Source organism: Heptranchias perlo, chromosome 6 (genome assembly GCF_035084215.1).
Source record: "Heptranchias perlo isolate sHepPer1 chromosome 6, sHepPer1.hap1, whole genome shotgun sequence".
Classification (NCBI taxonomy): Eukaryota; Metazoa; Chordata; class Chondrichthyes; order Hexanchiformes; family Hexanchidae; genus Heptranchias; species Heptranchias perlo.
This window is the reverse complement of record NC_090330.1, coordinates 73,670,773-74,824,205: the sequence shown is the minus strand read 5'-3', so window position 1 is coordinate 74,824,205 and position 1,153,433 is coordinate 73,670,773. Positions and strand designations below refer to the sequence as shown.

The following is a 1,153,433-nucleotide window of genomic DNA, read 5'->3' as shown; positions in this document are numbered from 1 at the left end:
TGACCTCCACTATTGTGACTCCTGCTGACGTGTGTTTCTAGAAGCTAATTTCAAAGACTAAATTTGGTAAGAGTAAGGGAAGGCAATGCAAGCTTTCAAGACCAGCAAGATGCTGACAGCCAAAAAACCCTGGAATACAGTTACAATTGTATATATTTTAAGCTTGTCGCCTAGGAATTAATATCCATTACCAGTCTACCGTAGGGTGCTGAAATGTTATTTTGTGTTTTCATTCTTAGGGCCATAAATTAAATATACAAATACCCTAAAGAGCTGTCACTGTGCACAAAGTAGTCAGATTGATTTCATTAACATATCTCCGCCCGCTCCATTCAAAAGGGAAATTCGCGTGAATTTCCTGGATTTACATCAGTTCCGAACAGGCTGCAAATTTATGCCTAAAACTTTAGGCACAGTAAAATCTGTCTGCTCTTGTTGCCAACCTTTCTGTCACTGCCCCTTCATGATTTTGAACACCTCTATTAAATCTCCTCTGAAACTTCTCTACTCAAAGGAGAACAACCCCAGCTTCTCTAATCTCTCCACATAACTGAAGTCCCACGTCCCTGGTACAATTCTTGTAAATCTCCTCTGCGCCCTCTTCACATCCTTCCTAAAGTGTGGTGCCTAGAATTGACACAATACTCCAACGGGATCCTAACCAGTGATTTATAAAGGTTTAGCATAACTTCCTTGCTTTTGTACTCTATGGGCCCGATTTTACCAGGGGTGTGGTTTCCCGGGGGGTAGGCCAGCGGGCGGGTTGAAAACGCACCCGGTGAAATTAGTGGGTTTCCTGCGCGATCGTAGCAGGCAACCCACCAATTGGAGCCACTTACCTGCTCCTCCGGGCTCCCCGCTGCTGATCAGCGCGTCGGGCGGGCTGCGCATGCGCAGTAAGATCTGTCAGCTGGAGGCGCTCTATTTAAAGGGGCAGTCCTCCACTGACAGATGCTGCAACAAACTGAAAAAATTACAGCATGGAGCAGCCCAGGGGGAAGGCTGCTCCCAGTTTAATGATGCCTCACCCCAGGTATCATTAGATGGGGTGAGGAGGAGGGGGAGGACAGAGATCTTCCCCCCAGCGGCCGGGAGAAAGCGGCCTGCCTCTTCCACCAAGAAGGCCTGGCTCGAGGTGGCAGAGGGGGTCAGCTGCGCCACCAACATATCGTCCACCTGCATACAGTGCAGGAGGCGCACCAATGACCTCAGTAGGTCAGCCACAGTGAGAACACGTAGTCTTTCCCCTACACTCTGCCTGCCACAACACTGCCCCCACCCCACATCTCCTTCGGCACTGCCAACACTACTCTGTCACATGACCACTCATACCCACTCAAACCTCATCCTCATCTTACCTGCACCTACTCACCTCGCGAGTACTCACCCCGCCACTACCACGCAACCCAATCCTCATACAATCTCATGGCTTTATCCCATACTCAACCTCTCGTGCATCTCTCTCACGGCCAGCCTCACTCAACCTGCCACCACCTGTGCTGCAGCCATAGGGCATGCATCACATATGTGCAGTAGGCAGCGTAAGGCAAACATGTCGTGAGCATGAAGGGGATGCACAAGGGTGTTTGAGGGTTGGTCATGGTTCATACTTCTATTGAATTAAAGAACAACTCACATCACACATTATATTGGCTCCACTACTGCCATGTCTTCGCGAATCCTGTCCGGTTTGTGCAATAATGCCCGCTCCTGGGTATCCCTATGAGGTCCCACCACTGATGCCACCCAGTGTGTCACTGCAGAGTGGGTGTAGGTGTATTTGCAGGGCTCATCTGCGCAGACGACTGAGAGACACCGGGGATGTCCCCGGTTGCAGCCTGGAAGGCTGTGGAGGTGCCCTCACGGGCACCGAAACCCAGGGGGCATCGGCCCAAAGCATCTACCAGGTCAGGGCACGAACAGGAGCAACCTGCCACCACCTCTGCTGGAGCCACAGGGGTAGCACCACGTAGGGGTACCAGGAAACAAAAACCCAAAGTTCCGTGAGCACACAGGGATTGCACCAGGGTGTTTGTCTATTTGTTATCTTTTTATTTCCAGTCTTTGAATGGCAACACGAAATAAAGTCACTTTTTCTCACCAATGCTGCCACCTCTTGTCCATAATTCTGCGGCTTATGCTATATGTCACTTCCGTGCGCCTCATCATGACGACGACCACCCCGTCCCACCCATTGGGCATAATACATTGGGTGCAGGTGTACAGGCACCACTCTTCTGTGGAGGGAGCCTGTATGGACCCTCGTCTGTTCACGTTATGACATGTGAACGCCTCACACAGTGTGATGTTAGGAGAACCGTTGGCATATGAGTGCCTCCCTGGCCTGACGAGCACGCAGGTGAGCCGGTGTTCGGGCCATGGGTCGTTCCTCCTCCTCTCGCTCGTACTCCTCCTCTTCCTCCTCCTCCTCCTCCTCATTGTCGTCCTCAATGTGGGTGGCGGGTGTGCATGGGGCCTCCTCCAGCGGCACCCCTCTCTGTAGTGCCATGTTATGCAGGGCACAGCAGACAACTATAATTCGTCCCACTCGGAGTGGCGTGTATTGGAGCGCTCCCCCGGAACGATCAAGGCACCTGAAGCGCATCTTGAGCAGCCCTATAGCCTGCTCAATTGTAGACCTGGTAGCAATGTGGCTGTCGTTATATCGACACTGCGGCTCGGTAATGGGGTTCCTCAGAGGTCTCATAAGCCACGTGTGCAGGGGATATCCCTTGTCGCCGAGGAGCCAGCCGTTGCCGGTGTTGGGTGCGTGGAAGAGGGGCGGGACGGTGGACTCCCTGAGGACGAAGGCATCGTGGCAGCTGCCGGGGTATCTGGCGCACACGTGTAGGAATCTCTGGCGGTGGTCACAGATGAGCTGGGCGTTCATGGAGTGATACCCCTTCCTGTTGATGAACAGCCCTGGCTCATGCGGAGGTGCCCGTATGGCGATGTGGGTGCAGTCGATTACACCCTGCACCCGTGGGAAGCCAGCCATGGCATGGAATCCAACCGCCCTCTCCATCTGGCTGCGCTCGTCCATGGCGAAGTTGATGTAGTGCGAGGCCCTGTGGAACAACCCATCGGTGACCTGCCTTATGCACTTGTGTGCGGAGGACTGGCAGACCCCGGTGATGTCCCCCGTGGCACCCTGGAAGGATCCGGAGGCGAAGAAGTTGAGGGCAGTGGTGACTTTGACGGCGACAGGTAAGAAGATGCTGCTTGGTCCATCCGGGAGCAGCTCGTCATTAAGGAAGCTGCAGATGTCGGCGACTACCTGGCGAGTGACTCTGAGCCGCCGTATGCACTGTTCCTCGGAGAGGTCCATGAAGCTGAGCCTCGGTCTGTAGACCCTGTGCGGAGGGTAGTGCCTCCTGCGACGCAGCTCTCTATGTGGTTGCCCTCCCTCCTGCTGTGCAGGTGGGTGTGCCATAGCACCGTGTTGGGGGGCTCCACGTCGCTGAGGCGGACGGCGTGGACTGCGAGGCTGCTGGGGCTGGTGATGCTGTTCGTCCTCCGAGGATGTCGAACCGGCCCCCATCTGGCAGGTGTTGGTCTGAGGGGTTGTGCACGGTCGGTAGGTGTTTCCTCGCACTGGGGCTGCGGTTCCACGTCGGTGTATCTTCTGGCGTGGAGGGGGGTGGTGGAGGGCAGGCGTTGCCCTATGTGACGCGGTGGCCTCCTGCGTTGGTGAGGGGTCTCCCCCCCCCCCTGTGGAGTGCACCTTGGCAGCTGCCACACGTCCGTTTGGAGTGAGACTGTTTCCCCCAGTATGTGAAACAGTCTCAGTTGAAGGTAAAATCCCACACTTCCTAATGAGACAGCTGAATCAGGTCATTTAATGACCTCAACAAGCAAGGTAAATACACTCAAGTGGCATCCCGCTGGCTTTAATTGCCTGCGGGATTCCCACCAGCGGGGGCTGCGCACGCACCCCCGCACATCAGCGCGGAACCCGGAAGTGGCCGGGATCGAGGCGCGATCCGGTCACGCACCTGGATATCGGGATTTTCGAGGCCCCCCCCGCCGAGAACGCACCCGAAACCCGCTGCTAAAATCGGGCCCTATGTCTCTATTTATAAAGCCAAGGATCCTGTATGCTTTATAAACAGCCTTCTCAACTTGTTCTGCCACCTTCAAATATTTGTGTACATATACCCCCAGCTCTCTCTGTTCCTGCACCCCCTTTAAAATGGTATCATTTATTTTATATGGCCTCTCCTCTTTCTTCCTGCCAAAGTGCATCCCCTCACACTTCTCTGCATTAAATTGTATCTGCCATGTGTCTGCCCATTTCCCCAGTCTCTCTATGTTCTCCTGAAATCTGTTACTATCCTCTTCACTGTTTACTACATTTTCCCGAGTTTTGTGTCATCTGCAAACTTATTATGCCCTGCATAGCCAAGTCCAGGTCATTGATATATATCAAAAAGAGCAGTGGATCTAATACTGACCCCTGGGGGACACCACTGTATACTTCCCTCCAGTCTGAGAAACAACTGTTCACCATTATTCTCTGCGGTCCAGATACACAAATCATAAAAAAAGCAAACCAAGCACTGGGGTTCATTTCTAGAGGGATAGGATTGAAAAGCAGAGAAGTTATGTTAAACTTGTATTGAACCTTGATTAGACCACACTTGGAGTACTTTGTACAATTCTTGTCTCCATATTATAAAAAGAGTTGGGGACCCAGCACCGACCCCTGTTCCACAGGGGTCGGTGCTGGGTCCCCAACTCTTTACAATCTATATTAACGATTTGGAGGAGGGGACCGAGTGCAACATATCAAAATTTGCAGATGATACAAAGATGGGAGGGAAAGTAGAGAGTGAGGAGGACATAAAAAACCTGCAAGGGGATATAGACAGGCTGGGTGAGTGGGCGGAGATTTGGCAGATGCAATATAATATTGGAAAATGTGAGGTTATGCACTTTGGCAGGAAAAATCAGAGAGCAAGTTATTTTCTTAATGGCGAGAGACTGGAAAGTACTGCAGTACAAAGGGATCTGGGAGTCCTAGTGCAAGAAAATCAAAAAGTTGGTATGCAGGTGCAGCAGGTGATCAAGAAAGCCAACGGAATGTTGGCTTTTATTGCTCGGGGGATAGAATATAAAAACAAGGAGGTATTGCTGCAGTTATATAAGGTATTGGTGAGACCGCACCTGGAATACTGCATACAGTTTTGGTCTCCATACTTAAGAAAAGACATACTTGCTCTCGAGGCAGTACAAAGAAGGTTCACTCGGTTAATCCCGGGGATGAGGGGGCGGACATATGAGGAGAGGTTGAGTAGATTGGGACTCTACTCATTGGAGTTCAGAAGAATGAGAGGCGATCTTATTGAAACATATAAGATTGTGAAGGGTCTTGATCGGGTGGATGCAGTAAGGATGTTCCCAAAGATGGGTGAAACTAGAACTAGGGGGCATAATCTTAGAATAAGGGGCTGCTCTTTCAAAACTGAGATGAGGAGAAACTTCTTCACTCAGAGGGTGGTAGGTCTGTGGAATTTGCTGCCCCAGGAAGCTGTGGAAGCTACATCATTAGATAAATTTAAAACAGAAATAGACAGTTTCCGAGAAGTAAAGGGAATTAGGGGTTATGGGGAGCGGGCAGGAAATTGGACATGAAGCTGAGTTCGGATCGGTCAATGCCCTGTGGGTGGCGGAGAGGGCCCAGGGGCTATGTGGCCGGGTCCTGCTCCGACTTCTTGTGTTCTTTAGATTTGTGGTTGGGATCAGATCAGCCATGATCTTGTTGAATGGCGGAGCAGGCTCGAGGGGCCGATTGGCCTACTCCTGCTCCAATTTCTTATGTTCTTATGATATAGAGGCACTGGAGAAGGTACAAAAAAGATTTACAAGGATGATACCAGAACTGAGAGGATATACTTATCAGGAAAGGTTGAACAGGCTGGGACTCTTTTCTCCAGAAAAGAGAAGGCTGAGAGGTGACCTGATAGAAATCTTTAAGAAAATGAAAGGGTTTAATAGGGTAGATATAGAGAAAATGTTTCCACTTGTGGGGAGTCCAAAACTAGAGGTCATCAATATAAAATAGTCACTAATAAATCCAATAGGGAATTCAGACAAAACTTCTTTATTCAAAGAGTGGTAAAAATGTGGAATGTGCTACTGCAAGGAGTAGTTAAGGCAAATAGCATGGATTATTTAAGGGGAAGCTCGGTAAGCACATGAGGCAGAAAGGATTAGAAGGTTATACTGATAGGGTTAGATGAAAAGGGCTGGGAGGAGGCTTGTGTGGAGCAGGTAAATAAGGCAGTTAAAAAAAAGCAAATCAAGCACTGGGGTTCATTTCTAGAGGGATGTCACTGGACCAGTAATCCAGAGGCCTGGACTAAAATCCAGAGTCATGAATTCAAATCCCGCCACGGCAGCTGGCGAATTTAAATTCAATTAATTAATTAAAAATTCAATGAATTAAATAAAATCTGGAATTAAAATACAAGTATCAGTAATGATGGCCATTAAACTACCGGATTGTTGCAAAAAGCCATCTGGTTCACTAATGTCCTTTAGTGAAGGAAACCTGCCGTCCTTACCCGGTCTGGCCTAAATGTGACTCCAGACCCACAGCAATGTGGTTGATTCTTAATTGCCCTCTGAAATGGCCGAGCAAGCCACTCAGTTGTAAAATCTCGCTACGAAAAGTCATAATAAGAATAAAACCGGGACCACTAGGCACCGGACACGACAACGGCAAATCAAGCCCAGTCGACCCTGCAAGGTCCTCCTTACTAACATCTGGGGACTTGTGCCAAAATTGGGAGAGCTGTCCCACAGACTAGTCAAGCAACAGCCTGACATAGCCATACTCACAGAATCATACCTTTCAGCTAACGTCCCAGAATCTTCCATCACCATCCCTGGGTATGTCCTGTCCCACCGGCAGGACAGACCCACCAGAGGTGGCGGTACAGTGATATACAGTCAGGAGGGAGTGGCCCTGGGAGTCCTCAACATTGACTCTGGACCCCATGAAATCTCATGGCATCAGGTCAAACATGGGCAAGGAAACCTCCTGCTGATTACCACCTACCGTCCTCCCTCAGCTGATGAATCAGTCCTCCTCCATGTTGAGCACCACTTGGAGGAAGCACTGAGGGTAGCAAGGGCACAGAATGTACTCTGGGTGGGGGACTTCAATGTCCATCACTTAGAGTGGCTCGGTAGCACCACTACTGACCGAGCTAGCCGAGTCCTGAAGGACATAGCTGCTAGACTGGGCCTGCGGCAGGTGGTGAGCGAACCAACACGAGGGAAAAACTTACTTGACCTCGTCCTCACCAATCTACCTGTCGCAAATGCATCTGTCCATGACAGTATTGGTAGGAGTGACCACCGCGCAGTCCTCGTGGAGATGAAGTCCCGTCTTCGCACTGAGGACACCGTCCAACGTGTTGTGTGGCACTACCACCGTACTAAATGGGATAGATTCAGAACAGATGTAGCAGCTCAAAACTGGGCATCCATGAGGCGCTGTGGGCCATCAGCAGCAGCAGAATTGTATTCCAGCACAATCTGTAACCTCATGGCCCGGCATATTCCTCACTCTACATTACCAACAAGCCAGGGGATCAACCCTGGTTCAATGAGGAGTGTAGAAGAGCATGCCAGGAGCAGCACCAGGCGTACCTAAAAATGAGGTGCCAACCTGGTGAAGCTACAACTCAGGACTACATGCATGCTAAACAGCGGAAGCAACATGCTATAGACAGAGCTAAGCGATTCCACAACCAACGGATGAGATCAAAGCTCTGCAGTCCTGCCACATCCAGTCGTGAATGGTGATGGACAATTAAACAACTAACAATGATGGCGGAGTCCAGCACGCGAGTGCAAAAGACAAAGCTGAAGCGTTTGCAACCATCTTCAGCTAGAAGTGTCGAGTGGAAGGTCCCTCTCAGCCTCCTCCCGATATCCTCTCCATCACGGAAGCCAGTCTTCAGCCAATTCGATTCGCTCCACGTGATATCAAGAAACGGCTGAGTGGACTGGATACAGCAAAGGCTATGGGCCCCGACAACATCCCAGCTGTCGTGCTGAAGACTTGTGCTCCAGAACTAGCGGCGCCTCGAGCCAAGCTGTTCCAGTACAGCTACAACACTGGCATCTACCCGACAATGTGGAAAATTGCCCAGGTATGTCCTGTCCACAAAAAGCAGGACAAATCCAATCCGGCCAATTACCGCCCCATCAGTCTACTCTCAATCATCAGCAAAGTGATGGAAGGTGTCGTCGACAGTGCTATCAAGCGGCACTTACTCACCAATAACCTGCTCACCGATGCTCAGTTTGGGTTCCGCCAGGACCACTCAGCTCCAGACCTCATTACAGCCTTGGTCCAAACATGGACAAAAGAGCTGAATTCCAGAGGTGAGGTGAGAGTGACTGCTCTTGACATCAAGGCAGCATTTGACCGAGTGTGGCACCAAGGAGCCCGAGTAAAATTGAAGTCAATGGGAATCAGGGGGAAAAATCTCCAGTGGCTGGAGTCATACCTAGCACAAAGGAAGATGGTAGTGGTTGTTGGAGGCCAATCATCTCAGCCCCAGGACATTGCTGCAGGAGTTCCTCAGGGCAGTGTCCTAGGCCAAACCATCTTCAGCTGCTTCATCAATGACCTTCCCTCCATCATAAGGTCAGAAATGGGGATGTTCGCTGATGACTGCACAGTGTTCAGTTCCATTCGCAACCCCTCAAATAATGAAGCAGTCCGAGCCCGCATGCAGGAAGACCTGGACAACATCCAGGCTTGGGCTGATGACTGGCAAGTAACATTTGCGCCAGATAAGTGCCAGGCAATGACCATCTCCAACAAGAGAGAGTCTAACCACCTCCCCTTGACATTCAACGGCATTACCATCGCCGAATCCCCCACCATCAACATCCTGGGGGTCACCATTGACCAGAACCTTAACTGGACCAGCCATATAAATACTGTGGCTACGAGAGCAGGTCAGAGGCTGGGTATTCTGCGGCGAGTGACTCACCTCCTGACTCCCCAAAGCCTTTCCACCATCTACAAGGCACAAGTCAGGAGTGTGATGGAATACTCTCCACTTGCTTGGATGAGTGCAGCTCCAACAACACTCAAGAAGCTCGACACCATCCATGATAAAGCAGCCCGCTTGATTGGCACCCCATCCACCACCCTAAACATTCACTCCCTTCACCACCGGCGTACTGTGACTGCAGTGTGTACCATCCACAGGATGCACTGCAGCAACTCGCCAAGGCTTCTTCGACAGCACCTCCCAAACCCGCAACCTCTACCACCTAGAAGGACAAGAGCAGCAGGCACATGGGAACAACACCACCTGCACGTTCCCCTCCAAGCCACACACCATCCCGACTTGGAAATATATCGCCGTTCCTTCATCGTCGCTGGGTCAAAATCCTGGAACTCCCTTCCTAACAGCACTGTGGGAGAACCGTCACCACACGAACTGCAGCGGTTCAAGAAGGCGGCTCACCACCACCTTCTTGAGGGCAATTAGGGATGGGCAATAAATGCTGGCCTCACCAGCGACGCCCACATCCCGTGAACGAATAATAAAAAAAGACCAATTGAACCAAATGGCCTATTTCGGTGTTGTAGACTCAATGTAACTTTATGTATCTCTGCTTTCTGTCTCTTAGCCTATTTTGTATCCATGCTGCCATGCTCCTTAACTCCATGGGTTTCAATTTTGCTCACAAGTCTATTATGTGGTACTTTAGTAAATGCCTTTTGAAAGTCCGCATAGTGCATAATGATGGTTTGATGTCTTCAAAGTGGTTTTTATGTTTGGCGTATGCTAATGAGATTCTTAGGAAATTTCGGCCCAACTTACCGATGGGAAGATTGACATAAGTTTCGATGTAAGTTGCCGTTGACGATGTTTCAGGAAACTCCGGTCCATTTCGGCTATAGATTGCTTGGTGATTCCCCAGTTCCAGGGCTTAAACCTTTTGATGAAAATCTTATAAGCACAACAATATTATTGTACAACTGGGAAAATACGAGCTGTAAATTGGGCCACCTAGCGCCCGTTTTGTAGGTGCTGCACGGCCTTCTAAGGACCCAAAATGGCGTCCGGAATGCACGTGCATGCATCTAATGTGACGTGTGCCGGACGTCATCTTGATAAAAGCGTTTGCGCACGCACAGATAACGAACGCCGTCAGCATGTAAAGTAAGGAGAATAATGCATCAGATCAGTGTGCAACGCTGATTTTAAGGAACACTTATGATTTTGGAACTCAACACTCCAGCCAATGCACTGTCTTAACCCCGGACTGCTGAACAAGTCATAAACATCATGGAGAACACCCCACCAGCACTATTTAAAGGGATCATGCTAGATTTACATATTAGTTGCTGGATTATTGCTTCTGGCTGCAGATGCATTTGTATCTGTTTTTGGAGGTCTAGGGCTAGGGGACATAGCCTAAAAATTAGAGGCCAGGAGTGAAGTTAGGATACTCTTCTACATGCAAAGGGTGGTTGAAGTTTGGAACGCTCTTCTGCAAATGGCAGTTGATGCTAGCTCAATTGTTAATTTTAAATCTGAGATTGATAGATTTCTGTTAATCTAAGGTATTAAGGGATATGGGGCTAAGGTGGGTATATGGAGTTAGGTCACAGATCAACTATGATCTCATTGAATGGTGGAACAGGCTCAAGGGGCTAAATCGCCTACTCCTGTTCCTATCTTCCTATGTTCCTACAATAAAATGTTAATACTCTACAGCGAGTGGGCTGGCTCGCTAACAGGCAACAGCAAAGGCTCTGGCGGAGTGGCAGGGGTGGGACAGGAATGCTGTCCTCCAGAGAGAGGACAGCAGGTTCATGTTCCATGGAGCCACTGCTACTTGCTGCCTCCTGTTATGCGCCACCTTCTCCTGCAAGAAAGTGAGAAGTGTGTCGGTGATGTTTGGGTGATGTGCTTGTCATGGTTGAATAGCTGCCAGTTTGAGACCTGTGACTTATGGGTGTGCGGCTTGCAACAGTGATACTGTGTGAGGGTGAGAGGAAGCATCTGATTGGAACAGTTGAGTATTGATTGAAAGGGTTTGTTGGTAGGTGAGTGATGGGGAGTGTAGTGTGTGGAGCAATGGATGCGACGAGTGGTGCAGTTAATAGGAGATGCCACTTGACAGTTGACTTCCCTCACCTTGACCACTCGTACCAAAGCATTGAACTTCTTCCTGCACTTCATCCATGTTCATGGTGCTATGCGCCTGGCATTGACTTCGTCACCTACTGCCTCCCACTGCCTCGGGAGCATATGTCTGGAAGGTCTCTTGCCCCCATGTGGATATAGGATGTCCCTCCTTCTGTCCACCTCTTGCATCAAGGCCTTTAGTGCGTCATCAGAGAACCTTGGTGCACGCTCTCTCGCAGGCCCGGTACAAACTCATCGGCAGATTGGTGAGGTCTGGCGTGAAATTGGAGGATGTGGGATTTAGCAGTGCACAACCTTTATTCAATGTTTTAACATAACTCAACAGTTTGTAAACATAAGGACAGGACCTGCATCTGTGTCTTACGTGTGCGATGTCTGATCTCCGTTCAGACTCCGTGCGGACCTGTATCTTATATTTTGCAAATAACAGGTGCAGGCTGCCTTTAAGAAGTGCAGATTACCTTTAAGAGGTGCAGGCTGCCTTTAAGTGGTGCTAGCCACTCGCACGATATCGGGGCCCCCCTGCTGGTGAGCAGCCACGCAAAAGCCCAGCTAGGCCCGGTTGCTCGCAGATATCAGGCAAATGACCAGGCAGCATGAATCTCATGTGTTGCCTGCATCCCAACGACTGGGCATGGGTTAATCACGCACTGCCACCCCTGTGCCTGGATTTGGGGGTTATCGAATTTAACCGCCTACACCTTTGCAAAAAATGCATTTTTGAAATTCCTGACGATGATAAGCTAAAGCAGAAACAAGAACTTGAAAGAGGTCAATTTACTGATCCCAGAAACTCTTCAATGGCCACACATCAGGAAGGAATGCCAAGATGAGGCAGCTGTGCTACCTTTATTTAAAATGTGCAGGATTATAAAATAAACATTATGGCCAAGACAACCTTTTATTTCACACAGCCAGATACTTGGTAACTACCCACTCAAATTACCTCCCAGGAGAAGAAATAAGCCAGTAACAGTGATCCAACAAGTAAAGACTGTGGGGAATTTCCGTGCAAGGTTTCCGCCAATCTTCCCCGAAAGTTAGCTTGGCGGAATGGGAGAAGGCCTGAGCAAACTGCCAGCGATTGACCCCGACTAACAGGAGGACGATTACTCAGGGCCTCCACGTTAACAGATGAATAAACAAATTGCTTCAACCCTGGAACCTGCATTGTTCTCTCTTAAAGCACAATCAAAATCCCTTCATCATGTAATTAAACTGTACATTCAATGTAAAATACACATATGAGAAACAAAGTCTGATATTTCTGAACCTTGGATTATAATGGTATTTTCTAGTCCCATACATCTCTACACTCCACATGTGTAATTGAATACTGACAAGGCCTTTGTGGTGCCTGCATCTCAATGACCGGGCATGGGTTAATCGCGCACTGCAACCCCTGTGCCTGGATTCGGGGGTTATCGAATTTAACCCCCTACACCTTTGCAAAAAATGCATTTTTGAAATTCCCGACGATGATAAGCTAAAGCAAAAATAAGAACTTGAAAGAGGTCAATTTACTGATCCCAGAAACTCTTCAATGGCCTCTGCCTAGTTGCCCTGAGAGCATTGAGCCTATGACACAGTGTGTGACTACAATCACATGTAAGACAGACCAGGTAGGGGTGGCAGGTTCACTTCTCTAAAGTACATTAGTGAATCAGTTTGGTTTTTAACAGCAATCTAGCAGCTTTCATGATCACTTCCTGGGACCATTCCATTCAATTTCACATGCAACCAGGGCACGATTTGAGGTCATGACCTCTAGGTTGCTAGTCCAGTACCATACCCACCAGGCTACTGTGCCCAGTATGCCTAAAAGAGTTTTAAAAACCCAAACATGAAGGGAATTTAAACACTCAACAATATCTGCAAGACTCACTGGTTTATTGCTGTAAATACTTTTAATGATTAAAAAAAATTCAGCAAAACAAGTTTAACCTTTAATTCACTGTGCTAAGTGCTGAGTTTAAGTTCCACTACAATGATAGGTTAAAGGTGAGGTGGCTGATCACATCAACACAACAATGGTCTGTTCCCAGTAACAGGCTGAGCTGAATCACTGTATGGATAACTTTTTCCAACCGTAGGTTGAATAAAAATAGAAAATGCTGGAATTACACAGCAGGTCAGTCCACATCTGTAAAAGGAAAAGATTGGTGAAGGTTTCAGGTTTGTAACCATTTGTCAGAACTGAAGACTGAAAGGTAAACAGGCATTTTAGTAAGGTAGGATAAAGATTGAGTGAAAAAGGGGAGAGACTCAACAGACACACCAACTAAAAGAGAGGGAGTTAATGGATTGAATGACCTGCAAACTGCTTAATAGAAAACTGCTATGAACGATCACCTGAGGAGTGATGGAGAGACAGTAAAAGGACAATAATGTAGGTTGAAAAGACATAGGAGAAGCAAAATGAGAGAAAATGGGGAAAAATAGAGTAAAGGGAATAAAGGCAAGCTGCAAATGCAGCAGGTCTGAAATTAAAGCAGAAAATACAAGCCAAACGCCATGACCCCAAATTTCCTTTGCCCAGGTGTTGGATGTGTGCAGAGTGCCCTTACTACTTCACCCATCAAGGCCTTAGTGTTGGAATTTGATGGGCCCATCAATTGCGTAGCCCAGTTGCATCTCTGCCCCCGACAAGATCTTGCACCTGAAAACAATGTTGGGACTACAGATGCATTTGGAGCCCTTAGAGTCCGCTAATCTTGGGGCCTTCTGGCTGCTTTTGGAAAACAAGGGTGACTGACAGCTTCTTCAGGTGCCCTTGCCTCTGGGTGCTATTCCAGAAAAGTTGGAAAATGTGAGGTGGGAGGGCCAGAAATGCCTTTCTCCCCTCATTTCATCGTCTCTTCTCCAAGGCAATTCTTGTTCTGTGCCTTCTCCAGTGTTTTCTATTTTGTTTAACATTTTTTCAGTAGTGCTTGCACAGAAAACTAATCCATGAAAGTTACATCACTAAAACTGTTGGAAAATCCAGGGTTGTAAACATTGCGACAGAGATACATATTTTTTTTATTCGTTCATGGGATGTGGGTGTCGCTGGGAAGGCCAGCATTTATTGCCCATCCCTAATTGCCCTTGAGAAGGAGGTGGTGAGCCGCCTTCTTGAACCGCTGCAGTTCGTGAGGTGAAGGTTCTCCCACAGTGCTGTTAGGAAGGGAGTTCCAGGATTTTGACCCAGCAATGATGAAGGAACGGTGATATATTTCCCAAGTCAGGATGGTATGTGACTTGGAGGGGAACGTGCAGGTGGTGTTGTTCCCATGTGCCTGCTGCTCTTGTCCTTCTAGGTGGTAAAGGTCGCGGGTTTGGGAGGTGCTGTCGAAGAAGCCTTGGCGAGTTGCTGCAGTACATCCTGTGGATGGTACACACTGCAGCTACTGTGCGCCGGTGGTGAAGGGAGTGAATGTTTAGGATGGTGGATGGGTGCCAATCAAGCGGGCTGCTTTGTCCTGGATGGTGTTGAGCTTCTTGAGTGTTGTTGGAGATGCACTCATCCAAGCAAGTGGAGAGAATTCCATCACACTCCTGACTTGTGCCTTGTAGATGGTGGAAAGGCTTTGGGGAGTCAGGAGGTGAGTCACTCGCCGCAGAATACCCAGCCTCTGACCTGCTCTTGTAGCCACAGTATTTATATGGCTTGTCCAGTTAAGTTTCTGGTCAATGGTGACCCCCAGGATGTTGATGGTGGGGGATTCGGTGATGGTAATGCCATTGAATGTCAAGGGGAGATGGTCATTGCCTGGCACTTGTTTGGTGCGAATGTTACTTGCCACTTATGAGCCCAAGCCTGGATGTTGTCCAAGTCTTGCTGCATGCGGGCTTGGACTGCTTCATTATCTGAGGGGTTGCGAATGGAACTGAACACTGTGCAATCATCAGCGAACATCCCCATTTCTGACCTTATGCTGGAGAGAAGGTCATTGATGAAGCAGCTGAAGATGGTTGGGCCTAGGTCACTGCCCTCAGGAACTCCTGCAGCAATGCCTTTAGCATCTCATGATAGTCTGATAGCACAAGAATTGTTTACTGACAATTTCTGACTTGGGGAGCAGCCCTTTAATTAATTAATGAGAATAATGTTGAGCATCTACGTTCCCAGCCAGTTTTATTGTAGAATAATCTGAAGGACAGATTTGGCTGCTGGGAACAAATCATGTAATTGAAAGAGTGTGAGTGCAAAGAATGTAAAAACCATTTGATGTTTTTTTTTAACTGTACCCTAAAAACAATCAATGAAGAGCACTATGAATTGGTTCTTGAAGAATAAACATCTTCCAGACTTCAAATTATATGTGATGTAGACCGAGTCTGTAAATATTTACCATGCAATAGCCCATCATTAACTACTGTTTTATATCCACCATTCCCATCCCTATGCTCATCAACAAGTATAAGAATTTAAAATAAAATTGCTGGACTATAACTTGGTGTTGTAAAATTGTTTACAATTGTCAACCCCAGTCCATCACCGGCATCTCCACATCATCAACAAGTAAACAACTCTCACACACCCTAATTCCTTTCTGATGTGGATGCGCTGAAGCTACTATAGCAAGCAGCTATGAGGGTAATAGCCATCCAGAAGGTGAAATGGGTAATCACCTCATTTAGTTTCAGCTGAAACACAGACTACTAAACAGCAAATGAATAACTGCTTCACTGCTGGGGCCTTGCAGAAGCTATCTATGAACCACACATAGCCACAGGGGAGTAGCGAGGACGATGTTGTATCGTTGTGATTAGTTGCAAAACACCGTTTGTCTGCAGTGCTTCAATAACATGTAGTCATGTGACTCACCATTGTAGTCTGATCTGCTTTGAGGCTGCAAGATGAATACTGATCGATATCAATCCCGTCTTTGCAGTAATGTCTCACAGAGAATTACATTAAATAGTTTTGCTGGTACATAATGAAGCTGTAAGCTCAGAGTTGGGTGTTGGCTGCAGCTTTGTAACACAAAAGTGCTTCATTTTTTTATTGCGAAGAATTTGTTTTGCCTTTTCATACACCCAGCAGAGTGTTTCAAATGCCTCCAAACCACATGTCTCATCTCGTCCGATAAGGTATGAGTCGTTAATGTGATATTTCCAAGTCCCCGAGGAAGAATGAGAAAAACTGCTGAATAAGAGAACAGAGGAAATAATGGATGAGACCAGATTAGAAAGTCTGTGAAGCATGGAGTACAGGGCAACTGTAATAGGTGAATGCATATGCATGCTGGGAAACATCCCTTATGGGAAAAAAAGCCAATGCTATTAAAGCTAGTTATATTAATGCAAATGAGAAGTTTAATCAATGGCCACACAGATGTTAAAGGTTCTTTTCAAGTCCCATGGTTATAATGTTAATTTGATGCAATGGATAATATGGTAGGCGGGAGGTCCAAATTGGTATAATACTGCTCCTGTTCATTCCAAAACAAGCTGAAAGCCAATAAGTGACCGTTTATCTAACCCGCGCTCCCAGCTGCCACTGTAGCTTCCCGTTGGGAGCACAGAATAGTGGAATCACCCTTCATAGGCATGTGATGGTAAGGAATGAGAAAAAAAAGCTGCCATTAATAGATCAAACAGGGATCCATTGAAAAGAATTTGTAACCTACATAAATCCTACACTAATATAGCTAGTTTAATAATTGCTAACAACTTGCATTTATATAGCACCTTTAACATTGAAAGGTGCTTCACGGAGGTGTAATCAGACAAAAATGGACACCGTGCCTTCAGCCATCTAGGCCCCACGCTTTGGAACTACCTCCCTAAATCCCTCCGCCTCTCCCCCTCTTTAAGTCCCTCCTTAAAACCCACCCACTTCTTCTGTGTCTCAGCCTTTATTTTTATCTGATTAGGGCTGCATGGAACATGTTGGGATGTTAATCTGCGTTAAAGGTGCTATATAAATGCAAATTGTTGTTGTTTTTAGCAATTGATTCAGATGTGGACTGTAGGCTACTTTCTGCTGAACAAACCTGTCAACATTACATTCTTACATTTAATGAGCGCCTTCTTTCATGTGGTTAATGGTAACCATTTGGTATTTCCAAAGGTTAATGTTGAAATACCTCTTGGCTATTTTGAACATCTTTGTTTCTTCCATGCTTAGCAGTTACTTCACATAGCATTGTGCAACCTTTCACTTTTTTTACCCCGACTTTTCAAGGCAGTTACGTCATCACACATTAAGGACGATATTTTCCAAGACCTCGTGCCACTATCTAGGCCTTTCATGCAGGTGGTAGCTTATTGGAAAATGGGAGAGGGGGGCATGCTAGTGATTTTCTGCCCATTTAAATCAATGGATGGAAAGTCGCAGGCAGTGTACCTGTGATTTTCTATTAGGCTGCCCAATACATGTGCGACCCCACCAGTGGCTTGGGGTCTTATAAAATTTCAACCCAAGTCTTTTGTGCTTCTACAAATACATAAAGGGCAAAAGAGTAACTAGGGAGAGAGTAGGGCCTCTTAAGGATCAACAAGGTCATCTATGTGCGGAACCACAAGATATGGGTGAGATCCTGAATGAATATTTCACATCGGTATTTACGGTTGAGAAAGGCATGGATGTTAGGGAACTTGGGGAAATAAATAGTGATGTCTTGAGGAGTGTACATATTACAGAGAGGGAGGTGCTGGAAGTCATAACGCGCATCAAGGTAGATAAATCTCCGGGACCTGATGAAATGTATCCCAGGACGTTATGGGAGGTTAGGGAGGAAATTGCGGGTCCCCTAGCAGAGATATTTGAATCATCCACCGCTACAGGTGAGGTGCCTGAAGATTGGAGGGTAGCAAATGTTGTGCCTTTGTTTAAGAAGGGCGGCAGGGAAAAGCCTGGGAACTACAGACCGGTGAGCCTGACATCTGTAGTGGGTAAGTTGTTAGAGGGGATTCTGAGGGACAGGATCTACAGGCATTTGGAGAGGCAGGGACTAATTAGGAACAGTCAGCATGGTTTTGTGAGAGGAAAATCATGTCTCACGAATTTGATTGAGTTTTTTGAAGGGGTAACCAAGAAGATAGATGAGGGCTGTGCAGTAGACGTGGTCTACATGGACTTCAGCAAAGCCTTTGACAAGGTACCGCATGGTAGGTTGTTACATAAGGTTAAATCTCATGGGATCCAAGGTGAGGTAGCCAATTGGATACAAATTGGCTTGACGACAGAAGACAGAGGGTGGTTGTAGAGGGTTGTTTTTCAAACTGGATGCCTGTGTCCAGCGGTGTGCCTCAGGGATATGTGCTGGGTCCGCTGTTATTTGTTATGGATATTAATGATTTGGATGAGAATTTAGGAGGCATGGTTAGTAAGTTTGCAGATGACACCAAGATTGGTGGCATTGTGGACAGTGAAGAAGGTTATCTAGGATTGCAACGGGATCTTGATAAATTGGGCCAGTGGGCCGATGAATGGCAGATGGAGTTTAATTTAGATAAATGTGAGGTGATGCATTTTGGTAGATCGAATCGGGCCAGGACCTACTCCGTTAATGGTAGGGCGTTGGGGAGAGTTATAGAACAAAGAGATCTAGGAGTACAGGTTCATAGCTCCTTGAAAGTGGAGTCACAGGTGGATAGGGTGGTGAAGAAGGCATTCGGCATGAACATTGAATGCAGGAGTTGGGATGTCTTGTTGAAGTTGTACAGGGCATTGGTGAGGCCACACTTGGAGTACTGTGTACAGTTCTGGTCACCCTATTATAGAAAGGATATTATTAAACTAGAAAGAGTGCAGAAAAGATTTACTAGGATGCTACCGGGACTTGATGGTTTGACTTATCGGGAGAGGTTAGACAGACTGGGACTTTTTTCCCTGGAGAGTAGGAGGTTAAGGGGTGATCTTATAGAAGTCTATAAAATAATGAGGGGCATAGATAAGGTAGATAGTCAAAATCTTTTCCCAAAGGTAGGGGAGTCTATAACGAGGGGGCATAGATTTAAGGCGAGAGGGGAGAGATACAAAAGGGTCCAGAGGGGCAATTTTTTCACTCAAAGGGTGGTGAGTGTCTGGAACGAGCTGCCAGAGGCAGTAGTAGAGGCGGGTACAATTTTGTCTTTTAAAAAGCATTTGGACAGTTACATGGGTAAGATGGGTATAGAGGGATATGGGCCAAGTGCAGGCAATTGGGACTAGCTTAGTGGTATAAACTGGGCGACATGGACATGATGGGCCGAAGGGCCTGTTTCCATGTTGTAACTTCTATGATTCTATGATTCTATGATTCTAGTAGTGCATATTCTAACAGGTACTCCAAAAGATACATGGGTACAATTAGTTAAACCCAAATCATTGCAGGGATATTGGGATACTAATGTAGTGGGAAGACATCCTGAATAAACCAACAGTGACTGAGTATTAACTAAAGGCAACACTGTCTGAACAATGCTCCAGTGTGGATTTGAGAGTTGCCTTTGGTGTAGAAGATGGACAATGTGGTTACCTTTAACAGCATGATATAATTGGTATAAATCTAACAACTATACAACAACAACTTGCATTTATTTAGTGTCTTCAATGTAATGAATGTCTCAAGATGCTTCACAGAGAAGAGAATAACAGCAAGTAGTAAGAGAAGAGTTCCAAGCAATAATTCTTGAAGCATCAGGAAGTGATGCTTCACTTACACAAAGCATTGGTCAGACCCCATCTCAAATAGTACATTCAGTTTTTGGGCATTGAACCTTAGGAAAGATATATTGGCCTTGGAGGAGGTGCAGGGCCGATTCACCAGAATGATATCAAGGTTTAAAGGGTTAAATTATGAGGACAGGACTAGGAAGGAGAAAAATCAATAGCGTCTCCATTCTTAATCACTATCCAATAAATGTTATTGGAAATGTGTACAATGGACATCAGATGAGGACAAGATCAAGATGAGATGAGCTACCCCCAGTGGTCAAGTAGCCTGCTACCAATTACTATTTTGGCTCAAGGATGAAGAATGACCATTTCAACAAAGTATTGTAAGGGCGTCTGCACCTGTGGAATTATACCCCAGCAAGAATCTGCGCCTTCAGAAGAGAAAAGTAGATCTCTTTCCTACCCAATAAAATTGTAGCAAGTCCCAGAGTTACTTCACATCAACAATCTTATCAGTAGCACTTGGAATTGTGTATCTGATGAGATTGTCACCTTACAGATAAAGATGAAAGTCACTAATTCAGTAAACGCAAGGAAAAGCTTCAGGCATCTGTCTCCTTATTTATGGGTCATACCCTGGACAACACTGAATATGCACTGGTTCTTTTATGCATTGGCCTTTTAATTAGTTTTCAGGATGTGGGTGACACTGATAAGGCCACATTTAGTTGCCCTGAGAAGGTGGTGGTGGGCCTTCTTCTGGAACCAATGTGTGAAGTAATTATTTATACAACTAAATGGCTTGCTAGGCCACTTTAGAAGGCATTAGCCTCGATTTTAACCGCCAGGCAGGGAGGGCAGTTAAAATGGAGCAGGGAACTTACCACTCCTTTCCTGTTCCGATCTGGCTGACTGCAATTTTAAGCTGCAGCCGGCAAGGACATCCACCCCAAGCCAACGGGATCCTCTTTAAATATGCAAATTGGGCTCCAATTATGTCAAGGGCCCAATGTGCTATTTTAACCTGAGGCCTGAGTGGGGGAGTAGCGAGGGCTTCTCCATCAGGCCATACCATCCGGGAACAGCAGCCAGGGCCAGAAGAGATCCAGCAAGGTAAGTTTTAAAAAATGTACTTGATTCCTCGTAAGCCAGGAGGAACAGGAGTGCTCCTCCGGGCACCACAAGGAAGCCTAGGCCCACCCCTGCCCCGGGCTTCACTGCGGGACCACAATTCCCCTGTCGATCCATTTACCTGGTGTTGGGGACCTGCAGTGGCCTCCTGCCACCCCATTTTAATGGCCGGGTATCCATTTTGATTTTGAAGTCGGCGAGCAGCATGGTGAGGAGGCCCGACCATTAAGATCGGCCGAGCCTGCCACTGCCGCTCTCAGATGGGCTGCTCGCTTTGACATGTTCCCGCCCGAAGTTAAAATGGATCCCATTAAATCAAGCACATAGAAACGGCATGGGTAGAAAGTTGTTTCCTGAAAGGTATCAATTGAGTTTCTACAACTATCAGGCAGCTTTCACAAATTACCAGATTTATTGAATTCAATTTCACAACCATCAAAAAAAAATGTATTTATATACCACCTTTCAAAATGTCAGGAAACCCCAAAGCACTTCACAACTAATAAATTATTTTGAAGTGTAGTCACTGTAGTTATGTAAGAAAACACAGCAACCAATAAGTAAGGTCTCACATACAGCAATGAGATAAGTGACCAGTTAACCAGTTGTTGATGATAGGATAATCGTTGGCTGGGGCAACCCTCCAGGTCTTCTTTGAATACTGGTACCTCCAACATTGCAGTACTCCCTTGGTACTGCTCTGAAACGTTAGTCTAGTACCTGGAATAAAGCTTGAACCTATTACCTTCTGGCTCAGAGATGAGAGAGCTATCCCTGAACTGCTTAATTATTTCTCTAATTTCCTTTCAAAAGAATTTATGGACTCTGCTTCAACAACAGTTTGTGGCAGAGAATTCTGTATTCTCATCACCCTCTGTGTATTTTTTTTAATAACCTCTCCTATAATTCTTTGCCACATTTCCTGAATTCACAGATGGTTCAGCTGGCAGAAGTCCTGTAATGGCAGTGATTTTGTAGGTGTGTGTTTCCCATGGGAGCCATAAAAACCTGCTGTGCCTTTGAGAAGGTTTGGAAATTCCATGAATCACAATGTGTGACCAAAATCTATGTTACAAACCTTTGGAGATCAACCTGTTAACTAAACTAATCTACCTTCCCCCCACCCCATCATGACAATGGTTCATGACCTTGCAGCAGATGTTTTAGTAAAGATATTAATTGACTTGGATTAGGCCTATCTGTTAAAGTAGGTTGGATGACAAATGTGCACATTTTTGGAATGGCCATCAGGTAATGTGTTAAATCCAAAACATAGTGACAAAATGTATAATGTTAAAAAAAAATTTTTAAATGTCAGCAAATGTGGTGTGCATCAATAATTAAACCAATTAACCAAAAGTTGTGTTTCACATACCAATGCATGAAAGCTATAAGCAAAGCCTATTGATATACAAATTGAAGAACATTTCATCAGTTAATTGGAGCTCCCACTTGCAAAAGGCTCACTGAGTCTTAATAATTTATTATGTTACATGCCCCATAATCATAATTTCCAAGCTGGTTGTCCTTGTCCATATCTCCTGTTCACTTACTGTAATCCTGTACAAAGCTGGGGTTGTTCTCCTTGGAATAGAGAGGGTTGCGAGGAGATTTGATAGAGGTATTCAAAATTATGAGAGGTCTAGACAGAATAGATAGAGAGAAACTGTTCCCATTGGTGGAAGGGTCAAGAACCAGAGGATATAGATTTAAAGTGATTGGCAAAAGAACCGAAGGTGATATGAGGAAAAACGTTTTTACACAGCGAGTGGTTAGGATCTGGAATGCACTGCCAGAGGATGTGGTGGAGACAGATTCAATCATGGCCTTCAAAAGAGAACTGGATAAGTACTTGAAAGGAAAAAAATTGCAGGGCTACAAAGATAGTGCGGGGGAGTGGGACTAGCTGGATTGCTCTTGCGTAGAGCCGGCATGGACTCGATGGGCTGAATGGACTCCTTCCCTGCTATAACCTTTCTATGATTCTGTGATTCTATGACCCATTCCTGATGAAGATTCCTGGTATTAGATCTCATTCCACTACATTGCTCTTCAGCTGCACTCGAGTCTGCAATCACTGGACGTCTGCTTGTTAATGTGAGGTGCACATTCACTTTACTGGACCAACTTCATCTTGTCCTGCAATGAATTTGGTCAACATGTAAACACACCCACAAGCAGAAACACTTCACCACAGCAACAAGTACACCACCCAATAGACCAATAAGCACATCAACACTCATACATGTACGTCACTAAGCACACAATCACATGAACAGACACATCATCCCACAGGTATGTACACTGCCCTGCAGTTACACAGCCATGTTGTACACCATTGTACAGTTATATAACGGCATATAATGTTATAGCCATGCATAACATAGGTAGTCAGTCTCACACACAGATCATTTTTATTATATTGTTCCTACTAAGAGCTTTGTCGTAACTTATCCCTTCTTCACAGCTGGAACAGGGATCCTCTTGCTCTTTTTCTTCAGAGTCTGCTCCACCATCTCAGCTGTAACTTTGCCACACACCATTTTAGGTAGAAAAGAAGTTGAGATAAAGAAGAGCGATGTCACTTTAATTTGGAGCTTTAAGGAGCCATTTTACAAAATTGTACTCCTGCTGTGAAGCCTCGCCTACTGGGCCACTCTTCTGTCCATTAAATTGTGGGGACAAACCCCAAATTATTGATATGCACTCCCAGTGGGAAAGGATCTGCACCAGGAGAGTAATTCTGTAAAATTACCTCGATAAAAATTGTCTTTACACTCTGTATTTTTCTCATACGTTTATAGAAAGTGACACCAAATCTGCCTCAATTGCAATTAAAACGACAAGCCGAGCTTCATAGTATGTTTTCAGAAAATCATAACTTCCTTGCTTTTGTACTCTATGCATCTATTTATGAAACCAAGGATGCTGTATGCCTTTTAAACAGTTTTCTCAACTTGTCCTGCCTCCTTCAAAGACTTGTGTACGTACACCCCCGGGTCTCTCTGTTCCTGCACCCCCTTTAAAATTGTATCATTTAGTTTATATTGCCTCTCCTCATTCTTCCTACCAAAATGAATCACTTCACACTTCTCCACGTTAAATTTAATTTGCCATGTGTCCCCCCATTTCACCAGTCTATGTCCTCCTGAAGTCTGTTACTATCCTCCTCACTCTTTACTTTTCTGAGTTTCGTATCATCTGCGAACTTTGAAATTATACCCTGTATACCCAAGTCCATGTCATTAATATACATCAAAAAGAGCAGTGGTCACAACTGGAGGTCACTGCACACTTCGCTCCAATCTGAAACACAATCGTTCACCAATATTTTGCTTTCTGTCCCTTAGCCAATTTCATATCCATGCAGCAACTGTCCCTTTAATCCCATAGGCTTCAATTTTGCTAAAAGTCTATTATGTGGCATTTTATCAAATGCCTTTTGAAAATCCATATATACATCAACTGCACTACCCCCATAAACTCTTTCTGTTACTTCATCAAAGAACTCAATCAAGTTCGTCAAACACGGTTTGCCTTCAACAAATCCATGCTGGCTTTCATTTATTAACCCATATTTTTCCAAGTGCCAATTAATTTTGTCCCGGATTAATGTCTCTAAAAGTTAGGCTGACTGGCCTGTAGTTGATGGGTTCATCACTCTCCCCTTTATTGAACAGGGGTGTAACATTTGCAATTCTCCAGTCCTCTGGCACCACTCCCATATCTAAAGAGGATTGGAAGACTGCTTCCGCAATTTCCGCCCTTACTTCCCTCAGCAATGTTGGATGCATCTCATCTGGACCCGGTGACTTTTCTACTTTGAGCGCTGCCAACCTTTAAGGTACCTCCTCTTTAGCTATTTTTATCCTCTCCAATTTCTCTACTACCTCCTCCTTTACTGTGAAATTGGCAGCATCCTCTTCTTTAGTGAAGACAGATGCAAAGTACTCATTTAGTGCCTCAGCCATGTCCTCAGCCTTCACAAGAAGATCTCCTTTTTGGTCCTAATCGGTCCCACCCTTCCTTTGACTGCCCTTTTACTATTTATATGTTTATAAAAGGCTTTTAGGTTTGCTTTTATGTTACCCGCTAATCTATTCTCATACACTCTCTTTGCCCTTTTTATTTCCTTTTTCACGTCTCCCCTGTACTTTTTGTATTCAGCTTGATTCTCTACTGAATTATGAACCTGACATTTATCATTTATCCTTTATCTGTTTCATTTTAATCACTACATCTTTAGTCATCCAGGGAGCTCTAGCTTTGATGCCCTTCCTTTCCTCCTCTTGAGAATGTGTCTACTCTGTACCCAAACCATCTCCTCCTTGAAGGCCTCCCATTGCTTGTTTACTGTTTTACCTGCCAATCTTTGATTCCAATCCACCTGGGCCAGATCCCTTTTCAACTCACTGAAATTTGCCTTCCTCCATTTGAGTATTTTCATATTTGATTTTTCCTTGTCCTTTTCCATAACTGTTCTAAACCTAATGATATTGGCTCCTAAGTTGCTCCGTGTGGCAAAGCAATGGCGCTTGCTGCTCGTTTGACTTAAATAACATACAAATTTACAGTGGTCTTTACTGTGGGAACTTCCTGTGATGTGAACCTGAGAAGAACCCAGCCTTAACTACAGCGAAGCTAAGACCCATGGGAGAAGAGAGTGGATCACTCTCTCCCCTCGACCAGTTAGATTGCAGCATCTAACTGGTCGAGTTATTGCAAGCGAGAAATCCAGGAAGTGAAAGGTACAACACTAAAATCATTTGTAAAAACAGTTATAGACAGTGAAAAAAGAGAGCATAAGAAATATTGAATTAAATAAAAGAGACAGAAGGAAAAAGTTAAAAAAAAATTATTTTAAATATTTTTTTAAATTACCAAAAACTATTAAAATCAGGAATAACGAGACTCCACATTTTTAAAAATTAATTTTAAGTTGTTTGGCAGTCATTATGACTGTTAAAACTTAGTTTAGACCTGGTATATTTAAGCGTACCTATTTTGTGGAGATTTTAGTTACTTTCCAGCTGAGCAGAAGTTCAAGTTGGCCCTGGAGCATTGATTCTGTTGATTGCAGCCAGCGATATCTCTTTAAGGCGAAGCTGCCAGATCGCCGACGAACCAGAAAGAGCAAGTTACGGATTTCCATGTTTGTCTGCGCATGTGCGAACGCTGGAACTTGCTCCTTCATTTGGCCACTAATAATGGTGAACGCTGTTGAGCTCATTGCTCTTTTTAAAGCAATTTCCTGTCCAATGTGATCACTGTTTTCCAAAAGCTCGCCCACTGAAACGTGTTCCACTTCATTCCCCAGAACTAGATCCAGCACTGCTTCCTTCCTCGTTGGGCTGGAAACATACTGATCAAGAAAGTTCTCTTGTACACATTTCAGGAATTTCTCCCCCTCTTTGCCTTTACACTGTCAATATTAGGGTAATTGAAGTCCCTCATTATCACTACTCTAATGTTCTTGAATCTTTCTGCAATTTGCCTGCAAATTTGCTGCTCTATCTTCTTCCCACTATTTGGTGGCCTATAGTATACACCCAGCAGTGTAATAGCTCCTCTATTGTTAATTCTAACCAAATAGATGCTGTCTTTGAATCCTCAAGTACGTCATTTCTTTCTAGTGCTGTAACAGTATCTTTGATCAACACTGCAACCCGCCTCCTCCTTTTTTTCTTCCCTATCTTTCCTGACTATATATAAGTCAGGAATATTAAGTGCCCATTCCGCCCCTTGTTTGAGCCAGGTCTCCGATATTGCCACCATATCATAATCCAATATGGCTGGCTACTTGTGCCTGCAGCTCACCAACCTTATTTACCATGCTCTGTGCATTTACGCACATGCACTCTAAACCCATCTTAGTCTGCCTTGCATTTCCCCCTGTCTGATCCTTCCTATTTCTGAACTACTTTTTATTCCAGTGCTGTTTGTCTCTCCCAGTTCTCTATGAACCTTGTATCTCCTCTCTTATGCTTCATGCTGCTGCCTCTCCCCCTGCCAAATTAGTTTAAACTCTCCCCCACAGCACTAGTTAACCTCCCTGTAAGGATATTAGTCCCAGCCCTGTTGAAGTGCGACACATCCAGCTTGTACAGGTCCCTCCTACCTTGGAACTAGTCCAGGAATCCGAAGCCCTCCCTCCTGCACCATTTCTCTAGCCATGCGTTAACCTAATCTTACTGCTCCTATATTCACCAGCAAGTGGCACTGAGAGTAATCCAGAGATTACTACCTTTGAGGTCCTGCTCTTTAACTTCCTCCCTAGCTTATGAAACTCTGACAGCAGGAGCTCAACCCTTTTCCCACCTATGTCATTGGTTCCGACATGGATCACGACTTCTGAAAAATGTTCTGCACCTATTCAGTGATGTCCTTTACCCTGGCACCAGGGAGGCAACACAACATGCAAGACTCATGTCAGCGGTTGCAGAAACGCCCATCTATCCCCGACTATCAAATCCCCTATGACAACTGCATTTCTACACTTTGCTCTGCTCTCCCATGCAGTCATTTGCCTCACGATGCCATGGATGTGCTCTAGTCTGGACTCCCCCGAGGTGCCGTCACCCTCACTGGTATTAGCATTGAAAAACGGTTTGAGAGTGCCACACTCCTGAAGGATTCCTGCACTGCCTGCCTCTTCCTACCCTGGCAGATAGCCACCCACCTACGATCCTCCTGAACTCTCTCTTGCTCATTTAATTTTCCCAGGAAAAGGAAAAAAAAATCAAAATGTCATTATTGCTGTCGGGGAATCACGTGAAATTTTCTCTTCCTCTGTGTTTTGGAAGAGATGTTAAATTGAGCCCCATCTGCCCTCCCAGGTGAGCATAAAAGAACTAACAGTACTTTTGAAGGAGAGCAGGGGAATTCTCCCCGGTGTCCTGGCCAACATTTATGCCTCTGCCATCATCTAAAACAGATGATCTGGTTTCATTGCTGTTTGTGGGACTTTGCTGTGCACAATTTGGCTGCGATGTTTTCCCACATTACACTACAAAAGTACTTCACTGACTGTTAAGTATTTTGGGATCACCTGACGTCATGGAAGGCACTATATAAATGCAAGATCTTTCTTTCTCGACTGCTTGAAGTGTCAACATTATCAGGCCTGAAGCAGCTGTTACCTTTTATTCCCGGTAAGGGAAGGTGAGCAGCCAAAATGGCTGAGAAATAGAAAGACATAAAATCAGGATTAAAACTAATGGATTAGGAATCCTATCCTGTCGTATTTTTCAGTCACAGGGCTACCTGTCGCTCCTGATCGCCCATCAATATTAGGAGCAGTTTTAAGATTCCTTGGCTCATGAGGCAGTCTGTCATGTTAATAAACTATTCTGGCATGATAGGTGATATGTGACAATGGCCAGGAATTTTCTTGGACCTGCTCCAACTCCACTGTCATAACTTTGCCAGAAGTGCAGCGGAAACCTTGTTTAATGACGTAACTGGGGTTTCTGCCGCACTTCCGGCAAAGTTACGGCAGCTCAGCAGAAATAGCTCCGAGGAAATTCTCGGTCATTGTCCTTTCATACACATTTGACTGCTGATGTAGGATTATGAAGTGATATTGATGCACTACAGCAGGGTTAATCTGTAAACAAACAAATAGATGCTTTTGCATTTCCTACCATCATTACTTCATATTTGTAAGTTTACCATGAGGTCGATTTTCAACCGCTTCACTGGGTGAAAATGGGGTTAAAATGAAAATGGTGGTGCAGCCCTTACCCAACGTGTTGTGTGGCACTACCACCGTGCTAAATGGGATAGATTCAGAACAGATCTAGCAGCTCAAAATTGGGCATCCATGAGGCGCTGTGGGCCATCAGCAGCAGCAGAATTGTATTCCAGCACAATCTGTAACCTCATGGCTTGGCATATCCCTCACTCTACCATTACCACCAAGCCAGGGGATCAACCCTGGTTCAATGAAGAGTGTAGAAGAACATGCTAGGAGCAGCACCAGGTGTACCTCAAAATGAGGTGCCAACCTGGTGAAGCTACAACTCAGGACTACAGGCATGCTATTCAGTGGAAGCAATATGCTATAGACAGAGCTAAGCAATTCCACAACTAACGGATCAGATCAAAGCTCTGCAGTCCTGCCACATCCAGTCGTGAATGGTGGTGGACAATTAAACAACTAACGGGAGGAGGAGGCTCTGTAAACATCCCCATCCTCAATGATGGTAGAGTCCAGCACGTGAGTGCAAAAGAAAAGGCTGAAGCGTGTGCAACCATCTTCAGACAGAAGTGCCAAATAAATGATCCATCTCGGCCTCCTCCCGATATCTCCACCATCACAGAAGTCAGTCTCGAGCCAATTCGATTCACTCCACGTGATATCAAGAAACGGCTGAGTGCACTGGATACAGCAAAGGCTATGGGCCCCGACAACATCCCGGCTGTAGTGCTGAAGACTTGTGCTCCAGAACTAGCTGCGCCTCTAGCCAAACTGTTCCAGTACAGCTACAACACTGGCATCTACCCGACAATGTGGAAAATTGCCCAGGTATGTCCTGTCCACAAAAAGCAGGACAAATCCATCCGGCCAATTACCGCCCCATCAGTCTACTCTCAATCATCAGCAAAGTGATGGAAGGTGTCGTCGACAGTGTTATCAAGCGGCACTTACTCATCAATAAACTGCTCACCGATGCTCAGTTTGGGTTCCGCCAGGACCAGTCGGCTCCAGACCTCATTACAGCCTTGGTCCAAACATGGACAAAAGAGCTGAATACCAGAGGTGAGGTGAGAGTGACTGCCCTTGACATGAAGGCAGCATTTGACCGAATGTGGCACCAAGGAGCCCTAGTAAAATTGAAGTCAATGGGAATCAGGGAGAAAACTCTCCAGTGGCTGGAGTCATACCTAGCACATAGGAAGATGGTAGTGGTTGTTGGAGGCCAATCATCTCAGCCCCAGGACATTGCTGCAGGAGTTCCTCAAGGCAGTGTCCTTGGCCCAACCATCTTCAGCTGCTTCATCAATGACCTTCCCTCCATCATAAGGTCAGAAATGGGGATGTTCGCTGATGATTGCACAGTGTTCAGTTCCATTCGCAACATCTCAGATAATGAAGCAGTCTGAGCCCGCAAGCAGCAAGACTTGGACAACATCCAGGCTTGGCCAGACAAGTGCCAGGCAATGACCACCATCTACAAGGCACAAGTCAGGAGTGTGATGGAATACTCTCCACTTGCCTGGATGAGCGCAGCTCCAACAACACTCAAGAAGCTCGACACCATCCAGGACAAAGCAGCCCGCTTGATTGGCACCCCATCCACCACCCTAAACATTCACTCCCTTCACCACCGGCGCACAGAGGCTACAGTGTGTACCATCTACAGGATGCACTGCAGCAACTCGCCAAGGCTTCTTCGACAGCACCTCCCAAACCCACAACCTCTACCACCTAGAAGGACAAGAGCAGCAGGCACATGGGAACAACACCACCTGCACGTTCCCCTCCAAGTCGCACACCATCTCGACTTGGAAATATATCGCCGTTCCTTCATCGTCGCTGGGTCAAAATCCTGGAACTCCCTTCCTAACAGCACTGTGGGAGAACCGTCACCACACGGACTGCAGCAGTTCAAGAAGGCGGCTCACCACCACCTTCTCAAGGGCAATTAGGGATGGGCAATAAACGCCGGCCTCGCCAGCGATGCCCACATCCCATTAACGAATAAAAATAAAGGAAGCGCAAGGAAAAGGATGGGGAAGTCAAGGAGGCACTTCTACGCTGATTTCAGAATGTGTGCGGGAGAGATGCGCTTATCAGTGGTCCACTTGTAGCCCAAAAAGCCAAGCAGCTGGCTGCACACTTGGCAGGTCCAATTCAAACCCCTCTGAAGGGCGGCTTCGCAGATGGAAGTCTCGCCACAACATTGGGTTCAGCCAGGCACATGGAGAAAAATCATTAAGCCACTGTTTTTTTGACTTTTTAGCAAGTGTGTTATAAATAAGGTTGCATGCTGCTTTACTTTGGTCACTGGTGATTTGGATGCATTTTAAAATGTTAGACTAATGTTTAAGAAGCGCTACTTGTTTTACTGATCGCCTCAGATAGCATAAACCGCATTAACACAAACGGTCCCAATGTAAGAAGTGAGGTCTGTATATGTCTATGTATCGATATCTTCATAATATATCAATATAATTAAAAATATTGCATGTGCAATTTACCAGTAGTAAAATAATTCTGATATAAATGGGAACATGATGGAACCAATTTTCCTGGATTTAGCACCCAGAGAACATCTATTCCCCAGGCGCCAAGGTCAGACGATGGGCTGGAGACGGGTTACACCAGGCCACCGACCCCATTACATTGTCCTGGGATTCCCGAGGCTTCCCACTGAAGGTCTGAGCAGGCCCTGCACTACAATAGGTAGAGGACAAGCGCTGCCATGGTGTGGGGATGTGGGGATGGGCATTCCCTGCTTTCCCACCTCACTTTCATGTAATTTCCCTGGAAGAGTGCCCAGATGTAGAGGTGTTCAAAGAAGCTGGCGGCAGGCCTTGCATCTGCGGCCTCCCTAGATAGAGGGGTTTGAGGGGACCAGGTATCAAGGTGCAGGAGACCTGAAAGGTGAGCGGCTTTCTTGTTTTTGCAGGAAGTCTTCAACCTTTGAGCCTGGAGGAATTCTAGCTGCTGTTCTCCCACTCCTCCACCTCTGAAAGCACCCATGATTCCCACTGCAAGACCGCACGGGGGGCAAGCCTTCACCGATCATGTATCTGTGCCAATTAACTCGTGTTCTAGTGCACTGAACCTGGGCGCTGAAGGAAGAAACAAAATACCAACAAGAGCAAAATCGCATGCTGCCGGTAATCACTAGCAAAATAATCCATGTAATATATTAAAATTCTTACATCTGCGAACATTCCAATATAAATTCCTATGTCCACATTTATAACAGAAACTGCCTATGAATGGTAGCCAATGGTAGCACTGTAACACCTCAGTTTAACTCTACCACAGAAAACCTCCAATTCTCCAACCAACTCTACTTCTCTGCTTTCCAAATTGCTATAAGTTTTGCTACTTAATGATAAATAATAATATCAAATTAAAGCATCGTATAAAAATACTGACAGAAGTTGTGACTCTAAAATGGGGACTGAATTACATCTATTCACCCTGGTCCAATTATCCCTTGCCCTGAAACCCTGCCCCACCTGATTCCCTGTGTGCAATGCCACGGGAAGTCAACGAGTCACTTAAAATGCTCTGTAAGGATAATCATTTTGCCGGTGCTAGATTTTAGAATATTTTAAATGGCCTTCTTGTGAGAGCAAGCATTAAGGGGATGCTTGCTGAAAATGGTTGCAAATCAGTAAAAGGTGTAGGGGTAGATTTTCGTCTTCACCACCTGGTAATCTGGCGCAGTGGATCTCCCGCCCATTATAGAAGCCAGTCAATTTTCATTCTATTGATTTAGATAACGAGTGAGCAATCTGCTTTGCCAGATTAGTGCCCAGGTGCTGAAGACAAAAATCGATGCAATTGGAAAATTTGTATGGCAGGATTGAATAAACAATGGAAATGCATACTCTGTGTCTTTGGCTCAGTTGGATTAAAGTAACATGTACTTTAAAAATGCACAACACTCATACTGTAGGACAGCACATCAGACTGATAAGCAACATGCTGACTCTTTGTAATACTACATCAGTTTTATTACACACTGCTCGATAATGCAAGTTAATGATTTCCAAATGGATGCCAAGGGCAAGAAAACTGCACATTCACACCAACAATCTGTATAAATTATTCTGTAACAAGCAGAGATCTTTCCACAGTTTTGGTCTCAGTCGGTTTTGACGATTAAGAATTCTTTTTAAAAGATGTGCAGCGCCTTGTCAACTACTGGCTAACAGTCTCTGCACAGAGGTGGGAAGAATAGAAAAGGCCCCTTATCTACATATGCAAAGGAATCTAACACCTGTTTCAGGCACAGGTAAAGGACGGGTGGCGCACTTCTGGCTGGAAATGTGCACATGCTTCCACCCGCCATATTGAGGCCTTAGTAGTCCAAGTAACACGTAAAAACAGGCGACATGTGGACTCATTTCCAGGCTGAAATATATATTTTATTCAGAAGTTGGACAGTTTTGTGATTGATGGTAATTAAGCATTGTGTAATCGGTTACATTATAAAAGAAAACCTTTGAGGCTATTTGCTTTCATTTATCTGATACACAGTCAGCTGCTAGAAAAAAAAGAAGCTAAACTGTCTAATTAAGACAACATTATCAACCCAAAGCTATAATTTGATGCAGTATCACTATTAAACAAAATTTCTTAAATGATAACTTTCTTCCTCAATAATATAGTGGAGATATTCATCTTATATCATGCCCCTTCTGTGCCTTTCAGTCCGGGTGCCACTGAGTCACTTATCAATCAGAGACACGGACTTCTCATTGCAGACACTGCCAGCAGCGTTCTCCAAGGCCTTCGAGACACACGACAACGCAAAATCGTCGAGCAGCAATTGATAGCCAAGTTCCACACCCATGAGGACGGCCACAACCGGGATCTTGGGTTCATGTCACGCTACACGTAACCCCAACAGCGATTAGTGTTCCTTTCCAGGCCTTGCACATGGAATCAATGCAATTCACACTTTCCACCACCAGAGGGAGCTCAATTTCTTAAAGGGAGGATGTTTCTTAGAAATCTCTTAAAGGTAGCTGGTACATGTTATTTGCTGAAAATAACAGTCTACTGTCTGCATGGAGTCGGAACAAAGATCAGACATTGCACACGTAAAACACAGATGCAGATCCCATCCCTATGTTTACACACTGATGAGTTATGTTAAAACATTGAATAAAGGTTGCGCACTACTAAATCCCACATCCTCCAATCTGCACACCAGACCTCACCAATCTGCCGATCTGAGTTTGTACCAGGCCTGTGAGAGTGCATGCACCAAGGTTCTCCGCTGATGCACTATAGACCTTGGGTGCAAGAGGTGGACAGAAGGTGGGACATCTTATATCCCGGGGGGGGGGGGAGTGCAAGAGGGGTGCGTGCGCACCCAAGACATCATCTTAGATGTCGGAGAGGCCATGTAGCACTGAAACAACGGGCGCTACACAGCCCAATTTAGCGCCCAAACACTCTATGATGGGTTGATTGTAAAACAAATAAAAACATATCTTGAAGTATTTCCAATGTCTTTTAAAGGAATTACTACACAAATGAGAAGATTAATGGGGTACAGGCTGATGTACTCATTAATGTGGCATGAAAGCAGGATAAATCAAGAAGGTAGGATAGGTAAATTATACTCTCTGGCCCTGAGTTTTTGCTAGATGGCGTTGGCTTTTTCAGCACAATCTGGCCGAATCAGCGCAAAAAAATTTTGATTTCCACTGGCCGTAATTTATGCTCAGCATAATTCGAGTCTCCATGATGTTTTCGCTGGCTCAAAAAAAATCATGCTTAAGCCAGCCCCACCCACAAAACTGGCCACGAGCCCTGGTCAAAACAACGAGGATGGCGAGTTTCCGTGGATTGCGTCCGCCTGGTGGCCGTTCAAGGAGGGTCTTAAAATTAAGCTAGTTTTCTTAGGAGCACAGGCGCTAATAGTTTTAAACATTTTTAAATGATAAAAAATATTTAATTTACTAAGAAACTGACTAGTGTACACCAATGAAAGTAGTAAATGCTTCAGTATAGCTTTTTAAAGTCATTTTCACTGATTTAAAATCTGTTTACTCACAGGTGGAGGACTAAACAATCTCATTAAAAATTCTTATTGTTTGTGACAAACCCATTTTCAGCTGTATCAATAAAGCGGCACCAGGTTACCACTCTTAAATACATCTTAAATGCATCAATGAACATTTTATATTGCAAAAAAAATAAACGATTACACTCTATTAAGCTGCTGGATTGCGCTGAATCATGGAAGATTTTACATTTGTGATTATGTTAATGTATTTTAGCAGAAACTTGCAATAAAACCCAGCCAGTGCAATTTTCAAGTGCAATTTGTGCCCAATTGCCGATTGCACTCAAAGTGGAAATTCAGGGCCTCTGTTTGCACTCAAAGACTCCGTCACCATACCCTCTGACGTTAATATAACTGCCCACTAGCCATTCTGGTTATTGCACAAATTATATTAGGACCTTACCAGTAACTACACGAGTGCAAGAAAATATTGTACTCAAGACGTTATTGAAAAGTTCTTCTTATCGTCTAAAGAATCCTGGTTCAGAAATGGATAGCTTACTTGACATATGAATTACTGTATGCAAGAGACACACCAGGAGAGCGAGGCTCCACTCCTGGCGTGGGCTTTTGTTTGACGGGAGTGCAAGCGAAAACTTGGGCACGCATCATCCACTGCAGTGACTATAAAATAAGGAGCATCGTGAATCAAATGCTCTCAACCCCATGACTACTGTACTGATTAGTGCTCCCATTGAGCAAGGCTCCTGTGTGGATAATATAAATATTATATTTATAAATGACGTAGATGAAGGAATAAAGAGCCATATATCCAAGTTTGCTGACGACACCAAGTTAGGTGGTACAGTATGTAATGTAGATGGGAGTAGATTAAGAGAATGTGCAAAACCGTGGCCATGTGGGAAAGTGCGAACTCATTCACTTTGGACCTAATAAAGATAGATCAGAGTATTTTCTAAATGGTGAGAAACTGGGAACTCTGAAGGAACATTGATGAGGGTATTGCAGTGGATGTTGTCTACATGGATTTTAGTAAGGCATTTGACAAGGTCTCACATGGCAGACTGATAAGAAAGGTAAAATCCCATGGATTACAGGGAAATTGTAAACAATTTTACAACACCAAGTTATAGTCCAACAAATTTATTTTAAATTCCACAAGCTTTCGGAGGCTTCCTCCTTCCTCAGGTGAATGGTGATATTTTCCACACCGTTCACCTGAGGAAGGAGGAAGCCTCCAAAAGCTTGTGGAATTTAAAATAAATTTGTTGGACTATAACTTGGTGTTGTAAAATTGTTTACAATTGTCAACCCCAGTCCATCACCGGCATCTCCACATCATGGCTTACAGGGAAATGTAGCGAATTGGATCCAAAATTGGCTCAGTAACAGGAAGTAAAGGGTAAAAGTCAATGGATGTCTTTGCGAATGGAAATCTGTTTCCAGTGGTGTGCCACAGGGCTCAGTGTTGGGTCCCTTGCTGTTTGTGGTATATATTAATGATTTGGACTTGAATGTAGGGGGCACGATTGGCAAATTTGCAGACGACACAAAAATTGGCCGTGTAGTTGATAGTGAAGAGATAGCTGTAGACTCCAAGAAGATATCAATGGGTTGGTGGAGTGGGCGGAAAAGTGGCAAATGGAGTTCAACCGGGAGAAGTGTGAGGTAATGCACTCAGGGAGGGCAAACAGTAAAAGGAAATACGCAGTAAACGGGAATATATTGAGAGGGGTAAAGGAAGTGAGAGACCTTGGAGTGCATGTGCACAGGTCCCTGAAGGTGGCAGTACAGGTAGATAAGGTTGTGAAGAAGGCATACGGAATGCTCTCCGTTATTAGCCGAGCTATAGAATACAAAAGCAGGGATATAATGATGGAACTGTATAAAATGCTGGTAAGGCCACAGCTGGAGTATTGTGCGCAGTTCTGGTCACCACATTACAGGAAGGACGTAATTGCTCTGGAGAGGGTGCAGAGAAGATTTACAAGAATGTTGCCAGGGCTTGAAAATTGCAGCTATGAGGAGAGATTGGATAGGCTGGGGTTGTTTTCCTTGGAGCAGAGGAGGCTGAGGGGAAACTTGATTGAAGTGTCCAAAATTATGGGGGGCCCAGATAGAGTAGACAGGAAGTACCTGTTTCCCCTAGCAGAGAGTTCAAGAACTAGAGGACATAGATTTAAGCTGATTGGCGGAAGGATTAGAGGGGACATGAGGAAAAGCTTTTTTACCCAGAGGGTAGTGGGTGTATGGAATTCGCTGCCTGAATTGGTGGTAGAGGCAGGGACCCTCAACTCTTTTAAAAAGTACCTGGACCTGTAGCTAAAGTGCTGTAAGCTGCAGGGTTATAGACCGGGTGCTGGAAGGTGGGATTAGTTGTTCTTCGAGCTGGGGCGGACATGATGGGCCGAATGGCCCACTTCTGTGCTGTATCTTTTCTATGGTTCTATAGCAGAGAGATTTAGGGGTCCAAGTACAGAAATCACTAAAAACTAGTGGACAGGTACAAAAACTAATTAAAAAGGCTCATGCCTTTATCTTAATGGGACTGGAATACAAAGGGTTGGAAGGTATGCTACATAGAACATAAGAAATAGGAGCAGGAGTAGGCCATATGGCCTCTCGAGCCTGCAGCTTGCTCCGCCATTCAATAATATGATGGCTGATCTTCTACCTCAACTCCACTTTCCTGCCCCATCCCTATATCCCTAGATTCCCTTAGCATCCAAAAATCTATCGATCTCAATCTTGAATATACTCAACAACTGAGCATCCACTCTGGGGTAGAGAATTCCAAAGATTCACAACTCTCTGTTACAGTTATATAAAGCTCTGCTTAGACCCCATTTAGAGTATTGCATTTAGACCTGGGGACCTCAGGAAGGTGTGGGGGTGCAACGCAGATTCACCAGAACTATATCGGGCCTAAAACGATTAAATCATGAGGACAGGTTGCATAGACTAGGCATGTGTTCCCTTGCATGTAGAAGACTAAGGGGTGATCTAATTGAGGTGTTTAAGATGATTAATGGAGTTGATAAAATAGAGAGAAACTATTTCCTCTGGTGGGGGAGTCCAGAACAAGGGGGCATAACCTTAAAATTAGAGCTCGGCCATTCAGGGGTGATGTCAGGAAGCACTTCTTCACACAAAGGATAGTGGAAATCTGGAACTCGCTCCCCCAAAAAGCTGTTGAGGCTAGATCAATTAAAATTTCAAATCTGAGATTGATAGATTTTTGTTAGGCAAGGGTATTAAGGGTTACAGAACCAAGGAGGGGAGATGGAGTTAAGATACAGATCAGCCATGATCAGGCTCTGGTCCTATGTTCATATGATAACAGAGACTGGGGAAATCTACCCTTACAGTTCCAAGTGAAATAGTGTCTAGTAGAAAGTTCGAAGGGCAGAGGAGCAAAATCTAGGACTTTTGTACGATTGATGCACACGAACAGATTACTTTTAACCCTCGGTTCTTAGAAAAGCTCATGAACCTATAGATCTCTGTTGATAAGATAAATTCTTTCATTGTTGTCTGCTTCACTCAGCTGTTAATGATTTATTTCATTTAGTGCTACAGAGCTCAAAGTCACACTCAAAAAGGCATGCAAGGATTGACCTGACCATTTTAATGATGTGACCGAGACAACCTTTCAATGGTCCGTCGCTTAATCAGATAAAAGAAATAGAAAAATTAAAATATAGGACAGGTATAACTTAGGAATAAAATATTGTAACATTTAAATAATAACAATAGGAGAGAGAACGCGGTGGGGAGGTGGGGGCTGTAGACAGAGCGAGCAGATATACAGGAGTTGATATTTGTCTTCACCACCTGGGAAGTAATCTGGTGGAGCTTTAGCCTGCTTGTGGTAGCACTTGCCCCATTGTCACCCATTGAAATCAATGAAATGAAGATTGGGTGGGTTCTATGATGGGTGTGTGATTTGCTCCACTAGATTACCACCGGACGGTGCCCCATAAATTTTACAAATGTTTTCATTTTAGATTTAAAATTCTTTCAAAGTGTATTAAAATGCTTATTTTAGATGTGCAAGATGAATTTCACAGTAATAACTCCTGATGTGAGTAGATTTATTACTGTAATATTAGGGTTTATTCCAAGCTCATAGTATAAACTGAAGACTTAAAAAATTGACAGGCTCCAAGAGCCTGAAATTTTCTGAAGGCATCAATGATCTAAGTACTAATAGTATACTTTGATTAAATCAGCACGTGTTTAATAGTAAATCAAGAGCATCCATAGTTTTTGTCTTTGTGGGGTGTTTAGGCGTATACCATGAAGCCTCACAGACAATGTATAAGTTTAAATCAACGTTCCCATCAATTGCATCTGTTTCGAGGTGTGGAAACTGACATCTAGATGATCTGTTTCAGGATTTAACTATTAATGAAGCAACAGCACGAAAAACAGCCCATTCCAAGACTCCAAGCCTACAAAATACAAACAGGGCATACCAATAAGTACAAAATCTAAATGCAAATAGAAACAAGTTGCCTGGATTTCTTGGGTCAGATTACTGAGACTTGAGGGCTGGAAATAGCCCGTGGGCTGTAATTTTGGACAGCCCTGCATTTGTGATTGATTTTATTATCTATACCTTTGAAGATACAGAAATAGAGCTGAACCTTAGGTTACTCAACATTAAGCTAATTAACATAAAATATTACTATATAATTGCTTTTCTGTATATCAGATGTGAAATTATTCTAAAGATTTTATGCTTGCTTATTCTGTTTGTGCTACAACTGTAAGTACACATAAGAAGCAATGGTTCAGCTTACATTTATAATACTTTTGAGATTGAGAAAGCAATCCAATCTCTGACCAATAGCAAAAACACTTGTCCAGTTTTGCTAACTTTGTCAGGGGCTGTGATTCAGGATATCACTCCAGGTTCGCACAAAAACTTTGTACGGCACTCAAGTGAATTTTAGTTGTTAGTCAGAAGTCAGCATGTATTTAAGTGCAGATCCTATGCAGTTTGGTTTATTTTAATTAAAACTGATTTAATTTCTCCTCCAAAATCCTTGAAGATGATGGGCGCTAAATTGGGCCGTGTAGCGCCCGTTGTTTCAACGTGACGTGCGCCAGAATCCATCTTGGTATAGGAGCTTGCGCAGGTGCAGATAACGAACGCTGGAATCATGTAAAGTAGAGAGAAAATGGCTTCAATCAGTGTGCAATGCTGATTTAAAGTGATAGACAGCATTTTGGGACTTAACACTCAACTCAATGCACAGTCTTAACCCCGACCATCTGAACATGTCTTAGAGTGCTTAAAAGACCCCCACCGGCGCTATTTAAAGGGACCATGCAGGATTTACAGGTTATTGTCTGGAATATTGCTTCTGGCTGCCGAGACATTTGTAACTGTTTTTGGAGGTCTCCTAGACTTCAATTCTAGGATGTGGGGACATAGCCTAACATTTAGAGCCAGGACGTGCAGGAGTGAAGTTAGGAAATGCTTCTACACACAAAGGGTGGGAGACGTTTGGAACGCTCTTCTGCAGATGGCAGTTGATGCTAGCTCACTTGCGAATGTTATATTAAGGGATATGGGGCTAAGACGGGTATATGGAGTTAGGTCACAGGTCCACCATGATCTCATTAAATGGTGGAACAGGCTCGAGGGGCTAAATGCCTTGGCCACTTACTGCCTCTTGATATGCGCCACCTTCTCCTGCAAGAAAGCGGGACATGTGCCTGGGTGATGTGCCTGTCCTGGTTGAACAGCTGCCAGTGTGTGTGGCCTGTGAGCTGTGGGTGGGCAGCTTGCAACAGTAGTGATGTGTAAGGGTGAGAGGAAGCATCTGATTGGAAGAGTTGAGTTCTGATGGAAAGAGTTTATTGGTATGTGGGGGATGGGGGGTCGTAGTGCGTGGTGCAGTTGTTAGGAGACGCCACTTGACAGTTGACCTCACTCACCTTGACTACTCATGTCAAAGCATTGAACTTCTTCCTGCACTGCATCCGTGTTCATGATGCTGTGCGCCTGGCATTGACTTCGTCCTCCATGGCCCACTGCCTGTTGAGTATATGTCTGGAGGGCCTCTTGCCCTCCCCCCCTCCCCCCCCCCCCCCCCCCCCCGCGGATATAGGATGTCCCTCCTTCTGTCCACCTCTTGCACCCAAGGTCTCTAGTGCATCAGCAGAGAACCTTGGTACATACACTCTCACAGGCCTGGTACCAACTCAGATCGGCAGATTGGTGAGGTCTGGTGTGCAGATTGGAGGATCTGGGATTTAGTAGTGTGTAACCTTTATTCAATGTTTTAACATAACTCATCATTGTGTAAACATAGGGATGGGATCTGCATCTGTGTTTTACGTGACTGATCTCTGTTCAGACTCCATGCAGACTGTTTTTTCAGCCAATAACAGGTACCAGGTACCTTTAAGAGATTTCTAAGAAACATCCTCTCTTTAAGAAATTGAGCTCCCTCTGGTGGTGGAAAGTGTGAATTGCATTGATTCCATGTGCAAGGCAAGGCCTGGAATGGAACGCTGATTGCAGGTAAGTGCTCCCTTGGGTCCAAACTTGCATTTTGCCTGCCCAGGGTCCATTGGGCGCTGGGTGTTAGTGCATCGCGTTACCATCGCCCAAAACGGACCTTATCCAATTTTTCCCCCGATGTGTCCTCCCAGATACATGCTCACCTCTCCCGCAACTCCCTGTTTGAGTGCCTCCAATAAGGTTTGCCACAACACCAAAACAGCCCTAACCAAAGTCATAAATGACATTCTCTGTGACTGTGACTGTGGTGTATTATTCCTCTGCATCCTCCTTGACTTCTCTGCAGCCTTTGACACAGTCAATCACACGATCCTCTTCCAATGATTCTCCTTTATTGCCCAGCTGTGTAGTAATGCTCTCATTGCTTCCGCTCTTATCTATGCAATCATAGCAACAGCATCTCTAACAATAGTTTCTCTTCTCACCCTTGCTCTGAGACCATAGGAGGACCCCAAGTATTCATCCTTGGCCCACTCCACGTCCTCAGCTATATGCTGCCCCTTGGCAACATTATCAAAAAAAACATGGGATCAGCTTCCACATGAACACTGATGACACACAGCTCTACCTCTCCACCACGTCTCCGGACCCTATCACTGCCTCAGTGCTCTTAGACTGCTTATCCGATATCCAGTCTTGGATGAGCAGTAACTTTATCCAGCTAAACACTGGGAAGACCAAAGTCATCGTTTTTGGCCCCTGCCACAAACTCCGTACCCTCACCACCAATTCCATCCCCTTTGCTAGCCACTGTCTCAGGCTAAACCAAACTGCTCATAACCTCAGCATGCTATTCAACCCAGAGCTGAGCTTCTGTCCACATATCCTCTCTGTCACAAAGACCTCTTACTTCCACATCCCTAAGATCACCCATGTCTATCCCTACCTCAGCCCGTCTGCCATTGGAACTCTCATTCATGCCTTTGTAACATCAAGATTTGATTACTCCAATGGTCTCCTGGCCAGGCTCCCATCCTCCACCCTCCATAGGCTTCTGTGACTGATTAACAGCTTACGGCTGATGTGGATGTATTTCCCACAGAGACCAACATCAGCTCTTACAGCATTCCTACAAACAAAGCATTTGCCAGACAGGATCCAGGATGACGATTTGTGTTCACTGAGTTCCCACCCAAATGTTGCCAAGATTCAAATTACTGCTGTGCTCGCTTTACTCAGCTGCTGTTGGATCTCACTGGTTGAAATTTACCTTTGATAATTTTATGTAACAAATGCAAGCTCTCTGACTCCTATTGTAAATAGACTACCTTTTGTTTTTAATTTTTTCTCAGGATGTGCGTGATGCTGGCAAGGCCACATTTATGGCCCATCCTTATTTGCCTTGAGAAGTTGGTGCTGGACCAACCTGGTTTCATTAACTACTTTCCCTCACTGTAAAAACTCTGCACTCCTATGTGTGTGTTATTACATCCTGTTTAACATTATTTGTTGCTTGGTTTCTAGTTTAATAACTACACAGAATTAATACAAGAATCCAGACCAATGCAACCAATGGAGTCAATTATTATACTTATTTGACTTCAACCAAATACACCAGATATAATGGGCTGATAATAACACAGATGATCGGGGTGGGGGGGTGGTTAGTGGAGGGGATTATAGCAAGCATGAAGATGTTTAGACGCGTGGGAATGTCCGACTTCAACATGGATACCTCATTGTCGTTTTACTTCCGGCTTTCGCATCTCCAATGCATGTGAGCGGATGTGATCACATGCCGCGATTTCAGCTTGACTATTGGGAATTTGAAAGAGTTGGGAGCATATACACAGAGACGGAAAAATTCGAAGTTGGAGTCAGGACGTTCAAAGGCTGCACCCCGTTTCAATGACTCATCACTTGATGTATTGCTAGGTGCAGTAAGGAGCAGGAAGGAGGTACTCTTCCCTGCCGCTGCTGCCAAGAAGACGTGGTTAGATGTGGCTGAGGAGGTCAGCAGCAGGAGTATAGTGCCCTATGCCTGGATCCAGTGCAGGAAGCGGTTTAATGACCTAACCAGGTCAAGAAAGGTGAGCACAGTTGTAGATTCACCTACATACTGTAGTGCACACCCCCTCTCACTGTCTTATCAAGCATACTCCATCACATCACTCCTCACAACCACTTAAATTTCAAGACCACCCATTGTTCACTTTTGATGCATTTCCTCATGTCCCCATTTATCCATCCATCGCTGCCACTCAACCCAACCTTTATGCAATGTGATCCCACCTCAGTCAGCTCACCCGATTGTAAACACACGTTATCAAATGCGTGCAGTGGCAATCATGATGCATCTGCCTGATAGTCATCATCACCAAATGCACTGCATCCATCGGGTGAACACATCATAGGTCTGTCGTTCACCCTTGCAGGAGAAGAGAGCACAAAATATCAGGGAGATAGAGGGGACTGGAGCTGGTCCGCCACAGATAATGCAGCTGATATCAGCAGAGGACGAGGCCATGGAGATCAATAGCATATCTACATCCCTGACCATCGGAGATGGAGAGACTGGGACGTTGCAGCTTCCTGGTGACAGGAAGATATTAAATAAAATATCTACGGCCCACATCTCATACAAGACTAAGTCATGTTGATTTGATTTCAGCACCGAGAGAAACATGATCACCTTAATTATGCTAAGTGGCAACATTTTTGCGTTGCCATTACTAATTCATATCTGTCTCTTCTCTCTTCCAAGGCCATCAAGCGAAGAACAGCAGCCTATGGCCCTTCCGGACGCATTTCCTCAGAGGAGCTGATTCCTTCTGACAGTGCACCCTCACAGGACATGTGCCTACCAGGCAGGCATCAGTGCAGATACGAGCTCCTTGGTGGGTCCTCTTAGACAGTTGGGTGGGTTTTCACCTGGTGAGTCACAGTTCACAAGTGAGCACAAGCAGAGACAGTGGTAGTGACAGCTGTGGAGAGTCTGTGTCAGAGGGCGCAGTCCTCTTCAAGCTCTGCTCAGCTGGACATAGTTTCTGAACCCTGGGCGCCATCGATGAAAAAAAGAATCATAGAGGGACAAGAGCAAATGTGTGAGGTACTGGCAGTTGTGCCAGAGACACTGTCCACAAGTAACAGAAGATGGAGGAGTCCATCTAAAGCATTTCTGGATTGATGTAGCAGGCCATTGCGAGGGTGTCTTCCATGGATAGAGTGGCCTCCTCCATGGAACTTCAATCATGGCAATCCAATCAGTCTCTGCAGGCCCTGACCACAGCCATGCAAACTATAGTTGCCAACAAGTCTGCCTCATTAATCAGGATGACAGATACCTTAGCCATGGCCTTATAATGCATCACAGATCTGCTTCAAACTGCTCCCCCGCAGAGAGGTAGGAGTGATGTGCCGCTGGGCCCTGGAGAAGGATGATGGTGAAAGGGGACATGGAAGTGGGAACTCCACTCAAAACGCTTCCACGTTTCACTCGTTCCCCCCCGCCCCAACCAGTACCCAACATACTGCCTCCTTTCCTGATGGCCCTGCACAGGTGGAGGTGGAGCAGTCATTGGCTGGCCTGTCATCAGCCAAGAGCATCTCAAGAGTCAGAGCGGGGATCAGAGCAGCCTGCCTTTACCTCCACTGAAGCTACGGCAAAGGAAAAAAGCTTTGTAGTTCATCAAGAGTATGCACGAGTGTTTGTGAAAATGTAACGTTATTAAGTTTTCTTTTTTTATTAACTCACATAACGTTTATTAATTTACACCACTTTCCTGTGTTCACCATTCTTGCCCGCTGAGTGGCAACTCACCTTTTCAGTTGCTTGGTGATGAATGTGAAGAGATTAATTGACGGGGACCAATTGGATCCGGCACAGGCTCGATGGACCAAATTATTCCTTCTGTGCTGTAACCATTCTATGTTCGATGGGTGGATGCTAGCTTACAGGACTGCTTTGTGTCAGTGGGGGTGGGACCAGGGAGGGTGGAGGGGGCAGGGGTTGTGGTAGTTACTTTGGTCCAGTGTGAGTGACTAACTGAACCTTCAAGCTATTAGGGCATTCCTGGCATCCCGAGCAGCAATGCTGTCTGACGTTGGGTGGCCCATTTTCATCTTCTTCCTCTTCCTCCTCCTCCTTGTTCTCCTCCTCCTCTCCATTTAAATCCTCATCAGATGATGAGTGATAAGCGTCTTGTCCCTCCTCTAGCTCTAGTCCTCACTGCTGTGCTCTGTTGTGTAGAACGCAGCACACCATGATCATCCTAGAGACGCTCATTGGCGAGTACTGAAGGGCGCCTCCAGACCTGTCTAGGCACCTGAAGCAAATCTTGAGCATGCCGATGGCTTACTCGATGACACATCTGGTTGTTTTATGGCTCATGTTGTAGCGCTCTTGGGGTTCATTGATGGGGTTCCTCAGAGGTGTCATTAGCCAGAGTGGTTTAGCAGCATTATAACTGCCCCTCACTGGCTTACTGTCCGAGGTAGGGAGGGAAATCCATTATTGGTACAACTTTTTAAAAACTGCAGACAGTTAAAGGGCAACATCACTTTTCAGCAAAATGTCAGAAGGAGTAGCAGCCTCGGGGGTGTTAGCAGCTGGAAAGCCCCCCCCAGATTTTCCGATATGTGCATGGGAGGTGCTGCTGGCAGATGTGAAGGCCAGGAGGGACTTTTGATAGGTACTGAGGACAGGAAGCCCCATAAGAGAGGTGGGAGGAAGCTCATGTGGAGCAAAAACACTGGCATGGACCAGATGGGCCAAATGTCCTGTTTCTGTGCTGTACATTCTATGTAAAAAAAAGAATGGTGCAGGCTGTCTGGAAGGAGGTGGAAAAGGCAGTCAGTGCAATTTCTACCACCCCAAGAACTGCCTCACAATACGGGAAGAGGTTCAATAATCTCACAACAGTGTCCAAGGTAAGTCATGGCTCTGGTGCCAATATACAGCCTCTACCACTCAGAGAGCTTCACACATCTCCTTACCTATCATGCACTTGCTCTTCCTGAGGACTTATACCACTGTAATGATGCATCTATGGCATAGGGACCTTTGAACAGTGCAAAAGAAAGAGGGAATTATGTATAAGTGACTTATGTCGAATTGTGCTGGAAAAATAATGGCTTATTAATGATGAACGTCATTGTTAATGATGAACGTCGCTGTTAATGATGAACGTCGTTGTTAATGATGAACGTCGCTGTTAATGCGCAGATAGGGCATCAAGTTCAGGGGATTACGAGATACGCCGTGAGTTGTGAATCTCCAGAACTTGTTGGTCAATTTACCGCACTCCACCGTTTGCTTCGCACAATCAGCATCTCATCTTTAGCCGCCCCGTTATTTTTAAGAACTTGCTAGACCTGCACATTAATGGCCCATTAAACTCGCCGCAGAAGGTTAGGGGTGGTGATTAAGAGCGTAAGTACCCTTTTAACGACGTGATAATTGTTAATGCAATGCCAATCAACCTCTCTGGTCCAGAAAGGGAACAATTTAAATGTTCAACCTCATTCCTGCACGTTGTAAGTTGTTGTTAGAGATTTTAAATATGTCAGGGTAGAGTTTCCACTTTGGGTGCAATCAGTAATTGGGCTCAAATGGCGACCAAAAGTTGCACCGGCCAGGTTACAGTCCGAGTTTCTGCTAAAAGCATTTGCATAATCACAAAGTAAACCATGAACCAGCGCAATCCGGCAGTTTAACAGAGCGTAATCGTTCATTGAAGTATTTAAGATGTATTTAACACAGGTAATCTGGTGCAGTTTTATGAATACAGCTGAAAATGGATTCATCACAAAAAATAAGCATTTTTAATAACAGTATCCAGTCCTCTATCTGTGAGAAACCTGATTTTAAATCAATCAAAGTGACTTAAAAAAAACTATACTGAAGCATTTATTACTTTCATTGGTGTATTCTACTCAGTTTCTTAGTAAATTAAATATTTTTTAACCCAAACAAAAATGTTCAAAACAAGCCTACGAGTGCCTGTGTGCCTAAATAAACTAGCTTAAATTGAAGAACCTCCTTGAGTGGCCGCAAACGGGCGCAATCGGCGGGACCTTGCCATCCTCGTTATTTTGATCGGGGGGGGGCGTGGCCAGTTTTGTCGGCGGGGCCGGCTTCAGCGCAGTGATTTTTGAAACAGTGCAAAAGATCGTGGAAACTCAAATTGCGCCGGATATCATTTACGCCCAGTATAAATAGAAATTCCTCAATCGTTTGCACTGGTTTGGCCGGATTGCACAGATAAAATCTAGCGGAAACTCTACCCCGCCAATTGTTTTTTTTAGTTTTCTTTCTGTCTCTTTTTTCTCGCTCTCTTAATCCAATCTTTCTTTTCTTCTCTTTATTTCTTTTTCTGTACCTGATATGACTCTAATTTACCCTCCTTCTCCGTCGTTCCTCTGTTTCTTTCTCAATCCTTAAATCTCATTGGTTAAGGAGATAGATTGTTGGGCACAGACTGCTTCATTATCTGAGGGGTTGCGAATGGAACTGAACACTGTGCAATCATCAGCGAACATCCCCATTTCTGAACTTATGATGGAGGGAAGGTCATTGATGAAGCAGCTGAAGATGGTTGGGCCTAGGACACTGCCCTGAGGAACTCCTGCAGCAATGTCCTGGGGCTGAGATGATTGGCCTCCAACAACCACTACCATCTTCCTTTGTGCTAGGTATGACTCCAGCCACTGGAGAATTTTCCCCCTGATTCCCATTGACTTCAATTTTACTTGGGCTCCTTGGTGCCACACTCGGTCAAATGTTGCCTTGATATCAAGGGCAGTCACTCTCATCTCACCTCTGGAATTCAGCTCTTTTGTCCATGTTTGGACCAAGGCTATAATGAGGCCTGGATCTAAACTGAGCATCGGTGAGCAGGTTATTGGTGAATAAGTGCCGCTTGATAGCACTGTCGACGACACCTCCCATCACTTTGCTGGTGATTGAGAGTAGACTGATGGGGCGGTAATTGGCCGGATTGGATTTGTCCTGCTTTTTGTGGACAGCACATACCTGGGCAATTTTCCACATTGTTGGGTAGAAGCCAGTGTTGTAGCTGTACTGGAACAGTTTGGTTGGAGGCAGGGCTGGTTCTGGAGCACAAGTCTTCAGCACTACAGCCGGGATGTTGTCGGAGCCCATAGCCTTTGTTGTATCCAGTGCACTCAGCCATTTCTTGATATCACATGGAGGGAATTGAATTGGCTGAAGACTGGTTTCTGTGATGGTGGAGATATCGGGAGGAGGCCGAGATCATCCACTCGGCACTTCTGGCTGAAGATGGTTGCAAACGCTTCAGCGTTTGTCTTTTGCACTCATTGAGGATGGGGATGTTTACAGAGCCTCCATCCTCCTGCTAGTTGTTTAATTGTCCACCACCATTCATGACTGGATGTGGCAGGACTGCAGAGCTATGATCTGATCCGTTGGTAATGGAATCGCTTAGCTCCGTCGATAGCATGTTGCTTCTGCTGTTTAGCATGCATGTAGTCTTGTATTGCAGCTTCACGCCGCATTTTTAGGTATGCATGGTGCTGCTCCTGGTATGCTCTTCTACGCTCCTCATTGAACCAGGGTTGACCATAAGAGACCATAAGACCATAAGAGATAGGAGCAGGAGTGGGCCATTTGACTCCTCGAGCCTGCTCCGCCATTTAATGAGATCATGGCTGATCTGATTTTTACCTCAACTCCACTTTCCCGCCCTTTCCCCATATCCTTTCACTCCCTTGCTGATCAAAAATTTGTCTAACTCAGCCTTGAATGTATTCAATGACTCAGCTTCCACAGCTTTTTGGGGTAAAGAATTCCAAAGATTCACAACCCTCTGGGAGAAGAAATTCCTCCTAATTTCTGTCTTAAACGGGTGACCACTTATTCTGAGACTAGGCCTCCTAGTTTTAGATTCCCCCATCAGGGGTAACATCCTCTCAGCATCTGCCCTATCGAGTTCCCTCAGAATCTTGTTTGTTTCAATAAGATCTCCTCTCATTCTTCTAAACTCCAATGAGTGTAGACCCAACCTGTTCAATCTTTCCTCATAAGACAACCCTTCCATACCCGGAATCAACCTAGTGAACCATCTCTGAACTGCCTCCAATGCAAGTATGTCATTCCTTAAATAAGGGCACCAGAACTGTACGCAGTACTCCAGGTGTGGTCTCACCAGCACCCTGTACAGTTGTAGCATGATTTCCCTGCTTTTGTACTCCACGCCCCTAGAAATAAAGGCCAATATTCCATTTGCCTTCCGAATTACCTGCTGCACCTGTATGTTGACTTTTTGTGTTTCATGTTCGAGGACACCCAGATCCCTCTGTACCGCAGCATTTTGTAGTATTTCTCCATTCAAATAATATTTTGCTTTTTTATTTTTCCTCCCAAAGCGGATGACTTCACATTTTCCCACATTATATTCCATCATCCAAATTTTTGCCCATTTGCTTAACCTTTGCAGACACTTTGTGTCCTCATCGCAACTTGCTTTTCCACTTATCTTTGTATCATCAGCAAATTTGGCCACAAGACACTCTGTTCCTTCATCCAAGTCATTGATATATATTGTAAATAGTTGAGGCCCCAGCACTGATCCCTGCGGCACTCCACTCGTTACAGATTGCCATTTTGAAAATGACCCTTTTATCCCGACTCTTTATTTTCTGTTTGTTAGCCAATCCTCTATCCATGCCAGTATATTACCCCCAACACCATGAGCTCTTGTCTTGTGCAGTAATCTTTTATGTGGCACCTTATCGAATGTCTTTTGGAAATCCAAATATATTGCATCCATTGGTTCCCCTTTATCCACCCTGCCTGTTACTTCCTCAAAGAGCTCTAATAAATTTGTCAGACATGATTCCCCCTTCATAAAACCATGTTGACTCTCCTTGATTGGTTGATCCTTTGGCTTGTTGGTAATGGTAGAGTGAGGAATATGCCAGACGATGAGGTTACAGATTGTGCTGAAATACGATTCTGCTGCCATTGATGGCCCACAGCCCCTCATGGATGCCCATTTTTGAACTGCTAGATATGTTCTGAATCTATCCCATTTAGCACGTTGGATGGTGTCCTCAGTGTGAAGACAGGACTTTGTCTCCACAAGGACTGTGCGGTGGTCACTCCCACCAATACTGTCATGGACTGATGCATCTGCAACAGGTAGATTGGTGAGGACGAGGTCAAGTAGGTTTTTCCCTTGTGTTGGTTTGCTCACCACCTGCCGTAGGCCCAGTCTGGCAGTTATATCCTTCAGGACTCAGCCAGTGCTACTGAGACACTCTTGGTGATGGACATTGAAGTCCCCCACCCAGAGTACATTCTGTGCCCTTGCTACCCTCAGTGCTTCCCCCAAGTGGTGCTCAACAAGGAGGAGGACTGATTCATCAGCTTTGGGAGGGAGGTAGGTAGTAATCAGCAGGAGGTTTCCTTGCCCATGTTTGGCCTGTTGCCATGAGATTTCATGGGGTCCGGAGTCGATGTTAAGGACTCCCAGGGCCACTCCCTCCTGACTGTATCGCCACCTCTGGTGGGACAGGACATACCAAGCGATGGTGATGGAAGAGTCTGGGATGTTGGCTGAAAGGTATTGATTCTGTGAGTATGGCTATGTCAGGCTGTTGCTTGACTAGTCTGTGGGACAGCTCTCCCAATTTTGGCACAAGCCCCCAGATGTTAGTGATGGAGGACTTTGCAGGGTTGACTGGGCTTGGTTTGCCTTTGTCGTGTCCGGTACCTAGTGGTCCGTCTGGTTTTATTCTTATCATGACTTTTTGTAGCGAGATTGTACAACTGAGTGGCTTGCTCGGCCTTTTCAGACGGCAATTATGAATCAACCACATTGCTGTGGTTCTGGAGTTACATGTCGGCCAGACCGGGTAAGGACGGCAGGTTTCCTTCCCTAAAAGACATTAGTGAACCAGATGTGTGTTTAAAACAATCCGGTAGTTTCATAGCCACCATTACTGATACTAGTTTTTTTTATTCCAGATGTTATTTAATTAACTGTATTTAAATTCCCCAACTGCTGTAGTGGGATTTGAACTCATAACTCCAGATTAATAATCCAGACCTCTGGATTACTAATCCAGTAACATAACCACTATGCTACCGTACCCACATTAAGAGAGAAAGGGGCAAGAATTCTTCTGCTCCTTAACAAAATCACAAATCCGCTCATGATTTTCATTGTTCAGTATTTCTGGGAAAAATGTAAACAGGTCCTAAATGCTTATGATTTCATAGAAATTCAGAGCATAGGAAGACTCAAAAATGCTTTTGTAATGTTGCTGAGTGTAATGTACTGGAGGAATCCTTCTCGACATTGCTCCTCATATCAAGCAAAGTAGAACTTGATTTCTGCACTTTGCCACTCTAGTGAAGGGCTTTTGCTCCTTGAATCATGGCTTTGCTAAAGATTTCACTAATTTTTCTGACTTGTTGATAGCTGTTCACCATTCCCTAATTATGAAGATGACCTGCTCCCAGGACTCTACCAATTTCACTCTTCGATCAGCCACCCAGGAAGCCCGCCAGAAGCTGGATTGCATCCCAATTTTACCTCACTATCTGCACGACGCACATCCCCTTGACAGTCTGATTGAGATTTAAGGATTCCTTGATGAGCTTGGGCAGATAGAGGCTCTCTTGGTCATTGCCTCACCTCCTGCTCTTCCTCCTCCTCTTCCTTCCTCTTCTGGCAGCTTTTCCTGCTCTGTGGTGTCTTCCTTGGTGATCCTAATCATGTTCTATACCCAAATACAGCCCTACCAGGCCACTCATGTTTGGAGCCGGACCAATCTGTGAGGCAAACAACAGCAGTGCAAAAGCAGCCAAACCTCTCTCTATGTAGACAAACTTTGAAGTGTGCTAAAACTGAGCAAAAAAAGCCTAGAAGTCAAACAGTAGCCAGAAGTAGTGACCCAGCAACTAACCTGTAAATACTGCATGATCCCTTTAAATATCACCGGCGAGGAGGCTTTCATGCTGGTTAGTGTTACGTTGTGCTAAGCGAGGTCAGCACATGGCATCCGATTACCTGGAGTGGTCGAAAATAGTAAGTGCATCCTGCATAATTTTCTGCCTGCTTTAAATCTTGCTGGCGTGCTAACCTAATGCGAGCGCTGCCTCCTACACCAAAATGGCGAGCTGCGCACTTCCGGTGCTTGCGTACATCGATCCCGCCATCTTGGGTACTAAGGTGGCTGCGTAGCACCTGAAAAACATGTGCTGTGCAGCCCAATTTCTAGGCCATTATGTTTAATGCACACGTTATTTGCGCATTATCGTGAAGTAATTTCAAGAATAGAGTACAACTAGCTTTTATCGCCTGCCTGCAAAATGACTCCCTGCATGAAGTTAATGTGCATTGTTAAAATGGAGATTAAGTACTTATAGAATCATGGAATGATACAGCACAGAAGGAGGCTATTTGGCCCATCGTGCCTGTGCTGGCTCTTTGAAAGAGTTATCCAATTAGTCCCACTCCCCTGCTCTTTCCCCATAGACCTGTATATTTTTCCAATTCAAATATTTATCCAATTCCCTTTTGAAAGTTATTATTGCATCTGCTTCAGGCAGTGCATTACACATCATATCAACTCGCTGCGTAAACGTTTTTTTCCTTATTTCGCCTCTGGTTCTTTTGCCAATTACCTTAAATCTGTGTCCTTTGGTTACCGACACTTCTGCCACTGGAAACAATTTCTCCTTATTTACTCTATCAAAACCCTTCATGATTTTGAACACCTCTATCAAATCTCCGCTTAACCTTCTCTGCTCTAAGGAGAACAACCCCAGATTCTCCAGTCTCTCCTCGTAACTGAGGTCCTTTATCCTGGTATCTTCAATACTGTACTGAAACATCAGCCTAGATTATGTGCTCGAGTTTCTGGAGTGGGGCTTGAACCCAGTAACTCAGAGGCAAGACTGCTACCACTGAGCCAAGACTGACCCTGACACAGAGATGTGTGACCTCGGTTCTGGCAGAGGTGAACCATATCCAGTGAGTTAATTGTTTTCCCCAGATTGGGCAACTCTGGATTGACTCCCAGGCCAGTGACGTTGCTGAAGGAAAGGAGTCCTGAAATACCAGAGCAACTTGTTTAGTTAAAAAAAAAGTTCTTCAAAAGGTGACAAATAGATTTGCGTATATTCTTGTCAGTTAGACCTTCTCCTTTAAGTAAAAAGAAGATCCGGAGAAGGCAGATGGTAAAAGTATTCAACACAGCAGTGTGTCTGACTATTATTAGAAACATTTACAGGAATTAAAGAACTGTTACAGTGGGTGGGCGGGGACTGACACTTTGCATCTTAACTGCCAGGATGATGCCTGCCCAATGGGGTTGCTTTCTGAACCTGTTTGGCCGGTATTCAGCAAATTCTGGAACAGTGGCAAATCAGTTAAAAGAAAAAGTACTCGATAGTCAGATTTTGCTTGCAAACTGTGTGTGTGCAGCACTACATGAGGTATTTGCTCTAATGCACTATTGGTTTTGTGACTGAACGCAGTTCTGACTAACAGACACACATGGAAATAAAGGAACAAGTTAACTACACTTTCAGACTTTGTTGGGAAAGTCAGAGAGGGCCAGTGAGTGTTAACCACAAGGAAGGGATCCAGCAGTGCAGCTTATAGCCTGCCAAAGTATGGCAGGACAATTAAGCAAATTTGAACACATGGGGGTCATTTTCCAACTTAGTGCTCCCAGCAGAGAAACCTGCCCAAAAAGAGTGAAAATCAGTAATGTGGGTCCACAGTGCTCATGACTTTCTGTCTCGTGCTTGGCAGGCAAGCATGAAGTTCGAGAATTACCCATAGTATGCTTTAAGGGTATAATCCAGCCTCACAGGCTGCAGTTATAGCGCCACTTTCACACCAATTCAAAGCAGCTTCTGGCGCAAATCAACTTGGAAGTGGCAGTAATACTCAGGCATCACCAACAACAACTGATTTTGTACTCCAGTGCACTAAATCCAAACACTTGGAGATCTAGGAGACTATGGCTGGATTTCCCTACTCCCACCCTTGCAGAGAATGCTGCCCATTCGCCACCCCACAACATGTAAATGATGATAGAGAGGTGGGGCCTGGCAACTCGGCCTTCTGCTGCTGGCACTGCTAACGCTAGGGGTCACGAGGAGAGGGTTAGCACTAATGACTGGGGCAGCAGTGGACGACCCACTGAAGTCTCTTTTGGAGAGGGGTGCCCAATAGTGGGAACCTCTCCCTTTGCCCAGGCCCCAATAACGTATCTTATTGAGGCATTGGCTCAGTGCTGTAAAGTTGATCCGCCTCTTCTGATATACTTCGTATGTTGCTCTCTGGCAGTGTCAGGCTCCATCTAGCTGACAGGGATCTTGCCAGCAACCAGCACTACATAGATAAACAGCCCCAACCCAAGAAAATGGTCTGGGTCACAGCAAGGTCAGGCTGGCAGCTGGACAATGGAGCACTTTGTATGCTTCCATGCATAAATGCGCTGACATCTTTTGTGGTTGACCATACAGCAACCTGGAGGGAATATCCAGCTAGCAGTATAACTTTGCTCTGCTGGCTGTGCAGTGCATTCCATAGATACAAGTCAGTAGCTGCATTAAAGCTTCAGCCTTAGGTTAAAGATGTGCTCTGTGTTGAGTTAGCTGATGTCAAATATGCAGCAGTTGTCTTGTAGCAGTTGTCTTGTAGCACTCTCACCATTGAATCTGAAGGTTCTGGGTTCAAGCCCCACTCCAGAGACTTGAGCACATAATCTATGCTGAAATTTCAGTATTGAGGGAATGCTGCTCTCTTGGGGGTGCCATCATTCGGTTGACATGTGAAATCGAGGCTCGATCTGCCCTCTCGAGTGAATGTAAAATATCCCGTGGAACTACTTGAAACAGGACAGGGTAGATTTCTCAGTATTTATGGACAATATTTATCCCTCAGTACCAAAATGAGAAAAAACAGATCTTGCCTCTGAGTCATTTATCTCATTGCTACCTGTGGGATCTTGCTGTGCTCAAATTCGCCGCTGCGCGTACCTACACGACAATAGTGACCGCACTTTAAGAGTAATTAATTGGCTGTGAAATGCTTTGGGATGTCATGAGGATGGGAAAGGCGTCATATAAATGCAAGTTCTTTCTTTCATTAAGATGTTCCCAGCATCACCAGTCTAGGGAGGTGAAAAAAACAGCTAATCTTCTGGCTGATTAATGTTCTATTATTCCTGTTTGAAAGTGCAGGCGACTGGACGCCAGTTAGGAACACAATGAGCTCAGCCACGATTCCCTCTGCATTCAAATAATTTATTAACATTCATTGTCTTGAGTGTAATTTTTGTGAGACCCTGTGTCATCACTGGTCCCTTTCATGCAGCCAATACATATTGGAGAAAACCATGCCGGGTTTTCCCATAAGAACTGACCACATGTGAGGTCCCAGTTGCAAAATTTAACCCAAGCAGAATGCCAATTTGAGAGAAGTAGGGGCGGGCTATTGACACCCATTGAAGCTCATTCCAACGAGGGTCCGCAGTTTTAGAAGAGCAAGAGAGAAAAGGAACAAATACTTGCCCAGAAAAATATGGATGTGCATCATTGTTGCTAGGGTTCGATATATACATCATTATTCGCAGGGCTGCTACATAAATTTAAATGTATGCGATTAGATGTAGAAATCACTATTTATCACTCATATTTGCCTGGCTCTTTCACTTCATTTCAATTCTGAACAGGGTGCACAACACTGTAAATAGGATCTACTGTCAACTATAGAGGGCACTCCAATTCATGGGAAATAAACACCTCACTTTCTCTTTTACGTCTGGGTCTGCAAATAATTTCCGAAAGAAAAATCTTCATTGTTTCTAATCCCTAAATCCAACAGATTGGAATTATTGGATGAGATTACAACTCAGTTCTTGTACTTTCCTCATCCAGAAAAAACAGAACTGGCACTTTTTATCCTGCATGTTTCAATTGCTTAGAGTTGACACAGTATAGGAGGAGTTTGACTGTCCAATTTCGGCCACTGTGACTATGAAGTTTTCTTTCCAGCAAAGGGTTTGTTCTCACTCAAAGGAGTTGCGAACAGTACCGTCACTGAAGATCATAATGTGTGGCCCAACAAGTCAAAATAAAGCCATTTAAGCAAATAATCACACTTAAATATTTCATAATCAGTATCATATTTGAGTTAATATTTACATGCTGGAGAGTAAAGAAGAGCTAGTTTTATGAATTTGTGTCACCTGCAGCACATGTCTTATGTTGAATCGGGGACAGGGACTCGATAAAATTAACATAAGTAAAGCAACGGTAATGAAGAAAATAAGAGCACTAAAGAGGGACAAATCCCCTGGACCAGATGGTTTCCATCCCAGGGTTTTAAAGGAAGTAGGTGAGCACATTGCGGATGCCCTAACTATAATCTTTCAAAGTTCTCTAGATTCAGGAACTGATTGGAAAATTCCACATATCACTCCGCTTTTTAAGAAAGGAGAGAGAGGGAATCCGAGGAATTATAGACCAGTTAGCCTAACATCTGTTGTGGGGAAAATGCTGGAGTCTATAATTAAGGATAGGGTGACTGAACACCTCGAGAATTTTCAGTTAATCTGAGAGAGCCAGCATGGATTTGTGAAAGGTAGGTTGTGCCTGACAAACCTGATTGAATTTTTTGAAGAAGTGACTAAAGTAATAGACAGGGGAATGTCAATGGATGTTATTTATATGGAATTCCAGAAGGCATTTGATAAGGTCTCACATAAGAGACTGTTAGCTAAGATAGAAGCCCATGGAATCGAGGGAAAAGTACGGACTTGGTTAGGAAGTTGGCTGAGCGAAAGGCGACAGAGAGTAGGGATAATGGGAAGGTACTCACATTGGCAGGATGTGACTAGTGGAGTCCCGCAGGGATGTGTCTTGGGGCCTCAATTATTCACAATATTTATTAATGACTTAGATGAAGGCATAGAAAATCTCATATCTAAGTTTGCCGATGACACAAAGATTGGTGGCATTGTAAGCAGTGTAGATGAAAACATAAAATTACAAAGGGATATTGATAGATTAGGTGAATGGGCAAAACTGTGGCAAATGGAATTCAATGTCGACAAATGTGAGGTCATCGACTTTGGATCAAAAAAGGATAGAACAGGGTACTTTCTAAATGATAAAAAGTTAAAAACAGTGGATGTCCAAAGGGACTTAGGGGTTCAGGTACATAGATCATTGAAGTGTCATGAACAGGTGCAGAAAATAATCAAGAAGGCAAATGGAATGTTGGCCTTTATATCTAGAGGACTAGAGTACAAGGGGGCAGAAGTTATGCTGCAGCTATACAAAACCCTGGTTAGACCGCACCTGGAGTACTGTGAGCAGTTCTGGGCACTGCACCTTCGGAAGGACATATTGGCCTTGGAGGGAGTGCAGCGTAGGTTTACCAGAATGATATCCGGACTGCAAGGCTTAAGTTACGAGGAGAGATTACACAAATTGGGGTTGTATTCTCTGGAGTTTCAAAGGTTAAGGGATGATCTGATCGAAGTTTATAAGATATTAAGGGGAACAGATAGGGTGGATAGAGAGAAACTATTTCCGCTGGTTGGGGATTTTAGGAGTTGGGGGCACAGTCTAAAAATTAGAGCCAGACCTTTCAGGAGCGAGATTGGAAAACATTTCTACACACAAAGGGTGGTAGAAGTTTGGAACTCTCTTCCGCAAACGGCAATTGATACTAGCTCAATTGCTAAATTTAAATCTGAAATAGATAGCTTTTTGGCAACCAAAGGTATTAAGGGATATGGGCCAAAGGCAGGTATATGGAGTTAGATCACAGATCAGCCATGATCTTATCAAATGGCGGAGCAGGCACGAGGGGCTGAATGGCCTACTCCTATTCCTATGTTCCTATTCGTGGGTGGGTTGCATTTGATTTTGCAGCCATTAAAGTTATTGGATGCAAAATTGTGGACAGCCCACCTACAGCAGTATTGGGAACTCGGATAATTACCCCCCACCCCCGGCAACTGCAAAACTTATTGTTTGTTGACAAAGAATTGTGCTGAAAAGGGTAGTGACTGCAATTATATAAAGGTTTTGCCAAGATTGTTCAAATATATCCTTATATGAGTTGCTAAACTTCTATGCAGAATTTACTTGTCCCATTTTGAAATATTTTGAAACTGGGTTACACTTTGTCTTAAGGCAAAAGTAATGTTTCATGAAAAACACATTTTCATCAATAAAGCTAACAAGCAGATTGAAATAAAGCAGAAAGATACTGAAACAACATAATTTATTTACTTGAAACCATTGGCCTGCTGATTGAAAGAGACATTTGTCCTTGGAGAGGTTGGTGGCACAGGGATTGTCATCACCCTGGGAGAATGGTACCAGTATTGGGGTCGAAATGATCTGGAGCTAGGGGTCATAAGAACAGTGCCTAAATTTGCAGATGATGTAAAGCTAGTGAAGGTGGTAGACTGAAAAGCTGAACAGGATAAGGTACAGGATGATTGAATATACTTGGAAATTAAGCAGGCAAATGGCAAATGAAATTCAATGTAGAGAAATGCAAAGTGCTTCATATGGGGGCAAAAAATATCCAGGAAGGGGATATTACTTTAATGCAAAGGAAATAATCTGTATGGAAAATGAAAAAGATCTGGGGGTACAGCAAATCAGACGTTGGGATATATTAAAAAGTCAATATTAAGCCGAAATAGTGAGGTAATCCTGCCACTTTACAAATCATTGATGGCGACCGCACTTAGAATATTGTGTACAGTTCTGGACAACACAGTACAAAAAGAATATTGCAGCTCTTGAGAGGACATAGAAGAAAGCAACCAGGAAGATTAAAGAGATGGAAGGATTGGATTATGAGGAGCGGTTATGTAAATTGGGCATGTTCTCGATGGAAAACACAAGGTTGAGAGGTATAATGATTGCAGTTTTTAGGATTCTAAATGGACTGGATATTGTAGGCCATGACAAGTTATTTTATTTTGTCCAGAACAATAGAACCAGAGAATATGGTCTATGCTTGAAGGGGTGTAAATTCAAAACTAATCTGCGGAAATATTGAGTGAGTAGCCAATCTATGGAACAAGATATTTAAGGAGACGATGGAAGCAGGAAGTGTTGATTCATTCAAATGCAAATTGGATAGATTTCTTTCAGAAAGTAATATTTTGAGATATGGTATATAAGTAATTTGAGACATGACATATGGTAAGTGTAGCATGCTTGGGAGGAACAGATGACTTTGGACCTACAGTTCCCAAAGCTTTCCACCATTGGGGGTTATCCTCATATCATGTTTGGGTCTTTTGTAAACTAATTAATAGAGATTGATTGCCATGATTAGTCAACACGTCCATTATTGTGGTATCATACAACTGCCAGGATGATAGAAAGTGAACTAGATGCACCTTGGTCTATTGACATCTAGCAATTCCTATGTTTCTATGTTCTTAAGTATGGGTTAGTGAGCCCAGATTTAATGAGTAACCCCTAATTGTGGTAAATTGCTCATTGAAGAATATGTAGGATGTCCACCACTATCAGCCATCACTTTTGAAATACAGAAAAAAACACACGATCAGACTAATGCACACAGGTTTATTTACAGCTGTTATAATACACAGATGCAGAAAGACATAACAAAATAGTAAGACCCCCTGCCTCAGCTCATTTGTTGCTGAAACTCTCATCTATGCCTTTGTTACCTTTAGACTCGACTATTCCAATGCTCTCTCGGCTGGCCTCCCACCTTGCACTCTCTGTAAACTTGAGTTCATCCAAAACTCTACTGCCCACATCCTAACTTGGATCATGTCCCATTCACCCATCAGCCCTGTGCTCACTGACCTACATTGGCTCCCAGTCTGGCAACACCCCGACTTTAAAATTCTCATCCTTGTTTTGAATTCCCACAGGCAGATCCTGGGTGGAGGGGAGGTGATTGGGAGGAGAAGAAGCAATTGGGAGAGAGGGGGTGATCAGGACAGGGGGGCAATGATTGGGAGGATGTTCAGGAGGGAGGGGGCTGAGCAGGGGCCTAGCAGGGATTAGCAACAGTCTTCAGCACAGCAGTGAAGGTGGGAAGAGCATTCCTGCTCCTCTGGCTCCACATTCAGGTAAGTATTTTTTAATAAACTTACCCTTTTGGTGGTGGCCTTTAAGGACCACATTTTGCTGAACGCAGCCAGTCCAGAGCCTATCCCTACCATCGGGTACCATCTCAACACGCCTGTTGATCTGCACGACCCAATGAGATTAGACAGCATTGAGAATAGTTAAGTCCATACCAGTGACTATCTCAGTGCAACCTCCTAACCTACCCATGGAGGAAGCAATAAAATCCACAATCTGCATGGCAACACTGTAAGCATTCTTGAGAGAGACTATAACTGGCATTACCGGCTCACTCAAGGGAGGCTTCATTACAGATAACCCTGGAGTTGCCATGTGCTCCATGGTGGACTTAGAGTTTGTATCTCTTGATCAAAGCTCCACTGATGTGGGTGTGGACTCTTCCATACTAGCTACCATGTTCTGAAAATTCCCAGACATGCTCCAATGACTGCAGCAATTGTTCATGCTCAGAAAGTATCATCTTTTCTTTAGAAGGAGGGTGTCTAAAGTCCAGATCTCTGTCCTCAACAGTTGAGAATGGACGTGATCTGACCCTCTGCACACCCTCCATTGCTGCGTCCACCTACTGCTATTCACTGGTGCATCTTCCTGAGCTGCTGCTTCACGGGGTTAGTGTTAGTGATCGTGCCTGTTCAGAGGTGCTTATTCCAGCAGTAACTTGCCCCCTAACTGTGACACACCCAAAGAATGAGAAGAGAAGCAAGGGTTACAATGCAGCCTTGATGGCAACTTGGTCACAAATTGCTTGTCGGCTGTTTGTACGTTTTATTGGTTTTAACATTTTCTTAGCATAAACAGTGCAGAGAAAACAAAATGATTACGATGTGGTTAATTTTATTATGCACATATACTAAAACAGGATGCTCCATGAGACTGATTTATTTCAACTTTAAGGGCCAAAAGTGATGTTAGCAAACAAAAACTTAAGATGCTCACATAACATTCCTCAATGCATTAACCCATTTATTTTAAATAGGTGAAAGCCACCTCTAAAAGTGGACAGAGAATACAATATAAACCTGTTAAGTGTCCAGATGTTAATTGCACCAACTGTAATTCAAAGACTTTAAACCATTGCACTGAGTAACAACACTATTTTTGTTAGAGCAAAAGAGACTCTGGGAAAGGAGGTGTTGAAAATTATGAAGGGATGAGATAGAATAGATAAAAGTAAATTATTTCCAGTGATTGAGGGATCTAGTACCAGGGGACATATATGTATGGACAGAGGGCAGGTAGAACTTTTTACACAGAGGGTTTAGAGGCTGTCGAATGCACTACCAGAGTTAGTGATTGAAGCAGAGGCCATGTCAAAGTTTAAGAACAGATTAGATAGGTGGTTACATAAGAACATAAGAAATAGGAGCAGGAGTAGGCCAATCGGCCCCTCGAGCCTGCTCCGCCATTCAATAAGATCATGGCTGATCTGATCCGAACCTCAATTCTAAATTCATGTCCAATTTCCTGCCCGCTTCCCGTAACCCCTAATTCCCTTTACTTCGAGGAAACTGTCTATTTCTGTTTTAAATTTATTTAATGATGTAGCTTCCACAGCTTCCTGGGGCAGCAAATTCCACAGACCTACTACCCTCTGAGTGAAGAAGTTTCTCCTCATCTCAGTTTTGAAAGAGCAGCCCCTTATTCTAAGATTATGCCCCCTAGTTCTAGTTTCACCCATCCTTGGGAACATCCTTACCGCATCCACCCGATCAAGCCCCTTCACAATCTTATACGTTTCAATAAGATCGCCTCTCATTCTTCTGAACTCCAATGAGTAGAGTCCCAATCTACTCAACCTCTCCTCATATGTCCACCCCCTCATCCCCGGGATTAACCGGGTGAACCTTCTTTGTACTGCCTCGAGAGCAAGTATGTCTTTTCTTAAGTATGGACACCAAAACTGTATGCAGTATTCCAGGTGCGGTCTCACCAATACCTTATATAACTGCAGCAATACCTCCCTGTTTTTATATTCTATCCCCCTAGCAATAAAAGCCAACATTCCGTTGGCCTTCTTGATCACCTGCTGCACCCGCATACTAACTTTTTGATTTTCTTGCACTAGGACCCCCAGATCCCTTTGTACTGCAGTACTTTCCAGTTTCTCGCCATTAAGATAATAACTTGCTCTCTGATTTTTCCTGCCAAAGTGCATAACCTCACATTTTCCAATATTGTATTGCATCTGCCAAATCTCTGCCCACTCACCCAGCCTGTCTATATCCCCTTGTAGGTTTTTTATGTCCTCCTCACTCTCTACTTTCTCTCCCATCTTTGTATCATCTGCAAACTTTGATATGTTACACTCGGTCCCCTCCTCCAAATCGTTAATATAGATTGCAAAGAGTTGGGGACCCAGAACTGACCACTGCGGAACACCACTGGCTACTGGTTGCCAGTCCGAGAATGAACCATTTATCCCAACTCTCTGCCTCCTGTTAGATAACCAATCCTCCACCCATGCCAGAATATTACCCCCAATCCAGTGATTCTTTATCTTGAGCAATAATCTTTTATGTGGCATCTTGTCGAATGCCTTCTGGAAGTCTAAATACACTACGTCCACTGGTTCCCCTTTATCCACCCTGTACGTTATGTCCTCAAAGAACTCAAGCAAATTTGTCAGACATGACTTCCCCTTCATAAAGCCATGCTGACTTTGTCCTGTTAAATTATGTTTATCCAAATGTTCCGCTACTGTCTCCTTAATAATAGACTCCAAAATTTTACCCACCACAGATGTTAGGTTGAAGGAAAGGGGGATAAAGGAATATTGGACTAGGGGATAGAACTACTGCTGTCATTTCTATGTAACTATAATACTCACATAAAAAGGAAAATCTCAAGTTATAAAATTTAGATTTTGCAAATTCATGAACTCAGCAAGGATTCTCACACACTTGGAGTGCATATCTGGATTCAGGCGCAGAGGTCAGGATTTTCCATCCAAATTAATAACCAAAAAGCCAGGACTGCCATGAATTGGGTACACTGGCCTCCTTGCCCAGTACTCAGATTTGTACTCCTATTGATCAAGACTCCGCACTCAGAGCAGAGTCTTAGAAAATTTACCACTGCATCTGTCATTAGAAGTAAATTACTTATAAGGAAGCAGTGTAAAAAAAACAAAATGCCTTTCCCTGGGTTAGAAGGATGGATTGGGGGGTGGGCAACATACTTCCAGCTCTTTACCAATGTCACTACCGTGGCACCCATCTATTTGCAGATATGTGAGAGTGAACAGTGATGACTCACCTTGTAGATTTTCCTCTGGCTTCCTGTATGAATGTTCCTGGCCTCCACTCAATGGGGATAATTTTAACTTTGGGCGAGATTGTAAAATGGCTAATATTGACTTCAATGGAAAGGAAAATCGGTTGTTGTGTATAATGGGCGGCTGATTCGATATTGGCCATTTTACAGTCTCACCCAAATTTAGAATTACTCCCAACATGTTTGCCTGACATTATAACTGTGGTCATATGCGCAATTGTATCTACGAGCTCCAAGGCACAGCATAGCATAGGATCAGTGTGCTTTACCACCTGTGCACAGATGTGTAATCAGTTTGTGTAAAGAACTGTATATAGAACAATTATTTATGGAATGTATTCTGCTACAAAAATAACTTAGAAGTTACAACATGGAAACAGGCCCTTCGGCCCAACATGTCCATGTCGCCCAGTTTATACCACTAAGCTAGTCCCAATTGCCTGCACTTGGCCCATATCCCTCGATACCCATCTTCCCCATGTAACTGTCCAAATGCTTTTTAAAAGACAAAATTGTACCCGCCTCGACTACTGCATCTGGCAGCTCGTTCCAGACACTCACCACCCTTTGAGTGAAAAAATTGCCCCTCTGGATCCTTTTGTATCTCTCCCCTCTCACCTTAAATCTGTGCCCCCTCGTTATAGACTCCCCTACCTTTGGGAAAAGATTTTGACTATCGACCTTATCTATGCCCCTCATTATTTTATAGACTTCTATAAGATCACCCCTTAACCTCCTACTCTCCAGGGAAAAAAGTCCCAGTCTGTCTAACCTCTCCCTGTAAGTCAAACCATCAAGTCCCGGTAGCATCCTAGTAAATCTTTTCTGCACTCTTTCTAGTTTAATAATATCCTTTCTATAATAGGGTGACCAGAACTGTACACAGTACTCCAAGTGTGGCCTCACCAATGCTCTGTACAACTTCAACAAGACATCCCAACTCCTGCATTCAATGTTCTGACCAATGAAACCAAGCATGCTGAATGCCTTCTTCACCACCCTATCCACCTGTGACTCCACTTTCAAGGAGCTATGAATCTGTACTCCTAGATCTCTTTGTTCTATAACTCTCCCCAACGCCCTACCATTAACGGAGTAGGTCCTAGCCCGATTCGATCTACCAAAATGCATCACCTCACATTTATCTAAATTAAACTCCATCTGCCATTCATCGGCCCACTGGCCCAATTTATCAAGATCCCGTTGCAATCCTAGATAACCTTCTTCACTGTCCACAATGCCACCAATCTTGGTGTCATCTGCAAACTTACTAACCATGCCTCCTAAATTCTCATCCAAATCATTAATATAAATAACAAATAACAGCGGACCCAGCACCGATCCCTGAGGCACACCGCTGGACACAGGCATCCAGTTTGAAAAACAACCCTCGACAACCACCCTCTGTCTTCTGTCGTCAAGCCAATTTTGTATCCAATTGGCTACCTCACCTTGGATCCCATGAGATTTAACCTTATGTAACAACCTACCATGCGGTACCTTGTCAAATGCTTTGCTGAAGTCCATGTAGACCACGTCTACTGCACAGCCCTCATCTATCTTCTTGGTTACCCCTTCAAAAAACTCAATCAAATTCGTGAGACATGATTTTCCTCTCACAAAACCATGCTGACTGTTCCTAATTAGTCCCTGCCTCTCCAAATGCCTGTAGATCCTGTCCCTCAGAATACCCTCTAACAACTTACCCACTACAGATGTCAGGCTCACTGGTCTGTAGTTCCCAGGCTTTTCCCTGCCGCCCTTCTTAAACAAAGGCACAACATTTGCTACCCTCCAATCTTCAGGCACCTCACCTGTAGCGGTGGATGATTCAAATATCTCTGCTAGGGGACCCGCAATTTCCTCCCTAACCTCCCTTAACGTCCTGGGATACATTTCATCAGGTCCCGGAGATTTATCTACCTTGATGCGCGTTAAGACTTCCAGCACCTCCCTCTCTGTAATATGTACACTCCTCAAGACATCACTATTTATTTCCCCAAGTTCCCTAACATCCATGCCTTTCTCAACCGTAAATACCGATGTGAAATATTCATTCAGGATCTCACCCATATCTTGTGGTTCCGCACATAGATGACCTTGTTGATCCTTAAGAGGCCCTACTCTCTCCCTAGTTACCCTTTTGCCCTTTATGTATTTGTAGAAGCTCTTTGGATTCACCTTTGCCTGATCTGCCAAAGCAATCTCATATCCCCTTTTTGCCCTCCTGATTTCTCTCTTAACTCTACTCCGGCAATCTCTATACTCTTCAAGGGATCCACTTGATCCCAGCTGCCTATGCATGTCATATGCCTCCTTCTTCTTTTTGACGAGTGCCTCAATCTCCCGAGTCATCCAAGGTTCCCTACTTCTACCAGCCTTGCCCTTCACTTTATAAGGAATGTGCTTACCCTGAACCCTGGTTAACACACTTTTGAAAGCCTCCCACTTACCAGACGTCCCTTTGCCTGCCAACAGACTCTCCCAATCAACTTCTGAAAGTTCCTGTCTAATACCATCAAAATTGGCCTTTCCCCAATTTAGAATTTTAACTTTTGGGCCAGACCTATCCTTCTCCATAGCTATCTTAAAACTAATGGAATTATGATCACTGGTCCCAAAGTGATCCCTCACTAACACTTCTGTCACCTGCCCTTCCTTATTTCCCAAGAGGAGGTCAAGTTTTGCCCCCTCTCTAGTCGGGCCATCCACATACTGAATGAGAAATTCCTCCTGAATACACTCAACAAATTTCTCTCCATCCAAGCCCCTAATGCTATGGCTGTCCCAGTCAATGTTGGGAAAGTTAAAGTCCCCTACTATTACCACCCTATTTTTCTTGCAGCTGTCTGTAATCTCCTTACATATTAGCTCCTCAATTTCCCGTTGACTATTTGGGGGTCTGTAGTACAATCCTATCAAAGTGATCTCTCCCTTCTTATTTTTCAGTTCTACCCATATGGACTCAGTGGGCGAACCCTCGGATATATCCCCTCTCACTACTGCCGTGATGTTCTCCCTAATCAAGAACGCAACTCCCCCTCCTCTCTTACCTCCTGCTCTATCTTTCCTATAGCATCTGTACCCTGGAACATTGAGCTGCCAGTCCTGCCCCTCCCTTAGCCATGTTTCAGTAATAGCTATAACATCCCAGTCCCATGTACCCATCCATGCCCTGAGTTCATCTGCCTTGCCCATCAGACTTCTTGCATTGAAATAAATGCAGTTTAATCTAGACTTCCCTTGGTCTTTGCCCTGCTTTCTCAGACCATCTGTCCGGTCATGTTCTGTACACTCTCCCTATTTATAATGATTTACAATTACATTGTAAATCATTATAAATAGGCAAAACATTTGCTGATGTGGACTGTTTCTAAGTGGTTCTGGCTTTATTCATGGGATAAAAATCAGTTTCTATTTTTCTTCTGTAAAAATGGTCTAATTCAGCTGAAAGTTTATTTTTCAACCTATGCTTGTTAACTAACAAGAGCTAAATTTCACGTGTGGGAATCTGAAAGAAAAGTTAAAAGGGAAATGCTGTAATAAAATTAATAAAACAGATGATAGTGAAGAAATCTGGCCCTTTCATGGTGAAACACAAAACTTACCCTGTCCTGTTAAAAAATCAGATCTGTCAATCTACAAATGCACACACGTTCCTGTGTTTTGTATGTCCTGATGTCAGCTGCCTTATTGTGGATGGCAAACAAGTAACCTTCATCGGTCACTGAAGCAACAACAACAAAGGCTCTTTATAAACAAACTTTACCTACCGGCTGAGGGTCCAGTGGGTGAGCAGTCTTACACTGGAGGAGATGGTAGTCCAGTATGGAGAGCGATGGGCAACCATGTAGCTGTTCAACCTGCCATATTCAGTTCCTAATCATGCCACTTGTTTGGTGTGTTCCTCAATGGAATCGAAATGTTCACCTACGTTAGGCAGTGCAGTTAAGAACCTCTGTCATTTTCAATTATGTGCTATGGTTTTAATGGACTCGTGGATCTATGGTAAAGCAACAAAATGGGAGGGAATCATTCCTATTTCAACACATTTATTGTTATTATTAGGAAAGGATGATTAAGAATAATAGTTAACGCTGTCTTCAGTATGTAAGAATTTTGAATATTGTAGCAAACTCATTACATAAGAATATAAAATGTATCTCTTACAGTCATAAGCCCATGTCCAGTAATCTCAGTGTAGTGATAATTAAGATATTTATAACAAGAACGAGTATAAATCACATTGTGTATACAACTGAACACTTTTTACGTGATAAACTCATGATAATAGTAGGTATTTCTGCTTTAGTTTTGTGTAATTTCAAGTAGCTGGGATTCAAAATGCAGGGTAGCTTTCTTTGCTAGACAGAAATGAAAGATATGAGTCAGCAAGGCAGTGGAAATTTCCTTTGGTCAGGAATCAATTAAGATAATTGTGCTTTGATGGTGGGGCACCAAGTTTAAGATGCAACTTTCATCAGCTGAAGGATCATGGGCAGGATTTTCCTCCTCAATCTATTTTCTGCCCATACCCACCGGATTTACATAACATAACTCCAGAGGAAAATCGGCCCTGTAATTTCTAGTTATGGTCATGAAAACAGCTAATAGAAGGAAGACAGCTTTTGCAACCCATTATCCCAGGCTACAAATTACTGTTGGCAACAACAGTACATTATTCCTTTGTCTGCTCTTTTACTGGCAGTGTTAAGCCATTGGGGGTTAAATTCGATAACCCCCGGAACTGGGCGCGAGCATCGCTGTCTGCAATTAACCCCACCTGGTGGTTCCGTCGCAGGCTGCACGAGACACTCGCCTGATAGAAGCACAGCATGGAGGCCTTGACACGACGAATCGACCATGTTCGCACTTCTCACCAGCAGGGGGAGCCCAAATCTCCAGTGAATTGCTCACATCTCTTAAAGGCAGGCTGCATCTCTTAAAAGCAGCCTGTACCTCTTATTGGGAAAAATAAGATAAGGGTCTGCACGGAGTCTGAATGGAGATAAGACATCGCACACGTAAAACATAGATGCAGGTCCTGTTCCTATGTTTACAAACTGATGAGTTATGTTAAAACATTGAATAAAGGTTGTGCACTCCTAAATCCCACATCCTCCAATCTGCATGCCAGACCTCACCAATCTGCCGATCTGAGTTTGTACCAGGCCTGCGGGAGAGTGTGCACCAAGGTTCTCTGCTGATGCACTGGAGGCCTTAATGCAAGAGGTGGACAGAAGGTGGGGCATCCTATATCCGCGGTGGGGAGAGGGGGGTGCAAGAGGCCCTCCAGAAATATGCTCAAGAGGCAGTGGGAGGAAGCAGGGGACACAGTCAATGCCAGGCGCATAGCACCACAAACACGGATGCAGTGCAGGAAGAAGTTCAATGCTTTGACACGAGTGGTCAAGGTGAGTGAGGCCAACGATCAAGTGGCATCTCCTACCAACTGCACCACTAGCCGCATCCACTGGCCCATGCACTACACCCCCCATCACCCACATACCAACAAACTCTTTCAATCAGTACTCAATTCTTCCAATCAGATGCCTCCTCTCACCCCCACACATTACCACTGTTGCAACCCCCACACTCACAACTCACAGGCCACACACGGGCAGCTATTCAACTATGACAGGCACTTCAACCAGACATCCTGCAGGACACTCACTGACACATTTCTTGCTTTCTTGCAGGAGACGGTGGTACATATCAGGAGGCAGCAAGTAGCAGTGCTATTTAGCCCTCAAGCCTGTTCTGCCGTTCAATGAGATCATGGTTCATCTGTGACCTAACTCCATATACCCGCCTTAGCCCCATATCCCTTAATACGCTAGGTTCACAGAAATCTATCAATCTAAATTTAAAATTCAGAATTGAACTAGCATCAACTGCCGTTTGGAGAAGAGTGTTTCAAATTCCTACCACCCTTTGCGTGTAGAAGTGTTTCCTAACTTCACTCCTGCAAATCCTGGCTCTAAATGTTAGGCTACGTCCCCTCGTCCTAGTATTCAAGTATAGGAGACCTCCAAAAACAGGTGCAAATGCATCAGCTGCCAAAAGCAATAATCCTTCAACTAACCTATAAATCCTGCATGGTCCCTTTAAATAGCACTGGTGGGGGGTCCTCCAGGCACTCAAAGACTGTTTAGCTGGTTGTGGTTAAGACACTGTGTTGAGTGGAGCGTTAAGTGCCAAAATCACTTTAAATCAGCATTGCACACTGACCAAACACATATTCTCCTTACTTTACATGTTGCCAGCATTCATTATCTGCGCACACGCTAAACCATTTACCAAGATGGCGTCCGGCGCACGTCCGCGCACATCCCAGACCCCGTCTTGGACATTTGGGAGGCCGCGTAACGCCGAAACAACGGGCGCTAGCTATACGGCCCAATCTCGAGACCGTCTGGTGGACATATGAACACAATGAGTGCTTTTTTGCTATTATCACCAACAGTAATTACTGCCTTCCCATTATGTACCAAGATCTGAGGACGAACTTTTGTTTGCTTGAGTGCTTCAAAGTTTTACATCAAAGAAGTTCTACAGCTAATAGTCTTCAGCTCTGGTAAGGATGCACTACTTTCAAGAGGGTATTTGCCTGTTTATTTTAGCTGGGTTATCTATAAACAGCGCACAGCGAGATGTGATATGAGTGTGTTAAAATGCTCATGCGTGACCTGCATTAATTGGAAAATATAACCTTTCTAAATCTTGAGTGTAAGAACATAGGAACAGGAGTAGGCCATTCAGCCCCTCAAGCCTGTTCCATCATTCAATTAGATTATGGCTGATCTGTACCTCAACTCCATTTACCTGCCTTCACACCAAATCCCTGATATCCTTACCCAACAAAAATCAATCATCTCAGTCTTGAAAATTTCAATTGATTCAGCATTCACAGCCTTTTGGGGGAGTGAGTTCCAGCTTTCCACTACTCTGTGTGAAAAGGTGCTTCCTGAATTAACTCCTAAATGGTTGAGCTTTAATTTTAAAATTATGCCCTCTTATTCTGGATTCCCCCACCAGAGGAAATAGTTTCTCAGTATCTACCCCATCGAATCCCTTAAACATTTTAAATACCTTCATTAGATTATTCCTCAACCTTCTAAACTCAAGGGAATATAAGCCATGTTTGTGCAACCTGTTCTCATAATATAACCCTTTAAGCCCTGGTATCATTCCGTTAATCTGCACTGTACCTCCTCCAAGGCCAATATATCTTTCCTGAGGTTCCATGCCCAAAACTGAACACAGTACTCCATGTATTTCATTTGTTTGTAGAGGGTTATGAGCTAAGTCTCTGCAGATTGAAGTGTTAATTGTTGTGCCTAATGTTTCTCCAAATGACCAGTCCAATGCAACTGTTGAATCACAGATTCTTAGAATTTTGTGGCACAGAAGGCCATTCAGTCCATTACACTTCTGCTAGCTCTCTGAAAGAGCTATTCATTTAGTCCTATTCCCCTGCTCTTTCCTCACACCCTTTCAAAATTTACCTTTATTTTGATACTTATACTCTTTCATTCTATAGATTATTATGGATTCTGCTGCCCTCACTGTTTCTGTGATGTGGAGATGCCGGTGATGGACTGGGGTTGACAAATGTAAGGAATCTTACAACACCAGGTTATAGTCCAACTGTTTTATTTGAAAATCACAAGCTTTCGGAGGCTTTCTCCTTCGTCAGGTGAGCGAGTGTGGGATTCCATGGAAGGTTACCGCATTTATATTCAGAGAACAATACCTGGTGATTACAGATAATCTTTCCAACTGCCCATTGTCAAGGCAATCAAAGTGTTCAGACAGAGTGATGTTACCTACAGGACCACCGAATACACAAAAGGCCAGAACACAAAACAGAGAGAGAGAGGGAGAGAAACATCCGAAAGGAAGAGAAAGACAGAGAATGACCCGTTGTGTTAAAAACAGATAACTTTTTTTCACTAGTGGGGTTACGTGTAGCGTGACATTCGATTTTTCGCTGTGGCCCGTCGGAACTGTCGATCGACGAGTCGAGCGTCATATCCCGTTCTTACGAGGGCGTCTTTCAGCGTCTGTAGATGTCCATCGCGTTCCTCCTCGTCTGAGCAGATCCTGTGTATTCGCAGGGCCTGTCCATAGAGGATGGCCTCACAAGTTCCATCCCACCATCAAGCTCACCATGGACTACTCCTCAGAATCGGTTTCTTTGTTGGACACACGAATCTCCATCAAAGACGGGCACCTCAGCACCTCACTCTACCGCAAGGCCACGGACAACCTCATGATGCTCAACTTTGCCAGCTCCCACCCTAACCACGTCAAAGAGGCCATCCCCTATGGACAGGCCCTGCGAATACACAGGATCTGCTCAGACGAGGAGGAACGCGATGGACACCTACAGACGCTGAAAGATGCCCTCGTAAGAACGGGATATGACGCTCGACTCATCGATCGACAGTTCCGATGGGCCACAGCGAAGAATCGCATAGACCTCCTCAGTAGACTAACACGGGACGCAACCAACAGAGTACCCTTCATCGTCCAGTACTTCCCCGGAGTGGAGAAACTACGCCATATTCTCCGCAGCCTTCAACATGTCATCGATGACGACGAACACCTCGCTAAGGCCATCCCCACACCTCCACTACTCGCCTTCAAACAGCCACCCAACCTCAATCAGACCATCGTTCGTAGCAAATTACCCAGCTCTCAGGAGAACAGCGTCCACGACACCACACAACCCTGCCACGGCAGCCTCTGCAAGACATGCCAGATCATCGACACAGACACCACCATCACACGAGAGGACACCACCCACCAGGTACATGGTTCATACTCCTGTGACTCGGCCAACGTTGTCTACCTCATACGTTGCAGGAAAGGATGCCCCGGATCATGGTACATTGGCGAGACCATGCAGACACTGCGACAACGGATGAACGGACACCGCGCAACAATCGCCAGACAGGAGGGTTCCCTCCCAGTCGGGGGACACTTCAGCAGTCAAGGACATTCAGCCACCGATCTTCAGGTAAGCGTTCTCCAAGGCGGCCTTCGAGACACACGACGACGCAAAATCGTCGAACAGAAATTGATAGCCAAGTTCCGCACCCATGAGGACGGCCTCAACCGGGATCTTGGGTTCATGTCACGCTGGAAATTGTGAGGCCATCCTCTATGGACAGGCCCTGCGAATACACAGGATCTGCTCAGACGAGGAGGAACGCGATGGACATCTACAGACGCTGAAAGACGCCCTCGTAAGAACGGGATATGACGCTCGACTCGTCGATCGACAGTTCCGACGGGCCACAGCGAAAAATCGCATGTCACGCTACACGTAACCCCACTAGTGAAAAAAAGTTATCTGTTTTTAACACAACGGGTCATTCTCTGTCTTTCTCTTCCTTTCGGATGTTTCTCTCCCTCTCTCTCTCTGTTTTGTGTTCTGGCCGTTTGTGTATTCGGTGGTCCTGTAGGTAACATAACTCTGTCTGAACACTTTGATTGCCTTGACAATGGGCAGTTGGAAAGATTATCTGTAATCACCAGGTATTGTTCTCTGAATATAAATGCGGTAACCTTCCATGGAATCCCACACTCGCTCACCTGACGAAGGAGAAAGCCTCTGAAAGCTTGTGATTTTCAAATAAAACATTTGGACTATAACCTGGTGTTGTAAGATTCCTTACATTTCTCACTGTTTCTGGTAGGGCATTCTATATTTTAACAATCCTCTGCATTTATATTAAAAAATTCTTCTGACATCTCTGTTCCTTGATCTTAAATTTATGCCCGCTAGTTGCTGATTCATTGATTAGGGGAAATATTTTCCCAACTTAACCTTAGCAAAACTCTTCATAATTTTGAAATCTAAATTAGATCTCTTTTATTTTCCAATGAAAAGAACCCCTTTCTCTATTCTCTCTTTATAATAAAAATTTCTCATCCTCAGTATCATCTTAGTGATTCTCTTCTGAACCCTCTCCAAGACCTTGAACATAAGGACATAAGAAATAGGAGCAGGAGTAGGCCATATGGCCTCTCGAACATGCTCCTCCATTCATTAAGATCAGGAATGATCTTCTACCTCAACTCTACTTTCCCGCCCTGTCCTCATATCCCTTGATACCCATTGTGTCCAAAAATCTATCGATATCAGTCTTGAATGTAATCAACGACTGAGCATCCACAGCCATCTGAGGTAGAGAATTCCAAATATTCAAAGCCCTCTGAGTGAAGAAATTTTTCCCCATCTTGGGCCTAAATGGCCGACCACTTATATTGAGACCATGACCCCTAGTTCTAGACTCTCCAGCCAGGGGCAACATCCTCTCAGCATCTACCCTGTCAAGTCCTGCAAGAATTTTATGTGTTTCAATGAGATCACCTCTCATTCTTCTAAACTCCAGAGAATATAGGCCCATTCTACTCAATCTCTCCTCATAGGGACAACCTTCTCATCCCAGGAATCAATGGGATTAATTGATTCAATTGAAGTCAATGGGAATCAGGGGGAAAACTCTCCAGTGGCTGGAGTCATACCTAGCACAAAGGAAGATGGTAGTGGTTGTTGGAGGCCAATCATCTCAGCCCCAGGACATTACTGCAGGAGTTCCTCAGGGCAGTGTCCTAGGCCCAACCATCTTCAGCTGCTTCATCAATGACCTTCCCTCCATCATAAGGTCAGAAATGGAGATGTTCGCTGATGATTGCACAGTGTTCAGTTCCATTCGCAACCCCTCAAATAATGAAGCAGTCCGTGCCCGCATGCAGCAAGACCTGGATAACATCCAGGCTTGGGCTGATAAGTGGCAAGTAACATTCGCATCAGACAAGTGCCAGGCAATGACCATCTCCAACAAGAGAGAACCTAACCACCTCCCCTTGACATTCAACGGCATTACCATCGCCGAATCCCCCACCATCAACATCCTGGGGGTCACCATTGATCAGAAACTTAACTGGACCAGCCACATAAATACTGTGTATACAAGAACAGGTCAGAGGCTGGGTATTCTGTGGCGAGTGACTCACCTCCTGACTCCCCAAAGCCTTTCCACCATCTACAAGGCACAAATCAGGAGTGTGATGGAATACTCTCCACTTGCCTGGATGAGTACAACTCCAACAACACTCAAGAAGCTTGACACCACCCAGGACAAAGCGGCCCACTTGATTGGCACCCCATCTACCACCTTAAACATTCACTCCCTCCACCACCGGCGCACAGTGGCTGCAGTGTGTACCATCCACAGGATGCACTGCAGCAACTTGCCAAGGCTTCTTTGACAGCACCTCCCAAATCTACAACCTCTACCACCTAGAAGGACAAGGGCAGCAGGCACATGAGAACAACACCACCTGCACGTTCCCCTCCAAGTCACACACCATCCCGACTTGGAAATATATCGCTGTTCCTTCATTGTCACTGGGTCAAAATCCTGGAACTCCCTTCCTAACAGCACTGTGGGAGAACCTTCACCACACGGACTGCAACAGTTCAAGAAGGCGACTCACCACCACCTTCTCAAGGGCAATTAGGGATGGGCAATAAATGCTGGCCATGCCAGCGACGCCCACATCCCATGAACGAATAAAAAAAAATCTAATGAACCTTCGTTGCACCCCTCTAAGCCAAGTATAGCCTTCTTTAGGTAAGGAGACCAAAACTGTACTCAGTACTCCAGGTGTGGTCTCACCAGAGCCCTGTACAATTGCAGCAAGACCTCCTTAATCTTACACTCCAACCTCCTTGCAATAAAGGCTGATATACCATTTGCCTTCCTATGCGTGCTGTACCTGCATGTTAACTTTCTGTGATTCGTGTACAAGGACACCCAAATCCCTCTGACTACGACATTTCTTTGTCTTTCGTCTTTTAAAAAATATTCTGCTTTTCTATTCTTCCTACCAAAGTGGATAATTTCACATTTCCCCACATCATTCTCCATCTGCCACCATCTCACGCACTCATTTAACCTGTCTATATTCCTTTGCAGCATTTTTGCATCCTCCTCACAGCTTACTTTCCCACCTAGCTTTGTATCATCAGCAAACTTGGATACATTACACTTGGTCCCTTCATCTAAGTCATTGATATAGATTGTAAACAGCTGAGGACCAAGCACTGATCCTTGTGGCACCCCACTAGTTACAACCTGCCAACCTGAAAATGACCTATTTATCCCTACTCTGTTTTCTGTCCGTTAATCCGTGCTAATATATTACCTCCAATACCATGAGCCCCAATCTTGTGTAACAACCTTTTGTGTGGCAACTTATCGAATGCATTTTGAAAATCCAAATATACATCCACTGGTTCCCCTTTATCTACCCTGCTAGTTACACTCTCAAAAAACTCTAATACGATTTCCCTTTCATAAAACAGTGTTGACTCTGCCTAATCATATTATGATTTTCTAAGTGCCCTGTTACTAAGATTCTAGCATTTTCCCTACTACTGATGTCGGGCCAACTGACCTGTAGTTCCCTGTTTTCTCTCTCCCTCCTTTCTTGAATAGCAGGGTTACATTTGCTACCTTCCAATTCTAGAATTCTAGAACAATTCTAGAACCTAGGGAATTCTGGAAGATCAAAGCCAATGCATCCACTATCTATGCAGCCACCTCTACTAAAACCCTAGGATGTAGGCCATCAGGTCCAGGGGATTTGATGGCTTTTAGTCCCATTAATTTCTCCAGTACTTTTTCTTTACCAATCTTAATTATTCCCCATTAAAATTTCTCCTGTCTCAGCCTCTAAGGGACCTATGTTTACTTTTGCTACTTTCTTCCTTTTTACATACTTGTAGAACCTCTTACAATCTGTTTTAATATTTCTTGCTTGTTTACTCTCAGATTCAATTTTCTCCCTCTTTATTAAACTCCCTCTTTGACATCTTTCCTAAAGTAGGGCACTCAAAAGATGAGTGGCCCCCCAATGATGTCCATTGGTTTAGCATTACATCTTTGCTTGCGTACTCCGTGCCCCTATTTATAAAACCTAGGATCCCACATGCTTTTTTGCAGCCTTATCAACTTTTAATGTTGATGGTAAATATGATGTCATTTTACATTGCCATGGTAATATATCTTGGAATAGTTGGCTGTGGGAAAAGTGTATGCCATTGGTGGGACTTCTCTGATGCAGTTTGATTGACAAGATTGCCCTCTGCAAAACACACAAACAAGTACTATTAACCCCTCAGGCATTGCCAATGGGATAGCTATTTTCTATAACACTCAGCTGCCCATGATGCTGTTGAGTCATCTTGTTAAGTGCTCTGGTTGAGTTAGGTTTCCAAATGTCCACACAAATTTAGCAACAATAGCTTGACCTGATCAATCTGGTAACTTGACCTTCAGATTGATCTCAAGATCCCACCTACACAATTGCCAGCCAGGAAACTACCTATAGATGTAAAATCACTTACCAAGGAGCTCATTAATGAATTTGTTGATAGGAAATTTTTTGTATGAGTCACTGTCTTGACTGACTGGATCTGTTCAATAGTGGTGGTGATTGATCCAAAGCCTCTTAACACAGCCTTCAAACGTAATCACTACCCACTTCACACCATAGTTGATGTTCTGCCTGAACAAAAGCAAGACTACTTGTAGATGCAAAGGATGAATTTCAGCATAGTGCATCAGGATAAAAGAAAGAATTTGTATTGACATAGAGCCTTTCATTATTTCATGACGTCCCAAAGAGCTTCACAGTCAATGAATTGCTTTTTTGTAGTGTGGTCACCGTTGTAATGCAGGCACCAGTTTGTACACAGCAAGGTCCCACAAACAGCAATGAGATAAATGACCAATTAAATTATTTTAATGGTGTTGGTTGAGGGATAAATGCTGCCTAGAAGAACTCCCTTGCTCTTTGAATAGTGCCATGGGATCTTTTACTTTTGAGAGGGCTGATAGGGCATTAGCTCAACATCTCACCCAAAAGATAGCATCACTATCAATGCAGCACTCCCTCAATACTGCATTGAGATTATGTTCATAAATTCTCAAGTGAGCCTTGAAGCCCTGGCTATCTGTCATTGGAGGTAAGAGTGCTACCACTGAACTAAGGCTGATATCTAGCTGATGATTTGAGTCCGCTGACTACCTTTTTAACACGATTTGTATGATGCAAGTTTTTGTGCCTGCCTTTTGGAATCTCTCCAGCTCCTGAGTAATTTCAGTGCAGGGTTCATGAGACACTTGAAAACCTGGAGAGAGGTGCTGTCGTGGCAGATGACATTTCAGCCAGTGGTTCAAATGAACAGGACCAAAATTGGAAAATGGTATCCTTGTTAAAGCAATGCCAACAAACAGATATCAAACCGAACAAGAACAATATCAAGTTTAAGGGTCAAGAAGTGAAATATTTGGATTATGAGTATCAGCTGTGGTTCAGTGGTTGCACTGTTGCCTCTGACTCATGAAGGTTATGAGTTCAAGTCCCACTCCAGAGACTTGAGCACAAAATCAAGGGTGATTCTCCACTAGTGATGGCAGTGCTGCATTATTGGAGATGCTGTCTTTTGGATGAGATATCAAAACAAGGCCCTGTCTGCCCTCACAGGTGGATGTAAAAGTTCCCATAGCACTATTAGGAGAAGAGCTGGGGACTTCTTCCTGGTGTCGTACAATTATTATCCCTCTACCAACATCAGTAAAACAGATTTTCTGGTCATTCACACATTGCTGTTTGTGGGACCTTGCTGTGTGCAAATTAGTTGCCACGTTTCCCACATTACAACAGTGACTACACTGCAAAAGTACTTAATTGGCTGTAAAGCGCTTTGGGACATCCTGAGGTCATGAAAGGCTCTATATAAATGCAAGTCTTTCTTTATCAAACCTCTGAAGATGAACTAAAACCAGATAAAGTTGAAGCAGTATTTAAAATGACTAACTTTCTGCATCAGTTTGCTCCGTAGTTGTCTTCATGACTTATTGAAGAAAGAATCTGACTTGACTGAGAAGGGTCTGAATCAGATCATGAAGATCATTGCTCAAGCACCAGTACAAAATACTTTGACATCAGTAAGGATATAACGCAGTACAGGGCTGGGAGCAGGTCTCATGCGATCCCAAAAGCCATGGTCCCCTGTTTAAAAAGCACAGAAAATCTATTGTGACTCTTCTTGAGAATTAATTTGTCAATTCATGATTTCATTCTATCACTATGAGGAAATATCCAATTAAATTATGCCAATTATTTTAAATAAATGCAAAGGTTGTTGCTTGGTGAATTAAAAACAATGTCGGTGACCTTGGAAGGGGTTAACTTCTTTGCAGGAAAAAAACAACAGAGCCAGATATCATCAGATTAACCCAGCATACATCAACACAGCTTTCACGTAATTAAAAAAAACTTTTGTATCGTGAGATAGCATTTTAGTTCTTTCATGTCAGCTTTTTCTAAAAAAGTGTTCCTCTGCCTGACCATTTTATCTACAAATGTTGCAGGTCAAATTCCAATTGTTGTTAAAGCATTTAGCATTTATTTAAGAGGTGTCCAAAATTTATTAACTTTTAGACAGTCCAACAACACGACATTTCCCAATTCTTGTCATGGAGATACGAGATAACCTTTATTTAATTTTTTATTTTTTCAGTTGCTTTTTTCTGATCACAGCCAAACACAAGATAAAAGAGGTGTTGTCAGTTTGCTAACAGCTATCACATTTCAGTACAACCAAGATGATTATCTCAAAATTTTCAAAATTGATGCCCTGTACTAGATAACAAGATATCGTTTTTCGATTACAGTTACACACAACATTAACTCCTTACACATCAATTCACACTCATCAATACTCAACACAACTCTAATCAGATCAATTCACGCTCTCCGATTCTCAACAGAACTTCAATCAGATCAACTCATGCTTATCAATACTCAACACATTAAGCATTTAAGAAATTCAAAATGCCAATTTTCATATGTGGTAGTCTCATGTCCGGAATTTGAGACCCTCAGATTTAAATTTATAAGAACCAGAATTTCACTGTGGCCACAATAAAAGTTTGGTTTCCACAATTTGATAGGTTAGTTAACCTCAATAACTCCAATTTTAATCCAGCAATATCAAAATTAAACACAAGACAGAACAAATAAACTTATCAAAATAGCACATGCTTACTAAAACCCAATATATTACATCATCTTTCATTTTGTTCGTTCTTCAGGCACGCCTTTCCAAAAATTGCAAAAATACAGAAAATAACTGCTTTTACAGCTAAACAAAATCTTTGTAACATTATAAGCATTAAAACGGGGCCGGAGCCCGCAACAGCAAAAGGAAAGCACTCACAATTAGGACTGACTTTTTAAAGAGACAGCACACTGAATACAAAAGAACACATTCTGTAGCTATTGACACTCTACCTTTCTCCTTCTTAATTCCATCATAGACTACCCTTTTTTTACTTAACCTAAATTTTAATTTCTAATGTTTGTAAATTAACCCCATTCTGTACTGACTCAAAAGTCTCAAGTTCACAGTCTGTGACCTCACCCAAGCCTGGTGTGGTGAAGGTCCCTCCATCTTTCTTCCTCATCTTTCAACCTATACTTCTGAATTTCAACTTCCTCTCTCAACCTCTCTAACTCTTATGGCTGAAACAACAAGACTCCTGCTTTCCGATCCTCCTCTTTAATTTTCTTCCCCTTTACCAGTTGCTTCATCTTAGTCTCCACTTCACACAAAGTCTGACAGATTTTAACTTATACAGTACACATTCCTATGTTCTCCTGGATATACCTTGCATCTGATTTTTACATAATTCCTTTACAGCCTCGGTCTGCTGTGAAAGGTCTCATTTTAACTCCTCATCCTCCTGCACAATTTCTTTCCTGTTCTCTTTTGCTTAGAATATTTTAACTGCTCATCCCCCTAGAATCATAGAACAGAATCATAGAAAATTTACAGCACAGAAGGAGGCCATTCAGCCCATCGTGTCTGCACATGTCGAAAATGAGCCACCCAGCCTAATCCCACTTTTCAGCACTTGGTCCGTAGCCTTGTGGGTTATGGCACTTCAATTGCATATCCAAGTACTCCAGTCCTGGCAACATCCTCGGAAATCTCCTCTGTACCTTCCTAGTGCAATTACATCCTTCCTGAAATGTGGTGACCAGAACTGTACACAGTACTCAAACTGGCCTAACTAATGTTTTATACAGTTCTAGCTTAACCTCCCTGCTCTTATATTCTATGCCTCAGCTACTAAAGGAAACAATTTACACAATGTATTTCCCTCTTCTCTGTTTCACACACTTTTCTTTGGTTAATGTTTTTTTCTATCAAGGGAATGCATGAACCTAATGACTTTTCCACGTATGTGTGGATTGTTGAACATAAACCATTCGGTGCTCTCGCCATAGTTTATTCTCTTACGGGTTTGAGGGATTGGCTACCTTTAGCGCACTTGGTCACAACCATTTATCCCTCTTACCCGTCTCATCAGAATTACTCCGTCAATCTCTTAACACCAGCTATTTTAAACCTTTAAAACTTGGGCCCACCCAGGGATGCCTTTTGTTGGTGGATTTTCCAGTAACTGTCGCTATAAAGGGGTGTTAATCCTTCAACAATAACTCCCGCTTGATTCTGGCCTGAGTGGTTATTAAACAACAAGCTTTAATAGATTGATGCACAACAATATTATAGTTATAAAACAACTGTCTTCAGATTTCAGTAAATGACAAGCAATTAATACAACCTGATTTGCCCACAGACTCAGATTGATCAGATCTGACCTCCATGGTGGCCTGGGGTGGTGGACTTCCGACTGTCCTCATGAGTACTTTAACTTTTGGGAGGGACAATGCCCTATCTTTATACTATTCGGCTGCTATGTTCTGTATATAAGCATCTCTGGCCTTATTTTCCAGTCATAAGTCATCCCACCGTGCTGACACTACATCAGCAACTCAAGATAAGCTGTTTTACGTAACATAGCTAATGATCTCAACTCTCATCTCTGTTTACAAGCTGTTATGTTCCTCTGAGGAATGCACGGCCTATCTTATCTGAGTACAGCCCCCCATTCAGCCTTGCACGGCCCCACCAATGTCAGTTTCATAGCAACCATATCTCTTGTTTTGGTGTTGACCAATTTCTGATGTTAATGTCATCTATTCTATGGCCTTCCTGATGTTCTGCTGCATAAGCAGTTGACCTAAGGAAAGGTATACTTGCCTTAGATGGGGTGCAATGAAGGTTCACTAGATTGATTCCTGGGATGAGAGGGTTGTCCTATGAGGAGAGATTGAGTAGAATAGCCTATATTCTCTGGAGTTTAGAAGAATGAGAGGTGATCTCGGTGATCTCATTGAAACATATGAAATTCTTAGGAGGCTTGACTGGGTAGATGCTCAGAGGCTGTTTCCTCTGGCTGGTGATTCTAGAACTAGGGGGCATAGTCTCAGGATAAGGGGTCGGCCATTTAGGACTGAGATGGGGAAAAATTTCTTCACTCAGAGGGTTGTGAATCTTTGGAATTCTCTACCCCAGAGGGCTATGGATGCTCAGTCATTGAATATATTCAAGACTGAGATTAGAGATTTTTGGACACTAAGGGAATCAAGGGATATGGGCACAGGGCAGGAAAGTGGAGTTGAGGTAGAAGATCAGCCATGATCTTATTGAATGGCGGAGCAAGCTCGAGGGGCCATATAGCCTACTCCTGTTCCTATTTCTTATTTTCTTATGTTCTTTCCTTGTTCTCACAGAGATGCTGAACTCCAGCCCCCTCTAACATCCACCCTGTTGCTGAGATGTTTTGACACTATGTGAGCTGGTATGCTTGGCTATTCCTAGCTTTAAACCATATTCTTACAATACACTAGGACACTCTTGATAATTGATCAGCCATTTCGGTTCACTGATGGAACCTGGAGGTGTAGACCTGTTACTGGGCACTATAATTTTGCCTACTCAGCTTCAGACAGCCCTGCAAGCTAATGTCCTTATGGGTAGGATAGCAGTCACTAGTACTCTATGTTGTTAAACTGCACAGCTTTCACTGACTAAGCTCGAGCAGTATCCCTGCAATACTCTTGTACACACCACGAGGTCACAGGACATTGGTTCTGTTAACCTGAGCCTAAGCTCTTTGGATTTAGCTAAGTCGGATGTGTCCCGTTGGGGAGATAGTGTGCACTGTTTTTTGGGCAAACAGAAACTCTATGTGTGTGGATTCCCTGGTAGTTTGGTTTGGAGACACTTGATTATGATAATATATCTACATAAGTACCAATTGATCAATAAATGCTAAATGTCTAATTGACTGAACACCAAATCTGATAGTGCCACTAAACATACTGAAGTTGGATGCTTGGTTGGTAGCATGAGTAATCGAGTCCTTTTTAGGCCAGCCTGTCTTCTCCTCCAGTCTACAAATGGTGACTCACTACCCTGATCCTGGAGATAATGGAACAAACAGAAATGCTGGAGAATGTTTTGATAATTCTGGTAAATTGAAAATTACAGAACTTTAGGCAGTAATGCTGAAGCAGATTACTGCCAGCAGGAAAATGAGCCCAATATATGTCAAATAACAGATAGCAACATTGCAATGTGGTGTCAAGTGCTTCCTTGGAAGCTGCACTGATAGCTGTACAAAATGTATCTGGACCAAAGCCCCCGTAACTTTTGTGTCCAAAGTTATTTCAACCATCCAGAAAAATTTGCAGTTTCAATTACTGCAGGTATCAAAACAAAATATTTGAATTATTAATTTATACAGATTAACAGGGCATGGGATGGATACATTTAATTTCTTGACTCCTGAACCATCAAGGGTTAAGGTTGGAGGAAAAAAATAATATCTGGACATTACCACTATACTTAAATCCAAAAGTCCTGCTGGTTCTCCAGCTGAGTAAGAAATTTGTTCCAAAAAGGAGGCCTGATTTTAGGAAATCTGAGGGCACATAACTGTGGGATAATTTGCACTGCAGGGGGTGGGCACATCTTCTGCTCACCCCCATTATGTTACACAGCAAGTGTGATGGGGGTGTCAGGCACAGTTCCCAGGCTTCCCCAGGTGTTACGCTTGATGTATCCCTGATAGGCCCAGTGGGATTTACATCTGCATAGTGCCTGTGTACATTCTATTCTAGGCCTAGGGAAGGCCACAACAATCGATAGTGCAATGGTAATCGATCCCAAAGGATTACCTTAACAAAGCTGCCCCTGAGGGGAATGCAAAAAATTGTCAAGTTTTTTTCATCCCTGATCCGGACTTCAGGCTCCCTCTTTCAGAGCGGCATGTTGTTCCTCAGATTTCCACTTCCTCTGGAGGGTAGGTATCTCTATTGCACCATTAAAGGTGTACGCACCTGCCCCAGGTATCCTGGGATAGGATGGGATCAAAGTTGGCTCAAAATGGCGGGAGGAAGTCCTGCTGTACCACACTTCCATCAAGCTGCTTCACAGGATGTCTGACCTAGGATATTTAGAAAATATACTTTCAGTATCTTGTTGTGTCTCATTGTTTTCTATGTATTATTCAATCCGTAAATAAATCTATCTGTTTCAGGCTGTGCACATTGGTTTTGATGGCATGGTATTGTCCATCTTTTGAGGGAGATATTTCAGAATGGGCATCCCACATGATCTTTGCTGTTCTATATACTGAGATTAGAGGGTAACTACTGCTAAGATGTAAGGGTGCAGGTTTCTGCTTGTAGAAACTGTCATTTTACCACGAGCAGAAGAAGGTATTCATAACATAGAAGCTAATTGATATGCACAAGACTATGCAGTGTGATGTTAAAGTAATTATGAATTCCCTACATCTCTGCTTAGAGACAGTTTTGTTTTTAATTTGGAAACTCAATTGCCAGGTAACAGAACATGCTGTACCTGATTTAGGAGGCTGCATGTTCTATGTTTTTAAACTGTCAATTTGAAACCTGCGTTTCGCAACGGCAAACAGCATGCTTGATGGGTCAGAGGCAGCATAGTGATTTAAAAACATTGCTAAAATTACACCTGCCAGAAAACAAGAAAACCAAATCTTACCTCATTATGAATACCAGGAAGACCTCCATCGAAGTCCAAATTTGAAAAGAAAATAGTTTGTTTAATATATGATTGGGTCTGTAATTATGAGCAAAATCCTTTCACATCCTGGTCCATCAATTGCCACCTATTTCAACAGTTTGGGGCAGAAATCGCTCCCAAAATAACAGACAGCTCGACAGTGCTCACCGTTGTTAGTGGTCAAGTGGAGGAGCAAGTGGAGGAGCAACTGAAATGTGGAAATCCAGAACTTACTCCTAGTGGTTCACCGGCGATATGACAGCTTCGAATTAAAGGGACATCGCACGCTGCGATCAGAGAAATCATTGAAAAAGTGCAAACTTGCTTATCTGCCCAGCTGGAAAGTAATTAATATCGCACCAAACAGGTACGCTTAAAAATACAGATCTAAACTAAGTTATAACAGCGTGGCAAGTCTTAATGACTGCCAAACAACTAAAAATTAACTTTTAAAACTGTGGAGTGTCATTACTCCTTATTTTAATAGTTTTTCGTCATTATAGAATCATAGAAATTTACGGCACAGAAGGAGGCCATTTGGCCCATCGTGTCTGTGCCGGCAAAAAAGAGCAATCCAGCCTAATCCCACTTTCCAGCTCTTGGTCCGTAGCCTTGTAGGTTACGGCACTTCCAGTGCATATCCAAGTACTTTTTAAATGAGTTGAGGGTTTCTGCCTCTGCCACTCTTTCAAGTGGTGAGTTCCAGACCCCCACCACCCTCTGGGTGAAAATATTCCTCCTCAGCTCCCCTCTAATCCTTCTACCAATCACTTTACATCTATGCCTTCTGGTTATTGACCTCTCTGCTAAGGGAAATAGGTCCTTCCTATCCATTCTATCCAGTCCCCTCATAATTTTATACACCTCGATTAGATATCCACTCAACCTCCTCTGTTCTAAAGAAAACAACCCCAGCTTATCCAATCTTTCCTCATAGCTAAAATTCTCTAGCCCTCTGAACCCTGTATAGCTAAAATTCTCCAGTCCTCTGTACCCTCTGTAGTGCAATCACATCTTTCCTGTAATGTGGTGACCAGAACTGTACGCAGTACTCTAGCTGTGGCCTAACTAGTGTTTTATACAGTTCTAGCATCACCTCCCTGCTCTCATATTCTATGCCTCGGCTAATAAAGGAAAGTATCCCGTATTCCTTCTTAACCATCAACATTTAAAAAAAAATTTAAAACTTTAAACTTTTTTTTACTTTTCCCTTCTGTCTCTTATTTAATTCTATTATATCTTATCCTTTCTTTGTTCACTGTCTATAACTGTTTTTACATTGATTTAAAATGTTGTACCTTTCACTTCCTGGTTTAACAATTGAAGCCTGCAGAGACAGTGAATGCGGCGGTCAAAAAATGCTGTGATCTGATTGGTCGAGGGCAGAGATTGATCCTCTCATTTCTCCCAGGGCTCTTCTCTGCTTCCTATTTGAGGAAGTAGCCAAAGAAAAGACCACAGTAGGATTATGGGTTAGTAAAAATGTATGGAGCAGTGGGGAGTGTTGGTTTACCACTCCGAGCAATTTCTACCCCCTTATCATAGAATCATAGTAAGGTTACAGCACGGAAGGAGGCCATTTGGCCAATCAAGTCCGTGCCAACCCTATACAAGAGAAATCCAGCTAGTCCTACTCCCCTGCCTATTCCCGTAGCCCTGCAAATTTTTTGCTTTCAAGTACGTATTCAGTTCCCTTTTGAAGGCCGTGATTGAATCTGCCTCACCACCCCCTCGGGCAGTGCATTCCAGATCCTAACCACTCGTGTGTAAAAAAACATTTTCCTCAGGTCATCTTTGGTTCTTTTGCCAATTACCTTAAATCTATGCCCTCTGGTTTTTGACCCTTCCGCCAATAGGAACAGTTTCTCTCTATCTACTCTGTCTAGACCCTTCATGATTTTGAATACCTCTATCAAATCTCCTCGCAACCTTTTCTGTTCCAAAGAGAACAACCCCAGCTTCTCCAGTCTATCCAGGTAACTAAAGTCCCTTATCCCTGGAATCATTCCAGTAAATCTCTTCTGCACCCCGTCTAAGGCCTTCACATCTTTCCTAAAGTGCAGTGCCCAGAACTGGACACAATACTCCAGTTGTGGCTGAACCAGTGTTTTATAAAGGTTCATCATGACTTCCATGCTTTTGTACTCTATTTATAAAGCCCAGGATCCTGTATGCTTTTTTAACCGCTTTCTCAACCTGCCCTGCCATCTTCAAAGGTTTGTGCACATGCACGCCCGGATCTCTCTGTTCCTGTACCCCTTTTAGAATTGTGCCCTCTAGTTTATATTGCCTCTCCTCGTTCTTCCTAATGAAATGTATCATTTTGCATTTTTCTGTGTTAAATATTATCTGCCACGTGTTCGCCCATGTCAACATCCTGTTTATATCCTCTTGAAGTCTATCACTATCCTCCTAACTGTTCACTACCCTTCCAAGTTTCATGTCATCTGCAAATTTCTAAATTGTGCTCTATACACCCAAGTCCAAGTCATTAATATATATCAAGAAAAGCAGTGGTCCCTGGACCGACCCCTGGGGAACACCACTGTACACCTCCCTCCAGTCCGAAAAGCAACCGTTCACCACACTCTCTGTTTCCTGTCCCTTAGCCAATTCCATATCGACATTGCTACTGCCCCTTTTATTCCATGGGCCGCAATCTTGATGACAAGCCTACCATGCGGTACTTTATCAAATGCCTTTTGAACATCCATATACACCACATCAACTGCATTGCCCTCATCTACCCTCTCTGTTACCTCATCAAAAAACTCTATCAAGTTAGTTAAATAGGATTTGCCTTTAACAAATCCATGCTGGCTTTCCCTAATCAATCCACACTCGTCCAAGTGACTGTTAATTCTGTCCTGGATTATCGTTTCTAAACTTTTCCCCACCACCGAGGTTAAACTGACTGGCCTATAGTTGCTGGGTTTATCTTTGCACCCTTTTTTGAACAAGGGTGTAACATTTGCAATTCTCCAGTCCTCTGACACCACCCGCCTATCTAAAGATGTTTGGAAGATTATGGCCAGTACCTCCACAATTTCCACCCTTACTTCCCTCAGCAACCCAGGATGCATTCCGTCCGGACCGGGTGACTTTTCTACTTTAAGTACAGCTAGCCTTTCTAGTACCTCTTCTTTATCACTTTTTAGCCTATCTGGTATCTCAACTATATCTTCCTTTACTGAGACTCTGACAGCATCTTCTTCCTTGGTAAAGACAGATGCAAATTACTCATTTAGTACCTTGGCTATGCCCTCGGCCTCCGTGAGTAGATCTCCTTTATGGTCCCTAATCGGCCCCATCCCTCCTCTTACTACCTGTTTACTGTTTATATGCCTGTAGAAGACTTTTGGATTTCCTTTTGAGTTGGCCACCAGTCTATTCTCATACTCTCTCTTTGCCCCTCTTATTTCCTTTTTCACTTCCCCTCTGAACTTTCTATATTCTGCTTGGTTCTCACTTGTGTTATCAACCTGACATCTGTCATACCTTTCTTTTTCCCCTTCATCTTACTCTCTCTCTCTTTTGTCATCCAGGGAGCTTTGGCTTTAGTTGCCCTATCTTTCTCCCTCGTGGGAATGTACCTAGACTGTACCCGAACCATCTCCTCTTTAAAGGCCGCCCACTGTTCAATTACAGTTTTGCCTGCCAAACTTTGATATCAATTTATCCGGGCCAGTCCTGTTCTCATCCCATTGAAATTGGCCCTTCTCCAAAGGAGTATTTTTACTTGAGTGGTCCATATCGTTTTCCATAGCTATTCTAAACCTTATGATACTATGATCGCTGCTCCCTAAATGCTCCCCACTGACACTTGATCCACTTGGCCCGCCTCATTCCCTCGAACCACATCCAGGTATTTTATCTTTTAAGTATACACAATGTGACTGCATCAACCCTATATTCTGCAACAAATGTAAATTTTAACTTGTGACAACTTTGTGAATAGTACTTACTGTTTCTACAGGCATTGCTCAGTGTAGAATCTGGAGAAATAAGTAATTGTCTAACAGGAATTTGTAGCTAAAATATAAAGGAGTAAATGTAAATTGTTTTAGAAAAATGTCCTTTAATGAGAAATGGTTGCAGATAAAAAATATCAAAATTTTATTGAAAATTTGCCAGGTTGAATCAGTTGAATCTGTTACCCATATGTACTAGATTGATTCGTGATGAATGAACCTTATTGTTCAGAATTTGGTACATTTGACCTTAAGAGATATATTCCTTTTATTCTGCATTTCCTTATTTCTATGATTGATCAGCTAGTGGGTTGGGATTACTTACCTGTTAAATAGTACGTCAGCCTTCAGAATTATCACACCCACAACTGCGAAAGCATATTTGAATAATTTGTTTTAATGATTACAATGTTGAACAATCTTTTTTGCCAACTGCCATGATCATGGTAGCTAATGGTGGGCCTAACGATAGGAGCAACTTTCTTTTCTCTGTGCTGCACTGGGACCAGTACATCAAATTTGAAGTTAAATGAATTGGACAAATGGGACTGAAATGGGATTATAAAGTTAATTATAACTTGATTATAATGTTATCCTTAACTTCAAGAAATCAGTTAGGTTTGAAGATACCATCAGTGGAAGTGTCAAGTCTATCCAAATGTGCTTTAGATGTATAGGGCTAGAAATTGGGCCATGTAGTGCCCGTTATTTCGGTGCTGCGTAGCGTCCCGAACATCCAAAATGCGTCTTGGCTGCGCAAGCCTGTTTCCGGCGTGATGTGTGCTGGACGTCATCTTGGTATAGGTATTAGAGCATGCGCAAATACCGAACACCGGCAGCATGTAAAGTAAGGAGAAAATGGATATAATCAGTGTGCAATGCTGATTTAAAGTGATAGACACCATTTTGGAATTTAACGCGAAACTCAACGCACAGTCTTAACCAGTCTTAGAATGCCTGGAGGACCCCCACCAGTGCTATTTAAAGAAACCATGCAAGATTTAAAGGATAGTGGCTAGATTATTGCTTATGGCTGCCGATACATTTGTAACAGTTGTTGCAGATCCCCTATACTTGAATACTAGGATTAGGGGACACAGCCCAACATTTAGAGCCAGGACGTTCACGTATGAAGTTAGGAAATGCTGCTACATGCAAAAGGGTCGGAAAAGTTTGGAACGCCCTTCTGCAAACCACAGCTGATGCTAGCTCAATTGTGAATTCTAAATCTCAGATAGATAGATTTCTGTGAACCAAGGGTATTAAGGGATATGGGGCTAAGGTGGGTATATCGAGTTAGGTCACAGGTCCACCATAGAATAATCGAAAGGTTACAGCACGGAAGGAGGCCATTTGGCCAATCAAGTCCGTGCCAACCCTATGCAAGAGAAATCCAGCTAGTCCCACTCCCCCGTCCTATACCCGTAGCCCTGCAAATGTTTTCCTTTCAAGTATTTATACAGTTTTCTTTTGAAGGCCATGATTGAATCTGCCTCCACCATCCCCTCAGGCAGTGCATTCCAGATCCTAACCACTCACTGTGTAAAAAACTTTTTCCTCATGTCACAGTTGATTCTTTTGCCAATCACCTTAAATCTATGTCTTCTGGTTCTTGACCCTTCTGTCAATGGGAACAGTTTCTCTCTATCTACTCCGTCGAGACCCTTCATGATTTTGAATGCCTCTATCAAATCTCCTCGCAACCGTCTTTGTTCCGAGGAGAACAACCCCAGCTTCTCCAGTCTATCCAGGTAACTAAAGTCCCTTATCGCTGGAATCATTCTAGTAAATCTCTTCCGCACCCTCTCTAAGGCCTTCACATCTTTCCTAAATTGCGGTGCCCAGAACTGGACACAATACTCCAGTTGTGGCTGAACCAGTGTTTTATAAAGGTTCATCATGACTTCCATACTTTTGTACTCTATGCCTCTATTTATAAAGCCCAGGATCCCGTATGCTTTATTAAGGATTTGTGCACATATACCCCCAGATCTCTGTTCCTGTATCCCTTTTAGAGTTGCGCCCTCTAGTTTATATTGCCTCTCCTTGTTCTTCCAACCGAAATGTATCACTTCGCATTTTTCTGTGTTAAATTTCATCTGCCACGTGTACGCCCATGCCGCCAGCCTGTCTATATCCTCTTGAAGCCTATCACTATCCTCCTCACTGTTTACTACCCTTCCAAGTTTTGTGTCATCTACAAATTTCAAAATTGTGCCCTGTACACCCAAGTCCAAGTCTTTAAAATATATCAAGAAAAGCAGAGGTCCAAGCGCCAACCCCTGGGGAACACCAATGTATACCTCCCCTCCAGTCCAAAAAACAACCGTTCACCACTACTCTCTGTTTCCGGTCCCTTAGCCAATTCTGTATCCATGTTGCTACTGCCCACTTTATTCCATGGGTCGCAATCTTGATGATAAGCCGACTGTGCGGCACTTTATCAAATGCCTTTTGACAGTCCATATACACCACATCAACTGCATTGCCCTCATCTACCCTCTCTGTTACCTCATCAAAAAACTCTATCAGGTTAGTTACAGGATTTGCCTTGAACAAATCTGTGTTGGCTTTCCTTAATCAATCCACACTTGTCAAAGTGACTGTTAATTCTGTCCCGGATTATCGTTTCTTAAAGTTTCCCCACCACTCGAGGGGCCAAATACCACGGCCACTTGCTGCCTCTTGATATGCGCCACCTTCTCCTGCAAGAAAGCAGGACATGTGTATGGATGATGTACCTGTCATGGTTGAATGGCAAGTGTGTGTGGCCTGTGAGTTGTGGTTGGGTGGCTTGCAACTCTGGTAATGTGTAATAGTGAGAGGAAGCATCTGACTGGCAGAGTTGAGTACTGCTCGAAAGTGTTTGTTGGTATGTGGGTGATGGGGGGGGAGTGCAGTGCGTGGAGCAGTGGATGTGGCTAGTGGTCCAGTTGGCACTAGATGCCACTTGACAGTTGATTTCACTCACCTTGACCACTCGTGCCAAAGCATTGAACTTATAAGAACATAAGAACATAAGAAATAGGAGCAGGAGTAGGCCAATCGGCCCCTCGAGCCTGCTCCGCCATTCAATAAGATCACGGCTGATCTGATCCTAACCTCAAATCTAAATTCATGTCCAATTTCCTGCCCGCTCCCCGTAACCCCTAATTCCCTTTACTTCTAGGAAACTGTCTATTTCTGTTTTAAATTTATTTAATGATGTAGCTTCCACAGCTTCCTGGGGCAGCAAATTCCACAGACCTACTACCCTCTGAGTGAAGAAGTTTCTCCTCATCTCGGTTTTGAAGGAGCAGCCCCTTATTCTAAGATTATGCCCCTTAGTTCTAGTTTCACCCATCCTTGGGAACATCCTTACCGCATCCACCCGATCAAGCCCCTTCACAATCTTATATGTTTCAATAAGATCGCCTCTCATTCTTCTCAACTCCAATGAGTAGAGTCCCAATCTACTCAACCTCTCCTCATATGTCCACCCCCTCATCCCCGGGATTAACCGAGTGAACCTTCTTTGTACTGCCTCGAGAGCAAGTATGTCTTTTCTTAAGTATGGAGACCAAAACTGTATGCAGTATTCCAGGTGTGGTCTCACCAATACCTTATATAACTGCAGCAATACCTCCCTGTTTTTATATTCTATCCCCCTAGCAATAAAAGCCAACATTCCGTTGGCCTTCTTGATCACCTGCTGCACCTGCAAACTAACCTTTTGATTTTCTTACACTAGGACCCCCAGATCCCTTTGTACTGCAGTACTTTCCAGTTTCTCGCCATTAAGATAATAACTTGCTCTCCGATTTTTCCTGCCAAAGTGCATAACCTCACATTTTCCAATATTGCACTGCATCCATGTTCATGGTGCTGTGCGCCTGGCATTGACTTTGTCCCCCGCTGCCTCCCACTGCCCTTCGGGCATAAGTCTGGAGGGTCTCTTGCACCCCCCCGCCCCCCGCGGATATTGAATGTCCCTCCTTCTGTCCACCTCCTGCCCTAAGGCTTCTAGTGCATCATCTGAGAACCTTGGTGCACACACTCTCCCAGGCCTGGTACCAACTCAGATTGGCAGATTGATAAGGTCTGGCATGCAGATTGGAGGATGTGGGATTTTGTAGTATGCAAACTTTATTCAATGTTTTAACATAACTCATCGGTGTGTAAACATAGGGATGGGGCCTGCATCTGTGTTTTACATGTACGATATCTGATCTCCGTTCAGAAACAGACTGTTATTTTTAGCAAATAACAGGTACCAGCTACTTTTAAGAGATTTTAAGAGACAACCTGCTTTTAAGAGATTGGGGTTCCCCAGCTGGTCAAAAATGCAAATTGCATCAAGTCCTCAGGCCTGATGAAAGTCTCGTCCTGCCTGTGCAGGGGCCATTGGGCATGGGTTAATAGTACATCACGGTACCTGTGCCCAATAATAGGCCTTATCAAACTTTTCCCCCCAGATTGTTTCCAGATACATTCTCGGACTGAAACCATATCAAATGCTCCAGACCAGCACCAGTCAATGACCTTCTCCAACAAGAGAGAGTCTAACCACCTCCCTTTGACATTCAACGGCATTACCATCGCCGAATCCCCCACCATCAACATTGACCAGAAACTTAACAGCCACAAATACTGTGGCTACAAGAGCAGGTCAGAGGCTGGGTATTCTGCGACGAGTGACTCACCTCCTGACTCCCCAAAGCCTTTCCACCATCTACAAGGTACAAGTTAGGACTGTGATGGAATACTTTCCACTTGCCTGGATGAGTGCAGCTCCAACAACACTCACGAAGCTCGACACCATCCAGGACAAAGCAGCCCGCTTGATTGGCACCCCATCCACCACCCTAAACATTCACTCCCTTCACCACTGGCGTACTATGGCTGCAGTGTGTACCATCCACAGGATGCACTGCAGCAACTCGCCAAGGCTTCTTCGACAGCACCTCCCAAACCCGCGACCTCTACCACCTAGAAGGACAAGGGCAGCAGGCACATGGGAACTTCACCACTTGCACGTTCCCCTCCAAGTCACACACCATCCCGACTTGGAAATATATCGCCGTTCCTTCATCGTCGCTGGGTCAAAATCCAAGAACTCCCTTCCTAACAGCACTGTGGGAGAACCTTCAACACACGGTCTGCAGCGGTTCAAGAAGGCAGCTCCCCACCACCTTCTCAAGGGCAATTAGGGATTGGCATTAAATGCTGGCCTTGCCAGCGATGCCCACATCCCATGAATGAATAAGAAAAAAGTCAGAGCCCAATAACTAATAAATAAAACAACATTACACCAGTAAATAGTCTTTGCATCCAAGAATAATTAAATGGTGAAGCAACAGTTGAACGCATTAAACCTAACACTGTAGGGGTGGTTCTGTAACTTGCTGCTCCCAACAGGGAGCAATGCTTGTTGGGAACGCATCTCAGGAAATCACAGGTATCTTCCATCTATCAAAATATCATGCAGTCCATGATTTTCTGAAATGAGCTCCCTTTGTGTCTCTTATCTTTACTGTATTTTAAAATAAGGAACAATAATCATTCCAGTTTTCATAACTCACTTAGAGCTTTGTGCATCCAGAAGTTTAAATGCAGAGTTAATCATTACTTACTGAAGCAGGGTTGCTGATATGTGTACTGGGTATTGGCAAATTGGCTGCCGATTGGTAGTGTCAGCCTTGGCTCAGTGGCAAGAGCTTTACTTCTGTGTCAGAAGTTTAATGATTGTAAACAATTTTACAACACCAAGTTATAGTCCAGCAATTTTATTTTAAATTCACAAGCTTTCGGAGGCTTCCTCCTTCGTCAGGTGAACGATGTGTGTTTCACATCGTTCACCTGACGAAGGAGGAAGCCTCCGAAAGCTTGTGAATTTAAAATAAAATTGCTGGACTATAACTTGGTGTTGTAAAATTGTTTACAATTGTCAACCCCAGTCCATCACCGGCATCTCCACATCAGAAGTTTAATGATTCAAGCTCCACTCTATAAATTTGATGTGGAGATGCCGGTGATGGACTGGGGTGGACAAATGTAAGGAATCTTATAGTTTATAGTCCAGGTTATAGTCCAACAGTTTTATTTGAAAATCACAAGCTTTCGGAGATTATCCCCTTCGTCAGGTGAGTGAGTGAATGAATGAGAGGTTCTCAAATTGCATATCTTATATTAGGCTGGGAATCAAAGGTGTCGTTGGTGTTCAGACAGGTTAGCCATGGAAAACAGTATGTCCCAGTATACTGAATACACAAGGGTCAAATTACACAGACAAGGAGAGAAAGAGACCCGAAAGGCAGAGAGAGAGAGAGAGAGAGAGAATGTCCGGTTATATTAAAAACAGATAACTTTTTTTTTCCCTGCTGGTGGGGTTACATGTAGCGTGACATGAACCCAAGATCCGGGTTGAGGCCGTCCTCATGGGTGCGGAACTTGGCTATCAACTTCTGCTCGACGATTTTGCGTTGTCGTGTGTCTCGAGGGCCGCCTTGGAGAACGCTTACCCAAAGATCGGTGGCTGAGTGTCCTTGACAGCTAAAGTGTTCCCCGACTGGGAGGGAACCCTCCTGTCTGGCGATTGTTGCGCGGTGTCCGTTCATCCGTTGTCGCAGCGTCTGCATGGTCTCACCAATGTACCATGCTCCGGGGCATCCTTTCCTGCAACGTATGAGGTAGACAACGTTGGCCGATTCACAGGAATATGAACCATGTACCTGGTGGGTGGTGTCCTCTCGTGTGATGGTGGTATCTGTGTCAATGATCTGGCATGTCTTGCAGAGGTTGCCGTGGCAGGGTTGTGTGGTGTCGTGGATGCTGTTCTCCTGAAAGCTGGGTAATTTGCTGCGAACGATAGTCTGTTTGAGGTTGGGTGGCTGTTTGAAGGCGAGTAGTGGAGGCGTGGGGATGGCCTTAGCGAGGTGTTCATTGTCATCGATGATATGTTGAAGGCTGCGGAGAACATGGCATAGTTTCTCCGCTCCAGGGAAGTACTGGACGATGAAGGGTACTCTGTTGGTTGCGTCCCGTGTTTGTCTTCTGAGGAGGTCTATGCGATTCTTCGCTGTGGCCCGTCGGAACTGTCGATCGACAAGTCCAGCGTCATATCCCGTTCTTACGAGGGCATCTTTCAGCGTCTGTTGATGTCCATCGCGTTCCTCCTCGTCTGAGCAGATCCTATGTATTCGCAGGGCCTGTCCATAGGGGATGGCCTCTTTGACGTGGTTAGGGTGGAAGCTGGAAAAGTGGAGCATCGTGAGTTTGTCCGTGGGCTTGTGGTAGAATCCTGGATGCAAAGACTATTTACTGGTGTAATGTACACTTGAAAAGTACTTCATTGGCTGTGAAGCATTTGAGGATGTGAAAGGTGCTATATAAATGATTCCTTCCTCACTTTCTCAGAATCCATGTTAAAAGACACTCTCAATAGTTCGGAGGAAGGTGCCAACAATGGTCAGATGTCCAATGAAGGGAAATCACATGAGATCCGGGTCAACTCTTGAGTGTGCTATCAAGCTGAGGGGGATTTTCAAATCTGTGACTGGATCCTCCACAGGCCCATTTTATCTTGGCCCACAAACATCCAGAACATTCAAGAAGATCGCATTGATCCAATACATCAGGTTAAATCAGGAATTTAGAGGAGCATGTAACAAGGGCAATGCAATAATCATGGGGACTTCAATCTTCATATAGACTTGGCAAACCAAATTGCCAAAGTAGTTTTGAGGATGAATCCATGGAATGCATCTGAGACAATTTTCTAGAACAATATGTTGAGGAACCAACTAGCGAACAGGTTATTTTAGATCTGGTATTGTGTAATGAGACAGGATTAATTTGTAATCTTATAATAAAATGATCCTCTGGGGAAGAGTGATCATGATATGATGAATTTCATATTGAGTTTGAGAGTGATGTAGTTAAGTACTAAACTAGGGTCTTAAATTTAAACAAGGACAATTATGTAGGTATGAGGGGCGAGTTGGCTAATGCAGATTGGGAAATTAGGTTAAAAGATATGACGGTAGATAAGCAATGGCGAACATTTAAAGAAATAATTGGAAAAGTGATCCAACCATGGCTAACTAGAGAAGTTAAGGATAGTATTAGATTAAAAGAAGAGGCTTACAATGTTGCCAAAAAAAGTAGTAAGCCTAAGGATTGGGAGGGTTTTAGAAATCAGCAAAGGATAACCAAGAAATTGATAAAGAGGAGAAAATTGAATATGAGAGTAAACTAGCAAGAAATATAAAGGCAGATTATAAGAGCTTGTACAAGTATATTAAAAGGAATAGATTAGCAAAAGTAAACGGTGGTCCCTTAGAGGCAGAGACAGGAGAAATTATAATGGGGAGAAGGAAATGGCAGAGATGTTAAACAAATATTTTTTATCTGTCTTCACAGTGGAAGACACAAAAAACATACTGGAAATAGTGGGGAACCAAGGGTAATGAGAGGGAGGAGCTTAAAGTAATTAAGATTAGTAAAGAAAAAGTTTGAGGAAAATTAATGGCACTAAAAGCCGACAAACCCCCTGGACCTGATGGGCTACATCCTAGGGTTTTAGAAGAGTTGGCAGCAGAGATAGTGGATGCATTGGTTTTGATCTTCCTGAATTCCCTAGATTCTAGAATGGTCCCAGTGGATTGGAAGGTAGCAAATATAACCCCAATATTCAAGAAAAAAGGGAGAAAACCAGGAACTGCAGGCCAGTTAGCCTGACATCAGTAGTAGGGAAATTGCTAGAATCTATTATTAAGGACATAGGAACAGGGCACTTAGAAAATCATGATATGATTAGGCAGATTCAACACGGTTTTATGAAAGGAAAATCATGTTTGACAAATCTATTAGGAGTTTTTTGAGGGTGTAACTAGCAGGGTAGATAAAGGGGAACCAGTGGATTTGAGTTTTCAAAAGGCATTCGATAAGGTGCCACATAAAAGATTGTTATACAAGATTAGGGCTCATGGGATTGGGGTAATATATTAGCATGGATTAAGGATTGGTTAACAGACAGAAAACAGCGAGTAGGAATAAACGGGTCATTTTCGGGTTGGCAGGTTGTAATTTGTGGGGTGCCACAGGAATCGGTGCTTGGCCGTCAGCTATATGCAATCTATATTAATGACCTAGATGAAGGGACCGAGTGCAATGTATCCAAGTTTGCTGATGATACAAAGCTAGGTGGGAAAGTAAGCTGTGAGGAGGACACAAAGTCTGCATAATAATATAGACAGCTTAAGTGAGTGGGCAAGAAGGTGGCAGATAGAGTATAATGTGAGGAAATGTGAGGTTATTTACTTTGGTAGGAAAAATAGAAAAGCAGAATTTTTTTAAATGATGAGAAACTATTAAATGTTGGTGTTCAGAGGGATTTGGGTGTCCTTGTACACGAAACACAGAAAGTTAACAGGTAGGTACAGCAAGCAATTAGGAAGGCAAATGGTATGTTGGCCTTATTGCAAACGGGAAGGAGTACAAGAGTAAGGAAGTGTTGCTGCAACTGTACGGGGCTTTGGTGAGACCATACCTGGACTACTGTGTGCAGTTTTGGCCTCCTCACTTAAGGACGGATATACTTGCCTTAGAGGCGTTGCAAACAAAGGTTCACTAGATTGATGCCTGGGATGAGAGGGTTGTCCTATGAGGAAAGATTGAGTAGAATGGGCCTATGCTGTCTGGAGTTTAGAAGAATGAGAGGTGATCTCATTGAAACATATAAGATTGTAAGAGGGCTTGACAGGGTAGATGCTGAGAGGGTGTTTCCCCTGGCTGAAGAGTCTAGAACTAGGGAACAAAAAGTCTTAGCATCAGGGGTCGGACATTTAGGACTGAGATGAGGAGGAATTTCTTCACTCAGAGAGTCGTAAATATTTGCAATTCTCTACCCCAGAGGGCTGTGGATGCTCAGTCATTGAGTATATTCAAGACTGAGATTGATAGATTTTTGGACACAAAGGGAACCAAGGGACATGGGGATAGGGCATGAAAGTGGAGTTGAGGTCGAAGATCAACCATGATCTAATTGAATGGCAGAGTAGGCTCAAAGGGCCTTATGGCATTCTCCTCTTTCTTATGTTATAAAGCCATGCAATCTCATTTTGCACAGCTGGACTGTGAGCTAATAATATTGCATCATGTTATATAATTTGGCTGAATGCAGCTGGTGGATAGATTGTCTCAATGGTTAATCTGCTTACTGCTTGTACCAATTGAAACATACAACTTACTTTCTTCACAAAACTTTTGCAGTTGGAATGTTTTCCTAAATGTCCATTTGGGAAAAAAAGGGCTGGTATTCCAGTAGTGCATCCTTGCCTGCCGGATACACATATTGGGAAATTCTAAGCCCAACCCCATGCTTTTCCATCCATTAAAATTAATAGATGTAAGGAGAACTAGGTGGTGCAATGTCGTAGACCCTGGCCTTCCACCTTTGTGACCTTAATTGAAATCCAGCCCAGGTTAATGGGATGAGCGTTCGCTGCCTGCTGGCTCAAAGTGACCCATGTGAAATAGCTTTGAACAACCTAATGTAGTTCCTAGTTGGCATCAGTTCACAGCACAAAACTGTTCCAAATCTGGCACTAATTAGCACTCTCACTCAGAGAGTTTACAGGATGGCTGCTGTGAGAAATCAAAGAAAAGTCACTTTGGTGCAATGGGGGTGCTCTTGAGGTTGGGGCAGAATCGAAGGAGCTTCAATTTACGTTGAGCTGACCTGGATTGCCGATACTGTGGGGTAAATTTTAACATACCAGTGGGAACTCAGTTGGGGGGGGGCAGGGGTCAATATGCTCATGGGAAACCCGGAAAAATTTTGCGTGCATTGTCTCGAGCGATTGCGACTCAATTGAAGGCCCTTAACGTGACTTCCGGGTTTCGTGTCTCCAAGCTGTGCAGTGGGGAGTACTGCGCACCCAAATGACATGCTAGGAACTGGAGTAATTAACGGGTCATTGCAACCATGGATTTTGAGGGAGAAAGGAGGAATTTAATGAGATGGAGCAACAAAGGACGAGGCCAGCACCCCGGTTCAGTGACTCTTCTCGAGTTGCTACTAGCCGGTGTGAGGAGCAGGAGGGATACATTGTACCCGGCTGATAGGAGGTGGCGCCCTGTCTCTGCCACCAAGAAGGCCTGGCTCAAGATGGCACAGCAGCTGAGCAGCAGGAGCACCGTCTCAAGGACGTGGGTGCTGTGCAGGAAGCGTTTTATTGATCTGACCAGGTCAGGAAACGTGAGTAGTTATTGACTCATTACAGCCTTGGTCCAAATATGGAAAAAAGAGCTGAATTCCAGAGGTGAGGTGAGAGTGACTGCCCTTGACATCAAGGCAGCATTTGACCGAGTGTGGCACCAAGGAGCCCCAGTAAAATTGAAGTCAATGGAAATTAGGGGGAAAACTCTCCAGTGGCTGGAGTCATACCTAGCACAAAAGAAGATAGTAGTGGTTGTTGGAGGCCAATCATCTCAGCCCCAGGACATTGCTGCAGGAGTTCCTCAGGGCAGTGTTCCAGGCCCAATCATCTTCAGCTGCTTCATCAATGACCTTCTCTCCATCATAAGGTCAGAAATGGGGATGTTCGCTGATGATTGCACAGTGTTCAGTTCCATTCGCAACCCCTCAGATAATGAAGCAGTCTGTGCCCGTGTGCAGCAAGACCTGGACAACGTCCAGGCTTGGGCTGATAAGTGGCAAGTAACATTCGCGCCAGATAAGTGCCAGCCAATGACCATCACCAACATGAGAGAGTCTAACCACCTCCCCTTGACATTCATTACCATTGCCGAATACCCCATTATCAAGATCCTGGGGGGTCACCATTGACCAGAAACTTAGCTGGACCAGCCACATAAATACTGTGGCTACGAGAGCAGGTCAGAGGCTGGGTATTCTGCGGCCAGTGACTCACCTCCTGACTCCCCAAAGCCTTTCCACCATCTACAAGGCACAAGTCAGGAGTGTGATGGAATACTCTCCACTTGCCTGGATGAGTGCAGCTCCAACAACACTCAAGAAGCTTGACACCATCCAGGACAAAGCAGCTTGCTTGATTGGCACCCCATCCACCACCCTAAACATTCACTCCCTTCACCACCAGCGCACTTTGGCTGCAGTGTGTACAATCCACAGGATGCACTGCAGCAACTCGCCAAGACTTCTTCGACAGCACCTCCCAAACCCGCGACCTCTACCACCTAAAAGGACAAGGGCAGCAGGCACATGGGAACACCACCACCTGCACGTTCCCCTCCAAGTCACACACCATCCCGACTTGGAAATATATCACCGTTCCTTCATTGTCGCTGGGTCAAAATCCTGGAACTCCCTACCTAACAGCAGTGTGGGAGAACCTTCACCACACGAACTGCAGCGGTTCAAGAAGGTGGCTCACCACCATCTTCTCAAGGGCAATTCGGGATAGGCAATAAATGCTGGCCTCGCCAGTGACGCCCACATCCCATGAACGAACCATCCTGTGGTGCACATCACTACCCCTCCCCCTCACACTCTGCCCTGCCAAGCCTCACATCACTCCTCACACCCACATAAGACTCATTATCAACTTACCTTCACTTTCTGTGCACTTCCTCACCTTCCCTATGTGAACCCACACTCCCACTCACCCCAATCCTGATTCAATGTCATGAATCTGTCTGATGCATCTCTTTCATTGGCAGCCTCGCCCAAAACAATGCATCAATCGGGTAACCCCGTCACACTCACTCAGTCACATGTCTATTCTTTCTCCCTTTGTAGGAGAAGAGAGCACAAAATGCAAGGGTGAAGAGTTGGACTGGTGGGGGGCCATCACATATAGTGGCCCTGTCAGAGACGGAGGTTGAGGCTTTGGAGCTGAGCCGCACAGTTGAATGCCTGGCTGTCGGAGATCCCGAGACTGGCACCCTGCAAATGAATTGATTTGATCAATGATTGATCTTCTGCGATGATTCTTAATATTGCAGTATGTTCTATTCCAGGGCATTCAAAAATTGCTGATGCAGTACGTGAGGTGAAAGAGGGCAATTCCTCAGAGGAGATCCATACCTCTGAGGGCATACTATCACATCATATCTGGCCATGCACCAGCGCAGATACTCACACCTCGGTGGGTCCAGTTAGACAGTTAGTTGGGTTGTCACCTGGTGATTCAGCGCTCACAAGTGAGCACGAGCAGACACTCGAGGCAGGGATAGCTGTGTCGAGTCCGTGTTGGGAGCTGCTCTTCTCTCCAAGCTCTGCTCAGCTTAACGCACATGATGAATCCATGGGGCCATGGTCAAGAAGGAGAATGATAGAGGTACAGCAGCACCTTTGCGAGATACTGGAAGATGCGCCACGCACACTCTCCACAATAGCAGAGAGGATGGAGGAGTCCACTTCCAGCATTAGTGGAATGGTGGCGCAGGTAAGTGCGGGAATGTTTGCGATAGTGGTGCAGGTAAGTGTGGGAATGTTTGCGATAGTGGTGCAGGTAAGTGCGGGAATGTTTGCGATAGTGGTGCAGGTAAGTGCGGGAATGACTGCGATAGTGGTGCAGGTAAGTGTGGGAATGACTGCGATAGTGGTGCAGGTAAGTGTGGGAATGTCTGCGATAGTGGTGCAGGTAAGTGCGGGAATGTTTGCGATAGTGGTGCAGGTAAGTGCGGGAATGACTGCGATAGTGGTGCAGGTAAGTGTGGGAATGTTTGCGATAGTGGTGCAGGTAAGTGTGGGAATGTCTGCGATAGTGGTGCAGGTAAGTGTGGGAATGTTTGCGATAGTGGAGCAGGTAAGTGCGGGAATATTTGCGATAGTGGTGCAGGTAAGTGTGGGAATGTCTGCGATAGTGGTGCAGGTAAGTGCGGGAATGTTTGCGATAGTGGTGCAGGTAAGTGTGGGAATGTCTGCGATAGTGGTGCAGGTAAGTGTGGGAATGTCTGCGATAGTGGTGCTGGTAAGTGCGGGAATGTTTGCGATAGTGGTGCAGGTAAGTGTGGGAATGTCTGCGATAGTGGTGCAGGTAAGTGTGGGAATGTCTGCGATAGTGGTGCAGGTAAGTGTGGGAATGTCTGCGATAGTGGCGCAGGTAAGTGTGGGAATGTCTGCGATAGTGGTGCAGGTAAGTGTGGGAATGTCTGCGATAGTGGTGCAGGTAAGTGTGGGAATGTCTGCGATAGTGGCGCAGGTAAGTGTGGGAATGTTTGCGATAGTGGCGCAGGTAAGTGTGGGAATGTCTGCGATAGTGGTGCAGGTAAGTGTGGGAATGTTTGCGATAGTGGTGCTGGTAAGTGCGGGAATGTTTGCGATAGTGGTGCAGGTAAGTGCGGGAATGTCTGCGATAGTGGTGCAGGTAAGTGTGGGAATGTCTGCGATAGTGGCGCAGGTAAGTGTGGGAATGTTTGCGATAGTGGCGCAGGTAAGTGTGGGAATGTTTGCGATAGTGGTGCTGGTAAGTGCGGGAATGTTTGCGATAGTGGTGCAGGTAAGTGCGGGAATGTCTGCGATAGTGGTGCAGGTAAGTGCGGGAATGTTTGCGATAGTGGTGCAGGTAAGTGCGGGAATGTCTGCGATAGTGGTGCAGGTAAGTGCGGGAATGTCTGCGATAGTGGTGCAGGTAAGTGCGGGAATGTTTGCGATAGTGGTGCTGGTAAGTGCGGGAATGTTTGCGATAGTGGTGCAGGTAAGTGCGGGAATGTTTGCGATAGTGGTGCAGGTAAGTGTGGGAATGTCTGCGATAGTGGTGCAGGTAAGTGTGGGAATGTCTGCGATAGTGGTGCAGGTAAGTGTGGGAATGTTTGCGATAGTGGTGCTGGTAAGTGCGGGAATGTCTGCGATAGTGGTGCAGGTAAGTGCGGGAATGTTTGCGATAGTGGTGCTGGTAAGTGCGGGAATGTTTGCGATAGTGGTGCAGGTAAGTGCGGGAATGTCTGCGATAGTGGTGCTGGTAAGTGCGGGAATGTTTGCGATAGTGGCGCAGGTAAGTGTGGGAATGTCTGCGATAGTGGCGCAGGTAAGTGTGGGAATGTTTGCGATAGTGGCGCAGGTATGTGTGGGAATGTTTGCGATAGTGGCGCAGGTAAGTGTGGGAATGTCTGCGATAGTGGTGCAGGTAAGTGTGGGAATGTCTGCGATAGTGGTGCAGGTAAGTGCGGGAATGTTTGCGATAGTGGTGCAGGTAAGTGTGGGAATGACTGCGATAGTGGTGCAGGTAAGTGTGGGAATGTTTGCGATAGTGGTGCAGGTAAGTGTGGGATTGACTGCGATAGTGGTGCAGGTAAGTGCGGGAATGTTTGCGATAGTGGCGCAGGTAAGTGTGGGAATGTTTGCGATAGTGGTGCAGGTAAGTGTGGGAATGTCTGCGATAGTGGTGCAGGTAAGTGCGGGAATGTTTGCGAAAGTGGTGCAGGTAAGTGCGGGAATGTCTGCGATAGTGGTGCAGGTAAGTGTGGGAATGTCTGCGATAGTGGCGCAGGTAAGTGTGGGAATGTTTGCGATAGTGGCGCAGGTAAGTGGGGGAATGTTTGCGATAGTGGTGCTGGTAAGTGCGGGAATGTTTGCGATAGTGGTGCAGGTAAGTGCGGGAATGTCTGCGATAGTGGTGCAGGTAAGCGCGGGAATGTTTGCGATAGTGGTGCAGGTAAGTGCGGGAATGTCTGCGATAGTGGTGCAGGTAAGTGCGGGAATGTCTGCGATAGTGGTGCAGGTAAGTGCGGGAATGTTTGCGATAGTGGTGCTGGTAAGTGCGGGAATGTTTGCGATAGTGGTGCAGGTAAGTGCGGGAATGTTTGCGATAGTGGTGCAGGTAAGTGTGGGAATGTCTGCGATAGTGGTGCAGGTAAGTGTGGGAATGTCTGCGATAGTGGTGCAGGTAAGTGTGGGAATGTTTGCGATAGTGGTGCTGGTAAGTGTGGGAATGTTTGCGATAGTGGTGCAGGTAAGTGTGGGAATGTTTGCGTTAGTGGCGCAGGTAAGTGTGGGAATGTTTGCGATAGTGGTGCAGGTAAGTGTGGGAATGTTTGCGATAGTGGTGCTGGTAAGTGCGGGAATGTTTGCGATAGTGGTGCAGGTAAGTGTGGGAATGTCTGCGATAGTGGTGCAGGTAAGTGTGGGAATGTTTGCGATAGTGGTGCAGGTAAGTGCGGGAATGTTTGCGATAGTGGTGCAGGTAATTGCGGGAATGTCTGCGATAGTGGTGCAGGTAAGTGCGGGAATGTTTGCGATAGTGGTGCAGGTAAGTGCGGGAATGTCTGCGATAGTGGTGCTGGTAAGTGCGGGAATGTTTGCGATAGTGGCGCAGGTAAGTGTGGGAATGTCTGCGATAGTGGTGCAGGTAAGTGTGGGAATATTTGCGATAGTGGCGCAGGTAAGTGTGGGAATGTTTGCGATAGTGGCGCAGGTAAGTGTGGGAATGTCTGCGATAGTGGTGCAGGTAAGTGTGGGAATGTCTGCGATAGTGGTGCAGGTAAGTGCGGGAATGTTTGCGATAGTGGTGCTGGTAAGTGTGGGAATGTCTGCGATAGTGGTGCAGGTAAGTGTGGGAATGTTTGCGATAGTGGTGCAGGTAAGTGTGGGAATGACTGCGATAGTGGTGCTGGTAAGTGTGGGAATGTTTGCGATAGTGGTGCAGGTAAGTGTGGGAATGTCTGCGATAGTGGTGCAGGTAAGTGTGGGAATGTTTGCGATAGTGGTGCAGGTAAGTGTGGGAATGACTGCGATAGTGGTGCAGGTAAGTGCGGGAATGTTTGCGATAGTGGCGCAGGTAAGTGTGGGAATGTTTGCGATAGTGGTGCAGGTAAGTGTGGGAATGTCTGCGATAGTGGTGCAGGTAAGTGCGGGAATGTTTGCGATAGTGGTGCAGGTAAGTGTGGGAATGTCTGCGATAGTGGCGCAGGTAAGTGCGGGAATGTTTGCGATAGTGGTGCAGGTAAGTGCGGGAATGTTTGCGATAGTGGCGCAGGTAAGTGTGGGAATGTTTGCGATAGTGGTTCAGGTAAGTGTGGGAATGTCTGCGATAGTGGTGCAGGTAAGTGCGGGAATGTTTGCGATAGTGGTGCAGGTAAGTGCGGGAATGTTTGCGATAGTGGTGCAGGTAAGTGCGGGAATGTTTGCGATAGTGGTGCAGGTAAGTGTGGGAATGTCTGCGATAGTGGTGCAGGTAAGTGTGGGAATGTCTGCGATAGTGGTGCAGGTAAGTGTGGGAATGTTTGCGATAGTGGTGCTGGTAAGTGTGGGAATGTTTGCGATAGTGGTGCAGGTAAGTGTGGGAATGTTTGCGATAGTGGTGCTGGTAAGTGCGGGAATGATTGCAATAGTGGTGCAGGTAAGTGTGGGAATGTTTGCGATAGTGGTGCAGGTAAGTGTGGGAATGTTTGCGATAGTGGCGCAGGTAAGTGTGGGAATGTCTGCGATAGTGGTGCAGGTAAGTGTGGGAATGTTTGCGATAGTGGTGCTGGTAAGTGCGGGAATGTTTGCGATAGTGGTGCAGGTAAGTGCGGGAATGTCTGCGATAGTGGTGCAGGTAAGTGTGGGAATGTCTGCGATAGTGGTGCTGGTAAGTGTGGGAATGTCTGCGATAGTGGCGCAGGTAAGTGTGGGAATGTTTGCGATAGTGGCGCAGGTAAGTGGGGGAATGTTTGCGATAGTGGTGCTGGTAAGTGCGGGAATGTTTGCGATAGTGGTGCAGGTAAGTGCGGGAATGTCTGCGATAGTGGTGCAGGTAAGTGCGGGAATGTTTGCGATAGTGGTGCAGGTAAGTGCGGGAATGTCTGCGATAGTGGTGCAGGTAAGTGCGGGAATGTCTGCGATAGTGGTGCAGGTAAGTGCGGGAATGTTTGCGATAGTGGTGCTGGTAAGTGCGGGAATGTTTGCGATAGTGGTGCAGGTAAGTGCGGGAATGTTTGCGATAGTGGTGCAGGTAAGTGTGGGAATGTCTGCGATAGTGGTGCAGGTAAGTGTGGGAATGTCTGCGATAGTGGTGCAGGTAAGTGTGGGAATGTTTGCGATAGTGGTGCTGGTAAGTGTGGGAATGTTTGCGATAGTGGTGCAGGTAAGTGTGGGAATGTTTGCGATAGTGGCGCAGGTAAGTGTGGGAATGTTTGCGATAGTGGTGCAGGTAAGTGTGGGAATGTTTGCGATAGTGGTGCTGGTAAGTGCGGGAATGTTTGCGATAGTGGTGCAGGTAAGTGTGGGAATGTCTGCGATAGTGGTGCAGGTAAGTGTGGGAATGTTTGCGATAGTGGTGCAGGTAAGTGCGGGAATGTTTGCGATAGTGGTGCAGGTAAGTGCGGGAATGTCTGCGATAGTGGTGCAGGTAAGTGCGGGAATGTTTGCGATAGTGGTGCTGGTAAGTGCGGGAATGTTTGCGATAGTGGTGCAGGTAAGTGCGGGAATGTCTGCGATAGTGGTGCTGGTAAGTGCGGGAATGTTTGCGATAGTGGCGCAGGTAAGTGTGGGAATGTCTGCGATAGTGGTGCAGGTAAGTGTGGGAATATTTGCGATAGTGGCGCAGGTAAGTGTGGGAATGTTTGCGATAGTGGCGCAGGTAAGTGTGGGAATGTCTGCGATAGTGGTGCAGGTAAGTGTGGGAATGTCTGCGATAGTGGTGCAGGTAAGTGCGGGAATGTCTGCGATAGTGGTGCAGGTAAGTGTGGGAATGTTTGCGATAGTGGTGCAGGTAAGTGTGGGAATGACTGCGATAGTGGTGCAGGTAAGTGCGGGAATGTTTGCGATAGTGGCGCAGGTAAGTGTGGGAATGTTTGCGATAGTGGTGCAGGTAAGTGTGGGAATGTTTGCGATAGTGGTGCAGGTAAGTGTGGGAATGTTTGCGATAGTGGTGCAGGTAAGTGTGGGAATGTCTGCGATAGTGGTGCAGGTAAGTGCGGGAATGTTTGCGATAGTGGTGCAGGTAAGTGTGGGAATGTTTGCGATAGTGGTGCAGGTAAGTGCGGGAATGTTTGCGATAGTGGTGCAGGTAAGTGCGGGAATGTTTGCGATAGTGGCGCAGGTAAGTGTGGGAATGTCTGCGATAGTGGTGCAGGTAAGTGTGGGAATGTTTGCGATAGTGGTTCAGGTAAGTGTGGGAATGTCTGCGATAGTGGTGCAGGTAAGTGCGGGAATGTTTGCGATAGTGGTGCAGGTAAGTGCGGGAATGTTTGCGATAGTGGTGCAGGTAAGTGCGGGAATGTTTGCGATAGTGGTGCAGGTAAGTGCGGGAATGTTTGCGATAGTGGTGCAGGTAAGTGCGGGAATGTCTGCGATAGTGGTGCAGGTAAGTGAGGGAATGTCTGCGATAGTGGTGCTGGTAAGTGCGGGAATGTTTGCGATAGTGGTGCAGGTAAGTGCGGGAATGTTTGCGATAGTGGTGCAGGTAAGTGTGGGAATGTTTGCGATAGTGGTGCAGGTAAGTGTGGGAATGTTTGCGATAGTGGTGCAGGTAAGTGTGGGAATGTTTGCGATAGTGGTGCAGGTAAGTGTGGGAATGTTTGCGATAGTGGTGCAGGTAAGTGTGGGAATGTCTGCGATAGTGGTGCAGGTAAGTGTGGGAATGTCTGCGATAGTGGCGCAGGTAAGTGTGGGAATGTTTGCAATAGTGGTGCAGGTAAGTGTGGGAATGTCTGCGATAGTGGCGCAGGTAAGTGTGGGAATGTTTGCGATGGAGAGAACGGCAGCCTCCATTGAGCTTCAAGCACGGCTCACAAATGTGTCCATTCAGGCCATGACAATAGCTGTGTGGACTCTGAATGCCAACTTTTCTGCAGCCTTAAACAGACAGACAGATACTTTAGCAGTGGCCTTACAACTGTCCAGCAGAGTGGTAGGAGTGATGTGGCCCTGTCCCTGGAAAGGGATGATGGCGAAAAGGAACATGGAAGTGGGGACTCCACTCAAAGCACTCCCACGACTCATTTGTTGCTCCCCCCCATTCAACAAGTACCTTCAATGCTGCCTCCTCTCCCAGTGGCCGAGTCTATCCCTGCAGGGGGAGGTGGAGGTGCGGGTGGAGCAGTCTTTGTGGGGATCCTCACAGACTCCAAAACCCAGAGGGCGTAGGCTAAGAGCATCTCAGCAGTCAGGGCAGGGACCTGAGCAACCAGCCATTATCTCTGCTCAAGCCACAGGGAATGCTCCACATAGAAGCAGTAGGAAGAGGAAGGTGAAGGTTTTATAATCACCAAGGGTATGCACAAGGGTATCTGACTAAATATCATGTCTTTATTTATCTTTGTTTTTTGTTACATTCACTTTAAATGTCATAATTGTCATCACCACTGCCATGTCTTGTCCATTCCTGATTCCCTTTTGTGAAAGGGCCCTTGCATGTGCTTCATCATAGGAACAGGAGTAGGCCATTTCGCCCCACAAGCCTGTTCCACCATTCAATCTGTGACCTAACTCCATATACCCACCTTGCCCCATATCACTTAATATCTTTGGTTAACAAAAATCTATCAATCTCTGATTTAAAATGAACAATTGAGCTAGCATCAACTGTCGTTTGCAGAAGAGAGTTCCAAACTTCTACCACCCCTTGCATGTAGAAGTGTTTCCTAACTTCACTCCTGAAAGTTCTGGCTCTAATTTTTAGGCTATGTCCCCTAGTCCTAGACTACCCAACCAGCAAAAATAGTTTCTCTCTATCTATCCTATCAGTTCCCCTTAATATCCTGAAAACTTAAATCAAAATCACCACTTAATCTTCTAAATTCCAAGGAATACAACCATAGTTTGTGTAATCTCTCCTCGTAATTTAACACTGGGAGTCCAGGTATCATTCTAGTAAATCTTCGCTGCACTCCTTCCAAGGCCAATGTATCCTTCCTAAGGTGCAGTGCCCAGAACTGAGCACAATACTCCAGGTGTGGTCTAACCAGGGATTTCTATAACTGTGGCATAACTTCTATTCCCTTGTTTTCTAGTCCTCTAGATATAAAGGCCAGCATTCCAGTAGCCTTTTTGATTATTTTCTCTACCTGCCCATGACATTTTAATGATCTATATACATGGACCCGTAAGTCTCTTTGGACCTCCAATGTTACGAGCTTTTCACCATTTAGAAAGTACTCTGATCTATCCTTTCTATGTCCAAAGTGGATGACCTCACACTTGCCTACATTAAAATCTATTTGCCACAGTTTTGCCCATTCACTTAATCTATTAATATCTCTCTGTAATTTTATGCTTCCATCTACACTGCTTACAACGCTTCCTATTTTTGTGTCATCGGCAAACTTGAATATGTGGCTCTTTATTCCGTCATCAAACTCGTTAATAAATACAATGAATAGTTGAGGCCCCAACACAGATCCCTGTGGGACACCACTAGTCACATCCTGCCAATTTGAGTACCTGCCCATTATCCCTACTCTCTGTCTCCTGCTGCTCAGCCAATTTCCTAACCAGGTCAATAATTGGCCCTCAATTCCATGAGCTTCAACTTTAGCTAACAGTCTCTTATGAGAGACTTTATCGAATGCCTTCTGGAAGTCCATATAAACAACATCCATAGACATTCCCCTGTCCATTACTTTAGACAACTCTTCAAAAAATTCAACCAGGTGCGTCAGGCATGACCTACCCTTTACAAATCCATGCTGGCTCCCTCTGATCAGCTGAAAATTTTCACGGTGTTCAGTCACTCCATCCTTAATCATAGACTCCAGTAATTTCCCAACAACGGATGTTAGGCTAACTGGTCTATAATTTCCTGGTTCCCCTCTCTCACCTTTCTTAAATAACAGAGTGACATGTGCAATTTTCCAATCTAAAGGAACGGTTCCTGAATCAAGAGAACTTTGGAAGATTATAGTTAGGGCTTCTGCAATGTTCTCACCTACTTCCTTTAAAATCCTGGGATGGAAACCATCTGGTCCTGGGGATGTCACTCTTTGGTGCCATTATTTTCTTTATTACTGTTTATTTGCTTACATTAATTATGGTGACTCCCCATCCCTGATTCAAAATGAGTTTCCTTGGGGTGTTTGGCATGCTATCCTCTACCTCTACTGTAAATACTGACACAAAGTACTTATTTAACATGCCCGCCATTTCCTTATTTTCATTTACAATATCATCATTATCAGTTTTTAAGGGGTCCACATTGCTCTTGACCACTCTCTTTTTCCTAATACAATTGTAAACATTTTTTGTGTTGATTTTGATATCTCTTGCAAGTTTCTTTTCATACTCCCTTTTGTAGCTCTTACTATCTGTTTTGTGACCATTTGCTGTACTTTGTATCTCTCCCAGTCACTAGGATCTGTACTATTTTTTGCATTTTTATATGCTTTGTCTCTTACCTCTTTTGTCGTCAATGGCTGATTTTTTTGCAAATAGAGCTCTTGGGGTATAAACTGGTTCTGTATCATGTTAAATTCTTTTTTGAACACCTCTCACTGATCTTCTGTTATTTTATCCTGTTTACTGTGGACATTCTCTATCTCATCCCATTGAAGATGACGTTACCTAAATTTAGAATCTTAGTAGCTGATACGGGTTTTTCCCTTTCAAACACAACATTGAACTTGATCATGTTATGATCGCCATTAGATAAACGTTCACGCACCGTTAGGCTGTTTACTAAATCTGGCTCGTTACTCATTATTAAATCTAATATGGCCTGCCCCCTTGTTGATTCTAGGGCATACTGTTGCAGAAAGCTGCCCCGAACACACAAGAAATTTGCTACCTTTCTGACATGAGCTCGTCAGCTTATCCCAATCAATATGAAAGTTAAAAACCGCTCTGCCTTTGCTACATGCTTGTCTAATCTCTGCATTTATACATTCTGCCACTTCACAGTTGCTACCAGGGGGTCTATACTCAACTCCCACTACAGTCTTGAATCCTTTCCTATTTCTTAATTCTACCCATAAAGTCTCCACTGCCTGCTTGCCTCTCGTTATACCTTCTCTTATCATTGAAGTAATTTCATCCTTAATCACTAAGGATACTCCTCCCCCTCTACCACTTTCCCTATCATTCCTATAGACTTATAACCTGCTATATTCAGTTCCCAGTTGACCATTTTGCAGTCATGTCTCAGTAATGGCTACGATGTTATACCCACTGAGTTGAATTTACACCTGCAATTCATTCAATTTATTCCTTACACTCCATGTGTTTGTATAAAGAATGCTTATTTGGACCACACACCTAAACCTGTCCTTCTGCTCTAATGTTGTTTTTCTCACAAAGTTCTTATTTCTCTCTCTACTTTAATTACTTTGCATCTTATTGAATGGCGGAGCAGGCTCGAGGGGCCGATTGGCCTACTCCTGCTCCAATTTCTTATGTTCTTATGTTCTTATGTTCTCAGGAGGTGAAGGTGAGTTGAGGATGGGCCTTGGGTGGGTGTGAGGAGTCATGTGGTGGAGTGGTCTTGGCAGTGCAGAGTGAGTTGGGGGGGGGGAGGGTGATGTGCACCACGGAGTGCGGGAGAGTCAGTGGGTTGCTCACTTTTGCTGACCCGGTGGGTCGTTGGAGCGCTTCCTGTACTGGGCCCAATTGCGGGATGTGTTGCTCCTGCTGGTGGCCTCCTCTGCCGCCTCGGGCCAGGCGTCCTTGGTGGCGGGGGCAGGGTGCTTCCTCCTGTTGGCCTGGTGGGATAGTTCCCTCCTCCGCTGAACCCCGGCCAGCGTCACCTCGAGTGGGGCATCGCTGAATCTTGGACCTGGCTAATCCCTCTGCTGCTCCATTCTGCGTGCTTGCTCCTTGCTCCAGCAAAAGCCATCGGTACAATGGCCCTTTGGATACTGACACTCCAGCTGAAAGCAGATCATGCCGGTGCGCAGTCCGCCCGCTGCACAGCTTTCAGAAAGCAAAATTTAAAACAGAAATAGACAGTTTCCTGGAAGTAAAGGGAATTAGGGGTTACGGGGAGCGGGCAGGAAATTGGACATGAATTTAGATTTGAGGTTAGGATCAGATCAGCCGTGATCTTATTGAATGGCGGAGCAGGCTCGAGGGGCCGATTGGCCTACTCCTGCTCCTATTTCTTATGTTCTTATGTACTCTCTTTTCTTTTGTTTTAGAATTATTATTTATACTACCTTTTCCACCTGAGCCCTCCCCCCATTTACTAGTTTAAAGTCCCTGTGACCGCCCTATTTATCCTTTCCGCTAGGACCCTGGTCCCAGCCCGGTTCAGGTGGAGCCCGTCCCAATGGTACAGTTTCTTCCTGTCCCAGTTCTGGTGCCAGTGTCCCATGAAATGGAACCCCTCTTTCCCACTTCTTCAACCACCTGGTCACCTCCCTAATCTGCTTATCCCTACACCAATCCAGAGATTATAACCCTTGAGATCCTGTTTTTTAATTTAACTCCTAGCTCCTGGTACACTCTGGATAGACCTCTTGCTGACTCTCTCCTATGTTGTTGGTCCCAACATGGACCACTACAACTGGATCTTCCCCCTCCCTCTCCAATATCCTTTCAAGCCGGTTCGAGATGTCCGTCACCAGGTAGGCAAAGTACCATGTGGGACTCTTGATCCTGCTTACAAAGGTTGCTATCTGCCTCCCTAATTATTGAATCCCCTACAACTACCACATCACACTTTGCCTCATCATCCTCCTTTGGACAGCCTCCTGCTCCAGGGTGCATGGTCAGCATTCTGGCTGTCCTTCTGATAGTCTTTATCCTTATCCTCACAAGTAGCAAGTAGATTGTACCTATTGAATAGGATCAGTTTCTGCAGATCCTCATTCTCTATACTCTGTATACTATCAGTCACACCAACCCCGTTCTGATCCTATAGCTCTCTACAAGGTGTGACCGAGGTCTGGAGTAAACTGTCCAGATACTCCTCCCCCTCCCTTATGTGCTGGAGTGTCTCCAACTCGCACTCCAGCTCAATGACTGAGCTGGAGACATCTACAGCAGATGTGTTTGCTCGGGACATTCTTAATGTCCGTAAACCCCACTTACTGAAATTCAGACACACAACTTGCTCTGCCATATTTTAGTCTATATTTATTTATAGATAATTACTTTTAAGTCTGATTTGGGTTTTTCTCCACTTTTTAAAAATATTTATCATCTCCTTCCCCCTCTCACCTCATTCCCACTCTCACCAAATTCTTAAGTTCCCACTCGGTTCACAGTCCACTCTCTTTGCGATGCCAGCTCTGTGCTTCAGCAGATAACCTTCTACTTTACACATCTTTTGAGATCAGCAGTTACAACTGTTCAATCAGCCTCCAGCTCACAGTAATTACCCTCTGTTCAGGCAATCATTTACTGTTAACTGCCACTGACTTGCAGTTTCTATTAACTGTTAACTAACTTGCAGTTTCTTTTAAAGTTTTAAAGTTCTAAGTTAAATTTTAAACTAAATTTTAATTTCAATTCACCCACTACTTTACCAGAGTCCCACTCTCACCAAATTCTCAAGTTTCCACTTGGTTCATGATCCACTCTCTTCGCGATGCCCGCTCTGTGCTTCAGCTTATGAATGCCAAGACTTCATGCCACATACTGGGCTCAGTTACAATGGGCGTATGTGTGGTTGAAGGACTGTTTTGTGCAAGCTGGTGTTGGTGGTGGTTGTTCCAGGCGGTCTGACTACTTCACTACCTTCAGTTTGCAGATCTCTTTATGAGAATCTATCAGATGTGAATGATTCCCCGGGATCACGAGCAGCCATGTGTGCCGCTGCTTTACCTGTTGTTGATCTACATCCTCCTCCTACTCTTCCTCTTCCTCCTCTTTGTCTTCTTCAATGTTGTCGAGAAATGCGGATGCTTCATGAGCGCATTCAACCTCCTCCACCTGTAACCCTCTCTGTTGAGCGATGTGCAGGACGCAACACACAACTATTATTCTGCACACCCTCGCCAGTGAGCACTGAAGGGATCCACCAGATCGATCCAGGTGCCTGAAGTGCATCTTGAGCATTTCAATGGCTTGTTCAATTACAGAACTGGAAGCGATGTGATTGTCGTCGTATCGCTGCTGTGTCTTGTTGGTGAGGTTTCTCAGGGGTCATGAGCCACGTCTGCAAAGGGTATCCCTTGTCTCCAAGAAGCCAGCCGTTAAGTCTGCCTTGTGCGTGGAAGAGGGCCGGGATGTTGGACTCGCACAAAATGAAGGATCATGGAAGCTGCCAGAATGTTGGCATGCACCTGAAGAAACTGCCTCCGGTGGTCGCAAACCAGCTGCGCATTGGTGGAGTGATATCCCTTTCTGTTGATGAATAGTCCTGGCTCATGTGCAGTTCCTCAGATTGCTACGTGTGTGCAATCAATTGCATCCTGTATCTGTGGGAAGCCAGCCAGAGAGAGGAAACCCACTGCCCTCTCAATCTGGCTGGTATTGTCACAGGGGAAGTTGACGTAGTTGGATGCGCTGGCAAACAAGCCATCCATGACCTGTCATATACACTTACATGCAGATGACTGAGAGATCCTGTTGAGGTCATCTGTGATGTCCTGGAAGGATCCAGAGGCGAAGATATTGAGGGCAGTGGTAACTTTAATTGCGAGGGGCAATGTGTGGCCACCAGGCCCAGCCAGGAGCAGCTCTTCAGAGGGTGCAGATGTCTACGACCACCTGCTGACTCAATCTGAGCCTGTGTAGACACTGCTCCTCAGAGAGGTCCTGGAAGCTCATCTTCTGTCTGTAAACCCTCTCACGTGGGTACTGCCTCCTGTGACCTCGGCCGCTCCATTAGTCCCCTTTCTGCTCCTCTGCAGGTCCTTGTGGTGCACCTCTGCCTTGTGCACTTACAACTCCCAGAACTGCATGCCGTGCCTGCCACGGATGGTGATGTGCCTCCTCCTCAGATTACTGTTGAATAAATCCATTGCACCCCCATCCTGATGTTGTCAGTTTGAGGGGGCCTAAAATGTAGGTATATATGTCTGAACACAAGAATTCTGAATGTGAACCAAGAAATCTCAGTCTAAACACAAAAACTCCAAGCCAAATGTTCATCCAAGGCAACTGAGTGACCAGCTGCAAAAACTCACCTCTTCTTCACCTGTGTCAATCACTGGTTTAAAGGTCCAAATGAGGGTCGGCTGCAACTCGCCTCTGTTTCCACGGCATGTTTCAGAGGCCACGGGAGGCACGTTCAGGAGCAGTTAAAATACACAAAAAGATAACAGGTTTAATCACTTTAATGACCTCACTTGGCCCTTTAAATATCGTCCCGCCGGCTTTAAGTCCAGTGGGACTCCTGAGTTTCAGAAGCGCGCGCGCACCCAAGCACGTCTGGGTCAAACCCGGAAGTAGGCACCTTGGAGCCGAGATGCAGTCTTGCTCCGAAAACGGAGAATTTTTACTCCCACCCACCCCCAACCCACCCATTCTTGGGGGTTAAAATTTACCCCTGAGTGCTTGAAACGGAAAGTGTTGCATTCCACAAAAACATTTTTTTTAAAAAGAGAAAAAAAGAGAAAACGATGGGAAGCATGGCTGGGATTTCACTGATTTACACATTCACAGTGGGCAAGGCTATTGCAAATTTACATCTGTCATAGATACCGCCTCAGGTTCAGTGACAACAGTCACTCCCTTAAGTGATCGGTGGACCTTACAATTATGGGAGTTGATTTACACTTCCCTATATCTACTTGTATGATAGTATAACCCAGGCATGTAACAACAGTGATCTGAACTGGATAATTGTGTCTTTTTCACGGATGCTCCTTCAATCTCTCTAACCATGGAATACAAACGCTTAGTGATTCAAAGCCTGATGCAAATCAATAAGCTGCTTCATGTCACAGTAATGAGCTTACAGAAAGACAGTTATGAACGGACCCAATATATTCAAACAGTACAATTTATTTTGGATAATGATACAAAATAAAGAACATGCCACACTTCCGCACATTAGTAGGTTATCTTACTTGACTTAAACAAGATATCTTCCAACTGTTCTTCTGGCATTTCTGTCTTTCTGAGCCTGGCTAAAGCTTTCTTTGCTGTTTAAAAATCTGACTACCAGCAGGTGGGTCTTTGCTCACCTCTTTCCTGTCCCCACAGGAAAATAGGATTTGGATCTTGACCCTTCCCTTGTCTAGGGGTAGCTAGAAGAGCCACGAATCAAACTTGTTTTTGTGTCCCCCTCCCTTTGAAATAAGCTTAGTGAGAAGCTCAACAGGAAGGAATTTCTCAACCCCCTGAGGTATGAATATTTGTTGGTAACCCCTGTGATGAGATTCTGGGCACTAAATTGGGCTGTGTAGCGCCCATTGTTTTAGCGCTACATGGCCTCTCCGACATCCAAGATGGTTTCTTGGATTCGCATGCACATTTCCAGCGCAACGTCTGCTGGATGCCATCTTGGTATAGGAGTTAGCGCAGGCGCAGATAACGAACGCTGGAATCATGTAAAGTAGGGAGAAAATGGCTTCAATCAGTGTGCAACGGAGATTAAAAGTGATAGACACCATTTTGGGACTTAACACTCAACTCAACGCACAGTCTTAACCCTGACCATCTGAACATGTCTTAGAGTGCCTGGAGGACCCCCCCCCCCCCCCCCCCCACCTGCACTATTTAAGGGGACAATACAAGATTTACAGGTTAGTGGCTGGATTATTGCTTCTGGCTGGTGAGACATTTGTAACTGTTTTTGGAGCTCTCCGAGACTTGAATACTAGGACTAGGAGACATAGCCTAACACTTAGAGCCAGGAGTGCATGAGTGAAGTTAGGAAATGCTTCTACAAGCAAAGGGTGAGAGACATTTGGAACGCTCTTCTGCAGACAGCAGTTGGTGCTAGCTCACTTGTGAATGTTAAATCTGAGATTGATAGATTTCTGTGAATCAAGGGTATTAAGGGATATGGGGCTAAGACGGGTATATGGAGTTAGGTCACAAGTCCACCATGATCTCATTGAATGGTGGAACAGGCTTGAGGGGCTAAATGCCAGTGCCGCTTACTGCCTCCTGATATGCGCCACCTTCTCCTGCAAGAAAGCAGGATGTGTGTCTGGGTGATGTGCCTGTCATGGTTGAATAGCTGTCAGTGTGTGTGGCCTGTGAATTGTGGGTGGGCAGCTTGCAACAGGGATAATGTGTCAGGGTGAGAGGAAGCATCTGGTTGGAAGAGTTGAGTACTGATGGAAAGAGTTATTGGTATGTGGGGAATGGGGGTCGTAGTGCGTGGTGCAGTTGGTAGGAGACGCCACTTGACAGTTGACCTCATCACCTTGACCACTCATGTCAAAGCATTGAACTTCTTCCTGCACTGCATCCATGTTCATGATGCTGTGCGCCTGGCATTGACTTTGTCCCCCACTGCCTCCCACGGCCTTTTGGATATATGTCTGGAGGACCTCTTGCCCCCCCCCCCCCCCCCTGCGGATATAGGATGTCCCTCCTTCTGTCCACCTCTTGCACCAAGGTCTCTAGTGCATCAGCAGAGAACCTTGGTGTACGCACTCTCACAGGCCTGGTAACAACTCAGATCAGCAGATTGGTGAGGTCTGGCGTGCAGATTGGAGGATGTTGGATTTAGTAGTGCGCAACCTTTATTCAAAGTTTTAACACAATTCATCAGTGTGTAAACGTAGGGATGGGACCTGCATCTGTGTTTTACATGTGCGATGTCTGATCTCCGTTCAGACTCCGTGCAGACAGTAGACTGTTATTTTCAGCAACTAACAGGAACCAGCTACCTTGAAGAGATTTCTAAGCAACATCCTCCCTTTAAGAGATTGAACTGGTGGAAAGTGCAAATTGCATTGATTCCATGTGCAAGGCCCGGAATGGAATGAAAAGATTGCACCTGAGTCCTCGGGCCGGCCGCAACTTGCGTCCTGCCTGCGCAGAGGTCATTGGGCGTGGGGTAATAGCACATCACGCTACCTACACCCAAAAATGGCCTTTTTCCAATTTTTCCCCCATTGACACTCCAAATGTTCCTGATCCCCTGAGTAACTGTGTCAATGCCTGGCTTTAACACACATGCCGAGAACCTCTGGCCTATTTTTCAAAACCAGTGAAAATCCATTTTATTGTAAAACCCAACACTTAAATATAACTCTTTTCCAAATCCTTTCTGTGGATAAATGATTTTTAAAAATCACAAAACATCATAAATACATGCTACTGACAGGCATAGGTCTGCATTGGGAATGTGTATTCAGAAAATCAGGCAGATAATGTAAGGCCATTTGGAAAACAGGGCAGTGTCAGCTCTAACCTTTAGACTTGGTTGATTCTTAAGATACATTTTATATTACAAATTCTGTCACAAACTTTAAAAAATAAATATACTGGGGCCGATTTTCAGATGGCCGAGCAGGTGCATTGGGGGCGGGGGAGGGGGGGCTCCTAAAATGGAGGAATCCCGGAGCGGGTTCGGAGCCCGGCTCCAACCCGTTGACTTCCAGGTTCCCCAGTGACGCATTCAAGTGCGCGTGGAGCTCCCGCATGTGGGACTCCCACCGGCAATTAAAGCCGACAGGATGCTACTTTACATAGTTGTTTAGAGAGTTGAGGTACTTGACAGACCTCATTGAGTGGAGATTTTGGCAGGGGTGCAATTTTGAAGGATCCTCAGCGTGTTTTCCGTGCTGTGGGAAACATTCCCTGTTGGAGCAGATGTGTTTCAGCCACCAGCCAATGGGAGATGCAAAAGATTATTTGACAGTTGGGGGGAAAACCTAATTTATTGCAGCAGGGCACTCTGTCACTTCAGACAAAGTTTTGGCTGCAACACCTTTGTCTTTCCACTCAAAACTATGAATTTATACCCTAAATTTTGCTGTGCAAACATATTTACCTACTTTGTGGACCCCCTCAAATTCACACCGTCAGGATGGGGGGGCGCCATGGCTGCATTCATCACTTCATCCGAGGGCGAAAAACATCACCAGCCTCACCAGGCACTCCGTCCACCTCCGCCACGTGGAGCTCCACAACACAGTGCTGCACCACAGGCACCTGCACAAAATAGTCGTGCAAATACACATACACCCACTGTAGGATGACCCAATGGGTGGCATCAAGTGTGGGTGTTCATGGTGAACCTCATGAAAGGTACTTATTACACTAGCCAGTCACGAATGCCCAAGATGTGGCAGTAGTGGTGACAATAATAATATTTAATGTGCCATTAACAAAAATCAAATATAAATAAAAAACATGACAAACCGTTAAACACCATTGAGCAACCCCTTTGTGCTCACAAAACCTTTGCCTTACTCTGAAGAGTACTCCAACATTGTGCTTCCCCTGTGGCTGCAGCAGAGGTAGTGGCAGGTTGCTCTTGTTCATGCCCTGACCAATTAGATGCTTTGGGCCAATGCCCACTGGGTTTCGGTGCCTGTGAGGGCCCCTCCAAAGACTGCTCCACCTGCACCTGTGCAGGGGAAGACTCGACCACCTGGAGAGGAGGCAGCATTGCAGGTACTGGTTGAGAGGGGGGCAACAGGTGAGATGTGGGAGCACTTTGAGTGGCGTCCCCACTTCCATGTCCCATTTCACCATCATCCCTCTCCTGGGCCAGGCCCACATACTCCTACAACCCTGCTGGACGAGAGTTTGGAGGACATGTGTGAAGTCTTGTAAGGCCAGTGCTGCTGTATCTGCCTGCCTGTTTGAGGCGGCAGAAAGTTGCTCACTCTGAGTCTGAACGGCCGTTGTCAGGGCCTCATTGGACACATTGTTGAGCCATGCTTAAAGCTCGATGGAGGCTAGCCTTCCCTCCATCACAGACATTCCCGCACTTACCTGTGACACTATCTTAGAGATGCCCTCACGTCCCTGTGACAGCATCTCAGAGATTCCCTCGTGCACCTGTGCCACCATTCCACTCATGCAGGAGTTGGACTCCTCCATCCTTTGCGTGATTGTGGAGAGTGCGCGTGGCGCCTGTTCCAGCATCACGCAAATGTGCTGCTGCCCCTCGATCATTCTCCTTTTAAAGGATGGCCCCCAGGGTTCAGTATCTGTGTCCAGCTGAGCAGAGCCTGCCCCTGCCACCAGTGTCTGCTCGTGCTCACGTGTGTGTTGACTCACCATGTGCGACCCCAACTAAGTGAGGACGTGGACCCACCGAGGTGTGTGTATCTGCGCTGGTGGATGGCTCGCTCAGACGTGACGGTGCCCCCTCAGAGGCCAGCAGCTCCTCTGAGGAATCGGCCTCCGCCGTCACGGCGGTCCTGAAGGCCCTGTAAGAGAACAGAAGGCAATATTAAGCGTGATGACAGATGTTGAGGTACTGAAGATGGCAAGGCATGTTAACATCAATTGCTAGGGTACGGTAGCGTAGTGGTTATGTTACTGGACTAGTAATCGAGAAGCCTGGACGAAAATCCAGCCAGGGCAGCTGGCGAATTTAAATTCAATTAATTAAATTCAATTAATTAAATAAAAATCTGGAATTAAAATACTAGTATCAGCAATGATGGCCATGAAACTACCGGATTGTCGTAAAAACCCATCTGGTTCACTAATGCCCTTTAAGGAAGGAAACCTGCCGTCCTTACCCGGTCTGGCCGATATGTGACTTCAGACCCACAGCAATGTGGTTGATTCATAATTGTCCTCTGAAATGGCCGAGCAAGCCACTCAGTTGTAAAATCTCGCTACGAAAAGTCATAATAAGAATAAGACCGGACGGACCACAAGGCACCGGACATGACAACGGCAAACCAAGCCCAGTCGACCCTGCAAGGTCCTCCTTACTAACATCTGGGGACTTGTGCCAAAATTGGGAGAGCTGTCCCACAGACTAGTCAAGCAACAGGCTGACAAGGCCATACTCACAGAATCATACCTTTCAGCCAACGTCCCAGACTCTTCCATCACCATCCCTGGGTATGCCCTGTCCCACCGGCAGGACAGACCCATCAGAGGTGGCGGTACAGTGATATACAGTCAGGAGGGAGTGGCCCTGGGAGTCCTCAACATTGACTCTGGATCCCATGAAATCTCATGGCATCAGGTCAAACATGGGCAAGGAAACCTCCTGCTGATGAATCAGTCCTCCTCCATGTTGAGCACCACTTGGAGGAAGCACTGAGGGTAGCAAGGGCACAAAATATACTCTGGGTGGGGAACTTCAATGTCCATCAGCAAGAGTGGCTCGGTAGCACCACTACTGATCGAGCTGGCCGAGTCCTGAAGGACATAGCTGCTAGACTGGGCCTGCGGCAGGTGATGAGCGAACCAACACGAGCGAAAAACTTACTTGACCTCGTCCTCACCAATCTACCTGTCGCAAATGCACCTGTCCACGACAGTATTGGTAGGAGTGACCACCGCACAGTCCTCGTGGAGATGAAGTCCCGTCTTCGCACTGAGGACACCATCCAACGTGTTGTGTGGCACTACCACCGTGCTAAATGGGAATAGGTTCAGAACAGATCTAGAACAGATGGGCATCCATGAGGCGCTGTGGGCCATCAGCAGCAGAATTGTATTCCTGCACAATCTGTAACCTCATGGCCCGGCATATTCCTCACTCTACCATTACCAACAAGCCAGGGGATCAACCCTGATTCAATGAGGAGTGTAGAAGAGCAGGCCAGGAGCAGCACCAGGCGTACCTAAAAATGAGGTGCCAACCTGGTGAAGCTACAACTCAGGACTTACATGCATGCTAAATCAGCGGAAGCAACATGCTATAGATAGAGCTAAGCGATTCTACAACCAACGGATCAGATCAAAGCTCTGCAGTCCTGCTACATCCAGTTGTGAATGGTGGTGGACAATTAAACAACAAACGGGAGGAAAAGGCTCTGCAAACATCCCCATCCTCAATGATGGTGGAGTCCAGCACGTGAGTGCAAAAGACAAGGCTGAAGCATTTGCAACCATCTTCAGACAGAAGTGCCGAGTGGATGATCCATCTCAGCCTCCTCCTCATATCCCCACCATCACGGAAGCCAGTCTTCAGCCAATTCGATTCACTCCACGTGATATCAAGAAACGGCTGAGTGCACTGGATACAGCAAAGGCTATGGGCCCCGACAACATCCCAGCTGTAGTGCTGAAGACTTGTGCTCCAGAATTAGCTGCGCCTCTAGCCAAGCTGTTCCAGAACAGATACAACACTGGCATCTACCCGACAATGTGGAAAATTGCCCAGGTATGTCCTGTCCACAAAAAGCAGGACAAATCCAATCCGGCCAATTACCGCCCCATCAGTCTACTCTCAATCATCAGCAAAGTGATGGAAGGTGTCGTCGACAGTGCTATCAAGTGGCACTTACTCACCAATAACCTGCTCACCGATGCTCAGTTTGGGTTCCGCCAGGATCACTCGGCTCCAGACCTCTTTACAGCCTTGGTCCAAACATGGACAAAACAGCTAAATTCCAGAGGTGAGGTGAGAGTGACTGCCCTTGACATCAAAGCAGCATTTCACCGAGTGTGGCACCAAGGAGACCTAGTAAAGCTGAAGTCAATGGGAATCAGGGGGAAAATTCTCCAGTGGCTGGAGTCATACCTAGCACAAAGGAAGATGGTAGCGGTTGTTGGAGGCCAATCATCTCAGCCCCAGGACATTGCTGCAGGAGCTCCTCAGGGCAGTGTCCTAGGCCCAACCATCTTCAGCTGCTTCATCAATGACCTTCCCTTCATCATAAGGTCAGAAATGGGGATGTTTGCTGATGACTGCACAGTGTTCAGTACCATTCGCAACCCCTCAAATAATGAAGCAGTCCGAGCCCGCATGCAGCAAGACCTGGACAACATCCAGGCTTGGGCTGATAAGTGGCAAGTAAAATTTGCGCCAGATAAGTGCCAGGCAATGACCATCTCCAACAAGAGAGAGTCTAACCACCTACCCTTGACATTCAACGGCATTACCATTGCCAAATACCCCACCATCAACATCCTGGGGGTCACCATTGACCAGAAACTTAACTGGACCAGCCATATAAATACTGTGGCTGCGAGAGCAGGTCAGAGGCTGGGTATTCTGCGGCGAGTGACTCACCTACCGACTCCCCAAAGCCTTTCCACCATCTACAAGGCACAAGTCAGGAGTGTGATGGAATACTCTCCACTTGCTTGGATGAGTGCGGCTCCAACAACACTCAAGAAGCTCGACACCATCTAAGATAAAGCAGCCCGCTTGATTGGCACCCCACCCACCACCCTAAACATTCACTCCCTTCACCACCGGCGCACTGTAACTGCAGTGTGTACCATCCACAGGATGCACTGCAGCAACTCGCCAAGGCTTCTTCGACAGCACCTCCCAAACCCGCGACCTCTACCACCTAGAAGGACAAGAGCAGCAGGCACATGGGAACAACACCACCTGCACGTTCCCCTCCAAGACACACACCATCCCGACTTGGAAATATATCGTCGTTCCTTCATTGTCGCTGGGTCAAAATCCTGGAACTCCCTTCCTAACAGCACTGTGGGAGAACCGTCACCACACGGACTGCAGCGGTTCAAGAAGGCGGCTCACCACCACCTTCCCGAGGGCAATTAGGGATGGGCAATAAATGCTGGCCTCGCCAGCGACGCCCACATCCCGTGAACGAATAAAAAAAGAAGAGTGCTGAATGTTAAAGTTCTGCCACCAGCCTTTTTTCGGGTGCCAGTCTTGGCGTCCCCGACGGACAGGCACTCGAGGGTGCGGCTTAGTTCAAGAGCCTCCTGCTCCACGCTCGTGAGGACAACCAGATGTTGCCACCCCCCTCTGGTCTTCGCCCTCTCCTGTGCATTCTGGGCTCTCTTCTCCTATAAGGGGAGAAAGTAGAGAGGTGTGAGTGAGTGATGGTGACGTGGTCAACCGCTGAATGCATTGGTTTGGGTGAGGCTGACCATGAAAGAGATGCATCAGAGGGTGAGTATGAGACAGAGCCATGACTTTGTATGAGGATTGGGTTGAGTGGTAGTGGTGGGATGAGTACTGGGGAGTGAGTAAGTGCATGTAAGTTGAGGATGAGGTTTGAGTGGGTGTGAGGAGTGATGTGATAGAGTAGTGTTGGCAGTGCAGATTGAGTTGTGGGGTGGGGGCGGTGATGTGGAAGACGGAGTGTCGGAGAATGAGTTATTGTACTCACTTTTGGCTGAACTAGTTAGGTCATTGAAGCGCTTCCTGCACTGGATCCATGTGCGGGAGACATTGCTGCTGCTGGTGACCTCCTCTGCCACCTCAAGCCAGGCCATCTTGGTGGCAGAGGCAGGCCATTTCCTCCCATCCACTTAGTAGAAAATATCCCTCCTCCTCCTCACCCCATCCAGTAGCAACTGGCGTGAGGCATCGTTAAATCTGGGAGTAGCCTTTCCCCTGGTCTGCTGCATTCTTTACTTTTGTTTTTTTTTGCTGCAGGAGCAGCATTGGAGGACTGCCCCTTTAAATAGGGCTCCTCCAGCTGACAGCCTGTGATGCGGGTGCACAGTCCGCCAGCTGCGCAGGTTGACGACGGGAAACCTGGAAGCCACGGTAAGTGCCTTCAATTTACCCGCGATCACGTGGTGAACGGACCAATTTAACTGGGCGGGTTACCCACGCGCACAGTCGCCCCCCTGCTGCCATCCCGCCTGCCTGGTAATATCGGGGCCACTGAGTTGATCTCCAATATTAAAACAAGGTTAGACTCATGACTGGTGATGAAAAGGTAGAAAATATTGGAAAATGGTAGATTAACTCGAGATAATGGGCATGAGGTTCCTTGGAGCTATATGCACTCTGCATGAAGGTGGACTTACTGCCGAAGTTACAGAGGCAGGTTGGGAGAAGCCCCAAGGGATTTCACCCCCATTGTGATCTGCCTCCTAATCATTAACTAGGTCATTGTTTTAATTCACTGGTAGAAAGGGTTTATTGTGTGTTAAACTAACACAGGAGATGTGGCAGTAACACTTGTAAAGTACCCTTACAGCTTAAAGTGCTGCTGAAATTAGCAACAGTAGAAAAATAGGCTTCCGTACCATTCGTTGTAGCAGAGTCATAACTATAGTCAGAGCCCAAGTTGGAGTTTCAGCTTTTAAATTAATCAATTAGGTTTAAAGAAACCTAATAGGTGACAAGCACTCTGAAGATGTGCATTGTCAGAGACACTGGGCTCGAATTTAGCAGGCCTGCGGGTTCCCAGCGGGTGGTCCTCCGGGAGCGTCGAAAACGCGGACGGCGAAATTAGTGGGTTGCCCACGCGATCGTAGCAGGCAACACACTAATCGGAATCAATTACCTGCTCCTCCGGGGTCCACGGCGCTGGCCTGCGCATCGGTCGGGCTGCGCATGCGCAGTACGATCTGTCAGCTGGAGGCTCTCTAGTTAAAGGGGCAGTCCTCCACTGACAGATGCTGCAACTAATGGGACAAATTGCAGCATGGAGCAGCCCAGGGGGAAGGCTGCTCCCAGTTTAATGATGCCTCACCCCAGGTATCATCAGATGGGGTGAGGAGGAGGGGGAGGACACAGATCTTCCCCCCGGCGGGCGGGAGGAAGCGGCCTGCCTCTGCCACCAGGAAGGCCTGGCTCGAGGTGGCAGAGGGGGTCACCTGCGCCACCAACATATGGCCCACCTGCATACAGTGCAGGAGGCGCTGCAATGACCGCAGTAGGTCCGCCACAGTGAGAACACGAAGTCTTTCCCCTACACTCCGTCTGCCACAACACTGCCCCCACCCCAAATCTCCTTCGGCACCGCCAACACTAATCTGTCACATCACCCTTCATACCCACTCACACCCCATCCTCATCTTACCTCCACCTACTCACCTCGCCAGTACTCACCCTGCCACTAACACGCAACCCACTCCTCATACAATCTCATTGCTCCATCCCATACTCACCCTCTCGTGCATCTCCCTCACGGCCAGCCTCACTCAACCTGCCACCACCTGTGCTGCAGCCACAGGGCATGCATCACATATGTGCAGTAGGCAGCGTAAGGCAAACGTCTCGTCAGCATGAAGGGGGTGCACAAGGGTGTCTGAGGGTTTGTCATGGGTGTTACCCATATTGAATTTCAGAGCAACAAACAGCACACATTATATTGACACCACCACTGCCATGTCTCCGCGAATCCTGTCCGTTGTGTCCAATAATGCCCGCTCCTGGGTATCACTATGAGGACCCACCACTGATGCCACCCATCGTGTTACTGCAGAGTAGGTGCAGGTGTATTTGCAGGGCTCGTCCGCGCAGACGACTGAGAGACATCGGCGGTGTAGCCGGCTGCACCCTGGAAGGATGCGGAGGAGAAGGTGTGGAGGGCAGTGGTGACTTTGCCAGCGACAGGTAAGCAGTTGGTGCTGGGGCCAGCCAGGAGCAGCTCGGCATGAAAGAGGCTGCAGATCTCCACGACTACATGTCGAGCGAATCTGCGCCTCCCTGTGCACTGCTGCTCGGAGAGGTCCGGGGAGCTGCGCCTCGGTCTGTGGACCCTGTGGCGAGGGTAGTGCCCTCTGCGACGCGTCTCTCTCTGCGGTAGCCCTCCCTCCTGCTGTGCAGGTGGGCGTGCAACAACACCGTGTTGGGGGGATCCACGTCTCTGCGGCGGACGGCGTGGACTGCGAGGCTGCTGGTGCTGGTCATGCTGTTCGTCCTCCGAGGGTGTCCACACACCACCCAACTGGCAGGTGTTGGTCTGAGGGGTTGTGCAGGGTAGGTGTGTGGTTCCTCGGACTGGGGCTGCGGTTTCGTGTCAGTCTGTCCTCTGGCTTGGTGGGGGGTGGTGGAGGGCAGGGGTTGCCCTATGTGACGCGGTGGCCTCCTGCGTGGGTGAGGGCTCTCCCCCGAGGAGCGCACCTTGGCACCTGCCACAGGCTGCTGGCTGCAACACGCCTGGTTGGAGGGAGTCTGTTTCCCCCAGTGTGGGAAACTGACTGCGTTAAACCTAAAATCCCACACTTCCTCTTTTGACAGCTGCTTCAGCTCATTAACTGACCACAACGAGCAAGTTAAGTACTCTCAAGTGGAACCCCGCTGGCTTTAATTGCGTGCGGGATTCCCACCAGCGGGGCTTGCGCGCGCAGCCCCGCACGTCAGCGCGGTACCCGGAAGTGGCCGGGATTTCGTCGCGATCCGGTCACGTGACCGGAGATCGGGATTTTCGGGGCCACCCCGCTGGTAACCCGCCGGAAACCCGACCCTAAAATCGAGCCCACTGTCAGGTTGCAGCTGTATCATCAATGCACATGTGCAATAAATGTCTGGAATAAAAAAAGCAAAGTGATACTGGTAATGAGCTGTAGAATTTAGGAATAATTAAATGGAGATGCAGCATTTGAAATATATGCATTCCTCCTCCTATCACCATTGCATGTTTGAGCATGCAGCAGCCCACTCACAATGCTGTGCATTTTAATACATTTTGACAGGGAATGAGTAGGTTCTGTTCTAGGTGGTGAGTCTCAAAGCCAAGCTGTGAATAAACTATAATATCTGCACTTCAACAAATTGGCACTTACCTTTCATTCTTTTGAGGAGTAAAGTAAACAAATTGAATCATCCGCCTGTAAATCAATCACAGATTTCACCATGATGCTGCATCATTCTATACTGAGTATCCAAGAAAGATATTTTTGCCCAGTGTGTGAAGACATAGGGTGTTCATCTGAAATCCTCACTCTGCTACTTTAACAGAGGGGTTAACCCTAAACAGGTTAACACCTCCACTAAAATAGTGGAAAGACATTTCAGATGAATGCGTTATGTGTCTGTACACTAGCAGCCCTGTGAATTTCAAGGCCTTTGGTTCTTAGTTATTTTGGTGACGAGAGCTGGTCCATGTGAACTACATTGCCCAACTATAAACAATGCACTTTACTGTATGTTTTCTGTGAAATAGGGTTTCAAGATGGTGCCAATGTAAATTAATAATAGCCATAACTTTCCATACTCTTCATTGATCAAACTCTGCACACCAATCCAATCAAAAGAAATCATGTTCCTTTAACAGACTTCTGAAGCAAAACTACATGATCTGCACCATGTAAGGATGTCTCTGTTATTGTTGTCATACTCATTGCACTGTACTCGCTCATGAGGGATGCCTTTTACTTTAAATTATATTTTATAATGGCTTTTTGCTTATCAGAGTGAGTGTCAGTACACTCACTTTCATTTTTTAATACCCAGGTCTTGAATTTCCACAGGTCCTGCAGGGCTGCAATAACCACGATGGGGTGGGACTATCACCTGCTGGCAACAGACACCCCTGAACCCGTCAAAGTTTGTGGGGTCAGGAAATTCGCATAAAGTGGGCGGGCACCTGCACCGCACCGGCACAGCTGCGGCACCCACTGGTTGGAAAGGGGGTGTAATAGCATAATAGTGGTGTTGGTCAACCACTGGGGCTGAGTGCAGGCAGGTCCAGCAGAAAAAGCTTTGGGCTTGAATGAATTGACTCTTTTCCAAGAAGGTCGCTTTCCTTTTAGCAACCATCTAACATTACGAAACCGGCCTTCCAAAATTTGTTGGGCACCACTTCCGCCACCTAAAAAGTACTGCAAACTAGCTTCATGCAGTCATATAGTGCACTGGAGGTAACAGAGGTGCAAATGGTGGGGATTCCACTGGAGGTAACAGAGGTGCAAATGGTGGGGATTCCACTGGAGGTAACAGAGGTGCAAATGGTGGGGATTCCACTGGAGGTAACAGAGGTGCAAATGGTGGGGATTCCACTGGAGGTAACAGAGGTGCAAATGGTGGGGATTCCACTGGCCGGGATCCTCTTGCCAGTGCCACCTCTTTCCCTGACATCATCAACAAAGGGGGAAGCGCAAAAATTGCCCACCCTCACTGCTTGAGGAAACACTGTCATAAGAAAAATGGGGTGGACCCCCACTGTAAAGAGATTCTACCCTAATTTATTTCATTGTTAGCCCCCACCAGCCTCATAAACATTCGAGTGGGCCCAAAACCCCGAGGAAATTTGAGACCACACTCTTTACCATGAGCACTTCCAGAGTGATATAGCATGGTCAGATGCAGAGTAAAGTTGTCATTAATTTGTACTGTTTATATGCCTTAACCCCAACTTAAGAAAAATACACCTACCTCACCAGTGTCGATTGTCTGCCCATCAGTCATCCTCATCAATTCACAGCTGAAAGGAAGGAAAAAAGAACTTTCATTTCTTTAGTGCCTTTTACATCCTCAAATTGTCCCAAAAGGTTTTACAGCTAATGAAATACTTTTGAAGTGTTGTCACTATTGTAATGTATACAAATCCAGCAGCCAATTTGCGAACATGGTCTCACTGACAGCAATGAGATAAATGACCAGATAATCAGCTTTTGGTAGTGTTGGTTGAGGAATAAACATTGGTCAGGACACTGGGAGAACTCCCCTGCTCCTCTTTGAACAGTGCAGTAGGATCTTTTGCATCCACCTGAATAGTTAGACAGGGCCTCAGTTTAACATCTCATCCAAAAGATGGCACTTCTAACAATGTACTGCACTGAGGTGCCAGCCTAGATTATGTGCTCAAGTCCTGCAGTGAGACTTGACTCAGAGGTGAGAGTAATGCTATTTTAATCAATTAAATTACTATTTGACTGCCAATTTGCAGGAAGCTTTATACAATGGACCAATGCCACTAGGAATGGGGTTCAGATTACCCAAACTCTTTTCATTCAGATCCCTTATAACAATCAGATTCCTCCATTCTAGGCAAGTTTTGAACACAGATCATGGAGGTGAAAGGTTAGTCTGCTAACTCAGTACACCATTCAAATCCTTGTTGAAAGGAGTCTTTCTCAAATGAAATTTTGACAATTCATTATTTGAGTTCATATACATTGGTGGCTTTTAAGATCCACACGCATAACATTTTGGTAAATTTTCTGAAATCAGTACAAATAGTTTGAAACGGCTGACAAATTGCTTTGTCCAATATTCATAGTAAGCTCACTATTCAAATTAATTCATAGCTCCAGGTATGGATTTGGATACATGCAGGAAGCACACAAGTGATGGGAGTGCAAAATGGCATGTAGGTGAAATTTAAAGAGATGCAGACAATTAAAGGGAAATGTCAAAATAGGCTGACAAAAATCCTTACAGCCTCAGCAAAGGCTCAGATGGTAATTGAGCCCATTAATAGTCTTTACCAGTGCTGAAGGGGGAGTGGGTTAAGAGGCAAAAATGAGGTGAAAGGAAACTCAAGTTGCAGGCAAGTGATGATGTAGTTCAGCCCTCGACCCCTTGTTTAATGGTTCTTGAAGTGAAGGTGGGGCTACATGAGGAAGATGGCTATCCTTGCCAATTCATGGCACCATCCCCATAGATCAGCTTGCAAGGAAGGGGGTGGAGGTAGGCTTAAGGCTATAGATAACCAGTACTGTCACTAACTGTGCCAGCTCTGTGCTGCATGGTAGCTGCAACCCGTCCAGCAGCAGATGGCTTGGCTCTGTATCAGGCTTTCTGATGACCTGGTCCCTGTGACAGTTCCCCACAGTCATTGCCTGGTAGGCTCAACAATGCCCGTATATCTGATTGTTGGCATCGTGGCTGATATGGCCAATCAAGCTATGATCACCCCGGCATGTTTTCTTTTATGCACTTTTTGACATTTGTGTAATAGGGGTGCTTTTGAAGAAGCATCCAGCATTCTGATTTGACAGACATTCATATATCTTATTTACGTAGAATTACATACAATTTACAGCACAGAATCAGACCATTCGGCCCAACTGGTCTATACTGGTGTTTTTATGCTCCACATGAGCATCCTCTCACCTTACTTAACATAGAAACATAGAAAATAGGAGCAAGAATAGGCCATTCGGCCCTTCGGGCCTGCTCCGCCATTCAAAATGATCATGGCTGATCGTCTAACTCAGTTCCCTGTTCCTGCTTTTTCCCCATATCCCTTGATCCCTTTAGCATTAAGAAATATATCTATTTCCTTCTTGAATACATCGAATGACTTGGCCTCCACTGCCTTCTGTGGTAAAGAATTCCACAGCTTCACCACCCTCTGAGTGAAGAAATGTCTCCTCATCTCGGTTCAAAATGACATACCCCGTTTCCTGAGACTGTGACCCCTGGTTCTGGACTCCCCAGCCATCAGGAACATCCTCCCTGCATCTAGGCTGTCTAGTCCTGTTAGAATTTTATATGTTTCAATGAGATCACCTCTCATTCTACTAAACTCTAGTGAATATAGGCCTAGTTAATCCAATCTCTCCTCATATGTCAGTCCTGCCATCCCAGGAATCAGTCTGGTAAACCTTCGTTGCACTCTCTCCATGGCAAAGACATCCTTCCTCACTGTGCCCAAAACTGCACACAATACTCCAGATGCGGTCTCACCAAGGCCCTGTATAACTGCAGTAAGACATCCCTGCTCCTGTACTCAAACCCTCTTGCAATGAATGCCAACATACCATTCGCCTTCCTAACTGCTTGCTGCACCTGAATGCTCGCTTTCAGCGACTGATGTACACCCAGGTCTTGTTGCACCTCCCCTTTTCCCAATCTATCACCATTCAGATAATAATCTGTCTTTCTGTTTTTACAACCAAAGTGGATAACCTCACATTTATCCACGTTATACTGCATCTGCCATGTTCTTGCCCACTTACCCAACTTGTCTAAATCGCATTGGAGCCTCTTTGCATCCTCCTCACAGCTTACATTCCACCCCAGCTTTGTGTTGTCTGCAAACTTGGAAATGTTACATTTAGTTCCCTCATCCAAATCATTGATATATATTGTGAATAACTGGGGCCCAAGCACTGATCCCTGTGGTACCCCACTAGTCACTGCCTTCCACCCGGAAAAAGATCGGTTTATTCCTACTCTCTGTCTGTCAACCAATTCTCAATCCATGCCATATATTCCCCCCAATCCCATGTGCTTTAATTTTGCACACTAACCTCTTGTGTGGGACCTTATCAAAAGCGTTCTGAAAATCCAAATACACCACATCCACTAGTTCTCCCCAACTATTCTACTAGCTACATCCTCAAAAAACTCCAGTAGATTTGTTAAGCATGATTTCCCTTTCATAAACCCATGCTGACTTTGTCCAATCCCGTTAATGCCTTCCAAGTGTTCTGTTATCACATCTTTTATAATAAACTCTAGCATTTTCCCCACTACCGATGTTAGGCTAACTGGTCTGTAATTCCCTGTTTTTTCTCTCCCTCCTTTTTTAAATAGTGGGGTTACGATTTCCACCCTCCAATCTGTAGGAACTGTTCCAGAGTCTATAGAATTTTGGAAGATGATCACCAATGCATCCACTATTTCCAGGGCCACTTACTTTAGTATTCTGGGATGTAGATTATCAGGCCCTGGGGATTTGTCAGCCTTTAGCCCCATTAATTTCCCCAGCACTATTTTTTTTACTAATACTGGTTTCCTTCAGTTCCTCCCTCTCACCAGACCCTTGGTTCCCTAACATTTCCGGGAGGTTATTTGTGTCCTCCTTTGTGAAGATAGAACCAAAGTATGTGTTTAATTGTTCTGCCATTTCTTTGTTCCCCATTATAATCTCCCCCATTTCTGAATGTAAGGGACCTACATTTGTCTTCACTAATCTTTTTCTCTTGACATATTTATAGAAGCTTTTACAGTCAGTTTGTATGTTCCCTGCTAGTTTACTCTCATCTCACTTCATCTCACCCTACCCTTCTATTCCTTTCTCCCTCATGTACTTATCTAGCTTCATCGTAAATGTGTCTATGCTATTCGCCTCAATTACTCCATATGATAACAAGTTCCAAATTCGAACCACTCTCTGGGTAAAGAAGTTTCTCCTGAATTCCCTACTGGATTTATTGGTGACTATCTTATATTTATAGAGGGAAAAAAAATTGGATAGGACCTGTTTTTGGGTGGGGGTAGCACGATCCGCTATTACCCAGTGTCCAATGGCCCCTGCACAGACAGGACGAGACTTTTGTCAGGCCTGAGGACTTACTTGCAATCTGTGTTGGAAATCAGTGTTGAATGAGGATTCCATGCAATTTGCACTTTCCACCAGCAGGGGGAGCTCCAATCTCTTAAAGGCAGGCTGTGTGTTAGAAATCTCTTAAAGGTAGCTGGTACCTGTTATTTGCTGAAAATAAGAGTCTACTGTCTGCACGGAGTCTGAACGGAGATCAGATATCGCACGCGTAAAGCACAGATGCAGGTCCTGTCCCTATGTTTACACACTGATGAGTTAAGTTAAAACATTGAATAAAGGTTCCGCACCACTAAATCCCACATCCTCCAATCTGCATGCCAGACCTCACCAATCTGCCGATCTGAGTTTTACTGGGCCTACGAGGGTGCATACACCAAGGTTCTCTGCTGATGCACTAGAGCCCTTTAGTCAAGAGGTGGACAGAAGGAGGAACATCCCATATCCGCAGGGGGGGGAGGGGTAAAAGAGGCCCTCCAGACATATACCCAAAAGGCAGTGGGAGGCAGTAGGGGATGAAGCCAATGCTAGACAGGATGCAGTGCAGGAAGAAGTTCAATGCTTTGTCATGAGTGGTCAAGGTGAGTGACGTCAACCATCAAGTAGCATATCATACCAACTGCACCACTAGCCGCATCCACTGCTCCATGCTCTACACCCCCCATCACCCACCTATCAACAAACTCTTTCCATCAGTACTCAGCTCTTCATCAGATGCTTCCTCTCACCCTCACACATTATGACTGTTGCTAGCCGCCCACCCACAACTCACAGGCCACACACACTGGCAGCTATTCAACCATGACAGGAACATTACCAAGACACACATCCTGCTTTCTTGCAGGAGAAGGTAGCGCATATCAGGAGGCAGCAAGTGGCAGTGTCATTCAGCCCCTTGTGCCTGTTCTGCCATTCAATGAGATCATGTTGGACCTGTGACCTAACTCCATATACCCGCCTTTGCCCCATATCCCTTATTACCCTAGGTTCACAGAAATCTCAGATTTAGAATTTACAATTGAGCTGGCATCAACTGCCGTTTGCAGAAGAGCGTTCCAAACTTCTCCCACCCTTTGCGTGCAGAAGCGTCTCCTAACTTCACTCCTATAAGTCCTGGCTCTAAATGTTAGGCTATGTCCCCGCGTCCTAGTATTCAAGAATAGGAGACCTCCAAAAACATTAACAAATGTCTTGGCAGCCAGAAGGAATAATCCAGCCACTAACCTGTAAATCCTGCATGGTCCCTTTAAATAGTACTGGTGGGGGTCCTCCAGGCACTCGAAGACACGTTCAGATGGTCAGGGTTAAGACTGTGCGTTGAGTTGAGTGTTAAGTCCCAAAATGGTGTCTATCACTTTTAATCACCATTGCACACTGATTGTATCCATTTTCTCCTTACTTTACATGCTTCCAGCATTCGCTATCTGCGCCTGCGCTAACTCCTATAACAAGGTAGCATCCGGTGCACAGCACGCTGGAATGGTGCGTGCGCAACCAAGACCCTATCTTGGCACTTTGGGAGGCTGCATGGTGCTGAAACAACTAGTGTTACACGGCTCAATTTAGCAACCACTGTCCCTAGTTTTGGACTCCCCGACAAGTGGGAACATCTTCTCTACATCTACCCTATCAAACCCCTTTATACTTTTAAAGGTCGATTAGGTCACCCCTCATTCTTCTCTTTTCTAGAGAAAAGAGTCCTAAAAAAAAATTTGGTCTTCTTGTCCCAGTTTCCTTTGGCAATATGTGCCTCCGTATGGACTAATGCTCTGCCAAAACAAGGTATGTGCACCTCTGTCTTTAGTTACGCTGTGCGGCTACTGGTGGGTGGGCATAGAGCACCTCCAGTGCTGCATGACCTGCTCGTCATCCCTGAGCCTTTTCCATAAAGATCAGATGATAGATTCCAATTAGGAAACCTGTTATGGCCGTAACGCAGCTGGTGGCAAAAGATAATACAACATAACCATTGGCTCAAATGGCCGGCGCGGACACGATGGGCCGAAGGGCCTCTATCCGTGCTGTATAACTCTAACTCTAAAGGTTCATGAAAACTGAAGCGCAGAAAACAAAGAAAAACAGTCAAGAAATGGGTGGAAAGTGCTTAACATTACTCTGTCCTTTAGATAGACTGGCGTATACTTACTGTTAACTAGCAACTCTGCACACCCATGAGCATAATTCTGAATGGGCAGACTGCCCACATAAACTTAGGTGAATGACATGCAGAACGTCCCTGTCTTCTTTTAATATTTGAATGAAATTCTTGCCTATTTTATGCACAGGAAATGGACACATGGTGTAAAGCAGCCAGAGATCTGACACTATGGGATCTCTGCCCACTTTTCCAGTCCAGTTCATCTGATTTATGCCTGTTTAGGATGAAACTAATTGGAAAATTTATCCCAATGGGCCAAATCTTGCTGGAAAAGTAACGACGAGTTCACGCGCACGCTGTCATTAATCCACAAATCGGCCAGCAAGTTCAGGGGATTAAGAGATACGCTGTGATTTGCTGGTCAATGTATGCCACTCCGCTGTTTGCTTTGTACAAACAGCATCTTGCCCTTAGTCTCCCCATTATTTTTAGGAACTTGCTGGATTTGTACATTAATTACCCATTGAACTCGCCGCAGAAAGTTAGGTCTGGAACTTAACAGTGTAAGTAACTTTTTAACTACGTGATAATTGTTCATGCAATACCAATTAACCTCACTGGCCCAGAAAGGCAACAATTTAAACTGTTCAATCTCATTCCTGCATGTAGTAAATTGTTGTTAGAGTTTTTAAAAATGTCAAATTTAAATTTTTTTTTTCTTACTTTTCCTTTCAGTCTCTTCTTTCTCTCTCTTAATCCAGTTTTTCCCTCTCTTTATTTCTCTTTCTGTACCTGATCTGACTCTAATTCGCCCTTCCTCTCAGTCGTTCCTCTGTTTGTTTCTCAATCCTTAAATCTCACTGGTTAAGGAGATACACTGTTGGTGCCACCATTCATTAAGGTCCCAGATGCCCAGTTACCCTCTCTACACCGTTATAAGCTTGCTGTTCCAGTAATTTCGAGCTGAACGTTGCAGGAAAAAGTCTAACTAACGGCGTATACCACGAGATGCCCCACTCCAGAAAGATCCAGCCCATTATCTCTAGTAATCTAGGCCATTGTCTCTGGTCCTTCCTTTTCAATCTCATCACCTTGTGTGAGATCTGTACAACTTAATAAGAGGGTGAATGGATATGTTTCCAGTGAATGTCAATGCTCATTATATTAAAATGTAGGAAAAGACGATTAAATCCATGGAACATCCTCCGTCCAACATGTCCAATTTCTTTAAGTCATGGTCACTCAATACTCCAATAGAGGACCATGCAGGAGATGAAGAGCATGATGTTAAGTTCCAACTAGCTTGAATGTAGACTAGTTGTATCCTCAAAAGGAGGAAGAGAAAATCAGAGAGATCTTTACCCACTGCTGCACTTAGCATACCTTCTAAAGGCTGGTTGGAGAGCAATATGGGCAGAGATCCAAGAGAACGTAATGCGGGTCCCCATTTTGTTATTAAGTTGGGTTAAGGTGCTGGACCAAGTTGGATAAAATAAAAACATTTAATTGAAACACATGGTTAAGTTTGCAATGCAACAAGGGCATGTGTCATTTTGTATCATTGTAAAAACATATGTCACCAGGTCTGCTTTAGCAAGCTCCACCTTGCATGCAGTTGAGCAAGGCAAACTAAAGCAAATAAATATTTCATTATTTACACCTCAGCATCTTTCATTACTGTCAGGGTGCCTACTCGTTGCAGTCACACATTTGAACCTGGTAATAATACACATGTTCTTGATACATGTTATGTCTAGAAATAGAGCAAAAGAGCGACAGACAGGTCATTAATAAAAAAGAAGACACTCGTTTCAAATTACATTTGCTGTAACTTGTTATCAACTCTAGAATAACAGCCTCTAAGTCTATATCCACTCTTTAGTTCTTAGTTATTTTGGAACCATTTTAGCCTCACCATTTTGTCTCTTGCCAATCCCCCTACTCATGGTATAGACATGGGGATGACATTTAAGCTTTCTGTGGCATTTCTTCACTCACAGGTGGGTTAGTTAACACGTTCTTCTTTGAGACTCCTCTTCCCACTGGTTTGTCATCTTCTTAGCTATGCTGTGAAAGATCAGATGGCTAGTAGATTGACACTGGAAGTATTCAGACATTGTGTGAGTGCAGAGCACGTGTTTTAGACAGCCGGTCTAATGACCACAATGCACACAATGTTTCAAATAGTTGTTTCAGTTCAAGGAAAGAAAATATATCAGTGGAAGGCAGTTTTTTCTTTTGAATCTTGTAATGCGTAGTGTGTTATGGGGATTTGAATGAGATTTGGGGCGCAGCAGCCTGGAGAGGCCTGAGGGTCGTCTGGAAGCAGTGAGGTTGAAAGTTTTCTGAAAAATATGATTCAAGGTACCTGCAAAGGAGGGGAATGCAGTATAGTCAGCTACCGAAAAGACTGTCTGAGCGGCGGCAAAGATCGAGACCAGAGCGGGGATAAAAACAGCGCGGAGAGAGCGGGAGTTCAGTCGGTGAGCGGCGGCAAAGATCGAGACCAGAGCGGGGATAAAAACAGCGCGGAGAGAGCGGGAGTTCAGTCGGTGAGCGGCGGCAAAGAGCGAGACCAGAGCGGGGATAAAAACAGCGCGGAGAGAGCGAGAGTCCAGTCGGTGAGCGGCGGCAAAGAGCGAGACCAGAGCGGGGATAAAAACAGCGCGGAGAGAGCGAGAGTTCAGTCAGTGAGCGGCGGGAGAGAGCGAGACCAGAGCGGGGATATAAACAGCGCGGAGAGAGCGGGAGTTCAGTCGGTGAGCGGCGGCAAAGAGCGAGACCAGAGCGGGGATAAAAACAGCGCGGAGAGAGCGAGAGTTCAGTCAGTGAGCGGCGGGAGAGAGCGAGACCAGAGCGGGGATATAAACAGCGCGGAGAGAGCGGGAGTTCAGTCGGTGAGCGGCGGGAGAGAGCGAGACCAGAGCGGGGATATAAACAGCGCGGAGAGAGCGGGAGTTCAGTCGGTGAGCGGCGGGAGAGAGCGAGACCAGAGCGGGGATATAAACAGCGCGGAGAGAGCGGGAGTTCAGTCGGTGAGCGGCGGGAGAGAGCGAGACCAGAGCGGGGATATAAACAGCGCGGAGAGAGCGAGAGTTCAGTCGGTGAGCGGCGGGAGAGAGCGAGACCAGAGCGGAGATATAAACAGCGCGGAGAGAGCGAGAGTCCAGTCGGTGAGCGGCGGGAGAGAGCGAGACCAGAGCTTACTCTGAGAGCGAGACTCTGAGACCAGCGGCAGTTCGGGGTGACGTCACCAGTCAGAAAGTGACGCGGCACAGGGGAGGCAGCTGATTGGTGAGTAGATTCAGGTGAGTATTTCTACCATTTTACTGTAAGTAAAGTAATAAGAAAGGGAAGATCTGCAGGTTTTATAGCAGATAGTGTTTTTTTTTAGTGAACCTAGGTCCCTAGTACAGTTAACATTTTCTAATTTCAACGTAATTTAAAAGGGGCAACTCAGCTAAGGCAAGTCATGGCAGCAGACCTCGCACCCGTGATATGCTCCTCCTGCAAGATGTGGGAAGTCATGGACACTACCAGTGTCCCTGCCGACCATGTGTGCGGGAAGTGTGTCCACCTGCAGCTACTGACCGATCGTATCTCGGAGCTGGAGCTGCGGGTGGACTCACTGTGGAGCATCCGCGATGCAGAGAAACTCGTGGATAGCACGTTTAGCGAGTTGGTCACACCGCAGGTAAAGGGTATACAGGCAGGAAGTGAATGGGTGACCACCAGGGAGAGTAAGAGGTGCAGGCAGGTAGTGCAGGGGTCCCCTGTGGCCATCCCCCTCTCAAACAGATATGCCACTTTGGATGCTGTTGTGGGGGATGACTTATCAGGGGAAGGCACAGCAGTCAACTTCCTGGCACCACGGGTAGCTCTGCTGCACAGGCTGGGAGGAAAAAGAGTGAAAGAGCTATAGTGATAGGGGACTCAATTGTAAGGGGAATAGACAGGCGTTTCTGCGGCCGCAACCGAGACTCCAGGATGGTGTGTTGCCTCCCTGGTGCAAGGATCAAGCACGTCTCGGAGCGGCTACAGAACATTTTGGAGGGGGAGGGCGAACAGCCAGCTGTCGTGGTGCACATAGGCACCAACGATATAGGTAAAAAAGGGGATGAGGTCCTAAAAGCAGAATATAGGGAGTTAGGAGGTAAATTAAAAAATAGGACCTCAAAGGTAGTAATCTCAGGATTGCTGCCAGTGCCACGTGCTAGTCAGAGTAGAAATAGGAGGATATTTCAAATGAATACGTGGCTAGAGGAATGGTGCAAGGGGGAGGGATTCAAATTCCTGGGACACTGGAAACGGTTCTGGGGGAGGTGGGACCAGTACAAACCGGACGGTCTGCACCTGGGCAGGGCCGGGACCGCTGTCCTAGGAGGAGTGTTTGCTAGTGCTGTTGGGGAGGGTTTAAACTAAAGTGGCAGGGGGTTGGGAACCTGAGCAGGGAGAGAGAGGAAAGCATAACAGGAAGGGACAGAAGGTATGGAGTAATAGGTAAAGTGTTAAAAAAGGAAAAAGCAGGAACTAAGCGTCACAAAACAGATTTGAAAGTTCTTTATCTGAATGCACGTAGCATTCGTAACAAAATGGACGAGTTAACGGCAAAAATAACTACGTATGGGTATGATCTTGTGGCCATTACAGAAACATGGCTGCAGGGTGACAACGACTGGGAATTAAATATGCCAGGGTATTTAACAATCAGGAAGGACAGGCAGGAAGGAAGGGGAGGTGGGGTGGCTATGTTAATAAAGGAAGGAATCACTGTAATACAGATAAATGATATTGGGACAAAGCATCAAGATAATGAAACAGTTTGGGTGGAGATAAGGAATAATAAGGGGAAAAAAACATTAGTGGGCGTAGTATATAGGCCTCCTAATAGTTGCAACTCTGCTGGAAGAAGTATTAATCAGGAAATAGTCGGGGCATGTAATAAGGGAACAGCTATAATTATGGGGGATTTTAATTATCATATTAACTGGACAAATCAAATTGGGCAGAGCAGCCTTGAGGACGAGTTCATTGAGTGCATCAGGGATGGATTTCTTGAGCAGTATGTAACTGATCCTACAAGGGGGCAGGCAACCTTGGACCTGGTCCTGTGTAATCAGTCAGGATTAATTAATAATGTCCGAGTTAAGGATCCCCTTGGAACGAGCGACCACAACATGGTTGAATTCCATATCCAATTAGAGGGTGAGAAGGTTGATTCTCAAACAAGCGTACTGAGCTTGAATAAAGGAGACTATGATGGTATGAGAGCGGAATTGATTAAAGTGGACTGGGAAAATAGATTAAAGGGTAAGATGGTACATGAGCAGTGGTGTTCATCAAGGGAGTTATTTTACAACTTTCAAAATAAATATATTCCACTGAGGAAAAAAGGGTGTAAAAGAAATGACAGCCATCCGTGGCTAAGTAAAGAAATCAAGGATAGTATCCGACGAAAAACAAGGACATATAAGGGAGCCAAACTTAGTGGGAGGATAGAAGATTGGGAATTCTTCAAAAGACAGCAAAAAGTAACTAAAGGATTGATTAAGAAAGGGAAGTTAGATTATGAAAAGAAATTAGCAAAAAATATAAAAACAGATAGCAAGAGTTTCTATAGTTATATGAAAAGAAAAAGGGTGGCTAAGGCAAACGTAGGTCCCTTAGAGGATGAGACCGGGAAATTAATGGTGGGAAACATGGAGATGGCAAAAATGCTGAACAAATATTTTGTTTCAGTCTTTACAGTAGAGGACACTAAGAATATCCCAACACTGGACAAACAGGGGACTCTACGGGGGGAAGAGCTAAATACGATTAAAATCACTCAGGAGATGGTACTCAGTAAAATAATGGGACTCAAAGCGGATAAATCCCCTGGACCTGATGGCATCCATCCTAGGGTCTTGAGGGAAGTGGCAGTAGGGATTGTGGATGCTTTGGTGATAGTTTTCCAAAATTCCCTGGACTCAGGAGAGGTCCCGGCAGATTGGAAAACTGCGAATGTAACACCGTTATTTAAAAAGGGTAGTAGGCAGAAGGCTGGAAATTATAGGCCAGTTAGCTTAACATCTGTGGTGGGTAAAATTTTGGAGTCTATTATTAAGGAGACAGTAACGGAACATTTAGATAAGCATAATTTAATAGGACAAAGTCAGCATGGCTTTATGAAGGGGAAGTCATGTCTGACAAATTTGCTTGAGTTCTTTGAGGATATAATGTACAGGGTGGATAAAGGGGAACCAGTGGACATAGTGTATTTAGACTTCCAGAAGGCATTCGACAAGGTGCCACATAAAAGATTATTACTTAAGATAAAAAATCACGGGATTGGGGGTAACATTCTGGCATGGGTGGAGGATTGGTTATCGAACAGGAAGCAGAGAGTTGGGATAAATGGTTCATTTTCGGACTGGCAACCAGTAACCAGTGGTGTTCCACAGGGGTCAGTGCTGGGTCCCCAACTCTTTACAATCTATATTAACGATTTGGAGGAGGGGACCGAGTGCAACATATCAAAATTTGCAGATGATACAAAGATGGGAGGGAAAGTAGAGAGTGAGGAGGACATAAAAAACCTGCAGGGGGATATAGACAGGCTGGGTGAGTGGGCGGAGATTTGGCAGATGCAATATAATATTGGAAAATGTGAGGTTATGCACTTTGGCAGGAAAAATCAGAGAGCAAATTATTTTCTTAATGGCGAGAGACTGGAAAGTACTGCAGTACAAAGGGATCTGGGGATCCTAGTGCAAGAAAATCAAAAAGTTGGTATGCAGGTGCAGCAGGTGATCAAGTAAGCCAACGGAATGTTGGCTTTTATTGCTAGGGGGATAGAATATAAAAACAGGGAGGTATTGCTGCAGTTATATAAGGTATTGGTGAGACCGCACCTGGAATACTGCATACAGTTTTGGTCTCCATACTTAAGAAAAGACATACTTGCTCACGAGGCAGTACAAAGAAGGTTCACTCGGTTAATCCCGGGGATGAGGGGGCGGACATATGAGGAGAGGTTGAGTAGATTGGGACTCTACTCATTGGAGATCAGAAGAATGAGAGGCGATCTTATTGAAACATATAAGATTGTGAAGGGGCTTGATCGGGTGGATGCAGTAAGGATGTTCCCAAAGATGGGTGAAACTAGAACTAGGGGGCATAATCTTAGAATAAGGGGCTGCTCTTTCAAAACTGAGATGAGGAGAAACTTCTTCACTCAGAGGGTGGTAGGTCTGTGGAATTTGCTGCCCCAGGAAGCTGTGGAAGCTACATCATTAGATAAATTTAAAACAGAAATAGACAGTTTTCTAGAAGTAAAGGGAATTAGGGGTTATGGGGAGCGGGCAGGAAATTGGACATGAAGCTGAGTTTGGATCGGTCAATGCCCTGTGGGTGGCGGAGAGGGCCCAGGGGCTGTGTGGCCGGGTCCTGCTCCTACTTCTTGTGTTCTTTAGATTTGTGTTTGGGATCAGATCAGCCATGATCTTATTGAATGGCGGAGCAGGCTCGAGGGGCCGATTGGCCTACTCCTGCTCCAATTTCTTATGTTCTTATGTTCTTATGTTCTTAATGTACCCATCGGTGAGGAGAAGGGGATCAGGGTGATTGATCTCAAGTGGCTGAGGCTGCAGCAGTGACAGGCTGAGTAGTGAAAGTGACTCTGAGAGACTGAGAAGTGACAGTGACTCTGAGAGACTGAGTAGTGACAGTGACTCTGAGAGACTGAGTAGTGACAGTGACTCTGAGAGACCAAGTAGTGACCGTGACACTGAGAGACTGAGTAGTGACAGTGACTCTGAGAGACTGAGAAGTGACAGTGACTCTGAGAGACTGAGAAGTGACAGTGACTCTGAGAGACTGAGTAGTGACAGTGACTCTGAGAGACCGAGAAGAGACAGTGACTCTGAGAGACTGAGTAGTGACAGTGACTCTGAGAGACTGAGAAGTGACAGTGACTCTGAGAGACTGAGTAGTGACAGTGACTCTGAGAGACTGAGTAGTGACAGTGACTCTGAGAGACTGAGTAGTGACAGTGACTCTGAGAGACCAAGTAGTGACCGTGACACTGAGAGACTGAGTAGTGACAGTGACTCTGAGAGACTGAGAAGTGACAGTGACTCTGAGAGACTGAGAAGTGACAGTGACTCTGAGAGACTGAGTAGTGACAGTGACTCTGAGAGACCGAGAAGTGACAGTGACTCTGAGAGACTGAGTAGTGACAGTGACTCTGAGAGATCGAGAAGTCACAGTGACACTGAGAGACTGAGAAGTGACAGTGACTCTGAGAGACTGAGTAGTGACAGTGACTCTGAGAGACTGAGTAGTGACAGTGACTCTGAGAGACCGAGTAGTGACAGTGACACTGAGAGACTGAGAAGTGACAGTGACTCTGAGAGACTGAGAAGTGACAGTGACTCTGAGAGACTGAGAAGTGACAGTGACAGTGAGAGACTGAGTAATGACAGTGACAGTGAGAGACTGAGTAATGACAGTGACAGTGAGAGACTGAGTAATGACAGTGACAGTGAGAGACTGAGTAATGACAGTGACAGTGAGAGACTGAGTAATTACATGTAACAGTGAGAGACTGAGTAATGACAGTGACAGTGAGAGACTGAGTAATGACAGTGACAGTGAGAGACTGAGTAATGACAGTGACAGTGAGGGACTGAGTAGTGACAGTGACAGTGAGAGACTGAGTAATGACAGTGACAGTGAGAGACTGAGTAATGACAGTGACAGTGAGAGACTGAGTAATGACATGTAACAGTGAGAGACTGAGTAATGACAGTGACAGTGAGAGACTGAGTAATGACAGTGACAGTGAGAGACTGAGTCGTGACAGTGACAGTAAGAGACTGAGTAATGACAGTGACAGTGAGAGACTGAGCAATGACAGTGACAGTGAGAGACTGAGTAATGACAGTGACAGTGAGAGACTGAGTAATGACATGTAACAGTGAGAGACTGAGTAATGACAGTGACAGTGAGAGACTGAGTAATGACAGTGACAGTGAGAGACTGAGTAATGACAGTGACAGTGAGAGACTGAGTAGTGACAGTGACTCTGAGAGACTGAGAAGTGACAGTGACTCTGAGAGACTGAGAAGTGACAGTGACTCTGAGAGACTGAGTAGTGACAGTGACTCTGAGAGACCGAGAAGTGACAGTGACTCTGAGAGACTGAGTAGTGACAGTGACTCTGAGAGACTGAGAAGTGACAGTGACTCTGAGAGACTGAGTAGTGACAGTGACTCTGAGAGACTGAGTAGTGACAGTGACTCTGAGAGACTGAGTAGTGACAGTGACTCTGAGAGACCAAGTAGTGACCATGACACTGAGAGACTGAGTAGTGACAGTGACTCTGAGAGACTGAGAAGTGACAGTGACTCTGAGAGACTGAGAAGTGACAGTGACTCTGAGAGACTGAGTAGTGACAGTGACTCTGAGAGACCGAGAAGTGACAGTGACTCTGAGAGACTGAGTAGTGACAGTGACTATGAGAGACCGAGAAGTCACAGTGACACTGAGAGACTGAGAAGTGACAGTGACTCTGAGAGACTGAGTAGTGACAGTGACTCTGAGAGACCGAGTAGTGACAGTGACACTGAGAGACTGAGAAGTGACAGTGACTCTGAGAGACTGAGAAGTGACAGTGACTCTGAGAGACTGAGAAGTGACAGTGACAGTGAGAGACTGAGTAATGACAGTGACAGTGAGAGACTGAGTAATGACAGTGACAGTGAGAGACTGAGTAATGACAGTGACAGTGAGAGACTGAGTAATGACAGTGACAGTGAGAGACTGAGTAATGACATGTAACAGTGAGAGACTGAGTAATGACAGTGACAGTGAGAGACTGAGTAATGACAGTGACAGTGAGAGACTGAGTAATGACAGTGACAGTGAGAGACTGAGTAGTGACAGTGACAGTGAGAGACTGAGTAATGACAGTGACAGTGAGAGACTGAGTAATGACAGTGACAGTGAGAGACTGAGTAATGACATGTAACAGTGAGAGACTGAGTAATGACAGTGACAGTGAGAGACTGAGTAATGACAGTGACAGTGAGAGACTGAGTCGTGACAGTGACAGTAAGAGACTGAGTAATGACAGTGACAGTGAGAGACTGAGCAATGACAGTGACAGTGAGAGACTGAGTAATGACAGTTACCGTGAGAGACTGAGTAATGACAGTGACAGTGAGAGACTGAGTAATGACATGTAACAGTGAGAGACTGAGTAATGACAGTGACAGTGAGAGACTGAGTAATGACAGTGACAGTGAGAGACTGAGTAATGACAGTGACAGTGAGAGACTGAGTAGTGACAGTGACAGTGAGAGACTGAGTAATGACAGTGACAGTGAGAGACTGAGTAATGACATGTAACAGTGAGAGACTGAGTAATGACAGTGACAGTGAGAGACTGAGTAATGACAGTGACAGTGAGAAACTGAGTAATGACAGTGACAGTGAGAGACTGAGCAGTGACAGTGACAGTGAGAGACTGAGTAATGACAGTGACAGTGAGAGACTGAGTAATGACAGTGACAGTGAGAGACTGAGTAATGACAGTGACAGTGAGAGACTGAGTAATGACAGTGACAATGAGAGACTGAGTAGTGACAGTGACAGTGAGAGACTGAGTAATGACAGTGACAGTGAGAGACTGAGTAATGACAGTGACAGTGAGAGACTGAGTAGTGACAGTGACAGTCAGAGACTGAGAAATGACAGTGACAGTGAGAGACTGAGTAATGACAGTGACAGTGAGAGACTGAGTAATGACAGTGACAGTGAGAGACTGAGTAATGACAGTGACAGTGAGAGATGAGTAATGACAGTGACAGTGAGAGACTGAGTAATGACAGTGACAGTGAGAGACTGAGAAGTGACAGTGACAGTGATAGACTGAGTAGTGACAGTGACAGTGAGAGACTGAGTAATGACAGTGACAGTGAGAGACTGAGTAATGACAGTGAGCGACTGAGAAATGACAGTGACAGTGAGAAACTGAGTAGTGACAGTGACAGTGAGAGACTGAGTAATGACAGTGACAGTGAGAGACTGAGTAATGACAGTGACAGTGAGAGACTGAGTAATGACAGTGACAGTGAGAGACTGAGTAATGACATGTAACAGTGAGAGACTGAGTAATGACAGTGACAGTGAGAGACTGAGTAATGACAGTGACAGTGAGAGACTGAGTAATGACAGTGACAGTGAGAGACTGAGTAGTGACAGTGACAGTGAGAGACTGAGTAATGACAGTGACAGTGAGAGACTGAGTAATGACAGTGACAGTGAGAGACTGAGTAATGACATGTAACAGTGAGAGACTGAGTAATGACAGTGACAGTGAGAGACTGAGTAATGACAGTGACAGTGAGAGACTGAGTCGTGACAGTGACAGTAAGAGACTGAGTAATGACAGTGACAGTGAGAGACTGAGCAATGACAGTGACAGTGAGAGACTGAGTAATGACAGTTACCGTGAGAGACTGAGTAATGACAGTGACAGTGAGAGACTGAGTAATGACATGTAACAGTGAGAGACTGAGTAATGACAGTGACAGTGAGAGACTGAGTAATGACAGTGACAGTGAGAGACTGAGTAATGACAGTGACAGTGAGAGACTGAGTAGTGACAGTGACAGTGAGAGACTGAGTAATGACAGTGACAGTGAGAGACTGAGTAATGACATGTAACAGTGAGAGACTGAGTAATGACAGTGACAGTGAGAGACTGAGTAATGACAGTGACAGTGAGAAACTGAGTAATGACAGTGACAGTGAGAGACTGAGTAGTGACAGTGACAGTGAGAGACTGAGTAATGACAGTGACAGTGAGAGACTGAGTAATGACAGTGACAGTGAGAGACTGAGTAATGACAGTGACAGTGAGAGACTGAGTAATGACAGTGACAATGAGAGACTGAGTAGTGACAGTGACAGTGAGAGACTGAGTAATGACAGTGACAGTGAGAGACTGAGTAATGACAGTGACAGTGAGAGACTGAGTAGTGACAGTGACAGTCAGAGACTGAGAAATGACAGTGACAGTGAGAGACTGAGTAATGACAGTGACAGTGAGAGACTGAGTAATGACAGTGACAGTGAGAGACTGAGTAATGAGAGTGACAGTGAGAGATGAGTAATGACAGTGACAGTGAGAGACTGAGTAATGACAGTGACAGTGAGAGACTGAGAAGTGACAGTGACAGTGATAGACTGAGTAGTGACAGTGACAGTGAGAGACTGAGTAATGACAGTGACAGTGAGAGACTGAGTAATGACAGTGAGCGACTGAGAAATGACAGTGACAGTGAGAAACTGAGTAGTGACAGTGACAGTGAGAGACTGAGTAATGACAGTGACAGTGAGAGACTGAGTAATGACAGTGACAGTGAGAGACTGAGTAATGACAGTGACAGTGAGAGACTGAGTAGTGACAGTGACAGTGAGAGACTGAGTAATGACAGTGACAGTGAGAGACTGAGTAATGACAGTGACAGTGAGAGACTGAGTAATGACAGTGACCGTGGGAGAATGATCAGTGACAGTAACACTGAGATATTGAGAAGTGACAGTCACTCTGAGAGACTGAGAAGTGACAGTGACACTGAGAGACTGAGTAGTGACAGTGACTCTGAGAGAATGAGAAGTGACAGTGACACTGAGAGACTGAGTCGTGACAGTGACAGTGGGAGACTGATTAGTGACAGTGACTCTGAGAGACTGAGTAGTGACAGTGACTCTGATAGACTGAGAAGTGACAGTGACACTGAGAGACTGCGTAGTGACAGTGACTCTGAGAGACTGAGTAGTGACAGTGACTCTGAGAGACTGAGAAGTGACAGTGACTCTGAGAGACTGAGAAGTGACAGTGACTCTGAGAGACTGAGTAGTCAGAGTGACAGTGATAGACTGAGTAGTGACAGTGACCGTGAGAGACTGAGTAATGACAGTGACAGTGAGAGACTGAGTAATGACAGTGACAGTGAGAGACTGAGTAATGACAGTGACAGTGAGAGACTGAGTAATGACAGTGACAGTGAGAGAATGAGTAATGACAGTGACAGTGAGAGACTGAGTAGTGACAGTGACAGTGAGAGACTGAGTAGTGACAGTGACTCTGAGAGACTGAGTAATGACAGTGACTCTGAGAGACTGAGAAGTGACAGTGACTCTGAGAGACTGAGAAGTGACAGTGACTCTGAGAGACTGAGTAGTCAGAGTGACAGTGAGAGACTGAGTAGTGACAGTGACCGTGGGAGAATGATCAGTGACAGTGACACTGAGATATTGAGAAGTGACGGTGTCATTGAGACAGTGACAGTGTTAGGGAAAGACTGAGTAATGACAGTGACCGTGAGAGACTGAGTAATGTCAGTGACCGTGGGAGAATGATCAGTGACAGTAACACTGAGAGACTGAGTTGTGACAGTGACTCTGAGAGACTAAGAAGTGACAGTGACACTGAGAGACTGAGCAGTGACAGTGACTCTGAGAGACTGAGAAGTGACAGTGACTCTGAGAGACTGAGAAGTGACAGTGACTCTGAGAGACTGAGTAGTCAGAGTGACAGTGAGAGACTGAGTAGTGACAGTGACCGTGGGCGAATGATCCGTGACAGTGACACTGAGATATTGAGAAGTGACGGTGTCATTGAGACAGTGACAGTGTCAGGGAAAGGCTGAGTAGTGACAGTGACCGTGAGAGACTGAGTAATGACAGTGACAGTGAGAGACTGAGTCGTGACAGTGACAGTGAGAGACTGAGTAATGACAGTGACAGTGAGAGACTGAGTAATGACAGTGACAGTGAGAGACTGAGTCATGACAGTGACAGTGAGAGACTGAGTAATGACAGTGACAGTGAGAGACTGAGGAATGACAGTGACCGTGGGAGAATGATCAGTGACAGTAACACTGAGATATTGAGAATTGACAGTGACTCTGAGAGACTGAGAAGTGACAGTGACTCTGAGAGACTGAGTAGTGACAGTGACTCTGAGAGACTGAGAAGTGACAGTGACACTGAGAGACTGAGTAGTGACAGTAACTCTGAGAGACTGAAAAGTGACAGTGACTCTGAGAGACTGAGAAGTGACAGTGACTCTGAGAGACTGAGTAGTGACAATGACTCTGAGAGATTGAGCAGTGACAGTGACACTGAGAGACTGAGTAGTCAGAGTGACAGTGAGAGACTGAGTAATGACAGTGACAGTGAGAGACTGAGTAGTGACAGTGACAGTGAGAGACTGAGTAGTGACAGTGACAGTGAGAGACTGGGTAATGACAGTGACAGTGAGAGACTGAGTAATGACAGTGACAGTGAGAGTCTGAGGAATGACAGTGACCGTGGGAGAATGATCAGTGACAGTAACACTGAGATATTGAGAAGTGACAGTGAATCTGAGAGACTGAGAAGTGACAGTGACTCTGAGAGACTGAGAAGTGACAGTGACACTGAGAGACTGAGTAGTGACAGTAACTCTGAGAGACTGAGAAGTGACTGTGACTCTGAGAGACTGAGAAGTGACAGTGACTCTGAGAGACTGAGTAGTCAGAGTGACAGTGAGAGACTGAGGAATGACAGTGACCGTGGAAGAATGATCAGTGACAGTGACACTGAGATATTGAGAAGTGACGGTGTCATTGAGACAGTGACAGTGTTAGGGAAAGGCCGAATAGTGACAGTGACCGTGAGAGACTGAGTAATGACAGTGACAGTGAGAGACTGAGTCGTGACAGTGACAGTGAGAGACTGAGTAATGACAGTGACAGTGAGAGACTGAGTAATGACAGTGACAGTGAGAGACTGAGTAATGACAGTGACAGTGAGAGACTGAGTAATGACTGACAGTGAGAGACTGAGTAATGACAGTGACAGTGAGAGACTGAGTTGTGACAGTGACAGTGAGAGACTGAGTAATGACAGTGACAGTGAGAGACTGAGTAATGACAGTGACAGTGAGAGACTGAGTAATGACAGTGACACTGAGAGACTGAGTAATGACAGTGACACTGAGAGACTGAGTAATGACAGTGACAGTGAGAGACTGAGTAGTGACAGTGACAGTGAGAGACTGAGTAATGACAGTGACAGTGAGAGACTGAGCAATGACATTGACAGTGAGAGACTGAGTAATGACAGTGACACTGAGAGACTGAGTAATGACAGTGACAGTGAGTGACTGAGTAATGACAGTGACAGTGAGAGACTGAGTAGTGACAGTGACAGTGAGAGACTGAGTAATGACAGTGACAGTGAGAGACTGACTAATGACAGTGACAGTGAGAGACTGAGTAATGACAGTGACACTGAGAGACTGAGTAATGACAGTGACAGTGAGTGACTGAGTAATGACAGTGACAGTGAGAGACTGAGTAATGACAGTGACAGTGAGAGACTGAGTAATGACAGTGACAGTGAGAGACTGAGTAATGACAGTGACAGTGAGAGACTGAGTAGTGACAGTGAAAGTGAGAGACTGAGTAATGACAGTGACAGTGAGAGACTGAGTAATGACAGTGACAGTGAGAGACTGAGTAATGACAGTGACAGTGAGAGACTGAGTAATGACAGTGACAGTGAGAGACTGAGTAATGACAGTGACAGTGAGAGACTGAGTAATGTCAGTGACCGTGGGAGAATGATCAGTGACAGTAACACTGAGATATTGAGAAGTGACAGTGACTCTGAGAGACTGAGAAGTGACAGTGACTCTGAGAGACTGAGTAGTGACAGTGACTCTGAGAGACTGAGAAGTGACAGTGACATTGAGAGACTGAGTAGTGACAGTGACTCTGAGAGACTGAGAATTGACAGTGACTCTGAGAGACTGAGAAGTGACAGTGACTCTGAGAGACTGAGAAGTGACAGTGACTCTGAGAGACTGAGAAGTGACAGTGACTCTGAGAGACTGAGAAGTAACAGTGACTCTGAGAGACTGAGTAGTCAGAGTGACAGTGAGAGACTGAGTAGTGACAGTGACCTTGGGAGAATGATCAGTGACAGTGACACTGAGATATTGAGAAGTGACGGTGTCATTGAGACAGTGACAGTGTTAGGGAAAGGCCGAGTAGTGACAGTGACCGTGAGAGACTGAGTAATGACAGTGACAGTGAGAGACTGAGTAGTGACAGTGACAGTGAGAGACTGAGTAATGACAGTGACAGTGAGAGACTGAGTAATGACAGTGACAGTGAGAGACAGAGTCATGACAGTGACAGTGAGAGACTGAGTAATGACAGTGACAGTGAGAAACTGAGGAATGACAGTGACCGTGGGAGAATGATCAGTGACAGTAACACTGAGATATGAGAATTGACAGTGACTCTGAGAGACTGAGTAATGACAGTGACAGTGAGAGACTGAGTAATGACAGTGACAGTGAGAGACTGAGTAATGACAGTGACCGTGGGAGAATGATCAGTGACAGTGACTCTGAGAGACTGAGTAGTGACAGTGACTCTGAGAGACTGAGAAGTGACAGTGACACTGAGAGACTGAGTAGTGACAGTAACTCTGAGAGACTGAGAAGTGACAGTGACTCTGAGAGACTGAGAAGTGACAGTGACTCTGAGAGACTGAGAAGTGACAGTGACACTGAGAGACTGAGTAGTGACAGTAACTCTGAGAGACTGAAAAGTGACAGTGACTCTGAGAGACTGAGAAGTGACAGTGACTCTGAGAGACTGAGTAGTGACAATGACTCTGAGAGATTGAGCAGTGACAGTGACACTGAGAGACTGAGTAGTCAGAGTGACAGTGAGAGACTGAGTAATGACAGTGACAGTGAGAGACTGAGTAGTGACAGTGACAGTGAGAGACTGAGTAGTGACAGTGACAGTGAGAGACTGGGTAATGACAGTGACAGTGAGAGACTGAGTAATGACAGTGACAGTGAGAGTCTGAGGAATGACAGTGACCGTGGGAGAATGATCAGTGACAGTAACACTGAGATATTGAGAAGTGACAGTGAATCTGAGAGACTGAGAAGTGACAGTGACTCTGAGAGACTGAGAAGTGACAGTGACACTGAGAGACTGAGTAGTGACAGTAACTCTGAGAGACTGAGAAGTGACAGTGACTCTGAGAGACTGAGAAGTGACAGTGACTCTGAGAGACTGAGTAGTCAGAGTGACAGTGAGAGACTGAGGAATGACAGTGACCGTGGAAGAATGATCAGTGACAGTGACACTGAGATATTGAGAAGTGACGGTGTCATTGAGACAGTGACAGTGTTAGGGAAAGGCCGAATAGTGACAGTGACCGTGAGAGACTGAGTAATGACAGTGACAGTGAGAGACTGAGTCGTGACAGTGACAGTGAGAGACTGAGTAATGACAGTGACAGTGAGAGACTGAGTAATGACAGTGACAGTGAGAGACTGAGTAATGACAGTGACAGTGAGAGACTGAGTAATGACTGACAGTGAGAGACTGAGTAATGACAGTGACAGTGAGAGACTGAGTAGTGACAGTGACAGTGAGAGACTGAGTAATGACAGTGACAGTGAGAGACTGAGTAATGACAGTGACAGTGAGAGACTGAGTAATGACAGTGACACTGAGAGACTGAGTAATGACAGTGACACTGAGAGACTGAGTAATGACAGTGACAGTGAGAGACTGAGTCGTGACAGTGACAGTGAGAGACTGAGTAATGACAGTGACAGTGAGAGACTGAGCAATGACATTGACAGTGAGAGACTGAGTAATGACAGTGACACTGAGAGACTGAGTAATGACAGTGACAGTGAGTGACTGAGTAATGACAGTGACAGTGAGAGACTGAGTAGTGACAGTGACAGTGAGAGACTGAGTAATGACAGTGACAGTGAGAGACTGACTAATGACAGTGACAGTGAGAGACTGAGTAATGACAGTGACACTGAGAGACTGAGTAATGACAGTGACAGTGAGTGACTGAGTAATGACAGTGACAGTGAGAGACTGAGTAATGACAGTGACAGTGAGAGACTGAGTAATGACAGTGACAGTGAGAGACTGAGTAGTGACAGTGACAGTGAGAGACTGAGTAATGACAGTGACAGTGAGAGACTGAGTAATGACAGTGACAGTGAGAGACTGAGTAATGACAGTGACAGTGAGAGACTGAGTAATGACAGTGACAGTGAGAGACTGAGTAATGACAGTGACAGTGAGAGACTGAGTAATGTCAGTGACCGTGGGAGAATGATCAGTGACAGTAACACTGAGATATTGAGAAGTGACAGTGACTCTGAGAGACTGAGAAGTGACAGTGACTCTGAGAGACTGAGTAGTGACAGTGACTCTGAGAGACTGAGAAGTGACAGTGACATTGAGAGACTGAGTAGTGACAGTGACTCTGAGAGACTGAGAATTGACAGTGACTCTGAGAGACTGAGAAGTGACAGTGACTCTGAGAGACTGAGAAGTGACAGTGACTCTGAGAGACTGAGAAGTGACAGTGACTCTGAGAGACTGAGAAGTAACAGTGACTCTGAGAGACTGAGTAGTCAGAGTGACAGTGAGAGACTGAGTAGTGACAGTGACCTTGGGAGAATGATCAGTGACAGTGACACTGAGATATTGAGAAGTGACGGTGTCATTGAGACAGTGACAGTGTTAGGGAAAGGCCGAGTAGTGACAGTGACCGTGAGAGACTGAGTAATGACAGTGACAGTGAGAGACTGAGTAGTGACAGTGACAGTGAGAGACTGAGTAATGACAGTGACAGTGAGAGACTGAGTAATGACAGTGACAGTGAGAGACAGAGTCATGACAGTGACAGTGAGAGACTGAGTAATGACAGTGACAGTGAGAAACTGAGGAATGACAGTGACCGTGGGAGAATGATCAGTGACAGTAACACTGAGATATGAGAATTGACAGTGACTCTGAGAGACTGAGTAATGACAGTGACAGTGAGAGACTGAGTAATGACAGTGACAGTGAGAGACTGAGTAATGACAGTGACCGTGGGAGAATGATCAGTGACAGTGACTCTGAGAGACTGAGTAGTGACAGTGACTCTGAGAGACTGAGAAGTGACAGTGACACTGAGAGACTGAGTAGTGACAGTAACTCTGAGAGACTGAGAAGTGACAGTGACTCTGAGAGACTGAGAAGTGACAGTGACTCTGAGAGACTGAGTAGTGACAATGACTCTGAGAGATTGAGCAGTGACAGTGACACTGAGAGACTGAGTAGTGACAGTGACTCTGAGAGACTGAGAAGTGACAGTGACTCTGAGAGACTGAGAAGTGGCAGTGACTCTGAGAGACTGAGAAGTGACAGTGACTCTGAGAGACTGAGTAGTCAGAGTGACAGTGAGAGACTGAGTAATGACAGTGACAGTGAGAGACTGAGTAATGACAGTGACAGTGAGAGACTGAGTCATGACAGTGACAGTGAGAGACTGAGTAATGACAGTGACAGTGAGAGACTGAGGAATGACAGTGACGGTGAGAGACTGAGTAATGACAGTGACCGTGGGAGAATGATCAGCGACAGTAACACTGAGATATTGAGAAGTGACAGTGACTCTGAGAGACTGAGAAGTGACAGTGACTCTGAGAGACTGAGTAGTGACATTGACTCTGAGAGACTGAGAAGTGACAGTGACATTGAGAGACTGAGTCGTGACAGTGACTCTGAGAGACTGAGAAGTGACAGTGACTCTGAGAGACTGAGTAGTGACAGTGACTCTGAGAGACTGAGAAGTGACAGTGACATTGAGAGACTGAGTCGTGACAGTGACTCTGAGAGACTGAGAAGTGACAGTGACTCTGAGAGACTGAGAAGTGACAGTGACTCTGAGAGACTGAGAAGTGGCAGTGACTCTGAGAGACTGAGAAGTGACAGTGACTCTGAGAGACTGAGTAGTCAGAGTGACAGTGAGAGACTGAGTAGTGACAGTGACCGTGGGAGAATGATCAGTGACAGTGACACTGAGATATTGAGAAGTGACGGTGTCATTGAGACAGTGAAAGTGTTAGGGAAAGGCTGAGTAGTGACAGTGACCGTGAGAGACTGAGTAATGACAGTGACAGTGAGAGACTGAGTCGTGACAGTGACAGTGAGAGACTGAGTAGTGACAGTGACAGTGAGAGACTGAGTAGTGACAGTGACAGTGAGAGACTGAGTAGTGACAGTGACAGTGAGAGACTGAGTAATGACAGTGACAGTGAGAGACTGAGTAATGACAGTGACAGTGAGAGACTGAGTAGTGACAGTGACAGTGAGAGACTGAGTAGTGACAGTGACAGTGAGAGACTGAGTAATGACAGTGACAGTGAGAGACTGAGTAATGACAGTGACAGTGAGAGACTGAGTAATGACAGTGACAGTGAGAGACTGAGGAATGACAGTGACCGTGGGAGAATGATCAGTGACAGTAACACTGAGATATTGAGAATTGACAGTGACTCTGAGAGACTGAGAAGTGACAGTGACTCTGAGAGACTGAGTAGTGACAGTGACTCTGAGAGACTGAGAAGTGACAGTGACACTGAGAGACTGAGTAGTGACAGTAACTCTGAGAGACTGAGAAGTGACAGTGACTCTGAGAGACTGAGAAGTGACAGTGACTCTGAGAGACTGAGTAGTGACAATGACTCTGAGAGATTGAGCAGTGACAGTGACACTGAGAGACTGAGTAGTCAGAGTGACAGTGAGAGACTGAGTAATGACAGTGACAGTGAGAGACTGAGTAGTGACAGTGACAGTGAGAGACTGAGTAGTGACAGTGACAGTGAGAGACTGAGTAATGACAGTGACAGTGAGAGACTGAGGAATGACAGTGACCGTGGGAGAATGATCAGTGACAGTAACACTGAGATATTGAGAAGTGACAGTGAATCTGAGAGACTGAGAAGTGACAGTGACTCTGAGAGACTGAGTAGTGACAGTGACTCTGAGAGACTGAGAAGTGACAGTGACACTGAGAGACTGAGTAGTGACAGTAACTCTGAGAGACTGAGAAGTGACAGTGACTCTGAGAGACTGAGAAGTGACAGTGACTCTGAGAGACTGAGTAGTCAGAGTGACAGTGAGAGACTGAGTCGTAACAGTGACCGTGGGAGAATGATCAGTGACAGTGACACTGAGATATTGAGAAGTGACGGTGTCATTGAGACAGTGACAGTGTTCGGGAAAGGCCGAATAGTGACAGTGACCGTGAGAGACTGAGTAGTGACAGTGACAGTGAGAGACTGAGTAATGACAGTGACAGTGAGAGACTGAGGAATGACAGTGACAGTGAGAGACTGAGGAATGACAGTGACCGTGGGAGAATGATCAGTGACAGTGACACTGAGATATTGAGAAGTGACGGTGTCATTGAGACAGTGACAGTGTTAGGGAAAGGCCGAGTAGTGACAGTGACCGTGAGAGACTGAGTAATGACAGTGACAGTGAGAGACTGAGTAGTGACAGTGACTCTGAGAGACTGAGAAGTAACAGTCACTCTGAGAGACTGAGTAGTGACAGTGACTCTGAGAGACTGAGAAGTAACAGTCACTCTGAGAGACTAAATAGTGACAATGACTCTGAGAGACTGAGAAGTGACAGTGACTCTGAGAGACTGAGTAGTGACAGTGACTCTGAGAGACTGAGAAGTGACAGTGACATTGAGAGACTGAGTAGTGACAGTGACTCTGAGAGACTGAGAATTGACAGTGACTCTGAGAGACTGAGAAGTGACAGTGACTCTGAGAGACTGAGAAGTGACAGTGACTCTGAGAGACTGAGAAGTGACAGTGACTCTGAGAGACTGAGTAGTCAGAGTGACAGTGAGAGACTGAGTAGTGACAGTGACCTTGGGAGAATGATCAGTGACAGTGACACTGAGATATTGAGAAGTGACGGTGTCATTGAGACAGTGACAGTGTTAGGGAAAGGCCGAGTAGTGACAGTGACCGTGAGAGACTGAGTAATGACAGTGACAGTGAGAGACTGAGTAATGACAGTGACAGTGAGAGACTGAATTATGACAGTGACAGTGAGAGACTGAGTCATGACAGTGACAGTGAGAGACTGAGTAATGACAGTGACAGTGAGAGACTGAGGAATGACAGTGACTGTGGGAGAATGATCAGTGACAGTAACACTGAGATATTGAGAATTGACAGTGACTCTGAGAGACTGAGAAGTGACAGTGACTCTGAGAGACTGAGTAGTGACAGTGACTCTGAGAGACTGAGAAGTGACAGTGACATTGAGAGACTGAGTAGTGACAGTAACTCTGAGAGACTGAGAAGTGACAGTGACTCTGAGAGACTGAGAAGTGACAGTGACTCTGAGAGACTGAGTAGTGACAATGACTCTGAGAGATTGAGCAGTGACAGTGACACTGAGAGACTGAGTAGTCAGAGTGACATTGAGAGACTGAGTAATGACAGTGACAGTGAGAGACTGAGTAATGACAGTGACAGTGAGAGACTGAGTCATGACAGTGACAGTGAGAGACTGAGTAATGACAGTGACAGTGAGAGACTGAGGAATGACAGTGACGGTGGGAGAATGATCAGTGACAGTAACACTGAGATATGAGAATTGACAGTGACTCTGAGAGACTGAGTAATGACAGTGACAGTGAGAGACTGAGTAATGACAGTGACAGTGAGAGACTGAGTAATGACAGTGACCGTGGGAGAATGATCAGCGACAGTAACACTGAGATATTGAGAAGTGACAGTGACTCTGAGAGACTGAGAAGTGACAGTGACTCTGAGAGACTGAGTAGTGACAGTGACTCTGAGAGACTGAGAAGTGACAGTGACATTGAGAGACTGAGTCGTGACAGTGACTCTGAGAGACTGAGAATTGACAGTGACTCTGAGAGACTGAGAAGTGACAGTGACTCTGAGAGACTGAGAAGTGGCAGTGACTCTGAGAGACTGAGAAGTGACAGTGACTCTGAGAGACTGAGTAGTCAGAGTGACAGTGAGAGACTGAGTAGTGACAGTGACCGTGGGAGAATGATCAGTGACAGTGACACTGAGATATTGAGAAGTGACGGTGTCATTGAGACAGTGAAAGTGTTAGGGAAAGGCCGAGTAGTGACAGTGACCGTGAGAGACTGAGTAATGACAGTGACAGTGAGAGACTGAGTAATGACAGTGACAGTGAGAGACTGAGTAATGACAGTGACAGTGAGAGACTGAGTAATGACAGTGACAGTGAGAGACTGAGTAGTGACAGTGACAGTGAGAGACTGAGTAGTGACAGTGACAGTGAGAGACTGATTAATGACAGTGACAGTGAGAGACTGAGTAATGACAGTGACAGTGAGAGACTGAGTAATGACAGTGACAGTGAGAGACTGAGTAATGACAGTGACAGTGAGAGACTGAGGAATGACAGTGACCGTGGGAGAATGATCAGTGACAGTAACACTGAGATATGAGAATTGACAGTGACTCTGAGAGACTGAGTAATGACAGTGACAGTGAGAGACTGAGTAATGACAGTGACAGTGAGAGACTGAGTAATGACAGTGACCGTGGGAGAATGATCAGTGACAGTGACTCTGAGAGACTGAGTAGTGACAGTGACTCTGAGAGACTGAGAAGTGACAGTGACACTGAGAGACTGAGTAGTGACAGTAACTCTGAGAGACTGAGAAGTGACAGTGACTCTGAGAGACTGAGAAGTGACAGTGACTCTGAGAGACTGAGTAGTGACAATGACTCTGAGAGATTGAGCAGTGACAGTGACACTGAGAGACTGAGTAGTGACAGTGACTCTGAGAGACTGAGAATTGACAGTGACTCTGAGAGACTGAGAAGTGACAGTGACTCTGAGAGACTGAGAAGTGGCAGTGACTCTGAGAGACTGAGAAGTGACAGTGACTCTGAGAGACTGAGTAGTCAGAGTGACAGTGAGAGACTGAGTAATGACAGTGACAGTGAGAGACTGAGTAATGACAGTGACAGTGAGAGACTGAGTCATGACAGTGACAGTGAGAGACTGAGTAATGACAGTGACAGTGAGAGACTGAGGAATGACAGTGACGGTGGGAGAATGATCAGTGACAGTAACACTGAGATATGAGAATTGACAGTGACTCTGAGAGACTGAGTAATGACACTGACAGTGAGAGACTGAGTAATGACAGTGACAGTGAGAGACTGAGTAATGACAGTGACCGTGGGAGAATGATCAGTGACAGTAACACTGAGATATTGAGAAGTGACAGTGACTCTGAGAGACTGAGAAGTGACAGTGACTCTGAGAGACTGAGTAGTGACAGTGACTCTGAGAGACTGAGAATTGACAGTGACTCTGAGAGACTGAGTAGTGACAATGACTCTGAGAGATTGAGCAGTGACAGTGACACTGAGAGACTGAGTAGTCAGAGTGACAGTGAGAGACTGAGTAATGACAGTGACAGTGAGAGACTGAGTAGTGACAGTGACAGTGAGAGAATGAGTAGTGACAGTGACAGTGAGAGACTGAGTAATGACAGTGACAGTGAGAGACTGAGGAATGACAGTGACCGTGGGAGAATGATCAGTGACAGTAACACTGAGATATTGAGAAGTGACAGTGAATCTGAGAGACTGAGAAGTGACAGTGACTCTGAGAGACTGAGTAGTGACAGTGACTCTGAGAGACTGAGAAGTGACAGTGACACTGAGAGACTGAGTAGTGACAGTAACTCTGAGAGACTGAGAAGTGACAGTGACTCTGAGAGACTGAGAAGTGACAGTGACTCTGAGAGACTGAGTAGTCAGAGTGACAGTGAGAGACTGAGTCGTAACAGTGACCGTGGGAGAATGATCAGTGACAGTGACACTGAGATATTGAGAAGTGACGGTGTCATTGAGACAGTGACAGTGTTCGGGAAAGGCCGAATAGTGACAGTGACCGTGAGAGACTGAGTAGTGACAGTGACAGTGAGAGACTGAGTAATGACAGTGACAGTGAGAGACTGAGGAATGACAGTGACAGTGAGAGACTGAGGAATGACAGTGACCGTGGGAGAATGATCAGTGACAGTGACACTGAGATATTGAGAAGTGACGGTGTCATTGAGACAGTGACAGTGTTAGGGAAAGGCCGAGTAGTGACAGTGACCGTGAGAGACTGAGTAATGACAGTGACAGTGAGAGACTGAGTAGTGACAGTGACTCTGAGAGACTGAGAAGTAACAGTCACTCTGAGAGACTGAGTAGTGACAGTGACTCTGAGAGACTGAGAAGTAACAGTCACTCTGAGAGACTAAATAGTGACAATGACTCTGAGAGACTGAGAAGTGACAGTGACTCTGAGAGACTGAGTAGTGACAGTGACTCTGAGAGACTGAGAAGTGACAGTGACATTGAGAGACTGAGTAGTGACAGTGACTCTGAGAGACTGAGAATTGAATGTGACTCTGAGAGACTGAGAAGTGACAGTGACTCTGAGAGACTGAGAAGTGACAGTGACTCTGAGAGACTGAGAAGTGACAGTGACTCTGAGAGACTGAGTAGTCAGAGTGACAGTGAGAGACTGAGTAGTGACAGTGACCTTGGGAGAATGATCAGTGACAGTGACACTGAGATATTGAGAAGTGACGGTGTCATTGAGACAGTGACAGTGTTAGGGAAAGGCCGAGTAGTGACAGTGACCGTGAGAGACTGAGTAATGACAGTGACAGTGAGAGACTGAGTAATGACAGTGACAGTGAGAGACTGAATAATGACAGTGACAGTGAGAGACTGAGTCATGACAGTGACAGTGAGAGACTGAGTAATGACAGTGACAGTGAGAGACTGAGGAATGACAGTGACTGTGGGAGAATGATCAGTGACAGTAACACTGAGATATTGAGAATTGACAGTGACTCTGAGAGACTGAGAAGTGACAGTGACTCTGAGAGACTGAGTAGTGACAGTGACTCTGAGAGACTGAGAAGTGACAGTGACATTGAGAGACTGAGTAGTGACAGTAACTCTGAGAGACTGAGAAGTGACAGTGACTCTGAGAGACTGAGAAGTGACAGTGACTCTGAGAGACTGAGTAGTGACAATGACTCTGAGAGATTGAGCAGTGACAGTGACACTGAGAGACTGAGTAGTCAGAGTGACAGTGAGAGACTGAGTAATGACAGTGACAGTGAGAGACTGAGTAATGACAGTGACAGTGAGAGACTGAGGAATGACAGTGACGGTGGGAGAATGATCAGTGACAGTAACACTGAGATATGAGAATTGACAGTGACTCTGAGAGACTGAGTAATGACAGTGACAGTGAGAGACTGAGTAATGACAGTGACAGTGAGAGACTGAGTAATGACAGTGACCGTGGGAGAATGATCAGCGACAGTAACACTGAGATATTGAGAAGTGACAGTGACTCTGAGAGACTGAGAAGTGACAGTGACTCTGAGAGACTGAGTAGTGACAGTGACTCTGAGAGACTGAGAAGTGACAGTGACATTGAGAGACTGAGTCGTGACAGTGACTCTGAGAGACTGAGAATTGACAGTGAATCTGAGAGACTGAGAAGTGACAGTGACTCTGAGAGACTGAGAAGTGGCAGTGACTCTGAGAGACTGAGAAGTGACAGTGACTCTGAGAGACTGAGTAGTCAGAGTGACAGTGAGAGACTGAGTAGTGACAGTGACCGTGGGAGAATGATCAGTGACAGTGACACTGAGATATTGAGAAGTGACGGTGTCATTGAGACAGTGAAAGTGTTAGGGAAAGGCCGAGTAGTGACAGTGACCGTGAGAGACTGAGTAATGACAGTGACAGTGAGAGACTGAGTAATGACAGTGACAGTGAGAGACTGAGTAATGACAGTGACAGTGAGAGACTGAGTAGTGACAGTGACAGTGAGAGACTGAGTAGTGACAGTGACAGTGAGAGACTGATTAATGACAGTGACAGTGAGAGACTGAGTAATGACAGTGACAGTGAGAGACTGAGTAATGACAGTGACAGTGAGAGACTGAGTAATGACAGTGACAGTGAGAGACTGAGGAATGACAGTGACCGTGGGAGAATGATCAGTGACAGTAACACTGAGATATGAGAATTGACAGTGACTCTGAGAGACTGAGTAATGACAGTGACAGTGAGAGACTGAGTAATGACAGTGACAGTGAGAGACTGAGTAATGACAGTGACCGTGGGAGAATGATCAGTGACAGTGACTCTGAGAGACTGAGTAGTGACAGTGACTCTGAGAGACTGAGAAGTGACAGTGACACTGAGAGACTGAGTAGTGACAGTAACTCTGAGAGACTGAGAAGTGACAGTGACTCTGAGAGACTGAGAAGTGACAGTGACTCTGAGAGACTGAGTAGTGACAATGACTCTGAGAGATTGAGCAGTGACAGTGACACTGAGAGACTGAGTAGTGACAGTGACTCTGAGAGACTGAGAATTGACAGTGACTCTGAGAGACTGAGAAGTGACAGTGACTCTGAGAGACTGAGAAGTGGCAGTGACTCTGAGAGACTGAGAAGTGACAGTGACTCTGAGAGACTGAGTAGTCAGAGTGACAGTGAGAGACTGAGTAATGACAGTGACAGTGAGAGACTGAGTAATGACAGTGACAGTGAGAGACTGAGGAATGACAGTGACGGTGGGAGAATGATCAGTGACAGTAACACTGAGATATGAGAATTGACAGTGACTCTGAGAGACTGAGTAATGACAGTGACAGTGAGAGACTGAGTAATGACAGTGACAGTGAGAGACTGAGTAATGACAGTGACCGTGGGAGAATGATCAGTGACAGTAACACTGAGATATTGAGAAGTGACAGTGACTCTGAGAGACTGAGAAGTGACAGTGACTCTGAGAGACTGAGTAGTGACAGTGACTCTGAGAGACTGAGAATTGACAGTGACTCTGAGAGACTGAGAAGTGACAGTGACTCTGAGAGACTGAGAAGTGACAGTGACTCTGAGAGACTGAGTAGTCAGAGTGACAGTGAGAGACTGAGTAGTGACAGTGACCGTGGGAGAATGATCAGTGACAGTGACACTGAGATATTGAGAAGTGACGGTGTCATTGAGACAGTGAAAGTGTTAGGGAAAGGCCGAGTAGTGACAGTGACCGTGAGAGACTGAGTAATGACAGTGACAGTGAGAGACTGAGTCATGACAGTGACAGTGAGAGACTGAGTAGTGACAGTGACAGTGAGAGACTGAGTAGTGACAGTGACAGTGAGAGACTGAGTAATGACAGTGACAGTGAGAGACTGAGTAGTGACAGTGACAGTGAGAGACTGAGTAGTGACAGTGACAGTGAGAGACTGAGTAATGACAGTGACAGTGAGAGAATGAGTAATGACAGTGACAGTGAGAGACTGAGGAATGACAGTGACAGTGAGAGACTGAGTAATGACAGTGACAGTGAAAGACTGAGTAATGACAGTGACAGTGAGAGACTGAGGAATGACAGTGACCGTGGGAGAATGATCAGTGACAGTAACACTGAGATATTGAGAATTGACAGTGACTCTGAGAGACTGAGAAGTGACAGTGACTCTGAGAGACTGAGTAGTGACAGTGACTCTGAGAGACTGAGAAGTGACAGTGACACTGAGAGACTGAGTAGTGACAGTAACTCTGAGAGACTGAGAAGTGACAGTGACTCTGAGAGACTGAGAAGTGACAGTGACTCTGAGAGACTGAGTAGTGACAATGACTCTGAGAGATTGAGCAGTGACAGTGACACTGAGAGACTGAGTAGTCAGAGTGACAGTGAGAGACTGAGTAATGACAGTGACAGTGAGAGACTGAGTAGTGACAGTGACAGTGAGAGACTGAGTAGTGACAGTGACAGTGAGAGACTGAGTAATGACAGTGACAGTGAGAGACTGAGGAATGGCAGTGACCGTGGGAGAATGATCAGTGACAGTAACACTGAGATATTGAGAAGTGACAGTGAATCTGAGAGACTGAGAAGTGACAGTGACTCTGAGAGACTGAGTAGTGACAGTGACTCTGAGAGACTGAGAAGTGACAGTGACACTGAGAGACTGAGTAGTGACAGTAACTCTGAGAGACTGAGAAGTGACAGTGACTCTGAGAGACTGAGAAGTGACAGTGACTCTGAGAGACTGAGTAGTCAGAGTGACAGTGAGAGACTGAGTCGTAACAGTGACCGTGGGAGAATGATCAGTGACAGTGACACTGAGATATTGAGAAGTGACGGTGCAATTGAGTCAGTGACAGTGTTAGGGAAATGCTGAGTAGTGACAGTGACCGTGAGAGACTGAGTGATGACAGTGAAAGTGAGAGACTGAGTAATGACAGTGACAGTGAGAGACTGAGGAATGACAGTGACCGTGGGAGAATGATCAGTGACAGTGACACTGAGATATTGAGAAGTGACGGTGTCATTGAGACAGTGACAGTGTTAGGGAAAGGCCGAGTAGTGACAGTGACCGTGAGAGACTGAGTGATGACAGTGACAGTGAGAGACTGAGTAGTGACAGTGACTCTGAGAGACTGAGAAGTAACAGTCACTCTGAGAGACTGAGTAGTGACAGTGACTCTGAGAGACTGAGAAGTAACAGTCACTCTGAGAGACTAAATAGTGACAATGACTCTGAGAGACTGAGAAGTGACAGTGACTCTGAGAGACTGAGTAGTGACAGTCACTCTGAGAGACTGAGAAGTGACAGTGACATTGAGAGACTGAGTAGTGACAGTGACTCTGAGAGACTGAGAAGTGACAGTGACATTGAGAGACTGAGTAGTGACAGTGACTCTGAGAGACTGAGAATTGACAGTGACTCTGAGAGACTGAGAATTGACAGTGACTCTGAGAGACTGAGAAGTGACAGTGACTCTGAGAGACTGAGAATTGACAGTGACTCTGAGAGACTGAGAAGTGACAGTGACTCTGAGAGACTGAGAAGTGACAGTGACTCTGAGAGACTGAGTAGTGACAGTGACTCTGAGAGACTGAGAAGTGACAGTGACATTGAGAGACTGAGTAGTGACAGTGACTCTGAGAGACTGAGAATTGACAGTGACTCTGAGAGACTGAGAATTGACAGTGACTCTGAGAGACTGAGAAGTGACAGTGACTCTGAGAGACTGAGTAGTCAGAGTGACAGTGAGAGACTGAGTAGTGACAGTGACCTTGGGAGAATGATCAGTGACAGTGACACTGAGATATTGAGAAGTGACGGTGTCATTGAGACAGTGACAGTGTTCGGGAAAGGCCGAGTAGTGACAGTGACCGTGAGAGACTGAGTAATGACAGTGACAGTGAGAGACTGAGTGATGACAGTGACAGTGAGAGACTGAGTAATGACAGTGACAGTGAGAGACTGAGTCATGACAGTGACAGTGAGAGACTGAGTAATGACAGTGACAGTGAGAGACTGAGGAATGACAGTGACTGTGGGAGAATGATCAGTGACAGTAACACTGAGATATTGAGAATTGACAGTGACTCTGAGAGACTGAGAAGTGACAGTGAGTCTGAGAGACTGAGTAGTGACAGTGACTCTGAGAGACTGAGAAGTGACAGTGACATTGAGAGACTGAGTAGTGACAGTAACTCTGAGAGACTGAGAAGTGACAGTGACTCTGAGAGACTGAGAAGTGACAGTGACTCTGAGAGACTGAGTAGTGACAATGACTCTGAGAGATTGAGCAGTGACAGTGACACTGAGAGACTGAGTAGTCAGAGTGACAGTGAGAGACTGAGTAATGACAGTGACAGTGAGAGACTGAGTAGTGACAGTGACAGTGAGAGACTGAGTCGTGACAGTGACAGTGAGAGACTGAGAAGTGACAGTGACATTGAGAGACTGAGTAGTGACAGTAACTCTGAGAGACTGAGAAGTGACAGTGACTCTGAGAGACTGAGAAGTGACAGTGACTCTGAGAGACTGAGTAGTGACAATGACTCTGAGAGATTGAGCAGTGACAGTGACACTGAGAGACTGAGTAGTCAGAGTGACAGTGAGAGACTGAGTAATGACAGTGACAGTGAGAGACTGAGTAGTGACAGTGACAGTGAGAGACTGAGTAGTGACAGTGACAGTGAGAGACTGAGTAATGACAGTGACAGTGAGAGACTGAGGAATGGCAGTGACCGTGGGAGAATGATCAGTGACAGTAACACTGAGATATTGAGAAGTGACAGTGAATCTGAGAGACTGAGAAGTGACAGTGACTCTGAGAGACTGAGTAGTGACAGTGACTCTGAGAGACTGAGAAGTGACAGTGACACTGAGAGACTGAGTAGTGACAGTAACTCTGAGAGACTGAGAAGTGACAGTGACTCTGAGAGACTGAGAAGTGACAGTGACTCTGAGAGACTGAGTAGTCAGAGTGACAGTGAGAGACTGAGTCGTAACAGTGACCGTGGGAGAATGATCAGTGACAGTGACACTGAGATATTGAGAAGTGACGGTGCAATTGAGTCAGTGACAGTGTTAGGGAAATGCTGAGTAGTGACAGTGACCGTGAGAGACTGAGTGATGACAGTGAAAGTGAGAGACTGAGTAATGACAGTGACAGTGAGAGACTGAGGAATGACAGTGACCGTGGGAGAATGATCAGTGACAGTGACACTGAGATATTGAGAAGTGACGGTGTCATTGAGACAGTGACAGTGTTAGGGAAAGGCCGAGTAGTGACAGTGACCGTGAGAGACTGAGTGATGACAGTGACAGTGAGAGACTGAGTAGTGACAGTGACTCTGAGAGACTGAGAAGTAACAGTCACTCTGAGAGACTGAGTAGTGACAGTGACTCTGAGAGACTGAGAAGTAACAGTCACTCTGAGAGACTAAATAGTGACAATGACTCTGAGAGACTGAGAAGTGACAGTGACTCTGAGAGACTGAGTAGTGACAGTCACTCTGAGAGACTGAGAAGTGACAGTGACATTGAGAGACTGAGTAGTGACAGTGACTCTGAGAGACTGAGAAGTGACAGTGACATTGAGAGACTGAGTAGTGACAGTGACTCTGAGAGACTGAGAATTGACAGTGACTCTGAGAGACTGAGAATTGACAGTGACTCTGAGAGACTGAGAAGTGACAGTGACTCTGAGAGACTGAGAATTGACAGTGACTCTGAGAGACTGAGAAGTGACAGTGACTCTGAGAGACTGAGAAGTGACAGTGACTCTGAGAGACTGAGTAGTGACAGTGACTCTGAGAGACTGAGAAGTGACAGTGACATTGAGAGACTGAGTAGTGACAGTGACTCTGAGAGACTGAGAATTGACAGTGACTCTGAGAGACTGAGAATTGACAGTGACTCTGAGAGACTGAGAAGTGACAGTGACTCTGAGAGACTGAGTAGTCAGAGTGACAGTGAGAGACTGAGTAGTGACAGTGACCTTGGGAGAATGATCAGTGACAGTGACACTGAGATATTGAGAAGTGACGGTGTCATTGAGACAGTGACAGTGTTCGGGAAAGGCCGAGTAGTGACAGTGACCGTGAGAGACTGAGTAATGACAGTGACAGTGAGAGACTGAGTGATGACAGTGACAGTGAGAGACTGAGTAATGACAGTGACAGTGAGAGACTGAGTCATGACAGTGACAGTGAGAGACTGAGTAATGACAGTGACAGTGAGAGACTGAGGAATGACAGTGACTGTGGGAGAATGATCAGTGACAGTAACACTGAGATATTGAGAATTGACAGTGACTCTGAGAGACTGAGAAGTGACAGTGAGTCTGAGAGACTGAGTAGTGACAGTGACTCTGAGAGACTGAGAAGTGACAGTGACATTGAGAGACTGAGTAGTGACAGTAACTCTGAGAGACTGAGAAGTGACAGTGACTCTGAGAGACTGAGAAGTGACAGTGACTCTGAGAGACTGAGTAGTGACAATGACTCTGAGAGATTGAGCAGTGACAGTGACACTGAGAGACTGAGTAGTCAGAGTGACAGTGAGAGACTGAGTAATGACAGTGACAGTGAGAGACTGAGTAGTGACAGTGACAGTGAGAGACTGAGTCGTGACAGTGACAGTGAGAGACTGGGTAATGACAGTGACAGTGAGAGACTGAGTAATGACAGTGACAGTGAGAGACTGAGGAATGACAGTGACCGTGGGAGAATGATCAGAGACAGTAACACTGAGATATTGAGAAGTGACAGTGAATCTGAGAGACTGAGAAGTGACAGTGACTCTGAGAGACTGAGTAGTGACAGTGACACTGAGAGACTGAGTAGTGACAGTAACTCTGAGAGACTGAGAAGTGACAGTGACTCTGAGAGACTGAGAAGTGACAGTGACTCTGAGAGACTGAGTAGTCAGAGTGACAGTGAGAGACTGAGTAGTAACAGTGACCGTGGGAGAATGATCAGTGACAGTGACACTGAGATATTGAGAATTGACTGTGTCATTGAGACAGTGACAGTGTTCGGGAAATCCTGAGTAGTGACAGTGACCGTGAGAGACTGAGTAATGACAGTGACAGTGAGAGTCTGAGTGATGACAGTGAAAGTGAGAGACTGAGTAATGACAGTGACAGTGAGAGACTGAGTAATGACAGTGACAGTGAGAGACTGAGTAGTGACAGTGACAGTGAGAGACTGAGTAATGACAGTGACAGTGAGAGACTGAGTAGTGACAGTGACAGTGAGAGACTGAGTCATGACAGTGACAGTGAGAGACTGAGTAATGACAGTGACAGTGAGAGACTGAGTAATGACAGTGACAGTGAGAGACTGAGTAATGACAGTGACCGTGGGAGAATGATCAGTGACATTAACACTGAGATATTGAGAAGTGACAGTGACTCTGAGAGACTGAGAAGTGACAGTCACTCTGAGAGACTGAGTAGTGACAATGACTCTGAGAGACTGAGAAGTGACAGTGACAGTGAGAGACTGAGTAGTGACAGTGACTCTGAGAGACTGATAATTAACAGTCACTCTGAGAGACTGAGTCGTGACAGTGACTCTGAAGACTGAGAAGTAACAGTCACTCTGAGAGACTGAATAGTGACAATGACTCTGAGAGACTGAGTAATGACAGTGACTCTGAGAGACTGAGTAGTGACAGTGACTCTGAGAGACTGGGTGGTGACAGTGACACTGAGAGACTCAGAAGTGACAGTGACTCTGAGAGACTGAGTGGTCAGAGTGACAGTGAGAGACTGAGTAGTGACAGTGACTGTGGGAGAATGATCAGTGACAGTGACACTGAGATATTGAGAAGTGACGGTGTCATTGTGTCAGTGACAGTGTTAGGGAAAGGCTGAGTAGTGACAGTGACCGTGAGAGACTGAGTAATGACAGTGACAGTGAGAGACTGAGTAGTGACAGTGACAGTGAGAGACTGAGTAATGACAGTGACAGTGAGAGACTGAGTAATGACAGTGACAGTGAGAGACTGAGTAATGACAGTGACAGTGAGAGACTGAGTAGTGACAGTGACAGTGAGAGACTGAGTAATGACAGTGACAGTGAGAGACTGAGTAATGACAGTGACAGTGAGAGACTGAGTAGTGACAGTGACAGTGAGAGACTGAGTAATGACAGTGACAGTGAGAGACTGAGTAATGACAGTGACAGTGAGAGACTGAGTAATGACAGTGACAGTGAGAGACTGAGTAGTGACAGTGACAGTGAGAGACTGAGTAATGACAGTGACAGTGAGAGACTGAGTAATGACAGTGACAGTGAGAGACTGAGTAATGACAGTGACAGTGAGAGACTGAGTATTGACAGTGACAGTGAGAGACTGAGTCATGACAATGACAGTGAGAGACTGAGTCATGACAGTGACAGTGAGAGACTGAGTAATGACAGTGACCGTGGGAGAATGATCAGTGACATTAACACTGAGATATTGAGAAGTGACAGTGACTCTGAGAGACTGAGAAGTGACAGTCACTCTGAGAGACTGAGTAGTGACAATGACTCTGAGAGACTGAGTAGTGACAGTGACTCTGAGAGACTGAGAAGTGACAGTAACAGTGAGAGACTGAGTAGTGACAGTGACTCTGAGAGACTGAGAAGTAACAGTCACTCTGAGAGACTGAGTAGTGACAGTGACTCTGAGAGACTGAGTAATGACAGTGACCGTGGGAGAATGATCAGTGACATTAACACTGAGATATTGAGAAGTGACAGTGACTCTGAGAGACTGAGAAGTGGCAGTCACTCTGAGAGACTGAGTAGTGACAATGACTCTGAGAGACTGAGTAGTGTCAGTGACTCTGAGAGACTGAGAAGTGACAGTGACAGTGAGAGACTGAGTAGTGACAGTGACTCTGAGAGACTGATAATTAACAGTCACTCTGAGAGACTGAGTCGTGACAGTGACTCTGAGAGACTGAGAAGTAACAGTCACTCTGAGAGACTGAATAGTGACAATGACTCTGAGAGACTGAGTAGTGACAGTGACTCTGAGAGACTGAGTAGTGACAGTGACTCTGAGAGACTGGGTGGTGACAGTGACACTGAGAGACTCAGAAGTGACAGTGACTCTGAGAGACTGAGTGGTCAGAGTGACAGTGAGAGACTGAGTAGTGACAGTGACTCTGAGAGACTGAGAAGTGACAGTGACTCTGAGAGACTGCGTGGTCAGAGTGACAGTGAGAGATTGAGTCGTGACAGTGACCGTGGGAGAATGATCAGTGACAGTGACACTGAGATATTGAGAAGTGACGGAGCAATTGAGTCAGTGACAGTGTTAGGGAAAGGCTGAGTAGTGACTGTGACCGTGAGAGACTGAGTAGTGACAGTGACATTGAGAGACTGAGTAATGACAGTGACAGTGAGAGACTGAGTAATGACAGTGACAGTGAGAGACTGAGTAGTGACAGTGACAGTGAGAGACTGAGTAATGACAGTGACAGTGAGAGACTGAGTAATGACAGTGACAGTGAGAGACTGAGTAATGACAGTGACAGTGAGAGACTGAGTCATGACAGCGACCATGGGAGAATGATCAGTGACATTAACACTGAGATATTGAGAAGTGACAGTGACTCTGAGAGACTGAGAAGTGACAGTCACTCTGAGAGACTGAGTAGTGACAATGACTCTGAGAGACTGAGAAGTGACAGTGACTCTGAGAGACTGAGAAGTGACAGTGACAGTGAGAGACTGAGTTGTGACAGTGACTCTGAGAGACTGAGAAGTAACAGTCACTCTGAGAGACTGAGTAGTGACAGTGACTCTGAGAGACTGAGAAGTGACAGTGACTCTGAGATATTGAGAAGTGACAGTGACTCTGAGAGACTGAGAAGTGACAGTCACTCTGAGAGACTGAGTAGTGACAATGACTCTGAGAGACTGAGTAGTGACAGTGACTCTGAGAGACTGAGAAGTGACAGTGACAGTGAGAGACTGAGAAGTGACAGTGACACTGAGAGACTGAGTGGTGACAGTGACACTGAGAGACTGAGAAGTGACAGTGACTCTGAGAGACTGAGAAGTGACAGTGACTCTGAGAGACTGAGTGGTCAGAGTGACAGTGAGAGATTGAGTAGTGACAGTGACCGTGGGAGAATGATCAGTGACAGTGACACTGAGATATTGAGAAGTGACGGTGCAATTGAGTCAGTGACAGTGTTAGGGAAAGACTGAGTAATGACAGTGACATTGAGAGACTGAGTAATGACAGTGACAGTGAGAGACTGAGTTGTGACAGTGACAGTGAGAGACTGAGTAATGACAGTGACAGTGAGAGACTGAGTAGTGACAGTGACAGTGAGAGACTGAGTAATGACAGTGACAGTGAGAGACTGAGTCGTGACAGTGACAGTGAGAGACTGAGTAATGACAGTGACGGTGAGAGACTGAGTCGTGACAGTGACAGTGAGAGACTGAGTAATGACAGTGACAGTGAGAGACTGAGTAATGACAGTGACAGTTAGAGACTGAGTAATGACAGTGACAGTGAGAGACTGAGTAATGACAGTGACAGTGAGAGACTGAGTAATGACAGTGACAGTGAGAGACTGAGTCATGACAGTGACAGTGAGTGACTGAGTAATGACAGTGACCGTGGGAGAATGATCAGTGTCAGTAACACTGAGATATTGAGAAGTGACAGTGTCATTGAGAGACTAAGTAGTGACAGTGTTAGGGAAAGGCTGAGTAGTGACAGTGACCGTGAGAGACTAAGCAATTACAGTGACAATGAAAGACTGTAGTGATTGTTCCACTGAGATACTGATTTGTGACAGCGACACTGAGAGACTGATTACTGACAGAAACATTGTGTGACTGAATAAAGACACTGTCACTAAGAGATTGAGCAGTGATAGTGACACTGAGAGGCTGAGTGGTGACAGTTACACTGAGAGACTGAGCAGCGATAGTGTCACTGAGAGACTGAATAGTGACAGTAACACTGAGGGACTTGGGTAGTGTCAATGAAACTGAATAATTGAGTCGTGACAGTGACGGTGTGAGACCGTGTCGTGACAGTAACACTGAGATGCTGAGAAGTGACCCTGACACTAAGTAGTGACAGTGGCCCCGATATTACCAGGGAGGCGGGATGGCAGCAGGGGGGGGAGGGGGGGGGGCGACTGGGCTCGTGGGGAAACCGCCCAATAAAGTCTGTCCGTTCCCCACGCGATCGTGGGTAAATTGAAGATACTTACTGTGGCTTCCAGATTTCCCGTCATCAATCCGTGCAGCGAGCGGTCTGCGCACCCGCATCACAGGCTGTCAGCTGGAGAATCCCGATTTAAAGGGGCAGTCCTCCAATGCTGCTCCTGCATCAAACAACCAAAAGTACAGCATGGAGCAGAACAGTGGAGAGGCTGCTCTCAGATTTAACAATGCCTCACTCCAGGTCCTACTGGACAGGGTGAGGAGGAGGAGGGATATTTTCTACCCGGCGGACGGGAGGAAGTGGCCTGTCTCTGCCACCAAGAAGGCCTGGCTCGAGGTGGCAGAGCAGGTCACCAGCAGCAGCAACGTCTCCCGCACATGGATCCAGTGCAGGAAGCGCTTCAATGACCCAACTTGGTCAGCCAAAGTGAGTACACTTACTCATTCTCCTACACTCCGTCTTCCACATCACCGCCCCCACCCCACAACTCCTTCTGCACTGCCAACACTACTCTATCACATCACTCCTCACACCCACTCAAACCTCATCCTCAACTTACCTGCACTTACTCACTCCCCAGTACACATCACACCACTACCATTCAACCCAAACCTCAAACAATAAGAACATAAGAACATAAGGAATAGGAGCAGGAGTAGGCCAATCGGCCCCTCGAGCCTGCTCCGCCATTCAATAAAATCATGGCTGATCTGAGCCTAACCTCAAATCTAAATTCATACCCAATTTCCTGCCCGCTCCCCGTAACCCCTAATTCCCTTTACTTCTAGGAAACTGTCTATTTCTGTTTTAAATTTATTTAATGATGTAGCTTCCACAGCTTCCTGGGGCAGCAAATTCCACAGACCTACTACCCTCTGAGTGAAGAAGTTTCTCCTCATCTCAGTTTTGAAAGAGCAGCCCCTTATTCTAAAATTATGCCCCCTAGTTCTAGTTTCACCCATCCTTGGGAACATCCTTACCGCATCCACCCGATCAAGCGCCTTCACAATCTTGTATGTTTCAATAAGATCGCCTCTCATTCTTCTGAACTCCAATGAGTGGAGTCCCAATCTACGCAACCTCTCCTCATATGTCCAACCCCTCATCCCCGGGATTAGCAGAGTGAACCTTCTTTGTACTGCCTCGAGAGCAAGTATGTCTTTTCTTAAGTATGGAGACCAAAACTGGATGCAGTATTCCAGGTGCGGTCTCACCAATACCTTATATAACTGCAGCAATACCTCCCTGTTTTCATATTCTATCCCACTAGCAATAAAAGCCAACATTCCGCTGGCCATCTTGATCACCTGCTGCACCTGCATACTAACCTTTTGATTTTCTTGCACTAGGACCCCCAGATCCCTTTGTACTGCAGTACTTTCCAGTTTCTCGCCATTAAGATAATAACTTGCTCGCTGATTTTTCCTGCCAAAGTGCATAACCTCACATTTTCCAATATTGTATTGCATCTGCCAAATCTCCGCCCACTCACCCAGCCTGTCTATATCCCCTTGTCGGTTTTTTATGTCCTCCTCACTCTCTACTTTCCCTCCCATCTTTGTATCATCTGCAAACTTTGATATGTAACACTCGGTCCCCTCCTCCAAATCGTTAATATAGATTGTAAAGAGTTGGGGACCCAGCACCGACCCCTGCGGAACACCACTGGCTACTGGTTGCCAGTACGAGAATGAACCATTTATCCCAACTCTCTGCTTCCTGTTAGATAACCAATCCTCCACCCATGCCAGAATATTACCCCCAATCCAGTAATTCTTTATCTTGAGCAATAATCTTTTATGTGACACCTTGTCGAATGCCTTCTGGAAGCCCAAATACACTACGTCCACTGGTTCCCCTTTATCTACCCTATACGTTATGTCCTCAAAGAACTCAAGCAAATTTGTCAGACATGACTTCCCCTTCATAAAGCCATGCTGACTTTGTCCTATTAAATTATGTTTATCTAGATGTTCCGCTACTGTCTCCTTAATAATAGACTCCAAAATTTTACCCACCACAGATGTTAGGCTAACTGGTCTATAATTTCCAGCCTTCTGCCCACTACCCTTTTTAAATAAGGGTGTTACATTAGCAGTTTTCCAATCTGCCGGGACCTGTGCTGAGTCCAGAGAATTTTGGAAAATTATTACCAAAGCATCCACAATCCCTACTGCCACTTCGCTCAAGACCCTAGGATGGAAGCAATCAGGTCCAGGGGATTTATCCGCCTTGAGTCCCATTAATTTACTGAGTACCAATTCCTTAGTGATTTTAATCGTATTTAGCTCCTACCCCACCTAGAGCCCCCTGTTTGTCTAGTGTTGGGATATTCTTAGTGTCCTCGACCGTAAAGACTGAAACAAAATATTTGTTCAGCATTTTTGCCATCTCCATGTTTCCCACCATTAATTTCCCGGTCTCATCCTCTAAGGGACCTACGTTTGCCTTAGCCACCCTTTTTCTTTTTATGTAACTACAGAAACTCTTGCTATCTGTTTTTATATTTTTTGCTAATTTATTTTCATAATCTATCTTCCCTTTCTTAATCAATCCTTTAATTACTTTTTGCTGTCTTTTGAAGACTTCCCAATCTTCTATCCTCCCACTAAGTTTGGCTACCTTATATGTCCTTGTTTTTAGTCGGATATTATCCTTAATTTCTTTACTTCGCCACGGATGGCTGTCAATTTTTTTACACCCTTTTTTCTTCAGTGGAATATTTTTTTTTTGAAAGTTGTAAAATAACTCCTTGAATGAACACCACTGCTCATGTACCATCTTACCCTTTAATCTATTTTCCCAGTCCACTTTAATCAATTCCGCTCTCATACCATCATAGTCTCCTTTATTCAAGCTCAGTCCGCTTGTTTGAGAACCAATCTTCTCACCCTCTAATTGGATATGGAATGTAACCATGTTATGGTCACTCATTCCAAGGAGATCCTTAACTAGGACTTTATTAATTAATCCTGGCTCATTACACAGGACCAGGTCCAAGGTTGCTTGCCCCCTTGTAGGATCAGTTACATACTGCTCAAGAAATCCATCCCGAATACACTCAATAAACTCTTCCTCAAGGCTGCCCTGCCCAATTTGATTTGTCCAGTTAATACGATAGTTAAAATCCCCCATAATTATAGCTGTTCCCCTATTACATGCCCCGACTATTTCCTGATTAATACTTCTTCCAGCAGAGTTGCAACTATTAGGAGGCCTATATACTACGCCCACTAGTGTTTTTTGCCCCTTATTATTCCTTATCTCTACCCAAATTGTTTCATTATCCTGATCCTTTGTCCCAATATCATTTCCCATTATGAGAGTGATTCCTTCCTTTATTAACATAGCCACCCCACCTCCCCTTCCTTCCTGCCTGTCCTTCCTGATTGTTAAATACCCTGGCATATTTAATTCCCAGTCGTTGTCACCCTGCAGCCATATTTCTGTAATGTCCACAAGATCATACCCATACGTAGTTATTTGTGCCATTAACTCGTCCATTTTGTTACGAATGCTACGTGCATTCAGATAAAGAACTTTCAAATATGTTTTGTGACACTTCGTTCCTGCTCTTTCCTTTTTTAACACTTTACCTTTTACTCCATACCTTCTGTTCCTTCCTGACACGCTTTCCTCCGTCTCCCTGCTCAGGTTCCCAACCCTCTGCCGCAGCTTTGATGCTGGGTTAATCGCCTTATGCCTTCTAGTTTTTATTTTATCTGTCATGCCTAAAGTACACTTTCTTTCCGCTGCTCTACGCTTTTCCCTTTCACTTGTTCTTGAACAACTGTTTGTACTATTTGTATTGTAGATTTCCCCTGGGTCTTCCCCTCTCTTGCTGCTCTCAACTTTATTCTCTTCTGACTCCCCGCTCAGGTTCCCATCCCCCTGCCACTCTAGTTTAAACCTTCCCCAACAGCACCAGCAAATACCCCCGCGAGGACATTGGTCCCGGTCCTGCTCTGGTGTAACCCGTCATGTTTGTACAGGTCCCACCTTCCCCAGAACCGGTCCCAATGTCCCAGGAATCTAAATCCCTCCCTCCTACACCATCCCTGCAGCCACGCATTCATCCTGTCTATTCTCCTGTTCCTATACTCACTAGCACGTGGCACTGGTAGCAATAGCATGGCTCTGTCTCATACTCACCCTCTTTCACGGTCAGCCTCACCCAAACCAATGCATTCAGTGGTTGGCCACGTCACCATACCTCAGTCACACCTCTCTACTTTCTCCCCTTATAGGAGAAGAGAGCTCAGAATGCACACGAGAGGGTGAAGACCGGAGCGGGGCCGCAACATCAGGTTGTCCTCACGGGCGCGCAGCAGGAGGCTCTTGAAGTGAGACGCACCCTTGAGTGCCTGTCTGACGGGGACAGAACTTTAACATTCTGCACTTACAATAGAAAATAATGTTAACATGCCTTGCCATCTTCAGCACCTCAACATCTGTCATCATGCTTAATATTGCCTTCCGTTCTCTTACAGGGCTTTCAGCGACCGCCATGACGTTGGAGGGCAATCCCTCAGAGGACCTGCCGGCCTCTGAGGCGGCACCGTCACATCTGAGCGAGCCATCCACCAGCGCAGATACACACACCTTGGTGGGTCCCCGTCCTCAGTTAGCTGGAGTCGCACATGGTGAGTTACCACACACATGTGAGCATGAGCAGACACTGGAGGCAGGGGCAGCTGTGGAGAGTCGGCGTCGGTGGGAGCACTCTTCTCCAGGCTCTGCTCAGCTGGACACCGATGCTGAATCCTGGAAGGCATCCTTTAAAAGGAGAATGATCGAGGGGCAGCAGCATATTTGCGAGGTACTGGAACAGGTGCCATGTGCACTCCCCACAATCGCGCAGCGGACAGAGGCATCCAACTCCCGCATGAGTGGAATGGTGGCACAGGTACAGGAGGGAATCTCTGAGGTGCTGTCACAGGGACGTGAGGGCATCTCTGAGATAGTGTCGCAGGTAAGTGCGGGAATGTCTGCGATGGAAGGAAGGCTAGCCTCCATCAAGCTTCAAGCATGGCTCACCAATGAGTCCATTTAAGCCCTGACAACGGCCCTTCGGACTCAAGGTGAGCAACTTTCTGCCGCTTTGAACGGGCAGGCAGATACACTAGCCTTACAAGGCTTCACACATGTCCTCCAAACTGTCGTCCAGCAGGGTGGTAGGAGTGATGTGGGCCTGGCCCAGGAGAGGGATGATGGTGAAAGGGGACATGGAAGTGGGGACACCACTCAAAGCGCTCCCACATCTCACCTGTTGCCCCCCTCTCGACCAGTACCTGCAATGCTGCATCCTCTCCAGGTGGTCGAGTCTGCCCCTGCACAGGTGCAGGTGGAGCAGTCTTTGGCGGGGCCCTCACGGGCACTGAAACCCAGAGGGCGTAGGCCCAAAGCATCTAATCGGTTAGGGCATGAACAAGAGCAACCTGCCACTACCTCTGCTGCAGCTACAGGGGAAGCACCACGTAGGAGTAGTCGTAAACATAAGGCGAAGGTTTTGTGAGCACAAAGGGGATGCACAAGGTTGTTTGATGGTTTGTCATGTTTTTTATTCATATTTGATTTTTGTCAATGGCACATTAAATATTATTATTGTCACCACTACTGCCACGTCTTGGCCATTCTTGACTGGCTTGTGTAATAAGTCCCATTCATGAGGTTCACCATGAACACCCACACTTGATGCCACGCATTGGGTCACCCTACAGTGGGTGTATGTGTAGTTGCACAACTATTTTGTGCAGGTGCCTGTGGCGCAGCACTGTGTTGTGGAGCTCCACGTGGCGGAGATAGATGGCGTGCCTGGCGAGGCTGTTGATGTTGCTCGTCCTCGGATGATGTGATGAATGCAGCAATGCACCCCCATCCCGACGGTGTGAGTTTGAGGGGGTCCACAAAGTAGGTAAATGTGTTTGCACAGCAGAATTTAGGGTATAAATTAATAATTTTGAGTGGAAAGACAAAGGTGTTGCAGCCAAAACTTTGTCTGAAGTGACAGAGTGCCCTGCTGCAATAAATTAGGTTTTCCCAACTGTCAAATAATCCTTTGCATCTTCCACTGGCTGCTGAGTGAAACACGTCTTCTCCAACAGGGAATGATTCCCACAGCATGGGAAACATGCTGAGGATCCTTCAAAATTGCACCCCTACCAAAATCTCCACTCAATGAGGTCTGTCAAGTAACTCAACTATCTAAATAACAATCTAAAGCAGCATCCCGCCGGCTTTAATTGCCGGTGGGTGTCCCGCATGCGGGAGTTGCACGCGCAGCCGAATGCGTCACTGGGGAACCCGGAAGTCAGCGGGTTGGAGCCGGGCTCCGAACCCGCTCCGGAATTCCTCCATTTTAGGAGCCCTCCCCGGCCCCAACGCACCCGCTCGGCCATCCGAAAATCGGCCCCAATGACACTGAGAAGCTGAGTAGTGACAGTGGGAGACTAACTAGTGAAAGTCATAGTGGGAAACTGAGCAGTGACAGTGATAGTGGGAAACTGAGCAGTGACAGTGATAGTGAGAAACTGAGCAATGACAGTGATAGTGGGAAACTGAGCAGTGACAGTGATAGTGGGAAAATGAGCAATGACAGTGATAGTGAGAAACTGAGCAGTGACAGTGATAGTGGGAAACTGAGCAGTGACAGTGATAGTGGGAAACTGAGCAATGACAGTGATAGTGAGAAACTGAGCAATGACAGTGATAGTGAGAAACTGAGCAGTGACAGTGATAGTGAGAAACTGAGCAATGACAGTGATAGTGGGAAACTGAGCAACGACAGTGATAGTGAGAAACTGAGCAATGACAGTGATAGTGGGAAACTGAGCAATGACAGTGATAGTGGGAAACTGAGCAATGACAGTGATAGTGAGAAACTGAGCAGTGACAGTGATAGTGGGAAACTGAGCAATGACAGTGATAGTGGGAAACTGAGCAATGACAGTGATAGTGAGAAACTGAGCAATGACAGTGATAGTGAGAAACTGAGCAGTGACAGTGATAGTGAGAAACTGAGCAATGACAGTGATAGTGAGAAACTGAGCAGTGACAGTGATAGTGAGAAACTGAGCAGTGACAGTGATAATGGGAAACTGAGCAGTGACAGTGATAATGGGAAACTGAGCAGTGACAGTGATAGTGGGAAACTGAGCAGTGACAGTGATAGTGGGAAACTGAGCGATGACAGTGATAGTGGGAAACTGAGCGGTGACAGTGATAGTGGGAAACTGAGCAGTGACAGTGATAGTGGGAAACTGAGCAGTGACAGTGATAGTGGGAAACTGAGCAGTGACAGTGATAGTGGGAAACTGAGCAGTGACAGTGATAGTGAGAAACTGAGCAGTGACAGTGATAGTGGGAAACTGAGCAGTGACAGTGATAGTGAGAAACTGAGCGATGACAGTGATAGTGGGAAACTGAGCAGTGACAGTGAGAGTGGGAAACTGAGCAGTGACAGTGATAGTGGGAAACTGAGCAGTGACAGTGATAGTGGGAAACTGAGCAAATACAGTGATAGTGAGAAACTGAGCAGTGACAGTGATAGTGGGAAACTGAGCAGTGACAGTGATAGTGGGAAACTGAGCGATGACAGTGATAGTGGGAAACTGAGCAGTGACAGTGATAGTGAGAAACTGAGCAGTGACAGTGATAGTGGGAAACTGAGCAATGACAGTGATAGTGAGAAACTGAGTAATGACAGTGATAGTGAGAAACTGAGCAGTGACAGTGATAGTGGGAAACTGAGCAGTGACAGTAATAGTGGGAAACTGAGCAGTGACAGTGAGAGTGGGAAACTGAGCAGTGACAGTGATAGTGGGAAACTGAGCAGTGACAGTGATAGTGGGAAACTGAGCAAATACAGTGATAGTGAGAAACTGAGCAGTGACAGTGATAGTGGGAAACTGAGCAATGACAGTGATAGTGAGAAACTGAGCAGTGACAGTGATAGTGGGAAACTGAGCGATGACAGTGATAGTGGGAAACTGAGCAGTGACAGTGATAGTGGGAAACTGAGCAGTGACAGTGATAGTGGCAAACTGAACAATGACAGTGATAGTGAGAAACTGAGTAATGACAGTGATAGTGAGAAACTGAGCAGTGACAGTGATAGTGGGAAACTGAGCAATGACAGTGATAGTGAGAAACTGAGCAATGACAGTGATAGTGAGAAACTGAGCAGTGACAGTGATAGTGGGAAACTGAGCGATGACAGTGATAGTGGGAAACTGAGCAGTGACAGTGATAGTGAGAAACTGAGCAATGACAGTGATAATGGGAAACTGAGCAGTGACAGTGATAGTGGGAAACTGAGCGATGACAGTGATAGTGGGAAACTGAGCAGTGACAGTGATAATGAGAAACTGAGCAGTGACAGTGATAGTGGGAAACTGAGCGATGACAGTGAGATAGTGGGAAACTGAGCAGTGACAGTGATAATGGGAAACTGAGCAGTGACCGTGATAGTGGGAAACTGAGCGATGACAGTGATAGTGGGAAACTGAGCGATGACAGTGATAGTGGGAAACTGAGCAGTGACAGTGATAGTGGGAAACTGAGCAATGACAGTGATAGTGGGAAACTGAGCAATGACAGTGATAGTGGGAAACTGAGCAGTGACAGTGATAGTGGGAAACTGAGCAGTGACAGTGATAGTGGGAAACTGAGCAGTGACAGTGATAGTGGGAAACTGAGGAAATACAGTGATAGTGAGAAACTGAGCAGTGACAGTGATAGTGGGAAACTGAGCAATGACAGTGATAGTGAGAAACTGAGCAGTGACAGTGATAGTGGGAAACTGAGCGATGAAAGTGATAGTGGGAAACTGAGCAGTGACAGTGATAGTGAGAAACTGAGCAGTGACAGTGATAGTGGGAAACTGAGCAATGACAGTGATAGTGAGAAAATGAGCAATGGCAGTGATAGTGAGAAACTGAGCAGTGACAGTGATAGTGGGAAACTGAGCAATGACAGTGATAGTGAGAAACTGAGCAGTGACAGTGATAGTGGGAAACTGAGCAATGACAGTGATAGTGGGAAACTGAGCAATGACAGTGATAGTGAGAAACTGAGCAATGACAGTGATAGTGAGAAACTGAGCAGTGACAGTGATAGTGAGAAACTGAGCAGTGACAGTGATAGTGAGAAACTGAGCATTGACAGTGATAGTGAGAAACTGAGCAATGACAGTGATAGTGGGAAACTGAGCAGTGACAGTGATAGTGGGAAACTGAGCAGTGACAGTGATAGTGGGAAACTGAGCAGTGACAGTGATAGTGGGAAACTGAGCAGTGACAGTGATAGTGGGAAACTGAGCGATGACAGTGATAGTGAGAAACTGAGCAATGACAGTGATAGTGGGAAACTGAGCGATGACAGTGATAGTGGGAAACTGAGCAGTGACAGTGATAGTGGGAAACTGAGCAGTGACAGTGATAGTGGGAAACTGAGCAGTGACAGTGATAGTGGGAAACTGAGCAGTGACAGTGATAGTGGGAAACTGAGCAGTGACAGTGATAGTGAGAAACTGAGCAATGACAGTGATAGTGGGAAACTGAGCAGTGACAGTGATAGTGGGAAAATGAGCAATGACAGTGATAGTGAGAAACTGAGCAGTGACAGTGATAGTGGGAAACTGAGCAGTGACAGTGATAGTGGGAAACTGAGCAATGACAGTGATAGTGAGAAACTGAGCAATGACAGTGATAGTGAGAAACTGAGCAGTGACAGTGATAGTGAGAAACTGAGCAATGACAGTGATAGTGGGAAACTGAGCAACGACAGTGATAGTGAGAAACTGAGCAATGACAGTGATAGTGGGAAACTGAGCAATGACAGTGATAGTGGGAAACTGAGCAATGACAGTGATAGTGAGAAACTGAGCAGTGACAGTGATAGTGGGAAACTGAGCAATGACAGTGATAGTGGGAAACTGAGCAATGACAGTGATAGTGAGAAACTGAGCAATGACAGTGATAGTGAGAAACTGAGCAGTGACAGTGATAGTGAGAAACTGAGCAATGACAGTGATAGTGAGAAACTGAGCAGTGACAGTGATAGTGAGAAACTGAGCAGTGACAGTCATAATGGGAAACTGAGCAGTGACAGTGATAATGGGAAACTGAGCAGTGACAGTGATAGTGGGAAACTGAGCAGTGACAGTGATAGTGGGAAACTGAGCGATGACAGTGATAGTGGGAAACTGAGCGGTGACAGTGATAGTGGGAAACTGAGCAGTGACAGTGATAGTGGGAAACTGAGCAGTGACAGTGATAGTGGGAAACTGAGCAGTGACAGTGATAGTGGGAAACTGAGCAGTGACAGTGATAGTGAGAAACTGAGCAGTGACAGTGATAGTGGGAAACTGAGCAGTGACAGTGATAGTGAGAAACTGAGCGATGACAGTGATAGTGGGAAACTGAGCAGTGACAGTGAGAGTGGGAAACTGAGCAGTGACAGTGATAGTGGGAAACTGAGCAGTGACAGTGATAGTGGGAAACTGAGCAAATACAGTGATAGTGAGAAACTGAGCAGTGACAGTGATAGTGGGAAACTGAGCAGTGACAGTGATAGTGGGAAACTGAGCGATGACAGTGATAGTGGGAAACTGAGCAGTGACAGTGATAGTGAGAAACTGAGCAGTGACAGTGATAGTGGGAAACTGAGCAATGACAGTGATAGTGAGAAACTGAGTAATGACAGTGATAGTGAGAAACTGAGCAGTGACAGTGATAGTGGGAAACTGAGCAGTGACAGTAATAGTGGGAAACTGAGCAGTGACAGTGAGAGTGGGAAACTGAGCAGTGACAGTGATAGTGGGAAACTGAGCAGTGACAGTGATAGTGGGAAACTGAGCAAATACAGTGATAGTGAGAAACTGAGCAGTGACAGTGATAGTGGGAAACTGAGCAATGACAGTGATAGTGAGAAACTGAGCAGTGACAGTGATAGTGGGAAACTGAGCGATGACAGTGATAGTGGGAAACTGAGCAGTGACAGTGATAGTGGGAAACTGAGCAGTGACAGTGATAGTGGCAAACTGAACAATGACAGTGATAGTGAGAAACTGAGTAATGACAGTGATAGTGAGAAACTGAGCAGTGACAGTGATAGTGGGAAACTGAGCAATGACAGTGATAGTGAGAAACTGAGCAATGACAGTGATAGTGAGAAACTGAGCAGTGACAGTGATAGTGGGAAACTGAGCGATGACAGTGATAGTGGGAAACTGAGCAGTGACAGTGATAGTGAGAAACTGAGCAATGACAGTGATAATGGGAAACTGAGCAGTGACAGTGATAGTGGGAAACTGAGCGATGACAGTGATAGTGGGAAACTGAGCAGTGACAGTGATAATGAGAAACTGAGCAGTGACAGTGATAGTGGGAAACTGAGCGATGACAGTGAGATAGTGGGAAACTGAGCAGTGACAGTGATAATGGGAAACTGAGCAGTGACCGTGATAGTGGGAAACTGAGCGATGACAGTGATAGTGGGAAACTGAGCGATGACAGTGATAGTGGGAAACTGAGCAGTGACAGTGATAGTGGGAAACTGAGCAATGACAGTGATAGTGGGAAACTGAGCAATGACAGTGATAGTGGGAAACTGAGCAGTGACAGTGATAGTGGGAAACTGAGCAGTGACAGTGATAGTGGGAAACTGAGCAGTGACAGTGATAGTGGGAAACTGAGGAAATACAGTGATAGTGAGAAACTGAGCAGTGACAGTGATAGTGGGAAACTGAGCAATGACAGTGATAGTGAGAAACTGAGCAGTGACAGTGATAGTGGGAAACTGAGCGATGAAAGTGATAGTGGGAAACTGAGCAGTGACAGTGATAGTGAGAAACTGAGCAGTGACAGTGATAGTGGGAAACTGAGCAATGACAGTGATAGTGAGAAAATGAGCAATGGCAGTGATAGTGAGAAACTGAGCAGTGACAGTGATAGTGGGAAACTGAGCAATGACAGTGATAGTGAGAAACTGAGCAGTGACAGTGATAGTGGGAAACTGAGCAATGACAGTGATAGTGGGAAACTGAGCAATGACAGTGATAGTGAGAAACTGAGCAATGACAGTGATAGTGAGAAACTGAGCAGTGACAGTGATAGTGAGAAACTGAGCAGTGACAGTGATAGTGAGAAACTGAGCATTGACAGTGATAGTGAGAAACTGAGCAATGACAGTGATAGTGGGAAACTGAGCAGTGACAGTGATAGTGGGAAACTGAGCAGTGACAGTGATAGTGGGAAACTGAGCAGTGACAGTGATAGTGGGAAACTGAGCAGTGACAGTGATAGTGGGAAACTGAGCGATGACAGTGATAGTGAGAAACTGAGCAATGACAGTGATAGTGGGAAACTGAGCGATGACAGTGATAGTGGGAAACTGAGCAGTGACAGTGATAGTGGGAAACTGAGCAGTGACAGTGATAGTGGGAAACTGAGCAGTGACAGTGATAGTGGGAAACTGAGCAGTGACAGTGATAGTGGGAAACTGAGCAGTGACAGTGATAGTGGGAAACTGAGCGATGACAGTGATAGTGAGAAACTGAGCGATGACAGTGATAGTGGGAAACTGAGCAGTGACAGTGATAGTGAGAAACTGAGCAGTGACAGTGATAGTGAGAAACTGAGCAGTGACAGTGATAGTGGGAAACTGAGCAGTGACAGTGATAGTGGGAAACTGAGCAGTGACAGTGATAGTGGGAAACTGAGCGATGACAGTGATAGTGAGAAACTGAGCAATGACAGTGATAGTGGGAAACTGAGCGATGACAGTGATAGTGAGAAACTGAGCAATGACAGTGATAGTGAGAAACTGAGCAGTGACAGTGATAGTGAGAAACTGAGCAGTGACAGTGATAGTGAGAAACTGAGCAGTGACAGTGATAGTGAGAAACTGAGCAATGACAGTGATAGTGGGAAACTGAGCAGTGACAGTGATAGTGGGAAACTGAGCAGTGACAGTGATAGTGGGAAACTGAGCGATGACAGTGATAGTGAGAAACTGAGCAGTGACAGTGATAGTGGGAAACTGAGCAGTGACAGTGATAGTGGGAAACTGAGCAGTGACAGTGATAGTGAGAAACTGAGCAGTGACAGTGATAGTGAGAAACTGAGCAGTGACAGTGATAGTGAGAAACTGAGCAGTGACATTGATAGTGAGAAACTGAGCAGTGACAGTGATAGTGGGAAACTGAGCGATGACAGTGATAGTGAGAAACTGAGCAGTGACAGTGATAGTGGGAAACTGAGCAGTGACAGTGATAGTGGGAAACTGAGCAGTGACAGTGATAGTGGGAAACTGAGCAGTGACAGTGATAGTGGGAAACTGAGCAGTGACAGTGATAGTGGGAAACTGAGCAGTGACAGTGATAGTGGGAAACTGAGCAGTGACAGTGATAGTGAGAAACTGAGCAGTGACAGTGATAGTGAGAAACTGAGCAGTGACAGTGATAGTGAGAAACTGAGCAGTGACATTGATAGTGAGAAACTGAGCAGTGACAGTGATAGTGGGAAACTGAGCGATGACAGTGATAGTGAGAAACTGAGCAGTGACAGTGATAGTGGGAAACTGAGCAGTGTCAGTGATAGTGGGAAACTGAGCAGTGACAGTGATAGTGAGAAACTGAGCAGTGACAGTGATAGTGGGAAACTGAGCAATGACAGTGATCGTGGGAAACTGAGCAGTGACAGTGATAGTGGGAAACTGAGCAGTGACAGTGATAGTGAGAAACTGAGCAGTGGCAGTGATAGTGGGAAACTGAGCAATGACAGTGATAGTTGGAAACTGAGCAGTGACAGTGATAGTGGGAAACTGAGCAATGACAGTGATAGTGGGAAACTGAGCAGTGACAGTGAAAGTGGGAAACTGAGCAATGACAGTGATAGTGAGAAACTGAGCAATGACAGTGATAGTGAGAAACTGAGCAATGACAGTGATAGTGAGAAACTGAGCAGTGACAGTGATAGTGAGAAACTGAGCAATGACAGTGATAGTGGGAAACTGAGCAGTGACAGTGATAGTGGGAAACTGAGCAATGACAGTGATAGTGGGAAACTGAGCAGTGACAGTGATAGTGAGAAACTGAGCAATGACAGTGATAGTGAGAAACTGAGCAGTGACAGTGATAGTGGGAAACTGAGCGATGACAGTGATAGTGGGAAACTGAGCAATGACAGTGATAGTGAGAAACTGAGCAGTGACAGTGATGGTGAGAAACTGAGCGATGACAGTGATAGTGAGAAACTGAGCAGTGACAGTGATAGTCGGAAACTGAGCAGTGACAGTGATAGTGGGAAACTGAGCAGTGACAGTGATAGTGAGAAACTGAGCAGTGACAGTGATAGTGGGAAACTGAGCAGTGACAGTGATAGTGGGAAACTGAGCAGTGACAGTGATAGTGGGAAACTGAGCGATGACAGTGATAGTGAGAAACTGAGCAATGACAGTGATAGTGGGAAACTGAGCGATGACAGTTATAGTGAGAAACTGAGCAATGACAGTGATAGTGAGAAACTGAGCAGTGACAGTGATAGTGAGAAACTGAGCAGTGACAGTGATAGTGAGAAACTGAGCAGTGACAGTGATAGTGAGAAACTGAGCAATGACAGTGATAGTGGGAACCTGAGCAATGACAGTGATAGTGGGAAACTGAGCTGTGACAGTGATAGTGGGAAACTGAGCGATGACAGTGATAGTGAGAAACTGAGCAGTGACAGTGATAGTGGGAAACTGAGCAGTGACAATGATAGTGGGAAACTGAGCAATGACAGTGATAGTGAGAAACTGAGCAGTGACAGTGATAGTGAGAAACTGAGCAGTGACAGTGATAGTGAGAAACTGAGCAGTGACAGTGATAGTGAGAAACTGAGCAATGACAGTGATAGTGGGAAACTGAGCAGTGACAGTGACAGTGGGAAACTGAGCAGTTACAGTGATAGTGGGAAACTGAGCGATGACAGTGATAGTGAGAAACTGAGCAGTGACAGTGATAGTGGGAAACTGAGCAGTGACAGTGATAGTGGGAAACTGAGCAGTGACAGTGATAGTGAGAAACTGAGCAGTGACAGTGATAGTGGGAAACTGAGCAATGACAGTGATAGTGGGAAACTGAGCAGTGACAGTGATAGTGGGAAACTGAGCAGTGAAAGTGATAGTGAGAAACTGAGCAGTGGCACTGATAGTGGGAAACTGAGCAATGACAGTGATATTTGGAAACTGAGCAGTGACAGTGATAGTGGGAAACTGAGCAATGACAGTGATAGTGGGAAACTGAGCAGTGACAGTGAAAGTGGGAAACTGAGCAATGACAGTGATAGTGTGAAACTGAGCAATGACAGTGATAGTGAGAAACTGAGCAGTGACAGTGATAGTGAGAAACTGAGCAATGACAGTGATAGTGGGAAAATTAGCAGTGACAGTGACGGTGGGAAACTGAGCAGTGACAGTGATAGTGAGAAACTGAGCAGTGACAGTGATAATGGGAAACTGAGCAGTGACAGTGATAGTGGGAAACTGAGCAGTGACAGTAATAGTGGGAAACTGAGCAGTGACAGTGATAGTGAGAAACTGAGCAGTGACAGTGATAATGGGAAACTGAGCAGTGACAGTGATAATGGGAAACTGAGCAGTGACAGTGATAGTGGGAAACTGAGCAGTGACAGTGATAGTGGGAAACTGAGCGATGACAGTGATAGTGGGAAACTGAGCGGTGACAGTGATAGTGGGAAACTGAGCAGTGACAGTGATAGTGGGAAACTGAGCAGTGACAGTGATAGTGGGAAACTGAGCAGTGACAGTGATAGTGGGAAACTGAGCAGTGACAGTGATAGTGAGAAACTGAGCAGTGACAATGATAATGGGAAACTGAGCAGTGACAGTGATAATGGGAAACTGAGCAGTGACAGTGATAGTGGGAAACTGAGCGTTGACAGTGATAGTGGGAAACTGAGCAGTGACAGTGAGAGTGGGAAACTGAGCGATGACAGTGATAGTGGGAAACTGAGCAGTGACAGTGAGAGTGGGAAACTGAGCAGTGACAGTGATAGTGGGAAACTGAGCAGTGACAGTGATAGTGGGAAACTGAGCAAATACAGTGATAGTGAGAAACTGAGCAGTGACAGTGATAGTGGGAAACTGAGCAATGACAGTGATAGTGAGAAACTGAGCAGTGACAGTGATAGTGGGAAACTGAGCGATGACAGTGATAGTCGGAAACTGAGCAGTGACAGTGATATTGAGAAACTGAGCAGTGACAGTGATAGTGGGAAACTGAGCAATGACAGTGATAGTGAGAAACTGAGCAATGACAGTGATAGTGAGAAACTGAGCAGTGACAGTGATAGTGGGAAACTGAGCAATGACAGTGATAGTGAGAAACTGAGCAATGACATTGAGAGTGAGAAACTGAGCAGTGACAGTGATAGTGGGAAACTGAGCGATGACAGTGATAGTGGGAAACTGAGCAGTGACAGTGATAGTGAGAAACTGAGCAGTGACAGTGATAGTGGGAAACTGAGCGATGACAGTGATAGTGGGAAACTGAGCAGTGACAGTGATAATGGGAAACTGAGCAGTGACAGTGATAGTGGGAAACTGAGCGATGACAGTGATAGTGGGAAACTGAGCGATGACAGTGATAGTGGGAAACTGAGCAGTGACAGTGATAGTGGGAAACTGAGCAATGACAGTGATAGTGGGAAACTGAGCAATGACAGTGATAGTGGGAAACTGAGCAGTGACAGTGATAGTGGGAAACTGAGCAGTGACAGTGATAGTGAGAAACTGAGCAGTGGCAGTGATAGTGGGAAACTGAGCAATGACAGTGATAGTTGGAAACTGAGCAGTGACAGTGATAGTGAGAAACTGAGCAATGACAGTGATAGTGGGAAACTGAGCAGTGACAGTGATAGTGGGAAACTGAGCAATGACAGTGATAGTGAGAAAATGAGCAATGGCAGTGATAGTGAGAAACTGAGCAGTGACATTGAAAGTGGGAAACTGAGCAGTGACAGTGATAGTGGGATACTGAGCAATGACAGTGATAGTGAGAAAATGAGCAATGGCAGTGATAGTGAGAAACTGAGCAGTGACAGTGATAGTGGGAAACTGAGCAATGACAGTGGTAGTGGGAAACTGAGCAGTGACAGTGATAGTGGGAAACTGAGCAATGACAGTGATAGTGGGAAACTGAGCAATGACAGTGATAGTGAGAAACAGAGCAATGACAGTGATAGTGAGAAACTGAGCAGTGACAGTGATAGTGAGAAACTGAGCAGTGACAGTGATAGTGGGAAACTGAGCAGTGACAGTGATAATGGGAAACTGATCAGTGACAGTGATAGTGGGAAACTGAGCGATGACAGTGATAGTGAGAAACTGAGCAGTGACAGTGATAGTGGGAAACTGAGCAATGACAGTGATAGTGGGAAACTGAGCAATGACAGTGATAGTGGGAAACTGAGCAGTGACAGTGATAGTGGGAAACTGAGCAGTGACAGTGATAGTGGGAAACTGAGCAGTGACAGTGATAGTGGGAAACTGAGCAATGACAGTGATAGTGGGAAACTGAGCAGTGACAGTGATAGTGGGAAACTGAGCAGTGAAAGTGATAGTGAGAAACTGAGCAGTGGCAGTGATAGTGGGAAACTGAGCAATGACAGTGATATTTGGAAACTGAGCAGTGACAGTGATAGTGGGAAACTGAGCAATGACAGTGATAGTGGGAAACTGAGCAGTGACAGTGAAAGTGGGAAACTGAGCAATGACAGTGATAGTGTGAAACTGAGCAGTGACAGTGATAGTGAGAAACTGAGCAATGACAGTGATAGTGGGAAAATTAGCAGTGACAGTGATGGTGGGAAACTGAGCAGTGACAGTGATAGTGAGAAACTGAGCAGTGACAGTGATAATGGGAAACTGAGCAGTGACAGTGATAGTGGGAAACTGAGCAGTGACAGTAATAGTGGGAAACTGAGCAGTGACAGTGATAGTGAGAAACTGAGCAGTGACAGTGATAATGGGAAACTGAGCAGTGACAGTGATAATGGGAAACTGAGCAGTGACAGTGATAGTGGGAAACTGAGCAGTGACAGTGATAGTGGGAAACTGAGCGATGACAGTGATAGTGGGAAACTGAGCGGTGACAGTGATAGTGGGAAACTGAGCAGTGACAGTGATAGTGGGAAACTGAGCAGTGACAGTGATAGTGGGAAACTGAGCAGTGACAGTGATAGTGGGAAACTGAGCAGTGACAGTGATAGTGAGAAACTGAGCAGTGACAATGATAATGGGAAACTGAGCAGTGACAGTGATAATGGGAAACTGAGCAGTGACAGTGATAGTGGGAAACTGAGCAGTGACAGTGATAGTGGGAAACTGAGCGATGACAGTGATAGTGGGAAACTGAGCAGTGACAGTGATAGTGGGAAACTGAGCGTTGACAGTGATAGTGGGAAACTGAGCAGTGACAGTGAGAGTGGGAAACTGAGCGATGACAGTGATAGTGGGAAACTGAGCAGTGACAGTGAGAGTGGGAAACTGAGCAGTGACAGTGATAGTGGGAAACTGAGCAGTGACAGTGATAGTGGGAAACTGAGCAAATACAGTGATAGTGAGAAACTGAGCAGTGACAGTGATAGTGGGAAACTGAGCAATGACAGTGATAGTGAGAAACTGAGCAGTGACAGTGATAGTGGGAAACTGAGCGATGACAGTGACAGTCGGAAACTGAGCAGTGACAGTGATATTGAGAAACTGAGCAGTGACAGTGATAGTGGGAAACTGAGCAATGACAGTGATTGTGAGAAACTGAGCAATGACAGTGATAGTGAGAAACTGAGCAGTGACAGTGATAGTGGGAAACTGAGCAATGACAGTGATAGTGAGAAACTGAGCAATGACAGTGAGAGTGAGAAACTGAGCAGTGACAGTGATAGTGGGAAACTGAGCGATGACAGTGATAGTGGGAAACTGAGCAGTGACAGTGATAGTGAGAAACTGAGCAGTGACAGTGATAGTGGGAAACTGAGCGATGACAGTGATAGTGGGAAACTGAGCAGTGACAGTGATAATGGGAAACTGAGCAGTGACAGTGATAGTGGGAAACTGAGCGATGACAGTGATAGTGGGAAACTGAGCGATGACAGTGATAGTGGAAACTGAGCAGTGACAGTGATAGTGGGAAACTGAGCAATGACAGTGATAGTGGGAAACTGAGCAATGACAGTGATAGTGGGAAACTGAGCAGTGACAGTGATAGTGAGAAACTGAGCAGTGACAGTGATAGTGAGAAACTGAGCAATGACAGTGATAGTGGGAAACTGAGCAGTGACAGTGATAGTGGGAAACTGAGCAGTGACAGTGATAGTGGGAAACTGAGCGATGACAGTGATAGTGAGAAACTGAGCAGTGACAGTGATAGTGGGAAACTGAGCAGTGACAGTGATAGTGGGAAACTGAGCAGTGACAGTGATAGTGAGAAACTGAGCAGTGACAGTGATAGTGAGAAACTGAGCAGTGACAGTGATAGTGAGAAACTGAGCAGTGACATTGATAGTGAGAAACTGAGCAGTGACAGTGATAGTGGGAAACTGAGCGATGACAGTGATAGTGAGAAACTGAGCAGTGACAGTGATAGTGGGAAACTGAGCAGTGACAGTGATAGTGGGAAACTGAGCAGTGACAGTGATAGTGGGAAACTGAGCAGTGACAGTGATAGTGGGAAACTGAGCAGTGACAGTGATAGTGGGAAACTGAGCAGTGACAGTGATAGTGAGAAACTGAGCAGTGACAGTGATAGTGAGAAACTGAGCAGTGACAGTGATAGTGAGAAACTGAGCAGTGACATTGATAGTGGGAAACTGAGCAGTGACAGTGATAGTGAGAAACTGAGCAGTGAAAGTGATAGTGGGAAACTGAGCAGTGTCAGTGATAGTGGGAAACTGAGCAGTGACAGTGATAGTGAGAAACTGAGCAGTGACAGTGATAGTGGGAAACTGAGCAATGACAGTGATAGTGGGAAACTGAGCAGTGACAGTGATAGTGGGAAACTGAGCAGTGACAGTGATAGTGAGAAACTGAGCAGTGGCAGTGATAGTGGGAAACTGAGCAATGACAGTGATAGTTGGAAACTGAGCAGTGACAGTGATAGTGGGAAACTGAGCAATGACAGTGATAGTGGGAAACTGAGCAGTGACAGTGAAAGTGGGAAACTGAGCAATGACAGTGATAGTGAGAAACTGAGCAATGACAGTGATAGTGAGAAACTGAGCAATGACAGTGATAGTGGGAAACTGAGCAGTGACAGTGATAGTGGGAAACTGAGCAATGACAGTGATAGTGGGAAACTGAGCAGTGACAGTGATAGTGGGAAACTGAGCAGTGACAGTGATAGTGAGAAACTGAGCAATGACAGTGATAGTGGGAAACTGAGCAGTGACAGTGATAGTGGGAAACTGAGCAATGACAGTGATAGTGAGAAAATGAGCAATGGCAGTGATAGTGAGAAACTGAGCAGTGACAGTGAAAGTGGGAAACTGAGCAGTGACAGTGATAGTGGGATACTGAGCAATGACAGTGATAGTGAGAAAATGAGCAATGGCAGTGATAGTGAGAAACTGAGCATTGACAGTGATAGTGGGAAACTGAGCAATGACAGTGGTAGTGGGAAACTGAGCAGTGACAGTGATATTGGGAAACTGAGCAATGACAGTGATAGTGGGAAACTGAGCAATGACAGTGATAGTGAGAAACTGAGCAATGACAGTGATAGTGAGAAACTGAGCAGTGACAGTGATAGTGAGAAACTGAGCAGTGACAGTGATAGTGGGAAACTGAGCAGTGACAGTGATAATGGGAAACTGATCAGTGACAGTGATAGTGGGAAACTGAGCGATGACAGTGATAGTGAGAAACTGAGCAGTGACAGTGATAGTGGGAAACTGAGCAATGACAGTGATAGTGGGAAACTGAGCAATGACAGTGATAGTGGGAAACTGAGCAGTGACAGTGATAGTGAGAAACTGAGCAGTGACAGTGATAGTGGGAAACTGAGCAGTGACAGTGATAGTGGGAAACTGAGCAAATACAGTGATAGTGAGAAACTGAGCAGTGACAGTGATAGTGGGAAACTGAGCAATGACAGTGATAGTGAGAAACTGAGCAGTGACAGTGATAGTGGGAAACTGATCGATGACAGTGATAGTGGGAAACTGAGCAGTGACAGTGATAGTGAGAAACTGAGCAGTGACAGTGATAGTGGGAAACTGAGCAATGACAGTGATAGTGAGAAAATGAGCAATGGCAGTGATAGTGAGAAACTGAGCAGTGACAGTGATAGTGGGAAACTGAGCAATGACAGTGATAGTGAGAAACTGAGCAGTGACAGTGATAGTGGGAAACTGAGCAATGACAGTGATAGTGGGAAACTGAGCAATGACAGTGACAGTGAGAAACTGAGCAATGACAGTGATAGTGAGAAACTGAGCAGTGACAGTGATAGTGAGAAACTGAGCAGTGACAGTGATAGTGAGAAACTGAGCAGTGACAGTGATAGTGAGAAACTGAGCAATGACAGTGATAGTGGGAAACTGAGCAGTGACAGTGATAGTGGGAAACTGAGCAGTGACAGTGATAGTGGGAAACTGAGCAGTGACAGTGATAGTGGGAAACTGAGCAGTGACAGTGATAGTGGGAAACTGAGCGATGACAGTGATAGTGAGAAACTGAGCAATGACAGTGATAGTGGGAAACTGAGCGATGACAGTGATAGTGGGAAACTGAGCAGTGACAGTGATAGTGAGAAACTGAGCAGTGACAGTGATAGTGGGAAACTGAGCAGTGACAGTGATAGTGGGAAACTGAGCAGTGACAGTGATAGTGGGAAACTGAGCAGTGACAGTGATAGTGGGAAACTGAGCAGTGACAGTGATAGTGGGAAACTGAGCGATGACAGTGATAGTGAGAAACTGAGCAATGACAGTGATAGTGGGAAACTGAGCGATGACAGTGATAGTGGGAAACTGAGCAGTGACAGTGATAGTGAGAAACTGAGCAGTGACAGTGATAGTGGGAAACTGAGCAGTGACAGTGATAGTGGGAAACTGAGCAGTGACAGTGATAGTGGGAAACTGAGCAGTGACAGTGATAGTGGGAAACTGAGCAGTGACAGTGATAGTGGGAAACTGAGCAGTGACAGTGATAGTGGGAAACTGAGCGATGACAGTGATAGTGAGAAACTGAGCGATGACAGTGATAGTGGGAAACTGAGCAGTGACAGTGATAGTGAGAAACTGAGCAGTGACTGTGATAGTGAGAAACTGAGCAGTGACAGTGATAGTGAGAAACTGAGCAGTGACATTGATAGTGAGAAACTGAGCAATGACAGTGATAGTGGGAAACTGAGCAGTGACAGTGATTGTGGGAAACTGAGCGATGACAGTGATAGTGAGAAACTGAGCAGTGACAGTGATAGTGGGAAACTGAGCAGTGACAGTGATAGTGGGAAACTGAGCAGTGACAGTGATAGTGGGAAACTGAGCAGTGACAGTGATAGTGGGAAACTGAGCGATGACAGTGATAGTGAGAAACTGAGCAATGACAGTGATAGTGGGAAACTGAGCGATGACAGTGATAGTGGGAAACTGAGCAGTGACAGTGATAGTGAGAAACTGAGCAGTGACAGTGATAGTGGGAAACTGAGCAGTGACAGTGATAGTGGGAAACTGAGCAGTGACAGTGATAGTGGGAAACTGAGCAGTGACAGTGATAGTGGGAAACTGAGCAGTGACAGTGATAGTGGGAAACTGAGCAGTGACAGTGATAGTGGGAAACTGAGCGATGACAGTGATAGTGAGAAACTGAGCGATGACAGTGATAGTGGGAAACTGAGCAGTGACAGTGATAGTGAGAAACTGAGCAGTGACTGTGATAGTGAGAAACTGAGCAGTGACAGTGATAGTGAGAAACTGAGCAGTGACATTGATAGTGAGAAACTGAGCAATGACAGTGATAGTGGGAAACTGAGCAGTGACAGTGATTGTGGGAAACTGAGCGATGACAGTGATAGTGAGAAACTGAGCAGTGACAGTGATAGTGGGAAACTGAGCAGTGACAGTGATAGTGGGAAACTGAGCAGTGACAGTGATAGTGAGAAACTGAGCAGTGACAGTGATAGTGGGAAACTGAGCAGTGACAGTGATTGTGGGAAACTGAGCAGTGACAGTGATAGTGGGAAACTGAGCGATGACAGTGATAGTGAGAAACTGAGCAATGACAGTGATAGTGGGAAACTGAGCGATGACAGTGATAGTGAGAAACTGAGCAGTGACAGTGATAGTGGGAAACTGAGCAGTGACAGTGATAGTGGGAAACTGAGCAGTGACAGTGATAGTGGGAAACTGAGCAGTGACAGTGATAGTGGGAAACTGAGCGATGACAGTGATAGTGAGAAACTGAGCGATGACAGTGATAGTGGGAAACTGAGCAGTGACAGTGATAGTGAGAAACTGAGCAGTGACAGTGATAGTGAGAAACTGAGCAGTGACAGTGATAGTGAGAAACTGAGCAGTGACATTGATAGTGAGAAACTGAGCAATGACAGTGATAGTGGGAAACTGAGCAGTGACAGTGATTGTGGGAAACTGAGCGATGACAGTGATAGTGAGAAACTGAGCAGTGACAGTGATAGTGGGAAACTGAGCAGTGACAGTGATAGTGGGAAACTGAGCAGTGACAGTGATAGTGAGAAACTGAGCAGTGACAGTGATAGTGGGAAACTGAGCAGTGACAGTGATTGTGGGAAACTGAGCAGTGACAGTGATAGTGGGAAACTGAGCGATGACAGTGATAGTGAGAAACTGAGCAATGACAGTGATAGTGGGAAACTGAGCGATGACAGTGATAGTGAGAAACTGAGCAGTGACAGTGATAGTGGGAAACTGAGCAGTGACAGTGATAGTGGGAAACTGAGCAGTGACAGTGATAGTGGGAAACTGAGCAGTGACAGTGATAGTGGGAAACTGAGCGATGACAGTGATAGTGAGAAACTGAGCGATGACAGTGATAGTGGGAAACTGAGCAGTGACAGTGATAGTGAGAAACTGAGCAGTGACAGTGATAGTGGGAAACTGAGCGATGACAGTGATAGTGAGAAACTGAGCAGTGACTGTGATAGTGAGAAACTGAGCAGTGACAGTGATAGTGAGAAACTGAGCAGTGACATTGATAGTGAGAAACTGAGCAATGACAGTGATAGTGGGAAACTGAGCAGTGACAGTGATTGTGGGAAACTGAGCGATGACAGTGATAGTGAGAAACTGAGCAGTGACAGTGATAGTGGGAAACTGAGCAGTGACAGTGATAGTGGGAAACTGAGCAGTGACAGTGATAGTGAGAAACTGAACAGTGACAGTGATAGTGGGAAACTGAGCAGTGACAGTGATAGTGGGAAACTGAGCGATGACAGTGATAGTGAGAAACTGAGCAATGACAGTGATAGTGGGAAACTGAGCGATGACAGTGATAGTGAGAAACTGAGCAATGACAGTGATAGTGAGAAACTGAGCAGTGACAGTGATAGTGAGAAACTGAGCAGTGACAGTGATAGTGAGAAACTGAGCAGTGACAGTGATAGTGAGAAACTGAGCAATGACAGTGATAGTGGGAAACTGAGCAGTGACAGTGATAGTGGGAAACTGAGCAGTGACAGTGATTGTGGGAAACTGAGCGATGACAGTGATAGTGAGAAACTGAGCAGTGACAGTGATAGTGGGAAACTGAGCAGTGACAGTGATAGTGGGAAACTGAGCAGTGACAGTGATAGTGAGAAACTGAGCAGTGACAGTGATAGTGGGAAACTGAGCAATGACAGTGATAGTGGGAAACTGAGCAGTGACAGTGATAGTGGGAAACTGAGCAGTGACAGTGATAGTGAGAAACTGAGCAGTGGCAGTGATAGTGGGAAACTGAGCAATGACAGTGATAGTTGGAAACTGAGCAGTGACAGTGATAGTGGGAAACTGAGCAATGACAGTGATAGTGGGAAACTGAGCAGTGACAGTGAAAGTGGGAAACTGAGCAATGACAGTGATAGTGAGAAACTGAGCAATGACAGTGACAGTGAGAAACTGAGCAATGACAGTGATAGTGGGAAACTGAGCAGTGACAGTGATAGTGGGAAACTGAGCAATGACAGTGATAGTGAGAAACTGAGCAGTGACAGTGACAGTGAGAAACTGAGCAATGACAGTGATAGTGGGAAACTGAGCAGTGACAGTGATAGTGTGAAACTGAGCAATGACAGTGATAGTGGAAACTGAGCAGTGACAGTGATAGTGAGAAACTGAGCAATGACAGTGATAGTGAGAAACTGAGCAGTGACAGTGATAGTGGGAAACTGAGCGGTGACAGTGATAGTGGGAAACTGAGCAATGACAGTGATAGTGAGAAACTGAGCAGTGACAGTGATAGTGAGAAACTGAGCAGTGACAGTGATAGTGAGAAACTGAGCAATGACAGTGATAGTGGGAAACTGAGCAGTGACAGTGATAGTGGGAAACTGAGCGATGACAGTGATAGTGAGAAACTGAGCAGTGACAGTGATAGTGGGAAACTGAGCAGTGACAGTGATAGTGGGAAACTGAGCAGTGACAGTGATAGTGAGAAACTGAGCAGTGACAGTTATAGTGGGAAACTGAGCAGTGACAGTGATAGTGGGAAACTGAGCAGTGACAGTGATAGTGGGAAACTGAGCGATGACAGTGATAGTGAGAAACTGAGCAATGACAGTGATAGTGGGAAACTGAGCGATGACAGTGATAGTGAGAAACTGAGCAATGACAGTGATAGTGAGAAACTGAGCAGTGACAGTGATAGTGAGAACTGAGCAGTGACAGTGATAGTGAGAAACTGAGCAGTGACAGTGATAGTGAGAAACTGAGCAATGACAGTGATAGTGGGAAACTGAGCAGTGACAGTGATAGTGGGAAACTGAGCAGTGACAGTGATAGTGGGAAACTGAGCGATGACAGTGATAGTGAGAAACTGAGCAGTGACAGTGATAGTGGGAAACTGAGCAGTGACAGTGATAGTGGGAAACTGAGCAGTGACAGTGATAGTGAGAAACTGAGCAGTGACAGTGATAGTGAGAAACTGAGCAGTGACAGTGATAGTGGGAAACTGAGCAGTGACAGTGATAGTGGGAAACTGAGCAGTGACAGTGATAGTGAGAAACTGAGCAGTGACAGTGATAGTGGGAAACTGAGCAATGACAGTGATAGTGGGAAACTGAGCAGTGACAGTGATAGTGGGAAACTGAGCAGTGACAGTGATAGTGAGAAACTGAGCAGTGGCAGTGATAGTGGGAAACTGAGCAATGACAGTGATAGTTGGAAACTGAACAGTGACAGTGATAGTGGGAAACTGAGCAATGACAGTGATAGTGGAAACTGAGCAGTGACAGTGAAAGTGGGAAACTGAGCAATGACAGTGATAGTGAGAAACTGAGCAATGACAGTGATAGTGAGAAACTGAGCAATGACAGTGATAGTGGGAAACTGAGCAGTGACAGTGATAGTGGGAAACTGAGCAATGACAGTGATAGTGAGAAACTGAGCAATGACAGTGATAGTGAGAAACTGAGCAATGACAGTGATAGTGGGAAACTGAGCAGTGACAGTGATAGTGGGAACTGAGCAGTGACAGTGATAGTGAGAAACTGAGCAGTGGCAGTGATAGTGGGAAACTGAGCAATGACAGTGATAGTTGGAAACTGAGCAGTGACAGTGATAGTGGAAACTGAGCAATGACAGTGATAGTGGGAAACTGAGCAGTGACAGTGAAAGTGGGAAACTGAGCAATGACAGTGATAGTGAGAAACTGAGCAATGACAGTGATAGTGAGAAACTGAGCAATGACAGTGATAGTGGAAACTGAGCAGTGACAGTGATAGTGGGAAACTGAGCAATGACAGTGATAGTGAGAAACTGAGCAGTGACAGTGACAGTGAGAAACTGAGCAATGACAGTGATAGTGGGAAACTGAGCAGTGACAGTGATAGTGTGAAACTGAGCAATGACAGTGATAGTGGGAAACTGAGCAGTGACAGTGATAGTGAGAAACTGAGCAATGACAGTGATAGTGAGAAACTGAGCAGTGACAGTGATAGTGGGAAACTGAGCGGTGACAGTGATAGTGGGAAACTGAGCAATGACAGTGATAGTGAGAAACTGAGCAGTGACAGTGATAGTGAGAAACTGAGCAGTGACAGTGATAGTGAGAAACTGAGCAATGACAGTGATAGTGGGAAACTGATCAGTGACAGTGATAGTGGGAAACTGAGCGATGACAGTGATAGTGAGAAACTGAGCAGTGACAGTGATAGTGGGAAACTGAGCAGTGACAGTGATAGTGGGAAACTGAGCAGTGACAGTGATAGTGAGAAACTGAGCAGTGACAGTTATAGTGGGAAACTGAGCAGTGACAGTGATAGTGGGAAACTGAGCAGTGACAGTGATAGTGGGAAACTGAGCGATGACAGTGATAGTGAGAAACTGAGCAATGACAGTGATAGTGGGAAACTGAGCGATGACAGTGATAGTGAGAAACTGAGCAATGACAGTGATAGTGAGAAACTGAGCAGTGACAGTGATAGTGAGAAACTGAGCAGTGACAGTGATAGTGAGAAACTGAGCAGTGACAGTGATAGTGAGAAACTGAGCAATGACAGTGATAGTGGGAAACTGAGCAGTGACAGTGATAGTGGGAAACTGAGCAGTGACAGTGATAGTGGGAAACTGAGCGATGACAGTGATAGTGAGAAACTGAGCAGTGACAGTGATAGTGGGAAACTGAGCAGTGACAGTGATAGTGGGAAACTGAGCAGTGACAGTGATAGTGAGAAACTGAGCAGTGACAGTGATAGTGAGAAACTGAGCAGTGACAGTGATAGTGGGAAACTGAGCAGTGACAGTGATAGTGGGAAACTGAGCAGTGACAGTGATAGTGAGAAACTGAGCAGTGACAGTGATAGTGGGAAACTGAGCAATGACAGTGATAGTGGGAAACTGAGCAGTGACAGTGATAGTGGGAAACTGAGCAGTGACAGTGATAGTGAGAAACTGAGCAGTGGCAGTGATAGTGGGAAACTGAACAATGACAGTGATAGTTGGAAACTGAACAGTGACAGTGATAGTGGGAAACTGAGCAATGACAGTGATAGTGGGAAACTGAGCAGTGACAGTGAAAGTGGGAAACTGAGCAATGACAGTGATAGTGAGAAACTGAGCAATGACAGTGATAGTGAGAAACTGAGCAATGACAGTGATAGTGGGAAACTGAGCAGTGACAGTGATAGTGGGAAACTGAGCAGTGACAGTGATTGTGGGAAACTGAGCGATGACAGTGATAGTGAGAAACTGAGCAGTGACAGTGATAGTGGGAAACTGAGCAGTGACAGTGATAGTGGGAAACTGAGCAGTGACAGTGATAGTGAGAAACTGAGCAGTGACTGTGATAGTGAGAAACTGAGCAGTGACAGTGATAGTGAGAAACTGAGCAGTGACATTGATAGTGAGAAACTGAGCAATGACAGTGATAGTGGGAAACTGAGCAGTGACAGTGATTGTGGGAAACTGAGCGATGACAGTGATAGTGAGAAACTGAGCAGTGACAGTGATAGTGGGAAACTGAGCAGTGACAGTGATAGTGGGAAACTGAGCAGTGACAGTGATAGTGGGAAACTGAGCAGTGACAGTGATAGTGGGAAACTGAGCGATGACAGTGATAGTGAGAAACTGAGCAATGACAGTGATAGTGGGAAACTGAGCGATGACAGTGATAGTGGGAAACTGAGCAGTGACAGTGATAGTGAGAAACTGAGCGATGACAGTGATAGTGGGAAACTGAGCAGTGACAGTGATAGTGAGAAACTGAGCAGTGACAGTGATAGTGGGAAACTGAGCGATGACAGTGATAGTGAGAAACTGAGCAGTGACTGTGATAGTGAGAAACTGAGCAGTGACAGTGATAGTGAGAAACTGAGCAGTGACATTGATAGTGAGAAACTGAGCAATGACAGTGATAGTGGGAAACTGAGCAGTGACAGTGATTGTGGGAAACTGAGCGATGACAGTGATAGTGAGAAACTGAGCAATGACAGTGATAGTGAGAAACTGAGCAATGACAGTGATAGTGGGAAACTGAGCAGTGACAGTGATTGTGGGAAACTGAGCGATGACAGTGATAGTGAGAAACTGAGCAGTGACAGTGATAGTGGGAAACTGAGCAGTGACAGTGATAGTGGGAAACTGAGCAGTGACAGTGATAGTGGGAAACTGAGCAGTGACAGTGATAGTGGGAAACTGAGCGATGACAGTGATAGTGAGAAACTGAGCAATGACAGTGATAGTGGGAAACTGAGCGATGACAGTGATAGTGGGAAACTGAGCAGTGACAGTGATAGTGAGAAACTGAGCAGTGACAGTGATAGTGGGAAACTGAGCAGTGACAGTGATAGTGGGAAACTGAGCAGTGACAGTGATAGTGGGAAACTGAGCAGTGACAGTGATAGTGGGAAACTGAGCAGTGACAGTGATAGTGGGAAACTGAGCAGTGACAGTGATAGTGGGAAACTGAGCGATGACAGTGATAGTGAGAAACTGAGCGATGACAGTGATAGTGGGAAACTGAGCAGTGACAGTGATAGTGAGAAACTGAGCAGTGACTGTGATAGTGAGAAACTGAGCAGTGACAGTGATAGTGAGAAACTGAGCAGTGACATTGATAGTGAGAAACTGAGCAATGACAGTGATAGTGGGAAACTGAGCAGTGACAGTGATTGTGGGAAACTGAGCGATGACAGTGATAGTGAGAAACTGAGCAGTGACAGTGATAGTGGGAAACTGAGCAGTGACAGTGATAGTGGGAAACTGAGCAGTGACAGTGATAGTGAGAAACTGAGCAGTGACAGTGATAGTGGGAAACTGAGCAGTGACAGTGATTGTGGGAAACTGAGCAGTGACAGTGATAGTGGGAAACTGAGCGATGACAGTGATAGTGAGAAACTGAGCAATGACAGTGATAGTGGGAAACTGAGCGATGACAGTGATAGTGAGAAACTGAGCAGTGACAGTGATAGTGGGAAACTGAGCAGTGACAGTGATAGTGGGAAACTGAGCAGTGACAGTGATAGTGGGAAACTGAGCAGTGACAGTGATAGTGGGAAACTGAGCGATGACAGTGATAGTGAGAAACTGAGCGATGACAGTGATAGTGGGAAACTGAGCAGTGACAGTGATAGTGAGAAACTGAGCAGTGACAGTGATAGTGAGAAACTGAGCAGTGACAGTGATAGTGAGAAACTGAGCAGTGACATTGATAGTGAGAAACTGAGCAATGACAGTGATAGTGGGAAACTGAGCAGTGACAGTGATTGTGGGAAACTGAGCGATGACAGTGATAGTGAGAAACTGAGCAGTGACAGTGATAGTGGGAAACTGAGCAGTGACAGTGATAGTGGGAAACTGAGCAGTGACAGTGATAGTGAGAAACTGAGCAGTGACAGTGATAGTGGGAAACTGAGCAGTGACAGTGATTGTGGGAAACTGAGCAGTGACAGTGATAGTGGGAAACTGAGCGATGACAGTGATAGTGAGAAACTGAGCAATGACAGTGATAGTGGGAAACTGAGCGATGACAGTGATAGTGAGAAACTGAGCAGTGACAGTGATAGTGGGAAACTGAGCAGTGACAGTGATAGTGGGAAACTGAGCAGTGACAGTGATAGTGGGAAACTGAGCAGTGACAGTGATAGTGGGAAACTGAGCGATGACAGTGATAGTGAGAAACTGAGCGATGACAGTGATAGTGGGAAACTGAGCAGTGACAGTGATAGTGAGAAACTGAGCAGTGACAGTGATAGTGGGAAACTGAGCGATGACAGTGATAGTGAGAAACTGAGCAGTGACTGTGATAGTGAGAAACTGAGCAGTGACAGTGATAGTGAGAAACTGAGCAGTGACATTGATAGTGAGAAACTGAGCAATGACAGTGATAGTGGGAAACTGAGCAGTGACAGTGATTGTGGGAAACTGAGCGATGACAGTGATAGTGAGAAACTGAGCAGTGACAGTGATAGTGGGAAACTGAGCAGTGACAGTGATAGTGGGAAACTGAGCAGTGACAGTGATAGTGAGAAACTGAACAGTGACAGTGATAGTGGGAAACTGAGCAGTGACAGTGATAGTGGGAAACTGAGCGATGACAGTGATAGTGAGAAACTGAGCAATGACAGTGATAGTGGGAAACTGAGCGATGACAGTGATAGTGAGAAACTGAGCAATGACAGTGATAGTGAGAAACTGAGCAGTGACAGTGATAGTGAGAAACTGAGCAGTGACAGTGATAGTGAGAAACTGAGCAGTGACAGTGATAGTGAGAAACTGAGCAATGACAGTGATAGTGGGAAACTGAGCAGTGACAGTGATAGTGGGAAACTGAGCAGTGACAGTGATTGTGGGAAACTGAGCGATGACAGTGATAGTGAGAAACTGAGCAGTGACAGTGATAGTGGGAAACTGAGCAGTGACAGTGATAGTGGGAAACTGAGCAGTGACAGTGATAGTGAGAAACTGAGCAGTGACAGTGATAGTGGGAAACTGAGCAATGACAGTGATAGTGGGAAACTGAGCAGTGACAGTGATAGTGGGAAACTGAGCAGTGACAGTGATAGTGAGAAACTGAGCAGTGGCAGTGATAGTGGGAAACTGAGCAATGACAGTGATAGTTGGAAACTGAGCAGTGACAGTGATAGTGGGAAACTGAGCAATGACAGTGATAGTGGGAAACTGAGCAGTGACAGTGAAAGTGGGAAACTGAGCAATGACAGTGATAGTGAGAAACTGAGCAATGACAGTGACAGTGAGAAACTGAGCAATGACAGTGATAGTGGGAAACTGAGCAGTGACAGTGATAGTGGGAAACTGAGCAATGACAGTGATAGTGAGAAACTGAGCAGTGACAGTGACAGTGAGAAACTGAGCAATGACAGTGATAGTGGGAAACTGAGCAGTGACAGTGATAGTGTGAAACTGAGCAATGACAGTGATAGTGGGAAACTGAGCAGTGACAGTGATAGTGAGAAACTGAGCAATGACAGTGATAGTGAGAAACTGAGCAGTGACAGTGATAGTGGGAAACTGAGCGGTGACAGTGATAGTGGGAAACTGAGCAATGACAGTGATAGTGAGAAACTGAGCAGTGACAGTGATAGTGAGAAACTGAGCAGTGACAGTGATAGTGAGAAACTGAGCAATGACAGTGATAGTGGGAAACTGAGCAGTGACAGTGATAGTGGGAAACTGAGCGATGACAGTGATAGTGAGAAACTGAGCAGTGACAGTGATAGTGGGAAACTGAGCAGTGACAGTGATAGTGGGAAACTGAGCAGTGACAGTGATAGTGAGAAACTGAGCAGTGACAGTTATAGTGGGAAACTGAGCAGTGACAGTGATAGTGGGAAACTGAGCAGTGACAGTGATAGTGGGAAACTGAGCGATGACAGTGATAGTGAGAAACTGAGCAATGACAGTGATAGTGGGAAACTGAGCGATGACAGTGATAGTGAGAAACTGAGCAATGACAGTGATAGTGAGAAACTGAGCAGTGACAGTGATAGTGAGAAACTGAGCAGTGACAGTGATAGTGAGAAACTGAGCAGTGACAGTGATAGTGAGAAACTGAGCAATGACAGTGATAGTGGGAAACTGAGCAGTGACAGTGATAGTGGGAAACTGAGCAGTGACAGTGATAGTGGGAAACTGAGCGATGACAGTGATAGTGAGAAACTGAGCAGTGACAGTGATAGTGGGAAACTGAGCAGTGACAGTGATAGTGGGAAACTGAGCAGTGACAGTGATAGTGAGAAACTGAGCAGTGACAGTGATAGTGAGAAACTGAGCAGTGACAGTGATAGTGGGAAACTGAGCAGTGACAGTGATAGTGGGAAACTGAGCAGTGACAGTGATAGTGAGAAACTGAGCAGTGACAGTGATAGTGGGAAACTGAGCAATGACAGTGATAGTGGGAAACTGAGCAGTGACAGTGATAGTGGGAAACTGAGCAGTGACAGTGATAGTGAGAAACTGAGCAGTGGCAGTGATAGTGGGAAACTGAGCAATGACAGTGATAGTTGGAAACTGAACAGTGACAGTGATAGTGGGAAACTGAGCAATGACAGTGATAGTGGGAAACTGAGCAGTGACAGTGAAAGTGGGAAACTGAGCAATGACAGTGATAGTGAGAAACTGAGCAATGACAGTGATAGTGAGAAACTGAGCAATGACAGTGATAGTGGGAAACTGAGCAGTGACAGTGATAGTGGGAAACTGAGCAATGACAGTGATAGTGAGAAACTGAGCAATGACAGTGATAGTGAGAAACTGAGCAATGACAGTGATAGTGGGAAACTGAGCAGTGACAGTGATAGTGGGAAACTGAGCAGTGACAGTGATAGTGAGAAACTGAGCAGTGGCAGTGATAGTGGGAAACTGAGCAATGACAGTGATAGTTGGAAACTGAGCAGTGACAGTGATAGTGGGAAACTGAGCAATGACAGTGATAGTGGGAAACTGAGCAGTGACAGTGAAAGTGGGAAACTGAGCAATGACAGTGATAGTGAGAAACTGAGCAATGACAGTGATAGTGAGAAACTGAGCAATGACAGTGATAGTGGGAAACTGAGCAGTGACAGTGATAGTGGGAAACTGAGCAATGACAGTGATAGTGAGAAACTGAGCAGTGACAGTGACAGTGAGAAACTGAGCAATGACAGTGATAGTGGGAAACTGAGCAGTGACAGTGATAGTGTGAAACTGAGCAATGACAGTGATAGTGGGAAACTGAGCAGTGACAGTGATAGTGAGAAACTGAGCAATGACAGTGATAGTGAGAAACTGAGCAGTGACAGTGATAGTGGGAAACTGAGCGGTGACAGTGATAGTGGGAAACTGAGCAATGACAGTGATAGTGAGAAACTGAGCAGTGACAGTGATAGTGAGAAACTGAGCAGTGACAGTGATAGTGAGAAACTGAGCAATGACAGTGATAGTGGGAAACTGATCAGTGACAGTGATAGTGGGAAACTGAGCGATGACAGTGATAGTGAGAAACTGAGCAGTGACAGTGATAGTGGGAAACTGAGCAGTGACAGTGATAGTGGGAAACTGAGCAGTGACAGTGATAGTGAGAAACTGAGCAGTGACAGTTATAGTGGGAAACTGAGCAGTGACAGTGATAGTGGGAAACTGAGCAGTGACAGTGATAGTGGGAAACTGAGCGATGACAGTGATAGTGAGAAACTGAGCAATGACAGTGATAGTGGGAAACTGAGCGATGACAGTGATAGTGAGAAACTGAGCAATGACAGTGATAGTGAGAAACTGAGCAGTGACAGTGATAGTGAGAAACTGAGCAGTGACAGTGATAGTGAGAAACTGAGCAGTGACAGTGATAGTGAGAAACTGAGCAATGACAGTGATAGTGGGAAACTGAGCAGTGACAGTGATAGTGGGAAACTGAGCAGTGACAGTGATAGTGGGAAACTGAGCGATGACAGTGATAGTGAGAAACTGAGCAGTGACAGTGATAGTGGGAAACTGAGCAGTGACAGTGATAGTGGGAAACTGAGCAGTGACAGTGATAGTGAGAAACTGAGCAGTGACAGTGATAGTGAGAAACTGAGCAGTGACAGTGATAGTGGGAAACTGAGCAGTGACAGTGATAGTGGGAAACTGAGCAGTGACAGTGATAGTGAGAAACTGAGCAGTGACAGTGATAGTGGGAAACTGAGCAATGACAGTGATAGTGGGAAACTGAGCAGTGACAGTGATAGTGGGAAACTGAGCAGTGACAGTGATAGTGAGAAACTGAGCAGTGGCAGTGATAGTGGGAAACTGAACAATGACAGTGATAGTTGGAAACTGAACAGTGACAGTGATAGTGGGAAACTGAGCAATGACAGTGATAGTGGGAAACTGAGCAGTGACAGTGAAAGTGGGAAACTGAGCAATGACAGTGATAGTGAGAAACTGAGCAATGACAGTGATAGTGAGAAACTGAGCAATGACAGTGATAGTGGGAAACTGAGCAGTGACAGTGATAGTGGGAAACTGAGCAGTGACAGTGATTGTGGGAAACTGAGCGATGACAGTGATAGTGAGAAACTGAGCAGTGACAGTGATAGTGGGAAACTGAGCAGTGACAGTGATAGTGGGAAACTGAGCAGTGACAGTGATAGTGAGAAACTGAGCAGTGACAGTGATAGTGGGAAACTGAGCAGTGACAGTGATTGTGGGAAACTGAGCAGTGACAGTGATAGTGGGAAACTGAGCGATGACAGTGATAGTGAGAAACTGAGCAATGACAGTGATAGTGGGAAACTGAGCGATGACAGTGATAGTGAGAAACTGAGCAGTGACAGTGATAGTGGGAAACTGAGCAGTGACAGTGATAGTGGGAAACTGAGCAGTGACAGTGATAGTGGGAAACTGAGCAGTGACAGTGATAGTGGGAAACTGAGCGATGACAGTGATAGTGAGAAACTGAGCGATGACAGTGATAGTGGGAAACTGAGCAGTGACAGTGATAGTGAGAAACTGAGCAGTGACAGTGATAGTGAGAAACTGAGCAGTGACAGTGATAGTGAGAAACTGAGCAGTGACATTGATAGTGAGAAACTGAGCAATGACAGTGATAGTGGGAAACTGAGCAGTGACAGTGATTGTGGGAAACTGAGCGATGACAGTGATAGTGAGAAACTGAGCAGTGACAGTGATAGTGGGAAACTGAGCAGTGACAGTGATAGTGGGAAACTGAGCAGTGACAGTGATAGTGAGAAACTGAGCAGTGACAGTGATAGTGGGAAACTGAGCAGTGACAGTGATTGTGGGAAACTGAGCAGTGACAGTGATAGTGGGAAACTGAGCGATGACAGTGATAGTGAGAAACTGAGCAATGACAGTGATAGTGGGAAACTGAGCGATGACAGTGATAGTGAGAAACTGAGCAGTGACAGTGATAGTGGGAAACTGAGCAGTGACAGTGATAGTGGGAAACTGAGCAGTGACAGTGATAGTGGGAAACTGAGCAGTGACAGTGATAGTGGGAAACTGAGCGATGACAGTGATAGTGAGAAACTGAGCGATGACAGTGATAGTGGGAAACTGAGCAGTGACAGTGATAGTGAGAAACTGAGCAGTGACAGTGATAGTGGGAAACTGAGCGATGACAGTGATAGTGAGAAACTGAGCAGTGACTGTGATAGTGAGAAACTGAGCAGTGACAGTGATAGTGAGAAACTGAGCAGTGACATTGATAGTGAGAAACTGAGCAATGACAGTGATAGTGGGAAACTGAGCAGTGACAGTGATTGTGGGAAACTGAGCGATGACAGTGATAGTGAGAAACTGAGCAGTGACAGTGATAGTGGGAAACTGAGCAGTGACAGTGATAGTGGGAAACTGAGCAGTGACAGTGATAGTGAGAAACTGAACAGTGACAGTGATAGTGGGAAACTGAGCAGTGACAGTGATAGTGGGAAACTGAGCGATGACAGTGATAGTGAGAAACTGAGCAATGACAGTGATAGTGGGAAACTGAGCGATGACAGTGATAGTGAGAAACTGAGCAATGACAGTGATAGTGAGAAACTGAGCAGTGACAGTGATAGTGAGAAACTGAGCAGTGACAGTGATAGTGAGAAACTGAGCAGTGACAGTGATAGTGAGAAACTGAGCAATGACAGTGATAGTGGGAAACTGAGCAGTGACAGTGATAGTGGGAAACTGAGCAGTGACAGTGATTGTGGGAAACTGAGCGATGACAGTGATAGTGAGAAACTGAGCAGTGACAGTGATAGTGGGAAACTGAGCAGTGACAGTGATAGTGGGAAACTGAGCAGTGACAGTGATAGTGAGAAACTGAGCAGTGACAGTGATAGTGGGAAACTGAGCAATGACAGTGATAGTGGGAAACTGAGCAGTGACAGTGATAGTGGGAAACTGAGCAGTGACAGTGATAGTGAGAAACTGAGCAGTGGCAGTGATAGTGGGAAACTGAGCAATGACAGTGATAGTTGGAAACTGAGCAGTGACAGTGATAGTGGGAAACTGAGCAATGACAGTGATAGTGGGAAACTGAGCAGTGACAGTGAAAGTGGGAAACTGAGCAATGACAGTGATAGTGAGAAACTGAGCAATGACAGTGACAGTGAGAAACTGAGCAATGACAGTGATAGTGGGAAACTGAGCAGTGACAGTGATAGTGGGAAACTGAGCAATGACAGTGATAGTGAGAAACTGAGCAGTGACAGTGACAGTGAGAAACTGAGCAATGACAGTGATAGTGGGAAACTGAGCAGTGACAGTGATAGTGTGAAACTGAGCAATGACAGTGATAGTGGGAAACTGAGCAGTGACAGTGATAGTGAGAAACTGAGCAATGACAGTGATAGTGAGAAACTGAGCAGTGACAGTGATAGTGGGAAACTGAGCGGTGACAGTGATAGTGGGAAACTGAGCAATGACAGTGATAGTGAGAAACTGAGCAGTGACAGTGATAGTGAGAAACTGAGCAGTGACAGTGATAGTGAGAAACTGAGCAATGACAGTGATAGTGGGAAACTGAGCAGTGACAGTGATAGTGGGAAACTGAGCGATGACAGTGATAGTGAGAAACTGAGCAGTGACAGTGATAGTGGGAAACTGAGCAGTGACAGTGATAGTGGGAAACTGAGCAGTGACAGTGATAGTGAGAAACTGAGCAGTGACAGTTATAGTGGGAAACTGAGCAGTGACAGTGATAGTGGGAAACTGAGCAGTGACAGTGATAGTGGGAAACTGAGCGATGACAGTGATAGTGAGAAACTGAGCAATGACAGTGATAGTGGGAAACTGAGCGATGACAGTGATAGTGAGAAACTGAGCAATGACAGTGATAGTGAGAAACTGAGCAGTGACAGTGATAGTGAGAAACTGAGCAGTGACAGTGATAGTGAGAAACTGAGCAGTGACAGTGATAGTGAGAAACTGAGCAATGACAGTGATAGTGGGAAACTGAGCAGTGACAGTGATAGTGGGAAACTGAGCAGTGACAGTGATAGTGGGAAACTGAGCGATGACAGTGATAGTGAGAAACTGAGCAGTGACAGTGATAGTGGGAAACTGAGCAGTGACAGTGATAGTGGGAAACTGAGCAGTGACAGTGATAGTGAGAAACTGAGCAGTGACAGTGATAGTGAGAAACTGAGCAGTGACAGTGATAGTGGGAAACTGAGCAGTGACAGTGATAGTGGGAAACTGAGCAGTGACAGTGATAGTGAGAAACTGAGCAGTGACAGTGATAGTGGGAAACTGAGCAATGACAGTGATAGTGGGAAACTGAGCAGTGACAGTGATAGTGGGAAACTGAGCAGTGACAGTGATAGTGAGAAACTGAGCAGTGGCAGTGATAGTGGGAAACTGAGCAATGACAGTGATAGTTGGAAACTGAACAGTGACAGTGATAGTGGGAAACTGAGCAATGACAGTGATAGTGGGAAACTGAGCAGTGACAGTGAAAGTGGGAAACTGAGCAATGACAGTGATAGTGAGAAACTGAGCAATGACAGTGATAGTGAGAAACTGAGCAATGACAGTGATAGTGGGAAACTGAGCAGTGACAGTGATAGTGGGAAACTGAGCAATGACAGTGATAGTGAGAAACTGAGCAATGACAGTGATAGTGAGAAACTGAGCAATGACAGTGATAGTGGGAAACTGAGCAGTGACAGTGATAGTGGGAAACTGAGCAGTGACAGTGATAGTGAGAAACTGAGCAGTGGCAGTGATAGTGGGAAACTGAGCAATGACAGTGATAGTTGGAAACTGAGCAGTGACAGTGATAGTGGGAAACTGAGCAATGACAGTGATAGTGGGAAACTGAGCAGTGACAGTGAAAGTGGGAAACTGAGCAATGACAGTGATAGTGAGAAACTGAGCAATGACAGTGATAGTGAGAAACTGAGCAATGACAGTGATAGTGGGAAACTGAGCAGTGACAGTGATAGTGGGAAACTGAGCAATGACAGTGATAGTGAGAAACTGAGCAGTGACAGTGACAGTGAGAAACTGAGCAATGACAGTGATAGTGGGAAACTGAGCAGTGACAGTGATAGTGTGAAACTGAGCAATGACAGTGATAGTGGGAAACTGAGCAGTGACAGTGATAGTGAGAAACTGAGCAATGACAGTGATAGTGAGAAACTGAGCAGTGACAGTGATAGTGGGAAACTGAGCGGTGACAGTGATAGTGGGAAACTGAGCAATGACAGTGATAGTGAGAAACTGAGCAGTGACAGTGATAGTGAGAAACTGAGCAGTGACAGTGATAGTGAGAAACTGAGCAATGACAGTGATAGTGGGAAACTGATCAGTGACAGTGATAGTGGGAAACTGAGCGATGACAGTGATAGTGAGAAACTGAGCAGTGACAGTGATAGTGGGAAACTGAGCAGTGACAGTGATAGTGGGAAACTGAGCAGTGACAGTGATAGTGAGAAACTGAGCAGTGACAGTTATAGTGGGAAACTGAGCAGTGACAGTGATAGTGGGAAACTGAGCAGTGACAGTGATAGTGGGAAACTGAGCGATGACAGTGATAGTGAGAAACTGAGCAATGACAGTGATAGTGGGAAACTGAGCGATGACAGTGATAGTGAGAAACTGAGCAATGACAGTGATAGTGAGAAACTGAGCAGTGACAGTGATAGTGAGAAACTGAGCAGTGACAGTGATAGTGAGAAACTGAGCAGTGACAGTGATAGTGAGAAACTGAGCAATGACAGTGATAGTGGGAAACTGAGCAGTGACAGTGATAGTGGGAAACTGAGCAGTGACAGTGATAGTGGGAAACTGAGCGATGACAGTGATAGTGAGAAACTGAGCAGTGACAGTGATAGTGGGAAACTGAGCAGTGACAGTGATAGTGGGAAACTGAGCAGTGACAGTGATAGTGAGAAACTGAGCAGTGACAGTGATAGTGAGAAACTGAGCAGTGACAGTGATAGTGGGAAACTGAGCAGTGACAGTGATAGTGGGAAACTGAGCAGTGACAGTGATAGTGAGAAACTGAGCAGTGACAGTGATAGTGGGAAACTGAGCAATGACAGTGATAGTGGGAAACTGAGCAGTGACAGTGATAGTGGGAAACTGAGCAGTGACAGTGATAGTGAGAAACTGAGCAGTGGCAGTGATAGTGGGAAACTGAACAATGACAGTGATAGTTGGAAACTGAACAGTGACAGTGATAGTGGGAAACTGAGCAATGACAGTGATAGTGGGAAACTGAGCAGTGACAGTGAAAGTGGGAAACTGAGCAATGACAGTGATAGTGAGAAACTGAGCAATGACAGTGATAGTGAGAAACTGAGCAATGACAGTGATAGTGGGAAACTGAGCAGTGACAGTGATAGTGGGAAACTGAGCAATGACAGTGATAGTGAGAAACTGAGCAATGACAGTGATAGTGAGAAACTGAGCAGTGACAGTGATAGTGAGAAACTCAGCAGTGACAGTGATAGTGAGAAACTGAGCAGTGACAGTGATAGTGGGAAACTGAGCGATGACAGTGATAGTGAGAAACTGAGCAGTGACTGTGATAGTGAGAAACTGAGCAGTGACAGTGATAGTGAGAAACTGAGCAGTGACATTGATAGTGAGAAACTGAGCAATGACAGTGATAGTGGGAAACTGAGCAGTGACAGTGATTGTGGGAAACTGAGCGATGACAGTGATAGTGAGAAACTGAGCAGTGACAGTGATAGTGGGAAACTGAGCAGTGACAGTGATAGTGGGAAACTGAGCAGTGACAGTGATAGTGAGAAACTGAACAGTGACAGTGATAGTGGGAAACTGAGCAGTGACAGTGATAGTGGGAAACTGAGCGATGACAGTGATAGTGAGAAACTGAGCAATGACAGTGATAGTGGGAAACTGAGCGATGACAGTGATAGTGAGAAACTGAGCAATGACAGTGATAGTGAGAAACTGAGCAGTGACAGTGATAGTGAGAAACTGAGCAGTGACAGTGATAGTGAGAAACTGAGCAGTGACAGTGATAGTGAGAAACTGAGCAGTGACAGTGATAGTGGGAAACTGAGCGATGACAGTGATAGTGAGAAACTGAGCAATGACAGTGATAGTGGGAAACTGAGCGATGACAGTGATAGTGAGAAACTGAGCAATGACAGTGATAGTGAGAAACTGAGCAGTGACAGTGATAGTGAGAAACTGAGCAGTGACAGTGATAGTGAGAAACTGAGCAGTGACAGTGATAGTGAGAAACTGAGCAATGACAGTGATAGTGGGAAACTGAGCAGTGACAGTGATAGTGGGAAACTGAGCAGTGACAGTGATTGTGGGAAACTGAGCGATGACAGTGATAGTGAGAAACTGAGCAGTGACAGTGATAGTGGGAAACTGAGCAGTGACAGTGATAGTGGGAAACTGAGCAGTGACAGTGATAGTGAGAAACTGAGCAGTGACAGTGATAGTGGGAAACTGAGCAATGACAGTGATAGTGGGAAACTGAGCAGTGACAGTGATAGTGGGAAACTGAGCAGTGACAGTGATAGTGAGAAACTGAGCAGTGGCAGTGATAGTGGGAAACTGAGCAATGACAGTGATAGTTGGAAACTGAGCAGTGACAGTGATAGTGGGAAACTGAGCAATGACAGTGATAGTGGGAAACTGAGCAGTGACAGTGAAAGTGGGAAACTGAGCAATGACAGTGATAGTGAGAAACTGAGCAATGACAGTGATAGTGAGAAACTGAGCAATGACAGTGATAGTGGGAAACTGAGCAGTGACAGTGATAGTGGGAAACTGAGCAATGACAGTGATAGTGAGAAACTGAGCAGTGACAGTGATAGTGAGAAACTGAGCAATGACAGTGATAGTTGGAAACTGAGCAGTGACAGTGATAGTGGGAAACTGAGCAATGACAGTGATAGTGGGAAACTGAGCAGTGACAGTGATAGTGAGAAACTGAGCAATGACAGTGATAGTGAGAAACTGAGCAGTGACAGTGATAGTGGGAAACTGAGCGGTGACAGTGATAGTGGGAAACTGAGCAATGACAGTGATAGTGAGAAACTGAGCAGTGACAGTGATAGTGAGAAACTGAGCAGTGACAGTGATAGTGAGAAACTGAGCAATGACAGTGATAGTGGGAAACTGAGCAGTGACAGTGATAGTGGGAAACTGAGCGATGACAGTGATAGTGAGAAACTGAGCAGTGACAGTGATAGTGGGAAACTGAGCAGTGACAGTGATAGTGGGAAACTGAGCAGTGACAGTGATAGTGAGAAACTGAGCAGTGACAGTTATAGTGGGAAACTGAGCAGTGACAGTGATAGTGGGAAACTGAGCAGTGACAGTGATAGTGGGAAACTGAGCGATGACAGTGATAGTGAGAAACTGAGCAATGACAGTGATAGTGGGAAACTGAGCGATGACAGTGATAGTGAGAAACTGAGCAATGACAGTGATAGTGAGAAACTGAGCAGTGACAGTGATAGTGAGAAACTGAGCAGTGACAGTGATAGTGAGAAACTGAGCAGTGACAGTGATAGTGAGAAACTGAGCAATGACAGTGATAGTGGGAAACTGAGCAGTGACAGTGATAGTGGGAAACTGAGCAGTGACAGTGATAGTGGGAAACTGAGCGATGACAGTGATAGTGAGAAACTGAGCAGTGACAGTGATAGTGGGAAACTGAGCAGTGACAGTGATAGTGGGAAACTGAGCAGTGACAGTGATAGTGAGAAACTGAGCAGTGACAGTGATAGTGAGAAACTGAGCAGTGACAGTGATAGTGGGAAACTGAGCAGTGACAGTGATAGTGGGAAACTGAGCAATGACAGTGATAGTGGGAAACTGAGCAGTGACAGTGATAGTGGGAAACTGAGCAGTGACAGTGATAGTGAGAAACTGAGCAATGACAGTGATAGTGGGAAACTGAGCAGTGACAGTGATAGTGGGAAACTGAGCAATGACAGTGATAGTGAGAAACTGAGCAATGACAGTGATAGTGAGAAACTGAGCAGTGACAGTGATAGTGAGAAACTGAGCAGTGACAGTGATAGTGAGAAACTGAGCAATGACAGTGATAGTGGGAAACTGAGCAGTGACAGTGATAGTGAGAAACTGAGCAGTGACAGTGAGAAACTGAGCAATGACAGTGATAGTGGGAAACTGAGCAGTGACAGTGATAGTGGGAAACTGAGCAATGACAGTGATAGTGGGAAACTGAGCAGTGACAGTGATAGTGAGAAACTGAGCAATGACAGTGATAGTGAGAAACTGAGCAGTGACAGTGATCGTGGGAAACTGAGCGATGACAGTGATAGTGGGAAACTGAGCAATGACAGTGATAGTGGGAAACTGAGCAATGTCAGTGATAGTGGGAAACTGAGCAATGACAGTGATAGTGGGAAACTGAGCAGTGACAGTGATAGTGGGAAACTGAGCAGTGACAGTGACACTGAAAGACTGAATGGTGACAGTGACACTGAGAGACTGAGTAATTACAATGATAATGAGGGACTGCTTCGTGACAGTGACAGTGAGAGACTGAGTCGTGACAGTGACCCTGAGATGCTGAGTAATTACGCTGACAGTGAGAGACTGAGTATTGACAGTGACAGTGACGCAGGGATACCACTGATCTCCATTTCCTCTTCCTCTGCACCTGTGAGTTGCACTGTCTTTGGTGGGCCATCTCCAGTCCTCTCCCTCTCCCTGCTGTTTTGTGCTCTCTTCTCCTGCAACGGGGGAACAACAGACCTTTGAATCACTGTAAGCTATATCTTCATCCGATGGATGCAGTGTTTTCAGTGAGAGTTACTATCAGGCAGATATTTCACATTGCTTAAGGATTGGTGTGAGTGGCTGTGGTGGATGGATAAATGGGGAGGTGAGGAAGTGCATAGAAAGTGAACGATGGGTGCTTTTGAAACTTGAGTTGGTGTGAGGAGTGATGTGATGGAGTCTGCTTGCCAAGACAGAGTTACAGGGGGGTGGTGTGCACCACAGGATGTAGATGAATCTGCAACTGTACTCATGTTTTCTGGTCTGATTCGGTAATTAAAGCGCTTCCTGCATTGGATCCAGGAATAGGCCACAATGGTCCTGCTTCTGACCTCATCAGCAACCTCCAACCACACCTTCTTCGTGCCAGCAGCAGGTATCTTCCTCCCATTGCTTGGGAAGATTATTTCGTTCCTGCTCCTCACTGCACCCAGCAGTACTTCAAGTGAAGCATCATTAAATCGGGCACAACCCTTGACCGTCCAGAATCCATGTTTAAACTTCGCCGTCTCTATGCACAAACTCCTAACTCCTCCAAATTCCATCTTTGAATTGCCCTTTCAATAGTCAAGTTTAGATCGCGTCATGCATTCAAGACGCGAAACCCGGAAGTAAAATTAAAATGAGGCTATCGTGTTGAAATCGGACATTCCGACACATTGAAGCTTTTTCCAGGTTTCGCTCCCGCTATCGCCCCCCCCCCCCCCCACCCCCCCTCCCTGCTCAGAACCCATCTCTGCATTATTACCCGGCCCTTTGTTTCCCAGACCTAAATCAAGTAACACATCTTTCCTTTTTGGACTAGAAAGAAAGAATGTGCACTTATAATGTATACCGATCTGGGAAGCAGTGCTGGATAAATTCAAAAAGTGTTCCCCACTTTTGACCACAAGTGTTACCTTTATTCCAGTTTATCTTGTGATAGTTAAAATCACCCAGTAACATTGTCACTTTGTTCTTAAATATATTATCTGAAGTGTCTGTAGATCTCCAATATGGTAGATGTAGCAATCGTCTGCTACATCTGCCATGTTTCATTTGTTTTCATTCCTCTTACTGAATAATGAAAATCAAAAAATTATATGCATATCCGCAATGAGCAGTTTCCGACACAAGAACCATGGGGGGCCATCGGTATAGACAAAGCAGGGGCACTGAATGCAGATTCACAAACTAATAACCCCAGCAAATATCCTTACACTCATTATATCAATGAAGCCGATTGCCAAAGCATTAAGTTATGTAAATTTAATTCAAATAGAGCTTTCTTTTTTATTATTGCAACACTTTTTAATATGAAAGCTCCCAATTATATTCATACAATGAAACCATTCACAATACAATTATGTCTCTGTATTACAGCTGTGTAAGAGTTTAAGATCATTAACAGAAAAGTACTACATTATCACCATAATTACATTTAATTTATCGATATAACTTTGGTCAGCAGTGTTCATCTGACTGTCAGCTCATGTTGGAGCTTTCTGACTGGTTGTACTTTCACATTAGAGGTCAGAACCAGAAAGCAGGATAAAAACTAAGCTCCTATTTCCACTTGGTTTCATGTCAGCCGTGGTTCAGTGATAGCATTCTCTCCTCTAAGTCAGAAAGTTGTGGGTTCAAACCCCACTCTAGAGACTTGACCACATCATGTAGTCTGACACTTCTGTTCCCTCCCAGTCGGGGAACACTTCAGCAGTCATGGACATTCATCCACCGACCTTCGGGTAAGCGTACTCCAAGGCGGCCTTCGAGACACACGACAACGCAAAATCGTCGAGCAGAAATTGATAGCCAAGTTCCGCACCCATGAGGACGGCCTCAACCGGGATCTTGGGTTCATGTCACGCTACACGTTACCCCACCAGCGAACAAATGTTATCTGTTTTTAATATAATGGGTCATTTGCTGGCTCTCTCTGCCTTCCGGATGTTTCTGCCTCTCTCTGTTTTTTTTCTCTGTTTTTTTTCCCTGTTTGTTTTTTTGTTGAATGTGTATTCGGGGGTTCTGCAGGTGACACCTCTCTGTCTGAACACGGTGATTGCCTTGGCAACGGGCAGTTGCAGGGGCAGTCTGTAAACACCATGTATTGTTCTATATGTATAAATGCGTAGGCTTCAAGGAGCTCCTGAAACATTTGCCTGAGGAAGGAGGAAGTCTCTGAAAGCTTGTGAATTTAAAATAAAATTGCTGGACTATAACTTGGTGTTGTAAAATTGTTTACAATTCTGTGCAGTACTGAGGGAGTGCTGCACTGTCAGAGGTAGTGTCAAAGGTAACGCCGTTTTAGATGGGACGTTAAAACAAAGGTTACGTCTGCCTTCTCAGGTGGATGTTAAAGATCCTAGGGCACTACTTCTAAGAAGAGCAGGGGAATTCTTCCAGTGTCCTGGCCAACATTTATCCCTCAGAAAACAGTACCAGAAACAGATTATCTGGTCATTATCTCATTACTGTTTGTGGGATCTTGCTGTGCACAAATTGGCTGTTGGGTTTCCCTGCATTACAACAGTAACTACATTTTAAAAGTATTTCATTGGCTGTGAAGTGCTTTAGGACATCCTGACGTTGTGAAAGGTGCTATATAAATGCAAGTTATTTCCTTTCTAATGTGAAGAACAGCCCAAAAAAATCAGCTTCCTTTCAGCCACCATGAGAATTCCTCATTTACAGCCCAGTAGATAAAGAAATGAGTAATTCATAAGATAAAAGCTTAATGCATCCCATCACATTGTCAGCCCAATCACTGCCTGTGCCATCCTCCACTTACCCTACTGTGCAGTCCCCCGGGCCTCCTACTCTGTAAGCCTCAACTATTGTCTGTCAATTTCTCTTGAACTATAGAATATACGTTACCAGCACACACCTGTATGGCAGCTAATGTGTTCAACTGAAAATATGATCTTTACTGTGGTTTAATATTAACAGAGCAGATTTTTTTCCTAATTCTGATTTAATATATTCTGTGAAGTGTACTTTTTGATGTATTATGCATTAAGAACCAGAGAATGTTCAGCTGTTCATTTTTAACAGAAGATATCCAGTCTTTTGCAAAAGTATTAAAAGGGAAGGATGTGCAGTAAAGATTGTATTGTATTACTTTCTAGCACAAGTTTCTCTAGAAAATATGAAACAAATCATTTAGTTGTAGGATATTCCTGAAATTAAAGTAATTTCAGTATTAATTACATGGTATAGCAACTCTCTACTCATGTTAAGCCAGGGGAGATATTTGGTTTTGTATTGTGATTGAAGAATGTTTTTTTTGCATAAAGCAAAGAACTAGAATTTATATAGCACCTGATAACATCCTCAGGACTTCCCAAAGTGGATTCCTCTTGAAGTGCACTCACTGTGTCTATGTATGCAAACACAACAGCCAATTTGTGCACCGCAAGGTCCCACAAACAGGAAGTGAGGTGAATGAGTAGTGAATCTGTTACTGGTGTGTTGGTTGGAATACCAGGAAAACCTTTTCTTCAAATAAGCACCGAAACAATGGGCGCAACACGGCCCAATTTAGTGCCCGTAATATATTTAACCTCATTCACTACCAGCATGGTTGCATTTCAACAGTTGGTCTCCCCAATCCAGTGTAGCCAAGGGCTGTACTTACAATTATGGCCAACTAGATCTTGAGATGTGAATGAGCTAAAATCTGAAATCAGTTTGTCACTTCCAGGCAACAATGTAAGCCAATCAGAATTCTTTCCAATGGCAGAAAAGCAGGTGATCCGAGACATTAGTTTCAACATTTCTAAAATATGATCAATACTGAGGTGAAATTATTGCATATTATACTATGACTATAGCATTTTATAGAATATATTTGCACCCTTTTGAATGTGACTTACTAAAAGATGGCAGTCACTTAAGGATTCACAAAACAATTGTCTGCCATCAGTTGCTTCAAGTACTTGTGGAAGCAGCGAACATACGGAGGGAAAGGACCACCTTCAAGTATTTGTTTTAATATATATTTATTTTGGGATGTGGGCGATGATGGCAAAGCTGCATTTTTTGTCCATCCCTGAATGCTCTGAGAAGATGGTGTTGAATAGTGATTGTTGAACAATAGATTGGCTTGCCAGGGGGCAGTAAGTCAACAAGTAGAATGGGATTGGTGATCAACCAGTTGACTTTTTACAATAACATTGATGTAATTTGTCCAGAAATATGATTTTTTGGTAAACATTTATATTTTGATATGCTCTAATATTTTGTTCCATTATATGCGCCTATGGTCCAAGGATAAAGTAAAACAGTAAGTGTGATTTTCAAGCGATTGCACAAGATTGTGTTATTAGTTTACGAGGATGACTAATGGGGTTAATTTCATACGGCTGTAGTGCCAGTGCCTGCAAAAAGCCTTACTAGAATGGGACACAAGTAGAAGACAGGGCTATAATACTATATGATTCTCTAAAACATGCTTGCTGATAGCTAGCCTCTGTGCCTGCAGTAGAGCCTTGCAGGATCCTCCCTAAAACTGCCTCCAACATCAAACACTCTTTATCCTTTCTTCAGCATTAAACTTTGAATGGAATTGGAGACCATTGTACATTATAAGGTGCATTTTGTGAAGTGAGGCTGTCAGCACAGAGCGTTGCTCGATGTGAGCACGGGTCAGAAAATCGAGCGTAGAGGCTAGCAGTCAATGAGTGGATAATCAGCAGCCCTCACCTCTAGGTCCTAATTCTCCAATCCATGCCAGGGACTTGGTCTCACAAAACTTACATTTATATGTATCATATGATGGCAAAAGCCAAGTTTATAACATGATTCTATTGAAATTGAAATGAGCAATATCAGCCTTGTGAGTACCTCTGACAACATCAGCAGACAAATGCTTAACAATGCTCGAGTGACGTTTCTTTTTTGCTGTTTTAGCAGAGGCCTTAACTAATTTAAAATAAAAGGAAGAAAATCTGCTTTGAAATAGCACAGGAATATCACACTCCCAACTCTTGCAGCATGGCTCATTATCCATTTCTTTCCCGCTAATCCATTTTCTTTCTTCCTCCCCCTCCCCCAATGCCCCCTGGGACATTTCCTACGTTAAAGAGCGCTGTATAAAGGGAAGTTGTAAATGCTGTTGTTAAGTGCTTGCCAGCAGCAATTTCTAGATTTGTAATTAGGCTGCCTTGGAGAGATACCAACAGTAAAAGTTCTAAGGTTGCCAGTCAGAAAACGTTGGACAGATGTTCGCCATTATTGCTTGTTGTTTTTTTGCTGTATAATTTAGGCAGAACAGAAGTACCAATCAAACTGAATTTTAGAGCTATGGCAACAATTGGTTCCTGCAACACCTTCCCCAACTCTGGCAAATAAAAGGTGACCCTCATTAAAATAATGGACAGAGGAATGAAATGCCATATAACTGGTCATTAATGTACACTGAATGGGATTTTGCAGAACATTACTATTGTCACACAGGGTCACAAAGTTGGACATTTTGCTTTGGTGCATTTTTTTGTATTTCCCTCAACAAAATTGCTATTTAATTTGCTATCCATCATGACAGTATTGTACACGAGCATCGATATTGTTATATGTATAAAGGAACTGATCATTGTGACATCTTCCACTGCAAACTTTAGGTCTGCTTTGGGGTTTGACACAATTCTGTTCATCTAGAAATGCACAACAGTCTTTTAAGTCAGGTGTCCTTAAATTGGATAACTGATCAAAAAGTCATATCTCAACAACCAATAGAAATTAAGTATTTGCATCTTTTGAAGACCTCAGATGCAAATTCATGGCCACACATTAAATGTCACATTGGTAAGTCCCACAGCCCACTTGAAAGTCTCTCACAAGGTGATTCTTCCAATTTTCTTAGCAGTCCTGACTTTTTGAAAGGTGGGGGAGGCAGGGGTTTTGTGGTCTTACATTTGGATTTGTGAAACAACTTCTCAAGCTTCTGCCATTCTCCTCACACATCTGATGTCTCCATTCCATTAACTCCTGCAAAGCTGTGCTTTCCTGTTTTGAGATATACAGCTGATTAATGACCTTGAAAACAAAAGAGTTGCGTTATTTTACAAGAAAAGCCACCTAAAAACAGAAACTCTATGTTTCAAATAACTTTCATGTGTCTTAGCACAAACTCACTTTCATCTACAATAGAAAAAAACACTCCCATTCTAAGCAAATGTTTCCGACTGAACAAAATCAGCCATTTACTGTTTATAGATAATTGGGAGCTTCTTGCCATCAGATGACAAAGCCAGTTTGATACGTTCCAAAGCACTCACAGCCAATGAGGCACTCTTGTAATGTAGAATGTAGGAAAATGCACCATGCAATTTCTGCACAGCAAGGTCCCACCAACAACAATGAGCAAAATAACCAGTTAATCTGCTTTAGTTGAGTGATAAATGCTGGCTAGAACAATTCCTACACCCTTCTTCAAATAGTACCATGCGATCTATTGAGAGGACACACAGGGCCAGAGTTTAACATGTCATCTTAAATATAGTACTTCTGATAGTACAGCATTCACTCAGTACTACAATGAAGGATCAGCCTAAATGTGGTGCACAAGTCTCTGGAGCGGAACTTGAACTCATGATCTTCTCAGAAACAAGAGTGCAACCACTGAGCTAAGGCTGATACAGAGCTCTAGGTGCATTTTCTATGTGTTAATTGCTATCCTAAACTCTGTTAAAAAAAAACATGAATTTAAAAGAATCTGCTTTCTATGTAATTTCAGTCAGCTGCCATCAATCTGCATATATGGTCTTCTAAAAAGTTTGTTAATTTACCTCTGTGGATATAGCACTAGCTGTTCTTCATAAACTGAATGCATCCACTATAAAACTATGTTTGTACTTTGTAGATGGAATTACAATAAAATTAATTATTGTAGGGATGTTCAGGTGGAAACGTGTTCCCTGCTTTAATTATAAGCTGTTTTGAGCATAGGGTTTCCCTTTAAGAATGATTCATATTTCCATAAAACAGTTTACTATTTCAAAGTTGAAGAATGATTTAAGCCCTAAAAGTCAGCTGTCTAGACTAACTAATTATCCCCACCATCACAGAAGCCAGTCTTCAGCCAATTCGATTCACTCCACGTGATATCAAGAAACGGCTGAGTGCACTGGATACAGAAAAGGCTATGGGCCCCGACAACATCCCAGCTGTAATGCTGAAGAATTGTGCTCCAGAACTAGCTGCGCCTCTAGCCAAGCTGTTCCAGTACAGCTACAACACTGGCATCTACCCGACAATGTGGAAAATTGCCCAGGTATGTCCTGTCCACAAAAAGCAGGACAAATCCAATCCGGCCAATTACCGCCCCATCAGTCTACTCTCAATCATCAGCAAAGTGATGGAAGGTGTCGTCGACAGTGCTATCAAGCGGCACTTACTCACCAATAACCTGCTCACCGATGCTCAGTTTGGGTTCCGCCAGGACCACTCGGCTCCAGCCCTCATTACAGCGTTGATCCAAACATGGACAAAAGAGCTGAATTCCAGAGGTAAGGTGAGAGTGACTGCCCTTGACATGAAGGCAGCATTTGACCGAGTGTGGCACCAAGGAGCCCTAGTAAAATTGAAGTCAATGGGGATCAGGGGGAAAACTCTCCAGTGGCTGGAGTCATACCTAGCACAAAGGAAGATGGTAGTGGTTGTTGGAGGCCAATCATCTCAGCCCCAGGACATTGCTGTAGGAGTTCCTCAAGGCAGTTTCCTAGGCCCAACTATCTTCAGCTGCTTCATCAATGAACTTCCTCCATCATAAGGTCAGAAATGGGGATGTTCACTGATGATTACACAGTGTTCAGTTCCATTCGCAACCACTCAGATAATGAAGCAGTCCGAGCCCGCATGCAGCAAGTCCTGGACAACATCCAGGCTTGGGCTCATAAGTGGCAAGTAACATTCGCGCCAGACAAGTGCCAGGCAATGACCATCTCCAACAAGAGAGAGTCTAACCACCTCCCCTTGACATTCAACGGCATTACCATCGCTGAATTCCACCCCCCCCCCATCAACATCCTGGGGGTCACCATTGACCAAAATCTTAACTGGACCAGCCATATAAATACTGTGGCTACAAGAGCAGGTCAGAGGCTGTGAGTTCTGTGGCTGTGGCCGTATTAAGGCTTTGAGCTTACCTGTTGGGACGTAGGTGCTTGAACTAGGATTATTGGCCGTATTAAGGCTTTGAGCTTACCTGTTGGGACGTAGGTGCTTGTTCTTTGTGCTTTTGTGTTCTCAGAAACTAGTAGCAAAAATTTTGTGAGACGTTTTGGGGTATGTTTTATGAATTTGCACTTCTGGAATGGAGCTTCCTTTGGTCGCAGTCTGTGTCACCTAAAAACCAAAAAAGAAACACATGAACTCATTCCCCAAGGAGTTAGACATAGATGGGGATCTATCTTTATTTTACTGTATGAATGGCTTGCATGTTTGGTGGGTTGACTGAAAGGATTGCCACATCTGTTAGGTGCTTAAAAAGTCATCAGTCTAGAGACTTATTGACCAGTTTCAAATGTCAGTGTATTCACTAGTAATCCACTCTTGCTGAGCTTCAAAAGAAATGCACTCTGTTGCAGACAAAATCAACACATTTGTCATTTACAAGCAAACACTTACTTCACATCGTGTCACCTCATAGTGCGTTCGGGGTGCTGTGGCACTGCCAAGTTTAGTAGATGCCAGATTCAGTGGAACTGACCATTGAATCCTGCATCCTTGTAGCCAGCAGCTGCAACAACCATTAACTTAAGCTAGGACAATTTGTGGACGTGGCACGTCATGGAAATCAGGCCCGTTTGCTTGTTTGCCTGCTCCTGCCGTCCCATTGCTGGCTTACGTCCACATTGTCATCTTTTCCACTGCTTACCATGGCTGAAAGAAAAACATAGTCTAGAAATTACTTCTGGTGATATTAGCTTAACATGTTTGCATGACATTCCCATGTTACTATTTCAATGAAATGGGTTCACCCATTTAAAATAAACAGTTGGTGCCCCCACTGAAAGAGCAGAAGGGGAATGGCATTCAAATGTGTTAATCACTTGTCCACTATTTTCTAGCCTAGATTTTTTTTTTAAATCGCTCGACCTGCTGAACACAGCAGCCACACAAGATTTTTAGACAGAACGATTCCATGATGTATCTGCAGTGCAGTGGCGTGTTTCGTCATGAATGCCACTATTTGACAGGCTGACCAAAAAAGACATGCCAAAGACTTTTTAATCAAGTGATACCATTTGAAGATATTGGGCATCATTTTAGCACCCGCTATCGGGTGCATTCCTGGCGGGGGGGCCCGAAAATCGTGAAATCCCGGAGCGGGACCGGAGCCCGCCTCGAACCCGCGCACTTCCGGGTTCCCCGCTGACGCGCCGGCGTGTGCACGCAGCCCCCGCTGGTGGGAATGCCGCAGTCAATTAAAGCCAGCGGGATGCCACTTGAAAGCATTTATTCGGCTTGTTCAGGTCATTAACTGACCTGATTAAGGGATTATGTGAGGAGGGGTGGGATTTTAGAGCAACCTGGGACTGTTTCCCACACTGGGGGAAACACTCCCAGTTCAAATGGACGTGTTGCAGCCATCAGCCTGTGGCAGCTGCAAAGGCCCATTTGACAGGTGGTGGGGGGAGACCCTCACTCATTGCAGGAGGCCACTCTGTCACTTGGGACAAAGTTTGGCCTCCACCACCCTCCTCCTGACAATCAAAGTCACCAACTTGCACACTTACCCCAGTGTCCAGACACATGTACCTACCTTGCGGACCCCCTCAGATGTACATCTTCCGGATGGGGGCCGCCGTAGCTGCAGTCATGACCTCCTCGGAGGGCGAACAGCATCACCAGCCTCGCCATCCACACCTTCCACCTGTGACACGTGGAGCTCCACAACACAGTGCTGTGACACATCCACCTGCACAGCAGGAGGGAGGGCAACCGCAGAGAGAGATGCGTCGCAGAAGGCACTACCCTCGCCACAGGGTCTACAGACCGAGGCTCAGCTTCCTGGACCTCTCTGAGCAGCAGTGCACACGGAGGCTCAGAGTCACTCGACATGTAGTCGTGGACATCTGCAGCCTCCTTCATGCCAAGCTGCTCCTGGCTGGCCCTAGCACCATCTTCTTACCTGTCGCTGTCAAAGTCACCACTGCCCTCAACAATTTCTCCTCCGTATCCTTCCATGGTGCAACCGGGGACATCGCTGACGTCTCTCAGCCGTCTGCACAAAAGAGCCCTGCAAATACACCTACACCCACTCTGCAGTGACACAATGGGTGGCATCAGTTGTGGGTCTTCATAGTGATCCTCAGGAAAGGGCATTATTGCACAAACCAGACAAGATTCGCGAAGACATGGCAGTAGTGATGCCAATATAATATGTAATGTGAGTTGGTCAGAAATTCAATATAAGTAACAACCATGACAAACCCTCAAACACCCTTGTGCATCCCCTTCATGCTCACGACACGTTTGCCTTACGCTGCCTACTGCACATATGTGATGCATGCCCTGTGGTAGTGGCAGGTTGAGTGAGGCTGGCCGTGAAAGAGATGCATGAGAGGGTGAGTACGAGATAGAGCCATGAGATTGTATGAGGATTGGGTTGAGTGGCAGTGGCGGGATGAGTACTGGCGAGGTGAGTAAGTGCAGGTACAATGAGGATGAGGTTTGAGTGGGTATGAGGGGTGATGTGACAGAGTAGTGTTGGCAGTGCAGAAGGAGATGTGGGTTGGGGGCGGTGATGTGGCAGATGGAGTGTAGGGGAAAGAGTAAGTGTACTCATGCGGCTGACCTACTGAGGTCATTGGAGCGCCTCCTGCACTGTATGCAGGTGGGCGATATGTCGGTGGTGCTGGTGACCTCCTCTGCCACCTCGAGCCAGGCCTTCCTGGTGGCAGAGGCAGGCCGCTTCCTCCTGCCCACCTCCTCACCCCATGTATTGATACCTGGAGTGAGGCATCATTAAACTGGGAGCAGCCTTCCCCCTGGACTGCTCCATGCTGTGATTTTTTCTGTTTGTTGCAGCATCTGTCAGTGGAGGACTGCCCCTTTAAATAGAGCTCCTCCAGCTGACAGATCTTACTGCGCATGTGCAGCCCGCCCGACGCGCAGATCAGCAGTGGGGAACCCGGAGGAGAAGGTAAGTGAATCCAATTAGTGGATTGTTTGCTACAATCGCGCGGGGAGCTGACTAATTTCACCGGGCGCGTTACCCACGCGCCTGATAGCCCCCCCCCCCGCCGAGAACCCGCAGCCCTGCTAACATCGGGCCCATTATCTGGATACATTTTCAAACAGATAATGCATTTGACATAATCCAAAAAATTAGATGAATTATTTCAAAATCCTTAACCCTAAGCCATCATTATTCAGCAAAATTCCCTCAGCTCAATTTACGAACAATTCTATTTCAGAGACATATTTATTGTCCGATGAAACATAATTCATCTACCAAAATCTCTTGGCTTAAAAACAAAATTTGTTTGGTTTATTATATCACTGTTGTAATGAAGGACGATTTTTCATGGTTCATTGGAAGAAGCTGGGTCAGGGAGCCAAATGGTCTTTTCTGACTCATTTTTTCCTTTTCATTCTTACATTGCGCTACAGTAACTCTAGTAATAACATTTCTCTCATTCCTATATAAGCAAAATTTTGCAGATGAGCTTGATTAAAAACCCAATTCATTTAAAACATATGCATTGCCTGTACAGACACAGGATAATGTAAAGTTACTTGAAACAAAAGCAGAGAAAGCTGGAATCACCCAGCAGATCAGTCAGCATCTGTGGAAAGAACAGACAATTGGTGCTTTGGTCTCGTACCCTTCATCAGAGCTGAAAATAAGTGACAGACAAATATATTAAAGGATAGAAAAAAAGGGGGAGGGCAGATGAAAAACAAACAGACAAACAAATACTGCTTCTTCCCTGCCCTCCCCCTTTTTGTGATTTTTTAATCCCCCTTTACCATCTCTTTTCTTTCTGTTCTGATGAAGTGTACAAACTCGAAATGTCGTCTGTGTCTCTCACACTCCGAGGTTTTTCTGTTTTTCTTTCGGATTTCCATCATTTCCAATATTTTTGCTTTTTCTTTGTAAAAGTAATTGTCTTTCCTTCCATAAGACCTATTTTGTTTATGAATTATAAGCAGTGGATCTTTGTAATACTGGGGGTAACTTTAACCTAACCCACCTGGCGAGAAACTGACAGGATCGGATTGGCTGCTTGTTTTACCCCGTCCGATTTTACTTTCCATTGAAGTCAAACGGGTAGACGATCCCATCCTGTAAGGTTTCTGCTTGGAAGGTTAGATTAAAATTACACCCTTCATCACAGCAATAATCACATCATAGAAAATAATTTATTAAAATAAAAGGTACCCATTCCTTTGCAGCCCAATTGGAAATGTGTAACTGATCCATACAGATTTAACAGGTCTTACGCTGAATTTTCTGTGTGCTCTGAATGAGATGATGTCAGCCTAAAGACAGTAGCAGAACTGAAATTGGCTTCAGTACCCCTGGAACAGCGTGGGTAATACCAGCCAGGTTTTCCACTCCTGATCGCCAATCAATGGCCTTGTTACAATTTGGGCTTTCTCCCAACACTTTAAACTCAGGCTTACAACAAAAAGAAAAACACTTTACATCAGCAGATCTGCATCTCCAATGAATTCAAACTTAGGGCCCGATATTAGGAGGGCGGCGGGTTGGCAGCGAGGGGTCGAGTGGGCGCGTGGGTAACGCTCCCAGTGAAATCAGGGTGCTCCGCACGCAATCGCAGCTTGATTGAAGGAACTTACCTTTGCTTCCGGGTTTTGTGCTGGAAAGCTGCGCAGCAGGCGCATCATAGGTTGTCAGCTGCAGGAGCCCTATTTAAAGGGGCAGTCCTCCACTGACTGATGCTGCAGAAAATAGGAAAAATTACAGCATGGAGCAGCCCAGGGGGAAGGCTGCTCCCAGGGTCAATGATTCCTCACTCCAGCTCTTATTGGATGGGGTGAGGAGGAGGGAGAGGACAGAGATCTTCTCCCTGGCGGGCGGGAGGAAGTGGCCTGCCTCTGCGACTAAGAAGGCCTGGCTCGAGGTGGCAGAGGAGGTCACCTGCAACACCAACATATCGCCCACCTGCATACAGTGCAGGAGACGCTGCAATGACCTAAGTAGGTCAGCCAAAGTGAGTACACTTACTCATTCCTCTACACTCCATCTGCCACATCACCGCCCCCACCCCACATCTCCTTCTGCACTGCCAACACTACTCTGTCACATCACTCCTCACACCCACTCAAACCTCATCCTCATCTTACCTGCACTTACCCACCTCGCCAGTACTCATCCCGCCACTACCACTCAACCCAATCCTCATACAATCTCATGGCTCTATCTCATACTCACGCTCTCATGCATCTCTTTCACGGTCAGCCTCACTCAACCTGCCACTACCTGTGCTGCAGCCACAGGGCATGCATCACATATGTGCAGTAGGAAGCGTAAGGCAAATATGTCATGAGCATGAAGGGGATGCACAAGGGTGTTTGAGGGTTTGTCATGGTTTTTACTTATATTTCATTTCTGATCAACTCACATTACATATTATATTGGCACCACTACTGCCACGTTTTTGTGAATCTTGTCTGGTTTGTGCAATAATGCCCTTTCCTGAGGATCACCATGAAGACCCACAACAGCTGCCACAGGCTGATGGCTGCAACATGTCCATTTCAACTGGGAGTGTTTCCCCCAGTACGGGAAACAGTCTCAGTTGAGATAAAAATCCCACCCCTCCTAAAATATCATGTCAATCAGGTCTGCTAACGACCTGAAGTATCAAAATAATTACCTTAAGTGGCATCCCGCTGGCTTTAATTGCTGGCGGAAGTGCCGCATGCGGGGCCCACGCGCGCATGTTATCGCGTCACTGGGGAAACCCGGAAGTGGGCGGGTTGGAGCTGGGCTCCGGACCTGCCCCGGGAATCCCCGATTTTCGGCGCCCCCCCCCAACCACGAACCTGCCGGCTCGGGGGTCCGAAAATCGAGCCCTTACTCTCTTATGTGTGACATGAAGAGACTAGCATGGCATAGAACCAAATTACCCTTTTACCAAAATAAGATACACCTGGGACCCACATGTCTCCCTACCATATCCTCCCGTATATTTAAAGGGCACAAAACACCACACTATGAGATCATTATATTAAGGCTAAAGCTAATATATAACTTTATTTATAAGTAATAAAATTTCACAAAGACAAAAACATAGCAAAAACTCAATAGTATCAATTTCTCTAAAAACATCAAAGATTGAAACAGTGCACAAGAGTTTAAATATCTTCTTCAGAATGTATTTCTTAAACAGTCTGATAATCTGCAAGATTTTTGGAGAATATAGAGATTCATACTTAGATGAAGGGACCGAATGTAATGTATCCAAGTTTGCTGATGATACAAAGCTAGGTGGGAAAGTAATCTATGAGTCTGCAAAGGGATATAGGCAGATCAAGTGAGTGGGCAAGAAGGTGGCAGATGGAGTATAATGTGGGGAGATGTGAGCTTTTCACTTTGGTAGGATGAATAGAAAAACCGAATATTTTTTAAATGGTGAGAAGCTATTAAACGTTGTGTTCAGAGAAACTTGGGTGTCCTTGTACAAGAAACACAAAAAATTAGTATGCAGGTACAGCAGGCAATTAGAAAAGCAAATGGCATGTTGGCCTTTATTGCAAGCGAGTTTGAGTACAAGAGTAAGGAAGTCTTACTATAGTTGTACAGGGCTTTAATGGGACCTCACCCGGAGTACTGCATACAGTTTTGGACTCCTTATCTAAGGAATGATATACTTGCCTTGGAGACGGTGGAATGAAGGTTCACTGGATTAATTCCTGAGAGGGGAGGATTGTCCCATGAAGAGAGGTTGAATAGAATGGGCCTCTGGAATTTAGAAGAATGAGAGGTGATTGCATTGAAAGATATAAGATTATGAGGGAACGTGACAGGGTAGATGCTGAGAGATTGTTTCCCCTGGCTAGGGAGTCTAGAACTAGGGGGCATAATCGCAGGATATGGAGTCAGCCATTCAAGACTGAGATGAGGAGGAATTTCTTCACTCAGAGGGCTGTGAATCTTTGGAATTCTCTACCACAGAGGGCTGTGGATGCTGATTCATTGAATATATTCAAGGCTGAGATGGGTAGATTTTTGGACTCCTGGGGAATCATGGGATATGGGGATCGGGCGGGAAAGTGGAGTTGAGGTAGAAGATCAGCCATGATCTGATTGTATTGGTGGGACCACACCTGGAATACTGCATACAGTTTTGGTGTCCATACTTAAGAAAAGACATACTTGCTCTCGAGGCAGTACAAAGAAGGTTCACTCGGTTAATCCCGGGGATGAGGGGACAGACATATGAGGAGAGGTTGAGTAGATTGGGACTCTACTCATTGGAGTTCAGAAGAATGAGAGGCGATCTTATTGAAACATATAAGATTGTGAAGGGGCTTGATCGGGTGGATGCGGTAAGGATGTTCCCAAGGATGGGTGAAACTAGAACTAGGAGGCATAATCTTAGATAAGGGGCTGCTCTTTCAAAACTGAGATGAGGAGAAACTTCTTCACTCAGAGGGTAGTAGGTCTGTGGAATTTGCTGCCCCAGGAAGCTGTGGAAGCTACATCATTAAATAAATTTAAAACAGAAATAGACAGTTTCCTAGAAGTAAAGGGAATTAGGGGTTACGGGGAGCGGGCAGGAAATTGGACATGAATTTAGATTTGGATCAGATCAGCCATGATATTATTGAATGGCGGAGCAGGCTCGAGGAGCCGATTGGCCTACTCCTGCTCCTATTTCCTATGTTCTTATGAATGGAGAAGCAGGCACAAGGGGCAGTATGACCTCCTCCTGCTTCTATATCTTATGTTTCTTATGATCTTATATGCTGCCTAATGTTATGCTTGTACTAAAATAAGCGGATATCACTGCCCTCTCCACGATGGAATCCGACTGTCACCTTAGGCATCACTGAAAATTAAAGAATAAGCTGTGTCATCTATTCCTGCACCAATAAGGCCTCTGGATAGAGAACTGTCACTGCAGCTAGTTCAAAGACATAATGGTGCACAGAGTAACATAATGAGTTTCCATTCATACCTTGAGTTCTGAATAAGCTAGGATTTGTGTGGGGTTGGGCACAGCAGGGCAACCAGGCAGCGTTGTTCGCAACGTTGAGCCTAGAAATGACTAAAGGATTTCAAAGGCAGTGGGAATAAGATAGAGATGGAGGAGGGCAATCTTCTAAAGGTAGAAATAGGCAGTCTTGGAGATGGAATGGATGTGTGGCTTGTAGCTCAGCTTAGGGTTGAGCAAGGGAGAAGGAGAGAACTGTAGGCTTGTGTAAGGAGTTTCTGGCAAGAGTGAATAGGACAGCTTTGGTCTTGCTGATGGCTCATCCGTGACTTAATGTCAGAAAAACAACCTAAAAATGTAGCATAGTTGTGACACCAAGCATGGTGGCAGTGAGGTAAGGATGTCACAGGCATGCATGGAAGCTAATGCCATGCTTACATATGATGTTGCTGAGGTGCAACACAAATATGGGGAACAGGAAGGGGCCAAGTTTTGTACCTTGGGGAACATCAAAAGAAGATACTGTTGGTCTAGAGGTGTGATTCTCACTTTGGGATTGGTGACTGAAATTTGCCGATGCTCCTGGGTTCAAATCCCAGATGAACTCTTGTTTGAAGGCTGGTACAGTAACCTGGTGGTTATAGTAACCTAGAGATCATGGCCCCGATATTAATGCGGAGACAGGAACGGAGCGGGGGTCAATAGCAGGTGACGAACGTGCTATATCGCAGGACGGGTAGGAATGGCTGATTTTCATGGGATGCCAGTTTATCATTTTACTGCCTGGTTTTGCATCTCCACTGTACGTGAGTAGGCGTGACACGAATCCACATGATGCGATTTCCCCTCAACTATTTAAAGGCCCAGTTCAGAAATGAAATGGAGCAGGAGGTTTGGAGCATTGAATAGGAATAGAATAAGCACAAAATTGAACCATGAGTGGGAGAAAAGGAAAGGCTGCCCCATGCTTTTCAGATGTGTCTCTGGATGTGCTGCTGGGGACAGTAAGGAGTAGCAGGGATGTACTTTTCTCAGCCAGTGGCAAGAAGAAGCCTGCTGCCACCCCAAGAAGCCTTGGCTGGAGGTGGCAGAGGAGGTGAGCAGCAGGAATGAGACCCTGAGGTCATAGATTCAGTGTCACAAGTGGTTGAATGACCTGACCAGGTCAGGAAAGGTGAACATATGGCTACATTCACCCAGAACCTGCATTGCACCACCTCTCACTTTGTCTTGTCAATCCTACTCCATTCACACCACTCCTCACCCCCACTTCAGTCTCATCACGATCAATCGGAATGACACAATGCACCTCTTCTGATCCTTACTCCCTTGTCATGCTTACCTCTCGAATCCTCTCTCCACCACTGTCAGTGACCGCAATCCTCATCTCATCTCCTACGACTTCAGTCACCTCCAACCACTGTCATCACGCATCCTGAAATGGCATCACTACCACAATCCTCAACAGGTCTCAGGGACTGAATGGCCTGCTCCTGCTTTTATGTTCCTATGTTGGAGGATAGGGAGAGGGCAGGGGTTCGAGCCTGAAGGCTGAGCCAGCTCAGCAGTTGGTCTCAATTTTAGAGGCAAAGAAATTAATGAACTCCTTGTACCTTACAGGGCAGGGGAGGGAAATTAAAGGAGGTGGTTAGTTGTGAAAAAGAGCAGTTTGGGGCCATTCTTACTCTTGGGGGTAACAAGAGAAGTGATCATGCTTGAAGTGATCAAGTCTGGTGGTGGATGAGCAGGCTGTCTGTAGTAACAAGTGCTCAAGCTCACAGGCCTTGAATTTGAGGACGCAAAGGTGGGTGTTGTACTAAGGAGATCAGCTGGGGTAGGAGACCGTGAGGGATATCAGCTAGTGAAATACATCCTGATCTGGGTCTGGGCCAGCTGTGCAGTGCACCAGGAAAGCCAGCCATCCCCTGGCCAGCAAACATATGAAACTTTAAACTTTTTATAAAAGATAATGTACTTTGATTCCATCCTTTACATCAACACCTTGGTGTTAATATACCACAGACAGTACAGTACTGCAGTGATTTTGTTACTGGACTAGTAACCCAGAAGTCTGAATTGATAAATTGAATGCGAGTTCAAATCCCATGAAGTTTCAGATTTTGAACTCAGTTTAAAGAAATCAGTAAAAGTGACAATGATACTGCCAGATTGTCTTAGAAACTCAACTGGTTCACTGATTTCCAGTAGGGAAGGAACTCTGCTGTCCTTACCCAATCTATATGTGACTCCAGTCCCACATCAATGTGGTTGGCTCTTAACTGTACTCTGATGTGGCCCAGCAAGCCACTCAGTTGTATCAAACTGCTACCAGTGACTCAAGAAGAAGGCCCACTACTACCTTCTCAGGGCAACTAGGGATGGGCAATAAATGCTGACCTTGCCAGTGATGCCTAGATCCCAAGAATGAATTAAAAAAAAACATAAATACATCTATTTCTGAAATCTTTTAATTAACAGGAGAAGAAAGAGAGAGACAGAGAGGATAATGGACACCTGATAGCCATTACAAAGTTGCAATCTCACAGAGGAATTCTTATGACAACACAGAAATTTATAAATGTCATGATGAAAGTACTGCTGCTGGGATGCTCCATATTATTAGTGCTCAGTGATTTTCCACACTGAAGAATTAATGGTTGTGATGCAACCATTGTAAATTATTGAGCAGCGGTCTTGAGTTAATTACTGGCAAATGACAGTATGTAGATGTATGTAAGCTGATGCATATTCACACTGGTTTGTTAGGAGAATAACTTTCCAATTTTATAATTTTCTAATCTAAAGCTGTGATACAGCAGCAGTTCTTACATCCCAAGTCAAATCTCAGTTATGAATTAACAGCGTGACAAGTTTATATAGGGAGTTACTATTGTAAATCGGGAATTTATAATGGAAAAAGTTGACAAGAAAGTGTGCCCAGATGCAAAATTTTAATATAATACTCGCTAATATCCCATGGTATTATATATGGGAGTCAACACCAAGTGTAGTCTCGGGTAAAGTGGGGTTAAAGGGTGGGATAATTAGACAATTCAGTCCCTATTTTAAAGTCTGTCCTTATTTTTAAATTTCCAGATATGTTATAGATATAGCTTTGGCTTTTGCAGATCATGGAAAATATTTTTTGTTGCAATGTAAATAATCTGTGTGGATTTTTTGCAGCTGCAAATGACAAATGAACTGCAGAATTATGGAAATAGATCCAGCTGCAGATACTGTGCTTGATGCAAACACAGGCAAGCAGAGTTGGTCCCTGCCAACAACAGTTCCTGTGCTGCTCACTCTGACCTGCAAAGTGACAATCACATTATTAGGATTGTCAAACTACTTTTACATATGATGTGGAGATGCCGGTGATGGACTGGGGTGGACAAATGTAAGGAGTCGCACAACACCAGGTTATAGTCCAACGGCTTTATTTGAAATCACAAGCTTTCGGAGCTTTGCTCCTGACGAAGGAGCAAAGCTCCGAAAGCTTGTGATTTCAAATAAAGCTGTTGGACTATAACCTGGTGTTGTGCGACTCTTAAATTTTACATAAGTTTACTCAGCTAATTTAAACAGATATCAGGTTTCTGTTGACCTCCAATTGAAAAAGTTCACACACCGATTGCTGCACATTGAATTAGTCCCAACAGAAAACAAATTTAACTATGGGACAGGTTTCAAGTTGGATCCAATTTGAAGAAGGTGCAGGCATAGACAATCAGCATTTTCATAGAAGCATTCATTCCGTGACACCTCTTGCATCTACCCTAGTCTACCAGCTGTATTGCCTCATTATGCCCACCGTCCACTCTGCCCAGGATATAGAATAGCAGAATAAACCTGTTGTGCTCACAAGCACGTGCGAAGCAGCTGACATATCCTCATAATGAGTGGTGCACACACTTTGGTAGTATCCCAAATATGTTCATGCAGAAACAAAATCAAAAATTGTTGTCCTGCATCTGAGGGCCAACAGTATGAGAATGGCAGCTCTTCCTGAAATCCTAGAAAATTACTGTGGCCGGGTGTTTTGATGCATTACATGACCGTGTTATTGATTCAGTGTTGGAACAACTTTTCTTTCGTTAATATCCCCATGATACCCAGATAGAAAATACCATAAGTCGTCCTCATCCAATAAAAGGAGGCATATCCCAAACTAACTTTCCACCACTAGATGGACATTGACCCTTCAGAAGATTCCAGCGCACCAAACACGAAGGAGTAAATTCTACGAGTTAGTGCTCCCGGTGTGGAGCCTCACTTGATGGGTGACGGATTGGACAGTTGGTCACCGAAGTCAGCATGCCCAAATCACTGCACTCCCGGTTTTTCGGTCACTAAAATGGTATGAAAATCGAGAGGCTATGAATTAGATCCACTAACCTCCATCTGCCCTCCTATTGATCGAAGCTGTGCCCCGGGAGTGCTAACTGGTTAAATTCACAATGAAATGGCTTGAATTCAAGGTTGAATCATGATTCCAACAGCATCAAATGCCATACTTTGTCTATTAATGATAAGGTCACACCGATTTGCCCAGGCTCATTTTAAATGAAAGGATAATATTGCGAAAAAGAAAGAAAAAGAATGTAAGAAATACCAAGGTGCTGAACGATCACTGGATTACTTTTGAAGTGTAGTCACATGTAGGCAAATTGGGCCAACCAATATGCACACAGCAAGCTCCCAAAAAACAGAAAATGAATGAGTGAATAAATAATCTGTTTTTGGTTGAGGGAGTAATGTTAGCCAGGATGCTGAGAACTCTATGCTCTTTTTCAAATGATGCCATGAAATCCTTTACATTCACGTGGACAGACAGATGAAACCTCAGTTTAACATCTTATTTGAAAGAAGGAACCTCAGACAATGCAGCACTTCCTCGGTACTATACTGAAGTGTCAGCCTAAATACGTGCTCAAGTCTTGAATCCACAACCTTCTAGTTTAGAGGTGCGAGGGCTGCCAAATGCTGCACCACAGGGGACAACTTGCTCTGGTCACGATTTTAGTGACATCCTAAATGTACTTGTGAAGATATCCTCTCAATGGTACTTTTAGCAAAATTGTAAACCTGTTAAAAAGATACCATTATACTTAGTCAGCAGAGCAATTTCTGCCCATTATGTTTTGCAGGTGCAAGATTATCTAGTCATATGAGGTTATGTTAGCGTCTGGCTTTCGGGATTAACTTAGCAGGTACCACAGTAAAAGATGGCTTCTACCAAATAAGGTTTCCAAAAGCTTCAAGACCAACTCATTGAATACATGTGTCTCTGATCATCTGACTGCATTAGTATCAGAAAACAGTGCTATGCCATGGACATACATGAAGACTTCATGACGTACAATTCCTTTTTCCAGCTTCACTCTATGCTTCAGGATCTCATGTCCCCTGAGATTCTCTGAGACAGATGTTTCTCCTCTGATAGTTATACCCCTAGAAACCTAAGCACATGAGGATATGTGTCCCATCATGGCGGAAATGTTCAACGTTCTGAAACAGTGATTGTGACGTCTTGCTCAAGTTGAGGAATAGTCATGCCATGACACCATCAACCTTCATCAGCCATGGCTGGGCATGTGTTGGTATGGAAGGTTTAAGAAAACCTCAATATTAAGGTCTTTTTCCAGGTCTCAGCAGAGCAGCAATAACAAGAGCTTTACTGGACTAGCAACCCAGAGGTTGTGAGGTAAGTGCCACCATAACAAGTTAGAAACATATGAAAATATCAGACAGGAAAAGATATATAGCCTGTCCCATACAGACATGATACAGACACTCCCTACCCACCTGGAGACACTTGGGGGGGAAATTTAATCCCCCCAAGGATGGGTGGGAGATGAGGGTGGATTAAATTCTTAAAAATCTGAAACCTGAACCCAACCCGCCGCGACCGTGCCTAGTTCCGTTTTAACCGGGGCGGGTTGGGGAGGGTGGGGGGTGCGAGTAACCTGCTCTCGAGAGCCGGGTCGGTAACTTAAATATGTTAATGAGGCTGCGTGCCTCAAAGTTTAGCAACCTATTAGATTTAACGGCTGCGGGTTGGGTTGCCTAAAGCTTGGGAAACCCGGCAGCTAAAGATAACTGCCGGAAAGCTAACCTGCCACGATCAACCTCTCTCCCCGCAATCCGCCGACCCCACCCGTGATCCGATGGGCCCCCTGTCCCCCCCCACGATCCAATACCCCCCCCCCAATCTCCAGGCCAACCCACGATCTGATGCCCCCCCGATCACTAGGCCAACCCATGATCCGATGCCCCCCCGATATCTCCCCCCCCAACAACCTCTTCCCCCCACCGCCTTGGCGATTTCTCCCTCCCATCCTCTTCTCCGGTCCCCAGCTGCGACCTTCTAGCTCAGGCTTTCCCGCCTGACAGCCAGACAGCCTTTTATTCTGGCCAGCTGCCGACTGGGAAACGGAGAAGGAAAATTCAAATGAGATCCTGCCATTGAATTCGGCAGGACCTCCAGATTTCCCACATTTCTGGGTTTCCTGGCCACTACATATCCCCCCCAGCTGCCTCCCCGTAATTATTGGGGCCGTAATCTCCTGGGAGAGATGAGAAACCGGAAAAAAAACAATGTATATTAGGGAAAATAAATCTGGAAAATTTCTCTCTGACCCCTTTAATGACCAATGCTCGTTCTGGAGACCACACTGAACCTGATCTATATTACAGGGTATCTACCTCTTGACTCAATCTCCTCCCAAGCCAGAAACAGGTCTCGCTCTTCCTTGTTGGAATAGAGCGAATCAGTGTTTACTGCATGAACCGGCAATCTGTTCCACAGGTCTACTATTCTCTGGAAAAAGAAGAACCGCCTAACATGAACAATAGTTCTGCCCTTACATAACTTGTAAGCGTGATCCTTGTTCCTCCCTAACCTACCAATTAAAATAATTTGTCCACATAAACACAATCTAATCCCTTCATTATTTTATAAACCTCAATCAAATTGACCCTGAGTCTATGGGTCTCTGAAGTATACAGACCCATCTCTTTACGCAGTGGGCCAAAGGTAAGTCCTGGGAGGGGAATGTGGAGTGGCAATGGAGGAGGGGTGGGCAAACGATATGCTGTGTATACAGACCTGGCTCCTTAAGTTTATCTGGGTAGCTATGGTGTTTTAAACTTGGACTCAATCTTGTAGCCCTCCTCTCCACCAGTTCTGATGTGGAGATGCCGGTGATGGACTGGGGTTGACAAATGTAAGGAATCTTACAACACCAGGTTATAGTCCAACGGTTTTATTTGAAAATCACAAGCTTTCGGAGGCTTTCTCCTTCGTCAGGTGAAGTCAGGTGTTGTAAGATTCCTTACATTTCTCCACCAGTTCCAAAGCCTCAATATTCCCCACCATGTGAGTGGATCAAAACTGGATATAATGGGGTATAAATTTGTCAGCGCCTGGTTTTGGGCACGAAGACGGTGAAGCGGCTGTAATGCGCACCCAAACCAGGATCGCCCAAGGCTAGCCCGAAATTGGGCCTCGGGCCTCATTGATATTAATTGGACGGCTCGTCCATTTAAAGGAATTAATTTCAGTCCGCATGTCTCTCTGGGGGAGCAATGGGCAGGGGGTTGGGAGGGAGGGGGGCACACAATCAGTACACTGTGGAGTTGGGGAGTACTCCCACTTTTCCTGGCTCCACAGCAACAATTTAAAAGAACTATTTATCCTTTGGTGGCGGTCGTCCAGCAACCGCTTAAGAATCCCAAGCTGAGCAGACCAGACTGCGGAGCCCAGGCCTAAAACAGACATTAAACTCCTTATTTACATATGTAAGGAGCCTAATGTCTGTTTAGGCAGTCAGTCAAGGACGTCTGAAAAATGGCCCAATATCAAGTCATGCGTCTTTCATACATCCTGTGGGTGCGGGATATATCAAGTCATGCGTCTTTCATACATCCTGTGGGTGCGGGATATATCAAGTCACGCGTCTTTCATACATCCTGTGGGTGCGGGATATATCAAGTCATGCGTCTTTCATACATCCTGTGGGTGCGGGATATATCAAGTCATGCGTCTTTCATACATCCTGTGGGTGCGGGATATATCAAGTCACGCGTCTTTCATACATCCTGTGGGTGCGGGATATATCAAGTCATGCGTCTTTCATACATCCTGTGGGTGCGGGATATATCAAGTCATGCGTCTTTCATACATCCTGTGGGTGCGGGATATATCAAGTCATGCGTCTTTCATACATCCTGTGGGTGCGGGATATATCAAGTCATGCGTCTTTCATACATCCTGTGGGTGCGGGATATATCAAGTCATGCGTCTTTCATACATCCTGTGGGTGCGGGATATATCAAGTCATGCGTCTTTCATACATCCTGTGGGTGCGGGATGTCCTAGATGCAATTTCTACTGTAATATTCAAAATGAGGCCTAACCAAAGTCTTGTACAAGTTGTGAAATTCAATTCAAGAAAATCTGGTCATTTTAGGCTGGCACCAGAAAGATGTCAGATTATTGTAAAATCCCAATTGGTTCATAAATGTTCTTTAGGTAGGAATCTGCCACCCCTACCTAGTCTGGCCTACACATGACTCCAGTCGCATACTGTGTAGTTGGCTGTAATGCCCTCAGGACAACTAGGGATAGGCCATAAATACTGCCCTGTCAGTGCCACCCACACCTCAAAATAAAATATGAAAGAATGCAGCAGCTGAACATCTGTATGTTATTTGTTTGGTCTTTAAACCTTCCAGTGCTTTGCATAAGTTTATTCATCCAAATATTCTCAGGTTCCTGGGGGGGTAGCGGTGGAAGCCAACAAGCGAACTTACCAATCCTGTGCTTCTCACCTGTGTCAAAATGGACTAGATGCACCTATGTCAACCTTTATATTATGTGGTATTCACATTATGTGGTTAGAAAATAGACATTAAAGCCAGTTTTCAGCCAATTAAATCAAAGGGTAGATTTTAACCATTAGGCGTTCGCCTAAACTTGCCAGTGAGAGGCCCTGTCCATTTTGAGGGTCAAGTCTCACCACCATGGCACCGTCGAGATGCAGGTGCAATGCGGGCACCCCATTGCAGCTCATCAGCTCCGAGCAGGTGCAATATCAGGCCTCCAATATCAGGTCCAACCCGGACAGCAGACTAGTCAAGCAACAGCCTGACATAGCCATACTCACAGACTCATATCTTTCAGCCAATGTCCCAGAATCTTCCATCACCATCCCTGTGTATGTCCTGTCCCACCGGCAGGACAGACTCAGCAGAAGTGGCAGTACAGTGATATACAGTCAGGAGGGAGTGGCCCTGGGAGTCCTCAACATTGACTCCGGACCCCATGAAATCTCATGGCATCAGGTCAAACATGGGCAAGGAAACCTTCTGCTGATTACCACCTACCGCCCTCCCTCAGCTGATGAATCAGTCCTCCTCCATGTTGAACACCACTTGCAGGAAGCACTGAGGGTAGCAAGGGCACAGAATGTACTCTGGGTGGGGGACTTCAATGTCCATCATCAAGAGTGGCTCGTTAGCACCACTACTGACCGAGCTGGCCGAGTCCTAAAGGACATAGCTCCTAGACTGGGCCTGCGGCAGGTGGTGAGTGAACCAACGCGAGGGAAAAACTTAACTGACCTCGTCCTCGCCAATTTACCTGTCGCAAATGCATCTGTCCATGACAGTATTGGTAGGAGTGACCACCGCACAGTCCTCATGGGGATGAAGTCCCGTCTTCGCACTGAGGACACCATCCAACATGTTGTGTGGCACTATCACCGTGCTAAATGGGATAGATTCAGAACAGATCTAACAACTCAAAACTGGGCATCCATGAGGCGCTGTGCGCCATCAGCAGCAGCAGAACTGTATTCCAGCACAAGCTGTAACCTCATGGCCCGGCATATTCCTCACTCTACCATTACCAACAAGCCAGGGGATCAACCCTGGTTCAATAAGGAGTGTAGAAGAGCATGCCAGGAGCAGCACCAGGCGTACCTAAAAATGAGGTGCCAACCTGGTGAAGCTACAACTCAGGACTACATGCATGCTAAATCAGCGGAAGCAACATGCTGTAGACAGAGCTAAGCGATTCCACAACCAACGGATCGGATCAAAGCTCTGCAGTCCTGCCACATCCAGTCAAGAATGGTGGTGGACAATTAAACAACTAACGGGAGGAGGAGGCTCTGTAAACATCCCCATCCTTAACGATGGAGGAGTCCAGCACATGAGTGCAAAAGACAAGGCTGAAGCGTTTGCAACCATCTTCAGCCAGAAGTGCCGAGTGGATGATCCATCTCGGCCGCCTCCCGATATCCCCACCATCACAGAAGCCAGTCTTCAGCCAATTCGATTCACTCCACGTGATATCAAGAAACGGCTGAGTGCACTGGATACAGAAAAGGCTATGGGCCCCGACAACATCCCAGCTGTAATGCTGAAGAATTGTGCTCCAGAACTAGCTGCGCCTCTAGCCAAGCTGTTCCAGTACAGCTACAACACTGGCATCTACCCGACAATGTGGAAAATTGCCCAGGTATGTCCTGTCCACAAAAAGCAGGACAAATCCAATCCGGCCAATTACCGCCCCATCAGTCTACTCTCAATCATCAGCAAAGTGATGGAAGGTGTCGTCGACAGTGCTATCAAGCGGCACTTACTCACCAATAACCTGCTCACCGATGCTCAGTTTGGGTTCCGCCAGGACCACTCGGCTCCAGCCCTCATTACAGCGTTGATCCAAACATGGACAAAAGAGCTGAATTCCAGAGGTAAGGTGAGAGTGACTGCCCTTGACATGAAGGCAGCATTTGACCGAGTGTGGCACCAAGGAGCCCTAGTAAAATTGAAGTCAATGGGGATCAGGGGGGAAAACTCTCCAGTGGCTGGAGTCATACCTAGCACAAAGGAAGATGGTAGTGGTTGTTGGAGGCCAATCATCTCAGCCCCAGGACATTGCTGTAGGAGTTCCTCAAGGCAGTTTCCTAGGCCCAACTATCTTCAGCTGCTTCATCAATGACCTTCCTCCATCATAAGGTCAGAAATGGGGATGTTCACTGATGATTACACAGTGTTCAGTTCCATTCGCAACCACTCAGATAATGAAGCAGTCCGAGCCCGCATGCAGCAAGTCCTGGACAACATCCAGGCTTGGGCTCATAAGTGGCAAGTAACATTCGCGCCAGACAAGTGCCAGGCAATGACCATCTCCAACAAGAGAGAGTCTAACCACCTCCCCTTGACATTCAACGGCATTACCATCGCTGAATTCCACCCCCCCCCCATCAACATCCTGGGGGTCACCATTGACCAAAATCTTAACTGGACCAGCCATATAAATACTGTGGCTACAAGAGCAGGTCAGAGGCTGTGAGTTCTGTGGCGAGTGACTCACCTCCTGACTCCCCAAAGCCTTTCCACCATCTACAAGGCACAAGTCAGGAGTGTGATGGAATACTCTCCACTTGCCTGGATGAGTGCAGCTCCAACAACACTCAAGAAGCTCGACACCATCCAGGACAAAGCAGCCCGCTTGATTGGCACCCCATCCACCACCCTAAACATTCACTCCCTTCACCACCGGCGCACAGTGGCTGCAGTGTGCACCATCCACAGGATGCACTGCAGCAACTCGCCAAAGCTTCTTCGACAGCACCTCCCAAACCCGCGACCTCTACCACCTAGAAGGACAAGAGCAGCAGGCGCATGGGAACAACACCACCTGCACGTTCCCCTCCAAGTCACACACCATCCCGACTTCCTTCATCGTCGCTGGGTCAAAATCCTGGAACTCCCTTCCTAACAGCACTGTGGGGGAACCTTCACCACACGGACTGCAGCGGTTCAAGAGGGCAGCTCACCACCACCTTCTCAAGGGTAATTAGGGATGGGTAATAAATGCCGGCCTCGCCAGTGACGCCCACATCCCATAAACGAATAATAAAAAAAAGGAAGGTAGGTCAAGGGGGGTGATGGCGAATCTGGAGGGGAGCCTGGGGTCGTGGCGGGCCACATTGTTCTTGTGGAGCCTGGAAGAATACTCCTACTCCTCTTGGCCCCACAAGAATAATTTTGAACTCATCGTTTTCTTCTGCTGTCACACCTGATAAAACTGGGTGGACCCCCGTGCGCTCTGTCCAATTATCTGTCAGGGTCCTATGTGCATCATAAAACATTGATTTGATTGTTAAAAGGGCCTACCGCCTGAAACAGGCACCGGTGTAAATGGGACGATAAGTCATTTTCAGGCTGCTACCGTTCTGTTTATGCCCAAATTAAAAGCCACCCCCAAGTATTTGAAAAATTCGTCCAACTTTCAAAATGGATGGTGATATCCAAGAAGAAAAGAACCGGTTAAGGAAAGAATTTAAATTTAGATAAAAGGGTTAAAAAAAATGGATTAGATGACAAAACTTCAAAACAAAAGGCAGCGAGTGTGAAAGATGAGAGAATGAGGGAGGGGTATAAGATTCGGTGAGCAGAAGAAAGGTGTTTAAATTTTTAATTGATAGTGGTCACTGAGGGCCCGAAATTCTCAGGGTCCCACTTCACCAGAAGAAGTTTAACATAGCAGAAATCCTGGCCACCCTCAAATTGTGCAGATTGCATCCTTTGGATAGTTGGGGCAGGCTGCTGTTGCCTGCAAGGGTGCTTCAGTGGTACCCACCCCAATGAGCCCTTGTAAAGGGGAACAGCCCACCAAGATCCTTGTGGCCTGTACTGGAGACTCCTTTGACTACTTGTCAGCTGAGAGTCTAAGAACTCACCCAGATGAGCCCTCTTGACACAGAGAGAAGGCGGAAGATTCTCCCTATTGAACAGAGATCTGCCAGGATTCTGCTTTGGTTCCAATTGGAATTTTGTGGACTAAGTGCTTATTTTATTAGTTTATGGTTAAATGTTTTCGTAGCTTTATCACTAATATTAATTTAATTTCAACATCAGCTGTAAGAGCTAAAAACATACACACAGTGGGTCACCTCAGGGAAGCAAGCGTTTCTCAACCTAGTGCCTGGTCTGAGGTTAATATTTTTTAGCACAATTAAGAATCTACAGATCTGCCATTGAAAAAGATAAGATGCCAATGTTGTGAGAATGCTATCAGCTCCACATTCCCCTCCAAGTCACACACCATCCCGATTCAGACATATATCATTGTTCCTTCATCATTGCTGGGTCAATATCCTGGAATTTCTTACCTAACACCATCATGGGAGCACCATCACCATATGAACTGCTGTGGTTCAAGGAGAAGGCCCACCACCTTCTCAGAGCAACTAGGCATGGGCATAAAATATGGCCTTGCAGTGTCACCCCCATCAAAAAAAAAGCTGCAGGGTAGCATCAACACTACAATGCACAAGCAGAAAGGGCAGTCATTATCACTCCAGGACATTTCAACAGTGACAGATCAACTACAAAATATTAGAAATAACTGCTGACCCTGCTGGGTGACTGGCAACAGAACTTTCCCATTAGCATCCATGCCCTCAGATATTCTCTTGTCCTGCTGGTCCATTTAATTGATCTTAACCAATTTACAGCAGTTAAAAAATAAATTGACATTACAGATTTTTGCTCCAATTTGGAATGGGCGAAGAACTCAGCCTTGCACATACAGTGGCAGTTGCTGACTCAGACCTCACTGTTCTTAGCTGTGTTTAGCAGTAATGGCAATGCTCACTGGTCCAAAATCGATGCAGAGAACAGGGGCTGTATCAGGAAAATGGCTCGGCAAGCTTCCTGGAGAATGGGGATTAACATTTGGATTCAGACATGTGCAGTCCAACCTCCTGGAATAAAATTGTTTCCATCCATAGCATCAATAACACCACTGATGAATGACTAGGACTCAGGACAGTTTCCTCATCTAATATGTAACATAAAATGACACTGGTTCCTAAGTGTTAAAAGGCAAATGCTCTATTATCTCGTGATGTGCGGTTAGCGGTAGGTCAAATGCAGCTCTTTTGTTTTATCACAGTTCACTGTGTAAACCCTCAAAGGATTATAATACTGATGTATTTGCACTGACACATTGATTCCTGTGCCATGTCTGTGCATTAAAATTTTACACTGCTGTCAAACAGCGTCTGACTCCTTTTCATGCAGTTAATGATACTGTGAATAATGTAGCGGCCAAAATGTACCACTTATTGGTTTTTTCCCCCACTGAGGACCATTGCCATTTCAGAGACAGGCTTTAGTCGGCAGATTTTTAATTAATGGATTGACTGAAACATCTCATTTCACAGAGCAGCAAAACACACAGATGCAGCAACAGCAATGGCTTTTTAAATGTTTTTTTACTCTCAGTAAACAGCAAAAGTGACATATTATTACCTGTTTAACTACTCATTTAAAAGATTTCAAATGATGTGCTTCAAGTTATTTTAAAGTAACAAGCAACCATTTGACAGAAGAGGCTTTTGTTATTCATGTTTAGTCGTCTCATTCTTTTTATGCAATATAACTGATTCAGGAAATAAAAATAGTTATGAAATTCTGTTATTTTAAATCTAGTAGTGGAAAAATAAAGCACTAAAGGATAATAATATGCGTGAGATTATTTCTGATGAAGAGCAGTACATTTGACATACTTATTACCACTTATTTTCATTTTATTAACCACAAAGTAAATCATCCTGCTGGATCATACATGGATTTCCCTAAATCCATGCAAAACCAATGTGTATGTCATGCTGTATTCCTTATATATGCTTGTAAGTAAGCGCTTCAAAGCCAGATCTTTTGTAAACACAGGTATAATTTCATGGACGTTTTCTACAATGTAATAATTAAGACACTTGTATTATCCACAATGATGTCACAGGGCCTCTCAAGGAGAGAGGCTGTCGCTCCTTTTTCTATAATGGGCCAATTTGTTTTTAACGTAATGCTTCTTTCATTCCCTTCCCCATCTTCTATACACGCCGTCCAGCCACCAGGAAAGCATGATCCTTGACTTTACAGCATTCCTTCGACCATCCACCCCCTCCTAGATTGGTTAATCCTCATATTCAAATCCCTCCATGGCCTTGCCGGTCCCTCCTCCAGCCCTACAACCTTCCAAGAACTCTGCGTTCTTCTAACTCTGGCGTCTTGTGCATCCCCCACTTGCTTCACCCCACCATTGGCGGCCGTGCCTTCAGCTGTCTAGGCCCTAAGCACTGGAATTCCCTTTCTAAACCTCTCTGCCTCTCCTCCTTTAAAATATTCCCTAAAACCTACCTCTTTGACCAAGCTTTTGCTCACATGTCCTAATGGCTCGGTGTCAATTTTTATCGGATTATGCTGCTGTGAACTGCCTTGGGACATTTTCCTACAATAAAGGTGCCATATAGATGCAAGTTGTTGTTGAATTTATGTGGAATGGGAGGGGTAGAATTACTGATTGTTTTCTTCTCTCATCAACACTTTATGAATCCAGTGCTTCCCAGCCAGAAGTTCCATCCTGCTCGAGAAGTCTGAAACTCATATCTGTGCTAACTATGGGACTGGAACAGGTAGCCATTATATGTTTGTGTGTGTGTGTGTAAACTGAGTACCTTCACCATTCGGCTAATGGGTGTTTATTTGTTTACAGGGTTTCATACTTAATCCTGGGACATGCACTGTAATGGGAAATTCATGATATATCTAATGTTAACAAGAAAACAAATCTAGGTTTTGGTTATACTAGAAAAAGAAAGAAAGAACTTGATATTATAAAGCACATTTCAAGACCTCAGGATCTCCCGAATGAAGTACAGCCAAAGAAGTACTTTTGCAAGTCGTCACTGTTGCAATGTAGGAAAAGCTGAACTTTATTATGCCTTCTGCTCTATATTTATATATTGAGCGTTCAAGATGTTTACATAGAATTACATAGAATGTACAGCATAGAAACAGGCCATTTGGCCCAACAGGTCCAGGCCGGTGTTTATGCTCCACATGAGCCTCCTCCCACCCTTCTTCATTTAACCCCATCAAAATATTCTATTCCTTTCTCCCTCCTTTGATTATCTAGTTTCCCCTTTAAAGCATCTATGCAAGTCACCTCAACTACTCCTTGTGGTAGCGAGTTCCACATTCTAACCAATCTCTGGGTAAAGAAGTTTCTCCTGAATTCCCTATTGGATTTATTAGTGATTATCTTATATTTATGGCCCCTAGTTTTGGTTTCCCCCACAAGTGGAAACATCTTCTCTATATCAACCCTATCAAACCCTTTCATAATCTTAAAGACCTCTATCATGTTACCCCTCAGTCTTTTTTCTAGAGAAAAGAGCACCAGCTTGTTCAATCTTTCCTGATAGATATAACCTCTCAGTTCTGGTATCATCTTAGTAAATCTTTTCAGCACCTTCTCCAGTTTTTATAATACGGAGAACAGAACTGTTCACAGTACTCCAACTGTGGTCTAACCAAAGTTCTATACAAGTTTAACATAACTTCCTTGCTTTTCAATTCTATCCCTCTAGAAATGAACCCCAGTGCTTTGTTTGCTTTTTTTATATCCTTATTAACCTGCATCATCGCTACTTTTAGTGATTTGTGTTTAATAAATCATAAGCTAACATTGTGTTGGTCATTTGTCATTTCATTGATTATTGTATTCACCCATCACCAGAAGGTGATAAATGGCATTTAATGTCATCTGCAGTGATAGAGCCAGTCAAAGAACACTTCACCTTTTATAATCCTCAAGAGACATTTATGTAAAGCTATGTAAATATTGCACTGTTAACATGACCTTTATTAATCTACAGTTGGAATAATAAGGTATTTTTATACAACATCTGTGTAATTTTCTGTGTAAATATCACTCTGATGGCTTTGATAAGCAGTTACAGAACACTCAAAACATGGTGAAATTTGTTGGCTAACAGCATTTAAGAAGAAGGCTTAAGACATTTGACTATTTTAAAAGTAAAACATGATACTCAAATTTTAATATAAAAATATCTTAAAAGGGGTCAAATTCCCTTGAATTAAACAACTGAATTAAGAATTTATCACATAAAACATACATGAAATGTCCAAGCTGCAGAACCCGCCAGCGTAGTCCTCACTTGGAATAAGAATTTCTGATTAGTTTTAAATGTAAAACCTAGTATATTATAATCAGTCACTGTGAAGAATGTCCTTTCAATGAACATGCAATTCCATTTCAAAACGAGGTTTGGCGATTACTGGAATCAAATGCAATGGTCGGTCCATTGAGATTGTAATTACCATTCCCAGTCGCAGAATTATTCTCATTAAACAACAGTCAGGCTACTATCATCATGAATCTTCAGTGCTATGCACTGCATTCTACAATGTAGAGATCTCAGGAGGGGAACCATTATTTTGAAATGAAAAATGTTTATTCTAAAAAAATGATGATTGCACTGGAGAGGAAAGAAATATTCAAACTTGTCGTTCATTTCTGAATTCTACTAATAAAAGTGACAGAGGTAAAATTGAACTAAGGTCCATTATTTACAAACGCTTAGGCTTGTTCAGTTGCCTTCATCTCTTTAATGAATGGTTTTTGGAAAGCCTGAAGGAATTGAAAGACATGCTCTGGAATAAGGAACAACAGCCTAGAAACTGATGTTTGCGATGTTAGCATACAGACATTAAATGCATTTGTATGACATTCTTCTGTCCATTACTGTAAGATAAGCAGGTTAACAACTCAGTTAAAGTTGCTGATAATGGGATTTCATAAAGACGTGTTAAACATCCATGCATTAACATCACAAGCAGCAATTTTATGACTAAGTTTTAAAAAGCATAAAAATAATTGAACAGGAAAAAGCCATTTGGCTCATCAAGCATATTCCTTCCACAGATCATGAACAACCCGTTCAGTCATGGACTCCACCATTTCATCTCCTGAGGAAAGGTTCTGTGAAGGTTATTCTTGCACTTCTAAAGAGTAAATCAAGCACATCTCCAGAAAACTCTCCTCCTACCTTTACCCGGAACTGGTACAAGTGAACCTAAAGTAGCTTGTTTTAATTTGAGAGCCAGATTTTGAGAATCAATTTGATGAATTTAAGCTGTTTGTCAAGACAATAAGGGGGAAAAATTCAATAAGGGCCATTTTCCGGAGGGGGTCGCGTGATGCGTTAGTACCCCGTGAACTTCGTGCTGCCTGCTACTTAACATGATATCTCCGTACAGCCAGCACTACCCGCGCTGCTAAGAGGCTGCATGGAGAATGAGGAAGTTGGAAATGGGGCGTGGACAGCGCACATCATCAGCAGCCTGCACCTCTTAAAGATCCAGGTGCACATTTCAAATGGCAGGTACACAGCTTACTTGGAGGAGGAAAAGATGGCCACAAGGATAGCAGGACCGGCATGAGAGAGGACTCCACGTTTCTCCGATGATGCACTGGAGACCCTGGTGGAAGGGGTGGATGAAAGGAGGGCCAGCATGTACCCGCAGGGTGGCAGGAGACCCTTCAGACTGCAGCTCCGCAGGCATTGGCAGGCTGTGGCGCAGGAAGTCAATGCCAGGAGCATTGCACCATGCATGTAGGTGCAGTGTCAAAAGAAGTTCAATGATTTGACACGAGTGGTCAAGGTGAGTGAATGAATGTGTCAAGTGGCACATCCTACCAACTGCACCACTGCTCCACGCATCACACTGCCCGTCACCCACCCACCAACAAACACTGTTCTTCTATACGCAATGCTGCACTCGGCATGCTGCATCTCACCCGCACATAGAACCAGGCCTGCAGACCACACAACCACCATTCACAGGTCACACAAACTGGCAGCTATTTGACCATGACAGGTACATCACCCACACACCTTGCAGGATATTCACTGACACACTGTCCTCTGTCTTGCAGGAGAAGGTGGGGCACAACAGCTGGCAGCAGGAGGGACCTGAGGGTGGACGGGCACATCCTCACCCCCCTAGAGGAGACAGTGCTTAGGATCATTGGGCAGGCCGTCACTGCAGCCGTGACAACATGCCGCGGTGGAGGTCTTGATGAAGGGGATCGCTGCATATCTAATGCTCCTTCTCCTTTCCCACATCTCCCTTCTCCCATAATCTTTTCTGACTCACGTGCTGCAAATGCTTTCAGCACACACGTCTTACTTGCTCCTCTCCCCAATCCACAACTCAACCTGTTTCCTTTTGTCATTGCAGATACCCAAGAACACATGGCGGCACCATCCAGAGGAGGAAGAGAAGGAGGACACTGAAGCCACACCGTCACTCGATCTGACACTTGCTTCCACCAGCTCAGACACTGACACTGCGCTTCCTTTAGAAGTTAGGTTAGAGGAGGGATCTGCACGTGGTGAGACACCGAGCACAAGTGCACAGGAGCCGGGGCGGGGGGAACGGATACCACAGGTGCCAGCTCGCTGGAGCGCGAGGTCACTCACTAGTTCTGCTGCAGAGGAGTCAGATGAGGTCTTCAATGGGCCAGAAGACGACTGATGGGCGTACACCAACAAATGCTTGCGGCACTGGAAAGCCTGCCAGAAAGCCTGCGCACAATGAGAAACGGTATGGAGGAGTCCAGCTCCAACTTGTTACAGGGCTTTGCGAGAGCTTGGAGCCCATCCTTTCCTACATGGAACGGGTGGTCACCTCCATCAGCGCACCTGTGGAACCCACCATGATGCAGCGTCTGATGACTGATGTCACAGCTTCCATTGCAGCACAAACATCTGCCATCCAAGGTCTGACTGCTGCATTTGGAGCTCAGACTGCTGGCTTAGAAGCTCAGACTGCTGCTATCACGGGTCTGGGGACCACTGTGGAACGGGGCTTCCAAGGCGTCACGGAACTCCAGCTATCCGTTCTCCAGCTGATCACCAGGATTGCTGAGGCGCCACCCCATGCGAGTGGCAGTGGCGCCACGGCAGTCGCACCTGTTGTCCTCTCTCAGGACGACAGCCTTCCTGCTCCCACCCCTACCACTCCGCCAGTGCCCCCCATCGGCCAGCCATACTGCTGTAGCCCATGCTGAGATGGTGCAGTCTGAAAACGGGCTCTCCCAGCCCTAGAGCTGCTCAAGGTCATCCTCCAAGGCCATCTGCATGCTCCTCCATTGAAGGCCAGCAGTCTCCCACCACCCAGGCTCAAGCCACTGGGGAATCACCTCGTAGGAGCACAAGGAAGAGGCTGAGAAGAAGGAGGAGGAAGAGGCTGAGGAGGGGGAGGAGGAGTAAAGGCACAGGAACACAAGGCATTAAAGGAATGCACAAGGGTGACTCGTTCTGTTATGTTTGCATAATTTCATTTGTTCATTGATAAATGAGACTTTGATTTTGCATTTGGTGGTGGTTTTTATTTATGCAATGAGCTGAGATGGAAACCAATGTGTAATCAGATGGAGGGCGATTTGATTGTCTTGTGGGAGCAGAAATATGGGGAGTGTAGGACTGTTAGTGAGTTGGGAGATGTAGTTCACATTATTGATAGTGGGCACGGATCAGGCGAGCACACACGGCCCTTGCAGACAAGGCGTGTGGTTCCTGTTGTACCCTTGTGTCTTTCTCCACTTCCTCTTCCGGCTCCACCCCCTACTCCTCGTCCTCCTCCTCAGCCTCTTCCTCCTCTTCCTCCTCAGCCTCTTCATCCTCAGCCTCCTCCTCCTCCACCTCTGCCTCAGGTTCTTCTCCAATCATTGGTGGCAAAGGCAGGTCCCTCATGATGGCGAGGTTGTGCAGAATGCAGCAGACCACCACAAATCTGCCCACCCACTCAAGGGAGTACTGCAGGGCTCCTCCAGACCAGTCTAGGCAGCGGAAGCGTTGTTTGAGGAGGCCTATGGTGTGCTCCATGATGTTGCGTGTGGCAGCATGGCTCTCATTCTAGGCCTGCTGTGCACGTGTGCGTGGATTCCTGACCGGTGTCATGAGCCACGGCATGAGGGGATAGCCCTTGTCACCCAGTAGGCAGCCTTTGACTTGCCGAGTTGGGTGAAAGATAGCTGGCACGTTGGACTGCTGCATGACAAAGGTGTCGTGACTGCTTCCCGGGTAGCGGGCATGGACCTCCATGATTCAATGCGTGTGGTCACACACCAGCTGCACGTTGAGGGAGTGGAAGCCCTTTCGGTTGACGAAGACGGCTGAGTTGATAAGCGGGGCACGCAGGGCAATATGTGTGCAGTCCATGGCACCCTGCACCATGGGGAAGACAGCAATGCGAGCGAACCCCCGTGTTCGCTCGTTCTGATTGTTCCTGTGGAGGGGGAAGGTGATGAACCTGTTCCTCATTTGGTACAGTGCGTCTGTGACCTCCCTTATGCAGCAGTGCACTGCATTCTGTAAGATGTTGCACATGGCGCTAGCAGAGGCCTGAAATGATCCTGAGCCATAGAAATTCAGCACCACGGTGACCTTCACAGCCACAGGCAATGCTGTCCTTACCCTGCTCTGAGGCTGCAGTTGTGGCCGCACCAGTTGACAGATCTCGGTGACGGCTTCCTTGGTGAACCTCAGGCATCGGATGCAACCCTCCTCGGTCATGTTGAGGTAAGAGAATTGGTCCCAGAAGGCCCTCATTGGGTAGGGCCTCCTGCTCAGTGCCCTGCGCGTCCTAGTCCTCCGTCTCCTCGCAGCTTGACCTGCTTTGTGTGGCCTCTCTGCATGCTCCCAGTCAGGCTCAATGCCCAGCGGGAGTCCTAGCAGACCGCCCATGGTTGCCAGGAATATTGTTCAACCACGTTTGTAACTTTCCAAACCTTAAGGCAGTACCTGCCAAACCGCTCTCAAATGTACTCGTGGAACTCTCAGTAAGAATAGGGAGCTTCAAAAAACACTCCCTACTCCACCAGCAGCCAGAAGCAATAATCCAGCAACTAACCTGCAACACCTGTACGGCCCCTTTAAATAGCACTGGTGGGGGTTCCTCCAGGCACTCTAAGACACGTTCAGATTGTTGGGGTTAAGACTGTGCGTTGAGTTGAGTGTTAAGGTCCAAAATGGTGTCTATCACTTTAAATCAGCGTTGCACACTGATTGCACGCATTTTCTCCCTACTTTACATGCTTCCAGTGTTCGGTATTTGCGCATAGGCTAACTCCTATACCAAGATGGTGTCCGGCGTATGTCACGCTGAAAATGTGCATACGCATCCAAGAAGCCATCTTGGATATCAGAGAGGCCGTGTAGTGCCAAAACAACGGGCGCCACATGGCTCAATTTAGCGCCCTAACTCTTTGGGGACAGTATTTAACCCTGAGAGGAAAGGTGGTTTTCTACAGCAGAGCAAGTAGTTTGCTTTATACTGAAAATAGCAACTGACAGATCAGTATAAGTAATTGTATAATTCCTTATTTATATTGTAATGTAACTTAACCACATGAAGTTTTAAAGAAGGAAAGGAAAGGAGTTGCATTTATATAGCATCTTTCAATACCCCGGGATGTCCCAAAACGCTTTACAGCCAACAAAGTACTTTTGAAGTGAAATCACTGCTGTAATGTAGGAAAATGCAGCGGCCATTTAGTGTCGACATCTATCCTTTGCATACCAGCAGTTCTATTTTGTTTTTATTAATGAAGTGTATAGATAAACAGAACCATAGAAGTTTACAGCACAGAAGCAGTCCATTAGGCCCACTGTGTCTGTGCGGGTGCTTTGCTGGAGCGGCAGTAAGTGAATAATGCGGCTTAAATAATATCAAAATAAGGTGGTTGGCATGCAACCAATAATGTACCCAACAAAACCTTAGCTGCATAAGCAATTACCCATAATAACTTATTACTAGTTACTTGCTTCTGTTAAAATCTATAGAACAATGAAATTGAATTATTCTTTGCTGGAATATACCATTGATTAAAATACCTTGATTTGATGGGGTGCTTTTTAAAACAATATGTGCGAAAAGCTTCACATTCATCAAGTTAATTTTTATTCTGTGGGTTACACTCTCTGGTTAGTTATGAGCACAAGAGATATACAAAAGTCAACTATGATTAATGAGTTCACATGCATCCAAATTTAAACTCTACTCCACTGTTAGCATCCTGCAGTGACTGGCCAGCTCAAGGGGGTGGCTGTGTTGGTAATGTATAAATTAACTGATTGTAGCACAAACAAGTATGCTTCTTACAACCAGATGATACTGTTCTGAGCTCTAATGAATTAGTCTCTTGTTTTCATATGACCTCCTTTTTATTGCATTAGCCAGCACCTTAGCTGACAAGACAAATGTAAGGCAGGAACAGATTCATATTCATCAATGTGTTAAATTGCAGCAGTGATATATGAATAAGCTGTTAAAAAGGATAACTAACTGTCTGCAGAGATTTATTGGTGCAGGTGAGCGTCTGGAGTCCATATTTCCTCTGGGTTTTAACTTGAACAAAAAAAAATGTGAATAAAAACAGGACAAAGCAGCATTGTTTGCCTTTGTCTTGCTCTCATTCTCAAATGTGTTAATAATAACTAGCCAAAAAAAATGCTTGTACAGGACAAAACTCATCCATATTTGCTGTGTATTAAAGAAAAGATAGAAACAAAAATTGAATTATCAACTCACATTAAAACCCAAAATTTAGTCACGCGAAGGAAGGACATTTCAAATTATCAGTGAAATAGTACTTAATGGTGTAGATCTTGACTTTATGTGATAATATAAAACGGGTGATCGCGAGTTGGCAGCCCGTTTTTCATATCTCCCGATTTTTATTTCCATTTTTATTTCAGTGTGAAGTGGTATTCGCACCAACATTAAAGTTTTGTAGTGCAAAACCAGAATTAGTGCCTGCCCCACACCTGAATGTAAGTAGAGTACGGCTCCCCCTCACCCTTCCAGGCAGCTAATTCTGCTTCAGCTGGGAGTTAGATTTAGGGTTGTTGACTCTGGTTGAATGTATTCTGGGAGGTTTCATCACATAGACTCCCACCTCCAACCGCCCCTCCCACCACACTCTCGCCATTCGTTGCCCAATATGTCCACCTTCCGTCTGTCTGGACTGTTGGAAAGCAATCAGACTCTTCCTTACAGGATTGGATGATTCTTGACTGTCAGTCAAACAACTTCTTATCCAGTCTTTAATATTTTTATAACTAATAAATAAAAGTTTTCAAAGAAAATGAAAATAATATACAACTTTTTTCAATACCTATATGATCTTTCTCCTGGGTTGCTTGCAGCAGTGTCCAGGAGACTAATCTTGAATTCCTGGAGATTCCAGGATTATCCTGAAGGGTTTCCAGCCTTAATCATGCTGGACTCTTACTCCAGATTTACACTAAACAATTTTTGCATTTCGCTGAGACAACCATTGCAGTATAAATCCACTCTTGGAGTTCACAGGCTATTAGTTCCAGTAGAGGCTTCTTCATTGTAGTATTTAGCATTTTTGACCCATGACCTTCACTTGTTCTCTTCTTCTTCTCCTCCCCTCCCCCCTCCCTATTGTTTCAGTCAGTCCTATAGGGATTCACTTGACTTTCTTTTTCGAGGTCTCTACCCAAAAAGTTAACCAATCTTTTCTCCTTTCAGGGGGTTGGAGTACAACAACAACAACTTGCATTTATATAGTGCCTTTAGCGTAGAAAAACGACCCAAGGCATTTCACAGGAGCGTAATAAGATGTAAATTGACACTAACCCAAAGAAGGAAATATTACGATAGGTGACTAAAAGCTTGGTCAAAGAGGTAAGTTTTAAGGAGGGTCTTGAAGGAAGAAAGAGAGATAAAGAGATGGAACAGTTTGGGGAGGGAATTCCAGAACTTAGGGCCCAGATGACTGAAGGCACGGTCAACAATGGTGGGGCGAAGGGAGTGCGGATGCACAAGTTTCCAGAGTTGGAGGAATGTAGAGTTCTTGGAAGGTTGTAGGGCTGTAGAAGGTTGCAGAGATAGGGAGGGGCAAGGCCATGGAGGGATTTGAACAAGCTGATGAGAATTTTAAAACTGAGGTGTAGGTCAGCGAGCACAAGGTGGTGGGCGAATGGGACTTGGTGCAGGTTAGAATATGGGCAGCAGAGTTTAGGATGAGCTCAAGTTTATGCAGGGGGGGAAGATGGGAGGCCAGCCAGGAGAGCATTGGAATAGTCAAGGCTGAGGTAACAAAAGCATGGATCAGGGTTTCATCAGCAGATAAGTTGAGGCAGGGATGCAGACCACAATATTAAGGAGGTGGAAGTAGGAAGTAGGAGTAGGAAAAATTGCTTTGGTTTCTGTGGGACAGCACCATCATTAGAAGAACAGGCTGACAATTTTACTACAAGAGGTGCAATTGGACCTGATATATTTCCAGATTTTCTGTTGTGCCTTCAATTACTAGTCAGTCTTCATTGACATTGCACACGGCAATTGAAGGCAGGGTTAAAGGCAGGGGATAATTGGACCAAGACATGTAGATGTAATTCAGTACCCATTTAAAATCATTCATTCTGTCCTTATTTTTATATGCTTTGATTTAATATCATGATTTGCAGCTTAATAGCAAAACCTACGGCAATTTGGGAAGCAAAGAAGTAGAAATGGTTGCAGCATAGGAATTTCTCTGCAGTAGGGGCTGAGGAGCTGGGAGATGCAAAACTGAGGTGCTATAGTGCCACTACTGGGAAGGAGGTATAATTACAGTGTGATAAATTTACAGAGGCAGTTTCCACAGTGAACGTGCAGAAATTTATAATGGAAAAAGTTGACAGAAATTCTGTATAAATGTAATATTTTTAATATGTTATATAGATGGATGTACAATTCATTTAAACAAGTTTTGGAAAATAATGATTTGCAACAATGTGTCACACCAATGATGGAGTTCAGTGGACAAGGTTTAATAGTGAGTTGACTGGACCAAATGTAATAACATTTCTAACCATTTCAAAGCCTTTATTATAAACCAACACATTTTAAGCAGTGCCAAGAAGTGTTATACAAGAAGCTTTAGAGCATTAGTGAATTTATACTCTTTAATTTCATGGAATAAAATAGGCATCTGGGAATCTGTTACAAGGGTTCTCAAGGGTTTTGAGTGAATCAGACTGCAATAGACTTGAACGCATTCAATCATATACTTCTAATGTTTTTCAATGTCTTTTACATAGTCCTGGGGGTGTGATGCCTGCATGAGGAGCCCAGGATTTGATGTTAAATGCGGTGTTATAAATAAAATAGTGTCAGCACCAAACTGTATTGGTCAATCTATAGGATGACAGCATGCGAGCTCTCATGGTGTGATCTTCCTTCACTGTCCATGGTTTAACAAAAGCTTTTCTTCTTCAGCAGGTTGAACCTGGAAGATTAAAAGGACGTCTGATAGAGGTGTTCAAAATTATGAAAGGTGTTGATAATATTAATTTGGTGAGTTGGGAACTTGAGGGCATAAATTTAAGACCATCACCAAAAGGACGAAGGGAGAGAGTAGGAGAATTTTTATGCAGAGTTGGAGTGACCATCAGAAGTAGGAGTAAAAGTCGAATCCTTTACTCAGAAATCCTGTAATCCTTTTAAAAAATGAAAGAAGAAAGAACTTGCATTTATATAGCACCTTGCACAAACTGAGGACATCCTGAAATGCTTTATAGCCAATTAAATACTTTAGAAGTGCAATCACTGTTTTTATGTAGGCAATTGCAGACAACAATTTGTACAGAGCAAGCTCCCATAAACAGCAATGACCAATTAATCTGTTTTTGTTGAACTGATTGAGGGTTAAATGTTGGCTAGGACATTGGGAGAACTCCCCTGATCTTCAAAAAGTACCATGGGATCTTTTACACCCAGCTGAACTTGCAAACCGAGTGCAGATTTAAAATGGGGACAATTTTAACCTAATCCGCCTGTCAGGAAAATAATGAGATCAGGAGCAACGTTTGCTTTACACTCTGCCTGATTTTTATCTCCATTGTAGTCAATGGAGAGCAATATTGGGCGGGGTGTAAAACTGGCATTCCTCTCAATTCTGTGAGTTTCCCACCCGGCGAAACAGGTTAAAATCAACCCCAATGTCTCACCAAAAGACAGCACCTCCGACAATGTAGCACTCCTTCATACTGCACTGAGGTGTCAGCCTTGCTTATGTGCTCAAATCCTGGAGCGAGACTTGAACTCACAATCTTCTGACTGAGAGCTGAAACAGCTGATACTGGCACGTTAAAACGGAAGTGGGTAAGTGTTTGAAAAAGAAAAATTTCAAAGAATATGGGGAAAGAGCAGAGGAACGTGACTAAGCAGAGAGCTCTTTCAGAGAGCTGGCAGAGGCTGCCAGCCTCCTTCTGTGCTGTAAGAGTCTATGAATGTCTAAGCTGCAGATAGAGAGTGGGCAGGGCTTCTGCTTTGCTGAATGATGAGATTACGTGCTCCACCAAGGCTGCTGAGAAAGTGTGATCATCAAAACAGCAGCCCTCATCCCATAGAGAAACTTTGCTACAGCTTTATTTCTAACACACATGTTTCAAATCAAATAATGGACTCTGAGCTGCAGGGATCTTGTCAAAACATGGCCTTGGAGATGTAAGTGTGCATATGGTAGTTAATGTATGAAAATTATGGGTAGCGTGTATTCTGCAGGAACAGCAGGGATATTTCCACTTCATTAGGCCTGTGGAATGTTCAGTCCCTAGGTGGAATGAAAAGAAAATGAGTGGGGACTCAGTGCCTCATGTCTATGCCCCCACTCTGCTATCTGGGTTTCCCGGAATGGGCAGAGTGGGGCATACGCCTTGTGTAGGCACAGATATTACAAAGAGGTGGGAGGGAGCATACTCGAGCGTCGAGATCAATTTTCTCCTTGCCGTCCCATTTGGGGGCTCCCCTTAAAAAAGTGGTGGTGAGCCACCTTCTTGAACCGTTGCAGTCCGAGTGGTGAAGGATCTCCCACAGTGCTGTTATGTAGGGAGTTCCAGGATTTTGACCCAGCAATGATGAAGGAACGGTCATATATTTCCAAGTCGGGATGAGGTGAGACTTGGAGGAGAATGTGCAGGTGGTGTTGTTCCTATGTGCCTGCTGCCCTGTCCTTCTAGTTGGTGGAGGTTGCGAGTTTGGGAGGTGCTGTCGAAGAAGCCTTGGCGAGTTGCTGCAGTGCATCCTGTTCATGGTACACACTGCAGCCATGGTGCACCGGTGGTGAAGGGAGTGAATGTTTAGGGTGGTGGATGGGGTGCCAATCAAGCGGGCTGCTTTGTCCTGGATGGTGTCGAGCTTCTTGAGTGTTGTTGAAGCTGCACTCATCCAGGCAAGTGGAGAGTATTCCATCACACTCCTGACTTGTGCCTTGTAGATGGTGGAAAGGCTTTGGGGAGTCAGGAGGTGAGTCACTCACCACAGAATACCCAGCCTCTGACCTGCTCTTGTAGCCACAGTATTTATAAGGTTGGTCCAGTTAAGTTTCTGATCAATGGTGACCACCAGGATGTTGATGGTGGGGGATTTGGCGATGGTAATGCCGTTGAAAGTCAAGGGGAGGTGGTTAGACTCTCTCTTGTTGGAGATGGTCATTGCCTGGCAATTGTCTGGCGTGAGCGTTACTTGCCACTTATCAGCCCAAGCCTGGATGTTGTCCAGGTCTTGCTGCATGTGGGCACGGACTGCTTCATTATCTGAGGGGTTGTGAATGGAACTGAACACTGTGCAATCATCAGCGAACATCCCCATTTCTGACCTTATGATGGAGGGAAGGTCATTGATGAAGCAGCTGAAGATGGTTGGGCCGAGGACACTGCCCTGAGGAACTCGTGCAGCAATGTGCTGGGGCTAAGATGATTGGCCTCCAACAGCCACTACCATCTTCCTTGGTGCTAGTTATGACTGCAGCCACTGGAGAGTTTTCCCTCTGATTCCCATTGACTTCAATCTTACTAGGGCTCCTTGGTGCCACACTCGGTCAAATCCTGCCTTGATGTCAAGGACAGTCACTCTCACTCTCACCTCACCTCTGGAATTCAGCTCTTTTGTCCATGTTTGGACCAAGGCTGTAATAAAATCTGGAGCCGAGTGGTCCTGGTGAAACCCAAACTGTGAGCAGGTTATTGGTGAGTACGTGCCATTTGATAGTACTGTCAATGACACCTTCCATCACTGGAGGAGCTCATGATGAAACCTGGCATTGGGCCTTGCCAAGACTGCCATGCACCAGAGAGTCCATGGAGATCCTGAAGGGCAGCCCAAAGATTAATGGAGAGACAAAAGCATTTGTCATTTCTTTAGGGGTTCCCTCCCAAAGGCAATCTTCGGGGCATGGGGCCTTCTTGCTGCCTCTTTGCAGCAGTAACTAGAAGGCCCTGATGCCATCACCAATGGGTGTGGCTGCAGGCCTCTCAGGACTTTCCTGTTTCCACACCCCTCTTTGCCAACATAAGGTTCTTTCAGGGGATGGGCCTACATTGGGAGTACATCCAGGCCATGCAAATAGTGAGCATTTCTCCCCTCACAGGCCAAGCATATTCAGGGAGGTTGGACACCCAGAAAGGAAAATCAGCTTGAATGCCTCTTTAAGCTGGAAGAATTCAATCTCTTTTACATCATGAGACTTCTTTTTTGTGATGACTGAATCTTGTGGGTAAAATGGCATTTTCAAAATTTTCATAGAACCATTAAGCCCAAGCATTTCAAACTCTCCAGTTGGGTTATAGAATGTTCCATCAGTTATAACCGATATTTGGTTATATGACAGCTAGAGAGGTTTTACTGGTGTGTCGTGATGGGATAACTTCCTTTCATCTCCGACTCCCAAATCATTCACAGCAAAACACCAGACTTTTTGATTCCCAGTCTTTAAGTTGTACAATATAATGGTATCTAACCCTTAAAGAGTGAAAGATAGCCCTAAGTGATGGCTAAATGGACACTGTTTAATGGGGAATGAAAAATGCAGATCAGAATAATAGGGCTTTCCTCTGTGGACAATCACATCTCTTTCCTTCAAATTGTTATTTTTACATCTCTGATACCCTCTAATTCTATGTGCGCTATAAAATCACATTAGCATCTGTAGATCTGGGGTTCATGCGGAGAGATCAAAAAATATTGCAATGAAATTGTCGTAAATACTAACAGCTTATAATTTATTACTTATGGTTTTTATGGTGGAATCTTTGCCCTCTCAGAACCCGTGTGTAGTTTTCAACTTGTATTTTTTCTTCCTTTTGTTTTGTTTAGGTTCTATTATTAATTCATATGCATCAATGCTGCAGTCCAGGCAGAATTGCTGAACGAGTGCCAGGTGGATGTACATTCTGACACTTCATAAATCCTGTTTCATATTGTGCTATAATTAAATGCTGCAATCAAATACCCCATTACCAATAAGGGAGGAGGAGAGGTGGAAAGATCCTACTCTGGACTGCCTTTGCAAGGCAACAGCTACAACACAGAGTAAGGGGTGTAGAACATAAAAACTGGTATGGCTAATATTGCTGAAAGGCAGATTCTCACTCAGTGCATTTTTAATATCGATGTAGCTGGGGAACTGGAAAATAATGTCGTTGACTCTAATTACAATGCTGCAATAATTGGCAATTAAAATGGGGATCAATTTCTGAAGATGCCAGTATTATAGCTCATATGAAATACTTGAAAGCCCAGCATGAATTATCATTTAATTTCTGCCTATAATTTCAGAGTACTAATATTGATAATCCCTATGTAGGATTGTAAAGATTCACTTGGATAAAAAGTTTAGGGAAATCCAGAGCATTGCAAAGAAAATCACCAATAATGAGGCCAATAATGCAGATACTGGAGCTAGAAAACAGATCTGATCTTATTCCACCATTCAAGCTGGTGTAAAAGCATTGGAGGAAGCTGGCTGAGCAGAGCAGGATCTGGCCTCCAGATACTGCCAACAGGAGGAGCATTTCAATGAATTCTGCAGCATTTGTGCCACATCGAGTGTGTTAATGCTGAATACTTTGCAGAGTGAGGAGCAATAATGGCAAGAAACCACAGTCGGTGTACGTTTAGATTACCCGATTACCTTAGTATTACCCGATGTGCACAAGTAGCACTGATGTGACATCTTCTTCACCTAATTGAAGAACAATGTTCAAGGAGGCAATGGCAGGACATCTCAGCCTCCTAGCAACTCCTGGAACCATGTGAAAGTGAAGATGACTCCCACACTCTGCTTCTAGGTGATTCCAAACTGGAGACATAACCTGAGTCAGCCAATAAGCAGTTGACTGCTGCATCATTCAGGTAACAGATGCCCTCTTTGCTATGTGTAGGCATACATCAGGTTCAAAAGCAGCATGCAGCATCAGCTAAAGCTGTATACCCAACTTGATCAATGATATTCCATTCCCCTGGTACAAGGCGCCATTAATTGCATTCACATTACCATTCATGCATCTGTAGAAAGAAACAAAGATTTTGCATTTATATAGCGTGTTTCATAACCTCAGGACATCCTAAAGTGCTTTACAGCCAATGAAGTACTTTGAAGTGTAGTCACTGATGTAATGTAGGGAAACACTGCAGCCCATTTGCACACAGCAAAGTCCCACAAACAGCAGTCTGATAATAACCAGATAACCTGTTTTAGTGATGTTGGTTGATGGATACATATTGGGCAGAACTCAACTGGTCTTCTTTGAAATATTGCCATGGGATTTTTTACATCCACCTGAGAGGCAGCAGTTTAACATCTCATCTGAAAGACAACACCTCCGACAGTGCAGCACTCCCTCAATACTGCACTGAAGTATCAGCCTAGATTTTGTGCTGCAAGTCTCTGGAATGGGACTTGAACCCATAACCTTTTAACTCAAGAGGTGAGAATGCTACCACTGAGCCACGGCTGACACCTAACATAGACTGCATCTTCCTCTTTATCAACAAAGAGGCTCACTGCTCCCTCAATGATCAGATGGCATGTGAACACTGGCAATAAATTACACAAGCTAATGCTAATTTTCTATAGCATTTCATGATGTGCACATCTCAAGGAAATCGAGAGTACCCCTATTGTGTAAGGGGAAGACAGAATAAAAGCTAATTTCTGCAACACCAGGTTCAAACACAACTGCTGATGTCTTGTGGAACCCCAAGATCCTAGAAGAACACATATTTATATGACACAAATATAATAGTACAGATCTTTAGCCTCCTAAACAACCTTTCTGATATTTGGAAAACTGTGATGATTCTTGTAATAGCCAAAACAAGGAACTTCTAAAGCAATCCATAAAATGATAAAAACAAAGACTCCCATCACCTTTCAGTACTTTTAAATCACTGTTAACTGTGTTTTTGTCTACTGCAATAAAAGTGATGGGCTGTTGGGTAAACCTGCAGCTTAGGTTACGTCATGCTTGTCCCACTGCACTCTTAGTCTAACTCCTTGATATGTATCATAGGTCTATATTCAGTGCTGTTTCTGTGCTCTCAGTTTTTTTGGAGTGGAGTCAACTTTTTTTGAAGCTTTTGCTAGTTCTTTAGGTTGGTACAGAGGAAGCAATTCTTTTGACGCCCTTATCCTTTTGGAAAAGGCCCCCAGGCAATTGATGTTTTCTTGGGTTGACTGGTGAACAGCTTTTGTATTAAGGACCTATGGTTTAGTCAGACCCCATGGTGATTTCGTGTGTTTGAAATTTATCTTTCCCTGGATGTTAAACTGAAGAGAGCATGAGGATTCATACACACACAGGATCAGTGCATTGAAAGTTTTTGAGAATTTTTGTGCAAAATCCAAGCAAATTAATCTGTTAAATGTATAATGAGATTCAATCAATGATACAAGTGGTAGGAGGGCAAAGAAAGAACCAACCATCTGCATGACAGGCTCCCAGTCCAGAGAGAACAGCAGCATGGAATCAAAAACAAAGTGTTATGGATGGAAAAGAAGATCCATGAAAGGCTGGAGAAAGACCTGAAAGGGTTGAAGAAATCTACATCCTGGGATCCTTGGCTTTATAAATAAAGACATAGAGTATAAAAACAAGGAAGTTATGCTAAACCTTTATAAAACACTGGTTAGGCCTCAGCTGGAGTATTGTGTTTAATTCTGGGCACCGCACTTTAGGAAGGATGTCAAGGAGCGTATGCAGAGGAGATTTACTAGAATCATACCAGGGATAAGGGACTTCAGTTATGTGGAGAGACTAGAGAAGCTGGGATTGTTATCCTTAGAGCAGAAAAGGTTAAAGGGAAATTTAATAGAGGTGTTTAAAATTATGAGGGATTTTGATAGAGTAAATAAAGAGAAACTGTTTCCACTGGCAGGAGGGTCAGTACCCAAAAGACACAGATTTAAGGTAATTGGTAGAGGAGGGATGAGGAGACATTTTTTTAACGCAGCAAGTTGTTATGATCTGGAATGCAGTGTCTGAAAGGGTGATGGAAGCAGTGTCAACAGTAACTTTCAAAAGAGAATTAGATATATACTTGAAAAGGAAAAAAAATGCAAGGCTATGGGGAAAGACCAGGGGAGTGAGACTAATTGGATAGCTCTTTCAAAGATCCAGAATAGGCACACTGGGCTGAATGGCCTCATTCTATGCTGTATGATTCTGTGATTCTATATCCCAGATTAGCATCAGCTTGGCTCAGTGGTTGCACTCTCACCTTCGAGTCAGAAAGTCATGGTTTCAAGGGCTAGTCTGGGGCTTCAGTGCCGCATTGTTAAAGATACTCTCTGTTGTATTAAATTAGATGGTGAAGGATGGAATACTAGAGCCTGGTCTTCATTTGCTTCCAAGCCTTTATTCACAGAGATCCACATTGCCCACACAGTGCACCCATTAGATAAGTTCTCATATAAACGGATACAAGAGAGCCCCCAATTGATACGCACCACCTGAATACAACTAATACTAATTGATATAAATCACATGGATACAATTAACATCTATTGCATAAGAAACCGAAGCCTTCTATTCCGATGGGTCAGGTGAACATTCGGGATCCAACGGCACTATTCGAAGAAGAGCAGAGATTTCTCCCAGTGTTCAGAATAACATTCCTTCCTTAACCAACACCACCAGAAAGAGATTTATTAGTCATTCATCTCATTGAGGTTTGTGGTATCTTGCTGTGTACAGAGCAGCTGCCTTGCTCGCCTGCATAACACTGCATTTCAAAGTAATTCATGCATGCAGGCAACACCTGACCTATAGGTATCCACTCCACAGGGTTGACAGGTCAAGGAGGTCCTAGCTGGATTTTCTCACAGATATTGGGCTCGATTTTAAACCGGAACTGTTGGGGGTGGGGGAGCAAAGAAAATTGCAATTTCCAGGAGCAGGCAGAAATCCCGGCTCCAATATGCCTAAGATCGCGCACGACCCAGAGTCTGTACCTGCCGGCGGGACGATATTTAAACAAGGAATTCAAGTACTTGAAGTATTTGAAATGTACATGAATCTAATTAAGAGTGAAGCAAACGATTTCATCGCTGCCTCAGTGTGTTTCCCGTACTGTGTGAAACACGCCATGGGGAACGAGTCGTGTTTCAGCCGGCAGCCATTTGGACATTTAAATCCATGTTTGACAGATAGGGATAAAAGGTGAGTTATTGCAGCAGGGCACTCAGTTCTTTAAGACAAACTTTTGGTTGGGAGATCTTTGTGTTTAGACTGAAAATTCTTGGTTTCCACTCAGAATTATTCTGTTTATACAAATATTTACCAACTTTTCAGACCCCCTCAAACTGACACCATCAGGATGGGGGGGCACGATGGCTGCATTCACCAGTATATCCGAGGAGGAGGAACATCACCATCCTTGCCAGGCACGGCGTGCACTTCTGCCACTTGGAGCTCCACAACATGGTGCTGCGCCACAGGGACCTGCACAAGAGCTCAGAAACGAACAACAGAGGGAGCGATGTCGCAGGAGGCAGTACCCTCGTCAGAGGGTCTACAGACCGAGGCTCAGATCCCTGAACCTCTCTGAGGAGCAGTGCATACGGAGGCTGAGAGTGAGTCGCCAGATGGTCGCAGACATCTGCAGCCTCCTTCATGCCGAGCTGCTCCTGGCTGGGCCTGGCTGCATCTCATTATCCGTCACAGCTAAAGTGACCACTGCCCTCAACTTCTTCACCTCCGGATCATTTCAGGGTGCCACCGGTGACATCATTGGAGTCTCTCAGTCATCTGCACAAAAGTGCACAAGGCAGGTCACTGATGGTTTGTTCCGTAGGGCCTCGCAATACATCAATTTCCCCATGGACGACCTCAGCCAGATGGAGAGGGCAGTGGGATTCCATTGTGTGGCTGGCTTCCCAACTGTACAGGGTGCAATTGACTGCATGTATATAGCAATGCAAAAACCTCCACACGAGCCAGGACTGTTCATCAACAGAAAGGGCTCGCACTCGATCAACGCTCAGCTCGTTTGTGACCACCGCAAAAGATTTCTTCACGTGAACGCCAGGTTCCTAGGCAGCTGCTATGATTTGTTCATTCTGAAGAAATCCAACATCCCGGACCTCTTCCACACACCGAACAACCTGAAGAGCTGGCTCCTCGGGGACAAGGGATATTCCCTGCACACGTGGTTAATGACTCCTCTGGGGAACCCCATCCGTGAGCAACAGTGTCGATACAACGACATCCACATCGCCACCAGGTCTATAATTGAACATGCAATAGGACTGCTGAAGATGCGATTTCAGTGCCTCGATCATTCTGGGGGAGCACTTCAATATGCACCAGTGAGAGTGGCTCGCGTTATAGTAGTGTGTTGTGTCCTGCACAACATGGCTCAACAGAGAGAGGTACAGGTTGATCCATCATCCACCATTCACATCTGCCATCCACATTGAGGAGGAGCAGGAGCAGGAGGAGGAGGAGGACAAACCCATGGGCAGAGCAGCAGCTCACCTGGCTGCTCATGAGATCAGGTAGTCACTCATATGTGAACAGTTCTCATAAGATCAGAAAGTGAGAAGAGTCCAGTCCTCACACCACCTGGATAGACCAGCGCAAACACCAGTCCCACCAACCCCCCCACCACCTCCCTGCACAAAACAGTCCTGCAATTACACATGCACCCACTGTAAAGTGACCCGTTGGGTGGCATCAAGTGTTGCTGTTCATGATTAAGCACATGAAAGGGCCTTATCACAAAAGCCAGTAAAGAATGGGCAAGACATGGCAGTAGTGATGAGAATGATAACATTTAATGTGACTTTAACATAAACCAAATATAAATGAAAAACATGCCATCTGTCAGACACCTTTGTGCACACCCTTCGTGATCGCAAATCCTTAGCCTTTCTCTTCCTACCACTTATACATGGTACATCCCCTATGGCTGCAGCAGAGGTAGTGGCAGGTTGCTCATGTCCATGGCCAGACTGTTTAGATGCTTTCGGCCTACGCCTTCTGGGTTTTGGTGCCCGTGAGGGCCTCTCCAAAGATTGCTTCACCTGCACCTGTGCAGGGGTTGACTCGACCACCTGGAGAGGAAGCAGCATTGCGGGTACTGGTTGAGAGGGGGGCAACGGGTGAGACGTGGGAGCGCTTTGAGTGGCGTCCCCACTTCCATGTCCACTTTCGCCATCATCCCTCTACTGGATCAGGCGCACATCACTCTTACCACCCTGCTGGAGGACATGTATGATGCCTTGTAAGCCCAGTTTTAAAGTTTCTGTTTGCCTGTTTAAGGCGGCAGGATGTTGTTCACCATGAGTCTGAATGGCCATTGTCAGGGCCTGAATGGACTCATTTATGAGCTGTGCTTGAAGCTCAACGGAGGCTGCCATTCTCTCCATTGCAGACATTCCTGCAGTTACCTGCGACACTATCTCAGGCATTTCAGCAGTTACGTGTGATACTATCTCAGACAGCTGCTCATGTCCCTGTGACACTATCTCAGACAGTTGCTCACGTCCCTGTGACACTATCTCAGAGATTCCCTCCCGTACCTGTGCCACCATTCCACTCATGCAGAAGTTGGACTCCTCCACCCTCTGCGCTATTGTGGAGAGTGCGCATGGCACCTGTTCCAGTACCTCGCAAATGTGCTGCTGTCCCTCGATCATTCTACTTTTAAAGGATGGCCCTTGGGGTTCAGCATCTGCGTCCAGTTGAGCAGAGCCTGGAGAGGAGTGCGCCCACCAACACGGACTCTCCACAGCTGCCCCTGCCACCAGTGTCTGCTCATGCTCACTTGTGTGTGGTGACTCACCAGGTACACCCAACTAATTGACTACTAGGGCCCGCTGAGGTGTGAATATCAGCGCTGGTGCATGGCTCACTAAGATGTGATGGTGCACCCTCAGAGGCTGGGAGCTCCTCTGAGGAATTGCCCTCTCCTGTCACTGCAGTCATTGAATGGCCTGTAAGAGAACAGGAGGCAATATTAAGCATCATCACTGATGTGTCATGTTGCGATGATCATACTGAGGTGTTGAACATGTCAAACATTGTTAACATCAATTCATGTTGTGTGTGATGAATGTTAAAGTTGTGTCACCAGATGTTTGTGGAGCGCCAGTGTCGGCGTCCCCAACGTACAGGCACTTGAGGTTGCGGCTGATCAGCAGGGCCTCCTCCTCCATGTCTGTGAGGACCACTATTTGTTGTGGCCCCCCTCCAGTCCTCGCCATCTCGCGTGCATTTTGTGCTCTCCTTCTAGATGGTGAAGTGGCCAACCGATGAATGCATTGCTTTGGGTGAGGCTGACTGTGAAAGTGGTGCATCAGAGAGTGAGTATGAGACAGAGACATCACATTGGATCAAGACTGGGGTGAGTGGTAATGGTGGGTCACAAATGGGGAGGTGAACAAGTGCTCAAGAAATTAAGGTAAGTTGAGATTGAGCCTTAAGTGAGGAGTGATGTGATGGTGTAGTCTTGGCAGTGCAGAATGAGTTTTGGGGTGGGGGGTGATGTGCACCACAGAATGCAAGAGAATCAGTAAGTGTACTCACTTTGACTGACCTAGTTAGGTCATTGAAACGCTTCCTGCACTGGACCCAGGTGCGGGATATGTTGCTCGTGCTGGTGACCTCCTCTGCCACCTCGAGCCTGGCCTTCTTGACGGCAGAGGCAGGGCACTTCCTCCTGTCGGCTGAGTAAAATAGTTCCCTCTTCCTCCTCACCCCAGCTAGTAGTACCTGAAGTGAGGTATCGCTAAACCTTGGAGCAGTCTTGCCCCTGTGCTGCTCCATTAGGTCTTCTTGCTTTTTGCTCCAGCAAAATCCAATGGTGCAATGTCCCTTTAAATCCAGCTCCAGCTGACAGCCTGTCATGCGGGTGCGCAGTCCGCCCACTGCGCAGATTTTGGATGGCAAACCCGGAAAAAAGCTTAAGGGGCACCAATTAAGTCGTGATCACATGGGGAAAGGTAAGTTTTTATTAGTCGGGTTTGCCGCGTGCCCATTGATCCCCCCCCAGCTGCCATCCGGCGCCCTTTTAAAATCAAGCCCATTGTCTGAGAAGTCTGTGCTCTTCTCCACATGCAGTAAGTGACATATGCCAGCTCCTGGAACCTGACCTGCAACCACTTTTCATCAGTGTGACTGTCTTCTCAGTGGCTGGAAAGTTGAAAACAGCACGAAACATTTATGCAGCCAAATGTTTGCAATCAGCCTCTTTTGACATTACATCAGTCAATCAGCAGTGCATCAGTATATTATACAGGTCATGGATGCCCTATACAGGCATGCCTCTGATTTAATTAACTTCGAAATGAACCCAGCAAAACTGAGAGAGGGTGCCAGAGAGGGAAATAGAGAGAGAGAGAGAGAGAGAGAGAGAGTGTGTGTATGTCTGTTTTTTTTTATTTGTTCATGGGATGTGGGAGTCGCTGGCGAGACCAGCATTTACTGCCCATCCCTAATTGCCCTTGAGAAGGTGGTGGTGAGCCGCCTTCTTGAACCGCTGCAGACCATGTGGTGAAGGTTCTCCCACAGTGCTGTTAGGAAGGGAGTTCCAGGATTTTGACCCAGCGACAATGAAGGAACGGTGATATATTTCCAAGTTGGGATGGTGTGTGACTTGGAGGGGAATGTGCAGGTGGTGTTGTTCCCATGTGCCTGCTGCTCTTGTCCTTCTAGGTGGTAGAGGTCGCGGGTTTGGGAGGTGCTTTCGAAGAAGCCTTGGCGAGTTGCTGCAGTGCATCCTGTGGATGGTACACACTGCAGCCACTGTGTGCCGGTGGTGAAGGCAGTGAATGTTTAGGGTGGTGGATGGGGTGCCAATCAAGCGGACTGCTTTGTCCTGGATGGTGTCGAGCTTCTTGAGTGTTGTTGGAGCTGCACTCATCCAGGAAAGTGGAAAGTATTCCAACACACTCCTGACTTGTGCCTTGTAGATGGTGGAAAGGCTTTGGGGAGTCAGGAGGTGAGTCACTCGCCACAGAATGCCCAGCCTCTGACCTGCTCTTGTAGCCACAGTATTTATATGGCTGGTCCAGTTAAGTTTCTGGTCAATGGTGACCCCCAGGATGTTGATGGTGGGGGATTCGGCGATGGTAATGCCGTTGAATGTCAAGGGGAGGTGGTTAGACTCTCTCTTGTTGGAGATAGTTATTGCCTGGCATTTGTCTAGCGCGAATGTTAGTTGCCACTTATCAGCCCAAGCCTGGATGTTGTCCAGGTCTTGCTGAATGCGGGCTCGGACTGCTTCATTATCTGAGGGGTTGTGAATGAAACTGAACACTGTGCAATCATCAGCGAACATCCCCATTTCTGACCTTATGATGGAGGGAAGGTCATTGATGAAGCAGCTGAAGATGGTTGGGCCGAGGACACTGCCCTGAGGAACTCCCGTAGAAATGTGCTGGGGCTGAGATGATTGGCCTCCAACAACCACTACCATCTTCCTTTGTGCTCGGTGTGACTCCAGCCACTGGAGAGTTTTCCCCCTGATTCCCATTGACTTCAATTTTACTAGGGCTCCTTGGTGTCACACTCGGTCAAATCCTGCCTTGGTGTCAAGGGCAGTCACTCTCACCTCACCTCTGGAATTCAGCTCTTTTGTCCATGTTTGGACCAAGGCTGTAATGAGGTCTGGATCCGAGTGGTCCTGGCAGCACCCAAACTGAGCATCGGTGAGCAGGTTATTGGTGAGTAAGTGCCGCTTGATAGCACTGTCGACAACACCTTCCATCACTTTGCTGATGATTGAGAGTAGACTGATGGGGCGGTAATTGGCCGGATTGGATTTGTCCTGCTTTTTGTGGACAGGACACACCTGGGCAATTTTCCACATTGTCAGGTGGATGCCAGTGATGTAGCTGTACTGGAACAGCTTGGCTAGAGGCGCAGCTAGTTCTGGAGCACAAGTCTTCAGCACTACAGCTGGGATGTTGTTGGGGCCCATAGCCTTTGCTGTATCCAGTGCACTCAGCCGTTTCTTGATATCACGTGGAGTGAATCGAATTGGCTAAAGACTCGCTTCTGTGATGGTGGGGATATCGGGAGGATGCCAAGATGGATCATCCACTCGGCACTTCTGGCTGAAGATGGTTGCAAACACTTCAGCTTTGTCTTTTGCACTCATATGCTGGACTCCGCCATCATAGAGTGTGTGAGAGACTGAGAGTGAGAGAGACCAATCAATTTGCTTTGAGTGACTGAATTCCCCCAAGTGCAAGGTGCAATCAATGGCAGTGACAATGAAGGCCCCGTGTGAAAGTGCCATCAATTTCATCAATAGGAAAGGATTTCATTCACTGTATGTGAAGATAGTGAGTGATGCCAGCATCCTCATTCTGCATGTCAAGTGATACTACCTGAAAAATAGCCATGATTCTTTAATTCTTAGGCAATCCAGGATATCTGCACTGCTCAGGCAATGTGTTAGGATGGTGATAGGGGTACCTGATTCAGCAATCGCTGATTCCTTTCTATCATCTGAGATGGGGACTGAAGACAAGTACAATGAAGCATTGAATGCTACATGAATAATAGTTGAGCAGACCATTTGGATTCTCAAGTCCTGTCGCCATTGCCTGAATAGGTCAGAGGGACCCCTAAAGCACAGCCCAGTAAGGGGTTTGGAAATTATAGTAGCTTGCTGCATCTTCCATATTTGGGCCATTACAAAGAGATTGGGCTTTACATTCGCAGAAGATGAAAAGGAAGAAGTTGGAGAGAACCAATCCCATGATCATGACATGGATTCTTAGGAGAAAGAGGAGATGACATGGGATAACAGGCAAGAAATCGTCAGCAACTTACCCCACTAGAAAGGGTGCACTCCATCTGCATAAGTCAAAGGTCCTTGATTATCCCTTGCCTTGCTCTAAGATAACTAATATCTAACTCTGTGATACCTCTAAAATCCACTTGAAAATATGAGTAACCATATAAGTTGACAGGAAGTCTCCATTGAAATAATGCACAAACACACTGAATGACCAAATATGTACATTTTTACTTCATTACATCCTACTACTATTACTTTTTATCGCTGACTACCTCTTGTGCCTACAACCCTTTTCATACATGACCCTAACCTTTTACTCCTATGTCAGAAGATTTACTGCATTATCTTTATCTACCCAATTGGTGACTTCTTCAAAAAACTTAATTAAACTTGTCAAAGATGATTTGCCTTTCACCAATCTATGCTGGCATTCTTGGATTGTTCCATGTATCTCTAAATGCTTACTAATTTGATCTTGAATTATGGAATCCAAGAGTTTGCCCACAGCTGGCATTAGTCTAACTGGTCTATAGTTTTTCAATTTATCTTTCTATCCCTGTTTGAAGAGAGGCATTGCATTGGCTACTGTCCAGTACTATGGCACAATTTGCATATCTAAGAAGGACTGGAAAGTCATGGTCAGAGCCTCTGCTATCTGCTTTCTGACTTCCTTCAACAGCTTAGGAAGCATGTCTCATCCACTGCTATTTTCTTCAAACCATTTTTTTGTGCAGTTTTCTGTAGCAATTCAATTGCACCTAAGTTCTCACTTTCACCATCACTTCCTCCTACTTCCCTGAGCAATCGTACACTCTTTAAATCTTCTTTTAATTTCAATACGCTTATAAAAGCCCTTACTATTTCCTTTTTCATTATACGCAGGACTGCTTTCACATTCCCATTAAGTTCTTTTAATCTCCCTTTTCACCACACCCATACACTTTCTTTGTCCTCATCATTTTCTTCAGTTTTCTTTAGAATCTCCAATATTGTCTATTTAAGGATTTATCCTCACTAAGTGTTACTTTAACAGTTGTCATAAGTTTGTAATTATTAGTTTTGACCAGTGTTAATTATCCAATTAGTCTTGTATGTTCTTGTTCCAATTACCTCTGGAGTTGTTTTCTAACTCGAGGGACATTTTCTTATCTACATTTTTCCCCACTTTTACTTCAACTTTGGTCCCTTGCTGGTGGTTTCACTAAGCTGGAATGTTGTGATTGTCTAGGTTGCAGTTCTTTTCTCAGTTGCCATGAATGCACTCTGTGGGCCGTCTGTGGATGCACTTCCACGGCTCTGAACTGCTAGTGTCAGGCCTTGAGGTGGAGCAAACTTCAGGTTGCAGCCTCCTGAAGAACTGTTAAAGCCCAATAGGAAAAGCAAGCAAAGATGCAATTTGAGCTTGAGTCATTTAGGGTGAAAAATCTAACAACATAGGGCCATTTCCCCATAAGATATCAGAAACAATATAGCATAAACCATAAGTCTTGTAGGAATGCTTTTGCTGCAACCTACAAAACCCTGCAAGAAAGATTTACAATTCAGAGGACACTCTTGTAAGGTAAATCCACATATCTAATTTGACAATCTATCTCCGTAGTAATAAAAATATAATTAATGGGAAAAACTTGCTCATCAAATAAATTAACTTCAGACACAAGTTACTGATTCTCTTAATAATGATTTCTTGCTGTGATACCTTGTCAAAAAATTCTGGCAAAAAATACTTGACAATCACAATGTTTTATAGTCAATTAGAAAATGGGAACGATAGTAATTGATCAAAATATTTATATTGTATTTTGAGAAATATATTCATACAAGTAGTTTGTTCAGGATGATGAATGACATTAAAGTGCTCACAAGTTCTAATTATCGTTTTTGCTTCAGATCATCTTCAGTGTAGTAAACCCAGAAAAGAACTATTGTGTCCAAACATTCGGTAATTTCATCAAATCACTAGCAAGAAAAAATCTAAGGAGCTGGGATGGCAATAAAGAGGATTATAACCTAATTGACATAATCCTGCTTTTCTCATGGAGAGAAGGGTCAAAGGTTGCTGTTGCTAATATTGTTTGCACAGATGAAAGTGCGCCTGCAGCTATACACCTGCAATTGTAATGACACGTTCTAATCTCCATCTCACAATTATGTTTTTGCCATCCGATCCAACAGTTTAACCATTGCATTTTTGATGTTTTCTAATCAAGCACACCAATTACTTAACAGATTGGAAAACAGATGAAATGTTCTTTTTTGTCATGAATTTGTCTTTCTCTCACCTTGTTTTATAAATGTCACTAGATTTTCCTTCACTCAATTCCTCACAGTTACTCACCCAACACAAACTGCTCTTTTACCTTGCATACACTCCTAGCGATTGACGTGGTTGTTTACTAGAAAGTCTGAGTCTAGACATACTAGAAGGTACATGTGAGGGATTTGCTTGAAATGGGCCCATTGTGTATTCATCCAACTTCCACCAAGTCTTCATGTCAGCTTGACTCTTACTAATAATTCTTCACATATTTATTAGATTAAAGCCTCAATTTTATATCATTCTGGCCAGAGTTTTGATTTACTCATTGTAAACCTCTGGCGTTTACAGATGTTTTGAAGGTGGTAATATATAGCAGCAGGTAAAAGAAAAAATGATTTTATATTTCTTCACATCATTAATAGCAGGAATTAACACCGCAAGACAGGGGATATCATCAAGAAAATGCAGCCATTCTCTTGATTGACATTTCATAGAATCATAGTATGGTTACAGCACAGGAAGAGGCCATTCAGCCCATCCCGGCTCTTTGTAAGAGCAATCCAGTTAGTCCCATTCCCCATAGACCTGCACACTTTTTCCCCTTCAGGTATTTATCCAATTCCTTTTTGAAAGCCACGATTGAATCTGCTTCCACCACCCTTTCAGGCAGTGCGTTCCAGATCATAACTACTCACTGCATAAATAAAGTTTTCCTCATGTCACCTTTGGTTATGTTGCCAATCACCTTTAATATGTGTCCTCTGGTTTTCGACCCTTCCGCTAATGGGAACAGTTTCTCTTTATTTACTTTATCTAAACCCTTCATAATTTTGAACACTCTATCAAATCTCCTCTCAACCTTCTCTGCTCTAAGGAGAACAACCCCAGCTTCTCCAGTCTAGCCATGTATCTGAAGTCCCTTATACTTGGAACCATCCTAGTAAATCTTTTCTGCACCCTCTCTAAGGCCTTCACATTCTTCCTAAAATGCAATGCCCAGAATTGGACAATACTCCAGCTGTGGCCAAACCAATGTTTTATAAAGGGTCAACATAACTTCCTTGCTTTTGTACTCTATGCCTCTATTTATAAATGTAAGGAATCTTACAACACCAGGTTATAGTCCAACAATTTTATTTTAAAATCACAAGCTTTCAGAGATTATCCCCTTCGTCAGGTGAATGAGTGAAAGATTCTCAAATCGCATATCTTATATTAGGCTGGGACAGCATCACACCAATCAAAAGGTGTTGTTGTTGTTCAAACAGGCCAGTCACAGAGAACAGCACGTCCCAGTACACTGGATATACATTGTGTCAATTACACAGACAGAAAGAAAGAGACCCAAATGGCAGAGAGAGAGAATATTAAAACACATAACTTTTTTTTCCCCTTTTTGCTGGTGGGGTTACGTATAGCGTGACATGAACCCAAGATCCCGGTTGAGTCCGTCCTCATGGGTGCGGAACTTGGCTATCAACTTCTGCTCGACGATTTTGCGTTGTCGTGTGTCTCGAAGGCCGCCTTGGAGAACCCTGACCTGAAGATCAGTGGCTGAATGTCCTTGACTGCTAAAGTGTTCCCCGACTGGGAGAGAACCCTCCTGTCTGGCGATTGTTGCGCGGTGTCCGTTCATCCGTTGTCACAGTGTCTGCATGGTCTCGCCAATGTACCATGCTCCGGGGCATCCTTTCCTGCAACGTATGAGGTAGACAACGTTGGCCGAGTCACAGGAGTATGAACCATGTACCTGGTGGGTGGTGTCCTCTCTATTTATAAAGCCCAGGATCCCATATACTTTTTTAACCGCTTTCTCAACATGTCCTGCAACCTTCAAAGATTTGTGCACCTATACCCCCAGGTCTCTCTGTTCCTGCACCCCCTTTAGAATTGTACCATTTAGTTTATATTGCCTCTTCTCATTCCTCCTGCCAAAATATGTCACTTCATACTTCTCTGTGTTAAATTTCATCTGCCATGTGTCCGCCCATCCCACCAGCCTATGTCCTCTTGAACTCTATTACTATCTTCCTCACTGTTTACTGTTGCAAATTGGAGCGCCAAGTGGTGAAGGATAGAATACTGGAGCCTAGTGGCCAGTTGCTTCCCAGCCTTTATTCACAGAGCTTCATATTACACCCACACCACACCCGAGATCAGCTCTCTTATAAATGGATACAATAGAGTTCCCAATTGATATGCACCAGCTGAATACAATTAACACTAATTGATGTAAATCACATGGATACAATTAACATTAACTACACTTCCAGGTTTTGAGTCATCTGCAAATTTTGAACTTGTGCCCTGTTCACCCAAGTCCAAGTCATTAATATATATCAAAAAAAGCAGTGGCCCTAGTACCGGCCCCTGGGGAACACAACTGTATACCTTTCTCCAGTCCAAAAAACAACCATTCACCACTACTCTCTGCTTCCTGTCACTTAGCCAATTGCGTATCCATACTTCTACTGCCCCTTTTATTCCATCAGCTTCAATTTTGCTGACAAGCCTATTAGGTGGCACTTTATGAAACACCTTTTGAAAGTCCATATACACAACATCAGCTGTGTTGTCCTCATCAACCCTTTCTGTTACCTCATCAAAAAACTCAAACAAGTTAGTTAAACACGATTTGCCTTTAACAAATCCATGCTGGCTTTCTTTTATTAATCCACACTGGTCCAAGTGACTATTAATTTTGTCCCAGATTATCGTATCTAAAAGCTTCCCCACTATCGAGGTTAAACTGACTGGCCAGTAGTTGCCAGGTTTGGCCTTACACCCTTTTTTGAACAAGGATGTAACATTTGCAATTCTCCAGTCTTCTGGCAGCACCCCGATATCTAAGGAGGATTGGAAGATTACGGCCAGCACCTCTACAATTTCCGCCCTTACTTCCCTCAGCAACCTAGAGTGCATCCCATCCGGACCGGGTGACCTATCTACTTTAAGTACAGCCTGCCTTTCTAGCACCTCCTCTTTATCAATTTTTAGCCCATCCAGTATCTCAACTACCTCCTCTTTTACTGTGACTTTGGCAGCATCTTCTTCCTTGGTAAAGGCAGATGCAAAGTATTAATTTAATACCTCAGCCATGACTTCTGCCTCCATGCGCTGATCTTTTTGGTCCCTATTTAGCCCCACCCCTCCTCTTACTGCCCGTTTACTGTTTGTATGCCTATAGATGACTTTTGGATGCCCTTTTATGTTGGCCGCCAGTCTATTCTCATATTCTCTCTTTGCCCCTTTTATTTCCTTTTTCACTTCTCCTCTGCACTTTCTATATTCAGCCTGGTTCTCACTTGTATTATCAACCTGACAGCTGTCACATGCCCCCTTTTTCTGCTTCATCTTACTCTCTATCTCTTTCATCACCCAGGGAGCTTTGGCTTTAGTTGCCCTACCTTTTCCACTCGTGGGAATGTAACTAGATTGTACCCGAACCATCTCCTCTTTAAAGGCCGCCCATTGTTCGATTACAGTTTTGCCTGCCAACCTTTGATTCCAATTTACCTGGGCCACATCTGTTCTCAACCCACTGAAATTGGCCCTCCTCCAATTAAATACTTTTACTCTAGAGTGCTCATTGTCCTTTTCCATTTTACTTAAGAAATTTTGCTTCAGCACCTTTACCAGACCAAAGTAAACTGAGGGTTGGTGTCATGCCTTAGGCACTTCGACACTCAATATTAAAAAGATACTGGAGGACCAAGAAATCACTTTTTTCCCTCTTGTACTGAAAAGTCACAGTAAAAAATAAATTTCGCAACAATAGTTTCATGCTTCCCTCAAGTAAACAAAACCACATTTTGTATATAATTTGCATGCCCTCAGCCAACAATAAAATAGTAATATTTATGCCAAGCTCTGTCAGATACTGACACGCCAACTTTTGCATAATAAAACTGGAGTCCATTAATCTGATATGAGTGTACCATCAATGACATCATTAGAGCCACAGAAGCAGGTTATATTATTCATATAAAATATGATGCGATGTGAGTGATCTCCATACATGTAAATAAATTCTAATATACACCATGCCTTTCCACCACTTTTAGGATCTCCTTTATTTTCAGCCTGTGAGCTAATGAATTTTCATTTAATTTTTGTGATAATGTTTCTAGGCATTGAAATTCTTTTTGTTTTGTGAAGTAAAATTAATTGTAAAGATAAAGGTAATTCTAAATAGAATGTCCCTGCACAAATTCTCCAATTTTAACAACAGAGTTTTATTTTATTTGGGAGTGTTGAAGTCAGTGACAGCTTCCATGATGATGAAATGCTGTGGTTATAGGCTGAAGTGTTCAGTTAAAGTGTGGAAACCTGACAATGGCTAAAGCTCCGGCCTCCCAACAATGGTGGAGGAGTGGTGAATTTCCTCTGGTTGCTGTGCACACCTTTAATGCTCTGTTGCACATGTCGGCAATTCGGGATGGGTGCCCGCGCCTATAGTGGTGAAACAGAGGTGCCTGACCCATGATCCAAAATGAAGCCCATGGGATTAAAGGGGAAGTGGCAACGTGGATACGAAATTGGCGAAGAGAGATAATGTGGAGACGTATACAGTGGTGTCCCCCAGGGGTTGGTATTAAGACCACTGTTCTTTTTGATATATATTAATGATCTGGACTTGGGTATAGGGGGCATAGTTTCAAAGTTTGCAGATGAAACAAAGCTTGGAAATGTAGTAAATGAGGAGCCTTTCCACTATCTACAAGGCACAAGTCAGGAGTGTGATGGAATACTCTCCACTTGCCTGGATGAGTGCAGCTCCAACAACACTCAAGAAGCTCGACACCATCCAAGATAAAGCAGCCCGCTTGATTGGCACCCCATCCACCACCCTAAACATTCACTCCCTTCACCACCGGCGCACAGTGGCTGCAGTGTGCACCATCCACAGGATGCACTGCAGCAACTCGCCAAGGCTTCTTCGACAACACCTCCCAAACCCGCGACCTCTACCACCTAGAAGGACAAGGGCAGCAGGCGCATGGGAACAACACCACCTGCACGTTCCCCTCCAAGTCACACACCATCCCGACTTGGAAATATATCGCCGTTCCTTCATTGTCCCTGGGTCAAAATCCTGGAACTCCCTTCCTAACAGCATTGTGGGAGAACCGTCACCACACGGACTGCAGCGGTTCAAGAAGGCGGCTCACCACCACCTTCTCGAGGGCAATTAGGGATGGGCAATAAATGCCGGCCTTGCCAGCGACGCCCACATCCCGTGAACGAATAAAAAAAAAAGACTTCAGGAGGACACAGACAGATTGATGAAATGGGCAGACACATGGCAGATGAAAATTCTCATGGAGAAGTCTGAAGTGATGCATTTTGGAAGGAAATATGAGGAGAGGCAATATAAAGTAAATGATGCAATGCTAAAGGAACAGAGATACCTGCGGGTTCACATACACAAATCTTTGAAGGTGGCAGGACAAGTTGATAAAGCTGTTAAAAAACCTGGCTTTATAAATATAGGAATAGAGTACAAAAACAAGGAAGTTATGCGAAATCTTTACAAATCACTGATTAGACCTCAGTTAAAGTATTGTGTCCATTTCTGGGCACCACACTTTAGGAAGGATGTCAAGGCCTTGGAGAGGGCACAAAGGAGATTTACTAGAATGGTACTAGGGATGAGGGGGTTTATGTGGCGAGACTAGAGAAGCTGGGATTGTTCCCTTTAGAGCAATGAAGGTTAAGGGGAGAATTAATAGAGGTGTTCAAAATTATGAGAATGCATTGCCTGAAAGGGTGGTGGAAGCAGATTCAATAGTAACTTTCAAAAGGGAATTGGACCTCTAGTTAATAAGCAAAAAGTTGCAGGGTTATGGGGACAGAATAGGGAGTGGGACTAATTGGTATCTCTTTCAGAGAGCTGGCACAGGCATGATGGGCTGAATGGCCTCCTTTTGTGCTGTATGAATCTATGATTCTATGGAGGAGCTGGATCTTGGGGCAGCATACTGTCTCTCCAAGTAGGGGAGCCTGAGGCTTGAATTGGGCTGAAGAAAATGGTGTAAATAATTACCTTCCGTTTTCTACTAAAATGCCTGCTTATCTTTTAGTTTTCAGTTCTGAAGAGGGACCTATGCCCAAAACATTAACCTGTCTTTTCTCTTTACAGATGCTGACTAACCTAATGTCTGTTTCTGGCAGATTTTGTTCTTATTGACTGCTTTATATGTCAGTTGCATCTGAACTAGGATTAGACGATAATCTGAGGTAAAGTGAATTAAGGGTTGATCTGAGGAAAACTATGCTCCATTGCAGAAATCTGCATCTCTCCGTACAGCTATTGTTTTTACATTGGGTGTAATATATTTGATGCAAATTACCTGCTGCAATATTTACATATGCAAAATCAAACAAATACAAGGTCAGTTCTATGTTTTTCATCTTAGTTCAGTTTTGGCAGGTGATGGAAAGGCACTAAACGAACAAAAGGTCGTGCAAATAGTTAAGATGGTGAAAAGACATGGGAGAGGTCCACGCAAATAAAAAGAGGAGACAGCTGGGGAAAGATTGGAACAAAAACCTGCAAATGTAAGAGGTCTGAAATACTCACAAAACTCAGCTAATCCCAGAAAGGCAACCATTTAGAGCCTTCGTGCCATTGTATACCAAGGGGCTGCAATCAGGGAAAACCCCCCCGGGCAGAATGTAAAATTCAAATTGCTGTAATGTACCTGTAATGAATCTGTAATCAATAATCTGTATTGAGTATAATGCAATGAGACACCCCAGAGTGTCATGAACTGTAATTATGTACAATGTGTTCATTGAACTGTACTTGATGTAACCTGCAAATTGTATAATCTGTATTGTGTACGTTTGGAATGTGATATGACAACTGTATTGTATGTTTTGTTACAAATTTTATGAATGAAGTATATTTTTGTAAAGAGAAAAAAAACAGGCCAGCTTCCTTTCCATTCCCTTCCCTTGCTGGCACTGTGTTCTAAAAGAAGGGTCTACACCTGAAACAGCAACATTATAAAACAATGAGAGCCGAAATTATTTAACTCATGATATTATCTTGTCACGTCCTCACTTGAGGTCTCTCGGCAATTATTGCAGCTAATGAGCCCTGCAGAAATAGTGATGGTGGTAGACTGGAAGGAAATCCTCCTTAGTCCTGTTGGGCAATAAAAACATGGGGCATGATTTTAACTTGGAAAAATGGGTGGGTTGAGGGAGGGCTGGGGGGGCAGTAAAAATTTCAAAAATCTAAAACCCGCCACCAAACCGGCTCCAACCTGTCCATGTTGGCCTTTATTGAAAGGGGGTTGGAGTACAAAGAATAAGGAAGTCTTATTACAATTGTACAGGGCTTTGGTGAGACCATACCTAGAGTATTGCGTACAGTTTTGGTCTCCTTATCTAAGGAAGGATATACTTGCCTTAGAGGCAGTGCAACAAAGGTTCACTAGATTAATTCCTGGAATGAGAGGGTTGTCCTATGAAGAGAGGTTGAGTAGAATGGGCCTATACTCTCTGGAGTTTAGAAGAATGAGAGGTGATCGCATTGAAACATATAAGATTCTGAGGGGGCTTGACAGGGTAGATGCCGAGAGGTTGTTTCCCCTGGCTAGACAGTCTAGAACTAGGGGGCATAAGGAGTCGGCCATTTAAGACTGAGATGAGGAAGAATTTCTTCACTCAGAGCATTGAGAATCATTGGAATTCTCTACCCCAGAGTGCTCTGGATGCTCAGTCGTTGAGTTTATTCAACACTGCGATAGATAGATTTTTGGACTCCAGGGGAATTAAGGGATATGGGGATCAGAGGGAAAGTGGAGTTGAGGTTGAAGATCAGCCAGGACCTGATTGAATGGCAGAGCAGGCTCGAGGGGCCGTGTGGCCTACTTCTGCATCTATTTCTTACGTTCTTATGTTCTTACCTGCTCGCATCCTCTTCCTTCCTCTTCTCCCATCCGACTGAGGTCAGCCTGTCAATCAGGCTGGCCAGTTGGGCAGGAAACCGTCACAAAAAAAAGACATCCTTACGTCAAAATCGTATGGACGTCTGGGAAACCCATATTTCAGGAATTCCACCCCCCCCCCCACCCCCTTTCCAGTTCCTCGATAAAATCATGCTCATGGAAACTTTTACAAAGTACGTAGAACTGAAAGCTGATTTTCAACCTGCAAGTTTCTTACTAAATATGATATGTTATTACCTGACTGGAGGTGCTGTCCCCATCCCTTTGGAGCGAGGGTGCGGCTGTTGAGGTGGATGTTAGAATTGAAGATCCTTCATTTTCAACCAGACCTATGAAGAAACAAAGGATTCTCATTGGTTATTTATTTGTAGCGTAACTGAAAGAGACATTCCTGGTACTGGATGTTTGCAATCATACATATGAGAAGCAATTATTTTATTTTGTCCAAACTATACCATCATGCTATTTCGGAATAAAAATATAAACATGACTAATCCAGTTAATGAACATTAAAAAAGTAACTGTGACAGTGGGGATTAATGAATAATCATGCTGATATATATTAATGTACGGGACTAAACAATATCAGGTCTATTAAAAAAGGAAAATGCCGGAAATATACAAATAGATCCATTAACACCTGGAAAAAAAATGGTTAATATTTTGAGTGCAACATTTCGTCAGAACTGACAACTAAAAGGCAAGCAAGCAGATTAGTAGAGTTGGAATAAAAGGGGAGAGGAAAGAAACAACAGATAATCCAATCAGACTGAGTAAGTTAATGGGTTGAATGACTTACAAATTACATGATAGAAATGCAAGCAGCATTTAGATGATCTAAAAGATAATTTCAGTGAGGCAATGAGAAGACATCAAAAAGACGTGCAAATGGCTAAGACAGTGAAATAACATTGGGAAAGACCCTCACAAGGAGAAAACATTTTCTGTTTTGTTTTGGATTTCCAACATTTTTCTCCATTCACCATATTTATTAATTTAGGGCTCCATGATCACCTGGTTATTAACCAGGGCAGAAATATTATTTATCGTGGTGACCATTTCCCTTCTGGTAAACATCTTCTACATTTCAAATAAAATATGACTGCAATGGATTATAGTCATTGCTTCTTTAACCCCACATAGAGACCAAGAGAAAGCAGATTTCAGTGAATGTCCACAGATTAATTTCACTGCAAGCAAAGGAACAATCAGACAGCACAATGCAAAACACCATTCTGGTTTGTTGGTGACCCCCTCTCATTTTCTGGTAAGCAGCTAAAGGAGAAAACGTAATGAAGTAAATCCCCAATTAGGAAACTATTTATGCTGAGTTATCAATTGCCCACTTTCTGCAGACAGCTCAAATTACAGCATAACTGTGATCATGAGACTAGCCTAACTTGTCTTGCTGGGCTCCTCCTTAGCAAAAAGAAAGACAAGAGCTTAACATATGTATTCAGTTCCCAGGAGAAAACATGCCAATTGTATCATTATGAGATATGCAACAAGCTGACAATAAACTGTTACTCACTAATGGAGGAAGAGAAGAATTGTTATTCAGAAAAAAATAGAGCAGGTGCAAGCATGGCTTTAAAAGTATCTAGCAGGATATTGTTGAATATGCCCAGTTTGAAATATGTTTCTCTCGAGTTGAATAAAGAACACAATGCATTTGCTACAGAAAATGGTGTGCTTGCTATGGCTTTAGTCTCCATGTTTTCCAGCTTACCCCAGTGAAGCACATTAGGAGAGCCAATATAGATGGAGAGAGGCTCCAGCAAAATGAAGAAAGACCTGGGGAGGAGCTGTGCTAAATAGTTGAATGTTCGGTACTCCCTAAAACACAAATCGAGTGCTATCCTTGAAATTGATGCTATTCTCTCATACGTATAATGTAAGGGGCTGGGTTGATGTTGGCCCAAAGAGAAAGAAGATGTTAGGTTCACTTTAAGCAGTTCACTGCACGAATGCAACTTGAATCAGTTGAGTTTGAAGTTTGAGCCCTTTTGCTGCTCTGTTACTTGGATGCTGAGTAACGTTATGGGCTGGAATGCAAATGGCGAGCTGGGAGGAGGGCAAGCACAAAATTCAAATTTTGACCCAAAATGGCTATAAAACAACTTGAGCCAATTTGTGTGCCTATCCATAAGTTTTCTGCTACTATGTGGTGAAGGCCACAGGAACAAAGGTAAATTTTTGTTTTCAGTTATTTGATGATTTGGAAGGAGTGGGAAGGATGTATGTCTTGATTCCTGAAAGCCAAGTTGATCCACGCCTGTTGATATACCTAGGCATTATCCTCAGCTTGGCAATGATACAAATTTTGCTCATCCTGAAGCCATAACTGAAAATTAGGGTCTTAAATTTAAACAAAGCCAATTACATTGGTATGATAGGTGAGTTGGCTAAGGTAGATTGGGAAGTTAGATTAAAGGATATGATGGTAGATAAGCAATGGTGAACATTTAAAGAAATAATTCATAATTCTCAATGAATATACACTCCCTTGAGGAATAAAAACTCCACGTGAAAAGAAATCCTACCGTGACTAACTAGAGAAGTTAAAGATAGTATTAGATTAAAAGAAGATGCTTACAATGTAGTAAGCCTAAGGATTGGGAGGGTTTTAGAAATCAGCAAAGGATGATCAAGAAATTGATAAAGAGGGAGAAAATAGAATATGAGAGTAAATTAGCAAGAAATATAAAAACAGATTATAAGACCTTCTACAAGTGTATAAAAAGGAAGAGATTAGCGAAAGTAAATGTGGGTCACTTAGAGATAGAGACAGGAGAAATTATAATGGGGAATAAGGAAATGGCAGAGACGTTAAACAAATATTTTGTATTTGTCTTCACAGTAGAACCATAGAACCATAGAAAAGATACAGCACAGAAGGGGGCCATTCAGCCCATTGTGTCTGCGCCGGCGATGCCCATTCTAATCCCACCTTCCAGCACCCGGTCCGTAGCCCTGCATCTTACAACACTTTAGGTGCAGGTCCAGGTCCTTTTTAAAAGAGGGTCCCTGCCTCTACCACCAATTCGGGCAGCGAATTCCATACACCCATCACCCTCTGGGTAAAAAAAGTTTTTCCTCATGTCCCCTCTAATCCTTCTGCCAATCAGCTTAAATCTATGTCCTCTAGTTCTTGAACTCTCCGCTAGGGGAAACAGGTACTTCCTGTCTACTCTATCTGGGCCCCTCATAATTTTGTATACCTCAATCAAGTCTCCCCTCAGCCTCCTCTGCTCCAAGGAAAACAACCCCAGCCTATCCAATCTCTCCTCATAGCTGCAATTTTCAAGCCCTGGCAACATTCTTGTAAATCTTCTCTGCATTCTCTCCAGATCAATTACACCCTTAGAAGACAGTAGAAGACACAAACAAAAAGCAGAAATAGTGGGGAATCCAGGGTCTAATGAGAGGGAGGAACTTAAAGTAATTAAGATTAGTAAAGAAAAAGTGATGGAGTAATTAATGGGACTAAAAGTCGACAAATCCCCTGGACCTGATGGTTTACATCCTAGGGTTTTAAAAGAGGTGGCTGCAGAGATTAGTTTTGATCTTCCAGAGTTCCCTAGATTCTAGAATGGTCCACGTGGATTGGAAAGTAGCAAATGTAATCCCGCTATTCAAGAAAGGGAGGAGAGAGAAAACAGGGAACTATAGGTCAGTTGGCCTGACATCAGTCATAGGAAAAATGCTAGAATCTATTATTATGGATGTTGTAACAGGGCACTTAGAAAATCATAGTATGATTAGGCAGAGTAAACACGGTTTTATGAAATCTTTTAGAGTTTTTTGAGGGTGTAACTAGCAGGGTAGATAAGGGGGAACCAGTGGATGTAGTATATTTGGATTTTCAAAAGGCATTCGATAAAGTGCCACACAAGAGGTTGTTACACAAGATAAGGGCTCATGGGATTGGCGGTAATATATTAGCATGGATAGAGGATTGGTTAACGGACAGAAAACAGAGAGTAGGAATAAACGGGTCATTTTCAGGTTGGCAGGTTGCAACTAGTTGGGTATTAAGGATCAGTGCTTGGGCCTCAGCTGCTCTGGAGCTGTTCTAGAAGCTGTTCTAGAGGGTTGTGAATCTTTGGAATTCTCTACCCCAAAGGGCTGTGGATGCTCAGTCGTTGAGTATATTCAAGACTGAGATCGATAGATTTTTGGACACTAAGGGAATCAAGGGATATGGGGATAGGGCGGGAAAGTGGAGTTGAGCTAGAAGATCAACCCTGATCTTATTGACTGGTGGAGCAGGCTCGAGAGGCCGTATGGCCTACTCCTGCTCCTATTTCTTGTGTAATTATGTTCTTAAAATGAAATAATTCCAAACATGGTAGGAGAAAACTTATATCCTATCCTTGCTGAGGATCCTTTAACATAAAGAAGCTGTAAAATAACATTATTTTTAAGGAAAATAGGAAAATAAATTGAAAGGGTATCAGTGCTACAAAGGAAACATGCGTCCCAACCGGGAAGCCCAAGCCGGGCCGAAATTAGGTCTCAGGTCTAATTTCAACAAGGTCCTTGTCACACCTCCACAGGCCACGAAACTCAGATAAGCTCCAGGAGGGCAGGACAGTGCAGGGCAGGGAGGGCAAGGTGCTGCTTGCGGCCGGCAGGGATGTTGTGGAGCTGGGAGAAGCAACCCTACTCCTCCTGGCTCCATATGAATTGTAAAGAAATTGAAACATCTTTTTAATGGCCACAAACACAATTGGAAGAATGGAGCAGAGCAGATCTGACCTCTGCTCCGCTCTGGATAGTCCAATTTCCCTGAATGGTCCTAGAACAGGCGCTATGCCTCTTCATTAGATGGCCGCCTTGGATGCCTGAGAATCGTAAGAGGCCAATATGGCCTTGGATGGTTTTTCCGGCATCCTTGGGGCGAGGGAATAGCCCTGCAAAATGATCATCTTTGCCCCCAGTTTCTACTCCATCATGTAGGATGGCCATAGTCCATTTGCAGACCTGACCATTCCAATTAAGAATAATCTAACTCACAAATATCTTACAGAACTGATGGATCAGTCAGTTTGTTGAGGACATTGCATGATAGTGAAGATGATACTGGATCATATAAGCTACTAATTGAAGGATCAACAATGCAGCAGAGGAGGTGCTTAAATGGGCTTGTCTAGACTTGATGATCTCTTGAAATATTTAAATGCATCAAAAATGCTACTTTTAAAAGTGATCAGTTACAGAGGTCATAACATACCGAAGTGTTCTAATGCGAAACCTGACATTTTTTCCGAGTACAGGATTGCTTGAAGCCTTCAGCATCAAGATCCCTAATTACATCTCCATTGTCAAGTGTATTTCTTTTTAAAAGCACAATCTTTAAAACATAGTTGTAGTTAAGTAAGTCCATGACTAGTTTTCTAGCCATTGCAAAATATGGTTAGAATCTCTGCTTAACAGTTCAAGTAATGTTGAAAACTATCTTTTTATTGGATATCAATATATCTGTCTGGAAAAATCTGCTATAATGGGAGTGAGTTAAATCTAACTGTATTATGATCACTACCACCAAAATGCTCTCCCACTGATACCCCTTCCACCTGCCCAGTTTCATTCTCTAAAACTAAGTCCAGAACTGCCCACTCTCTTGTTGAGTTTGCTATGTACTGGCTCAGAAAGTTCTCCTGAATGCATTTTAAGAATTCTGGCTCTCTATACCTTTTACATTGATTCTATCCCAGTTAATATTAGGGTAGTTTAAAGCCCTTACTATTACTGCCCTACTGTTTATTCACTTCTCAGAAATTTGCCTACATATTTGCTCTTCTATCTCCCTCTTGACTGTTCAGGGACTATAGTACACTCCCAGCAGTGTGACTGCCCCTTTTTTGTTCTTCAGCTCAACCCATATGGCATCCTTTGATGATCTTTCCAATATATCATCTCTCCTCACAACTATAATTGTTTCTTTAACCAACATTGCGACCCCCCCTCCTTTTTTATCCCCTTCTTTATCTCGTCTGAAAACCCTGTAACCAGGAACGTTGAGCTGCCATTCCTGCCCTTCATTAAGCCATGTTTCAGTAAAAGCTAAGATATCATACTTCCATGTATCTATCTGTGCCCTTAGCTCATCTGCCTTTTTCACTATACTCCTTGCATTGAAGTATAAACCATTAAGCACTGCCAAACTCCTTTGTTGTCGATTTTCAAGCCTTTATTTCCTCCACCTTCCAAGCTCGCTTACTAATTTTCTGCCTTCCATTTCCAGCTCTGCTTTTCTCCCTTCTGATACTATGGTCAGGTTTCCATCCCCCTGCCAAGCTAGTTTAAGACGTCCCCAACAGCACTAGCAAACCTCCCGCAATGATATTGGTCCTGGGCCTGTTGAGATGCAACCCGTTCGGCTTGTACAGGTCCCACCTTCCCCAGAACCGGTCCCAATGCCCAGGAATCTAAAGCCCTCCCTCCTGCACCATCTCAGCCACGCATCTGCACTAAACTCCTATTTCTATACTCGCTAGCAAGTGGCACTGGAGTAATCCGGAGATTACTACCTTTGAGGTCCTGCTTATTAATCTCTTTCCTAGCTCCCTAAAATCTGCCTGCAGGACCTCATCCCTTTTTCTACCTATGTCATTGGTACTGATATGAACCACAACCTCTGACTGTTCACCCTCCCCTCTCAGAATGTTCTGCAGCCGCTAAGTGAGATCCTTGACCCTGGCACCAGGGAGGCAACATACCATCCTGGAATCACGTCTGTGGCCGCAGATTCAGCATGGTGATGGAAATGGACAAAGATTGACCAGGTGTAAAAGTTCTTAATTGGGGAAAGGCCAATTTTACTGAGCTGAAATGTGATTTAGCAAAAGTGGACTGGAAACAGCTACTTGAAGGTAAACCAGTGTCACAGCAGTGGGAGGCATTCAAGGAGGAGATAGTGAGGGTTCAGGGCAAATATGTTCCCACAAAGAAAAATGGTGGGTCTCCCAAATCTAGAGCCCCCGGATGTCATGGAGCATACAGGGTAGGATAAGGTGAAAAAGGGAAGCTTATGTCAGATAACGAGAGCTCAATACTGCAGAAAGCCTAGAGGAGTATAGAAAGTGCAGGGGTGAAATTAAAAAGGAAATTAGGAAAGTAAAGGGAGGACATGAAAAAATATTGGCAAGTATAATCAAGGAAAACCCAAAAATGTTTTATAAATACATAAAGAGCAAGAGGATAACGAAGGAAAGAGTAGGGCCTATTAGAGACCAAAAAGGTAACCTATGTGTGGAGGTGGAAGATGTGGGTATGGTTCTTAATGAATACTTTGGGCTCGATTTTCGCACCCGCGATCGGGTGCGTTTGTGGCGGGGGGGCTGCCAAAATCAGGGATTCCCAGGGCGGGTCTGGAGCCCGGCTCCAACCCACCCACTTCCAGGTTTTCCACTGATGCGCTGACATGCGCGCGCAGCCCCCGAAAGTGGGACTCCCGCCGGCAATTAAAGCCGGTGGGGTGCCACTTAAAGTACTTCAACAGGTACTTCAGGTCGTTTACAGACCTGATTGACCTGTTATTTTAGCAGGGATCGGATTTTGCAACTGACTGAGACTGTTTCCCATACTGGGGAAAACACTCCCAGTTCAAATGGACGTGTTGCAGCCATCAGCCTGTGGCAGCTGCAAAGGTCCATTTGACAGGTGGGGTGGGGAGACCCTCACTCATTGCAGGAGGCCACTCTGTCACTTTGGACAAAGTTTGGCCTCCACCACCGTCCTCCTAACAACAAAATACACTAACTTGCACACTTACGCCGGTGTCCAGACACATTTACCTACCTTGCGGACCCCCTCAGACGTACATCTTCTGGATGGGGGCTGCTGTAGCTGCAGTCATGACCTCCTCGGAGGGCCAACAGCATCACCAGCTTCGCCGGCCACGCCATCCACCTGTGACACGTGGAGCTCCACAACACAGTGCTGTGACACATCCACCTGCACAGCAGGAGGGAGGGCTACCGCAGAGAGAGATGCGTCACTGAGGGCACTACCCTCGCCACAGGGTCCACAGACCGAGGCTCAGCTTCCTGGACCTCTCTGAGCAGCAGTGCACACAGAGGCTCAGAGTCACTCGACATGTAGTCGTGGACATCTGCAGCCTCCTTCATGCCGAGCTGCTCCCGACTGGCCTGAGCACCATCTTCTTACCTGTCGCTGTCACAGTCACCACTGCCCTCAACAATGTCTCCTCCGCATCCTTTCAGGGTGCCACCAGGGACATCGCCAATGTCTCTCAGTCGTCTGCACAAAAGAGCCCTGCAAATACACCTACACCCACTCTGCAGTGACACAATGGGTGTCATCAGTTGTGGGTCTTCATTGTGATCCTCAGGAAAGGGCATTATTGCACAAACTAGACAAGATTCGCAAAGACGTGGCAATAGTGGTGCCAATATAATATGTAATGTGAGTTGATCAGAAATTAAATATAAGTAAAAACCATGACAAACCCTCAAACACCCTTGTGCATCCCCTTCATGCTCACGACACGTTTGCCTTACGCTTCCTACTGCACATATGATATGCATGCCCTGTGGCTGCAGCACAGGTAGTGGCAGGTTGAGTGAGGCTGACCGTGAAACAGATACATGAGAGGGTGAGTATGAGATAGAGCCATGAGATTATATGAGGATTGGGTTGAGTGGCAGTGGCGGGATGAGTACTGGCGAGGTGAATAAGTGCAGGTAAGATGAGGATGAGGTTTGAGTGGGTGTGAGGAATGATGTGACAGAGTAGTGTTGGCAGTGCAGAAGGAGATGTGGGGTGGGGGCGGTGATGTGGCAGACGGAGTGTAGGGGAATGAGTAAGTGTACTCACTTTTGCTGACCTACTTAGGTCATTGCAGCGCCTCCTGCACTGTATGCAGGTGGGCGATATGTTGGTGTTGCAGGTGACCTCCTCTGCCACCTCGAGCCAGGCCTTCTTGGTGGCAGAGGCAGGCTGCTTCCTCCCGCCCGCCGGGGGGAAGATCTCTGTCCTCCCCCTCCTCCTCACCCCATCCAATAATAGCTGGAGTGAGGCATCATTAAACCTGGGAGCAGCTTTCCCCCTGGGCTGCTCCATGCTGTAATTTTTCCTATTTTCTGCAGCATCAGTCAGTGGAGGACTGCCCCTTTAAATAGAGCTCCTCCAGCTGACAGACCTTACTGTGCATGCGCAGTCCACCCACCACGCAGCTTAGCAGCGGGGAACCCGGAAGAACAGGTAAGTGGATCCAATTGGCCTGCGATTGCGTGCGGAGCAGACTGATTTCACCGGGCGCATTACCCACGCGCCCAATCGACCCCCAGCCGCCATGGAAATATCGGGCTCTTTGTGTCTGTCTTCACAAAAGAGGGGGACGATGCAGACATTGTAGTTAAGGAGGAGGAGTGTGAAATATTGAATGGGATAAACATCGTGAGATAGGAAATACGAAGGGGTTTCGTGATTTTGAAAGTAGACAAATTGCCAGGCCCGGATGAAATGTACCCCAGGCTGTTAAGAGAAGCAAGGGAGGAAATAGAAGAAGCCCTGACCATCATTTTCCGATCCTCCCTGGCTACAGACATGGTGCCGGAGGACTGGAGGACTGATCAATTTGTACCATTGTTTAAAAAGGGAGAAAGGGATAGACCAAGTAATTACAGCCCAGTCAGTCTAACCTCGGTGGTGGGCAAATTATTGGAAAAAATTCTGAGGGACAGTATTAATCGTCATTTAGAAAGGCACGGAGTAATCAAGGACAGTCAGCATGGATTTGTTCAGGGCAGTTCATGTCTGACTAACTTGATTGAATCTTTTGAGGAAGTAACAAGAAGGGTCGATGAGGGTAGCACATTTGATGTCGTCTTCATGGATTTTAGCAAGGCTTTTGACAAGGTCCCACATGGCAGACTGGTCAGAATAGTAAAAGCCCATGGGATCCAAGGGAAAGTGGCAAGTTGGATCCAAAATTGGCTCAGTGGCAGGAAGCAAAGGGTAATGGTTGACGGGTGTTTTTGTGACTGGAAGGCTGTTTCCAATGGGGATCCGCAGAGCTCAGTACTAGGTCCCTTGCTTTTTGTGGTCTATATCAATGATTTATACTTACATGTAGGGGGCATGACTAAGAAGTGCAAAATTGGCCGTGTGATGGATAGTGAGGTAGAAAGCTGTAGACTGCAGGAAGATATCAATGGACTGGTCAGGTGGGCAGAAAAGTGGCAAATGGAATTCAATCCAGAGAAGTGTGAGGTAATGCATTTGGGGAAGGCAAACAAGGCAAGGGAATACACAATAAATGGTCGGATACTGAGAAGTGTAGAGCAACAGAGGGATGTTGGAGTGCATATCCACAGATCCCTGAAGGCAGCAGGAGATGTAGATAAGGTGGTTAAGAAGTCATATGGGATACTTTCCTTTATTAGCCAAGGCATAGAATATAACAGCAGGGAGGTTACGCTAGAACTGTATAAAACACTAGATAGGCCACAGCTAGAGTACTGTGTACATTTCTGGTCACCACATTACAGGAAAGATGTGATTGCGCTAGAGAGGGTGCAGAGGAGATTTACGAGGATGTTGCCAGGACTGGAGAATTTTAGCTATGGGGAAAGATTAGATAGGCTGGGGTTGTTTTCTTTGGAACAGAGGAGGCTGAGGGATGATTTAATTGAGGTGTATAAAATTATGAGGGGCCTAGAAAGAGTGGATAGGAAGGACCTATTTCCCTTAGCAGAGAGGTCAATAAACAGGGGGCATAGATGGATTAGAGGGCAGTTGAGGAGAAATTCTTTCACCCAGGGGATGGTGGGGGTCTGGAACTTACTGCCTGAAAGGGTGATAGAGACAGAAACCCTCAACGCATTTAAAAAGTACTTGGATATGCACCTGAAGTGCTGTAACCTACAAGGCTACGGACTAAGTTCTGGAAAGCGGGATTAGGCTGGATAGTTCTTTTCCTGCCGGTACAGACACGATGGCCTCCTTCTGTGCTGTAAATTTCTAAGATTCTATGATTAAAGTAAGCAACCCAGAGCGAATTGTTCACAGCACATTGTGGCTGCAAGTTAGGGATGGGCAATAAATGCTGGCCTTGCCAGCGACGCCCACATCCCATGAATGAATTAAAAAAATATGTCCGATCTACAGAATGCATTGTAGCAACTCAACAAGATTACTTTAACAGCACCTCCCTCTCCTGTGACTTCTACCAGGGGCAATTCTGTAAATTGGGCTTCTTCTTACCAAAAATGAGAAAGTTGAGAGGTGATATGACTACTGTTTTTGGATTCTATGGGAGCTAGATAAAGTAGACCATGACAAGCTGTTTCACCTTGCCCAGAACAGTAGAACCAGAGGACACGACCTATACTTGAAGGGGGATCATTTCAAAACTAATCTGCAGAAACAATGGCCTCGATATTTATGGGGAAGTGGGGAAGGGGCAGAGGCACATGTCAGCAGCCAGGAAACCTGGAAATACCAGGAAGGTGGAGGTCCTGCCGAATTTAACAATAGGACCTCATTCGAAGTTTTTGACTCCGTTTTCCGCCTGGCAGCCGGCCAGATTGAGAGGCTGGCCGCTGCCGGGTGGGAAAGCCAGCAAGGCAGCAGCTGGGGACTGCTGGGCACAGCCACGGCAATTGAGAAAATTGGGGTTTGGTAGGGGGGTCTGGAGGGCCGGAGGAATCGTGGAGAGGGGAGACATTGTTGGGGGGAGACTTCCTGGGAGGAGATATTGCTGGGGGTGACATCGCAGGAGGGGGAGATATCGCGGGGGGCAGACATCGCGGTGGGGGGTCAGCCAATTGTGGGGAGAAAGAGATCATGGTAGGTTTGCTTGGGGGGCTGGAGTGAAGCACTCCTGCTCCTCCTGGGCCACAAATGGTGCTGGAAAAGCACTTACCTGCTGTATCCGGCAATTCTCGCCTCCCTTCAGCTGCTGGGTTTCCCAAGCCCTGGGTTTCCTATTTTTAACAATTTACCCTCCCCCTCCCCACCCCGATCCTCTCCCACCCGGCCTGGGGGGGGGGTAAAAACTCCCCCCAATATTTCAGTAAGTGGTCAATCTATGGAAGCAGGTAACATAAGAACATAAGAAATAGGAGCAGGAGTAGGCCAATCGGCCCTTCGAGCCTGCTCTGCCATTTAATAAGATCATGGCTGATCTGATCCTAACCTCAAATCTAAATTTCCTGCCCGCTCCCCGTAACCCCTAATTCCCTTTACTTCTAGGAAACTGTCTATTTCTGTTTTAAATTTATTCAATGATGTAGCTTCCACAGCTTCCTGGGGCAGCAAATTCCACAGACCTACTACCCTCTGAGTGAAGAAGTTTCTCCTCATCTCAGTTTTGAAAGAGCAGCCCCTTATTCTAAGATTATGCCCCCTAGTTCTAGTTTCACCCATCCTTGGGAACATCCTTACCGCATCCACCCGATCAAGCCCCTTCACAATCTTATATGTTTCAATAAGATCGCCTCTCATTCTTCTGAACTCCAATGAGTAGAGTCCCAATCTACTCAACCTCTCCTCATATGTCCACCCCCTCATCCCCGGGATTAACCGAGTGAACCTTCTTTGTACTGCCTCGAGAGCAAGTATGTCTTTTCTTAAGTAATGATTCATTCAAAAGCTAATTGGATAGATTTCTTGCAGAAAATAATATTTTGGGATACAGTATATGAGTAATTTGAGACATGACAGGTTGTAAGTGTAACATACTTGAGAGGAACAGGTGACGTTGGACCTATGGTTCTCAAAGTTTGCCACTACTGGGGTTTCCTCGCCTCATGTAGGAAGGGAGGAGGCTCGTGTGGAGCATTAACACTGCCCCGTGGACCTGTTGGGCTGAATGGCCTGTTTCTGTGCTGTACATTCTATGTAATTCTATCTAATGTCTGGGTCTGTTGTGGACCAGTTGATAGAGATTGATTGCTATGTTTAGACAACAACTCCATTGTCGTTATATCATGCGACTACCAGGATAGTAGAAGGCAAACTAGATGACCCTTGGTCTTTTTTTGTCTCGGAATTCCTATATTACTATGAAGATGGGCAAAAGCAGCAACATCACCTCCAAAAGCTCCCTTCCAAGTCACACACACCATCCTGACTTGGACATATCTCATCATTCTTTCATTGCCGCTGGTCAATATCCTCCCTAACACCACCGTGGGAGCACTATCATCACAAAGACTGCAATGGTTAAAGAAGAAGAGTGACCACCACATTCTCAGGGATACTGGCATGGGCAATAAATACAGGCTCACATCACAAGAACACATTTTTAAACAGATAATGAGTTCAAATCCCACTACGGTACATTTTCAAATTGAGTTCAATAAATCTGGTGATATGAAGAACGGCACCAAAAATAATGACCATTAAAGCTGCCAGCTTGTCGTAAAAACCCAACTGGCTCACTAACATCCTTCAGGGAAGGGAGTCTGCAACCCCTATCCTCTGGCTTACACATGATTTCACTCCTACAATACATGGTTGACTCTCAATGTCCTCTGAAGTAGCCAAGCTAGCAATCCAGTTGTAAAATCAACGACTATGAAGCAAGGAGGAGGCACACCAGCATCTTCTCAGGAGAACTAAGGATAACCAATAAATGTGGCCCTACCAACATTACCCATATCCTGAGAAAAATATGCCTGGTAAATGAAGTTCAGACCATGAAATCTGGCAATTTATCTGTTCTCCAGTGGCTACTAATGAATAGCTGTTAATGCTTATTTTATTCCCAATGGTCGGGTCAAACTGAGGTGCGCTGGGCACCAAGAACACCAGACAAGGAAAGGGTCCACCTCACTTATATTCTTTCTTTCTTGTTTTGCTACTCCACTAGTATCTGTGATGCAGTTGGTTAGTACACTCAACAACAACAACTTATATAGCACCTTTCACGTGGAAAAATGTCCCAAGGCGCTTCATAGAGGTGTAATCAGACAAAGATGGATGTCAAGCCAAAGAAGGAGATATTGGGAGGGATGACCAAAAGCTTGATCAAAAAGGTCAGTCTTAAAACCAGTCGTAAAGGAGGAGAGGGAGATGGAGAGGTGGAGATGCTTGGGGAGGGAATTCTAGATTATGGGGCCTGGATGGCTGAAGGCACAGCTGATGGAGCAAAGGAAGCGAGGTATACACAAAATGCCAGAGTCAGAGGAACAGGGAGTTCTGGAGGGCTTGGCTCGACAACTAATTGAAAGGATGATGTATCAATCCCACCAACGACCTTGAGTTTTGCTGTATCCCATGGTAGCAATGTATCATTAGAGTACAGTGCAGGACATGAGCAGGAGTAGAACAACCTTGAAGCAGATACAATCCTGATTTATGTCAGGTGATAGATTGAATTGTTCACACAGTACAAGATACAGCGCTGTAAGAGAATTCTCACAGAGCACAATAGAGCATTATGAAATAAAAAAGAAAAGGCAAAGCTGAACTGCATCTGAAGGAGTGATATTTGAAATGTTAATGCTTCATTAGAACTGAGTTCCCAAGAGACTTGCCCATTTTTCTCTTTCGGATGCTAATTTGCCTGTTATGTGTTTTCAGCATTTTCTGTTTTCATTTCTGATTTCTACCATTTATGGTTTGCTTTGCATTACAGTGTAAGATTAGGTTTCTTGGATAAATTTGAGTATTTAGTACAACTGAAAGCTAATTGGGCGCTAAATTGGGCTGTGTAGCGCCCGTTGTTTCGGCATTACACAGCCTCTCTGACATCCAAGATGGCGTCTTGGATGCGCACGCACATTTCCAGCGTGATGTGCGCCGGAAGCCATCTTGGTATAGGAGTTGGTGCAGATGCAGATAATGAATGCTGGAATCACGTAAAGTAGGGAGAAAATGGCTTCAATCAGTGTGCAACACTGATTTAAAGTGATAGACACCATTTTGGGACTTAACGCTCAACTCAACGCACAGTCTTAACCTCGATCATCTGAACTTGTCTTGACTTGTCTGAGCCTGGAAGTCCCCCTACCAATGCTATTTAAAGGGACCATGCAGGATTTACAGGTTAGTGACTGGATTATTGCTTCTGGCTGCCGATACATTTGTAACTGTTTTTGGAGGTCTCTTAGACTTGAACACTAGGATACGGGGGCAAAGGCTAACATTTAGAGCCAGGACGTGCAGAAGTGAAGTTAGGAAATGTTTCTACACGCAAAGGGTGGGAGACGTTTGGAACGCTCTTCTGCAGACAGCAGTTGATGCTAGCTCACTTGTGAATGTTAAATCTAAGATTGATAGATTTCTGTGAACCAAAGATATTAAGGCATACTGGGCTAAGGCGGGTATATGGAGTTAGGTCACAGGTCCACCATGATCTCATTGAATGGTGGAACAGGCTCGAGGGGCGAAATGTCACTGCCACGTGCTGCCTCCTGATATGTGCCACCTTCTCCTGCAAGAAAGCGGGACGTGTGTCTGGGTGATGTGCCTGTCATGGTTGAATAGCTAGTGTGTGTGGCCTGTGAGTTCTGGGTGGGCGGCTTGAAACAGTGGTAATGTGTAAGGGTAAGAGGAAGCATCTGATTGGAAGAGTTGAGCACTGTTGGAAAGAGTTTGTTGGTACATGGGTGATGAGGGGTGTAGTGCATGATGCAGTTAGTAGGAGACGCACTTGACAGTTGACCTCACTCACCATTCCCACTCATGTCAAAGCATTGAACTTCTTCCTGCATTGCATCCATGTTCATGATGCTGTGCGCCTGGCATTGACTTTATCCCCTGCTGCCTCCCACTGCCTTTTGGATATATTTCTGGAGGGCCTCTTGCCCCCCCCCCCCCCCAACCAGCCCCCCCTGCGGATATTGGATGTCCCTCCTTCTGTTCACCTCTTGCACCAAGGTCTCTAGTGCATCAGCAGAGAACCTTGGTACATACACTCTCGCAGGCCTGGTACCAACTCAGATCGGCAGATTGGTGAGATCTGGCGTGCAGATTGGAGGATGTGGGATTGAGTAGTGCACAATCTTTATTCAATGTTTTAACATAACTCATCAGTGTGTAAACATAGGGATGGGATCTGCATCTGTGTTTTACGTATGCGATGTCTGATCTCCGTTCAGACTCCGTGCAGACAGTAGACTGTTATTTTCAGGTAAGAGATTTAAGAACGTTTAAGAGAGTTCTAAGAAACATCCTCACTTTAAGAGATTGAGCCCCCCGCCCTGGTGGTGGAAAGTGCGAATTGCATTGATTCCATGTGCAAGGCCCGGAATGGAATGCTGGTTGCAGGTGAGTTCTCAGGTGGGCCGAAACCTGCGCCCTGCCTGCTCAGGGGCCACTGGGCGCGGGGGTAGGAGCGCATCACTCGACCCTCGCTCAAAAACCCCGATCCAATTTTTCCACATTGTTTCTCAGAAATCTATCTTAGTGGTTTTTTAAAATAATTTCTGGATTATACCATCAAGCACTTCAAAGTTGCAGCCATTTTAGAATTTTTGGAGTTGATTTTTTTTGGCTGCCTAGGAGTTGGCATTAGAAATAAAGAAATACTTGCATTTATACAGCACCTTTCACAACCTCAGGACATTCGCACCAGACAAGTGCCAGGCAATGACCATCTCCAACAAGAGAGAGTCTAACCACCTCCCGTTGACATTCGACGGCATTACCATCACTGAATTCCCCACCATCAACATCTTGGGGGTCACCATTGACCAGAAACTTAACTGGACCAGCCACATAAATACTGTGGCTACAAGAGCAGGTCAGAGGCTGGGTATTCTGCGGCGAGTGACTCACCTCCTTACTCCCCAAAGCCTTTCCACCATCTACAAGGCACAAGTCAGGAGTGTGATGGAATACTCTCCACTTGCCTGGATGAGTGAAGCTCCAACAACACTCAAGAAGCTCGACACCATCCAGGACAAAGCAGCCCGCTTGATTGGCAACCCATCCACCACCCGAAACATTCACTCCCTTCACCACCAGCGCACCGTGGCTGCAGTGTGTACCATCCACAGGATGCATTGCAGCAACTCACCAAGGCTTCTTCGACAGCACCTCCCAAACCCGCGACCTCTCCCACCTAGAAGGACAAGAGCAGCAGGTACATGGGAACAACACCACATGCGCGTTCCCCTCCAAGTCACACACCATCCCGACTTGGAAATATATCGCCGTTCCTTCATCGTCGCTGGGTCAAAATCCTGGAACTCCCTTACTAACGATGATGTGGAGATGCCGGTGATGGACTGGGGTTGACAATTGTAAACAATTTTACGACACCAAGTTATAGTCCAACAATTTTATTTTTAATCCCACAAGCTTTCGGAGGCTTCCCCCTTCCTCAGGTGGTGTGGAAATGACATTTTCGAATCCTTCGCATTTTAAAATCCCAGAACAATGCCTGGTGATTACTGCCCGTTGCCAAGGCAATCACAGTGAGCAGACAGAAAGGTGTCACCTAAAAAGGCCACCGAATATACAAACCCCCCCAAAAAAAGAGAGAGATAAGGAAGACAGTCAATGAACCGTTATATTAAAAACAGATAACATTTGTTCGCTGGTGGGGTAACGTGTAGCGTGACATGAACCCAAGATCCCGGTTGAGGCCGTCCTCATGGGTGCGGAACTTGGCTATCAATTTCTGCTCGACGATTTTGCGTTGTCGTGTGTCTCGAAGGCCGCCTTGGAGTATGCTTACCCGAAGGTCGGTGGCTGAATGTCCATGACTGCTGAAGTGTTCCCCGACAGGGAGAGAACCCTCCTGTTTGGCGATTGTTGCACGGTGTCCGTTCATCTGTTGTCGTAGCGTCTGCATGGTCTCGCCAATGTACCATGCTCTGGGGCATCCTTTCCTGCAACGTATGAGGTAGACAACGTTGGCCGAGTCACAGGAGTATGAACCGTGCACCTGGTGGGTGGTGTCCTCTCATGTGATGGTGGTATCTGTGTCGATGATCTGGCATGTCTTGCAGAGGTTACCGTGGCAGGGTTGTGTGGTGTCGTGGACGCTGTTCTCCTGAAGGCTGGGTAATTTGCTGCGAACGATGGTTTGTTTGAGGTTGGGTGGCTGTTTAAAGGCGAGTAGTGGAGGTGTGGGGATGGCCATAGCGAGGTGTTCGTCATCATTGATGACATGTTGAAGGCTGCGGAGAACATGGCGTAGTTTCTCCGCTCCGGGGAAGTACTGGACGACGAAGGGTACTCTGTTGGTTGCGTCCCGTGTTAGTCTTCTGAGGAGGTCTACGCGATTTTTCGCTGTGGCCCGTCGGAACTGTCGATCGATGAGTCGAGCATCATATCCCGTTCTTACAAGGGCGTCTTTCAGCGTCTGTAGGTGTCCATCGCGTTCCTCCTCGTCTGAGCAGACCCTGTGTATTCGCAGGGCCTGTCCATAGGGGATGGCCTCTTTGACGTGGTTAGGGTGGAAGCTGGAAAAGTGGAGCATCGTGAGGTTGTCCGTGGGCTTGCGGTAGAGTGAGGTGCTGAGGTGCCCGTCTTTGATGGAGATTCGTGTGTCCAAGAAAGAAACTGATTCTGAGGAGGAGTCCATGGTGAGCTTGATGGTGGGATGGAACTTGTTGATGTTATCGTGTAGTCTCTTTAGTGATTCCTCACCGTGGGTCCATAGAAAGAAAATGTCGTCGATGTATCTGGTGTATAGCGTTGGGTTGGAGGTCCTGTGCAGTGAAGAAGTCCTGCTTGAACTTGTGCATGAAAATGTTGGCGTATTGGGGTGCGAATTTGGTCCCCATGGCTGTTCCGTGTGTTTGGGTAAAGAACTGGTTATTGAAGGTGAAGACATTGTGATCCAGAATGAAGCGGATGAGTTGTAGGATGGCGTCTGGAGATTACTAACAGCACTTACTAACAGCACAGTGGGATAACCTTCACTACACGGACTGCAGCGATTCAAGAAGGCAGCTCACCACCACCTTCTCAAGGGCAATTAGGGATGGGCAATAAATGCCGGCCTAGCCAGCGACGCTCACATCTCATGAACGAATAAAAAAAAAACATAGCAATGCACTTTACAGCCAATGAAGTACTTATGAACTGTAATCACTGTTATAATGTAGGAAACGCAGCAGCCAATTTGCCCACTGTAAGGTCCCACAAACAGCAATGTGATAATGACCAGATAATCTGTTTTAGTGATGTTGGTTGAGGGATAAACATTGACCAGAGAGGGCAGATGGGACCTTGGTTTAACATTTCATCTGAAAGACAGCACCTCCGATAGTGCAGTACTATGAACCCACAACCTTCTGACACAGAGGTGAGAATGCTACCACTATTTGGAGAGGGTGGATTGTCTAATGGATCAGGTAACACTGAAGTGTATCTGATGGCTTTTTCTGGCTTTGTATCTTAGTTCTGCTGAGTTCTGTTTTTTAGTGCACTTGTGTAAAATGCCTACATGCATTATTTTAATTAAGTTGTTAACCTCTTTTAAACTATTGTAAACAATTTTACAACACCAAGTTATAGTCCAGCAATTTTATTTTAAATTCACAAGCTTTCGGAGACTTCCTCCTTCCTCGGGTACATTTACCTGAGGAAGGAGGAAGTCTCCGAAAGCTTGTGAATTTAAAATAAAATTGCTGGACTATAACTTGGTGTTGTAAAATTGTTTACAATTGTCAACCCCAGTCCATCACCGGCATCTCCACATCTTTTAAACTAAACTGGGTAAATTACTGCACATAGGAATTTTAAATGAGCATGTTCACCAGTGCACTGAAAGTAGCACCATGGAGAAATTCACCTCAACAGGCTCCTGTCCAAAGATGCTGCCTATAACTGAGATTTAACTGTCCTGTTTTGCTGTAAATATTAATCCAGTGTTGCAATAAAGATATTGCAACATTACCAGTATCACACAAAGAATTAAACAACAGAAACAAATTCTCTTATTCAGCCATATAATCCTAAGCCATTCTTCCCCCTCCCATATTTGAAGAATACACTGGCTCCGATTTTCAATTATAGCGCACATCGGGCAGATGGTTGGCAGAGTGCTCGCACCACCTGCCCAATGGCATCAACGAGAAGCCTGAACCATTTTGATATTCCAGCTTCATTTGAATTTGTTTCTTGAGCTGCAAGCGCTCAGCAAGCATTGAGAGTGGAGAGACAGGAAATCCAACAGCTCCTCCATGGAGCTGAGCCAGAGGTTAAACCTTGAAAGATGGGGGTGGCAATTCGGGAGAGGGAGGTGCAGGGGGGTGGGGTTATTGAGCAGCCGATAGTGGGCGTGAAGCTTTTAGTAGGATAAAGATGGTCCCCTTGGCCTCACAAAAATCAGTTGCATATGAGGTTCTTGTCCTGTTTTTCGAGCAGCCTGCAACAGCCCATTTAGGGACCGCTAATTAGGCTGCTGTATGTCTGTACCACTGGGTGGAGAGTGCATGGTGCATGCTCTGCCCATTGGTACCTGCAAATGGAGTTGGGGCCCTACAACTAGTATAGAACTCCAATTTAAACATTTAAATAAGGCTCTCGCCTGTTTTGGGTGGGAGTGCTGGCTGCCCTTTTTGAGGCCCATATGAAAATTGAGTCCGGTGGGCCTTGGACAGCCAGTGTGCAGGAAGATTTTTAAAAACATTTTCATCTGCCTACCATCCCATTACCAACATGAACGGGCCTGTGGGCAGATGAAAATCACCCCCACCGTTTCCCCCCAAAACAAAATCTACAATGTGCAATAACCACCTTCCCATGAACTTTTCCCCCAACCTCATCCCCATCCCTGCAAATCTTCAATATATTAAAAAAATCATGGAGGTAATCGCCATCCACCAAAGTTAAAAAAGTTTTGTACAAAATAAAAAATCAGTAAGACTGAAATGATTTTTTATTTTTATTTTATTTTTATCAATTAGAAAGAATCATAGAATCATAGAAAGGTTACAGCATGGAAGGGGGCCAATCGGCCCATCGAGTCTGTGCCAGCTCTATGCAAGAGCAATCTAGCTAGTCCCATTCCCCTGCCCTATCCCCATAGCCTTGCAAATTTTTTACTTTCAAGTACATATCCAGTTCTCTTTTGAAGGCCATGATTGAATCTGCCTCCACCACCCGCTCTGAAAGTGCATTCCAGATCCTAACCACTCGCTGTGTAATTTTGCCTCTTCTCTTTGTTGTATCCTTTTATTTACTCTTAGGAACAGCAGTAGGCCATTCTGCCCATCAAGCCTTCACCACTCGTTTGTTAGATATGGCTCCAATCTCTCGCTGTCCTCCTCGATTTCTATGACTGATCTTATCTATGTACAAGTTGGATGGTACTGGACTGGTGAATGCAAATCTCCCTTTTCAGCCAAAATGCAGAGCAGCATATTTCAAAGGAGAAACTGCTTTGCATTAGAGGAATGAAAATCACCAATGCTCACTGCCACTGGACTCCATCAGCAAGTTAGGCCCAGGCCTGATTGCCCCCTTTGAAATCCAACCCTTTCCAATTGGAGTGGTTTCAAATGAAGATACAGTTAAAATTTTACAGAATAAGCCACATCTGCACGTCTCTATCTGTAACTTTTGATGTCTCCAGCCCATACCAATTTTGCGTTGTCGTGTGTCTCGAAGGCCCCCTTGGAGAACGCTTCGGGTAAGCGTTCTCCAAGGGGGCCTTCGAGACACACGACAACGCAAAATTGTCGAGCAGAAATTGATAGCCAAGTTCCGCACCCATGAGGACGCCCTCAACCGGGATCTTGGGTTCATGTCACGCTACACGTAACCCCACCAGCAAGGGGAAAAAAAAGTTATCTGTTTTTAATATTCTCTCTCTCTCTCTCTCTCTGCCTTTCGGATCTCTTTCTCTCTGTCTGTATAATTTGACACAATGTGTATTCAGCATACTGAGACCTACTGTTTTCCGTGGCTAACCTGTCTGAACACCAACGACACCTTTGAATGGTGTAATGGTGTCCCAGCCTAATATAAGATATGCGATTTGAGAACCTTTCACTCACTCACCTGACGAAGGAGATAATCTCCGAAAGCTTGTGATTTTAAAATAAAATTGTTGGACTATAACCTTGTGTTGTAAGATTCCTTACATTTGTTTTGTGAGGGAAGACTAGAAAGCATCACTGAAGGTCGACTAGGCACTGTTGTGACTAAGCAATCAGAGGAATGACTAACCCAACTGGATTTCCAAGTGAGTGTTGGCAGACCATTTGACTGTAGCGGGCATCACAGCAAATCACCATGATAACATACTGGGACTGGATGCAGTGGCAACGTTGGGCAACAATGACTATAACATGATTGAATTTTACATGACTGATGCCCCAATACTCAGGTGAACAACTTTAAAGGGACTGATTTCAAGCCCAGTGAGTAAAGTGCATAAACAAATCAACTAGGGTCTAGCACTCAAGTTCTTTAAAGGATTCAAAACCAATAACCTCTCAGGGATGGACGTTCCATACCTGTGGGTGCTGAGTGAGACAAGGGACAAAACTCAAATAATGTAACAGTCGTTATGAGGGAGTCATTGCATACAGGCGTACAGGAGATGTCCCACTAGACAGGAAACAAACCATCATGGTAGCTAATTTTTTTACCATCAGTAACTAGCCTTGGGAACAAATTTGAAGATTATCAATGACACTAACACTATTAAAGGGGAAGATCCTACCACATCAACCATGTTTTTTGGGGGAAGTGACATTCCAAATGGACACTAGAAAGTTGTATGATATAGTACATAAAGGCTGCAACCAAGTTTAATGCAGTGGTATCTAAGTATCTAAGAGGTGGACAAGGCAATGGCCAAAAGGGTGGAAGCAGCAAGTATTTGTTAGAGGAGTGATATCAGGCTAGGGAGATGTACTGATGAGTGTCCTAGGGATCCATGCTGGGTCCTCTACTTCTTCTGATCTCTACAGATGACACAATGTAAGTTGGTTACATTCACAGATTATACCAAACTAGAAGAGGTATTAGAGTCTGATGAGCCACCCAGGATTAAAAAGACCTAGATATTATTTGCAGCTGGGCAGAACTATAGCTGATCAAGTTCAATACGCATAAGTATGAGGTCAAAAACATTAGAAGACCAATATAGGGACATACTTAATGAGTGGTATCGAACTAGCTGGGTGAAGATACAGAAAGATCTGTGAGTGATAGTAAACTCAATAATGGCCATGTTCAGTCATTACAGAGCATAAATTGACAAAACAGAGTGCTGAACTATACGGCCAAATCAGTAGAGTATAAGTCTGCCATCATCATGCTAAAGCATTTTAATGCTCTGGCTAGGCCACATTTTGAATATTGTGTTCAGTTCTGGTAACCAAGGCACAAGAGAAACATCCAGACCACAGAAGCACTGCAGACAAGGGCCATAAACCTGATTGCTTTTGTCAGAGGAGTGAGTTATGAAGAAAGGTTAGAAAGGAGGAGAATGAGAGGTAGCCTTATAATCCTGAGCATGGTTTCAATTAAACAAGGAACAAGCGGGTATAAGTACAAACCAATGAAAGGTAAGTTTAGGACTAATGTCAGGAACCATTTCCTCACGTAGAGAGTGAATAATACCTGGAACAGTCTCTGGATACAGGAATGGAAGCAAAACTTGGGAATCATTCAAGAGGATTATTAAGGGATATGGGCCAAAGACAGGTATATGGAGCTAGATCACAGATCAGCCAGGATCTTATCAAATGGCGGAGCAGGCACGAGGGGCTGAATGGCCTACTCCTGTTCCTATGTTCCTATAAGAGGCAGTTAGATGCTATGAGAAAGAGGACTGAATGAAGAATGAACTAAATAGTTTAATGGTCTCCTTCATCTGTACTTATCTTTGTGACATCCATAATTCCAGTAGGGTTCATTGAATAGTGATCAGATGCAGGAACCCGGCCAATTTTTTCTCCCCCTAATGTGGAGATGCCGGTGATGGACTGGGGTTGACAATTGTAAACAATTTTACAACACCAAGTTATCGTCCAGCAATTTTATTGCTGAATTTAAAATAAAATTGCTGGACTATAACTTGGTGTTGTAAAATTGTTTACAATTCTCTCCCTAACGCAGGGCTCTGAGATTTAGTGCCTTTACCACTGAGATTGGCTAATTTAGCACAATCCAGAGATTGAACTTGGAACCTTCCTGGTCTATATGACTCAGCAGCTCACTGGATAACCTCACTGAGCTGTTCAGTCAAATGTTCAAGGGTTCCTTGTATGAAGCTTAGATGCTGGGAACTCCAGTTGCCCTTACACTTGCGCAGTATGGTGCTGAAACAAAGATTCACACTTCAGTAATAAAGTTAGTAAACTAGTCAGGCATAGTTCTTCTCCTGTAATATATTAACCCTAAACCAGTTAACACAAAATTCTATTTTGCATTAAATTTTTAAAAATCTGCCTTTGCTTTTTCCTTTTTTTTCCCCATTGTCCTTCTTTAAAATTTACTTCCCCCCCCCCACCCCCCACCAATGTACCAAATTCTACCCAAATTATTTTATCTATTCTTAAAGTTCAGAAGTAATTCTTCTATTTCCCTGCACTCATTGTCCATTTAGGAAGCAGGAGTCAGTTTCAGGAAAAATAAAATGGTTTGGACTGGTTGAAATCTGGATTCAAGAGCCTTTATTTTAAGCTAATTGAAAGATTCTGAAGACTGATTTAGTTGCGTTATCAGTCAATCTGTGCCCAAACCAGTATATTCTTCTGCCCAGAGTTTCACAGCCAGGCATTGCCCAGGTAAGTAAATTCATCTACAACACTTGAAGGGTTAAGAACATAACCACATAATAAGAAAAGGTGACATATTATTCCTTCAACAGACTATGTAGAATTTACTCCATTGGGAGCCATTTTCTCATCTTGTGCTGTAGGATTATCATTTTAATCCAAGATTTTATTCACCAGGGGAAAACCCCAGTTTTGGGAAAATGGCTGCAAAAAGGATCCTGTTTAAAACACAGTTCCCAGACAAGCTTTTGAACTAAAACCCACCCCATCTAACAGAGACAGTGCCTCACATCATCACCGGCTCCAAATTGGCTAAGGAGACAATGAAATCCCCCGGTTGACATAATTAAGTCAATCGGTCGGGACAACAGAACCCATCTGAAAGCAGTTCACACCTCATATAGTCAACAGTTCCCATTGTCCTCCAATACCAGCTAGATGAGAGGTGGGAATATAATACACATTCAAACAAAGCTTTCTCTCCAGGGACCAATCGTAGCATTTTGCACAGTCTGATGAGATTAACTAGAAAAAACAGTATAACTGTTGCAGCCTCAGGAAGGAGGGGTTCGAACAAAGGGGGAGGTCAAACAGTAAGGGAACAGTAGAGGTCGAACAATGGATGTCAAAGGGACACCAGCCACACAGCTCTGCAACATCAGAAGAGCAGAGTACGCCACTCTTTCTACAACCAGGACCGAAGGAAGTCGCGTACCCCAAGGAACGGGTACGGCCCCAAGGACTTCGGTCGTAGAAGACACAACCCGGCAGCCAAAGTCAGCAGAGTGAGCATTTCAACTGCAGCCTGCAGAATACTCAACTCACAGCCGTGTGGAGAATTACCTCTCCATGTCCCGACCAAACCTTAGCAGTGTAGTGTTGAGAGTTAACAGCCATGCGTAAGGGAACACGGAGGGGCTTAGTTTAAGAAGTCCAAGGGGAAGTAATCTATTTGTTCGTCGTCATATAGGAACGTTAGCATCAGTTTTGCCATATTGAGATTTGCTGTAGATATTAAACATACTTTTACTATTCCAAATCTGAAACCTGTCTCGATTGCATTATTCCTCATCCTTCAGTGTATTCCTAAGGGTAAGCCCAGACCTTCGACCGTAAATAAGTGAGTTTGGTTGTGACGAGCGGCTGAACGACCCTCACACGATCGGAAACACCTGACAGTGGGAAGTTAAAGTTCTCGCTAAAGTTCCTAACGCTCCCCCCCTCCCACCATCACCGCCCCCCAAAGAGTATTAGAATATCTGTCTAAATTTACAATCTGCTTATTTGAGTTTGGAAAATTGCCTTGCAGGTTATGACAATTCCATGGCCCAGTAACTCAGGAGCTGTCATATTCTATTAATTAATTTAGACCTTTATCTACACCTACCTTTCCATTCTGCAGTAACCAGATATTTGTCAAGCTCTTTTTTTTATAAAAAGGAGCTAATCGACCTAGTTTTAATTGCTTTAGCTTGTAGTCTGTTCCAGTAATCAGTGTGAGAAAATCTTCCGATCTTTAATCTTGTTTGAGCCTTGCTAATTTTGTACCTCAATTCTGAACTCGCTTTACAGGTCAAATAGTTTGCTTATTTATCTGTTATCCATGCCTCCCAATCTGAATAACATTCTCTCTTAAACTTCTTCCCTCCAGTGAAGAACAATCCAGTTCTTCAATTTACGTCTAGAATTGCTGTTGCTAAGTAAACTGTGGCTTACTTGAAGTTTTTGGATGAATTTTCTTCTGTTGGTTCACATAGGATGTTACTGTTTTCAGATTATGGGAATTGTCAATTAGAAGAGAGTAACACCAAATCCTCAAAATTGACCATGGGCTACAATTAAGAACCACAAGAGAAGGCAAACCAACTGATTGCTCATCAAATTGCTGCAGGTTTGTGCACTACTGATTGAGAATCGTCAGTTCGGACAGGAGCATCAAGAACCATTCTGCAGGGAGTCAGGAAGACAAGGCACACACATAAAGGGTCATAGCAATGTCATCCCCCCCCCCTCCATTACCTAATTCACCAGGCATGTGGAGGTAGTATAAAACTGGCAATATTGGTCAGCCACCACAGTCCCGATGTGGCTGATTCACATGCAGGCCATTCGCAATTCATAGCCCAAGGAGCTGTAGGGCTAATAGAAGCCCAGCAGGCTGTCAATGGAACCCTGTAGCCAACCAGCAGACTGTTCTTTCCACATGGAAATCACTTAAGAATGGTAGGTTAGGTGTCACAAATTAGAAGTAAAGCAACAAGGGACAGCGCCAGCTGCCAACTCTCACACATTACACAATAGAGGATATAAATACTCTACACTCGATTTGAAGTCTGTTTATTTGCCACTGGTTACAATATCGCAGGAGTCCAGCATTTGGTATTTGAAAAACTGAGCATGAGGTCATATAGGGCACAATATTGTAGACAGCAGCTCAAATTTCAACATGGGTTCAGGTGATGACCTTCGAGACTCTGGGAAAGCCAGTAGTTCTGCAGAATTAGGCTGTCCTCTCACATTGCCACTGTTGTGTCAGTGGCCAAGGTGATGAAGTCATTGGCCCTGTTGAATAATGCACCTGTGACCTCCTTAATACACATGGGTAGCAAACTGCCAGAGACTGCAAATGCCACCAGTGCTAGCATGGAAAGAGCCCAATACTTAAACATGGAGTGCTAAACTGACCTTGATTCCGCTTGCAGTGTCATACCGAAGTTACCTTTGTGAAGACATAGCTCTGCTACAGCCTTCTCACTGAGCCTCAGTCACCTTGGACACTTCTCTATTGTCAATTCCAGGCAAGCTCTGCAAGTCTTCCACTCAGAATGCTTGTGGTCAACTGTCTGCTGATAGTTCATCGTGGTGTCAGGAGCGTTTTCCTGGTGTCCTGGCCAACATTTATCCCTCAACCAACATCACTAAAACAGATTACCTGGTGATTTATTTAATTGCGGTTTGTGGAAGCTTGCTGTGTGCAAATTGGCTGCCACGTTTCATACATTCCTACAGTGACTACACTTTCAAAGTACTTCATTGGCTATAAAGTGCTTTGGGATGTCCTAAGGTCATGAAAGGCATGATATAAATGCAAGTCTTTCTTTCTTTTATTGTGGATCCATAAGGCCACACATGTCCTCTAATAGTGCAACCTCTGTTCAGCTGTGACTGCAAGGTTTGGGCCAGAGATATTTGCTCATTTATAGATAGTGAATATGAAATATTGAAGCGACAAAAGCATTTTGAAGTAGATCCTGTTTTCTTAGTCCTTCGATCACAGAGGATTGTATTGCAACCACCATATTAGTTTGCATTCCATTCATGGTGTACTGCCGAACATCAAGTATCCCAGACGTGGAGGTGTTCACCTCTGAGATAATCTATCCATCTTCTGGTCCATTATAGTTTTCAGGTTAACCACAACTTTATGGAAATTTTGTTAGTGTTGGAACACTCTAACTTTGAAGACAGGATTATGGATCTCCATAGCTACTTGTCCTATTTCAGCCTCTGGGCTAGGACATCAGTGATTTATCATTAGCCTTTCCAATATATGCTCAAGGAGTGAAGGAGCTACATGTTCCATGCACAAAGATTGTTCATGTGTTTGTCATTCCTACTGAACCCAAGGTGTCAGCCAAGGTGTTAGCCTTGGCTCAGTGGTACCAATCTTGCCACTGATTTTTTAAGCTTGTGGGTTCGAAAGACTCGAGCACATAATCTAGGCTGACACTCCAGTGCAGTACTGAGGGAGTGCTGCACTGTCAGAGGTGCTATCTTTCAGATGAGATGTTCAACTGAAGTCCCAGCTGTCCTCTCATGTGGTTGTAGAGAATCACATGGCATTATTCGAAGAAGAGAAGAGGTGTTCTCCTGGCCAACATTTATCCCTCAACTGACACCATTAAACAAGTTAATTGGCCATTTATCTCATTACTGTTTGTGGGACCTTGCTATGCCAAAATTGATTGCTGCATTTTTCTACATTATAGCAATGACTACACTTCAAAAGTAATTAATTGATTGTGAAGTGCTTTGGGACATTCAGAGGTTGTGAAAGGCACTGTATAAATGCAAGTTCTTCCTTTAACATCTGGAGGAACTGATGGCTCCATATTTGTTCCCTGTGTCTGTTTTTGTTGTGGTGGATATTTGCATACTTTTTGGTGTGGTGTATGTTGCAGTGGCTTTCTATAATCCAGACCATTCTGTGGAAAGAAAAAAAGGAGTGGATTAGTAGGATAAGACAAAAGTTTTATTTCACAATAAAAAGAATTGCTATCTGTGGGTACTGAAAGGCAGAGAACATTCTCCATCAAGCAAGCTATCATACAAATTATAGCATGCTTTATAACTATTACTGTATGATAGAGAAAGAACTTGTATTTATATATGCCTCATACTGTCTCCCAGCAATGTCCGAAAGCACTTCACATACAATGAATTACGTTGAAGTTCAGTCATTGTTGTTATAGCAACAGAATTTTTCTAGCACAGCAAGTAGCCATTTGCTTTTCCTTGCTTGCACTGAATTTCTCAAGTGCTGATTTTGCACAGTACCATTTTACTGCATTCTCCCCAGACAAATCCAATTTTATATGCACAAATAAGTAGGGTAAAGTTCCTATTTTATCAAGAATAGTAGACAGCATCACATACAAAGGAAAACACTAACTGGATTCATTGGACAGTTGCCCGATACCTGCCTTTATAACCGCATCTGGGCTTTCCGGACTAACAGTTGGGCCCTAAATCTCTGGCTCGGTGAGAACTTTGTTGTTGTCCCCTTCACCCAGTGCTTTTCTTGGTCTGGTGGCTGAATCTTTTCTTTTTTAAAGAAAGAAAGAACTTGCAATGGTATAAAATCTTTCACAACCTCAAGATGTCCCGAAGTGCTTCAAAGCCAATTAAGTACTTTTTACATCATTAATTAGTTTTATAACCTTTAGCTAATACTTCTTTTAAGTCATGATAACTATTGGTGGCTCTAAAAGCCTCCATTGTCAAAGATCACTACCTTCCTCAGTATTTATCTCCTCTGTAAGGCCTTCTCTCACTCTAACTTGCCTTTCTTGTTTTCTGCATCATGAAGTTACAATTTCCCAAGAAGTGCACCTGGATTGGATGTTATCTTCCAGGAATCAAAAGCCTCAATATCTGTTTCTTAATATGCTGAATTATCACAGCTGACACAGATTGGATGTTTAATTTATTGCCAATTACTGATTGGCTGTTTAATTTACAGCTGAATACGGATTGGGTATTTAATTTACCGTTTGCAGTATGTACAAATCTTGGGCCAGATTTTGCTATCAAAATGACAGTGAGTGTAATGGCGCTCGCCATTATTTATGCATAAATGGTACAGCAACTTCAGGCAAGGAGCAGATGCACAGTTAAATGTGAATATCCAGAAGTTGCTGACCGAGTTGCGCCGTTCCCCCGTTAGCTTTACAAAAACAACATTTCGCTGTCTGCCTCACCATTGAAATGCAATGAATGTTGTGAAGTTGCTGTACTTGCATGATAGATAGGAACTAAATTCACCGCAGATATTTAGGGGTAGTAATTACAAGGGTAAGTACCCCTTTAACGACGTGATAAGTGTTAATAACTGCCAATTATCCTCCCTGGCACTGAAAATGAACTATTACAAGCGTGGAGCCTCATTCCTTCAGATTTTGAATTTTTCAGGGAGATTTTAAAAGTGTTGGGGGCGAAATTGGGCCATGTAACGCTCGTTTTGTAGGCACTACATGGACTCCTAAACCTGAAAATGGTTTCCACGCTTCTGAGTAGAAATGCGCAGGTCGCCATCTTTGTAAAGGTGGTTGCACACGTCCATCTAATGAATGCCGGCAGCACGTACAGTAGGAAGATTATGATGTAAATCAGTGTGCAATGCTGATTTGAAGTGGCCAGCGGCATTTTGAACTCCCTGTTCCAGCCAATGTACTGTCCTAACCGCGAACAACTGAACAGGAGTTAAAGGGCATGCAGGACCCCCCACCAATGCTATTTAAAGGGAGCATCCAGGAGTTCCAGGTTAGTTGCTGGATTGGTTATTCTGGCTGCTGGTACAATTGTACGTGTCTGTGGAAGTTTCCTATACTTGGAGAAAGTTGCAATATTATACTGAGAGCGGTCTGGCTGGTCTTGCCATACTGTTAGTGCCATTTAAAATAGTGTGCTGAACAAAGTTGCTTCCACACATGGGTGGCCTGCTAGGGCTACTTCTGAGAATTGATCATGTCTGGGAGCATGCAGAGAGGCCACGCAGAGCAGGACAAGATGCTAGAAAAGGAGGGAGGAGGAGGAGGCACAGGGCAGTCAGCAGGAGGCCACATCCAACAAGGGCCTTCAGGGACCATTTCTCTTATCTCAATTTCAGCGACGACCAGTGCATCCGATAGCTGCAGTTCACTAAAGATGTTGTGACTGAAATTTGTAAACTCTGCAGCCTCAGAGCAGGGCAGGGATAGCATTGCCTGTGGCTGACAAGGTAATGGTGGTGCTTAATTTTTATGGCTCTGGCTCCTTTCAGGTTGCCACTAAAGATATAAGCAACATCTCGCAGTTTGCAGTGCATTGCTGTATAAGGGAGGTCACTGAGACACTGTACGCAGTCTGAAGCATATTCATCTAATTCCCTCTTGCCAGAGACAAGCAGCATGAATGAACACGAGAGTTTGCTCGCATTGCAGGCTTCCCCATGGTGCAGATGCCATTGACTGCACGCATATTGCCATGCATGCTCCACATCAGAACTTGGTCATATTCATGAACAGAAAGGGATTCCACTCCCTCAATATGCAGTTGGTGTGTGACCACACGCAGTGCATCATGCAGGTCAATGCTCAACAGGCTACTGGACGACAAAGGTTATCCCCTCATGAAGTGGCTCATGACTCCAGTCTGGAATGCACGCACACATGCACAGCAGATGTAAAATGAGAGCCATGCTGCCACACAGAACCTCACCGATTGCTCCATAAGCATCCTCAAGCAACGTTTCCACTGCTTTGATCACTCTGGAGGAGCCCTGCAGTACTCAACTGAGCGGGTATCAAGATTTGTCGTATGCTTCATGCTGCACAATCTCGCCATTATGAGGGAACAGCCCTTGCTACCACCTATCCAGCGAGATGGAGAACCGCTAATGTAATACCATTATTCAAGAAGGGGAGTAGGGAAAAACCGGGGAACTACAGGCCAGTGAGCCTAACATCAGTGGTAGGAAAATTATTGGAAAAAATTCTGAAGGACAAAATTAGTCTCCACTTGGAGAAGCAAGGATTAATCAGGGATAGTCAACATGGCTTTGTCAAGGGAAGATCATGTCTGACTAATTTGATTGAATTTTTTGAGGGGGTGACTAGGCGTGTGGATGAGGGTAACGCAGTGGATGTGGTATACATGGATTTCAGTAAGGCCTTCGATAAAGTCCCGCACAGGAGACTGGTCAAGAAGGTACGAGCCCATGGAATCCAGGGTGCCTTGGCACTTTGGATACAAAACTGGCTTAGTGGCAGAAGGCAGAGGGTGATGGTCGAAGGTTGTTTTTGTGACTGGAAGCCTGTGGCCAGTGGGGTACCACAGGGATCGGTGCTGGGTCCCTTGCTGTTTGTGGTCTACATTAATGACTTGGATATGAATGTAAAAGGTATGATCAGTAAGTTCGCTGATGATACAAAGATTGGTAGGGTGGTAAATAGTGAGGAGGATAGCCTCAGTCTGCAGGACGATATAGATGGGTTGGTCAGATGGGCGGAACAGTGGCAAATGGAATTTAACCCGGAAAAGTGCGAGGTGATGCACTTTGGAGGGACTAACAAGGCAAGGGAATACACAATGAATGGGAGGACCCTAGGCAAGACAGAGGGTCAGAGGGATCTTGGTGTGCAAGTTCACAGATCCCTGAAGGCGGCGGAACAGGTAGATAAGGTGGTAAAGAAGGCATATGGGATACTTGCCTTTATTAGCCGAGGCATAGAATATAAGAGCAAGGAGGTTATGATGGAGCTGTATAAAACACTGGTTAGGCCACAGCTGGAGTACTGTGTGCAGTTCTGGTCGCCACACTACAGGAAGGATGTGATCGCTTTGGAGAGGGTGCAGAGGAGATTCACCAGGATGTTACCAGGGCTGGAGCGCTTCAGCTATGAAGAGAGACTGGGAAGATTGGGTTTGTTTTCCTTGGAGCAGAGGAGGCTGAGGGGGGACATGATTGAGGTGTACAAAATTATGAGGGGCACAGATAGGATGGATACTAAGGAGCTTTTTCCCTTCGTTGAGGGTTCTATAACAAGGGGACATAGATTCAAGGTAAAAGGCGGGAGGTTTAGAGGGGATTTGAGAAAGAACTTTTTCACCCAGAGGGTGGTTGGAGTCTGGAACTCACTGCCTGAAAGGGTTGTGGAGGCAGGAACCCTCACAACATTCAAGAAGCATTTGGATGAGCACTTGAAATGCCATAGCATACAAGGCTACGGACCAAATGCTGGAATATGGGATTAGAGTAGACAGGGCTGATGGCCGGCGCGGACACGATGGGCCGAAGGGCCTCTATCCGTGCTGTATGACTCTATGACTCTATGACTCTATGAGAACCTGAGCCAGAGGTAGAGGAAAAGGAGGAAGAGGTGGAGGAGGAGGAGGACTAAAAGATGGAGGAAGAATTGGAGGAGGAGGTGGAGGAAGTGGAGGAAGAGGAAGAGAGGCAACGAGGTAGACAGGCCCTTTCTGCCAGGGCTCTGCATGATCAGATGATTAATGAACGATACCAGTAACCTCAACGACACCTCCCCATTCACCAACAGTCCCACACTCCTTACCTTTCCTCTCCCACATGACCATCAAATCGTCCTCCTTATTGCACATTGCTTCCTCCCCCAGCTCATCACAGAAATGAAACACCAAATACAAATTCATAACCACATTTATAAATTTACACATGAAATGATTCAAACAAACTGATACTATTCCCCACCTTGTGCATTCCCTTAGTGCCTGTTGTTGTGTGCCTTTACACTTCCTAGTCTTCCTACGAGGTGCATCTCCAGTGGCTGGAGCATGGGTGGTGCAAGGCTGCTGACCTTCAATGGAGGAAAGCGCAGATGGCCTTGGAGGACGACCTCGAGCAGGTTTGGGTCGGGAGGGCCTGGCTTCAGACTGCACCATCTTGGCTTAGGCTGCAGCAGTCTGGCTTGGCTGGCTGATAGGCAACTACAGGGACACTGGCAGAGTGGCAGGGGTGGGAACAGGAATGCTGTGATCCTGACAGAGGACAGCAGGTTCGTCTTCCATGGCACCACTGCCACTCTCCCGGGGCGGCGCCTCAGCACTCCTGGCAATCTGCTGGAGAACAGATTGCTGGAGTGCTGTGACACCCTGGAAGCCCCGTTCCACAGTGGTCCCCAAACCCACGATAGCAGCAAACTGAGCTTCCAAGGCAGTAGTCTGAGCTCCAAATGCAGCAGTCAGACCTTGGGTGGCAGATGTTTATACTGCAATGGAAGCTGTGACATCAGTCATCACAAGCTGCATCATGGTGGGTTCCACAGGTGTGCGGATGGAGGTGACCACTTGTTCCATGTGGGAAAGGATGGGCTCCAAGCTCTGTGCAAAGCCCTGTGCCAAGTTGGAGCTGGACTCCTCCATGCCCTTTGATATTGTGGCTTTCTGGCACGCTTTCCAGCGTACCCGGGATTTGGTTGTGCACATTAGCCTTCTTCTGCAGCCTGGCCCATCAAAGTCATCATTTTACTCCTCGGCAACAGAACTAGTGAGCAACCTGGCCCTCCAGCAAGCTGGGACCTGCGGTATCTGTTCCCCCCGCCCCAGCTCCTACCCACTTGTGCCCGGTGTCACACCATGTGCAGATCCCTCCTATAGCCTAACCTCTAAATTACGCACAGTGTCAGTCGCTGAGCTGGTGGTGCAAATGTAAGATCGAGTGATGATGTGTCCGCATCATCACTGTCATCTTCCTCTGCCTCCTCTAACTGTGCCAGTCCCATTTCTTGGGTATCTGAAATGACAAAGGGACACAGGTTGAGTTGTGGTGCAGAGAGAGGAGAAAGTAAGACTTCTGGGCTTACACCATCTGCTGCAAGTGGGTCATAAAAGATTGTGGGCTGAGGGAGAAGTGGGAAGTGAGAAGGATATATAGGTTTGCAGAGACCCTCGTCATCGATACCTCCAGCACTGCAAGTGGCCATGGCCGCAGCAACGGCCCATTCAATGATGGACAGCACTGTTACCTACATGGGGGTGAGGATGCATTGGCGTGCCTGCCCTCCCCCAGTTTTTTCCTGCTGCCTACTGCACTGCCTTCTCCTGCAAGAAAGAGGGAAGTGTGTCAGTGAGTGTCCTGCAAGGTATGAGGGTGATATGGCTGTCATGGTTGAATAGCTTCCAGTGTGTGTGTGACCTGTGAGTTGTGGGTGTGTGGTTTGCAAGAGTGGTAATGTGTGAGGATGAGATGCAGCATCTGATTCGAAGGGTTGTGTACTGATTGAAAGAGTTCATTGGTAGGTGGGTGACGGGGGCGGGGTGGGGTGGGGTGGGGAATGCGTGGAGCAGTGGATGAGGCTAGTGGTGCAGTTGCTATGAGACGCCAATTGATACTTGAACTCACTCACCTTGACCATTCGTGTCATATCATTGAACTTCTTCCTGCATTACATCCATGTGCGTGGTGCGATGCTCCTGGCAGTTACCTCATGTGTGACTTCCTCTTGAGTCTATATCTGGAGAGCCTCCTGCCCCCCTGCGGATGTAAGTTGGCCCTCCGTCTGTCTACCTCTTCCAACAAGGCCTCTAGTGCACTGTCTGAGAAACTTGGTGCACACTCTCTCACAGGCGCAGGCTTTCTTCACTATCTTCCTGCGCAGAAATAATTCCCAAAGGACTTCCTGCAGCCACAGTGCACCTCCTCTTTAAGAGGTACAGGCTGCCTTTAAGTAGAGCTCACCACTCCCAATATCAGGGCCCTCTACTAGTGCGTGCAGCCAATCAACAGGTAGTGCTGGTTTCAGGCAGCAATCATTTAAATCATCAGGCAGCACGAATGTTACTTGCTGCCTGCATCGCTAAGACCGATTAGTCGTGCACTGCGATTCCTAGCCACCGTTTTCGGGAGTTATCCAATATAACCCCCATCAAATATTAAATTTACATTGTTTTTTTCTTCCTTTTTCTTTCTGACTCTTTCTCTCTCTCTCTTAATCCAATCTTTCTTTCCCTCACTTATTTCTCTTCGTACCTGATTTGACTCTAATTCACCTCCTTTAATTCACCCTCCTTCTAAGTCCTTCCTGTGTTTCTTTCCCAATCCTTAAATCTCATTGGTTAAGGAGGTTAACCCTGATGCCTGCCCTGTTCACTTAGGTCCCAGACACCCTTTGCCCTCGCTGAACCTTTATCAGCTCACACTTTCAGAAATTTTGTGGGCAAATTTTTTTTGAGCTGAAAGGTGCAGGGGCAAGTCTAACTAACGGCACATGCCATTAGATGCCCTGCTACAGCAAAATCTGGCCCATTGATTGGAAACAAAGAGAAAGAACTTGTATTATATAGCGCCTTCAAGACCTTAGGATGTCCCAAAGTACTTCAAGGTATTGAAGTACTTTTGAAGTGCAATCACTGTTGTAATGTAAGAAACACATCAGACAATTTACACACAGCAAGGTCGCACAAACAGCAAAGAGATAAATTACCCATAGTGTATTTTTGGTGCTTCTACTTGAGGGATAAATATTGGCAGGGAAATGGGAGAACTCCTCTGCTCTTCTTCAAACAGTGCTCCTAATATCATAAGGTTTAGAACAGTTATAGAAAAGGACAATGGACAATAGAACCATAGAACCATAGAAAAGATACATCAGAGAAGTGGGCCATTCGGCCCATCGTGTCCACACCAGCTGGAAGAACAACCAGATGCCCACTCTAATCCCACCTTCCAGCATCTGGTCCGTAGCCCTGCAGCTTACAGCACTTTAGTTGCAGGTCCAGGTACTTTTTAAAAGAGTTGAGGGTCCCTGCCTCTACCACCAATTCGGGCAGCGAATTCCACGCACCCACCACACTCTGGATAAAAAAGTTTTTCCTCATGTCCCCTCTAATCCTTCCGCCAATCAGCTTAAATCTATGTCCTCTAGTTCTTGAACTCTCCGCTAGGGGAAACAGGAACTTCCTGTCTACTCTATCTGGGCCCCTCATAATTTTGTACACCTCAGCCTCCTCTGCTCCAAGGAAAACTACCCCAGCCTATCCAACTCTGCTCGTAGCTGCAATTTTCAAGCCCTGGCAACATTCTTGTAAATGAAAATACTTAACTGGAGGAAGGCTAATTTTGGTGAGTTAAAAAGAAATCTTGCCCAGGTGGATTGGAATCACAAATTGGTAGCCAAAATAATAATTGAACATTGGGAGGCCTTCAAGGAGGAGATGGTTCCAGTATAGAGTAGATACATTCCCACGAGGGGAAAAGGAAGAGCATCCAAAGCTAGAGCTCCCTGAATGACTAAAGATATAGAGATTAAAATGAAACAGAAAAAGGAGGCTTATGATGAATGTAAGGTTCAAAATACATTAGAGAACCAAGCTGAATACAGAAAGTACAGAGGAGATCTAAAAAAGGGAATAAGAGGGGCAAAGAAAGAGTATGAGAATAGATTAGTGACTAACATAAATGGGAACCCAAAAGTCTTTTCTAAACATATGAATAATAAAAGGGTAGTCAAAGGAAGGGTGGGACTGATTAGGAACAAAAGAAGAAATCTTCTTATAGAGGCAGAGGGCATGGCTGAGGTACTAAATGAATACTTCACATCGGTCTTCATTAGAGAAGAGGATGTTGCCAATTTAGCAGTAAAGGCGGAGGTAGTAGCAATATTGGCCAAGATTGGCAGTACTCAAAGTAGAAAAGTCACCTAGTCCAGATGGGATGTATCCTAAGTTACTGAGGGAAGTAAGGGTGGAAATTGTGGAGGCTCTGGTTACAATCTTCCAATCCTCCTTAGATGGGGACGGTGCCAGAGGATTGGAGGATTGAAAATGTTACACCCCTGTTCAAAAAAGGGGCGAGGGATAAATCGGCAATTACAGGCTAGTCAGCCTAACGTCGGTGGTGGGGAAACTTTTAGAAGCAATAATCCGGGACAAAATTAATTAGCACTTGGAAAAGTATGGGCTGCTAAATGAAAGTCAGAATGGAATTGTTAAAGGAAAATTGTATTTGACTAACTTGATTGAGTTCTGTGATGAAGTAACGGAAAGGTTTGATGAGGGTAGCGCGGTTGATGTTGTGAAATGGACTTTCAAAAGACATTTGATAAAATACCACATAATCGAATTGTTAGCAAAATTAAAGCCCATGGGATTAAAGGGACAGTGGCAATTTGGATACAAAATTGGCGAAGGGACAGAAAGCAGAGTGTTGAACAATTGTTTTTCAGACTGGAGGGAGTATACAGTGGTGTTCCCCATGGGACAGAATTAGGACCACTGCTCTTTTTGATATGATGTGGAGATGCCGGTGATGGACTGGGGTTGACAATTGTAAACAATTTTACAACACCAAGTTATAGTCCAGCAATTTTATTTTAAATTCACAAGCTTTCGGAGGCTTCCTCCTTCGTCAGGTGAACGATGTGAAAAAAAAAATATTAATATATATTAATGATATATATATTAATGACTTGGACTTGGGTATAGAGGGTATAATTTCCATACATGCAGATGACTTGAAACTCGGAAATGTAATAAACAATGTGTAGGATAGTAACAGACTTTAGGAGGACATAGGCAGATTGGCGAAATGGGCAGGCACATAGCAGATGAAATTTAACGCAGAGAAGTGTGAAATGATACATTTTGGCAGGAAGAATGAAGAGAGGCAATATAAACTAAATGGTACAAATTTAAAGGGAGTGCAGCAACAGAGAGACCTGGGGGTGCATGTACACAAATCTCTGAATCATACGATCATCGAAAGTTACGGCTCAGAAGGAGGCCATTCAGACCATTGTGTCCCTGCTGGCCAAAAAAGAGCTATCCAGCTTAATCCCACTTTCCAGCACTTGGTCCGTAGCCCTGTAGGTTACAGCACTTCAAATGCACATCCAAATACTTTTTAAATGAGCTGAGAGTTTCTGCCTCTGTCACTCTTTCAGGCAATGAGTTCCAGAACCCCACCACCCTCTGGGTGAGAAAATTTCTCCTCAGCTCCCCTCTATTCCTTCTACCGATTACTTTAAATCTATGCCCCTGGTCATTGACCCCTCTACTAAGGGAAATAGATCCTCCCTGTCCACTCTATCTAGTCCCGTCATTTTATGTACCTCAATTAAATCTCCTGTCAGCCTCCTCTGTTCCAAAGAAAACAACCCCAGCCTATCCAATCTTTTCTCATAGCTAAAATTCTTCAGCCCTGGCATCATCCTCGTAAATCTCCTCTGTACCCTCTCTAGTGCAATCACATCTTTCCTGTAATGTTGTGACCAGAACTGTACACAATACTCAAGCTGTGGCCTAACCAATGTTTTCTACACTTCTAGCATAACCTCCCTGCTCTTATATTCTATGCCTTGGCTAATAAAGGAAAGTATCCTGTATGCCTTCTTAACCACCTTACCTACCCGTCCTGCTACCTTCAGGGATCTGTGGATATGCACTCCAAGGTCCCTCTGTTCCTCTACACCTCTCAGTATCCTCCCATTTATTGTGTATTCCCTTGTTCTGTTTGACCTCCCCAAATGCATTACCTAACACTTCTCTGGATTGAATTCCAATTTACTGCCCACCTGACCAGTCCATTGATACCTTCTTCAGTCTACAGCTTTCCTCCTCCTCACTATCAAACACAGATTCAATCATGGCTTTCAAAAGGGAACTGGATAAGTACTTAAAAGGAAAAAAAATTGCAGGGCTACGGGGAAAGGGCGGGGGAGTGGGACTAGCTGGATTGCTTTTGCGTAGAGCAGGCATGGATGGCCTCCTTCCGTGCTGTAACCTTCTATGATTCTATGTGGGTGTGCATCACACCCACTCACGCATATTGGAGACATGAAAACCGCAAGTAAAATGATAATGAGGCGTCCCTGTTGAAATCGGACATTCTCACATATCCCACGATCTTCTGCGTTTGTTGCCTATTATCACCCCCCAACCCCACTCAGATCACGGCTCTGCATTAATATCGACCCCTTGGTGTCTATGAGTTTTAAAATTTTAAATCAGTTTACTCAAAAATCAGACTGTTTGATCCACATCCCTACCTGTGTTTATATACATTACAGTAAAACAATGATAAGATTTTCCCTTCAAGACACATAATTTTGAGCATTCTTTATGAATCTGTATTATGGTTTGTTGTGTTCAGCTGATTTATATTGTTTTCATTAATGTCTTTAAAAGAGTGAAGACAGCAATAATTGATAGGTAATCAGTAAGAAAGAAGGAACTTGCATTTCTATAGTGCCTTATCACATCCTTAGATATCCCAAAATGTTGGCCAGGACACTGGAGAATTGCCCTGTTCTTCTTTGAATCATGCCACGAGATCTTTTAGGTTCACCTGAATGGACAGACTCGGTTTAATGTCTCACCAGAAAGACAGTAACTCCAACACTACAGTACTGCACTGAAGTGTCAGCCTACATTACATCCTCAAATCCTGGAGTAGGTCTTGAACTCACAATCTACTCACTGAGGCAAGTGCGCTTCCAATGGGCACTCATGCATTAGCTTAAAACTACATTGTGCAATATCAGTACAAAACGCATTGACACATTCGTATGAAATTCCTCTGTCACTGTTTTATCAAAGCTTAAATACATTAAAAATAAAAGGCAATCATTATCTATCAAGTAGTGGACAGGGGAATGTCAATTAATGTAATTTATATGGGCTTCCAGAAGGCATTTGATAAGGTCCCACATAAGAGACTGTTAGCTAAGATAGAAGCCCATGGAATCGAGTGAAAAGTACAGACTTGGTTAGGAAGTTGGCTGAGCGAAAGGCAACAGAGAGTAGGGATAATGGGTAGGTACTCACATTGGCAGGATGTGACTAGTGGAGTCCCGCAGGGATCTGTCTTGGGGCCTCAATTATTCACAATATTTATTAACGACTTAGATAAAGGCATAGAAAGTCTCATATCTAAGTTTGCCGATGACACAAAGATTGGTGGCATTGTAAGCAGTGTAGGTGAAAACATAAAATTACAAAGGGATATTGACAGATTACGTGAATGGGCAAAACTGTGGCAAATGGAATTCAATGTAGGCAAATGTGAGGTCATGGAATGCTGGCCTTTATATCTAGAGGACTGGAGTACAAGGGGGCAGAAGTTATGGTGCAGCTGTACAAAACCCTGGTTAGACCGCACCTGGAGTACTGTGAGCAGTTCTGGGCACCGCACCTTCGGAAGGACATATTGGCCTTGGAGGGAGTGCAGCGTAGGTTTACTAGAATGATACCCGGACTTCAAGGGTTAAGTTACGAGGAGAGATTACACAAATTGGAGTTGTATTCTCTAGAGTTTAGAAGGTTAAGGGGTGATCTGATCAAAGTTTATAAGATATTAAGGGGAACAGATAGGGTGGATAGAGAGAAATTATTTCCGCTGGTTGGGGATTCTAGGAGTAGGGGGCATAGTCTAAAAATTAGAGCCAGACCTTTCAGGAGTGAGATTAGAAAACATTTCTACACACAAAGGGTGGCAGAAGTTTGGAACTCTCTTCTGCAAATGGCAATTGATGCTCGCTCAATTGCTAAATTTAAATCTGCGATAGATAGCTTTTTGGCAACCAAAGGTATTAAGGGATATGGGCCAAAGGCAGGTATATGGAGTTAGATCACAGATCAATCATGATCTTATCAAATGGCGGAGCAGGCTCGAGGGGCTGAATGGCCTACTCCTGTTCCTATATTCCTATGTTCCTAAATAGTCTAATTTGAATCCACTGGAGCTTTTTTACAATTACAAATTAAAGAATGAAAATTACATTTAATCCATCTAGCTAGTTCTTTCTTTCCCCTGGAGATGAAGCAATGGATATCAAACTAACTGATGTTCTGCTTCTCCTGCACAGACCTTTGCCCTGGCTCGGCCCTGTTACATCATGGCTTTAGTACAGAGATCGTGGGAGGAATTTCGCTCGAACCCGGTCCACTGTTGGGGCCTTGCATTCAATGGATGGCCTATCCAAACACTGTGGGTGCACTGCCTGTGATTTCCCTTCCATTGGCATTTAAAAGGTGCAGGCAAAATACTTGTGATTTTCCGACAAGGCGCCCATCGTGTGCAAGACCTAACTAATTGGGCGGAGTCTCAAGCAATTCTGCTCCACATCTCTGGAATGTATCAGGCAATGTGATATATTGTGTAACGAGCAAAGTAGCAGAGTGCCATGGGGTTGGTGGTAAACAAACTGATTCCTCTAATTATGTTTTACTTCATCTAAACCTGGGGTAAGGCTTGTGTTCAACGTGGACACTAACTGTTGAACAGAACCCAAATACACACCTAATATACACACAGAACTGGATCTGATCTAGATACCGAAAAAGCCTAGGATAAGGCAAATGATTTAAATTTAGGATTAAGTTAAAATTTCATCTTTAGAAGTCACAGTTGTCACAAATAATACACGAGCCATGAAAAGTGAATCCTCATATCGTAATATCTGGTTATAATTAATAACCATTCAAACCTAATTTAAAAAAAAATTGTGTTGGGAAATACAATTCTTCTATTTTCAGGCACCCAGTGTCAGCAACAAGCATTCACACAGCCGGTGGCCAAGTGACGTCCAAAAACATGGCTCAGCCCCAAACTCAGAAAAACAACCCTTATTGCACCAGTGTGACTTTTTTCATTACCCAAAACAGCCATCCTGTGTCCTTTCTGAGTACAATTGCCAACTAGTGCCAGATAAGTATTGCAGCCCCATACGTACTAGGAACTGGATGGAGACTCATTTTGCATAGGCCTCTTACGGCCAGCAGACAGAGAAACAGAAAGAAAAAGAAAGACTCATATTTATATAACGGCTTTCATCACCTCTGGATGTCCCAAAGTGCTTTACATTCAATTAAGTACTTTTGTAGTGTAGTCATTGTTGCAAGGTCTCACAAACAGCAATGAGATAAATGACCAGATGATCTGTTTTCGGTGTTGGTTGAGGGGTAAATATTGGACAGGACACCGGGGAAATAGTGCCATGGGATCTTTCACGTCCACCTGGAAGGGCAGACGGGGCGTCGCTTTAACGTCTCATCCGAAAGACGGTACCTCCAACAGACTTTCATCCCAACAGTTTGGGCTAGATTTAAACTCAGGCCCTAGAGGTGATCGGCCAATATCTGACACACCCAATTCCTAAGCATTTAAAGCCTCTATGTTATCATGCATCATAAGAGTACAACTCTGAAATTTTCTTTCCTTTTTTTTGTTTTAAGAAATACATCTGCACTATGTAATAAACAATTTGTAGTGGTACTGAAATTCAGACCAGAAGAAGCAGGGTCATGACAAATAGCATCTTCTACAACAGTCCAGAGACTGAAACATCTATCCATTTAATTTCTCCGAATTGAAAACAGAAATACACCGAAATATATTCTTTTTATTGAAAATGTAATTCATCAGAGATAAGACACTGATAGAAATTTTAGACCAGAATTTGATCAATAATATTACACTGGAAATTACAAAAGCAAGTTGTTACTGAAATAAGCAAAGGATCAATATCAGTTTATTTGACTGCATAAACTACATCACCCGGAGAAATGCAGTTTCCTGAAAGATAGATCCAGTTTGAAATGATAAAGCACCAAAAACAACATGCAAAAGAGGCAAGTATACCCTGACATGTTACCGTCAAACACAGTTAAATTGTAAACATAATTTATGACACAACATAAATATTTTGAAACATTTTGTAAAGTACATTTTAAAGTTTACTTGTGAAGATTTTCTTTGCACTGGTTGGGGTGAGGGTGGCAGGTGCAAAAAGCAATTCAATCATTTTGGGGTGAAGTGTTGTTCTTTCTGTTGTTACATATAATCAGTTGTTTAGATGCATGAACTATGACCTGTTTTGCTTAATTGCTTTCTCAATCACTAGTCAGAGAATTAACATGTTTCAGTATTACTATAAGTTTGCTATATTGTGTGAGTTCAGATCCCGAATATAGTAAAAGCTATATGAGCTGTAAAGTCTTCCTGTGTGAAGCTAGGAAAAAAGTGACGCTAAATGGTGAAAATTCACATTTTGCTCCTCGGGTCATTTTTGTTTTCCCCTCTTCAAATCACCACATGAAATAAACCACACCTCTGCTCAGGTTCCAACACTGCTCCTGATCCAGCAGCTTAGAAGTAAAGAGGAGAACCATAAATTCTCTTTCATCTTGTGAAGAAGCACCTGGCCTCCACTTGAAATCTAGCTCAGCATTTCATCGATAGCAAAGCTGCATTGAAGACTTAGCGGGGCCTAAATTCATTAGCGCCCTAAACCAAGTGGGATTCCAACGGTGCACAGCGATGGCACGCCAGAACGGAGAGGACCGAAAACAGTCTTAAATTTGTCCTCGGGCCTCATTGTCATATTTCAGGTGAGCTTCAGACGTCAATCATTAGTGTCAAATTTCGGTTGACAACGAGGCTCACAGGTAAGTCCAGGGGCGGAGACGAAGAGGAGGGGGCAAGGGCGGGCCCATAGTGGCCCTCAGTTGTTTTGTGGAGCCAGGAGGAGCTCTCCTGCTCCTTCCAACTTTGCAAAATAATGAAACTTCGCGAGGTCTTGGGGCCTTTTTTTTAGCAGCCTCCAGTGGTCTCATTAAGGATCTCTATTTAGGCTGCTCAGGCCCGGAAATATCAGTCGGAGTTTGCGGATCATAAGAACCGACTTGTCTAAACAAACGTAGGAGACCAAGTCCGAAATGGGCGCAGGAGCCTCATTTTAATATTGAAATGAGGCGTGTACTCATTTCAAGTGTCCATCAGGGGTGCCTAAAAAAAGGCCCATACCTTTGCACAGATCGGACGCAGACTTCTGCCCCGCCAAATTGGTTATCATTGTGCCTTTTTGCACCCATTTTACGGTGTTGAATACAAGCCCCAATATGTGAAGAATGCAGGGGATGGTCCAACGTCCTACCATACCCATGATAAAACATGTTAGACCTCCAGCAAACTATGCCACCTTACAACTTCCTCATCATGTTCTTCAAAATGACTACTATTACATTTTACAATTTAATCTTATTTTTACCCCACCTCATTTAGTATTGGCTGCGTCAGATATAATTTGAGAGGTACGAATGTCATCAATATGATCCTAAATGGAAAAAACGGAAATGACAGCATGGGATATTAGTGCGAGATCCTTTAGCAAGTCCATATGAAATTCCTTTGTCTGGGATTTAAGCTGAGGAGTTACTGCCTCCGTTAAAATAGAGGAATTAAGGTCAAATTTTCAGAAAAGTTCCTGGCATGGAGTCTTGTTCAATCAGAGCAGAGATCGGAAAATCAGGCAAGAAGTGGGCACATTGACCTTAGTGTCCGATTCTCCTGTTGAGCAAGACTCCATGTCGGGAATTCAATTGTAGTTCCTGAAAATTTACTCCACGGAGAGGGATCTGAGACAAATATGGTTGTACATTAGTATCTCATTGTGCAATTTTTAGGCCTACACCATTTACCTTTGTCCCTTTTTAAGATGCCACAAAGCTTGCAAAATCACATCAGTTCTTTTTATCAAATCATATTTACATGGAGTGAGCTTGCAAGCATAAGGCATAAATTACTTTCCCATTGAAGTTCAAGCATTCCTTGTTTTCCTGTTATTTTGTACATCACCTATGTCAATTGAAAGTAAACTGACTACAGGCTGACTCAAGTATCAAATCAAGTACTGAATCCAATATTTTCAATGGAAAAGCAATGAGTGAATCAATTAGTGGAAGCCAACGAACTAGACAGATCTCACATCCTCCTATCTATTAAGATGAACACATTACACTGTAAACAAATTTTATGTTATAGAATACACTTAATTAAGATTTATAAAAGGTCCACACAAAGGGGATACGACAGCCTTCAGCTTTCCAATTCCGAGTAATTCAGATTTTCATTCTTGAAAATTTTGCAACCTTTGAAACAAAAAAGTCAGGTTTCCTAATAATCTTAAATAAGCAAAAGGTACGTGCCAATAAATCTTAGAGCACGGCACTGATCATTCTCCTATTTTCCATTTGTCATTTGGAGGAATTCCAAACATCCAGGAATTCATAAGAGTCCTGCGTTCTCGCTCGAGTGTACTGTGTAAGATACGAGTGTTGCTGCTCGCAGACCCTCTAGGATTTTACATGTTTAGTGCTCGTGGAAATCATCGGATCTCGAGGGGAAACAGCTGAAACATTTTTTTCTTAATAGTGGTTTCATTTGCAAATATTCACCGCATGCACAGCTGTAACAGCTCACTGATAAGTGAAATACAAATTACCATTCAACAGTTGATTCCCATTCTCCATTGCTGGAGCTGCAGTTACCGTAGGAGACAGGCTGGTCACAGCGTTATTAGCATTTCTATCCTGCGTCTCTGATATATTTCCTGTTCTACAGTTCTCTTCTCTGTTAGACAGACTCAGGCTCCCTTCATTACTTGTGCCTAATAAAGAAAAAAAAAACAGTAAAGCGACTGAAAGTACATTTTCTACAAAGGTCTCAATCTTACAAGCACTTCGGTTCTAAAAAATCAGACAACATAACAATGCCAACTCATGCGTACTTGCAAATTATGCACATGGTGCTGTACCAGTGCAGGACAATTATATTTTCTCCTCAGTGGAAAGGACCCTTACAGCAATGCACTCATGTTGCAGGAATGGCTATGAAGGATTTATTCATCAAGTGAAAAGGTAGATGACTCAGTTTTATGTGTCGCTCTTGAAATGAAGATATAAATAATCACTATGGAACCCTATCCAACTCAGAATCTTAATGACAACTGTTCTCTTAAGAGACTTTTCATAATTGAGCAACATGATCTATCCTTTCCACCTTTCATGAAAAAGCCTAAACTGTTGACTATCTTCAGCTTTTTTGGTTGTAGGATGCATTTCAGTTTTGAGTTCAGGAAGCAGAGTATGAGAAGGATGCCATGTCAAAGATATCAACTTGAAGAATGAGGACAATGCTGGCAGAAATGAGTAAACTATCCTTTTACCTTTATTTCTTATACTCCACATATCATAGGCAACTCTGCCATAGTGGTTAAATATGAAAGGCGGCAGGACCATTTTGCCTTGCCCCCAAGGCAGAGGTAATCTCTGCTCTCCCACATTTTAGCAAAAGGATGAAGCTGTAATGCTTGAAGAAGCTGCAAAAATAATTTTTGGTGATAATTTTGTAGATATCCTTCAGTGTCACTTGTTCTAAACTGGCTTAGTTGGTGGTCATCGCTTTCAAAGAATGAACCTTGACTTTGCCAAAGGCTGAAACCATTCAGACTGATAGAAGAAATAAATGGAGTCCACAACGCAATGCAATAGGTGCTATTTGTAAACTGCATAAGATACAAACACTTTGGGTAATTTCCTGGAAACCCCTGTCCTGTTGATAAATAGAAGAGTTCCATTTAATCATTCACACAGAAGAAACTGTGCTTTCCTTCAGACACTGAGTAGAATGAAGAAACTGACCTCTTCATCCAAATTGAATTTCACAATGAGGCTCAACTGGATGACAGGCCTCACTGTTTCACATCATCGATTCACAGATTTATTCTAGGGATATTTTGCAGATAAGCTAGTCAACAGACACCGGGCAACAGAGGTAATCCCTGGAGGTGTAGTTCAAGCAGTTGTACAGATGTAGTTGAAAGTTACTTGATGAAAGACCCCAACACAAAGGAGAAGTTGAAGGCAGAGTATGCATTGGTAAGATTTGAACCTTCCTCTATTTCAACATGTAAGTAGCTCATACAGTACTCCCTGATGGCTAAGTGAAAGTATTCAATGTGAACCAATCCCCTGAACGCACTGCCTAAATCATTGTAAGCAAGGTGACCATTTGACATTTTCCCTTTTTAATGTAGTTGAGAATTTGACCAAAAACATTTGCACTTTGCAATACTGCACCAACTCTTCTGGCCTCAAGGTCATGTACACGAGTCTATAGGGTTGATTTTAACTCCCTCCGCCCAGTAGAAACAGGGTGGTGGCACTTCAGAAATCGCAGGGATAAACTTATCACCCCATTTCTGCCTGTCGCCACTTTCCCTGAGGGCCCAGGCCTGTTTCAAGTGGGAGCCTAATTCAATATGGTAATCAGGGTCCTATGATGTTTGTTGGATCACAAATGCAATTTTGAGGTACCACTGGGAAGAGCAGACACCATGCACCTTCTGCCCATTGGTACCAGGCGTAGGGCAGCCTAACTAGTGGCCCTTAATGAGACTGATGCAGGCTGCTCTGGAAAAGGTAAGTTTTGTGTTTTTTTAAAGATTATTGTAGGGCCAGGAGTTGCATGAATGTACCTTCTGGTCCCACAAAAATCTTCTGGTCTGCAGCCCCCGCACCCCCCCACTCTCCCTGAGGATAACATTTCTGGCTCTGCTCTGCGTCAGAGCTGCCAGCATTTCTGAACTCCACTCATGACCCCCGACTGGCGAATTGCCTGTGAGCACAGGTACGGTGCACACAGCTTGCTGGGAATATTGAAAAGAAGCCCTGCAATCAAAATGGCTTGGCCCTCCTGGCACATACTTCGGGTGGGCCCAAAGTCTGCCCAAAGTTAAAATCGACCCCTATAAGTTATAGGCCCAGATTTTGCTGGAAAAATAACGGCGTCTGAATGACGCAAGTCGTTATTAATGCACAAATCGGCCAGCAACTTGTGGTGAGTAAGAGATACCCCATGAATTGTGAATCACCACAAGTTGCTGTCTGATTTGTGCCTCTCCGCCGTTATCTTCGCAAAAAAGACATCTCGCCCTTAACTGCTCTGTGCTTTTCATGAAGTTGCTGCATTTGAACATTAATTGCCCATTAAACTCACCACAGAACATTAAGACTAGTAATTAACAGCATAAGTACTCTTATAACAATATGATAATTGATAATGATTGCCAATCAACCTCGTTTGCCTGGAAAGTGAGTAATTATAAGTGTGGAGTTTCATTTCTTCAGGTTGTGAATTGTTATGATATTTAAAAAATGTCAAATTTTAAATTTTATTTTCTTACTTTTTCTCTCTCTCTCTCAATCCAATCTTTCTTTCCATCTCTTTATTTTCTGGGGGAGGTGCGACCAGTACAAACCGGACGGTCTGCACCTGGGCAGGGCCGGGACCGCAGTCCTAGGAGGAGTGTTTGCGAGTGCTGTTGGGGAGGGTTTAAACTAAAGTGGCAGGAGGTTGGGAACCTGAGCAGGGAGACAGAGGAAAGCGTAATAGGAAGGGACAGAAGGTATGGAGTAATAGGTAAAGTGTTAAAAAAGGAAAAAGCAGGAACTAAGCGTCACAAAACAGATTTGAAAGTTCTTTATCTGAATGCACGTAGCATTCGTAACAAAATTGTCGAGTTAACGGCACAAATAACTACGTATGGGTATGATCTTGTGGCCATTACAGAAGCATGGCTGCAGGGTGACAACGACTGGGAATTAAATATGCCAGGGTATTTAACAATCAGGAAGGACAGGCAGGAAGGAAGGGGAGGTGGGGTGGCTATGTTAATAAAGGAAGGAATCACTGTAATACAGATAAATGATATTGGGACAAAGCATCAAGATAATGAAACAGTTTGGGCAGAGATAAGGAATAATATGGGGCAAAAAACACTAGTGGGCGTAGTATATAGGCCTCCTAATAGTTGCAACTCTGCTGGAAGAAGTATTAATCAGGAAATAGTCGGGGCATGTAATAAGGGAACAGCTATAATTATGGGGGATTTTAATTATCATATTAACTGGACAAATCAAATTGGGCAGAGCAGCCTTGAGGAAGAGTTCATTGAGTGCATCAGGGATGGATTTCTTGAGCAGTATGTAACTGATCCTACAAGGGGGCAGGCAACCTTGGACCTGGTCCTGTGTAATGAGTCAGGATTAATTTATAATGTCCTAGTTAAGGATCCCCTTGGAACGAGCGAACACAACATGGTTGAATTCCATATCCAAATAGAGGGTGAGAAGGTTGATTCTCAAACAAGCGTACTGAGCTTGAATAAAGGAGACTATGATGGTATGAGAGCGGAATTGATTAAAGTGGACTGGGAAAATAGATTAAAGGGTAAGACGGTACATGAGCAGTGGTGTTCATTTAGGGAGTTATTTTACAACTTTCAAAATAAATATATTCCACTGAGGAAAAAAGGGTGTAAAAGAAATGACAGCCATCCGTGGCTAAGTAAAGAAATCAAGGACAGTATCCGACTAAAAACAAGGACATATAAGGTAGCCAAACTTAGTGGGAGGATAGAAGATTGGGAAGTCTTCAAAAGGCAGCAAAAAGTAACTAAAGGATTGATTAAGAAAGGGAAGTTAGATTATGAAAATAAATTAGCAAAAAATATAAAAACAGATAGCAAGAGTTTCTATAGTTATATTAAAAGAAAAAGGGTGGCTAAGGCAAACATAGGTCCCTTAGAGGATGAGACCGGGAAATTAATGGTGGGAAATATGGAGATGGCAAAAATGCTGAACAAATATTTTGTCTCAGTCTTTACGGTAGAGGACACTAAGAATATCCCAACACTAGACAAACAGGGGGCTCTACGGGGGGAGGAGCTAAATACGATTAAAATCACTCAGGAGATGGTACTCAGTAAAATAATGGGACTCAAAGCAGATAAATCCCCTGGACCTGATGGCTTACATCCTAGGGTCTTGAGGGAAGTGGCAGTAGGGATTGTGGATGCTTTGGTAATAATTTTCCAAAATTCTCTGGACTCAGCAAAGGTCCCGGCAGATTGGAAAACTGCTAATGTAACACCGTTATTTAAAAAGGGTAGTAAGCAGAAGGCTGGAAATTATAGACCAGTTAGCCTAACATCTGTGGTGGGTAAAATTTTGGAGTCTATTATTAAGGAGACAGTAACGGAACATTTAGATAAGCATAATTTAATAGGACAAAGTCAGCATGGCTTTATGAAGGGAAAGTCATGTCTGACAAATTTGCTTGAGTTCTTTGAGGATATAACGTACAGGGTGGATAAAGGGGAACCAGTGGACGTAGTGTATTTATTCTTCCAGAAGGCATTCGACAAGGTGCCACATAAAAGATTATTACTTAAGATAAAAAATCACGGGATTGGGGGTAATATTCTGGCATGGGTGGAGGATTGGTTATCGAACAGGAGGCAGAGAGTTGGGATAAATGGTTCATTCTCGGACTGGCAACCAGTAACCAGTGGTGTTCCACAGGGGTCGGTGCTGGGTCCCCAACTCTTTACAATCTATATTAACGATTTGGAGGAGGGGACCGAGTGTAACATATCAAAATTTGGAGATGATACAAAGATGGGAGGGAAAGTAGAGAGTGAGGAGGACTTAAAAAACCTGCAAGGGGATATAGACAGGCTGGGTGAGTGGGCGGAGATTTGGCAGATGCAATATAATATTGGAAAATGTGAGGTTATGCACTTTGGCAGGAAAAATCAGAGAGCAAGTTATTTTCTTAATGGCGAGAGACTGGAAAGTACTGCAGTACAAAGGGATCTGGGGGTCCGAGTGCAAGAAAATCAAAAAGTTGGTATGCAAGTGCAGCAGGTGATCAAGAAAGCCAACGGAATGTTGGCTTTTATTGCTAGGGGGATAGAATATAAAAACAGGGAGGTATTGCTGCAGTTATATAAGGTATTGGTGAGACCGCACCTGGAATACTGCATACAGTTTTGGTGTCCACACTTAAGAAAAGGCATACTTGCTCTCGAGGCAGTACAAAGAAGGTTCACTCGGTTAATCCCGGGGATGAGGGGGTGGACATATGAGGAGAGGTTGAGTAGATTGGGACTCTACTCATTGGAGTTCAGAAGAATGAGAGGCGATCTTATTGAAACATATAAGATTGTGAAGGGGCTTGATCGGGTGGATGCAGTAAGGATGTTCCCAAAGATGGGTGAAACTGGAACTAGGGGGCATAATCTTAGAATAAGGGGCTGCTCTTTCAAAACTGAGATGAGGAGAAACTTCTTCACTCAGAGGGTGGTAGGTCTGTGGAATTTGCTGCCCCAGGAAGCTGTGGAAGCTACATCATTAGATAAATTTAAAACAGAAATAGACAGTTTTCTAGAAGTAAAGGGAATTAGGGGTTATGGGGAGCGGGCAGGAAATTGGACATGAAGCTGAGTTCGGATCGGTCAATGCCCTGTGGGTGGCAGAGAGGGCCCAGGGGCTGTGTGGCCGGGTCCTGCTCCTACTTCTTGTGTTCTTTAGATTTGTGGTTGGGATCAGATCAGCCATGATCTTATTGAATGGCGGAGCAGGCTCGAGGGGCCGATTGGCCTACTCCTGCTCCTATTTCTTATGTTCTTATGTTCTTATGTTTATTTCTCTTTCTGTACCTGATTTGACAATGAATTCACCCTCCTTCACAGCCCTTCCTCTGTTTAATTCTCAATCCAATAATTTCATTGGTTAAGGCTCACTGTTTGTCCCATTGTTCACCAAGGTCCCAGATGGCCCGTTTCCCTCACTGTGCCATTATCAGCTCACAACTTTGTGGGCAAAAAATTTTAAAACCTAAATGAGCAGTCTAGCTAACAGTGCATGCCATGAGATGCCCTGCTCCAGCAAAATCTGGGCAATTGGCTTGGAAATTACGCTGAGCAGCGAACGAACGTCGCCCACCACTCGTAAGTAACTATGTCATGCACAAGCTTTTTGCGGGCTCCTGGGCACCAACTTACTTCCATGGATACTTGCAAGAAGTACAGTGGCCTTTCCTAGGCTTCTCTGAGCTGTGAGAGCAGGGAAAGGATCTCTCCCTTCCCTCAACCAATCAGCTTGAAGCATCCTTGACAAGCCACACAGACTAAGAACCAGGAAGTGGCAGATAGATTAGTAAATACACTATAAAATCAGTTAGGGAAAGATAAATATGGAGAGGGTAAGATTAAAAGACAGAGACAGAAAGAATAAGTAAAAAAATAACAATTTTAAATTAAGGAATGAGACTCCAAATTTTTAAAAGTTAATTTTCAGTGCCAGAGAGGTTGTTTGGCAGTCGTTAATACTTGTCATGCCATTAAAAGTTAGTTTGGACTTAAAAAACCCAGCGTACCTTTTTTATGAAGAGGTTTGTTCATTTCCAGCTGGGCAGTACTACAAGCTCGTGCTGATCCATTCATTCAGCTGGCGAGATCCCTTTAACAGGAAGCTTTCAAACAAGCAGGGCAAATGGTAGAGCAATTTCTGGATTTCTGCGTTTGACAGCACATGTGCACTCTCTGGAACTTGCTCTTCCATTTGCCTAAAATAACGGTGAGCCCTGTTAGCCTCACCAGTATTTCATGAGCAATTTATGGATCATTGTGTTTGTTACATATTAATTAGTATAAAAATATAAAGCCCCTGTGGAAAACTATATTAGGCAGGTCTGGAATAAAAATCTGGAATAAAAAGCTCGTATCAGTAATGTTGAGAATGAAAGCACCGGATTGTCATAAAAACCCATTTGGTTCACTAATGTTCTTTAGGAAAGGAAACCTGCCGTCCTTCTCAGTCTGGCCTATATGTGACTCCAGACCTACAGCAAAGTGGTTCATTCTTAACTGCACTCTGAAATGGCCTATCAAGCCACTCAGTTTGTACAATCCCGCTACAAAAAGACATAAGAAGAACAAAACCGGCTGTATCACCCGGTATCGGACCACTAGGCACCGGACACAACAAAGGCAAAGGCAAACTAGGCCGAGTTGACCCAGCAAAGTCCTCCTCACTAACATCTGGGGACTTGTGCCATAATTGGGAGAGCTGTCCCACAGACTAGTCAAGCAACAGTCTGACATAGCCATACTCACAGAACCATACCTTTCAGCCAACGTCCCAGACTCCTACATCACCATCCCTGGGTATGTCCTGTTCCACCGACAGGACAGACCCACCAGAGGTGGCGGTACAGTGATATACAGTCAGGAGGGATTGGCTCTGGGAGTCCTCAACATTGATTCTGGTCTCTATGAAGTCTCATGGCATCAGGTCAAACATGGGCAAGGAAACCTCCTGCTGATTATCACCTACCGCCCTCCCTCAGCTGATGAATCAGTCCTCCTCCATGTTGTACACCACTTGGAGGAAGCACGGAGGGTATCAAGGGCACAGAATGTACTCTGGTTGGGGGACTTAAATGTCCATCACCACGTGTGGCACCACCACTGACTGAGCTGGCCGAGTCCCGAAGGACAGAACTGCCAGACTGGGCCTGCGGCAGGTGATGAAAGAACCAGCATGAGGGAGAAACCTACTTGATCTCGTCCTCACCAATCTACATGCCGCAGATGCACCTGTCCATGACAGTATTGGTAGGAGTGACCACCGCACAGACCTTGTGGAGACCAAGTCCATTCTTCTCACGAAGGACACCGTCCATCGTGTTGTGTGGCACTAGCACCGTGCTAAATAGGTTAGATTCAGAACAGATCTAGCAGCTCAAAACTGGGCATCCATGAGGCACTGTGGGCCATCAGCAGCAGCAGAATTGTATTCCAGCACAATCTGTAACCTCATGGCCCGGCATATCCCTCACTCTACCATTACCAACAAGCCAGGGGATCAACCCTGGTTCAATGAGGAGTGTAGAAGAGCATGCCAGGAGCAGCACCAGGTGTGCTGCTCCTGGTGAAGCTACAACACTGGACTACATGCATGATAAACAGCAGAAGCAACATGCTATAGACAGAAGCGATCACACAGCCAACGGATCAGATCAAAGCTCTGCAGTCCTGCCACATCCAGTCGTGAATGGTGGTGGACAATTAAACAACTAACGGGAGGAGGAGGCTCTGTAAACATCCCCATCCTCAATAATGGTAGAGTCCAGCACGTGAGTGCAAAAGACAAGGCTGAAGCGTTTGCAACCATCTTCAGCCAGAAGTGCCGAGTGGATGATCCATTTCGGCCCCTCCCCAAGATCCCCATCATCACAGAAGCGAATCTGCAGCCAATTCGATTCGCTCCACGTGATATCAAGAAACGGCTGAGTGCACTGGATACAGCAAAGGCTATGGGCCCCGACAACATCCCGGCTATAGTGCTGAAGACTTGTGCTCCAGAACTAGCTATGCCTCTGGCCAAGCTGTTCCAGTACAGCTACAACACTGGCATCTATACGACAATGTGGAAAATTGCCCAGGTATGTCCTGTCCACGAAAATCAGGACAAATCCAATCCGGCCAATCACCGCCCATTAGTCTACTCTCAATCATCAGCAAAGTGATGGAAGGTGTCGTCGACAGTGCTATCAAGCGGCACTTACTCACCAATAACCTGTTCACAGATGCTCAGTTGGAGTTCCGCCAGGACCACTCGGCTCCAGACTTCATTACAGTCTTGGTGAGGTAAGAGTGACTGCCCTTGACATCAAGGCAGCATTTGACCGAGATGCCCTAGTAAAATTGAAGTCAATGGAAATTTCTCCGGGGGGAAAACTCCCCAGTGGCTGGAGTCATACTTAGCACAAAGGAAGATGGTAGTGGTTGTTGGAGGCCAATCATCTCAGCCCCAGGACATCGCTGCAGAGTTCCTCAGAGCAGTGTCCGAGGCTCAACTATCTTCAGCTGCTTCATCAATGATCTTACCTCCATCATAAGGTCAGAAATGGGGATGTTCACTGATGATTGCATAGTGTTCAGTTCCATTTGCAACCCCTTAGATAATGAAGCAGTCCGTGCCCGCATGCAGCAAGACCTGGACAACATCTAGGCTTGGGTTGATAAGTGGCAAGTAACATTCGCGCCAGACAAGTGTCAGGCATGACCATCTCCAACAAGAGACAGTCCAACCACCTCCCCTTGACATTCAATGGCAATACCATCGCTGAATTCCACCCCCCCCCACCCCCCCATCAACATCCAGGGGGTCACCACTGACCAGAAATTTAACTGGACCAGCCACATAAATACTTTGGCTGCAAGAGCAGGTCAGAGGCTGTGTATTCTGTGGCGAATGACTCACCTCCTGACTCCCCAAAGCCTCTCCACCATCTACATGGCACAAGTCAGGAGTGTGATGGAATACTCTCCACTTGCCTGGATAAGTGCAGCTCCAAAAACACTCAAGAGGCTCGATACCATCCAGGACACAGCTGCCCGCTTTATTGGTACCCCATTGCCACCTTAAACATTCACTCTCTTCATCACCAGCGCACAGTGGCTGCAGTGTGTACCATCTACAACATGCACTGCAGCAACACACCAAGGCTTCTTCGACAGTACCTCCCAAACCCGCAACTTCTACCATCTAGAAGGACAAGGGCAGTAGGCAAATGGGAAAAACACCACCTGCACGTTCCCCTCCACGTCACACACCATCCCGACTTGGAAATATATCGCCGTTCCTTCATCGTCACTGGGTCAAAATCCTGGAACTCTCTACCTAACAGCACTGTGGGAGAACCTTCACCACATGGACTGCAGCGGTTCAAGAAGGTGGCTCACGACCACCTTCTCAATGGGAATTAGGGATGGGCAATAAATGCTGGTCTTGTCAGTGACGCCCACATCCCATTAATGAATTTTTAAAAAAGGTGTCTCATAAAATTGACCCTGTTCGGAGCAGATTAAGACTTGGGGAAAATATGCTGGGTGCTAACAGATAAGTTGTAGACACAGAGTTGCATAGAATCTATTTGCCCTTGTTTATGCCGATGTTTATACTCCACATGAGCCTCCTCCCACTCAAATTATTTCTTCCCACCCCTCTCCCCCCCCGTATCACTCTATTCCTTGCTTTCTAATGAGCAGAAGTGAAGCCTTTTGGGTCAAGCAGTACAAACACAACAAGAGGATTCTACTCCACGTTGTTTTATTTTGTATTTTCACTAGATTTAAAACTTACAGCTCGGTGAGTTTATTCAGCAAGAGGTTGGGCCATATCTCAGCTCTGTGCTCAGGCATTTACCATCAGTAAGGTTGATACAATTAGCCTCAGTGTCGCTGAGATAGAGAGTGGAAAATCGTCCAATGTTCTGGTTCCTGATCACCGCTGGAAATGTGCAATTGAGCTTTGGGTGAGGACTAGATTAAGCACCCTGCACTAAAATAGCCTTCTAATACCCAGCAAACACAAAGAATAATGGGCAATTGGGTGTTTATTGGAGAATGCCTGAACCATGGAAACATATCCCAGCAAAGAATCAACATCTTCTGGAGAGGAGCTGGTAAATTAACAAAACTAACTTAACAACTATGTAACTATGTAAGTTCCAAAGCATAATGCATGCTCTGTAAATTTGGTTCAAGAAGTGATAGTTAACTCTGCATCCAAGGAACAGGGTTCGTGGTGAGGACTTTATCCAGCAGAAAGTGCCATATGCAAGAGAAGAGTCACGGATTTTTTAACATTTTTAAATATCTGACTTGTCAGATCTTGTTAATGTCTTAAATGGTCACAAAATCTATTGACAAATTAGCTGGTAAGCCTAAGTTATGGATCAATGACCCAGATCTAGAATCATCGGTGCTCTCTAGCCTGTGTCCCTTTCAGTTGTTGTACCCATTTTAATGTGAATGGAATTTGTTTCTGAAACAAATACAAACATAAATGTTGTAACAATGTGTACATATCCTCTCTCTCTCCCAAATTAGGGCCAAGAAAGCTTGCATCACTACTCAGGTGAAGGGATATGCTGATCATCTTGAAGGTAGATTGATTCTTTTTCACAATGGCGGATGAAATTAATATGGTCAAATTAAACTGTAATGGTCGGACAAGGGGACATATGCTCAAAATGATGAAAGGCAAATTTAGAAATCGCATCAGGAAATGCTTCTTCACATAAAGAACAGTTAACACATGGAATGGATCTCCAGATACAGTCATGGATGGAAAATAGAATCATTTCAGAAGGAGGTGGGGGGATGGGGGGAGAGGGGCCATGAGGGGTTTTATTTTAATGGATGATCTAGGATTGATCAAATGACCTTCCCCATCCATATTTATCCTGTGACCCAGTAGGAACAAAACCATAGCAGAGATAACTTCAAATACAACCTGCCCTCATTTTTTATTATGTGGGCAAGGTTGCTTTTATTGTCCATTCCTAGTTGTCCTGAGATGGTTGTGGTGGACGTTCTCCTGAAACCATTACAGTCCTTGTGGTGATGATGTTCAGATGGGAATTCTAGTGGTGCAATTATTTTACAACTGAGTGGCTTGCTAGGCTACTTCAGAAGGAATTAAGGGTCAAGCACATTGTGTGGGACTGGAAACATGTGTTGGCCCAGATCAGGTAGAGGTGACAGGTTCCCTTCCCTGAAGGACATTAATGAACCAGTTGGATTTTATGACAACTAGGCAGTTTTTATGTTTTTTTTTAAGTCTGGTGCCACAACTTACCACTATTTAATTTAATGACTTGCCGTTTTACATAGAATTACATAGAATGTACAACAGAGAACTAGGTCATTTGGCCCACCTGGTCCATGCCGGTATTTATGCTCCACACAGCCCTCCTTCCACCCCTCTTCATCTAACCCTATCAGCAGAAGGTTCTATTCCTTTCTCCCTCATGTGATTATCTAGCTTCCCCTTAAATGTGTCTATGCTATTCGCCTCAACTACTTCTTATGGTCACGAGTTCCACATTCTAACCATTCTCTGAGTAAAGAAGTTTCTCCTGAATTCCCTATTGGGTTTATTAGTGACTATTTTATATTTATGGCCCCTAGTTTTGGTCTACCTCACAAGTGGAACCATCTTTTCTACGTCTATCATACCAAACCCTTTAATAATCTTAAAGACCTCTATCAGTTCACCCCTCAGCCTTCTCTTTTCTGGAGAAAAGAGCCCCGGTCTGTTTGATCTTTCATGATAGGTATAACCTCTCAGTTCTGGTACCATCCTTGTAAATCTTTTTTGCACTTTCTACAGTCCCTCTACCTTTTCTACAATATCGAGACCAGAACTGTGCACTATACTCCAAGTGTGCCCTAACCAAGGTTCTATACAAGTTTAACATAACTTCTCTGCTTTTCAATTCTATCCCTCCAGAAATGAACCCCAATGCTTGGTTTGCTTTTTCTGTGGCCTCACTAACCTATGTCATTACTTTTAGTGATTTGTGCATCTGTACCCCAAGATCCCTTTGCTCCTCTACTCCATTTAGATTCTTATTTTCAAAGAAGTATGTGGCCTCCTTATTCTTCCTACCAAATTGCACCACCTCACACTTACCTATATTGAAATTCATTTGCCAATTACACGCCCATTTTGCAAGTTTATTAATGTCTTCTTGTATTTTGTCGCAGTCTTCCTCAGTATTAACTATACCTTCCAATTTGCTGTCATCCGCAAATTTTGAAATTGTATTTCTGATTCCCGAGTCCAAATCGTTTATGTAAATGCTGAACAACAGTGGTCCCAGCACCGATTCTTGTGGAACACCACTTCCCACCTTTTGCCAGTCTGAGTAGCTACTTTTAACCCTGACTTTCTGTTTTCTGTTTTGTAGCCAGCTTGCTATCCATTCTGCTACTTGTCCTCTAACTCATGAGTCAAGTGGTACCTGATCGAAGGCCTTTTGAAAATTCAAATATATTACATCTACTACATTACCCTTGTCTACTCTTTCTGTTACTTCTTCAAAGAATTCAATAAAGTTGGTCAAATATTGACCTCCCTTTTGAAATCCATGGTGACTACTCTTATATTTTTGGTTTCTAGATGCTTTTCTATTGTATCTTTGAGTAAAGATTCCATTATCTTTCCTACCACCGACATAAGGTTTATCATTCCCTGAACTTGCTCCAGCTCCCTTTTTAAATATAGGAATCACATTAGCTGTCCACCAGTCCTTTGGTTCTATTCCCTTTTCAAAGGGATTTTTATACATATATATATAAATAAAATAGTGCCTCTGCTTCTCTTCCCTAATTTATTTTAATATGCATGGATGCAATCCGTCCAGACCAGGGGTTTTATCCTCTCTAAGTTTGATTAGTTTATCAATTATCTTACCCCTTCCTATCTTAACTATTGTTTTGTCTTTTTTGATCCTTTCTTCTAATATCATGTCCACCCTGTTAGTTTTCCTGGTAAATAGTGAGGTAAAGTAACTACTCAACATTTCTGCCATTTCACTGTGATTTCATTGTGAGATTTGAACTCACAACCTCTGCTAGGTTACATAGTCCCATACCATAACCATTATACTAAATCAGCTCTACACCAATGCAGTTTTGTGTTCAAGCTTTATGATTGTCTTTTTTTTCTAGTCAATCAAAAAATTGTATCTATCATAACAGAAGCATAAATAGTGCTAAACAATTATTCTGGGACATGAATTTTTTTTACTTCACTCTCCCACCATATCCAGTTAGGAGAATGAGTGGCAGACCTGTTGGTTAGCCTCCACTTCTGTCACTATGAAACGGGAGTTGCGCAGGAGCAGCCTGCAGTATTTTGTCGATGCATGAACATTGTGGCAACTTCTCAAAAGATACATGGGGATGAAATTTATTATACGAGAGTTTGTTGGCACTCACATCAACACACTGTACTATGCAACGCTGCAAGGCACTCTCTTAGTTACTTATTTAGCCTTCTGAAAAAACATTAATCAGCCCCTTTGTATGTGTGCCTATCATATTTTTCTTTAAAAATGTGTTATTTGTGTTTCTGGGTATATGACCCAGCTCTCTCATGTGTAAGCAACATTTTAAAAAGTGACAAAATTGTAACTCTGCACCATCAGGATTCCACTTTTCCATTTGGGACTGTGGAGTTAAAATGCCATGTGCAGGGTCTGAACATGCAACCTTGTCATCACCCTTTCATAATGTACTGTGAAATCAATGTAGAGGAAACAGAATAGGTGCTCACATTTGCAATGGGGCAAAATGTACCACAGAAGTGAAGGTGAAGGCATTTTTCTTGCAATTTGTTTTTACTAATTATATCGCGTTGGATTTATCCAACGCCTATTAGGGAGCAGAGACGGACTCAGATCCCAGACATTGTAGTGGCAAAGTATACTAGGCTGGTTTTCCTGATTCCCCCTTCCCCATTCTGGCATTGGAAGAGTGCATCCAAAGTGGACTTCATCTGTCCAAGCCCAGGTGCCCCTGAATTTACTGTCTCATGCCATTAACATGCCCCAGAGGCACCTTTGGGCTATGCTCACCCCCTGAAAAGCACTAGCCAGAATGTCACAAAGGTCCAAGATCTAATGGGTAACTTTAAAAATAAATTCGAATATATGAGGAGCTTTTCTTCAGCCTATTGCTGGGACCCCTCTAAACTGAGGAAAATCTCAGTATAAGATCCCAACACCAGCTTTGTACGGCTCCTCACGGCTTCAGGAACAGTAAATTGAGGTGGGAAATCCCTGAATGCCCCCTTTCACCTCATTACCAGGGAATGCTCCATTCCCTCCATCTCTTCAGGATTCCCAGGACAACGTAAATGGGGCAGTGACCTGGTTTCAAAGATCTCCACCCTGTTCCTCTGGATTTTTGCACTCGAGGGAATGGGTGTTCCCTGGGAGCAAAAGTCAGGAAAATCAACCCCTTGCCTAGTGCCTATTGGTGGGTTTATAATGTCTGGGAAGATGGTCTGTATTTGGATTTTGGATCGGTAGAAGGGATCAGGCATCTGTCTTCCCAGTAGCCCAGTAGGAAGATGTCCATGTCCTAGGAAGTCAGGGAAATATTTTCATTGCTTTCAGCTTCGCAAATATTTATATTTTGAATGCCCAAAGCTGAATCCCAAAGAAAATACCTCTATTTGAAATTCAATGGTAGTTCTGGATTATATTTAATGGTCACAGATAAAACCATGAACCAAATCATTTCATGTTGGTCAGCTGATTTTACATAGAATGTACAGCTCAGAAATAGGCCATTCAGCCCAAATGGTTTAAACCAGTGTTTATGCTCCACACGAGCCTCCTCCCACCCCTCTTCATCTAACCCTATCAGCAGAACCTTCTATTCCTTTCTCCCTCATGTGTTTCTCCAACTTCCCCTTAAATGCATCTATACTATTCGCCTCAACTACTCCTTGTGGTAGCGAGTTCCACATTCTAACCACTCTCTGAGTAAAGAGGTTTTTCCTGAATTCCCTATTGGGTTTATTAGTGACTATCTTATATTTATGGCCCCTAGCTTTGGTCTCCCCCACAACTGGAAACAGCTTCTCTACGTCTACCCTATTAAACTCTTTCATAACCTTAAAGACCCCTAACCCTTAGCCTTCTCTTTTCTAAAGAAAGGAGCCCCAGCTTGTTCATTCTTTCCTGATAGGTATAACCTCTCAGTTCTGGTATCATCCTAGTAAATCTTTTTTGCACCTACTCCAGTGCCTCTATATCCTTTTTATAATATGGGGACCAGAACTGTGCACAGTACTCCGAGGTTCTATATAAGTTTAACATAATCTCTCTGCTTTTCAATTCTGTCATTAAACGGTATGAAGTTGGTATACAATATACAGGCAAATAAATAAAATTACAACCAGAAACCAATTGAAAGCAAGCTTTCGCACTCAACTGTCTTACATAAATTGATTATCCAACAAATTATTTTATATTCATCTCCCAAAATTTAGCTTATCTTTACTTCACAGACACAAAAGTTTACTTTATTTTTTGTTCAGCACATTTCAACATTTTTTTTTGTTTGTTCTTATGAGGGATGTTGACAAGGCCAAATGTATTGTCCATCCCTAGTCATCCTGAGAAGGTGGTGGTGGGCCTTCTTCTTGAACAGTTGTTGAAAGCTTCCTGGGCCACGTGAGAGGGCATTAAGAGTCAACCACATAGTGTGGGATTGGACTTACATATAGGTCAGACCAATTAGAGGTGACAAGTTATATTCCCTGAAGGATATTAATGAATCTGCTGAGTATTTACAACAATCATTGTCATTTTTACTGATGCAAGCACATACATTATCCGATTTATTGAATTCAATTTCACAACTTGCCATGGTAGGATTTGAACTCGTGATTTCTGGGTTGCTAGTCTAGTACTATAAGCAGTAACTTCCATACCTTTCACTCAGGCTGTGCACAGCATAAGTGAAAATCTAAGAAACCACTGAACCGCATTGAAAATAATTCCCAGGGAATATAGGGGCAAATAACACAGTCTCAGCATGGTGGCAGTGGGCATGCACCTTTTTAGGCACTGTGTACAGCTGCAAGGGTATCTGCTGACCTTGCACTATAATGGAATATCAGCTCCAATGCATAATATAACAGGAACCCCTGCACACATCACATGAAGAAAAGGGGTATCTCATCTGGCACCAGCCGTTCTTAAAGGGCTGCTGGTCGCCTTAAAGGTGACCAGATACTGAGGGGTTGAAATGTTTGGAACAAGATCAGGAAGACAAATAACTCTGGTACTTGAAGGTGGGGCAGGCCTGACTTATCTGAGTCACAAACTGTAGAAATACAGGGGCCTGTCAGTGCGAACTGCACGGTGTGCGGACTACACAGTGTGAGCTGCTGAGAGTTTGGTATGTGTGGGAGTTCGGTGAAGTGGAGGAAGGAGGTGCTGCTTTGCCTTGCTTTTCCGAACTTTTTCCACAGTGCGGCAGTGGACCTGAGAGTAGAAGACGGAGATTGGGGAATAAAAGCAGCAGCAGACCTGCAAAAAGAGACAACTACTGTGCGACGTCACAGGTGAGGCAGCAAAGTCCGAGAGGTGAGCAGAGTATAAAAGGGGAGACCTAGAGCGGGAAGAGAGTCTGAGAGTCTAAGGCAAGTCATGGCAGCAAAGCTCGCACCCGTGATATGCTCCTCCTGCACTATGTGGGAAGTCATGGACACTACCAGTGTCCCTGGCGACCATGTGTGCAGGAAGTGTGTCCAGCTGCAGCTACTGGCTAACCGTCTTTCGGAGCTGGAGCTGCGGGTGGATTCACTGTGGAGCGTCTGCGATGCTGAGACTATCGTGGATAGCACATTCAGTGAGGTGGTCACACTGCAGGTAAAGAATACGCAGGCAGAAAGGAAATGGGTGACCGCCAGGCAGAGTAAAAGGACTAGGCAGGTAGAGCAGGAGTCCCCTGGGGCCATCTCCCTCTCAAACAGATATTCTGCTTTAGATACTGTTGGGGGAGATGGCTTATCACATCGTTCACCTGAGGAAGGAGGTAGCCTCCGAAAGCTTGTGAATTTAAAATAAAATTGCTGGACTATAACTTGGTGTTGTAAAATTGTTTACAATTATCAGGGGAAAGCAGCAAGAGCCAGGTTCGGAGCACCACGGGTGGCTCTGCTGCACAGGAGGGGAGGAAGAAGAGTGGCAGGGCTATAGTGATAGGGGATTCGATTGTAAGGGGAATAGATAGGCGTTTCTGCGGCCGCAAATGTGACTCTAGGATGGTATGTTGACTCCCTGGTGCAAGGGTCAAGGATGTCACGGAGCGGCTGCAGGGCATTCTGGAGGGGGAGGGTGAACAGCCAGTTGTCGTGGTCCATATTGGTACCAACGACATAGGTAAAAAAAGGGATTAGGAGATAAATTAAAAAGCAGGACTTCAAAGGTAGTGATCTCAGGATTACTACCGGTACCACGTGCTAGTGAGTATAGGAACAGGAGAATAGACAGGATGAATGCGTGGCTGCAGGGATGGTGTAGGAGGGAGGGATTTAGATTACTGAGACATAGGGACCGGTTCTGGGGAAGGTGGGACCTGTACAAGCGTGACGGGTTACACCCGAGCAGGACCGGGACCAATGTCCTCGCAGGGGTGTTTGCTAGTGCTGTTGGGGAAGGTTTAAACTAGAGTGGCAGGGGGATGGGAACCTGAGCGGGGAGTCAGAAGGGAATAAAGTTGAGAGCAGCGAGAGTGGGGAAGACCCAGGGGAAATCTGCCATACAAATAGTACAAACAGTTGTTCAAGAACAAGTGAAAGGGAAAAGCGTAGAGCAGCAGAAAGAAAGTGTACTTTAGGCACGACAGATAAAATGAAAACTAGAAGGCGTAAGGCGATTAAGCCAGCATCAAAGCTGTGGCAGGGAGACAGATGAAAGCGTGTCAGGAAGGGACAGAAGGTATGGAGTAAAAGGTAAAGTGTTAAAAAAGGAAAAAGCAGGAACTAAGCGTCACAAAACAGATTTGAAAGCACGTAGCATTCGTAACAAAACGGACGAGTTAACGGCACAAATAACTACGTATGGGTATGATCTTGTGGCCATTATAGAAACATGGCTGCAGGGTGACAACGACTGGGAATTAAATATGCCAGGGTATTTAACAATCAGGAAGGACAGGCAGGAAGGAAGGGGAGGTGGGGTGGCTATGTTAATAAAGGAAGGAATTACTGTAATACAGAGAAAAGATATTGGGACAAAGGATCAGGATAATGAAACAGTTTGGGTAGAGATAAGGAATAACAAGGGGCAAAAAACACTAGTGGGCGTAGTATATAGGCCTCCTAATAGTTGCAACTCTGCTGGAAGAAGTATTAATCAGGAAATAGTCGGGGCATGTAATAAGGGAACAGCTATAATTATGGGGGATTTTAACTATCATATTAACCGGACAAATCAAATTGGGCAGGGCAGCCTTGAGGAAGAGTTTATTGAGTGTATTAGGCATGGATTTCTTGAGCAGTATGTAACTGATCCTACAAGGGGGCAAGCAACCTTGGACCTGGTCCTGTGTAATGAGCCAGGATTAATTAATAATGTCCTAGTTAAGGATCCCCTTGGAATGAGTGACCATAACATGCTTACATTCCATATCCAATTCGAGGGTGAGAAGGTTGGTTCTCAAACAAGCATACTGAGCTTGAATAAAGGAGACTATGATGGTATGAGGGCGGAATTGATTAAAGTGGACTGGGAAAATAGATTAAAGGGTAAGACGGTACATGAGCAGTGGTGTTCATTTAGGGAGTTATTTTACAACTTTCAAAAAAAAAATATTCCACTGAGGAAAAAAGGGTGTAAAAGAAATGACAGCCATCCGTGGCTCAGTAAATAAATTAAGGATAGTATCCGACTAAAGACAAGGACATATAAGGTAGCCAAACTTAGTGGGAGGATAGAGGATTGGGAAGTCTTCAAAAGACAGCAAAAAGTAACGAAAGGATTGATTAAGAAAGGGAAGATAGATTATGAAAATAAATTAGCAAAAAATATAAGAACAGATAGCAAGAGTTTCTATAGTTATATAAAAAGGATGAGACCGGGAAATTAATGGTGGGAAACATGGAGATGGCAAAAATGCTGAACAAATATTTTGTTTCAGTCTTTATGGTAGAGGACACTAAGAATATCCCAACACTAGAAAAACAGGGGGCTCTGGGGGGGGGGGCGGAGCTAAATACGATTAAAATCACTAAGGAATTGGTACTCAGAAAATTAATGCGACTCAAGGCGGACAAATCCCCTGGACCTGATGGCTTACATCCTAGGGTCTTGAGGGAAGTGGCAGTAGGGATTGTGGATGCTTTGGTAATATTTTCCAAAATTCTCTGGACTCGGCAAAGGTCCCAGCAGATTGGAAAACTGCTAATGTAACACCCTTATTTAAAAAGGGTAGTGGGCAGAAGGCTGGAAATTATAGACCAGTTAGCCTAACATCTGTGGTGGGTAAAATTCTGGAGTCTATTATTAAGGAGACAGTAGCGGAACATTTGGATAAACATAATTTGATAGGACAAAGTCAGCATGGCTTTACGAGGGGGAAGTCATGTCTGACAAATTTGCTTGAGTTCTTTGAGGATATAACGTATAGGGTAGATAAAGGGGAACCAGTGGACGTAGTGTATTTAGACTTCCAGAAGGCATTCGACAAGGTGCCACATAAAAGATTATTGCTCAAGATAAAGAATCACTGGATTGGGGGTAATATTCTGGCATGGGTGGAGGATTGGTTATCTAACAGGAAGCAGAGAGTTGGGATAAATGGTACATTCTCGGACTGGCAACCAGTAGCCAATGGTGTTCCGCAGGGGTCGGTGCTGGGTCCCCAACTCTTTACAATCTATATTAACGATTTGAAGGAGGGGACCGAGTGTAACATATCAAAGTTTGCAGATGATACAAAGATGGGAGGGAAAGTGGAGAGTGAGGAGGACATAAAAATCCTGCAAGGGGATATAGACAGGCTGGGTGAGTGGGCGGAGATTTGGCAGATGCAATACAATATTGGAAAATGTGAGGTTATGCACTTTGGCAGGAAAAATCGGAGAGCAAGTTATTATCTTAATGGCGAGAAACTGGAAAGTACTGCAGTACAAAGGGATCTGGGGGTCCGAGTGCAAGAAAATCAAAAGGTTAGTATGCAGGTGCAGCAGGTGATCAAGAAGGCCAACAGAATGTTGGCTTTTATTGCTAGGGGGATAGTATGTAAAAACAGGGAGGTATTGCTGCAGTTATATAAGGTATTGGTGAGACCGCACCTTGAATACTGCATACAGTTTTGGTGTCCATACTTAAGAAAAGACATACTTGCTCTCAAGGCAGTACAAAGACGGTTCACTTGGTTAATCCCGGGGATGAGGGGGCGGACATATGAGGAGAGGTTGAGTAGATTGGGACTCTACTCATTGGAGTTCAGAAGAATGAGAGGCGATCTTATTGAAACATATAAGATTGTGAAGGGGCTTGATCGGGTGGATGCGGTAAGGATGTTCCCAAGGATGGGTGAAACTAGAACGAGGGGGCATAATCTCAGAATAAGGGGCTGCTCTTTCAAAACTAAGATGAGGAGAAACTTCTTCACTCAGAGGGTAGTAGGTCTGTGGAATTTGCTGCCCCAGGAAGCTGTGGAAGCTACATCATTAAATAAATTTAAAACAGAAATAGACAGTTTCCTAGAAGTAAAGGGAATTAGGGGTTACGGGGAGCGGGCAGGAAATTGGACATGAATTTAGATTTGAGGTTAGGATCAGATCAGCCATGATCTTATTGAATGGCGGAGCAGGCTCGAGGGGCTGATTGGCCTACTCCTGCTCCTATTTCTTATGTTCTTATGTAACTCCCTTCTAGGAGGCAGCTTTGGAGGTCCAACTGCAAGAGGTGCTGGAAAGAAAGATGGTCTTTTTTGAAATGGTGGGTCATCCCTCCTCTGAAGAATAACACTATAGCAGCCAAAGATGGTGGTGACTGAAAGAGTGAATTCTGTCTCATCTGTGACCAGATCTTGGGAGCAGAAAAAGTTTGTTGGTCTCTGAAAGATTGCTCACGATTTACTTGGTCTTACCTCATCTTAATGGCACTTCACTTCTTCATTTAGTGGAGCGTCAAAAAGGGAGAATGCACAACATTCTGGCAACTGTTCACCTACTGCCCAAATGCACATTCATACCTATGTTTTAGCACTGCGTCTGTATTGCTGCCATGCAAATACATTTACTCTGTGGCCAATTGAAATGTGATAATGACCAAACACCAGGCACACATCCAGAACAAAGAATCTGCATGCTGCATGTTTACAGACTCACATAAGGTGGCTGATGATCATGGTCCTCTTCCAGCAGTGGTTGAGACAGATTCTCTTCTTCTTCACCAATGCATGGTATTGGCTCTTTCAGGGTGATATTGTATACTACATGCCTCTTCTGATCCTGCCCTTCCTCCTCCAGAACCAGCAGATAGAGCGAGAAACTCAGCAGGATAACCTTAGGTCCTATTTAGTCAAAGCTCAATTATAGTTCCACCCGACGAAAGCCCACGGATGTGATGCAGCTTTAAGAAGTTGCAATTCGTTGCAGTTATTAAACAGAATGAGTCGGATCGAATATGTAAGTGGATTGAGCGATGGCAAATTAAACTCAATGCAGACATATGTATAATATTGCACTTAGGAACAAATTACTCAATGAATGGTGTTGAAATAGATAAGGATGAACAAGACCATGGAGTCTTAAAAGCATGCATCTGCACCTCATCAGGCTGACATCATTGGTAACGCAAGGTAAAATTGACACAGTGGAAATGTCACAGGGATTGTGGCCCACGTTATCAGGCATCAGCAGTTATCAAAGGGCTGCTAGTTGTCCTTAAAGCTGCAGCTAACTTTGTTTGGAGAACAATGACCCTTTTTAGGATTGGACTTTGCAAGCTAAACATATGGAGGTGTTAAAATGAAAGCTGTTCCTATTTAATTAACTTCGAAATGAACCCAGCAAAACTGAGAGAGGGTGCATGAGAGGGAAATAGAGAGAGGGAGAAAGAGTGTGTATGTATGTTTTTTATTTGTTCATGGGATGTGGGCATCGCTGGCGAGGCCAGCATTTATTGCCCATCCCGAATTGCCCTTGAGAAGGTGGTGGTGAGCCGCCTTCTTGAACCGCTGCAGTCCGTGTGGTGAAGGTTCTCCCACAGTGCTGTTAGGAAGGGAGTTCCAGGATTTTGACCCAGCGATAATGAAGGAACGGCGATATATTTCCAAGTCGGGATGGTGTGTGACTTGGAGGGGAACGTGCAGGTGGTGTTGTTCCCATGTGCCTGCTGCTCTTGTCCTTCTAGGTGGTAGAGGTCGCGGGTTTGGGAGGTGCTGTCGAAGAAGCCTTGGTGAGTTGCTGCAGTGCATCCTGTGGATGGTACATACTGCAGCCACAGTGCATCGGTGGTGAAAGGAGTGAACGTTCAGGGTGGTGAATCGGGTGCCAATCAAACGGGTTGCTTTGTCCTGGATGGTGTCGAGCTTCTTGAGTGTTGTTGGAGCTGCACTCATCCAGGCAAGTGGAGAGTATTCCATCACACTCCTGACTTGTGCCTTGTAGGAGTCAGGAGGTGAGTCACTCGCCGCAGAATACCCAGCCTCTGACCTGCTCTTTTAGCCACAAAATTAATATGGCTGGTCCAGTTAAGTTTCTGGTCAATGGTGACCCCCCCAGGATGTTGATGGTGGGGGATTCGGCGATGGTAATGCCGTTGAATGTCAAGTGGCGGAGGTTAGACTCTCTCTTGTTGGAGATAGTCATTGCCTGGCACTTGTCTGGTGCGAATGTTACTTGTCACTTATCAGCCCAAGCCTGGATGTTGTCCAGGTCTTGCTGCATGCGGGCACGGACTGCTTCATTATCTGAGGGGTTGTGAATGGAACTGAACACTGTGCAATCATCGGCGAACATCCCCATTTCTGACCTTATGACGGAGGGAAGGTCATTGATGAAGCCGCTGAAGATGGTTGGGCCTAGGACACTGCCCTGAGGAACTCCTGCAGCAATGTCCTGGGGCTGAGATGATTGGCCTCCAACAACCACTACCATCTTCCTTTGTGCTAGGTATGACTCCAACCACTGGAGAGTTTTCCCCCTGATTCCCATTGACTTCAATTTTACTTGGACTCCTTGGTGCCACACTTGGTCAAATGCTGTCTTGATGTCAAGGGCAGTCACTCTCACCTCACCTCTGGAATTCAGCTCTTTTTTCCATGTTTGGAGCAAGGCTGTAATGAGATCTGGAGCCGAGTGGTCCTGGCGGAACCCAAACTGAGCATTGGTGAGCAGGTTATTGGTGAGTAAGTGCCGCTTGATAGCACTGTCGACGACACCTTCCATCACTTTGCTATGAAGGTGGACGCTGTGGAAGCGACAGGTGTAGCCGGAACAACACATGTATGAGGACACCTGCACTTGGTGACTCTTCATGAACTCCTCCTCTTTACCTGAAGCATCTAGCATGTTCAAAACCTGGCAAGCAATGTCCCGGCTGAGCACTTTGCATGGTTCTATCTAAATGTCTACAGCAACTAAGATTACTGAAGGAAAACATTGGCACCACAAAGCATCAGAAAGTTCCCAGCAAAAACAACTAATGCATGGGGCAAAACTCAGCAACATTGGACAGAAAATGCAAGAAATCTTTTGCAATTAACATAATGGGCCAGATCATGCTGTAAAAATAATGGTGTGTTAACGGCGCACGTCATTATAAATGTGCGAATTGGCCAACAAGTTCATGTGGTTAAGAGACACGCTGTGAGTTGCGAATCTCGAACTTGCTGGTCGATTTACACCCCTCCACCATTTGCTTTGCACAAACAGCATCTCGCCCTTAGCCTCCCTGTTATTTTTAAGAACTTGCTGGTCATGCACATTAATTGCCCATTAAACTTGCTGCAGAAAGTTAAGTCTGCTAATTAATAGCGTAAGTACCTTTTTAACAACATGATAATTGTTAATGCAATGCCAATCAATCTCTCTGGCCCAGAAATTGAAAAATTTAAACTGTGGAGTCTCATTCCTTCAGGCGGTAAGTTAGTGTTGGAGATTTTAAAAATGTCAAATTTGACATTTTTACATTTTTTCCTTTTCCTTTCTGTGTCTTATTATCTCTCTCTCAATCCAAACTTTCTTTCCCTCTCTTCATTTCTTTTTCTGTACCTGATCTGATTCTAATTCACCCACTCAAATTCATCCTCCTTCTCAGGTGTTCCTCTGTTTCTTTCTCGATCCTTAAATCTCATTGGTTAAGGAGATACACTGTTGATCCCGTCGTTTACTGAGGCCCAGATGCCCTGTTGCCTTGCTATGCCGTTATCAGCTCGCATATCCAGCAAGTTACGGCGCAAAAAAATTTTGAGCTGAAGGGTGCAGAAAAGAATCAGGGCACACCAGGAGATGCCCCACTCCAGCATGATCCAGCCCAACACATTTTATGAGGTCCCAGGATCCCTAATCTGCTGATTTGGAATGGGTGAGCAGCACACTTTGGGCAGTCATTGCCCTGAGTCAGCAATCCCAGCCTAGAACCACGTTTGAATAATTATTGGATATTAACGATACCCCTGCTGCGTGGCTTCATTTATGCCCCGAAACAACCAATAGGGAAATCAGGCATGTCAGAAATCCAATGCAAGCAGCCCTGATTTCCTGATCTTTGCTTGGTTAATTAAGTCTTCACTGGCTTAAGAGTTCCAAAAGATGCGTCTTCATGAGGCAGTGAAGGTACTAAAATAGTTTTGGTCCTTTTTCTCCTAATTTAGTCAATAACTTTGGGAATCAGTGGGAATGGTTGGAAATCATAAATGAACTTTCAGTGCTGGAAGAAAGAACATTTATCGAGCCCTAATGCTCTTGCATCTCATACCTTGCACAAAGATGATTTAAATAACTTCACCTTAGTTGACCTATGAGCTCTTTAATGAAAGAAAGAAAGAACTTGCATTTATGATCTCAGGAAATCCCAAAGCGCCTTACGGCCAATGAAATATAGTCACTGTTGTAGAGAAACTCAGCAGCCAATTTACACACAGCAAGATCCCACAAACAGCAATGAGATAATGACCGGATTATTTGTTTTTTGGTGTTGGTTGAGGGATAAATATTGGCCAGGACACTTTGGCCAGGCTCTTCTTCAAAATAGTACCATAAGATCTTTTACATCCACCTGAGAGGTCAGATGGGGCCTCAGTTTTATATCTCATCTGAAAAATAGCACCTCCGACAGCACAGCACTCCTTCAGTATTGAACTGCAGTGTCTGTCTATATACTCAAATCTCTGGAGCGGGACTTGAAACCACAACCTTCTGACTCTGAGGTGAGAGTGCAACCACTGAGCCATCGCTGAGACTTATAGCTTGTGTAAGGGTTGCAAACCTGTCACTCTCCTAGCAATAAACTCTCCACAGATCAGACTATAGTTATCAGCACTTTTCAAGTTGAAAGGCTCAGATATAGATGCCAACCACTGTCAAACGAAGCAACCTGTGCAAATCTAGACAGGGTCTTTCAAGGCTTTTTGCTGCCAGTTTGTATTATTAGCTATTCTGAGGAAGAATAGATATAATTAAATCTGTGTCTGATTGTAAGTCAGGAACCAAAACAGTTGGAGCTTGTTAATCGACTGTAGTATCAGTAATCTGTAAGCATACTGCCAAAACATGGACATTGTTAATCCTTTCTCAAGTACCAGCATTAGATGCCAAGTATGAAGCATCACTTCAATAAAGGTGTCTTCTCTTGGATGCTTTCCATTTCCCACACCAATCATCCATATGCCAAATTAGTGTCAAACCAGAGGCAGGTGTGGGTTGAAGCCTGCACCTTCTAGAATTTGGGATGAGACTACCTGAATTTATTTGAAGTAGGACCCATACACCTAACTGAAGATCAAGATACTTTCATCCCATCATTATGGAATATATTTATACCCAGGTCCCAGAGATATAATGACAGTATGTTTACTAATTATGCCACCTTTCTGACAAGTTTTTTCATTGAGGACCACTTAAACTAAGCTGTAAATTTGAATAAACCCTTAAGTTAATTCTTTCAACAATCTGAAGTTTTTCTAATTTGAATGCTCCAGGCTGATATGTTGATCTCTCATTAAAAAGTTGTGTCATTTTTGAGGGGCAACATGGCACTTTACATGGAGTATGAAGGGTAGTTACATGAACTCATGTTTCCATCATGGAACTTTGCCCACTGGGAGCACCTAACAAGAATTTGAGTGCTATCTGAACTCCCAATGGGTGAGGCTTGAGCTGGGAGTGCAGTTTTATAAAATGATCCCTCAGGTACTCACTTTCTCAGTGTCCTTACAATAATTTTGTGGTGGTTGTGGACAAGCAGCTGACACCAAATGTGGATGTCCAGGGGTAGATTGACTTTTTTCTTTAAACACATTAACATTTTTTAATCCTGCTGGTGGTCTGTGGGAGGAGAGAGGTCTAATTTCTTTTTGAATATAAAGGTTGATTCTCTGAACGGACATTCCAGGCGAGGTGTGGCACATGCAGGGAGCACTAGCTAGGAAAAGAAATAGATGGAAAATCAGGAGTTGGGACCAATGATTCCCCAATCAGCACTCCCTGTGAGTACTTCTTCCCGCTGGAAACAAGCTATCATGAAAGCAGTGCTGTAATAAGAGCTTGTATCCATTTCTCCACTAGTCTCTTGGATCTGCCATTATCTGTCACTCCATTGTAAGTGACACAGTGATCGTTCTTTCCAGTCTATGAATGCTTGCACATCAATGCGCAGTAATCAGGACCAGGGATTCATCTCTAGTTTTAGGAATATCTAAAATTTATTCTCCCTGAGGCAGAGACAAAAGATGGGGGAAGCATCATTTCTATTCTATTCCTGATAACACTGAGAAACATCATACTGTGGATGCAGAGAAGGACTCACAACCATTTGTAACTATCCTTGCTGTCTTCCAACACTAGTAGTGAGGGTCCCATTAAAAATATAAATTTATTATCTGTGGCACCAGTGGAAACAGGGTGGGATGATCTTGTAGTTAATTATTGCCACCCTCCTACCCTGATTAGCTGCACCCAAACCAGCCATATGTCCGCTTGTATAATCGTATGCTGACCCCATGGTCCAAGTGCAAAACAGAATACTGGGTGGAGATCAACGAAACTTTTCCTGTTGGAACAGGTACACTGACCTCCACACCACGTCTTCCAAGACAATGGCTGCCAATTTGCACGCAGCTGCTCCCGCTCTGTCAGCGTAACTTTGTGTGGTGGAAACCCCGTTTACATGCGTAAACAGGGAGTTTCCGGCAAAGTTACAGTAACGGAGTGGGAGCAGCTTCGAGGAAATTCCAAGCCAATTACTTTTTGAGGTTAACATAAATGTTGTGGGTGTTTCTTATATAAACTAACTGCAAGAAGACGTACAACTTGTGTTTGAACTGAGGAAAAAAGTGGAATGGCAATGATTGTAGCTAATGTGTGGTTATGAAGAGTTGAGGTAAACTTTGAACGTGTTTTCTCCATTTGCGCTTCTTTCAGTAAGTTTTAAAGCTGGGTTCCTGTTTGTTTTGCTTGTCTTGCTTTTTAAAAGTTTATCTATTATTCCGACTCACACTCCCTCCAAACATTGTTTCCCCTTATATGGACAGGAGCAGGGAAGTGTTCTGACAATATTCTTCCCTCAACCAGCAGCACCAAATATAGATTAATTGGTCATTTATCAAATTGTTCTTTGTGGGAACTAGCTGTGTGCAAATTGGACACCATATTTGCCTACATAACAACAGTGATTCAATACAAAAGTAATTAATTAGAGTAGACAACTTTGAGATCTCTTAAAAATGTGATAAGGCATTTTATAAATGCAAGTTCTTACTCTAAATAGTTTAGATGGTACTTATTTATTTAGGGAGGACCATTTATTTTCTAAATATATATCCTTTTTCAACGCTGCTCAATGAACTGCATTAACCCCATTAAAGAAAGAAATCAAAGAACTTACATTTATATTGCGCCTTTCATGGCCTCGGGATGTTCCAAAGTGCTTTACAATCAGTGTAGTCACAGTTATAATGTAGGGAAACGTGGCAGCCAATTTACGCACAACATGGTTCCACAAACAGCAATGAGATACATGACCAGATAATTTGTTTTAATGTTGTTTGTTGAGGGATACATGTTGGTCAGGACACCGGGGAGAACTTCCCTGCTTTTCTTTGAATAGTGCCATGGGATTTTTTTCACCCACCTGAGAGGGCAGACATCTCACACCGCAGCACTCCCTCAGTACTGTGCTAAAGTGTCAGCCTAGATTATGTGCTCAAGTCTCTGGAGTGGGGCTTGAACCCACAACCTCTGACTCAGAGACGAGAGTGCTACCACTGGGCCAAGACTGACACCATTACTTACAGACAGGCATATCTCCCTCCCCCAAATACAATTGACGTCTCAGATTTATTGTATAGAAGTTAGGCCTACTCACTCGCTTGCTCCCGTATCTTCCTTCCCACTGCTGATTTTCGCAGAAGACTTCGACCTGAGCTGAAGAGACTGTTCAGCTCATCAAGTGGGCTGGTAATTGGCCTGGGGATTGAGGAAGAGTAAGGAAATAGTGATGCGTTCCCTGCTGAGGAGGAAATGTACTTCCCGGGTCCTGTCCTGCAGGTTTTTACTGGTGAGCAAGGCAACCTTGTAGAGTTTGTAGATGAAGCTCCTCCTTGTAAGGGATTAGGTTTATGAGGTACTTTGGGAACATCTGTGTTCATAGCTAGTTTTCCTGCATTGGCAAAACAAGGGGAGGAAGTGTCTGGTGGGAAAATAAAATGTGAAGTTGGCCTGTAGGGAGGAGTAGGAATTAATGGAAGAGGAGGAGGGGTTGGGGGAGGAGACATCTTTCCTGATATACTGAACACACCCAGTCCAGGGGATGCTGGTGGCTCGTTTTCTCCTTTTAGATGGGTTGAGTATTGTGGAGAGGCGGGAGATATGCTGTCCGATTGTACAGAGTAATTCAAATTGGTTTCTAGCACCGGCAACCTTTTGACCTCAAGGGGTGTGAGCGGTGATTCATCAGAGGCAGGAGAACACTGCACTGGTGTTGGAGGGAATACAAGCAGAGGGGGTCGATGGGGGAGGAGATTTGGAAATGGCGGTGGAATGTCACATACTAATTCTTTGCAGCCTGTCATGGTAGGGCTGCCTGTTCTGAAATCCTCAGGCAGTGTCGGGGTTTTGCTCTCTGAACGAGGGGGAGGACAAGCTGCCTGCTTTGAAAAGATAGAACAGCCTGAGCCGCCTTCTAGCAAACAATACTTCATCTCTTCATAAACAGATTCTCCTTGATTGGGACTCTCCATCTCTGTCAGATAATTTCCGCATGCCCCACCAGTTCCTCCCATTTCTATGTAAACAGGCTCCATGTCCTCTTCCTGTGACAGATGGAGACTTAACATGCCATAGTGTGGCCCATCAGCAGATGCGGCTCGTTGAATAGTTCCAGTGCTGTGACCTGCTTTCGTCAGCGTTGTGCTTGTAAATTTAGGTGCAGGTGATTTCCTTGTGTAGATCTCTTCATATGAACCCGTCAGTCTGGTGTTGGGGCTTCTTTTGGGCTTTGGTGGGGGAATCTTTTTCATTGTGCTGTAATCATCACTGTGAGGTCTTGGTTTAGTCAGAACTGTGGATAAAAATGAATAAAAAATTAGGTCAATTATAAAGCAATTACTTCACTTCCTATATTTCTACTTTAATTCTACTCTAAATATTTGTAAGTGCAATAGTACAAAAAGAATTTCATATTTCTGGAGCTTTTTAAAAATATTGCATATTCTCCCCTCCCCTCAACCTTTTTTTGCTGAGGTACAGTTCCAAAGGTACTAGTATCTCTTCAATACCGCACTTTAATATTGTAGTATCATAGTAAGATACAGCACAGAAGGAGGCACTTCGGCCTATCATACCCATCTTTGAAAGAGCTATTAGCAATTAGTCCCACTCCCCTGCTCTTTCTTCATCGCCCTGTAAATTTTTTCCCTTCAAGTATTTATCCAATTCACTTTTGAAAGTTATTATTGAATCTGCTTCCACCACCCTTTCAGGTAGTGCATTCCATATCATAACAACTCTGCATATAAAAATGTTTCCTCATGTTGCCTCTGGTTCTTTTGCCAATTACCTTAAATCTGTGTCCCCTGGTTCGCGACCTTTTTGCCACTAGAAACAGTTTCTCCTTATTTACTCTATCAAAGCCCTTCATGATTTTGAACAACTCTATCAAACCTCCTCTTAACCTTCTCTGCTCTAAGGAGAACAACCCCAGCTTCTCCAGTCTCTCCGCATAACTGAAGTCCCTCATCCCTGGACCATTCTAGTAAATCTCCTCTCTGCCCTCTCTTGTCGGTCATTATTCATTGGTGAGATTATGGCACACAGAGACTTAACCAAAAAAAAAATGCTCCCATATTTTACATTAAATTGGAACTAGAAAGACTTAGCTTGATATGATAGATGAGTAATGAAAATAACCAATTAGAAAAGAGAAAAACATAGAGACTTAACCAAAAAAATGCTCCCATGTTTTACATTAAATTGTAAGGAACTTTAATTTGCATCTAACCTTGCTATACTTGACCTGGGAGCACTTGGTTCTGACAGTGGATGCCCGAAATGGAAAGTGTCTCCTTACCCTTCACTGGCATCCCTAATTGAGATGAATGCAAAAACTCAAACACGCATAAAGCTATACGTAGCATAAATAGCACTAGACGAAATCACATTCAACTATAAGGTTTTTTTTCATTTGAGTTTTTTGCTGTTCAGAAAGGCCCACACCTCTGTGATCTCAGTTAACCTCCCTAGTATAAGCATTGCATTTTATAGTATTTTAGGATAATGTAGATTAGGAAGACCTGGAGTTTCTGTTTGAGTTGATCGCTAATGCTTAGCGTATCAGACAAAATATGGAGTTTAGGCAAAGAGAAAAGAAAACTGCAAATGATGGAAATTGGAAATAAAAATAAAAAATGTTGGAAATGCAATTGCTCCATCAGCATCTGAAAAGAAAAATAGAGGTTAATATCTCAATTGTAAAATCTTTGTCAGAACAGGGTGGGGCAAAGATTGTCGAGTGGCAAGGGTGGCTAAGAACCTCATGAGCCTGGTTAAATATTAATGTTTAATATGTAGGTAATATGTTAATATAAAAAATGAAACATAGCAAAAAGTAATGAAAGAATTTTTTTTAAAGTGTGGAGAGAGATATCAACAATAGGATCACAAGACAAGGCATAACACGTGAGTGGGCAAAAAAAGGAAGTGAAAGTAAGAGATCAGTGATCATTGTGTGAAACAAAACTAAAGAAGAAAACGGGGAGGGGAGGAGGACTGATAAGCAGAGATAAAAAAAAACCTGAAATCGAGAAAGAAAGAGGAGAATTTTAAACTGCAATAAAAAGGGGAGGATAAGAAACCAAAGTAGAGAGAAGAGAACTTGAGACAGACATGGAGATGGATAGACACTGGGGAACTTTGAACAGAGAAAGTTAGAAATGGAGATAGGAGAACCAGAAACAGAGATAGAGTTGGAAATAGAGACAGGAGTACCTGAAACAGAGATATAGAGCTAAATGGAGATAGGAGAACCTGAATAGAGATAGGGTTAGAAATAGAGATAGGAGAACCTGAAACAGAGACAAAAGATAGATAGAGATAAATATGGAGATAAGAGGACCTGAAAATGGGATGGAGGTTACAGAGAATGAAATGAAGAGGAACAAAGAAGCAAAGTGGGAGATCCAGGAAACAGAAAGCTGGTCAGAGCAGGTAAGTGCCAAATTAAATCTGAAACAAGGGCAGAGAGGTTAAATGATGAGTAAAGAGAGAATAAACCCTAATGGCACATAACAGGAGGGCATGAGGTAAAACAATCAGGGTATGAGCATGTGCGCATCAGGGGGGCAACAGGATGCTAGGAGGAAAAAACAGGAAATACAAACTGGGAACATATCCACAGTCAAAAACAGAGAATTTATGATTAAGCTTTACGCTGTGTTATCAGTAATCTTACGACTTTTGAGTCTGCAATGAACGGTTTAAGTATCTACCTATTGCTAGATTGACAGCACCTTATATTGCACGAGTGATCCTTTGATAATTACTTTTCTTGTGTGAGCTGAAACCTAGTGAAGATTGGTGAAGATGGAATTTTACTCCAGTTACAGAAATGTGTCTATTCACCGGAAGTCCTGCATGTTGAATGTCTGTAATGAACCATGCATGCCACTGAGTTCAGAGACATTCTGCCTAATGAACCTTAGGTGGAGACGAATTATTACAACTTATTTCTTTTTCAGACCCTGTGCCTGTTTCACACGTAGCTAACCATAGGTTATACATCCATGCTGCTACAAGTATTTATACTGAGTTCTGATGACAAATTTTCAAAGTATTGCTCTAATAATGTACGAATTAGAAATTAATGTTTTCTATGCTGCCTCCAATGCCCCAGGATTACACCAGAAAATACAACTCATTGCCTGAATCCTGCCATGCTTTCACACAGTTGCAGTGCGGTTTATTAAGTTTTAACCTCTCTCATTGAAATGTGAAAGGTCAAACTGTGGTGACTTCCCTTGAAAGTTGCAGCAAATCGTAACTGAGAAGGGATGAGATATGCTGCCTCTGACCAATTATACATTTATGAAACAAAATAACTCGCACTGATGTCAAAAGGAGTTATAGCTCTAGAATTTCATCATTCAGCAGCTGTGATTGAAATTGGGTATCATATGGTCTGTTAATAGATGACACTGAATTGTGCTCGTCACTTGCGTCCTGTCATTTGCAAGCCAAGAACCAAAGGCAAAGAGCATCAGTGAGTGCCACAGGTAAAATAATCCAAAGTGCTGTGTCCTGCACTTAAATATGTGCCACTCACCTCAAGCAACAGATATCAAAGGGAAGTTGTCTTGGTATTGGGGGCTATAGTGGTTAAAGGCACAGAATGATGTGATTGGCAGATATGGAGGGCGAGGGACTATTGCACAAGAGAAACAAAAGGAATGAATGGTGGCAAAGACATAAGGTAGGAGTTCCAAAGGGAGTTAGTCAGTGAGAGAAAAGTTCAGTGGATGGGTTTGTGACACAGGGAGCACAACGTAACAGGAAAGGTGATGGGGTGTTGGAAAAGGGAATGAAACATACATGCAAGCAGTAGGAGGCATACAGGATGTGAATGAGTAATTGAAAGGAATAGAAAGCAATGTTAACAAAGTTTGATTAGACTTTTTATAGAGTAAATAAGGATAAATTGTTTGCACTGACAGGAGGGATGGTAACCAGAGGACACAGATTTAAGATAATTGGCAAAAGGACCAGAGGGGAGATGAGGAGAATTTTTTTTATGCAGTGAGTTGTTATGATCCGGAATGCACTGCCTGAAAGGGTGTTGGAAGCAGATTCAAAAATAACTTTAAAAAGGGAAGTGGAGATCCACTTGAAAAGGAAAAATCTGTAGGGCTATGGGGAAAGAGCAGGGGAATAGGACTAATTAGATAGCGCTTTCAAAGACCCTGCACAGGCACGATGGGCCGAATGGCCACTTTCTGTGCTGTTTAATTCTATGATTCTAAGGTGTTTTGTGAAGGAGCAGGGAAGAAAATGCCCTGCACCCTTCCTACATTCTTCCCCCCCCCACCCAAAACCTACCCTGACCATCCATACCCCCATTCTCAAGCCAAAGTCCGCCATGTTGCACTACCACTAGAATAGTGGCATGGTGAGCCTTAGGTTAGGTTACCAACATATCGTGGAGTGGAAGGGCAAAGGTGGGCTCCCCAGTTGGCTTGACAGTTAATTTGAGCCATACTGTGCAGGCAGGGAGATCCCCAACATTTTGTTTTCATGGGCTCTCTGACATTGGTCTGGGGGTAGGATCCCCACTCACTGTCTCACAGCGAGAACAAAAGGAGCACTAACAAACTCAATAAGCTGTAAAGTGTAAGAACTATAGCTGCAGATACAATCAGTGAAGCAATAATATCAGTCACATTGTTGCACATTTCCTTGTTAGTAAACCAGGTAAGACACTTGCCAAGTGATAATACTCCTTGATTAAAGTCTTCCATTGCAATCTTCTGGAGGTTTATATGACTAAATCCATTAAAGTAAGCAAGTCCAGATAAAAATGGAAGTTGGAAACAATAAATTTGACATAAATTGTCACACTTATTTACTAACAATTTATGTAGTTCATTTGAAAGCAGGCACAAGTCATTATGTGTTTAGTGTGGTTACATCCCATCCTTGAGGTTCTAGAATTAGAGTCTGGTCTTTGTGCAATTATGTATTATGTGACTGATGATGTGGAAATATTGTGACCTCAGTAAATATTATTGAACTGTTGAGTTTATGAAACACTGACATTTACATAAAAAAACCTGTCAATGATATCTATCTAATACCTGTCTATCTGTCTGTCTGTCTCTCTCTCTTTATATATAAATGTCTGTCTCTCTCTCTCTCTATATATATATATATATATATATATGTCTTGCATAGGGCATCAACTCCCTGCCCAGAAATCTCACTTTTTGTTGCACAATTCTTGGTCATGCTTCTGCATGAACATTTACCATTGTAAATTGCAATGTCAAAATTCCCATTCAGTTTTGCTATGTCAACAGTCCTGGTGTAATTTCAGCCTCTGGGCACCAGTTGGCACCTAGGTGTGCTTCTGAATTCTCTCTCTCAGCTCTGACTGCCATTTTTTCCCTCCAACTGTTTGTTCTTTTTTCTTTTTCTGCCAGGTAAGTTCTCAGATAAAATGGAAAGGAAAACTAAAAATGCTGTATATCTGAAATAAAAACAGAAAATGCTGGAATTATAGAGCAGACCAGTCACTATCTGTAGAGTAAAAACAGGTACACACCCATAACAGATGCTGACTGACCTGCTGTGTATTTCCAGCATTTTTTACTTTTCTGTAAGTTTTCAAGTAAATTAAATTTACTTTTACACTTTTATTTCAACTCTCTGTATATCTGATAAATACACCTGCTATTTAGCCGATGTTGTGAAAGGTCATTTCGAATTCTTGAGGGCCACCTCTTTATTTAATTAATTTTTCCCAAATGAAGCCTGCGCCTTTAATTAATTTAACCAATCTGCAAGGCCGCTTGGAATTCATTAATTCATTTTGCCGATGTGTAAAGCTGCTTTTAATTCTTTACCTCTTTATTTGATTAATTTTCCGGGTTAAAGTCCAAATCTTTATTTAATTAATTTTGACAAGCTTCTCCACAACATATTTACATGCCACTTCTGACTTCAGTTAATTTAATTCATGCAGTTTCTAACAATTCTGTGTTCGGCCACTTTAAATTCATCAATCCCTCCTCCTTTATTTAATTCATTTTGCTGAATTCGATCTTTATTTAATTAATTTAGTAATTGCTGGCTTTGTGTCCTATTTTATTGGAACCATTTGTCCTGATCCCCATTCTGTGTAAGGCTGCTTTCTCTGCTCCATTTCCAGTTCTATTTACTTTATTAATTTATTTCTATTTCCTCTCATTCTCTGCAAGCCATTTCTAATTCCTTAAGCCTGACTGCTTAATTAATTAATTAATTTCACTTTATTTAATTAAATTCACCTGATTCTCTGGTAAAACTACTTTTAATTCAGAAAGCTTGTGCACTTATTTAAATAATTAATCCATATAGAAAATAAGGCCACTCATTTACTGTTTTCACAGGAAAATGGGGAGACTGCCATATAATTTTCCCCATAGATATGGGGCAGTGGGAAGCAAATCCCAGAAAAGACAGATGCAATGTCAGAGTTGAGTAGAGGTAAGAAAATGATTTAGGAAATTAGGGTGGGAGAATTTCCACAGGGTCTTTCAGATATCTCACTGTAACTTCGGCGGAAACCCTGGAGAAACAATCATGTTTGGCCATTTGCGCCATGACTCTGGGAGCTCGGACGATTTTCCGCCGAAGTTCGATCTCCATTGGCTAAAAATATTCAGCTCAGTTCCAGGCATAGGTAAGTGATTAGGCCAATCAGTGATACAGGTGGGCTGATTGATGAGTTTGTTCTGGTCTTTCAGGATAGCGAAAGACTCGGCTTTGGCTATTACTGATGGTGAGGAATGAAGATGGCAGTGGGGATGGTTTTTTTCTTGTCATATTTGTCTTTAGCACTCCTCGTGCCAAGATTCATGCACCAGGAACTCAGGCACAAGCTTCTTTGATAGTCTGACCATCAAATTACAGGCGTAAGCTTGAACCCCGATTGGAAATCCTGGAATGCAAAGTTCGGCACCAGCAACACTGAAAATTTATATTTATCCCTACATGTCGGAACATTATTGGCCGATATTTATCCCTCAATCAAAGCACTAAAACAAATTATCTGGTATTTTTCTCATTGCTGTGTTGGGACCTTGCTGTGCACAAATTGGCTGCCATGTTTCCTACATTACAACAGTGAATACACTTCAAAAGTACTTCATTGACTGTAAAGTGCTTTGGGATGTCCTGAGGTCATGAAAGGCACTATATAAATGCAAGTCTTTCTTTTTACATGGTGTTCATGATGTTGAGGAGGGAAGTACATACTCTACAGAATTAAATTACTGCCTTGAACTCACTCTTTGGATGTCGTATATATTTAACTAATTGTCTGTATTTAAGAGTACATTGGGCAGAATTCCTTAAACAAAATGAGTAATTCACTGCTAAATTAAATTCTACATACATCAGAGATTAATTAGAAATCGTATACTATGTGAAATATTTCTATTTAGCTCTTACATATGATGTTGAATGTTTTAACATTTTGTCACTATGTGAATTATGTTGTTATTAGACAGAAAAGGGTCAATTATCCAATCTCATGCTCCAAATGGGGAGCTGCACTCAAAGGGAGCATGGGTTAGAGACAGAGCTACAACACTGTAGCACTGTGCCTCTGACCAGCAGTCCCTTTGAGTGAGGCTCCCTTCCGGGAACATGGATTTGGCAAATTTACATTATAGAGAGAATAATGGATACATGGGAATGAGCTTTCAGTGCAGTAGTCTAATAGCAGGATTCTGATAACATCAGAAAAGGCAACAGCGAAATTCAAGTGATGTAGAAATGTATTCTGGATCCCGTGATTAAATTACAGACTGAAGCTGACTCTTTGGTATCCACATATATGCACTGGAATGCACTGCCTGAAAGGGTGGTGGAAGCAGATTTAGCAGTAACTTTCAAAAGGGAATTGGATATATACTTGAAAAGGAAAAATTTGCAGGGCTATGGGGAAAGAGCAGGGCAGTGAGACTAATTTAGTAGCTCTTTCAAAGATCCAACACAGGCATGATGGGCCAAATGGCCTCCTTCTGTGCTATAAGATTCTATGATTTTATGATGTATATTGGAGACATTTAACTCAGTTTCTGGGTAGTGTTACCATTGGTGACAGATTGGACGCACTATTCACTAATTTTAAGACGCTGTGACTTTCCCAAAATACTACTTATGCCTTGTGACATCACCACGGCAGCATTATCACTTTATGTTGCAGCTGGTTACTAGGATTTACTGTATTCAGTAAAAATCATACAAGTCTCAGTTACAGGAAAAAAAAGGCAATATCCTGAGAAGGAACATATATTATAGTCTGGCAGTTAAATCACCCATGACATTACTAAATGTCACATTAAAAGACAGATTAATCATGAAGAAGATTTGTCCATTTTAGTCTAATTTTACACTATTTCTCAATGTGAACAATCATTCTTCAAACCTTCATTTGCTGCTTCTTTAGAAGCCGCCGATATACATGCAGTCACAGCCTCATATGAAGCACTCAGCCGCGTATTGGGGTCCCTCTTTGGTTTAGGAGGAGGTTGTTTCCGTGGTGACTGCAGGCCATTGCTATCATCCATACTGAATACTGAGTGAAGGGAGGGTGATCTGATGGATGATCCAATCATAGAATGTGCCAACCCATCGACAAAGGTAGGTGCCGACACCGTGCTTGAGTGAAAATGCTTCGGCGTTCGGCAGCCCGAAAGACTGTCTTCATTGACCTTTCCACTCCCGTTGCCAGATCTGAAATTAAAATGATGTCCAGATGCTGAATTAGAACAATGAACCTGTTCATGCAAACGTAATGCCAGCTTTTCACAAAAACAGGCAACCAACACCCCCACTGTGAGGTAAGGGTGGAAGCACTGCTCCTGTCAAACACAAATCCACAGAAAGCTGGCTGTCTTCTGCTGTTCATTTCTGCTCTGTGCAAATCAAACATTTTTAACTATTTTACTTCGTTATTATTTTACATAAGACTTTAAAGAAACACTGATAAGTTATGATGCAAAAAGAAAAACACATCTCTGAATGATTTATTGTCATGTGTTGTAATGGGAGCTAAGATTCCCCCAATGCCATCTATTTTGCTGCTTGCAAGTAGGAAAATAGACGACAGCAAGCAGTCCCGCCAATACTGCAATTACTGCAGACCCTGCAAGCCTGCCTGAAACAGGCTGTGAGATGACACAAAACGGTTAACTCTTTCACTGGAGCAAACCATTATGTAAAAGCAACCAGATTTTCGAAGGTGTTAAACAGAACCTGTTCATTGGATTTGTGTGCAACACATCAATAGCCAGAACTGTAACCCTATAAGTGAAATGCTTGCATTTGATAAATCAAACCACCAGCTCAGAAACTTTCAGCACACTGGGGCAGCTTAGTTTTACTGCAATATTTAATTAGTATCTTTCGTCTCTTGGAATGGTTTTCACCACTCATATTTGTAAAATGTGAAGCTAATTATTTGGTTCCTTAAAGTCATTTTAACATACTTATAAAGACTAAGTCTAAAAGCCTTGGCTCTTCTTGCAAATGCAGCAATTATTCCTCACACTGAACGTGATATCAGAAGTCCACACTTACCGTTTTGTGGCCTGCTCATCTCTGTGTCGTGCCTCTAACTTTTCCCTCAGGTAAACTGCGTTAAGTTCATTCCTAATCCTGTCATTTTCCCGTGCAATGTCAGACGCATTTTGAATGACCAAGGAATCGTATGCTTTCAGTCCCATATCTTCCGCAGACTGCAAAAAGCTTTCAGTGGAGTTGACCTCTTGCTGTTTGATGCTCATCCTTTGCAGCAGCCGCTGACGGGCTAGAAATTCTCTGACAACTACCGTTATGGAACAGAATAACGCATCCGCGGTTCACACAATAAAATATACTAGTCAATAATGCAAAAGAAAGCACAATGGTACTGACTGGTGAACTGATAACAAAAACTATCGTCAATTAATAGCCCTGAGAAATTCAATAGCACATTATGTTTCAGCTTCTTGCAGTGGGTTCATTTGGGTTTGATCTGTTCATTAATTTCTGAATTGTTACAATTAAAAAGTTAAATCACAAATATATATATATGTAAAAGGCCTTACAATAAAAGCATCCTTTTCTTTGATTGTGAAAACTTGAAATTACAACATGGTGTTAATAGGGAATACAAAAAGAAATACATTGAACAGCATCATTTTAATGTTTTTTACCTTTCTGACAAGTGATAATTTTCTTCTGCAAATGAAGACATTGCTCATTGAGGTGGTCTGTTTGCCAGTGCTTCATAAACACTTCATTCTGGCCCATCTGAATAAAAACAATAGGGATTTTAATAGTCAGAAACCCCTGATTGTAAGATGGTCACTCATAATGGATCTCATGATGTCACTGTGTTGAAAGGAACTGGAGCTATAGCTATTAGCTATACCTTTTTATCTGATGCTAATTCGGTCTGTAGTTACAGGGCTATTTGGCTCTAGCTAGAGCCGGATTAAGAATTCTTGGGACCCTGGGCATCAAGAATATTCGGGGTCCCTCTGCACACCCCTCATAGTACATCCCATCCTGAGCCTTAAGGGAGAATGTTACCTAGCCTCAAGGTAAGAACCTTAGAGACACTACTTTGTGTATTTAGAATTGGTGGTTTGCTGCTCTACATTTTACCCTGCCATAAAGTTTAATCTGAATTTCTACATTCTCAGTTTAACCTTATAACTTTATATTTCATTTAAAGTTATCTTACTTTAAATTAAATATGTTACTGTACACTTACAGTAACATATTTCATTTAAAGTGGGATAACAGAAAATGGTGACCCACAAAACACCAAGTAAGTTATGTCCACTTTTAATTCACAAGAAGAGTTACTTACCTGCAGAGCAACAGGGAAGGGAGGAGGATGACGAGGAAGAAAAAGAATAAATCCAGGTCACCGCACAGCATTGCAGCAGCTTTCATTGGACTGGGGACAGGCAGGATGGGCGGCAAAAGTTGTCTCCCCTTCTGCGAGAATGGAGAACTCTACCTCGATATTTTCATGCACACAAAGGGCTCGAATTTCCTGGGAAATTGTGGGTGCTTTGGGGGCAGGGGGGGCTCCGAAAAACAGGGAAGTCCCGTTTGGATTCGGAGCCCGGCTCCAACCCGTCAACGTCTGAGTTCCCCACAGAGGCACCTGTGTGCTTGCAAGCATCCTGAATCCGGAAGTCCCGCCGGCTTTAATTGCCAGTGGGATGATAGTTAAAGAGCTAAATGTACCTCATTGAGGTACTTAAGGCACTTTACTTGTGACAGATTATGTAGTTAGAACGATTTTTAACTTACCTGGGCGGCTTTCCCACGGCTTCCGATTCACGTCTGGTGAAACCAGACATGAAGGGCCGGATCAGGCAAAAAGAAACAAAATAAATTACATAAAAAACCATTGCACAAAGTTAAAACACAAAATCAACCTACCTTTCCACCCTGCTCCGATGTCCGATGTCTCCTTCTCCGATCTCCCCTTCTTCACCCCCCCCGATGTCCCCCACCCCGATCTCCCCTTCTCCACCCCCTGATCTTCCCCTCTCCCCCTCCCAATCTTCCACTCTCCCCCCCACCCCCCCGATCTTCCATTCCAGTGCTGGATGACATCTCGCTCTCTCTCTTTCTGTCCCCCCACCTCGCGCTGCAGCTCCTGATGGCATCAGAAACGGTAAGGTTTGTTTATTCGGGTTTGCCACGCGCACCTTCACCCCCCTCCCCCACTGCCAACCCGCCACCATTTCAAAATTGAACCCAAAGTCTCTCAGATCCCGGTTTCTGCACTGTGTTCCCTCAGCGGCTAAGAATCCGTAACCAAAAACTCTCTCGATTCGTGTCCACAATCCAGCTTTCAAACAACTACCTGGTTGCTCACAGCAATGGCTGGGAGATCACGAGGCCCCATATTTGGCTGGGACCCCTGGGAACACTCCTTGCAGGCCTGTGAGTTAATCAGGTCTTGACTCTAGCTCTCTCAGGAACAGTACAGTGATCTAATGTTGATTTTTAAAGTGTGTATTTGGCACTACTGTGAAAGATCACATCACATTTTAGAGTTCGGTTCAGTATTGGATAAAGTTTAGGGAAAAATTCATTACTGAATGCTTTTTGCTGTTAAATATTTTAGGGCTGATTTTCCACTCTCAGCGCTGAAGTGCTTCCCAACACCTCGCTGAGCCAACCAAATGGGATTTCCCTAGGGCGGCCTTAATATGTATGTACAGCAAGCTCTTGGTCCAGGTTGGGTCTGCTAATAAGCTTGTTATCAAGGGGATGGGGGGATGGGGTACGGTAGCATAGTGGTTATGTTACTGGGCGAGTAATCCAGAGGCCTGGACTAAAATCCAGTCATGAGTTCAAATCCCGCCACGGCAGCTGGCGAATTTAAATTCAATTAATTAATTAAATTCAATTAATTAAATAAAAAAAATCTGGAATTAAAATACTAGTATCAGTAATGATGGCCATGAAACTACCGGATTGTCGTAAAAACCCATCTGGTTCAATAATGTCCTTTAGGGAAGGAAGCCTGCCGCCCTTACCCGGTCTGGCCTACATGTGACTCCAGACGCACAGCAATGTGGTTGATTCTTAATTGCCCTCTGAAATGGCCTAGCAAGCCACTCAGTTGTAAAATCTCGCGACGAAAAGTCATAATAAGAATAAAACCAGACGGACCACCCGGCATCGGACCACGAGGCACCGGACACGACAACGGCAAAACACCAAGCCCAGTCGACCCTGCAAGGTCCTCCTTACTAACATCTGGGGACTTGTGCCAAAATTGGGAGAGCTGTCCCACAGAATAGTCAAGCAACAGCCTGACATAGCCATACTCACAGAATCATATCTTTCAGCCAACGTCCCAGACTCTTCCATCACCATCCCTGGGTATGTCCTGTCCCACCGGCAGGACAGACCCACCAGAGGTGGCGGTACAGTGATATACAGTCAGGAGGGAGTGGCCCTGGGAGTCCTCAACATTGACTCTGGACCCCATGAAATCTCATGGCATCAGGTCAAACATGGGCAAGGAAACCTCCTGCTGATTACCACCTACCGTCCTCCCTCAGCTGATGAATCAGTCCTCCTCCATGTTGAACACCACTTGGAGGAAGCACTGAGGGTAGCAAGGGCACAAAATGTACTCTGGGTGGGGGACTTCAATGTCCATCACCAAGAGTGGCTCGGTAGCACCACCACTGACCGAGCTGGCCGAGTCCTGAAGGACATAGCTGCTAGACTGGGCCTGCGGCAGGTGGTGAGCGAACCAACACGAGGGAAAAACTTACTTGACCTCGTCCTCACCAATCTACCTGTCGCAAATGCATCTGTCCATGACAGTATTAGTAGGAGTGACCACCGCACAGTCCTCGTGGAGATGAAATCCCGTCTTCGCACTGAGGACACCATCCAACGTGTTGTGTGGCACTACCACCGTGCTAAATGGGATAGATTCAGAACAGATCTAGCAGCTCAAAACTGGGCATCCAAGAGGCGCTGTGGGCCATCAGCAGCAGCAGAATTGTATTCCAGCACAATCTGTAACCTCATGGCCCGGCATATTCCTCACTCTACCATTACCAACAAGCCAGGGGATCAACCCTGGTTCAATGAGGAGTGTAGAAGAGCATGCCAGGAGCAGCACCAGGCGTACCTAAAAATGAGGTGCCAACCTGGTGAAGCTACAACTCAGGACTACATGCATGCTAAGCGATTCCACAACCAACGGATCAGATCAAAGCTCTGCAGTCCTGCCACATCCAGTCGTTAATGGTGGTTGACAATTAAACAACTAACGGGAGGAGGAGGCTCTGCAAACATCCCCATTCTCAATGATGGCGGAGTCTAGCACGTGAGTGCAAAAGACAAGGCTGAAGCGTTTGCAACCATCTTCAGCCAGAAGTGCCGAGTGGATAATCCATCTCAGCCTCCTCCCGATATCCCCACCATCACGGAAGCCAGTCTTCGGCCAATTCGATTCACTCCACGTGATATCAAGAAACGGCTGAGTGCACTGGATACAGCAAAGGCTATGGGCCCTGACAACATCCCAGCTGTAGTGCTGAAGACTTGTGCTCCAGAACTAGCTGCGCCTCTAGCCAAGCTGTTCCAGTACAGCTACAACACTGGCATCCACCCGACAATGTGGAAAATTGCCCAGGTATGTCCTGTCCACAAAAAGCAGGACAAATCCAATCCGGCCAATTACCGCCCCATCAGTCTACTCTCAATCATCAGCAAAGTGATGGAAGGTGTCGTCGACAGTGCTATCAAGCGGCACTTACTCACCAATAACCTGCTCACCGATGCTCAGTTTGGGTTCCACCAGGACCACTCGGCTCCAGACCTCATTACAGCCTTGGTCCAAACATGGACAAAAGAGCTGAATTCCAGAGGTGAGGTGAGAGTGACTGCCCTTGACATCAAGGCAGCATTTGACCGAGTGTGGCACCAAGGAGCCCTAGTAAAATTGAAGTCAATGGGAATCAGGGGGAAAACTCTCCAGTGGCTGGAGTCAAACCTAGCACAAAGGAAGATGGTAGCGGTTGTTGGAGGCCAATCATCTCAGCCCCAGGGCATTGCTGCAGGAGTTCCTCAGGGCAGTGTCCTAGGCCAAACCATCTTCAGCTGCTTCATCAATGACCTTCCCTCCATCATAAGGTCAGAAATGGGGATGTTCGCTGATGACTGCACAGTGTTCAGTTCCATTCGCAACCCCTCAGATAATGAAGCAGTCCGAGCCTGCATGCAGCAAGACCTGGACAACATCCAGGCTTGGGCTGATAAGTGGCAAGTAACATTCGCGCCAGATAAGTGCCAGGCAATGACCATCTCCAACAAGAGAGTTTCTAACCACCTCCCCTTGACATTCAACGGCATTACCATCGCCGAATCCCCCACCATCAACATCCTGGGGGTCACCATTGACCAGAAACTTAACTGGACCAGCCATATAAATACTGTGGCTACGAGAGCAGGTCAGAGGCTGGGTATTCTGCGGCGAGTGACTCACCTCCTGACTCCCCAAAGCCTTTCCACCATCTACAAGGCACAAGTCAGGAGTGTGATGGAATACTCTCCACTTGCCTGGATGAGTGCAGCTCCAACAACACTCAAGAAGCTCGACACCATCCAAGATAAAGCAGCCCGCTTGATTGGCACCCCATCCACCACCCTAAACATTCACTCCCTTCACCACCGGCGCACTGTGGCTGCAGTGTGCACCATCCACAGGATGCACTGCAGCAACTCGCCAAGGCTTCTTCGACAGCACCTCCCAAACCCGCGACCTCTACCACCTAGAAGGACAAGGGCAGCAGGCGCATGGGAACAACACCACCTGCACGTTCCCCTCCAAGTCACACACCATCCCGACTTGGAAATATATCGCCGTTCCTTCATTATCGCTGGGTCAAAATCCTGGAACTCCCTTCCTAACAGCACTGTGGGAGAACCGTCACCACACGGACTGCAGCGGTTCAAGAAGGCGGCTCACCACCACCTTCTCGAGGGCAATTAGGGATGGGCAATAAATGCCGGCCTTGCCAGCGACGCCCACATCCCGTGAACGAATAAAAAAATAAAAAATAAAAAATAAAGTACAGCTGCAGCTTTTCAAGGTTAGGGCTGTAACTTAAAGGGGTTCCTTCATTGTTGCTGGGCAGGAAACTGGAAATGGCTGGCCAATAATGCAGAGCACATCTGTTTTTAGGTGCTAGTTTGGAGGTACTTCTGCGAGAAGTGTAAGCTGCTCTGTTTGGGACCGCAGGTCCCTCTGTAAAAATGTACACTCTTCTTGGCAGGAATTGACAATGTAAATCCTGCATCCAAAAGTCAAAGGACATGGGGGAAATGAGGAAAAAAGTTGTATTGCCTCAAGAAGCCTGTAAGCGAAGGCTAGCCAATATTTCACTGTACCAAATAGATGGATAGATCATACATTCCACAAAGAGTTTCCTTTCACCCTGTTAAACCCTCACTAAAATTATGGACCAAGTCCTTACAAAATAGCCCTTTCCAAGCGTTAAATACATGCAACAGGCATACTTTATTATTGCCACTTCAAAAATAAACTATTGCCACATTACTATTTGAAAAGTGAGCCACAAAGCAATCCTGCATGATGCATGTACATTTACTCACACACAAGCTGGGTTACAAGCTGAACACTTGGCTGCCACTCCATACGCTCTTCAAACTTCCAATATCCGAAAACTAATTTGCAAAACAAGGTGGCACATAGCAGGAGGGAATAAACCTGAATCCGATGAGTCCTCTTAATTTTTAGATTACTGAATCAATTTGAACTGAGCATGTTTGATATTCTGGGTCCTGGGCACATAGAATGTGTGGGGCAGGGTGGATGTAGAGGCTTCTCCAAAATTCAAGGCTAGCACCATCCTATTCCTGTCATTCTTCACTCACTTATTCAAATGCATACATTCCAACATCCCACATGTCACTCTGTTTGAAGGGGTATTTTGCACCCAGCATTTTGACCTATGTTTCCATTGGTGAACCCCAAGAACCGGCCACAGTGGAATGCTGCATAACTCACTCCTTCCATAGTAATTAACAGCACTGATAAATCCAACCAGGGGAATACAAAAGTCACTATGAGGGAGGTGCACTCCCTTGACCACCGGCGCACTGTGGCTGCAGTGTGCACCATCCACAGGATGCAATGCAGCAACTCATCAAGGCTTTTTCGACAGCACCTCCCAAACCCGCAACCTCTACCACCTAGAAGGACAAGAGCAGCAGGCACATGGGAACAACACCACCTGCACGTTCCCCTCCAAGTTACACACCATCCCAACTTGGAAATATATCGCCGTTCCTTCATCGTCGCTGGGTCAAAATCCTGGAACTCCCTTCCTAACAGCACTGTGGGAGAACCTTCACCACACGGACTGCAGCGGTTCAAGAAGGCGGCTCACCACCACCTTCTCAAGGGCAATTAGGGATAGGCAATAAATGCTGGCCCCGCCAGCGACGCCCACATCCCATGAATGAATAAAAAAATATACATAGTGTGAGTAATGGTAGAGGAGGAGCATGTATTTGATGGTTGGAGGGCCAACGTTCCTTCCCACCTACAAAACATAGGGTTTGGACCTCACGGGGCTGACAAAGAAGGAAACTATCTGGGTGCCAGCATTTCTTGCTATCATTAGAGAGTGTGGCAAGTACTCTACAGTAGCAACAACAACTTGCGTTTATATAGCACCTTTAAGGTAGAAAAGCATCCTAATTCGCTTCACAGAGGTGTAATCAAAAAAATAGTGCTGAGCCAAAGAAGGAGGTGTTCATTAAAGAGATGTGTTTTCAAGAGGGTGTTGAAGAAGGAGAGGGATGTGGTGAGGCATTGAGGTTTAGGGAGGAAATTCCAGAGCGAATGGCTAATTTGTAGCATGGAGAGCTTAGGGTGGGTCGGAGGTCAAGTCTTTGACTTCCTCTTCAGCTAAGAAAGCACAAGGGAATCTGTAGAGATTTGGTAAGGAAGTCAGAGACAGAGTGAAAGCTCCCTGCTTAAGTTTAGTGCTGACTAGAATCAGAGAAATTACGAATCTGAAAATTGTAGTCAGCCAGGATAGTGTGCTGTGCTTTGTTAATTTCTATGTTGCAATGAGCATTGTGAAATAGATTAAAAGTTCATTCATGGATTATATGTAAAATGAATCAGCCTATTGATTTATAATTGGTCTCGTCCACTATAGTGTTCATCAGTCTGCCTTCCAGAAGATGGGGGAAATGCACATGGGGACACAAAATCCAGCCTAATAAGGGGTTTCATTATTACTACCTCTGGTACCTCTGGGTCATGATATTGTATAACTGGATTAACTCTGAGAGTTGGGATCAGTCTTGTTGCTGTTTCTCTTCCTTCTGTAATGCAGGTACACCATTTTGGAGTGTTGTAACCAACACTGAACACAATATACTAACTGTGGTTTGACCATTGCATATTAAAACTTTAACATAGTTTCTACAGACTTATGGGGTAAATCGTATGAGTTTGCATTATTGGTGCAGATCATCACCTGACAGGAAGGCAATTGGATGTCAGCCCGCTCTATTCACAGTACTCTCAACTTGTTGGTTTTAAACTTAAGGTGGATTGGCTAGGAGTGCCGACTTGGAAAATTCACCCCAATATTCTACAGTTCTGGTTATATATCCTTACCTTCTATTAGCTTTTATAATTGCTTCACTGTTTTGTCCATTTTGATAATGATGTGTCTATTAGTCCTATGTCCCATCGTGAGGGCCCTTATACAAATTTGGTTCCAATCATTGTATGTTTATGTCTTACATTTTTTTTGATGTATATGGAATATGCCTATTGGCCCTAAATTTCAATTTGCTTAATTGTATAACTAATCTAATTCATTTTGCAAATCTTTAGATGCAACCCCTTTCTCTACCACTCTATTTTCTGTCTCCCTTTCTAATCGAAAGCCCAAAGGCCTTTTCACCTTTGAACTTTGTTCTCTTGTTCCTCTTGAACTCCAATGGGCAGATTTTCGACTTTACCACTTCACTGTTGAGCATCACCTGGGCAGAATGTACCAGAGGAAAATTGAGTGGGCTGGGTTGCATACTATTACGGAACCTGCCCCGTCTTCAGGCAGGTTCAGCTTTTGGGTTGTAATCCTCCCTGCCAGTTGTTCCTTTCTGTGCTCTATCCAAGAGATGCTCAACACTTGGGCAGCAAAGACAACAATCTACCCCCAGCTATATTGTCCTACATGCTCTACCTCCTCCCTGCTCGTTGCTGTTTTGAAATCAAAACTTATCACAATGTCTTCTACTTTAAGTCATTCTTCCCCGGGACCTAAAAATGCCAGAGACCCTTGCCTTCCTCTTACAATCTATATGCTTTACTACTCATGCTTGGCGTTGCCTGAGCAGTATTATTTGCTTTAAATGCCAGCCTTGGTTCAGTGGTAGCATTCTTGCCTCAGAGTCAAAAGGCCAATGGTTCAAGCCCCACTCTAGAGACTTAACTGCATAAACTAAGCTGAAATTTCAGTGCTGTACTGAGGGAGTGCTAACCTGTCAGATATTCTGTCTTTCAGATGAGACGTTAAACCACGACGTTTGTCACCTCAGGTGGAGGTAAAAGGTCCCATGGAACAATTGGAAGAAGAGCAACATATTTCTGGTGTCCTGGGCAAGCATTTATCCCTCAGCCAACAGCACCAGATTATGTGGTCAATTATCTCATTGCTGTTTGTGGGACCTTGCTGTGTGCAAATTGACTGTCACATTTCCCTACATTACGAAAGCGACTACACTTCTAAAGTTCTTCATTGGCTGTGAAACGCTTTGGGACATCCCGAAGTCATGAAATTCACTATATAAAATGTTAGTTCTTTCTTCTTTCTTTCGATTATCCCATCTTATTAGGCCTTGTTGGTGTTTTGCTCTATGGTCATTGGCTCTTCATTTTCATTTCTCAGCAAAAAAAGAAATAATATTTTTGTGAAAATGTGTGCCTTCCAGTAAGTAAGCTAATTTCCTGTGCACTTGGGTCGCCTCACACAACATGCAAAAAACTAGAGTGTATTTTCGATTACTGAAGTTACTTGTTTACATCATTCTTTATAAGAAGTCGTATCAATGAGGAAGTACATCACACTTGCTAGGAGGTTGCAGCACTCTCAAAAGTCAGAATGTCTTGCACTTTCTACACACTCTATGGGAAGTTAATTGCAATGTTTGAGAAATCTTACTCTCATGTCTGCACTGTCTAAGAACTCATCATCTAGGAAGTCATATTTCTTTCTGATGTGAATTTCATGATGGAAAAATTGCTGAGATTGAGAACTTATGAAATTTCCCAACCTGCTAATAACTTCAAAAGCTTCAGATGACTCAGCGAGTTTATCCAGCGAGTGGCTGAGCCATAGAGACCAGCCCAGGTTCAATTTGTGAGTCCACTGATCTCAGCTGGGGTGACGGCAGGAATAGTACAGTTGGTCTCAGTATCTCTGGATTAGTGAAGGGAAAAATAGGCAAAGGGTCCCTCTGCTGTAAGGACTGTTTGCCCTTCTGATATGTAATAACACAGTAAGCAAATATGAGAAGATTTCCTTTGGTCATTCTCTTGCTGTTTGTGGGATCTGGCTTTGTGCAAATTGGCCTCCACATTTGCTCACATAACAGTGACTGTGAAGTGCTTTTGGACATTCTGAGCACTTGTAAGGCATGTTCTTTCCTCTTTTTCTCGCTAGGATTTCTAGTGCATTTTGAACGTGTATGATTTCAGTAGAAATGCCAATGAGATAAAATCTGTTCCCATTTGTTTACAACGCCTGGGAAATTCCTCGGAGCTGCTCCAACTCGCCTGCCTTAACATTGCTTGAAGTGCGGCAAAAGCCCCATTTTCACATGGGGTAAACGTGGTTTTGGCTACACTTCTGGCAAAGCTCTGAGGAATTTTCCAGCCAATGTCGGTAAGTGTAAGGACAACAGAAATCATCCCCACTGGTCAATACGTAGTCACTTCTGTCGAAAGTGCGCATGTATGGTTATTGGGTAAGGACAGGATCAGACTCTACTGTGATGCTCCTGGCAGTTGCATAGTCCACCATCAGTCAGTATCAAGGCCACAGGGGTAAGGTACTGGAGCTTGAGGGACCTGTAATAGGAGCAGTGCGTTGTAGTGGGGGGAGGCAGGTAGCACTTTGAGGGAAAAGACAGCACCAGCATTTACTGAGAGGATGGAAGGAGAGAGAATGCTGGAGTTAACTGGAAGGAACAGGAGACTGCAAGTATTAACTGGGGGGAGGAAGAGAGAGAGTGTCACCTTTAGAGAGGAGGAGCAACTTTTAAAAAGTTTAAAAAGAGAGGGCTTTTTGTTTTTAAGGAAGATACACTAAAGCAGATTTCTACTGTTAAAGGCATGATTTCCTTGATAAAAGTTTTGTGGCTTTTCCATTCATGCCAACTGTCTGCAGCTAACGCAGAGAACCAGCATTTTAGGGATATTGTCCAATGACCACATTGACGGATGACAATCAGTGTGGACTAGGCCGCTCCTCCAGGCTCCAACTTCTATCAGTGGCTGACGGTGCTGCACACTGTGCGCTGGGGAATCAAACACAACAAACAACCCAGAAAGTATAAGCGGGGGTGCAGGCCATGTTTGAAGGAGGGAAAGGTGGTAGCAGCACTTTTGAGAGCAGAGAAAGAGAAGAAACAGGTAATTGGGAGTGGTGCTTTGGGGAAAAGGGGAGAAAGAAATAGAGGGAAAAAGTCAAGACCAGTGCTTTGGGGTGATAAGAAGATCCCAGCAATAACTGAGCAAAGGAAGGAATGAGAGTGCCAGTATTAACTGGGGTGGATCAGGGTGCCGGGGATGGGGGGAGGAGGAGAACAAGGAGAGTGCCATCAATGATTGAGAAGGAAGAAAAGTGCAGCAGGAACTGGGGGTAGAAGAAGAGTGACAGTTTTAACAGGAGTTGAGTTGGAGGGGAAGTGGAATGATGTAGGGAGGGAGGGGTGTGAGAGAAAGAGAGAGAGAGAATAGTGAAGTTGGAAGGTGGAGCAGTACCAAATTGAATTGAAAGGGAAAGGGGCAAGAATAGCCCATGTTTATTATAGATATCAAATCACTGGAAAATGCGCCAATTAAAGTCTTAAGATGAACATTTTCTGGGGGCGCGTTGCTTCCAGGCCTCCTCACTTCATCGGTTCCATCTTTTGCTTTCAACGCTTGTATCCCCTTCAAGCTTTCATGTGGTTATGTTTTTTTCTCCCTCCAATGTAAGTAAATGAATGTTGGGTATACCTATGATTTAAGTTATAAGCCCATTTCCCGCTGCGCTTTCAGTATAATTACTTGACTTAATTTCATAGGCTTATATCGAGAACTGCTTTTGAGTTGTCAGCTATTTTGTAGCCTTTGTTAATTTACTAAGATGGCATGAATTTCTTTATATAGATTATTGCCAAACAGAGTAAATCCAGCTATGGGCTCAAATACTACAGTATTTACATAAATACAGATCATGAACCTTTTAAATCAGGCCCTTCAGACCTGAATCATGGATAATAATTGATGTGGCCTTACCTACTTGCCTGAAGAAACAGGGACCTCGATATTAACTCCCTCATAAACCCTAAAAAACACGAAATTTGACCCCAGATCGATGCATACGTGCCTTCCGCCATTTTTACGGCGGCGGGTAGCGAGGCGTATGAGTGTCCCGTCTTGGTGAGGCAGGGCACTTTACTGACATATTTAAATCAGACTCCCACAGTGCAAATGGGAGCCTGTTTTAAATTTAATTGCTGCCACTCGGGAAACCTGGCAACGAAAGGAAGGCGGGAGCTGCCGACTCCAGAGGGTAAGTACCTTTTACAGTACTCCTTGTGGGCCAGGAGGAGCAGGAATGCTCCCCCCGGCCACTCAAGGAAGCCTTTGGCCTTCTCTCTGCTAATCGCGGCCTCTCTCTAGCCCCTGCCTCAATCGCCGACCCCTCCACACCCCAGATTGCCTCTCTCTCTCCCCTCTCCTGCAATCATGGCCGACCCCCACCCTGCCCTACAAGCTCCAATCTGCAGCTTGACCCCTCCTGTGATCACGATCGATTCCCTCCTCAAGCCCTGATTTTCAGTCTGCCCCCCACTCGCGGACATGGCTGACCCTTCCCCCAAGCCCTGATCTGCATTCTGCCCTCCTCCCAATTGCCGGGGACTGTCCCCAAGGGTCTCCGGCTACGGCCCCCTATCGCTGTTTTTCTTGCCCGGCAGCTGGCCAGCCTTTCAATTTGGCCAGCCGCCAGGTGGGAAATGGAAGAAAAAAATGATAACGTGGTCCTGCCGTTAAACCCGTCAGGATCTCCTCGTTCCTGGCCTTGTTGGGTTCTTCAGCCATTTTCGGCCTCTTCCTCTGCCTCCCGCTTCCCCAAAAATACTGGGGCCAAAGTAGCTGAAAGGCCTCTTCTGTACAACCAGGACCATGTTTACATTAGTATTATCATGCCAGTATATATTTCATAGCCAGAGGCTAGACCTTATCAGACCCTCAACTAATCAGCTCTCATGAGGAACAGGAAAACATGTGGAAGAATAATTACCACGTACTTAGGCAACAAAGTCACAACTATCTAAATGGAAATCTGTCCAGTGTGCCTCATTTGACAGAAGATTTTTTGACATTTAATTTTAAAGTCTTGCACTTTTTTTCCCTATAAGGTGTACACACTGACGATGCAATTTCCTAGGATGGACACAATTACAGTCACAAAAGCAAGACAGTACAACTTGCCTATCAGTATGACTCACCAAAAATAGGAAATACACTATCCAACCCATTGTGATATTGCTGCAATTCTGCATTCTTGCTTTCAGTATAAGGTGCATTTCTCAAAATATTGTTTTCAGTTGAAATTGGGTATGTTTTTCTGTTTCTATTTTCCAAAACATACAAATTTAAGAGTTGGTGCATTTTGCAGCAATGCCTTTATGCTGCTTAGGTCTCTTTAGTCACTGAAGTTTCTGTTATAGTTTGCCATAGTTTCCGTCATAGTTTGCGTTGCATGAAGAATCTTCCACCAAAGGCTCTAAAAACAATCACCTCGGAATTGTCTCAAAGAACATGCAAGATCTTAGAGATGCAAAATTACTGAGAAGGAGATAAAAATGATTAATTCCTTCGAATCCATATCAGTTTCCAATTTCTGAAAAATCATCAACTGTTGCTTTGTTGTCACATGATATTTCTAGTCATGTTGCAGCTGCTTCATGGATTGGTAGGTTATTAAATTGAGAAACCTAGCTAATGGACCAGTGGCCGTAATGTACACACAATAAAGGCTGAGAAGATTTAAGTCGACCAAGAAGTCAGGTGGTTGCCACAATGCTTGAGTTTTAAAAGGAAGGGAAGTAGGAGATCCACAGTTTCGAGATTCAGAGGAGGACTGAGTTCGTGACTCAGGGAGTCAGGGAGAAAGAACAAAATGCAGGATGGTGCCTCTGCAGCGTAAGAGGAACAAGACAGGAAAGTTCAGAGGAACAAAAACCATAGTAGCATCAATAAAATAGCGATGTGTGGCAAAGGTTGCAACAGAGAGCTTGGAGGGAAAAAGAAAACAGAAGGACCACTTTATTCCCAAAAGAGTTAGGGTTTTTAACATAATTTTCCATTTCAACAATTGTACCAAACTTGCCTGAGTACAACCTCATGATCTGGGAGTGTATGTCTTGAGTTGCATATTCAAGGTTAACAATTACCTTATTTTGCAGTGGCACTGTGTACTCACAATTTACGTAGGATTCCCACCACTCCTTCCATCAATTTGAATATGGAAGTATTACACTGAGAACCAAACTATTACACGTTAAAGTTACTATTGTATTTATTATACTTATGTCATATATACAGAAGTCTAAAAACTAGACAATCCAAGGCAATATTGTTGTACATTTTTAAGACAGCAAGTGTTGATTATGGTTCTGCTGTTGCCATTTACAGCTACTCCTGACCAATTTTTTGTTTCTTAACATGTCCCATTACCACTCCCCTTGCCTTGCACCATCATCCCTTTTATCATTCAATCACTCCTGCCCTAACAGAGACCTTCCCTTTTGTTCTTTCCTCTCCTCCCCTCCCCCCTTTCCCCAGCTCTGTAATTGCTGAAAAACTTTAACTGTTTAATATCTCCCAGTTCTGACGAAAGGTCTTCGAGCTGAAACGTTAACTCTATTTCTTTCTCCACAGATGCTGCCTGACTTGCTGAGCTATTCTAGTATTTTCTGTTTTTATTTGTTATACATACAAGAGTCCTTTAAAGCGTCAATCTGTAATGACCACTGTTGCTTTCATAGGACAAAGTCTTCTGAAGTCCTAACTCACAGACAGTCCAGTGAGCTGTCGACCTGCAATACCGATATACCTTTGGTTTTGTGTGGTCACTCTTTGTAAGAATAGGAACATAGGAACAGGAGTAGGCCATTTGGCCCTTCGTGCCTGCTCCGCCATTTGATAAGATCATGGCTGATCTGTGATCTAACTCCATATAACTGCCTTTGGCCCATATCCCTTAATACCTCTGGTTGCCAAAAAGCTATCTATCTCAGATTTAAATTTAGCAATTGAGCAAGTATCAATTGCCGTTTGCGGAAGAGAGTTCCAAACTTCTACCACCCTTTGTGTGCAGAAATGTTTTCTAATCTCGCTCCTGAAAGGTCTGGCTCTAATTTTTAGACTGTGTCCCCTACTCCTAGAATCCCCAACAAGCGGAAATAGTTTCTCTCTATCCACCCTATCCGTTCCCCTTAATGTCTAATAAACTTCGATCAGATCACCCCTTAACCTTCGAAACTCCAGAGAATACAACCCCAATTTGTGTAATCTCTCCTCGTAAACTAAACCCTTGAAGTCCGGGTATCATTCTAGTAAACCTACGCTGCACTCCCTCCAAGGCCAATATGTCCTTCCGAAGGTGCGGTGCCCAGAACTGCTCACAGTACTCCAGGTGCGCACTAACCAGGGTTTTGTACAGCTGCAGCATAACTTCTGCCCCCTTGTACTCTAGTCCTCCAGATATAAAGGCCAGCATTCCATTAGCCTTATTGATTATTTTCTGCACCTGTTCATGACACTTAAATGATCTATGTACCTGAACCCCTAGGTCCCTTTGGACATCCACTGTTTTTAACTTTTTATCATTTAGAAAGTACCCTGTTCTATCCTTTTTTGATCCAAAGTGGATGACCTCACATTTGTCTACATTGAATTCCATTTGCCACAGTTTTGCCCATTCACCTAATCTATCAATATCGCTTTGTAATTTGATGTTTTCATCTACACTGCTTACAATGCCACCAATCTTTTGTCATCGGCAAACTTAGATATGAGACTTTCTATGCCTTCATCTAAGTCGTTAATAAATATTGTGAATAATTGAGGCCCCAAGACAGATCCCTGTGGGACTCCACTAGTCACATCCTGCCAATGTGAGTACCTTCCCATTATCCCTACTCTCTGTCGTCTTTCACTCAGCCAACTTCCTAACCAAGTCCGTACTTATCCCTCGATTCCATGGGCTTCTATCTTAGCTAACAGTTTCTTATGTGGGACCTTATCAAATGCCTTCTGGAAGTCCATATAAATAACATCCATTGACATTCCCCTGTCCACTACTTTAGTCACCTCTTCAAAAAATTCAATCAGTCTTGTCAGGCACGGCCTACCTTTCACAAATCCATGCTGGCTCTCTCTGATTAACTGAAAATTCTCGAGGTGTTCAGTCACCCTATCCTTAATTATAGACTCCAGCAATTTCCCCACAACAGATGTTAGGCTAACTGGTCTATAATTCCTTGGTTTCCCTCTCTCTCCCTTCTTAAAAAGCGGAGTGACATGTGTAATTTTCCAATCCAGAGGGACAGTTTCTGAATCTAGAGAACTTTGAAAGATTATAGTTAGGGCATCTGTAATGTGCTCACCTACTTCCTTTAAAACCCTGCGATGGAAACCATCTGGTCCTGGGGATTTGTCACTCTTTAGTGCTCTTATTTTCTTCATTACTGTTGCTTTACTTATGTTAATTTTATCGAGTCCCTGTCCCCGATTCAATATTAGTTTTCTTGGGATTTCCAGCATGCTATCCTCTTTTTCTACTGTAAATACTGACGCAAAGTAATTGTTCAACATGTCCGCCATTTCCCCATTGTCAATGACAATATCCCCACTTTTAGTTTTTAAGGGGCCAACACTGCTCCTGACCACCCTCTTTTTCCTAATGTAACTATAAAAGTTCTTCGTATTGGTTTTGATATCACTTGAAAGTTTATTTTCATACTCTCTTTTTGTAGCTCTTACTATCTGTTTTGTGACCCTTTGTTGATCTTTGTATCTTCCCATTCGCCAGGATCTGTGCCATTTTTTGCCTTTTTGTATGCCCTTTCCTTGTCTTATACTGTCCCTTACCTCTTTAGTTGGCTGTTCTTTTTGGCAAGTAGAGTTCTTGCTCCTCAGGGGTATAAACCGATTTTGTATCATGTTCAATGCTTCTTTAAACATTTCCCACTGATCATCAGTCATTTTACCCATTAACAGATTTGTCCAGTTTACTGTGGACAGTCTCTGTCTCATCCCATTGAAGTCGGCCTTAGCCAAGTCTAGAATCTTAGCAGCTGACTCATTTTTTTCCCTTTCAAACACTACATTGAACTCAATCATGTTATGATTGCAATTGGATAGATGTTCGCGTACAGTTAAGCCATTAACTAAATCTGGTTCATTACTCATTACGAAATCTAGTATGGCTTGCCCCCTTGTTGCCTCCAGGTCATACTGCTGCAGAAAACTATCCTGAACACACTCAAGAAATTCACTATCTTTCTGACAGTTGCGAGTCTGCTTTTCCCAGTCTATGTGAAGGTTAAAGTCCCCCATTAAGACCACTATGCCTTTCTTACACGCTTGTCTAATCTCTGCATTTATACAATCCAGCACTTCAGAGCTGCTGCCAGGGCTCCTATATACAATTCCCACTATAGTCTTAGATCCTTTCCTATTTATCAATTCAACCCATAAGGTCTCTGTTGGCTGCTTACCTCTCATTATATCCTCCTTTATCATTGAAGAGATTTCATCTCTAATCATTAAGGTTACTCCTCCCCCTCTTCCATTTTCCCTGTCTCTCCTGTAGACCTTATAACCTGGTATAGTTAGTTCCCAATCCTGACCATCCTGTAGCCATGTCTCAGTAATAGCTATCATGTCATACCCTCCAATTTGAATTTGAACCTGTCGTTCATTTAATTTATTCCTTATACTCCGTGCATTTGTATATAGAACTCTTAGTTGGGCCACACACCCTAGCCTGACCTTCAGCTTTGACGCTGGGTTAATCGCCTTGTGCCTTCTAGTTTTCACTTCATCTGTCGTGCCTAAAGTACACTTTCTTTCTGCTGCTCTACGCTTTTCCCTTTCACTTGTTCTTGAACAACTGTTTGTACTATTTGTATTGTAAATTTCCCTTGGGTCTTCCCCTCTCTTGCTGATGTCAACTTTACTCCCTTCTGACTCCCCTCTCAGGTTCCCATCCCCCTGCCACTCTAGTTTAAACCTTCCCCAACAGCACTAGCAAACACCCCCGCGAGGACATTGGTCCCGGTCCTGCTCGGGTGTAACCTGTCCTGCTTGTCAAGGTCCCACCTTCCCCAGAACTGGTCCCAATGTCCCAGGAATCGAAATCCCTCCCTCCTACACCATCCCTGCAGCCATGCATTCATGCGGTCTATTTTCCTGTTCCAAGACTCACCAGCACGTGGCACTGGTAGTAATTCTGAGATCACTACCTTTGAAGTCCTGCTTTTTAATTTATCTCCTAACTCCTTAAATTCACCTTGCAGGACCTCATCCCTTTTTTTACCTATGTCGTTGGTACCGATATCGGCCACGATTACTGGCTGTTCATCCTCCCCCTCCAGAATGTCCTGCAGCCGCTCCGCAACATCCTTGACCCTAGCACCACGAAGGCAACATACCATCCTGGAGTCACGTTTGCGGCCACAGAAGCGCCTATCTGTTCCCCTTACAATTGAATCCCCTATCACTATAGCCCTGCCACTCTTCTTCCTCCCCGCCTGTGCAGCTGAGCCACCCGTGGTGCCACAAACTTGGCTCTTGCTGCTTTCCCCTGATAAGCCATCTCCCCCAACAATATCCAAAGCGGTATATCTGTTTGAGAGGGAGATGGAACCAATGTCCTAGGGGGAGTGTTTGCTAGTGCTGTTGGGGAGGGTTTAAACTAATACGGCAGGGGGATGGGAACCGATGCAGGAAGTCAGTGGGAAATAAAGTGGTGACAGAAACAAAAGGCAGTAAGGGAGAGTGTACAGAACATGACCGGACAGATGGTCTGAGAAAGCAGGGCAAAGACCAAGGGAAGTCTCGATTAAACTGCATTTATTTCAATGCAAGAAGTCTGATGGGCAAGGCAGATGAACTCAGGGCATGGATGGGTACATGGGACTGGGATGTTATAGCTATTACTGAAACATGGCTAAGGGAGGGGCAGGACTGGCAGCTCAATGTTCCAGGGTACAGATGCTATAGGAAAGATAGAGCAGGAGGTAAGAGAGGAGGGGGAGTTGCGTTCTTGATTAGGGAGAACATCACGGCAGTAGTGAGAGGGGATATATCCGAGGGTTCGCCCACTGAGTCCATATGGGTAGAACTGAAAAATAAGAAGGGAGAGATCACTTTGATAGGATTGTACTACAGACCCCCAAATAGTCAATGGGAAATTGAGGAGCAAATATGTAAGGAGATTACAGACAGCTGCAAGAAAAATAGGGTGGTAATAGTAGGGGACTTTAACTTTCCCAACATTGACTGGGACAGCCATAGCATTAGGGGCTTGGATGGAGAGAAATTTGTTGAGTGTATTCAGGAGGAATTTCTCATTCAGTATGTGGATAGCCCGACGAGAGAGGGGGAAAAACTTGACCTCCTCTTGGGAAATAAGGAAGGGCAGGTGACAGAAGTGTTAGTGAGGGATCACTTTGGGACCAGTGATCATAATTCCATTAGTTTTAAGATAGCTATGGAGAAGGATAGGTCTGGCCCAAAAGTTAAAATTCTAAATTGGGGAAAGGCCAATTTTGATGGTATTAGACAGGAACTTTCAGAAGTTGATTGGGAGAGTCTGTTGGCAGGCAAAGGGACGTCTGGTAAATGGGAGGCTTTCAAAAGTGTGTTAACCAGGGTTCAGGGTAAGCACATTCCTTATAAAGTGAAGGGCAAGGCTGGTAGAAGTAGGGAACCTTGGATGACTCGGGAGATTGAGGCCCTAGTCAAAAAGAAGAAGGAGGCATATGACATGCATAGGCAGCTGGGATCAAGTGGATCCCTTGAAGAGTGTAGAGATTGCCGGAGTAGAGTTAAGAGAGAAATCAGGAGGGCAAAAAGGGGACATGAGATTGCTTTGGCAGATAAGGCAAAGGAGAATCCAAAGAGCTTCTACAAATACATAAAGGGCAAAAGAGTAACTAGGGAGAGAGTAGGGCCTCTTAAGGATCAACAAGGTCATCTATGTGCGGAACCACAAGAGATGGGTGAGATCCTGAATGAATATTTCACATCGGTATTTACGGTTGAGAAAGGCATGGATGTTAGGGAACTTGGGGAAATAAATAGTGATGTCTTGAGGAGTGTACATATTACAGAGAGGGAGGTGCTGGAAGTCTTAACGCGCATCAAGGTAGATAAATCTCCGGGACCTGATGAAATGTATCCCAGGACGTTATGGGAGGTTAGGGAGGAAATTGCGGGTCCCCTAGCAGAGATATTTGAATCATCCACCGCTACAGGTGAGGTGCCTGAAGATTGGAGGGCAGCAAATGTTGTGCCTTTGTTTAAGAAGGGCGGCAGGGAAAAGCCTGGGAACTACAGACCGGTGAGCCTGACATCTGTAGTGGGTAAGTTGTTAGAGGGTATTCTGAGGGACAGGATCGACAGGCATTTGGAGAGGCAGGGACTAATTAGGAACAGTCAGCATGGTTTTGTGAGAGGAAAATCATGTTTCACGAATTTGATTGAGTTTTTTGAAGGGGTAACCAAGAAGATAGATGAGGGCTGTGCAGTAGACGTGGTCTACATGGACTTCAGCAAAGCCTTTGACAAGGTACCGCATGGTAGGTTGTTACATAAGGTTAAATCTCATGGGATCCAAGGTGAGGTAGCCAATTGGATACAAAATTGGCTTGACGACAGAAGACAGAGGGTGGTTGTAGAGGGTTGTTTTTCAAACTGGATGCCTGTGACCAGCGGTGTGCCTCAGGGATCGGTGCTGGGTCTGCTGTTATTTGTTATTTATATTAATGATTTGGATGAGAATTTAGGAGGCATGGTTAGTAAGTTTGCAGATGACACCAAGATTGGTGGCATTGTGGACAGTGAAGAAGGTTATCTAGGATTGCAACGGGATCTTGATAAATTGGGCCAGTGAGCCGATGAATGGCAGATGGAGTTTAATTTAGATAAATGTGAGGTGATGCATTTTGGTAGATCGAATCGGGCCAGGACCTACTCCGTGAATGGTAGGGCGTTGGGGAGAGTTATAGAACAAAGAGATCTAGGAGTACAGGTTCATAGCTCCTTGAAAGTGGAGTCACAGGTGGATAGGGTGGTGAAGAAGGCATTCGGCATGCTTGGTTTCATTGGTCAGAACATTGAATGCAGGAGTTGGGATGTCTTGTTGAAGTTGTACAGGGCATTGGTGAGGCCACACTTGGAATACTGTGTACAGTTCTGGTCACCCTATTATAGAAAGGATATTATTAAACTAGAAAGAGTGCAGAAAAGATTTACTCGGATGCTACTGGGACTTGATGGTTTGACTTATAGGGAGAGGTTAGACAGACTGGGACTTTTTTCCCTGGAGAGTAGGAGGTTAAGGGGTGATCTTATAGAAGTCTATAAAATAATGAGGGGCATAGATAAGGTAGATAGTCAAAATCTTTTCCCAAAGGTAGGGGAGTCTATAACGAGGGGGCATAGATTTAAGGTGAGAGGGGAGAGATACAAAAGGGTCCAGAGGGGCAATTTTTTCACTCAAAGGGTGGTGAGTGTCTGGAACGAGCTGCCAGAGGCAGTAGTAGAGGCGGGTACAATTTTGTCTTTTAAAAAGCATTTGGACAGTTACATGGGTAAGATGGGTATAGAGGGATATGGGCCAAGTGCAGGAAATTGGGACTAGCTTAGTGGTATAAACTGGGCGACATGAACATGTTGGGCCGAAGGGCCTGTTTCCATGTTGTAACTTCTATGATTCTATGATTCTATGGCCCCAGGGGACTCCTGCTCTACCTGCCTAGTCCTTTTACTCTGTCTGGCGGTCACCCATTTCCTTTCTGCCTGCGTAATCTTTACCTGCGGTTTGACCACCTCACTGAACGTGCTATCCGCGATAGTCTCAGCGTCACGGATGCTCCACAAAGAATCCACCTGCAGCTCCAGCTCCAAAATGCGGTTCGCCAGTAGCTGCAGCTGGACACACTTCCTGCACACACGGTCGCCAGGGACACTGGTAGTGTCCATGACTTCCCACATAGTGCAGGAGGAGCATATTATGGGTGTGAGCTGTGCTGCTATGACTTGCCTTAGATTTACCCTGCGTTCACCTTTCAGACTCTCCTCCCGCTCTCGATCTCTCCTTTTATACTGTATTCACCTCTTGGACTCTCCTGCCTCACCTCACCTGCTGCTTTTATTCCCCACTCTCAGTCTTCTGCTGCTCAGGTCCGCCGCCGCTCTGCGGAACAAGTTAGGAAAAGCAAGGCAAAGCAGCACCTCCTTCTCCCACTTCACCGAACTGCCACACTCACCAAACTCTCAGCTGTTCACTCTGTGCTCCGTTGCACTCCGTGCTGTTGCACGAACAGGCCCCTGTATTTCTACAGTTTGTGACTCAGATGAGTCAGGCCTGCTCCACCTTCAGGAATCAGCTTAATCTAGCTGACCAATTAACTTACTACATATATGTAATATATGTAACAAAAGGTTACTTTTTACTTTGAAACTAGGATTGCCAGTCAAACCTGATTAAATTCAATATCAAAGTAACAGTGATGTACTGATCAATGATAATACTGAAGATTGTCAAAATATTCCCTAAGACTAAAGTACAGCATGTAAGATTCTCAAAATTCACAGATCCCCCAAAACTGAGAGAAAAACCCTAAAGAAAAGGACTTTGGACTCTTTCCTAACCATTTCAGGGTGATGAAATATTGGGCCTAACAGAGGGTGATTCAAGGTCAAAAACCAAGATTAGGTGTTTTAAAAAGGCATGTTTGGGCTTGTAAATGAAAAAAAAAGAAGGCTGCAACAGGAGTTGGGATCAACCTCTGTAATAGATGGTTTAAGTATTGGAGTTAATCAAACTTCTGGGGAACTGTGTGACCTCACTCAGCTCCTACCAGACATTTACATTCAGGCAATAGACCCATGGAAGAGCAGTCCCCAACCAAATTACAGGACCCATCCAAAACATGCATAAAACAAATCCAATCACCCCACTCCATAGAAATCTCAGGCCCAGTCAGGAAACTCGAAACCTGAGCACAATGACCACAATCAAGCAAGAGCTCAACAACTCATGAAACCATCCCGGAAGCACTTCACACAGTTCATAAACAAGTTACTCTTAATGAGCCAGCCAAAATCTTACAATAAACCGGGTCAGATTTGGCGCGCAGATAAGGAGGCTTCAATTAGTATAATTGAAGGCCCATTTTCTCGAGATGTTCAGTCCAGCCAGGAGTTCGACAGCTCGGTAGACAACAGTTCAATAAGGCGAGGGGGCAACAGAAAGAAGTTCAACAGAGACGGTCAGCAGCTCTAGAAGCAGGCCGACACACAAGAAGAAACCAGAGCAACAGCCCCAGTAACCATCAGACACCTCGCGGCAACAAGGGCCTTACGAAACAACCGACCGAGTATTACCACCAATCAATCGGGTAATATTGAGCCACCGCGACCAAAGAAAACCAACTCGGGAGAAAACCGAAGATCCGCAAAATTTCCACTCTATAATCTATTCCTGACTTACCCATGGGTGAGTTTTCTACTCAAAAGACTCTAAATCCTATCACTTTACGAAGAAAAGTGGGCACTCACCCGATAGATCCAAGACGCAACCTACCGTATCAGTGGACTCGCAAAGACTGACCAGCTACGCAGTTGAAGTCCTCTACCGCGTCCGGGGTACGGCAGACACCAACCAACACATACAGCGAATCCCGAAATCGCGAACCAGCTCAACTGTCAAGGATTCGTTTGGTGAGCATGATCTCTGGTCCTTTAGAGCCCAACTTAGCTAGTAAAGTGGGATTGGGAGGGGCGAGGTATCTTTCTACTGTAATTTCCCTCGTGTGTACCGAAGTGTTCCCCATTTCATTAAAGTGTTAAGATTGTTGTGTTGTATTTCCTCTCTTGAATAAAGATCAAAGTTTCTTGCACCAAAACCAGTTGTCTGCTGCACTTTGTCACTACCCCAAATAAGACCAAGGACCAGAAGCAAGGGAGTGGGAGCGATTCGGACCGCTCGGAAGTCAGAGGTGAAGCTGACACACACCACCACCCCCTACATAATGGCGACCGAGATGGGACCTTGGCAAAAGGGATATGATGTAATGGACACTGTTTTTGAGGAGAGAACCAAGATGGAAGAGAGGATTTCCTCTTATGTGTTCAGGAATGTAAATATAACAAAGAAATGGGTACTCAGCCTGTTGCGCGCTGAGCGTCCCATGGACGCTGCAGCCAAGTGGACTGAGAGCAAGGACCACAAGAAATCTGTGGAGAAAGCCATCTGGTTGGTATGCTCCCAGCGACAGATCCTGCTTTTAGACAAACACGTTGAGGCACTGACAGAAGATCTGCGGGAATCAGCTCAACTGTCTCACGCAAGGGCGAGAGCAGGGGAAAGATTATTGGCAGAACTAACCGCCCAAACTCAGGAAAAAATGCAGACAGTAGAGAAACACAGAAACAAACAGGAATACTTTCGGTGTCAGGTCACCGAAGCTAAAACCAGTGAACTGGTGTTGCGGGAAGAGAACGCCCGCCTCGCCAAGCAAGTAAGAGAGCAGGAGGAGAGGTTGAGCGACGTCCAGGCAGCTTACAAGATAGCAAGCACTAGGGGGTATGAGGCAGGAGATCACGACCCCTGCCAGAAACAAATCGGGAGTTTGAACCTTGCTCTGTCCAGGGCAAAAGGCATGGTATGCCTAATAAGCCCGGGTGCGGCCCAGGTGGACCTGGAAGAGAAAGGGGAAACTGTTCGAACGCCACCTGTGGCGCCGGGGAACGACCTGGTTTGGCAGCAGGAGGGACGGACGATTTGTGAGGCTGGCAGGGAGTGCACACCACCACCACCTGTGGCGCCAGGTTTTAACTTGGTTTGGCAGCAGGGAGGGGTGGGCGAACCAATGCAGGAAAGGTCGGAGCCGGGGCCGATGTGCCCGGTCCGGCAGCAAATGTTTGGCCCGCCCGGCGGTGGTGGGGGTCAAGGACCCCTTGAAAGCCAATTCGTGGCTCCCCATGGCACCCAACAGCTTCGGGCTATGATAGGCCAACTGAGTAAGCTCACCCAAAAAGGGGACCTCTCGGTCCACTTCATGGAAGTGGAACAGGCAGCGGGCATCAACGACTGCGATGACTCCGAGATGGCAAAAATACTTCTTTTCTCCCTGAATAGCAAACTCTACCAGTCCCTCTCTGTGGAGAGTAAAAAAGGGCAGGGCGGATACGCTGCTATCCGGGAGGAAGTTCTGGAGGCCATGGGTATGAATGATGGAAGTCCCTTCTCCCGGGTGGAGAGGACAACACAGCTAGTAGGGGAGACCCCGAAGGCTTTCGCAGACCGATTGTGGCCTGTGTACAAGAGTGCCTGTAATGGGGTTCTCGACCGGGCTCACCTGACTCGGGACGAGCTGACCCACTGGCTCCGAAGCCTGGTGGCAAACAGCTTGCCACAGATCAGAGCCAAGGCTGAGCTGTGGTTTGACCCGAAAGACCCCGGGTCACCGAGGAGACAGTGGTCAGACAACTGACCCTGGCTTACCGGAACGGTAGAGGGACAGAAGAGCACCCACCAAAAGGAAAAATACATGAAGTGAAACCTAGTAATAAGAAAAAGTGGCACCAGGAAGGAGGTAGCCCTTCTGACACGAAGCGTAACTGCTTCGGGTGCGGGAAGAATGGGCATTGGAGGAAGGACTGTAGAAATCCGTGGAAGGATAACATAGGAAAGAACTCCCCAGCTCCTGCCCCAAGAACCGAAACCCTGACCGCTCCCCGCACGTTAGACTCAGTCGTAGCTACGATCCGAGCTTTATTAAATGACCCAGGGAAGGTAGCCACCGCCACTGGTGTTTTAACCCCATCTGCCCCACTCAACACAGACCTATGACTAGAACTAGTGCAGCCTGTCTACCTGTGTCCCCTGGAATACGATGTATGGAAGAGACCGTATGTTAAGATGGAGGTGGAGAAGGTGAAAGGGACTTATCTGTTAGATACTGGAGCATCGAGCACCATCGTCTATTCAGCTAACCCCGCCACCTCACCTCTGTCTAACGGGGTCCCGTACAGCTTAGTGGGGTTTACAGGTAACGAGCAGGCTGGCTCGTTCTCCATCCCGCTGTCCATTCATTTAGGAGCACTCCACACCAAGTGGACGTGTGTCTTAATGAAATGGGAGCAGGAAGCGAAGGGGATCCTGGGGGCCAACTTTATCATAGACCACAGGATTCTAGTGGATCTCAGGAACCACTGTCTGTGGGGAGCATGTACCGGCAAAGAAAGTGAAGTAGCAGTCATCCCCGAGAAACCTTGTGCACCCTGAAACCAAAGGAGGGTTACAACCTCGAACAAATGGTCAGTAACACTCCGGTGGCATACCAGGCACTTGTGCGAGCACACCGCGCCACATTTGCCACTCACCAGCACGATTGTGGGAGGGTAAACGGGGTCAAGATGAGTGTGAGTGGGGACCCCATGACCCGACCACAGAAGCAATACAATTTCCCCAGGGAGGCGGAGGCAGACATGGAAACGGCCATGGCTTCTTTAATAAAACAGGGGGTATTGAGACCGATAGCCACCCACGTAAACTCTCCACTGTGGCCGGTTAGAAAACCGGACAACTCCTGGAGGGCCACAGTGGACTATCGGGTACTCAACCGTAACATCCCCGCCTGTACACCCACGGTCGCAGCCGTCGCCGACCTCATTGGAAGTATCCCAGCATCTGTGACCACCTTCACAGTGCTGGAGATTTCCAATGGGTTTTGGTCCATCCCTTTACGGAGAGAGGACCAGTACACGTTTGCCTTCACTTTTAAAGGCCAACAATACACCTGGAACTGCCTACCTCAGGGCTTCCACAACAGCCCTAGCATTTTCCACCAATGCATGGCAAATTGTTTGAAGGGCTTCAGCCGGCCCCAGCAGTTGGTACAGTATGTGGATGACCTGCTCCTATTCACTGATGAGGGAGAGGAACATGGCCCACTACTGGCTGAACTGCTGGAGCTGCTCAGGCAAGAAGACTTCAAAGTAAACACGAAGAAGGTACAGATCGGCCAACCGGAAGTAAAATTCCTAGGGCTGACTGTGCGCGCTGGGGAAAGGGCCATCGATAAAGCTAGGAGGGAAGCAGTGCAGGAGTTATCTGCCCCCAACACAGTTACAGGAGTGAGATCTTTCCTAGGGCTAACCGGGTACTGCAGAGATTTCAATGAAGATTACGCAGCCACAGCAGCCCCTCTGCTCCGACTCCTACACAAGGGTGTAGAGTGGGTATGGGACGAGGGTTGCGAGGCAGCATTTGTCAAATTAAAGAAAGATCTGCAGACCGTGCCAGCTCTAGGGGCTATTGATGGGGGAAAGGAGTTTTTCCTGGAGGTGGCAGCCAGCGGGGACAGTCTGAGTGCCGTGCTGCTCCAAGAGTGGCACGGCCAGCTGAGACCGGTGGTTTACTCCTCCAGGATACTCACCGATGTGGAGAAGGGCTATTCCAACTGTGAGAGGCACCTCCTCGCCACTCACTGGGCTGTGAAAAGATCGCTGATCTTCACAGGCACCTCTCCCATCACCCTCCTCACCCATCACACGCCCACCCAGATGCTCCTGGATGGGAGAATCAAAGACGGGACAGTGAGCAGTGCCCGCATCGCTCGCTGGACCCTACTTCTCTCGCAGATGGACCTAAAGGTGAAAGGTCTCTGCGAACCGAAGCTCGCAGCCAACATGATTTACCCAGGGACTGCCCACCGGTGTTCCATTGAAGGGGTATGGGAAGTCAACATAGGTCTTCGGGCCGGGATACACCCCACAGGCCGCAAAATCTATGTGGACGGTTCGAGCACAGTATCTGCTGGTGAGCGACTTACCGGGTGTGGAGTTTATGACCCAGAGGCGGACATTGCCCTGGCAATTAAACTGCCCAGCATCATGAGCGCCCAGCAGGCTGAACTGTCCGCGGTAGTGTACGTGGTCACACACCCCGAGAAATTCCCTCCCATGTACACGATTTGCTTGGACAGTATGTTCACATGCAGTTCGTGTACGGAATACCTGGCAAATCTGGTCCCGTCGCGGATATACCTCCGCTGACGGGAGACCCCTGGCAATTAAGCCTCTGCTGGAGAAAATCATGACGGCCGTAAGGGAGGAAGGGAATGTCTATATCCATAAGGTCAAAACCCATTCAAAGACAGAGCCCAATTGGGACAGCAACCGAAAGGCAGACGAGCTGGCCAAACAGGGGGCCAGGGAAGGGGTATTCTGGGATCCGTACCAAGCAGGTTCGGTAGTTGCAATCCGGGACAAGGGAGGCACACGGGGTAGCTTTGGCCTTGGACTTAAAGCAGGCCCAAGCCCAGGATACCGTCCTCAAGACCGTCCTGAACGTGCTTACAAAAGGGGAAAAGGTAGAGGGCCCGTATGGCACAGCAGCCATCACCGTTAAGGAAGGCATGCTGTTCAGGGGGGAGCAGTGGGTGGTGCTGCAGCAGCACCAAAGGGAATTCCTCCAACTGGCCCATGAGGGTCCAGGAGGGGGGCATCCCGGACCTGAGACCACCTGGCAACGGGTGGAACAGACAAGGTGGTGGCCAGGACTCAGGGAAGATGTCCGCAAGTTTTGTGCCGGCTGTCTGGTGTGTGCAGCTAACAACCCAGACCCCCAGAAAAGAAAGGTATCTATGGGACACATCAGGAGGGTAGAGGGACCATGGCAGTCGATCCAGGTCGATTACGTCAGGCCCCTACCCACCGCCCAGGGAGGCTACAAGTACTGCCTAGTCCTGGTGGATGTGTTCTCAAAGTGGGTAGAAGCCTTCCCATGCCGAACAGCCACAGCACTGGGTACGGCTAGGATCCTGGTCAGGGAAGTGTTCTCACGATGGGGACTATCGCAGTATGTGGAGTCCGACCAAGGGAGTCACTTTACCGGGCAGGTCATGCAAGAGACCCTCAGGGTACTCGGCATTGAAGGGAAATGGCACATCACCGGGTCCTGTGGAGCGTTTAAACCGTACCATTAAAGAAAGGTTGCAGAAGGAGACGGGAGACTCACCCAAGAAGTGGGTAGAAGTCTTACCGTTGGTCCTAATGTGAATCCGAGCCAGCCAGTCAAAAAGCACGGGGTATTCCCCACATGAGCTCATGACTGGTAGGGTTATGTGGACCCCCACCCATGTGCTAGTCCCGGTGCTCACGGAGGATCAGCTCAGAGAGGTGAACCGGGACAGCTTCGTCAGGAATTTGCGTGAACACCTTAAACAGGTTCACTGGCAGGCTGCTAGCAACATGGGAAAACAGCATCGGAGTAACCGACTGCTGTTAGAACCCCGTACGCACCACGAGTGGGAGATAGGAGATCAGGTCATGGTTAGAAATTTTGCCCGGGTTGGGAGTTTTGAACCACTGTACGTGGGGCCCTACAACATTGTCGACAAGGCAAGCCCCATGGTCTACGCCATAAAGATGTCCCGCCACACGAAGTGGTTCCACATTAACCAGTGTAAACTGTACACACCCGAGAAAGGGGAACGGCCAGCAAGGGTGAATCGCCTTAAAGATAGAGATCCTCAGCCAGCAGCTGTGGCAGACTCACAGATCGCACCGGTGGGTCAGTAGCGTGTGTCACTAGAGGGCCCATCCCACTAATTGTTTGGGACTCGGACGCACCCCCGGTAGCCGGAGCCCTAAGAAGGTCTCCTCGCACACCACAGCCAAAACTACCGTGGTTACCTCAGTTTCAATGGTTCAGCCCCGGAAGGGTTGCAACCCGTAAAAGAATGCCCAAGGTCAGGGATCGTTCTAGGAAGAGGGGTCCCCAGCCTGTGGCCTCAGGCTGTGAGGAACCCATAGGACAGGACAGGGACTCAGCAGCCAGACCAAAGTGGGTAGTGTGCTGTAGTACAGGAAGGGACACTCCCCCAATCATCTGGAACTCAGGGAAACCCCCAGTTGTTTTAAGAAGGACTCTCCGGGCCCGGCGGTACAGGCCACCTTATGCCCAGATGTATGGGCTGCCCAGAAGCCGCCCAAGACGGAGGCCAAACAGGAATTAGCCTGGACGTCCAGAGACGGGCGGGGGGATGTGCATAGTTTTCTGATCAATGTTAAGTTTTTTTTACAGTTTTGGTAGTTTTAGGTTTATTATTATTTAATTATTTTACAATAAGTAAGTTTAAATTTCGAGACTCGATCACCTGTCAAGCCAGAGAACCTTCTCGGAACATGGCTATCTGTTCTGTGTGTCCCTACAGAGAGGAAATCGGCATGAGGAGGGTTCTTCTCCTGATCGCCCTGGTAGGGGTGAGCATCGGTGGCCGAGGGGACGCGCAGGACTCCCACATTTATGGGTGCTCGGAAGAGAGAGCGCCGATCGTTACCGCTGGGGGTGGTGAACCGGGTGTGGAGGAGCTTGCTATTTACTTCCACGAGGGAAAGTGGCCAGGGTGGCTGGGGTCTAACTCTACACAATACTCCAGCCAGACCGGGTTCACCTACGGGGAGGTCTCCATCCCGTGCCCTAGGGTACAGGTTGTTGCTACAAGGGTCAGTGTCACTGAGGGGAAACGCGTGTGTCTTACATGCAAGGGACGGATACCCCTGGATAGGTGGTGGTGGATCAGGAAGCTGAGCAGGGACACAGGGGACCGTACAGCCGATTGGGAACGACACCCACCGGACGATCACAGGGAACCGAAGAAAAGTGAGTGTGTGTTGGGATAAGTGGTGGGAGTTGGAACAGGGAATCAATATCTGCATGTGGGGATCAGAGAGAGCCTGCCCCACAGGCATATCCATCATCTTCTCCAGACAATGGCAAGATACCGGGAAGGGGATGGAGTGGGATTCTAGCCTGCATGCGTGTGCGTTCCCACACTCCCCGATCCCAGTCAACGCCACCGAACTCGTAGCACGCACCTGAATGCCCCTGCCCACGACCCCAACATCATGGACAGTAATAGAGAGATGTCCTACCACCACTAAGGGACCAGGAAATGGGTTAGTGCTAGTGCCGACCGAAAAGGTACTATACCAGGGGGTACACTGCACAGTAGCTTCAGTTATCCTAAACCTTACCGAAGTACACTTACCTGAATGGTGCCCTAAGGAGACAGGACAGCTATACATGTCCCCACTAAAAGAAATGTTTTGGAAATTCTACGAATTCGACTTTGCCAACATAGACAAAGCAGAGCTGTACACATTACACACTGAGCACACTATGGGCGCAGGGAGACAAAGAAGGGGAACCTGGAACGATATTCTCACAACCTACAATACAGGATCCTTGGTAATAAATAGCCTGAACGATATAGAATTGCAAACACAAATAAATGGTCTAAAAACCCAACTGCGAAAGATCCTAACGGAAGAAAACACAGAAGTAGGCTCAGAGCTACACGAGGACCAAGCTATGATGGTCCAATTAAAGGAGATCATTGCTGAGTTAGAAAGACACGCAAAAACAGTAAATGCACTCATACGGGAGGATAGGAATGGTTCGGATCAGGCCGCACAGAATGAGGTGCGTGTGCTATACGGGGCATGGTTGCTGGGCGAGGGCCGCAGCAACCTGGAGGATTTAAAACAGGGTTTAGGCCCCTGGATCAGCAACAAGCACCTCGCAGCCCTCCACCCGTTTAGCAATTCGCTGAGCCCGTGTCAGCTCCGCCTAGCCTCTGAAGCCTACCCTGTCCCAGTAGATTGTGGGCGTTCCAATCACACGATCATGGGGATAGTAGTGAGGATGCCAGTCATGGGTGAGACAGCCCAACCCGCACTGGTATACAGGGTGGAGAACATTGGGATCATTCAAGGGGGTGCACACGTCCGTTACGCAGCGGTCCCACCTTATATCATAAAGTGGAAGCACGCTATAACAGGTACAGACCTCTCCAGGTGCCGGAGCCGGGGTGCACACATAATACTGTGTCCCCAGCACTTGACTGCCTATTCTAGACCACAGTGCGGGTTTAAAGCTGCTGGCGCACAGTCTATTAACTGTACCATGGAGGTAATGGCACAAGGCCATGTTCCCCCACAGGTAGCATTCATAGGGGCTGGGAAATATTGTGTCACCACAAGTGCGCCTCACTACCAGCACGGACAGCCCCAGTGACCATCAGACACCTCGCAGCAACAAGGGCCTTACGAAACAACCAACCAAATATTACCACCAACCAACCGGGTAATATTGGGCTACCGCGACCAAAGAAAACCAACTCGGGAGAAAACCGAAGATCCGCAAAATTTCCACTCTATAATCTATTCCTGACTTACCCCTGGGTGAGTTTTCTACTCAAAAGACTCTAAATCCTTTCACTTTACGAAGAAAAGTGGGTACTCACCCGATAGATCCAAGACGCAACCTACCGTATCAGCGGACTCACGAAGACTGACCAGCTACACAGCTGAAGTCCTCTACCGCGTCCGGGGTACGGCAGACACCAACCAACACATACAGCAAATCCCGAAATCATGAACCAGCTCAACAGTCAAGGATTCGTTTGGTGAGCATGATCTCTGGTCCTTTAGAGCCCAACTTAGCTAGTAAAGTGGGATTGGGAGGGGTGAGGTATCTTCCCTCGTGTGTACCGAAGTGTTCCCCATTTCATTAAAGTGTTAAGATTGTTGTGTTGTATTTCCTCTCTTGAATAAAGATCAAAGTTTCTTGCACCAAAACCAGTTGTCTGCTGCACTTTTGTCACAACCCCCAAATAAGTCCAAGGTCTAGAACCAAGGGAGTGGGAGCGATTCGAACTGCTGAGAAGTCAGAGGTGAAGCTGACACAGACCACCACCCACTACAAGCATCACATGGGCTAACTGCTATAGATGAGTGAAGTGGACATGTTTGAAATTCAATGGTGTTAAAGGTGTAGCTTGTAGTAGAGTTGGCAAAGTATTTATCAAGGTGCTAATATCTTTAATTGCATTGTCTCCAATCACCCCAGGTTCAAAGAGAGCCTTTATCTTAATTTGGTAGCCTCTGTTGCTTCGCCCCGCCTTCCTCTTGCCCACTAAGCCAAACCTCCCTGCAGGCTCTCCCGGGCCCTAGTCCTAAACATATACCTTTCTCTAGTTTTTCTCCTATCTCCCCTCATGCCCTCGAGCTCACCTTGTCCATAAGATCCACCATCTGCTCCCTAGACCCTATTCCCACTCAACTGCCGATCACCCAACTTCCCTTCCTGGCCCCCATGCTAGCTGACATTGTAAATGTTCCCCTTTCCTCAGGCACTGTTCCAGTGAGGTCAAATTGGAAAGCTCCAGGAAATCCTGAAGAGGAGCATGGAATGGGCTTAAGCCCAGTGTTAACATTTAACTTGAAAGGAAAAGAATTGCAGGGCGATGGGGATAGAGCGGGGGAGTGAGACTAGCTGGATTGTTCTTGCATAGAGCCAGCGCGGACTTGATGGGCCAAATGGCTTCCTTCCGTGCTGTAATCTTTCTATGATTCTGCGATTCTAACTGAGGTGGAGCAGGGAATGTTCCCGGCCTCCTAATTCACTCTCTGCATTCCTTGGTCATTGGGCCTCTCAGCAGAGGGGCGCCTGAAGAAACATGGCACATCGGTCTGTGCTTGGATGAACATTGACTGGAGGGTCTGTGAAGGTCCTGGGGACAATTGAAAATTAAAAAGGATTTATTGGGACAAAGTCTAAAAGTAATTTTCTCCCCCCCCCCTTCCCAAGATGAACTTTGGACCCTGGGCTTTCTGACTGTTGCATTCCTTGGCTTTTTGATGCTAGGCCCGGCCAGGCGAAGGGCCTGTCCCCAAGCCATGCAAATAGCCTGGGACATGAATATCATGGAGTCCTGTTTCCCCAGGGAAGCTCCAATAGAGGATAATCTACCCTCACTTTACAAAGTAAATAATTTTTCAGCTCAACTGTAATTCTCAGAGAAAAGAAATGTCTTTTTTTTTCTAATATTTTTCAGTCAGATGTGGACGTAGAATGTAAAATGGGTGCATGGCATTAGCCAATAAATATGGTAAGTAAATAAATATGTAAGTAAATTGTAAGTGGCACTTTGACTAGATACTGTAAGATAAACAGATTCTTTCTTAAATCCTAATTTATTGCAACATGCCCAAAAAGAGATGTGATGAAATTGAAATACATTTATTGCAGAAAAAACTTGCTGTGTTGAGAATCCTTTAACACAACTATGATTGTTAGAGGTAGGGATGTCTAAAATTCATGGTCAAACTAAAAGCAAGATTGTTCTTATAGTGCTCACCACTTTAAACATAAAGCTGATCAAATCACAGAATTAGATCACAACTTCTAATGAGAATGGAACAGAAACAACAACAGAAACTCTCACAAAAGGGAAAAATACTCAATTTTATACATAGCAAGGAGAAAGTTAACAATTGATGTGAATTTTTTTGAGGCTCCAGTCCTGTTTGAAGAAAGTACTGATTGGAAAATTGGATGCCTTGGTCAGTGCACCAAACTGTGACACTCCCGATTTTCCAGTGATTCATTTTAATCATCTGAAAATCAGGAGTGCCATGAGCACTGACCTTCATGTTTGATTCTCCGATCCATGCTCCTGTCAAGCGAGACTCTGTGCTGGGAGCAGAATCTTGCAAAATCTACCCTTAGATTTTCATTGAAGAAAAGAATTGATCAAGACAAATAACCAACAATTGAATCAAAAACTTTTCTTTAATTTAAAAAAATAGCATTAATGGAGCAATGGAGATAGCAATCTAGTTCAGGGGCGATGCATTTTCCCTATAGTAAAATGATTCTTTTAAATATTTTCTACTCATTGCACATTCTGTTCATTTTTCCCAATAGAACTTTAAATGAATCTCTATTAACTGAAATACAGTACTGCACAATGTTAAACTGTGCTTGGTTCCATGTTTGTTGAAATTTATGCAATTTTTAATACTTAATCCCACGAATTGGTATTGACTGCAACATTATAAGAGCTGATTGCCCAGTCAGCTTCTCCCAGCGAGCACTGGTCAGGAAATCCGCATATTGTTTTGCTGTTCTTGGAATGTGGCCGACACTATCAAGACAGCATTTATTGCCCATTCCGAGATGCTCTGACATCATTAAGAGTGAACCACATTGTGTGGGACTGGAGTCACATTGAAGTCAAGACCAGGTTGGGGTGGTAGGGTACCTTCAGTGAAGGACATTAGTGAATTGGTTGGGTTTTTCAAACCATCCAGCAGGCTTCATTGTCATTTTTCTGGTGCCAGCCCACAAATTACCAGATTTATTGAATTCATAACTTACCATGGTCAAATTTGAACTCATAACCACTGGTTTACTGTACCATTTAAGCAAATGGACCAAAAATCAGAGGTGTAGGCCCACAATTTCCTGACCAGTGCTCCCTGCTAGTACTCCTTTTGGAGCCCCCGATCTGAGAATTGATCCTTGTATGTATGAATTCATCAGAAGCAGAATCAACATGAGCTAAATGCTGGACTCATGTTTTCAGGGTAACAAGTTTTCTATTTCAATTTATTTAATGACACACATATGTCATTCTGCCTCACTGACACATTGGTCGTAATACAGTCACCACAAACAGGCATAGATCACACTTTTACAGTCACTGACCTGCCAGCCCTGTAATTTACATTGCTGGAGGGTGAGACGGCACTTCTCTTCTGCAGAAAGCTTCTTTCTGTCCCCCAGCGCTGTGTCAGCCAGATTCCTGTATCTGCGCAGAAAACAGGATACAAAAACAGAAATAATTATGATCCTCTGTTCCTTTGTTTGGGTGACATTGTCACAAAATGATGCTCAGAATCCTTCTCTCTGAAGCTATCTTGAGAGCCATACAAGATACGTGTTGAGAGGCTTTTATCGAATATCCCTGTGAGGGAGCAAAAGGAAATCCAAACTATCAGAGGTAGTAATCGGATATCAGAACCACTGGAGTTTATATCTCTTGACAATCCAATATTGTGATTCATTTGCAGTTCGCTGCAAAATGGTGACTTAAAGATGACAGGTGTTGAAGCAAATACGATCCTCAATTTTTTTAGGCCTCAAAAATTCTAAACATGTATTGTCTTCATGAATCCAAAGTGTTCCTTTTATTCACTGAGTTTCTTTTCAGGTGACAAGCTGTGGCACTTGAGAATGGATCCTCAACTAGTTTAGTGGATAAACTGCCAAGTATTCCCTTAATAATTAGCCACCCCAATGACACGGAGATTTCTGATATTGGAAAGCCAGCAGGGAATGTACTGACATCCGACAGAATTCCTCTCCTTTCCACATAGAATTAATTCTGGGTATTGTACTGAGTGAGAGCAGGAGATGGTAGCTGATTCCAGGAAGTTCCAGTGCAGTATATCCACTGTGAGCAGAAAGAACAGGATAAAGGGACTGAGGTAACAAACATAAAGACAGATAGGAATAATGGGGGTGAGGGAATGGAGTTTGGGGGAGGTTAAATCTTGTTCTTAAATGTTTTTAGTCCCTGTAAAGATGACTGATATGAAAATCGATCTGGATCTCACTGTGTTCTTAAGGTGCAAATTCTTCAGTGTGCTCACCATTGTAATTACGTGAGCACAATATCTACAAAGCAAGTGGGTTTAGTTTCTTCCATTCGCTAATTTTACAAAAACAGTAGGAGCGAGTACCGAATGGGGAACACTGCTTTGCATTCAAGTCTATTCTTCTGCTAATGTTAATAACTATTTAGTTTTTAAAAATTTCTTCACCACATGTGGGAATTTATATTTCTAATTCCTCATATAACATTTTGTGTTAAAATAGCACTGTTCCTAGTTTTCAAAAATAGATCTGAAAGATAAGAGGAGGGACCAGAAGAGAACAAGGAATGCGTGCGTGAAAGGTACAAGGGTAGTCTCAACAGATTGCTCATCCTTGGCAAAATTGAAAGAAACAGCAGCACATTGTCAGTGTTAACCTTTTGCTCTCAGCAGATGAAAGAGCTTCAGCTAAAATGAATGGGGATTGGGTGGGAAAAAAGTATCCTTGTGGCAGCAATTTGAGTCTTGTTATTAACAGTTTGACAAAGAGCAGATATGTACAGCTGGTCCTCTGACCTTTCCAAGATAAGAGAAATTTGTTTTCCTTTCATTAAAGGAGTGATCAGACAGTATTAATGGACTTGTGTGTACAGAAGTGAGGATTAGATATAGTACTGAAAAATTCCATCTGTACTCCTGTTGTTTAGTTCAGCATTTTATCTGCAATGCAATAAGGAACACATTGTTTCTTAAATACTCTATCCTAAATGAGTTTATTTATGACAATGCACTCACAATGAGTGCATTCACACTACAAGTTGTGTGGAGCGTGAAACGGGTGTGAAGGCCTGAACTGACTACTTCAGGAAGTCTCACTCTGCTTTATACTGGTGTCAGCTTGGGCCCTGACACGGAATCAGGCTGAATTTACATAATGGCTGGGGTTTTCTACTTCTGTGTTAGCCAGCCCCATTGAAGCAAATGGGTGGAAACCTGCAAACTGGCGAGCCTCGGAACGGAAACAGCCCTGGTACATTAACGAGTGCCAGTCTGAAGCAAACCTACACTTTCACTGTGAATACACCCTACGGGTGGTAATCTGGCAGAGCAGATTGCCTGCCCATTATAGAATCCAACTGATTATCATTCTATTGATACGAAGAAGGAGTTCCTGCTTCCTCTACAAGAGTAAAAATACCACATATGCCAGGAGCACAAATCACTAAACTGTGCTTCTCATCCCGTGATTATTTTTATACTCATTCTCAGGATATAGGCGTCGCTGGTAAGGCCAGAATTTATTGCCCATCCTTTGTTGCCCTTGAGAAGATGGTGGTGGGCCTTCTTCTTGAACTGCTGCAGTCCATGTGGTGAAGGTGCTTTCACAGTGCTCTAAGGTAGGAAATTCCACGATTTTGACCCAGCGACGATGAACAAACGGCGATATATGTCCAAGTCATGATGGTGTATGATGTGGAGGGCAACGTGGAGGTGATGGTGTTCCCATGCACCTGCTGTCATTGTCCTTATAGGTGAGGGAGGTCATGGGTTTGGGAGGTGCTGCTGAAGAAGCCTTGGTGAGTTGCTGCAGTGCATCCTGTAGATAGTAGCTACGGTATGTTGCTGGTGGAGGGAGTGGATATTTAAGGTGTTGAATCGGCTGCTGATCAAGTGGGTTGATTTGTCCTGGATGGTGTCGAGTTTCTTGAGTGCTGTTGCAGCTGCACCCATCCAGGCAAGTGGAGAGTATTCCATCACACTCCTGACTTGTGCCTTGTAGGTGGTGGAGTGACTTTGGGGAGTCAGGAGGTGAGCCACTCGCCACAGAATACCCAGCCTCTGACCTGCTCTTGTAGCCACATCATTTATGTGGCTGGTCCAGTTGAGTTTCTGATCAATGGTGACCCCCAGGTTGTTGATGGTGGTGGATGCGGTGATGGTAATGCCGTTGGTGGTTAGGCTCTCTCTTGTTGGTGATGGTCATTGCCTGGTACTTGTGTGGTGTGAACGTTACTTGTCACTTATCAGCTCAAGTCTGGATACTGTCCAGGTCTTTCCACATGTGATGAGCGTCAGCCAGCTATTTTACCGTGGAAAGCATCACAGCTAAGCCTGATCCTGCTCTCCCCCAATGTCCATGCACACGCATTTTCCAACTGGGGTCATCCAGATAGGGAACCCTGGCTGATTTTCTTCCCCTCCCCAGCCCATGGGCACTGAGATGCATTGTGCTGCTCCTAGTACTGCCCCTGCTAAGATCACAAATTCAATATGGAACTGGATCAAGCCTGGGAACTTCTCATCTGCAAGGCTAAGTACAACACCAGGTGGTGCCTTTACTCACATAGACACTTGTAAAGTTTCTTATTCTATTTTAGATGGAGTGGGGAAAATTACACTCCCTCAAGCCATTGAACAGTAGAAACAGGATCAGTTAACTAAGGCTTCAATTAGATATTATGTGGCGTAATTTAGCCAGTGACCATTTTATGATTGTGTTTGTGTCAGAAACTATTTGTAAATGTTTTGTCATATAGTTCAGAGAATGCCTAGATTATACATAGTTAGTGTGATGCCCGTTCTAAATTGTAATCTAATGGGCCTAATAACACAATGAGAATGCCGTTATTTAGTTTCATCAAAAGTGAAGGAGCCGAGCTAGTTTGGTCAAGTTAAGAGACCATTTTTTCCCAATATGTTTTTATTTTCAATGTAAAATTCGGGTTGTGTTTCAAATTGATGACACTTGACTCTGTTAAGATCAATAAAAAAACTGTAATGCTACAAATTAATTTTAAACAATATCCCTGTATTGGGGAGCCTGTCATCTAAGTCATTAATCTATATTAATGACTTAGATGACAGGACCGAGTGTAATGTATCCAAGTTTGCTGACGATACAAAGCTAGGTGGGAAAGTAAGCTGTGAGGCGGACACAAAGGGGGTGATTTTAAACCCCAAGAACGGGTGGGTTGGGGGCGGGTGCGAGTTGAAAATAGTTGTTTTTTGGGTCACGACCGCAAGCTGGCTTTATTTCTGGGTTTAACGTCGGCATCTAAAAGTACAGGCTTCCCACTGGGAATGCAAAGACCGAAAATTTTGCAGTTGTGACCCAAAAATAAAACGATTTTCAACTCCCACCCGCCCCCAACCCACCCGTTCTTTGGGTTTAAAATCACCCCCAAAGAGTCTTCAAAGGGATATAGACAGGTTAGGTGAGAGGACAAGAAGGTGGCAGATGGAATATAATGTGGGGAAATGTGAGGTTATTCACTTTGGTAGGAAGAATAGAAAATCAGAATTTTTTTAAATGGTGAGAAACTGTTAAATGTTGGTGTTCAGAAGGGTTTGGGTGTCCTCGTACAAGATACACAAAAAGTTAGCATGCAGGTTCTGCAAGCAATTAGGAAGGCAAATGGCATATTGGCTTTTATTGGGGTTGGAGTACAAGAATAAGGAAGTCTTACTAAAATTGCACATTGAGACTTCACCTGGAGTACTGTGTACAGTCTTGGTTTCCTTATCTAAGGAAGGATATACTTGCCTTAGTGGTGGTGCAACGAAGGTTCACTAGATTGATTCTTGGGATGAGAGGGTTGTCCTATGAGGAGAGATTGAGTAGAATGGGCCTATACTCTCTGGAGTTTAGAATAATGAAAGGTGATCTCATTGAAACGTACAAGATTCTGAGGGGGCTTGACAGGGTAGATGAGAGATTGTTTCCCCTGGCTGGACCATCTAGAACTAGGGGGAATAGTCTCAGGATAAGGGGTCGGCCATTTAAGACTGAGATGAGGAGGAATTTCTTCGCTCGGAGGGTTGTGAATCTTTGGAATTCCCGACCCCAGAGGACTGTGGATGCTGAGTTGTTGAATATGTTCAAGGCTGAGATAGATAAATTTTTGGAATCAAGGGATATGGGGTTTGATCGGAAAAGTGGAGTTGAGGTCAAAGATCAGTCATGATCTTATTGAATGACGGAGCAAGCTCGAGGGGCGGCATGGCCTACTCCTGCTCCTATTTCTTATGTTTCTTAGACAGGAGCGGCTCCCTAAATATTTGCATTGTGGGTTATCAATTTCATTTTTTGGTTAAACATTTGTGAAACACAACATTGGACGTTCATCTAGCTCCAAATCTGGTAAAATATTTTGGAAGAGAATTGATGACAATGTCCTGTGCCAAAATGAAACATTCCTCAAATTTATTCGTGTGTGACTTTAGACAGACAGGGTATTCTGATTTAAAAATTGGCCTCAGCCAATGGTATCTCTGAAGAGAGCTCATTCTTTCTGTTGCAAGTTAACTAATACATATAACTGGCTGCACAGACCAGACCATGACAATGGGAGATGTCAGTCTTGGTTGGATTTCCTTTAGTTTGTGTGAACACCTTTGATCAGAAAATAATTAATTCAAAAGTTGCTTGATGGCGAGAACTTAATGGCCCCGATATTAGCGGGGAGGCAAGATGGCAGCTGGGGGGATTGGGCGCGTGGGTAACCCGCCCAATAAAAAACGTCCGTTTTCCACGCGATCGTGAGTCAATTGGAGCCACTTAACATGGTTTGCCATTCGAAAGCTGCGCAGCGGGTGGACTGCACACCCGCATCACAGGCTGTCAGCTGGAGGACCCCTATTTAAAGGGGCAGTCCTCCAATGGCTGCTCCTGGAGCAAACACCCATACACCACAATGGAGCAGCACAGGGGCAAGGCTGCTCCCAGATTCAGCAATGCCTCACTCCAGGTGCTACTGGATGGGGTGAGGAGGAGGGGGATGTGTTCTACCTGGCGGACAGGAGGAAGTAGCCTGCCTCTGCCACCATGAAGGCCTGGCTCGAGGTGGCAGAGGAAGTCACCAGCAGCAGCAACATCTCCCACACCTGGATCCAGTGCAGGAAGCGCTTCAACGACCTAACTAGGTCAGCCAAAGTGAGTACACTTACTCAGTCTTCTACATCACCGCCCCCACCCCCCAACTCATTCTGCACTGCCAACACTACTCTATCACATCACTCGTCACACCCATTTAAGGCTCATCCTCAACTTATCTGCACTTTCTCAGCACATCCTCACCTCCCCATTAGTCACCCGACCACTACTACTCAACCCAATCCTCATAGAATGTCATGGCTCTGTCTCATACTCACCCTCTGATGCATCTTTTCATGGTCAGCAGCATCCAAACCAATGCATTCATCGGTTGGCCATATCACCATCACTCTCTCACATGTCTGTACTTTCTCCCCTTATAGGAGAAGAGAGTCCAGAATCCACGGGAGAGGGCGAGGACCGGAGGGGGTCCGCAACAAATCGTCATCCTTACAGGTGCAGAACGGGAGGCGCTGGAGCTCAGCTGAACCCTCGAGTGCCTGTCCATTGGGGATGCTGAGACCGGCCCCCGACAAACGTCTGGTGACGTAACTTTAACATTCAGCGCACACAATATGAATTGATGTTAAAATGCTTTGCCATCTTCAGCACCTCAGTACGCTCATCATAACATGACACATCTGTGATGATGCTTAATATTGCCTTCTGTTCTCTCACAGGGCCTTCAGCGATCGCTGTAATGGCAGAGGGCGATTCCTCAGAAGACCTGCCGGCCTCTGTGGGTGCACCGTCACATCTGAGCGAGCCATCCACCAGTGCAGATACTCACACCTCGGTGAGTCCTAGTTCTCAGTTAGTTGGGTTGGCACCTGGTGAGTCACCATACACATGTGAGCACGAGCAGACTCCGGTGGCAGGGGCAGCTGCGGAGAGTCTGCGTCAGTGGGCACGCTCCTCTCCAGGCTCTGCTCAGCTGGACGCAGATGCTGAACCCTGGGGGCCATCCATTAAAAGGAGAATGATCGAGGGACAGCAGTACATTATCGAGGTACTGGAACAGGTGCCACGCGTGCTCGCCACAATAGCGCAGAGGATGGAGGAGTCCAACTCCTGCATAAGTGGAATGGTGGTACAGGTACGGGAGGGAATCTCTGAGATAGTGTCACAGGGACGTGAGAAACTCTCTGAAATACTGTCCTAGGTAAGTGCGGGAATATTTGCGATGGAGAGAAGGCTAGCCTCCATTGAGCTTCAAGCACGGCTCACAAATGAGTCCATTCAGGTTCTGACAATAGACGTTCGGACTCACAGTGAACAACATTCTGCCGCCTTAAACAGGCAGGCAGATACACTAGCACTGGCCTTACAAGGCTTCACACAGGTCCTCCAAATGTTGTCCAGTAGTGGAAGGAGTGATTTGGGCCTGGCCCAGGGGAGGGGCAATGGCAAAAGGGGACATGGAAGTGGGGACGCCACTCAAAGCACTCCCTTGCCCTCCTCTCAACCAGTACCCGCAATGCTGCCTCCACTCCAAGTGGCCTTGTCTGCCCCTGCACAGGTACTGGTGGAGCAGTCTTTGGAGGGGCCCTCATGGGCACGAAAACCCAGAAGGCATAGGCCCAAAGCATCTAATTGATCAGGGCATGAACAGGAGCAACCTGCCACTACCTCTGCTGCAGCCACAGGGGATGCACCATGTAGAAATAGTCGGAAACGAAAGGCGAAGGTATTTGTAAGCACGAAGGGGATGCACAAGGGTGTTTGATGGTTGGTCATGTTTTTTATTTATATACATTTTTTGTTAAACTCACATTAAATATTATTATTGTCACCACTACTGCCACGTCTTATCCATTCTTGACTGGCTTCTGCAATAAAGCCCTTTCATGAGGTTCAACATGAACGCCAACACTTGATACCACCCATTGGGTCACTCTACAGTGGGTGTATGTGCAGTTGCAGGATTGTTTTGTGTGTGGGGGGGGGGGGGGCGGTGCTGGTGTGGGTGCTGCTCTGTTCAGGTGGTGTGAGGACTGGACTCTTCACACTGTCTCACTGTCTGATGTTAGGAGAACCATTCACATATCAGTGATTCCCTGGCCTCACGAGCAGCCAGGTGAGCCAGGATTGTACAGGCTCTCTGTATGGACCAAACAAAGCCCCACCAGGCTTGAAAAGAACCAGAAAATCCAGCTCTTTCTATTTTTCTATTTTCTTCAGAAAATTATTTTTTTTAAAGCTTTGCCCATGGGTTGCTCCTCCTCCACCTCCTCCTCAATGTGGGTGGCAGATGTGGATGGGGCCTCCTCAAGCGGCACCCCTCTCTGTTGCATTATGTTATGCAGGGCACAACACACGACTATAATGTGTCCCACTCTGCCTGGTGCGTATTGAAGTGTTCCCCCAGAATGATCAAGGCACCCAAATCGCATCTTGAGCAGCCCTACAGCATGCTCAATTGTAGACCTGGTAGCGATGTGGCTGTCGTTATATCGACGCTGTTGCTCGGTGATGGGGTTCCTCAGAGGTGTCATGAGCCATGTGTGCAGGGGGTAGCCCTTACCCCCGAGGAGCCAGCCCTTAAGGGTGTTCGGTGTGTGGAAGAGGGGTGGGATGTTGGATTCCCGGAGGATGAAGGAATCATGGCAATTGCCAGGGTATCTGGCGCACACTTGAAGGAGTCTTTTGCGGTGGTCACAAATGAGCTGAGTGTTGATGGAGTGATAGCCCTTCCTGTTGATGAACCGTCCTGGCTCGTGTGGAGGTGCTCCTTTTGCTACATGGGTGCAATCGATTACACCCTGCACCTGTGGGAAGCCAGCCACAGAGTGGAATCCCACTGCCCTCTCCATCTGGCTGAGGATGTCCATGGGGAAGTTGACGTACTGCGAGGCTTTGCGAAACAAGCCGTCGGTGACCTGCCTTTTGCACATGAGCAGACGACTGAGAGACCCCGGCGAGGTCCCCGGTCGCACCCTGGAATGATCCGGCGGTGAAGAAGTTGAGGACTTTGACAGCAACAGGTAAGGAGATGCTGCTTGGCCCAGCCGGGAACAGCTCGGCATGAACGAGGCTGCAGATGTCTGCGACTACCTGGCGACTGACTCTGAGCCTCCTCAGAGAGGTCCAGGAAGCTGAGCCTCGGTCTGTAGATCCTGTTGCATAAGAACATAAGAACATAAGAACATAAGAAATTGGAGCAGGAGTAGGCCAATCGGCCCCTCGAGCCTGCTCCGCCATTCAATAAGATCATGGCTGATCTGATCCCAACCACAAATCTAAAGAACACAAGAAGTTGGAGCAGGACCCGGCCACATAGCCCCTGGGCCCTCTCCGCCACCCACAGGGCATTGACCGATCCGAACTCAGCTTCATGTCCAATTTCCTGCCCGCTCCCCATAACCCCTAATTCCCTTTACTTCTAGGAAACTGTCTATTTCTGTTTTAAATTTATCTAATGATGTAGCTTCCACAGCTTCCTGGGGCAGCAAATTCCACAGACCTACCACCCTCTGAGTGAAGAAGTTTCTCCTCATCTCAGTTTTGAAAGAGCAGCCCCTTATTCTAAGATTATGCCCCCTAGTTCTAGTTTCACCCATCTTTGGGAACATCCTTACTGCATCCACCCGATCAAGACCCTTCACAATCTTATATGTTTCAATAAGATCGCCTCTCATTCTTCTGAACTCCAATGAGTAGAGTCCCAATCTACTCAACCTCTCCTCATATGTCCGCCCCCTCATCCCCGGGATTAACCGAGTGAACCTTCTTTGTACTGCCTCGAGAGCAAGTATGTCTTTTCTTAAGTATGGAGACCAAAACTGTATGCAGTATTCCAGGTGCGGTCTCACCAATACCTTATATAACTGCAGCAATACCTCCTTGTTTTTATATTCTATCCCCCTAGCAATAAAAGCCAACATTCCGTTGGCTTTCTTGATCACCTGCTGCACCTGCATACCAACTTTTTAAGCGATGTCGCTTTCTCTGTTGTTGCCCTCCGTGCTGTCGTGCAGGTGCCTGTGGTGCAGCACTGTGTTGTGGAGCTCCACGTGGCGGAGGTGGACGCCGTGCCTGGCGAGGCTGGTGATGTTGCTTGTACTCGGATGTAGTGGTGAATGCAGCCATGGCACCCCCCCCCACCCATCCTGATGGTGTGAGTTTGAGGGGGTCCGCAAAGTAGTTAAATATGTTCGAACTGCAGAATTTTGAGTGGAAAGTAAGAATTTTGGGTGAAAACATGAAGATCTTGCAGCCAAAACTTTTTCTGAAGTGACAGAATGCCCTGCTGCAATAAATGACATTTTCTGCCCATCTGTCAAATAAGCATTTGCATCTCCCACTGGCTGCTGGATGAAACACTTCTGTTACAACAGGGAGTGTTTCTCACTGCACGGAAAACACGCTTACATCTCTGCACACTTCCTGTGTACAAAACCTATTTCCCGTTGTCATGTTTTTGTCACATTTTTATGTCAACTTTTACCACAATAAATTCCTCTGTGCACATTTATAGTAGAAATTGCCCATGTAAACTCATCACACTGTAGTTACATCCTCCTACCACCTCAGTTTAATATCTCCCAGCTCCTCAGCCTGTACTGCTGCATGCTCTGGTCCAATTCGCCCTCACCCTCTAACCCTGCTTCAGCTGAGGACTGCACTTAGTCTGCACTCCCCATGTGCAATGACACAACAGATCAACTTGTTTATAAATAAATCTGACTTCCTTTCAGCCTATATGATTTGGTCTGATAATATGGTGTTTTCCACTTTTCAAAGGAATAAGGAGAATGTGATGCATTCCATGTGATCTTCACTACTGATATCACATTACCTGCTTGTCCTGGGTTCATCATCTAAGCATGTATAAGACCACAGGTTTCAGTTTATAGGAGACTCTAACCATTTATGGAAACCGCAGCCTCTTTCTCTTTTAAGATGCGTCTTAAAACCTACCTCTTTGACTAAGCTTTTGGTCACCTGCCCTAATATCTCCTTATGTGACTTGGTGTCAAATTTTGTTTGATAATGCTCCTGTGAAGCATCTTGGGATGTCTTACAATGTTAAAGGCGCCATATAAATGCAAGTTTTTGTTGTCTATCAACACGAAACAAAAGTATTGAGATTAAAGTTCTATTTTAAAATTTAAGAAAAAACTTGTGATCAATTTAATTTTATAAAATTATGAATTTCAGAATTTTTGGCACTGTTTCATTTATATTTTGATATATATTAATGGCTTGGACTTGGGTGTACAGGGCACAATTTCAAAATTTGCAGATGACACAAAACTTGGATGGGTAGGGAACAGTGAGGAGGATAGTGATAGACTTCAAGAGGAAAAAGACAGACTGGTGGAATGGGCAGATACATGGTAGATGAAATTTAATGCAGAGAAGTGTGAAGTGATACATTTTGACAGGGAGAATGAGGAGAGGCAATATAAACTAAATGGTACAATTGTAAAGTGGGTGCAGGAACAGAGAGTTTGTATGTACACAAATCTTTGAAGGTTGAAGGACAAGTTGAGAAGGCCATTAAAAAAGCATATGGGATCCTTGACTTTCCAAACAAAGGAATAGAGGACAAAAGCAAGGAAGTTATGTTGAATCTTTATAAAACACTGGTTCAGCCACAACTGGAATACTGGGGGTGATTTAAAACCCCAAGAACGGGTGGGTTGGGTGTGGGTGGGAGTTGAAAATAGTTGTTTCTTGGGGAGCAACCGCAACCCGGTTTTATTTCTAGATTTAACGTCGGCGCATAAAAGTACAGGCTTCCCACTGGGAACGCAAAGTACGAAAATTTTGGGGTTGCAACCCAAAAAAACAACTATTTTCAACTCCCACCCACCTCCAACCCACCCGTTATTGGGGTTTAAAATCACCACCATTGTGTCCAATTCTGGGTACCGCACTTTAGGAAGGATGTGAAGGCTTTAGAGAGGGTGCAGAAAAGATTTACTACAATGGTTCCAGGGATGAGGGACTTCAATTATGTGGATAGTCTGGAGAGGCTGGGGTTGTTCTCCTTAGAGCAGAGAAGTTTAAGAGGAGATTTGATAGAAGTGTTCAAAATCATGAAGGGTTTAGATAAAGTAAATAAAGAGACACTGTTCCCATTGGCAGAAGGGTCGAGAACCAGAGGACACAGATTTAAGGTGATTGGTAAAAGAACCAAAGGCGACATGAGGAAAAACGTTTTTATGCAGCGAGTTGTTATGATCTGGAATGCGCTGCCTGAAAGGGTGGTGGAAGCAGATTCGGTCATGGCTTTTAAAAAGGATTTGGATATCCAATTGAAGGGAAAAAAATTTGCAGGGCTATGCAGGGGAATGGGGCTAACTGAATTGCTCTTACAAAGAGCCGGCACGGGCTCGATGGGTCAAATGGTCTTCTCCTGTGCTGTATCCATTCCGTGATTTTATGATTCTAATTGCATCACAGTCCTACTACTATAACTTCTGCCTTTTGCTCAAGGCAACTTTCAGACAAATAAATGGAATCGTCGAATTTAAATGAACCTGCTCACTCGGTAAGCCCATCGAGCCCGTGCCGGCTCTTTGTAAGAGCAATCCAGTTAGTCCCATTCCCCTGCTCTTTCCCCGTGGCCCTGCAAATTTTTTCCCTTCAGGCATTTATCTAATTGCTTTTTAAAAGCCACAGTTGAATCTCCTTCCACCACCCTTTCAGGCAGTGCATTCCAGATCATAACTACTCGCTGCATAAAAAAGTTTTTTCTCATATCACCTTTGATTCTTTTGCCAATCACCTTAAATCTGTGTCCTCTGGTTCTCAACCCTTCTGCCAATGGGAACAGTTTCTCTTGATTTACTTTACCTAAACCCTTCACGATTTTGAACAATTCTATCAAATCTCCTCTCAACCTTCTCTGCTGTAAGGAGAACAACTCCAGCTTCTCCAGTCTATCCATGTAATAAGTGCGGTGCCCAGAATTGGACTCAATACTCCAGTTGGGGCCGAACCAGTGTTTTATAAAGGGTTAACATAACATTGCTTTTGTACTCTGTGCCTCTATTTAAAAAGCCAAGGATCCCGTATGCTTTTTTAACTGCCTTCTCAACTTGTCCTGCCACCTTCAAAGATTTGTGTGCATACACTCCCAGTTGTCTCTGTTCCTGCATCCCCTTTAAAATTGTACCATTTAGCTTATATTGACTCTCCTCATTCTTTCTACCAAAATGTATCACTTCACAATTCTCTGCATTAAATTTCATCTGTCCTTTGCCCATGTCCGAAGTAAAGGTGGATTATTATAATAGAATGCCATCTAGTGGACACACTCCCACAAAAACGTATCTCAAACACATTTGAATTCCATGGCGTAGGAATTGGTCCATGCAACGCCCGTTTTTTGGGCGATACTAGGATTACAGTGGCTGCAATATGGCGGGCAGGAAATGCGCGTGCATTTCAGGCCGGAAGTGTGCCACCTGCCATGTTGGATAAGGACAAAAAATGCGCGTCCTTTACCCATGCCTGAAGCATATGTAAACAAGGGACTTAAGGCCTGTTTGAGGCCCCCTCTCCAAGATCGGTTTGCCCTGAGACAGCCTGCACCAGCACCGGCTGCATTCATGGAAACCAAGCCTGGGGAATGCCTGCTAAGCTCACCCAAGAAGGTAAGTAACTTACCTGAATGTGGAGCCGGGAGGAGCAGGACTGCTTGATCTCTTGGCCCCTGATCTCTCCTGCTCCAGGCCCTAACCCCTGATCTCCCCCGCTCCAGCCTAACTATTTGAAGAAGAGTGATGGTTTTCATAGCTAGCATTCCTCACTCAGTCATGACCAGTTAAAGAAAAGGTAGATTAACCTGTCATTCATGTTATTGGTGTTTGTATAATCTTGCTCCTGCAGAATGGGAACGCGACCTTATGAATACGCTCACTTGTGCTCAGTTGGTAAAAGCAATGTGTAACAGAGCAGCATGTGTCCTGGTTTGTGCTGAGTTAGTTGATCTCATCAGGGGCAGCAATAGATAGCTCACTATGCAGGGCATGGAAGGGGAACTTCTTGTTCCTGACTGCTAGCCAGTGAGAGCAGAATCAATTTTGCAGTGATGCCACCCACAGCCAAACGGACTGCCAACACTCATTGTCTGAGCTCAAAGATGAAGAATGTCAACTTGGATGCGGAACTGTGCCCCAGGAGACGGGGAGGGCAGGAAATTGGCTAAAAAAACACATTCCAAAAATGCTGAAGACTGCCTTTTGTCTCACATCCCTGATGCATTAGCTTATCATTTCACTAGAACTGGAGACGGACGTAAAGTGAAAGTCACTCTTCCTGATAACCATTATAAAGACTGGGTTAAATGTCACATTGAAAAGCCAAGTTACACTGTGACCATCTGCTCTTACTGGTGCTTCATTCCAGATAAGCTTTGACTGCAAGTCAAAGAAAGGGAGACAGATTGAGAGATCAACTCAGATCTGCCCTTTTGGGTCATGGATACCAGCTAAGTGAGCTGGACATAAGGAATGAAACACTAGCTCAATCTACTGAAAAAGGTATTTTTCATGTTACAGATTAAATACTTGTTTACACGTTGGAAAGTTGTAAGACTGAATGTGCAAATTTGGTATTTTTTAGATAAAATCTTACATTCTAAAAAAAATCACAGAAGCCAAGTGATAGAAGTGAAAACATAGGGGTAGATGTTGACTTTGTGAGATAGTGTAGAACGGGAGATGGTGGGCTCAATTTTGAAACGGTGGCGGGTTGGCAGCAGGGTGGGGGGGGGGTGAAGGTGCGCGTGTCAAACCCGAATAAACAAAGCTTACCATTTCCGACGTGATCGCATCATAACTGATAGTGATTAACGTGCTCTCCGGGTTTTGAGCCCAGCAGCCAGCCTGTCAACAGCCTATCAGGAGCTGCAACGCGAGGGTGGGGGGGGACAGAAAGCGAGAGAGGTGAAGATCAGGGGGGAGAGTGGAAGATTGGGGGGGAGTAGAAGAACGGGACGAAGATCGGGGGGGGAGAGTGGAAGATTGGGGGGGGGGAGTAGAAGAACGGGACGAAGATCGGGGGGGAGAGTGGAAGATCGGGGGGGGAGAGTGGAAGATCGGGGGGGGAGAGTGGAAGATCGGGAGGGAAGATTGGAAGATCGGGGGGGGAGAGTGGAAGATCGGGAGGGGAGATTGGAAGATCGGGGGGGGAGAGTGGAAGAACGGGGGGAAGAGTGGTAGAATGGGGGGAAGATCGGGGTGGGGAGAGTGGAAGATCGGGAGGGGAGATTGGAAGATCGGGGGGGGAGAGTGGAAGAATGGGGGGAAGATCGGGGTGGGGAGAGTGGAAGATCGGGAGGGGAGATTGGAAGATCGGGGGGGGAGAGTGGAAGAACGGGGGGGAGAGTGGAAGAACGGGGGGAAGATCGGGGTGGGGAGAGTGGAAGAACGGGGGGGAGAGAGGAAGATCAGGGGGGAGAGGGGAAGATTGGGGGGGAGAGGGGAAGATTGGGGGGGAGAGTGGAAGAACGGGGGGAAGATCGGGGTGGGGAGAGTGGAAGATCGGGGTGGGGAGAGTGGAAGATCGGGGGAGAGAGAGGAAGATCAGGGGGGAGAGGGGAAGAACGGGGGGAAGATCGGGGTGGGGAGAGTGGAAGATCGGGGGAGAGAGAGGAAGATCAGGGGGGAGAGGGGAAGATCAGGGGGGAGAGGGGAAGAACCGGGGGAAGATCGGGGTGGGGAGAGTGGAAGATCGGGGGAGAAAGAGGAAGATCAGGGGGGAGAGGGGAAGATTGGGGGGGAGAGTGGAAGATTGGGGGGGAGAGTGGTAGAATGGGGGAAGATCGGGGGTGGGGGGAGAGTGGAAGATCGGGAGGGGAGATTGGAAGAGCGGGGGGGAGAGTGGAAGATCGGGGGGGAGAGTGGAAGATCAGGGGGGAGAGGGGACGATCAGGGGGGAGAGGGGAAGATTGGGGGGGAGAGTGGAAGATCGGGGGAGAGAGGAGAAGATCAGGGGGGAGGGGGAAGATCGGGGGGGGAGAGTGGAAGATTGGGGGGGAAGATCAGGGGGGTGAAGATCTGGGGGGAGAGTGGAAGATCGGGGGGGAGAGTGGAAGAACGGGGGGAAGATCGGGGTGGGGGGAGAGTGGAAGATCGGGAGGGGAGATTGGAAGATCGGGGGGGGGGAGAGTGGAAGAACGGGGGGAAGATCAGGGGGGTGAAGATCAGGGGGGAGAGTGGAAGAACGGGGGGAAGATCGGGGGGGAGAGTGGAAGATCGGGGGGGGAGAGTGGAATAACGGGGGGAAGATCGGGGGGGGAGAGTGGAAGATCAGGGGGGAAAGGGGAAGATTAGGGGGGAAGATCGGGGGGGAGAGTGGAAGATCGGGGGAGAGAGGGGAAGATCAGGGGGGAGAGGGGAAGATTAGGGGGGAAGATCGGGGGGGAGAGTGGAAGATCGGGGGATAGAGGGGAAGATCAGGGGGGAGAGGGGAAGATTAGGGGGAAGAGTGGAAGAATGGGGAGAAGATCGGGGTGGGGGGAGAATGAAAGATCGGAAGGGGAGATTGGAAGATCGGGGGGGGGAGAGTGGAAGATCGGGGTGGGAGAGTGGAAGATCAGGGGGGAGAGGGGAAGATCAGGGGGGGAGGGGAAGATCGGGGGGGGAGGGGAAGATCGGGGGGGGAGAGTGGAAGATCGGGGGAGAGAGGGGAAGATCAGGGGGGAGGGGGAAGATCGGGGGGGGGGAGATTGGAAGATCGGGGGGGGAAGATCCGGGGGGAGAGTGGAAGATTGGGGGGGAAGATCGGGGGGGTGAAGATCGGGGGGGAGAGTGGAAGATCGGGGGAGAGAGGGGAAGATCAGGGGGGAGAGTGGAAGATCGGGGGGGGCGGAGAGTGGAAGATCGGGGGGGGCGGAGAGTGGAAGATCAGGGGAGAGTGGAAGATCGGCAGGGGAGAATGGCAGATCGGGGGGAGAGTGGAAGATCAGGGGGGAGAGGGGAAGATTGGGGCGACTTTGGGGGGGTGAAGAAGGGATGATCGGGGGGGCGAAGAAGTGGAGATTGGAGGGACATCGGGGGGGATGAAGAGGGGGAGATCAGGGGGACATCAGGGGGGTGAAGAGAGGGAGATCGGAAAGGGAGACATCGGACATCGGAGCAGGGTGGAAAGGTAGGTTGATTTTGTGTTTTAACTTTGTGCAATGGTTTTTTATTTAATTTATTTTGTTTCTTTTTGCCTGATCCGGCCATTCATGTCTGGTTTCACCAGGCGTGAATCAGAAGCCGTGGGAAAGCCGCCCAGGTAAGTTAAAAATCATTCCAACTACCTAATATGTCACAAGTAAAGTGTCTTAAGTACCTCAATGAGGTACATTTGGCTCTTTAACTATCATCCTGCCGACTTTAATTGCCGGCAGGACTTCCGGATTCGGGACGCCCGCACGCACACAGGTGCGTCTGTGGGGAACTCGGAAGTCGGAGGGTTGGAGCCGGCTTCCGAACCCGCTCTGCATTTCTGCAATTTTCGCAGCCCCCCCGCAACCGCAATTTACGTGTAAAATAAAGCCCAGTGAGTCAGCAGCCAGTTTTACATCTTTCCTAAATTTTTAGAGAGATGTCAAACAGATTGCTAATTCGTTATCACAAGAATAGATTTTATGAATGCAGCTTCCGGGATCACATATCAGGCAGGAGATCAAGGGAACAGCAGACACAAATTCCTGATATACGCTCCTGATAGGTCAGGCTCCACACTGGGACTGCGCATTTGTAAAATTTGGCCACATATGCAAACACTGTAAAGTCTAAATGTTGCTCATTCTTGCTTTGTTTTTATGAATCGTGTACAATTGAAAAGAAACTTACTTCTGTTCCTTTCATCTTTCAGATTAATATGACATTCTTGAGCAATATTTAGCTCGGAAATGTCAAATAAAAAATAACTTTAAAACTTTGTTTTATTTTTGCAACTTATCGTGATACTCTAATAGAGCAATACAGTAAATTCACGGTGCTCCCAATTTTCTGATCGGAAAGTCTGGACCACCATGAATCTGGCAAGTTGACCTCCGCACCTGATTCTCTGACCAGTTCTCCCGTGGAGCAAGACTCTGCGCTAAAGGAGGTGTCTCTAAAAATGTACCCAATGTGTGCTGTGGGTTTAGAGTGGTGCGTAACAAACAATACAGTGTGAAGCAGAATTCATAGAATCTATTATGTGTATGGTCAGCAGGAGAGTACAGGTGAGTAGCATTAGAACATAATAACAATTAAAAATTGCTTAGTACTGCATTATAGGTAGCTCTTCCTAATGTGAGTTTGTGAGACCTATTAGAAAGGTTGTAGTTAGACATCCTCAGAACCCGAATTTTCACCAATGGCCAATTTTAATTTTTAAATTGAGTGTTATGGGTGTCGTGTTCTGCATTCACAGTTCTCCAAAATGTGTACAAGATTTTGCCAATTTAATCTGAAATAATCTTCAGGTACCGTCCTCCAGAGTATCTGGATCCAGGTGGACCATTTCAATGGCCCTGGCTGGAATCGCAAGACTGACACGCATCTGCGAGCAGCATAGCTGCATTAATATGCCGACCCCTACCAGGATCCATGGGGTACTTCACTGGTTAAACAGTGCATTATGATCGAATATAATTCCAGTAACGGTCTTCATTGCTCTAAGAATCCTACAATGATTCTGCATGCTGGCGAGATCGTGGGATTGTAGGATATATAATTGGCCTACCCAAGGTTTATTACTGATGGAATCCTTATACAAAGCAAAGCACATTGTATTTCATTTCTCCTCTTGAACCATTTCACTAGAATAAAATAAATTTGTTAAAGAAAAATAGAACTTTGTATAGACACTAGACAGTGCTCCATTATTGAACTTCTCATATTATCTGTGATCTGTAAACCCACCACTTCCCCGTTACAACAGTGACTACACTTCAAAAGTAATTCATTGGTTGTCAAGCATTTTGGAGCGTCCTGATGTTGGGAAAGGCTTTATATAAATGCAAGTTCTTTCAAATTCTTTCTTTACAAATCCCACCTTCATATTTTCAAATCCGAGGGCTGCAGGCTCGAGTGCTTATGGCACATGACCAGCCTGGCCACGCACCACCAGATCTGCCTCAACCACCTAAAAAACAAAATCCCCTCCAGCCAAATCATCTAATTACCGCAGGATCATCCTGGAGGGAAAGGGAAATCCCAAAGTCTTTTTCTACTCCACACAACTCCCACGCAAAGCTTTCTCTCCTGCCCTCACCACCTTCACATCTGATGCCATTTGTGAGCAGTTTATGGATTTCTTTGTCTGCAAAACTGAGGCTATCCAGTCAGCTACCTCAGACTCCTCCACCCCCATGCCTTCTCTAACAACTTCCACCTCACCTCTGACCTCATAACCTCTTAACGCTTCTCCCCTATCTGCACCCCAGACTTATCTCTTCCTTGAGGCACATATTCTGTTTCCTTGATCCCCTTTTATTTCAGCCCTGATCACTCAACCATCCCTCCTTGACCAATGGTCGACGATGTCATCAACTGCTCTCTCTCCTCAGGTATCATTCTCCCTCTTTGAAAACTGTAGTAATCACCTCGCTCCTTAAAACAAGCTCACCATCGATCTCTCTGATCTCTCCAACTATAGCCCTTTCTCCAACCTCTCCTTCCTCTCTATGCTTCTGGAATGTGTCATTGCCACTCAGCTGCATGCCAATCTCTTTCACCCTTCAAAACCCTTCAGCTCCACCTACAGCATGTCAAAGTCAACAATCAGATTCCTTTTGACTGATTGTGGGGCAATATCTCTCCTAATCCTAAACATTTTGTGGCATTCAGCTTGGTTGACTACACCATCACCCTTCACCACCTCTCCTCCAGTGATGGCACTGCAGTCTCATGGTTCTGGTCCTACCCGTCTCAATGTAGCCAGCACATCTCCTGCAACGGTTTCTCCTCCCATGCCCACATGGTCATCTCCATGGAGCCCAAAGGTTCCATCCTTGGCCCCCTGCTAGTCCTCATCTATATGTTGCTTCTGATCCTTAAGAATGGGATTGGCTTCCATATATATGTTGAGAATATCCATCTTCACCTTCACATGACCACCCTTGATTCCACCACTGCCACCAAGTTGCAGATGAGTTTTTAAAAATTCATTCACGGGATGTGGGCGTCGCTGGCAAGGCCAGTATTTATTGCCAATCCCTAACTGCCCATAAAAAGGCTGCAGACCATGTGGTGAAGGTCTTTTTGTAGTGGAATTGTACAACTGAGTGTCTTGCTAGGCCATTTGAGAGGGCAGTTAAGAATCAACCACATTGCTGTGGGTCTGGAGTCAGACATATTTGCAGCTCAATATGGGCACGGTTGAAGTCATACTGTTTAATCCACACTAGAATCTCTGTGCCCTAGTTTCCTTACCCATATCCCTTTCTGGATTCCTGCAAGCTCAATTCGATGATGCACAACTTCAGTGTCCTGCTTAACCCTGAGCTGAGCTTCAAACTTTACATTTAGACCATCACCAAGGCTACCTACTACCAAAATATTCTGGATCTCCGTCCCTATCTCACTCTCACTGCCACTGAGAGTCTCAGCTGTATCTTTGCTAATTCCAGAATCAACCTTTACAATGGTCTCCTGAGCTTCACTCAACATAAATTCCAACTCATCCATAACTCTGCCGACCACATCCAATTCTGCACAAAATCCTGCTCACCTGTCACCGTCAGAACCCCAATAAGATAATTTGAGGTATTTGGGCGTTTTATTGGTGGCCTGTGCCTGAAACCGCCTGCGTCATGTAAATGGGGAAGGCAAAATGTGGCCAGCTGACTCCTCTCAGGTGCACTGCACCCCTCACAAATTTAGCATCGGTGCAAAGCTGAAAGTGCTTTACACCAACGCTAAGAGTGTAGTGCAAGTGGACTTTTAAATAGCAAAATGCACTTTTTCCGACTGAAAGATGACCACAGGCTATAAACATATCTGCTCTGTGCACTGTATTCACCTCCACATCAATAGAGTCCACAGTAACCCTGCAGGGAGTCTGCTCCACACTCAAGGATTAAGATAGAACAGGAGATCACAAAGCATTTCAAAGCCAAGCAAGTACTTTTGAAGTGCAGTCTCACAAACAGCAAATGAGATAAATAACCAGATAATCTGATTTAGTGATGTTTGTTGAAGAATAAATGTTAGCCAGGACACCAGGAGAAATCCACTGCTCTTCAAATAGTGTCACAGGATCTTTTGCATCTATCTATGGGGGCCTCGGTTTAACACTGCATCCGAAAGACGCTAGCCCTGAGAGTGCAACACTCCTTCAGTACTGCATTGAAGTGTCAGCCTAGATTATGTGCTGAAGTCTCTGGAGCGGGGCTTCACCCCACGACCTTCTGAATCAGACGCAAGAGTGTTACCACTGAAACAAGGATGACACCTTAAATACAGTGGGATAAATGTTCCAAGTCAGTGCTTCCTAACACAATTATATCAAGAATTTGGGTGCTGAGGTCATTGGACCGAAATCAAAGCAGGTGTGATTAATGGATGGAAGATCACAAGAGCCAGGAATTGGCTTCGATATACTCTCTAGTCATTTGAAGCTCTATGCCAGGACTGCCAATTTGTAAAATTTACCCTGTGATCCAACCCAACATTCTTAGATAAGGTAGGATAATCCCTACACAGTCCTGTCTGGCGTATGCCTGCCTGATCCTAAAGTGTATCGCACTACTGCATCAATCAGCACAATTATGCTGGCAGACTCATAGGGAGTAATTTTCAACTTCACCGCCTGAGCGTTAACCTCACGGAGAGTATTGCTCAGCCGTTGTAGAACCCATCCAATTTTTACACCTTTGAAATCAATGGAATGAAAATCAGGCAGGTTCTATAAAGGGTGAGCGATCTGCTTCGCCAGGTTATCGCCCAGGAAGTGAAGTTGAAAATCACCCCCATAATATCAGCGTATGCTCCTGTAAACATCATGTAAAATAATTGAAAATAGCTGCACCAATATGTGAATCAATAGACATATCTTCTCTTTTCTAATAACAAACAGATGGTAGAAAATGCTACGACCCGAACCAGTATGTCAACGATCCTATATTCCTTTCAGTTTGATAAAGGGGTATGAGAGGTATATAGTGGGATATAATGTGGAAGGAAAATTGGGCGGTTTCGTTTACATGCATGTGTTAAGCCCGCAGTGCTTTCCGATATTTGCTGCATCCAGGTGATCTAGTGGAGCTGGGCGCATACCCTGGAAAAGCTCCCCGATATTTGCTAGACAATGGAATTGATGGGCCTTTGCCAGGGATTTTCATCCCTAAGTTCCCACCCTAATGTGCCTCAGTGATTCATTTCATTGTAGATCTTTCAAACACCATCATTTTCATGTGTTTACTGCTCAAATTAGTCCCTTCGATCAAAATGCTGCATTCTTTTCTACAACGAGACTATGATGATAACTGATTTTACAGTTATAATTATATGATCAATAGCTGTACATTAGAGCTATATGTAATCCTGGTTAATTAGAAAGATGTCTTTTAATTGTTGTTAATTTTAATATTATGCTGGCTGTTGTGCTTCACTCTTGCAGGATGTCAGGTCTTCACATGATGAAGTGATTAAAGTTTAAGAGTAATAGGACAAATGCACAATCATACAATTCCCCTTTTCCAGTGGTCAAGACAAAAATGTTTTTCACAGCAATGTTTAAATAAGTATGATTTGTAATAAATTGAATTGTCTTTACCTTTCTATCTGTTGTCGGGGGGAGCTGAAATTCCCACTCCCCTGGTAGATGCGTGGTGGCCTGGGACATGAGTGCACTCAGGGCAAAGGGCACAGACCCTATCCCAAATTGGGTGAATGGTATGAGCCACACATGTAAGGGCACATCAGAGGCACCTATCCTGATCTGCTAGCAGAAAACGGAATGGCCCAAAGTCGATCCACTAGAAAGACTTCCGAGGTCCTTATAGTTCAAAGAAAAATATTGCAACTATTTCTTCAGTTCGAAGGCAACCACACTGCATTTAAAAAAAGGGTTATTAATCTATCTGAAATTGATTACCTTTGGCTGGAAAATTTTAGGGTCCGTCGAAGGGACTTCAATGCTAGCTCTTAGCTGGAGAGTGTTCTGTTGAAATCATATACACAAATGAAATTGTAAGCGTTGGCTCAGTAGTAGCCTTCTCGCCTCTGAATTAGAATGTCGTGGGTTCAAGACCCACTCCAGAGACCTGAGCACAGAATCTAGGCTGACACTTCATTGCAGTACTGAGGGAGTGCTATACTGTGAGAGGTTTTTTTATTCATTCATGGGATGTGGGCTCACTGGCAGGGCCAGCATTTATTGCCCATCCCTAATTGCTCTTGAGAAGGTGGTGTTGAGCCGCCTTCTTGAACCGCTGCAGTCCGTGTGGTGAAGGTTCTCCCACAGTGCTGTTAGGTAGGGAGTTCCAGGATTTTGACCCAGCGACGATGAAGGAATGGCGATTTATTTCCAAGTCGGGATGGTGTGTGACTTGGAGGGGAACGTGCAGGTGGTGTTGTTCCCATGTGCCTGCTGAACTGTCCCTCTAGGTGGTAGAGGAGGTGCTGTTGAAGAAGTCGTGGCGAGTTGCTGCAGTGCATCCTGCAGATGGTACACCCTGCAGCCACTGTGCGCCGGTAGTGAAGGGAGTGAATGTTTAGGATGGTGGATGGGGTGCCAGTCAAGCGGCACCCCATCCACTTTGACCTGGATGGTGTCGAGCTTCTTGAGTGTCGGAGCTGCACTCATCCAGGCAAGTGGAGGGTATTCCATCACACTCCTGCCTTGTGCCTTGTAGATGGTGGAAAGGCTTTGGGGAGTCAGGAGGTGAGTCACTCGCCGCAGAATACCCAGCATCTGAACTGCTCTTGTAGCCACAGTATTTATGTGGCTGGTCCAGTTAAGTTTCTGGTCAATGGTGATCCCCAGGATGGTGATGGTGGGGGATTCGGCGATGGTAATGCCGTTGAATGTCAACGGGAGGTGGTTAGACTCTATTTTGTTGGAGATGATCATTGCCTGGCACTTGTCTGGCGCAAATGTTACTTGCCACTTATCAGCCCAAGCCTGGATGTTTCCAGGTCTTGCTGCATGCGGGCACGGACTCCTTCATTATCTGAGGGGTTGCGAATGGAACTGAACACTGTGCAATCATCAGCGAACATCCCCATTTCTGACCTTATGATGGAGGGAAGGTCATCGATGAAGCAGCTGAAGATGGTTGGGCCTCGGATACTGTCCTGAGATATGCCTGCAGCATAGTCCCGGGGCTGAGATGATTGGCCTATAACAACCACTACCATCTTCCTTTGTGCTAGGTATGACTCCAACCAGTGGAGAGTTTTCCCCCTGATTTCCATTGACTTCAATTTTACTAGGGCTCCTTGGTGCCACACTCGGTCAAATGCTGCCTTGATGTCAAGGGCAGTCACTATCACCTCACCTCTGGAATTCAGCTCTTTTGTCCATGTTTGGACCAAGGCTGTAATGAGGTCTGGAGCCGAGTGGTCTTGGCGGAACCCAAACTGAGCATCGGTGAGCCGGTTATTGGTGAGTAAGTGCCGCTTGATAGCACTGTCGACGACATCTTCCATCACTTTGCTGATGATTGAGAGTAGACTGATGGGGCGGTAATTGGCCGGATTGGATTTGTCCTGCTTTTTGTGGACAGGACATACCTGGGCAATTTTCCATATTGTCAGGTAAATGCCAGTTTTGTAGCTGCATTGGAACAGTTTGGTTAGAGGCGCAGCTAGTTCTGGAGCACAAGTCTTCAGCACTACAGCTGGGATGTTGTCGGGGCCCATGGCCTTTGTTTTATCCAGTGCACTCAGCCGTTTCTTGATATCACATGGAGTGAATCGAATTGGCTGAAGACTGGCTTCTGTGATGGTGGGGATATTGGGAGGAGGCCAAGATGGATCATCCACTTGGCACTTCTGTCTGAAGATGGTTACAAATGCTTCAGGTGATGTCTTTTGGGTGAGATCATAAACTGAGGCCCTGTCTTCCCTCTCAGGTGGATGCAAAAGATCCCTTGGCACTTTTCGAAAAAGAGCAGGAGAGTTCTCCCAATGTTCTTGCGAATATTTATCCCTCAACCAATCAATATCACTAAAATGGATTATTTGATCACTATCACGTTGCTGTTTGTGAGACTTTGCTGTTTTCAAATTGACTGCAATGTTTCCTACATTACAACAGTGACTACACTTCAAAAGTACTTCATTGGTTGTACAGCACTTTGGGACATCCTGAGGTTATGGAAAGTATTATGTAAATAGAAGTCCTTTCCTTTTCCTTTGATATAAAGGCGTAATGGGTGGAATCTCCCAGACATGCCCTCTTGGCATGGGCGGGGGAATGGGTGGATGGAAGGCTTGTCCATACCTCCCCACCCCACGTTCCCCACACAGAATTTACTGGGCAGTTTACACAAAGCAATTGGAATTTCAGATCTAGAGCTTTTAAGTTGCATTTTTCTGATTGTCAAATTCACAAATCTTTCTATGTAATGAATGATATGAGCTGTGGAATGTAGGCTGTTATGTTGTCGAACAATTTGGAAAGTGATATTTTAAAATCTCTATTCATGTGTGTGTTGTCTGCAGAATAGAGGAGGCTATGCCACATTTTCCTGGGGGCAGGGAGAGGGAAGAACATATCATACCCACAGATAATTTTGTGATTATCAACAATGTTACAGTCACAAAAAACAATACAGGATTGTAGTAAACAACAGCCAAAGTCAATGCATCATTGTATTAGTATATAAAACATTCCTTCAACCACTCACTCTTACTCCACCTCACTGGCAAGTAACACAACCCTTGCTAATTTCTCCAGATAGATACAGGATCGCTATCACTGTTTTAAAAAATTTATGCTGCAAAAGGCTTTTACATGTTCACTGTGAACAATAAGCACAGAGGCAGACATGAAACTCACCCAGTTTCAATTTGGCTAATTGATACAGAAAGGTCAGAAGTCAGATTGAAGCCAATATGACTAAGCTCTTAGAATACCTCAGAGAGCTTTTGTCTGTGTGATTCTACATCAGCCTGATTCTGTTGCTGTGTATTACACCAGGGTTTAGTCACAAACATTAGCTCTGTTACTCGGCTCCTAATGAAACCTGACAAGAGTGCTGGCAGTTGCTCAACAGCGGAACATATTGTTGCTGTGGTTTTTAGGCAAAAAAAGGCATGAGATGATATGCCAAGGGGAGGTGGGGAGCTGGCTTTGATCCAGAGATCAGATTGCAATTTGTTTCTGTCTCGCTGCTTCAATTTCAATGAAATTAATATTATCTCCTTATCTTACAATGTTCACCAGGCAACACACAGGATGTTTACTGTAAAATAAAACCAAAAGAAAAACATACAAACAGTCTGAATTATCTCGAGGGAACAAATGTCCAAACTCTAGATTTGAACATCCTGTAAATTGTTCCCTAGTTTCATCTGCTATTCTGTCTAGCCATATCCACTGCAGAGTTTGGATAAGACACTAGGCTAAGGATGGCCATATGGCATTCTGATATATATCTTGTGCTCCTCAAAGAAGTGGCATTTACTTTATTTTTCAGTGTGTGTGCATGGACTCCTTGCCTATCACTATTTTAGTTCTGTAAGAGGCTGAATATTTCAAACAGTATGAGTCAGGGCACTCGCTGTCCCTCTACATTCCATTATCTAGGCTGACATATCAGGGCAGGACTGAGGGAGCGCTGCATTGTAAAAGGTGGCATTTTTTAAATGAGATGTTAAAACCACTAAGTTGGATGTAAAAGATCCCATGGCACTACTCGAAGAGTTATCCCAGTTTCCGGGCCAACACTCCTTCCTCAGACAATCCCACCAAAAAATATATTAATTGGATGCTCATCTCTTTTGCTATTTCTAGGATCTTGTTGTGTGCAATTGACTGTTGCGTTTGCCAATATAAAAAGTGTGACTACACTTCAATAGTAATTTATTGGTAGTGAAACATTTTGATGCATCCTGAAGAAATGACAAGGTGCTACATAAATGGATGTCTGTTCTTGTTTTCTACATGAAGCACTGTTTACAGTTTCCAAAGCATGAGCTTTATTTTGTAGAAAGATTTACTTATACATGTTGAAGCTGCTGTTCCACCATCACCAGTTAGATCAATTATTATCTTAGCTCAAATACAATGTGTGGCAACACTAAAGGATTTTGATTCAACATTGGTGCAAACAGAATGTTATATTTACTCTTGCTGGGGTCAGCCCTCAAAAGCTGGTCTATTAGCGGAAGAGCTGTGCTGCTCGGGAGTTAGAATGGTCAAGAGTTTGTCTGGTCAGGAGCTGAGCTGATCAGGAGGTGGGCAGATTAGGAGTTGGGCTGGTGAGAAGCTGGACTGGTCAGGAGGTGGGCAGGTCAGGAGTTGTGCTGCTCGGGGGTTGGAGTGGTAAGGAGCTGGGCTGGTCAGGAAGTGGGCTGGTCAGGAGGTGGGCTGATCAGAATCTGTGCTGGTCAGGAGCTGGGCAGGTCAAGAGTTGTGCTGCTCGGGGGTTGGAGAGGTAAGGAGCAGGCTGGTCAGGAAGTGGGTTGGTCGGCACCTGGGCTGGTCAGGAGCAGGGCTGGTCAAGAGCTGGGATAGTCAGGAACTGGGCTAGTCAGGATCTGGGCTGGTCAGGATCTCGGCTAGTCAGAAGCTGGGATAGTTAGGAACTGGGCTGGTCAGGAGCTGGGCTGGTCAGTATTTGGACTGGTCAAGAGCTGGGCTGGTCAGGAGCTGGGCTAAGTCAGGAGCTGGGCTGGTCAAGAGCTGGGCTGGTCAGTATCTGGATTGGTCAGGAGTTGGGCTGGCCAGGAGCTGGGCTAAGTCAGGAACTGGGCTGGTCAGGAGCTGGGCTGATCAGTATCTGGACTGGTCAGGAGCTGGGCTGGTCAGGAACTGGGCTGGTCAGTATCTGGACTGGTCAGGAGCTGGGGCTGGTCAGGAGCTGGGCTGGTCAGTATCTGGACTGGTCAGGAGCTGGGCTGGTCAGGAGCTGGGCTGGTCAGTATCTGGACTGGTCAGGAGCTGGGGCTGGTCAGGAGCTGGGCTGGTCAGTATCTGGACTGGTCAGAAACTGGGGCTGGTTAGGAGCTGGGCTGGTAAGGATCTGGGCCGGACAGCAGATGGGCTGGTCAGTATCTGGACTGGTCAGGAGCTGGGGCTAGTCAGGAGCTGGGCTTGTCAGGAGCTGGACTGGTCAGGAGCAGGGCTGGTCAAGAGCTGGGATAGTCAGGAACTGGGCTAGTCAGGATCTGGGCTGGTCAGGATCTCGGCTAGTCAGAAGCTGGGATAGTTAGGAACTGGGCTGGTCAGGAGCTGGGCTGGTCAGTATTTGGACTGGTCAAGAGCTGGGCTGGTCAGGAGCTGGGCTAAGTCAGGAGCTGGGCTGGTCAAGAGCTGGGCTGGTCAGTATCTGGATTGGTCAGGAGTTGGGCTGGCCAGGAGCTGGGCTAAGTCAGGAACTGGGCTGGTCAGGAGCTGGGCTGATCAGTATCTGGACTGGTCAGGAGCTGGGCTGGTCAGGAACTGGGCTGGTCAGTATCTGGACTGGTCAGGAGCTGGGGCTGGTCAGGAGCTGGGCTGGTCAGTATCTGGACTGGTCAGGAGCTGGGCTGGTCAGGAGCTGGGCTGGTCAGTATCTGGACTGGTCAGGAGCTGGGGCTGGTCAGGAGCTGGGCTGGTCAGTATCTGGACTGGTCAGAAACTGGGGCTGGTTAGGAGCTGGGCTGGTAAGGATCTGGGCCGGACAGCAGATGGGCTGGTCAGTATCTGGACTGGTCAGGAGCTGGGGCTAGTCAGGAGCTGGGCTTGTCAGGAGCTGGACTGGTCAGGAGCTGGGCTGGTCAGGAGCTGGGCTGGTCAGGATCTGGGCTGGTCAGCAGCTGGGCTGGTCAGGAGATGGGATAGTCAGGATCTGGGCTGGTCAGGAGCTGGGCTGGTCAGGATCTGGCCGGTCAGCAGCTGGGCTGGTCAGGAGCTGGGATAGTTAGGATCTGGGCTGGTCAGGAGCTGGGCTAGTCAGGATCTGGACTGGTCAGCAGCTGGGCTGGTCAGGAGTTGGGCTAGCCAGGAGCTGGGCTAGTCAGGAGCTGGGATAGTCAGGAGCTGGGATAGTCAGGAGCTGGGCTAGTCAGGATCTGGGCTGGTCAGGAACTGGGCTGGTCAGGAGCTGGGATAGTCAGGAGCTGGGCTAGTCAGGATCTGGGTTAGCCAGGAGCTGGGACATTCAGGATCTGGGCTGGTCAGGAGCTGGGCTAGTCAGGATCTGGGCTGGTGAGGAGCTGGGATGGTCAGTATCTGGACTGGTCAGGAGCTGGGCTGGTCAGGAGCTGGGCTAGTCAGGAGCTGGGCTAGTCAGGAGCTGGACTGGTCAGGAGTTGGGATGGTCAGTATCTGGACTGGTCAAGAGCTGGGATGGTCAGGATCTGAGATAGTCAGGAGCTGGGACATTCAGGATCTGGGCTGGTCAGGAGCTGGGCTAGTCAGGATCTGTGCTAGTCAGGAGCTGGGATGGTCAGTATCTGGACTGGTCAGCATCTGGGCTGGTCAGGAGCTGGGCTAGTCAGGAGCTGGGCTGGTCAGGAGCTGGGCTAGTCAGGAGCTGGACTGGTCAGGAGCTGGGCTAGTCAGGAGCTGGGCTGGACAGGAGCTGGACTGGTCAGGAGTTGGGATGGTCAGTATCTGGACTGGTCAGCAGCTGGGCTGGTCAGGAGCTGGGCTAGTCAGGAGCTGGGCTAGTCAGGAGCTGGGCTAGTCAGGAGCTGGACGGGTCAGGAGCTGGGATTGTCAGTATCTGGACTGGTCAGTACATGCGCTGGTCAGGAGCGGTGCTGGTCAGGAGCTGGGCTGGTCAGGAGCTGGGCCGGTCAGGAGCTGGGCTGGTCAGGAGCCAGGCTGGTCAGGAGCTGAACTGGTCAGGATCTGGGTTTGTCAGGAGCTGGGCTGGTTCGTAACTGGACTAGTCAGGAGCTGGGCTGGTCAGGATCTGGGCTAAGTCAGGAGTTGGGCTGGTCAGGAGCTGGACTGGTCAGAAGCTGGGCTGGTCAGGAGATGGGCTGGACAGGAGCTGGGCTGGTCAGTATCTGGACTGGTCAGGAGCTGGGGCTGGTCAGGAGCTGGGCTGGTCAGGAGCTGGGCTAGTCAGGATCTGGACTGGTCAGCAGCTGGGCTGGTCAGGAGATGGGCTAGCCAGGAGCTGGGCTGGTCAGTATCTGGGCTGGTCAGGAGCTGGGCTGGTCAGTATCTGGACTGGTCAGGAGCTGGGCTAGTCAGGATCTGGACTGGTCAGCAGCTGGGCTGGTCAGGAGATGGGCTAGCCAGGAGCTGGGCTGGTCAGTATCTGGGCTGGTCAGGAGCTGGGCTGGTCAGTATCTGGACTGGTCAGAAGCTGGGCTGGTCAGGAGCTGGGCTGGTCAGGAGCCGGGCTGGTCAGTATCTGGACTGGTCAGGAGCTGGGGCTGGTCAGGAGCTGGGCTGGTCAGGAGCTGGGCTAGTCAGGAGCTGGGCTAGTCAGGAGCTGGACGGGTCAGGAGCTGGGATTGTCAGTATCTGGACTGGTCAGTACATGCGCTGGTCAGGAGCGGTGCTGGTCAGGAGCTGGGCTGGTCAGGAGCTGGGCCGGTCAGGAGCCAGGCTGGTCAGGAGCTGAACTGGTCAGGATCTGGGTTTGTCAGGAGCTGGGCTGGTTCGTAACTGGACTAGTCAGGAGCTGGGCTGGTCAGGATCTGGGCTAAGTCAGGAGTTGGGCTGGTCAGGAGCTGGACTGGTCAGAAGCTGGGCTGGTCAGGAGCTGGGCTGGACAGGAGCTGGGCTGGTCAGTATCTGGACTGGTCAGGAGCTGGGGCTGGTCAGGAGCTGGGCTGGTCAGGAGCTGGGCTAGTCAGGATCTGGACTGGTCAGCAGCTGGGCTGGTCATGAGATGGGCTAGCCAGGAGCTGGGCTGGTCAGTATCTGGGCTGGTCAGGAGCTGGGCTGGTCAGTATCTGGACTGGTCAGAAGCTGGGCTGGTCAGGAGCTGGGCTGGTCAGGAGCCGGGCTGGTCAGTATCTGGACTGGTCAGGAGCTGGGGCTGGTCAGGAGTTGGGATGGTCAGTATCTGGACTGGTCAGCAGCTGGGCTGGTCAGGAGCTGGGCTAGTCAGGAGCTGGGCTAGTCAGGAGCTGGGCTAGTCAGGAGCTGGACGGGTCAGGAGCTGGGATTGTCAGTATCTGGACTGGTCAGTACATGCGCTGGTCAGGAGCGGTGCTGGTCAGGAGCTGGGCTGGTCAGGAGCTGGGCCGGTCAGGAGCTGGGCTGGTCAGGAGCCAGGCTGGTCAGGAGCTGAACTGGTCAGGATCTGGGTTTGTCAGGAGCTGGGCTGGTTCGTAACTGGACTAGTCAGGAGCTGGGCTGGTCAGGATCTGGGCTAAGTCAGGAGTTGGGCTGGTCAGGAGCTGGACTGGTCAGAAGCTGGGCTGGTCAGGAGCTGGGCTGGACAGGAGCTGGGCTGGTCAGTATCTGGACTGGTCAGGAGCTGGGGCTGGTCAGGAGCTGGGCTGGTCAGGAGCTGGGCCGGTCAGGAGCTGGACTGGTCAGCAGCTGGGCTGGTCAGGGGATGGGCTAGCCAGGAGCTGGGCTGGTCAGTATCTGGGCTGGTCAGGAGCTGGGCTGGTCAGTATCTGGACTGGTCAGAAGCTGGGCTGGTCAGGAGCTGGGCTGGTCAGGAGCCGGGCTGGTCAGTATCTGGACTGGTCAGGAGCTGGGGCTGGTCAGGAGCTGGGCTGGTCAGTATCTGGACTGGTCAGAAGCTGGGCTGGTCAGGAGCTGGGCTGGTCAGGAGCTGGGATGGTCAGTATCTGGACTGGTCAGGAGCTGGGGCTGGTCAGGAGCTGGGCTGGTCATTATCAGGACTGGGCAGGAGCTGGGGCTGGTCAGGAGCTGGGCTGGTCTGTATCTGGACTGGTCAGGAGCTGGGCTGGTCAGGAGCTGGGTTGGTCAGTATCTGGACTGGTCAGGAGCTGGGGCTGGTCAGGAGCTGGGCTGGTAAGGATCTGGGCCGGTCAGCAGCTGGGCTGGTCAGTATATGGATTGGTCAGGAGCTGGGCTGGTCAGGAGCTGGACTGGTCAGGAGCTGGACTGGTCAGGAGCTGGGCTGGTCAGGAGCTGGGATAGTTAGGATCTGGGCTGGTCAGGAGGTGGGCTGGTCAGGAGCTGGGCCGGTCAGCAGCTGGGCTGGTCAGGAGCTGGGATAGTCAGGATCTGGGCCGGTCAGCAGCTGGGCTGGTCAGTATATGGATTGGTCAGGAGCTGGGCTGGTCAGGAGCTGGACTGGTCAGGAGCTGGACTGGTCAGGAGCTGGGCTGGTCAGGAGCTGGGATAGTTAGGATCTGGGCTGGTCAGGAGGTGGGCTGGTCAGGAGCTGGACTGGTCAGGAGCTGGACTGGTCAGGAGCTGGGCTGGTCAGGAGCTGGGATAGTTAGGATCTGGGCTGGTCAGGAGGTGGGCTGGTCAGGAGCTGGGCCGGTCAGCAGCTGGGCTGGTCAGGAGCTGGGATAGTCAGGATCTGGGCTGGTCAGAAGCTGGACTGGTCAGGAGATGGGCTGGTCAGGAGCTGGGCTGGTTAGGATCTGGGCCGGTCTGCAGCTGGGCTGGTCAGGAGATGGGATAGTCAGGATCTGGGCTGGTCAGGAGCTGGGCTGGTCAGGAGCTGGGCCGGTCAGCAGCTGGGCTGGTCAGGAGCTGGGATAGTCAGGAATTGGGCTGGTCAGGAGCTGGGCTAGTCAGGATCTGGACTGGTCAGCAGCTGGGCTGGTCAGGAGATGGGCTAGCCAGGAGCTGGGCTAGTCAGGAGCTGGGCTGGACAGGAGCTGGGATGGTCAGGATCTGGGCTGGTCAAGAGCTAGATGGTCAGGATCTGAGATAATCAGTAGCTGGGCTAGTCAGGATCTGGGCTGGTCAGGAGCTGGGATAGTCAGGAGCTGGGCTAGTCAGGATCTGGGCTGGCCAGGAACTGGGACGGTCAGGATCTGGGCTGGTCAGGAGCTGGGCTAGTCAGGATCTGGGCTGGTCAGGAGCTGGGATGGTTAGTATCTGGACTGGTCAGCAGCTGGGCTGGTCAGGAGCTGGGCTAGGCAGGAGCTGGGCTGGTCAGGAGCTGGGCTTGCCAGGAGCTGGGCTGGTCAGGAGCTGGGCTGGTCAGGAGCTGGGCTGGACAGGAGCTGGACTGGTCAGGAGCTGGGATGGTCAGCATCTGGACTGGTCAGCAGCTGGGCTGGTCAAGAGCTGGGCTAGTTAGGAGCTGGGCTAGTCAGGAGCTGGACTGGTCAGGAGCTGGGATGGTCAGTATCTGAACTGGTCAGTATTTGGGTTGGTCAGGAGCTGGGCTGGTCAGGAGCTGGGCCATTCAGGAGCTGGGCTGGTCAGGAGCTGGACTGGTCAGGAGCTGGGATAGTCAGGATCTAGGTTGGTGAGGAGCTGGGCTGGCCAGGAACTGGGTTGGTCAGGATCTGGGCTGGTCAGGAGCTGGGTTGGTCGGGAGCTGGGCCGGTCAGGAGCTGGGCTGGACAGGAGCTGGGTTGGTCAGGAGCTGGGTTGGTCAGGAGCTGGGCTGGTCAGGAGCTGGGCTGGTCAGGAGCCGGGCTAGTCAGGAGTTGGGTCGGTCAGGAGCTGGGCTAGACAGGAGTTGGGCTGGTCAGGAGCTGGGTCGGTCAGGAGCTGGGTCGGTCAGGAGCTGGGTCGGTCAGGAGCTGGGTCGGTCAGGAGCTGGGCTAGTCAGGAGCTGGGTTGGTCAGGAGCCGGGCTGGTCAGGAGCTGGGCTGGACAGGAGTTGGGCTGGTCAGGAGCCGGACTGGTCAGTAGTTGTGCTGGTCAGCATTGCACTGATCGGGTGGCATGCTGATCGGGCGGTAGACTGGTCAGACGATACACTGGCAATACACTGGTCGGGCAGTATACTGGTCGGGCGGTACACTGGTCGGGCGGTACACTGGTCGGGCATTGTGTTGGTTGCATGTTACACTAATTGTGATGGTCAGGATTTGTGTTGGTTGGATGTTAAGCAGGTTTTGTGTTCGACTGGTCAGGCATTGTGTTGGTGAGGAATTGCACTGATTGGACTGGTCAGAGTTACACTGGTTGGGAGTTGCACTGGTTGGGGGTAGCTCAGCTTCTTTTTGCATCCTGACATCTGATGGTTTCTTTCTCTCTGGAGTACAGGAGCTTGGATCTGGTTGTATAGTTAGAATCAGCTGTGCCACAAAACAAAAATATTTAAATTAGGCATATAGGGAGCTGTGTCTTGCAGTGGTCTCTCACCTCTGGGATCTGGGTTTGAATTCAACTCATGCTGATGGGATGAAAGTCTTCTATGTCTACTGACTGTAAGGGTTTGGTATGAAATTAGTTTTGAGCACCCTTAGTCAGTCAGGAGGAATTTTATAGCTTTCACATTTATGCAGGTCCTTTTTAAATGATTTAATTTACTCAGTATTAACTATTTTTGATCATATCTATTCCAAATATCTACTACACCATGAGGGAAGCATCCTTCTCATCTCTAGTTTCGCTTGAGGCTTGTTAATTTTGTACTCGTGAACTCTGATTCTGTGATCAAAGATTACAAAGTCCCATTTGGGATCTGAAGATTGAACATAAAATACCTTACATAGCTTGCCTAACTGGGCAGTACAAGGGAAAACACGTAATTGTGAGAAGCTGAGTACAAGACTTTGTAGGCCAACAATTTTCAGCTAGCAATATAAATTCATAGCATGGGATTTTTGATTATCAGTTGCTAATTGATTAAAACAACACCAATAAACTCACATTTATAGTGTCTTTAATGTAGAAAATATCCCAGGGCACTTTACAGAGAAGCAGCAAGTGGAATGGAAACACCGATTTAGGAGAAAAGATGGGGTTTTAAATGTTTTTTAAAAGGAGCACAGAAAGTTAAAGAGGCAGGGGGATCTTGTGAAGGCCTTCCAGAAAACAGCCTAGGCAACTGAAAGCTGTGCCTCCAATGGGAGGATATAGGGAGAATGGAATACACAGGAAGCTGGAGGCGAAAGATCAAATGGTGCAAGAGGGAGAGCAGATCTGCTAGAGGTTGCAGAGGTGGAGTGGAGTGCAGCCACAAAGGGATTTGAAGACAAGGACAAGGAATTTAAACATAGAGTTTTGGGAAACAGGGAGCCAGTGTAGGTCCAAGAGGATAGGAGTGATGGACGAGTGGGGCTCAGTGTGGGACAGGATACAACCAGATACATTTTGGACAAGTTGGAGCTTATAGAGTGTGGTTGAAGGAAGGCCAGGGAGAGAAAATCAGAATCATTAAGTCCAGAGGTGACAAAAGCATGGATAAGGGTTGCAGTAATGCAGGGACTAAGATAGAGGAAAGATGGACAGTATTGCAGAGGTGGAAATAAGTGATCTTCATAATGGAGAGGATATGGGGTTTAAAACAGAGCTCAGGGTCAAAGAGGGTGCCAAGGTTTTGTTAAACCTGAATGAGAAGCTTAGGTGCCAATATGAAGAAAGCGGACTTTGAGGTGAGCACTGAGAGCAATGACTTTGGGTTTTCAGCAGAAGGAAGTTGTGGCTTACCCAAGATTTGTTGTTGGACAGGCAGTCTGACAGCACAGATATGGTTGTAGGATCAATGGAAGTGGTAGAGAGGTACAAGTTGTCCTTATACCTGTGAAAGATGTAGCCAAGAAACAGCACATTGATGCAGAAAAAGAGGAACTAAGGATAGATCCTTCAAAGATTCCTGAGGTGACGGCACAAGCAAGAGAGGAGCAGCCACTGCTAGAAATACTCTGATTACATCCATAAACATAGGAAAGGAAACACACAAGTACCATTGAGCTAGGCAACAGAGGAGAGGTGGACGACGATAGTATGATCAACCATGTCAAACAGAAAGATCAAGGAGGACTAGGAGGGACAGTGAACCACAGAGGATGTCATTTGTGACTTTGATCAGGATGGTTGTTGCACTATGACATGGGTAGAAGCCAGACTGGAGAGATTCAAACAGGGAGCTTCTGGAGAGGTGGGCTTAGAGCTGGGAGATGATGACATACTTAAGAACATTGGACAGGAAAGAAAGATTAGAGATGAATAATAGTTAGAGAAGTTGTTTGCTTTTTTTGTGCAAGGGGTGATGATAAGGGTTGTGAAGGGGAAAGGACGTTGCTTGTGGAAAGAAAGGCCTTAACAATGTTAGCCAGTAAGGGGGCCAGGTGTGGTAGTTGACCAGGATTTGGAGGGGGGGTAGATAGATTTGGAAGCAGAAGGTGGGACTCCAGGAAAATATGTTTTTGGAGATGGTAAGGGTGGAGATGGAGAAGAAACTTGAAAATGCTGAGTGGTTGGAGTGGAATGGTTGGGAGACTGAGATGGAGAGAGAGACGAAGGAAGGAAGCAGCAAATGCAGCTGCATGGATAAACTCAATCTTAGAGACGAAAAATTCCAGGATATCCTTGCATTTGGTGTGGGAGAGTGAGAGGACAGAGTAGGAGAAAGGAGTTTGAGGAGTTGGTCAGTCATGGAGGAAGAGGAGTATAGCGTTTTCCTTGACCTCCAGGATGATTTTGAAATAGATGAAAGGAGAGTGAGGTACAGCAAAGCTTGTTATGGTCGAATTAGATCTGTGTGCCAGGCATTCTCCAGTTTGTGCCCTTCGGATTTAAGGAAGTGAAGATCAAGGAATATACCAGGGGAGCATCAGGAATGGGACAGTGATTGACATCCTTGTTCCTGGCAAGACAAAGGTGAAAGTGAGGGAATGGCTTAGTAGCTGAACAGCAGCAGAGTTGTCATAGCAGAGTGCCAAAGGGGAGGGAGAGGAGAGTTAGAGGTATAAGTTAAAGTGATTGAGGATAATAAGTCACTCAATGTGAAGGTGAAGGGATATTGCCTCAGTGAGGAGCTCAATGTGGGACTTGGGCAGGCGATAAGCAATACGGATTTTGAATGAAAACTGGGAGGGACGGAACAGGATGAGGTGCTTGAAGGAAAAGAAGGTGCCAGTGGAGTAGTTTCTGAGAGCAGCCAACTCAAACTGCATATAGAAGGTAGGTGGGGTACTGGGGGATTGTCTCCCAGTAACTGCGGTCTCTTGAAACTTGTTTGATTGCCTTCAGGAGAGGAACGTCAGAGAGCATTTTTTTCCTAAATTGGCCTAAGCTTCTTTCTTTGTTTTTTTGCCTATCCTGGGAGATGGCATGGTTGGGGCAGGGGGATGGGGAGGCGCGGGTGACCATCTGCAGAAGTCACACCATGCCAGTATAGGCCAGGCTCGACGGACCAGTTGGCCTTTACCTGTCCATTTTTGTACGTTCATAATTAGTTTCCATAATAATGTATTTCAACAAGGAACCATGATGTGGAGATGCCGGTGATGGACTGGGGTTGACAATTGTAAACAATTTTACAACACCAAGTTATAGTCCAACAAATTTATTTTAAATTCCACAAGCTTTCGGAGGCTTCCTCCTTCGTCAGGTGAACGGTGTTCCATTTTCCACACCGTTCACCTGACGAAGGAGGAAGCCTCCGAAAGCTTGTGGAATTTAAAATAAATTTGTTGGACTATAACTTGGTGTTGTAAAATTGTTTACAACAAGGAACAAACCACTGGTCTAAAACATGGGCAAAGCAATGCATTACCTGACGCAGACATCTCATTATTAATGATGAAGGTATAGATTGCTATGGGAAAATCAGGGACTAGGTATGGTAAAAATGGGAGTCATAATAAAAGCATGAATGTCATGAGCATATTTTGTGATAACCAAACAACCTTTATTGCTCTATGTTTCTCACAATCTCCTTCCTCTCTCTCCTCTTTTCCTTCTGTTTCTCTCTCCCTGCTCTTTTACTTGATATTCTGTTTTATTTGTTGCCCCTTTTTTCTCTTTCTCACTCTTATTAATCTCTCTCATGCTTATCTCTACAACCATGAGCAGATTGGTAGGGTTACATCGTTTTGTGATGGCCATCATTGTTAATTACAATGTTAAGCCATTCAACCAACCAACAAAGGAAATTGACCCCAGTTGATAGTGGTTTTTTTTCAGAAGCCTAAAAATGCTCAATCACCACTCATTTACAACATAAATCAGTACAGCGATAGCTTTTTAACCGAGTTACATCAAGGCTCCAGAACAGTTTTAGCAAACTAACAAATGGTGCTGTTCGGGATACTTGATAAAAAGAACTAAATAAGCCTAAGGAGGCAAAAATGGCGGAGAATAGACCTTGACATGTAATTTAATACTTCATTTCCATGTGTATGAAAAGCTTTGCTGTTTGCTAGCAACTTTGGTCAATCAATCTCCACTTGCAAGGTATGTGTCTAAACAACTCATTGAGTTTTGAGGTTGCTCACCTGCTCTAAATTAGGATAAGGGCATTTACATTACATTGAGATGACTATGAATGTGTCTGTTCTTAACACTTAAAGCAGATTGCAGGACAGTGGTTTTAACCTCTGGTAGTTGTAATTAAAATACTCAAGTATTGCCAAGTAATGTAGAGAATAAAGTACCAAATTGCAGGATTTGTTTATTCGATTAATTACCTCTGAAATTGTCACATTTATTTGCTCGAAAGGTCAGCCTACCTGAGCTACACGTGTACAACAAAAGCTTGTACTTGCACAGTAACACTCATGAAGTCGAGAGCAATGGCAAACAGGGAAAGTTCCATGGTTGCTAACCATGTGTTTACGGATAATGATACAAAGGGACAGTATGTATTTGAAGAATAGTGGGGGTCAAGGATGGAATCATACAGCAGGGCAGGTGCGACCATGCAGACATAGGAGGGGTAGTCATAGTGAGAGATGTATTGGTTACATTGGGACAGGCAGGAATGGAGTTGTGAAAGGAATGTTTTGCAGAAATGGATCACCGAGGAGTGGAAATGAAGGAGAATAGAGTGTTGAACCATATTGAAGGGTGAAGAGGTTTAATTGGTGACTTTGACCAGGGCAGTTTCAATGCTGTGAGTTGGGCAAAAGTCAGACTGAAAGGTTTCAAACAGGGAGTGGCGCAAGAGGTGGGTGTGAAGTTGGGAGGTATTTGCAAATTAGAAAGGGGCATTAATTGAAAGTAACAAGGGGTAGACTTTTGAAATAGGGGGTGGGTGATGACCGTAGTTTTGAAAGTGGTGGAAACTGTGAAAGAAAAGAGAGCATTTGACTACCTGTGAGGTACCATCTATATCAAACATGAAGGGGGTTAAATTGTAATTTCCGAAAATGGGTGCTGGGAGCATAACATTCAGTGCAACATTTGTGCTGCCTCCTGTTTTAAATGATAGCTATGTGCAGCCAGCATCTGCGCTGTTGATTGGCTGCATGCATCAGCAGGGGTCCCCGATATCACAAGTGGCTAGCACTACTTAAAGGCAGCCTGCAAGTCTTAATGAAGAGAAGCACTGTGGCTGCAAGAAGTGATGGGAATCATTTGAGAAGTGGTTCTTGGGTTGTGATACTTTGAAGAATGGCTGCAACTGTGAGAGAGCGTGCACCAAGGTTCTCGGATGATGCACGAGAGGCCTTGGTGCAAATAGGAGGGGCATTCTGTATCCGCAGGGGGGCAAGAGACCCTCCAGATATATGCTCAAGAGGCAGTGGGAGGAAATAGCGGATGAGGTTAATGCCAGGAGCATAGTACCAAGAACATGGATGCAGTGCAGGAAGAAGTTCAATGATTTAACATGAGTTGTCAAGGTGAGTGTGTTCAAGTTTCAAGTGGCATATAGTACCAACTGTACCATTAGCCTCATCCATTCCTCCACGCACTACACCCCCATCACCCACCTACCAACAAACTCTTTCAATCAGTACTCAACCCTTCAAATCAGATGCTTCATCTCATCCTCACACATTACCACTGTTGCAAGCAGCACACCCACAACTTACAGGTCACACACACTGGCAGCTATTCAATCATGACAGCCACATCACCCAAACATCTTGCATAACTCACTGACACATTTCCCACTTCCTTGCAGGAGAAGGTGGTGCATAACAGTAAACAGCAAGAAAGAACTGGAGGAGGACAAGTGCACCTACACGTCTTAACTCCCATGGAGGAGACAGTGCTGGCCATCATTGAAAGGGCCATCACTGAGGCTGTGGCCACTGGCGGCACTGGAGGAATCAATGATGGGTGTACGGTAGCAAAGTGGTTATGTTACTGGACTAGTAATCCAGAGGCCTGGATTAATAATCTGGGGTTGTGATTTCAAATCCCGCCACGGCCGCTGAGGAATTTAAATTCAATTAAATAAAATCTAGAATAAAAAAACCTAGTATTTGTAATAGTGGCCATGAAACTACCAGATTGCCGTTAAAAACGAATCTGGTTCGCTAATGCCCTTTAGGGAAGGAAACCTGCCGTCCTTACCCTGTCTGGCCTATATGTGACTCCAGACCCACAGCAATGTGGTTGATTCTTAATGGTCCAGCAAGCCACTACAGTTGTACAATCTTGCTACAGAAAGTCACAATAAGAATAAAACCAAATGGACCACTAGGCACCAGACACAACAAAGGCAAACCAAGCCCAGTCGACCCTGCAAAGTCCTCCTCACTAACATCTGGGGACTTGTGCCAAAATTGGGAGAGCTGTCCCACAGACTAGTCAAGCAACAGCCTGACATAGCCATACTCACAGAATCATACCTTTCAGCCAACGTCCCAGACTCTTCCATCACCATCCCTGGGTATGTCCTGTCCCACCGGCAGCACAGACCCACCAGAGGTGGCGGTACAGTGATATACAGTCAGGAGGGAGTGGCCCTGGGAGTCCTCAACATTGACTCTGGACCCCATGAAATCTCATGGCATCAGGTCAAACATGGACAAGGAAACCTTCTGCTGATTACCACCTTCCACCCTCCCTCAGCTGATGAATCAGTCCTCCTCCATGTTGAACACCACTTGGAGGAAGCACTGAGGGTAGCAAGGGCACAGAATGTACTCTGGGTTGGGGACTTCAATGTCCATCATCAAGAGTGGCTCGGTAGCACCACTATTAACCGAGCTGGCCGTGTCCTGAAGGACATAGCTGCCAGACTGGGCCTGTGGCAGGTGGTGAGCAAACCAACACGAGGGAAAACCTACTTGACCTCGTCCTCACCAATCTACCTGTTGCAGATGCATCTGTCCATGACTGTATTGGTAGTAGTGACCACCACACAATCCTTGTAGAGACGAAGTCCCGTCTTCACACTGAGGGCACCATCTAACGTGTTGTGTGGCACTACCACTGTGCTAAATAGGATCGATTCAGAACAGATCTAGCAGCTCAAAACTGGGCATCCATGAGGCACTGTGGGCTATCAGCAGCAGCAGAATTGTATTCCAGCACAATCTGTAACCTCATAGCCTGGCATATTCCTCACTCTACCATTACCAACAAGCCAGGGGATCAACCCTGGTTCAATGAGGAGTGTAGAAGAGCATCCCAGGAGCGGGTGTACCTAAAAATGAGGTGCCAACCTGGTGACACTACAACACAGGACTACATGCATGCTAAACAGTGGAAGCAACATGCTATATATATACAGAGCAAAGCGATTCCACAGTCAACGGATCAGATGAAAGCTCTGCAGTCCTGCCACATCCAGTCGTGAATGGTGGTGGACAACTAACGGGAGGAGGAGGCTCCCTAAACATCCCCATCCTCAATGATGGCAGAGTCCAGCACGTGAGTGCAAAAGACAAGGCTGAAGCGTTTGCAACCATCTTCAGTCAGAAATGCCGAGTGGACGATGCATTTCGGCTTCCTCCCAATATCCCTGCCATCTTAGAAGCCAGTCTTCAGCCAATTCGATTCACTCCATGTGATATCGAGAAACGGCTGAGTGCACTGGATACAACAAAGGCTATGGGCCCCGACAACATCCTGGCTGTAGTGCTAAAGACTTGTGCTCCAGAACTAGCCAAACCTCTAGCCAAGCTGTTCCAGTACAGCTACAACACTGGCATCTACCCGACAAAGTGAAAAATTGCCCAGGTATGTCCTGTCCACAAAAAGCAGAACAATTCCAATCCGGCCAATTACCACCCCATCAGTCTACTCTCAATCATCAGCAAAGTGATGGAAGGTGTCGTCGACAGTGCTATCAAAGGACACTTACTCACCAATAACCTGCTCACCGATGCTCAGTTTGGGTTCCGCCAGGACCACTCGGCTCCAGACCTCATTACAGCCTCGGTCCAAACATGGACAAAAGAGCTGAATTCCAGAGGTGAGGTGAGAGTGACTGCACTTGACATCAAGGCAGCATTTGTGGCATCAAAGAGCCCGAGTAAAGTTGAAGTCAATGGATTTCAGGGGGAAAACTCTCTGGTGGCTAGAGTCATACCCAGCACAAAGGAAGATGATACTGGTTGTTGGAGGCCAATCATCTCAGCCCCAGAACATTGCTGCAGGAGCTCCTCTGGGCAGTGTCCTAGTCCCAACCATCTTCAGCTGCTTCATCAATGACCTTCCCTCCATCATAAGGTCAGAAATGGAGATGTTCGCTGATGATTGCACAGTGTTCAGTTCCATTCGCAGCGCCCCGGATAATGAAGCAGTCCAGGCCCAAAGATCAAAATAGGAAAAAATGTTAAAAAGGCAAAATTAAAGGCATTTTATTTGAATGCACGCAGCATTCGCAACAAGGTAGATGAATTGACGGCACAAATAGAAGTAAATGGGTATGATCTAATTGCCATTACAGAGACGTGGCTGCAGGGTGACCAAGGCTGGGAACTGAATATTCAAGGATATTCAACATTTAGGAAGGACAGGCTAAAAGGCAAAGGAGGTGGGGTAGCTCTGTTAATAAAAGATGAGGTCAGTACAATAGTGAGAAAGGATCTTGGCTCAAAAGATCAAGATGTCGAATCAGTTTGGGTGGAGCTAAGAAACAGCAAGGGGCAGAAAACATTGGTGGGAGTTGTTTACAGGTCACCAAACAATAGTGGTAATATAGGGCACGGTATAAAGTAGGAAATTAGAAGTGCATGTAACAAGGGTAATACAGTAATCATGGGGGACTTTAATCTACATATAGATTAGGCAAACCAAATTAACACTAATACTGTGGAGGACGAATTCCTGGAATATATATGAGATGGTTTTCTAGATCAGTATGTTAAGGAACCAACTCGGGAATAGGCTATTTTAGATCTTGTATTATGCAAAGAGAAAGGGTTAATTAATAATCTTGTTGTAAAGGAGCCCTTGGGGAAGAGTGACCATAATATGATAGAATTCTTCATTAAGTTTGAAAGTGATGTAGTTCAACCCGAAAGTAAGGTCTTAAATCTAAACAAAGGAAACTATGGAGGTATGAGGCACAAGTTGGCTGTGGTTGATTGAGGAACTACATTAAAAGGTATGACGGTAGACAGGCAATGGCTAGCATTTAAAGAATTAATACATAATTTTCAAAAACCCAACAGGAAAAGTGGTCCAACCGTGGCTAACAAGAGAAATTAAAGGTGGTATTGAATCAAAGAAAGAGGCGTATAAAGTTGCCAGAAAAAGCAGGAAGCTTGAGGATTGGGAGCATTTTAGAATTCAGCAAAGAAGAACCAAGAAATTGATAAAGAAAGGGAAAACAGAATATGAGAGTAAACTGGCGAGAAACATAAAACATAGAAAATAGGAGCAGGAGTAGGCCATTCGGCCCTTCGAGCCTGCTCCGCAAGAATGGACTGCAAAAGCTTCTATAGGTATATAAAAAGGAAAAGACTGGCAAAGGCAAATGTAGGTCCGGAGAATTTATAATGGGGAATAAGGAAATGGCAGAGAAATTAAACAAATACTTTGTGTCTGCCTTCACGGAAGAAGATACAAAATACCTCCCAGAAATACAAGAGAACCAAGGGTCTGGCGACAATGAAGAACTGAAAGAAATTAGTATTAGTAAAAAAATAGTACTAGAGAAATTAATGGGACTGAAAGTTGATAAATCCCAAGGACCTGATGATCTACATCCCAGGGCTTTGAAAGAGGTGGCTATAGAGATAGTGGATGCACTGGTTGTCATCTTCCAAAATTCTGTAGATTCTGGAATGGTTCCTGCAGATTGGTGGGTAGCAAACGTAACCCCATTATTTAAGAAAGGAGGGAGAGAGAAAACAGGGAACTACAGAACTGTTAGCTTGACATCAGTAGTAGGGAAAATGCTAGAATCTAAATGATGTGATAACAGGAGATTTAGAAAATAATAATAGGATTTGGCAGAGTCAACATGGATTTATGAAAGGAAAATCATGTTTGACAAACCTATTGGAGTTCTTTGAGGATGTAACTTGCAGAATAGATAAGGGGGAACCAGTGGATGTGGTGTATTTGGATTTTCAGAAGGCTTTCGATAAGGTCCCACACAGGAGGTTGGTGAACAAAGTTAGAACACATGGAATTAGGGGTAATATACTGGCATGGATTGAGAATTGGTTAACAGACAGAAAACAGAGAGTAGGAATAAACAGGTCTTTTTCAGGTTGGCAGACTGTGACTAGTGGGGTACTACAGGGATACTAGTGGGGTACTACAGGGATCGGTGCTTGGGCCCCAGCTATTCACAATCTATATCAATGATTTGGATGGAGGGGACCAAATGTGATATTTCCAAGTTTGCTGATGACACAAAACTAGGTGGGAATATGAGTTGTGAGGAGGATGCAAAGAGGCTTCAAGGGGATATAGACAGGCTAAGTGAATGGGCAAGAACATGGCAGATGAAATATAATGTGGAAAAATGTGAAGTTATCCACTTTGGTAGGAAAAAAAATGCAGAGCATTTTTTAAATGGTGAGCGAGTGGGAAATGTTAATGTTCAAAGGGACCTGGGTGTCCTCGTACATGGGAACATAACATGAAAACTGAAAACTAACATGCAGGTGCAGCAAGCAATTAGGAAGGCAAATGGTATGTTGGCCTTTATTACAAGAGGATTTGAGTACAGGAATAAAGATGTCTTACTGCAATTATATAGGGTCTTGGTGAGACTGCACCTGGAGTATTGTGTACAATTATGGTCTCCTTACCTAAGAAAGAATATACTTGCCATAGAGGGAGTGCAACGAAGGTTCACCCGACTGATTCCTGGGATGGCGGGATTGTCGTAGGAGGAGAGATTGAGTAGACTGGGCTGTATTGTCTAGAGTTTAGAAGAATGAGAGGTGATCTCATTGAAACATACAAAATTCTTACAGGGCTTGACAGGGTAGATGCAAGGAGGCTGTTTCCCCTGGCTGGGGAGTCTAGAACCAGGGGTCACAGTCTCAGAATAAGGGGTAGGCCATTTAGGACTGAGCTGAGAAGAAATTTCTTCACTTAGAGGGTGGTGAATCTTTGGAATTCTCTACTCCAGAGGGCTGTGGAGGCTCAGTCATTGAGTACATTCAAAACAGAGATCGATAAATTTCTAGATATCAAGGGATATGGGAATGGTGCAGGAAAATGGTGTTGAGGTAGAAGATCTGCCATGATCTTGTTGAATGACGGACCAGACTTGAGGGGCCGGATGGCCTACTCTTGCTCCTATTCCTTATGTTCTTATGTTTCCTGCCCGCCATATTAAGGAATTAGGAAGCCGAATAGCGCCTGAAAAACGTACGCTACACAGCCCAATTTCTAGGCCCACGTCAGCACATGATCGCCTCATCCTTTTAGGCAGGAAGACATGCACTCTATCAGACTACAAATCAGGTTATAAACCAACAGATAAATTTTTTGAGCATTAAACAGGTAAATGAACAGTACAGAATATAATCAGCGGGTTTACAGTAAATGCCGACTTCATTATTCTCCTTGGGAGTCAAAACAACAAAGGAACATCCCCAGGGCTAATTCTCAACATAAACCAATCCTTGTCAGTACTACAAGTAGAAAATAGAAACAGGAATAAGTTGTAAGCTCTGGGCATGGCTGTGCTTCAGAACGTTAATAACTTTTGATCCTTGGTTAGTTAACAGTTAACCTACCTTGCAAGAAAGTCACTGAAAGATAGTCGTACAGGGTATCCATGGCGGATCATCTTCACCATCTCCAAAACACCAATGTACTGTAGTTGAGCTGATACATAGAAGTTGTCAAACATGTCTGCCTGCTTGGACGTGTTGGGCTTGATGCAGTGTACAAAGTGAGGAGATGAATTCTGGAGCTTTCCCATTACATCACTAATTGAACTCTACAGAGAAGAGAAATCCAGTAAAGATTTAGTATTCCTTCTATTTTTAGGTATCGTAAAAGAATTATTTTTGAGTAAACATCTCATTATTCATCTTTGCGAATAGCAATATGAAGTTCCATTTATAGTATTTGCTTTAGAGAGAAAGCTAATTTGCTCTCCTGCTATGTTCTCAAACAAGTAACTACATAGCCACTGTTCATGATGAAAAACTCACAGAAACCTGAGTTGTATGTTCAGAAATGACAATTATCTTGTTCTATTCTTGGTTACTTACATTAATTATCAGTTGATGCAGTTGACGGAAATCTTTCTGTATTCATGAAACTTAGGGTGTATTTCAGATGCACAATGTTTCGTACAATGTTTAGCAGTAACTGTACCAGGCATTTAAGATTGCTATTAGCTGCTCCTAAATACTTACCCGGAGCTGAGCAGCCAGGGTTACAGGCCCACCACGTTCCAGATGCTGGAGGAATGTTGTTGCTCTCTTCTTTTTCAGGAACTTAGAGAAAGGAAAAACAATACAATTGTAACTAACATGGGTTAGTTAGTCAGATGGACAATTCAGTTACTTAAGGTCTTCTTTTTGCTATATTGAGAAATAGTGCAATTCACCTAGATATTTCACACACTGTATAGGTGAACTATTGAAAAATCCCTTAGCATCACAACATGTCTCCTATAATTTTAGCTGTATTATCCTATGTTCAGAGAGCAGGCCACTGTTTAGATAGAAACAGGAGGACTGGTTTTCAGAGTGTGAGTTATGGTTGGTGTGCTATGCCTGCAGAGAAAGCGTGAGCATAAAGCCCAGAGTTTCCTTCCATTCATTTTAACCATTGGAAAATCAGGGGCAACCAGCGATTTTCTGATATGCATGACCTGCATGCAAGAGTCCTTGCTGGCAGCGTAAATGCAGAAAATTACCACCAGGCTGTGAAAAAAAGGGCTTCTTCCTCAGCACTTTTCTCAGCTAACTTTATCCCCTCTCCTCTTTTCCTGAAGGCATCCACTCCTTGCTGGGGTACAATTCCATAGTTGCTGGGAATATTCCATTACTTTGCCCAAGTGGCTATTTACATTATGTTACATCAAGTCTATAGCACAGAAACAGGCCATTCAGCCCAATTGTTCTATGGTAGCATTTGTGCTCCACACGAGCCTCCTCCATCTCTACTTCAGTTATCCCTTTCAGCATACCCTATTTCTTTCTCCTTTGTGTGCTTATCTAGCTTCCCCTTAAATGCATCTATGCGATTTGTCTCAACTACTCCTTGTGGTAGTGAGTTCCACAATCTTACCGCTCATTGGGTAAACAAGTTTCTCCTGAATTCCCTACTGGATTTATTAGTGACTATCTCATATTTATGACCTCTAGTTTTGGACTCCCACACAAGTGGAAATATTTTTCTACGTCTACCCTATCAAACCCTTTCATTAAGTTAAAGAACTCTATCAGGTCACCACTCAGTCTTCTCATTTCTAGAGGAAAAAGCACCAGCCTGTTTAGACTTTCCTGATAAGTACATCTTCTCAGTTCTGGTATCATCCTTGTGAATCTTTTTTGCACCCTTTCCAATGCCTCTATATCCTTTTTATAATGTGGAGATGCCGGTGATGGACTGGGGTTGACAATTGTAAACAATTTTACAACACCAAGTTATAGTCCAACGATTTTTATTTGAAATCTACAAGCTTTCGGAGGCTTCCTCCTTCCTCAGGTAATTTTTATAATGTGGAGGCCAGAACTGCGCACAGTACTCCAAGTGTGGTCTAACCAAGTTTCTATACAAGTTTAACATAACTTCTCTGCTTTTCAATTCTATCCCTCAAGAAATGAACCCCAGTGCTTGGTTTGCCTTTTTTATGGTTTTATTAACCTGCATCGCTACTTTTAATGATTTGTGTATCTGTACCCCAAGATCCCTTTGCTCCACTACCCTACTTAGACTCTTATTATCCAAGCAATAGGTGGCCTCCATATTCTTCCTACCAAAATGCCCCATCTCACACTTATCTATATTGAAATTCATTTACCAATTACATGCCCATTCTACAAGTTTATTAATGTGCTCTTGCATTGTAACCTTTGTATTAACTACACCCCCCAATTTCGTGTCATCCGCAAATTTTGGAATTGTACTTCCAATTCCGGAGTCCAAATCGTTGTTGTAAACTGTGAACAACACTGTTTCCAGTACTGATCTCTGTGGAACACCACTTCCCACCTTTTGCCAGTCTAAGTAGCTACCCTTAACTGCTACTCTCTGTTTTCTGTTTTGTAGCCAGCTTGCTATCCATTCTGCTACCTGTCCCCGACTCCATATGCTCTGACCTTAGTCATGAGTCTACAATGCGGTACCTTATTGAAGGCCTTTTGAAAATCAAAATATATTACATCTACTACATTACCCTCGTCTACTCTTTCTGTTATTTCTTGAACTAATTCAATAAGGTTGGTCAAGCATGACTTTCCCTTCTGAAATCCATGCTGACTATTCTTTATTATATTTTAATTTTCCAGATATTTTCTATTTCATCTTTGAGTAAAGATGCCCATTATATTTCCTACCACCAACGTTAAGCTAACTGGTCTATAGTTCCCTGGGCTTGTTCTATCTCCCTTTTGAAATATAGGAATAACATTAGCTGTCTGTCAGTCCTTTGGCAATATTCCCTTTTTTAATGATTTTTTATATATACGTAATAGTGCCTCTGCTATCTCTTCCCTAACTTCATTTAATATGCGTGGATGCAATCCGTCCAGACCAGGGGTTTTATCCTCTCTAAGTTTGAGGATAAAACAAGTGCGGGGAGCTCATGGACAATTATGTCACTAAGATTGAGACCATCCATTCAGCTGCCTTTGCTGCTTCCCTCCCTTCCCCTAGCCCTCCAAACCAAACTTCCCGTATGGATCCCCCCTGCCCTAGCCCCGAACTTGCATATTTCTCTAGTTTCTCAGGTTCCACATGTACGCTGACAACACCTAGCTCTACCTCACCACCACCTCCCTCGACCCCAACGATTTGTCACACTGCTTGTTTGTCTTCCAGTACTGGATGAGCAAAAATTTCCTACAACTAAATATTGGGAAGACCAAAGCAACTGTCTTCGGTCTCCGCGACAAACTCTGTTCCCCAGCTACCGACTTCATCCCTCTCCCTGGCCACTGTCTGAGGCTGAACCAGACCGTTCGCAACCCTTGGAGCTCTATTTGACCCTGTGATGAGCTTTCAACCACATATCCGCTCCATCACCAAGACCGCCTATTTCCAACTCCATAACATCGCCCATCTCCGCTCCTGCCTCAGCTTATCTGCTGCTGAAACCCTCATCCATGCCTTTGTAACCTTCAGACTGGAATATTCCAATACTCTCCTGACTGGCTTCCCATCTTCCACCCTCCATAATTTTGAGTTCATCCAAAACTCTGCTGCCTGTATGCTAACTCGTACCAAGCCCCGTTCGCCCATCACCCCTGTGCTCACTGACCTACATTGGTTCCCAGTCTGGTAACGCCTCCATTTTAAAATTCTCATCCTTGTTTTCAAATCCCTCCATGGCCTCACCCCTCCCAATCTCTGTAACCTCCTTCAGCCCTATAACCCTCCGTGATCTCTGCGCTTCTCCAATTCTTGCCTCTTGTCCATCCCCGATTTTAATCACTCCAACATTGGCGGCTGCGCCATTAGCTTCCTAGGCCTAAACTCTGGAATTCCCTCCCTAAACCTCTTCGCATCTCTACCTCTCTCTTCTCCATTAAGACGTTCCTCGGAACCTACCTCTTTCTGTCCTAATATCTCCTTGGTGTCAATTTTTTTTTGACAATCGCTCCTGTGAAGTGCGTTGGGACGTTTTACTACGTTAAAGGTGCTATATAAATGCAAGTTGTTGTTGTCGTTGTTGATTAGCTTATCAATTATCTCCCCCCTTTCTATCTTAAATGTCTTTATACCTTTTGTGATCTCCTCTTCTAATGTCATACCCACCTTGTTAATCACCTTGGTAAATGCTGAGACAAACTAACTATTCAATATTTCTGCCATTGCGCTGTCATTACCTGTGAGTTTATCTTGTACATCCCTTAGTGGCCCTATCCCTATCCTGATTTTTCTTTTGTTATTTATTTGTTTGTAGAATACTTTACTATTTCTTTTTATACTCCTTGATAATTTAATTTTGGAGTTACTCTTTGCTTTCCTAATTGTCTTTTTGACATCCTCCCTAACCTCTTCACATTCCCTTTTGTCATTCTCTCCTTTATTGTCTATGTACTTAGAATATGCCTTTTTGTTGTTTCAATTTTACCCTTATCTCTTTATTCATCCATGTTGTTTCATTATTGGCTAGTTTGTTCTTGTTTTTGAAAGGAATATATTTCTCTGAACGCTATTGATCACCGTTCTAAATATTTCCCACTTCCCTTCCACTATTTGGTGGTCTGTAGAATATACCTAGTAAGGTGATCGATCCCTTCTTATCCTTTGTCTCAATCCATATGGATTTTGTTTCTATCTTAATATTACTTAAGTCCCATTTTTCTATTGTCACTATGTTGTCTCTAATTAGTACAGCTACTCCATCCCCCCCCCACCTTCTTCCTTCCCTATACTTTCTAAATACGTTATATCCTGCAATATTTAACTGCCAGTCCTGTTCCTTATGTAGCCATGTTTCAGTTGTCCCTACTACATCTGGCTCCTCACTATAAATTATTGTCTCTAGTTCCCTCGTATTGTTTTGGATGCTGTGCACATTGCTGTATGGGCAATTTAATTTGTTTTTAATAATTGTTCCCATCACTTTATTTTTAACAGTCATTTTGTACTCATGTTCTATGACTGTATTTGTTCCCTGACTGTTTGTTACCCTTGTCCCTTACCTTGATCTGACCTTTACTCTCATCACCTATTTTTTTTAATTTTTAGACTTGTAGGAACATGAGAACATAAGAAATAGGAGCAGGAGTAGGCAATACAGCCCCTCGAGTCTGCTCTGCCATTTAATAAGATCATGGCTGATCTTTGGCCTCAACTCCACTTTCCCACCCAATCCCCATATCCCTTGATTCCCCTAGAGTCCAAAAATTTATCTATCTCAGCCTTGAACATACTCAATGACTCAGCATCCACAGCCCTCTGGGGTAGAGGATAGCAAAGATTCACAACCCTCTTCATTTCAGTCTTAAATGACCGAGCCCTTATCCTGAGACAATGCCCCCTAGTTCTAGATTCGCCAATTAGGGGAAACAACCTCTCAGCATCTACCATGTCAAGCCCCCTCAGAATCTTATATGTTTCAATGAGATCACCTCCCATTCTTCTAAACTCCAGAGAGTATAAGCCCATTCTACTTAATCTCTCAACCAAGGAATCAATCTAGTGAACCTTCGTTGCACCGCCTCAAAGGCAAGTATATCCTTCTTTAGATATGATGTGGAGATGCCGGTGATGGACTGGGGTTGACAATTGTAAACAATTTTACAACACCAAGTTATAGTCCAACAAATTTATTTTAAATTCCACTTCTTTAGATAAAGAGACCAAATCTGTACACAGTACTCCAGATGTGGTCTCACCAAAGCCCTGTAAAGTTGTAGCAAGGCTCTTGTACTCCAACCTTCTTGCAATAAAGGCCAACATGCCATTTGCCTTCCTAATTGCTTGCGGTACCTGCATGCTAACTTTCTCTGTTTCTTGTACGGGGATACCCAGATCTCTCTGAACACCAACATGTAAGAATTTCTCACCATTTAAAAAATATTCTGCTTTTCTATTCTTCCCACCAAAGTGAATAACCTCACATTTCCCCACATCTGCCACCTTCGTGCCCACTCACTTAACCTGTCTATATCCCATTGCCGACTCTTTATACCATCCTCACAGCTTACTTTCCCTCCTAGATCTGTATCATCAACAAACTTGGAAACATTACACTCAGTACCATCATCTAAATGATTAATATAGGTTGTAAATAGCTGAGGCCCCAGCACTGATCCTTACGGCAGCCCACTAGTTATAGTCTGCCAACCTGAAAATGACTCGTTTATCCATACTCGCTGTTTTCTGTCCGTTAACCAATCCTTTATCCATGCTAATATATTACCCCCAACCTTATGAGCCCTTATCTGGAATAACAACCTTTTATGTGGCAACTTATCGAATGCCTTTTGGAAGTCCAAATATACTATATCCATTGGTTCCCCTTTATCTACCCTACTAGTTCCATCTTCAAAGAACTCTAATAAATTTGTTAAACATGATTTTCCTTTTATAAAACCATGTTGACTCTGCCTAATCATATTATGATTTTCTAAGTACCCTTTTACTACTTCCTTAATAATGGATTCCAGCATTTTCCCGATGACTGATGTCAGGCTAACTGGCCTGTAGTTCACTATTTTCTCTCTCCCTCCTTTCTTGAATAGTGGGATTACATTTGCTACCTTCCAATCCACTGGGACCGTTCTAGAATCTAGGGAACTTTGGAAGATCACAACCAATGCATCCATTATCTCTGCAGCCACCCCTTTTAGAGCCCTAGGATGTAGGCCATCAGGTCCAGGGGATTTGTGTTATTTTCTCTAGATCCCTCCCCCCATCTTATTAGTTTGAAGTCTGATTGACAGATCTATTTATCCTTTCTGCTAAGGGACTAGTCCCATTCTGGTTCAGGTGGAGCCCATCCCAGTGGTCCCATCTCACCAACCAGTGGAAACAATCTGTCATTATTTACTTCATAGTAACCTTTGATAATCTTGAAAAGCCCAGTCACCCATCAACCATCTCTGCTCCGGTGGGAAAAAAAAAACGAACAAGTCTCTCTTCATAACTGTAGCCGCTCATCCCTGGGAACATCTCAGTGAAAAAATGTTGCACATTTCCTATCGCTTTTATATCCTTCCTCTAATCCATTTAAAATCTTCCTTTTCCTAATCTTACTTCCAAAATACATTACTTCACATTTCCGTATTCAAACTCCATTTGCCCCCTATTGCCCATTCTGACTGATTATCTATGTCCAGTAATCTTTCACAGTCTTTGTAGCCATTTGCCATTCCTCCTAATTTGATGCTATCATAAAATCTCAATTGTTCCCCAATTCTTAAATCTAGATTATTTATTGATATAGTAAATCAGAACAGCCCCAACAAAGACGACTGTGAAAGACCCCTCACCTCATCTTACCAGTCTGAGAAACTTCCCTTTACCATAATGCTTTGCTTTCTTCACTCCAACTGTTCTCTGGCCCTGTGACTATATTCCCCTCAATGTGTCATTGTTTTTGCCATAAGTCTCATATGTGGTATCTTATCAAATGCTTTTTAAAAATCCTACCTGCTCATTTTCCCTTCTTCCAAGCTGATTTCTCCTTGCCTGCTTAATTGTTTTATCTCCTAGCTCATTTTTCTGCCGTCTTGTTCATTCTATCTCCTTAGGCCTATTTCAATCATTCCCATCTCAATGTATCTTCTTCTCTCCCACTCTTGATCATTCACAGTACAAAAATTGGCAGGAATAGGGGAAGCCAAACTCAGAACCAAAATCAGAAGCAAAGATCAAGCACAAACACTAGAAATTCTTACTGAGCAACTTGGACATTTGCAAGATTATCTAAATTAAACCCTGCTCCTCTATTGTCAGGCCTGTCAAGTTGATTACAGTGGGGCATAAGCAATAGCTTGCATGGAGTCACTAGGTTTCATTTGCTGTTTAACAGTGCTCACTGAGAATTGTTTTCATTCAGTCACCACTTCACTTCCAGTTTGCACTATGTTGGGAAAAAAGGCACAGCCAGTAGCTTGGGAAATTAATGATGAATTTGGAGGGCACTTCATTAAGTACATGCTTTATTCTTCAAACAAAATTAAATAAATGAAGATCTTCATCCAGGACCCCCCCAGAGAGAGACTAATTCAGGAATATTATACAGTATTCAATGTACTTTTGTGAATTTCTATTAAGAATTAAATTCCAATTAAATTCATCCTCTAAGGTTAATTTTGTTGATTAGAGAAATATCCAAATTTATTTTCTTTCTCATTTGGTTTGTCTTGGGCCCTATCCCATTGAGAAACATGCATACTGCAAGTATCCTCACCTACCAAACCATTTCCTGTCATCATGGTGCTTGCTTGATGGTGAGTAAGAAGATAATGTATGTAGCTAAAGTCACAGTAATAAATACATATGCTTGCTTCCTTCTCTAATTACCTAGTCCAGTGGAGGCAAAGAATCTTGATGCCTGCCATACATCCATTCCCACATTACAACAGTGACTTCACCACCGGCACACCGTGGCTCAGTGTGCACTGCAGCAACTTGCCAAGGCTTCTTCGACAGCACATCCCAAACCGTCGACCTCTACCACCTAGAAGGATAAGGGCAGCAGGCACGTGGGAACACCACCACCTGCACGTTCCCCTCCAAGTCACACACCATCCCGACTTGGAAATATATCACCGTTCCTTCACCGTCACTGGGTCAAAGTCCTGGAACTCCCTACCTAACAGCACTGTGGGAGAACCTTCACCACATGGACTGCAGCGGTTCAAGAAGGCGGCTCACCACCACCTTCTCAAGGGCAATTAGGGATGGGCAATAAATGCTGGCCTTGCCAGCGATACCCACATCCCATGAACAAATAAAAAAAAACTACACTTCAAAAGTACTTAATTGGCTGTAAAGCACTTTGGGACGTCCTGAGGTTTTGAAAGACGCTATATAAATCCAAGTCTATCTTTTTTTTTACTAGGCTGTATTTAGCATATCTATTAGTAGAACAGTGTATATATTTGGGTAGGGGAATGGAGCACCTGCCTTATATCTCGAAATGTGTTCTGAGTCAGAACAGTCTGGAATTCTATGTACCAACCACTGGAATTGCATCCTTATGAACACTTGACTAATAGGCCTCTGATGCAGGATCCCAAAGAAAATTTAATTAATTTTTACTAGAGCCGGTATAAAATGTTTTTTTAAAGTTTGACGTGGTTAATTTGTCTCCTTCGCTTTAGCTTTCATCCTAGGTCAGACTGGTAAACATGAAATTATTTAATACTTCTCATACAAAAATGGGTGAACCCACTGCAAGGTGGGTTATTATCAATTGTAATGATGTGCGTAAAATACTAAACCAAATCTAAAAACGTTAGGACACAATGGGGCCATTTTCTGAGTTTAGGCTGCCAGTAAGGAACCTTGTCTGCTGGCCACATATATCACAGGAATCATAGAAACATAGAAAATAGGAGCAAGAGTAGGTCATTCGGCCCTTCAAAATGATCATGGCTGATCGTCTAACGCAGTACCCTGTTCCTGCTTTTTCCCGATATCCCTTGATCCCTTTAGCATTAAGAAATATATCTATCTCCTTCTTGAATACATCTAATGACTTGGACTCCATTGCCTTCTGTGGTAGAGAATTCCACAAGTTCACCACCCTCTGAGTGAAGAAATTTCTCCTCATCTCGGTTCTAAATGGCATACCCCTCATCCTGAGACGGTGACCCCTGGTTCTGGACTCCCCAGCCATCAGGAACATCCTCCCTGCATCTAGTCTGTCTAGTCCTGTTAGAATTTTATATGTTTCGATGAGATCACCTCTCATTCTTCTAAACTCTAGTGAATATAGGCCTAGTCGACCCAATCTCTCCTCATATGTCAGTCCTGCCATCCCAGGAATCAGTCTGGTAAACCTTCATTGTACTCCCTCCATGGCAAGGACATCCTTCCTCAGATAAGGAGACCAAAACTGCACACAGTACTCCAGATGTGGTCTCACCAAGGCCCTGTATAACTGCAGTAAGACATCCCTGCTCCTGTACTCAAATCCTCTTGCAATGAAGGCCAACATACCATTCGCCTTCCTAACTGCTTGCTGCACCTGAATGCTCGCTTTCAGCGACTGGTGTACAAGGACACCCAGGTCTCGTTGCACCTCCTCTTTTCCCAGTCTATCACCATTCAGATAATAATCTGCCTTTCTGTTTTTACAACCAAAGTGGATAACCTCACATTTATCCACATTATACTGCATCTGCCATGTTCTTGCCCACTCACCCAACTTGTCTAAATCACATTGGAGCCTCTTTGCATCCTCCTCACAGCTCACATTCCACCCCAGCTTTGTGTCTTCTGCAAACTTGGAAATGTTACATCTAGTTCCCTCAACCAAATCATTGATATATATTATGAATAGCTGGGGCCCAAGCACTGATCCCTGCGGTACCCACTAGTCACTGCCTGCCACCCGGAAAAAGACCCGTTTATTCCTACTCTCTGTTTCCTGTCTGTCAACCAATTCTCAATCCTGACAGACTGCTGTTGATTTTCTGTTCATTAAGTTGGAATCAAAAACTCAGCAACTAAGCCAATCAGCTGTGAACCTATAAGGTATCCAGAGATTCACAGGATTGTACAAAAAAATCTGGGCTTTAGTGCTGTGTATAATTAACGTTCAGTAAATGTGCATTACTTTTATGGTAACGCTAATTTGCATGTTCATATAACAAGAGTACAGCTCCTGCTATGTAACTGAAGAAGAACAGAGAATTAGTTGAAGCAGAAAAAAGGAGCATATGACAGATGTCAGGTTGATCACACAAGTGAGAACCAGGCAGAATATAGAAAGTTCAGAGGGCAAGTGAAAAAGGAAATAAGAGGGGCAAAGAGAGAGTATGAGAATAGATTGGGGGCCAACATAAAAGGCAATCCAAAATTCTTCTATAGGCATGTAAACAGCAAATGGGTAGTTAGAGGAGGGGTGGGGCCGATTAGAGACCAAAAAGGAGATCTACTCATGGAGGCAGAGGGCATGGCTGAGGTACTAAATGAACTTTGCATTTGTCTTTACCAAGGAAGAAGATGCTGCCAGAGTCTCAGTAAAGGAAGATATAGTTGAGATACTGGATGGGCTAAAAATTGATAAAGAAGAGGTACTAGAAAGGCTAGCAGTACTTAAAGTAGATAAGTCATCCGGTCCAGATGGGATGCATCCCAGGTTGCTGAGGGAAGTAAGGGTGGAAATTGCGGAGGTACTGGCCATAATCTTCCAATCATCTTTAGATATGGGGATGGTGCCAGCGGACTGGAGAATTGCAAATGTTACACCCTTGTTCAAAAAAGGGTGTAAGGATAAACCCAGCAAGTAAAGGCCAGTCAGTTTAACCTCGACGGTGGAGAAACTTTTAGAAACGATAATCCGGTACAGAAATTAGCAGTCACTTGGAAACGTGTGGATTGATTAGGGAAAGCAAGCATGGATTTGTTAAAGGCAAATCGTGTTTAACTAACTTGATAGAGTTTTTTGATGAGGTAACAGAAAGGGTAAATGAGGGCAATGCAGTTGATGTGGTGAATATGGACTTTCAAAAAGCATTTGATAAAGTGCGGCATAATAGGCTTGTCATCAAGATTGAAGCTCATGGAATAAAAGGGACAGTAGCAATATGGATACAGAATTGGCTAAGTAACAGGAAGCAGAGAGTAGTGGTGAACGGTTGTTTTTTGGACTGGAGGGAGGTTCCCCAGGGGTCCTTGCTGGGACCATTGCTTTTCTTGATATATATTAATGATTGGACTTGAGTGTACAGGGCACAATTTCAAAATTTGCAGCTGACACAAAACTTGGAAGGGTAGTAAACAGTGAGGAGGATAATGATAGACTTCAAGAGGATATAGACAGGCTGGTGGAATGGGTGAAACGTGGCAGATGAAATTTAACGCAGAAAAATGCGAAGTGATACATTTTGGTAGGAAGAACAAGGAGAGGCAATATAAACTAGAGGGCACAACTCTAAAAGGGGTACAGGAACAGAGAGATCTGAGGGTATATGTGCACAAATCGTTGAAGATGGCGGGGCAGGTTGAGAAAGCGGTTAAAAAAGCATACGGGATCCTGGGCTTTATAAATAGAGGCGCAGAGTACAAAAGTATGGAAGTCATGATGAACCTTTATAAAACACTGGATCGGCCACAACTGGAGTATTGTGTCCAGCTCTGGGCACCGCACTTTAGGAAAGATGTGAAGGCCTTAGAGAGGGTGCAGAAGAGATTTACTAGAATAATTCTAGGGATGAGGACTTTAGTTATGTGGATAGACTCGTGAAGCTGGCGTTATTCTCCTTGGAACATGGAAGGTTGAGAGGAGATTTGATAGAGGTATTTAAAATCATGAAGGGTCGAGACAGATAAGATGGAGAGAAACTGTTCCCATTGGCGGAGAGGTCAAGAACCAGAGGACATAGATTTAAAGTGATTGGCAAAAGAACCAAAGGCAACATGAGGATAAACTTCTTTACACAGCGAGTGGTTAGGATCTGGAATGCACTGCTGGGGGGATGGTGGAGGCAGATTCAATCGTCTCTTTCAAAAGGGAACTGGATCAGTACTTGAAAGGAAAAAATTTGCAGGGCTACGTGGATAGGGCAGGGGAGTGGGACTAGCTGGATTGCTCTTGCACGGAACTGGCATGGACTCCGATGGGCTAAATGGCCTCCTTCCGTGCTGTAACCTTTCTACGTTTCTATGATTAGTTAAACGTTGACCCGCCAATACCTTGCTGTTAAGATCCAGAAACTTCTTTGGTCCTTTGGTTCGAGAAGTAGAAGACATATTCTGAGACAACAGCACAGCTTTGGATCCTCTAAGGCTCAGGTGATGATGTGGAGGAATAAGAGAACCAGTTTGGGTCAATTTTGCCTGAAAGAATTGGTGAATGACCACATTTTCACTGGCTGCAAATTCAATAAGAAAACAGAGTATTATTAATAATATGCTTCTAAAACCATTATAGCCATTTATATGGTGCATTTCCAGTTCCATGTCACTGATCACCCTGAAATGGCGATTTCCTTCAGAAATCAGCTCTGATTTCCATGAATAAGCTGAATTAACTGACTTTATCTTAAGATGGTTACAACAGGGATACCTTAACTGTGACCCGTGGGGTAAATCTTAATCCAGAACATCAAGATTCTGTTAGTATCATAAACATGAGAGAAATATAAATTAATGTGATTGATTTAAATTTTATATGTGGCCCTTAAAGTTTCCTGGGATGCACCTATGCAGCCCAGAAAGGCAAAAAGGTTAGAATTTTAGGGGGAAAAACATTTAAGTTCATTTACTGTGGTTCAGGATTCAGTATAATGGCTTATTCGTTTTCATCTTTTAAAGCTCTCAAGTTTGACAACATGCATAATTCTCAAATACAGGTACAGACCTAACAGTTTGAATTTAAACATATCCAGATACATCACATGGAAAATCTGTCTCCAAAACCTTAGTAAAGATTTTTCTATAGATCAATATTGTTTTAGAACATATAAAATAGCATGGAATGAGAAAACCCCAATTAGCCCAATCCTTCTAAGTATATGGTCTATGGATTATACTCAGAGGACATAGATTTAAAGTGATTGGCAAAAGAACCAAAGGCAACATGAGGATAAACTTCTTTACACAGCGAGTGGTTAGGATCTGGAATGCACTGCTGGGGGGATGGTGGAGGCAGATTCAATCGTCTCTTTCAAAAGGGAACTGGATCAGTACTTGAAAGGAAAAAATTTGCAGGGCTACGTGGATAGGGCAGGGGAGTGGGACTAGCTGGATTGCTCTTGCACGGAACTGGCATGGACTCCGATGGGCCTATATAGACCATATACAATTAGCTATCCAATGGATGATACCTAACCCATTCAGTCTCCTGATGGATGGAACAAACAGCAGGTAAAATGCAAGAAGAAAAAAAAGTTGTGTGAAATTTCTCACAAGCTCTGGAAAGCAATTCAGAAGATATTAAAGACATTCAACCTTGATCAGTTGCATAGATGACTCATCCATGTTTCCAACACATTCTGTATGGAAAATGTAATTATCTATGTTTATCCTTAACCTCCGACAAAAAATTTAAAAGAAAAAAACAGATGTTTTTTCCCAGAAGTCTATTCTGCACAGCTATATTCTGAATCTCTAGTTTATTTTCACAAAGATGAATATGAATGAAGGAGGCCACTCAGCCCATCTAACTCATCCTTCCATAGAAACCTACAATACCTCCATCATAGTATCTATTTCTGGTTCATTACTAAATTGACCACCACATGGTTCCTTGTTCAATATATACTATTTTAGGAAATTATCTTGAGTGTATTCAGTAAATCTAACCTTTTCTAATATATTCTCAATATTTTCTAAAAATCAAATATCTTGCCATATTCAGCTCCCAATCTTACTCAGGCTGCAGCAAGATTTTTTATTTTTGTTCTTGGGATGTGAGTGACACAAGGAAGCCAGAATTAATGTCCATTCCTAGTTTCCTTGAGGGGCATTAAGACTCAACCACATAGTATGGGACTGGAGTCACGTGAAGGCCAGACTGGGTAGAGGTAGCAGGTTCCCTTACCTGCAGTACATTAATTGGGTTTTATGATAATCCAGCAGCTTTCATAGTCGCTTTCCAGGCGACAAACCACAAATTAAATAATTTCTGAGATAAATCAATTTATGAAATCAATTTCATAACTTGCCATGGTGGAACATAAGCTCATAATCTCTGGATTGCTAGTCCAATACCTTAACCATTAGGCTACTAGGCCTTGTAATTATCACCACACAGCAACCCACTAATTTAGGTGTCAGCTGTGGCTCAGTGGTTAGCACTCTTGCCTCTAAGCCTGGAGTGGGCTCAAGTCCCACTCTAGAGACCGCAACATAAAATCTAAGCTGACACTCCAGTGCAATACTGAGGGGGTGCTGAACTGTTGGAGGTACTCTCTTTCAGATGAGACGTTAAACCGAGGCCCTGTCTGCCCTCAGAGGTGGACGTAAAATATCCCATGGCATTATTTTGAAGACGAGCAGAAGAGTTCTCCCCGATGTTCTGGCCAATATTTATCCCGCAACTAACATCACTAAATAGATTATCTGGCCATTTATCTCGTTGCTGTTTGTGGGACCTTGCTGTGTGCAATTGGCTGCCATGTTTCCTACATTGCAACAGTGACTACGCTTCAAAAGTACTTCATTGGCTGTAACATGCTTTGGGAAGCCCTGAGGTCGTGAAATGCACTATATAAATTCAAGTCTTATTTTCTTTCTTAACTGTGCTGGATTCACAAGAAAATCCTTTCCTTTTCTCGCCTTGGTTTAATTTTACAGTATCAGAATGTTTATTATATGGAACTTGATCCAAACTTGTGTTGGGGAAAATGACTAAGAACGCTATAATTGCTGAAATGAAAATGATAAAATTAGTACAACACCATATAAAGATGATTGCAAATATCACTTAGAAGTAACAGTATTCATTTGCAGTTAGCTGTTTGCATGCAACGGTTTTGGACTCAACTGAAGCAAGCTTTATTAGTTAAAAATAGAGGCTTTTATAAAATGATTATTCTTTGTGTTTTGCTAACTGTCTTCCTCCTTCATAAATGTAAATGTTTACACACAAAAAAAAATCAATCTGTACGTCACATGATACCTGCACTTGAATATCTGTTATTTTTGTTCTATAATAAAATAGCTACAGTAGGAAAATTGTGGTTCTCTATGTTTTACAAATTCACTGGCCTCGATATTAAACCCTCATGATGGGTGGGAGAAGGTTGGGGTTAAAAAGTAAAAATTGCGTAACCCGACCCCAACCCGTCGTGTATGCCACCATTTTTATGGCGGCGTATATCGGGGTGTCCGAGTATTCCAATATGGAAAAGTGGGTAGCTCATTAGCATACTTAAATTGGGGTCCTATAATGCAATTGGGAGCCTGAATTGAACTTAACTGGTGCAGCACTGGTCTCCTGAGGATCGGGAGAGTTACCAGGGAAACTGAGGCGAGATTGTTTGCCACTTTATCGGGGCGGTTAAAGGTCAGGAGACCCGATGTGAATAAAGGTTCAGTACTCACGGATCCTTTCTCAATTCCTTGTGGGATACAGTTTGGTACTTGGTGTGAGAATGTTATTTAGAGAACTTTGAGATGTTCAGTCAGAGAAATTCATGATGGGAGGTGTCATGGCTGCTCTCGATTGGACTGAAGAAGAGCATGAGGATCACCAGCAGAAAGGGCACGCTGTGGAGGGAGCTGCAGGTGGCCAGCAGAGAAGGGAGCAACAGAGGGGATAAGCTCACAGAAAGCCCTACCCACAGACTCAGCTTCCTTGATCTGTTAGAGGAGCAATACTTCCGAAGGCTGAGGTTTTCACGTCAGGTGGCTGCAGACATCTGCAGCTTCCAACAGAAAGACCTGCTCCCTGCTGCCTGCTGGATCTGGTGGCCACGCATTACTAGTGGCTGTGAAAGTAACCACCACCCTTAATTTCTTTGCATCCGGTTCCTTCCAGGTTGCCAGCGGAGACATAGCGAGGGTCTCGCAGTTGGCTACACATAAATGCATAAGGCAGGTGACGATGGATTGTTTTCCAGGGCTGGGAGGTATATAAGCTTCCCCTATGTTGACAATAGCCAGAATGAGCATTTCTGGCTGGCTTCCCACAGGTGCAGGGTGCCATCGACTGCACACATTTGACAATTTGAGCACTCCCAGATCAACCAGAAGCATTCATTAAATGCAAGGGATTTCATTCCATCAATGTTCAGCTGGTGTGCAACCACAAGAAAAGGCTCATGCAGGTCTGCCCCAGATTCCCTGGGCGTTGCCATGATGCTTTCATATTACGGCAGTCCAACATCCCCGACCTGTTCTGACCTGGAACGAACCTTAAAGGGTGGACGCTAGTTGACAAGGGATACGTCCTTCAAACTTGGCTGATGGCACCTCTGAGGAACCCCACCGATAAGCACCAGGAGCGATACAATGACAGCTATATGACAACGAGAAATGACATCGAGCAAGACATCGGCAAGCTCAATTTGCGCTTCAGATGCCTGGACAGATTTGGAGCCTCCCTTTAGTACTCATCAGCGAGGGTCTCGGGAATAATCGTAGTTTGCTATGTTCTGCACAACATAACGCAACAGCGATGACTAGAGGTGCAGGAGAAAGAAGCCACTCAGCACTCTTCATCTGATGAGGATTCCAATGGAGAGAAGGAAGATGGGACGCCCAACCCAAGATCAGCCAATCACTTTGCTGCTCGAGATGCCAGGAATGCCCTGATAGCTCAAAGGTTCAGTTAGTCACTCACATTGGACCAATCTCACGATAACATCCCCCCTCGCACAAACAGTCCTGAAACCATTCATCCACTGGTTCCACACCCACCAATTGATGTCAGTCAATTCATCTCTCCACCTTCAGTACCAAACAAATTAAATGCAGAATGGGCACTCTTCACTCAATAATGGGGCAGACAAGAAAGTGGTGTGAATTAATACATTTAATATGACACAGCAAAAGAATTTCAACAACAAATATAAAAAAAACACCCTTGGTGAACTATAAAGCCTGTCTATTCCTATCTTTGGCACTTCTACATGGTGCAATCCCTGTGGCTTCAGCAAAGGTAGAGGCAGGCTGCTCTGATCCCTGCTCTGACTTCTGAGGTGCTTGAAGCCGATGATCTCAGGGAGTTGGAGCCTGTGAGGGCCCTGCCACTGACTGCTCCACCAGCACCTATGCTGGGTTGGACTGAGCCAGCGGGAGCAGAGACAGCATGTCGACTACTGGTTGAGGAAGGGGCAACGGGTAAGATATGGCAATGCTTAGAGAAGAGTGCGTTCTTTCATTTCTCTTATCACCATCCTCCCTCCTCTGGGCCCCCTGCGGAAGAGCAGCTTGGAGGAGATCAGCGGTGCCTTGGAAGCCCACGGCTTAACTATCTGCCAGCATACGGTAGCCAGATGACATGTTGGTGGTCAGTGTTTGCAAGGGCATCGCTTGGGCCTATAAGGACTCATTTCTGCACCCTGATACAACTTCGAAGAGGAGGCCAGACTCTCTATAGAAAATTGTATCTTTGAATGGCCCTGCGACATCACTACACAAATGTTCAAGCTGGACTCTCCTCCATCCTCTGTGCCATTGTGAAGAGTGTACCTGGCAGGACTGCCAGTACCTCACAGAGTTGCCGCTGAGCTTCTAGCATTCTCCTTTTCATTGATGGTCCCCCGGGTTCAGCATCTCTGTCCAGCTGAGCAGAGCTTGGAGAGGACTGGGCCCTCAGACATGGACTTTCCACAGCTGTCCTTGTCACCTCTCTTTGCTCATGCTCACTTGTGCTGTTTCAATCACCAGGTGACATTGCACCTAACTGTCTTACAGGCCCTGCCGATGTGCTCTTTTCTGCGCTGGTGCCTGCATGTCTCTTGTGACGGTGGGCCCTCAGCAGGAGTGAACTCCTCTGAGGAGTCTTCATCCTCTCCGGCAGGGGCTCCTGTTCTTTGCGTGGTGGCCCTGGAGGAGAGAAGAGGATATGATTTAGTCATGGAACTTTACAAATGTTGAAAAGCAGATGATTAAAGTGCTGAAGTGAACTGAAGATGACTTTGTCTTGTAGGAGATGTGCGTCTGAAAGATTAATGCTGTCAGCCTGCTCCAATGCATTACCAATCTCACCACCTCCGATGCTTAGGGAGATGGATATGTCGCTAATCTCCAAAGCCTCCTCCTCCACCAGTTAAAACTCCACGATCTGTGGGGGTCTGCCTCCAGTCCTTACCCACTCCCTGGCATTCTGCGCTCTCTTCTCCTGCAAGGGTAGCACGGCAGACCTATGAGTGGCTCTGAGGCATGTGTGCATCCAATAGCTGCAGTGCACTCAATGAGTGTGTCAATCAGGCAGATACATCACGAGTAGCTTGCATTTGAGGAACATGTTGACGGTGCCGTTTGAGGTCATGTGCTGAGAATCAGGGGAGCTGAATGAGGTGGTTTCAGATTACATGAGGATTGGGTTGAGTGGCAGTGGTGGATGGAGGAAGGGAGAGGTGAGGATATGCATTTAAATGGAACAATGGGTACTGATGAAAGTGAAATGGGTGTGAGGAGTGCTGTGAATGGAGTACACTTGACGAGACAGAGTGAGAGGGGGTGCACTGCAGGATGTAGGTGAACCTTTAACTTTGCTCACCTTTCTTGACCCGGTTAGGTCATTGAAACATTTCTGGCACAAAATCCAGGACCTCACAGCGATGATCTTGCTAATCACCTCCTGTGCCACCTCAAGCCACACTTTCTTAGTGGTGGCAGCAGGTTTCTTTTACCCATTGGGTGGAAACAGGACCTCCCTTACTGCACCCAACAGAACATCCAGGGACGACTTGCCAAACCTGGGCGCAGCCTTTGCTCTTTCCAGACATATTAATGATTTTTTCCTTCAAACAGCACTGTTGCAATCTCTAAACATCCTCCTCCATTTTATCTATGAACTGGGCCTTTAAATAGTTGAGGTGCAATCGTGTCATGCAGATCCACTTCACGCCCGCTCACACACATTGGAGATCCAAAATCCAGAAGTAAAATGATAATGAGGCAATCGCGTTGAAATCGGATATTCCTACCCATCCCACAATGTTGCGCGTTCATTGCTTGCTATCGGACTCCTCCCCTCCGTTCCCGTCTCCGCGTCAATGTCGGGGCTATTGCATTCCATTGCAGGACCTTTATTTAGTGGGTTTGTTTTGTGTAGTACAATTTTAAGGGTTATTGTTTTTAAATTCTTGTTGTGAACTTTGTTTTGTATTTTGTACTTCCAGGCCAGCGTATTATGGAGTCCCCAAAAAGATTAAGTCACTTCCTTGATTAGCTCAGTAAAGTAGCAAGTAGTCCAACCATACAAACCAAGAAGTTCCCAGGTCCTTATTGGGTTGGTTGATCTCAGCTAGAGTCACAGTTAGGGATGAGAAACATGGACTCAGTTAGATAGGAGAAAATCAGCCAGTTTTCCCACATCTGATCATTATCTAGCAACTTGCAACTGGAAATGCATGTGGGGAGGCTAGGATCCTGTTTGAGTATTTAACCTACCTTAAGCAAATGGTTTGTTGAAACTCAGGGGCTGATTATTCCATTCTCCTTCACCTTCACTAAATGCCACTGTGAACCTGAAATGCACTTGTCACATTTTGGGAGTTTTTTGACCATTTTTCCACAGAAAGGATTTGATAAAAGTTGCTTTAAAATTTTAGATTTTTAAAGCAAAGTCTAGTCACACAAGTTGAAAGAAATTGGCACTGAGACAATAGGTGGCTAAGGAGCTAAACTTTGATGTAAATATTGAGCAACGTGTTAGCTTGTCTTGTTCCATTTTATTTGCAGTAATCCCCTCTCCCAAGCAATGGGTTTGTATCATTAGGAAAATTAGATAGCTTGATTACTATCTCTACTTCGAACTCATTTATTGCCAGTGTAAACCATAATGGGGCTGGCACTGATCCCTGAAGCACTTCTAATTTAAATTCTCCCCTTCTTCTCTAAGTATCCTCGCTACAAAGACGTAGGGCCGGTTGGTTAGACTATGCCGTTGTTTATTAAAAATACAACAAGTATCAAAGAATTGTTTTATGCAATGTATATAATCATGAAATACATTTAATATGTAACCAAATGTATTGTATTAATCATACATTTGTATTAAAATTTATTTTAGGTAACCACATTGATTCAGTGTATTACACTAGTTAGCTTGGACAATGTGTATTTAAACCCCAAAAGAAGAATCTAGCATGTCTGGAAAAATGCAAGCTACATTCCCCAAAATAGATAAGGGGAGCGTTAAATGTCTTGCCATTGTCCAGGACACGTTACTGTTATCAGCCTAATTGCCTCATCAAAGTTGATGAAGCTAAGTCTGGCCTCCTCAGCAAGTTGATAATGTTAAGTTGGCGCAGTCAGCCGGGATCTTTTCAGCAGGTTGATGAGGTTAAGTCTGGCCTCCTCATCAAATTGATGATGTTGTCAACATAGCACATGATCTTCAGCTAACAGTGCATAAAGATACAGCTCAAACAAAGGTTCAGGGTAGAGAAACCCCGATGGTGCAGACTAGATTGATCCGTCTGGAGGTAAATGCTGGCAGGAGCCTAACACCTGTGTAGTCTGAGACTAGATTTATCCGGCCGGATGTAAATGCTGGCAGGAGCCTAACACCTGTGTAGTCTGAAGAAGTCTAAAGAAAGTAGGATCCGCGGGATCCAAGGGGTAGGGGCTGAGAGGACAGCGAGGGGCGAGAGTCCAAGGCACGAACTCTACCCAACGTGGAAGTGGGAAATATATCTCCAGTTTCTATTCTATGAACTGCTGCTTAAATACTAAGTGTTTTAAACTGTTCTTTGCAATAAAGTACTTGCCACTGTAACCAATTGGTGTCAACTCGAATCTTTCAGAACTGGGAAGTAGCAGAGCAGGGGCTCCCTAAGAGGTCATAGACTGTATTCCTAATACCGTATTTTGCTCTGAAAATAACGGCGAGCCGAACGACGCTCACCGTTATTTCAGTGCAACTTGTGCAGCAACTTCCAGCGGCTGTACTTGCGCAGTTAAACATGGAAATCCAGAAATTGCAGCACCAGATGCCCTGCTCCTCCCTACGTTTCGCGGGAAGAAGATCTCCCCAGCTGACTCACTGTTCATAGAAATCATAGAATCATAGAAAATTTACAGAACAGAAAGAGGCCATTCAGTCCATCGTGTCCGTGCCAGCTGAAAATGAGCCACCCAGCCTAATCCCATTTTCCAGTACTTGGTCCGTAGCCATGTAGGTTATGGCATTTCAGGTGCACATCATTAAATGAGTTGAGGGTTTCTGCCTCTATTAACCTTTCAGGCAGTGAGTTCCAGACCCCTACCACCCTCTAGGTGAAAACATTTTTCCTCAGCTCCCCTCTAATCCTTCTACCAATCTATGCCCCCTGGTTATTGACCTCTCTGCTAAGGGAAGTAGGTCCTTCCTATCCACTCTATCTCGGCCCCTCATAATTTTGTACACCTCAATTAAGTCATCCCTCAGCCTCCTCTATTGCAGGCCTATCCAATATTTTCTCGTAGCTATAATTCTCCAGCCCTGGCAACATCCTCATAAATCTCCTCTGTACCCTCTCTAGTGCAATCACATCTTTCCTGTAATGTGGTGACCAGAACTGTATGCAGTACTCAAGCTGTGGCCTAGCTAGTGTTTTATACAATTCCAGCATAACGTGCCTGCTCTTATATTCTATGCCTCGGATAATAGTATTCCATCTTAACCACTTTATCTACCTGTCCTGCTACCTTCAGGATCCCTCACTTCCTCTACATCTCTCAGTATCTTCCCATTTATTGTGTATTCCCTTGCCTTGTTGGCCCATCCCAAATGCATTACCTCACATTTCTCCAGACTGAATTCCATTTGCAACTTTACTGCCCACCTGACCAGTCCATTGATATCTTCCTGCAGTCTACAGCATTCCTCCTCACTATCAACCACATGGCCATATTTTATATCATCTGCAAACTTCTTAATTATGCCCCCTACATTTAAGTCCAAATAATTTATACCAAAAAAATCAAGGGACCTACTACTGAGCCCTGTGGAAACATCCCCCTGGAAACATCCTTCCAGTCACAAAAACACCCGTTGACCATTACCCTTTGCTTCCTGCCACTGAGCCAATTTTGGATCCAACTAGCCACTTTCCCTTGGATCCCATGGACTTTTACTTTTTTGACCAGTCTGCCATGTGGGACCTTGTCAAAAACCTTTCTAAAATCCATGTAGGCTACAGCAAATGCACTACCCTCAAGGACCCTCCTTGTTACCTCCCCAAAAAAGTCAATCAAGTTAGTCAGTCACGACCTTCCCTTAACAAATCCATGCTGACTGATCTTGATTTCTCCATGCCTTTCTAAGTGACAATTTATCCTGTCCCTCAGAATTGATTCCAATAATTTGCCTACCACCAATGTTAGACTGACTGGCCTGTAATTACTCGGTCTATCCCTCGCTCCCTTTTTAAACAACAGTACAACATTAGCAGTCCTCCAATCCTTCGGCACCATGCCTGTATCCAGTGAGGATTGGAAAATGATGCTCAGACACTCCGCTATTCCCTCCATGGCTTCTTTTAACTGCCTGGGATACATTTCATCCGGCCCTGGTGATTTATCTACTTTCAAGGATGCTAAACCCCTTAATACTTCCTCTTTCATTATGTTTATCCCATCCAATATTTCACACTCCTCCTCCTTAACTACAATGTCTGCATCATCCCTCTCATTAAAGTACAAAGTATTCATTAAGAACCAAACCAACATCTTCCACCTCCACACATAGGTTACCTTTTTGGTCTCTAATAGGTCCTACTCTTTCCTTAGTTATCCTCTTGCTCTTAATGTATTTATACCATCCCCACATCTAAAGAGGGTTGGAAGATTATGGCCATGGCTTCTGCAATTTCCACCCTTACTTCCTTCAGTAACCTAGGATGCATCCCATCTGGATCGGGTGACTTTTCTACTTTGAGTACTGCCAATCTTTTAAGTACCTCCTCTTTATCTATTTTTATCCTATCCAATATTGCTACTACCTCCTCCTTTACTGCTACAATGGCAGCATCCTCTTCTCTAGTGAAGACCGGTGCGAAGCATTCATTTAATACCTCAGCCATGTCCTCTGCCTCCACAAGATCATCTTTTTTGTCCCTAATTGGTTCTACCCTTCCTTTGACAATCATTTTACTATTTATATTTTTTTAAAAGACATTTGGATTCTCTTTTATGTAAGCAGCTCATCTATTCTCATACTCTCTCTTTGCCCCTCTTATTTCCTTTTTTAGATCTCCTCTATAGTTTCTGTATTCTGCTTGGTTTGACATACATATGAACATACGAATTAAGAGCAGGATAGGCCATTCGGCCCCTCGAGCCTGCTCTGCCATTTGATAAGATGATGGCTGATCTGATTGCGACCTCAACCCTACTTTCCCGTCTACCTACTATAACCTTTGACTCTCTTGTTAATCAGGAATCTATCTAACTCAGCCTTAAAAATATTCAATGACCCTGCCTCCACCGCTCTCTGGGGAAGGGAGTTCCACAGACTCACGACCCTCTGAGAGAAAAAATTCTCCTCATCTCCGACTTAAATGGGAGACCCCTTATTTTTAAACTGTGGCCCCTAGTTCTAGTCACTCCCACAAGGGGAAACATCCCCATATCATCTACCCCTTCTAGTCCCCTCAGGATCTTGTATGTTTCAATAAGATCATATCTCATTCTACTAAACTCCAATGTATACAGGTCCAACTTGTCCGACCTATCCTCATAAGATAACCCCCTCATCCCAGGAATCAGTCGAGTGACCCTTCTCTGAACTGCCTCCAAAGCAATTTATGTCCTTTCTTAAATAAGGAGACCAAAACTGCACACAGTATTCTAGATGTGGTCTCACCAAGGCCCTGGACAACTGTAGCAAAACATCTCTACTTTTATATTCCATTCCCCTTGCAATAAATGACAACATTCCATTTGCCTTCTGAATCACTCGCTGTACCTGCATACTAACTTTTTACGATTCATATACTAGGACACCCAAATCCCTCTGTACCTCAGAGTTCTGCAATCTCTCTCCATTTAAATAATATACTGCTTTTCTATTCCTTCTGCTAAAGTGGACAAGTTCACATTTTCCCACATTATACTCCATCTGCCAAATTTTTTCCCACTCACTTAACCTATCTATATCTCTTTGCAGACTGTACTGTATTTTGAACCTTACATTTGTTATAAGCTTCCTTTTTCTGTTTCCTTTTAATTGTTATATCTTTAGTCATCCAGGAAGCTCTAGCTTTGGATGCCCTTCCATTCCCTCTTGTGGGAATGTGTCTATTCTGTACCCGAACTATCTCCTCCTTGAAAGCCTCCCATTGTTTAATTACTGTTTTGCCTTCCAATTTTTGATTCCAATCCAACTGGGCAAGGTTCCTTTTTAACTCACTGAAATGTGCCCTCCTCCAGTTAAGTATTTTCACATTTGATTGTTCCTTGTCCTTTTCCATAACTATTTTAAACCTAATGATATTATGATCACTGTTCCCCAAATGCTTCCCAACTGAAACATGTTCCACTTGCCCCACTTCATTCCCCAGAATTAGATCCAGCACTGCTTCCTTCCTTGTTGGGCTGGGAACACACTGTTCAAGAAAGTTCTCTTGTACATATTTCAGGAATTCCTCCCCCTCTTTGCCCTTTACACTATTATTATCCAACTCTATATTGGGATAATTGAAGTCCCCCATTATCACTACTTTATAGTTCTTGCATCATTCTGTAATGTGCCTGCAAATTTGCTCCTTTATCTCCTTCCCACTATTTAGTGGCCTATAGTATACGCCCAGTAGCATAATAGCTCCTCTATTTTTCCTTGGTTCCAACCAGATAGATTCTGACTTTGACCCCCTCAACTACTTCCTCCCTTTCCAGTGCTATAATAGTTTCTTTGATCAATACTGGCATCACCAACCCCTACCCCCCTCAACCTCCTGTCTTTCCTTCCCTATCTTTCCTGCCTACCTTCTAACCAGGAATATTAAATACCCAATCCACCCCTTTTTGAGCCAGGTCTCTGTTATTGCCATTATATCATAGTCACATGTGGTGACTTGAGCCTACGGATTACCAACCTTATTTACCAAGCTGCGTGCATTTACGCACATGCACTCCAAACTCACCTTAGACTGCCTAGCATTTGCCCCCTGTATGATCCCTCCTATTTCTGAACTTTTCTTTACTTTAGTTCAATGAAGAGCATTGAGCATCAATTTTTATGTAAAATGGAAAATATCCATTTTCTGATTTGTCCACATGGAGAGTTCAATGATGCAAATAGTAACGCAATGTTATTACATTACTCATTCAATCGGCCCCTGGAAATGTTCAAGTTTTAATGCAAAAGAATGATATCATTGGGACCCGATCTGCATATTAAAGAATGACCCCACCTTCCTGCAGGCTTTACTCTCGCCTGCTCAAAAGAACAAGTCAACAATGGGACATGGCGGGAAGGCAGTGGACACAGAGGGGTTAAGTGACTGGCATCATTTTAACTTGCCCCAGCCCGGTTTACGCCAGGCAGAAGTAGTAAAAATTGGGGTCATAGGGGCCGATTTTCGGATGGCGGAGCGGGAGTGTTGGGGATGGGGCAGCTCGTAAAATGGTGGAATCCCGGAGCGGGTTCGGAGCCCGGATCCAACCCGCTGACTTCTGGGTTCCCCAATGACGCATTCGGGTGCGCGCGCACCTCCTGAATGCGGGACTCCCACCGGCAATTAAAGCCGGCGGGATGATAATTTACATAGTTGAGAGATTGTTGAGATACTTGAGAGACTTTATTGAGTGGAGATTTTGGCAGGGGTGGAATTTTGAAGGATCCTCAGCGTGTTTCCCGTGCTGTGGGAAACACTCCCTGTTGTAGCAGATGTGTTTCAGCCAGCAGCCAGTGGGAGATGCAAAGGATTATTTAACAGGTGGGGGGAAAACCTCATTTATTGCAGCAGGGCACTCTTGTCACTTCAGACAAAGTTTTGGCTGCAATACCTTTGTGTTTCCATACAAAATTCTTAATTTATACCCAAAACTCTGTGTGCAAACACATTTACCTACTTTGAGGACCCCTTTAAACTCACACCGTCAGGGCGGGGGGGGGCGCCATGGCTGCATTCATCACTTCAACCGAGGACGAGCAACACCACCAGCCTCGCCAGGCATGGCGTCCACCTCTGCCACGTGGAGCTCCACAACACAGTGCTGCGCCACAGGCACCTGCACAACAGCATGGAAGGCAACAACAGAGAGAGCGCCGTCACAGGAGGTATTACCCTCACAACAGGGTCTACAAACCGAGGCTCAGCTTCCTGGACCTCTCTGAGGAGCAGTGCATACGGAGGCTCAGAGTCAGGCACCAGGTAGTCGCGGACATCTGCAGCCTCCTACATGCTGAGCTGCTCCCGGCTGGACCGAGCAGCATCTTCTTACCTGTCGCTGACAAAATCACCAGTGCCCTCAACTTCTTCGCCTCCGGATCGTTCCAGGGTGCCACCGGGGACATCGCCGGGGTCTCTCAATCGTCTGCACACACGTGCATTAGGCAGGTCACCGATGGCTTGTTTCGCAGGGCCTTGCACTACGTCAACTTCCCTATGGATGACCTCAGCCAGACTGAGAGGGCAGTGGGATTCCACGCTGTGGCTGGCTTCCCACGGGTGCAGGGTGTAATCGATTGCACTCATATAGCAGCACGAGCAATTCTACATGAGCGAGGTGTAAGAATTCTGGGAATTCCACCTTTTCCCTGAGTATGGAAAACTTTGGCCATTGACTAAAATCCTAAGATGGAAGGATAGGTGAGAGAATTACTGCTTCAGACATGTCTCTGTTTTAATGCAAAACCTACAGCAGGTGGTCAACGATCAGAAAGGCAGAAGGCCATTGAAAGAGGCAACTGCTCCAGACTTGGTGGGGCCATGTCTTTGTTTTAAAACAAAACCGATCAACACCTAGGACGTTGGATACAAAAGGAGCCTTGTGTGGCAAGTGCTACAAACCGGAATGAACAATGGCCCATCGAGAGAAGCAATTGCAACATGATGAAAGACCATCAAAAGCCATCAAAGATTCTTAAGGACTTTATAAGAACTGTTTAAACAGACATGAAGTGCCTCACTTAAGTGACGAAGACCATTGTAAGAGGAGGGGTATATAAGTGGAAAGTCGAAACCCCTCTCTCTCTTGTGTTCTCTCTCTCTCTTGTTCTGCCTGTCTCTTGTTTTGCAGTCTTGCTTTTGCTCTGGCTTGTTCTGCTCCTCTTGTTCTGCCTGTCTCTTGTTTTGCTCTTCTCGTTTTTTTCACCCGAATTCTCCAGGGAGGAGAGCAGCTTCCAGCGAAACCAATGAACCCTACGTGAGAGAACCGGTCAGCCAGACCTGCAAGTGCAAAGGATTGGTGAGCCTCGACCATACGTGTGTGTGTGTGATAGGTGTCTCCAGGGTCCCCACCACCTCTTAGTTTAGTGGGATAAAGTACTGTAGTGGGGGTGTGTAACTCAATGTACTGTGTAGGACCGTTTGTATTGTTATTTTCTTCGTGTTGACGGTATAATAAAACCAATATTCCAATTCAATTCAAACACCGAGTTTGTGTGTTCTCTGTGCTATTCGACTGTGTGATCCATCACCGTGTGCGTGAGCGTAAGTCCCGTTTTCCTGAACCCCCGATCCGTGAGGTATAAGTGTTCCTTGGCTAGACCGGGGACCAGATATCTGCACTGATCAATAGGGTGAGAACAACCTTAAAACACCCTACACAGGACTGTTCATCAACAAGAAGGGCTATCACTCCATCAACTCTCAGCTCATCTGTAACCACCGTAAGAGATTCCTTCACGTGTCCGCCAGATACCCTGGCAGCTGCCACAATTCCTTTATCCTCCGGGAGTCCAACATCCCGCCCGTCTTCCATGCACCGAACACCCGTAAGGGCTGGCTCCTCGGGGACAAGGGATACCCCCTGCACACGTGGCTCATGACACCTCTGAGTATCCCCACCTCCGAGCAACAGCGTCAATATAACAACAGCCACATCGCTACTATGTCTACAAATGAGCATGCTATAGGGCTGCTCAAGATGCACTTCAGGTGCGTTGATCATTCTGGGGGAGCGCTTCAATATGCACCAGACAGAGTGGGACACATTACAGTCGTCTGTTGTGCCTTGCACAACATGGCACAACAGAGAGGGGTGCCGCTGGAGGAGGCCCCATCCACATCTGTTACCCACATTGAGAAGGAGGAGGAGGAGGAGGACGAGGAGGAGGAAGAGGAGGCAGAGGAGGAGGAGCAAACCATGGGCAGAACAGCGGCTCACCTGGCTGCTTGTGAGGCCAGGGAGTCACTGATATGTGAACGGTTCTCCTAACATCAGACAGTGTGAAGAGTCCAGTCCTCACCACCTGGACAGAGCACACCAGCCACCACCCCCCCGCCCCCTGCACAAAACAGTCCTGCAACTACACATACACCCACTGTAGAGTGACCCAATGGATGGCATCAAGTGTGGGCATTCTCGGTGAACCTCATATTACACAAGCCAGTCAAGAATGGCAGTAGTGGTGACAATAATAATATTTAATGTGCAATTAACAAAAAGCAAATATAAATAAAAAACATGACAAACCGTCAAACACCCTTGTGCATCCCCTTTGTGCTCACAAAACCTTCGCCTTTCGCTTCTGACTACTTCTACGTGGTGCTTCCCCTGTGGCTGCAACAGAGGTAGTGACAGATTGCTCTTGTTCATGCCCTGACCAATTAGATGCTTTGGGCCTATGCCCTCTGGGTTTCGGTGCCCATGAGGGCCCCTCCAAAGACTGCTCCACCTGCACCTGTGCAGGGGCAGACTCGGCCACCTGAAGAGGAGGCAGCATTGCGAATACTAGTTGAGAGGGGGGCAATGGGTGAGATGTGGGGGCACTTTGAGTGGCGTCTCCACTTCTATGTCCCCTTTCGCCATCTTCCCTCCCCTGGGCCAGGCCCACATCACACCTACCACTCTGCTGGATGACAGTTTGGAGGACATGTGTGAAGCCTCGTAAGGCCAGTGCCAGAGTATCTCCCTGCCTGTTTAAGGCAGCAAAATGTTGTTCACCCTGAATCCGAAGGGACATTGTCAGGGCCTCAATGGACTCATTGGTGAGCCGTGCTTGAAGCTCCATGGAGGCTAGCCTTCCCTCCATCGTAGACATTCCCGCACTTACCCACGATACTATATCAAAGATTCCCTCCCGTACCTGTGCCACCATTCCCCACATGCAGGAGTTGGACTCCTCCATCCTCTGCACGATTGTGGAGAGTGCGCATGGCACCCGTTCCAGCAGCTCGCAAATGTGCTGCTGCCCCTCGATCATTCTCTTTTTCATGGATGGCCCCCAGGGTTCAGCATCTGGGTCCAGCTGAGCAGAGCCTGGAGGAGAGTGCTCCCACCAACGCGAACTCTCCACAGCTGCCCCTGCCACCAGTGTCTGCTCGTGCTCACATATGTGTGCTGACTCACCATGTGCGGCCCCAACTAACTGAGGACGGGGTCCCACTGAGGTGTGTGTATCTGCGCTGGTTAATGGCTCACTCAGGTGTGCCCGCTCAGAGGGTGGCAGGTCCTCTGAGGAATTGCCCTCCGCCCTCACGGCGATTGCTGAAGGCCCTGTAAGAGAAGGCAATATTAAGCATGATGACAGATGTTGAAGTGCTGAAGATGGCAAGGCATGTTAACATCAATTGCTATTGTATGTGCTGAATGTTAAAGTTCTGTCACCAGCCTTTTGTCAGGTGCCAGTCTCGATGCCACCGACGGACAGGCACTCGAGGGTGTGGCTCAGTTCCAGCGTCTCCTGCTCCGCATCGGTGAGGACGACTAGATGTTACGGCCCCCCTCCGGTCCTCGCCCTCTCCCGTGCATTCTGGGCTCTCTTCTCCTATAAAGGGGAGAAAGTAGAGAGGCGTGAATGAGTGATGGTGACATGGCCAACCGCTGAATGCATTGGTTTGGTGAGGCTGACTGTGAAAGAGATGCATCAGAGGGTGAGTATGAGTCAGAGCCATGGCATTGTATGAGGGTTGGGTTGAGTGGTAGTGGTGGGGTGAGTAATGGGGAGGTGAGGAAATGGTGAGTAAGTGCAGGTAAGTTGAGGATAAGCTTTGAGTGGGTGTAAGGAGTGATGTGATAGAGTAGTGTTGGCAGTGCAGAATGAGTTGTGGGGTGGGGGCGGTAATGTGGAAGATGGAGTGTTGGAGAATGAGTAAGTTTACTCACTTTGGCTGACCTAGTTAGGTCATTGAAGTGCTTCCTGCACTGGATCCAGTTGCGGGAGACGATGTTGCGGCTGGTGACCTCCTCTGCCACCGCGAGCCAGGCCTTCTTGGTGGCAGAGGCAGGGCACTTCCTCCCGTCTGCCGGTTAGAATATATTCCTCCTCCTCCTCACCCCATCCAGTAGCACCTTGAGTGAGGCATCGCTGAATCTAATTTTCAGTGTTTGCTCCAGGAGTAGAATTGGAGGACTGCCCCTTTAAATAGAGCTCCACCAGCTGACAGCCTGTGATGCGGGTGCGCAGTCCGCCCGCCGTGCAGGTTTCCGACGGGAATCCCGGAAGCCACGTTAAGTGGCTCCAATTTACCCGCGATCGGGTGGCGAACGGACAGATTTTACTGGGTGGGTTACCCACACGACCAGTCACCTCCCCCGCTGCCATCCCGCCTCCCTGTTAATATCAAGGCCATAGTGTCAGCATTGAGCTCTTTCAGGTCAGGTATAGCATGATTAGATGCAGAATGAAGCTCCCTCTAGTGTTGCCTCAGTTCCATTCTGAGAATAACATAATTCATCATACCAGTAAGAGGAACATTAAAATGTACGAGGAGGAGCAGGAAAATAGGATTAGACTCGGTGGCTCATGTGGAGATAAACACTCGTGCAGACCTGATGGTCTGAATGGCGTGTTTCTGTGATTCTAATATGAGAGTGAGAGAGAGAGACAGGCAAACAGACAGAGGCAATTTGATTCAAGGCACAAAGTTATTTTGAAAATTAATATCATATGGTAGATTTGGATGAAGAAGAGCCTTCAGAATATTTCATCTCATGCTTCCACAATGGTGTGTGACAATTATCTCCCCATTACAGCATCCAGCTGATTCATGAAGGAGTCCAGTGTTCCAATCTCAACCACTGTCCCAAACGCTGATCACTCTGAGTAGAGAAATATCTCCTAAATTTTCCCTTCACAATCCTGAACCTGCACCCTGTTGCCCTGGTAAATCTGAAGACACAGTTTTGGGTTCACTTTCTCTAATGCATTCAGTACCGTACATGTTTATCTTATAAACTGTAATTTGCCAAAGCTATTAAAACTTTTATGATGTTTACCAATATGGAAAGAAAGTTCCTCCAATTTGTTCAATGCATGAAAGTGTCCCGAACCATTAATATGTAGACAGCTCTTGTACTTAGAATGGGAACCTACCCAGTTTGCAACCAAACAGTTAGGTTTTAGGCTGATAATTTTCATACCTGAAAACCAGACCAACAATCTTTAAAAAACATTTTAAGGGAGAAATTGAATCCTAGTGCACTATTTTTCGGATGCAGAAGTGGGCCAAACAGCATCAATTTCATGGTGCTGTTTCCCGCACCCTAGGGTGCTTGAAGGACATCCAACCCCAAATTGGGTAGGTCATTTTTTCAGGAGCCCCTGACGGTCACATAAACCAGGCGTTAAGCTCTTTATATATATAAATGAGGGGCCCGGCCCACGTTTTAGAATCCCTCTTCTAAATTGTACGGCGTTGAGCAGAGCAGGTGTCAGGCCTGCTCTGCTGAAGATTTTTCATTCGATGTTGTAGTTAGCAGCCGCTGCCAACAAAACATTAAGTGCTACCCTTGACTCCATTGCATCCTGAGGGCCGCTACTAGCCCATGATCGACCCCCTCCCGTTGTCCTCCACCCCCAGGAGTCACCTGAGGATCACTGCCAGTTAGGCAAGTGGTCCGAAATTGATTCTCTTGAAATGGACGAGTTGCCTTTGGAGGCATGGCAGGCGCCAGGAGTTCACTCAAATTATTGAAATGAGGCCGAGACAAAATTTAGGGTGAGCCTCAGGTCTCCCATTTTGGCCCCGTTGGTTATGCTCCTGATAAAGGGCCATAACCAATTTCAACCCTCTGTACCTGTATGAACATTCCTGCCCGAAGACCTACTGCTATCTGTGTTATTTAACGGGCAGCAGTCCAAGACTAAGCCCCATCACCACCTTCTCCAAATAACTAGAAATCGGGCAATAAATATGGCCTTGCCAGTGTTGCCCACATCTCTAGAAATAATGCATAATAAAATTAGAGCCACTGCTTCTGTTGCCATCTTTTCCCAGGAAAGGGAGAAGTTTAATACTGTTTATTCTTTTTGCTTTTTGAAGCAATTACCAGCAAGGTTTATAGAGTGTAAAAATTAAAAATAACTCATACACCATTGCTTTGTGCTTGATGTTTCTAATATTATTACTTAAATCCCTTAAATTCATGAAAAACTAGAATTTTTTGTTTGGGCTTTGAATATGGCAGCCATTTTGAACTTAATATGGAGAAAACTTGTCCCCAAAACATGCTGGGAACAATGTTTAGGCCAGCTCAATGAAAACATTGCAAAGAACGGCAGAACTGCTACCACACAGTGAAAACAACACTTTTTTTCTAAATGTTACTTCATTTATGGTATTGAAAAGATACACAGACATGAAAAAAAAATCTAGCTTAGTTAATTTATAGAAATAAAGGTGCCATAAATTTAGTGCTTCCAATATGCTTTTGGTTTGTAAAAATATAAACACATACCTTTCATAACAAAAAGGAGGTTTTGGGAAAGTGAATCTTTGTTCTTTTCAATTGCTCCTGTTAAATCATAAGTCACCTGTTGTGAGACAGAACATTGAACACTGTGTCATCGTTTATCCTTAACAGAAATGTACTTGAATTGTTTATGCTTTTAACTTGTTTTGTTTTCACTGTTCAGTTGCTCAACTGAAGATAACTATATAATTCCCTGCAGCAGAAGTAAATACCAATACAGTTGAAAGTGATGAATCACCTGCATCAAGATCAGTAAAATCAAAATAGATTGACTATACTTAGAACTGATAACCTTTCTGCTAAAGTGGCATCTATGCTTCCAAAGTAAATGCTATTTTAATAGACTAATAGTAAAACTAATCATCACTGCCATTAAAGATAATAAGCACCACAACTTTAATGTACACCTGTAGGCAATGTGTATGTGCAGGGACATGCTTAGTTGTAATCAAGGATGTTGAAATGAAAGACTCCAAAGTAAATAATCAAGTTTGTTCAGAGCTCAAAGAGTGCAGCGCTGAACTTTCTTTAATCAAAAGTCAAGTCTCCATGTTCCATTATAAGATTTAGCATTCCCTATTCATGCCTGGCTTCTAAGGTAATTTATAGATGAGAATGAGTTTAAGAGGGGCTGGTGTTGTCAGATAGTGAAGAGATGGATGATTTAAATATGGTAGGTGTTGCAGTGATTGATGAAGTGCATTTAGTTTCTGTTTTTCATTAAAAAATCATCATTATGAATCAGGCATGACTGAGCTGGCAAGAGTTCAGTAGCTCAGATGGATCTAAATTGACCCAAAACAATCAAACCAAATAGCAGAATATTTTTCTGCTGAAGTTCTTGGTGCTTCTTACCGCAAAGGTATAGTTGGTAAAGACAGTGTAAGTGAGCCACACAGACTTGGAAGGTCCCAGTTTTGATCCCCTTCCTGTGCTGAGTTAGCTTATCTTAGCCAGGGCAGCAATACTTGTGCTACAAAAACAGAAAATGCTGGAAAAGCTCAGCAAGTTAGGCAGCATCTATGGAGAAAGAAACAGAGTTAACGTTTCAGGTTGAAGACTTGAAGAAACATTAACTCTTTTTCTTTCTCCACAGGTGCTGCCTCACTTGCTGAGCTTCTCCAGCATTTTCTGTTTTTATTTCAGATTTCCAGAATCCGCAGTATTTTGCTTTTGAATACTTGTGCTACACTGAGCTTCAGCACCTTTGGGCCAGGGAGATGAAAAATCAGTCGAGGTTCCTACTTCTATGACTTTGCAATGATCCTTGCTGGAAAATGTGAGTGCCACAAGATAGATACACAGTAGATGACAAAGACCATTCAACATATCTTAGCTATCTATAATGAAAAACCCTTTAAGAATCCCACCTTCATCATAGCATCTAGATGTTTCTTAAATAAGTCCAGGGTTTTTGCTTCCATTATTCCACCTGGAAGTCTATTTCATATGTTGATCACACTAAACTTGTAGTAAAAGTCAGGTGTGAAGGGAGCCTTGTTCTGCTTTGCTTTGGTGTCAGCTTAAACACCCTTCGTATGATGACGAACCTCCTGACATTTTTAGTAGTTTGAAGCTGTATCCACTTGTCCTACACTCATGGTTTGGTTGAAGCAATTTTCACTACTACCTTTTCCATACCGCTTATTTTTAAGGTCACTTTTCAGTTGACTCCTATTAAGGCTGAAAAGCCCAAACTCCTCTAGTCTCCTCATACCACACTATGAAGCTAGAGTTAAGCCTCTTGGCTGTTCTCTGAACAACCTCCAGGGCTTGAATGTCACCCTTGTCTCTCAGTGAGCAGAACTGGGGACAATCCTTAATATGTTGTCAGACCAAAGTACTATACAGTTTCAACGTGACTTCCTCCAACTTGTTTCCATGCCGTGGTTGGACATGTCCTGTGAGGATAGGATCAGACACAGCTGCGATGCCATCACTGATCGAATTGCCTGACCAAGCTGTCTAAGCTCACATGAGGAATGAACCCTTGAGCAAAGTCCCAGTGGATACCGATGCCTTGGAGCATGAGTTAGCATTTCAATGAAAAAGGGGAGAAAATTCCCAAGATACCTTTCTAAGTAGAGCATATGACTTTGGGATGCATGGCTTAGAATTATGGGAATAACATTGTTCATATGAAGTCAATGTAATAAGGTCCATCATGAAACCTTACAACTGAAAAATTGCCTCTTTGGTTTCTTCAAGATACATAGTTTCAGTCCTCTCTTTCAGATGAGATGTTAAACCCTGTCTGCTTGTGTGGGTGAATGAAAAAGAACCGGTGGTACTATTCGTAAAAGAGCAAGGAGTTTGTCCAGTGGCCTAGCCTCCCTCAACCAACAACATTAAAAAGCAGATTAACTGGTTATTCATCTCACTTTTTCTTTGTGGGACCTTAATCTGCGCAATTGGCTGCTGTGCTTGCCTACATAACAATGGCCGCACTTCAAAATAATCCATTAGTTGTAAAGCACTTTGCGATGCCCAGAGGGTGTGAAAGGCACAATATAAATGCAGGTTCTGGTTTACTTTTTCTTTTTGTATTTATGCTGATCTTCCTTCTATCTACAACAATTGATATGAAGTGCTACAAAAACTAGCTCATTCATTGTTACCCCTCCTGCCGCCCCCCCCCCCCGGCCCCCCACCCCCTCTCGCCCATCTGCTAGGTTCTCCACAATGAAATGTCCGGGGATTTGATGCCACCACTATTGGCTTCAAGGGAGATCATTAGATCATTGCAGAATTTGAACGATGGTCCTGCTTCTCACTGGAGCATAAAGGAATGGGGATATTAACCATCCTCCAACATCACATAAATAACTCAATTTAACAGTAGTTTATTCTCTCGCCCCACTCCCCTTTAATTTGGCATTGAGGTGCTGTGAGTGCTTTAAATATGATGTGGAGATGCCGGTGATGGACTGGGGTTGACAATTGTAAACAATTTTACAACACCAAGTTATAGTCCAGCAATTTTATTTTAAATTCACAAGCTTTCGGAGGCTTCCTCCTTCGTCAGGTGAACGATGTGCAATATGGTCATGCAAGAACATTATGGGGCTTGCATATCAAAAAACCTTTTGAAGTTCGACAGATTCATCACTTAGTCTGCACCAGACGATGCTGATTGTTATGTCTGGAAAATCACTCTAGAGAGAGAAAAGAATTGAAAGCTTCCTTATTGATTAATCCATCTTCTTTGTCTTTGGCTGGAATGAAAGTTTCAGTTTCAGAGGCTACTGCGGCCTGCAGCAGTTTCCCAGATGCATTCCCGTGGCAGAGGTTAGATGACAGTTGAGTAGGCTATTTTTGACACATGTACTGATGAGAAGATGAAAACAAATTGATCTGCACTAAAAGGCCATTATGCAAACGGATATTAAGAGTCAGGAGACTAATCTAGTAGCCTGATTTCCCCATTGTATGATTATAGTTCAAAATGGGTAGTACCAGTGATATCCGTCTGCATCAAACAAATTTATAGTCCTGACTCCAGGCTATATATAACAAACATACTCTTTAGACACCCAATTCTGTGCATTGCTTATTACTTAGATGCTGTTTTCCAGCAATTGACATCAGTTTTTTACGCTCCAACATTTAGTGATATACGAGAAGGGATACATGGTCATTTTTCTTTCTAAATGACACTAGGTTCAGTATGGCCTAAGTGGCTGTTCACAATTCTGATGCTTGGTGAGTCTTTTATAAAGGAGGCTCATTTATATCTTCATGTCATGCGGGTGTCTGCGTGTGTGTGTACGTGTGTGAGTGTGTTTGTGTTTGTATGTGTCTGTATATCTGCGTGCGCGTGTGTGTGTGTGTGTTTGTGTTTGTATGTGTCCGTGTGTCTGCGTGCACACGTGTGTGTGTGATATGCGCCAGGAATTTCCTCGGGGCTTCACCTGCTTGTGGTTTCCAATGAACTTCCGCTGAAGTTACGGTGGCAGAGAGGGTGAAGCCGTGAGGCAAGTCCCGGAGAGAGAGAGAGTGTGAGAATGAGAATGAGTCAGTTGTTGTTAACAAGAAAGTGTAAAAATGAATAATCAGAAGATATATTTAAAAAGAAAGAAGTTGCATTTACATACTGCATTACAAGGTCTACAGAATCATTCTAAAGCACTTCATGTCCAATCAATTACTATTGTAAGTTAGGCAAATACAAACATATATTTGAATGCAGCTGGCATTAAAACCTTACGACATTCAGGTACCTTTTAAAGTATTTTTATTATTTTCTGCATATATATTCATATTTATATACTAAAGGAATTTGGTTATAGCCAAAATAAGTTATGCATGTATGCAAGTTATGTTGAGCATCTACACAGATCCAGATAGGCGCAGGGTGGTAGTGAGGGTAATCAAACCATCTTCATTGTCATGCAAACGAATTTCTGGCCATCATGATTGACATTCTACTCTCACAATTCATGGTGAATGCTAGAAATCTGAGAGAGACATACACACCAAAACAGAATGTTAGTAACAGACAGCAAGAGACTGAGGCATAGATGTGGCTCTCATCAACAGAATGAGAAACAGAAAAGAGGTTAACTAATTCACAGGTTGGTTCAACTTTTTACAGCATGCAACTAACATAAGGAGGCTGTGTATCACAATGTCTTTTCACTTCTAGGACCAGAGATCAAATTTAATCCAAACTAATAGAATGGAAGTCTCCAATGTTTCTTGGCTACAATGGTCCTATGTGAAATGAGCTTGGGTAGTAACATTCCAATTCCTAGAGGGCTTGAGGACATAGTGCAAAAGTTGCCCTTAATAGTCCTAGGCAAAGAAATAGCTTATGTGAGAAATGGAAAATGTGACACTGGTGCATAAGGAGTAGTCTTCTGAGGTTACAACTGTCTATCCTTATGACAAGATATGTATTTTTGTTTAGTTTTGATTTATTGGCTGTCAGTGGAAATCAATAGAATGAAAATCAGGTGGGTTCTACAATGGGCGGGGATCCAATCTGCTAGATTACCATCCAGGCAGTGAAGGTGAAAATTTACCCTGCGATATTTTTATTGCTGTGGCCACTCGAGCAGGTGGTTGGAAGGATGCCCACTGTAAAAATATAACTGTGTAACATGTCTGTTATTTATTGGCTTCTTCATCTTCAATTTGCTTGATGTTTTAAACCTAACAACAGGTTTTATGTGATGCTCTACCACTTTTGAAGACTCGAGTGAGATTTCATGGAGGCGTGAGATAAGTCCAGTAGCTAAAAGCAATTACGAGACTGTTTACCTAGATCTCAAGGCACAGATAAGACAGGTTTGAAGGTTTGGGGAGTTAGAACTTGTCCATGGGAATGGTCTAAGATACGAGACATAACATAATCTACGGATCCAAACACATGACAATTTTCATAACAAGTGCTATTAGTGAAATTGGATCAGGCTGTCAGAGTGCTGGATCCCAAAGAATTTTTCATTTCTATAATAGTTTAGACTCATTTAAACTATTGAAATCCTAGGTTACTTATATGTGAGAGAGAGCGGGAGTGAGAGAGGAGGAGGGGAGAGAGAGAGAGAAAGGAGAGAGATATACACAGCAAGAGTGAATGTGTGAAAAGATGACTTGACTGCTGAATAGATGACTGCCAACACAACATGCTCTCCGTACTATTATGTTCGGGCTGAGAATGGGGGCAGGAGTGAAAATGCAATTTTACGTGTTGTGTAGAGAAGAGAGAATCATACTCGATAAGACTTCAGTTGTAATTGAAAGGATTAGAAACACTGAGTAAGCACATCCAGCTGTTCCACCCTTGTATGTATCAGACTTACCGAGTGACACAGACAGGTGGACCATTATAATGATACATACAAATTAAGACTTTAATCCTTTAAACCTTAACTTCAAAGGCCCCTTAAATTCAACAACGGTCACCTTGATTGTCAAAGTCATGATAAAAGGAATAAAATTTATATAGGTTTTCATAGAATCATAGAATCATTACAGCTTAGAAGGAGGCCATTTGGCCCATTGAGTCTGTGCCAGCTTTTTGAAAAAGCAATCCAGTTAGTCCCATTCCCCTGCTCTTTCCCCGTAGCCCTGCAAATTTTTTCTCTTCAAATATTTACCCAATTACTTTTTGAAAGCCATGATTGAGTCTGCATCCACCACCCTTTCAGGCCGCGCATTCCAGATCATAACTACTCACTGAGTAAAAAAGCTTTTCCTCATGTCGCCTTTGGTTCATTTGCCAATCACCTTAAATCTGCACCCTCTGGTTCTCGACCCTTCCGCCAATGGGAAAAGTTTCTCTTTATTTACTTTATCTAAACCCTTCATAATTTTGAACACTTCTATCAAATCTCCTCTCAACCTTCTCTGCTCTAAGAACAACCCATGCTTCTCGGGTCTATCCACGTAACGGAAGTCCCCCATCCCTGGAACCATTCTAGTAAATCTTTTCTGCACCCTTTCTGAGGCCTTCACATCCTTCCTAAAGTGTGGCGCCCAGAATTGGACACAATGCTCCAGTTATGGCTGAACCAGTGTTTTATAAAGGTTTAACATAACTTCCTTGCTTTTGTACTCTACGCCTCTATTTATAAAGCCCAGGATCCCGTATGCTTTTTTAACCGCTTTCTCAACCGTTTTATTTACTCAAACTACTTTTTTATATTTGTTCTCAGGATCAGGGTGTTGTGGGCAAGGATGCATTTAATGCCCATCTCTGTGAACCTGAGAAGGGGTGGTGAGTCTTCTTCTTGAAACGCTGCAGTCCTTGATATGATGGTGCTCCCACAATGGCGTTAGGTAGGGAATTCCTGGATTCTGACGCAGCAACGATAAAGGCACAGTGGTATATGTCTGTTAGAATGGTGTGCGAATTGGAGGGGAAGTTGGATATGATGGCATTACTGTGACATTGCTGCTCTTTTCCTTCTGGGCAGTAGAGGTCGCAGAGGAGAGAGATGCTGACAAAGTAACCTTGATGAGTTATATAAGAACATAAGAAACAGAAACAGGAGTAGGCCATACGGCCCCTCGAGCCTGCTGTGTCATTCAATAAGATCATTGCTGACCTTTAGCCTCAACTCCACTTTCCCACCCGATCCCCATATCCATTGATTCCCCTTGAGTCCAAAAATCTATCTATCTCAGTCTTGAACATATTCAATGATGGAGGATCCACAGCCCTCTGGTGTAGAGAATTCCAAAGATTCACAACCATCTCAGTCTTAAATGGCCGACCCCTTATCCTGAGATTATGCCCCCTAGTTCTAAACTCGCCAGCCAGGGTAAACAACCTCTCAGCATCTACCCAGTCAAGCCCCCTCAGAATCTTATATGTTTCAATGAGACCACCTCCCATTCTTTTAAACTCGAGAGAATATAGGCCCATTCTACTCAATCTCTCCTCATAGGACAACCCTTTCTTCCCAGGAATCAATCTAGTGCTGCAGCGCATCCTGTCGATTGTATATACTGCAGCCACAGAACACCTCTGGTGGAGGGGCTGGATTTTGAGTCCAGTGGCAGGCAAATTGCTCTGTCTTGAATGGTGTTGAGTGTTGCTGAAGTGAGGGCTACGTATTCCATCACATTCCTGACTTTAGCCTTGTAGATCGTGGAGAGGCTTTGAAAGGTTATAAGGTTAGCCACTTGTCACAGAGTATCCAGTCTCTGCACTGCTCTTATAGCCACAGTGTTGATATGGCTAATCCAGTTCATCTTCTGATCAATGGTGACTCCCCCAGGATGTTGATGGTGCGGGACTGGGTGATGGTGGTACCGTTGAAGGTCAAGGTGGGGGGTTGGCTAGGCTTCTTCTTGTTCGAGATGATCATAATATGGCATTTATCAGATCAGCCATGATCTTATTGAATGGCGGAGCAGGCTCGAGGGGCCAATTGGCCTACTCCCGCTCCTATTTCTTATGTTCTTATGTTCTTTATGTGGTGTGGAAGTTACCAGCCACTTGTCAGCCCAAGTCTAGATGTTATTCAAGTCCTGCTGCAGGCCGGCATGGGCTGCTTAATTTTTGGAAGAGCTGTGAATGAAACTGAACACTGTGGAACTGTCAGCAATTGTCCCCAGTCCTGCCCTTATGATGGAGGGAAAATCATTGATGAAGCAGCTGAAGATGGTTGGGCCGAGGACTCTTCACTGAGGAGCTCCTTGAGTGACGTCCTGGTGCTGTGATGACTGACCTCTGAAAACCATAACCATTTTCTGTTGCTTTAGTTAAGGCTCCAGCCACCAGAATAATTTTCCTTTAACCCCCTATTGATTTCAGATTTGCTAGGGCACCTCGGTGCCATTCTCGGTCGAATGCTGCTTTGTCGTCAAGGGGAGCTACTGTCATCTCTCTTCCGGCATCCTTATCTGGATCAAGAGTCTGATAAGGTCTGGACCAAGTGGAATCTGATTTGGGCATCAGTGAGCAGGTTATCGGAGAGTAGGCTTCGCTTGACGGCACTATTGATAACTCCATTCAACACGTTGCTGATGATTGGAAGGTGGCTGATAGGGCAGAAATTGGCTGGGTTAGGTTGATCCTGTTTTTTTGTGCATAAAATATACCTGGGCAATCTTCCACATTGTCAGGTAAATGCTGGAACAGCTTGGCTAGGACGGCAGCTAACAGTGGTGCACAGGTCTTCAGCACTACAGACAATATGTTGTTAGGTCCATAGCTGTGTCCAGTGCACATAGCCATTTCTAATGTCACGTGAGGTGAACCGAATTGGCTGGACACTCGGAAGTAGGATCATCCACTCAACACTTTTGGCTGAAGACACTTGCAAACGACTTTAGCCTTGTCTCTTGCACTCATGAACTGGGCTCCACTATGGTTGAGAATGATGCTATTCAGAGAGCCTCCGCTTCCTGCTAGTTACCTGGTTGACCGTCATCATTCTTGACTGATGTGGTGGGGCTACAGAGTTTTGTTCTGATCCATTGGTTGGGGGACCACTTAGCTCTGCCTACAGTGTGTTGCTATTGGGTGTTTAGCATTCAGTTAGCCCTGTATAGTGGCTTTACTCGGTTCTAAGGTATGTATTGTGCCGCTCCTGGCATGCCCTTTTACCGAGGAATATAGAAATTGCTAGATGAGAAAAGACCAAGCTATCCTTTTTTAAGTCCCACATAAGAGGTAAGTGTGCAAAATTAAAGCACTTGGTGGTAATATACTGGCATCGATTGAAAATTGGCTAACAGACAGGAAACAGAGAGTTGGAATAAATGGTTCTTTTTCGGGGTGGCAGGCAGTGACCAGTGGGGTACCGCAGGGACCAGTGCTTGGGCCCCAGCTATTCATAATATATATCAATGATTTGGATGAGGGAACCAAATGTAATATTTCCAAGTTTGCTGACAACACAAAACTAGGTGGGATCGTGAGTTGTCAGGAGGATGCAAAGAGGCTTCAAGGCGATTTAGACAAGTTGAGTGAGTGGGCAAATACATGGCAGATGCAGTATAACATGGATAAATGTGAAGCAATTCACTTCGGAAGGATAAACAGAAAGGCAGATTATTATTTAAATGGTGATAGATTGGGGAATGTTGATGTACAAAGAGACCTGGGTGTCCTTGTACACCAATCACTGAAAGCAAACATGCAGGTGCAGCAAGCAGTTAGGAAGGCAAATGGTATGTTGGCCTTCATTGCAAGAGGATTTGAGTACAGGAGTAAGGATGTCTCACTGCAGTTATACAGGGCCTTGGTGAGACCACACCTGGAATATTGTGTGCAGTTTTGGTCTCCTTACCTAAGAAAGGATATACTCGCCATAGAGGGAGTGCAGCAAAGGTTCACCAGACTGATCCCTGGGGTGGCAGGACTGTCATATGAGAAGAGATTGGGTCGACTTGGCCTGTATTTTTATTATTCGTTCATGGGATGTGGGCGTCGCTGGTAAGGCCAGCATTTATTGCCCATCCCTAATTGCCCTTGAGAAGGTGGTGGTGAGCCGCCTTCTTGAGCCATTGCAGTCCGTGTGGTGAAGGTTCTCCCACAGTGCTGTTAGGAAGGGAGTTCCAGGATTTTGACCCAGTGACGATGAAGGAACAGCGATATATTTCCATGTCGGGATGGTGTGTGACTTGGAGGGGAACGTGCAGGTAGTGTTGTTCCCGTGTGCCTGCTGCCCTTGTCCTTCTAGGTGGTAGATTTTGCGGGTTTGGGAGGTGCTGTCGAAGAAGCCTTGGCGAGTTGCTGCAGTGCATCCTGTGGATGGTACACACTGCAGCCACTGTGCGCCGGTGATGAAGGGTATGAATGTTTAGGGTGGCGGATGAGGTGCCAATCAAGCGGGCTGCTTTCTCCTGGATGTTGTCGAGCTTTTGGGGTGTTGTTGGAGATGCACTCATCCAGACAAGTGGAGAGTATTCCATCACACTCCTGACTTGTGCCTTGTAGATGGTGGAAAGGTTTTGGGGAGTCAGGAGGTGAGTAACTCGCCACAGAATACCCAGCCTCTGACCTGCTCTTGTAGCCATAGTATTTATATGGCTGGTCCAGTTAAGTTTCTGGTCAATGGTGACCCCCAGTATATTGATTGTGGGGGATTCGGCGATGGTAATGCTGTTGAATGTCAAGGGGCGGTGGTTAGACTTTCTCTTGTTGGAAATGGTCATTGCCTGGCACTTGTCTGGCACGAATATTACTTGCCACTTATCAGCCCAAGCCTGGATGTTGTCCAGGTCTTGCTGCATGCAGGCACGGATTACTTCATTATCTGAGGGGTTACGAATGGAACTGAACACTGTGCAATCATCAGCGAACATCCCCATTTCTGACCTTATGATGGAGGAGAGATCATTGATGAAGCAGCTGAAGATGGTTGGGCCTAGGACACTGCCCTCAGGAACTCCTGCAGCAATGTCCTGGGGCTGAGATGATTGGCCTCCAACAACCACTACCATCTTCCTTTGTGCTAGGTATGACTCCAGCCACTGAAGAGCTTTCCCCCTGATTCCCATTGACTTCAATTTTACCAGGGCTCCTTGGTGCCACACTCGGTCAAATGCTGCCTTGATGTCACGGGCAGTCACTCTCACCTCACCTCTGGAGTTCAGCTCTTTTGTCCATGTTTGGACCAAGGCTGTAATGAGGTCTGGAGCCGAGTGGGCCTGGCGGAACCCAAACTGACCATCAGTGAGCAGGTTATTGGTGAGTAAGTGCCGCTTGATAGCACTGTTGACGACACCTTCCATCACTTTGCTGATGATTGAGTTAGGCTGACGGGCAGTAATTGGCCGGATTGGATTTGTCCTGCTTTTTGTGAACAGGACATAGCTGGGCAATTTTCCACATTGTCGGGTGCATGCCAGTGTTGTAGCTGTACTGGAACTGTTTGGCTATAGACGAGGCTAGTTCTGAAGCACAAGTCGATTCACTCAGGTTTAGAAGAATGAGAGGGGATCTCATTGAAACATATAAAATTCTGACAGGGCTAGACAGACTGGATGCAGGAAGGATGTTTCCCCTGGCTGGGAGGTCCAGAACGAGGGGTCACAGTCTCAGGCTACGGGATAGGACATTTAGGACTGAGATGAGGAGAAATTTCTTCACTCAGAGGGTGGTGATCCTGTGGATTTCTCTACCACAGAAGGCTGTGGAGGCCAGTCACTGAATATATTTAAGAAGGAGCTGGATAGATTTCTAGACACAAAAGGCATCAAGGGGTATGGGGAGAGAGCGGGAATGTGGTATTGAGATCGAGGATCAGCCATGATCATATTGAATGGCAGAGCTGGCCCGAAGAGCCGAATGGCCTACTCCTGCTCCTATTTTCCACGTTTCTATGTTTCTGTACTGTGGTATCCAGAACTATACACAACATTCTAAGTGCGCTCGTACCAATAATTTATAAAGTGACAGGATTATCTCACTATTTCGGCTCAATATTGACCTTTTATTATATCCAAACACCTGATTTGCTTTACTCACTGCCACTGACCATTGTTGCGATAGCTTTAATTTATTGTTAATCAGGACTCCCAGATCACTTTCATTTTCCATACACTTATTTTCTTTCCATTATTCCCTGTATTATTCCCTTTCTGGATTATTTGTTTCTATGTGAAGCACTTTGCATTTCTCCACATTGAATTTCATCTGCTACCTCTCTGCCCAATTTCCAAGTATATTCAATTCCTTCTGTAGCTTATCCTGTTCAGCTTTGGAGTCTACTACCTTCATTAGCTTTGTTTCATCTGAAAATTTAGCCATTGGCTTGGAACCCCTAGCTCCAGATCATTTATAAAGATATTAAACAAAAGAGGTCCCAAAACAGACTCCCATGGGACCCCACTGGTAACATTCTCCAAGCTGATGGCAATCCCTGTACCACCACCCTCTGAGTTCTATCGGTCAACCAATTACATATCCATTGTAAAATATTTCCACTGATTCCTGCTTTCTTTATTTTTAGTACCAGCCTTTCCAGAAGAATTGTATCAAAGGCCTCATTGAAATCCAAGTATACCACATCCACTGCTTTGCCCCTACCAAGCTCCTTTGTCACACCCACAAAGAAAACCAGTAAGTTAGATTGGCAAGACCGCCCGTTCATGATCCCATATTGGCTACCTTTTATGATTTTTTTTCTATCCAGAGTTATTCTGACCAAAGAGTGAGGGATGTGCTGGACCATGACGTTACAGATTATGTTGCTATAAATTTCTTCTGCTGCAGGCAGCCCCAGCACCTCATCAATGTCCAGTTTTGGGCTGCTAGACCTGTCCTTAATCTGTCCCACCAAGATAGTAGTGCCAGACTATATGATAGAGCATGCCTGCATGGTGTCTTCACAAGGACTGTGTAGTGGTCACATCTACCAATGTTATTGTGGACAGACGTGTCTGTGACCGGTAGCTTGATGAGAATGAGATCAGGTAGGTTACTTTCTCTTATGGGTTCCCTCACCAAATGATGCTGGCCCTGACTCAAACAGTGGAAATGTTACTGAGCCACTCTGTCTGGTGAACAATGAAATCCTACACCTAGAGTTCATTCTGTTCCCTTGTTTCACTCACAGCTTCCTGTTGCAAGTGATTCAGGCAGCATGTAATATTTGTGCTGCTTGATCATTATAATCACACAGATGTGAAGCCAGTGCAACTGTGTTACTTACTGGCTGCACACCTGTCGGGAGGGCCTGATATCGGGCGTCTCTGATGCCACTTAAAGGGAGCAAGCACTTCTTAAAGGGGTGGTACATTCTGGTTGCTGACACCAGGGGAACAGTTCTGAGTGAAGATATTGTTGAAGCAACTAGTGAGAGGACACCAGGTTCTCTGATGCTACCTTGGAGGTCCTAGTACAGGCAGTGGTCAGAAAGAGGGACATCCTCTTCTCCCCAGGGGACAGGAAGCCCTCCAGCTCTCCAGACTTAGATGAAGGGACCAAGTGTAATGTACCAAGTTTGCTGATGATACAAAGCTAGGTGGGAAAGTAAGCTGTGAGGAGGACATAAAGAGTCTACAAAGGGATATGGACAGGTTAAGTGAGTGGGCAAGAAGGTGGCAGATGGAGTATAATGTAGGGAAGTGTAAGGTTATTCATTTTGGTGGGAAGAGTAAAAAAACAGAATATTTTTTAAATGGTGAGAAACTATTAAATTTTGGTGTTCAGGGAGATCTGGGTGTCCTCATACAAGAAAGTTAGCATGCAGGTAGAACAAGCAATTAGGAAGGCAAATGGAATGTTGGCCTTTATTGCAAGGAGGTTGGCATACAAGAGTAAGGAAGTCTTGCAACAATTGTACAGGGCTTTGGTGAGACCTCACCTGGAGTAATGTGTACAGTTTTGGTCTCAATATCTCAGGAAGGATATATTTGCCTTAGAGACAGTCCAACGAAGGTTCACTAGATTGATTCCTGGGATGAGAAGGTTGTCCTATGAGGAGAGATTGAGTAGAATGGGCCTATATTCTCTGGAGTTTAAAAGAATGAGAGGTGATCTCATTGAAACTTACAAGATTCTGAGGGGGCTTGACAGGGTAGATGCTGAGAGCTTGTTTCCCCTGGCTGGCGACTCTAGAACTAGGGGGCATAGTCTCAGGATAAGGGGTCGGCCATTTAAGACTTAGATGAGGAGGAATTTCTTCATTCAGAGGATTGTGAATCTTTGGAATTCTCTACCCCAAAGGACTGTAGATGCTGAGTCATTGAGTATATTCAAGGCTGAGACCAATAGATTTTTGGGATCTAGGGGAATCAAGGGACATGGGAATCAGGCGGGAAAGTAGAGTTGAGGTAGATGATCAGTCATGATCAAATTGAATGGCGGAGCAGGCTCTAGGGGCTGTATGGCCTACTCCTGCTCCTAATTCTTATGATCTTATCTACTCCACCATCAGTCAGAAGAAATTGCAAAGCATATGAATGCCAGGACATGGCTGCAATGCCAGAAGGAATTCATTGACCTAACTAGAGTTGTTAAGGTGAGAATACTGCTCTTTTACTCTCTGCTCACAGCTGCACCACTTATACCCTCATAATTGCAATAGACAGTAGTCACAAGATTCCCCTCCCCCACCACCCTTCACTCTCCTACAATTACTGCATCACACCTCACTACTCCTCCTTCTCCTCATACACACTCACCACTATTATAACCGTCACTTACCCACAACTCACGTCACACACTGACTACCAGCTTTCCCACCATTACATACACATTCTCCAAACACCTCACAAGACTCTCACTAACACAATCCCTTTGTTGTTGCAGGAGAAGGTTGCACACAACTCAAGGCAGCAGGCTGTCACTGGAGGATGAAGAGCTCACCTGTGCACCCTCTTCCCCCCTCATAAAAAGTGTGCTTGCCATCATGGGCAGGGGCAGGGTCAAGACCATGACAACACTGGAGGAGACAACGCACAGGGGTTCTTAATACCTAATTCGCTTTGTCCCATCTGACTTCTCTCACCCCACACCCTCTTTCAGCACCCACTTCTTTCTCTCTGCTCTCCCCTCACACCACAAACTAACTCTTGTCCCTCTCTTTCATTTAAGCTGCTGAGAATTTGAAAGCCTCTGTGCCAGTCGAGGAAGAGGAGGCGAGCCTTTAGGAAGATGCACCATCACTCAATCTGACTCCTGCAAGTACAACCTCAGATACTGGCACCATACTCACTTTAGAGGCTAAGTTAGAGGAGGTGTCTACACATGATGACTCACTGGACATGAGAGCGCAGAAGTTAGGGCAGGGGATAGGATGGCACAGGTGCCAGCTCTCCAGAGAGCAAGGTCGCATATTAGTTCTGCTGCAGAGGACTCAGATGCTAACTTCGAGGGCCCAGGCTACTGAAGAAGGCTCATGGGCATCTACCAGGTAATGCTAGCTGCACGGGACAGCCTGCTAGAGAGCTTGCGCACAATGTCGTTGAGCATGGAAGAGTCCAGCTCCAGCTTGTCTCAAGGCTTTGCGCAAAGCATTCTGTCTAACATGGACCAAGCGGTCAGCTCCATTAACAACACAGTGGCACCCACTATGATGGAGCTTCTGCTTGCAGCTCTGACAGCTTCCATGGAATCACAGACTGCTGCCATGGAAGCTCAGATGCGTGGTATGGCAGCTAACACCATCTTGTGTCTGGGGGCCAATGTCGTCAGGGGCCCCCAAAGAGTCACAGCAGTCCTGCACTCTGCTCTCAAGCAGAGCTGTAGGTGTGCTGAGGCGCCATTTCAGGAGAGTCGCCTTAGTTCCATGGGATAGGCATGTGCTGCCCTCTCTCAGGGTGATAGCATGCCTTCTCCCCTGCCAGCCACTCTGTAAGTGCCCTTGCTAGTGCCACACAGCGAACTGGGCCAAACTGCTCCAGTCCACGCTGAGATGCTGTAGTCTGCAGCCAGGCCCTTGAGGCCCAGAACTACTCGAGGTCATCCTCCATGTCCTTCTGAAGTGTCCTCAATAGAAGCTCAGCAGTATTCAACCTCCAAAGTTGTAGCCACTGAGGAAACAGTTTGTAGGAGCACTAGGATAGGGAAAGGAACACGCACAAAGACAAACATTAAGGGCTGCCACAGGGGTGACTCTCAATTGTTTCTGTAAACTATCCCATAGAGATGTAATCGAGTTGATTGATAAATGTTATTTTTGTTCTGGATTTGGTGTTGGTGTTATCTTTGTCAATTGAGGGTAAGATACATAAGTCTGGACTGAAGGCAGGCAATTGGATGGCAGTTGTAAGGAAAGTGGTAAGGATTGTGGGACTGTTGGTGTATTGGGATGGGAGGGCTGATTTAGGTGAAGTGGGCCTTCAATGAGCTGGTCTCTGAGAGCCCTGGCAGGTGATTGCTCCACAAAAAGGAGATCTATGTATGGAGGCAGAGGCATGGCTGAGGTATTAAATGAGTACTTTGCATCGGTCTTTACCAAGGAAGAAGATGCTGCCAAAGTCACAGTAAAAGAAGAGGTGGTTGAGATATTGAATGGGCTAAAAATTGATAAAGAGGAGGTACTAGAAAGGCTGGCTGTACTTAAAGTAGATAAGTCAACCGGTCTGGATGGGATGCATTCTAGGTTGCTGAGGGAAGTAAGGGTGGAAATTGCGGAGGTACTGGCCATAATCTTCCAATCATCCTTAGATACAACGTCCAATCATTCTTAGATACAACGGCGCTGCCAGATAACTGGAGAATTGCAAATGTTACACCCTTGTTCAAAAAAGGAGGTAAGGATAAACCCAGCAACTACAGGCCAGTCAGTTTAACCACGGTGGTGGGGAAACATTTAGAAACGATAATCCAGGACAAAATTAACAGTCACTTGGACAAGTGTAGATTAATTAAGGAAAGCCAGCATGGATTTGTTAAAGGCAAATTGTGTTTAACTAACTTGTTTGAGTTTTTTGATGCGGTAACAGAAAGGATTGATGAGGGCAATGCGGCTGATGTTGTGCATATGGACTTCTAAAAGGTGTTTGATAAAGAGCCACATAATAGGCTTATCATCAAAGTTGAAACCCATGGAATAAAAGGGGCAGAGGCAGCATGGAAAAGAAATCGGCTAAGGAACAGGAAACAGAGAGTAGGGCTGAACAATTGTTTTTCGGAATGGAGGAGGTGTACAGTGGTGTTCCCCAGAGGTCGGTACTAGGACCACTGCTTTTCTTGATAAATATTAATGACTTGGACTTGGGTGTACAGGGCACAATTTCAAAAATTGCAGATGACACAAAACTTGGAAGTGTAGTGAACAGTGAGGAGGATAGTGATAGACGTCAAGAGAACATAGACAGGCTGGTGACATGGGCGGATACGAGGCAGGTGAAATTTAACGTAAAGAAGTGCGAAGTGATACATTTTGATAGGGAGAACGAGGAGAGGCAATATAAACTAAAGAATACAATTCTAAAGGGGGTGCAGGAACAGAGAGACCTGGGGGTATATGTACACAAATCATTGAAGGTGGAAGGGCAGGTTGAGAAAGTGGTTAAAAAAACATACAGGATCATGGGCTTTATAAATAGAGGCATAGAGTGCAAAAGCAAAGAAATTATAATGAACCTTTATAAAACACTGGTTCAGCCACAACTGGAGTATTGTGTCAAATTCTGGACACCGCACTTTAGGAAGGATGTGAAGGCCTTAGCTCTCTAAGCAGAAGAGATTAACTAGAATGGTTCCAGGGATGAGGGACTTCAGTTACATGGATAGACTGGAGAAGCTGCGGTTAAGAACATAAGAACATAAGAAATAGGAGCAGGAGTAGGCCAATTGGCCCTTCGAGCCTGTTCCGCCATTTAATAAGATCATGGCTGATCTGATCCTAACCTCAAATCTAAATTCATGTCCAATTTCCTGCCCGCTCCCCTTAACCCCTAATTCCCTTCACTTCTAGGAAACTGTCGATTTCTGCTTTGAATTTATTCAATGATGTAGCTTCCACAGCTTCCTGGGGCAGCAAATTCCACAGACCTACTACCCTCTGAGTGAAGAAGTTTCCCCTCATCTCAGTTTTGAAGGAGCAGCCACTTATTCTAAGATTATTCCCCCTAGTTCTAGTTTCACCCAACCTTGGGAACATCCTCACCGCATCCACCCGATCAAGCCCCTTCACAATCTTATATGTTTCAATAAGATCGCCTCTCATTCTTCTGAACTCCAATGAGTAGAGTCCCAATCTACTCAACCTCTCCTCATATGTCCGCCCCCTCATCCCCGGGATTAACCGAGTGAACCTTCTTTGTACTGCCTCGAGAGCAAGTATGTCTTTTCTTAAGTATGGACACCAAAACTATATGCAGTATTCCAGGTGCGGTCTCACCAATACCTTATATAACTGCAGCAATACCTCCCTGTTTTTATATTCTATCCCCCTAGCGATAAACGCCAACATTCCGTTGGCCTTCTTGATCACCTGCTGCACCTGCATACTAACTTTTTGATTTTCTTGCACTAGGACCCCCAGATCCCTTTGTACTGCAGTACTTTCCAGTCTCTTGCCATCAAGAAAATAACTTGCTCTCTGGTTTTTCCTGCCAAAGTGTATAACCTCACATTTTCCAATATTGTATTTCATCTGCCAAATCTCCGTCCACTCACCCAGCCTGTCTCTATCCCCCTGCAGGTTTTTTATGTCCTCCTCACTCTCTACTTTCCCTCCCATCTTTGTATCATCTGCAAACTTCGATATGTTGCACTCGGTCCCCTCCTCCAAATCGTTAATATAGATCGTAAAGAGTTGGGGACCCAGCACCGACCCCTGCGGAACACCACTGGCTACTGGTTGCCAGTCCGAGAATGAACCATTTATCCCAACTCTCTGCTTCCTGTTAGATAACCAATCCTCCACCCATGCCAGAATATTACCCCCAATCCAGTGATTCTTTATCTTGAGCAATAATCTTTTATGTGGCACCTTGTCGAATGTTGTTCTCCTTAGAGCAGAGAAGGTTGCGAGGAGATTTGATAGAGGGATTCAAAATCATGAAGGGTCTAGTGTAGATAGAGAGAAACTGTTCCCATTGGCAGAAGGGTGAAGAACCAGAGGACATAGATTTAAGGTGATCGGCAAAAGAACCAAAGGCACCATGAGGAAAAACATTTTTATACAGCAAGTGGTTAGGATCTGCAATGCACTGCCTGAGGGGGTGGTGGAGGCAGATTCAATCCTGACTTTCAAAAGGAAATTGGATAAGTACTTGAACGGAAAAAATTTTCAGGGATACAGGGAAAAGGCATAGGAGTGGGACTAGTTGGATTGCTCTTGCGAAGAGTCGGCACGGACTCGATGAGCCGAATGGCTTCCTTCCGAGCTGTTACCATTCTATGATTCTATGAACAGACCACCCATGACTACAGTCAAACTATTTCTGAGGCAGCCAACAAAAGTACAACACCAGCAAAATCTTTCTCTGTTTACACACAGTGAACTATCCAGAGTGATAAAACACACCATAAAATGCCCAGAAGTCAACCAGCAGTCTGAAATGAGAAACCAGCAACTAACCTGTAGGTACTGCATGATCCCTTTAAATAGCGTTGGTTAGTGCCACGTTGTGTTGTGTGAGTTCATTACGTGACGAGTAAAGCCCAGAGGCATTTAAAAATGGAAAGCGCAGGATCCTAATTTGAATAAATTATTGCCCCGTTTAAATGTTCCTAATATGCGCTTCTGACACCAGGGCAACAACCTACACCAATATGGCGGGCAGCACACTTGCAGCCGGAAATGCGCTCCTGCACGCCATATTGGGATCTTAATAAGCCGGTTGGTGCCTGGCTGAATTTCAAGGTATTTTAATTGAATTTCTTAATGTAGGAATATTGGGGTAGAAATCTATTAAAACTTAATTTTCCTAAATATAATCCAATCCCACTTACATACTATCAATATCTAGACACATTTCTGACAAGGTCCTGAGCTTCAAATGGATTCTAAGTAGAAATTTTGTCAGCCACAGAATGACACGTAAACTAAAGCCAATTCTGTTATCGACAGATTTGATTGGAAGAAGTATTTATGGGCATCCAGTTGCGCTACACATAAAAGGATTCGACAGTATAACATATTCCTGAAGGAGAATACTGATTGGAAGAGTGACCCCCAGGCTTCTTCAGCTATTTTCTAGAACTTTGAAGATACATTGGGGTGATAATGTGGTCTGTGTATCCCAAGGCACTATTGTGCATTGGCTGTCTTGCATTATCAGGTGCTGAATCCTGCTCAGTGTCCCAAAGTGCTGGTGTTAAATGCTGTCAGGGCATAAAGCCTGTCCACGCACTATGTGCAAAACTCATTAAGGCCCCTATTGCTATGAAAATTAGGTGTCAGCTCCCTATTGCAGATGGACTGCAATTTTTTTACATATATTAATGACTTGGACTTGGTTATACAGGGCATAATTTCAAAATTTGCAGATGACACAAAACTTGGAAGTGTAATAAACAGTGAGGAGGATACTAAACAGACTTCAAGAGGACATAGATAGGCTAGAGGAATGGGCAGGCACATGGCAGATGAAATTTAACGCAGAGAAGTGCAAAGTGATACATTTTGGCAGGAAGAACAAGGAGCGGCAATATAAACTAAATGATACAATTTTAAAGGGGATGCAGGAACAGAGAGACCTGGGGGATATGTGCACAAATCTTTGAAGTTGGCAGGACAGGTTGAGAAAGTAGTTAAAAAAGCATACAGGATCCTGTTTTTTATAAATAGAGACATTGGCCTAAATTTTAACACGGAGCCGGAAAGACAGCAGGGTGGGGTGGGAAGGGGTGGTGGAATTCCTGACCGGAAACCCAGAAGAATGGACGGGAGAAGAGGAAAGAAAAGGATGCGAGAAGCTAAGTTTTAGATTGGGGGGAGTCAGGGGTCATCAGCGGGGGGTCAGAGTCATCAGGAGGAGTCGGGACCGGGGGTTCGGGGTTATGGGGTCAACGGGGGGTCGGGGTCGGGAGTGAACGGGGTGATCAGAGTCGGAGTCATTGGGCGGTTGGAGTCAGGGTTCATGGGGGTCAGGGTCATGGAGGGTCAGGGGTCATGGGGGGCGGGGTCATGGAGGATCAGGGTTTGGAGGCTGGGGTCAGGAGTCAGCAGGGGTCACCGGGGTCGGGAGCCATAGGGGTCATCAGGGGGTCGGGGGTCATGGGTGGCCGGGGTGGAGGATCATGGGGATTGGGAGTCAATGGGGGGGTTGGAGTCGGGAGTCATCGGGGGGGGGGTCGGGTTATCGGGGTCGGGGTAAGGAGTCATCGGGGTGCTTGGTCGGGGCTCATCGGGGGTTGGGAGTCATCATGGGTCATCGGCGGGGGGTCTGGAGTCATCAAGAGCGCGGTCCAGATTCATCGGGGGTCAGGAGTCATCAGGGAGATCGGGGCCGGGGGTTAAGAGATCATGGTCAGGGGGGGCGGCGGGAGATCACTGCAGGTAGGCTTGTATGGCCTGTGGGATGCATTCCTGCTCCTCCGAGCCCACAAGCAATGCAATAAAGGCACTTACCTGCTGTTTCATGCCTTCTTGTCTTCTCTCATGTGGTGTGAAGTAGAAGGCCCAGGGTTTAAAAGTAAAAAAGGTGCAAAAATGGAAGCCTGCAAGCTGCTTGAAAGCTTTCACTGACCGACCCACCTCCTAAGAGTGGGTTGTTCGCCCGCCCCTCGTTCCGCCTCCATTAAAACTGGAAGTGGGTGGGTTGGAAGTGGATTGGGGTTGGGTTTCAGATTTTTAAAATTTTTACTGTTCCCCCCCCACCCCCAACCCACCAGTTCTTCCGGGTTAAAATTTAGGCCGTATAGTCTAGGAAGTTATGTTGAATCTTTATAAAACACTAGTTCGAACACAACTGGAGTATTGTGTCCAATTCTGGGCACCACACTTTAAGAAGGATGTGAAAGCCTTAGAGAGAGTGCAGAAAAGATTTAATAGAATGGTTCCAGGGATGAGGGACTTCAGTTACGTGGATAGACTGGAGAAGCTGAGGTTGTTCTCCTTAGAGCAGAGAAGATTAAGAGGAGATTTGATAGAAAGGTTTAGATAAAGTAAATAAAGAGAAATTGTTCCCATTGGCGGAAGGGTTGGGAACTAGATGATATAGATTTAAGGCGATTGGCAAAAGAACCAAAGGCGACATGAGGAAAAACTTTTTTAGGCAGCGAGTAGTTATGATCTGAAATGCGCTGCCTGAGGGGGTGGTGGAGGCAGATTCAGCTGTGGCTTTCAAAAAGGAATTGGATAAAGACTTGAAGGAAAAAAAATTGCAGGGCTACAGGGAAGAGCGGGGGAATGGGGCTGGCTGGATTGCTCTTACAAAGAGCCAGCATGTGCTCGATGGGCCGAACGGCCTCCTTCTGTGCTGTAACCATTCTATGATTCTATGACTACCTGAGCCGTGCTTCAAACTCTCAGTACTCACTTGAAATGGGCACTTACAGGGAGGCTTATATATAAATAGGTCTGATTACTGATCCTCACTGTAGGAGCACCTGAAGCCTGACCTCCAATTCCTGGCCTATGAATGCAAGAGAAGAAAAAATAAATATTTGAGAAAACTGAAAGCAGAAAAGGAAGAACTTGCATTTATAATAGTGCCTTCCTTGACCTCAAGTTGTCCCAAAGCGTTTCACAGCTAATGAATTACTCTTGAAGTGTAGTCACTGTTGTACTGTAGACAAGCATGGTAAGCAACTTGTGCACAGCAAGGTCCCATAACCAGCAAACAGATGAGAAACCAGTTAATCTGTTTTGGTGATGTTGGTTGAGGGAGGAATGTTGGCTAGGACACTGGACGCGTTCTGCTCCTCTTTGAATAATACCATGGGATCTTTTCCCAACTGAACAGAAAGATAGAGCCTCAGGTTAAAGTCTCATTCGAACAATGCAGCACTCTCTCAATACTGCATTGAAATATCAACCTAGATATCTTGCTAATTATGCATTTCGATTTTCTAATTAAATGAACAGTTCAGTATCAAGTTTTACAACAAGGGTGCATTTGCCTACATTACATGTCTCTCCAGGTGTGAAATATATGGCCCACCAAGCAGTGCGAGTGAATTAGGGGGCTTGTATTTGGGGGCTTAAATAACAGTACTCCAGCATAATTTTGTTTTATGATGTTGTTGTATGGGCAATTTCCTGAAGTATCACCTATATTTGCAGTGGGCAAGCAAATCTGTGGCATGCTTTGATGTACAATATGCTATTCATCACCAGAGAAATACTGTCATCTGGCTTACTCAGACTAGATTATGTTGCACAAAATGTTTTTGAGACTGCTTTGTGGAGCAAGACAATCTGATAATTATTCTTGAATTTCATCAATAGAACTAATGACTTCTTCAAATCTAAATGCTGCCCTTAATTAACCATATGTGACTAATCACTCATTTCTGTCAACTTACCCTTCCTGCGTAATGCATGATAGTGAAGGCTGAGCCTTGATCTTTTGATGGAATGTTCCCATTTCCATCCTTTGTAGACATGTACACTGTATTTGTATGAGCTGTTTCCAAATGGGACTGCAGCCGTTTGCTGAAGTTTTGTTCCGTTGATCGAAGTGTCTGGCTTTCTTCATCTAGCATCGACAGTAAGCCAGCAGGTTTCTGAAACGATAAAGTAACCCGTGGGGTAAATCAGCAATGTAGACTGAGCAACCTTTTAATGAGGTAATGTTCATTTGGTTGTGGTAAGCAGAGCTAAATTGAAACCGATTAAAATCTTCACCATATAAAGCTCCTGTAAACTTATGTCCGCAAATGATTATTTGCCTTACATTAAAACCGGGATACAATTAAACCTTTGAATGCAGCCAAAATTATACTGTGTTTAATCTAAAAAGCAGAAAATAACCTATAAGAATTATAATGATAACTGCGTTTAAAGAATTGTTTCATGAAGGAACTTTAAAGATGACTGTATAGCTTATCTACTGATATTATGACTTAATTTTCCACTGAGGATGAAAATGAATATCGAACATAAATAAGGCAAAGTTATTTTGATTTTCACTGACAAATTTCAAGTTGGTTATATGCTGTCATTTCATTAGATAAATGTTCCAAATGCTTTGTTTAAAATATTTTACTCTTCATATTTTGATGAAGCAGTTAGAGAATAACCGGATGTTTGTGGGGTTATGATCAGCTAAAAAAGGGGTAAGCTGGGCCAAGGCAGCCTTCTCTATGTTGCTACTGAAATTTGTAACCCCATATGACCTGAATTGGGCCACTACAGCAATGATTTTCCTTCCCCTTTCTGCCTTAGCTCTGGGTGCTAGCATCAAACCCTATGTTTAATCTGCTTGGGAAGTCTTACTACATTAAAAGGTGCTATATAAATGCAAGTTGTTGTTGTTATGTTTTTCAGGCACCCCTGAAGTTGGGCACCCAATGGATGGGTGAAGAGGAAATGGAGGCGGATCACCATAAACATCTCCCTCGTCTCATCTTCATGGGATCGCAGGATCAGTACCTATTGCAAGTGCAGGTCCAGCTCCGCCTACCTAGGGAAGATCTAGAGCAAGGTAAAAGGGGAGAATTTAGGGGGAATTTCTTTACACAGAGTGATGATAATGTGGAACTCGTTGTTTGAGGAAGATATCATTGACACATTTAAGGGGAAGGTTGATGCATACATGTAGGAGAAGGAAATAGAGCAATATGAGAGCAGAGGGAAGAGGTAATTAGAGTGTGAGGAGGCTTGTGTGGAGTATGAGCACTAGCGTAGGTCAGTTGGGCTGAATGGCCTGTTTCTGTGCTGTAAATTTTATGCAAAAGCTTTAACAAGTAAAATTCTGCCTTTTTCTCAATTTTCATGAATCTGCTTTTGGATAACAGCAATTCTCAGAGCTGTGTCAAATGTGGAAAAATAGTGCACAAAGGAATATCTTAGAGGCCATTTATCTCGAGAACAAAACATTGTCATTTGTTGGCATAAGTCAGAGGTAATCTTGGAATAGGGAGCATCAGTATTTGAGGTTAGAATTCTGTATTTGTGCCTTGATAGGGGTCTGTATACGGAGTCAGAACTCTGCTGCTGTGTAAGACAATGAAAGACAAAAATGACTTAAAAGTGGTTACAGTTAAAAGCTATAATGTTAAACAGTAATTGACAATTTTCTGACAACGCATTTTTATGGTATTTGTAATATCATTGTTTCTTTGAGGTTAAACACAAGAGAATATTGCACCAACAAGTTCTAGTGCTGTTAGTTTGACTGTAAGGGCCTTGCTTCAGGATAGTGCAGAGTTTACCTGCCCATACGTTCCTGGCAGTAGTACCAGGTCAATACCCACACACCTGTTCTGATTGGGAAGCCAACAGGGGCTTAATGTTCCTGGGGGTTCACCAGAGGGTGGGTGGACAGTAGTGGATATCCAACTGGTGACCATCATAATGAGTGGGGGTAGGTAATTTGGGACTTTTGAGATAGAGGTGGCTCCGTGGTGATACACCATCCACGGCTCTGAATTTTGGATTGCTCTAGCAAACATCCGGCACAATGCACCAAAAGGCTTCCTTCCGTGCTGTCTACCTTTATATTCTATGGAACTTCTGAATCATGTCAGCCATCTTGCAGAAGACTTGATAATCTGATACACAAGCCAGATAGGTCTTCAGTACTCCAGGGCACTTATGTTGATTGACCAGGAATCTTGGCTCATTAATGGAAACTGGAGTGTTAGATCAGTCATTGGGAAATAGGACTCTTCCGCCTCAGCTCCTGATGCCAGTGCCTTAATGAGTGGGATGTTCCGGCAGGAAACCTATCAGTGCTCTGTGCTGATAGACAACATGGTTTTAGCTGGTTAAACTCTTGCAGTATCCCTGTGCATGCTTGGGGAGGTGGGTCTTGGTTCTGCCAACCTATGTCTAAGTACTCCGGACTTGAGTAAGGTGTTTTGAGCACATAATCAAGGCTGACATTTCAGTGCAGTGCTGAGGGAGTACTGCACTGTTGGAGGTGCCTTCTTTCGAATGAGGTGGTAAACCAAGGCCCCATCTGTCCTCTCAAGTGGACGTAAAAGATTCCATGCACTATTTTGAAGAAGAGCGGTGAGTTCCCCCGGTGTCCTGGCCAATATTTATCCTTCAACCAACAGCACTAAATCAGATTATCTGGTCATTATCACATTGCTGTTTGTGGGACCTTGCTGTGCACAAATTGGCTGATGTATTTCTTACATTGCAACAGTGAATACACTTCAAAAAGTACTTCATTGGCTACAAAGTGCTTTGAGACCTCGTGAGGTCATGAAATGCACATATATATGCAAGTCGTTCTTTCTTTCTTTGTTTATATGGGGGAGGGGGGGAGAGTGTGTGTGCTTTATATCGGACAAATAGAAACCTGTGTGGATGTCTCAGTAGTTTGGTTTGAAGACTCTTAGACATGCTGATGGCTTTCAGTGCATGCCTGACCACCTGAATGACAAATAAATTGACAGTAGCTGTTACTCAGTCCTGATTTCCTGCACTAGGTCAGGGATGTTGTCAGAGTCAGTACTGTTCAAAGTACTTTTTTTATTGGGTAGCAACTTTTTTAAGTATAAAAAAGCAGCTGGAGTTTTATTCACCTGGCAGGAAACCTATCAGTGTTGTGTGCTAATAGACAACATGGTTTTAGCTGGTTAAACTCTTGCAATATCCCTGTGCAGGTAGAATTTTAGGAGTCACTTGCCCTGCAGTAAGGGACAATAGGGCAGATTTTCATCTATAGGTGCCTGCTGGGCACACAGTAGACAGCAAATGTAACGGATTCCACCCCCCCCCCACTTTTCTTCTTCGCTGTTCCTGAGGAATGGAGAAGAGGAAAATCCATCCGAATATGTTACTAGAAAGAGAGAAAGAACTTGCATTTATTTAGCATCTTTCACATCCTCAGGACATTCAATGGCGCTTTACATTAAATGAAGTACTTTTGTCGAGCAGTTACTGTTGCAATGCGGGGAAACCCAGCAGCCAATTTGCACATAGCAAGGTCCAACAAACAGCAATGAGATGAAGGACCAGATAATCTTTTTAGTGATGTTGGGTGAAGGATAAATGTTGGCCAGGACACAGGGAGAACTCCCCTGATCTTCTTCAAACAGTGCCACGGGATCTTTAATGTCCACCTGAGAGTGCCGACGGGGCTTTGGTTTAACACCTCATCTGAAAGATAGTACCTCTGACAGCGCAGCACTCCCTCAGTACTGCACTAAAGTGTCAGCCTCTTTTATGTGCTAAAGTTCTAGAATGGGACTTGAATCCACAACCTTCTAACTCAGAGGGGAGAGTGCATGACCACGTTACTGATTGTTAAAAACAAAGTGATGTCAAAGCTTTCTGCCCTGGCACAATCACTGGCAGGAGCTGTAACTTCAGCAATAAAATGTCATTTAAAAATGTAAGTATATTACTTTGTCCAGTGAGAAATAGCACAGGCAGAGACACACACTTAGCAGGAAACATGTGCCATTGTGCTTAGCGTTGATAGGTCAATTGGTAAAGTATTTATATCATCTGTGAAAGTTCTTCCAAGGCACAGGTAATAAGGGGACTGCCCAGTATGCAGCTGAAGTATACAGAGCAGGAATATTCCCAGATTTGTATCCCGGTTTATGCGGAGTTAGCTGATCTTGGCCGCGGCAGTGTTACAGGCATTGCAGTTAGCTTTACTGATCTAGGGCTTGAGAGAGCAAAAATCAGCCCTACTCCTGATTACTATCTATAGACTTGCACGATTGTTTGTGTATGTGACAACAGAGTTGATCTGATGAGTGATGCCTCCCTCAAAGGAATAGCTATTACTTGGGCCACACATGAAGATTGGCCATTTGAGCAAGGTGATGAAAGCTAACCAGCATATGTGGAACTCTAATCCCAGAAAGAGTCAGTGGCTTCACAAGAGAAGGGGAGAAAGTAGGAAAGAAAAAAAAAATCAATATTGAAACTGTCAAAAGAAAATGACTTGGTGGATTTTGAGACCAGATTTTGATAGCAAATGATTGATCTCTGATGATCAAGCAGCAAACATTACAAATAAAAAAACAGGAATAATATTTCAAATGTTTGACATCATATTTTAAAGGGAACAGATGCAATTTTACTGCTTGCTGGCACTAACACTAAGTCTGGCAGGAGCTCACATGTAAGAGCAGCTGTATAGTCGGCGAGTCCTAATGTAGCCAGGGTTGGAAATTAAATGAGATTTAAGCACAGTTCATTCTAACCTTTTCAGCATACGCCACCTGGTGGGAAGGAAAGGTCAGAGGAAGCTGCAGGAAGGATTGAGATGATTTTAATAACTGTACTGAAAATAATTGCAACATGTAGAGCGGAACTTTCAACGTTGGCGGGGGTGTACAACTGGCGGGAGCGTATTGGCCGCCCGGTATACATCCCGTCTGATTTCCTTTCAACAGGCGGCCGATCCGTTACTGCCTGTTCTACTCCCCCACCGAAGTTTAAAGTTACACCCATAACGTTTTACTACAAGTGACTATTTGAGGCGGAATCTACAACAGCATTTAAAAGGAAATTGGCAAGGTATTTTGAAAGGAAAAATATAAAAGGACACAGGGAAAGGGCCGGGAAATGGTATTATAGCTGAAAAGCTAGGACTGACACTGCTACCGAGGCCAAATGTTCTCCTTTTTTGCGATAAATTCTATGATTCTACAAAAATGAAAATAGAAAAGCTACATGTTGCAGGAGAGCCTGTGATAGGAAGAGGAAGGGGGAGAAATTCATCTTCGGTGGCAGCGCAAAACGGGCAGTAGCGAATTGGCAGCTCATTCTACACTCTGCCCGTTGTACACTCTGCCCGTTGTACACTCTGCCCGTTGTACACTCTGCCCGTTGTACACTCAGCCCTATGCACAATCAGCCCTATGCACACTCTGCCCGTTGTACACTCAGCCCGTTGTACACTCAGCCCTATGCACACTCAGCCCTATGCACACTCTGCCCGTTGTACACTCTGCCCGTTGTACACTCAGCCCTATGCACACTCAGCCCTATGCACACTCTGCCCGTTGTACACTCTGCCCGTTTTACGCTCAGCCCTATGCACACTCTGCCCGTTGTACACTCAGCCCTATGCACACTCTGCCCGTTGTACACTCTGCCCGTTTTACGCTCAGCCCTATGCACACTCTGCCCGTTGTACACTCAGCCCTATGCACACTCTGCCCGTTGTACACTCTGCCCGTTTTACGCTCAGCCCTATGCACGCTCAGCCCCATGCACGCTCAGCCCGTTGTACACGCAGCCCGTTGTACACTCAGCCCGTTGTACACTCAGCCCGTTGTACACTCAGCCTGATTTTAATTTCCTTTCATGTCAATGGGTGGAATGTAAAACGGGCCACGATTCGCTATCGCCCATTTTGCGCTACCACCTAGGAGGATTTCTACCACGAGATGTCCCAATCAGTCACACATTTGCTTTTGAGTCAGAAGGTTCTGAGTTCAAACTCAGAGACTTGAGCACATAATCTAGGCGAATACTGCAGTGCTCTTCTGAGAGAGTGCTTTATTGCTGGATTCAATTGGATGAGAAGTTAAACTGAGGCCCCGTCTGCCTGTTCAGATGAACGTAAAAGATCCCATGGCATGATTTAAAGAAAAGCAGGGGAGTTCTCCTGACATCCTGGCCGACATTCATTTCTTAACTAATACCACCTGAAACAGATTATGTGGTCGTTCATTGATTTGCTATTTGTATGACCTTGCTTTGTGCAAATAACAACGGTGGCTATACATTAAAAGTAATTTATTGGCTGTGATGGACTTCTTTCCCACTGCCAGTGACCGACAGGAAACTAAAATAACAACTTTGCAATTGTTAAGGTATGTTCTGACTTTACATTGTGCCTGATGTTAAATTATGTGGCTGAATGCCTAATGTGTAGAACTATTTGCTATCATACGAGGTTCATTGGACAGGATTTCTGCACCTACAGGGAAACCTGTAAATTAGGGACACCTAAGGAACTTGCATCAGGTGTCCTTATTTGCAGATGTACCTATTTTCAAAATGGTCATTGTATGTACAGTAAATGATTTGGCATTGTCAATGAGTGTCCCTTTTTTGGAGGTGTCCCTTTGTACAGGTTTCACTGTACAACTGAATACATGGCTCGTTACAGATTTTCAAGCATGCAGATCGCTAGTTAATATAACATTTGTTTTCAGTATGCATGCAGAATATTTAAATGATGGCTTATTTACAAATAGACATCATTCCAACAATAAACAGACAGGACAAGGATTGATTGCACACTCATAAGCATAGCCCATAATTTACATGATATTAAAACAGAATGGGGTAGAAACTGGTCATTGTTGCACCCATTTTCTGAATGGAAAGCGGGGCACAAATGACCAATTTTGCAGGGCTATGCCCAATGAGCCTTGAAAACGTCTGACGAAATATTGGCATTGGAGGATTTTCAGGCATCCAGGGTGGCCACCTAAAACAAGCTTTTGGTCCGTTGCATGTGTTCATGATGGGTCTGTTTTAGGACCCCTTGGGGAAACTGGGCTGCCCTGACCGGACCAGACGCCAGGCCTACTTTGCTCAGGTTCTCCTGGCGTGGATGCGCCCTCGGAACAGATCGCCACCGAAAAGGTATGCTTTAATATATTTTTAAAAATTCATGTGGAGCCAGCAGGAGTGCTCCTCCCAACACCTCTCCCATATGTTAATCACCGCTTCCGATTTTCCTTTCTATTGTGGACAGGTGTTTAACGGGTGGCTGAGCCGATATCATGCGTTTTACGCTATCGCCAAAAGTCAAAATTACCCCCAATATCTCTTATTTAGTCCTGCGACCTTCAGTCTACCATCAATTCTATCTTGCTTTGCTGTGATCACCTTCCTCTTTCTTGGTTACCTCTGCCTGTTTGTTATTTAGTTTAAATCATTTTATGCTATTTGTTTACAGTCTGTTCCAGAATTTAGTTAAGTTCTTCTTCATTCGTTAACTGACTGCTTCAATTGTTGGGCTATTTTTATCCTCCTTCACTATCTTTCTGTATCAGTAGCCCTATTCTGATTAACACCCCCCTCCTCCATTCCTCTTCTATCACTCACTTCTTCAGTCTGTTGCTCTTCCTCCTCGATTTCCAGCCTTACAACTACTCACTGGGGGTGGAATTGGTCTTTGCCAGTGGCACAGAACACGTTTGTCGTGAATCGTCAGCCCATTTTATCCCTGCCCGGTTTTCTTGTCCATTGGAGTCAATGGAAAAGACAATTGGGTGTGGTATAAAACGGGCTGCCGATTAGCCATGTGCCCTACTGATGAAGACCAATGTCACCTCCATAATGTCCATCAATATACACCAAAATGTCATTAAATGTCAAGAAATGCAGAGGCACTTGGCTGTTTTGGTGCAAATGAAAAGTTATTGACTGTTTTAAAAAAAATAACACTAACATGTACCCTGTGAATTTTCAACAGTACTGTTACTGCAGCAGGTACACCACCTTAACATGCTGAAAATACAGTAATTAATACCCAGGAATTCAGCACTGATTGTGACCCCTCCTTAAGAAGCGACAACAAAAGAAATATGATACAGGAAATGATAGGGGTGCAGAGTATGGCTGAGGATTTATGTAATGCAACTCCATTTTTGCTGGGATAAAAATCTGATTAAATTGAGCTAACTGTGAATTTGCAAGTCTCAATATAACATTTAGGAAAGTTGCATTGTAGAACAAGATGTGTAACATTGTTGCTCCAAAATGTTAGAACACAATAAAGAGAATGTACAATGCAAATTTAACATCAAACAATGAAGTAGAAAATTCAGACCAGACTACAAGCATGATTTCCTCCTTGAACTATTCAAGGAAAACCCTTGTCTCTTACAGCTTATTACTTCCCGACCAAATACACTGGAGTGACAAGGCTTATAATTGCCCCGTCTTATGTAAATGCAGATGAAAGGAACTGCCTATTTCCTTCCTTGTATTTTTAGTACCAAAAATAATATTATTTACAATCAGGATTGCACATTCATCTTAATGACACCTTCAAACTGTCAGCTGAGAGGTTTAATAAATATGTCATTAACAAGAAATGTACACGGCCTTTAACATCACCACACAATGATGATCTGTACACTTATGTGCATATAAATTGCACATAAAATATGAATTATTAATGATAATACATAAGGATAAAGGAGTGGGCGGCTCAGTAGTTTAATAAATTGTTCTTTCATGTCTGGGATTTGAGTTCAAATTAAGACTGGCTGATGATATGAATCCTCTCCTCTCTTTCAGTTGTAAGGGTCCTACCTGGAATGAATTTGGGAAGATTGAGTCCAGTTTCTAGAAGGCAACGATCCACAGCAAAAAATGCTAACTGTTTGGCACTAAGGGGCATATCTTTCTCTATGTACCAATTATTTTCATGAAAAAGTAAATTGTGAACAAAGAGACAACCAAGACCAGGGAGCTTTGAAATTCATCCGGCTTTGTTAAACCTACCTAAAGAGGAGATGGTTCGGGTACAGTCTAGGCACATTCCCACGAGGGAGAAAGGTAGGGCAACTAAAGCCAGAGCTCCCTGGATGACAAAAGGGATAGTGAGTAAGATGAAACGGAAAAAAGGGGCGTATGACAGATGTCAGGTTGATCACACAAGTGAGAACCAGGCAGAATATAGAAAGTTCAGAGGGGAATTGAAAAAGGAAATAAGAGGGGCAAAGAGCGAGTATGAGAATAGACTGGCAGCCAACATAAAAGGGAATCCAAAAGTATTCTACAGGCATGTATACAGTAAATGGGTAGTAAGGGAAGGGATGGGCCGATTCGGGACCATAAAGGAGATCTACTCATGGAGGCAGAGGTAATAAATGAGTACTTTGCATCTGTCTTAATGATATAAAAAAAAGTCACATCCAACAGAGCCCTGGTATGTGCCCTCTATATTATATTGATGGGACTCAATAGATGGTCAAGAGGCAACTTGCCCTTTTTTGATTATGTGTCACCATGCACATATCCTCGAATCCTCTTGGTACAAAGTCCGAAAAAAATCTATCTTGGGCACAGATTTTCCAGAAGAGTGATTCTACAAACACGTAATCATCCCTCTTTGGGGTAATGTTGTCCCCTCACTCGAGTAGGCACCAGGAGCAGGGAGCCTCGTCTGCCAACAATATAAAGCAAAACAACTGTGATCCCCCTTCACTGCCAGCTTCTGAAATGGGACACAATCTGATTATTTTATTTTTTATCTCCCTAAACCCATACTCTCGCTAACCTGGTCTCAGCTGCTCAGCACTGTTTTCAGAACTGTAAATAGCCAAAGACTCGTCAAGGGGACGCCTCTCTTTCATATTAGGGCCAGGAAGGCCCATTACCTGTGCCTAATGTAAGTTATATGGCAAAATCTTCCAAGTACGTGCTGGTGGCGGACAAGCTTCAGTGTGAAATCAATCACAGGCAGTGCCCCCGAAATTTTCCAATACGCAGAAAAGTAGGGCAAATAAAGCCAGAGCTCCCTGGATGACAAAAGACATAGTGAGTAAGATGAAACGGAAAAAAGGGGCGTATGACAGATGTCAGGTTGATAACACAGATGAGAACCAGGCAGAATATAGAAAGTTCAGAGGGGAAGTGAAAAAGGAAATTAGAGGGGTAAAGAGAGAGTATGAGAATAGACTGGCGGCCAACATAAAAGGGAATCCAAAAGTCTTCCACAGGAATGTAAACGGTAAATGGATAGCATGAGAAGGAGTGGGCCGATTAGGGACTATAAAGGAAATCTGCTCATGGAGGTAGAGGGGATGGTCGAGGTATTAAATGAGTACTTTGCATTTGTCTTTACCAAGGAAGAAGATGCTGCCAGAGTCTCAGTAAAGGAAGGTATAGTTGAGATACTGGATGGGCTAAAAATTGATAAAGAAGAGGTACGTGAAAGGCTAGCTTTACTTAAAGTAGATAAGTGACCCGTTTCGGATGGGATGCATCCTAGGGTGGAAATTGCGGAGGTACTGGCCATAATCTTCCAAACATCCGTAGATACGGGCGTAGTGCCAGAGGACTGGAGAATTGCAGATGTTACACCCTTGTTCAAAAAAGGGTGTAAGGATAAACCCAGCAACTATAGGCCAGTCAGTTTATCCTCAATGGTGGGGAAACTTTTAGAAGCGATAATCCGGGACAGAATTAACAATCACTTGGATGAGTGTGGATTGATTAGGGAAAGCCAGCGCGGATTTGTTAAAGGCAAATCATGTTTAACTAACCCGATAGAGTTTTTTGATGAGGTAACAGAGAGGGTAGATGAGGGCAATGCAGATAATGTAGTATATATGGACTTTCAAAAGGCGTTTGATAAAGTGCTACATGGTAGGCTTATCATGACGATTACAGCCCATGGAATAAAGGGGGCATGGATACAGAATAGGCTAAATGACAGGAAACTGAAAGTAGTGGTGAACAGTTGTTTTTCGGACTGGAGAGAGTTGTACAGTGGTGTTCCCCAGGAGTCGGTGCTGGGACCACTGTTTTTCTTGATATATATTAATGACTTGGACTTGGGTGTACAGGCACAATTTCAAAATTTGCAGATGACACAAAACTTGGAAGGGTAGTAAACAGTGAGAAGGATAGTGATAGACCTCAAGGGGATATAGACAGGCTGGTGGCATGGGCGGACACGTAGCAGATGAAATTTAACACAGAAAAATGCAAAGTGATACATTTCGATAGGAAGAACGCGGAGAGGCAATATAAACTAGAGGGCATAACTCTAAAAGAGGTAGAAGAACAGAGAGATCTGGGGGTAAAGGTGCACAAATTGTTGAAGGTGGCAGGGCAGGTTGAGAAAGCAGTTAAAAAAGCATTCGGGATCCTGAGCTTTATAAATAGAGGCATAGAGTACAAAAGTATGGAAGTCATGATGATCATTTATAAAACATTGGTTCGGCCACAACTGGAGCATTGTGTCCAGTTCTGGGCACCGCACTTTAGGAAAGATGTGAAGACCTTAGATAGGGTGCAGAAGAGGTTTACCAGAATGATTCCAGGGATGTGGGACTTTAGTTATGTCGATAGACTGGAGAAGCTGGGGTTGTTCTCCTTGGAACAGAGATGGGTGCGAGGAGATTTGATAGACAAATTCAAAATCATGAAGGGCCTAGACAGAGTAGATAGAGAGAAAATATTCCCAATGCTGGAGGGGTCAAGTGCCAGAGGACATAGATTTAAGGTGATTAGCAAAAGTACCAAAGGTTACATGAGGAGAAACGTTTTTACACAGCGAGCGGTTAGGATCTGGAAAGCACTGTCCGAGGGTGTGGTGGAGGCAGATTCAATCATGGCCTTCAAAAGGGAACTGGATAAGTACTTGAAAGGAAAAAAAATTGCAGGGCCACGGGGATAGGGCGGGGGAGTGGGACAAGCTGGATTGCTCTTGCTTAGAGCCGACGCGGACTCGATGGGCCGAATGGCCTCCTTCTATGCTGTAACCTTTCTATGATTCTATAATTGGTTTTGAGGGAGAACAAATCTCCCTCCTTCTGTAACCTTTCCATGATTCTGTAATTCTATCTGGGATTGCTTGACGTTGACACCGGATGCTAAAAGTGGAAAAATGTTTCACTCCCCAGCATCATCATCCTTCACCTTAATTGGCACAAACACTCAATGAATAAACTAACTATACTAAAAAAACAATTTGTCTATTGGTTCACAGCTCTCCATTCATTTTGTGCATTCTGAACTTTCTCTCACTTCTGATGTATTTCATTGACAGTGCTTTCAATCAATGGATGAGATTTTTTAGTAACTCATTTTTGGGATATGGGCATCACTGGCAAGGCCAGTATTTATTGCCCATCCCTAATTGCCCTGAGGAGATGGTGGTGGGCCTTCTTCTTGAACCGCTGCAATCCATGTGGTGAAGGTGCTCCCACAATGCTGTTAGGTAGAGAGTTCCAGGATTTTGACCCAGCGACGATGAGGGAACGGCGATATATGTCCAAGTCAGGATGGTGTGTGAATTGAAGGAAAACTTGGAGGTAATGGTATTCCCCTGCACCTGCTACCTTTGGTGGAGGTCACGGGTTTGAGAGGTGTTGCTGAAGAAGCCCTGGTGATTTACTGCCGGTTTCTAACCAATGGAGATATGGTTTTGATAAAGGGAGGCTGGTTGGTGGTGGGACTTAACTGGTCTCATACTTTGACTAACAGCAATGCTTGCAGTGGAGGCCTAACCTGGTCAAAACACACATCCCAGTGCACCAGCTGCAGAACATCATATCCCACCTCTAGCCTCACATTGAAGGAAATGAAAATTAGGTGGGTTCTCTAACAGGTGGGTGATCCACACCACCAATTTACTGCTCAAATGATGAAGGTTTATCCAGGGTTAGCTCAAACATACAGGTTGACCTTTCGGCCAGAAAGGTCTCAAGTTCAATTCAGGGTCTGTGCTGAGCCAGCTGATCTCAGGCAGGTTAGTGTTAGTGGCTCTGCAATTTACCTCAGTGCCTCTGGGTTAGGGAGGGGAAAACTGTGTTCAGGCAACCGGTGTACATGCGACCTAACCAGTGGTCCTCAAAGGGACCACTGGAGGACGCCTCCAAAAAGTTACACTGGGAGTGCTCCTCCCAGATTCAAAGCAGTCCCAAAGACTATTGTTGGCCACCTCCGACCACTCTCTCTCGATCGCCTCCCTCTCTACCCCCTCGATCGCCCCCTCCCTCTCGATTGGCCCTCTCCCTCCTCCCCGATTGCCCACTCTCTCCCTCCTCTCTCTCTCCTGATCGCCCCCCTCCATACACACCACCCCCTTCTTTCCCTCCTGATCAGTGCCAGAGAGCTTGATTGGCAGTAATTAACACTTATCGCGTCGTTAAAAGGGTACTTAGACTGTAATTGGCAAAACTTAACTTTCTGTAGTGAGTTTAGTTCATATGTAGCACGCAAATACAGCAACTTCATGACATTCAATGCATTTCAATGGTGAGGCAGACAGCGAAATGTCGTTTTCATAAAGCTAATGGGGGAGTGGCGCAACTCGGACAGCAGCTATTGGATATTTGAGTTTCACAACGCATTTGTCCCTCGCCTGAAATTGTCGTACCATTTGTGCATACATAACAGTGAGTTCCATTAGATTCACCGTTATTTTAGGAAAATCTGGGCCATTGTTTGAGTAACAAATGGTAAGGAGTGTGATTAATTTATTTCACAGGGAGCCATTTATGACTAGCTCCGCTCCAGGTGTGGAGTCTTGATCGACAGAAGCGCCGATCGGACGATTGGTCATGGAGGTCAGCGTGCTTTAATCATACCCCTCCCTATTCTCCAGATATTAAGGTTAATGGCTGAAGAATCAAGAGCATCGCAAATGGGGCATGCTGACTTCAGTATCCAATCCTCAAATCTGTGATCATGTCCAGAAATGGAGTCTCGTTGTTGTCTTCACACCTGACACAAAGAAGATATTCTACAATTTCTTGCTGCATTTCTTCTAATTTAATGAGACCATTTTTGAACTAAATTTGTGTGTTGTGATGGTCTTTACATGGATAGCATCAAGTTATTTTAAAAAAAAATTCATTCCAGGATAGCTGGCAAGGCTAGCATTTATCGCCCATCCCTAGTTGCCCTGAAAGGGTCATGATGTGGAGATGCCGGTGATGGACTGGGGTGAACAAATGTAAGGAGTCTTACAACACCAGGTTACCAGGTAAGACTCCTTACATTTGCCCTGAAAGGGTGGCAGTGGGCCTTCTTCTTGAACCACTGCATTCTGTATGGTGAAGATGGCCAGATGCAGTTTGATACAATTGAGTGGCTTGCTCGTTCACTTCAGAGGGAAGTTAACAGTCAACCACGTTGATGTGGGACTGAAGTCACATATAACCCAGAGTGGGTGAGGACGGTGGGTTTCCTTCGCTAAAGGACATTAGTAAACCAGTTGGGTTTTTACGACAATCCGACAGCTTCATGGTCACTTTACTGTTACCAGCTTTTTACTTCCAGATGGAAATAAATCAACTATTGGACAGCTAACAATTCAAAAACAGACTTTTTATTTACAATCCCACCAGTAGAGAGAGCTGCATTTACTTGTTATCACAACAGCGGTTTATGAAACAGTTCTGCAAAAATACTCAATGTCAATTGGCTGATTTGGAAAATGTTGAACTTTGACCCAATTATAATCATCAGGATTGACTGCCCAGTTTGGAAAAGAATGCCCATGTGTGGCTGCCAGTCATTAATTATTTTTCCATGCCTATAACCATGGGTTGGGGGGTGTTAGATTATGTAGGTGTATGCTAAAAGTGTAACAGATATCAAAGAACTGTTTTTGCGCAATGTATGTATCATGAAATACATTTAGTATGTAATCACACATATTGTACAAATTATAAGCCTGTATCAGGGACTTTTACTGGGGATAGCCACAGATATTCAGTATATTAAGGTGATTAGCTGGGAAGAAGTGTATTGTAGACCCACAGCTTTGTTTGAGATGACTGGGAACGGGCGGGCCGCCTTCTCCCAGAGAGCTAAGAACCCACCTATATTGATGATGTGGAGATGCCGGTGATGGACTGGGGTTGACAAATGTAAGGAATCTTACAACACCAGGTTATAGTCCAACTGTTTTATTTGAAAATCACAAGCTTTCGGAGGCTTTCTCCTTCGTCAGGTGAGCTCACCTGACGAAGGAGAAAGCCTCCGAAAGCTTGTGATTTTCAAATAAAACAGTTGGACTATAACTTGGTGTTGTAAGATTCCCTATATTGATGAGATTGAGTACCTTGCCATTGTCTCAGCTCCCAGAGAGATTAAGTGCTCAGCAACGTAGCATCACTAGCTCATCCATAATGATGAGGTTAAATGTCTTGCCATTTTCTCAGCAAGTCGATGATGTCAGGTCAGGTGCCGGACTGTTAAGATCCCTCTTAGCAAGCTGATGGGCTACGTCTGTCCTCATCAACTGTTCTGAGGATATTTAGTCAGCTCACTACAGGACTTCCTGCTAACAGTGTATAAAGACACAGCTCAAACCAAGATGCAGCATAGAGGATTCCTCAGCAACAGCAGACAAGGTTTATTAAGGCGGATGTGTTGGCAGGAGCCCAACGCATGTGTCGAGAGTAGGAATCTGTAGAAGGCAGAATCTACGAGATCCAAGGGTGGGGGGTGGGACTGTGAGGACCGCGAGAGGCAAGAAGGCCAAGGCGCAAGCTCTACCCAGAGTGGAAGCGTGTATTATATCTCTAGTTTCCATTCTGTAAACTGCTGCTTAAATACTGAGTTTATTAAACTGTACTTTGTAATAAAGAATGTGCCACCGTAACCAATTGGAGTCGACTCAAATCTTTCAGAACTGGGAAGTAAGTAGCGGAGCAGGGACTCCCTATGACTGTATATATATTCCCAATAGGGGTTGCAACAATGACCATAAAGAGTTGGTGCTAAAAAGAGAATTATAGTCTTTAATTCTTAAAACATTTTTTTTTGAAGGACTGAAGCATCAGTCCATCTGATTGAGCGGTGAGGAGAGTAAACACCTAAGCTAACCTATGAGGTGTTAACTTTGGCTCAGTGGTAGCACTCTTCCCTTAGAGTCAGAAGGTCATGGGGTCAAGCCCCACTTCAGAACATGAACACATAATCTAGGCTGACATTTCAGTGGAATGCTGCACTGTCAGGGGACAATTTTTTGCTCGGGGCCCCGTCTGCCCTCTCAGATGGATGTAAAAGATCCCATGGCGCTATTTGAAGAAGAACAGGGGATTTCTCCGAGTGTGATGGCTAATATTTATCCATCAACCAACATCATTAAAACAGATTATTTGGTCATTTATCAAATTGCTGTTTGTGGGACCTTGTGCGCAAATTGGCTGCCATGTTTGCCTACATTACAACAGTGACAACACTTCAAAAGTAATTCATTGACTGTGAAGCACTTTGGGACGTCCTGAGGATGTGCAAGACACTATATAAATGCAAGTATTTTTTTTATCTGCCAATGCATCACAGGTGACCATTTCTCTGATGGCCGGGGGAACTGACTTCCCTCATGTACCAATATTTTCCACTATATTTTTCTTAAAATTTCAGGTATTGATTCATATTTGTATAAACAGGGTGTGAGTACAGATCAGAAAACTCAGGCCTGCAATTCTTATTTAATATAAGCCTGAAGTTCTAAGTCCTTCTTGATGATCATAGATAGCATCGATGTTATGTGTTTTTAGGGATCATATTTCTCATGTTTCATATTTCCTATTTCATTAACATGTTCCAATTTATAAAATGAAGTTGGTTTCACTTCCATTTGTGACATTTTCAGACAATTACATTCAGGAAATTTTTTAAAATGAAAAAATCTTTTGCATGATTCACCAGGAAATGGATAATTTTTAAAATGTTTACCAAAGGCAGCTTTGCCACAGAACAGATACAGTGAGTAAACATTATTTATTAATTTACTAAATCAAATTAACATTTTGTGAGGATCACCTGTAAACGGTAATTTCACCATCTCAATGCAAGTATTCAAAGTGTACCTGAAAAAAGAAGTCCAGAACGGCATGGTTGCCAGGAGAATTGCCAGTTTCCATGGTGACACCTTCTTGCACACATTCCACTTGCTGCTGTTGAAAGAGCGTCTCATGTATATACTGATGGATCTTTTCATTAGTCATGTTGATACAAAGCTGAGGGACAGAGATACTTATTTCAATTTTGTTTTCTAGTGCACATTGATGCTTGTAACAATGGTGGCAAATAGATGCTGGTAATTAATTGGTCACTATTTACAAATATTAAATATTACTCCAACCTTTTAAAAATGTTATCTTTTCCATTTTCATATATCCTGGGATAATCTACTGACATTGTACTCCTGGCAAGGAGCCTTGCCTGCTGGGAGTGCATATCCCAAATTTGGCCATGCGTTGCCGTGATTTCTCCAATAATTACCCCTCTTAAGTTAGAAGTGTGCTGTCACTGATACTCCATGTTGAGTCATCACAAGGTACGGTTTAAACAATGTCAACTAACTGAGCTAATTACACAATGTCGTGAAACTATCATCGTTTTCTCTGTGAACATTTTTGTCACAGTTTTAATGTTGTCTAAAAGTCTTCACCAAAGGGTGTGCAGTCATTAATAATTTAATCATATTGACCCAAGGTTTGCAAAACATCGATATTGATTCTGCTGTCTATCGACCAAAGTTGACAGAAGTCAATATTCGGAATACCTTTAAATATTTGATAAACTTCAAGGAATAAGAAGAAGTGCAAATCTTTAACCAAAACCTGAGCCATATGTTGAATAAACTGGAGAATAGTTAACACCACTGTCAAAAAATAACTATTAATGTTTTTGGAGGAAAAATACAGCAACATCTTAAACACAAAAAAAATGTTTAAACATCTACAGAATTAAATGCAGCAGAACTATTTCATCACAGATAACAGGTGTAAATTATTCACTATGTTACCAAAGAAAAAGGTTGTAATTTCTGAAATGTTAAATTTCAAAGTGTATGGGGATTCACCAATGTCAGGCAAATAACCTGAATACTCTTTTCCTCTAACAAGGGGCAGCATCTTATTTCACACGTCACTCCTAATAACCCAAGTGAAAACTTATGGAACTCATTGAGCTGAGGTAAGTTTGATTGATAATCAGGCTTAGGATTTGAGTCGACAACTTTAGGATTTGACCTGACACACTGCTGTTTTGGAAGCTATTTGCAACAAATTCACACCAGCTTGAATGAAAATCCAGCACCAAATTGGTAGTTTAACGACAGGGCACACTGAATCTTCTAGAATTGATAAACATGTTTCTTTACTGGTCAACCCTCCAAAACAAGGGTCTGATTGAGAGTGGGGGGTGATTCCGCAATCCGGTGCTGCCATTGGATCCAGCTTTTCCGTGATGAGCTGTCTGCAAGTACCGCTCCTCACCGGCGGCACCGGATACTGGAAGCATCCTGCTTGTGATTTCAGTGCACCAGCCAATGCATTGTGAATGAAGTCTGGTCACCCTTGTCATTGACTAGGGGCTAAACCTCATCTGCCTCACTAGAGCTGGTAGGCTGGTGCAGGTACAATGTTAATACAAATGCAGTCAGAGAATATGAGCTGTAACACCAAGTATTCCAGTTATATTTGAAAAGTCCAGCAAAATCACCACTCCCCAGCTATGGTCAAATCCTCCTATTACTCCAAGAGGACAAGGATTACCCCAAACTCTTCTTCGCCATGATCGACCACCTCCTTCAACCTTCCTTCTCCACCTCACTTCTGTACCAAAAATGAGCAGCTCGTGGCTTTCTTTGCCTCTAAAATTGAGACAACCTACCGAGCTGCCTCAGTATCCATCCTCTCCACTTCCTCCCCCCGAACCCCCACAATAGTCTGTAGTTTCTTCCTTATGTCTCCACCAGCCATTAGCAGTCTCATCGCTTTCACCACCTGTTCACTCAACTGCATCCTGACCCAGATGCTGACCATTCAATTATTGCTCTTCTAATCAGTACTTACTGACTTCATAATCTGCTGCCTTCTTCAGATACTGTTCTTTCCCAACTCAAAACTACTCTAATCATTTTCTCCTTAAAAAGCCTTTCCTCAACCCATCCATCCTCTCCAATTACCAACTCATCACTAAATTCCCTCCCTGTCTAAAGTCCTCAAACATGTCATTGCCAATCAAATCTGTGTCCATCTCTCCTGGTTTAAGCCACTTCAGTGTGGTTTCTAACCTGCCCAACGTAGTGAGACCACCCTGGTCAATGCCACCAATGTATAGCAGCGTGGTACCCCTCCTCATCCCCTCTGAAGTCTCTGCAGCTTTCAATACAGTAACTGTTCTCCACGGCCTCTCCTCCATGCCCCACCACCATGGTTCCATTCCTATCTGTCTCTAGGAGCCAGCACATCTTTTGTAATGGTCTCTCCGTGGGATCAAACTCCAGCACGCCCAAGATGCCATCTCTAGCCTCCTGCTGTTCACCAGTTCCATGCTAACGGTTGAGAACATTATCCTATTGTCTGATTTCATGTCCAACATTTAATCATGTATGGGCCAGAATGCTATCCAGCTCAACTCTGGCAATACCAAGGCTATTCTGTTCGATTCTCATCTAAAATTCCATGTTTAAACCCCACAGTTCCTTTCTCCTTTCTGGCTGTTCACTTAAACTGAACCTTAACGATGTGTAATCTTATGTCTTGTTTAACCCCGAGTTTCAAATCCCACATCCACTCCATCATCAAAACTGCCTACTACTACCACATTATCATCACTTGCCTCCATCCCTAATCACATCCATTAATGCTGAACCTATGCCTGTCACCTCCAAGCCCAAATTCTCCATTAACCTCCTCGATAATTTCCCCAACTTCATCCTACATGAACTCCAACTCATCCTGAATCTCGCTGTCTGAACCTTATGCTTTAATAAATCCTGTTCATCTTTCACCCATGTCTGCATTAAGTTTCACTGGCTCCCTGTATCCCAGGTTATTGACTTAAAAATCCTCATCTACAATTCCCTCCATGGGTTTGCCCTACCCCACTCTTCCTCTGCAGCCTTCCCCTGCCCTTTGTTCTGGCTCACACCTGTTGCTCTTCTGCATTGTACTTTACTACAAAACATTTTGCTTTGGTTGTATCTTTACGTGAAGCACAATTTAACATTTAAAATAAAATTTAACTGACAACCCTCAGGACTCATTCAGTAACCAGGAAGACGGAGTTAATGTAATCTTCACAAAGCAGCTGTGCTACAGACAACCAGGAATTATATTGGAAAATACACATATTCATAGCCATCTAAATGTTAATTGAAGTAATTAGCCCCTTAGCCACACACAGTAATGAACTTTATCTTCATATTATCTATGTACACACACTCCAGATTACTAGTAGATAGCTGGTTGTTATTTTGCCTCTTTCCTGTGATGACTCATGCTCAAAGCGTGTTTTCTGCTGTACTCAAACTGCAGGACTTCCACCGGATGTACTTCTGAGCGCTCAATCAACAGCCATAACTCTAGGAGTTGTGTGCATGCTCTACTCACTCCATTAGCTAGGACACCCCACCTGTTCATAGGCATTCTTCTGGAATTCTTCAAAGCCAAAGGTGTCCAATATCCCAATTTCAAGAGCCGAGTGGCTGTGAAAGAAGAGAACAGAGGTAATACATGAAGGCACCATCTATATATTACTAATTAAATAATGCTGATGTTGATAGACCATCACACATTTGGCCGAGGTGTTTTTTTTTAAACAAATGAATATAAAAGTATCCCATGGTGTTGGCAAAGGGAATTGTAAGGAGGGTTTATGCAATTAAAAAAAAAGCTATTGAAACAAATCCTTGTAATCTTGCTGAGATAATGAATAAAATCCATTATGGTCAGGGCTCCAGGGTGTTCTTAATGGATGACACTGGGCATAATTTTTTTTTGGCAGCATCCCATAAAACTGACATCCTTTCTCCTGCCTCATTAAAAGTGGATTTTAAAATAAAATTGTTGGACTATAACTTGGTGTTGTAAAATTGTTTACAATCATTAAAAGTAGGATAGGAGCTCGCTACGAAGTCATTGTGTTATGTGTTGGTGACAGGGTAATTCTAATTGGTTTGTTGCCTCAAGCAACAGTTAACACAGACATAAAAGCAGAAAATGCTGGCAATACTCAGCAGGTCAGGCAGTATCTGTGCAGAGAAAAAGAGAGTTAGCGTTTCAGGTCGATGACCTTTCGTCAGAACTGGAACAAGTAAAGATTTAACAATTTTTAAGCAAGTTCCGAGCCAGGGAAGGGGGACGGAAGGGGAGGGGAGGAAAGAACAAAAGGAAAGCTCTGTGAAAGGGTGGAGGACAGGAGTGATTAAATGTCAAAAGGGATGATGGTGCAAGGCAAAGTGATTGGGAATGGGACAAGTAAAGAAACAAAAGATCGGTCTAGAGGAGCTGTAAATGGCAACAGTGGAACTATTACCAGCACCTGCTGTCTGAAAAAATGGGAGCAGTGGTTATGATCTGAAGTTATTGAAATCAATGTTGAGTCTAGAAGGTTGTAAAGTGCCTAATCGAAAGATGAGGTGCTGTATCTCGAACTTCCTTTGACTCTTCCCTTCCCTTCCTCGACTTCTCTATCTCCATTTCTGGGAATAGGCTGTCAACCAATATCTGGTGAGGAAGGTGGCATCGTCGGAACAGATGCGATGAAGACGGAGAAACTGGGAGAATGAACTGCCTCTCACAGCTACCTTGATTACACTTCCTCTCACCCCACTTCCTGTAAGGACTCTATTCCATTCTCCCAGTTTCTCCGTCTTTGTTGCATCTGTTCCGACGATGCCACCTTCCACACCAGTGCTTCCGCTATGTCTTCCTCTTTCCTCAATCAAGGAGCTCCCCCCAACTGTAATTTACAGGGCCCTTGATCATGTCTGTCCCATTTTCTGCACTTCTGCCCTCACCCATTCTGCTCTCTCGATAGGGTCTCCCTTGTCCTCACCTTCCACCCAACCAGCCTCCATATTCAATGGATCATCCTCCGCCATTGCCATCACCTTCAGCACGATGCCACCACCAAACACATCTTCCCCTCTCCTTTCAGCATTCCAAAGGAACCGTTCACTCCGCGACCCCCTGGTCCACTCTTCCATTACCCCCAACACCCACAGCATCTTCCCATGTGAGTGCAGGAGATGCAACACCTACCCTTTCATCTCCTCCCTTCCCACCATCCAGGGCTCCAAACACTCATTCCAGGTGAAACGATTTACTGGTACTTTTAATTTAGTACACTGTGCTCGCTGTCCACGATATGGTCTCCTCTACATTGGGGAGACCAAACGTAGATTGCTTTGCTGAACACCTCCATTCAGCCCACAAGCTTGACCCTGAGCTTCCGATCACTTGCCATTTTAATTCTCCGTCCTATTCCCACTCTGACCTCTCTGTCCTCAACTTCCTACACTGTTCCAATGAAGCTCATTGAAAGCTCGAGGAACAGCACCTCATCTTTCCATTAGGCACTTTACAACCTTCCGGACTCAACATTGATTTCAATAACTTCAGATCATAACCACTGCTCCCATTTATTTGGACAGCAGGTGCTGGTAATAGTTCTGCTGTTGCCATTTACAGCTCCTCTAGACCCATCTTTTGTTTCTTTACTTGTCCCATTACCACCCTCCTTGCCTTGCACCATCATCCCTTTTGTCATTTAATCACTCTTGCCCTCCACCCTATCACAGACCCTCCCTTTTGTTCTTTCCTCCCCCCCCCCCCCCACTTTCACTGGCTCTGTACTTGCTTAAAAACTGTTACATCTTTACTTGTTCCAGTTCCAAAAAGATCATCGACCTGAAACATTAACTCTATTTCTCTCTCCACAGATACTGCCTGACCTGCTGAGTATTTCCAGCATTTTTTGTTTTTATTTCAGATTTCCAGCATCCGCAGTATTTTGCTTTTGTTTTAGGAGTTAACACAGACAGTTCACCTTGTGGGACTCACCCAGTAAAGCTATAGAGGTTCTTTAGGGCCAGAATAGCAAAGTTGTTATACCAAGGATATTCCTGTTGTTTGTGGTGTCAAAAAGAACATCTCTGTGTAATTTTTAAAAAAGCGTTTTTTATTCTTGTTCTCTTTTTTGTGCCATTCTGCTCCATCCACTGTCCCAGCTGATAGGGTGAATGGTTGACTTGTTCCCCCACTTGCGTCAATGTTTCTTTGTGACTGGTTGCTAGGAGATATCCAGCCCAGGGCAGTTAACCTCTTTCCTTGTTGTTAACAACCTGGCATTTGATCAATAATTATCCAAAGCTAGCATGGATGGAATTGGGATTGGTGGATAATTGTGAACACACACCTATTTGTTTACTATTATTCAGTGCAGAGTACTGGAGTATTGTACAATTTGCTGTGCAGAATGGGCCGTGTCCATGGGCACCAGAATGATAGTTGGAGTCCTTGTAAGATATCATTATACACTGGTCACTTTTGAAAATGATCAAAAGATTGTTATGGATGAGGGAGGCCATTCAACCCATCTAAATTCATTGATCCAGAAAGACACTACACTCCTCCCATTGCAGGAGTAAGTGAATTGTTTCTCCAATTGTTTCTTAAATGATTCCAGGGTTTCCGCCTCCATTATTCTATCTGGAAGTCTACTCCATACACGATTGCTCTCTGTATAAAGAAGAATTTCCTGGTATCAGTACAAAATTTGCTTTTTATTAGTTTGAACCTGTGGCCCTTTGTCCTACTCTCACAAATTAATTTAAAAGGTTTACCTTTTCCATACCATTAACCATCTTATATAATTCTATAAAATCACATCTGAAATGCCTCAGAGCCGAAAAGCCAATCTTTCTCCAGTCTTTACTCATATCGCAGAACCCTGACACCATGGATCAGTCTTATGGCTCCTCTCTGCACTGCCTCCAGCACTTGAATGTTTCCTTTTTGTCTCAGCAACCAGAACTGGACCCAGTATTCAAGCTATTTCAACACCATTCACATAAGTAAATGCAATTGCCCCGATCTTAACCTAAACCATCTGCGAGCATGGGGTGAGTTCGGGTCACACATTCGATTTACACCCCACTCAATTTTACAGTCCATTGTCAGCACTGTGGGGAGGAGGGGGGGACAGCAGCACTTCGAATTGTCCTGGGTTTGGGAACGACGAAGGAGTAGTGCTGCTTAAATACTTTTTAAAAGTCTTTTTCTCCGGTTTCTCCCCCCACCCTGATTTTGGTTATGAAAACCCACCCGAACGATCACACAATCCGACAGGTCTTTCACTGCTTCCCACGCAGACCAGCAGGGCAACACTCAAGCTGCAGGAGGATCTCACTGAAATTCAGCAGACAGACAACTCACTTACTCCTGCTACTGGGAGGAACATCGAGAAGGAGCACTTGGTTAAGAACTAGAAGACATGAATCAGTAAATGGAAGCAACTGACAGATACACCCACCACTTTTAGGGTATTGAATTTGTTTTCATTCTATTTCAACTGTGTCCAGTTTTATTCTGTGGTGTGAAATAAGAGATTCAAAGCTTGGCATCTATGGCAGCTGAGTTGGTGCAGAGGGCAATATTAGCAAAAGCGCATCAGACTACAGCAATGTGCACATGGGGAAGGGGTTTTGGTGCACTTAGTGAAAGTCTCATCAATGAGAGCTTGATCTATGAGTCTTCCTGTATGAGGAAGGATATTTTCTGGATCATCTGGATCACTGCCACGGTGCTGCTCTAGGTGCCGAGGTGGGACTAATCTTCTTTCAGCTAATCCATGTCTCGGGCTCTCTGTGTGCAGCATGCAATAGCCCATGATAATCTTGGAGATCCTGACTACCCTGTACTGTAATAGAGTCCCTAATCTGTCCAGGCATCTGAAGTGTTGCTTCAAAATGCTTCTAGTAAGCTCAGTTCTGATCCTGGTAGCTGATGCATGTTGGTCTACCTTTGAATAACTGCTGTTCCTGCCTGTCGCAATAGTGTCAAGAGCCAGGGCTGAAGGGCCTTTGTCTTCCTTCCAGTCTGCTTTCTCTTCCAAAGAGGCCAGGCACAGAGGAGTCTCTTGAAATGAACGAATCATGACTGCTACCTGGGAAGCTGGTATTAACTTACATGAACCTGTGTTGCAGATGAGCTGCACAGGAGATTGAATGGAAGCCCTTGTGGTTCATGTAGGCCACGATCGTCAACAACTCCCTGGACTAAAGGGAAACCTAAAATGTGGAAAAATTGCAGCGTCTTCTCATTCTGCCACTGGTTTTCTGTGGGGAAAATGAAGAAGGTTTTTGCCCTGACAAACAAGGCTTCATTGATCTGCTTGTGACATCTGTAGATTGAACGAACTTGCCAATGTCTCCTGTGGTAGCTTAGAATGAGCCTAAGCCAGGGGTGTGATCACCTGACTGCCACTGGCAGTGCCATCCGATGGTGGAAGTAGTTTGTAGGTTAGATGCCAGTAGACAGTAGAAGGCGGATTTTCCTGTGCTTTATGCTAAGGGAACACTCAGTTCCCGGACGCAAAACAAAGGAGAAAGGGCCAAGACCGTGTGTCACAGGTCTCTGTCCCTTTTGCATTGTCCAGGATATCCAGGGGTTCCTCCAGGGGAAGTTACTTGTTATTCATATAGTAGGTAAATGAGGCAGTAGTAATGGCATTCATGTGAGAACCCATTAGGCCGGCTGGAAGATCACAATATGCACAAATCAGCTGGGTCCCGACAAAAGTGGGGTGGGGGGGGAGCTGAACTCTTCGCCTGATTTTCTGGCACAGGCTTGCACTCCTCTCACTGATCTGACCAAGATGATCAGCCAGAAAATAATCTCCTCCAAGTGGACATGGGTAAAGAATGTGTCATGCCCCGGTTAGCATTCCAAAGACCCTTCGATAAAGCTCCTCGTGAAAAGCTGCTACTGAAACTGAAATTGAGAAGTTGAGATAAAAGCTGGATGTGAGTGTGAGGGGAGTGATAGCAAAAGTGAGGGAAGTACCGAGTGGAGTACCCCAGGGATCAGTACTGAGACCCTTACTGTTCCTAGTCTACATTAATGCTTGGATTCAGAAGCCCAGTGCAAACTAGTCAAAATTCCCAATGATATTAAATGGGAGGAGGTGGGGGGGTGGGGTTTGAAGGTAGTCAAGTTGGTGTAAACAGCTGTGGGCTTAAATAGATAAAATCTAAAAATGGACAAATCAGAAGTGGATGAAATTCAGCACAGACAAGTGAAATGTACAATAAAGTGGCAGAAAAATTCTATGTCATTATATTATGGGTTGGGTAGAAATTGTTAAAGGCGACGCAGAAAGGAAGCTGGGGTTGATAGGAGGCCCAACACAGTTTTTAGCCATGTCTGATTATTCAGGTGGACACTTTGCACTTGGTGTTGGAAACTTTTTCTAGATCTCTGTAGGGACTGAGAGAGGTTTTTGAAAATTGGAACACAGACATCAAGGCCAAGACTGTCCTCCCTGTGGCAGGGCCCCTTCAACACCATTGCAATCCTGACCCAATTCATCAGGTACGTATGACAGGGTTCCCACCGCCAAGAGAGAACCTGCTGATGCCATCCAGGCAGTGTGGAACCACTTCTGCAGCACTTGAAGAGATGTCTGGTTAGTTAAAGGGGCAGAAGTGCCCCGAAGAACAGAGAAGCAGCTGTCTGGTCGACCTCGGCAGAGGCCTCAGCCTATGACACAAAATAAGTGGGGGCCACAATGGAGGGAGGGCCCCTTTCCTTCCATTGGGGAAACAGTGGTAACACAGGCAGATGTAAGGAAAATCCGCTAGGGACCCAGGTCATGCCCCCCAACCCCCACTTGCATGCAGCAGGTGGGGAAGGAGTGGCCAGAGGCGGTCCCAGTGCTGGCAAGGGACAGGAAACACAAATTATGGCAGCAAGCACCCAAATTTTCCATCATTGCTGCTATTCCATCTGATTTCAAGCGGGATCGCAAAGGAGAATCCAGCCCCAAGAGTCAGTTGAGCAGCAGAGGCTGCAAAACGAGTGAAGTGCAGTCCTGGGTGGTAGGACAGGGTACAAGGTGATTGTGCTTTTAACTTGAATTTGATGACCCACTGGAATGGGACAGCATTTGCATGGCCTTTATTTTCATAACAGTATACGGACAGAAGTTTTTACCGATTGGATCAAGCAACTCTCATCAATCTCAGTGTTCTGTATGTTTTACCTCCTGTGGAACAAAGCACCCTACAATTCAAACCAAACTATGTTGCACCCAGTCTGCCTTCAGAGAGATTGAAGGAGTACACCTGCATAAGAAACAAAGATCTGATTCTGATCGCAAGGGAGTTTTCACTGGTACACTCCTGGATTCCGTTAGTTCACAAGTAGAGATTGGGCAGTGGAAGTCAATTTGCATGAAAAATAGGCACTTATGGGACGACTGACACCACTGTGCTCGCAGAGGTTTCGACACCAGAATTCATAACCTGGAGCAGGGGATCTGGAAGGATTCTTTTTTGTTTTGAATACATTTGTATTTATCTTGTGATCATCAGATCATATGAGAGTATTACACAAACATCTCGTAGCACCTATCAAGATTTTCCTTTAAAATCACTGGCAGGGTGAGACCAGCTTTCGCACACGATCAATTAAAGGGGCAATGACGTCTTGGAAAAATAAGTGTATGGCTAACATTTTTTTCAGTTTGTAAACAAAGATAATGTAAATCACGCCAACACGTTAAAACACATCATCACATCACTTGATGAAAATGACACACAGCCTTTCTGGCTCTTTTCGTTTCCCAAAGAAGAAAAAAAATGATTTTCTGAACAAGCTTTCAGGGATAGTTCGTTCGTCAATTGTTGACAACAGCTTGTATGTACAGTATTTTGCCTCCTCGTGTAGCCTCCTTAATGAGGTGCCATATCTCCTGAAACACTTTAAACTAATGAAGTAATAAAGATATCACAGCAAAATGCAACGTAAACCTTTATTTTATTTGCATTAAAAATATTCATTGATGTATTTAAGAGTGGTAACCTGATGCAGTTTTATTAATACAGCTGAAAATGGGTTTATCATAAATAAAAACATTTTTAATAAGATTGCCCAGTCCTTCACCTGTGAGTAACCTGATTTTAAATCATTGAAAATAACTTTTAAAAACTATACTGAACCATTTACTAGTTTCATAGATGTACACTAGTCAGTTTCTTAGTAAATTCAATATTTTTTGAATTGTAAAAACTTGTAAAATGTGCCTACTAGTGCCTTTGTGCCTAAAAAAATGAGCGCAATTTGAAGAGCCTTCCAGAACCAGCGCAATCTTGCAATGTCGACCTGGGGGCATGGCTAGTTTAGTGGGCGGGGCCTGATCCGGGCAAATTGAATCTTAAGCCAGTGTAAAAGATTGTGGAAAAGCTGAAAGTAAGTGGTTTTGGACGTAACTCACTTACGTTTAAAATTCCTCGATCTTTTGCGCTGGCTCGGCCGATTGCGCTGGAATCTGGGCGCAAAACTAGCTAACTAAAGAAGTTAAAAGAAACGGCCTATAATGTTGCAAAGAAGAGTAGTAAGCCTGAGAATTGGGAGAGTTTTAGAAACCAGCAAAGGAGGACCAAAAAATTGATGAAAAGGGAGAAAATAGAATATGAAAGTAAAATAGCAAGAAATATAAAAACAGATTGTGAGAGCTTCTACAAGAATGTAAAAAGGAAGAGAGTAGCAAAAGTAAACGTTGGTCCCTTAGAGGCTGAGACAGGAGAAATTATAATGGGGAATAAGGAAATGGCAGAGACATTAAACAAATATTTTGTATCTGTCTTCTCAGTAGAAGACATAAAGAGGATAGCAGAAAAAATGATAAACAAAGGGGCTAATGAGAGTGAGGAACTTAAAGTAATTAATATCAGTAGAGAAAAAGTACTGGAGAAATTAATGGGAATGATAGCCGATAAATCAGCCCGCTTGATTGACACCCTATTCACCACCCGAAACATTCACTCCCTTCACCACTGGTGCACCATGGCTGCATTGAGTACCATCCACAGGATGCACTGCAGCAACTCACCAAGGCTTCTTCGACAGTACCTCCCAAACCCGCGACCTCTACCACCTAGAATGACAAGGGCAGCAAGCACATGACAACAACAACACCTGCACATTCCCCTCCAAGTCACACACCATCCCAACTTGGAAATGTATCGCCGTTCCTTCATCGTCGCTGTGTCAAAATCCTGGAACTCCCTACCTAACAGCATTGTGGGAGAACCTTCACCACACGGACTGCAGCGGTTCAAGAAGGCGGCTCACCACCACTTTCTCAAAGGCAATTAGGGATGGGCAATAAATGCTGACTTCGCCAGAGACGCCCACATCCCTTGAACGAATAAAAAAAATCTCCTGGTCCTGATGGCCTACATCCTAGGATTCTAAAAGAGGTGGCTGCAGTGATAATGGATGCATTGGTTGTGATCTTCCAAAAATTCCCTAGATTCTAGAATGGTCCCAGGGGATTGGAAGGTAGCAAATGTAACCCCGCTATTCAAGAAAGGAGGGAGAGAGAAAACCAGGAACTACAGGCCAGTTAGCCGGACATCAGTAGTAGGGAAAATACTGAAACCCATTATTAAGGAAGTGATAACAGGGCACTTAGAAAATCATAATATGATTAGGCAGAGTCAACATGATTTTATGAAAGGGAAATCATGTTTGACAAATTTATGAGAGTTTTTTTGAAGATGTAACTAGGAGGGTAGATAAAGGGAACCAGTGGACGTAGTATATTTGGATTTTCAAATATTTGCATTCGATAGGTTGCCACGTAAAAGATTGTTACGTAAGATAAGTGCTCATGGGTTGGGGGTAATATATTAGTATGGATAGAGGATTGGTTAACGGACAGAAAATAGAGACTAGGAATAAACGGGTCATTTTCAGGTTGGCAGGCTGCAACTAGTGGGGTGCCTCAGCTATTTACAATCTCTATTAATGACTAAGATGAAGGCACCGAGCGTAATGTATTCAAGTCTGCTGATGATACAAAGCTAGGTGGGAAAGTAAGCTGCGAGGAGGACACAGCGAGTCTGCAAAGGGATATAGACAGGTTAGGTGAGTGGGCAAAAAGGTGGCAGATGGAGTATAATGTAGGGAAATGTGAGGTTATTCACTTTGGTAGGAAGAATAGAAAAACAGAATATTTTTTAAATGGTGAGAAAGTATTAAATGTTGGTGTTCAGTGGGATTTAGGTGTCCAGGTACAAGAAACACAAAAAGTTAGCATGCAGGTGCAGCAAGCAATTAGCAAGGCAAATAGCATGTTGGCCTTTATTGCAAGGGGGTTGGGGTGATACCTCACCTGGAGTACTGTGTACAGTTTTGGTCTCCTTATCTAAGGAAGGATATACTTGCCATAGAGGCGGTGCAATGAAGGTTCACTAGATTGATTCCTGGGATGAGAGGATTCTCCTATGAGGAGAGATTGAGTAGAATGGGCCTATAGGAGTATCAAGGGATGGGGGATCGGGCGGGAAAGTGGAGTTGAGATTAAAGATCAGCCATGATCTTATTGAATGGCGGAGCAGGCTCGGGTGGCTCTATGGCCTACTCCTGCTCCTATTTCTTACGTTCTTATGTAAAACTAGCGGAAACAAGTGGAAACTCTCCCCCATTATTTGATCCAGTTTTGCAAGTTTTCTGCAGATGATCTTTCACCTTCAGCCAGCAGATGGTGGGACAGTGTGAGCTATGTTTTTCTCCACGACCAGTATTCATGTATCAGCTGGAACCTTGTTTTGGCAGAGCTAGATTGGTCTTCCTGTGAATTTTAACTCACCCTGCCACCCCCTCCTAAAGCTATGTTTAATATTTATTTTCCAAGTTCTAATGCTAAACTTCAATCACAGCCAAAGGCATTGACAATAAGTTCATGCTATGGGTAAATTTAGCATTCCCATCACAGCTTCATGGAGCTGGACAACATATTAGAAATCTGGGCGTGGAAGTCAATGCTGATTAATAGCATGGGAAATCATGCAGGCTGCAAATCGAGCGCTGGCCTTAGAGAGGAAGTTCCAGATATGTTTTCCCATACTGCAAAACTCTGCGGCCAGGAGCATTAAATCATTACATTTACCCTAATATTTCTGCAAGGTGGGAGATCCTGAGGGGGAAGAAAATACAGCTATTCTTCAAATCTGTAACACAGCCCGATAACTAGATCTGCACTCAAGGGAATGTGTCCTTAAAATCTGGTTATGTAACGTCGTTATGTCTGGCAGCAGTGGTGAGCAGGTGACTTTAAATCTTCAGTAATCAGTGTTTACTCAGCCTCAATATGACCAATTTTAAGGAATTGGCTGTATTGAGAGCAAGTGAGACTTATCGTTTAGTTCCATTAATAAAGCTATCAATGTGGATTAACGAGACTGGACTGCCTACCCTTATCATTTTGCATCAGCAGATATTTTCTTTGTTTTCAACTTGATCAATCTATTTTTATTTAGATATACTGTAAATATACCGCCTGCATGATAGGGTGGCCTAGCTGCCTGGAGTCTTCATCCCGAAGCCTGGAATTGTGCTCCTAGGGTTAACCTGAGCACCAGCAGTAAATGCACTATAGTGGGCAATGATGCCAGTGAACGCCTAAAAATGCCTGGTACAAATGGGAGGAGTATGAGCACCGCATGCTCCACTTTTTTCCACTTGAAATTTGTAAATGTTGTCATAAAACTGCCATAGAAACCCGCTTTGCATATGCAAGCGACATCCCACCTGTTTCAACCAAGAGTGCTGGGCACCCATGATCTGTGTGAGAATCGCATAAGGTGGGCCTTGAGCGCCTAAGGGGCGGCCGCTGTCTCCCTGCCATTTTCAACTGCTCGGCACCTTGTAAATGGGGCGGTCAACAATTGAAATTTTCCCCTAGAGAGCAGAATGATAACTCGAGAGAGATTAAGGGAGCAATATTCAACTGCTTCTCACGCTGGAAAATGGGGCAACCGGTGGTTGAGTTTTTTTTTAAATTGCCCACCGCTTGGCTGCCAAAGGCCTACCTGATGTTATTTTCAGCTATTTGGAAACAAAGTAAAGGAAGCTTCAAGGGTGCAAGAACTCAATAACCTTAGAAAGGTTTATTTCGTAATGTCTACAATGCCTATTTCAAGCAGTGTTTTGTTTTCTACATTTCTAAAATTTTAATTAGTTTATTAACTTTTTGAAACAAACTTGTCAGCTTTCTTTTAACTCCTTAAGAAAAGTTTATTTATAAAGCACCTTAAATACAGCAAGTTAGAATTCCAAGTTATTGCACAGGCATAAAACTGGTGTAACAGATCGGTTATAGAAAATACTCAATTGTCATTGACATTGATTCCAATGGTTTTGAAAGTCAGGTGGTTTCTATAATGGATGGCTGATCCACAGCACCAGTTTTATGCCCAAGTGGCAAGTTGAAAATCTATCGCAGTGTCTTATGGTTGACGTTGTATAAGATGTAAGCAAGAAGGCAAGTTAGGGAAATCAGCCGGTCCTACACCTTTCTGCACACCTTAGCTTACTTGCTAATGACATAAGAACATAAGAACATAAGAAATTGGAGCAGGAGTAGGCCAATCGGCCCCTCGAGCCTGCTCCGCCATTCAATAAGATCATGGCTGATCTGATCCCAACCACAAATCTAAAGAACACAAGAAGTCGGAGCAGGACCCGGCCACATAGCCCCTGGGCCCTCTCCGCCACCCACAGGGCATTGACCGATCCGAACTCAGCTTCATGTCCAATTTCCTGCCCGCTCCCCATAACCCCTAATTCCCTTTACTTCTAGGAAACTGTCTATTTCTGTTTTAAATTTATCTAATGATGTAGCTTCCACAGCTTCCTGGGGCAGCAAATTCCACAGACCGACCACCCTCTGAGTGAAGAAGTATCTCCTCATCTCAGTTTTGAAAGAGCAGCCCCTTATTCTAAGATTATGCCCCCTAGTTCTAGTTTCACCCATCTTTGGGAACATCCTTACTGCATCCACCCGATCAAGACCCTTCACAATCTTATATGTTTCAATAAGATCGCCTCTCATTCTTCTGAACTCCAATGAGTAGAGTCCCAATCTACTCAACCTCTCCTCATATGTCCGCCCCCTCATCCCCGGGATTAACCGAGTGAACCTTCTTTGTACTGCCTCGAGAGCAAGTATGTCTTTTCTTAAGTATGGAGACCAAAACTGTATGCAGTATTCCAGGTGCGGTCTCACCAATACCTTATATAACTGCAGCAATACCTCCTTGTTTTTATATTCTAGAACAACTGTCTCCACTTGCTGTGGTTCAGTAGGACTGCCCTTTGTTATCTGTGGCAACCATGCAACATGGGGACAGCACCCTCAGTTATTGGTTAGAACGTAACTGCTCTCAATAGTAATGCCTGTAGCTTATTCCCAACTGGCACTGCAATATCTGGCACTGTGCAACTACATATGAAGAAAGAACTTGCATTTTTATAACGCCTTTCGTGTCCTCAGGACATCCCAAAATGTTTCACAGTCAATGGGGGCAATTTTAACTTTTGGCGATAGTGTAAAACAGGTCATATCAGATCGGCTGCCCATTATGTAGGGGGCATGATTGGCAAATTTGCAGACAAAACAAAAATTGGCCGTGTAGTTGATAGTGAAGAGGATAGCTGTAGACTCCAAGAAGATGTCAATGGGTTGGTGGAGTGGGAGGAAAAGTGGCAAATGGCGTTCAACCTGGAGAAGTGTGAGGTAATGCGCTTAGGGAGGGCAAACAGTAAAAGGGAATACGCAGTAAACGGGAATATATTGAGAGGGGTAGAGGAAGTGAGAGACCTTGGAGTTCATGTGCACAGGTCCCTGAAGGTGGCAGTACAGGTAGATGAGGTTGTGAAGAAGGCATATGGAATGCTCTCTGTTATTAGCCGAGGTACAGAATACAAAAGCAGGGACGTAACCATGGAACTGTATAAAACGCTGGTAAGGCCACATTACAGGAAGTTGCGTAATTGCTCTGGAGAGAGTGCAGAGAAGATTTACAAGAATGTTGCCAGGGCTTGAAAATTGCAGCTACGAGGAGAGATTGGATAGGCTGGGATTGTTTTCCTTGGAGCAGAGGAGGCTGAGGGGTGACTTGATTGAGGTGTACAAAATTATGAGGGGCCCAGATAGAGTAGACAGGAAGTACCTGTTTCCCCTAGCGGAGAGTTCAAGAACTATAGGACACAGATTTAAGCTGATTAGCGGAAGGATTAGAGGTGACATGAGGAAAATCTTTTTTACCCAGAGGGTGGCGGGTGTATGGAATTCGCTGCCTGAATTGGTGGTAGAGGCAGGGACCCTCAACTCTTTTAAAAAGTACCTGGACCTGTAGCTAAAGTGCTGTAAGTTGCAGGGCTACAGACCGAGTGCTGGAAGGTGGGATAGAATGGGCACCTGGTTGTTCTTCAAGCCGGCGTGGACACGATGGGCCGAATGGCCCCCTTCTGTGCTGTATCTTTTCTATGGTTCTATGGTTCTATGGTTATACATCTCTCCATGACTTCAAAGGAAATGAAAATCGCGAGAGTTGTAGAACGGGCCACCGATCTGATATCACCCGTTTTACACCATCGCCAAAAGTTAAGATTGACCCCAATGAATTACTTTTGAACTGTAGTCACTGTCATGCAGGTAAATGCGGCAGCCAATTTTGCCCACACCAAAGTCCCACAAACAGAATTGAGATAAATGATCAATTACTTTTTTTGGTGGCGTTGGTTGAGGGATAAATGTTGGCCAATAAACCTCCCCTGCTCTTCTTTGAATAGTGCCATGAGATCTTTTACATCCACCTGAGAGGGCAGATGGGGCTTCAGTTTAACATCTCATCTGAAAGACTCATCTGATCCGACAATGCAGCACTCCCTCGGTACTGCGCTGAAATGTGAGCCTAGATTATGTACTCAAATTCTGAAATGGAGCTTCAACCCACAAATTTCTGAGTCAGAGGCGAGAGTTCTACCACTGAGCCAAGGCTGACATACATGGATCAAATAGCTGGCTGATGCATTGATCAGCAGGTGAGCACTTCTATTTCCTTTCTCACCGAACACCATGACACACACGTCCAAGTCATCAAACTGGTGGATTTCCCAAAGTGCAGGGGATCACCGGTGGCTGCCATGTTTAATCTTAAGTCCTTGGAAGTTGTTGATTTGTCAAAGCTTTCATTTCTATGTTATGGGCATCATTTTAGCACCCGGTATTGGGTGCATTCCTGGCGGGGGGGCTCCGAAAATCGGGGAATCCCGGAGCGGGACCGGAGCCCGGCTCCAACCCGCTCACTTCCGGGTTCCCCACTGGTGGGAATCCCGCCGGCAATTAAAGCCAGCGGGATGCCACTTAAAAGTATTTATCTTGCTTGTTCAGGTCATTAACTGACCTGATTAAGGGATTATGTGAGGAGGGGTGGGATTTTAAAGCAAACTGGGACTGTTTCCCACACTGGGGAAAACACTCCCAGTTCAAATGGACCTGTTGCAGCTGTCAGCCTGTGGCAGCTGCAAAGGTCCATTTGACAGGTGGGGGGGGGAGACCCTCACTCATTGCAGGAGGCCACTCTGTCAGTTGGGACAAAGTTTGGCCTCCACCACCCTCCTCCTGACAAGAAAATTCACCAACTTGCACACTTACCCCGGGGTCCAGAGACATGTACCTACCTTGCGGACCCCCTCAGCTGTACATCATCCGGATGGGGGCCGTCGTAGCTGCAGTCATGACCTCCTCGGAGGGCGAACAGCATCACCAGCCTTACCAGCCTCGCCATCCACGCTGTCCGCCTCTGACACGTGGAGCTCCACAACAGAGTGCTGTGACACATCCACCTGCACAGCAGGAGGGAGGGCAACCACAGAGAGAGATGCGTCGCAGAGGGCACTACCCTCGCCACAGGGTCCACAGACTGAGGCTCAACTTCCTGGACCTCTCTGAGCAGCAGTGCACACGGAGGCTAAGAGTCACTCGACATGTAGTCGTGGACATCTGCAGCCTCCTTCATGCCAAGCTGCTCCCGGCTGGCCCGAGCACCAACTTCTTACCTGTCGCTGTCAAAGTCACCACTGCCCTCAACAACTTCTCCTCCGCATCCTTCCAGGGTGCTACCGGGGACATCGCCGATGTCTCTCAGTCGTCTGTACAAAAGAGCCCTGCAAATACACCGACACCCACTCTGCAGTGACACAATGGGTGGCATCAGTTGTGGGTCTTCATAGTGATCCTCAGGAAAGGGCATTATTGCACAAACCACACAAGATTCGCAAAGACATGGCAGTAGTGGTGCCAATATAATATGTAATGTGAGTTGGTCAGAAATTCAATATAAGTAGCAACCATGACAAACCCTCAAACACCCTTGTGCATCCCCTTCATGCTCACGACACGTTTGCCTTACACTGCCTACTGCACATATGTGATGCATGCCCTGTGGCTGCAGCATAGTAGTGGCAGGTTGAGTGAGGCTGACCGTGAAAGAGATGCACGAGAGGGTGAGTATGAGATAGAGCCATGAGATTGTACGAGGATTGGGTTGAGTGGCAGTGACGGGGTGAGTACTGGTGAGGTGAGTAAGTGCAGGTAAGATGAGGATGAGGTTTGAGTGGGTATGAGGGGTGATGTGACAGAGTAGTGTTGGCAGTGCAGAAGGAGATGTGGGGTGGGGGCGGTGATGTGGCAGATGGAGTGGAGGGGAATGAGTAAGTGTACTCACTTTGGCTGACCTACTGAGGTCATCGGAGCGCCTCCTGCACTGTATGCAGGTGGGCGATATGTTGATGGTGCAGGTGACCTCCTCTGCCACCTCGAGCCAGGCCTTCCTGGTGGCAGAGGCAGGCCGCTTCCTCCCGCCCGCTGGGGGGAAGATCACTGTCCTCCCTCTCCTCCTCACCCCATCTATTGATACCTGGAGTGAAGCATCATTAAACTGGGAGCAGCCTTCCCCCTGGGCTGCTCCATGCTGTAATTTGTTCTATTTTTTGCAGCATCAGTCAGTGGAGGACTGCCCCTTTAAATAGAGCTCCTCCAGCTGACAGATCTTACTGCGCATGCGCAGCCCGCCCGACGCGCAGATCAACAGTGGGGAACCCGGAAGAACAGGTAAGTGGATCCAATTGGGCTGCGATCGCGCGGGTGGCAGACTAATTTCACCGGGCGCGTTACCCACGCGCTCAATAGGCTCCCCGCCACGAACCCGCAGCCCTGCTAACATCGAGCCCTATATCTTGACTGTGTGCCCTGCTAAGGTAAGAGTATGTATGAGAGTTGTTTAAAGGGTTAGCACCAGCAAGCTGCAAAAATGAAACAGGTTGATAGCTAACACAATTGGGCATGTACCATCTGCCTGTGTGACTCTCACCTTGCCAGCTTCCTTAAAATGTGCCACCTTCTCCCCCATCTGTTTCCAGTTATCGTAGACAAGGTTCAGTGTGGCTGCCACCTCCTGCCAGGTAGAGTGGACTGCCATCCTCTGGAGAGGGTGCCCTGAAATGCCAAAAATGGAAAGCCTCTTCACACCCACCTCACCAACAGAATGGCCACTCTGCCATCAAACGGGGAGGTTGGGGCGGTTTACCCAGACTCACTTTTTTGACTCCATTTTGTAATCTCTGTCCCTCTGGCCTCATTCATCAGATCTCCCCATACAGGCTTTGTAAAGGCTGAATACTGCTGTGACCATTTTGTAGCCTCTGTAAGAGCCATGCCCAAGGCACAAGCCATGAACAGTGCACAACCAGCAATTTCGGGGCTCAAATCACCAGTGCTGGTGATGGTAGGAAAATTATCATTGGGGAAATTATCCTGTGCGTGATTTTTTACAGCAGGCAGATTAACATTTACCTTAAAGTAATGCTGGAAAGAATTTGGTGCAAGCACCTTATGCCAAATGATTTCCCATCAGAAAACTTCCCTTCACATGAACAAAGTAAAATTTTGTAAAGGACTTTTTTTCTGAAATTTCCTTTGTCAATGCTCTTTTCCTTTTGCTACTGACCGCATTGACTATTTTTTGGGATATGCTTTCACAGGCACTTTTCAGCCTTCAGTACCTTAATGAAATAGCTATTATACATATCTGAGTCTCAACGATGAATGTCAGTATGCTACTCAGCTGTGGGGGGCATCACAATCAAGCCCAAATACCCAATGTCCACATACGTGATCAGGAACTCTGGCTCATTTTTCCCCTCCCTAATGATGGGAAATAAAATAAAACCAGATGAAGGTAACTGACTGAAATAGAAAGGGTGTCCCATAACAACAGCAGCAGGAATCCTGTAATTTAACGAAAGTAGGTTTATGAAAGTTCATTAGCCGTATGTGTAATAGTATAGTAATTCTCAGCTCTTGTCTGTTAACATAATTGTATAACCTCCAAATTGAAGTATATTAGAACAAAGAGCCACTATTGCAATTGTGTGTGAAGGGGAATCATTTGGAACAAATAGCTTTCTCACCCAAGTGAAGAGATAATGGGGTCGATTTTGAGTTTTGGGCAACCGACTGGCTGAGCGCTTTGGTCAGCTGCCCAATCCGGTGGTGAAAAGGTCCCCGCTACCTCAGCACTGACCAGAAATCAAGACTTCTGATCTGGATGGCCTGGCAGTGCTTTTATTCACTAAGCCATTGGGGCGCATGGCAAAGAACTACTCTAAGTGGAAGAAATTATATTTTAGAGCATGAAATTACTAAACTGTTACTGGTGTCATTTGTGACAAAGAACTCTTTAGCACTCAGTATTTGTTCAATAATTTGAAGGAAACCACCTTGGGGGATATTTTTTAACAAAACTATGTCCTCGATTAGTATATTCCTTGGAAAAATGGAGTGGAAAATAGAGTTAGTGTCGCAGTCGAAACTGAGAATTGAGCCCATGCAGCTCCAGAGATATTTTATCTAGCAAATTGGCTGAGGACCAGCTAAATACTCATTGGGCTGGAGAGAGAAAAATGCTGGAAATCTGAAACGAAACCAGTAATGCTGGAGGTCTGTCAGCATCTGAAAAGTGAAAAGACAGGTCATTTTTATGGGGTAGGTCCTTCATAACCAAGGATCTACATCTCAAATGTTAACCTATCTTTTCAGATGCTGGTTGGCCTGCTGTGAATTTCTGTTTTTATTTTAAATACCCATTGAGGGTAAATGACACAAGGTTGGGCTTTCAATGCTGTCTTTTGAATGAGAGCCCAACAATCTATGGCCAGAGCACCGAGAGCCAACTATTTTTTATTTACATATGTTCTTAAGAACGCCAATCAAAACAGGAAGACTGGGCAATTTTTAGAAGGCCCACTTATGAAAGATAAGCAATGAGTCACGTTGCCAAAGGAACCAGGGTGCAGTGTTACAGCCTATGTTCAGTGAATGATGACATAGCAATTAGGCATCATCAAATGTTTTAATTGAACACCTTGCCAATATGATAAATATGTTTGGTACAGGATGCATGTTGTGTTATTAGTTGATTTATTAAATGCTATATCATTTTTACAAATCATTTAAAAGACAACTTAAGACATGACATCATTGTTGCACCAACATTTCCTCCACTTTGGCTCCCTGAATCCAATCATGAATCCTAGATCTAATTGGAGGGACTGCTCCACTTCCTCTTCAGCCACCCTCTGGGCTGAAGGAGGACACACGAGAACGACCACCCATTTTAGGAGAGGGGAATATTTTTCAAAATTCTGATAAAACTTTAAAAAAATAATACCCTAGAACTGTGCCTATATTACAACAGTAACTGCAGTTCAAAAATACTTAATTGGCAGCGAAGCATCCTGAGGTCATGAAAGGCACAATTTCAATGCAAGTTCTTTCTTAAAATTCTCACTACAGTAGTTGATCCCTGTAGTCATGTTCTATAAAGTTATCGAAAGAAAGATCTTGCATTTATATACTGCCTTGTCTTGTTCTCAGGATATTCCAATATGCTTCACAACCAGTGAATTACTTTTGAAGTACAGTCACTGTTGTTATGTAGGCAAACACAGTGTCAATTTGTGCAGAGCAAGATCCCACAAATAGCAAAAGAGATGAATGCCCAGTTAATCTGTTTTCTTGGTAGTGCTGGTTATCCTTCAGGCATCCTTGGGGTGCAGAATGTTGGTCCCCAAAGTTGGCCCTCGTTGCGTCCATAAACGCGGTCCAATTTCTACCCTAACTACTTTTACACAGAATTACACAGAATTTACAGTACTGAAATAGGCCATTCAGCCCAATTAGTCTATGCCAGTGTTTATGCTCAACACAAGCCTCCTCCCATCCTATTTCATCTAACCGTGTCTGCATATCCTTCTATTCCATTTTCTCTCATATATTTATCGAGATTACCCTTAAAGGCATCTATGCTATTCACCTCAACTACTCCATGTGGTAGCAAGTTCCACATTCTAACCACTCTGTGTAAAGAAGTTTCTGCTGAATTCTTTAATGGATTTATTGGTGAATATCTTATATTTATGGCCTCTAGTTTTGGACTCCCCCACAAGTGCAAACATCTTCTCTACATCTACCCTATCAAACTCCTTCATAATTTAAGTCCTCTATTAGGCCACCTCTCACCTTTTCCTTTCTAGGCAAAACAATGAGAAGATTCACCAGGTAAATATCTACATAGTTAAAAGTCTTGCATCTAGCTAGCATCTTCAGGGTGCAGAAAGTTTATGTCATACTTGCAAAGAGTCATAGTTCAAACCTGAATGGCTCAAGTATCATATATAAAAAAATCACTGATAACTGAGTGATGTGATTATCTCAAATTTGACTAAGCAGGTTGGAAAGATGCCAATGAGGAACCAGCAAGCAGCTACCAATAAACAACTAGAAAATAGGGCAAAGCCAACCAAAAAAATCCTTTAAAATATTGCTTTCCTTCATCATTTTAGTTTGTCAGTAACCTAAGAATACAGTGCTAGAAATAAGATTTCTATCGTAGAGTATTAATAATTCACAATAAAATAATTAGTTACAGGGCACAAATATCTGATCCCAGCATAAGTGCATGGATGTCCTCGCTAGGAATCGCTACTTCGCCAGACTTTCCCATTTTTCTGGAAGATCCCACAAATAGCAAAAGAGATGAATGCCCAGTTAATCTGTTTTCTTGGTAGTGCTGCATCCTTGGGGTGCAGAATGTTGGTCCCCAAAGTTTGGGGACATCTTGGGTATCCGCCCTTGTGGAGGGACAGGAGAAAAGTGGCTCTGCAAAGGCACTGTGGAGGTTGCTAGTGCCGCAGATATAGAAGATGAGAGTTTGTGGTCCCATTTGTAAAGGACCGAAAAAAATCAGGTCATTCAGGAAAATATTTGGAAGATTCCAAGCCAGGGCCCATAGGCAGGCTCCACGTTTACTGGCCAGGAGGTCGGTACAATTAGTTTCTCCTGCTGTAACGGTCGCCTGGTGTTTCACAAACAGGGACAGAGGAAACTCCCAGCTTCGGAACTCCCTCCCTCCAACCCCATCTCTCCTAACGCAGGGGATCATGTTTGGGGCAGACAAAGGGCTCGCCACAAACTAAATCACGTAGATACTCTCAGCTCGGGTCATATCTGAGTAGCAGCATAATTCATGGGCGATTCTTAGGGCAGGAGTGCGATGGAAGGCCTGTAGATTTTCTGGCCCATCTTTGCTTTGTTTGAAATCTCTGCAGTAAAATTTCCTTCCACAGGTCTGCCCCTCTCTTGAGGGCTTGATTTCTGCTTTTTTAAAAAATCATTCATGGGATGTGGGCATCGCTGCCAAGGCCAGCATTTATTGCCCATCCCTAATTGCCATTGAGAAGGTGGTGATGAGCCGCCTTCTTGAACCGCTGCAGTCCATGTGGTGAAGGTTCTCCCATGGTGCTGTTAGGTAGGGAATTCCAGGATTTTGACCCAGCGACGATGAAGGAACGGCGATATATTTCCAAGTCGGGATGGTGTGTGACTTGGAGGGGAACGTGCAGGTGGTGTTGTTCCCAAGTGCCTGCTGCCCTTGTCCTTCTAGGTGGTAGAGGTCGCGGGTTTGGGAGGTGCTGTCGAAGAAGCCTTGGCGAGTTGCTGCAGTGCATCCTGTGGATGGTACACACTGCAGCGACTGTGCGCCGGTGGTGGAGGGGGTGAAGGTTTAGGGTGGTGGATGGGGTGCCAATCAAGCGGGCTGCTTTGTCCTGGATGGTGTCGAGCTTCTTGAGTGTTGTTGGAGCTGCACTCATCCAGGCAAGTGAAGAGTATTCCATCACACTCCTGACTTGTGCCTTGTAGATGGTGGAAAGGCTTTGGGGAGTCAGGAGGTGAGTCACTCGCCGCAGAATACCCAGCCTCTGACCTGCTCTTGTAGCCACAGTATTTATGTGGCTGGTCCAGTTAAGTTTCTGGTCAATGGTGACCCCCAGGATGTTGATGGTGGGGGATTCGGTGATGGTAATGCCATTGAATGTCAAGGGGATGTGGTTAGACTCTCTCTTGTTGGAGATGGTCATTGCCTGGCACTTTTCTGGCGCGAATATTACTTGCCTGGATGTTGTGCAGGTCTTGCTGCATGCGGGCACGGACTGCTTCATTATCTGAGGGGTTGCGAATGGTACTGAACACTGAGCAATCATCAGCGAACATCCCCATTTCTGACCTTATGATGGAGGGAAGGTCATTGATGAAGCAGCTGAAGATGGTTGGGCCTAGGACATTGCCCTGAGGAACTCCTGCAGCAATGTCCTGGGGCTGAGATGATTGGCCTCCAACAACCAGTACCATCTTCCTTTGTGCTAGGTATGACTCCAACCACTGGAGAGTTTTTCCCCTGATTCCCATTGACTTCAATTTTACAAGGGCTCCTTGGTGCCACATTTAATCGAATGCTGCCTTGATGTCAAGGACAGTTACTCTCAACTCAGCTCTGGAATTCAGCTCTTTTGTCCATGTTTGGACCAAGGCTGTAATGAGGTCTGGAGCAGAGTGGTCCTGGCGGAACCCAAACTGAGCATCGGTGAGCAGGTTATTAGTGAGTAAGTGCTGCTTGATAGCACTGTCGACGACACCTTCCATCACTTTGCTGATGATTGAGAGTAGACTGATGGGGCGGTAATTGGCCGGATTGGATTTGTCCTGCTTTTTGTTGTCAGGACATACCTGGGCAATTTTCCACATTGTTGGGTAGATGCCAGTGTTGTAGCTGTACTGGAACAGTTTGGCTCGAGGCGCAGCTAGTTCTGGAGCACAGTTCTTCAGCACTACAGCTGGGATGTTGTCGGGGCTCATAGCCTTTGCTGTATCCAGTGCACTCAGCCATTTCTTGATATCACATGGAGTGAATCAAATTGGCTAAAGACTGGCTTCTGTGATGGTGCGGATATCGGGAGGAGGCCGAGATGGATCATCCACTCGGCACTTCTGGCTGAAGATGGTTGCAAACTGCTTCAGCCTTATCTTTTGCATTCACGTGCTGGACTCCGCCATCATTGCGGTTGGGGATGTTTAGCGAGCCTCTTCCTCCCGTTAGTTGTTTAATTGTCCACCACCATTCACGACTGGATGTGGCAGGACTGCAGATCTTTGATCTGATCCGTTGGTTGTGGAATGGCTTAGCTCTGTCTATAGCATGTTGCTTCCACTGTTTAGCATGCATGTAGTCCTGTGCTGTAGCTTCACCAGGTTGGCACCTCATTTTTAGGTACGCCTGGTGCTGCTCCTGGCATGCTCTTCTACACTCCTCATTGAACCAGTGTTGATCCCCTGGTTTGTTGGTAATGGTAGAGTGAGGAATATGCCGGGCTATGAGGTTACAGATTGTGCTGGAATACAAATCTGCTGCTGCTGATGGCCCACAGTGCCTCATGGATGCCCAGTTTTGAGCTGCTAGATATGTTCTGAATCTATTCATTTAGCACGGTGATAGTGCCATGCAACACATTGGATGTCCTCAGTTTGAAGACGGGACTTCGTCTCCACTGGGACTGTGCAGTGGTCACTCCTACCAATACTGTCATGGACAAATGCATCTGCGACAGGAAGATTGGTGAGGACGAGGTCAAGTAGGTTTTTCCCTTGTGTTGGTTCGCTCACCACCACAGGCCCAGTCTGGCATCTATATCCTTCAGGACTCGGCCAACTCGGTCAGTAGCGGTGCTACCGAGCCACTCTTGGTGATGGACATTGAAGTCCCCCACCCAGAGTACATTCTGTGCCCTTGCTACCCTCAGTGCTTCCTCCAAGTGGTTATCAACATGATTCATCAGCTGAGGGAGGGCAGTAGATGGTAATCGGCAGGAGGTTTCCTTGCCCAAGTTTGACCTGATGCCATGAGATTTCATGGGGTCCGGAGTCAATGTTGAAGACTCCCAGGGTCACTCCCTCCTGACTGTACATCACTGTACTGCCACCTCTGGTGGGTCTGTCCTGCCAGTGGGACAGGAAATACCCAGGGATGGTGATGGAAGATTCTGGGACATTGGCTGAAAGTTATGATTCTGTGAGTATGGCTATATCAGGCTGTTGCTTGACTAGTCTGTGGGACAGCTCTCTCAATTTTGGCACAAGTCCCCAGATGTTAGTGAGGAGGACTTTGCAGGGTCGACTGGGCTTGGTTTGCTTGTTCTGGAAGCTTGCGTCATTTTCCCTTCTGATACAGAAGCTCAACCAGATATAAAAGGGATTTTGGTCCTTCAGTAAAATCAGAGAGCATGATGGACTTGACTGCTATATGCAAAAATCTTTTGTCACAATTTCACGAGAAAATGCTGAGACTTCAAAGCAAAATCAGTAACACCAGAGAACTGAGATTTCAAAGCAAATAGGTGTTGAAGCCACCTACAGCAACAATGGCCCAGATGATTATCAGAAGGAACTGTTTAAACCAACCCATGGCTGTGGGGAAGTCATGACTTTAAATCGACACCACTCAAATAGATTGGACAAAACAATGATTACAGGAGACTTTAATCTATCCCTTTCTTAATTGGAGCTTATTTGATGTCGACATGAAAGCAAAGATGAGGTATAAAGAAGGCATGAACCTAAGTTAAGGTGTGCACCTAGAATCAGGGCATTCTGAAGAAGAGCAGATGTCATGGAATGTCTTGGAAACACTGGCAAAGAAGGAACGGAAGATGACACGTCAGACCAGCTTCCAGAAATGAAGATCTGATCAACCCAAGGTCTTAAGTGCCACTCTCCAAGTTAAAGTTGTATTACTGTCTTTCTTTCAACGAAGTTAATCTTGAATTGACCAAGTAACTTGTGTTTATTTCTCTCTCCATAATTGGTAGACCCTACGGGTTGAACTGATGATAAGAAACAGATGGAAGTGATCTTTTATCTTACACAGTCTACAACTCCTAAAATGCATCTGTATCACTTTGACAGGTATCTCCCAGAATGTAACAGCATCTCTCTGTGCCTATCAATTTTGGCACTGCAATTTCCAGAATGCAGCACTCTTATTCTGATAGATTCCAACTTCCAGAATAGAACTTCCAGGCTGCCATCTTGTGCTGAATTGGGGCGTGAGGTTTACAAACAGGATGTTGTGACTGATTTTGTAAACAGTCAGTCTTGCTATCAATAGTAATGCAACATCAAATTCTGCGCTATAAACACATATCACAATTGTTTGATTGGACAGTGGACATTTTTCTTCCAGATAGAGCTTTCTGATTGGATACAACCGAAGAAGAAAAAAGCTTCTCTTTGAACAGCTGTTGTCAACTTGCTACAACTCAAGTGTTTAAACAGGTTTATCTATCCCTTGTACCATGGCTCTGGTTTAGCCAGTAAAATAAATTGTAGTTTTTGTGCTAAATAAACAATTTTTTTTTACTCTTGTGGGTATTTGAGTTTGCTTTAAAGTTAAGTTACTTGAAGGAAAACCACAACATGTCCTAACTACTCTTGAAGTCCAGCGGTTTTCATTTTAAAATTCCTCATCTACTGCCCACACTGCTGTATTTTGGTCCCTGGCCACACTGTCCTCTGTTTCCTACCTCTCCATTATGCATTGCCCTTCACCCTCACCACCCCTCCTCCACCCCCATAGTCGTGCTTCATTCCACAAGCTCCCACAATGCTCCACTCCCCAGTTTGGAATGAGACCACATTAAAATTCACACCCGTGTTCCAGACTCCCCTTGAGCTATGCAAGAAAAGTCTTTTAGGGAAATGATGGAGGAGAAAGAGACAGAGTATCAGTAGAGGTTAATTTTAAGAAGTGGTAGTGAGATGAGATCAGGGGAGTAAGTCATGCAAGAAATAGAGGCATGAGAAGGTGGGTCGGTGGAGTTAATTGCTCAGTGGGCCTAAAGAACTTCACCTGTTCTGAAAGGTTTCTACTTTTTCAACTGATCTGTTAACATGAAGTGTATTTTCTACAACTAATTCAACTGCATAGAGATTTACTATAAGTTACTCAATGGAAAAAGAAAATAATTATACAAATAAACTAATAAAAATGTGGGATTTGAGTATTTATGTGATTGCTTTTGAATCTGGATGAGCTTTGATGATCTGCACGGGTCATATTAAGTAATGGACAATCACATCATTTGCAGAGTTGCAGTGTGCCCCATGTTGTCTGTGAATGTTGGCTGGACAATCCTTAACTCAACACTGCACGCATCCAGACCAGCCATTATTTTACAGGACCCCTGGAAGTACTGAACCTTTTTTCTGACTCTTTTTCTTCATAGAGTAGGTCCAAAAATATTGGAAATATTGTCACAAGTTATTAATTTAGCCTCTTCTCTCAAAAAATATGAAGTTATCCCTAACTCCTCTCAAAATAAGAACAAGTGTTAAAACTACATGGAAACTATCTGGACATAGAGACAGATAGAGAGATAGAGATAGAGATACAGAGATCGAGATAGAGCGAGAGCGAGAGAGAGATAGAGAGAGATACATTTAAACCCCCTTGTACTGAACTCACCCACAAGTGGAAACAGTTTATGATTGAGGATAGATTGATCCAAAAGTGATTATATCCCTGCCAATTTATACAGATGTTAAAGATTAATGGCCCTTGGGCTATGATAGATGTAACGATTGGTCCATCAGTACTATCCAGGATGACACATTGTCAATTCAGAGTTCAGCTCAGGTTCTTCCTGATTATTGTGATTTTAGTGCAGGTCATTAAAACTAATCAGAACTCAAAAGTAGTCAAATAGATATTTGGTTGGGATGGGGTGAGTTGGGTATTAATGAGGGACAGAATTCATATGAATGGTGTGATTTGTGCTGCTCAATTTAGGCATGTCGCATTGTTATGTTGAGGCCATCACTCTGCAGAGCGAGCTCCCAGCATTAGTTGAGTTTATAGATGGGAACTTACATAACAGAGGTGGGGGAAGGGATTATCAGTGCTGCGGCAACTTTTAAAGGGTTGCAACAGTCATTTAAAAGGGATGAGGTGACTTAAAGGTAAATGGCAGCATGGACAGCGAAAAATAGCTTCAGACTGGCAAAAGGCAATGGTGGCTAAAAATAAAGTATACAGCACTTAAAGCCTCTGGTTGAAAAAACAATCGATGATAAAACAAATGTGGAGACAGGAAAGGTGTCTCTGGGTAAGTGGTAGGGCAACAGAGGACCTAAAACCCCTATTTGATGCATGGTGAAGTGGGGGTGCTGCTGCATAGGGTAGATATTTGCACAGTTGCCCTGTTCGGGACTACATGATACCCTCCCCAGAAAACAATGGTTTAGCAAACCTGGCAGGAGTGACAGCCAGGGTCAATGCTGTGCCTAATATCAACATGACTAGGGAATGGAGGCGGAAGATGATGGTAGACCTTAAAAAAGCTAACAAAGTTTGGCTACACAACACTGCCATATACCAGGTAGATGGCCCCTGTATGCATGCCACAAAGTGTTGCCTGTCAACCTGCTATACATTTACTGCTGGACCATGCAAAGTCCTCAGACAACCCTATAGTTCTTTAGTTACTGATGTTGCATGCGGTCACACACCGTTGGACACACACCGTAGCTGCAACTTACAACTGAAACACTTGGCACACTGACATGCCAAAATGGCTTCACACAGCAAATCATCATGTCATAATCTAGTTGCATGGTCAATTATTGACACATTGGTAGGCTGTAAGTTGGGAACATGGCTGTCCCTCCAGGTGATCCTCAGACTTACAACATCTCAAGAGTACTTCTCTATTTGCAAGACAACATGGTTCATAATACAAGGAGCCCTCCCACCCAGGTCCATGGCCTGTACCATCATGCTTTTTTTGAAGCCTTGTTTACGTTCTCAGTTACTGACACACACACACACAATCATAAAACCATCTACTACAGTGTCCTGCATTACAAGCTCCGTTTGGACGTATGTCCTGGAGCCAACACTCTAACAATTGTTCCTTTTCTGTTTTTGTAGGAGGAACAAGCCCAGAGGAACAAGTTGCCAGCACTTTTAGTACCAGAAAAAATACAACAACGCATCACAGCACCTTGCAGCCCTCTCACCAATATTTTCAAGCACCGGCACAGCTGTACACACCCCAGAAGATGCAATTAGTGAGCTTGATGAGATAGCACTGGTGAGGAGGAGCAAGTAGTAGGTGCTGAGAGGGAGCAGGACTTTGATGCCTGACTGGCGACATGGATTCTATCAATAAACTTCTGTTCTGGCAGCAGTGCGGGTGAAATGGACTCTTGTGTCTTGCTGCTGTTTCTAATCAATGGGAAAGGAGTTCAAAGTGCTGGCCAAGCTGGAAAATAATCAGTCACCTGTTTGATACATATTTAGGCAATACATTGATTGATACAGCAGATGGTTGCAATGCTGGACTGGAAGGAGCGAACGGTAGAAAAGTTGAGGGCAGTGGTGATCTTGACTGCCACAGTTATTGCATTCCTCTTTTCGCGGATTGGCTGTAAATGTCCTTGCAGTAGGTGGCACAGCTCTGAAATTCCCTCTGTGCTTACTCATAGCCTGCAGAGTATGTTGCACTTGCTCAGTGCCAGGTAAGTATGCCTTGGCCTGCATATATAGTTGGTATCTTTATGACTGGTGCCAATTGGTCTCCCTGGCATTCCCTCTTTCACCTCGTACCACTTCAACCACAAAATACTGCAATTGAGGAACTTTAAAAGCAAATCCTAAGAGTTTCCATGGGATGTCAGAGGCATCTAACAGTAAGTTGACTTCCATTAAACTTTTCTGAAAATAGCTGACTGAAGAGTGTCAATCGAACACATCCACACATTAATGTGCTAATATCACGCAATGGGATTTCACCCATATTACTACCAGAGAGTCTTATGTCCTATTACTATTTCCTATGAGAGGAAATGCTGACAATGCAATTTTTGCATTTCTCTCTCAACTTTTATTAAGCTGTAGTGCCAGTTCTGATCATTAGCACATCACATTTTTCATTAGTTTTGAATCAGCCAAATTCATCAGGCAAGAATGTCATTTTGAAAAGACTGTGGGTGCTTACAAATATCATGTAGAGCCTCTAAGTTGTCGTCAAAGAGCTCTAACAGTCTTTGAGTCTAAGGTGTTGCTCAATTAAAATTAGCCTTCAAGGAAGACACACTTGTATTTCAACTGTTTATCCTATCTCTAATTTGGCAGCAGCATGAGAAATATCTAGTGCTCAAGTGAAGTCTAAAGGCCCAATTATGTTGCCGAGCCACTTGAAGAATAGTTTTGCTTGAGGCTCCCTGTGATTGTGAAACTACCCATTCATATTGGGAGACACATCCCACAGCACTAGACCGATTATAAAACAACCATGCATACACAACACATTGGCACACGCAGCTGTTTATGATTCACAGGTGTCAATTTTGTTTCTGGCCACTGTACCTCCTCCGATGGCCAGAGAAGGTTTGTATCGGACAGTGAGTGAAAATTTGCTTCGTTGGGACTTTTGGGCAGGTTAATTTACTCAGCCCACTGGCAGATACAAAAATTGGTGCCCTTGCCAAGAGAGGTTGACACCGGGATCGAGAGCTGGCTTCCTCCTTTAGCTTTGGCCAGTTTGACCTTAGACCTACTGTGCAGCACTGCTGCACCATTTTAATTTAGGGGCTGCTACTGAGATTGGGCCTGCTGTGGGGGCTGCACCTTAAATTGCTGCTCTGAAAGAATGAGAAACTTTCTAAGTCAATTTTTCCTTAGAACCAGCAGACCTCCAATCTAATTACCAACTACTGGATTAAGCAACTTCCTTCTAATGTGACCATCCATAAGCAGAAGCAACCCAACCTCATTTGACCAGCTGTGTTGGAACATAGTTGCAGTTTTCCCTAAGGACTCAACAGTCATAAGCTTGTTCAGTTCCAAAAGGGTAGATTTTACAATCTGACCAAGTAATTTTGTTACTTAGAACCATAGATGTTTACAGCAAAGAAGGAGGCCATTCGACCCATTTGTCTGTGCTGGCTCTTGATTAGAACAAACCAAAATTTAATCCCACTGCTCTGCTTTCTCTCCAAATCCCTATATCTTCCTCTCCTTCAAATATTTATCCACTTTCCCTTTAAAATGGTCCTTGCCTGAACCACTCCCTGTGGCATGTTCCAATAACTCTATGTGTTGAAGAAATTTCTCCTAATCTCTCTCCTCATTCTTTCAGTGACAATTTTAAATTGATGACTACATGTCACTAACTCCCCAACCAAAAAAAATAAATCTTTTCCTCTTCATTCCATCAAAATACTTCATAATTTTAAAAACCGCTGAGAAAAAAAATCTGGTTTTGCTTACCCAGTTCTGTTTTGGATGCTTAATTGCCTCCTAATTACAGTGAACAGCTAATTAAGAAGATTAATGCTTCTCTATTTTCATTGTCTGGCCTGCTGCTTGGGAAAAAAGGCCCCGATATTTAAGGGGAGGTGGGGAGTGAGCGGGGGAGCACGGTAGCGGGGAGGGGGGGGACCAGGAAATCCTGGGGACGCGGAGGTCTTGGCGAATTTAACAGCAGGACCTTATTATCATTTTTAATTCTGTTTCCCACCCGACAGCTGGCCAGGTTGACAAGTTGGCCGGCTGTCGGCAGGAGGCCAGGATCGGGGCTTGGTGGTGGCGGTGGGGGCGTGGGAGGTGGTGAGAGCCTGGCAATTGGGAAGGAGGGAGGGCGAGAACAGGGGTCGGGATCAGGGGTTGGTGGGGGAGTGAGTAAGCCCGGCAATTGGGAGGGCAAGATCGGGGGCTGGAGATCGAGGGTTGGGGGGGTGGGGGGGATGGGGGAGATTCCAGCAATCGGAAGGGCGAGATCGAGGGCCGGAGATCGAGGCTTAGAGTGGGCAGATTGCGGGGCAGGCTGGAGTTCGATAGTTGGAAAGGGGGGCTCACCCATCACGGCAGTGAGGGGAGGCTGCGATCAGTAGAAGATTTGCTTGAGGGGCTGGGGTAGCTCCTCCTAGCCCACAAGGAGTGCTCTAAAAAGCACTTACCTGGTGAAGCTGGCTGCTTCCGTCCCCATTTCGCTGCTGGGTTTCCCACGCCCTGGGAAACCCAGCCGGCAACTGTTAAATATAAATCAGGCTTCCAACTACACTGCAACTCTCATCGCCGTAAAAATGGCAATGGGCGCGTACGTGGCAAATTAATCCTCTCCTGCCCATCATGGTGCGGTTAATATCAACTTGATAGTTTAAGCTTTAGTCAATAGGTTGAGAACAGCAAAACTAGAAGGCTTTGTTACTCCCAAATATTTTTAATAACTCACAGTTTATCTCTGAATAGTTCACCTATGGCTAAGGTGTCAGTAATAGTCTACACCATCATATTGTACCGTAATCATCTGAATTTCATCATCACTTCATCATTCATTTGTATAATGATAAATAATGTTTCTGTTTATACAAAACTTGAGTGAGAAGTTTCTCAAAAATAACACAATATTCATTTTCTCATAGTTATTGTGGCACTTTGTCAAAAAATGTCTCCAGCTTACATTTTGTCTGTCTCACTTCAGGTGACACACCTATAGATATGCAAGTTTTGCATCATATTATCACCTGATTGGCTCAAATTTTATATTCATAAAATAGCAAATCAAAATCAAGGAACAGTGCTATAAAAACAATCACAGAGGAACTAATAAGTTTTAATAACATTACATACTATGCTAAACATATTTGGCACAGAAAAAAAAGCAACAAGTTTAATCTTTTCTTCAATTTTATATTTCTTTGTCCTGACTATAAAAACATGCACACTAAAAAAATGCAACAACCTGCCCATTGTTATTGTAGGTAAGGATTTAAAAAAAATAATTATAATTTATTTTATTTTTACTCAACAATTTGTATTTTATATCTCTAACCATGAAGGAAACATAAAAAGAATTGTAAGGCAAAATATTAATGGTTAAATCTGTGATTAGAAAAATAGGGAGCTTTGATCTAATTTGGGGTGTGATTTAGTTTACAAAGTACAAAGCAGATAGAATAGGGTATGGTAGTCGAGCAGTTACAGCATTAGACTAACAACAGAAGTTCAAAACCCATGATAGCAAGTTGTAAAACTGATTTAAATAAATCTAATACTTTGTAGCTAGCACCAAAAAATGACTGTGAATGCTGTTGGGTTGTCATAAAAACCCATATTGGTTCACTAATGTTTTTCAGGGAAGAAGATCTGCTACCCTACCTGCTCTGGGCTACACATAACTTCAGTCCCACAATATGTGGTTCACTATAAAATGCTGACTGTAGTAGCCCCCACCACCTTCTCAGAGCAACTAGGGATGAGCAAAAATTGTGGCCTTGTCAGTTCTGTCCACAAATAATTTTTAAAAAGATATATGTCGATTTTTTTTGTTATAGATATGTAACTTTTTGCCAATTTAATATTGTACTGGCAATGATGGACTAGCCTCGATGAAACCACCTCCATGGCTGAATAAAAGTTAGTATTTTAATCACACCCAGCTGAGTCCTATATCTAGTTGCGTGTGAGAGATAAGGAGATGGGCTTGCAACAGCATAATCTCCAACTCACTATAAATGAAGCCATAAGAGATCTGTTGGTGTTACCAAAAATTTGTTAATTAAAAGGGAAAAAAATGGACTGATGATTTTGGGTTCAAATAACTGAGGGACAGATTCAAATAGAAATGTGACACAGAAGCAGCAGCACTTACCCTTCCCTGTCATCCTGACTCTGGAGGTAGTAATTAATACTGTTCACCAAGAAGCTAAAAAGACGGCTATAAAGTGACTTTGCCAGAAGGTCACGGTAAAAATTTGCCACATCCACTGTGTGTCTCCTCAAAATCATATCCCCTGGAGTGGGAAGAAACAAGAAACAAAAATAGGTTAGACTATTTTAATGATATTTTTTGAAGTTCACAAAATGTAATGAAACAAAGTTCCTGCACAATATGAAACATACCTTTAAAATACTGAATGTCAGACGTTAAGGCTGAACTGAGGTCGTCAGGTGACACTTGCAGAATACCAGCCACTGGAAAACAACTTATTTTTACCAGCTCAGTTCTAATCATTACATAGTGGAGACAGTTAAACAGAATTAAAAACACAATCAAAACCCCATGCACTTCCCACCTAAGCTATGACACAGTGAGGGCTCAATTCTTTTCACACCATTAATATTTTTAAACTTTCTTTTCTAGTGAGAGGCTGGCGAGACGTAATGCACCCTGCAGGGTCAGAGTGATGCAACCGGTTAGGATGGTGCCCATTCATCGTTGGGACAAAGGGTGGTGGAAATGTGGAATCTTCTCTTTCAGAAGGCAGTGGATGCTGGGTCAATTGACATTTTCAAGAGTGAGGTCAATAGATTTTTATTAGACAAGAGCATGAAGAGATATGGATCAAAGGTGGGTAAATGGAGTTGAAGCACAGATCAGGCATAATCTAATTGAATGGTGGAACAGGCTTGAGGGGCTGAATGTCCTACTCCTGTCTTTATGATCACGAGGGACCTGGCTTCAAACTCAACAGATTGTTGAGGTGAAAGCCCCTCTCTCTCAATGCTGTCCTAGAATTAATTTGGCTTATGCTGGCCCAGTTTCTAATGAGTTTGAGTCCACAGCACAAAGCTGCCTCGGATATGATATGAATTGGGATTTGGTCATTCGCCTCATCCAGAAAGGCCAAAAGAGTGAGTCAGCTGGGACATGGAGGTGTTGCAGTGGTGGGTAAAGGGTATTCTCTAAAGGATGGTTGATCAAGTGTCATTGCTGGTGCAGGCTAGAGAGATCTTTACTCTGCATTTGAGTGTGGTATCCCTGACCTAGGAGTGCCTGATGATGCCAAAAGTGGAACTGTTTTGTTTTTTAATATAATGAGCAGAAACAATACACATGTAATACTCTATTCCTATGTTTCATACCAAATATAATTTCAACCAATGTTAAATTGTTTCTTTTCAAATTTTCCATAGGATGAAAATCAATTGCTCAAGAAAGATTGAATTGTATCTAATAATAAGCTTGTATATAGTAGAGTTTTGAATATGGTGCAGAATTCTGTATATGGTACAGAATTTTGCATACAGAATAGAATTGTGTAGACGGTACAGAATTGTGTATAAGGTGCAGAATTATAAAGATAGTAGAGCATTGATTATATGGATCAGAATTGTGTATATGGTAGAATCCTTCTACCAATTACTTTAAATCTATGCCCCCTGGTCACGAACCCCTCTGCTAAGACCATAAGAGATAGGAGCAGGAGTAGGCCATTTGGCCCTTCGAGCCTGCTCCGCCATTTAATGAGATCATGGCTGATCCGATTTTTACCTCAACTCCACTTTCCCGCCTTTTCCCCATATCCCTTGACTTCCTTGCTGATAAAAAATTTGTCTAACTCAGCCTTGAATGTATTCAATGACTCAACTTCCACAGCTTTTTGGAGAAAAGAATTCCAAAGATTCACGACCCTCTGGGAGAAGAAATTTCTCCTCACTTCCGTCTTAAACGGGCAACCCCTTATTCTGAGACTATGTCCCCTAGTTTTAGATGCCCCCATGAGGTGTGACATCCTTTCAGCATCTACCCTATCGAGTCCCCTCAGAATCTTGTATATTTTAATAAGATCTCCTCTCATTCTTCTAAACTCCAATGAGTATAGACCCAACCTGTTCAATCTTTCCTTATAAGACAACCCTTCCATACCCGGAATCAACCTATTGAACCTTCTCTGAACTGCCTCCAATGCAAGTATATCCTTCCTTAAATAAGGATGCCAGAACTGTACGCAGTACTCCAGGTGTGGTCTCACCAGCACTCTGTACAGTTGTAGCATGACTTCCCTGCTTTTATACTCCATCCCCTAGAAATAAAGGCCAATATTCCGTTTGCCTTCCGGATTACCTGCTGCACCTGTATGTTGACTTTTTGCGTTTCATGTATGAGGACGCCCAGATCCCTCTGTACCACAGCATTTTGTAGCATTTCTCCATTCAAATAATATTTTGCTTTTTTATTTTTCCTCCCAAAGTGGATGACTTCACATTTTCCCACATTATATTCCATCTGCCAAATTTTTGCCCATTCGCTTAACCTGTCACTATCCCTTGTAGACACTTTGTGTCCTACTCGCTACTTGCTTTTCCAACTATCTTTGTATCATCAGCAAATTTGGCCACAATACACTCTGTTCATTCATCCAAGTCATTGATATATATTGTAAATAGTTGAGGCCCCAGCACTGATCCCTGCGGCACTCCACTAGTTACAGATTGCCATTTTGAAAATGACCCTTTTATCCCGACTCTTTGTTTTCTGTTTGTTAGCCAATCCTCTATCCATGCTAGTATATTACCCCCAACACCATGAGATCTTGTCTTGTGCAGTAACCTTTTATGTGGCACCTTACTGAATGCCTTTTGGAAATCCGAATATACTGCATCCATTGGTTCCCCTTTAACCACCCTGCCCATTACTTCCTCAAAGAACTTTAATAAATTTGTCAGACACGATTTTCCCTTCATAAAACCATGTTGATTCTGCTTGATTGCATCATGAGTCTCCAAATGTCCTGCTACTACTTCCTTAATAATGGATTCTAGCATTTTCCCAATGACAGATGTTAAGCTAACTGGATTATAGTTACCTGCTTTCTGTCTCACTCCCTTCTTGATTAGGGTTGTTACGTTTGTGGTTTTCCAATCCGCTGGGACCTTTCCATAATCTAGTGAATTCTGGAAGATTACAACCAATGCATCCACTATCTCTGTAGCCACTTCCTTTAAGACCCTTGGATGCAAGCCATCAGGTCCAGGGGACTTGTCAGCCTTTAGACCCATTAGTTTACCTAGTACTTTTTCTCTAGTGATAGTGATTGTTTTTAGTTCCTCCCTTCCTTTTGCCCCTTGATTTCCTATATTATTGGTATGTTATTAGTGCCTTCTACTGTGAAGACAGATACAAAATATCTGTTCAATTCCTCCGCCATTTCCTTGTTTTCCATTATTATTTCCCCAGCCTCATCCTCTAATGGACCAATGTTTACTTTAGCTACCCTCTTCCTTTTTATATACTTGTAGGTGCTTTTACTGTCAGTTTTTATATTTCTTGCTGGTTTACTCTCATAATCTATTTTCTCCCTCTTTGTTATTCTTTTAGTCATCCATTGCTGTTTTTTTAAGTTTTCCCAATCTTCGGGCTTACCAGTAATCTTTGCCATGTTGTACGCTTTTTCTTTTAACCTGATACCATCCTTGACTTCCTTAGTTAGCCATAATTGGTTCACGCTTTCTTTGGAGTCTTTCCTCCTCACAGGGATATATTTTTGTTGCAAGTCATAAAATATCTTTTTAAATGTTTGCCACTGCTTATCCACCCTCATACCATCTAATCTGTTTACCCAGTTCACTTTAGCCAATTCTGCCCTCATTCCTTTGTAATTGCCCTTATTTAAGTTTAATAAGTCCTCCCTATCCAGTCTATCTGTCCTGTCATAATTGTATATACCTCAATTAAATCTCCTCTCAGCCTCATTTGTTCCAAAGAAAACAACCCCAGCTTATTCAATCTTTTCTCATAGCTAAAATTCTCCAGACCTGGCAACATACTCATAAATCTCCTCCATACCCTCTCTTGTGCAATCACATCTTTCTTGTAATGTGGTGACCAGAAACGTACACAATACTCAAGCTGTGGCCTAATCAATGTTTTATACAGTTCCAGCATAACCTCCTTGTTCTTATATTCTATGCCTCCGCTAATAAAGGAAAGTATCCAGTATGCCTTTTTAACCACCTTATCTACCTGTCCTGCTACCTTCAGGGATCTGTGGACGTGTACTCCAAGGTCCCTTTGTTCCTCTACACCTCTCAGTATCCTCCCATTTATTATGTAGTCCCTTGCCTTGTTTGCCCTCCCCAAATGCAATACCTCACACTTCTCCGGATTGAACTCCATTTGCCATTTGCTGCCCACCTAACCAGTCCAATGATATTTTCCAGCAGTCTATAGCTTTCCTCCTCACTATCAACCACATGGCCAATTTTTGTAACATTTGCAAACTTCTTGAACAAGCCCCCCACGTTCAAGTCCCAATCATTAATATATACCACAAAAAGCAAGGGACCTAGTAACGAGCCTTGTGGACCCCACTGGAAACAGCCTTCTAGTCGCAAAAACACCCGTCAACCATTACCCTTTGCTTCCTGCCACTGAGCCAATTTTGGATCCAACTTGCCACTTTCCCTTGGATCCCGTGGGCTTTTACTTTTTTGACCAGTCTGCCATGTGGGACCTTGTCAAAAGTCTTGCTAAAATCCATGTACACTACATCAAAAGCATTACCGTCATCGAGCCTCCTTGTTACCTGCTCAAAAATTTCAATCAGGTTAGTCAGACACCAACTTCCCTTAAGAAATCCATGCTGAATGTCCTTGATTAATCTGTGCCTTTCTAAATGACGATTTATCCTGTCCCTCAGAATCGATTCCAATAATTTGCCCACCACTGAGGTTAGACTGATTGGCCTATAATTACTTGGTCGATCTCTTTCTCCCTTTTTAAACAACCATACAACATTAGCAGTCCTCCAATCCTCCAGCACCACGCCTGTAGCCAGGGAAGATTCGAAAATGATGGTAAGAGCTTCCGTTATTTCCTCCCTTGCCTCTCTCTAAGCAGCCTGGGATACATTTCATCCAGGCCTGGTGATTTATCTACTTTCAAAGATGCTAAACCCCTTAAGACTTCCTCTCTCACTATAATTATCGTATCCAATATTTCACATACCTCCTCCTTAACTACAATCTCTGCATCATCCCCCTCTTTTGTGAAGACAGACACAAAGTGTTCATTAAGAACCACAGCAAAATCTTCTGCCTCCACATATAGGTTAACTTTTTGATCTTTAATAGGTCCTACTACTCCCTTAGTTATCCTCTTGCTCTTTATGTATTTATCAGACATTTTTTGGTTTGCCTTAATTTTACTTGCCAATATTTTTTCGAGCCGTCTCTTTGCTTTCCTAATTTCCTTTTTAATTTCACCCCTGCACTTTTTATACTCCTCTAGGCTTTCTGCAGTATTGAGCTCTCAGTATCTGACATAAGCTTTCCTTTTTTACCTCATCTTACCCTGTATGCTCCTTGTCATCCAGGGGGCTCTAGATTTGGCAGTCCCATCCTTTTTCTTTGTGGGAACATGTTTACTCTGAACCCTTTGAATCTTCCCCTTGAATGTCTCCCACTGCTCTGACACTGATTTCCCTCCAAGTATCTGTTTCCAGTCCGCTTTTGCAAAATCACTTCTCAGTTTAGTAAAATTGGCCTTTCCCCAATTTTTCTTTATTCGTTCATGGGATGTGGGTGTCGCTGGCGAGGCCAGCATTTATTGCAAATCCCTAATTGACCTTGAGAAGGTAGTGGTGAGCCGCCTTCTTGAACCGCTGCAGTCCGTGTGGTGAAGGTTCTCCCACATTGCTGTTAGGAAGGGAGTTCCAGGATTTTGACCCAGCGACGATGAAGGAACGGCGATATATTTCCAAGTCGGGATGATGTGTGACTTGGAGGGGAACGTGCAGGCGGTGTTGTTCCCATGTGCCTGCTGCCCTTGTCCTTCTAGGTGGTAGAGCTCGCGGGTTTGGGAGGTGCTGTTGAAGAAGCCTTGGCGAGTTGCCGCCGTGCATCCTGTGGATGGTACACACTGCAGCCACGGTGTGCCGGTGGTGAAGGGAGTGAATGTTTAGGGTAGTGGATGGAGTGCCAAACAAGCGGGCTGCTTTGTTCCGGATGGTGTCGAGCCTTTTGAGCGTTGTTGGAGCAACTCATCCAGGCAAGTGGAGAGTATTCCATCACACACCTGACTTGTGCCTTGTAGATGGTGGAAAGGCTCTGGAGAGTCAAGAGGTAAGTCACTCGCCGCAGAATACCCAGTCTCTGACCTGCTCTTGTAGCCACAGTATTTATGTGGCTGGTCCAGTTAAGTTTCTGGTCAATGGTGACCCCCAGGATGTTGATTGTGGGGGATTCAGCGATGGTAATACCATTGAATGTCAAAGCGAGGTGTATAGACTCTCTCTTGTTGGAGATGGTCATTGCTGAGCACTTATCTAGCGCGAATGTTACTTGCCACTTATCAGCCCAAGCCTGGATGTTGTGCAGGTCTTGCTGCATGCAGGCACGGACTGCTTCATTATCTGAGGGGTTTCGAATGGGAACTGAACCCCATTTCTGACCTTATGATGGAGAGAAGGTCATTGATGAAGCAGCTGAAGATGGTTGGGCCTAGGACAATGCCTTGAGAAACTCCTGCAGCAATGTCCTGGGGCTGAGATGATTGGCCTCCAACAACCACTACCATCTTCCTTTGTGCTAGGTATGACTTCAGCCACTGGAGAGTTTTCCCCCTGATTCCCATTGACTTCAATTTTACTGGGGCTCCTTGGTGCCACACTCGGTCAAATGCTGCCTTGATGTCACGGGCAGTCACTCTTACCTCACCTCTGGAATTCAGCTCTTTTGTCTATGTTTGCACCAAGGCTGTAATGAGGTCCGGAGCCGAGTGGTCCTGGCGGAACCCAAACTGAGCATCGGTGAGCAGGTTGTTGGTGAGTAAGTGCCGCTTGATAGCACTGTCGATGACACCTTCCATCACTTTGCTGATGATTGGGAGTAGGCTGATGGGGCTGTAATTGGCCGGATTAGATTTGTCCTGCTTTTTATGGACAGGACATACCTGGGCTATTTTCCACATTGTCGGGTAGATGCCAGTCTTGTAGCTGGACGGAAACAGTTTGCAGAGAGGCGCGGCTAGTTCTGGAACACAAGTCTTCAGCACTACAGCCAGGATGTTGTCGGGGCCCATAGCCTTTGCTGTATCCAGTGCACTCAGCCATTTCTTGATATCACGTGGAGTGAATCGAATTGGCTGAAGACTGGCTTCTGTGACGGTGGGGCTATCGGGAGGAGGCCGAGATGGATCATCCACTCGGCATTTCTGGCTGAAAATGGTTGTAAACTGCTTCAGCCTTGTCTTTTGCACTCACATGCTGGACTCCACCATCATTGAGGATGGGGATCTTTGCAGTGCCCCCTTCTCCTGTTAGTTGTTTAATTGTCCACCACCATTCATGACTGGATGTGGCAGGATTGCAGAGCTTTGATCTGATCCGTTGGTTGTGGAATCGCTTAGCTCTGTCTATAGCATGTTGCTTCCGCTGTTTAGCATGCATGTAGTCCTGAGTTGTAGCTTCATCAGGTTGGCACCTCATTTTTAGGTACACTTGGTGCTGCTCCTGGCATGCTCTTCTACACTCCTCATTGAACCAGGGTGATCCCCTGGCTTGTTGGTAATGGTAGAGTGAGGAATATGCCCGGCCATGAGGTTACAGATTGTGGTGGAATACAATTCTGCTGCTGCTGATGGCCCACAGCGCCTCATGGATGCCCAGTTTTGAGCTGCTAGATCTGTTCTGAATCTATCCCATTTAGCACGGTGATAGTGCCACACAACACGTCTGGATGGTGTCCTCAGTGCGAAGACGGGACTTCATCTCCACCAGGACTGTGCGGTGGTCACTCCTACCAATACCGTCATGGACAGATGCATCTGCAACAGGTAGATTGGTGAGGACGAGGTCAAGTAAGATTTTCCCTCGTGTTGGTTCGCTCACCACCTGCCGCAGGCCCAGTCTGGCAGCAATGTCCTTCAGGACTCGGCCAGTAGTGGTGCTACCGAGCCACTCCTGGTGATGGACATTGAAGTCCCCCACCCAGAGTACATTCTGTGCCCTTGCTTCCCTCAGTTCTTCCTCCAAGTGGTGTTCAAAATGGAGGAGGACTGGTTCATCAGCTGAGGGAGGCCGGTAGGTTGTAATCAGCAGGAGATTTCCTTGCCCATGTTTGGCCTGATGCCATGAGATTTCATGGGGTCCAGAGTCAATGTTGAGGACTCCCAGGGCCACTCCCTCCTGACTGTATATCACTGTACTGCCACCTCTGGTTGGTCTGTCCTGCCAGTCAGGCTGTTGCTTGACTGGTCTGTGGGACAGCTCTCCCAATTTTGGCACAAGTCCCTAGATGTTTGTGAGGCGGACTTTGCAGGGTCAGCTGGGCTTGGTTTGCCTTTGTCATGTCAGGTGCCTAGTGGTCTATCCAGTTTTATTCTTATTGTGACTTTTTTTAGTGAGATTTTACAACTGAGTGGCTTGCTGGGCCATTTCAGAATCAACCACATTGCTGTGGGTCTGGAGTCACATATCGGCCAGATCGGGTAAGGACAGCAGGTTTCCTTTTCTGAAGGGAATTAGTGAACCAGATGGGTTTTTACAACAATCTGGTCGTTTCATGGCTACCATTACTGATACTAGTTTTTTTTCAAATTCCAGATTGTATTTAATCAATTGAATTTAAATTCCCCAGCTGCCATGGCAGGATTTGAACTTATTACTTCGGATTATTAGTCCGGGCCTCTGGATTACTAGTCCAGTAACATAACCACTATGCTACTGTACCCTATTTACTTTTACTCCTGTTCTATCTCTGTCCTTTTCCATAACTATGCTAAATCTAACTGAATTGTGATCACGAGCACCAAAATGCTCTGTCACTGATACTCCTTCCACCTGCCCAGCTTCATTCCCTAAAACTCAATTCAGAACTGGTGCAGAATTGTGTCAATGGTGCAGAATGATGTCTGTGTGCAAAATTGTTTTTATGGTACAGAATTGTGCTCATGGTGCAGCATTTTGTAGCTTATACAGCTTTGTGCATGGGGTACAAAATTGCATGTACGGTACAGAATTGTGCATATGGTGCAGAATTTGTATCGGGACAACAACATTGTTTCTATGGAGCACAATTGTGCATATGGTACGGAGTTGTGTCAATGGTACATAATTGTTTATATGGTACAGAATTGTGTATATGGTACAGAATTGTGTATATGGTACAGAATTGTGTATATTGTGCAGAATTTTATAAATAGTACAGCATTGTGTATAAGGTACAGATTTGCATATATGGTGCAGAATTGTGTATACGGAAACAAATTGTGTTTATGATGCAGAATTGTGCAGATGGTGCATGATTGTGTTTATGGTGCAGAATTGTATATATGATACAAAATTGTGTATCTGGTACAGAATAGTATAGATAGTACAGCATTGTTTATGTGGAGCAGAATTGTGTATATCGTACAGAGTTGTGTATATGGTGCAGAATTGTATGTACGGTCTTGAATTGTATTTATGGTGCAGAATATTGATGACAGCACAGCATTGTTTATATGGAGCAGAATTGCATTTATGATACAGAATTGTGTATATGGTGCATAATTGTATAGCTAGTACAGCCTTGTGTATATGGAACAGAGTTGCATATATAGTACAATGTTGTGTATATGGTACAGAACTGTGCATATGGTACCGAATTGTATTTATGGTACAGAACTGCATATATGGTACAGCATTGTTGACATGGAGCAGAGTCGTGTATATAGTACACAGTTGTGTATATGATGCAGAATTGTGTATATGGTACAGAATTGTGTATTAATGCTTGAAGGGAAACATTTTTCAAGGCTATGTGGAAAGAGCAGGGGAATGGGACTAATTGGATTGCTCTTTCAAAGAGCTGGCACAGACGTGATGGCCCGAATGGCCTGAATCCTCCTGTGCTGTACTTACTATGATACTATGAAATGGTACAGAATTGGTTAGACGGTACAGAATTATGTATATAGTGCAGATCTGTGTCTATGGTACAGAATGCTGTATATGTGCAGATTTGTGTATATTGTGCAGCATTTTGTGGATAGTACAGCATTGTGTATAGTGTGCAGAATTGTATATATGGTACAGAATTGTGTATATGGTGCAGAATTTTATAGACAGCACAGCATTGTTTATATGGAGCAAAATTGTGTGTTTAGTACAGAGTTGTGTATGTGGTGCAGAATTGTGTATATGGTGCACAACTGCATAGGTAGTATAGCAGTGTTTATATGGAGCAGAATTGTGGATATAGCACAAAATTGTTCATATGGTATAGATTTGTTTATATGATACATAATTGTGTTTATGGTGCAGAATTGTACTTATGGTATGGAATGATGTACATGTGCAAAATTGTGTATATGGAATAGAATTCTGTTCATGATGCAGAAATATGTATATCGTGCAGCATTTTGTAGATAGTACAGCATTGTGCATAGGGTGCAGAATTGTATAGATCATGGATCAGAGTTGTTTATATAGTACAGAGTTGTATATATGGTGCAGAATTGTATATATGGTGCAGAATTGTGTATACAGTACCGAATTGAGTTTATGGTGCAGGATTGTGTATATAGTACATCATTATTGTTATGGAGCAGAATTGTGTATATAGTGCAGAGTTGTGTATATGGTGTAGAATTGTGTATATGGTACAGAACTGTTTATATGGTTCAGAACTGTATATATGGTGCAGAATTGTGTTTATGGTTCAGAATTGTATATATGGTGCAGGGTTGTGTTTATGATGCAGAATTGGGCATATGGTATAGAATTGTGTATATGGTGCAGAATTGTATAGCTAGTACAACATTGTGTATATGGTACAAAATTGTGTATATGATACAGAATTCTGTCTATGGTACAGAATGCTGCATACACGCAAAATTGTGTACATGGTACAGAATTGTGTTCATTGTACAGAATTGTGTACATGGTGCAGAATTTTGTAGATAGTACAGCATTGTGCATAGGATGCAGAATTGCATATATGATACAGCATTGAGTATATGGTGCATAATTGTATAGATAATACAGCGTTGTGTATATGGAACAGAGTTGTATATATGGTACAGCGCTTTTGATATGGAACAGAATTGTGTATATAACACAGAGTTGTGTATATGGTGCAGAATTGCACAGATAGTATAGCATTGTTTATATAGAGCAGAATTGTGCATATGGTACAGAATTGTTTATAAGGTACAGAATTGTGTATATGGTGCAGAATTGTTGATATGGAACAGAATTGTGTATATAGTACAGAGTTGTGTACATGGTGATGAATTTAGTATATGGTACAGAATTGTGTATATGGTGCAGAATTGTGTCTATGGTACAGAATGCTGCATATATAGCGGCAGCAGCAGAGGAGAGGAGAGGTGAGGAGAGCTTAAGAGAGTGCAGGCAGAGAGGGACTGGGTGACTGCCAGACAGACAAGGACGATCAGGCAGTTAATGCAGGAGGCTCCTGAGTGCATCTCACACTCTAACCAGTATTCATTAGTGAGGGAGAGGGTTCCTCTGGAGAGTGCAGCCAGAGTCAAGTCCACGGCACCATGGGTGGCTCAGCTGCACAGTGGTGGGGGAGGAGAAAGATCAGGATAGCAATAGTGATAGGGGATTCAATAGTTAGGGGAGTATACAGGCATTCAAAATCATGAAGGGACTAGACAGAGTAGATGGAGAGAAACTGTTTCCATTGGCAGAAGGGTCAAGGACCAAAGGACATAGATTTAAGGTGATTGGCAAAAGAATCAAAGGTGACATGAGGAAAAACTTTTTTACACAGCGAGTGGTTAGGATCTGGAATGCACTGCCCGAGGGGGTGGTGGAGGCAGATTCAATCATGGTCTTCAAAAAGGGAACTGGATAAGTACTTGAAAGGAAAAAAATTGCAGGGCTACGGGGAAAGGGTGGGGGAGTGGTTCTAGCTGGATTGCTCTTGTATAGAGCTGGCGTGGACTTGATGGGCCGAATGGCCTCCTTCCGTGTTGTAACCTTTCTCTAATTCTGTATGTGCAAAATTGTGCATATGGTACAGAATTGTGTTCATAGTGCAAAATTGTGTATATGGTTCCGAATTATGTACACGGTACAGAATTGTGTATATGGTACGGAGCTGCACAATCTGGAAGAAGTCCACATCAGAATATACAATTTAAACTCTTGTGAAATATTTGTAGGCAACTGTGTTCAATATTATTTGTGACAATGTAAATGCTGCAGAATTTAAAGGGGCACTGTCATCATAAAAAAACTATTTGGCAATTCTTTATTTGTTTACAAGCACTTTATGCAATGTCAAATCACATCAAAAATGCACTCTCGTTTTGATATGAGTTACAAACGATGTTACTGTGATGAAGTGCTTTACAGCTCCTTAGTTCTCTCTCCTAACAAGGGAAAGGTTTTCCAAACATTTTTCTTTGTACAGTTTCCATATAGAACGTCTACATGCCTTTCATTAAGGGATAGGTTTCACAAATAAGTGCTTCTGGCTCACAACTTTGAGCAGCAGGAGCACTCATCGGGATTCCAAATTGGAGGAACATCATATGGAGCACACTCACTCTCATGTCTGAACTCCCAATATTCGCTCCGAGCTGAATCATATTATGTGCCCCTAACAGGATCCTCAAGGTCTTGCAACAGCTCAACAAATATCAAGGATAATTTAGCTGGTCTCCATCTCCGGCATGGGGCTTTGCTAACGATGAGCATAGCAATAGAGACAAAGCTAGCCCTGCTTTACCAACCTACGTCACCACAAGTACCAGTACAGCTGTACAAAACTATTCCCATCACCTAATTACTTGTGTATAGGTAAGAGTGATACTGATAAATGGAAAGGATACTACTGGATTAATCAGAAATCAGGTGGGAAGGAACAGAATGCTGGAAGATTCGAGAATGCACACTGTGGTAGAAACCCGAGACCTTGTCATACTGCAATATCTCTCACTGCCTGTGGAATGCCAAGTGGTGGTGCAAAGTGTTAAGTGTTGTGTTGGCTCCACCTGCTGGTGTATTTCTATTATTCGCCCAGACACACTCACAGGCCGCAGCTGGCAGCTATTTGGTCTCAAGCTTACTGACCTTGTTCCAGTAATTGCACTTCTGACACGTATGCTGTTTCAGTATCAGTTAGCGCCAAAAATTGGATGTCCCCAAGAAGCAAGATCGCAGACAGAATCAGAAACAGGTTTTCAACTTCCTAAAGCAGAAAAACAAAACATGGTGAAGAAGCACAGGGTTGTTTCTCATTGATCTCATCAAAACAGATAAAATTCTAACAGGACGAGACAGACTAGATGCAGGGAGGATGTTCCCGATGGCTGGGGCGTCCAGAACCAGGGGTCACAGTCTCAGGATTTGGGGTATGCCATTTAGAACCGAGATGAGGAGAAATTTCTTCACTCAGAGGGTGGTGAACCTGTGGAATTCTCTATCACAGAAAGCAGTGGAGGCCAAGTCATTAGATGTATTCAAGAAGGAGATAGATATATTTCTTAATGCTAAAGGGATCAAGGGATATGGGGAAAAAGCGGGAACAGGGTACTGAGATAGACGATCAGCCATGATCATTTTGAATGGCGGAGCAGGCCTGAAGGGCCGAATGGCCTACTCTTGCTCCTATTTTCTATGTTTCTATGTTTCAATTGTCTGTGAGATTATTTTCCTGTTAAATTAAAACATGCTGATACATGTTTTGATCATTTGTAAATACCACATTACCAATCAAGAACATTTTGAATACAGGGCTTTAATTTACTGAATAAACATTTATTTTAATAGCGATAAATGTTTGAATTTATGAGCTGCATCTCGATTTTCAAGTTGCATCTCTAGTGCTCAAATTAAAAAGCATAAATTTGTTGCTAATTTTTGCTGCTGAGTATTAGAATTTTGTTCTGTGGTCTGGTGACATTTCTCAATCTTGGCGACAAATTCCAAAACTTGTCATCAGCAAACTGCCAACTGGGTAACAGTCTTTGGGTTGGCTTGCAGGAATCACTTTGAAGGAAGTCACACAAAACAAATATCCAGGTAAACAGATTCTATTGTCAAATCTGTCATGTCCCATTCCACTTCACTAAGAAATGCGGTGTGCGGACAAAACAGTGTAAACTGCTGAGAGTTTGGTAAGTGTGGGAGTATAATGGTTAATCCCTTTAAAATCTAGTGCATATTGCTTTCAACTGTTTAAGTTTAATTGCTATCAACTGTTTAACTCAAGATAAAGAATCACTGGATTGGGGGTAATATTCTGACATGGGTGGAGGATTGGTTATCTAACAGGAAGCAGAGAGTTGGGATAAATGGTTCATTCTCGGATTGGCAACCAGTAGCCAATGGTGATCCGCAGGGGTCGGTGCTGGGTCCCCAACTCTTCACAATCTATATTAACGATTTGGAGGAGGGGACCGAGTGTAACATATCAAAGTTTGCAGATGATACAAAGATGGGAGGGAAAGTAGAGAGTGAGGAGGACATAAAAAACCTACAAGGGGATATAGACAGGCTGGGTGAGTGGGCGGAGATTTGGCAGATGCAATACAATATTGGAAAATGTGAGGTTATGCACTTTGGCAGGAAAAATCAGAGAGCAAGTTATTATCTTAATGGCAAGAAACTGGAAAGTACTGCAGTGCAAAGGGATCTGGGGGTCCTAGTGCAAGAAAATCATAAAGTTAGTATGCAGGTGCAGCAGGTGATCAAGAAGGCCAACGGAATGTTGGCTTTTATTGCTAGGGGGATAGAATATAAAAACAGTTATATACCTTAAAAAATTGACTTTTAGTGGTGAGACCGCACCTGGAATACTGCATACAGTTTTGGCGTCCATACTTAAGAAAAGACGTACTTGCTCTCGAGGCAGTACAATGAAGGTTCACTCGGCTAATCCCGAGGATGAGGGGGTGGACATATGAGGAGAGGTTGAGTAGATTGGGACTCTACTCATTGGAGTTCAGAAGAATGAGAGGCGATCTTATTGAAACATATAAGATTGTGAAGGGGCTTGATCGGGTGGATGTGGTAAGGATGTTCCCAAGGATGGGTGAAACTAGAACAAGGGGGCATAATCTTAGAATAAGGGGCTGCTCTTTCAAAACTGAGATGAGGAGAAACTTCTTCACTCAGAGGGTAGTAGGTCTGTGGAATTTGCTGCCCCAGGAAGCTGTGGAAGCTACATCATTAAATAAATTTAAAACAGAAATAGACAGTTTCCTAGAAGTAAAGGGAATTAGGGGTTACGGGAAGCGGGCAGGAAATTGGACATGAAGCTGAGTTTGGATCGGTCAAGGCCCTGTGGGTGGCGGAGCGGGCCCAGGGGCTGAGTGGCCGGGTCCTGTTCCTACTTCTTGTGTTCTTTAGATTTGAGGTCAGGATCAGATCAGCCATGATCTTATTGAATGGCGGAGCAGGCTCGAGGGGCCGATTGGCCTACTCCTGCTCCTATTTCTTATGTTCTTATGTTCTTATGCAAAGCTGATCTCATTTTGTTGCATTATTGACGTCACATTACTTTATCACATTATTGTGTCAAATTAATTTTTCCCAACATTCATATCTTCAAACATAAATACTACACTGAATTTTAAAGAACTCTTATCCAGCAATGCGCAAGACATATAAACACTGGGATTCATACTGTCTGCATTTTGGGAGTGAGACTACTACTCTGTTATAGCCAAGATCATTGTCTAGGAGAGAATTACGAGGCTGATAATAATCAATATTTTAACCACTGTACATTATGGGGTAGATTTCATCGGGCGGGCAGAAGACAGAGTGATCTTGATGACGTTGGCCGGAGGTCCAAAATGTTTGCATGTTGGGTCTTATTTGAATAATATCAGTGACTGCCCGCTTGTTTGGAGCACAGGCGGGCAACTTGCCAATCGGGGAAGGGGGCTAGGAATTCAGTGGCTACTCCATGAGCCTGTAGTAGTCGTAGGTCGAGCATTCATCTTATAATGAGATGGGAAGGGGGCTTGCTGGCCTCCTGCCTCATTACAACCGAAAACTAAAAGTCAATTAATTGGTTGATTCTACAGGCTTCTTCAGCAGCACCTCTCAAAACCGTGACCTCCACCACATAGAAAGACAAGGGCAGCAGGTGCAAGGGAACACCATCACCTCCGAGATCCCCTCTAAGTCACACACCATCCCGACATGGACATAGATCGCCGTTTCTTTATTGTTGCTGGGTCAAGATCTTGGAACTCCTTACCAAACAGCATTGTGGGAGTACCTTCACCATATGGACTGCAGTTCAAGAAGAAGGCCCATCACCAGCTTCTCAAGGACAACTGGTGATGTGCAATAAATACCAGCCTTGCCACTGATGCCCACATCCCAAAGAATGATATAAAAAAAATGTCACATCCAACAGAGCCCTGGTATGTGCCCTCTATATTATATGGATGGGACTCAATAGATGGTCAAGAGGCAACTTGCCCTTTTTTGATTATGTGTCACTATGCACATTTCCACAAATCCTCTTGGTACAAAGTCCGAAAAAAATCTATCTTGGGCACAGATTTTCCAGAAGAGTGATTCTACAAACATGTCATCAGCCCTCTTCGGGGCAATGTTTTCCCCTCCCTCGAGTAGGCACCAGGAGCAGGGAGCCTCATCTGTCACCAAAATAAAGCAAAACAACTGTGATCCCCCTTCACCGCCAGCTCCTGAAATGGGACACAATCTGATTATTTTATTTTTTATCTCCCTAAACCCATACTCTCGCTAACCTGGTCTCAGCTGCTCAGCACTGTTTTCAGAACTGTAAATAGCCAAAGACTCGTCAAGGGGACGCCTCTCTTTCATATTAGGGCCAGGAAGGCCCATTACCTGTGCCTAATGTAAGTTATATGGCAAAATCTTCCAAGTACGTGCTGGTGGCGGACAAGCTTCAGTGTGAAATCAATCACAGGCAGTGCCCCCGAAATTTTCCAATACGCAGAAAGGTAGGGCAAATAAAGCCAGAGCTCCCTGGATGACAAAAGACATAGTGAGTAAGATGAAACGGAAAAAAGGGGCGTATGACAGATGTCAGGTTGATCACACAAGTGAGAACCAGGCAGAATATAGAAAGTTCAGAGGGGAAGTGAAAAAGGAAATAAGAGGGGTAAAGAGAGAGTATGAGAATAGACTGGAGGCCAACGTAAAAGGGAATCCAAAAGTCTTCTACAGGAATGTAAACAGCAAACGGGTCATAAGAGGAGGGGTAGGGCCGATTAGGGACTATAAAGGAGATCTACTCATGGAGGCAGAGGGCATGGCCGAGGTACTAAATGAGTACTTTGCATTTGTCTTTACCAAGGAAGAAGATGCTGCCAGAGTCTCAGTAAAGGAAGATATAGTTGAGATACTGGATGGGCTAAACATTGATAAAGAAGAGGTACTTGAAAGGCTAGCTGTACTTAAAGTAGATAAGTGACCCGGTCCGGATGGGTTGCATCCTAGGTTGCTGAGGGAAGTAAGGGTGGAAATTGCGGAGGAACTGGCCTTAATCTTCCAAACATCCGTAGATACGGGGGTGTAACAGAGGACTGGAGAATTGCAGGTGTTACACCCTTGTTCAAAAAAGGGTGTGAGGATAAACCCAACAACTATAGGCCTGTCAGTTTAACCTCAGTGGTGGGGAAACTTTTAGAAACAATAATCCGGGACAGAATTAACAGTCACTTCAACAAGTGTGGATTGATTAGGGAAAGCCAGCACGGATTTGTTAAAGGCAAATCGTGTTTAACGAACTTGATAGAGTTTTTTAATGAGGTAACAGAGAGGGTAGGTGAGGGCAATGCAGTTGATGTGGTTTATATGGACTTTCAAAAGGCGTTCGATAAAGTGCCGCATGGTAGGCTTATCATCAAGATTGCAGCCCATGGAATAAAGGGGGTAGTAGCAATATGGATACAGAATTGGCTAAGTGACAGGAAACTGAAAGTAGTGGTGAGCAGTTGTTTTTCGGACTGGAGGGAGGTGTACAGTGCTGTTCCCCAGGGGTCCTTGCTGGGACCACTGCTTTTCTTGATATATAGTAATGACTTGGACTTGGGTGTACAGGGCACAATTTCAAAATGTGCAGATGACAAAAAACTTGGAAGGGTAGTAAATAATGAGGAGAATAGTGATCGACTTCAAAAGGATATAGACAGGCTGGTGGCATGGGCGGACACATGGCAGATGAAATTTAACGCAGAAAACTAATGTTGAATCGGGGACAGGGACTCAATAAAATTAACATAAGTAAAGCAACAGTAATGAAGAAAATAATAGCACTAAAGAGTGACAAATCCCCAGGACCAGATGGTTTCCATCCCAGGGTTTTAAAGGAAGTAGGTGAGCACATTGCGGATGCCCTAATTATAATCTTTCAAAGTTCTCTAGATTCAGGAACTGTCCCTCTGGATTGGAAAATTGCACATATCACTCCGCTTTTTAAGAAAGGAGAGAGAGGGAAACCGGGGAATTATAGACCAGTGAGCCTAACATCTGTTGTGGGGAAAATGCTGGAGTCTATAATTAAGGATAGGGTGATTGAATACCTCGAGAATTTTCAGTTAATCAGAGAGAGCCAGCATGGATTTGTAAAAGGTAGGTCGTGCCTGACAAACCTGATTGAATTTTTTGAAGAGGTGACTAAAGTAGTGGGCAGGGGAATGTCAATGGATGTTATTTATATGGACTTCCAGAAGGCATTTGATAACGTCCCACATAAGAGACTGTTAGCTAAGATAGAAGCCGATGGAATCGAGGGAAAAGTACGGACTTGGTTAGGAAGTTGGCTGAGTGAAAGGCGACAGAGAGTAGGGATAATGGGTAGGTACTCACATTGGCAGGATGTGACAATTGGAGTCCCGCAGGGATCTGTCTTGGGCCCTCAATTATTCACAATATTTATTAACGACTTAGATGAAGGCATAGAAAGTCTCATATCTAAGTTTGCTGCTGCCACAAAGATTGGTGGCATTGTAAGCAGTGTAGATGAAAACATAAAATTACAAAGGGATATTGATAGATTAGGTGAATGGGCAAAACTGTGGCAAATGGAATTCAATATAAACAAATGTGAGGTCATCCACTTTGGATCCAAAAGAGGATAGAACAGGGTACTTTCTAAATGGTAAAAAGTTAAAAACAGTGGATGTCCAAAGGGACTTAGGGGTTCAGGTACATAGATCATTGAAGTGTCATGAACAGGTGCAGAAAATAATCAAGAATGCAAATGGAATGCTGGCCTTTATATCTAGAGGACTAGAGTACAAGGGGGCAGAAGTTATGCTGCAGCTATACAAAACCCTGGTTAGACCGCACCTGGAATACTGTGAGCAGTTCTGGGCACCGCACCTTCGGAAGGACATACTGGCCTTGGAGGGAGTGCAGCGTAGGTTTACTAGAATGATACCCGGACTTCAAGGGTTAAGTTACGAGGAGAGATTACACAAATTGGGGTTGTATTCTCTGGAGTTTTGAAGGTTAAGGGGTGATCTGATCAAAGTTTATAAGATATTAAGGGGAACGGATAGAGTGGATAGAGAGAAACTATTTCCGCTGGTTGGGGATTTTAGGAGTAGGGGGCACAGTCTAAAAATTAGAGCCAGACCTTTCAGGAGCGAGATTAGAAAACATTTCTACACACAAAGGGTTGTAGAAGTTTGGAACTCTCTTCCGCAAACGGCAATTGATACTAGCTCAATTGCTAAATTTAAATCTGAGATAGATAGCTTTTTGGCAACCAAAGGTATTAAGGGATATGGGCCAAAGATAGGTGTATGGAGTTAGATCACAGATCAGCCATGATCTTATCAAATGGCGGAGCAGGCACGAGGGGCTGAATGGCCTACTCCTGTTCCTATGTTCCTATGTTCCTATTCCAGGGATGAGGGACTTTCGTTAAGTGGATAGACTGGAGAAGCTGGGATTGTTCTCCTTGGAACAGAGATGGTTGCAAGGATATCTGATAAAGGTATTCAAAATTATGACTGGTCTAGACAGAGTAGATAGAGAGAAACTATTCCCATTGGCGGAAGGCTCAAGAACCAGAGGACTTAGATTTAAGGTGATTGGCAAAAGAACTATAGGTGACTTGAGGAAAAACTTTTTTACACAGCGAGCGGTTAGGATCTGGAATGCCCCACCCGAGGGAGTGATGGAGGCAGATTCAATCATGGCATTCAAACAGGAACTGGATAAGTACTTGAAAGGAAAAAATTTGTAGGGCTACGGGGATAGGGCGAGGGAGTGGAACTAGCTGGATTGCTCTTGCATAGAGCCAACGCGGACTCGATGGGCCTACTGGCCTCCTTCTGTGCCGTAACCTATCTATGATTCTATGCACTGCCACCAGGCGACATTCCTGGCTGTTAGCACACTCTTGGAAAATTGCTCCTTATACACTCCATGGACACTGGAATGTACATTGCTTTATTATCCTTTTGTCTAGTGAGGGATAGTCCTGTTGTTGGAGACAACTGTGCATCCCTGAAGTCTACCTGCCTTTCTTCCGTCACATTCCCGGGCCATGGGAGCCTTCCCCATTTTTGCCAGATTTTCCATGCTTGCCTTCTCCTCTGCTACTCTGCTGTAACCATTTATACCTCCTCTGGACCCATCTTTTGTTTCTATACTTGTCCCATTACCACCCCCTTTGCCTTGCATCATCATCACTTTTGTCATTTAATCATTCCTGCCCTCCACCCTATCACAGACCTCTCCCTTTTGTTCTTTTCCTGTACCCTCCCTCCCCCCGCAACCATTTCCCTGGTTCTGTTGTTGCTTTAAAAGCTGTTCATCTCTTAACATCTTCCAGTTCTGATGAAAGGCCATCAACCTGAACCGTTAACTCTGAATTTCTTTCCATAGATGCTGCCTGACCTGCTGAGTGTTTCCAGCATTTTCTGTTTTTATAACCTATAAACACTGATGTGCAGAGGAACAAGGCCACAACAAGCTGTTCTAAAATCAAATATTACAAGTCAACACAAGCAGATGCTTGTATGCACAGTGACTTGTACAGACGGATTGCTAAGAAGGTAGGACATGTCAAAGTCTGTATACAATGCTATTTAAGGCTCAAGAAATAGTATTCTACACAACTTTACTTGAGGAAAAGCACTGCCTTTATAGTTGTACACGGATTCAATCCTTTGATAATGAGCTGAGAGAGTTTTGCACTGTCAGAGGGGCTATTTTTTGGATGAGGCGTTAAACCGAGGCCGCATCCGTCTGCTCAGGTGGATGTTAAAGACTCCATGGCCAACGTTTGTCCCTCATTCAACACCACCAAAAACAGATTATTTGTTCATCTATCTCATTGCTGTATCTGGGAACTTGCTGTGTGTTAATTGGCTGCTGTATTTTCCTACACTACAAAAGTACTTCCAAAAGTACTTGATTGGTTGTGAAGCACTTTGAGATGTGCTGAGGCCATGAAAGTCGCTATAAAAATGCATGTCAGTTCTTTCTTTATATAGTGCCTTTAACGTAAGGTTCATCCTAAGCTGTTTCACAAAAAGACATAGAGAAAATGTGCACTGAGACAGGAAGAGTGGTGACCAAAGCTTGGTTGAAGAGACGGGTTGACATGGTCTCAAATTTTAAAACTCACTGAATTTACCACTCAGCACCCGCTGTGTGCAACAGCCCTGAATTTGGCATTGGTACTGTCAGGTAAATAAGGCAGTGCCTCAGCTTTTAGAGGAACTGGAATCCACCTTAAGCTATGAAGGGTAAATATATGTGCCCGAATTGCAGATACGTGCTCCCAGAAGATAAAGTTCAGAGCCAGGTGCATTCAAGAGGAAAATTTATCTCTTGGTTTTCCCAGTCTCTTTGAGAAGCAGCGGCCCTGAAGCAGGAATGCATCAACCAATGATCCTGCCCACACAGGCCAGCAATAGAGTTTCCCACTCTCTGTCAATGGCCAGGATTTGAAATTTGTCCGTTGCCATGGGTGCTGTGGAGTCTAGCCGCAATATAAACAGGGCAGGTTTTATAACACAAGGCAGAAAAATTATTATTGCATAAGATAAAAGCAACAAAAAAGCAACAAAAAACTCCAAGATGTAAACTCCTAGTAGATGCTCTCAGCCTTTAATAAGTATTGAAAGCCTTGTAGCAGAGAATTTGTGTTTAGAGTTTCACGTTAAAACTATAAAAATAGCAATTTTCACTCCACTATACATCAGTAAGTGTAATTAGAAAGTTTACAGCTCCCCTTCAATTTGTAAAGAACCTTTTAAGTAATACACATTCTATTTGTTTTTAGTGCTCAGTCGAGTTATTATCACAAAGACAGTCCGGTCCAAAAATGATCGGACTTTAGAAAGGAAGATATTGTATGCAGATTCTTTAAGTGTAGAATTCTCTGCTGTTGTTGAATCAAAGTCAATTAATTCTTTCAAAAGGGCGTTATCAAGTTACATAAAAAGCAACATTGAAGAATATGGGGAGCAAGTAGAAATGTGGAATTAGATGGGCTGAGTATCGTGTTTCTGTCACTTAGAATCCTGAACATTCTATGATTCTAAATGACTATTAACGTTCAGCAAAGATATAGGTTAATGGTGACCTAAATTAAGCTTAAAAGGTTACAGGAACTTGTACACTCACTTGTAATACAATATTTGAATAAATATGGCAAGTAATCTTACTGACACACAGCAGTGTGATGATGCATAATGCCAATGCAAACAGATGTAAGGTACATATATGGTAACAGCTGACAACTCGTTCATAATTCACTTCTGCATAGTTGATGTATGTATCTGTGAATTGAAAAACTATGTAAACTGCTGATTAGTCACTATAGCAGAATGGCCAAGAAAGGCCGATTCCCCAATTGGGTGCTCCCAGTGAGGGAGGTGCAAATCCCAGGCCTACAGTTTCTAATTTTGCATCCATTTAAATCAATGGACAGAAATTCAAAGGGTTCAGGCCTACAGTTTCCTGACCAACGTTCCCTGTGAGTGCTGCTCCACACTGGGAGCGCCGGATCAAGCAATCAGCCCATTTCGGGGCAGGGCAAATTGCAGTGGTGAAGGAGGAAATAGCTATGATACTTAATAAAAAATCATCTCCTGTACAAACAGTGCCTGCATCCCCCCATGGTGTTAACTGGAGGCAATGCTTCCTCTGGCAGGATTGTAATGTTTCACCTTCCTGTTCTACATTCATTTAATATGCAGGTATAAATATAATGTCTTACATGCCAACACATTACATTTTTCTAAATTTGTTTCTGGGATGTGGATGGCACTGGCAAGTCAGTAATTGTTGTTTTGAAGGCATTCGGAATCAACCATGTAGTGAGAGACTGGAATCACATGTATTCCAGACCAATTAGTAAACCAGTTGGGTTTTTAAATATTTTTAAAAAACAGCTTTCATGCTATTTTTTTCTGGTGCTAGCCCACAAGTAGTAAGAATTATTGGCAGTGTAGATAGAAATAGACTGTTTCCAGTGGTTGAGGGATCTAGAACTAGGGGACATAGGTATAAAATTAAATGTAAGAAATTTAGGACAGAAAGCAGGAGAAACATTTTTACACAAAGGGTTATGAATCTGTGGAATAAGTTAGTGATTGAAGTAGAGACCACGACAAATTTTAGAATAGGTTAGAATAGGTGGTTGAAGGAAAGGGAGTTAAAGGGATATCAGAACAATGTAGGCACACAGGGTTAGGACTACTGCTCATGTGGAGAATAAACACCAACACAGATTGGTTGGGCCGAACAGAGACACTATATTATACTAACACACATTGCTGTGGCTTGCTCCACGGTAAGTCCCTTTGGAAGATGGAGTCATGCAAAATACAGATGGCTACAATAATCTTGGACCTGTACCTCAGCAGTCCACCAATTCATTCAGGCATCTGAACTTATGCTTCAAGATGCCATTGGTATCTCAACCAACCTTTGTACCAGCATGCACTTCATTATATTGATCTTTTCAAGTTCCTTGATGGGACAAGAAGCTATGGATGCAGGGGAAAAACTTGGTGCCCCAGCAGCCATCAAACCAGTCTCCTTGGCCTTTACAACAATGGGGAAACTGTGGATTGATGGCAAATAAATGAATCATGGTAACTACCAGGATAGTAAATGTTAGTATTCATAACTAGGTACGTGTGCTCACAGACCCGCTGCCCATTAATAGAGTGGACTCCTTTCTATTCACAACAGAGAAGGCTTTGGGACTAGAGCACCATATGGGCACATGCATATCATTAATAATGCTCTGTACTTTAGGGAACCCAGGCAGTCATTTAAAGTGCAGAATGTTTTGGTGTTGCAGTATGTTTTCCATAGGGATACTTATGGATTGGGAGAATTTGGCCAAACAAGACATCTGTGACCTTCATGGTACAATTATGCAGTGCAGGTTGGGTGATTTTGTAGACATCGCCTGCTGTTGTTTGAACAACTCCATTGCATGAAAGTTAAAGGCTGAGGGCACCTTGACTGTGACTGACAGAACAGTCCTCTTGTCGAAGTGGTGTGCAGATCTGGCTACAGCAGTGTGTTATGTTGGGTGACAGCCTGTTTGGGGAAACGTAGTCTCTGTACAAAGGTCTGACATGTCCAGGTATGAATGTCTGGGCCTCTGTACAAAGCTGTTGTCGTAAGGTAGGGCCTCATTGTTCTGCTGAGATACAAGCGCAGCTACCTAGTACGTGTCCTGTGATCCTCCTCCTCAAGACCCTGCAAATGGAGAGTGATGGCAAGAGGATACACACACCTCTTAACACAGCACACAATGATTGTTGCCTGGGGAAACAGACACTGATAATACATACAAATACAGCTTTAAGAAGCTGCCAGTAAAGCTCCAACAAGTTTCACTAACTTACTTTCTCCCACAACAGCAATATAACGTTGCCGAGAATGACAAACAAACACTATCTACCCTATCAATTGCTTTAATCAGAATTCTGAAAAACAGAAATACACCTATAGCAGCAAGGACCCAACTGAAAGGAAGAGGCATTCCATTCAGTGTCATTTTATATGGGCGCTGAGCATCTGGAGTGCTGTTGAGGCACTCTAAATACATTAGGGGGACATCCTCTTTTTAAGTAGAAACCAAGGCCTTAATGAGCTTAGCACACCATGTATGTACAAGCTCTTAGTGCCACAAGCAGCTATTTGTAACATTATCATTTGCAATGCACATTGGGCACTTGGAAGGCTTAGCACCCCATAATATGGGAGCATAGGAAGATATGAACATAGGAACATAGCAACTGGAGTAGGCCATTTGGCCCGCAAGCCTGTTCTGCCATTCAATTAGGTAATGGCTGATCTGTATCTTAACTCCATCTACCTGCCTTGGTTCCATAACCTGAATATTCTTGCCGAACAAAAATCGATCAATCTCAATTTTGAAATTTTCAATTGACCTAGCCTCAACAGCTTTTTGGGGGACAGAGTTCCAGATTTCTATCACCCTGTGTGTGAAGAAGTGCTTCCTGACTTCACCCCTGAACGGCCTAGTTCTAATTGTAAGGTTATGCTCCCTTGTTATGGACTCGCTGACCAGAGGAAACACTTTCTCTCTATCTACGCTATCAACTGCTTTAATCATCTTAAATACCTCAATTAGATCATCTCTTAATCTTCTATACTCAAGAAAATAGAAGCCTTTTAGCCCCAGTATCATTCGGGTGAATCTGCTCTGCCCCCCTCTAAGGTCAAGATATCCTTCCTGAGGTGCGCTGCCCAGAACTGAACATAGTATTCCAAGTGGGGTTTTATATAACTGTAACATAACTTCCACCCTTTGTATTCCAGCCCCACTGGGATAAAGGCCAACATTCCATTAGCTTTTTAAATTATTGTTTGTACCTGTCCACTAGCTTTTAGTGATGTCTGTACTTGGACCCCTAAATCTCTCTATTCCTGCACAGTTCCTAGCTTCTCACCATTTAGAAAATACTATGATTTATCTTTCTTAGGTCCAAAGTGGATGAACTTGGATTTCCCCACAATGAACTCCATCTGTCAAAGTTTTGCCCACTCACTTAATCCATCAATGTCCCTGTCCCTTTGCAATTTTCTGCTCCCATCTACATTATGTATTTTGCAACCTAACTTGGTGTCGTCAGCCAACTTGGATAAATGACTCTTAATTCCTTCATTTAAGCCATTTATAAATATAGTGAAAAGCTGAGGCCCCAGTACAGATCCCTGGGGGACACCACCTGACAATTGTCCTTTAAGGAAGGAAACCTGCCGTCCTTACCCTGTCTGGCCTATATGTGACACAGCAATGTGGATGATTCTTAATTGCCTTCTGAAATGGCCTAGCAAGCCACTCAGTTGTAAATTCTCGCTACGAAAAGTCATAAAAAGAATAAAACCGGACGGACCACCCGGCATCGGGCCACGAGGCACCGGACACGACAACGGCAAACCAAGCCCAGTTGACCCTGCAAAGTCCTCCTCACTAACATCTGGGGACTTGTGCCAAAATTGGGAGAGCTGTCCCACAGACTAGTCAAGCAACAGCCTGACATAGCCATACTCACAGAATCATACTTTTCAGCCAATGTCCCAGACTCATCCATCACCATCCCTGGGTATGTCCTGTCCCACAGACAGGACAGACCCACCAGAGGTGGCGGTACAGTGATATACAGTCAGGAGGGAGTGGCCCTGGGAGTCCTCAACATTGACTCTGGACCCCATGAAATCTCATGGCATCAGGTCAAACATGGGCAAGGAAACCTCCTGCTGATTACCACCAACCATCCTCCGCCAGCTGATAAATCAGTCCTCCTCCATGTTGAGCACCACTTGGAGGAAGCACTGAGGGTAGCAAGGGCACAAAATGTACTCTGGGTGGGGGACTTCAATGTCCATCACCAAGAGTGGCTCAGTGACCGAGCTGGCCGAGTCCTGAAGGACATTGCTGCCAGACTGGGCCTGCGGCAGGTGGTGAGCGAACCAACACGAGGGAAAAACTTACTTGACCTCGTCCTGACAAATCTACCTGTCGCAAATGCATCTGTCCATCACAGTATTGGTAGGAGTGACCACCGCACAGTCCTTGTGGAGATGAAGACCCGTCTTCGCACTGAGGACACCATTCAACGTGTTGTGTGGCACTACCACAGTGCTAAATGGGATAGATTCAGAACAGATCTAGAAGCACAAAACTGGGCATCCATGAGGCGCTGTGGGCCATCAGCAGCAGCAGAATTGTATTCCACCACAATCTGTAACCTCATGGCCCGGCATATTCCTCACTCTACCATTACCAACAAGCCAGGGGATCAACCCTGGTTCAATGAGGAGTGTAGAAAAGCATGTCAGGAGCAGCACCAGGAGTACCTAAAAATGAGGTGCCAACCTGGTGAAGCTACAACTCAGGACTACATGCATGCTAAACAGCAGAAGCAACATGCTATAGACAGAGCTAAGCGATTCCACAACCAACGGATCAGATCAAAGCTCTGCAGTCCTGCCACATCCAGTCGTGAATGGTGGTGGACAATTAAACAACTAACGGGAAGGGGAGGCTCTGCAAACATCCCCATCCTCAATAATGGCAGAGTCTAGCACGTGAGTGCAAAAGACAAGGCTGAAGCGTTTGCAACCATCTTCAGCCAGAAGTGCCGAGTGGATGATCCATCTCGGCCTCCTCCCGATATCCCCACCATCACAGAAGCCAGTCTTCAGCCAATTTGATTCACTCCACGTGATATCAAGAAATGGCTGAGTGAACTGGATACAGCAAAGGCTATGGGCCCCGACAACATCCCAGCTGTAGTGCTGAAGACTTGTGCTCCAGAACTAGCTGCGCCTCGAGCCAAGCTGTTCCAGTACAGCTACAATACTGGCGTCTACGACAATGTGGAAAATTGCCCAGGTATGTCCTGTCCACAAAAAGCAGGACAAATCCAATCCAGCCAATTACCACTCCATCAGTCTACTCTCAATCATCAGCAAAGTGATGGAAGGTGTCGTCGACAGTGCTATCAAGCGGCACTTACTCACCAATAACCTGCTCACCGATGCTCAGTTTGGGTTCCGCCAGGACCACTCGGCTGCAGACCTCATTACAGCCTTGGTCCAAACATGGAAAAAAGAGCTGAATTCCAGAGGTGAGGTGAGAGTGACTGCCCTTGACATTAAGGCAGCATTTGACCGAGTGTGGCACCAAGGAGCCCTTGTAAAATTGAAGTCAATGGGAATCAGGGGGAAAACTCTCCAGTGGCTGGAGTCATACCTAGCACAATGGTAGTGGTTGTTGGAGGCCAATCATCTCAGTCCCAGGGCATTGCTGCAGGAGTTCCTCAGGGCAGTGTTCTAGACCCAACCATCTTCAGCTCCTTCATCAATAACCTTCCCTCCAACATAAGGTCAGAAATGGGGATGTTCGCTGATGATTGCACAGTGTTCAGTTCCATTCGCAACCCCTCAAATAATAAAGCAGTCCGAGCCCGCATGCAGCAAGACCTGGACAACATCCAGGCTTGGGCTCATAAGTGGCAAGTAATATTCGCGCCGGATAAGTGCCAGGCAATGACCATCTCCAACAAGAGAGAGTCTAACCACCTCCCCTTGACATTCAACGGCATTACCATCGCCAAATCCCCCACCATCAACATCCTGGGGGTCACCATTGACCAGAAACTTAACTGAACCAGCCATATAAATACTGTGGCTACGAGAGCAGGTCAGAGGCTGGGTATTCTGCGGTGAGTGACTCATCTCCTGACTCCCCAAAGCCTTTCCACCATCTACAGGCACAAGTCAGGAGTGTGATGGAATACTCTCCTCTTGCTTGGATGAGTGCAGCTCCAACAACACTCAAGAAGCTCAACACCATCCAGGACAAAGCAGCCCGCTTGATTGGCACCCCATCCACCACCCTAAACATTTACTCCCTTCACCACCAGCGCATCGTGGCTGCAGTGTGTACCATCCACAGGATGCACTGCAGCAACTCGCCAAGGCTTCTTCGACAGCACCTCCCAAACCCGCGACCTCTACCACCTAGAAGGACAAGAGCAGCAGGCACATGGGAACAACACCACCTGCACGTTCCCCTCCAAGTCACGCACCATCCCGACTTGGAAATATATCACCGTTCCTTCATCGTCGCTGGGTCAAAATCCTGGAACTCCCTTCCTAACAGCACTGTGGGAGAACCGTCACCACATGAACTGCAGTGGTTCAAGAAGGCGGCTCACCACCACCTTCTCAAGGGCAATTAGGGATGGGCAATAAATGCCGGCCTTGCCAGCGATGCCCACATCCCATGAACGAATAAAAAAAAATTGAAATACATCCCCATTATTCCTACTCTGCCTCCGACCTCCTAACCAATTTCCTACCCATGTCCAATTGCATTTTTTGTTAATAGTCTATTATGTGAAATCTTATTCAATGCCTTCTGGAAGTCCATATAAATAACATCCATAGACACTCCCTTAGCTACCATGTTAGTTACCTCCTCAAAAAATTCAACTCGGTTCGTTAAACATGACTTACCCTTTACAAATCCATGCTGTCTCTCTCTGATCAGTTCATGATTGTGCTCAGTCACTTTGTCCCTAATAACAGATTCTAGTAACTTCCCTACAACAGATGTTAAACTAATAGGCCTATACTTTCCCAGTTTATCTCTCTTATCCTTCTTAAATAGTGGAGTGACATTAACAATTTTCCAATCCAAGGGGTCAATTCCTGAATCAAAAGAGTTTTGGAAGATCATGACCAACACATCAACAATTTCCTCACCTACTTTTTTTAATACCCTGGGGTGGAAACCATCAGGTCCTCGAGATTTGTTTATCTTTAGCCTCATTATTTTCTCCATTACCATTTTTTTTATTTATATTAAATCTAATAAGTTCCTCCCCTTGATTTATTTTTACTTTTCCTCGTGTCTGATACTTTATCCTCATCCTCTACTGTGAAGACCGATTCAAATAAATATTTAGCAGGTCTGCCATTTTCTGATTTTCAATTACAATATCACCTGTGTCTGTCTTCAAGGGGCCAACATTACTCTTAGCCACTCTCTTTCTCTAATTAAATCCTTCAGTGTTGTCCTTGATATCCCTCGCAAGTTTTTTCCTGTATTCCCTTTTGCAGCTTTTGCTACTTTATTTGTATCCCTTTCTGTTCTTTATATCACTCCCAGTTCACGGAATCTCTACTGTTCTTTGCATTCATGTAACACTTTCACACAATGCGCAGCAGTATTACAAGAACCGGAGATGGTTATTATCAGCTCCACACCATTGTAGACATAGACTGCATTGAATTCTGCCACATGCACTGAACCCTACAAACCACACTGCATACAGGCACACATACACTGAAGCATATATTTCAACCCTCGAGGATAAACCCACTTTATCATACACTGGCTCACATATGCAAGCCCGCATGCAGCATATTGTGACATGCACATGATGGAGCTGCACATATCCAAACATACATGTGCAGAGTGCCTGTAACCGACAGCAGACAGGTACACGTTGAGCTCCATGCCAATGGGGAGAACAGCACACAGTTACATGGAGACACAGAGAAACATACAATATAATGTAGTTTGTGGCCTTACATGGAAACATGGGGTATCATGCAGCCATTAGGAACGCAGTCATTCATGCAGCAACCATAAATGAACACATGCTATGTACCAAGTATGTACACAAAATAGACTCATTTAGCAAGCCTAGTATGCTCACCTACACTTGTACACACTCTACCAAATCATATAACACAATGGCACAATTCTATCATGGGAAGAACAATGTTTAGCTATCTATTACATTAAAATAAACCAACAGGACCAAATGCCACACTTTACATTGCATAAATTGATTATGAATAAAACCAGAAGTGAAAAAATCAAACAACAATGGTGCCGAGACGCAGACTGTGAGAGTGGTTTCAGGCACTCAGTATAAGGCTGGAGTGTTACTTCTTCAAAATTGTTTTACTGTTCTATGTGCAATTTTCTTTTATTTTCCGCTTCCAATTATCACATGGCTTTGATGTTTTTGCTTCACCTTCAAATTCTGACCGTGAGTGCTTGCCCCTATCAAGTGCATAATTAAAATTTACACTAAGTAGATTTAAAGATGCTGAACTTGAGACAAAAAGATTCAATGCAATGAAACAGGCTTTGGGAAGTTTAGGGTCAGAGAATAATCTGGATCTAAGCAGCTTCTGCTTCTTTCCACTACTTTCTACGCTATTAAAATGGTCACCATACCTTTAAGGGGCTGACAATTCCTAGTCTTCTCACCCCTATGAAGGATATTCATCCAAGCCAATCACTTAATGCCTAAGCAGAAATAGAAAAGTGTATTATTCTAAATATTCATTATTCCTGTCGTGGGGGAGATGGAAATAGAAATGTCCACCTTGGTAAACCTGCATGTCTATATATGTATTTTGCAAAACTATGATGGACTCAAATTAAAAATGGAGGCCTTCCAGAATAAAATGGTGGCTGGAGACTAGCCAGATTGGTTTGATTAAGAATTAGTTAAGATAAAGGCTTTCTTTGATCCAAGGCTGACTTTGGACTGTTGGGGTGATTCATAATCCTGCTCTTGAGAAATCAGGATTGTGAGCTGGAAATGGATTTAAAACCCTGTAATCCCATTTATCCAATCTGCGCCCGCAGCAAACATGGGAGCGTGGGAATTTTTTTTTATTCGTTCATGGGATGTGGGCGTCGCTGGCGAGGCCGGCATTTATTGCCCATCTCTAATTGCCCTTGAGAAGGTGGTAGTGAGCCGCCTTCTTGAACCGCTGCAGTCCATGTGGTGAAGGGAATAGGTAGAATTATCCTTAGTGTGCTTAAAATGCAAATAAAGACTGTAAGGGAAGAGCCAACACAGAGACTACTCGACTATAGGTAATGTTATTGGGTATTACATGCGGTTACTTCAACAGACTGCAGCAGTTTATCCCTGTAATTTTGCACTGTAATCTTCAGGAAACAATCTGTGCCGTTCTAAGCAAAATGAGTATTGTTATTGTGATAATTGATTTCATCAGGCTTGGCAAACAATCCTATCCTTAAAGGAAAGGTATCTTTAAAGCAGGGCAGTGGCTAGAGTTCTGCAATTTTCTTTCTCAGTCTGAGTGTGAGAGAAGGAAGAGTTCCATATGAAAGCCAATTTTATATACATTCTCATGAAGGGAGACCCCAAAGAACTAAAAGACAATGCAAGTATACAGCTTATTGCACTGTTTTGTTTACAGAAGATTATTTCTTGTGGAAGGAAAAGTAGACACATCCTTTCACAGAGTCTGTAAAGAAAGATCTTGATTTTATATAGCAACTTTCAGGACATCCCAAAGTGCTCCACAGTCAATGATGTACTTCTGAGGCATAGACTCTCTAGGCAAGCTCGATAGCCAATTTGCACACAGCAAGATCCCACAAACAGCAATGAGATAAATGACCAGACAATCTGTTTTACTGATGTTGACCAGGACACAGGGAGAAGTCCCCTGCTCCTCTTCCAAAAGTGCCATGGGATCTTTTATGTTCACCTGAGAGGGCAGATGGGCCTTCCCTACCTCGGGCTTCCTTCCCTCTCCCCCGACAACAATGTCCACCCATGAGAAAACTAAAGGAGAATATCAGAAAATAAGAAGAGGTTAACAGCGGGATAATGAAAGCTAAGAGAGAGTATGAGGGAAAAAAAATCAAAAACATCAAAGCGAACAGTAAAGTATTTTACAAGTATGTCACTAAAAAGAGAATGTTAAAAGTGGGTTGGGTGGGGAGAAGGTTGTCAATATTTATAGAGCATAAGAGTCAAAAGGTATTGATGAGTCCATATAAAATCTTAAGACTTCAGTTAGAGGATTGTGTGCAGTATAAGACTGAGAAGGATATTGAGGCTTTGGAGGAGTTATAATGTGGTCACCAGTGACCAGAAACTTAACTGGACCAGCCATATAAATACTGTGGCTACAAGAGCAGGTCAGAGGCTGGGTTTTCTGTGGCGAGTGACTCACCTCCTGACTCCCCAAAGCCTTTCCACCATCTACAAGGCACAAGTTAGGAGTGTGATGGAATTCTCTCCACTTGCCTGAATGAGTGCAGCTCCAACAACACTCAAGAAGCTCGACACCATCCAGGACAAAGCGGCCCACTTGATTGGCACCCCATCCGCCAACCTAAACATTTACTCCCTTCATCACCGGCGCACTGTGGCTGCAGTGTGTACCATCCACAGGATGCACTGCAGCAACTCGCCAAGGCTTCTTCGACAGCACCTCCCAAACCCATGACGTCTACCACCTAGAAGGACAAGGGCAGCAGGCACATGGGAACAACACCACCTGCACGTTCCCCTCCAAGTCACACACCATCCCGACTTGGAAATATATCGCCATTCCTTCATCATCGCTGGGTCAAAATCCTGGAACTCCCTTCCTAACAGCACTGTGGGAGAACCTTCACCACACGGACTGCAGCAGTTCAAGAAGGCGGCTCACCACTACCTTCTCAAGGGCAATTAGGAATGGGCAATAAATGCTGGCCTCGCCAGCGATGCCCACATCCCATGAACGAATAAAAAAAAGATTCACAAGGATGCTGCCGGGTCTGAGGAAATACAAATATGAAGTGTGTCTGCTGAATATGATGTGACAGCGCAAGTTCTATTCAGGAGGCCTGTAAACGTGCCACTGTTGGACAGCATCACCTGCCAGCCGTGCATATAGGGAAATTGCAGGCAATGTGACCACAATATCCCAACATTTGTGGCTGGCAGCTTATACTCAGGAAATTAGCTATAATATCTGTGCTGCAAACCACAGAAATACAATAGCTGGGAATTTCTTCAGAGCTGATCCCAGTCAGCAGCTGTAACTTCATAGGAAGTGTGGCAGAAACTCCATTTACATGTGTAAACAGGGCTTCCCCCACACTTCCTGTGGGTAGAAAGGGAGCAGCGCTGAGGAAAATCCCAGCCAATAATTTAGAGTATAAAAATCAGGTCAGGTCCATAGTAATTCAGCCTTAAGACTAGCCTATACACAAGGGTGACTACTTTAGGCTTTATATAGTTGTGTGTGGTCTTTACAAAAAGAAATTTATAGTACTTATAGAAAATCTCTAAGATTCTTTGCTTGGAACATTTCACTACGTAATTGCACTAGCATTATTCCTGGGAAGTCGTCAATCACTTACTTTCTTCATAACAACTCAAATCTATAATTAACTAGAACAGCTTCTAATTAAAGAGCTTAAGAGGTAATGTTATAAAGTCACACTTTCAGCACTGAACGTTGCTCGCTTGGACCACATATTAGGATTTCGATTCCAAATCCCCTTCAATATTCCCGATTTGTGCTCCGGACAGGAGAAGTTCTGTGCCATGAGTGCAAACCCATGTAAAACTCTGTGTTTGGAGTGCGAATTTGTTAAGTTACCCCTATTATTCACCATTGTCACTGTGGATATTTCAACAATAACAGCAACAATTTGCATTTATATAATGCCTTTAATGTAGTAAAACATCCCAAGGCATTTCACAGGAGCGTAATCAAACAAAATTTGACACCGAACCACATAAAGAGATATTAGGGCAGGTGACCAAAAGCTTGGTCAAAGAGATAGGTTTTAAGGAGCATCATAAAGGAGGAGAGAGGTAGCGAGGTGGAGAGGATTAAGGAGGAAATTCCAGAGCAATGAAAATTGGGGATGCGCAAGAGGCCAGAATTGGAGGAGTGCAAAGATCTTGGAGGGTTATAGGATTGGAGGAGGTTGCAGAGATAGGGAGGGGGCGAGGCAATGGAGGGATTTGAAAACAACGATGAGAATTTTAAAATCGAGGAGTTCCTAGACCAGGAGCCAAAGTAGGTCAGCATGCACTGTTATAAATTGGATAGCCAGGTGGTGAAGGATCGAATACTTCAGCCAGGTCTTCAGTTGATTCCAAGTCTTTATTCACAGAGATCCACATCACACATCGTGCAACCCGTAGATAAGCCCCCTCCTATAAATGGATACAAGAGAGTCCCCAGTTGATACCCACCACCTGAATACAATTTACACTAATTGACATAAATCACATGGATACAATTAACAACCACAAGGGTAATGGGTGGATACGGGCAGCAGAGTTTTGGATGAGCTCTAGTTTACGGAGCATTCAAGATGGGAGGCCGGCCAGCAAAGGGATCTAGGGCTACAGATACACGAATGACTAAAAGTAATAAGGCCATAAAAAAAGGCAAATCAAGCACTAGGGTTCATTTCTAGAGGGATAGAATTGACAAGCAAAGAAGTTATGTTAAACTTGTATAGAACCTTGATTAGACCACACTTGGTGTATTGTGCACAGTTCTGGTCTCCGTATTACAGAAAGGATATAGAGGCATTAGAGACGGTGCAAAAAAGATTCACAACGATGACACCAGAACTGAGAGGATATCCTTATCAGGAAAGGCTGAACAGGCTGGGGCTCTTTTCTCTAGAAAAGAGAAGACTAAGGGGTAATCTGATAGAAATCTTTAAGATAATGATAGGGTTTGATAGGGTAGATGTAGAGAAAATGTTTCCACCTGTGGGGAGCCCAAAACTAGAGGTCATAAATATAAAATAGTTGCTAATAAATCCAATAGGGAATTCAAGAGTATCTTCTTTACCCAAAGAGTGGTAAGAATGTGGAACGCGCTACCACAAGTAACAGTTGAGGCGAATAGCATAGTTGTATTTAAGGGGAAGCTAGCTAAGCACATGAGGGAGAAAGGAATAGAAGGATATCCTGATAGGGTTAGACAAAGTAGGGAGGGAGGAGGCTTTTGTGGAGTATAAACACCGGCAAAGCCCAGTTGTGCTGAATGGCCTGTTTTTGTGCTGTAGTTTCGATGTAACTCGATGTAACTATATTGTCCCTTAACCTGCATTGTTCTAACAAAAAAAAGACCCAATTTTTGAAGTCCTTCTTCGTATTTGTATTTCCTCATACCAGGCAGCATCCTAGTGAATCTGCATTGTACCCTTTAAAGCCTCAATATCCTTCCTATAATGTGGAGCACAATACTGCACATAGTGCTCTAAATAAGCTCTTACTATGGCCTAGAAATCAGATTGTGCCTGAAAATGGGCGCGCAGGGTGCGGAGCGAACCTGCACCAATTACTACCATTGCAGGCAGCATGCAATATCCGTGCTGCCAGCTGATTACAGTGATTCATTTGTGTAGCCAGTGTTACCTGCATTGTTCTTTGGTTTGCACGCCACCGGGGGAGTAGGGCGATATCGGGAGTCCAGGACGCTACTTAAAGGCAGCCAGCACTTCTTAAAACTGAGGTGCATTCTGGCTGCAAAACCTGTATTACAAGTTTTGGAGGAAATGGCTGAAGGAAGGAGAGAGAAGGCACCAAGGTTCTCTGATTCTGCACTGGAGACCTTGGTGCAGTCAGTGGAGAGGAGGACGGACATCCTTTTTCCCCCAGGGGGCTGGAAGCCCTTCAGGCCTCTACCGAGGAGGCAGTGAGATGAGATTGCTGAGAATGTCAATGCCAGGAGCATTGCCACAAGAGCATGGCTGCAATGCAGGAAAATAATTCTAGAGTTGTTAAGGTAAGAAGACTCCTAAACTCCTCTTATCATAGCTGGATAACTCACAAACTCAATAATTACAACACTCACAGCACTCATAACACTTCCCTCCCCCACTACCCTGCACCGTCCTGCACCACACTTCATTTAACATCCTTCTCCTCATGCTCACACTCTATTACAACTCTCACTTACCCACAACTCACATCAGACACACACACACTGTCAGCTGTTCCACCATGACAGCCACATTCTTCAAAATCCTTTCAAGACCCTCACTAACACACTTCACTCTTTCTTGCAAGAGAAGGTCGCACACACCAGGCAACAGGCTGCCACCAGAGGAGGAAGAGCCCATCTGCACACCTTCTCCCCGCTTGAAGAGAGCATCTTTGCTATAATAGGGAGCTATAATGCTATAATGCTACGTTATACCGCCAAACAGACGAGGCAACGGAACTACGCTGCCTACATGAAAACCAAGAGCAGGAAGCTTGAGAAACTCGGCATCACCACCAGCAACGACCAAGCTTCCCCTGGTACCACGGTTGCAACCACAGGGAAGTCTATTGTCAATTTATCCGACCACACCCTTCAAGCAGACGAAATCGAAGTTCTCAGCCGAGGGCTCAATTTCTGCCCCACTACAAAATGGATCCCACCAGTCTCGCGGCGGACACAGAGGAATTCATCAGGAGAATGAGGCTCCGGGAATTCTACCACAAACCCCAAGATTTCAGCAGCGAACCCAATGAGACAATCGACGATCCGGAACAGCAGACAGAGGGATCCGCGGTACAGCAACCGAAGAGGAAAGAGTCAAACTGGACTCCTCCGGAGGGTCGCTGCCCTCAGCTGGACATGTATGCTCAAGCTGTCAGGAAATGCGTCAATGCCAGATTCATCAGCCGCACTCAGAAGACAGTCCAGAATATCACCCGAGCACAACGCAACGCCATCAACGCTCTCAAGACCAACCGCAACATCGTCATCAAACCAGCGGACAAAGGAGGAGCCATAGTCATACAGAACAGAACAGACTATTGCAAAGAAGCATACCGACAACTGGACAACCAGGAACACTACAGACGGTTACCCGCAGATCCGACCAAAGAACACACCCACCAGCTCAACAAACTGATCAAGACCTTCGATCCAGACCTTCAAAGCATCCTACGCACTCTCATCCCACGTGATCCCCGCGTGGGAGACTTCTACTGCCTCCCAAAGATACACAAAGCCAACACACCCGGACGTCCCATCGTATCAGGCAACGGAACCCTGTGTGAGAACCTCTCTGGATACATCGAGGGCATCCTGAAACCCATCGTACAGGGAACCCCCAGCTTCTGTCGCGACATTACAGACTTCCTACAAAAACTCAGTACCCACGGACCAGTTGAACCAGGAACACTTCTCACCACGATGGACGTCTCGGCACTATACACCAGTATCCCCCACGATGACGGCATCGCTGCGACAGCATCAATACTCAACACCAACAACAGCCAATCTCCGGAAGCCATCCTACAACTCATCCGCTTCATCCTGGATCACAATGTCTTCACCTTCGATAACCAGTTCTTTACCCAAACACACGGAACAGCCATGGGGACCAAATTCGCACCCCAATACGCCAACATTTTCATGCACAAGTTCGAGCAGGACTTCTTCACTGCACAAGACCTCCAACCAACACTATACACCAGATACATCGACGACATTTTCTTTCTATGGACCCACGGCAAGGAATCACTAAAGAGACTACACGATAACATCAACAAGTTCCATCCCACCATCAAGCTCACCATGGACTACTCCTCAGAATCAGTTTCTTTCTTGGACACACGAATCTCCATCAAAGACGGGCACCTCAGCACCTCACTCTACCGCAAGCCCACGGACAACCTCACGATGCTCCACTTTTCCAGCTTCCACCCTAACCACGTCAAAGAGGCCATCCCCTATGGACAGGCCCTGCGAATACACAGGGTCTGCTCAGACGAGGAGGAACGCGATGGACACCTACAGACGCTGAAAGACGCCCTAGTAAGAACGGGATATGACGCTCGACTCATCGATCGACAGTTCCGACGGGCCACAGCAAAAAATCGCATAGACCTCCTCAGGAGACCAACACGGGACGCAACCAACAGAGTACCCTTTGTCGTCCAGTACTTCCCCGGAGCGGAGAAACTACGCCATGTTCTCCGCAGCCTTCAACATGTCATCAATGAGGACAAACACCTCGCTATGGCCATCCCCACACCTCCACTACTCGCCTTTAAACAGCCACCCAACCTCAAACAGACCATCGTTCGCAGCAAATTACCTAGCTTTCAAGAGAACAGCGTCCACGACACCACACAACCCTGCAAGACATGCCAGATCATCGACACAGATACCACCATCACACGAGAGGACACCACCCACCAGGTGCATGGTTCATACTCCTGTGACTCGGCCAACGTTGTCTACCTCATACGTTGCAGGAAAGGATGCCCCAGAGCATGGTACATTGGCGAGACCATGCAGACGCTGCGACAACGGATGAACGGACACCGCGCAACAATCGCCAAACAGGAGGGTTCCCTCCCAGTCGGGGAACACTTCAGCAGTCATGGACATTCATCCACCGACCTTCGGGTAAGCGTACTCCAAGGCGGCCTTCGAGACACACGACAACGCAAAATCGTCGAGCAGAAATTGATAGCCAAGTTCCGCACCCATGAGGACGGCCTCAACCGGGATCTTGGGTTCATGTCACGCTACACGTTACCCCACCAGTGAACAAATGTTATCTATTTTTAATACAATGGGTCATTTGCTGGCTTTCTCTGCCTTCCGGATGTTTCTGCCTCTCTCTGTTTTTTTTCCTGTTTGTTTTTTTGTTGAATGTGTATTCGGGGGTTCTGCAGGTGACACCTCTCTGTCTGAACACGGTGATTGCCTTGGCAACGGGCAGTTGCAGGGGCAGTCTGTAAACACCATGTATTGTTCTGTGATGTATAAATGCGTAGACTTCAAGGAGCTCCTGAACATTTACCTGACGAAGGAGGAAGCCTCCGAAAGCTTGTGAATTTAAAATAAAATTGCTGGACTATAACTTGGTGTTGTAAAATTGTTTACAATAATAGGGAGAGGCAGAGCAGAGGCCATCGCCGCTGCTGACACTGGAGGAGACGCCGAGCAGGATTTATTTATACCTAATCCTCTTTGCCTCTTCTGATTTCTCCCTCACACCACACACTCTACTTGACAAGCTGCGATGCTTTCAACACCCAGTTCTTTCTCTCTGCTCTCCCTCACACTACAAGCTAACCATTGTTCCTTTCTTTCATTTCAGATGCTGAGAATATCGACGCCCCTCAGCCACTGAAGAGTCATAGAGTCATAGAGTTATACAGCACGGATAGAGGCCCTTCGGCCCATCGTGTCCGCGCCGGCCATCAGCCCTGTCTACTCTAATCCCATATTCCAGCATTTGGTCCATAGCCTTGTATGCTATGGCATTTCAAGTGCTCATGTAAGATTCTCAAAATTCACAGATCCCCCAATAAACTCAGAGAAAAACCCTAAAGAAATTCACGTTTTCCCTGAGTATGGAAAAACTGTGGACCCTGACTAAAATCCTAAGATGGAAGGATAGGTGAGAGGTCACCAGACGAAATCAACAACACACACACCGTGGAGCTTCATACATGTCTCTGTTTTAATGCAAAACGGACAGCAGGGGGTTGACAATCACCCCCATTGAAAGAGGTAACTGTTCCAGACATCGTGGGGCCATGCCTTTGTTTTTAAAGCAAAACCACCAACACCTAGGACATTGGATACAAAAGGAAGCCTTATGTGACAAGCTCTAAATCAGAATTAAAACAATGACCCATTGGAAGAAACAATTTGCAATATGATTGGGACCATCAAAAAAGCCATCAAAGGGCTTTGTAACTACTGTTTTTAAACAGAGCATTGTAAGAGAGACATCCACAAGGCGAAAGCTCTCACTCTCTCTCTCTGGCTTGCTGGCTCTGGTGGGCTGCTTGTCTTGGTTCTGCCTGTGTCTGGAAAGAAGAGCAATTTCCAGCAGACAACAAGGAAAGCAGTTCGACAGGGAAGGACAGCAGCTCTAGAAGCAGGCCGACACACAAGAAGAAACCAGAGCAACAGTCCCAGTGACCATCAGACACCTCGCGGCAACAAGGGCCTTACGAAACAACCAACCGAATATTACCACCAACCAACCGGGTAATATTGAGCCACCGCGACCAAAGAAAACCAACTCGGGAGAAAACCGAAGATCCGCAAAGTTTCCACTCTACAATCTATTTCTGACTTACCTCTGGGTGAATTACTGTCAAGGTTTCGTTTGGTGAGCATTATCCCTGGTCCTTTAGAGTCCAACTTAGCTAGTACAGTGGGATTGGGAGGGGTGAGGTATCTTTCTACTGTAACTTCCCTCGCGTGTACTGAAGTGTTCCCCATTTTATTAGAGTGTTAAGATTGTTGTGTTGTATTTCCTCTCTTGAATAAAGCTCAAAGTTTCTTGCACCAAAACCAGTTGTCTGCTGCACTTTGTCACAACCCCCAAATAAGTCCAAGGTCTAGAACCCAGGGAGTGGGAGCGATTCGGACCGCTCAGAAGTCAGAGGTGAAGCTGACACACACTACCACCCCCTACACTCATCCAAATGCTTCTTGAATGTTGTGAGGGTTCCTGCCTCCGCAACCCTTTCAGGCAGTGAGTTCCAGACTTCAACCACCCTCTGGGTGAAAAAGTTCTTTCTCAAATCCCCTCTAAACCTCCCGCCTTTTACCTTGAATCTATGTCCCCTTGTTATAGAACCCTCAACGAAGGGAAAAAGCTCCTTAGTATCCATCCTATCTGTGCCCCTCATAATTTTGTACACCTCAATCATGTCCCCCCTCAGCCTCCTCTGCTCCAAGGAAAACAAACCCAATCTTCCCAGTCTCTCTTCACAGCTGAAGCGCTCCAGCCCTGGTAACATCCTGGTGAATCTCCTCTGCACCCTCTCTAAAGCGATCACATCCTTCCTGTAGTGTGGCGACCAGAACTGCACACAGTACTCCAGCTGTGGCCTAACCAGTGTTTTATACAGCTCCATCATAACCTCCTTGCTCTTATATTCTATGCCTCGGCTAATAAAGGCAAGTATCCCATATGCCTTCTTTACCACCTTATCTACCTGTTCCGCCGCCTTCAGGGATCTGTGAACTTGCACACCAAGATCCCTCTGACCCTCTGTCTTGCCTAGGGTCCTCCCATTCATTGTGTATTCCCTTGCCTTGTTAGTCCCTCCAAAGTGCATCACCTCGCACTTTTCCGGGTTAAATTCCATTTGCCACTGTTCCGCCCATCTGACCAACCCATCTATATCGTCCTGCAGACTGAGGCTATCCTCCTCGCTATTTACCACCCTACCAATTTTTGTATCATCAGCGAACTTACTGATCATACCTTTCACATTCATATCCAAGTCATTCGACCATCACCCTCTGCCTTCTGCCCATGTAGGAGCACAGTGTTCCTGAAAATGTGTCGTCACTTGATCTGACTGTCACAAGCACCAGCTCAGATATTGACATCATGCAGACTTTAGAGGCTAGGTTAGAGGAGGGATCTGCATGTGGTGACTCACCGGGTACGTGCGCAGGAGCTAGAGCAGGGGGATTGGACTCCACAGGTGCCAGCTCGCTGGAGGGTGAGGTCACATATTAGTCCTGCTGCAGAGGACTTAGATGCTTACTTCGAGGGCCAGGCTACTGAGGAAGGCTGATGGGAATATACCGAAAAATGCTTGGTGTACTGGGCAGCCTGCTAGACAGCTTGCACACAATGTCGTTGAGCACGGAAGAGTCCAGCTCCAACTTGTTTCAAGGCTTTGCGCAGAACATGTACCAAGTGGTCAGCTCCATCAGCATCATGATGGAGTGTCTTATGACAACTCTGACAGACTGCTGCCATGAAAGCTCAGACAGCTGCCATCATTGTTGAAAGGGCTTTCAGGGCATCACATCACTCCTGCAATCTGTTCTCCAGTAGAACCCGAGGAGTGCTGAGGCACCAGCCCATGAGTGTGGCCTTGGCTCCATGGGAGAGCATTTGCAGTCCTCTCTCAGGATGACTGCATGCCTGCTCCCCCACCAGACACTCCACCAATGGTCCCAAATAGAAGCTGTGTCCTGAAAGAAGTGCAGGACCCTAATTTAAATATATTACCTTCGACTTAGAATGCTGCCAGCTTGCACTCCTGCCACCAGCACTACCAATATGGCCTGGACTACAGAACATCTAATTAACACCTGGCCAGTAATCTTCTTACTGTTGACTAACAGTTAACTGCCAACTGACATATGGCTACACAATTTAAAATCTAAGCTTAACTTTCAGTTCAATAAAAAGTACAATTCCTGTAGTACTTATCTTCATCTTCTCTCCTACTCACCATGGAATTCCTTACTCTCATTCTGTTCCCCCCTCACTCCGTGATGTGCTCTGACATACACACATGCAATTATTGCTCAACTGATTCGCATGAACCTGTCAGCAGGAAACTGCATTTGTATCTGCTAGGAATCACTGGATACACATTCCAGACATTGGCAATGGATACACTGTTAGCTTGTTTAGCTGGGTTTTACAGAGGGTCTTAAAGAAGGAAAGTGAGGTGGAGAGGTGTCGAGGTCTAGAGAGGTAATTACAGAGCGTAGGGCCGAGACAGCTGAAAGCAAGGCCACCAATGATGGGGTGAAAGGAGTGGAGGATGCACAAGAGGTCAGTGTTGGAGGAACACAGAGTTCTTGGAAAGTTGTAGTAATGCTGGAGAAGTTACAGAGATAGGGAGGGGTGAGGCCATGAAAGGATTTAAACACAAGGATGAAAATTTTAAATTTGAGGCATTGGGGGACTGGGAGCTAGTGAGCTCAAGGGTGACGGGTGACCAGGACTTGGTGCAGGATAGGATACGAGCAGCAGAGTTTTGGATGAGCTGGTTTGTGCAGGGTGGAGGATGGGAGACCGGCCTCGTCAAGTCTGGAGGTGACAAAGACATGGATGAAGGTTTTAACAGCAGATGGACTGAGGTAAGGGCAGAGACAGGTGATGTTATGTAGGAGGAAGTAGGTGGTCTTTGTGACGGAGGGAATATGGATTGGAAGCTCAGCTCGTGGTTGAATAGAACACTGAAGTTGCAAATGGCCTGGTTCAAACTGCAACATTGGCTAGGGAGAGGTGGAATTGGTGGCAGGGTTATGGAGTTTGTTACATGGGCTGAAGAAAATGGCATTGACCTTCCCAATGTTTAACTGGAGGATCTTATGGCTCATCCAAATATGGATGTCGGCCGAGGATTCTGACAACACAAAGGCAGTAGACGAGTCGAGAGAGATGGTTAGGAGGTAAAGCTGTGTGTCGTTAGTGTGCATGTCGAACTTGACCCATGTCTTCGGATGATGTTGCTAAGGGGCGTCATATAGATGAGGAAGAGGAGGGGGCCAGCATAGTTCCTTGGAGCACGCCAGAGGCAAAGGTGAGGGGGCGGGTAGAGAAACTATTGCTGAAGGTGCTTTGGCTATGATTAGATAGTAAGAGTGGAACCAAGTGAGGGCAGTCCCACCGAGCTGGACAGTGGAGGAGAGGCACTGGAGGAGAATGATGTGGTCAACTGTGTCATTGGCTGCAGAAAGGTCGAGAAGCATGAGGAGAGATAGTGCACCATGGTCACTGTCACAGAGGATGTCATTTGTGAATTTGATTAGGCCTGCTTCAGTGCTGTGGCAGGGATGGAAACACAATCAAGAAATAATCTGTACATGATTAAGAGAAATGTCATCTCCACTGTATACTAAATAGACAGCCACCAGTCACAAGGCACTAATCTCATTAATTGCAAGAATGAAGCTTGAGTGATTTAGAAATATAAATCTATAATGTTTGTAATATATACAATGTGGTATTAGTGATGAATTGTAATTGAGTGCATAAATAATCTGCACTAGTCATTTACACCAGCTTTAAACATTTATGTCATTCATGTGCTTGCCCTTTGTTATATAATTAATAAGAAATAGAATGAATGAATATCTGAAACATACAGAACATATGAATAATAAAGATAATTCTATTGTCAAAGATAATTCCAGGGGTCTACTGTAGACCACTGGATCAAAATGAAAATAAGGACAGGCCACTCTATGAAGAGATAATAAAGATATACACAAACTGAAAGATCATTCTGATGGTGGATGCTATCGAATTGAATATAAACTGGAAGTACCCAAGGCTCTCGATATAAATGCAATATATGGCTGTCTTCTGACCCAGCAACTGACTCAGATAGCACTCTGGGAATGGAGCTAGTGGCACCCCTAGAGGTCCATGAACAGCAAATAAGATGAATGCCCAGTTAATCTGTTTTTGGTGGTGTTGGTTGAGGGAAGAATGCTGGCCAAGACACAGGGAGAACTTCCTACCCTTCTTTGAATAGTGCCATTGGATCGTTTACATCCTCCTCAACAGGCAGACAGGACCTCAGATTAATGTCTCAACCAACAGGTGACATCTCCAACAATGAAGCGCCAGTGAAGGTTATATGCCCATCTTGAAGCTCGTTGAATCCACAACCTCTGATTCAGAGGCAAGAATGCTGCCTACTAATCCAAGCTGACACTAAGAAACATGGGCCTAAATAGATCAATAATAATCTTTGGCTTATAAATCTGAAGGTATCATGCTGAAGCAATATTATACTCTGGTCACACCTTGAATACTGTTGAGTTCTGGTCACTGAGCCACAAGGAATAAAATCCCAGGCCCCAAGTTTAAAGGGGAGCGGGCACTATGCACGCGAGCCCCCAAGCAAGTGATCCTAACGGCCAGGCCTCATTTCCATAAATGTTCCCGGAATCCCGATTGAACCCGGCCGGATCTGCCACCTGGCCTGTGGGCGCGAGTAGGCATTTGGCAGCAGAAGGCTGCAGCCAGGAACCCGGGGGTAGGTTCTCGGCAGTCGGCGGGGGGGTTCTGGACGCGATCGAGAGAGTCTCTGGCCACAATCAGGGGGGAGGGAGGGTTCTAGCCGCGATAGGGGGAGGGGGGCTTGACGTGATGGGGGGAGGGTGGGAGCTCTGGCCAAAGGAGATCCAAGGCTTCCTTGTAAGGCCTGGAGGAGTGCAAGGAACAACTACAACAATAACAACAACTTGCATTTATCTAGCGCCCTTAACGTAGTAAAATGTCCCAAGGCGCTTCACATTAGTATTATCAAACAAAACTTGATACCGAGCTACATAAGGAGATATTATGACAGGTGGTCACAGAGGCAGGTTTTAAAGAGCGTCTTAAAGGAGGAGAGAGAGGTGCAGAGGAAGAAAGGTTTAGGGAGGGAATTCCAGAGCTTAGGACCTAGGCAACTGAAGGCACAGCCGCCAATGGCAGAGCGATTAAAATCAGGGATGTGCAAAAGGCCAGAATTGAAGGAGTGGAGAGATTTCGGAGGGGTGCGAGGCTGGAGGAGATTACAGAGATAGGGAAGGGCAAGGCCATGGAGGGATTTGAAAACAAGGATGAGAACTTTAAAATCGAGGCGTTGCCAGACCGGGAGCCAATGTAGGTCAGCGAGCACAGGGGTGATGGGGATTTGGTGCGAGTTAGGATGCGGGCAGCAAAGCTCTGGATGAGCTCAAGTTTATGGAGGGTGGACGATGGGAGGCCAGCCAGGAGAGCGTTGGAATAGTTAAGTCTAGAGGTAACAAAGGCATGGGTGAGGGTTTCAGCAGCAGATGAGCTGAGGCAGGGGCGGAGGCGGGCGATGTTACGGAGTTAGAAGTAGGCAGTCTTGGTGATGGAGCGGATATGGGGCTGGAAGATTGTGAATGGTCTGGTTAAGCCTCAGAGAGTGACCAGGGAGAGGGATAGATTGATTGAGAAGAGATTGAGTAGAATGGGCTTATACTCTCTGGAGTTTAGAAGAATGAGAGGTGATCTCATTGAAACATACAAGATTCCGAGAGGACTTGACAGGTTAGATGCTGAGAGGTTGTTTCCCCTGGCTGGAGAGTCGATAACTGGAGGGGGACATAGTCTCAGGATAAGGGGTCGGCCATTTAAGGCTAAGATGAGGAGGAATTTCTTCACTCAGAGGGTTGTGAATCTTTGGAATTCTCTACCACAGAGGTCTGTGGCTGCTGAGTCATTGAACATGTTCAAGGCTGAGATAGATGGATTTTTGGACTTTAGGGGAATCAAGGGGTATGGAATCAGGCGGGAAAGTGGAGTTGAGGTCAAAGATCAACCATGATCTTATTGAATGGCGGAGCAGGCTTGAGGAGCCATATGGCCTACTCTTGCTCCTATTTCTTATGTTCTTATGTTCTTATAGATTTGGTGGCTAGGAAATGGAGCTTGTGGCGTGACCGAAAACAATGGCTTCGGTCTTCCCAATATTTCATTGGAGGAAATTTCTGCTTATCCAGTACTGGATGCTGGACAAGCAGCGTACCAAATCAAAGGCAGTGAAGGAGTCAAGAGAGGTGGTGATGAGGTAGAGCTGCGTGTCATTAGCATAGATGTGTAACCTGACGTTGTGTTTTCGGGTGATATCGCCGAGGGGCAGCATGTAAATGAAAAGTAGGAGAGGGCCAAGAATAGATCCTCGGGGTACGCCAGAGGTAATGGTGCAGGAGCAGGGAGAGAAACCATTGCAGGTGATTCTCTGGTTATGACTGGATAGATAGAAATGGAACCAGGCGAAGGCAGTCCCACCCAGCTGGATGATGGAGGTGAGGCGTTGGAGGGGGATGGTGTTGTCAGCTGTGTCAAAGGTGGCAGATAGTCGAGAAGGATGAGGAAGGATAGTTCACCATGGTCACAGTCACATAGGATGTCATTTGTGACTATGGTAAGGGCCGTTTCAGTGCTGTGGCAGGGGTAGAAACCTGATTGGAGGGATTCAAGCATGGAGTTACGGAAAAGATGGGCACGGATTTTGGAGGCAACATGTTCGAGACTTTGAAGAGGAAAGGGAGGTTGGAGATGGGGCGGTAGTTTGCAAGGACAGAGGGGTCAAGGGTGGATTTTTTGAGGAGGGTGTGATGACGGCAGATTTGAAGGAGAGGGGGACAGTACCTGAGGAGAGAGAACAGTTAAACAATATCAGATAAAATGGGGGCCAGGAAGGGAAGTTGGATTGTCAGCAGTTTGGTGGGAATAGGGTCTAGGGAGCAGGAGGTGGGTCTCATGGACAAAATGAGCTCGCAGAGGGCATGAGGGGAGATAGGAGAGAATCTAGAGAAAGATGCAAGTTCAGGGCTAGGGCATGGGGGAACCTTAGGGGAAGTTTGGCTTGGTGGGCTAGGGGTAGGGAGAGAAGCAGCAGAGGCAGCTGAACAGATGGGGCCCGATATTACCATGGCGGCAGGGGGGTAGATTGGGCGCGTGGGTAATGCGCCCGGTGAAATCAGTCAGCTCCGCACGCAATCGCAGGCTGATTGGATCCACTTACCTGTTCTTCCGGGTTCCCCGCTGCTAAGCTGCGCAGCGGGCGGGCTGCGCATGCGCAGTAAGGTCTGTCAGTTAGAGGAGCCCTATTTAAAGGGGCAGTCCTCCACTGACTGATGCTGCAAGAAATAGGAAAAATTACAGCATGGAGCAGCCCAGGGGGAAGGCTGCTCCCAGGTTTAATGATGCCTCACTCCAGGTATCATTGGATGGGGTGAGGAGGAGGGGGAGGACAGAGATCTTCCCCCCGGCGGGTGGGAGGAAGCGGCCTGCCTCTGCCACCAAGAAGGCCTGGCTCGAGGTGGCAGAGGAGGTCACCTGCACCACCAACATATCGCCCACTTGCTTACAGTGCAGGAGGCGCTGCAATGACCTAAGTAGGTCAGCAAAAGTGAGTACACTTACTCATTCCCCTACACTCCATCTGCCACATCACTGCCCCCACCCCACATCTCCTTCTGCACTGCCAACACTATTCTGTCACATCACGCCTCACACCCACTCAAACCTCATCCTCATCTTACCTGCACTGACTCACCTCGTCAGTACTCATCCCGCCACTACCACTCAACCCAATCCTCATACAATCTCATGGCTCTATCTCATACTCACCCTCTCATGCATCTCTTTCACAGTCAGCCTCACTCAACCTGCCACTACCTGTGCTGCAGCCACAGGGCATGCATCACATATGTGCAGTAGGCAGCGTAAGGCAAATATGTCATGAGCATGAAGGGGATGCACAAGGGTGTTTGAGGGTTTGTCATGGTTTTTACTGATATTTAATTTCTGATCAACTCACATTACATATTATATTGGCACCACTACTGCCACGTCTTTGCGAATCTTGTCTGGTTTGTGCAATAATGCCCTTTCCTGAGGATCACAATGAAGACCCACAACTGATGCCACCCATTGTGTCACTGCAGAGTGGGTGTAGGTGTATTTGCAGAGCTCTTTTGTGCAGACGACTGAGAGACGTTGGCGATGTCCCCGGTGGCACCCTGGAAGGATGTGGAGGAGAAGTTGTTGAGGGCAGTGGTGACTTTGACAGCGACAGGTAAGAAGATGGTGCTCGGGCCAGCCAGGAGCAGCTCGGCATGAAGGAGGCTGCAGATGTCCACGACTACATGTAGAGTGACTCTGAGCCTCCGTATGCACTGCTGCTCAGAGAGGTCCAGGAAGCTGAGCCTTGGTCTGTGGACCCTGTGGCGAGGGTAGTGCCCTCTGCAACGCATCTCTCTCTGCGGTTGCCCTCCCTCCTGCTGTACAGGTGGATGTGTCACAGCACTGTGTTGTGGAGCTCCACGTGTCAGAGGTGGACGGCGTGGCCGGCGAGGCTGGTGAGGCTGGTGATGCTGTTCGCCCTCCGAGGAGGTCATGACTGCAGCTACGGCGGCCCCCATCCGGAAGATGTACATTTGATGGGGTCCGCAAGGTAGATAAATGTGTCTGGACCCCGGGGTAAGTGTGCAAGTTGGTGAATTTTGTTGTTAGGAGGAGGTTGGTGGAGGCCAAACTTTGTCCAAAGTGACAGAGTGGCCTCCTGCAATGAGTGAGGGTCTCCCCCCCCCACCTGTCAAATGGACCTTTGCAGCTGCCACAGGCTGATGGCTGCAACACGTCCATTTGAACTGGGAGTGTTTCCCCCAGTACGGGAAACAATCTCAGTCATTTGCAAAATCCCATCCCTGCTAAAATAACAGGTAAATCAGGTCTGTAAACAACCTGAAGTACCTGTTTAAGTACTTTAAGTGGCACCCCACCGGCTTTAATTGCCGGCGGGAGTCCCACATGCGGGGGCTGCTCGCGCATGTGAGCGCGTCAGTGGGGAACCCGGAAACGGGGCGGTTGGAGCCGGGCTCCTTACCCGCCCCGGGAATCCCCGATTTTCACAGCCCCCCCCCGCCACGAACGCACCCGAGCTAATAGTGTGGTAACTCCATGAATACTTGTGTGGTTAGTTAGATGTCAAAGAGCCGATCTTTCTCTCAGTGCTGTCTGGAAGTAATTAGCATGGAGTGCACTGCAAGTGCTGACATCTTCAGCATCTGAACTTTCTGTTGGACCTCATTATAGTGAAGGAGTGCACCAAGAACACTCTTTGAATGTATACTTGGGCACAGCAAACCCAGAGGAGTTAAAGACAGCGTCAACCTTAAAGGTGCAGAGGGCAATGGAAATCCCAGGAGAAAACTTTCAAAGTGACAGTTTATGGGAGCAAAATTTTTATCTTGAAACTTTCTGAGGAACAACAGTAAATTTTTTAAATTCATTTACGTCTGCTGGAGGTTGCAAATTGGCCTCGGTGGTCTTTATCTTTATTTAAATGTGCAGTTCCCCTGTGAATGAGCCATATAGAAAAAGGGGGGAAGGGGGGGGGTGGGACGGTACTGAACATGGTCTGTAGCACTAAGTTAAAAAGAATGACAGCTTCTGCAACAAGCACTGAAGAGGCAAAACCAATTTTTATTCAAATAGTCAAAAATGAAGAACTTTCTTGACAATACCAGCCTATACCTTAAAACACATATACAGCAGCTCTGAAAACTGTAGCTCTCGGTTTTTATGGGGACAGTCTGCTCCTGAAATGCACTTGGTGCTATTAGAGGAAATCTGTGAGCAGAGCCAATTTATTTGCAGTTAATTTATATTGATACGCCCTCATCAAGTACAGTCAGGTGCAGATACCACATAAGCCGTAGAGGAAGTTCAGCTGCAGGACTGTTAGGAGCAGAATGGTAGCAAAAGATTAACATTATTTTTTTCCTTTGCATTAGGCCTGGTTTTTTTTTGGGTGCTATTAAGGAACAGGGCAGAGATCGTCTGCAACTGCAGTATTTAAAGTCCTGCAGCAGCTTAAAGGGCAGGCCTGTTGTTCTTATTAATTTGGAATTCACAAAACTTACGGCAAAAAACAATAGGGGCAATTTTAACCTCGCCCGTCCAGCGGTAACCAGGATGAGCGTGCAATTAAACTCATCCATAGGACTCACCCGCCAATGTCCCACTCTCTTCCTGTAGGCTACAATTTTAACCTTCTCTTCTGAGCGGGCGAGAAGGACCCCTGGTGGAAACAGGCCTTCTATAAATATGTTGATCGGTTTCTGATGAAGTCATCGGGGCCTGACTGCTATTTTAACCACGGGTGTGACGGTGGAAGCGGTTGTGGCTTTCCCATCAGGTCAACCTAACGGGAAGAGGAGCCGAGGCCAGTAGAGGCCAAAGAGATAAATTCTGGCCCCTGCCTCCCAGATTCTGCTCCAATTATGGTCCCAAAGCTGCAGAAAATTGTATCTATAACATGCAGAAAAGTAAGGTAATAATTAGTTTGAATTACAATCAAAAATGATAATGAGAGAGCAAGACTTCAAAAGTTGCATCGCTGATGACTCGATCTGCCAATACCAGCTTTAACTCGTTCCTTTGAGTTGACAAAACAGTGTGGTTGGATTGAAAACAGGAAAATGGTTTGCTGATCTCCTGCATTAATCCAAGAACCATCCTGAAATTATAGATTATATTGTGTTTTCAAAATACCTGAGGATGTATAATGACAGTTCAGAATTTTTTAACACATCTTACCAGACTGTTGAAACCCAAGGTTCTTAAGGCTTGCTTTAGGGCAAGAAACTTGTCTCTGTTTCGAGCTGTCTCAGCCGCTGTCACCTCCTCCTGTGCATTCTGGTTCATATACCTGTGCCAAACGGAACAGTAGACCACACCACTTAAATCGGACTCTTAAATAACGCACCGTCAACTGATGCTTTGCTGCTGACTCTCTTGTGCTCACTTTAACACAATACATGTAGTACGTGAGAGTGTAGTATTCTTGATGGAAGACTGCTCCCCCAACTGGCCAGTTCAAATTAATTTCAGCAGCAGAAACATCAGAAAGGATTTTTCTGCCCTGCGTTTTTGATACATTTTCTGGTTTACATGCTTTTAAGCTGAATTGGACTTGTCAGGTCTGTAGAACTGGTCCCCATCTCAGTGAGGTGCAATGTGCACAGTAACAGTGCACTCAATTTATTACATAGGGATACACTGATGGGAGCAAGATACCTTAGGAGGAGAATGTTGGGATAAGTTTACGGATAGTATGGTACCAATGCTGAGTCTCGCCGATGGGAGCATGGATCCAAGAATCGGCCGCAGAGGTCAGTATACCTCATTAGCGGTAGAACCGATTTTCTGGTTCATAATTTCAACGGCAAAAAAATCTTGAGTGATGTGCATTGGGTCTGCTGATCTCCAAACCAGATTCTACGATCCACTCGCCCGTTGAGCAAAACTCTGTGCCAGTAGCAGAGTCTCCAAAAATTTACCATTACATTTTCCTCCTAACTTATCTGTTACCAACAGTGTGTTCATGTGCATTAGATTCCGGGCGCTGTTACTGTAGGCCCTGTATCTGTCTGTGCATCCTTTACTGAACCAGCAGCAGAGTCTTCAAATATTTTCCAGTTATTATCATATATATCTGGCTGTGTACAGGTTTCACTCTTGCCCTCTCATATCAGGGCCAATTTTCCTGGACCCCCTCTGCCCAGGCACAAAACAGAAGCAGCGCATTTGAACAGGCCTGGTGAATTCCCAAGCCCTGGTAGGGCCTGGTGCTGGCAGTAGGGCCTGAAAATTCAGGAGCAGCCTCAAGTTTGAAAGACCTTCTCTGCTCTGGGTGATTGGGTGATAAGCAGCCAGAGGTCAAGATTGAAGTGCAAACTTTTGGAATGGAGTGAAACAGAAGTGAGGCTCACCTTACTGTCTTCCTGGGGCCCCTGAGGACCTTCCAATCAATGGGGGCTTGGGGGCAAGCCACTACCCCTATATTTGGGGTGCCCAGCAAGAATTGTAAACTGAAATAGTGGTAAAAGGCCCCCTCCCACTTCATTTATATTGGTCCTGGCCTGCACCTGCAGAGATTGCCGGCCAGGCTATGCCTCCACAGGAACGCACCGGCAATCTTGGGGCAGCGTTAAAGGTACATTCGGGTCTCTGCCTCTTTTTCCCAGCCCTTGCACCCGTAGAATTCTCATTCCTGACACTTGGGCCAGGAAAATCAGCCTCCTCAAGTCTTGCATATAGCATGCACTTTCTGTAAGTCGAAGAATAGAATCATACAGCACAGGAGGACTTTTGGCCCATCGTGGCTGTGCCAGCTCTTGGAAAGAACTATCCAATTAGTCCCACTCACCTGCTCTTTGCTATAGGTCTGCATTTTTTTTTCTTTTCAAGTATATATACAATTCCCTTATTCCTGTCACACTTTCCCCCATCAGATAACACACTTATTGTAATGAACAGTGCATCCTCTGGATGAGCAACACAATAAGAGGTCCGCTGGTATATATGGTGTACACAAACACACACATGTGAAAATTACTTCTGTGATCTCAGTCTATTCAGAGAGAATACACTATAGCACATACCTGTGTGCAGAAAGATTGCTGAGGTAGAAAGCACACTTCTCCTCAGTTGACAGGCCATCAATCATCAGGTAGAAAATATTAAAATTGCACTGGTTAGGTGGTCGAGAGACAAGACGAGACTTCTCTAAACAGTAGGTATAAACTCTGGCTGGAAGAAGAATCATTTGTTAATTTATCTGAACCCTTTGTAACATCTTTCAACAAGGTTTTATTAACCATGGATTCATATCATTAGCTTATAATTATACAAGCTTGTCTTGTTGTAGTGATGTAGTCCTTCTTTAATTTACATGACTTTTTTTTGTTTTAATGAGTTTTATATAAAATTATCCACTATGATTTTCTCTGACTGCAAAAGAAGGGCACATTCCACACTCCCAATGGCACTCAAAGTGAATAATGGCCCTTCAACCCACTAGTTTTAATGGATGGAAAATTACCTTGTGGTCTTGAAGTGGAGGGAAGAAAGGAGAAGAGAGAGAGGAGAGAATAAGGAGATGAGACATCGAACAGAGGAGAGAGAGGATGGAGTGAGAGGAAAGAGAGAGAGAGAGAGATGTAGAGGTTAGTTCTGTCCATGGTCCTTACATTCTATTTCGGTTACCTGGGAGTTAAGAGAAAATTTGTATGGCGCTTATTTGAAATGAGATCAGAACTTCAAATTTGGCTTGATGATAGTTTGAGTTTCATTCCCTACTACAGATACTTTCAGGAACAGAGCTGCATCAGCAAAACCAACATCTGGTCCTAAAGTGTTTTATAAAGGTACTGATAGCCTCATTCTCCAGCAAATCCTCTGCCAATATAGCATTGTGAATCAGAACTCTGTATAATGGGGTCCCACATCTCTGAGGCTGAATTCAAATCAAAACGCCAAACAAATTTTGAATGGTCACTGCTGGCTGGTGCCAATTTGAACCAGGTATTTTGGAACTATCTGAACCTAGACGTTATGAATGGTCAGAAAATGGGGAAGAACATGCCCTCAAATTTCTGATCTGCGCTCCCGATGGGGGAAGCTCTGCTCCAGGAGTGCAATATTATAAAATCCATAAAGGTAAGTGGTTTCAAAAAAAGCCTTACCTCCAGTTAAAGTCCTCTTTTTTTCACTGAACTGCAATCCTAGGTACTTTATATACCGACTGGAAGTTTCATTCAGTGTTGTTTTTGCATGGCCAAAAGATTCCAGCACACAGCTGACCTAAAAGGAAAGTCCTCATCAATACATGAAGTAACACAAGAACTGTCATATAAACTTTACATTCCTTGTTACCAAGTGACTGACATGAAAACTTATTTCATTATGTGTGAATTAATCTATTCTTACCTACAATATCATGTCTTTGTAATTTTTCATTAATAGGAGTAGGCCATTCAGCCCCTCGAGCCTATTCCACCATTCAATTAGATCATGGCTGATCTGTACCTTAACACCATCTACCCTCCTTGTTTCCGTAACCCTTAATATCCTTGCCTAACAAAAATCTATCAATGCCCTCAACTTCTTCGCCTCCGGGTCATTTCAGGGTGCCAACGGGGCCATCGCTGGGGTCTCTCAGTCGTCTGCACACAAGCGTATAAGGCAGGTCACCGATGGCTTGTTTCGCAGGGTCTCGCACTACGTCAACTTCACCACGGACGATCTAAGGCAGATGGAGAGGGCAATGAGATTCCATGCCGTGGCCAACTTCCCACGGGTGCAGGGTGTAATCAATTGCACCCATAGCAATAGGAGCACCTCCACACGAGCCAGGACTGTTCATCAACAGGAAGGGTTATCACTCCATCAACACTCAGCTCGTTTGCGACCACCGCAAGAGATTCCTTCACATGTGCGCCAGATACCCTGGCAGCTGCCACGATTCCTTCATCCTCCGAGAGTCCAACATCCCACCCCACTTCCACGCACCAAACACCCGTAAGGGCTGGCTCCTCGGGGATAAGGGATATTCCCTGCACACGTGGCTCATGACACCTCTGAGGAACACCACCACCGAGCAACAGCGTCGATATAACGACAACTGCATCATTACTAGGACTACAATTGATCATGCTATAGGGCTGCACAAGATGCACTTCAGGTGCCTTGATCGTTCTGGGGGAGCGTTTCACTACGCACCAGACAGAGTGGAACGCATTATAGTCCCGATATTGGGGCTCCCTGCTAGTGCGTGCAACCAGGTAGCGCTGGCTGCATGCACTAGCAGGGAGCCCCAATATCGGGAGAGGCTAGCACCACTTAAAGCCAGTGCAGAATGAGTTGGGGGGTGGAGGCGGTGATGTGGAAGACGTAGTGTAGGAGAATGAGTAAGTGTACTCACTTTGGATGACCTAGTAAGGTCATTGAAGCACTTCCTGCACTGGATCCAGGTGCGGGAGACGTTGCTGCTGCTGGTGACCTCCTCTGCAACCTCGAGCCAGGCCTTCTTGGTGGCAGAGGCAGGCCACTTCCTCCCGTCCGCCGGGTAGAAGACATCCCTCCTCCTCCTCCTCATCCCATCCAGTAGCACCTGGAGTGAGGCATCACTAAATCTAGGAGCAGCTTTTCTCCTGTGTTGCTCCAATGTTTGTTCCAGGACCAGCCATGGGAGAACTGCCCCTTTAAGTAGGGCTCCTCCAGCTGACAGCCTGTGATGCGGGTGCGCAATCCGCCCGCTGCGCAGCTTTCGGACGGCAAACCCGGAAGCCACGTTAAGTGGCTCCAATTAACCCGTGATCGTATGGAGAACGGAGAGATTTTATTGGGCGGGTTATCCACGCGGCCAATCGCCCCCCCCCCACCCCCCTACTGCCTTCCCGCCTCCCCGCTAATATCGGGGCCATTATGTCTATTTCCTCACAGCTGGGCTCTAATGAACACTGTCTTACATCTACACCACTTGTAGAATACCGTACAACAAATCAGAGTCTTGTAAACCAGTCCCACCTTGTTTGGCACCACACAGTAAACTCGGTAAGGCTCCGTTCCCAGTGCAGAGCTTTGCTCGATGGGAGCACCATTAGGAAAATCGGGCACAGAGGTCAGTGTTCTGACATTGCAGCATTCCTGATTTTACGATCTACACTCCCATTAAGTGAGACTTCACTCTGAGAGTAGAGTCTTGCAGAATTGAGCATTAGAAAGGTAGGATTGTCTTCAAGAATTCGTTGTTGCTTTTTCCTGGTCCAGTTGTTGCTTTCACTCTTTTGACCATTCGAATGGTACCAGTGATTTTGATGTTCGTTCCAGTTGGCATGGAAGGCTTCACACCTCATTTTTTCCCCTCTGTCAGACCTGGTACTGCATCTTTGCTCAATTATATTATTCTGTTAAAATTTTGCCTATCGCATCTTGCATCTTGATCAGTCTAAGTCATCCAAAGCAAGCTGTATACCCTCTGTTATTTCACTACAAAGCTACTAAAGTTGTCCTTACCAAAAAGAAGCAAGAACTACCATTATCCTGCCCCTTCAGTAGCTGCTCCATCTGTTCCCTCATAGACGTTCTAAAGAGAAAGCTGTCTTCTTACAACTTTGGTTTCAATATTCTTGATAAAGAACCTCCCTCCATTGCTCACCTCTATTCTACAATAATGGCTGACATTGTTTTAACCCCATCAAGTCTGGTAGATCTTCCATTCTTTGGACTCCAGGAAGATCTCCATTGCTGATGGTACCTCTCGCACGATTCTCTAGATGTGTGTCTCAGAATACCTATCCCGTGCCATCACTTCAACCTCTCTTACATTTGGTTCATCTTTCCTTCTCTTTGAAAATTTGCACATTAATTTTATCCCTAAGAAATATAGGGGGTTAAATAGGTTAACCCCCAAAAATGGGCGTAGGGATCGCGGTGCACAATTAACCTGTGCCCAGTTGTTGAGATGCAGGTAACACACAACATTCGTGCTGCCTGGTGATTTCAATGATTGCTGCATTCAGCCAGTCAACAGCACAAGTAGCGCTGGCTGCACGCACTGGCAGGGAGCCCCGATATCGGGAGAGGCTAGCACCACTTAAAGGCAGCCTGCACCTCTTAAAGGGGAGGTGCACTGTGGCTGCAGGAATTGGTAAGTCAATTGTGAAGTGACAGAATCAATCCACAATACAGTGAAGAATTCTGATGATAGGAACTATTAAATTTTTAATGACCAACAGTTTGGCAGCTCAAAGTATGTGGGACTCTTATACTTTCAAAATATAAGATAAGGGTCTGAATGGAGATCAGAAATTGCACAAGTAAAACACAGATGCAGGTCTCATCCTTATATTTAAAAACTGTTGTTGCATTTTAAAATCATAGAATCATAGAAAGGTTACAGTACAGAAGAATGTCATTCAGCCCATCGAGTCCGCGCCAGCGTGTATTGAATAAAGGTTTCTCAAGACTACATCCCACATCCTCCAATCTGCACAGCAGACCCGGCCAATCTGCCGATCTGAGTTTGTTCTGGGCCTGCAAGACAGGGTGCACCAAGGTTCTCGGATGATGCACTAGAGGCCTTGGTGGAAGAGGGGGACAGAAGGAGGAGCATCCTATATCCGCAGGGAGGCAAGACGTCCTCCAGGAATATGCTCACGAGGCAGTGGAAGGTAGTGGCGGACGAGGTCAATGCCAAGAGCCGAGGTCAATGCCAGGAGCCATGGCCAATGCCATGAACTTGGATGCCGTGCAGAAAGAAGTTCAATGATTTGATACGAAGTGGTCAAGGTGAGTGAGTTCAACTTTCAAGTGGCATAACCTACCAAATGCACCACTAGCTGCATCCACTGCTTCACGCACTACACCCCCCATCACCTATGTACCAACAAACTCTTTCAATCAGTACACACCTCTTTCAATCAGATGCTTCATCTCACCCTCACACATTGCCACTGTTGCAAGCCGCACTCCCACAACTCACAGGTCACACACACTGGCAGCTATTCAACCATGATAGGCACATCACCCAAACATCTTGCAGGACACTCACCGACACATTTGCCGCTTTCTTGCAGGAGAAGGTAACACATAACAGGAGGCAGCAAGTGGCAGTGGCTCCATGGACCATGAACCTGATGTCCTCAGTATTCCTGTTCCACCCCTGCCACTTTGCCAGTGCCCTTGCTGTTGCTTGTCAGTTAGCCAGCCCACTCCCTGTAGAGTATTGAAACTTTATTCAAGTATAGGAAACCTCCAAAAACAGGTACAAATGCATCAGCAGCCAAAACAAACAATCCAGCAACTAACCAGTAATTCCTGCATGATCCCTTTAAATAGCATTGTTGGGGGGGGGGGTTTCTCCACGCCGTTTAAGACCTATTCAGCTCTGCAAGGTTAAGACGGTACGCTGGCTGGAGCATGGAATTCCAAAATAGCAGTGGTCCCTTTAAATCAGCATTGCACACTGATTAATATTATAATCTCCCTACTCTACATGCTGCCGGCGTTTGCAAGGTGCACGTGTGAAAACGCATTTACAAAGATGGCGTCCTGCGCACATCATGCTGGAAGTGTGCGCGTGCATCTCGGACTCCATTTTCGGGGCTTAAGTGTTTGTGTAGTGCCTGCAAAACAGGTGTACACAGTCCAATTTCACCCCATGATCTCTCTTACTCTTCCAGCTACTGTTGTCTTGCCATTACATTGATACTTTGTAAAGTTATGGAAGCAGCTGTTAACTCTTAAATTATCACATTACCTTGAGAGTTCAGGCTTAATCCATGGTGACCAGTATGGTTTTCATCATGGCCGTTCCATTGATGATCTTGTTGCCCATTTTATACATAATATCCCATTTTATACACATATACCTAAGGATCTCTGTTTTTGAGCACTTTGAAACATTTATCAATGCGGTGGATCCTTGTAAAGCCTATAACAGGATATGACACCATGCACTTCTGTAACATAGCCTTGCAACACAGCCACATTCATGGTTATCCAATTTCTTCTCAATTTCATAGTTAATAACTCATTATATGACTCATTTTCCACTAAGTCAGGGGATCCCGAGGGCACTCTCCTCTCTCCCTGGCCAGTCTGTGCTGCACTCCCCCCGTCCCACCAAGGCCAATATATCCTTCCTGAGGCGCAGCGCCCAGCACTGAAGGCAGTACTCCAGATGGAGTCGAACCAGATCTCTGTGTAGCTGTAACATAACTTCCACCCATTTGTATTCCAGCCCTCTTGAGATAAAGGCCAACATTCCATTAGCCTTTAATTATTTTTTGGAGCTGTCCACTAGCTTTTAGTGATTTCTGTACTGGGACCCCTAAATCTCTCTGCTCATGCATAGTTCCTAGCTTCTCACCATTTAGAAAATACTCTGATCTATCTTTCTTAGGTCCAAAGTGGATGAACTCAGATTTCCTCAGGGAATCAATTCCACAAATAATCATCTATCCAGTTAAAATTAGGAAGTTTAACTCCAATACAAAAGAACTTAACCAGAAATTAAATACTGTTGAAAGTGATTACTCATAAAGTTTTAGATAGAATGTGTCTCTGAAGTGCAAGATTGTATAAATGCAGAGATTAGACAAGCGTTTAAGAAAGGCATAGTGGTCTTAATGGGGGACTTTAACCTTCACATAGATTGGGAAAAGCAGACTAGCAACTGTCAGAAAGATAGTGAATTTCTTGAGTGTGTCCGGGATAGTTTTCTACAGCAGTATGTCCTAGAGGCAACAAGGGGGCAAGCCATACTAGATTTAGTCATGAGTAATGAACCAGATTTAGTTAATGGCTTAACTGTACGCAAACATCTATCCAATAGCGATCATAAAATGATCGAGTTCAATGTAGTGTTTGAAAGGAAAAAAAGTGAATCAGCTGCTAAGATTCTAGACTTGGGTAAGGCCGACTTCAACGGGATGAGACAGAGACTGTCCACAGTAAACTGGGCAAATCTGTTAATGGGTAAAATGACTGATGATCAGTGGGAAATGTTTAAAGAAACATTTAACGTGATACAGAATCGGTTTATACCCCTGAGGGGCAAGAACGCAACTTGCCAAAATATACAGCCATGGGCAACTAAAGAGGTAAGGGACAGTATAAGACATAAGGAAAGGGCATACAAAAAGTCAAAAAATGGCACAGATCCTGGCGGATGGGAAAGATACAAAGATCAACAAAGGGTCATAAAACAGAGAGTAAGAGCTACAAAAAGAGAGTATGAAAAGAAACTTGCAAGGGATATCAAAACCAATACGAAGAACTTTTATGGTTACATTAGGAAAAAGAGGGTGGTCAGGAGCATTGTTGGCCCCTTAAAAACTGAAAGCGGGGATATTGTCATTGACAATGGGGAAATGGCGGACATGTTGAACAATTACTTTGAGTCAGTATTTACAATAGAAAAAGGATAGCATGCCGGAAATCCCAAGAAAACTAATATTGAATCGGGGACAGGGACTCGATAAAATTAACATAAGTAAAGCAACAGTAATGAAGAAAATAATAGCACTAAAAAGTGACAAATCCCCAGGACCAGATGGTTTCCATCCCAGGGTTTTAAAGGAAGTAGGTGAGCAGATTGCAGATGCCCTAACTATAATCTTTCGAAGTTCTCTAGATTCAGGAACTGTCCCTCTGGATTGGAAAATTGCACATGTCACTCCGCTTTTTAGGAAAGGAGAGGGAAACCAGGGAATTATAGACCAGTTAGTCTAACATCTGTTTTGGGGAAAATACTGGAGTCTATAATTAAGGATAGGTGACTGAACACCTTGAGAATTTTCAGTTAATCAGAGAGAGCCAGCATGGATTTGTGAAAGATTGGTCATGCCAGACAAACCTGACTGAATTTTTTGAAGAGGTGACTAAAGTAGTGGGCAGGGGAATGTCAATGGATGTTATTTATATGGACTTCCAGAAGGCATTTGATAAGGTCCCACATAAGAGACTGTTAGCTAAGATGGAAACCCATGGAATCGAGGGAAAAGTACGGACTTGGTTAGGAAATTGGCTGAGCGAAAGGCGACAGAGAGTAGGGATAATGGGAAGGTACTCACATTGGCAGGATGTGACAATTGGAGTCCCGCAGGGATCTGTCTTGGGGCCTCAATTAATCACAATATTTATTAACGAATTAGATGAAGGCATAGAAAGTCTCATATCTAAGTTTGCCGATGACACAAAGATTGGTAGCATTGTAAGCAGTGTAGATGAAAACATAAAATCACAAAGCGATATTGATAGATTAGGTGAATGGGCAAAACTGTGGCAGATGGAATTCAATATAAACAAATGTGAGGTGATCCACTTTTGACCAAAAAAGGATAGAACAGGGTACTTTCTAAATGGTAAAACGTTAAAAGCAGTGTATGTCCAAAGGGACTTAGGGGTTCAGGTACATAGATCATTGAAGTGTCATGAACAGGTACAGAAAATAATCAATAAGGCTAATGGAATGCTGGCCTTTATATCTAGAGGACTAGAGTACAAGGGGGCAGAAGTTATGCTGCAGCTATACAAAACCCTGGTTAGACCGCACCTGGAGTACTATGAGCAGTTCTTGGCACCGCACCTTCGGAAGGACATATTGGCTTGGAGGGAGTGCAGCGTAGGTTTACTAGAATGATACCCGGACTTCAAGGGTTAAGTTACAAGGAGAGATTACACAAATGAGGGTGGCATTCTCTCAAGTTTAGAAGGTTAAGGGGTGATCTGATCGAAGTTTATAAGCTATTAAGGGGAACAGATTGGGTAGATAGAGAGAAACTATTTCCGCTGGTTGGGGATTCTAGGAGTAGGGGGCACAGTCTAAAAATTAGAGCCAGACCTTTCAGGAGCGAGATTAGAAAACATTTCTACACACAAAGGGTGGTAGAAGTTTGGAACTCTCTTCCGCAAACGGCAATTGATACTAGCTCAATTGCTAAATAGATAGCTTTTTGGCAACCAAAGGTAGTAAGGGATATGGGCCAAAGGCGGGTATATGGAGTTAGATCACAGATCAGCCATGATCTTATCAAATGGCGGAGCAGGCACGAATGGCCTACTCCTGTTCCCATGTTCCTATGTTCCTAGTGTGGAGTTGGGTGGAGAGTGGAGGTTACTAGTTCTATTTAATCATGCAAGGGCAAAAACACAAGGATTAGAATTCACTGGCTTCCTAGGGTAAATTTTCTGAATGTGTGCTTGTGCTCTAATCATGGAGCCTTGCCCACCAACCGTGCATTTTTGGGAAGTCACAATCGCTGTTTGAAATACTCAAGAATCAGCAAAAGGTATATCTCAGTATATTTAGTTTTAAATAAATAAATTAGTCCTCCATTGAGAGAAAGGCATTTTTTTCTACAGTGGAATATGCACAACCTAATAATTGTCAGAATCAGACATGTTGATATTACTTCTTTAGTTGTGTATTCCAAATTTAACGGGGTAAATTTCTTCTTCACAGCCTGGGCAGTAATCTGTTAGACCCGTTCACCCATTGTCGAAGCCGCCCGAGTGGAATAAAAATCAGGTTGGTTCTACAATAGGCGGGTGATCCTCTCCGCCAGATTACCGCCCAGGCAATGAAGATGAAAATTTATTCCAATGTGTCATGACCAATAGCAGTGGAGGACAGGACATGACATAGCACAAATATGCTTATATCGCTAATTCCAAATCAAATGCATTTTTTCTGTGACACACTTAAAACAGAATGAAACCCTCATTTGAGTCTTTTGGGTTATCTTCTACAAGTTTCAAAGTGTCAGCTTGGATTGGTTCGTAGCACCCTAGCCTCTAAGCCTAAAGTTTGTGAGTTCAAGCTTCAGTCCAGAACTTGAGCACATAATCTAAACTGGCACAGCAATATGATAATGAGGGAGTGCTGCATTAAGGAGCTTCCATCTTTTGAAAGAGACATTAAACCAAGGTTTAGGTAGGTATTAAATATCCCACAGCACTATCTAGAGAAGCAGGAATGCATCTTGACTAACATTCTCTCCCTCACCTAAGACACCAAAAATAGATTCAACAACAACAATTTGTATTTATATAGTGTAGAAGAACAACCCAAGGCATTTCACACAAGCACCAAGGAAAATGGACCACAAACTAAAGAATGAGAGGTTAGGAAGGGCGAACAAGAGCTTGGTCAAAGAGGTGGGTTTTAAGGAGGATATTAAAAATGAACAGCAGGTGGAGAGGTGGAGGGATTTATGGAGGAAATTCCAGAGATTGGGACATGGGCAGCAGAAGGCACAGCTGCCAATGGTGGTGCAAAGGGAGGGAGATGCACAAGAATCGGAATTAGAGAAATGGAGAGTTGTTGTGGGGGGGGGTTGGTGGGTTGTAGGAATGAAGAAGGTTACAGAGCTGGAGAGGGGGTGGTATTGGGGGGATTTAAAGACAAGGACAACAATTTGATATTTGAAACAATGGGGGACCAGGAGCTAATGTAAGTCAGCAAGGATGAGGGTGATGGGTGAGTGGGACCTGATGCAAGGTAGGATATGGGCAGCAGAATTTCAGATGAGCTGAAGTTAATGGTGGATGAGAGGCCAGCAAGAAGAGCATTGGAGTAATCACGTCTGGAGGTGACAAAGACATACATGAGGGTTTCAGTGACAGATGGATTAAGATAGGAGCAGCATTGGATGACGTTACAGAGATGGAAATAGGTGGTCTTTATGATGGACAGAACATGGGATCTGAAACTCAGCTCAGGGTTGAACAGGATGCCAAAGGTGAGACAATGGCCAGGGAAGAGAATTAAATCAGCAGTAAGGGAGTTTGTGGAGGGGGTCTGAGGACAATGTTTTCGGTCTTCCTAACAGTTAGCTAGAAGCATTTAATACTTATCCAAGACAAGCAGCCTCATAGCACAAAGGCAGTGCAGGGGTCAAGATAGGTGGTGGAGGTATCGAGCTGGATATCATCAGTGTCTCTCTTTACATATTAAACTCAAACTAAAGTGTAATGCAGCTGGTGTTCCAGGAGATGGCACCATCAGCTTAATGAAAAGGTGATAGGCAGCACTTACCAAATTGCACAATCAGCAATACAACAGCACACAGTGTGAATGGGCTCGCAATGACACACAGATGAAAACTGGCAGCTATGTCACATTTTTACAAGGACAGACATAAGCAGAGACTCCAGAAAAATGAACAGCCATACTCAACATTATATTATGGATGAGTGCAGCTCCAACAACACTCAAGAAGCTCAACACCATCCAGGACAAAGCAGCCCGCTTGAATGGCACCCCATCCACCACCCTAAACATTCACTCCCTTCACCATCGGCGCACCGTGGCTGCAGTGTGTACCATCTACAGGATGCACAGCAGCAACTCGCCATGGCTTCTTCGACAGCACCTCCCAAACCTGCGACTTTTACCACCTAGAAGGACAAGGGCAGCAGGCACATGGGAACAACACCACCTGCACGTTCCCCTCCAAGTCACACACCATCCTGACTTGGAAATATATCGCCGTTCCTTCATCGTCGCTGGGTCAAAATCCTGGAACTCCCTACCAACTGCACTGTGGGAGAACCTTCACCTCATGAACTGCAGCGGTTCAAGAAGGTGGCTCACCACCACCTTCTCAAGGGCAATTAGGGATGGGCAATAAATGCCACCCTCACCAGCGACACCCACGTCCCATGAACGAATTTTTTAAAATTAGCTTGTTCCTCTCAGTGATCTTGCTTCCTCCAATGTAGCAGACATGCATGCCACATGGATTTACCAGCTCACAGACATGCCCCCAAACCTAATTCAGGACTGGCGGGGGGGGGGGGGGGGGGGGGGGCGGGGGGGGTGCGAAAGATGGAATGGGAAAAAGCACCCCCTCCCACGCTGGAATCTCAGTACATCTCTCAAGGGCGAAAAACCTGGTGGAGATAAATTTTAAAAGAAATCTGGAAATAAAAAGCTGGTATCAGTAAAAGTGACCATGAATTTGTTGGATTGTCATAAAAACCCAATTGGTTCATTAACGTCCTTTAGGGACGTTAAACTGCCGGTCTGGCCTATATGTGACTCCAGTCCCACACCAATGTGGTTGACTCTTAATTGTCCTTTGAAGTGGCACTCAGTTGTATTAAACCACGACAGAATACCACATGGACTGCAGTGGTTCAAGAAGAAGGCTCACCACCACCTTCTCAAAGGCAACTCGGGTTGGGGAATAAATGCTGGCCTTGCCAATGATGGCCATATCTCGAGAATGAATAATGAACACAGTGTCCTCCTCATTAAAAGTTTCCCCTTTGCAGTGTTGAAATTATCGAGGTAACCTGGAGCCGGTGGGCAGCCTCCGGGCACTCGATCTCTGGCCGGAGCCCGCCATCCTGATACTAATGAGGCCTGGGTGGGGGGGGGGGGGTGTTTGTCCACACAGGGTGGGTGGAGAACTCCAACCCTATATATTGACACTTCAGTCTGCCCAGTTCTAGAATTGATGGTTCCAATTCTCAGCTTCCTATTCCTCCACACTGGAATACAATGGGCAGGAGCTGAATTATAAAGGCCACAGAAGTAGAAGCTTGAAAGAACCTGAACATAGTCCTCTGCTATGTAGCACAAGACAGCTATGTGTTGTTACTTTTATCTCATGGGTAGTGTAGATCCAAATAACTCACAAAATGCACTTTGTATAAAGGCTGGAAATAGAGAGCGCTGTAAAGTGGGCATGCTGACCTCCGCGATGGATTGTCTGATCTGCAGGTCCCATCAAGGGACAGAGTCTCACAATTTCGGAACAATAGGCTAGTCTGAATATTAGGGCTTTAATTCCGTTAAGTGGCTGGCAACAAAATAGCATCACCTTAACCCTAATTCTACACAGGACCTCAAGAACTTTCTTGCCAGGCAGCTAGTTTTTCTTTACTACTCACGTGGTTAATCTTTGCTTCAAGCATACACTCGGTGGTCACAGCTCTGCAAGCCAGGTGCTTTAAAATGTGTTTGCAGGCCTCCGTCTTCCCTGATCCACTTTCACCACTGCAAAAGAGAAGACAACGGGAGCCTAATCCCTCTTAATAATTCAGCAAAAGCGTCAGAATAAAGAGAACAGAGTATCAGGTTTAAATAAAGCACAGCTCAATATAGATGACACGGGAGCTTGTTAATTTTGTTCCGTATTCAGTGGCTTAAGGCTGCAATTGGGAATTTAACTCCTTCAGTGGCATAGACGCCTCCTTCAGAATCACAACCCCGTAGATGTCAGCTGGTCTGAGATACGTGGGTCAAAACCTGCATTTCACGGCTCAGCCTTGCTCATTTTGAAACTCTATTCCAAAACAGTAAGATTAGTGAAAACCATAGAAGATGACAAAGATTCAGCAAATGTAATTGCTTCTTTTTTGTATTTTCCCCATCTCTCCGAAAAACACTGACTCTTGCTGGGGTATAGTTAGGGTTGCCAACTGTAAGAATTTGGTTTAAAACAAGCATAGAAAATATTGGTTTGCCTAGTGTCATGCATCTTAGCAAGAGGGCGGGTGTACATAGGAGGGCAGAGGCCCCCAACTATGTGAGGAAAATAACTTACAGAAACCCAAGAGGTCATTGAAAGAGTACTGAGGCATTAGAATATTGAAAAACACTAAGATGCAAGAAACAGGTTGCTTAACCAAGTATAAACATACTAAGACCTGATAACGGTGAAAGGCTATGTAAACACTAAGACATTAAACATTCCTTGGTGGTTTTTGGAGAGTCAGCACAGTAGGATGGTTTACAAACAGGAGATAAGGACAGAGGTGCGTACGTGCGACCAACGCAGCCGAATAGTATAAAGATAGGGCATGCTCCCTTCCAAAAGTTAGAGCTCACAAGAGGGGGTGGTCAGAAGTCCATTGCCACAGGCAGTCCTCAAAGGTCAGGTCTGATTTACCTGGATTCGCAGACAGATCAAGTTGTATTTATTGCTTGCCCTTAATGTATTCTGTAGACAGTTGTATTATAACGATAATACTGTTGAATGTAATGTTGAAGACAGCTGTGGTGCAACTCTGTTGTAAGTGAATCTATTAAACTTGCTATTTTATAGCCACTCAGGCTAGAATCAAGCGGAAGTTATTGTTGATGGATTAACAACCCATCGTTGCGACAGTAACGGGAGAAACCTGCTAACACCAACCCTCCAGGATTGTCCTAGAGTCTCCAGGAATTAAAGATCAATCTTCTGAAGCAGCCCAGAAGAAATATCATAGAGGCATTAAAAAAATTGTGTTTCAACATTTTCATTATTAATTGTAAAAATATTGGAGATATTGAGGAAAAAGGTTGTTTGACTAACAGTCAAGAATTGTCCAATCAGGTAACGAACAGTCTTCACTTTCTAATTGGCGTGGGAAGGCATGAGGATGGACGTGTCGGGTGACCAATGGCAGGAGTCCGGGGGCAGGTTAGTTGGAGGTCACGTGATGAAACTGCCTAGATTAACTCCACTGGAAAATTAAAGGGAGCCAAGACCTAGGCCCTGATATTAGCGGGGAGACGGGATGGCAGCTGGGGGCAGGGGCGATTGGGCGCGTGGATAACCTGCCCAATAAAATCTGTCCGTTTCCCACGCGATCGAGGGTCAACTGGAGCCACTTAACGTGGCTTCTGGGTTTGACGTCCGAAAGCTGCGCAGCAGGCAGACTGTGCACCCGCATCACAGGCTGTCAGCTGGAGGAGCCCTATTTAAAGGGGCAGTCCTGCAATGGCTCCTCCTGGAGCAAACACCCACACAGCACAATGGAGCAGCACAGGGGAAAGGCTGCTCCTAGATTTAGTGATGCCTCACTCCAGGTGCTACTGAATGGGGTGAGGAGGAGGAGGGATGTCTTCTACCCGATGGACGGGAGGAAGTGGCCTGCCTCTGCCACCAAGAAAGCCTGGCTCGAGGTGGCAGAGGAGGTCACCAGCAGCAGCAACGTCTCCCGCACCTGGATCCAGTGCAGGAAGCGCTTCAATGACCTTACCAGGTCATCCAAAGTGAGTACACTTACTCATTCTCCTACACTACGTCTTCCACATCACCGCCTCCACCCCCCAACTCATTCTGCACTGGCTTTAAGTGTTGCTAGCCTCTCCCGATATTGGGGCTCCCTGCTAGTGCATGCAGCCAGCGCTACCTGGTTGCACGCACTAGCAGGGAGCCCCAATATCGGGACTATAATGCGTTCCACACTGTCTGGTGCGTAGTGAAACGCTCCCCCAGAACGATCAAGGCACCTGAAGTGCATCTTGTGCAGCCCTATAGCATGATCAATTGTAGTCCTAGTAATGATGCAGTTGTCGTTATATCGACGCTGTTGCTCGGTGGTGGTGTTCCTCAGAGGTGTCATGAGCCGCGTGTGCAGGGAATATCCCTTATCCCCGAGGAGCCAGCCCTTACGGGTGTTTGGTGCGTGGAAGTGGGGTGGGATGTTGGACTCTCGGAGGATGAAGGAATCGTGGCTGCTGCCAGGGTATCTGGCGCACATGTGAAGGAATCTCTTGCGGTGGCCGAGACTGGCACCCCACAAACGTCTGGTGACACAACTTTAACATTCATCACACACAATATGAATTGATGTTAACATGCCTTGCCATCTTCAGCACCTCAGTATGCTCATCGCAACATGACACATCTGTGATGATGGTTAATATTGCCTTTTTTTCTCTTACAGGGCCTTCAGCGACCTCTGTGACGGCAGAGGGTGATTCTTCAGAAGACCTGCTGGCCTCTGAGGGTGCATCATAACATCTGAGTAAGCCATCCACCCGATACACACACTTCAGTGGGTCCCAGTCCGCAGATAGTTGGGGTCGCACATGATGAGTTACCACACACATGTGAGCACGAGCAGACACTGGTGGCAGGGGCAAATGTGGAGAGTCCGCATTGGAGGAAGCACTCTTCTCCAGGCTCGGCTCAGCTGGACACAGATGCAGAACCCTGGGGACCATCCTTTAAAAGGAGAATGATCGAGGGGCAGCAGCACATTTGCGAGGTACTGGAACAGGTGCCACGCGCACTCTCCACAATCGCGCAGAGGATGGAGGAGTCCAACTCCTGCATGATTGGAATGGTGGCACAGGTACGGGAGGGCATCTCTGAGATACTATCACAGGGACGTGAGGGTATCTCTGAGATAGTGTCGCTGGTATGTGCAGGAATGTCTACGATGGAAGGAAGGCTAGCCTCCATCGAGCTTCAAGCACGGCTCATCAATGAGTCCATTCAGGCTCTGTCAATGGCCTGAATTAAACAGGCAGGCAGATACACCAGCACTGGCCTTACAAAGCTTCACACATGTCCTCCAAACTGTCACACATGTCCTCCAAACTGTGGTAGGAATGGTGTGGGCCTCGCCTAGGGAAAGCATGATGGCGAAAGGGGGCATGGAAGTGGGGACACCACTCAAAGTGTCTCCACATCTCACCCGTTGCCCCCCCCTCAACCAGTACCCGCAATGCTGCCTCCTCTCCAGGTGGCCGAGTCTGCCCCTGCACAGGTGCAGGTGGAGCAGTCCTTGGAGGGGCCCTCACGGGCACCAAAACGCAGAGGGCGTAGGCCCAAAGCGTCTAATTGGTCAAGGCATGAACAAGAGCAACCTGCCACTACCTCTGCTGCAGCCACAGGGGATGCACCACGTAGAAATATTCAGAAGCGAAAGGCGAAAGTTTTGTAAGCATAAAGGGGATGCACGAGGGTTTTTGACGGTTGGTCATGTTTTTTATTTATATTTTCTTTTTGTTAAACTCACATTAAATATTATTATTGTCACCACTACTGCCACGACTTGGCCATTCTTGACAGGCTTCTATAGTAAGGCCCTTTCATGAGGTTCACCGTGAACGCCCATGCTTGATGCCACCCATTGGGTCACTTTACAGTGGGTGTATGTGTAGTTGCAGGACTGTTTTATGCAGGGAGGCGGGGGCGGGGCCACTGGCAGTGGTGCTGCTCTATCTAGGTGGCGTGAGTACTGGACCCTTCACACCGTCTGATGTTAGGAGAACTGTTCACATATCAGTGGCTCCCTGGCCTCGCCAGGTGAGCCGCTGTTCTGCCCATGAGTTGCTCCTGCTCCTCCTCCTCCTCCGCCTGCTCCTCCTCCTCCTCCTCCTCAATGTGGGTGGCAGATATGGATGAGGCCTCCTCAAGCAGCGCCCCACTGCAGGGCAAAACACACAACTATAATGCGTCCCACTCTGTCTGGTGCATATTGAAGTGCTCCCCCAGAACGATCGAGGCACCTGAAGCGCATCTTGAGCAGCCCTATACCATGCTCAACTGTAGACCTGGTATCGATGAGGCTGACCTTATATCAACGCTATTGCTCGATGGTGGGGTTCCTCAGAGGTGTCATGAGCCATGTGTACAGGGGGTATCCCTTGTCCCTGAGGAGCCAGCCCTTACGGGTGTTCGGTGCGTGGATGAGTGGCGGGATGTTGGATTCCCGGAGGATGAAGGAATCGTGGCAGCTGCCAGGGTATCTGGTGCACACTTGAAGGAATCTCTTGCGGTGGTCACAAATGAGCTGAGTGTTGATGGAGTGATAGCCCTTCCTGTTTTTGAACAGTCCTGGCTCACGTGGAGGTGCTCGTATTGTTATATGGGTGTAATCGATTACACCCTGCACCCGTGGGAAGCCAGCCACAGAGTGGAATCCCACTGCCCTCTCCATCTGGCTGAGGTCGTCCGTGGGGAAGTTGACATAGTGCGAGACCCTGCGAAACAAGCCGTCGGTGACCTGCCTTATGCACTTGTGTGCAGACGACTGAGAGACCCCGGCGATGTCCTCGATGGCACCTGAAATGATCCGGAGACAAAGAAGTTGTGGGCAGTGGTGACTTTGACTGCGACAGGTAAGGAAATGCTGCTTGGCCCAGCCGGGAGCAGCTCGGCATGAAGGAGGCTGCAAATGACTGCGACTACCTGGCGACTGACTCTGAGCCTCCGTACGCTCTCTCTGTTGTTGCCCTCCGTGCTCTTGTGCAGGTGCCTATGGCGCAGTACTATGTTGTGGAGCTCCATGTGGTGGAGGTGGACGTCGCAGGAGGCACTACCCTTGCCATAGGGTCTACAGACTGAGGCTCAGCTTCCTGGACCTCTCTGAGGAACAGTGCATACGGAGGCTCAGAGTCAGTCGTCAGGTAGTCGCAGACGTCTGCAGCCTCCTTCATGCCGAGTTGCTCCCGGCTGAGCCAAGCAGCAACTCCTTACCTGTCGCTGTCAAAGACACCACTAGCTAGGCTGGTGATGTTGCTCGTCCTTGGATGTAGTGGTGAATGCAGCCTTGGCGCCCTCCCCCCCCGCCCCCCCATCCTGACGGTGTGAGTTTGAGGGAGTCCGCAAAGTAGTTAAATAAGTTTGGACAGAAGAGTTTTGGGTGGAAAGTAAGAATTTTGAGTGAAAACACAAAGGTGTTGCAGCCAAAACTTTGTCTGAAGTGACAGAGTGCCCTGCTGCAATAAATGAGGTTTTCTCCCCACCTGTCAAATAAGTATTTGCATCTCCCACTGGCTGCTGGCTGAAACACGTCTGTTGCAACAGGGAGTGTTTCCCACAGCACGGGAAACACGCTGAGGATATTTCAAAATCACACCCCTACCAAAATGTCTAGTCAATCAAGTAGTTCAAGTACCTCAACTATTGGACAAACTATGCAAATTATCATCCCGCCGGCTTTAATTGCCGGTGAGACTCCTGCATTCGGGAGGCGCGCACCACCCGGACACGTCACTGGGGAACCAGGAAGTCAGCGGGTTGGAACCGGGCTCCGAACCCGCTCGGCATTTCAGCGATTTTCGGAGCCCCCCCGTCCCCAACGCACCCGCTCCGTCACCCGAAAATCGGCTCCATAGTGTTCAAATAATAGGAAGAATGAGTATTGATGTGGAAGCAGACTGTCTTAACAAAAAAGACACCCGTTCCCCACCGAAACTTACCAGGAAAGCTGCCCAGAATGGGACAGTGAGGATCAGTGTGATCCAAGGGTCAGATAACAAATCAGGGAGGTTCCTTTCACATGATAATTAGAAATATTTTGATGACCTTTATTTACTTACAATCCCACTGTTCGTTCCATTAATTCCTGTCCGAACATACCAAAGCTACTTTAATTAGAGCACAGGCATTGGTCTAGCACTAGGCTGTGGAAAAGGTTAAAACAGCATGCAGATTGAAAACTACAGTTCATCATTCTTTGATTGACAGTCACGTAACATTACCTAAACTGCCATACAAATTTACCTGTCACATAATGTGACTTCAAACAGCCACCTAAAGGCACAATACCATTAGACTGCTGTGACTATTCAGCAAATTTAATATGTAATAGATGCCTAAATACCCAACTGTACCTGTGCCACTATTGGCGCTTCTAAGGCTATTCTGGCACTTGTCTCATATCAAGTCCAGGATCAGCCAAAATTTGTTTTAACTCAACATCAGCAAAACTAATGTCATCATCCTTAGTTTGCGCCTTCACTTATTCGTGTCCATCAACCTCGCACTCAGGCAGAACCAAGTGGTTCTGTTCAATCCTGGACTGCACTTCTTAAGTCATAACTGCTCAGTGACCAAGATTAAACTTTTCCAATTCTAGTACGTTGCCCTTTTGGGAATCTACCTGCCTCCCTGCAAATCCTCAAGCATTGATTTCCTGACTCTTTTCCATGGCAACCTCCCCTCCTCCACCATTCACGACTTTCAGTTAATCCCGAACTCTGTTGCTTGAGTTGTTCTCTCACACAAAGTCCCATACACCTTAGTCTCTGCTAAGCTCCACTGCCTCCCTGATCCTTAGGCCACTGATTTTCAGACCATGCAGGCATTCTCAAATGTCTCTATGGTAACGCTCCACCTTACCACAGAAATTTTCTCCCGTTCTTTATCCTAGGTCGCACCAGCACTCTTCCAACTCCAGAATTACTGCTCGTCCCCCCATTCCCTCTATTCCACCTTTGAATGTCAATCTTGCAGGCCTTCTGCTCTTGGGAACCTTCCCTGCCAATACACTTTGCCTTGCTACCTTTCTTCAATACTCTCCTAAATCCCTATCTCTTCAATCCATCCCTTCATTCACCCCATGTCTTTAATCATTCCCATCTACTGCTCAGTGCCCTCTCTCCCTTGTAAAGCATTCTGATGTCCTCCTATATGAAGGGCGCTATGTAAATGCAAGTTGTTATTGTAATTAATAGTGTTGTTTATTTTTGAGGGGTCAAAAGAGGTTCGAGGAGCTTAAAGTGACTCAAAGAAGAACGATGGACAACTAGGAGAAAAATTAATTCTATATCTTTTGTTCAAAGTGGTCCTCAGGGTACTGACTAAATCGAAAGGCTATTAATCATAACTAAGGAAGTGGTAACTGTACCTTAGGATGAAGCACTGTGACCTTTGCTCCTGCAACATCATGTGATAGGCTCTTTCAGTGCAGGAAAATATGTGGGGTGGGAGTGTGGAGCACAACTTCCCTGTATTGCTCAGGTAAAGCTGAGTAACCTGCAAAAAAAAATGGACACATCATTGAGAATTCTGCACTCATGTTTCCATCCCTGGGAAATATTACAGCACACGTTTCTGTTGGGAAAATAATTAAAAGATAATTACAATTAACAAGCACCCTATGTAGCTGTGGAGAAGCAATAGTCTCTTCAAAGTGAGGGTAGAAATGCACAGTTCAATCAAAAATAGTCCTGATGGAAAGATTTCCTCATGTAGCAAAATCAAAAATAAAGAGCACATTAATGATTGCACAGAGGATATCTCATGACAATTCGAGATCTCACCAATTGCTTTTATGCTGACTAACATAAAAGTCTGCTCCAATAGACAAGCAATCTTGTTCCCTATGATGCAAAGCATAGGACGATAGGTTTTAACCCCATCGAGTGAGGACGAGGCAGAGGGACCTTTGAAATTGGACCCTGTTCCTGCTGGAATCCCACTGGCCTCGATTTTAACTGCTCACTGCTGTTTGGTGGCTGAAGCGTCCACTGGAAGCAGGCGGGAGCCTCATACATTTATGCAAATCTGGGTGCTAGTACATCAATGGGACCCCGAATGCATTTTAACTTGGGCCTCATCAGGGAAGCCAAGGTGAAGTATAAAATAGTTATAGTCCATGCTGTCAAATACTTTGCAGAAGTAATGGGATTTTCTGGTAGAATGTACACTGTACTGCAAGTTATGATGACATTAAAAAAAAACTTCTTATCAGTTCTACCTTTAATAAAGCCCAATGCCTATCAGAGGCTGTAGTGTTCTAGCAGGAGAAGGAGAAACTGGAGGGAAAGTCAGGGATGTAGGTATCAAATTCGTAAGTGTGCACAATCATTGCAACAGCTGCCTTCACCTCTGCTGTACACATTGATGCACGTTCCTAGCTCGGGAAACCTCAGTTTCAGATTAGAAATGGTTTGTTGATTCATTTTAGAGCACTTTGGTACATTTTTAATCTAAAAGATGCATGGAAAATAAAAACCAAATAACATTACATTTCATCCATATTCAACAGTCCACCCTAATTATCAATGGCTCTTAATCTAACTGATCAGACTTCCCTGCGGTTGCAACCGTGGTACCAGGGGAAGCTTGGTTGATGCATCATAACTGATCAGACTTCAACTGCTCCTCATTACTGGTAAGTTTCAGATCTTCAGCATTTGCTTTAGTTCCTGAAAGCTCCCTTTCACGGAGGCTTTCTTACCCCTTCTTCAAAGACGTATTCCTCTCCCTCTTCACAAAGCCACAATTCGAGAACCATGATATCATAACAAAATAGTATGGTACAGCACGGAAGAAGGCCATTCGTCCCATTGTGTCTGAGGCGGATCTTTGAAAGAGTTATCCAATAAGTTCCAATACAGGCCAGTCAGTCTAACCTCGGTGGTGGGCAAATTATTGGAAACAATTCTGAGGGACAGTATAAATCGTCATTTAGAAAGGCACGGATTAATCAAGGACAGTCAGCATGGATTTGTTAAAGGAAGGTCGCATCTGACTAACTTGATTGAATTTTTTGAGGAGGTAACAAGAAGGGTCGATGAGGGTAGCCTGTTTGATGTAGTCTACATGGATTTTAGCAAGGCTTCTGACAAGGTCCCAAATGGCAGACTGGTCAGAAAAGTAAAAGCTCATGGGATCCAAGGGAAAGTGGCAAGTTGGATCCAAAATTGGCTCAGTGACAGGAAAAAAAGGGTAATGGTCAACAGGTGTTTTTGTGTCTAGAAGGCTGTTTCCAGTGGGGTTCCACAGGACTCAATACTAGGCCCCTTGATTTTTGTAGTATATATTAATGATTTAGACCTAAATGTAGGGGGCATGCATACGAGATACTTTCCTTTCTTAGCCAAGGCATAGAATATAAGAGCAGGGAGGTTGTGCTAGAACTGTATAAAACTGTATATATAGTTAGGCCTCAGCTTGAGTATTGTATACAGTTCTGGTCACCACATTGCAGAAGAGATGTGATCGCACTAGAGAGGGTACAGAGGAGATTTACGAGGATGTTGACAGGACTGGAGAATTATATTTATGAGGAAAGATTGGATAGGCTGGGGTTGTTTTCATTGGAACAGAGGAGGCTGAGGGATGATTTAATTGAGGTGTATACAATAATGAGGGGCCTGGATAGAAAGGACCTATTTCCCTTAGCAGAGGAGTCAGTGGGCGTAGATTTAAAGTAACTGGTAGAAGGTTTAGAGGGGAGCTGCGGAGAAATTTTTTCACCAAGTGTGTGGTAAAAGTCTGGAACTCACTGCCTGAAAGGATGGTAGAGGCAGAAACCCTCAACTCATTTAAAAAGTACTAGGATGTGCACTTAAAGTGCTGTAACCTACAGGGCTTCGGACCAAGTGCTGGAAAGTGTGATAAAGCTGGATAGCTCTTTTTTGGCAGGCACAAACACGATGGGCTGAATGGCTGCCCATGCCAGTGGGGACGAGTCATGCCTGGGTGGTCTCCAGCAGATGAAGAAATACAGAATAAATTTCCTACTTCACAACAGTGACTACACTTCAAAAGTACTTTATTGGATGTAAAACGCTTTGCGACGTCCTGAGGTTGTGAAAGGCGTGAAAGGCAAGTTCTTTCTTTTTAAATTATACAAAATAGGGCAAAATATATCCAAATATTCCCATAAAAATAAGGGGTTAACAGTAAAATCAAAGGATTAAAACTTATTTCTGAGGCTTTAATCTGTTTGAGCAAAATGCTTGCCACACACACAGATATGAAGTGATCCATACAATATTTCAATGATTATCATTTCACGGTACTTATTCCATTTTACTAAGCCCATTAGATGAATCCTGTTAGGCCTACTGCATTTCAGATTAAACTATGGGGTAATGCATAGGAACATTTGCTGAGAATGTGAGCATATAGGTCAGTATGACTGATTTGCAGTATGCATGATTTTATGACCATTAAAATTACTAGATAGAAATTTGTGCAGGCCCTGAATCTGGTACACTCCTGCCTGTGCCTGAATTCCCAGTGTATGCTCCTCTCACGCAACGTTCTATGCTATGAAAACTAAATTGTAAAATCAACCCTATGTTTATTACGTGAGTTTCATAACTCTCACACCACAGTAAGTCCTACATAGCTGCCGTGTGAAGGTTCAATTCAGGAGTCGGCTGACAAGTTCTAGATTTGTATCAGTGATTTTTAACAGCGTTACCTCACATGATAATACTGATGGATGATTAATCACCGTTGAACATCCAGAAATGAAAGGGTTGAGAGGAATAAACTAAAACGCACTCTTGTCCACTAAACAACTTCACTTTAAATACCGTATAAAGAAAGATAAGAACATAAGAAACAGGAGCAGGAGTAGGCTATACAGCTCCTCGAGCCTCCTCTGCCATTCAATAAGATCATGACTGATCTTCGACCTTAATTCCACTTTCCTGCCCGATCCCCATATCCCATGATTCCCCTGGAGTCCAAGAATCTATCTATCTCAGCCTTGAACATATTCAACGACTCAGCATCCACAGCCCTCTGGGGTAGAGAATTCCAAAGATTCACAATCCTCTGTGCGAAGAAATTCCTCCTCATCTCAGTCTTAAATGGCCAACCCCTAATCCTGCGACAATGCCCCCTAGTTCTAGACTCTCCAGCCAGGGGAAACAACCCCTTAGCATCAAGATATATAAAAACAAGAAAAAAGACTTATAAAATGAAGAATAAAGACAAATAAAAACAAAGAATAAGGACAAATAAAAAGAATGAAGATACATAAAAACAGAAGAGATAAAAACAAAGAAAAAACACATAAAAACAAAGAACATGGAATTGAAGGCAAATTACTGACCTGGTTAGGAAATTGATTGAGCAACAGAAGACAGAGAATAGGGAAAATGGGCAGGTACTCAAATTGGCAGGGTGTGACTAGTTGTGTCCCACAGGGATCTGTGTTGGGGCCTCAACTATTCACTGTAATTATTAAAGACTTAGATGACGGGATAGAGAGCTGCATATCCAAGTTTGCCGATGACACAAAGATAGGCAGCATTGTAAGCAGTGTAGATGGAAACATAAAATTACAGAGAGATACTAATAGATTGAGTGAATGGGCAAAATTGTGGCAAATGGATTTCAATGTGGCAAATGAATTTCAGACATATAAAAGCAAATAATTAAGACAAATTGAAACAAAGATCAAAGAAATATAAAACAAAGAATAAAGACATAAACAAACTAAAGACATATAAAAATAAAGTAGCAAGCTTGACTGGCTCAGAATTCGTCTAAAGGAAATCTGCACTGAAAGTTTGGACAAACTTACTTGCTTTTTTGTAGATCCATAGCCCTATTCTGAGAGGTTGTAGTTTTAAGGTGGTGTTAGGTGAGGCTAACATCCCATCATCCTACTTTACAGTTGTAATTAGTAGAGAGCATATATTGATAAAAGCAAAATGCTTCCTCCACCACCCATAATTCATCCTAGCCATTTCCCTGCACCAATCTAAATTAAATTCTGTTCAATAACATTTCAGAATTCTACGAAAGAAAGGCTCCTTTGTCCATACTTTCCACTCTGAAGACTTTTGAAAGTCTAGACATGCATTTAATCCTTTGCTGTGCACCAGACTGGATCATCAGGATATCAGAGAACAAAAGGTGTCCAAGTGTGAACAGAATAAAGCTAACCGTGATCACCGGCTGCTTTCTAAGTGCTGGGTTTAAAAATGTGTCTGCAGATTGATGGATATAGAGCTTCTTGCAGGACACCTTTGATGCTATAAATTGGTGCAGGTGGACGTTCTACTGAGGGATATTAGGGCTTTATTATACAGACAACCTACATTGCCTCAAGAATAAAAGGCTTCCAGCTAGATGTCAATATATCCTTAATGGTCAGGAGAGATAGACGTATATGAAAAGAATAGAATGCTTTAACCAGTAAACTGGAAAAATATCATGGAGCACAGTTCTTAAAACTGTGAAATGAAAATGGCATTGGGACTTTTCTTTTTGTTACAGCTTACTGTCTAACTGGGCAATCTATATTTTAATACACTAAACAATTCTGATTTCATGATATTAAATTGACTAATTTTAAACTAGTTGACTCTCTGATACAGATAAGAAAACATTCTGCTAGCCGATTAAATGTTGTCATTATGGATTGTTTACTTGACAAAGATGAATCTGAGTGGATCGCCAGGTGTCGGTACTAGGACCACTGCTTTTTTTGATATATATTAATGTCTTGGACCTGGGTGTATAGGGCACAATTTCAAAATTTGCAGATGAAACAAAACTTGTAAGTGTGATGAACAGTGAGAAGGATAGTAACAGACTTCAAGAGGACATAGACAGGCTGGTGGAATGGGCGGACACATGGCAGATGAAATTTAACGCAGAGAAGTGCAAAATGATACATTTTGACAGGAAGAATGAGGAGAGGTATTATAAACTAAATGGTACAATTCTAAAGGTGATGCAGAAACAGAGAGACCTGGGGGTATGTGTGCACAAATCTTTGAAGGTGGCAGCACAGGTTGAGAAAGTGGTTTAAAAAACCAAATGGGATCCTGGGCTTTATAAATAGAGCCATAGAGTACAAAAGCAAAGAAGTCATGGTAAACCTTTATAAAACACTGGTTCGGCCACAATTGGAGTATTGTGTCCAATTCTGGGCACTGCACTTAAGGAAGGTTGTGAAGGCCTTAGAGAGGGTGCAGAAAAGATTTACTAGAATGGTTCCAGGGATGAGGGACTTCAGTTATGTGGATAGACTGGAGAAGGTGGGACTGTTCTCCTTAGAGCAGAGAAGGTTAAGAGGAGATTTGATAGAGATGTTCAAAATCATGAAGGGTTTAGATAAAGTAAATAAAGAGAAACTGTTCCCATTGGCAGAAGGGTCGAGAACCAGAGGACACAGATTTAAGGTGACTGGCAAAGGAACCAAAGGCGACATGAGGAAAACTTTTTTACGCAGCAAGTAGTTATGATCTGGAATACGTTGCCTGAAAGGGGCTTTCAAAAAGGAATTGGATAAATACATAAGGGAAAAAATTTGCAAAGCAAGGGGGTAAGAGCCGGGGAATGGGTCTTACACAGAGCCAGCATGGGCTCGCTGGGCCGAATAACCTCCTTCTGTGCTGTAACCTTCTGTGATTCTATGATTCTACGGTACCTCATTTAAAGGGACATTTTATTCAAGGTCAGGAAGGGAAAAAAAACAAAGAATTTTCATTAGAATCACTTTACAATGGTTTTCTTGTAACAGTGTTGTGTAGTTCAACAAAAACTGAGGCATCTCATCGAGTGTTTAGCAAACAAATGAAAATAGTTCTTTACAAAGACTGTGTCCCTTTAAGCATGTTCATTTTTACATACTTTCAGGTTACTGAGGGAAGTAAGGGTGGAAATTGCGGAGGTACTGGCCATAATCTTCCAAACATCCTTAGATACGGGGGTGGTGCCAGAGGACTGGAGAATTGCAAATGTTACACCCTTGTTCAAAAAAAGGTGTAAGGATAAACCCTGCAACTATAGGCCAGTCAGTTTAACTTCAGTGGTGGGGAAACTTTTAGAAACAATAATCCGGGACAGAATTAACAGTCACTTGGACGAGTATGGATTGATTAGGGAAAGCCAGCATGGATTTGTTAAAGGCAAATCGTGTTTAACTAACCTGATATTTTGATGAGGTAACAGAGAGGATAGATGAGGGCAGTGCAGTTGATGTGGTGCATATGGACTTTCAAATGGCGTTTGATAAAGTGCCGCATGGTAGGCTTATCATCAAGATTGCAGCCCATGGAATAAAGGGGGCAGTAGCAACATGGATACAGAATTGGCTAAGTGACAGGAAACAGAGAGTAGTGGTGAACGGTTAATTATTGGACTGGAGGGAGGTGTACAATGGTGTTCCCCAGGGGTCGGTGCTGGGACCACTGCTTTTCTTGATATATATGGATGACTTGGACTTGTGTGTACTGGTTACAATTTCAAAATTTGCAGATGACACAAAACTTGGAAGGGTACTAAACAGTGAGGAGGATAGTGATAGGCTTCAAGAGAATATAGACAGGCTGGTGGCATGGGCGGAACATAGGAACAGGAGTAGGCCATCCAGCTCCTCGAGCCCGCTCCACCATTTAATAAGATCATGGCTGATCTGTGATCTAACTCCATATACCTGCCTTTGGCCCATATCCCTTAATACCTTTGGTTGCCAAAAAGCTATCTATCACAGATTTAAAATTAGCAATTGAGCTAGTATCAATTGCTGTTTTCAGAAGAGCGTTCCAAACTTCCACCACCCTTTGTGTGTAGAAATGTTTTCTAATCTCGCTCCTGAAAGGTCTGGCTCTAATTTTTAGACTGTGCCCCCTACTCCTAAAATCCCCAACCAGCGGAAATAGTTTCTCTCTATCCATCCTATCTGTTCCCCTTAATATCTTATAAACTTCGATCAGATCACCCCTTAACCTTCTAAACTTTAGAGAATGCCACACTAATTAGTGTAATCTCTCCTCGTAACTTTACCCTTGAAGTCCGGGTATCATTCTAGTAAACCTACGCTGCACTCCCTCCAAGGCCAATATGTCCTTCCGAAGGTGCGGTGCCCAGAACTGCTCACAGTACTCCAGGTGCGGTCTAACCAGGGTTTTGTATAGCTGCAGCATAACTTCTGCCCCCTTGTACTCTAGTCCTCTAGATATAAAGGCCAGCATTCCATTAGCCTTATTGATTATTTTCTGCACCTGTTCATGACACTTCAATGATCTATGTACCTGAACCCCTAAGACCCTTTGGACATCCACTGTTTTTAACTTTTTACCATTTAGAAAGTACCCTGTTCTATCCTTTTTTGGTCCAAAGTGGATGACCTCACATTTGTCTACATTGGATTCCATTTGCCACAGTTTTGCCCATTCACCTAATCTATCAATATCGCTTTGTAATTTTATGTTTTCATCTACACTGCTTACAATGCCACCAATCTTTTTGTCATCAGCAAACTTTCCATGCCTTCATCTAAGTTGTTAATAAATATTGTGAATAACACGTGGTAGATGAAATTTAATGCAGAAAAACGCGAAGTGGTACATTTTGGTCGGAAGAATGAGGAGAGGCAATATAAACTAGAGGGCACAACTCTAAAAGGAGTATAGGAACAGAGAGATCTGGGGGTAAATGTGCACAAATCGTTGAAGGTGGCAAGGCAGGTTGAGAAAGCAGTTAAAAAAGCATACGGGATCCTGGGCTTTATAAATAGAGCCATAGAGTACAAAAGTATGGAAGTCATGATGAACCTTTATAAAACACTGGTTCGGCCACAACTGGAGTATTGTGTCCAGTTCTGGGCATTGCACTTTAGGAAAGATGTGAAGGCTTTAGAGAGAGTGCAGAAGAGATTTACTGGAATGATTCCAGGGATGAGGGACTTTAGTTACGTGGATAGACTGGAGAAGCTGGGGCAGTTGTCCTTGGCAGAGAGATGGTTGCGAGGAGATTTGATCAAGGTATTCAAAATCATGAAGGGCCTAGACAGAGTAGATAGTGAGAAACTGTTCCCATTGGCGGGAAGGGTGAAGAACCAGAGAACATAGATTTAAGGTGATTGGCAAAAGAACCAAAGGTGACATGAGGAAAAACTTTTTTACACAGCGAGCGGTTAGGATCTGGAATGCACTACCCGAGGGGATGGTGGAGGCAGATTCAATCATCGTCTTCAAAAGGGAACTGGATAAATACTTGAAAGGAAAATATTGCAGGGCTACGGGGATAGGGCGGGGGAATGGGACGAGCTGGATTGTTCTTGCATGGAGCCGGCGCGAATTCGATGGGCCGAATGGCCTCCTGTGCTGTAATCTTTATATGATTCTATCATTCTATAATTGGTTTTGAGGTAGAACAAATCTCCCTGGCATATTGGCAGTTAGGGTGGTTCCTAATGAGGGAGCTGAAGGCTAGTGTATTCTAAGGAGGAAGGTGGAGGAAAGCAGACAAATTGGAGAGGGTGTAGGAGCAATTTAGGTCTGAGTTGAAGTCACCGAGGCTGAAGAGTCACTTGATGCCAAAACAGAGAGTGGAAAATGGGGGAAGAGATTTCAGGGAGGAAATTGCTATGAGGCTCAAGAAGATAATAGACAACAAGAATTTTGACGGAGAGAAGGAGTGAGGATGGGGGAGTTACTCAAATGAACAGAATGAGGCAGAGATGTAAGGGAACAGCCAGAGGCGAGGCCTGAAGATGAGAGTTGTGCTTTCATCAAAGAGGGTAAGGCAGTGATCTTAGCACGAATGAATGAACATTGATTTAAATGAATGCATTTGTAGAGTAACTTATTATCACATTCTCACGATGCCCCAAAGTGATTTCCAACCTCAGGATTGCTTTTGAAATGTAAATGTGTCAGCCAATCTATGCACAGCAAGGTCCCATCAACAAAAAAAAATACCAGATAGTCTATTTTTGATGGTGGTCATTGAAGAGGAAAAGGAAGAAGATAGAAACAAAGAATGAGGAAGGAAGTGGAAGTGTTCAGAGACAGACAACAACTATTGGATTTATAAAACACATTGGGGGATGGTAACCCTGCGCCCGACGGACCCTGGGCAGGCAAGACGGAAGTTTGGACCCACTCCGGAGCACTCCTTTCCAGGCCTTGCATGTGGAATCAATGCAATGTGCACTTTCCACCACCAGAGGGAGCGCCATCTCTTAAAGGAAGGATGTTTCTTGGAACTCTCTTAAAGGTACCTTGTACCTGTTATTTGCTGAAAATAACAGTCTACTGTCTGCATGGAGTTTGAACAGAGATCAGACACGTAAAACACAGATGCAGATCCCATCCCTATGTTTACACACTGATGAGTTATGTTAAAACATTGAATAAAGGTTGTGCACTACTAAATCCCACATCCTCCAGTCTGCACGCCAGACGTCACCAATCTGCCGATCTGAGTTGGTACCAGGCCTGCGAGAGTGTATGCACCAAGGTTCTCTGCTGATGCACTAGAGACCTTGGGTGCAAGAGGTGGACAGAAGGAGGGACATCCTATATCCGCGGGGGGGGGGGGGTGGGGGGGTGCAAGAGGCCCTACAGACATATACTCAAAAGGCAGTGGGAGGCAGTGGGGGACAAAGTCAATGCCAGGCGCACAGCATCATGAACATGGATGCAGTGCAGGAAGAAGTTCAATGCTTTGACATGAGTGGTCAAGGTGAGTGAGGTCAACTGTCAAGTGACGTCTCCTACCAACTGCACCACGCACTACATCCCCCATCACCCACATACCAATAAACTCTTCCCATCAGTACTCAACTCTTCCAATCAGATGCTTCCTCTCACCCTTACACATTACCACTGTTTCAAGCCGCCCAACCACAACTCACAGACCACACACACTGGCAGCTATTCAACCATGACAGGCACATCACTCAGGCACACGTCCCGCTTTCTTGCAGGAGAAGGTGGCACATATCAAAAGGCAGCTAGTGGCCGTGGCATTTAGCCCCTCGAGCCTGTTCCACCATTCAATGAGATCATGGTGGACCTGTGACCTAACTCCATATACCCGCCTTAGCCCCATATCCCTTAATACCCTTGGTTCACGAAATCTATCAATTGCAGATTTAACATTCACAAGTGAGCTAGCATCAACTGCCGTCTGCAGAAGAGCGTTCCAAACGTCTCCCACCCTTTGCGTGTAGAAGCATTTCCTAACTTCACTCCTGCACGTCCTGGCTCTAAATGTTAGGCTATGTCCCCGCATCCTAGTATTGAAGTCTAGGAGGCCTCCAAAAACAGTTACAAATGCCTCGGCAGCTGGAAGCAATAATCCAGCCACTAACCTGTAAATCCTGCATGGTCCCTTTAAATAGCACTGGTGGGGGGTCCTCCAGGCACTCTAAGACACATTCAGATGGTTGGGGTTAAGACTGTGCATTGAGTTGAGCGTTAAGTCCCAAAATGCTGTGTATCACTTTAAATCAGCGTTACACTCTGATTGAAGCTGTTTTCTCCCTACTTTACATGTTTCCAGCGTTCATTATCTGTGCCTGCGAAAACTCCGATACCAAGATAGCGTCTGACGCACGTCACGCAGGAAACGTGCGTGCGCACACAAGACGCCATCTTGGATGTCAGAGAGGCCGTGTAGCACCAAAACAACGGGTGCGATACGGCCCAATTTAGCGCCCATTTAATTTATATCAAGGTTCTATTTAGAGGCACAAGGAAGAAAATGGATGCTGAAACAAAGGAGGAGAGACTACAATGGGTGAACAAAAGCTTGGCCAGAGAGGTGCATTTTAAGGAAGATTTCAAAGACGAACTGAGAGGTGGAGAGGTTTAGGAAATGTATTCCAGAGAATGGGAGTAAATCACTCAGGCACTGCTACCAATGATGAAGTGAAGAGAGGGATATTGTGCAAAAGGCCAGAGTCAGAGGAACAGAGAGTTCCTGGGGAAGCAGATAATAGGGCTGGTGGAAATTACAGAGATAGATAAGGTCCATGCCATGGAAAGATTTAAACATAAGGATGAGAATTTTAAATTTGAGGTGTTGTAAGACTGTGAGCCAAAGTAGGTCAACAAAAACAAGGATGATGGGAAAGTTCATCAGATTCCTGGGATAGCGGGATTGTCGTATGAGGAGAGATTGAGTAGACTAGGCCTGTATTCTTTAGAGTTTAGAAGAATGAGAGGTGATCTAATTGAAACATACAAAATTCTTACAGGGCTTGACAGGGTAGATGCAAGGAGGATGTTTCCCCTGACTGGGGAATCTAGAACTAAGGGTCACAGTCTCAGAATAAAGGGTAGGCCATTTAGGACTGAGATGAGGAGAAATTTCTTCACTCAGAGGGTGGTGAATCTTTGGAATTCTCTGCCCCAGAGGGCTGTGGAGGCTCAGTCATTGAATACATTCAAAACAGAGATCGATAGATTTCTAGATATTAAAGGCATCAAGGGATATGGGGATGGTGCAGGAAAATGGCGTTGAGGTAGAAGATCAGCCGTGATCTTGATGAATGGTGCAGCAGGCTCGAGGGGCCAGATGGCCTACTCCTGCTCCTATTTCTTATGTTCTTATGCTAGGTGGGACTTGATGCAGGGATAGGATAAAGGCAGCAGAATTTTGGATGAAAGAATTGGAAGAAAACAGAGAAAGGCCTGTCCCTTCATGATTCATTTTCCTCCTTGGTTCCTCTGCCCTGCAGTGAGCCTTCTCCATTTGATTGATGGTGCTGCAGATCTGCCAGACCTTCTCCAATGTTATTCTCAGTCAGCCACTAGAGGATGCATATAAGTCTCATTTCAGAAACGAGATATATTTTTTAATTACCAGTTGTCGGGGTGGGGAGGAGGTTCTGGCTGTTTGTCCGGCTTGGACTCCCCCGCCCACCTCCAGCGTGACTCACCTCGGCCCATCTGGAGACTGTTTTTTCTCATTTCACTGGACATACTGGAGTCGGTGCTGTGAGTCCTGGAGTCAGTGCTGTGAGTTCTAGAGTCGGTGCTGTGTATTCTGGAGTCGGTGCTGTGAGTTCTACAGTCGGTGCTGTGAGTCCTGGAGTCGGTGCTGTGTGTTCTGGAGTCGGTGCTGTGAGTTCTAGAGTCGGTGCTGTGAGTCCTGGAGTCGGTGCTGTGTGTTCTGGAGTCGGTGCTGTGAGCCCTGGAGTCGGTGCTTTGAGTTCTAGAGTCGGTGCTGTGAGTCCTGGAGTCGGTGCTGTGAGTTCTAGAGTCGGTGCTGTGAGCCCTGGAGTCGGTGCTTTGAGTTCTAGAGTCGGTGCTGTGAGTCCTGGAGTCGGTGCTGTGAGTCCTGGAGTCGGTGCTGTGAGTCCTGGTGTCGGTGCTGTGAGTCCTGGAGTCGGTGCTTTGAGTTCTAGAGTCGGTGCTGTGAGTCCTGGAGTCGGTGCTGTGAGTTCTAGAGTCAGTGTTGTGAGTCCTGGAGTCGGTGCTGTGAGTCCTGGAGTCGGTGCTTTGAGTTCTAGAGTCGGTGCTGTGAGTCCTGGAGTCGGTGCTGTGAGTCCTGGAGTCGGTGCTGTGAGTCCTGGAGTCGGTGCTGTGAGTCCTGGAGTCGGTGCTTTGAGTTCTAGAGTCGGTGCTGTGAGTCCTGGAGTCAGTGGTGTGAGTCCTGGAGTCAGTGTTGTGAGTCCTGGTGTCGGTGCTGTGAGTCCTGGAGTCGGTGCTTTGAGTTCTAGAGTCGGTGCTGTGAGTCCTGGAGTCGGTGCTGTGAGTCCTGGAGTCAGTGCTGTGTGTTCTGGAGTCAGTGCTGTGAGTCCTGGAGTCGGTGTTGTGAGTCCTGGTGTCGGTGCTGTGAGTCCTGGAGTCGGTGCTTTGAGTTCTAGAGTCAGTGCTGTGAGTCCTGGAGTCGGTGCTGTGTGTTCTGGAGTCAGTGCTGTGAGTCCTGGAGTCGGTGTTGTGAGTCCTGGATTCGGTGCTGTGAGTTCTAGAGTCGGTGCTGTGAGTCCTGGAGTCGGTGTTGTGAGTCCTGGAGTCGGTGCTGTGAGTCCTCGAGTCAGTGGTGTGAGTCCTGGAGTCGGTGTTGTGAGTCCTGGAGTCGGTGCTGTGAGTCCTGGAGTCGGTGCTGTGAGTCCTGGAGTCAGTGCTGTGAGTCCTGGAGTCGGTGTTGTGAGTCCTGGAGTCGGTGCTGTGAGTCCTCGAGTCAGTGGTGTGAGTCCTGGAGTCGGTGTTGTGAGTCCTGGAGTCGGTGTTGTGAGTCCTGGAGTCGGTGCTGTGAGTCCTGGAGTCAGTGCTGTGAGTCCTCGTGTCAGTGGTGTGAGTCCTGGAGTCGGTGTTGTGAGTCCTGGAGTCGGTGCTGTGAGTCCTGGAGTCGGTGCTGTGAGTCCTGGAGTCAGTGCTGTGAGTGGTGTGAGTCCTGGAGTCGGTGCTGTGAGTCCTGGAGTCGGTGTTGTGAGTCCTGGAGTCGGTGCTGTGAGTCCTGGAGTCGGTGTTGTGAGTCCTGGAGTCGGTGCTGTGAGTCCTGGAGTCGGTGTTGTGAGTCCTGGAGTCGGTGTTGTGAGTCCTGGAGTCGGTGCTGTGAGTCCTGGAGTCGATGCTGTGAGTCCTGGAGTCAGTGCTCTAAGTCCTGTTGTGTGCTATGAGAAGCAGGAGGGAGGTCATCTACCCAAGTGATTGGAGGAAGAAACCTGGTTCTGCCACCAAGCAGGCATGGCTGGAGGTGGTAGATGAGGTGAGCAACAGTGCCCAGGTCTTGGCTGCAGTGCAGGAAGCATTTTAATGACCTAATCAGGTCAGGAAAAGTGAGTACATTTGCTGATTCACCCACATCCTGTGTTGTCCAACCCCCCACCCCACCCCCCAACTCTTACTCTGTGTTGGCTAGCCTACTCGATCACATCACTCCTCTCACCCACTTAAGTTTCATCATCAACCATCCTCCATTTTCTATGCACTTCCTCACCTCCCTATTTGTGAACCCACCACTGCCACTCACCCCAATCCTGATGCAATGTGATGGATATGTCTGATACTCACCCTCTGATGCATCTCTTTTATATTCAGCATCACCCAAAGCAATGTATCCATTGGGTGAATACGGCACTCACAGGCTCTCTCCCCTTGTAGGAAAAGAGAGCACAAAACCCAAGGGAGAGGGTGAAGACTGGAGGTGGTCCACCACAGATAGTCCAGTTCACAGATGCGGAGGAGGAGGCCATGGAGATAAGTGGGACAGCTTCATCTCTTTCCATGGGAGGTGAAGAGATTGGGAACCTGCATATACCTGGTGACTGAACTTAAACATCTTTCACACACATGATGACTTTATTTCATCAATGACTGAACTCTGACATACCTGAGTATGGTGATTGGAAAGACTGTCACATTGCTGATGAATAATTAATATTGCTTTCTATTGACTTCCAGGGCCTTCATGAGTTCAAGAAGAATGCGGCGAGATGGAAGACATCAATTCCTCAGAGGACCTCATTCCTTCTGAGGGGCACCGTCACAAAACATACAGCCATGCACCAGCGCAGATTTTGGCACTTCGGTGCGTCCTGTAAGCCAGATAGTTTTTTTTTTTTTATTCGTTCACGGGATGTGGGCGTCGCTGGCAAGGCCGGCATTTATTGCCCATCCCTAATTGCCCTCGAGAAGGTGGTGGTGAGCCGCCTTCTTGAACCGCTGCAGTCCGTGTGGTGACGGTTCTCCCACAGTGCTGTTAGGAAGGGAGTTCCAGGATTTTGACCCAGCGACAATGAAGGAACGGCGATATATTTCCAAGTCGGGATGGTGTGTGACTTGGAGGGGAACGTGCAGGTGGTGTTGTTCCCATGCACCTGCTGCCCTTGTCCTTCTAGGTGGTAGAGGTCGCGGGTTTGGGAGGTGCTGTCGAAGAAACCTTGGCGAGTTGCTGCAGTGCATCCTGTGGATGGTACACACTGCAGCCACAGTGCGCCGGTGGTGAAGGGAGTGAATGTTTAGGGTGGTGGATGGGGTGACAATCAAGCGGTCTGCTTTATCTTGGATGGTGTCGAGCTTCTTGAGTGTTGTTGGAGCTGCACTCATCCAGGCAAGTGGAGGGTATTCCATCACACTCCTGACTTGTGCCTTGTAGATGGTGGAAAGGCTTTGGGGAGTCAGGAGGTGAGTCACTCGCCGCAGAATACCCAGCCTCTGACCTGCTCTCGTAGCCACAGTATTTATATGGCTGGTCCAGTTAAGTTTCTGGTCAATGGTGACCCCAAGGATGTTGATGGTGGCGGATTCGGCGATGGTAATGCCGTTGAATGTCAAGGGGAGGTGGTTAGACTCTCTCTTGTTGGAGATGGTCGTTGCCTGGCACTTATCTGGCGCGAATGTTACTTGCCACTTATGAGCCCAAGCCTGGATGTTGTCCAGGTCTTGCTGCATGCAGGCTCGGACTGCGTCATTATCTGAGGGGTTGCGAATGGAACTGAACACTGTGCAGTCATCAGCGAACATCCCCATTTCTGACCTTATGATGGAGGGAAGGTCATTGATGAAGCAGCTGAAGATGGTTGGGCCTAGGACACTGCCCTGAGGAACTCCTGCAGCAATGCCCTGGGGCTGAGATGATTGGCCTCCAACAACCACTACCATCCTCCTTTGTGCGAGGTATGACTCTAGCCACTGTAGAGTTTTCTCCCTGATTCCCATTGACTTCAATTTTACTAGGGCTCCTTGGTGCCACACTCGGTCAAATGCTGCCTTGATGTCAAGGGCAGTCACTCTCACCTCACCTCTGGAATTCAGCTCTTTTGTCCATGTTTGGACCAAGGCTGTAATGAGGTCTGGAGCCGAGTGGTCCTGGCGGAACCCAAACTGAGCATCGGTGAGCAGGTTATTGGTGAGTAAGTGCCGCTTGATAGCACTGTCGACGACACCTTCCATCACTATGCTGATGATTGAGAGTAGACTGATGGGGCGGTAATTGGCCGGATTGGATTTGTCCTGCTTTTTGTGGACAGGACATACCTGGGCAATTTTCCACATTGTCGGGTGGATGCCAGTGTTGTAGCTGTACTGGAACAGCTTGGCTAGAGGCGCAGCTAGTTCTGGAGCACAAGTCTTCAGCACTACAGCTGGGATGTTGTCGGGGCCCATAGCCTTTGCTGTATCCAGTGCACTCAGCCGTTTCTTGATATCACGTGGAGTGAATCGAATTGGTCGAAGACTGGCTTCCGTGATGGTGGGGATATCGGGAGGAGGCTGAGATGGATTATCCACTCGGCACTTCTGGCTGAAGATGGTTGCAAACGCTTCAGCCTTGTCTTTTGCACTCACGTGCTGGACTCCGCCATCATTGAGAATGGGGATGTTTGCAGAGCCTCCTCCTCCCGTTAGTTGTTTAATTGTCCACCACCATTCACGACTGGATGTGGCAGGACTGCAGAGCTTTGATCTGATCCGTTGGTTGTGGAATCGCTTAGCTCTGTCTATAGCATGTTGCTTCCGCTGTTTAGCATGCATGTAGTCCTGAGTTGTAGCTTCACCAGGTTGGCACCTCATTTTTCGGTACGCCTGGTGCTGCTCCTGGCATGCTCTTCTACATTCCTCATTGAACCAGGGTTGATCCCCTGGCTTGTTGGTAATGGTGGAGTGAGGAATATGCCGGGCCATGAGGTTACAGATTGTGCTGGAATACAATTCTGCTGCTGCTGATGGCCCACAGCGCCTCATGGATGCCCAGTTTTGAGCTGCTAGATCTGTTCTGAATCTATCCCATTTAGCACGGTGGTAGTGCCACACAACAAGTTGGATGGTGTCCTCAGTGCGAAGACGGGATTTCATCTCCACGAGGACTGTGCGGTGGTCACTCCTACCAATACTGTGATGGACAGATGCATTTGCGACAGGTAGATTGGTGAGGACGAGATTGGTGAGGGTTGTCTCCTGATGATTCACCACTCACAAGTGAGCACGAGCAGACACTGGTGGTAGCGGCAGCTGTGGAGAGTCTGCGTTGAAGGGCACACTCCTCTCCAAGCACTGCTCAGTTGGACACAGATTCTGAACCCCGGGGGCCATCATTGAGAAGGAGAATGATTGAGGTACAGATTAACCTTTGTGATGTACTGGAAAACATGCCATCCACACTCTCCACAACAGCGGAGAAGATGGAAGAGTCCAATTCCATCGCTAGTGGATTGATGTTGTAGGTATGTGCGAGAATGTCTGCAATGGAGAGAGTGGCCGCCTCCATTGAGCTTCAAGCATGGATCTCAAATGAGTCTATGCAGGCCATGACCACAGCCGTGCAGACTTTGGATGCCAACATGTCTGCCACCTAAAACGATGTCAGATTCCTTATCCATGGCCTTACAAGGCATCACATTTCTGCACCAAACTGCTCTCCAGCAGAGTGGTGGTAGTGATGTGGGCGCTGGCCAGGGAGAGGAATGATTGCGAGGGGGGACATGGAACTGGGAACTCCACTCAAAGTGCTCCTACATCTCACCTGTTGTCCCCCCTCAACCAGCTCCCGAAATGCTGCCTCCTCTCCTGATAGCAAGTCTGCTACTGCACAGGTGCAGGTGGAGCAGTCTTTGGCAGAGTGCTTACGGGCTCTAAAACCCAGAGGTCGTAGGTCAAAAGCATCTCAGCAGTCAGGGCAGGGATCTGAGCAACCTGCCAATACCTCTGCTGAAGCCATAGGGGATGTACTATGTAGAAGCGATACAAAGCATGAGTTAAAGCAATTGTAGTTCACCAAGGGTGTTTGATGAAATGTTATGTTATTAAGTATCCTTTTTTTATATTGGTGCATTACATTTTTTGATTATCATCACTTCCATATCTTGCCCATTATTGTATCCCGAGTGTCAAGTTAACCTTTCATTTGATTCATCGTGAATGCCAATACATGACGATACTCATTGGGCGAAAGTGAAATAGATGTATGCATAGTTGAAGGACTGTTTTGTGCAAATGGAGTGGCAGAGTTGGTGGTGGTGATGTTGGTTGTGACAGGTGGCCTGAGAATCTCAATTTGTTTATATCGCAACTCTCGATGAGAACCTGTGAGATGTGATGGCATCCCTGGCAGCAATGGGCATGGATGGTATGGCGATGGATGCCCCATCTTCATTTTCTTCCTCCTCCTCCTCCTCTTCGTCCTCATCCTCTTCTTCAATGTTACCGCCAGCGGAGGATGCTTGATGTGCACCTTTGTCTTCCTCCACCTGTGCCTCTCTTTGCTGCGTTATGTTGTGCAGGACACAGCACACCACAATTATCCTGGACACCCTCACTGGCGAGTACTAAAGGACTCCTCCAGACCTATCCAGGTACCTGAAGCGCATCTTCAACATGCCTATGGCTTGCTCAATGACACACCTGATGGTCATGTTTCTTTTATTCATTCATGGGATGTCGGCGTTGCTGGCAAGGCCAGCATTTACTGCCCATGCCTGATTGCCCTTGAGAAGGTGGTGGTGAGCCGCCTTCTTGAACCCACTGCAGTCCGTGTGGTGAAGGTTCTCCCACAGTGCTGTTAGGGAGGGAGTTCCAGTATTTTGATCCAGTGTCGATGAAGGAACGGCGATATATTCCCAAGTCAGGATGGTGTGTGACTTGGAGGGGAACGTGCAGTGGTGTTGTTCCCATGTGCCTGCTGCCCTTGTCCTTCTAGGTGGGAGAGGTCGTGGGTTTGGGAGGTGCTGTCGAAGAAGCCTTGGCGAGTTGCTGCAGTGCATCCTGTGGATGGTACACACTGCAGCCACGGTGCGCCGGTGGTGGAGGGAGTGAATGTATAAGGTGGTGGATGGGGTGCCAATCAAGCGGGCTGCTTTGTCCTGGATGGTGTCGACCTTCTTGAATGTTGTTGGAGCTGCACTCATCCAGGCAACTGGAGAGTATTCCATCACACTCCTGACTTGTGCCTTGTAGATGGTGGAAAGGCTTTGGGGAGTCAGGAGGTGAGTCACTCACAGCAGAATATCCAGCCTCTGATCTGCTCTTGTAGCCACAGTATTTATATGGCTGGTCCAGTTAAGTTTCTGGTCAATGGTGACCCCCAGGATGTTGATGGTGGGGTATTTGGCGATGGTAATGCCGTTGAATGTCACGGGGAGGTGGTTAGGCTCTCTCTTATTGGAGATGGTCATTGCCTGGCAATTGTCTGGCGCGAATGTTACTTGCCACTTATCAGCCCAAGCCTGGATGTTGTCCAGGTCTTGCTGCATGCGGGCTCGGACTGCTTCATTATTTGAGGGGTTGCGAATGGAACTGAACACTGTGCAGTCATCAGCGAACATCCCCATTTCTGACCTTATGATACCGGGAAGGTCATTGATGAAGTAGCTGAAGATGATTGGGCCTAGGTCACTGCCCTGAGGAACTCCTGCAGCAATGTTCTGGGGCTGAGATGATTGGCCTCCAACAACCACTACCATCTTCCTTTGTGCGAGGTATGATTCCAGCCACTGGAGAGTTTTCCCCCTGATTCCCATTGACTTCAATTTTACTAGGGCTCCTTGGTGCCACACTCGGTCAAATGCTGCCTTGATGTCAAGGGCAGTCACTCTCACCTCACTTCTGGAGTCGCTACTGTGTGTTCTGGTGTCGGTGCTGTGTGTTCAGGAGTCAGTGCTGTGTGTTCTGGAGTCGCTACTGTGTGTTCTGGTGTCGGTACTGTGTGTTCTGCAGTCGCTACTGTGTGTTCTGGTGTCGGTGCTGTGTGTTCAGGAGTCAGTGCTGTGTGTTCTGGAGTCGGTACTGTGTGTTCTGGAGTCGGTGCTGTGTGTGCTGGAGTCGGTGCTGTGTGTTCAGGAGTCGCTACTGTGTGTTCTGGAGTCGGTGCTGTGTGTTCTGGAGTCGGTGCTGTGTGTTCTGGTGTCAGTGATTTATGTTCTGATATCGGTGCTGTGTGTTCTGGAGTAGATGCTGTGTGTTTTGGTGTCAGTGATGTGTGTTTGGGTGTCGGTGCTGTGTGTTTGGGTGTCGGTGCTGTGTGTTTGAGTGCCGGTGCTGTGTGTTTGGGTGTCAGTGCTGTGTGTTTGGGTGTCGGTGCTGTGTGTTTGGGTGTCAGTGATGTGTGTTTGGGTGTCGATGCTGTGTGTTTGGGTGTCAGTGCTGTGTGTTTGGGTGTCGGTGCTGTGTGTTTGGGTGCCAGTGCTGTGTGTTTGGGTGTCGGTGCTGTGTGTTTGGGAGTCGGTGCTGTGTGTTTGGGTGTCGATGCTGTGTGTTTGGGTGTCGGTGCTGTGTGTTTGGGAGTCGGTGCTGTGTGTTTGGGTGTCGATGCTGTGTGTTTGGGTGTCCGTGCTGTGTGTTTGGGTGTCGGTGCTGTGTGTTCTGGTGTCGGTGCTGTGTGTTCTGGTGTCGGTGCTGTGTGTTCAGGATTCGCTACTGTGTGTTCTGGTGTCGGTGCTGTGTGTTCTGGTGTCGGTGCTGTGTGTCCTGGAGTCGGTGCTGTGTGTTCAGGAGTCGGTGCTGTGTGTTCAGGATTCGCTACTGTGTGTTCTGGTGTCGGTGCTGTGTGTTCTGGAGTCGGTGCTGTGTGTTCTGGAGTCGGTGCTGTGTGTTCTGGTGTCGGTGCTGTGTGTTCTGGTGTCGGTGCTGTGTGTTCTGGAGTCGGTGCTGTGTGTTCTGGAGTCGGTGCTGTGTGTTCTGGTGTCAGTGATTTATGTTCTGAGATCGGTGCTGTGTGTTTGGGTGTCGGTGCTGTGTGTTTGAGTGTCGGTGCTGTGTGTTTGGGTGTCGGTGCTGTGTGTTTGGGTGTCAGTGATGTGTGTTTGGATGTCGGTGCTGTGTGTTTGGGTGTCAGTGCTGTGTGTTTGGGTGTCAGTGCTGTGTGTTTGGGTGTCAGTGCTGTGTGTTTGGGTGTCAGTGCTGTGTGTTTGGGTGTCAGTGCTGTGTGTTTGGGTGTCGGTGCTGTGTGTTTGGGTGTCAGTGATGTGTGTTTGGGTGCCAGTGCTGTGTGTTTGGGTGTCGGTGTTGTGTGTTTGGGTGTCGGTGCTGTGTGTTTGGGTGTCAGTGATGTGTGTTTGGGTGTCGGTGCTGTGTGTTTGGGTGTCGATGCTGTGTGTTTTGGTGTCGATGTTGTGTGTTTGGGTGTCGATGCTGTGTGTTTTGGGTGTCAGTGATGTGTGTTTGGGTCTCGGTGCTGTGTGTTCTGGTGTCAGTGCTGTGTGTTTGGGTCTCGATGCTGTGTGTCTGGGTGTCGATGCTGTGTGTTTGGGTGTCGATGCTGTGTGTTTGGGTGTCGATGCTGTGTGTTCTGGTGTCAGTGATGTGTGTTTGGGTGTCGATGCTGTGTTTGGGTGTCAGAGCTGTGTGTTTGGGTGTCGGTGCTGTGTGTTCTGGTGTCAGTGCTGTGTGTTTGTTGTGTCGGTGCTGTGTGTTCTGGTGTCGGTGATTTATGTTCTGATATTGGTGCTGTGTGTTCTGATATTATTGTTGTCTGTTCTGATATCGGTGCTGTGTGTCCTGGAGTTGGTGTTGTGTGTTTGGGTGTCGGTGTTGTGTGTTCGGGTGTCGGTGTTGTGTGTTCTGGTGTCGTTGCTGTGTGTTCGGGTGTCGGTGCTGTGTGTTCTGGTGTCGGTGCTGTGTGTTCAGGAGTCGGTGCTGTGTGTTCAGGAGTCGTTGCTGTGTGTTCAGGAATCGGTTCTGTGTGTTCAGGAGTCGTTGCTGTGTGTTCTGGTGTCGGTGCTGTGTGTTCTGGAGTCGGTGCTGTGTGTTCTGGAGTCGGTGCTGTGTGTTCAGGAATCGGTGCTGTGTGTTCTGGTGTCGGTGCTGTGTGTTCTGGTGTCGGTGCTGTGTGTTCTGGAGTCGGTGCTGTGTGTTCAGGAATCGGTGCTGTGTGTTCTGGGGTCGGTGCTGTGTGTTCAGGAATCGGTGCTGTGTGTTCTGGTGTCGGTGCTGTGTGTTCTGGAGTCGGTGCTGTGTGTTCAGGAGTCAGTGATGTGTGTTTGGGTGTTGGTGCTGTGTGTTTGAGTGTCGGTGGTGTGTGTTTGGGTGTCAGTGCTGTGTGTTTGGGTGTCGGTGCTGTGCGTTCTGGTGTCAGTGCTGTGTGTTTGTTGTGTCGGTGCTGTGTGTTCTGGTGTCGGTGATTTATGTTCTGATATTGGTGCTGTGTGTTCTGATATCATTGTTGTCTGTTCTGATATCGGTGCTGTGTGTCCTGGAGTCGGTGCTGTGTGTTCAGAAGTCGGTGCTGTGTGTTCCGGGGTTGGTGCTGTGTGTTCTGGTGTCGTTGCTGTGTGTTCAGGAGTCGGTGCTGTGTGTTCTGGTGTCGGTGCTGTGTGTTCTGGTGTCGGTGCTGTGTGTTCTGGAATCGGTGCTGTGTGTTCAGGAGTCGGTGCTGTGTGTTCTGGTGTCGGTGCTGTGTGTCCTGGAGTCGGTGCTGTGTGTTCAGGAGTCGGTGCTGTGTGTTCAGGAGTCGGTGCTGTGTGTTCCGGGGTTGGTGCTGTGTGTTCTGGTGTCGTTGCTGTGTGTTCAGGAGTCGGTGCTGTGTGTTCTGGTGTCGGTGCTGTGTGTTCTGGTGTCGGTGCTGTGTGTTCTGGAATCGGTGCTGTGTGTTCAGGAGTCGGTGCTGTGTGTTCTGGTGTCGGTGCTGTGTGTTCTGGAGTCGGTGCTGTGTGTTCTGGAGTCGGTGCTGTGTGTTCTGGAGTCGTTGCTGTGTGTTCTGGAGTCGGTGCTATGTGTTCTGGTGTCAGTGATTTCTGTTCTGAAGTCAGTGCTGTGTGTTCTGGAGTCAGTGTTGTGTGTTCTGGAATCGGAGCTGTGTGTTCTGGTGTCAGTGCTGTGTGTTCTGGAGTCAGTGTTTTGTGTTCAGGAGTCGGTGCAAGTGTTCTGGAATTGGTGCTGTGTGTTCTGGAGTCGGTGCTGTGTGTTCTGGAGTCGGTGCTGTGTGTTCTGGAGTCAGTGCTGTGTGTTCTGGAGTCGGTGCTGTGTGTTCTGGAGTCGGTGCTGTGTGTTCTGGTGTCAGTGCTGTGTGTTTGGGTCTCGATGCTGTGTGTCTGGGTGTCGATGCTGTGTGTTTGGGTGTCGATGCTGTGTGTTTGGGTGTCGATGCTGTGTGTTCTGGTGTCAGTGATGTGTGTTTGGGTGTCGATGCTGTGTTTGGGTGTCAGAGCTGTGTGTTTGGGTGTCGGTGCTGTGTGTTCTGGTGTCAGTGCTGTGTGTTTGTTGTGTCGGTGCTGTGTGTTCTGGTGTCGGTGATTTATGTTCTGATATTGGTGCTGTGTGTTCTGATATTATTGTTGTCTGTTCTGATATCGGTGCTGTGTGTCCTGGAGTTGGTGTTGTGTGTTCGGGTGTCGGTGTTGTGTGTTCGGGTGTCGGTGTTGTGTGTTCTGGTGTCGTTGCTGTGTGTTCGGGTGTCGGTGCTGTGTGTTCTGGTGTCGGTGCTGTGTGTTCAGGAGTCGGTGCTGTGTGTTCAGGAGTCGTTGCTGTGTGTTCAGGAATCGGTGCTGTGTGTTCAGGAATCGGTGCTGTGTGTTCAGGAATCGGTGCTGTGTGTTCTGGGGTCGGTGCTGTGTGTTCAGGAATCGGTGCTGTGTGTTCTGGTGTCGGTGCTGTGTGTTCTGGAGTCGGTGCTGTGTGTTCAGGAGTCAGTGATGTGTGTTTGGGTGTTGGTGCTGTGTGTTTGAGTGTCGGTGGTGTGTGTTTGGGTGTCGGTGCTGTGTGTTCTGGTGTCAGTGCTGTGTGTTTGTTGTGTCGGTGCTGTGTGTTCTGGTGTCGGTGATTTATGTTCTGATATTGGTGCTGTGTGTTCTGATATCATTGTTGTCTGTTCTGATATCGGTGCTGTGTGTCCTGGAGTCGGTGCTGTGTGTTCAGGAGTCGGTGCTGTGTGTTCCGGGGTTGGTGCTGTGTGTTCTGGTGTCGTTGCTGTGTGTTCAGGAGTCGGTGCTGTGTGTTCTGGTGTCGGTGCTGTGTGTTCTGGTGTCGGTGCTGTGTGTTCTGGAATCGGTGCTGTGTGTTCAGGAGTCGGTGCTGTGTGTTCTGGTGTCGGTGCTGTGTGTTCTGGTGTCGGTGCTGTGTGTTCAGGAGTCGGTGCTGTGTGTTCTGGAGTCGGTGCTGTGTGTTCTGGAGTCGGTGCTGTGTGTTCTGGAGTCGTTGCTGTGTGTTCTGGAGTCGGTGCTGTGTGTTCTGAAGTCGGTGCTGTGTGTTCTGGAGTCGTTACTGTGTGTTCTGGAGTCGTTGCTGTGTGTTCTGGAGTCGTTGCTGTGTGTTCTGGAGTCGGTGCTATGTGTTCTGGTGTCAGTGATTTCTGTTCTGAAGTCAGTGCTGTGTGTTCTGGAGTCAGTGATGTTTGTTCTGGAATCGGAGCTGTGTGTTCTGGTGTCAGTGCTGTGTGTTCTGGAGTCGGTGCTGTGTGTTCTGGAGTCGGTGCTGTGTGTTCTGGAGTCGGTGCTGTGTGTTCTGGTGTCAGTGATTTATGTTCTGATATCGGTGCTGTGTGTTCTGGAGTAGATGCTTTGTGTTTGGGTGTCGGTGCTGTGTGTTTGGGTGCCGGTGCTGTGTGTTTGGGTGTCGGTGCTGTGTGTTTGGGTGTCGGTGCTGTGTGTTTGGGTGTCGATGCTATGTGTTTGGGTGTCAGTGCTGTGTGTTTGGGTGTCAGTGCTGTGTGTTTGGGTGCCGGTGCTGTGTGTTTGGATGCCAGTGCTGTGTGTTTGGGTGTCGGTGCTGTGTGTTTGGGTGTCGGTGCTGTGTGTTTGGGTGTCGATGCTATGTGTTTGGGTGTCAGTGCTGTGTGTTTGGGTGTCAGTGCTGTATGTTTGGGTGTCGATGCTGTGTGTTTGTGTGTCAGTGCTGTGTGTTTGGGTGTCGATGCTGTGTGTTTGGGTGTCCGTGCTGTGTGTTTGGATGTCAGTGCTGTGTGTTTGGATGTCAGTGCTGTGTGTTTGGGTGTCGGTGTTGTGTGTTTGGGTGTCGGTGCTGTGTGTTTGGATGTCAGTGCTGTGTGTTTGGGTGTCGGTGCTGTGTGTTTGGGTGTCGGTGCTGTGTGTTTGGGTGTCGGTGCTGTGTGTTTGGGGGTCGGTGCTGTGTGTTTGGGTGTCGGTGCTGTGTGTTTGGGTGTCGGTGCTGTGTGTTTGGGTGTCGATGCTGTGTGTTTGGGTGTCGATGCTGTGTGTTTTGGGTGTCGATGCTGTGTGTTTGGGTGTCGATGCTGTGTGTTTGAGTGTCGGTGCTGTGTGTTTGGGTGTCGGTGCTGTGTGTTTGGGTGTCAGTGCTGTATGTTTGGGTGTCGATGCTGTGTGTTTGGGTGTCAGTGCTGTGTGTTTGGGTGTCGGTGCTGTGTGTTTGGGTGTCGGTGCTGTGTGTTTGGGTGTCGGTGCTGTGTGTTTGGGTGTCGATGCTGTGTGTTTGGGTGTCGGTGCTGTGTGTTTGGGTGTCGATGCTGTGTGTTTGGGTGTCGGTGCTGTGTGTTTGGGTGTCGATGCTGTGTGTTTGGGTGTCGGTGCTGTGTGTTTTGGGTGTCGATGCTGTGTGTTTGGGTGTCGGTGCTGTGTGTTTGGGTGTCGATGCTGTGTGTTTGGGTGTCGGTGCTGTGTGTTTGGGTGTCAGTGCTGTGTGTTTGGGTGTCAGTGCTGTGTGTTTGGGTGTCGGTGCTGTGTGTTTGGGTGTCGATGCTGTGTGTTTTGGGTGTCGATGTTGTGTGTTTGGGTGTCGATGTTGTGTGTTTGGGTGTCGATGCTGTGTGTTTGGGTGTCGATGCTGTGTGTTTGGGTCTCGGTGCTGTGTGTTTGGGTGTCGATGCTGTGTGTTTGGGTGTCGATGCTGTGTGTTTGGGTGTCGATGCTGTGTGTTTGGGTGTCGGTGCTGTGTGTTTGGGTGTCGGTGCTGTGTGTTTGGGTATCGATGCTGTGTGTTTGGGTGTCGGTGCTGTGTGTTTGGGTGTCAGTGCTGTGTGTTTGGGTGTCGGTGCTGCGTGTTTGGGTGTCGGTGCTGTGTGTTTGGGTGTCGATGCTGTGTGTTTGGGTGTCGATGCTGTGTGTTTGGGTGTCGGTGCTGTGTGTTTGGGTGTCAGTGATGTGTGTTTGGGTGTCAGTGATGTGTGTTTGGGTGTCGGTGCTGTGTGTTTGGGTGTCGATGCTGTGTGTTTTGGTGTCAGTGATGTGTGTTTGGGTCTCGGTGCTGTGTGTTTGGGTGTCGATGCTGTGTGTTTTGGTGTCAGTGATGTGTGTTTGGGTCTCGGTGCTGTGTGTTTGGGTGTCAGAGCTGTGTGTTTGGGTGTCGGTGCTGTGTGTTCTGGTGTCAGTGCTGTGTGTTTGTTGTGTCGGTGCTGTGTGTTCTGGTGTCGGTGATTTATGTTCTGATATTGGTGCTGTGTGTTCTGATATTATTGTTGTCTGTTCTGATATCGGTGCTGTGTGTCCTGGAGTTGGTGTTGTGTGTTCGGGTGTCGGTGTTGTGTGTTCGGGTGTCGGTGTTGTGTGTTCTGGTGTCGTTGCTGTGTGTTCGGGTGTCGGTGCTGTGTGTTCTGGAGTCGGTGTTGTATGTTCTGGTGTCGTTGCTGTGTGTTCAGGAATCGGTGCTGTGTGTTCAGGAATCGGTGCTGTGTGTTCTGGTGTCGGTGCTGTGTGTTCAGGAGTCGGTGCTGTGTGTTCAGGAGTCGTTGCTGTGTGTTCAGGAATCGGTGCTGTGTGTTCAGGAATCGGTGCTGTGTGTTCTGGGGTGGTTCTGTGTGTTCTGGTGTCGGTGCTGTGTGTTCAGGAGTCGTTGCTGTGTGTTCAGGAATCGGTGCTGTGTGTTCTGGGGTCGGTGCTGTGTGTTCAGGAGTCAGTGATGTGTGTTTGGGTGTTGGTGCTGTGTGTTCGAGTGTCGGTGGTGTGTGTTTGGTTGTCAGTGCTGTGTGTTTGGGTGTCAGTGCTGTGTGTTCTGGTGTCAGTGCTGTGTGTTTGTTGTGTCGGTGCTGTGTGTTCTGGTGTCGGTGATTTATGTTCTGATATTGGTGCTGTGTGTTCTGATATCATTGTTGTCTGTTCTGATATCGGTGCTGTGTGTCCTGGAGTCAGTGCTGTGTGTTCAGGAGTCGGTGCTGTGTGTTCCGGGGTTGGTGCTGTGTGTTCTGGTGTCGTTGCTGTGTGTTCTGGTGTCGGTGCTGTGTGTTCTGGTGTCGGAGCTGTGTGTTCTGGAATCGGTGCTGTGTGTTCAGGAGTCGGTGCTGTGTGTTCTGGTGTCGGTGCTGTGTGTTCTGGTGTCGGTGCTGTGTGTTCTGGAGTCGGTGCTGTGTGTTCTGGAGTCGGTGCTATGTGTTCTGGTGTCAGTGATTTCTGTTCTGAAGTCAGTGCTGTGTGTTCTGGAGTCAGTGTTGTGTGTTTTGGAATCGGTGCTGTGTGTTCTGGTGTCGGTGCTGTGTGTTCTGGAGTCAGTGTTTTGTGTTCAGGAGTCGGTGCTATGTGTTCTGGAATTGGTGCTGTGTGTTCTGGAGTCGGTGCTGTGTGTTCTGGAGTCGGTGCTGTGTGTTCTGGTGTCGGTGCTGTGTGTTCTGGTGTCGGTGCTGTGTGTTCAGGATTCGCTACTGTGTGTTCTGGTGTTGGTGCTGTGTGTTCAGGATTCGCTACTGTGTGTTCTGGTGTCGGTGCTGTGTGTTCTGGAGTCAGTGCTGTGTGTTCTGGAGTCGGTGCTGTGTGTTCTGGAGTCGGTGCTGTGTGTTCTGGTGTCAGTGATTTATGTTCTGATATCGGTGCTGTGTGTTCTGGAGTAGATGCTGTGTGTTCTGGTGTCAGTGATGTGTGTTTGGGTGTCGGTGCTGTGTGTTTGGGTGTCGGTGCTGTGTGTTTGGGTGTCGATGCTGTGTTTTTGGGTGTCAGTGCTGTGTGTTTGGGTGCCAGTGCTGTGTGTTTGGGTGCCAGTGCTGTGTGTTTGGGTGTCAGTGATGTGTGTTTGGGTGTCAGTGATGTGTGTTTGGGTGTCGATGCTGTGTGTTTGGGTGTCAGTGATGTGTGTTTGGGTGTCAGTGATGTGTGTTTGGGTGTCGATGCTGTGTGTTTGGGTGTCGATGCTGTGTGTTTGGGTGTCGATGCTGTGTGTTTGGGTGTCAGTGCTGTGTGTTTGGGTGTCGGTGCTGTGTGTTCTGGAGTCGGTGTTGTGTGTTCTGGTGTCGTTGCTGTGTGTTCAGGAATCGGTGCTGTGTGTTCAGGAATCGGTGCTGTGTGTTCTGGTGTCGGTGCTGTGTGTTCAGGAGTCGGTGCTGTGTGTTCAGGAGTCGTTGCTGTGTGTTCAGGAATCGGTGCTGTGTGTTCAGGAATCGGTGCTGTGTGTTCAGGAGTAGATGCTGTGTGTTTGGGTGTCGGTGCTGTGTGTTTGGGTGTCGGTGCTGTGTGTTTGAGTGTCGGTGCTTTGTGTTTCGGTGTCAGTGCTGTGTGTTTGGGTGTCGGTGCTGTGTGTTTGGGTGTCAGTGATGTGTGTTTGGGTGTCGATGCTGTGTGTTTGTGTGTCAGTGCTGTGTGTTTGGGTGTCGGTGCTGTGTGTTTGGGTGTCGGTGATGTGTGTTTGGGTGTCGATGCTGTGTGTTTGTGTGTCAGTGCTGTGTGTTTGGGTGCCGGTGCTGTGTGTTTGGGTGTCGGTGCTGTGTGTTTGGGTGTCGGTGCTGTGTGTTTGGGTGTCGATGCTATGTGTTTGGGTGTCAGTGCTGTGTGTTTGGGTGTCAGTGCTGTGTGTTTGGGTGCCGGTGCTGTGTGTTTGGGTGCCAGTGCTGTGTGTTTGGGTGTCGGTGCTGTGTGTTTGGGTGTCGGTGCTGTGTGTTTGGGTGTCGGTGCTGTGTGTTTGGGTGTCGATGCTATGTGTTTGGGTGTCAGTGCTGTGTGTTTGGGTGTCAGTGCTGTATGTTTGGGTGTCGATGCTGTGTGTTTGTGTGTCAGTGCTGTGTGTTTGGGTGTCGATGCTGTGTGTTTGGGTGTCCGTGCTGTGTGTTTGGATGTCAGTGATGTGTGTTTGGATGTCAGTGCTGTGTGTTTGGGTGTCGGTGTTGTGTGTTTGGGTGTCGGTGCTGTGTGTTTGGATGTCAGTGATGTGTGTTTGGGTGTCGATGCTGTGTGTTTGGATGTCAGTGCTGTGTGTTTTGGTGTCGGTGCTGTATGTTTGGGTGTCGGTGCTGTTTGTTTGGGTGTCGGTGCTGTGTGTTTGGGGGTCGGTGCTGTGTGTTTGGGGGTCGGTGCTGTGTGTTTGGGTGTCGGTGCTGTGTGTTTGGGTGTCGATGCTGTGTGTTTGGGTGTCGGTGCTGTGTGTTTTGGGTGTCGATGCTGTGTGTTTGGGTGTCAGTGCTGTGTGTTTGGGTGTCGATGCTGTGTGTTTGGGTGTCGGTGCTGTGTGTTTAGGGTGTCGATGCTGTGTGTTTGGGTGTCAGTGCTGTATGTTTGGGTGTCGATGCTGTGTGTTTTGGGTGTCGATGCTGTGTGTTTGGGTGTCGATGCTGTGTGTTTGAGTGTCGGTGCTGTGTGTTTGGGTGTCGGTGCTGTGTGTTTGGGTGTCAGTGCTGTATGTTTAGGTGTCGATGCTGTGTGTTTGGGTGTCGGTGCTGTGTGTTTGGGTGTCGGTGCTGTGTGTTTGGGTGTCGGTGCTGTGTGTTTTGGGTGTCGGTGCTGTGTGTTTGGGTGTTGGTGCTGTGTGTTTGGGTGTCGATGCTGTGTGTTTGGGTGTCGGTGCTGTGTGTTTGGGTGTCGATGCTGTGTGTTTGGGTGTCGGTGCTGTGTGTTTGGGTGTCGATGCTGTGTGTTTGGGTGTCAGTGCTGTGTGTTTTGGGTGTCGGTGCTGTGTGTTTGGGTGTCGATGCTGTGTGTTTGGGTGTCGGTGCTGTGTGTTTGGGTGTCAGTGCTGTGTGTTTGGGTGTCAGTGCTGTGTGTTTGGGTGTCGGTGCTGTGTGTTTGGGTGTCGATGCTGTGTGTTTTGGGTGTCGATGTTGTGTGTTTGAGTGTCGATGTTGTGTGTTTGGGTGTCGATGCTGTGTGTTTGGGTGTCGATGCTGTGTGTTTGGGTGTCGATGCTGTGTGTTTGGGTGTCGATGCTGTGTGTTTGGGTGTCGATGCTCTGTGTTTGGGTGTCGATGCTGTGTGTTTGGGTGTCGGTGCTGTGTGTTTGGGTGTCGGTGCTGTGTGTTTGGGTATCGATGCTGTGTGTTTGGGTGTCAGTGCTGTGTGTTTGGGTGTCGGTGCTGTGTGTTTGGGTGTCAGTGCTGCGTGTTCTGGTGTCAGTGCTGTGTGTTTGGGTGTCGGTGCTGTGTGTTTGGGTGTCGGTGCTGTGTGTTTGGGTGTCGATGCTGTGTGTTTGGGTGTCGATGCTGTGTGTTTGGGTGTCGGTGCTGTGTGTTTGGGTGTCAGTGATGTGTGTTTGGGTGTCCGTGATGTGTGTTTGGGTGTCGGTGCTGTGTGTTTGGGTGTCGATGCTGTGTGTTTTGGTGTCAGTGATGTGTGTTTGGGTCTCGGTGCTGTGTGTTTGGGTGTCGATGCTGTGTGTTTTGGTGTCAGTGATGTGTGTTTGGGTCTCGGTGCTGTGTGTTTGGGTGTCAGAGCTGTGTGTTTGGGTGTCGGTGCTGTGTGTTCTGGTGTCAGTGCTGTGTGTTTGTTGTGTCGGTGCTGTGTGTTCTGGTGTCGGTGATTTATGTTCTGATATTGGTGCTGTGTGTTCTGATATTATTGTTGTCTGTTCTGATATCGGTGCTGTGTGTCCTGGAGTTGGTGTTGTGTGTTCGGGTGTCGGTGTTGTGTGTTCGGGTGTCGGTGTTGTGTGTTCTGGTGTCGTTGCTGTGTGTTCGGGTGTCGGTGCTGTGTGTTCTGGAGTCGGTGTTGTATGTTCTGGTGTCGTTGCTGTGTGTTCAGGAATCGGTGCTGTGTGTTCAGGAATCGGTGCTGTGTGTTCTGGTGTCGGTGCTGTGTGTTCAGGAGTCGGTGCTGTGTGTTCAGGAGTCGTTGCTGTGTGTTCAGGAATCGGTGCTGTGTGTTCAGGAATCAGTGCTGTGTGTTCTGGGGTGGTTCTGTGTGTTCTGGTGTCGGTGCTGTGTGTTCAGGAGTCGTTGCTGTGTGTTCAGGAATCGGTGCTGTGTGTTCTGGGGTCGGTGCTGTGTGTTCAGGAGTCAGTGATGTGTGTTTGGGTGTTGGTGCTGTGTGTTCGAGTGTCGGTGGTGTGTGTTTGGGTGTCAGTGCTGTGTGTTTGGGTGTCAGTGCTGTGTGTTCTGGTGTCAGTGCTGTGTGTTTGTTGTGTCGGTGCTGTGTGTTCTGGTGTCGGTGATTTATGTTCTGATATTGGTGCTGTGTGTTCTGATATCATTGTTGTCTGTTCTGATATCGGTGCTGTGTGTCCTGGAGTCAGTGCTGTGTGTTCAGGAGTCGGTGCTGTGTGTTCCGGGGTTGGTGCTGTGTGTTCTGGTGTCGTTGCTGTGTGTTCAGGAGTTGGTGCTGTGTGTTCTGGTGTCGGTGCTGTGTGTTCTGGTGTCGGTGCTGTGTGTTCTGGAATCGGTGCTGTGCGTTCAGGAGTCGGTGCTGTGTGTTCTGGTGTCGGTGCTGTGTGTTCTGGTGTCGGTGCTGTGTGTTCTGGAGTCGGTGCTGTGTGTTCTGGAGTCGGTGCTATGTGTTCTGGTGTCAGTGATTTCTGTTCTGAAGTCAGTGCTGTGTGTTCTGGAGTCAGTGTTGTGTGTTCTGGAATCGGTGCTGTGTGTTCTGGTGTCGGTGCTGTGTGTTCTGGAGTCAGTGTTTTGTGTTCAGGAGTCGGTGCTATGTGTTCTGGAATTGGTGCTGTGTGTTCTGGAGTCGGTGCTGTGTGTTCTGGAGTCGGTGCTGTGTGTTCTGGAGTCGGTGCTGTGTGTTCTGGTGTCGGTGCTGTATGTTCTGGTGTCGGTGCTGTGTGTTCAGGATTCGCTACTGTGTGTTCTGGTGTTGGTGCTGTGTGTTCAGGATTCGCTACTGTGTGTTCTGGTGTCGGTGCTGTGTGTTCTGGAGTCGGTGCTGTGTGTTCTGGAGTCGGTGCTGTGTGTTCTGGAGTCGGTGCTGTGTGTTCTGGTGTCAGTGATTTATGTTCTGATATCGGTGCTGTGTGTTCTGGAGTAGATGCTGTGTGTTCTGGTGTCAGTGATGTGTGTTTGGGTGTCGGTGCTGTGTGTTTGGGTGTCGGTGCTGTGTGTTTGGGTGTCGATGCTGTGTTTTTGGGTGTCAGTGCTGTGTGTTTGGGTGTCAGTGCTGTGTGTTTGGGTGTCAGTGCTGTGTGTTTGGGTGCCAGTGCTGTGTGTTTGGGTGTCAGTGATGTGTGTTTGGGTGTCGATGCTGTGTGTTTGGGTGTCGATGCTGTGTGTTTGGGTGTCGATGCTGTGTGTTTGGGTGTCGGTGCTGTGTGTTTGGGTGTCGATGCTGTGTGTTTGGGTGTCGGTGCTGTGTGTTTGGGTGTCGATGCTGTGTGTTTGGGTGTCGATGCTGTGTGTTTGGGTGTCGATGCTGTGTGTTTGGGTGTCAGTGCTGTGTGTTTGGGTGTCGGTGCTGTGTGTTCTGGAGTCGGTGTTGTGTGTTCTGGTGTCGTTGCTGTGTGTTCAGGAATCGGTGCTGTGTGTTCAGGAATCGGTGCTGTGTGTTCTGGTGTCGGTGCTGTGTGTTCAGGAGTCGGTGCTGTGAGTTCAGGAGTCGTTGCTGTGTGTTCAGGAATCGGTGCTGTGTGTTCAGGAATCGGTGCTGTGTGTTCAGGAGTCGGTGCTGTGTGTTCAGGAGTCGTTGCTGTGTGTTCAGGAATCGGTGCTGTGTGTTCAGGAATCGGTGCTGTGTGTTCAGGAGTCGGTGCTGTGTGTTCAGGAGTCGTTGCTGTGTGTTCAGGAATCGGTGCTGTGTGTTCAGGAATCGGTGCTGTGTGTTCTGGGGTGGTTCTGTGTGGTCTGGTGTCGGTGCTGTGTGTTCAGGAGTCGTTGCTGTGTGTTCAGGAATCGGTGCTGTGTGTTCTGGGGTCGGTGCTGTGTGTTCAGGAGTCAGTGATGTGTGTTTGGGTGTTGGTGCTGTGTGTTCGAGTGTCGGTGGTGTGTGTTTGGGTGTCAGTGCTGTGTGTTTGGGTGTCACTGCTGTGTGTTCTGGTGTCAGTGCTGTGTGTTTGTTGTGTCGGTGCTGTGTGTTCTGGTGTCGGTGATTTATGTTCTGATATTGGTGCTGTGTGTTCTGATATCATTGTTGTCTGTTCTGATATCGGTGCTGAGTGTCCTGGAGTCGGTGCTGTGTGTTCAGGAGTCGGTGCTATGTGTTCCGGGGTTGGTGCTGTGTGTTCTGGTGTCGTTGCTGTGTGTTCAGGAGTTGGTGCTGTGTGTTCTGGTGTCGGTGCTGTGTGTTCTGGTGTCGGTGCTGTGTGTTCTGGAATCGGTGCTGTGTGTTCAGGAGTCGGTGCTGTGTGTTCTGGTGTCGGTGCTGTGTGTTCTGGTGTCGGTGCTGTGTGTTCAGGAGTCGGTGCTGTGTGTTCTGGAGTCGGTGCTGTGTGTTCTGGAGTCGGTGCTGTGTGTTCTGGAGTCGGTGCTGTGTGTTCTGGAGTCGGTGCTATGTGTTCTGGTGTCAGTGATTTCTGTTCTGAAGTCAGTGCTGTGTGTTCTGGAGTCAGTGTTGTGTGTTCTGGAATCGGTGCTGTGTGTTCTGGTTTCGGTGCTGTGTGTTCTGGAGTCAGTATTTTGTGTTCAGGAGTCGGTGCTATGTGTTCTGGAATTGGTGCTGTGTGTTCTGGAGTCGGTGCTGTGTGTTCTGGAGTCGGTGCTGTGTGTTCTGGAGTCGGTGCTGTGTGTTCTGGAGTCGGTGCTGTGTTTTCTGGTGTCGGTGCTGTGTGTTCAGGATTCGCTGCTGTGTGTTCTGGTGTTGGTGCTGTGTGTTCAGGATTCGCTACTGTGTGTTCTGGTGTCGGTGCTGTGTGTTCTGGAGTCGGTGCTGTGTGTTCTGGAGTCGGTGCTGTGTGTTCTGGAGTCGGTGCTGTGTGTTCTGGTGTCAGTGATTTATGTTCTGATATCGGTGCTGTGTGTTCTGGAGTAGATGCTGTGTGTTCTGGTGTCAGTGATGTGTGTTTGGGTGTTGGTGCTGTGTGTTTGGGTGTCGGTGCTGTGTGTTTGGGTGTCGGTGCTGTGTGTTTGGGTGTCAGTGCTGTGTGTTTGGGTGCCAGTGCTGTGTGTTTGGGTGTCAGTGATGTGTGTTTGGGTGTCAGTGATGTATGTTTGGTTGTCGGTGCTGTGTGTTTTGGGTGTCGATGCTGTGTGTTTGGGTGTCAGTGCTGTATGTTTGGGTGTCGATGCTGTGTGTTTTGGGTGTCGATGCTGTGTGTTTGGGTGTCGGTGCTGTGTGTTTGGGTGTCGGTGCTGTGTGTTTGGGTGTCGATGCTGTGTGTTTTGGGTGTCGATGCTGTGTGTTTGGGTGTCGATGCTGTGTGTTTTGGGTGTCGATGTTGTGTGTTTGGGTGTCGATGTTGTGTGTTTGGGTGTCGATGCTGTGTGTTTGGGTGTCAGTGCTGTGTGTTTGGGTGTCAGTGCTGTGTGTTTGGGTGTCGGTGCTGTGTGTTTGGGTGTCGGTGCTGTGTGTTTGGGTGTCGGTGCTGTGTGTTTGGTTGTCGATGCTGTGTGTTTTGGGTGTCGATGTTGTGTGTTTGGGTGTCGATGTTGTGTGTTTGGGTGTCGATGCTGTGTGTTTGGGTGTCGATGCTGTGTGTTTGGGTCTCGGTGCTGTGTGTTTGGGTGTCGATGCTGTGTGTTTGGGTGTCGATGCTGTGTGTTTGGGTGTCGGTGCTGTGTGTTTGGGTGTCGGTGCTGTGTGTTTGGGTGTCGGTGCTGTGTGTTTGGGTGTCGGTGCTGTGTGTTTGGGTGTCGGTGCTGTGTGTTTGGGTGTCGGTGCTGTGTGTTTGGGTGTCGGTGCTGTGTGTTTGGGTGTCGGTGCTGTGTGTTTGGGTGTCGGTGCTGTGTGTTTGGGTGTCGGTGCTGTGTGTTTGGGTGTCGGTGCTGCGTGTCCTGGTGTCAGTGCTGTGTGTTTGGGTGTCGGTGCTGTGTGTTTGGGTGTCGGTGCTGTGTGTTTGGGTGTCGATGCTGTGTGTTTGGGTGTCGGTGCTGTGTGTTTGGGTGTCGGTGCTGTGTGTTTGGGTGTCGATGCTGTGTGTTTGGGTGTCGGTGCTGTGTGTTTGGGTGTCGGTGCTGTGTGTTTGGGTGTCGATGCTGTGTGTTTGGGTGTCGGTGCTGTGTGTTTGGGTGTCAGTGATGTGTGTTTGGGTGTCAGTGATGTGTGTTTGGGTGTCGGTGCTGTGTGTTTGGGTGTCGGTGCTGTGTGTTTTGGTGTCAGTGATGTGTGTTTGGGTCTCGGTGCTGTGTGTTTGGGTGTCGATGCTGTGTGTTTTGGTGTCAGTGATGTGTGTTTGGGTCTCGGTGCTGTGTGTTTGGGTGTCGATGTTGTGTGTTTGGGTGTCGGTGCTGTGTGTTTGGGTGTCGGTGCTGTGTTTGGGTGTCAGAGCTGTGTGTTTGGGTGTCGGTGCTGTGTGTTCTGGTGTCAGTGCTGTGTGTTTGTTGTGTCGGTGCTGTGTGTTCTGGTGTCGGTGATTTATGTTCTGATATTGGTGCTGTGTGTTCTGATATTATTGTTGTCTGTTCTGATATCGGTGCTGTGTGTCCTGGAGTTGGTGTTGTGTGTTCGGGTGTCGGTGTTGTGTGTTCGGGTGTCGGTGTTGTGTGTTCTGGTGTCGTTGCTGTGTGTTTGGGTGTCGGTGCTGTGTGTTTGGGTGTCGATGCTGTGTGTTTGGGTGTCGGTGCTGTGTGTTTGGGTGTCAGTGATGTGTGTTTGGGTGTCAGTGATGTGTGTTTGGGTGTCGGTGCTGTGTGTTTGAGTGTCGGTGCTGTGTGTTTTGGTGTCAGTGATGTGTGTTTGGGTCTCGGTGCTGTGTGTTTGGGTGTCGATGCTGTGTGTTTTGGTGTCAGTGATGTGTGTTTGGGTCTCGGTGCTGTGTGTTTGGGTGTCGATGTTGTGTGTTTGGGTGTCGGTGCTGTGTGTTTGGGTGTCGGTGCTGTGTTTGGGTGTCAGAGCTGTGTGTTTGGGTGTCGGTGCTGTGTGTTCTGGTGTCAGTGCTGTGTGTTTGTTGTGTCGGTGCTGTGTGTTCTGGTGTCGGTGATTTATGTTCTGATATTGGTGCTTTGTGTTCTGATATTATTGTTGTCTGTTCTGATATCGGTGCTGTGTGTCCTGGAGTTGGTGTTGTGTGTTCGGGTGTCGGTGTTGTGTGTTCGGGTGTCGGTGTTGTGTGTTCTGGTGTCGTTGCTGTGTGTTCGGGTGTCGGTGCTGTGTGTTCTGGAGTCGGTGTTGTATGTTCTGGTGTCGTTGCTGTGTGTTCAGGAATCGTTGCTGTGTGTTCAGGAATCGGTGCTGTGTGTTCTGGTGTCGGTGCTGTGTGTTCAGGAGTCGGTGCTGTGTGTTCAGGAGTCGTTGCTGTGTGTTCAGGAATCGGTGCTGTGTGTTCAGGAATCGGTGCTGTGTGTTCTGGGGTGGTTCTGTGTGTTCTGGTGTCGGTGCTGTGTTTTCAGGAGTCGTTGCTGTGTGTTCAGGAATCGGTGCTGTGTGTTCTGGGGTCGGTGCTGTGTGTTCAGGAGTCAGTGATGTGTGTTTGGGTGTTGGTGCTGTGTGTTCGAGTGTCGGTGGTGTGTGTTTGGGTGTCAGTGCTGTGTGTTTGGGTGTCAGTGCTGTGTGTTCTGGTGTCAGTGCTGTGTGTTTGTTGTGTCGGTGCTGTGTGTTCTGGTGTCGGTGATTTATGTTCTGATATTGGTGCTGTGTGTTCTGATATCATTGTTGTCTGTTCTGATATCGGTGCTGTGTGTCCTGGAGTCGGTGCTGTGTGTTCAGGAGTCGGTGCTGTGTGTTCCGGGGTTGGTGCTGTGTGTTCTGGTGTCGTTGCTGTGTGTTCAGGAGTTGGTGCTGTGTGTTTGGGTGTCGATGTTGTGTGTTTGGGTGTCGGTGCTGTGTGTTTGGGTGTCGGTGCTGTGTTTGGGTGTCAGAGCTGTGTGTTTGGGTGTCGGTGCTGTGTGTTCTGGTGTCAGTGCTGTGTGTTTGTTGTGTCGGTGCTGTGTGTTCTGGTGTCGGTGATTTATGTTCTGATATTGGTGCTGTGTGTTCTGATATTATTGTTGTCTGTTCTGATATCGGTGCTGTGTGTCCTGGAGTTGGTGTTGTGTGTTCGGGTGTCGGTGTTGTGTGTTCGGGTGTCGGTGTTGTGTGTTCTGGTGTCGTTGCTGTGTGTTCGGGTGTCGGTGCTGTGTGTTCTGGAGTCGGTGTTGTATGTTCTGGTGTCGTTGCTGTGTGTTCAGGAATCGTTGCTGTGTGTTCAGGAATCGGTGCTGTGTGTTCTGGTGTCGGTGCTGTGTGTTCAGGAGTCGGTGCTGTGTGTTCAGGAGTCGTTGCTGTGTGTTCAGGAATCGGTGCTGTGTGTTCAGGAATCGGTGCTGTGTGTTCTGGTGTCGGTGCTGTGTGTTCAGGAGTCGGTGCTGTGTGTTCAGGAGTCGTTGCTGTGTGTTCAGGAATCGGTGCTGTGTGTTCAGGAATCGGTGCTGTGTGTTCTGGGGTGGTTCTGTGTGTTCTGGTGTCGGTGCTGTGTGTTCAGGAGTCGTTGCTGTGTGTTCAGGAATCGGTGCTGTGTGTTCTGGGGTCGGTGCTGTGTGTTCAGGAGTCAGTGATGTGTGTTTGGGTGTTGGTGCTGTGTGTTCGAGTGTCGGTGGTGTGTGTTTGGGTGTCAGTGCTGTGTGTTTGGGTGTCAGTGCTGTGTGTTCTGGTGTCAGTGCTGTGTGTTTGTTGTGTCGGTGCTGTGCGTTCTGGTGTCGGTGATTTATGTTCTGATATTGGTGCTGTGTGTTCTGATATCATTGTTGTCTGTTCTGATATCGGTGCTGTGTGTCCTGGAGTCGGTGCTGTGTGTTCAGGAGTCGGTGCTGTGTGTTCCCGGGTTGGTGCTGTGTGTTCTGGTGTCGTTGCTGTGTGTTCAGGAGTTGGTGCTGTGTGTTCTGGTGTCGGTGCTGTGTGTTCTGGTGTCGGTGCTGTGTGTTCTGGTGTCAGTGCTGTGTGTTCAGGAGTCGGTGCTGTGTGTTCTGGAGTCAGTGTTGTGTGTTCTGTAATCGGTGCTGTGTGTTCTGGTGTCGGTGCTGTGTGTTCTGGTGTCGGTGCTGTGTGTTCTGGAATCGGTGCTGTGTGTTCAGGAGTCGGTGCTGTGTGTTCTGGTGTCGGTGCTGTGTGTTCTGGTGTCGGTGCTGTGTGTTCAGGAGTCGGTGCTGTGTGTTCTGGAGTCGGTGCTGTGTGTTCTGGAGTCGGTGCTGTGTGTTCTGAAGTCGGTGCTGTGTGTTCTGGAGTCGGTGCTATGTGTTCTGGTGTCAGTGATTTCTGTTCTGAAGTCAGTGCTGTGTGTTCTGGAGTCAGTGTTGTGTGTTCTGGAATCGGTGCTGTGTGTTCTGGTGTCGGTGCTGTGTGTTCTGGAGTCAGTGTTTTGTGTACAGGAGTCGGTGCTATGTGTTCTGGAATTGGTGCTGTGTGTTCTGGAGTCGGTGCTGTGTGTTCTGGAGTCGGTGCTGTGTGTTCTGGAGTCGGTGCTGTGTGTTCTGGAGTCGGTGCTGTGTGTTCTGGTGTCGGTGCTGTGTGTTCTGGTGTCGGTGCTGTGTGTTCAGGATTCGCTACTGTGTGTTCTGGTGTTGGTGCTGTGTGTTCAGGATTCGCTACTGTGTGTTCTGGTGTCGGTGCTGTGTGTTCTGGAGTCAGTGCTGTGTGTTCTGGAGTCGGTGCTGTGTGTTCTGGAGTCGGTGCTGTGTGTTCTGGTGTCAGTGATTTATGTTCTGATATCGGTGCTGTGTGTTCTGGAGTAGATGCTGTGTGTTCTGGTGTCAGTGATGTGTGTTTGGGTGTCGGTGCTGTGTGTTTGGGTGTCGGTGCTGTGTGTTTGGGTGTCGATGCTGTGTGTTTGGGTGTCAGTGCTGTGTGTTTGGGTGTCGGTGCTGTGTGTTTGGGTGTCAGTGCTGTGTGTTTGGGTGCCAGTGCTGTGTGTTTGGGTGTCAGTGATGTGTGTTTGGGTGTCAGTGATGTGTGTTTGGGTGTCGGTGCTGTGTGTTTTGGGTGTCGATGCTGTGTGTTTGGGTGTCAGTGCTGAATGTTTGGGTGTCGATGCTGTGTGTTTTGGGTGTCGATGCTGTGTGTTTTGGGTGTCGATGTTGTGTGTTTGGGTGTCAGTGATGTGTGTTCTGGTGTCAGTGCTGTGTGTTTGGGTGTCGGTGCTGTGTGTTTGGGTGTCGATGCTGTGTGTTTTGGGTGTCGATGCTGTGTGTTTTGGGTGTCGATGCTGTGTGTTTGGGTGTCAGTGCTGTATGTTTGGGTGTCGATGCTGTGTGTTTTGGGTGTCGATGCTGTGTGTTTTGGGTGTCGATGCTGTGTGTTTGGGTGTCAGTGATGTGTGTTCTGGTGTCAGTGCTGTGTGTTTGGGTGTCGGTGCTGTGTGTTTGGGTGTCGATGCTGTGTGTTTTGGGTGTCGATGTTGTGTGTTTGAGTGTCGATGTGTGTTTGGGTGTCGATGCTGTGTGTTTGGGTGTCGATGCTGTGTGTTTGGGTGTCGATGCTGTGTGTTTGGGTGTCGGTGCTGTGTGTTTGGGTGTCAGTGCTGTGTGTTTGGGTGTCGGTGCTGTGTGTTTGGGTGTCGGTGCTGTGTGTTTGGGTGTCGGTGCTGTGTGTTTGGGTGTCAGTGCTGCGTGTTCTGGTGTCAGTGCTGTGTGTTTGGGTGTCGGTGCTGTGTGTTTGGGTGTCGGTGCTGTGTGTTTGGGTGTCAATGCTGTGTGTTTTGGTGTCAGTGATGTGTGTTTGGGTCTCGGTGCTGTGTGTTTGGGTGTCGATGTTGTGTGTTTGGGTGTCGATGCTGTGTGTTTGGGTGTCAGTGATGTGTGTTTGGGTGTCGGTGCTGTGTGTTTGGGTGTCGGTGCTGTGTGTTTGGGTGTCAGTGATGTGTGTTTGGGTGTCGGTGCTGTGTTTGGGTGTCAGAGCTGTGTGTTTGTTGTGTCGGTGCTGTGTGTTCTGGTGTCGGTGATTTATGTTCTGATATTGGTGCTGTGTGTTCTGATATTATTGTTGTCTGTTCTGATATCGGTGCTGTGTGTCCTGGAGTTGGTGTTGTGTGTTCGGGTGTCGGTGTTGTGTGTTCGGGTGTCGGTGTTGTGTGTTTGGGTGTCGATGCTGTGTGTTTGGGTGTCGATGCTGTGTGTTTGGGTCTCGGTGCTGTGTGCTAGGGTGTCGATGCTGTGTGTATGGGTGTCGATGCTGTGTGTTTGGGTGTCGATGCTGTGTGTTTGGGTGTCGGTGCTGTGTGTTTGGGTGTCGGTGCTGTGTGTTTGGGTGTCGGTGCTGTGTGTTTGGGTGTCAGTGCTGCGTGTTCTGGTGTCAGTGCTGTGTGTTTGGGTGTCGGTGCTGTGTGTTTGGGTGTCGGTGCTGTGTGTTTGGGTGTCGATGCTGTGTGTTTTGGTGTCAGTGATGTGTGTTTGGGTCTCGGTGCTGTGTGTTTGGGTGTCGATGTTGTGTGTTTGGGTGTCGATGCTGTGTGTTTGGGTGTCAGTGATGTGTGTTTGGGTGTCGGTGCTGTGTGTTTGGGTGTCGGTGCTGTGTGTTTGGGTGTCAGTGATGTGTGTTTGGGTGTCGGTGCTGTGTTTGGGTGTCAGAGCTGTGTGTTTGTTGTGTCGGTGCTGTGTGTTCTGGTGTCGGTGATTTATGTTCTGATATTGGTGCTGTGTGTTCTGATATTATTGTTGTCTGTTCTGATATCGGTGCTGTGTGTCCTGGAGTTGGTGTTGTGTGTTCGGGTGTCGGTGTTGTGTGTTCGGGTGTCGGTGTTGTGTGTTCTGGTGTCGTTGCTGTGTGTTCGGGTGTCGGTGCTGTGTGTTCTGGAGTCGGTGTTGTATGTTCTGGTGTCGTTGCTGTGTGTTCAGGAATCGTTGCTGTGTGTTCAGGAATCGGTGCTGTGTGTTCTGGTGTCGGTGCTGTGTGTTCAGGAGTCGGTGCTGTGTGTTCAGGAGTCGTTGCTGTGTGTTCAGGAATCGGTGCTGTGTGTTCAGGAATCGGTGCTGTGTGTTCTGGGGTGGTTCTGTGTGTTCTGGTGTCGGTGCTGTGTGTTCAGGAGTCGTTGCTGTGTGTTCAGGAATCGGTGCTGTGTGTTCTGGGGTCGGTGCTGTGTGTTCAGGAGTCAGTGATGTGTGTTTGGGTGTTGGTGCTGTGTGTTCGAGTGTCGGTGGTGTGTGTTTGGGTGTCTAATTGGGCAGAGCAGCCTTGAGGACGAGTTCATTGAGTGCATCAGGGATGGATTTCTTGAGCAGTATGTAACTGATCCTACAAGGGGGCAGGCAACCTTGGACCTGGTCCTGTGTAATGAGTCAGGATTAATTAATAATGTCCTAGTTAAGGATCCCCTTGGAACGAGCGACCACAACATGGTTGAATTCCATATCCAATTAGAGGGTGAGAAGGTTGATTCTCAAACAAGCGTACTGAGCTTGAATAAAGGAGACTATGATGGTATGAGAGCGGAATTGATTAAAGTGGACTGGGAAAATAGATTAAAGGGTAAGACGGTACATGAGCAGTGGTGTTCATTTAGGGAGTTATTTTACAACTTTCAAAATAAATATATTCCACTGAGGAAAAAAGGGTGTAAAAGAAATGACAGCCACCCGTGGCTAAGTAAAGAAATCAAGGATAGTATCCGACTAAAAACAAGGACATATAAGGTAGCCAAACTTAGTGGGAGGATAGAAGATTGGGAATTCTTCAAAAGACAGCAAAAAGTAACTAAAGGATTGATTAAGAAAGGGAAGTTAGATTATGAAAAGAAATTAGCAAAAAATATAAAAACAGATAGCAAGAGTTTCTATAGTTATATAAAAAGAAAAAGGGTGGCTAAGGCAAACATAGGTCCCTTAGAGGATGAGACCGGGAAATTAATGGTGGGAAACATGGAGATGGCAAAAATGCTGAACAAATATTTTGTTTCAGTCTTTACAGTAGAGGACACTAAGAATATCCCAACACTGGACAAACAGGGGACTCTCGGGGGGGAGGAGCTAAATACGATTAAAATCACTCAGGAGATGGTACTCAGTAAAATAATGGGACTCAAGGCGGATAAATCCCCTGGACCTGATGGCTTCCATCCTAGGGTCTTGAGGGAAGTGGCAGTAGGGATTGTGGATGCTTTGGTGATAGTTTTCCAAAATTCCCTGGACTCAGGAGAGGTCCCGGCAGATTGGAAAACTGCTAATGTAACACCGTTATTTAAAAAGGGTAGTAGGCAGAAGGCTGGAAATTATAGGCCAGTTAGCTTAACATCTGTGGTGGGTAAAATTTTGGAGTCTATTATTAAGGAGACAGTAACGGAACATTTAGATAAGCATAATTTAATAGGACAAAGTCAGCATGGCTTCATGAAGGGGAAGTCATGTCTGACAAATTTGCTTGAGTTCTTCGAGGATATAACGTATAGGGTGGATAAAGGGGAACCAGTGGACGTAGTGTATTTAGACTTCCAGAAGGCATTCGACAAGGTGCCACATGAAAGATTATTACTTAAGATAAAAAATCACGGGATTGGGGGTAATATTCTGGCATGGGTGGAGGATTGGTTATCAAACAGGAAGCAGAGAGTTGGGATAAATGGTTCATTTTCGGACTGGCAACCAGTAACCAGTGGTGTTCCACAGGGGTCGGTGCTGGGTCCCCAACTCTTTACAATCTATATTAACGATTTGGAGGAGGGGACCGAGTGCAACATATCAAAATTTGCAGATGATACAAAGATGGGAGGGAAAGTAGAGAGTGAGGAGGACATAAAAAACCTGCAAGGGGATATAGACAGGCTGGGTGAGTGGGCGGAGATTTGGCAGATGCAATATAATATTGGAAAATGTGAGGTTATGCACTTTGGCAGGAAAAATCAGAGAGCAAGTTATTTTCTTAATGGCGAGAGACTGGAAAGTACTGCAGTACAAAGGGATCTGGGGGTCCTAGTGCAAGAAAATCAAAAAGTTGGTATGCAGGTGCAGCAGGTGATCAAGAAAGCCAACGGAATGTTGGCTTTTATTGCTAGGGGGATAGAATATAAAAACAGGGAGGTATTGCTGCAGTTATATAAGGTATTGGTGAGACCGCACCTGGAATACTGCATACAGTTTTGGTCTCCATACTTAAGAAAAGACATACTTGCTCTCGAGGCAGTACAAAGAAGGTTCACTCGGTTAATCCCGGGGATGAGGGGGCGCACATATGAGGAGAGGTTGAGTAGATTGGGACTCTACTCATTGGAGTTCAGAAGAATGAGAGGCGATCTTATTGAAACATATAAGATTGTGAGGGGTCTTGATCGGGTGGATGCAGTAAGGATGTTCCCAAAGATGGGTGAAACTAGAACTAGGGGGCATAATCTTAGAATAAGGGGCTGCTCTTTCAAAACTGAGATGAGGAGAAACTTCTTCACTCAGAGGGTGGTAGGTCTGTGGAATATGCTGCCCCAGGAAGCTGTGGAAGCTACATCATTAGATAAATTTAAAACAGAAATAGACAGTTTCCTCGAAGTAAAGGGAATTAGGGGTTATGGGGAGCGGGCAGGAAATTGGACATGAAGCTGAGTTCGGATCGGTCAATGCCCTGTGGGTGGCGGAGAGGGCCCAGGGGCTATGTGGCCGGGTCCTGCTCCGACTTCTTGTGTTCTTTAGATTTGTGGTTGGGATCAGATCAGCCATGATCTTATTAAATGGCGGAGCAGGCTCGAGGGGCCGATTGGCCTACTCCTGCTCCAATTTCTTATGTTCTTATGTTCTTATGTCAGTGCTGTGTGTTTGGGTGTCAGTGCTGTGTGTTCTGGTGTCAGTGCTGTGTGTTTGTTGTGTCGGTGCTGTGTGTTCTGGTGTCGGTGATTTATGTTCTGATATTGGTGCTGTGTGTTCTGATATCATTGTTGTCTGTTCTGATATCGGTGCTGTGTGTCCTGGAGTCGGTGCTGTGTGTTCAGGAGTCGGTGCTGTGTGTTCCGGGGTTGGTGCTGTGTGTTCTGGTGTCGTTGCTGTGTGTTCAGGAGTTGGTGCTGTGTGTTCTGGTGTCGGTGCTGTGTGTTCTGGTGTCGGTGCTGTGTGTTCTGGAGTCGTTGCTGTGTGTTCAGGAGTTGGTGCTGTGTGTTCTGGTGTCGGTGCTGTGTGTTCTGGTGTCGGTGCTGTGTGTTCTGGTGTCAGTGCTGTGTGTTCAGGAGTCGGTGCTGTGTGTTCTGGAGTCAGTGTTGTGTGTTCTGTAATCGGTGCTGTGTGTTCTGGTGTCGGTGCTGTGTGTTCTGGTGTCGGTGCTGTGTGTTCTGGAATCGGTGCTGTGTGTTCAGGAGTCGGTGCTGTGTGTTCTGGTGTCGGTGCTGTGTGTTCTGGTGTCGGTGCTGTGTGTTCAGGAGTCGGTGCTGTGTGTTCTGGAGTCGGTGCTGTGTGTTCTGGAGTCGGTGCTGTGTGTTCTGGAGTCGGTGCTGTGTGTTCTGGAGTCGGTGCTATGTGTTCTGGTGTCAGTGATTTCTGTTCTGAAGTCAGTGCTGTGTGTTCTGGAGTCAGTGTTGTGTGTTCTGGAATCGGTGCTGTGTGTTCTGGTGTCGGTGCTGTGTGTTCTGGAGTCAGTGTTTTGTGTTCAGGAGTCGGTGCTATGTGTTCTGGAATTGGTGCTGTGTGTTCTGGAGTCGGTGCTGTGTGTTCTGGAGTCGGTGCTGTGTGTTCTGGAGTCGGTGCTGTGTGTTCTGGAGTCGGTGCTGTGTGTTCTGGAGTCGGTGCTGTGTGTTCTGGAGTCGGTGCTGTGTGTTCTGGAGTCGGTGCTGTGTGTTCTGGAGTCGGTGCTGTGTGTTCTGGAGTCGGTTCTGTGTGTTCTGGAGTCGGTGCTGTGTGTTCTGGTGTCAGTGATTTATGTTCTGATATCGGTGCTGTGTGTTCTGGAGTAGATGCTGTGTGTTCTGGTGTCAGTGATGTGTGTTTGGGTGTCGGTGCTGTGTGTTTGGGTGTCGGTGCTGTGTGTTTGGGTGTCGATGCTGTGTGTTTGGGTGTCAGTGCTGTGTGTTTGGGTGTCGGTGCTGTGTGTTTGGGTGTCAGTGCTGTGTGTTTGGGTGCCAGTGCTGTGTGTTTGTGTGTCGATGCTGTGTGTTTGGGTGTCAGTGATGTGTGTTTGGGTGTCGGTGCTGTGTGTTTTGGGTGTCGATGCTGTGTGTTTGGGTGTCAGTGATGTGTGTTTGGGTGTCGATGCTGTGTGTTTTGGGTGTCGATGCTGTGTGTTTTGGGTGTCGATGTTGTGTGTTTGGGTGTCAGTGATGTGTGTTCTGGTGTCAGTGCTGTGTGTTTGGGTGTCAGTGCTGTGTGTTTGGGTGTCGATGCTGTGTGTTTTGGGTGTCGATGCTGTGTGTTTTGGGTGTCGATGCTGTGTGTTTGGGTGTCAGTGCTGTATGTTTGGGTGTCGATGCTGTGTGTTTTGGGTGTCGATGCTGTGTGTTTTGGGTGTCGATGCTGTGTGTTTGGGTGTCAGTGATGTGTGTTCTGGTGTCAGTGCTGTGTGTTTGGGTGTCGGTGCTGTGTGTTTGGGTGTCGATGCTGTGTGTTTTGGGTGTCGATGTTGTGTGTTTGGGTGTCGATGTTGTGTGTTTGGGTGTCGATGCTGTGTGTTTGGGTGTCGATGCTGTGTGTTTGGGTCTCGGTGCTGTTTGTTTGGGTGTCGATGCTGTGTGTTTGGGTGTCGTTGCTGTGTGTTTGGGTGTCGGTGCTGTGTGTTTGGGTGTCGGTGCTGTGTGTTTGGGTGTCGGTGCTGTGTGTTTGGGTGTCGGTGCTGTGTGTTTGGGTGTCGATGCTGTGTGTTTTGGTGTCAGTGATGTGTGTTTGGGTCTCGGTGCTGTGTGTTTGGGTGTCGATGTTGTGTGTTTGGGTGTCGATGCTGTGTGTTTGGGTGTCAGTGATGTGTGTTTGGGTGTCGGTGCTGTGTGTTTGGGTGTCGGTGCTGTGTGTTTGGGTGTCAGTGATGTGTGTTTGGGTGTCGGTGCTGTGTTTGGGTGTCAGAGCTGTGTGTTTGTTGTGTCGGTGCTGTGTGTTCTGGTGTCGGTGATTTATGTTCTGATATTGGTGCTGTGTGTTCTGATATTATTGTTGTCTGTTCTGATATCGGTGCTGTGTGTCCTGGAGTTGGTGTTGTGTGTTCGGGTGTCGGTGTTGTGTGTTCGGGTGTCGGTGTTGTGTGTTCTGGTGTCGTTGCTGTGTGTTCGGGTGTCGGTGCTGTGTGTTCTGGAGTCGGTGTTGTATGTTCTGGTGTCGTTGCTGTGTGTTCAGGAATCGTTGCTGTGTGTTCAGGAATCGGTGCTGTGTGTTCTGGTGTCGGTGCTGTGTGTTCAGGAGTCGGTGCTGTGTGTTCAGGAGTCGTTGCTGTGTGTTCAGGAATCGGTGCTGTGTGTTCAGGAATCGGTGCTGTGTGTTCTGGGGTGGTTCTGTGTGTTCTGGTGTCGGTGCTGTGTGTTCAGGAGTCGTTGCTGTGTGTTCAGGAATCGGTGCTGTGTGTTCTGGGGTCGGTGCTGTGTGTTCAGGAGTCAGTGATGTGTGTTTGGGTGTTGGTGCTGTGTGTTCGAGTGTCGGTGGTGTGTGTTTGGGTGTCAGTGCTGTGTGTTTGGGTGTCAGTGCTGTGTGTTCTGGTGTCAGTGCTGTGTGTTTGTTGTGTCGGTGCTGTGTGTTCTGGTGTCGGTGATTTATGTTCTGATATTGGTGCTGTGTGTTCTGATATCATTGTTGTCTGTTCTGATATCGGTGCTGTGTGTCCTGGAGTCGGTGCTGTGTGTTCAGGAGTCGGTGCTGTGTGTTCCGGGGTTGGTGCTGTGTGTTCTGGTGTCGTTGCTGTGTGTTCAGGAGTTGGTGCTGTGTGTTCTGGTGTCGGTGCTGTGTGTTCTGGTGTCGGTGCTGTGTGTTCTGGAGTCGTTGCTGTGTGTTCAGGAGTTGGTGCTGTGTGTTCTGGTGTCGGTGCTGTGTGTTCTGGTGTCGGTGCTGTGTGTTCTGGTGTCAGTGCTGTGTGTTCAGGAGTCGGTGCTGTGTGTTCTGGAGTCAGTGTTGTGTGTTCTGTAATCGGTGCTGTGTGTTCTGGTGTCGGTGCTGTGTGTTCTGGTGTCGGTGCTGTGTGTTCTGGAATCGGTGCTGTGTGTTCAGGAGTCGGTGCTGTGTGTTCTGGTGTCGGTGCTGTGTGTTCTGGTGTCGGTGCTGTGTGTTCAGGAGTCGGTGCTGTGTGTTCTGGAGTCGGTGCTGTGTGTTCTGGAGTCGGTGCTGTGTGTTCTGGAGTCGGTGCTGTGTGTTCTGGAGTCGGTGCTATGTGTTCTGGTGTCAGTGATTTCTGTTCTGAAGTCAGTGCTGTGTGTTCTGGAGTCAGTGTTGTGTGTTCTGGAATCGGTGCTGTGTGTTCTGGTGTCGGTGCTGTGTGTTCTGGAGTCAGTGTTTTGTGTTCAGGAGTCGGTGCTATGTGTTCTGGAATTGGTGCTGTGTGTTCTGGAGTCGGTGCTGTGTGTTCTGGAGTCGGTGATGTGTGTTCTGGAGTCGGTGCTGTGTGTTCTGGAGTCGGTGCTGTGTGTTCTGGAGTCGGTGCTGTGTGTTCTGGAGTCGGTGCTGTGTGTTCTGGAGTCGGTGCTGTGTGTTCTGGAGTCGGTGCTGTGTGTTCTGGAGTCGGTTCTGTGTGTTCTGGAGTCGGTGCTGTGTGTTCTGGTGTCAGTGATTTATGTTCTGATATCGGTGCTGTGTGTTCTGGAGTAGATGCTGTGTGTTCTGGTGTCAGTGATGTGTGTTTGGGTGTCGGTGCTGTGTGTTTGGGTGTCGGTGCTGTGTGTTTGGGTGTCAATGCTGTGTGTTTGGGTGTCAGTGCTGTGTGTTTGGGTGTCGGTGCTGTGTGTTTGGGTGTCAGTGCTGTGTGTTTGGGTGCCAGTGCTGTGTGTTTGTGTGTCGATGCTGTGTGTTTGGGTGTCAGTGATGTGTGTTTGGGTGTCGGTGCTGTGTGTTTTGGGTGTCGATGCTGTGTGTTTGGGTGTCAGTGATGTGTGTTTGGGTGTCGATGCTGTGTGTTTTGGGTGTCGATGCTGTGTGTTTTGGGTGTCGATGTTGTGTGTTTGGGTGTCAGTGATGTGTGTTCTGGTGTCAGTGCTGTGTGTTTGGGTGTCAGTGCTGTGTGTTTGGGTGTCGATGCTGTGTGTTTTGGGTGTCGATGCTGTGTGTTTTGGGTGTCGATGCTGTGTGTTTGGGTGTCAGTGCTGTATGTTTGGGTGTCGATGCTGTGTGTTTTGGGTGTCGATGCTGTGTGTTTTGGGTGTCGATGCTGTGTGTTTGGGTGTCAGTGATGTGTGTTCTGGTGTCAGTGCTGTGTGTTTGGGTGTCGGTGCTGTGTGTTTGGGTGTCGATGCTGTGTGTTTTGGGTGTCGATGTTGTGTGTTTGGGTGTCGATGTTGTGTGTTTGGGTGTCGATGCTGTGTGTTTGGGTGTCGATGCTGTGTGTTTGGGTCTCGGTGCTGTTTGTTTGGGTGTCGATGCTGTGTGTTTGGGTGTCGTTGCTGTGTGTTTGGGTGTCGGTGCTGTGTGTTTGGGTGTCGGTGCTGTGTGTTTGGGTGTCGGTGCTGTGTGTTTGGGTGTCGGTGCTGTGTGTTTGGGTGTCGATGCTGTGTGTTTTGGTGTCAGTGATGTGTGTTTGGGTCTCGGTGCTGTGTGTTTGGGTGTCGATGTTGTGTGTTTGGGTGTCGATGCTGTGTGTTTGGGTGTCAGTGATGTGTGTTTGGGTGTCGGTGCTGTGTGTTTGGGTGTCGGTGCTGTGTGTTTGGGTGTCAGTGATGTGTGTTTGGGTGTCGGTGCTGTGTTTGGGTGTCAGAGCTGTGTGTTTGTTGTGTCGGTGCTGTGTGTTCTGGTGTCGGTGATTTATGTTCTGATATTGGTGCTGTGTGTTCTGATATTATTGTTGTCTGTTCTGATATCGGTGCTGTGTGTCCTGGAGTTGGTGTTGTGTGTTTGGGTGTCGATGCTGTGTGTTTGGGTGTCGATGCTGTGTGTTTGGGTCTCGGTGCTGTGTGTTTGGGTGTCGATGCTGTGTGTTTGGGTGTCGATGCTGTGTGTTTGGGTGTCGATGCTGTGTGTTTGGGTGTCGGTGCTGTGTGTTTGGGTGTCGGTGCTGTGTGTTTGGGTGTCGGTGCTGCGTGTTCGGGTGTCAGTGCTGTGTGTTTGGGTGTCGGTGCTGTGTGTTTGGGTGTCGGTGCTGTGTGTTTGGGTGTCGATGCTGTGTGTTTTGGTGTCAGTGATGTGTGTTTGGGTCTCGGTGCTGTGTGTTTGGGTGTCGATGTTGTGTGTTTGGGTGTCGATACTGTGTGTTTGGGTGTCAGTGATGTGTGTTTGGGTGTCGGTGCTGTGTGTTTGGGTGTCGGTGCTGTGTGTTTGGGTGTCAGTGATGTGTGTTTGGGTGTCGGTGCTGTGTTTGGGTGTCAGAGCTGTGTGTTTGTTGTGTCGGTGCTATGTGTTCTGGTGTCGGTGATTTATGTTCTAATATTGGTGCTGTGTGTTCTGATATTATTGTTGTCTGTTCTGATATCGGTGCTGTGTGTCCTGGAGTTGGTGTTGTGTGTTCGGGTGTCGGTGTTGTGTGTTCGGGTGTCGGTGTTGTGTGTTCTGGTGTCGTTGCTGTGTGTTCGGGTGTCGGTGCTGTGTGTTCTGGAGTCGGTGTTGTATGTTCTGGTGTCGTTGCTGTGTGTTCAGGAATCGTTGCTGTGTGTTCAGGAATCGGTGCTGTGTGTTCTGGTGTCGGTGCTGTGTGTTCAGGAGTCGGTGCTGTGTGTTCAGGAGTCGTTGCTGTGTGTTCAGGAATCGGTGCTGTGTGTTCAGGAATCGGTGCTGTGTGTTCTGGGGTGGTTCTGTGTGTTCTGGTGTCGGTGCTGTGTGTTCAGGAGTCGTTGCTGTGTGTTCAGGAATCGGTGCTGTGTGTTCTGGGGTCGGTGCTGTGTGTTCAGGAGTCAGTGATGTGTGTTTGGGTGTTGGTGCTGTGTGTTCGAGTGTCGGTGGTGTGTGTTTGGGTGTCAGTGCTGTGTGTTTGGGTGTCAGTGCTGTGTGTTCTGGTGTCAGTGCTGTGTGTTTGTTGTGTCGGTGCTGTGTGTTCTGGTGTCGGTGATTTATGTTCTGATATTGGTGCTGTGTGTTCTGATATCATTGTTGTCTGTTCTGATATCGGTGCTGTGTGTCCTGGAGTCAGTGCTGTGTGTTCAGGAGTCGGTGCTGTGTGTTCCGGGGTTGGTGCTGTGTGTTCTGGTGTCGTTGCTGTGTGTTCAGGAGTTGGTGCTGTGTGTTCTGGTGTCGGTGCTGTGTGTTCTGGTGTCGGTGCTGTGTGTTCTGGAATCGGTGCTGTGTGTTCAGGAGTCGGTGCTGTGTGTTCTGGTGTCGGTGCTGTGTGTTCTGGTGTCGGTGCTGTGTGTTCTGGTGTCGGTGCTGTGTGTTCAGGAGTCGGTGCTGTGTGTTCTGGAGTCGGTGCTGTGTGTTCTGGAGTCGGTGCTGTGTGTTCTGGAGTCGGTGCTGTGTGTTCTGGAGTCGGTGCTATGTGTTCTGGTGTCAGTGATTTCTGTTCTGAAGTCAGTGCTGTGTGTTCTGGAGTCAGTGTTGTGTGTTCTGGAATCGGTGCTGTGTGTTCTGGTGTCGGTGCTGTGTGTTCTGGAGTCAGTGTTTTGTGTTCAGGAGTCGGTGCTATGTGTTCTGGAGTCGGTGCTGTGTGTTCTGGAGTCGGTGCTGTGCGTTCTAGAGTCGGTGCTGTGTGTTCTGGAGTCGGTGCTGTGTGTTCTGGTGTCGGTGCTGTGTGTTCTGGTGTCGGTGCTGTGTGTTCTGGAGTCGGTGCTGTGTGTTCTGGAGTCGGTGCTGTGTGTTCTGGTGTCAGTGATTTATGTTCTGATATCGGTGCTGTGTGTTCTGGAGTAGATGCTGTATGTTCTGGTGTCAGTGATGTGTGTTTGGGTGTCGGTGCTGTGTGTTTGGGTGTCGGTGCTGTGTGTTTGGGTGTCGATGCTGTGTTTTTGGGTGTCAGTGCTGTGTGTTTGGGTGTCGGTGCTGTGTGTTTGGGTGTCAGTGCCGTGTGTTTGGGTGCCAGTGCTGTGTGTTTGGGTGTCAGTGATGTGTGTTTGGGTGTCAGTGATGTGTGTTTGGGTGTCGATGCTGTGTGTTTGGGTGTCGATGCTGTGTGTTTGGGTGTCGGTGCTGTGTGTTTGGGTGTCCGTGATGTGTGTTTGGGTGTCAGTGATGTGTGTTTGGGTGTCGATGCTGTGTGTTTGGGTGTCGGTGCTGTGTGTTCTGGAGTCGGTGTTGTGTGTTCTGGTGTCGTTGCTGTGTGTTCAGGAATCGGTGCTGTGTGTTCAGGAATCGGTGCTGTGTGTTCTGGTTTCGGGGCTGTGTGTTCAGGAGTCGGTGCTGTGTGTTCAGGAGTCGTTGCTGTGTGTTCAGGAATCGGTGCTGTGTGTTCAGGAATCGGTGCTGTGTGTTCTGGGGTGGTTCTGTGTGTTCTGGTGTCGGTGCTGTGTGTTCAGGAGTCGTTGCTGTGTGTTCAGGAATCGGTGCTGTGTGTTCTGGGGTCGGTGCTGTGTGTTCAGGAATCGGTGCTGTGTGTTCTGGTGTCGGTGCTGTGTGTTCTGGAGTCGGTGCTGTGTGTTCAGGAGTCAGTGATGTGTGTTTGGGTGTTGGTGCTGTGTGTTCGAGTGTCGGTGGTGTGTGTTTGGGTGTCAGTGCTGTGTGTTTGGGTGTCAGTGCTGTGTGTTCTGGTGTCAGTGCTGTGTGTTTGTTGTGTCGGTGCTGTGTGTTCTGGTGTCGGTGATTTATGTTCTGATATTGGTGCTGTGTGTTCTGATATCATTGTTGTCTGTTCTGATATCGGTGCTGTGTGTCCTGGAGTCGGTGCTGTGTGTTCAGGAGTCGGTGCTGTGTGTTCCGGGGTTGGTGCTGTGTGTTCTGGTGTCGTTGCTGTGTGTTCAGGAGTTGGTGCTGTGTGTTCTGGTGTCGGTGCTGTGTGTTCTGGTGTCGGTGCTGTGTGTTCTGGAATCGGTGCTGTGTGTTCAGGCGTCGGTGCTGTGTGTTCTGGTGTCGGTGCTGTGTGTTCTGGTGTCGGTGCTGTGTATTCTGGTGTCGGTGCTGTGTGTTCAGGAGTCGGTGCTGTGTGTTCTGGAGTCGGTGCTGTGTGTTCTGGAGTCGGTGCTGTGTGTTCTGGAGTCGGTGCTGTGTGTTCTGGAGTCGGTGCTATGTGTTCTGGTGTCAGTGATTTCTGTTCTGAAGTCAGTGCTGTGTGTTCTGGAGTCAGTGTTGTGTGTTCTGGAATCGGTGCTGTGTGTTCTGGTGTCGGTGCTGTGTGTTCTGGAGTCAGTGTTTTGTGTTCAGGAGTCGGCGCTATGTGTTCTGGAATTGGTGTTGTGTGTTCTGGAGTCGGTGCTGTGTGTTCTGGAGTCGGTGCTGTGTGTTCTGGAGTCGGTGCTGTGTGTTCTGGAGTCGGTGCTGTGTGTTCTGGAGTCGGTGCTGTGTGTTCTGGAGTCGGTGCTGTGTGTTCTGGAGTCGGTGCTGTGTGTTCTGGTGTCGGTGCTGTGTGTTCTGGTGTCGGTGCTGTGTGTTCTGGTGTCAGTGATTTATGTTCTGATATCGGTGCTGTGTGTTTGGGTGTCGATGCTGTGTGTTTGGGTGTCAGTGCTGTGTGTTTGGGTGTCGGTGCTGTGTGTTTGGGTGTCAGTGCTGTGTGTTTGGGTGCCAGTGCTGTGTGTTTGGGTGTCAGTGATGTGTGTTTGGGTGTCAGTGATGTGTGTTTGGGTGTCGATGCTGTGTGTTTGGGTGTCGATGCTGTGTGTTTGGGTGTCAGTGCTGTGTGTTTGGGTGTCGGTGCTGTGTGTTTGGGTGTCAGTGATGTGTGTTTGGGTGTCAGTGCTGTGTGTTTGGGTGCCAGTGCTGTGTGTTTGGGTGTCAGTGCTGTGTGTTTGGATGTCAGTGATGTGTGTTCTGGTGTCGGTGCTGTGTGTTCTGGAGTCAGTGTTTTGTGTTCAGGAGTCGGTGCTATGTGTTCTGGAATTGGTGCTGTGTGTTCTGGTGTCGGTGCTGTGTGTTCTGGAATCGGTGCTGTGTGTTCTGGAGTCGCTGCTGTGTGTTCTGGAGTCGGTGCTGTGTGTTCTGGAGTCGGTGCTGTGTGTTCTGGTGTCGGTGCTGTGTGTTCTGGTGTCGGTGCTGTGTGTTCAGGATTCGCTACTGTGTGTTCTGGTGTCGGTGCTGTGTGTTCAGGATTCGCTACTGTGTGTTCTGGTGTCGGTGCTGTGTGTTCTGGAGTCGGTGCTGTGTGTTCTGGAGTCGGTGCTGTGTGTTCTGGAGTCGGTGCTGTGTGTTCTGGTGTCAGTGATTTATGTTCTGATATCGGTGCTGTGTGTTCTGGAGTAGATGCTGTGTGTTCTGGTGTCAGTGATGTGTGTTTGGGTGTCGGTGCTGTGTGTTTGGGTGTCGGTGCTGTGTGTTTGAGTGTCGGTGCTGTGTGTTTGGGTGTCAGTGCTGTGTGTTTGGGTGTCGGTGCTTTGTGTTTGGGTGTCAGTGCTTTGTGTTTGGGTGTCGGTGCTGTGTGTTTGGGTGTCAGTGATGTGTATTTGGGTGTCGGTGCTGTGTGTTTGGGTGTCAGTGATGTGTGTTTGGGTGTCAGTGCTGTGTGTTTGGGTGCCAGTGCTGTGTGTTTGGGTGTCGGTGCTGTGTGTTTGGGTGTCGGTGCTGTGTGTTTGGGTGTCAGTGATGTGTGTTTGGGTGTCAGTGCTGTGTGTTTGGGTGCCAGTGCTGTGTGTTTGGGTGTCAGTGCTATGTGTTTGGGTGTCGATGCTGTGTGTTTGGGTGTCGGTGCTGTGTGTTTGGGTGTCGGTGCTGTGTGTTTGGGTGTCGATGCTGTGTGTTTGGGTGTCGGTGCTGTGTGTTTGGGTGTCAGTGCTGTGTGTTTGGGTGTCGATGCTGTGTGTTTGGGTGTCGGTGCTGTGTGTTTTGGGTGTCGATGCTGTGTGTTTGGGTGTCAGTGCTGTGTGTTTGGGTGTCGATGCTGTGTGTTTTGGGTGTCGATGTTTTGTGTTTGGGTGTCGGTGCTGTGTGTTTTGGTTGTTGATGTTGTGTGTTTGGGTGTCAGTGCTGTGTTTGGGTGTCAGTGCTGTGTATTTCGGTGTCGGTGCTGTGTGTTCTGGTGTCAGTGCTGTGTGTTTGTTGTGTCGATGCTGTGTGTTCTGGTGTCGGTGATTTATGTTCTGATATTGGTGCTGTGTGTTCTGGAGTCAGTGCTGTGTGTTCTGGTGTCGGTGCTGTGTGTTCTGGTGTCGGTGCTGTGTGTTCTGGTGTCGGTGCTGTGTGTTCTGGTGTCGGTGCTGTGTGTTCAGGAGTCGGTACTGTGTGTTCTGGAGTCGGTGCTGTGTGTTCTGGTGTCGGTGCTGTTTGTTCTGGTGTCGGTGCTGTGTGTTCTGGAGTCGGTGCTGTGTGTTCTGGTGTCGGTGCTGTGTGTTCAGGAGTCGGTGCTGTGTGTTCTGGTGTCGGTGCTGTGTGTTCTGGTGTCGGTGCTGTGTGTTCTGGAATCGGTGCTGTGTGTTCAGGAGTCGGTGCTGTGTGTTCTGGTGTCGGTGCTGTGTGTTCTGGTGTCGGTGCTGTGTGTTCTGGAATCGGTGCTGTGTGTTCAGGAGTCGGTGCTGTGTGTTCTGTTGTCGGTGCTGTGTGTTCTGGAGTCAGTGTTGTGTGTTCAGGAGTCGGTGCTGTGTGTTCTGGAGTCGGTGCTGTGTGTTCAGGAGTCGGTGCTGTGTGTTCTGGAGTCGGTGCTGTGTGTTCTGGAGTCGGTGCTGTGTGTTCTGGAGTCGGTGCTATGTGTTCTGGTGTCAGTGATTTCTGTTCTGATATCGGTGCTGTGTTTTCTGGAAAAGATGTTGTGTGTTTGGGTGTCAGTGCTGTGTGTTTGGGTGTCAGTGCTGTGTGTTTGGGTGTCGGTGCTGTGTGTTCTGGAGTAGATGCTGTGTTTTTGGGTGTCAGTGATGTGTTTTTGGGTGTCGCTGCTGTGTGTTTTGGTTGTTGATGTTGTGTGTTTGGGTGTCAGTGCTGTGTTTGGGTGTCAGTGCTGTGTATTTCGGTGTCGGTGCTGTGTGTTCTGGTGTCAGTGCTGTGTGTTTGTTGTGTCGATGCTGTGTGTTCTGGTGTCGGTGATTTATGTTCTGATATTGGTGCTGTGTGTTCTGGAGTCAGTGCTGTGTGTTCTGGTGTCGGTGCTGTGTGTTCTGGTGTCGGTGCTGTGTGTTCTGGTGTCGGTGCTGTGTGTTCTGGTGTCGGTGCTGTGTGTTCAGGAGTCGGTACTGTGTGTTCAGGTGTCGGTGCTGTGTGTTCTGGAGTCGGTCCTGTGTGTTCAGGAGTCGGTGCTGTGTGTTCTGGAGTCAGTGTTGTGTGTTCTGGAATCGGTGCTGTGTGTTCTGGTGTCGGTGCTGTGTGTTCTGGAGTCAGTGTTTTGTGTTCAGGAGTCGGTGCTATGTGTTCTGGAATTGGTGCTGTGTGTTCTGGTATCGGTGCTGTGTGTTCTGGAGTCGGTGCTGTGTGTTCTGGAGTCGCTGCTGTGTGTTCTGGAGTCAGTGCTGTGTGTTCTGGTGTCGGTGCTGTGTGTTCTGGTGTCGGTGCTGTGTGTTCAGGATTCGCTACTGTGTGTTCTGCTGTCGGTGCTGTGTGTTCTGGAGTTGGTGCTATGTGTTCTGGAGTCGGTGCTGTGTGTTCTGGAGTCAGTGATGTGTGTTTGGGTGTTGGTGCTGTGTGTTTGAGTGTCAGTGGTGTGTGTTTGGGTGTCAGTGCTGTGTGTTTGGGTGTCGGTGCTGTGTGTTTGGGTGTCGGTGCTGTGAGTTTGGGTGTCAGTGATGTGTGTTTGGGTGTCAGTGATGTGTGTTTGGGTGTCAGTGATGTGTGTTTGGGTATCGATGCTGTGTGTTTGGGTGTGGTGCTGTGTGTTTTGGGTGTCGATGCTGTGTGTTTGGGTGTCGGTGCTGTGTGTTTTGGGTGTCGATGTTGTGTGTTTGGGTGTCGATGCTGTGTGTTTGGGTGTCGGTGCTGTGTGTTCTGGTGTCGATGCTGTGTGTTCTGGAGTCGCTACTGTGTGTTCTGGTGTCGGTGCTGTGTGTTCTGGAGTCACTACTGTGTGTTCTGGTGTCGGTACTGTGTGTTCTGGAGTCGCCACTGTGTGTTCTGGTGTCGGTGCTGTGTGTTCTGGAGTCGGTACTGTGTGTTCTGGTGTCGGTGCTGTGTGTTCTGGAGTCAGTGTTTTGTGTTCAGGGGTCGGTGCTATGTGTTCTGGAATTGGTGCTGTGTGTTCTGGTGTCAGAGCTGTGTGTTCTGGTGTCGGTGCTGTGTGTCCTGGAGTCGGTGCTGTGTGTTCTGGTGTCGGTGCTGTGTGTTCAGGATTCGCTACTGTGGGTTCTGGAGTCGGTGCTGTGTGTTCTGGAGTCGGTGCTGTGTGTTCTGGAGTCGGTGCTGTGTGTTCTGGAGTCGGTGCTGTGTGTTCTGGAGTCGGTGCTGTGTGTTTGAGTGTTGGTGCTGTGTGTTTGGGTGTCAGTGCTGTGTGTTTGGGTGTCGGTGCTGTGAGTTTGGGTCTCAGTGATGTGTGTTTGGGTGTCGGTACTGTGTGTTCTGGAGTCGCCATTGTGTGTTCAGGAGTCGGTGCTATGTGTTCAGGTGTCGGTGCTGTGTGTTCAGGAGTCGGTGCTGTGTGTTCTGGTGTCGGTGCTGTGTGTTCTGGAGTCAGTGTTGTGTGTTCAGGAGTCGGTGCTGTGTGTTCTGGAGTCGGTGCTGTGTGTTCTGGAGTCGGTGCTGTGTGTTCTGGTGTCAGTGATTTCTATTCCGTTATCGGTGCTGTGTGTTCTGGAATAGATGTTGTCTGTTCTGGAGTCGGTGCTGTGTGTTCTGGTGTCAGTGATTTCTGTTCCGATATCGGTGCTGTGTGTTCTGGAATAGATGTTGTGTGTTTGGGTGTCAGTGCTGTGTGTTTGGGTGTCGGTGCTGTGTGTTCTGGAGTAGATGCTGTGTTTTTGGGTGTCAGTGATGTGTGTTTGGGTGTCGATGCTGTGTGTTCTGGTGTCGATGCTGTGTGTAATGGAGTCGCTACTGTGTGTTCTGGTGTCGGTACTCTGTGTTCAGGATTCGGTGCTGTGTGTTCTGGAGTCACGAATGTGTGTTCTGGTGTCGGTACTGTGTGTTCTGGAGTCGCCACTGTGTGTTCTGGTGTCGGTGCTGTGTGTTCAGGTGTCGGTGCTGTGTGTTCTGGAGTCGGTACTGTGTGTTCTTGAGTCGGTGCTGTGTGTTCTGGTGTCGCTGCTGTGTGTTCAGGAGTCAGTGTTGTGTGTTCTGGTGTCGGTGCTGTGTGTTCTGGAGTCAGTGTTGTGTGTTCAGGAGTCGGTGCTGTGTGTTCTGGAATCGGTGCTGTGTGTTCTGGAGTCAGTGTTGTGTGTTCAGGAGTCGGTGCTGTGTGTTCTGGAATCGGTGCTGTGTGTTCTGGAGACGGTGCTGTGTGTTCTGATGTCAGTGATTTCTGTTCTGATATCGGTGCTGTGTGTTCTGGAATAGATGTGTGTTTGGGTGTCAGTGCTGTGTGTTCTGGTGTCGATGCTGTGTGTTCAGGAGTCGGTGCTGTGTGTTCTGGTGTCGGTGCTCTGTGTTCAGGATTCGGTGCTGTGTGTTCAGGAGTCAATACTGTGTGTTCTGGTGTCGGTACTGTGTGCTCTGGAGTCGCCACTGTGTGTTCTGGTGTCGGTGCTGTGTGTTCAGGTGTCGGTGCTGTGTGTTCTGGAGTCGGTACTGTGTGTTCAGGAGTCGGTGCTGTGTGTTCAGGAGTCAATACTGTGTGTTCTGGTGTCGGTACTGTGTGCTCTGGAGTCGCCACTGTGTGTTCTGGTGTCGGTGCTGTGTGTTCTGGTGTCGGTGCCGTGTGTTCTGGTGTCGGTGCTGTGTGTTCAGGAGTCGGTGCTGTGTGTTCAGGAGTCAGTGCTGTGTGTTCTGGAGTCAGTGTTGTGTGTTCAGGAGTCGGTGCTGTGTGTTCTGGTGTCGGTGCTGTGTGTTCTGGTGTCGGTGCTGTGTGTACTGGAGTCGTGCTGTGTGTTCTGGAATCGGTGCTGTGTGTTCTGGAGTCGGTGCTGTGTGTTCTGGTGTCGGTGCTGTGTGTTCTGGTGTCGGTGCTGTGTGTTCTGGAGTCACTACTGTGCGTCCTGGTGTCGGTACTGTGTCTTCTGGAGTCGCCACTGTGTGTTCTGGTGTCGGTGCTGTGTGTTCAGGAGTCGGTGCTGTGTGTTCTGGAGTCGGTGCTGTGTGTTCTGGAGTCGGTGCTGTGTGTTCTGGTGTCGGTGCTGTGTGTTCTGGTGTCGGTACTGTGTGTTCTGGAGTCGGTACTGTGTGTTCTGGAGTCGGTGCTGTGTGTTCTGGTGTCGGTGCTGTGTGTTCTGGTGTCGGTGCTGTGTGTTCAGGAGTCGGTGCTGTGTGTTCAGGAGTCAGTGCTGTGTGTTCTGGAGTCAGTGTTGTGTGTTCAGGAGTCGGTGCTGTGTGTTCTGGTGTCGGTGCTGTGTGTACTGGAGTTGTGCTGTGTGTTCTGGAGTCGGTGCTGTGTGTTCTGGTGTCGGTGCTGTGTGTTCTGGAGTCACTACTGTATGTTCTGGTGTCGGTACTGTGTGTTCTGGAGTCGCCACTGTGTGTTCTGGTGTCGGTGCTGTGTGTTCAGGAGTCGGTGCTGTGTGTTCTGGAGTCGGTGCTGTGTGTTCTGGTGTCGGTGCTGTGTGTTCAGGAGTCGGTGCTGTGTGTTCAGGAGTCGGTGCTGTGTGTTCAGGAGTCGGTGCTGTGTGTTCTGGTGTCGGTGCTGTGTGTTCTGGAGTCGGTGCTGTGTGTTCAGGAGTCAGTGTTGTTTGTTCTGGTGTCGTTGCTGTGTGTTCTGCTGTTGGTGCTGTGTGTTCTGGAGTCAGTGTTGTGTGTTCAGGAGTCGGTGCTGTGTGTTCTGGTGTCAGTGCTGTGTGTTCTGGTGTCGGTGCTGTGTGTTCTGGATTCGTGCTGTGTGTTCTGGAATCGGTGCTGTGTGTTCTGGTGTCGGTGCTGTGTGTTCTGGTGTCGGTGCTGTGTGTTCTGGTGTCGGTGCTGTGTGTTCTGGTGTCGGTGCTGTGTGTACTGGATTCGTGCTGTGTGTTCTGGAATCGGTGCTGTGTGTTCTGGTGTCAGTGCTGTGTGTTCTGGAGTCAGTGTTGTGTGTTCTGGAATCGGTGCTGTGTGTTCTGCTGTCGGTGCTGTGTGTTCTGGAGTAGATGCTGTGTGTTTGAGTGTCGGTGCTGTGTGTTTGGGTGTCGATGCTGTGTGTTTGGGTGTCAGTGATGTGTGTTTGGTTGTCAGTGATGTGTGTTTGGGTGTCAGTGATGTGTGTTTCGGTGTCAGTGCTGTGTGTTTGGGTGTCAGTGCTGTGTGTTTGGGTGTCGATGCTGTGTGTTTGGGTGTCAGTGATGTGTGTTTGGGTGTCAGTGCTGTGTGTTTGGGTGTCGATGCTGTGTGTTTGGGTGTCAGTGATGTGTGTTTCGGTGTCAGTGCTGTGTGTTTGGGTATCGATGCTGTGTGTTTGGGTGTCAGTGATGTGTGTTTCGGTGTCAGTGCTGTGTGTTTGGGTATCGATGCTGTGTGTTTGGGTGTCGATGCTGTGTGTTTGGGTGTCAGAGCTGTGTGTTTGGGTGTCAGTGATGTGTGTTTGGGTGTCAGTGCTGTGTGATTGGGTGTCGATGCTGTGTGTTTGGGTGTCAGTGATGTGTGTTTCGGTGTCAGTGCTGTGTGTTTGGGTATCGATGCTGTGTGTTTGGGTGTCAGTGATGTGTGTTTCGGTGTCAGTGCTGTGTGTTTGGGTATCGATGCTGTGTGTTTGGGTGTCGATGCTGTGTTTGGGTGTCAGTGATGTGTGTTTGGGTGTCGATGCGATGTGTTTGGGTGTCAGAGCTGTGTGTTTGGGTGTCGGTGCTGTGTGTTCTGGTGTCGGTGATTTATGTTCTGATATTGGTGCTGTGTGTTCTGATATCATTGTTGTCTGTTCTGATATCGGTGCTGTGTGTCCTGGAGTCGGTGTTTTGTGTTTGGGTGTTAGTGCTGTGTGTTCAGGAGTCGTTGCTGTGTGTTCTGGTGTCGGTGCTGTGTGTTCTGGTGTCGGTGATGTGTGTTCTGGAGTCGGTGCTGTGTGTTCAGGAGTCGTTGCTGTGTGTTCAGGAGTCGTTGCTGTGTGTTCTGGAGTCGGTGCTGTGTGTTCTGGTGTCGGTGCTGTGTGTTCTGGTGTCGGTGCTGTGTGTTCTGGAATCGGTGCTGTGTGTTCAGGAGTCGGTGCTGTGTGTTCTGGTGTCGGTGCTGTGTGTTCTGGAGTCAGTGTTGTGTGTTCAGGAGTCGGTGCTGTGTGTTCTGGTGTCGGTGCTGTGTGTTCTGGAGTCAGTGTTGTGTGTTCAGGAGTCGGTGCTGTGTGTTCTGGAGTCAGTGTTGTGTGTTCTGTAATCGGTGCTGTGTGTTCTGGTGTCGGTGCTGTGTGTTCAGGAGTCGGTGCTGTGTGTTCAGGAGTCGGTTCTGTGTGTTCAGGAGTCGGTGCTGTGTGTTCAGGAGTCGGTGCTGTGTGTTCTGGTGTCGGTGCTGTGTGTTCTGGTGTCGGTGTTGTGTGCTCTGGTGTCGGTGCTGTGTGTTCTGGAGTCGGTGCTGTGTGTTCTGGAGTCGCTGCTGTGTGTTCTGGAGTCAGTGCTGTGTGTTCTGGTGTCGGTGCTGTGTGTTCTGCTGTCGGTGCTGTGTGTTCAGGATTCGCTACTGTGTGTTCTGCTGTCGGTGCTGTGTGTTCTGGAGTTGGTGCTATGTGTTCTGGAGTCGGTGCTGTGTGTTCTGGAGTCAGTGATGTGTGTTTGGGTGTTGGTGCTGTGTGTTTGAGTGTCAGTGGTGTGTGTTTGGGTGTCAGTGCTGTGTGTTTGGGTGTCGGTGCTGTGTGTTTGGGTGTCGGTGCTGTGAGTTTGGGTGTCAGTGATGTGTGTTTGGGTGTCAGTGATGTGTGTTTGGGTGTCAGTGATGTGTGTTTGGGTATCGATGCTGTGTGTTTGGGTGTGGTGCTTTTTGTTTTGGTGTCGATGCTGTGTGTTTTGGGTGTCGATGCTGTGTGTTTGGGTGTCGGTGCTGTGTGTTTTGGGTGTCGATGTTGTGTGTTTGGGTGTCGATGCTGTGTGTTTGGGTGTCGGTGCTGTGTGTTCTGGTGTCGATGCTGTGTGTTCTGGAGTCGCTACTGTGTGTTCTGGTGTCGGTGCTGTGTGTTCTGGAGTCACTACTGTGTGTTCTGGTGTCGGTACTGTGTGTTCTGGAGTCGCCACTGTGTGTTCTGGTGTCGGTGCTGTGTGTTCTGGAGTCGGTACTGTGTGTTCTGGTGTCGGTGCTGTGTGTTCTGGAGTCAGTGTTTTGTGTTCAGGGGTCGGTGCTATGTGTTCTGGAATTGGTGCTGTGTGTTCTGGTGTCAGAGCTGTGTGTTCTGGAGTCGGTGCTGTGTGTCCTGGAGTCGGTGCTGTGTGTTCTGGTGTCGGTGCTGTGTGTTCAGGATTCGCTACTGTGTGTTCTGGAGTCGGTGCTGTGTGTTCTGGAGTCGGTGCTGTGTGTTCTGGAGTCGGTGCTGTGTGTTCTGGAGTCGGTGCTGTGTGTTCTGGAGTCGGTGCTGTGTGTTCTTGAGTAGATGCTGTGTGTTCTGGAGTCAGTGATGTGTGTTTGAGTGTCGGTGCTGTGTGTTTGGGTGTCAGTGCTGTGTGTTTGAGTGTTGGTGCTGTGTGTTTGGGTGTCAGTGGTGTGTGTTTGGGTGTCGGTGCTGTGAGTTTGGGTCTCAGTGATGTGTGTTTGGGTGTCGGTACTGTGTGTTCTGGAGTCGCCATTGTGTGTTCAGGAGTCGGTGCTATGTGTTCAGGTGTCGGTGCTGTGTGTTCAGGAGTCGGTGCTGTGTGTTCTGGTGTCGGTGCTGTGTGTTCTGGAGTCAGTGTTGTGTGTTCAGGAGTCGGTGCTGTGTGTTCTGGAGTCGGTGCTGTGTGTTCTGGAGTCGGTGCTGTGTGTTCTGGTGTCAGTGATTTCTATTCCGTTATCGTGCTGTGTGTTCTGGAATAGATGTTGTGTGTTCTGGAGTCGGTGCTGTGTGTTCTGGTGTCAGTGATTTCTGTTCCGATATCGGTGCTGTGTGTTCTGGAATAGATGTTGTGTGTTTGGGTGTCAGTGCTGTGTGTTTGGGTGTCGGTGCTGTGTGTTCTGGAGTAGATGCTGTGTTCTTGGGTGTCAGTGATGTGTGTTTGGGTGTCGATGCTGTGTGTTCTGGTGTCGATGCTGTGTGTAATGGAGTCGCTACTGTGTGTTCTGGTGTCGGTACTCTGTGTTCAGGATTCGGTGCTGTGTGTTCTGGAGTCAATACTGTGTGTTCTGGTGTCGGTACTGTGTGCTCTGGAGTCGCCACTGTGTGTTCTGGTGTCGGTGCTGTGTGTTCTGGAATAGATGTGTGTTTGGGTGTCAGTGCTGTGTGTTCTGGTGTCGATGCTGTGTGTTCAGGAGTCGGTGCTGTGTGTTCTGGTGTCGGTGCTCTGTGTTCAGGATTCGGTGCTGTGTGTTCAGGAGTCAATACTGTGTGTTCTGGTGTCGGTACTGTGTGCTCTGGAGTCGCCACTGTGTGTTCTGGTGTCGGTGCTGTGTGTTCAGGTGTCGGTGCTGTGTGTTCTGGAGTCGGTACTGTGTGTTCAGGAGTCGGTGCTGTGTGTTCAGGAGTCAATACTGTGTGTTCTGGTGTCGGTACTGTGTGCTCTGGAGTCGCCACTGTGTGTTCTGGTGTCGGTGCTGTGTGTTCTGGTGTCGGTGCCGTGTGTTCTGGTGTCGGTGCTGTGTGTTCAGGAGTCGGTGCTGTGTGTTCAGGAGTCAGTGCTGTGTGTTCTGGAGTCAGTGTTGTGTGTTCAGGAGTCGGTGCTGTGTGTTCTGGTGTCGGTGCTGTGTGTTCTGGTGTCGGTGCTGTGTGTACTGGAGTCGTGCTGTGTGTTCTGGAATCGGTGCTGTGTGTTCTGGAGTCGGTGCTGTGTGTTCTGGTGTCGGTGCTGTGTGTTCTGGTGTCGGTGCTGTGTGTTCTGGAGTCACTACTGTGCGTCCTGGTGTCGGTACTGTGTCTTCTGGAGTCGCCACTGTGTGTTCTGGTGTCGGTGCTGTGTGTTCAGGAGTCGGTGCTGTGTGTTCTGGAGTCGGTGCTGTGTGTTCTGGAGTCGGTGCTGTGTGTTCTGGTGTCGGTGCTGTGTGTTCTGGTGTCGGTACTGTGTGTTCTGGAGTCGGTACTGTGTGTTCTGGAGTCGGTGCTGTGTGTTCTGGTGTCGGTGCTGTGTGTTCTGGTGTCGGTGCTGTGTGTTCAGGAGTCGGTGCTGTGTGTTCAGGAGTCAGTGCTGTGTGTTCTGGAGTCAGTGTTGTGTGTTCAGGAGTCGGTGCTGTGTGTTCTGGTGTCGGTGCTGTGTGTACTGGAGTTGTGCTGTGTGTTCTGGAGTCGGTGCTGTGTGTTCTGGTGTCGGTGCTGTGTGTTCTGGAGTCACTACTGTATGTTCTGGTGTCGGTACTGTGTGTTCTGGAGTCGCCACTGTGTGTTCTGGTGTCGGTGCTGTGTGTTCAGGAGTCGGTGCTGTGTGTTCTGGAGTCGGTGCTGTGTGTTCTGGAGTCGGTGCTGTGTGTTCTGGTGTCGGTGCTGTGTGTTCAGGAGTCGGTGCTGTGTGTTCAGGAGTCGGTGCTGTGTGTTCAGGAGTCGGTGCTGTGTGTTCTGGTGTCGGTGCTGTGTGTTCTGGAGTCGGTGCTGTGTGTTCAGGAGTCAGTGTTGTTTGTTCTGGTGTCGTTGCTGTGTGTTCTGCTGTTGGTGCTGTGTGTTCTGGAGTCAGTGTTGTGTGTTCAGGAGTCGGTGCTGTGTGTTCTGGTGTCGGTGCTGTGTGTTCTGGTGTCGGTGCTGTGTGTTCTGGATTCGTGCTGTGTGTTCTGGAATCGGTGCTGTGTGTTCTGGTGTCGGTGCTGTGTGTTCTGGTGTCGGTGCTGTGTGTTCTGGTGTCGGTGCTGTGTGTACTGGATTCGTGCTGTGTGTTCTGGAATCGGTGCTGTGTGTTCTGGTGTCGGTGCTGTGTGTTCTGGAGTCAGTGTTGTGTGTTCTGGAATCGGTGCTGTGTGTTCTGCTGTCGGTGCTGTGTGTTCTGGAGTAGATGCTGTGTGTTTGAGTGTCGGTGCTGTGTGTTTGGGTGTCGATGCTGTGTGTTTGGGTGTCAGTGATGTGTGTTTGGTTGTCAGTGCTGTGTGTTTGGGTGTCAGTGATGTGTGTTTCGGTGTCAGTGCTGTGTGTTTGGGTGTCAGTGCTGTGTGTTTGGGTGTCGATGCTGTGTGTTTGGGTGTCAGTGATGTGTGTTTGGGTGTCAGTGCTGTGTGTTTGGGTGTCGATGCTGTGTGTTTGGGTGTCAGTGATGTGTGTTTCGGTGTCAGTGCTGTGTGTTTAGGTATCGATGCTGTGTGTTTGGGTGTCAGTGATGTGTGTTTCGGTGTCAGTGCTGTGTGTTTGGGTATCGATGCTGTGTGTTTGGGTGTCGATGCTGTGTGTTTGGGTGTCAGAGCTGTGTGTTTGGGTGTCAGTGATGTGTGTTTGGGTGTCAGTGCTGTGTGATTGGGTGTCGATGCTGTGTGTTTGGGTGTCAGTGATGTGTGTTTCGGTGTCAGTGCTGTGTGTTTGGGTATCGATGCTGTGTGTTTGGGTGTCAGTGATGTGTGTTTCGGTGTCAGTGCTGTGTGTTTGGGTATCGATGCTGTGTGTTTGGGTGTCGATGCTGTGTTTGGGTGTCAGTGATGTGTGTTTGGGTGTCGATGCGATGTGTTTGGGTGTCAGAGCTGTGTGTTTGGGTGTCGGTGCTGTGTGTTCTGGTGTCGGTGATTTATGTTCTGATATTGGTGCTGTGTGTTCTGATATCATTGTTGTCTGTTCTGATATCGGTGCTGTGTGTCCTGGAGTCGGTGTTTTGTGTTTGGGTGATAGTGCTGTGTGTTCAGGAGTCGTTGCTGTGTGTTCTGGTGTCGGTGCTGTGTGTTCTGGTGTCGGTGATGTGTGTTCTGGAGACGGTGCTGTGTGTTCAGGAGTCGTTGCTGTGTGTTCAGGAGTCGTTGCTGTGTGTTCTGGAGTCGGTGCTGTGTGTTCTGGTGTCGGTGCTGTGTGTTCTGGTGTCGGTGCTGTGTGTTCTGGAATCGGTGCTGTGTGTTCAGGAGTCGGTGCTGTGTGTTCTGGTGTCGGTGCTGTGTGTTCTGGAGTCAGTGTTGTGTGTTCAGGAGTCGGTGCTGTGTGTTCTGGTGTCGGTGCTGTGTGTTCTGGAGTCAGTGTTGTGTGTTCAGGAGTCGGTGCTGTGTGTTCTGGAGTCAGTGTTGTGTGTTCAGGAGTCGGTGCTGTGTGTTCTGGTGTCGGTGCTGTGTGTTCAGGAGTCGGTGCTGTGTGTTCAGGATTCGGTTCTGTGTGTTCAGGAGTCGGTGCTGTGTGTTCAGGAGTCGGTGCTGTGTGTTCTGGTGTCGGTGCTGTGTGTTCTGGTGTCGGTGTTGTGTGTTCTGGTGTCGGTGCTGTGTGTTCTGGAGTCGGTGCTGTGTGTTCTGGAGTCGCTGCTGTGTGTTCTGGAGTCAGTGCTGTGTGTTCTGGTGTCGGTGCTGTGTGTTCTGGTGTCGGTGCTGTGTGTTCAGGATTCGCTACTGTGTGTTCTGCTGTCGGTGCTGTGTGTTCTGGAGTTGGTGCTATGTGTTCTGGAGTCGGTGCTGTGTGTTCTGGAGTCGGTACTGTGTGTTCTGGTGTCGGTGCTGTGTGTTCTGGAGTCAGTGTTTTGTGTTCAGGGGTCGGTGCTATGTGTTCTGGAATTGGTGCTGTGTGTTCTGGTGTCAGAGCTGTGTGTTCTGGAGTCGGTGCTGTGTGTCCTGGAGTCGGTGCTGTGTGTTCTGGTGTCGGTGCTGTGTGTTCAGGATTCGCTACTGTGTGTTCTGGAGTCGGTGCTGTGTGTTCTGGAGTCGGTGCTGTGTGTTCTGGAGTCGGTGCTGTGTGTTCTGGAGTCGGTGCTGTGTGTTCTGGAGTCGGTGCTGTGTGTTCTTGAGTAGATGCTGTGTGTTCTGGTGTCAGTGATGTGTGTTTGAGTGTCGGTGCTGTGTGTTTGGGTGTCAGTGCTGTGTGTTTGAGTGTTGGTGCTGTGTGTTTGGGTGTCAGTGGTGTGTGTTTGGGTGTCGGTGCTGTGAGTTTGGGTCTCAGTGATGTGTGTTTGGGTGTCGGTACTGTGTGTTCTGGAGTCGCCATTGTGTGTTCAGGAGTCGGTGCTATGTGTTCAGGTGTCGGTGCTGTGTGTTCAGGAGTCGGTGCTGTGTGTTCTGGTGTCGGTGCTGTGTGTTCTGGAGTCAGTGTTGTGTGTTCAGGAGTCGGTGCTGTGTGTTCTGGAGTCGGTGCTGTGTGTTCTGGAGTCGGTGCTGTGTGTTCTGGTGTCAGTGATTTCTATTCCGTTATCGGTGCTGTGTGTTCTGGAATAGATGTTGTGTGTTCTGGAGTCGGTGCTGTGTGTTCTGGTGTCAGTGATTTCTGTTCCGATATCGGTGCTGTGTGTTCTGGAATAGATGTTGTGTGTTTGGGTGTCAGTGCTGTGTGTTTGGGTGTCGGTGCTGTGTGTTCTGGAGTAGATGCTGTGTTCTTGGGTGTCAGTGATGTGTGTTTGGGTGTCGATGCTGTGTGTTCTGGTGTTGATGCTGTGTGTAATGGAGTCGCTACTGTGTGTTCTGGTGTCGGTACTCTGTGTTCAGGATTCGGTGCTGTGTGTTCTGGAGTCACGACTGTGTGTTCTGGTGTCGGTACTGTGTGTTCTGGAGTCGCCACTGTGTGTTCTGGTGTCGGTGCTGTGTGTTCAGGTGTCGGTGCTGTGTGTTCTGGAGTCGGTACTGTGTGTTCTTGAGTCGGTGCTGTGTGTTCTGGTGTCGCTGCTGTGTGTTCAGGAGTCAGTGTTGTGTGTTCTGGTGTCGGTGCTGTGTGTTCTGGAGTCAGTGTTGTGTGTTCAGGAGTCGGTGCTGTGTGTTCTGGAATCGGTGCTGTGTGTTCTGGAGACGGTGCTGTGTGTTCTGATGTCAGTGATTTCTGTTCTGATATCGGTGCTGTGTGTTCTGGAATAGATGTGTGTTTGGGTGTCAGTGCTGTGTGTTCTGGTGTCGATGCTGTGTGTTCAGGAGTCGGTGCTGTGTGTTCTGGTGTCGGTGCTCTGTGTTCAGGATTCGGTGCTGTGTGTTCAGGAGTCAATACTGTGTGTTCTGGTGTCGGTACTGTGTGCTCTGGAGTCGCCACTGTGTGTTCTGGTGTCGGTGCTGTGTGTTCAGGTGTCGGTGCTGTGTGTTCTGGAGTCGGTACTGTGTGTTCAGGAGTCGGTGCTGTGTGTTCAGGAGTCAATACTGTGTGTTCTGGTGTCGGTACTGTGTGCTCTGGAGTCGCCACTGTGTGTTCTGGTGTCGGTGCTGTGTGTTCTGGTGTCGGTGCTGTGTGTTCTGGTGTCGGTGCTGTGTGTTCAGGAGTCGGTGCTGTGTGTTCAGGAGTCAGTGCTGTGTGTTCTGGAGTCAGTGTTGTGTGTTCAGGAGTCGGTGCTGTGTGTTCTGGTGTCGGTGCTGTGTGTTCTGGTGTCGGTGCTGTGTGTACTGGAGTCGTGCTGTGTGTTCTGGTGTCGGTGCTGTGTGTTCTGGTGTCGGTGCTGTGTGTTCAGGAGTCGGTGCTGTGTGTTCAGGAGTCAGTGCTGTGTGTTCTGGAGTCAGTGTTGTGTGTTCAGGAGTCGGTGCTGTGTGTTCTGGTGTCGGTGCTGTGTGTTCTGGTGTCGGTGCTGTGAGTTCTGGTGTCGGTGCTGTGTGTTCTGGAGTCGGTGCTGTGTGTTCTGGTGTCGGTGCTGTGTGTTCTGGTGTCGGTGCTGTGTGTTCAGGAGTCGGTGCTGTGTGTTCAGGAGTCAGTGCTGTGTGTTCTGGAGTCAGTGTTGTGTGTTCAGGAGTCGGTGCTGTGTGTTCTGGTGTCGGTGCTGTGTGTTCTGGTGTCGGTGCTGTGTGTACTGGAGTCGTGCTGTGTGTTCTGGAATCGGTGCTGTGTGTTCTGGAGTCGGTGCTGTGTGTTCTGGTGTCGGTGCTGTGTGTTCTGGAGTCACTACTGTGCGTTCTGGTGTCGGTACTGTGTGTTCTGGAGTCGCCACTGTGTGTTCTGGTGTCGGTGCTGTGTGTTCAGGAGTCGGTGCTGTGTGTTCTGGAGTCGGTGCTGTGTGTTCTGGAGTCGGTGCTGTGTGTTCTGGTGTCGGTGCTGTGTGTTCTGGAGTCGGTACTGTGTGTTCTGGAGTCGGTGCTGTGTGTTCTGGTGTCGGTGCTGTGTGTTCTGGTGTCGGTGCTGTGTGTTCAGGAGTCGGTGCTGTGTGTTCAGGAGTCAGTGCTGTGTGTTCTGGAGTCAGTGTTGTGTGTTCAGGAGTCGGTGCTGTGTGTTCTGGTGTCGGTGCTGTGTGTACTGGAGTTGTGCTGTGTGTTCTGGAGTCGGTGTTGTGTGTTCTGGTGTCGGTGCTGTGTGTTCTGGAGTCACTACTGTATGTTCTGGTGTCGGTACTTTGTGTTCTGGAGTCGCCACTGTGTGTTCTGGTGTCGGTGCTGTGTGTTCAGGAGTCGGTGCTGTGTGTTCTGGAGTCGGTGCTGTGTGTTCTGGAGTCGGTGCTGTGTGTTCTGGTGTCGGTGCTGTGTGTTCAGGAGTCGGTGCTGTGTGTTCAGGAGTCGGTGCTGTGTGTTCTGGTGTCGGTGCTGTGTGTTCTGGAGTCGGTGCTGTGTGTTCAGGAGTCAGTGTTGTTTGTTCTGGTGTCGGTGCTGTGTGTTCTGCTGTTGGTGCTGTGTGTTCTGGAGTCAGTGTTGTGTGTTCAGGAGTCGGTGCTGTGTGTTCTGGTGTTGGTGCTGTGTGTTCTGGTGTCGGTGCTGTGTGTTCTGGATTCGTGCTGTGTGTTCTGGAATCGGTGCTGTGTGTTCTGGTGTCGGTGCTGTGTGTTCTGGTGTCGGTGCTGTGTGTACTGGATTCGTGCTGTGTGTTCTGGAATCGGTGCTGTGTGTTCTGGTGTCGGTGCTGTGTGTTCTGGAGTCAGTGTTGTGTGTTCTGGAATCGGTGCTGTGTGTTCTGCTGTCGGTGCTGTGTGTTCTGGAGTAGATGCTGTGTGTTTGAGTGTCGGTGCTGTGTGTTTGGGTGTCGATGCTGTGTGTTTGGGTGTCAGTGATGTGTGTTTGGTTGTCAGTGCTGTGTGTTTGGGTGTCAGTGATGTGTGTTTCGGTGTCAGTGCTGTGTGTTTGGGTGTCAGTGCTGTGTGTTTGGGTGTCGATGCTGTGTGTTTGGGTGTCAGTGATGTGTGTTTGGGTGTCAGTGCTGTGTGTTTGGGTGTCGATGCTGTGTGTTTGGGTGTCAGTGATGTGTGTTTCGGTGTCAGTGCTGTGTGTTTGGGTATCGATGCTGTGTGTTTGGGTGTCAGTGATGTGTGTTTCGGTGTCAGTGCTGTGTGTTTGGGTATCGATGCTGTGTGTTTGGGTGTCAGTGATGTGTGTTTCGGTGTCAGTGCTGTGTGTTTGGGTATCGATGCTGTGTGTTTGGGTGTCGATGCTGTGTTTGGGTGTCAGTGATGTGTGTTTGGTTGTCAGTGCTGTGTGTTTGGGTGTCAGTGATGTGTGTTTCGGTGTCAGTGCTGTGTGTTTGGGTGTCAGTGCTGTGTGTTTGGGTGTCGATGCTGTGTGTTTGGGTGTCAGTGATGTGTGTTTGGGTGTCAGTGCTGTGTGTTTGGGTGTCGATGCTGTGTGTTTGGGTGTCAGTGATGTGTGTTTCGGTGTCAGTGCTGTGTGTTTGGGTATCGATGCTGTGTGTTTGGGTGTCAGTGATGTGTGTTTCGGTGTCAGTGCTGTGTGTTTGGGTATCGATGCTGTGTGTTTGGGTGTCGATGCTGTGTGTTTGGGTGTCAGAGCTGTGTGTTTGGGTGTCAGTGATGTGTGTTTGGGTGTCAGTGCTGTGTGTTTGGGTGTCGATGCTGTGTGTTTGGGTGTCAGTGATGTGTGTTTCGGTGTCAGTGCTGTGTGTTTGGGTATCGATGCTGTGTGTTTGGGTGTCAGTGATGTGTGTTTCGGTGTCAGTGCTGTGTGTTTGGGTATCGATGCTGTGTGTTTGGGTGTCGATGCTGTGTTTGGGTGTCAGTAATGTGTGTTTGGGTGTCGATGCGATGTGTTTGGGTGTCAGTGATGTGTGTTCTGGTGTCAGTGCTGTGTGTTTGTTGTGTCGGTGCTGTGTGTTCTGGTGTCGGTGATTTATGTTCTGATATTGGTGCTGTGTGTTCTGATATCATTGTTGTCTGTTCTGATATCGGTGCTGTGTGTCCTGGAGTCGGTGTTTTGTGTTTGGGTGTTAGTGCTGTGTGTTCTGGTGTCGGTGCTGTGTGTTCTGGAGTCGGTGCTGTGTGTTCAGGAGTCGTTGCTGTGTGTTCAGGAGTCGTTGCTGTGTGTTCTGGAGTCGGTGCTGTGTGTTCTGGTGTCGGTGCTGTGTGTTCTGGTGTCGGTGCTGTGTGTTCTGTAATCGGTGCTGTGTGTTCAGGAGTCGGTGCTGTGTGTTCTGGTGTCGGTGCTGTGTGTTCTGGAGTCAGTGTTGTGTGTTCAGGAGTCGGTGCTGTGTGTTCTGGTGTCGGTGCTGTGTGTTCTGGAGTCAGTGTTGTGTGTTCAGGAGTCGGTGCTGTGTGTTCTGGAGTCAGTGTTGTGTGTTCTGTAATCGGTGCTGTGTGTTCTGGTGTCGGTGCTGTGTGTTCAGGAGTCGGTGCTGTGTGTTCAGGAGTCGGTGCTGTGTGTTCAGGAGTCGGTGCTGTGTGTTCTGGTGTCGGTGCTGTGTGTTCTGGTGTCGGTGTTGTGTGTTCTGGTGTCGGTGCTGTGTGTTCTGGAATCGGTGCTGTGTGTTCTGGAGTCGGTGCTGTGTGTTCAGGAGTAGATGCTGTGTGTTTGGGTGTCAGTGCTGTGTGTTTTGGTGTCGGTGCTGTGTGTTTGGGTGTCAGTGCTGTGTGTTTGGGTGTCGGTGCTGTGTGTTTGTGTGTCGGTGCTGTTTGTTTGGGTGTCAGTGCTGTGTGTTTGGGTGTCGATGCTGTGTTTGGGTGTCAGAGCTGTGTGTTTGGGTGTTGGTGCTGTGTGTTTTGGGTGTCAGTGATGTGTGTTTGGGTGTCAGTGCTGTGTCTTTGGGTGTCGATGCTGTGTGTTTGGGTGTCGGTGCTGTGTATTTGGGTGTCAGTGCTGTGTGTTTGGGTGTCGATGCTGTGTGTTTGGGTGTCAGAGCTGTGTGTTTTGGGTGTCAGTGATGTGTGTTTGGGTGTCAGTGCTGTGTGTTTGGGTGTCGATGCTGTGTGTTTGGGTGTCAGTGCTGTGTGTTTGGGTGTCGATGCTGTGTGTTTGGGTGTCGGTGCTGTGTGTTTGGGTGTCAGTGCTGTGTGTTTGGGTGTCGGTGCTGTGTGTTTTGGTGTCGGTGCTGTGTGTTTGGGTGTCGGTGCTGTGTGTTTTGGGTGTCAGTGCTGTGTGTTTGGGTGTCGGTACTGTGTGTTTGGGTTTCGGTGCTGTGTGTTCTGGTGTCAGTGCTGTGTGTTTGTTGTGTCGGTGCTGTGTGTTCTGGTGTCAGTGCTGTGTGTTTGTTGTGTCGGTGCTGTGTGTTCTGGTGTCAGTGCTGTGTGTTTGTTGTGTCGATGCTGTGTGTTCTGGTGTCGGTGATTTATGTTCTGATATTGGTGCTGTGTGTTCTGATATTATTGTTGTCTGTTCTGATATCGGTGCTGTGTGTCCTGGAGTTGGTGTTGTTTGTTCGATTGTCGGTGATGTGTGTTCTGATTTAGGTGCTGTGTGTTCTGATATCGGTGTTATGTGTTCTGGTGTCGGTGTTTTATGTTCTGGAGTCACTGCTGCGTGTTCTGGTGTCAGTGCTGTGTGTTTGGGTGTCGGTGTTGTGTGTTTGGGTGTCGGTGCTGTGTGTTTGGGTGTCGGTGCTGTGTGTTTGGGTGTCAGTGCTGTGTGTTTGGGTGTCAGTGCTGTGTGTTTGGGTGTCAGTGATGTGTGTTTGGGTGTCGGTGATGTGTGTTTGGGTGTCAGTGCTGTGTGTTTGGGTGTCGGTGATGTGTGTTTGGGTGTCGATGCTGTGTGTTTGGGTGTCAGTGCTGTGTGTTTGGGTGTCGGTGCTGTGTGTTTGGATGTCAGTGCTGTGTGTTTGGGTGTCGGTGCTGTGTGTTTGGGTGTCAGTGCTGTGTGTTTGGGTGTCGGTGATGTGTGTTTGGGTGTCGGTGCTGTGTGTTTGGATGTCGGTGCTGTGTGTTTGGGTGTCAGTGCTGTGTGTTTGGGTGTCAGTGCTGTGTGTTTGGGTGTCAGTGCTGTGTGTTTGGGTGTCGGTGATGTGTGTTTGGGTGTCGATGCTGTGTGTTTTGGGTGTCGATGCTGTGTGTTTGGGTGTCGGTGCTGTGTGTTTGGATGTCGGTGCTGTGTGTTTGGGTGTCGGTGATGTGTGTTTGGGTGTCGATGCTGTGTGTTTTGGGTGTCGGTGCTGTGTGTTTGGGTGTCGGTGCTGTGTGTTTGGGTGTCGGTGCTGTGTGTTTGGGTGTCGATGCTGTGTGTTTGGGTGTCGGTGCTGTGTGTTTGGGTGTCGATGCTGTGTGTTTGGGTGTCGATGCTGTGTGTTTGGGTGTCGGTGCTGTGTGTTTGGGTGTCGATGCTGTGTGTTTGGGTGTCGATGCTGTGTGTTTGGGTGTCAGTGCTGTGTGTTTGGGTGTCGGTGCTGTGTGTTTGGGTGTCGGTTCTGTGTGTTTGGGTGTCAGTGCTGTGTGTTTGGGTGTCAGTGCTGTGTGTTTGGGTGTCGATGCTGTGTGTTTGGGTGTCGGTGCTGTGTGTTTGGGTGTCGGTTCTGTGTGTTTTGGGTGTCGGTGCTGTGTGTTTGGGTGTCGCTGCTGTGTGTTTGGGTGTCAGTGTTGTGTGTTTGGGTGTCGGTGTTGTTTTTTTGGGTGTCAGTGCTGTGTGTTTGGGTGTCGGTGCTGTGTGTTTGGGTGTCGATGCTGTGTGTTTTGGTATCGATGCTTTGTGTCTGGGTGTCGGTGCTGTGTGTTTGGGTGTCGATGCTGTGTGTTTGGGTGTCGGTGCTGTGTGTTTTGGTATCGATGCTTTGTGTCTGGGTGTTGGTGTTGTGTGTTTGGGTGTCGGTGCTGTGTGTCTGGGTGTCGGTGCTGTGTGTTTGGGTAACGGTGCTGTGTGTTTGGGTGTCGATGCTGTGTGTTTTGGTGTTGATGCTGTGTGTCTGGGTGTCGGTGCTGTGTGTTTAGGTGTCAGTGCTGTGTTTTGGCAAGCTCGTGTTCCCTGAGTGTCTCCCCAATCAATGAGAGTGCACACTGGAGAATTGTGCGCAGAGGCCCGACTCACAGCGCTTACAATTACAATTAATGACCAGAATATCAAGTGCCATGACTCACCCACACTGTCCCCCATACACAACTCAAACTCGAGGTGAGACATTAAGCTTCAAAAAATTGAACCCTGGATGTCCGAAATGGGAAAATGTTGAAATTTCTACCACTTAATGTTCTTCACCTTAACGAGGACAAAGATCCACCCAAAAAAAATGCAAAAATAAGCTTGCACATGCAAGTGGCAAAATGGTTAACCGTTTCTCCTCCTTCTCCTACCAAAGAGTTAAATGTGCAGCTGCCTGCTGAAAATACCTAACATAACTGGGGCAGCTGTGCTTCATCCACCCATGCAGTTCAATGTACCGAATCTGATAAAAGGTCTGAGTGTAATTGTTGCATTCTAATCTCAACATAAAGGCAATGGGTAACGATAGTTTGTACCTTGCAGCTCCCAAAGTTTCAAAGCTTGAAACCAGCTACTTCTTACTGACAAACTCAGTAAGCTTTTCTTGGAGTAGCACTTCCTTTAATACTAGTTGACATGCTGTAATTTTATTGAGCGCTTTACTGGGACACGATGCTCTAGAAATTCGTCCGTGTTGCGCACATTATATAGGTGCTACGCGGCCTCCTGAAGTTCCAAAATGGCGTCCGGAATGCACGCGCACAACGTGCGCTGGACGCCATCTTGGTAAAGAGGTTCATGCAGACCCATGTAACGTAAGGAGAATATGCATTAAATTAGTGAGCAACACTGATTTAAAGGGATGGACACCATTTTGGCACTTAACGCTGCAGCCAACGCTCTGTCTTAACCACAACCATCTGAACCTGTCTTAGAGTGCCTGAAGGACCCCCCCACCAGAGCTATTTAAAGGGACCATGCAGGATTTACAGGTTAGTTATTGCTTCTGTCTGCTGATGCAGTTGTAACTGTTTTTGAAGTCTCCTATACTTGAATACTAGGGCTAGGGGACATAGCCTAACATTTAGAGCCAGGACTTGCAGGAGTGAAGTTAGGAAATGCTTCTACACGCAAACAGTAGTTCGTGCTAGCTCAATTGTGAATTCTAAATCTGAGATTTATAGATTTTTGTGAACCAAGGGTATTAAGGGATACGGGGCTAAGGCAGGTATATGGAGTTAGGTCACAGGTCCATCATGATCTCATTGAATGGTGAAACAGGCTCAGGGAGCTAAATGCCACTGACACTTGCTGCCTTCTGTTAAGCACCACTTCTCCTGCAAGAAAGCGGAATGTGTGTCAGTGAGTGTCCTGCAGGATGTTTGGGTGATGTGCCTGTCATGGTTGAATAGCTGCCAGTGTGTGTGACCTGTGAGTTGTGTGTATGCGGCTTGAAACATTGTTAATGTGCAAGGGTGAGAGGACGCATTTGATTTGAAGAGTTGAGTACTGATTGAAAGAGTTTGTTGATAGGTGGGTGATGGGGGGTGTAGTGCATGGAGCAGTGGATGTGGCTGGTGGTGGAGTTGGTAGGAGATGACACTTGACACTTGATATCATTCACCTTGACCACTCGTATCAAAGCATTGAACTTCTTCCTGCACTGCCTCCATGTTCATGGTGCTATGCGCCTGGCATTGACTTTGTCCCCTACTGCCTCCCACTGCCTCGGAAGCATATGTCTGGAGGGCCTCTTGTCCCCCCCTGCGGATATAGGATGCCCCTCCTTCTGTCCACCACTTGCACCAAGGCCTCTAGTGCATCATCAGAGAACCTTGGTACACGGTCTCCCGCAGGCCTGGTACAAACTCAGATCGGCAGATTGGTGAGGTCTGGTGTGCAAATTGGAGGATGTGGGATTTAGGAGTGCACAACCTTTATTCAATGTTTTAACATAACTCATCAGTTTGTAACCATAGGGAAGGGACCTGCATCTGTGTTTTACAAGTGCGATGTCTGATCTCGTTCAGACTCCATGCAGACCCGTATCTTATATTTTGCACTTATATATATATGGTGCAAGCTGCCTTGAAGAGATGCAGGCTGCCTTTAAGAGGTTCGAGCAGCTCACGTGAGATTTTGGCCCCCCCTTACTGGTGAGAACATCGCAGCTAGGCCTCGATCCTGCGCTTCAGTCAGGTAAATGTGGTGGCAGCCCAAATCTAATGTGCTGCCTGCATCGGGACCACCGTAGGCGGGCTAATCGCGCACCATGATGCCCGCACCCAGATTCGGGTCTTATCCAATTTAACCCCCAATGTCACAGTAACGAGCAAGTAAGAAGTGCAAACTGAAATCTGCTCTTTGTATTAATAACTTTCTTACACAGAGGAATTAACTGTGCCACCAAGCAGCAAGTGCAGCTTTTGGTCCTTGAAGTGATTACTTTGGCCCTGCTACAGAATCTAACATCAGTAAGGATGAAAAGATTTACTAGGATGCTACCGGGACTTGATGGTTTGACTTGTAGGGAGAGGTTGGATAGACTGGGACTTTTTTCCCTGGAGAGTAGGAGGTTAAGGGGTGATCTTATAGAAGTCTATAAAATAATGAGGGGCATAGATAAGGTAGATAGTCAAAATCTTTTCCCAAAGGTAGGGCTGTCTATAATGAGGGGACATAGATTTAAGGTGAGAGGGGAGAGATACAAAAAGGTCCAGAGGGGCAATTTTTTCACTCAAAGGGTGGTGAGCGTCTGGAACGAGCTGCCAGAGGCAGTAGTAGAGGCGGGTACAATTTTGTCTTTTAAAACGCATTTGGACAGTTACATGGGTAAGATGGGTATAGAGGGATATGGGCCAAGTGCAGGCAATTGGGACTAGCTTAGTGGTATAAACTGGGCGACATGGACATGTTGGGCCGAAGGGCCTGTTTCCATGTTGTAAACTTCTATGACTCTATGACTCTATGAAACACAAATAATGAGCTGAACAACTGTTGAAAAGTTAACAGATATATTCCCACACTGTGGCACACTGATGTCTTGCTCTTCTATTGTTTCTAATAATGTAAAAAGCACCATATCAAGTAATCTCCCAGAACGCAACACTCAACACTCATCTTTGTTTGCTTTACATCCTCATTGAAGTATTACAGTGTCAGCCTGGCCCAGTTGGTAGCACTCTTATCTCTGAATCACAAGGTTGTGGGTTCATATCCCACTCCAGAGACTTGAGCACATAATCTAGGCTGACACTCCAGTGCAGTACTGAGGGAGTGCTACAGTGTTGGAGGTGACATCTTTTGGATGAGATGTTAAACTGAAGCCCTGCCTACCCTCTCAGATGGACATAAAAGATCTAACGGTAATATTCGAGAAAGAGCAGGGGACTTTTCCCTGGTGACCTAGAAGGTATTTATCCCTCAACCACCATCACTATAAACATTATCTGATTGCTGTATGTGGGACCTAGCTGTGTGCAAATTGGCTGCCACATTGACTACACTTCAAAAGAATTTCATTCGCTGTAAAGCACTTTAGGACATCCTGAGGTCATGAAAGGCACTATATAAATGCAAGTCTTTCTTTCTTTTCCACGATATATTTTAAGATAACACATCAAACTCTCAAAAGGATTAAAATTGAACTGTGCTCCTACCATAAGCATTTGGTTACTTCATAAAGAGACTGTTTTAGCCATTCAGAGAGATTTGCCACCCCTCATGAATGTAAAAGACAGGACAGTTCCATTCCATGTAAATTATACACTTAAAGGAGTATGTCAGCAGCTAACATTGAAGCTGCAATTATTGCACAACAACTTTGCTTTCAAAAGGAGCGGTTCTTTACCAATGCTGAAACTTGCTGTTGAAATGCTGCACACAGAAGTGCTGGCTTTATACAGTTTCAGTCTTTAAATTGCATATTTTTCCAGTGTGGGGTGGAATTATTTTTGCCTTTGTCCATGTAGCACGAATCTTTTCGTTAACACAAGTATTTTGTCACCAGCACCTCAGATAATTCTTCATCATCGTCGAAGGCACCAGTGCAGCAGAAAAACAAAAGAACTTGCATTTATACTGTACCTTTCACATTCGCTAAAGGAGCTTAGATAGCTGGGAAATTACGGTGAGTGGTGTTATACGGTTAATGCCTCTGTTAAAATAATGGAGAGAAGAATTTGATACCAATGCATTAAGCACCTGGTACAAAAACACAGCAACTTCCAGGTTACAGATTCTTACAACAGCGCCACCTGTTGAACAAACTGAAGTATGTCCATGTATTTTGTACCCGAAATTGCAACGACTGAATCATCCCGAGCGACATATCCTACTGGTGCGCTAATCAGGGGTAAACTGTGAATCACTATTAGATTTTTAGCAGTAATAAAGCTTGCTAGTTTAATCATGATTTTCCTGTTTGCAGTCTGGGGGCTAAAATGTAGGCTGTATATCCCACACAGAACGGTCACCTCATGAAAAGAGAAAAAACACTAATCCCTCTCCCCCACCAAGCACTCCTTAATCGTTTCTGAACTGCAATTAGAAGGCAGTTAAGCACCTGAACTAGCACTAGGAAGGCAAAGCCAGGTTTGTAATCAGCAAAACTGCTGTTGAATCGGGCAGTCTGGAGCGAGAGTAACTAGTTTTACTGCCCAGGTACTGTGGCCCTATGAAGAGATTCTGGTCCTACAGTAACGTCAGAGAGCATGATGAACTGCTTGTCTACTATGTGTAGAAGCTTCTGAGAAAAGGCTGACACTTCAAAGCAAATAGGTGTCGAAGCCACATAAAGCACCACAATGGCATAGCCAATTGTCTGAAGGAACTGTATCAACAAACCCATAGCTGTGGTGAAGTAATGCCTTTAAATTGACACTACTCGAATAGATTGGACAAAACAATAACTACAGAAGACTTTAATCTATCCCTTTCTTAATCGGGGCTTGTCTGTTGTAGACATGAAAGCAGAGATAAGGTATAAAGAAGGCATGACACCTAAAATAAGTTGTGCACCTAGACTCAAGGAACTCTGAAGAAGAGCAGATGTCACAGGATGTCTAGGAACATGGGTAAAGAAGGAACGGAAGATGACGCATCAGGCCAGCTCCCAAAACTGAGGATCTGATCACCCTAAGTTCTTGAATGCCACTCTCCAAGTTAAGAATTCATTTTTATCTTACACCTACTGCAAGGACTCAGGGGAGGAGGTACAAAATTTAAGAGGCTGATGACCACTCCCTTCTCAGCGGCACTGGTGTGCCAAGTAAGGGAGGAAGCAGCTAATGGCACTGGTTAGCCACCGCTGTCCTGGACATCGCTGGCTTACATGCAGGGACCTCATGGTGCCGAAGGTGGATTGGGCCCACCAGAATCACAACGGTGGTAAACGGCAGCCAGTCAGCACTCATAATCCTATTAATGTTTGCTCACTTCTATTATGTGCCATCTTGCCTTGCAAGCAAATAAATATTCTTGAAATAAATCATTAAAAAAATTCTTACCCAGCCCCCTCACTAATTTACTTTCAAATTACAACACCCTCAACTCTGGCCTTCCACTCATCAAAACACCCCATTAATAATTCCCTTGTCTCTGCCTTTGATGTCCCTTTTTTCCCATTAAATCTTTCACCATCTCCCACCCCAGCAATTCCCCCAGTACAGTCCCATCTGCAGTCCCTCAAACTAGAGGCCCCAAACTTGAATACTCGATTTACATTAGATCTCGACATCGATTGCCAGATTTGGCTCAACCACATCAAGTTTTACTGTGCTTCATTATCCTCAGCCAAAATCACCTACTACTCCAGGACCATCCCGTAGGATAAGGACAATCTCCTCCAAAAGACACACATCCTGCAGGCTTGATCTTCTTCCCACTCAACTCTTGATCACTCAACTATCTCTCTTTGGTCTCAGTGTCATTTACCATTGTTAATGGCTTGCTTTGCTCAGGCATCATCTCTCTTTTTAAAACTTCTGTCATCACTTCCCTCCCCCAATAACCTACCCTCAAAGCACTGGTCCTCTCCAACTTTTACCTCTAATCTTTCTTTTCTCTCCTGTGCTCTCAAATGCATTATTGCCTCCCAGCTCTCTGACAACTCTGTTCAGATCCATCCAATCCAGTTTCCGCCCCTCTCAGAATACTAAGCCAACTCTACCAAACACAATGAATGACATCCTTTGTGACTGTGGTAAGTCATCTCCCCTTGTCCTCCTCGACCTCTCTGCAGAATTGTATTCCTAAGACGATGCTACCATTCTCTTAACAACTCTACTCATTCATGCAGCTCCATGGGACTGCACTCACATGGTTCAATTCCTACCTACCCAAACCCAGACAGCACACCTCTAGCAACAGTTTCTCATCTTGCTGATGACACCCATCTGGCTCCACCCCTTGACTATCTCTGTGTTGTCAGACTGCCTGTCCACCGTCAACTCATGGATGAGTCACACCTAGAACTGAACATTGCAATGACCAAGGTTTTTGTTATCCACCATGAATTCCACTCTCTTGCCCTTTCCCCACTCTGGCCACTTGGTCAGTCTATGTGAAACTGTGGCATCTTGCTTGACCCAGAGATGAGTGTCAAAACTGACATCCTATCTATCACCAAGGGATACGGTAATGTAATGTTTTTGGTACTGGACTAGCACTTCACAGGTTGTGAGTTCAAATCTCTCAATGGCAAGTTGTCAAATTGATTTATTTAATCTAGTAATTTGGGGGCTGGCACCAGAAAAACAAATTATCATGAAAACTACTGGACTGTTGTGATTCATGTGGCTCCTGTTCCATGACCTCTGAATTGGCTGCTCAGTTGTAAAAACAATTACAGAAGGCGCACTAAGGTCTCGCATAACTAGGGATGCAGCATTGACAGCATTGCCCATGTCCCAAGAATAAAATTAAAGCGAAAACCAGGCTGCCTATATCTACCTCTGAAACAATTCCCACATGAAAAATTTGTAGCCTACTTGACCCAAAGCTGAGGACCAATCCCACATCTTGTCTATTACCAAGAGGCTGTTTCAAATTCTACATCTTTACTATTACCAAGGGGTTCCTTCAAATCCAACATCCTATCTATTATCAAAGGGTAGCTTAAAATTGTACATCATATCTATTAGCAAGTGACAAATTCAACTTCTCCATCTTATCTACTGCGAAGGGGATAGGCTATATTAGATTTAATGAGGAGCAATGAGCCAGATTTAGTTAACAGCCTAACGGTGCATGAACATTTATCTAAAAGCGATCATAATATGATCGAGTTCAACGTTGTGTTTGAAAGGGAGAAACCCAAAACAGTTACTAAGATTCTAAATTTAGGTAAGGCCGATTTCAACGGGATGAGACAGAGACTGTCTACACAGTAAACTGGACAAATCTATCAATGGGTAAAACAACAGAAGATCAGTGGAGGTTCAAAAAAGAATTTAATGTGATACAGAACTAGTTTTTACCCCTAAGGGGCAAGAGTTCTACTTGCTAAAAAAACCCACCATGGACGACAAAAGAGGTATGGGACAACATAAAACTAAAAGAAAAAGCATACCAAAATGCAAAAAATAGCACAGATTCTGGCAATTGGGAGAGATACAAGGAATGGCAAAGGGTGACAAACAGATAGTAAGAGCTACAAAAAGGGAGTATGAAGAGAAACTTGCAAGAGATATCAAAATCAACACAAAATAAATTACAATTATATTAGGAAAAGGAGATTGGTCAAGAGCAATGTGGACCCCTTAAAAACTGATAATGGTGATATCATAAATGAAAATAAGGAAATGGCGGACATGTTAAATAACTACTTTGTGTCAATATTTACAGTAGAGGAAGAGGATAGCATGCCGGACACACCAAGGAAACTAATTTTGAATCAGGAATGGGGACTCACCATAATTAATGTGAGCAAATTAACAGTAATGAGGAAAATAATGGCACTAAAGAGTGACAAATCCCCAGGAACAGATAGTTTCCTTCCCAGAGTTTCAAAGGAAGTAGATGAGAACATTGCTGATGCCCTAACTATAATCTTCCAAAGTTCTCTTGATTCAGGAACCGTTCCTTTAGACTGGAAAATTGCACATGTCACTCCGTTATTTAAGAATGGCTAGAGAGGGAAACCAGGGAATTATAAACCAGTTGGCCTAACATCTGTTGTTGAGAAATTACTAGAGTCTATAATTAAGGATAGAGTGACTGAACACCGTAAAATTTTCAGTTGATCAGTTACCAGCATTGATTTGTAAAGGGTAGGTCATGCCTGACGAACCTGATTGAATTTTTTTGAAGAGGTGACTAAAGTAGTGGACAGGGGAATGTCTATGGATACCTGGTGATTACAGATAATCTTTGGTTGCCTTGACAACGGGCAGTTGGAAAGATTATCTGTAATCACCAGGTATTGTTCTCTGACTATAAATGCGGTAACATTCAAGGAATCCCACACTTCACCTGACGAAGGAGAAAGCCTCCGAAAGCTTGTGATTTTCAAATAAAACTGTTGGACTATAACCTGGAGTTAGGAAACACATTTACACGCAAAGGGTGGTAGAAGTTTGGAACTCTCTTCCACCAAAGGCAGTTGTTGCTAGCTCAATTGCTAATTTTAAATCTGAGATTGATAGGTTTTTGTTAACCAAAGGTATTAAGCGATATGGGGCTAACGCGGGTATATGGAGTTAGGTCACAGATCAGCCATGATCTCATTGAATGGTGGAACAGGCTCGAGAGGCTAAATGGCCTACTCCTGTTACTATGTTCCTATGAATTCTCCATCTTAAATATTACCAACGGGTAACTTCAAATTCTACACCTTGTCCATTATCAAGCAGCATTGTCAAATTCCACTTCTTATCTATTACCGCTCTCCCAATGCATTCAATTTAGATCTTCATCCTCACCTTTTAATCCCTGCGCAGCCCGGCCCCATGCTATCTTTGCAACCTCCTCCAGCATTATATCACCTTCTACACCCTTCAGTCCTTTGACTACATGTTCTTGTGCATTCCGGCCTCCCTTTGCTTGCACCACCCTGTCACCTCAGCCCCTCTTTCTGGAACTTCCTCCCTAAACCCTTCCATCTCTCTCGCCTCCACTTAAAACCCTCTCAATACTGATATGGAACAAAGGTGGGTATATCGACTGCACCTGATGCAGGTGTCCTCCACCTTGGTAACATAGAAACATAGAAAATAGGAGCAAGAGTGGGACATTCGGCCCTTCGGGCCTGCTCCACCATTCAAAATGATCATGGCTGATTGTCTAACTCAGTTCCCTGTTCCCACTTTTTCTCCATATCCCTTGATCCCTTTAGCATTAAGAAATATATCTATCTCCTTCTTGAATACATCTAATGACTTGGTCTCCACTGCTTTCTGCAGTAGAGAATTCCACAGCTTCACCACCCTCTGAGTGAAGAAATTTCTCCTCACCTCGGTTTTAAATGGCATACCCCCTATCCTGAGACTGTGACCCCTGGTTCTGGACTCCCCAGCCATCAGGAACATCCTCCCTGCATCTAGTCTGTCTAGTCCTGTTAGAATTGTATATGTTTCGATGAGATCTCCTCTCATTCTTCTAAACTCTAGTGAATATAGGCCTAGTCGACCCAATCTCTCCTCATATGTCAGTCCTGCCATCCCAGGTATCAGTCTGGTAAACCTTTGGCAAGGACTCCCTCCATGGCAAGGACATCCTTCCTCAGATAGGAGATCAAAACTGCATACAATACTCCAGATGTGGTCTCACCAAGGCCCTGTATAACTGCAGTAAGACATCCCTGCTCAAATCCTCTTGCAATGAAGGCCAACATACCATTTGCCTTCCTAACTGCTTGCTGCACCTGAATGCTCAATTTCAGCGACTGGTGTACAAGGACACCCAGGTCTCGTTGCACCTCCCCTTTTCCCAATCTATCACCATTCAGATAATGATCTGCCTTTCTGTTTTTACAACCAAAGTGGATAACCTCACATTTATCCACATTATACTGCATCTGCCATGTTCTTGCCCACTCACCCAACTTGTCTAAATCACATTGGAGCCTATTTGCATCCTCCTCACAGCTCACATTCCACCCCAGCTTTGTGTCGTCTGCAAACTTGGAAATGTTACATTTAGTTCCCTCATCCAAATCATTGATATATATTGTGAATAGCTGGGGCCCAAGCACTGATCCCTGCGGTACCCCACTAGTCACTGCCTACCACCCGGAAAAAGACCCGTTTATTCCTACTCTCTGTTTCCTGTCTGTCAACCAATTCTCAATCCATGCCAGTATATTCCCCCCAATCCCATGTGCTTTAATTTTGCACACTAACCTCTTGTGTGGGACCTTATCAAAAGCCTTCTGAAAATCCAAATGCACCACATCCACTGGTTTTCCCCTATCTATTCTACTAGTTACACCCTCAAAAAACTCCAGTAGATTTGTTAAGCATGATTTCCCTTTCATAAACCCATGCTGACTTTGTCCAATCCCGTTAATGCCCTCTAAGTGTTCTGTTATCACATCCTTTATAATAGACTCTAGCATTTTCCCCACGACTGATGTTAGGCTAACTGGTCTGTAATTCCCTGTTTTTTCTCTCCCTTCTTTTTTAAATAGTGGGATTACATTTGCCACCCTCCAATCTGTAGGAACTGTTCCAGAGTCTATAGAATTTTGGAAGATGATCACCAATGCATCCACTATTTCCAGGGCCACTTCCTTTAGTACTCTGGGATGTAGATTATCAGGCCCTGTGGATTTGTCAGCCTTTAGCCCCATTAATTTCCCTAGCACTATTTTTTTTACTAATACTGGTTTCCTTCAGTTCCTCCCTCTCACTAGACCCTTGGTTCCCTAACATTTCTGGCATGTTATTTGTGTCCTCCTTTGTGAAGACAGAACCAAAGTATGTGTTTAATTGTTCTGCCATTTCTTTGTTCCCCATTATAATTTCCCCCATTTCTGACTGTAAGGGACCAACATTTGTCTTCACTAATCTTTTTCTCTTGACATATTTATAGAAGCTTTTACAGTCAATTTTTATGTTCCCTGCTAGTTTACTCCTCATACTCTATTTTTCCCCTCTTAATCAATCTCTTTGTCCTCCTTTGCTGAATTCTGATCTGCTCCCAATCCTCAGGCTTGCAGCTTTTTCTGATAATTGTATATGCCTCCTCTTTGGATCTAATACTATCCCTAATTCCTTTTGTAAGCCACGGTTGAGCCCCCTTTCCTGTTTTATTTTTGTGCCAGACAGGAATGAATAATTGTTGTAATTCCTGCACACAAGCAAGGGGAGTGAATATTGACAATGAATGTCCAGTTCCGGCTTGGGTCACCTACATGCGCGGGACTCCAGGTGTAGCCTGCCAACCAATTATGCACAGGCCTGCTGAAAAAGTCAAACGTAGCCCGAGAGCACGATCTCGGTACGGTGGGGGGAGTTATTTTAACTGCCCCCACCCCGCCCAGTTTCTACCAGGTGGGGGCAGTTATAATCGGGGCCTAAATGTCCAGGTTAGGCTGTGCAGCTGATCTGTATAAGTTGTGTATTAGGGAGGCAAAGCCCTTTAATGAAAAATAGGAGAATGCCTATTTCTCAGTAATTAATAATCAACGAAGATTCTCAGATCAATCTCAGAAAATTGTAGATTTCAAAGCTATTTCCTCTCCCCTCCTTGCTGGTATGCTGTTCCACAGGTGAGTCATCTTCTGGTACTTTGGCCAAGTTGTCATTATTCATGTGTAAGCCTTGCCAGTGAATGTTGGTGGGCTATTAAACCATGGGAACATTACAGTTTCTCTTTTACACACACACTCGCACGCACATGCACACACTTCAGCAGGGGTTGCTGGATAATAATCAGGAGTGGGAACCATGACCAGGAACCATGGTCCGTTTTGCTGAAATACTGACTTCTAACCCTGCTGAGTTATTGGGAGGATCGCTGGTGATTTTTTTTAATGTTGTGTTTTAATGTTTTAACGTGGGATATTTTGGCCATCAGGCTGAGAGTTCCTTACCTTCTTATCCAATTTCGCTGGGGGATCCCAGCTCTTATCCATTCCTTAGCATTCCATTCTTACTCTTGCAGCAAGTTCCAGAGACAACTACCGTAATGGGCCAATCGGCCTTACCTTGGGTGAGATAGCTCAATCCATGCAACCTTGCAAGCTCAGAAAATCCTATCTCCTGTAGTACTCAGCTTCATACATCACTTCAGGAGTAGATGTCGAATCCTCACACTTCACAAGATAGAGAGGGAGACAGCACCCAAATTGGGAATGATTCCCAAAAAAAGGAACAGGCACAAGGGCAGGAAGGAATATAGGTTTACGGTGGGGTAAAACTAATGGACAGAAAATCGCAGGCTGGGAGTTCATCATATGCCGGGTACGTGGGCTCGCAGAAGCAAAATTTTTATCGCCTAAGGAAGAAAAAGTAAGCAAAGAAACATAAATTTTTAAAAATGGCTGGAAAGTTTCTGGAATTTCCTGGAAACTTGCACCATAACAATGGCATATCTACATCGTAATGCCATTTTCCAGTGCAAAAAGTCCAAGGAAAGTATGGTGAAAGTGAGTTAAGACATTTTTCATGACACTCTGTTATTTCCTGGGACTTCAGTGCTGCTTCACTGAGAACTCCACCCAAACCCCACCCTCATTCAAAACATCAACAAGAGCGAATTTCCTGGATTTCTGCTAGTTTTTCGTGGTATGCAGCAAATATCGCCGGAAATATATCGCCATTCCTTCATCGTCGCTGGGTCAAAATCCTGGAACTCCCCACCTAACAGCACTTTGGGAGAATCTTCAACACACTGACTGCAGCAGTTCAAGAAGGTGGCACACCACCACCTTCTCAAGGGCAATTAGGGATGGGCAATAAATACTGGCCTTGCCAGCAACGCCCACATCCCATGAACAAATAAAAGAAAACTCAAGAAATTCAGTTGTAGGTGGGTTCAAGGTCACCCGCTAGCAGTGTAATTTATGGCTGTCACATCATTCTCCGTCTGGGAGGACTATTCAAGTTTTGCAGCTTCATTTCTGCATTTGGAATTGATTTTTTTCCATTTCTTTTTTGGTTGTCTCTTACTAACATCTTCAGCTTTTCTGATCAGAGTCCTGTGAGTGTCTGAAGCCGATATCTTTAGGACCCCCATCACTCCCAACGCATTAAGAAAAGCAATATAGCTACAATGGCTTCCCACTGCGAATTCTCCTATTCATTATTATGGAGGAGGTGCAGAGGGAGGAGGAAAGGTGTGTGAGGCATCATGGCAGGAGATGTCTGTTCTGAACGTTTTATAGAGCTTCCACCCAAGATTCCCAGGGCCCACCATTGGTCATGCTGCTTCTGAGGTCCGTGGAATGCTGCTATGTTTGCTGCACGTAAGCATATTAGTTTTCCAGGAAATTTTTATGGCGTAAGTTCAGGTTGGGAAGATCGGCATGCAAACCAGCATGACTTATGGCATAACTTGCCAATCAGCCGTTGCAGGAAATTCCAGGCCAATGATACACTACTGAATGCCCATTTAACCCAATAGCATGGGGAGAAAAAATTACTGTATTTATTCGAATCGAAATTGAGACTCCCCAATCCAAATGGAGAGTCTTGCTCAATGGGAGCTTAGATTGGAGATTCAGGTGTGGCAGTAGCACTTATAAATCACGGTGCTCTCAATATTAATCTTGGAACTATTAATTCAGCAGGGCAGTGTGACATTGCTGACCTCTACGCAAAATGGTCTGAACTGCGACCAATCCAGTGGGGCTCTGTGCAGGGAGAGCTAACTCAGAAAATGTGCTCTACTGTGTAATTTAAATTTAAAAAAAATGGTACTTACCATGGTGGAATAAATTGGAAGTTCTTTATACGGATTTACCAGCAGCAAAATGTGTCCAATGTAAGTCTGAAAAAAAATAAGTCAATGGATTAATGACAGTAACCAGATGAGGCATTGTGCGAAGGGAGACTTGTGGTCCTGCAGGAAAAATATCAGTTGAAACATAGAAACATAGAAACATAGAAAAAAGCAGCAGGAGTAGGCCATTTGGCCCTTGGAGCCTGCTTCGCCTTTCAATATGATCATGGCTGATCTTCTGTCTCAATACCATATTCCCGCTCTCTCCCCATATCCCTTGATGCCTTTTGTGTCTAGAAATCTATCGAGCTCCTTCTTAAATATATTCAGTGACTTGGCCCTTTTTTGCTGAATTCTAAATTGCTCCCAATCCTCAGGCTTGCTACTTTTTCTGGTAACTTTATATGACTCCTTTTTGAATCTAATACTATCCTTAATTTCTTTTGTTAGCCATGGTTGGGCCGCTTTTCCTTTTGTGTTTTTGCACCAGAAAGGAATTATAATTGTTGCAATTCATGCATTCGTTCCTTAAATGTTAGCCATTGCCTATCCACTGTCATGCCTTTTAATGAAGCTTCCCAATCTATCATAGCCAACTCACTCCTCATACCTTTGTAGTTTCCTTTGTTTAGATTTAGGACCTAAGTTTCGGATTGGACTACTTCACTTTCCATCTTAATGAAGAATTCTATCATGTTATGGTCACTATTCCCTAAAGGACCCTGCACATCAAGATTATTAATTAAATTCTTCTCATTACACAATTCCCAATCTAGGATAGCCTGTTCCCTGGTTGGCTCCTCAACGTACTGGTCTAAAAAACCATCTCGTACACATTCCAGGAATTCATCCTCCACGGTATTATTGCTAATTTGGTTTGGCCAGTCTATATGTAGATTAAAGTCACCCATGATTACTGTAGTACCGTTGTTACATGCATCTCTAATTTCCTGTTTGATACCATCCCCTACATTACCACTACTGTATGGAGGCCTATAGACAACTCCCACCAATGTTTTCTGCCCCTTGGTGCTTCTTAATTCCACCCAGACTGATTCTACATCTTGATTTTCTGAGCCAATATCCTTTCTCACTATTGCTCTGATTTCATCCTTTACTAACAATGCCACCCCACCTCCTTTTCGTTTTTGCCTGTCCTTCCTAAATATCGAATACCCTTGGATATTCAGCTCCCAGCCTTGGTCACACTGCAGCCCTGTCTTCGTAATCGCAATTATATTGTGTCCGTTTACATCCATTTGCGCTGTTAATTTGTCTATCTTATTATGAATGCTTCGTGCATTCAGCTACAGTGACTTTAGATTTGTCTTTTTAACATTTTTAGACATCTTAACATTTTTTTGTACTATGGCCCTATTTGTTTTATTACCATTTTTTCTTACCCAGATCCTAGTGCAGTATTTAGTAATATGTATGGAACATGCACAACAAGGATATTAGGAATCCATTTAAAAAGCTGGAGCCATCATACTGAATATGATTTTCTGCCATCTTGGATTTCAATGAGGTTACGAATAGATGCTTTTCTGTTTTTAAAACTCATATCACTTTATCCCTACAGAGTCAGGATTTTGAATTTTCAACGGTGTCACTATTCGCTGCTCCAAATTATAGTTCATTCCATAATTGATTAACTCATTGGCCCATATTTTGACAAGAATTTGGGAGGGTGAGAATTTCTACAGGGTTCCCCCAATTGCCTGCCATAATTTCAGCAGAATATTGATGGAAACCTTAGAGAAACAGCGTGAACAGTCTTTTTTAGCCATTAACACCATGGCTGATCAGGAGAATCCCTGCAGACATTTCAGGTATGAACGTGTACAGTAAACAAGGAAATAAGGCTGTCAGAAAGTGATTAACAGATTTTTCAGCGTGACTCTGAGTGCGTTCCGATTCTAAAATAAAAATCTGCTTGTTCAGACACATTAGTCACAAGAAACTTGCACAGCATAATGTGAATTGCAAAGTAAGTCTGCAGTTATGCATCATAAGCACTGGCCACAATCAGACATGTAATAAAGTCTATTCTGCCAAACTTTAAATCCTTTTTGATGGAACATGCTGACCAATAAGTGGCGGCTAGCCAGTATAGTACTGGCATGAGAGAACCAGTACAATGAATGTTTAGCATGAAGAGAAATAATGGAGTATGAGAAAGTTAGAGTGAGCAAATGTAGTTGCCAACCTGTGTGGGCAACAATAATCCTTAAAGTGGTTCACACCAGTCAAGCTAACAGGATGATATATGTTCAATTTGCACCACTATCATGGCCATGAAGATGCAATAATACTGTCAGCAGTTTATACACTTACAATGTCTCAATACTATTTTTTGGCTTGCAGGGCAAGAGATTATATAATCAATTGGACAAAGCAGTTCTAGTCCTTGACCCCATTCGAGGATGTCATCCTTGACATACTTGGGAGAAAAAGTATTAAGAGTGTGAGGGACAGTAAGACTAGAAGCTTTCCCTGAACTTATGGCTAGTACCATAATGTTCATATAGCATTGCCCTACTAAATGAATGTCACACAGGCATTCAACTGTGTAGCAACAACTTTTCTTTACATAGCACCATTAACATAGAAAAACATCCCAAGGTGCTACACAGAGGTCCAATTCAAAAAAAAATGATGTTGAGCCAAAGAAGGGCCAATCCTTGGTCCAAGAGGTGAGTTTTAAGGAGGGTCTTAAAGGATCAATGGCAGAAGGGGTTAGCTAGAGCAATCGAGACTGGAGCTAAGACAGTTGAAGGGTCGTCCGCCAATGGTGGGACAAAGAGAGGGACGGATACACAAGAGGGCAGGAGTCAGAGGAATGGAGAATTCAGGTGGGGTTGGGTGAGGGTGGATGTAGGGCTAAAGGAGGTTACATGGATAGGGAAAGGCAAGGCCATCAAGGTAATTACACACAAAGGAAAGGAGATCATTTTAAATTTGAGGTGCTGGGGGACCATGTCCAATGTAGGTCAGAGATGACAGGGTTGATGGGTTAACGAGAATTGGTGCAGGATAGGGTACAGGCAGCAGAGTTTTCAATGAGCTTAAGTTCTTGGAGGGTGGAGGATGGGAAGCTAGCCATAAAAGCTCTGGAACAGAGTCTGGAAATGGCAACAGCATGGATGAGCATTTCAGTAGCAGATAGGGTGATATAGGGTTGGAGGCAGGCAATGTTACAGAGGTGGAAATAAGTTGTCTTTATGGAGAGGATATGGGGTGGGAAGCTCAGTTCAGGGTCAAATGGGATGGTGAGATTGCGAACAGTCTGATTCAGCCTGAGAGGAGGACGGTGTCAGTGGCAAGGATGCAGAGTTTGTGGCAGAGTCAGCTGCTGTAGTATCATGGTGAATGGAGGCCTAATGGCTCAGCAGTTGGGACCAGGTTTGGACACTGTGAAGGCTTTACTGGGCGAAAGGACATCAAAGGTGGAGATGATGGAGCGGTTAGGTAAATTGACAGCAGCAGCAGTATCATGGCAGCAGTTGGAAATTTGAGAGCACAGTTGTAAGCAACTTGGGGGAGAGTTTTCTCCAGGAACGTAGAAGAAAGTTCAGGGGTGTGGTTGGTGAGGATTACAAGGAAGTGGCTGGAGATGCATCACAAAGAGTAAAATGTATAGTTCTTAAATGTGTTGAGCTGACACAGCATTTTGACATTTTGTCCTCTCGTTTTCACAGGAATGGGAGAACAGTTTTGTCAAGGAAGCCTGCACCTCACAATGCCCAGCATCACAATCACTACCTCTGCCAAGCACCGGCATAGCTGCACACATCCCAAAGACTATAGATAAGAAGGTTGAGGAGGAAGCAAAAGATGAGTCAGTGTGCATCCCTCAGTGAGGATGAACAAATGGTACTGATTGCTCAAAGATAAGTGCCTGCTTGCTAGATGTCCAGCATGGTTCTTGCCTCTACTGCCGAACTTAGAGATTCACAGTCTGCACCAATGTAAAGTGTTTTCTGAGCTGGATTGTCTCTGATTTCATCTTCTGACCATTATCATGCGCACCACAAAGAGGTGTAGGGCCAGAATCGCAGCAAGCTGGCAGTTGAAACCCTTCAGTCAAGCAACACTCTTAGTCCTTCCATAAGGGAATCACTTCGGTGAAATATATGTTAGATGGTGCATGGAGCACAAAATTAACCAGTATAAAACGGGAAGCACTTTCACAAATACCGTCACAAACCACAGAAATAATTAAATAAAGTGCACTGAATTTGATTTCAATATTGTGCAGAGCATTTATATGTCATTAGTTACAATACAATAGGATCACAGCAAAAGATGAGAATTGATGGTATTGGAGGAACTACACAGGTGAACATGTTTGGGGAAGGTTGATTCACAGATGTGGATTGTCAAGTTTAAGAAATGGGGCAGCTCTGGCACTCATCTCAAGGCACCATGAATTAATGCCTGGTGCACCAGTCTTCCATGCTAGACTTGTAGTTTAACAACTAATTCTTTTTTGCCACTCTTGCCCTCCTGCTCCACCACAGCTTTGTCATCTTGTTCATGGTGAGGCCTCGTTCAGGGCAAGTTAACAGATTCTGATTATTCATGAAATTGAGAGGTAGAGATGGGAGAGGGGTGGGGAGTTGTATTGTTAGATGGTCAAGAATCTGAATCGGTGCTTCAAGGTTTGTAGCACAAGCCTCATTGTACCTGCGTTCTGCTTCTGTCCACGGCTGGCCTAAAGATATCATGAGCCCTGGCTGCAGATGATAGCCTTGCTCGCCCAGGAGCCACACTTTCACTCTTTCTTTCCCTTCAAATAAGGGTCAGAAAATTCTGTCATAGCCTCTATACATAACCTTAGTCTTCTCAAGCAAAACTCTTCAGTCATTCAACAAGTAACTGTGCCAGGGACAGAAGACTGCAGACGTTACGGTAAACATTGTGTGCCACCCAATATCATGAGCAACCCTGCCTTACTTAGCCAATTGCTAGTGGATCACTAAATCCAACCTCCACTGCATCTATAGGTGATCAGATTGCATGTTTAGTGTAACGTCAGCTAGTTGCTACATTGACTGGTAACTTGCTCCAGAGCATCAAGATTTGATGAGCAGGAATTAGGTGTCAGCAAAGATCTTTTAATGCCATGAATCATGTAGCACAGATTTTTCTTTAACAGTCCTTTAACTAGGTACTGAATGAAGTGAAACATGTTTCAGTGGAGGAGCATTTGGGGCACAGTTTAGAATGGTTATGGAAAAGGACAAGGAACAATCAAGCGTAAAAATACTAAACTGGAGGTGCGCTAATTTCAGTGAATTAAAAAGGGATCTTTTCCTTTTTGGGGTGGAAACAGAGATTGGTAGACAAAAAAAAATTGAACAATGGGAGGCCTTCAAGGAGGAGATGGTTCGGTTACAGAGTAGACAACTTCTCATGAGGGACAAAGGAAGGACATCCAAAGCTAGGACTCTCTGGATGACTAAAAATATAGAGATTAAAATGAAACAGAAAAGGGAGGCTTATGACAAATGTAATGAAATGAAATAGAGAACCAAGCTAAATCAATAAAGTACAGAGGAGATCTAAAAACAGGAATGAGAGGGGCAAAGAGAGAGCATGAGAATACATTAGTGGCTAACATAAGGGGGAGAACCAAAAAGCCTTTTAAAAACATATAAGTACTAAAAATGTAGTCAAAGGAAGGGACAAAAAAGGAGATCTTCTTGTGGAGGCAGAGGGTACGGCTGAGGCACTAAATGAATACTTTGCATTGGTCTTCATTACAGAAGAGGATGCTGCCAATGTAGCAGTAAAGGAGGAGGTAGTAGTGATATTGAATAGGATAAAAATAGATAAAGAAGAGGTACTTACAAGATTGGCAGTACTCAAAGTAAAAAAGTCACCAGTTCCAGATGGGATGCATCTTAGGTTACTGAGAGAGGCAAGGGTAGAAATTGCAGAGACTCTGGCCACAATCTTCCAATCCTCCTTAAGGGTGGTGCCAGAGGACTGTGGAGGATTGCAAATGATAGACCCCTGTTCAAAAACGTGGAGAGGGATATACCTGCCAATTAGGGTAGGCCAGTCAGCCCTACGTCGGTGATGGGGAAACTTTTAGAGACAATAATCCGGGACAAAATTAATTGGCACTTGGAAAAGTATGGGCGAATAAATGAAAGTCAGCACGGATTTGTTAAAGGAAATCGTGTTTGACTAACTTGATTGAGTTCTTTGATGAAGCAACGGAGAGGGTGGATGAGAGTAGTGCAGTTGATGTTGTGTATACGGACTTTCAAAAGGCATTTGATAAAGTACCACATAATAGACTTGTAAGCAAAATTAAAGCCCATGGGATTAAAGGGGCAGTGGCAACATGGATACAAAGTTGGCTAAGCGACAGAAAGCAGAATGTAGTGGTGTTTTTCAGAGTGGAGGGAAGTATACAGTGGTGTTCCCCAGGGGTCGGTATTAGGACCGACATTGCTCTTTTTGATATATATTAATGACCTGGACTTGGGTATACAGGGAATAATTTCAAAGTTTGCAGATGAAACAAAACTCAGAAATGTAGTAAACAATGTGGATAGTAACAGACTTTAGGAGGACATAGACAGACTGGAGAAATGGGCAGACACCTGGCAGATGAAATTTAACACTGAAGTGTGAAGTGATACATTTTGGTAGGAAGATCGAGGAGAGGCAATATAAACTAATTGGTACAATTTTAACGGGGTGCAGGAACAGAGACACCTGGGAGTGCAGATACAGAAACCTTTGAAGGTGGCAGGGCAAGTTAAGAAGGCAGTTAAAAAAGCATATGGGATCCTGGGCTTTATTAATAGAGGCATAGAGTACAAAAGCAAGGAAGTTATGGTAAACCTTTATAAAACACTCGTTAGGCCTCAGCTGGAGTATTGTGTTCAATTCTGAGCACCACACCTTCAGAAAGATGTCACGGCCTTAGAGAGGGTGCAGAAGAGATTTATTAGAAAGGTTCCAGGGATGAGAGACTTCAGTCATGTGGAGAGGCTGGAAAAGCTGGGGTTGTTCTCCTTCAAGCAGAGAAGCTTAAGAGGAGATTTGATAGAGGTGTTCAAAATCATGAACGGTTTTGATAGAGTAAACAAGGAGAAACTGTTTCCAGTGGCAGAAGGTTGGTAACCAGAGAACACATATTTAAGGTGGTTGGCAAAAGAGCCAGAGGCGACATGAGGAAACATTTTTTTACGCAGCGAGTTGTTATGATCTGGAATGCACTGCCTGAAAGGGCGGTGGAAGCAAATTCAATAGTAACTTTCAAAAGGGAATTGGATAAATACTTGAAGGGAAAAAATTTACAAGGCTATGGGAAAAGAGCAGGGGAGTGAGACTAATTGGATAGCTCTTTCAAAGAGCCGGCACAAGCACAATGGGCTTATTGGCCTCTTTCTGTGATGTAACATACTATGATACTATGATTAGCAAACTAGTAATTGCAAATTGTTAGTAGCCTTTTAACTAAAACTGTTGTTTCGCCTGTGACAGCACTAATCTTTATGCACTGTTTGTGTATGTTGAGTATGTTGATGAAAAAATGTGTTTTTATGTTACATCAGCCGTACTCATAAGTATAAATAACACAACCGCCATGACATAAATTTAACAGAAAGCGAGGGGAAGGCCCAAGCGGTGGAATTCCCGGCCGCTGAACCGTGGCAGGAGCTACCGGCTCCCTAATGCAAGTGACTCTTTCAGCACTCCTTACGGGCCAGGAGGAGCAGGAGTGCTTCGCCCAGGCTGCTCAAGGAAGCCTTCGGCCTCCCTCAGTCCCGATCGCCGACATCCCCCCCACCCCAGCCTTCCCAATTGCTGGCCGAAGCTTCCTCCCCCCTCCCTCCCGATTACGAGGCTATCCATTAGGCTAGCTGCTGTGCAGGAGATGGAGCTAAAATATGCTGTTAAGATCGGCAGGGTCTTCAGCTGTTTTCAGCACCCTCCCCCCCACCCCGTCCTCCCGCCTCCCCATTAATATTGGGGCCATCATTTCACCTGTGCTAATATTAGAGGCTAAATAGTTGGTAATTCTGTGTTTCATAGAGAGAGACATCAAAGCTGTGCACCACTGTCCCATGTTTATATTGTACACAGTGTTACCCTTGACACAGTGATAGCACTTGCACCTCTGAGTCAGAAGGTCATGAGTCCCATTCCAGAGGCTTGAGCACATAATCTAGGCTGACACTTCAGAGCAGTACTGAGGGAGTGCTGCATTGTCGGAGGTGCGTCCTTCGGATGGGACATTAAACCAAGTCCTCATCTGCCCTCTCAGAAGATCCCATGGCACTACACAAAGAAGAGCAGGAGAGTTCTCCCCAGTGTCCTGGTCAATATTTATCCCTCAACCAACACCTAAAACAGATTATCTAGACATTTATCTCAGTGCTGTGCGCAAATTTGGTGCCACATTTCTTACATTACAACTGTGATTACACTTCAAAACTGTAAAGCACTTTGGGACATCCTGAGGTTGTGAAAGTATTTTTTCCTTTCTTTTTTTCTTTTACTTTGCCTCCTCTCTACTGTAGGCCCTTTGGAGGCCAATTTCAAAAGTGGGAACATAAGGGGTGATTCCACAATCGAACGGTTCCAATGGAGAGCAACGCTCACCAGGGTTGCATCTCAACCTGTAATTATCTGTCTATTAATGAACACCACTCCCCTTTGGGAACACCAACTCACTGACTCTCCTCCTCAGTCCCTGTTATCTGAATCACCATCCAAGGAATAACAGGATGGAAGAATAATGTCAGCTTGGAATTGTTCCCTACATATCGGACGGAGCACATATTTGCTGCCTATATCGCGTTATATTTACTGTCTTTAATCAACTGGTCTGGAATACATTATTTTTCAAATCCAAAGTTTGTCAGTGTTTTAATGAGAACCCAAAGCTTTCAAAAAATAAAACGTGATTGCAATCATTTATTGTGCTGCATATCACCTGCAAATTCAGTGGCATTTTATTTTCATAAAATCATAATATTGTAAAAAAAATAAAAGCATAGCAATAAATCTGAGCGAGGAAAATGTCCTTGATCTGTTAAGCTACAGTATCAGTTTCTTCAAATCACTCGAGCTTCTGAAATCTAATGTCAGTTGGTAAGAATTTAATTCCCAGCAATCTAAAGATTATCGTTTTAAAGATTTAATTGACCTTTTCAGTATGTAGCGGGGAGATTTTATAACTCTCTTATTCCTAAAATGTGCATTGTCAATCGTATCAATTTATTTGTAGTGGGAAAAGTCAATTAATGCATGAAATTTATATGCAAATTGCGAATCAACTGTTTAATGTTCTGTCACTAAAACAGATGATCATGAAATTCTAGCTTGTGCAAAGGAATGTGATTCTGTAGGAAGAAATAAGTGAACAGAACTTTGTGTCCTGAGTGCGTGGTATGTCACATCACTCCTGCTTTTAACTCTGGGCTGGTTTTAGGTGGGTGAGAAACTCATCAACTGTTTCAGAAGTGAGGCCACGGGTATGTTAACTCTTGGGCCTCATGCACATCCCGCCAGCTGACTTCCCACCTGTTCTGGGCGGGAAGCAGCATAAAATTAGCCGGAGGCTGCCTATCGACAGCGGGTAGGTGACGGGATCAGCTGCTGGGGCCATCCCATAAGGGTCTCAAGATCGGGGGTGGGGGGGGGGGGGCTGTGGCAGGGGAAGCCTAAGCTTTACTTCTTCCTGGCCCCACAAAGTAAGTAAAAAAAAAGTTATAAATCATTCCTGTTAGGGCCTCTTCTGGACCCAGATTCTCTTCCCCACTGTTTTCAGCTGGCAGGACAGCTACTGGGTTAAACTGCACTGAGGCCACTTGGTTAAAATTGCAGTTGTGTCCAGATGATATCATCAGGACCCTGACATGCATGTGTAAAAAATGGACACCGCCGGCTTTGGGCAGGTGTCCTTGCAGCCTGCTAACTTGAGCAGATTAAAATCAGGAATGGTCCACTCCCAGAGGGCTCTAGGGCAGATAGGTAACCTGAGTGATTCTAATAGTCCTGCCGCCCAGTAGAGTAAAAATCGTCCACCTAGGCTTATTGGGTCTGATTCCAAAAAATGGTCACAGTGATGTCCGGGGTGGGTACTGTAAATAACAAAATATTATTTCCTCCCTTCAAGGAGAAATTTGGAAAGGAACTGATATTGGGCCTAAACTAAATCAATAACAGGAGTAGTGTTTGACTTCCATCTTGATAAATTCTCCTTTAATATGGAATATTACTATATGGGGCAAAGATGTCCAAGTTTTTGTGTTCAGGGGTCGCACAGATGCACATCAAGGAGTACATATAAAATTTAAATCCTTGTTCCCATTAATTTGCATCTATCTCAAGATACGGATATTAAAAGATCTTGGAGTTCCATCGTAGAATTCCCGATGAGGTGACAGTGCTAAAAACACTCTTTACCATGCCAACCAAAACATAAAATTCAAACTGAATAAATCAGCAAGTATGAAATATTAAGTGGAAGCAGGGAGTATTGATTCATTCAAATGCAAAGTAGATAGATTTCTTTCAGAAAATAACATTTTGGGATACAGTATGTGGGTAATTGAGACATGACATTTGGTAAGTGTGGCATGTATGGGAGGAACAGATGAATTTGGACTTTTGGTTCCCAAAGCTCTCCACCAGTGGGGGTTTCCTCGCATTATGTCTGGTTCTATTGTAGACTAATTGATAACATAAGAACATAAGAAATAGGAGCAGGAGTAGGCCAATCGGCCCCTCGAGCCTGCTCCGCCGTTCAATAAGATCATGGCTGATCTGATCCTAACCTCAAATATAAATTCATGTCCAATTTCCTGCCCGCTCCCCGTAACCCCTAATTCCCTTTACTTCTAGGAAACTGTCTATTTCTGTTTTAAATTTATTTAATGATGTAGCTTCCACAGCTTCCTGGGGCAGCAAATTCCACAGACCTACTACCCTCTGAGTGAAGAAGTTTCTCCTCATCTCAGTTTTGAAAGAGCAGCCCCTTATTCTAAGATTATGCCCCCTAGTTCTAGTTTCAACCATCCTTGGGAACATCCTTACCGCATCCACCCGATCAAGCCCCTTCACAATCTTATATGTTTCAATAAGATCGCCTCTCATTCTTCTGAACTCCAACGAGTAGAGTCCCAATCTACTCAACCTCTCCTCATATGTCCGCCCCCTCATCCCCGGGATTAACCGAGTGAACCTTCTTTGTACTGCCTCGAGAGCAAGTATGTCTTTTCTTAAGTATGGACACCAAAACTGTATGCAGTATTCTAGGTGCGGTCTCACCAATACCTTTTATAACTGCAGCAATACCTCCCTGTTTTTATATTCTATCCCCCTAGCAATAAATGCCAACATTCCGTTGGCCTTCTTGATCACCTGCTGCACCTGCATACTAACTTTTTGATTTTCTTGCACTAGGACCCCCAGATCCCTTTGTACTGCAGTACTTTCCAGTTTCTCGCCATTAAGATAATAACTTGCTCTCTGATTTTTCCTGCCAAAGTGCATAACCTCACATTTTCCAATATTGTATTGCATCTGCCAAATCTCCGCCCACTCACCCAGCCTGTCTAAATCCCCCTGTAGGTTTTTTATGTCCTCCTCATAGAGATTAATTGCTATGATTATTCAACAACTCCATTATCGTGTATTAGGCGACCATCAGGATGGTAGAAGCTGAACTAGATGGACCTTGGTCTTTTCTCGTCTAGCAATTCTATAAGCACCTGGACTTCAAGGGTTGGGCTGCTATGGCTTGGGGGCTTCATGTGGCCCTAGGATTGCTGGTTGAACATGCCTGTCCTAGATTCTCAATAGAGATTATTATCAATCATATATCCCTAATCAGGTGGAAGGCTTTAATCTTCTTTGCATTTTAGCTTTGGTCTCCATTTTCTGTGTTATACTGTCACCAACATATGTTGTCAAGTTCATTAGCAACATTCGAGCAATTTGTTCAAGCTCCTTGAGAAGGTAAATTTGAATATCTTACTGAATGTTCTGGGAAAAGTACATGAACTGACTCCTGCATACTTTTCCAAAGTGTCTTCATGTCCAACAGTTTGAAAATAGCTCTCAAAATGTTTTGGTTTGTATTATCAATTGCAAATTCCAGATAGCAAAATGACATGTAGATATGCATGTACTTACATATATCTGATTATTGCTGAACCGCTTCTGAATTTCATAGAGCAGGCTTCTATCTGTCAGTTCACTCAAGGTAGACAGGTCATCGTTGGGAGCAGGAGGAATTAGCTTCACCTGGATTTTGTAACAAAGTGAAGGGGAAAATAATCATAACTTAACCAGACTAAGTTCTTGTAATTGGACTGATTCCTCAATCAGGCACTTCCGGCACAGAGCGGCGCTCCCAAGATAGGCTCTTCAGGAAATCACAGGCCCGTAACCTCTGGTTTTCCATTCATTACTTTAAATTAGGGCCGTGGACCTACAATTTCATGACCAGTGCTCTCTTGCAAGCGCTACTCCTTGTGAAGAGCACCCAGTCAGGGAATAATCCCAATTTCTTTTAGCTGAAATAAATCTGTGCACCATTAAAACCATAATATTCTTTCCTTATTGTGTAAATCCCCTATTAAACAATAGATTTTCACTGAAATGGTTGAGTTGTACTCTTCTCAAACGGGAAACAGCAAATGTTGACTTTACAAAAGGAGAAAGACCTTATCGCTTAAATTTTCCAAACAAGCACTGGTGGTGAGGAACCTTGCCTGTCGCCAGTGCTGATTGAGAAATCGCGGGTACATTGTTCATGATTTTCCACTAAGTGCTGGTGATGGGCAAAGTATTGTGCTGTACTTACGGAATTTGGAGTTTTCACAGCAACTGGCTGATTCAAGAACTTAACCAAACCAAAACTGTCTTGGATGATGACAATAATCTTGTGCCACAACAGTCTGCTACAAGTTATATTTTGCACATTGTTTAGAGAAACAAAACTGCTCATATTTAGCTTATATTTCTCTCTTTTAGTGTCACTGCAACACACGCTTGCAGGGTGAGAGAGAGCAGACCAAGGTAATCTGCTCCCAGGCCTAAACAAATGTTACGTTGTAACCCAGGAAAGGGGAGCCACTGGCCTTTGGTCTGTGCCACTTCTTGTGGCTGGTGATTCAGAGTGCCTAATCTTTTAGGTACATTATATTGCAAATCCAAAACTATTCTCATCATTTCTGGATCACATACCAAAGATTGAATACCTGATGCAACATGACTGGCCTTCAGTACAATGAATTACAAATATTTTTGGTCCTAAGGTTGAACCATTTGTGTAGCTTTGATTTATAATCATGTTGGTTATTTTTCATTTGCTGATTTTATTTGCAATTAATTTAAAAATTGGCTGATCAGTCAAATTGGACCAGAATTTCCTCAATCCGATTTATGCTGAAATATATGCCTGTTTCTACGCTGATCTTGCTGATGGTAATTTAGGCCAAATTTTCCTGAGAGTCTCATCAGCATGCACCAAACGTAAAAACTGGCATAAAAGAAGCAGAAATCAGTGTAAACAATTGGGCCCAAGGGAAACAGTGAACAGACACAATCTTCCTTTTATAAGTCCCTCTTTATCTTATTGGTGTTATGAAAATTAAAGCTTGAAGTCATCAAACCGTCATTTTATGCACAGTTAGCACATTATGTTTAAGAAGATGCAATTGTGGAAGCTTTTTTCCTTTTAATGTAATGGATTCTTTTGCCATAAAAAGCTTCGAAAAATATAGAAAATACTGTGCAGGTCTCAGTGAGGAGAAATAAAAAAAATATTAAAGTAAATCGCTGAAAAAAAATCACTATAAAACATGAGAAATAGAAAAAGAGCTCCAGCTGTGTCAAAAAGTTTGGGCGTAAATTTACACATGCTCAGAACTGGCGTAACTGCAGGAGACTCGCGTTCTCTTGTCTTTTGCATGGAAGCAGAGCTATGTTAATGAGCTAAGTAGGGTTTCGGCAGATGTAACTTGGGGACAACGCAAATGATTGAGGAAATTTGCATGTAGCAATATTTCGGCGTAAACCCGGCGTAAATGAATTATGGGCGAATTTCCTCGGACAAATGGTGCATCCCCACTCTTAAGCCGTAGTTATGCTGAAATTTTCCAGGAAATTGTAGGACGTTTATTAAATCTCTTCTAGCAAATGGATGTGATTCTTTTTCGATGTTCCTAGCTTCCTAACAGCATTTTTATTACAAAGAAGTTGTACTTAACTTGAACTAATGAATTTAATATGTCGAGTTAACCAAATCGACTTATATTTACTGTGTATACAAACAAAAATCCATTTCCTATTAGTATTTCAAGTTTGATGCCTAAAAATTACAATTGGCAAAAAGAGTGAGAAAACCCCTAACACATTCATATGGCATTCTGTGCGTTTTTTTAGTAGACCTGATAACCCAAAATAAAGGGAAGAGGAATGTCATACCAATGTGTTAAATGTTCATCCACTATTATCACCAACAGGAATTTCTAGGCTTCAGTATAATCTTATCAGTCAATGCTACTTTGATCCAATCATTGCAAATTTCTAAATGTACATTTTGGATTAACCAGGTTAAAAGTCAGACTAGTGCATCCCTTATGTTCCTTTCTACACAGATCAAAATCTTTTAAAAATCAGGTTAAAATAAAAAAAAGGTTGTGAATAACAATGGTTAAATATTCTCATCTGAAAGCAGTCCAGATGTTGATTTAATACTTATAATTTTTATAATCTGTTTACATAAAAATTTAAATATATGCACGCTCCTTTTAGGTCCAAGCATTTGTATTTAAGCCAATTTCCAATGTAAGCCAATATATGAAATTCAAATATTTTGTCGCATGAAGTGATTCGAAAATTTAAAGATGTCTCTAAGTGAACTGTTTCTTCCTTACAAATGCAGTTGCAATTTCTTTGGTCTTACATGTCTCTCATCTGCAATCAACAATAATGACTATCTTACAATTACATCGTATTAATTTACAATTTCACACTTCATTAAATTTCTAACGCCATTCTGGACGTCTTGATTCATGCCACAGCTAATGGTAGTCCAAAAGATTCCTGTTACTGGGGCATCAGTGGGGGGGGGGGGGCAGATTCCTAACATTGGCTGTTTGGGCCCTTAATGGAGGAATTATTCATGCAAGGCAAACCATTTAATGAACAAACAGGACCATTACAGTCTCTTCAAAGCAACTCAGTGAAGATAAAGTAATCAGTCAGTGCAAAGCAATGATAATCATAGTTAAGCACCATAGATCTCCTGAACTGTACAAGAAACTGGCCCGGAATTTCCTCGGGGTCAGTCCTGCTTTGTTATCGTAACTTCGCTGTGAGTGCGGCAGAAAGCCTGCTTACATCTCTAGTGAAGTTACGGCACAGAAGCGGAAGTGGGAGCAGCTCTGAGAATATTCCCAGTTACATCTGCAGAAGCTCAAACACAATTGGGTTGATTTTCAATCGGCAGCCATCCATTTCCCGCCTGAAAAACTGACGACTGGCAATTGAAAATCGGATCGGGGTGGGGGGGGTGCAGGGGGGGGCCACACAATGGCTGCCCCATTAACGTCCAACAGCTGCCTAATCTCATTTTCAAACAGACCGATAAATGGCTGAGCAGCACCCCCACCTTTTTCGGATGCAAAGTTGCTTAAATATACATATCGGAGACCTACACCAGTTGTAGGACCCCATTTGCAATTTGTAAGTACGAATAGGCAAAGCACGTGCACTCCATCAATTTGTACCAGGCAGTGAGTGGCCTAACCAATGGTCTTTAAAGGGACTGCTAGGGGCTGCTAAAAAAAAAAGCCTAGAAATGTTTTTGGGATCATTTTTGTGGGGCCAGGTGGAGCAGACGTCTGAACCTTGCCAGGTGTATTCCGATAAGGCCCAAACCTGAAAATTGTTCGCGCTGCCTTCAGGTGGAATTTGACTTTTCTTCTCAATATTATAATATCATTACAAAGAATTACAAGGAATGTACAGCACACAAACAAACCATTCAGCCCAACAGGTCCATGCCGGTCTTCATGCTCCATCTGAGCATCCTCCCACCCTTCTTCATATCAACATATCCTTCGATTCCCTTCTTCCTCGTATGTTTATCTAGCTTCCCCTCAAATACATCCATGCTAGTCACCTCATCTACTCCTTGTGGTAGCAAGTTCCACATTCTCTGGGTGAAGAAGTTTCTCCTGAATTCCCTATTGGATTTGTTGTGACTACCTTATATTTATGGCCCCTAGTTATGGTCTCTCCCACAAGTGGAAATATTTTCCCTACTATCAAACTCTTTCATAATCTTAAAGACCTCTATCAGGTCACCCCTGTCTTCTCTTTTCTAGAGAAAACAGCCCCAGCCTATTCAATCTTTCCTGATAGGTATAACCTTTCATTTCTAGTATCATCCTAGTAAATCTTTTTTGCACCTTCTCCAGTGCCTCTATATCTCTTTCATAGTGTGGAGACCAGAACTGTTCGCAATACTCCAAGTGTGGTCGAACCAAGGTTTTCTGTTTTCTGTTTTGTAGCCAGCTTGCTATCCATTCTGTTACTTGTCCCCTGACTCCACATGCTCTGCCCTTAGTCATGAGTCTACTATGCGGTACCTTATTGAAGGCCTTTTGAAAATCCAAATATATTACCTCTACTACATTGCCCTTGTCTACACTTCCTATTACTTCTTCAAAGAATTCAGTAAGGTTGGTCAAGCATGAACTTCCCTTTTGAAATCTGTGCTGACTATTCTTTATTATATTTTCAGTTTCTAGATGTTTCTCTATTACATCTTTCAGTATGGACTCCATTATCTTTCCTCCCACTGAAGTTAAGCTAATTGGTCTATAGTTCCCTGGACGTGTTCTATCTCCCTTTTTAAATATAGGAATCACTGTTCGCCAGTCCTCTGGAACTATTCCTTTTCCTAATGAATTGTTATGTAGATAATAGTTCCTCTGCTATCTCTTCCCTTAATTCTGTTAGTATGCACGGTTTCAATCCATCTGAACCTGGGGTTTTATCCTTTCTCAGTTTGATTTGTTTATCAATTATCTCCCCACTTCCTATCTTAAATGTCTTTACATTTTTTTGATCTCTTTTTCGAATGTCATATTAGTCTCCCTGGTATATACGGAAGCAAAGTAATTATTTAATATTTCTGCCATTGTGTAGATATCATATCATAGTAGGTACAGCACAGGCCATTCGGCCCTTTGTGCCTGTACTGACTCTTTGAAAGAGCTATCCAATTAGTCCCATTCCTCTGCTCTTTCCCCATAGCCCTGTAATTTTCATCCTATAAAGTACTTATTCAATTCCCTTTTGAAAGTCACTATCACAAAGAAACAACAGATACTGAAGTATCAGTCATAACTAGGAGGTCTCGGCCAGGAGGTGGGTGGTTATCTGAGGAAGAAGGCCTTCCTCAGGTCTGTAACATTTCCACAGTGTAAAAAAAGGAGTGCAAAGGTAAACCTGGCCTTCAAATGTCAGCCCATATAGATTGCTGATGCTGGAACACAGAGGGTGAAAGAATTTGCTGGACAGATAAGGCAGCTACAGACCATTAGCCTGGAACACCTGGAGGGTGCTGTTACATTCAGGATCACTCCTAATGCTCATTACATGTGCTCACAATAAAGCACAGCTTCTATAGACCGACACCACTGGCAAGTACGACATACATCACCCATCCCTACTTGCCCTTGAAAAAGTGCCGGATGGGCCTTTTTCTTAAACTGCTGCAGTCCATGTAATGAAGGTATTCCCACAATGCTGTTAGGCAGGGAGTGTAATAAATTGGATAGGTGGTGAAGCATAGAATATTAAAGCCTGGTCTTCAGTTGCTTCCAAGCCTTTATTCACAGAGATCCACATTACCCACTCCACCCTAGATAAGCTCTACATAAATACAAGAGATACAAGAGATCTCCCAATTGATATGCACCACCTGAATACAATTAACACTAATTGATATAAATCATATGGATACAGGGTATTCCAGGATATTGACCCAGCGACAATGAAGGAATGGCAATACTTGTCCTAGTCAGAATGTTGTATGATTTGGAGGGGAGCTTGGAGATGATGGTGTTCCCAAGCACCTGCTGCCCTTGTCCTTGTATCATAGAAGATAGGAGCAAGAGTAGGCCATTCGGCCCTTCAGGCCTGCTCCGCTGGTGGAAGTCGTGACTTTGGGAGGTGCTGCCAAAGAAGCCTTGGCAATTTGCTGCATTGCATCCTGTAAATAGCACACACTGAAGCTAAGGTCACTGGTGGTGGAGGGGATAGATGTCCAAGCTAATGGATGAGGTGCTGATCAAGCAGACGGCTTTGTTCTGGATGATGTCGAGCTTCTAGAGTGTTGTTGCAGCTGCACCCATCCAAGCAAGCATAGAGTACTCCATCACACTCCTGACTTATGCCTTGTAGGTGGAGAAGTGGCTTTTGAGGAGTCAGGAGGTGAGCCAGTCTCTGGAGAATATCCCGCCTCTGACATGTTCTAGTAGCCACTGCAGCTATGTGGCTGGTCTAGTTGAGTTCCTGGTCAATGGTGACCAGCTGGATGTTGGTGGGGGGGAATTCAGCAATGGTAATGCCACTGAACATTAATGGGAAGTGGTTAGACTATGTCTTGTTGGAGATGGTCAATGCCTGGTACTTGTGTGGTGTGAATGCGATGCTATGGAGGGAATAGCCTGCCACAGGGTTAACAATTAGCCTTTGCAGAGCTATCACGCACAGGAATTTTCTCAGCTACCCACCATGCACTCCTGTCTTTTCTGAAAGGCAGAAAACACGACTCCGTCACTACACAGAAATATAGAAACATAGAAAATAGGAGCAAGAGTAGGCCATTCGGCCATTCGGACCTGCTCCACCATTCAAAATGATCATGGCTGATCGTCTAACTCAGTTCCCTGTTCCCGCTTTTTCCCCATGTACCTTGATCCCTTTAGCATTAAGAAATATATCTATCTCCTTCTTGAATACATCTAATAAATTGGCCTCCACTGCCTTCTGTGGTAGAGAATTTCACAGGTTCACCACCCTCTGAGTGAAGAAATTTCTCCTAATCTCGGTTCTAAATGGCATACCCCTCATCCTGAGACTGTGACCCCTGGTTCTGGACTCCCCAGTCATTGGGAACATCCTCCCTGCATCTAGTCTGTCTCGTCCTGTTAGAATTTTATATGTTTCGATGAGATCACCGCTTATTCTTCTAAACTCCAGTGAATATATATGTCCTAGGCCCAACCATCTTCAGCTGTTCCATCAATGACCTTCCCTCCATCATAAGGTCAGAGATGTTCACTAATGATTGCACAGTGTTCAGTTCCATTCGCAACCCCTCAGATAATGAAGCAGTCCAAGCCTGCATGCAGCAAGACCTGGACAACATCCAGGCTTGGGCTGATAAGTGGCAAGTAACATTTGCGCCAGACAAGTGCCAGGCAATGACAATCTCCAACCACCTCCCCTTGACATTCAACGGCATTACCATCGCCAAATCCCTCACCATCAACATCCTGGGGGTCGCCATTGACCAGAAACTTACTGGACCTGCCACATAAATACTGTGGCTGCAAGAGCAAATCAGAGGCTGGGTATTCTGCGGCGAGTGACTTACCTCCTGACTCCCCAAAGCCTTTCCACCATCTACAAGGCACAAGTCAGGAATGTGATGCAATACTCTCCACTTGCCTGGAAGAGTGCAGCTCCAACAATGCTCAAGACCATCCAGGACAAAGCAGCCCACTTGATTGGCACCCCATCCACCACCCTAAATATTCACTCCCTTCACCACCGGCGCACCTGGCTGCAGTGTGTACCATCCACAGGATGCACTGCAGCAACTCACAAAGGCTTCTTCGACAGCACCTCCCAAACCCGCGACCTCTACCACCTAGAAGGACAAGGGCAGCAGGCACATGGGAACAACACCACCTGCATGTTCCCCTTCAAGTCACACACCATCCCAACTTGGAAATATATCGCCGTTCCTTCATCGTCGCTGGGACAAAATCCTGGAACTCCCTTCCTAACAGCATTGTGGGAGAACCTTCACCACACGGACTGCAGCGGTTCAAGAAGGCAGCTCACCACCACCTTCTCAAGGGCAATTAGGGATGGGCAATAAATGCTGGCCTCGCCAGCGATGCCAACATCCCACTAACGAATAAAAAAAATATAGGCCTAGTCGACCCAATCTCTCCACATACGTCAGTCCTGCCATCCCAGGAATCAGTCACCACGTTCTGCCCAGCACACGTAGTCCAACTGCAATTTCCAAAACTGAGCCAAATTGTTCCGAACACAGCATTGAATAAAGATCCTGAGGAAAGTATTTATCCCAGCCGAAAAGGCCTATGAATAGAGAACTATTAATCAATCGAGTTCAAAGTCACAATGATGCATTCTGTGCACAGAATCACTTGATGAGTCTCAGTTCACATCTCATCCAGGCTTTGCATATTTATTAATTCTGGGATCAAATACAGTTGAATTAGCATCTAAAGCTACTACACCCTGGCTCATCCATAAATTAAAGAACTTGCCAGACAATTTGGCTCTTATGAACACAATAGATATTCTCTAGACAATTTTGTGTATTTGGCTGATCCCCTGACCAAAAGACAAAAGAACTCTTTTAAAGCTATAGATACTGAAGGCCAATTTTAAATTCACAATATATTGGCCTGTTACAATACAACAGGAGTAATTGAGACGGAAGTGGGAATATGCATTAGTGTCTCCAGCAAGTATCTTCCCTTGGCGTCCTATTTGACTCTGTGCTGAGCTTCCGACCCTATATCCTCTCTATCAACAAGATCGCCTATTTCCACCACGGTAACATTGACCGTTTGCGCCACTGCCTCAGCTCATCTGCTGCAGAAACCCTAATACATGCCTTTGTCACCTCTGGACTCAACTATTCCAATGCTCCCCTGGCCGGCCTCCCACCATCCACCCTTCGTAAACTAGAGCTCATCCAAAACTCGGTTGCCCACATCCTAACTTGAACCAAGCCCCGATCACACGTCACCCCTGTGTTCGCTGACCTACATTGGCTCCCTGTCTGGCAATGCCTCGATTATAAAATCCTCATCCTTGTTTTCAAATTCCTTCATGGCCTCGCCCCTCCCAACTCTGTAACCTCCTCCAGCTCTACAACCCTGCGAGATCTCTGCGCTCCTCCAGTTCTTGCCTCTTGCGCATCTCCGATTTTCTTTGCTCCACCATTGGCAGCCGGGCCTTCAGCTGCCTAGGCCTTAAGCTCTGGAATTCCCTCTCTAAACCTCCCTGCCTCTCTAACACTCTCTCCGCCTTTAAGACGCTCCTTAAAACCTACCACTTTGACCAAGCTTTTGTTCACCTGTCCTACTATCTCTTTATGGAGCTTGGTGTCAAATTTTGTTTGATAATCGCTCCTGTAAAGTGTCTTGGGACATTTTACTGTTTACCACCTCTTAACTGATACAAAATGGACTTGGTGAGAATAAATGCACAAGCACCTCTTCATCTAGGACATAAAAATCTGTAGCAGCATTGGATCTCTGCACTGAATTCACCTGCTGAGGGAGTTAACCCACACTGTGGCGACAGTGAAAACCTCTGATTCAGGGATTAAGAACAAGAGTTTTGCTCCACAGTGCTCTTCAAATACCTAGAACTGTCTGTGGTCAAGATAGGATGGCCTTGGCAAGAAAAAACAGTTGATCATGAAAAGATTTTTCTAATTTTAAAATAGCACATTTTCATGCTTGACTTTTACAGTGAAGACAAAGTTCATATAAAGTTCATGCGTAAAACATATCTCATGCTCAGCCATATTTTTGATACATCTGTACGATTTCCTCATGCAAAGTGACTGTTGATTAAATTGCTCCTAAATTCAAATGTCACTTAAGCATCATCCTTTGCCTGTTCAAGCAATTGTCTCTCTTTATCCATGACTTAACTCAAACATGACCCCTCAACCAACACCTAGAACACTTGATCTGATCATTTATTTCATTGCCTTTGTGAGACCCAAATTGGCTGCCGCACTTCCTAAATTACAACAGTGACATAAGAACATAAGAAATAGGAGCAGGAGTAGACCACACAGCCCTTCGAGCCTGCTCCGCCATTCAATAAGATCATGGTTGATCTTCGACCTCAACTCCACTTTCCTGTCCAATCCCCATATCCCTTGAATTGCTACACTTCAAAAAGAACTTAATTGGTTGTAAAGCTTTTTGGGACGACCTGAAGTTGTGAAATGCACTATATAAATGTATGTCTTTCTTTCTTTCACCCCTCAACCCCCCTCCGAAAGGATCCTGGCAAGAAACTCTGGGCGTTAAATTGGGCCGTGTAGCGCCCATTGTTTCGGTGCTACACGGACTCTCTGACATCCAAGATGGCGTCTTGGATGCACACGCATGTTTCCAGCGTGACATGAGCTGAATGCCATCTTGCTATAGGAGTTAGCGCATGCGCAAATACCGAACGCTGGAAGCATGTACAGTAGGGAGAAAATGTGTGCAATCAGTGTGCAACGCTGACTTAACATGATAGACACCATTTTCGACATTAACGCTCAACTCAACGCACAGACTTAACCCCAACCATCTGAACGTGTCTTGCAGTGCCTGAAGAACCTCCCACCAGCGCTATTTAAAAGGGCCATGCAGGTGTTATAGGTTAGTTGCTGGATTATTGCTTCTGGCTACTGGTGGAGCAGGAAGTGTTTTTTGAAGCTCCCTATTCTTACTGAGAGTTCCGAGACTACATTTGAGAGTGGTTTGCCATTTACTGCCTTACAGGTCGGAAAGTTACAACCGTGGTTGAACAACATTCCTGTCAACCATGGGCTGTCTGCTAGAGCTCCCGCTGGGCATTGAGCATGACTGGGAGCATAAAGAGAGGCCACAAATAGCAGGTCAAGCTGCAAGGAGACACAAGGCACTGAGCAGGAGGCCCTACCCAATGAGGGCCTTCTGGGACCAATTCTCCTACTTCAACATGACTGAGGAGGATTTCCTCCGACGCCTGAGGTTCACCAAGGAAGCCGTCACTAAGATCTGTCAACTGGTGCGGCCACAACTGCAGCCTCAGAGCAGGGCAAGGACAGCATTGCCTGTGGCCGTGAAGGTCACCGTGGCGCTGAATTTCTAAGGCTCAGGAGCATTTCAGGCCTCTGCTGGCAACATGTGTAACATCTCGCAGTTTGCAGTGCACTGCTGCATAAGGGAGGTCACTGACACACTGTACCAGACGAGGAACAGGTTCATCACCTTCCCTTTTGACAGAGACAAGCAGAACGAGGGAGCACGGGGGTTCACTCATATTGCTGGCTTCCCCATGGTGCAGGGTGCCATTGACTGTACGCATATTGCCCTACGTACCCTGCACATCAACTCGGCCGTCTTCGTCAACTGAGAGGGCTTCCATTCCCTCAACGTGCAGCTGGTGTGTGACCACACGCATTGAATCATGGAGGTCGATGCCTGCTACCCTGGGAGCAGTTACGATGCCTTCGTCATGAGACAGTCCAACGTGCCAGCTATCTTTCACCCGACTCGGCAAGTCAAAGGCTGGCTACTGGGGGACAAGGGCTATCCCCTCACGCCCAAACTCATGACACCGGTCAGGAACCCACGCACACGTGCACAGCAGGCCTATAATGAGAGCCATGCTGCCACACGCAACATCGTGGAGCACACCATAGGCCTCCTCAAACAACGCTTCTGCTGCCTGGACCGGTCTGGAGGAGCCCTGCAGTACTCCCATGTGCGGGTGGGCAGATTTGTGGTGTTATGTTGCATAACCTCGCCATCATGAGGGATAAGCCTTTGCCACCAATGATTGGAGAAGACCCCGAGCCAGAGGTGGAGGAGGAGGAGGCTGAGGAGGAAGATGCGGAGGAGGAGGAGGAGGGGGAGGAAGAAGCTGAGGATGGGGAGGGGGTGGAGCCGGAAGAGGATGTGGAGGAAGACTCAAGGGTGCACCAGGAACAACACGCCTTGTCTGTGCATGCTCGCCTGATCCGTGCCCGCTATCAATAATTTGAACTACATCCCCCAACTCACCAACAGTCCTACACTCCCGACATTTCCGCTCTCACAAGAAAATCAAATCACGCTCAATCTGATTACACATTGGTGTCCATCTCAGCTCATTGTATAAATAGAAACCACCACCAAACGCAAAATCAAAGTCTCATTTATCAATGAATAAATTAAATTATGCAAACAGAACAGAACTATTCACCCTTGTGCATTCCCTTAGTGCCTTTTGTTCGTGTGACTTTACCTATCCTAGTGCTCCTATGAGGTGCTTCATCAGTGGCTGGAGCATGGGTGGTGGAAGGCTGCTGGACTTCAATGGAGGAGCGTCCAGATGGCCTTGGAGGATGACCTCGAGCAGCTTTGGGTCGGGAGGGCTCGGCTTCAGACTGCACCATCTCAGCATGGGCTGCAGCAGTCTGGCCTGTCCGATAGGTAACAACAGGGGCACTGGTGGAGTGGCAGGGATGGGAGCAGGAAGGCTGTCGTCCTGAGAGTGGACAGCAGGTCCGACTGCCACGGCGCCACTGCCACTTTGCCGGGGTGGCACCTCAGCAATCCTGGTGATCAGCTGGAGAACGGTTTGCTGGAGTTCCGTGACGCCCTGGAAGCCCCGTTCCACAGTGGTCTCCAGACCCGTGATAGCAGCAGTCTGAGCTTCCAAGGTAGCAGTCTGAGCTGAAAATGCAGATGGCAGATGTTTGTGCTGCAATGGAAGCTGTGACATCAGCCATCAGATGCTGCATCATGGTGGGTTCCACAGGTGCGCTGATGGAGGTGACCACCCGTTCCATGTTGGAAAGGATGGGCTCCAAGCTCTCGCAAAGCCCTGTGCCAAGTTGGAGCTGGACTCCTCCATGTCCCTTCTCATTGTGCGCAGGCATTCTGACAGGCTTTCCAGTGCCCCAAGCATTTGGTGGTGTACGCCCATCAGCCGTCTTCTGTAGCCTGGCCCATCAAAGTCTTCATCTGACTCCTCTGCAGCAGAACTAGTGAGCGACCTCGCCCTCCGGCGAGCTGGCACCTGTGGTATCCGTTCCCCCCACCCCGGCTCCTGTGCACTTGTGCTCGGTGTCTCACCACATGCAGATCCCTCCTCTAACCTAACCTCTAAAGGACGTGGAGTGTCATTCTCTGAGCTGGTGGAAGCAAGTGTCAGATCGAATGACGGTGTGGCTTCAGTGTCCTCCTCTTCCTCCTCCTCGGGTGCCGCCAAGAGTTCTTTGGTATCTGCAATGACAAAGGGAAACAGGTTGAGTTGTGGAGTGGGGAGAGGAGCAAGTAAGAGGTGTGTGGTGACAGCATGTGCAGCACGTGAGTCAGAAAAGGTTATGGGAGGAGGGAGATGTGGAAAAGGAGAAGGAGCATTAGATATGCAGAGAACCCCTTCATTGGGACCTCCAGCGCGGCATGTTGTGACGGCTGCAGCGACGGCCCCAATGATCTGAAGCATCATCTCCTCTAGGGGGATGAGTATGTGTAACCGGCCCATCCACCCTCAGGTCCCTCCTGCTGCCGGCTGTTACACGCCACCTTCTCCTGCAAGACAGAGGACAGTGGGTCAGTGAGTCCTGCAAAGTGTGTGAGTGATGTGCCTGTTGTGGTCGAATAGCTGCCAGTTTGTGTGAGTTGCGAGTAGTGGTTGTGTGGCCTGCAAGTGTAGTACTATGTGTGGGTGAGATGCAGCATGCCGAGTATAGTATTGTGCATGGATGGGCAGTGTTTGTGGGTGGGTGGGTGACGGGCAGTGTGATGCATGGAGCAGTGGTGCAGTTGGTAGGATGTGCCACTTGACACTTACATTCACTCACCTTGACCACTCGTGTCAAATCATTGAACTTCTTTCGGCACTGCACCCACGTGCGTGGTGCAATGCTCCTGGCATTTACTTCCTGCGCCACAGCCTGCCAATGCCTGCGGAACTGCAGTCTGGAGGGTCTCCTGCCTCCCTGCGGATACATGTTGGCCCTCCTTTCATCCACGCCTTCCACCAGGGCCTCCAGAGCATCATCAGAGAAGCGTGGAGCCCTCTCTCGTGCCGGTCCTGCTATTCTCGTGGCCATCTTTTCCTCCTCCAAGTAAGCTGTGTACCTGCCATTTGAAATGTGCACCTGCACCTTTAAGAGGTGCAGGCTGCTGATGACGTGCGCTGTCCACGCCCCTTTTCCAACTTCCTCATTCTCCGTGCAGCCTCTCAGCAGCGAGGGTTGCGCTGGCTGCACAGAGATAACACGATAATTAGCAGGCAGCACGAAGTCCACGTGCTGTCTGCATAGGGTCCATCGGGCGCGGGGTACTAGCACGTCACGCTACCCCTGCCCGAAAGGGACCCTTATCGAATTTTTCCGCCTCTGTGTTCTATAACAATGCATGTGCCTCAGGTTATATCAGTGATCCTGCTCTGAAGATCTTGATCAGGTATCTTTTTCCCAAGGTATAGCCCATATCTGCAACAGATAGATTTGCAGCCAATTGTCTTGTTCAAATGCAGCTGCCAAAGAAGAAGGAGTCCATCCTGTGTGGAACTGGGGAACTGATTACTCATGAGAAGGATCCTTCTTTTGTGCATCACCTGAACATGTACCTAAACATTGATAGGCTGGAATCATTTCCTGTTAACTGCAAGTTGTTACTGTTATTGTTGAGATATGCTACTGTTTTTACTGCATACAGTTCTGGTCACCACATTACAGGAAAGATGTGATTGCACTAGAGAGGGTACAGAGGAGATTTACAAGGCTGTTGCCAGGACTGGAGAATTTTAGCTATGAGGAAAGATTGGATAGGCTGGGATTGTTTTCCTTGGAACAGAGGAGGCTGAGGGGTGATTTAATTGAGGTGTATAAAATTATGAGGGGCTTAGATAGAGTGGATATGGGAGGGCCTATTTCACTTAGTAGAGAGGTCAATAACCAGGGGGCTTAGATTTAAAGTGATTGGTAGAAAGATTAGAGGGGAGCTAAGGAACATTTTTTTCACCCAGAGTGTGGTGGGGGTCTGGAACTCACTGCCTGAAAGGGTGGTAGAGGCAGAAACCCTCAACTCATTGGAAAGCCTCAACTTCCTCTATCACTGCTTCTCACCATGGTCAAGGTAGGACAATCTGTAAGGCAGGCCTGCAGAGCCACTCCCTGGAATAACGTCTTGTCCTTCTGTTTCTACACCTGTGTTTCCATACTTCTGATTCATCCTACTTTTGACCTGATGGAATGAGGCTAGGTACAGTAGAGTTAAAAGGCATGCAAGTAGGAATGACTCTCAGCGATGTTACTTATCACACTCATATTAGATTTCTCACTCTTCGCCCTCAATGGAGGCATCACCTGTTTAAAGTAAACGAGTTAATGCCTCTGTTAAAATATGATGTGGAGATGCCGGTGATGGACTGGGGTTGACAAATGTAAGGAATCTTACAACACCAGGTTATAGTCCAACTGTTTTATTTGAAAATCACAAGCTTTCGGAGGCTTTCTCCTTCGTCAGGTGAGCGAGTGTGGGATTCCATGGAAGGTTACCGCATTTATATTCAGAGAACAATAGCTGGTGATTACAGATAATCTTTCCAACTGCCCGTTGTCAACGCAAAATCATCGAACAGAAATTGATAGCCAAGTTCCGCACCCATGAGGACGGCCTCAACCGGGATCTTGGGTTCATGTCACGCTACACGTAACCCCACCAGCGAAAAAAAGTTATCTGTTTTTAACACAACGGGTCATTCTCTGTCTTTCTCTTCCTTTCGGATGTTTCTCTCCCTCTCTCTCTCTCTGTTTTGTGTTCTGGCCGTTTGTGTATTCGGTGGTCCTGTAGGTAACATCACTCTGTCTGAACACTTTGATTGCCTTGACAACGGGCAGTTGGAAAGATTATCTGTAATCACCAGGTATTGTTCTCTGAATATAAATGCGGTAACCTTCCATGGAATCCCACACTCGCTCAGCTGACGAAGAAGAAAGCCTCCGAAAGCTTGTGATTTTCAAATAAAACAGTTGGACTATAACCTGGTGTTGTAAGATTCCTTACATCTGTTAAAATAGTGAAGAGATAGCAGAAAGATGAATTTGGTATAAGCACTTATGCTAAACATCACCAACAATAGTTCCCATTGTCGGGTTCTACGAATGTTTAAGCCCTTGAATAATAGCTCACAGAGTGCTACTTATAGACCAGCTGTGTGCAGGACATTCAGTTTGAGGAAAGTTGCACGGTGATTGGGTGCAGCTATGAATTTGTATTGCAGTTTTCCTTACGGTTTTGAATGGCCATTTTTAGACATGTAAGAAACTTTTAACAGCAGTTGACCGTTTTGATGCAAACACCGCTACATTTTCCAATGCAGAGAGACCATTGTAAATACATCCACCAATCGATGTCCCTGCTTAACATTTATTTGATTGGCAAATCCTTGCGACCATAATTTAATCTCTATCATTATTTTTTAAAATCAAAATTCTGTTTGTTTCATTACTTGTTGCATTATGAATTATGTTTTTTTCTTAAATATACATTGTTGCAAACTACATGCCATCAGTAGCAGCCAAATTATCAGTTTTCTTTATAAACACATCAACAGTCCTGAAAATTGCAGTGAAGTGCCAACAGTTTAATCACACGTTTGATAGTGTTGATTATTGTTAAGGATGAAAATCAACTACAATTAGACTGAGTCACCTCTAATTGAAGGTTGTCACTGTACAATATGTCATGGTGAGATGCTAGTGTTCAAAGAGTTCCAGCAACTGCTGGGTTTGTGTTATGAGTGAGTCATGAACTTTAATTGTTCATTCTGACAACAGCAAGAGCCATAAAAAGAGCCATAAAATCGCCAAACAGGAGGGTTCCCTCCCAGTCGGGGAACACTTTAGCAGTCAAGGACATTCAGCCACCGATCTTCGGGTAAGCGTTCTCCAAGGCGGCCTTCGAGACACACGACAACGCAAAATCGTCGAGCAGAAGTTGATAGCCAAGTTCCGCACCCATGAGGACGGCCTCAACCGGGATCTTGGGTTCATGTCACGCTACACGTAACCCCACCAGCAAAAAGGGGGAAAAAATTTATATGTTTTTTAAAATTCTCTCTCTCTCTCTGCCTTTTTAAGTTTCTTTCTGCTTGCCTGTGTAAAAGACACAATGTATATCGAGTGTACTGGGACGTTCTGTTCTCCGTGACTGGCCTGTTTGAATAACAACGACACCTTTTGATTGGTGTGATGCTGTCCCAACATCGTATAAGATATGCGATTTGAGAACCTTTTCATTCAATCATCTGACGAAGGAGATAATCTCCGAAAGCTTGTGATTTTAAAATAAATTTGTTGGACTATAACCTGGTGTTGTAAGATTCCTTACATAAAAAGAATGTTCAGGCTGCTATCTCCCACTCCATTCTTTCATTATAGGATTTTCTTCACCGTCTGCTTTTGTGGGTAAGATCTTAAGATTAAAACTTATTATTAAAATGTTTATTTGTAATGAGAGAGGCATTTTCAAAAATAATGGGGATAAATGTTCTGAGACTCCGATCCTGGCTCAGCGCCTCGCTCGATAGGAATTTAATGGCCAGAAAATGGGAGCATCACAAATTGTATGTGTTCTGTTTTCAAATTTGTGCTCGTGTCAAGCAAAACCCTGCACCAGTAGCGGGGTATCAGAAAATAACTTCTGTTTCCTTGGGAAGGCAACCAGTCCTACATTTAACCAAAAACTGGCTGTGGCTTTAGGAACTACTACTCAGCTCAAATTATGCTTTTCATGAATAAGGAGAACTTTTGCATGCTTTTATTTCTGAAGAAATCCCTTTTACATTTGGCATCATTCAGAAATGATACCATGGGCTCAATTTTAAAACCGAGCCAGGAAGGGGGCGGGGAGTGGGGGGGGGGGGTCAAATTGCGGACGGGAAAACCGGGTGTACGGGTGTAAGGACGTCTTTTTTTTTGTTGGTTTGCCGTCCGACTGACCGGCCTGATTGACAGGCTGGTCTCAGTTGGACGGGAGAGCAGCCAGGGAGAGGACGTGTTCCAGTAAGTCTTCAGGTAAGTCTTTGTTTGTATGGATGGGGGGAGGCATGGGGGGGCATGTAGCAGCATGGGTGGGCACAGGGGCATAGGTTGGCACAAGGGCACGGGTTGGCATGTGGGCATAGGTAGGCATGTGGCATGAGTTGGCACGGGTATAGGTTTGCACGGGGTCGTTAGTCATGGGGAAAGGGATCGGAGGTCAATCACAGTGGTCCGCAATCGTTGGGGGGACGGGGTCGGGGGTCCACGATCGGGGTCGGAGGTCCGCAATCGTTGGGAGGAGGATCGGGGATCGGGGTCGGGTGTCCGCGATCTGCAATCGGGGTCGGGGGTCCGCAATTGGTGATTGGGGGGGTCCGTGGTCGTTGGGGGGTCGCTGCAGGTAGGCTTGTTGGGCCTGGGGGAAGCACTCCTGCTCCTCCCGGCCTACAAGCTGTGCCAGAAAGGCACCTATCTGTTTGTCTAGGGCCTTCTCGCCTCCTCTCATGAAGCGTAAAAGAGAGGCCTGGGAATCCTGGCCCCCCCGAGTTTGAACTCGGAAACTGTTGGAAAGTGGAGGCCTGAAGCCTCCTTGAAAGGTTCCAAGGCCCTGCCCACCTCCTGGGAACGGTTTGGTCGCCCGCCCCTTGTCCCGCCCCGGTGAAAACTGGAATTGGGCGGGTTGGAGGTGGGTTGGGGGCGGGTCTGAAAGGGTTGCAATTTTGAATGCCCCCCCCCGCCCTCAACTCACCTATTTTTCACTGTTAAAATCATGCCCCATGTCTTCTGCATGTTCATTTCCCTAACCTTTTCAAAGGCAGACTGAGAAATATTTGGTGTGACAAATCATTAAGTGGTTTCATTTCACAGACAGTGTGAATAACAAATTCTACTGGGAGTGGGTTGGTCACTAAAACCTTTCAAGAAGGCTGCCGGCCTCCATTTTTGTAGATTTTGCAATTTGAACCCCTAGGGGCCAGGATTCCCGGACCTTCTCCTTCACTCCTCGTGAGAGGAGGCAAGAAGGCTCGAAACTGCAAGTAAGTGCCTTTCTGGCACAGGTTGTGCACCCCCTAGCCCCAACAAGCCTATCTGCAACGACCCCCCAATGATCGCGGACCACCCCTCCCGCCCCTGCCAAACCCCTTGTCCCGCCCCATGAGAACCAGAAATGGGCAGGTTGGAAGCGGGTTGGGGACGGGTCTGAAATGGTTGCGATTATGAATGCTCCCCGCCCCCAACCCACACGTTTTTTAATGTTAAAATCGTGCCCTAGATTTCTACATTTCAAAAAACTTAAATCTAGTAATTATGTGTAAACTATAGTTTAAATATATAAACATTACATTGCACACTACTCAAACATTAATTCAGTATATAAGCCACAATGCAAGAGTACGATCATGCAAATTTGATGACTTTTCAAAAATGTAGATTTTTAAAGTACAAAAATTGGTATTTAATACATTACTCATATATCAATAAAAGATGGTGTTATTATAAATGCATAACCCTGGCATAGGCCAGTTGGGCCAAATGGCCTGTTTCTGTGCTGTAAATTCTACATAATTCTATGCAATTAAATGCATTTTGAAATATGCTTTGAGATGTCTATTTTATAGATGATTGTTTGCTATAGGACACAGCTTTGATGATTCATTACAATATGAAATAAAACCTCCTCAAATTTTGTGCTGAATTTAAAACCATGAATGATAAAAAATTATTAGGTACTGTGACAACTAACAATTCAAAGTAATCAAGTACTAAGGATAATTCAACCTCAAAGAAATCATGGAAGAGTTTACTAACTTCACATACAAATTGATTGCAAACTTCTTTTTTACTCGTTCATGGGATGTGGGCGTCGCTGGCGAGGCCGGCATTTATTGCCCATCCCTAATTGCCCTTAAACTGTACGAAATGCAATAAAATAGGACTTTTTAAAATTATGACTATATGAGCTCATTGTTTAACAATCCTTTTTTCAAGAAGGCGAAGCTTTTGCTGAACATGCCGCGGTTCCAGCTGGATGCAGAATTTTCCTTTTTGTATTACGGTAGAACTGGTGTCATATTTTTGGCCTGAGTAATTAGCCAAATGGAACCATTTCAGATCATTTAGCCCTTGAAGTGTGAAGCTGCTTATATAACACTACTTTCCACAATGGGGGACAGTAATTCAAATTATATTAAATTTGCATTTCACTAAATGCTCCCTTCTGGTGATAATTGGCGGTAGTGTAAAATGGGCGGCATCATATCAGCCACCGGTTATACTTCCTGCTCGATATTCAGTTCCAGTGAAGTCAATGGGGCTGTTTATCGAACTGGGCATACAATGGGCAGCCCACATGATACCGCCTGGTCTGTGCTACTGCCCAAGATAAATGTCTACCCCAATATATTTGCTTTATACGAAATGGCACTTGGGGCTAAAACAAAGTGATTTTGCCCACCCTTACACACATATATCACCTTGTTCAATGGCTGTATGTTTATTCAGTGAACTAGATGATAAACAGGCCATTAAATTGATCTTTTTTCTTTTACATTGCAGCCACAGTATATAAAGTATAGCTGATTGTAAGCTAATGTTCCTTTCAGAAATGTTCCTAAAACTGTTACACATTGTATTTTGTTTGGTCATTAAAGTTATTACTAGCCCTAGGGGACTCATTAGCAGGCCATTAATGATCAAAGTGATTGTTGTATCAATGCCTTGAAGACTTTGATAACATTTGTGCATCAGATTGAAAACATTAAGTCATGGGGGTCTGATGTGCTCTTAGCACAATGAATATGCATTAAGCAAGAGTTATTTTTCTCTCCTTTAGTACACGAGCAGTAACACAAGTTTACTCAGTGTCCCTTCTTGGAACTTTGGTACATTACAACTAAAGAAAGAACTTGCATTCATGGATCAGCTTTCGTGTCCTCAGGCTGTCCAAAGCACTTCAAAACCAATTAATTACTTTTCAAGTGTGGACACAGTTGTGATGTAAGCAATTTGTGCACTGCAAGATCCCACAAATGGCTATGAGATAAATGACCAGTTAATCTGGCTTTGGTTGTGTTGGTTGAGGGATGAATGTTGGCCAGGACACTGGGAGAATTCCCCCTCCCGTCCTCTTTGGAAAAGTGCCATGGGATCTCATCTAAACATATGTAAGGAATCTTACAACACCAGGTTATAGTCCAACAATTTTATTTTAAAATCACAAGCTTTCGGAGATTATCTCCTTCGTCAGGTGAGTAGTGATTCACTACTCACCTGACGAAGGAGATAATCTCCGAAAGCTTGTGATTTTAAAATAAAATTGTTGGACTATAACCTGGTGTTGCAAGATTCCTTACATTTGTCCACCCCAGTCCATCACCGGCATCTCCACATCATGTTCATCTAAACAGGCAGACGGGGCCTCGGTTTAACATCTTGCCCAAAAGACAGCACCTCTGACAATGCAGCACTCTCTCGGTACTGCACTCAAATGTCAGCCTAGGTTATGTGTTCAAATCTTGGAATGGGGTTGAACTCACAATCTTCTCACCAGAGGTGAGAGCACTACCAATGAGTTTCTGGGTCAGAAGGTTAGGGATGTTGAGCAGTCAATCAGAATACATCTGCAACAAAGCAGCTAAATCACATATAATAGGGCATAAGTGTTATAAACAATACGTGATATCAATGCAGCAATGAAATGCATAAATTCAAGTGCTTATGACGGGAGCAAAGAGTTCTCAAAAACCCTCTCAAGAACAATGTGCATTTATATAGCATCTTTAACATAGAAAAATGCTTCAAGATGCTGCACAGACATAATCAGACAAAAATGGAAAGCGAGCCAAAGAAGGATATTGGTGACTAAAAGCTTGAAAAAGAGATGGGTTTTAAGGAGAGTGGTAAAGGAGGAGAATGTGATGGTGAAGTGGAGGGGTTACGGGAGGGAATTATAGAGCATAGGACCTAGACAGCTGAAAGCACATTCACGAATGATGGGGCAAAGGGAGGGGAAAGGAATACACAAGAGGCCAGAGTTGTAGGAACGGAGAATTTGTGTGGGGGGAACTACAAGGCTGGAAGAGGTTACAGAGAAAGGGAGGGGTGAGGCCGTGAAGGGATTGGGGACAATGGGGGACTGGGAGCCAAAGTAGGTCAGTAAAGACAGAGATGATGGGTGAGCAGGACTTGATGCAGGATAGGATTCGGGCAGCAGATTTTTGGATGAGCTGAAGCTTACCGAGGTTGAAGGGAGGGAGCCAGCAGGAGAGCATTGGAATAGTCACGGTGGAAGTCAGTGATCTTTGTGACGGAGAGGACATGGGATCAGAAGCTCAGCTTTGAGCCAAATAGGATGCTGAGGTTACGAGCAATCTGTTTCAGCCTGAGACAGCACTTGATGAGCGTGCACCATTACATCTGTTGCTCCCTGAAATACCTGATGTGCTGTATTGGCTTCATGTTCCCACTTACCCTCTACCTGGAACCTACCTTATTGCAGCTCCTCTTCAGCAAGCATTCGTATGTCTCTTCCAATAGCAATGTTATGGAAGATGCTACAGTGACTTAGTAGTATACCACTCTGAATCATATTTCAAGGACCCACCAAAGCAGCTCAAATATTGGAAATGTTAGGCTAAGAAATAAAGGGCTGCAATACTGGGCCAAATTTTGCTGGAGTGGGACATCTTATGGCGTGCCCCATTAGTTAGACTTACAATTGCTCTTTTAGGTTTTAAATTTTTTTGCCCACAAAGTTGCTGGAAGTGCGAGCTGATAACGGCGCAGTGAGGGAGACAGGGCATCTGGGACCCTGGTCAACAATGGGACAAACAGTGTATGTATCTCCTTTACCAATGAGATTAAAGGATTGAGAATAGAGGAAGGACTGAGAGGTAGGGTGAATTAGAATGGGTGAATTCAATGTCAAATCAGGCACAGAAAGAGAAATAAAGAGAGAGATTGGATTAAGAGAGAGAGAGAGAAAAAAGAGACAGAAAGGAAAAGTAAGAAAAAATGTTTAAAAATTTAAAAATTGACATTTTAAAAATCTATTAAAACCATTCACAACCTGAAAGAATGAGACTCCACGCTTATAATTGTTTACTTTCTGGGCAAGAGTGGTTGATTGGCAGTCATTAACAATTATCACAATCAGAATTAAAAGGGTCCTTACACTGACAATTATTAGACCGAACTTCCTGTGGCAAGTTTAATAGACAATTAATGTGCAAATGCAGCAACTTCATGTAAATCACGAGGAGGTTAAACATGAGATGTCGTTTTCACAAAGCTAACGTCGGAGAGGCGCAACTCGGCCAGCAACTTGTGGCAATTCGCAATTCACAGGATATAGAACCATAGAACCATAGAATATCTCCTCCTTGCTACAAGTTGCTGGCCAATTTGCTCATGAATAACGGCGTGCATCATTCAGACGCTGTTACTTTTTCAGCAAAATATGGCCCAGTTTATTTATTTGTCAGGACTTTGTATCATTTTAAGTTTTTTTTTCTTAAAGGGTCTGCAAAGGGGTCATCAAGCCACATTTAGAATGTGTAGCTCATGTCTCTCAGCAACCAACCTTACAATCACTTTTTCAACACTAACATCTGGGATACTCTTAATTCCATTAAACTGCGTGATGTTGCATATTGTTCACACATTAAGGGAATGGTAAACTTTTTTGTTGTTAAAAAAGGTGCACTGCCTTCAGGTGCATGGATGCTGAGATGAGGGCAATCAATGGTACCTTGTACTCAGAGGAATGCCGCACAACCTAGAAAATTGGGTCTCCATCACCAACTGGTTCTGTATGTCAATACTGAACTTTGTGTATGTAGATGTATGATAGAAAGCAGCATTTTACTTCTGGGAAACAGTGATGAACTGCATGCTGGCTAATTGTATAGATATCTGCTATTAGTGCCTGGAATGACCCAGTAGCATATACATTTAGCGCAGTGGTCACTTTTACTTTAACCGAGAATGCCATGTGGATCTTACTTCTTCCTGCAGGTCTGACTTCGCTTTTCAAATATTCGTTACAAACTCTTTTGTATCTGGAATCAATACTATATCATTGATGTACCTAGGTTGTTCATCAAAGTCCCACTGATCCTAAACCCAACTTCCTGGTCTTAGGCCTAATGATGAAGCAGTGCATAAAGAGGTTGAGGGTCTCCGGGAAGGTAATTACAGAACTTTATGAAAAGGCAGAAAATGACCTAAGGGTGTCCTCAATTATTCAAAAGGCTTGGTTTAAGATTGTGAAAGTTACAGCATGTTTTCATGACTGAATCATTCCATTTACCTGAAGGGACTGTCAGGTATTAAGCAAAGCACCATTTGTAATCAAAGGGTGAATAATGCATCAACTGGAATGGCTGCCAACTCATCCATTTTCACCAAGGCATTAATATACAGTTGAAAAGACAATGCCAATTTGATGTTATTGTTGGCTTTCCTTGGGATTTTGGTGACATCACTGCACTTACATGGAAATAAGGTTACCAACAGCCAATTTGATGTCATACATCAACTGCTTCCATTCACCTAATATGCAGGCATCTCGACTGCACAAGGAAAGGTCTTGCATAAGAGTGTTCAGTACTTAGGGTCAACATATGACTCCTTGACCTTTAGTCAGTCTTCCATCTGTGCAGATTTTGAGCATGATAACTGAATGCAAGGCTAGCTGTTAGGGTACTTGACCTACAGGCTGAAAAGTTGGTTCATGACCCCATTGTGCAACTCACACACTCTAGATAATATAACCTAACCAGACTCGCAATACAGTGCACTACGAGAAAACAAATGCTATGGGCATTCAAACTGTGACTTTTGTACCTTGATCAATCGCAGAATGTCAAATTATGGAACATGTTTATTGTGTGCAGTGCACTGAGATGGGTCTCCACCTCAAACTTACCTAGCCACTGAGAAGAGTCTCCACCTCAAAATCACCTATTTACTGAGAAGCATCTCCATCTCAAACTCCCCTATTTACTGAAAAGCATCTCCACCTCAAAATCACCTATTTACTGAGAAGCATCTCCACCTCATACTCCCCTAGTCACTGAGAAGCATCTCCACCTCAAACTCACCTAGTCACTGAAAAGCATCTCCACCTCAAACTCACCTAGTCACTGAAAAGCATCTCCACCTCAAACTCCCCTAGTCACTGAGAAGCATCTCCACCTCAAACTCACCTAGTCACTGAGAAGCATCTCCACCTCAAACTCCCCTAGTCACTGAGAAGCAACTCCACCTCAAACTCCCCTATTTACTGAGAAGCATCTCCACCTCAAAATGACCTAGTCACTGAGAAGCATCTCCACCTCAAACTCCCCTATTTACTGAGAAGCATCTCCACCTCAAACTCCCCTATTTACTGAGAAGCATCTCCACCTCAAACTCACCTAGTCACTGAGAAGCATCTCCACCTCAAACTCACCTAGTCACTGAACAGCATCTCCACCTTAAACTCACCTAGTCACTGAAAAGCATCTCCACCTCAAACTCACCTAGTCACTGAAAAGCATCTCCACCTCAAACTCACCTAGTCACTGAGAAGCATCTCCACCTCAAACTCCCCTAGTCACTGAGAAGCAACTCCACCTCAAACTCCCCTATTTACTGAGAAGCATCTCCACCTCAAAATGACCTAGTCACTGAGAAGCATCTCCACCTCAAACTCCCCTATTTACTGAGAAGCATCTCCACCTCAAACTCCCCTATTTACTGAGAAGCATCTCCACCTCAAACTCACCTAGTCACTGAGAAGCATCTCCACCTCAAACTCACCTAGTCACTGAACAGCATCTCCACCTTAAACTCACCTAGTCACTGAAAAGCATCTCCACCTCAAACTCACCTAGTCACTGAGAAGCATCTCCACCTCAAACTCACCTAGTCACTGAGAAGCATCTCCACCTCAAACTCACCTAGTCACTGAGAAGCATCGCCACCTCAAAATCACCTAGTCACTGATGAGGCGTCTCTACCTCAAAATCACTGAGGAATTCCTCCATGTTACAGCCATCCAAGAAAAATAATTCAACAATCTGCACCAGTAAGTGAGGTACATCAGCAATGAAAGTTGCAAAAATACGACTGTAGACTATTCCATTTGGAAGAATCTCTTCCTGAGACTAAAAGTAAGGTGACACGCCAGCTCATCACATTAACGTTACACCCACACAAACTATTAATCATAGAAACCAATTGCAGGATAAATCAAATTGCCTTGTAATATGATCAGTTGACTGTTTCCTACTTTCTCACTGCATCCATTTCCATTAATCTGAGCCTACTATTGCCTCTATGCCTAGTCAATTATATATGTAATATTTCACACAAAGGCAAAAAGGGTGATTCAAATTAATTTATGAATGAGTTGAACGAGTGCTAAATGTGCCTATGTGGTTTTCCTATGTGCAATTCACGTACTGCTCACCAAGAGTCAAGGTACTAATGGAAGTGCATCCTGAGCTACCCTGCTACCATTGATGGAAGGTGGCTCATCAAATTGAGACCTTCACTTTGACATGAGTCCATGGTGCTCATGATTATTACTCTTGGATACATTTAGATAGTAACAGCTGGTCAAAGATTTTTGAAACACTGTGTTAGTTACACCTGAATTAAAGCACTGAAATTACATTTTGACAGCCTGGACAGAAGTTTCCTAAAGTGCCTAAATAGGAGTGAAAAACTAAATGTAATTAATGCGCACAACTGTTCAACATCAAATTTACTCAGAGCTATTTTACAAAGTTCAGCCAAAGACCAACGTTACTAACTGTGAAACAAGTTAACAAGTCAAAATATTTGAAGCTTTTAGGCAGCAAGTAAGAAAAACGGCTCAATTGGTGTCCTACAATCTTATATTAGTAGCAAAGAAAGCCATGTGTCCTACTGTGATTCCATTATAGTTTTATTATAGTCCCTAGGCTTAGTAAGTACCAATTAAATCTAGTATTCTGTACAAAGAAAAACATTTATAGTTACCTGTTCAAGTCTGGATGTGCCATTCACTGTCAAGCTGTCGCAGTGGCTGTCTTGTGAATTCTGTTTGCACAAGCTCCCAGAGGCATCTTTAAACATTGTATCTTTTTCCAAAATGCTATCCTGTTTGGCAATAGGCAGGGCGAGAGGGTTGCTGAGGGATTGAGAATATAAACAAGTTAGACCACCTTCTCCTGCAGAAGGTTAGCAGTCAAGAAAAAGTCAAATTAAAATCAAGGCATCTCTTTTGACTCAAGCACTATTAACTGCCACCAGCACTTAAAACTCCACGTTGTATGTCAAAAACAAAATGATACAAAGAGAATGTACATAAGCTTATGTTTCAGCTGGCTGTATGGACCAAAGACACGATCGTATTTTTAAGAACACCCATTTAGTCGACATATATTGTCGGGGGGGTTAGAAAATAATGAATATTAATGATGGATTGCAGACACTTGTGTGTGAACTATAGATGTTAATGGCTGATATCCTTACTGAACTCAGCAGGGATATTGATCCAGTAGCAGATGGTTATAGAACTAATTCCAACAGTGCAGAGACTCAAAGTTCTGGTATAATGAAATTATCGACCATCACATCCTGTTAAATGAGTGTGGTATCTACATAGCAGTTTCTCCTTGGCCAAGGTCCATATCACATCTTGAGTAATGGGGCCAAGTCTATTTCATTTTTAAGTAGCAGCAACATTGTTTCTTGGGCATGTTGCAGGAGTTGGAGTACACTTGAAGAACGAAGAACAAAGAATGAAGTCCATACTTGATCATCTCATATGAATTATTTAATAGTTCAAAGCTGAATCTCAAAACTGGAAATGGGGTTTATAGTAAGTCATAAAAGCATGTGGGCAGTAACATAATTTATTAACTTAACATTACAATGAATGCATTATTGTAACATGGTATTGTGACCTCTTGACTGCCAGGATTATTTTAACCTTTGATGTGGCACAAATTTAATCACTTTTTCCCATTTATTTTTACTTCATTTTACACTTGCAAAAAATAGCACACCCCACAAAGTATCTTTTAATTTACTAGTAGATCTGAAGATGCACTGCTCACAGACAAATAAAAATGTTCAACTCTCTTCCTTGAGTACCTTAGAAGCAGTACTGAGGGAGTACTGTATTGTTGGATGAGATGATAGAATAAGGTCCTGTTCTGGTAGTTCAGGTGGAGTTTAAAGACTCCATGGTACTACATGGACACGATGGGCCGAAGGGCCTCTATCCGTGCTGTATGACTCTATGACTCTATGACTATTCAAAGAAATATCCTAAACAACTTTGCTTCCTGAACCAACACTACCACAAAAACAGATGAATTGATCGTTCTTCTCATTGCTATTTGTGGGCTGTTGCCAATTGCCTGCCATGTTTGCCAACATAACAGCTGCTATTGGACTTCAAAATAATTGGTTGTGCGTGAAATGCTTTGAGACATTTCAATGTGATAAAGTGCTACATAAATGCCATCTGTCTGTCTTTCTTTCTGTAACTGTTGCTCTGCTTCTACTCCATTCCAATTATTTTTTAATCTCTCTGTCTTTCTGGTGTACTCTTCAAGGCAGATTTTCCAGAGCCCGATTTTGGGTATAAACTAGGAAAATGAGCGAAGGCCTGTTCTGACATCCAATGCCACTTCTGGGATTTTCCTCCAGAAGTGATGTCGGACATATAATTGGTCCATCTAAATATAAGCGCATTTCCCATCATTTGCGCCTTGGCAACGCTGGCCCAAGGAACTCTAATGCATTTCTGGCTTTCAGCATCGTTGTGGGCAGTGGGTTTAGTGGTTAAATATTAAATACATATTTTCCCTCAATGCAGTCAATTGCATTAGTCAAAGAGGCAAATTCAAAATTGAAAATCATTTTTTTTGAGATCTTCAGCTGGCACCACTGGCCATGATACATTGTGGCAAGGTGCCACTGAAATTTCGCTTCCATGAGCTGAGACATATAACCTGGAAGCACTATAAATGGCCCTGTCACCCGCCCTATTGATTTCAATTGCCCTAACCATGAGAAATTGGCCAGGTCAGGGGTGCAGGCAAGGGGCAGACAGAGGTCTCACCCCATTGACGATCTGTTGCTACTGCAGCAAGGAGGAAAGTTTGTCTCTTTTTCTCCGTCTGTGTCTGCATGGATATTATATACTTTTTCCATTATTGGTATCGGTATCTCTCCGTGTCTGACTTTTTCCTCAATTTTTCTCAATTATCTTTTTGGTTAGTCTCACCTTCCTCTATCTCCTCTCTCTTTTGCAAGTCTCCCTATTTCTCTCTCGCATGTTCCTTTACTAAAGTGCTCTATATCTATGTCTAAGCTTTACTAAAGCCCAGAGTATGTTGTGCATGTGATTTCCCCACATTTAGGATTAAGAATTCCTCTGGTAGCTATACGTAGCATTCTTTTCTCAGCTTGGCTCAGTTGATAGCACTTTTTCCCGTGAGTCAGTGGGTTGTGGGTTCAAGCCTCGCTATGGACTTGAACACATTGGGGATGAATTTTCTTGGGGCTTCTCCCACTCCACCACCATGACTTTGGCAGAAGTTCTGCAGAAACGGGGTCCACCCCCATAATCTAAGCTGGCACTTCAATGGAATTCTAAGGGAATGTTCCATTGTTCAAGGTGGGGTCTTTTAAGGAGGCATTAAACTGAGGCCCCATCTGTTCATACGTGTGTATGTAAAAGATAACATAGTACTATTCGAAGAAGAGCAGGGAGTTCTTCTGGTGCCTTGATCAATAGTCATCGCTCAACCATCATCACAAAAATGGTTATTCATTTACTTGCTGTTTGTGGGATCTTGCTGTGTGCCAATTGGCTGCCATGTTTCCTACATTATACAAATGACTGCACTTCAAAAATAACTAATTGGTTGTGGAGCCCTATGGGAATTCCTGAGGACATGATAAGGTGCTACAAGTTCTTCCTTTCTTTTGCAACACAATTATGAATTTGCTAGAAACACTGACCAGAGGAAGTATTCAGTAACACATTTACAATGTCGCCACAAACAGTGACCAGAGGAATTCTTGACCGATGGTGAGTTCACAATCTTAGCTTTCCCACAGAGGAAGAAAAACATACGGAAAATCACTCAAGGCACTCTTGTATATTTCCTAATCCTATTGGTTGGCTACAGAGTCCTATTGGTAGAGGCCTGTCAGCAGGTCACGTTCATGATTTTTGAACCAGAGAAAGATGCCACTCATTGAGAACTGCAAAAAGTAAATCAGTGAACATACAGAATCATTTAAGCCCTGTTTCTCCCCTATTTTTCTAAAGTTTCCTCTTCCTAAAAAGCTATAATATTGCACATTTTTTCAAAGAAAGATTACACAACTTCAAGATTTAAAAGAAAATTTCAGTGACATTTGAGGCATTTTCAATGAAATTGTGTCATGAACTATCAGTCATCACCCTGCTCCACTTCACTCACTAACTCATTGACCATGAACTACTCTCTGCCTTGGTTTGATTTGTATTTTTCTCTCTTCTACAATGGATCTCCAAAATCAAAACTTTCTTTATGGTCTTTGAATTTATCTTTCTCTCCATCTCCATTTCGCTCTCTCTCTATTAGATCTTCATTTATGGCAATCATTTTTTTACCTACTTTTTTCATCTCCATAAAACACTTAGGGATGTTTTCTACATTAAAGGCAAGTTATATAAATGCAAATGCAAAATAAATGCAAGTTGTTGCTGATTATCCCTCTTGGTCTATCTGTGTTTCTATCATGAAAATTGATGAAATGCATGAAAGAGAAAAATAACCCTGATAAGAAACCATGGCTTTGAGAGGGGTAGTTGTTATGAATTACAATCCAATTAAGTCAATGTTCTACTATCTTAGCATAGGCCACTAGTTCTATAGTGGACAGTGATATAATGGGCCGGATTTTGCTGTAAAAATATCAGTGAGGTTAACAGCACTCACCGCTATTATGTGCTTATTGAATTGAAACTGCCGGGAAGTTGCTGTTCAAGATGCCCTGCTCCTCCAAAAGCTGTGTGAAAACGGCATCTCACTGGCTGGCTCACCATTCGAATGAATTGAACAGCATGAAGTTCCTGCACTGATGTCATAGATATGGACTAAACTCACCAGAAAAAGTTGGGCTTGTCCATTCCAGTGTAAGTACCTTTTTAATGGCATGGTAAGTCTTAATTGCTGCCAAACAACCTCTCTGGCACTGGAAATTAACTTTTACAAGTGTAGAGTCTCATTCCTTCAGATTTTAATTATTGTTGGACAATTAAAACAAAATTGAATAAATAGCATATGGGATCCTTGGCTTTATTAATAGATGTAAACAATTTTACAACACCAAGTTATAGTCCAACAAATTTATTTTAAATTCCACAAGCTTTCGGAGGCTTCCTCCTTTGCCAGGTGAACGGTGTGGAAATGAAATTTTCGAATCCTTCGCATTTTAAAATCACAGAACAATGCCTGGTGATTACTGCCCGTTGCCAAGGCAATCACAGTGAGCAGACAGAAAGGTGTCACCTAAAAAGGCCACCGAATATACAAACCCCCCCAAAAAAAAGGAGAGAGAGAGAAGGAAGACAGTCAATGACCCGTTACATTAAAAACAGATAACATTTGTTCACTGGTGGGGTTACGTGTAGTGTGACATGAACCCAAGATCCCGGTTGAGGCCGTCCTCATGGGTGCGGAACTTGGCTATCAATTTCTGCTCAACGATTTTGCGTTGTCGTGTGTCTCGAAGGCCGCCTTGGAGTATGCTTACCCGAAGGTCGGTGGCTGAATGTCCATGACTGCTGAAGTGTTCCCCGACAGGGAGAGAACCCTCCTGTTTGGCGATTGTTGCGCGGTGTCCGTTCATCCGTTGTCGCAGCGTCTGCATGGTCTCGCCAATGTACCATGCTCTGGATGCCCCAGAGCATGGTACATTGGCGAGACCATGCAGACGCTGCGACAACGGATGAACGGACACCGCGCAACAATCGCCAAACAGGAGGGTTCTCTCCCTGTCGGGGAACACTTCAGCAGTCATGGACATTCAGCCACCGACCTTCGGGTAAGCATACTCCAAGGCGGCCTTCGAGACACACGACAACGCAAAATCGTTGAGCAGAAATTGATAGCCAAGTTCCGCACCCATGAGGACGGCCTCAACCGGGATCTTGGGTTCATGTCACACTACACGTAACCCCACCAGCGAACAAATGTTATCTGTTTTTAATATAACGGGTCATTGACTGTCTTCCTTCTCTCTCTCTCCTTGTTTTTTGGGGGGTTTGTATATTCGGTGGCCTTTTTAGGTGACACCTTTCTGTCTGCTCACTGTGATTGCCTTGGCAACGGGCAGTAATCACCAGGCATTGTTCTGTGATTTTAAAATGCGAAGGATTCGAAAATTTCATTTCCACACCGTTCACCTGGCAAAGGAGGAAGCCTCCGAAAGCTTGTGGAATTTAAAATAAATTTGTTGGACTATAACTTGGTGTTGTAAAATTGTTTACAATTGTCAACCCCAGTCCATCACCGGCATCTCCACATCTTTATTAATAGAGGCATACTGTCTAATTTTTTTTCACTTTTTTTCTGTCTCTTTTATCTGTCTCTTAATTCTATCTCTCTTTCCCTCTCTTTATTTTGCTTACTTTACCTGATTTGACATTGAATTTTAACTTACACTTCCCGGTTCTGACACTGCGCTGTTAGTAACGATTCTTCAATCTGATTGGTTAAGGACTTGTTAAGGCCCACATAATAGACTTGTTAGCAAAATTAAAGTCCATGGGATTAAAGGGACAGTGGCAGTGTTGATACAAAATTGGCTATGAGAAAGAAAGCCAAGAGTAGTGGTGAACAGTTGTTTTTCAGACTGGAAGAAAGTATACAGTCGTGTTCCCCAGGGGTCGGTATTAGGACCACTGCTCTTTTTGATATATATTAATGACCTGGACTTGGGTATATAGGGTATAATTTCAAAGTTTGCAGATGACACAAAACTCGGAAATGGAATAAACAATGTGGAGGACAGTAACATACTTTAGGAGGACACAGACATACTGGTTAAATGGGCAGAAACATAGCAGATGAAATTTAACACAGAGAAGTGTGAAGTCACACATTTTGGTCGGAAGAATGAGGAGAGGCAATATAAAATAAATGGTACAATTTTAAAGGGGATACAGGGACAGAGACACCTGGAGGTGCACATACACAAATCTTTGAAGGTGGCAGGTCAAGTTGAGAAGGCTATTAAAAAAGTATATGGGATCCTTGGCTTTATTAATAGAGGCAAAGAGTACAAAAGCAAGGAAGTTATGGTTAAACCTTTATAAAATACTGGTTAGGCCTCAGTTGGATAATTGTGTTCAATTCTGGGCACCACACTTTAGGAAGGATGTTAAGGCCTTAGAGAGGGTGCAGAAGAGATTTAATAGAAAATACCAGGGATGAGGGACTTTAGTTATGTGGAGAAACTGGAGAAGCTGGGGTTGTTCTCCTTCGAACAGAAAAGTTTAAGAGGAGATTTGATAGAGCTGTTTAAAATCATGAACAGTTTTGACAGAGTAAATAAGGAGAAACTGTTTCCAGTGGCAGAAGGGTCAGTAACCAATGGACACAGATTTAAGGTGATTGGCAAAAGAACCAGAGGCGACATGAGGAAACATTTTTTTACGCAGCGAGTTGTTATGATCTGGCATGGACTGCCTGAAAGGGTGGTGGAAGCAGATTCAATAGTAACTTTCAAAAGGGAATTGGATAAATACTTAAAGAGGTGTGGGACTAATTGGATAGCTCTTTCAAAGAGCCAGCACAGGCACGATGGGCCGAATGGCCTCCTTCTATGCTGTACCATACTATGAAACCACTATGACTATGATAATGAGATACGTAGTTGCGTGCCCTGTTTGCACAGGTCCCAGGTGTGCTGTAGAGGGCACCACGTAGTTTGGCTGTCCCACTGACTGTAACTTGCTGTGCAAAAGCTTGTAGAAAGTCAATGGGCAAGTGCAAGTCTAACGAATCGCTGGCGCTCACAGCAAAATCCGGCCCAATTAATAATTTGTCCTGAAACCTTAAGATTTAGAAACATTCAACTTTCAGCAAAACAATTTAAATTAGAGGCACTACGTGAACGGGAAAGGATTGAGCAATATAGTGCAAACTGGATATGTCAAAAAAAAACCTTCTTAGGTCTAATTAGCATTTCCTTCTCCCAGAGTCAGCTGAGAAATAAAACACTTTATCATGGAGAAGTTGTCATCATTGGCCTTTTGAGAGCAGTATTCTGTTAAAAGGCCACTAATTAGTTTATACTTTGAGCACCAATATCAAGTGATTTCTGCCAAACCTCCAGGAAGATTCAAGAGTGCAAAAGCAAATTTTTATATTTATCACATTTTTCATGACAGAAAATAGAGGAAAAGTGCATGATTTTCAAATATTACTTGCTACTATGAATAACACCGATTAGTAAATCAACAGTAATATTCAGTGGAATGTGCGAGCCGGCTCTACCAAACAGTTTGAGGTGTAGATATACTGGAGGATGACGTGGGTGGTAGCTATATAATAAGATAATCAACTTTTGCTAATAGTCTATCTTGAGTCAACTTTCTCAATACTATCATTCTATATTATCATACTGTAGCTATCTAATTTTCTACTCAATCTTACAATCATCCACTCATAAACATCGAGTTTGTGAGTTAGAACCCATCAATTATTACATTGTAATCATAGATTATAACTTACAGCAACAGCATTCTTTTTTGCTATGAAGGAACTGGTAAGTATGAACTGAATCTTGTATGACACATTAAATAGAGAGTAGCATTTCCTAAATGTAGCAAACACTGCAGATATGAAAGGTATAGCAGGAATCTTCCTTGGAACAGAGGAGAAAACCTGCATTTGGAAATCCTTCATCTTTTCCTTTTTAACAAAAAGAATTCCACTTTCCCATTGCCCCATTCCATCTTTTCCAAGTTCCACTGGCTTCCTGGGCTGCAGTGTGTCGACTTGTAAACTCTCGTTTCTTTTTTTCAAATTCTTCCCCCTGGCCTCACTCCACACTTAGTGACCTCCTCCTGCCTTATATTCCTGCGTGCACCATCCCTTTCTCTAACCCAAGACTTCTCCTTACTCCTTCTACTTCATCACTAGTGGCCCTTGCTCAGCCACCACTGTCCAGCCTTCTGTAACACTTTCCACTTTCTCCACCTTGTCACCTCCCTTCCTGCTTTCAAAACCTCCTTGTTGACTGTGTCCACATCCTCTGTGTCCACTCTGTCCTTTTCCTTCTTATTGTACAGCACTCAGAGATTTTTCAGCATGTGTGGGACACTATATGAATGCAGGTAGTTGTTGCTGTTGTTGATGTTTCTGAGGCAGTCCCAGAGCATGAATAGATGTAAACTAAATATCATGAGCTTGAGTTTCCTTCAAACTACTGGCAAAATATAAAACAGTAGCCTTTCATCAACAAGTTTTACAACTGAATATATTTCAAATGCACCTGAAAGAAAAGGCCAGGATATTTATCTTGTTAAAGTGTCAGGATGAAGTTTCTGAAATTATTAATTTAGACCCCTGTTGTGATATAGGATGGATGTGGAGAAACTGTTTTTACTTGTGGGTGAGTCCAGAACAAAGGGGCATAAAAATAAAATAGTCACTAACTGATCAAATAAACAGTTTAGGAGGAGATTCTTTACACAGATCATGGTAAGAATGTGGAACTATTGGGTTTCTGAGTCAAATGTGAAGATATCTTACACTATCAAGGGCTCAATTTTAGGAGGTAATTGCTGGTGCATTGAGGGCAGGGGGGGTCCAAAAATCGCGGAAACCCTGTTCGGGTTTGGAAGCTGGTTCCAACCCGCTGACTTCCGAGTTTCCCAGGGACCCACCTGTGCGCACGTGGGCAACCCGAAAACAGAAGTCCCGCCAGCAATTAAAGCTGGTGGGATGACAGTTAAAGAGCCAAATGTACCTCATTGAGGTACTTAAGGCACTTTAGCTGTTACAGATGAAGTAATTGTAATGATTTTTAACTTACCTAGGCGGCTTGCCCACCGCTTCTGATTCACATCTCGTGAAGATCCAGATCAGGGAAAAAGAAACTAAATAAATTACATAAAACACCATAGAAGGAAGTTAAAACACAAAATGAACCTAACTTTGCACCCTGCTCCGATGTCCGAAGTCTCCTTTTCCGATCTCCCCCTCTTCACCCCCCCGATGTCCTCCTGATGTCCCCCTCTTCACCCCCTCGATGTCCTCCCGATGTCCCCCTCTTCACCCCCCCAATATCATCCCGATCTTCCCATCATCCCCCAATCTTCCCCTCACCCCCCCCCCAATCTTCTACTCTCCCCCCAGTGTCCCCCTCTTCACCCCCGATCTTCCCCTCAGCCCCCACCCCGATCTTCCATTCCCTCCCGGATCTTCTACTCTCTCCCCCTCGGTCTTCCATTCCAGTGCCGAATGACGTCTCGCTCTCTCTCTTTCTCTTCCTCCCATCGCGTTGCAGCTCCTGACGGCAGCCAGACTGTCAATCAGGCTGGCTGCCGGGCGCGAAACCTGGAGAGGACGTTAATCATCAGCAATCAACATGCGATCGCGTCAGAAACGGTAAGTTTTGTTCATGTGGGTTTGCCGCCCGCACCTTCACCCCCTGCGCTGCCAACCCACCACCATTGCAAAATCGACCCCCAAATGTTTGAAATTTGAATACTGTTTGTTTATTGAAGTTTTCTTTAAATCTACAAGTTCCTTTTGCCTCTGGTCTGTCATTACAGGAAGTAATTTGAAGTGGGACAGTGATGATTAATTGTGATAGACATCTTTTTACCTTCCATTGTGTCAGCTTGTACTTCAAAGGAAATAAAGACATATAACCAGGCTGGTGTCCCATTCCTAACTTGTGGTGCCATTGTACAAGTCAAGGGATAGTCGGGGCTCCGCGAAGGTCAATTCTCATGTAAAGGTTTTTGGAGCGATGATGAGTAAAGAATGCCAGAAATGGTCTGGGATTGTAACAAACATGTTCAAAATATTGTGAATACAGCAAATATTAAAATTAAAATATAGATCCCCCAGTCTTTTCTGACGATGGTATAGAAATTCTGGTGGTGTCACTGTGGCATAGAACATTCTGCCCATCGTACAGCTCCGCCATGAATCCGACCCAAATCCCGGGAATGGGGTTATTTAAATAAGAGACTTGGTTTCCCACGTCTACATAGCAATGCAGCGAGACACCTGACCCATGGAGGCAGCATTATCTCAGACTGACAACTGCCATTTTGAGAGGGGAGCCAGATGCCCTCGGGCTGAAGAGGTGGAATTTTAAAGCTTGCGCTTGTTCAGTGAAGTTAGGCTCTTGTCTCAATGGCAGTTGGTTGCCATTTACCTTTTTTAACTTTGAGGCCCACTTTAGACCCAGAAGGGAAATGACTCCTGCTCTCAGCAGATATATGTTCAACTGGGCCAATCAGAAGTTTATGTGGCGAGATTCCCGAGGTAGCCTGGGAATGTCGGCGTACATAAGGGAAAGGATGAGCAGAAGAAGTGCTCATACCTCAAGTTCCCCCACCGTAGAATTTGCAACTCCCTTTAAATGGAGCAGAAACCTGGTGAGTTTGGCTATGACCTAAATTGCAATGCCCCCTTGCCACAAATCTGCCAAAAATTCCACCCCCCACCCCAATCAAATTCCCTCTGAGGTTGAATTTCTCCTTTGATATTTTAGTTTTGAAACAATAAGCACTTTATACCTTCAACACCCCACCCTGCTCTACTTACCTTCATGCTGTCTGCAAGTCAGTTACAGTGGCAGGCTTGATGGTGAGTATCATGTGCTGCCCAGAAAACAGGCTCAGATTATAGATGGGTGTAGAGTATAGTCAGTTCACCCATGTAGAAAATGATTATCCCAGTGAAGCAGCTGATTGCTAATCCACCTTTAAAATTTACATAAATTAATGGGCAGGGAGTTTAAAAAAAAGATTGGCAGTGGGAGAATTGCATTACCACTACCACCGACAAATTTGCCTTTCACAGCACCTCTCCTTTAATCAGAGGGAGCAGGCTGCCTCTATCCCCATGGAGAAAGGTAGAAATAATTAAAATGCCACCAGCACCTAAAATCAATTACATTTACATATGCTTTGCAAATCCCCTCTGATTTTTATTGGAAGTTCAAATTCCCTTTAATACGTTTCTGGGGGGCATTAATTAGAATGAAAAAAGTTACAAAATGATCAAGGTGACAAGAGCCACTCGAACATGTTCAATTTATATTTTTTCAAACTGTTTTAACCACCTGCAATAACAAACCTGCAAGATTAGACACCCATCTGCATAATTTAATGAATAGACTATCTGTGTGAATTGTGCGCTCATCAGGGAAGAAAATGTCAGTGCTAGAGAACGGAATACTTTTTTATTTGTCCAGTTAGTAGGACTCACGCCTCTAAGCCAGAATATTCTGGGTTAATCTCCAGGATTTGAGAGCATTAAATCTAAGATGACACTTCAGTGCAGTACTGAGGGAGTGCTGAGTTGTCAGAGGTGCCATCTTTTGGATGGGATGTGAAACCAAGGCCTCGTCTGCCTGATCAATTGAATGCTAAAGATCCCACTTTTCTAAGAGAAGCAGGGGAGTTTCCCCAGTGTCCAGGCCAACATTTATCCTTCATCCAACACCACCAAAAAAACGATTATCTGGTCATTTATCTCACTACTGTTTGTGGGACAGTGCTGTGCGCAAATTGGCTGCTATGTTTGCCTACATTAGAACAGTTCTTAAGTAAGTCATTGGCTGTGAAGTACTTTGGGACATCCTGAAGATGTGAAAGGTGCTATATAAATGCAGGCTCTTTCTTTCTTACTTGTTGCACTCATCATCAATGTAACTGCTCCTAGCTCAGATATTGTACTAGAAAATAAAATTCTTCCTACTAATCCCCAATAATGTGGCATAATTAATATATGTACTATTGGGTTTAGTTCTCCCCATTTCCCACATCAGCTAATCCTATGCCATGAATGAGTGGCATCTTCAATTTAGTGAGTATTTTGTTTCGTTGAGTGTCCCTATCTGTTTTGAGTTCAAACTCCTCCTTGTTTAGCTCTAGTGATGTCTTTGCAGGCATGGATTAGGTCCAGACATCGTATATGTATGCACAAGGTATGCTGATGACTGCCAGTGCCATTTTACTACCACTGTAGCTGTACTGAACTAGTGGAGTATTATGATCTATATCCCTCTGTTCTGCATCCTCATTCTTCTTTTCTTTTGCGTATTCCTGCTCAAATGATCTGTTCTGCCCTCATAAACCACCAGATGTACATGAACAACACTTTATTTCTCCATCTGAGCTATGGCCCTCCACTCTACCCTATCACAAACTATTGAAAATGTATCTGCTGTCTCCTTCCACAAAAAGACTGTCTCTTTATCCAAACACCATTTCTCCTTAAAGCACTGGGACATAGCAATCTAGGAACCTCGTGGACCTGAAGAAACCATTGTGATCCATAAGAATGGTTTTAACATTTGAGAAAATGATGTCTTATCCCTTATAGCACCATGGGATGCTCGTCTTTGTGAGCGTTGCTCTACAAATGTAAGTCATCATCTCATTGCAAAATATCTTTCCATTTCCTTGGAGTTTGCTGACACTGTTTTCCTCCACTGTCCTTTGAATGCATTCATGGAGATATGAAAAACTTGGGAATAGTCATACCCAGGAAAGTATTAGATCTGGTCAATCTGTCCCTGTGATTTAAAGATAAAAGATGGCATCCAAAAGTGGACTTAGCCATCTATGTCTCTAAGGAAGAACTTAAGAGTGGATAAAAATGAATGCATATATGAGGATGAATATAGCACTGTCATTGTTCTCTATCAAAATTCTAATACAATATATCTTCTCTTCTCCTTATACCTTTGAAAAGTACCCATTCATGGATGTACATAAAGATATCCTGCAGCAAAAAGTGTTGATCGATGGTTTGAACCCATAAATCTATTTAAAATCCTGGCTGCAATCTTTCATTTGGTGTAAGTTTCCCCTTCCCAAGAGGTTTGGCTGATAGCTAAAATATTTGGTTACATTGCTGAAATTGGAATCTGTTTCATTCAGCCGACTGCAATGACATTTAACTCTTCAACTCTCTTAAAATCATAAACTCTCCAGAAAGAGGACAACAAAGGGCCGCTTGTAACCAGGGTGGGTGTTTTGTAGGCAGGGCCGAAGCATACAGCACACCATCTGGACATCCACAGTGTGAGACCCGGGAGAGTTTAACTCCCGGGCATCTTCAGCATAGGCCCACATCAGTCTCCTGCCCGAACCCAGCGAGTGGAATGTCAGGTGGTAAGATCTGAAGGATGGTTCCCAGTACTCAGGAATGTGGTGGGGAGGGATTTAGAGAGGGTCTCATGGTCGGAGGATAGGGAGGGAAACCTGGGGCAGGAGAGCACTCCTGCTCCTTCTGACCCAACAAGGAAACTAGAATAAAATAAAACAACTTCGCTTTTTGAGCCTCTTCTGCTGTACACTGTATAGCCTTGACACTCTTTATACTTTTGAATGACAGTCTAAGAAGGCTGACAATAGAATAAAAAGCTCTCAAGCTTTAAAACCTTTTGATGTACTCACAAATGAAACAATGTCTGTAGCATACTCATTTATAATGGGAAATCTTACAGTTTTTTCACTGGCACAGGGGCATCATGAATGATTTCTTCGTATGTTTCCTCTTGTATTTCTGGATCAGGGCAAGAAGTTGCAGAATGTCTCTGTGTCTCCTTCCAATCTTCCTCCGCCTTCAACAAAATATCTTCAAGACATTCAGATGCTGCAACATCTAATAATCAGAGAGACATCAATCATTCCAGATAATCTCATTCACACAGGCTCTCTGGAGATCATATTCCAATTAGCACTATTCAAATTGTAATACGTGATAAAAAGGTCATTCATTGACAATGGAGTCAACAACATTAGACTGCACTTCGGGTGAAGTCAGCACTTGTATTTTCTCCTTAAAGTACAATATCATCGTATCATAGTAGGTACAGCATAGGAGGAGGCCATTCGGCAAATCATGTCTCTTTGAAAGAGATATCCAATTAGTCCCATTCCCCTGCTCTATCCCAATAGCTCTGTATTTTTTTCCCTTCAAGTATTTATCCAATTCCCTTTTGAAAGTTACTATTGAATCTGCTTCCACCACCCTTTCAGGCAGCGCATTCCAGGTTATTACAACTCGCTGCGTAAAAAATTGTTTCCTCATGTCGCCTCTGGATCTTTTGCCGATCACCTTAAATATGTGTCCTCTGGTTACCGACCCTTTTGCCACTGGAATAGTTTCTCCTTATTTAATCTGTCAAAACCGTTCATGATTTTGAACACCTCTATCAAATCTCCCCTTAACCTTCTCCGTTCAAAGGACAACAGCCTCAGCTTCTCCAGTCTCTCCACATAACTGAAGTCTCTCATCCATGGAATGATTCTAGTAAATCTCTTCTGCACCCTCTCTAAGGCCGTGACATCCATCCTAAAGTGTGGTGCCCAGAATTGAACACAATACTCGTGCTGAGGCCTAACCAGCGATTTGTAAAGGTTTACCATAACTTCCTTGCTTTTGTACTCAATGCCTCTATTTATAAAGCTCAGGATCCCATATGCTTTTTTAACAGCCTTCTCAACTTATCCTGCCACCTTCAAAGATTTGTGTGTGTATACCCCCAGGTGTCTCTGTTCCTGCACCCCCTTTAAAATTGTACCATTTAGTTTATATTGCCTCTCCACATTCTTCCTCCAAAATGTATCACTTCACACTTATCTGCGTTAAATTTCATCTGCCATGTTTCTGCCCATTTCACCAGTCTGTCTATGTCCTCCTGAAGTCTGTTACTACCCTCCACATTGTTTACAACATTTCCGAGTTTCGTGTCATCTACGAATTTTGATATTATACCCTATATACCCAAGTCCAGATTATTAATATATATCAAAAAGAGCATTGGTCCTAATGCTGATCCTGGGGGACACCACTGTACACTTCCCTCCACTCTGAAAAACAACCGTTCACCATTGCTTTCTGCTTTCAGTCCCCTAGCCAATTTTGAATCCATGCTGCCATTGACCCTTTAATCCCATAGGCTTTAATTTTGCTTACAAGTCTATTATGTGGTACTTTACCAAACGCCTTTGGAATGTCCACATACACAATATCAACCGCACTACCCTCATCAATCCTCTCTGTTACTTTATCAAAGAACTCAATCAAGTTAGTCAAACACGGTTTTCCTTTAACAATTCTGCACTGACTTTCATTTATTAACCTATACTTTTCCAAGTACCAATTAATTTTGTCCCGATTATTGTCTCTAAAAGTTACCCCACTATGACTTTAGGCTGACTGGTCTGCATTTGCCGGGTTTATCTCTCTCCCCTTTTTTGAACAGGGGTGTAACATTTGCAATCTAAGGAGGATTGGAAGATTGTGGCCAGAGCCTCCACAATTTCCACCCTTACTTCCTTCAGTAACCTAGGATGCATCCCATCTGGACCGGGTGACTTTTCTACTTTGAGTACTGCCAATCTTTTAAGTACCTCCTCTTTATCTATTTTTATCCTATCCAATATCGCTACTACCTCCTCCTTTACTGCTACAATGGCAGCATCCTCTTCTCTAATGAAGACAGATGCAAAGTATTCATTTAATGTTTTAGCCATTCCTCCTGCCTCCAAAAGAAGATCTCCATTTTTGTCCCTAATCGGTCCCACCCTTCCTTTGACCACTCTTTTACTATTTATATGTTTAGAAAAGACTTTTGGGTTCCCTTTTATGTTAGCTGGTAATCTATTCTCATATTCTCTCTTTGCCTATCATTTTCCCTATTTTAGATCTCCTCTGTACTTCCTGTATTCAGCCTGGTTCTCTACTGTATTATGAACCTTACATTCATCATAAGCCTCCTGTTTCTGTTTCATTTTAATCTCTAAATCTTTAGTCATCCAGGGAGCTCTAGCTTTGTAGACACATCCCTTGTAGTGATGTATCTACTCTGTACCCGAGCCAACTCCTCCTTGAAAGCCTCCCATTGTTCAATTAGTCTTTCACCTACCAATTTTTAATTCCAATCCACCTGGGCAAGATCTCTTTTTAACTCACTGAAATTTGCCCTCCTCCAGTTAAGCATTTTCACATTTGATTTTTCCTTGTCCTTTTCCATAACTATTCTAAACCTAATGATATTATGATCACTGTCCCCCAAGTGCTCCTCCCCTGAAACATGCTCCACCTGCCCCACTTCATTCCCCAGAACTAGATCCAGCACTGTTTCCTTCCTGGTTGAGCTGGAAGCACACTGGTGGTTAAATTAGTTAATCCCCGAAAATGGGCGTAGGGATCACGGTGTGCAATTAACTCACAGACTGTAGTGGAGAGGCAGGCAGCATGCAACATTCATACTGACTGACGATCTACATGATTGCTGCGTGCAGCTAGCGCTACCTGACTGACTGATACATTTCCTTCTTTCTTGCAGGAGAAGGAGAACACTAAACAGCAGGAAAGACCTGGGGGAGGACAGGTGCACCTACACATCCTCACCCCCATAGAGAAGACCTTGCTGGTGATCATTGGGCAGTCTGTTGCTGCAGCTGTGGCCACAGGCGGTGATGGAGGTATCGATGATAAGGGTCTCGGCATACCTAATCCTCCTTCTTGCTTCACACTTCTCTCTCATCCCACAATCTTTTATGATTCATGTGCTGCAGATGGTGTCAGCACGCACATCCTACTTTCTCCTCTCCCCTCGCCACAACTCAACCTGTGTCCCTTTGCCATTTTAGATACCCGAGACCTGGAACCTACATCGTCAGAGGAGGCAGAGGAAGATGACAGTGATGATGCAGACACACTATAACTCGATCTTACAGTCACAGCCACCAGCTCAGATACTGACACTGCGCAAACTTCAGAGGCTAGGATAGAGGAGGGATCAACATGTGGTGAGACACTGAGCACAAGTGTGCAGGAGCCGGGGCGGTGGGGGAGCAGATACCGCAGGTCCTAGCTCGCCGGACGGTGAGGTCGCACTCTAGTTCTGCTGCAGAGGAGTCAGATGAGGACTTCGATGGGCCAGGCTACAGAAGAAGGCTGATGGGCGTACACGATCTAAATGCTTGGTGCACTGGAAAGCCTGCTAGAAAGCCTGCGCACAATGTCAAGGGGAATGGAGGAGTCCAGCTCCAACTTGGCACAGGGCTTTACACAGAGCTTGGAGCCTATCCTTTCCCACATGGAACGGGTGATCATCTCCATCAACAGACCTGTTGAACCCTCCATGATGCAGCATCTGATGACTGATGTTTCAGCTTCCATTGCAGCACAAACAGCTGCGATCCAAGGTCTGCTTGCTGCATTTGGAGCTCAGGCTGCTGCCTTGGAAGCTCAGACTGCTGCATTACAGGTTCAGACTGCAGCTATCGTGGCTCTGGGTTCGACTGTGTGGAACGGGGCTTCAAGGGTGTCACACAGCACTCCAGCAATCAGTTCTCTAGTAGATCACCAGGAATGCTGACGCGCTGCCCCGGGAGAGTGGCAGTGGCGCCATGGGAGATGAACCTGCTGTCTTGTCTCAGGATGACAGCATTCCTGCTCCCACCCCTGCTACTCCACCAGTCCCCTTGCCATTGCCTGTCAGCTAGCCAAGCCAGACTACTGCAGCCCAGGTCGAGATGGTGCAGTCTGCAGCCGGGCCCTCCTGGCCCAGAGCTGCTCGAAGTCGTCCTTTATGGCCATCTGCACTCTCCTCCATTGAAGGTCAGCAGCCTTACACCACCCATGCTCCAGCCATTGGGAATAGGAGCACCAGGATAGGTAAAGGCACATGAACGACAGGCATTAAGGGAATGCACAAGGGTGAATAGTCTCATTTTGTTTGCTTTATTAGATATGTTAATTGATAAATTTGGATTTGGATTTGCATTTGGTGTTCTGCGATGACCTTAGGGAGGAAGCAATTTGTAATCGTAAGGTGGATGATTTGATAGTCATGTGGGAGCGGAAAGGTAAGGAGTGTGGGACTGTTGATGAATTTGGAGGGTCATTGACTTTAATGGTATTGTTTATTATTAATCTGATCACACAGAGCCCTGGCAGACAAGGCCTGTCTACCTTGATGCCTCCCTGGCACGTCTTCTACTTCCTGCTGCACTTCATCCTCCTCTTCCACTTCCTCCTCCTTCTCTTCCTGCTCTACCTCTGCCCCTGGCTCAGTTTCTTGCTGGCTAAGCGGTGGCAAGGGCTGCTCCCTCATAATGTCGAGGTTGGGCAGCACGCAGCATACAACGACAAATCTTGATACCTACTCAGCTGAGTACTGCAGGGCTCCTCCAGGCAGCGGAAGCGTTGCTTGAGGACACCCATGGTGTGCTCGATGATGTTCCGTGTTGCAGTGTGGCTCTCATTGTACGCCTGCTGCGCTTGTGCGCGTGCATTCCCGACCAGAGTCATGAGCCACATCAAGTTCATGGGATCCAAGGGAAAGTGGCAAGTGGGATCCAAAATTGGCTCAGTGGCAGGAAGCAAAGCGTAATGGTCGACAAGTGTTTTTGTGACTGGAAGGCTGTTTCCAGTAGGATTCCACAGGGCTCAGTGCAAGGTCCCTTGCTTTTTGTGGTATATATTAATGATATGGACATAAATGTAGGTGGCATGATGAAGAAGTTTGCAGATGGTACAAAAATTGGCCGTGTGGTTGATAGTGAGGAGGTAAGCTGTAGACTGTCGGAAGATATCAGTGGACTGGTCATGTGGGCAGAAAAATGGCAAATGGAATTGAATCCGGAGAAATGTGAGCTAATGCATTTGGGGAGGGCAAACAAGGCAAGGGAATACACAATAAATGGGAGGATACTGACAGGCGTAGAGGAAGTGAGGGACCTTGGAGTGCATGTCCACAGATCCCTGAAGGTAGAAACCCAGGTAGATAAGGTGTTTAAGAAGGCATATGGAATACTTTCCTTTATTAGCCAAGGCGTAGAATATAAAAGCAGGGAGATTATGCTAGAACTGTATAAAACACTTGTTAGGCCACAGCTTGATTACAGCATACAATTCTGGTCACCACATTACAGGAAAGATGTGATTGCACTAGAGAGAGCACAGAGGAGATTTATGAGGATGTTGCCAGGACTAGAGAATTTTAGCTATGGGAAAGATTGGATAGGCTGGGGTTGTTTTCTTTGGAACAGAGGAGGCTGAGGGGAGATTTAATTGATGTGCACAAAATTATGAGGGGCCTAGATAGAGTGGATAGGGAGGACCTATTTCCCTTAGCAGAGAGGTCAATAGTCAGGGGGCATAGATTTAAAGTAATTGGTAGAAGGATTAGAGGGGAACTGAGGAGAAATATTTTCACCCAGAGGGTGGTGGGGGTCCGGAACTCACTGCCTGAAAGGGTGGTAGAGGCAGAAACCCTCAACTCATTTAAAAAGTACCTGGATATGCAGCTGAAGTGCCATAACCTGCAAGACCACGGACCAAGTGCTGGAAAGTGGGATTAGGCTGGGTGGCTCATTTTCGGCTGGCACGAACACGATGGGCCGAATGGCTCCTTCTTTGCCATAAATTTTCTGTGATTCTATGAAGGGATAAACCTTGTCGCCCAATAGCCACCCTTTGACTTGCCATGTTGGTTGAAATATAGGTGGCATGTTGGACTGACGCAGAATAAAGGAGTCATGACTGCTGCCAGGATAGCGGGCATTGATCTGCATGATGTGCTGCATGTGGTTGCACACCAGCTGCACATTAAGGGAATGGAATCCCTTTCTGTTCATGAATATGGCTGAGTTCTGATGTGGAGCATGCAGTTAATGGCACCCTGCACCATGGGGAAGCCTGCAATGTGAGCAAACCCTCGTGTTCGCTCATGCTGCTTGTCACTGTCAAGAGGGAACATGGTGAATCTATTTCGGAGTGCGTACAGAGCCTCCATGACCTCCCTTATACAACAGTGCACTGCCAACTGCGAGATGTTGCTTATATCGCCAGCAGCAGCCTGAAAGGAGCCAGAGCCATAAAAATTAAGTGCCACAGTTACCTTGACAGCCACAGGCAATGCTGTCCTTGCCCTGCTTTGAGGCTGCAGCTGTGCCTGCAGCAGTTGACAAATCTCAGTCATGACCTCTTTCGTGAACCGCAGCAGTCGGATGCACTGGTCGTCGCTGAAGTTGAAGTAAGAGAAATGGTCCCTGAAGGCCCTTGTTGGATATGGCCTCCTGCTGAGTGCCCTGTGCCTCCTCCTCCTCCTCCTCCTCCTCCCTCCTCCTCTGGCAGCTTGTCCTGCTCTGCCTGGCCTCTCTGCATGCTCCCAGTCATGTTCTGGAAGCAACTTTGTTCAGCACAATATTTTAAATGCCAATAACAGTACTGCAAGACCAGCCAGACCACACTATATAATATTGCAACTTTCTCCAAGTATAGGAAACTTCCAAAAACATGTACAATTGTACCAGCAGCCAGAATAACTAATCCAGCAACTAACCTGGAACTCCTGGATATTCCCTTTAAATAGCGCTGGTGGCGGGGGGTCCTTCAGGTCCTTTAACTCCTGTTCAGCCGTGCGCAGTTAGGACAGTGCGTGGCTAGAACGGAGAGTTCGAAAATGCCGCTGACTACTTCAAATCAGCATTGAATGTTGATTTACGTCATAATCTCCCTACTCTACAGGTTTCCGGCGTTCGTTAGGTATACAACCATCTTGACCGAGATGGCATCCTGCGCATGTCACGCCGGAAGTGTGTGCGTGCATCTGGAATGCCATTTTAGGTGCTTACACAATGGGTGCTACATGGCCCAATTTAGCCCCCATTGACTTAATATCAATAAAGCAATTTAGATTTAGGCAGGGTGCCTTTTAAAAAGCAACTCTACAGATATAGAAGTAAATTTTACAAATTCACATACAACATCCAGGCTTGGGCTGATAAGTGGCAAGTAACATTCGTGCCAGACAAGTGTCAGGCAATGAACATCTCCAACAAGAGAGAGTCTAACCACCTCCCCTTGACATTCACCGGCATTACCATCACCGAAGCCCCCAACATCAAAATCCTGTGGGTCACCATTGACCAGAAACTTAACTGGACCAGCCATATAAATATTGTGGCTACAAGAGCAGGTCAGAGGCTGGGTATTCTGCGGCGAGTGACTCACCTCCTGACTCCCCAAAGCCTTTCCACCATCTACAAGGCGCAAGTCAGGAGTGTGATGGAATACTCTCCACTTGCCTGCATGAGTGCAGCTCCAACAACATTCAAGAAGCTCGACACCATCCAGGACAAAGCAGCCCGCTTGATTGGCACCCCATCCACCATCCTATACATTCACTCCCTTCACCACCGGTGCACAGTGGCTGCAGTGTGTACCATTCACAGGATGCACTGCAGCAACTCACCAAGGCTTCTTCGACAGCACCTCCCAAACCCACAACCTCTACCACCTAGAAGGACAAGAGCAGCAGGTACATGGGAACAACACCACCTGCACATTCCCCTCCAAGTCACACACCATCCTGACTTGGAAATATATTGCCGTTCCTTCATCGTCTCTGGGTCAAAATCCTGGAACTCCCTTCCTAACAGCACTGTGGGAGAACCTTCACCACACAGACTGCAGCAGTTCAAGAAGGCGGCTCACCACCACCTTCTCAAGGGCAATTAGGGATGGGCAATAAATGCTGCCCTCACCAGTGACGCCCACATCCATTGAACGAATGAAAAAAACGTCTTGGGAATTTAGGCACAAATGTCAGAGGGCCCTACAGATTTTTTTAATCTATTGAGATCTATGAACCTGCCAGCATGACTCAGTACAAGAGGAGTTGAGTTTTTTTACTCAATATTATTAATATATTAATTGGGAAATTACAAACTCCAAACTACTTATTTTTGTTATATAAACCACTACTCCAGGAATACTTTTTTTTAACCTCATGTTGCAAAAGGCCTTTAAAATATAAGGAAATTAGTGGTTGCCAGTTTGGGATCATTTTCAACCTTGGGATACTGCTATTTCCCCAACAATGGGGACCAAAATTCTCTATTCCCAGCACCAAGTGCTGAGTTGCAATATTAATCAAGCATCTCGAAATACAACCTTTCTCGCAATAAAAAATACCATTCTCCATTGGCCAAAATAAGGAGGAAGCTGCCTCAAAGTACCAGAGAACCTGCTGGAATCCCTTTAAAAGCACAGACCTGGGGGATTTTCATTTCTCCTGACCATTCCCTTGCTAAGCAAACCTAATTCAGCACCAGGCTGAGTCCTGAGAGGGACTACAACAGATGCAAGACATAAGATGAATCTATGTAGAGGAGCTATGTGGTTCGTTCTATGCTGAATCAATAGTGGATGACTTTTGCTCCACGAACGCTCCACTAGAGTTGAACACCAGGAGGCAGTAAAGCATTTTAAGAGAGGATCGTGCCTGATATTCAGCTGAGCTGAATTGCACAACTGTGTGTAATAATAGCTGCAGAAACTACAGGGTAAATTGACCAATCATGTACTCCTGATGGGGAGCCACGGTTGAATGGAACATGAGTCATAGGCCCTGATATTAGCGGGGAGGTGGGGTGGCAGCGGGGGGGCAGGGGGGTGGCGATTGGGCGCGTGGGTAACCCGCCCGATAAAACCTGTCCGTTCCCCACGCGATCGTGGGTAAACTGGAGCCACTAAACGTGGCTTCCAGGTTTGCCGTCGGAAGGCTGTGCAGCGGGCAGACTGCTCACCCGCATCAGAGGCTGTCAGCTGAAGGAGTTCTATTTAAAGGGGCAGTCCTCCAATGGCTGCTCCTGGAGCAAAAACCAACACAGCACAATGGAGAAGCACAGGGGATAGGCTGCTCCTAGATTTAGTGATGCCCCACTCCAGGTGCTACTGGATGGGGTGAGGAGGAGGAGGGATGTGTTCTACTGGGCAGACAGGAGGAAGTGGCCTGTCTCTGCCACCAAGAAGGCCTGGCTCGAGGTGGCAGAGGAGGTCACCAGCAGCAGCAACATATCCCACACCTGGATCCAGTGCAGGAAGCGCTTCAATGAACTAACTAGGTCAGTCAAAGTGAGTGCACTTACTCATTCTCCTACACTCCGTCTTCTACATCACCGCCGCCACCCCCCAACTCATTCTGCACTGCCAACACTACTCTATCACATCACTCCTCACACCCACTCAATGCTCATCCTCAACTTACCTGCACCTCCTCAGCAATTCCTCACCTCCCCATTACTCACCCCACCACTACCACTCAACCCAATCTTCATACAATGTCATGGCTCTGTCTCATTCTCACCCTCTGATGCATCTCTTTCACAGTCAGCCACACCCAAACCAATGCATTCATTGGTTGGCCACGTCACCATCACTCACTCACGTCTGTACTTTCTCCCCTTATAGGAGGAGAGCTCACAATGCACGAGAGACGGTGAGAACCAGAGGGGGACCGCAACAGATCGTCGTCCTCACAGACGCGGAGCAGAAGGCGCTGGAGCTGAGCTGCACACTCGAGTGCCTGTCCGTCGGGGACGCTGAGACTGGCACCCGATAAACGGCTGGTGACAAAACTTCAACATTCAGCACACACAATATGAATTGATATTAACACGCCTTGCCACCTTCAGCATCTCAACATCTGTGATCATGGTTAATATTACCTTCAGATCTCTTACAGGGCCTTCAGCGACCACTGTGAATCGGAGGGCGGTTCCTCAGAGGACCTGCCGGCCTCTGAGGGGGCACCGTCACATCTGAGTGAGCCATCCACCAGCGTAGATACACACACCTCGGTGGGTCCCAGTCTGCAGATGGTTGGGGTCGCACATGATGAGTTAGCACACATATGTGAGCACGAGCAGACACTGGTGGCAGGGGCAGCTATGGAGAGTCTGCATCAGTGAGAGCACTCCTCTACAGGCTCTGCTCAGCTGGACACAGATACTGTACCCTGGGGGCTTTCTTTTAAAAGGAGAATGATCGAGGGGCAGCAGCACATTTGCGAGCTGGAACAGGTGCCACGTGCACTCTCCACAATCGCGCAGAGGATGGAGGAATCCAACTCCTGCATGAGTTGAATGGTGGCACAGGTACGGGAGGGAATCTCTGAGATACTGTCACATGGACGTGAGGGCATCTCTGAGATAGTGTCGTGGGTAAATGCGGGAGTGTCTGCGATGGAGGGAAAGCTAGCTTCCATGGAGCTTCAAGCTCGGCTCACAAATGAGTCCATTCAGGCCCTGACAATGGCCATTCGGACCCAGGGTGAACAACATTCTGCCACCTTAAACAGGCAGGCAGATACGGTAGCACTGGCCTTACAAGGCTTCACACATGTCCTTCAAACTGTCATCCAGCAGAGTGGTAGGAGTGGTGTGGGCCTGGCCCAGGGGAGGGATGATGGCGAAAGGGGACGTGGAAATTGGGACGCCACTCAAAGGGCCCCCACGTCTCATCCGTTGCCCCCCTCTCAACCACTACCCGCAATGCTGCCTCCTCTCCAGGTGGCCGAATCTGCCTCTGCACTGGTGCAGGTGGAGCAGTCTTTGGAGGGGCCCTCACAGTCACCAAATCCCAGAGGGCGTCGGCCCAAAGCATCTAATTGGTCAGCGCATGAACAAGAGCAACCTGCCACTACCTCTGTTGCAGTCACAGGGGAGGCACATAGAAGTAGTCGGAAGCGAAAGGCAAAGATTTTGTAAGCACGAAGGGGATGCACGAGGGTGTTTGACGGTTGGTCATGTTTTTTATTTATATTTGCTTTTTGTTAAACGCACATTAAATATTATTATTGTCACCACTACTGCCATGTCTTGGCTATGCTTGACTGGCTTCTGTAGTAAAGCCCTTTCGTGAGGTTCACCACGAACGCCCACACTTGATGCCACCCGTTGGGTCACTCTACAGTGGGCACATGTGTAGTTGCAGGACTGTTTTGTGCAGGGAGCGTGGTGGGGGGGGAGGGGCTGGAGTGGCCGCTGCTCTGTCCAGGTGCTGTGGACCGGACTCTTCACTCTGTCTGATGTTAGGAGAACCATTCACATATCAGTGGCTCCCTGGCCTCATGAGAAGCCGGGTGAGCCGCTGTTCTGCCCATGGGTTGCTCCTGCTCCTCCTCCTCATCCTCCTCCTCAATGTGAGTAGCACATGTGGATAGGGCCTCCTCAACCAGCACCCTTCTCTGTTGTGCCCTGTTGTGCAGGGCACAACAGAAGTCTGTAATGTGTCCCACTCCGTCCAGTGCGTGTTGAAGCTCTCCCTCAGAACGATCAAGGCACCTGAAGCGCATCTTGAGCAGCCCTATAGCATGCTGAATTGTAGACCTGGTAGTGATGCGGATGTCGTTATATAGATGTTGTTGCTCGGTGGTGGGTTTCCTCAGAGGTGTCATAAGCCACGTGTTCAGGGGGCAACCCCTGGCCCCGAGGATCCAGCCCTTACGGGTGGTCGATGCATGTAAGAGGGGCGGGATGTTGGACTCCTGGAGGATGAAGGAACCAAGGCAGCTTCCAAGGTATCTGGCGCACATGCGAAGGAATCTCTTGCGGTGGTCACAGATGAGCTGAGTGTTTCTTTTGTTATATAAAAAGAAAAAGGGTGGCTAAGGCAAACGTAGGTCCCTTAGAGGATGAGACCGGGAAATTAATGGTGGGAAACATGGAGATGGCAAAAATGCTGAACAAATATTTTGTTTCAGTCTTTACGGTAGAGGACACTAAGAATATCCCAACACTGGACAAACAGGGGGCTCTGGGGGGGAGGAGCTAAATGCGATTAAAATCACTAAAGAATTGGTACTCAGTAAATTAATGGGACTCAAGGCAGATAAATCCCCTGGACCTGATGGCTTACGTCCTAGGGTCTTGAGGGAAGTGGCAGTGGGGATTGTGGATGCTTTGGTAATAATTTTCCAAAATTCTCTGGACTCGGCAAAGGTCCCGGCAGATTGGAAAACTGCTAATGTAACACCCTTATTTAAAAAGGGTAGTAGACAGAAGGCTGGAAATTATAGACCAGTTAGCCTAACATCTGTGGTGGGTAAAATTTTGGAGTCTATTATTAAGGAGACAGTAGCAGAACATTTGAACAAACATAATTTAATAGGACAAAGTCAGCATGGCTTTACGAAGGGGAAGTCATGTCTGACAAATTTTCTTGAGTTCTTTGAGGACATAACGTATAAGGTGGATAAAGGGGAACCAGTGGACGTAGTGTATTTAGACTTCCAGAAGGCATTCGACAAGGTGCCACATAAAAGATTATTGCTCAAGATAAAGAATCACTGGATTGGGGGTAATATTCTGGCATGGGTGGAGGATTGGTTATCTAACAGGAATCAGAGAGTTGGGATAAATGGTTCATTCTTGGACTGGCAACCAGTAGCCAGTGGTGTTCCGCAGGGGTCAGTGCTGGGTCCCCAACTCTTTACAATCTATATTAACGATTTGGACGAGGGGACCGAGTGCAACATATCGAAGTTTGCAGATGATACAAAGATGGGAGGGAAAGTAGAGAGTGAGGAGGACATAAAAAACCTGCAGGGGGATATAGACAGGCTGGGTGAGTGGGCAGAGATTTGGCAGATGAAATACAATATTGGAAAATGTGAGGTTATGCACTTCGGCAGAAAAAAACAGAGAGCAAGTTATTTTCTTGATGGCAAGATACTGGAAAGTACTGCAGTACAAAGGGATCTGGGGGTCCCAGTGCAAGAAAATCAAAAAGTTAGTATGCAGGTGCAGCAGGTGATCAAGAAGGCCAACGGAATGTTGGCGTTTATCGCTCGGGGGATAGAATATAAAAACAGGGAGGTATTGCTGCAGTTATATAAGGTATTGGTGAGACCGCACCTGGAATACTGCATATAGTTTTGGTCTCCATACTTAAGAAAAGACATACTTGCTCTCGAGGCAGTACAAAGAAGGTTCACTCGGTTAATCCCGGGGATGAGGGGGCGGACATATGAGGAGAGGTTGAGTAGATTGGGACTCTACTCATTGGAGTTCAGAAGAATGAGAGGCGATCTTATTGAAACATATAAGATTGTGAAGGGGCTTGATCGGGTGGGTGCGGTGAGGATGTTCCCAAGGTTGGGTGAAACTAGAACTAGGGGGCATAATCTTAGAATAAGGGGTTGCTCCTTCAAAACTGAGATGAGGGGAACCTTCTTCACTCAGAGGGTAGTAGGTCTGTGGAATTTGCTGCCCCAGCAAGCTGTGGAAGCTACATCATTGAATAAATTCAAAGCAGAAATCGACAGTTTCCTAGAAGTGAAGGGAATTAGGGGTTACGGGGAGCGGGCAGGAAATTGGACATGAATTTAGATTTGAAGTTAGGATCAGATCAGCCATGATCTTATTAAATGGCGGAGCAGGCTCGAAGGGCCGATTGGCCTACTCCTGCTCCTATTTCTTATGTTCTTATGTTGATGGAGTGATAGCCCTTCCTGTTGATGAACAGTCCTGGCTCGTGTGGAGGTGCTCATATTGCTATATGGGCACAATCGATTACACCCAGGAACTGTGAGAATCCAGTCAGAGCGGGGAAACCCACTGCCATCACCGTCTGGCCGACGTCGTCCATGGGGAATTTGACGTAGTGCGAGGCCCTGCGAAACAAGCCATCGGTGACCTGCCTTATGCACTTGTGTGCAGACAGCTGAGAGACCCTGGCAATGTCCCCAGTGGCACTCTGGAGTAATCTGAAGGTGAAGAAGTTGAGGGCAGTGGTGACTTTGACAGCGACAGGTAAGGAGATGCTGCTCGGCCCAGCCGGGAGCAGCTTGGCATGAAGGAGGCTGCAGAGGTCTGTGACTACCTGTTGACTGACTCTGAGCCTCCGTATGCACTGCTCCTCAGAGAGGTCCAGGAAGCTGAGCCTCGGTCTGTAGATCCTGTTGCGACGTCACTCTCTCTGTTGTTGCCCTCCGTGCTCTTGTGCAGGTGCCTGTGGCGCAGCACTGTGTTGTGGAGCTCCACGTGGCAGAGGTGGATGTCGTGCCTGGCGAGGCTGGTGATGTTGCCTGTCCTCGGATGTCGTGGTGAATGCAGCCATGGCTCCCCCTATCCTGACGGTGTGAGTTTGAGGGAGTCCGCAAAGTAGTTAAATATGTTTGCACAAAAGAGTTTTGGGTGGAAAGTAAGAATTTTGAGTGAAAACACAAAGGTCTTGCAGCCAAAACTTTGTCTGAAGTGACAGAGTGCCCTGCTGCAATAAATGAGGTTTTCTCCCCACCTGTCAAATAATCCTTTGCATCTTCCACTGGCTGCTGGCTGAAATACATCTGTTGCAACAGGGAGTGTTTCCCACAGCACGGGAAACACGCTGAGGATACTTCAAAATCGCACCCCTGTCAAAATGTTGAGTCAATCAAGTGGTTCAAGTACCTCAACTATTGGACGAACTATGCAAATTATCATCCCGCCGGCATTAATTGCCGGTGGGACTCCTGCATTCGGGAGGCGCGCACCACCCGGACACATCACTGGGGAACCAGGAAGTCAGCGGGTTGGAACCGGGCTCCGAACCCGCTCGGCATTTCAGCGATTTTCGGAGCCCCCCCGCCCCCAACGCACCCGCTCCGTCACCCGAAAATCGGCTCCATAGAGTCAGAACTATAGTGTTGCAGTCCTATCTCTGACCATTTGACTCCTTTTGACCATTGCTTCCCACTGAGAGCGTGGCATTGGTCTAATCTCTTTCTTCACGCAATCTTTACTTTTGTGAAAACAACTCTGGTCATTGCCTGTTCCTCTGTACTTTCAAGCCTTGTCCTCTCCTAATGTCCAACTATGTCATCCTACATGCTCTTCCTCCTTCCTCCATATCATCGTGCCACCAACACGAATACTAACACCAACAACCACTGCCTGAGCTTTAACACACAGAAATGTCTCAAGTTACTTCACAAGAGGAATTGGAAGATGATGGAACAGGCTTTTGATGATGGGGAGGGAGGTTGCAAAGGGAAAAGGAGGGGTTTAGGAAGAGAACTCAAGTGCAGCAGTGCAGCGGTACAGCCACATGAGGCTTTGCCTATGATGGTGTGGTTGAGCGAAGGGAGAGGAGGTCAAACAGCAGATTGGAGCTGGAAGAGCGGAGGTTGGGAGCTGTGACTTAAGGATAGAAGACATTTCAGAAGTAGGGTGGAGCAAGGGCATGGAAAGATTAGTAAATGAGGATAAAGGTTTTGAAATGAATGTGTAGGGGGACAGGAAGTCAGTAGAGGTCGGCAAGGACATGGTGATAGGTGAGCAGGACTTAGCAGAGAGAGGATGCAGCAACAGAACTCAAGGTGAAATTCTTAAAACTGGAGCTTGGGATCGCCTGAAAAATAATTTTTGTTTCATCGCATCTTCTTTCTCTCGCTTTCTAACCTTGGTGGTATGTTGCAAATTGCAGTTCAGAGAAGGTTCACTCGGTTGATTCCGGGTGTGGAAGGGTTGTCTTATGAGGAAAGATTGAACAGGTTGGGTCTATACACATTGGAGTTTAGAACAATGCTAGGAGATCTTATTGAAACATATAAGATTCTGAGGGGACTCGATAGGGTAGATGCTGCGAGGATGTTACCTCTCATGGGGGAATCTAAAACTAGAGAGCATAGTCCCAGAATAAGGGGTCGCCCGTTTAAGACGGAGATGAGAAGGAATTTCTTCTCCCAGAGGGTCGTGAATCTTTGGAATTCTTTACCCCAAAAAGCTGTGGAGGCTGAGTCATTGAATATATTCAAGGCTGAGTTAGATAAATTTTTGATCAGCAAGGGAGTCAAAGGATATGGCGAAAAGGTGGGAAAGTGGAGTTGAGGTAAAAATCAGATCAGCCATGATCTCACTAAATGGCAGAGCAGGTTTGATGGGCCAAATGGCCTACTCCTGCTCCTATCTCTTGTGGTCTTATGATCTTATGGGCCTTGGCCATTCACTTGAGTTTCTATGCTTTAAAAGAAGTGTTGTCTCAACTATTTTACTGTGTTGCCCCTGATGTGCCTGCCTGTGGCAGCAGTGAGGATCACGGGGCAAAGCCACACCTGCTAAGCAACAGTGATCTGCCAAGAGAAACCGGTTAAAGCTTTTGAGAAATCACTGGGATCTTTTCATCACTAGTCGAGGACATCACACTGGTGCTGAAAATACACACAATCTCAGGATAGAAGGGAAGTTTGAATGAGAATCTTTCATAAAACACTTTGTTGTGATTAAACTGAGTAGCAGCCAATAAAAAGAGAGGCTGTCTGAAACTTAGACTTGCCCTTTACCAAGGATATGACTTCATGAATCATGAGTTTATACATTTGGAAGAACTTGGTTCCTTGGCAAATGAGACTTCCAGTAAATATCAACCCTGTTTCCATGTGGCTGCATCAAGGGTCAGCAACTCGTGTAGAAAAAAAACTATTCACCTGTCCTCAAAGACAACAAAATAAAGCCTGTTCCAATTAAATAAATCAAAGGAAAATGAGCTGGAAAAAGAGCAACTTCAAATTCCATCTGGTAGTATAATAAACATTTTTTGAATAATTATCCCCAGGAAGGCTGATGACTAAAATGAAAACATGATACTGCATCATATGGTGCATCAAATATTACACAATGAATTCCAGGAGGTCGCAGTTCTCAGAATCATAGAATCATACAACACAGAAGGAGGCCTGTGCCAGCTCTTTGAAAGAGCTATCCAATTAGTCCCACTCCCCTGCTCTTCCCCCATAGTCCTGCAAACTTTTGCTTTTCAATTATATCCAATTCCCCTTTGAATGTTATTATTGAATCTGATTCCACCACCCTCTCAGTCAGTACATTTCAGATCATAACAACTCGCTGCGTAAAAAAATTCTTCTCATCTCGCCTCTGGTTCTTTTGCCAATTACCTTAAATCTGTTTCCTCTAATTACCAACCCTCTGCCACTGGAAACAATTTCTCCCTATTTACTCTATCAAAAGCCCTCATAATTTTGAACACCTCTATTAAATCTCTTCTTAACCTTCTCGATCCTAACTGAAGTCCTTCATTCCTCATCAGTTAAATTATTAAATTAAGAAACCCTCATATTATTTTGTAGTCTCTGTATGTCATACACAATTTGCATATTACACCGATAAGCAAAAATATCTCCCCCTGCCCTCAGTACAATCATCTTGTCCATGAAGCCCCCCCCCACCGAAATGTTCCCTTGACTCTTCTCCTGCCTTAGTCCCTGACTTTCCTGCGTAGTTCCGTCCATTGGTGAATTTGAACTGCTTTCTGGTGGCCTCACTGCAGATCCCAATGATTGCAATGGTGTATTAAAAACAATACTTACGGTGGGGTTTTGGGAATGAATCATTTTAAATTTGGAAATATCTTACTTAACTCTAAAGTTTCAGTTTGAGTCCTCTCAAAAAAAACGTAACAGGGTAAATGCAGCGCTCCCTTGATCCCAGCAGAAAGCCTCACTCAAAGCAAGTGCAGGTCCCAGAAACTGTACTAACGTCAGAGCCCTATATCCCATCCATCTTTCTTTGGAGTATGGCTCCCTGCTAGATCTAGAATCAAAAATTTAGTCCTGTATCCCATAAGCTGAGCACATAGACGGCAAATTCAACTATGGGAGCTGCCTTTTGTCATGAGAATAAAGTACTGGGAGCAACCTTAAATCGTAACACCTGGGTTCTCTTCATTGCATGGACATGGATATAACAATGTAGGCATTTAGATTAATTGAAGCCTTTTGCTCTTTGGTGGTTCTATGCTCTCTATTGTCGAGGTCATTGTTTTTAGTTGCATGTCCAGCTATCATCGTGTAATGTAGGCTTGCAGATTTTAGAGATCAGCCTCATTGTGCATTCCACATCCAGCTTCACACCATGTGATCGATCAGGTAGTGCTGAATTGCAGGTTACATCTTCTTGAAGCTTCTTTTCTCAGTAGCTTTGGGTGCAGTGAGGGAATTTACATGCTTTCCATGTCAACTGATTGCAACAAGGCCTTAAGCACTGAGTTGAACATTCTTGCATGAAACAAAACATTTTATGATACACCTCTAAAAGAAACTGCAGTTTAATGGAGCTCACTATATTTCTCAAATATGATGAACTTTAATTTATGTGTGATCTTTCTGATTTTTTAGTATTTGGGGACTGCATGTTAGAGATAAATCAATGAGGTTCCTTTAAATTTTGCTTAAAGAAAATTACAGCTAGTCATGTGTCTGTGTGTGTTTGTGGGGATGTGTGTGTGTGTGTGTGTGAGGCGGTGGGGATGTATGGTGTGTGGGGGTTGGGTGTGTGGTGTGGGGATATGTGTTTGTGTGGGGGGGGGGATGTGTATGGTGTGTGTGTGGGTTGTGTGTGTGTGTATGGTGTGTGTGTATGTGTGTGTCTGTGGGGTGTGTGTGTGTGTGGGTTGTGTGTGTGGTGTGTGTGGGGGGGGATATGTATGGTGTGTGTGTGTGTGTCTGTGGGGTGTGTGTGGGTTGTGTGTGTGTGTCTGTGTCTGTGGGGTGTGGGTTGTGTGTGTGGTGTGTGTGTGTGTGTGTGGGTTGTGTGTGTGGGGTGTGTGTGTGTGTGGGTTGTGTGTGTGGGGTGTGTGTGTGTGTGGGTTGTGTGTGTGGGGTGTGTGTGTGTGTGGGTTGTGTGTGTGGGGTGTGTGTGTGTGTGGGTTGTGTGTGTGGTGTGTGTGTGTGTGTGGGTTGTGTCTGTGGGGTGTGTGTGTGTGTGTGGGTTGTGTGTGTGTCTGTGGGGTGTGTGTGGGTTGTGTGTGTGTGTGTGTGTGTCTGTGGGGTGTGTGTGTGTGTGTGGGTTGTGTGTGTGGTGTGTGTAACCAAGCAATGATAAATAAAATGACAGGCCACATTTTGTTGAGAGATGGAATAATTCTTGCAGCTCAGTTATCAAAGCCATTGATTCAGCTTTACGTACCTGAGGGCTTCTCCCCATTACAGTTAAGAAGATTAGGATTTGCATAATGCTTCAAAAGCAACTTCACAATGGCAACCTGCAGAGGAAGCGGAAACATTTTCAGATTTTAGTGTTCATTTTTACACATTCACATTTATGCACCACAAAAATGTTATTTCTGGTGTGTCCCATCTATCTGCTGTTATAATAGGAGAAAAATATATATTGTTCATATTTTTTTACTAATGGAACAGGAATAGGCCATTCAGCCCCTCAAGCCTGTTCAATTACATCATGACTGATATACATCGTGATGACATCATTACCCGCCTTTGTTCCATATCCCTTGATAACCTTACCGAACAGAAATCTATCGATCACAGTCTTGATCCAGCGGCCACAGCTTTTTGGGGAGGGGGTTCCAGATTTCACTAACCTTTGTGTGAAAACATGCTTCCTGATTTCACTCTTGAATAGCCTGGATCTAATTTTAAGGCCATGCCCTCTTGTTCTGGATTTCCCACCAGAGGAAATAGTTTATCTGCATCCTTTAATCGAATCCCTTAATCATTTTAAATACATTGACTAGCTCAACCCTCAACCTTCTCAACTCAAGGGAATAAAGACAAGTTTATGCACCCTCCAAGGTCCACTTACGGGAGTGGTTAGTAATGCTGAACTCAAGGAAATTTCTAGCATAAAAAACATAAAATAACAAATGGCCCCTCCATATTTATGTAAACGTTTACGCAAAATTTTGTTTAAACACTGTCATGCAAATTGTCTTCTTTTGCACAAAACATGTCATCTCCAACCAGAAGTTGGATTTAGTTATTTTTTAAAATCACAAACAAATTAGAAATTATGATTGAATTGTGACCAAATACAAATTAAAATGACCAATCTTCATCCATTAAAGATCACGTCATTAAGTATTACTCCCATCAATGACTGCCAGCAAGTGTTTCTGATCCAAACAGCAATTCGATGTCCTGCATCTGGCATGCACACAGTGTCACAGCTCTCAAAGATGTCCACCTCAAAAAATGTCATGCACTTGCAGGACAAAAAAATTGCAATTTACCAAGTAATAACTATCTGTTAAGTTAACCATTTTGATTGGCTTAAATATTCCATTAACTAATTGTGAGCCAATCAAAAAACAGCTCTATTCACATCTGGTTCACTAATGTCCTTGAGGGAAGGAAGCCTGCCGCCCTTACCCGGTCTGGCCAATATGTGACTCCAGACCCACAGCAATGTGGTTGATTCTTAATTGCCCTCTGAAATGGCCTAGCAAGCCACTCAGTTGTAAAATCTCGCAACGAAAATTCATAATAAGAATAAAACCGGACGGACCACCCGGCATCGGACCACTAGGCACCGGACACGACAACGGCAAAACACCAAGCCCAGTCGACCCTGCAAGGTCCTCCTTACTAACATCTGGGGACTTGTGCCAAAATTGGGAGAGCTGTCCCACAGACTAGTCAAGCAACAGCCTGACATAGCCATACTCACAGAATCATATCTTTCAGCCAACGTCCCAGACTCTTCCATCACCATCCCTGGGTATGTCCTGTCCCACCGGCAGGACAGACCCACCAGAGGTGGCGGTACAGTGATATACAGTCAGGAGGGAGTGGCCCTGGGAGTCCTCAACATTGACTCTGGACCCCATGAAATCTCATGGCATCAGGTCAAACATGGGCAAGGAAACCTCCTGCTGATTACCACCTACCGTCCTCCCTCAGCTGATGAATCAGTCCTCCATGTTGAGCACCACTTGGAGGAAGCACTGAGGGTAGCAAGGGCACAAAATGTACTCTGGGTGGGGGACTTCAATGTCCATCACCAAGAGTGGCTCGGTAGCACCACTACTGACCGAGCTGGCCGAGTCCTGAAGGACATAACTGCTAGACTGGGCCTGCAGCAGGTGGTGAGCGAACCAACACGAGGGAAAAACTTACTTGACCTCGTCCTCAGCAATCTACCTGTCGCAAATGCATCTGTCCATGACAGTATTGGTAGGAGTGACCACTGCACAGTCCTCGTGGAGATGAAATCCCGTCTTCGCACTGAGGACACCATCCAACGTGTTGTGTGGCACTACCACCGTGCTAAATGGGATAGATTCAGAACAGATCTAGCAGCTCAAAACTGGGCATCCATGAGGCGCTGTGGGCCATCAGCAGCAGCAGAATTGTATTCCAGCACAATCTGTAACCTCATGGCCCGGCATATTCCTCACTCTACCATTACCAACAAGCCAGGGGATCAACCCTGGTTCAATGAGGAGTGTAGAAGAGCATGCCAGGAGCAGCACCAGGCGTACCTAAAAATGAGGTGCCAACCTGGTGAAGCTACAACTCAGGACTACATGCATGCTAAACAGCGGAAGCAACATACTATAGACAGAGCTAAGCGATTCCACAACCAACGGATCAGATCAAAGCTCTGCAGTCCTGCCACATCCAGTCGTGAATGGTGGTGGACAATTAAACAACTAACGGGAGGAGGAGGCTCTGCAAACATCCCCATTCTCAATGATGGCGGAGTCTAACACGTGAGTGCAAAAGACAAGGCTGAAGCGTTTGCAACCATCTTCAGCCAGAAGTGCCGAGTGGATAATCCATCTCAGCCTCCTCCCGATATCCCCACCATCACGGAAGCCAGTCTTCGGCAAATTCGATTCACTCCACGTGATATCAAGAAACGGCTGAGTGCACTGGATACAGCAAAGGCTATGGGCCCCGACAACATCCCAGCTGTAGTGCTGAAGACTTGTGCTCCAGAACTAGCTGCGCCTCTAGCCAAGCTGTTCCAGTACAGCTACAACACTGGCATCCACCCGACAATGTGGAAAATTGCCCAGGTACGTCCTGTCCACAAAAAGCAGGACAAATCCAATCCGGCCAATTACCGCCCCATCAGTCTACTCTCAATCATCAGCAAAGTGATGGAAGGTGTCGTCGACAGTGCTATCAAGCGGCACTTACTCACCAATAACCTGCTCACCGATGCTCAGTTTGGGTTCCGCCAGGACCACTCTGCTCCAGACCTCATTACAGCCTTGGTCCAAACATGGACAAAAGAGCTGAATTCCAGAGGTGAGGTGAGAGTGACTGCCCTTGACATCAAGGCAGCATTTGACTGAGTGTGGCACCAAGGAGCCCTATTAAAATTGAAGTCAATGGGAATCAGGGGGAAAACTCTCCAGTGGCTGGAGTCATACCTAGCACAAAGGAAGATGGTAGTGGTTGTTGGAGGTCAATCATCTCAGCCCCAGGGCATTGCTGCAGGAGTTCCTCAGGGCAGTGTCCTAGGCCCAACCATCTTCAGCTGCTTCATCAATGACCTTCCCTCCATCATAAGGTCAGAAATGGGGATGTTCGCTGATGACTGCACAGTGTTCAGTTCCATTCGCAACCCCTCAGATAATGAAGCAGTCCGAGCCTGCATGCAGCAAGACCTGGACAACATCCAGGCTTGGGCTCATAAGTGGCAAGTAACATTCGCGCCAGATAAGTGCCAGGCAATGACCATCTCCAACAAGAGAGAGTCTAACCACCTCCCTTTGACATTCAACGGCATTACCATCGCCGAATCCCCCACCATCAACATCCTGGGGGTCACCATTGACCAGAAACTTAACTGGACCAGCCATATAAATACCGTGGCTACGAGAGCAGGTCAGAGGCTGGGTATTCTGACTCCCCAAAGCCTTTCCACCATCTACAAGGCACAAGTCAGGAGTGTGATGGAATACTCTCCACTTGCCTGGATGAGTGCAGCTCCAACAACACTCAAGAAGCTCGACACCATCCAAGATAAAGCAGCCCGCTTGATTGGCACCCCATCCACCACCCTCAACATTCACTCCCTTCACCACCGGCGCACTGTGGCTGCAGTGTGCACCATCCACAGGATGCACTGCAGCAACTCGCCAAGGCTTCTTCGACAGCACCTCCCAAACCCACGACCTCTACCACCTAGAAGGACAAGGGCAGCAGGCGCATGGGAACAACACCACCTGCACGTTCCCCTCCAAGTCACACACCATCCCGACTTGGAAATATATCACCGTTCCTTCATTGTCGCTGGGTCAAAATCCTGGAACTCCCTTCCTAACAGCACTGTGGGAGAACCGTCACCACACGGACTGCAGCGGTTCAAGAAGGCGGCTCACCACCACCTTCTCGAGGGCAATTAGGGATGGGCAATAAATGCCGGCCTTGCCAGCGACGCCCACATCCCGTGAACGAATTTTTAAAAAGTAAGAAATCGAAAAATCATCACAAAACCAATCAAATCACGAAAAATGGTTTTAAATCGACCACTCATGAGCAAGCGGGCTTGTATTCCCTCACCAAGCCAATCAGATACATGTTTAAAAAAAACTCAATTTACAACATAGCAAATGCATAAAAGCTTAAATAATTCACAATAAAAATTTAAACTTAACCATCAAATTGCCCAGGCTCTGCTGGAAATTGATCCAATAAGTTTTACATAAATAAAGAAAATGAGGACAAAAGCTGCTTGATGGCACTTCAGTCAGTAGCTGGACCATACAGACCAGGAAGGCCAGACAGTCAATTCCTGATTTGTGCCGGGTTGGCTGATCTCAGCTGGGGCAGCAATTGGGGCAATAAAGGAGGCTTCAGTGCCTTGATCTATGAAGGGGAAACTTGGCAACGATTTCTTCTCCTGATTGGTATCCAGTGGCCTCTGCAGGAAGTATGCATGTATAGATATTTGTAAACAATTTTACAACACCAAGTTATAGTCCAACGATTTTATTTGAAATTTACAAGCTTTCGGAGGCTTCCTCCTTCCTCAGGTAAATGTCAGGAACTCCTCGAAGCCTACGCATTTATAAATCACAGAACAATACATGGTGATTACAGATAGTCTTTGCAACAGCCCATTGCCAAGGCAATCACAGTGTTCAGACAGAGAGGTGTTACCTACAGAGCCCCCGAATATACAGTCAACAAAAAAAAACAAACAGAAAAAAAAAGAGAGAGAGGCAGAAACATCCGGAAGGCAGAGAAAGCCAGCAAATGACCCGTTATATTAAAAACAGATAGCTTTTGTTTGCTGATGGGGTTACGTGTAGCGTGACATGAACCCAAGATCTCGGTTGAGGCCGTCCTCATGGGTGCGGAACTTGGCTATCAATTTCTGCTCGACGATTTTGCGTTGTCGTGTGTCTCGAAGGCCACCTTGGAGTACGCTTACCCGAAGGTCGGTGGCTGAATGTCCCTGACTGCTGAAGTGTTCCCCGACTGGGAGGGAACCCTCCTGTCTGGTGATTGTTGCACGGTGTCCGTTCATCCGTTGTCGCAGCGTCTGCATGGTCTCGCCAATGTACCATGCTCTGGGGCATCCTTTCCTGCAACGTATGAGGTAGACAACGTTGGCCGAGTCATAGGAGTATGAACCATGCACCTGGTGGGTGGTGTCCTCTCGTGTGATGGTGGTATCTGTGTCGATGATCTGGCATGTCTTGCAGCGGTTACCGTGGCAGGGTTGTGTGGCACCTCAGCACCTCACTCTACCGCAAGCCCACGGACAACCTCACGATGCTCCACTTTTCCAGCTTCCACCCTAACCACGTCAAAGAGGCCATCCCCTATGGACAGGCCCTGCAAATACACAGGGTCTGCTGAGACGAGGAGGAACGCGATGGACACCTACAGACGCTGAAAGACGCCCTCGTAAGAACGGGATATGATGCTCGGCTCATCGATCGACAGTTCCGACGGGCCACAGTGAAAAATCGCGTAGACCTCTTCAGAAGACTAACACGGGACGCAACCAACAGAGTACCCTTCATCGTCCAGTACTTCCCCGGAGCGGAGAAACTACGCCATGTTCTCCGCAGCCTTCAACATGTCATCAATGACGACGAACACCCACCAGGTGCATGGTTCATACTCCTGTGACTCGGCCAACGTTGTCTACCTCATACGTTGCAGGAAAGGATGCCCCAGAGCATGGTACATTGGCGAGACCATGCATACACTGCGACAACGGAAGAACGGACACCGCGCAACAATCGCCAGACAGGAGGGTTCCCTCCCAGTCGGGGAACACTTCAGCAGTCAGGGACATTCAGCCACCGACCTTCGGGTAAGCGTACTCCAAGGCGGCCTTCGAGACACACGACAACGCAAAATCGTCGAGCAGAAATTGATAGCCAAGTTCCACACTCATGAGGACGGCCTCAACCGGGATCTTGGGTTCATGTCATGCTATACATAGCCCCATCAGCGAACAAAAGCTATCTGTTTTTAATATAACGGGTCATTTGCTGGCTTTCTCTGCCTTCCGGATGTTTCTGCCTCTGTTTTTTTTTCTGTTTTTTTTTGTTGACTGTATATTCGGGGGCTCTGTAGGTAACACCTCTCTGTCTGAACACTGTGATTGCCTTGGCAACGGGCAGTTGCAAAGACTATCTGTAATCACCATGTATTGTTCTGTGATTTATAAATGCGTAGGCTTCGAGGAGTTCCTGACATTTACCTGAGGAAGGAGGAAGCCTCCGAAAGCTTGTAAATTTCAAATAAAATCGTTGGACTATAACTTGGTGTTGTAAAATTGTTTACAATTGTCAACCCCAGTCCATCACCGGCATCTCCACATCATGTATAGATATTGGCTGAGGGCTGGATCATAATGGGCATGTATAAGATATTTTGGCAGTATTCCAACAAGAGCAGGAATTATCCTGGTGATGTGCACAATATTCCTCCTTCAATCAGACCACCAGAAGAGGCAATCTTGTCATTTATCTCATTTGCTGTTCATGAGACCTTGCTGTGCACAGATTGACTGCCGTATTTGCCTATGCAACAAGAGAGTACACTTCAAAAAGTTAATTTTTGGATGTGAGAGCTTGACGGCATCCTGATAAGCTGCTTTGTAAAATCTAGTTCTTTCTTCCGTTTTCCTTATTTTACCTAGATTCATCAGAGGAAGAGTATCTATTTCCCTTTTCAACACTTGCACATTTAATTTCTGGAAGGAATTTATCGTTCATTTTGTGAATTTATATTATAATGAGATGTTTTTCTAGAATAATAACAATTCTATTAATTATGGCTGTTGGTATATTGTGAAGGACTAAAATAATGAAGGAAACTCAGTTTGTTATGTTTGGGACCATCGTTAGTAAACTGAGTAAATTTGAAATCTGGGCCATGTTTCAAGTTTAACAAGTTAAGAGAAAGGTAGATTTTATAAATCCTCACATATGGTGAGGCACCTCATATGCTGCAAGAATGCATCATAAAAATCTCAGCATGTAAGTTATCTCACTGTGAGTAAGGACTAATAAAATCTACCCTAAGGTGTCCATGTTCTCATTGTCTTCTGGGTTCTCTCCTCAAAATATTGTAGGTAAAAGGAAGTCCATTTTTATGTGTATTCAACCCGCCAGCGATAGCGAATCGGCAGCCTGTTTTAGACTCCGTTCGATTCACTTTTCCACTGACTTCAATTCACTATTGCCCATTGATTACCTCGTGATAAGAGTTAAAATTACCCTTGCTGTCTCTTTATGAAAGTACTTAATATGCATGAATTCTAGGTCTCTACCCGTTTATTTCCTCTCTCCTCTCCAGCTTGACCCTTTGATCTCTGTTGAACAGATCCACCAAAGTGTTAAACTATGCTTCATTTTCAGATGCTAGGCAAGGTTTCTATTTTTCCTTTGTGAAATATATTGCAGCTAAGAGATTTAACTAATATTGAGTCTCAGGAGAATTTGAGGTAGATTTTACTCTTAGAATTATAGAATCATACAGCACCGAAGGAGGCCATTCAGCCCATCGTGGAACTTTCATAAGGAGACAGCAAGGGTAATTTTAACTTTTATCACGAGACAATCAATGGGCAATCGTGAATTGAAGTCAATGGAAAAGTGAATCAAGCGGAGTCTAAAATGGGCTGCCGATTCGCTATCGCTGGTGGGTTGAATACTCATGTATTATGGGCTGTAGCGGATCTTTGAAAGTGTAATGCAATTAGTCTCACTCCCCTGCATTTTCCCCCCTGCAATTTTTCCCCTTCAAGTATTTATCAAATTTCCTTTTGAAATTTACCATTGAACCTGCTTCCACCATCCTTTCGGGCAGTGCATTCCAGATCACAATAACTCGCTGCGTAAAAAATATGTTTCCTCATCTCCACTCTGGTTCTTTTGCCAAATACCTTAAATCTGTGTCCTCTGGTTACCGACCCTCCTGCCAGTGGAAACAGGTACTCCCTGTTTACATCAACAAAACCCCTCATAAATTTGAACACCTCCATTAAATCTCCCCTTAACATTCTCTGCTCTAAGGAGAACATGGTAGCCTTAGGAGAACAATCCCAGATTCTCAAGTTTCTCCAGATAACTGAAGTCCCTCATCCCTGGTACCATTCTAGTAAATCTCCTCTGCACCCTCTCCAGTGGTGAATGGTGGTGGACGATTAAACAACGAATGGGAGGAGGAGGCTCTGTAAACATCTTCATCCTCAATGATGGCGGAGCACGTGAGTGCAAAAGACAAGGCTGAAGCGTTTGCAACCATCTTCAGCCAGAAGTGCCGAGTGGATGATCATTCTCGGCCTCCTCCCGATATCCCCACCATCACAGAAGCCAATATTCAGCCAATTCGATTCACTCCACGTGATATCAAGAAATGGCTGAGTGCACTGGATACAGCAAACGCTATGGGCCCCGACAACATCCCGGCTGTAGTGCTGAAAACTTGTGCTCCAGAACTAGCTGCGCCTCTAGCCAAACTGTTCCAGTACAGCTACAACACTGGCATCTACCCGACAATGTGGAAAATTGCCCAGGTATGTCCTGTCCACAAAAAGCAGGACAAATCCAATCCGGCCAATTACCGCCCCATCAGTCTACTCTCAATCATCAGCAAAGTGATGGAAGGTGTCGTCGACAGTGCTATCAAGCGGCACTTACTCACCAATAACCTGCTCACCGATGCTCAGTTTGGGTTCCTCCAGGGCCACTCGGCTCCAGACCTCATTACAGCCTTGGTCCAAACATGGACAAAAGTGCTGAATTCCAGAGGTGAGGTGAGAGTGACTGTCCTTGACATAAAGGCAGCATTTGACTGAATGTGGCACCAAGGAGCCCAAGTAAAATTGAAGTCAATGGGAATTAGGGGGACAACATCCATGCTTGAGCTCATAAGTGGCAAGTAACATTCGCACCTGACAAGTGCCAGGCAATGACCATCTCCAACAAGAGAGAGTCTAACCACCTCCCTTTGACATTCAACGGCATTACCATCGCCGAATCCCCCACCATCAACATCCTGGGGGTCACCATTGACCAGAAACTTAACTGGAGCAGCCATATAAAAACTGTGGCTACAAGAGCAGTTCAGAGGCTGGGTATTCTGTGGCGAGTGACTCACCTCCTGACACCCCAAAGCCTTTCCACCATCAACAAGGCATAAGTCAGGAGCGTGATGGAATAGTCTCCACTTGGCTAGATGAGTGCAGCTCCAACAACACTCAAGAAGATCGACACCATCCAGGACAAAGCAGCCCGCTTGATTGGCACCCCATCCACCACCCTAAACATTTACTCCCTTCACCACCGGCGCACAGTGGCTGCAGTGTACACCATCCACAGGATGCATTGCAGCAACTCGTCAAGGCTTCTTCGACAGCACCTCCCAAACCAGTGACCTCTACCACCTAGAAGGACAAGAGTAGCAGGTACATGGGAACAGCACCACCTGCATGTTCCCCTCCAAGTCACCCACCATCCCGACTTGTAAATATATCGCCGTTCCTTCATCGTCTCTGGGTCAAAATCCTGGAACTCCCTTCCTAACAGCACTGTGGGAGAACCCTCACCACACGGACTGCAGCGGTTCAAGAAGGCGGCTCACCATCACCTTCTCAAGGGCAATTAGGGAAGGGCAATAAATGGTGGCCTCACCAGTGATACCTACATCACATGAACGAATAAAAAAAAATGTTGGCTAAAGATGCTTGGAATGTTGAGTAATGATGCTTGGAATGTTGGCTAAAGATGCTTGGAATGTTGACTAATGATGCATGGAATGTTGGCTAATGAAGCTTGGAATGTTGACTAAAGATGCTTGGAATGTTGACTAATGATGCATGGAATGTTGGCTAATGAAGCTTGGAATGTTGACGAATGATGCTTGGAATGTTGACTAAAGATGCTTGGAATGTTGGCTAATGAAGCTTGGAATGTTGACTAATGATGCTTGGAATGTTGACTAAAGATGTTTGGAATGTTGGCTAATGATGCTTGGAATGTTGGCTAATGATGCTTGGAATGTTGGCTAAAGATGCATGGAATGTTGACTAAAGATGCTTGGAATGTTGGCTAATGATGCTTGGAATGTTGACTAAAGATGCTTGGAATGTTGGCTAATGATGCTTGGAATGTTGGCTAATGATGCTTGGAATGTTGGCTAAAGATGCATGGAATGTTGACTAAAGATGCTTGGAATGTTGGCTAATGAAGCTTGGAATGTTGACTAATGATGCTTGGAATGTTGACTAAAGATGTTTGGAATGTTGGCTAATGATGCTTGGAATGTTGGCTAATGATGCTTGGAATGTTGGCTAATGATGCTTGGAATGTTGACTAAAGATGCTTGGAATGTTGGCTAATGAAGCTTGGAATGTTGACTAATGATGCTTGGAATGTTGACTAAAGATGTTTGGAATGTTGGCTAATGATGCTTGGAATTTTGGCTAATGATGCTTGGAATGTTGGCTAAAGATGCATGGAATGTTGACTAAAGATGCTTGGAATGTTGGCTAAAGATGCATGGAATGTTGACTAAAGATGCTTGGAATGTTGACTAATGATGCTTGGAATGTTGACTAAAGATGCTTGGAATGTTGGCTAATGATGCTTGGAATGTTGACTAAAGATGCATGGAATGTTGACTAATGAAGCATGGAATGTTGGCTAATGATGCTTGGAATGTTGGCTAATGATGCTTGGAATGTTGACTAAAGATGCATGGAATGTTGACTAAAGATGCTTGGAATGTTGGCTAATGAAGCTTGGAATGTTGACTAAAGATGCTTGGAATGTTGGCTAATGAAGCTTGGAATGTTGACTAAAGATGCTTGGAATGTTGGCTAATGAAGCTTGGAATGTTGACGAATGATGCTTGGAATGTTGACGAATGATGCTTGGAATGTTGGCTAAAGATGCTTGGAATGTTGACTAATGATGCTTGGAATGTTGGCTAAAGATGCTTGGAATGTTGACTAATGATGCATGGAATGTTGGCTAATGAAGCTTGGAATGTTGACTAAAGATGCTTGGAATGTTGGCTAATGAAGCTTGGAATGTTGACTAAAGATGCTTGGAATGTTGGCTAATGAAGCTTGGAATGTTGACGAATGATGCTTGGAATGTTGACTAAAGATGCTTGGAATGTTGGCTAATGAAGCTTGGAATGTTGACTAATGATGCTTGGAATGTTGACTAAAGATGTTTGGAATGTTGGCTAATGATGCTTGGAATGTTGGCTAATGATGCTTGGAATGTTGACTAAAGATGCATGGAATGTTGACTAATGAAGCATGGAATGTTGGCTAATGATGCTTGGAATGTTGGCTAATGATGCTTGGAATGTTGACTAAAGATGCATGGAATGTTGACTAAAGATGCTTGGAATGTTGGCTAATGAAGCTTGGAATGTTGACTAAAGATGCTTGGAATGTTGGCTAATGAAGCTTGGAATGTTGACGAATGATGCTTGGAATGTTGACTAAAGATGCTTGGAATGTTGGCTAATGAAGCTTGGAATGTTGACTAATGATGCTTGGAATGTTGACTAAAGATGTTTGGAATGTTGGCTAATGATGCTTGGAATGTTGACTAATGATGCTTGGAATGTTGACTAAAGATGCTTGGAATGTTGGCTAATGATGCTTGGAATGTTGACTAATGATGCTTGGAATGTTGACTAAAGATGCTTGGAATGTTGACTAATGATGCTTGGAATGTTGACTAAAGATGTTTGGAATGTTGGCTAATGATGCTTGGAATGTTGGCTAATGATGCTTGGAATGTTGACTAAAGATGCATGGAATGTTGACTAATGATGCTTGGAATGTTGACTAAAGATGCTTGGAATGTTGACTAATGAAGCATGGAATGTTGACTAAAGATGCTTGGAATGTTGGCTAATGATGCTTGGAATGTTGACTAATGATGCTTGGAATGATGACTAAAGATGCTTGGAATGTTGGCTAATGATGCTTGGAATGTTGACTAATGATGCTTGGAATGTTGGCTGATGATGCTTGGAATGTTGGCTGATGATGCTTGGAATGTTGACTAATGATGCTTGGAATGTTGACTAAAGATGCTTGGAATGTTGGCTGATGATACTTGGAATGTTGGCTAATGATGCTTGGAATGTTGGCTAATGATGCTTGGAATGTTGACTAAAGATGCTTGGAATGTTGACTAATGAAGCATGGAATGTTGACTAAAGATGCTTGGAATGTTGGCTAATGATGCTTGGAATGTTGACTAATGATGCTTGGAATGATGACTAAAGATGCTTGGAATGTTGGCTAATGATGCTTGGAATGTTGACTAATGATGCTTGGAATGTTGGCTGATGATGCTTGGAATGTTGGCTGATGATGCTTGGAATGTTGACTAATGATGCTTGGAATGTTGACTAAAGATGCTTGGAATGTTGGCTGATGATACTTGGAATGTTGGCTAATGATGCTTGGAATGTTGGCTAATGATGCTTGGAATGTTGACTAAAGATGCTTGGAATGTTGGCTGATGATGCTTGGAATGTTGACTAATGATGCTTGGAATGTTGACTAAAGATGCTTGGAATGTTGGCTAATGATGCTTGGAATGTTGACTAATGATGCTTGGAATGTTGGCTGATGATGCTTGGAATGTTGACTAATGATGCTTGGAATGTTGACTAAAGATGCTTGGAATGTTGGCTAAAGATGCATGGAATGTTGGCTGATGATGCTTGGAATGTTGACTAATGATGCTTGGAATGTTGGCTGATGATGCATGGAATGTTGACTATTGATGCTTGGAATGTTGACTAAAGATGCTTGGAATGTTGACTAATGATGCTTGGAATGTTGACTAATGATGCTTGGAATCTTGACTAATCATGCATGGAATGTTGGCTAAAGATGCTTGGAATGTTGGCTAATGATGCATGGAATGTTGGCTAAAGATGCTTGTAATGTTGGCTAATGATGCTTGGAATGTTGACTAATCATGCATGGAATGTTGACTAATGATGCTTGGAATGTTGACTAATGATGCTTGGAATGTTGGCTAAAGATGCTTGGAATGTTGGCTAATGATGCTTGGAATGTTGACTAATGACGCTTGGAATGTTGGCTAATGATGCTTGGAATGTTGGCTAATGATGCTTGGAATGTTGGCTAATGAAGCTTGGAATGTTGACTAAAGATGCTTGGAATGTTGGCTAATGAAGCTTGGAATGTTGACTAAAGATGCTTGGAATGTTGGCTAATGAAGCGTGGAATGTTGACGAATGATGCTTGGAATGTTGACTAAAGATGCTTGGAATGTTGGCTAATGAAGCTTGGAATGTTGACTAATGATGCTTGGAATGTTGACTGAAGATGCTTGGAATGTTGGCTAATGATGCTTGGAATGTTGGCTAATGATGCTTGGAATGTTGACTAAAGATGCATGGAATGTTGACTAAAGATGCTTGGAATGTTGGCTAATGAAGCTTGGAATGTTGACGAATGATGCTTAGAATGTTGACTAAAGATGCTTGGAATTTTGGCTAATGATGCTTGGAATGTTGACTAATGATGCTTGGAATGTTGACTAAAGATGCTTGGAATGTTGGCTAATGATGCTTGGAATGTTGACTAATGATGCTTGGAATGTTGGCTGATGATGCTTGGAATGTTGGCTGATGATGCTTGGAATGTTGACTAATGATGCTTGGAATGTTGGCTGATGATGCTTGGAATGTTGACTAATGATGCTTGGAATGTTGACTAAAGATGCTTGGAATGTTGGCTGATGATGCTTGGAATGTTGGCTAATGATGCTTGGAATGTTGGCTAATGATGCTTGGAATGTTGACTAAAGATGCTTGGAATGTTGGCTGATGATGCTTGGAATGTTGACTAATGATGCTTGGAATGTTGAATAAAGATGCTTGGAATGTTGGCTAATGATGCTTGGAATGTTGACTAATGATGCTTGGAATGTTGGCTGATGATGCTTGGAATGTTGACTAATGATGCTTGGAATGTTGACTAAGGATGCTTGGAATGTTGGCTAAAGATGCATGGAATGTTGGCTGATGATGCTTGGAATGTTGACTAATGATGCTTGGAATGTTGGCTGATGATGCATGGAATGTTGACTATTGATGCTTGGAATGTTGACTAAAGATGCTTGGAATGTTGACTAATGATGCTTGGAATGTTGACTAATGATGCTTGGAATGTTGACTAATCATGCATGGAATGTTGGCGAAAGATGCTTGGAATGTTGGCTAAAGATGCATGGAATGTTGACTAATGATGCATGGAATGTTGGCTAAAGATGCTTGGAATGTTGGCTAATGATGCTTGGAATGTTGACTAATCATGCATGGAATGTTCACTAATCATGCTTGGAATGTTGACTAATGATGCTTGGAATGTTGGCTAATGATGCTTGGAATGTTGACTAATGATGCTTGGAATGTTGGCTAATGATGCTTGGAATGTTGGCTAATGATGCTTGGAATGTTGGCTGATGATGCTTGGAATGTTGACTAAAGATGCTTGGAATGTTGACTAAAGATGCATGGAATGTTGACTAATGATGCTTGGAATGTTGACTAAAGATGCTTGGAATGTTGACTAAAGATGCATGGAATGTTGACTAATGATGCTTGGAATGTTGGCTAATGATGCTTGGAATGTTGGCTGATGATGCTTGGAATGTTGACTAAAGATGCTTGGAATGTTGGCTGATGATGTTTGGAATGTTGACTAAAGATGCTTGGAATGTTGGCTGATGATGCTTGGAATGTTGACTAATGATGCTTGGAATGTTGGATGATGATGCATGGAATGTTGGCTAATGATGCTTGGAATGTTGACTAAAGATGCTTGGAATGTTGACTAAAGATGCTTGGAATGTTGGCTGATGATGCTTGGAATGTTGACTAAAGATGCTTGGAATGTTGGCTGATGATGCTTGGAATGTTGACTAATGATGCTTGGAATGTTGGATGATGATGCATGGAATGTTGGCTAATGCTGCTTGGAATGTTGACTAAAGATGCTTGGAATTTTGACTAATGATGCATGGAATGTTGACTAATGATGCTTGGAATGTTGACTAAAGATGATTGGAAAGTGGGCTAATGATGCTTGGAATGTTGACTAATGATGCTTGGAATGTTGACAAATGATGCTTGGAATGTTGGCTAAAGATGCTTGGAATGTTGGCTAAAGATGCTTAGAATGTTTGCTAAAGATGCATGGAATGTTGACGAATGATGCTTGGAATGTTGACTAATGATGCTTGGAATGTTGGCTAATGATGCTTGGAATGTTGGCTAAAGATGCTTGGAATGTTGGCTAATGATGCTTGGAATGTTGGCTAAAGATGCTTGGAATGTTGGCTAATGATGCTTGGAATGTTGGCTAATGATGCTTGGAATGTTGGCTAAAGATGCTTGGAATGTTGGCTAAAGATGCTTGGAATGTTGACTAAAGATGCTTGGAATGTTGACTAATGATGCTTGGAATGTTGGCTTGTGATGCTTGGAATGTTGACTATTGATGCTTGGAATGTTGACTAAAGATGCTTGGAATGTTGACGATTGATGCTTGGAATGTTGGCTAATGATGCTTGGAATGTTGGCTAAAGATGCTTGGAATGTTGGCTAAAGATGCTTGGAATGTTGACTAAAGATGCTTGGAATGTTGACTGATGATGCTTGGAATGTTGGCTTGTGATGCTTGGAATGTTGACTATTGATGCTTGGAATGTTGACTAAAGATACACGGAATGTTGGCTAAAGATGCTTGGAATGTTGGCTAATGATGCTTGGAATGTTGACTAAAGATGCATGGAATGTTGGCTAAAGATGCTTGGAATGTTGACTAATGATGCTTGGAATGTTGGCTTGTGATGCTTGGAATGTTGGCTAAAGATGCTTGGAATGTTGACCAATGATACATGGAATGTTGGCTAATGATGCTTGGAATGTTGGCTAAAGATGCTTGGAATTTTGGCTAATGATGCTTGGAATGTTGGCTAATGATGCTTGTACTGTTGACCAATGATGCATGGAATGTTGGCTAATGATGCTTGGAATGTTGACTAATGAAGCTTGGAATGTTGGCTAATGATGCATGGAATGTTGGCTAATGATGCTTGGAATGTTGACTAATGATGCATGGAATGTTGACTAATAATGCATGGAATGTTGACTAATGATGCTTGGAATGTTGGCTAATGATGCTTGGAATGTTGACTAATTATGCAGCGAATGTTGACTAAAGATGCTTGGAATGTTGGCTAATGATGCTTGGAATGTTGATTAATTATGCAGGGAATGTTGACTAAAGATGCTTGGAATGTTGACTAATGATGCTTGGAATGTTGGCTAATGATGCCTGGAATGTTGACTAATGATGCATGGAATGTTGAATAATGATGCATGGAATGTTGGCTAATGATGCTTGGAATGTTGAATAAAAATGCTTGGAATGTTGGCTAATGATGCTTGGAATGTTGACTAATTATGCAGTGAATGTTGACTAAAGATGCTTGGAATGTTGGCTAATGATGCTTGGAATGTTGATTAATTATGTAGGGAATGTTGACTAATGATGCTTGGAATGTTGACTAATGATGCATGGAATGTTGACTAACGATGCTTGGAATGTTGGCTAATGATACATGGAATGTTGGCTAATTATGCAGGGAATGTTGACGAAAGATGCTTGGAATGTTCGCGAATGATGCTTGGAATGTTGACTAATGATGCTTGGAATTTAGGCTAAAGATGCTTGGAATGTTGGCTAAAGATGCTTAGAATGTTGACTAAAGATGCTTGGAATGTTGACTAAAGATGCATGGAATGTTGGCTCATGATGCTTGGAATGTTGGCTAATGATGCTCGGAATGTTGACGAAAGATGCATGGAATGTTGGCTAAAGATGCTTGGAATGTTGGCTAATGATGCTTGGAACGTTGACTAAAGATGCTTAGAATGTTGACTACAGATGCATGGAATGTTGGCTAATGATGCTTGGAATGTTGACTAATGATGCATGGAATGTTGGCTAATGATGCTTGGAATGTTGACTGATGATGCATGGAATGTTGGCTAAAGATGCTTGGAATGTTGACTAAAGATGCATGGAATGTTGGCTCATGATGCTTGGAATGTTGGCTAATGATGCTTGGAATGTTGACGAAAGATGCATGGAATGTTGGCTAAAGATGCTTGGAATGTTGGCTAATGATGCTTGGAATGTTGACTAAAGATGCTTAGAATGTTGACTAAAGATGCTTGGAATGTTGGCTAAAGATGCTTGGAATGTTGACTAAAGATGCATGGAATGTTGGCTAATGATGCTTGGAATGTTGACTAAAGATGCTTGGAATGTTGACTAAAGATGCATGGAATGTTGGCTAATGATGCTTGGAATGTTGACCAATGATGCATGGAATGTTGGCTAAAGATGCTTGGAATGTTGACTGAAGATGCATGGAATGTTGGCTAATGATGCTTGGAATGTTGGCTAATGATGCTTGGAATGTTGACGAAAGATGCATGGAATGTTAGCGAAAGATGTTTGGAATGTTGGCTAATGATGCTTGGAATGTTGACTAAAGATGCTTAGAATGTTGACTAAAGATGCTTGGAATGTTGACTAAAGATGCATGGAATGTTGGCTAATGATGCATGGAATGTTGGCTAAAGATGCTTGGAATGTTGGCTAATGAAGCTTGGAATGTTGACAAAAGATGCTTGGAATGTTTGCTAAAGATGCTTGGAATGTTGACTAAAGATGCATGGAATGTTGGCTAAAGATGCTTGGAATATTGGCTAAAGATGCTTGGAATGTTGGCTTATGATGCTTGGAATGTTGACTAAAGATGCTTGGAATGTTGACTAAAGATGCATGGAATGTTGGCTAATGATGCTTGGAATGTTGACTAAAGATGCATGGAATGTTGGCTAATGATGCTTGGAATGTTGACTAAAGATGCTTAGAATGTTGACTAAAGATGCTTGGAATGTTGGCTAATGATGCTTGGAATGTTGACTAATGATGCTTGGAATGTTGGCTAATGATGCTTGGAATGTTGACGAAAGATGCTTGGAATGTTGACTAAAGATGCTTAGAATGTTGACTAAAGATGCTTGGAATGTTGACTAAAGATGCATGGAATGTTGGCTAATGATGCTTGGAATGTTGACTAATGATGCATGGAATGTTGGCTAAAGATGCTTGGAATGTTGACTAAAGATGCATGGAATGTTGGCTAATGATGCTTGGAATGTTGGCTAATGATGCTTGGAATGTTGACGAAAGATGCATGGAATGTTGGCTAAAGATGCTTGGAATTTTGGCTAATGATGCTTGGAATGTTGACTAATGATGCTTGGAATGTTGGCTAATGATGCCTGGAATGTTGACTAATGATGCATGGAATGTTGAATAATGATGCATGGAATGTTGGCTAATGATGCTTGGAATGTTGAATAAAAATGCTTGGAATGTTGGCTAATGATGCTTGGAATGTTGGCTAATGATGCCTGGAATGTTGACTAATGATGCATGGAATGTTGGCATATGATGCTTGGAATGTTGACTCATGATGCCTGGAATGTTGACTAATAATGCATGGAATGTTGACTAATGATGCTTGGAATGTTGGCTAATGATACTTGGAATGTTGGCTAATGATGCATGGAATGTTGACTAATGTAACTTGGAATGTTGAATATAAATGCTTGGAATGTTGGCTAATGATGCTTGGAATGTTGACAAATTATGTAGGGAATGTTGACTAATAATGCTTGGAATGTTGACTAATGATGCATGGAATGTTGACTAATGATGCTTGGAATGTTGGCTAATGATACTTGGAATGTTGGCTAATGATGCATGGAATGTTGACTAATGAAACTTGGAATGTTGAATAAAAATGCTTGGAATGTTGGCTAATGATGCTTGGAATGTTGACTAATTATGCAGGGAATGTTGACTAAAGATGCTTGGAATGTTGGCTAATGATGCTTGGAATGTTGACTAATTATGCTTGGAATGTTGGCTAAAGATGCTTGGAATGTTGGCTAAAGATGCTTAGAATGTTGACTAAAGATGCTTGGAATGTTGACTAAAGATGCATGGAATGTTGGCTAATGATGCTCGGAATGTTGACGAAAGATGCATGGAATGTTGGCTAAAGATGCTTGGAATGTTGGCTAATGATGCTTGGAATGTTGACTAAAGATGCTTAGAATGTTGACTAAAGATGCATGGAATGTTGGCTGATGATGCTTGGAATGTTGACTCATGATGCATGGAATGTTGGCTAAAGATGCTTGGAATGTTGACTAAAGATGCTTGGAATGTTGGCTAAAGATGCTTGGAATGTTGACTGAAGATGCATGGAATGTTGGCTAATGATGCTTGGAATGTTGACTAAAGATGCTTAGAATGTTGACTAAAGATGCTTGGAATGTTGACTAAAGATGCTTGGAATGTTGGCTAATGATGCTTGGAATGTTGACTAATGATGCATGGAATGTTGGCTAAAGATGCTTGGAATGTTGACTGAAGATGCATGGAATGTTGGCTAATGATGCTTGGAATGTTGGCTAAAGATGCTTGGAATGTTGACGAAAGATGCATGGAATGTTGGCTAAAGATGCTTGGAATGTTGGCTAATGATGCTTGGAATGTTGACTAAAGATGCTTAGAATGTTGACTAAAGATGCTTGGAATGTTGACTAAAGATGCATGGAATGTTGGCTAATGATGCTTGGAATGTTGACTAATGATGCTTGGAATGTTTGCTAAAGATGCTTGGAATGTTGACTAAAGATGCATGGAATGTTGGCTAAAGATGCTTGGAATGTTGGCTAATGATGCTTGGAATGTTGACAAAAGATGCTTAGAATGTTGACTAAAGATGCTTGGAATGTTGACTAAAGATGCATGGAATGTTGGCTAATGATGCTTGGAATGTTGACTAATGATGCTTGGAATGTTGACGAAAGATGCATGGAATTTTGGCTAAAGATGCTTGGAATGTTGGCTAATGATGCTTGGAATGTTGACTAAAGATGCTTGGAATGTTGACTAAAGATGCATGGAATGTTGGCTAATGATGCTTGGAATGTTGACTAATGATGCATGGAATGTTGGCTAAAGATGCTTGGAATGTTGACTTAAGATGCATGGAATGTTGGCTGATGATGCTTGGAATGTTGGCTAATGATGCTTGGAATGTTGACGAAAGATGCATGGAATGTTGGCTAAAGATGCTTGGAATGTTGACTAAAGATGCTTAGAATGTTGACTAAAGATGCTTGGAATGTTGACTAAAGATGCTTAGAATGTTGACTAATGATGCTTGGAATGTTGACTAAAGATGCTTAGAATGTTGACTAATGATGCTTGGAATGTTGACTAAAGATGCTTAGAATGTTGACTAAAGATGCTTGGAATGTTGACTAAAGATGCTTGGAATGTTGACTAAAGATGCATGGAATGTTGGATAATGATGCTTGGAATGTTGACAAAAGATGCATGGAATGTTGGCTAAAGATGCTTGGAATGTTGGCTAATGATGCTTGGAATGTTGGCTAATGATGCCTGGAATGTTGGCTAATGATGCTTGGAATGTTGGCTAATGATACTTGGAATGTTGACTAATGATGTCAGGGCATATCTCCGATTGCATGCAAAATTAAAGGCCAAAATGGACCAAGAATGGAAAAAGATCCCTCCATGAACTGGTACTGCAAATATGATGAAAATATCAATACATGGAAGGTAGTTCAATGTTGCAGTGTTATCTCGGGAGAGGGGGATGATATCCGTTAACTATTCAATATTATATTCTCACACTTTATGGTATTTCCTTACTCCCTTAATTATCACTTGAATCATTTCAGGGTATTCATTACTCTTTATTCTCCACTAAATCTCTCAGCTTCTCTCATCTCTTTTAACAACCTCCCCAAAACTCATCTCTTTGACCAAGAATTTAGTCACCCTTCCTAATGTCTGATTTCCTGGCTCAGAATGTGTTTTCCATGCGCCTATCTGTGAAGTGGCTTGAGATGTTTTTTAAAATTAAAGACACGATATGAATGCAAGCCGTCTTTACAATCATTCAACTGATTTACCATTTGTAGCTTTTATACAACAACAACAGGATCTAGGATATATAATTTTCTTTTGCAAAGCACCAAAATAGAAAACAGAAATAACACTTCAGCAGTCATGGACATTCATCCACCGACCTTCGGGTAAGCGTACTCCAAGGCGGCCTTCGAGACACACGACAACGCAAAATCGTCGAGCAGAAATTGATAGCCAAGTTCCGCACCCATGAGGACGGCCTCAACCGGGATCTTGGGTTCATGTCACGCTACACGTTACCCCACCAGCGAACAAATGTTATCTGTTTTTAATATAACCGGTCAGTTGCTGTCTTTTCTATGTTTCTACCTCTCTATCTCTGTTTTTTTTGTTTGTTGTTTTTTTTGGTGATTTGTAAATTCTGAGACGTTGCAGGTAACACCTGTCTGTCTGCACACTGATTGCCTTGGCAACGGGCAGTTGAAAAAACTGTCTGTACTCACCAAGCATTGTTCTGTGAATTATAAATGCGATTTCATTTCGAGGATTTCATTTCCACATCGTTCACCTGAGGAAGGAGGTAGCCTCCGAAAGCTTGTGAATTTAAAATAAAATTGCTGGACTATAACTTGGTGTTGTAAAATTGTTTACAACAAACAGTGTGCACAGCAACCTACAAAATTTAATTTATTCTTCAATAAGTCTCTGCTTTGGAGAAGGATGTCAACAGAGCATTGAATGTTGGATAAGGGGTCGGCCATTTAAGACTGAGATGAGGAGGAATTTCTTCACTCAGAGGGTTGTGAATCTTTGGAATTCTCTACCCCAGAGGGCTGTGGATGCTGAGTCATTGAATATATTCAAGGCTGTGATGGATAGATTTTTATTGCTGCAAAACCTTGCTTTGCAGCAAGAAAAATGTGAGTTATTTTACTGACTATTAGGAGACTGTGTACTTTACTTGTTTTCTCCTGAAACTATGATTCTTTGGACTTTTTTTCTCATTCAACGCACATAATAACAGTTACAAATCCCCATTAGTAAATCTTTGATCTTTCTTGTGAGAGAGTGAAATAGGACAGAGTTAAGAACTTTCATTACCTGTCCATACTTGGCAGCTAGGTGAAGTGGTGTCCAGTAGCAGTTATCAGGAACATCAGGGTCAGCTCTGTTCTCCAGAAGTAGAGTGGAAACATCTTTATAGCCACTAGCACATGCCATGTGTAGCTGCAAACAGTAACAAAATTAATACATTAATGGGCAGAGTAGGAAAACCAAATAGATAACTGCACAGTCTTATCTAAAAGCAGCACATGGGCATATAATTACTGTGAGGAAAGTTCCAAGGACTGGGCCACAAAGAAAATAAATTGACTAAAATCAGATCTTCCTTGGAGAAAATGCCATTTTACTTTTTAATTGTTTAAGGCTTAGATTATCACATGTGTGCATGTGTGTGATGGGAAACCACAACAGGCCTGGAGGCATTGCTGGTGGACATGTTTAGTTAATTGGATGATTTCAAAGCTGTTGCCAACTTAATCTGCAAGGTCAGCAATACTTAAATGTGAAGGGTTTTAAACATCTCATTCCAGTGGAATGATTGACATTTCATTTCCTTTCAGGTAAGCCATCCAAGAGCAGCCCAATCAAGGCAGATCTACGACAAGTAGCTGGTGAACAGTGCTTTGAATTTCAAGTTTTATTAGATTTATTTCAAAGTATAAAAATAAACTGAAACACAATTTGGATTGAAAATAACAAAATTCTTTAGTGGTATAAATCCCTTACTCCGTAATTTGTTCTTCTTCTATTTTTTCCCTAATATTTTATCTGCCCTAATTTTCCCGTGTTAATCTTTGATTCTACTTTATTTTGTACCTAATGTATCTTTTCTAATCCTTTACTAACCTAAAATACTTACTTTTCTGCTCTGTCCCTGTTACCCACCATCCATTTGAAGATGGGAACCATTTTCCAAAAGAATGGTAACTTCTATTCAAATGATGACACTTCCTATTTTCTCACAAATAATAATTGGTTAATAAAATACACAGGCCACTTAGGTGGAACTTTCTGTAAAGTGATCGATTTTAAATCTCCTTAAGTGGTAAAATGGTTCGTTGGCTAAAAAGTAACACCTTCACAGGTCATTTTCCACCAAGTCAAAAACAAGAACTGTGAGATCATGGCTGAGATCAGGTCAATATTTTTGACAATTTGCTCTGCTCTTTTTCTGATGAGATTAAGTTTTTAAGATGCCCGATTTCACAGCTACTGACAGCCCTGCAGTACTTCATACAAGTAGCCATTGCTTCCTGTGTGAGCTGAGACAGTAAATTTCAGATGGCTGATCAGTCATGAAGAGAATTACAGTTAAGCCAGATTCTGTTCTCACCTGATGTCCATACAAGCATCTTTTCCAGTATGGGTCATTGCATAGCAACCAAGAGTGGGCATTATGTCGAATATTTGTCTGTTCCCCAGCCCAGAAGCACTGAGGCCAATTGAAGCACTCCAACTGTTGGCCTTGTTGAGATCAGCTAACTGAGCACAGACCGGGAATGAGACTTGGGACGTAATCCCTATGATTTAGTTGTACACTGGGCAGTGCTTATACCTACTCAGTCATCAGAGGAGTTTTCCAAGTTTTTTCTTTGCAGTCAAAACAGACAGGGCTTTTAGTGAATGAACTTCAAATTGGGAAACATCATGACAAAATACAGAAAATAAATATATATCTTTTTCAAAATGAAGTTGTTTATTTTAAGAAAGCTATTTATTTGATTAGGTATTCGTGTGACACAAATAGAAATCTTGATCTAGGTGGCTTGTATGGTTTATGATAATGAACGTGAATACAGATGCTGTTCCTTTCCCAAGTTGGATATGAAGATCCTCTTGATCAAGAATTAATTCAGATGAAAGCTTTCTTTATTCTGGATATCTTTGGGGACCGTGTACTTGAAATGCAAATGAAGAATTCACCACCATTGTGATAAAGCTTCAATAAGTTACCGCTCAGCAATGTGATTGATTGCTTTTGTTTAAAAAAAGGTTCATTTAAAAACTATAGCAGTTAATTCTTGTAATATTGTATTGAAATATTAAGATACTATGGGGGTAATTTGAACTATGGGCAATGATCTAAAAGGGGGGATATAGAATTAGCCACCCTTTATATACCCTGCCTGATTTTCTTTTCTATTGAAGTCAATGGAAGGGAAAATCAAATAGAATGGGCTGCTACTTCGATATCGCCCATTTTACACCATTGCCCAGACTTAAAATTATCCTCTATGTGCTTTTGGCTCATATCAAAATAAGATTGCTGCTTTGGTTATGATGCCAGCCCTATGTTCAAAAGGAATTTTGCTTTATAAACTGGATGCTTTTTTTTGCTGAGATGCATCAGTGAGAGATTGAGACTTTTCAAAGATTGAGACTTTTCAAAGATTCCCAGGTTCTATAGCTTTCTAAAACTTTCTCCAAAACACCCTGTTGCACAGAAGCCTGAATATTGCTTAAGGAAAATGCAGTCAATGCAGTCTGATGCTTTAATGGTCTTCATATACCGTACGTATAACCAGAATACTTTATGCTGTGTAATTCATTGCTGTGCTCCGAGGCTTCAGTTTTTAGTTTGTAAATAAACATCAGAACAGTACACCAGTCTGGACTGATTGTTTGGTATTTCTGCATTCGGATTGTTTGGAGATATAGCGGGAATCCTAAATAATGCTGTGTTATTGCACTATAGTAATTTTTAACTCTGGGCTGCACAACCTATGCAAATTCCAGGATCACCAGGGTTATGGCACACAGGCAGGGAGTCTTGTACAATCTTTGAAAGGCAGCAGTGTTAAAAACCCAAACTTAAAATAATGAGAATAAGAATTGGCCCTCAGTAAAGACTGCAACATGAGCCCTACGGAGAAGTGTAATCCAATTTAATCTCCTATCCCAAGGGATTGGGGTTTAGAATTATTAGGACATGTGTGATGTTTATTTTGTCATTATTGCAGTTTGAGTTTGCCTCAAGAAATCACATTCCAAATAAAAAGCACTGGCACAAGTGTTGGTGTTAAAACGCTGTTACTCATTTATTATAACAATTCAATGATGTTGTGTTTTGGTTAGCAAAATTGTCAAGATCTTCTGGAAATCCTCTCTTCTTCTCATGTGGCTGATGAGTGGGTACCAACCCAAGAAGCATCACTGATTCAATTTTATTCCTTTTGGCTCAACAGGACCATTTTACCATTTAGACTTGTAGTTGTCCCAAATTACTATAAAGTTATAACTTTGATTGTACTTTGATGTGGTTTAGTGAGACCTCCATGTGTTGAGGGGGTGACTGAGCCTCAGTAACAGACTCGGAGTGTGGTGAGGAGGGCATAGGTGAGATTAATTATTCTCCACTCACTTCCTCCAAATAAACGGTGTCGCTATGAGAACCCATATGAGTCCTAGCTATACCTGCCCTTTTGTGGGTTATGTGGAACATTCCTTGTTCCAGTCCGACTCAGGTCCCCTCCCTCACCTCCTTTCCTGGTACATTGATAACTGTATCGGTGCTGCTTCCTGCTCTTGCCTTGAACTGGAAAATTGAATCAACTTTGCTTCCAATATTCACCCCTCCCTTGCCTTCATATGGTCCATCTCCGACTCTTCCCTTCTCTTCCTTGACTTCTATATCTCCATTTCTTGGAATAGGCTGTCAATCAATATTTACCATCGCCCACTGACTCCCACAGCTATCTTGATTACACTTCCGCTCACCCTGCTTCCTGTAAGGACTCTATTCCATTCTCCCAGTTTTTCTATCCCTGTCTCATCTGTTCCGACGATGCCACCTTCCACACCAGTGCTTCCGATATGTCTTCCATTTTCCTCAACTGAGGATTCCCCTCCACTGTGGTTGACAGGGCCCTCAACCGTGTCCGTCCCATTTCCCGCACTTCTACCCTCACCCCTTCCCCTCCCTTCCAGAACCACAATAGGGTCCCCACCAGCCTTCACATTCAATGGATCATCCTCCACCATTTCTGCCTGTTCCATCGCGATGCCACCACCAAACACATCTTACCCTCTCCTCCCCTTTCAGCATTCTGATGGGACCACTCCCTCTGCGATACCCTGGTCCACTCTTACATCACCCCCAACACCCGCTCCCCTTCCCACGGCACCTTTCTGTGCAAGAGCTGGAGACGCAACGCCTGCCCTTTCACCTCCTCCCTTCCCATCATCCATGGCCCCAAACGCTCCTTCCAGGTGAGACAGTGATTTACTTTTACTTCTTTCAATTTAATATACTGTACTCCCTGCTCACGATGCAGTCTTCTCTACGTTGGGAAGACCAGACACAGATTGTGTGATTGCTTTGCTGAACACTTCCGTTCAGTCTGCAAGTGTGACCCTGAGCTTCCAGTTGCTCGCCATTTTAATTCTCCGTCCCACTCCCACTCTGACCTCTCTGTCCTCAGCCTCCTACACTGTTCCAATGAAGCTCAACAGAAGCTCGAGGAACAGCACCTCATCTTTCAATTAGGCACTTTACAACCTTCCGGACTCAACATTGATTTCAATAACTTCAGACCCTAACCACTGCTCCCATTTTTTCGGACAGTTGGTAATGGTTCTGCTGTTGCTATTTACAGCTCCTCTAGACACATCTTTTGGTTCTTTAATTGTCCCAGTAAAACCGCCTTTACCTTTCACCATCATTTTGTTATTCAATGACTCCTATCCTCCGCCCTTTCATGGTGGCGTCTATTACCACTACTGTGGTGCAGCTAATATAATCTACTATTGTCACCCACAGGAACTGGAAAGACAATACTCCCCCAACCCTTTGTCCAGAATGTGTAATTTGATCCAGTCTGCTGCAGAGTAATTCAATTCTCTGCAATGTTTAATTTGATCCAGTCATTTTCAGGCAGGCGAGAGGGTTCAGACAAGGCACATTGCTAACACTACTGATTTCAAAGAAAAGACAGCGCTAACACTACTGAGTTCAGAGAACACACAATGCTGACACTCCCGAGTTCAGAGAATGCACAGCACTGACACTACCGAGTTCAGATAGGAAGGGGTGAGGCCATGGAGGGATTTCAATATGAGGATGAGAATTTTAAAATCAAAGTGTTGGTGCACCAGGAGCTAATGTAGGTCAGCGAGCGCAGGGGTGATGGATGAACGAGACTTGCTGTGAGTTAGGATTCGTGCAGCAGAGTTTTGGATGAGTTCAAGTATATTGAGGGTGAAAGATGGGACGACGGCCTGGAGAGCACTGGAATAGTCAAGTCTGGAGGTTTTCAAAGGCATGGATGAGGCTTTCAGCAGCAGATGGGATGAGGCAGAGACTGAGATGGGCAATGTTGTGGAGGTGGAAATAGGTGGTCTTTGTGATGGAGAGGATATGGGGTCGGAAGAATGCTGAAGTTGCGAACGGTCTATTTCAGCCTGAGAGGGAATGGAATCAGTAGCGAGGGAAGGGAGTTCATGGCGGGGACTGAAGACAATATCTTTGGTCTTCCCAATGTTTAATTGGAGGAATTTGCAGTTCATCCAAGATTGGACGTTGGACAAGCAGTCTTACAACACAGAGGCAGTGGAGGGGTCAAGAAAGCTGGTGGTGGCGAGGTAGAGCTGGGTGTAATCAGAATACATCTGGGACCTGATGTTGTGTTTTTGGATGATGTCGCCAAGGGGCAGCATGTAGATGAGAAATAAGATGGGGCCAAGGATTGATCCACGGGGGACTCTAGAGATAACAGTGCAGGGGTCAGAAAAGAAGCCATTGCAGGTGATTCTCTGGCTACAACTGGATAAATAAGAACGGAACCAGGCGAACGCAGTCCCATCCAGCTGGACGATGGAGGAGAGGCGTTGGAGGAGGAAAGAGATTCAAAAGAGATCACAAGATAACTATGGATTAGCAAGGTCATTTGGCTTGCCTTGAATCAAGTGTTGCTCCCTCTTGATTTCTTGATATTATTCCGATATTTGAATCTGAGTTGTTTTCTCCTATACTAGTGATCCTCCTCGAGGCTTTTCTCTGCACTGGCCACAGCACATCAGTAACTCCCTGTCCCTCAGTGACCAGCACCGCACAATGGAGTCAAGGTGTGATCTGAGCAGCAACTTCCTCTGACATAAAAACCTGGACTTTCCTTATGAAAACCACCCACTTCTGGGTGGTGGTCTGGCAAGTGAAGTGGGGCAGGGCACCTCAGCCAAAACTCGGCACCAGAACTGGCCACCTCGATTTTTGCCATGATTTGCCTCCCACGACCCCTCTGTGGCCCTGATCATTCTGCTAACAATGCACCCACCGGAATCAATTGAACAGGATTGGCGGGGGTGGGGGGGCGTGAATTGCTAAATTCAAACACATGGGCAGTAACTTTTGCCACTACGGAAGTGACAACAGCTCTTATACCCTCCTCCTAATGTTTGGCTGGTGGCTACATTGATCTCCTGGACTGCCACAGGAACATGGGAATAGGAGTAGGCCATTGAGCCCCTCAAGCCTGTTCCATCATTCAGTTAGATCATGGTTGATCTGTATCTTAACTTCATCTCTCAGCCTTGGTTCTGTAACCCTTAATACCCTTGCCTAACAAAAATCTATCAATCTCAGTCTTGAAATTTTCAATTGACCCCCAGCCTCAACAGCTTTCTGGGGGAAGAGTGTTCCAGATTTCCACCACCCTGTGTGTGAAGAAGTGCTTTCTGACATCACCCCTGAACGGCCTAGCTCTAATTTTAAGGTTATGCCCCTTTGTTCTGGACTTTCCCACCAGAGGCAATCTTTTAAACATCTTAAGCACCGTAATAAGATCACCCCTTAATCTTCTATACTCCACGGAATACAAGCATTAATGATAATATAAACTGGGATAGAATCAGTGTAAAAGGTATAGAGGGCACAGAATTCCTAAATTGCATTCAGGAGCACGTATTTTAGCCAGTACGTAGCAAGCCCAACAAGAGAAGGGGCAGTTCTGGACTTAGTATTAGGGAATGAAGCTGGGTAGGTGGAAGGGGTATCAGTGGGAGAGCATTTCTGTGGTAGTGATCATAATACAGTTAGATTTAACGTAATTATGGAAAAGGACAAAGATAGATCAGGAGTAAAAGCTCTCAATTGGGGAAAGGCCAATTTTAAAAAGCTGAGATGTGATTTGGCAAAAGTGGACTGGAAACAGCTACTTGAAGGTAAATCAGTGTCAGAGCAGTGGGAGGCATTCAAGGGGGAGATAGTGAGGGTTTAGAGCAAATACATTCCCACAAAGAAAAAGGGTGGGACTCCCAAATCTAGAGCCCCCTGGATGTCAAGGAGGATACAGGGTAGGATAAGGCAAAAAAAGGAAGCTTATTTCAGATACCGAGAGTTCAATACTGCAGAAAACCTAGAGGAGTATAGTAAGTGCAGGGGTGAAATTAAAAAGGAAATTAGGAAAGCAAAGAAGGGGCATGAAAAAATATTGGCAAGTAAAATCAAGGAATACCCAAAGATGATTTGTAAATACATGAAGAGCAAGAGGATAAGTAAGGAAAGAGTAGGGCCTATTGTGACCAAAAGTGTAACCTGTGTGTGAAGGCGGAAGACGTGGGTTTGGTTCTTAATCATAGAAACTTAGACAGGTTACAGCACGGAAGGAGGCCATTCAGCCCATCGAGTCCCCGCCGGCTCTATGCAAGAGCAATCTAACTAGTCCCATTCCCCCGCCCTATCCCCATAGCCCTGCAAACTTTTTCCTTTCAAGTGCTTATCCAGTTCTCTTTTGAAAGCCATGATTGAATCTGCCTCCATCACCCCCTCGGGCAGTGCATTCCAGATCCTAACCACTCGCTGTGTAAAAAAGTTTATCCTTATGTCACCATTGGTTCTTTTGCCAATCACCTTAAATCACCACCCTCTGGGTGAAAAGAATTCTCCTCAACTCCTCTCTAATCTTTCTAACCAATCTGGTTATTGACCTCTCTGCTAAGGGAAATAGGTTCTTCCTATGCATTCTATCTAGGCCCCTCATAAATGTATTCACCTCAATTAAATCTCCCCTCAGCCTCCTTTGTTCCAAAGAAAACAACGCCAGCCTATCCAATCTTTTCTCTTTTAAGAGATTAAGAAGCAGGACCTCAAAGGTAGTAATTGTTGGATTACTCCCGGTGCCACACGCCAGTGAGTATAGAAATAGAAGGACAGAGCAGATGAATGTGTGGCTAGAGAGATGTTGCAGGAGGGAGGGCTTTAGATTCCTGGGGCATTGGGAGCAGTTCTGGGGAAGGTGGGACCTGTACAGGTCGGACAGGTTGCATCTCAACGGAGCTGGGACCAATGTCCTCGCGGGGAGGTTCGCTAGTGCTGTGGGGGGCGGGGGGTTTAAACTAATTTGGGAGGGGGATGTAGCATTGGAAAGGAGAAACAATGGGCACAAAGGATCAGGGGAGAAAGAGATCACTAGAGCAAGTAATACTACAGCATTAGGTGGGATCAGACTAAGAGAGAGTACAATAAAGCCTAAGACTGGTTTGCAGTGCATGTGTGTAAACGCATGAAGCTTGGTAAACAAGGTTAGTGAGCTGCAGGCGCAAATAGCCACATGGGAATATGATGCAGTGGCAATAATGGAGACCTGGCTCAAAAAAGGGCAGGATTGGGTACTAAATATTCCTGGATACAAGGTGTTCAGGAAAGATAAGGAAGGAAAGAAAGGAGGGGGGGGTGGAGTATTGATTAAGGAGAATAATGCAGTACTGGAGAGAGATGATGTCCTGGAGGGGTCAAGGGCAGAATCTATTTGGTTAGAGTTAAGAAATAAAAAAGGTGCCATTAAACTACTGGGTGTGTTCTATAGGCCACCAATTAGTGGGAAGGAGATAGAGGAGCAAATTTGCAGGGAAATTACAGAGAGCTACAAAAGCTATAGAGTATTGATAACTGGGGACTTCAACTATCCTAATATAGAATGGGATAACAATAATAATATAAGGGGCACAGAGTGGGAGGAATTTTTGAAAAATATTCAGGATAACTTTCTTAACCAGTAAGTTTCTGGCCCAACGAGGAAGGAGGCATTGCTGGACTTGGTTCTAGCAAATGAGGTGAGACAAATGGAGCAAGTGTCAATGGGGGAGCATTTAGGGAGCAGCGATCATAGTATCATAAGGTTTAGAATAGCTGTGGAAAAGTACAGGGACCACTCTAAAGTAAAAATACTCAATTGGAGGAAGGCCAATTTCAATGGGATGAGAACAGATCTGGCCGGATAAATTGGAATCAAATATTGGCAGGCAAAACTGTAATTGAACAGTGGGCGGCCTTTAAAGAAGAGATGATTCAGTTACAGTCTAGGCACATTCCCACGAGGCAGAAAGGTAGGGCAACTAAAGCCAGATCTCCCTGGATGACAAAAGAGATAGTGAGTAAGATGAGACGCAAAAAGGGGCGTATGACAGATGTCAGGTTGATTAAACAAGTGAGAACCAGACTGAATATAGAAAGTTCAGAGGGGAAGTGAAAAAGGAAATAAGAGGGGCAAAAAGAGAGTATGAGAATAGACAGGCGGCCAACGTAAAAGGGAATCCACAAGTCTTCTACAGGCATGTAAACATTAAACGGGTAGTAAGAGGAGGGGTGGGGATGATTAGGGACCAGAAAGGAGATCTACTCACGGAGGCAGAGGGGATGGCCGAGGTACTAATTGAGTACTTTGCATCTGTCTTTACCAAGGAAGAAGATGCTGCCAGAGTTTCAGTAAAGGAAGATATAGTTGAGATACTGGATGGGCTAAAAATTGATAAAGAAGAGGTACTAGAAAAGCTACTGGCCATAATCTTCCAAACATCCGTAGATACGGGGGGTGGTGCCAGAGGACTGGAGAATTGCAAATGTTACACCCTTGTTCAAAAAAGGGTGCAAAGATAAACCCAGCAAATATAGGCCAGTCAGTTTAACCTCAGTGGTGGGGAAACTTTTAGAAACGATAATCCAGGACAGAATTAACAGTCACTTGAACAAGTGTGGGTGGATTAGGGAAAACCAGCACGGATTTGTTAAAGGCAAATTGTGTTTAAATAACCTGATAGAGTTTTTTGATGAGGTAACAGAGAGGGTAGATGAGGGCAATGCAGTTGATGTGATTTATATGGACTTTCAAAACGTGTTTGATGAAGTGCCGCATGGTCGGCTTATCATCAAGATGGGGCCGATCGAACAAAGTGGGCAGTCGCAACATGGATACAGAATTGACTAAGTGACAGGAAACAGAGATTAGTGGTGAACGGTTGTTTTTCGGACTGGAGGGAGGTGTACAGTGTTGTTTCCCAGGGGTTGGTGCGAGGACCACTGCTTTTCTTAATGACTGGACTTGGGTGTACAGGGCACAATCTCAAAATTTGCAGATGACATAAAACTTGGAAGGGTAGAAAACAGTGAGGAGGATAGTGATAGACTTCAAGACGATATAGACAGGCTGGTGGCATGGGCGGACACATGGCAGTTGAAATTTGATGCAGAAAAATGTAAAGTGATACATTTCGGTAGGAAGAAAGAGGTGAGGCAATTTAAAGTAGAGGGCACATCTCTAAAAAGGGTACAGGAACAGAGAGATCTGAGGGTATATGTGCACAAATCGTTGAAGGTGGCAGGGCAGGTTGAGAAAGCGGTTAAAAAAGCATACGGGATCCTGGGCTTTATAAATAGAGGCATAGGCCCCGATATTACCAGGGAGGTGGGATGGCAGTGATGGGGTGACTGGGCATATGGTAACCCGCCAGTGAAATCCATGTCCCCCGCGATCGCGGGTAAATTGACCGGGTTTCCCGTCGCCAAACTGCGCAGCGAGCGGACTGCGCACTGGCATCACAAGCTGTCAGCTGGTGGAGCCCTATTTAAAGGGGCAGTCCTCCAATGCTGCTCCTGCAGCAAACAACCAAAAGTATAGAATGGAGCAGACTAGGGGAAAGGCTGCTCCTAGATTTACCGATGCCTCACTCCAAGTCCTATTGGATGGGGTGAGGAGGAGGAGGGATATTTTCTACCCAGCGGAGGGGAGGAAGTGGCCTGCCTCTGCCAACAAGAGGGCCTGGCTCGAGGTGGCAGAGGAGGTCACCAGCAGCAGCAATGTCTCCCGCACATGGATCCAGTGCAGGAAGCGCTTCAATGACCTAACGAGGTCAGCCAAAGTGAGTACACTTACTCATTCTCCTACACTCTGTCTTCCACATCACCGCCCCCACCCCACAACTCTTTCTGCACTGCCAACACTACACTATCACATCATTCTTCACACCCACTCAAACCTCATCATCAACTTACCTGCACTTACTCACCTCCCCAGTATTCATCCCACCACTACCACTCAACCCAATCCTCATACAATGTCATGGCTCTGTCTCATAATCACTCTCTGATGCATTTCTTTCACGGTCAGCCTCACCCAAACCAATGCATTCAGCGGTTCGCCACATCACCATCCCTCATTCACGCCTCTCTACTTTCTCCCCTTATAGGAGGAGAGAGCCCAGAATGCACGGGAGAGGGCGAAGACCGGAGGGGGGCCGCAACGTCTTGTCGTCCTCATGGACGCGGAGCAGGAGGCTCTTGAAGTGAGCTGCACCCTCGAGTGCCTGTCCGTCAGGGACGCCGAGACTGCCACCTGACAAACTGCTGGTTACAGAACTTTAACATTCAGCACTCAGAATAGCAAATGATGTTATCATACCTTGCCATCTTCAGCACCTCAACATCTGTCATCATGTTTAATAATGTCCTCTGTTCTATTACAGGGCCTTCAGCGACCTCCGTGATGGTGGAGGGCGATTTCTCAGAGGACCTGCCGGCCTCTGAGGGGCCACCGTCACATTTGAGCGAGCCATCCACCAGCGCAGATACACACACCTCAGTGGGTCACCGTCCTCACTTAATTAGGGTTGCACATGGTGAGTCACCACACATGTGAGCACGAGCAGACACTGGTGGCGGGGCAGCTGTGGAGAGTCCGTGTCGGTGGGAGCACTCTTCTCCAGGCTCTGCTCAGCTGGACACAGATGTCTAACCCTGGGGGCCATCCATTAAAAGGAGAATGATCGAGGGGCAGCAGCACATTTGCGAGGTGCTGGAACAGGTGCCAGGCGCACTCTCCACAATCGCGCAGAGGATGGAGGAGTCCAACTCCTGCATGAGTGGAATGGTGGCAAAGGTGCAGGAGGGAATCTCTGTGATACTGTCACAGGGACGTGAGGGCATCTCTGAGATAGTGTCGCGGGTAAGTGCGAGAATGTCTACGATGGAGGGAAGGCTAGCCTCCATGGAGCTTCAAGCACGGCTCACAAATGAGTCCACTGACACCCTGACAATGGCCCTTTGACTCAGGGTGAACAACATTCTGCCGCCTTAAACAGGCAGGCAGATACTCTGGCACTGGCCTTACAAGGCTTCACACATGTCCTCCAAACTGTCGTCCAGCAGAGTGGTAGGAGTGGTGTAGGCCTGGCCCGGGGAGGGAAGATGGCGAAAGGGAACATGGAAGTGGAGACGCCACTCAAAGCGCCCCTACGTCTTACCTGTTGCCCCCCTCTCAACCAGCACCCGCAATGCTGCCTCCTTTCCAGGTGGCCGAGTCTGCCCTTGCACAGGTGCAGGTGGAGCAGTCTTTGGAGGGGCCCTCATTGGCACCGAAACCCAGAGCGCATAGGTCTAAAGCATCTAATCGGTCAGGGCATGAACAACAGCAACCTGCCACTACCTCTGCTGCAGCCACAGGGGACGCACCACGTAGGAGTAGTCGTAAACGTAAGGCGAAGGTTGTATGAGCACATAGAGGATGCACAAGGGTCTTTGACGGTTTGTCATGTTTTTTATTTAGATTTGATTTTTGTTAAAGGCATATTAAATATTATTATTGTCACCACTACTGCCACGTCTTAACCGGCTTGTGTAATAGGCCCTTTCATGAGGCTCACCATGAACACCCACACTTGACGCCACCCATTGGGTCACTCTACAGTGGGTGTATGTGTAATTGCACGGCTATTTTGTGCAGGGGGCGGGGGAGAGGGCTGGTGTGGCCGCTGCTGTGTCCAGGTGGTGAGGACTGGACTCTTCACACTGTCTGATGTTAGGAGAACAGTTCACATATCATTCACTTCCTGGCCTCACAAGTAGCCAGGTGAGCCGCTGTTCTGCCCATGGGTTGCTCCTCCTCCTCTGCCTCCTCCTCCTCCTTGTCCTCCTCCTCCTCCTCCTCCACCTCCTTCTCCTCCTCAATATGAGTGGCAGATGTGGATGGGGCCTCCTCCAGCAGCAACGCACTCTGTTGTACCCTGTTGTCCAGGGCACAACAGATGACTTTAATGCATCCCACTCTGTCTGGTGCATATTGAAGCGCTCCCCCAGAACGATCAATGCACCTGAAGCACATCTTGAGTAGCCCTATAGCATGCTCAATTATAGATCTGGTAGCGATGTGGCTGTCATTATATCAACGCTGTTGCTCGGTGTTGGGCTTCCTCAGAGGTGTCACGAGCCACGTGCGCAAAGGGTATCCCTTGTCCCCGAGGAGCCAGCCCTTAAGGGTGTTCGGTGCGTGGAAGAGGGAAGGGATGTTGAACTCCTGGAGGATGAAGGAATCTTGTCAGCTGCCAGGGTATCTGGCTCACACATGAAGGAATCTCTTGCGGTGGTCACAGATGAGCTGAGTGTTGATGGAGTGATAGCCCTTCCTGTTGATGAACAGTCCTGGCTCGTGTGGAGGTGCTCGTATTGCTATATGGGTGCAATGAATTACACCCTGCACCCGTAGGAAGCCAGTCACAACGTGGAATCCCACTGCCCTCTCTGTCTGGCTGAGGTCATCCATGGGGAAGTTGATATAGTGCGAGGCCCTGCGAAACAAGCCGTCGGTGACCTGCCTTATGCACTTGTGTGCAGACGACTGAGAGACCCCGGCGATGTCCCTGGTGGCACCCTGGAACGATCCGGAGGTGAAGAAGTTGAGGGCAGTGGTGACTTTGACAGCGACAGGTAAGAAGATGCTGCTTGGGCCAGCCGGGAGCAGCTCAGCATGAAGGAGGCTGCAGATGTCCGCGACTACCTGGCGACTGACTCTGAGCCTCCATATGCACTACTTCTCAGAGAGGGCCAGGGAGCTGAGCCTCGGTCTGTAGATCCTGTGACAAGGGTAGTGCCTCCTGCGACGTCGCTTTCTCTGTTGTTGCCCTCCCTGCTGATGCGCAGGTGTCTGTGGCGCAGCACTGTGTTGTGGAGCTCCACGTGGCGGAGGTGGACGGCGTGCCTGGCGAGGCTGGTGATGTTGCTCGTCCTCGGATGAATGCAGCAATGGCGCTCCCCATCCTGACGGTGTGAGTTTGAGGGGGTTCGCAAAGTAGGTAAATGTGTTTGCAGAGCAGAGTTTAGGGTATAAATTAAGAATCTTGAGTGGAAAGACAAAGGTTGCAGCCAAAACTTTGTCTGGAGTGACAGAGTGCCCTGCTGCAATAAATTACGTTTCCCCCCACCTGTCAAATAATCCTTTGCATCTCCCACTGACTGCTGGCTGAAACACGTCTTCTCCAACAGGGAGTGTTTCCCACAGCACGGGAAATAGGCTGAGGATCCTTCAAAATTGCACCCCTGCCAAAATCTCCACTCTGTGAGGTCTGCCAAGTACCTCAACTAAACACCTAACTATCTAAAGCAGCATCCCGCCGGACTTAATTGCTGGTGGGAGTCCTGCATTCGGGAGCTGCGGGTACAACCGAACGCGTCACTGGGGAACCCGGAAGTCAGCGGGTTGGAGCCGGGCTCCGAATCCGCTCCAGGATTCCTCCAGTTTAGGAGCCCCCCCGCACCCAACGCACCCACTCAGTCATCCAAAAATCGGCCCCTAAGATTCTAAATTTAGGTAAGGTTGACTTCAATGAAACAGAGACTGTCCACAGTAAACTGGGCAAATCTGTTACTGGGTAAAATGACGGAAGATCAGTGGGTGGTGTTCAAAAAAGAATTTAACGTGATACAGAACCAGTTTATACCTCTAAGGGGCAAAAGCTCTACTTAGCAAAAAAAACAGCCATGGATGACAAAAGAGGTAAGGGACAACATAAAACTAAAAGATAAAGCACACAAAAATGCAAAAAATAGCACAGCTTCTGGCGATTGGGAGAAATACAAATAAAAGCAAAGGGTGACAAACAGATAATAAGGGCTGCAAAAAGGGAGTATGAAAAGAAACTTGCAAGAGATATCAAAATCAACACAAACATTTTTTACTATTATATTAGGAAAAAGAGGGTGGTTAAGAGCAATGTGGGCCCCTTAAAAACTGATAATGATGATATTGTAAATGAAAATAAGAAAATGGCAGACATGTTAAACAAGTACTTTGTGTCAGTATTTGCAGTAGAGGTAGAGGATGCATGCTGGGCACCCCAAGGAAACTAATTTTGAATTAGGGACGGGGACTCACCATAATTAATGTAAGCAAATTAACAGTGATGAAGAAAATAATGGCACTAAAGAGTGACAAATCCCCAGGACCAGATAGTTTCCATCCCAGGGTTTTAAAGGAAGTACCTGAGAACATTGCAGATGCTTTAACTATAATTTTCTAAAGTTCTCTAGATTCAGGAACCGTTCCTTTAGATTGGAAAATTGCACGTCACTCCGCTATTTAAGAAAGTTTAGAGAGGGAAACCAGGGAATTATAGACCAGTTAGCCTAACATCTGTTGTTGGGAAATTACCAGAATCTATAATTACGGATAGAGTGACTGAACACCATGAAAATTTTCAGTTGATCAGAGAGAGCCAGCATTGATTTGTAAAGGGTAGGTCATGCCTGGCGAACCTGATTGAATTTTTTGAACAGGTGACTAAAGTAGTGGACAGGGGAATGTCTATGGATGTTGTTTATATGGTCTTCCAGAAGGCATTCGATAAAGTCCCTCATAAGAGACTGTTAGCTAAAATTGAAGCTCATGGAATTGAGGGCAAATTATTGACCTGGTTAGGAAATTGGCTAAGTGGCAGGAGACAGAGAGTAGGGATAATAGGCAGAGACTCAAATTGGCAGGATGTGACTAGTGGTGTCCTACAGGGATCAGTTGGGACCATAACTATTCACTGTATTTATTAACAACATAGATGGTGGGATGGAGAGCCTTGTATCCAAGTTTGCCAATAATACAAAGATAGGCAGCATTGTAAGCAGTGTAAATGGAAGCATAAAATTACAGAGAGATATTAATATTTTAAGGGAACAGGCAAAACTGTGGCAAATGGATTTCAATGTAGGCAAGTGTGAGGTCATCCACTTTGGACCTAAAAAGGATAGATCAGAGTACTTTCTAAATGGTGAAAAGTTCAAAACAGTGGAGGCCCAAAGAGACTTAGAAGTCCATGTATATAGATCATTAAAAGGTCATGGATAGGTACAGAAAAGAATCAAAAAGGCTAATGGAATGCTGGCCTTTATATTTAGAGGACTAGAATACAAGGGGGTAGATGATATGCTAAAGCAATACAAAGCTCTGGTTAGACCACACCTGGAGTATTGCATTCAGTTCTATGCACCATACCTTAGGAAGGATAAATTGGCCTTGGAGGGAGTGCAGCGTAGATTTACTAAAATGATACCTGGACTCCAAGGGTTAAATTACGTGAAGAAATTACACAAACAGGAGTGATAGATGGAGTATAATGTGGGGAAATCTGAGGTTATTCAGGAAGAATAGAAAAACAGAATATTTTTTAAATGGTGAGGAACTATTATATTTTGGTTTAAAAACAGAAAATGCTGGAGAAGCTCAGCAAGTCAGGAAGCATCAGAATTAAAGTTTCGGTCGAAGACATTTCATCAGAACTGGTGTTAAATGTAGGTGTTCAGAGGGATTTGGGTATCCTTGTACACAAAATACAGAAAGTTAACATGGAGGTACAGCAAGCAATAAGGAAAGCCTTTATTGCAAGGGGATTGGTGTACAAGAGTAAGAACATCTTGCTGCAATTGTACAGGGTTTTGGTGAGACCACACCTGGAGTACTGTGTAACGTTTTGGTCTCCTTATCTAAGGAAGGATATACTTGCCTTAGAGGCAATGCAACAAAGGTTCACTAGATTGATTCCTGGGATGAGAGGGTTGCCCAATGAGGAGAGATTGGGAAGAATGGGCCTATACTCTCTGGAGTTTAGAAGAATGAGAGCTGATCTAATTAAAACATGTAAGATTCTGAGATGGCTTGATGGGGTAAATGCTGAGAGGCTGTTTCCCCTGGCTGGAGAGTCTAGAACTAGGGGGCATAGTCTCAAGATAAGGGGTCCGCCATTTAGGACTGAGATGAAGAGAAATTTCTTCACCCAGAGGATCTCTTTGAAATTTTCTACCCCAGAGGGTTGTGGATGCTTAGTTGTTGAGTATATTCAAGGTTGAGATCGATAGATTTTTGGACTCTAAGGGAATCAAGGGATACGGGGATTGGGCAGGAAAATGGAGTTGAGGTCAAAGATCAGCCATGATCTTATTGATTGGCGGGGCAGGCTCGAGGGGCCATATGGCCCACTCCTGTTCCTATTTCTTATGTTCTTTTGTTCAAACTAGGATTGTATTCCCTGGAATTTAGAAGGTTAGGGGGTGATATGATCAAAGTTTTCAAGATAGTAAGGGGAACTGATAGGGTAGATAGAGAGAAACTATTTCCATTGGTTGGGGAGTCTAGGGGACATAGTCTAAAAATTAGAGCCAGGACTTTCAGGAGTGAAGTTAGGAAACACTTCGACATGCAAAGGGTGGTACAAGTTTGGAACTCTCTTCCGCAAATGGCAGTTGATGCTAGCTTAATTGTTAATTTTAAAACTGAGACTGATAGATTTTTGCTAACCGAAGGTATTAAGGGATATGGGGCTAAGGCGGGTATATGGAGTTAGGTCACAGATCAGCGATGATCTCACTGAATGGCGGAACAGGCTCGAGGGGCTTTATGGCCTACTCCAGTTCCTACGGACTATAAATTGGACTGCGTAGTGCCTGTTTTGTAAGTGCGACACGGACTCCTAAGGATCCAACGTGGCATCCGGAATGCACGCGCACGCTTCGAGCATGATGTGCGCTGGACACCATCTTGGTAAAGGCGTTTGTGCACGTGCAGATAACGGATGCCGGTGGCATGTAACGTAAGGAGAATATACATTAGATCAGTGTGCAACGCTGATTTGAAGGGACAGATACGGTTTTGGAATTCAGTGCACCAGCCAATGAGCCGTCTTAACCTCGCAAAGCTGAACTGTTCTTAAACAGCATGGAGGACCCCCATCAGCGCTATTAAAGGGACCATGCAGGATTTACAGGTTAGTTGCAGGATTATTGCTTCTGGCTGCTGATGCATTTGTACCTGTATTTGGAGGTCTCCTGTACTTGAATACTAGGACTACGGGACATAGCCTAGAAATTAGAGCCATGGCTTGCAGGAACGAAGTTAGGGAATGCTTCTACATGCAAAGGGTGGTAGAAGCTCTTCTACAAATGGCAGTTGATGCTAGCTCAATTGTTAATTTTAAATCTGAGAATGATAGAATTTTGTTAACCAAAGGTATTAAGGAATATGGAGCTAAGACGGGTATGTGGAGTTAGGTCACAGATCAACCATGATCTCATTGAATGGTGGAACAGGCTCGAGGGGCGAAATGGCCAATTCCTGTTCCTATCTTCCCATGTTCCTACAATAAAGTTTCAATACTTTACAGCGAGTGGGCTGACTAGCTAAAAGGCAACAGCAAAGGCACTGGCAGAGTGGCATGGGTGGGACAGGAATGCTGTCATCCTGAGAGAGGAGAGCAGGTTCATGTTCCATGGAGCCACTGCTACTTGCTGTCTCATGTGATGCTTCACTTTCTCCTGCAAGAAAGCAGGATGTGTGTCGGTGAGTGTCCTATCGGATATTTGGGTGATGTGCCTGTCATGGTTAAATAGCTGCCAGTGCGTGTGACCTGTGAGTTGTGGGTATGCAGCTTGCAACAGTGGTAATGTGTGAGGGTGAGACGAAGCATCTGATTGGAAAAGTTGAGAACTGATTGAAAGAGTTTGTTGGTAGGTGGGTGGTAGAGGGTATGGTGCGTGGAACAGTGGATGCGGCTAGAGGTGCAGTTGGTAGGAGATGCCATTTGATAGTTGACCTCACTCACCTTGACCACTCGTGTCCAAGCATTGAACTTTTAAAAAAATTCATTCATGGGATGTGGGCGGCGCTGGTGAGGCCGGCATTTATTGCCCAGCCCTAATTGCCCTTGAGAAGGTAGTGGTGAGCCGCCTTCTTGAACCGCTGCAGTCCGTGTGGTGAAGGTTCTCCCACAGTGCTGTTAGGAAGGGAGTTCCAGGATTTTGACCCAGCGACGAAGAAGGAACGGCGATATATTTCCAAGTTGGGATGGTGTGTGACTTGGAGGGGAACATGCAGGTGGTGTTGTTCCCATGTACCTGCTGCTCTTGTCCTTCTAGGTGGTAGAGGTCACGGGTTTGGGAGGTGCTGTCGAAGAAGCCTTGGCGAGTTGCTGCAGTGCATCCTGTGGATGGTACACACTGCAGCCACTATGCGCCGTTGGTGAAGGGAGTGAATGTTTAGGGTGGTGGATGGGGTGCCAATCAAGCGGGCTGCTTTGTCCTGGATGGTGTCAAGCTTCTTGAGTGTTGTTGGAGCTGCACTCATCCAGGCAAGTGGAGAGTATTCTATCACACTCCTGACTTGTGCCTTCTTCCTGCACTGCGTCCATCTTCATGGTGCTGTGCGCCTGGCATTGACTTCGTCCTGTACTGCCACCCACTGCCTCGGGAGCATATGCCTGGAGGGCCTCTTGCCCCCACCCCCCCATCCCCCCTGCAGGTATATGATGTTCCTTCTTCTGTCCACCTTTTGCACCAAGGTGTCTGGTGCATCAGCAGAGAACCTTGGTGCACGCTCTCCGCAGGCCTGGTACAAACTCAGATCGGCAGATTAGTGAGGTTTGGCGTGCAGATTGGAGGATGTGGGATTTAATAGTGCACAACCTTTGTTCAATATTTTAACATAACTCAACAGTTTGTAAACATAGGGACAGGACCTGCATCTGTGTTTTACATGTGCGATGTCTGATCTCCATTCAGGCTCCGTGCGGACCCATATCTTATATTTTGCAAATAAGAGGTGCAGGCTGCCTTTACGTGGTGCTAGCCACTCGTGTGATATTGGGTCCCCCCTGCTGGTGAGCAGACACTCAACAGTGTAGCTAGGCCAGATTGCTCGCAGATATCAGGTAAATGACCAGGCACACAAATCTCACATGCTGCCTACATCTCGACAACCGGACGTGGGTTAATCGCGCACCGCAACCCCTGCTCCCGGATGCGGGGGTTATCGAATTTAACCCCCATGCTTCCTAAAACATACAGCCATGTACTGTTAGATATTTCCAGGGAAATGTCTGACAAACATTTTCTCATTGCAGTAAAACAGGGCATGACATTTGAAAACAATGTCATTGTGCCTTACGATTTCCCCTTCCCTTCCTAAATGCAACTCTTTTTGGTTCATTCTAGTGGAATGTTGTTGCTGTAACAGGCCCATGAATTCTGGGATTTCACAGAGATTGTATGAAGTGACTGAGTTGATTCACATTGGTCTGTTTCTCCCCTGAGGTCAATAATATTGGCCCAGAATTTCCTGGAAATGTTTGGAGTATCTACAACACAAGAATGGAGTTGCACTGCTTTCTCCTCAGCTGATTTATGTCAAAAGACCATCACGCACAAATTTCCTCAATTGTTTGCGTCGTTTCCAGGATATGTCCGCTGAAACTCTTTCCGCTCATTTGCATAGCTTCACTTTCCATGCAAAAGACCAGCTCAAGCATAGACTAACGCGCTGGCGTAGATTCACATTCAACAATCTAGGTGTAGCACAGCCCTTAGTCTCCTGATGTCGGCATAACTGAGATTCTGGAGTTTGATAGCGATTTTCTTAATGTTTTTAAAACTTTTTCTTACCGAGACCTGCACTATATTGAACGAAAGAGCACCCGATTTTTTCGGACCCCTGCCTCCCTCCCCACATGTTCAAAAGGATTGAGCAGCTGGAATGGCCGACCCAATATTGTACCATGTTCCCCCTGAACCCCCTGTTCTGCATAATAATGGAGGAGGAAGAGGAGCAGCAGAGGCAAGAGTGAGATGCCATGGCAGAAGACAGCAGCCCGATATATTTCCCCTATTGGCACTTGTTTTATGCCAGTTTTTACGTGCCTGTGTAGGCGTATGAGCCCCACAGGAAATTTGGGCATAGGTTCCCTTCGGCAAGATCGGTGCAGAAACCAGCATAAATTTTCAAATTTTGATGTCATCTCTGCATAAGAGCAATCCAGGAAATTCCCGCCAATATGTTTTAAGGCAAGTGTTGGTGACCAGGGGTGTGGGGCTGGGGAACTGCAAAATAATGTGAGGAATATTCCAACAATGCATTTCTTTCAGCCCTTGTTTATCAAAGCCTGAATTTCTCCCATACGGTCTATGGGCTGCCCTGATAGGTGCCTCACTAATAGCCACATATGCAAGTCAGCACGATTGACTTCTTTATTCGAACGGCATTCCTGAAGTAATTTTTCTAAGCGTGCTCCTGACTAGATGATGAGTCAACCTCTGAAATGCAGCTCCAATAAACAATGACTTCTCTTCACTGAAATCAATTTGAAGTTGCACCCCAAAGTTGCCAAAACCCACAAATTGATTTGAGTGCGATTACTGAAGAAATGGATTGAATTTCAATACCCTTTTCCTCATCCTCTCCACTCAAAAGAAATTGGGTTAGCTTCAAAATAGCAGGTAAAAGAATTTTATACGACCATTGCACCAGCTTCACCCCAAAAAGTTACAACACAAGTAAAATGATGCAACATTTCAAACTTTGGAAATGCTTAGCGATTTTGAGCGAAATTCCAAAAATGATTGGACTCAACAAATTGTATGACGCTTACCATATCCAGACTTTCTCCGTTTGCTCTAAGGGTATTGCAGACATCAGCAATGAACTGTGAAATCTATAAGCTTATTTGGATAACTAGGTTTCAGCCAGGCATTAGTACACCAATGGTTTATATTTAGATGTATTAAAATGTCATTTTGTCAGTAACATTACTTCAAATGAAAGTGCAAAAATATCAGCCAAAACTGGTGGAATGAACTAGGTCGAAGATATTGAAAATAAAATCTTACCAGAGTGACTCCTTCATCATTCATTTGATTGACATTTCCGCCAGTGGCCAAGAGATTCCTAACATCTGCCAACATTTTTGAAGGGCGCTGCATCTTCATCTGCCGTAAGGAGTTTACATCAACACCTGCATATAGTAACACTTGAATTAAACATGAACAGCTGGCATTTCCTGCAACACAATGACTCAAAAGGAGAGAAAATGCTACCTGTGATCTTACTCTAAGACAAATGTAGGTTTCAAGAGGATTACTAAAGAAATGCATTGAAGTCGTCATTATCCTGGCTTCCATATGCCAAAATAATACTTGTCGGCAGAACATAGACTGTAATAATCAAAAGCAAAATACTGCAGATGCTGGAAATCTGAAATAAAAACAGAAATCACTGGAAAAGCTCAGCAAGTCAGGCAGCATCCGTGGAGAAAGAAACAGAGTTAACATTTTGGATTGAAGACCTTTTGTCAGAACTGGAAGATGTTAAAGACATTGTTAACATTGGCCGGATGAGCGCCTGGAGGAGGTTAATGAGGCCCTTGATTAGGAAGAAATTACATCAAAAACCAGATGAACTAATCCTTGAACTGGCCAACGACATCCACAACCTGCAAGCCAAGGTACAGCTGCCATACAGAACAAGTCAATGAGAGAGTGACCGTGGAAAGTCCGAATGCATGATGAATAACGAGGTGTGGAGGACAGCATTTTCTGCCTTTATGTCTGTAATTATTTTGTCTCAGCCATTTTATTTTGGGGTGTACATACCTCTCCTGCAAAACTGCCACCCAGATTCATGATTAAGCTGCTATAAGCCTCAACAGCAAAGCTTGGGATGCTTTGGTCTTTATCTTCTCCATCCTAAGAATGAATTATGATCTAAAACTAACAGTCTAATTTGGTACAGTGCACCTCTTGTTTGCCAGTAGTGAAACAGCATCGGGAGGGGTTGCAGTGAAGCTGGCAGCTCAGACCATGCACATCATCATGATGATGAGGTGTACTGGGGCCACAGTTTTTCAATATATTTATAAATGACTTGGATGAAGGACTGGAGAGCCATATATCTAAGTTTGCTGGTGACACTAAGTTAGGTGGCACAATAAATAGTGTAGGTGGGAGCAGGAAGTTGCAAAGGGACATTGATAGATTAAGTGAATGGACAAAACTGTGGCAGATGAAGTTCAATGTGGGAATGTGTGAGGTCATCCACTTTGGACCTAAATGGTGAGAAGCTAGGAACTGTGGAGGAGCAGAGAGATTTAGGCGTCCAAGTACAGAAATCACTAAAAGCTAGTGGACAAGTACAAAAAAATAATTAAAGGCTAATGGAATGTTGGGATTTATCTCAAGAGGGCTGGAAAACAAAGCAGTCGAAGCTATATTACAGCCCTCCAGAGCTCTGGTTAGACCCCATCTGGAATATTGCATTCAGTCCTGGGCACCGCACCTCAGGAAGGATATACTGGTCTTGAAGGGGGTGCAGTGCAGTTTCACCAAAATGATACCAGGGCTAAAAGAGTTAAATTATGAGGGCAGATTGCATAGAAGAGGCTTGTATTCCCTTGAATATAGAAGATTAAGGGGTAATCTAATTGAAGTGTTTAAGATGGTTAAAGGATTTGATAGGGTAGATAGAGAGAAACTATTTCCTCTGGTGGGAGAGTCCAGAACAAGGGGGCATAACCTTAAAATTAGAGCTAGGGCATTCAGGGGTGATGTCAGAAAACACTTCTTCACACAAAGGATAGTGGAAATCTGGAACTCTCTCCTTCAAAAAAGATGTTGAGGCTAGGTCAATTAAAAATTTCAAAACTGACATTGATAAACTTTTGTTAGACAAGGGTATTAAGGGTTATGGAACCAAGGCAGGTAGATGCAATTAATATACAGATCAGCCATGATCTAATTGAATGGTGGAATTGGCTCGAGGGGCTGAATGGCCTATTCCTGTTCCTATGTTCCTATCAGAATATGACTGTTGGTGGACATGGTTTCATCTGCTAAATAAAGAACTGCATTTATATTGTGCATCAACATGTCTTCAGGACATCCCAAAGTGCTTCACATCCTGTGAATTAATTTTGAAGTGCAGTCCCGAATGTTATGTAGGCAATTGCGGTAACTAATTTGCTTAAAGCAAAATCCTATAAACAACATATGAGATGAATGATAAGTTGAGGGAAGAATGTTGGCCAGAACACTAGGAGATCACCTACTTTTCTTTGGATAGTGCCACTGGACCATTTACATCGAAGCAAATGGGACCTCAGTTTAAGGCTTCATCCAAAAGACAGCATCTCCAACAATGCAGCACTTCCTCAGTACTGCGCTGGAGTGTTAGCCTTGATTATATGCTCAAATCCTAGAGTGGAGCTTGAACCCACAGCCCTTTGCCTCAGAAATTAGAGTGTTAAAAACCGAGCCAAGCTGACATTATACTACTGGCAATAAATTGAGAGCTGAAAGCCACCCAAACATGAATTGAGAAGCAAAATACAAGAAGCAAAATATATTTTTTGCTATCACCCCCATATCATTAGATCAAATGAGTGGAGTCCTGCCTCACTGAGACCAGGAATCATACCAAAATGAATTTTTCTATATACGAAAAATGAACATTTCATTGCAGTGTTCAGTTCAGCCTTTATCTGGTCTTATCTCCACTGCTATTTGTTTGAAAAGAAGAATTTCACAGCAGGGTTTTCGTAACACTTCCCTCTAGCTTACATTATCTCGCCTCATCAAAGCTAGATTACTACAAACCTACATTTGTATAAAGCTCTTCACAGATGGAAAGATGCCCCCGAACTTTTTACAGGGCCGAGGGAAAAAAAGAGGACAACCCAGCACGAGGGTGAATGGGAAGCAGAAAAGGTGGGACACTGAAAGTATGTTTGAAGAGAAAGGGATTTAGGAGTCTCTTGAAGGCAGGGAGGATGGTGACAAGTTGGAAACATGGTGTTGACCTTACTACCCGAAGCAAAATTGAAACCTTAGAGGAGGCAGTTGTAAAATGGCAGCCAGGATCTGATTTTCAGATGTTACCCCATGTTATAATAAATAAATCGAAAGGCAGTGTATATTTTTTCTACTATTTACTGCTATTCTTAAAATTACTTTGTGATTTTAATTTTTATTGAAAAAGCATCACGTTGTGTGTGATCAGTCATGGTATTTGAATTACAGGTTTGTAAAAGTGTTGCCAAAATCAGAGGGTTGCCCCCTATAAACATGTTGCATCAACAGGTGGATTAGTAGGTTTTAAACTTCGAGATACAAGAAAATATCTACAAGATTTTAACAATAAAGACAAGTATGCTTATTTTGGAATCGAAGTTCAAATCCCTTCTCTCCCCCAACCATCAGAATTCTGTTGAATCTAAATCTAAACAGCAAGTACACAGACTGCCTGATCCAATGGCAATTTAGTGATTCCGTTGATTGATAGAGACATATTTTAAAATTCAATGTTTCATGATTTCATCTTTATATGTGCCTTCACAACAGGGCAAGCTCCCTAACTCAGCGGCTGTGTCAGTGAATGTTTCAGTACCTGCAGGACTGGGTCATTATCATGCCTCTCCTAGCAGCCAGTTTAATGTTGACTGAGCCCTTTGGAATATATCACCTGACCATTTTCTGACAAAGGAATCACATGTGATGTAATGGGATCTCATAGAAGTCAAAAGGCTGGATGGAAAAAATGAGGATAAAAATAATGAATGAAAACCATAAACAAATTCACCTGTATTTTCTTTTTTTTGAAATAGCAACAAATGATGCAGGTACTGCTCGAGACTACAAATGGGCAATTTCAAACCCTTCACTTCTGCAAGAGTCTGTTGAAATGTGTGGAATACCCTACTGCTTACATCAGTTAAACAAAAACTGTGTCCTTGAGAATATTTTGATGGATAATAATGTGCAAATGTGATGGATGCGTGCTCCTTCTGTCAAAGACTTAGCTAAGTATGTGTTTGCTATTTTCTACCTGGAATTATTTTATATCAATCTTTCTTCAACAAACTACTCTAATATTGCAATATGTCATTGGTAGGGTTAGGGTTAGGGGAAACCTCAGTGAGTAACAGTGATGGCATAGAAATTCCTTCTCATTTGTCCGAAGAAACAAATTATTTCAACAGAATGTAAAGATTTTGTGACAGCGTTAAGTTCATATGTTTGCAGCAGCTATACTGAAATTGCTGATGTTCTTTTCCCTTAGTTAAGGAAAGTATGTTTCCCTGTGTAAGTTCTCTTGTGCTTGTTAATTGCCTGTGAAATATCGATTATTGGGAGATCTAGCCAAATTCAGACTGGTCACTTTTATTTTGTGTTTCTATCCAACTAAGAGTTGGAGATAGATCTGTCCAGGTTATTGAGAGAGCTCATATGGGAGCTCAGCAGCCAAATCAGCATCAGTCAGTTTGATGTACTTCACAGCGTCAGCATGGGGAGGGGCAGCAACTAGTACCAACATCACTGAAGTGCTGGAAGAACACCTGGCGGTACAGGAATGCTGAGGTGATCAAAGGTAGACACACACAACGTCCCCTACTGCAACTGCAGTGTGTCAGTTACCTTTTGTTTTCAGAGGAACAATACATGAGAAGGTCTGGGCTCAGTATGAAAGCTGTCACTGACCTATCGCATCTCTTTATCAATTAAATGTCAACATTGGCTCAGTGATAGCACGCTCGTCTCTGAATCAGAAGGGTGAGGGTTTAAATCCCACTCCAGAGACTTGAGCACATAACCTAGGCTGATACTTCAGTGTAGTACTGAGGGGCTGTTGCATTGTTGGAGGTGTTGTCTTTTGGATGAGATGTTAAACTGAGACCCAGTCTTCTCTCTCAGGTGGATGTAAAAGCTCCCATGGTAATATTCGAAGAAGAGCAGGGGAGTTCTCCCTGATGTCCTGGCCAATATTTATCCCTCAAAAAGACTTGTGCTCCAGAACCAGCCGCGCCTCTAGCCAAACTGTTCCAGTACAGCTACAACACTGGCATCTACCCGACAATGTGGAACATTGCCCAGGTATGTCCTGTCCACAAAAAGCAGGACAAATCCAATCTGGCCAATTACCGCCCCATCAGTCTACTCTCAATCATCAGCAAAGTGATGGAAGATGTCGTCGGCAGTGCTATTAAGCAGCACATAGTCACCAATAATGTGCTCACTGATGCTCAGTTTGGGTTCCACCAGGACCACTCGGCTCCAGATCTCATTACAGCCTTGGTCCAAACATGGACAAAAGAGCTGAATTCCAGAGGTGAGTGAGAGTAACTGCCCTTGACATCAAGGCAGCATTTGATTGAGTGTAGCACCAAGGAGCCCTTGTAAAATTGAAGTCAATGGGAATCAGGGGGAAAACTCTCCAGTGGCTGGAGTCATACCTAGTACAAAGGAAGATGGTAGTGGTTGTTGGAGGCCAATCATCTCAGCCCCAGGACATTGCTGCAGGAGTTCCTCAGGGCAGTGTCCTTGGCCCAATCATCTCCAGCTGCTTCATCAATGACCATCCCTCCATCATAAGGTCAGAAATGGGAATGTTCTCTGATGATTGCACAGTGTTTAGTTCCATTCGCAACCCCTCAAATAATGATGCAGTCTGTGCCCGCATGCGGCAAGACCTGGACAACATTCAGGCTTGGGCTCATAAGTGGCTAGTAATAGTCACGTCAGACAAGTGCCAGGCAATGACCATCTCCAACAAGAGAGAGTCTAACCATCTCCCTTTGACATTCAACGGCATTACCATTGCCGAATCCCCCACCATCAACATCCTCGGGGTCACCATTGACCAGAAACTTAACTGGACCAGCCATATAAATACTGTGGCTACAAGAGCAAGTCAGAGGCTGGGTATTCTGCAATGAGTGACTCACCTCCTGACTTCCCAAAGCCTTTCCACCATCTACAAGGCACAAGTCAGGAGTGAGATGGAATACTCTTCACTTGCCTGGATGAGTGCAGCTCCAACAACACTCAAAAAGCTTGACACCAAAGCAGCCCGCTTGATTGGCACCACATCCACCACCCTAAACATTCACTCCCTTCACTACCGGCGCACCGTGGCTGCAGTGTGTACCATCCACAGGATGCACTGCAGCAACTCGCCAAGGCTTCATCGACAGCACCTCCCAAACCTGCGACCTCTACCACCTAGAAGGATAAGGGCAGCAGGCACATGGGAACAACACCACCTGCACGTTCTCCTCTAAGTCACACACCATCCCTACTTGGAAATATATCGCCGTTCCTTCATCGTCACTGTGTCAAACTCCTGGAACTCCCTACCTAACAGCATTGTGGGAGAACCTTCACCACACGGACTGCAGCGGTTGAAGAAGGCGGCTCACCACCACCTTCTCAAGGGCAATTAGGGATGGGCAATAAATTCTGGCCTTGCCAGCGATGCCCACATCCCATGAATGAATAAAAAAAAACAAAAGCACTAAAACAGATTATGTGGTCATTTATTTCATTGCTGTTTGTGGGTCCTTGCCGTGCCATTAAGGATATAATAAATGTTGTTTTCCAAGAACAGCCACCTACACATTAGTTTGTGTGTATCAGCAGCAGCATAAAAAGCGAAGGAAGTTTTTCCGTAATAGTGTCCAACCCAAGGTACAATGAGTGAACAATTATACCTATGTGCAATCTCCCTGCATCTGTGGCCCATAGTTTGACATAAATGAACAGAAGGGACACATGAAAAAAGGACAGAAATCCATGAATGTTCACACGATATCTGGCACTCGTGAGAATCTTGCTTGTGAATACTGGGGCCCCAGATTCATATAGAAATACATAGAACATACAATCGGCCATTTGGCCCAATCAGCCCATCTCAGCATTTACCCTCTACACGAGTAAATCGTCCTAATTAAGTTTACCCACCCACTTTCCATATTCCTTCGTCCCTTTTTCCTTCATCTACCTATCCAATCTAATCTTGAATATTGACATAGTTTCTGTCTTAACCACAAACTCTGGAAGTGAATTCCACAGCCTCACAACTCTGTGTAAAGAAATTTCTCCTGCCCCCTGTTCTAAATCTGTGACAGTTAATCTTGTATCTATGCCCTCTCGTCCTAGATTCCTTGACCACTGGAAAAAGTCTGCTTCAATCTATCCTGTCAAATCAATTCATAATTTTAAACACTCCTTTAATGTCACCTGTATTCTGCGATGTTCTAACGAAAAAAAAAACAATTTTTCAAGTCCTTGTATTCGTATTTCCTCATACTAGGAATCATCTCAGTGAATCTGCATTGTGTCCTCTCTAAAGCCCTGATATCCTTTGTGTCGGGCCCAATAATGCATACAGCACTCTAATTGTGATCTTATTAAGGTTTTATGTATGCTCGTAATTATCTCCTGGCAATAAAATAAGGGCTGGTCCATAACTGTAGTGAGTGAAAGCCTGAATCGGCAGTGGAGAGGGCTGCTCTCACCAAATAGTCTTAGGCTTCTTCCTCCTTCAAATTTTAATGAGCTCCCTGTGCACGAAGGACAGGTGCATGGAACCGGACACGGTTGGGGGCAGAGAAGATGGCGAGCTGGCAGCTGTCAAAGGGCTGCTGTTCACCATTAAAGTGCAGGGGAGTTTTGGCATGGCAAAGTTAGCACCTCTCACAATCTCAGGACATCCCAAAACCTATTAAGTATTTTGAAGTGCAGTCATCGTTGTAATATAGGGAAACACAGCAGCCAATGTGTGCACAACAAGGTCCCACAGACAGCAATGAGATAAATTACAAGATAATCTGTTTGGTGGTGTTGCTTGAGGGATAAATGTTGGCCAAGACACCGAGAGAAATACCCTCCTCTTCTTTGAATAGTGCTATGGGATCTTTCACATCTACCTGAGAGGGTAGATAGAACCTTGATTTCACATCACATCTGAATTTCAGCACCTCCTTCAGTGAAGCACTTCCTCAGTCCTCAGTTCAAGTAGTGCTCATTGATGTTAGCTCATTTTCTGAACGCTTGGCAACATGTGTTCAATGAGGAATGTTGGAACGACTCCCCTATTTGAATAGTTTACTGTGAAAGCCCTGTTGCAAGAGATGCAGCAAAAGAAAGTGTCCCTTTTTGGAGCAGCAGGCCAACCTCCTGTCAAAGCAGAGATCTAATCTAATTGGATGGAGGTGGCCTGCAGAATGAATGCAGTCCTAGGAGCAAGCAAAGACAACGTTTTATGGTATTAGGAGGAATGCTCACAGGAGTAATTGTACCCAGCTTTACATACTGTTATCAAGCATGGTACACAAGGCAGAGATGATGGAGGTTGCATGCAAAGTACAGAAACAAATATTTTCCCTTTTCTACGTACTCTTTCATAACTCACTCTTTGTGGGGCACACAATCAGCTTGAATTGTGACACATAAATGTTGAAAGATGTGTTCAGAAGCAGCACTGCCACCAGAACCAACATGCATGCATGCTGCATTAGATTACACTCACACAGAGAGTAGTGTCTGTTTCACTTCCTATGACTTATGCGAGCTGCCAGGAGAAAGCAGCTCACAATCACCACTCACTGCCAGGGGAGCTGTCAATCTGAAGAGCCATGTTAGACTTGAGGAAGTGGCACCTGGCATTTTTGGTCTGTATGAAGACAGTTTGAAGGCATATCAGCAAATATGTTTCTTTTCTTATTCTCATTGCTATGCTTAGTCACTCTCTCACTCAGTACCACAGAGAGATACATTGCAAGACAGTACCATGTCAAACATTAACCTGGTATCTTACCTCTGTTAGAAGGCATTACAACCAGAAACTATTCCAACTCATCTTTTTCTCTTTCTATAAGGCCTTTCCAAGTGGCGGCATCAGTGGCGGCAGACAGGGTCCCAAGCACTTTATAGTAAGTGGTATCACACACTGTCCACCTATCGTAAGCACCACAGATCCAAACATTTACATAGTGAGTTTGAGGAGAGAGAGCCAGCAAGGATTTGTAAAGGATAATTCATGTGTAATGAACCTAATTGAAATTTTTAAGGAGGTAACAAATGTGGTAGATAAGGGAATGCCTATGAATGTTATTTAGGAACATAGGAACATAGGAACAGGAGTAGGCCATTCAGCCCCTCGTGCCTGCTCCGCCATTTGATAAGATCATGGTTGATCTGTAATCTAACTCCATATACCTGCCTTTGGCCCATATCCCTTAATACCTTTGGTTGCCAAAAAGCTATCTATCTCAGATTTAAATTTAACAATTGAGCCAGTATCAATTGCCGTTTGCGGAAGAGAGTTCCAAACTTCTACAACCCTTCCAGAAGGGACTTCCAGAAGGCATTCAACAAGATTCCACATAAGAGACTGTTAACAAAAATGAGTGTGCCTGGAATGGAAGGCAACCTATTGGTTTGGATAGGGTGTTAATTAGGAGGCAGGAGACAGAGAGTAGGGATAATGGGTATGTATTCAAATTGGCAGGAGTTGACTAATGCTGTCCCCCAGGGATCTGTACTGGGGCCACAGCTGTCATTATAATTATAAATGACTTGAATGAAGGAATAGAGAGTGTATATCTAAGTTTGCTGATGACACTAAGTTAAATGGCATAGTAAATAGTGTAGATGGGAGCAGAAAGTTGCAAAGGGATGTTGATAGATCAAGTGAGTGGGCAAAACTGTGGCAGGTGGAGTTCAATATGGGAATGTGTGAGGTCATTCACTTTGGATCGAAGAAAGCTAGATCCGAGTATTTTCTAAATGGTGAGAAGCTAGGAACTGTGGATGCGTAGAGAGATTTAGGAGTCCAAGTACAGAAATCACTAAAAGCTGGTGGACAGGTAAAAAATAATTTAAAAGGCAAATGGAATGTTGGGATTTATCTCAAGAGGGCTGGAATACAAAGGGGTGGAAGTTATGTTACAGCAGTACAGAGCTCTGGTTAGACTCCATTTAGAGTACTATGTTCAGTTCTGGGCACCATGCCTCAGGAAGGATATATCGCCCTTTGAGGTGGCGGAGCGCAGATTCACCAGAATAATACCGGGCCTAAAGGGGTTAAATTATAAGGACAGATTGCAGAGACTAGGCTTGTATTCCCCTGAATATAGAAGATTAAGGGGTAATCTAATTGAGGTGTTTAAAATGATCAAAGGAGTTGGTAGGGTAGATAGAGGAAAATTATTTCCTCTGGTGGGGATGTCCAGAACACGGGAGCATAGCCTTAAAATTAGAGCTGGCCATTCAGGGGTGATGTCAGAAAGCATTTCTTTACACAAAGGGTAGTGGAAATCTGGAACTCTCTCCCCCAAAAAGCTGTTGATGCTAAGTCAATTAAAAATTTCAAAACTGAGATTGTTAGATTTTTGTTAGGCAAGGGTATTAAAGGTTACGGAACTAAGGCAGGTAGATGGAGTTAAGTTATAGATCAGCCATTATCTAATTGGATGGCGGAACAGGTTCGAGGGGTTGAATGGCCTACTCCTGTTCCTATGTTCCAAAGTTCCTAGTAGAGGGTGAAATACTGATCACAAGTGAGGATAAACAAGTCGAATTGGTTCTTGAGGAACAGTCACAATCAATTTGCACACCACAATGTCCCACAAACAGCAATAAGACCAGTTAATATGTCTTTGGTGATGTTGGTTGAGAGATAAATGTTGGCCTGAACACCATAACGTCATTGCTTTTCTTCAAACAGTGCCATAGGACTTCAACTTATGTTCACTTAAAAAGTCTGATGGAATCATGGTTTAACAGGCCATCTGAAAGACGGCACCGCAGACAACGTAGGACTCCCTCCATACTGCACTAAACTGTCAGTCTAAATTTATGTGATCAAGTTCCGGAGTGAGGCTTGAACCCACAACCTTCTCATGCAGAGACAAGAGTTCTATCATTAAGCTAAAGCTCAAGACCACCTGCAAGACAGTCCCTGAGGAAATTGGGACCAATCCCTTACACAGTTTCTGTCACAAACTTTGTGGTTGGGGCTATTGAGATCTTAAGGAGTCTGTTACTGCCACACTGGACAGGCTAGGAGATTAGCTTGACAGAATAAGGATGACTGACTTCACATTCCACAGTGATACCCTGCCGTCTTGACTCACATGTTCAGCTGGACATCCTGCAGGGATGTGCAGCAAGCAAGGCATGGCAGGAAAAGACAAATGAGGTAGCTTGCACACTCCTCCAAACCATTCAGCCTACTCAATGGATTGAAAAAAAACACAAGATCACCAGATGCACCTCCAGTTGTAGCAGAGGCATCTCATGACCCAACAGCCAAAGTTGCATGGTTATCTCCATCCCATGAAGCCCACGCTGAGCTACAGCAGCTGGCTACCACACTTGCTTCACCCACTCGAGGATCATTTAGATATAGGAGTAGATTAGGTAGTAGGAGAAGCATACCTTACAAGGTCACCAAGAGGAAGCTTGGTGGTAGGTACGAGAAGCACTTCTTAGGTAATTATCAGCTAATAAGCTTTGAGCACTTTATATCTCCTCGGTGCAGATAGCTTTGTTGGGAAGGGCCATGTTAAGGTAGCAGCTGAAGGTAGGCTGGAGTAAGACGACAGTGAGGTTACAGTAGGTGGAAATGTGCAGCATGTTGTTTCTGGGATACTGTGTGGCAATTCATTTGTCTGTAAGTTTCACAAGCCTTTCATTTGAATTCAAATTACAGCCTGGCTGCTGCATGGTTTTAAGAATGCAGTGACTTTATAGCAGACGAGGTGAATTTAAATGTGTTTCTCTTTATATCGAATTAAATCCCAGGAACTTTAATCTATCTTAATGATTCACTGGTCCTGTACATTCAATTTTCAGCTGAGCTGATGCTGTGAATTTAATTTTTCAAACTGATGGTCAAAACTGGCTGCAAGTTATGAACATTGATTTTTAGGTCACTTTTGTGCTCTTTATCTGCTTGGAATTTGCATGGCTAAATAAAGTGATTGGTGAGACTGTTAACAGGAAATAGTCAGTGGGTTCTTCGATGGAAGTTCTTCAATGATTCTTTTGCTCACTTGTTTGATAAACTGCAGTCCAAATACACTGTTTTTTTGGCAACACAACAGCAGCTTATACTGTTGTGGGTTAGTAAGAACATGTGGCAAAAAGACTGTTCTTATAACAAGAATTTTTCTCAATGCTGTTATTTTCTATGTTAATAACTCTCACATCAGTCGTGTATTTGTATCTGTACTTTCTCTGACTCCCACTGAGTATCTAGTTAGTGTAACAGAAAAATATAAGAGGTGCATTGATTGATTTAGAATGTGGAATTATTGGCAGTGTGGAATCTGATAAGAGTCCAAGGGGGAGAGTTTGATACTTGGACTATTTAGATGTTGTTTAACCTTGTGAATGTATACTTCTGTACTGAAGTGAATGATCCTGAGCCATGAGATTGAAAGACCATCATCATAAAACCTCAACTTATTGGCTGAAACTGTGTTGACGAGTTAGTTGGAGAAAGGCCAGCGAGTGATTTCAGAAACACTTTTCTGTGGAAGACAATGAAGATCATCAAAGCTACGTCATCTCTAGGAAGAGTTCTGCGATGATGCACAGTTGCTGGAGGAGCCAATAACAACCTGTATCACAAGACTATGCTGGGAAACTTTCAATGCAATGCAAGCTGCCTTTACAGCAATTACCAACAAAGGTCTTACATTTTAAATAAACATCACGACAGATGTTGCAACTACTGCAGAATGAAGCTTCCTGATGGCTAATATGGTGACTGTAAATTGGAGTTTTCAGAGCAAGCTATTCCCAACTAGTCCAAGAACTGAAACTGCCTAAAAACCTCCTGATACCATTTCAATAAATGTGCAGAAATCTGTAAGTCACAACAGAGTAACAAAGCAACAGCTACTATTAGATACCTAACAGATAGAAATCCCACACCACCAATTCTATATTCCTTGCCTTCACAGTCTCTGCTTATGAGTAGAACAACTATATGTCATCTGGAATTCAGTCTAAGGCAAATGAGTGAGGAAAAATTTGTAGATCAGAATACTTACTCATTAAAAGGAACATATTCTGAACAGGATTATGATGAAGTAATATGATAAAGTCTCTACACTATTATCCTAGCAACAGGAATTGTTTTACAGTGCTAACATTGGCTTCAATGGCATAATTTCCAAGCAGAATAAAACAGACTATCTGTAGAACCTGCAAATATCTACTTGCATGTCAATATATAAAATTGAATTCCAAACTTATATTTTCCAACTGCATCTTTTATTTTGAAATTAGGATGATTTGTCATATCACCTTTGGCATTGCTCATAGAACCAGAGGAACGTTCCAACACGGCTACGGTGTGAGCTTTTAACTAAGACACCCGACTTCAAAATACAGAAGAGTTTTAACCTGTGGCGAGAGTGCGGCATGCGGGGGCTGGCGCCATGACGGTACCAACATGAGGTCCAGGAAATTTTAATTCCCGGGCCTTATTTAAATTTCGCCAGACTGACTCCTGCCTGAAGGCAACAGGGATGATGTGGAGGCCAGTGGGCAGGAGCACGATTTCAGGCAGCAGGCAGGCAGGCTTGACACTCCCAAAAAGCCGGGAATTAAAATGGCGGAAGGCACAAATTCTGCAGGAATGGAGCTGGTTGCACCCGGCCACTTTACCCCTACAAGCTTTAGCTTACCCGTTTTTCAAAAGGCCAACTTTGTTTGATTGGTGTACCAGCCTCATTAGATATTCATGACACGTGCCTGCCTGTGTTGGAGCCTGACAGTGGGAATTTGCTTAATGCAGGCTTGGGATTTCTGGTGTAGTGCCACCTCATAACGCCTTGTAGCTGTTATTTAAAAGGGGGGGATCTTATTTGTTAGGCTGGAGCAAAATCTTTGGAAGTGAATTACAGCAATTTACACTCCGATATTTATGGGGAGGCGGGGAGAGTGTGGGTGAGGCAGAAAATGGAGGAAGAACCCGACAAGGTTGGGGATGCAGAGGTCCTGTTGATTGTAACGGCAGGACCATATTAACATTTAGTTGGTCCATCTCCCGCCCACCAGCCAGCCAAATGGACAGCCTAGCCAATGGGCAGGAGGGAACACCGGTGGCAGAAGGCCGTAACCAGGGGCCCTTAAGCATGGTCACCCGCAATCAGGAGGGGATAGAGGCCCGTGATGGAAAGAAGGGAGAGCCCAGGATCAGGAGGGGGAGGGGCCCGTGATTGGGAGGGGGAAGAGATTGTCCATCAGGGCTGGGGGAAGAGATCGTCAATCGGGGCTGAGGTGAGGCCGAAGGCTTACTTGAGGGCCTCGGGGAAGCCTACAAGGAGTGCTGAAAGAGCCACTTACTTTGTGGAGCCGGCAGCTCCCGCCTCCGTTTCACTGCCGAGTTCCCCGATTCGTGGGAAATCCGTGCAGCAGCAGTAAATTTCAAATTGGGCTCCCAATTGCACTGTGGGAGCCTGATCAAATATGTTAATTAAGAGTCCTGCCTCTCCATGGCAGGATACACTGACACCCCGATAAACTCTGCCGTAAAATAGGCAGTGAGCGCGTGCACAGAGGGTTGAGGTCACATCCCCATATTTCACTTTTTAACTCCACCCCTGATCCTCTCCCGCCTGTTGTAATATTGAAGCCTTATTATCTTGGCAGACAGCAGCATTCAATGATGCAACATTAGAGATGTTGCTACAGTGAGCAAAGGGAAGAGGGCCAAAAGGGTTGCTTTGTGTAGAAGGAGGTGGAAAAAAGGGTAACTGCTATCTGTAACATGCAGGGAAATGGTAGCAGATGAGGAAAACCTTGAGGGAAAAATTTCCCTACACAAAGCACTGCCTTACCACAGAAGTTTTCTGTCAACTTGTTACGGTTTGATTGAGGCCAAATGCACAGCACTCAGATACCATTGCAGCTCTTTTGGAGAGTCACATGCATGCCCCTTACTGCTGCAGGACAACCTTTCTGGCTGCCCAGGAGGGAGCAGGGGAGAAGATTTCCGGGTGCGAAACCCGGAAGGTAAGTGGGTGGGTCACACTTAACGAGGCCCATCAATTGCACTTCCGGGTTTTGCACCCGGCAGCCAGCCTGATAGACAGGCTGGCTGGCTATCGGCCAGGAAGGCCTCCAATAGCAGGCCGCAACCGGGGATCATAAGTACCTCAAGTATCTCAATGAGGTACATTGCCCTTTTAAGTATCGGCCCGCCAGCTTTAAGTGGGGGCGGGACTTCTGTCTGTCTGCTCTCCACATACAGTCAAAGCTGCCTGGGTTGAACCCAGAAGCAGGCATGTTGGAGCCGGGATGCGGACCCGCTCTGAAAATTGAGTATTTTTACTCCCCACCTGCCCCAAGCCCACCCGTTCTTGGGGGTTAAAATTTACCCTGATGTTTCCACTTGAGGGGGAGTCTAAAACTAAGGGCCATAAATATAAGATAGTCAGTAATACATAGAAATTACAGCACAAAAACAGGCCATTCAGCCCAACTGATCTATGCTGGTCTTTAAGCTCCACACGAGCCTCCTCCCATCCTATTTCATCTAACCCTCTCAGCATAACCTTCTATTCCTTTCTCCCTCATGTACTTATCTAGCTTTCCCTGAAATGAATCTCAACTACTCCATGTGGTAGCAAGTTTCACATTATATCCACTCTCTGGGTAAATAAGTATCTCTTGAATTCCTTATTGGATTTATTAGTGACTATCTTATATTGATGACATCTAGGGGGTTACATTGGATAACCCCCGAAAACAGGTTCTGGGATCGCAGTGCGCGATTAACCTGCGCCCTGTTGTAGCGATGCAGGCAGCAAGTAACATTCGTGCTGCCTGATGTTTTAAGTGATTGGTGCATGCAGCCTGTGCTACTTGTGCTGTTGATTGGCTACACACACCAGCAGGGGGCCCCATATCAAAAGTGGCTAGTACTACTAAAAGGTAGCCTGCACCTCTTAAAGGGGAGGTGCACTGTGGCTGCAGGAAGTCCTTTAGGAAGTAACTCTGTGCTGGAAGATAGTGAAGAAAGGCTGCGCCTGCGAGAGAGCGTGCACCAAGGTTCTTGGACGGTGCACTAGAGGCCTTGGTGGAAGAGGTGGACAGACGGAGGGGTATCCTATATCCGCAGGGGGGCAGGAGGCCCTCCAGACATATGCTCAAGACACAGTGGGAGGCTGTGGCAGATGAAGTCAATGCCAGGAACATCATACCATGCACGTGGGTGCAATGCAGGAAGAAGTTCAATGATTTGACACGCGTGGTCAAGGTGAGTGATTTCAAGTGTCAAGTGGCATCTCCTTCCAACTGCACCACTAGCCTCATCCACTGCTCCATGCTCTACACTACCTCCCCCCACCCCCAACACCATCACCCACCTACTAACGAACTCTTTCAATCAGTACACAACCCTTCGAATCAAATGCTGCATCTCACCCTTACACATTACCATTCTTGCAAACTGCACACCCACAACTCACAGGTCACAAACTCTGGCAGCTATTCAACCATGACAACTACATCTCCCAAACATCTTGCAGGACACTCATTGACACACTTCCTGCTTTCTTGCAGGAGAAGGTGGTGCATAAGGAAAGTAGGCAGCAAGAAAGAACTGGAGGAGGACAGGCGCGCCTACAGGTTCTCACCCCCATGGAGGAGACAGTGCTGTCCATCACTAGATGGGCTATCACTGAGACCGTGAACATTGGCGGTGCTGGAGGTCCTGACGAAGGGGGTCTCTACATACCTAATCTTCCTTCTTCATTCCCACTTCTCCCTCATCCCACAATCTTTAATGACTCGTGTGCTGCAGATGGTGTCAGCCCCCATATCCTGCTTTCTCCTCTCCCCGCACCACAACTCAACCTGTGTCCCTCTGTCATTTCAGATACCCAAGAACTGGAACCTGCACCGTCAGAGAAGGCAGAGGAAGATGACAGTGATGATGAAGACACACTGTCACTCGATCTAATACTCGCAGCCACCAGCTCAGATACTGACACTGTGCGTACTTTGGAAGCTAGGATAGAGGTGGGATCTGCATGTGATGAGACACCGGGCATAAGTGCATGGGAGGTGGGGTGGGGGGATAGGATACCACAGGTGCAAGCTCGCAGGAGAGTTCTACTGCCAAGGAGTCAGATGATGATTTCAATGGGCCAAGCTACAGAAGAAGACTGATGGGCGTACACCACCAAATGTTTGGGGCACTGGAAAGCCTGCCAGAAATCCTGAGCACAGTGTTAAGGAGCATGGAGGAGTCCAGCTCCAACTTGGCACAGGGCTTTGCACAGAGCTTGGAGCCCATCCTTTCACACATGGAATGGGTGGTCACCTCCATCAGCACACCTGTGGAACCCACCATGATGCAACGTCTGAGGACCGATACCACAGGTTCCATTGCAGCACAAACATCTGCCGCCCAAGGTCTGAATGCTGCATTTGGAGCTCAGGCTGCTGCCATGAAAGCTCAGACTGCTACATTACAAGCTCAGATTGCTGCCATCAGAGCTCTGGGGACCACTGTTGAAAGGAGCTTCCCGGGCGTCACAGCGCTCCAGCAATCTGTTCTCGAGCAGATTGCCAGGATTGCTGAGGCGCCGCCCCAGGGGAGTGCCAGTGGCACCATGGAAGACGAACCTGCTGTCCTCTCTCAGGATGACAGCATTCCTGCTCCCATTTCTGCCGCTTTGCCAGTGTCCTTGCTGTTGCTTATCAGCAAGGCAGACTGCTGCAGCCCACGCTGAGATGGTGCAGTCGAAAGCCAGGCCTTCCTGGTCCAAAGCTGCTTGAGGTCATTCTCCAAGGCCATCTGCACTCTTCTCCATTGAAGATCAGCAGCCTTCCACCGCCCATGCTCCAGCCACTTGGGAAGCACCTCATAGGAGCACTAGGAAAGGTAAAGGCACACGAACAACAGGCACTAAGGGAAAGCACAAGGTGGGGAATAGTATTAGATTGTTTGAATCATTTCATGTGTAAATCTATAAATGTGGTTACGAGTTTATATTTGGTGTTGGTTTTCATTTCTGCGATGAGCTGAGGGAGGAAGCAAAGTATAATCATAAGGAGGATGATTTGATGGTCATGTGAGAGAGGAAAGGTTTTTTTTTATTTGTTCACGGGATGTGGGCGTCGCTGGCAAGGCCGGCATTTATTGCCCATCCCTAATTGCCCTCGAGAAGGTGGTGGTGAGCCGCCTTCTTGAACCGCTGCAGTCCGTGTGGTGACGGTTCTCCCACAGTGCTGTTTGGAAGGGAGTTCCAGGATTTTGACCCAGCGACAATGAAGGAACGGCGATATATTTCCAAGTCGGGATGGTGTGTGACTTGGAGGGGAACGTGCAGATGGTGTTGTTCCCATGCGCCTGCTGCCCTTGTCCTTCTAGGTGGTAGAGGTCGCGGGTTTGGGAGGTGCTGTCGAAGAAGCCTTGGCGAGTTGCTGCAGTGCATCCTGTGGATGGTGCACACTGCAGCCACAGTGCGCCGGTGGTGAAGGGAGTGAATGTTTAGGGTGGTGGATGGGGTGCCAATCAAGCAGGCTGCTTTATCTTGGATGGTGTCGAGCTTCTTGAGTGTTGTTGGAGCTGCACTCATCCAGGCAAGTGGAGAGAATTCCATCACACTCCTGACTTGTGCCTTGTAGATGGTGGAAAGGCTTTGGGGAGTCAGGAGGTGAGTCACTCGCCGCAGAATACCCAGCCTCTGACCTGCTCTCGTAGCCACAGTATTTATATGGCTGGTCCAGTTAAGTTTCTGGTCAATGGTGACCCCCAGGATGTTGATAGTGGGGGATTCGGCGATGGTAATGCCGTTGAATGTCAAGGGGAGGTGGTTAGACTCTCTCTTGTTGGAGATGGTCATTGCCTGGCACTTATCTGGCGCGAATGTTACTTGCCACTTATGAGCCCAAGCCTGGATGTTGTCCAGGTCTTGCTGCATGCAGGCTCGGACTGCTTCATTATCTGAGGGGTTGCGAATGGAACTGAACACTGTGCAGTCATCAGCGAACATCCCCATTTCTGACCTTATGATGGAGGGAAGGTCATTGATGAAGCAGCTGAAGATGGTTGGGCCTAGGACACTGCCCTGAGGAACTCCTGCAGCAATGCCCTGGGGCTGAGATGATTGGCCTCCAACAACCACTACCATCTTCCTTTGTGCTAAGTATGACTCCAGCCACTGGAGAGTTTTCCCCCTGATTCCCATTGACTTCAATTTTACTAGGGCTCCTTGGTGCCACACTCGGTCAAATGCTGCCTTGATGTCAAGGGCAGTCACTCTCACCTCACCTCTGGAATTCAGCTCTTTTGTCCATGTTTGGACCAAGGCTGTAATGAGGTCTGGAGCCGAGTGGTCCTGGCGGAACCCAAACTGAGCATCGGTGAGCAGGTTATTGGTGAGTAAGTGCCGCTTGATAGCACTGTCGATGACACCTTCCATCACTTTGCTGATGATTGAGAGTAGACTGATGGGGCGGTAATTGGCCGGATTGGATTTGTCCTGGTTTTTGTGGACAGGACATACCTGGGCAATTTTCCACATTGTCGGGTGGATGCCAGTGTTGTAGCTGTACTGGAACAGCTTGGCTGGAGGCGCAGCTAGTTCTGGAGCACAAGTCTTCAGCACTACAGCTGGGATGTTGTCGGGGCCCATAGCCTTTGCTGTATCCAGTGCACTCAGCCGTTTCTTGATATCACGTGGAGTGAATCGAATTGGCCGAAGACTGGCTTCCGTGATGGTGGGGATATCGGGAGGAGGCTGAGATGGATTATCCACTCGGCACTTCTGGCTGAAGATGGTTGCAAACGCTTCAGCCTTGTCTTTTGCACTCACGTGCTGGACTCCGCCATCATTGAGAATGGGGATGTTTGCAGAACCTCCTCCTCCCGTTAGTTGTTTAATTGTCCACCACCATTCACGACTGGATGTGGCAGGACTGCAGAGCTTTGATCTGATCCTTTGTTTGTGGAATCGCTTAGCTCTGTCTATAGCATGTTGCTTCCGCTGTTTAGCATGCATGTAGTCCTGAGTTGTAGCTTCACCAGGTTGGCACCTCATTTTTCGGTACGCCTGGTGCTGCTCCTGGTATGCTCTTCTACACTCCTCATTGAGTGTAAGGAGTGTTGGACTGTTGGTGAATGGGGAGGTGTCGTTGAGGTTACTGGTATCGTTCATTAATCATCTGATCACACAGAGCCCTGGCAGACAGGGCCTGTCTACCTTGTTGCCTCTCTTCCTCTTCCTCCACTTCCTCCTCCACTCCTCCGCCATCTCTTCCTCCTCCTCCTCCACCTCTTCCTCCTCTTCCTATGCCTCTGGCTCAGGTTCTCGCCAGATAGGCAGTGGCAAGGGCTGTTCCCTCATAATGGCGAGGATGTGCAGCATGCAGCATACAACGACAAATCTTGAAACTCACTCAGCTCAGTACTGCAGGGCTCCTCCAGAGCGATTCAGGCAGCGTATGTGTTGCTTCAGGATGCCTGTGGTGTGCTCGATGATATTTCATGTGGCAGCATGGCTCTCATTGTACATCTGCTGTGCACATGTGCGTGCGTTCCGGACCGGAGTCATGAGCCACTTCATGAGGGGATAACCCTTGTCGCCCAGTAGCCAATCTTTGACTTGCCATGTTGGTTGAAATATAGATGGTACGTTGGACTGCCGCAGAATGAAGGAATAATGACTGCTGCCAGGATAGCGTGCATTCACCTGCATGATGTGCTATGTGTGGTCACACACCAGTTGCATATTGAGGGAGTGGATCCTTTTCCATTGATGAATATGGCCGCTTTCTGATGTGGAGCATGCGTGGCAAATGCGTGCAGCCAATGGCACCCTGCACCATGGGGAAGCCTGCAATGCAAGCAAACCCTCGTGCTCATTCATGCTGCTTGTCTCTGGCAAGAGGGAACAAGATGAATCTGTTTCTCTTTGCGTACAGCGCCTCAGTGACCTCCCTTCTACAGCAGTGCACTGCAAACTGTGAGATGTTGCTTATATCTCTAGCAGCAGCCTGAAAGGAGCCAGAGCCATAAAAATTTAGCACCACCATTACCTCGACAGCCACAGGCAATGGTGTCCTTGCCCTGCTCTGAGGCTGCAGTTCTGGCTGCAGCAGTTGACAAATTTTAGTCACACCGTCTTTAGTGAACCGCGGCAGTCAGATGCACTGGATTTCGCTGAAGTTGAGGTAAGACAATTGGTCCCTGAAGGCCCTTGTTGGAAATGGCCTTCTGCTGCGTGCCCTGCACCTCTTCCCCCTCCTCCACTTCCTCCCTCTTCTAACAGCATGTCTTGGTCTGTGTGGCCTCTCTGCATGCTCCCAGTCATGTTTAATTCCCAGAGGAACAGTCCACCCATGTCTGGAAGCAAATTTGGTCAGTACATTATTTTAAATGCTGCTAACAGTACTGCAAGACCAGCCAGACCACTCTATATAATATTGCAACTTTCTCCAAGTAAAGGAAATTCCATAAATATGTACAATTGTACCAGCAGCCAGAATAACTAATCCAGCAACTAACCTGGAACTCCTGCATGCTCCCTTTAAATTATGCTAGTGAGGGGTCCTTCATGCCGTTTATGTCATGTTCAGCTGTGCGAAGTTAAGACAGTGCTTTGGCTGGAGCGTGAAGTTCCAAAATGTCACTGGCTGCTTCAAATCAGCGTTGCACACTAATTCACACCATAATCTCTCTACTCTACATGCTGACGCTGTTCGTTAGTTGCGCACCCACCTTTACCAAGATGGCGCCCTGCGCACTTCACGTCAGAAGTGTGTGCTTGCATCTTGGGCACCATTTTCGGGGCGTAGGAGCCAGCATAGCGCCTACAAAACAGGCGCTGCACAGCCCAATTTAGTCCCCCTAGTTTTTTCAATGCAGTACTGAGGGAACTTTAACAAATTATACACTATGAAGTGGTTAAGATTATTTCATTGTGAGGTTACTGTTGCTTTGTGCCTCTGATGACAATATAATCACCTATAATTATGTCAATTGATAACACACAATGCCTTATGTTCACTGAGCAATGAGCTCAATAGCTGGAGTGATGGCAGTAACAAACTCCTTTAGGTGAAATACTCTTGTTACTTTCTCAATTCTGTGACAAATTGCCACTTGTTCAGCACTGACTAGAAAATGACAGTCACGAACAATTGTGTCTGTCAATGCAGTGTGTGAAGACTGAGAACTTGAGATTATGCTTGCTATATAGTTGTTATCGCTAAATTAGAGAGCAATGGAAGGCAACTTAAAATCCTTCTGGACACACAGCATTTTACATGACAACAGCAATCTATGTACCTCAGGGTCCTATCATACTAATGGCCTTATGTTAGTTGCAATAGAACTGTCACAATGTTTTTGATTGGCCACCAACACTGGCAGCAGCCAATAAAGTTAATGAGGAAACAAATGTTAATGCTTACAATAGCTGTCGTCAGGTTTAGTTTTTCTATGTACTGGTGATGATATTTGCCTAGCACCCAAGAGTTCTGTCACTGCCATTGCCTCACTTAATGACTTCATTGCTCGAGTGTAAACCTGCAGTGTGCAAACTGGAGAAAGGGTGACCCTGGGGAGATCATATTGAGACATTTCAAGAGATGTAAAAAAGAAAAAAAAGGCTTGCATTTATATAGCACCTTTCATGACCTCAGGACATCCCAAAGTGCTTTACAACCAATGAAGTACTTCTGAAGCATAGTCACTGTTGTAATGTAGGTAAATTGAACCCTAATAATATGCTTAACATAAACACAAAATCTACGAAAGGCATCGACTCAAGCTCAGAAGAGAGGTGGTGAAAACAGAGTTTAGATTAAATTACTTTACACAGAGCTTGTGTAGATTGAACGGGCTGCCCAGAGAGACAGTGGAGGTGGACAGTGTATCAAATTCAAGAGGGAACTGGATAGATATTGCATAGAAAAACAGAAGACAATAGATCGCAATGGTTTCTTCTAATTCAGCGAATTCCAATGTTTCTACGTTCTCTTGTGTAATATATAGATTTTGAATAAGCTTAAAGTTGTCCCATTTGGATCATTCCAACTTTACAGTTTGATTCTGAGCTCTTCCTTATATTCTGCACAATTTCTATTTGCATCAACAATATGCAAGCAGCCCTACTGCATTTGTCTCCAATGAAGAAATGGTCATTCATGCTTACCAGTTCTTGCAATGTTGTTGCATTCAATTACTAATAACTGATAAAATTAGGAGAGATTCGGAAACTCTTTTCACAATCAGCTCCTATTACATAAAAGCCGTTAAGGAGAATCAATATTTGATTCTATCTAATGGCGCAAAACCCGGAAGTGCAATTGATGGGCCTCATTAAGTGTGACCTACCCACTTACCTTCCGGGTTTTGCACCCGGAAATCTTCCGCCCTGCTCCTTCCTGGGCTGGAAGTTAAAATTTACCCCATCATCTCTACATTTACCCTATCGAACCCTGTCATTATTTTAAAGACCTTTCTCAGGTCACCTCTCAGCCTCCTCTTTTCTGGAGAAAAGAGTTTCAGCATGTTCAGTTTTTCCTTATTATTATAACCTCTCAGTTCTCGATCCATAAAATGTAGGCAAGACTATACCAGGCAGCAGAGTTCTGGTTAGAGGTTCTGAAAACAGCTTTGTCCAAATAGTGTAAGATTTGATCTGCATATTGCATTTCTAAATATATTTTTACCCTGGCAGTTTGGCAGATGTCCGTTGAATATTAGACCATGTCCCAGAGCGCAGAGGATTTTGTTTCTGGGTGGCAATGTAGCTTAGACACTGATCTTCCATCTTTGGGACCTCGGTTTAAATCCAGCCCAAATTCATCCTAATGAAACAAAAGTCTCTTTGGTACGCTGGCTGTTAAGGTTTTATGTGAAATGAGTTTGGGCAGTGTAAATTGAAAAATGGGGGCTGTTTTGTTAGAACAGAGGAGTTTACAGAGTGATTTGATGGAGATATTTCAAATTATGAAGGAAAAGGACAAATTAGACGAAAACAGACTATTTCTAGTAATTAAGGATCTAGAACAAGGGGAAATAGAGAACTGTAAGAGATTTTGGAAAATGCTACTGGAACTAGTAATTAAACCAGAGACCATGTAAACATTTAAGAATAGGTTGGATAGATAGTTGAAGGAAAGGGGAATAAAGGGATTTGGAACAAGACGCCACATGGGATTAGCATTACTGCTATCTGAAGGATAAGCACCAACACAGACTGGTGGGGCTGAACAGCTTGCATCCATGTTGCAATTTCTGTTATTCAATTCCTGGTAGGCATAGACCAATAGTACAATACTGTCCCTAACTGAGCACTAATAGCCCATTTCATTTCATTCAGAGAGGCCACGTGAGAGTTGGTGTGGGAAACAGTGCAGTCGGGCCTGCTCTTCTGAGGTTGGGGCTGAGGTATGTTGGCCCAGAATTTGCTATCAAAATAACGGTGACGCTAATGGCGCTCGCCATTATTTATGCACGAATGGTGCAGCAACATCTGGTGAGGGCAGATGTGCGATTAAACAAAAATTGTTGTCCAAGATGGGCCGCTTCGTAGTTAGCTTCGCGAAAACGGGATCTCACTGTCTGCCTCACCATTGAAATGCATTGATTGGTGTGAAGTTGCTGTATTTGCACGTTAGATAGGAACTAAACTCACCACGGAAAGTTAAGTCAAGTCATTTCAAGTCTAAGTACCCTTTCAATGACATGATAAGTGTTAATTACTGCCAATCAACCTCTCTGGCACTGAAAATTAACGATTACAAGTGTGGAGTCTCATTCCTTCAGGTTTTAATTGTTGTTGGAGAATTTAAAAATGCCAAATTTAAAATTTAAATCTTTTTTCTTACTTTTTCTTTCTGTCTCTTTTTTCTTTCTCTTAATCCAAATTTTCTTTTCCTCTCTTTATTTCTCTTTCTGTACCTGACATCGAATTCACCCATTCTAACTTACACTTTGTTCTCAGTCTTTGAGCTGTTAATTTCACAATCCTTCAATCTGATTGGTTCAGGAGATACATAGTTCGTTGCCCTGTTCACTCTGATCCAAGATGCCCTGTAGAGGGTGACGCACTGTTCCCATCTCGCACTTCCAGCAACTTGCAGCACAAAATATCATGAAGGTTAAACAGGCAAAGACAAGTCTAACTAACGGCGGGCGCCGTTCATTGACCGGCTACAGCAAGTTCTGGGTCGTTGTTGCACTGATTCTGTATCTGGCTGTGTTATACCTGACCCGACAGCGCTCAATACCGACACTAAGTGCCTGAAATGAGAAATGAGTAGAGTTCTATTCCCCAGCACCAACTTCTCTTACCTTGATGAGCCCAAAAAACAACCATTAAGCAGGAAATGATCATGCTAACAATATAAAAAGCAACTTGCTTTAATAAGATTGTAGTCAAACCAGATCAGGATTAACAAGTGGAAAGAGCAGCCTCAGATTTGTGCATTGGCCCTATGCTAAGATTATGTCATTCTATAAATCACTGATACCTATTGCCATACAAATTACTGTTTTTGATACATTTGTGATAGGAACTTCAGTTCGTTCATCCTTTTTACACTGACACCCACCTTTCCTATTGTGCATCTGACCACAAACAACATTTGCTTGCCTGTTGTGATAACATAGAAATGTACAACAGAATATGAATGCAGATAACATGTACACAAGGCGGGGGTGGGGTGGGCAGACTCATGCATCCACCTGTGTATTGCTGTCTATTTTTTAAAAAAGGGACAGGACAATCTGAGCTAGGAATTGGAGAAAGTTCATGTTGAATAACTGAAATTGACCAATATTGATCATTCAGGGTTTTTTTGCTCATGACAACTGTGTTATACCCTGACTGGATTAATAGATTTTGATTTTAAACTTTGCTAAGCAAAATAATTTGCAACATTTCACAACATACATAAATAAAATAAATGCAATTCCAAACAGAAAATGAATCTAAACATTTAAATGTGGCTAAGTACTGTTAGGAAAGCAATGTTTCAATTATGTACCATTATCTTCTAGATGTCTGAGAAGGATGGAACTTGATTCTGTGCCTTCCATTGTGTAATCCAGTGCAATATTTCCATTGATATCCTGCAGTAACACATTGGCTCCAGCCTGAAAAAACATGAAAGACACATATCAAATGTTATTAGCAGATATCTCTGTTTTAACAAGACTTTTAATATTTGGTCAGCTATTACAGCTAAATATTTTTTCATTATATCAGTTTATTTATTGAGATACTCTATTTTATAATCATATTTTCTATAATTTCTTTCAATATTCAATGTTATTTCTCTTGTGTATTGCCCATCCCTTCATCCCATCATTGGCAGCCATGCCTTCAACCAGCTAGGTCTCACACTCTGGAATTCCTTCTCTAAACCCTTCCATCTCTCCACCTGCCTCTCCTCCTTTAAGATCCTCCTTAAAACCCACCTCTTTGACCACCGCTCCTAATATCTCCTTCTTTGGCTTGGTGTATTTTCTTTTTCGCTATGCCTCTATGAAATGCTTTGAGACATTTTCCTATGTTAATGGTGTGATATAAATGCAAGCTGTGGTTGGTTGTGACTCATCAGTCCAGTGTGTTCTCGGCATATGGGTAACAATAGCAAGTCTGCATTAATTGTCCTGAGGTGGTGGTGGTGGGCCTTCTTCTTGAACCCCTGCAGGCGTTGAGGTGATGGTGCTAGGTAGGGAATTCCAGGATTCTGACCCAGTGACAATAAAGGAACAGCCAAATATGTCCAAGTCAGGATGGTGTGTGACTTGGAGGTAATGGTGTTCCCACGACATTGTGCACAATTATGCATCATCTGTAATGTTGGGATTTTCCAGCTAAGTTGATCCCAGCGGGGCACCATACTCAAAGGGTGCTCGGTTCGGAGACAGGCTACCACACGGTAGTACCGATCGCACTCCCTCTTGAGTGCAGCTCCCTGCTAGGAAAGCGGAATCAGTAAATTTGCCCTTTAATACCTTTATCAAGATCATTTGACAGACTGTAATCAGCAGAGTTCCCAGAACTGACTCCTGGTGTACTTGTGGTCACAATTATCAGTTTTAATTAGTACCACTGATCGTCGCTTATCTCCTAAGTTTAGCCAATTCAAATAGAAGCCAAATGAACAAATATCTTCCAACAGTCTATTATTTTTAATGGAAGGAAAAATCACATGTGCCTCGATCTCAGCATGTTGACCTCCATGCCCAAATACCTGACAGGCATTCCGATGAGTGATGAATTATAACATTCTCCCTAATATCCCTCAATTCACAATATAAGATTCATGAGTAAGGTTTAAATCACAGTTTGTTAAATTGCAGTTTTATATTTTTTCATTTCACTAGAACATCAGAAAGCCTTGAATGAAGAAAAGGATATTCATCTCATTAATCCCACCTATTCCATAGACCAGGTTTATTATCCTTATTAACAATCTTATCCCATTTATTTAAACTCCTTAGGGAAAGTACATGAGCTGTTCAACACCAATGCAAACCATCATATGCAATTACATGTCATTAAACATACTCAGAAAAATTCAAACTATAATTTTGCAACAAAAATATCGAAAATAATTCATTTGAATTTTTCACAAAAAAACCTCAATAAAATCAAAATACTGAATCCACATATAATCGTTAAAGGAGATTGTACTGACAGAATGATATCTAACTTTCCATTGGTGGCCGTGCCTTCAGCTGCCTAGGCCCTAAGCGCTGGAATTCCCTCTCTAAGCCTCTCCACCTCTCTACCTCTCTCTCCTCCTGTAAGACGCTCCTTAAATCCTACCTCTTTGACCAAGCTTTTGGTCACCTGTCCTAATATTTCTTTAGGCAGTTTGGTGTCACATTTTGTCTGATAAAGCTCCTATGAAACGCCTTGTGACATTTTTACGATGTTAAATGTATTATATAAATGCACGTTGTTGTTGTTATTGTTGTTGTTGATTTGTGAGTGGATTGAAAGATTAAAGCTTTCAAAATGACTGCAGTCATTCTGCCACATGGATTGGTGATGGAACATTAATTTGATAAGTTGGCTTCATGTACGTAATCATATCAACTTGGATCAGTTATCTTGAAGTGTTTACTAACAAGTTCACTTTTTCAATAAACTTAGAAAATAGCAGAAAATATACTCCCAACTGGTAAACCCACCTCACACTGTCGTTTAGCTGCAGTTATACATTATCTCTTAGATCAGCTGCTGCAGAGGGCAAAGTGAATTATGCTGGGGGCTGCGAATTGCACTTTGTCCACCAGGAACGAGCTCTGTGCATATCTGCTTAAATACATGCACAGAGTGTCACTCCCCTGGCAGCTATTCTTTGTTAGGAGAGAGTTGACACCAATGTACATCTTCTCGTAACATTGAAAATGCTCTCCAGTAAGTTTGTGAAGTGTTCAGGTGCAGTACCTGAGCTAATGGGCTTGCTGTTATTTATGCGCAAATGGTGCAACAACTTCAGGCGAGGGGCAGATGTGCGGATATCCAAAAATTGCTGTCCGTGTTGCCCGCTCCGCTGTTAGCTTCGTGAGAATGGCATCTCGCTGTCTGCCTCACCATTGAGATCCATTGAATGGCATGAAGTTGCTGTATTTGCGCGGTAGATACAAACTAAACTCACCACAGAAAGTTAAGTCTTGTCGTTTGAAGCGCAAGTACCCTTATAATGATGTGATAATTGTTAATTACTGCCAATCAACTCTTTTGCACTGAAAATTAACTATTACAAGTGTGGAGTCTCATTCCTTCAGGTGTTAATTGTTGTTAGAGATTTTAAAATTGTCAAATTTAAAATGTTTACTTTTCCTTTCTTTCCCTCTCTTTATTTCTCTTTCTGTACCTGATTTGACATTGAATTCACCCACTCTAATTTACACTTCCTTCTCAGTCCTTGCACTGGTTATTTCTCAATCCTTCAATCTGATTAGTTAAGGAGATATACAGTTGCTTGCCCTGTTCACTCAGGTCCCAGATGCCCTGTTTCCCTTGCTGCGCTGTTATCAGCTCGCACTTTCAGCAAGTTGCCAGGAAAAAAATGTAAAAACCTAAATGTGCAAGGGCAAGTCTAACTGACAGCCGTTAGATGCCCTGCTACTGCAAATTATGGCCCAATCACTTCAATGTTTACCCGCAACTTCGCTGCACTGAAAGAAAACTGACACTATAACTGCAGCCTTCAGTATCCATCAATCAAGTTACTCACCACTTACCTACAATCAATGTGGAAAGGTCAATACAGAAGATGGCACCTCCCAAACCCACGACCTCCATCACCTAGAGGGACAAGGGCAGCAGGTGCATGGGAACAGCATCACCTCCAAGTTCCCCTTCAAGTCAGACACCTTCCTGACTTGGACATATGTCGCTGCTCCTTCATTGTTGCTGGGTCAAAATCCTGGCACTCCATTGAACAACATTTTAAGAGTACCTTTACGACACGGCCTGCAGCAGCTCAACAAGAAGGCCTACCATCATCTTCTCAAGGACAACTAGGGATGCCCAATAAATGCAGGCCTTGCCAGCGATGCTCACATCCCAAGAATGAACAAAAAAGACTAAAAAGGCTCTGTAATTTCCTTTAGTCTGCACTGCAACAACAACAACAACAAAAACAACTTGCATTACAGGAGCGTTATCAAACAAAATTTGAAACTGAGCCACATAAGAAGGTATTAAGATATGTGACCAAAAGTTTGGTCAAAGAGGTAGGTTTTAAGGAGAGTCTTAAAAGAGAAGAGAGAGGTAGAGAGGTGGAGAAGTTTGGGGAGGGAATTTCAGAGCTTAGGGCCTAGGCAGCTGAAGGCACAGCCACCATGGGTGAAGCATTTAAAATTGAGGATGCGCAAGAGGCAAGAATTGGATGAGCGCAGAGATCTAGGAGGGTTTTAGGGATCGGGGAGGTTACAGAGATAGGGAGGGGTGAGGCTATGGAGGGATTTGAAAACCAGGGTGGGAATTTTAAAAATCGAGGTGTCCCTGGACCGGAAGCCAATGTAGGTCAGCGAGCATAGGAATGATGGGAGAACAGGACTTAGTGCAAGTTACGATACAGGCAGCAGAGTTTTGGATGAGCTCAAATTTATGGAGGGTGGAAGATGGGAGGTCAGCCAGGAGAGCATTGGAATAGTCAAGTCTAGAAGTAACAATGACATGGATGAGGGTTCCAGCAGCAGATGAGCTGAGGCAGAGGTGGAGACAAGCGAAATCATGGAGGTGGAAGTAGGCGGTCTTGGTGATGGAGCGGATATGTGATTAGAAGCTCATCTCAGGGTCAAATAGGAAACCAAGTTTGCGAACGGTCTGGTTTAGCCTCAGATAGTGGCCTGGGAGAGGGATGGAGTCAGTGGCTAAGGAACGGAGTTTGCGGAGGGGATCAAAGACAATGGCTTCGTTCTTCCCAATATTTAATTGCAGGAAATTTTTGGTCATCCACTTGGACAAGCAGTGTGACAAATGAGAGAGTGTGGAGGGGTCGAGAGAAGTGGTGGTAAGGTAGAGCTGGGTGTCGTCAGTGTACATGTGGAATCTGACGTTGCGTTTTCGGATGATGTTGCTGAGGGACAGCATGTAGATGAGAAGTAGGAGGGGGCCAAGGATAGATCCTTGGGGGACTCCAGAGGTAACAGTGCAGGAGTGGGAAGAGAAGCCATTGCAGGTGATTCTCTGGCTACGACTGGATAGATAAGAATGGAACCAGACGAGCACAGGGTGACTGGACGATGGAAGGGAGGTGTTGGAGGAGGATGGTGTGGTCAACCATGTCAAAGGCTGCAGATAGGTCAAGAAGAATGAGCAGGCATCATTTACCATGGTCACAGACACATAGGATGTCATTTGCGACCTTAATAAGGGCCATTTCACTACTGTGGCAGGGGCGGAAAACTGATTTTGCAAACTCCGTTTTTGAATCCCTCCAATGTACTAAATGAATATTTTGCATCCATCTTCACTAGAGAAGATAATGCTGCCATTGTAGCAATAAAAGAGGAGGTAGTAGTGATATTGGATAGGATAAAAATAGATAAAGAGGTGCTTAAAAGATTGGCAGTACTCAGATGGGATACATCCTAGCTTACTGAGGAAAGTAAGGGTGGAAATTGACATAATCTTCCAATCCTCCTTAGATATGGGGACGGTGCTGGAGGACTGGAGGATTGCAAATGTTACACCCCTGTTCAAAAAAGGGGAGAGGGATAAAGTTGGCAATTACACGCCAGTCAGCCTAACATCGGTGGTGCAGAAACTTTTAGAAACAATAATCCGGGACAAAATTAATTGGTACTTGGAAAAATATGGGATTAAAAAATGAAAGTCAGCATGGATTTGTTAAAGGAAAATCATGTTTGACTAATTGATTGAGTTCTTTGATGAAGTAATGGAGAGGGTTGATGAGGGTAGTGTGGTTGATGTTGTGTATACGGGCTTTCAAAAGGCATTTAATAAAGTACCTCATAATAGACTTGTTAACAAAATTAAAGCTCATTCGATTAAAGGGACAGTGGTAACATGGATATAAAATTGGCTAGAGGACAGAAAGCAGAAAGTAGTGGTGAGCGGTTGTTTTTTAGACTGGAGGGGAGTATACAGTGCTGTTCCCCAGAGGAACAGTGGTATTAGGACCACTGTTCTTTTTGATATATGTTAATAACTTGGACTTTGGAGTGCAGGGTATAATTTAAAAGTTTGCAGATGATATGAAACTCGGAAATATAGTAAACAATGTGGAGAAGAGTAACAGACTTCAGGAGAACATAGACAGACTGGTGAAATGGGCAGACACGTGGCAGATGAAATTTAATGTAGAGAAGTGGGAAGTGATGCATTTTGGTAGGAAGAATGAGGAGAGGCAATATAAACTAAATGGTATAAATTTAAAGGGGGTGCAGGAGCAAAGAGTCCTGGGGGTACACATATACAAATCTTTGAAGGTGCAGGACAAGTTGAGAAGGCTATTAAAAAAGCAAATGGAATCCTGGGCTTTATTAACAGAGGCATAGAGTAGAAAAGCAAGGAAGTTTTGCAAAACCTTTATAAAACACCAGTTAGGCCTCAGCTGGAGTATTGTGTTCAATTCTAGGCACCACACTTTAGGAAGGATATCAATGCCTAAGAGAAGCTGCAGAAGAGATTTACTCGAATGGTACCAGGGATGAGGAACTTCAGTTATGTGGAGAGACTGGAGAAGCTGGGGTTGTTCTCCTTAGAACAGGGAAGGTTAAGGGGAGATTTGGTAGAGGTGTTCAAGATCATGAATGGTTATGATAGAGTAAATAAGGAGAAATTGTTTCCAGTGGCAGAAGGGTCGGTAACCAGAGGACACAGATTTAAGGTGATCTGCAAAAAGCTAGAGGCGACATGAGGAAACATTTTTTTACGCAGTGAGTTGTAATGATCTGGAATGCTCTGTCTGAAAGGGTGATGGAAGCATATTCAATAGTAACTTTCAAAAGGCAATTAGATAAATACTTGAAGGGAAAAAAAATTACAGGGCTGTGGGGAATGAGCAGGAGAATGGGACTAATTGGATATCTATTTCAAAGAGCCAGCACAGGCACGATGGGCCGAGTGGCCTCCTCCTGCGATGTACCCACAATGATACTATGGTATGATTTTGCAAATCACCATGGTCTATGCTAAGCCCCTCCATATGGCATCCCAGAATCTTTGGATCTACTACCTCCTCCCTACTATTCTTGCCTAAGATATATATTGGGCACTTGATGCAAATCCCTGGTAACATAACTCAAGTGGACGCACCAGAATCAAGACTGAAGGAAAAATCGAAATAGTCATCATCATATTTGCATCTTCCACTGTCTTTGGGAATCCAACTCTTCCTCCAGAGACCAGTTTTAAATGAAGTCACAGAGGGTTTAAACTAATTTGGCAGGGGGAGGAGCACCAGGATGAAGTAATCGAGAGTAGATATAAGGTGCACAGAGAACTGGGAGAGACAAACAGCATTAGAATAAAGAGTACTTCAGAAATAGGAGGGATCTAACGAGGAGGAAATGCGAGGCAGACTAATATGTGTTTATAGTGCATGTGCATAAATGCACAGAGCGTGGTAAATAAGGTTGGTGAGTTGCAGGCACAAGTAACCACATGAGTTTATGATATAGTGGCAATAACGGAGACCTGGCTCAAACAAGGGGAGGAATGGGCATTTAATATTCGTTGTTACAATGTAGTCAAAAAAGATAGGGAAGGGAACAAAAAGCAGGAGGTGGGGTTGGGGGTGGGGGGGCGCTGGGTGGCAGTATTGATCAAAGATACTGTTACAGCACTAGAAAGGGATGATGTCATAGAGTCATAGAGTCATAGAGTTATACAGCACGGATAGAGGCCCTTCGGCCCATCGTGTCCGCGCCGGCCATCAGCCCTGTCTACTCTAATCCCATATTCCAGCATTTGGTCCGTAGCCTTGTATGCTATGGCATTTCAAGTGCTCATCCAAATGCTTCTTGAATGTTGTGAGGGTTCCTGCCTCCACAACCCTTTCAGGCAGTGAGTTCCAGACTCCAACCACCTTCTGGGTGAAAAAGTTCTTTCTCAAATCCCCTCTAAACCTCCCGCCTTTTACCTTGAATCTATGTCCCCTTGTTATAGAACCCTCAATGAAGGGAAAAAGCTCCTTAGTATCCATCCTATCTGTGCCCCTCATAATTTTGTACACCTCAATCATGTCCCCCCTCAGCCTCCTCTGCTCCAAGGAAAACAAACCCAATCTTCCCAGTCTCTCTTCATAGCTGAAGCGCTCCAGCCCTGGTAACATCCTGGTGAATCTCCTCTGCACCCTCTCCAAAGCGATGTATTGAGCGTTCAAAAACAGCATCTATTTGGTTGGAGTTAAGGAGCAGAGGAACTGTTATGCTATTGGGTGCAAACTATAGGCCACCAAATAGTGGGAAGCAGATAGAAGAGCATTTCAGAAAGATGTAAAAACAATAGAGTAGTGAAAATGGGGGACTTCAATTATCCTAATAAAGACTGGGGAAAAAAACAGTGTAAAGGGCAAAGAAGGGGAGGAATTTCTGAAATGTGCACAAGAGAACTTCCTTGATCAGTGTGTTTCCAGCCCAATGAGGAAGGAAGCAGTGCTGGATCTAGTTCTGGGGAATGAAGTGAGGCAAGTGGAGCATGTTTCAGTGGGACAGCAATTGGGAAACAGTGATAACAATTTCATTACGTTTAGAGTGGTTATGGAAAAGGAAAAGGAAAAAACAAATGTGAAAATACTCAACTTGAGGAGGGCTAATTTCATTGAGTTGAAAAGGGGTCTGGCCCAGGTGTATGGGAATCAAAGATTGGAGGTAAGACAGTAAATGAGCAGTAGGAGGCCTTTAAAGAGGACATAGTTCAGGTATAGACCAGACACATTCCCACCAGGGGATCCAAAGCTACAGCTCACTGGATGACTAAAGATAAAGAGATTGAAATGAAATTGAAAAAGGTGTATGACAAATGTTTGGTTCATAATACAGTAGAGAACCAAGCTGAATACAAAAAGTACAGGGGACAAGTGAAAAAGGAAATAAGAGGGGAAAAGGGAATGTATGAGAATAGATTAGCGGGTAACATAAAAGGGAAACTGAAAGTCTTTTATATATACATATAAATAGTGAAGCAGTAGTCAAAAGAAGGATGAGGGTGATTACGGACCAAAAAGGAGATCTTCTTGTGGAGGCAGAGGGCATGGCTGAGACACTAAATGAGTACTTTGCATCTGTCTTCACTAAAGGAGAGGATGCTGCCAATGTCACAGTAAAGGAGGAGGTAATAGAGAAATTGGATAGGATAAAAATAGATAATGAGGAGGTACCTTAAAGGTTGGCAGCGCCCAAAGTAAAAAAGTCACCTGATCCAGATAGGATGCATCTTAGGTTGATGAGGGAAGCAAGGGTGGAAATTGCTGAAGCTCTGGCCACAATCTTCCAATCCTCCTTAGATATGGGAGTGGTGCCAGAGGACTGGAGGATTGCAAATGTTACACGCCTGTTCAAAAAAAGGGGAGAAGGATAAACCCAGCAACTATAGGCCAGTCAGTCTAACGTTGGTGGTGGGGAAACTTTATGAGATATTAATCCAGGACAGAATTAATTGGCACTTGAAAAATATGGGCTAATAAATGAAAGTCAGCACGGATTTGTTAAAGGTAAATCGTGTTTGACTAACTTGACTGAGTTCTTTGATGAAGTAATGGAGAGGGTTGATAAGGGTAGTGCAGTTGATGTTGTGTATATGGACTTTCAAAAAGCATTGGATAAAGTCCCACATAATAGACTTGTTAGCAAAATTGAAGCCCATGGGATTAAAGGGGCAATGGCTGCGTTGATATGAAATTAGCTAAGGGAGTGAAAGCAGAGAGTAATTGTGAACAGTTATTTTTCAGACTGGAGAGAAGTGTGCAGCGGTGTCCCCCAGGGGTCGGTGTTGGGACCCCTGCTCTTTTCGATATATATTAATAAGATGGGTATATAGGGCATAATTTCAAAGTTTGTAGATGACACGAAACTCAGAAATATAGTAAACAATTAGGAGGATAGTAACAGACTTCAGGAGGACATAGACAGACTGCTGAAATGGGCAGGCACATGGCAGATAAAATTTAATGCAGAAAAATGTGAAGTGATTTATTTTGATAGGAAGAATGAGGAGAGGCAATATAAACTAAATGTTGAAGTTTTAAAGGGGGTGCAGGAATGAAGAGACCCGGGGATGTACGTACACAAGTCTTTGAAGGTGGCAGAACAAGAAGGTTCTTAAAAAGGCATACGGGATTGTTGGCATTATAAATAGAGGCATAGAGCACAAAAGCAAGGAAGTTATGCTAAACCTTTATAAAACACTGGTTAGGCCCCAGCTGGAGTATTGTGTTCAATTCTGAGCACCACAATTTAGGAAAGATGTCAATGTCTTAGAGACGGTGCAGAAGAAATTTACTAGAATGGTACCAGGGATGAGGGACTTCTGTTACATGGAGAGACTGGAGAATCTCTAATGTTCTCATTAGAACAGAGAAGATTGAGAGGAGATTTGATAGAGGTGTTCAAAATCATGAAGTGTTTTGATAGAGTAAATAAGGAGAAACTGTTTTCAGTGGCAGAAGGGGCGGTAACCAGAGGGCAACATTTAAGATAATTGACAAAAGAACATGAAGAAAAAAAATATTACGCAGCAAGTTGTTACGATCGGGAATGCATTCGCTGAAAGGGTTGTGGAATTCATTAATAACTTTCAAAAGGGAAGTGGATAAATACTTTAAGGGGAGAAACTTGCAGGGCTAAGGGGAAAGAGGAAGGAAGTGAGACTAATTGGATATGTCTTTCAAAGAGCCGACACAGGCACAATGAGTCAAATGACCTCCTTCTGTGCTGTATGATTCTATGTCCTTTTGTTAATATTAACAAAAGTTATTATCGGCAATGTCTAGAGTAGGTAGGCTTTTACTTCCCCCATTCAGCGCTGTATTGAGTGCTACATTTTTGAAGGTGCTTTATTTCGGATGAGATGTTAAACTGAGGCCCGCTTTGTCTTTACAGGTTAATGTAAAACATCCCATGGCACTATTGAACGGGGACGGGGAGTTCTCCCGGTGACTTGGCCAATATTTCTACCTGCACCATCACCACCAAAAACAGATCAAGTGATCATTGATCTCATTTTCTGTTTGTGAAACCCTGCTGAGTGCAAATTGGCTGCCATTTTTGCCGACATAACAGTGACTGCACTGCAATGGTGATTCATTAGTTGTGAAGCACTTTGGGATGTCCTGACTATATGAAAAACACTTTATAAATGGAAGTTCTTTCTCCTATTAGAATTGAATGGCTGTGATGCAGTCAAATTCATGGGACAACATCAATCATCCCTTTCAGTATGACATTAAGTAGTCTTCTCTTAAGTAATAAACTACAAAATGTGATTAGTTAATGCAGGGTCTCAGCTAATATGTCCATTGCTTTTGAGTAGGTCATATAATGGTACTTGCTCTTCCATGTCTCAGCAAAATCAATCCAAGCAGAAATCGTCCCAAATTAAATTAAACAGGCCATGAAGAGCACAGAATTGGAAGTTAACTGATCACTGCATATGTATAAATCTATCTTTACAACCTTGTCCTGGTGCAGACCTGTCAGTGCATAGAGTGTGAGGAGCTGAGAAGCAATCTCTCCTATACTGTGAGGAATCCATGGGATTGTAGTACTTCAGGGCTTTACGTGCATGCTTGCTATTTGTCAATTTTTCTTCTAGTCTAAGTCTAATGGCCATAGACATTCACTGTGCTACCCCCATAATCAGTTTGTACCAGACATGGAATATAAAATATTTGCAATTTTCTTTAGTTGCAAAGCTTTATCTGTATCATTTCACTGTCTTCACATTACTACTGGCCCTCCCTGTGAGGAGCTCTGCCTTACAAACAATATATTTTTCACAAAACTTTTCCAACTATTTCACACCCACCAGAAAACTGCCAAAATGAAGTACAGAGACTACTCAAAATATTCATAACCACAGCTGAATTCAGCTGTCTGCCAGAAAGCATGCAACACACTGGCAATTCATCACTCAAATTTCATCTGAGATACAAAAAACAGCTTGCAAAACAGCAGCCCACCAATCATTAACTGAGACATCTGCCTCTACCACACCCTGCTCATTTCTTATACCACCTTCTTTTCTAGAAACTTCTGGGAGTTTCTCAATCATCTGAGGGAGGAACGAAGAATGTTCACTTCACTTATATTGACAGCAGATACAATTATTACAGGTGGTGAGCCTTGTAGGAGAGATGCACACTGGATTTTTACCCTCACCTCCCTATGCTCCATATCTGCATAAAAAGGACTAAAGCATGAGTTTACTTTCACATTTTTTAATTTAACAAACGTGTTGATATGTATTTGTACTTTGCTATGTGAGTACTACTACTTTGCAGTTTGGTGCTGCAAGATAACTACCTGTCCACTTTAAAGCCCTAAACCAATTCTGTCTTCCTAAAACATTGCATCCTTTAATTCATCAGCAGCAATGCCACCAAAAGAATTATATTCTTCCCTTTTCAGCAATCTCATTGGCCAATACTGATCATATGAGCTTTTAATACCTGGTGATGCTTTTAAAAATCTCATTGGGTAATAGCGATCACATGACTATCATGCGCCTTGCTTTCTAGCAATCTCATTGGGAGCAGTTAATCAGGTGACCAACCTGATCATTCAATATTTCAGTGACAGGTCTCTGGACCCAGGCTGGTGTCTGTTTATATAGTAATAGCTCATTGGTCCCCGATAACCATATGGTCATTTCCATGGTACCCACTGCCCAATGGTTTTATAATGTATGGTTGCTCCATGGTAGAAACGTAGCTCATTATCGTTTGTCCCATGACTGTAACAATGGATTACATCATAGTGACATTATGGACAGTGAGAACTGGTTTTCCCTTGGGCTGCAGAACAAAAACAAATCCTTCAAAAATGTGGCACCAAGTTGAAAAATATGTTAAGGTGAAGGTTCAACATTTTCCTCCCATATAATATTAAATTAAGAGATATATAGTACAGACCAGTGAGTAATGGATAGCAGGAAATATGTTTAAATATAGATCATACAAAACATAATTAATATAGTTTAAAAATGTTATTCATGAGCAATGTCATGGGATATCAACTGTATCATTCATATAATTACAGTGTTACCAGCACCTTGATTCTCATTGGTATGCACACAAGGGCAGTTTTAAAAATTGCAACTTTATATGCATATTTATAAAACTTGTTACTCTTCACACAAATAAAACTGGATCTCAAAAATCAGGAGGAACTTTGGTTTGTAATCACTGTCCCAAATATTTAAGTGTACTTCTTAGGAGAAAGGAGTAGAAGCTAATTTGCGTTGCTGACAAAATATTTCAGACACTCTGTTCTCAAATGATGCTATACGTAAAGGTGCAGTGCCCATGGCATTTTAATAGATGTACAAGTAGGGAACCATGGAAAATTGGCTCACATCACTGCAGAATGGGGGCTTATCGAGCTCTTTGTAGGGACATTCACACAGTCGTTGGGCACTGCCTACCAGCTGCAGACTAAAGTCCATTACTTCATACTGACAAGGATAATGGCAGCTCTTCACGGTTATTAAAAACTAGAGAATAGATTTTACGGCACGGAGCCTCGCCTGTCGAGAGCACATGTTAGGGAATCGCGGGTGAGATTCTCACTATTGTCCATCAATTATTGATGGAGAATGGTGGGCAGTGTGCCCAAGATTTCCCAACATTTGCTCCTGGTAGGCAAGACTCCTGCCGAGTATGCGCACTGGTAAAATTTATCCCCAGAAAATAAAGCTAAGCAACATTTACAGTCTGAAATGTGAATTCATTAGTTCCCTTATGGAGGAGAATTAATAACAATCTTACATACGAACATACGAATTAAGAGCAGGAGTAGGCCATTCGGTCCTTCGAGCCTGCTATGCCATTTGATAAGATTATGGCTGATCTGATTGTGACCTCAACCCTACTTTCCCGTCTGCCTACTATAACCTTTGACTCCCTTGTTAATCAGGAATCTAACTACTCAGCCTTAAAAATATTCAATGACCCTGCCTCCACTGCTCTCTGGGGAAGGGAGTTCCACAGACTCACGACCCTCTGGGAGAAAACATTTCTCCTCATCTCTGTCTTAAAGGAGACCCCTTATTTTTAAACTGTGCCCCCTAGTTCTAGTCTCTCCCACAAGGGGAAACATCCTCTCAGCATCTATCCCTTCAAGTCCCCTCAGGATCTTCCATGTTTCAATAAGATAACCTCTAATTCTTCTGAACTCCAGTGCATACAGGCCCAACTTGTCCAACCTTTCCTCATACGGTAACCCCCTCATCCCAGGAATCAGTTCAGTGCACCTTCTCTGAACTGCCTCTAAAGCAATTATGTCCTTTCTTAAATAAGGAGTTCAAAACTGCACACAGTATTACATGGAACATAGAAAATAGGAGCAGGAGTAGGACATTCGGCCCTTCGAGCCTGCTCCGCCATTCAATACGATCATGGCTGATCGTCTATCTCAATACCATATTCCCGCTCTCTCCACATACCCCTTGATGCCTTTTGTGTCTAGAAATCTATCTATATCCTTCTTAAATATATTCAGTGACGACCTCCATAGCCTTCTGTGGTAGAGAATTCCACAGGTTCACCACCCTCTGAGTGAAGAAATTTCTCCTCATCTCAGTCCTAAATGTCCTGCCCCGTATCCTGAGACTGTGACCCCTCGTTCTAGACCCCCCCCCCCGCTCCCCCCCGCTCCCCCCCCCCAGCCAGGGGAAACATCCTCCCTGTATCCAGTCTGTCTAGCCCTGTCAGAATTTTATACGTTTTAATGAGATCCCCTTTCATTCTTCTAAACTCGAGTGAATACAGGCCTAGTCAACCCAATCCTACCATCCCAGGAATCGGTCTGGTGAACCTTCGCCGCACTCCCTCTATGGCAAGTATATCCTTTCTTAGGTAAGGAGATCGAAACTGCACACAATACTCCAGGTGTGGTCTCATCAATGCCCTGTATAACTGTGGCAAAACATCTCCACTTTTATATTCCATTCCCCTTGCAATAAATGACAACATTCCATTTGCCTTCCTAATCACTTGCTCTACCTGCATACTAGCTTCTTGTGATTCATATACTTGGACACCCAGATCCCTCTGTACCTCAGAGTTCTGCAATCTCTCTCCATTTAAATAATATACTGCTTTTCTATTCCTCCTGCCAAAGTGGACATTTCCCCACATTATACTCCATCTGCTAAATTTTTGCCCACTCACTTAACCTATCTATATCCCTTTCCAGACTCCTTGGGGATGATTTTAAACCCCAAGAACGGGTGGGTTGGGGGTGGGTCGGAGTTGAAAATAGTTGTTTTTTTGGATCGCAACCACAAAATTTTCGGTCTTTGTATTCCCAGTGGGAAGCCTGTACTTTTACGCGCCGACGTTAAACCTGGAAATAAAGCCAGGTTGCGCTTGCGACTCAAAAAACAACTATTTTTAACTCCCACCCGCCCCCAACCCACCCGTTCTTGGGGTTTAAAATCACCCCCCTTATGTCCTCTTCACAACTTACTTTCCTACCTACCTTTGTGTTATCAGCAAATTGAGCAACCATACATTCGGTCCCTTCATCCAAGTCATTGATATAGATTGTAAATAGTTGAGGCCCCAGCACTGATCCCTGTGGCACTCCATTCGTTACATCTTGCCAACCTGAAAATGACCCATTTATGCCTACTCTCTGTTTCCTGTTGGCTAACCAATCCTTTATCGGTGCTCTTATACTGCTGTTTTATCCCCAGTGCACTGAAAATGTTGTGCCAGAATAAAGCATTTCTAACTTTTATCTTACTTTGCTTCATTTCACATTTGGGACTACAAATGTTGCCTAGCTTTTTATTAGATTACAGCCTTGGCTCAGTGGTTGCACTCTTGCCGCTGAGCCAGAGGTAATGGATTCAAGCTTCAATCCAGAGACTAGCGCACATATTTTAGGCCAATACTTCAGTGCAGTACTGAGTGTGTGCTGCATTGTCACAGGTGCTGTATTTCAGATGAGACATTAAATTGAGGTCCCATCTGCCCTCTCAGGTGAATGTAAAAGGTCCCATGGCACTATTTAAAGAAGAGCAGGGGAGTTCTCCCAGTGTCCTGGCCAACATTTATCCCTCAACCAACATCACTAAAAACAGGTTAGGTGTCTCATTGCTGTTTTGGATCCTTGCTGCACGCAAACTGACTGCTGCATTTCATAATAGTGATTGCGCTTCATACGAACATATGACAACAACGGACAGGAAAAGACCCATTGGTCCATCCAGCCTGTCCCACACAACTGCCTTGTGCATCATGTTACATAAATAGAGAGAATTGAGAGACAGAAACTTTTTCCGTTGTTGGGGGAATCTAGGACAAAGGGACATAACCTTAAAATCAGAGCCAAGCCATTCAGGAGAGAAGTCAGGAAATAACTTCTTCACGCAAAGGACGGTAGAAGTGTGGAATTCTCTCTCACAAAAAGCAATAGATGCGAGCTCAATTAATAACTTTAAATCTGAGATTGATAGGATTTTTGCTAGCCAAGGGTATTAAGGGATTAGGAACCAAGGTGGGTAAATGGAGTTAGGATACAGATCAGCCGTGATCTCAATGAATGGCGGAAGAGGCTCAAGGGGTTGAATGTCTACTCCTGTTCCTATGTACATACACTCCCCTCCCCACCCAAAAGCCATGTAATCTCCTGGGAGGGGTGAAAAACAAGATAAAACACAATCTGGAAAATTCCTCTCCGACCACTTTAGGTGATCAAAACTAGTCCAGGAGATCACTTTGCCCCCGATTAATGTTATACTGTACCTACCTTTTATATGAGGTGATCTCCGCCCCAGCCAGAAACAGGTCCAGCTCTTATTTGAAGAAATTTAGTGAATCAATGTTCACCACATGAGCCAGCAACCTGTTCCACAGGTCGACTATTCTCTGGGAAAAGAACCACTTCCTAACACCTAACCTAGATCTGGCCTTACATAACATAACATGTGACCCCTGGTCCTCCCTAATCTAGTCATTTGAAACAAGCTGTCTACACGAACACATCTATTTCCTTCATCATCTTATAAACCTCGATCAAATCATCCCTAAGTCTACGTTTCTCTAAAGTGTAGAATCCCAGGTTTTTGAGCCTATCTTGGTAACTAAGATGCTTTAGATTGGGTATTAACCTTATGAGCCTCATCTGCACCCTTTCCAAAGCCTCAATTGCTTTTGCATAGAGCCGGCATGGACTCGATGGGCCGAATGGCCTCCTTCCTTGATGTAACCTTTCTATGATTCTATGATTCAATAACACCCACCATGTGAGGTGACCAAAACTGGACACAGTATTCTAACTGAAGCCTGACCAAGGTCTTGTGCAAGGGGTACTTAAAAAGTACTTTGTTGTTTGTGAAGTGCTTTCGGGTGTCCCGAGCATGTGAATGGTGCAATAAATGCAAATTCTTTCTTTCTAAGATATTCTAAAATCAAGCAACACGTGTTTTTTCTGGGATCAGAATAGATAGTAATATTAAAGTTAAAATAATTTTCATCTTCTCTTAATGGGAAGTAATGGACTATAGTCCAGTGTGCAGATGTTTAGCAGTGTTCAAGACTGCCCGCAGAGAGCTCATTTCACAGTGAGGTGAGCAGCCTTGTGAAAAAAAAACAAATTCAACAATAAAATGCCACATAGAAGGGAGCTGTCAGGGAAAACAAGAGTGTGGACCAATTGCAGAAATAGTATACTGGGAAGAGATAGGAAAACAAATATATTAGAAAAATAAAAGCGTTTGTGACATTGTCTAAGATTGCAATTTGTGTGGATTCCTCTGTATCTGAGAGAATCAGAAAAGTTTTATTGATATCCAGCTCTCCACAACGTTGCTGTAATGCAAATTGAAAAAATGTGTGCCTCTTTATACACCTTAGGAGCTGGCAGTAAAGACTGAGTAGCAGTTTAGCTTAATAAAACGTTTGTGTTTCTGGTGAGCTGTTATGGGCTGCGCAGAAGACAAATGATTATTCAAATTCTGAACCATTGAAGGAGCAACAGACTAGAAAATAGTCAATAAAAATGGATCAGACCTGACACAGCAGGTGGAGCATTGATAAAATGCACAGCTCAATAATTGACAGTCACAGCACATATTAGTTGAGTTCAATTGTATGAATGTCAAATGAATGTGACTTGTAAGGCTGGACTGTATCCTTATAAGAATCTGCAACAAGTAGGTTTGGACCCAATTCAATGGGGAAAAAAATTCTGGCTATGGTTTATTGTCAGTATTTATAGCTCAAGCCTATGATAGCAAACTAGCCCTAAAGCAGAAATCCAACTTCAGAAAAAAATACAGTATATCAAATATTCTTAATAAATATGTTTATAGAAAAATGATTATACATGAGGGAAATTACACCAGGCATATGGCAAAATGTATTTTATGGGGACTTATCTCTTCCTTTAACTGTTTGACTTCCAACTAATTCAGGGAAATGTCTGTCTCCATGGTCCAACTGGTTTTATATTTTTTTGAGCATGATTAGGGTAGACTTGAATGCTGTCTGTGCAGAGCGTTCCCCGAGGGGAGTGCACACCAGGAATTCACTGACCTCCGAACCTGAATTCCCAATATATTCTGCATCATGAGCACCAATTTGTAAAATCTACCCCTTATTGTAATGCTGAAATGGGCAACAAGTACAGTAATAAAGTTCTCCCAATATTCAGAATAGCTTTCTTACATAATATCAACGCCAAACCGCAGAGTGGCCATTCCTAGTTCAATAAGTAAAATTAACGCCCAGAGCCAATGAGTGCCAAAAGGTCCCAGATATAGTGAAATCAGTGTTACCAGATTGTTAAGATGTTTGTAGCTCAAATATATTCATTTTATTAATCAAAGCACAAAATATGAGGATAGATGTAAAGCAGGAGAGCATGTCGGGAAAATAGGTGGGCAGTTCAGTAGTCGCCACAAGATCCCCCGTATATAATTTTTTAATTCATTCACGTGATGTTGGCATCGTTGGCAGGGCTAGTATTTATTGCCCATTCCTAGTTGCTCTGAGAAGGTGGTGGTGGTCTTGAACCGCTCGCAGTTTGCTAGGTCACTTCAGAGGGCATTACATTACATTGAGTTACATTCCATTGAGTCTATAGCACAGAAACAGGCCATTTGGTCCAACTGGTCTAGCCGGCGTTTATGCTCCACATGAGCCATTAAGGGGCAGCTAAGAGTCAATCATGTTGGTGTGGGATTGCGGTCACATTTAGACCAAACCAAGTAAGGACGGCAGGTTTTCTTCCCTAAAGGACATTAGTGAACCAGTTGGGTTTTTACAATAAAACTTCATTGTCACTTTTGCTGATACCAGCTTTTTATTTCTGAATTTAAAAAAAATCATTTTCTCTATTTGTGTAGTTTCTACATTTTTTCTCTGTTTTATGTTCTTTCTTCTTCCATCCTTTTCACTCCTCCCCCCCGTCCTTCACTCTTTCCCTCCCTCTCCCCCCATCTTCTTACCTTCTTTCTCTCCCCCTCCATCCATCCCTCTATTTCTCTCTCTAGATGCAAGAAATAGGTTATTATAAAAATTTTACAGTGTTAGTTTGTATGGTATTGTATTCATTAATGATGACTTATAATAGCTGAGAATTACCACGGAGCAGCCCCTGCTCCACCGTTTTAACTTCGCTGGCCACTCAAATCAGGAGCATCTCCGGGGAAATTCACCCCAAATCACGTTATAGAAAACAATATTTTATGCTGTATTATGTTTCATTGTATGAGTTTATATTATTTTATATTATATGATGCTGTCTTCAAGAGCACCGAAGATACATCAAAGTAATTGCTTGATACCGAGTTCCTTTTTTTATTGCGTAGAGAAAATGATCCCATCATTTACGCTGTGTAATCCGAGGTCATTTCCCCAGTTACCGCCCTGTGATTCTGATGGACATAGGAACATAGGAACAAGAGTAGGCCATTCAGCCCCTCGAGCCTGTTCCGCCATTCCATTAGATCATGGCTGATCTGTATGTTAACTCCATCTACCTGCCTTGGTTCTGTAACCCTTAATGCCCTTGTCTAACAAAAATCTATCTATCTCAGTTTTGAAATTTTCAATTGACCTAGCCTCAACAGCTTTTTGGGGGAGATAGTTCCAGATTTCCACTACCCTTTGTGTGAAGAAGTGCTACCTGAACAGCCTAGCTCTAATTTTAAGGTTATGCCCGCTTGTTTTGGACTCCCCCACCAGAGGAAATAGTTTCACTATATCTACCTTATCAATTCCTTTAATCATCTTAAACACCTCAATTAGTTCATCTTTTAATCTTCTATAATCAAGGGAATATAAAATCTATGCAATCTGTCCTCATAATTTAACCCTTTTAGCTCAGGTATCATTCTGGTGAATTTGTGCTGCACCCTCTCCAAGGCCAATATATCCTTTCTGAAGTACATTGCCCAGAACTGAACTCAGTACTCTAAATGGGGTCTAACCAGATCTTTGTATAACTACAACACTACTTCCACTCTTTTGTATTCCAGTCCCCAGACCTGTGCAAAAGGAAGCCAGAATTGTATAAGAAAATAAGAAATAGGAGCAGGAATAGACCAAATGGCCCCTCGAGTCTGATCCGCCATTCAATAAGATCATGGCTGATCTTCTACCTCAACTCCACTTTCCTGCCCTATCCCCATAATCTCTTGATTCCCTTAGTCTCCAAAAATACTTAATTAATTTATATTTAATATGTATTTGATGGTGCATTGAAGTTCTTCACGCTATCAAATAAAACTGTCCTCAAGAGACCGTAAGGAAGTATGCACCCATGTTTCCATTCTGATACATGTCGAAAAAATAATTTAATTCATAGTTGTTTGGAGTAAATACTGCTGCTGTGTCCTTCAAAGGACTAATGCTCCCCAGACTCGACTTTATTTTGTATGCTTTTTTTGAGATTTGCTGTGACTTTGTTTGGGGTTATTTTCCCCGAGTACCCCCGCCTATGGGCGCACTGCCCTTGACTTTCCATCCACTCAGATCAAGAACAGGGAATGGTGGGACATTCCCCAATATGCACTGGGAGTGAACATTTACCCTGGAAATGATGAACCTGCTGTTTCTTTCCAAAGCACAAATTGTTCTTCCAACTGTTTAAATTGACCAAATTGACCAAAGCAAAGTAGTTGGGGATGAAATCCTATTGGAGATCTGTGTAGATCCATTTATAGGGGTTAAGTTTACAATATAGAACTCCCAGTGCAGCCTTTTCACAGGGAGTGCATATTGGGAATTTGGGTGCAGAAGTCAGCTCACCCGATTTGCAACTCCAATGATTTTCCATCCTTGAATGGATGGATAATCGTTTTGGCCGCAAATCGGGAGTGCTGACCTCTGTGCTCTAATTCCAAATAGAGGATATTCCATGATCCTGCAATTCCAGCAGGGAAGCCACGCTTGCAGAGACATGGGGCAGGAATAGTGCTGTAACATAGCGGCCTTGATTCTCTGTATTACCTACGATCACGGTTCCCCGTTGAAAGTGTGGGATGGCGGAATCTCTCCTAGTCATGCCCTCCCATCATGCTAAGTTGTTAAATTTACCCCATAGTCTACTCTTGATAGTTTTTGCACAAATGTTTTTTCTGAATTATCCAGGAATTCAAAGTAACAAACTTTGTGCACTGTATCACAGTATCCTTGGTTAAGGGGTTTACCTTCCACTTTGTGTAAAATTGAAGAAATATTTATTCATTAAACAATCTTATAAACCAATGAACATTTTAGTAAAATAACTGAGTTCAAAAAAATTCCAGTGAAGACTTTTGTGGGGTCAATCTGGGGGGCAGGGTCAGTCCCTGTCCGATATCCTGGGGTCAGGAGTGTTACTATTGTGGTTGGGTGCTGCCACTATTTTTGCCCCTAATGGCACAGCCACCTCAGGGGGGGAAGTGGAATTTAACTGTGGCAGTTTTCTGAAAGTGGGCCTAGGAATCTATAGAGTTTTCCTTTCCCTTTACTGCCTGTTTCCACACTGCAATTGATTGTTTTGTTATCGAATCCATGATTCAAAGTGGGCTTTAAAATTTAAATCCTCCCCCACTTCTGTAGCTATGTTGAATGTCAGGTATGCCCAGATGTACCTGGTGTTACATAACTGATGGGAAATACATTGTATTATGTACTTTCCTCAATTTCATGATGCTGTAATACACCCCCATCTTCATCTGCAGGTAGGTACAATGCCCCACCCCCACTAAGCCAACATTTCTGATGGGCAGCAAAGGAGCCGGATCTTGTGTAACCAGGTCCCGCCTCATTCTTCCCAGATACTGCTTGCTTTATGGTCTAAGGGCCCTGGAAATTCGAGGTTCTTTTCTTCAACTTTACCTCTGAGGCAAACAACAACTACACTGCAAACAGCTCATATCATAGCGTTAACCTTCTAAAAATGTAATTAACAACTTTTAACCTACAGAAAATGCCAGCTGATCACTGAAGATCTAAACTGAATATAGAAGAATCTGGACACACACAGCGAGTCAATCAGTACCTGAACAAGAAGATGGGATAGTGGTTTGTGGCTGACCCTTCATCAGAACCAGTTACTGATCAGCTCTGCTGTGCATTTCCTGCATTCTCTGCTTTTATTTTCAATACAAAATCACAACTGAAAGCACCAAAATGCATAATAGAGTATGGTAGTGTAGTGCTTATACTACTGCACAAGTAATCAAGAGGCCTGGCCCAATAATCCAGCGAATGTGAGTTCAAATCCCACCATGGTGGTTTGAGAATTTGAATTCAGTTTAAAAAAGCTGGTATTAGTAAAAGTGGCCATGAAGCTGTTGGATTGTTGTAAAAATTCTGGCCTTGCAAGTGACGCCCACATCCTCCATATTGTAGAAAGGACGTGGAGGCATTGGAAAGGGTGCAAAAAAGATTCACAACAATGATACTGGAACTGAGAGGATATCCTTAACAGGAAAGGCTGAACAGGCTGGGGCTATTTTCTTTAAAAAAGAGAAGGCTGAGGGGTGACCTGATAGAGGTCTTTAAGATAATGATGGAGATGTAGAGAAAATGTTTCCACTTGTGGGGGAGTCAAAAACCAGAGGTTATGAATATAAAATAGTCACCAATAAATCCAATAGGGAATTCAGGAGAAACTTCTTTACCCAAAGAGTGGAAAGAATGCGGACCTCGCTACCACAAGGAGTAGTTGAGAAAAATAGCATAGATGCATTTAAGGGGAAGCTAGCTAAGCACGGGGGAGAAAGGAATAGAAGAGTATCCTGATAGGGTTAGATGAAGTTGGGAGGGAGGAGGCTCGAGTGAAGCAGAAATGCCGGCACAGACCAATTGGGCCGAATGGCCTATTTCTGTAGTTCTGATGTAACTCGATGTAAAGTAATGTTGGGCAGGCAGTTGGAGAGTTAAGCAATAGCCAACAGAGTGGAGATAAAAAGATAAAACTGCGTGTCATCTGCAAATATATGGAACCGGATCCCATACTTCCAGATAACATTGCCAAGTGAAAGTATACACATGTCAATGAGATGAGGGTCAAAGATGGATCCTTGGAGTGCCAGTGATGACCCTGCAGGTATGAGAAGATAAACCATTCTGGGATATGTAGTGCATAGTTGGGACAAGTATTAATGGTTCTGGGTGAGAGCATTGCTATGAAGGTAGACTGCTGAGGAAAGAATGATCAATAATGTTAAAGGCCAAGAGGATAAGAAAGAACAACAAACTGTAGTCACAGTCACAGAGAATGTCACATTGTAACTTTGACCAGAGCCGTCTCTGTGCTGTGGGCAGGTTGAAACCAGATAAAGTCTCAAACAGGGATCAGCGGGATAGATAGGTACATAGTTACAAGGAAACAATGTGTTCCTGGACTTTGGAGAGGATTAGAAAAATTGAGATTGGGTGGTAATTTTAGAGAGTGGAGGGGTTTAAGATTTTTTTTTAGGATGGGGTAATGTCAACTATATTGAAATAGGTAAACACAATGCCACAGGATAGTGATAGGTTGATGATCGTGGGATGCAAAAGGCTAGAAGGAGGAAAGTTGGATGGTCAGGAGAGGAAAGGGAAGTGCTTGAAGGAGCAGAAGCTGAGATTCATTGACAAGATATTTAATGTAGGTGAAGATGGGGAAGAGCTATGGAGTAAGGGTGTGGTGGGGGATAGTGTGAAAGAAGGAAAGAATCAGTGTTGAAGGAGTAGAGGTGCTATTATTGACAGACGATAATGAACACAAAGGCTGAACAAAACCTTAATAATGAACACATGAGTTCCTTGCATTTGAAATGTGCAGAGATTGGAAGGAGCTAGGGGGTGGGAGGATGAAGAAGATAATTATTAGGGGAGAAAAGGAGTATCAAGGTGCTTCTACTCTCCAAAGTAATTGTAAAGTAGTTGGGGATTTAGCCAGGATGAGGGATTGTAGTAAATCTTGAGGTGGTAAAACTAGATCTGGTGGTGATCTGCTAGCAGGTCACATGCCATGTACATTTAAGCTTATTAGAGGGATTGGGAAATGATAGTGCTTCTTGAGGTCAACTCCTCCCCTCTCCCCCTACTGGTATCTCATTCCACCATGTTCTCCAGCTAAACTGGAGGAAGGACAAGTCTATCATTTCCCAATCCCTTCCCCAAAAAACTGAGTGTGATTGAAAATGACTTGCTACTCAGCTCCCTCTGTCAGCAACCTGCACAGATCTAGCGCAAGTTATTTCTTGGAAAGAAATACAAAATAAATGTAACCAGTCTGAGACTGCTGAACTTGGCTAGAATTCCCACTAATCAACATTTTACAGGCTATTGAGGAGCATGGGTGGAGGGGGAGGGGGTTGTTGGGGAGTCCATTACTGCACGGAACTAGAGGAAAAGGACTTCTGCAATTTCAGTATAACTTTCCATTATCATGAACTGTCAACATTCCACAACTGAAGTAATTTGTTTCTTAGTCCCAGCAAGACTAAGTTCTAGGACCAAATGGCCTAATTATTAATGTCACACTTCAATAATAATTTGATCAATTGGCACCAATCTATCTCATTTAATAATGGCCATCTTGTGGAGATACTTGAACTAATCACTAGACTACCAGTTACAGGTAATTAATGTGCCAATGGCTTTGTAGGCAAATGCACTTTCCAATCTGAAACTGAGCCATGCAATCCAGCAAGGTTCCAGGTTCAGTCCCTGGTCTGTGTTGAGTTAGCTGATTTCAATCTGGGTGGTGACAGGAGACATGCAATGGTTCAAAGTGCCCCTTGGGTAAGCAAGGAAAAATAAATCAGTCGGAATTCCTATCCTTGATTTATATCTAGTGATCTCTGTTTGCAAGTGCTTGTGTGTGGATGTCAGATGAGGTTTGGTGTGATGCCCCCATAGTTGAATTGCCTGCCTACATTTGTTTTCTAGACTCAAACAGAATGAATGCTCACTTGGATGACGTATTGGATAGCTTGAGTCAACTCAGTCTTCAGGTGAAAACTGGGCAGGGAAGTGATTAAAAAAGGGATTTGTATGGATTAGATTCACTGCTTTGACAGTACATCACACCAATGCTCAATGTTGCAACAGTGCAGGAAACTTCAAAGAGAATTTTGGCAGTGCACAGGAAATCAGAAATATAGCAGTAGGATTAGTAATAGCACTAATTGCATCTTTTTATACAGACATTACAGATGTCTCTATTCTTTTCAGTCTCATTACTATTTATGGCTTATCCTTGGCCAGCTATGAATACTTTTCTACAGCAATGTTTGAAACACTCCAAAAAAAATGTTAGTCAGAAAGAAAGAACCTGCATTTCTACAGCACCTTATCACAGCTCCCAGGATGTCTCAGAACACTTCATATCAATTGAATTTCTTTTGAAATGCAGGCACTGTTGTCATTGTAAGCAAAGATGGCAGTCATTTTGTGCACAGCAAGATCCCAAGGACAGCAATGACTAACCAGTTCATCTGTTTTTAGTGGTGTTGTCTGAGGAAGGAATGATGCCCTACAATAGTGTTGCTGCTATGTTCCTGATTTTGTTCTATACCTTTTCAATAACCTTGATTTTGATACTGCCGGTGGGAATAATTTTATATCATCTGAAATCACTTGCTTTATCAGTTGTCATATTTTCTTAAGGATATCATAGCACTATGCATATCATGGACATGCTTTGCCTGATTTCCATCCATTTTCCCACTCGTTTTTTGCTGATGTGTACAGCCAGCTGCCGAGACTCCTCACCGGCAGCACAAGTTCAAAAAATCGGCCCCCGTGAGTAGAATTATGTCGGTCATATTATCCGCAGCAGTCAAAAATTTCAAACTGCCATGTGTTCCACTCTCACCAGCCGCCTGTCGGTAGCTCTCTTTCCTCCAGCTCTTAATAGTTGCTGCTACTATTACCTTCATGATGCAACTCTCTGGAGGGAAACTGCCCCATGTGATGGAACTGGTGTATGCACCAAGTGTGTGCTGATGGCTAAATGTTGCAATTAGCTCTCCCAGCACATGGCTTCGATCAATGGGAGCACGTGGCGGAAATTTGGTTGCTGAGCCCAGTGTGCCTGATTCATAGTCTGTATGCTCTTCTGTACATTAATTTTAAATGCACAGAAAATTGTGAGTCTAATTGTGGAAGTCATTGCTGGTCACAGCTGTTGTAAAAACAATGCACAATTTTGTTAAAGCAATTTAGCTGAGAAAAGTGCTAAATGGGTTACATCATCTGTCTCTTTCCACTAGGGTTGCCAACTCTGGTTGGTCCTATTCTTAGAGGTTTCATCAAAGGACCTCTGGCCTTCAACCACCCTGCCCACACATTCTCACCAATGGTCGCCAGACGCGTCCACCCTCGTGAGCACCGTCTACCCACACCAATTGGAAAGCGAACAGACTCTTCCTTACCCGATTCTTTTTGCCTATCTGCAACATTTTTATAACTAATAAACAAGAAAATGAAAAGAACACACCCTTTTTTATGCCACTATGATCTTTCTCCTTGATTGCTCATCAGTGTCCAGGAGTATTTGACCTTTAATTCCTGGAGACTCCACGACAATCCTGGAGGGTTGGTAACCCTACTGTTCACTATTCTAACCCATTTATTTTGTCTTAAGTAACCAGCCCAGAGCTTTATTTTTGGTGTTGATTCTTTGTGCCAAAATTAAGATTCTTTCTTCCCTACCTCATAAATCCTTTTGCATTAAAACAAACTTATTGTCTACCTTTGCTCAAATTAGAATTTATCACACACTAAGATGCTATATTTTTCTTCTCTTCCTCCCTATTTCAATTTTGGAAGCTTCATAGCTTTGACCCCCAAATGACATGTGGGTAATTTTCCAAATTTGAGCGTTGGCATAAAGCTGCACCCAATAGGAGTGCATATTGGGAATTCCAATATGTGCTTCCCATGGTTTGCTATCCATTATTCCCAACACTCACTTTTGATGGGAGAAGCTTAGTCCCTGAAGCTCAATTCATGAAATCATTCCCATTGCTCTTCCATGACCCTATCACCCCTTGGCCTCTTTCATTTCTTTTTCTATATTTTTTCTCGTGAACTAGGCCTCTGCTGCTTTGTTTCTTTCAGGCTCCTACTGTTTCCTTTTGTCTGTTTCTGTGATGCTTCTACTCATTTAAATTGTAGACACTTGATCCTTGATACTCCCCTTTCATCTAGATTCCTGGCCTGCTTATCATCTGGACCTAACAGCTTTACATCATCTTGTTCCTTAGCGTTTCTCTTCTCCAATGTCCCTGTTCCTTCTTTATAGTTAAGCAGGGCAAATATCAGAAAAAAAGTAATACTTTTACTGCTTCCTTTTTTATAAGTTTCCCTGTTAACTTTCCTTTTTAGGATCTTTAAACATGTCTGAAAGTACATAGGGTGTAGGCCAAGGTAAATAACAAAGGCAAATGTTTTGTTTATTGATACACAGAAAAACCTGCAAAAATTATACAAGTCTACCAACAAATAAATAGCAGATTTCCCATTGCCCCAGGAACACTGTTTCAGATGGTTGATTCTGCGTTTGAAGTTCTGTTCACAGTGGGACAGAGTTCCAAATGGAGACACTCTGACCGTGAATTCTTTTGATCTGATACAGAATTCTGGCATGTAGCTGCAGCACCGCTTGTGTTCTTGGCATCGGCATGCAGATCTGGTAGAGTAATGACAGTGGTAGAGTGTCTACAGGGTAAATTTTTATCTTCAGCACTCTTGGAGCAGGCTTTCTAAATGAACGGGAAATTATTGAAGGGTGGGGGAAGGGGGGCCTTGTCCAAGTTTTTGTTAAGTGTTTCTGGTATGTGAAGCTCTGCACTGGGATCACTGCAGCTGAAAATCTACCCCTACATTCTCTTCACGTTCACTGCTATGTGACTGAATGCAGCAGCAGCAAGAGATGAATTTTCTCCATAGCCAGTCAGGTAGGCTAATGTTGGTTAGACACAGGCTTTCTACAGCATTGAAATTGCTAGAGGTGATCAGTAAGGCTTAGTTTTCTTCCCACTCCCCTACCAGTTTTTCCGACCACCATGATTTCCGTTCATACAAAAATGATGGGCAGGAAACGACCAGCTGGTCCAGCGAACCTGCTCCATATTCATGATGCCTGGAGCATCATGACTAGATACTTCCCCATTCCCCCCCCCCCCCCCACCCCCACAACCCCTGCAGACTAGTAATCTCCTGGGAGAGACAAAAAAACACAAAAACCCATGGCCAATAAGAGAAAAAAAACCTCTGGATCATTTCTCTCCAAACCCCTCAGGTGATCGAAACCAGTCCAGGAGATCTCGTTAACTGTTAATTCACTTACCTTCTCTGCACCAGCCAAGTACCAGTCTAGCTCGCTCTTGAAGGCATTAGGAGAGTCCGCACCATAGGCTCACTACTCTCTGGGAAAAGAAGAACTGCTTAACATCTAGACTATTCCTACTATTGCGTAGTCCTCATCATGACTATTTATTTGTATTATTTCTTCAACAAGCTAAAAAAAGTGAAGGTCGTAGACAACTACTATGCAGTTAGTAGCAAAATGATTATTTGATGAGGCATATTACTCTCCATGCTGGAAAATATGCATGTGTGGACATTGCGTGAGGATGGGATCAGGCTCTGTTACAATGCTTCCAATTTAGAATAGCGTTCAGATACCAAAATTCCTGGACCTAGGAGGGCATTATCAGGGGTTACATTGGGTGAAATGGCCGGATTGTGGGGCAGACCTGACTTTGCCTCTTTCTCTTCACAATCACAAATTTTGATGTGGCGGGCGTGGTTCCTTCTTGCATCCACTTCACCTCCACCCTGACATCACCTAACAGTTAGACTCTTCTTGCAGCCCAAGGACAGGCGCAGTTGTTACATCAGCACAGAAATGAGCCCCTGTATGCCATATTCTTAACAGAAATGGTGAAATGACAAGGTACTTATTAGCAAAAATTCTACCTTTGGCTGGAATGATCCAACTCCCACTAATAGAGTGGCACGATGCTGCTCTTAAATTCTTAGCTCCCTACTGAGAGGACACACAGGGAGTGTCGTAAATTGTGTGAACACTTGCCAGCTTATGTAAACAATTTTGTGTGGGATAAAAACCAGGGCTGACTGCCTGCCAAGAACCCTGCCCCACTCCACTTCCGAAGGTGGAGCAGGTCTCGATCAATTTAGGCCCTCACTCTGTAGACCATTCATGTAGAATGGCCATGTGGGTAAGGTACAGAAGGGAAACTAGCACCCATAGATTCTTGCCCTAGTAGAAATCAGCCCCTTTAGTGAAAGATGTGAGAAAACTGGATGTGAAAAGAAATCATGCAATGTCTTTATATTATCACACAGCAATGATCAAAGACTCCAAATTTAAAAGAAGTGGAAGGTCAACAGACATAATGGCCCCAAAGTAACGAGGAGTTGGGGATGGTGCGGGGGAGCACGGTGACTTGGGAAACACCTGGCAAGGCTGGGGACGTGGAAGCCCTGCCAATCTTAATAGCAGGGCCTCATTTAAATGATCTTCTACAGACTCCCGCCCAACAGCCAGGCAAACTGACAGCCTGGCCGACAGGTGGGAGCACAAACAAGCAGCAAGATACTGCAGTCGGGGACCAGTGGGGCCGGTCCCCAGCAGTCAGTAGAGGCTGAAGGTTCAGGGCCGCCATCAGGAGAGGGGTGGGAGCAAAGACATCGGCACCACCATCGAGAGGGGGGAGAGAATATCAGGGCCATGATTGGGGCTGGGAGAGGCCGAAGGCTTCCTTGTAAGGCCAGGGGGCAGCGCAGCACTCCTGCTGCTCCTGGCCCACAAGGAGTGGTGAAAGGGGCTGATCTTCAGCATTTAACTTGGCCAGTCTGCACCTCACAACCTCGGGTCTGCTTCCTGGAATTCCATAGTTCGGGCCTCCCCCTCACTTACTGTTAAAATTAAGTATGATGCTGATGATTGATGGGCCGCAACTTTTGAATATAAATTAGGCCCCCCCATCCCTGCCTTTTACGGGAGCCTCGTCGATGGCCTGATTTGTGTTTGTTAAATTTTAAACTGCGGGAATGGGGTCAGGTTGGGGTCCGGTTGCTCGATCCCAGTATTTCAACATCTCACTCCGGCCCTCTCCCGCCAACCAGGGTGGGGGAGGGGTTAAGATCGAGGCCAATATCATTATCTTAGGTTGCCTTCAATCCTAATTTAAATCTTTCTCTTTATGTTTAGGCCTAGGAAGTATTTTCTTGTAGAAGTAAAATTTGTTCTTTAAGTAGTGTTTTGAAATCGAGTGCATCATTTTATCTCAAGATATCAGAATATTGTGCAGTAGAAGATGCTAAGAGTAGAGTGGAGATGTTGTAAAGAGTTGACACCTTCAGCATTCAATAACAAAGAATGACTAAGATTACCTGGGAGGCATCACAAATGTAAGAGTTTGTGTTGCATGTGTCTCATGGACTGCTTAGGATACATGGGCAGAAAAAGGATTAACAGTATTCTAAAAGAACAGCAGACGTTGAACAACAGAATCTTATGCCTTTGCCTTCTCTACTGGAATGCTAAAGCTGGCCTCCCAAGACAAGATAAGTACCTGCATGCTTATTATATCTCAGACTATGAAAGAGCACATATGAGATACAGTGTGTTACTGTGTGAGACTTTCGGTGATCTTGAATAAGGAAGAGGTATGGGAAAGTCATGGGAAATTGCGTTATGAGATGGACTCATCACATCAGGTCAATCAATAGTATAACTTTACATATATATGTCTTATAGTTGACTTTTATAAGCACAATTAGATCAGTGATTTGTAGTCAAGAATGTGTGTGGCTTAGTACTGCATCAATCAAAACACTTAATAATTAAACAATCAGGGGACCTATATTGAGACCTTCTAATGTCATCTCTAGGTTACATTCAGGTTTTTGTGTATTAACATTTTTGAATATTTGAACAGAGAGGAAATTTGGGTGATTTATATCAAGATGTTTGTTATTAAATTGAATTCAACACTTAAATCCACAGACCGCATACACCTTTGGGAGTGCACCCCCAAACCAGTTGAAGAAGTGGTGCTGCCTGCTTACCACATCAACTTGAGACAATGGAGGTTTGTTAATAACAAACAATAACAACAACTTACATTTATATAGCTCCTTTAATATAGTAAAACATCCCAAGGCACTTCACAGGGGCGTTACCAAACAAAATTTGACACCGAGCCACATAAGGAGATATTAGGACAGCTGATCAAAAGCTTGATCAAAGAGGTAGGTTTTAAGGACCGTCTTAAAGAAGAGAGAGGTAGAGAGGTGGAGAAGTTTAGGGAGGGAATTCCAGAGCTTAGGGTCTAGGCAGCTGAAGGCACGGCCGCCAATGGTGGAGCGATAAAAATCGGAGATGCGCATGAGGCCAGAATGGAGGCGCATTGACATCTAGAAAGCTGTATGGCTGGAGGAGATTATAGAGATGGCCATGGAGTGATTTGAAAACAAGGATGAGAATTTTAAAATTGAAGTGTTGCCGGACTGGGAGCCAATGTAGGTCAGCGAGCACAGGGGACTTGGTGCGAGTTAGGATATGGACAGCAGAGTTTTGGATGAGCTCAAGTTTGTGGAGGGTGCAAGGTGGGAGGCCGGCCAGGAGAGCATTGGATTAGTCGAGTCTAGAAGTAACATAAGCACGGATGAGAGTTTCAGCAGCAGATGAGCTGAGGTAGGGGTGGATACAGGCAATTTTACGGAAGTAGAAGTAGGCGGTCTTGATGATGGAGAAGATATGAGACAGAAGTTCAGCTCAGGGTCAAATAGGATGCCAAGGCTGCGAACGGCCTGGTTCAGCTCCAGACTGTGGTCAGCGAGAGTGTTGGGAGTCGGTGGCTAGGGAACGGAGTTTGTTGCAGGGACCACACAACAGTAAATATTCAATTATGGGGAAGATTTTCGGATGTCGTAGCGGGTGCGTTGGGGGCAGGGGGGCCCCTAAAATTGTATAAATCCAGAGCGGTGTCGGAGCACGGCTCCAACCTGCTGACTTCCTGGTTCCCCAATGAAGCGTTCAAGTGCATGTGCACCTCCCGAATGCGAGACTCCCACCGGCAATTAAAGCCGGCAGGTTGATAATTTACATACCTTGACCGATAGTTAAGGTACTTGAGAGGCCTCAGTGAATAGACATTTTGGCAGGGGTGCGATTTTGAAGGATCCTCAGCGTGTTTCCCGTGCTGTGGGAAACACTCCCTGTTCTAGCAGATGTGTTTCAGCCAGCAGCCAGTGGGAGATGCAAATGCTTATTTGACAGGTGGGGAGAAGACCTCATTTATTGCAGCAGGGCACTCTGTCACTTCAGACAAAGTTTTGGCTGCAAGACTTTTGTGTTTTCACTCAAAATTCTAACTTTCCACCCAAAAGTCTTTTGTGCAAACACATTTATCTACTTTGCGGAGCCCCTCAAACTCACACGGTCAGGATGGGGGTGCACCATGACTGCATTCATCACTTCATCCGAGGGCAAGCAACATCACCAGCCTCGCCAGGCATGGCGTCGACCTCCACCACGTGGAGCTCCACAACACAGTGCTGCACCACAGGCACCTGCACAACAGCACGGAAGGCAACAACAGAGAGCGTGGCGTTGCAGGAGGGATTACCCTCCAACAAGGTCTACAGACCGAGACTCAGCTTCCTGGACCTCTCTGAGGAGCAGTGCATACGGAGGCTCAGTGTCAGTCACCAGGTAGTCGCGGACATCTGCAGCCTCCTTCATGCCGAGTTGCTCCCGGCTGGGCCAAGCAGCATCTCCTTAGCTGTCGCTGTCAAAGTCACCACTGCCTTCAACTTCTTTGCCTCCAGATCATTCCAGGGTGCCACCTGGGACATCGCCGGGGTCTCTCAGTCGTCTGCACACAAGTGCATGAGGCAGGTCATTGATGGCTTGTTTCGCAGGGTCTCGCACTACGTCAAATTCCCCATGGACAACCTCAGCCAGACTGTGAGGGCATTGGGATTCCACTCTGTGGCTGGCTTCCCACGAGGGCAGGGTGTAATCGATTGCACCCGTATAGCAATACGAGCACCTCGCCACGAGCCAGGACTGTTCATCAACAGGAAGGGCTATCACTCCATCAACACTCAGCTGATTTGTAACCACCGTTAGAGATTCCTTCACGTGTTCGCCAGATACCCTGGCAGCTGCCACGATTCCTTCATCCTCCGGGAGTCCAACATCCCGCCCCTCTACCACGCACCGAACACCTGCAAGGGCTGTCTCCTCGGGGACAACGGATACCCCCTACACACGTGGCTCATGACCCCACCACCAAGCAACAGTGTTGATATAATGATAGCCACATCACTACTAGATCTACAATTGAGCATGTTATGGGGCTGCTCAAGATGCGCTTCAGGTGACTTGATCGTTGTTGGGGAGCGCTTCAATACACACCAGACAGCGTGGAACGCATTATAGTCGTGTGTTGTGCCCTGCACAACATGGCACAACAGAGGGGGGTGCCACTTGTGGAGGCCCCATCCACATCTGCCACCCACATTGTGGAGGAGGAGAAGGAGGAGGCAGAGGAGGGGGAGAAGAATGAGGAGGAGGCAGAGGAGGAGGCAGAGGAGGAGCAACCTATGGGCAGAATAGCGGCTCACGTGGCTGCTCGTCACTGATATGTGAATGGTTCTCCTAACATCAGAGAGTGTGAAGAGTCCAGTCCTCACCACCTGGACAGAGCAGCGCCCACACCAGCCACCCCTCCCTGCACAAAACAATCCTACAACTACACTTACACCCACTGTAGAGTGACCCAATGGGTGACATAAAGTGTGGGCATTCATAGTGAACCTCATTAAAGGGCCGATTACAGAAGCCTGTCAAGAATGGCCAAGACGTGGCAGTAGTGGTGAAAATAATAAGAGTTAATGTGCATTTAACAAGAAGCAAATATAAATAAAAAACATGACCAACCGTTAATCACCCTTGTGCATCCCCTTTGTGCTTACAAATACCTTCGCCTTTCGCTTCCAACTACTTCTACGTGATGCATCCCCTGTGGCTGCAGCAGAGGTAGTGGCAGGTTGCTCTTGTTCATGCCCTGACTGATTAGATGCTTTGGGCCTATGCCCTCTGGGTTTCAGAGCCCGTGAGAGTCCCTCCAAAGACTGCTCCACCTGCACCTGTGCAGGGGCAGACTCGGCCACCTAGAGAGGAGGCAGCATTGCGGGTACTGGTTGAGAGGTGGGCAACGGGTGAGAAGTGGGAACATTTGAGTGGCATCCCCACTTCCATGTTCCCTTTCACCATCATCCCTCCCCTGGGCCAGGCCCACGCCACTCCTATAACTCTGCTGGACGACAGTTTAGAGGACATGTGTGAAGCCTTGTAAGGCCAATGCTAGAGTATCTGCCTGCCTGTTTAAGGTGGCAGAATGTTGTTTACCCTGAGAACGAAGGGCCATTCTCACGGCCTCAATGGACTCATTTGTGAGCCGTGCTTGAAGCTCCATGGAGGCTAGCCTTCCCTCCATCGCAGACATTCCCGCACTTAACCGCGACACTATTTCAGAGATGCCCTCATGTCCCTGTGACAGTATCTCAGAGATGCCCTCCCTTACCTGTGCCACCATTCCACTCATACAGGAGTTGGACTCCTCCATCCTCTGTGCGATTGTGGAGAGTGCGCGTGGCACCTGTTCCAGTACCTCCCAAATGGGCTGCTGCCCCTCGATCATTCTCCTTTTAAAGGATGGCCCCGAGGGTTCAGCATCTGTGTCCAGCTGAGCAGAGACAGCTTGATTGGCTAACCCCAAGCATACAGAGCTGTCGGAGGGTCAGAGCTCAAGTCTTTTACTTCCTGTCTGGTCGGAACATGGCTCAGTCTGGAAAAGTCTTGATATAGAAGACAAACAGTGAGAGAGTGTCCTCTCCTTAAGGGTAGTGCTGACTAATTTCAAAGATTAGCCAGTGAAAATAGTGAATTTGGTCTTTTAACAGAGGTTGTGTGGTATGCCTCATTATTTTCTGTTGTGAGGAGCATTATGAAATAGATTGAAATGCACCCTCAGCTTTATTTTATTTGTTCATATATGACATATAAAAATAATAAACCAGATTGTTGGTTTATTTGTCTCTTTAGAGTGTTCATCAGTCTGTTTTGCAGAACATAGGAGAAACACACATAAGAGCATATATAAGATTACAGTGACCAGTACATACAATGAGGAGTTTCATTGTTACGATCCCTGCATTGTGCTATCATATACTTAGATATTGGGCAGTAAAGTTAAGCTGTTGCTTGTAGGGAATGTAAGGTTCATTTACAAGAATGACCTGTGACACTGAACTCAAGAGAATAAGTGGTGCAGACCCAAAATTTGTAATATAGATAGATAAACAGAGCTTGAGCATTCACAATGTACTGACACCTAAACCTCACCCCTGACACTTTCTGCTGTGATTTCTTTCATTTTCAGTAATATCTTATAACCCCAAAATTAAGAGACTCCACTCCAATGGAGTCAGACTTTGCCCAGGGAGTGCACTGTTGCAATTTCAGGGTTTAAAAGTTAAGTTTTCTAAATGTATACAGATCCTGCTTTGATAATAGGCCAATTTTATGATTATGGACCATCGGTGGGGAACTTCAGTCACTGGTTGCACTTATTGGATGCGCTTCCAATGACTTTTAATCATTAAATTAATGGCTCGAAAACAGTGGGGAGTGCATCCACTCGCAACCAGTGGGACACAATTGTAAAATCCACCCTTAATTTTGTCAACCAATGTCTGTATCAACGGCTTCTAGGTCTCAAATGATATGCCTTACCCAACCTCAGAAGAACAGAGCAGTGGGAAACAGCGAGAACGGAGCGGGGATAAAAACAGTGCAGAGCGAGAGTTCACCAGATCGGGGGGAATCAGTGAGGGCGGAGCGGGGATAAAAACAGTGCAGTGCGAGAGTTCACCAGAGCGGGGGGAAACAGTGAGAGCGGAGCGGGGATAAAAACAGCGCAGAGCAAGAGTTCACCAGAATGGTGGGAAACAGTGAGAGCGGAGCGGGGATAAAAACAGCGCAGAGCAAGAGTTCACCAGAGCGGGGGGAATCAGTGAGACCAGAGCGGGGATAAAAACAGCGCAGAACGGGGGGAATCAGTGATGGTGGAGCGGGGATGAAAACAGCGCAGAGCGGGGGGAATCAGTGAGGGCGGAGCGGGGATCGAAACAGCGCAGAGCAAGAGTGGACCGTCCACATTCTGATAAAAATCAAAGACTGGCGTCACAGGTAAAGCAGTTGGGTGATTGGTGATGAGTAACTCTTTTTCTTAGAACTGTGGGCTAAGTTACAGTAAAACAGTATAGAATTTAACTAAATTTATAATTAACTAATTAACTAAACTTAATTAAATAAATGAAACGAGGTTAGTACTTAGATCAAGATTATAAATAATTTGATTGACAGTGATGTAATTAATGAACTAAATACTATAGATATGGCAGGGCAGGAGATGTGTTGCAGCTGCAACATGTGGGAGCTACTGGACAGTCTTGTCCGGGGTGAACACATCTACAGTAAGTGCCTGCAGCTCGAGGGACTTCGGCTCAGAGTTGAGGAGCTGGACTCCAAGCTGCAGACTTTGCAATACATCAGGGAGGGAGAAAATACCTTCGATTTGGCCCGTGGTCAGGGACAGGAGGGTGTGACTATGAGTGAGGCAGGTACGGGGATCCAGGAGGTAGCATTGCAGGAGCCTCAGCCCTTGAACTTGTCTAACAGTTAAAAGGTTCTTGCAAGCTGTGTGGACGAAAGCAAGGACTGCAGAGAGGATGAGCAAACTGACCACAGCACCGTGGTACAGGAGGCCATTCATGTGGGGGGAGTAAAAAGTAAAAGGCGACAGTATAGTTAGGGGGATAGATACTGTTCTCTGCAGCCGAGAGCGTGAGTCCCATAGGCTGTGTTGCCTACCCGGTGCCAGGGTTAAGGGCATTTCCTCCGGGCTGGAGAGGAACTTGGAGTGGGAGGGGGAGGATCCAGTTGTCGGACATAGGTAGGACTAAGAAAGGGGTTCTGCTGAGAAAGTATGAGTAGCTAGGGACTAAATTAAAAAGCAGAGCCACAAAGGTAATAATCTCTGGATTATTACCTGAGCCACGAGCAGATTGGCTTCAGGTCAATAGGATCAGAGAGATGAATGCGTGGCTCAAAGATTGGTGTGGGAGAAGTGGGTTTCGATTTGTGGGGCACTGGCACCAGTGCTGGGGAAAGAGAGAGCTGTTCCATTGGGACGGACTACACCTGAACCATGCTGGGACTAGAGTTCTGGCGAATCGAATAAATAGGGCTGTAGATAGGGCTTTAATCTAAATGGGGGGAGGGGAGATGGTTCAGGTGGGGGGGAAATTTAGAATGTTGAAGAGAAAGAACAAGGAAGTAGTACAGGGAAGAGATAGGGGTAAAGATAACCAGAGTGTGACAGGAAGGGACAGAGCGAACAAACATAAGAGTGCACCAGCAAATGGGGTCAGAGTAGGAAAAAATGGTAAAAAGACAAAATTAAAGGTTCTTTATCTGAATGCACGCAGCATTCGTAATGAGATAAATGAATTGATGGCACAAATATAAACAAATGGGTATGATCTTGTTGCCATTACAGAGACATGGTTGCAAGGTGACCAAGGTTGGGAACTGAATATTCAGGGGTATCTGACATTTCGGAAGGATAGGAAGAAAGGAAAATATGGTGGGGTAGCTCTGTTAATAAAGGATGAAACTGGTATAATAGTGAGAAATGATCTTGGCTCAGAAGATCAAAATGCAGAATCAATTTGGGTGAAGGTAAGAAATAGCAAGGGTAAGAAATCACTGGTGCGAGTAGTCTATAGGCCTCCTAACAGTAGCTACACTGTAGGGTAAAATAAAAATCAAGAAATAATGGGGGCTTGTAAAAAAGGTAATGCAATAGTCATGGGTGATTTTAACTTTCATAAAGATTGGACAAATCAAATTGGCAAAAGTAGCCCTGAGGATGAGTTTGTAGAGTGTATTCGGGACTGTTTCATCGAACAATACATTGTGGAACCAACGGGGGAACATGCCATTTTAGATCTGGTAATGGGTAATGAGACAGGATGAATTAATGAAACCAAAGTAAAGGATCCCTTAGGGAATAGTGACCATAATATGATTGAATTTCACATCCAGTTTGAGAGTGAGGATCTTGGATCTGAAACTATTGTATTAAACCTAAATTAAACCTAGAGACAGGGTATGGTAGCATTGTGGTTATGTTACTGGACGAGTAATCCGGAGTCATGAGTTCAAATCCCACCACGGCAGCTGGGAATTGAAATTCAATTAATTAAACTCAATTAATTAAATAAAATCTGGAATTAAAATACTAGTACCAGTAATGGTGGCCATGAAACTACCGGATTGTCGTAAAAACCCATTTGGTTCACTAATGTCATTCAGGGAAGGAAACCTGCAGTCCTTACCCGGTCTGGCATATATGTGACTCCAGACCCACAGCAATGTGGTTGATTCTTAATTGCCCTCTGTAATGGCCTAGCAAGCCACTCAGTTATACAATCTCACTAAAAAAAGCCATAACAAGAATAAAACCGGACAGACCACCCGGCATCGAACACGACAAAGGCAAACCAAGCCCAGTCGACCCTGCAAATTCCTCCTCACTAAAATCTGGGGACTTGTACCAAAATTGGGAGAGCTGTCGCACAGACTAGTCAAGCAACAGCCTGACACAGCCATACTCACAGAATCATACCTTTCAGCCAACATCCCAGATGATTCCATCACCATCCCTGAGTATGTCCTGTCCCACTGGCAGGAAAGACCGACCAGAGGTGGTGGTACAATGATATACAGTCAGGAGGGAGTGGCCCTGGGAGTCCTCAACATTGACTCTGGACCCCATGAAATCTCATGGCATCAGGTCAAACATGGGGAAGGCAACCTCCTGCCGCCCTCCCTCGGCTGATGAATCAGTCCTCCTCCATGTTGAACACCACTTGGAGGAAGCACTTAGGGTAGCAAGGGCACAGAATGTACTCTGGGTGGGGGACTTCAATGTCCATCACCAAGAGTGGCTCGGTAGCACCACTACTGACTGAGCTGTCCGAGTCCTGAAGGACAGAGCTGCCAGACTGGGCCTACAGCAGGTGGTGAGCGAACCAACACTAGGTAAAAACTTACTTGACCTCATCCTCACCAATCTACCTGTCGCAAATGCATGTGTCCATGACCGCATTGGTAGGAGTGACCACCGCACAGTCCTTGTGGAGACCAAGTCCCGTCTTCGCACTGAGGACACCATCCAATGTGTTGCGTGGCACTACCACCGTGCTAAATGAGATAGATTCAGAACAGATCTCGCAGCTCAAAACTGGGCATCCATGAGGCGCTGTGGGTCAGCAGCAGCAGAACTGTATTCCAGCACAATCTGTAATCTCATGCCCCGGCATATTCCTCACTCAACCATTACCAACAAGCCAGGGGGTCAACCCTGGTTCAGTGAGGAGTGTAGAAGTGGCTGGAGTCATAACTAGCACAAAGGAAGATGATAGTAGTTGTTGGAGGCCAATCATCTCAGCCCCAGGGCATTGCTGCAGGAGTTCCTCAGGGCAGTGTCCTAGGCCCAACCATCTTCAGCTGCTTCATCAATGACCTTCCCTCCATCATAAGTTCAGAAATGGCGATGTTCGCTGATGATTGCACAGTGTTCAGTTCCGTTCGCAACCCCTCAGATAATGAAGCAGTCCGAGCCTGCATGCAGCAAGACCTGGACAACATCCAGGCTTGGGCTCATAAGTGGCAAGTAACATTCGCTCCAGGCAAGTGCCAGGCAATGACCATCTCCAACAAGAGAGAGGCTAACCACCTCCCCTTGACATTCAACGGCATTACCATCACCGAATCCCCCGCCATCAACATCCTGGGGGTCGCCATTGACCAGAAACTTAACTGGACCAGCCATATAAATACTGTGGCTACAAGAGCAGGTCAGAGGCTGGGTATTCTGCGGCGAGTGACTCACCTCCTGACTCCCCAAAGCTTTTCCACCATCTACAAGGCACAAGTCAGGAGTGTGATGGAATACTCTCCACTTGCCTGGATGAGTGCAGCTCCAACAACACTCAAGAAGCTCAACACCATCCACCACCCTAAACATTCACTCCCTTCACCACCGGCGCACAGTGGCTGCAGTGTGTACCATCCACAGGATGCACTGCAGCGACTCGCCAAGGCTTCTTCGACAGCACCTCCGAAACCCCCACACACCTAGAAGGACAAGAGCAGCAGGCGCATGGGAACAACACCACCTGCACATTCCCCTCCAAGTCACACACCACTTGGAAATATATCACCGTTCCTTCATCGTCGCTGGGTCAAAATCCTGGAACTCCCTTCCTAAAGCACTGTGGGAGAACCTCCACCACACGGACTGCAGCGGTTCAAGAAGGCGGCTCACCACCACCTTCTCAAGGGAATTTAGGGATGGGCAATAAATGCCGTCCTTGACAGCAACGCCCACATCCCATGAATGATTTTTAAAAAATAAGGGCAATTACAATGGCATGAGGACAGAGTTGACTAAAGTGGACTGGGAAAACAGATTAGAAGGTATGACGGTGGATATGCAGTGGCAGACATATAAAAATATATTTTATGACTCTCAACAAAAATATATCCCAGTAAAGAGGAAAGACTCCACGAGAAGGGTATACCAACCATGGCTAACTAAGGAAGTTAAGGATGGTGTCAAGTTAAAAGAAAAGGCATACAACGTGGCAAATATTAGTGGCAAGCCCAATGATTGGGTAAACTTTAGAAACCAGCAAAGGAGGACTAAAAAAATAATAAAGAGAGTGAAGATAGATTATGAGAGTAAACTAGCAAGAAATATAAAAACTGACAGTAAAAGCTTCTACAAGTATATATAAAGGAAGATAGTAGCTAAAGTCAGTCTAGGTCCCTTAGATGATGAGACTAGGGAAATAATAATGGAAAACAAGGAAATGGCAGAGGAATTGAACAGATATTTTGTATCTGTCTTCACAGTAGGAGACACTAAAAGCATACCAATAATAGTAGAAAATCAAGGGGCAAAGGGGAGGGAAGTTCTAAAAACAATCACTATCACTAGAGAAAAAGTATTAGGTAAACTCATGGGTCAAAAGGCTGACAAGTCCTCTGGACCCACTAGCTTGCATCCGAGGGTCTTAAAAGAAGTGGCTACAGCGATAGTGGATGCGTTGGTTGCAATCTTCCAAAATTCACTCGATTCTGGAAAGGTCCCACGGATTGGAAAACTGCAAACGTAACGCCCCTATTCAAGAAGGGAGTGAGACAGAAAGCAGGTAACTAGAGGCCAATTAGCCTAACATCTGTCATTGGGAAAATGCTAGACTTCATTATTAAGGAAGTAGTAGCAGGACATTTAGAGACTCAAAATAAAATCAAGGAGAGTGAACATGGTTTTATGAAAGGGATATCGTGTTTGACAAATTTATTAGAGTTCTTTACAGAAGTAACGAGCAGGATAGATAAAAGGGAACCAGTAGATATACTGTATTTGGATTTCCAAAAGGCATTCGATAAGGCGCCACTTAAAAGTTGGGGGTAATACATTAGCATGGATAGAGGATTGGCTAACTAACAGAAAACAGAGAATTTGGATAAAGGGTTCATTTTCAGGACGGCAATCTGTAACTAGTGGGGTGCCACAGAGATCAGTGCTGGGGCCTCAACTATTTACAATCTATATCAATGACTTGGATGAAGGAACAGAGTGTACTGTGGCCAAATCTGCTGATGATACAAAGATAGGTGGAAAAACATGTTGTGAGGAGGACACAAAGTGTCTGCAAAGAGATAGTAACAGATTAAGCGAATGGGCAAAAATTTGGCAGATGGAGTATAATATGGGAAAATGTGAAATCATCCACTTTGATAGGAAAAATAAAAAAGCAAAATATTATGTAAATGGAGAAAGACTACAGAATGCTGCGGTACAGAGGGATTTGGGTGTCCTCATTTGTGAAACACAAAAAGTTAGCATACAGGTGCAGCAGGTAATTGGGATGGCACTACCACTGTGCTAAATGGGATATATTCAGAACAGATCTAGCAGCTCAAAACTGTTGTGTGGCACTATCACCGTGCTAAATGGGATATATTCAGAACAGATCGAGCAGCTCAAAACTGGGCATCCATGAGGCGCTGTGGGCCATCAGCAGCAGAATTGTATTCCAGCACAATCTGTAACCTCATGGCCGGGCATATTCCTCACTCTACCATTACCAACAAGCCAGGGGATCAACCCTGGTTCAATGAGGAGTGTAGAAGAGCATGCCAGGAGCAGCACCAGGCGTACCTAAAAATGAGGTACCAACCTGGTGAAGCTGCAACTCAGGACTACATGCATGCTAAACAGCAGAAGCAACATGCTATAGACAGAGCTAAGTGATTCCACAACCAATGGATCAGATCAAAGCTCTGCAGTCCTGCCACATCCAGTCATGAATGGTGGTGGACAATTAAACAACTAATGGGAGGAGGAGGCTCTGCAAACATCCCCATCCTCAATGATGGCTGAGTCCAGCACGTGAGTGCAAAAGACAAGGTTGAAGCATTTGCAACCATCTTCAGCCAGAAGTGCCGAGTGGATGATCCATCTCGGCCTCCTCCCGATATCCCCACCGTCACAGAAGCCAGTCTTCGGCCAATTCGATTCACTCCATGTGACATCAAGAAACGGCTAAGTGCACTGGATACAGCAAAGGCTATGGGCCCCGACAACATCCCAGCTGTAGTGCTGAAAACTTGTGCTCCAGAACTAGCTGCGCCTCTAGCCAAGCTGTTCCAGTACAGCTACAAAACTGGCATCTACCCGACAATGTGGAAAATTGCCCAGGTATGTCCTGTCCACAAAAAGCAGGACAAATCCAATCCGGCCAATTACCGCCTCATCAGTCTACTCTCACCTTCCATCACTTTGCTGATGATTGTCATCGACAGTGCTATCAAGCGGCACTTACTCACCAATAACCTGCTCAGTTTGGGTTCCGCCAGGACCACTCGGCTCCAGACCTCATTACAGCCTTGGTCCAAACATGGACTAAAGAGCTGAATTCCAGAGGTGAGGTGAGAGTGACTGCCCTTGACATCAAGGCAGCATTTGACCGAGTGTGGCACCAAGGAGCCCTAGTAAAATTGAAGTCAATGGGAATCAGGGGGGAAACTCTCCAGTGGCTGGAGTCATACCCAGCACAAAGGAAGATGGTAGTGGTTGTTGGAGGCCAATCATCTCAGCCCCAGGACATTGCTGCAGGAGTTCCTCAGGGCAGTGTCCTAGGCCCAACCATCTTCAGCTGCTTCATCAATAACCTTCCCTCCATCATAAGGTCAGAAATGGGGATGTTCGCTGATGACTGCACAGTGTTCAGTTCCATTCACAACCCCTCAAATAATGAAGCAGTCTGAGCCCGCATGCAGCAATACCTGGACAACATCCAGGCTTGGGCTCATAAGTGGCAAGTAACATTCGCACCAGATAAGTGCCAGGCAATGACCATCTCCAACAAGAGAGAGGCTAACCACCTCCCCTTGACATTCAACGGCATTACCATCGCCGAATCCCCCACCATCAACATCCTGGGGGGCACCATTGACCAGAAACTTAACTGGACCAGCCATATAAATACTGTGGCTATGAGAGCAGGACAGAGGCTGGGTATTCTGCGGCGAGTGACTCACCTCCTGATTCCCCAAAGCCTTTCCACCATCTACAAGGCACAAGTCAGGAGTGTGATGGAATACTCACCATTTGCTTGGATGAGTGCAACTCCAATAACACTCAAGAAGCTCGACACCATCCAAGATAAAGCAGCCCGCTTGATTGGCACCCCATCCACCACCCTAAACATTCACTTCCTCCACCACCGGCGCACAGTGGCTGCAGTGTGCACCATCCACAGGATGCACTGCAGCAACTCGCCAAGGCTTCTTCGACAGCACCTCCCAAACCCGCGACCTCTACCACCTAGAAGGACAAGAGCAGCAGGCGCATGGGAACAACACCACCTGCACATTCCCCTCCAAGTCACACACCATCCCGACTTGGAAATATATCGCCGTTCCTTCATTGTCGCTGGGTGAAAATCCTGGAACTCCCTTCCTATCAGCACTGTGGGAGAACCGTCACCACACGGACTGCAGCGGTTCAAGAAGGCGGCTCACCACCACCTTCTCGAGGGCAATTAGGGATGGGCAATAAATGCTGGCCTCGCCAGCGACGCCCACATCCCGTGAACGAATAAAAAAAAAATTGGAATATTGGCCTTTGTTTAACGGGGGATGGCGCATAAAAGCAGGGAAGACTTGCTACAACTGTACAGGGTGCTGGTGAGACCACACTGCGTACAGTTTTGTTCCCCTTATTTAAGGAAGGATATATTTGCATTGGAGGCAGTTCAGAGAAGGTTCACGAGGTTGATTCTGGGTATGGAAGGGTTTTCTTATGAGGAAAGTTTGAGCAGGTTGGGCCTATACTCATTGGAGTTTAGAAGAATGAGAGGAGATCTTATTGAAACATAAAAGGTTCTGAGGGAGTTTGACAGGTTAAATGATGAGAGGATGTTTCCCCTTATGGGGGATTCTAGAAGTAGGGGGCATAGTCTCAGAATAAGGGGTTGCCCATTTAAGACGGAGATGAGGAGAAATTTCTTCTCTCAGAGGGTTGTGAACCTTTGGAATTCTTTCCCCAAAGAGCAGTGGAAGCTGAGTCATTGAATATATTCAAGGCTGAGTTGGACAGTGGGCGAAGTTCCATACTGGGAGCATCAACTAATAAAATTAGTCTTGTGTATATGGAGACTTCAACTCCAATGATATCATGAAATGAGGAGTGCTGGCCCTGCTTCATTGTTATTGGATCATAAAATTATAAAATGGTTACAGCACAGAAGGAGGCCTTTCAGCCCATCAAGCCCACGTCGTCTCTTTATGAGAGCAATCCAGTTCGTTCCATTCCCCCGCTCTTTCCCCGTAGCCCTGCAGATTTTTCCCTTCAAGTATTTATCCAATTCCTTTCATCCCTGGAACCATTCTACTAAATCTTTTCTGCACCGCCTCTAAGGCCTCCACAACCTTCCTAAAGTGCAGTGCCCAGAATTGGACACAATATTCCAGTTGTGGCTGAACCAGTGTTTTATAAAGGTTCAATATAACTGCCTAGCTTTTGTACTCTGTACCTCTATTTATAAAGCCCAGTATCCCGTATGCTTTTTTAACTGCTTTCTCAACCTGTCCTGCCACTTTCAATGATTTGTGCACATATACCCCCAAGTCTCTCTGTTCCTTCACCCTCTTTAGACCAAAATGTATCACTTCCCACTTCTCTGTGTTAAATTTTATCTGCCATGTATCCGCCATTCCACCAGCTTGCCTGTGTCCTCTTGAAGTCTATCACTATCCTCCTAACCTCCAAGTTTTGTGTCATCTGCAAATTTTGAAATTGTGCCCTGTACACCCAAGTCGAAGTCATTAATATATAACAAGAAAGGCAGTGGTCAAAATATTGACCCCTGGGGAACACCACTGTACACCTCCCTCCAGTCCGAAAAACTACCGTTCACCACCACTTTCTGTTTCCTGTCACTTAGCCAATTTTGTATCCATGCTCCCATTGCCCCTATTATTCCATGAGCTTCAAGTTTGCTGACAAGCCTATTATGTGGCACTTTATTAAACGCCTTTTGAAAGTCCATATACACATCAACCGCATTGCCCTCATTAACCCTCTCTATGACCTCATCAAAAAACTCAATCAAGTTAGTTAAACACGATTTGCCTTTAACAAATCCGTGCTGGCTTTCCTTTATTAATCTACACTTGTCCAAGTGACTATTAATTTTGTCCCGGATTATCATTTCTAAAAGCTTCCCCATCACCGAGGTTAAACTGATTGGCCTGTAGTCGCCGGGTTTATCCTTACACCCTTTTTTGAACAAGGGTGTAACATTTGCAATCTAAGGAGGATTGGAAGATTTTGACCAGCACCTTTGCAATTTCCATCCTTATTTCCCTCAGCAACTTAAGATGCATCCCATCTACTGATGTATCTACTTTAAGTACAGCCAGCCTTTCTAATACCTCCTCTTTATCAATTTTTAGTCCATCCAGTATCTCAACTACCTCTTTTTTTACTGTGACTTTGGCAGCATCTTGTTCTTTGGTAAAGACAGATGCAAAGTACTCATTTAGTACCTCGGCCATGCTCTCTGCCTCCATGTGTAGATCTCCTTTTTGGTCCCTATTCAGCCCCATCCACTCTCTTACTACCCATTTACTATTTATGAGCCTATAGAAGACTTTTGGATTCCCTTTTATGTTAGCCGCCAATCTATTCTCATACTCTCTCTTTGTTCCCCCTTTTATTTCCTTTTTCACTTCTCCTCTGTTCTTTTTATATTGAGCCTGGTTCTTACTTGTATTATCAACCTGACACCCTCTTTCTGCTTCATCTTACTCTCTATCTCTTTCATCATCCAGGAAGTTCTGTCTTTAGTTGCCCTACCTTTCCCCCTCGTGGGAATGTACCTAGACTGTATCTAAATCATCTCCTCTTTAAAGGCCGCCCATTGTTCGATTACAGTTTTGCCTGCCAATCTTTGTTCTTGTTCATGACATCACTGGAATGAAATATCAAGATGCATGAACTGTGAGAGCTCTGCACAAAATGTCTATTCCCAAGCTTCCTTTGTTATCAATATCAAAGTTGGTGTGATAACAAGTTTGGAACAGAGAGACACTAGGAACTGTACTGGGCCTACATATGAATCCATAAGCCTTCATAACAGTTATCCTCTGAATTGCTAGCAAGTTACCTCGTAAATGGATTAAAGGATTGACTCCCTGATTGGGCAGTCCCACTGAGTGGCAGTGCTTGCAGGGAGCATTGGTCAGGAAATGATAGGTCTGTAGTGCCCCATTTCTATCCATTGAATTTAATATGCAGAAAATTAGAGGCTATGGGCCCACGATATAAATGAGAGTTGCTTTTCATTTGTTCTCAGGATGTGGATAACTTTGGCAAGGTCGGCATTTATTGCCCATCTCTAGTTGCCCTGAGAAGGTGATGGTGGGCCTTCTCCTAGAACTGCTGTAGTCCTTGTGGTGATGCTGCTCCCAAATTGGTGTTAGCTAGGGCATTCCAGGATACTGACCTAGCAGCAATGAAGAAACTGCTCCGCAAGCCGCATTGTTAATAATAGCTGGGCCACTTCGGAGGGCAATAAGTGTCAACCCTATAGTGTGGGACTGGATTCATACGTAGGTCCAGACCAGATAGAAATGGCAAGCTCCCTTCCCTGGAGGATATTAGTGAACCAGTTGGGCTTTTATGATAAACTGGAAACTTTCATAGTTATTCTTCTGGTGCCAGCCCACAAATTATCAGATTTGCTGAATTCAATTTCACAATTTTCCATGGTGTGATTTGAACTCACAACCTCAGGGTTGTTTGTCCAGTACCACAATCACTAGACTACTGTACCAGTATAAGAAGCAAGGGGATTAATATTTAAAAAAATTATTATTTCACATTATTTTACAATGTTTATTTTTTCAATTTAGGGTTAATAGTTGTAGCAGTGAAGCTCCTCCTGACATCTAATTAGCTTTATTACTGTAACATTAAGATTTGTTTCTGCATCATTGTGTATAAACTGAAAACAAAACAAAAAAAAGTCTGGTCCCAGAAGATTGAAATTTCCTGGAGCTTCCAGAAATCCGAAGGTTAGGATTGTGACAATCCATTTAAGAAATGTTACTGCCATTTAGAAAAATGCAGTTATTGTTTAGAAAGGACCATATTGTTTAACATTAATGTATAATACTGCTAACATGCACTAGTTAGCATAATTAGTAACTCTAATGAAAAGGGTGAGCATTGATAGGCCTAATGGTCTGTCCTTGCCCTTTTCTCCTGCAAATGTTGGGGTAAAAATTGGTATGCATTGCACCCATTTTTTGAACATAAGTGGGTGCATAGCATACCAATTTAGTGGTGGGATGGATTGTGCCCATTCTGCACAGGTGTTGGTCCCACTGTTTAATTCATGGAGCCTATTTTTAGGCATCCCATGCAGTCGGCTAAAGTAGGCGATAGGCCCCTTGCATATGTAAATTAGAGGCCTAACGCCAGTTAAAGGAGCCCTTTTCAAAATTCAAAAATAACCCTTCCTGTGGAACCAGGAGGAGCAGTACATGTGTCGTGATCGCCCCTTCCCCATGGCCACCCCAATCTCACCCCCACCCCCACCCCGCCCCCCGGGACTTACCTGAGGGTTGCTGCTGGCGAGGCAGGAAGCCCAACATTGGTGTCTTCGCTCTGACGAGCTGCTTGTGGAGGTGCAACCAGCGTTGACAACTGGGCCCGAGTATACAGATGAGGCCTGAGGACCAATTTCCATTGATTCTCAGTTCAGGCACACGCTCAATATGTAGCACCAAGTCTGGGTCCAAAAACGGGCCCGGACTAATTTCTACACCGTTGTATCTAGAGCTATATTTTCAAAAATGAGCAGCAAGACTCCAATAGCCGACACAGCTTCAGTTATAGCACACCGGCTGTTTATAGATCCAATGTCTGCTCTCCTCAATGCTCCATGCCCAGCCAGTTGGCTATTAGACCCATAGCATTGATGCTGCATTGATTCTACTTGCACCTCTCTACATCCACATACAAAGAGTTAACCAAATTCAACACAAAAATAACAACAGTGCAATTCAACACATAATATACAAAACACCAATACACTTGATGTAGATGGAAGGTAATATTTCCTTTATTGTACTCATTACTTAGGCTACAAAACTCATTCATGACTTTAGTGCTGCTGAGTTATTGTGCCTGTCTCCCATCTGCAATAAAGAGGCCCCATGAAGTATTTTCAATGAATTTTGTTGGCATCATCAGTAATTTCACTGCCCAAGTGGGCATCGTTGTCGTGGTTGAATCAGCAATAATGGCCAGCAACAATACAAATGCTCGAGAATTGATTTAAAGTAGTGTTTGAGGAAAAGTCACCAGACCTGGGAGTGAATCCAAAAGCTCCTTCAGTTCCTTTGATTTTTCCTCAGCAAGTTTTGTAATTCAATTTTATTACTGTGCATTCTGCAAATATGAACGTAATCAGAATGTTACAGATGGACCCTGGCCTTATCTTCCCTGAGGAGAAGCAGGCGGTAAATTGTAAGGCTCTCACTTTGGCTCAATTGATAGCACTCTTGCCTTTGAGTCAGAAGCACTTGACTGTGTAATCTGGGTTGTCAGTTCACTGCAGTGCTGAGGGAGGGCTGCACTGTCGGTGGGTTCTGAATAAGTGGATGTACCCAAAATGCTGACCTGACTTTTTTATTTTCAGTCACTGGTGGACCTGCAGTGTATTTTCAGCATTTTCCATTTTTATTTCAGATTTCCAGCATTTTCATTTTTCTTTTTATTTGTCAGAGGTGCTTTCTTTTGGAAGAGATGTTAAACCAAACCTGTCTGTTCAAGTGGATGGAGAAGATCCCATGGTAGTACTGAAAGAGCCACTGATCAATATTCCTCCCTCAACCAAAACCACCAAAAAACAATTCACTGGTCATTCACCTCCTTTGCTGTTTGTAAGACCTTGCCATGTGCAATTGGCTGTATGTTTGCTTACATAACAACAGTGGCTACAGTTGAAAAGTAATCCATTGGTTATGAAGAACTTTGGAATGTCTTGAGGACATGATCAAATGGTACATAAATCCTAAGTTATTTCTTATTCAAGAAGTTCAGACCATTTTGGCTATTCTTTACTCATGGCTTACGTAGAGTTTCTCAATGTTACCTTCAGTGAATAACAGCCAAAAAAAAATTGATTATTTTTGTAATCAGCTCATTTCCAAAAGCCAGGGAACTGTTCACCAGACTCAGACCTCACATTGCTAATGGCAACGGGCTGTGAAAAAAAATCGTAAGGTAACTAACAACACATGTCCTGCTGTCACCTCCTCTAAACAGTTCTCATATTTCATAGAGATCAGGTCACAAGAGAGATCAGATAAGACTGTGAGAGAACCATTTCATAGTGACAGCCCCTGAAACATTCCACAACTCACACATCAACACAATTTGCATTTAAGAAAGACGAAAAAGAAAGGACTTGCATTTATACAGCGCCTTTCACAACCTCAGGACATCCCAAAGCGCTCTACAGTCAATGAAGTACTTTTGAAGTGCAGTCACCATTGTAATGTAGGAGGTGCATACATCTCCTCACCAGTGCACCACACCTCCATACTCTGCCCAGTGGGAGCCTGGGAAACAAAATTGGCCCCATAGTCTTAAATTGCATCTGGCACCTCTGATGTTTTTTGGGTCCCGACCGCAACCCGGCTTAATTTCTGGGTTTAACGTCGATGCGTAAAAGTACAGGCTTCCCACTGCGAATGCAAAGTCTGAAAATTTTGCGGTTGCGCCCCAAAAAAACAACTCTTTTCATCTCCCACCCCCCCCCCCAACCCACCCGTTCTTGGGGTTTAAAATCACCCCCATTGTGTCCTCCTCACAGCTCACTTCCCCACCTATCTTTGTGTCGTCAGCAAACTTAGATCGATTACACTTGGTCCCTTCATCTAAATCATTAATATAGATTGTAAATAAATTTAAAACGGAAATCGACAGTTTCCTAGAAGTAAAGGGAATTAGGGGTTACGGGGACCGGGCAGGAAATTGGACATGAATTTAGATTTGAGGTTAGGATCAGATCAGCCATGATCTTATTGAATGGCGGAGCAGGCTCGAGGGGCCGATTGGCCTACTCCTGCTCCTATTTCTTATGTTATGTTCTTAATAGTTAAGGCCCAAGCACTGATCCTTGCTGCACCCCACTAGTTACAGCCTGCTAACCTGAAAATGACCCATTTTTCCCATCTCTCCCTGTCTGCTTTCCGTTAACCAATCCTTTATCCATGCTAATATATTACCCCCAACCTCATGAGCCCTCATCTTGAGTAACAACATTTTATGTGGCACCTTATCGAATACCTTTTGGAAATCCAAATATACTACATCCACTGGTTCCCCTTTATCTACCCTGCTAGTTACATCACAAAGAACTCTCATAAATTTGTTAAACATGATTTCCCTTTTATAAAATCATGTTGACTCTGTATAATCATATTATGATTGTCTAAGTGCTCCTGTTACCATTTCCTTAATAATGGATTCCAGCATTTTCCCAACGACCGATGTCAGGTTAACTGGCCTGTCGTTCCCTGTTTTCTCTCTCCCTCCTTTCTTGAATAGCGGTGTTACATTTGTTACCTTCTAATCCACTGGGACCGTTCTAGAATCTAGGGAATTTTGGAAGATCACAACCAATGTATCCACTATCTCTGCAGCCACCTCTTTTACAACCCTAGGATGTAGGCTATCAGGTCCAGGGGATTTGTCGGCTTTTAGTCCCATTAATTTGTCCAGTACTTTTTCTCTACTGATATTAATTGTTTAAGTTCCTCACTTTAATTTGCCTCTTGGTTCCCCACTATTTTTGGATAAGGAGACATGTTATACTTGTTGCTTTGTTGCTCATGAGTAACCAGGCTCATCATTTGTTTACGAAATTTGATTTTTTTTAAAGCAATAGTTAGCTTACATGTGAGTGAAAAAGTATGCCAACATTCTTGCCTGCTGTGTGTCCTGCAAGGAGGTGATAATGCTGTAATCCAACAAGCAAGATAATCCCATCCCAGGGGATTTAGAATAAACTGTGCATTGCTGCCACCTGTATATTTCTGCCTTTATATCTCATGTCTAAAATTCCATGAAACTGACACAGGCTTTCTTTTCTGTAATTGAATAAAGGAACATAGGAACAGGAGTAGGCCATTCAGCCCCTCAAGCCTGTTTCACCATTCAATTAGATGATGGCTGATTTGTATCTTAACTCCATCTACCTGCCTTGGTCCCGTAACCCTTAATACCCTCGTTAACAAAAATCTATCAATCTCAGTTTTGAAATTTTAATTTGACCTAGCCTCAACATCTTGGGGGAGAGAGTTCCAGATTTCCACTACCCTTTGTGTGAAGAAGTGCATTCTGATATCACCCCTGAACGGCCTGTCTCTAATTTTATGGTTATGCCCCCTTGTTCTGGACTCTCCCACCAGTGGAAATAGTTTCTCTCTATCTACCCTATCAAATCCTTTAAGCGTCTTAAACACTTCAATTAGATCACCCCTTAATCTTCTACATTCAAGGAAATACAAGCCTAGTCTACACAACCTGTCCTCATAATTTATCTCTTTTAGGACTGGTATCATTCTGGCGAATCTGCACTGCACCACCTCCAAGGCCAACATATCCTTTCTGAGGTGTGGTGCCCAGGGTTGAATGCAGTACTCCAGATGGGGCCTAATCAGAGCTCTGTACAGCTGTAACATAACTTCCACCCCTTTGTATTCCAGCCCTCTTCAGATAAAGACCAACATTCCATTAGCATTTTAATTATTTTGTTGTACCTGCCCACTAGCTTTTAGTGATTTCTGTACTTGGACCACTAAATCTCTCTGCTCATTCACAGTTCCTAGATTTTCACCATTTAGAAAATACTCTGATCTATCTTTCTTAATTCCAAAGTGAATGACCTCACACTTTCCCACATTGAGCTCCATCTGCCACAGTTTTGCCCACTCACTTAATCTATTCAATGTCCTTTTGTAATTTTCTGCTCCCATCTACACTATTTGCTGTGCCATCTAAGCTTAGTGTCGTCAGCAAATTTAGGTGTACGGCTCTCTATTCCTTCATCCAGGTCATTTATAAATATATTGAAAAGCTATGATTACAGTACCGATCCCTGGGTGACACCACTAGTCACAACCTGCCAATTTGAGTACTTACCCATTATCCCTGCACTCTTGACTCCTACCTTGTAACCAATTCCCTATCCAAGCCAATAGGATGCCTCCAAATCCATATGTTCTCATTTTGGTTAACGGTCTCTTATGTAGAACCTTGTCGGATGCCTTCTGGAAGTCCAAATTTGAATATTTTTTTGAATCAGAGTATGTCCTTACTGTGATTCAGCCATGAAGGCGGGGGGGGGGGGCAGTGGTGGTGGTGGGGCGTGGGGGGTGGATTGTTTTCATAATTAACACTTTTTGAAACATTAATACCTTATGATCAAGGACTTTGTGGTGAGCAAAGAATCATCACTGATCATTTGCAGTATAACATTTATCCTCTTGCCTGGATACAATAGTGAAAGAAAGAAAATAAAGAAGTTATGATGTGCTGCTCACATCCTCAGGACATCCCAAAGTGCTTCACAGCCAATGAATTACTTTTGAAGTGCAGTTACTGTTGTTTTGTAGGGAAAGGCAGCAGCCAATTGTGCACAGCAAGATCTCAGAAACCGTAATGAGATTAATGACTGGTACAATTGTACAGGACACAATTTTTACAGATGACTCAAAACTTGGAAGTGTAGTAAACAGTGAGGAGGATAGTAACAGCCTTCAAGAGGACATAGACAGGCTGGTGGAATGGGCGGACACATGGCAGATAAAATTTAACACAGAGAAGTGCAAAGTGATACATTTTGGCAGGAAGAAAGGGGAGAGGCAATATAAACTAAATGGTAAATTCTAAAGGGGGTGCAGGAACAGAGAGACCTGGGGGTATTTGTGCACAAATCTTTGAAAGTGCCAGGACAGGTCGAGGAAGCATACGGGTTCCTGGGCTTTATAAATAGAGGCATAGAGTACAAAAGCAAGGAAGTTATGTTGAACTTTTATAAAACACTAGTTCGGTCACAACTGGAATATTGTGTCCAATTCTGGGCACCGCACTTTAGAAAGGATGTGAAGGAAGGGTGCAGAAAAGATTTACTAGAATGGTTCCAGGGATGAGGGATTTCAGTTATGTGGATAGACTGGAGAAGCTGGAGTTGTTCTCCTTAGAGCAAAGAAGGTTAAGAGGACATTTGATAAAAGTGTTCAAAATCATGAAGGGTTTAGATAAAGTAAATAAAGAGAAACTGTTCCCATTGGTGGAAGGGTCAAGATCCAGAGGACACGATTTAAGGTGATTGGCAAAAGAACCAAAGATGACATGAGGGAAAACTTTTTTACGCAGAGAGTAGTTATGATCTGGAATGCGCTGCCTGAAAGGGTGGTGGAAGCAGATTCAATCGTAGCTTTCAAAAAGGAATTGGATAAATATTTGAAGGGAAAAAATTGCAGGGTTATGGGGAAAGAGTAGGGGAATGGGATTAACAGGATTGATCTTACAAAGAACTGACACAGGCTCGATGGGCCGAATGGCCTCCTCCTGTGCTGTAACCATTCTATGATTCTAATCTATTTTGTTGCTGTTGTTTGAAGATTAAATGTTGTCAGGGTACTGAGAGAGCATCCTACTCTACCTTGAATAGTACCATGAAATATTTTTCGATCACCCACACACGCAGATGACGGCTTTCATAGAATCATAGAAGATTACAGCACAGGAGGAGGCTATTCAGCCTATTGAGTCAATGCCGGCTCTATGCAAGAGCAATCCAGCTTGTCCCACTCCCCCACCTTATCCTGTAGCTCTGCAATTTTTTTCCTTTCAAGTACTTATCCAGTTCCCTTTTGAAGGCCATGATGGAATGTGGAATGCACTGCCTCCATTGCCCCTTCTGGCAGTGCATTCCAAATGCTAACCACTCGCAGTGTAAAAACGTTTTCCCTTGTTTCATCTTTGGATCTTCTACCAATCACCTTAAATCTATGGCCTCTGGTTCTTGACCCTTCCACCAATGGGAAGAGTTTCTCTCTATCTACTCTGACTAGACCCTTCATGATTTTGAATACCTCTATCAAATCTCGTCTCAATCTTCTCTGTTCTAAGGAGAACAACCTCAGCTTCTCCAGTCTATCCACGTAACTAAAGTCCCTCATCTCTGGAATCATTCTAGTAAACCTCTTCTGCACCTCTCTAAAGCCTTCATATCTTTCCCGAAGTGTGGTGCCCAGAACTGGACACTCCAGCTGTGGCTGAACCATTGTTTTATAAAGGTTCATCATCACTTCCTTGCCTTTGTACTCTATGACTCTATTTATAAAGCCCCTATGCTTTTTTAACCACTTTCTCAACCTGCCCTGCCACCTTTAAAGATTTGTGTACATGTACACCCAAATCTCTCTATTCCTTTACCCATTTTAGAATTGCGCCCTCTAGTTTATATTGCCTCTCCTCATCCTTCCTACTGAAATGCATCACCTCGCATTTTTCTGCGTTAAATTTCATCTGCCACATGTGTGCCCATGCCACCAGCCTCCTGAAGTCTATCACTATCCTCCTCACTGTTTACTGCCCTTCCAAGTTTTGTTTCATCTGCAAATTTTGAAATTGTGCCCTATACACCCAAGTCCAAGTCATTAATATATTTCAAGAAAAGCAGTGGTCACAGCACCAACCCCTGGGGAACACCACTGTACTCCCCCTCCTGCCCAAAAAACAACCGTTCACCACACTCTCTGTTTCCTGTCACTTAGCCAATTCTGTATCCGTGTTGCTACTGCCCCCTTTATTCCATGGGCTGCAATCTTGATGACAAGATTACCATGCGGCACTTTATCAAATGCCTTTTGGAAATCCATATACACCACATCAACTGCATTACCCTCATCTACCCTCTCTGTTACCTCATCAAAAAACTCGATCAGGTTAGTTAAACACGATTTGCCTTTAACAAATCTGTGCTGGCTTTCCCTAATCAATCCACACTTGTCCAAGTGACTGCTAATTCTGTCCCTGATTATCATTTCTAAAAATTTCCCCACTACCGAGGTTAAACTGACTGGCCTATAGTTGTTGGGTTTATCCGGACACCTTTTTTTGAACAAGGGTGTAACATTTGCAATACTCCAGTCCTCTGGCACCACCCTCGTATATAAGGATGTTTGCAAGATTATGGCCTTGGTTTAACGTCTCATCTGAAAGACAGCATCTCCAACAAAGCAGCACTCCCTCAGATGAAGGAGTAGATTTTCCTTTTCATTACACCTGGGGAATGCCTGGGTTCTGAGGCACATTGAAGGGGAAGAGCAAGAGGCCATTACATCAGGCCTCTGTCCCACTACACTGCCCAGATTTCAGGGCATTTCCTAAATGGACAATGTATTGCATGTGCCTGTACTGCATTCCTACCCTCACCAGCGCACCAAACCCTCATACCACTGCTTACGGGGACCTGGAGAGCAAAATTGGCCCTATGATCTTAAATTGCAGCTGACATCTCCGAGCCTAGAAATTGGTCTGGATCAGCAGTGGCCCAGATTATTTTAGTGCTCCTGGTTTGTCATATGCTGCTTGAACTACTAAGACCCCTATATGGCAGGAAGGGTGCTTGCGCACATTTTCGGCCAGAAGTGTGCTACCCGCCATATTGGGTAAAGACAACAAGAGGCGTCCTTTAACCACCCCTGAAGCAGGCATGAAACACTTTGCATATGCAAATAAGGGGCCTAACACCTGTTTGATGTTCTCACCCAAGATTGGTTTGCACTCAGGCAGCCACGTTATCGCAGACTGCACTCGGTGAAACTAGTCCTCGGGATCACCTGCAAAAAAGAAGGAAAGTAACTTACCTGAATGTGGAGCTACGCTTCCCGACCCCATATTAAAGGACCCCTTCCCCACATCCGATCCCCTATCTCCATCGCCGCCGATCCCGACCTCCCCAATTGCCAATACTCCCAACCCCACTACCTCCCACCACTCCCAACCCGATCCCTGGCACTGATCTCCCCTCTGCTCCCGACCTGACCCACATGATCCCTAGTCCTGATGTCCATGCGACCCTCGACAACAACCTCCTGTGATCCCCGACACGGACCCAGGCCCCGACCACCGAACAAGGCCTTGGTCCCTGATCTGCGACTCAGGCCCTGACTCCCAGCAACACTTACCTGAAGGCCACCGCGACGCTAGCAGCGACCCAAATTTAGAGTCCTTTTCACCCATGGGCTCTCGACGCTTCGCTGGCTTCATTGAAATGAGGCCCAATGCCCAATATCTGAGAGCCTCGGGCCTCACCATTCAAGCGCAGGAGTGCGAACTACATCTCCCCCTGCATGCCCAAAAATGGTCATGGCCCATGTTTTGACAACCCATTTTAAAAGGTCAACTCCTTTAAGCCAACTTCACATAATTATATAGTAACTAATGGGAGTATAAGGAAGCCTAATAAGACAAACACTCATTATGTTGGGAGTCTTTGTAAAGTAATCCCAGGAAAAGTTAAAGGAAGGAGAGATTAAGAAATGGGATAACTGAATAAAACTTAAGCTAAAATTTCTATATGTTACACAAAACAAAATGTATTTGAAAAGAAACCTAAAAATATTCCGCAATCCTTCACAATTTGTTTATATAAAATGCATCCCCAATTAGCAATTTCAAACAATAATATGCCAATAAAATGTAAATCTATATATATATAACATCTCTTAGGGGGTGATAAGTGCAGTAGATTTGACAATATATCAGTGGGAGGGCTAAGCAATCATTTAAAACAGGAGGTTTCTTTGATTTGAGAGTGGAGTGGAGTACTCGCAGATGGTTATTATATGCATGTTGAATATGACTTATTGAAGTAGCTATTCTGAACGTCAACAGACACAGCCTTATGTCACTTACTAGAATACTTCATCTTCCATTTGGTTGAGCAAAGATCTAAAGGGGTGACTGCAATCCAGCACTCCGCAATGGGAGTACCAGATTGTGGAATCACCGTGTTATATAAAAACAAGCACACAAGCACATTGACAACTAATACGTGTTTGAATTTTACTCTGCAGCATCCGACTGCAGCTAAAAATAAATGGTGCATTCATAAATAAACAATTAATCAGCCATGATTCTGTTGCTGAAATCCCCTGATTTGCATATTTCTGATTAATTAATGGTTCTAATTATGGGTAGGGTAAAAGCCAAATAAGCCCATGCAACACGCTGGCATAGCAAACCAAGAGTGATCATCGGGACAGTAACTTAAAGATCCAAGAGTTTGAGCAGTAATAGATCCCACACAGAATTGTGAGTTAAATGCGAGGACCTTTCCAGAGCTCAGGTGCCCCCAAGGTTTCAAAAGTATGAAAAGTAAAGGGCCTACATGTAACTGAGTTCAAGCCTGTGACTGAGCAGGACTTGCAAATGGTCTGTTTGTGATTATACACTATTCGTGTGGAAGACTTTCCATAGGCTAAACACATGAGGTAATCTTCCAAGCTCAGGCTGTGGGTAGGGAGCCTTGTCTTCCAGGAAGTCCAGAAATCACCAACGTACTGCCAATGATTATCTGCTCATAATTTCTCAGCCAGTGGGTGGGTGTCCTTGCCTGCAGTGGATGGGGCTCCTTGCCAGCAATGCAAACTTAGAAACTCAGCCCTATATGGTTCACCCAATGGTGCAGCTGTTGGGCGGGGTGGGGATGGGTGTGTGGGGGGAGGGTTTAATCTGTTTGTCTGAACTGCCATGCCAGGTCAAAAACCAGCAGGGGCTAGGAATCATTTGCCATTTTGAACATCACAATTCTGCCCTCTCAAGTCACGTGTTCATGAAGAGCGAACCTTGCCTTTTTCAGACAGGTCAGTGCCAAAATGACTGCTCTTGCCCTCTTCCCCTAGCATTCACTTGGTTAAAATAGTACACATAGTAATTTTACAGTTAACCAAATCATTAAAAATAGTTCTCGGAGTAACTTTCACCCTGATGTCAGGCAGTTTGGTAGAACAGAATGGGGCAAAAGAGGGAGCTCCTTCAGCAAGGTTATTGAGATAAGTATCAGAGAAGGAAGATGAGCCAAAAAGGTCAGCTTTCTCTTTTGGAGAGACAAGTTTGGCAAGTGATCAGATGGAGTAGCTGCCCAAGGGCCAAGAAGCCAATTTTTGATGCTTCTTTTCATTGTGTTCAGCAGCTACAGCGGTGGACTTGCAGAGGGTGCAAACGGGAAGAAAGTTTACTTGGGATATTTCAGGCTGATCAATAAGCTAGGTGCGATAGGCACAACTTTTTGTACCAGCATCGTGCTGATTTATGGTGCCCCCATTGTGCTAATTTTCCAAGTCTATGCTGCCATCGAAGAGGCTTACCCACCAGACAAGCATCTCGGGAAAATGCAGATGTCTGTGCACCATTTTTCATCCGTTAAAATGAAAAATCGACCTACAGTGCCAAGGAATGATTTCTTGCACCCAAATTCCCCCACATGAATTAATCAACTCCATCAAGATATTAAGTAGTGGTGTTCAGTAGAGGTCAGAGGCTTTCCAATGAGGGGAAAGGAATATTAGAAGACGACGGAGCCAGAAACTCTTTTACACACCTTATATTGGTCAGTCGCACAGTAGCAATATTAGAAACTTAGAACCGGATCACTTGGTCAGATGTGTGACATAGGAAGAACATAAGGATAAGGAGAGGAAAATAAATAACTTTAAAAATTAAACACTTTACAACAAGAATCTAGCATATATTGATGAACATCTTTCCAAAGAAAAGATACAGAAATTCACAGAATAAAATGATGTAAGGGGGATATTCTTATAGTGTAGGTTTTATGAATTAGAAGTCCCGGTGCAGAGGTTTGTGCAATGGGAGGATGTTTTGGACATTCAGGCGTGGGGCTCAGAGTGCCCCTCTGGCTTTTCGTCCAATAATTTATCACCTGAGGCCTGCTGACTTCCACAGCTGAATTCTCAACATGCCCTCCCATCAGTCTGTGCCAAACGTGCTAATTTGTGAAATCTATCCCATTGTAAAGAAAACCACAATGGTTCCAGAACAATGGCCTAGAAATTCGATCGAGCCGGAAAATAGGCACGCGGGGGTTGGGCGAATACTGCACATGTCCGTTCATGTATGCAAAGGGGCAACGTAAAATCGGTACTGGTTGCTCTTTATAATGTGTCAGGTTTGCAGCCAGCACCACTCATGCTGGTTATTGGGTGCGGACCTGTTTTGGGTGGGCAAGAAATCGGGCTTCACTGCGGACACTTAAAGCCAGCCAATACCTCTCTAAAGGGGAGGTGCACTGTAACTGCAGACAGCAGGGAAACTTGTAAGTTGAAAAATGGTTGTACGAGGTCCAGAGAGGGCATCCATGTTCTCAGATGCAGAGTTGGAGGGAGATCCTATTCCCCCCAAGGGAGCAGAAAGCCCTCCAGGTAATACGTCTGCCACTAATGGGAAGAGATCACTGAGGAGGTCAATGCCAGGACCTTAGCTCCAAGGACATGACTTCAATGCCGGAAAAAATATAATAAGCTCATAAGAGTTGTCAAGATAAGAATCTTACCTCTCACCTCCTACAATCACTGCTCCACACATCACGCCACCTTGTACTCCTACTCACACACTCTGCAACTCCTACTCTCACCACTATTGCGACCTTCACTTACCCGCACCTCACATCTTCCACACAATATTTGCACTATTCCACCATGACAGCCACTTTCTTGAAACAGTTCTCAAAGCTGTCACTAGCACCCTCGCTTTTTTCTTGCAGGAGAAGATCACACACATGAGGCAGGAAGCAGTGATCAAAGGAGGACGAACTAGCCTCCACATCCTTTTCCCACTGGAAGAAAAGGTGCTGAGCATCACGAGTAGGTGGCAAGTCGTGGATGTGGTGAGTGGCAACACTGAAGGACACATCTTTTTCCCTTCTTACTTCTATCTCACCATCATCTTATCTGCATGACAAACTGCAGTTGCTTTCGACAGCCACTCATTTCTCTTTGCTCTCCCTTCACATTGAAAGCTAACCCTTGTCTCTCTCTTTCATTTTAAGTACTGAAAATGTCAAGGCTCCTCTGCTACTTTAGGAAGAGGTGCCAGCCTTCCTGAAGATGTAACATCATTTGACCTGACCATAGCAAGCAGCAGCTCAGAGGTTGGCACCACGCATACTTTAGAGAGTAGGTTAGAGGAGGGGTTTCACGTGATGAATCACCGGCCACAATTGTGCTGAGGGAAAAGACGCCACAGGTTGCAGGTCGAGGGCGAGATCACATATTATCCTTAGTGCAGAGGACTCATATGCAGAACGTCCTGAAGGACGTAGCTATCAGACTGGGCCTGCGGCAGGTGGTGAGCGAACCAACACGAGGGAAAAACCTACTTGAACTCGTCCTCACCAATCTATCTGTCGCAGATGCATCTGTCCATGACAGTATTGGTAGGCGTGACCACCGCACAGTCCTTGTGGAGACGAAGTCCCGTCTTCACACTGAGGACACCATCCAACGTGTTGTGTGGCACTATCATCGTACTAAATGGGATAGATTCAGAACAGATCTAGTGGCTAAAACTGGCTACAGGCGCGGCTAGTTCTAGAACACAAGTTTTCAGCACTAGAGTCAGGATGTTGTCGGGGCCCATATAATCCGACGATGTGGAAAATTGCCCAGGTATGTCCTGTCCACAAAAATCAAGACAAATCCAAACCGGCCAATTACCACCTCATCAGTCTACTCTCAATCATCAGCAAAGTGATGGAAGGTTTCGTCAGAACTGATCTAGCAGCTGAAAACTGGGCATCCATGAGGCGCTGTGGGCCATCAGCAGCAGCAGAATTGTATTCCAGCACAATCTGTAACCTCATGGCTCGGCATATTCCTTATTCTACCATTACCAACAAGCGGCACTTACTCACCAATAACCTGCTCATCGATGCTCAGTTTGGGTTCTGCCAGGACCACTCGGCTCCAGACCTCATTACAGCCTTGGTCCAAACATAGAAAAAAGAGCTGAATTCCAGAGGTGAGGGGAGAGTGACTGCTCTTGACATCAAGGCAGCATTTGACCGAGTGTGGCACCAAGGAGCCTGAGTAAAATTGAAGTCAATGGGAATCAGGGGGAAAACTCTTTAGTGGCTAGAGTCGTACACAGCACAAAGGAAGATGGTAGTGGTTGTTGGAGGCCAATCATCTCAGCCCCAGGATATTGCTGCAGGAGTTCCTCAGGGCAGTGTCCTAGGCCCAACCATCTTCAGCTGCTTCATCAATGACCTTCCCTTCATCATAAGGTCAGAAATGGGGATGCTCGCTGATGATTGCACAATGTTCAGTTCCATTCGCAACCCCTCAGATAATGAGCAAGACCTGGACAACATCCAGGCTTGGGCTCATAAGTGGCAAGTAACATTCGCACCAGACAAGTGCCAGGCAATGACCATCACCAACAAGAGAGAGTCTAACCACCTCCCCTTGACATTCAATGGCATTACCATCGCTGAATTCCCCACCATCAACATACTGGGGGTCACCATTGAGCAGAAACTTAACTGGACCAGCCACATAAATACTGTGGCTGCAAGAGCAGGTTCTGTGGTGAGTGACTTATCTCCTGACTCCCCAAAGCCTTTCCACCATCTACAAAGCACAAGTCAGGAGTGTGATGGAATGTTCTCCACTTGCCTGGATGAGTGCAGCTCCAACAACACTCAAGAAGCTCAACACCATCCAGGACAAAGCAGCCTGCTTGATTGGCACCCCATCTACCACCCTAAACATTCACTCACTTCACCACCGGCGCACAGTGGCTGCAGTGTGTACCATCCACAGGATGCACTGCATCAACTTGCCAAGGCTTCTTCGACAGCACCTCGCAAACCCGCAACCTCTACCACCTAGAAGAACAAGGGCAGCAGGCACATGGGAACAACACCACCTGCACGTTCCCCTCCAAGTCACACACAATCCCAATTTGGAAATATATCGCCATTCCTTCATACTCGCTGGATCAAAATCCTTCCACTCCCCACCTAACAGCACTGTGGGAGAACCTTCACCACATGGACTGCAGTGGTTCAAGAAGACGGCTCACCACCACCTTCTCAAGAACAATTAGGGATGGGCAATAAATGCTGGCCTTGCCAGCGACACCCACATCCCATGAACGAATTTTAAAAAAAGAAAAAATTGAGGGCCCAGTCTACTGAAGAAGACTGATGGACAGACACCAGGAAATGTTGGGTACACTGGGGAGCCTGCCAGCAAGCTTGCATACAATGGCTCAGAGTATAGAGGAGTCCAGCACCAACTTGTGTTGGGGCTTCCAGCAGAGCATGGAGACCGTTCTGCCAAACATGGAGTGAGTGGTCAACTCCATGAACAGGACAATGGGGCCCACCACGATGGAGCTTCTGGTGACAGCTTTCATGGCAGCCCACACGTAAGGCAATGTGTGTGCAGTCTTTGGCACCTTGGACCCTGAGAAAGCCTGGAATGCAGGCAAAGCCTAATGTCCTCTCATCTTGCTTCGCTCTGTCCATTGGGTATGTGATGTATGTGTTCCTTCTGGCATAGAGAGTCCCAGTCACCTCCCTGAGACAGCAAACTGGGAGATGGTGCTGACATCCCCTGCTGCAGCGTGGAATGACCCTGTGGTGATAAAGTTAAGGGCCATGGTGACAGCCACAGGCAGTGCTGTCCATGCCCTGGTTTGAGGCTCGAGTTGTGGTTGCAGTAGGTGACATAGCTCAGTGACAGCATCCTTGGTGAAACGAAGGATCTTGACACGATGCAGCATGGTGAAGTTGAGGTATGAGCAGTGCTCTCTGAAGACCTACTGTGGGTATGGCCTCCCTGTACAATGCCCTCCTCCTCCCTCTTTTCCCAGCTGCTCCTGCTCTCTCCTGTCTTCTTCGCTGCTCCCCCTCATCCTCAAGCTCCAAAGGCAGACTGCCCATGACTGGAATAAAGCTCTTTACAAAGGAGACAGAAATAATCCAGCGCTAGTAAAATGTTGTTCCTAGAAGTCATAATTCACTTGTGGTACTCAGAAAATAGGCAAAAAAAAAGTCCCAGAAGTTAACCATCAACCTAAGAGGACAAACCTGTATGGAGTGGATGAACTCATTAAATGGTGCTCCTGCAGGGTCCTTGCTCACTGATAGCACCATGATTTGATGGGCAAGTTTATCACGTGGCGAGTCAAGCGCTGGGGCAGACCAATTTCACAAAAGGTAGGATCCTTATTTTACTATAATGAGGCTTTTTAATACTTCCAGCATGCGGCCTGCACACCTTTGAAACAGCCCAATCCAATGTGACGGGACGCACACTTCTACAAGTCCCATCCGCCGTATTGAACCCTTAAGCATCCGCTTTACGCCTGTGGAACAGGTGCAGTGTGATTGAATTTCTATGCCATTGTCTCTTTAAGGAGCAGATGTCATGCTAGCTCAATGTATTGCATCTGAACAATAATTTCCCAGCCTTGTGTTATGAACACAGCAAATCTAAAATCTCCTGACTAGATCAATTACCTATTGATTTGGCTGCAATTTGCAAGCCTTCTTTCCTTAAAAAATACACATATCTGTGTATAAAGGCTTTGAGAGGCACCCATTACAGTTCAGGTGTCACATTTTATGTAAACCACCAAAAATTACAACTGAACATTCTTAAGAAAAAAATGATATAAAAGGTGAAATAAAGCCTGTCATTTCATGGTCATTTTTCTTACCTTGGGATTACCATCTTTATCTCTCACAAGAAGAGTATCCAAACAACTGCCAATCCAGGAAAACTTCCAACAGTAATTAGCTTCTCATTGACCTCAGGATGTTCCATATTAAGCTGCTTCCACACAGTGAGAACCTGCGCAGTGGCCTTGGAGTGATGGGCTATTTGACAGCTAAACACCACAACTGTGCTCCAGACTCCAGACTACAAGTCAATGGAAAGGGAAATCAGGTGGATTGTATAATGGGTGGTCGATCTGTTACTGCCCATTTTATGCCCCCGCCAAAGTTGAAAGTTCCACACAATACATCACGAGAGAGATTATTTATACACCTAGTATTCTTTATGATTTCGGAGTTAATCCTTTTTTTCTGACACGGAAGGGGCTATATTGGATAACTCCCAAAACCGGGAGTGCGGGGGTCGCGCTGCGCGATTAACCCGCGCCCGGTCGTTGAGATTCAGGTAGCACGTAACATTCGTGCTGCTTGGTGATTTACCTGATTGCTGCATGCAGCCAGCACGACCTGCACTGTTGAGTAGCTGCTCACCAGCAGGGGGCCCAGATATCGCGTGTGGCTAGCACCACTTAAAGGCAGCCTGCACCTCTTAAAGAGAATGTGCATTCTGGCTGCAGGAAGTGGTGGAAGTCAATTGGGAAGTGAATCTGTGCTGCAATATAGTGCAGCATGGTGATGATGGGACCTCTGGAATTTTCAATGACCAACAACTGGGCTGTTCAACATTTGCGGGACACTGATATTTGAAAAAAATAAGATACGGGTCTGCACCGAGTCTGAATGGAGATCAGACATTGCACACGTAAAACACCTATCACCATGTTTACAAACTGTTGAGTTATTTTAAAACATTGAATAAAGGTTGCACACTACTAAATCCCACATCCTCCAATCTGCACGCCAGACCCACCAATCTGCTGACTTGAGTTGGTACCAGGCCTGCACCAAGGTTCTCTGATGATGCACTACAGGCCTAAGTGCAAGAGATGGACAGAAGGAGGGGCATCCTATATCCGCAGTTGGGGATGGGGGGGCAAGAGGCCCTCCAGACATATGCTCCAGAGGCAGTAGGGGATGAAGTCAATGCCAGATGCATAGCACCATGTACATGGATGTAGTGCAGGTAGAAGTTCAATACTTTGATACGAGTAGTCACGGTGAGTGAGGTCAACGGGTAAGTGGCATCTCCTACCAACTGCACCAATGGCCGTGTCCACTATTCTCCCATCAACCACATACCAACAAACACTTTCAATCAGTAGTCAACTCTCCCAATCAGATGCTTCCTCTCACCCTCACGCATCACCACTGTTGCAAACTGCACACCCACACATCCACAACTCACACACACTGGCAGCTATTCAACCATGACAGCCCAATCACCCAAATATCTTGCAGGACACTCACCAACACACGTCCTGCTTTCTCGCAAGAGCATAACAGAAGGCAGCAAGTAGCAGTGGCTCCATGGAACATGAACCTGCTGTCCTCTCAGGATGACAGCAGTCCTGTCCCACACCTGCCACTCCGCCAGTGCCCTTGCTGTTGCCTGTCAGCTAGCCAGCCCATTCCCTGTGGAATATTGAAACTTTGTTATAGGAACATAGGAAGGTAGGAACAGGAGTAGGCCATTTAGCCGTTTGAGCCTGTGCTGCCATTCAACGAGATCATGGTTGATCTGTGACCTAGCTCCATATACCCGCCTTAACCAAAGGTATTAAGGGATATTGGGCTAACAAAAATCTATCAATCTCAGATTTAAAGTTAACAATTGAGCTAGCATCAACTGCCGTTTGCGGAAGCGCATTCCAAATTTCTACCACCCTTTATGTGTAGAAGTGTTTCCTAACTTCATTCCTGTAAGTCCTGGCTCTCATTTTTAGGCTAGTATTCTAATGTAGGACATCTCCAAAAGCAGGTACAAATGCTTCAGCTGTCAGAAGCAATAATCCAACAACTAACCTGTAACACTTAACACTTTAAATAGTGTTGGTGGGGGGTCTTCAATGCTGGGTGAGGTTAAGACTGCATTGGCTGGAGCGCTGAGTTTCAAAATCGCATCTGTCCCTTTAAATCAGTGGTGCACACTGATCTACTGCATATTCTCCCTACTTTACATGGTGTTGGCATTCGCTATCTGTGCGTGCGTGAATGCCTTTACCTATATGGCATCCAGTGCACGTCAGGCTAATAGTGTGCGCACGCATTCCGGACACCATTTTTGGCCCTTAGGAGTCCGCGTAGCACCTACACAACGGGCGCTACGTGGCCCAATTTACACTGCAGATACTTTAGTGCAAAATATGGGAACTGCTTTGAAAGTATCCAATCACAATATTTCATGCTTGAGGATGAAGATCAGAGAAGGCACAATAGGAAATCAGCTGATCATTATGTCACTGTTATATTCAGGCCCTGCAATGCCTACCTTTCAATGACCAATTGCCTCTGCAGTTTCTAGTACACCAGAGAGGCAGTAATGAAGCTGTGCCATCTCTTGCAAGGAAAACTGTAGCCAACCTCCATTTGGTGGGCACTACCAATGATAATCAAGGTCACCTTCTCCCTTACCCTTTTCTCTTCCATTCCTTTCCAGGCTAGCATTAGCATCATCTGCAGTATCAGCTAAAAATTCAATCAAAACAAGTGATTGATGAATTGTTGAACAGGAGCAACTCTGGTTTCCTTCCAAATAGCAACAACAGCATAACGTGACTGCCCAATGTCACCACACTGCTATGTTTCAAGAAGTACAGGGGATCATTGCTGCCATCGATGTGGCCATGCTACATCCCAACCTTCGCATCAATAATTGAAAGTGCATCATGCAGCTAGGGTATACTGAAAGGCTTTGCTGCGTGAAGCTATATTAAGATTTCAGTCCAACAGCTATTTTAAATGTAAGCTGCATCCTATATGCATGCCGTGCTATTTTATGGCCACACGTGCCAAGTATGTACAAACCTGTGAAGTTATATAAAAGCTTTGGAGGAATGAGCAGTCAAGGACTAACAGGTTCTGAAGATACACTTTGTGCTGTACGTACTTGGAGCAGTTCCTCAGGTTTGCAGCCAGTGCCCCTGGATGTTGCAGAGATCAATAACACTGCCAGATATTCTGTTGTCAGATATTTCAGATGACTCTTTTCCGATGAGTGGCCTTGAATACAAATGGAGCAACCCTACATTTCCTCACTGAATGCATCAGTACCTCAAGCATATCATCCGTAAATGTGCATGGACACTTTTAGAAATTGTCCACTGTTGAGAAATACTGTGAATATTTCAACCCTTCCCTTCAGTTCATATGAAACAATGCTTTACTTGGAGCACCAGGAATATGAATTTGTAAAATCACCCCTTTTGTTTGTAGGGCATGAGGGAAAAATCTTAAACATAGCGTTTGCTGCAGTTTGCTCACCATTACATTTACAACCTGGGGAGGCTGCTTTTCAATTAAATTTCACACCTAAACAAATTCTGCTTTTCAGTGCAAAATGCACACAAGTGATTTCATGGCATTGAAGGATGCTGAACTTCAGCATTAATGCGATGCAAAATGTCTCGATTTGCCATTTTTAATACAGATAAAACTTTACAATTAATGTCCTTGCTTGTATAGTCTTTATCCGTCTCCATCGTCCACCAGCTGCAAATTTCATCTTCCAACCAATTGTAAAATATCTGTGAGTGCAGTGTGGTAATCGTAAAAAAAACATATTCTTAATTTGTTGCTGTTTCAAAATTCCAGCTCTTTGCATGCAACTTCTTTCAGGCACCCAGTTCCGTGCGCGAGATGCTCATCACACGTATGTAATGAGAAGCAAAAGTAGAAGCTTAGGTGGAAAAGGGCATACACAACACATCTGGTGCATGACCTGCTGCACACTATTTCCAATCAGGGAGTATTAATATCAGAATGTTTACCCCAATGTCATCCATATTCGTATTCAATATTTTAATTATACACCAGTTGATGGGCAAAGATAGTGAAGTGAGATCACTAGAAGAAATTAATCAACAACAAATGCTGCTGACAGGGATATTATAGATTACTTTGTTTTGAGAAAATGGTTGAGATATTAACTGAAACTAATTTAAGGGACCCCATTACTATACTGGTGCAATATATAGTGGATAAAAAATGTGCAGAAAGCTAGCTGTTCCCATCTTAAAGCTCTGCATACATAACAAAGACTAGTTTTCACCCTAAATTAAGGTAGCTTACTACTGGCAGAGTTACTGTGTTGTATTAACAATTGGCATTAACAATGTCCCTGATTGCAATTATTTCAATATTCATTTGAGTGAATATGATTGATGTTTGACTTTGGTATTTTAATTACTGTCCTAATTCATTTGCTTTCTTTTCATTGCCTGTTATCTGCTATTTTAATGAATTTCCCATCAGGTAATGCTAAAACCCATGAGCTTTTGAACCTCTCAGCATAATGGCTCATTAATTAGATACCAACAGTTTCACTGTATGTTTCATTAGTTTCAATGAAGTAAATTTTTCTGTCAGACCCATGTGACAAAGAACCTTTGGCCTGGGTGTTCCTGATATAGGGTCCCAGTACATAAATATCTCGGAGGTGCGCTAAAGATGAGAATTTACTCAACAGCATAGACTCTTTTTTTCTTCAACTCACTGTATTCTGCAAATAAATTGCTAAAAACGTCTTAATTTTCAATTGGACGCAGAAAAGCTATAGCAACAAGAACATCACGTACATCACAACACTGCACTGAGGGACATTCAGTTATTTGCCCCACACCCTTGAATCTCTGATCTTGGTTATGTTGCTTGGGGAAGGGAAGTTGTTTGGTGAAATCCAGTTACCTCCTCACAGATGGAGGAAAAAAAAATCAGAGGACAAGACTGTTGGAAGATAGCTTGAAACAGTACAGGCGGAAGGAAGCGTTGGAGGTATGCTTTTATAGGTCAACCTCTATAACCGGTTCACTGAATGCATTGCTGTGAGGTATTGATGAAGTATGGTGAAATCAGTGTTATGTACTCACCAACATGAGAAGCAGAACAATATCAGGATTATCACAAGCACATGCCACATGCAGTGCAGTCCACAAATCCTCATCCTGGCGATTGACATTTACTCCCCTTTCAATTAGAATCTCTGCAGCAAAGACGTTGTCGTATCGAGAGCACTGTTTAAAACAGAAGGTAATATATTAGAAATGGTTTTATTTTTCATCGTCAACATTTCTTTTTATGTGTCACAAGGTTGGTAAAACACTCAAATGTTTCATATAATAAGGGCATATTGTTCATGAATCCAGTCTTCAGCAGGACATAGTCTCTGCGGAGGTGGCTCTATTTATTTGATCTGTCTTTGTGCTCTATGCCTTTGATCAACCAACTGTTCTTATGGCCTTCTGCATCCGAGAACTGACAACTGTTCAGTAGCTGTGCCTGAACGGAAAAGGAGGACACCAGCTTACAAAGACACTCAAATTGACAGTCCAAATCCTGCAGTGAGCTGGCTTTCATCATAATTTAATGTCTTTGATTTATCTCATAAAGAAAGAAAGACTTTATTATATAGCAGCTCATCACATGGAATCATAAAAACATAGAGGGGTTACAGCACAATAGGAAGCCATTCCGCCCATCGAGCCCGTGCCGGCTCTTTTTAACAGCAACCAGTTAGTCCCATTCCCCCGCTGTTTCCCTGTAGCCCTGCAAATTTTTTTCCTTCAAGTATTTATCCAATTCCTTTTTGAAAGCCATGACTGAATCTGCTTCCACCACCCTTTCAGGGTTCGCATTCCAGATCATAACTACTGCTGCATAAAAGGTTTTTCCTCATGTCGCCTTTGTTTCTTTTGCCAATCACTTTAAATCTGTGACCTCTGGTTCTCGACCCTTCTGCCAATGGGAACAGTGTCTCTTTATTTACTTTATCAAAATCCTTCATGATTTTGAAAACTTCTATCAAATCTCCACTTAACCTTCACTGCTCTAAGGAGAACAGCCCCAACTTCTCCAGTCTATCCACATAGCTGAAGAGCCTCTTCACTGGCACTATTCTTGTAAATCTTTTCTGCACCCTCTCTAAGGCCTTCACATCCTTCCTAAAGTGCGGTGCCCAGAATTGCACACAATACTCCAGCAGTGGCCGAACCAGTGTTTTATAAAGGTTCAACATAACTTCCTTGCTTTTGTACTCTATGGCTCTATTTATAAAATCCAGGATCCCATTTGCTTTTTAACCACTCTCTGTTGCCTGTCACTTAGTCAATTTTGTATCCACGCTGCCACTGCCCCTTTTATTCCATGGGCTTCAATTTTGCTGACAAGTCTATTATGTGGCACTTCATCAAATGCTTTTTGAAAGTCCATATACACACATCAACTGCATTGCCCTCACCAACCGTCTCTGTTACCTCACCAGGGTGGATAGATTTTAAGTGATTGGTAGAAGAATTAGAGGGGAGCTGAGGAAAAAAAATTTCACCCAGAGAATGGTGGGAGTCTGGAACTCACTGCGTGAAGAGGTGGTGGAGGCAAAAACCGTCATCACATTAAAAAAGTACTTGGATATGCGCTTGGAGTGCCATAATCTACAAGGCTACAGACCAAGTGCTGGAAAGTGGGATTAGGGTGGGTGGTTCATTTAAGGTCGGTGCGGACAAGATGGGCCGAATGGCCTCCTTCTGTGCCGTAAATTTTCTATGATTCTTTCAGTGTTTCTAAAAAACTCAATCAAGTCAGTTAAACATGATTTGCCTTCAACAAATCCGTGCTAGTTTTCCTTTATTAATCCACACTTGACCAAGTGACTATTAATTTTGTCCCGGATTATCGTTTCTAAGCGCTTCCACACCACCAAGGTTAAACTGACTGGCCTGTAGCTGCCGGGTTTATCAATACACTGTTTTTTGAACAAGTGTGTAACATTTGCAATTCTCCAGTCCTCTGGCACAACCCCCATATCTAAGGCGGATCGGAAGATTATGGCCAGTACATCTGCAATTTCCACCCTTACTTCCCTCAGCAACTTCGGATGCATCCCATCGAGACCAGATGACTTGTCTACATTAAGTGCAGCTAGCCTTTCGAGTCCATCCTCTTTATCAATTTTTAGTCACCCAGTATCTCAACTACATTCTCTTTTACTGTGACTTTGGCAGCCTCTTCTTCATGGTAAAGCCCTGCCCTCTGCCATGCATAGATCTCCTTTTTGGTCCCTAAGCGGCCTCACCCCTCCTCTTACTACCTGTTTACTATTTATATGCCTACTCTCAATCATCAACAAAGTGACGGATGGTGTTGTTGACAGTGCTATCAAGCGGCACTTACTCACTAATAACCTGCTCACCGATGCTCAGTTTGGGTTCTACCAGGGCCACTCGGCTCCAGACCTCATTATAGCCTTGGTCCAAACATGGACAAAAGAGCTGAATTCCAGAGGTGGGGTGAGAGTGACTGCCCTTGACATCAAGGCAGCATTTGACCGAGTGTGGCACCAAGGAGCCCGAGTAAAATTGAAGTCAATGGGAATCAGGGGGAAAACTCTCCAGTGGCTGGAGTTATACCTGGCACAAAGGAAGATGGTAGTGGTTGTTGGAGGCCAATCATCTCAGCCCCAGGACATTTCTGCAGGAGTTCCTCAGGGCAGTGTCCTAGGCCCAACCATCACTGATTCATCAATGACCTGCCCTCCATCATAAGGTCAGAAATGGGGATGTTCGCTGATGATTGCAGTGTTCAGTTCCAATTGCAACCCCTCAGATAATGAAGCAGTCCGAGCCCGCATGCAGCATGACCTGGACAACATCCAGGCTTGGGCTGATAAGCGGCAAGTAACATTCGTCCTAGACAAGTGCCAGGCAATGACCATCTCCAACAAGAGAGAGTCTAACCACCTCCCCTTGACATTCATTGTCATTACAATTGCCGAATCCCCCACCATCAACATCCTGGGGGTCACCATTGACCAGAAACTTAACTGGACCAGCCACATAAATACTGTGGCTACAAGAGCAGGTCAGAGGCTGGGTATTTTGCGGCGAGTGACTCACCTCCTGACGCCTCAAAGACTTTCCACCATCTACAAGACACAAATCAGGAGTGTGATGGAATACTCTCCACTTGCCTGGATGAGTGCAGCTCCAACAACACTCAAGAAGCTGGACACCATCCAGGACAAAGCAGCCCGCTTGATTGGCAGCCCATCCACCACCCTAAACATTCACTCCCTCCACCATCGGCGCACCATGGCTACAGTGTGTACCATCTACAGGATGCACTGCAGCAACTTGCCAAGGCTTCTTCGACAGCACCTCCCAAACCCACAACCTCTACCATCCAGAAGGACAAAGACAGCACTCACAAGGGAACAACACCACCTGCATGTTCCCCTCCAAGTCACACACCATCCCGACTTGGAAATATATCGCCATTCCTTCATCATCGCTGCGTCAAAATCCTGGAACTCCCTACCTTACAGCAATATGGGAGAACCTTCACCACACGGACTGCAGCGGTTCAAGAAGGCGGCTCACCACCACCTTCTCAAGGGCAATTAGGGATGGGTAATAAATGCTGGCCTTGCCAGCGATGCCCACATCCCATGAACGAATAAAAAAAAATCTTTCATAGAAATGGTCTCATGCAATCGACCAAGATCCATTCATCTTTGCACAGCCTAAGTTGGGTACATTTAAACATTCTTTTTTATCATTAATCCTCCTAATGCTGACAAATTTTTACAAGAATGCTCCATACAAATTAATTTTAATCGTACTTCTATAGCTCTCTCAGTGGCAGTTTCTGGACCTCCACACTTATTACCTGCACATAGTTAAGAATCTCTATCCAGCGAAGAGGTTGTCAAGTGTATAGAGAATGAATTATGTGGAAAGGTAATAAGGTCAGGTCTGCTTTACAGTCTGGAAAGATGATGGTTTAGATTGGACCACATTTGAAACATATAAAGTTTTAAATGGTATTGATATTTACTTCAAAGTAAATGAAGACAGTTGAGCCCGAGGACATAAATAAAAAATAGGAAAAAGTATATTTAGAACAGAATATCAGGAAAGTATCCTTAATCAAACAGAGCTAGAGTGCTAAACATTTTGAATAACCTGCCAAGCAAAGGAAAGTAGAAGCAAAAGCATAGGGTTGTTCAAAAAAGGGTTAAATTATGTTCCTACTAAATTCTTCATCCTGCTAACATATTAAGTGGGTCCAAAACTGATGATGTTTTGAGTGTGTTTTGTGTCTGAAGAGAAATATTGCAGTTATTGATAAGGATTCAGGTGTTGGAGACCTTAAAATTAAGGTATTCTTGAAGCAGAAGATCAATATCAATTCTACTACTGCAAATCAGTGTGCTAACCTCAATAGAACATCAGGCAACAAGCGGATATCTCTCCAGTTAAATGACCAGAAGTCTAAGCTTATGTATATTTATTTTCCTATCTCCCTATCACCACAGCAGTGTCAAGAAAGCCAAAGGGTACAGGAACAAGCCCACCACACGTCACAATGATGTGTGATTTCAAGAAGCAGCAGTTGACCAACCAGTTTGAATCATCAAGCTGCATAGTCCATTCACTCTTTAATCTCCTTAGTTTACATGTCCCAACTGGTTCATTTTGTATTAAATTACACTTTGGTCGAGTTTCAGCTTTGAGCGCAATTGGGAAATTGCGCTAAATATGCATTTGAAAAAGCGTTTTTTCCGATTTGAAGTTATGCTTCAAATTTCCGCCCAAACTTATTTGCATAATTCCGAATGTAAAATTTCTCCTGAATCTGTGCAATGGAGCAGCATAAACAAGCATAATCAATTCGTGATCAGGCCTCCAGTATCTGGGGAGGGTCCTATAAAAGCCATTGAAAAAAATGTTTCCTTCAGAGTGAGGCTGAAGATCAAAGGGTAAGGACACTTTTCGCTCTTTCTGGAAACTTTTTACTGCCATGTGCCCTGCCTTTATAGTTTTAAGAGCATTGATCTGATTGATTTAAATTAATTTTAATTTATTAGTGCATAAATTTTGAGAGTAGTGAGTGATTTCAATCGAAGCAATGTGCAAATTGATTTAATAACTCTGCATTGACCAATCGATTTTAATCGCTCTCCTGAGCAGTATTGGTGCGTGTGCGCCGAAAGAAAAGGGCAATTTGACAACCCCTCCCGAAAGGGCACAAACGGGCACAAGCAGCGGAAACTTGCCATCCCCATTATTTCGACCTGGGGTCGTGGCCAGTTTTGAGGGCGTGGCCAGTTTTGTGGGCGGGGCCTACTTCGGGCAATGTGATTTTTAAACCAGTGTAAAAGATCGCAGAAAACACCTGCATAAGTGGTTTGGGCATAACTCACTTATGTTTTAGATTCAGCAATCTTTTGCACTGATTTAGCCGATTCCGCCCGGATTGCGCTGATATAACTCGCGGAAATAAGTGGAAACTCGACTCCTATATATCTTTGACTATCTTTGTTAATTTGCACAAAGATAGGATAAACATAATAATCAACAGAATTTTCTGAAAACTTCTGTTGAAACTGCAGCGTGATGCTAAATTTTAGCACAAAAGATCATGAAAATTTGGGCATAAGTCATTTCTGCCTGTTTTTACGCTAGGCCCAAATTTTGTCGCTCTTTCTCGCCGATCCTGCAAAACGTCTTAGGCACAACAGGACCCAAAGTCATATTTCTGGAATTTTATGGTAATTTTTTTCAGCGATTTAAAATAAACTCTCCTCACTGAGACCTACAATGTATGTTCCATATCTTTGAATGCATCTTCATGGCATCAGAATGATTTGCATTAAAATTGAAAAACTTCCACTGTTACATTTTCTTAAATTTATGCCGAATGTGCACAAATCATGCAGCAACAGGACTTAAAGAAAGTATATGGCTAAGTCCAGTAATATCCTTGGGTCCCAATTGTTACGCTAATTTTCACTTGTTTTCACCACTCTTTACGTTCGGCGTAAATTTTGGCTTAACTTACCGCTTAAGCTGTTTCAGGAAATTCCAGGCCTAAATATCTAGCTGTTGGGAGATGTATGTATCAAAGCATACAATAATTATTTCTAGAGCAGGACAGTCAGGAACCAAGCCATGTAAATGAGGTACTACATGGCTGAAATCTGAAATACTGCTGTTGTGTAAATGCACCATCATTATATAGGAACAGGAGTAAGCCATTCGGCCCTTAAAACCTGTTCCCTCATGGCTGATTTGTACCTCATCTCCATATACCAGCCTTTGCTCCATATCAATTAATACCCGTACCTAACGAAAATCCATCGATCTCAACCTTCAAAATTTCAATTGACCCAGTATCCACAGCCTTTTTAGGGAGAGAGTTCCAGATGTTCACCACCCTCTGTATCAAGAATTGGTTCCTAATTTCTCTCCTAAATGGCCTAGCTCTAATTTTAAGATTATGCATAAGAGGTTACATAAGAGGTTAGTGTGCAAAATTAAAGCACATGGGATTGGGGGTAATACACTGGCATGGATTGAAAATTGGTTAACAGACAGGAAAGAGAGAAGGAATAAATGGGTCTTTTTCCGGGTGGCAGGCGGTGACTATTGGGATAACGCAGTCACAATATAGAATCATAGAATCATAGAAGTTTACAACATGGAAACAGGCCCTTCAGCCCAACAAGTCCATGTCGCCCAGTTTATACCACTAAGCTAGTCCCAATTGCCTGCACTTGGCCCATATCCCTCTATACCCATCTTACCCATGTAACTGTCCAAATGCTTTTTAAAAGACAAAATTGTACCCGCCTCTACTACTGCCTCTGGCAGCTCATTCCAGACACTCACCACCCTTTGAGTGAAAAAATTGCCCCTCTGGACCCTTTCGTATCTCTCCCCTCTCACCTTAAATCTATGTCCCCTCGTTATAGACTCCCCTACCTTTGGGAAAAGATTTTGACTATCTACCTTATCTATGCCCCTCATTATTTTATAGACTTCTATAAAATCACCCCTAAACCTCCTACTCTCCAGGGAAAAAAGTCTCAGTCTATCCAACCTCTCCCTATAAGTCAAACCATCAAGTCCCGGTAGCATCCTAGTAAATCTTTTCTGCACTCTTTCTAGTTTAATAATATCCTTTCTATAATAGGGTGACCAGAACTGTGCACAGTATTCCAAGTGTGGCCTTACTAATGTCTTGTACAACTTCAACAAGACATCCCAACTCCTGTATTCAATGTTCTGACCAATGAAACCAAGCATGCTGAATGCCTTCTTAACCACCCTATCCACCTGTGACTCCACTTTCAAGGAGCTATGAACCTGTACTCCTAGATCTCTTTGTTCTATAACTCTCCCCAACGCCCTACCATTAACGGAGTAGATCCTGGCCTGATTCGATCTACCAAAATGCATCACCTCACATTTATATAAATTAAACTCCATCTGCCATTCATCGGCCCACTGGCCCAATTTATCAAGGTCCCGTTGCAATCCTAGATAACCTTCTTCACTGTCCACAATGCCACCAATCTTGGTGTCATCTGCAAACTTACTAACCATGCCTCCTAAATTCTCATCCAAATCATTAATATAAATAACAAATAACAGCGGACCCAGCACCGATCCCTGAGGCACACCGCCTGTCACAGGCCTCCAGTTTGAAAAACAACCCTCTACAACCACCCTCTGTCTTCTGTCGTCAATCCAATTTTGTATCCAATTGGCTATCTCACCTTGGATCCCATGAGATTTAAACTTATGAAACAACCTACCATGCGGTACCTTGTCAAAGGCTTTGATAAAGTCCATGTAGACCACGTCTACTACACAGCCCTCATCTATCTTCTTGGTTACCCCTTCAAAAAACTCAATCAAATTCGTGAGACATGATTTTCCTCTCACAAAACCATGCTGACTGTTCCTAATCAGTCCCTGCCTCTCCAAATGCCTGTAGATCCTGTCTCTCAGAATACCCTCTAACAACTTACCCACTACAGATGTCAGGCTCACCGGTCTGTAGTTCCCAGGCTTTTCCCTGCCGCCCTTCTTAAACAAAGGCACAACATTTGCTACCCTCCAATCTTCAGGCACCTCACCTGTAGCGGTGGATGATTCAAATATCTCTGCTAGGGGACCCGTAATTTCCTCCCTAATCTCCCATAACGTCCTGGGATACATTTCATCAGGTCCCGGAGATTTATCTACCTTGATGCGCGTTAAGACTTCCAGCACCTCCCTTTCTGTAATATGTACACTCCTCAAGACATCACTATTTATTTCCCCAAGTTCCCTAACATCCATGCCTTTCTCAACCGTAAATACCGATGTGAAATATTCATTTAGGATCTCACCCATCTCTTGTGGTTCCGCACATAGATGACCTTGTTGATTCTTAAGAGGCCCTACTCTCTCCCTAGTTACTCTTTTGCCCTTTATGTATTTGTAGAAGCTCTTTGGATTCTACAAATATATATCAATGATTTGGATGAGGGAACCAAATGTAATATTTCTAAGTTTGCTGACAACACAAAACTCGGTGGGATTGTAAGTTGTGAGGAGGATGCAAAGAGGCTCCAAGGAGATTTAGACAAATTGAGTGAGTGGGCAAATACATGGCAGATGCAGTATAATGTGGATAAATGTGAAGTTATCCACATCGGAATGAAAAACAGAAAGGCAGAGTATTATTTAAATGGTAATAGTTTGGGAAATGTTGATGTACAAAGGGACCTGTGTGTCCTTGTACACCAGTCACTGAAAGTAAACATGCAGGTGCAGCAAGCAGATAGGAAGGCAAATGGTATGTTGGCCTTCATTGCAAGAGGATTTGAGTACATGAGCAAGAATGTCTTACTGCAATTATACAGGGCCTTGGTGAGATCACACCTGGAGTATTGTGTGCAGTTTTGGTCTCCTTACCTAAGGAAGGATATACTTGCTATACAGGGAGTGCAGCGAAGGTTCACCAGGCTGATTTCTGGGATGGCAGGACTGTCATATGAGGAGAGATTGGGTCAACTCAGCCTATATTCACTCGAGTTTAGAAGAATGAGAGGGGATCTCATTGAAACATATAAAATTCTGACCGGGCTAGACAGACTGGATGCAGGGAGGATGTTTCCCCTGGTTGGGGGGTCCAAAACGAGGGGTCGCAGTCTCAGGATACGGGGTAGGACATTTAGGACTGAGATGAGGAGAAATTTCTTCACTCAGAGGGTGGTGAACCTGTGGAATTCTCAACCACAGAAGGCTATGGAGGCCAAGTCACTGAATATATTTCAGAAGGAGCTAGATAGATTTCTGGACACAAAAGGCATCAAGGGGTATGGGGAGAGAGCGGGAATATGGTATTGAGATCGAGGATCAGCCATGATCATACTGAATGACAGAGCAGGCTTGAAGGGCCGAATGGCCTACTCCTGCTCCTATTTTCTATGTTTCTATGTTTCTATGTTTCCATGCCTGCTTGTTCTGGAAATAGTTTCTCTGTACCTACCCTATCGAACGCCTTTATTATTTCAAACACTTCGATTAGATCACCAATCAATCTTCTATACTCATGGGAATACAAGCCAAGTTTATGCAACCTGTCCTCATAATTTAACACTTTAACCTCAGTATCATTCTGGTGAATCAGCACTGCATCCCCTCCAAGGTCAATATATCTTTCCTGAGGTTTGGTGCCGGGTACTGAAGGCAGTACTCCAGATGGGGTTTGGCCAAGGCTCTGTGCAGCAGAAGCAGAACTTTCTCCCCTTTGTATTCCAGCCACTTTGAGATAAAGGCCAACATTCCATTTGCTTTCTTGATTGCATTTTGAACCTGTGCACTGGCTTTTAGTGACTTGTAACACCCAAATCTTGAATTTGAAGTGAGAGGCACTTGGCAGTGAAGAAGGCGTCAATAAATATTGGGCTGAATGTCTGTGTTTGCCCTGATCATTGGTATACACCCAGATCAGGAAATGATGGACAGAGGGACCTGAGACTGACACAATTCTTTTGCTTTAAGTATCATTGTGAGAGAGAGAACATGCCAGTGTTAAGTAAACAAGATTCAAGTTAGGAAAGGGATTTATCACAAATTAGCATAAAATGCCAGGAAGAGAGGCACTGGTTTGGAAAATGTAGCAATAGTAATAGGAACAAGCCTGTGCTGAAGTGTGGAGGAAAAGGTCAAGGATAATTAAATACTGGAGAACAGAATATCAAAAATGCAAGAGACAGGCTAGAATGAGTGCATTGGAAAAATACAGACAAGGAAGAAAAGAAATAGTGGTGAAATGGCAGAGTCTAGCAGAGAAGAAAAAAAAGACTAATAATAGGAAGGATTGTGATCTGGTGATTAGTGATTGAAAAAATATTTCTTGCCGTAGTTTCTTTTGCAATTGTAGTGGCATTTTAAATTAATGGGATTTGGGTGTCTAGGGAGTGTTTTATGCTCCATCTGTCACTAATGTGAACCTGACAGCCGTTAGTGGTAGCAGGAAAATGTTTCAAGCTAGTGCTGCCAAAAAAAACTTGTGAAGATAACCCATCCACATAATCTCTACATGTTTGATAGAAGTGTGATGTAGGATTGGCACAAAAAATCTTCCATCTCAATAATCTGTAGATTAGTGATTGATGAGGTGTTTTTTCCTCAAGTCTCTTACTAAATTATGTCAATTTGAATCAGTCAACAAGAAAGCACTTTTTGTGATTTGTCTAATTATTTTTCTCATGTTTCTCTTGGGAAGTCTCCCCATGTCTTTCTCAATTGAAAGAATAGATCGGAGGTTTGCTCCTATGCCTCGGTAACTGAAACTCTACAACAACAACAAAAACAACTTACATTTATACAGCACCTTTAATGTAGTAAAATGTCCCGAGGTAATTCAGAGGAGCAATTATCAAACAAAATTTGACATCGAGCCACATAAGGAGATATTAGGACAGGTGACCAAAAGCTTGGTGGAGCAATAAAAATCGGCGATGAGTAAGAGGCCAGAATTGGAGGAGCGCAGAGAACTTAGAGGGTTGTAGGGCTGGAGGAGGTTACAGAGATAGGGTGGGGCGAGGCCATGGAGGGATTTGAAAGCTAGGTTCTCATCCTCATAAACTTAAAAATGTTCCCAAAAAACAGAATGTTGCAGAAGGTTATCCTGATGACTACTATTCTAGTCTATTCTGCTCATGAGATTGGCTAGCACCAAAGATCTCTATTTTCACATTGCAATCTTGAAAAGCCAACAGACTACATCATCCATTGCTTACTTTGAGCCACATCTCTAGAAGTGATTCAGGGTCTTTGTTCAAACTTGTCGCTTTCCTCCCTAAAATTGAGCGCTGTAGGAAAGTTAAATATTTAATTTAGATTCTAAGCTAAGTGGTGAAGGTGAATTAAGTGGGGAAGGTGGATTACTTCTTTAGGCATTGATAGGCACTATTGGTCCAATTTTTCAAATGCACATTACCGATGCAGAGCTTCAACCACAAGGAGCGCATATCGGGAATTTGGTAATTCTAACTGGGCAGAAAATCCTGTGGGGGCTGTTGATCTTGGTGGGCCAAATTCCATGCCAGGAATACGAATTTGTAAAAGTTATCTTTATTCAGCTACTTAAGGGTACAGTAGCCTAATGCTTATGTTTCTGGACTGGCAACCCTGAGATCTTGGAGTTCAAATCTGACCGTGGCAAGTAGTAAAATTGAATTCAACAAATCTAATGATTTGTGGGCTAGCTTCAGGGAAAAAAGGACAATGAAAGGTTTGTCATTAAAACATACTGGTTCACTAATGTCCTTCCTTTAAGGAAGGGAACCTGCCAACCCTACCTCGTGTGGCTCCAGTTGCACACTATGTGGTTGACCCTTTAGCCCTCAGGGCAGGGCAAGTAGGGATGGGCAATAAATACTGCCTTATCATATCGTCCATTCCCAAGAACAAAATGAAGCAAAAGTAAGGTCAGACTTAGAGTACCATGAATCACACTCTCTCTTGAATGTGGGGTATTAATGGTTATAGGTTTTAGGTTGTAGTGTTAGTGATAATGTTTTCTGCATTTATTTACCCTTATTTTATACAGCATGTCCTTCTGCACAAAAATTGTTATTAAAGTTTCAAGCCCCAAAATTATTATTGTCAATATGGAAAATAAATGGGTCTCTTAAAATAGAGGGAAAAGGAAAGTCCATTCATACTTTTGCCCGCTAACTTGACAACAGTCAGTTCTAATTGATAGTGTTTATTATTATTTGTATTTTACATTAATTCAGTTGATCAATTTTGACAACAATTTAATACCTCTGCCAAGAGCTACATCTGGTTTATGTTAATTCCTCCATTAAGAAAGTTTTTACCATCCTTGAGGGATTACCTCCTTACTCACTTATTCCAATGCTCTCCTGGTTTCCTAACTAGCTTTCCATTCTCCAAACTCTATAAACTTCAGCTTATCCAAAACTCTTCTGCCTATGTCCTATCCCGTACCAAGTCCTGCTCACCTATCACCCTGTGCTCACTGACCTACATTGGCTCCCAGTTCCCCAATGTCTCCAATTTAATATTCTCATCTGTATGCTTAAATACATTCATGACTTTGCTCCTTTTATCCCTGTAACCTCCTTCAGCCCTACAACTACCTCCTCTCAGAATTCTCTGTTCCTCTGACTCTGGCCTCTTGTGTATCTCCCCTTCCCTTCACCTCATCATTGTTGGCCATGCCTTCAGCTCCATAGGTCCCACATTCTGGAATTACTTCCTTAAACCCTTCATCTCTCCACCTCCCTCTCCTTCTTTAACACTCTACTTAATACTTTTTGACCCCTCTGAATATCTCCTTTTTTATTCGTCATTTTTTTTTGACAAATGCCTCTATGAAGCGTCTTAGGGCATTTTCCTATGTTAAAGGTGCTACATAACCATCTGTGATCACATCAAAACTGAAAATGATGGTATAATCATGGAATATTTTTAAAGGAACTAAATCTATGGATTTCTTTCCAGATGCTTCCTCGTGAATATGATTCAACAAGAGGACAATCTTACAGATACACTTATGAAAAGCTTCTGTCTCAAAAACGTCTAAAAAGACAGCATCTCTTTGATTTTATTTGTTGAATATGTTACTCCCTTCATGTGCAAGGAGAAATTTTCTAAGGTTTTAAATCCAACATGGAGCCTCACGAATGAGGTCAGGGTTTTGCAAAATTATGACTGTAGCATGTTTTTATTATTACTAAGAGTAATGACTATGAGTCCTAAAGGTGTGTGGGGTCCAAATCCAAATCTAGATCTGGCACTAAAATCCAAATTAAAACAAACGATCATCAAAATCAACTGCTAAAAATGAAAGATAAATAATCTTAACTCCCAAAATCCAGTATAAATTATTGCCACTTATTTAACATACATATTTTTGAATTATAAGGTGGAATACAGAATTTGCATCTCACCTTTTCAAGCTTTGCTTTCAGTAACATGTTCCCAGCAATGTGAATCTATGTAATTGTCCTCATATGCCGACCCAACTCATAGTACTTAATGATTAATGGCACACCATGGGTGTTCTTACCAGATGAAGCAGGGAGCCTCCTGAGGAGATCAATGTGTTGGGGTCAGCACCATCCTTCAGCAGCTTCAAGACTGCAACACCATCAAAAACAACAAAATGTTAGCACAGCACAAAATATTTCTCGCCACTATAGATGTAAACAGTGGTTTAATTATTATTGACATGCTAATTGCATTAAGAATTCATTTAATTAAGATTTACTAGGATGCTACCGGGACTTGATGGTTTGACTTACAGGGAGAGGTTAGACAGACTGGGACTTTTTTCCCTGGAGAGCAGGAGGTTAAGGGGTGATCTTATCGAAGTCTATAAAATAATGAGGGGCATAGATAAGGTCGATAGTCAAAATCTTTTCCCAAAGGTAGGGGAGTCTATAACGAGGGGGCATAGATTTAAGGTGAGAGGGGAGAGATACAAAAGGGTCCAGAGGGGCAATTTTTTCACTCAAAGGGTGGTGAGTGTCTGGAACGAGCTGCCAGAGGCAGTAGTAGAGGCGGGTACAATTTTGTCTTTTAAAAAGCATTTGGACAGTTACATGGGTAAGATGGGTATGGAGGGATATGGGCCAAGTGCAGGCAATTGGGACTAGCTTAGTGGTATAAACTGGGCGACATGGACATGTTGGGCCGAAGGGCCTGTTTCCATGTTGTAACTTCTATGATTCTATGATTCTATAATGGTTTATCAATGCACTCAATGATGGGTGTTGGAGTCTTGGTTCAATTTTTATGAGGTTCTATCCCACTCTCAGTTGGTGCTAGAATTTGCTGTGCCTTGGAGTTCAATTCAGTGATTTCCCACAAAGTGAGTTCCCAATCTCAACTGTGCTGTACAAAGAGCCATTGAGGACTGGTAATGACAAAAGGAGAGAAGGAAATATCAGATGGGCGAATCACCTAAGGCTGCTTTTCCATATTTCCTAGCAATTAGACTCAGATGAGGAGAAATTTCTTCACTCAGAGGGTGGTGAATCTTTGAAATTCGCCACCCCAGAGGGCTGTGAAGGCTCATTCATTGAGTACATTCAAAACAGAGATCGATAGATTTCTAGATATTAAAGGCATCAAGGGATATGGGGATAGTGCAGGAAAATGGCGGTGACATAGAACATCATCCATGATCATGTTGGATGGCGGAGCAGGCTCGAGGGGCCAGATGGCCTACTCCTGCTCCTATTTCTTATGTTCTTATGAGCTCAAAAGGAACACTGACAAAACACGTGGATGCAGATCACTTTGGTTAGGAGATGATGCACAGTGAAGGAAGACATAAAAAAGAGCTCGATTGGGCAATCTGGAAACTCTCAATAGGGAATTGAACTTGCAAAGGGGGCATCTCAAGAAATCATAGGCACACGGCCAGTGATTTTAGGTCCAGTAAAATTAGTGGATGGAAAATCTTCAGCGTCGGGTCACAGACTCACCCTTGAAGATCACCAATAAAATTAGATTAAATTAAATTTCCATAATGTTAGAAACATAGAAACATAGAAAATAGGAGCAAGAGTGGGCCTGCTCCGCCATTCAAAAAGATCATGGCTGATCGTCTAACTCAGTACCCTGTTCCCACTTTTTCCCCATATCCCTTGATCCCTTTAGCATTAAGAAATATATCTATCTCCTTCTTGAATACTTGGCCTCCACTGCCTTCTGTGGTAGAGAATTCCACAGGTTCACCACCCTCTGAGTGAAGAAATTTCTCCACATCTTGGTTCTAAATGGCATACCTCGTATCCTGAGATTGTGATCCCTGGTTCTGGACTCCCCAGCCATCGGGAACATCCTCCCTGCATCTAGTCTATCAAGTCCTGATAGAATTTTATATGTTTCGATGAGACGAATGGGAGGAGGAGGCTCTGTAAACATCCCCATCCTCAATGATGGCGGAGTCCAGCACATGAGTGCAAACGACAAGGCTGAAGCGTTTGCAACCATTTTCAGCCAGAAGTGCCGAGTGGATGATCCATCTTGGCCTCCTCCCGATATCCCCACCATCACAGAAGCCAGTCTTCAGCCAATTCGATTCACTCCACATGATATCAAGAAACAGTTGAGTGCACTGGATACAGCAAAGGCTATGGGTCCCGACAACATCCCGGCTGTAGTGCTGAAGACTTGTGCTCCAGAACTAGCTGCACCTCTAGCCAAGCTGATCCAGTACAGCTATGACACTGGCATCAACCCAACAATGTGGAAAATTGCCCAGGTATGTTCTCTCCATAAAAAGCAGGACAAATCCAATCCGGCCAATTACCACCCCATCAGTCTACTCTCAATCATCAGCAAAGTGATGGAAGGTGTCGACGACAGTGCTATCAAACGGCACTTACTCACCAATAACCTGCTCACCGATGCTCAGTTTGGGTTCCGCCAGGATCACTCGGCTCCAAACCTCATTACAGCCTTGGTCCAAACATGGACAAAAGAGCTGAATTCCAGAGGTGAGGTGTGAGTGACTGCCCTTGACATCAAGGCAGCATTTGACCAAGTGTGGCACCAAGGAGCCCTTGTAAAATTGAAGTTAATGGGAATCAGGGGGAAAACTCTCCAGTGGCTGGAGTCATACCTAGCACAAAGGAAGATGGTAGTGGTTGTTGGAGGCCAATCATCTCAGCCCCAGGGCATTGCTGCAGGAGTTCCTCAGGGCAGTGTTCACGGCCCAAACATCTTCAGCTGCTTCATCAATGACCATCCCTCCATCATAAGGTCAGAAATGGGGATGTTCGCTGATGATTGCACAGTGTTCAGTTCCATTCGCAACCCCTCAAATAATGAAGCAGTCCGAGCCCGCATGCAGCAAGAGCTGGACAACATCCAGGCTTGGGCTCATAAGTGGCAAGTAACATTCGCGCCAGACAAGTGTCAGGCAATGACCATCTCCAACAAGAGAGAGTCTAACCACCTCCCCTTGACATTCAACGGCATTACCATCACCGAATCCCTCGCCATCAACATCATGGGGGTCACCATTGACCAGAAACTTAACTGGACCAGCCATATAAATACTGTGGCTACAAGAGGAGGTCAGAGGCTGGGTATTCTGCAGCGAGTAACTCACCTTCTGACTCCCCAAAGCCTTTCCACCATCTACAAGGCACAAGTCAGGAGTGTGATGGAATACTCTCCACTTGCCTGGATGAGTGCAGCTCCAACAATACTCAAGAAGCTCAACATCATCCAGGACAAAGCAGCCTGCTTGATTGGCACCCCATCCACCACCCTAAACATTCACTCCCTTCACCACCGGCGCACAGTGGCTGCAATGTGTACCATCCACAGGATGCATTGCAGCAACTCGCCAAGGCTTCTTCGACAGCACCTCCCAAACCCGCGACCTCTACCACCTCGAAGGACAAGAGCAGCAGGTACATGGGAACAACACCACCTGCACATTCCCCTCCAAGTCACACACCATCCCGACTTGGAAATATATCGCTGTTCCTTCATCGTCTCTGGGTCAAAATCCTGGAACTCCCTTCCTAACAGCACTGCGGGAGAACCTTCACCACACGGACTGCAGCGGTTCAAGAAGGCGGCTCACCACCACCTTCTCAAGGGCAATTAGTGATGGGCAATAAATGCCGGCCTTGCCAGCGACGCCCACCTCGCATGAACAAATAAAAAAAAATCACCTCTCATTCTTCTAAACTCTAGTGAATATAGGCCTAGTCGACCCAATCTCTCCTCATACGTCAGTCCTGCCATCCCAGGAATCAGTCTGGTAAACATTTGTTGCACTCCCTCCGTGGCAAGGATATCCTTCCTCAGATAAGGAGACCAAAACTGCACACAATAGTCTCGATGTGGTCTCACCAAGGCCCTGTATAACTGCAATAAGACATCCCTGCTCCTGTACTCAAATCCTCTTGCAATGAAGGCCAACATATCACTCGCCTTCCTAACTGCTTGCTGCACCTGAATGCTCACTTTCAGCGACTGGAGTACAAGGACACCCAGGTCTCGTTGCACCTCCTCTTTTCCCAATCTATCACCATTCAGATAATAATCTGCCTTTCTGTTTGTACAACCAAAGTGGATAACCTCACATTTATCCACGTTATACTGCATCTGCCATGTTCTTGCCCACTCACCCAACTTGTCCAAATCACATTGGAGCCTCTTTGCATTCTCCTCACAGCTCACATTCCACCCCAGCTTTGTGTCATCTGCAAACTTGGAAATGTTACATTTAGTTCCCTCATCCAAATCATTGATATATATTGTGAATAGCTGGGGCCCAAGCACTGATCCCTGCGGTACCCCACTAGTCACTGCCTGCCACCTGGAAAAAGAACCGTTTATTCCTACTCCCTTTTTCCTGTCTGTCAACCAATTCTCAATCCATGCCAGTATATTCCCCCCAATCCCATGTGCTTTAATTTTTCACACTAACCTCTTGTGTGGGACCTTATCAAAAGCCTTCTGAAAATCCAAGTACATCATATCCACTGGTTCTCCCCTATCTATTCTACTTGTTACATCCTCAAAAAACTCCAGTAGATTTGTTAAGCATGATTTCCCTTTCATAAACCCATGCTGACTTTGTCCAATCCCGTTAATGCCTTCCAAGTTCTGTTATCACATCTTTTATAATAGATTCTCGCATTTTCCCCACTAATGTTGCAAGTTTCTCTACCTTGCTTTACAGATACTTCATGTTACGTTTTCTGCTTTGTTACATGATATTGCCAATAGCATCTCTCTCATCAACCTTTAGATTGTTGTCAGGTCCAGAGATTTAACTGTCTCACTGGGCCAGATGGTTTCTTAAGTTTTCCGCTCACACGCCAGTGCCGAAATGAACAATATTTTAAAGCAATAAAGCTATTCATTCAACAAGATTCGCTTTATTACTGGAATATTAATTTTAAACTACAAATGTCAACATCTAAAACCTAATTTTAAATTAAAAAACAAAGCCCCTTGCTCTTCGTCTCTTCCCATTTGCTATTTTCTCTCCCTGAATTTATGAGTTTAACTTTTTTTTAATATATGCAGTCAAACCGTACCTGTTTATTCTAACTTTATAAATACTTGATTTTATGAACCTGTTTATTCTTTCTCCCACATTCCATCTTGAAGGCGGAAGAAACTTCCAAACAGTTGGATTTGCATTGGCTGAAATCCAAATTTAGAAAGGGAAGTTTTCTGGCCAATGGAAAGCAATAAATCCTAAGAATGACACAAACAATTTGTGACCTGTATAGAGGTCCTGTGAAACAAATACACACATCAAGGCTCGTTCACAGTACCTTGAAGTGTTTGGATCCCAGAGCTGTGTTACAATGAGGAGGAGTGTGCTGTTTATTGCTTTTGATGTAAATCAATATTTTTCATTATGATAGCAGCACATAGGAGTTTTTGTTAACAAGATTCTGATTTTTTTCGAAATAGTGTTAATATACTGCACTGGATCTAAGTTACAAAGGTGTTCATGCTCTGCAATTCCCTCCGTAAAGTCCTCCTTTTCCACCTTCCTCTCCTCCTTTAAGACCCTCCTTAAAACCCACTGCTTTGGCCAAGCTTTTGGTCACCAACCCTAATGCAGCATCTTTGGTTCAGCATCAATATTTGATTAGTTTGATCCAATGGAGTGCCTTTGGACATTCTTCTGCATTAAAAGCGCTTTATCAATGCAAGTGTTGTTGTTCTCCAAGGCTGAAGCACTTTGTTTTTTTTGGCAAACTTTATTTTTGTGTATGAGAGATCAATTTAAAATTTCTGCAGTGTATCAGAAGCCATGGGATGTCAAAGATATCAATAAACAGTCTACTTTTTTAATACTTAAATGTTAACTTAACTAATGAACTGAGAATGTCAGCTCAATTTATCTCCACCAACCTAACAATAATCTCAAATTGCATTCTGATTCCTGGTCAGATCAATAGAGTCTCATGTTACATTTAAAACCAAACAAATAAAAGCTAACTTGGGGTAATATTCTTCCTGTTGATAATATTAGAAATAGGTCTATGTGAGTACATAATGGGACTCCCTGCTTTGTACTCATGCTGACTTGTTCACAGAAGTTCTTAACAGAAGAAAGTTTCCCCCCAGAGTGCCTAAAGTTAACAGCTATGCTTCCTTTGTTGAAGTAATAATTCTTGTTGGGTTATGTTTCCAAGACACCAGTAGGTCTCCAATGCTTCATGTAAGTGGCCATTCATTACACATGAGCCTGGGCAGCAAACATCAGTCGGTCATTTACAGTTCGGCACAGTCATGACCTCATTTAGCATCCATACTTGTGCATCTTCAGCAGAGGTTGTTAGATGTTAATTAGGAAGGAAGACCCTATGTGATTTTTGTCTCCTTCTAGGGTTTAATTCAAATTTTAATGCCCCACAGCTAAAGTTGTATACTTAGTACAGATAAAGGATGAAATTAGGTCTTTCCTGGTTTGTGGAGGTCAGAGTCATACAATGTGCTGCAGTTACCCATTGAGCTAACTGAAGAGATTGAAGATGCATTTCACAATGACAAAGTTAAAATTCTATGTAATTGTGCCAAAATTCTTAAGTAACTGTGAACTCAAAGGCAATTTATGGATGTTCTGGAGAATTATGCAATTATTGCTTTTCAACATGCTGTGTGAGGCAGACAGACTGGCATTTCATCATCAGCAACATCAGCAACATCAACAACAATTATTTGCATTTATATAGCGCCTTTAACATAGAAAAATGTCCCAAGGCATTTCATAGAGCCCAATCAGACAAAAATCAACACCGAACTGAAGGAGTTCAAAGAGGTAAATTTTAAGGAGGGTCTTAAAGGAGGAGAGGAAAGTGGAGAGGCGGAGAGAGGTACGGAGAGAATTTTAGAGCTTAGGTCCTAGACGACTAAAGAAACAGCCGCCAATGGTGGGGGTGAAGGGATTTAGGGATGCACAAGAGGCCAAAGTTGAAGGAACGCAGAGTTCTCAGAGGGTTATAGGGCTGGAGAAAGTTACATAGATAGGAAAGGCTGAGGCCATGTAGGGATTTAAACATGAGGATGAAAATTTTAAATTTGAAGCGTTGGGGGACAGGAACCACTGTAAGTCAGCGAGCACAGAGGAATTAGGTGAATGATACTCAGTGTGGGATAGGATACAGGCAGCAGAGTTTTAGATGAGCTGAAGTTTATGGAGGGTGGAGGATGGGAGGCCGGATAGATGAGCATTGGAATAGGTGAGTCCGGAGGTGATAAAGATATGAATGAGGGTTCCAGCGGCAGATGGGCTGAGGCAGGGGTGCAGATGTTACAGAGCTGGACATAGGTAGTTTTTGTGATGGAGAGGGTAGGGGGTTGGAAACTCAGCTCGGGGTCAAATAGAACATCAAGGTTGCGAACGCTCTGGTTCAACCTGAGGCAGTGGCTGGAGACGGGAATGGAATTAGTGGCAAGAGTATGGAGTTTGTGGCGGGGGCTGAATACAATGGCGTCAAGTGTTCAATGCAGTAAACTGAACCCTCTGACAGGAGTTCCCACATCAACGGTCCTGGGAGGGAATATCAGAAAATTTCACAGCCCCAGCTTATAATTTTCCACCTATTAATATTAATAGGGATGTGGAATTTCCCGTTATATACCCCTGATTAAGCAGAAAATCCTGGTCTCCATTCTAATACCTGGGTCATAATACAAAGAAAGAAAGACTTTCATTTGTATAGCACTTTTCACAACCTCAGGATGTCCCAAAGCACTTTAAAGCTGGGGTTATTCTCTTCAGAACAGAGAAGGTTAAGGAGAGATTTGATTGAGGTAGTCAAGATCATGAACAGTTTTGATAGAGTAAATAAGGAGAAATTGTTTCCAGTGGCAGAAGGGTCGGTAACCAGAGGACACAGATTTAAGATGATCGGCAAAAGAGCCAGAGGCGATATGAGGAAACATTTTTTTATGCAGCGAGTTGTAATGATCTGGAATGCACTGCCTGAAAGGGTGGTGGAAGCAGATTCAATAGTAACTTCCAAAAAGGAATTGGATAAATACTTGGAGGGAAAAAAATTACAGAGTTATGGGGAAAGAGCGGGGAATGGGACTAATTGGCTAGCTCTTTCAAAGTACCAGCACAGGCACGATTGGCCAAATGGCCTCCTCTTGTGCTGTACCTACTATGAAACTATGATACTGTGAAAGTCAATGAAGTGTGGTCACTGTTGTAATTTAGGAAATACGGCAGACGATGCAATCAAATAATGACCTGATAATCTGTTTTAGTGATGTTGGTTGAGCTATAAAAACTAGCCAGGACACTGGGAGAACTCTCTTGCTCTTGTTCGAAATAATATCATTAGATCTTTTACGTCCACCTGAGAGGGCACACGGGGACTCGGTTTAACATCTCATCCAAAAGACAGCACCTCCGACAGTGCAGCACTCCCTCAGTACTGCACTGAAGTGTTAGCCTGGATCATGTACTCAATTCCCTGGAATGGAACTTGAACCCACAACCATCTGACTCTGAGGACAGTGTGCTACCATTGAGCCATGGCTGACACCATACCCAATGTGAAATACACCACACTGAATGTGAGACTTTTAAAACATTCTTGAACAACACATATTGAAAAATATATTGCAAGTTGACTTGGACTTGGGTGTACAGAGTGTACAGGGCACAATTTCAAAATCTGCAGATGACACGAAACTTGGAAGGGTAGTAAACAGTGAGGAGAATAGTGATAGACTTCAAGAGGATGGTTACAGCACAGAAGGAGGCCATTTGGCCCATCGAGCCCATGCTGGCTCTTTGTAGCAGCAATCCAGTTGGTCCCATTTCCCCGCTCTTTCCTCAAAGCCCTGCAAATTCCTTTCCTTCAAATATTTATCCAATTCCTTTTTGAAAGCCACAATTGAATCTGCTTTCACCATCCTTTCAGGCAGTGCATTCCAGATCATAACTACTCGCTGCGGAAAAAGGTTTCTCCTCATGTCGGCTTTGGTTCTTTTGCCAATCACCTTAAAACTGTGTTCCCTGATTCTCGACCCTTCCACCAATGGGAACAGTTTCACTTTATTTACTTTATCTAAACCCTTCATGATTTTGAACAATTCTATCAAATCTCCTCTCAACCTTCTCTGCTCTAAGGAGAACAATCCTACCTTCTCCAGTCTATCCACATAACTGAAGTCCCTCATCCCTGGAACCATTCTAGTAAATCTTTTCTGCACCCTCTCTAAGGCCTTCACATCCTTTCTAAAGTGCAGTGCTGAGAATTGGACACAATACTCCAGCTATGGCCGAACCAATGTTTTAGAAAGGTTCAACATAACTTCCTTGCTTTTGTACTCTATGCCTCTATTTATAAAGCCCAGGATCCCATTTGCTTTTTTAACCGCTTTCTCAACCTGTTCTGCCACCTGCAAAGATTTGTGCACCTATAACCCCAGGTCTCTCTATTCCTGCACCCCCTTTAGAATTGTACCATTTAGTTTATTGCCTCTCCTCATTCTTCCTGCTAAAATTTATCACTTCGTACTTCTCGGCATTAAAATTTATCTGCCACGTGTCCGCCCATTCCACCAGCCTGTCTATTTCCTCTTGAAGTCTATCACTATCCTCCTCACTGTCTACTACACTTCCAAGTTTGTGTCATCTGCAAATTTTGAAATTGAACCGTGTATACCCAAGTCCAAGTCATTACTATATAATGTAAAGCAGTGGTCCAAGTACCAACCCCTGGGTACACCTTCCTTCAGTCCGAAAAACAACCGTTCACCACTACTCTCTGTCTCCTGTCACTTAAGCCAATTTTGTATCCATGCTGCCACTGCCCCTTTTATTCCATGGGCTTCAATTTTGCTGACAAGCCTATTATGTGGCACTTTATCAAACGCCTTTTGAAAGTCCATATACACAACATCAATCGCATTGCCCTCATTAACCCTCTCTATTACCTCATCAAAAAACTCAATCAAGTTAGTTCAACACGATTTGCCTTTAACAAATCCGTGCTTTCCTTTATTAATCTACACTTGTCCAAGTGACTATTAATTTTGTCCTGGATTATCGTTTCTAAAAGCTTCCCTACCACCGAGGTTAAACTGACTGGTCTGTGGTTGTCGGGTTTGTCCTTACACCCTTTTCTGAACAAGGATGTAACATTTGCAATTCTCCTGTCCTCTGGCACCACCCCCATATCGAAGGAGGATTAGATATGGATCGAATATGGATTCTAACATGCATCCTATCTGGACCGGGTGACTTATCTACTTCAAGTACAGCCAGCCTTTCTAGTACCTCCTCTTAATCATCTTTAGCCCATTCAGTATCTCAACTACCTCTTCTTCTACTGTGACTTTGGCAGCATCTTCTTCCTTGGTAAAGACAAATGCAAAGTACTCATTATAGTACCTCAGCCATGACCATGGGTACGGTAGCATAGTGGTTATGTTACTGGACTAATAATCCAGAGGCCTGGACTAAAATCCAGAGTCATAAGTTCAAATCCCGCCACAGCAGCTGGCGAATTTGAATTCAATTAATTAATTTAATTAAATAAAAATCTGGAATTAAAATACCAGTATCAGTAATGATGGCCATGAAACTACCGGATTGTCGTAAAAACCCACCTGGTTCACCAATGTCCTTGAGGGAAGGAAACCTGCCGTCCTGACCCGGTCTGGCCGATATGTGACTCCAGACCCACAGCAATGTGGTTGATTCTTAATTGCCCTCTGAAATGGCCCAGCAAGCCACTCAGTTGTAAAATCTCGACGACGAAAAGTCATAATAAGAATAAAACCGGACGGACCACGAGGCACCGGACACGACAATGGCAACGGCAAACCAAGCCCAGTCGACCCTGCAAGGTCCTCCTTACTAACATCTGGGGACTTGTGCCAAAATTGGGAGAGCTGTCCCACAGACGAGTCAAGCAACAGCCTGACATAGCCATACTCACAGAATCATACCTTTCAGCCAACGTCCCAGACTCTTCCATCAACCATCCCTGGGCATGTTCTGTCCCACCGGCAGGACAGACCCACCAGAGGTGGCGGTACAGTGATATACAGTCAGGAGGGAGTGGCCCTGGGAGTCCTCAACATTGACTCTGGACCCCATGAAATCTCATGGCATCAGGTCAAACATGGGCAAGGAAACCTCCTGCTGATTACCACCTACCGCCCTCCCTCAGCTGATGAATCAGTCCTCCTCCATGTTGAGCACCACTTGGAGGAAGCACTGAGGGTAGCAAGGGCACAAAATGTACTCTGGGTGGGGGACTTCAATGTCCATCACAAAGAGTGGCTCGGTAGCACCGCTACTGACCAAGCTGGCCGAGTTCTGAAGGACATAGCTGCTAGACTGGGCCTGCGGCAGGTGGCGAGCGAACCAACACGAGGGAAAAACTTACTTGACCTCGTCCTCACCAATCTACCTGTCGCAAATGCATCTGTCCATGACAGTATTGGTAGGAGTGACCACCGCACAGTCCTCGTGGAGATGAAGTCCCGTCTTCGCACTGAGGACACCATCCAACGTGTTGTGTGGCACTACCACCGTGCTAAATGGGATAGATTCAGAACAGATCTAGCAGCTCAAAACTGGGCATCCATGAGGCGCTGTGGGCCATCAGCAGCAGCAGAATTGTATTCCAGCACAATCTGTAACCTCATGGCCGGACATATTCCTCACTCTACCATTACCAACAAGCCAGGGGATCAACCCTGGTTCAATGAGGAGTGTAGAAGAGCATGCCAGGAGCAGCACCAGGCATACCTAAAAATGAGGTGCCAACCTGGTGAAGCTACAACTCAGGACTACATGCAGGCTAAACAGCGGAAGCAACATGCTATAGACAGAGCTAAGCGATTCCACAACCAACGGATCAGATCAAAGCCATGCAGTCCTGCCACATCCAGTCGTGAATGGTGGTGGACAATTAAACAACTAACGGGAGGAGGAGGCTCTGCAAACATCCCCATCCTCAATGAATGCAGAGTCCAGCACGTGAGTGCAAAAGACAAGGCTGAAGCGTTTGCAACCATCTTCAGCCAGAAGTGCCGAGTGGATGATCTATCTCTGCCTCCTCCCGATATCCCCACCATCACGGAAGCCAGTCTTCGGCCAATTCGATTCACTCCACGTGATATCAAGAAACAGCTGAGTGCACTGGATACAGCAAAGGCTATGGGCCCTGACAACATCCCAGCTGTAGTGCTGAAGACTTGTGCTCCAGAACTAGCTGCGCCTCTAGCCAAGCTGTTCCAGTACAGCTACAACACTGGCATCTACCCGACAATGTGGAAAATTGCCCAGGTATGTCCTGTCCACAAAAAGCAGGACAAATCCAACACGGCCAATTACCGCCCCATCAGTCTACTCTCAATCATCAGCAAAGTGATGGAAGGTGTCGTCGACAGTGCTCTCAAACGGCACTTACTCACCAATAACCTGCTCACCAATGCTCAGTTTGGGTTCCGCCAGGACCACTCTGCTCCAGACCTCATTACAGCCTTGGTCCAAACATGGACAAAAGAGCTGAATTCCAGAGGTGAGGTGAGAGTGGCTGCCCTTGACATCAAGGCAGCATTTGACAGAGTGTGGCACCAAGGAGCCCGAGTAAAATTGAAGTCAATGGGAATCAGGGGGAAAACTCTCCAGTGGCCGGAGTCATACCTAGCACAAAGGAAGATGGTAGTGGTTGTTGGAGGCCAATCATCTCAGCCCCAGGACATTGCTGCAGGAGTTCCTCAGGGCAGTGTCCTAGGCCCAACCATCTTCAGCTGCTTCACCAATGACCTTCCCTCCATCACAAGGTCAGAAATGGGGATGTTTGCTGATGACTGCACAGTGTTCAGTTCCATTCGCAACCCCTCAAATAATGAAGCAGTCCGAGCCCGCATGCAGCAAGACCTGGACAACATCCAGGCTTGGGCTCATAAGTGGCAAGTAACATTCGCGCCAGATAAGTGCCAGGCAATGACCATCTCCAACAAGAGAGAGTCTAACCATCTCCCCTTGACATTCAACGGCATTACCATCGTCGAATCCCCCACCATCAGCATCCTGGGGGTCATCATTGACCAGAAACTTAACTGGACCAGCCATTTCAATACTGTGGCTATGAGAGCAGGTCAGAGGCTGGGTATTCTGCGGCGAGTGACTCACCTCCTGACTCCCCAAAGCCTTTCCACCATCTACAAGGCACAAGTCAGGAGTGTGATGGAATACTCTCCACTTGCTTGGATGAGTGCAGCTCCAACAACACTCAAGAAGCTCGACACCATCCAAGATAAAGCAGCCCGATTGATTGGCACCCCATCCACCACCCTAAACATTCGCTCCCTTCACCACCGGCGCACTGTGGCTGCAGTGTGTACCATCCACAGGATGCACTGCAGCAACTGGCCAAGGCTTCTTCGACAGCACCTCCCAAACCCGCAACCTCTACCAGCTAGAAGGACAAAAGCAGCAGGCACATGGGAACAACACCACCTGCACGTTCCCCTCCAAGTCACACACCATCCCGACTTGGAAATATATCGCCGTCCCTTCATTGTCGCTGGGTCAAAATCCTGGAACTCCCTTCCTAACAGCACTGTGGGAGAACCGTCACCACACGGACTGCAGCGGTTCAAGAAGGCGGCTCACCACCACCTTCTCGAGGGCAATTAGGGATGGGCAATAAATGCTGGCCTCGCCAGCGACGCCCACATCCCATGAACGTATAAAAAAAAAGACCTCTGCATCCATGCGTAGATCTCCTTTTTGTTCCCTAATCGGCCCCACCCCTCCTCTTACTACTCGTTTACTATTTATGTGCCTATAGAAGACTTTTTGATTCCCTTTTATGTTAGCTGCAAATCTATTGTCATACTTTGCCTTTGCCCTTCTTATTTCCCTTTTTACTTCTCCTCTATATTTCTACATTCAGCCTGGTTCTCACTTTTGTTATCAACATGACATTTGTCATATGCCCCGTTTCTCTGTTTCATCTTACTCCTTATCTCTTTCGTCATCGGTGGTGCTCTGGCTTTGGTTGCCCTCCCTTCCCCCTCATGGGAATGTAACTAGATTGTACCCGACCCATCTCCTCTTTAAAGGCCACCCATTGTTTGATTACAGTTTTGCCTTCCAATCTTTGATTCCAATTTACCCGGCCCAGATCTGTTCTCAACCCACTGAAATTGGCGCTCCTCCAATTAACTATTTTTACTCTAGATTGCTCCTTTTCCTTTTCCATAACTAATCTAAACCTTATGATACTATGATCACTGTTCCCTAAATGCTCCCCCACTGACACTTGCTCCACTTGACCCACTTCATTCCCCAGAAGTGGATCCAGTAATGCCTCCTTCCTCATATGAATCAAGAAAGTTCTCTTCTTATGTGGCTTGGTGTCAAATCTTGATAACGCTCTGGTGAAGTGCCTTGGGATATTTTACAACATTAAAGGCGCTATATAAATGCAAGTTGTTATTATTGTCTTTTAAATATAAGTTATTGTTATTAATGCAAACTGGGCCAATTTGGGTCAGTTTGTTATCTTCAGGCATTTAGGAAGGAATTTAGGTGGGGTCCTTCTTTAAATATGCAGACCAGGCTCCTTTTGAAGAAGAGTAGAAGAGTTCTCCCCGGTGTCCTGGCCAACATTTATCTCTCAACAGCATCACTAAAACAGATTATCTGGTCATTATCACATTGTTGTTTATGGGAGCTTGCTTTGCACAAATTGTCTGCTGCCAAATAAGCAGACTACATCCAGCAACTGTAGAATTTCTAATGAGTCTTCTCAGCTGTCTTTGTCCTCTATGGTCTCATGCTAAGACCTAGGTTGTAGTGGCCAGGACAAAAAGACATGTAAACCTGCCACTGTGGGAAATAAATTGTATCTTCAGACTGAGGAACAATTCTATCTCACCACATAAATGATAAACATTATTTACCAGTAAGCAGAAAAAGTTTAATAGTGCAATACCATAATTTTAGCCAAACAAGAGGCAGCCATACCACTTATTGACAGCCAACAAGGACAACTCCAATTCCAAATCACCTGTGGTGCTTATAACATGAACATCCTAAACTTGTCCTATTTCAACATGTCTGGCTACAAACATTAACATCACTATCTTTGTGATGTAAAGGACCTTTTCGAGAGGCAAAACCGGCAAGCAATGAAAACAACCTGTTTCATTCATACATCATTGTGGTCAAAAAAAGTTGTTCTACGTGCACAAACAATCAGAGGAAGAAGGGTGGATTACTCACCTTTTAGCTGTATTAGTCATTGTTCTATGAATGAAATTTAAGTTTCCTACACAATATTTCCCATCCTGTAGGGTTTCAATGCTTTATTTGCCTCAGATGAAGGCAACCTGTTTGACTGCACATTAGTCCCTGTTACATCACAGAATTCAGGAGAAACTTTTTTACCCAGAGAGTGGTTAGAATGTGGAACTCGCTATTATAAGGAATAGTTGAAGCGACTAGAATATATGTATTTCAGGGAAGCTAGTTAAACACATGAGGGAGAAAGGAATAGAAGGATATGTGGATGGGGTTAGATGAAGAAGAGTGGGAGGAGGGTCATGTGGAGCATAAACACCGGCATGGACCTGTTGGGCCAAATGGCCTGTTTCTGTGCTGTACATTCTATGTAATTCTATGTTTCCTACATTAAGATGTGACTACACTTCAAAAAGTACTTCATTGGCTGTAAAGTGTTTTGGGACATCCTGAGGCCATGAAAGGCGCTAAAGAAATGTAAGTCTTTCTTTTTTTATATACTTACTTAACAACCTACCTCAATTCTGTAACCAAGGAAGTAAAGCACTCACTATGATTGCACACTCTGCTTTTTGACATACCATTTTACCAACAAATGCACAAAAAGGCTAAAGTACAAATGCGTATGCTGTGCAAATATGAGTATTGACATCACATGCCCAACGACGGTGTCTATTACTCATTTTATATTTACTAATCAGGAATACAATTAGCCACATCTGAATTGCCAATTGGTGACATGTGGCTAGCAGCTCACGTATTGGATAACACTGACATAGGGGAAAATACAGGATGCACTGCAGCAACTCGCCAAGGCTTCTTCGACAGCATCTCCCAAACCCGCGACCTCTACCACCTCGAAGGACAAGGGCAACAGGCACATGGGAACACCACCACCTGCATGTTCCCCTCCAAGTCACACACCATCCCGACTTGGAAATATATTGCCATTCCTTCATCGTTACTGAGTCAAAATCCTGGAACTCCCTACCTAACAGCACAGTGGGAGAACCTTCACCACACCAACTGCAGTAGTTCAAGAAGGCCGCTCATTACCATCTTCTCAAGGGCAATTAGGGATGGGCAATAAATGCTGGCCTTGTTAGCGACGCCCACATGCCATGAATGAGCTTTTGCGTCTGATCTCTCCCCCTCTTTGAGCCCAGTCTGCCTCACATTGCTCCCTTCCATCATTTCTAGCTAGCCTCATTACAATTTCATTCCAGTCGCCCCAAGTGCATGTCTGCCTCTTTTGCCTAACAGTTGCAAAAATGAGTTTGGTTAATGAGTTTCCATTAACTCATTTTGGCTGTCTGACATTATTAGCACTCAACAATGATTCTGTTGCTCACTACGAGAGGAAAGCAGAGAAAAGTTCATTGCAACAACGTGTTCATCCATCCAGTCTCCATAATGCAAGGGAGAGGGTTGTATTACCTATGGGGGGTTAAAATGGATAACCCTTGAAAATGGGCAGGAGGATTGTGGTGCCTGATTAACCCGCGCCCGGTCGCTGCGATGTAGGCAGCACGTTACATTCATGCTACCTGCTGTTTTAAATGATTTCTGCATGCAGCCAGCACTACCTGCACTGTTGATTGGTTGCATGCATTAGCAAGGAGCTTGATACCGCGAGTGGCTTGCGCTTCTTATAGGAAGCTTAACCTCTTACAGGGGAGGTGCATTGTGACTACAAGAAATGGTAGGAGTCATATGTGAAGTGATTCAGTGCTCTAATACTTAGAAGAATGGCTGCGCCAGGAGAGAACATGCACCATGGGTCTCTGATCATAAACTGGAGGCCTTGGTGCAAGAGGTGGACAGAAGGAGGGACATCCTGTATCCGCTGGAGGGCTGGAGGCTCACCAGACATACGCTCAAGAGGCAGTGGGAGAAAGTAACGGAGGAGGTAAATACCAGGAGCATAGCTCCAAGAACATGGATGCAGTGCAGGAAGAAATTAAATGATTTAACACGAATTGTCAAGGTGAGTGAGCTCAAGCTTCAAGTGGCATATCGTACCAACTGCACCACCAGCCTCATCCACTGCTCAATTCACTACACTCCCATCAACAAACTCTTTCAATCAGTGCGCAATCATTGAAATCATATGCTTTACCTCACCCTCACATACTTAGCACTGTTGCAAGCCTCACACCCACAACTCACAGTTCACACACACTGGCAGCTATTCAACCATGACAGCCACATCATCCAAACATGTTGTAGGACACTCACTGACACACTTCCCTCATTCTTGCAAGATAAGTTGGCGCATAATAGGAGGTAGCAAGAAACAACTGGAAGAGACGGTGCTGGCCATCGTGGGAAGGGGCATCGCTGAAGCTGTGGTCACAGGCGGCCCTGGAGAAATCGATGATCAGGGTCTCTGCAAAACTAATCCTCCTTCTCTCTTCTCACTTCTCCCACATCCTACAATCTTTTCTGACTCATGTGCTGCAGATGGTGTAAGCACGCACTTCTTACTTTCTCCTCTCTCCTCCCCTCACCACAACCCGACTCTTGTCCATTTGTCATTCCAGATACCCAAGAACTGGAACCTTCCCAGTCAAAGGAGGCAGAGGAAGAAGACAGTGATGATGAAGAGACACAGTCATTCAATCTTACTCTCGCAGCCACTGGCTCAGAGACTGACACTGCAGGTACTTTAGAGGCACCGGGCACAAGTGCGCAGGAGCCAGGGCGGGGGCAAAGGATACCGCAGGTGCTAACCCACTGCAGGGCGAGGTCGCACACTAGTTTTGCTGCAGAGGAGTCAGATGAGGACTTTGATGGGCCAGGCTACAGAAAAAGGCTGATGGGCGTACACAACCAAATGCTTGGTGCACTGGAAAACCAGCCAGAAAGCCTGTGCACAATGTCAAGGAGCTTGGAGGAGTCCAGCTCCAACTTGGCAAAGAGTTCTACACAAAGCTTTGAGCCCATCTTTTCTAACAAGGAATGGTTGATCACCTCCATCAGCTTACCTGTGGAACCCACCATGATGCAGTGTCTGATGACCAATGTAACCGCTTCCATCAAAGGTCTGACTGCTGCCATCATGGGTCTGGGTACCACTGTTGAAAGATTAGTGTGATGCTTCCTTGAAAAATATTTAGGTTTTTCATCCAGCCTTCAATTCATTATTGGGTTCCCTACAATTTGACAGTATACTAAATTTCAGACATTAAGAAGCTTGTCGACCATCAGCAAAAAATCTTCACATTTAATTACTTTCTTCACAAGTTTTTTTTCCTTCAACTACCTAAAAGCTTTAAAAACCTATGTTTCCTCTCACCTAAACACTAATTGATTTATTGCATCTTCTCTCCTATTCTTTTCAATCATTCTATCCTCCATTTTGTAGTTTGGCTCTTCACCTGAGATTTATTAAGAACAGGCAAAACTCTGGCTTTCCCATCGCTGATAATTATTTTCCAGATTACACATCTTTTGCGATTCAGCCCTATTTGCAGTAATAAGTACAAGGCCACTTTCCGATACACTTAAGTCACTCCCACAATACACACTGAATGTTGATGGAAGTATTAATGTATTCTGCAGCTTTTAATATTTGCACTTATGCCACACTCATTATTTTTTTTCTTTCTAGGCTCCAATAAAAGCCAAGCACTCATTTGGCATCAGTTCAACTGAACAGCTTGAATGTAACTGAACTCAGCAAATTATCCAGTTGAGTGAATGCTTGCGGGGCTTTCAATGTAAAAGAGTGCCAAAGCTTGCTTTTTATCAATAACATGTTTGGCTATTGTAGTTATTGGGTGTGTAGATAAAACGAGTGGCAGTGTTGTAAAACAAGGCATTAGAAACTCACATTTTGCGCAGTTACTTTAAAGCTTTAGGTGTCATTTAAGATTATTAACATCAGTTAATATTCTTAAATAACAACCCTAATGGCAAGAGACCAGATGACGAGATTGATTTTAACTCCCAGTGGGGTCGGTGGGAAACTGTGGGAGTCAACTTCCCGCCCGTGGCAGATTGAGACCAGGGCGATTTTAGCTGCAGGTTTCATTAACATGCGGCTGCCAGCCTGTGGAAAATCAGGCAGCCAAAGGCCGCCAGCCGGCACTCAGGTAAGTCTGGTTACGAAGGTTCCAGGAGCACTTTGTTCCTGCTCCTGCTGGCCCTACAAAGGAAAGTACAAAACTTACCTTGAATGGCCTCTTCTGCTTCCGATCCTATTCTGCCAGGCCTTCATCTGGCGGGAAATACGCAGTAGCTTCCCTGCTCAGGCAGGAGTTAAAATTGCTCTCAAGCCCGATGATGTAATTGGACCCCAATTTGTATATTTAAAGAAGGACCCTGCCGGCTATGGTCGGGCGGCTTAGCCACCTGTCCAGAAGTGCCAGTAAAAATTGGCAATGGTGTGATCCGGGCAGGACATTGGCAGATAAGTCATCCAATGGATTTTAACCTCTTACCCATTGTTTTTTAACAATTCCAATGTGTTCAGCTCCATTCACAACTTGTTTGATAGTCAAGCAGCTCATACCAGCCTATTGCAGGACCTGGACAACATCCAGGCTTGGGCTGATAAGTGGTAGATAACATTCAGAACATAAGAGCTAAGCAATGACCATCTTCAACAAGAAAAGGCCCAACCAGCTCCTCCTTAAATTCAACAGCACCACCATCGCCGAGCCTTCTACCATCAACATCTTGGGGGTCACTATTGATTAGAAGCTTAACTGGACTAACCTTGGCTGTAAGAGCAGGGCAGAGGGAGGGTACTCTGTGTTGAGTGACTCACCTCCTGAACTTTCAAAACTTTTCACTAGCTACAAGGCTGAGGTCAGGAGTATGATGGAATACTTACCACTCATCTGGGTGGTTGCAGTTGCAACAATACTCAAGAAGCTCAACACCATCCAGTAGAATCAGTCCACTTGATTGGGATCCCTGCCGATGGACTCAATGTCCATCCGTCCACCTCCAGCGCACTGTGGTTGCATGTATGATCTACAGAATGCAACCCACCTAGGTTACTTCAACAGCAACTTTCTACCACCAAAATGGACAAGAGCAGCAGATGATAGGAACATTATCACCTCCAAACCATACATATACAGCCGTTCCTTCAGTGGTGCTGGGACAAAATCCTGGAATTCCCTGCCTAACACCATCAAGACAAGGATTGTAGTGGCTCGAGGAGAATTCCGAGTAAGGATGAGCAATAAATGCAGCCTTGCTAGCACTCCAAGAACAAATTAAGAACATTTATTGTGATTTGCTATATATTGAATATATAAAATATCCAAATAATAACTGCAGATTATTTTTTGATAAATCTATTGTAACTATCACAATCAGAAAGCCGCATCTGTTAACTCTTCAAGTGCTAGGCATGAGTTTATTTGATTGACCTGATCAGCTTTCGAAATTTGGGAATTTTAATTGGCTGAAAAATCAACTTGTTAAACTGTATCTTTTTAAAAATATCAGTAGCTCTAATGTTCATAACATATGGTGACTGTAGGAAGAGAGAGAGATAATTTAAATGCTTCAAACTTTTAAAAAATAAAGTGCCAAAATACATATAATGCAGAATTAATAGGTAGAAAAGGGTGAAATTAAAGGAGAAGACAAGGAAAAAGATACAGGACAAAGCATTTATTGTAGCAGATTAGGGTTAATATTATTCAATAAAGGTATTGCTAATGTTTGAGTAATATTATTGGTACCTGGCTCAGTAGGTAACACTCATCTCTGGGTTAGAAGGTTATGACTTCAAATCTCACTCCAGTATTTCAGCATATAATGTAAATTGACAGTCCCATGCATTACTGAGCGAGTGCTGCACTATCCAAGATGCTGTCCTTCAGATGTCGCATTTTGACTGCCTGCCTGCTCGGGTGGGTATTAAATCTGAAGGGCAGGAGATTCTCCTGGTGTCTGGGCCAACACTGCCTCCTTACCACCATCACAGATCAACTAATCAACTCATCTCATTGCTGTTTGTGGGATCTTGCTATTCAGACATTGCCTGCTGGTTTACCTACGTAACAACAATGTATGCAATTCAAAAGTAATTTGTGTGAAGTACTTGATGATAAGGTGTTGTATGCAAGTTTGTCTGTATTACTGTAATAGTAATGTCTGTGACCTGAGGAAAAACAAAATGGGTTGGCCCAGGAAGACTGCAGTTGTCCTGCATCAGTTAACAGTCTAAAATTAATATCAACATGCATTCAAGAGAGTCAGCACCTACAATAATAATTGCTTTTTTAAAAAACAATGTGATCTTGAGATGGGACGAACACGGTCATTAAGGGGCCTAAATTCAACAGCTCTGCGCTCATTTTAAGGGTATAGAACAAGCTCAACGATGATGAATGTAGCAGAGCATCGGCCCACGTTGGATTTGCGGCCATCCTTAAGTTAATCAGGCTATTTTCTTAGGCGGCCCAATATTGAAATGAGGGTCCTGTGCCCATTTTCAGGAAATTTGTTAGGAGTAGTCATAGCATGCAATGTCTGACTAGTTTTTTAGGCTTTGTAGTGGCGTAACTAGCATTCCTTAAAGGGACATGGGCCATCCATGTCAGTGTATTTGCCAAGGTATGTCCACCAGTAACATATAGCATTGACACCACCAAACTTGGTAGGGACAGTGGAAGATAGCCTTATTACTCATTAGCGTAATCTGGGCTGGTGCCCACGTTACTAGAGGCAGGAAAGTGTCAAACCCCAAAAAGATGATGGCAGAGCCCCAATTTTTCTTATTTTTGAGGGTTCAGGTCACAACTCAGGCTTGGACCCCAGCTGGGCCTCACATTCACTGTGCAGCAGGTCAATATGCCTGCTTTCACTCAGTGTTCTGGCCCACCGATATTCTATGAAAGCTGCATACTTGAAACATTAACTCGTTTGTACTCTCCACAGATGCTGATTGATCCCCAGCGTATTCTGTATATTTTTAAAGGACATTTAGGGAACTGTTTTTCAGTGAGAAGGTGACAGGATTGTGGAGCAGACTGCTAGCAGGGGTTGGTGAAATAGAAAACAATGGCAGGTGTTTAAAAAAGACCAGAAAAGGGAGGGCTCCTGCCCAGATTATGCTAATGGTAAATAAGGTGACCTTCTACCGATCCTACCAACTTTGGCAGTGTCAATCCTGGAGGTTACTCGTGGGTCATCTTGGCACTTACGCCAGGATGGATGGCCCACGGGTTTTCAGTCCCATAATGTTTGGAATTTATAGAACAATAGATATTTGAACATATCTGCAAAGCAGCAATTATTTAATTCAGACTAAGAAAGGTCTATTAGCTCCAGAATCAAGGAAAGGGAGGTTTGGATGGATCCGTTACGTGGACTGATAGTCTTCTCCTGCCCAAAACATAGCTGTGTAGCTGTGTTACTACATTTCTCCCTTCAGCCATTATCAGGGTCATTGGGTATGATTTTAACATGGCGGCAGTAAATCACCGGGTAAGTGAGTAGTTGCGCGGGAAACCTGGAAAATGTTTCTGTGTGTTGGCTCGAGCAATCGCGATTAAATTGTAGGCCCTTAATTTTACTCCGGGTTTTGCGTGTCCAAGCTGCGCAGTGGGCGTACTATGCACCCGAATGTCATGCTGTGAACTGGAGTATTTAAAGGGCCATTGCAACAATGGATTTTGAAGGAAAAAGGAGGAAAATTGAAAAATGCAGCACCATATGTCGAAGGCAGCACCCCGTTTTAGCAACTACTCTCTTGAGTTGCTTTTGACTGGTGTCAGAAGCAGGAAGGAAGAACTATACCCAGCTGACCAGAGGAAACACCCTGCTTCTGCAACCAAGAAGGCATGGTTGGAGGTGGCAGAAGAGCTCAGGAGTACGGTGACAAGGTTATGGATACAGCGCAAGAAGCATTTTAATGACCTAACCAGGTCAGGAAAGGTGAGCACAGTTACTGATTCACCTCCATCCTGTGGTGTATATTACCCCCTTCTCACTCTGTCCTGCCAAGCGTACACCATCACATCACTCCTCATCATCAACTTACCTTCACTTTCTGTGTACTTCCTCACCTCCCCATTTATGACCCACCATTCCCAATCACCTCAAACCTGATGCAATGTGATCAATCTGTCTGATAGTCACCCTCCGATGCATCTGCTTCATTGTCAGCTTCACCAAAAGCAATGCATGCATCAGGTGAACACGTCACCTTCACTCATCACACGTCTGTTCTTTCTCCCCTTGTAGGAGAAGACAGCGCAAAATGCATGGGAGAGGAGTAGGACTGGAGAATGACTACCACAAATAGTCCAGTTGACAGATGCAAAGGAGGAGGCGTTGGATATCAGTCACACGGTTACATGCCTGGCCGAAAGAGATGGCGAGACTGGCAACCCACAGACAGCAGGTGACAGAATTTTAACATCCTTCACACACATCATGAATTGATATTATCAATGATAGACTTGTTATACACTTCATTGGAAACTAACTTCTGCGATGATTTTTTAATATTGATTTATGTTCTCTTCCAGAGCCTTCATGGATTGATGAGGAGGTAGGCGCCATGGGAGAAGGTGATTCCTCAGAGGAGCTCCATTCCTCTGAGGGTGCATTGTCACATCATATCCAGCCATGCACCAGCACAGATGCTGGCATTTCGGTGGGTTATGTTAGACAGAGAGTTGGGTTGTCGCCTGGTGATTCACCACTCACAAGTGTGCACGAGCAGACACTGGTGGCAAGGGCAGCTGTGGAGAGTCTGTGTCGGGGGGACGTACTTCTCTCCAAGCTCTGCTCAGCCGCACACAGATGATTAACCCCCGGGGCACATCATTGAGAGTGAGAATGATCGAGTACAGCTCCACATTTGTGAGGTAATGGAAAAGGTGTCAGGAAAACTCTCCACAATAATGATAGGATGGAGAAGTCCAAGTCCAACTCCATCGCTAGTGGATTGGTGACACAGGTAAATGTGGCAATGCCTTCGGTGGAGAGAGCGGCAGCCTCCATTGGGCTTCAAGCACGGCTCTCAGATGAGTCAATGCAGGCCATGACAATGGTCGTGTGGACTCTGGATGCCAACATGTCTGCTACCTTAAACTGGCAGACAGAAACTTCATCCATGGCCTTAGAAAGCACCACATCTCCTCACCAGCATTCTGTCCAGCAGAGTGGTGGGTGTAATGTTGCGCCGGCCCGGGAGAGGGATGATGGCGGAAGGAAGCAGGGATGATGACAGACATGGAAGTGGGGACTCCACTCAAAGCACTCTCACAATACACCCACTGCCCTCCCCTCAACCAATACCCACAAAGCTGCCTCCTTTCCCAATGTCTGAGTCTGCCCCTGCACAGGTGCAGGTGGAGCAGTCTTTGGTGAGGCCCTCATGGGATCCAAAACCCAGAGGTCGAGGGCCAAAAGCATCTCATCAGTCAGGGCATGAATCTTGGCAACCCGCCACTACCTTTGCTGAAAGGGGATGCACCACGTAGAAGTGCTAGGAAGAGCAAGGCTAAGGTTTTGTAATCACCAAGGGTTTGCACAAAGGTGTCTGACGGAATGTCATGTTTTTCATTTATATTTGTTTTTTGTTAAATGCATATTAAATGTTATAATTCTCACCACCATTGCCACGTCTGGCCCATTCTTGATTCCCTTTTGTGAAATCGCCCTTTCATGTGCTTCATCATGAATGCCAAGGGAAATTGAGGAGCAAATATGTAAGGAGATTACAGACAGCTGCAAGAAAAATAGGGTGGTAATAGTAGGGGACTTTAACTTTCCCAACTTTGACTGGGACAGCCATAGCATTAGGGGCTTGGATGGAGAGAAATTTGTTGAGTGTATTCAGGTGGAATTTCTCAATCAGTATGTGGATGGCCCGACTAGAGAGGGGGCAAAACTTGACCTCCTCTTGGGAAATAAGGAAGGGCAGGTGACAGAAGTGCTAGTGAGGGATCACTTTGGGACCAGTGATCATAATTCCATTAGTTTTAAGATAGCTATGGAGAAGGATAGGTCTGGCCCAAAAGTTAAAATTCTAAATTGGGGAAAGGCCAATTTTGATGGTATTAGACAGGAACTTTCAGAAGTTGATTGGGAGAGTCTGTTGGCAAGCAAAGGGACGTCTGGTAAGTGGGAGGCTTTCAAAAGTGTGTTAACCAGGGTTCAGGGTAAGCACATTCCTTATAAAGTGAAGGCAAGGCTGGTAGAAGTAGGGAACTTTGGATGACTCGGGAGATTGAGGCCCTAGTCAAAAAGAAGAAGGAGGCATATGACATTCATAGGCAGCTGGGATCAAGTGGATCCCTTGAAGAGTATAGAGATTGCCGGAGTAGAGTTAAGAGAGAAATCAGGAGGGCAAAAAGGGGACATGAGATTGCTTTGGCAGATAAGGCAAAGGAGAATCCAAAGAGCTTCTACAAATACATAAAGGGCAAAAGAGTAACTAGGGAGAGAGTAGGGCCTCTTAAGGATCAACAAGGTCATCTATGTGCAGAACCACAAGAGATGGGTGAGATCCTGAATGAATATTTCACATCGGTATTTACAGTTGAGAAAGGCATGGATGTTAGGGAACTTGGGGAAATAAATAGTGATGTCTTGAGGAGTGTACATATTACAGAGAGGGAGGTGCTGGAAGTCTTAACGCGCATCAAGGTAGATAAATCTCCGGGACCTGATGAAATGTATCCCAGGACATTATGGGAGGTTAGGGAGGAAATTGCGGGTCCCCTAGCAGAGATATTTGAATCATCGACAGCTACAGGTGAGGTGCCTGAAGATTGGAGGGTAGCAAATGTTGTGCCTTTGTTTAAGAAGGGCGGCAGGGAAAAGCTTGGGAACTACAGACCGGTGAGCCTGACATCTGTAGTGGGTAAGCTGTTAGAGGGTATTCTGAGAGACAGGATCTACAGGCATTTGGAGAGGCAGGGATTGATTAGGAACAGTCAGCATGGTTTTGTGAGAGGAAAATCATGTCTCACGAATTTGATTGAGTTTTTTGAAGGGGTAACCAAGAAGATAGATGAGGGCTGTGTAGTAGACGTGGTCTACATGGACTTCAGCAAAGCCTTTGACAAGGTACCGCATGGTAGGTTGTTACATAAGGTTAAATCTCATGGGATCCAAGGTGAGGTAGCCAATTGGATACAAAATTGGCTTGACGACAGAAGACAGAGGGTGGTTGTAGAGGGTTGTTTTTCAAACTGGAGGCCTGTGTCCAGCGGTGTGCCTCAGGGATCGGTGCTGGGTCCGCTGTTATTTGTTATTTATATTAATGATTTGGATGAGAATTTAGGAGGCATGGTTAGTAAGTTTGCAGATGACACCAAGATTGGTGGCATTGTGGACAGTGAAGAAGGTTATCTAGGATTGCAATGGGACCTTGATAAATTGGGCCAGTGGGCCAATGAATGGCAGATGGAGTTTAATTTAGATAAGTGTGAGGTGATGCATTTTGGTAGATCGAATCGGGCCAGGACATACTCCGTTAATGGTAGGGCGTTGGGGAGAGTTATAGAACAAAGAGATCTAGGAGTACAGGTTCATAGCTCCTTGAAAGTGGAGTCACAGGTGGATAGGGTGGTGAAGAAGGCATTCGGCATGCTTGGTTTCATTGGTCAGAACAATGAATACAGGAGTTGGGATGTCTTGTTGAAGTTGTACAAGACATTAGTAAGGCCACACTTGGAATACTGTGTACAGTTCTGGTCACCCTATTATAGAAAGGATATTATTAAACTAGAAAGAGTGCAGAAAAGATTTACTAGGATGCTACCGGGACTTGATGGTTTGACTTATAGGGAGAGGTTAGATGGACTGGCACTTTTTTCCCTGGAGAGTAGGAGGTTAAGGGGTGATCTTATAGAAGTCTATAAAATAATGAGGGGCATAGATAAGGTAGATATTCAAAATCTTTTCCCAAAGGTAGGGGAGTCTATAACGAGGGGACATAGATTTAAGGTGAGAGGGGAGAGATACAAAAGGGTCCAGAGGGGCAATTTTTTCACTCAAAGGGTGGTGAGTGTCTGGAACGAGCTGCCAGAGGCAGTAGTAGAGGCGGGTACAATTTTGTCTTTTAAAAAGCATTTGGACAGTTACATGGGTAAGATGGGTATAGAGGGATATGGGCCAAGTGCAGGCAATTGGGACTAGCTTAGTGGTATAAACTGGGCGACATGGACATGTTGGGCCGAAGGGCCTGTTTCCATGTTGTAACTTCTATGATTCTATGATGCCACCCATTGGATGTGTGTACAATGGGTGTATGTGTGGTTGCAGAACTGTTTTGTGCCAATGGAGGTGGGGGGAGGGGACGGTTGCTGGTGTTGGTGATGGTGGTGGTCGTTCCAGGTGGTCTGAGTAGTTCACTATCTTCAGGTCGCCGAACTCATTATGAGAACCTATTAGATATGAGCGCATCCCTGGCATCACAGGCAGCCATGTGCATCGCTGCTCTGGCCATGGGTTCCCCATCTTCCCTTGTCCTCCTCATCCTCCTCTTCAATGTTGCCGGCAGTCGAGGATGCTTCATGAGTACATTCGACCTCCTCTACCTTTATCCTCCTCTGTTGAGAGATGTTGTGCAGGTCTCCGGATTATTACCTGAGCCACAAGTAAATTGGCACAGGGTGAATCAGATCAGAGGGATGAATGTGTGGCTCAAAGATTGGTGTGGGAGAAGTGGGTTTCGATTCATGGGGCACTGGCACCAGTACTGGGGAAACAGGGAGCTGTTCCGTTGGGACGGGCTTCACTTGAACCATGCTGGGACCAATGTTCTGGCAAACCGAATAAGTAGGGTGGTAGAGAAGGCTTTAAACTGAATAGAGGGGGGGAGGGCTTAGGTGGGGCGAAGTTTAGATTGATAAAGAGAAAAGACAAGGAAGTAGTTCAGGAAAGTGATGGGGGTAATGATAAACAGAGTGTGTCAGGAAGGGACAGAGCGTACAAACATAAGAGTGCACTAGCAAATGGGGCCGGGGTAGGAAAGAATGGTAAAAAGACTAAATTAAAGTTTCTTTATCTGAATGCGCGCAGCATTCGTAATAAGATAAATGAATTGACGGCACAAATAGAAACAAATGGGTATGATTTTGTGGCCATTACAGAGATGTGGTTGCAGGGTGACCAGGGTTGGGAGCTAAATATTCAGGGTTATTTAACATTTCGGAAGGATAGAAAAAAGGTAAAGGTGGTGGGGTAGCTCTGTTAATAAAGGATGAAATTGGTATGATAGTGAGAAATGATCTTGGCTCAGAAGATCAAGATATCGAATTAATTTGGGTGGAGGTAAGAAATAGCAAGGGAAAGAAATCATTGGCGGGAGTAGTATATAGTAACAGTAGCTACACTGTAGGGCAAAATATAAATCAGGGAATAAGGGGGGCGTGTAAAAAAGGTAATGCAATCTTCATGGACAATTTTAACTTTCACATAGATTGGATGAATCAAATTGGCAAAAATAGCGCGGAGGAGGAGTTCATAGAGAGTATTCGGGACTGTTTCTTCGACCAATACGTCGGGGAACCAACCAGGCCATTTTGGATCTGGTAATGGGTAACGAAACACGATTAATTAATGATCTCAAAGTAAAGGAACCCTTGGGAAGCAGTGATCATAACATGATAGAATTTCACATCCAGTTTGAGAGCGAGGATCTTGGGTCTGAAACTACTGTATTAAACTTCAATAAGGAGATCTTGAAACATTTGCCTGAGGAAGGAGAAAATCTCCGAAAGCTTGTGAATTTAAAATAAAATTGCTGGACTATAACTTGGTGTTGTAAAATTGTTTTCAATAAGGGCAATGATAAAGGAATGAGGGCGGAATTGGCTAAAGTGGACTGGGTAAACAGATTAGATGGTATGATGGTGGATAAGCAGTGGCAAACATTTAAAAATATATTTTATGACTCACAACAAAAATATATCCCTGTGAGGAGGAAAGATTCCACAAAAAGGGTGAACCAACCATGGCTAACTAAGGATGTAAAAGATGGTATCAGATTAAAAGAAAAAGCATACAACATGGCAAAGATTACTGGTAAGCCCAAAGATTGGGAAAACTTTAAAAAACAGCAAAGGATGACAAAAAAAATAATAAAGAGGGAGAAAATAAATTATGAGAGTAAACTAGCAAGAAATATTTTTTAAAATGACAATAAAAGCTTCTACAAGTATATTAAGGAAGAGGATAACTAAAGTAAACATTGGTCCATTAGAGGATGAGACTGGGGAAATAATAATGAAAAACAAGGAAATGGCAGAGGAATTGAACAGATATTTTGTATCTGTCTTCACAGTAGAAGACACTAATAATATACCAATAATAGTAGAAAATCAAGGGGCAAAGGGGAGGGAGGAACTAAAAACAATCACTATCACTAGAGAAAAAGTACTAGGTAAGCTAATGGGTCTAAAGGCTGACAAGTCCCCTGGACGTGATGGCTTGCATCCAAGGGTCTTAAAGGAAGTGGCTACAGAGGTAGTGGATGCATTGGTTGTAATCTTCCAGAATTCACTAGATTCTGGAAAGGTCCCAGCAGATCGGAAAACCTCAAACGTAACACTCCTATTCAAGAAGGGAGTGAGACAGAAAGCAGGTAACTATAGATCAGTTAGCCTAATATCTGTCATTGGGAAAATGCTCAAATCCATTATTAAGGAAGTAGTAGTAGAACATTTGGAGACTCATAATACAATCAAGGAGAGTCAACATGGTTTTATGAGGGGGAAATCATGTCTGACAAATTTTTTAGAGTTCTTTGAGGAAGTAACGGGCAGGGTGGATGAAGGAGAACCAACGGATGCAGTATATTTGGATTTCCAAAAGGCATTCGATAAGGTGCCACGTAAAAAATTACTGCACAAGATAAGAGCTCATGGTATTGGGGGTAATATATCAGCATGGATAGAGGATTGGCTAACTAACAGAAAACAAAGAGTCGGGATAAAAGGGTCATTTTCAAAATGGCAATCTGTAACTAGTGGGGTGCCGCAGGGATCGGTGCTGGGGCCTCAACTATGTAAGAATTCTGGGAACTCCACCTTTTCCCTGAGTATGTAAAACTTTGGCATTGACCAAAATCTTAAGATGGAATGATATGTGAGAGATCACCAGACGAATCAACAACACACACAGTGGAATGTGGGAGAATTACTGCTTCAGACATGTCTCTGTTTTAATGCAAAACCCACAGCAGGTGGTCAACAATCAGCACTAATTCGAGAGGCAGTAGGCCATTGAGAGAGGCAACTGCTCCAGACAGGTTCTGATGCAAAACCAATCGACACCTAGGACGTGGGATGAAAAGGGAGCCTTGTGTGGCAGGTGCTTGACAATCGGAATGGATTCGTAGAACAATGGCCATTGATAGAAGCAATTGTAACATGATGAGAGACCATCAAAAGCCATCAAAGATTCTTAAGGACTTTGTAAGAACTGTTTAAACAGATATGGAAGTGCCTCATTTAACGACGAAAATTATTGTAAGAGAGGGATATATAAGTGAAAGCTCGAAACCCCTCTTTCTCTTGTTTTTGCTCTCTTGCTTTTGGTCTCTGGTTCTTGCTCTCTTGCTTCTTATCTTTTTTCCAGCTCTCTCTCTCTCTCTCTCTCTCTCTTTCTCTCTCTTCCTCTTATTTCCTGCTCTTCCCTTTCTTTTCACTCGAGCTCTCCAGGGAGGAGAGCAGCTTCCAACGAACCCTACATGACAGAACCGGTCAGCCAGACCTGCAAGTGCAAAGGATTGGTGAGCCTCGATTATACGTGTGTGTGTGTGATAGGTGTCTCCAGGGTCCCCACCAACCTCTTAGTTTAGTGGGATAAAGTACTGTAGTGGGGGTGTGTAACTCAATGTACTGTGTAGGACCGTTTTTTATCGTTATTTTCTTCGTGTTGACTGTATAATAAAACCAACATTCCAATTCAATTCAAACACCGAGTTTGTGTGTTCTCTGTGCTATTCGGTTACGTGATCCATCACCGGGTGCGTTAGCATAAGTCCCGTTTTCCTGAACCCCCGATCCGTGAGGTATAGTGTTCCTTGGCTAGACCAGGGACCAGATATCTGCACTGATCAATAGGGTGAGAACAACCTCAAAACACCCTACAACTATTTAGAATATATATCAATGACTTGGATGAAGGAACAAAGTGTCTTGTGGCCAAATTTGCTGATTATACAAAGATAGGTGGAAAAGCAAGTTGCGATGAGGACACAAAGTGTCTGCAAAGGGATATTGACAGGTTAAGCGAATGGGCAAAAATTTGGCAGATGAAATATAATGTGGGAAAATGTGAAGTCATCTACTTTGGGAGGAAAAATATAAAAGCAAAATATTATTTGAACGGAGAAATACTACAAAATGCTGCGGTACAGAGGGATTTGGGCGTCCTCGTACATGAAACACCAAAAGTCGACATACAGGTGCAGCAGGTAATCTGGAAGGCAAACGGAATATTGGCCTTTATTTCTAGGGGGATGGAGTATAAAAGCAGGGAAGTCATGCCACAACTGTACAGGGTGCTGGTGAGACCACATCTGGAGTACTGCGTACAGTTCTGGTGCCCTAATTTAAGGAAGGACATATTGCATTGGAGGCAGTTCAGAGAAGGTTCACAAGTTTGATTCCGGGTATGGAAGGGTTGTCTTATGAGGAAAGATTGAACAGGTTGGGACTATACACATTGGAGTTTAGAAGAATGAGAGGAGATCTTATTGAAACATACAAGATTCTGAGGGGACTCAATAGGGTAGATGCTGAGAGGATGTTACCCCCGATGGGGGATTCTAAAACTAGGGGGCATAGTCTCAGAATAAGGGGTCGCCCATTGAAGATGGAAATGAGGAGGAATTTCTTCTCCCAGAGGGTCGTGAATCTTTGGAATTCTTTACCCCACAAAGCTATGGAGGCTGAGTCATTGAATACATTCAAGGCTGAGTTAGACAAATTTTTGATCAGCAAGGGAGTCAAAGGATATGGGGAAAGGGCGGGAAAGTGGAGTTGAGGTAAAAATCCGATCAGCCATGATCTCATTAAATGGCGGAGCAGGCTCGAGGGGCCGAATGGCCTACTCCTGCTCCTATCTCTTATGGTCTTATGGTCTAAAGGTGCTATATAAATGTAAGTTGGTGATCTGGAAGCACTGCCTGAAAGGGTAGTGGAAGCAGACTCAATAATAAATTTCAAAACGGAATTGGATAAATACTTGAAGGAGAGATATTTGCAGAGCTATGGGGAAAGGGCAGGGGCATGGGATTAATTGGATAGCTCTTTCAAAGAGCCGGCACAGGCACGATGGGCCGAATGGCCTCCTTCTGTGCTGTATCATTCCATAATTCCATAATTCATTGTAGGGCTATGATTGACCAAAATCCACATTAAACACAAACCATTTTATTATAGCTTCTTTTCCTGAGAATAGTGCTAAGAATGTATTTACCTTTGTAATTTTTCACTGGTGCCAGGTGTTAGAAAGAGAATTCTACTTTGCTAAACCTGGCATTTAGATACAGATGTGAAGTTTAGATGGTACAATAGCTGCTACTGCTGGAGTCAGGACTAGTTTTTATTCCTTCCAATATGATGCTGCCAGTTCAATTGTGGTATTAAAACTTGGTATTTGAATGCTTTAATATTAATAGAAAATGGCAGATGAACTTAACTGGATCCATCCCTTAATAGTTGGCAACAAGGGGCCTTCAGCTGCCTAGGTCACACTTTCTAGAATTCCCTCCTCAAATTCTCTATCGCACCTTTAACATCCTCCTTAAACCGCACCACTTCTCGTCACCCTTTCCTAATCGCTCCTTTGCCTCAGTGTCCAGTTTTTTCCTAATACTTCTGGGAAGTATCTTGGAATGTTTTTCGAATTCAAAGTACTATTCAAATACAAATTGCTGTTGTTGTAAATCAGTGTTCACTGGTTGTGTTTGATGCTTTGTTAAAACTATATCCCTACAATACAAGTGACTGCACTTCAAAGGTACTTCATTGGCTGTGAAGCACTTCAAGATGTCCTGAGGTCATGAAAGATGCTATATAAATGCCTGTTCTTTCTTTCTTTCAGTGTATCAAAAAATGTGGCAAACAAAATCTGATGAAATACTTGAATTTATGCCAAGAGGTATAGAATATAAAAGTCGAGATATAATGGTGAATCTATATAAAACCTTAGCAAGACCACAGTTGGAGTATTGTGTACTACTGAGCTCCACACTAAAGAAAGGATACTGAAGCAAAAGTGAGGGTACAGCGCAGATTCACTCTGATTCTGCTGATATGAGGTTGTACACATATGGAGAAAGACTTGAAAAATTGTGTCTGTTTTCATTAGAACAGAAGAGATTAAAAAGCGATTTGATAGACAGATGGGACAGAGTAAATGAAACAGACTGTTTACAGTGATTGAGGTGCCTAGAACAAAGGACATAGAAATTATCAAAAGCAAAATACTGCGGATGCTGGAAATCTGAAATAAAAACAGAAAATGCTTTCGTCAGAACTTCTGACGAAAGGTCTTCGACCTGAAATGTTAACTCTGTTTCTTTCTCCACAAACGCTGCCTGACTTGCTGAGCTTCTCCAACATTTTCTGTTTTAACATAGAAATTATAGGTGGTTGAAGGAAAAAAGAATAAAGAGAATTAGAACACCATGAGATTAGGATTGCTGCTTGTGTGGACGGTAAACACCAACATGGACTGATTGTAATTTCTGTTATATTAAAACAGCAAAAAGTGATCTATAATTCTAGAAGAAATCAAGGTCATGATTGACCTTCACTGCATGTTAAATTTGACAGCAGAAGCTCCTATGAGTGCTGGTGTGAGCTGTTTCATTGATTGCTTTCCATGTGTGACTCAACACTGCATTGCTGTTTTATGATGCTAGTAAGTTATGTTTTCTCATGTGGTAGTGTGGCTTCAGGAAGTAGTGGAAGTCAATTGGGAAGTGAATCTGTGCTGCAATATAATGCGGAGATGCCGGTGATGGACTGGGGTTGACAATTGTAAACAATTTTACAACACCAAGTTATAGTCCAGCAATTTTATTTTAAATTCACAAGCTTTCGGAGGCTACCTCCTTCCTCAGGTGAATGATGTGGAAATGAAGTCCTCGAAATGAAGTCGCATTTAACAGGTAACACCTGTTAAATGCGACGCATTTAACAGGTAACACCTGTCTGTCTGCACACTGATTGCCTTGGCAACGGGCAGTTGAAAAAACTGTCTGTTATCACCAGCATTGTTCTGTGAATTATAAATGCGACTTCATTTCGAGGACTTCATTTCCACATCGTTCACCTGAGGAAGGAGGTAGCCTCCGAAAGCTTGTGAATTTAAAATAAAATTGCTGGACTATAACTTGGTGTTGTAAAATTGTTTGCAATATAATGCAGCATAGTGATGATGGGACCTCTGCAAGTTTTAATGAGTGACAACTGGGCTGCACAATGTTTGTGGGACTCTGATATTTGCAAAATATAAGATATAGGTCCGCACGGAGTCTGAACAGAGATCAGACATCACACGCGTAAAACAGATGCAGGTACCGTCCCTATGTTTACAAACTGTTGAGTTATTTTAACACATTGAATAAAGGTTGCGCACTACTAAATCCCACATCCTCCAATCTGCTCGCCAGACCACACCAATCTGCTGATCTGAGATTGTACCGGGCTTGCGAGAGTGCGTGCACCAAGGTTCTCTGATAATGTACTAGCGGCCTTGGTGCAAGAGGTGGACAGAAGGAGGGGCATCCTATATCTGCGGGGGGGGGGGCGGGGGATGGGCGGCAAGAGGCCCTCCAGACATATGCTCCCGAGGCAGTGGGAGGCAGTCGGGGACGAAGTCCAATGCCAGGCGCTTAGCACCACGAACATGGATGCAGTGCAGGAAGAAGTTTAATGCTTTGACACGAGTGATCAAAGTGAGTGAGGTCAACTGTCAAGTGGCATTTCCCACTACTTGCACCCCTAGCCACATCCACTGCTCCACACACTACACCCCCCATCACCCGCCTACCAACAAACTCTTTCAATCAGTACTCAGTAGCCAGCCCACTCCCCGTAGAGTATTGAAACTTCATTATAGGAACAAAGGAAGATAGGAACAGGAGTAGGCCATTTAGCCGCTGGAGCGTGTTCCGTCATTCAATGAGATCATGGTTAATCTGTGACCTAATTCCATATACCTGGCTTAGCCCCATATCCCTTAATACCTTTGGTTAACAAAAATCTATCAATCTCAGATTTATAATTAACAATTGAGCTAGTATCGACTGCCGACTGCGGAACAGCGTTCCAAACTTCTACCACCCTTTGCACTCAACAGTTTGTAAACATCAGGACGGTACCTGCATCTGTTTTATGTGTGTGATGTTTGATCTCTGCTCAGATTCCGTGCGGACCCATATCTTATATTTCGCATGTGGAAGCGTTTCCTAACTTCACTCCTGCAAGTCGTGGCTCTAATTTTTAGGCTATGTCCTGTAGTCCAGTATTCAAGTATAGGAGACCTCCAGAAACAGGTACAAATGCATTAGCAGCCAGAAGCAATAATCCAGCAACGAGCCTGTAACTCCTGCATGGTCCCTTTGAATAGCACTCGTGGGGGGTCGTCCATGCTGTTTAAGACCTGTTCCGCTGTGCAAAGTTAAGACAGTGCGTTGGCTGGAGCGTTGAGTTCCAAAACAGCATCTGTCCCTTTAAATCGGCATTGCACACTGATCTAACGCATATTCTCTCTACTTTGCATGCTGTCGGTGTTCGTTATCCGCGCGAACATGAACGCCTTTCCCAATATGGCGTCCAGCGCACGTCACGTTAGAAGTGTGCGCGCGCATTCCGGACGCCATTTTGGGTCCTTAGGAGTCCAGGTAGTGCCTACTCAACTGGTGTTACACGTCCCAATTTAGAGCCCATTTGGTTTTGGTCGTGTTGGTTGAGGGAGGAGTGTTGGCTAGGGCACAGAAGAACTCCTTGCCCTTCTTTGCATCAAACCATGGGACCTGAACAGAAAGACAGAGCCTTCGTTTAAATCTCGTTGGAAAGATAGTTCCTCCAACAATGCAGCACTCCTTCACTACTGCACTAAAACATCAGCCGAGGCATGTGCTCATGTTCTGAAATGGGATTTGAACTCACAACCTTCGAACACAGATGTGAGAGTGCCAACAACTGAGCCAAGCTGTCACTACGATATTTTGGTTGACAGGATGTAACGTTGATTTGTTGATTTATTGTAAAGGGATACATTTTCAATGTGCAACCCAGGTGTGAAGCTGGCATTGCTGATTGGCCACCTGTTACAGATGCTGCCCGCTTTTCATTTCTATAATGGGCAGCCAATCCGCAATGCCAGTTTTACGCCCAGGCGATAAGTTGAACATCTACCTCATGATGTTTGAAGTTGTCTTTAAGCCTTTTCAAACAAAAAAAATTACAAAAACTTCCAAAACAAACTATGCAGCCCAAGTGAAATCCTTCTCTTAGTTATAACTCGGCAGTCAAAAGCAGGGTCTAAAAAAATTCCTGGACACTCTTGAATTTGCAGATATAGTCAGTCCCCGTTGCCTCCCTTGTGATCCATACCATGCATTCCCCACCCCCTGCCTAATGTAAAGAAAGGAACTTGCAATTACATAGCTCCTTTCACAACCTCAGGATGTCCCAAAGCGCTTTACAGCCAATGAAATACTTTTTGAAATGTATTCACTGTGTTAATGTAGGAAACACAGTAGCCAATTTGCACACAGTAAGGTCCAAAAAACAGCAATGAGACAATGACCAGATAATCTGTTTTTTAGTGATGTTGGTTGAGGGATAAATAATGCCATGGGATCTTTTACGTCCACCTGTAAGGGCAGATGGGGCTTTGGTTTAGCGTCTCATCTGAAAGACAGCACCTCCGACAGCACAGTATTCCCTCAGTACTACACTGGAGTGTCACCTGGAATATGTGCTCATATCTCTGGAGTGCGGCTTGAACTCATGATCTTCTGACTCAGAGGTGAGAGTGCTACCAGTGAGCCATGGTTGACACCTAATGTAGTTAAATCTGGTGTATTTACCCTTCCTCATCTAAGTTTGAGGTTATGCCTCAAAGAGATCAGTGTAAAATGAAATGCAAATTAGATAGATTTCTGAGAATCACATGCAGCACTTAATGTAGCAAAATTAGGTATCCAAATAAATGGCATTAATGGGAAAGCATTTAAAAAAGAGAAAAAAACAAAAACTGAAAGACATTTTAATGCCATTCTGATTTATTTAAATGATGCTGTTGTGAAAATCAAAATTTCTACAAAAGCATTTGTGCACTTCTGTATATATTTGCTTTATTTCATCAAAGTGAAAGCAAAAACGCTGCAGGTTATTAAAAATCATAATGGGAATGGAACTAAACAGAGGTGAAATGAAGATGTGAGCTGTGACATGTAATTTCTCCTGTGACTGCATTTATTATGCGAGCCATGTCATATTGTATATTCTTTGAAGTCTCTGTAATAACAGATACACAGAGTGCGAAAATTGAAAAATAGATTTTAGGATGAAGCTTTTCAGCTGAGACTCTACAGATCAGTGAGTTTGACCTGGAGGTCAGCATTCCCATTTTGCAGGGCTCCCGATTAAGTTTATTGGCAAGTGTTAGCGTGGATTTTGGACTGTTGAATTAAAGGCAACGATGAAGTGACTAAGGGGTACATGACAGTGGTATTTACCCTAAAACCACATTGAAATGCGCTTTGTGTAGATTAGACTAACCTTAATTAAAGGCTTAAATATAACGCTTGACTACTAATAAAATGGACACTATTAAAACAAAATGGATTCTATTAACAAAGGGACACTATTAAATAAAATGGATTCTATGACTGTGGGAAAGACAGTTAAAAGTGTTGAGTTTGTACATTCCAGAACTGGCTAGTAGTCAAGCGTTATATTTAAGCCTTTAATTAAGGTTAGTCTAATCTACACAAAGCGCATTTCAATGTGGTTTTAGGGTAAATACCACTGTCATGTACCCCTTAGTCACTTCATCGTTGCCTTTAATTCAACAGTCCAAAATCCACGCTAACAGCAAGAAAACCAGGGCGCCACGAATCAGACATATTTGTGCTCGATTGTACGATCTGCATTCCTGTCGAATTTGGGAGGGGAGTTTCAGAAAATTTATACCAGGAAGTCTTCCTTCAACAAAGAACTCAAGAATTTTTTTTTTGGCTTTTTTTAAAAAATGATGTAACAAAAGAAAATATTCAATTCCCTCTAAGGGGTAACTTATACAAGACACTGGGGCCGATTTTCATAGCCTTTGTCATGCAGGAACGGAGCAGCAGCATCCTGAAAATTGTGGGCAGAACTTACCATACCATTAGTGAACCCACCTGGTTCACTAATGTCCTTTAGGGAAGGAAACCTGCCGTCCTTACCCGGTCTGGCCTATATGTGACTCCAGACCCACAGCAATGTGGTTGATTCTTAATCGCCCTCTGAAATGGCCTAGCAGGCCACTCACTTGTACAATCTCACTACAAAAAGTAATAATAAGGAAAAAATCGGACGGACCACCCGGCATCGGACCACTAAGCCCCGGACACGAAAAAGGCAAACCAAGCCCAGTCGACCCAGCAAGGTCCTCCTCACTAACATTTGGGGACTTGTGCCAAAATTGGGAGAGCTGTCCCACAGACTAGTCAAGCAACAGCCTGTCATAGCCATACTCACAGAATCATACCTTTCAGCCAACATCCCAGACTCTTCCATTACCATCCCTGGTTATGTTCTGTCCCACCGGCAGGACAGACCCACCAGAGGTGGTGGTACAGTGATATACAGTCAGGAGGGAGTGGCTCTGGGAGTCCTCAACATTGACTCTGGACCCCATGAAATCTCATGGCATCAGGTCAAACACGGGCAAGGAAACCTCCTGTTGATTACCACCGACCGCCCTCCCTCAGCTGATGAATCAGTCCTCCTCCATGTTGAACACCACTTGGAGGAAGCACTGAGGGTAGCAAGGGCACAGAATGTACTCTGGGTGGGGGACTTCAAAGTCCATCACCAAGAGTGGCTCGGTAGCACCACTACTGACTGAGCTGGCTGAGTCCTGAAGGACAAAGCTGCCAGACTGGGCCTGCGGCAGGTGATGAGCGAACCAACATGAGGGAAAAACCCATTTGACCTTGTCCTCACCAATCTATCTGTTGCAGATGCATCTGTCCATGACAGTATTGGTAGGAGTGACCACTGCACAGTCCTTGTGGAGACGAAGTCCCTTCTTCACACTGAGGGCACCATCCAACGTGTTGTGTCACACTACCACAGTGGTAAATGTAAACAATTTTACAACACCAAGTTATAGTCCAGCAATTTTATTTTAAATTCACAAGCTTTCGGAGGCTTCCTCCTTCCTCAGGTGAACGAAAAAAAAATTGTTTACAATCGTCAACCCCAGTCCATCACCGGCATCTCCACATCACAGTGGTAAATGGGATGGATTCAGAACAGATCTAGCAGCTCAAAACTGGGCATCCATGAGGCGCAGTGGGCTATCAGCAGCAGCAGAATTGTAGAGTCTAACCACCTCCCCTTGAAATTCACCGGCATTACCATCGCCGAATCCCCCACCATCAACATCCTGGGGGTCACCATTGACCAGATACTTAACTGGACCAGCCATATAAATACTGTGGCTACAAGAGCAGGTCAGAGGCTGGGTATTCTGTGGTGAATGACTCACCTTCTGACTCCCCAAAGCCTTTTCACCATCTACAATGCACAAGTCAGGTGTGTGATGGAATACTCTCCACTTGCCTGGATGAGTGCAGCTCCAATGACACTCAAGAAGCTCGACATCATCTAGGACAAAGCAGCATGTTTTATTGGCACCCAATCCACCACCCTAATCATTCACCACCGGCGCATCATGGCTGCAGTGTGTACCATCTACAGGATGCACTGCAGCAACTCGCCAAGGCTTCTTCGACAGCACCTCCCAAACCCACGACCTCTACCTCCTAGAAGGACAAGGGCAGCAGGCACATGGGAACAACACCACCTGCACATTCCCATCCAAGTCACACACCATTCCGACTTGGAAATATATCGCCGTTACTTCATTGTCGCTGGGTCAAAATCCTGGAACTCCCTCCCTAACAGCACTGTGGGAGAACCTTCACCACACGGACTGCAGCAGTTCAAGAAGGAGGCTCACCACCACCTTCTCAAGGGTAATTAAGGATGGGCAATAAATGCTGGCCTTGCCAGCGACGCCCACATTCCCATGAACGAATAAAAAAAGTTCCGGCTCCCAATCAGCCCACTGCCATTTTGTTGGGATGTTCACAAGGGTGGCCCAGGCGCCCACCTGCTTCAGGCTGAGCCTTATTAAACTATATAAATTAGGGTCCTATGATGTACAAAGGACCCTGGCATTACTTTGACGTACCAACGGGCGTATTAGGTGCAGAGCCACCTAACCAGAAGTCCGCGACTGGCCGCTCAGAAAACCAGCAACGGTAAGTTTATTTTAAAGAGATTTGTGGGGCCAGAAGGAGCACGAATCTTCACAAATGCAGCCAGCCCCTCGTTGCTCCCCTCTGCAAATGCCTCTCCCTCCCTTTAAGTCATTATTTCTGGCTCAGCTCAACAAAGAAGCTGCTGGTTTTACCGCCCCCAACCCCGAACGGCGAGCTGCCCATGAGCGTTGGCTCAGCACCAGCAGCTCGATGCACATACTGAAACGAGGCCCGACCATTAAAATGGCTCAGGCCTCTCGGCATGATCGCACCCAATTGGCCCACCCAATGTTCGACCAAAGCTAAATTTGGATCCCAGTGTGGTTAACTGGGTCCCACATGCAGCCAGCCCAGTTTAGGAAATCGCAGGCAGCAAAGTTCAAGCAAATTATGGCTAATTGTGAAATATTTGTCAACAAAAGATAAAGGGAGTGAAACTGGGTCGTGGGTTTGCGGGGGGGGGGAATGGGGGGTAGCACAAAGCCGGTGATAGTGAATCGTCTTAGAGATACAATAAATGGAATCAAATTATACATTGCTGAAAAAAACCTCAATATTCTGTCAGCAAATAATTCTTAAAAAAGTGATACAACTAAAGGGAATGCTTGTCTTGGTGATTTTTCAGAAATTGTCCTGTGAAGTTAGTTTTCAACAAATACCCAGCTTTGACAGCTGTTTGTTCAGCTGATGGATGGTACTTGTAAGATTCTGAGTGGCAAGGAAGGCTGGAAAGGCCTGGATGAAACTTCAGCTCCAGGCACCTCAACTTCTATCCCATCAAAAAAAATGCAAGCTCCAATCAAGAAGTAAGTCAGATAAGGAAATTACTTTTATAGAAGAACAAAGTACCCCAATTCACTGAATTCAAAGTCCTTGTCTTTGTTTATAATTATGTCCATGACCTTGGCCCTCCCTACTATCTCTCAAACCTCCTGCAGATCTGCAGGCCTGTATGTGCCATGTCTCATTCAACTCTGATCTCCTTTGTATCCCCACACCTTTAGTGTAACAGCCTTCAGCTCTCTAGGCTTCACATTCTGGGGCACTCTCGAAAAACACCTCTAATTTCTTACCTGTCCAACCATGTCCTAGCCAATATTTATCCCTCAACCAGCACCACGAAAACAGATTATCTGGTCAATATCTTATCCTGTTTGTGACCACTTGCTGTGCACAAATTGGCGGCTATGATTCCTACATTACAACAGTCACTGCCCTTCAAATCTATCTCATTAGCGGTAAAGAGATTTGGGGCATCCTGAGGTCATGAAAGGCGCTATATAAATGCAAATTCTTTCTTTCCTTTTACCTTTCTCTCCTCCTTCAAAAGCTTCCCCAAAACCTACCTCATTGATTGTGCCTTGGCTTTCTTCCCTAACTTTTTTCCAATCACTGCTCTTCATCCTTACCTTTTCTGGCCCATATAGGACCAGAGTATTCCAAAACTAAAATGTACCAGGCAGCCAGTAGCTATAGGATTCAAGTTTGGGGATTACAAAGAGAAAACAAGAGATGTGAACCGATTAAATGTAGGGTAATCTGCCTATAGAAATCTATCGGGTGGATTTGCTGCAATGCACACTTTTGTGACTGGCATAAAGGTATCATTAGCTAGTACTGAAGAGGGTAGTCTTGGTCTCCCAGGATCCAAGCTTCTACTCTACCTACCCCTGCAAACATGCCTGGCACAAGATGATTGGTGAAAAATAAATGCATTGTGAGTGTTGTCAAGCATTTGATATTGAACTTCATGATCTGTTATGATGACCGCTGACCAGCTGGACACAGAAAGAATGGATCCCCTTCTGTTTGCATAGGCTGCAAGGTTATAGACAAAAGTCCAAATAGTGACAGAACACCCAAATTGGTGCAATCAATCAGCGCTTGTACTCATGAAAAGCCAGCTGTGTGATGGACCGGTGTTGTCATTTCACATTTTTGCTTTGGTCAGTAGTGTTAGTGTCAAAACCACCGACCCTCTTGAAAAAAAGCAGGAGAAATTTCCTGGATGCATCTATAGGTAATGAACTGGGTGATATTGAAATGACCCCGGTACTAGCCAGGAAGGAACCAAAATGACAAAACTGATGACCGCAGTGACCTTGACAACCAACACTGCCGTCCAATTGCAAACACTGGCTATAAGATCTCCAGTAGGAGAGTGCACAGCTCAGTCACTGTCTCCAGATAAAATTAATGTGCTTTAGATGGTACACCCAATGGGTAGGGCAACAGCAGGTCCAGACAGCCTTTAATGTTACCTTACATCTCTGGCAACCTGCCCCTGCTGCTGCTTTTCTTCCTCAGCCAAGTCCAATGCCAGGGGGGTTCTTAATGCAATCTCCTTTGTGCTGTGTCTATAGAACAACCTTCTGTCAAAATCAGCAGTTGTGGGGCTCTCCTCTTCAACAGATACTGGCTGAGCTCCAATGGACAAATTAGATAGATGGAAAGAAGGAAGTGTGATGAGGAAGATCACCAATATTGTTTGTTCAAAGAATCATAGAAAATTACAGCACAGAATGAGGCCATTTGGCCCATCGTGTCAGTGCCGGCCTATCCGGCCTATACAGCATAATCCCACTTTCCAGCACTTGGTTCGTAGCCCTGTAGTTTACGGCACTTTGAGAGCACATCCAAGTACTTTTTAAATGAGTTGAGGGTTTCTGCCTCTACCACCCTTTCAGGCAGTGAGTTCCAGACCCCCATCACCCTCTGGGTGAAAACATTTCACATCAGCTCCCCTCTATTCCTTCCACCAATTACTTTAAATCGATGCCCCCTGGTCACTGACCCCTCTGCTAAGGGAAATAGGTCCTCCTTATCCACTCTATCTAGGCCCCTCATAATTTTATACATCTCAATTAAATCTCCCCTCAGCCTCCCTTGTTCCAAAGAAAGCAACCCCAGCCTATCCAATCTTTTATCATAGCTAAAATTCTCCAGCCCTGGCAGCATCCTCGTAAATCTCCTCTGTACCCTCTCTAGTGCAATCACATCTTTCCTGTAATGTGGTGACCAGAACTGTATGCAGTACTCAAGCTGTGGCCTAACTAGTGTTTTATACAGTTCTAGCATAACCTCCCTGCTCTTATATTCTATGCCTTGGCTAATAAAGGAAAGTATTCCGTATGCCTTTTTAACCACCTTATCTACCTGTCCTGCTACCTTCAGGGATCTGTGGACATTCACTCCGAGGTCCCTCTGTTCCTCTACACCTCTCAGAATCCTCCCATTTGTTGTGTATTCCCGTGCCTTGTTGGCCCTCCCCAAATGCATTACCTCACACTTCTCTGGATTGAATTCCATTTGCCATTTTTCTGCCCACCTGACAAGTCCATTGATATTTTCCTGCAGCCTATAGCTTTCCTCCTCACTATCGACCACATGGCCAATTTTTGTATCATCTGCAAACTTCTTAATCATGCCCCCTACATTCAAGTCCAAATCATTAATATATACCACAAAAAGCAAGGGACCTACTACTGAGCCCTGTGGTACTGGAAACAGCTTTCCAGTCACAAAAACACCCGTTGACCATTACCCCTTGCTTCCTGCCACTGAGCCAATTTTGGATCCTACTAGCCACTTTCCCTTGGATCCCATGGGCTTTTACTTTTTTGACCAGTCTGCCATGTGGGACCTTGTCAAAAGCCTTGCTAAAATCTATGTAGCCTACATCAAATGTGTTACCCTCATCAACCCTCCTCAAAAAATTCAATCAAGTTCATCGGACACAAACTTCCCTTAACAAATCCATGCTGACTGTCCTTGATTGACCTGTGCCTTTCCAAATGACGGTTTATGCTGTCCCTCAGAATTAATTCCAATAATTTGCCCACCACCGAGGTTAGACTGACTGGCCTATAATTACTCAGTCTATCCCTTTCTCCCTTTTTAGCAGTTCTCCAATCCTCCGGCACCACGCCTGTAGCCAGGAAGGATTGGAAAATGATGGTCAGAGCCTCTGTTATTTCCTCCCTTGCTTCTCTTAGCAGCCTGGGATTCATTTCATCCAGGCCTGCTGATTTATCTACTTTCAAAGATGCTAAACCCCTTAATACTTCCTTGTTCTCCTCTCAGCTGAGTGTTATGTTGGTATTAACTTGCTTTAATGCTCTCCTGCCTGCCTTGTGCACTTTAGTGCACAGAATCCTTCTCCCACTGCCAGCAATACAGTCAGAGTGGTGAGTGATCAGGAACAGTGCACCAAGGAACCTGCCACCCTTATCCAGTCTGGGCTGCACATGGCTCCAGTTCTGCAAAGTATGGTTGACCCTGCCCTCTCAACTGGCCTAGGCAAGCCATTCAGTTGTAAAATAATCAATTCAAAACATAATCTTAAGAGAAATGATGGATCTATCAATAACAACCTAAACATTGGATCAATAGAAGAGTCAAGCAATGTCAGCAAAGTCTGCAAAATTCTCCTCATTAGCACTTGGGGCCAAGTGTCCTTGTTGGAAGAGCTGTCCCACCATCTAGTCAAGCAACAGCCTGACATAGTCATAATCGCAAAGTAACATTTATCAACCATCATCCCAGACTCCTCCAACACCATCCCTGTGGATATCCTATCTCACCAGCAGGAGAGACCCCACAATGGGGGCACAGTGGTATGCTGTCAGGGGGTAGTTGGTTTGCAAGTCCTCAACATTGACCGAATCCCATAATGGGTCATGGCTTCAAGTCAAACAAGGTCAAGGAAAACTGATTACCCCTACTGCCTCCCTACATCTAACAAATCAGTACACCTCCATGTTAAACATCACTTGGAGGAAGCACCGACGGAAGCAAGAATCTACTGTAGGTGGGAACTTCAATGTCCATCAAGAGTGGCTCAGTAGTACTGCTATTGATCAAGATGGCCGAGTACTGAAAGATATAGCTGCCAAATTCAGCCTGTGTCAGATGGTGAGGAAAGTAACACATGGGATATTACTACTTGACGTTGTCCTCACCAAAATAACTTCTAGCAGACACAATAACAGTCCTTGTGAAGACACTGTACCATCTTCACAGTAAGGACACCCTCCATCATGTAATGTTGCACTATCATCACGCAAAGTGGAATTGACTAAAGACAGATATAGCAGCCCAAAATTGGGCATCCATTCGGTGCTGTAGGCCAGCAGCAGAATTGTATCCCACCATAATCTGTAACCACATGGCCTGGTACATCCCTCACTTCTCCATTACCATTAAAGTCAGGAGATCAACCCTGGTTTCATTCGGAGTGCAGTAAGGAGTGCCAGGACCAGTACCAGCACCAGGCATACCTTGGAATGAGATACCAACCTAGTGAAGATAAACACCAAATGCATCAGGCTATAGATGGAGCTAAGCCTGTACCACCAGGAGATAAGAGCAAACCTTTGTACCTCTACCACATCCAGTTCAGAACGGCGATGAACAATTAGGCAACTAACAGGAGTAGGAAGAAGTACTTCATAAGGAACCACATCCTCAACCATGATGCAGCCCAGCAAAAGACAAGGCTGAAGCATTTGTCAAGTGGACAATCCTCCTCAATCTCCTCCCAAGGTCCCCACCAACATAAATGTCAGTGTCCAACCATCAAATCCATCACTTGGCACACAGTGGCTGCACTTTGTTCTACATACAGGATGCACTGCAGCACCTCACCAAGCTTACTTTGCCAGCACCACCGAGACCCATGGCCTCTACACCAAGAAGGACAAGAGCAACATAGTCGTGGGAACACCATCACCCCCAGGTTTAATCCAAGTAACACACCACCCTGACTTGGACATATACTTTCATCCCTTCATCATTGCTCAGTCAAAATCCTGAAATCCCTGACCTAACAACAATGTGGGAGCACCACAATGCAATGGTTCAAGACGGCCCACCACCATCTTCTCAAAGAAACTAGGGATAAGCAACCTTGCCAGTGTTTTAAAAAATATTTTAAAAGCTGCACTCTTGATTTTGCTGCCAGCTCACTCTCCATTATTTCCAATGTAATCCTTTACATCAGCAGTAATTCCTAGACTAAAAATACAATGGGATAAAAATTCGTTAAGGGTTTTTTCGGGAGGGGGTAGCGTGATGCACTAGTACCCCGCGCCCGATGGACCCTACGCAGGCAGCACATGAACTTCGTGCTGCCTGCTAATTATCATGATATCTCGGTGCAGCCAGCGCTACCCGCGCTGCTGAGAGGCTGCACGGAGAATGAGGAAGTTGGAAATGGGGCGTGCTCAGCGCACGTCATCAGCAGCCTGCACCTCTTAAAGGTGTAGGTGCACATGTCCAATGGCAGGTACACAGCTTACTTGGAGGATGGAAAGATGGCCACGAGAATAGTAGGGCCGGCACGAGAGAGGGTTCCATGCATCTCTGACGATGCTCTGGAGGCCCTGGTGGAAGGCATGGACGAAAGGGGGGGCCAACATGTACCCGTAGGGTGGTCGGAGACCCTTCAGACTGCAGCTCCACAGGCACTGGCAGGCTGTGGCGCAGGAAGTAAATGCCAGGAGCATTGCACCAGGCACGTGGGTGCAGTGTCGAAAGAAGTTCAATGATTTGACACGAGTGGTTAAGGTGAGTGAATGCAAGTGTCAAGTGGCAAATCCTACCAACTGCACCACTACTCCATGCATCACGCTCCCCGTCACCCACCCACCAACAAACACTGCCCATCCGTACGCAATGCTACATTCGGCATGCTGCATCTCACCCGCACATAGTACCACACTTGCAGGCCACACAACCACCACTCACAAGTCACACAAACTGGCAGCTATTCGACCACGACAAGCACATCACCCACACACCTTGCAGGATACTCACTGACACACTGTCCTCTGTCTTGCAGGAGAAGGTGGAGCACAACACCCAGCAGCAGGAGGGACCTGAGGAATGACAGGCATGTTTACACATCCTCACCCATCTAGAGGAAAAAGTGCTTAGGATCATTGGGCGGGCTGTTGCTGCTGCCGTCACAACGTGCCGCGCTGGAGGTCCCAGTGAAAGGGGTCTCTGCATATCTAATGCTCCTTCTCCTTTCCCACATCTCCCTCCTTTTCTGACTCATGTGCTGCACATGCTGTCAGCACACATGTCTTACTTGCTCCTCTCCCCACTCCACAACTCAACCTGTTTCCCTTTGTCATTGCAGATACCCAAGAACATGTAGCGACACCATCCAGAGGAGGAGGAGGAGGAGGAGGAGGACACTGAAGCCACACCGTCACTCGATCTGACACTCGCTTCCCCCAGCTCAGAGACTGACACTAGGTTAGAGGAGGGATCTGCACATGGTGAGACACCGAGTACAAGTGCGCAGGAGCCGGGGTGGAGGGAACGGATACCACAGGAGCCAGCTCGCCGGAGAGCGAGGTCGCTCACTGGTTCTGCTGCAGAGGAGTCAGATGAGGACTTCGATGGGCCAGGCTACAGAAGATGGCTGATGGGCGTACACCAACAAATGCTTGGGGCACAGGAAAACCTGCTAGAAAGCCTGTGCACATTGAGAAGGAGCATGGAAGAGTCCAGCTCCAACTCGGTGCAGAGCTTTGTGCAGAGCTTGGAGCCCATCCTTTCCAAAATGGAACGGGTGGTCACCTCCATCAGCGCACCTGTGGAACCCACCATGATGCACCGTCTGATGACTGATGTCACAGCTTCCGTTGCAGCACAACATCTTCCACCCAAAGTCTGACTGCTGCATTTGGCGCTCAGACGGCTGCCTTGGAAGCTCAGACTGCTGCAATCGTGTGAGTGGGGACCACTGTGGAACGGGGCTTCCAGGGCGTCACAGCACTCCAGCAATCCGTTCTCCAGCTGATCACCAGGATTGCTGAGGTGCCGCCCTGGGAGAGTGGCAGTGGTGCCATGGTAGTCGGACCTGCTGTCCTCTCTCAGGGCGACAGTCTTCCTGCTCCCACCCCTGCTACTCCGCCAGTGCCCCTGTTGTTGCCTCTCGAACAGCCAGGCCAGACTGCTGCAGCCCATGCTGAGATGGTGCAGTCTGAAGCCGGTCCCTTCCGGCCCAGAGCTGCTCTAGGTCGTCCTCCAAGGCCATCTGCACGCTCCTCCATTGAAGGCCAGCCGCCTGCCACCAACCATGCTCCAGCCACTGGGGAAGCACCTCAAAGGAGCACTAGGACAGGTAAAGGCACACGAACAACAGGCACTAAGGGAATGAACAAGGGTGAATAGTTCTGTTATGTTTGCATAATTTCATTTATTCCTTGATAAATGAGAATTTGATTTTGCATTCGGTGGTGGTTTTTATTTATGCAATGAGCTGAGAGGGCCAATGTGTAATCAGATTGAGCGCGATTTGATTGTCTTGTGTGAGCAGAAAGGTGGGGAGTGTAGGACTGTTGGTGAGTTGGGGGATGTAGTTCAAATTATTGATCATGGGCACGGATCAGGCGAGCACGCAGAGCCCTTGCAGACAAGGCGTGTGGTTCCTGTTGCACCCTCGCGTCTTCCTCCACTTCCTCTTCCAGCTCCACCCCCTCCTCCTCCTCCTCCTCAGCCTCTTCCTCCTCCTCCTCAGCCTCTTCCTCCTCCTCCTCCTCAGCCTCCTCCTCCTCCACCTCTGGCTCAGGGTCTTCTCCAATCATTGGTGGCAAAGGCTGGTCCATCATGATGGCGAGGTTGTGCAGCATGCAGCAGACCACCACAAATCTGCCCACCTGCTCAGGGGAGCACTGCAGTGCCCCACCAGACTGGTCCACGCAGCGGAAGCAATGTTTGAGGTGGCCATGGTGTGCTCCACGATGTTGCATGTGGCAGCATGGCTCTCATTATAGGCCTGCTGTGCCCATGTGCGTGGGTTCCTGACCAGTGTCATGAGCTACGGCATTAGGGGATAGCCCTTGTCGCCCAATAGCCAGCCTTTGACTTGCTGAGTTGGGTGAAAGATAACTGGCACATTGGACTGCTGCATAATGAAAGCATTGTGACTGCTTCCAGGGTAGCGGGTATCGACCTCCATGATCCGATGCGTGTGGTCACGCACCAGCCGCACGTTGAGGGAGCGGAAGCCCTTTCGGTTGACGAAGACGGCTGAGTTGATGTGCGGGGCACACAGGGCAATATGCGTGCAGTCAATGGCACTCTGCACCATGGGGAAGCCAGCAATGTGAGCGAATCCCCGTGCTCGTTTGTTTTGCTTGTCTCTGTGGAGAGGGAAGGTGGTGAACCTGTTCCTCATCTGGTACAGTGCATCTGTGACCTCCCTTATGCAGCAGTGCACTGCATACTGCGAGATGTTGCACATGTTGCCAACAGAGGCCTGAAATGCTCCTGAGCCATAGAAATTCAGTGCCACGGTGACCTTCACAGCCACAGGCAATGCTGTCCTTACCCTGCCCTGAGGCTGCAGTTCTTGCTGTACCAGTTGACAGATCTCAATCACGGCTTCCTTGGTGAACCTCAGGCATCGGATGCAATCCTCCTCAGTCATGTTGAGGCAAGAAAATTGGTCCCGGAAGACCCTCATTGAGTAGGGGCTTCCTGCTCAGTGCCCTGCGCCTCCTCGTTCTCATCTCCTCACAGCTTGACCCACTCTGCGTGGCCTCTCTGCATGGGAAGTTGTGCTCAATGCCCAGCAGGAGCCCTTGCAGACCGCCCATGGTTGGCAGGAATGTTATTCAACCACGGTTGTAATTTTCCGACCCATAAGGCAGTACCTGCCAAATCACTCTCAAATGTATTCTAGGAACTCTCAGTAAGAATAGGGAGCTTCAAAAAACACTTCCTACTCCTCCAGCAGCCAGAAGCAACAATCCAGCAACTAATGTGCAACACCTGCATGGCCCCTTTAAATAGCACTGGTGGGGGGTCCTGCAGGCACTGTAAGACACGTTCAGGTGGTCGGGGGTTAAGACTGTGCGTTGAGTTGAGCGTTAAGGTTCAAAATTATGTCTTTAACTTTAAATCAGCGTTGCACACTGATTGCACGCATTTTCTTCCTACTTTATATGCTTCCAGCGTTCGGTATTTGCATATGGGCTAACTCCTATACCAAGATGGCGTCTAGCGTACGTCACGCTGGAAACATGCATGCGCGTTTGTCAGAGAGGTCGAGCAGCACCGAAACAACGGGCGCTACACGGCCCAATTTAGCGCCCAATTTATGCTATGCCTCATAAACAGGTTTGTAAAATCCCAAGATAGATTCTATTTAGATTAATTATCTTCCAATCAATATATGTAAGTGAACTTAGTGAGAAATGCACTTGGAAAAAGTGTTAGTCAGAGAAGTTAATGGCTACTAAGTGAATCTATAGAATCATAGAATCATACAGCATAGAAGGGGCCATTCGGCTCATCGTGCCTGTGCCAGCTCTTTGAAAGAGTTATCCAATTTTTCCCACTCCCCTGCTCTTTCCCCATAGCCCCGCAAATTTTCCCTTTTCAAGTATATATCCAATTTTCTTTTGAAAGTTACTATTGAATCTGCTTCCACCATCTTTTCGGGCAATGAATTCCAGTGCGTTAAAAAATTTCTCCTCATCTCCTCTCTGGTTCTTTTGCCAATTATCTTAAATCTGTGTTCCCCGGTTACCAAACCTCCTGCCAGTGGAAACAGCTTCTTCTTATTTACTCTATCAAAACCCTTCGTACCACCTAGTATAGTACTGAGCTATAAATACTAGGAAGATCCTTGTCATACTTTGATTCAGCCGTGGTAAAGTCGCCTGCCAAAACACATTGTTGAGACTTACACGTGAAGACACTTGGTTGAGGTACCAAAAGGCTGCTAGCACTGGTAGATGCATATCTTCAGGAGGGAAAGAGAGAACATTGGAGAGAAAATCCAATCACCACCAGCTATGAGGCACTTTGAAACTGTGTTCATCAGCATAGATTTTCACATTACAGCAATCAAGATAATTTTACCATTTCACTTTATATAAATCAGCACATATGTAGCACTGAAGAATTGTCTGCTTCTAAATGTGAACTAAATATTTTCTGTATATTGTGGTATTTTATTCATGAGTAGAATCTATCATACTGTTAACTGAAATTTAGATGGCTACAAAGGTTTCCAAAGACTGAGGTTAAAAAAAAACTGAGAAAGAGCATTAAAACACATTTGGCCATCATCTGCGATTGCCAGTAATTTCAATCATAAATACCACTGACTCAATATTTATCCTTCTAGTCTTCTAATAGTAATGAGAAAGTCTGGGGGAATTGAAGCTGCAAACAGATGGCTGAGGCTGGTCGGAGCCAGGATTGCAGGCTGCTTAAATGAGGCAGCTGGCTGGATCAGCATTGCCGATCAGAACTGGGACCTGGAAACCCCATTTGACAATATGGTGAAAGCTTTAAAATGATGCAGAAGGTTAGATTCTGCCAATTACTATGTCAATAATTTCTACTCTTTTTAACTTTTTAAGTTTTCATTAAATGCCTTAGGGGCTAAATTCGTTGTGATCTGTTTTTGGGTGGATAACTGACAGCCCGAACTAGGAGGTCCAAGGCATGACAGAAATTGGACCTCAGGCTTTATTGAAGTAGTTGGGGCAAGCTGGTGGTGCCTGTCATTCCTCCAGAGGCAGCTGCCCTATGTGGCCGGATCATGTTTGGGCCACTTGCCTCGCCAGCAGCAGCCCTTAGGTAAATCCTGGGTGGGGTAGGTGAAAGGGAGGGGGGTGATTGCAGGCAGGCAGCCACTGAAGTATTTTTTTTAAACTTACGTACTTGTTGGTGGCTGCTGATTAGATAGCAGCAAACTCCTAAAACCCTGAGCGGACCAGACCCGGCCGGCGCCTGATCTACTTAGTGCTGATGAATTTCTCCAAGCGTTCCTTAAACAAGCATTACACTCCTCATTAACATATTCAAAGGTCCTAACACCTGTTTAAAATTGCCTTGTTCAATTTAATAGTAGCTCAAACGCATATGCAAATCATGCGCAAGCCAACGTGCTGTTATATTCATTGTAGGTGCGACTGTTTTATGATTGTAAAACAGGTATAATGGTGTTGAATTTCTCCCTCTTGTCCTTCTGTAATTTATTATACTTAAAAAGGTTTGAAGGAAAGGAAAGACCGTTCAAGAAAAATATTCAACATCGCTACCTCACAACATATTATGCAGTTTCAATATAATAAAATAGCCTGGAGTTTCCACTTGGGACGCAATTGACAAATTACGCCCAAAATGTGCCACACACTGCGCCCGTTTGGCCAAGGGGACATTGCCCCCAAGTTTCTGTGCAAGCTGATTAGCATAAACCCGAATTTGAAATCTCTTATGAATCAGCGTAATCAAGCAATGTAATCCATAGGAATCAATAAAGCCCTAATTGCAGTGCTTTTATTTTTCATTATTATATATGGTATGAATTTCTTTAATAAATGTTATTGAATTAGTTTAGTTGAATGTATGGGTTTTATTAATATTACCTTTTCACTTGGAATCGCAATTCAAACTGTGCTTCACATCACAAAGAGGAGTGGGACTGCCAGGAAATGAACCATTCTTCAACTTTTTAAACTAATTGATGATTTCTGAAGCAGTAGGCCAGACCTGAAGATTCAGTTGACTGCTGGTCACTCCTGGTCAGGTGATTAACACTGGATTCATGTGACCATGGGTGCCTGTGAGCCTGAAAATCTGGGAGCAATTCAATGATCCCACACCCTACCACCCCTGAACGAGCGCAATTGGCGGAAACTCGCCATTCTGACCTGGGGATGTGGCGAATTGTGTGGGCGGGGACTGGTTCGGGCGAGGGTCTGTTGCACGAGCTTAAAAGAACAAAATAGAAAAAGATAATTAAAGAGAGACAAAAGGTCTTTGGCCTGAAACGTTAACTCTGTTTCTTTCTCCACAGATGCTGCCTCACTTGCTGAACTTTTCCAGCATTTTCTGTTTTTATTTTTGAATTAAAGAGAGAGTTTGACATACCTTACTTCAGAACAGCTGATTTTAAAATACTGAAGAAAAAACTGGGGAAACTAAACTAGGAAATAAAAGTGAGGGAAATGCTAAATTTAAAAGAAATGTAAAATCAAAACCTAGACATAAAACAATATTTTTTTTAAAGACTGCTCTCAGCATGGAGTCTCACTCAGGAGCAAAGAACAGTGCAAAGGATTATCAGCATTCCCAATTGTCTTGTTGTTAAATTTAATCAGAGGAAAATCAGGAGTTCTGTGGAACAAGCACCCTGATATCCATGCCCAATTCACCGATCCAGGCTCCCTCAGGCAAGACTACATGCCAGGAATGGAGTCTCTGAAAATTTATCCTAAATTGTTGAATGAAGATGGTATAAAGGAGGCATAAAATAAATTAGACAAAAATTGAATCTTTTAAGGAACTGAAAGATGATTGAAAAGAAAAGAAAACTAAGAAAGGAATAGCAATAAAAATCTATAGGGCAGAAATTGCTTGCAAAATAACAGTGAGCTCAACAGCTCAGAAATGGAGGAGCAAACATAAGAAACATAAGAAATAGGAGCAGGATTAGGCATACGTCCCCTTGAGCCTGCTCCGCCATTCAATAAGATCATGGCTGATCGTAGACCTCAACTCCACTTTTCCGCCTGATCTCCATATCCCTTGATTCCCTTAGAGTCCAAAAATCTATCGATCTCAGCCTTGAATATACTCAACGACTCAGCATCCACAGCCCTCTGGGATAGAGAATTCCAAAGATTCACAACCCCCTGAGTGAAGAAATTCCTTACATCAGTCCTAAATGTCAGACTCCTTATCCTCAGACTATGTCCCCTAATTCTAGACTCTCCAGCCAGGGGAAACATCCTCTCAGCATCTACCCTGTCAAACCCTCTCAAAATCTTGTACGTTTCAATGAGATCACCTCTCATTCTTCGAAACTCCAGAGAGTATAGGCCCATTCTACTCAATCTTTACTCACAGGACAACCATCTCATCCCAGGAATCAATCTAGTGAACCTTCGTTGCACCGCCTCTAAGGCAAGTATATCTTTCCTTAGATAAGGAGACCAAAACTGTACAAAGTACTCCAGGTGTGGTCTCAGCAAGACTTCCTTACTGTTGTACTCCAACCTCCTTGCAATAAAGGCCAACATACCATTTGCCTTCCTAATTGCTTGCTGAACCTGCATGTTCACTTTCTGTATTTTGTGTACAAGGACACCCAAATCCCCCAAAATACCAACATTTAATAGTTTCTCACCACTTAAAAAATATTTCGTTTTTCTATTTTTACCGATCAAAGTGAATAACCTTACATTTCCCCACATTATGCTCCATCTGCCACCTTCTTGCCCACTCACTTAGCCTGTCGATATCCCTTTGCAGACTCTTTGCATCCTCCTCACAGCTTACTTTCCCACCTAGCTATGCAGCATCAGCAAACTTGGATAGCAAGTTCTGGAGTTCGCACATGCACAGTGAAACGCAAAAATCCGGAACTTGCTCCGACTGGTTTGCCGGCAATATGACAGCTTTGAATTAAAGGTATATCACACGCTGCAATCAGAGAAATCATTGAAAAAGCTCCAGCTTGCTCATCTGCCCGGCTGGAAAGTAACTAATATCGCCGCAAAAAAGGTACCAGGTCTAAACAAAGCCTTAATGACTGCCAAACAACTAAAAATTAACTTTTAAAAATGTGGATCTCATTATTCCTTATTTTAATAGCTTTTGGTTATTAAAAAAAGTTTTAATAATTAAAAAGTTTAATTTTTTTACTTTTGCCTTTTATCTCTTTCATTTAATTTAATTATTTCTTACCCTCTCTTTTTTCCACTGTCTTTAACTGTTTTTACAATGATTTTAATGTTGTACTTTTCACCTCCTGGTTTTAACCTCACATTTGTTGAGTCGCTGTTGAACAAACACTGATTTCAATAACTTCAGATCATAACCACTGCTCCCATTTTTTCGGACAGCAAGTTCTGGTAATCTTTCTGCTGTTGCCATTTACAGCTCCTCCAGACCCATCTTTTGTTTCTTTACTTGTCCCATTACCACCCTCATTGCCTTGCACCATCATCCCTTTTGTCAATTAATCACTCCTGCCCTCTTCCCTATCACAGACCCTCCCTTTTGTTCTTTCCTCCCCGCTCCCTTCCTCCCCCACCCCACTTTTTCTGGTTCTGTACTTACTTAAAAGCTGTTAAATCTTTAACTTCTTCCAGTTCTGACGAAGGGTCATCGACCTGAAACGTTAACTCTGTTTCTTTCTCCACAAATGCTGCCTCACTTGCTGAGTATTTTCTGTTTTTATTTAAGAGTCCAAGGTTCCCCCTTCCAGACCAGCCAAGTGCTACTCTAAGGGCCCGATATTAGGAGGGAGGTGGGTTGGCAGCGGGGGTGGGGTCGACTGGGCACGTTGGTAACATGCCCAGTGAAATCAGGGTGCTCCACACGCGATCGCAGCCTAATTGAATGTATTTACTCGTGCTTCCAGGTTTCCCATTGCAGGCATGCACAGCGGGTGCGCTGTGCACCAGCATCACAGGCTGTCAGCAGGAGGAACCCTATTTAAAGGGGCAGTCCTCCAATGCTCCTCCTGCAGCAAAGAATCAAATTGGCATCCTCTCTCCAGGTGCTGCTCGATGGGGTCAGGAGGAGGAGGGAAACATTTTTCCCAGCGGACGGGAGGAAGAGGCCTGCCTCTGCCACCAAGAAGGTCTGGCTCGAGGTGGCAGAGGAGGTCAGCAGCAGCAGTAACATCTCCCAAACCTGGGTCCAGTGCAGGAAGCGCTTTAATAACCTAACCAGGTCAGTCAAAATGAGTACACTTACGCATTCTCCCACACTCTGTCTTCCACGTCAACCCAATCCTCATACAATATCATGGCTATGTCTCACACGCACCCTCCCATGCATCTCCCTCACGGTCACCCCACCCACACCAATGCATTCAGCGGGTCACTATGCAACCATCGCTCAATCACGCCTCTGCATTTTGCCTTGATAGGAGAAGAGTTGCCAGAAGGCCCAGGAGAGGGGTGATGGCGAATGGGGACGTGGAAGTGGGGACGCCACTCACAGCGCTCCCACGTCTCACCCGTTGTCCCCCTCTCAACCAGTACCCACAATACTGCCTCCTCTCCAGGTGGCTGAGTCTGCCCCTGCACAGGTGCAGGTGGAGCAGTCTTTGGAGGGGCCCTCACGGGCATCAAAACCCAGAGGGCGTCTGCGTAAAGCATCTCATCGGTCAGGGCATGGACAAGACCAACCTGCCACTACCTCTGCTGAAGCCAAAGGGGTAGCACCACATAGGGGTTCCCGTAAATGTAAGGCTAAGGTTTTGTGAGCACAAAGGGGATGCAAAAGGGTATATGACAGAATGTCATGTTTTTAATTTAGTTTTGTTTGTTTTGCCAAGCACATTAAAATTTGTTATCACCACTACTGCCACATCTTTGCAAATCTTGTCTGTTTTTTGCAATAATTCCCTTTCCTGAGGATCACCATGAAGACCCACACCTGATGCCACCCATTGGGTCACTGTATAGTGGGTGTATATGTATTTGCAGGGCTCTTTTGTGCAGACGACTGAGAGACGTCGGCAATGTCCCCGATGGCACCCTGGAAGGATGCGGAGGAGAAGTTGTTGAGGGCAGTGGTGACTTTGACAGCGACAGGTAAGAAGATGGTGCTCGGGCCAGCCGGGAGCAGCTCGGCATGAAGGAGGCTGCAGATGTCCACGACTACATGTCGACTGACTCTGAGCCTCCGTGTGCACTGCTCCTCAGAGTCCAGCAAGCTTAGCCTCGGTCTGTCGACCCTGTGGCGAGGGTAGTACCTTCTGCGACGCATCTCTTTCTGCGGTTGCCCTCCCTCCTGCTTTGCAGGTAGATGTGTCACAGCACTGTGTTGTGGAGCTCCACGTTTCGGAGGTGGACGGCGTGGCCGGTGAGGCTGGAGATGCTGTTCGTCCTCCAATGAGGCCCGTTTCCGCAAGATGTATGTTTGAGGGGGTCCGCAAGGTAGGTAAATGTGTCTGCACACAGGGGTTGAGGTTGCAAGTTTGTGAATTTTTGTGTTAGGAGGAGGGTGGTGCAGGCCAAACTTTGTCCAAAGTAACAGAGTGGCCTCCTGCAATGAGTGAGAGTCTCCCCCCCACCTGTCAAATGGACGTTTGCAGCTCCCACAGGCTGGTGGCTGCAACACATCTGTTTCAACTGGGAGTGATTCCCCCAGTACGGGAAACACGCTCAGTTGAGATGAAAATCCCAGCCCTCCTAAAATATCCTCCCAATCAGGTCTGCTAACGACCTGAACTATCTAATTAATTGGTTAAAGTGGGATCCCGCCGGCTTTAATTGCCGGTGGGAGTCCCGCATGCGGGGGCTGCGCATGCATCCAAGCGCGTCATTGGGGATCATGGAAGTGGGCAGATTGGAGCCGGGATCCGGACCCGCCCCGGGAATCCTGAATTTTAGCAGCCCCCCCGCCACGAACGCACCCGCTCGGCCATCCAAAAAGCGACCCTTTAGTGTCCAGTCTCCATGCCTGGTTAAACTCCTGCATACCCTAATCAATTCATTTCTTTCTTGCCCTATTGAACTCCTCAAATTGCTATCCAGTCCCTCCAGTCATTTCTCCATGCACTGTTAAATTCTTCCATTCACTATTAAATTCTTCCATGGACTATTACATTTTTCCGTCCACTATTAAATTATTCTGGTTGCTGTTAACGTATTCCATACACTATTACATTCATCCAGTCACTATAAAACTACTCTATGCCTGACTAAAACGGAAAACAAAAGGACTTCACCTGAAATGTGTTGCCCAACTTTTTATAGCACACAGGGGAATTTCTACCCCAGTGTGTTTATAATTGCATAATTGTTGCCACAGCTGTTACTGCATTTTTGGGCAGGCTATCTTCAAGTTGATAGCAAAGCTTTGGAGTGACAGGAACAAGTCTGGGAATTCTAATTTAAAGTTATAGCGAGATATTCAAGGAAGAATATTGAGATGGTCACAATCTGTATTTAAAATGCTGAATAAGATGGTTAGCATAGATGGAATCAGATTATTTAGTTTAAACTATCATGAGTATGAAATTGTCAACCCCCAAGCAAGACTAAAGATTAGAAGAATTATCTTTCTCCAAAGACTGTTGGGTATAGACTCCAACAGATTCCATTAAATAGACTCCATTAAAAGGAGTTAATATTGTGTCAACCAACTACTTTAAAAAGATGTGCAGTTGGTTAGGAATGGGACTGAAGATTAAAAAGATAATGGAGACATGGGAATATTATATATGGAATGCAAATGATTGTGGTTGAATAATATAGATGATACTAAACCAATGTCCTGGGGCTTCTGGTCAATTATCTTCAGAATCACTGGTTTACGATGAATTAATAAGTCAAATTCCATTTTTATTGCATGGCATTATTGGATTTTCTGGGTTTTTAAATCAGTCTCATTCCATAATTCTGCCTATTTATTTCAATGAAGAAGGTAAACTAATGGACATAATTATCTTAAATGCTTTAGGATGAAATCTCGGAGTTGGATATTTTTTAGACATTTTAACTGTACTATCCTTCTCCCTCAGAGAGACTGAATAATTTGTGTTTAGTCTACGACAGTGCATTTTGTACAAGGCTGTTGAAAGGATGGGATTCACAGGACAAATATTTATTTCTAAATTTCCTGTAATCTTAAATAAAAGTTTTCATCACTGAATACAATTTTGAACAATAATACCTTTGTATTTTGTCCAAAATGTGCCATAAATACTTGCCATTTTTTAAACTTGTATTATAAATATGGAATGAATTTTGAGATGCGACTCCCAGCATAGAACTTTGCACAACACCACAAGCGCATGTCATGACTTCTGGCATGGAGATCAATACATCCAATTCCTGGGCTTTTCTGTCCATTTAATTTTAGTAGACTGAAAATCATGCGAGCCTTGAATTGGGCCTGATCTCCATGGCTGAATTCCAACTGCACGTTCCCACTGTGCAGAGCTTTTCCTTGGGAACACTAACTTGTACAGCTTTACCCCATAATATGCTATTTGACTGTGCTGTTCAAAGTTTTACTACACAAATGTAAATACACATTAGTGAATAATAGGGGACTATTTTCTGAGTTTCACACTAACAACACGCAGCCCACCTTCTAGCTGCACATATCAGGAAATCATGGGCAAGTCACACATGGTTTTCCATCCGCTAATTTTAACGGATAGAAAATCACAGGCAGTATCCAATGGGTGGTGAATACCCATTCCTTGACCTTTTTTTCATTCTCAGGATGTGGGTATCACTGCCAAGGCTGGCATTTATTGCCCATCCCTCGTTGCCCTTCTTCTTAAACCGCTGCTGGCTGTTTGATACAACTGAGTGGCTTGCTAGGCCACTTCAGAGGGCAGTTAGGAGTCAAGCACATTGGTGTGGGACTGGGCCAGAACAACAGGTTTCCTTCCCTGAAGGACATTAGTGAACCCATTGGGTTTTTATGGCAATCCAAGAGCTACAAGCTTTTTATTTCCAGATTTCCTTTTTAAGCTTAATTTAAATTCACAAACTGCTATGGTGGGATTTGAACTTACAGTCTCTGGATTATTTGTCCAAGATTCTGGATTACTGGTCCAGTAACATAACAACTACACTACTGTAACCCCTAGTGGATGATGCATACCCATTCATTGTCCTAGTGGATAATGCATTGCCATTCAATGACCTGTTGGGTGATGCATACTCATTCATTGACCTAGTAGGTGATGCATATTCATTCATTGACCTAGAAGGTGTTGCATAGTCATTCATTGACCTATCAATTAGTGCCATAGTCTAAGATGATGGGTCCACCGGACACCGGTGACAAGATACCCATAAGGTATCCATCATGGCATCACTGGGAAATGCTGAATGGAGACCCAATGGCTAAGGCTCCCTGCTGTTAGTGTATATTCATAAAAACTGCCCCATCAGCTTTTCCATAGGAAAGAAGAAGAAATTGGAAGGTTAAACTTACTTGCCCACTCATTAACCTTTGACCAGTTATAAAGTGACATTGATATGGGCCTGGGAGCAGGGGGAGAAAACCCTCGTGACTAGATAAACATGGCCATACTATTGTGGTGGAGGAGAAGAGAGAAGAATCTAATTAAGAAAAAAAATCAGTTAAAGAGGGTTCATAAATTATGGGACTTCTGCACTAATGAAAAAAATGGTAATGCGCAATGATTAATAGAATGTCCTATAGGTATGCAATCTGTACATAGTGAAATAAACCAGTATTTTCACACTCTAGGTTGATGTGATATTTATTACATAATATAATAGCATTATGAGTAACGGCAGGATGAAGTAAATCTTCTCCATGGCAAAGACCATTCTCCACATAAGCCATAATAAATTATGATATCTATCCAGTCATAGCCAGAGAATCACCTGCAATGGCTTCTCTTTCCACTCCTCCACTGTTACCTCTGGAGTCCCCCAAGAATCTATCCTTAGCCCCCTCCTGTTTCTCATCTACAAGCTGCCCCTCGGCAACATCATCCGAAAACACAATATCAGATTCCACATGTACGCTGACGACACCCAGCTCTAAATCACAACCACTTCCCTCGACCCCTCCACTGTCTCTGATTTGTCACATTGCTTGTCTGACGATGAGCAAAAATTTCCTCCAACTAAATATTGGGAAGACTGAAACTATTGTCTTCGGTCCCCGCCGCAAACTCCGTTCCCTAACCACCGACTCCATCCTTTTCCCTGGCCACTGTCTGAGGCTGAACCAGACCGTTCGCAACCTTAGCACTGTATTTGACCCTGAGATGAGCTTCTGACCACATATCCGCTCCATCACCAAGACCGCTTACTTCCAATCCCGTAACATCACCCGTCTACCCTCCGCCTCAGCTCATCTGCTCCTGAAACCCTCATCCATGCCTTTGTTACCTCCAGACTGGACTATTCCAATGCTCTCCTGACTGGCCTCCCATCTTCCACCCTCCACAAACTTGAGCTCATCCAAAACTCTGCTGCCCATGTCCTAACTCGCACCAAGTCCCGTTCTCCCATCACCAAGTCCCCTGTGCTCGCTGACCTACATTGGCTCCCAGTCCGGGAATGCCTCAATTTTAAAATTCTCATCCTTGTTTTAAAAACCTCCATGGCCTCGCCCCTCCCTATCTCTGCAATCTCCTCCAGCCCTACAGCCCTCCGAGATCTCTGTGCTCCTCCAATTCTGGCCTCTTGCGCATCCCCGATTTTAATGGCTCCACCATTGGCCTCTGTGCCTTCAGCTGCCTAGGCCCTAAGCTCTGGAATTCGCTCCCTAAAACTCTCCGCCTCTCTATATCTTTCACCTCCTTTAAGATGCTCCTTAAAACCTACCTGTCTTAATACCTCCTTACGTGGCTCGGTGTCAAATTTTGTTTGACAACACTCCTGTGAAGCAGCTAGGGATGTTTTACTATGTTAAAGAAGCTATTTAAAGGCAGGTGGTTGTTGTTGTTGTTGTTGTGGTGGTGGTGCCATAGTGGTTATGACTTGGACTAATAGTCTAGAGGTTATGAGTTCAAATCCCCACCATGGCAAATTGTAAAATCTGCCAATTTGTTGACAAGCACTAGAAAAATGACCAGAAACAAATCCAACTAGCTCACTAATGTCCTTCAGGGAAGAGAACCTGCCAACTCTACTTGAGTCTGTTCCCGTGCTGTGTGGTTGATTCCTAATGCCCTCTGAAGTCCCAGCAAGCCAGACTGTTGTAAAACAAATCCAAGATGGCAGACCACTAGGAATGGACAATAAGTGCAGTCTCACCAGCACTATCCACATCTGAAAATAATTACTTTACAAAAAATTAATCCAGCTGCCAGATTCTGCCCATAACAGGATATCAAGAATACCCAGCCCTTGTCAGATTGTTATGTTTCTGTTAAGAAAACAATTGGTGCTGTAGCTGCACCTTTCATTCTATACAACTGCAGTAATTATGAAGTTTCACACACTCCTTTTTCTACTGTGGAATACTCTCCATGACGGTATCATTGGGCTCAATTTTCAAAGGGCGGCGGGATGGCAGCGGGGGATGGTCAATGGACGCACGGCAAACCCGGATAATAAAAACTTACTGTTCTCCACACGATCGCTTCTCAATTAGTGGCCCTCAAAGTGGCTTCCGGGTTTGCCGTCCGAAAGCTGCGCAGTGGGCTGACTGCGCAATCACATGACAGGCTGTCAGCTGTACTTAAAAGGCCATTGCTTTTGCTGGAGCAAAGACCAGAAAGACACAATAGAGCAGCACAGGGGCAAGGCTGCTCCAAGATTGAATGATGCCTCACTTCAGGTGCTACTGGTCGGGGTGAGGAGGAGGAGGGAACAGTTTTAACCCTCACTCACTCACACGTCTGTACTTTCTCCCCTTCTAGGAGGAGAGAGCATAAAATGCACACAAGAGGGCGAGGACTGGAGGAGGGCCACAACAAATAGTGGGCCTCACAGACGCGGAGGAGGAGGCGTTGGAGATCAGCCGTACCGTGAAGTGCCTGTCTGTGGGGGAGGGCGAGACTGGCAGCCCACAAACGTCTGTTGACACAACTTTAACATTCATCACACACATGAATTGATGTTAACAATGATTGACATGTTGAACACCTCAGTATGCTCATTGCAACATGACACATCTGTGATGATGCTTAATATTACCATCTGTTCTCTTACATGCCATTCAACGACCGCAGTGATGGGAGAGGGCAATTCCTCAGAGGAGGTCCCGGCCTCTGAGGGCGCACCATCACATCTTAGTGAGCCATCCACCAGTACAGATACTCACACCTCGGTGGGTCCTCATGGTCAGTTAGTTGGGTTGGTACCTGGTGAGGCATCACACACAAGTGAGCACAAGCTGACAATGGTGGCAGGGGCAGCTGTGGAGAGTGCGTGTCGGTGCGTGCACACCTCTCCAGGCTCTGCTCAGCTGGAAGCAGATGCTGAACCCCAAGGGCCATCCTTTAAAAGGGGAATGATCGAGGGATAGCAGCACATTTGCGAGGTAATGGAACAGGTGCCACGCACACTCTCCACAATAATGCAGAGAATGGAGGTGTCCAACACCTGCATGAGTGGAATGGTGGCACAGATACGGGAGGGAATCTCTGAGATAGTGTCACAGGGACATGAGCAACGGTCTGAGATAATGTCGCACGTAACTGCTGAAATGTCTGAGATAGTGTCGCAGGTAACTACGAAAATGTCAGAGTGTCGCAGGTAAGTGTAGGAATGGATGGAGAGAAGGCTAGCCTCCATTGAGCTTCAAGCGTGACTAACAAATGAGTCCATTCAGACCCTGATAACAGCCATTCGGATTCAGGGTGAACAACATTCTGCCGCTGGCAGATATTTTAGAAGTGGCCTTCCAAGGCATCACACATGTCCCCCAAACTGTTGTCCGGCAGGGTCGTAGGAGTGATGTGGGCCTGGCCCAGGAGAGGGATGATGGCAAAAGGGGACATGGAAGTGCGGATGCCACTCAAAGTGCTCCCACGTCTCACCCGTTGCCCCCCTCTCAACCAGTACCTGCAATGCTGCCTCCTCTCCAGATGCCGAGTCTGCCCCTGCACAGGTGCAGGTGGAGCAGTCTTTGGAGGGGCCCTCATGGGTTCCAAAACCTCGAGGGCGTAGGCATCTAAGCAGTCAGGGCATGAACATTAGCAACCTGCCACTACCTCTGTCCCATGGGACGCACCACATAGAAGCGGTAGGATGAGAAAGGCTAAGGATTTGTGATCACGAAGGGTATGCACAAGGGTGTCTGACAGGCTGTCATGTTTTTCATTTATGTTTGGTTTTTGTTAAAGTCACATTAAATGTTATCATTCTGGCCATTTCTTGCCCATTCTTGACTGGCTTTTGTGATAACGCCCTTTCATGGGCTTCATCATGAACAGAGACACTTGATGCCACCCAGTGGGTCACTTTACAGTGGGTGTATGTGTAGTTGCAGGACCGTTTTGTGCAGGGAGGGGGAAGAAGCCTGGTCTTTCCAGGTGGTGTGAGGACTGGACTCTTCTCACTTTCTGATCTTACAAGAACCATTCAAATGAGTGACTCCCTGATCTCATGAGCAGCCAGGTGAGCCATTGCTCTGCCCATGGGTTTGTCCTCCTCCTCCTCCTCCTCCTCCTGCTGCTCTTGTTCCTCTTCAATGTGGATGGCAGATGTGGATGGTGGATGAGGGGATGGGGCCTCCTCAACCAGTACCCTCTATGTTGAGCCGTGTTGTGCAGGACACAACACACTACTATAATGCCACCCACTCTCGCTGGTGCGTATTGAAGCACTCCCCCAGAACGATTGAGACACCGAAATTGCATCTTGAGCAGCCCTATTGCACGTTCAATTATAGACCTGGTAGCAATGTGACTGTCGTTGTATCGATGCTGTTGCTCGCTAATAGGGTTCTTCAGAGGTGTCATGAGCCACGTGTGCAGGGGGTATCCCTTGTCCCCGAGGAGCCAGCCTTTAAGGGTGTTCGATGCGTGGAAGAAGCCCAGGATGTTGGATTTCCTCAGAATGTTGGAATCGTGACAGCTGCCAGGGTATCTGGCGCACACGTTAAGGAATCTTTCGCGGTGGTCACAAATGAGCTGAGTGTGGATGAAGCGATACCCCTTTCTGTTGAAAAACTTGGTGTTGTAAAATTGTTTACAATTGTCAACCCCAGTCCATCACCGGCATCTCCACATCATGACTACCATCGACACCACAAACTGCCGGCTCACAGTGGAAAGGATATCCAAGAAGATCGCGCATTTAGACACAGACATCAAGTTTTTACAGAGCTGCAAGAAAGCAGACAAGATCCCGAAAGGACTCCAGATCACGAACCCACTCAAGTCCACATACAACTCGGATTACGCTGAGAGACTCTGCCGCCGTACCTCTCGCACACTCCGCAACCATCTCATACACCAACTCTACAGCAGACGCCACAACCTCGAAACCAAGATAGAGTCCATACTCTCAACCTGTACTCAGGACACAGCGGACCAGCTACGAGATACCGCCAGGCAGACGAGGCAACGGAACTATGCTGCCTACATGAAAACCAAGAGCAGGAAGCTTGAGAAACTCGGCATCACCACCAGCAACGACCAAGCTTCCCCTGGTACCACGGTTGCAACCACAGGGAAGTCTATTGTCAATTTATCCGACCACACCCTTCAACCAGACGAAATCGAAGTTCTCAGCCGAGGGCTCAATTTCTGCCCCACTACCAAAATGGACCCCACTAGTCTCGCGGCGGACACAGAGGAATTCATCAGGAGAATGAGGCTCCGGGAATTCTACCACAAACCCCAAGATTTCAGCAGCGAACCCAATGAGACAATCGACGATCCGGAACAGCAGACAGAGGGATCCGCGGTACAGCAACCGAAGAGGAAAGAGTCAAACTGGACTCCTCCGGAGGGTCACTGCCCTCAGCTGGACATGTATGCTCAAGCTGTCAGGAAATGCGTCAATGCCAGATTCATCAGCCGCACTCAGAAGACAGTCCAGAATGTCACCCGAGCACAACGCAACGCCATCAACGCTCTCAAGACCAACTGCAACATCGTCATCAAACCAGCGGACAAAGGAGGAGCCATAGTCATACAGAACAGAACAGACTATTGCAAAGAAGCATACCGACAACTGGACAACCAGGAATACTACAGACGGTTACCCGCAGATCCGACCAAAGAACACACCCACCAGCTCAACAAACTGATCAAGACCTTCGATCCAGACCTTCAAAGCATCCTACGCAATCTCATCCCACGTAATCCCCGCGTGGGAGACTTCTACTGCCTCCCAAAGATACACAAAGCCAACACACCTGGACGTCCCATCGTATCAGGCAACGGAACCCTGTGTGAGAACCTCTCTGGATACATCGAGGGCATCCTGAAACCCATCGTACAGGGAACCCCCAGCTTCTGTCGCGACACTACAGACTTCCTACAAAAACTCAGTACCCACGGACGAGTTGAACCAGGAACACTTCTCACCACGATGGACGTCTCGGCACTATACACCAGTATCCCCCACGATGACGGCATCGCTGCGACAGCATCAATACTCAACACCAACAACAGCCAATCTCCGGAAGCCATCCTACAACTCATCCGCTTCATCCTGGATCACAATGTCTTCACCTTCGATAACCAGTTCTTTACCCAAACACACGGAACAGCCATGGGGACCAAATTCGCACCCCAATACGCCAACATTTTCATGCACAAGTTCGAGCAGGACTTCTTCACTGCACAAGACCTCCAACCAACACTATACACCAGATACATCAACGACATTTTCTTTCTATGGACCCACGGCAAGGAATCACTAAAGAGACTACACGATAACATCAACAAGTTCCATCCCACCATCAAGCTCACCATGGACTACTCCTCAGAATCAGTTTCTTTCTTGGACACACGAATCTCCATCAAAGACGGGCACCTCAGCACCTCACTCTACCGCAAGCCCACGGACAACCTCACGATGCTCCACTTTTCCAGCTTCCACCCTAACCACGTCAAAGAGGCCATCCCCTATGGACAGGCCCTGCGAATACACAGGGTCTGCTCAGACGAGGAGGAACGCGATGGACACCTACAGACGCTGAAAGACGCCCTAGTAAGAACGGGATATGACGCTCGACTCATCGATCGACAGTTCCGACGGGCCACAGCAAAAAATCGCATAGACCTCCTCAGGAGACTAACACGGGACGCAACCAACAGAGTACCCTTTGTCGTCCAGTACTTCCCCGGAGCGGAGAAACTACGCCATGTTCTCCGCAGCCTTCAACATGTCATCAATGAGGACAAACACCTCGCTATGGCCATCCCCACACCTCCACTACTCGCCTTTAAACAGCCACCCAACCTCAAACAGACCATCGTTCGCAGCAAATTACCCAGCTTTCAGGAGAACAGCGTCCACGACACCACACAACCCTGCCACGGTAACCTCTGCAAGACATGCCAGATCATCGACACAGATACCACCATCACACGAGAGGACACCACCCACCAGGTGCATGGTTCATACTCCTGTGACTCGGCCAACGTTGTCTACCTCATACGTTGCAGGAAAGGATGCCCCAGAGCATGGTACATTGGCGAGACCATGCAGACGCTGCGACAACGGATGAACGGACACCGCGCAACAATCGCCAAACAGGAGGGTTCCCTCCCAGTCGGGGAACACTTCAGCAGTCATGGACATTCATCCACCGACCTTCGGGTAAGCGTACTCCAAGGCGGCCTTCGAGACACACGACAACGCAAAATCGTCGAGCAGAAATCGATAGCCAAGTTCCGCACCCATGAGGACGGCCTCAACCGGGATCTTGGGTTCATGTCACGCTACACGTTACCCCACCAGCGAACAAATGTTATCTGTTTTTAATATAATGGGTCATTTGCTGGCTCTCTCTGCCTTCCGGATGTTTCTGCCTCTCTCTGTTTTTTTTCTCTGTTTTTTTTTCCCTGTTTGTTTTTTTGTTTTTTTGTTGAATGTGTATTCGGGGGTTCTGCAGGTGACACCTCTCTGTCTGAACGCGGTGATTGCCTTGGCAACGGGCAGTTGCAGGGGCAGTCTGTAAACACCATGTATTGTTCTATATGTATAAATGCGTAGGCTTCAAGGAGGTCCTGAAACATTTACCTGAGGAAGGAGGAAGTCTCCGAAAGCTTGTGAATTTAAAATAAAATTGCTGGACTATAACTTGGTGTTGTAAAATTGTTTACAATTGTCAACCCCAGTCCATCACCGGCATCTCCACATGTTGAAAAACAGTCCTGGCTCGGATTGCTATACATGTGCCATCGATTACACCCTGCACCTGGGAAGCCAGCCACAGAGTGGAATCCCACTGCCCTCTCTGTCTGGCTGAGGTTGTTCACGGGGAAGTTGATGTATTGCGAGGCCCTGCGAAACAAGCCGTTGGTGACCTGCCTTATACACTCAGACGACTGAGAGACCCCACAACGTCACCAGTGGCACCCTGGAATGATCCGGAGGTGAAGAAGTTGAGAGCAGTGGTGACTTTAATAGCGACGGGCAATGAGATGCCACAAGGCCCAGCCAGGAGCAGCTCGGCATGAAGAAGACTGCAGATGTCTGCAACCACCTGGCGACTCACTCTTAGCCTCCGTATGCACTGCTGCTCAGAGAGGTCCAAGAAGCTGAGCCTCGGTCTGCAGACCCACTGACGAGGGTACTGCCTCCTGCGACGTCGCTCCCTCTGTTGTTGCCCTCTGTGCTCTGGTGCAGGTCCCTGTGGTGCAGCACTGTATTGTGGTGCTCCAAGTGGCGGAGGTGCACGCCGTGCCTGGCGAGGATAGTGATGTTCCTCGTCCTCGGATGTAGTGCTGAATGCAGCCATCACGGCCCCCATCCTGATGGTGTCAGTTTGAGGGGGTCCCGAACAATTCTGAGTGGAAACCAAGAATTTTCAGTCTAAACACAAAAATCTCCCAGCCAAAAGTTTGTCTGAGAGAACTGAGTGCCCTGCTGCAATAACTCACCTTTTAACCCCATCTGTCAAACAGGGATTTAAATGTCCAAATGGCTGCTGGCTGAAACACAACTCCTTTAACATGGAGTGTTTCACACAGCAGGGAAACACGCTGAGGCAGAATGAAAATCCTTTCCCTGCCTCAATTACTGTAAAATTAAGTACTTTAACAATCTTAACGACTGCTTTAAATATCAACTGCTTTAATTGCTGGCGGGACTTCCAGATTTGTGAAGCGCACACAGATGCGTCTGTGTGAAACATGGAAGTCGGTGGGTTGGAGCCGGCTTCCTTACCCGCTCTGGACTGTCCCGATTTTGCCCCCCCCCCTCCCCCAATGCACTCGGACTTCTACTTGAAAATTGAGCCCATTGTGTGGGTTTGTGTCCCTTTTATACAGAAGATTAAATACAGAATTAGCCATTATCTGATAATTCAGAGTTATTGGAGTACTATTTAGGAGATGGGACATTCTGGGCTTGTCCCCTTTCACCACAGTAAAACAATACATATTAGAATGTAACATGTTAGTTACAGTATGGTGTACACCCAAACCTTTTTCCCCATTATGGTCGGAACCGAGGAGAAGCTTGAGATCCCCACTCTCCTCCAAAACGTTAGAATTATCACTGATATCTGCTGAATAGGTTTTGATTGGGAACAACAGAACTTGAGAACAGTGATTCCTTTAACTAGAGGGAAATTTAAACCATTGCATCAGAATATTAATGTCTTACTGCCTGGAAAGTAACAGTAGCTAATTCAGCTGGGATATGGTTCCCTAAAGGGTTAAGACATCAATGGAGAATATCAGGGACATGTTGAGCTTGTAACAAAAATGTCAATTTGAAAAAACACCAACAATTCAGATGTCAATGTCACTTTCTAATTGGCCAAAACTATTATAACCCAATGTTTCAAATAGGAGGGAGGGCAAATGATGAGGAACAATAAAGCTGATGTAGAAATTCAATTATTAGGTAACTAGGTCATCGGGTGACTGATGCAGTTCACTGCGGATAAGTGTAAAATAATTAATTTGATAGCAAGTGTCAAATGGAACAGTGCTACAGTGGATAAATCTATAAAACCATTAGTTCTGAGCTTAACTGCAGCAAAAAGGGTTCCATTAACAGAGGGACAGAATACAAATCAAATGAGGTTGGCCTGTTGCTGTTTAAGCTGTTGGATCAGACATCATCTGGAGTACTTGGTCAACTCATCACAGGAATGCGATTATTATCCTTTAAAGGCGACCAAGGTAAGCAACATGGGGGAATTAGGGCCTGTTTAATCTGTAACATATTATGAGTCAGCCTAAATATGGGTGCACGGTGGTGGTGGTAGTGGGGTGGTGGGATTGGGAGGGGCAAAGTGGTGGATGTCAGATCATTGGGGGAACTAAACTTCTGATGAAAGGTCATCGACCTGAAACGTTAACTCTGTTTCTTTCTCCACAGATGCTGCCTCACTTGTTGAGTATTTCCAGCATTTTCTGTTTGTAGTGCAGATTTCCAGCATCCACAGTATTTTGTTGAAGTTTGTTTTTCAATCTCCAGGACAGCCCACTGGGGTAGAAAAGTTAGCCATATAAAACCTGGTTAGATTTTGAAATCTTTCTTTTCTTTTTGACCTACTTGCTTTGATATTTTTTGCTTTTTTTTTCTTTGTTTGCAGCCCTGTGAACAATATGTAACATCTCCAACAAAGTAACATGTCCAGTTTAACTTGTGATGTATTGTCTGCTTGATTGGACTTCCCTGGCAATCTGTTCCATAGGTCTGTTGCCATTCTCAGCCCTGCCATAAACTCTGCTTCATAAGACCATAAGAGATAGGAGCAGGAGTTGGCCATTCAGCCCCTCGAGCCTGCTCCGCCATTTAATGAGATCATGGCTGATCTGATTTTTACCTCAACTCCACTTTCCCATTATCCTTTAATTCTCTTGCTGATCAAAAATTTGTCTAACTCAGCCTTGAATGTATTCAATGACTCAGCCTCCACAGCTTTTTGGGGTAAAGAATTCCAAAGATTCACGACCCTCTTGGAGAAGAAGTTCCTCCTCATTCCCCAGTTGTGGTCTCACCAGCACCCTGTACAGTTGTAGCATGACTTCCCTGCATCCTCCATCCCCCTGGAAATAAAGGCCAATATTCCGTTTGCCTTCCGGATTACCTGCTGCACCTGTAAGTTGACTTTTTGTGTTTCATGTACAAGGACACCCATATCCCACTGCACCACAGCATTTTGTAGTATTTCTCCATTCAAATAATATTTTGCTTTTTTATTTTTCCTCCCAAAGTGGATGACCTCACATTTTCCCATATTATTTTCCATCTGCCAAATTTTTGCCCATTCGCTTAACCTATCTCATCGCAATTTGCTTTTCCACCTATCTTTGTATCATCAGCAAATTTGGTCACAAGACACTCTGTTCCTTCATCCAAGTCATTGGTATATTGTAAATAGTTGAGGCCCCTGCACTGATCCCTGAGGCACCCCACTAGTTACAGATTGCCATTTTGAAAATGACCCTTTTATCCCAGCTCTTTATTTTCTGTTAGTCAGCCAATCCTCTATCCATGCCAGTATATTACCCTCAACACCATGAGCTCTTATCTTGTGCAGTAATCTTTTCTGTGGCACCTTATCGAATGCCTTTTGGAAATCCAAATATACTGCATAAGAACATAAGAAATAGGAGCAGGAATAGGCCAATCAGTCCGTCGAGCCTGCTCCGCCATTCAATAAGATCATGGCTGATCTGATCCTAACCTCAAATCTAAATTCATGTCCAATTTCCTGCCCACTCCCCGTAACCCCTAATTCCCTTCACGTCTAGGAAACTGTCGATTTCTGTTTTAAATTTATTTAATGATGTAGCTTCCACAGCTTCCTGGGGCAGCAAATTCCACAGACCAACTACGCTCTGAGTGAAGAAGTTTCTCCTCATCTCAGTTTTGAAAGAGCGGCCCCTTATTCTAAGATTATGCCCCCTAGTTCTAGTTTCACCCATCCTTGGGAACATCCTTACCGCATCCACCCGATCAAGCCCCTTCACAATCTTATATGTTTCAATAAGGTCGCCTCTCATTCTTCTGAACTCCAATGAGTAGAGTCCCAATCTACTCAACCTCTCCTCATATGTCCACCCCCTCATCCCCGGGATTAACCGAGTGAACCTTCTTTGTACTGCCTCGAGAGCAAGTATGTCTTTGCTTAAGTTTGGACACCAAAACTGTATGCAGTATTCCAGGTGCGGTCTCACCAATGCCTTATATAACTGCAGCAATACCTCCCTGTTTTTATATTCTATCCCCCTAGCAATAAAAGCCAACATTCCGTTGGCCTTCTTGATCACCTGCTGCACCTGCATACTAACTTTTTGATTTTCTTGCACGAGGACCCCCAGATCCCTTTGTACTGCAGTACTTTCCAGTTTCTCGCCATTAAGATAATAACTTGCTCTCTGATTTTTCCTGCCAAAGTGCATAACCTCACAAAATACTCTATCCATTGGTTCCCCTTCATCCACCCTGCCCGTTACTTCCTCAAAGAACTCTAAAAAATTTGTCAGACATGATTTCCCCTTCATAAAACCATGTTGTCTTTCCTTGATTGTATTATGAATCTCCAAATGTCCTGCGACTACTTCCTTAATAATGGATTCTAGCATTTTCCCAATATCAGATGTTAGGCTAACTAGTCTATAATTACTTGCTTTCTGTCTCACTCCCTTCTTGAATAGTGGTGTTGCGTTTACTGTTTTCCAATCCAATGGGACCTTTCCAGAATCTAGTGAATTCTGGAAGATTACAACCAATGCATCCACTAACTCTGTAGCCACTTCCTTTAAGACCCTCAGATGCAAGCCATCAGGTCCAGGGGACTTGTCAGCCTCTAAACCTATTAGTTTACCTAGTACTTTTTTTCTAGTGATAGTGCCACTACTTCCACCCCCTCCCAATCCATTCGTTCAAGTTGAACAAGACCATACAAAACTATACCATTCTTTTTGGCTCTGATGTGAGCTTCAAATTCCACATTCTATCCATTACCAAGATTAATTATTTCAACCTGTACAACATCGCCCACCTGTGTTTGTATCCCAGCCCCATTACTGCTGAAACCCTTATCTATATTTTTGTCACTCCTAGTCTCAATTATCACCTACCTTTCTAACCTTACATTCTCTACCCTCCATGAACTCTAACTTGCTCAAATGCAACTAATCATAATCCATCCCACACAAAGTTGCAATCACCCATCACCCCCATGCTTGCTGAACTACACTGGCTCCATGGCCTGGATTTTCACTCTGAGCCGTGGAGAATGGGGTGAAGGGGGGAGCACTTCCGGACGGGAAAACCCAAAGTATGGGTTTCCTGGACGTCCTTATAATTTTGACGTAAGGACGTCTTTTAATTTTTTTCTGTAGGTTTCCCGCACAACAGCCAGCCAGATTGATAGGCTGGCTTTGTATCAGACAGGAAAGCAGTTAGGGATCAGATAAGATTAGATAGGCAGGTAAGTCTAATATCAGGTGTTTGGGACTGGACATCGAGGAGGGGGGTCAATGGGGGGTCTGACATCTGGGGGAGAGGGATGGTGATCAGGGTGGGGGTGGGGGGTGTAGGTCATTGAGGAGGGATGTCGGTCATCAGGAGGGTCGGAGACATCGTGAGGGAGATCGGACATTGGGAAGGGCCAGACATCGGGGGGAGGTTGGACATCGGTGGGGGGGGGGGGGACGGTCGGACATTGGGGGGGTCGAACATCGGGAGGGAGTTTGGTCACCGGGTGGGGGGGGAGGTCGGTCATCGGGGGTGTTGGGCAGACATCGGGGGGCGGGGAGGGTTGGCTGATCGCGTGTGTCGGATCATGGCAGGTATGCTTGGGCCTGGAGGAAGCACTCCTGCTCCTCCTGGCTCACAAACAGTACACTTGCCTGTTGATCCGGCCCTTCTCACCTCCTCTTACCTGGCCTGAATCAGAAGGGAGGGAAAGTAGAGAGTGAGGAGGACATAAAAAACCTGCAAGGGAATATAGACAGGCTGGGTGAGTGGGCAGAGATTTGGCAGATGCAATATAATATTGGAAAATGTGAGGTTATGCACTTTGGCAGGAAAAATCAGAGAGCAAGTTATTTTCTTAATGGTGAGAAACTGGAAAGTACTGCAGTACAAAGGGATCTGGGGGTCCTAGTGCAAGAAAATCAAAAAGTTGGTATGCAGGTGCAGCAGGTGATCAAGAAAGCCAACGGAATGTTGGCTTTTATTGCTAGGGGGATAGAATATAAAAACAGGGAGCAAGTTATTTTCTTAATGGCGAGGGACTGGAAAGTACTGCAGTGCAAAGGGATCTGGGGGTCCCAGTGCAAGAAAATCAAAAAGTTGATATGCAGGTGCAGCAGGTGATCAAGAAAGCCAACGGAATGTTGGCTTTTATTGCTAGGGGGATAGAATATAAAAACAGGGAGGTATTGCTGCAGTTATATAAGATATTGGTGAGACCGCACCTGGAATACTGCATACAGTTTTGGTGTCCACACTTAAGAAAAGACATACTTGCTCTCGAGGCAGTACAAAGAAGGTTCACTCGGTTAATCCCGGGGATGAGGGGGTGAACATATGAGGAGAGGTTGAGTAGATTGGGACTCTACTCATTGGAGTTCAGAAGAATGAGAGGCGATCTTATTGAAACATATAAGATTGTGAAGGGGCTTGATCGAGTGGATGCAGTAAGGATGTTCCCAAAGATGGGTGAAACTAGAACTAGGGGGCATAATCTTAGAATAAGGGGCTGCGCTTTCAAAACTGAGATGAGGAGAAACTTCTTCACTCAGAGGGTGGTAGGTCTGTGGAATTTGCTGCCCCAGGAAGCTGTGGAAGCTACATCATTAGATAAATTTAAAACAGAAATAGACAGTTTTCTAGAAGTAAAGGGAATTAGGGGTTATGGGGAGCGGGCAGGAAATTGGACATGAAGCTGAGTTTGGATCGGTCTAGGTCCTGTGGGTGGCGGAGCAGGCCCAGGGGCTGAGTGGCCGGGTCCTGCTCCTACTTCTTGTGTTCTTTAGATTTGAGGTCAGGATCAGATCAGCCATGATCTTATTGAATGGCGGAGCAGGCTCGAGGGGCCGATTGGCCTACTCCTGCTCCTATTTCTTATGTTCTTATGTTCTTCTGAATCCCAGCCTCCAGGAGTTAAAAATAAAAACTCTATTAAAATGGAGGCCCGCAACCACCTTAAAAGATTTTACTGACCGACCCGCCTCCTGAGAGCGGGTTGGTCACCCGGCTCCCGACCCACCTCCATTAAAACCAGATTGGAGGCGGGTTAGTGTCGGGTTTTACATTTTTACAATTTTTACCTTTCCACCCGCCCCCAACCCCACCCGCCCATGGGGGTTAAAATTACCTCCAACTTTTCCAATATATTAAATTTAAAATCCCTCCACAACATTGCTCCACCCTATCTCTGCAACCTACTAACTGGAGACACCACAATGACAATAGAAAAAAGGGACATAAGTAATATTAAGATAGAAACAGAATCAATATGGATTGAGACAAAGGATAGGAAGGGATTAATCATGTTGATAGGTATATTCTACTTGCCACCTAATAGTGGAAGGGAAGTGGAGGAAGAAATATGTAGGTAAATCAATGAAATGAGTACAAAACATCAAATAATAATCATGGGAGATTTCAACTACCCCCAGATAAACTGGCAAGAAGAGGTAGAGAAAGGAGAAAAGGGAATGGAGTGTTTACAGTGTGTACGTGACTCCTTTCTTACCCAGTATGTGAGAAGCCTAACAAGAAGGATCACTGTTGGATCTATTAATGGGAAATGAACCAGAACAGATAAGAGAAGCAAGGGTTAGAGAACATCTCGGCAGTAGCGATCGTAACATAATAAGGTTTAAAATAATGATTGAGAAAGACATAAGTAAGACAAAGACCAAAGTAATAGATTGGAAAAAAGTTAATTTTGAGGGGATGAGAATGGAACTAGGCAAGGTAAAGTGTAAGAAAAAGTTGACAGACAAAGAGCTAGAACAGCAGTGGGAAATATTTAAAACAGTGATCAATGGAGTTCAGGAGAAATATATTCCTCTAAAAAACAAGAATAAACGAGCCAATAGTAAAACACCATGGTTGAATAAAGAGATAAAGGTAAAATCGAAACTGAAAAAAAGGCATGCTCAAAGTACATAAGGGAAAGGGTGACAAAAGGGAATATGAAGAGGTTCGGAGAGAAGTCAAAAACACAATTAGGAAAGCAAGGAGGAACCATGAGATTAAATTACCAAGAATATAAAAAGCAATAGTAAAGTATTCTACAGACACATAAATAACAAAAGATAAATCAGAATAAGGATAGGGCCACTAAGGGATGCACAAGATAAACTCACAGGTAATGATAGAAACGGCAGAAATATTTACCAGGGAGACTAACAAAGTAGGCGGGACATTAGAAGAAGAGATTGAAAAAGATATTAAAACATTTAAGATCGAAAGGGGGGGAGGGAGATATTTGATAAACTAATCACACTTAGGGAGGATAAGACCCCTGGTCTGGATGGATTGCATCCAAGAATATTAAAAGAAGTTAGGGAGAAGATAGCAGAGGACTATTACACATATATAAAAATTCACTAGAAAAGGGAATAGTGCCAGAGGACTGGCAGGCAGCTAATGTTATTCCTATATTTAAAAAGGGAGATAGAACAATTTTCAAGAACTATAGACCAGTTAGCTTAATGTCAGTGGTGGGAAAGATAATGGAACCTTTACTCAAAGATGTGGAGATGCCAGTGATGGACTGAGTTTACAATTACTCAAAGATGTAATAGAAAGACATCTAGAGAATAAAAATATAATAAAGAGTACACAGCATGGATTTCAGAAGGGAAAGTCATGCTTGACCAACCTTATTGAATTCTTTGAAGAAGTAACAGAAAGAGCAGACGAGGGTAATTTAGTAGATGTAATATATATATATAGATTTTCAAAAGGCCTTCGATAAGGTACCGCATTGTAGATTCATGACTATGGTCAGAGCACGTGGAGCCGGGGGACAGGTAGCAAAATGGATAGCAAGCTGGCTACAAAACAGAAAACAGAGAGTAGGTGCTAATGGTAGCTACTCAGACTGGCAAAAAGTGGGAAGTGGTGTTCCACGGGGACCGGTGCTGGGACCACTGTTGTTCACAATTTACATTAATGATTTGGATTCAAGAATCAGAAGTACAATTTCAAAATTTGCAGATGATACCAAATTGAGGGTGTAGTTAATACAAAGGAAGAACGTGTCAAAATGCAAGAGCACATTAATAAACTTGTAGAATGGGCGTGTAATTGAAAATGAATTTCAATATAGATAAGAATGAGATGGGGCATTTTGGTAGGAAGAATAAGGAAGCCACATACTGCTTGGATAATAAGAAGCTAAACAGAATAGAGGAGCAAAAGGATCTGGGGTACAGATACACAAATTACTAAAAGTAGTGACGCAGGTTAATAAGGCCATAAAAATGGCAAACCAAGGACTGGGGTACATTTCTAGAGGGATAGAAGAGGAAAAGCAAAGAAGTTAAGTTAAATTTGTATTGAACCTTGGTTAGACCACACCATATCAAGTTGAGAAATGCACCAGCCAAGCCACAAGGGGTCTATTTCTCCATCAGATTTGAAAGCCGTTCCTAACTGAGAGCTTTATAAATATCAAGAGTCACTATTCTGACTTTATTGAGTGTCCAGAGAACCAATTCCACTGCTAGACCATGAGATATCAAAACGAAGAATCAGGGGAGCATGCCTGAGATTTTTCAGCATGCACTCCTGGCAGCCAAGGCTCCACACCGAAGGAGGTTTGCATATTCATAAAAGTTACCCTCAAGTTTAAGACCATTGAGCTATAGAATGTGGCTTTTGGAATTCAATCTTTTCTCAGTGGAAGAAGCAGATGATCCATGTAGTTGATATCATAAAGGAGACTGCTGGATAGGTGTAGAGAGGTATTGTGTGTGTAACCAAACAAAGAAAGTTATCAGTTAAGGAAATTTACTTTAAGATGTAACTTTGCACCTTTTGTTAATGTATTGAATAGATTTCTATCCACTGTAGTGAGTGTTGGCTTACTTAGTTTAAACATTCAGAAAGGAAATGAACTGTAGGTTCAATGTTACATAGTGCTGGAGTAGAAGGAAGCTAAATATGGGCTTTGGGAGTAATTTTATGAATTCACTCTCCTAGTAGGCAGGGTAGCCTGTCAGGTGTACAAACTCATAAAATTATCCCCAGCTGGCTTCGAACAAAATATGCGACATAATGGGTAAACTGGATGGATTGATCCTTCTTATTTTATTATACAATAGGATTAGGGACTATTGAGTCTGTAAGGCGTTATGGCTTTAAATGGCATTAGTGATTTTAGATTTTGATTCTTGGCTCTAAATTAATTGAGCTGGAGTCAGTTTAATTCATACGTGAATCAAATCAAACCTGGTGCTGGTTTGCTTAAACTATGAAATTAACATGAAAAGTGAACATTGCTCACAAGTGTTTTCCTATAAAAACAGTATCAATGGAGAAGGTTGTGTAAATCAATGAACAAAAGCCAAATCTGATGATTAACAAGTACACACAGAGCTATGAAATTCCCATCGTAAACTGAAGCCTTAGATCAATTGATAGTTCCGTTGTGAAATTTGCTGCCTACACAATTCCAGGTTTTGAATTAATTATTCCCAGCCAATAAAGCCACATGAATTGGCCTTGGTGCACCTGAGCTAAGGAGGAGAAAATCAGCCCAGGTTCCTAGTTCTAATCACTATTCAATGCCTCCCGCTGCAAAGTGAGCATTTGTGGTCATCAGTTGCAAACAGAACTAGGCTTGGCTATGATAGCAATTATGGCTGAATAGAATATCAAGGGGGAAAAATTGGATAGGGCCTGTTTTTAGGCGGGAGTAGCACGATCCGTTATTACCCCGTACCCAATGGTCCCTGCGCAGGCAGGACAAGATTTTTGTCAGGCCTGAGGACTTACCTACAATCTGTGTTGGAAATCAGCATTGAACGAGGATTCTATGCAATTCACACTTTCCACCAGCAGGGGGAAGCTCCAATCTCTTAAAGGCAAGATGCCTGTTAGAAATCTCTTAAAGGTAGTTGGTACCTGTTATTTGCTGAATATAACAGCCTGCTGTCTGCACGGAGATCAGACATCACACATGTAAAGCACAGATGCAGATCCCATCACTATTTTTACATACTGATGAGTTATGTTAAAACATTGAATGAAAGTTGCGCACCACTAAATCCCACATCCTCCAATCTGCATGGCAGAACTCACCAATCTGCCAATCTGAGACTCCGTGCACCAAGGTTCTCTGCTGATGCACCAGAGGCCTTGGTGCAAGAGGTGGACAGAAGGCGGGACATCCTATATCCGCGGGGGGAGGGGGAGTAAGAGGCCCTCCAGACATACACCCAAAAGGTAGTGGGAGGCAGTAGGGGATGAAGTCAATGCCAGGCGCACAGCATCATGAACATGGATGCAGAACAGGAAGAAGTTTACTGCTTTGACATGAGTGGTCAAGATGAGTGAGGTCAACTGTCAAATGGCGTCTCCTACCAACTACACCACTAGCCGCACCCATTGCTCCATGCACTACACCCCCCATCACCCGCATACCAACAAACTCCTTCCATCAGTACTCAACCCTCTCACCCTTACACATTACCACCATTGCAAGCGGCCCACCCACAAATCACAGGCCACACACACTGGCAGCTATTCAACCATGATAGGCACATCACCCAGACACACATCCCGCTTTCTTGCCGAAGAAGCTGGCGCATATCAGGAGACAGCAAGTGGGGGTGGCATTTTGCCCCTCGAGCCTGTCCCACCATTCGATCAGATCAGGGTGGACCTGTGACCTAACTCCATATAGCCGTCTTAGCCCCAAATCCCTTAATACCCTTGGTTCACAGAAATCTATCAATCTCAGATTTAGAATTTGCAATTAAGCTAGCATTAATGCCGTTTGCAGAAGAGCGTTCCAAACTTCTCCCACCCTTTGCGAGTAGAAGCATTTCCTAACTTCACTCCTACATGTCCTGGCTCTAAATGTTAGGCTATGTGCCCGTGTCCTAGTATTCAAATGTAGCAGACCTCCAAAAACAGTTACAAATGTCTCGGCAGCCAGAAGCAATAATCCAGCCACTAACCTGTAAATCCTGCATGGTCCCTTTAAATAGCGCCGGTGGGGGGGTCCTCCAGGCACTCTAAGACACATTTAGATGGTCGGAGTTAAGACTCTGAGTTGAGTTGAGCGTTAAGTCCCAAAATGGTGTCTATCACTTTAAATCAGTGTTGTACACTGATTGAAGCCATTTTCTCCCCACTTTACATGATTCCAGCGTTCGTTATCTGTGCCTGCGCTAACTACTATACCAAAATGGCGTCTGGCACACGTCACGCTGGAAACGTGCGTGCGCATCCAAGATGCCATCTTGGATTTCGAAAATTCTGTGTTGCGCCGAAACAACGGGCGCTACACGACCCAATTTAGCGTCCCAAGATTCAATTGGGGTAGATTTTGACTTTGTGCGATAGTGTAAAATGGGTGATAGTGAATTGGCAGCCCGTTTTACATCTCTCACGACTTTTATTTCCACTATCGCAGAAAGTCAAAATCTACCCCAATGTGTAGGCTCTGACATGAATAATAGTCACTGCGAGCAAGTATCAGAGTGTGGAACCATACTCCAGAAAGGGTCAGTGCAGTCAGGTGAGAAAACTGGATCCAAAGACAAAAATATTTACAGGAAATTAATTGAAAGGGCAGAATTTCACAAAAGCTATTCTTTCCTTGGCTTTTATAACTAACTCAAATGGAAAATTATATGGAGAGAAATTACAGAGTTATTTTAGATAAACTCTTCATGCTTGGTTCTAAAAGAGCCCTTGGCAAATCTAGCTCCCTTTTTCCCCATTTGACATGCTTGGCTGCTGTTCCTGCTGAAGTCTTTCTTATATGACTTAGTCATTATGCAGAGAACAGCTAATGGAAGTGCTGAACAACGCAAACTTCACTCGCCCCTAGCATGGTCTAGGACTCCGGATGTAGGCAGAAAGGTAGAAGAAGAGATTACGCTCAGATTTGCTTCTATCTCTCTTCTCCAAATCACAGCCACACTGCACAGCAGTCCTAACTGGGGTGGGGGAGGGAGGGGGACTCCATTCCAGACAGATTCCGGGAACACTGGCTTCCGTTCAGCAGGTAACAGCAGCAGATCCATTCATCCACCAAGCGTTGGATACTTGTGGTACTGAGGCCAAGAAGTTCTATGTAGCTGAAGATGTCAAGGTGTTTTTCTTATCAGTTGTATGAGTACTGAACATGTGATTGTGGAGCACTTTTATTTGTATACAGGCTTCACTCAATACATTATTTTAGCCCAAGCTCTTGAGAACTGCATTATATCAAGGAGGCACTATATCTGTGTTCAAGTCAATAATCAAGTAGTTGTTGCTTTTATTACCTTTCTTCAGTCATAAGAATATAAGAACATAAGAAATAGGAGCAGGAGTAGGCCATAGGCCCCTTCAGCCTGCTCCACCATTCAATCAGGTCATGGCTCATCTTCTACCTCAACTCCACTTTCCCACCCTATCCCCATATCCCTTGATTCCCTTAGTGTCCAAAAATCTATCAATCTCAGTCTTAAATATAATCAACGACTGAGCATCCACAGCCCTATGGGATAGAGAATTCCAAAGATTCACAACCCTGAGTGAAGAAATTCCTCCTCATCTCGGTCCTAAATGGTTGACACCTTATCTTGAGACTATGACCTCTAGTTCTAGACTCTCCAGCCAGGAGAAACAGCCTCTCAGCATCTACCCTGTCAAGCCCTCTAAGAATTTTATATGTTTCAATGAGATCACCTCTCATTCGTCTAAACTCCAGAGAGTATAGGCCCTTTCTACTCAATCTTTCATCACAGGACAACCCTCTCATCCCAGGAATCAATCTAGTCTGATATATCTTTTAGAAACAACAGTCATTTTTCACATAGGATGATGTTGTCTAGGAACAACACCACTGTCAATACTATACAAGTGCCTCATTAATTTTCTTGCCTTTTATTCAAAATCAGATCTCCAAGAGAACCCGATTCGAAACTCCAAAGGTCTGATGTTCAAGGTCTTTTGTCATGATGCAAGTATATGTTGTGTATGAGTATTGTAACCGCAGTAGTTACAAAACTGTTAACTTAAGGTGGTTTGGTATCAGTGTCTCATTTGGATCTTTCCTGACACAGTCACATTTTTATTGCATATTTTTTATCAATGTGATGTATTTAAATGGGTTCTTGTTAAAGTTGGAGTAATCCAAAATATTTTTGTGAAGCCAATAACTTTTTATTTTTGCAAAACCCAACTGATCCATATTAATCTACAAGAATGTACACGAATGCCCAAACATCCATACGAATGTATGGGATTGCATGAGAGCAGAGATGTGCTGCTTTGTTCCCATGAAATTCACGTGTAATTGATTTACGCCGGTTTAACACCAAAACACTGCTAAGTGTGAATTTCCTCAATAATTTGCGCCACTCCCCAGATGCATCCAGCGTTTACATAGTTCTGCCCCCACAAAGGACCAGCTCCCGCAATGCGTTGGCGTAGATTTACACCCAAAAATTTAGGCGCAGCAGGACCCAAAGTCACCTGATAGCGGCAAAACTGGAGGACTAACAGCATTTCTCAGTTGTTTGTCTGAAGCTTTCATTTTTTAAGGAAATGTTATAATTATGGATGCTTCCTTGATATAAAATACCATTCTTATTTCCTTCTATATAAATAATTTTAACCATTACATAGAAACTGCAAAGTCTGCCCTAAAGATTTAAATACTTTTTCAAGATCTCCTCCAGTGCACCACCAACTTATTTAAATTAATAATTCAACCTGAATACATAAATTGCAAGATCCAGAGCATTCCTCATATTACTGTAGATGTGTAATTTCTAAAGAGCTGTGGTTACAAAATGTCACCATTCCACCACTTAGCTTTTGTAAATAACTAGAGCACATTGAGTTACGTTGAGTCTACTGCACAGAAACAGGCCATTCAGCACAACTGGTCTATACCGGCATTTATGTTCGACACGAGCCTCCTCCCTCCCTACTTCATCTACCCTTATCAGCATACCCTTCTATTCCTTTCTTCTTTGTGTGCTTACCTAGCTTCCCCTTAAATGCATCTATGCTATTTGCCTCAACTACTCCTTGTGGTAGCACATTCCACATTCTTACAACTCTTTGAGTAAAGAAAAGTTTTTTCCTGAATTCCCTATTGGATTTATTAGTAACTATCTTATATTGATTTACCTCTAGTTTGGACTCCCCACAAATGGAAACAGTTTCTCTACATCTACCCTATCAACCCTTTCATTATATTAACAATCTCTATCAGGCCACCCCTCAGCCTTCTCTTTTCTAGAGAAAAGAGTCCCAGCCTGTTTACTCTTTCCTAATAGGGATGATACCAGGACCTTTCAGTCCTAGTATCATCCTTGTGGATCTTTTTTGCACCCTCTCCAATGCCTCCATATCCTTTTTATAATATGGAGACCAGAACTGTGCACAGTACTCCAAGTGTGATCTAACCAAGATTCTATACAAGTTTAATATAGCTTCTCTGCTTTTCAATTTTATCCCTCTAGAAATGTACCCCAGTCCTTGGTTTGCTTTTTTTATGACCTTATTAACCTGCGTTGCTACTTTTAGTGATTTGTGTATCTGTACTACAAGATCCCTTTGCTCCTCGACCCCATTTAGACACTTACTATCCAAGCAGTTTGTGGCCTCCTTATTCTTCCTACCAAAATGCACCACTTCACACTTACCTATATTGAAATTAATTTGCCAATTACAGGTCCATTCTGCAAGTTTACTAATGTCTTCTTGCGTTTTAACACATTCTTCCTTTGTATTAACTACAGCCCCCAATTTTGTGGCGCCGCAAATTTTGAAATTGTATTTCCAATTCTTTAGTCCAAATCATTAATGTAAATTTTGAACAACAGTGGTCCCAGCACCGATCCCTATGGAACACCACTTCCCACTTTTTGCCACTGAGTAGCTACCATTAACACCTACTCTCTGTTTTCTGTTTTGTAGCCAGCTTGCTCTCCATTCTGCTACCTGTCCGCTGACTCTACATGCTCTGACCTTAGTCATGAATCTACAATGTGCCATCTTATCGAAGGCCTTTTGAAAGTCCAAATATATTACGTCTACTGCATTACCCTTGTCAACTCATTCTGTTACTTCTTCAAAGAATTCAATGAAGTTGGTCAAGCATGACTTTCCCTTCTGAAATCCATGCTAAATACATTTTATTATATTTTCATTTTCTAGATGTTTTTCTATTACATCTTTGAGTAAAGATTCCATTATCTTTCCCACCACCAACATTAAGCAAACTGGTCTATTGGTCTGTAGTTCACTGGACTTGTTCTATCTCACATTTTAAATATAGGAATAACATTAGCTGTCTGGCAGTCCTCTGACACTATTCCCTTTTCCAGTGAATTTTTATATATATATATCTCCTCCCTAACTTCTGTTAACACGCGTGGATGTAATCCATCCAGACCAGGGATTTTATCTTCTCTAAGATTGATAAGTTTATTAATTATATACCTATTACATGATCGATCCCTTCTTATGCTTTGTCTCAATCCACATGGATATTGTTTCGACCTTAATATTACTTACTAACACAACTGCAGAGTTCTTAGAATCACTCACTTCTTCACTATGAACCAAAATAGAGATTGATGCATTAGGTAGGAGAGATTTTGCAAGTATATTTCACAATAAATATATACAGGTCCAATTCAGCAATACAATTATGAAGGTGGTTGTATGAAACCAAGTGATGCAGTTATAGCAACTATTCAAATCTGGTCTTCTAAAAATTCACAAACGGGCTTCTGAATTAGTTGCACTTATCAAGGACTAATATAGTGATAAACAAAGTTTAATTTATTAACAAGTTTAATTATTTAAAGAAATATACTATGAGGAAGAAATGTTAACATACTGGTGTATAGTTTGTGATGAACTTTATTAGGATATGAATGAAACAGCCATAGTTTCTGTCCAGCCATTTACAGTTACAAAACTGGCATCTATCCGACAATGTGGAAAATTGCCCAGGTATGTCCTGTCCACAAAAGACAGGACAAATCCAATCCGGCCAATTACCGCCCCATTAGTCTACTCTCAATTATCAGCAAAGTGATGGAAGGTGTTGTCGACAGTGCTATCAAGCGGCACTTACTCACCAATAACCTGCTCACCGATGCTCAGTTTGGGTTCCGCCAGGACCACTCGGCTCCAGACCTCATTACAGCCTTGGTCCAAACATGGACAAAAGAGCTGAATTCCAGAGGTGAGGTGTGAGTAACTGCCCTTGACATCAAGGCAGCATTTGACCGAATGTGGCACCAAGGAGCCCGAGTAAAATTGAAGTCAATGGGAGTCAGGGGGAAAACTCTCCAGTGGCTGGAGTCATACCTTGCACAAAGGAAGATGGTAGTGGTTGTTGGAGGCCAATCATCTCAGCCCCAGGACATTGCTGCAGGAGTTCCTCAGGGCAGTGTCCTAGGCCCAACCATCTTCAGCTACTTCATCAATGACCTTCCCTCCATTATAAAGTCAGAAATGGGGATGTTCGCTGATGATTGCACAGTGTTCAGTTCCATTTGCAACCCCTCAGATAATGAACCAGTCCGTGCCCGCATGCAGCAAGACCTGGACAACACCCAGGCTTGGGCTGATAAGTGGCAAGTAACATTCGCACCAGAAAGTGCCAGGCAATGACCATCTCCAACAAGAGAGAGTCTAACCACCTCCCCTTGACATTCAACGGCATTACCATCGCCGAATCCCCCACCATCAATATCCCGGGGGTCACCATTGACCAGAAACTTAACTGGACCAGCTACATAAATACTGTGGCTACAAGAGCAGGTCAGAGGCTGGGTATTCTGCGGCGAGTGACTCACCTCCTGACTTCCCAATGCCTTTCCACCATCTACAAGGCACAAGTCAGGAGTGTGATGGAATACTCTCCACCTGCCTGGATGAGTGCAGCTCCAACAACACTCAAGAAGCTCAACACCATCCAGGACAAAGTAGCCCATTTGATTGGCACCCCATCTACCACCCTAAACATTCACTCTCTCCACCACCAGTGCTCAGTGGCTGCAGTGTATACCATCCACAGGATGCACAGCAGCAACTTGTCTAGGCTTCTTCGTCAGCACCTCCCAAACCCACGACCCCTACCACCTAGAAGGACAAGAGCAGCAGGCACATGGGAACAACACCACCTGCACGTTCCCCTTCAAGTCTCACACCATCCCGACTTGGAATTATATCGCCGTTCCTTCATTGTTGCTGGGTCAAAATCCTGCAACTCCCTACCGAACAGCACTGTGGGAGAACCTTCACCACACGGTCTGCAGCAGTTCAAGAAGGCGGCTCACCACCACCTTCTCAAGGGCAGTTAGGGATGGGCAACAAATGCTGGCCTTGGCAGCGACGCCCACATCCCATGAACGAATAAATTTTAAAAATTTTAGAATACACAAATTAGAATGCATGACAATACTGCTGAGTTTGCATTTGTTTTATGTCAGCTTTTACGTTCTGGCGTAGTCAAATGAGCTTTACAGGAAATTTGTGCGTAAGTTTCTATTGGCAAGATTGGTGCACAAACTGGTGTAAATTACGGCATAATTTCTGTGTAAGTGCGATCCAGGAAATTATAGACCAGTATTCTAAATATTTATCTCTTATTAAGCAAAAGAGAGATCTGTTTTAAATTTATTTTTCACACATTTCCATTTAACTCCTCTGGTTCTGCCTTCCTGTAATTATGTCGGCTTGACTTCATACAATGGATCTCCCAAAAGTAGCGTAAACAAATTTACCTGTAAAAATCAAACTGGCTGATCTTTACAAAATTATATCTTACTTAGGATCTATTGAGAGCAGCAATTGCTTCTCAGAATAATAGCCAATTCTTCCGTTGAGCTATATGCCTGATGGACATCTTGCAGAATAACATAAACAATACCACAGGGTGGGGGTATAGCTCAGTGGTAGAGCATTTGACTGCAGATCAAGAAGTCCTTGGTTCAAATCCAGGTGCCCCCTTTCTTTGAAAATTGCACATATCACTCTGCTTTTTAAGAAAGGAGAGAGAGGGGAAACCAAGGAATTGTAGACCAGTTAGCCTAACATCTGTTGTGGGGAAAATGCTGGAGTCCATAATTAAGGATATAGTGACTGAACACCTTGAAAATTTTCAGTTAATCAGAGAGAGCCAGCATGGATTTGTGAAAGGTAGGTCGTGCCTGACAAACCTGATTGAATTTTTTGAAGAGGTGACTAAAGTAGTGGACAGGGGAATGTCAATGGATGTTATTTATATGGACTTCCAGAAGGCATTTGATAAGGTCCCGCATAAGAGACTGTTGGGTAAGATAGAAGCCCATGGAATCAAGGGAAAAGTACGGACTTGGTTAGGAAGTCGGCTGAACGAAAGGTGGCAGAGAGTAGGGATAATGGGAAGGTACTCACATTGGCAGGGAGTGACTAGTGAAGGCCCGCAGGGATCTGTCTTGGGGCCTCAATTATTCACAATATTTATCAACGACTTAGATGAAGGCATAGAAAGTCTCATATCTAAGTTTGCCGATGACACAAAGATTGGTAGCATTGTAAGCAGTGGAGATGAAAACATAAAATTACAAAGGGATATTGATAGATTAGGTGAATGGGCAAAACTGTGGCAAATGGAAATCAATGTAGACAAATGTGAGGTCATCCACTTTGGATCAAAAAAGGATAGAACAGGGTACTTTCTAAATGGTAAAAAGTTAAAAACAGTGGATGTCCAAAGGGACTTAGGGGTTCAGGTACATAGATCATTGAAGTGTCATGAACAGGTGCAGAAAATAATCAATAAGGCTAATGGAATGCTGGCCTTTATATCTAGAGGACTAGAATACAAGGGGGCAAAAGTTATGCTGCAGCTATACAAAACCCTGGTTAGACCGCACCTGGAGTATTGTGAGCAGTTCTGGGCACCGCACCTTCGGAAGGACATATTGGCCTTGGAGGGAGTGCAGCATAGGTTTTCTAGAATGATACCCAGACTTCAAGGGTTAAGTTACAAGGAGAGATTACACAAATTGGGGTTGTATTCTCTAGAGTTTAGAAGGTTAAGGGGTGATCTGATCGAAGTTTATAAGATTTTAAGGGTGGATAGAGAGAAACTATTTCCGCTGGTTGGGGATTCTAGGAGTAGGGGGCACAGTCTAAAAATTAGAGCCAGACCTTTCAGGAGTGAGATTAGAAAACATTTCTACACACAAAGAGTGATAGAAGTTTGGAACTCTCTTCCGCAAATGGCAATTAATACTAGCTCAATTGTTAAATTTAAATCTGAGATAGATAGCTTTTTGGCAACCAATGGTATTAAGGGATATGGGCCAAAGGCAGGTATATGGAGTTAGATCACAGATCAGCCATGATCTTATCAAATGTCGGAGCAGGCACGAGGGGCTGAATGGCCTACTTCTGTTCCTATGTTCCTATGCTTGTAAAGAACTGGCAAATAGTTTGAATTCATGCCAAATATGCATATCAGTGTACAACAGTTATTACTGCACAGAGGGTTTTTTTGTACAGAAGGACACTATACAAATATATTTTTTATATAAACTCATCAATGGCACCAGAAAATTATCTTAATGAAGTAATTAACTGCACTTGTAAAGAGTGACATTTTAAGAATAAACGCACACAATGAGAAAATGTATAAGATTATTAAAATCGGCAATCATAGTCAAGTCCACAAATAATTTAAATAATAAATTAAAGAATCTTCTCTGTCTTTGGCTCTTAGCTAGTAAGATTTTGCTCTTTTGCTGCAGAACAGTTTTCTATTAATTTTTGTAAATTAGTGTAGTTGGAACCAGAACATATGAAGGCAATGAATGGCAAAAGATCTATTGGATCACTTGGCCCAGACCTTGTATCATGGATTCCATTCCACCTATTTAATGATATGAGGAAAACTTTAGTATGGATACTTTAATGCTGTCAGCTTTGTCTCAGTGATAGCACTCTCACCTCAGAGTCAGAAGGATGTGGGTTTAAGTCCCACTCCAGGGACTTGTGCATATACTCTCTCGGCTGACACTTCTGTACAGCATTGAGGGAGTGCTGCACTGTTGGAGGTGACATCTTTTGGATGAGACGTTAAACTGAGGCCCCATCTGCCCTCTGAAGTGGACATAAAGGATCCCATGGCACAACTCGAATAATAGCAGGGGAGTTCTCCCAGTGTCCTAGGAATATTTATCCCTCAACTGACATCACTAAAACAGATTATCTGGTCATTATCTCATTGCTGTTTGTGGGACCTTGTTGTGCACAAGTTGGCTGCTATGTTTCCCTCCATTACAACAGTGACCACACTTCAAAGGTATTTAATTGGCTGTGAAGTGCTTTGGGACATTCTGAGGTTGTGAAAGGCGCTATATCAATGCAAGGGGAGGAGTGTGGGTGTTGGGGACAATGGAAGAGTGGACCAGGACCAGGGTGATGTGGAGGTAACAGTCCCAACACCCGCTTTCCTCCCCACGGCACCTTCCCGTGTGAGCGCAGGAGATGCAACACCTGCCCTTTCACCTTCTCCCTTCCCACTGTCCAAGGACCCAAACATTCCTTCCAGGTGAAGCAGCAATTTGTTTGTACTTCTTTCAATTTAATGTACTGTATTCGCTGCTCACAATACAATCTCCTTTACAATGGGGAGACCAAACACAGATTGGGTGATCGCTTTGCTGATCACCTCCACTCAGTCTGCAAGTGTGATCCTGAGCTTTTGCTCGCTTGCCATTTTGACTCTCCGTCCCACTCCCACTCAGACCTCTCTGTCCTCGTCCTCCTATACTGTTCCAATGAAGCTCAATGGAAGTTTGAGGAACAGCACCTCATCTTTCGATTAGGCACTTTACAACCTTCCGGACTCAACATTGATTTCATTAACTTCAGATCATAACCACTGTTCCCATTATTTCGGAGAGCAGGTGCTGGTAATGGTTCTGCTGTTGCCATTTTCTGTTCCTCTAGACCCATCTTTTGTTTCTTTACTTGTCCCATTACCACCCTCCTTGCCTTGCACCATCATCTTTTTTGTCATTTAATTACTTGGGCCCTCCACCTTATCACAGGTCTTCCCTTTTGTTCTTTCCTTTCCTCCCCTCCCCTCCCCCCTCCTTTTCCCTGGCTCTGTACTTGCTTAAAAACTGTTAAATCTTTATCTTTTTCTGGTTCTGATGAAAGGTCATTGTCCTGAAATGTTAACTCTGTTTCTTTCTCCACAGATGTTGCCCAACGTGCTGAGTATTTCCGACATTTTCTGTTTTTATCCCATGTAAGGTTGATGGTCAGAGACTTTGCTTACCAAATGACCAGCAGTGGGTCGCAGTGTTATTGTGGGGCTGGGAGGAGCATTCCTATTCCTCCTGGTCCCACAAATATGTTCCAGACCATTTTTGAAGTGGCCTCCATCGGTTCCTTTAAGGATTATTGGTTAGGTCGCTCGCCGTCTGATGCAATTAGGCGAAGCATGCCCAAATTTCCATACATAAGCAACCTCACACCTGAAAATTGCATCTGGCAAGCCTCTTTGTGCCCAAAATGTGATCAAGGTGCCTCCCTTCCCACTCCGATTTTTCATTGCCAGCCACTAATTTTTCAGGTGAGAATCAGGTGAGGGCAGTTGAAAATCACCCTTTTTTTTAACAAAACTTATTTATATAAGAACTATAGGAACACTTGGTGATGATCAGAGATTAGTCTTGGTGGTATTAAGTAACTGTGTCACCATGTTATATAAATACATCCTGTGTAGTGTCCGAGGAGATGACGTGGATCCTATTTTCCATCCCGTGTTTATGTACAAATGTGCACAGTAAACATGTTTATAACAAATGCTGAATCTGGAGATGGATCTTGTTAGATTTATTATTTCATGGAATTATATAACCGCAGGTAAAGTTGTATTAAAATCTTTAAGCCACTACTTTACCTTCTTTATCATCATGCCGTATAATGGCTTCCTGTATCATGTCCGAGGAGATGAAGTGGACCCTATTTTTCTTCCCATGTTTGTGTTTGTGTTTGAATCCCTCCTGTTTCTGAAGAAGTTTCTCGCGCTCATAGTAGGCCTTTATTTGGTCACATCGCATGCGTTTCACCAGTCGTTGCCGCTGTCCTAAAGGGAGTGACTCCAATAAGCACTGGTCGATTTCCATGTCATGGGTTCGGAAAACATTACAGAGCTGGAAGCAACCTGAACAAAGAAAGATATCATCACAAATGGGAAACCATCACAGCAAGATTTATTTTTAATTTATAGTAGTAGTAAGGATCAACTAAATGAAAAATACTAATGAGTAATGAACACCAGTAATTGTAACTAATTTTTGTTAGAATATATATGGTAAGTTGCATGATATGCCATTTTATAAGGACAGGAGTGTTATACTATGTAATGCACAATGTACTACTCTGCAAGGTGGAGTTGAATCCTATAAGGCCACCAACTTCTAATTATTATAGACCCAGGCTCATAAAGATCAGAGTTTAATTGTTGTTTGGTCAGGGAATTTTGAAGATTGAAATATTCCTTATTAGTTTCATGTTGCAGCTCAGAAACACACAGAATTTTAACATTATATATATTTTTTTTATTCGTTCATGGGATGTGGACGTCGCTGGCGAGGCCAGCATTTATTGCCAATCCCTAATTGCCCTTGAGAAGGTGGTGGTGAGCCGCCTTCTTGAACTGCTACATTTCGTGTGGTGAAGGTTCTCCCACAGTGCTGTTAGGAAGGGAGTTCCAGGATTTTGACCCAGTCTCGATGAAGGAACGGCGATATATTTCCAAGTCGGGATGGTGTGTGACTTGGAGGGGAATGTGCAGGTGGTGTTGTTCCCAAGTGCCTGCTGCTCTTGTCCTTCTAGATGTTAGAGGTTGCGGGTTTGGGTGGTGCTGTCGAAGAAGCCTTAGCGAGTTGCTGCAGTGCATCCTGTGGATGGTACACACTGCAGCTACTGTGTACCAGTGGTGAAGGGAGTGAATGTTTAGGGTGGTGGATGGGGTGCCAATCAAGCGGGCCGCTTTGTCCTGGATGGTGTTGAGCTTCTTGAGTGTTGTTGGAGTTGCACTCATCCAGGCAGGTGGAGAGAATTCCATCACACTCCTGACTTGTGCCTTGTAGATGGTGGAAAGGCTTTGGGGAGTCAAAAGGTGAGTCACTCGTCGCAGAATACCCAGCCTCTGACCTGCTCTTGTAGCCACAGTATTTATATGGCTGATCCAGTTAAGTTTCTGGTCAATGGTGACCCCCGGGATGTTGATGGTGGGGTATTGCCGTTGAATGTCAAGGGGAAGTGGTTAGACCCTCTCTTGTTGAAGATGGTCATTGCCTGGCACTTGTCTGGCGTGAATGTTACTTGCCACTTATGAGCCCAAGCCTGGATGTTGTCCAGGTCTTGCTGCATGCGGGCTTGGACTGCTTCATTATTGGAGGGGTTGCGAATGGAACTGAACACTGTGCAATCATCAGCAAACATCCCTATTTCTGACTTTATGATGGAGGGAAGGTCATTGGTGAAGCAGCTGAAGATGGTTGGGCCTAGGACACTGCCCTGAGGAACTCCTGCAGCAATGTCCTGGGGCTGAGATGATTGGCCTCCAACAACCACTACCATCTTCCTTTGTGCTCGGTATGACTTCAGCCACTGGAGAGTTTCCCCCTGATTCTGTAACAAAGTTGCATCTGTAACAAAGTTTGATTTCTGGAGGGTACCAAATAAGATGGGGGTGGATTTTCCCCCAGATCGGCAGTCCCGCTGGCTTGGCCCATTTTGAGGACCGAGCCTCATTTGCATAGGGTTGGCTGGCTGCAGCCGGAAATCGAGCAGCCAGGGGCACTCTGCCAATTCCAGGTTGCCGCAGTACAGATGGTCCATCCGGTGTACGAGTCGGAGGAAGGTACGTTCCTGGGGAGGATCCAGATTTCCAGAGGGGAAGGAGCCAGAGTGACAGCAGCCCAGGCTGGGTCCGTGGAACCTCCCAGCCCCACAAAAATAATGAGGAACCTACCTTCTGGAGCCTCTTCAGCCAGGCCACCACCTGATGCTGATCAGAGCCTGTGTGTGCGCTTCGTGCAGCTCATTCCTAAAGTGGCAATCAGTCTCCTATGTACGTCATAGTTAAATGGGACGACAGCCTGACTCGGGGTCGCTCCTGCCGCTTTGTGTAATTTTATTGCACATCACAGGGTATATTTCTTGCAGTCCATGCTCCTGGCATAGACTCTCATCCGCCAGAAGCACATATTAGGAAATTGCTCTTTTAGCTTGCGATTTTCCAACCAGTTTGGGTGCATGCAATTTACTTTTGCAGTTCGTGTGTTGATACTAAGGTTGCATTGAAATAGTTTTGTATGTTTCTGTCACTCTGATAATAGACTTAACAAGAACTTTAAAATCTGCAGCATCCTCTTTGCACAGAGAGCTATCTCAGTCTTCTAGCTTTGCTTGTGTGTCTTGTACCAGCTCAGTTTCATAACAGAATACAACTGAGAACATCTCAGTGGTATCCAGCACTTAGCTTGACTGGTCAGTTGCATATCAGTTTCTCATTTGTACAGCATCATAATACTGAGAAACTGCAGCAATAATAACGCAGTGGCCAAAATTACATGATATTAAACAATCTGATCCATTTTGAATTAATTTATCAATTATAAGCTTTGGTTTTCTGTTTATTCCATAAATCAATGAATGGAAGCTTTCTGTATCTCAACCTGCAGTTAGCTTACTTTTTTCATATACCAACTGAAACATTGATAAGTGATAGCAGTTATGAATTAAGTTGAATTATTATTGAAAAATTAGGATAAGGAAACATAATTTACATTAATGAATACATTCATGCTATGGAATCTGCAATAAGTCTATTAGCATTTACACTGAAATAAAATACCAATAGTCTCATTAATAATGCATGGACAATATTCTATTCTATTGATATTCTATTAATATGAAATACTGTATGTAATTTATTTACGTATCTACATTATGAAGAAAAATAGAGATGACGCTCCACTAGCTCGCTAACTTCAAAATGATTTCCCAGAGGTCATAGAATGTGACATTGGGATACATGGCGAATGTAAAGACTCATGATGCCTTTTCAGCTGCTGCAACATCTCCAACTGTGGTCACAATGTCCATCAGCTGTATATCTAAAACCATTCTATCGTGTAGCAGTTTTGGCTGGAAGTTTAGATTAATGTTGATTTATCAATCCCTTTCTAAATAATCATTGAACCATAGAATCATAGAAAGTTAAGGCACAGAAGGAGGCCATTCAGCCCATCGTGTCCGTGCCAGCCGAAAAAGAGCTATCCAGCTAAATCCCACTTTCCAGCATTTGGTCCGTAGCCCTGTAGGTTACGGCACTTCAAGTGCACATCCAAGTACTTTTTAAATGAGTTGAGGGTTTCTGCCTCTACCACCCTTTCAGGCATTGAGTTCCAGACCCCCACCACCCTCTGGGTGGAAAAAATTCTCCTCAGCTCCCATCTAATCCTTCTACTAATTACTTTAAATTTTTGTTCCCTGATCACTGACCCCTCTGCTAAGGGAAATAGGTCCTTCCTATCCACTTTATCTAGTCCCGTCATAATTTTATATACCTCAATTAAATCTTCTATCAGCCCCCTTTGTTCTAAAGAAAACAATCCCAGCCTGTCAATCTTTTCTCATAGCTAAAATTCTCCAGCCCTGGCAACAACTTTGTAAACCTCCTCTGTACCCTCTTTTGTGTAATCACATCTTTCCGGTAATGTGGTGACCATAATTGTACACAGTACTCAAGCTGTGGCCTAACCAATGTTTTATACAGTTCTAGCATAACCTCCCTGTGCTTATATTCTACGCCTCAGCTAATAAATGAAAGTGTCCCGTATGCCTTTTTAACCACCTTATCTACCTGTCCTGCTACCTTCAGGGATCTGTGGACATGAACTCCAAGGTCCTTTGTTCCTCGACAGCTCACAGTATCCTCCCATTTATTGTGTACTCCCTTGCCTTGTTTGCCCTCCCCACTTTTCTGGGATTGAATTCCATCTGCCACTTTTCTGCCCACCTGACTCGTCCATTGATATCTTCTTGCAGCCTACAGCTTTCTTCCTCACTATCAACCACACGGCCAATTTTTGTATAATTTGCAAACTTCTTGTTGCAGCCCCCTAAATTCAAGTCCAAATCATTAATACATACCACAAAAAGCAGGGGACCTAGTGCTGAGCCTTGCGGGACCCCACTGGAAACAGCCTTCCAGTCGCAAAAATACTCGGCAACCATTACCCTTTGCTTCCTGCCACTGAGCCAATTTTGGATTCAACTTGCCACTTTCCCTTGGATCCTATATGTTTTTACTTTTTTAACCAGTCTGCCATGTGGGACCTTGTCAAAAGCCTTGCTAAAATCCACGTACACTACATCAAATGCATTACCCTCATCAACCCTCCTTGTTAACTCCTCAAAAAATTTGATCAAGTTAGTAAGACACGACCTTCCCTTAAGAAATCCACGCTGTCTGTCCTTGATTAGCCCGTGCCTTTCTAAATGACGATTTATGCTGTCCGTCAGCATCGATTCCAATAATTTGTCCACCACCGAGGTTAGACTTACTGGCCTATAATTACTCGGTCTATCTCTTTCTCCCTTTTTAAACAACGGTACAATATTAGCAGTCCTCCAATCCTCCAGCACCATGCCTGTAGTCAAAGAGGATTGGAAAATGATGGTCAGAGCCTCCATTGTTTCCTCCCTTGCTTCTCTTAGCAGCCTGGGATACATTTCATCCAGGCCTGGCGATTTGTCTCGTTTCAAAGATGCTGAACTACAATCTCTGCATCGTCCCCCTCTTTTGTGAAGGCAGACACAAAGTATTCATTAAGAACCATACCCACATCTTCCGCTTCCACATATATGTTACCTTTTTGGATTCTAATAGGCCCTACTCTTTCCATAGTTATCCTCTTGCTCTTTATGTATTTATAAAACATTTTTGGGTTTTCCTTAATTTTACTTGCCAGAAAGTATTTTTTCTTGCCCTATCTTTGCTTTCCTAATTTCCTTTTTAATTTCACCCCTGCACTTTCTATACTCCTCTAGGCTTTCTGCAGTATTGAGCTCTTGGTGTCAGACATAAGCTTCCCTTTTTTGCCTTATCTTACCCCGTACGCTCCTTGTCATCCAGGGGGCTCTAGATTTGGCAGTCCCACCCTTTTTCTTTGTGGGAACATGTTTACTCTGCACCCCTTGAATGTCCCCCTTGAATGCCTCCCACTGCTCCAACACTGATTTACCTGCTTCCAGTCCACTTTTGCTAAACTGCCACTGCCATTAGCGTAGTGAAATTGGCCTTTCCCCAAATTAGAACTTCTACTCCTGTTCTATCTCTGTTCTTTTCCATAACTATGCTAAATCTAACTGAATTATGATCACTACCACCAAAATACTCTCCCACTGATACTGTTTCCACCTGCCCAGCTTCATTCTCTAAAACTAAATCCAGAACTGCCCCCCATCTTGTTGGGCTTGCAACGTACTGGCTAAAAAAGTTCTCATGAATGCAATTTAAGAATTCTGTGCCCTCTATATCTTTTTCACTGATTGTATCCCAGTTAATATTAGGGTAGTTGAAATCCCCTACAATTACTGCCCTGTTGTTTTTGCACTTCTCAGAAATTTGCCCACATATTTGCTCTTCTATCGCCCTCTGACTGTTTGGGGGTCTATAGTACACTCCCAGCAATGTGACTGCCCCTTTTTGCTCTTTAATTCAACACATATGGCCTCATTTGATGACCCTTCTAACATAGCATCCCTCCTCACAGCCGTAATTGTTTCTTTGACCAATAATGCCACCCCCCGCCCCCCCGTCCGTCCTTTTATGACCCCCTCTCTCTATCTCGTCTGAAAACCCTGTAACCAGGAACGTCAAGCTGCCATCCCTGCCTCTGTTTAAGCCATGTTTCTGTAATAGCTAAGATTTCATACTTCCACGTGTCTATCTGTGTCCTTAGCTCATCTGCCTTATTCACTAGACTCCTTGCATTGAGGTATATACCATTAAGCACTGTCAAACTCCTTTGTTGTCTAGTTTCTAATCTTTGTTTCCTCTGCCTTCCAAACTCACTTACTAATTTTCTGCCTTCCATTTTCAGCTCTGCTTCTCTTCCTTCTGAATCTACGCTCAGGTTCCCATCCCCCTGCCAAGCTAGTTTAATCCCTCCCCACAGCACTAGCAAACCTCCCAGCGAGGATATTGGTCCCGGCCCTGCTGAGGTGCAACCTGTCTGGCTTGTACAGGTCCCACCTCCCCAGAACCGGTCCCAATGCCCCAGGAATCTAAAACCCTCCCTCCTACACCATCTCTCCCGCCACACAGTCCTCTTCTCTATCCTCCTATTTCTATACTCGCTAGCCTGTGGCACTGGGAGTAGTCCGGAGTTTACTACCTGTGAGGTAATAGGCTTTCCATGTAAAATTAAATGGAAAAATAAATAGGATTTGCTTTAAAATTAACAAAGAAAATGCTCCCCAGCACACAAAAATATCTTTCAGTACAGCACTAAATTGTGCTAACCATTCGGTCCCTTGTCCGATTCTTGGCTGTGCTGGATTAGTTTAGTTGGCACAGCCATTGGGCTGTTACAATAGCCTCAGTGTCTCAGGAATTGAGGCAGGAAAATCATCCAGTGCTCCTGCATAGATTACGATCCAATATTCCCTGCTGGAAAGCAAGCAGGTGGGGTCATCGGGTGGGAACAGGATTGTGTGTGGTCAATGGATGAGAACAGGACTGTGCTTGGTTACAGTGCCCTGAATGGTCAATAGCCTGATGTTGCTCACTATCTGGGCTCACACATAAAGAACGGCCACTTGGGGGAGGAGGTACGGGGATGCTGCCAGTCCCAATGGAACTGTACCTCAGCAAAATTAAGTGCCTGCAAATAAGGAGAGGAGAAAAAGAGAGAAGAGTGGGAAAAAAAATCAATGAACAGCCACTTGTAGTCTGAGCAACTCGTTAACAAACATTAAATTACATTTCAATAGTGAATTGTACAATCTAGTGCATTGATAAATGCTTTCTACTTCAATGTGTTGGATGGTCAGATGTTAATCACTCTATGAATTGTATCTCCCAGAAGTGTTAAGGAATAAGTGAAATTATTACCTCAGAGATAAAATTGGCAGGGATTTTGATAGTACGGCATAGGAAATGATATCACTATAGGCTAAATTATGGCTCAGTGGGAACACTTAATAGAGAACCAAACATGAAGGCAATATATTATAAAACTTACCCTTATATCTATTATCTAGTAGGTTATTACTTCAGAAGAGTTGGAGTTTCTGATATTGTGCATCAGGATGTATCTGATTTTTTTCATAGAAAGTTATTAGACATGAGCTGTTTTACCACAAGTGATCATTGAGGCAGCGTTGCTCTCATTGAAACGTATAAAATTCTTAGAGGGCTTGACAGGGTAAATGCTAAGAGGCTGTTTCCCTTGGCTGGAGAATCTAGAATTGGAGGTCATAGTCTCAGGATAAGGAGTGGGCCATCTAGGACTGAGATGAGGAGGAATTTCTTCACTTAGAGGGTGGTGAATCTTTGGAATTCTCTACCCCAGAGGGCTATGAATACTCAGTAGTTGAGTATATTCAAGACTGAGATCGATAGATTTTTGGACCAAGGCATTGGGTGGGAAAATGGAGTCGAGGTCGAAGATCAGCCATGATCTGATTGAATGGTGGAGCAGGTTCAAGGGGCTGTATGGCCTACTCCTGCGCCTACTTCTTGGGCTCGATATTACCAGGGCTGCAGGTTTGCGGCGGGGGGGCTATTGGGCGCGTGGGTAACGCGCCCGGCAAAATCAGTCCGCCCCGCACGCGATCGCAGCCTAATTGGATTCACTTACCCGGTCTTCCGGGTTCCCCACTGCTGAGCTGCGCGTTGGGCGGACTGCGCATGCGCAGTAAGCTCTGTCAGCTGGAGGAGCTCTATTTAAAGGGGCAGTCCTCCACTGACAGATGCTGCAACAAATAGGAAAAAATACAGCAGGGTGCAGCCCAAGGGGAATGCTGCTCCCAGGTTTAATGATGCCTCACTCCAGGTATCATTAGATGGGGAGAGGAGGAGGGGGAGGACAGAGATCTTCCCCCCGGCGGGCGGGAGGAAGCGGCCTGCCTCTGCCACCAGGAAGGCCTGGCTCGAGGTGGCAGAAGAGGTCACCTGCACCACCAACATATCGCCCACCTGCATACAGTGCATGAGGCGCTGCAATGACCTCAGTAGGTCAGCCAAAGTGAGTGCACTTACTCATTCCCCTACACTCCGTCTGCCACATCACCGCCCCCACCCCACATCTCCTTCTGCACTGCCAACACTACTCTGTCACATCACCCCTCACACCCACTCAAACCTCATCCTCATCTTACCTGCACTTACTCACCTCGCCAGTACTCATCCCGCCACTACCACTCAACCCAATCCTCATACAATCTCATGGCTCTATCTCATACTTACCCTCTCATGCATCTCTTTCACAGTCAGCCTCATCTATCTGCCACTACCTGTGCTGCAGCCACAAGGCATGCATCACATATGTGCAGTAGGAAGCGTAAGGCAAACGTGTTGTGAGCATGAAGGGGATGCACAAGGGTGTTTGAGGGTTTGTCATGATTTTTACTTATATTTACTTTCTGATCAACTCACATCACATATTATATTGGCACCACTACTGCCACGTCTTTGCGAATCTTGTCTGGTTTGTGCAATAATGCCCTTTCCTGAGGATCACTATGAAGACCCACACCTGATGCCACCCATTGTGTCACTGCAAAGTGGGTGTAAGTGTATTTGCAGGGCTCTTTTGTGCAGACGACTGAGAGATGTCGGCGATGTCCCCGGTGGCACCCTGGAAGAATGCGGAGGAGAAGTTGTTGAGGGCAGTGGTGACTTTGACAGCGACAGGTAAGAAGATGGTGCTCGGGACAGCCGGGAGCAGCTCGGCATGAAGGAGGCTGCAGATGTCCACGACTACATGTCTAGTGACTCTGAGCCTCCATGTGCACTGCTGCTCAGAGAGGTCCAGGAAGCTGAGCATCGGTCTGTGGACCCTGTGTCGAGGGTAGTGCCCCTGCGACGTATCTCTCTCTGCGGTTGTCCTCCCCCCTGCTGTACAGGTGGATGTGTCACAGTACTCTGTTGTGGAGCTCCACGTGTCAGAGGTGGACGGCGTGGATGGTGAGGTTGGGGATGCTGTTCGTCCTCTGAGGAGATCATGACTGCAGCTACGGCGGCCCCCATCCGGAAGATGTACATCTGAGGGGATCCACAAGGTAGGTACATGTCTCTGGACCCCGGGGTAAGTGTGCAAGTTGGTGAATTTTCTTGTCAGGAGGAGGGTGGTGGAGGCCAAACTTTGTCCCAAGTGACAGAGTGGCCTCCTGCAATGAGTGAGGGTCTCCCCCCCTAATCTGTCAAATGGACCTTTGCAGCTGCCACAGGCTGACAGCTGCAACACGTCCATTTCAACTGGGAGTGTTTCCCCCAGTATGGGAAACAGTCCCAGTTGTTTCTAAAATCCCACCCCTCCTGATATATTCCCTTAATCAGGTCTGTTAATGACCTGAAATAGCAACATAAATACTGTCAAGTGGCACCCCGCCGGCTTTAATTGCCTGCGGGAGTCTCACATGCGGGGGCTGCGCGCAGACGTCGGCGCGTCTGTGGGGAACCCGGAAGTGGGCGGGTTGGAGCCGGACTCCTGACCCGCTCCGGGATTCCCCGATTTTCGGAGCCCCCCCCGCCAGGAACGCACCCGATAGCGGGTGCTAAAATGGAGCCCCTTATGCTCTCATAACATCACTGATAAGGGAATTGGTTAAGTACTGTAAAGTAAGAATATAAAACTATATGGGGGAAAGGGCAAGGGAATTGGATTGGAGGAGATTGGAGTGGATTAGAGATACTATTGAATCTGCTTCCACCACCCTTTCAGGTAGTGAATTCCAGATCATTACAACTCGCTGCGTAAAAAAATGTTTCCTCATGTCGCCTCTGGCCCTTTTGCCGATCACCTTAAATCTGTGCCCTCTAGTTATCGGCCCATCCGCCACTGGAAACAGTTTCTCCTTATTTACTCAATCAAAACCGTTCATGATCTTGAATGCCTCTATCAAATCTCCCCTTACACTTCTCTGTTCTAAGGAGAACAACCCCAGCTTCTCCAGTCTCTCCACATAACTCAAGTCCTCATCACTGGTACCATTCTAGTAAATCCTTGACAACCTTCCTAAAGTGTGATACCCAATAATCCAGCTGAGACCTAAGCAGTGTTTTATAAAGGTTTAGCATGACTTCCTTGCTTTTGTACTGTATGGCCCCGATATTACCAGGGAGGCAGGATGGCAGCAGGGGGGCGACTGGGCACGTGGGTAACCTGTCCAGTAAAATCCGTCCGTTCCCCACGCGATCGCAGGTAAATTGAAGCCACTTGACGTGGCTCCCGGGTATCCCGTCATCAACCTGCGCAGTGGGCGGACAGCTCACCCGCATCACAGGCTGGAGGAGCCCTGTTTAAAGGGGCAGTCCACCAATGCTGCTCCTGGAGCAAACACCCAAAATTATCGAATGGAGCAGCCCAGGGGAAAGGCTGCTCCCAGATTTACTGATGCCTCACTCCAGGTCCTACTGGATAGGGTGAGGAGGGGGAGGAATATATTCTACCCAGCGGACGTGAGGGAGTGGCCTGTCTCTGCCACCAAGAAGGCCTGGCTCAAGGTGGCAGAGGAGGTCACCAGCAGCAGCAACATCTGCACCTGGATCCAGTGCAGGAAGTGCTTCAATGACCTAACTAGGTCAGCCAAAGTGAGTACACTTACTCATTCTCCTACACTCTGTCTTCAACGCCCCCACCCCACAACTCATTCTGCACTGCCAACTCTACTCTATCACATCACTCCTCACACCCACTAAAAGCTCATCCTCAACTTCCCTGCACTTCCTCACCTCCCCAGTACTCATCCCACCATTACCACTCAACCCAATCCCCATACAATGTCATGGCTCTGTCTCACACTCACCCTCTGATACATCTCTTTCACGATCAGCTTCACCCAAACCAATGCATTCAGTGGTTGGCCACATCACCATCACTCACTCACGCCTCTCTACTTTCTCCCCTTATAGGAGAAGAGAGCGCAGAATGCACGGGAGAGGGCGAAGACCGGAGCGGGGCCACAACATCTGGTCGTGCTCACAGACACGGAGCAGGAAGCTCTGGAACTGAGCCGCACCCTCGAGGACCTGTCTGTCGGGGACGCCGAGACTGCCACCTGACAAACGGCTGGTGACAGAACTTTAACTTTCAGCACACAAAATAGCAATTGATCTTAACATGCCTTGCCATCTTCAGCACCTCAACATCTGTCATCATGCTTAATATTGCCTTCTGTTCTCTTACAGGGCCTACAGTGTCTACGGCGGAGGGCGATTCCTCAGAGGACCTGCCCGGCTCTGAGGGGGCACCGTCACATCTGAGCGAGCCATCCACCAGCGCAGATACACACACCTCGGTGGGTCCTCGTCCTCACTTAGTTGGGCTCGCACATGGTGAGTCACCATACACATGTGAGCACAAGCAGACACTGTGGCAGGGACAGATGTGGAGAGGCCGCGTTGGTGGGAGCACTCTTCTCCAGGCTATGCTCAGCTGGACACAGATGCTGAACCATCCATGCAAAAGAGAATGATCGAGGGGCAGCAGCACACCTGCGAGATGCTGGAACAGGTGCCACGCACACTCTCCACAATCGCGCAGAGGATGGAGGAGTCCAACTCCTGCATGAGTGGAATGGTGGGACAGGTAAGGGAGGGCATCTCTGAGATACTGTAACAGGGACGTGAGGGCATCTCTGAGATTTTGCCGCGGGTAATTGCGGGAATATCTGCAATGGAGGGAAGGCTAGCCTCCATGGAGCTTCAAGCATGGCTCACCAATGAGTCCATTGAGGCCGTGACAACGGCCCTTCGGACTCAGGGTGAACAACATTCTGCCATCTTAAACAGGCAGGCAGATACTGTGGCACTGGCCTTATGAGGCGTCATACCTGTCCTCCAAACTGTCGTCCAGCAGAGTGGTAGCAGTGGTGTGGGCCTGGCCCAGGGGAGGAAAGATTGTGAAAGGGGACATGGAAGTGGGGACGCCACTTAAAGCGCCCCACATCTCATCCGTTGCCCAATTCTCAACCAGTACCCGCAATGCAGCCTCCACTCCAGGTGGCCGAGTCTGCCTCTGCACAGGTGCAGGTGGAGCAGTCTTTGGAGGGGCCCTCACGGGCACCGAACCCAGAGGGTGTAGGCCCAAAGCATCTAATCGATCAGGGCATGAACAAGAGCAACCTGCCACTACCTCTGCTGCAGCCACAGGGGAGACACCACATAGGAGTAGTCGTAAACGTAAGGCAAAGGTTTTGTGAGCACAAAGGGGATGCACAAGGGTGTTTGACGGTTTGTCATGTTTTTTATTTATATTTGATTTTTGTTAATGGCACATTAAATATTGTCATTGTCACCACTACTGCCACATCTTGGCCATTCTTGATCGCCTTGTGTAATAAGGCCCTTTCATGAGGTTCACCATGAATACCCACTCTACAGTGGGTGTATGTGTAGTTGCAGGACTATTTTGTGCAGGGGTTGGGGGGGAGGGGGCTGGTGTTGCCGCTGCTCTGTCCAGTTGGTGAGGACTGGATTCTTCACAGTGTCTGAAGTTAGGAGAACTGTTCACATATCAGTGACTCCCTGGCCTCATGAGCAGCCAGGTGAGCCGTTGTTCTGCCCATGGGTTGCTCCTCCTCCTCTGCCTCCTCCTCCTCGTCCTCCTCCTCCGCCTCCTCCTCCTCCTCAATGTGGGTGGCAGATGTGGATGGGGCCTCCTCCAGTGCACCCCTCTCTGTTGTGCCATGTTGTGCAGAGCCCAACACACGACTATAATGTGTCCCACTCTGTCTGGTGTGTATTGAAGGGCTCCCCCAGAATGATCAAGGCACCTAAAGCGCATCAATATAGCATGCTCAATTGTAGACATGGTAGCAATGTGGCTGTCGTTATATCAACGCTGTTGCTCCGTGGTGGGGTTCCTCAGAGGTGTCATGAGCCATGTGTGCAGGGGGTATCCCTTGTCCCCGAGGAGCCAGCCCTTACGGGTGTTGGGTACGTGGAAGAGGGGCGGGATTTTGGACTCCCGGAGGATGAAGGAATCGTGGCAGCTGCCAGGGTATCTGGCGCACACGTGAAGGAATCTCTTACGGTGGTCACAAATGAGCTGAGTGTTGATGGAGTGATAGCCCTTCCTGTTGATGAACAGCCCTGGCTCATGTGGAGGTGCACGTATTGCTATATGGGTGCAATCGATTACACCCTGCACCCATGAGAAGCCAGCCACAGCGTGAAATCCCACTGCCCTGGCTGAGGTCATCCTTGGGGTAGTTGACATAGTGCGAGGCACTGTAAAACAAGCCGTCGGTGACCTGCTTTATGCACTTGTGTGCAGACGACTGAGAGACCCCGGCGATGTCCCTGGTGGCACTCTGGAACGAACCGGAGGCGAAGAAGTTGAGGGTAGTGGTGACTTTGACAGCGACAGGTAAGGAGATGCTGCTCAGCTCAGCTCAGCCCAGCCAGGAGCAGCTCGGCATGAAGGAGGCTGCAGATGTCCATGACTACCTGGCGACTGACTCTGAGCCTCCGTATGCACTGCTCCTCAGAGAGGTCCAGGAAGCTGAGCCTCAGTTTGTAGACCCTGTTGTGAGGGTAGTGCCTCCTGCGACGTCGCTCTCTCTGTTGTTTCCCTCCGTGCTGTTATGCAGGTGCCTGTGGTGCAGCACTGTGTTGTGGAGCTCCACGTGGCGGAGGTGGACGGCGTGCCTGGCGAGGCTGGTGATGTTGCTCGACCTCGGATGAAGTGTTGAATACAGCTATGGCGCCCCCCATCCTGACGGTGTGAGTTTGAGGGGGTTCTCAAATTCAGTGAATGTGTTTGCACAGCAGAGTTTTGGGTATAAATTAAGAATTTTGAGTGGAAACACAAAGGTGTTGCAGCCAAAACTTTGTCTGAAGTGACAGAGTGCCCTGCTGCAATAAATGAGGTTTTCCCCCCACCTGTTAAATAATCCTTTGCATCTCCCACTGGCTGCTGGCCGAAACACATCTGCTAGAACAGGGAGTGTTTCCCACAGCACGGGAAACACGTTGAGGATCCTTCAAAATTGCACCCCTGCCAAAATCTCCACTAAATGAGGTCTCTCAAGTACCTCAACTATCTACCTAACTATGTAAATCAGCATCCAGCCAGCTTTAATTGCCGGTGGGAGTCTCACCTTCGGGAGCTGCCCGCACACCCGAACGCGTCATTGGGGAACCCAGAAGTCAGCGGGTTGGAGCCGGGCTCCGAACCTGCTCCGGGATTGCGCCATTTTAGGAGCGCTCCCCCGCCCCCAACGCAGCCGCTCCGCCATCTGAAAATCGTCCCCATGTCTCTATTTATAAAGCCAAGTATTCCATTTGCCTTTTTAACAATCTTCTCAACTTGTCCTGCCATCTTCAAAGACTTGTGTACGTACATCCCAGGGTCTCTCTGTTCCTGCACCCCCTTTAAAATTGTACCATTTAGTTTATATTGCCTCTCCTCATTCTTGCTACCAAATTGCATCACTTCATACTTCTCTGCAATAAATTTCTTCTGCCATATATCTACCCATTTAACTGGTCTGTCCATGTCTTCCTGAAGTCTGTTAGTATCCTTTACATTGTTTACTACATTTCTGAGTTTTGTGTTATCTGCAAACTTTGAAATTATACCCTCTATACCCAACTACAGGTCATTAAAATATATATAAAAAAGACCACTGCTCCTAATATTGACCCTTGGGGAACACCTCTGTATACTTCCCTCCAGGCTGAAAAACAACCATTCACCACTATTCTCTGCTTTCTGTCCCCTAGCCAATTTTGTATCAATGCTGCCACTGTCCCTTTAATCTCATGGGCTTCAATTTTGATAAGTTTATTATGTGGTACTTTTGAAAGTCCATATACACATCAACTGCATTAACACTCTCCATTACTTCATCAAAGAACTCAATCAAGTTAGTGAAACATGATTTTCCTTTAACAAATCCGTGCTGTATTCATTTATTAGCCCATTTAATTTTGTCCCGGATTATTGTGTCTAAAAGTTTCCCCACCACCGATGTTAGGCTGACTGGCCTGTAATTGCTGGCTTTATCCCTTCCCCTTTTTTTGAACAGGGGCATAACATTTGCAATCCTCCAGTCCTCTGGCACCGTCCCCATGAGTAATGAGCCTGAATTAGTCAATAATCTAACAGTAAGGGAATACCCAGCTAACAGTGACCATAATATGATAGAATTCAGTAGTAGATTTGAAAGGTAGGAGGGTGAGTCATGAACCAAGGATTTAAATTTAGGTAAGGCTGACTTTGGGGGGAATGAGGCAGGAATTGACCACAATGGACTGGGCAGAACTATTAATGGATAAAACTATGGGTAAACAGTGGAAGATGTTCAAAAAAAGTATTTGGTAGAATACAAGTCCTGTACATACCTCCAAAGGGCAAGAGCTCTATATGTGTAATTAAACAACCTTGGTCAACAAGGGAATTGAGAGATAGTATAAAACTAAAAGAAAGGGCTTTTATGAAGGCAAAGAACAGTAGAGATCCAGCGAGAAATATAAAGAACAGCAAAGGAATACAAAGAAGGCGGTAAGAGCTGCAAAAAGGGAATATGAGAAAAAGCTTGTGAGGGATATCATGGACAACACTAAAGGTTTTTACAAAAAAAAAAGACAGAAGCAGGTGATATTGTAATTGGTAATCAGGAAATGGACTTACTAAATAGTTACTTTGTATCGGTCTTCACAGTAGAGGATGTGGATAAAGCACCAGAGATAAAAGGAAATCTAAAAATAAGTCAAGGGAGGAACTAATTAGATCCAATATAAGTAATAAAATGGTGATGGAGAAACTAATGGTTTCCACCCCAGGGAATTAAAAGAAGTAGGTGAGGGAATTGTTGATGCTTTAGTGATAATTTTCCAAATCCCTCTCGATTCGGGAACTGTCCCCTTGGATTGTTAAACTGCCAATTTAAGAAGGGTAGGAGAAATAAACTAGGAAATTATAGACCTATTAGGCTAACTTCAGCTGTGGGGAAGTTACTAGAATCTGTTAATAGGGATAGTGTGACTGAGCATTTGGATAAATATGAGCAGGTCAGAGAGAGCTTGAATGGATTTGTAAAGGGTAAGTAAGACATATCTAACAAACCCAGTTGAATTTTTTGAGGAGGTAACTAATGTGATTGATAAGGGGGTGTCTATGGACTTCCAAAAGGCATTCAATAAGGTTCCACATAAGAGACTGTTAACAAAAATGAGAGTGCATGGATTGAATAGGAAAACCTATTGGCTTGGATAGGAAATGGGTTAGGAGACAGGAGATAGAGAGTAGGGATGTCGCAATTGGCAGGATGTGACAACTGGTGTCCCCCACGGATCTGTACAGGGGACTCAGCTTTTCACTATATTTATAAATGACTTGGATGAAGGAATAGAGAGCCATATAATCTAAGTTTGCTGATGACACTAAGTTAGGGTGAACAGTAAATAGTGTAGATGGCAGTAGAAAGTTGCATTGGAACATTGACAGGTTAAGTGAGTGGGCAAAACTGTGGCAGATAGAATTTAACATGGGAAATTGTGAGATTATCCACTTTGGACTTAAGAACGATAGATCAGAGTATTTTCTCAATGGCGAGAAGTTGGGACTGTGGACGAGCAGAGAGATTTAGGGGTCCCAGTACAGAAATTGCTAAAAGCTAATGGAATGTTGGCCTTTATCTCAAGAGGCTGGAATACACAGGGATGGAAGCTACCTTACAGCTCTACAGAGCTCTGGTTAGATCCTATCTGGAGTATTGCATTCAGTTCTGGGCACCACATCTCAGGAAGGATACATTGGCCTTGGAGGGGGTGCAGCACCAGAATGATACTGGGGCTAACAGGGTTAAGTTATGAGGACAGGTTGCATAGACTAGGCTTGTATTCCTTTGAATATAGAAGATTAAGGGGTGATCTAATTCGAGGTGTTTACGATGATCAAAGAAGTTGATAGGGAGGTAGAGAGAAATTACTTCTGGTGGAGGTGTCCAGAACAAGGGGGCGTAACCTTAAAATTAGAGAGAGGCCATTCAGGGGTGATGTCAGAAAGCACTTCTTCACACAAAGCTTAGTGGAAATCTGGAACTCTCGCCCCCAAAAAGCTGTTGCAGCTAGGTCAATTGAAAATTTCAGAACTGAAATTGACAGATTTTTGTTAGGCATGGGTATTAAGGTTATGGAACCAAGGCAGGTAGATGGAGTCAAGATACAGATCAGCCATGATCTAATTGAATGATGGAACAGTCTCGAGGGGCTGAATGGCCTACTTCTGTTCCTAAATTCATATATATGGACAGCATTGATGACGCCAAGGAAACTGGTGTGCTCCGAATCTTGTGTATGGGATAAATGAAGTTTGTCATCTGATATAACTGCATTGCCTTGGCCATTCATTTATTCTGATAGAGTTCAAACTAGCAAACAGTTTTCTGCTAAATCTCTGTTGATAAAGCTTCGAGTAGTGACAGCAATGCTATGTTGTAAAAAGTGTAGTAATGTAGTGTAATCATTCATGGACCCTTGTCACAATTTGTGTCCTCTCACAACTCTTTTTATTCCAGATAATGGCAGATTACGGTTTCCATTGGCAAACCCACTTCCTGTATGAGTTGAAATTTACAATTCAAACAGCATACAATGAATGGCAGTAGTGGCATTCAGTGCCAAGAATATATCCACTTACCACAGGATTAAGCACTGGATGTCATATGGGATTTGCACCATAAATCCCTAATCCCTAATCTCCTTAATAAGTGGAAAAATAAAATGCTGTCAGACTATATAATTCAGGCTAAACCTATAAAAAGTTTTATTATAATAGGTAAATTTACACAGAAGCAAAATAAATACAGCAAGATGCTGACCATTTTAATACTTATAAAAGAATAACATTGAAATCAGTCCATAAGAGTTTAATTCTTAGTCCAATCAATTGCAAGACTTCCTGGTATGATGTTTGTATTTACCTGACACCAAAAGAGATCAGATATTGCCCTGAAGGCAACTAAACTGTATTGAAGCAATAACTGAGTTTACAGAATATGTCTTAAACTAAGAGGCCTTTGAGTGCTAAACTGTCCATCAAGCCAGGTCAAAGATATAATGGACCATTTTTAACACAACACCCTTTAACATTTATTTTAGACATCAAAACCTTGGCATCTGTCTAACTGAAATATACAAATAACATAATAAACGGATCTTTAATTTGGTTACCCTGTATTTAAATGCTCCTGGGGATTCAATCCAAATGACCAAACTGTACATCATAAGCTACAGAAAAAATAAAGGTATGCCACAAAAGATGCAGCTCACAATAGTCCATTAAAAAATTTCAGTACACTAGCCTAGCTAAAGAAATATCACATGAAAACATATAAAGTAGGAATTTTATGACATGATGCAGGACAGGGATTCAAATCTGTCATAACAATTGATATGCATGATGCTACAACGAGAGATTTACTCTGTTGATATGTTAATGCTGAAAGAAAAGTGTTGTATAATCTAGTTTGAAGATAGTTTACAGCTATCATAGCTTAGCCCCAGCGTTAGTATGCCTGGCACTCACCATTGTACATCAATGCAATATTCTATGCGTTAGCATTGAAATGTAAAATGTATTGTAACTTTCACCTAGTGGGTTTTACCCACCTGAGAAGCCACTTTAAGTTGCTTGCTTGTAATTTGTTTAAAAGCACAATCCCGCTCTGAGTTGTTGAGACTCCTATGTAAATCACTGACAGGTGTCTAATGATTCCTAGATATAACCTGTTTTGACATGGGCTCATCTGCATTTATTTAAATACTAGTAAGAGGCAAGATTGACAGCTTGCTACCAGAACATGAACCATCATCAATTTTGACACTAACTTTCAATATTGCTACTCTGATGCTAATGCATGTGTCAGGATTTCTTTTTCAACAAGCAATTGCAGAGATGGTAACAGTTAGCTGAATAGATGCCTTTTGAACAAGTTTAAACAAGTGTTATACCCTTTGAATTTTATGTTTCTGTTTATGGGCCAACTGCTATTTTTTTTGTAAAATTATCAACATTAAATACATTTTAAGTTGGTGGAAAAAGCCTTTTATAATTTGAAAAAATGCTGCTCATAAGTTTATATATCAAACTTAAAATAAGGAACATTTTCATAGCAAACATATTGCACAGAAAGATACCTGTCCACTGAAAAATGTATTTTTAATTACTACATATTTTTTTCAGTTAAAGGAGATTGACCCATTAACTCACCAAAACTTCCCACAACCTTTCCTCCCAGCTATGTCATAGCATATAGAAAATTGTTACTGCTATTGACTAGTGATTCATATTTGTATCACTCTTGACTCAGTGGTAACATTTTCGCCTGAGTCAGAAGGTTGTGGATTCAAGCCCCACTGTACAGATTTGAGCACATAATCTAGGCTGACATCCCAGTACAGTACTGAGGGAGTGTTGCATTGATGGAGGTACCATCTTTCAGATGAGTTATTAATTGAGGCCCTATTTACCTTTAAGAGATTCCATGGCACTATTCAAAGAAGAACAAGGGATGTCCTGTCCAACATTTATCCCTAAACCAACATCATTAAAACAGATTGTTGGACATTTATCTCATTGTTTGTGGGACCTTGCTGTGCATAAATTGACTGCCACTTTTTCCTACATTACAACAGTGACTACACTTCAAAACTAATCATTTCCTGTAAAGCGCTTTGGACATCCCAAGGATGTGAAAAGCACGATATAAATGCAAGTTCTTTCTCTCTCTGTATGCAACACTCATTGATATGGAAAAAAAATACTTAATTTCTGGTCCAAGAATGAACTCGGGGCCTTTCTGAAAGAAATATTAAATTGGCCCCAACTGATCTTTCTAATTCAAGAAACAATAAAGACTGTAGAACCAAATCAATAATTATATTTTGCATTTATGATGAAATTTGAACAGCTGAATTCCTACTTACACAAAGCAGAAGCCCCTTTCAGAGCTTAAAGAAAATCATTGCATAAAACTCAAGTGACTGGTTAGTAAGACTATCAAGACAAATTGTATTCGCTTAAAATTGCATTCCCAACTAGAGACAAGTTGGACTATGGTGGCTTGAAAATACAAAAAACATGATAACAAAAGCAAAAAAATTCACAATCCATAAATACAGAGCATCACAGTGGAACTACCACACTTCTCAATTTACTATTGCCAACTCACGAGCCATTCTCATTGGCATATCATAAATATTTCACTATGTTGTCTCTAAAATGCAATGGTCAGTTGAAATTGCATTAATTCATAAATTATCATGTGCTTTTTTATTGATAAAATGTATGCTAAACCATGCATTGAATACAGGAATGAGTTTGTCAATATTCATGTTAGCAGCTAATTGAGGTGATAATTTAGATGGATCTCACTAGTCTGATGTACCCAAGTATTATATATCATCTAGTTCAATGTCTCACCATTGAATCAGGTATTAAACAGGTGTCACAGGCTAGGAGCAGAGATTTATTTTTCCTGCTGTTTGCATATGTTGCCTAGTTTAGCTTCTGAAGTGGATATAAACAGAAATGCTGGGAATTTCCTCGGAGCTGCTCCTGCTCCACCACTCTAACTTCACCGGAAGAGTGGCAGAAACTCCATTTACGCGCAAAACTGGGGTTCCTGCTGCCCTTCGGGTGAAGTTACAAAGACGGAGCAAGAGAAACTCCAAAGCAATTTCTCAGCTATAGATTTCTCAGGATGTAAGTATAAGGGCCGATTTTACAAAATCACATTCCTCGCTTGGAGCGTCACCCACCGGAAATTTGGGCGTGAGCTCCATTTGGGTTTCCACATGGTAGATAGATACTTCCAGAGGACAAGGCTCTGCATGAAGAATGCAATTTTTTGAACTCGGCCCAATAATATAATCAAAATCACCTTTCAGTTTTCAGTTCTGGCAAAGGGGTGATACCCGAAACATTAATTATCTTTTCTCTTTGAAGTCAGTGGAAAGTAAAATCGGGCAGAGTGTAAAACGGGTGGCCAATCTGATCCTATCAGTTTCCTGCCAGACGGGTTAGGTTTAAATCACCCCCATCGTATATCAAAGACTGTTTCTAAACAGTAAACTAATTACAGGGCTCAGCTTGGGGGAACCATTACTACAAGAACTGTTGGGGATCAAAAAGAATGCGAAACACACTATCTCAGAGCAACTAGGGATGGGCAATAAATGTAGCTTAGCCAGTGTCACCTAAAAATACATTTTAAAAAGCTATAACTTATTAAATCACCTTATTTCAGCACAAAGTTAAATTTACAGATTTCCAAATCTCTTTGCTTTGGTAAAAACCAATGTGTATGTAGTGTATATGCTCAATAAATGCAGATAAAGAGATAACACTGGAATGTACAGCAGGTCAATAAACAGCTGAAAGGGAACATTTTGGGTGTAATGGTTCATCCAGTTTTGACAAAATATGAAACTTGAAACACTAACCTTCCTTTTTCAGATGTTGATTGACCAGCTTTTTGCAGTTACTGCTTTTTTAAAATTTTAGATTGCTAGCATTCGTGGTTTCCCTTTTATACTTAAGATAGACTGTACTTTTTCTGTATGTATACTTTGCACTTTTTCCCCACTATCTCTACCAATTGAGCCTCAAGCCATACTATTTTCTTGTGTAGGCAGAGCAGGACAATAGACCCAGTAGGTATCTACACAGGCATTGTCAAATTGCTGTGTGCTTTGCTTCAGATGTGTGACTGCTAGCCCCTCACCTCTAAATGAGTCCTTTGTTGAGGGAGTAAGTTTGCTAGTGAGCTACACAGTTTCACTGATGAGATTGCAGTGGTCCTAGACCTGCATAAGCTGTGTATTGCAGGGGCTCTGCAATCCTGCATATGTATCAAGCACATTCAGGACTGTGGCAGTTGACTAGTGTTGCCTCCTCCTATACCTAGGATACCATGCACCTCTGGGGGTGGAGGATGGGGGGAGGATCCGATCATGTTCTCATGAATCCCATACATTGTATGCTTTCTCTCTTGAGTCTTTGCAGAAGAGTTTGCAGCCTGTAACATTGGTTTTCCTCACTCAATGGTGTCCAGTTCTGCAGTAATTTTGCAGAGTAAAGAGCTAAATTTGCCTTTCAGATGTTTAACTGGCTTCTAATTGCTGTTAGAAGCTGATGTAGAGGAACTGTCCTGTTCTCTTCTCATTGGCTGTTCCACAGTGGGGGAAGAGAATGCCCATGTTTTTACTCATAGACTGAATGGGGTAGAAATTAGTCTGGGCCCGTCATAACTGCTGTCGAGCCAGGAGCACACCTGCTCCTTCCGGCTCCACATTAAAATGTAAAAAAAATGTCTAACCTTTTTGGTGGTGTCTGCTTGCTAGGCCACATTCAGCAAAACCTAAACAGAGGAGACTCAACACCTACTCTGCTCAGGGCAGCCTAATTTCTCTGAGGGGTCTTAAAATAGGCATTAGGCCCCTCATTAACATAGCAAGGGGCCTAGAACCTGTTTTAGTCAGTCGACCTGCATGTCTTGGGGCACAAGGCATCACCCTGCAAAATCGATCATTTTTAACCCCATTTTTCATCTGGAAAATGGGTGCAATGATGACCAATTTCTACCTCAATATAATAAAATCATGTTTAAACTAACAGGAGTAAATTCTCCGAAAAACTTTTAGTAACCCACAATTAGCCTATGCATAGCAAGCACGCAGCAATTTCTAGGCTAGGAGATGCAAACTGTGACGCATTCAATTCGACATAGAAAGCCTTGTTGCCATAAAAACTGATTTTTCTTAAAATCAAGCAGTATAACTTGTATCCACTCCATTCAAACAAGGGAATTACGTTCCCTGAATCCTTCCAGATTCCTCATTTGGTAAAACAGAGTGTGCAGAAACCCAACCGACAGTGCCACATTCCTCCTCCCTCCCCAAATTTAAGGGATTATGGTTGTAAGCAGTCACTGTAACGAATAGGTCATGGCCGTAGACTCCCTTGAACAGGGACCCACACTGTGGTGAAGTGCTTTAAACTGAAGAATATTTTATGTATGCTGCGGTGATTACATCTGCACAGAGTTTTGTTACAGGCAGCCCCATGAAATTGTTTCTGGATGTTTTGGTTAACCAACCACTGAGGTGTGGACGTTAGGGTTTTTAAAAATTCGTTCATGGGATGTGGCGTCGCTGGCAAGGCCAGCATTTATTGCCCATCTCTAGTTGCCCTTGAGAAGGTGGTGGTGAGCCGCCTTCTTGAACCGCTGCAGTCCGTGTGGTGAAGGTTCTCCCACAGTGCTGTTAGGAAGGGAGTTCCAGGATTTTGACCCAGCGACGATGAAGGAACGGCGATATATTTCCAAGTCGGGATGGTGTGTGACTTGGAGGGGAACGTGCAGGTGGTGTTGTTCCCATGTGCCTGCTGCTCTTGTCCTTCTAGGTGGTAGAGGTCGCAGGTTTGGGAGGTGCTGTCGAAGAAGCCTTGGCGAGTTGCTGCAGTGCATCCTGTGGATGGTGCATACTGCATCCACAGTGCATCGGTGGTGAAGGGAGTGAATGTTTCGGGTGGTGGATGGGGTGACAATCAAGCGGGCTGCTTTGTCCTGGATGGTGTTGAGCTTCTTGAGTGTTGATGGAGCCGCACTCATCCAAGCAAGTGGAGAGTATTCCATCACACTCCTGACTTGTGCCTTGTAGATGGTGGAAAGGCTTTGGGGAGTCAGAAGGTGAGTCACTCTTTGCAGAATACCCAGCCTCTGACCTGCTCTTGTAGCCACAGTATTTATATGGCTGATCCAGTTAAGTTTCTGGTCAATGGTGACCCCCGGGATGTTGATGGTGGGGGATTCGGCGATGGTAATGCCGTTGAATGTCAAGGGGAAGTGGTTAGACCCTCTCTTGTTGGAGATGGTCATTGCCTGGCACTTGTCTAGTGCGAATGTTACTTGCCACTTATGAGCCCAAGCCTGGATGTTGTCCAGGTCTTGCTGCATGCGGGCTCGGACTGCTCCATTATCTCAGGGGTTGCGAATGGAACTGAACACTGTGCAATCATCAGCGAACATCCCCATTTCTGACCTTATGATGGAGGGAAGGTCATTGATGAAGCAGCTGAAGATGGTTGGGCCTAGGACACTGCCCTGAGGAACTCCTGCAGCAATGTCCTGGGGCTGAGATGATTGGCCTCCAACAACCACTACCATCTTCCTTTGTGCTAGGTATGACTCCAGCCACTGGAGAGTTTTCCCCCTGATTCCCATTGACTTCAATTTTACTAGGGCTCCTTGGTGCCACACTCGGTCAAATGCTGCCTTGATGTCAAGGGCAGTCACTCTCACCTCACCTCTGGAATTCAGCTCTTTTGTCCATGTTTGGACCAAGGCTGTAATGAGGTCTGGTGCCGAGTGGTCCTGGCAGAACTCAAACTGAGCATCGGTGAGCAGGTTATTGGTGAGTAAGTGCTGCTTGATGCACTGTCGACGACACCTTCCATCACTTTGCTGATGATTGAGAGTAGACTGATGGGGCGGTAATTGGCCGGATTGGATTTGTCCTGCTTTTTGTGGACAGGACATACCTGGGCAATTTTCCACATTGTCGGGTAGATGCCAGTCTTGAAGCTGTACTGGAACAGCTTGGCTAGAGGCGCAGCTAGTTCTGGAGCACAAGTCTTCAGCACTACAGCCGGGATGTTGTCGGGGCCCATAGCCTTTGCTGTATCCAGTGCACTCAGCCGTTTCTTGATATCACGTGGAGTGAATTGAATTGGCTGAAGACTGGCTTCTGTGATGGTGGGGATATCGGGAGGAGGCCGAGATGGATCATCCACTCGGCACTTCTGGCTGAAGATGGTTGCAAAGGGTATAATAGGATCAGTGATAAGACAAAAATCATTAGGATTAAAAACATATGCAGTGGAGAATTCATGCCTAACAATGTGCACTGAAGTGTAGTTTAGTTGATAAAATAATCCAGCATGCAAATTTCAAAAATTGAATGTTAAGAAGACTTATTATTTAGTACTTTCAGTTTTGTGGTAAATCAGCTATAATTCAGGAATATGTTTGTTTAAATAAGAATGGAAAGGTTAATGAAAAAAGTCCTGCTGCAATTGTTAGTATCTAAAGCTGCATACCATTGAACCTTCAAATTATCGAGCTAAGTTTTTTAATTGCACTCTCCCAACTTGGAGCCTCACTACCCATAAGTGCACATCTCCTGTTTGCCCTCTACTACTGGAATGTCCCCTATAATGAAATGAAATGAATCACTAATAAATTCCGTAGTCAAATTTTTGAGTAAATACTATAAACATTGTCATTTATTTTGTTTATTGTTTTGAAAGCATTAAGAAATACTATTGGGTAAATTCAATGCTCCCAATACGAAGCTGCACTCGAAAAAAGCATAGGTCAGGGAATCAACAGTACAATGCTTTAGCCTCATTTCCCATCCACACTCTCTTCGAGAGTGGGAATTGGTGAATTTATCCTCATTCTTTGATGGTATTCAATATTTTTAACTATATATATTTTGTTTAATCTTTCAAATAACACCTTAAGCTTTTTTTTTTCTTTTCCTCCTTGAATTTGTCAATGTGCATTCTCGCCCATCTTTGATTTGGACTGGTGACAGGATCAAATTTGTCTTTTCAAGGTGATGCCGAAACTGTCTCATTTCAGCATGAAATTTGTGATATTTCTCACCAACCTACCATTCCCTTTTTTGGGAAAGAGGGAAGTGTGTCAGTGAGTGTCCTGCAAGATGTTTGGGTGATGTGGCTGTCATGGTTGAATAGCTCTCAGTGAGTGTGGCTTGCAACAGTGGTAATTTGTGAGTGAGATGAAGCATCTGAATTGAAGGGTTGAGTACTGATTGAAAGAGTTTGTTGGTAGGTGGGCGATGGGGGGTGTAGTGCGTGGAGCAATGGATGAGGCTAATGGTGCAGTTGGTAGGATGACAGTTGAACTCACTCACCTTGACCACTTGTGTCAAATCATTGAACTTCTTCCTGCACTACTTTCATGTTCTTGGCACTATGCTCCTGGCATTGACCTCGTCCGCTATTTCCTCCAACTGCCTCTTGAGCATATATCTGGAGGGCCTCTTGCCCCCCGGCGGATAAAGGATGCCCCTCCTTCTGTCCACCTCTTCTGCCAAGGCCTTTAGTGCATCATCTGAGAACCTTGGTGCTCTTTCTCTCACAGGCACAACCATTCTTCAATTTATTGCAGCACAGATTCACTTCAGAATTGACTTCCACCACTTCCTGCAACCACAGTGTACCTCCTCTTTAAGAGCAGCAGGCTGCCTTTAAGTGCTGCTAGCCACTCCTGATGTCTGGGCCCCCTGCTGATGCATGCAGCCAATCAATTAAATGACCAGGCAGCACGAATGTTATGTGCTGCCTACATTGCAACGGATGGGCGTGGGTTAATTGCGCACCATAATCCCAACGTCTGTTTTCAGGGGTTATCCAATATAACCCCCAAGGAGTTTAGGAAAGGAGATTACTTGGTGCAGAAAATGGGTGAGAAAAAAAAACATTTAAAGCCTTTACTTGTGCTGTTGTCCCTTTTATCATCCTGTCCTCCCCCTGTCCTTTTTAACTTCAATTTTACTTTTTCTAAATCATATAGGAATGATTCCATGATCTGGTGATATTCCGGGGAGTACATCAAGAAATTGTAGCCATTAATTTTGAAGGACAGAAAATAATGGGCTTGCGTGTTGATGATTTCGCAGGATGTGCTCCCCACTCAGAGTGCCAGGTTTCAGATTCACCCTGTAACATTCTACATAGATAAAGACCAGGATTGCTATCCTGGTGTAAGAGCCACCAGAACTGCATCACATAGGCACTGTGCAACTGGGGACGTACAGTGGAGAGTCCATTTCATGAGTATACTTTAAATATGCTCTCTGCACTGGTGTCTTGTGCAGGAAACGTGACTATCTTGGAGCTGGGAGGGAAGGAAATCATGGCAGTTTGTAACCTCTAAATATTAAGTAGCCACATGTGGAGAAACCTGTGTGCCATTTTAAACACTCAAAAATGATTGCAAAATGTTAGTAGCCTTTCCAAAGGCTATATGGAGGGGAAGAAGTGACGGGCAAGGAACAGGCCAATTTCATAGAATGATACAGCACAGAAAGAAGGAGGCCATTCGGCCCATCATGCCTGTGCCGGCACTTATTGCAAAACAGTCCCCACCACTTAAAATGTCTACGTTTAAAGCAGGCAGTCGTTTATATCAGCCAAAAAGTGATAACCATTAGCCATTTAGAGTAACGTCAATTTCAAAGTTGCTGGTTATAGCATCTTAAGTGCTCCATTTGTTTCTGGAGGGAATTGCTGTTTCCAGCATCATCCCTGTGATATTGTATGTGACATACACATGAAAAACTGATGTGTGTTTAACAAAAATTACACTTCATGCACAATAATCCCAGCAGCCAAAACAACCTTATTGTTTAAATGGTTGTTCGGTGAAGGAGTTAAGATTTTTATGTTTTTCCCTCCTCTCTGGACCTTGCTATAAGCAGTGGGTACTGTATATGAGCAAGTGGCACACTGCACTGACCCCTGGATGATGTCTGGTGAAGTGAATGTGCTGTTGCATAGGTGCATGTGAGGAGGGTTGTCCTTTTTGTCACTTTAGAGCTGCCCAGAGGACACTAATGCACCATGCCTGGCAGGAGATAGCTGCCAAGTTCAACCTTGTCCATGGCACCTACATGTGAACTGGGATGGGAGAAGATGGCAAACTATAAGGAATCTGGCAGGTAATACTACCCAACAGTGCCAGGAAGATAGCCCAAGATTTCACGAGACAAAGTATTGCCTGTCCACCTGTTCCACATTTACTGCTTGTCCGGCCTCTTGTGCTTTCCTCCTCCCTTCAACGAACCATTGGCAGCTGTACATTTAGCCGCCTAGTCTGCATGCTCTGGAATTCCCACCTAAACCCTTCTGGCTCTCCGCAAACCTTCTTATCCTTTGGGACTCTCCTTAAAACCCACCTCTTTGAACAAGCTTTTGTTCACTTTTTTTCATATCTCCTTCCATTGTATTCCTTACATCCCTGTGAAGTCCTTTGGGATGCTTTCCTACATTAAAGGCACGTTTTAATGAGCAACACAGACCCAAGTTTAATGCAAGTTGCTTGATCTCAGCTGAGCACCAGTGAACATGTTACAATTGGTTTTAGTGCCCTAAATCCTAATCATTACCTGGTGACCCCCTCCTGTATATTTGTGTGTTTGTATATATGAATGTTGGGTAAGAGGAAAAACTAGGCTCGGTTATGGTGCCCCATGACAAAATAATTTATCACTCACCTACCATCCAGACTCACGCATGAAAAATTAGTATTTGAGTAAGTTATTCAAGGAGGCCCTTGCACCTCAGTGAAATGAATTTGGGCTGTTTTGAACAGTTTCTAGATGGGTCTGCATCCCCAATACAAAACTAACCATATTGCATCCAAATTGACCCTAAAGTGGCAATCTTAGTGGCCTTGCAAGAAAGGTTGCTATGTGAAACATAAATCTCATGATGGTGCAATAGAAGGTGTCCTTTTGAGATGTGTTAAACCAAATTGGGGAAGATCTCCTTCTGTTTTATATATATATATATATATCAAATCAAATCATAACAGCGTTTCTAAAAAATGTATCTACAGTTTTGTAGCACACAGAGGAAATCTTCCAATAGTATTAGGAAGATCTTTACCTTCATCTGACCAAATTAAATGTTGTGCTCGATGTTGACGCTGGCTACGAAAATTGGGAAAGTGTTTCATTTCACAGCAAGAATTCCCTCACACCTTCATAATTTTAAAGACCTCAATTAGGTCACGCCTCACTTTTCTAGAGAAAAGAGCCCCAGCCTGTTCTGTCATCCCTGACGGTTATAACCTCTCAGTCCTGGTATCATCCTTGTAAATTTTTTTTGCACCTTCTCCAGTGCATCTATATCCTTTCTGTAATATGGAAACTAGAACTGTGCACAGTATTCTAAGTGTGACCAAAAAGTTCAGATGACAACCAACTGTTTCACGAAGAAGCAGTTCCACATGTGGGACCATTCATGATTGTGACTGTAATGCTGAAAATATTAATACATTTTTATTTCTAGCAACTGGTTCAAAAAAAAGGAAGAGGCACCAGGAAGGTTATGAACATGGCTGCACGTGTTGATTGTCAATTTACGACAAAGAATACAGTATAAAATATTGGCCTCCAGGTCAATGCATCCAGATAATAGTAGAACCAATTCTGTGATCTGGCACTCCCAATTGTAATGAATGGAAAATCACACTGCGTAACAGTGATTTCCCAAGATGTGATCCCTGCCTGCCACTGGATGTGCTTGGTTACAGAATCACCCCAAGTTTTCATCAATTGGACACGACTGTCTACTGAACCCACAAGAAAACCATCTTTGCATAAATCACTGAAGTAATTTAAAGATAAACTCCACCAAGATGAAAATGTTGGTGAATTGAGGAAAACAATTAACTGTTTATATTTTTTGTTAATGTCTTACTGCCTTTCAACGCTTTCCATAAATTATATATACAGAATTGGGATGGTAGAGAGGTGCTAGTGCAGAGGCACTATGACCACTCCTCCTTGGGCATTGTGTGTGCCTGTAGTGCAGGAAGCTGACCTTGCGCTATGATGCAAGGACTGCTCAGTACAATATTAGTGTCGTGCTCCCTGTATCACCCACTCCTACAGTGGCAAACACTAGCAAAGATACATCCAACCTGTGGGGCTCTGCTAATGAGTTGTAGGATAGAGCATTGCTGATGTACAGAGCATGAGTGAGGAGTTTGTTTCTTGCCAGGTTATGGGGCAGAAGTGTAGATGACTTTTGTGCATGGAATGGCACAGGCATTTAAGTATTGGTGTTGTTTATTGCAGTGTGCATTAAAATGTCTTCAGTAGTTCTGCAAACATCTCCAAGTTCCTGGTCAGGATCCACTTCTGCCATTGGTTGAGACAGGTTCTTTTCTTCTCCATTTTCCCTTGTAAGGCAAAGTTTATAAGGCTCAGCAAACTTCAATAAGTCAAATGAGTCAAATCTTTGTTTCTAACTCCCAGTGATTTGCTGCACCATACTGCTTCATTACATTTCTATTTAAATCTATGGGTGTCTCAAAGAGGCTATAAGCCAGGGTTCCAATAAGTAAGTTTGGTCCTCTAGTAACAGTTCAAGGGGGAAGTAGTGAAATCCCAGACCCAGGCCAATAATGCATGCAATGCATCTCTGCATGATGTAGCTGTGCACTGCAGTTTGAGAAATTTGTCACAAATCTCCTGTTATTTGGATTTATCCAATGGCATAAAATTTCAAGATGTGGAGATGCCGGTGATGGACTGGGGTTGACAATTGTAAACAATTTTACAACACCAAGTTATAGTCCAGCAATTTTATTTTAAATTCACAAGCTTTCGGAGGCTACCTCCTTCCTCAGGTGAACGATGTGGATTTTCCACATCGTTCACCTGAGGAAGGAGGTAGCCTCCGAAAGCTTGTGAATTTAAAATAAAATTGCTGGACTATAACTTGGTGTTGTAAAATTGTTTACAATAACATTTCAAGGCAGCATCATCCAGATAGCCACTAACAGATTTACCCCAGTCCTCAAAGTCATTTCAACATCTGGCTACAGGAGAGAATGCCCAATTTTGTCATGCCATCTCTCTGGTCCCATGAAGATATCTTTGCATATTTGGAGGCACTGAATGCCTTGGCCTGTGTGACCGGATGATATTTTAAGTATAGCTTGGTCTTGAATACTTAAAGTTTGTCCACTGCTGCCCCTCCTCCTCCCCAGAACCTGCTGAGAGAGAGATGGCCAATGCTCTACCTATAGGTGCTTGTAAGTTTTGTGCAATTGCAGCTCCCATGGCAAACACCCACATATAGGAGAGGAGGTGCAGCCTTAAGAAAGTGTAAATAGCTTCAGTATTGAAAGTAGGAAATAAACTGCAATAAGGTTGGGTCAAAATACAGCTTTTTACAGCAAACAAGCAGAATCCCCTTTAAGAGATTCCAACATGACTGGCCCTCAGGGTCTACCCTCCATTGGCCGCTTGAAATGGGCCACTGAGCGACTGCAACACTGTTTAGAAATTGAGAATGTAATTAGTGGGCCCAGTAGGTCATTAAACATAATTTAAAGGGCCTTAATGAGCCTAGTGTGTGACAGGTGTACAGGCTCTCAGTGGCACAGATGCTTCAAGACCGTATTATATAGCACACTGTGCACTGGCACTACATTCATTCACCATCACTTTATTAACTCTTATATGGTTACAACTTGTGAATTTCACATCAGGTAATAATCTCAGGGAATAAAAAATATCAATTGCAGTCTAGCAGGAATCATATTCCTTTCCAATGTGTTAATGAACAGCATAACAAGGAAAGGTCAAGCGATTAGACAATCACAGCTCTAGGCTGAAAGAAAGCCAAGCCAAGTATTGTGCATCAGGAATGAAGAATCATGGTAAAAGGGAAAATATAAAAATAGAGCACCCACATTTCTCTTCTCTGTGGAAAATGGTGCTGAAATGTGAACAAGAACTTCCTGTTGCTGCCACTTGCTGTAATATGCTTATATTTGTTCTCGGGTTGTGGGCGATGTTGCCAAGGCTAAACTTATTACCTGTTCCTCACAACTCTGAGAAGGTGGTGGTAGGCTTTCTCCTTGAACTGCGGCAGTCCTCATGGCGATGATGCTACCACAATGGTGTTAACGAGGAGAAATTCTCTTGTAGATATTCCTATGGTTCTAGTTGGCTACCTAAAGTATAGTTAAGTGGCCGAATCATAGAATCATAGAATGATTACAACGTGGAAGGAGACCATTCAGCCCATCGAGCCTGTGCTGGCTTTTTGTAAGAGCAATCCAGTTAGTCTTCTTCCCCTGCTCTTTCTTTGTAGCCCTGCAATTTTTTTCCTTTCAAGTACTTATCCAATCCTTTCTTGAAAGCCCGATTGAATTTTCTTCCACCACCCTTTCAGGCAGCGCATTCCAGATCGTAACTACTCGCTGCTTAAAAAAAAATTCTCATGTGGCCCCCTCGCTTCTTTTGCCAATCACCTTAAATTTATGTACTCTGGTTCTTGAGCCTTCTGCCAATGGGAACAGTTTCTCTTTATTTACTTTATCTAAACCTTTCTTGATTTTGAACACTTCTAACATAACTCCTCTCAACGTTTGGCTCTAAGGAGAACAACCCCACCTTCTCCAGTCTATCCACGTAACTGAAGTCCCTCATCCCTGGGACCATTCCAGTAAATCTATTCTGCACCCTCTCTAAGGCCTTCACATTCTTCCTAAAGCACGGTGCCCAGAATTGGACAGAATACTCCAGTTGTGGCTGAACCAGTGTTTTATTAAGGTTCAACATAACTGCCCTGCTTTTGCACTCTATGATTCTATTCAAAAAGCCCAGGATCCCATATGCTTTTTTTAACTGCTTTCTCAATCTGTCCTGCCACCTTCAAAGATTTGTGCACATATACCCCAAGGTCTCTCTGTTCCTGCACCCACTTTAGAATTGTATCATTTAGTTTATATCGCCGCTCCTCATTCCTCTAGCAAAATGTATCACTTCACACTTCTCTGCACTAAATTTCATCTGCCATGTGTCCGCCCATTCCACCACCCTGTCTGTCCTCTTGAAGTCTATCACTATCCTCCTCACTGTTTACTACCCTTCCAAGTTTTGTGTCATCTATAAATTTGGAAATTGTGCCCTGTGCACCCAAGACCAAGTCATTAATATATGTCAAGAAAAGTAGTGGTCCTATTAGCGACCCCCTTCCTCCAGTCCGAAAAACAACCGTTCACCACTACTCTCTGTTTCCTGTTCCTTAGCCAATTTCAAATCCATGCTGCCACTGCCCCTTTTATTCCATGGGCTTCAACTTTGATGACAAGCCTATTATGCAGCACTTTATCAAACGCATTTTGGAAGTCCATAAGTCAACCGCATTGCCTTCATCGACCCTCTGTTAATTCATCATAAAACTCAACCAAGTTATTCAACACAATTTGCCTTTAACAAATCCATGCTGGCTTTCCTTTATTAATCCACACTAGTCCAAGTGACTGTTAATTTTCTCCCGGGTTATCGTTTCTAAACGTTCCCCAATCACTGAGGTTAAATTGACTGGCCTGTAGTTGCTGGGTTTATCCTTACACCCTTTTTTGAACAAGGGTGTAACATTTGCAATTCTCCAGTCCTCTGGAACCGCCCCCATATCTAAGGATGATTGGAAGATATTGGCCAATACCTCCACAATTTCCACCCTTACTTCCCTCAGCAACCTAGAATGCATCCCATCTGGACTGGGTGACTTACCTAGTTTAAGTAAAGCCAGCCTTTCTAGTACCTCCTCTTTATCAATCTTTAGCCCACACAGTGTCTCAACTATCTGTTGTTTACTGTGACTTTGGCAGCATCTTGTTCCTTGGTAAAGACAGATGCAAAGTATTCATTTAGTACCTCTGCCTACATACGTAGATCTCCTTTTTAGTCCTTAATCAGTTCCACCACTTCTCTTACTACCTGTTTACTGTTTACATGCCTATAGAAGACTTTTGGATCCCCTTTTATGTTAGCCGCCAATCTATTCTCATACTCTTTCTTTGCCCCTCTTATTTATTTTTTCACTTCCCCTCTGAACTTTCTATATTTAGCCTGGTTCTCACTTGTATTATCAATCTGACATCTGTCATTTGCCCTCCTTTTCTGTTTCATCTTTTTTCTATCTCTTTTGTCATCCAGGGAATTCTGGCTTTAGTTGTCTTACCTTTCCCCCTCGTGGGAATGTACCTAAACTGTAGCCGAACCAACTCCTCTTTCAAGGCCGCCCATTGTTCAATTACAGATTTTCCTGCCAATCTTTGATGCCAATTTACCCAGGCCAGATCCGATCTCATCCCACTGAAATTGGCCCTCCTCCAATTGAGTATTTTTACTTTAGAGTGCTCCTTGTCCTTTTCTATAGCTAATCAAACCCTTACGACCGCAGACAAGAGTCCAGGATGGTATGTTGCCTCCCTGGTGCCAGGGTTAAGGATGTCACTGAGCGGCTGCAGAACATTCTGGGGGGGAGGGTGAACAGCCAGAGGTCGTAGTCCATATCAGCACAAACGACATAGGTAGAAAGATGGATGAGGTCCTGCAGGCAGATTTTAAGGAGTTAAAAAAAAGATTAAGAAGCAGGACCTCAAAGGTAGTAATCTCCGGATTACTCCTGGTTCCATGCACTAGCGAGTATAGAAATAGAAGGATAGAGCAGATGAATGTGTGGCTAGAGAGATGGTGCAGGAGGGAGGGCGTTAGATTCCTGGGGTATTTGGACTAGTCTGGGGAAGGTGGGACCTGTACAGGCCGGAGGGGTTGCACCTCAACGGAACTGGAACCAATGTCCTTGAGGGGAGGTTCACTAGTGCTGTGGTGGTGGGGGGGATTTAAACAAATTTGGCAGGGGTATGGGCACCAGGATGTAGCAATGGAAAGGAGAAACAAGGGGTACAATGGATCGGGAGAGAAAGATAGCACGAGAGCAAGTAATAGTACAGTGTTAGGTGGGGTCAGACTAAGCGAGAGGACAAGAAAGCCTAAGACTGGTTTGCAGTGCATGTGTGTAAACGCTCAAAGCGAGGTAAACAAGATTGGTGAGCTTCAGGCGCAAATAGCCACATGGGAATACGATGTTGTGGCGATAACGGAGACCTGGCTCAAAAGGGCAGGATTGGGTACTAAATATTCCTGGATACAAGGTGTTCAGGAAAGATAGGGAGGGAAGGAAATAAAGGAGGGGGTGGAAGTATTGATTAAGGAGAATATTGCAGTGCTGGAGGGAGAGGATGTCCTGGAGGGGTCAAGGACAGAATCTATTTGGTTAGAGTTAAGAAATAAAAGAGGTGCCATTACACTACTGGGTATATTCTATAGGCCACCAACTAATGGGAAGGATATAGAGTACGGGTACGGTAGCGTAGTGGTTATGTTACTGGGCTAGTAATCCAGAGGCCTGGACTAAAATCCAGAGTCACGAGTTCAAATCCCGCCACGGCGGCTGGCGAATTTAAATTCAATTAATTAAATTTTTAAAAAAATCTGGAATTAAAATACTAGTATCAGTAATGATAGCCATGAAACTACCGGATTGTCGTAAAAACCCATCTGGTTCACTAATGTCCTTTAGGGAAGGAAACCTGCCGTCCTTACCTGGTCTGGCCTATATGTGACTCCAGACCCACAGCAATGTGGTTGATTCTTAATTGCCCTCTGAAATGGCCTAGCAAGCCACTCAGTTGTAAAAATCTCACTAGGGATGGGCAATAAATGCCGGCCTTGCCAGCGACGCCCACATCCCGTGAACGAATAAAAAAAAATAGAGAAGCAAATTTGCAGGGAAATTACAGAGAGGTTGCAAAAGCTATAGAGTAGTGATAACTGGGGACTTCAACTATCCTAATATGGACTGGGATAACAATAATAATATAAGGGGAAAAGAGGGGGAGGAGTTTTTGAAATGTGTTCAGGATAACTCTGGCCCAACGAGGAAGGAGGCATTGTCTGGATTGGTAATAGGGAATGAGGCAGGCCAAGTGGAGCAAGTGTCAGTGGGGGAGCATTTAGAGAGCAGCGATCATAGTATCATAAGGTTTAGAAAAGCTATGGAAAAGGACACGGACCACTCAACTGTAGAAGGGAGAAGGGCCAATTTCAATGGGATGAGAACAGATCTGGCCCGGGTAAATTGGAATCAAAGGTTGGCAGGCAAAACTGTAATCGAACAATGGGCAGCCTTTAAGGAGGAGATGGTTCGAGTACAGTCTAGGTACATTCCCACGAGGGAGAAAGGTAGGGCAACTAAAGCCAGAGCTCCCTGGATGACAAAAGAGATAGTGAGTAAGATGAAATGGAAAAAAGGAACGTATGACAGATGTCAGGTTGATAACACAAGTGAGAACCAGGCTGAATATAGGAAGTTCGGAGGGGAAGTGAAAAAGGAAATAAGAGGGGCAAAGAATGAGTATGAGAATAGACTGGCGGCCAACATAAAAGGGAATCCAAAAGTCTTCTACAGACATGTATACAGTAAACGGGTAGTAAGAGGAGGGGTGGGGCCGATTAGGGACCATAAAGGAGATCTATTCATGGAGGCAGAGGGGATGGCCGAGGTATTAAATGAGTACTTTGCATCTGTCTTTACCAAGGAACAAGATGCTGCCAGAGCCTCAGAAAAGGAAGATATAGTTGAGATACTGGATGGGCTAAACAATGATAAAGAAGAGGCAATAGAAAGGCTAGCTGTACTTAAAATAGATGAGTCACCTGGTCCGGATGGGATGCATCCTAGGTTGTTGAGAGAAGTAAAGGTGGAAATTGCAGAGGTACTGGTCATAATCTTCCAAACATCCTTAGATACGGGGGTGGTGCCAGAGGACTGGAGAATTGCAAATGTTACACCCTTGTTCAATAAAGGGTGTAAGGATAAACCCAGCAACTATAGGCCAGTCAGTTTAACCTCAATGGTGGGGAAACTTTTTGAAACGGTAATCCGGGACAGAATTAACAGTCTCTTGGATGAGTGTGGATTGATTAGGGAAAGCCAGCACGGATTTCTTAAAGGCAAATCGTGTTTAACTAACCTGATAGAGTTTTTTGATGAGGTAACAGAGAGGGTAGATGAGGGCAATGCAGTTGATGTGGTGTATATGGACTTTCAAAAGGCGTTTGATAAAGTGCCGCATGGTAGGCTTATCATCAAGATTGCGGCCCATAGAATAAAGGGGGCAGTAGCAACATGGATACAGAATTGGCTAAGTGACAGGAAACAGAGAGTAGTGGTGAACGGTTGTATTTTGGATTAAAGGGAGATGTACAGTGGTGTTTCCCAGGGGTCGGTGCTGGAACCACTCTTTTTCTTGATATATATTAATGACTTGGGATTGGGTGTACAGCGCACAATTTCAAAATGTGCAGATGACCCAAAACTTGGAAGGGTAGTAAACAGTGAGGAGGATAGTGATAGACTTCAAGAGGATATAGACAGACTGGTGGAATGGGCGGACACGTGGCAGATGAAATCCATGCCGCAGAAAAATGCAAAGTGATACATTTCAGTAGGAAGAACGAGGAGAGGCAATATAAACTAGAGGGCACAGTTCTAAAAGGGCTACAGGAAAAGAGAGATCTGGTGGTATATGTGCACAAATCGTTGAAGGTGGCAGGGCAGGTTGAGAAAGCGGTTATTAAAAGCATACGGGATCCTGGGCTTTATAAATAGAGGCATAGATTACGAAGGTATGGAACTCATGATTAAACACTGGTTCAGCCACAACTGGAGTATTGTGTCCAGTTCTGGACATCGCACTTTAGGAAATGTGTGAAGGCCTTAAAGAGGGTGCAGAAGAGATTTACTAGAATGATTCCAGTGATGAAGGGCTTTAACTATGCGGATAGACAGGAGAAGCTGGGGTTGTTCTCCTTGGAACAGAAATGGTTGCGAGGAGATTTGATAGAGGCATTCAAAATCATGAACGGTCGAGATGGAGTAGATAGAGAGAAACTGTTCCCATTGGCAGAAGGGTCAAGAACCAGAGGACATACATTTAAGGTGATTGGCAAAAGAACCAAAGGTGACATGAGGAAATTCTTTTTTACACCGCGAGTGGTTAGGATCTGGAATGCACTGCCCGAGGGGGTGGTGAAGGCAGATTCAATCATGGCCTTCAAAAGGGAACTGGATAAGTACTTGAAAGGAAAAGAATTGCAGGGCTACAGGGATAGGGCAGGGGAGTGGGACTAGCTGGATTGCTCTTGCTTAGAGCCGGCGCAGACTCGATGGGCCAAATGGCCTCCTTCCGTGCTGTAACCTTTCTATGATTCTATGATCACTGTTCCCTAAATGAAGGGCTCTTCCTCATGGTTCGCTTTCTACCTGGATGTAGGCTTGCAGATTGCTTCTGGAATGGCTGACCTGACTCCGAGAGAAATCCATGTGCTACACCACAACCTGTTTCCATCAAGATATTTAGAGGGTCTCGACAAGCCTGAGACAACCATGAGTAAATATAAACTTCCGTTAAGGGATTAGTCTAAGATAGATCTTTGTTTTCCAAAAGGGTATACATTTTGAGTAGTCAGAAGATTTTTTTAAATTCTTAATAAAAACAGAAAATGCTGGAAAAGTTCAGCAAGTGGGGAGAAAGAAACAGAGTTAACGTTTCAGCTCAAAGAACTTTCGTCAGAACTGGAAGAAGTTAAAAGAGTTAAAGTTTTTAAGCAAGTACAGAGCCAGGGAAAGGGGAAGAAAGAACAAAAGGGAAGGTCTGTGACGCTTTTGTTCTTTCCTCCCCTCCCCCCCCCCCCCCCCCCCCCACCCTCCTTTCCCTGGCTCTATATTTGCTTAAAAACTTTGGGCAAGAAATTGGGCTGTGTAGCACCTGTTGTTTTGGCCTTACGCGCCCCCCCCCCCGAATTGCCAAGATGGCGTCTTGGCTGCACACACAGATTTGCGTATGCGCAAATACCGAAAGCCGGCTGCGTGTAAAATAGGGAGAAAATGGCTTCAATCAGTGTGCAACGCTGATTTCAAGCGATAGACACCATTTTGGAACTTAACGCTCAACTCAACGCACAGTCTTAACCATGACCATCTGAATATGTCTTAGATTGCCTGGAAGACCCCCACCAGTGCTATTGAAAGGGACCATACAGGATTTACAGGTTACTGGCTGCATTATTGCATCTGGCTTCCGATACAGTTGTAACTGTCCTTGGAGGTCTCCTATACTTGAATGCTAGGACGCGAGGACGTAGCCTAACATTTAGAGCCAGGACGTGCAGGAGGGAAGTTAGGAAACGTTGCTACATGGAACGGGTGGTAGAAGTTTAGAACGCTCTTCTGCAAACAGCAGCTGATGCTAGCTCAATTGTGAATTCTAAATCTGAGATTGATACATTTCTGTGAACCAAGGGTATTAAAGGATATGGGGCTAATATGGAGTTAGGTCACAGGTCTGCCATGATCTCATTGAATGGCGGAACAGGCTCACTTGCTGCCTCCTGATATGTGCCACCTTCTCCTGCAAGAAAGCAGGACGTGTGCCTGTCATGATTGAATAGCTACTAATGTGTGAGGCCTGTGAGTTGTGGGTGGGCGGCATGAAGCAGTGGTAATGTGTAAGGGTGAGAGGATTGGAAGAGTTGAGTACTGTTGGAAAGAGTTTGTTGGTAAGTGGGTGGTGGGGGATGTAGTGGGTGGAGCAGTGGATGCAGCTAGTGGTGCAGTTAGTAGGAGACGCCACTTGACAGTTGACCTCACTCACTTTGACCACTCATGTCAAAGTATTGAACTACTTCCTGCACTGCATCCACGTTCATTATGCTGTGTGCCTGGCATTGACTTCGTCCCCCGCTGCCTCCCACTGTCTTTTGGGTATATGTCTGGAGGGCCTCTTGCCCCCCCGCACCCCCCCCCACCCCCGCAGATTTAGGATGTTCCTCCTTCCCTCCTTCTGTCCACCTCTTACGCCAAGGCCTCTAGTGCATCATCAGAGAACCTTGGTGCACATACTTTCGCAGGCCTGGTACAAACTCAGATCGGCAGATTGGTGAGGTCTGGCATGCAGATTGGAGGATGTGCGATTTAGTAGTGCACAACCTTTATTCAATATTTTAACATAATTCATCAGTATGTAAACATAAGGATGGGACCTGCATCTGTGTTTTATGTGTGCGATGTCTGATTTCCGATCAGACTCCATGCAGACAGCTGACTGTTATTTTTAGAAAATAACAGGTACCGGTTGCCTTTACAAGATTTTAAGGGACATCCTCTCTAAGAGATTTGGGCTCCCCCTGCTGGTGGAAAGTGCGAATTGCATTGAATCCTCACGTCAACTCTGATTTCCAATACTGCTTTGAAGGTAAGTCCTCAGGCTTGACAAAAGTCTCGTTCTGCCTGCGCAGGGGCCATCGGGCGCAGTTAATAGCGGATTGCGTTACCCCGCCCATTAATCGACCTTTATCCAATTTTTTCCCCCTTTAAATCTTTAACATCTTCCAGTTCTGACGCAAGGTCTTTGACCTGAAACGTTAACTCTGTTTCTTTCTCCACAGATGCTGCCTCACTTGCTGAGCTTTTCCAGCATCCGCAGTATTTTGCTTTTGATTCGGTGTGTTTTATAGTTGTTAAAACAATTCTAAATCGTGCATGAACCGAAGATGTTATTTAATTCTAATGTCGATTCTCTAGCATGTATAAATTATTGTTTTCTTTTCAAAGACATGGTTTATGCTTGAAGTTTCCTTAAATGTAAAATTAAACCGTGTGAAGTTAAAAAGGCATTTCCTCAAATTAAAGAATAAAATTACCTGCGCCTTTTGTCCCTACAGATTTTAATGGAAATGAAAATCTGGCGACTTCTATAATGGGCGGGTGATCGACTCCACCAGTTTATTGCCCAAGGTGAAAATCAACCTCGAGGTCTCCTGCCACCCTCTCTTGGCTGGAGTATGGCAGGTCATGTGATCAATCAAAACCCCAAAATAACTCATGGAAAAATAAAGTAATGAACTGCAACAGTTGCAAAAATTTTTTTTAAAAAAGACATCAAAATGCAACAAAGTTTAAGACTTGTCTTTCAAAAATAATTATCAATTAGGCAACAAACCTATTTACACATTATGAGCAGTGTATGATCTACCCCAAACTGTTTAAGTTACATAGAGTTCTTTTACAGATGGGTAGAAATAACGTAATTACAAAATAGCTCAATATGGTTATTTTCATGACATTTACTAGGTTCTGATAAAGCTGGCCTCTCAGTCACTCTCAGTATTCATTTTAAATGATATTGGCTTCCCCTATGTTATTTAAAGTAAATAACATTACTTTTAATAGAATGAAAATTATGAGGGGTCGAATTCCAGGTATGTGCTCTCAGCTTGTGAAACTCAGTACCAGGTGCAATAAAAATTAAAACTTTTGTCCCTATTTCTTTTATTTGTGTTTAAATTGAATATTCAAAAAAAAATTCACAGAAACAAGTGGCAAGCTCTGAAACACTGTCTTCAATTTTAAAAATGTTTTACCACAAGGTTCTGCTCAAATACACTAAGTACTGTCTCAAATACTAAAGTACTGTCTCAAATACAATAAGTACCTTTGCAGAGATATTTGGTGAAGAAGATGCAAAGAATAAAATGATAAACTAAACTTTTATATATTTCTTCACCTTTGCTACATAAACTCAAACCCCAAACAGGTGAGCAGTAAAAGTAAAGTGCTGCATCCCCATATAAGGTCCAAAGAATTATTTATTTATGAAATTATGGAATGCAAGGGAACAAATGTATTCATTTACCTACCTGCAGTTGTTAAGCAAAATATTATTAATTTATTTTCCAGGAACCATTAGAAAAGAAACTTACTTCACTGCTAGGAAGATGTCTTGCAACCTTTTCCCAGATTCTTTCACTCGACATTTGCATTGCTTGTATTTAAAATGATAAAAGGATTCGTTAGAGAAGATATTTCCTCTGTGGGAGAATTCAGAGCAAGGAGGCAGAATCTTAAACTTAGAGCTAGGCCATTTAGGAGTAAAATCAGGTGGCACTTTTTCACACAAAGGTTGGTGGAAATATAGAATTCTCTTCCCCCAAAAGGCTGTAGATGCTGGTTCAATTCAAATTTTCAAGACTGAGATTGATAGATTTTTGTTAGGTAGAGGTATCAAGGGATATGGAGCAAAGGTGGGTAAATGGGATTTGAGGTACAGATCAGCCATGATCTAATTGAATGGTACAACAGGCTCAAGGGATGAATGGTCTATTCCTGTTCCCATTTTACCTATGTTCTTATGTTCCTCCCCTACTTCCACATCCCAGCACCCCTTCCCATCCTCCTGCTTCTAATAGTGTAACCTTTGATCCACTGTGAGCAATGCCACGGGAGATCTGTAGAGTCATAGAGTTATACAGCACGGATAGAGGCCCTTCGGCCCATCATGTCCGCGCCGGCCATCAGCCCTGTCTACTCTAATCCCATATTCCAGCATTTGGTCCGTAGCCTTGTATGCTATGGCATTTCAAGTGCTCATCCAAATGCTTCTTGAATGTTGTGAGGGTTCCTGCCTCCACAACCCTTTCAGGCAGTGAGTTCCAGACTCCAACCACCCTCTGGGTGAAAAAGTTCTTTCTCAAATCCCCTCTAAACCTCCCGCCTTTTACCTTGAATCTATGTCCCCTTGTTATAGAACCCTCAACGAAGGGAAAAAGCTCCTTAGTATCCATCCTATCTGTGCCCCTCATAATTTTGTACACCTCAATCATGTCCCCCCTCAGCCTCCTCTGCTCCAAGGAAAACAAACCCAATCTTCCCAGTCTCTCTTCATAGCTGAAGCGCTCCAGCCCTGGTAACATCCTGGTGAATCTCCTCTGCACCCTCTCCAAAGCGATCACATCCTTCCTGTAGTGTGGCGACCAGAACTGCACACAGTACTCCAGCTGTGGCCTAACCAGTGTTTTATACAGCTCCATCATAACCTCCTTGCTCTTATATTCTATGCCTCGGCTAATAAAGGCAAGTATCCCATATGCCTTCTTTACCACCTTATCTACCTGTTCCGCCGCCTTCAGGGATCTGTGAACTTGCACACCAAGATCCCTCTGACCCTCTGTCTTGCCTAGGGTCCTCCCATTCATTGTGTATTCCCTTGCCTTGTTAGTCCCTCCAAAGTGCATCACCTCGCACTTTTCCGGGTTAAATTCCATTTGCCACTGTTCCGCCCATCTGACCAACCCATCTATATCGTCCTGCAGACTGAGGCTATCCTCCTCGCTATTTACCACCCTACCAATCTTTGTATCATCAGCGAACTTACTGATCATACCTTTTACATTCATATCCAAGTCGTTAATGTAGACCACAAACAGCAAGGGACCCAGCACCGATCCCTGTGGTACCCCACTGGCCACAGGCTTCCAGTCACAAAAACAACCTTCGACCATCACCCTCTGCCTTCTGCCACTAAGCCAGTTTTGTATCCAAAGTGCCAAGGCACCCTGGATTCCATGGGCTCGTACCTTCTTGCCCAGTCTCCTGTGGGGGACTTTATCGAAGGCCTTACTGAAATCCATGTATACATGTAAACCTGTTCCGTGACACAGATTTCATATGCAACAAATTGAAAACATTTTAAACTGTTGAAGATTTATAAGCATCTTTTAAGTTTATTTCATCTTAAACAAATTAATTGCCAAAAGGATCAAAGGTGAACAATATTACATGATTAACATCAGTAAGCAAATAGATAACAGGGCTGATTCCCTGAACAGGTGCCCCTAGCAAGGAGCAGCGCTTGCAGGGAGAACTGGTCAGGAAATCACCAGCCAGAGACCCCTGATTCCCTGTCCAGTAACTTAAATGGATGAAACATTAAGGGCTGGCACTCCCCTCAGTACTGCCCCACCGACAGAACAATGCTCCCTCCGTACTGCCCCTCTGATAGTGCGGCACGTCCTCAAACTGCCTCTCCGACGGAGCAGCACTCCCTCAGTACTGCATCTGGGAGTGTTAGAATCATAGAATCATAGAAAGGAGGCCATTCGGCCCGTTGAATCCATGCTGGCTCCTAGCAAAAGCAATCCAGCTGGTCCCACTCCCTCACCCTATAGCCATAGCCCTGCACTTTTTTTTCCTTTCAAGTACCTATCCAATTCCCTTTTGAAGGCCATGATAGAATCTACCTCCACCACCCCCTCGGGCAGTGCATTCCAGATTCTAACCTCTCGCTGTGTGAAAATGTTTTTCCTCATGTCACCATTGGTTCTTTTGCCAATCACCTTAAATCTATGCTCTCTGGTTCTTGATCCTTTCACCAATGGGAACAGTTTCACTGTTTCCACTCTGAATAGACCCTTCATGATTTCGAACACCTCTATCAAGTCTCTCCTCAACCTTCTCTGTTCCAAGGAGAACAACGTCAGCTTCTCCAGTCTATCCATATAACTAAAGTCCCTCATCCCTGGAATCATTCTAGTAAATCTTTTCTGCACCCTCTCTAAGGCCTTCACATCTTTCCTAAAGTGCGGTGCCCAGAAATGGACACAATATTCCAGTTGTGGCCGAACCAATATTTTATAAAGGTTCATCGTGACTTCCTTACTTTTGTACTCTATGCCTCGATTTATAAAGCCCAGGATCCCATATGCTTTTTTAACAGCTTTCTCAAACTGCCCTATGAATTGTGTACATATACCCCCTGATCTCTCTGTTCCTGTACCCATTTTAGAATTGTGCCCTTTAGTTTATGTTGCCTCTCCTCATTCTTCCTACCGCAATGTATCACTTCGCATTTTTCTGCATTAAATTTTATCTGTCACGTGTCTGCCCATGCCACCAGCCTGTCTATATCCTCTTGAGGTCTATCACTATCCTCTTCACTGTTCACTAGGCTTCTAAGTTTTGTGTGATCTGCAAATTTTGAAATTGTGCCCTGTACACCCAAGTCCAAGTCATTAATATATATCTAGAAAAGCAGTGGTCACAGCACTGATCCCTGGGGAACACCACTGTACACCTCCCTCCAGTCCAAAAAACAACCATTCACCACCACTCTCTGTTTCCTGTTACTTAGCCAATTCTGTATCCATGCTGCTACTGTCCCATTTATTCCATGGGCTTCAATCTTGATGATAAGCCTATTATGTGGCATTTTATCAAACGCCTTTTGGCAATCCATATACACCACATCAACTGCATTGCCCTCATCAACCCTTTCTGTTACCTCATCAAAAAACCTGGATGGCCTGAATTATGGAGCTCAAGTCTATGGAGTGGAGTATGACCTTCTGACTCCGAGGGGAGAGTGCTACCCACGACAGTCACCCCTGAAAATGTTTAGTTATCAGATAGTCGCTGGTGTAAAAATCGAGATGAGTGTGCAGGATAAAGAAACAGTTACGTTGGAAAGAATGGCATAATCGCTTCCGCTCGGACTGCATTATAAAGAAATGAATAGCGAAAGAAAATTCAAAACCCAAGCACACACTGGGATGCCACAGTGAGCCCTCTCATCTCATACACCAATCCCTTTAGGGGTGAGTGCGGGCTTCAATTTCACACTGGGTTACCCCCCTCTGCTCCCGGGGGGCACTGACTCCTCGGGCTCCGGGATAGCCCAAGCGCTCCCTATTTCCACGTGAGAGTTGGCTAATCGACTGTGAGAGGGGGGGAGTTCCAACCAGTCATCGCTTGACCTCCACCTGCACAGTTTCCAGCAAGGAGGAGGGGAGGGTTATTGGATATCAATCAGGAACAGGAATCATGGCTGCAATGAAACTGGGGACTCAGTACCGCACCGGGCTGAGATCAGCTAACTCAGCACAGGCTGGAGGATAGAACCTGGGTCCTGCTCTCTCTGTGCAGCTCCAGCACCTGCTTCCCATTGCCATCCTGGAACTGTTTCTTACAGATTGGACACTCCTTCCAGGGACCATCGGTCTTCTCCGCCCCTCCTCCAAATCGTCCTCCACCTCTCCCCCTTCTATCAACTGGGGGCCTGTGGGATCTGTGGCTCTCACTCCCGAAAGGAAAGAATTGTCTCACATCATCTTTATTTCACAGCGTTCTATTTTTATACTATTACATTAGCATACTGTAGAGAGATTTTTATGCATATATTTAAATTTTTCCTAAATCTTCAGATTGTCCCAGATAAATTTAGGAAGAACACTCTGTTCCGTATCATTTTCATAGTTTATCTATGACTATGCTGCCACTGATTCCATTTAGTTGTAATACCTCTTGCTGATGTTCACTATAGGCTGGACTGTTTCTTCTTTCGAAGACCAGTCAAATACAAAAATCCCCAGATACCAAATGCTGCATATCAAGCAACTCATCATCAATTCAAGGGTGACCCCTCAGTTTTGAACATTCAGCCATTCACCTTTTATACTGTTAAAAAGTAAATTCTCATTTTATAATACATGGACACTTCTTACTTAATTTTCTGGGATAAATGAAGTGTTTATGACAACCTTCGTCTCCTTTAGTGGTAGCACAGTGTTGGGGTGAAATTGTACTTTGTACTGTTCGCAACAAACACATTAATGTATTCACATGAACATTATCCAGCCATGATTATAAGCGGGAACTTTGGCTGATTTTTTTCCCCCTTTCAATCCCGGGCAGCTATCGCTAGATCAGATCAGCAATTGAAAGAAAGAAAGAAAGACTTGCATTTATATAGAGCCTTTCACGACATGAGGATGTCCCAAAGCACTTTACAGCCAAGGAAGTACTTTTTGAAGTGTAGTCACTATTGTAAAGCAGGAAACGCAGCAGCCAATTTGCACACAGGAAGATCTCAAGAACAGCAATAATCTGTTTTAGTGATATTGGTTAAGGGATAATATTGACCAGGAAACCGGGGAGAACTCCCCTGCTCTTCTTCAAAATAGTGCCATGGGAGCTTTATCATCCAACTAAGAGGGCAGACGGGACCTCGGTTTAACCTCTCATTCAAAAGTCGCACCTCTGACAGTGCAGCATCCCCTCAATGCTGCACTGGAGTATCAGGCTAGATTTTGTGCTCAAGTCTCTAGAGTGGGATTATGAACCCACAACCGTTCTGACTCAGAGGCAAGAATGCTACAATTGAGCCATGGCTGACACCAAGATTGAACTTGGAACCTTCCTGATCTGTATGGCTCTGTTCCACATTGAGCTATGTATTTACCAACTAGCCCATTGGGACATCAACAAGATTTAAAATCAGCGCCCAGCTCAATGCTGGAGGGAACCTATCATGCAGCACCCCAGTGTCTTTTGTAAATATTGTAAAACTCTTAAAATAAGCCTAGCAAATTTCCATTGACCTCACTAATACTGATACAGATATGTGAGGCAGCTGTTATTGCAATGTAAAGTAAGAAACATGTAGTTACATTTAAGTTTAGATAAAAGGGAGATTTTATTGTTCAGGTGAAGCCAAATATAATTCAGGTGAACCTTCCTGAAATGTGCCTTGAACCTTAACATATGTGGGTAAAGTACCTTCATTTGTTTTTTTACAATGTGATGATTTCACAGTGGTCTTGAGATTTTTGTTCTTTACTGTTGCACAGAAACAGACCATTGTCCTGTTCCGGTATAGAAACAGGAGCCAAGATTTTCCGATTGTCATCATATCAGCTCTGGCAGTAACCTATTTGAAATGGGAGCTGCTTGTGATAGGCTGCATATAGTGACACCACAAGCCCCGGTCAGAATAGAGATGATTGAGTAATTCGTTGTCAATCACGCCTAGTGTAAGTGACTGGGATTGATTTTACACACATAATTTGTATTATGTAACTATCCTCCACTCACTGCTAGAGAAATAATCCTGCTTTTATCGAGAGACTGCTGTAGTTTCGGTCATGCGTTCTGCTTGCTGTAGTTCGTAGAGACTCTGGGGGATAAAGATTGGATAGAAGCCGTTTTTGGGCATAGGTAGCGTGATGTGCTATTTCCCCGAGCCCAATGACCCCTGCACAGGCAGGACACAAGTTTTGGCCCAACTGAGGACTTACCTTCAATCAACATTCCATTCTGGGCCTTGCATGTGGAATCAATGCAATTCGCACTTTCCACCACCAGGGGGAACTCAATCTCTTAAAGGGAGGATGTTTCCTGGAAATCCCTTAAAGGTAGCTGGTATCTTTTATTTGCTGAAAATAACAGTCTACTGTCTGTACGGAGATCAGACGTCGCACACGTAAAACACAGATGCAGGCCCCATCCCTATGATAACACAGTTATGTTAAAACATTGAATAAAGGTTGCACACTATTAAATCCCATATCCTCCAATCTGCATGCCAGACCTCACCAATCTGCCGATCTGAGTTGGTACCAGCATCATGAACATGGATGCAGTGCAGGAAGAAGTTCAATACTTTGACATGAGTGGTCAAGGTGAGTGAGGTCAACTGTCTAGTGGCATCTCCTACCAACTACACTGCCCATCACCCACATACCAACAAACTCTTTCCATCAGTACTCAACACTTCCAACCAGATGCTTCCTCTCACCCTTACACATTACTACTGTTTCAAGCCACCCACCCGCAACTCACAGGCCGCACACACTAGCTATTCAACCATGACAGGCAAATCACCCAGACACACGTCCCACTTTCTTGCAGGAGAAGGTGGCACATATCAGGATGCAGCAAGTGACAGTGGCATTTAATCCCTCGAGCCTGTTCCACCATTCAATGGGATCATGGTGGACCTGTGACCTAACTCCATATACCCGCCTTAGCCCAGCATGCCTTTATAACCTTGGTTCACAGAAATCTATCAATCTCAAATTTAACATTCACAAGTGAGCTAGCATCAACTGCCGTCTGCAGAAGAGCGTTCCAAACGTCTCCCACCCTTTGCGTGTAGAAGCATTTTGAAAACTTCACTCCTGCACGTCCTAGCTCTAAATGTTAGGCTATGTTCCCGCATCCTAGTATTGAAGTCTAGGAGACCTCCAAAAACAGTTACAAGTGTCTTGGCAGCCAGAAGCAATAATCCAGCTACTAACCTGTAAATCCTGTATGGTCCCTTTAAATAGCGCCGGTGGAGGGTCCTCCAGGCACTCGAAGACACGTTCAGATGGTTGGGGTTAAGACTGTACCTTGAGTTGAGCGTTAACTCCCAAAATGGTATCTATCACTTTAAATCAGCGTTGTACACTGATTGAAGCCATTTTCTCCCGACACTATATGATTCCAGTGTTCGTTATCTGCTTCTGCGCTAACTCCTATACCAAGATGGCGTCCGGCGCACATCATGCTGGAAACGTGCCTGCGCATCCAAGATGTCAGAGAGGCCGTGTAATGCCAAAACAACGGGCGCTACACAGCCCAATGTAGCGCCCTCTGTTTAAATAGACTTTGCTGAGTAAATAGACTCTGTCTGCCTTAAGTCCCTCCCCACCTCAAACTCATTGGCTGACACAGTGGTGTCAATACTCACTCCACTTGTCATTAAATGTGACTTTCTCCAGTGATCTCAATACAGAATAGTAATTCCAGTTCTATTCATTGCGATAGGTTTGCCACTGTAACCTAGTTAATTTTGCCAGTGTTATTGGACAAACCCTTAACATGCTCGTATGACATTCTACTGTTTTAGTAGGGGTGTTAATCCATTTAAAATAAACAGGATAATGCCTCCATTATTATAGTGGGCATAAGAATATCATGTGAATGTGTTATGTCTTTGTCCATTAATTTTGACAACAGTTACTTCTAGCTTTGAGTTTTTTCTTCCAATGGCCTTACATTGGCAATTACTGCAGTTACATCTTAACTGTATCAGCTGAGAGCAATGCAATTTGAGAAAGAGAAAGGGGGAAAAAAAATCGATAGGGCCCATTTTCAGGCACTTCTTAAAGGTGCAGGTGAACATTTTAAATGGGACATGCACAGTCCACTAGGAGGAGGGAAAGATGGCCGCAAGGATGGCAGGACCGGCGCAAGAGAGGGCCCCATGCTTCTCGGATGATGCACTGAAGGCCCTGGTGGAAGGGGTGGACGAAAGGAGGGCTAACATGTACCCGCAGGATGGCAGGAGACCCTCCAGACTGCAGCTTCACAGACATTGGCAGGCTCTGGCACAGGAAGTGAATGTCATGAGCATTGCACCGCGCACGTGGGTGCAGTGCCGAAAGAAGTTCAGTGATTTGACACGAGTGGACAAGGTGAGTGAATGCAAGTGTCAAGTGGCAAATCCTTCCACCTGCACTTCTGCTCCACGCAACACAGCCCCAGTCATCCACCCACCTACAAACACTGCCCATCCATACGCAATGCTGCACTCGGCATGCTGCATTTCACCCACATATAGTACCACACTTGCAGGCCACACAACCACCAATCACAGGTCACACACACTGGCAGCTATTCAACCACGACAGGCACATCACTCACACACTTTGCAGGATACTCACTGACACGCAGTCCTCTGTCTTGTAGGAGAAGGTGGCGCATAACGCCGGTAGCAGGAGAGATCTGAGGGTGGATGGGAACGCTTACACGTCCGACCCCCCCAGAGGAGACAGTGCTTTGGATCATTGGGTAGGCCATCACTGCACCCATGCACACGCTGGAGGTCCCGATGAAGGGGGTCTCTGCATATCTAATGCTCCTTCTCGTTTCCCACATCTCCTTCCTCCCATAATCTTTTCTGACTCACGTGCTGCAGACGCTGTCGGCACACACCTCTTACTTGCTCCTCTCCCCACTCCACAACTCAACCTTTTTCCCTTTGTCATTGCAGATACCCAAGAACATGTGGCGGCACCGTCCGAGGAGGAGGAGGAGGAGGAGGAGGAGGGGGACACTGAAGCCACATCGTAACTCGAACTGACACTTGCTTCCACCAGCTCAGAGACTGACACTGCGCGTCCTTTAGAGGTTAGGTTAGAGGAGGGATCTGCACGTGGTGAGACACGGGGCACAAGTGTGCAGGAGCCGGGGTGGGGGGAACGGATACCACAGGTGCCAGCTCGCCGGAGGGCGAGGTCGCTCACTAGTTTTGTGGCAGAGGAGTCAGATAAGGACTTCGATGGGCCAGGCTACATTAGACGGCTGATGGGCGTACACCACCAAATGCTTGGGGCACTGGAAAACCTGCTAGAAAGCCTGCGCACAATGAGAAGGGGCATGGAGGAGTCCAGCTCCAACTTGGTACCGGGCTTTTCGCAGAGCTTGGAGCCCATCCTTTCCAACATGGAACGGGTGGTCGCCTCCATCAGCGCACCTGTGGAACCCACCATGATGCAGCATCTGAGGGCCGATATCGCAGCTTCCATTGCAGCACAAATCAATGTCATCAAAGGTCTGCAAGCTACGGTTGCTGCTCAGACTGCTGCAATGGCAGATCAGACAGTTGAAATGGAAGCTCAGACTGCTGGTATCATGGCTCTGGGGACCATTGTGGAACAAAGCTTCCAGGGCCTCACAGCACTCCAGCAACCCGTTCTCCAGCTGATCACCAGGATTGCTGAGGCGCCGCCCCGGGAGAGTCAGGACGACAGCATACCTGCTCCCACCCCTGCCACTCCCCCAGTGCCCCTGTTGTTGCCTCTCGGCCAGCCAGGCCAGACTGCTGCAACCCATGCTGAGATGGTGCAGTCTAAAGCCGGTCCCTCCCGGCCCAGAGCTACTCGAGGTCGTCCTCCAAGGCCATCTGCACGCTCCTCCATTGAAGGCCAGTAGCCTCCCACCACCCATACTCCAGCCACTGGGGAAGCACCTCGTAGAAGCACTAGGATAGGTAAAGGCACACGGACAACAGGCACTAAGGGAATGCACAAGGGTGAATAGTTCTATTATGTTTGCATCATTTCATTTATTCATTGATAACTGTGACTTTGAATTTGCATTTGGTGGTGGATTTTATTTGTGCAGTGAGCTGAGGGGGAAATCCAACGTGTAATCAGATGGAGGACGATTTGATTGTCTTGTGGGAGTGGAAAGGTGGGGAGTGTAGGACTGTTGGTGAGTTGGGGGATGTAGTTGACATTATTGATAGCGGGCACGGATCAGGCGAGCACGCAGAGCCCTTGGAGACAAGGCATGTGGTCCCTGTTGCACCCTTGCGTCTTCCTCCACTTCCTCTTCCGGCACGTCCCCCTCCTCCTCCTCAGCCTCCTCCTCTTCCACCTCTAGCTCAGGGTCTTCTCCGATCATTGGTGGCAAAGGCTAGTCCCTCATGATGGCGAGGTTGTGCAGCATGCAGCAGACCACCATGAATCTGCCCACCAGCTCAGTGGAGTACTTCAGTGCTCCTCCAGACCAGTTCAGGCAACAGAAGCTTTGTTTGAGGAGGCCTATGGTGTGCTCCACGATGTTGCGTGTGGCAGCATGGCTCTCATTACAAGCCTGGTGTGTACGTGTGCGTGGATTCCTGACTGGAATCATGAACCACGGCGTGTGGTGATAACCCTTGTCGCCCAGTAGCCAGTCTTTGACTTGCCGAGGCGGGTGAAAGATAGCTGGCACATTGGACTGCCGCATGACGAAGGCATCGTGACTGCTCCCAGGGTAGCGGGCATCGACCTCCATGATTCAATGTGTGTGGTCGCACACCAGCTGCACATTCAGGGAGCGGAAGCCCTTTTGGTTGACAAAGACGGCCGAGTTGATATGCGGGTCATGCAGGGCAATGTGCCTGCAGTTAATTGCACCCTGCACCATGGGGAAGCCTGCAATGCGAGTGAACCCCCGTGCTCGCTCGTGTCTCTGTCAAGAGGGAAGGTGATGAACCTGTTACTCATATGGTACAGTGCGTCTGTGACCTCCCTTATGCAGCAATGCACTGCATGCTGCAAGATGTTGCACATGTCGCCAGAAGAGGCCTGGAATGCTCCTGAGCCGCAGAAATTCAGTGCCACAGTGACCGTCACAGCCACAGGCAATGCTGTCCTCGCCCTGCTCTGAGGCTGCAGTTGTGGCCGCACCAGTTGACAGATCTCGGTCACAGCTTCCTTGGTGAACCTCAGGCGTTGGATGCAATCCTCCTCATTCATGTTGAGGTAAGAGAATTGGTCCTGGAAGGACCTCATTGGGTAGGGCATCCTGCTCAGTGCCCTGCGCCTCCTCATCCTCTGTCGCCTTGCAGCTTGACCTGCTAAGCATGGCCTCTCTGCATGCTCCCAGTCTTGCTCAATGCCCAGCGGGAGTCCTAGCAGACCGCCCATGGTTGCCAGGAATGTTGTTCAATCACAGTTGTAACTTTCCGACCTGTAAGTCAGTACCTGCCAAACCACTCCCAAATGTACTCTCGGTTAAGTATAGGGAGCTTGAAAACTATAAAGACCACATTAATGTAGAAATACGTGAACAGTTACTTGACCATAAAAAAGAAAAGCATGATGGGTATTTGACCAATGTTAACTCCTTGACTCCCATACATAGGGTAGTTACAATTTCATACACACTCACAGAAAGACACAATTGTCCTTAGTACGTTGATAATTAAGTTGGCTGTCCAGGTGCTTGGTACTGTCTGGCCTCCCCCCGTGTAGATAAGGATATTGCTGGCTTATAATATAATGAGAATACAGCTTCTTGAGAGGCCATGTAGCCTTGATTCTGACTTCAGCCTTACTGATTAACCAGCTGGGAATTTAGGGAGGTAGTGTTCTCTCATGCCTGTAAAGCCCACGTGCCAAAGCAGGAATGAGCTATGGAATCCAGAGGGTGGGTTCCCTATTTTTGATTGACTAACCACTTGACCACTGAGAGTGTACATGTACGCCCATATTCAATGATAGACAGACATTACTGAATTAAGTGTATAAAAGATAACCGCTTCCTTTGTTCGAATTGAAGTCGTAGTCTCAACCTTTGATTGAGGTACACTTCCAACTTGTACAAGTTTCTTAATAAATTCTTACTTGTTTGAATTAAGTGTTTGGAGTTAATGCATTGTGTATAATAGGTAATTAAGTTTTCGACACTTCAAAAAACACTTCCTCTTCCACCAGCAGCCAGAAGCAATAATCCAGCAACTAACCTGTAAATCCTGCATGGTCCCTTTAAATAGTACTGGTGGGGTGGTCGTCCAGGCCATGTAAGACACGTTTAGGTGTGCGTGGTTAAGACTGTGCGTTGAGTTGAGCGTTAAGGTCCAAAATGGTGTCTATCACTTTAAATCAGTGTTGCACACTGATTTCATGCATTTCCTCCCTACTTTGCATGCTTCTGGCTTTCGGTACTAGTGCATGGGCTAACTCCGATACCAAGATGGCGTCCGGCGCACGTCACGCTGGGCACATGCATGTGCACCCAAGATACCATCTTGGCACCTCGAGAGACCGCATAGCGCCGAAACAACGCTACACGGCCTAATTTAACACCCAAAGTGTTAATAGGAATGACTGACATTTTGAATGGCTCTATAGGCATTTCATTAGTAAGTCTGCAAGAGTCTAATGAGTGGGGATTGACTCATGTGAAATCATCACACCAAACCTGTGTACAGTATTAATATTTTTGCAGAACAGCCCAATTGGATAGATTCCATCTTGGTTATTTTTCATTTACAAAATGTAACTTAATATCTAATATTGATTCATTAGACCAAGCTGTCTTTCCTTCAGGCTCTACAGTTACATGTGACCTTTATATCAAGTTCCTTTAACCTTGTTCATTGGTGGTTTGGTCTTGAACTCATGTGTCTGTTTCTTTTACATATTTTTAATCAACTACCCCCATATTAGGGTCAAAGCACGGGTATCAGTTGGGTGGCATCTTCCAAACCACATGTGGATATAATTTTATTCAGAAATAAATATTAATTGGTGTATTATGGAAACTACTAGTCACTTCAAAAAATTCTAAGCAAAAACCTTTGGTACAACACAGTGAAATAATTTGTGCTTTTTTAATCATTCTTGGGGTGTGGGCGTCGCTGGCAAGGCTGGCATTTATTGCCCATCTCTAGTTGCCCTTGAGAAGATGATGGTGGGCCTTCTTCTTGATCCTCTGCAGTCCGTGTGGTGATGATGCTCTCACAGTGCTGTTAGTTAGGGAGTTCTAGGTGTGCAGGCATTGTTTTTATTGTAGACTTTGTATCCCTTTTTCATAATCATTTTTGTCCTAGTCAAAGTGAGGGATGTCAGTGCTTGGCAAATACAATACTTTTCTACTTAGGCAACAGATATTGCAATCAAACACTCACACAGAATAGGGCTTTATCTACTTTTCCCCAACAATTTGCCTTAACCCTAGCCACATGAGAACTCCCCCAGATGTACCAGTGCGACATTCATTCTCACACGCGCCATATGTCCAGCTTGGCTGAGTGAGATTGCCAACACAATGTCAATTGGTGCAATATGATGAGCACTTCTGTACTATAGACTCACACCCATTAGGAATTGTATTGAGACTGCTAATGACTATTTAATTTAAGATCTTTTCAGCTGGCAGAGGGAAGAGGCTTTCATTCCTTTAGTCTGGGGTAGTTTCAAGTGCCAACTCTAGAGATAAAAGAAAAGTGTTTTAACCCAATAAAACATCCCATTTAACCTCCCAACCCGCCCCCCCCCCCCCCCATGCCCAACAAGAATAGGGTGCGCGCTGCGATTAAAATAGAGTCCTGCTCTCTGGCTTGGTGCTGTACTCATGCCAGCATTTTAGATCCCAGGTTTTGAAGGTGGCGACCTTATTAAAATGCAAAAATCAGGATCTGATGAGGTCAATAAGACTCTCGTGCTATTTTAACTTTGTGTCGTGAGCTTGGCACCTGGTGTGAAGGAGCAGTAGGCCCAGAAAACAGCTGAAAAGGTAATCTTCATAAAAAAGTTTTCCTTGTGGACCATTAGAAGCAGGAGTGCTCCTCCAAGCCCTACCCCCCACCCCAACCACACTCCTGGCGGCTGGGGACCATTTCCACGGGCCCCCGGCCTTGGCCTACTGCCTCACCCGCCTGACTCCTGCCTGCCAGCTTGACGTATTTGATGCAGGGTTCAGGCAGGAGTTGGGCCTGGTATATTTAAATGAGGCCCAGGAGTTAAAATGGCTTGGACCTCATGTCGGCAGACCAGAGCGCGTCCGATGCTCACCCTCAGTTAAAATTGTGGCTTTAGTCTTTCTAATGTGGAATCAGTTAGATATTAATCAATACCCAGAGTGACTACAAGCCACCTTTCTCCATTTAAACGTCTTTCCACTCCAATTATTAATGGGATGAAAATCAGGCAGGTTCTACAATGTGTCAGTTATCTGCTTCATCAGTTGCTACCCATGCAGCGCAGTAAAAATTACCCCTCCCTTGTGTTTTATTTGAGTTCATTACTGAATTATGGGCCCCGATATTACCAGGGAGGCGGGATGGCAGCGGGGGAGGGGGGCGACTGGGCGCATGGGTAACCCGCCAAGTGAAATCGGTCCATTCCCCACGCGATCGCGGGTAAATTGAAGGCACTTACACTGGCTTCTGGGTTTCCCGTCGTCAACCTACGCAGCGGGTGGACTGCGCAGCCGCATCACAGGCTGTCAGCTGGAAGAGCCCTATTTAAAGGGGCAGTCCTCCAATGCTGCTCCTGGAACAAACACCCAAAATTACACAATGGAGCAGACCGGGGAAAGGCTGCTCCTAGATTTACCGATGCCTCACTCCAGGTCCAGATGGGGTGAGGAGGAGGAGGGATAATTTCTACCCAGCGGACGGAGGTCACCAGCAGCAGCAACTTCTCCCACACATGGATACAGTGCGGGAAGCGCTTCAATGACCTAACTAGGTCAGCCAAAAGTGAGTACACTTACTCATTCTCCTACAATCTGTCTTCCACATCACCACCCCCACCCCACAACTCCTCCTGCACTGCCAACACTACTCTATCACATCACTTCTCACACCCACTCAAAACTCATCCTCAACTTACCTGCACTTACTCACCTCCCCAGTGCTCATCCCACCACTACCACTCAACCCAATCCTTATACAATGTCATGGCTCTGTCTCATACTCCCCCTCTGATGCATCTCTTTCACGGTCAGCCTCACCCAAACCAATGCATTCAGTGATTGGCCACGCCACCATCCCTCACTCATGCCTCTCTACTTTCTCCCCTTACAGGAGAAGAGAGCGCAGAATGCACGGGAGAGGGCGAAGACCGGAGCGGGGCCGCAACATCTGGTCGTCCTCACAGATACGGAGCAGGAGGCTCTGGAACTGAGCCGCGCCCTCGAGTACCTGTCGGTCGGGGACGCCGAGACTGCCACCCGACAAATGGCTGGTGACAGAACTTTAAAATTCAACACTCACAATAGCAAATGATGTTAACATGCCTTGCTATCTTAAGCACCTCAACATCTGTCATCATGCTTAATATTGCCTTCTGTTTTACAGGGCCTTCAGCGACCTCCGTGATGGCGGAGGGCGATTCCTCAGAGGAACTGCCAGCCTCTGAGGGGACACCATCACATCTGAGTGAGCCATCCACCAGCACAGATACACACACCTCGGTGGGTCCCTTTCGTCACTTAGTTGGGGTTGCACATGGTGAGTAACCACACACATGTGAGCACGAGCAGATACTGGTGGCAGGGGCAGTTGTGTAGAGTCCGCGTCGGTGGGAGCACTATTCTCCAGGCTCTGCTCAGGTGGTCACAGATGCTGAACCCTGGGGGCCATCCATGAAAACGAGAATGATCGAGGGGCAGCAGCGCATTTGCAAGTTGCTGGAACAAGTGCCACGCGCACTCTCCACAATCACGAGGAGGATGGAGGAGTCCAACTCCTGCATGAGTGAAATGGTGGCACAGATACATGAGGGAATCTCTGAGATACTGTCACAGGGATGTGAGGGCATCTCTGAGATAGTGTTGCGGGCAAGTGCGGGAATGTCTGCGATGGAAGGAAGGCTAGCCTCTATCGAGCTTCATGCACGGCTCACCAATGAGTCCATTGAGGCCCTGACAACGGCCCTTTGGACTCAGGGTGAGCAACTTTCTGCCGCCTTAAACAGGCAGGCAGATACACTAGCACTGGCCTTACAAGGCTTCACACATGTCCTCCAAACTGTCGTCCAGCATGGTGGTAGGAGTGATGTGGGCCTGGCCCAGGAGAGGGATGATGGTGAAAGGGGACATGGAAGTGGGGATGCCACTCAAAGCGCCCCCTCATCTCACCTGTTGCCCCCCCTCTCAACCAGTACCCGCAATGCTGCCTCCTCTCCAGGTGGCCGAGTCTGCCCCTGCACAGGTGCAGGTGGAGCAGTCTTTGGTGGGGCCCTCACGGGCACCAAAACCCAGATGGCGTAGGCCCAAAACATCTAATCGGTCAGGGCATGAACGAGCAACCTGCCACTACCTCTGCTGCAGCCACAGGGGAAGCACCAGGTAGGAGTACTCGTAAGTGTAAGGCGAAGGTTTTGTGAGCACAAAGGGGATGCACAAGGGGGTTTGACGGTTTGTCATGTTTTTTTATTTATATTTGATTTTTGTTAATGGCACATTAAATATTATTATTGTCACCACTACTGTCATGTCTTGGCCATTCTTGACTGGCTTGTGTAATAAGTCCCTTTCATGAGGTTCACCATGAACACCCACACTTGATGCCACCCATTGGGTCACTCTACAGTGGGTGTATGTGTAGTTGCATGACTAATTTGTGCAGGTGCCTGTGGCGCAGCACTGTGTTGTGGAGCTCCATGTGGCAGAGGTGGACGGCGTGCCTGGCGAGGCTGGTGATGTTGCTCGTCTTCGGATGAATTGATGAATGCAGTTATGGCGCTCCCCATCCTGACGGTATGAGTTTGAGGGGGTCCACAAAGTGTTTGCACAGCAGAGTTTAGGGTATAAATTAAAAATTTTGAGTGGAAAGACAAAGGTATTGCAGCCAAAACTTTGTCTGAAGTGACAGAGTGCCCTGCTGCAATAAATGACATTTTCTCCCCACCTATCAAATAATCCTTCGCATCTCCTGCTGGCTGAAACACGTCTGCTCCAACAGGGAATGTTTCCCACAGCATGGGAAACATGCTGAGGATCCTTCAAAATTGCACCCCTGCCAAAATTTCCAGTCAATGAGGTCTGTCAAGTACCTCAACTATCTGACTAACTATCTAAAGCAGCCTCCCGCCGGCTTTAATTGCCGGTGGGAGTCCCGCATTCGGGAGCTGCGCACGCACTCGAACGTGTCACTGGGGAACCCGGAAGTCAGCGGGTTGGAGCCAGGCTCCGAACCCGCTGCGGGATTCCGCCATTTTAGGAGCCTACCCGCCTCCAACGCACCCACTCGGCCATCCATGATGCCTGGCTTGTTCGCTAGTTCAAGTAGTTCTCTCTTATTTTCAGCAATTAGTAAAACATCATCTGCAAACCTTTAACTTATATACCTCCTTGAAAATCTGAGGATTATCCTCATAATCATCTCAAAATAAATAACGAACAGATGGGGAGAAAGATTCCTGTCAGATGCCTTTATCTATCTTGAATTCTTCTGTGAGTTCCATGGGTGTTCTCATGGTCTCACTTTGTTTGTTATAAAGATTCTTGACAAGCCTTATGGTGTGTTTGGAGACCCCCATCTGTTCCATTGTCTTCTGTAGTGTTCCATATTTAGCTGAATCAAAAGCCTTTTCAATTACTATGAAGCAAAGTGTGGTCGAATTCCCATGACCTGTTCAAGATCACTTTCAGGTTTGAGACCTACTCTAAAGCCAGCATGTTTGAAATTTCTTTCTCTACCTTGCACACAACTCTAGTTCTGATGACTACTAGCAACATTTTGCTGGCATGTGAGATGAGTATTATTGTTCTGTAGTGAATACATGCTCCTCTGTCTCTCATCTTGGGTATTTTTCATTCAGCTGGTAATTCGCCTGTTGCCCATGTGCTCATGCAGATCATTTAATTTCCTGCTCCATTTAATCATTTTGTCTCGGACATCATCCATACCTGGGGCATAGACCAGTTGGAACAAATGGCTAGTTTCGGTGCTGTAGATTTGATGAATGTCACCTGCATGTCTAAGGTTAGATGATCAGTGCATGTCCCCGTGTCAGTGTTGTTTGTCATGTGCTGTTGCTCATGTCAGTCCGATGGCATTCCTGTCTGCTTCCTCATATAATCCGGCTGTCCTCTCCGTCACCTTTTTCTTAGTCTTTCACTTCTCCCAGTGTAATCATTTTGCTTATGTGACCTCTGGTTTCTGCTTCTTGATGCCCCGTCGACTTCTGCTTCGATGGATAGAGGCTCCTTCTGTCCTATGTAGCCGGCTAGATTTTCCCACAATGGGGATGTCAGTGTCTACAGGCTCTTGTAATATTTTTTCCATATAGTTTAATGCCTTCATTCTCAGACAAATTTTTATAATGTCAAGTCTTTTATCCTTTATAATGTCATATTTGTATCTATTCTTCTGAGAGTGCTTTTACAATTTAGAAACAAAAAACTCCATTCTGTGTTTCTACTCTGGTTTCCATCTTCCTGCATTTTTATTCATTTCTTTTCTTTGCCTTATCAGCTTCTTATCTATTTCATTTGCTCCTTTGTACCTTGTCTGGTGTCTTCACCTTGATCTCTTCTCATTTTGGGCTTACTTCTTTCTTTGATGAAGTTTAGTGTCTTCTCTGTGACACAATCTATCTGCGCCATCCATTACACGTTAGAAAATATATGGAGAAGTTTGAGGTGATGGGTTATTGCCTTTTTTGTTCATTTTGAGTGTGCTAAGTGCAAGTTTACAGAGGATACCAAAGACCAGATTCACAACTGGAACATATTCACTGCAACTTATTGAGTGATGATCGGCGGTTGTTTACTAGGAAATGGTAATCAGTGCACATTATAGATAAATGTCAGGCAATATTCAATATTCACAATATTAAAACACTGGACTCAGCATTTCTTAATTTGCAGTCTCCATTGAATAAGGGGAAACCTTGTCGTATTTTGATTTAGAAATTCTATTGCAGTTTATCATAAAATTTGTGTTCAACATTAAGCTAAATAAGCATGAGGCACAGTAACATTTTCTCTTTTGATGTTTGCCTCTGAGATTTTTTTAAGTGGCTTGTATGTTCATTTCTTGAATTCTTTACATTGTCCATGGACTATTTTATAGTTTTTAAGGGGTGTTATGTTTCGGAAGTGGGAATGTGATAGGGAGCAGGAGACATATAGACTTTAAAAGATGTGGATAATAGCCTAAACAGCCAGGGGTAACTACCGTGATCCAAATGAAGTTGGTCATTAAGAAACATGTCTTCAGTGCTAGCTCTCACCCCTGACAGTTTTGCTGTTAATAATTTTACTGCTACATTTCTCATTAATAAACCAGTGTGACATGAATCGTACTTGATACAATTACAATGTTACACACTGGAAACAGCACTGTGTAACATCTGGTAGTCTACCTTGTAAATTACCTTAAAAATTCTTCAGATATATGAATGAATCTCAAAAGTGAAGAGGAAGCTAGGTTCTATCGAAGAATTTTACTTTTACAAATGTTGCTATGTTTAGTTTATAACACAAATTCCTTCAATTTGATACTGCTGTATTATGTTTCACAGCATATTTTATTTTTATTTATTCATGGCCTATCTACCACTAAATGATATACCAATGGTTAACAGTTTTTTAGTTACTAGATTTATATGCCAACAACAGGCTAACCATCCACATTTGTAAAGCATTCATATTAACCCATAGATACCTAACTACAGACAGGTAAAAGCAGTTATTCAAAATTTTAAAAAATGACGGAACTCATACAATTTTCCTATTGTACTGCTTTAATGCCTACTGAGTTCTGGTAACAGGGATTTAGTCTGCAGTGCCACCATTTACCTTCATAGAGCGAGTGAACCTCCTACTGTTTCAGTATTCCTGGAAGCAACTCCCTCTGCCTGTACTTAACAGAAATTCTGAACATGTTCCACACAGCATCCTCCTATAAAATCCCACTTATAGATGCTTTTTACCCCCCCAAGTGCTCTTCGATGTGACTAGATTAATAAACAGTACTTGCCATCAACTCCGGTCTATTTTGAAGAAAATACCTACTTATTAAAAGCTGTTTTGTGTCTTGCTCTGGTTACACCCCTTTATATTTTTATTCATCTGCAGAACACCACACAGATTCTCGATCTGACCTAGCGGGCTACAATTCCCAGCCGAGTTAGCAACATTGCCTTATGTACAACAGCATGAGCTTCGGTGTCATTGTGTTAACATCAAAGGGCCTTTCAAGAAAATAGCTTCTTTTCAAAAATAATTGCTGGTTGCACATTTCTACTAGTCAGTTTTTTTTAAGAAATATCCTTTTTATAAAGGACTCTTCAAACTTCGCAGTACTAAATGATTAGTTTGGAGGCTCACTGAGAGTGCAGCTTAGATTTATTTTGCAACTTGACATTAATTCAACCCACATCTGGCAATATGTGGCAATAAGTCAGCCACAACTGAAAATTAAAATGTGAGCCATCAAAATATCATGAAAAAATAACAAATACAGGTCACAGAGATAAAGCTGGATTAATGCAAGCCAAATATTCTCATTTTAAGTTAGTCTATGGTATGATCAGTAATGAAGTGGACCAAATTCTTGGAAAACATTTTATTCTAGAGCCACAATTTATTTGGTTAAACCGAGAAACAAAGAGATTGAACATTAATTTGAGGGAATCCACTTTAAAATCCAAAAGAAAATCTCCACAAGATTAAATTATAATCTATGATTTTGAATGAAAAATATCAGAAAGGTTAAAAAAAACTCTTAAATAGAATGCCTGAAAACAAATTATTGAAGATTTCTTACAATCACAGCAGTATCGTAATATCACATTTTTAGCTATCCTGGGCATAAAAAAATAAAACTATGCTAACCACAAATGATATTAAACATGAAAAAGCACTGAAGACAACAGTAAAGATTAAATACAACATGCTGAATTATTTTGCTATTTAGCTGTTAAAACATTTTGTACTAAACCCTTTCTGCTCCCAGAACACAGTCACTGAAACTATCAAACAAGCTGTTTTCATAGACGCCAAAAATTAAAATATAACATATATAAAACACAATGATCATTTGGTGACTAGAAAGGTTAGCATTGCTACTTACAGCATTTAATGAAATGGTAATGGGACATTTTTTCCAGTTCAAAATGTTGTCACCTTACAGGTTCCAATATTCTCCCACGATGCAGCATCCATGACCGAAAAATGCATCACTCAGTGTCCCAACCACGGTGTTTTGTTTACCTCAATATACATTATTTAAAGGAGATTGGATACGAGCATCTTGCAGGTGCAAGCAGCTCACTGCAACACTCGTGCTGCTCGAGTCAGGATAAACCTCTTGAACCATAACTACTGCACGTGCTATTATAGCACAAATGATTGACAATACTCCTAATCCCACATCTCTGGAAAAGGGAAGATTTAATTGGAGCACAGTTGAACTCTTCAAGGATTGAGGTATTTAAAGCTGCAGTGCAGCTCTTCTAGCCAGTAGAGCAAACTGCTTTAAAATGATTACTAATTAGCACTGTTAAGCAGGCTTAATTTAAATAGGAGGAAATAGCGTCCATTGGCATTTGAAAGGGTCAGTTTTGGTATTTTGTAGACACTTCCTAAGAGCAGCTTGATGTTAAAGTATTTGGATCTGATTATTGTGGTAAAAAAAATGCTGACAATTATTTGATATTAAGACTACTTATAACGTTTTATTCGCAAAGAAAAATCCCTGCCTTCATTTTGAATCAACTTCACAGTCCAAATCACTGCACATTCAGAATCAGCTGTTTGACTTTTTAATAACAGTTTTGCGATAGTTGTTCTCAAGTCAAAATAAAAAGCCCCTATGTGCTCATGCTATTGCTACCTCAATTATTGTGTGCCAATTTAGTGTCAACCCCATTTATCAGTAAAATATAAGCCAATCTTCACTTTTTTGTTGTAACATTTATTATTTCACAATATGCCAGCTACACAAAAACCTTGGTGCATTTTTCAATGTGATGCAACTCCATGATGCTCTTCACGTATTTTAGAGTCCAACTTAATTGAGGAAATTGTCCCTTGATCCTATCAAACAGTGGGAGATCTCATCTCTCTCTTTCCCCCTCCCCCCCCATTCCAAGTGACAGAAAACGAGGACATGAGTTAGATGTTGCTTGGGCAAGTTGATGTGTTCATCAAAATGAAGGAGATTCTTAATAGTCTAGATAACTGTAGTCCTAGAATCTTGACCTTGAATAATCTCTTTCTTCACTAGGCTATAGTGTTTTAATGGGCTACAGTTAGAAATTGCAGTTCCGCATTTGTCCAATTCGTTCAGAGGCTATCCAGCAGACCTCAAGCCAATGCTGATGAAAGGCTCCATATCATAACTGTTTTGACTGGGTAGAGGAACAGACAAAAGTGCTATACGTACTGCGAAAATCAGAACTTCCTGTACTCAGTCTTGACAGAATACAAAATTTCAGATCAACCATTTCATCCTCATGTCCTAACTGCAATACAAGTAGTTGTCCATTAATCCTTAAATATTGATTTGCAACTTCTTTTATTTGGAAATGAGGCCAGCATGAAGTAGTTCAGTGCAGTTAAAATAAGATGAATTGCATATTTTATTAAACCTCAGTAAGAATGAACAGCTATTTTTTTTCTGTCAATATTCTCTGTTTATTTTCTCCCCTGAAAGCATTAATTCCTTGCTGGAATGCGATATCACAGGCACACTGATATCAAGTCCAAATGTTCAAGTTCAAGTCATTATTCACATGTGACCCTTGGCAATAAGTGATGGAAGGCTATTTCACCACAGTAGGAAACATAGCTGAGTTCAATCTGTGCTCACACCAAGCACACAACAACTTGCATTTATATAGCACCTTTAACATAGTAAAATGTCCCAAGGTGTTTCACAGGAGCGTTTTCAAACAAATTTTGACACCGAGTCACATATTAGGACAGGTGACCAAAAGATTGGTCAAGAAGGTAGGCTTTAAGGAGCGTGTTAAAGGAAGAGAGAGAGAGGCGGAGGGGTTTAGGGAGCGTATTCCAGAGATTAAGGTGTAGGCTGCTGAAGGCGCGGGCGCCAATGGTGAAGCGAAGAAAATCAGGGATGCTCAAGAGGCTAAACACACAAGCACATATACACACACACACGCATGCATGCTTCCAGCAGGGGTCAGGAATAGGAACCCTGACCAAATTATTTTCCCTAATTTGGACATGATGAGGCCAATTGTAGCACACCTGCCACATGTGCTGGCTGAGGTAAGCTATCTCAACATGGACTGAATGATCGAACCTATGGCTTTTCTGGTCTGCATGGGTCAGCTACTCACTGGATAGTTCACTATGCAATTGTGAGGATAAATAGTTCATCTTTCAAATACCAATCTTTTACAAGGTACCAAGAATTTAATATATTAAAAGCAATGAATTTGTAAAACGCTGATCCTATTTATTATTGTAGCGGCTGCAGCCTATTGCACTTTTAATCTATTTTGCACTTAATCGAGCGGCACATGTTGTTATATTTCCAGGTTTCACTGTTGAGATTTAATTCACAGATTTCTCTGTGAAACCTAGGTTAGCTTTTGACTGCCTCTCTGATTCTTACCTTTGAAGCTATTTGCAGAGGTCAGCTTTATTCTTGAGTGCTTATTCATATTTCCTTGATCAACACAGAAATAACTACAGAATCAATCATGTCATTGTCAAGGTGGAGACCTCAATTAAAATCATATTTTCCTCAACCACAGCTAAAACTCTCAGCATATCACACCAAACAATTTCACCCTTTGCTAATGATCCATTTGCAGTCTCTGGTGAGAATGTTTTGTTTCACTCGACATGATTTAAACCATTAGTGGACCATCCTTTTCAAGTGTGCTTCTTTCTAATTGAGAAATATATTTGTTAGTTTGAAAATTGTAAGTTACTGGCGAAGCAATCAAACTGTTGAAGTGAATCGGGTTGAGAGCTAAACCAGGTTGCTTTCACACCTGTGCTTTCAAACTTGAGAGACACTTTGCAAATATATGATAACAGTCACTGAAGGCTCAGTACCCAACATAGTTACATGTTCTGTTCTGTCTTATCAATTTCTTTAAGTGCCCAAAAGAGCTCAAATTGGACTTCTTTCATTATTTGGATAATTTGAAGTTCCAGTTGACTGGAAAAATTCATACTGCGGCATATGGGGACACACTTCTGAGGTTCAGAGTAAGGTGCATTGATGCAGCTTGTCCTTACACATGGCTGCTTGACATCTTACTGGGAAGTGTTCAATGTAATAAGGGTAGCCATAGTCCCCTGACATCCAGAAAGACACATTCGTGTACTAATAACTACAGACCTCTAGCTTCAAGAATACCTGAACTTTGAAAAAAAAAGAACTGGCATTTATATAGCATCTTTCATGTCCTCAGGGTGTCCCAAAGTGCTTTACAGCCAATTAAGTACTTTTTATAAAGAAGTGTAATCACTGCTGTAATGTAGGGAAACAGGGCAGCCAATTTGCACACAGCAAGGCCTCACAAACAGTAATGAGATAATGACCAGATAATCTGTTTTAGTGATGTCAGTTGAGAGATGAATATTGGCCAGGACACCAAGGAGAATTCCCCTGCTCTTCTTTCAATAGTGTCATGGGATCTTATACGTTCACTTGAGAGGGGAGATGGGATCTCGGTTCAACGTCTCATCCGAAAGACAGCATCTCCGACAGTGCAGCATTTCCTCCGTACTGCACTAAAGTGTCAGCCTGGATTATGTGCTCAAGTCTCTGGAGTGGAACCTGAATGCACAACCTTCTGACTCAGGTGCAAGAATGCTAACACTGAGCCAAGGTTGATAACTGAAGCCTCCAACCCAAGACAAATGTCAAATATTAAAGAAAAACACAATTCCTTTTTTAAGTTTGGCATTGGTATTAGGTTGAGAGGCACTAAATTCCAAAACAATGCCCGCAAAGAAGTACAATTTCAACAGTAGGAAGCACTAATACCTGGAAAGATATGAAAGGATATATGTCAATAATTCAAGATTCTACTTGGTCTGTTGGCTATGAGCCATCTGCAATAACTTTATGTACATAAGGATAGACTGTGAAGAAGTCAGTGACTTTGCTTACATAATTTGCACTTAAGTCATTTTTGGTATGAGGAAGTTATCTGTTAACTTTAGCTTAGTTCATGATTCCCTTCAGATATCATCTTGTTCATTACTTCTCTTCTGAGTTCTGAATGAAAAAAAAACTTCTGCTTAATTTTCTTAATTATTTTAGCAACCTATTATTATTTTCCCTTCTCTTGGTGATCTGAGGCTGTGTCTGAGAATGATAGCTGCAACAATGAAATGCAGCCAACAGCACCTGATTTATAATACATGGCTGCAAATCAAACTCTTAGCACCAGGACAGAGTTCTACACATTTGTGCTTGTAATACAGGTACACAGTTCCATTACCGGCTATTAAATTTTACAGAGTTTGCGAGCTATGGCAGGAAAGTCCACTTTTGTGAAACATTAACACAAAACCTTCTGAGAAAGCCTCCCCCTGGTTATCTCACACACATTTTAGAGTCAGATCCAAAGCTGATTCCAGAGTTATACTGTCATTTTTGAATTGCACCAACAGAAAAGTGGCAGGATAGCTGTACCCTTATTCCCAGGATCTTAGTTTTTTGTCTGCTTATGAATCCTGTTTTGCATCTGCATAGTCTAGAAAATACTGCTGGCGATATTAGTGGGTGAATATTTAATTTATTCTTACGACATGCCTCTGTCTGCTATTATAGATGCAAGGAATCTTACAACACCAGGTTATAGTCCAATTGTTTTATTTGAAAATCACAAGCTTTCGGAGGCTTTCTCCTTCGTCAGGTGAGCGAGTGTGGGATTCCATGGAAGGTTACCGCATTTATATTCAGAGAACAATACCTGGTGATTACAGATAATCTTTCCAACTGCCCGTTGTCAAGGCAATCAAAGTGTTCAGACAGAGGGATGTTACCTACAGAATGACCGAATACACAAACGGCCAGAACAAAAGACAGACAGAGAGAGAGAAAGAAACATCCGAAAGGAACAGAAAGACAGAGAATGACCCGTTGTGTTAAAAACAGATAACTTTTTTGCACTGGTGGGGTTACGTGTAGCGTGACATGAACCCAAGATCCCGGTTGAGGCCGTCCTCATGGGTGCGGAACTTGGCTATCAATTTCTGTTCGACGATTTTGCGTTGTCGTGTGTCTCGAAGGCCGCCTTGGAGAACGCTTACCCGAAGATCGGTGGCTGAATGTCCTTGACTGCTGAAGTGTTCCCCGACTGGGAGGGAACCCTCCTGTCTGGCGATTGTTGCGCGGTGTCCGTTCATCCGTTGTCGCAGTGTCTGCATGGTCTTGCCAATGTACCATGCTCCGGGGCATCCTTACCCGCAGATCCGACCAAGGAACACACCCACCAGCTCAACAAACTGATCAAGACCTTCGATCCAGATCTTCAAAGCATCCTACGCGCTTTCATCCCACGTACTCCCCGCGTGGGAGACTTCTACTGCCTCCCAAAGATACACAAAGCCAACACACCCGGACGTCCTATCGTATCAGGCAATGGAACCCCGTGTGAGAACCTCTCTGGATACATCGAGGGCATCCTGAAACCCATTGTACAGGGAACCCCCAGCTTCTGTCGTGACACGACAGACTTCCTACAAAAACTCAGCACCCACGGACCAGTTGAACCAGGAACACTTCTCACCACGATGGATGTCTCGGCACTCTACACCAGTATCCCCCACGATGACGGCATCGCTGCAACAGCATCAATACTCAACACCAACAACAGCCAATCCCCAGACGCCATCCTACAACTCATCCGCTTCATCCTGGATCACAATGTCTTCACCTTTGATAACAAGTTCTTTACCCAAACACACGGAACAGCCATGGGGACCAAATTCGCACCCCAATACGCCAACATTTTCATGCACAAGTTCGAGCACGACTTCTTCACTGCACAGGACCTCCAACCAACGCTATACACCAGATACATCGACGACATTTTCTTCCTATGGACCCATGGCGAAGAATCACTGAAGAGACTACACGATAACATCAACAAGTTCCATCCCACCATCAAGCTCACCATGGACTACTCCTCAGAATCGGTTTCTTTCCTGGACACACGAATCTCCATCAAAGACGGGCACCTCAGCACCTCACTCTACCGCAAGCCCACGGACAACCTCACGATGCTCCACTTTTCCAGCTCCCACCCTAACCACGTCAAAGAGGCCATCCCCTATGGACAGGCCCTGCGAATACACAGGATCTGCTCAGACGAGGAGGAACGCGATGGACACCTACAGACACTGAAAGATGCCCTCGTAAGAATGGGATATGACGCTCGACTCGTCGATCGACAGTTCCGACGGGCCACAGCGAAAAATCGCATAGACCTCCTCAAAAGACTAACACGGGACGCAACCAACAGAGTACCCTTCGTCGTCCAGTACTTCCCCGGAGCGGAGAAACTACGCCATGTTCTCTGCAGCCTTCAACATGTCATCGATGACGACGAACACCTCGCTAAGGCCATCCCCACACCTCCACTACTCGCCTTCAAACAGCCACCCAACCTCAAACAGACCATCGTTCGCAGCAAATTACCCAGCTTTTAGGAGAATAGCGTCCAAAACACCACACAACCCTGCCACGGCAACCTCTGCAAGACATGCCAGATCATCGACACAGACACCACCATCACACGAGAGGACACCACCCACCAGGTACATGGTTCACACTCCTGTGACTCGGCCAACGTTGTCTACCTCATATGTTGCAGGAAAGGATGCCCCAGAGCATGGTACATTGGCGAGACCATGCAGACACTGCGACAACGGATGAACGGACACCGCGCAACAATCGCCAGACAGGAGGGTTCCCTCCCAGTCGGGGAACACTTCAGCAGTCAAGGACATTCAGCCACCGATCTTCGGGTAAGCGTACTCCAAGGCGGCCTTCGAGACACACGACAACGCAAAATCGTCGAACAGAAATTGATAGCCAAGTTCCGCACCCATGAGGACGGCCTCAACCGGGATCTTGGGTTCATGTCACGCTACACGTAACCGCACCAGCGCAAAAAAGTTATCTGTTTTTAACACAACGGGTCATTCTCTGTCTTTCTGTTCCTTTCGGATGTTTCTCTCTCTCTCTCTGTCTGTCTTTTGTTCTGGCCGTTTGTGTATTCGGTCGTCCTGTAGGTAACATCACTCTGTCTGAACACTTTGATTGCCTTGACAACGGGCAGTTGGAAAGATTATCTGTAATCACCAGGTATTGTTCTCTGACTATAAATGCGGTAACCTTCCATGGAATCCCACACTCGCTCACCTGACGAAGGAGAAAGCCTCCGAAAGCTTGTAATTTTCAAATAAAACAGTTGGACTATAACCTGGTGTTGTAATATTCCTTACATTTGTCAACCGCAGTCCATCACCGGCATCTCCACATCATTGCTATTATAGAGGAGGTGAAACTCAGTCCATTCTCAAAAAAAATGTTGTCCATTAATTCATGATATAATTTTTTCAGTTTTGTTTCTCTTTATCTCTTTTCCCTTCTTCTACTATTAGGATATTGAAGGATATGGGAGCGAGCAGGAGAGTGCGATTCGACTAGGTAGCTTATTTGGAGAAGAATACCAATACAGGCTTGACAGACTGAATGGCCTCTCTCTGTGCTGTACCATTCTATGATTCTCCATCTCCTTTCCTGAAAGTGCAAAATCATACTGGGCTGTGGTTTTGCTGACGCCATCAGTCACCTGATACCTTGGTCAATCTTCATGTTTGAGTCTAGACAGCAGTGACTGTTGGTCTTGGAGGGCATTACAGTCAAATTTGATCCTATTCTCACCCCAACATTGACACACATACATTTTCCAACAGAGGCCATTGGATAGTGATCAATGGTGGAATGCTGTCTATTTTTCCTTCCTGTAACCTAGGGATACTGCGATCTATCTTCATCTGTGTGGTGGTTTGGCAGTCTAGTGGTTCTGGTATTGAACCAGCAACTCAGAGATGGTAAGTTCAAATCCTACCATGACAAGTTATGAAGTTGAATTCATAAAATCTGTAAACCTGTGGGCTTTCACTAGAAAAATAACCATGAAAGCTGCTGGATTGTTGTAAAAAGCCAACTGGGTTGCTAATGTTCTTCAAGGAGGGACTTGCCACCCTACCCAGTGCCACTCTATGTCATTGTCTCAAGTAGGGATGGGCAATAAGTATTGCCTTGTTACTGTCACCCACACCCCAGGAACAATATATATTAAACAAAGCTGAAATCACATAATTCAGCAGACACCTGAAATTAAAGTGACAACCTTCTTGTCTGTATGGTTTAATCCTCTATCAGTCAATGACTTTACCTATTGAGCCACTGAAGGAAATCAAGATCCCTTCTTTATGCATTGAAGAGATAAACTATATACAGGTTCAGGTTCAGCTTGAGAGCGTCTTCAACTGCAATCTTCTGAATCCTAAACCAAAGTTAGACTCTTGTGGCTATGGTACCCAAGTCAAGATGGTCGCATTCTATAGCTTTGGATGAAAACTATCATTTTCATTTTGGGATTATACTTACTTTAGTGTAGGTAAAAAACTTTAGTGCCCCTTTTCTCTTAACATATTCATAGTCAGATGTATGCAGACTAACTCTAAGACTGCAAAGGGATGATGCCACAATCTGGCGTTCCCAGTGAGGAATCATGCTTCCAAGACCATTAATTTAATGGGGCAGAAAATCATGGACTGCACACACACAATTTCCTGAGATGAACTCCCAAAAGCTGTTCCCCCCTGGGAGTGCCGTAACACAGAATCACCCTCAAATACCTAACTTCCCGCTTTATTACTAAGAAAGCTGTAAAATGAAGAATTTAAAGATCCACCTTTTGTTTCTAACATAATTCCAGGCATGGACAGCAAAGAAAGGTATTGCAACAACAAAGAAACTTATGAAGGAATATTGAAAATAATGTGTAGATAAAATGCAACTATTTTTACCCCAGGAAGAGAGTTTTGTAAGAGCAATTAATTCTTAGAAAAGGAAGAAATAGACTGTGTCATAAAACCACAAAACTCTTTACTAAACCGACAATACAACACTCTTAATACATGTAGGAATCTCATTATTGGAACAATATAACATATCTGTGACTACCCCAGGCTTTTTTTTTGATTAGTTAACAGTTTTAAAGATATTAATTTACAAGTCTGCATGTCTCTTGGTGTTCAGTTCCCTGCAGTTTAATGAGCCAGATGCCTACTTTAGAATATTAACAGTTCTCTGAGGAATAGTACTTTTGAATTGGCAATATCATCAAAAATTTTTGTTTGTAAACTGCAGATACGGAAAAAGTATGAATGAATTATTTCACAGTGATTTTTTTTTAAAAGCATTGTTTTGTTTCAGGAATGATTCTCTATGGAGGAAAGTGAAATTGCATTAATGTAATTTCTTGCTTATTGTCACATTTCCACATGTAAGAATTGGAAGTAACAATAGAGTGTTGTGCTGTGTAAACAGTGGCAACTAAGGAGTAATGACCAGAAACAAAACCTCACAAAGGGTCTGAAACTCCTCTGCTCAGTACTGCTGTTGCAGGTACTAAGGGGTCATTTTAACCTCACACGCCTGGCAGGAAACTGATGGGATTGGATTGGTTGCCTGATTTACACCCTGCCTGATTTTATTTTCTATTGATTTCAATGTAAAACAGGCAGCTGAACGATCCTGTCTGTTTCTTGCTGGTGGGGTTAGGTTGAAATTACCCACTAAGTGTGTGAATGCAGAGTAATTTGTTGCATTAAATTAACAGAGTGCATTTCTAACCAAATTTCTAAAATGTCTCCAGAAATAATCTATGGAGAAATATATTTTATCACTTAAAAACTGCTTTACTGGTTGTTTGGCTTGTTAAGCACCAATTAGCAGCAAAAGTGGAAATGCCCTTATGTTTGTCTGCCAGCCCGCATCCTTATTGCTGCCTTAGTGCTAACAGTAATGTTTAGACAGTCGGCATGGAGCACAGCAGAAGATGTTATATGTAGTGACTCAACTATTTCAGCCCATGCATCATTTTGCTGGACATGTTGGATGACAGCAATTGACGGCATTCAACCTTTTTGCTACAGGATGCTATCAGGCAGCAGCAGGGAGGTTGGCACGGATCAGTCGGTGTAGAGTGGGCTGATGCATAACAAAGGTCACTAGTGCCATGTTTTGATATTTCTGGCATTTCATGGGTATAGGGTGCCATCGACTATATCCAGGTGGCCACTCAAGGACCAGTGCAACAACTGATAAGTTTCACCAACAGAAAAGGATACCACTCTATGAACTCCAAATGATCTGGGATCAACGGCAAAAAAAATTGCCTGTAAAAGAACTGTTTTCAAGAAGTGTCCATGATGCTATGCCTTGAGGGAGTTATAAGGTTGCCCACTTATTCCTGGTTGAACAGATATGGGTTAGTACTTGAAATATGACTCATGGTATTGCTACATAAACCCTTCAGTCTTTAGCAAAGAGCCTACAATTAAGCAGGGCAAGAGGCATGAGACCTTGGAAGAACTGCACAAACCCTGGAAAACAGCTTATAAGAACCTTCAGAAAAATGCTGTTCTTTTGGAAAACATAAATTTGGAAAGAAAATCATAATGTGAAAATTTAAAATAATGTTTTGTGAAAATAATAGTGAAATTGTATTGTGCTAGCATGCAACCCCTTGTGATAAAGGTACTGATGCACTATAGTCATTCATGCTTCACACAAGTCGAAACACAACTGCACAGATAGGGTATATGATGTGAATTGTGCAAAGTAGGAATGTGTCCCTCTCCTCCAATTGTTTTTCACCCATGCTGTATAATGCCTTCCATCCAAAGACTTTCATTATAGCCTTATCAAAGGAGATAAGCAGTTCAGCCTGCTGAGATCGCCCAGCAATCTGTGTTCTGTGCCTTCTATGCTGATTGGATGAAAGGGTATTTTGTACTGTGCTTTTAGGCTGAAGTGCTGTTTTATGGCCGTATGCATAGCTTATTGTAAAGTACTTTGCCTACTGAATGTTTAAGAGCTGACTGAGTGCATTATGATAGTCAGCTGTATGTGTGAATAATTATAGTCACTTTTCAGCATTTCTCAGCTGCATTTCTCCATCTTTTTAACCAGGTGCCCTGATGACCAACTTCTCTACTATCTTCATTACTTCTCTTTGTATTGCAATCACAGGAGATTAATTTGGTTTCTGTATGCTAAGGTACACAAGTAAACTCCTCTGAGACCTCTAACATCCTTTGGTTCATATCAAAAACTATAAACACGTACCTTCAAAGGTTATGCTTTTGTCATGTCATTATCCTTTCTCATCTTGGCACTTCTCTTCAAGTCAAACAATTATAGGAACATAGGAATATAAGAACAGGAGTGGGCCATTCAGCCCCTCAAGCCTATTCCTCCATTCAGTGAGATCATGACTGATCTGCAACCTGGCTCCATATACCCACCTTAGCCCCATAGCCCTTAATACCTTTGGTTAGCAAAAATCTGTCAATCTGAGATTTAAAATTAATAATTGAGCTAGCATCAACTGCCATTTGCAGAAGAACGTTCCAAACTTCTACCACCATTTGCATGTAGAAATGATTCCTAACTACACTCCTGAAAGTGCAGGCTCTAATTTTTAGGCTATGTCCCCTAGTCCTAGACTCCCCACCAGCAGAAATAGTTTTTCTCTATCTACCCTATCAGTTCCTCTTAATATCTTGAAAACTGATCAAATCACCCCTTAATTTTCTAAATTCCAAGGAATACAACCCTAGTTTGTGTAATCTCTCCTCATAATTTAATCCTTGGAGTCCAGGTATCATTCTAGTAAATCTACGCTACACTCCCTCCAAGGTCAATATATCCTTCCTAAAGTACGATGCCCAGAACTGAACACAGTACTCCAGGTGTGGTCTAACCAGGGCATGTATTGCTGTAGCGTAACTTCTACGCCCTTGTATTCTAGTCCTCTAGATATAAAGGCCAGCATTCCATTAGCCTTTTTGATTATTTTCTGTACCTGCCCATGACATTTTAATGATCTATGTACATGAACCCCTAAGTCTCTTTGGACCTCCACTATTTCGAGCTTTTCACCATTTAGAAAGTAATCTGATCTACCCTTTTTAGGTCCAAAGTGAATGATCTCACACTTGCCTACATTGAAATCCATTTGCCACAGTTTTACCCAATTCACTTAATCTATTAATATCTCTGTAATTGTATGCTTCCATCCACAATGCTTGCAACGCTTCCTAACTTTGTGTCATCGGCAAACTTGGATACATAGCTCTCTATCCTGTCGTCTAAGTCGTTAATAAACGCAGTGAATAGTTGAGGCCCCAACACAGATCCCTGTGGGACACCACTAGTCACATCCTGCCAATTTGAGTACCTGCCCATTATCCCTACTCTCTGACTCCTGCTGCTCAGCCAATTTCCTAACCTGGTCAATAATTTGCCCTCAATTCAATGAGCTTAAACTTTAGCTGACAGTCTCTTATGAGGTAATTTATCAAATGCCTTCTGGAAATCCATATAAACAACATCCATAAACCCTGTCCACTACTTTAGTCACATAGTCAAAGAAATCAATCAGGTTCATCAGGCATGGCCTACCCTTTACAAATCCACGCTGGCTCCCTCTGATCTGCTGAAAATTTTCAAGGCGTTCAGTAACTCCATCGTTAATTATAGACTCTAGTAATTTCCCGACAATAGATGTTAGGCTAACTGGTCTATAATTTCCTGGTTTCCCTCGCTCACCTTTCTTAAATAGCAGATTGACATGTGCAATTTTCCAATCTAAAGGAACGGTTCCTGAATCAAGAGAGCTTTGAAGATTGTAGTTAGGGCATCTGCAATGATCTCACCTACTTCCTTTAAAACCCTGGGATGAAAACTATCTGTCCCTGGGAATTTGTCACTCTTTAGTGCCATTATTTTCCTCATTACTGTTAATTTGCTAACGTTAATTATGGTTAGTCCCCCTCCCTGATTCAAAATTAGTTTCCTTAGGGTGTCTGGCATGCTATCCTCTTCCTCTGCTGTAAATACTGACGCAAAGTAATTATTTAACATGTCCGCCATTTCCTTATTTTAATTTACAATATCACCATTATCAGTTTTTAAGGGATCCACTTTGATCTTAACCACCTTTTTTTTCCTAATATAATTGTAAAAAAATTTTGTATTGATTTTGATATCCCTTGCAGGTTTCTTTTCATACTCCCATTTTGTAGCTCTTACTATCTGTTTTGTCACCCTTTGCTATTCTTTGTATCTCTCCCAGGCGCCAGGATCTGTGCTTTTTTTGCATTTTTGTGTGCTTTTTCTTTTAGTTTTATGTTGTCTCTTACCTCTTTTGTCGTCTATGGCCCCTTTTTGGCAAGTGGAGCTACTTCTGGATATTCCCCCACCTTGTCCAGGCTCCAGACCCTATATTTATAACCATAGTGTTGGCCCTCCATGTATGCTTGACTCTTTAGTTATTAATGGTTGCCCTGCTGCACTATATAGAGAAATGTAAGGAATCTTACAACACCAGGTTATAGTCCAACAAATTTATTTTAAAATCACAAGCTTTCGGAGATTATCTCCTTCGTCAGATGATAGATATATAGATATGATAGATGATAGATGATAGATATATAGAGAAGATATATAGAGATGATAGATATATAGAGAAGATCTCCTTGCTCCTAAAACATTCGCAATGAACAGCAAATCTTCTTCAGTAAATCATGGTTTCTGCTTCCTGTGTTGTCCCTCTATTTTTCTTTGAAGTTGTATAACCACAGCTGAATAGGCGCACAAAACCCTGAGCATGTGACTGTTTAAGTTAAGTGACACCCTCCCGTGTGCTTCAGGATTGGGCATTCAATTTTGCCTTTATTTTAGTGCACCCGAATGCACCGAAGATTCCAGAAAATGCAACAAGTAAAGTTGTGCACTACTGTATGTACAAATAACACAGGGGGAAAAAATGAAGGCACTGTGTGCTTTAGACTTTCAATTCTAAAGAGTTTAAAAAAGTGTTAAAATCAAATCAAATTTCCTGAAAGCTACTCAGTGGCAGGAGAATAGTAGAGTACAAATGAATGCATGGTAAGAATATTATCTTGTGCTTAATTATTACTTGGATTAACGAATGTTACTTTTCCCCCATATTGACAAATTCAGTACCTTGCTAAACTGCCAATATCATATCCAGAACAGGGAATTTTACCCGTCTGTGCTGTGCATTGGGAGCCTCATGCACTGTCAGCGCATTTTGAAAATTCAGGTGTGAATTGTTCGTGATTTTTGCAATCATGGGCAGTGGGCACCCAAATTTGTAAGATGCTCTGCTGGCGGGGAGCACAGGTTCAGGGTAAAGTTTTATCTTCATCGCATGGGTGGTAATCAGGTGGAACGGATTGCCAGCCCGTTGTAGAACCCACTCGAGTTTTCTTCCATTGTGGAATGAGAATTAGATGAGTTCTAGAACTGGCAGACGATTCCCTCTGCCGGATTACCCCATGAAATTACCCCTCAAATATATATCCAAATTTATTTTCCTTCTTCCCTTACAACTTATTTGCAACTAGAAAATACTGCCATTTTATAATTTTAAGGGAGGCTTTAAATATACAAACATTGCTCAAAATAAGGTTATTGCACTTTTAAAGTTGATTTTCCATTTAATCAACATCCTGTAGTGGTACAGTTTTGGATACAAGCTACTCTACAGATTTAGTTTACCCTGATTTTCATATTGTATCCAGCAACACTACATGCTGTTGACAGGAATTATTTTTTGAGCACATACTGCTCCTAAGTATCATGTTAAACATTAGAATAATAGATCATTGACACTTAAACAGCAGCAATTTTGATGGGAGGAAAGCCAATAAAAACTCTGGTGGAGAGAACATACAAGGCAAATTAGGCCCTTGCGCCTTGTTGTGGAAGGGGTGCCAAAGTTTAGGGGTGGTAGAGACTAAGACGAAGGAACTGGTGAAGGAGAAGAAAATTAAAGAGGATGATTGGAAAGTGGGAGTCTTGTTGTTTCAACTACAAGAGTTAGGGAAGTTAAGAGAGGAAGTTGAAGTTCTGAAGGGTAGGTTGAAGGATGAGGAAGAAAAGAGGAATAAAAAGGAAATTGGGTGTGGGGGGGTAACAACATGATCTGTTGGTGGCTACTAGAACCTTAAGAAAAAGGAGAGAGGAGAGTCAAAAGGGACCTAACCAGGACACTGACTGTGAGCTTAAGGTTTTAAATCTGTACATAAAACATTTGGCATTTTTGAATTTCTCACCCATGCTAAGGACTCAATGATTTGAAGTGGATAATGAGTTAATGTTGAGCGTAATTGATGTGTTTCCTGTTGTGTTGAGTATTGGAGAGTGTGAATATTGTTGTTACCTGGGGAAGCTGATTTAGTACAGGGCATCAATTTTGACTTGGTTCGGTGTCCCAGAAATTTTGGAATATTTGAGGTGATTCTGCTTGTTTAATTATCTTGGCTGTACTATAATATGATAATTGTTAGCAAACTGACAGCACGCTTTGATCTTGTGATTGACTGTAGTTAGAAAAGAAAGTGAATGGGAAAAAAAAATGAAGAAAGGGTCTCCTGCTATCTCTATGACAACAATCTGGAAATACCTTGTCGTTGGACTGCGTGAATCTGACAATGTCTGGCTCTGTCTTTTTACCGCAAAGAAGTTCACCCCTTTCACAGACAGCTCTTTTTAATGTTTCCAGTATCCAGATTAACTCTGCTTAAATCTTCACTAAGCAACAACTTTTGCATTAAATTTTTAAATTTCGTTATTTGAGTGGATATTTCCCCTTGGTGACAGAAAGAAATCATGAATTGACAAATGAACCCATTGGGCTCTCAAGAAGAGCCACAATGGATTTTCTGTTTTCCTTTTCTTTTGAAACAGGTGACCATGGTTTTCGGCAACACATGAGTGTTGATGGTGCACGATTACCGAGAGAAGTCCTTTGACATAAAGATGGTTTCACAATGTTATGGAGCAACTTTTGCTGGAGATGTGTTGGTGCAGGACGAGATCCAGTAGTGTTAAGAATTTAAGACTTTATCTGCAGCCATCGGCAGATATCAAATATCACAGCATGGTGACGATTTGGATGAAGACTGTGGGCTCGATTTTTGGACGTCCAAGCAGGTGGGTTCGTGGCGGGTGGGGCTCCGAAAATCGGGGATTCCCTGGGCGGGTCCAGAGCCCGGCTCCAACCCGCCCACTTCCAAGTTCCCCAGTGACGCGGTTAGATGCGCACGCAGCCCCCGCATCCTGGACTCCCGCCGACAACTAAAGCTGGCGGGATCCCACTTAAGGCAATTAATGTGATATTTAAGGTCGTTAGGAGACCTAATTTGTAGGATATTTTAGGAGAGGTGACACCTGGAGCTCCACAACAGAGTGCTGTGACACATCCACCTGCACAGCAGGAGGGAGGGCAACTGCAGAGAGAGATGCATCACAGAGGGCACTACCCTCGCCACAGGGCCCACAGACCGAGGCTCAGCTTCCTGGACCTCTCTGAGCAGCAGTGCACACGGAGGCTCAGAATCACTCGACATGTAGTCATACACATCTGCAGCCTCCTTCATGCCGAGCTGCTCCCGGTTGGCCCGAGAACCATTTTCTTACCTGTCGCTGTCAAAGTCACCACTGCCCTCAACAACTTCTCCCTCCGCATCCTTCCAGGGTGCCACCGGGAACATCGCCGGCATCTCTCAGTCGTCTGCACAAAAGAGCCCTGCAAATACACCTACACCCACTCTGCAGTGACACAATGGGTGGCATCAGGTGTGGGTCTTCATTGTGATCCTCAGGAAAGGGCAATATTGCACAAACCAGGCAAGATTTGCAAAGACGTGGCAGTAATGGTGCCAATATAATATGTGATGTGAGTTGATCAGAAATCAAATATAAGTAAAAACCATGACAAACCCTCAAACACCCTTGTGCATCCCCTTCATGCTCACGACACATTTGCCTTATGCTTCCTACTACATATATGTGATGCATGCCTTGTGGCTGCAGCACAGGTAAGTGGCAAGTTGGGTGAGTCTGACCGAGAAAGAGATGCATCAGAGGGTGAGTATGAGATCGAGCCATGAGATTGTATGAGGATTGGGTTGAGTGGTAGTGGTGGGATGAGTACTGGCGAGGTGAGTAAGTGCAGGTAAGATGAGGATGAGCTTTGAGTAGGTATGAGAAGTGATGTGATAGAGTAGTGTTGGCAGTGCTGAAGGAGATGTGGGGTGGGGGCGGTGATGTGGCAGATGGAGTGTAGGGGAATGAGTCAGTGTAATCACTTCGGCTGACCTACTTAGGTCATTGAAGCACCTCCTGCACTGTATGCAGGTGGGCGATATGTTGGTGGTGCCGGTGATCTCCTCTGCCACCTCGAGCCAGGCCTTCCTGGTGGCAGAGGCAGGCCACTTCCTCCTCCTCCTCTTCCTCCTCCTCACCCCATCCAATAAGACCTGGAGTGAGGCATCATTAAACCTGGGAGCAGCCTTCCCCCGGGATGCTCCATGCTGTAATTTTACCGATTTTCTGCAGCATTAGTCAGTAGAGGACTGCCCCTTTAAATAGGGCTCCTCCAGCTGACAGCCTGTGATGCGGGTGCGCAGTCCGCCTGCTGCGCTGCTTTCCAGCGCGAAACCTGGAAGCCAAGGTAAGTGGCTTCAATTAGGCTGCGATTGTGTGGGGAACCCACCGATTTTACTGGGCGGGTTACCCATGTGCCCAGTCGCCCCCCCACTGGCAACCCGCCTCCCTCCTAATATCGAGCTCTTTGCCTCCCATAGGCTCGGCTTTAACCCATTCAGAGTTATCTGTTATCTCCCGAGACAGAGTGCTCGGGGCGGCGGGGGTGGGGTGGGGGGGGTGGTGGGAGGTGGGGGAGATATGGGAGTTACCTCCAAAAGTAATTGCAAGCAGTTCTGTCTCTACTGTAAAACCACTAAGCCTGGGCATCATTTGTTTGTGAAATTGAGATTGATAAGACAAATTGATATGAGTTGTGTTCAAGGACTCGAGAAGGGGAAATTTAACTGATGTTTATGGGGATAATCAAAATTTTTATTTAAACAAAAAAGAGTGCAATGTGGGTGGTTCCTGCCCAATGCTGTGTATCAAAGAAAGTTTTTTGGGGCAATAAAATTGAACATTGAAAAGTCCTGTCAGTCCAACAATACTGCTCTCTGGAATTGGGGACAATATAGCAGGATATTTTGGGAAATGAAAGGTCGAAGAGGAGGTTAAGTAAAATAAACAAAATGTTTTGATAACTTGGACCAAGTTGGGAACGTTTAGTCTATGTTTTAAGTTGTAATGATTTTTTGATATTGTATTAGACAGTAAAGTTCCTCCAGGGCTCATGAATGAGATGATATGGTAATTGAATGGCAGATTAGTCTCGATGGCCTGTATTGCCTACTCCTGTTCTTAGTTCTTATGTTCTTATGCTAACAAGACGAGGACCTTAGACAATGCCACATGGGTGCTGTTGGAGATTGAGACTGAGCAGTAGTAAAGGAAATCATTTTCATGGATTACTTCTGTAGTTCATAAACCCTAATGTTGAAAGACTGACATGTATATGAAATAACATAATGCTGATATTAAAAGGGGGACTTTTACCCTTGGGAATCATGCAAGGTGGGAGATGGTTTACAGCATAGGTCAGTGCCTGTACAATAATATACATGAGTTTTGTCATAGGCCAGATAATTGTCCTCATAATTCTAATTGGTACAATGTGTTGGTTCAAACGATTAATCAAACGGCTGTCACAAAAAACCCAAAACTTGGAACTGGCTGCTTTGATTAAAGAATGAGGGGTCAGGAACTAATTCCTTTGCTCTAAGATTAGACATTTATAGCATATAAAACTTACATTTAGATTAGGAGTTTTAACATCGTAATGCATAAACAGCACCCACTTATAATCATAAGATAACTAGGAATCGTAGGACAGTAGCTAAGGATCATGAAATGGTCAAGCTAAAACTTGCCCAGAATACAGAATACAGGACAGGCTGAGCGAGGTAATGCTGAAAGCTGCTTACGTTGCAGGTTTTGAACATTTTTCAGACAGGATAAAGGCAATGTTGAGAATGTGTTGGGCATGTCAAGATACAGAGAGCTTGTATACGCACAGACCCTGAGCAGTTCTGGTAAGGGATTAAGTAATGTGAATAACAAATCCAGAAAAGGGAGAGCTTGCGTGAGCAGAGGCTTATAAAGAATTCTTTATCTTGCTGTATTCTGATCAAGGGCACGTGGATGTTCCGGTGTGATGTCACCCAGAATGGTGCCCCGGCTTGTGGTTTCACCCAAATTGAGCACTCCCTTAATTGTACTATTAGTGTTCAAGGATGGAAATTGGGACGAGCAAGACGTGGGTACACGGGAAGAGTTTGTTACTGTGTGACGATATCAGACTTTGCTTACAGTCATTGTAAGCTCAGTCCTGATCCCAGTGAACGTTCGTTATGCTATTTAGTATGTTGTAATTGTATTCTTGTATTTTAACATCTTTACTACTTATATTGTAACTTCTTAATAAAACCTTAATACTTTGGAACAAAACACCCTCTAGTCTCTTTGTGCAAGGCTCGAGGAGCTAAATGGCCTACTCCTGTACCTATTTTCCTAGGAGTTAGGGAGTTTAGGTGCAGGTGAAGTTGTCGAGAATGAGAAGTTGTTCAGTGCAAAGTCGAAGTGAGGATAGTCGGGATGAGTTTTTGGCAAGGCAGCTAGGGAGGAAAGTAAACAATGAAAACCTTGTAGGCGGGGTGGGAGGGGTGATAGTGAATCAAGTGTCAAAGAAGAAGAAAATGCTGCAGAAGTAAGAGTTCAAGATGTGATCTGGAGACAAGACCATGTCAGGCTGGGTGGGAAAACATTGGAACTTGTAGCCATATAAGGTGACATTTCTGAGAGGGCATGAGTCACAGCTCAAGAGCCAGGTTTCAGTCAGGCCCAGGACTTTGTGGCTCTCATCGTGAATGGAGAGGCCCTGCCTGGTACCAGGGTTAAGGATATCTCCTCACAGCTGACAAAGATCTTGGAGCATGAGGGGGAGGATCCAGTTATCATGGTCCATGTAGGAATCAACAACACAGGTAGAACTAAGAATGAGGTTCCGCTGAGGGAGTTTGAGGAGCTAGGATCTAAATTAATAAGCAGAACCTCAAAGGTAATAACCTCTGGATTATTACCTGATCCACGTGCAAATTGGCATAGGGTCAAACAGACCAGAGAGTTAAATGCATGACTCAAGGAATGGCGTGGGAGGAAGAGGTTTTGATTCCTGGGGCACTGGGACCAGTACTGGGGACAGAGGGAGCTGTTCCGTTGGAACATGTTCCACTCAAACCGGGCTGGGATCAGTGTCCTGGCATATTGAATAACTAGGGTTGTAGATAGGGCTTTAAACTAAAAAGGTGGGGGAGGGGTCAGGTGAGGGGAAATTTAGAAATCTAAAGAGAAAAGTCAAGGCAATAGAGCAGTGTAGCGATTTGGGTAAAGATAAGCAGAGTGTGGCAGGAAGGGACAGAGAATTTAATGGTAATAGTGCATCAGCATTTGAGGTCAAAGTGGGGAATAATGGTAAAAAGTTAAAATTAAAGGCTCTTTCCCTGAATGCACGAAGCATTCGTAACAAAATAGGTGAATTAGTGGCACAAATATAGATAAATGGGTTTGATCTAATAGCCATTAAAGAGACAAGGTTGCAAGGTGACCAAGGTTGGGAACTAAATATTCCAGGGTACTTGACATTTCAAAAAGACAGGCAGAATGGAAAAGTGGGGTGGGGGGGGTAGTAGCCCTGATAATAATGGATGACATAACGACAGTAGTGAGAAAGGATCTTGGCTCGGAAGATCAGGAAGTAGAATTAGTATGGTTGGAGATAAGAAATAACAAGTGGCAGAAAACACTGGTGGGTGTAGCTTATAGGCTCCCTAACAGTAGCTATACTGTTGGACAAAGTATTAATCAAGAAATAATAGGCACTTATAACAAAGGTAGGGAATAATCGTTGGGGACTTTAATCTTCATAGAGACTGGGCAAAACAAATTGGCAAAGGTAGTCTGGAGGACGAGTTCATGGAATGCATTCAAGGCAGTTTCCTAGAACAAGACATCGGGGAACCAACCAGGGAACAGGCTTTTTTAGATCAGAAGGCTGTGGATGCTGAGTCATTGAGTATAATCAAGGCTGAGATTGATAGATTATTGGACTCTAGGGGAATCAAGGGATATGGGGTTCAGGCAGGAAAGTGGAGTTGAGGTCGAAATTCAGCCATGATCTTATTGAATGGCGGAGCAGGCTCGAGGGGCCATATGACCTACTCCTGATCCTATTTCTTATGTTCCTATATTCTTATGATAGAGTGAAAGGGATTTGCTTGTGAGAGGGTGGACATATTGCAAGAGGTTATGGAGTGGATAGATGGATGGATATTCACTACAGAATTAAGGGGTGGGGCAGGGAAAGTAGAAAACAGGATAGGGAAGAGGTTGGAGAAATTGACCTATAGATAAACCAGTGAGTGGAATGTGCACTAACAGAGGAGAATAAGGCAATTAGAGTGTAACTATGTGGCACCTCAACTGGGGACTGTCACATGCTGATACTGGGTGCTCAAAATGGTGACTGTACCACATGCAGGTTGCTAGTGGTTTTGTGGTTAGAATTTGGCGCTGCCGCTGCCGGAGCCCAAGTTCGATGCTCGGTCATAGAATTAATTTATATTCAAGATGGAAATTGCAGAGGTGCTGGTTATAATCTTCCAATCCTCCCTAGATATGGGGGTGGTGCCAGCAGACTGGAGAATTGCAAATGTTACACCCTTGTTCAAAAAAGGGTGTAAGGATAAACCCAGCAACTACAGGCAAGTCAGTTTAACCTTGGTGGTGGGGAGGCTTTTAGAAACGATAATCTGAGACAAAATTAACAGTCACTTGGACAAGTGTGGATTAATGAAGGAAAGCCAGCACAGATTTGTTAAAGGCAAATCGTGTTTAACTAATTTGATTGAGTGTTTTGGTGAGATAAAAGAGAGGGTTGGTGAGGGCAATGCAGTTGACGTTGTGTATATGGACTTTCAAAAGGCGTTTGATAAAGTGCCACGTAATAGGCTTGTCAGCAAAAGTTAAGCCCATGGAATAAAAGGGGCAGTGGCAGCATGGATACAAAATTGGCTAAGTGACAGGAAACAGAGAGTAGTGGTGAACGTTTTGTTTTTGACTGGAGGTACGGGGACCACTGCTTTTTTTGATATATATTAATGACTTGAACATGGTTGTACAGGACACAATTTCAAAATTTTCAGATGATACAAAACTTGGAGGAGGATAGTAATAGACTTCAAGAGGACATAGGCAGGCTGGTGGAATGGGCGGACACATGACAGATGAAATTTAACACAGTGAAGTGCAAAATGGTATATTATGGCAGGAAGAATGAGGAGAGGCAATATAAACTAAATGGTACAATTCTAAAGGGGATGCAGGAACAGAGAGATAAGAACATAAGAAATAGGAGTAGGAGTAGGCCATCCGGCCCCTCGAGCCTGCTGCACCATTCAACAAGATCATGGCTGAGCTTCTACCTCAACGCCATTTTCCTGCACATCCCCATATCCCATGATGCCTTTAATATCTAGAAATCTATCGATCTCTGTTTTGAATGTGCTCAATGAATGAACATCCACAGACCCCTGAGGTAGAAATTTCCAAAGAGTCACCACCCTCTGGGTGAAGAAATTTCTCCTCATCTCAGTCCTAAATGGCCTACCCGTTATTCTGAGACTGTGATCCCTGGTTCTTGACTCCCCAGCCAGGGGAAACATCCTCCCTGCATCTACCCTGTCGAACCTGTAAGAGTGTTGCATGTTTCAATGAGATCATCTCTCATCCTTCTAAACTCTAGAGAATATAAGCCTAGTCTACTCATTCTCTCCTCATATGACAATCCCGCCATCCCAGGAATCAGTCTGGTGAACCTTTGTTGCACTCTCTCTATGGCAAGTATATCCTTTCTTAGGTAAGGAGACCAAAATTGTACACAATACTCCAGGTGTGGCTCACCAAGGCCCTATATAATTGCAGTAAGACTCCTGTACTCAAATCCTCTTGTAATAAAGACCAACATACCATTTGCCTTCCTAATTGCTTTATGCACCTGCATGTTAGCTTTCAGTGACTCATGTACGAGGATACCCGGGTCTCTTTGAACATCAACATTTCCCAATCTCTGACCATTTAAAAAATACTCTGCATTTCTGTTTTTCCTCCCAAAGTGGATAACTTCACATTTTTCCACATTATATTCCATCTGCCATGTTCTTGCCCACTCACTTAGCCTGTCTATATCCCCTATAAGCCTCTTTACATCCTCCTCACAACTCACATTCCCACCTAGTTTTGTGTCATCAGCAAACTTGGAAGTATTACATTTGTTCCCCACATCAAAATCATTGATATAGATTGTGAACACCGATCCCTGCGGTACCCCACTAGTCACAGTCTGCCAACCTGAAAAAGACTTGTTTATTCCTACTCTCTGTTTTCTGTCTGTTAACCAGTTCTCAATCCATGCCAGTATATTACCCCCAATTCCATGTGCTCTAACTTTGTTCACCAACCTCCTGTGTGGGGCCTTATCGAAAGCCTTCTGAAAATCCAAATACTAGTTACATCCTCAAAGAACTCCAATAGGTTTGTCAAACAGGTTTGTCATAAATCCATGTTGACTCTGCCAAATCCTATTATTATTTTCTAAGTGTCCTGTTATCACATCCTTTATAATAGATTCTAGCATTTTCCCTACTACTGATGTCAAGCTAACAGGTCTGTAGTTCCCTGTTTTCTCTCTCCCTCCTTTTTTAAATAGTGGGGTTACATTTGCTACCCTCCAATCTGCAGGAACCGTTCCAGAATCTATTAGAGTTCTGGGGGTATATGTTCACAAGTCTTTGAAGATGGAAGGACAGGTTGAGAAAGCGGTTAAAAAAGCATATGGGATTCTGGGATTTATAAATAGAGGCATAGAGTACAAAAGCAAGGAAGTTATGTTGAACCTTTATAAAACACTGGTTTGGCCACAACTGGAGTATTGTGTCCAATTCTGGGCACCGCACTTTAGAAAGGATGTGAAGGCCTTAGAGTGCAGAAAAGATTTACTAGAATGGTTCCAGGGATGAGGAACTTCAGTTACATGGATAGACTGGAAAAGCTGGGGCTGTTCTCCTTAGAGCAGAGAATGTTGAGAGGAAATTTGATAAAGTGTTCAAAATCATGAAGGGTTTAGATAAAGTAAATAAAGAGAATCTGTTCCCATTGGTGAAAGGGTTGAATGATTTAAGGTGATTGGCAAAAGAACCAAATGCGACATGAGAAAATTTTTTTACATAGCGAGCAGTTATGATCTGTAATGCACTGCCTGAAATGTGGAAGCAGATTCAATTGTGGCTTTCAAAAGGGAATTGGATAAATACTTGAAGGAAAAAAATTTGCAAGGTTACGGGAAAGAGCAGGAGAATGGGACTAACTATATTGCTCTTAGAAAGAGCCGGCATGGGCTCAATGGGCCAAATGACTTCCTTCTGTGCTGTAACCAGTCTATGATTCTATGATTCTATTACATTCCAGTACCAACATCCCTCATCTTGTTGAGTACAGAATTCAGAAACAATAGTTTAAGAAAGCCCTGTTCTTTGATAAAACAGTTGTGAGTTATTGGTACGCTTTTAATTTTTTTTTGATTTTCTACCTGAAAAGCCTGACAGTTCCAAGGCCAACAAGTATTTGTAATAGTCTAGGCAAGTATAAGAGTTCCAAACCTGTAGAGGACACCATTGGACTACCATAGATCAGATACATTATTGTTTCTAGAGTTCTAGGAAACACATTCCAAAATCACTAACAAATATGAACTAATGGGTACACTCATCATGAGACCAACTGAAACAAAGATTATACTCACTTTAGACTAATAAGCATTACAGATCCATCCCCTGTATTGCCATGGATTAGACATTTCTTATTGTTTTCCCTGCCCAATGGTTGATCTGAATCCCTTTTTCCAACATCCAAACAATTCCACAGAAACACTTCAGCCTGTGGCTGCAACCACAGATATAAACCAGCTTTCAAACTGTAGCTATGATGATAGAAAACTTCTGAACATCGAAAATGGCATGTACAAGTGGAAAGGATATAGCGGCAGATTTTTTTTTGAACAAGTACCCTGTGGACAGACCTCAGCATGCAAAGCTGTGCACTTGGGATGTTAACTCGTATAATTCTACCGGTATATTTTTTCACTATGATAGAAATGCACTATGAAAAATAATATTTTATTCATTCTGGGGTTATGGACATCACTGGCAAGGCCGGCATTTATTGTCCATCATTAATTGCCCTTGCAAAGGTTGTGGTGGGCCTTCTTCTTGAACCACTGATGTCCATGTGGTGAAGGTTCATGCTGTTCGGTAGGGAGTTCCAGGATTTTGACCCAGTGGCGATGAAGGAATGGTGATAAATGTCCAAGTCAGGATGAGGTGTAACTTAGAGGGGAACTTGGACGTGATGGTGTTCGCATGCACTTGTCCTTCTAGATGGTGGAGTTTGCTATTTTGGGAGGTGCTGCCGAAGAAGCCTTGGCAACTTGCTGCAGTGCTTCCTATAGATGGTACACACTGCAGCCATGGTACACCAGTGGTGGGAGTGGATATTTAAGCTGGTGGATGGGGTGTCAATCAAGCGACTGCTTTGTCCTGGATGGTGATGAGATTCTTGAGTCTTGTTGCAGTTGCACCCATCCAGGCAAGTGGAAAGTATTCCATCGCACTCCTGACTTGTGTCTTGTAGGTGGTGGAGAGGCTATGGGGAGTCAGGAGGTGAGCCACTCGTCACAGAATACCCAGCATCTGACCTGCTCTAGTAGCCACAACATTTATATGGCTGGTCCTGTTGAGTTTCAGGTCAATGGTGACCCCAGGATATGATAGTTGGGAATTCAGCAGTGGTAATGCCATTGGACATCAAAGGGAGGTGGTTACCTCTTGTTGGAGATATTCATTACCTGGCAATAAATGCCGGCCTCGCCAGCGACGCCCACATCCCGTGAACGAATAAAAAAAAAAAAAAAAACACTTGTGTGGCATGAATGTTACTTGCGACTTATCAGCCCAAGCCTGGATGTTGTCCAGATCTTGTTGCAGCCAGGCATGGACTGTTTTATTATCTGAGGAATTGTGAATAGAGCTGAACACTGCAATCATCAGCAAACTAGCCCACTGCTGATATTATGATGGAGGGAAGTTAATTGATGAAGTATTAATACACATCCATAGAAGAATGAAAGCAGAAAATGATGGCAATACACAGCAGGTCTGTCAGCATCTGTAAAGAGGAAAGACAGGTTACCATTTCAGGTGTGGTTGCTGACGAACTAGCTCGATATTTCCAACATTTTCTGTTGTCTTTTCAGGTTTCCAGTATTTTCAGTTTCTTATCATTTGCACTCCATAAAGAAATAATTTTTTAACATTTGCATTTTTGAAAGACAGAAGAACAACCACACCTGAAATGGTGTAAATTAAAGAATTTGCTATAAGTTTTTAAAAATTCATTCTTCGGATGTAGGTGTCGCTGGCAAGGGCAGCATTTATTGCCCATTCCTAGTTTTCACAACCGAGTGGCTTGCTAAGCCATTTCAGAGGGCAATTAAGAGCCAAACACATTGGTGTGGGACTGGAGTCCTTCCTTAAAGGTCACTACTAAACCAGTTGGGTTTTTATGACAATCCAACAGCTTCATGGTCACTTTTACTGATACCAGCTTTTTATTTCCAGATTTTTTAAACTGAATTCAAATTCTCATACAGCCAGGGTGGGATTTGAACTTTTGTTCTCTGGATTATTAGTCCTGGCCTCTGGAATACTAGTCACTAACCACTACAGTACCGCAGGTAAATTGGATTACATTATCCACAGTTTAATTTGTTACTCATTGTCGTATGGATTGCCAAAAGTTGGGAGGATCATTTTGATTCAAATGAATTCGCTGTAACAGGGCTACAGGGTACCTTAGCATAATGGTTATGTTACTGGACGAGTAATCCAGAGGCCTGGACTAATAATCTGGAGTCATGAGTTCAAATCCTGCTACGGCAGCTGGGGAATTTAAATTCAATTAATTAAATAAAATCTGGAATTAAAATACTAGTATCAGTAATGGTGGCCATGAAACTACTGGATTGTCATAAAAACCCATCTGGTTCACTAATGTCCTTCAGGGAAGGAAACCTGCCGTCCTTACCCAGTCTGGCCAATATGTGATTCCAGACCCACAGTAATGTGGTTGATTCTTAATTGCCCTCTGAAATGGCCTAGCAAGCCACTCAGTTGTAAAATCTTGCGAAAAAAAGTAATAATAAGAATAAAACCGGACGGACCACCCAGCATCAGACAACTAGGCACTGGACATGACAAAGGCAAACCAAACCCAGTCGACCCTGCAAAGTCCTCCTCACTAACATCTGGGGAATTGTGCCAAAATTGGAAGAGCTGATCCACAGACGAGTCAAGCAACAGCTTGACATAGCCATACTCACAGAATCATACCTTTCAGCCAACATCCCAGACTCTTCCATCACCATCCCTGGGTATGTCCTGTCCCACCGGCAGGACAGACCGACCAGAGGTGGCAGTACAGTGATATACAGTCAGGAGGGAGTGGCCCTGGGAGTCCTCAACATTGACTCTGGACCCCATGAAATCTCATGGCATCAAGTCAAACATGGGCAAGGAAACCTCCTGCTGATTACCACCTACCGTCCTCCCTCAGCTGATGAGTCAGTCCTCCTCCATGTTGAACACCACTTGGAGGAAGCACTGAGGGTTGTAAGGGCACAGAATGTACTCTGGGTGGGGGACTTCAATGTCCATCACCAAGAGTGGCTAGGTAGCACCACTACTGGCCGAGCTGGCCGAGTCCTGAAGGAATAGCTGCCAGACTGGGCCTGCGGCAGGTGGTGAGCAAACCAACACGAGGGAAAAACTTATTTGACCTCGTTCTCACCAATCTATCTGTAGCAAATGCATCTGTCCATGACAGTATTGGTAGGAGTGACCACCGCACAGTCCTCGTGGAGACCAAGTCCCGTCTTCGCACTGAGGATACCATCCAACGTGTTGTGTGGCACTACCACCGTGCTAAATGGGATAGATTTAGAACAGATCTAGTTGCTCAAAACTGGGCATCCATGAGGTGCTGTGAGCCATCAGCAGCAGCAGAATTGTATTGCAGCACAATCTGTAACCTCATGGCCCGGCATATTCCTCACTCTACCATTACCAACAAGCCAGGGGATCAACCCTGGTTCAATGAGGAGTGTAGAAGAGCATGCCAGGAGTAGCACCAGGCGTACCTAAAAATGAGGTGCCAACCTGGTGAAGCTACAACTCAGGACTACATGCATGCTAAACAGCGGAAGCAACATGCTGTAGACAGAGCTAAGCGATTCCACAACCAACGGATCAGATCAAAGCTCTGTAGTTCTGCCACATCCAGTCATGAATGGTGTGGACAATTAAACAACTAACGGGAGGAGGAGGCTCTGTAAACATCCCCATCCTCAATGATGGCGGAGTCCAGCATGTGAGTGCAAAGACAAGGCTGCAGCGTTTGCAACCATCTTCAGCCAGAAATACCGAGTGGATGATCCATCTCAGCCTCCTCCCGATATCCCCACCATCACAGAAGTCAGTCTTCAGCTAATTCGATTCACTCCACGTGATATCAAGAAATGGCTGAGTGCACTGGATACAGCAATGGCTATGGGCCCCGACAACATCCCGGCTGTAGTGCTGAAGACTTGTGCTCCAGAACTAGCTGCACCTCTAGCCAAACTGTTCCAGTACAGCTACAACACTGGCATCTACCCGACAATGTGGAAAATTGCCCAGGTATGTCCTGTCCACAAAAAGCAGGACAAATCCAATCCGGCCAATTACCGCCCCATCAGTCTACTCTCAATCATCAGCAAAGTGATGGAATGTGTCGTCGACAGTGCTATCAAGCGGCACTTACTCACCAATAACCTGCTCACCGATGCTCAGTTTGGGTTCAGCCAGGACCACTCGTCTCCAGACCTCATTACAGCTTTGGTCCAAACATGGACAAAAGAGCTGACTTCCAGAGGTGAGGTGAGAGTGACTGCCCTTGACATCAAGGCAGCATTTGACCGAGTGTGGTACCAAGAAACCCTAGTAAAATTGAAGTCAATGGGAATCAGGGAAAAACTCTCCAGTGACTGGAGTCATACCTAGCACAAAGGAAGATGGTAGTGGTTGTTGGAGGCCAATCATCTCAGCCCCAGGACATTGCTGCAGGAGTTCCTCAGGGCAGTGTCCTAGGCCCAACCATCTTCAGCTGCTTCATCAATGACCTTCCCTCCATCATAAGGTCTGAAATTGGGGATGTTCGCTGATGATTGCAGAGTGTTCAGATCCATTCGCAACCCGTCAAATAATGAAGCAGGCCGAGCCTGCATGCAGCAAGACCTGGACAACATCCAGGCTTGGGCTCATAAGTGGCAAGTAACTTTCGCACCAGAAAGTGCCAGGCAATGACCATCTCCAACAAGAGAGAGTCTAACCACCTCCCCTTGACATTCAACGGCATTACCATCGCCGAATCCCCCACCATCAATATCCCGGGGGTCACCATTGACCAGAAACTTAACTGGACCAGCTACATAAATACTGTGGCTACAAGAGCAGGTCAGAGGCTGGGTATTCTGCGGCGAGTGACTCACCTCCTGACTTCCCAATGCCTCTCCACTATCTACAAGGCACAAGTCAGGAGTGTGATGGAATACTCTCCACTTGCCTGGATAAGTGCAACTCCAACAACACTCAAGAAGCTCGACACCATCCAGGACAAAGCAGCCCACTTGATTGGCACCCCATCCACCACCCTAAACATTCACTCCCTTCACCACCGGCGCACAGTGACTGCAGTGTGTACCATCCACAGGATGCACTGCAGCAACTCACCAAGGCTTCTTCGACAGCACCTCCCAAACCCGCGACCTCTCCCACCTAGAAGGACAAGGGCGTCAGGCACATGGGAACAGCACCACCTGCACGTTCCCCTCCAAGTTACACACCATCCCGACTTGGAAATACATCATCGTTCCTTCATCGTCGCTGGGTCAAAATCCTGGAACTCCCTTCCTAACAGCACTGTGGGAGAACCTTCACCACACGGACTGCAGCGGTTCAAGAAGGCGGCTCACCACCACCTTCTCAAGGGCAATTAGGGATGGGCAATAAATGCTGGCCTCGCCAGCGACGCCCACATCCCATGAACGAACAAAAAAAACCTCGCACAACTGATGTCATACATATTAGTGACATATAGCTATATATAACTAAGGAATTAAGGAAGCATCCTGCACACTTGTCTGTTTCTAGATTACACAAGGATATCACATTCGCTGATAACTTACCTTCATCTGGAGCTTACATTTCTGACACTTCTATTGATTGTTTGATTCTGAAACAGAAGTGAGGTTTTGAACCAAAAATTCAAAATGGTTCTAACTTACAGCCAAACCAAGCAAATCATTAATTCGGTTGTGATGTCTGTTATTTCTGGAGATAGACAATCACATCCGATCCTCAATAATCATTTGTTCAATAACTTCTGTAATTTATTACCAATCATTTATTTTACCTAAAATGTTCACCAGGCAATGGAACAGAAAGCTCCTTTGTCTTTTGTTATAGAAAGAAAGCAAGAACTTGCATTTATACAGTGTCCTTCATTCCCGCAGGACAACACATTGAAGTACTTTTGAAGTGTAGCCACTGTTGTAATGGGGCAAACGTGGAAGCAAATTTACCACACAGCAAGTTCCCACAAACAGCAATCAGATGAATAACCAGATAATCTATTTTAGCGATGCTGTTTGAGGGACAAATATTGGCCAGGGCACTGAGAGAACTCCCTGTTCATCTTTGTATAGTGCCATGGGATCTTTTAGCTGCACCTCAACAAACAGATAAGGCTACAGTTCATCTTCTCATCTGAAAGACGGCACCTCTGAGAATACAACACACCCACAGTACTGCGTTGGAGGGTCAGCCTCCAGTCTGTAGTTAGTTAATCATTCAACATGCAGATCTAATTGTTTACGTGCTTGGTGCTAATACTAATATATTCTGGATTGAAGGATAGAGGCCTGGTATTACCAGGTGAACAAGTGACATAGAATCATAGAAATGTGCGGCACAGAAGGAGGCCATTCGGCCATTGTGTCTGAGCCGGCCAAAAAGAGCTATCGTGCCTAATCCCACTTTCCAGCACTTAGTCCGTAGCCTTGAAGGTTACGGTACTTCAAGTGCGCATCCAAGTACTTTTTAAATGTGATCAGAGTTTCTGTTTCTACCACCCTTTCAGGCAGGGAATACCATCCTCTGTGTATTCTCCTTAGCTCACCTCTAATCCTTCTACCAATTACTTTAAATCTATGCCCCCTGGTATTTGACCTCTCTGCTTAGGGAAATAGGTCCTTCCTATCCACTCTATCTAGGCCCCTCATAATTATATACACCTCAATTAAATTGCTGCTCAGCCTCCTCTGTTCCAAAGAAAACAACCCCAGCCGATCCAATCTTTCCCCATTGCTAAAATTCTACAGTTCTGGCAATATCCTCGTAAATCTCCTCTGTACCCTCTCTAGTGCAATCACATCCTTCCTGTAATGTGGTGACCAGAATTGTATGCAGTACTCAAGCTGTGGCCTAACTAATATTTTGTACAGTTCTAGCATAACCTCCCTTCTGTTATATTCCATGCCTCAGCTAAAAAAGGAAAGTATCCCGTATGCCTTCATAACCACTTTCTCTACTTGTTCTGCTACCTTCAGGGATCTGTGGACATGCACCACAAGGTCCCTCTGTTCCTCTACACCTCCCAGTATCCTCCCATTTATTGTGTACTCCCTTGCCTTGTTTGCCCTCCCCAAATGCATTACCTCACACTTCTCCGGATTGAATTCCATTTGACACTTTTCTGCCCACCTGACCAGACCATTGATATCTTCCTGTAGTCTACAGCTTTCCTCCTCACTATCAACTGCATGACCAATTTTTGTATCATCTGCAAACCTATTAATCATACCCCCTACATTTAAGTCTAAATCATTAATATGTACCACAAAAAGCAAGGGACGTAGTACTGAGCCCTATGGAACCCCACTGGAAACAGCCTTCCAGTCACAAAAACACCCGTTGACCATTACTCTTTGCTTCCCGCCACTGGGCCAATTTTGTATCCAACTTGCCACTTCCCCCTGGATCCAATGGGCTTTTACTTTTTTGACCAGTCTGCCATGTGGTACCTTGTCACAAGCTTTTCTAAAATCCATGTAGACTGCATCAAACATGCTACCCTTATCGACCCTCCTTGTTACCTCCTCAGAAAACTCAATTAAGACACTTGCTCCTGCTCAGCCATTTTGCTCCACAAGATGCTGATGAAATTATGGCCAACATTTCACTTATGTTATCACAGGGAAAGGATGTTCCAAGAAGACTTTTCTATTTCTGTTGCAAAATCACAGTTTGTTGTGTTGCCATGTAATGTGCATATTGTAATGAGGCAAATGACATAAATACACTTTCAGTTATCCATAACAACTGTGTGACCATTTTTACAGCACTGAAATTACAAAACTTGATACAGCAATTAAAATGGATAAAATAATAGAATGGTTAAGTGATTAAAATTGCTTGGCAAAACCATTATTCGTTTAACACTTTTCCTCTGTACATGAGTGGAGTGACAATTGCCAGGTATATTCCAATGATTGATGCGGGAGAAGAAAAGAGCAATCTAGGAGTGCAAGGGGCATTGGAAGCACATTTGTGGTTGGGGATACTATCCCAGGTAATGAGTATGCCTCAGCACAATTAACTATTGGTGGTTGGTTGTGGTGTAGTGCATGAGAAGGCTCAGACCTACCAGGGAGGACGTGACAGGGATGACACTCATGGTCCAGAAAAATGTTTATGAAGCACCTTGTGATGTTTTTCTTTTTTAAAAATGTATTCTCGGGATGTGGGCGACACTTGCAGGGCTGCATTTATTGCCCGACCCTAATTGCCCTGCAAAAGTGATGGTAAGCTTTCTACGTGAACCGCTGCAGTATTTGTGGTGATGGTGCTCCCACAATGTTGCTAGGTACAGAATTCTGGGATATTCACCCACTGACGATGAAGGAGCAGTCAGGATGGTGTGTGTCTTGGAGGGGAATGTTAACAGGAAGAAAGGGGAATGTTGTCTATGTTAAAAATGTGATATATATGCAAGTTATGGTTGTTGTTGAAATGACAGCCTAGATAATGCGCTGGAGTTGTACAGTACAGCTTGAACCCAAAACCTTCTGGCTGAGAGGTGAGAGTGCTACCAAATGAACCAGCTATCACTGTCATGGGATTTAAGGGAGGAACAGATCAGAAGCCAATATAGTGGCATCCCTGTTCTTTCCTCCAATGCTCGTGTAAAAAAAATTATGGATGTTCAACTACGTCCATTTTGTTCTGTGTTCAAATTGTCTCCAAATTGGGTGTTAATGTTCTCATTTTAATAAATTTTCACTCAGGCTAAAACATATGGGGGAAAAAATTGGATAGGGCCTGTTTTTGGGCGGGGTAGCACGATCTGCTATTGCCCGGGCCCAATGACCCCTTCACAGGCAGGACGAGACTTTTGTCAGGCCTGAGGACTTACTTGCAATCTGCGTTGGAAATCAGCTCTGAGCGAGGATTCCATGTAATTCGCACTTTCCATCAGCAGGGGGAGCTCCAATCTCTTAAAGGCAGGTGGTCTGTTAGGAATCTCTTAAAGGTAGCTGGTCCCTGTTATTTGCTGAAAATATCAGTCTGCTGTCTGCACGGAGTCTGAACGGAGATCAGACATCGCACACGTAAAGCACAGATGCAGGTCCTGTCCCTATGTTTACACACTGATGAGTTATGTTAAAACATTGAATAAAAGGTTGCTCACCATTAAATCCCACATCCTCCAATCTGCACACCAGACCTCACCAATCTGCTGATCTGAGTTTGTACCAGGCCTGCGAGAGTGCGTGCACCAAGGTTCTCTGCTAATGCACCAGAGGCCTTGGTGCAAGAGGTGGACAAAAGGAGGGATATCCTATATCCACAGGCGGGGGGGGGGGGGGCAGAGCAAGAGGCCCTCCAGACATATACCCAAAAGGCAGTGGGAGGCAGTAGGGGACGAAGTCAATGCCAGGCGCACAGCAACATAAACATGGATGCAGTGCAGAAAGAAGTTCAATGCTTTGACATGAGTGGTCAAGATGAGTGAGGTCAACTGTCAAGAGCGTCTCCTACCAACTGCACCACTAGCTGCATCCACTGCTCCAGGCACTAAACACCACCCCCCCCCATCACCCTCCTACCAACAAACTCTTTCCATCAGGACTCAACTCATCCAATCAGATGCTTCCTCTCACCCTCACACATTATGACTGTTGCTAGCCGCCCACCCACACTTCACAGGCCACACACACGGCAGCTATTCAATCATGACAGGCACATCACCCAGACAAACATCCCGCTTTCTTGCAGGAGAAGGTGGTGCATATCAGGAGGCAGCAAGTGGCAGTGGCTTTCAGCCCCTCGAGTCTGTTCTGCCATTCAATGAGATCATGGTGAACCTGTGACCTAACTCCATATACCCGCCTTAGCCCCATATCCCTTAATACCCTGGTTCACAGAAATCTATCAATCTCAGATTTAGAATTCACAATTGAGCAAGCATCAACTGCCATTTGCAGAATAGCTTTCCAAACTTCTCCCACCTTTTGCATTTCCTAACTTCACTCCTGCACATCCTGGCTCTAAATGTTAGGCTATGTCCCCTAGTCCTAATATTGAAGTTTGTGAGACCTCCAAAAGCAGTTACAAATGTCTCGGCAGCCAGAAGCAATAATCCAGCCACTAACCTGTAAATCCTGCATGGTCCCTTTAAATAGTACTGGTGGGGGTGCTCCAGGCACTCTAAGACATGTTCAGATGGTTGGGGTTAAGACTGTGCGTTGAGTTGAGCATTAAGTCCCAAAATGGTATCTATCACTTTAAATCAACGTTGCACACTGATTGTATCCATTTTCTCCTTACTTTACATGTTTCCGGCGTTCGTTATCTGCACCTGCACTAACTCCTATACCAAGATAGTGTCTGGCACATGGCATGCTGGAAACTTGCGTGTGTAGCCAAGACAACATCTTGGCACTCCGGGAGGCTGTGTAGCGCCTAAACAACGGGCGCTACATGGCCCAATTTAGCGTCCATGCTTACTGGTTCTCCAGCATATTGTTTGCATTTGCACTGCACACAATGATGTTGGAAAAGTAAACTATTACCTCATTGACTTGATATAATGCAGTAATGGTTTAAAATTGTAATATAATACAGAAATGAAGGCCCCGATATTAACTCAGAGATGGGAATGGAGCAGTGGATGAGGTTTGGTGATGAATGCGCAACAGCGTGTGATGGGTCGGAATGGCCCATTTCAACGGGGATGCCTCATTATCATTTTACTTCCGGGTTTTGCATTTCCACTGTGCGTGAGCAGTCATGATGCGGACTTGCATGGCACGATTTCCCCTCGAGTATTTAAAAACACAGTTCAGATATGAAACGGTGGAGGAGGTTCAGAGTTTAGAAGATTATACAGTCCTACTAGAACATGGAGATGGCTGGGAGGAGAGTGAAGGCTTACTGAATCCTCCCTGGATGTTCTGTTAGGTGCAGTAACTGCCAGTAGGGAGGTCCTCTTACCTAGCAATGGAAAGAAGAAGCCTGCTGCCACCACAAAGAAGGCATGGCTGGAGGTGGCACAGGAGGTCAGCAGCAAGTGCGCCACTGTGAGGTCGTGGATAAAATGCCGCAAATGCTTCAATGCCCTTACTAGGTCAGTAATGGTGAGCAAAGTTAGAGATGCACCTGCATCTTGTAGTGGACTCCCTCTCACCCTTGTCTTGTCAATCGTACTCCATTCACAGCACTCCTCACACCCATTTCACTTTCATCAGCACCTATTGTTCCATTTACATGCACAGCCTCTCATCCTCACTTCTCTCACATCCTCACCTTCCCCTTCCTTCCTCCAGTGCTGCCAGTCACCCCAATCCTCATGGAATCTGATGCCATCTCATTCAGCTCCCCCAAGTCTCACATCCTTAAACGGCACCATCAGTATGTTCCTCAAATGCAAGTCAGTGGCACTCGTGATGCATCTGCCTGAATGTCACCCTCACCGAATGCACTGCATCCATTGGATGCACACATGCCTCTGAGCCACTCATAGGTCTATCGTACCACCCTTGCAGGAGAAGAGAGCGCAGAATGCCAGGGAGGTGGCAAAGACTAGAGTCGGACCCCCAGATCCTGGAATTTTACCCAGTGGAGCAGAAGGCTCTAGAAATAAGCAGTATCTCTACCTCCCTCAGCATCGGAGGTAGTGAAATTGGTGATCCATTGGAGCAGGGTGCCAGCATTAATCTCTTAGACCCACATTTCCTACAAAACAAAGACATCTTCAGTTCACTTCAGCAGATTGTCAATTATGATCATTTTAATCACATGCATTTCAACATTTGTAAAGTTCCGAGACTAAATCTTATCCTTGTCGTCTCTCCGCCATGGCCATCACGTGAAGAACACAAGCCTCCTCAGAGAAGCTCACTCCTGCTGAGGGCCCACTGTCACAGGACACATGCGTTACAGGAACCAGCACAGATACAAGCACATCAGTGGGGCCTGTAAGGCAGTTAGATGGGATGTCACTTGGTGATTGGCACAGCACAAGTGAACATGAGCAGAGATTTATGGCAGGGACAGCTGTGGAGAGTCCACATTGGAGGGTGCAGTCCTCTCCAAGCTCTGCTCAGCTGGACTGAGATGCAGAACCCACGGGGCCATCAATTAAAAAGAGAATGATAGAGAGTCAGCAGAAACTATGTGAGGTACTGACAGTCCTGCCAGGCACACTTTCCAGAATGGCACAGAGGATGGATGAGTCCAGCTCAAACATTTGTGGAGTGTGGTCACAGGGCTTTTTGACCATATAATCTTCTATTGAGAGTTTTGCTACCTCTACGGAAGTTGTATCAAGGCGCACAAATAAGTCCCTTCAGGCTCAGATGGCGGCCTTGCTAACTCTGAACATCAACATTTCTACCAACTTCCACGTGCTGGCAGATAGATTAGATGTGTGCTCACCAGGCATCAATGATCTCCTCCAAGCTGCTCTCCCTCAGAGAGGCAGGAGTGATGTGCCTCTGGCTCAGGGGAGGGAGGATGGTGATAAGGGAGAGGAAAGTGCATACACTTCTCTCAATGTATCTACGTCTCACCCTTTGTCTCCAACCTCTACCCGACATGCTGCTTCCATAGAACCATAGAACCATAGAAAAGATACAGCACAGAAGGGGGCCATTCGGCCCATCATGTCCGTGCCGGCTCGAAGAACAACCAGGTGCCCATTCTAATCCCACCTTCCAGCACCCGGTCCGTAGCCCTGCAGCTTACAGCACTTTAGGTGCAGGTCCAGGTATTTTTTAAAAGAGTTGAGGGTCCCTGCCTCTACCAATTCGGGCAGCGAATTCTATACACCCACCACCCTCTGGGTAAAAAAGTTTTTCCTCATGTCCCCTCTAATCCTTCCGCCAATCAGCTTAAATCTATGTCCTCTAGTTCTTGAACTCTCCACTAGGGGAAACAGATACTTCCTGTCTACTCGATCTGGGCCCCTCAGGACTTCCTCCCCTGCTGGCCAAGTTTGCTCCTGCACAAGTGCAGGTGGGGCAGGCAGTGGCGGGGCCCTCACGGATTCCAATACCATGAGGTCTTCAGCCGCGAACATCTCATGAGACAGAGCAAGATAAAGAGCAGTCTGCCATTACCTCTGCTGAAGCCACAGGGGTAGCACCAAATAGAAGTGGCAGGAATAGGAAAAGAAAGGCTTTATAGTTCACAAAGGGTAAGCAAATGGGTGTATGTTTACATTTGTTATGAATAATTATTGATTGGAGCACATTAAATTTATAAATACGCATCACTTTCCCATGTGCCCCATTGTTGAATGGCGGGTGCCCATTCTGCTTTTCATTTATTTGATGTTGCAGGTGGAGAGATGTAGGGCACTAAATCGGGCCATGTAGCACCCATTGTTTCGGCGCTACATTGCCTCTCCAACAATGGCCTGGTACCAACTCAGATTGGCAGGTTGGTGCGGTCTGGCGTGCAGATTGGAGGATGTGGGATTTAGTGGTGCGCAACCTTTATTCAATGTTTTAACATAACTCATCAGTGTGTAAATATAGGGATGGGATCTGCATCTGTGTTTTATGTGTGTGATGTCTGATCTCTGTTCAGACTCCGTACAGACAGTAGACTGTTATTTTCAGCAAATAACAGGTACTAGCTACCATTAAGAGATTTCTAAGAAACAACCTCCCTTTAAGAGATTGAGATCCCTCTGGTGGTGGAAAATGCGAATTTCTTTGATTCCATGTGCAAGGCCTGGAAAGAAACGCTGATTGCAGTTAAGTGCTCCCTTGGGTCCAAACTTGCATCTTGCCTGCCCAGGGTCCGTCGGGCGTGAGGTGTTAGCGCATCACGCTACCATCACCCAAAATGGACCCTTAACAAATTTTTCCCCCGTATTGACTAACACCAGTTGGTGGATGTGGAACCATTGGATGAATGGCTATGGGACTGCTTTTGCGAGGGGTAATGGTATCGTGACATTGATCTAGAGTGAGTGATGAACTGAACCGTTGAGCTATCAGGGCGTTCCTGGCATCACAAGCAGCAATCTTGCTGGTCTTACATTGGGCACCCCACCTTCCTCCTCACCACTGTAATCCTCATCAGATGAGGAGTTCTGAGTGGCTTCTTCCTTCTGCACCTTTAAGTCCTCGCTGCTGCGCTATGTTGTGCAGAACACTGCAGACTACGATTATCCTCGAGACCCTCGCTGGTGAGTACTGAAGGGAGCCTTCAAATCTGTCCAGGCACCTTAAAGCAAATTCAGCATGCCAATGACTTGCATGATGTCATATCTGGTTGTCATATGGCTGTCGTTCTACCGCTCCTGGTGTTAATTGGTAGGGTTCCTCAGAGGAATATCTGCCAGGTTTGAAGTGGGTATCCCATGTCGCCTTGCGGCCACCCTTTCAGGTTGGTTCCAGTTCGGAACAGGTCGGGGATGTTGGACTGCCACAGTATGAAAGTATCATGGCAGCTCCCTGGGAATATCGCGCAGACCTGCATGAACCTTTTCTTGTGGTTGCACACCAGCTGAACATTGATGGAATGAAATCCCTTGCAGTTGACGAATGCTTGTGGTCGATCTGACGGTGCTCGGACTGCCACGTGTGTGCAATCAATGGCATCCTACACCTGTGGGAAGCCAGCACAAGATGCAAATCCCAGTTCACGCTCATTCTGGCTATTGTTGACAGAGGGGAAGCTTATATACCTCCCAGCCCTGGCAAATTTCACAATACATTCATTCCTTCCTTTCACCACCAGCGCACAGTGGCTGCAGTGTGTACCATCCACAGGATGCACTGCAGCAACTCGCCAAGGCTTCTTCGACAGCATATCCCAAATCGTCAATCTCAACCACCTAGAAGGACAGGGGCAGCAGGCACATGGGAACACCACCACCTGCACGTTCCCCTCCAAATCACACACCATCCCGACTTGGAAATATATCGCTGTTCCTTCATCGTCGCTGGGTCAAAATCCTGGAACTCCCTACTTAACAGCACTGTGGGAGAACCTTCACCACACGGACTGCAGGGGTTCAAGAAGGCGGCTCACCACCACCTTCTCAAGGGCAATTAGGGATGGGCAATAAATGCTGGCCGTGCCAGCGACGCCCACATCCCATGAACAAATAATAAAAAAAATAATCTATCCGTCATCTGCCTTATGCATTTATGTGCAGCTACCTACGAGATCCTCGCTCTATCTCCGGTAGCGGCCTGGAAGGAACCGGAGGCAAAGAAATTGTGGGCAGTGGTTACTTTCACAGCCACTGGTAATGTGTGGCCGTCAGGTCCAGCAGGGAGCAGGTCTTCCTGTTGGAGGCTGCAGATGTCTGCGACCACATGATGTGACAATCTCAGCCTTTGGAAGCACTGCTCCTTTGACATGTCAAAGAAGCTGAGCCTCTGTCTGTAGACCCTGTTAGGTGGGTAAGGCCTTCTGTGAGCTCATCCCCTCTGTTGCTCCCTTTTCTGCTGGCCACCTGCAGCTCCCTCCACAGCCTTTGATGCTAGTGATCATCATTCTCCTCCTCTTCTTCAGTCTAATCGAGAGCAGCCATGACGCCACCCATCATGAGCTTTTCTTTCTGAACAACTCAAAACTCTTCAAATCACTCTCTCACACCAAGTACTCTCATCAAACTGTAGCCCACAAGCTACTGAGGAAGGGATTGTGAGCACTGAACCTTTATGCACCTCAGGTCTCCTGACCTTTAACCACCCCGATAAAATGGCAAACAATCTCGCCTCGTTTCACTGGCAACATTTCCGCGGGAAACCTGTGTTGCAGCAGTTAATTTCAATTCAGGGTCCCAATTGGATTATAGGACCCCGATTTAAATATGTTAATGAATTTCCCACCTCTCCACCTCGGGACACTCAGCCGTCCTGGCGGCAGGCACATCTGCGGCGGGTTGGGGTCGAGTTAAGCAAAGTTGACATTTTAACCCTCCACCCGCCCGTCTTGGGTGGGTTAATATCGAAGCCGAATTCTCTCTTTCATTTTGCTTCAATCACAGTGGAATTTGTATTCAGTAAATCTACCCATTAGTAACCACCTTTGCACAGCATGGACTACATGAATTATGTTAGCAATTTAAAAATGCAGCACCCTCATTATTAGAGCTGTGTTCTGCAGATAACTAACCTTTCAATTGAAGGGATTTTTCATGCAATCAATTCTTATATCCACGAGCCTCCCTAACTGATCACCTGTTGATTCCACTAATTGAAAATCAATTGATTTCCCAGGCTGTGGCTGGGTTACTTTAGATAATTATTGCTGTAACAAAACAGGCTTTTCACATTCTTTGTGTATGACAGGGTGATTCAGCAATCCGGCACTCCCAGCAGCAAGCGATACTCAGGGAGAGCACCTCGGAAAATCATGGATCATGGAAACATCCCTGACATCCCATCTTCAATTTTAATACTAACTAGCAAAGCCTGAAGCAAAAGACTAAATAAGTAATGCACATACTGAGGCAGCTTTTCAAATACAAAGGAACCCACCTGACCTGAACTCTAGGAACATAGGAACATTAGGAACAGAAGTAGGCCATTCAGTCTTTCAAACCTGCTCCGCCATTCAATTAGATTATGGCTGATGTCTACCTCAACTCCAATTACCTGCCTATGCTCCATATCCCTTGATATCTGAGTCTTGAAAGCACCAATTGACCCAACATCCACAGCCTTTTTGGGGCTCGGATTCCAGATTGCCACTGCCCTTTGTGTGAAAAAGTGCTTCCTGATTTCACTCCTGAATGGCCTAGCTCTAATTTTAAGATTATGCCCCCTCGTTCTTGATTACCCCAGCAGAGGAAATAGCTTCTCTGTATCTACCCTATTGAATCTGTTTAACATTTTAAAACTCTGACGGCCTAAAATCTTGCTTATTGTCAACTTTTACATGTACAAAGTTTAGGCTTTAAAGTTTCATTTCTCCCTAGTTTTTTTTAAATATTCGTTCATGGGATGTGGGCATCGTTGGCAAGGCCGGCATTTATTGCCCATCCCTAATTGCCCTTGAGAAGGTGGTGGTGAGCCGCCTTCTTGAACCAGTGCAGTCCGTCTGGTGAAGGGTCTCCCACAGTGCTGTTAGGAAGGGAGTTCACTGACTGTACGTTAATTAATGAGAATGAATATCTTCCTCCGTTTTTTTTGTTAGCGCAATTGAAGGAGCATGCAGGTTTATTCATTCTTGAAAGTGGTGGCACATAACATATAAAATCTTTCAACCACTACGAGATGTAATGTGGCCCTCAAGTCACTATCAGATGCTTATTGTCTGTGAGTAAGTGACGGAAGGAGCTTTCCAAACCATTCAAGTCCCCATAGTCAGAATAAGATGGGTTACTTGTGGCAAATAGACAAGGCTGCATGGGTCGGTAACATGTGGAGGCAAGAATTGCAAGGATGTCTCAGCAAACCTCTGAGGAATTCTTCACATCTACTCATTAGGAGTCACACAGAAGGAAGATCACAGTGTACCAACTGCCAGAGCACAAAGGGACAGCACAGCAGTGCTTCATATTAAACATGCTGTACACATGCATTCGTACATTAATAAAAGCAAACGTTGAACATTACAAACCTTGCCTTCAGCACTTTTTAATGTAAAACTTGTGACAAAACAAATTGTTTGACACTTAACCACGTGAGAAAAAATGCATCTTGAATTGAAAAAAAATCAACAATGTTAGTGAAAATGTACACACAAAGCTCTGTGTCCAGTCCTTCTGTTTGCAGAAACAGTCGTGTTTGCAGAAAGGAAAAACTGCCAACTAGCTGATCTGAGTGACCACTCCTTGTTGGTGCAACTGGAAGCCCAATGGGTTACAAGTTGAGCACAACGTTTACTTTCACAGAGTTGCACAATACCAGCTATTGTTTTTTGAAAATGTTGTTTTGCTTTCCTTCTTTGATGTCCAAAAGTCCGTAATGCAGCCAAACTGATTTTCCGTCTACTTAAATTAATGGGCAGAACACCAGTCCGACCCTATTATGCATGTGTGAGTCTCCCCACCTAATTTTCCTCTGTGCCCAGCACCCGGGCGATTCTTTATCCCCAGCAAAGAAAAGGAAAATTTTCTCTAGTGCCTCATGCTGGAATATGATTCCATGGATTATGAGCATCCCTCACCCTAGTGGCCATTTTTAGTTGTGAACCCAGACAGTGAGTATTGGAAGGCTGATTGAGTGTGGGGAAACATCATAGTCGAGTCTGATCCCAATGTCGCCCAATGCCCCCATTATTTTCTAGAAGGAAAACCCAAAGATGTTTTATAAATACATAAAGAACAAGAGAATAATTAAGGAAAGAGTAGGGCCTATTATAAACCAAAAAGGTAACCTATGTGTGGAGGCGGAAGATGTGGGTACGGTTCTTAATGAATACTTTGCATCTGTCTTCACAAAAGAGAGGGATGATGCAGAGATTATAGTTAAGGAGGAGGAGTGTGAAATATTGGATGGGATAAACATATGTAAGGAATCTTACAACACCAGGTTATAGTCCAACAAATTTATTTTAAAATCACAAGCTTTCGGAGATTATCTCCTTCGTCAGATGAATGAATGAAAAGGTTCTCAAATCGCATATCTTATACTATGTTGGGACAGCATCACACCAATCAAAAGGTGTCGTTGTTATTCAAACAGGCCAGTCACGGAGAACAGCACGTCCCAGTACACTAGATATACATTGTGTCTATTACACAGGCAGGCAGAAAGAAACTCAAAATGGCAGAGAGAGAGAGAGAGAATTTTAAAAAACATATAATTTTTTCCCCCCTTTTTGCTGGTGGGGTTACGTGTAGCGTGACATGAACCCAAGATCCCGGTTGAGGCTGTCCTCATGGGTGCGGAACTTGGCTATCAACTTCTGCTTGACGATTTTGCGTTGTCGTGTGTCTCGAAGGCCGCCTTGGAGAACGCTTACCCGAAGATCGGTGGCTGAATGTCCTTGACTGCTAAAGTGTTCCCCGACTGGGAGGGAACCCTCCTGTCTGGCGATTGTTGCGCGGTGTCCGTTCATCCGTTGTCGCAGCGTCTGCATGGTCTCGCCAATGTACCATGCTCCGGGGCATCCTTTCCTGCAACGTATGAGGTAAACAACGTTGGCCGAGTCACAGGAGTATGAACCATGTACCTGGTGGGTGGTGTCCTCTCGTGTGATGGTGGTATCCGTGTCGATGATCTGGCATGTCTTGCAGAGGTTGCCGTGGCAGGGTTGTGTGGTGTCGTGGACGCTGTTCTCCTGAAAACTGGGTAATTTGCTGCGAACGATGGTCTGTTTGAGGTTGGGTGGCTGTTTAAAGGCGAGCAGTGGAGGCGTGGGGATGGCCTTAGCGAGGTGTTCGTCGTCATCGATGACATGTTGAAGGCTGCGGAGAACATGGTGTAGTTTCTCCGCTCCAGGGAAGTACTGGACGACGAAGGGTACTCTGTTGGTTGCGTCCCGTGTTTGTCTTCTGAGGAGGTCTATGCAATTCTTCGCTGTGGCCCGTCGGAACTGTCGATCGACAAGACAAGCCAGATCATCGACACGGATACCACCATCACACGAGAGGACACCACCCACCAGGTACATGGTTCATACTCCTGTGACTCGGCCAACGTTGTTTACCTCATACGTTGCAGGAAAGGATGCCCCGGAGCATGGTACATTGGCGAGACCATGCAGACGCTGCGACAACGGATGAACGGACACCGCGCAACAATCGCCAAACAGGAGGGTTCCCTCCCAGTCGGGGAACACTTTAGCAGTCAAGGACATTCAGCCACCGATCTTCGGGTAAGCGTTCTCCAAGGCGGCCTTCGAGACACACGACAACGCAAAATCGTCGAGCAGAAGTTGATAGCCAAGTTCCGCACCCATGAGGACAGCCTCAACCGGGATCTTGGGTTCATGTCACGCTACACGTAACCCCACCAACAAAAAGGGGGGAAAAAATTATATGTTTTTTAAAATTCTCTCTCTCTCTCTCTCTCTCTCTCTGCCATTTTGAGTTTCTTTCTGCCTGCCTGTGTAATAGACACAATGTATATCTAGTGTACTGGGACGTGCTGTTCTCCGTGACTGGCCTGTTTGAATAACAACGACACCTTTTGATTGGTGTGATGCTGTCCCAACATAGTATAAGATATGCGATTTGAGAACCTTTTCATTCATTCATCTGAAGAAGGAGATAATCTCCGAAAGCTTGTGATTTTAAAATAAATTTGTTGGACTATAACCTGGTGTTGTAAGATTCCTTACATTTGTCCACCCCAGTCCATCACCGGCATCTCCACATCAGGGATAAACATGGTGACAGAGGAACTATTAAGGGGATTAGCATCTTTGAAAGTAGATAAATCACCAGTCACGGATGAAATTCATCTCCGGTTGTTAAGAGAAGCAAGGGAGGAAATAGCGGAGGCTCTGACCAACATTTGCCAATCCTCCCTGGCTACAGGCATGGTGCCAGTTCATTGGAGGATTGCTAACGTTGTACCGTTGTTTAAAAAGGGAGAAACGGATAGGCCGAATAATTATAGGCCAGTCAGTCTAACCTCGGTGGTGGGCAAATTATTGGAATCAATTCTGAGGGACAGCATAAATCTTCATTTAGAAAGGCACGGGTTAATCAAAGACAGTCAGCATGGATTTGTTAAGGGCAGGTCATGTCTCACTAACTTAAATGAATTTTTTGAGGAGGTAACAAGGTGGGTCAATGAGGGTAACGCATTTGATGTAGTCTATATGAAATTTAGCAAGGCTTTTGACAAGGTCCCACATGGCAGACTGGTCAAAGAGTAAAAGCTCATGGAATCCAAGGGAAAGTGGCAAGTTGGATACAAAATTGGCTCAGTGGCAGGAAGCAAAGGATAATGGTCAACAGGTGTTTATGTGTTTGGAAGGCTATTTCCAGTGGGGTTCCGCAGGGCTCGGTACTAGGTCCCTTGTTTTTGTGGTATATATCAATGATTTAGACTTGAATGTAGGGGCCATGATCAAGAAGTTTGCAGATGTACAAAAATTGGCCGTGTGGTTGATAGTGAGGAGGATAGTTGTAGACTGCAGGAATATATCAATGGACTGGTCAGGTGGGCAGAAAAATAGCAAATGGAATTCAATCCAGAGAAGCGTGAGGTGATGCATTTGGGGAGGGCAAACAAGGCAAGGAAGGATACTGAGAGGTGTAGAGGAAATGAGGGACCTTGGAGTGCAAGGCCACAGATCCCTGAAAGAAGCAGGACAGGTAGATAAGGTGGTTAAGAAGGTATATGGGATACTTTCTTTTATTAGCTGAGGAATAGAATATAAGAGCAGGGAGGTTATGCTAGAACTGTATAAAACACTAGTTAGGCCACAGCTTGAGTATTGTGTACAGTTCTCGTCACCACATTACAGGAAAGATGTGATTGCACTAGAGAGAGTACAGAAGAGATTTACGAGGATGTTGCCAGGGCTGGAGAATTTTAGCTATGAGAAAAGATTGGATAGGCTGGGTTGTTTTCTTTGGAACAAAGGAGGCTGAGGGGAGATTTAATTGAAGTGTATAAAATTGTGAGGGGCTTAGATAGAGTGGATACGGAGGACCTATTTCCCATTAGCAGAGGGGTCAGTGACCAGGCGGCATAGATTTAAAGTAATTGGTAGAAGGATTAGAGGGGAGCTGAGGAAAAAAATTTTCACTCGGGGGTCTGGAACTCACTGCCTGAAAGGGTGGTAGAAACAGAAACCCTCAACTTATTTAAAAAGTATTTGGATGTGCCGCAACCTACAGGGCTACGGACCAAGTTCTGGAAAGTGGGATTAAGCAGGATAGCTCTTTTTCAGCAGGCCCCGACGTGATGGGCCGAATGGCTCCTTCTGTGCCGTAACTTTCTATGATTCTATGATTCTATGACTGGATAGCAATAAGGAGCAGGAGCGCTGACTGATTTTTTCCACTCCATGGTCCAGGGAAGATTGAGGCCAAACTTCATGCATCCAAATGTGCCCAAGCTGAGAACAGATAACTCATGCATACTAGGGCATGAATCTGGAACCTTCCTGGTCTTGATGGCTCAATGCCCTACCAGATAATAAATTTACTCATCAACCTATATTTGTTATCTCTACTTAATTATTCTTACTTATTGACATTTAAAAACATATTTTTGTGAATATTTGAATGACTAAGGTAATGAAACAGAATCTTCAGCTTCCAAAGTTTTCATTCACAGAGTCCACATATATTGGAACACTGGCTGCAAGATATCCCTTCAAATTGAGGGTACATATCTATTAATGTATGTGATGGTGCTGTGCTGGAATGTATGCATGTGAGAGAGTGAATGAGCAAGTAATTGAGGATTGAGTATGTAAGTGAGTGATTGAGTGAGTGGAGAAAGAAGAACAGGAAAAGGATGTTACTGCTTCTGAGATTTGGGAAGCCTCCACCTTCATTTTGGCCCAAATCCTCTATGTTCTCAGACCCCAGGATGTCAAACATGGCCTGCTGAAACTGACCCCTATATTTGGGTTTGCTCCATCCGTTATGCTCCACTTTGTCCTGCAAACAGATAAATAAGTTTGAAATAATGGAAGTTTGCTGACCACGTAGGGTGTGACCCAAGTGGTCCACCCTGCATCTCAGCTTGTGTGTTAGTGAATGAGCATGGATAATGCAGGTATGTTGTGTTGTAGAGTCACTTTGTGGTTTGTTTTTCCAAATGGTAATGCAACAACAACTTCAGTTTGAAATGGCAGTAATCAAGTGTGCCCAGTTGTAGTATGGGCATGTATGCAAAGCTTGCAAAGAACTGTTTTGTGAGCATTTAGCATGCAATGCCATGAGACAAAATTCTCTGTAACATGCATAATTTTCCCATTTACATTGTGTAGTGAAATATTGGCTGGACTTATCTTGACAGATGTCTTGAGTTTATTAACCTTTTTTTTCTCACTTGTGTCCACATCCTTTCAGTTTGACACAGCATTTACAATGTCTGCCACCTCCCGCCAAGCAGACTGTGTGATATCCTATGGGGAGAGTTAGCCAAGGGTCTTAAATGTGACAACCCTTCTTTGCAGCAGAAATGCCTCCAAAGCAACATTGAAAATTGGAGATGCCCTCTGCCATTGACCAACATTTCCACTTTTTGTTCAATTAAGTGGCAGCTACAGCCTTTAAAAGTTGCAGCTGTGTTCTAATTCCCACCCCTAGCCAGGTTAGTGCCAGGAGTGGAAAATCTGGCCTACATATTTTTCATTGCAGGTAAGCTGAGTGATCAGATCCCAATGGGGGAAGTAATGTGGTTTTCTGACCATTTACCTGCATGGAGCTACTTCAACCATCAGGGAAGTTCTCGGGGTGAGAAATTAAATTGTGGCTTTCAGGAACTGCACATGTGCAGTTATTTGTTTCTCCAGTGCCTGGAATCTCCCATGCCAATATAAATGGGACTCATTCTACTGCACCAAGAGTCCCAGGTCATTACAGAACTGTTTCTAGTAGAAGTAATCTTGTAATATAAATGCAGCATATGAATCACTTATGTTAGAGTGCAGAGCTACTACCAACCCCAACCTCCTCCATCATGGTTAGCCAAGCTGAAGACAGCTCTACAGGGTGTCCTTCATTTCCTGCCACTGAGGTGTTCAGTGGTGAATGAATCACCACCTAACAGGAAAACATCTCCAAATCACCTCCTTTTACCCAGTTCTGATCTTCCACTCCATTAACTTATGAATTAAAATAAACCTATTTTCCTTTAAGATTCCAATGGTATAGATATTCTATTACATCCTGCACATTTTATTAGGATCTAGGCTTAATGCTGAGTTTAGTTTTCCTGAAATGAAAAAATGCAAGTACCATTTCTAATTCATTATAATCTCTGTTTTACATGCTGGAAACAGCACAGTATTTATAAAATGCAGTAACAAAATCAATACAAGTGTAGTATCAATTTTTAGAAATCACACACCATTACCATCAAACCCATTTAATATCACTTTTATCGACTGGTAAATTTGAATTGATTATGTGACTTCCAATATTTTAGAGTCAAAAATATTCACGAGCCATGTAGACATCATCACTCATCTTACTTTCTCAATAATTTTTCTTAATACATCCTCACCATAGGAATCATCTCTTTTCCATGGGAAATTTTATTTTTTTCATCTTACTCTTTTTATCAAATAAGCAAAGAGAAGCTTAAATGGTAGTGTGAATTTGAACAAATGGCTGACTCTTACTATACTGGGTACCTTATGTCACTTGAGACTCTTCCATATCTTCCAACAGTTCTATTAAAGAAACAGCATG

At 45.0% G+C, this 1,153,433-nt stretch overlaps 1 protein-coding gene, 1 long non-coding RNA gene and 1 other non-coding gene across 3 annotated transcripts; 2 read left to right on the top strand and 1 right to left on the bottom strand.

Moving 5' to 3' along the window:
• Positions 1–330,370: 330,370 nt before the first annotated feature.
• On the bottom strand, positions 330,371–1,104,355 carry myo16 (myosin XVI). The gene is made up of 33 exons (XM_067986709.1): positions 1,104,180–1,104,355; positions 1,041,175–1,041,438; positions 949,746–949,816; positions 936,236–936,379; positions 866,490–866,598; positions 840,519–840,643; positions 818,378–818,503; positions 795,893–795,968; positions 776,627–776,786; positions 762,892–763,042; positions 735,969–736,079; positions 723,780–723,845; positions 636,034–636,161; positions 628,570–628,675; positions 616,848–616,965; positions 615,765–615,912; positions 613,918–614,029; positions 575,337–575,454; positions 562,429–562,500; positions 562,178–562,319; positions 529,629–529,701; positions 526,073–526,222; positions 508,928–509,128; positions 485,578–485,653; positions 464,821–464,999; positions 452,682–452,762; positions 452,052–452,257; positions 406,276–406,378; positions 370,804–370,900; positions 370,187–370,433; positions 369,033–369,340; positions 359,718–360,911; positions 330,371–330,561 (listed from the first exon to the last, which is right to left on the bottom strand). Exons 1-33 carry the CDS (start codon positions 1,104,205–1,104,207, stop codon positions 330,371–330,373), a joined length of 5,481 nt encoding a protein of 1,826 aa, XP_067842810.1. The 5' UTR covers positions 1,104,208–1,104,355.
• On the top strand, positions 1,037,154–1,037,225 carry trnac-gca (transfer RNA cysteine (anticodon GCA)). Its single transcript has one exon. It is a non-coding gene; the product is annotated as a tRNA-Cys (tRNA).
• On the top strand, positions 1,057,547–1,082,128 carry LOC137322558 (uncharacterized). Its single transcript, XR_010963175.1, has 3 exons — positions 1,057,547–1,057,570; positions 1,079,493–1,079,609; positions 1,081,942–1,082,128. It is a non-coding gene; the product is annotated as an uncharacterized lncRNA (long non-coding RNA).
• Positions 1,104,356–1,153,433: the final 49,078 nt, after the last annotated feature.

Coding starts and splice junctions, on each gene's coding strand:
- myo16 (XM_067986709.1), bottom strand. CDS start 1,104,207: ATGTCCCATTACCATTTCATTAAATGCT. Junction 1,041,439..1,104,179: donor TTACCATTTCATTAAATGCT/GTAAGTAGCAAT, acceptor TTCTTTGTTCAG/GTTGCTTCCAGCTCTGTAAT. Junction 795,969..818,377: donor TAGCTGCCAAGTATGGACAG/GTAATGAAAGTT, acceptor CTTCCTCTGCAG/GTTGCCATTGTGAAGTTGCT.